Source organism: Cydia strobilella, chromosome 15, assembly GCF_947568885.1.
Source record: "Cydia strobilella chromosome 15, ilCydStro3.1, whole genome shotgun sequence".
NCBI classification, from domain to species: domain Eukaryota; kingdom Metazoa; phylum Arthropoda; class Insecta; order Lepidoptera; family Tortricidae; genus Cydia; species Cydia strobilella.
The window spans coordinates 8,819,325-9,972,757 of NC_086055.1; the positions used below are offsets into that span (position 1 = coordinate 8,819,325).

Sequence of the window (1,153,433 nt, forward strand, 5' to 3'; positions counted from 1 at the left end):
TTAGCCTGTTTACCTTAAACCGTAACCGTAAAAGATATGCGCACTTCACTTTATCACAATAAGTATCGGTATAGCGGATAAGATGGTAACATAAATTATTATAAAAAATACCCTACATTCTAGTATTGTGTGAATACTGTATTTTCTCAAACATGCAATCAAATATTGACGTTATGTCCCTTATAATGGCTGCGAAATATCACGTTTCGGTTGTGGCTAGACGAGAGGTCTACAAAAAAACCTATAATCAATATTTGCGTTTGGTTCATTATGATATTTTGCCTCTACGTCTATAAAAAAAAAACAATAAACGATGTTTGCTATATTTTGCAGTTTTATTTATTTAAAATCGACATGGATATAAGAAATAATACATTATTAACAAATTACAATAATTTTAAATTGCTAATTTAACTACCTACACAAATAAAAATTTAAAATATTTCATCTAAATAAGTATTGGAGGTAAAAATGTCTACTCAAATCGCATTTAATAATTTTAGATGACAAGTTGTTTTTTTTAATTCTGTAATTCTATTTTATTGAAGTTATTGTTGATTTTGTCATTTTATATTTGGTATTTTATATGACTTTAGGAGATCCAAATAATACACCGACGAAGATATAGAAACGTACGTGTTATGTAATATTTTTTGTCTAGTTTACTTTTAGTTTCTCTAGAAATAAAACTGATTTCTTAGTTTTTTTTTTATTGCATGTAAGGAGTCGCCAGCCTCTGAACTATACGGAAACCTCCTACTTCCCGGCCTCTGTAGTAATATACTATTGTTGTTTCTTTAGTACGGAAAACATGAATACATTATAAACAAACTTGGTGTGATTATGCTGATTGTATAGTAAACTATATGTACCTATTGCATAGCGACAAAGATAAAAATAAAATATCACTATGTAAGTTACAGCTTAATCCATTACTTTCACTTTGATGTCATTAGAAAATATTTACATTAAACATTATACGTTACGAGTAGCATTTTGTTAAATTAATATTTAGTTAGAGCTAAAGTGCGACTGTGGGCGCGCCAACGCGATTTAGGTCAAAGTCAAAGTGCAGGGGGAGGCAAAATAAAACGCAATGCTTTATTCTCGCTGTTCTTCTTTCTGACATAATTATTGTAAAATTTTAATTAAATTTAGAATTTTGGAGCAAATTTTAGAATAACGTAGGCACACTTTAAGGTATGTATAAACTGAAGAGAAATTGTCAAAGTGAGCATGCGATGCAAATATTTTCTTGTTCTGGCTGATATTTCCTGGCTGACGTGCGACACATTTTAGTTTTAGTTCGTTGAGTAGTATGATGTCCTTTTCAGACTAACTGAATGTTTACGGAGATGTTAATTGCACCCTCGCGTTACTAAGTCATTGGAAATTGCTTAGACTGTTTAATTTGCGTCTTACGTAAACTTGAATTGGATTACAAATGAGCTCAGTGTGCTTCGAAGCGGCACTAACCAAATATTGGCTTGAGAATGATACCCCAAAACTGGGACGGTTGTTGACTTAAATGTTGAATGTAAAGATGATTCAAAAAAGTTTTTTGTCAAAAAAATCATCGCTTTTATCGCTGACTGTACTTTTTCTTCAATAGGCAATTAATACTGATCGAGACAATTCTAACTAATTCATTCATGTGCATGTGAAGTTTCAGCTCAATCGAATAATGGGATGTGAATTTACCTTGCAAGTTTTGACCCGAACATATGTACATAAAAACATTGCAAGTAAATCGTCACGATAAACAGCTAACTAAATGACAGCGTTAAACCATTTTTTTTAAATACAAATTAGCCCTCTCGGAGGATTATATTCGGAATAAAAATGTTTTATTCAATAATCTGTTAGATTATTATAAGTCTAGCAAGTTGTCTCGGGCGCTTGGTACTCGTAAACAAGTTGAGCGGTGATTTTGCAGTAGAAGGCAGCTGAATTTTGGAACCTAAAACTAGAATTAGGTATTCGTGTATGAAAATTTATTCGTTAAAAAGTAACAATCGCCCATTCATCTACGAGTATCAATCCTCAAATAAATAAACCGGCTATACCGCTTTATAAAGGGGCCCACTGACTATCTGTCCGCCGGACGATATCGGCCTGTCAGTTGTTCATAGCTGGAGAAGTAGTGCATAAATGTTTGCCATCGTATTTTCTCGGAAACGTTCGTATTTGTCATGCTACTACAGTTAAGCCTGACTGAAATAGCATAACTCGTTCGTGCGTCTCCGTGAAAATACGATGGCAAACAACTATGCACTACATTTGACAATTGACAGCAAACATTGATTATTGACATAATATATTTAGTAAAGGGTAATCACTCGACGATCCTAATATAAATCCATAATTATACGTTATGTAGATAAATCTAAAATAAAATAATCTGTATTGTAATTTACTAAATATTATAAAATAATTAAAATGCTAAAGAAACTCTCACGTAGCCGTAAGGTTGATGCAAAAATACAATAACGGAAGTAGGTACTCAGTTTTATCAATACGTACCTAAATAATCGATCGAAATTGAATTATTTGTCCAAAATTGAAATACAATTATTTTCCCGATTATAGCGCGCGTTGACGTAATTAGGTCGATAGCTCTACATGTCAATGAATTTACATGTAAATTCGGAAGTCCAGTTATGTTATGAACATTATCAAGACGAGGCCAACTCAAAATTGTAGTTATAATATTGAATTTTTACATGTTTTAATCAAATTAGATTATATTTTCAAGGGTAGGCTTTAGTCAAAAACCTTACTATTATTCGCGCATGCATATCGCTTGTTTATAATGTATTGGCGAGAGCGAGACGCATGGGCGAATGTTAACAAACTGACATCATTTAGATAATTATTTTTATGTCAAAACTTTAACCTAGAAGCCAATTCAAAGTTACCTACAACTTTGAATTGGCCTCTAGATTAGAGTTGGGTATAGAAAAAAAAGAGGTAAACATGTCTGATTTGATTTATTTTAAACTTTATTGCACATCAAAAAATGTACAAAAGGCGGACTTAATGCCTCACGGCATTCTCTACCAGTCAACCATAAGGCCAAATGTAATATAATTTTAGTATAAAATAGCTCGTAATAATACATGACCGAGCGACGTCACGAGCTAAATTTTTTTACGCTTTTTTAGTATAGATCACATAACAAAAATAACTGCTGCTTGATACACGCACGCAGTAATAAATAAATAAATGTACAGTTATAGTTATTAAGGATTGTTATGTATATAGTTCTAACACTTAGATAAAATTATTTAAATTTAAGATTATTACTATCACAATGATCCTCGAGGGTGGTGGAGTGGATAAAGAATTTTATTTATTTATTTATAACTTTTTATTTTTGTACATGTGCCTATTCAGCACCTATGCTGTGATATACTTGTGTTTAGCTGTTGTTTACCTTTCTTAAACCTTTCAACTCGAAACTTTAAAAATGATTGGGGACTTAGAATCTAGAATTACCTATCTCCAAAGTCTGCACTATATTATTAGCTCATGTACTAAGTCTAAGCCGTTAGGTATTAGATTGGAGGCTCTCAGCCTTGTTAGATAATGTTACCTACAGGTAACTTAAGCCTTTAAATAGCCTTTAAGACCGTTCCACTACATTATTATATTTATTATACATACTTGCGTTATTTATAATGTGAAGTTCACCTAATTGTGAGTTTATTTTCGTTTGCAGGTTTCTGTGTGATCTATGGGTGCTATCAACGAACTTTGCAACGCAACCGATGATTTTTAAATCGTCTGCTTTACTTAAGACGACATCTACTCATCTATTTTATGCAGATTAACTTAGGCCCAAGATACACTTGCAAGTTTTACAGCTATACTACAGAATGAGAGTTGAATATCGTTATCTCTTTCTAACAAATAGCTTTGTCCCTAAAGAAAACTTACAAGTTAAGCAAAGTAATTAAAATTTCCTCCAACATTTTTATTAATATTCGTCTAAGCTAACTTTGCATCGACTTGAACAAAAGTTAGCTTGGTCCTACTCTAGGCAGGTACTAATTTTAGTAAAATTATCTTTTTTTTAGAATGTAAGTACCTAATCGGGTACGCTACTTATGTATATGCCTACGTTCGGTTTTTGGCAAGCTTGCAGCATCTCAACGATTGTCACAGTTCTATGTACCTATTTAAGTAGCGGGTAGTCCATATAAAACTTGATTCCTACCTGATTACCTATGCCCATTCCTCGGTCTTCCTACGCGAACTGGTATAAATGTGTGTGAATACATTTTATGTGTTTCTTATACTTCTTCAATAATGTTTCCTTTTGGTTTTCAAATGCACCGCCGCAATGCCTACAATCTTTTCTGCTGTGCCATAAGGTTGACTGGTACACAATGCCTCATGGCATTTTGTACATAAAGTTTTTCATTATTGTGCAATAAAGTTTAAATAAATAACTGTAGGTATATAAGAAGTGAGTGAAACGCCTCGTGCATGTGCATGGACGCTCATTTGCTCATACAACTCAGAACGCTCCGATGGCTCCGTTCGCGCAAATGAGCGTCACGCTCACGACCCGATAATGGGTGGATCAAATATTTTTTGTTGTGTCCTGTTCCGTTAGTGGACAAAATTAGCAGTTTTTTTGTAGTTGAACCACGTTTCAACTTATAACAAACTGTGTTTAAATTATGAACCATGCATTTCGTGGTAATTTTAAGCCTTTCCTTTAATGGGTCATCTACTAAGCATGTCAATATGAATTTCCTCAAATGATTATTACGTCTAAGACCGTAATCTGTTAAACAAAAGCCATTGTTTCTTTTGGGGAGCCGTCAGCTTCCGTTTTGAGCGCGTGTCAAAGCAACAACGTCGTTTAGAAAGCTGCAATATCGTATTGGTTTTAAGGTTCAAATCTATGTAATAATATAAGGTTGAGGTGGCCTTCATTGAGGTGGTCGACCGTCCTAAATTACCAAAACATGCTAGATGTACATAAACTTGAACCTTATAACCACCAAGATACAGTTTCTTTTTAGGGTTCTGTACCCAAAGGTAAAAACGGGACCCTATTACTAAGACTCCTCTGTCCGTCTGTCTGTCTGTCTGTCTGTCTGTCTGTTTGTCCGTCTGTCTGTCACCAGGCTGTATCTCATCAACCGTGATAGCTAGACAGTTGATATTTTCACAGATGATGTATTTCTGTTGCCGCTATAACAACAAATACTAAAAAGTACGGAACCCTCGGTGGGCGAGTCCGACTCGCACTTGTCCGGTTTTTAAAGGACATTGTTGCTTTGATGCGTGGTTTATACGGGAGCTAACCGCTCACACAAAAGAAACAATGGCTTTTGTTTAGCAGATTAATAGGGTCTTAGGCGTTAAAATCATTTGAAAAAATTCATACTACAACATGCTTAGTCGATGACCCGTTAAAGAAAAGGCTTAAAATTACCACAAAATGCATGGTTCATAATATAAATAACATACAACCAACGTTTTGTTTAATAACTATAGCAACAAGAAACACAAGCACAACACAAGAAAATGTAGATTCACCTTAATAATTAAGATGTCCGAATTGTAAGAAGAGCTCTTTAGAACATTGGGACACCTTAAAAAATGCAATTGTACATCCTTTACATTCTACCACCTAGATAAATATATCCCGTAAGTTTTACCACGGCTTGCCATACTCGTGTACAGTCAAGGGCATAAAAATATATACATTCGCAAAATTTTAAAAATATGTGTACGCTCTTATACCTTAGACAACACACACATTCACATATTTTTGAGCCATTTGTCTGGATCGTCATTTTCGCCTTCGACTGTACGCACCATAGAAGTTAATGTATTGCTTTGCATTTTTATAATTTTTGTTAAATAAATTTATTTATTAGAATATGATTCAGAATATCTGCCAAGTTTAACCAGTTTGACAGCACTGGCTTCCCTCGAATGCGACTGACCCAATAGCCTCTAGAGTCTAGTCTAATGCAAATCATGCAGGCAGGACGGCTTTTCAAGGATTGCTTGCAACAAAGATAGATATAACTCCGTAATAGATGGATACAGTCTAAGGAAAAAACGTGCCTCGAAAATCAAGAAAATTTGATTCTCGTTCAGAGGGCGCTACTAGTTTTGGCCTACAGTCGTATAGATGGCGTTGACGGTTTCGTTTGTTATTTAACAATTTTAACGCATATCAGTGAAAGAACATGGGTCAAAATCATAAAAATAATTAATGCAAATAAAAAAATCATTTATCTATATTTAAATACATTCTATCGTATTTTTATAAATCTTCATTTTTAGTTTCAAAGTGTGTCGACAGATGGCAGTGAATTTACTGGGGTTACAAAATTTACTATGACAGTACCGCTCTAGTATAAGTTACTCTATGCTTGCAATAATGCTTTGTGGTATTTAATCCGCGAATGCCCGTTACAGACATTCTCGAAATTGCATGTGTAGAACTACACTAGCGAATTGTTATGCAAATGTTTTATAAAGTACATGGTTTTCCTAGTCGTATTTGTTTTTTGACGCACCATTCGCGAGCACAATTTCGCTCAGCGTTCGAGAATTAATAATATCGGAAAGTCCTTAAAATGCGTAAAAACCTTCTTACAACAGTTACAACCTCATGTTTATTCTTCTTACATTCCTAATCCTAAATAACCGGCCCAGTCCTAGTCGAACTCGCGCCCCATTCCGCGCTTCGGTGGCGTAGGTACCTATCCTACCTATTCCGATTGTAATAACAGAGGGCCTACCGCGATAATCGAAGTTCGCAAATTGCGGGGATCTTTCTCTTTTACTGCGAATAAACGATGGTGCGAATACTCCAATGAAGGCGTAATTGGCGTAAAAGAGAGGATGCCCGCAATTTGCCCAGCACCGGTATCATGGTCGCGTTTTTGTCACTTGTCATATCATGCGTCACTTTCGCACTTACGTACTTGTTAGAGCGTGACAGGTATGGTGACAAATGATAGACAGCCGTCCATCTTAGCCCCGCAGGTTATGGATTGGATTTGATCTCGAATGGATATGGATATGATCTATCAGTGTCAGAAGTGACGTTTCTGGTTGAGGAAATAACCTGTTATTGCAATCAGAATAAGCCTCCCGGTTCTGTAGCGGCAATAGAAACGGTCCCATTTGTCCCCGCCGGGCACAGAGGGAAATATGCGCTTCATATAAATCATTCCAATTTGTCCCCGCCTCATGAATAGCGGTGGTCACGTGGAGCGGGGACAAATGGGAATACACCATAGAAACACACACTTAACGTAAATTTCAACTACCTATCTACCTGCAACTGTTCTTAAGATAAAGCCCGCTGATATATAGACAGACAAGACCAACCGTCACCCTTCGGGTACGGAATGCTAAAAACCGGACAAATGCGAGTCGGAATCGCCCATCGAGGGTTCTGTACTTTTTAGTATTTGTTGTTATAGCAGCAACAGAAATACATAATCTGGGAAAATTTCAACTGTCTAGATATCATGGTTCATGAAATACAGCCTGGTGACAGACAGACAGACGGACAGTGGAGTCTTAGTAATAGGGTCCCGTTTTTACCCTTTGGGTACGGAACCCTAAAAACGAACTATAGAAGTAAAAGTTGATAAAACAAAAACTTACCGTGTGCCGTGCCGTTAGCCTCATTTTGGGCTGATTCCTGCTTCGACTTGCTATCGCTGACTGGCAATCATGCAATAATATTATGTTATTCCCTCTATATATTTTTGTTTTCCACACCATTTTCACGAGCGTGACAGCAATAAGGCAAAAACCGGCCAAGTGCGAGTCGTTATTCTGTTTTTAGTATTTGTTGTTATAGCGGCAACAGAAATACACCATCTGTGAAAATTTCAACTGTCTAGCTATCACGGTTCATGAGATACAGCCTGGTGACAGACGGACAGACGGACAGCGGAGTCTTAGTAATAGGGTCCCGTTTTTACCCTTTGGGTACGGAACCGTAATAAGCAACTTGTGTTTTTACCAAAGTTCGTTCCTTTCTATATATTTACAATAACATCGTCTCACATAAGTAAGGTTCGACTTTTTAGAAATTTATTTTATCGGAAAGGCAGTTATATAAATTAAAAAGTTTAAATATAATAATATTGTAAAAATTTACCACGACTGACGGTGACGGGACATCGAATTTAAAAAAAAACGCCATCGCCATTATATTCAATGTTGCCAGTGAAACATCTACAGTTTTCGGGGAAAATACAACCCCGTTTGCCTTTGCCTAGACTACTGCAATTTATCAACCCAATAGAATGAGATGGATGGTTAGTTAGAATGAGACAAAAGTTGTCAAACGAGTTGCCGTTGATAAATCGATGCAAAATCGTGATCTACCGTGGCCGACTTGATATGGACGTTTGGCGTAAAACCCTCCCTTGTTTTATTAAATAGGAACGAAACCTATTCATTTTCTGATTTCGTGATTTATTCTTCATGTAAGTATTTATTTATTATGAAAATATTACATCTCATGCAGATGTAATATTTTTTTTTTTGTTTTGTTTTACTATTATTGCGTAAAGTACATAGACATAGTATTATAGCTATAGACATGAAACCGAGCGACCAGGGGTAAGAGAAAGACATATTCATGTATTGACAGGTTAATGTATGGCAGCATAATCCTTTTTCTCTTTCACTCTTATAAATTTCGTTATTTCACCATCGCCTCCTACCTATGCTGCCATAACCCGACCATAAAAAAAACCCGGTCGGTGATAACGACAAAGCATGACACTATTTTCTCTTTCCCCTTATAGGAATCGCAATAAGACTATCTTTCTCTATCAAAGAGTGTCAGGCCCTTGGTAAAGTAAGTAACCAATGTTTTCTACGTTTTTTTTTTAATGGAGTAATATTATAGCACTAACTGACGTTCGTTCTGGACGACGACCTTGGTCCGGCCAATATTTCTTTATCGAAATTAAACTATCGACACTATCGTGAGACATATTTCAAAATATTTTGACATGTTAATTTTTTCTTTCTAGGGACAGTTCTTTCCAATTTAATTTAATTAATACATTTAGTTATTTATAATGAATTAATAAATTCACCATAAATAGATTTTTCACATCACCAATTCGAAAAAGGGGTTTTTCTTCCCTGCTAGGAGGGATCAAAGTGGCACTTTTCTTCCCTGCTAGGAGGGATCAAAGTAACACTTTTCTGTTCTAGGACACTATAAAAAAAAATTGCACATTATTTTTTAGCTTAAATAATATTTTAAACATCATAATTACCTCATAGGTGATGTGAAAAGCAGTATGTGTCACATGGTAGCAAAATTATTTCCATCTTGGGCGTAACACACTTGAATCCCTCACTACGCTCAGGATTCTACTTTAAAATTCCTCGTTACTCTCGGGATTCTATTATAGAATCCTTCGCTTCGTTTAGGATTCAATGTACGCCCTCGCCGTAAATATGTCATTTTGCTCCCTTGTAACACAATCTACTATTTCATGATATCTTGCCAAGTTGCCACTCTGAATGTAACGTCGTTTACCGTAAATTTATCCATATTGAAAGGGTTGAAAATTGAAAGAATGTAATTCTGTGGCAACACTGACGTCGGACTCAAATCGCCCCCCGGCCCATCGCCGGCTCCCGTTTACAAGTACCCGGGGACCGTGTGGATCTAAATTCAAAAAAATTAAGGCCTATCCTGACAAGGACAATTTTTCACCAATCTGATTAAATTGTTTGATCAAATCAGGCCGTGCGGACTCAAACAACGATTTGGCTCGATAAAATGGGGTGCGGACGCAATAATACCAATTTGTGACGCTAGTATTCGCGTTTGGGGGCATTTTTTTAATTTAGAGCGCTTAGATATCACCATAAATTTAATATTAGTGAGCGCCCAAATTGGCATTTGAGTCCGCATGGCCTGATTTGATCGGACAATTTAATCAGATTGGCTATAAATGGTCCTCGTCTGGACAGGCCTTTATACATCATTCAGGTTAACCTTATTTCATGGTGATTTCATGCTAAAAAGGAACGCACTGTGAAACTTACAGACGGCCGCACCGGATCGCGGCTTTAGTGCGGTCCAGTGCACGTTCGATCGTGTGTAAGCAAATCCGCCGTACGTCCGTTAAGGACGCAGTTAGAAGTGAGAGCGAAAAAGAGATATTTTGACCACACCCAGGTCCGCGACCTTGGTGATCAAAAGGTGTGACTATAAATATCCGTCACCGGCCAAATTGCTACAGGCATACATTTTGCCAAAATTGGGGCCGGTCTAGGATTTTTTACTAGATTTTTTACGAAATTTTCTGGGAAATTGTATTTTTTTAATATGGCAAAACATTATCTGTCATTCAGTGTTGACGTGATGCTGTGACGTTCTCAGAATAATGACTGAGGTGACGTTAATGACGTTCCGATTTTGACAGTAAACTCTGTAAACTATTTTGTACCGCGGCGCGTCTGCAGTTGAGTCGATTTGCTCATCGGCTACGTTTATGTTTAATATGCGGAATTTATAACAATAATATCGCATAATCCGCTTTGGACAACGAGCTACCGAACGTGGCAGCAGATCACACGCATTTCGTGACAGTAAAATGCATTTGTTCAATCTCAAGATTATCAAGAAGCAATACTTAGCGCTCGGGATGTTGATTTTCGTAGTATTATTTTTGTTTAATTCTAAACCCGCGTTCCAGTGTCAGTTAACCCCGGAAACAGCGGCCTACTTGCCGACAATTTACGGGATTACGCCAACGTACGCAAGACTGGCGCAGAAGGCTGACTTGACAAGGTATGTGGTCATCTTTAAAGTTCATCTTGCGTGTTGTATTTGCCCTTGATTACCGTTGCCTACCGCGTTTATTTGCCTAACGCGTTTGGCGATGAGGCTCACTATTTATAAATTAAATTAATTGGCTTTGTACTGTCATCAGCTTTAGAAATTTTCTACTTCCTTAATGTAGATGGTTAGGTAGTTAGGTACCCTTTTATGACCAAAGTTTATTGTTTATTCAATAAAACCAAATGTAAACATTTAGGTAACAAATATTTCTGATACCCAAAAATTCCTAAAATATGTGTAAATATTTAGTAATTGCTACAAAAGTATTATGTTTTCACTTTTTCCATATATTTTAAGTTTTTGTGGGTTGGTTAATTAGGGAACTTTTTCAAACTTACTGTCAAATTTGGCCAATTGTAATAATTCAATTGGACAAGTACAATGTGTAGTTATGTTAAAATTTAATGATTGTATCTTAAAATTCATATGAAATTCTTATAACTCAAAATTAAAGCATGATCACAACCATTCTATCAATTGTTTCAACCTTATGCAAATAAGTTCAAGTGATTGGTTAAATTAATAAAGTTGCAAAAACTTTATGGTAAGTGATAGGTGCACCTCCTCAAATGTTCAATTATAGCTTTTAAAATTTCATCTCTAGGCTATTCAGACTAAATAGAGAATCTACATTGTCTAGGCTAGGTGTTTCAAGAAAACACAGTCAAAGCATTTCATTCATAACGGCATTGCCCAAATGCAAAGTAAGTTAAATAGACCTTTCTGATCCGGTTTACTTTGTTTTGAGGATCAAATGTCTAAGTGGGACCCATTGCATTAAGGCAATACAAAAAATAGAATCTACAAGTCTGACAATTGCTCATTTACTATGCCAGAATTCACTAGAATAACGTTGTTAGAATCACTATTTTTCAAGCCATGTTTATCATAGACAAAGTAAGCATATGGCACTGAACAGTTTTTGGTTATTTTAAAAGGGATATATATGATTTTAGTAAACTATTTTGTATGGTTGTATTGGCTTATTTGTGTGTTTTGGTGCGTATTTATTGAGCCATTTTATGAATCATGATATCTATTTAACTAGAATTTGTTATAAATCACACATATGTCATCATCCCAATTAGGAAACAATTTTGGTGCACCATAGTTAATTCAATTGCAAAAGCAATTTCTAGAGAGATTATCAATTAAAGTTCAGCTATAATTCGCATAAATATAATGCCTTAACGTACGCAATAATGGTGCATGGAAATGGCTGTAAAATTTTATGTCTTATTATCCGGCAACTAATGGCCCATAGCATTTCTAATGCAGCGTTAAATTATGGAGTTGGTGGCCAGTTATTGATTATTTATTATTTACCTTATTGATGTATTTTAAACTGTATTGTAATTTTACTTTTTTTTTTATTTTATCTTCAATTCTTAGCTCATGCTAAGAATTGAAGATAAAATATAATAAAAACCAGCCAAGTGCGAGTCGGACTCGCGCACGAAGGGTCCATTACGGAAAAAAACAGCAAAAAAATCACGTTTGTTGTATGGGAGCCCCATTTAAATATTTATATTATTGTTTTTAGTATTTGTTGTTATAGCGGCAACAGAAATACATCATCTGTGAAAATTTCAATTGTCTAGCTATCACGGTTCATGAGATACAGCCTAGTGACAGACGGACAGCGGAGTCTTAGTAATAGGGTCCCGTTTTTACCCTTTTGGGTATGGAACCCTGTTGTTGTTGTTGAAATTTTCACAGATGTATTTCTGTTGCTGCTATAACAACAAATACTAAAAACAGAATAAAATAAATATTTAAGAGGGCTCCCATACAACAAGCGTGATTTTTTTGCCGTTTTTTGCGTAATGGTACGGAAAGCTTCGTGCGCGAGTCCGACTCGCACTTGGCCGGTTTTTTGACTGCCACTTAACTTTCATATATCACTGAAAGTAATTATCCTTATCTATGTATAAATATAACCTGCATGCACCTTTGAATATTACCCAATATACAATTTAGGTTAGTAAAAGATTGGCTAAAGTACCTTCTAAAGATTTGTATTTTCTTTTTTTAACAGGTTATCTCAAACTCTGATGCTAGTGAAGAATTTTCATTGGATCGTCATAGAGGACTCTGATATAAAGACTAAGCTAGTGGAAACCCTGCTCAAGGAATCAAACTTAAAATATACACATCTCAATGCAAAGACTGAAAAACCTAAAGGATCTTCGGTAAGTAGAAAGTATAAATAAAAAAGTATTAAAGAAAATCATACTCAAATGAGGACTACCGTTTTTGTGCTCACCAGCTGGCGCCACTGTAGATGTAGGTCGAGAAAACAGATCTCAAAATTCTTCTATGCTTATTTTTATAAAATCAATACGTTCTAATATACATTAACGTCTAAATGTGCCATTTTTTCGACCTGTTTAATTTTGCATATATTTTTGTTAGCACTTTTTTTAAACCCACTAACATTTTTTGAGCTATATCTATTGTTTACCATGATTAATCAAAGATGGACAAAGATTTACCTAAAATCTGAATAAGGAGTGAAAATTCCCGATAAAAAAGCTTGAAACCCCCAAAACTTCTATGCATTTGATTTGACACACAAAGACCTCCACCTACACTAGCGTCCCTACTCCCTAGCGGCGAAATTAAACGCGGTAGCCCTCATTGGTCCAGTTATGTATGTGACAATCAAAACTCACTAATTACTAAAAAATAATTAAACAAAAATCAACCTTATTTTAGTACTAATACATTTCACTATGTGGCCATGAACTGGTAATTAGTGAGTTTTGGTTGTCACCTGACGATTTGTCAGTTCGTCACAATTACTTTTTCTGCAAATACACGAGTCCATTTATCTCGCAAAATAAAAGCACTAGTTATACATATTTTACGGAAAACCCGTACTTGACCCATGAACTGTGACAACAACCATTGATTATTATTTTTTCATGATGTTATAGGTGATGGGTTATTCAATGTTGGTATAGATAAAGAGATGATAAAACTATCATAATAATGATCAGACCTACTACCCGTTCGCTTCAAGTTGGCCGTCGGCGACCGTTACATGATATCGTCACAGGTACAATTACTAGCCTACTGTCAACAAAAAATAATTTCGTACTTTATTTAATAATTTTTGTGATTGTATAAATTGTTGTCATAAAAGTAGTTTTAAAGCTCTGGTAGCCGAGTGAATAAGGCATCAGAGGGGGTAGGGCGGGGAAGCGGGCCGGGAGGTAACGGCCAACTTGAAACGAACGGGTAGTAACACCCATCAAATAAGTAGGTAAACAAAAAAATCGTAATGAATATATTCCCCTTTTGTATTTTAGAACCATGGTAACCACAGTACGGTAAGTGCATATCGCAGTCATTGTATAGAATTCCTAGTATCCAATGTGCGACCAGGACCAGGACATCGCTATATAGTTACGTGCATAGCGCTGTCTCGCTTACACGCCATAGCAGCGTGCATATTGGCAATAGGCAATGTGTAAAAGCACTTAATCTATTGTTGATCATCATAATTAACTCTTACAACTAATCCAAGACCCAGGCCAGTTTTTGCGCTATCGAATTTGAAACTCTTTTATTTCTATAAGCGTTCAAAACTATTATATGGATCAAAATGATGCGAAATAAATAACTGAATTGAATTGAAAACTCGAATTTAATTTAGACTCGTACAAGAGTGTACAAGAACGCCGGGACTGAGGCCCGATTTACAGATTAATTAGTGCTGAGTGATTCACACTACTCAAAGTGTAAATCAGGCCTTAAGAGGCTAAGGAATGCCTGGTTGTTGTGTAGAATTACCAATTGGAAATTAGGCAAAGTATAAAATAAAGCCCTCTCGTATTAAAAAAAAATGTCAATGTGACGAAGCGCAAGCGAAGGCTAGACCGTCTATCAGGGGCCCATTTCTCGAACGGTATTAGACAATAGTACATTATGATACAAGTGTGCTAAGTTGGTCATTACACACGAGGCGATATTGTGCGCGCGAGCTGTAAGCGAGCGCGCAATAAGAAAGCCGATGTGTGTAATGACCAATGCACACGCGTTTCATACGACGTTTTTCAACACTTGCGAGAAAAAAAAAGAAGCTCATATTAATCAAATTTTAATAGTTAAAACAGTTAGTATTGTGTGTTGCATTTGTCATACTGCCGGCCGCCCCTCGCCCCGGCCGCGGGCGGCGCGGCGGGCGTGCCGGCCGGGCCGCGCACCGCGCAGGCGGTCGGGCGCGCCGGTGCCCGCCAGTCTGACCAATTAAAGAAGGCTCCCTTTCCATGCATATTATTAGCAATCAGTTACCTTCTTAACTCAGTCGGATAATATAATGAAAAAGCACGAGTGGAATAATACACTGAAAGAGCACGCGTGTTTAATATCTAGGATTATGAGCCAAAAATCGGTGAAATAAAGACGTCGTTTTGAGCAAGTGTGTTGAAAATATTATTAGTCCACGAACTGGGGCCCATTTCACGAACGGTAAACAAGGCAAGCAATTCATTGCTTATTAAAGGAACCTACTTATATTATAAGTTTTGTTTTGAATAAACTGGTATGTGAACTATATTTATGCGGCATATTAAAATAAGATTATATTTTCAGGTTATAAATGTAAATATTTGTTTACTGAAGAATAGAAGGCTCAACGCAAGTTCGTTATGCGTACGTAGGCGTTTAAAAAATTTAGTTTGGTTTCTTTGTGTTGCACTTCTTTCAGTTTTGGTAACAAAAGGTGTGCTCTGACCATTAACCTTTTCGACGCCGTGTCAAACACAAAAGCTGTCACTCAGACGCCACGTCACCAAAGTGTCAAAACTGAAATTGAACTTTATTCATATGCGGGTAGGTCTATGTTGCTCTTTGGTCTGTGACGGATTAATCCGTCTTTGGCGTCGAAAAGGTTAAAATAAGATTTGACATGAGAAGTTGAGGTTGCTACATACATAACCTTGTCACCATTTGTACCATCTTGGCCCGAGACCAAAAATGTATTAGGGTCGGATTCGCGTTATGTATGCAGCAACCTTTATACTCAAGTTAAAGCTCTAACTAAGTAGCCTTGAACAGTCCTATTAGTTTTAAGAAGTACTTAAGGGCTTATTCCATCTACCTTTTCAAAGGACACATTCTGCTGAGAGAGACAGAGAGATGTTCTATCCCTGTCTGTCTCAGCAGTAAGATGGCAGAAAGTGTCCGTGTGTGTGTGTTACGTGTTACTTTCAGCTTCAGGTATACATTTCTTGTATCTGCAGTTTCATAACTGTCATATTTGCTAGCGAGAATTGTCTAACTCTTATCTAAAATAAATGGGTGTCAATTTGTGTGTAATGGGGCCCACTGATTACCAGTCTGCCGGCCGATATTGGCCTGTCAGCTTTCAGAACTGTCGAGTTTTTGTTCTAATCGTCCGGCGGGTCCCTTAAGAGCCTCCGGCAAGCTCGGTTCTCCATGCAAACGTAGTTCCGCTCTCATTTTAAAACGACTAGCTAGATTGCTCTGAAACTTTGTACTTACAATAGGATAAGGTATATTTATGTCTGTAATTAGTTTATGTAGCTTTAGATACCATAGTTAAAAAAATACAGCGAATTTAAGTTTTTCATACAAAACTTGTTATTGCTCTATTTCGTTTGTTTTATAAACTGGAGCTATATAAACTAATTTCAGACTTAGATATACCTCATGTCATTGTATGTGCACAGTTCCATTACAATCCAACACGTAGTTTTAAAATGAGAGCGGAACTACGTTTGCATGGGAAGGTGCAATTCGGCCGAGCTTGCCGGGGACTCTTAACTAAGAATTAATATACAAACGTAGGTTAATGATAATGATAAGTATGCGTCGTTGAGATAGCGGAAATAAATTTACCCGCTTACGTAAGTATGAGCGTGTAGGTTTTGAACTTGAAACATCTCAAGGGTACAATTTGTGGGTTCATCAAAAGTTTCTGGACATTTAACCCCCCATGCATTAACACATTCACTGCCAAGAACCCGGCTAGGTGGGCTCATTTTGTATTGGAAATTGGCCGATTGGCACTGAAAGCGAAAAAACTATCACTTTTACCGGCTGAAAAGAAAACTTTTTGTAGCAATGTAATAAACTTAATAAAATTCAACTTTTTGTAGTGAACGACACCAGTACCAAATTAGAGGGTTTGTATTATTGTGTTTTGTGTGGGACTAAGATGGTCGCACTTTTATAGTACCATCGAGGGCATCACTTTCTAACAAGTATGTATGTGCGAGTGATGTTTGACGCAAAAGTGCAACCATCATAATTTGTTAAAAAACATTGTATATTTGATCATTATTTTTCTTCCTCTTTTTGCGACTGTGCATAATCCTTTGTAGCTACCACCAGTTTGGCACTGAGATAAACGCTATCAAGAACGTAACTAACATTCTATGCATCTCGCTCGTACTCGCCCATTAGTGCGAGCGAGATGTATAGAAAGTAAATTAGGTAGACAGCGTAGCGTATGTCAGTTTTGACACCATCAGTGACTCATGGTACGGGTACTTATATGAAACTTTCTTTAATTTAACCATATAACGTTTGAAGATTTTTATTGGGCTAACAATTTGTCAGTACTAAGATGGTAATATAATGTTTTTAATCGCTGACTGGTTCGCTGGCTCAGCCCTGTCGTTACAATTATATAAATCTAATATTAATATTATTATAAGCTTTAGCATTAAGCTGTATCTAACATGACGTGAAAAATTTAATTTTATCAATAAAGTATTAAAGTTGAAATTGAAATCAGGCCATCAGGCTAATTCTGTTTTCACAATTTGATACACTTTTCATCTCATTTTGATACAACCTCAAATCGTGTTATCAGAGGGCCTACCGCGAACCACGTTCGACGTGTTGCCTCTCTGTCGCACTTGTGAATTTTTACGTAAGTGTGACAGGGAGGCAACACGTCGAACGTCGCGCGCTAGCCAAGATGACAACCGTTGATAGAAAACGCCAATCGGAACTTAAATAATGTATGGAAAAAGTCACGTGACTTCGTAGCATCTGTCATCCCGATACATTTTTAGGGTTCCGTACCCAAAGGGTAAAAACGGGACCCTATTACTATTAGGTAAGACTCCTCTGTCCGTCTGCTGTCTGTCTGTCACCAGGCTGTATATCATGAACCGTGACAGTTGAAATTTTCACAGATGATATATTTCTGTTGCCGCTATAACAACAAATACTAAGTACGGAACCTTCGGTGGGCGAGTGGGACTCACGCTTGTCCAGTTTGTCTATTCGTTTGGCGTTTGTCGATGTACGAATGTCATCTTTGGTTAGGCCCCCTGATTGCATTTCTTCTGCACTTATCAGCGTGAACGAGTCGAACCAAGCTAACTCTGCGTGGCATTTGCAATGACAGTGTGACAATGTCATTTTATTGGTTTATAATACTCGTAACACTCCCTGACTTTGCTTTGTTCTAGTTGGTGAAAAGTTAGCTTATTAAACGGACTCTAAAGGGGCCCACTGACTATGCTCTATCAGTCCGCCGGACGATATCGGACTGTCAATTGTTCGGAACTGTCAAATTTTTGTTCTAACTGACAGGCCGATATCGTCCGGCGGACTGATAGTCAGTAAGCCCCTTTACGCTGATTGGTGCTGACGGCCAAGGTCGTATCAAGATAAGAAGTGTCCTCCAGTAGTTATCGTGCTGACTACTTTGGGGTCGTCCATTAATTACATCACCCAAAATTTCGATTTTTAGACCCCCGTTCCCACCCCCTTGTCACAAGATAGGTCTTTAATACGTACCGACACACTTGGCATGACATCCTTCCCCCTCTCTGTTACTGTGACGTAATATGTGGATGAACCCTTTTTCATGATAATCATCGGTTGTATGTCTGTGTTGTATTATCACGTGTTGTTTTGCAGGCAAGTGGCGTGGAGCAGCGTAATAAGGCCTTGGATTGGCTGCGAGCGCACCTGAGGTCTCCAGATGGTACCTCGGGGGTCGTATTCTTCATGGATGACGACAACACATACTCTCTGAAGGTCTTCGATGAGGTACGAGACCGTTACTTAATACAATGATATATTTTAGAGATGCACTGGATATTTGGTTACTATCCGGTATCCTTCCTATCCGGACCTTATTTGATCATGCGACCGGATACCGGATAGTGACCTATTATCCGGCCGGATAACGGATAGTAACTGCTAAATTTCGTAGTAAACAAATTGGATTTGTGAAACGGTCACGGTCATAATCGTACTCTTTCTTTCTTCCTCGCGTTATCCCGGCATTTTGCCACGGCTCCTAGGAGCCTGGGGTCCGCTTGACAACTAATCCTAAGAATTGACGTAGGCACTAGTTTTTACGAAAGCGACTGCCATCTGACTTTCCAACCCAGAGGGGGAACTAGGCCGTGTTAGGATCAGTCCGGTTTCCTCACGATGTTTTCCTTCACCGAAAAGCCACTGGTATAAATATCAAATGATATTTCGTACATAAGTTTCGAAAAACTCATTGGTACGAGCCGGGGTTTGAACCTGCGACCTCCGGATTGAAAGTCGCACGCTCTTACCGCTAGGCCACCAGCGCTTAATCGTACTCGTTTATAATATTAAAACAATTTAAACATTCCACTCACTTGTGCATGCTCACTAATTTCGAACCTAGAAATGAGTCTGCGCGAACGTTCACTACGAAACAGGTCAAAACCTCCACAATGCGCACTGAAAAACCGAAATGTAGGTAGGTATAGTTCCGCCGGCCTAATATTCGGCGGCCTGATACCGAATATTCGGCCAATGGTCAGGCCGAACATCCGGTATCCGATCAAACAACTATCCGTTGCATCTCTAGTATCTTCAGTTTGTGCTCGACTGCTTGAGCTAGTTTTTAGACATTAAATTTGATTTCCTAGCTTGTTTAATAATGACCTCAATATTTATAGTATGAATCTTCTCAAATGATTTCTACGTGCTACGAGCGCAGACATAATGGCACACGCTCAGACACAATGGCCACGTGCTAAGACACAATGGTCGACCGCTCGCAAAAAAGAAACAATGGCTTTTGTTTAACAGATTAGGGCCTTAGGCGTAAAAATCATTCGGGAAGACATACTATACAGAGTGATTCGTTTCGTTGTGCTAAGGTAGAAAATGTAATGCATTTAAAAAAATATGACCTCAATATTTACAGTGTGTCGTTTCGTTGTGCTAAGGTAGAATATCTAATGCATTAGAACCATAATTATGTCAAGTACAGTACAGCAAGTACTTACCAACTAACTTTGAAATAGTTGTATAAGATTGCAGGATATTTTATTGGGTATTTTGTGTTTTATATGAGTGGGTGGTAAATCAAGTGATAGAACGTAATAAATGTTAATCACGTTCAATCAGTGTATCACGTTCTTTCAGATTAGGTAATTTTAACATATGCCAACACATATACCGTATGAACCGTATCCCCCAGATACCTGGATAAGGGAGTATCGATCGTGAGATAATTGGCTAAACTTTTTAGGGTTCCATACTCAAAGGGTAAAAACGGGACCCTATTACTAAGACTCCGCTGTCGGTCTGTCTGCATGTCACCAGGCTGTATCTCATGAACCGTGATAGCTAGTTAGAACAGTTGACATTTTCACACATGAATTTGACATGATGTATTTCTGTTGCCGCTATAACAACAAATACTACAAACAGAATAAAATAAATATTTAAGTGGGTCTCCCATTGGCCTCCCATACAACAAACGTCTTTTTTTGCCGTTTTTGCATAATGGTAAGGAACCCTTCGTGCACGAGTCTGACTCGCACTTGGCCGGTTTTGAGTTTATTTAGGTACACTTCACCTCGGGAGATGCTGTTACATCATTATTCCGGTTCAGTTGAGTTTTTATTATACACTTCACTCCATACCTACTTAGTCCCTCTTACTTCCATACTGTATTGAAACAAATTTGAAACAAATGTATTTTATAAGTCAAGAATTATATCACTAATATCACTATCTTTATTAGTCATTCAGCGGCGATAGCACGGTCGCATTTTTATCGCTTGTCACCATACCTGTCACATTTTAACAAGTATGTGAGTGCGAAAGTGAAGGGCATAGTGACAGGCGATAAAAATGGAACCATGCTGCGCCCGCTGGTTATTTTCGTATATGTTTTCGAATACGACAGATAATAACAAAACCTTTTAGGTTAACTGGAACTGGAAGAGATCCCTTAAAGGGATAAGTTCGCCTTTGTACTAATGTAATGATGACGAATGTTATTTTTCCTGTTATGTTTTAATTTTTGTATTACAGTATTTACAGTAAAGTGTTTTACTGCTACTATTACTTTTACTACAATATTATTTTATGGCCACTTGAACATGTACCTACCTCTCATTCATTATAATGCATTAAGCTCTTGGCGAGTTTATGATTTTTAATTATCAGCATTGGCATGCATGTTGCTTATTTATTTATACAGATACAGCGTGAAAAATATGTGCACACGACCTTATTGTAGAGACATTAAGGTAATATACATATAAATATTTTTAACCCTTCATCCGTATAGATATTTTAGATCTTGACTTTACATAAATATAAAATTAAATTAGAAACTACTCCTTAATTCTTAGTTGACTTAGATTCGTTTTTTATTCTTTTTTACAAAACGGCTATAGTTACCATCTAACTGCCTTACTTACTTAAAATCTATTAAAATCTCTAATTTATCACAAAAATAATTACAAATATTAAATAAGAAGTACTGAAAACTGTTGAAAAAATGTCAATGTGAATGTCAAATTATTAGATTATTTTAAACCGGGTCACTCACGTATTATTAAGTCGAATAGCTCGTCGTCGTTAATAATACGTGAGTGACCCGGTTTAAAATAATCTAATATGTTGGAGTCTCACGGGAGTTTTATAGTTAAAAATGACAAATTACTAAACTAAATTATCAAAAAAAAATTAATTTTAAATAGTTATATTAAATTATTAATGTCGCAAAACAATTTTCCAACAGTAAACTGTACATTCTTGCTTATTTGATTTTTCCCAAGTCACACCCTTACTGCAGTGTACTTGGCTAAGTATATAATTTGAAAACTATTAAGCCCTAGCAACATACTTTCCGGATGGGATCATACTATTAAAATTAGTTAGGACTAGCAGCCGCACTAACTCGGGAACATTTAATTATTTAAATCACCTATTACTGCAACATCGCTTTAATTAACTTACTGATTAGCAACATATATTTCGATGTTTTCTTAATAGCATTTCAATTTTTTATTGCGTCCAGTCAAAGTTAACAAATACGAGTCGGAAACTGTTTTTTTTTCTAAATTAAATTAATTTTTCTTTCTTAAATAAATAATATTATAGGGACATTTTTACACAAATTGGCTAAGTCCCACGGTAAGCTCAAGAAGGCTTGTGTTGTGGGTAGTCAGACAACGATATATATAATACTTATACAAATACTTAAATACATAGAAAACATCCATGACTCAGGAACAAATATCTGTGTTCATCACACAAATAAATGCCCTTACCGGGATTCGAACCCAGGACCATCGGCTTCACAGGCAGGGTCATTACCCACTAGGCCAGGTTAGCCCAGACCGGTCACCCGGTCACCGGTCGGTGCGGTCGTTTCTTATATAAACTCACGCTTGATCTTTCTTAAATTTCCTGTAATTTTATTGGTTTTTTTCCTGTAACAATTAGGAATCTGTATTTTTTTTTAATCTTAGACCGAAATACAAATACAAAAGGTTTATTGGCTTGGCAGTAATATGGTATGTAAATACGAAAAAGGCTAATGTTTAAATATCGCCTATTTCCTTAAATATCTTCAAAATAAGCTAGGTATAAAAAATATTACAAAAAATTGAGGTACAACAAGCTCTTTAATTTCATATTTCACACGATATAGTTTTTAAAACTTTTTCTTTAATTATCTATTTGACCTCCTAAAGTATGTATTTATTATTCATCTATTTATGTTACACATTAAAAGACATACTAGTAAGCGATCCTGATGATATGAGGGTTAGGTTTTTTCCCTTTAAGGTAGGTATGAAATCCTAAAAATCACTGTATCATAGATTACTTACACATAATAGAAACAAGAAACTAGTTAAGGACCTGCAAATCAAGTGTACCTAATTGTAAAATTGGCAATGATTAACGGATTCAAGAAGAAAAAAAACTTCTCTAATATTCATATTTCTTTGTACCTACATTAATTTTAACTGCGGAGATGATAATACTCAATAAAGTACACTAAATACACATGAAATACAAATTTTTGCGCTATTTTTATTTTGATTTAACAAAAACATAAAATAGGTTTATTGTGACGCACAGGTTGTTGCGTTACAGGCTGCAATTTTTTTACTCAATAAATAAAAAAAAACAAATCGTTTTGATATTCTCCGCAAATATATTATAGGTATTTGACCGTCGTAATATTGAAACGAAGGAGAGGTTAAGTGGGTACTGAGGTTTTAGGTATGTAGATAGAGAAAAACGAACGTTGTTGCTTCGACGAAAATGTGTCAAGCAGCTCGACACGGTTTCTTCAAAGAGATCTGCAGTGAAAGCCTGAGTTTAAAGAAAACCTAAACATGCTACATTTACCACCAATATAATATTAGAATGACATGTTAGGGACTGTCGTTTTTTAGGGTTCCGTACCCAAAGGGTAAAAACGGGACCCTATTACTAAGACTCCGCTGTCCGTCTGTCACCAGGCTGTATCTCATGAACCGTGATAGCTAGACAGTTGAAATTTTCACAGATGATGTATTTCCGTTGCCGCTATAACAACAAATACTAAAAACAGAATAATATAAATATTTAAGTGGGGCTCCCAAACGTGATTTTTTTGCTGTTTTTTTCCGTAATGGTACGGAACCCTTCGTGCGCGAGTCCGACTCGCACTTGGCCGGTTTTTTATGGTTCCGTACCCAAAGGGTAAAAACGGCACCATATTACTAAGACTCCTCTGTCCGTCTGTCTGTATGTCAGCCTGGTGGCTGTATCTCATGAACCGTGATAGCTAGACAGTTGAAATTTTCACAGATGATGTATTTCTTTTGCCGCTATAACAACAAATACTAAAAAGTACGAAACCCTCAGTGGGCGAGTCCGACTCTCACTTGTCCGGTTTTTTTGCTAACGTGGCGCTACTCATGCGTGAGGTCATGTCAAGTGTAAAAAGCTTAGTGTTGTGTATAGCGCGAAACCAAAATTCTACTGTACCCACAGAAGGTGAAATCATTACTAAATGTTGTTTAGAGTGGTGTCAGATAAGGCCGTTTTCAGAATAAAACAATTCAAAATTACGATAAGACATTCTTAAAACAATCAAATACTAAGTAACTATTTAAAAAAAAATTATGTTTATAATACTTTCCGGTAATTTAAGGAAACCATAAAAATCTTGGCAATTACCCTTTTAGTCGTTATCAACTTATCAATAATGCAGAAAATCATTAAAATCATGCCTATTGATCGGACGAGAGACTCAACTTAACCTTAATTTTAAACTCAACACACTCATTCGGCATTTGTATTATTTATTTTCTTTATATTGTTTACTTCCAATTATAATTCACCTTTTCTTCGTTCATTGCCATAATGGCACACACAATTCTAGGAAAGTACCTATGTCTAAATGTAGGAGCAGTCTCTTAAGTATAAAAAAACCCGTGCTATTTTTGGAATTAGGCATCGATATTTTAGGAGCGTGCAGTTGGTTCAAACACATTTCAGAAAATAGGTAACTTCGAATCAAATTTAAACTGTTGTGAGACATAGTAACATTAAATAATTTACTGCACTGCACTGTCAGTGCTTGAGAAAGGAGACCTAGGCTCTCCGAAACATGTCGCGCGAGTGACTAAAAACAAGTGAGTCTAAACCGTAAAATTATTTAATGTTAAGGTCACTTTGGTGGACAACACATAAAAAGTTAACGACCAGGGTATAGCCTGTCCGATTTCTAAGATCAAGTTCGCCATACATTTACTATGGCGTACTCGGTATTGGTTTATGAGATACAGCCTGGTGACAGACAGATAGACGGACAGCGGAGTCTTAGTAATAGGGTCCCGTTTTTACCCTTTGGGTACGGAACCCTAAAAAGTATCGCGTCTGTAAGGGTGCAGTCCAAAAATTAGCTTTCGTTTCTCTTAACTTTGCTGTGTAGGTACTGGAAAGACGCGAACAAGTTAAGCATACAATAAAATGTGTATGACCCAGATGTATGCGCATCCGAATCCCGCAGCGTGTCATAAATAAACTCATTGAGAGTAAACAGCTGGTTTTCAGTATGTAGTCTGACATTGTCAGGAGTCCCTCGTCATCACCCCTCGTCCCCAAATGAGAATGGAATACTTGTAGCATATTCTAGTGTGAAAATGAGCTCCTTTAGGATGCTGATTATTTTACCATGAGTACCTACTTATTCCTAATAAATCTACAATTATTTACCCAATAAAGCGTAAGTATGTACTAACCAAACTCAATACTACGTGTAATCAAAGAAAAATATAATTTTTGTAACACAATCTTTCTTTACTCTTCTGGGATTACATTGTGTTAGTGGTTTGTTTATTTATTTGTGACAAACATTCTTATTACTGTTATGAAACTGGAAGCGTACCTAAATAATGAAATTTCGACGTTGTTATTAAAAATACAATAAATAGGTATTACATACGCGTATTTGTCCTCTTTTTTGATGCAAGAATATTATCGTAATCGCTGAATTCGTTCCTGAAGCGCTTCCCGGTGGAAGTGGAATCCGTTTATTATGACTTCGCTTATAGTGATAAATCGCTTACCTACCTACCTAATCCTATTTTCATGAAATTATGTCCGCTTACACTGACACATTCGCTGGTTTTCGTGGCCGTCCCCACGTCTTTCCCTCCGAGGACATTTGATGCGTGATAATTTGTACAGGGTAATAAAACTTGTCTCTCACAAAGGAATTTGAGATTAATTTGGAAAATTAAAAAAAATAAGAAGTAAATCAACTATGTTTTATATGACATCCGCTTAGTATGACGTGTTTGTCACTTCCCTTCGATGTCATTATATGCGGATTCTACTGTACATAATTATGTTAGGCGCATGGCACACTGCATCCGATTCGCACGTCGCTCCTATGTTTGAGCGAGACAACGCTATGCGCGTTTTATAGCGACATCCCGCTCGCACGACAGTGTGCCATGCGCCTAATTCGGGTGACAATGCCACCATACGATACCATCAAGCTGATCTGATGATGGAGACAGGAGGTGATAGTTGATAGTTGTTCAAAGTGCATTCATAACAGAGAGATAATATGACACCATTGTAAATGGAGAGCATAAGGTACTGTACTTTAAAATAAAATAAAATAAAATAAATAAATAAAGTTTTATTTCAGGCAAAAAGTACATTCGTACACCCATATCAAGATACAATTTAAAAGTTTAAACTTTAATCAAGTTATTATCGTTTCAGATGCGAAAGATCAAGAAAGTAGGTGTCTGGCCGGTGGGCATAGTCGGGGGCATGCGTGTGGAGATGCCACTGGTGACGCACGGCAAGGTGTCCGGTTACAACGCCGTGTGGAAGCCGTACCGGCCGTTTCCCATCGATATGGCGGGTTTTGCCATCAACGCGACTCTTTTCCTGGACTTTCCTGAGGCGAAGTTTTCCAGGAAAGTGCAGTCTGGTTTCCAGGTTAGTATATATCTATTTTTATTCCCTTACTAGCTTTTGCCCGCGACTTCGTCTGCGTGGATTTAGTAATTTGGGTAGCTTATTTTTGATCGGGTGTTATTTGATCGATCTGCAAAATACTCCTTTTGATGAACAAAAATATATATTTGGTCAGCCAAAATGTGTATTTGATCAGCAACTTAAGGTTAGCAAGTATTTCAAAATCAGTTTGCAATTAATGTCATAATGAGCTGCTCTAAATTGATTTGGTTGGCAAATTAATTATTTGATCGGCAGTAAGCGATCCACCATTATTCAAATTTTGCGAAGCAGTCAGTGGGTAAGCAGATTATTTCATTTTCGATTACAATTTAACTGATCCGCAAAAATTGGTTAGCTGAAAATTCAGCTGACCAGCATAGGGGGTACCTTTGTTTTAGGGCCTTACGTGAATTAATAAGGGGCTAATCGTAGCTAGTTAAACTTGACATCATAAAAACCGTTAAATCGCCTGATTTCTTGAATCATTAGCAGTTAAATGCGGTTGCGGTATCATACATCAGGTCGTTATTAAAGATTAAACAATATAACGTATAAACCATACTACCACATATAGTGGCCATATGGCATGGACTTTAACTGTGATAACAAATACTTAATAGTAAATAATGTGATAACAAATACTTAATAGTAAATTAATAGTAATAGTAAATAGTTAGTTATCGTTATAGTCGTTCCAAAATTGAAACTCTTACCTTGTACAAGTTGCCTTTAGTCGCGCCTAGGTAAGCGTAAAATATGCACGTGCTAACCGAAAGAAAAAGAGACAAGCTTATGTTTACCAACGAGTATGACAAAGATGAATGGAATGCGAAAATACATCAAAAATAACAGATTTTTTCGTAGGTACAGAAATAAATATACAAATATTTCTTGTGCTCCTTATATATGATTATAACCTATCTATAGTTATATAATACCATGAAAGTCTTTATTTACATACAAGATATATACAGTGGTACTACGTAAACGAAATTTAAAACTAGCTTAAATCTAAAATGGCCCTTGAGGCATTGTACCAAGGATGCTGGCGGCATTTCCTCGCTGTATCGCAATACTGATACGTTGTGCGAGGAAGCCGCCAGCTCTTCGGTCACCAGTTACGTCAACCAGACGCTTCGCGATTTCTGCAAACAGCTTGTGCGCGCTGGGACCCCATGGACCTAGAGTAAACAACGCAAAATTGTTTAAATATTGTGATCTGAATGAATGAATCAACGTTTGAAAGTTGTTATCTACTCCGTAAGGCAGGAAACAACTGTGACACAATATCTTAAATAAATATTTACATTGCATATTAATATAAAATCTGATTCTGTGTTGCATGCAGTTAAGGATCTGGAGTCTGGACCAACCTGGCTAACAATACAATCTGGTAAAAACTACACGTGATCTAAAAATATTTTTTTGTTTATAGTATCTTCAAAGCAGTCGTTACATCTCGAAAGCAAATCTAAAAATATCTGGTGCTTTGGTTGTTAATCCGCATCGATATAATTCTCTAACCGGCCATAAATAAAAACTTGCCAAGACAAATGCAAAATAAAGATTCAATTGCGAATATACAATGGAATGGGAGGCCTTTTTATAGGCCTCGGGGCGTTTAGAGCTAGATACACTTACACTGATAAATCTAATCTGTAAAGTAGGTCGCATTTTAATTTCGCATGTTAGCTAATCATTCAATGGAAAATAGACCAGCCAAGCGACTATAGTGACTATAGTTTCAATGAAATGGCGTAAATTATATAATTTACAGAGCACAATATTGACAGCGATAACAGCATACGGGCGAGATACCTATTCAGTTATCAGTGCTGCGTTTTTAGAATGATATCGATACACATCCTCTGGACCAGGTCTATCTAGATAATATATTCATGCTCATACATGGTTGCTCCGTATTAGTCATTTGTTAAAAAGTTAAATAAATCAAACGTATTATTGTTACTCTGCTAAGCACTATCGCATAGAAAAATCTCTTTTTCACTTCTCATGCTCGTAAAGTTCTCCTTTGTGCTAGATGTAGGCTGCACAAAATGCTACTTTTATGCTCTAGTGCACAAAGTAATTTTTTTTAAAGACTAAGACAATCAAATCACACAATAAAACATAATCGGATAATAATGTTATTCCACTTAATTTGGCCCGTTTTTTTAATAATCCGTGTTTTATATATTACTAAATCATTAAAAATCTTATATTACAGCATAGTTATTATAGAAATAAACTACGAAATGTAGTTATAATGTGGGAGTATGAATAAAGACTTAAAGCACCCTCCACACGAACTGCGGCGCGAAGCCGTGAACGCGAGCGTGGACAGTTCGCTAATCAGCGAAATCGACACCAAACTCGCGTTCGCGGCTTTGCGCCGCGATTCGCGCATGAGTGTGCTTAAGGTAAATATGACGTGTTAAAAAAAATAATAAAAAAAAATTATGTATTTTATTCGTTTGCCATTGTTTTATTTTACTCACAATCGAAGTGAAAAGCAGTGTGTATAACTCAGGCACAAACGCCTATTTTTATCCTCGGCTATATTGGTCCTCGCTGCCGCTCGGACCAATAAATTGCCTCGTATAATCATGAATCGCTTTGTGCCCTTGTTGTACAATCTACTATTGAAGGTTGGTTAATGTATCGGTTTAAAAAAATCAAATAACCTCCGTGTATGTGGCTAGCGTTACGAATAGCTTACGAATTCCATACCTTATCCCTTTAAGGCCGTTAAATACATAAAAAATTCTTCTTTAACCTTGGCGCTTGGAAACTTCTTCTTTAACCTTGCCGCTTGGAAACCATTTAATTTCAACGGCCTAAATCAATACTTTAGTTTGCCTAATTAGTTGTAGAAGGGTTTCTATGACTGCCTACATAATTTGTGCCCTACATGACTTACACTAAAAAGGTTCTCGATTTACCACTTAAAATTTCGATAGGTGGGAATAACTTGTGGCTTACTACTTTTCTTAATTATTTAACAGTGGTCTTTTTTTATTTATTTATTTACATACACACAACCATCAATTAAAGGAAATCCTAATTCGACAGTATGGAAATTGACACAAAAATAGGTACAATACATCAACTTACAGATTACAGTAGCACAATACGTAAAGCGTAGCCCTTGTGAATTCGTTCAGAGAACAGAGAACAAATCTAACTCGATCGCTACTCGATTATGGGTCCGAATTGCGCGCGTAAAGGGGGCTTGTTTTCATTAAAAGCATAAGATTTAAAATAAGATGCGATAATCCTAAAGTAGGGAAAGCCAGAAATCCAATTCTATATAATTTTTGGCTGCTGTTGTTTTGTACTGTCTTGAATAATCTAGATAGACTTACAAGGACAATGTACTATTTTAACGGCTATGATATTATATGATAATGTGTTAAACCACCATAGACACATACATGCATTTACAATAATGAGGAGGGATCAAATTTATAGTAAACGATGTGACACAAATCAATTTAATTCCGAAATGCGAATGTTTATTGCACCCACTATTAGGTACCCCGTTTAATTTAGAAATTTGATTACCTCACAAGTAGCGGTAATGTTTTTCCTCCAAAATTAAATCTGAGTAACTCACTGAACTATGATACATTATTGTACTACAATATTAGATATCAAAGGAACCCTAGCATTTCGGAAGAAAAAGTCAATTACCACTACTTTAGAGGTTAAAAAAATTCTAATCTATAAAAAACGGGGTAATTATAGGTTGATCAACTAACACTAATCTTCGTCTTATTAGTACATTTTGTGATAAATCTGCAAAATCATGTCCCTGCCAATCTGACGATTTGATTCTCTCATATCAGTTCCAATCACAAGTAATATGTACTAACCAATACGTTTCTCTATTTCAGGAAAGCGAAATACTAAAATACGTCGTAACCCAACAGGAGCTAGAGCCTCTAGCCGACAACTGCACCAAGGTATATGTATGGCACACACGCACCCAGAAACCGGCCATACTTAACCCGAAAAAACTCAAAAAAGCTCTGGTCCCTGACGACCATATTGAGGTTTGAAATGTTTCCGATAATCATCATATCGGTTTTACGCTGAGCGTTGAACGCTTGATTTTAGAATCCCAAGGGATTTCGACTAGTTCTTAAAATGAGCTGTGCTCCTTCAATGTGTGAAAACATTTCCTGATAAATAGACGATGTACGTATCAAATTCAGTATAATACTAGCCAAATATTGACTACAGCCCTACCAATTAGCAGTTATTATCACTAAAGTGATCTCATTTCACAATTTTTAAATTAAGGCAGGCAGTCTTATGCACTACTTATTTAAATGTCGGGAGGTATAGTCGTTCGATTCGTAGCTGGCCCTGAACGGCTTATCCTTTGTCTATTGTGAAGTAAAAGTGCACGTGCTACTACCTGCATAAAAATGGTTCGGTCACTTTAACCGGTTATTGAATTACAACTCCTATGGAAATTGCAATAAGATTCAAGAAATACCAAATTATTTTTCCATTTGTTGGAAAAATAATTTGGTATTTCTTGTGTGGTCCCTCTACGGTTACTGAGTGCCGGCGAGTCGAACGCTAAAAAAACAGTCCTAAATGTGTCACCGAAATGCGTAACAAAGGCGCGTTATCGGAGAGCGAACCTACACTGTTTTTTTGAGCGTTGGACTAGCCCACGCTCAGGTGCTAATTGGAATTACTCTTATTTTTTGTCCTACCCTTATCCCAGTTTGTCTGGGGTCGGGTCTTCCCGTACGTCGGTTCCCTAACATAAGTATCCACTTTTCTATACAATTAGTATGGCAACTTGGTTATTTAAGTTGGGGCACCGACCGTACATTTGCGCCAAAGAATTCTATTTCGGGTTGTCTGTGGGTTAATTTTCTGCTTCTGGAACTCTCTTTGCACGTTAGACCACCATGTAGAAGGTGGCCTGCCTTGTCCCTTCGGCTGTTCTGGGAGATTAAGGACCCGTTTTATGGGATGAGTTTCTTCACGCCTCATTACGTGCCCGTACCAACGTAATCGTCCTTCTTTCACCTTGATTGGAATTACACGACCCTTTTTTGCAGGATTATCCGTTCGGGGCCAACTACAAATCGAACGACTTGCCACTTATGAAATAAATATAAGACTATAAAATTTATCAAAATACTTGTAAATCGCGTTTAATTGAAAATCCATCGATAACCATACATGACAAATGAAAATTTGGCAGTAGTTTGAATTGTCACCCACTCCAAGGGTGTTTATTGGCCTATTTTGATTCCGTGTCGACGTTTTAGGAAAAGTTGCTACTGTGACCTTTTTATGTCCAATCTTTCGGCTTACACGTAGTTTGGGTATACGATTATCATTATTCAATAAAGTAAGCCTAGTTAAACTGCACTTATCAGTGGCTAGGTGTTGGAATATGCAATAAATGCAATTATGCATTTTATTATTACTTGTTGGATATTCGTCATTCATCAGTGTGTGTTGTTTCAAAACGTACCTGGTTGTGTAGTAAGCTATTACATGTATCGTAACAACTGGTATCTTTCCACAAAAATTCCATAAGTAGTAGAAGAAACAAAATGTAATGTTCACTGTGCAAACTACACAGTGAAAGCGAAATAAATTGCGATTGAGTTTAACCTTATTGCGACTTTAAGTAGGTAACGAATATTATAGGATCTCTCTAAACTAGTTCTCTTTAAAAAAATCGCACTTAGTAATGAACATAATTTTATTTAGCTGCCTATGTGACTTGGGTATGGACTTTCATATAATGTGTAACAGGTCACTTATATTCTTTTATCAAAAAAGTATATGTCAACTTTCTTCTAGTTCAGTTTTAAACATAAGTCGCGCAAAGATAATTGTATACTAAATTGTAACAAAAACCATTTCAGTAATTTTAACTTAGATGTTTTGAAGTAATCTAACAAATACGTGTACGTAACTTGTACGTAATTAAATTAATTGAAAGCTTAACCTCAAAGATTGGCAAAGGTTTCGTGCATCAGTAAAAATACTCAATAGGTATACGACTACTTTAATGTACTAACTTTTAATTTAACTATCGTTAGACATCCACTTTGTTAAAATAACCGCAAACAGATCAAAGTCACAGTAACCCCATTATTAAATAGGTGTACAATGTTGATATAGAACAAAATATTCCATTTCCTCTCAATGTTTCAGTATTAATATTATATTAAAATATCGCTCGGCTGTACTGTGGATAATATAATATATATTTAGTCTTTTACTTTAGAAAAGCTAGCGGTTATATAAGAATGTAGCCAATTATATGTATATGTATTTTATGAAGCGGCTATATCTAATGCGACGTATTTTACGTTAAAACTGCAATATTTTAATATTCTTACTTTTTAATATGTGTGTGTATTGTGTGGATAACAATTGTGTTAGAATTGTAGCTACGTAAATTTATTTACATAATAAATATGCTAATTTTCTATATTTATTATCCAAATATGTGATTCATCTATGATTTAACACTGTTAACTTTAATATATGTGGTATTTTCTACAAAAAGGGACCTTATTGTCGATGGCGCTTACGCCATTATTAACGATGCTCCGATATAAATACAATGCCGCGCGGCGCTGTGCGGCGTAAGCGCCATCGACAATAAGGTCCCTTTTCATGGAAAATTCCCCATATATTGATTTAATTTACATGTTTTGATGTAATATCAAATTTTACGAAGACGTATAAGTTGAAGAACGCACAATAATATGTGATTATTCTATTACTCATTATAGTACCAACACTCCTGGAGTTCAGACTTAGCTTACCTGCCTCATATATTTATCTTTCAAGCTTAATATTATATTTTATCTGTGTAATAAAGTCAAAGTCAGCTCTTGCTAGTGCAATATCGCCATATCACATCCTCACATCAGTCTGTATAATACATATACCTATAACAAGTATGACCATCATATATCTAGACTTGGGTGTGATGCTAATTTAACTATTTATGTGGACATTAAATTATTTTACTATATTTACTTAGTGAATCTTATTTGTCTATTTTGAACGACATTTACAAACTTAAAATAGACAAGTAGAGATATTATTAGTTTTCCAGCTTTACTATTTACCTATTATATTTCTTAGTCACGCTATATTAATTTTATTTTTATATTTAAAAACAAACCATTTGAATATATTCCTTGTAACTTAGTAAAATATTTGACTTATTACAATATAATCAGGCCTATTAAGATAAATTAAATCTTCGTAAGGTATTTATAATAGATTAAACTTATTATTTATTTAAGTGTAATTACCTACTAGTCTTTAATACATATCTTTAGTACTTTATCGAGATATATCAACAATTATTTTGTTTGGGATCGACATTTTATTATTTCTTTAAATTATTTTTTTCCAAACCAAAATATTGTGTCAAATACTTCAACTATGAATACCTTGCTGATTATATCAGTATTGCGAAATAATAAGAAACAAGTAGCTAATATTTCCAATGGCATGCCGTTTTTTTTAAAAAGGTCGGCAAGGGTAACGGGTCAACTTTTTTCTGTCTGTGGGGAACTAAATTATCAATTTATATCTGCCATTTTCCTGGATTGATGCCCTATTAGCTTTATCATATTGAAATTTCCATAATTGAAGGCTAAAAGCATAATATTATCGTAAGTTTTAATCAAGTGCTCAACTGATCAATATGGTCTAATACTTTTTAAACTTAGTACGTATAGGTAGTTACTGAATTATATTGTACTTATAATTAGGATAGTTTTAAGAACAACTATTGTAAAGTTATTCAAAGAGTTGTTTTGCACACATATATTTTTTTTTAATTTATTGTGCTGCAGCGTTCTGGGACATCTTTTTCTTGTTGTGCAGTATATTTAATTTGATAGGTATATTGACAATAATAAAATGTTCAAATGTGTTGCAATGGAAAATCAACATTGCTTCTGTTATATTATAATTTATATACCACAGTAACGAAATTTTTATTTTATTGTGAACATGGATTTGTCATTTAGTAAAATCTTTGGTACGAAGCAATATAGCTAGGTAATAAAGTGTAGTCAGTGCCATTTGATTTTTTAACCTTTTCGCCGCCATTGACTTGATATACCTAAAGTCAGTACATAATCGTGCCCCACACGCCACGACTTGCCACGGCTATGTTATACGGGGTGTTTACGTGTAGTTTTTGACATGGCGTTGATGACACTTTATTACTTCATTGACGTGGCGGCGAAACGGTTAATAACACTGCAGTAACTTCAGGTATTTTTCTTTCGCTTTCGGTTGTTTTCAGATCCATAATTTTAGTTTCAGAATTCTTTAGTATGAATTTTCTAATGAAACGATGTTAGTATTACTTATACGAGGCAGGCAAAAAGTACCTACGACTTACTAACTTAGTCAGGTCATAAGTTGTGTCACAAAGATTTTTACTGATAAAAAAGATAGATACAGATCCCTTATTATTCATATATATGGGTTGAAAACTTATTTAATGCTGAATTACTTATAATACTATTTAACGTAATTTGTTCTCTCAGTTTTGCATATTTCTATGTAATATGCAGAAAAAGGTAATAAAAAATCATGTAAAAAAATACGCGGCCTGTTCATGGTGATTTTGATCCCTATTTGTTTATTTTTCCTTTTTACATGGTTGTTTCTTACATAAAACAAAAGCGGGATCTTTTACCTTTCTTTAGAGATATAATTCATGTGCATCGGACTGCGAGAATTGCAACTGTTCATGTTTTACCAAACCTACTCGTTGGATGGCAGTGAAAAATAAGCGTGTTGGATTTCACTTCCTGCAAATATATTCCCAGTCCACTATAACTTAGATCTTTTTAAATCGAGTGAATAGACATCTTTTAGGTAAGCATGATCCATCCTAGACCGCATCGGCACTTACCATCAGGTGAGATTGCGGTCAAATGCTTGCCTTTATGTAATAAAAAAAAAAGTACAGAATTGTTGGAGAACTAAATGCTGGTGATAAAATAACGTTCTAATAAAGTTGGTTCATATAATTTATCAATTGTGCCTATTTGACACTGATTTTTACTCCCTTTTGTGAAGTATAATTTTTTACAATCCAGTCGCGTTTCCCAAAGTAAACAAGTAGTAGTGAAGAAAGCCGCGATCTAAATTTTAAACTAATTATATTACGTTTTAATGAAATATAAAACAAGCTTTCAAATCATGTCTTACTTTTTTTTATTAAAGGCTTTATATTACGTTTTATCAGTCAAAACCTTTGTGACAGAACTTATGACCTGATTAAGAAAATAATGTAATTTGAGGAGCACGTAATTCATAAATAGTCTTAATTCTAGATTACTAAGTAGGTTTATAAAAGTATATAGTCGTGACATAATTTAAGTATAAAACTATGCTCGAACTCATTTTACACAGATTTATGAATACTTTTCTTAATTATGTTATGTTATATTTTATTTATTTCCTTATGGTGGAGTTTAGTATTACCTACATATTTTATTATAGCTCGTTATGTGATAGCTCATAGTATTTATAATTTTGTAAATTCCTTACATCATGTATCATGATTAGTCTGGAAATAAATAATTCCAACGTAAGTTTTTTTTTGCCAAACCATGGAAAATGTAAAGACAGTGGAGTTCTTAAGGAACCCTTTGAACGCCACACCTATCATGTGCGGCGCGTCTTCGTAAACCTTGTCAGGATGCACGAAGGTTGATATTGGGCTGTAGCCGCGCACGTCAGGTGACGTCTTTGGTGGTCATAGGGTTGAAAGTCTTTCATTAGACAATCGACCAGGATCTTAGACCAGTCGCTGCCTTTGGCGCCACCTGACAGGTTTATCATTCACTGCAATACGTTGTGTTTTATATAAATATCACATAAGCACAAAAATAGGTACATACTTAACCCTATTAGGTTACTTGTCATTTTAACCTCTAGCGTCCTACGGTCCTAATACTAGTACCTACAAATTACCTCCGATGAAATTCGAATTATTATTATAAGTCGTTAGCTTTCAAGCTGGCCCCTAAGGGATAACTCTTTGTCTAATTATTGTAAGTGAAACCGTACGTGCTACTTACCTGCATAAAAAATGGTGGGCCGCAGCTACAAAACCTCAGAATAATGACTAAAGCATAGAAGTCGGGCAAAAATGCTTCGCAAATATGTATACCCGTACTTTACTTCCTTACGAATTAGATAATGTGCCGAAAAGAGATGCATATATGCTTGTTATTTCTCATTTACGTACGGTGTCATAAGTTTGATAATTTGCTAGGGATGTAACTGTGTCGACTTTTTATATCGATAAATTATGCATAAGTTTATGTGCCGTGTAATAGTTATTTGTTATACAAGGGTGCAAAGTTGTATTTTACCCGCGAGTGTGGAATTGAAACGCGAGCAAGCGAAAGGATTCTATAGTTGAACCACGAGCGAAGCGAGTGGTTCTAAAATAGAATCCTGAGCGTAGCGAGCGTTTCAACACACAAGAAGTAAAATACATTTGCACCCGTGTGTTACACAAAACTTTTCCCCTCACTATAGCGAGGAAAGTGCAACATCCACAGGCGTTAGATCATATTCATCACTGGAATCACTTATTTTTGTACGATATTATAACAGAAACACTGGAAATTCTGATTTTTACGTGAGTCGGTGAGAAGTGCTTTTAAGTAAAAATTTTGTTGACAATGTTGACATTTCTGTTCTGACGTATGAAATGTCAACGATGCGTTTTGAAATTGCATCGACTCAACTTGTGCATTCAGAATTATATTTAACATCATTATAAAAAATCTAACGTTTCTTATGGAATTTTAAACAAATCTAAATTTGGTATTTTTTATTACATTCTCAAACCATTTATTTAATGATAATTAATATCGAACGAACCATTATTATGAGCGTTTTACGTTTTGTTATCTGTCAAGCTACTTAAACATGCTCCATTCAAGGTCAAATTACTTTCCCCACTAGTGGATAAAATGCGTTTTTCTCCGCTTGTTTTAAAGGATAAAAGACGGCTTTCCGAGCTAGTGAGGGGAAAAAGAATAATCACGAAATTGGCCAATTGATAATAGTCTGGCTAATGAAAGTTGAACCTGAAAAAACGCGGCAATTTCAAGAAATCTGTAGCAGGCGGCTCGTTGAAATAAAATGAAATTAAATGCGTGGAATACAAGGATTGCATAACTTTTATACTTTTTATAATTTTCATATTCTAAAATTCATTAAAAAGTATAAAAATTATGCAATCCTTGGAATCAAAGAGCCGCCTGATATGAGGATTAATGCATGTACCTAATATAGCTTTTATCTCATTTGCAGTCTACCACTCAGAACCGTCTAACTCTACCTCTCGTTTTTTTATCATTAGAAAGAAAGCGAGCGATCTTAACGTGTCGTTTTATCGAAAAACACTTAAAATAAGTCACAACAAATATAATATACGATCATTTACATACTTTTGCTTTCATAAGTAAAATATTGCTATATTTATAAAAAAACTTGTCAATAAAAAGACACGTGGAAATGGTTTACCGTTTTTTCTAATGCTAAAAGACTAAGTATAGTTTCTAATCATGTACAGTCAGCTGCAGAGAAAAGGCACCCCCCCTGCATACAAAGTTCTGTAAATTAGTATGGACGTGGGGTACCTTTTCTCTGCAGCTGACTGTACCAAATAGGAAATGAAAAAAAAAACGTTCGTGTAATATATTTTTTTTATTTAATAATAGGGAATATTACGCGAAACTCGGCGTAGGTGGCGCCACTATCACAATCTGAGGGTCTATCGCGAAACAAGAAAATCGAACTTTCGTTATCTAACATCTCTGTCACTCTTGCGTATTCGAGCGATAAAGAGGCAGCTAGATAACGAAATTTCGGATTCGAGTTTTCCGGTAGGTCCCCTGAAAACTTGTCAAAAACCTGTTAAAGGTACAGTATGAATAAGTTACTCTACGGTGCACTAAAAAAGCTAGTGCTGCACTCTGGTGGCAGAACATTGCAGTAATATCCCCTATTCCTCGTCCTTTGGAAAACTGAAATAAAAAGTTGAGTTTTGTGACCAACAATATTAATAAAAGGAACATTCATCAATGATCATTAATGTCTTTTTTATTAGGGTTCCGTACCCAAAGGGTAAAAACGGGACCCTATTACTAATACTTCGCTGTCCGTCTGTCTGTCACCAGGCTGTATCTCATGAACCGTGATAGCTAGACAGTTGAAATTTTCACAGATGATGTATTTCTGTTGCCGCTATAACAACAAATACTAAAAAGTACGGTCTCCTTGATGCGCGCGTCCGACCCGCACTTGACCGGTTTTTAGTATTAAACTATAGTCTGGCAAACACAATCTGTCAGTAAGTAAGAACAAAGAAAACTATAGGTACAGTCGAAGGCAAAAATATCGATCCAGACAAATGGCTTAAAATATGTGAACACGATTTTATTGTCTGAGCGTACACATATTTTTGAGACTTTGGGAATGTATATATATATTTATGCCCTTGACTGTACTCATCAATTAAAATGAGACAGTCCTGGGCCAAACTATAAGAAAGCTGTAAATGTCGATAGGTTATTGATCTGAGGTCGATACATCACTATGCCAAAAATATAACCTTTCATACTTAGCAGAAAAGTTCGAAAATATATGCAAAAATCTATATAGACTTGAATGCAAGTAATAATGTTAGTAATAATTACATAAACAACATATCGATTTCTATGTTTAGGGTCAGGTCCTATAAATTAATTCTTCAAAATTGAACAAAACTCACCGATTAAAGGTTATCGGTTCGTGCGTATTTTCTTTTCTTCCTGTATGCGATTTACAGCCCTCGATCACACAAGACATTATCACAAAGGGAACTTCAAACCATTACAAATAAAAACTCAGCACGATTTCCAACAATTTTTCAGGAATAGCAACAATATAATTAAAATAAACCAAGATGACCGCTTAAACATCCCGAAATATTTCAACTAAAATAATACGACTATGTCAAGTTGTTACAGTTGACACCTACCTATGAAATAACGAACATATATTTTATTTGGCTGGATTATATTATAGAACCACATAGGACCATTTGACATTTCCCTCAGTTCATCTTATGACAATACTGAAAAAAACGAAAGAACTTGCGAATTGTTGTCTCACTCACTCACAGACAAAAAGTAATAACGTGTTGTGAATACGATATCTTTTACCAAGCTTTTATTTTTGCCCGGCTTCTTTGCTTTAGTCATTATTCTGAGTACAAAACTAACGACTATAAATGGAACAGCGTTGCTTTTGTTTTGTTTCATTCGATTTAACCCTTAAACCATTTCACATTCCTTTCTAATCATTCGATTTCGAACCGTATTTTTTTATTGTAGAGATGCGTTTTTGTTTTAAGTATGTTGACGCTATGGACTTAAGGGTTAAAACGAAACAAATTCAGTTATATTTTCTAATAAGTACCATTGATTAAAATTTAACTGCCAATCAACCTTTTTTGTATGATGGGCCGCTAGAGATATTAAAGAGGTGTAAACTCGTTTTACTCTTATTCTTTTATCTTGTCTGTTTTTATATCGACAAGTGAAATGTCATGGCACATCGGACGCGAAATCTTAAGTTTTCTAGAAAATATTCTACGGCGCTCTACTAACTAACTATTTAGGTGCATAGAAGGACGAGGTAAGGTAGGTGTAGTAGAACGTGAGAATTGTGGCAGAAATTTTGAGACATACCAACAACACAGCGTCGAGCAGCATCCATCCCTTCTTCAATCTTGGGGCTTTGGATAATTTCTTAATATTTTATATTGCAACATTTACTGCGTACATTCCCTTATCGTCCACCTTAAAATATAGAGAACTAGCTGTTGCCCACGATTTCTTCCGCATGGATTTATTTCCCGAAATACACTTTTAACCCCTTTTTAACCCTATTAAGGGCTGAATTTTCTAAAGAACAATTTTTTGTACTTTCTTAATATTGTCTATTCCTACTAATTTTAAGTCCCTACTCAAATCGTTTCCAGAAGCCTCATCAGATAAAAATTATTTATTGATTATCTCCAAAATGGAGTTAATTAGAATACCGGTTTCTTTAAGAAAGTTACTTAATTTAAGTTCAGAAATGCACCCTTGAAATTAACGGACTTAAAAAAACACCGTGTTTCCGTTACAAACTTTAATCCCCTTTTTAACCCACTTAGGGGTTGAATTTCTCAAAACCACTTCTTATTTCTTGTATAACGTTTTAAATGTAATCTTGTGTGCAAATTTCAACTTTCTACCTTTTGTAGTTTCGGCTCTACGTTGATGAGTCAGTCAGTAAAGGACACAAGCATTTATATATACTTATAAAAGATAGGATGTTTATGATTAATCCTAACAGGCAGTCTCCGACTGTTGAAATGAGAATATCGCCTAGTAACACAGTGGCACGTTCAGCTAGAATCGAGTAGGTAAATACGATTTACAGTTTCACATGCCATATAACGATAAGTTATTGCACATAACACTAAAATTGCATATAGGTAGGTACATATGCAAATATATAAAGTAGGTATAGCGAATAAACCTTTGTTAGTGAACAAAGTGGCATGGGATGGAAAAGCGCAATCAGATAGGCAAATACCACATAACGGAGCCACGCTGTTACGTCGTCGCCTAAATCTGATTTAATTGCGACGCGCACTCTTATTGAATTCAAATTATTTTTGACAAATGAAGTTATTTCCAGGATGAACACAAAGGGGAGAGTCAATATTTGAAATTTCTGAAAGTGAGTTTAGCAACTGTCGGTCTGTGGAGTATTTATACGGATGCATTTTTTTTGTATTTAGGTCGTAACTCACGTAACACCAAGATCGCAGGATAGGTATGTCCGACGTCGGTAAATAATATAAAAAGCCTTTATATTTGGTTGTAATTAAATTCATATGCCATATGACTTTTCGTCGAATCTCAATTTGATTTGACATTGGTTCGAGATGCGCTGCCAAATCAAGTTAATATTACTCCTATTATAAAGTTTGGATGCAACTCCAGGAGCCCGGTTCAGAATTAACAATTTATTATGATTTTGATACGACCTTGACGATCGCATGCACCAATCAGCATGAGTTATTTTCAAGGTCGTATCAAAACCATAACATATTGTTAAATCCGAATCTGGTTCCTGCCCGTTTGGCGGTGTCGCTTCCTGTTGTAAGGTTGTAACTAATAACCGACTTGATGTACCTACGTCCTTATGCATTTTAAGTTAAATAGTGTGTCGACACGGTGTTCCTTTTAAACTCCGTTAACTTCGGGGTATGGCTAAGTACATTTAAGGAAACTGTTGTTTTAAATACCGATTTCTTTGAGAAAGTTACTTAATTTAAGTTCAGAAATGCACTCTTGAAATTAACGGACTTTAAATAACCGGCCAAGTGCGAGTCGGACTCGCGCACGAAGGGTTCCGTACCATTACGCAAAAAACGTAATCACGTTTGTTGTATGGGAGCCCCCCTTAAATATTCATTTTATTCTATTTTTAGTATTTGTTTTTATAGCGGCAACAGAAATACACCATCTGTGAAAATTTCAACTGTCTAGCTATCACGGTTCATGAGATACAGCCTGGTGACAGACGGACAGCGGAGTCTTAGTAATAGGGTCCCGTTTTTACCCTTTGGGTACGGAAACCTAAAAAACACCGTGTACTTATAGAGGCTATTAATTAAGGAAATTAATAAAATGCTTGAATTCATCATATCGTAATATATATACTTAGTTTAATTCATGTAAAACATTTAGTAACAGCATTAGAAAATAGGAAAATGTATTTAATATCCACGTTTATTTTTATGGTGTTTATAACACGAAGTCCAGCGAGATGCCAAGCTGAAACAAAAAGTAGAGGCAGTTAGATATAAATTTTAAAAAAGGCAATAAGTATTCAGGCATTGCTTTGTCAAATATAATTTTCATATTTGTTATCGGCCGTGTACCTAGATCCGCCTACCGCCATTAAACAAATATTAACTCAACGCACACGAACAAAAGCGAATTCGGATTTTTAGCTATGTTTGTGCCCCTTGAGTCTGAGCTAGTTATTACTTTAAACGTGTAGGTGCTATGGGGAGGCACATAATTGACACATGTTCTCAGAAAAACGTGAAAAATATAATGTATATAATAAATTGGCCTCTTGGCACACACAATCACACTGGCAATTCTGGGTTTAACTCATTAAAATCAACGACGGAATATATACTATAGCTCCGTATACATATACCTATATACTTTCGATGGTGATTGGTCTCTAAAATAAAATTTAGTACAATATTTGACGTCAAGCAGATTGATAGGTGGGGTAATTTTTGAACTCTAGTCAGACTTATGTAGTTCGTCGTGAATTAAAATAGTGTTAGATTGTTTATTATTAGTAACTACGTAAGACGGAAACATACCAATTCTTTCTGCTGTAGGAAGCACGCGTAGAGCAGTAAAGCACGGTCACAGCCAGCGCTGCCGTCGCCCACGGATTGTTCATTCACTGCAACAAATTACACCCTCACAGTCATAACGTCTATCTCTCGTAGATAAAACTCGACTCAAGCATGGTACCGAAGTAAGGTAAACGTCCTGTAACTTAAGAAATTAAAAAAAAACAGTGTAGTTTTAAGAATTGGTATAATTATACCAATCCAGATAAACATAGTAAGTCCTCGTGGGTAGGGGGGGGGGGTGCTGACGGTCTAGGGGGGAGGGTTGAAGGTAGGTACCTTATTTTTGCTCCTATCTCAAATATCTGTACGAATAGCATTATAATTAATTCGGACAAAAGTTTTAACATAAAATTTACTACAAATTTGGTTATGTTTATTTTTACTCTACGATCAATACTTTAGGAGCTGTTGAAGTTAACAAAGAGATAAAAAATAAGATGGTTTAAGAAAACGTAGTTTTTTCGTAATTGTTCATATTAAATCAAATTTTTAGTTTCAAATAACCAAACTTAGCGACATGCTGATGAAACATAAAAAACTGGCCAAGAGAATGTCGGGCCATGCTCAGTGTAAAGTTCCGTAGTTACCCCGTCCGTCAAAATAGACTAGGTACTTGTTTGCAAAAACTCAAAAACGGCTAGACCGATCAGGTTCGCTATATGCTTCCTTGGAAGTGTTTACTAAGCTTTACTTTCACGATTATTATTTTTTCATATTTATTGGACCCACGGTTCAAAATTTAGGGGAACTAGAGGGGATAACACAATTTTTTCTTTCAGATCGATTATTTCCGAGAATATTATGTTGATCAAAAAATGGTTCTTAAAGACCCGTATTCGTTATAAAAGACCTATCCAACGACACCCCAAACTATAGGGTTGAAGCGAAAAAAAAATCATCCCCACTTTTCATGTAGGTACCTCCCAAGGCCAGCCGTCCAAAAAAAATATTTTCTTAGCCTAGCCACCCTAAAATAATATTTTTTCTAGTTTTTACTTTTTATTTTACCACATTGTCAGCATATTTGATTTATAGTTTGTCAAGGGACTGTCTCATTTCAAACATAGACAGAGAGAATCATACTACCTTTGTCTTACACTAGTAATAGCACCCAAAAGAAAAGGATGAGTATAGTTTTCTTTGTTCCTATTTACTTACAAGATTTGCTTGACCAACTATATATTTAGACAGACATGGCGAAACTATAAGGGTTCCTAGTTTACTACGGGACCCTAAAAAGCGTGAAATTCATTTCTCTATCTGATCCGCTAAACCTTTAAAAAAAATGTTATTTATTTAGCTCATAGGGAACAAGTGTTGTGCCACTCACCAGAATTGCAAGCCTTGATTGATGCGTTCACCTCATCCTTCTTGGCCTCTGACAGATAAGGCTTAATCTTCTCAAGAGTGGTGCTCTCTGAGTAAAGGCCCTGGTCATCAATCTGAAAAACAAAACGTTTTTTAATTAGAAAAATACATATTCATTGTGTGTTTTGATTACAGCTACGTAGTGAATAGCTACGTAGTAGGTAGGTAATTTGAGTACAATTTTAGAGTTTGGCATCATAGTCGCAACACCAGAGGAGTTTGTAAGTGCGTTGCTGGCCTTTTACATGGGGAATAGGATTGGACCAGCTTTGTTTTAACTTATAAACAGGCTCTATGGATGTAAAATTGCAGAAATAGGGTAGTTGACTTTTTTTTTTTATGGTATCAGTCGATCGGGTTTGTTTTGAGGATCAAATTTCTGTATGGGACCCATTGTTTTAAAGTCTGGCATCGCCACTACTGAGCAAACGCTCTAACACAAATGGCAACACATCGTGACGTCACTGCTTAGAAGCCGTTTCGATGTATGGAAAACAAGGAAATTGCGATTTTGTCTGTGAAATGTTGCGTTTATGTATATTGTTGCTATACAGTATTTTTTTTAATAAAATGTAAGGAATCGAATGGTACCGTTATTTTTTTCCTTATTGAGTTTTAAAAAAAGGTTTCTGTTTTAAACAGGTCTTGTATTTTTTATAATTCTCATATATTTTTAAGTTTCCTATTTATTGTGATAAATTGCTCATTTTCTATTTAACTAGATTTAGTTATAAAATTGATCATGTGTCAACTACCCTATTGCCCAGAACAACTTACCAGGCCACTCTTCTTGAACATGCACGCGATAACGCACTTGTTGCTCTCGTCGTGGGTCCTCTCCTGATGCCACTTCTTCAGCTGTTCAGAGTCGACGCCGAGCTCTGAGCCGCATGCTACCGCATTGGCTTTCAGCTTCTCTCTTAGCGTTTCCTTCTGTTCTTCTGTTAACGCCTGAGGTAAAAAAACCGGTCAAGTGCGAGTCGAACTCGCGCCCCAAGGGTTCCGTACGTCTCACATTTTTTAACAATATTTTGATCTAATACATAAGTGAAACGTCTTTAAAAACTCGTAGAAGAGGTCAGATTAATTAATTTAGCGAGTTGGCTTAAATAACTGCAACTGTAGGTAATCAGTTGCAGTTATTTAAAACACCGCGTTATAAATATTAATAATTTAAAAGTCAATTCTACCAGCAAACAACTCAAAATGTGAATAAAATGCAACTTTCTTATCAATTTTTGAAAAATCAAGAGAGCCTTTATCCAGCTGGTGTGGAGAAAAATATCTTAACACACGTATATATAATATCTTCGAAAAATTGTTTTATCAAACTCTGAACTTATTTTCCAAAATACATTTTATATAATTATTCTAAGATACTAGTCTTCGTGTCCCATTAGTCCCATACAAATGTTTTAGGTAGGTACCTACCTATTAAGTACCTGCCTGCACTAAGTTTCTTAAATTATAAAGCCGATTGTATTATAAAGTTTATAGCAGGAATAGAGTGACAAAAACTGGTACAGTCGACTTCTAACATATGTTTACACTTTTTCATACCTATACCTACTTGGTAATTGGAATAAGGTTAATAATTTAATTAAACAAAATATTATTATATTTTAATGTCTACCGTATGTACCTATACCGAACTTACCGGCGTGTGAGGCTCTTCGGCACTTATGGAAAATAAAATCTTGGAATAAAAAAACTAATAAATAATAAATATAAAATAAAAATAATTTATTTTCAGACAGTTACAGTCCATAGTTGTTAGTATTAACTTACAGGCTATGTTATGTTACAGAACAGTACCTACACTAAATTACATACAAATAAATTACAAATTATTTTGGCCGATCTATCGAACTGCATGTTTGTGAACATGTTTGTGAATTGCATGTTCACAAACATGCAGTTCGATATATCGTCCCAAAACAACTGAATCTAACCTGTTGGCTATCATTTTCAGGATCCCGTTGGAGCTCCCACGTATACGGTGTACCACTGATGCTATATTTTTTCGCATAATGGCATAAAAATCATCTACGTGCGCGTCCGCAAACAAATCGTTTTTAAATTACTGTTGCTAAGGCATAAAATATTCGGGTCTTTTTAATTTTTTCAAATGGTTCCAGACTCAGTGGTTCCAAATAGTCTCACCCATCGATACTTCATAAGAATCAAGTTTAGACACAAAAAATATTAGTATGTTACTTACCGAACAATGGTTTACAGAAGCAGCCACAATCGCCACAACCAGCACGGAGTAATAGAACGCCATCTTTTATACAAAATAGGTAACAAATGTTCCTTTCCCAAATTTGGCACTCTACTCTGACAGAGATGAGCGAATTGTGACGCGACGCCACCGGTCGTTCTTTATATATTCCCCAGCCTTATTTTTTGTAAACAAACACCTGTACTAGCAAAAAATTTAATGCCAAATCTACGAAGCCATTAGACACTGGAGCATTATTCCAATTGCTCTCCCAGCATGAGCGAGTCGAATTTTCGGTTGAGCGATATAAGTTGTTTCTCTGATTACGTAAAGTTATGACGGACAGTTAGGTCACGTTACATTGGTTTATCTAGGAACTCGATTAAACCACACTCGCTTAAGCAATGGGTACGACAGAGTTATACAAAGTCCGTGGTCCGATTTGTCCAGAAGATTAATTCGCGAATAAAAAACTTGACGTATGGCGTACCTATTTCATTAGATTAAAACATTTTAGTTGGTATTCACAATTGCACACACTTCTAATTCTAAATGGCGCTCTTCCACGACACGGTGGTATATAGACACAGTGAAAGGCAGAAACAGGACATGGATGGTCCTTAACTATAGCCGGTCAAACAACTTTGTCAGTAGAAAATTTCGGGTTCTCAAGGGTCGGCAACGCTTAAGGCCGTTCCATCGGTTTGCCGCTGTTTCTGTCACATTTCGCAAGAAAGAACGGAAAAGATCATGCGCGCCAAGTGTCAATTTTGATCGAATCTTGTCGATTTTTATTTATTTTATAAACGTTACCCTACAATATCGAAATTCGACAGCTATGAAATTACTATTTAAGTTAAGATTGTTTTTTCTTCTTTTTTTGTTTATGGTATCACATAATAAATAACCGAGTAAAGTTGGATTAAAAGTCCGAGTTAGATGTTACTTTGGGAATGAATTGTATCGAGCGAAGTGTCATAATTCGTGTATCGGAAGCTATGATATTAAAGATAATATAGTCAAGAACTACATATATTTTTTCCACGTCTACGAATATCAACTCCTCTTAGAAAAACAGGATCATATAAGGAGATTTTTCGCCTTCTGGCTCAGGGAACCGCCTTAAGTGGCTCCTGTGATGCTGCTTATGTCCATGTGCGAGGATAACCGCTTCCCATCAGGCGGCTCGTTTGCTATCACATTTTAAAAAAGGCGCGAAGTTTTAATTTTCTATGCCCTTACCCTTCGCACCTACATTTTTCAAATTTGTCGCCTTTTTCTACTGATAAGTTAGGGTTGACCAAGTATATGTCCGGAAACCCTATACAGTTAGAAGGCTATGCTAAGACAAAAACCTTCCTTATAGCTTTAATCCACAAGTTTTTAATTATAGGTTTTCCATTTGAAAAAAAATCGGGATGAAATATTAAGTAATTTTTGCAACTATATTTACTTAAATAAAACCGACCAAAAGCATGTTGGGCCATGCTCAGTGTCGGGTGCCGTAGTTACTCGTCCGTCAGTCACAATAGGCAACCTCGAATGGGGCTATTAGCAAGTATCATATCCTGCAAATAACAAGCAACAGGGAGTAGGTACCTCTGCAGCGGTTTGAAGAAACGTCTTTTTACTAAGGGAAGATTTTATGCGGTAACACGAAAACGGCTTAACTGATCATGTTCGTTGTAAATTTCATTGCGTCTTTATTAAGCTCCACTTTCACGAATCTTTCGTATTTTTGGACCAGTGGTTAAAAAAATGAAGGGACGCGTTTTTTTTTGTGTCGAAGCGATTATTTCCAAAGTATTTACTTCATCAAAAAATGGTTGTTGGAGACCTATACCCAACGATACCCCATACATACCGTATTGTTCGAAGTGGGTTAGAGCGAAAAAAAGCATCCCCAAATTTACGTGAATATGAACGATCTACTAAAAAAAATGTGGCAACTGTTATGAAAGGTATCATATTAGTTTCATACATTGAAAAATAACGACCGAACCGAAGTTCGGTGTTACGTTTGGATTTGAACTTCATTCTTTCCTAATTATGTTATTTACCCAGCGGTTTAAATTAGGAGAGCCTACTTTAAATTGATTGCCCCAATTTAACTAACCAATTGTCATGTTATTACAAAATTGGTATGGTAGGATGATTGGATTGGATAACAAACTGGCCAATGGAACTAATTTTAACCATGGGTGTAAAACTCTTCCTTTCGGGTATTCACGGCTCCATTCGCCTCAGCATTGCTACGAGCAATTATTAGGGTTAACACAACTTGACGTCCCTTTGCGTGTATGACCACCGATAAAATAATTACTTGAATTTTGACAACCCTAAATAGCCGAAAGGGACAGCATGATTCGTCCCTGAACCGCTGTCGAACTTTGGTTTTGTAGGAAGTTTCCTTTCTGTACGGTATATAGTACTATTACTTATTCTGTGTTTTAACTAAATAGTAGATCTGTCTGTACCTATCTGGGATTTAAAATCTGGGCGTTATGATAAAGTCATCGAGAAAGGCCTTAAGATTGCTAATTAAATTTACGGCAGCCGTATTGTGATCCAAAAAAGCGCTACGACTTTTTAAAAACTTCATTTTCTGAACCTACTGCACCTACCACCAATTTATGCACTGAGATCAAGAAAATGAAGATATTTTTTTACAAAGCTGTATACCTACACCTTTACTGCGTAAATTACTATGTAGCTCTATAAACGTAATGACATGTTCAGCAGATACCCAAGAAAAATGTATTGTTTAATGCCTAAACGGAGCATAATTGCCGGCCATGACGTATGCCTTCCTGGACAATTACTTTATGTGCAAATCTGCATGACGAGCAAGTTTATAGCAATGAATTTTATTTTTTTGTGTCGTATAAAAATATTATAGAATTAGACTGAGGCTATCAAAATCGTTGCAGACTTATCTCGGTCTAACTACTCGGCTGTATCTTTCTAAAAAACACCAGTGCATGTCTAATTGGCTGGTTACGAAAAACAAACTGCAGTGCAGTTAGCCGTTTACAACTAATAATACAGTAACTTTATACAATTAGCGTTTGCGTCCAGTCCGGTAGTTGTCCCTAAATTATATGATAATGATATATAACTTGCCCCAGTTGCTAAGAGTAGGAAGACATATGGGACCTGGAGAGCCGGCCATCTCGTGGCTATCGGGCCAAATCAGCTTTGTTTGACCGTAGGAACAATCATGCCAAGCGGGTTCGCCTGAGACGGCTGAGACATAAGTTGTGCATACAGGCATACTCACTGCAGTCACTTAGCCTACGAATTGAAGTTCGAAAAAATTATAAATTTTGAAAGGCTTTATCTTGGAAACTATTAGATCTACAGAGACAATTCTCGTCCTGTATTGTAGCAAATTTAGTCTACTTTAAAAACGCTCTGAGAAGATACTATCAAAAACTAGTCCTTTAGGGTTATAATCGCCCAAATCTAAAAAAAAAACGATTGCGATCGCGGTTTTTTTTTTCATTTTTGAGAAAGTTGCATTCGGCGCTTGAGGTCCAAACATGGATTATTCATTGAGCCAACATCATAAACAGGTCTGCACAAAATCAGAACTACCGGATTTGACGCAAAGGACACAAAAGGCGACAAAGTTACTGACCACCAACCGAGATACTGAAATTTAATACCGGTTAATTTGTATGAAATATATACCGGTATCGATCCCTGATTATAATTGTTATTTTATTCATATTGTGTATTGTTGTTAATAATTTGCCGATCATTATGAGATAAATTTATGATATATCTGTTGGCGCTACAACAACAAATACTTAAAAGTACGGAACCCTCGGTGAGCGAGTCCGACTCGCACTTGTCCGGTTTTCCGTAATTACTTATACTATTATTTGACATTGTGAATAATTCGTTTAGTTACTAGCGACCCGCCCCGGCTTCGCACGGGTAGTTCAACTAATTTACACAAAACCTTTACAAATTATACATATAATAAACCTTCCTCTTGAGTCACTATCTATTAAAAAAACGCATCAAAATCCGTTGCGTAGTTTGAAGGATCTAAGCATACATAGATGGACAGACAGCGGAAAGCGACCTTGTTTTATACTATGTAGTGATTGAGATTTGATGATACAATGATTTGATGGTAAATGTTGATGTAGGTACGACGTACGTAGGAAATAGATGCCCCGACCTCACTGTCCAAGCCCTAGATCACGCGGTAGACCTAAGAAGCGCTGGCTGGACGTCGTGAAAGCGGATGTGGAAGAGAACAATCTCACACCAGAGGATGTGGAAGACCAGACAAAGTGGAGAAGTTTGAGTAGGAAAGCAGACCCTGGCACTAGGCCGGGAAAACGCTAGGTTCAAGAAGATTGATATTTGATGATGATCGTTTCATGATTGGTGCCGTTACTATATCATTATATCAATATCTGCATAGTGTGCATGCGTAAGGATAATGAAACACGGAATATTATGTTCAAGTTTTTATTGACACACGTTCTAAGCGAAAAAAAAGTTTTTAGGATCATCCTCGTAAATACACTTTGCAGTCCAGAAGGAGGCCTCGCACAAATCCTTATATTTCTTCGCTGTAAACGAAAAGTCAATATTTAAGGCGAATTCTAAATTTTCAGCGAAATTCGGAGTAGTTCTTTTGAACTACTCCGAACGAGTACGTGCTAAAAGTATTTGTTTGTTAATAAACATTCTGACCTGTATCTATGGAGTGCCCCCAAAAACATACCCCATTCAGATTTAACTACTTGTTACGGTTTTGATCTCACGCTCTCGCTGATTGGTCCATGCGAAATGAAGTGAGTCATGCCGCCAATCACCGAAACGAACGTCAAGGTCGTATCAAAACCATAACAAATTTTTAGATTTGAATCGACATCCTAAGCATAAGAAAAAAGGTATCTCATAGAAAAGGTTACGGAAAAATATAATGTACAGTCAAGTGTAAAAATATGGGTGCATATAACCAAAGATAGATATAACTCCGTAATAGATGGATACAGTCTAAGGAAAAAACGTGCCTCGAAAATCACGAAAATTTGATTCTCGATCAGGTGGCGCTTTAGCTTTGGCCTACTCTCGTATAGAGGGCGTTGACGGTTTCGTTTGTTATTTATAATTTTATCGCATATCAGGAAAGAACATGGGTCAAAATCATATAAAAATAATTAATGCAAATTAAAAAAACATTTATCCATATTTAAATACATTTTAACGTATTTTTATAAATCTTCATTTTTAGTTTCTAAGTATGTCGATAGATGGCAGTGAATTTATAGTGGTTACAAAATTTACTATGACAGTACCGCTCTATCTTATTATATCCTCTTTGATAAAACTTACTCAAAAATATGTCCCATAGTTCTTAATTCAGTGGCATAAGAGCTATGGGACATACTTATTTTTGAGTATGATGTGTGCACCCATATTTCTACACTTGACCATACCTAATATTTAGATGCAATTGATTAAACTACATATAAATATTCATGAATTTCACGGTGGATGCATTGAATGAGTAGAAATAAATGTGTATTCAGTCAGAATAGCTATTAAAATACAATAATAATTTGGTCATAACATTGAATCTATTATAAATGTCGACCTAAGTTCGACCCTGTCCAAGTCCAGACCAAAATAGGGGATATTACTGCAATGTTCTGCCACCAGAGTGCAGCACTAGCCTTTTTAGTAAACTATAGAGTAACTTATACATACTGTACCTTTAACAGATTTTTTACAAGTTTTCAGAGATAATAAAATATGATGTTTAAAGAGGACCTACCGGGAAACGCGAATCCGTAATTTCGCTATCTGCCTCTTTATCGCTCGAAAATTATGCAAGAGTGACAGAGATGTTAGATAACGAAATTTCGATTTTCTTGTTTCGCGATAGACCCTCAGATTGTGGTAGTGGCGCTTACGCAGAGTTTCGCGTAATTTTATAAATAATTATATATATGCTATGCACTAAAAAGGTATATATGTTTTTCAAACTGGAAGGGTACGATGATAGATGTCAATTCAATCCAATTTTGCGACATTTGGCATTTTTAGGGTTCCGTACCTCAAAAGGAAAGAACGGAACCCTTATAGGATCACTCGTGCGTCTGTCTGTCTGTCCGTCTGTCACAGCCTATTTTCTCCGAAACTACTGGACCAATTAAGTTGAAATTTGGTACACATATGTAATTTTGTGACCCAAAGACGGACATGTAACGTAAACAAATTAATTTTAAACATGGTCACACTTTTGGGGGGTAAATGAGAAAATTAAAAAAAAATAGTTTTTCAAACTATATCGTGTTACATATCAAATGAAAGAGCTCATTGTGAGAATCTCAAACATATTGTTTTTATAATTTTTGGATGAATAGTTTAGAAATTATTCAAGAAAATAGGCAAAAAAATGACCATTCCCCCTTTATCTCCGAAACTACTGGGTCTAAAATTTTGAAAAAATACACAAAATAGATCTTTACCTATAGATCACAGGAAAACCTATTAGAAATGTGCAGTCAAGCGTGAGTCGGACTTAATTACATAGTTTTTAATCCAACCCCTACGAGTTTTTTAAAGACATTTCACTCACGTTTCACATAAAAAATACATTGTTTAAATTGTGTTATCTATCTACCCTTGGAACGCGAGTCCGACTCGCACTTGGCCGGTTTTTACACGACTGCCCAAAAAAAGGAGTGTATTGTTTTTTTCAGGGTTCATGTTTGTATGTATGTGAGTTTCTTTATTCCACCATAACTTCTAAATTCCTTAACCGATTTAGATGTATGATATATTATTAGAATCCTTGCGTCATCCCGGGTGACATAGGCTATGTGACGTCATAATAAAATCAACATGGCGGACGTAATACACAATAACGCGCGACATTTGGAAAAAAAATCTTGCAAACTTATCGAGTGGGGTATCAAAATGAAGAGCTTTGAGAGACGATTTAAAATATATATGCAACATATGTGTTTGATTCTTACTTTAGTAGAATAAGGATTTTAAAAATATGTTAAGAAATTAAATCCTTCTATCTTATTTTTTAGTGACGTCTTAAATAAAATAATTTTACCGCTGATCATAAAAATATACGTAGTACACAAAAATATAATATGGCATAGTGTAAATTTTGAAACTAAACACAAACATTTTAAAATCGCGCTATCGAAATATTTGAAATCTAAAATTTGTGTGAACTTCGATTTAAACGATGATATTTTATATAGTAGTGCATTTTCCCATTCAAAAGGTCCCCCGACTGCAATCGAAATAAAATCCACAGGTACAGTCATGTCATAAATGTGCATAAACCTTTGTATTTACTGTAAATCACCGTAAGTGTACATTTATATTCCAATTTAAATTCATAAAGTTATGTAACTAACATCAAAATTATTTTTAGCTTTTCAGTTCGCTTAAAATTCCGCAGTCGTGTTTTTAATTTTTTAATTAATTTATTTTATTAGGTTATAATTTGCAATGAGATGACATCTATCATCGTACACTTCCAGTTTGAAAACATTCATAACAATTTGAGAATTAAGTCATAACAGCTTCGTGGCGTGGTATCAGAAGTCTGGAGAATTGGATATTGCATACCTAGTGAACTTTTTTATAATCGAAACACGAATCGATAACATGAAAATCGAATCACTCACTTTGCGAAGCATTGTTTTGTCTCTAAATAATCATATGATATATTTAATGAATAATTAGGTAGATACTCACATACGTCCTTACACGCTTCCACCGACTTTTTGGCAGGTTCCTTCATCTCTGCTGGATACATTATATCGATCTGTTTTATGGATGCTTCATAGCTTAGTTTGTTATTTTTAACCTGAAATTAAGATAAGAGATACAAATTATTAAACAAAAAATTTTGTCTATTATATTTTTATAAAATGTAGTTGTTTACTTTGGATATGTCTCAGACATGTGACGATATGACGATATTTGGATAATTTTAATTTTTTTTATCGTGCTGGCAAAGAAGTAGGGGTTTTCCCCTATGAATAACGTATGGCACTATTCTAATGTATGGCACTATCCCTTTCGGCTATTTAGGGTTGTCAAATTTCAAGTAATTATCTTATATGTGGTTGTGCACGCAAAGGAACATCAAGTTTTGCCAACCCTAATATTTGCTCGTAGCAACGCTGATGGAGCCGAGTGTGCCGGTAAGGTCCAGTGTCACCCCACTGCTCTGACTCTGACTTATAATGCGTATCTTGTATAATACCTTCCTGTAAATGGAGGTGCAGGTAACGCGCTCCGCGGCGGTGCCGGTGCTCGATCAAGACTGTAGTTTACGAGTACCTATATACCTACATACATATTTCTCATTGAGGTGGTCCACAATTATTGCATATGTTGCTGTGAAACGCTATGTGCATGTAGCAGTTTACGCGCAATTTTCATGCAATAATCAGTCAAATTGAGGTTCGAAATTGCGTTCTAAATAATACGCAATACCGTTCTGCGCTATTTTTGAGGCGAATATTTAAGTGATGTGATGGATTGAGTTGTTGTATTTTTGTGCATATCCCCAATTCGGGTTTAACCTATTCGCGCCGCCATTGGCTTCATATAAAGTCAGTACCTTAATTTCGTGCCCCACACGCCACTGATATTATGTTACCATATACAGGTTGTTTTCGTGCAATTTTTGACATGGCGTTGATGACTTTATTACTTCTTTGACGTGGCGGCGAAAAGGTTAATGGGGTTGGCAACTGTCAAGGGTTTGCATAGATGGCGCTGGCATTATAGGGCATAATATTCCATTAAAAAAAACTAAAATTTGACACAATTCTAGAGATTGAGATAGAGCGCCATCTGCTAAATACTTCGACCGGCCAACCCAAGGCCCTAACGTTGTCTGTTCTCTTTGACGGCGCAGCAACTAGTATCACCTCTCTCCTCGCTCTTGTAAAAATGCCATTTGTCAAAAAAGGACAACCATACTGCTGACAAAATGAACTTCAAATCAAGTCGTAGCCATTTTGCTGGTTACACAGCTGTGTAAGTGTGTATGTGTGCGTTTTTAGGGATGTGAAAAGTCGATTTTAATCATGTTATATGTATACCTATCGATAAGCGCTACACAGCGGAACGGAATAGCGATTAATTGAAGTTTCGATATCTTCGCTAAAAATAAATATAATTGAAATGCTAATGGATAATGAATATAGGATAATATAATAAAATAATTCAATTATTGCGGAACACATATTTGAGTAGGTATTTATGTATTGTAATTAAAAATCTTAACTTTTCCTTCGTTCCCTACTTTGTCGTGACTACAAAAGCGTGACCTGATAACCACGAAAAGAATAAAAGTTTTTTGTTAATTTTAGGTATAGGAAACCTTTCAAGTTAAATTAAGTTGCGAGAAGTATATCGATATGACTTTATCGACATGGCCACAGCAAGGTGGTTACACATTATTAACCTTTCGTATGCGCATGTCAAAAAAGTGCCATATAAATAACAATCGTGACAACTTCATGTTTAAATTGAATATATAATATATGGAGCAGATGTGCTCCTAAGCATAAGAAAGGTTAATCCTACATAAAAACCAAGTGGCGACGGTGACAGCTTGCTTAGACTCCATCTTTAGGAATATTATATCTATGGGCCAACCCCATTATGTGGCCTTACTTACGACATTAGCCATTTGATAAATGCACGCAATATAGCACATGACTCCTTTTTCTTCAATAAACTTTCCTTTTTCTATGTCTCCGACCATATCTGCAACAGAAATCCATATTATTTTACTGAATTTGAAAAATACCAAAATACTTGAATGACAGTGTCATACCGTGTGAAATAAATATTTATAAGCATCGCATTCAACTACGACCGTTTTTACAAATCGTAGCTTTGTTTACTTAGTTTTATTGCACAATAAAGTTAAAATTAACAAGTATCACTGAAAAAAATACCTTCGGAGACATTTTCTTTGGCCATACACTTCTTTTTGAACGCTGCTGCAGATTTTTTCATTTGCGCTTTGGTTAACTGTAATTAGACTTATATTTTAAATAGTTTCTAATAAAACTTATTAATGTGTTTAATCTCTTGTGTGGTCTGCCTCTGCCCCGGCTAGTCAGATCTCTGACGGGATGACCTCGACGCTCGATAAAACTTAACGAGGGTAAAAGTTGTTCAGTATGACCTAAGTATTCACATCGTAAATGATTGCGGGTGACTAAAAAAACAGCCTGTGTTTGAGACCAATTACGCTCAATAGAGTAAAAAATAGAGATACTTGACTGTGAATGTTGTTTACTTTATCTTCTAAAAGTTCAAGTTTATTTACCCCGTGCAACTTATTATAAAAAGCAATTTTAGATACAGGAAAATGTAGTTGAACAAACTTACAGCATCACATCCATTAACTAAAAAAGCAACCACCATAACAAGCATCCAGGTCTGCCGGTCCATGACTAATCTTCGCTGCCACAAAGGCGCAACAAAACGATTGTCGTCTTCTTCAAACCATATAAAGGAAGTCAATTTCCCTTGATTACAATACAAACGTCGGGCTTAATGAAATTGATTGCATTGGGAAGACGTTAATTGCACTAATTGTTGACACTAAAGTGCAATCAGGAGGGTAGAGTCTGTGTTTACATAGCTCTATTGGCATTTGTGCAGCAAAATTAATGTCCTATCTTGAACACTTGTTGCGCTTCAGCAAAATACCATAAAAATTACCACATCTGTTGTCCATTACGTTACGTAAATTTCATGTCAGTAAAAAAATAGTACCCGGTTGTATTTTTGCATATGCTAAATGTAAAATACCGAGTTTTTTTGTTAACAGCTTGGCTTAAATGACTTTGATAATACCAATAATAAAAACCGGCCAAGTGCGAGTCGGACTCGCGCACCGAGCGTTCCGTACTTTTTAGTATTTGTTGTTATAGCGGCAACAGAAATACATCATCTGTGAAATTTTCAACTGTCTAGCTATCACGGTTCATGAGACACAGCCTGGTGACAGACACGGACAGACGGACAGCGGAGTCTTGGTAATAGGGTCCCGTTTTTACCCTTTGCTGAAATTAAATAGAAATATCCAGAATACTCTCAAATGAAAGATGAAAATCTCAAATGAAAAATAACTATGAAAGAAGAAAAGTCTGTAGATTCACTCAACTTTATTAAACATGAAAAAGTTTCTTGAAACAAATTAAGGAAATACGAAATTGGCCGGATCGGTGTCGTAAAGACATTTTGCAGTGTAATAACAAGCTTCGCAGATGTCCTTGTATTTTTTGGCTGAAAAGAAGTAATATTTGTTCAATATCTTGATATTGAGTTACTACAAGTATACTTAGTCGCAATAATTAATGCTACAACTACGTCGAAAGTTCTTAAAAAAGAGTATTTTACTGCATCAAGACATAGGTACTCATGATGCACTACTTTGAAACCTAAAGTAATTGACGAAAAAATTGTTAAAATTTATTTCACTTGACTTTATGGCATTTAAGGAAGGCGGGTTTTAAAATAACTTACCTACTCCTTTGCAATTTTCTATAGCAGCTTTAACGGGGTCTTTCATTTCATTCGGGAACATCATATCGACCTGTTTCACCATGGCATCGACCGTTAATTTGTTGTTTTTTACCTAAAATATGAAGCGATTACATAACTTTAACTCTTTTGGCGCTCAAAATTGGACATTTAATGATGCATCATGAGCCAAACATCATGTATCATTTTACGTCCAAAATCATAGGCCAAAAATAATGTGTTACGTTTGTGTTACCTACTTTTTAAGCTACGGAATTCATATTTATATTTAAAGTAGCCTCCACTCCTGACTTTTTGCAACTAGTTCCTTTTAACTTGAATTCCATTTCCATATATATGTTAACCCTTTTCCAGACATAGTACGATCTATCGACCATATACGCGCCAATAGAATTTCAACTTTAGTCTTCCGATTTAAGTTTCAAAATAAATTGCACTTTCGGGAAATGTGACTTGTCTTCAAATGAATCATCAAAGCTGGATTCATTTGAATACATTTGGATTTTTTGGGAAAACCTTGTATATTGGTGCGGCCTGGAAAATGGTTAAAGGGGCCCACTGACTATCAGTCCGCCGGACGATATCGGCCTGTCAGTTGTTCGGAACTGTCAAATTTTTGTTCTAACTGACAGGCCGATATCGTCCGGCGGACTGATAGTCAGTGGGCCCCTTAAGAGAGCCGTGATTAACCTGCGTCAATAAGGGCCGGTACAGACGGACTGCAACCCGACTGCAACTTGTATGGGAACTTGGGTTTGTATCGGCCCTAATGATCGGACTTATCAATTAGCCCGTAACATACACATATAAAACGTTGACTGCATACAAATCTATTAAGTACTTTACTGTACTTATGAAGTTTGTTTGTGTCAATTTAAAAATTTCGGCCAATTTTATCTACTAGACCTTTTGGGGACATATGATAAGTCATCTTTCTTATATATAACACGCTAAAGGGTAAATAAATTACCAAATCAAACTAAGAGTAATTATTTTTTATTAATTATTTAAATTGGTTGTGTACTTACCACACCACCAACTGAATAAATGCACGCTATATAGCACATTACGTCTTTTTCTTCTAAAAACTTGCCTTGCTCTATCTTTCCAACTTGTTCTGTAAACATTAGATGTGTAACTTAATAAATTATACATACATACCTACTCTGCATGTCTGCAGCTAACGGTACTTAGGTACATACAAAAAACGTATGGAGGAGGCCTTTGCCTATAAACGGGCACCTAGCTAAAAAAATGAATAATATATATATATATTTCATAATTTAATGCAAGAATATATTAATTCTTTCATTGATACTCTAGATTATAATAATAATTATTTCTCAATTGTAATGCAATGCGAAGCTAGAAATAAAGGCTATTTTAATTTAATTTAATTTAAAAAAACGTAAGATACAAAATACTAATTAAATTTTGGTGACATAACAACATGCCTCCGTTACATCGAATTCTATACGTATTAGGTATGCATACCTTCTGTTACATCATTTTTTGGCATACATGTTTTCTTTAGAAGTTTTCCGGAATTTTTCAATTGCGCTCTAGTCATCTGTAAACATGTAATAAATATGGACAAGTAAAATCGATGTGGAGAAGACCGGCATAAAATATATTGCAGGGAAGTTCGTCATAGGGCAAGAACTCGCGTATTTGTATTACGTTATTACGTACGTCGCTCAGACATACTCAGAAAGGAAGAACTCTACCGACCTTCTGTAAATGAAGTATGTGTACAAACGCAAGAGCTTGTAGACGGTTTTACCCATACTTGATCTTATACCAAATTAAGAAAAAATACGCCGAATTTTTTGCCAGGCTTTTCTTGGGACAGGTTTATTTCAAACCAGTTCAGTTCATGAGTCCATAATAATGTGTCTGAAGGGGCCCACTGACTATCAGTCCGCCGGACGATATCGGCCTGTCAGTTGTTCGAAACTGTAAATTTTTTGTTCTAACTGACAGGCCGATATCGTCCAGCGGACTGAAAGTCAGTGGGCCCCTTAAATTAAATAATAATAATGATCTTGATTTTGACTGGCGCCGTCCAACTTGTAGCATTTCTCAAAAATAGATATCATGAAAATTTTATGTTACAGTTTCTGAAAAATACTTACCGCAAATGAACTCCGTATACATAGTGTGGTTATAAAAATGACAACAAAATATCGTGGAAAGCGCATTATTTTCTGTAAAATTCGTCCGAAGTCTGTTTGTGCTAAGATATAAAGAGTTCAACTGTAACGGCGTATGCCATTTTATAAACACTTTTAAATACTTAATTACCTATAAACCATATAGTTTCGAAAGGAGTGTATAGTTATTCAGATATAATTGTCGGGAGTTTAAAGAAAATTACCAGTTATTTTTATAAGCAACACCTTGTATTGACACCCAGCTTTTATGTAAACTAGTACAATCAAAGTGATAAAATTATCACTGATTGTTATTTCATGTATAGTCAGCTTCAGTAAAAAAAATTCCTGCTAGTTATTTGAATACTCTATTGACTAGGTACAATTAGGTTTATAGGTACTAACCAAAACAAATAAACTCAACTTATTTACTTATTTATTGCTAAATCGTTTAAATACAACTAAGTCAGCAATAAACAACTGATCATTTATGGGAAAACGAAATTGGGTGGGTCGTCTTCGTACAAGCACCTTGCAGCATAGAATACTCGCTCACACTCCGTGTTGTAATTGTCCTCTGAAAAACAAAATAAAATAGCACTGTAACTATGCAGATTTTTGAATTTCGAGCGCTCGATTTCGTCACTCGAAAATATGTGTAAAACGGCGAATTGAATTTTTTGAATAACAAGCAATAGAAATTGGAAATCTAGTGGTGTTGATCACTCGTTTTCAATTCTATTAGTAAAATTTAAATGCCTAAGTAGTTGTTGAGATATATTGAAGAGAGCCAACAAAATCGAGCGCTCGAAATTAAAAAATCGGCCCCAGAGATTTCGTGCTTGTCGGCTTAAAGTGCCTGACACTGGTGACCTAATAAAAATAGTGATAACTATTTTAAATCGTTACACGTGTTTCCAATTTTTTTTCGTCGAAGTACTTAGATAGTACCTACCTACCATATTTTTAGTGCATTCTTCGAATTTTGTGCTTATAAAAAAGTAACAAAAAACCGTTTGGTTTTATGTATTGGCAAATAAACAATGGGATATAAGGGATGAAAGGTACACATTTCTGTCCAGATAGTTCTCACTGCGTTCGAGCGCCAATAGTCCGAGACTAAAATGGTGGCTTTCACCCGAGTTAAACACTATTTACATATCATTTCATATATTTTCGTATTTAAACAATTTTACATAAATTTTGATAAAATATATCCAATAGTAGATTCAATAGTAAGACTCTATATACTCATGGGACAGGGACACAGAGGAGTACATCACTTTTCTGCCCTTTAGCAGAAGCGTTTCACTTTCTGCGCACTATATACAGATCTACGGTGATCCACTTTCAGAACAAAAATTTAACACCTGTATATATACGCTTGTTTGATACAAATAAACATTCATTCATTCATTCAGAGCATGAGATATAAAAACGGTTATTTTATTTGATACATGTTAGATGCAGTATAAAAATACTTACGAACGCCAATGCATTTCGCCACAGACTTTTTCGCGGCTGCCCTCATGTCCGCAGGGTAGAGAATATCGATTTGCTTTACCACCAATTCTTTATTTAATTTCTCATTCTTAACCTGTCACAAAATACATGAAAATTGAATCGGTAGGGTAAAGTCTACCTCAAATCATGCCATGCGTGTGTATAATATGAATTTTCTCAAAGAATTTTTACGCCTACGACTCTAATCTGTTAAACAAAAGCCATTGTTTCTTTTATGTGAGCGGTCGGCCATTGTGTCTGAACGCGTGGCAAAATCATTTGAGAAGATTCATACTATACGTATGGCATGATTTGAGGCATGGCACCGCGGCGCGACGGGCTGCGGGGCCTGGAGTGTTCCAGGGTACTTTTACGCAGCTAAAAATTGTCTTTTAGGTAAAGAGTTTAATTATTTAGCCATTTAGGGTTCAAGCTAATTTGGTTAAGTACGCCATGAAATGTCCATTATACAGTAAACCCTAAATGGCTCATCGATTAAAGCGAAGCGATAATGCGGTCCTACTAGGTCAATATATATTTTTTGGTTAGGTATGTTTCAATTGCATCATACATGCTGATAACTATCTTACCGTTAAGCAACGATATCAGATATCATGCCGAATACGGTTATTACTTTGGACGCCACGGTATGCATGAAGATTAAATTAAACTGTAACTGTGCGCGGCTCTGGCCGTCTCTGGCCGTCTTTGGCGGTCAAAGGGTTAGAATATCTAATGGGTAGGTAACAACTTTTAAAAACAAAATACGTAAATGCATTTAAACATGACATTTTCTGTCTCGGCAAAAAGATGAATATTTTAATGTAAGTTTTTGCGAACTAGGTTTATCTAAAAAAACTATATACCTACCTTTTGGTGCCTTCTAGTCAAAATCCAAGAGCTCGGTTCAGATTTAGCAACTTGTTATGGTTTTTAACTGGTTTTGATACGGCCTTGACGATCGGCTTGGTGATTGGCACGCATTTCACGCACGGCTTTCACTTCATTTCGCATGCGCCAATCAGCGTGAGCCATATTCAACGTCGTATCATAATAAGATCAAAATCGTAACAAGTTGTTTAATCTGAATCGGGCTACAGGCTCCGCACGTACGTATATTTGACGGTTAACGGGTAGGTATAACTAGCACACACAGGAAAACTGTGGGTTTTTTCCCAAAACACTGGTTTTGCTTGCTACATAACGTTGTCACGGACTGTGGTTTCTCTAAAATATCCGTAAGATGTAAGTAATAATTACTTATCTTACTAACTCCTATTGAAATTTATCGTTAGACTGGGTATACTCACAACAAAATTAAGTTCTTAAATTATGACGATTCCAGACTTGTGGAAGGCACCTATTTAGATAAAACGAGACCTTGATGTTAATTATTGACGGATCTCTAAATTGGTATTTTTCCGGATACGGTAGTTTTTTTTATACATATAATATATACAGAAGAAACGGCGAAGACTTCTTATTTATATTGATACTTCAATACTTAATGTTGTAGTAAATTTTCACGTTACTTTGCTTAAAGAGGTACCTAAATTAAATAACAGAGATTATAAATTTGGCATGAACATTAAATTAGTATATATCTACCTATATCTGTTTTTAGTTTTTGTGCCAAATATTATATCTTCTATAACTTAACTGCGATTGTAGGTATGGCGGCGGCTATTGTCTTGTGAGTTTTAAAAGTCCACGTAGCTTTCGATACGTCCAACACGAATAATAACATTAGAAGTAAGTAGATGTCAAATACCTACTTATATTTTTACAATAAAATTGTGTACCTTATTCCATTGTATTAAAACGTGGATACAACACAACAACAATATATTGCTACAATTTATTTAACGACAATAAAAAATAAAAACTTTGTCTTATTAGTGTCGGATTAAAGGTACATTCATGAACTAATTACCGCAGTTATGTTTGGAACGTGTTAAGCACTGTTAAAGGCCAACTCCAAAGGTCAATCTACTGATTTAAGGGACTCTCTGGCGCCAATGACATTCGATCTGAATCCTTTAGTTTACTCTCAGATAAAAGATTAAAGAACCGATAGCCGTGTGTCTTAAAATTATATCAAATGTAGGAGTAACGGCTTAAAACTTGTCAAAAATCGATGAAAACCGCGGGGAGCCTCTTTTGATCTGGGAGTTAAATTAACACACACTTTCGGTTGGAATAAAGTCTTCGACGTGTTACAGGCGTACCATGGTGCCCATGTGCAAAACTTTGGAATTAAGTAGGTACTCATCCCTTCTCCATTATTTTAAAGTATCCGCCTCCAAGGCTAAAAATCTCCTTATATGATCATATTTTTCTAAGAGGCGTTGATATTCGTAGAGGTAGAAAAAATATATGTAGTTCTTGATTATATTATCTTTAATAAGCTTCCGATACACAAATTTTGACACCTCACTCGATACAATTAATTCCCAAAATAACCTCTAACTCGGACTTTTAATCAAACTTTACTCGGTTATTTATTATGTGACACTATAAATAAAAAAAAAGAAGAAAAAACAATCTTAACTTAAATACTATTTTGACAACTTTCGAATTTCGATATTGTAAGGCAACGTTTTTAAAATAAATAAAAATCGACAAAATTCGATCAAAATTGACACTTGGCGCGCATTGTCTTTCCCGTTCTTTCTTGCGAAATGTGACAATGATAGCGGAAAACCGATGGAACGGCCTTAACTGATTTCAATATTCAAAGGGGAAGTTCTCAATTAGGTTAAATATTTTTTTTACGTTTTATTAGCTCAACACATCATAATTTCTGAGCTGATCTAGAAAATATTTTTTTATTTCAAAAATTGCATTTTTTGTATTTCTTTTCTATTTTCACATCTTCTATCTCTCTTCGTATATGAAAATGAAAATAATGCACTTACAGTAGACACATGCGTTTATCAGAGCCATTATTCCTTACCACTTGGATAGATTTGTAGATACAAGTGACGTAGCACATTACGTTTTTTTCTTCGTGGAACACACCTTGCTCTATTCTGCCCACTTTTTCTGCAAAAAAATATTTAAAACAAAGATTTAAAAAAAGACTTTCAAAACGATATTGATAGTTGATACCATTTATACATTACCCCGATATCATATCATATCTTTAAAATCGATAATTTGGAATTTATAATTAGGTAGTCCAAACGTAGGATATTTCAGGCCAAAACTTTAAACTTTTTTTATTTTTACATTTATGGATAAAAAGTGTTTATTCCAATTTCTTACCTTCTGTTACTCCGGTTTTCGGCATGCATTGTTTCTTAGTCACCGTTAATGTTTTTTTGAGCTGTTCTCGAGTCATCTGTAAATATGCTTCCTCTCATATATTTTTCTTTAATTACAATACATTCCAACACATGTAATAATTAAATCTAATTCAACCTAGTGTAATTAACCCAAGGCCCATTAACGTGACGTGTATGAAATATAACTTTTAAGTCTTTTACAGCCGAAAATTATAATGCCCATCAAGATTTCAGATATTCTCTTTTTACGGAAAATCGTTATTATTTCGGCTATCATCACTATTTGCTTTACTGATGGATACTACATGAAGTCTAGTTTTATAATGTTTAAGTACCTAGATATTTTTATACAAGTAATCGAATTAACGTATACAAATTACAGGATGATATATGTATTTATTGTCAACTCAATCTTCGATCACAATTGATACAAATTGCATTGAAGTTGAACTGTTTTTTACTAAAGTAAATATATACTTACCTAGACTTTCTTAATGTAGAACTAATATTGATATTACCTATATTAATAACTTACCCCGAACGTCGTATCCGAACATATTACAGCCAACACTAAACTTAACAGAGTAAAGTATTTCATTTTTAATTGCACTGCACTATATCAAACAGCTTGTGTCGTCATCCAAAACTAGAAGCAAAATCGTGACCAGAAAAATCTTTAGGTACGGTTTTATACCCAAAAATTTAATACCGCGGTACGAATCAAATTTGAAAAGACTAGTAATTCTAAAGAGGAAATTACTGGTTCTTTAAACGTTGCATACATGGTAACTGGGTAATAAACGTTAATGCCATAAGTAGTATTTACGAGGACAATGTTTCGTTCAATGTTATAAAAAACACCAGTCGTGTATTGAATACATATAATACTTACTGTTGTTCAATTATATTTTTTGACCAATCTTATTTGTACCGTATTTTAGAGACATTTGGCTTTGGCTCTCTGGCAAATCAATTTGTGGATAAGTACCCAGATTTTTTGAGTGTATTTTACTAAAGGTCACATACAAAGCCTGTTTCAAATGCAATGCTTATATTATGTATCACAACTACATATAATACATATATTATGTATCACAACATAATTTTTAAGCTATTTAAGGAAAAACAAAGTTGGCCGGGTCAGCATCGTACATGCATTTTGCAGTCCAATATGAAGCTTCACATATATCTTGGTATTTCTTTGCTGTAACGAAAAAAAGTTATGTTTGCTACATAGGTACTTAAACTTTTACACATAGCAACTCGTAGGAGGGTGGTACAAACGGCAAACTCTTAACTACAGTTACACATTGGTGGATCTTATGCCTTTTGTAATAAGGTGTACGAACTGTCAGTTAACAGTGCTGGCGATGGTACAGTGTTTAAAATCTACAAAAACTGTTTTTTTTAGATGTCGATTCTAATCTAACAATTTGTTATGGCCAAGTTTGGCAACAAATCAAATTATTTTATTAAATATTTTGATTTGTGTTTTTTAAGTAATGGCGAGGTGGCCTAGGGGTTCATGGCGTTAGCCGCGATAGCTAAAGACGCCGGTTCGAATCCGGCCTTCACCACTGGAGAGCTTCGTCACTTTTTCTTTAATATATGACATCTATTACAGTTTTTAATTTGTTATGGTTTTGAACTGGTTTTGATATGACCTAGACGATCGTCTTGGCGCGCATCTCACACACGACTTTCACTTCATTTCGCATGCACCAATCAGCGTGAGCGATCATCAGTCATGTCAAAATAACGTCAAAACCATAACAAATTGTTAAATCTGAATCTGGCTCCTACTTACTGCACTGCACAGGGCGCGTAGCCAACGTGCCAATCGTTAACGCTCCGTAGCGTATCGTAAACATCTCTCTCTATTACTCTTCCCCACTAGTGCGACAGTGACAGTTGCGTTTCGTTCGCTACGGAGCGTTAACGATTGCACGTTGGCTACGCACCCTGTTATAGTTAAAAAACAATGAGCAGTAGCAACTTAGTCGCTAATAAAATGATATGTCTTCCAGACACAGTTTTGATAGATTTAGTTTAGTGGATCAAATCTAAATTCGAGACTTCGTTCGTGTCTCGTGTTTGTAAGAAGTTTATCACTTAGCGTACAAAAAAGTGGTAGCAGACCAAAAGTTAAGGCTGGTAGTTCCTAACTTCTTGCCTACAACCGGTCCCGAGAAGTTCTGTGCACATTTATTATTAAATTCAAGATACAGGTAAGTTAAATTAGAAATCAGACCTGTGTATTATAATTATCTACATACTACCACAAGAACCACCACCGTATCTATAGTTGGTCAAGCAAATCTTGTCACTCTTGTCAGTAGAAAAAGGCGTCAAATTTAAAACATGTAGGCGCGAAGGGTTATCGTCCCATAGAAAATTTGAAAATCGCGCCTTTTTCTACTGACAAGATTTGCTTGACCATATATATGTATACATATACATGTATAACATCCAGATAACTCCACCCTAGGAATACGGAGGTACTCACAAACGTCCTTGCATTTTTCAGCCATAGCCTTGACAGCGACTCGCATGTCGGCCGGGAACATCATGTCTACCTGTTTGAGCAGGGCTTCATGGCTTAATTTATTATTTTTTACCTGCAGTGAAATATACATGTTGACAATATCTCTTATTTACAATATTAAATTTATAATTTTAGTACCTAAGCTTACCTAAGCTTATTAATGTTTCCAAAGATGATATTATACCACATTGGTACTATCTGAACCCGTGCTGCAGCTGAGAGCCTAAGCAGCTTTAACATTTCGGATAGGTGGAAAGCGGAATGGTCTGCTTCGGTATCTCGGAAAAGTTATATATCTGACCCGACAAAAAAAAAACAAAAAAGGTTTGTTTGCAAGACACCGTAAAAAAAAATACTTGTGGTACTATCTCCACCCCCTTTAAAGGTTTTGCGTTTTTTATGATGAGCGAATTTTAACATTTACAATTTACATGGGTTTTTCAACTCGTAGTTTGTAGTACCGACAAGGCAATTTTTAATTTTAATAAAAACTTCATACTTACCACTTGAGTCGTAGTGTAAATACATGCGATGTAACACATAACATTTCTTTCTTCTATAAATTTTCCCTGCTCTATTGAACCGACCATATCTGAAATCAAAATTAAGTTCCGTACAAAGTCCTCTATCGTTGGCCTTCGTTTGATTTGTACTGAACGCAACAGCCTGTATATTTGTATATTGTATACAGTCAAACAATGACCTTAATAAATGCAATGTAAATTGTAACAGATAATAAAATATAAACCGTGTGAGCCGTGAATTTACAAAAATATATTTAGTTAGCAAAGCACTATATCGCTCCAACCATATATTGTACAAAATAATTGGTTCCTCAAAATTCAACCTTTGAAAAATCGAACAATGTCACTGTTTGAATGGTTCTTAATTTTGTATTGTAATTGAGGTTTAATAGAAAAAAAAGCAAGTGTAATGAAAACAGAGTTATCTACTACCTTCAGTTACATCGTTTTTCGGTATACAGGACTTTTTCATAATTTTTCCTGAATTTTTCAGCTGTTGTCTTGTCATCTGCATTAAAAAGGAAAAAAAAACAAATGTAGGTAGGTAAACACTTGCTTGTGAAATATTAGGCCAAGCAACGAGAAGGTTTAGAGGGAAATGCTTGGAACTTGGAATGGTTACCATTAAGGTGGATGTCATCTGGGAAGAATTTTTTCATAAGTGCTTGAAGCTGATTCTTGACTGTAGTATGTGTGTTCGGTTGGGGATATCTTTAGTGTTGTCGGAGGTTGTGGTTGGGATAGGTCTTTAAGTAGTTTGTTGTTGATAGTCCAGACGTGTTCTTGGTTTTGGGCGGAGATAAAAACTATTCTCGGGACTCAAAATATCTTTATACCAAATTTCAACTAAATCGGTTTAGCGGTTTAGCGGTTAAGCGAGAAGAGGAGTTTAAAAACTGGCCAAGTGCCAGTCGGACTCGCGCACTAAGGGTTCCGCCATTACGCAAAAAAGGCAAAAAAAATCACGTCAGTTGTATGGGAGCCCCACTTTTATATTTGAGTTGATTGAATGAAAGGTAAATGAAGCGCTGGTGGCCTAGCTGTAAGAGCGTGCGACTTTCAATCCGGAGGTCGCGGGTTCAAACCCCGCCTCGTACCAATGTGTTTTTCGGAACTTATGTACGAAATATCATTTGATATTTACCAGTTGCTTTTCCCAATAAGGCCTAGTTTTCCCTCTGGGTTGGAAGGTCAGATGGCAGTCTTTCGTAAAAACTAGCCTACGTCAATTCTTGGGATTAGTTGTCAAGCAGACCCCAGGCTCCCAGGAGCCGTGGCAAAATGCCAGGATAACGCGAGGAAGAAGAGAGAATGAAAGGTAAATGCGGTTTACGATTTATGACGTATTAAAAAAAACTACTTACTAGATCAAACGAATTTTCGGTGGAATGGAAGTTTAGTATTAAATGTAATATAAATCGGTCTGAGTAATTCGTATTAAAATAAGCTGAAATAGTTTAACCTAAAATAATAATGTACCTTGATATAATTATTTTGTGAAATGTGCCACTGTGACATTACCTAATGTTTTTATGCATAAAAATGACTGTTTTTAGCGAATCTAATTTAAATATTTTTTATTCTTCATTAACATACCTAAATAATATTAAACGCTCTGAATTATTACACAATTAATCAAGACCTACAAAAACTAAATAGTAATTTATATTCACATTAGCTTACCGCGTAGGTAACATTGAACAGCAAAAAATATGTCAAGAGCGTTAAAAAACACATCAACTCAAATGCTTGCCTATCCATTTTGAACAAACAATACTTGAAAGAAATATGCTTCGCTGTTGCTATTTATATGAAGATGTTTGAGTTGTCTGTCGTATTGTGATGGAATGATAACAGGGGAGAGTGTTGGATAAAACATTGCTTATTACTGTCTCATTGGACTATACTTATGATGGAATCAAGAACACGCCATAAGTGATATAATAATACAATAGAATATAATAGAATACATTTATTTTCGTCACATCATGGTTGGTTACATGAGAGAGGGTATAAAAGAAACGGACGAAAAAAGGACCCCCCACAAAGCGTAATGCCACGGCAAGCCGCAGCGCTGATTTTCGGTAGGGACCTGACTTATAACTAACTTAAGACTAACATTAATGAGAGCATAAAAAACAGATAAGCATTACATTAAAACGAGCAACACAGACAGAAAAAACAACAATAAAAACCGGCCAAGTGCAAGTCGGACTCGCGTTCCAAGGGTTCCGTACATTACACAATTTAAACAATGTATTTTTTATGTGAAACATGAGAGAAATGTCTTTAAAAACCCGTAGGGGTCGGATCAAAAACTAAGTAATTAAGTCCGACTCACGCTTGACTGCACATTTCTAATAGGTTTTCCTGTGATCTATAGGTAAAGATCTATTTTATGTATTTTTTTCAAAATTTTAGACCCAGTAGTTTCGGAGGTAAAGGGGGGAATGGTAATTTTTTGCCTATTTTCTTATATAACTTCTAAACTGTTTATACTAAAAATATAAAAAAATATATATTTGAGATTCTCACAATGAGCTCTTTCATTTGATATGTAACACGGTATAGTTTGAAAAACTATTTTTTTAAATTTTCTTATTTACCAGTAGTTTCTGGCAGTAGGCTGTGACAGACGGACAGACAGACAGACGCACGAGTGATCCTATAAGGGTTCCGTTTTTTTTTCCTTTTGAGGTACGGAACCCTAAAAACGAGTAAAAGATTGCAATTTAGGTTCCTAGCCTACTGCCGTCACTAAGGCGGCGACGGTCCACAAATCGCATGAAATAATTTCAACAGGTTACATGTCTAAATTTTGCCAAGTGCGTGAAGGAGAAGAAGGAATTAATTCAGAAAATTAAAAAGGTATAGTTGCTGCCGTTAGGTATTCAATTGAGCTTTGAAAAACATCATTCGATATTTTGACTTGAAGCCGTTAATTGTCCTTAGCGTTCGAATAGGTGGAGGCAGGTTGTTCCATCATTTGGTAGTGGCATATCGAAAACTTGCGGCTGATTGGTGTAAATGATAGACAAGCAGTAGGACTTTGGAGGACCTGACCTCTGTGGGCCTGGAGCTTTACGTCCAGGTTAACTTATCATAGTTATCATGAAGGTACGAGGGCACTTGTCTATTTACAATACCCAACATAAGAGTGGCTAGATGTAATTTCTGACGCATTTCCGTAAAATAGCTTGTTTATAGGCATAACTAACTAGGTACCTCACTTGCCACAAGACGTATGACGTATACGTACAAAAAAATATGCCATCTTAGAGGTTTACAATAGTGGCATACTGGCAAAAGTTGTATGAATATTTAGTGAATAAATAAATTAAAAAAAAAAAAGATACCTAGATGATATCAGAGTGGAACAAAAAGTGTAAGTATTACAAACTAAGAAAAAAAGAACAAACGTGTTAATGTAATTTCAACAGTCCCAATACAATCCAATTTTTGTTTTTAAAACCTGGAGGCCTAGCCAAAGCCATGATAACAGACATGGCTCCAATACGGGATCAATTTGTGGGGTAATAGCACAAATAGTGCAGATTTATTCATATTACAAAAAAGGTGTATTAGAATATTAAGTAATATAAAAAACCAAGAAAGCTGCCGACCGTACTTTAAAAAATTTAATATTTTAACTCTACCATCCCTCTATATATTAGAAACATGTAAATTTGTAAGAAAACATCCTGACCTATATTTAAAAGCTAAAGATCGTCATAATACTTGTACCTTAAATTTAAGACACCAAAATAAAATAGCCCTTCCCGCCAGTAACTTACAAATAAGTAATAAGAGCCCCTATAATATGTCAATAAGAATTTTCAATAGTCTCCCAAAGGAAATAGCGGGAGAGCAAAAATATGATAAATTTGTTAACTGCTTGAAAAATTATTTAACGAGTAATTGTTTTTATTCTATACAAGAATATTTTGATTGTAATAAATACCATAAATAGACATATAAGTAATACATAGCTTAGATAGGTATAACTTTTGTGTAATGTTATCTCTGTGTTTAATTTACATATGTATTAGTTTAGAGTAGATAGATAAAATTGCAATACCCTTACAGGGTGTCATGTTGTGATACATTATCGATTAAGAACATCTGTAATTTTACCAATGTGAAAGCAATAAACATTTTGTTCAAACAAACAACTCGTGAAAGCCGAGAAGGACAAGTCCAGTAAGTACCTAGACTTGGCTCACGAGATAACCGCCATGTGGGATGTTGATTCGACGATCATTGTCCCGATAGTCGTTTCAGCGAACGGTCTCATAGCGAAGAGTCTCGACCAACACCTTGAGAGACTCTCGCTAGGTGGTTGGATCAAGGGTCAGATGCAGAAGGCGGTGATCTTGGACACGGCGCGGATAGTCCGCCGGTTCCTCTCTCTGCGGCCCTGACCACCGGCAGCTTGGGCCCTGCCCCGCTGCTGGCGGCACCCTAGGTTAGGTTTTTTATAATTTGTTTATATGTATTTTGTATTGTTTTGTAAGTGTTTTTATATTTTACTTTTATATGCATATTATAAAAAACCTAACATAAGAAAAAGAATAAATAAAGAGAATAAACATATTATTATTATTATATTATTATTAACAATTGTTGTCGATATAGCCTAGACGAAACTTAAATAATGTATGGAAATCGTCACGAGACTTTTCGTAGCATCTGTCATTCCGCTAGGTACATGTTTTCTTTTTGTTCGGCGTTTTGGCATCTTGGCTAGGCCCCCTGCGCAGAATCCATCCACGCTAAATGCCCCGCCAAGTTTTACGTGAAGTATGGGGCATCTCATTCATAGACCTAATCATAAAAATAAAGTACCTAGATATAAGATAACATCAATCAATAATTTTTAAGAAAAAAAAACAGACTAATGGGGGATGCCGTTGAAAGGTTACTTATTGTTGATGGTGCACTCCAGACAATGATATGAAAAAGACAGCCTCTTTTGCCTACCTAAAAGGAGGTAAAACCACCCACGTTTCTAGTAGCATTTCGTTTCTGTAAGGGTCATAGTTATAACCTAACCTAACCCAATGTTCTGATAGCATTTCGTACCGTTTCTGTAAGGGTCACAGTTCTAACTTTCTGATAGCAGTTCGGTTCTGTGAGGATCGCAGTTCAAAAAAAAGTCCAGATCCAAAGGTCCGGGTCCATAACGAAGAGAATAAGTAAACTATGTGTCGTTGAAGAGTTCCATTCTGATCATCATCAGCAGTTCCACTTCATCAAATGTCACTTTTTTTATATAAATGCTGGATTTGTTGATGAAAATTCAAAAATCACTATATGTATGCCTTTCACATTTGAGGAGTTCCCTCAGTTCCTTATGGATCCCTACATCAGACTTCGAGCTTGACAAAAATGTGTCTTGAAAACCTAACTTGCTTACCAATCATAACGAAGAGGACAAATCGCCAAACGTGAACTATGCGTCATTGAAGAGTTCCGTTCTGATCATCATCAGCAGTTCCACTTCATCAAATGTCACTTTTTAAAATGTAAATGCTTGATTTGTTGATGAAAATACTAAAATCACTATATGTATGCCTTTAACATTTGAAGAGTTCCCTCGATTCCTCATGGATCCCATCATCAGAACTGCGTTTTGACAAAAACGGGACCAATCTGTATGTATATACTTACAATCAAAAAAAGAATTTTCAAAATCGGTCCAGAAATGACGGAGTTGTGGAGTAAAAAACATAAAAAAAAAATATATATATTGATAACCTTTTGAAATCTTGAAGTCGGTTAAAAATGTCCAACGTGGTTACTAAATTTAAGTAGGTGTCCTATGAAATTGTCCTAAAACAGTTCTCGGCCTATAAAGGTTTCCTCAATTTGTTTGAAAAATAAAACCAAAGATTATATATTAGGTAATCGTAATTGAGTAGGTATAGGTCCGAGATGAGAAGCAATCGACGAGGAAGTGCGAAGTAACACGTCTTAATTACTTAACCATTGGTTTCATTTACAGTGTGAATAGGGTGACAATAAAAAGATATACAAATTTAAATCTTTGCGGGAATTTAAAAATCACTTAAATTCTCTTAGGTGAATGTAGTCGTAACTATGACCATACGAATGTTTGCCACCATTCACCAGCGTGGTATAAAAAAATTCTAATTGATGGCGTAAGTAGTTCCCAAGGCGCCATTCATTTATTACGTAAGACGATTTAGTAGGGGAGGGGGGTCGAACAAGTCTTATTTTTTCTTACAAGAGGATGGGAGGGGGTTTCCATAGTTCTTACGTATTAAGATCACAAAGATGCGTTTTTATTTAATTTCTTATGAAATTATGACGATTAAAATAATACTTCTACACACTACGCTATCAAACACGGTGCAGAGTTAGCTTAGGCAGTCTTGATTTTTGAAAATGATTTTTTTGAAAAATCAACACTAACACACCAAACGTGAACTCATTTTTTCCTTTAGATTCTTACGTAATATAGGGAGGACAGGGTCGACCTATTCTTATTTTTTCTTACATTGGGGTGGAAGGGGTCAAAATCTGGCAAAAATCGCCTTACATGAATAAATAAATAAATATTATAGGACATTCTTACACAGATTGACTAAGTCCCACAGTAAGCTCAAGAAGGCTTGTGTTGTGGGTACTTAGACAACAATATATACAAATACATAAATACATAGAAAACACCCAAAACTCAGGAACAAATATCTGTGCTCATCACACAAATAAATGCCCTTACCGGGATTCGAACCAAGGACCATCGGCTTCACAGGCAGGGTCACTACCCACTAGGCCAGACCGGTCGTCAATGAATGGCGCCTAAGATAATTAGGCGTTTTCTAAAATGAATATTGAAAACCTGATTCTCACAGATCGTGGTGATTTTGGATTCTTTCAACTCAGAGTCACTAGCATATTCCCAAAAATTTGTATGAAAATTTTACGTTCCACTACGTCATCGTCACGCACATGTAATGGAATGGACATTTTGGGACATCTTTTTTTAATGGTGGTATGGAGAATGCTGTCGATTCTGACCAAGAATGTCCAGATTTGAAAGAATCAGGGTTTCAATATTTATTTTAGAAAACGCCCATTTTACCGATTTGACAGACGGACAAACGGAGTCGCACCATAAGTGTTCCTTTTTGTTTATTATTATTATTCCTTTATTTATTTTCAGTCTTAGGCTAGGCTTTTTACAACATGAGTATAAAAGTAAAATATAAAAACACCTACAAAACATTACAAAAATATATAAACAGATTATAAAAAACCTAACCTAGGGTGCCGCCGGCAGCGGGGCAGGGCCCAAGCTGCCGGTGGTCAGGGCCGCAGAGAGAGAACCGGCGGACTATCCGCGCCGTGTCCAAGATCACCGCCTTCTGCATTTATTATTATTATTTAAGTTGACAATTGTACCTTAACAGCTAGAGCCACAGCGGCACAAATTGGGAGACAGTAATACTTTATACATTGGGTACAAAAGTATTGACATAACAGTATTAATTATACTTATATAATACTATTTACAGGCATCTCTCGCTCTATCACTCATTTTACCTTTATGGTACGGAACCCTCTCGATGCAATGAGGGAACATTAAGTTACTTGTGACTAGTATAGAATGCAGAACGATTTCCGGGTTACTGAAAGATGCAGCTAGCAAGTGGGTATTTTATCACTAGGTATAGTTATGTACCTATATACTCGTATAATCCGAAGTTCAAGCTAAATCATGGTCACCCCTTGATTAAGTGCTTTGTATCTTCCTATCACTGCACAATTATCAAAAGTCATTATAAAGCGCACAAACTCGGTGCAAGTTTCCAGAAAGTCGTCATGTCAGTCTTGTCTAGAGTCCCAAGTAATAAGGAACTATGATGCTAATCTTAATCGTCAAATTTCTCATTTTAATAACATTTTGTGATGCGGTGAGCAAGTTACTTTGACATCTTCAAAAGACACAAACTATTATTTATAGTTATTTTATCTCTGTCTAGCTATATGTTAATTTTGTGTATTCTTCTGTACCTCTCTCAATCTACAATGGGCTACTTGCATGAAAAATATTCTATGATGTTTATTCAATTAAAACGTTCAACAACATGAATGTAATGCTTAAAATGTGAAACACGATTTTTTTGTAACATTTTTATAAACATATTTGAGTTTAAAAACTTAAAATTTGAACATATTATCTTAACATTCGTCAGGTGATAACCAAACTCACTAATTACCACCACAAGTTCATAGCCATAATAAACCGTGTTATCTGAATAAGGTTGATTTTTGTTTAATTATTTGTTTGTAATTAGTGAGTTTTGGTTGTCACCTGACGATATATTGTATACTAAACACTTTTATTATCTTACATTCTTTACGGCATAAATAACGAGAAACTTATTAAATGATTTTGGTTTTTGGCGCAGCCGTGCGGCGCATTTTTTGTATGGATCGACCGTTTTTACTCGTGGTGCGCGGGCCACATTTATTCTCGCAATTTTAAAGTTTCTGGGGTACAATAGATAGCAGGTCTATTAGAAACATTTGAATCTCACGGAAGTAGAATCGAACGATATTTCGAGAAAAATCATGCACGTAGCTAATTGTGGCATATATTTAAGATCATTGCATTTTATCTTACATATCTTACCATTATGTTGACCCACTAAACTAACTTTTTAAACGCTCCTTATCTGGACACTGCGCGGAAAATGCCTATAGAACTAACTTACTTTTTTGCTCAATCCTATAACGTAATTCACATTAAAACTATAAAGCGAGGCAAAAGATAAACAAAACATTACGAGGTCTTCTACTAAATTAAATGTTTTTTCTCCAACAGATGACCATGAAACAGATAAAAGCTACCGGGAAAACCATACGAAAAACTTGTCAACCAAAAAACAACGTGGCAGATGGTGAGTAATTAGGCAACATACTACCTATAGTATACCTAAAATATAAGTGCCTAGGCGATTGCTTAACAAGGTTCGACAAAGAGTCATGAATTTTAAAAACCTGCTGTTAAGCTTTTTAAAGGGTTTTTTTAATGCCCTACGCGGCACTGTTGAAGGCGGTAAACCATTGGTTTGAAAATGTATATATTTTTTTTTTTTTTAGAAAAAATAGATCCTCTGGCCCAAGGGGAGTTCATCGCGGAGAAAGAAGTTATGTGTTACATGGCTTGCGTAATGAAAATGGCTGGCACCGTAAGTTAAGAAAAACTATGTATACCTTCGTTTATTTATGGAAAGAAATTGTAAAATGGACCGTGGTCTCTGAAGCAGTAGCCGCAGAATGTAGATTCAATTGAGTCAAACGCTAAGATGAGAGAGCGTAGCTTAAAGATAATAAACAATTGAATGGAGATAGCAAATTTTACTCAAAATAAACATTCATTTTTTTTAATACAAACAAAACTGCATTATAAGTTTAAAAAAATACGCATCCCTCATCCAGGAAACAAGCCGGCTAAAGTTAAAAAAAACAACACTGTACTTTCATCATAATCACCATCATAAAGATCAAATCACTCTAACAAACATGGTAAATTAAATTAAAGGACAACCATACAATATAAACTTATTTTAATTGAACGGGGAAAAACTATGTAAACTGACTAAGTTGTTGGAAATTTTTAAAATCTGAATTTCTGAAAATCCTTTCTAAAAATAAAGGAATGTTTATTTTGTGTGAAATTTGCTATCTCCATTGTTTAGAGTACTTTCCCTCCAGATGGCATTTAAAAAAATCTGCACTGTATTTTCTATTTCGGCTTTGGGGTAAAGTCTAGTCATGGTTCTGTCACTACACAATGCACGTTACAGATCAAAAATGGAAAATTGAGCTACGATGCCGCGATAAAGCAGGCGGACATGCTCTTACCGGCGGAAATCAAGGAGCCCGCAAAGGCGGCTTTGACTGCATGCAAGAAAGTTCGTAAGTATTCGTATTATTTAGTATCCACCAAAACAGTATTTGATTAAATATATTTGATTATTTGATAAAATTATTTGATTATTACTTTTATTTTAAAAAAAAAAGTAGTAAGTGTCATTTTGTATGGGATTTTGAGTTTCCAAAATGTCCCACTCGGCGCGCTGTTCAAAATCCCATACAAAAATAGACATAACGCAAACGCTCGTCACGCTGTCGAATGTACACGGGGTTCAGATTCCTCGCTCTAAATATAAATAGTATGTGTTTGAGTCTGTTATTGTCCACCACTATTATATACCCAACAATTTATTTATATGAAGTCGCGCCAATTAAGTAATTTAATTAAACCGAAGATCATTATCATTGTCGTTAGAGTTAGACCAAGCTAACATTTCAGCGCAATATATTTCAATATAATGGATGGTTCGCATTATGTACGTCATTTTTGTTTTCCGCATTTTAATCATTTAGATGTAGATAGATGCCTGATTTTCACAATCGGTTAATGGTAAAATAATTCACAAGTATCGAGACTACTTAATACATTTTTCAGTGGTATTTTTCACATACTGATGTACTTTTTACCGATCCCTGCAGAGTTAGCTTGGTCTAACTCTAGTACGATTCAGTGTAACATAGCTTGAGAATACGGAATTCTTAGGTAGGTTAGGTTTCTTTATGATATTAGGCCCAATCTGCGGAAAGCATGAATCTAGGCATTCGAAACCAACTAAGCGCCACTTGCACCATCCCACTAACCCGGGGTTAACCGGTTAAACCGTTAACTCAGTGGTAAATTGTACTGGTAACTATGGTAACTCCAGGTTAATCGGTTAACCCCGGGTTAGTGGGATGGTGCAAGTGGCCCTCAGAAAGAAGTCAAGTGCTTTTGAAACAACGATCTACGTGACTTGCGTTCATAAATACCTACCGCTAAATATTATGCAGTAATCAGTATGCTCTTGAGATACTTACCTATAGGGTATAGGTGTTCGATATATTGTAGCGACGTTTTTTGTTTCTCAGAAATTACAATAATGGTGTAAGTTTCGTGGAATTTTATTAGACATTCAACACAAGCTCACTTGTAAAGGAAAACATCATGAGTACCCTAACCATGAGTTTTCTGCGGCCTTAAACGCTAGCGACTAGCTTCAACTCAAAAGCAATGCATCTCACTTGCACCAATGTCAGTACGAGGGAGATGCATTGTGATTTAGTTTACGAATCGCTAGCGAATATATCAGTGCTAAACTCGTGGTAAGGGATAGAGGAAACCATTGAATGATGTTTATATTTTTAACAAAGCGGAAGTAAGCAGACATCATACTTAAATATACCTTCTATAAGTTCCTTTACATCTAGTTCAATCTATATGGTGTACGGGAATTACGGGATGTATATTATGCTATAGGTACATATTAATTTAACCTCTAGCGTCGTACGGTCCTAACCAATACTAGTACAAATTACTTCCAATGAAATTCGAATTATTTAATAAATGGAACAAAGTTGTTTTTGATTTGATTCGTTCGATTTTAAAACGAAAGAAATTCAATTATATTTTCTAATATCATTGATTCAAATAGAGTAAGACCAAGATAACTCTGCAGCGATTTTTATAGCGACGTGCAAGTGTTATTGGAACGCGTTATAAAAATCGCTGCAGTGTTATCTTGGTCTGACTCTATGACTGTTATTTTTTCTTGTAGACCTGGTTTGTCGCTAGAGGATGACCAACCAATGACCAATGACCAAGTATTAATACTTCTTTTCCAGCGGACGGCTACAAGGATATTTGCGAAGCTGCATTCCACGTAACAAAATGTATTTACAACCACAACCCTGACATATTCTTCTTTCCTTAATAAATTTTCCTACGACCACCACCCCACGCAATCCACGCCACGCCACAAGACCACGCCACGCCCCGCCACGCCAACAAGACTGGCCAAGAGTAGAAAAGACTTTGCAAAGGTGGCCACCGATGCCTGCTAGAGCAGCAGAAGAAGAATAAATTTTCATGGAGTGGTTAAAAGTGATTTTTTTATTTGACCTGTTAATCATATTTTTCGGTATGCTAACATTGATGACTTGTAAAAATAAAGGCAGCAAATTTAAGATAATTATGTAGGCGCGAAGGGTTGTCCTCCCCATAGAATATTTGAATTTCGCGCCTTTTTCTACTGACAGACTGGGTTTGCCAGAGTATATCTACCTACCTATAAGATGTTTTTAATACAGTTGCTCAAGAAGTGCTACATTTCGTGGCTGTTTAGCGTGCGGAAAGTTGGTTTTCGCGAACTAGTGCTTTTTACTTTTCCATTTTTTTTAAATTTATACTTGTTCCAGTTCATGACTACTTATTGATGAGTGTTTATATTAGTTTCCTTTAAACGTCGTAATCAACATTAAAACCTACTGTTAATGTAAGAATACGAAAAATATGCATATTTCATATTTTATTACTTACCTCTTCATCATTATAAGTATTATAACACGTTTATTTTTTAAGTTGAAAAACCGTTCTTAATAAGTTGTCTGAATGGAACGGAACGCCTGTCAAATAAGAGGCGTATTTTCTTACTGCAAGAATGTTTTAAGTTTCCAAAGGCAACATTCGATATTGTTTTTATAAATATACGATACACAAATAATCGTAAATAACGATATTTAGGTAATAATAGTACAATGTTTTAATATTTACAATTGTTTCTGTCTTATAGAACATGCATTTGAAAAAAAAAACTCATTGAAGTGGGTTCAATAATAATAACAAAATCTATTCTAGTCGAATAAAAGCCAGAAAAACACCTCTTCATAATGTCAATGTCAATGATGTCACAGAATTAATAATATAAAAAGTTTCGAATGGAAAAGGAATGGATCCTTAATACTTGTTGCTTTTCTTATTTTTTCGCAACTGTATTAAAAAACGTCGTTCGATACACGTGCGGATATGTCATTCTTCACTCGTCCCGAGTCTTGCCACGAGCTGTAGGCGAGTATCTCGGTACTCGTGAAGTAATGACATACTTTCCGCACTAGCATCGAAATGTACTATTCTCAACTCCTCATGGATTCAAGAACTGCATAAATACCAACTTGTAAGTAGGTAATCAAATCCATCCATACTAATATTATAAATGCGAAAGTGTGTCTGTCTGTCTGTCTGTTACCTCTTCACGCCTAAACCGCTGAACCGATTTAGTTGAAATTTAGTATAGTTTGAGTCCCAGGGAAGGGCATCGGATAGTTTTTATCCCAGAAATCATCCTTTAAGGGGGTGAAAAGGAGGGTGAAGTTTGTATGGGAAATCGATAAAAAGCAGATTGGATAAAAAATAAGCTACCCAAATTACTAACTCCACGCAGACGAAGTCGCGGGCAAAAGCTAGTCAGATATAATCATGATACATGAAATAGTAGGCATGTAGGCAGGTATATTTATAAATTATACCCCCATCATAGGTATTAGTTAATTAAAAAACATCTTTGGTAGAACAGTGTAGTAAGAACCGTGAGATCTTCTGGAAGACAGTACGGTTGCCAGTACGATGGCCCAGTGGAAGATTTTAAAACCGTAACGAGTGCAGCCATCACCTACTTGGACAAATGTAGATTTAGATTATAAGCTAGCTAATAAATGAACAGTGTAAAATATAATTGCCATACGAAAAAAAAAAAAAAACAACGAATGTGATATGGAAAATAGATAGTCATCATTCATAATTTCATCAACTACCATCATTATAAAAATTGTCAGTGCATAGTTAACGATTCGGAACTAAATGTCAAGCTTCGACAGTCAAGCGTGAGAGCAAGGTCACTGTAGTTTCGAAAACTAATTGTACACTCAGCACCAATTATTAATATTCACTATTGTTTAAAGTGGGTAAAATAATTGTCAAATAAATCCCTTTATTTGACAATTACTGGAAGTCATAATGTAATGATTGTCAGATTATGATTACATGATTAGTCATAATTCTGAAACCGTTAACTTTTCAGGATTTTCGTAAGGTTATCCTATAGAATAGGATAGGATAACCTTGAATAAATGAAATGAAATGAAAATCCTTACGTGATTTAATATGTTTAAAGTGGTCGCAAGAGGATCAAACGCGCTTGTCAAGCAGTAATGGAGGTATCACCTACGGTGATCAGCGAGTAAGGGGTACCTAAAGCAATAAACTAGCAAAGATTTGTCGCGCGGCGAGTGATAGAATGTCGGTTATGTGGCTGGGCTATAGAGATTTGACGCTCGGGCAGGTATGAATAGGTCGACCTGTATGTAACTAACTACGTAATGGAATCTAAGGTTCCCGGTTTCCGATGAAGCTGAAAATTTGCATACGTACCTACTGGGTATGAACATAGGTACCTACTGGGTAGGAACCATAAAAAATTACAACAGTATCGGCTATAAGCTATAATAATTATATCTAAAATCAGCATCCGCTGTGCCTAATATCTAATTTTAAATATCCGGTTGAACACATTTAAAACCAGAATTTTATCATATCTAACTACAGTTTTCATCGCCCAGAGTAATGTCAAAGTTATTACAATTTCTACTATGTTGTTGCGTAGTAGGACTATCCTATGTAAGTAATTATAATTAATTTGTTGTACTAGGCACACGAAAGACGCGAATTGTACTGTGACTAATTGGAAAGTTACTGATATTAACAAAAATATAACATTGTCGTAATTTAAATGTTAATATATTTTTCCTTTTTTAATGTGGGACGTACCACATTATTACAATCTATAAATTGTATATACAGCAAATTGGTAACGCATTGGACCGGCAATCCAAGGATGTGGGTTCGAGTCCCACGTTGACCATAGTTGATCATCGTTGATTTTTTCATTGTGATTGATATCTGTATATACAGTTTATAGATTGTCGTAATTCTCTAATCTAAGAACATAACGCAATAAAAGAAAATAGGACGCCGAAAACATTGTTTTGAATAATGAATAATAAACATAGATATTTAAAATTAAAATAATTATACAAATATATTATACTAGCTTTTGCCCGCGACTTCGTCTGCGTGGAGTTAGTAATTTGGGCACTTATAGCTTACTTTTTATCCAATCTGCTTTTTATCGATTCCCCATGCAAATTTCTACCCCCCCCCCCCCCCCTTTGTACCCCCTTAAAGGATGACTTCTGGGATAAAAACTACCCTATGTCCTTTCCCGGGACTCAAACTATATCTATGCCAAATTTAAACTTAATCTGTTCAGCGGTTTAAGCGTGAAGAGGTAACAGACAGACAGACACACTTTCGCATTTATAATATTAGTATGGATTTCCATTTTGGATAAATTATGTTTTTTTTTGCTATGACGGCTGCAGTTTCCAAATTTCAGTGCAAGACCGAGGCCGAAGTGAAGCAGTATTTACTGAAGCTAGGCGTGACATGTAGCAAGGACCACATGATCACACCCGACGAGATGGTCATGCTGCAAAAACACAAGATGCCCGACAGCGAGAATGCGAGGTGCTTGATGGCTTGCGTTTATAGGAAGGCCACTTGGGTACGCATTCGTAAAGACCAACTGAATATTTAAGTCATTTTATTTATAGTTGTACTCTAAACGTTATATTTATTTATTTGTAACTTTTTATATTATTTTTTCTCAGAATCACGAACTCCTACGATGCTGATAGGAGAAAAAAAGTGTCCAAAGTTTTTTAATTCTTTTCCGATACCATTTTTCATAGACTTTGTATGACGGTACGGAATTCGAAGGAACGAAAAATGTATGGGAAATTTTGGAACACTTTTTCTCCTATTAAGATAAAAAGAGCTCGTGACACTGATTAGAAATAACATAAAATTACCCAAATGTAGGTAATTTTGATTTCAAGTGTACAACTCAAAATAAAATGGCCCATTTACACAGAATGGAATATACGGTTAAAGAGAGATCACAATTTCAATGGCGTCTAGACACGCACTCACGTTTCCAATTACACTTCATGGACAGACCAACCAACGAAATGTTCCTTCACGGGGTGTTCTTGCTTAAGTGGCTTTACCAGCACCACCACGTCTTGGTAGCTGAGGAATTTATCTTCAGTCGACAGTAGGTAAAGGCACAGCTGGAGTTATTATTACGTCATAATAACGTCAAGATGAACCACATGAGAGAAGTTAAGAATCTTCACGTGTGTTACAGATGGATGATAAAGGCATGTTTGACGTAGCTGCAGCTTCAGCGATGGCTGAAAAAGATCACGGAGAAGACGCCACTATGACTAAAAATTCCAAGAAATTATTCGATCACTGCAAATCAGGTTAGTACCTTATCTTCAGCAAGTGAACTTTGTGAACCCTTACTTGGTTTCTATTGTGTAATACTAGCGAAAAATAAGTGACAATTAAATGTTCGGAGACAGGTTAAACCTACCATCTTCAGCTCTAAAGCAGGAACCTCACTGCGGCGCACGCTACGCACGCACACCTTAAACACGTCTGCCACGTTGGTCAGCTGCGTCTTTCCACATTCCCCACTGCGGCGCACGCGTCCCTCACTACCATAGATCCGGTATTCCTCCGTAGTGTGGACAGCGTGGGTCACTAGCGTGTGCGTGGAGGGCACTTCGGAACAGAGGGCCCAGCCAAGATGTCAAGCGTTTGCGCCGTAACGAACGAAACGGTAATGTCTCCTTACACTATTCCATATTAGTGCGACAGGGAGACATTAGCGTTTCGTTCGCTGCGGCGCAAACGATTGGCATTTTGGCTAGGCCCCCAGGCCACGCGTACGCGTGTATCAGTGACGTCATTTCGTGCGTAGCATGCTCGTGCACTGCTGTGGAAGTATCTACCTACATTTTGATATTTAATATTAATATTAAATTTTGATATTAAATGTATGAAACCGATACCCGTCACAACACAACACGACAGACAAATGTGAATGCGGCTTTATACTGGGATTTATTTTAGTTCTAGTAAACAAAGCGGACAGCCGTACTACTAAAGTATTTATCATAATCATAATCATTTATTTGCACATAAAAAGGGTTTTACATAGATATTATAAAAGTTACATTGGTCTATGGTTATGTTGATAATTTGTTCCAGTAAACGACGAAACCGTAAAAGATGGAGAGAAAGGATGCGAAAGAGCAGCTTTGTTGTTCAATTGCCTAACTGAAAATTCTTCTAAGGTATTTCATTCGGATACTTAACATTTTTATTTTTTAATATTGATTTAAGCACATTCATTGCTCTTACGATTGCTCTAGGTACCTAAGTTGTTAAAAATTGTAGTTTTTATACTGAATTTGTATGCGTTTTAAAAAAACATAAATTTTATTCTTTTATTTTCAGATGGGATTCAAAATATAAATGTTTAAATTTCCAAAGCTCCACATTGTCACTATCATGCGTCGGTAAGGATCATAAATAATTTTAATAAATGTGATAAATCGAAATATATTTCATTATTTTTATTATCAACCTAAGTATTCCCTTACTAGCCCTAAGTATACCTAATAAGGTATGCGTAACAGCTGAAAATCTGGCGAACCCACTAGTCAGCAGAAATAGACGCAAAATTAAAATATGTGTGGGAAAACGACACTTCACCCCCACATTTTTAAAATTTGCCGCCCCCGTTTTCTTTAAAAAAAACCAGTTGATTTATTCTGACGCCCAAGGAACCCATAAACGGCCCATTATTTCTTCAGAGCTAACTATTAAGTAGTTAGGGTAATGACACAACATGCAACATTGTAACTGGTAACCACACTTACCTAGATGCATCTAATCAACGTCCATTGTAACACGTGACTATGATTTTTCTTCGGTATTCAACGAAGGTGTAAAGTGATGCAATACCTATTGTGGTATTATCGCCATCTGCAATGCACTCCTGTTACCCTCTGTTGGGGTGTCGGGCTCGAATCATATTCTTATACTCTTCCACTGACTCCGGGCCTGGGCCTGCTCCATTCCCAAATACTTAATTCCCAAATACTTAAGTCTTGCTGTACAAAACGGCGCCAAATATTAGGGCGACCATTTTTCCGTTTGCCGGGCGTCTTTCAGAGGAAAGAAAGGAAGATATGTACCTAGGTATCTGAAATACATATACATTCCATTATGTAATATTACAATAGGGTTAGATGTTAGATATCAATGATGAAATCTTAATAACCATTTTTTTACACTTTTAGCGAAATAGTTATTTTTTTTAATATGAGCCTTTTGTACGTTACCTCTTATGTCTGCATCTTTAGGTAGTTAAATAAATGTAAACAATGTGTTTTTACATTATCGGATACTTGAAACATTTATCAGTTAACCAACCAAATACAAAACTGCCTGGATCTGTTCCTCATCGTTCTAGCTTTAACCTGTTTCATTTAATCGTACAATGATTTGATCTACCCTCAAATGGCTAAATGTTTTATATAGTTTTAGGTTCTTTACTAGGGCGAAGTAATAGCAAATAATACAAAATTACAGTCAGTTAACTCTCAGAATGGCATTCGTTTTTCGGGTAAAATCGGACGTAATCGCGTAATAGAAAATTACAGTGTCTCACTGATTTAGTTGCAATCCAACACCCAAAGACTGCAGTCGTCTTTTCAGCCTTAAACTATATTGAGTAGTTAATTCCACCATAACTAGTAGGTAAATATTTAATTTCATATTTTTCAGCAATTAATTTAATGGGGACTCATCTCAAAAGGGTATTTCTGTAAATGGTCAATCACGAGAAATCATATATAAAATATATAAATATTTTTGAAAATAAGCGGAAACTTTTAAGAAAAGTGATAATTGTAAATATTTTAATAAAATTCAAGACCGGGTGACAGAAGTAACAGAAATTTCAAAGACTTACTTCTGTACTATTTGTAGAAAAAGGTTCGTTTTTGGGCACGAATTAATAAACTTACATACCAAATTTTATAACTTTGGAAGAGATTTCTAGGTTAGTCCTAATCCGATTGTGCTATTAGTAAAAAACTTAGGTATGTTAACTACCTACTTTAACTAGATATATGCATGAATTTAGAATAAGCAAAATACTAATGTCGCTGTGAGAAGGTTTTATTTAAAGTACACTATTAGGTATGAGAATATATTTAAAAAAAAAACTAGTGAGTATGGCATTAATTTTTACTGCCCTTATAATTTGACAAACATATGAAATTATGATGAATGAGGTATAATATAATACGTACACTTCATACACTTTTCTATGAAACACTTAACTGTAAAGTATTAGAGTTATTAATCCCGACATCGATGAAAAAGCTGCCAAACCCGTGATATGGTATTTTTAGAAACCCCTACCTAAAAGTTATTCTCATATATGGGGCTTTTATACTTTACCGTGGACGGCAACGGCACATTTTACCGTCACGCTTTTAGTTTACCGTCCAAGATAATAGAATGTCGTGGACATCACCGTCCACGATATTCCATTACCATGCCACGAAAGCCACTTCTTGCAATCTTGATCATTTAGGTCACCAGCTTCATCTTGACGGTAATCCGAGTCGTTACCGTTGATGTCCACGGTAAGTTAAAAGCGCCCATTATGTATATACATTTATTTTTCTTAGATCCAAAAGAGCATAGTAAAACTAACAGAGTGCGACAAATCCTTGAAACATTAGTTATTCAAACTTAACTAATCATGTGAGGTGATCGGGTGACTAGTGGATGAAATACCAAACCTCTTGTCTCCACAAAAGACAACCTTTCCAAAATATATGTATAAAAAATACAAAATACAATACTCACTCGACAATAAAAAACAATGGTAAATGAAAAACTACAAGGTATTTATCAACAACAAAAATAACTACTACTAAGAGACGTCAACTTAAAAATCCGACTAATCACTGGATCTGACTCCAGTATATAAAATATAAAACAAAAATAATATCTTCAAAAAGTCGGAAAAAAAGTTTGGTGAGACATAAAAAATGTGAATTGTAGTGAGATTTCAAACAGTAAATACTTGTGCATTGCTGTGTGCAACTAATAATATTAGTACATACCTATATTATATATGTTAACTGACTGGATATTAAGCTATCGTCTTTTGTCCGTTATTATTTTATTATGTATGCACAATTGTGGTCACAGACATGTAGAAGATTTATAATCTGAATTGAACAATGTGGACAAGTGTATAGGAACACACATTTGTAACCTCAATAGTAAATATAACTAAACCGAAAAACAATAGGAGATAGAAATGTTATATAACATAATAAGTAAAAAAAAAAACAAGTTCTTATAACTAATCAAACAGAAAAATAGTAAAAATAGATGGTGTTTTATTGTTTTTAAATAAATAAATAAATATTATAGGACATTCTTACACAGAACAGTTTTTATTTATATAACCTATTTATTCTTGATTGGTCCAAGAGTTGAGAGATAAAATTACTGAAGATAAGATGTGAAGGCATTTTGTATACAGGTCTGAAAATAGTACATAGTATATTAGTATCATAAAATAGGTATAAAGTTCAAAATAAGTAGATTACTCCGAAGTTTTCGTTTCACTACATAATAATAATTATCATTATCACTTTACACAAACAACCATAGATAGCGTCTACAATAATTTTACTTGTTATTTATTAATTTACAGATGAATAAAGTAGCGATCTAAAATTGGCACTTATTTATATGTTTAAGTTTATAATCATAGTTTTTACAACACTTATCTACTTAACCAAAACCACAAATGAAAGATGTTGATTATCGAAATGTATTAAGTAGAAAATCGAAAATGCTTAGTTTTTACATTACCCCATAGGGAGGCAATTCAAGATGGCTCCTGGTCATAAAAGGCAAATATTGATTGATTGTATAAGCCGTGTAGTAGTCTAAAGCAAATTGGCTGACGCTGTACTTGTCACTTTAGGTGCGTCCACACCGCAGTTAACTGTGCAACAATAAGTAACTAGGTTAGTTACCTATTGCTACCGGATTGCTCTACAAAACTTAATTGCGGTGTGGATGCACCTTCTGGTAGTCAAAAGTTGACATTTGACAATCCAATAACCACTAAACATATCGCGCAGTACAGTGCCATCTATTACCACGGACTTTACATCTCTTCTACTACCAATTATTCTTTGATAAAAGGTAAATAACGAGAAAAATACTAGGTATAATTTAGGAATTACGGCCAAGTCAATTCAGATGCCTAACTATCAGCCTTGTTATTTATATGTACTAACATACAAGTAAAAATCTTGGCATCTTACGATATTAATAGTAAAATATATTTAAATGGAATATGTAAATACATTAATAGTCAAAACTTTCAGAAATATGGGTACCTGTTACGTATTAATTGTTACGGTATGACTACATTTTTTGATTAACTTTAAAGTAGAATCACTACATAATACAAAACAAAGTGGCTTCCTGTTGTCTCTCTGTCCCTATGTATGCTTAGATCTTTAAAACTACGCAACGGATTTTGATGCGGTTTTTAATAGATAGAGTGATTCAAGAGGAAGGTTTAAATGTATAATACATCAGCATTGCACCCGTGCGAAGCCGGGCCGGGTCGCTGTACTGAAGTCGCGGTACGGAAGATAAAAACATAAATTTTGTGTATGTTTTCTCCTTTGACTTTAAAGTTGCAGATTTCTTTTCTTAATGCCTATTTTTGTTCAAAGTAAGTATGAATAGTGGTATTGAAAAAATACAGTACTTGTACTCGTACAAATCAGAAACAGTTACCGGTATGAAATAAAAATATTATTTAGTATTCACATTAGGGCACTGAGAGTCATTATACAAGATGAAGAAAACGCAAATAAATTACAATAACAAACGAATAATTAAAAGAAATACCGGTTAATTCATATGAAAACAATACCGTTATTCGGTTCCTAGTACAAAATAAATATCACTAACATTCAATAATACACTTCTACATGAATATCTAGTTTAAATGTACTTGTCACGTAAACAACCGATATGTCACTTACCTTAGATTACAGATTTTGATGTAAAACTAGAATGGTTAACAAAAGTTCAAAAGAATATTACTATGAATATTTTTCACCAACTTCGCACTTATCTTTATCATGAGATTCATGAGTTTGGAGTAACTGTCCTATTGCTATTGCACCATCAAATAGTAGCGTAACTATATGGGGCAACATTCCACGGGCACCTGGCCCAAGAGGGCCCCAATTTGAACAAGAGGCCGCGAACACACGCCCCCATTACCCCATTCGATGAATATTCCACGGGCCTTAGAGCGTTTTCACATTGTCCGATCCGATATCGTACGTAGGATCCTATATCCCAGTTTTAATTTTTTTTTTTAAACAAATATTATCGGGACAACAGCTGACGAGGGGCTCCGACATGGGTGAATTTATCGGAAGCGCCTTTCCAATATCGGATGTCGGAAGGCGGCTATGACAAAAACAGCTGCAGGAGAGGGCCATTGGCATTAAGTCCGCCATTGGCATTAAGTCCGCCTTTTTGCGTAATTTATCGTTTTTTAGTAATAATGATTTATCAAATGCATAAATAAATATAGAGAAGCACATACATCACACATTTTACTTCCTTCCGACATCCGATATCGGATCGGACAATGTGAAAACGCTCTTAGTTGATATACCTACAGCGGAATCCGTTTATTATGACTCCGCTTATACTGACCAACCGCTTACTATGACGTAATTACTGTGCGAAGTTTGGTTTTCATATAAAGTTCTTTGTGACATAGTCGGAGAAGATGACTTCGCTTATACGACCTATCAATCCTATTCTCATGAAAATATGCCTGGTTATACTGAAACATTCGCTGGTTTTCGTGGCCGTCCCCACGTCTTTCCCTGCGAGGACGTTTGGTGCGTGCATGGCGTGTATAGTCTTTAGATTTCAAGCTGGCCCTTACGGCTAACTCTTTGCCTATTGTAAGTAACACCGCACGTGCTACTTACCTGCATAAAAAACAGTTCGGTCACTTTAACTGGTTATTGAATTACAAATCGTGTAGAAATTGCAATCTTATCTTTCACAACAAATTTGGAAAAATTACCAAAAATAAGAAGTTAATCAACTATGTTTTACATGACATCCGCTTAGTATGACGTGTTTGTCACTTCCCTTCGATGTCATTATATGCGGATTCTACTATAGTTATGCTACTTCAAAACTAAAATCCCTGACGAGAATCCACTCTGATTATTACGATCTTATCACACGATTCAGTCCTATGTATAGACCGGCGCGATTTTAAATGACACGGAATAGTAAACTTTATTAGAATGTGCTAAAAATCTTTTAATACTGTGGCTATGGACGGCTGTGGGGAGTAAGGAGAATGGCCATGTTGTATGCTTATTCACATAATGATAATGGCGCTTCACAATTTTGGATACTAAAGGTATCCCTGCTTTCCAACCAAACATGTTAGATGCCTGTCTTCCCCACATTGGCCTTAGCCACTAGTACAAGACCTAATGTAAATAATTCCACGCAATTTGAGAAAAGAATATCTTTCATAACCTTTTACGGTGTAACGGTACCGGTTCGTGGCTAGTCGATGAACACGAGTTGTCCATCAAGAAGTGCGTCGTCGCGCTGTTGTTATATGGAGTCGTAGCTGTTGGGGTCGGGCGACGTGGCGGGACCGGGCCCGCGCGCCGGCAGCTTGAAGCCGTTCAGGGCGAACGCCCAGCCGTCCTGAAACGAAACATTTCAAGTTTTACCATTTGACCGCCAAACACGTCAGCGGACGCGCGCGGCTACAACCCAATATCAACCTTCCAACACAAGATAGGCATGGCGTACAAAGGATTTATAGTGATAAAGGTTGTTGGAATTTGAAGTGGTAGCATTGTGAGATTTGTGAGTGAAGCCTTGGGCGACTTGACTTAGCTTCGAGACTAAAGCGACCTTTTATAGTAGTAAGACAAGAAAACTAATTTCACCTACTAGACTATTTAAAGCGGACGCAATCAATGAATGACTTTTAAAAATGCTTTTAGCAAAATTTTATTAAATTAATCACAATTTATTGTGACTGTGATATTAAGTACTTAGTATCTTCTTTTATCTTGTCTGAACAGTGGCTTTAGTTTAAGTTAAAATACCGACATACATTAGCTTTAGCTTAGATATAACACTTTCAATGCCATGTGCGCCATTTTGAATACAAAATGAACACATCTAGCATGTGACGCTTAACTTCAAACTCGGGTAAATAAATCCATTCGACCCTCTTAGCAAATATCTACCCTATGACCTTTTTCTTAATACCAAAATCGCACAATCTGACAGATGGTTTACCCAAGTCTGAAGTTAAGCGACCCGCATGTCCTTGGAAGTGAATTTGTTAAGAAATTACTAGGCAACTCTCACCTTAACAAGATTCGGCAATTCAGACCAGAACATCAGATTTGGTATAACTTCAATGCCCGTGGCTCCCATCAAGAACTTCTTGGTACAAACTCCGAGGACCAGGTAGAAAATAACAAATGAGAAGAATATGATCAGTAGTGTGGACCCCACAGACCGGCTGGACTCAATTTGTCGAAGACAAGCATTTCTCGAGAAGAAAGCAAGTTCCTGAAATAAAATTATGATTTGGTCGGTTTGGAGTTATGATTTTTTTTTATGAAAATAGTTACACCCTGTTGATAGATATGTGTAAGGATGGATACTATGAATACACTCTTCAACGAGTAGAGTACCATAAAACCACCCCACTCCAAAAGCTCGCAGCTATGGTCCATAATTAGCTCAAATATCTTCATTTAGGTTGCACTATTATTTAAATGTAGTTTAGTTAGTTAGTTTTGCTGGGCATTTTCCGCAACTCGACATACAAATGTGCCCATTTTGCGTGAAACGAGGTAGCGCTACTCTAACCACCCCTTTAAATGTAGTAGTTTTATGGCTAAATATTTTTTTATAAGTGTAAATTGATTGATTGTAAATTCACACAAAACTAAGTAGAAAATTGGTAGGTAAATACTTAATTACGTCTTTAACTTGTGGGCTATATAAGTAAAAGACGCGCCGCATCCCTGGTGCGCCGGGTGCGGGACAGTCCCAACATCATCTTAAGAATGGTAGCGGATAAGCCTGATTGTCCGCTAATGCTACACTGTGCGGGGCTACATTCCCCAATGGGCTCCATACAGTGGTAACGTGTAGGTTAAGTGTGTAGGTTTAGGTATAGGTATAATTGTTATTAGGCTTAGGTACTAACCCTTTTGAAACTGTTTTTTACTAACAAAATGTATGTGTCACAATTACATGAGAATAAATATTACATTTCTAAATAAATTAATGTGCTGTTATAGCAGCGTCAAAAATATAATTATTATCTGTGAAAATTTCAACAATCAAGCTATCACGAGATTGGCGACAGACAGACAGACGGACAGTGGAGTCTTAGTAATAGGGCCCTGATTTTAACCTTTGGGTACGGAACCCTAAAAATTAACAGTTATAGGGACCATCATTTGATGCAAGAGGTATAGTTATATATAACAAAGCCAAGGCCAAATAATTATTAACTAGTATACTAGCTTCTGCATGCAACTTCATTATCAATCATTGATAAAAACTATATCGGGCCTCAAACTTTTTTTTTAATACCACGACGGTGGCAAACAAGCATACGGCCCGCCTGATGGTAAGCAGTCACCGTAGCCTATGAACGCCTGCAACACCAGAGATATTACATGCGCGTTGTCGACCCTTTTAAAACCTGTACACTCCTTTTTTGAAGAGCCCCTGTAGCCCCTTGGGAAAACCTCCGCAGGGAGCTCATTCCACAGCCGAAGCGTCCGCGGGAGGAAATTCCTCTTAAACCGCACAGTACGCGACCATTTAGGTGCTAGGGTGTGAGGATGGACACCCTGCCGATGGCGATCGGTGCGGTGATAGGAAAAAACTATCTCCATACAAAATTTCAACTAAATTGGTTCAGCAGTTTAAAAGTAAAGAGGTAAGAGACAGACAGAATAACTCTTGCATCGCTCAGTTCAATACACTGGATATTTTTTTTAAAGAAATTATCAATAACAACTTACAATTTGATCTGGCTCAGTTGCATCCTTAAAATAGAATTGATCATCAGTTTCGGTACATATCAAATCCACAATTGAGAACCTGAAAAATATATCAGAGATTATTATATATTTACACGGACAATTATTTACTAGTTTTAACTTAAGAGAATTTGAAAAGGTCAAGCTGACAAGTAACATATTATATCAAGCCTCTAAAATTAGAGGCTTGCTTGCAGGAAAATTCCTGCATCAAATAAAACAGGTTATTGCTATTATTCAGTATCAGTCAATTATTAATAAATCTTTGTTAATAAGTAAATACAGGTGATATATCTTCAAACAAATGGTTTCTTTTCATTAATAAATATGTTATATAAAAATAAATAAAAGAATGCTTCCAATGTGATTGGCTTAATAAAACTGGTTATGTTAATATGTTAGCTAAACCAGATAGTTAATGAACTAGTTTAACAAGTACCACTACATGTGTTTAATGAAAGAATTAATATATTATAAAATTGGATTACAACACAATTATTTGCTCTAATGAACACACTTATTGGTTATAGTGGTAGTACACAAATATTTAGAATTAGAAAGACTAATTTGTGGTTTCCGGGCATGTATTAATTGACATTACCACATGACGGTATATAGAGCTCATACTATTTATTAGTTAAATTAACATTTACTTTCATAGTTCTAGGCTTTCTCATAGATATTTTCAATGAAAGCCTTTTTTACAGTACATCTGGTACTCCATTGCGACACCCTGTGCTGTAATAAGACATTACGTAACGACATTGAAAATTTAAAGGGCCATATGTACTGTAAAATATTGTATGATACAAGTGGTAATAGGTAATTGGCATCTCGTGTCAATATAGAACACTCCCTTCAGTCTTCTTTTAAAATTCGCCATTCATTGTGAATTTCCTATTTTTGCACTTGTATTGTAAACTATTTTATTATACTATTTATTATTTTGTTTCATAATTAACACTTTTAATACAATTATTTTTACGAGTCAAACTTGGCTTGATCACTAGTGCAAAAGTATAGATAATTTAATTTATCAATATAAGAACTCCCTAACTACCATTAAATTATGCCTCCTAGAATCCGAGGTCCGGTCATTACAATACAGAACACAGATCAAAATTTTTTTTGGTAAATTTTATGTTGATCTAAATATTTTGAAATATGTCTCACGATAGTTTAAGTTCGATTAATTCTATGTTAATTTCGCTAGAACGGTGTTTCAATCTTTTTCAGAATGCAATTAAGGAGCTTTGGGCCCCTAAAATTGCAACCCACAGATTGAAAAATCCTGAGTCATAAAACATAAAATTATTAATAACTAACACTTACGATGTTTTATTAAAGTACTTGATGTATCTACCATCATTTGAAAACTCAACACCTTCAGCAGTATCATTTGAACTTCCCAAAAATTCAAAAACGTCTCCATATTTAGCCAGCTTGTTTTTAATAGTTCCATTCCAAGTGCTTGTATGCCTACATAGCTGAAAAACAGAATAACGTTCATACAAAACATAAGCTACGTCTTCTAATGCATTCATGGATAGAATAAAGCTTTTCAGAGAACATAAGTTACTGAAATATCGATCGTTCTATTTTCATATACACTATTATTACTTAACAAATGAAGGAATATATTATGGAGCGTACCGACAAAGTTCTATTGCAAGTGGTTCCATTCATAGACGTCGACTGATCAATTGTCAGTAATACGTCGGAGCATGGATGATAATAATAAGTGGTCACCACTATTTCTATGCCATTATTTTTCTCGTCATAAGTGGTCTTCGATGTGTAGACAGAATTCTTCGCAGACGGGGATAAGTCAATACCCGTGCCATTGGGAAATACGCAACTACACGAATTTCTTTTAACGCACTTATCCTGCCCATGTACTGATAGAATAAAAAGTAAAAAAATCGAAAATAAACAAACACTCTTGGATGATACGTCCATTTTGTTGTTTTATACGATATATTACAATTGAAAAGAAAATCGTCACCGAACAGAAAATTAATATTTGATAATCACTTTATTCACTTTTCACTTGTCACTGTCACTACAGAAAAGCTGTCAAAACAAGTGTCAACGTCCACTTCTATACCGTCCATAGTCCACTCCGTAACACTATTCAAGCTATAATAAAGAAACGTGCATATCATAAAATAAGGGTTTTACTAAAATAAACAAAGGCACTTCCTCTAGTTACAAGTTCGTTGATTAGCTCTCTTTAGTATTTTTTAAGGGCCCTCCACACTCGTGCGCGAATCAAGGCGCGAAGCCGCGAGTGTGGAGTCTAATACGCTAATCAGTGAAATCGACTCCACACTCGCGTCCGCGGCTTCGCGCCGCGTAGTATGGAGCGCGCTTTACAATTATGGTAAAAAAAGAGACACATTGCACATAAACGAAATTTCTGTTTTCGATGATCGTGGAATTCCTAGCCTGACCAGGAATATATGATCACGCGCCATGTTGCGGAATTTCATTGAAATTAAATGTTTCATACTAAACTGAACTGTAACTACATACATGAGAATAAACAGCGCCCTCTTGACAATGATCATATATTTTTGGTCGGGCTTTACATGGCTACATGGAAATGCGCCCTAAAGGCCTCTACAGACCTTGCAACAAATCGCAAGCGATTTCAGATAATGGCTGGCTTAGTAGGTGCAATGAATTCAATCGAACGATCAAATGCCGCAATGTAATGCAAATCGCATTCAATATTTTTTTTTATACCACGTCGGTGGCAATCAAGCATACGGCCCGCCTGATGGTAAGCAATGATGCCTTCTTGGTGACTTGTGTAGAGGCCAAAGAATATAATCACTGTTGTATGTCTGTGTCGTCACGTCAGTCGTGTCACTGTCGCACTCGCACTTTACTTTGTGATATACGTCAGTCTGTAGAATTATTTTGATTTTCGTGGAAATAATTACTGTACACTACCCGATAATCCGTCGTCGGTCATTAGTCATTAAAAACTGCTCAGTGTTCCGAGTAAACAGAGTGCCAGTGCCAAGTGTAACTAAAATGTGCAGTAAAGGGCCTGTTCAATCACTCGTTTTTCTTCCACAAGCAGCAATCACTGTTGTTTATGCATTGATTTGTTATCGTAATAACTAGCTGAATACCTGACACATTCTGCGGCCATGGAAGTAAACCCTTTAAACATTTTCTTCGTGAAGTCGGACAGTAAAGGAGATAGGTTGCTGTTCAGATATCCTTACACGTGTGAGAATAGAGATGAAAGTAAGCAGAAGAAATGTGGCCGCCTTAATCCTTATGCAGTAAATTCGGCGGAGGACCTTCTCCAGAATCCACAGTCTCAGACATCTAACATTTGCAAGGGTAAGATAGCATTTAGTATAGAAGGTTACAGTTACTTTTACTTGACCCCTAACAATAACAACTAACACAATTCTGTTTTTTTTTTCGGTATTTCCTTAACTACACTGTAATAATATAGATAGAACATCATTGAAATAACATGGTTCTGACCTTCTAAATAATAAACACTGCTTATCCATTATTCATAATTCATAACATTGAATTTTTTTCACTCCCATTTGTTATGATCGCATTTGATACCACATCAATTAAATATATAAACATATTTAACCCATAACACTAACATGTTTTTATAGTATATACTATCCCGTATCCCCTATTAACAACATTAATGTTTGGAGTAGTTGCAAACCAATGGAACAACATTCCAATTCCAAGCCTAACCTTATTTTCATAAAGTTTCAATACATTCAGAAAATAATGATATAGATAAAATCATTGCATTCAAAGATACATACACATATTATTATTATTTGTACCATGTAATTTTTAATATGTATATTTGTACAATAAAGAGTTTACTACTACTACTACTACTATATTAGGCATGAGTTAAAATATTGCCCACTTTTTTATGTTCAGGTGGTATTAAAAATCTTAACTGCTTTCAGGGCAATTGAGTGGCTTCACAGATGAAATGCTATCCACCCTGTTTGCAGTGAAAGCTGAGCTGTGCAACAGGAAATTTGAACTTAAAGTTAATGATGTGCGGTTTGTGGGGCACCCGACCCTGCTTCCGTACCGGACTAACAAGGATGATACTGCTGCCATGATACTGATTAATATTGTTTTTGCACTTCAAGCATCGGCTAGCCATTCTATTGGTAAGTAACATCTGTTAAAGTTAAGTATAAACCTCTTCTGTGTTCATGGTCAGGTTTCCTTAGACCAGGGGTCTCCAAACCCCGGAGGCCTTCCCGATCCGGCCTGCGGACAACCAGTTCTTGGGATTATCAGCAACCAGACACCACCAAATGGCGCCTGATCATGGCCCGCATGAAAGTTTCTGAGGTGCAATATGGCCCTCGGGTAAAAAAGTTTGGGCATTGTCTTAGACAATGGGATACTTTCATAAGTCTTGCTAATGTTATATAATTTTATCTTCATCATTTGACATATTTTAGAGAGCTTAGATCTCCATTTATAAGGTGTGGTGTGCATTGCTTTTTCATTGTGTGCAGTGCTTTTATTATGTACCTATGTTCAAACTTTTTTAATTAAAAAAAAAATATTTTTATTTTATAAATATACATATATGTAAGTGTCTGAAATGCAGGTCGACACACGAAAATACCTTTTAAAGCAGGCATGCAGTTTTGAAGTGATTAAAAGTTTTATTTTTAATTGGAGCTACATTTTCTTTACACATTGAGCAAAGTTTATTAATTTACACTATAAGCTGGCCAATATATATTAATGGATGTATGATTCAGATTGCAACATGGTATATTATATGTGACGTATAATTATTATTGGTTTCAGTCAAATGTTACTATGATCTAAGTAAAAGACTGGGTAAAGCACTAAGACATGAGGAAAAAAGGTGTTCATATTTAACAGAAGAAATGAAAATTATGGTAAGGTATTTGTTTATTTATTTTGTACTTACAATTATTTAAGAAGGACACAATTATATGTACATATCAAATACAATAACTAAGATATGTTGTTTTAAATGAGCTATTAAATATGTATTATTAATATTATTGTCTATGTTCTTGTTCTTTAAAAATCTACCTTACCCATAAATAGTATTATCTAATGAAAATCGAAAACAAGGCTGTGTTTACAATAATAGATAACAAACAATGCATATAATTATACATGATGTACCTATACATGATGAAGTCACGATAGTAATAACAAATAACAGATAAGGGGGTCAATATCACTCCAGTAGTGGTAGGCTCGCCACACCTCCCACAATATAGGTATAGCAATGTTGAGTAAATTAACTTTTCTTAATCCAAAGTGTATATTTTTTTTTACATTTGTCTACAACAATAATACTGATGTTTAACCCTTTTCTCAGAACTTAATGGATACTGTAACTTTTGTTATGGAACACTAACACGAGAAGGTCCTCCTCCACTTTCTTCAGTAAAGTTACATGTATTAATTTTGGATTTTCGTACTGCAAAGAAGTCCTTTTTTTTGTGTTTTCTAGTTAGCGGCACACGACGAAGTATCAGCGTTAGATAGCGAAAGTAATTCCGGCGAGAATGACGAAGAGGAGGAGAACTCCCGGCACTCCGTCAGTTCCACCACGTACATAGACATGGGGACGGAGTCGCCGCGGTCGGCGTTCCACCTCATACTGCAGCGGAGTTCGCTGGCCAGAGCCATGAAATCGGTGTTTGAGGAGCTGAGCAGTACTGGTTAGTGTCACTTTATTACCACTTAAGTTAAACAACGAGCTATGGAAAGAAGCATACTGAGAATTAACAAAATGCATAAAATTAGAAACGAAACTATAAGAAGCAAAACAAACGTAAAGGATGCGCTCACACAAGCTCTAAAGCTCAAGTGGCAATGGGCAGGACACATCTCAAGGTGTACAGATAACAGATGGACAACATTAACAACAAAATGGAAAGGACCATTACCAGCGAAGAGGAAAACTGGAAGACCTGTCAAACGGTGGACCGATGACATAGTAGAGGTTGCCGGGAAAGACTGGATGTACAATGCCAAACATAGATATTTATGGAAGAAATGGGAGGAGGCCTTTACCCAAACGGGATCCATACCCCAAGAAAGAAGAAAAAATAACAGAAACAACAACAGCATAAAAACATATTTTAACCAAATTTAAAAATAATGGAAAAGAGTATGGAAACAAAGAGGCTATAATAATAATAATAATAAGTTAAACAAGTAAACATACACTGCTGGCCAAAAGTATCAGGAAGTAGGAGGTATTTGATGATACTAAAGGTTGCTTGCACCATACCGTCCGCGACCTTTAAAACGTATTCTAAATTTTATTGTTTTATAGTTGCTGAGGAATATTTAATTAAATGGTTTAACCCGAAAAAAACAACTCACACCTTATCTTTCTTTTCTGTTACCAGGTCTAGTCCAAGTACGGATAAACAAGTGGGTTCTCCTGTCCTTCTGTTTGCCCCACAAGGCCCACCAAATCCACAACAGAGGGCTCATTATAGAGCCCGAAACCATAGACAAATGTTTGCAGAAACTAAAGCCATACCATGGGATGCTTCTTATGGTGAACCCTAATGACTTACTGGCATCAATACCTCTGGATGGAAGCCCGGCGTTGCTGAGGCTTATAAAGTTGTATAGTCCTTTAAAAAGTCTGCAGACTATTGCCATTGAAGCGGATTTGAGTCTTACACAGGTAACGTTTACTAGAATTTTGGATGAGTTAATTATTATCCACAATTCTTATTTTCACTGAACACACTTTTTGGAACATTAGATTAAGAAAGAATATCCATCCATATACGGAATGACGATGCGAACGTAGTTGTAAAGCGGAAGCTCTGGTTGTGTTGTCGTTCTGTCGATCTTACAATAGTCGAGTGAAAGAGCGATTATCGCACTGGAATGCTTTTCTAGAATGGCTAAGTTTACCTAAGCCTTTGACCACCGAAGATGTTAATTGACGCGCGCGGCTACAACCCAATATCAACCTTCGCGCATTGCGACAAGGTTCTCGATGACGCGCCGCACATAATAGGAGTAGCGTTCAAATGCTTAATCAGCTTGACTACAGCTCATATCTAGGCCTTATTCTCCAAGCCTATTATTATTATTTTCCAGGTTTTCCAGCTGACCGGTCACTTAGTGTACTGGGCTAAAGCAACCGTCATATATCCGCTATGCGAAGGAAACGTGTACGTAGTGGCACCATGCGCCAATGTTCACACACATTCGCCGCTGGTCGAAGAGTTCGCCAAGGAGTTCCCCGGCCTGTGTCTGCTGCAGGTATGTCTCTCTCGTCGTAGAAAATATTACAACATGTTCTCTAACAGTTCTACAAAGAACAATAAGCAATACTAATCACTCTCGTTACACATTTTGGCCACACCTCCCTTATTGCACAGTGTAATGTTTCAGATGCTAAGCGAGTTTTCGCTGCCGGCGCCGCTGTGGTACATATCTCGCGGGGGCGTGGGCGGGGGCGGCGGCGGGGGCGGCGGCGGGCAGCGCCTCGGCCGCGTGGTGGCGTGGCTGCTGCGGCGCCGCCTCCTCCTCCAACTGCATACATATGTGCAGTTCAACTCGCCGCACTGGGGGCCCGACACCACCCCAGGTACGAACTTGTCAACGATCAACATATAGCGGCGGGTGCGAGCCTGCCCCGACACAGTCCTAGCGATGATTGCGTACAGACTGGACTGTCCTTACATCATGCACTGTTGTGACAAGCATGTAATTAAGACTGGGATAGTTTAGGGAAGTGTATGCATTGAATTTCTATTGTTTTATTAATACCAATTTTTTCCATTTTAATTTTTTATGACATGTATAAAAACTGATTATGAACCTTGCAGCTTGAAATAAAGGAATTTTATTTTATATTGTTAGGGTTCCGTACCTAAAGGGTAAAAACGGGACCCTATTACTAAGACTCCGCTGTCCGTCTGTCTGTCACCAGGCTGTATCTCATGAACCGTGATAGCTAGACAGTTGAAATTTTCACAGATGATGTATTTCTGTTGCCGCTATAACAACAAATGATCCCAACAAAGGAACCCTAAAAATGATTTTAGGAGAGCTATCGTTTTAAATTAAAGCCTTTGTCCGAACGCAGCTCGCTGAGCATTGAGCGGATGGCCGAGCCCCGAGCGTGCACGGGATCGCTGATATAATTGTTATTGAATTGTTACCTGTAGTTAGTTTTAACAAAAACAAGTAATCAATTAGCTCTATCACCGCAATTTCCGAATATCGTCCACCCAACGAGCTTCCCAAACGATTCTTTTATCCGAAAGCGGCCACCATTCTGTTAACATTAGTCTTATGATATTATATATATATATGTGTTGTTGTTGATTGACTGGTAGAGAAAGCCTCAAGGCGTCAAGTCCGCCGTTTGTACTCTTTCTTTGTTAATTCCAGATGGCAAAGAGTATTTCTGCGAGAAGCACGATGGCTATAACAGATCCTGCAGCGTTTCCTTCTCATCACTAAATCAGATGCAACTGAACGTCCCCGAGCCAGTCGAGCCAAGAGTCAGCTCCAGTACTTTCCCCGACTCAGATGAAGATTATCCCACAGAGAATAACCTTAATCAAACAGACTTCTCACACACGAAACCAATTGTGATAGAATCTGACCATACCAAATTTGGATTTAACGAAGCGGATTCAGCCAACCACAGCTTCGATGACGGCGTAGATGTTGTAGACGGCCTAATAAAAACAAACGGAGAACACGACAAAGACAAGAAGAAACATGGGAATTCTGTCGACAGTGGGATATCTAACAACATTAACGGTGTTCTTACAGAAAATGGTGTTAATGAACCTAAATTAACATCAAGATTATCGAACCTGTCTTTGAAAGACACAGAAAGCACTTTAAACATAAGTAGCGATGAGGACAGATTCGAAAGCGACCATGATGTGTCACCGAGGATGAAGAACGTTAACGGGTACACGAATGGTGTGGAAAAGAAGAATGGGGTATCGCTGAACCTGAAATTACAAAGTGAAATGAGGTAATTTTGTCAGCTGGGGCCTATTTCACCATCTTGATAATTAACTTTAGACACTGACAAGTTCCTGTACATTTCTGGGTGGGTAAGTAACGACGGTACTACCGTCAATGGTTACCTTATTAGACCACCGCAGTAAACGTGGAATTGTAAATGTCAGGCTACAATTGTTAGCATGGTGAAATAGGGGGCTTTTGGCGCATTCATTTTAATTATACATGTATATGTATCAATAATTTATTTTTTTAATTAATTGAAAAGTTAGTTAAGCCATTAACCATTACTGTCATTAAAAAGAGATGTTCAATGAAAAATTAAGGGGCACATGAGTATGAATGATAATTAACACTTATTTTTAACCCTTTAATCCGTAGTGGCAACATAGTTGCCTTCATATTTGAAACAAAAAAAAAACTACAATAGAATAATTACGGTTCGAAATCGAATAACTAGAAAGGAATGTCAAATGGTTAAAGGGTTAATGTAATGGTTAATCATTCCGTGAGAGCGCTGGTGCCCTAGCGGTAAGAATGCGACTTTCAATCCGGAGGTCGCGGGTTTAACCCCGGCTCGTACCAATGAGTTTTTCGGAACTTATGTACGAAATTTCATTTGATATTTAAAACCGCTTTTCGGTGAAGGAAAACATCGCGAGGGTCGGACAAATCCTAATAAGGCCTAGTTTCCCCTCTGGGTCGGAAGGTCAGATGGCAGTCGCTTTCGTAAAAACTAGTGCCTACGTAAATTCTTGGGATTAGTTGTCAAGCGGACCGCGGGCTCCCATGAGTCGTGGCAAAATGCCGAGATAACGCGAGGAAGATTATGATGGTTAATTTCAATCACTCTTGTTTAGATTAGGTGCTTATTTATTGCGACTTAAATCATTTAAAATAATCGTCCACAAAGCAAAATGTTTATGATGACGGAGTCCTTTTCGCAATCCGTCATCATCTCTCTTCTTTCCTCAAGTCCTCTTTGATTAGGTACATTTGTAACCTGTCTCTTTTAAAAATTGCTTACGTCCTTTCTTGGCCTCATTCATACAGTTTATGTTGCGAAACCAAGTGTCAAACTTGAAATGAAATTATTTTGAAACAGCTTTCAGCCGCCGACAGTGTGGAGCGTCCCCGCGAGCTGCGACGTGGTGGACGCCTGTCGGATACCCGCGGAGCCGCCCAGCACCGAGTCTCTATTGGACACGTTCACCCCTGAGGAACGTGCTGCGCTAGCTGACATACCCGCCTCTAAACACACCGATGATCTGCTGCTACTGGCGCAGTTACACAAGAAAGGTAACCACTAAATACCCACTACTGTCAGATACCCACTAAAGTTTATCAAAATCGTCTTTCCGGATACCTACGGCGCTGCCAAGCACCGAGTCTCTATTAGACACGTTTAGCCCTGAGGAACGTGCTGCCCTAGCTGACGTACCCGCCTCTAAACACACGGATGATCTGTTACTACTGGCGCCCACTACCCACCCACACCCACTAAAATGTAAAATGTAGGTATCACCCATTCGCCTTTCGTTTCGTCCTGGTCGAGTTGTCGGATACCCACGGAGCCGCCCAGCATCGAGTCTATTAGACACTCTGATATCTACTTAATAGGCCGCGGGCCAGGAGCATATATCGTCAGTCATCGCCTCCCGATTGATATTGTGTCAGATGATAGTAGACGCTATTTTAAATTTTTAAAAACCGTCAGCCGGTTGTATCGCGGTGGAAAGACCGTCAGCGCTTAACGCTAAACCGCTTATTTTTCACAAGTTTGTGCGATCAGCTGACGTTCTTTCCACCGCGATACAACCGGCTGACGATTTTTTTAATTCACAATAGCATCTAAACTATTTTTTAATTCACAAAGTATCAAACGGGAGGCGATGACTATTTATTTTTACGGTTTCGGTGGCTGCCATTCTTCAACCCACCAACGGAGCGGCAGCTGACGTCCACGAGGGTTCATCATACATAGCCGTTAACCACTATACGAGTTATCGCCCGGGAGGCGATTGGTCATGGAAATCTGTACCTGGCTAGCGGTCTATAATCAACTAACTTTTTTATAACAATTAACTTTGTTACAGGCTACCTACGGGGCGAACAGCATCTCGAAGAAATAATGTTCATGGAGAACGTAACGCGATCACAGCTGATGCAACTACTAGACAAGTTCAAGGATGTGCTCATCACCTTCGAAACTGAGGATCCTGCCGTCGCTATGCTATATCCATACCAATAATAACACATACAATTTGAGTTCTAAGTATGTACAGTTAGAGACCAAGCAACCATAAAAAATACGGATAAATTATACTCTGGTACACCCACTTTGTCAGTAAAAAAGGCAGCAAATTAAAAAAAATAGGCGCGAAGGGCGAAAAATTTGAACTTCGCGAAATTGCCCTTCTGCCGCCATACTATATTGGTAGGGACCAATAATACTTATTTTTTACCACTGGAGCGCCTGCGAGTAGAAATGCATTGCAATATGAACTTAAGTATGTACAGTCAGAATTCAAGTAACCAAAAGTCATCCAGAAATACCTTTGAAACTGAGGATCCTGCCAATACTGTATCTCAACCAATAATACCCATTTTTACCAGCGTCTCTGGAGTAGAATGCATTTCAATTTGAACTCTAAATATATATAGGCAGAGTGCAAACAAACAACTAGGTTCCTTTGAAACTGAATACTATCGTTCCACACAAGCATATGGAATGCATGGCATTGATAGAATTAGAAGCTAAATCAACTATGTTTTACATATTCTAAAGCTGTCTGTAAAAGCATGTTGTCTAAATCCAAGTGTGTATTTGTTAACACGAATGAAAATATTTTGATGATATTAGATATTAAATCAACTGGATAACCTAACAATTGTAACAGAATGACTGATATTAACATTGTTAAAATGTTTAACGTAATTTAACACTTTAGATATTTAGTTGATCTAAATGTAGATATTGTCATGATATAGGTGTTAATATCATAGGCAAAGGAATAAAAGGCGCTAAAATATTGTAGGTACAAATTTGTGTTATAGTCTAAACGGTACCATAATATCGTTAGGTGAAAAGCAAAACTCACTATTTGCAAAAATAATAATTACACAAAAATCAGCCTTGTTTTATTAATATTGCGGTTCACTATTGCTCTGATTTGTAGTAGTAATAGTGAGTTTTGGTTGTCACCTAACGATAGGCTTTGTGGTAACAAACCAACGTACCGTAGTCAAACCTTAACCTTTTCAAAGCCGTGTCAAACCCAAAAGCTGTCACTCGGACGCCACGTCACCGAAGTGTCAAACCTGAAATTGAAGTTTATGCATATGCACGTAGGTCTATGTTGCTCTTTGGGTCTGTGACGGATTAATCCGTCTTTGGTGTTGGACCTGCGGTTCGGATATATCCGTCGTTGGCGTCGTAAAGGTTAAACGCGTAGCAACCATGTTATGTACAGCGTCAATTTACTGTAATAATATTTTACACCATTGGCCATAGAATTCCTTTTTCTATTACATATATATCATCAAAAAGACGTCCACTGCTGGACAAAGGCGTCTCTTGAATTAAAGCCACACAGTACAGTCCTAATTTCAATCAACACTCTTTTGGGTATACCTCGTTGGTGGCCTTCCGAAGCAACGTTAGTCACTTATCGATTTCATAAACAGTAATATACCCGCCAACTGCCAATAAGTTACATTTAAATATTTTGCATTGTTTTTTTTGATTTAATATTAACTAATCCGGGCATTTAATCCTGTGGTTTAGGGTGATTTTGATCAATAATTATTATCTAAACTATAGTCTAATTCTATCTTCTAATAAACCAAAAAATACTATGAGACTGTCATTCTACCAATGAGTGTACATTTTGTATCCATGGAATTATGTCATTGACGGGATTCCACCAGCGTGCGGCACAAGCATTTTTGTACTGAATATGCTTGTGCCGCACACTGGTGGAATCCTGCCTTAAGATCTGAACTAAGTGTTCAGAAAATACGCATTATGTCAGCTAAATTTGGACCTTATTGCAATGGAAATAAGTTACATTATCCATATTAGATAATAATGGCGTTCTCATATTGCTCGATTGGCTAAAAATAGGTGTTTTTGTAGTCCAAAAGTTAATTAAAAATTGTCTAGCTTTATTTATTAATGTAGTTAGGACTATATCCAATTTGGCATGAAAGCTAAATTGATAATCCGAGTCGCAATGTTCCCACTAAGAAATTCAAGAAATATTTTTTAGAACATTGTACTCTTATTGGCTGTTTTAGTCGTAAGTATGATAAGCGAATATTCAGAAATTATAGATAGATCGCTATGTATTTTTGTTGGCATGAAACTATTAAATTTAGTTGGCAGCTTATTATTGTCAAGTTAGAACTACCTGTTTAGTTCGCTTTAATATGTATAATTGGACTTCCGGTTCGAGCGCCATCTTGATAGTTAGCATCGTGATTAATTACTTTGTTTTTTTGCTCATTAATATTGTTTAAAGTGTAATATCGATAGCTTATTATACAGTAAACTAATGTGGTAGTGTGCAGTACATGGAGAATTAATTTTGAAGCGCGTTTAACCACCATCTTGGAGTCAACGGCCGGTAGTCCACGTGCTTCTTGTAAAGTCTAGCTATCGATTTACAAGAGCTAACAAATCACCGTACACTGTCTTGTACAACCGTACAATTTTTGTCGTTTTTAAACCTCTTAATACCTTGATACTGGCGAAATAGTCCCACTGGGCTGAAGCCATAATTTTAAAACAAGAAGAAGATATGTATAATTGTGTAATTATAATAAAATTTATCATACAGAGCTGCAGAAACTAAGCGGGCGAAGAGCTTATAATGATTTGAACAATGATATTACATATAACTAAAGATATGTTATAGACGTTCCAAAATGGAAGCGCTTACCTTGTTACCTTTAGTTGCGCCTAGGCAAGCGAGATATGTGCACGTGCTAATGAGCTCCCGCACAGCGAAAGAGAAACAGCCAAGTTTAACAACGAGTATGACAAATTATTATCAGTTTATTTTCAGTTTAGAGTATGACAAAGATAAATGGAATTTGAAAATAAATAAAAATAACAGATTTCTTCGTAGGTATAGAAATAAATATGGAAGTATTTATTTTGTGATCCTTATGCATAAGTAATGAGTGTAATCATCTATAGTTATATAATATTATTGGATTTGAACACCAAAGAGAATATAATCACTACGTGTTGAACACAACCTTACGCTCAAGTCGCAAGAAGCGAGTACCTACCTACATAACTTGACGCTCATGCAGTGAAATCAAGTGAAAGCGATAAACTTAAACTATAAGTATTATTACTTGCTTCCAACTATATGGTCATGGTTGTAATTTATAACAAAAAAGGAGCAATAAACGGTTCATATTTCTATATGAACCGTTTTTCGACAGATTAGTAAAGTTTGCATTAAAATCCGTTCAGCCGTTTTCATTAGTTGCGCGGTCAAATAAACAAACAAACAGATAAACAGACAAAAATTCTAAAAACTGTTGGAACGTGTTCTGTTATCGATTCTAAGTATCCCCAGCCAATTTTTTTTCTAATTTCTTCCATGTACAGACTTTCGACCCTCTTCCGCTTTATTATATGTAACGGAATTAATCATTTTGAATGCCTTGTTCCGCTTGTTCGCTTAGTTTCTTATACTGCTGGATTAACATAACAACCGATGTGGATTGTTGTGTGGACCGACCATTGTGGATTGTAAACAAAATGTTGCTGATATCACAAGCGCCTAAAGCCTTTTATTTGGATGTAAGTCTTCTCTGTTTTCGTTCTCTCCTAAATTATTTTATTTGTAATAAACATTTTATAGTAAAGGAATCTCGTTTTATTTTAGGGTATAAAAAAGGTGCCTGTGGGCACTCCGCGAACACAGAAAATCGTAATCTCGGTAGATACCAAATGCTCTCTATCACCTGAATGTGCAAAAGCGATATAAATGATGGTCACCGTATGGTCACCGCCGTCGAGCAACACCGGGAAGGGAGACTGCATTCGTACCAATCGTACTGTTTGAACTGTTTCCCCTCTGCCGAAGTATAGGCACAACTACTATATATGGCGGTGCGTGTTGTGACTCGTCCGTACAGAAGAAGATATCGATGTGTGCAAGATTTGTCTTTGACGTGTGTCATTTTTCTATGTATTTGTGCCCATGGAGACTATATAAAGGAGCCAAATCTCTATGTATGAAAAGTGTCCATCAAAAAACAGTAATTAGGCGGCGCCACCATACACCGAAATACTACCAAAAACAACCTACGTAATTTGGTCGGGTTATTTGTTGCCTTATATCATTATATGGTCCCAGAGCCTAACTAGCGCCACCGGAGAGATTAGGAACTATTATTTAAAGCTGAAAGCGGTCACTTTTGCAACAATTCTGCCATAAGAGATTGGCATCCTTTCTATACCATCCATATTTGTGTCGTCATTACTATGGATGGTATAGAAAGGATGCCAATCTCTTATGGCAAAATTGTTGCAAAAGTGACCGCTTTCAGCTTTAAATAATAGTTCCTAATCTCTCCGGTGGCGCTAGTTAGGCTCTGGGACATGAGTATAACATGAACCATATAAGACAACAAATAACCCGACCAAATTACGTAGGTTGTTTTTGGTAGTATTTTGGTGTATGGTGGCGCCGCCTAATTACTGTTTTTTGATGGACACTTTTCATATATAGAGATTTGGCTCCTTTATATAGTCTCCATGAGCCAAATCTCTATGTATGAAAAGTGTCCATCAAAAAACAGTAATTAGGCGGCGCCACCATACACCGAAATACTACCAAAAACAACCTACGTAATTTGGTCGGGTTATTTGTTGCCTTATATAACTAGCGCCACCGGAGAGATTAGGAACTATTATTTAAAGCTGAAAGCGGTCACTTTTGCAACAATTCTGCCATAAGAGATTGGCATCCTTTCTATACCATCCATATAGTAAACAATAAACGAAACGTCAGCTCACCTCGCCTCACGTCACGTCACTCACGTCAGTCATCGGTTCACATTCGGGTGGAATGTTATTTTCGCATTGTGTTCAAAATTAAATAACAAAATGAAGAATTTCCCTGTGTTCGTGTTTCCCGTTTCTCTAGAGTTTTATCTGAGTGCTCGTCATACACACAAACAGTTATTGACTGTTTACAATCCATACGATTTCTCTGTAAATTTTAAAGGTACTAATTGTCCTACGTGCGTGGTATTTTTGTGCCTCGCGAATATAGTTTTAATTCACCTTTGTTGTTTCAGTGCTATGTACTGCTCCGAATAAGTTCACAGTAATCGATCCTGAAGGGTTGATAGCTCCTCAAAGCTGCATTGATATTGTTGTGCGATACACCCAACCATCTGTATTGCATTGCAACACAACAGAGAAGTTTCGAATTACTATGTACGACAGAAATACCCAGCAGGTAAAGACCTATAGTTTACAGTTATAATATTCGGTACGGGGTACAGACTTAGGAGTGGTTCAATATAGCTCTTGTGAAATGATTTTTTTACAGAAGGTATAAATATTTATATACCACCAACAACACATATTTATAAAATAATAAGCACATGTTTAATTCTCACGCCTGGCATGGCTACTAGCATTCACATGTAACCACCAGATATTTTTTATATCAACTTTTTAAATTATCTTCTTCTTCCCGCTAGACCTGTTCCCATTTACTTTATCAACTTTTTAAATTATAAACAATTTTTTTAGGCACTGGGCAAAAGGGATATCCCGACAAAATTATTAGAAGGTGAACCCATAAACCCTAACCTGGAGAGCTTAGGAGACAGTTTCCACCCCCTATCTTCCAGAGTGGTCCCCCAGAAACAGGCAGAAGAACATATGCATGACAAATGCAACCATTCACATCACAGGTACTTTCAGACATTTTAGAATCAAACTAAGCTAACTTTGCACCAACGTCCAATAGCAGTGTGTGACAGTATCACCAGAAACATTTTTGTTTTGAAAATATGATATTTATTGTGGTATTTATATGTGGAAATATGATATCACATCGGTCAGTGCAGCGTTAGTTTTAACAAAAATCAGAGCATAAAGTTTGTTCAGATGAAATACTTTGTGCATTTAGTATTTTAATGCATATATATTAACACATTCGCGGACAGTAAGTGACGTCATGTGTCATAGGAAACAAAAGACTATGCAATGCTATAGCATTCGTGTCCGCGAATGTGTTAATTGAAATTTTAGTGTTTTTAAAAAGGTCTAGTGTAGACACATATTTATTATCCACGATTACAATAGAATATCTTGTGACTGGAAGGTCCTGGGGGTCAGCAATTATAGCATTATGTATGTTTTAAATATAGAGAAATATTTAGTTAGCTGATTATATTGACCAAAAACAATTGATAACTAAATTTACGTCACTATTGATTATGTCATATGTTTATAAGGTACAAGATAACAACAATGTTCACCTGTAATCAACCAATTGAATGAGGTTGTTAACCTGCATTAATTTGTTTTTCAATGAATGAGAATTTGCTAATTAATTGAAATGAGGGCTTTAGCTATCAATTTGGCTGCAAATCAGAAGATATACAGAAAAAAAATCTACGGTAAACTATTGCGGTGCTATGCGATGTAAGCGCCAGTATTTTCCCATGGAGTGTCACATTTTTGTTCTATCAGTCAGTGCAGAGTTAGTTTAGCTTGAGCTGCTTGACTATGTATGTTTGTGTTGTGATCATATACTTAAGAGAGTTTTCATTACATGTGATTTCACTAAACTTAAATTGGAAATAGTCAACTTTACATAGTTAAATATGCAAATTATTTATTTGTTTTACCGTCTCACCTTCCAGAGAACATCAGCCAGTAAATGTAGTGGCAGTAGCAGTGAGCATATGCTGCATTGCGGCACTTCTACTTCCGACCCAACCGGAAACGGTAGTAGAATCACAGTTCCCGGAGTGGCTCCACATTGGATCCAACCTCAAACTAGTGTTTTCTTTCGTCCTAGGGCTTGTCAGTATGCTAGTTTTACGACCATAAGACCTATATTTTAGACGTCCTAAACTTACGTGCTTTAATACTCATATTTTTTTGACCATTTTGAAATCCTGCATGTACAAACTTAAGTATAACAGGGATTGTTTTATTTGTTATTTGCACATTTTTCAAATTATTATACATGCATTCAAAGCATAGTTAATTTTATAATACTTTGTTGAATTCTGTTCTTCAAAATTGTATTCTAAGACCTATAGGATAAATTACTAGGTTTTTTATGTGGCTTTTTTATAATAAAGGACCCTTCTCTGTCCTTATGCTTCATGTGAAATAAGGTCACATGAAGCATAAGGACAGACCTTTCAATCACTAGAAGCATAAGGACCCTTCTGTGCCACATATGATGAAGTGCTCCAAAAAAATTCAAATTTCACTTTCAGATAAAGTCTTATTTACAATTTGGTCTAATCAACGTAAGTGCATTTTGTAGATTAAAGAAATTATTGTGCACATTGAATATTTCCTTTGAAGTACAGTAATCATTAGGGGCATAAATACCTAAGTAAACTTTATACCCACAAAAATATCTAAAACTGCTAAAATTTGTACTAAAACGTTTTTATAGGCTTAGACTGTGTGGGGTCTGTGTAAAGTTGTCCAGAATTCAGGTATTATTTGATTGTGTTGTATTCTTAATTTGTGCAGCTCGTGACTTGTCATTTGAAGGTAATAAATACCTTTTAGAGTTAAACCAAGATAAGTCAGCAACGATTTTGACAGCACACGCAGTGCAAGTGTTATTGTAAACGTCAAACTTCTATGAAATCATAGAGTAACTTAAACGGGGTTATTTCTATCTTTGATGAAATTATGATGTATAAATAACACTTGCACTGCGTACGCTATCAAAATCGCTGCAGACTTTTCTTGGTCTAACTTAGATATATTTTTCTTGTATTGGTGCAATGCTGATATTATTTTGTTTTAGACTTGACATAACTAATCTACTTTAAATTGGTATAAGGTGCTAAGTCTGTAATGTGTGTGATGTGATATTATATTTTTACTGTAATCTTAATTGATTATTTTTTTAAATTTATGACGATACAATGAAATAAGTAGGTAGAGTCAATATATTTCATTTTAAGAGTATTTTGCATTTATATCTAAAAGCGAAGTACTTGCGTATAAATTTTATAAAAAAAAAGTCTTAGAGTTAGACCAAGATAAGTCTGCAACGATATTGATAGCACACACAGACAGTGCAAGTGTTATTTCAAACGTCAAACTTCTATGAAATTGTGACGTATAAATAACACTTGCACTGCGTGTGCTATCAAAATTGTTGCAGACATCTTGGTCTAACTCTATATGCTTACTACAGTGTTAATAGACCTACCAACAACAAAACTTTTCTTTGATTTAGGTCCAAAACGTTTAGCACTTGTTTTGGGTGTTAATAGAGACAAGAATGGGCATAAAAAGTATAAATACTTATGTTGTTTGTCTCAATTTTTTTTTCAAAAGCTGCTCTTACTAATCTATTTAAAAATCCATCCTGTATAGCAGAATTCCATTTCTTTTTAAATGTAATTGCTATTATAAATAATGTACATACGTAAATTATTTTGTATATTGACAGTGTGTGTGTATACTGTATTTTGGGGTGGGGACCATTGTTGTGGAAGCGTATTGATACCAAATAGTATGGCGGTGACATTGAAATAAAGTATTTTAGGCAAAATATATGTTTTATTGTTCAAACAAAACAAATGTTGTTTTAAATCATACTAAGCAGTAATTAGTAAAGGAATATGTAGGTACAACAGAAAATAGATACGTGTGGACATCGGAAAACGAACTACGAAGCGTATACTCAGTATAAAACATTGCAATGTAATACAGTCTAACTGTCCAAATAAAAAACCCTGTACAAGTACATACCTACTTATAGTGCCACGAATGGCTGATATAGTTGAGATCCCATCGTTGTTTTTGCCAAAGGTAAAGAAAGAAAGAAAAAGGAAGAGTACCCAGTCCCAAACACATCTAAAGTTCTTACAAGCGCAACGTATAAACAGTCGTAAGATTACTTTAAACGTAGGCGAGTCAATCTCCAGATTTGTGCCTGCGTCTAAACACCATCAAATCATACTAAATGTATGAAAAGTTTGACGTAGATGAGGCTTAACCGCAGGCGTATAATTTGAGAACGACCCGGGCGTAGGTTGCGCTGTACCGGGGTGAGCATTATACCTATCGATATCCATTAGGCCAAGCAATAAGAAGGTATAGAGGGAATTGCTAGGAACACAATTTTTTTACTTCGTAGCTGTGTTTAGACTAGTTAGGAGATGAACATATCAAAAGTCCCCGACCGTAACCCTGGTGCTGGGGGGCGAGGGGGGTTTGAAGGTTCAATTTTTCGGTTTTTCGACTAGGTATATCTCGGAAACTATGCCTGTGACCATAGAGTAACTTATACTTTTTCCGACTGTATCCATCTATTACGGAGTTATATATATCTATCTTTGCTGTGACTATGCGTCTGAGCGACATGGCCACTTATACAAAATGAAAAGTGATTTAATTTGTTACAAGTTTTAATAGGTCGAGTTTTTTGATATCTTGTGTAGTTTTTGACATATCCGCTCTGGAAGGTTTATTTAGGGCTCTCATTTTTATCTTGATTATCTACATCAGTGAAGCTGCTAGGCCGGGTTTGGTAACGTTTTCGTATAAATCGGGGGCGCTGAATTGATTTATGGTATCAACATTGACACCTTTCCGAAGTAGAAACATTTAAACTTTAAACAAATAACTTTCTCCTCTTCACGCTTAAACCGCTGAACCAATTTAGTTGAAATTTGGCAAATAGATGTTTTAAGTCCCGAGACAGGATATAATATAGTTTGTATCTCAGTAGTTATTACTTTGAAGGTGTGAGATTTGGTGTGAGGGGAATTCAGCTTCTTCGCCGAAGTTGAATTCCTGAGGTTAATACCCAACTTGCAAAAATGTCTTGGACACTGTCACATATAAGAGCAAAAGCATTATAAAGGTTTTATAAGGGTTTTGGTTAAGAATGGACCCCTTAGAAAGGCAAGCGTACAGACGTTTTGGACTATAATAGGAACTAATAAACTTATAAGGATATCCTATAAAAATACATACAAGACCTACTCGTAAAACACGTATAAGGACATTGGCTTACAAGATGCACTTTGTAAGACTAATTACTCTTAGAAAATAGTTATTTGTTATACAAGGGTGCAAAGTTGTATTTTACCCGCGAGTGTAGAATTGAAACACGAGCAAGCGAAAGGATTCTATAGGTGAACCACGAGCGAAGCGAGTGGTTCTAAAATAGAATCCTGAGCGTAGCGAGTGTTTCAACACACGAGAAGTAAAATACATTTGCGCCCGTGTGTAACACAAAACTTTTCACCTCACTATAGCGAGGAAAGTGCAACATCCACAGGCGTTAGATCATCTTCATCACTGGAATCACTCATTTCTATACAATATTATAACAGAAAACTCTGGAAGTTGTGTATTTTTACGCGAGTCGGTGAGAAAAGGTTTTAAGTAAATAATTTGTTGACATTTCTGATGTATGAAATGTCAACGATGCGTTTTGAAATTGCATCGACTCAACTTGTGCGTTCAGAATCATTATAAAAAAACAAACGTTTCTTAAGGAATTTTAAGGTTTATGACTTAAATTCATTAAATAAAGCTAAATTTGGTATTTTTTTTAGCTTCTCAAACCATTTATTTAATGATAATTAATATCGAACGAACCATTATCATGAGCGTTTTACGTTTTGTTATCTGTCAAGCTACTTAAACACGCTCCATCCAAGGTCAAATTACTTTCCCCACTAGTGGATAAAACGCGTTTTTCCCCGCTTGTATTAAAAGGATAAAAGACAACTTTCCGAGCTTGTGAGGGGAAAATATCTATTCTTTAAAGCGCATCTTACAAGGGCATTGTTCTTTATAGTATCTTAGTTAAATACAGGGTAAGGGTTCTGCTCTTACTAAAGCATGTTATATTGCTGAAAAACAACATAAAAGTAAGTGTATTTGTTCTTGACTAAATTATATTAGTAGCTTTTTGGAAGATATCTGTAAGAACATTTGAACTCACAAAGGTCATAAGCTTGTATATAACCGACCGGTACTCGACATTAATGAAAGAACCAATAGAGGAAATAACAAGAGAAATGGGACAAGCTGGACCTAGCAAAATATTTGGTGGTTCCGTACTAAATAAAAATTGTTCTATATTGATGATGTGAGTGATAGCAATGTCAGCGAGAATCTGAACACGAACTATTTATAAATTTTGAAGATAAAGTTAAATAACATTACTGGCTAAACTTGGTTCTTCTATTTTCTAAGGAACCCTGTTAATAACTGTTCTATCATAAACCCCATGTTCTTAATCAGAGGGAGCGAGACATAAAGTCCCTGGGAGTGGTGGAAGTAGTGAACGGGCGAGAGGTGGTGGTGCGTCAGTCACAGCAGACCACGCTCACTAAGAAGTTCACATTTGACCGCGCATTTGCACCTAATACTAATCAGACGTCTTCAACATCCAACAACCAGTACGAGAGCTTCTTGAACGTATTATCTCTTGCTCGGCAAGACCTGACGACAGACCCGACCATGCTGTACTCGTCCTTCCGCGCCGCCCTGCTGACTTGTCTCCAGCGCGCCGCCGAGGGGAAACAACGCGTTACCGAATGGGACGCTCCACAGGCCATCGAGAGACTAGTGCAGGGATGGTTGAACGAGAGCACGGAAAGCGTCGCATCTCTCAGAAGGCGCGAAATCACCTTTGGCTATCAAGAAAGTAAGCAGAAAGAAGAATCGCAGAAGCAGAGCGATGCAGAACATCGAAGCCTCTAGAACGCTCCAAGCACCAAGCGCTTATGGGACTAAAAGCCAGCAAGCGCTAGTACAGACCCAACAAGCAAGGCCGCAGATACACGGTGGCGCGCGCGCGCCCCCAACCGTCCAGCAAGCTCCGTTCACCGGTGCAGTACCACAGCGGGATAGCGGGTACGTGTGCGCACCCGCGCTAAGCAAGAATAGTGAAAACGCCCAAAGCCAACCCGCACAAATAAGTACCAGGTGCGCAGGCACAGTAGCACAGAGTATTCCAGATGCGTGATAACCCCAAGACCCACTCGACCTGCGCCTATTGCGGACGGGTCCAAAGTACAAAAAATGGCAAGCGACAGCAACCTCATCTCGCAAGTTAATCAGAACAGTAGGTATGTCACAATTTAGAATACCAGTGACAAATCAATACGAGGTACTACCAACAGAAAACAGACGACCCAAAAGAAAACGTACTAGCGTAAACAATTGTACGACACCGACACAGAGGAATACCCACATCCCTAATATAATAATCAGGGATGAGAACGCAATTAAAAATCAAGACACACTAAAGAAAATCCGAGACACAATAGCAAAAAACAGCTCAACGCTCAATGTTATGGGTCGTCAAATAAAAATCAACCCGGAGAGCGGAACGGCCCGTGAGAATATACTCTCTGCACTCGACGCTTGCGGGATAGCCGACAGACAGCCGGCGACCAGGATCGTGCTTAAAAATGAAACCTACGGAGAAGACGTCGACACCATCGCTAACGAAATAGTAGACTGCATCGGCATCAAACCAACAGAAATCAAGCCACTAGGGAGAGCAGGGAAAACACACCTACTCATCTTCGATGGCAAATACAAATCAAGAGACATCCTGGAGAGCTTCAAAACCTCCGATAGGAAATTCTTCAGTGCTCCCTCCATCAAGGTCGAGCCATTCTAAGAAAACCCGAGGCACATTGTTCAGTGCAAAAAATGTTATGCATTCGACCACTCCAAGCAATCGTGTTACGGCAAACAAGAAGAACCGCGGATAACCATCACTACGCCCGAGGGCACAACGACGAAAGTCTGTAAAAATTGCAAATTAGAAGATCACGGTGCGAACAACGTCAAATGCCCAGTATTTAAAAACATAATTGAGAGGCAAATGGAACAAGCAAAAATTAAGCAAACAAAGAGGGAGGAGAGAATCAAACGCTCAGTGGTAAGACAGGGTGTCAGATACGCAGACATCACAAACATGAGGCTATTCCCCACTCTGCCACAAAACGACATACCACAACAACAACCATCCATAGAACAAGTCCCGCTGACAATAGGCGATCTCACACTCGAGGGCCTCTATCAGATGCAGATACAGATGCAACAGACACTGACGAGGCTGATCGACACAATAAATAAGACATTCGCATCTTAACATTCAATAACGAAAAAAAGAAAATACAGAATTTAAAAATATTACACTTGAACTCCCAAGGAATAACAAACAAATTCTCAGAAATAAAAGCATTAGTCGAGAAATACAGACCGGCTATAGTCATACTAAACGAGTGCAAGATCGACTTTGACAAACACAAATACGACATAAAAGGGTACGATAAACTCACCCACACACTAAAACGACACTTAGCCACGGCCATGTACATACAGAGGGGACTAAGATGGACCGAAACGGAAGTCACCCCAGGATGGACCGACGAAAACAAAAAGATCGAAGGTGTCGGCATCAAACTGTTCACCAACCACGCCACCGGACAATATATCAATATAAAAGGAATCTATATTCAAATTCCAAACCAACACCACGCCAAAGAAGAACTAAAGGAGACCCTAGCCGACGAACCATCAATCATCATCGGCGACATGAACCTACGCATGCACACCCTAGGCCACAGGCGAAACGTCGGCCTCGGTAACATTATAAAGAAAGCAATCAATGACGGAATCTGCACCCTGAAACACGCAAACGCACCATCCAGACCCACCAGCCAAGGCAACACCATCCTGGACCTGGCTATCATAACACATCAACAGCTCGAAGCGCAGGCCAAGCAGGTAGAAAGTGTTGGCTCGGACCACCTACCTTGGCTGCTAACTGTAAGGATTGAACACAACATAGAAGAGCACCTATCTCGTAAAACAAAGAAAATCTACGAGGACGAAGAACTGAGAGATGCATACCAAAAGACAATGCGGGAAGGACTTCGCGACCTTAAGACTTCACTACCGAAGCGGATTGCGAGAAGTATGTCGAGACAGTGGAAAAAGCAATTGTCGCAGCCCTCGACACTCACGCAACCCTCAAAAGAGCAACGAGACATGATCAGCTACCGAAGGAAATCAATGATAAAATTGATCTTCGAAACTAACTGAAACAAATTAATTGGCAAGCGAGACACTGCAGCCTCGAACTCCAATTGGAAACACGCACTCGCTATAACCTGTTAAATAATAGTCTGTAAAACGTTAAAAACATTTTACTTTGATAATTGTAGTATTTGTAGTTAGTTTCTGAACGCAACCTATTGAAAGAATCCTCTGAAAGAATCCTGTAGAACCTGCCTGTTTTTCTGTCTCCGCTTTTTTCAATGTACACGAAATAATGTGTTTCATATAAAATAAATAAGTATTCAAGTATTAAAAACCTCTGATTTATTATTTAAAAAAACCTCTCATGGTAGCAGAGGTCCGTGGTTCTTCACGAGTAAAACAAGTAAAAACAAGTACAACAGTAATACGATTTCTCTGTGACAAATGTGGCAGTGTTGAGAGAAGCTAAAATAAAGAAAAACGATGGAGATACCAATTACGGCAGCGGAATTAGCCAACATTCAACGCCTGGAGGACGCCGAATCGTTCCCGATATGGAAATTTCAAGTCGAAATCCTATTTAAAAGCTACGGTTTGTACGAAATTGTGTGCGCATCGACAAACGCCGTCGAAAGTGCCGGTTCGTCCCAACAAAGCCTGAAAGATGCGCAAGCTCAACGCATTATTATGCAAACTATTGATAAAAAACACTTAACCTTAATTATGACATGTGAAAGTGCCTACCACATGTATAAGAAACTATGTTTCCTATTCGAAAAATCTGATGAACAACAAAGGTGCAAATTAATGCAGAATTTCTTTCAATGCCATTATAAAAAGGGCACTTCAATGACAGAACACTTGGGTAATTTAGAAAATCTGTCATTTAAACTACGAGGGCTCGGTGAAAAAATCGAAGAAAAAATGATTATCTCAAAAATCATATCAAGTTTACCTATCGAATATAACAACTTAATAACTGCGTGGGAAAGCACTTCTTTTGCCGATAAAACTCTAGAAAATCTACAAGCCAGAATACTGAGTGAAGAAAAGAGACTGAACAAAAGCGAGCTTGATTCGTCTTCATCCGAAAAAGTGGCTTTCAAGGCATTTAAAAACAAAACTAAGGCGTGTAAAATCTGTAAAAAAACAAATCATCTAGAAAAAGACTGTTTTTACAAAAAGAAATGCAGCATCTGTAAAAAAACAAATCACGAAGAAAAAGACTGTTTCTTTAAGAAAAATAAGACTAAGGAAAAGGTAGCATTTCTAACAACATTTAATAAAACAAGGAACCTTGACGTTGAAGAGTTCGTCGTTGATTCAGGTTGTACTTCACACATGACTAAAAACAAAAATATGTTATCCGAGATTAAAAAAGAAGAATCCAGCATCCAAATTGCTAAAGAAAATGAGAAGATAATATCCACTGGAAAAGGTGTAATTAATTCGGAGAATGTAAACCTGACAGAAGTACTATATGTTCCTGAACTACCAGAAAACCTGATCTCTGTAAATGAAATCACCGAAAAAGATGGACAAGTATTGTTCACTAAAAACAAAGTAATAATTTCTAAAAACAATGAAGAAGTGTTAACCGGTGAGAAAAATAAAAATGGCCTGTACTTCATAAAACTGCAAATAAAAAAAGAAGAGACATCTTTATTAACACATAAAAATGATACAGCATTAAACTGGCATATAAAACTTGGTCATGCGGGCAAAGAAACAATGAAAAAAATGCTAGACAAAGTAGATGGCATAAATATAACTAAAAACGACATAGATCAACTCATCAACTGTGAAGTTTGCCTAGAAGCCAAACAAACCCGTTTACCATTTAATACCCAGAGAAAAAGAGCTGAAAGAAAATTGGAAATTATACATACAGACATATGTGGTCCCATAACACCCAACACCTGGGATGGAAAGAAATATATACTCACTGTGATGGATGACTATAGCCATTTTGCAAAAATATACCTGCTGAAAAGTAAAAATGAAGCGTTTGAATACCTGAAAGAATATATACAAGAAGCGGGAAGAACCCACAGCGAGAAAGTAAAAATGATAAGATGTGATAATGGTGGAGAATACACTTCTAATAACATAAAAGAATGGTGCAAACAAAATGGAATATTACTGGATTACACAATCCCATATACACCTCAACTTAATGGGAAGAGTGAAAGATTAAACCGTACAATTCTGGAAAAAGTAAGAGCATTGCTGTATGAGAATAACGTACCTAAATATCTATGGGGTGAAGCGACAAGAACCGCGACATATATAATAAACAGACTACCTACAGATGGAAAAGAGGTTACACCCTCAGAGCTATGGACTGGTAAAAGACCGGATCTGAAGAATCTGAGCTACTTCGGAAGTCAAGCTCACAGTAAAATACTTGGAAACCTGAGTAAACTAGACAAAAGATCTGAGAAATTCCTTATGGTCGGATACTCCTCTACTGGATACCGTCTTTGGGATGAAGAAAAGCGACGTATCGTAGAGTGAAGAGATGTAATTTTCTCAAATCTAATACAAAGATCTTTCCAACCTAAAAATATAAAACAACAACCTGTGGTAGAACTGGAAGTAATAAACCAGAACAGAAGAGAAGAAGAAAGAAACGAAGAAAACCCAAGACAAGAAACTCTAAACCAAGATAGAAGTGAAGAAGAAAGAAACGAAGAAAACCTAAGACAAGAAGAAAGAAAAGAAACTCTAAACCAAGATAGAAGAGAAGAAGAAAGAAACGAAGAAAACCTAATACAAGAAGAAAGAAAAGAAACTCTAAACCAAGAAAGAAGAGAAGAAATGCCAAACAAAGAAGAAAGAAGCAAAACTCAAAACCTCCAGAAAAGAGAAGAAACCATTGACGAAGAAGAAACACCTGAAACAATTCGAAGGTCTGGAAGAATAAGAAAACAGCCAGCAAAACTAAACGACTATTTCACTTACCTTACCTACAGCGAAGCCACAACCGGTTCTGAAAAAGAAGAATGGATAAAAGCCATCAACTCTGAAAAACAATCATTGAAAGACAACAGAGTATGGGAACTTGTTGATAGAGCTGAAGCTGGAACAAGAAAAATCTTGAGCAATAGATGGGTCCTGAAACAGAAAAGTGATGGAAAGTACAAAGCTCGATTGGTGGTGAGAGGATGTGAACAAAAACCTGGCATTGACTATGGAGAAACTTTCAGTCCTGTGATTAATAACAGTTCTATCAGAACTATGCTAGCTATTGCTGCAAATAAGCAATACCATATCATGAAACTGGATATAAAAACTGCTTTCCTCTACGGAGAGATAACTGAAGATCTGTACATGCAGATACCGGAAGGCTATGAAAAAGAAGAAGGAAAAATATGTAAACTGAAAAGAAGCCTATATGGACTAAAACAATCTCCTCTGAAGTGGAACCAAAAGTTCTCAATGACCCTAAAGAAGAAGGGATTATGCCCACTTAACACAGATCACTGTATTTTCAAAACAGAAAATGGAGATGTTATCCTTGGAATATATGTAGACGACGGATTGCTGATAGGAGAAAATAAAGAAGAGATGCTCTCATTGTTGAAGAAACTTGAAGAAGACTTTGAAATGACTTTTGTAGAAGGTCCTACTTCCTTTCTAGGAATGGAGATAGTTAGAACAGAAAAACAAATAAGAATTGGACAAGAAAAATATGCCAAAAGCATAGTGGAAAAATTTAAGATGGAAAACTCTAAACCATGTCCGACACCATTAGTAAAAGATCTGAAGGAAAAAGACAACGAAGATACAGAGGATGTGAGATTTCCCTACCGTGAAGCTATAGGTTCTTTAATGTACCTAAGTAGCAAGACTCGACCGGATCTGGCATTCTCGGTTAATATTGAAAGTCGTAACATGGAAAAACCTACCAACACTGATGTGAAAAACGTAAAGAGAACCCTAAGATACATACAAGGAAGTAAGAATATAGATATCGGCTATGACACAAACTCAGACCTTACCAAATTAGAAGCCTACAGCGACTCCGACTTTGCTGGAGACCTGCAATCAAGAAGAAGCACTACCGGATACATTATTATGTACTGCGGAGGTCCCTTGCAATGGTGTGCAAGGAAACAACCTATAGTCGCACTCTCAAGCTGCGAAGCTGAATATATAGCTGCTGCAGAATGCAGTAAAGAAGTGCTGTATCTAAAAAGCTTAATAGAAGAAATGTTACAAATAAAAGTGCATGTGAATTTAAAAGTGGACAATCAAAGTGCTATAAAACTGATAGAGAATGGAGTGTTGAACAGACGCCCTAAACATATAGATGTTCGTTATAAATTCATTCATGAAAATGTTGTAAGAGGTAATTTATGTGTAGAGTATGTACCTACTTCATATAACTGTGCTGACATTCTAACCAAGCCATTAGAGCCTGTTAAGTTTAAAAATGTTTGTGAACTAATCTACAATTAAGGGGGAATGTTAAATAATAGTCTGTAAAACGTTAAAAACATTTTATTTTGATAATTGTAGTATTTGTAGTTAGTTTCTGAACGCAACCTATTGAAAGAATCCTCTGAAAGAATCCTGTAGAATCTGCCTGTCATTCTGTCTCCGCTTCTTTCAATGTACACGAAATAATGTGTTTCATATAAAATAAATAAGTATTCAAGTATTAAAAACCTCTGATTTATTATTTAAAAAAACCTCTCAGTCGACACCATCGCTAACGAAATAGTAGACTGCATCGGCATCAAACCAACAGAAATCAAGCCACTAGGGAGAGCAGGGAAAACACACCTACTCATCTTCGATGGCAAATACAAATCAAGAGACATCCTGGAGAGCTTCAAAACCTCCGATAGGAAATTCTTCAGTGCTCCCTCCATCAAGGTCGAGCCATTCTAAGAAAACCCGAGGCACATTGTTCAGTGCAAAAAATGTTATGCATTCGACCACTCCAAGCAATCGTGTTACGGCAAACAAGAAGAACCGCGGATAACCATCACTACGCCCGAGGGCACAACGACGAAAGTCTGTAAAAATTGCAAATTAGAAGATCACGGTGCGAACAACGTCAAATGCCCAGTATTTAAAAACATAATTGAGAGGCAAATGGAACAAGCAAAAATTAAGCAAACAAAGAGGGAGGAGAGAATCAAACGCTCAGTGGTAAGACAGGGTGTCAGATACGCAGACATCACAAACATGAGGCTATTCCCCACTCTGCCACAAAACGACATACCACAACAACAACCATCCATAGAACAAGTCCCGCTGACAATAGGCGATCTCACACTCGAGGGCCTCTATCAGATGCAGATACAGATGCAACAGACACTGACGAGGCTGATCGACACAATAAATAAGACATTCGCATCTTAACATTCAATAAAGAAAAAAAGAAAATACAGAATTTAAAAATATTACACTTGAACTCCCAAGGAATAACAAACAAATTCTCAGAAATAAAAGCATTAGTCGAGAAATACAGACCGGCTATAGTCATACTAAACGAGTGCAAGATCGACTTTGACAAACACAAATACGACATAAAAGGGTACGATAAACTCACCCACACACTAAAACGACACTTAGCCACGGCCATGTACATACAGAGGGGACTAAGATGGACCGAAACGGAAGTCACCCCAGGATGGACCGACGAAAACAAAAAGATCGAAGGTGTCGGCATCAAACTGTTCACCAACCACGCCACCGGACAATATATCAATATAAAAGGAATCTATATTCAAATTCCAAACCAACACCACGCCAAAGAAGAACTAAAGGAGACCCTAGCCGACGAACCATCAATCATCATCGGCGACATGAACCTACGCATGCACACCCTAGGCCACAGGCGAAACGTCGGCCTCGGTAACATTATAAAGAAAGCAATCAATGACGGAATCTGCACCCTGAAACACGCAAACGCACCATCCAGACCCACCAGCCAAGGCAACACCATCCTGGACCTGGCTATCATAACACATCAACAGCTCGAAGCGCAGGCCAAGCAGGTAGAAAGTGTTGGCTCGGACCACCTCCCTTGGCTGCTAACTGTAAGGATTGAACACAACATAGAAGAGCACCTATCTCGTAAAACAAAGAAAATCTACGAGGACGAAGAACTGAGAGATGCATACCAAAAGACAATGCGGGAAGGACTTCGCGACCTTAAGACTTCACTACCGAAGCGGATTGCGAGAAGTATGTCGAGACAGTGGAAAAAGCAATTGTCGCAGCCCTCGACACTCACGCAACCCTCAAAAGAGCAACGAGACATGATCAGCTACCGAAGGAAATCAATGATAAAATTGATCTTCGAAACTAACTGAAACAAATTAATTGGCAAGCGAGACACTGCAGCCTCGAACTCCAATTGGAAACACGCACTCGCTATAACCATGCGAAGAAAGAAGTCGAAAAAGCCCTTAAGGAATACACCGAAAATGGCTGGCTTGACAAACTTCAAGATCCGCGAGACAACAGATCACAAATGTGGCGCATTCAACGGAACATGAAAAAGCCAATCGCCAAACTACCTAACATCACGGGGTGCAGTACGGAGTCAGAAACGATCGACTCACTCACCGACACAGCCATAGTAAAAGAGGCCAAGATAGCAAAAGAAGATGAGGGTACCGAAAAGACGACTCCATTTCAACTGTCGACCCAACGTGTAAGAGCGAAGTCCACCGCGCACTGAGCAAATTCAAAAACAAGAAGGCTCCAGGTCCAGACGGAATCAAGGCAGACGCCCTTGAACTTGGAGGAGAAGTCTTCACTGAGGCATTCGTGCCTCTCGCTAACTTTGTACTGTCCACAGGGTACTTCCATAACCGTTGGAAAACCGGCGTATGCATATTCCTGCACAAGGCTGGCAAAGATCACCGCCAGGCATCATCGTACCGCCCGATTACACTACTCAACATCATGGGAAAGCTATGTAAGCGGCTGATCCTGACAAGACTCACTGCTACGGTCAACCGGCTGCAACCACCATTCCAGCATGGCTTCACGAGGGCCAGGGGAACAGCGACCCAGATACTACGTACCGGCAAAATAATCACCGACGCGCTAGCCGTGGGCGACAGCGTCTCCATGATATTTACGGACCTCTCGAAGGCCTTTTACTCCATCAACCACAAAGGCCTGATCAACAAACTTCAGAACAAAGATGTCCCCAACAACGTCATAAAAATAATTGAAAACTACCTCGAGGGCAGAAACCTGAAAGGTAGATTCAGAACTAAAGAAACCGACGTCAAACCGATACCCCACGGCGTGCCACAAGGCTCTATCCTGGGGCCGGTAATCTTCAATCTTTACGTCCATGACCTATGGGACATACATGACCATATCAGAGGACTCAAACTCTCACAGTACGCGGATGACCTCTGCATACTTAACAGAGCCACGAACCCAGACCATGCGACCATGCGCGCTGAATGGGCAGCTGAAGCCATCATTGACTACTATACGAGATGGGGACTCAAGTGCAATATAGATAAAACCGAGTGCATTATGTTCTCAAAAAAGAAAAAATACCGCCCAACTGTGAAACTGAGACCACAAACGCTGCCTTACCAAAAACATATAAGATATCTCGGCGTCATTTTCGACAAACACATGAAGATGAACGAACACACAGCAAAAATCGTTAAAAAACTAAAACAAGTCAGAGGAGCCCTCGGTCCTATAATAGGATACCACGCGAAGACGGAACTCGAAACAAAACTGGCCATCATACAAACTTGCATCCTACCGCTGCTGGACTACGGAGTTGTGCAACTACTCTCGAGGTATAGTGCAACGAACCTGTCCAAAATCGAACGCCAATACAGAATGGCACTGAAAAGTGCCGCACAATTACCAAGACGAACACCCACAGAAGTGATCTGGGAGATGGCTGACATCGAAGCTTGGCACCTACGTGCCGAGGACCTCAACACCAAGATGCTAGAAAACATCGCATAATATGTTTGTATTAAACTTATTGCGAATAAATAAAACAGCAAACACAGATCTATTAGGACATAAGTTAGCTGACTCACCCCTACACGACTCCATCGGTCATAGGGACATTTATGTATAACACAAAGTAGGCAAATAAATGACATTCTGATTCTGATTCTCTCCGCCGCTCTCACTCGTGCTACAACTCGGCTACCGAGGTGGAGGCGAGGCGCGTCGAGCTTCACAAGAGACAACGCGACGCTCGCCGGCAACGCGTGTTGAAAGCGAGCGGTAGAATTGATGCTGCTTTAACTCAACTACAAACCGAAAGATCTCAACTAGAAAACCGCCTTACCAAACAACTATCCGCCATCGAACAAGAACGCCGGGAAAGCGAGGCTCGTTTAGAGCGCTGGGCCGAAGAAGAAAGATTACGACTGGCTCGACACGTCGAGGCTGAACGACTCGCGCTGTACGCCAGGCTCGACAAGAGGATAGCTGATGTGGAAGAGGAAAAGAAGACTTTGGAGGAACGGGTCAGTGTGAAGTATGTTCTACCAAACATACCTTCTTATTCTTTAGAAGATTAATCCTCTATGGCAATCATTGCCATGGTAGCAATCTTCTTATGGAAAAACATTCATGTCAAATAAAAAACGTAAATATACTTTGTGAACATATTTAATGTACTATGACTTATTAAAAAGAAATCGACACCATCGTCTTGGGTTTATATCACAGAACTTCACAGTCAGGAGTATCGAATCGTGGCGGGCGGAGCAAATAGCCGCCGTGGAAGAAGAAAACAAGATGGCGGACGCTGACTTAGCCGAGTGCAAGGCCGGTGGACAGGAATGTCTCAAATGCATGGACAAGTACGGCAAGGAGCTCGTTGAAGCTTCCGCGCCACCGCGCGTTCTCCGGCAACATCGTGTAGGTGACGGAACATTACAACAAGGAGCTGCTGGAGCTGCTCACGCAAGCCACGGAACAAATCGAGCAAAGACGAATACTGCTATCGCGTCGGGAGAGCAAAATATTACGCAACAACTGTGCGTGCACACCAACGACACGTTTGACAGTGTACTGACTGGCAATAAGCAGCTGCTGGATGCCGTCGTACAGAAAATTGAGGCCTCAGACGCTGCGACCGTATCCTCATTAGCCACTGAGCCACTGTGTCTTCATCCACATCCGGCTCGAAGGACCAAAATTATGTTAATAACTGTTCTCTCATAAACCCTATGTTCAGGCAAATACACATCATCAACTACACAAACAAATAACACAGTAATTACCTCTTGCTAACCGCCTCGAAACATGCTTCAATGGGGCAGAGAGCCCCTGCTCTCGTTGGTGCTTAAATTTAATGTTCCGAGTTCCTCGACACTATTGACACAAACACAGAACCGTCACAGGTTTGTATATATAGTATTTTCACAATAAAACCATTTTTATTACACCGCGACAGCAAAAACGTGCCGCCCGTATTTTGTTTTCTGTTGCGACTAGTTTCCCTTTTTAGCCACGGGCGGAACTCACCGGAGAGTGGCGTGACTGTAGCGCGGTCGGCGCAAGGACAGCGTTTTCCCGCGTCATTTGAATTATGTAGCCGATAGACATGTTTTATTATGCCTGAACAAACCCTATATAAAACGAAAAATGGCCACTTATTGTCATAGTCTAGTTTTTAGTAAGAGTGGAAATCTTTAAACTACCTTAACAAGATTAATATAAGGGATATTTAGTTCTATAGTGGACTTTCTAAGAATGTATAAGCTGATAAATGTCCTGACGTTGAATATTGTGAGACTGAAAGCCTTAATCGCAAAAATGGCGAAACTTTGTATTATTTCACAACTTATTTTATTATTTCCAAACACATCGCAGAAATGTCCCGAGATCACAATGTTACTTATATTAAAATTCATTCGAATAAATGTGCTCCGCACGTGGCTTAACATTACTATAGTCAGACACAAGCAACATGGTACTTATATTATCGTAAATAAAACATAAAACTTAATAACACAAAGTGGATACTTACATTTTTAAAGATTTTTTTACCACAACGAGCATAATAACAACAACTGCATTTCTTGACATTTTCGACGGCTTAATATACTCTTACACTGGTATCACAAAGAGGCAAATAAGAAGCTAGGAGAAGATAGGAGGAATCCCTTTTAGTACGGCACTACCGAGGCTACACAAAAACCTTTTGCCCTTTACACCGTGCCAGTGTAAGATACTTGTAAGACTTTTTGGTATTACAACAGCAATTGAAATTGATCTTCATAAGAACGTAATAAGATAACAGTATGAGCAATCGCTCTTATGAAATGCGCCCAATTCGACACTTACAGACGTTTGCAAATTTTCACTAAGAGTATCGAAAATATGGTCTTGGGATACTTCTAAGATCAAATTTTGCTAGTTGGGTACTGTTTAAATTTAGGTTTGAAGTCATGTTTGGTATCATTTTCAACAAAATCAAACATGTAGAGTTGTAGACCATCCCAAATATTATTTAAATAGGTTCAGCGGTTATTGATTCCCCGTACAAATTTCCACCCCTTTTAACACCCTTAAAAGATGATTTTGAGTATAAAAACTATCCTATGTACTGTCCCGGGACTCAAACCATTTCTATACCAAATTTCAACGAAATCGGTTCAGCGTGCAGCGGTTTAAGCGTAGAGGAGTTTAAAAAAAATATTTTTTTAAATTTAGTTTTTACTTAGGAATGGTGTCAATTTTGATACCATAAATTTATTCAGTACCCCCGATTTATACGAAAACTATACCAAACCCGGCCTAGCAGCTGCACTGATGTAGATAATCAAGATAAAAATTAGAGCCCGAAATAAACCTTCAAGAGCGGATATTTTTAAAACTATACAAGATACCGAAAAACTTGACTGAATAAAACTTGTAAAAAATTAAATCTCTTTTCATTTTGTATAAGTGGCCAAGTCGCTCAGACGCATAGTTTCCGTGATATAATCGAAAAACCGAAAAATGGAACCTTCAAACCCCCCTCTCCCCGCCGGCACCAGGGTTACGGCCGGGGGCTTCTGATATGTTCACCTCCTAACTAGTCCAAACAAAGCTACGAAGTCAAAAATTGTGTTCTAAGCATTTCCCTCTATAACTTTTTTTGGGCATTCATTTCCTGGCCTACATCCACTGGATCTCTTAATTTAATTCCGTAGGTATACTTACCTATTCGGTATACCTACTATACTATATAGGCAAGGAAAATTCGGGTAATTTGAAAAAGAAAATCAATTTTAGAATAACCCGACAATCTTAAGTAATATTACCTAAGATCAGATGGGGTAAGACAAACACTGGGACAAGAGTAACAATTAGCTCCATGCATGAATTTATTTTTATTTTTGGATTCATAATTTATATCGTTGGAACACCGGAAATGATAAAAATACTTTTGTAAATCTTAACATTATTTTATTAAAAAATATTTAAAATGTTGAAAATTTTTGAGCGGTTGAAACGATCATAATTTCTGGCGCGAATTCGACAGAGCGTGATGACGTCACACGTTGGGCGGCCCAACTGACGTTTGCTACTAATGACACTAATCTGTCGAACGCGTGACGTCACGTGGCGTTTCGAGCGTTCGCTCACTAGCTTTTCGCGGGCAAATTTTTGTACTTTTTATTTATAATTTTAAGTAATTAAATGGTAATTTAAAAACGGAAATGCATTTGTAACATGATATAACGGTAACAAACATCCGAATAAAACATATTTCGTTCAAATATAATCTTCATGCATGAGGCTAATTGTAGGAGTTGTAGGGAATCCTCATACCTAGATACCTACCAACTGTTACTCTTGTCCCGAGTAAAATATGTTTTCATCACACTTGCTCGAAAAAGATCTTATTTCACGCAGGTGTACTAAAGGACAAAGGTCTATATTGTTCCTGCGTGAGTTATGGATTCTGAAAAAAAAGCTATAACTCACTCGTGAGTTATAGCTTTTTTTTTTTTATTATGTCACTAATTCATACGAACCAAGTAGGTATAAAGTAAAACTCTTACTTTGAAAATACTGACGTTTAAAAATGTTTTTTTTTTTGTTTATGCTTTAAAATATTTAATTTCATTAATTTAATAGCCGTTTTAAATATTTTTACTCATTTTAAAATTGTGGTTGAATGCTGATGGGTCAGTGCCTCCGATGCCTAAACTGCCAAAAACTTTCAAAATGGCAGACGAATGTTTGAAATGTCACCGTATTTAAGAATGATTTCGTTTAAAATTTAGTTTTTTCTTCGCAAGTGTGATGAAAAACATTGTGTGTAACTCCGGGGGTAAGAATATTATGTTACTCGAGTCTTTAATTCACTCCAGCTTGCGGCTGTCGTGAATATATTAGACTCTCGTACAATATTTAACTTACCCCCCACGTTGCACAATGTACTTTCTTATCCCACATGCACCTTAATACTTTTTAGTTACTACTAATTATGGTTTAACATTCGATCAAAGGCTCGTCGTCAGTAATGAGCTGCTCGCGGTCGTCAACCCCTTTCTGCTGTCGCATCTTGTCGTATGCGACGTACACGGACGTCAGGCATTTGATGTAGACCACTGGAACACAATAAAATAAATTAACAATTTAAATTGTCACTAGTATATCTATGTATTTTTTCCTAATCAGAATAATTTGGTGAATCAACTTTTAGTGTCACTCGTTGCCATGGTGACGATTAGTTTGTCCAGGGGACAAAAGACTTGAAATACTGATTTACATGCGTACAAAAATCGGAAAACGGATTAGTGTTTTTAAAGTTGACAGTCTTAAAAATAAATATCAATTACCTCCAAAAGCCTTCCTAGTCCTAGGACAATGTTATGATGGAAATTTTCATCACCATTGCAAAGCAGGGTTAAATACTTTTTTTTTTATCTAGTTTTTATAGAGGCTTTGGACACTCTAAGGGTTAAATACTTAAAATCAGTTATGCTATACCCAAACGAAAAAAAACATGACACACTTTTTTTGGGCAGTCGTGTAAAAAGCCAACATTCGGACGGCACTCGTCCCACAACACTAGTACAGTCGCCATCAGATATATCGGAGCGGCCAAGGCGCTCAAAAATATGTGAACACGAATTGAGGGCTAACGCGTATGAATTCGCCGCTACGGGCGCTAGTGTAGATGGTGGTCTTTTTTATAGTTCGAAATGTCAAATGTCACTTGTCACTTCAATGACTGAAAGCTGTTCTTTAGTCTTTTGGACCACCATCAACAGAGGCGCCAACTGGTGAGCAAAAAAACGATAGCCCTTATAGAGCGCGTGTTCAGATATTTATGAGCGCCTTGGCCGCTCCGATATATCTGATGGCGACTGTACATAGGGGGCCTACCGCGAACCACGTTCGACGTGTTGCCTCTCTGTCGCACTTGTAAATTCGTACGTAAGTGTGACAGGGAGGCAACACGTCGAACGTGGTTCGCGGTAGGCCCTCAGGAGTACTTATTGCATTTAGATCAGAAGGAAAACCTTTTATAAGCATTAATACTGTGAATATTGTTATTTTAATTATGTATTGAAATATTTTACCTGTTGATTAGCACGTCGGCGATTAAACGGGCATTAATATTACAAATAAAGAGGATATATTTCTATTTTCTCGGTAGGCCCTCGGGGCATGAACGGAACACGTAAGGTCCATGTGGTGAAGACCGACCATCTACGAGCTCTTTCGTCGCGTTAAACTTTTGCGTTGGTACACGACAACATATATTATACTCCACTTACAGAAGGTCGGTAGAGCAGAAGGGTAGAAGTTCTTGCTTTCTGACTATGCCTGAGCGACACAATATAAATACGAGAGTTCTAGCCCTATGACGGTCTTCCCCTGCAGTACATTTTATATTCCGGTCTTCTCCACATTGACCTTAGTATATCTATTGCAGGGATGTTGCGGATGCCGATTTTTTGATATCCGCGGACGCAGATGCAAATGCGGTTTTTAAAAGGCTCACATCCGCGGATGCAGATGTCGAGATTAATAGGCTCATAAAAAACATCAAATAATACACTTTAGTAATTTTTATTAAAAAAAACGAAACTAAGTATTTAAACAAGAATATAGGTGCCCCACAATCGCATTGCTATACCGAAGTCCAAAAAAAAAAACTTGTCGATGTCCGTCATAGGCGAAAGTGCTCGATCGACGAATCGCAAAAACGAAACGAGATTCCTTTTGGCTAATGACGAAATTACCTAGCACTTACGCCGCCGCTAAGACGTTCCTGTACCTATTACACTACACCTACCTGTTCCACATCCGCATCCGCATAAAATCGATGCGGAGCGTAATGCGGATGCGGATGTGGAACAGGTAGGTACAGGAACGTCTTATGCGAAAGTTCCGCGGTTGCGGATACGGATGCGAATATTCGCAACATCCCTGGTATATTGCATGTACTTATGTCCTAATTCTTACATGTCAATATGAAGGTGATCAGACTCGTGACCCAGAAACCGCTGATCACTTCCAGCAAGGCGCTCAGCAGGTACATGATGCTCATCGCAATACCGAACAGGAAGTATGTCATCACGAAGTTCACTCTCTTCTGTAAATAAAAACACGAGTTAGTTTAGTACTTATTCGGTTCGAAGGACCATGTAACGTAGTTAATGTTTTGTTATTGTACTATGTGGTACAGGTAGAGAAAATGTTTACCCGGTTTTTTAGGGTTCCGTACCTCAAAAGGGAAAAACGGAGCCCTTATTGGATCACTTTGTTGTCCGTCCGTCTGTCTGCCTGTCAAGACCCTTTATCTCGGGAACGCGTGGAGGTATCTAATTGAAATTAAAACCATATACTCTATCACTCGCAAGGGAATCAAAATTTATAGACCAGGTACTTCCCGTTGACCTATAGAATTATGAAATTTGGCAAGTAATATTGTCCTTACACTACAAGTATAGAGAAAATTCTGAAACTATAAAAAAAAAACAATTAAATAAGGTACATTTGTACGGAACCCTCGGTGGGCAAGTCCGACTCGCACTTATCTGGGTTTTTAAAACTGCTTTATAACTTCGGGGTATAGTATGGCTATACTGAAATCATAGTAAATTTTTTTTCTTAAAAAGTAATTAAGTAATAGCGTTGTTGTAACACGGACACTATAGTTTGTCAAAGGACTGTCTCATTTTAAACATAGACAGAGAGACTCATACTATCTTTGTCTTACACTAGTACTAGTATCTAAAAGAAAAGGAGGAGTATTTTTTTTTGTTCTTATTTACTGCCAATTTGGTTTGACCAACTATACTTATAAAATCCACTAAACATTTGAAAACTATGACATTTTCCAATGTCGATCGTCCGAGGTACTTGCGTTTAGTAGCAAATGTATAAACTCATACTAAACACAGTACTTAAACACTAATCAATATGTAAATAGGACAGGTCCTAAGGCAAAAGTGCATGTACACGCTCGTAGGGGCCTTATCAGATAAAAATATAAATCATTGATTATCTCCAAAATGGAGTTAATTAGAATATCGGTTTCTTTAAGAAAGTTACTAAATTTTAGGTGAGGAATACACCCTTATTAACAAACTAAAAAAAAACACCGTGTGATAAACATATAAAATTTATAGTTTGCTTAACTTTGTATTTGCATTACTATTTTGTTAAAATATTCGTTTATTATTTTATTATATATCAAGCACTGACCTTCACAATACCAATGATCAGCATAACCGAAATCACGATCCATAGTACGCAAACGACCATAGCGAAGCCCACGACGACAGTTTTTACTGATTTGTCCGAAAGCAACTCCAGGATGTGGCTCAAGTGATGACGAGGCTTGGATGTGATGTTAGAGGTCTGCGATTGAAAGTTCTCGGCGTGTACTGGCAATATGATCACGGCGGTGATAATTATCTTTATCAAAGATATCACCTGGAAAAGAAAAAATATTTCCGTCAATATACGATTTGTATTCTAGACTGACCACGCTAACTTTACACAAACTTATATCCCTAGGAATAATCCATACTTGACATATATAGCACTTGGATAAAAACTAAGCGTGGCCTGACTCTAGATTTAATTGTCGCATGTTTTCTTTGTATTAATTTTATATCTATGTAATTGTCCTTATTAGGTCTGAAAACAGAAATTAAAACAGTAATAAATCAGTAAAATAGTTCTAAAATGATAAAGTGTAGAGGAAGGAATATAATACAATACATGAATAAATACATGTGGAGGAACTCTAACCATTTATTTTATTTTATCTGTTCAGCAATACATAGGTTCCCGGTTACTATTTATAGGCGTAATCATAATACCCATTTAGCATTTTTGTTGAGCTGGGGCGTCGGGAATGTAATAAATAGTTCTGAGTTCTCGAAATTCAATCTTGTATCAACAAGGCTTGCTAACTACAAATGAAACTCAGCGAAATTGTATCTCCATCGCAGACTTTCAGAGAACCGGCACTCGGTACCTACTCTCGTCTCGGCACTCTGTAGGTGTATATACAAATATACACCTCATTTTATCGGCAACTAAAATGAAACCGGTCTACCTATTCCGTTCTGGGTTCTGGATATAATTTCCTATAATGTATTATCCTCTTGCATGCCTCCCACCCTCCTAACACCTAACACTATTAGTACCTAGTAGGGTGCATTGGGGTAAGATTGAACGGGTTTATCACGGGATAAGATGAAAAGTCGCCCGTAATGCTTCGGCATACGGATGATTTTTTGTCTTACCCCTCATGAAAAACCCGTTCAATCTTATCCCAGCGCACCCTACCATTTTTATATGATTTTGACCCATGATTTCAAATTATGTTACATGTGCTAAAATTGTTAAATATCAAACGGGGTCGTCAATTCCATCTAGCCGAGAATATGCCAAAGGTGTAGCTATCCGAGAATAATTTTTTCTTGATTTCCGAGGAACGTTTTTTCCTTAGACTGTATTCATCTTATACGGAGTTACATAGGTCTTTGCTAGTACTAATTACCTATACTAGTCGACACACTTTAAAACTAAAAATGAAGATTTATAAAAATTTAAAAATACGATAAAATGTCTTTAAATATGGATAAATGATTTTTTTATTTGCATTAATTATTTTTATGATTTTGACCCATGTTCTTTCCCTGATATGCGTTAAAATTGTTAAATTCTGAACGCACAAGTTAAGTCGATGCAATTTCAAAACGCATCATTGACATTTCATACGTCAGAAATGTCAACATTGACAACAAAGATTTTACTTTAAAACTTCTCACGTAAAAGTACAGAATTTCAAGAGTTTTTTGTTATAATATCGTAAAAAAATGAGTGATTCCAGTAGATGAAGATGATCTAACGCCTGTGGATGTTGCACTTTCCTCGCTATATTGAGGGGAAAAGTTTTGTGTTACACACGGGTGCAAATGTATTTTACTTCTCGTGTGTTAAAATACAACTTTGCACCCTTGTATAACAAATATTAACTATTTTTTGTAGATAAATATATTGTTAATTTTAATTTAATGTCTATTAAGGATTGCAATAAGTCCATATTTGTGCATCAATGTAGGTTTATATTCAAATTTCGTCAAGTGGACGAAAACTAGCGCAATGACTATACTTATAACAATATGTATTAGTCTGGTCCTGGTCTGTTGGTCACACGACATTCACAACAGTGTTTTTCAAAAAATCAAGAAGCTTAATTTATTACCGCCCAATACATTCAGGGCATTATAAAAACTACCTGTAACCTGACGCTAATACATTCCAAAACATCCACTTGTGACTTGACCCCATTTGGCTGACATCTTTATTGCGGCGCTTAGCAGAAGGGTCGGTTCCAAGTTTTTATTTTAAGACTAGCGACCCGCAATTATACATATAAACCTTCCTCTTGAATCACTTTATCTTTTAAAAAACCGGCCAAGTGCGAGTCGGACTCGCGCACGAATAAGGAAAAAAACAGCAAAAAAATCACGTTTAAATATTTATATTATTTATATTATTATATTTATATTATTCTGTTTTTAGTATTTGTTGTTGTTGTTATAGCGGCAACAGAAATACATCATCTGTGAAAATTTCAACTGTCTATCACGGTTCATGAGATACAGCCTGGTGACAGACAGACGGACAGACGGACGGACAGACGGACAGCGGAGTCTTAGTAATAGGGTCCCGTTTTTACCCTTTGAGTACGGAACCCTAAAAAACGCAGGGACAGACGCACGGACAGAGAGCGGAAAGCGACTTTGTTTTATATACTACCTATATGTAGTGTGAGTATAGTGATGATGTAAATGTAATGTGCTTTCATTTCTCATGTTCTGAAAGTGGCTCATTGTAGTCATTTGTTTATTTACGAAAGGGGTGAAGGCTAAGGTTGAAAGTAATGGGTTTCGACTATGGAGTTTTAAAAACCTAACCTACAACATAACATAATAGTAGTGTAGGCATTTGTTTATTTACAATAATTTAAACCGGCCAATTGCGAGTCGACCGGACTCGCGTTTCAAGGGTTCCGTACACATTACACAGCCGTTTGTCTTTTAATTCTATCTAGTGCAAATGTAGGAAAAACGATTCAAAACTTAAAATTCTCGTTAGTAAAAAATCATCGGACCCGGGTATGTCCTTAAACTACGTCCAAAAGAGAGGTATGGGCACTGTGAATGACATCTCGCTTTGTGTGGTAGGGCACAGGACAGCGGATGTCATTCCTGATCTAGAGCAGAGCCCAACTGGGGAGGTACCTCCACCTTTCAGAAAACCGCAGCCAAATAACACTAGACCCTACTAATAGTGTTGTGTTCCTGCCGGTGAGTAAGGTTGCCAGAGCTCGAGAGAGAGGAGTGTTAGGGTCGGCAACGCGCATGTAACTCCTCTGGAGTTGCAGGCGTACATAGGCTACGGAGACTGCTTAACATCAGGCGGGCCGTATGCTTGTTTGCCACCGACGTAGTATAAAAAAAATCAAATAAAAAATACTGACCATGACCAACATTACGCAAATAAAGGGTTAATACTCACAAACGTAGTTATCCCTAGCAGTAAACACCCCGTCTCCAATTTTAAACAAAAACAACACTTTTCGGCCGTCATTATCACTGCTAGTGCTAACAAAAACAAAACTTGTTAAATAGTCACTATAGTCAGTAAACCCACAAATCCCTACGTAGTGCAATTATAGTTAACTAAAATAAAATTTTCTGTGCTAAAATATTAAGCCTATAGAAAAATGTTTTTGACCACAACCGTCTCTCCCTGTGTTAAAATTATACTGGCTAATTAGTAATAAGAGAGCTTCCCGCTCTGGATGCAAGTTCAAACTAGAGACGAGTAGAAAACAGACTGTCAAGAACCGAGATAAGACAAATTACATATAGGCTGTTTTGACAGTTTTTAACCACATTTGGCGAGGGAAATATATACGTCTATTGAGCCACTTTTACTCTATGGGACCAACCCGAAAATAGTGTCGTTTTCAACCAAAGCGGTACTTATTGTCGGTTGTTAATAAGACGCTATTTCCATAAAGCTTTAATTTGAAATCAACTTTATCGACAACCGACAACGTGGTGCTTTTTAGTTGAAAACGTCACAATTAGAGAAGAAGGATTACGAGTACAAGGAATAAAGTAGTACAAAATATTGTAGTCAATAAGGCAGGTTAAATAGATGGCGCCATACTTATTGCCGTAACTGAATCGGGAAATGTTAGCGCGCGACAACCTTACTTGGGTTTAGTTGGGTTTAGTTGTAGTAGCTTAAGCCAAACGAAAACCAAAAATTGTCAATCGGGGGAAATAATTCGTGTATAAGCGTATTTTGGCATAGTTGTAGCCGTTGTAGGTAATGGGTGCGTCTTATAAATTTATAATATATAATATAAGTACCCAACATTTGATATAATCTAATTTTAATATCATTCACAACATACATATATTAACACGTTAGGGATACTAACAAAAAAAATGTTTATAACATATATGGTAGAATTTGTCCAACATACTTCGTATATATTAATATATCATATATATAGTTTGTATTAGCTAATTAATTTTTATATAACATACATAATAACTAATTATTACAAATAAAGATATTTGAAATAAAAACCATAATAATTACTTACATGACAGAAATACCTTCCAAATTATACATATGATGATGATATGTATTTTACAAACTAAATTAGTAGCAAACAGCGCGCGAAGCGAGCAAGCGTGCCGCGGTGGCGGCCGGCGAAGCGCCAGAACGAAATTGTTTTCCACCCTGTATAGTCAGATAGTCACATAAGAAGTGCTTATTATTTACCGGTTTCTGGTATATGCTATGCGTCAATATTTAAAACAATACTCGAGATTAAAATTTGTAGAGCGACACAGGGACGGATTTGAATATTTGGGTAAAAAATATTACATACCTACCTACTTATTATGTTATATATGTTACGGATGTTAGAAGGTCCATTGACCCACGAAGCTACTATTGCTAAACTGGTAGAACTAATAGTATTCAGTTGTAGTATTACCCGAGCCTTTTGGGTAAAGTCCGAAAATTTAACCAACATTAATAGCTGTATTCGGCGTTTACCCGCGTACACATCTAGGTTGTAGGACTTGTAGGTCTACACTGGCTGGGTAATATTAGGTGTTACATCATCACTTCTGACATTACCCTCCCAGTGTTGGGTAGACCCAGATGTAACTGATGTATACAGGTACACAAAACACATTTAAAACACAAACAATAATTTTCTACTTACACGACAAACAGAAAAATGCATTGAAAAGTACACCGGAACTCTTTAACTGACCTCTTAGCAACTGGGGGCGTTCAAATATTACGTAACGCAATTTTCGAAGATTTTTGACCCCCCCTTCCCCCCCGTGTAACGCGCCGTAACGTTTTCCTGTACCCCCCCCCCCCCTCCCCCTACCTAAAAGTTACGTAACACCAAAGTGACCATTTTTACCTAAAAGTCACAATTATGTTTAGGAAAGTATAATCATAAAATTGAAGAAATGAGCGACCGTGTATTAGGAATGTTATAGCATGAAAGCAAATTAAAGTAAAGGAAGCGAAAGAGGTATCAAGTGGAAATCCGTGGTCTCAGCCTACCCCTCCGGGAAATAGGCGTGATTATAATGATATTTATTAAAAAAACATGTTACGTAACGCCTTTTTCCATCCCCCCTCCCGCCCCTGTAACGCATCGTACGTTTTACAAGACCCCCCCTCCCCCCAAATTGCGTTACGTAATATTTGAACGCCCCGAAATAAAGATATGGTTATACATTGTATACCTACTTACTTACCAGTTAATACGAGTAAGACGTGTATTTAGTACCTACTACGTTACGATATTTTTTTTGCAATGGGGTTGGCCGATCGAAGTGTTTAGCAGATAGCGCCAGCATAGCTTGCCCTGTCAATCCCTAGAATTGTGTCAAATTTTTGTTTTTTTAATGCCCTGGATGCCAGCCCTTTAAGCCAAGTCTCATAGAAAAAGGGGCAAGCTATGATGGCGCCATCTATGCAAACCTTTGACAGTTGCCAACCCCATTGGCATGAGTTTCCAATATTGGTCCAATGCCTCTCTGTCTCAAGTGGCTGCGATCAAGTGAGCTGGCATAACAGCTAAGATTTTTTTTTCAAGTAGATATTATAAGTGTGAATAGGGATGTTGACTCGATGATCTGTGTTTAAAATAAATTCTTTCACACCATGCATGAAATAAAAAAAACATTGGCGAACATTGTTTTGAAATCAGAACTAAAGAGTAGGTAAGTGGTAAGTTCACCGTGATGTCATTTGCTAAATTGTTAGTAAGCATAATTGTTAGTAGGCGTAATTGTTGTAAGTAGGTAGGTATTTCATGTAAATTCCGTAGTGGCAAATCGTTTTGGCTGTTCGAAAAACAAAACTGTTTTGACTAGTAGTCAGATACCCCATTATTATAACTTTTAAGAGCTTTAAAGTCACGTACTACGCACATGGCGCTGCAATTAAGAGGAAAAGGGACGATGCGATGTGATGAAGGGATGATGGGATTAAGTATTCTTACAAATAAATGATATTGATTGATTGATTGAGGACATAAACGTAGTCCTCTTTTCCTCCCTGGATATTGATTATTGACATTATGGAAAATCGCACTATTATTTGATGTATTTTCAACACTGCTATGCCCGCTCGATTTTTTTATTTAAAATAAAGCGAAAAACGAATTCTATACAAATTTCTAAAAGCTTCGTAACCCTTTTAATAATCTAAAAAAATCGAAAACAAGCAATAGACGTGGTAAGCAAATCTTGCCAGTAGAAAAAGGTGGGAAATTCAAATTTTCTATGGGACGATATCCCTTCGCGCCTATTTTTTTAAAATTTGCCGCCTTTTTCTACTGACAAGATCTGCTTAACCAACTATATATTTGGTCAAGCAAGGGTAAAGCAAATTTTGTCAGTAAATAAGAACAAAAAAAAACTACTCATCCGTTTCTTTTGGGTGCTAGTGCTAAATTTGAAATGAGACAGTCCTTTGACAAAATATAATATAGTAGATTAAGGGAGCAAAATGACATATTTAAGGCGAGGGCGTACATTGAATCCTAAACGAAGCGAAGGAGTCTATAATAGAATCCCAAGAGTAGCGAGGGATTCTAAAGTAGAATCCCGAGCGTAGTGAGGGATTCAAGTGTGTTACGCCCAAGATGGAAATAATTTTGCTACCGTGTGACACATGCTTTTCACATCACCTATGAGGTAATTATGATGTTTAAAAATATTATATAAGCTAAAAAAATATGTGCAAGAAATTGTAAAAATAGTGTCCTAGAACAGAAAAACGTTACTTTTATCCTTCCTAGCAGGGAACAAAAACCCCTTTTTCGAATTGGTGATGTGAAAAGTATATTTTGGCACACTATTTCCGCCAGTAGAAAGAAAAAGGCAGTACCTAAATTTAAAAAATGTAGGCACGAAGGGGTTGTCCTCCCATTGCAAATTTGAATTTCGCGCTTTTTTCTACTGACAAACTGGGTTTGCCAGTAGAAAAAAGCTATACTAGCTAGCTAGATGTTAGAGTTACACTTGAGTTAGACCAAGAAATAGTTTGTCAAAGGACTGTCTCATTTCAAACATAGGCAGAGAGACTCATAGTTCATACTATCTTTATGCTTTTTTTTATGCTTACTGCCAATTTGGTTTCACCAACTATAAGTCTGCAGCGATTTTTAAAGCCCACTGTGCAAGTTTTAAACGCCAAACTTCTATTAAATTATGACGTATAACACTTGCCAGTCGTGTTATCAAACACGCTGCAAAGTTATCTTGGTCTAAATCTAATACCCAGAGAGGAAAATGGGGTAATTTTTTGGTCTACGTTTGTGCGTTTGTGTTGTAATGAAAAAGGCGGTTTCGGGGCGGTCGTCCATTTTCGTCTCAATCGTTTAAGGGCTTATTACATTTATCCTGCTGTCGGGCCTTTGCCAAAGAGTAGTATAATTGGCCTTTGCTATCGATCGTGGCCGACGTCGGCAGGTCGGCACCGACGTGGCGCCCGAGCAAGATCGTTTTCCGGTTCACGAAATATAAGAACATCGTTAACAATATTTGACATGTAAAAAATATTTAATGTTTAATATTTTTTGCAGTTGAATATTTTTTTTACATCAAGAAATATTGTAAACGACGTGCAAATATTTCGTGAAACGGAAAACGATCCTATGGCCCGATATCGGGGCCGTCCATAAGCTCGCTCCAGACTACGCGGCTTCTATAGACCTAATTCATGGGGCCGTCCGAAGGCAGAATAAGGCGAACGATCGGTATATGTGTCGTTTTCAAGCAAAAGGTACCACATTGTCGTTTACCATAAGGATGCTCTGACAGATTCGTATAAAGATACAAGCAAATTTCGTCGTTATGCGACTATGTGACAGTGATACCTTTTGCTTGAAAACGGTACATATTATAGTATATATATTATATATATATAGTCTGTCAAGCTGGATATGTCAGTAGCAATGTAAAGCAAACTAAAGTATGGTATCCCTAGGAAACGAACAAAAAGCAACAATGTACATGGAACAACGATGAAATGTAAACGCTAATTCTTGTTATGTACTGTGTTTCTGGCTTCGTTGTGGAAACTAGTTATGCAAATTAGGGGGGTATGACTATTGCTGTAGTGGTCAATAGTTTTTACATTTTTGGTGTGGATCAATAGTTTTAGTAATTTGGCTAAAATTATGTTTAATTTGTATAGCTGTAGTATTATATTTTTTTATATTTGATTTGTATAGCTGTTATATTATATTTAAGTGGTATTTGTTGCGCTCTCTCGGAAAGGTTTTCACGGAAGACCAGCGTCGGGGACCTCAAAGGTTCCTTGACATGAAGCTGAGTGGAGACCATTTCAGGAACGCTTTATAACCAGCAATCTATGTTAGCGTCATTAGTTAAGTCTAAATTAAGCGTTTTTGAATAAAGCATCTTCTATTCTATTCTATTCTATAAACAAAACAGTTCCACAGATAAGATATAAATGACACGCGATTTTCGAATAAATCAAACGTAATGTAGCTAACCCGCGATTTTTCAAATTTGCCGCCTTTTTCTACTGACAAGATTTGCTTGACCAAGTAAAGATACTATGTTACACACGTTAAAGTGCGTTAAAGTAACTCAATTATAGTCTGTCAAGGGACTGTCTCATTTCAAACATAGACAGAGATAATACTATCTTTGTCTTACACTAGTACTAGCACCCAAAAGAAAAGGATGAGTACAGTTTTTTTGTTCTCATTTACTGACAAAATTTGCTTGACCAACTATATATAATTTGCCTTATTTTGCTAATTTTGCTTTGTTGATGACATTGACATTTCTCATCTGGAAAGTGGAAAGTGGAAGTGGAGTAAAGTAAATTTTGGCAAGCGCGAAAGTCTATTCAAAGTAATCAAAGTTATAACTTAAAATAAAAGAATTTTTTTTCCCAAATTAGGTATTCATTTGATTTTTAAGTTTTCACGAACTTAACATATATTTATTTTGTATAGTATATCAGTTTAAGATTTTAACTACTTAAACAGGTACTTACTTAAAACAGTGACATTGTTCATTCAATAATTTTATTTTCTTCACCTAAAGTGAAAGGTGTTTTTCAGTTTCTTTTTGCTTTATTTTTATCTCGAGTAACCAGTTCTGCAACATGGTTATGGGTTCTTAGGTACTTCTTGCATGAATAGTCAATATATTAATTGTTTATGCACCATACATTATTTATTTATTACCAGTACTTGTGTTCTTGGTATCATTGATGCGTAGTTTCTTAGATGTATCTCGCGTGAAAGTGTTGCGTTGAGATAGGTAAAATGGACAAAATATTTTTTACAATAAACGGAGACAAGATAGCTGTATGTAAGTATTAAATATATATATGCATAAAGTTAGCAGAGTTAGCAGTGCTTGCAAGTTTTAACATTTAATCCATTAAACATTATTGTTCCTCAAGTTGTGCTGAAAAACACATAATAATATTTATTTGTTATTTGAAACAAAAAAAAAGTCATATAGTTATTATATATATATATTGTTTAATACACTAGCAGCTGAAAGCTGATGCGTGTATATCACTGCACTTGTGTTTTTTTTACTATTAGGTCTATTAGTGTTCATTTTGTTAGTTGTTTTGTTGTGAGCTTGTGTTTGTTTTGTTTGTATTGTAAAAAAACATTTTTAATCTTATCTGATTTTATATATTTAATATATTTTAACCAAAAATTCATAATTTAATTTCAGCGGGATCAGAAGTGACACCAGACACATCACTGAATGATTACATCCGAAATTACCTGAATCTTCATGGCACAAAGGCCATGTGCCATGAGGGTGGCTGCGGAGCCTGTGTTGTGTCCGTCTCACAAACACACCCTACCACTGGGGAGAAACATGTGTTTGCTGTTAATTCGGTAAGTTCTTATTTAAATATTTGCAAAATAAAATGTTTGTGAGAATTATGTGGTGGTGGCGACTGGAGCGCACCCATCCCGACGCGGCCGTGCGCGGGCCTGAGTCTCATGTTTTTAGTCTTGAATAAATACAGTAAAATAAAATAAAATAGCCATACAAATACAGATAACTTGAAATATTTGATACCCCCTAGTGCCTGGTCCACGTGTTATCCTGCCACGATTGGGACATCACCACAGTGGAGGGGGCAGGGAACCGGAAAGATGGCTACCATTCCATCCAGAAACGACTCGCTGCATTTAACGGCACGCAGTGCGGGTACTGCACGCCCGGATGGGTCATGAATATGTACAGGTAATACTAGATGCTTGCTGGATGGACTGGAGTTGACTTCGTGTTCTGCATAGGCAAAAGCTTTTCGAGCGTTGAACACCGATGTTAACACTTTGACATAAATTTCTTTATCGCAATTGGTCATATATCGTATATACTTATATATTTGATCCTCATAAATAACCAAATAACCTATAGAAAAAAAACTGAACACATATGTCGTTTTGAGGTCCTTGACGTCACATCGCTTCTAGTTACTCAATTAACTGAATAGCGCCACTTGAAAAGAAAGGATGTCTCTTTGCTGAAGCTTACGATTCAGACATGAAAACCTACCCAACTGTCCGGCTCCAATTTGATTTATTTTTATATATGTTATAGAGTAGTCTAAAAGAACACACATATTTTTTTTTAGCTGCCCAAACTCAACCTACTGGGAGAAATTGTCCTCCAAAGTACTGAAAGGTGACCAAACCCAAATTGCTAGTTAATTACTGGTTTGACTGGGTTGGAGAACATGAAAAACATGTGTTTTGTTATTTCGGCCCAAACTCATATTTTGCAAAAAAAAACTTCAAAATTTCATATTTCCTACCCTCTAGGATTTGGTCACTTTTCAGTACTTTGGAGGACAATTTCTCCCAATAGACTACTCTATAACATACATAAAAATAAATCAAATCGGAGCCCGACAGTTGGGTAGGTTTCCTTGAGAGTGCGACTTATGTTTGCAAAATTCTCAAAAAAATCTGTTTTAGCCTCTACCAGAGCTCGCATAACCAACTAACCATGCAACAAGTGGAGAACTCTTTCGGAGGCAACATGTGTCGTTGCACAGGCTACCGGCCTATTCTTGACGCCTTCAAGAGCTTCGCCACTGACGCTGATGACAGGCTAAAGAAGAAAGTACAGGTGGGTTTTGTATTCTGTACTTATTTATTGTTTTAATTAAAAGTACGTATAAAATGTAGACAAAACGCAAAAGTTTTACTTTTAAAATAATATCGGACGTGATGTACCGTTAGCAAAACTACTATCATTGCTGACTGTACAAACAAATCTATAGTCGAACCATGCTAAGTTTTCATGCCAATTAGTGCTACGTCAATTATGGAGCTTATATTAGGGATATGTAAATGTATCTGTTTAATGCGTTCTTACCGCCAAGTTTGTGCAAATTTAGTGGTCAGAGTTTAACAACTCTATGAGGATTGGCATGTGCCAAAAGTACTGTGGCAATCAAAATTATGAAGCTCGTGCAGAGGGCGCCACTTACTGTATCCAAGAGGCATTGAAAATTTATTTTTTATGAATTTTTGGTCCTTAATGCTGTGGCGACCTCTGGAGCAAGAAGTTTATCGTTTTTTAGGGTTCCATACCCAAATGGTAAAAACGGGACCCTATTACTAAGACTCCGCTGTCTAAATTTAAATTTAAATCTATCCTTCTAATTTATCCTATTTAAGTTAGTGGATTTCTTTTAACAGGATATGGAAGACCTAGATAAAATAAAATGCCTTAACAAGTGTGTGAAGAAATGTGACAGTGAAGAAGATTGGTGCTTGATTGAAAGCAAACCCGAAGTATTATTACAAGTGGAGATGAAAGTGAATCGGTGGTACAAGGCCTATAATATTAAGGATGTGTTTAAGGTTTGTGGTTTTGTAGTACAAAAATATACCTGTTCATTAAACAGTTTACATAATAATGCTGTCTTCTTTCATTCTTGAACATATTATTTTAGGCGTACCTAATTAATACCTATCAATGTTGGCGGACTTTCAAAACTGTCCTTATAATTTTAGGTGCTTAGCAGAGAAGGGACTGATAGTTACCGTCTCATAGCCGGAAACACAGGAAAAGGTAAGTAAATAATGTAACATGGAAAACCGTGTTTGATAACAAATACGGTTTTTCATAATACAGCTATATTCGTATTTTCCTATTCACTATTGCGATCTTTGCCCCACAACTGCCACATGCAGCTACCTAAAGAATTTTGCACCTGTTTTCTAAAATTTGTAAATTATTTATTGTTTATTTGCATAGGGGGTTATGCGCGGTATGGTAAATATGTATTTACAATGCATGTGCTCGAAAAGTGCGTTTCCTACGGAGCCATATCATGCGGAAAGTACTACTTTTCCGCACTAGTGCTTTTTGTTTTCAATTTTTTAATAATTAAACTTATTTGCCATTATATGTTTTTTTTATTTACTCGCACAATGCATAGTAAAACATTGTATGATACACGTGCGTAATAGTAGATTGTTAACCAAGGGATGAAAGGCACTCATTTCTGCCGAGGTGTCTTGGCGCTCGAACGCAGTGAGAGCGCCAATAGTCCGAGGCAGAAATGATGCCTTTCACCCGAGTTAAACACTCTACTTTTCATTTCGAATACGAGGAAAGTAAAATGCATGTGTTTTTTCAAAAACATGACGAATAATACATTTTTATAGTATTTATCGAGGGAACTTTCAATTAAAAATTCAGGCAAAAGTATCGTTATTTATGGAATGGAGAGTCAAGTATCACAATGGAAATTGTATAACAAATCCATTTAAACTCAAATTTCAATTGCTTATCGTAAAAAAATTAAAAATATCGTACTTCGAACGTAAAATGCTCTAGTGCAGACACGTATCATTTTCTGCGCACCTTTTAGAACAACAATGACCCTCTTTCAGAGCATGAGAAATGAAAAGATGATTTCCGACTCGTATTCCTTTATACACTCGCTCGCTTTGCTCGCTCGTGAATAAAATTCCACTCGTCGGAGATCATACACTTTCCGCACTTGTTGCATAAATAGCTATTGTATACCTCTTGTGATTTACCTATATATCACGGGTCGTGAAACAACGGTTCGCGTCTCCCTCCAATCCGGCCCCGGAAAGCTCCAATGTGGTCCTCAAATCAAAAACTTTGATTTATGATAGAGCCATCCTTTACTTTAATTTTTAGGGTTCCGTACCCAAAGGGTAAAAACGGGACCCTATTACTAAGACTCCACTGTCCGTCCGTCTGTCACCAGGCTGTCTCATGAACCGTGATAGCTAGACAGTTGAAATTTTCACAGATGATGTATTTCTGTTGCCGCTATAACAACAAATATTAAAAGGTACGGAACCCTCGGTGGGCGAGTCCGACTCGCAGTTGTCCGGTTTTTTAATCAATCAAATTTTAATCGCCTTACAATTTTTTTTCTGTATCTATACAGGCGTATACCCAATAACAGCAGACGCCCGCGTCCTGATAGATATATCCTCTATCACCGCTCTAAAGGAGTCCTACAAAGACATGAACCTAGTACTAGGCGCCGGCATGCCGTTAACGGAAGTCATGGCTACCTGCACACTTCGGTCCAATGAGAGCGACTTCCGGTATCTGAAGTACTTCTATGACCACCTGGATCTTGTAGCCCATGTGCCTGTTAGAAATGTAAGTCTGTATCAATATATCCTCTAAAGGAGTTCTACTCAGACATAGACTTGGTGATAGGCGACAGAAGTCATGCATTTTAGTAGTGCCTAGCCCTGTACATTACGATGTACACTCTGTTTCAAATTTCAATGGAATGTCTAACTTTGGTAAGTAGCATATCCTTTTTCTCATAAAATTTTCAAAAATACAACTAGGTTCAAAGTAAATTGGCTATGATTATGTATGGTGGGCGGAACGAGCGAGGCTAGGCAAAGCTACAGCTGTGTGCAACTGCGCGTGCTAACGAGCTCCCGCACACCGAAAGAGAACGAGACCAGCTTATTAGGCCCGATATACTTGTAAGTTTTACTTACGTGAGTAGGGACACAGCTGTACTACAGAATGAGAGATGAATAATCGTTATTTCATTCTAACAAATAGCCCCTCCTACTCACGTAAGTAAAACAAGTGTATAGGTATCAAGCCTTAGGTATGTTCAACAACGAGTGTAACAAAGATGAATGGTATATGCGAAATTAATTAACAAAAACAGATACATTCGTGGAGGTAATGATAATTAAATAATATGGGAGTATTTTTGTGCTCCTTATGCACGAGTATAACCTATGTATGGGTATAATATTATATATAGGTCATTGAACTCATTGACGAACTTTAATAAATTCCAGATTGGCACTATTGGTGGCAACTTGGCATTAAAGGCGGCGCATAACGCGTTCCCGTCAGATGTGTTCCTGCTTTTCGAAACCGTGGAGGCTAGCGTCACTATAGGTATGTCTTCTTTTAATAACGTTAAACTGAGAGATTAAAAAAATGTATTCAGAACAATATTTTTGATACAAGCTTTTATCGCCGACTGTACTTTTCTTTCCACGGGCAACTAATACTCATTGAAACAATTCTAATTCTAACAAATCCAAACACAATTCAGTCCATCATCAGATCAGCTCGATGGTACCATACTATTGCATCGTCACTCAACTTGCATATACCTATATATGTATGTGAAGTTTCAGCTCAATCGATTAATAGGAAGGGGGTCTAATTTAGCTTGTAAGATTTGATCCGAACATATAATGAATAAAAGATTGTAAAAAACGTATTTTACATATAATATTGTATATGTATATGTTAGGCAAACTGTAAATACAGTTTTGCAGGGACCTGTCTAGTTGTAATCTCTGTACTGTGTATTAATAATAATAAATAAAAATAACTTACCCTAATGAGTAATGAGGATTATAGGGCAGGGGATTTTTACTATACGCACTTAAAAGGGGGCAAAACTGTTTAGTTTTCGAAATCTTTCAGATTTATAAATATTTCAGCAAATGAAGTTGTATATAGAATATATTTTATGCTATTCGTGCACTCTGTAAATAATGTATATAATGTTTGTTTGTATTTCTCTATGTAAGTGAATTGTAATATTCTTTTGAAGAAATAAATTCTTAAACCATAAACCTTATATTTACCTACTATGAGTTTCAGAAACATATTTGCACATTTTTGCAGTTGACAGCAAGTTAGAAAAAACCGTAGTGAAATTGCAAGATTTCCTTAACTTGGATCTGAAAGACAAGTTGATATTGGATGTCAAACTGCCGCCGCTTTCAGAGAACAACCACATTAGAACTTATAAGGTAACTACATACATATTATAATATGATTCTTCTGAAACAAAATTATTTCTTGAAGACAAGATATGATATTTGACGACCGGTCTGGCCTAGTGGGTAGTGACCCTGCCTGTGAAGCGGATGGTCCTGGGTTCGAATCCCGGTAAGGGCATTTATTTGTGTGATGAACACAGATATTTGTTCCTGAGTCTTGGGTGTTTTCTATGTTTTTAATATTTATGTATTTGTATATTATATATATCGTTGTCTAAGTACCCACAACACAAGCCTTCTTGAGCTTACTGTGGGACTTAGTCAATCTGTGTAAGAATGTCCTATAATATTTATTTATTTAAGATAAAATTGGAGTAGTAAAATCAAAGAAACAATCGTCCAAATAATGTGTGTAATTCAGTACTTATAAGGCGTCTCTACAATATTGGTGTCGCAAACGACCCAGGGATCTAAATTTGCCTGCCAGAAACCGACGTAAAAGCTTTGAATTTACAATTGCATTTTGATTGTCATTTATAAAAATTATAAACAAAACACGTAAAATTAAAATAATATCGCGATCGCGATCAAATCAACCTGATGGCGCTAAACGATGTCTACTGTATATATATGCTACTCTACTTCTATCTATGGTGTTATCATCCCCTTACAGATAATGCCTCGCGCCCAAAACGCGCACGCCATAGTAAACGCCGGCTTCCTCTTCAAACTTACCTCCAACGCCATCACCAAATGCAACTTAGTCTTTGGCAACATAGCTCCCAACTTCATAAGGGCTAGTAAAACGGAGAAGGCACTTATCGGTGTCAATTTAGAAGATATCTTGAGGAAGGGAGTGCCGCTGTTGGTTGAGGAGTTGGTACCGGTGGAAGATCCTCCTGAACCGTCCGCGGAATGTAGGAAGAGTATCGCCTTGGGACTTTTCTATAAGGTCGGTATATTTAAGAAGTATAATGCAATAGCACAGGGTACATGGGCAACATAGCTCCCAACTTCATAAGGGCTAGTAAAACGATGAAGGCGGTTATTGGCGTCAATTTAGAAGATGCCTTGAAGAAGGGAGTGCCGATGTTGGTTGGTTGGTTGGGTGGTTGAGTGGTTGGATATTGGTTGGTTGGCTGTTGAAGAATGAGTATCGCCTTGGTTATTTTTTATAAGGTCAGTCGAAGAAAGAAAAGATAAAGAATGTGAACACATTTTCAGCGATTCAAAACAACCTACCTACGTGCTACCTACCTACCTATGAAAATTACCTATTTACTTATGAAAATTATTTAACACATCAAGTGTTAAACAGGAATGGAGAACATAGATTAGTATATGTTGTTACTGTAAATGGAGAACACAAAATGGGGCCCAAATGTTGATATCATCTGTACTGAAAGCTTTCTTTATACCACGAAACACGCAACAATAGCCTTCGACCGACACTGATGACAGTATTGCGTACGAGAGATAAGGGCAGTGATCCGATTATAATCGCTCGTCTAAGAGATATCTACATTAAATAGCTGACGAATTCGAATCTTAGCTATTACTTAAATTATTAAATAAAAATATTGTGTTTTATAATAAGTTATATTTTTGTTCTAGGCCCTCCTCTCAATAGCACCAGAAGCATCAATAAACCCACGATACGCCAGTGGTGGCAAACCTTTACCACGACCGGTATCTCGCGGAACACAGACCTTTGATACGGATAAGTCGCTCTGGCCGCTCAACCAGCCCGTGCCCAAGCTGGAGGCCCTCGCACAGGTCTCACTCACACGTATATTCTGTCTCACTTCACAATAGCACCAGGGTCAGTGAACCCTCGATACGCCAGCGGTAGCAAACCTTTACCACGTCCAGTATCTTGCGAAACCCTGATATTTAGCACGGAAATTTTCATACTTATTTTTTTTTAATAAAAGAAAGTCAATTAGTTTTCGAGAGTTTACCCTCTGGGTTGGAAGGTCAGATGGCAGTCGCTTTCATTAAAACTAGTGCCTACGCCAATTCTTGGGATTATTTGCCAAGCGGGCCCCAGGCTGCCATGAGCAGTGGCAAAATGCCGGGACAACGCGAGGAAGCTGATGAGATTTTTAAATTTTCCTAACAATTTTCCTTTGTATGGTGAGCGTAACGAGACTATTGGACGCTGTAAAGTGTTCGAAACGTCGGGAATGTCGGGATGTATTATAAATTCAGTATACGCGATATAATCCGTTTTCATAGTTTTATTTCATGAGTAACTAATATCGCGGTAAACGAAGACTTACCTATTATGAGACTATTGGAGTTAATTGTTTATGCTTACGTTTTTCAGTGTTCGGGGGAAGCGAAATACACATGTGACGTGAACACATCCCCAAGAGAAGTGCATGTTGCTTTCGTCCTCTCTACTATCTGCGTGGGAGAGATTGATAAAATCAACGCTAGCGAAGCCCTGGTAAGTACATAAATAGGAAATAATATGTTAATATTCCTTGAAGTCGAGCCGTTTAGACCATAATTTATCTTCAAAACGCAATTCTTCCAGAAACTTGCAGGCGTAGTATCATTCTTCACCGCCAAAGACATCCCCGGAAAAAATTCCTTCACGCCTTCCGACGTTCCGTGGCAACAATCAGACGAAGAAATCCTGGCGAGTTCTAAAGTGTCCTACTACGGGCAGCCTATAGGACTCATAGCCGCAGTCAACCATAAGCTGGCCTTGAAAGCTGCGGGCTTAGTGAGGGTTCAGTACAAAAATGAAAAAACCCCAGTGCTTAGCATTGAAGACGCTCTGAAGGCTCAAGATAAGGATAGACGGGTAAGTACTACAAACAATAGACAGTTCTTAAGTCCTACTGCCTATAGAGCTCATAGCCGTAGATGGCTTTCAGAGCTGTGGGTCTTGACATAGACATAGACATAATTTATTGGTAATAAGGTATTACAGGTCACAATTTTTTGTTACTTATTTCTTGTGAGATAGTTCAGTAAAAGAAAGAAGCCCAGTGTTAGTTTCAGTTTTGATTTGAGGGTCTGATAAGGGTTGGAGGATGACACTCTTCAAAAGGAAAAAAAAACGGAAACCTTATAGGATTACTCGTATCAACTGATGAACAGAGATGTCAGAGATACACATGGTAGTTTCATGATTTTCACGAGTTTCGGAGAAAATTGGCTGTAGGACAGTTAGCCAAACCAAAGATAGATATAACTCCGTAATAGATGGATACAGTCTAAGGAAAAAACGTGCCTCGAAAATCAAGAAAATTTGATTCTCGTTCAGAGGGCGCTACTAGTTTTGGCCTACAGTCGTATAGATGGCGTTGACGGTTTCGTTTGTTATTTAACAATTTTAACGCATATCAGTGAAAGAACATGGGTCAAAATCAACAAAATAATTAATGCAAATAAAAAAAATCATTTATCTATATTTAAATACATTTTATCGTATTTTTACAAATCTTCAATTTTAGTTTTAAAGTGTGTCGACAGATGGCAGTGAATTTACTGGGGTTACAAAATTTATTATGACAGTACCGCTCTAGTATAAGTTACTCTATGGCCAAACTATTAGCTAAGCACCCCTGCATGCATATTCGTATATTCGTGCTAAGTTAATAGTTCAGCTAACTGTACATGTACTTTTAGCAAATTGGTTGTAGTTAGTTCTGAAATTACTGGATTGATTAAGTCAATGATTTTCTTCACAGGTCAGAGAAGACATATCAGTCAAACCGACAAACAAAGGAGTGGATACCACCCAAGTGATCAAAGGCAGCTTTTCCGTCCCATCCCAGTACCACTACACTATGGAGACGCAGTGTTGCACCGTTACTAATACCGAAAACGGTCTGGTAGTGCGATCCTCAACACAATGGATGGATTTGGTACAAGTTGCTGTCAGCCAGTCGCTTAACATTCAGGAAAACCAGTTAGTACTCTTAAATATAAACTCCGTTATGCATAACTCAGCAAACCTCTGTTCTTTTCGTGATCAAAGGCAGCTTTTCCGTCCCATGAATCCCATCCCAGTACCATTACACTATTGGCTTATTGCCATAGTACATTTTGTAGTCAGTAAATTTACTGCCATCTTTCGACATAGGATTGAAACTTTTAGAACGCCATATGACTTTGACCCATGTTCTTTTAAAATAAAAAAATGTGTTAAAATTGTTAAATATCAAACGGTGTCGCCATCTTGAAGAGTATAGGCCGAAGGTAAAATCTCGCGCCATCTTTTCGAGCATCAATTTTTCTTGATTTTCCGAGGCTCGTTTAATAATAGTTATTTACGATACAAGTGCGAAAAAGAGGAAATTCGAAACCAGTGGCGATAAATTAAAACACGACCGAAGGGAGAGTTTTAAATCGACACGAGTTGCGAATTACCTATTCGCACGTGTATCGTACAACATTTTACAGTACATATGGCAGTTTAAATTTTTGACATAGTTACGAAATGTGCTAATTTACGCACTAGTGCAGAAAAGTAGCACCATATGTACTGTAAAAAACTTTATTTATCTTATACACTTCATAGATCTTTACTATGGAAACACGGTTCGCTTGTCACAAGCATTTTTTACCGATGTAGGTACCTAAATATTGTGTTTTATACCTAATGTTACACTTTTTATACAGGGTGGAAGTGCAGGTGCCCCGGGTGGGCGGAGCTTACGGCGGCAAAGCGTCTCGCTCGGCGATGTTCGCATGCGCGTGCGCGCTCGTGGCTCGCTCGCTGAACAGGACGGCGACACTCGTCCTCCCGCTCACCGACAACATGCAGATTGTGGGGAAGAGGCAGCCATGTAGGGCTGACTATGAGGTTTGTCTATATACCTATACCATAACAGTTATTAAACCCAATTATGTCAAAGAGTTATTAAGAGGGTGCAGAGTAAAATCAACAAATAACGGGAGTCACCGTTTAATCGCTGGGGTTCATATTTCTTTATGAATCTGAAATAATAAGCAATTAATGGGCCTGTGTGTGTACTTAATGGTTTAATTTGACAGAATCTGAAAATTTACCTATTTCTACTTCCTCTTAATGGTAGTACAATGTAAGTTGCCCTGCGAAACTGTAAATTAAAATTAAATATCATTTATTTTCAGATTTATAAAAATAACAAGACAATATTTACAAGATTCAAATTTTGCTTTCTAAAATCCAATGTACTGCAATGAGCTGCGAAATTGCATGGAGGAATTATGAATGAATATATTGATAAATTCGCCATGCACTTTTGCGGATCATGGTACACAGCAGCCCGATTGAAAACGAACCAAGCTTATTTCAATTGGCAGTTGATAGCTTAACCTTGATTTATCATGTGACGAAGACAAAATTAAGCAATTTATGTTTTGATAAAGATAACTCGTGATAACACGAGGGGATCACTTGTCATGACTTTCCCAAATCTTGCGAATTTTACAGATAGGCATAAACGACGAAGGCGTAATCCAGTACCTTGACATGAAGTACTACTCCGAATGCGGATACTCGTTCAACGACAGTTCGGGCGGCGAGATAGTCGGCGTGCTGACCAACTTGTATGAGACCAGCCGCTGGGGCATCACCGGGCACAGCGTGCTGACCGACAAGCATTCCAACACCTGGTGTCGCGCTCCCGGTTAGTATACTTACCATAGTTTATAGATATAGTCGGCGTGCTGACCAACTTGTATGAGACCAGCCGCTGGGGCATCACCGGACACAGCGTGCTGACCGACAAGCATTCCAACACCTGGTGTCGCGCTCCCGGTTAGTATACTTACCATAGTTTATAGATATAGTCGGCGTGCTGACCAACTTGTATGAGACCAGCCGCTGGGGCATCACCGGGCACAGCGTGCTGACCGACAAGCATTCCAACACCTGGTGTCGCGCTCCCGGTTAGTATACTTACCATAGTTTATAGATATAGTCGGCGTGCTGACCAACTTGTATGAGACCAGCCGCTGGGGCATCACCGGGCACAGCGTGCTGACCGACAAGCATTCCAACACCTGGTGTCGCGCTCCCGGTTAGTATACTTACCATAGTTTATAGATATAGTCGGCGTGCTGACCAACTTGTATGAGACCAGCCGCTGGGGCATCACCGGGCACAGCGTGCTGACCGACAAGCATTCCAACACCTGGTGTCGCGCTCCCGGTTAGTATACTTACCATAGTTTATAGATATAGTCGGCGTGCTGACCAACCGAACACAGTAGCCACAAAAGTAGATGGCGCTTCGCCTCGTCCATAATGGCGGGCCGGGTGGAGACGAAAGTGCTTGTTGCTAATACTTGAATTTTAAAGGTTTAACATTTGACAGTCACTATATGTACATTTTCAACCAGTTCCTTTTCTAATCTTAATTATTGGTAATCCTCCATGGGAGGACACCTGTGCTTAGTCGTGGGACATGCATCATTATCATCTCCCGCAGGGACTTAGGGTATTATAAATATAATTTCATACACATAATACGTTTAGCTTTAGGTCTTCTGTAACCCAGCTTTAATAACGCTTTATATCTTTCAGGGACAACCGAAGGCATAGCAATACTCGAGCACATAATGCACAGAATCGCGCACGCAACAAAAAAGGACCCTAGCGCCATAAAAATACAGCACTTATTGCCCAAACACGAATCCGTCAAAGACTTTCTTCTATCATTCAAAACTGACATTAAATACGATGAACGGAAAGCAGAAATAGAGAAGTATAATGCTGAAAACGCTTGGAAAAAGCGAGCTGTAGAGATATCTATAATGTCATACCCTATTGGGTATTCGTGGAACTTTCCTGTGACTATTTCCGTGTACCATGCGGATGGGACGGTGGTGATATCGCACGGAGGGATAGAGATGGGACAGGGGATCAACACTAAAGTGGCGCAAGTGTGTGCGTACACTTTGAAGGTGCCGCTCGATAAGGTTGGTATAATGGTGCTACGCTTAAATGTTTATGAACCAGTGGACCAATGCATACGACATAGTGGCGCGTAACTTTGTTTGAATTTTAAATCTATTATGCAATTACTGTGTATAATTACAACACATAAAAATAAAACATAAAGATTTATATTCGCTAGAATACTTAGGTAATTCTAATTTAATAGGTGTTATTCTGCTAATGTAGGCAAGTCACAATTCACAATGCTTAATCGTTCAAAATAACACTAGTCTCTGACTAAAACGGTTTTTTTGCCGAAACAGAAACCAAATAGCTGGTTTTGCTCTCAATTCGGTCGAAACCGAAACTTCGTTCGAAACATGATTTTTATACCGAAATCTGCCGAAACCGAATATTTATTTATTTATGCTTTTTTAACAAACAAAGAGAAATGTACACATACATACACATGTACATGTACATGAATGATGAATGTAGGTACGTGTACAATTGTACAATTCGTACTAATAGTACCTCCGTTTCGAAATATGCTATCGCTCTCGCGTTTGATATAGAGACGAATTAAGATATTGTAAGGCCTTAACTATGTGTCTAAAATTGTTAATTCACCCAAATACCTTTATTTTCTGTAGATATCAGTCCGTGGAAGCGACAATTTCACCTCCCCCAACGCCATGGCCAGCAACGGCAGCATAACGAGCGAGTGCGTCGCGTTCGCAACAATTAAAGCTTGCAATGATCTGACGGCTCGAATGGAGCCCGCAAGGGCAGAGCTAGCCGAGCCTACGTGGGAAGAAGTCGTTAAGCGAGCCTACAAGAAAGGTAAGGCATTATTATAGTAGACGCAGACCAAACTGACGACCGGGGTCGTAAAACTTCTCAATCACGCTCGCGTGGTCGAAGGTAGGGTGAGAGAGACGGAACTGGCCGAACCAACGTGGGAGGAGGTAGTCAAGCGAGCCTACGAAAAAGGTAAGGGACTAGTATAGCGGGAGTGAGAGAGACAGTAAACGCTTGCAATGGTCTGATGAAGTACATGTAACATGTTTTGGTAATGTAGGACCATCGACCACCTCAATGTCGGCGAGCGTTCATATTATCAGCAATACCATTCGCTTAGCACCTTTGCAAAGAAACTTCTATATGCAGGGGGGGTCAGTTTTCTTTGCCACGCGCTAAGACACAATGGCCGACCGCTCACAGAAAAGAAACAATGGCTTTTGTTTGACAGATTAGGATCTTAGGAGTAAAAATCATTTGAGAAAATTTATACTATACCTACCTCGATAATTATTTATCGAAATGCATCAGAAGCGTAAAATTACTGTCATTATATAATACAAAATTATATAAAGACACGTAACAAAAACTGTTGCTAACATAAGTAGTTTCTAACAATTGAATATGTTTATTCCTTAGGTATAAGCCTCCAAGCGAGCGCCATGACATCGGACAACGACGCGCTCGTCGGCTACAGCGTATACGGCGCGTGCGCTGTGGAAGTAGAGCTCGACGTGCTGACGGGAAATCACGTCATCGCACGGTCTGACTTGCTGGAGGATACGGGAGTTAGCATGAGCCCCGAGATTGACGTGGGACAGGTAAGGGGCGGAAAATCACGTCATCGCACGGTCTGACTTACTGGAGGATACGGGAGTTAGCATGAGCCCCGAGATTGACGTGTGACAGGTAAGGGGCGGAAAATCACGTCATCGCACGGTCTGACTTGCTGGTGGGTACGGGAGTTACCACGAGCCCGGAGATTGACGTGGGACAGGTATGTGACGGTAAATCACGTCATCGGTCGGAGTGACTTGCTGGAGGATACGGGATTTACGAGTAGTATGAACTCGGAGATTCAATGAACTCATCGCGCGTAGGTATACCTAGACTAAATGGAAGATGAAGTGTAGGTACTTCATCTTCCATTTAGTCTAGGTATAGCATACAGGAGTAGCATAAGTCCGAAGATCGACTTGGGACAGGTCAGCGATTTGAAATCATGTCTAAACGTGCTAACTTTATAAACAAGTCAAAATACATGGGTCTGACGCGGAATAGAAGGTGCTGGAGTTTGCGTATTTTTCTAATAACCAAACAGTTTTACATCACCGCCGTGTTTTAGTTTATTAATATTTTTAAGATATAGAATGAATTATCTAAAAAAATTTTTTCGCTCAAACCCTACGCCGTTAAACAAAGGGCATTGTTTCTTTTGTGCACCGCGGTAGCTACCTCATTTCTTATTAGTGAAAAGGATCACGCCGGTTTTAAAGGCAATTTTAGCGTGCTACACATAGGGCTCAAATTTATGTAACAGCTTTTTGCTACCTCCGAAGATTCCCACTTGTCGACCTATATTACCTAAACGCGTTAACTCCGAATGCTGTTATCTGAATTTTTTGAACTATAAAAGTAGTTTAACAACTAGCCTTTTGTTTAACAGCTAACCCCCCAGCGAAACCCTAGTTTGGGTGAAAAAATAATTTGAGATAATTCGCACTATAATTCCATATTACAGATCGAAGGAGCGTTCATAATGGGCCTCGGGCTGTGGACTCGCGAGCACGTAGTGCACGCAGCATCGGGCCGGCTGCTCACGGCGCGCACGTGGACGTACACGCCGCCCGGCGCGCGCGACGTGCCCGCCGACTGCCGCGTCGGCTTCAGGAGGAACGCCGCCAACAACGCCGGCGTGCTGCGCTCTAAAGGTACGATTCATCATCATCATCATGGTTGCATTTTTCAAAAGGGTCAAAAGGGCGTCTACGTGTTGGCTTCGGCTCCGCGCACGCCTCCCAAAGGCCCGGAACACCATTGTTCCGTGATGGGAAAGACCTGACTACTAAAACTTTGATACGTTGTTACAGCAACGGGTGAGCCAGCGCTGACGCTGGCCGTGGTCGTTACCCACGCGCTGCGCGGCGCTATTGCCGAGGCCAGGAAAGAGTACGGGCACGTTGATACCGAGTGGATCGATGTTGGTAAGTTTCTGAACACCATTTATAATGCACGAGTCATATTCAGAGTAAAAGGTATTTCAACCTTGTATAAGGTGCGTTGGGGTAAGATTGAAAGGGTTTTTCATGAGGGGTAGGATGAAAAGATTGAAAAGTCGCCCGTAATGCTTCGGCATACGGATGATTTTTTGTCTTACCCCTCATGAAAAACCCATTAAATCTGACCCCAACGCAGCTTACGCTCACTTCATTTGTATTCGCTTTGTTCACATATGTGGTTGTGATACAAGTTAGAGTGCGTAACCTTAGTACCTATTAGTTTATTATTAAGTATGTCAAATAGTATATATTACCTAGTTACATGAGTAAGTGGTCAGCCGAGAAAATATTTGATTAGGTACATAAAAAAGGAATAATATGATTTGCGGCAAAATTAGAAGTAATTGTTTTTTTTTTCAGATACGCCGTTTAGTGTGGAGAATATACTCAAAGCAATTTCACCTAAACCAGAAGTTTACAGGCTGAAATAGTTTAATCTTACCTCGATACTCTCAGAGACAAGACTCAAATAGCATCACAAGTATAATTACAATACCTATAGCATTAATTAATTACCTAAACATACTACGGATAGCCTCTACATGTGATATGGTGCTGTATTATAATTATAAGGAAAAAAAACAGTGAAATTAAAACAAGTATTAGTAAGTATTGTGATAATAATAGGCTCAAAATGTTTCCTTCTATTATATACAAAAACATTTATGTATGTATTAAGATTAAATGAATAACACTAAATTAATGCCTTATTATTGTGATTGAGATGCATAAACACACTAGTAAAAATAAAAGACGAATTGCAAAATACTTTTTATTTATAAATATTTACAAACAATTATTTATTTCAATTAGGTTTGTTGAAAAACATAATCCATGAAACATTTAACAATATAGGGTATTTGACTGTATTTAAAATAAATTAAAATCATAATCATAATCGTTTATTGCATAAATAAACCATGCATGAAATAAAGCACCAAAAGATTAATAGAGACACGTAGACAGCAGTTATTTTTATTAGACACAATTTCTATTTTAAAACGCGTATAAAACTATGAAGAGTAGGTAATTTGATTGTGACACATGCTAGTGTTTCATATAAATACCAATCAATCAATCAATCTTTAAGTAGTATGGCTCCATCGATACTGTCGATGATTTCGTCAACGTTAAAGTGGGATCCACGTGGGATCGAATTAATATTTCTTAATTTTCTTCAGCCAGTGTATGGTAAATAAAATTATGGGCCTCCAGGGCTCTAGCCAGACACTGTTAGAGGTAGAAATACCAAATGCTCTTAGAGCACGATGTTGTTCGGTAGTTATTGTTGTTGTTATCTCGTAAAACCGATAGCTGGATTTTACGAGAAGCACGGCCGTTGACTCCAAAATGGTGGTTAAACACGCTTTGAGATTAATTCTCCATTCACTGCACACTACCAAATTATATTACTGTATAATAAAGCTATCGATATTACACTTTAAACAATTTTAATGAGCAAAAAACAAAGGAATTAATCACGAGGCTACTATCAAGATGGCGTTCGAACCGGAAGTCCATATAAATTCCATAGTCGCAAAACCGTTTTGACAGTTCGAAAAAAGAAACTGATTTGATTAGTAGTCAAATACCCTATTCAGGGTCATGAGAAAACCGGTTTGGTCAAGTTTAAAATTGGAAACCGATCAACATCGCAGAACTATTTATCTCGTAAGGCCAAATGTGAATTACAATGTACACTCCGTTTCAATCTAATTGGAACCTTTCATAAACCCAATTCATCCCAAACAAACGAAATTCATCCTTCATTCATCAAAATCTTGTATAGCCTTACGAGATTACAATACAAAATACAACATCCCTAGACTGCGACCATGTTAAGATTGCACTGACTTCGGCGCCCGCACCTTTCCATATATATTTCCTGAATACGCAAGATAACATGGTAATGAGAAAGAATTATGGTAGACGCCCGAGTGTCGTCACAGTTTAGTACATTTCATTTTGGAATTAACACTTACTGTCCCTCGCTTTCAACAATGACATGGGTCGATACGTCCGTGCATTATATGTGATGCATAAGCTTACAGAGCTATCCATTTCTGACGTCACGTAGACTTGACAAGAGTTAATTGGACGGTGCATTACATGTCATGCACGGACAGTAAAAGTGTTAACATGGCGAGCACATATACGGTGAACTACTCAATGGCCCTTTTGCCCCCTAATTTTTTAGGAAAATCACCACTGCGGGCTTAAAATAAGGGTCATAATAGTATAGTTTAGCTGTCGAATCTTCCAACAAAATCCCATATGGTAATATTTATGTATATGTATGTATTTTGACTTTAAGCATCATCACGCATCATACGTTGCACTTATAGTGTGTCACTAGTCGAGGGGCGGGGTCATTCCATCCCGGGGGGGAGTGGTTCCAGGGGATTCCCAGTGGGGAGCGGGTTTCCTAGTGGGTTTCCTAGAGCGTTTCCGTGAGTATTTCCTGGTGGAGGCACTGGCGGGTACTGTTGTTCCTGTAGGGAAAAAACATGACTAATTAAAAATACATTGTCGATGATGGGTCTTGGGCTGTCTATTCTTTTCAACCTTAATTTCAATTCCCAAGTGTTTTGTATTTGAATAACTTTATTTAATTCAAAATTATGAACAAAATGTTGGTATGAATAATTCAAATTATTTCGAAATAGGCAGCTTGGTTTTACTAGTTCAGTAAGTACTTACTTCTACGCTGAAAAGTGAGTAAACAAGTTCTGTTATTATTCTTTTCAATAATTGTTAATATTGGACCGAGGTTTGAGTCTTTGCCATGGTAGCAATTGGATATCACAAGTGGCGATGGCGAAAAAATAATTTGTAATTATTAAGAAACTCCACAGATTTTTTGTGTAGTTTTAATAGCTTACTACGTTCGGCAAGAAAATAGGTTAGTTGTGATAGCAGTACTGTCGTTAGTTGTTCTAACTTTGCTCCACCAAACTGAATATGTGTGCCCGGTTTTAGATTTGACGGCTAGAATAGTCGATCTAAATTAATTGTGTCATTATTAACCCCTTTGAACGCCAAGCTTGTTGTGCCCGTTGCGTCGTTGTGAACTTTGTCGCAATGCACAAAGGTTGATTAAATTAGGCCTGTTGACGTCCGGCCGGTCAAAGGGGTAACAAAAAGGTACTTTGCCTGTACCTGTGGAACGAGGTTTCCGGCGCATTGTTGCTGTACGTACCTGCAGCACGGCCCGCAGGGGGGGCACCTGTGCGGCCAGCGCCGCCGGCTGCGGGGGCAGCGCCAGCAGCACGGCGGCCGAGCCCGGCAGCGTGCGCTCGCAGCACTTCACCCGCCATGTTGCTGTACGTACCTGCAGCACGGCCCGCAGGGGGGGCACCTGTGCGGCCAGCGCCGCCGGCTGCGGGGGCAGCGCCAGCAGCACGGTGGCCGAGCCCGGCAGCGTGCGCTCGCAGCACTTCACCCGCCATGTTGCTGTACGTACCTGCAGCACGGCCCGCAGGGGGGCACCTGTGCGGCCAGCGCCGCCGGCTGCGGGGGCAGCGCCAGCAGCACGGTGGCCGAGCCCGGCAGCGTGCGCTCGCAGCACTTCACCCGCCATGTTGCTGTACGTACCTGCAGCACGGCCCGCAGGGGGGGCACCTGTGCGGCCAGCGCCGCCGGCTGCGGGGGCAGCGCCAGCAGCACGGTGGCCGAGCCCGGCAGCGTGCGCTCGCAGCACTTCACCCGCCATATTGCTGTACGTACCTGCAGCACGGCCCGCAGGGGGGGCACCTGTGCGGCCAGCGCCGCCGGCTGCGGGGGCAGCGCCAGCAGCACGGCGGCCGAGCCCGGCAGCGTGCGCTCGCAGCACTTCACCCGCCATGTTGCTGTACGTACCTGCAGCACGGCCCGCAGGGGGGGCACCTGTGCGGCCAGCGCCGCCGGCTGCGGGGGCAGCGCCAGCAGCACGGCGGCCGAGCCCGGCAGCGTGCGCTCGCAGCACTTCACCCGCCATGTTGCTGTACGTACCTGCAGCACGGCCCGCAGGGGGGGCACCTGTGCGGCCAGCGCCGCCGGCTGCGGGGGCAGCGCCAGCAGCACGGCGGCCGAGCCCGGCAGCGTGCGCTCGCAGCACTTCACCCGCCATGTTGCTGTACGTACCTGCAGCACGGCCCGCAGGGGGGGCACCTGTGCGGCCAGCGCCGCCGGCTGCGGGGGCAGCGCCAGCAGCACGGCGGCCGAGCCCGGCAGCGTGCGCTCGCAGCACTTCACCCGCCATGTTGCTGTACGTACCTGCAGCACGGCCCGCAGGGGGGGCACCTGTGCGGCCAGCGCCGCCGGCTGCGGGGGCAGCGCCAGCAGCACGGCGGCCGAGCCCGGCAGCGTGCGCTCGCAGCACTTCACCCGCCATGTTGCTGTACGTACCTGCAGCACGGCCCGCAGGGGGGGCACCTGTGCGGCCAGCGCCGCCGGCTGCGGGGGCAGCGCCAGCAGCACGGTGGCCGAGCCCGGCAGCGTGCGCTCGCAGCACTTCACCCGCCATGTTGCTGTACGTACCTGCAGCACGGCCCGCAGGGGGGGCACCTGTGCGGCCAGCGCCGCCGGCTGCGGGGGCAGCGCCAGCAGCACGGTGGCCGAGCCCGGCAGCGTGCGCTCGCAGCACTTCACCCGCCATGTTGCTGTACGTACCTGCAGCACGGCCCGCAGGGGGGGCACCTGTGCGGCCAGCGCCGCCGGCTGCGGGGGCAGCGCCAGCAGCACGGCGGCCGAGCCCGGCAGCGTGCGCTCGCAGCACTTCACCCGCCATGTTGCTGTACGTACCTGCAGCACGGCCCGCAGGGGGGGCACCTGTGCGGCCAGCGCCGCCGGCTGCGGGGGCAGCGCCAGCAGCACGGCGGCCGAGCCCGGCAGCGTGCGCTCGCAGCACTTCACCCGCCATGTTGCTGTACGTACCTGCAGCACGGCCCGCAGGGGGGGCACCTGTGCGGCCAGCGCCGCCGGCTGCGGGGGCAGCGCCAGCAGCACGGTGGCCGAGCCCGGCAGCGTGCGCTCGCAGCACTTCACCCGCCATGTTGCTGTACGTACCTGCAGCACGGCCCGCAGGGGGGGCACCTGTGCGGCCAGCGCCGCCGGCTGCGGGGGCAGCGCCAGCAGCACGGTGGCCGAGCCCGGCAGCGTGCGCTCGCAGCACTTCACCCGCCATGTTGCTGTACGTACCTGCAGCACGGCCCGCAGGGGGGGCACCTGTGCGGCCAGCGCCGCCGGCTGCGGGGGCAGCGCCAGCAGCACGGTGGCCGAGCCCGGCAGCGTGCGCTCGCAGCACTTCACCCGCCATGTTGCTGTACGTACCTGCAGCACGGCCCGCAGGGGGGGCACCTGTGCGGCCAGCGCCGCCGGCTGCGGGGGCAGCGCCAGCAGCACGGTGGCCGAGCCCGGCAGCGTGCGCTCGCAGCACTTCACCCGCCATGTTGCTGTACGTACCTGCAGCACGGCCCGCAGGGGGGGCACCTGTGCGGCCAGCGCCGCCGGTTGCGGGGGCAGCGCCAGCAGCACGGCGGCCGAGCCCGGCAGCGTGCGCTCGCAGCACTTCACCCAGCCTTCCCACGCTACTTTATTGTTCCACACCTAAACGAAAAAATTTCTATAAGGGACAACATTCTATGCTATCGACTTGACAAGTTGACTCGACAATGTGCTGGCGTTTAGCAAGTTGAGTGGCTCTAAAGTAATCTGTCCGATGAATATACATAAGCAAAACGAAGGGACTGAAAATATTTTCGGAAGTTTTCGGAAAAAATCGGGCGGGTCTTCTGTTACCTCCTTCTCAATGAGCAGTTGCAGTATGTTGAGTACGAGCGGCTGCAGCGAGGGATGCAGTGTAAGCGCTTGCAGCACTGTTCGCATGAGCAGCACAGGTATGTCTGGCTCTTCGATTAGTTGCTGTAGCACTATTGCTAGCACCTGTAACAAATTGATATTTGTATACGACGTCGGTGGCAAACTAAGCCTTGATTTTATATCCCAGTTAGTACCATGACAGTTCAAATAGTTCAATTACTGCCATTTGTCGAACCGATCTGTCATATTAATACAAAATTGATACAAAAGAAGTAATAAATATGCCAATCTAACAGTTATTTTTAATTGGACAACTCCGCTCCATTTTAGCTTGGACAAAAAAGCTTTCGTATGTCCGGATGTTCTCCTCTACAGGCAGATTCTCGTGAAATTTTGTAAGCACGTTCAAGAATAAAATAGATTTTTTTTGTTGATTCAGTTTTCGAAATGGCGGAGCAAAGGGGGTTCGCGAGGTCTACAGGTCACAGAGCCACTATTACTACAAAAATACAAATACAAAAATCTTTATTTGTTTTAAACACAAATTGCCATGATTTAGGTGATGGAGCCGCCCGGTAAGCAAACTATTTGTACAAATAAAAATTTAAAATCTAAAGATTAATTTCTAAAACCAAAACAACAAAAATTACCATTTTACTTACACTAAATTTTAACAAACTTATGATATTGTAACTTAAATAATTTATAATAATAACTATAAATGCATGAAAAACGTGTGTGTGTGTTTGTGTGTGATACTGTTCTGTCCGTTTGCCTATTTCTTTTTTTTTTTTTTGTATTCTGATATTAGTAGTTTTTCCGTTTCTTCGTATGATTTTGTTTTTAGCCACGCAGTAAGAAGTGTTTTGCAATCACGGTGTGACTTTGAGTGAATGTCTAATTCTTTATTTATTTTATTATATAAATAGGCAGACTTTGCGTTAAATTGCGACCTTGCAAAGTGCGATCTTGTACGTGAAGTCTTAGCTACATAGATAATACGTCTATTATTTTTGTAGTTAGGGTTATATGGTAATAATTTGTGTGTTTTTAGTGTTGTTTGTAGTATGTATAACTTCCTGACCGAAAGTAGGCCACTGGTTTGGAATAACAAGTCGGTAGGGTATCTATTTTTTTTGAAAAACATGACTTTTAACAGTGCACGTTGAGCTCGTTCCAGGTCAATGAGACGACTTTTTGCTGCGCCTCCCCACACAGGTATGCAATACACTATTATAGATTGTACCAGAGATATATAAATTTCATTTAAAACGTTGCGGGAGTTGGTTAAACTTGTGCTCACTTTACATGGAGTAATGTACCTCAGCGTCTTAAATATCCAGATCATTTTCCTAACTCTACTAGTGATTTGGTCAATGTGAGAGTACCAGTTCAAGTGTTGGTCCAAGAGTACACCTAGATATTTTGTTTTAGATACTTTTTCTATAATTGGACAATTACAAACAGGAGAGTTAGATTGCTGACACGAGTGAATTTTAAGGTCCATTTGAAAAGTAGGTTGAGTAGAATTTGTTATACTAAAGCAAATATATTTTGTTTTATTCGTGTTTAGTGTTAACAAATTTATCCTTAGCCAATTCGAGATTTTAGCCATACCACTTTCAGCATTGACCTTCACCTCATCCCAAGATTTTCCAGAAAATATAACTGCTGTGTCGTCAGCATAGGAGAATATGTCAGCTTTAGGAATGGTCATGTCACAGAGGTCGTTTATGTAGACTAAAAATAAAGTTGGGCCTAACACGCTTCCCTGGGGCACGCCGTACAGCACGTTCTCATTTTCACTACAAAATTCGCCCAGCTTAACCCGTTGCTGCCTACCGTACAGGTAATCCATGAAGAGTGCGAGTGGTATACCCCTGACACCTTTTTTTTCCAGCTTTTGCACAAGAATGGGAAGAGACACTGTGTCAAACGCCTTTTTTAAATCTAGAAAGACCGCTAAGCTCTTTTTGTTTTTGTCCAGATGATCTACAACTATCGAGGTAAGAGAATTTACTGCGTCTTCGGTTGATTTACCGCGTCTAAATCCGAACTGCGATGTAGACAGAAGGTTGAATTTGTCTAAATAGTTCAACAATCTGTTATTTAGTAGCTTTTCTAAGATTTTAGAGATCACCGGTAGAACTGAAATAGGGAAATATTACTATATCTGGGATACAAAAACAAAATTAAAAAAGAGCTTAGCTACATGCAGTACCTCACCAGTGCCTGCATGTTGCCGACCCTTTAAAATCTGTACACACTTTTTTATAGTTTGTACTAGTTTTTTGAAGGCAGACGTCTCCAAACTTTTTGATTGGCAGGCTTGGAGATCTGTCCCGGGGGCCATAGTTTGAAGAATCCCGCTGTTAAAAAGAGATGACATTACCTCCTGTGTGAAAACTTGCTTCTCCGCGAAACACAGCGCGGTGGCTTTGATGATGTACTTGAGGTCCACCACGCCGGGGTCGATCAGGTGTAGCGCTATCAGCAACTCCGCGGGTGAGACTGTAACATTATTTTGTTAGTATTATCAGTGGGGTGACACTGGACCTTTAGGGCGCTCTCGGCTCCGTTCGGTTCAGCGTTGCAACGAGCAATTATTAGGGCTGGCAAAACTTGACATTCCTTTGCGTCACAATAATAATAATAGTTTGGTCTTATAGTCTTAGTCTTTGTTGTTCGACGTAGGCAGCGCGCAAACTTGACAACCCTAAATAGCCGAAAGGGATAGTGCCCTCCATTAGAAAGGGACAACTAGATTCGACCCTGACTCGCTGTCACACTTCGGTTTTGTAGGAATTGTCATTTCTGTACGGTAGTACTATTATTTTATTCTGTGGTATTTATCCGTAAAACACTTAATATGTTTTTTATATATTCTCTTCGTTCCGCTTGTAAATGCTGTTTGAATGCTGCGGTGTCGAAATCTCAGAACTCAATATTCTTTTAATATGCATTTACAGACCCAATCGTGACATAGAAATATTCTTTGAGCGTCTGAGCACACTAATGGGTAAGATCGCGCGCCAAGAACAGAGGAAACAAATAATAATAGCTGGGGACTTGAACATAGATATGCTCTCTTACTCCAAAACATCCGAAAGACTAACAAATCTCATGCTCTCCTATAACTTCAAGCAAATAATCAAAAAAGCAACTAGGGAAGCGGGAAATTCCAAAACATGTATTGATCTCATCTTTACAAATGTAATAAACTATGACCTAACGGTAGAGGACCATGGTATATCCGACCACAAAAGTTTGCTGTTCAAAATGGACCATATAACAAAAAACAACGAACCTAAACCTAGATTTATACTAAGCAGAAATTTCAACGAAGCAAATAAAATGAGATTTAAATCCGCATTACAACAAATCGACTGGGCTAAGCTATTAATATCAAGAAATGATGTCAATAAAAACTACGAAACTTTTCATAACAAACTCCAAGAAATTCTCAATCAATGTATTCCAAAAAAAAGAACAAAACTGAAGTCTAAAAAGCCAATAGCATGGCTGACAAAAGGTATAAAGCGATCCTGTACGCATAAAAGGCAATTAAAACTGCTTAATCAATCTATAAAAAGTACCATCCTAGCAAATCACTACCAGAAATATACGAAATTACTAAAAAAATGCGTGAAAACATCCAAAAAATCAGCCTATTCAAAACAAATACAGTCCTCCGATAATAAAATTAAAACTATGTGGAGTATAATAAATTCCACAACGGGGAAAAAATGCAATCGTATACCTAAAAATATGCCACTTATAAATTCTAACAGCAATGCAAATAATCCGAGCCAAATAGCAAACCTTTTCAATGAACACTTCGCGTCAGTGGGTGAGAAACCCTCGCACAGATCAGACGTTAGCCACGCAAGCGCATGCGACGCGCAGCCGCGGTCGCAAGCGTACGGTCGCCCCGTTATTACTCCATGTACTAACTCCCTATTCTTGCAACCGGTCTCTGAACTAGAAACGCTGAAAATAATGCGCGCTCTTAAGAATAAGAAAAGCAGCGGTTTTGATGAAATCCCACCAACTTTGATAAAACATTGCGCAACTGAATTACAAGGCCCGTTAACTCAACTTATCAATCAATCATTTACTGAAGGCAAATTCCCGAACAATCTAAAAATCGCTAAAATAAAACCCATACTCAAACCAGGAGGCAAGGAACAGGACCCCAGTCAATACAGACCAATCGCAATTCTGCCGGCCCTGTCAAAAATATTTGAAAAGGCTATGTCAAATCGCATTTATAGCTTTTTTGAAAAATTTAAAATCCTTGACTCCAGTCAGCACGGCTTCCGAAAGCATCACTCAACTACGCTAGCAGTATATAAGTATATGCAAGAAATATTAAATTTTATAAATAAAAAAAAATATGGCGTCGGTCTATTGCTAGATATGACCAAGGCGTACGATAGAATATCCCATAAAATACTCCTATCAAAACTATATGGAATGGGTATACGTGGAACAGTACACAAATGGTTCGAATCCTACTTAAAAAACCGCAAACAGTACGTGCAAATTGAATACTGCAACCATAAAACGGGGGAGGTAGAGGAAATAAAATCGCAAACACGACTTATCACTTGTTCCATCCCTCAAGGTAGTATTTTGGCCTGTGTCCTATTCATTGCGTACATCAACGATTTACCAAAAGCTCTTAGTAACAATTGCATATTGTTCGCGGACGACATTTCACTACTCTTTGACTGCACAAATGATACTGAATGTAACACACGCCTAAAAGATATTCTAGTAACTGTTTCGAATTGGCTAAATGATCACAACCTCGAAATAAACTATAAAAAAACTAAAACCATCCAGTTCAAGCCATTCCAGAAGAAACCGCTAAACATCTCGCTAAACATCAATAACAATTCAATCGAACAAGTCACCAAATTCACACTCCTAGGTTTAACAATTGACTCGCATATAGACTGGAAAGAACACATAAAAAAAATCAAAGCAAAACTCTCAAGATTCATATATGCCCTTTGCGCAATTAAACGAAATACAGACCTACATTGTGCCCTTTCTGTATACTATGCCTACGCTTATTCGTGGCTGCGTTATGGAGTGATCCTGTGGGGATCCAGCACAGATGCACAGGATCTCTTTATAATGCAAAAACAATGTGTCCGTATTCTTGCAAACATACGAGTGCCGGAAAGCTGCCGCCCTTTCTTCTTGAAATATAAATTGCTGACCCTACCTGGTATATACATTTTGGAAACAGCAAACTTTGTACGAAAACACTTACACCTATACCAAATGCGTAAAGATTTAGTAGCACGTACCACTAGATGCAACAACTTGTTAGCTACCCCGACATGGAACTTAGCAATATATAAGAATAGCCCCCACGTAAGATCAATCCAAATATTCAACAAGCTTCCTCATAACATATCTACTGAGACGAAAGACAAAATTTTTAAAAGAAAACTCATTAATTTACTTACCGAGAAATGCTACTATAGAATCGATGATTTCCTAAATGACGATAACCTTAATTAATTAATTGATCTGACGCACATACTTTTTTAGATAATTATAAGGACATAACTGTATTTCATTCGAATAAACTATGATAAATGTAACTATACGCATGTATTCTATTGTATGTATTCTATTTCGAATCAACTATGACAAATTTAACTAATTATGATACTAGAGACTCAACAAAAATGTGCTATGATTTACTAATAAGTAGACGTAAATCCTAATTAATTTGACTAACTACTATAGATATACGGACATAAATATACTCCATTGAATAAACTATTGTAAATTTAATTATAATACTAGAGACCTAGCTAAATGTTGTATAAGTTGTATTGTTATATAAATTAGTAATAAGGTAAACAGTAAGACAGCTGCAATCATATTGTAACACCCTCACAGGGTAACATGTACGCTTCCTAACAATAAGTATAACACCATGTATTTCTATGCATCAATGTACATGTAAGCAATAAATGACAATAAACAATAAACAAATTTCACTATGAGCTCTGTCAGATTTTGAGAAAGGAAACTAAACGTATTATTTTTAGGATAACATTACACAATACGACATGTAGAGGACAGGTGATTAATCAGGAACCTGTAGTCTACCATTTTTGTATATTTTTCGCTAACTTTTAAACTCTTCATATTCCTAATATTTTCTGTAAACATTAAATCGCAGAATATTATTATTTATTTGTTGTATGAGAATTCAAATGAATTCGCTAGTGAACCGTAATACTTTTACTTACAAACATAATAAGCTGAAAACAACAGTATTCAATATCAAACCGTGTAAAAGTCATAAAATATCTCAAATATTTACTATAGGCACAGTCAGCTAGGATCAAAAATATTGATGTGGCATAAGTGCCGTAAAATATGTAGGTAGGTACGGGTACACGTCTTAACGCATAACAGATGGTAATAGGGGGTATTACTGCAATGTTCTGCCACCAGAGTGCAGCACTAGCCCCTTTAGTAAACCATAGAGTAACTTATACATACTGTGCCATTAACAGTTTATTGACAAGTTTTCATTAAATAGAATTTAGGTAATTGTCGATTCAGCTTTCGATTTCTTTTCAAAATGGCGGAGCCATACATTTATTCAGTTTTAAGTTCAATGAACTGTCGCCGGCAGTATTTCCGGACCGATACGACCTTCAAGAAAGAGCGTACTCCCATCTTAAAGGCCGGCAACACACTCACAAGTCTCACAACCTCTCTTGTGTTGCCATGGGCGGCAGTAATCGCTTACCATCAGGTGTTCCGTCTGCTCGTTTGCCTCAAATATCATAAAAATTATGCTCGCGAGTTCTACAGCTCACAGAGCCACTAGTAAATAGGTATTTTTGACTGACATTACCTTGAGTTATCCAGTAAAATAAGATTAAATTACCTGGTAAAACTTCCTCGTTAGGGTTCTGCAGTCCGAGCAACTTGTTAAACACCTCTTTCACAACCATCGGGTTTAGCTTTATTAACTTTGGCAACGCAGCTATAATCTATGGACAAACATAAGAAACACATTAAAATATGCGAGTTCCTATAATTGGCTTCCTGTATCAACTATAATTTTTATGTTAATGTCACAGCTGTTGGATCTCCAAATAAATAAAATAAAAATAAAATAAATAAAATATGTGCAGTGAGATAATAGATCGGTCAAATATTACAATAAAAACGCAAAGCGTGAAAGTTGTCGGACTTTTTTCACTTTATGGGTTTTTTTTTGCCATAACTTGCTGTGTAATGTTGAAGATGCATTAAATTTGGAACAATTTAAGCCTACCCGCAGCGCCCTATGTCAATCAGTTCTTGAGATATGAGGCTTCAAAAAATGAGTTTATTTTTACTAATGATATTTTGAGTTTTGCTCATATTTTCAGCCAAATATGGGCACACGGTTATGCCATTTGCCATAACATTAATTGTAATAAATAATGTTAAAGCAAATTTAATTACCTTTCATTTTAGTGCAATAAAGGGTCAGTACCTAAGTAAAAAATTAGATTTCTATAATGGGGAAGGCAACAATTGTCAGCTGTCTTTATTTTTCTCACGCCGTGTGTTGTGTTCGTTGCACGTAGCCAACACTAACCTCCTTCTTGGAGAGCCCGTTGAGCACTGGTATGAGGAAGCGCACGTCGGACACGCGCGTGGCGTAGAGAGCACGCACGCGCGACACCAGTTCCTGTGTGGGCGGGCCTACGAATAAAAATACATAGTTAACTTAACAATCAAGTCCGATTCCGGGAAAAACAAGAAGTCTACGATAATATTGTATTGCTGTACAGTTGTACACATTATTGTATTGCTGTACAGTTGTAGACACAAAGCACTCAAAACCGACTATTTTTAGGGTTCCGTGCCCAAAGAGTAAAAACGGGACCCTATTACTAAGACTCCGCTGTCTGTCTGTCTGTCCGTCTGTCACCAGGCTGTATCTCATGAACCGTGATAGTTAGACAGTTGAAATTTCCACAGATGATGTATTTTTGTTGCCGCTATAACAACAAATACTAAAAACAGAATAAATATTTAAGTGGGGCTCCCATACAACAAACGTGATTTTTTTGTGTAATGGTACGGAACCCTTCGTGCGCGAGTCCGACTCGCACTTGGCCGGTTTTTATCACTTTCAATAGCCGAAGGCGATAGGAGGCGAAGGGGGGAGGGGGCTTTTCAGTGCGACTTTCAATCTGGAGGTCGCGGGTTCAAACCCCGGCTCGTACCAATGAATGAAACATCATTTGATATTTACCAGTCGCTTTTCGGTGAAGAAAAACATCATGAGGAAACCGGACTAATCCTATTGGGATTAGTTGTCAAGCGGACCTAAGGCTCCGATGAGTCGTGGCGAAATGCCGGGATAACGCGAGGAATATGATGATATGGGGCTTTTTCATTGAAAAGGGACCTTATTGTCGATGGCGCTTACGCCGCACAGCGTCGCGCGGCATTGTATTTATATCGGAGCATCGTTAATAATGGCGTAAGCGCCATCGACAATAAGGTCTCTTTTTATAGAAAATACCACATATCATATGTAACAACTGTGTCAGCAGCGTGTCAGCGCTGCGCGGGCTACTTAAATTATCATCCAGCAGTGCTAGGAAAGTGTCGCGGCGGGCGGCGGTGGCGCGCTTGTACTTATTACGTTACTATATCTGATAGTAACAAAATAACTTACTTTTTCTCAGTAAATATATTTAAAAAAAAAACATTTATTTCGAACCACAGAAATCCATAACAGGTTAGTCGAACATGCAGGAACTTAAAACTATTTATTTATTTATTTTATTATTATTATTATAATGTCACTTACAGTATACACCAAACATGACACTATGTTAGATACAATTAATTATTACTTAACTTACTAGATATCTACAACTACAATATATACTTAGCTAGGAACGATGCAGGCTCGACCAGTGCTGCATATAGCGACTATCGAGCCTACCCGCTATCACACTCAGGATACTGTTGCTACTGCCAAGAAGGAGCCATATGCAGGAGCCGCGTCAGTAGTGCATCAGCGCCGCGCAGACCGTCATCAGTGCGAGGAAAGCATCGAAGCGGGCGGCGACGGCGGCGCGATTGGCTTTAGCTGGCGCGCTCTAGTTACCTACATTACTAGGTCGTGAACTTACATTTCTCAGTGAAAATATGCAGGAGCCTCGTGAGCAGCGTGTCGGCGCCGCGCGGGCAGTCGTCCAGCAGCGCGAGGAAGGCGCGGCGGCGGCCCGCGGCGGCGGCGGCGCGCGCCGGCGCCTCGGCGGCGCGCAGCACGGCGCGCTTGCCCTCCGCCGGCGCGCCGCCGTACACGCGCCCCACCTCGATCATCAGCTCTGAGGGGAAACCGCACGGCACAGTAAACACCACACCCCTTATCCATAAAACCTTACGGGCCTCGTTTACTTCAATTATGTTTTATCCCTTTCTTACAAATACATAAGTCAAAATGACAGATAAAGACGAAAGATTCGTAGGTAATTCAGGCCAGTATCGCGTTTATGAATAACGCCACAACTTGTGGGCCACAAGTATTCAATGGAGCGGTAAGACGTATCGCGATCACAATTTTGCGCTTTCGTAATCAAGCGGTCTTTAAATTGGATGTTGATCCGCTCGCCGCTCCCGGTGTGCGAGTGAGACATCACTATATGCACGTGCAAAATGCTGTTTCGCTCAACCGCACATCGAAGCGGCCTACTCGTCCGCATCAGTGTGATAACCGCGTAATTTTCTTAAGCTCGACCGCATATTTTACTTGCGTCCATGTTTACGATGCGCTTGCGCTGTATTGCAAGTCTAAACATTAAAACGAGCCCCCTGCTCCAAAAATACAACACAAACTTTCTAAGTGACAACATTAATAAAGTTCATTTTTTTCTCTAAAATGTCCGCATTTGAGATTCTTATTTGCCTGCACCAGTTTTAAGAAAAATACTAGGCACATTTGATTCATCCGGAATGGCAATGGCTGACATCGATTAAAATGAACGTATTCACAAACTTATCCGTTTAAAAATATTACGTAACATCAGCAACTACCTCCTTCCCCGCTTACAATAGCCCGAAGCATTGGCGAACGTCCGTTTTGACTCGGGCATGTCCGGATGTTCTCCTCTATAGGTATAGGTCGCAATTCTCAACCGATTCTCGTGAAATTTTGTGACCAGATTCTATGAATAAATACAATTTTTTCGTCGATCCAGTTTTTACAAAATGAGGAAAATGGCATAATGGACTTAAGCACCAATAGCGTCTATGGCGCTTAAGACCATTGTGAGTTCACTGTGATAATGACACAAATGCACTAAGTAATTTTTACTTTTACTTTTTCTAAGCTTATAGCGAGGTCTACAGCTCACAGAGCCTCTAGTAATAAAGTACTAATTCCGATCCCTAATGTACCGCCATCAGGGGGGTGTCACCTAAACTGCGCAAGTTTAGGTATATTTGGCCGGCGCACCACCCGGGAAGGTGTATGGCAGTGGGCTCGGCTCGCACAATAGTCGTGTCACGTGGCGCTCGCGCAAAATTGAAAATACGCAATGGCTTCGAAACCTAAATCGCGATCTAATCTGTATAAAAGATAATGTTCTGTTTACGGATGTCTGAATAAACGGAAGAACATATTTTTTTAAATTTCGGACTATATTGACCGACATATTTTCAAAGGAATAAGTACTTCTGTGGCATACCTACTTCCGTGAGAATCAGACATACTATCGCCGGCTAAAAATTTTATGTTTACAGAATCAACGTTTGTAATTCCTACATGTTTATCTTTTTGTTTATGTTTATAAATCAGTAGGTATAGGTACAAAAACTTGTGAAGTGACAACCCCGTGCCGACACTCGCCGCTCGGTCATAAAACTGCGGCGCGCAACGGTCACGCGCGATTATAAGTTTCAATTTTGCTTGCAGGCGGCGAGTGTAGGTATAATTTTATACCTAAATTTGGCTTTTGTGAAGGAGTGAATTTTCTGTACGGTAGTACTATTAGTTATTCTGTGCCGCCATCAAAATCAAGGTCACGCATAAAATGGTTCTTTGTCTGTCAACTTAAACAATAGTAGGTAATTTTTGAGCCGTTAACAACACTCACCCTCAATAGGCCAATAAACAGTGTCATAGCCAAGTTAAGGCACATCGTGTCGGTCCAAGTGGATCACGCCCCGTATCCGTCCTGGTCCGACGCGAACTCGCCAGGCGAGTTTGGTTCTTTCATAATATTAACACTCACCCTCATTATCCATAAACAGTGCCATAACCAAGTTAAGGCACATCTTGTACAGGTCGTCGGTCCATGTGGGTCGGACGCCGTGACGGGCCTGGTCGCCTGCGAACTCGCTAGGCGGGTTCGGCATCGCGATGAAACCGAGATATAGACGTGCGTGTTTTTCGACAACTTTTTTAACCGCTTCCGTGCTGCTGGCGTAGATTTTGAGGGTAGCATTGAGTGCTAGGTCACGGATTTCTTCGTTTTGACTCACTGAGGAAGATAGTGACACATTTAGATAATAATTCAATCACACAAAACATATAACTTCAGAACATGCACACACCAGGAAATGGTGTTAAACTTTCTAAGAAGATTTGACCAAAACCAAATAATATCACTAAAACCAAAGAGAATTTAGTATAGAGGCGTATTGTCCAAGTGAATTTTGTAGTCACAGTTAATTTCTTTCGACACAGGGTTAAAACTTATAGAACGCCATTTGACTTTGATCCTTGTTCTTTCACTGATATGTGTTAAAATTGTTAAATATCAAACGGTGTCACCATCTACACGAGAATAGGCCAAAGGTATGGCGCCATCTTTTTGAGCATATTTTTTTCTTGATTTTCGGAGGCACGTCTTTTTCTTAGACATTATGTATCTTATACCTACAGAGTTATATATATATATTTGCTAAAACCTTTTCAAATTAAACGGAAGGCTGTAATGACGGTTTCTATCAATTTATGTGTGTATGATGTTGTAGGGGCTGAACATTATACCCATTCAAAACTACTACTTTTAAATGTAAGATTAATCAGTGGAAACAAATAACGATACTTACTGACATTACAGACGAGTGCAGCCACGTACTTATGCGCCCAGGGCGCTCTGTACAAACACAGCTCCTCCAAGATCTCCATCGCCAGCACGGGCACGTTGTTCTCCGCCACCAGATGCTTCAAGTAGTCCACCGACTCCTCAGTCACCAGCGGGGCTTCCAAGTATATCTTCCTTAGCAACATATCCTTGGCACCTTCAACGACTGGCTCCACGCGCTCACACACCTGCGTTATCAACGCACACAGCAACTGATTGTAATTCTGATCGTGTTTCTCATGCATCTTTGGCTGTAAAGTCACAGGGTGCCGGCTAAAACCTTGCATGAAGGCGTATTCCTCGTACAACCATGACAGAGCTAAGTCGATACGGTTGGTTGGGTCTTCTAGGATGTAATTGAGCACTAGGTCGCGTATTTCTGGTGTGTAGCTTGAAGCGAAGATTGTGATTAACTTTCCGCGTATAGAGGAAGCTCCGCCTATCGCGGCTTCCTTCTCTGCGTTAAGAATCCTGGTGACCGCTTGTAGAATTAACCTCTCCTTTATTTCCTTTGGTATAGGCCGAGTGATCTCTTGCAGTTTAAGTAGCTTCACTTTCTGTTTTAGCTTAGGAACTGTGGGAGTCTGCGGAGGAATCGCCTTTTCTTTTTCCTTATTCTTCCGTTCTTCTTCTTTAAGGAAATCTTGCCTAGTTTCTTCCATGATTTTCTCCGCTTCTCTGTCAGCATTGGTAGACTGTTGCAGTTTGGCTACTGCTTGCTTGAGTGTGATCTTTTCTTCATCGTCTCTTAATAACGGGATTTTAATGGTTTCAGAGACAGGTGGTACGGGCGCTGGGACGGGGACGGGGGCGGGCGGAGGTGCAGATTCGTCCTTAATGAGACTATGTATCATTTTAGCGAGAGATCTCTTCTGAACTTTGCTGCCTGCATTCGGTATGGGCTTGTATAAAGTTACAAAACTGCTAGGCATTTCACTTGGTAGATTATTAACTAGCGTGGCTGTCACAAGTTTGACTACATTGTCTGCATTATCGAGCCCTTCAAATAGCGTATCTTCAGTAACGGTTGGTTGTTTAGATAAACTTGTTTGGCTGTCATCGTCGTAATTGAATTCGCCTCGGCTGTTGCTGTCGCTGCCTTGACTGTTGCTTTGAGGCGAATCAATTCTTATTCTCTTGGTGGGGATGTCCGCGGTTTTAATTTCTCCCAATCGCTTGTTCCTTCTCTCTTTAGGAACCGCTTTATTAATCTCTTGCTGGGTCATTCCGATGTCTATTAAAAGCTGGGTTAACTGAGGTAACATATCATTTGACGAGGGATGTTTTATTAGATTTACCAGCAGCATCTTGAGATGTTTCCTAACAGAGTTGACTTGCGATTGCGACAGGGTCGGAGGTAACGTCGTGTGAAGGTCCCCGAGAGCTTGTACGACTCGTGGCATGTATTTTGGTCGGAACTTGGATATGAGACACAAAGTCGTCATGCAAGCCATTAGGTTGACGCTAGAGATGTGTTGGGAGTTGTGGAACTTTACCAACAGTGTGAAGATATGCCTGAAATATAAAAATATATCAATAATGAAAATGCACCATCTTGTAGTGTCAATACATCAAAAATCAAAATCAGTTGACTAATTTTGCAACGTAAAATTGAACTAGCCTGACCGTTTTCACAGGAACAAAAGCATAATATAGGAATTTTAGGCATGTATATTAAAGTATGTTACCATGTGTGTGATAGCTTGTTAAAAGTACTCACTCTGACTCCTCTTCCAAAGCCCTCCTCTTGATAAAAGTCAGGCTCTCGGGCAGTCTGTCCAGACTGAACTCTCCTTCAGCAGGCTCACCAGCTGTTTGTAACAGAACCACCTCCTCTAGGAACTTGATGGAGTGGGTGCGGATACCCTCGTTGTCACTGTCTATCATGTTTAGGACTAAGAGCTGGAGCAACAATACACAATATTACCTATTTTATTTATAATCATTGTACAGTCACTCTCTGTGATTGTTATGCCATTTAGGGTTTAAGCTAAATTGGACAATCCATAGCATGAGTATGGGACAACCAATTTAGCTAGGACCCTAAATGGCATTTAACAATCGCGGAGAGTGATGGTACAATACAACAAAGTATAAATTGTGTAGACCTCTTAACAGACATAATATGTGATTATTAAGCTTAATCTCCTCATTATTACAGAAAGTGAAAGTCTGTTAGTGGCGGCGCATCAAATATTTAATATTCATACATTAAATATATAAAACCGGTTTAATATATTTAATATGTCAGTGCCTCAGGGAAGTTTTGTTATTAAAATTCGTAGCCAAAGTTAATATTGCATTCTTATCTTAACAAGCTTTAGGAAAAGCTCTTGAAAGTGTGAATAATAGTCAAGTCAGTGGTAATCAAGTTCCATTGAACTCGATGGTGGGTGGTATAAGTATATAACATCCATATCATATTGATCCTAATAATTAAATAAAAATTTGGATTGAAATATAACCATAAACCCTATTTCTCGGTACAACTGCTACCCTTACTGCAAACACTTACAATTATGTTAAAATGCCTCACCTTAAGAGCAGAAAGCTGCTGCCACACATGCTCCTTATCAGTGTATGGCGCATCACTTTCACAGAGCCACAGAAGAGAGTTCCGGTACACAATACTGGCCGCCTGGATGGCTCGCTTCTGTACTGCGATTACTGTGTCTATGATTGATATTCGCAGCTTCCCTACTATGGTGGGGAGGTGTTCAGGTTGGATCTTGCTATAAAAAAAATACTTTGTCTCAAGGTTTTTTGTTTACTGTCTTTTAGGGCCACCCCACACTAGCATCTCCTGAGCGTCAGGGTCCAGTCAACTCTATGGCTACTGCGCAGCGACATCATTTTCCATAGCGCTCATTCAAAAGACACCAGTGTGGGGTAGCTCTTAAGATTCATATCTTAAGAGCCTGTATAGGGCTCTACAAACTATGGCCTGCGGGCAGGTTCCAAGCAAAAAAAAAGACAATTCCATACAATCCAGCCTATAAAAATGAAGCAGAGGCCTGGTAAACATGATGCTCCGTTCAAAAAGTTTGTAAACACCTGAAATAGGCTATAGTGTTATTCTTGATATTTATTGAAACTATAAAAATGGAGTCATGTCATGTCACTGGTATAGATGAGCTAAAAATTAGTTCCAACAAAAACATTTTCATGTAAAATGTTGCCAAAACGACCATATATCTCACACTGTCAAATAGTTATCAGATCTAATGTAGATGGCTCTACATACAGCTTCTAACTCTACACGCCCTAACTTCACAAACTCTACACCTTAGTCAAAATATGTGGCTTGGCCGTTTCGTTACTACAAGAATATTGTATATAGTTTGTACATCCTGGGCTTGTCTAAAGGGGCCCACTGATTACCAGTCCGCTGGTCGATATCAGCCTGTCAGTTAATCGCAAAAGGCCACATGCTGTCAGTTCTCGTTTCGGCCTGACGGCTAACACGAACTGATAATGTATGCCTGGGTCTCGAGGGCTTAATTATTATGAAGAGCTACTGGTGAAGCTGATAAGAATGCTACATTCTCCCTTACCTTACTTCCTCTATGAAAGTTACAACTTGTTTTTTTACTTCATTGTTTTTGTCATTGATGTAGCTTAGAATGTTTTCCATGTACACAGGAATCATTTCAGGTAGCTGGTGTACCAGAACCTCTGAAATCTTCCTTAAGAGGTCCGATTTCTTCTTGCCATCTGACATGCCAGCGTCGTTTATCCATTGTATAAGCTGAAAAAGGAACGGGGAATAATAAAACATGGTATATTAAACAATTTGTGTATTCGCAATAAACAATTCGACACAAAAACAATGGAATACAAGTAAAAGAAAAGTGAGGTCTTGCACCGGTGAAAACGAACCTGGTTTTGTGCGGTTAACTTTGCGTTTTGATTATATTTTGACATTTTGGCTGTTTTTGCGCCTTCTAAGTTTAGTAAAACAATCTCATTGCATAAATGCAAGTATATTTTTGCAATAATTATACAATTTTAAATAAGAGGTGCGCTAGCGGTGTAACAACGTTTCATTTATAACTTTACAAAAAGTGAAGAAACTGTTGGAGTGAGAAGAATTATTGACGTTTCCTATAAGTCAACGTACGTGCAAAAGAAATAAAATATATTAGTTGAGGGACTTCTAATTTAGTCGGGTAATAAGGTCATATTTGACGTATAGTGTTGCAGTGTTGCTACCACAAAATTTTGCATGGGTACGTTTTGGGTACGTTCAAGAAAACAAATTGCCTTATAAACATGGAGACTACTTATAAAGGCAAATCCAAACGGGATCAAAGAGTATATATGGACGGGATGATCAAATCGACCGATTTGATCAGAAAATAAATTGGGGTCAATCTCCAATTTTAGATTGATGGTGATATTTGAACGCTCTAAATTAAACAAAGTTCCCCAAACGCAAGCCTAGCGTAACAAATTGGTATTCTAAGTTGTTTTTGTTTGACATTCATCGTTACTTATTTTGTTTTACTCATTTCCTCAAAGGTTGACTGGAAGAGATCGCATATAGTGATAAGTTCGCCTTTGTTTTATTTAATTCTTTTTGTAACTGTGTTTCTCGTATTTGTTCTTCTATGTAAGAATACCCAGGAAAAAAATAAAAAAGAAGCACAAAACAATTTGTGGTATTTTCTATAAAAAGGGACCTTATTGTCGATGGCGCTTACGCCATTATAAACGATGCTCCGATATAAATACAATGCCGCGCGACGCTGTGCGGCGTAAGCGCCATCAACAATAAGGTCCCTTTTCATAGAAAATGCCCCATTTATTGTATATTGTAATTGTAATTTATTGTTTGTAACATAGATATAGCTGGTCAAACAACTTTGTCAGTGTAAAAAGCGCGAAATTCGAATTTTCTATGGGACGATTACCGTGCGCGCCATTTTTTGAATTTGCCGGTTTTTTCTACTGACGGAAATGCGAAATTATGGTTTACTCTGTTAAGCTTAATACCTATTATCATCAGACCGCGGTGCTTAATACCTAGTATCATCAGACCGTGCGCGATACGCCATAGAGTTAGTCGGCTGAAATACAATCTTCGTAACTCCCATGAGCTACGCCATAAGCGGTGCTTGTTGAGTAGTCATGGTATGCATTTCGTGCACTTTTGGTCGGTTCTGTTCCACCATCTCAAGATATGCGCTCCGGACCACTAGGAGGCAGTAGAACACGATTACTGAAAAAAAAAAGAATATCCTCAACATATTACGTACGAGTATACATTTAATTCATATGAGATGGTCTTATATTATGTAAGTTCGAAGGCGAAAAGCGTATTGGTAAACTTCATTTGTTTTTCAATACCTAGTTAACAAGTAGGTAGTTAAAATGTTTTAAAACTGATGGGCGCCAACGCGAGTCTTTTGTCAGACATGAATTTTGTCACAAAAAGTAATTTCAATCTACTGTTTTGCATGCGTTTCAGAGTTGCACAGTTGAAGCGTGCTGGGCCCATAACCTGCTGAATGGAAAGGCGAAAACTTGCTACGACAGGAAGCATTGAGCATGGCATACGTTATCATAGAACGCAACCATTTTATATTGTCGAATATATCCGAGTAATAATTAAGGGCGTAACTTTTGAAAGGTTAATGATGCCACGGTGATGCTGTCTGAAGCTAAAAGATCGCTCGTCGATCTATGAATATACTGTTTTCTATTTTTTCGACATCCTTGCGTGCATTGGCAGTGGATCGGTCGATTGTACTGGAGTTAAAACTGCAATATATTGTTTTCTTACCACTAGAGAAGAGTAACGGTATCGCAGCGATGACGCCCATAAAGACGACAGTAACGACAATGAGCGCGGCCACCACGGCCAACATGAACAATACTGTGTTCACGTAGTACGTCATCAGATGGGGCTTATTCTGAAAAAATATAATAAACAAATGAGACTTCAATTTCGAATAAGTATGTATACAGTCATGTGTAAAAATATGGGTGCACACATCATACTCAAAAATATGTCCCATAGGTCTTATGCCAGCGAATTAAGAACTATGGGACATATTTTTGAGTAACTTAATTGTATGCACCCATATATATGCATATATTTACTTGACTGTACACTGAACAAGTCGTTGTTGATGTTGTTGCTCCGCAGTTACATATTCGTGCGAGTGGTGGGGTGTATTTTTACAAACCCGACCGAGTCATCGCAATAGAAACAGTTTGCTCAATACCTATAGGTACCTACACTCACCTACACTACCTACGCTTATCACGAATGTGTCACTGTTATATTGATCATATTGAGACCAAATCATAGGTCCGCATGCCTAATCAAAGCGCTCGCTATTAGGTGGGTTCGGTAAATTATATACTAACCCTATGCACGCCTACGATGACCAGTAAGCTGATGACGAAGTAATACAAGTACAAGACCAGGTAGATCCCACACGTGATGTAGATTCCCAAGGCCCCTGCCGCCAGCTGCTCTGGGGGGTGCTGAGGGTTAGGATTGTGCTTCTCCGACTCCACGAACTTGGCGAGCCATGCGATGCCGGTGGCGGTCGTGGCAAATGACATCAAGGAGTTGAACTGAAATATTAAGCATAGGAGCAGTCAGCAGGATCGACTGATAATTGACCCCCCTGGAATAAAAATACACGGTTCTAACGTAGTTATGTATTTATGTCAGTTTACTCTAATTCCGGTTTCTGAATCGAGATTAGTAAGTTAGGGGGAAGAAATTATGTTCTCGAATCCTCGCTCCATGCCATTGATCCAATCTTAAAACGACGACAGGGGCTTTTATCCGATTTTGATAGAGGTAAATCAATAAATGAAATATTTATGTCAAAAAGAGTTAATAATTAGTTAAAAAAGCGATAAATGACAAGCTATATGAGAGATGTATCAAAATATAACTGGGGAGTAAACATCGGCTGGACGCTTGACTCACCATAGACAAATAGCCGATAATCAAAGCACCGACTCTTACACTAAAACAACAACAACATTTTTCCATCACAGGCAGAGTGTAACCCATTTTGATCACACAAACACACAATCGACAAAGTCTCTCGATATAAATTTATAGATAAAAAAAAAGAAAAATATTAGTTTTGTTCGTTTGTGAGTCGTGCTTGCATCGCGGTCCTTATGTTTGGTCGTTGCGGCAACTAGCTAAGCTTATCTCTTATCAGCGATAAAAATGACGGGTGATAGTGACCGACCAATGAACTGACTAATTCAGTATCTCTTTTCTCATATATTTAAACGGCATGAAACCAAACCTAATGCTTGTGAGTTATCTAGTCAAATCGATAATAGATATTAGATAGTTACTGAAGTAGGTCGGTTACAATTAAACAATCCAAACCCAAGTCAAAATATACCTACGCTCAAATTATTCTTCATGTTTTTACTTCATGTTGTTGTACTTGTTGTATGTGTAATTATGTAGCCTTTATCTACGGTTCTATACTTTTAGTTTATGTACTTAATGTAAGGTACCTGCACCAAAGAAGACCCATCGTTATTTTTATTTTTCTTATCTTATGTTTAATATGATATTGCTTGCAGTTTGCAGTTTTGTCTATAGGACTAGCGAACATGGACACCATATTTGAAGATCAAATTTTAACAATTACACATACATACCTACTTATAAAAGTGTGAAATGGTGGAAGTAAAGAACCAAGCCTTCTTTAGTGCAGATAACTACCTCATACCTTCATGTACGAGGAAAGCATATTGGCAAAATATTGTGAAGTAACGGCTTATCCTGAATGCATGAAACTAAAAATAGGTAAGTTGGATTATCACTGCCCAATTTTGATAACTAATCAGTTGCAATTATCTAATGTTGTTTGGCCTAATAGTAGGTACTTGTAAAAGCTTTCAAAGCTAGATTGATCGCAGGGTAAGGTCACCTGTGCATGACGTACAGTCAGCAGCAGAAAGTTGCTAAGCGGGCAAGGTGTTTAAAATTACCTTGACACGCTCTTATTCTCTTTTAACAATAAAATTGCGTCAAGATCATTTTGAACACCTCGCCCGCTTTGCAACTTCTGCTGCTATGTACCTACTTTATTTCTTATAATAAACGTGTGTTAAAAATATAGGAAAGTATCTAGAAAGCAAACTCTTCTTTGGAATCGCTTTTGGTTGGAAGGTTGACACTTCTTATACAGCATCTATTATACAATCGAAGTTACGCTCTCAGCATGTCGTTTTAAAATAAAAGTGTAAGATTGTAATTGTATGGGGGCGGCTTTTTTTGCGGCGGGTTCGTGTGACTCTTAAGTAATGTCAAATCCATACTATCCATACTAATATTATAAATGCGAAAGTGTGTCTGTCTGTCTGTTACCTCTTCTTCACGCTTAAAACGCTGAACCAATTTATAGTTGAAATTTGGTAGGTATTATAGAGATAGTTTGAGTCCCGGGGAAGGACATAGGCTAGTTTTTATCCCAGAAATCGTTCTTTATGGGGGTGAAAAGGAGGGTGGAAGTTTGTATGGGGAATCGATAAAGAGCAGATTGAAAAAAAAAGAAGCTACCCACAACTCCACGCGAACGAAGTCGCAGGCAAAATCTGAAATAAGGAGCTATATTTCATAATTTATCATTTTCCCTAATTGTCTTATTTAGATAAAATCCCCTGTATATGGGGGCTATAGTTCGGAAAGTGGTAATATAGTGGTAATACTTTAGTCCATAAATTCATTTTTTTATAAGGTAAAGTGAGGTAAGACTAACATAGTTTATTTTGCTCGGGGCAAGACTAACAGCACAGTGTAAAAAGCGTACAGTGGACTGACGACTTTGACGTGTACCGAGCTACTAACAATGGCGAATGTATGCAGCTCGGGTGCGCGCGGTACACCCCTCGCCCCTCGCACCCCGCACGATTGCCCTGTCAAGTCGGTTTCGTCGAACGACTGTATTGTTTTATAGACTGTGGTAACAGTATGGGGATGCCATACAAGTGATAGCTTTACCCCGGTGATAGTCTTACCTCACCTTACCGCTCAATAATTTATGTAAGTCCCACTAATACGCAATTTACCCTAAGATTGGCGCGATGAAGGAATCATTAAGCATACAATAGTATCACAATTAGATTGTAGTGAAACTTGTGCGCTTGAAGCAAATTTTTTGGCAGAAACAGAAAGAACGTTTGAAAAAAAAAATGGGAATTCTAAACAAATTGCCTGTGTTTCACAAGTGTTGTTTTTGTATTCCTCTGAGGATCGGAGTAGCTTTTGTTGGCTATTGGTCTATTGTAAGTTTAGTGCTAATTTATTTGTATAGATATAGAGTTGTTTTATAGCGCACTGCAGAATTTCAGCGCAAATACTTATACTTACTAACAGCATTATCCCATAAGTACTTACATGGGTAATATAGTCTACCTACCAACAATATCTAGAAATATATCTGGATATTCTACGACTGCAACAATTACGAAGATTTTCAAAATAAACCGAACTAGGTTTAATTTTAGAAAAATATTTCCAGAATTAAACCTTACACAATTAACACAATCAATATACCTATATTATTGTTAATTTAACATTTAACAAAATTAGAGACGATTACGAGTACCTATATACCTACTCGCAATCGTCTTCTATTGTTTTATTGGTTTACAATTACATGTACTAAGAAAAGAGCGTATTCCCATCTTAAAGGCCGGCAACGCACTTATAACCCCTCTGGTGTTGCGGGTGTCCATGGGCGGCGGTAATCGCTTACCATCAGGTGATCCGTCTGCTCGTTTGCCTCCTATTTCATATAAAAAAAACTATGTAATAAACGCCTACATTTTCACACGAGCAATATTTAGAATTATTTAAAAACAAAAACTATTATATTATCAGGCGGATTACTACCACCACTAAAATGTGCACAAAAATTGACCTGTTTAGGCTAAAAGTTGCCTAATTATACCTACTTATCTATTCTCTCTTCACACGTTCACTGCGGAAAGGAGTCGAAAAATCCCATGCAAAGTATGCTTAATTACAAGTTACACTAATTGCCGCAGCGGAGGTGTTAACCAATTAATTGGCTTTATATTGTTCCAGTTCGTATTTCTGGTGACTATAGGCTACAACATCAACATCATGGCTAGCATGGCTATCGAAATCAGTCCTAACATCATCGTGGCTCGGGCCTACATGATCATTACTCTAAACATCATCATTAACGTGGTTTACGTCGTGTTAAGTGTCATGTTGTTGATTGGTGCGCATAAGGTAAATAAGTAATGTTGTTCCGTTATTATAGGGGTAAGATTTCTAAACCCCTTCTTAGCATATCGACTTCCCGGTTGCATCACATCCCGGTTACCTAAACACTCTAGTTGTAGTTTTTACAAATGCGCCTACCATCTAACCTTTGAATGAAGGCAAAACATTTACGCTAAATAAATAACTATCCATTTACCCAACTTAACACGCATGAAGCGCCGGTCCAATGATAGCAACCTTCCCCTATTAGCCTATTTGTGACGGAAGGGTAACTACGGAACCCTACACTGAGCATGGCCCGACATGCTCTTGGCCAGTTTTATTTAATTTATTATCAACTAGATTCTTATGAAGTGAAGAAAGCCAATAATCTTTACAAGAACCTATAACATACCTATAATGTTGATGTTTTTAGAGGAAGCCAGACTACCTGCGCCACTTTTTCGTGTGGAGCTTGGTGATGATCACGGTGCACGTGATCTGCCTGGCCTTCGGTTTCATTTACCAACGCCATTGGCTGCAGTCCGTCTACCTGCTGTGGATAGGTAAGAAATTAAATTATACAGGGTGGGAAAAAAATATGGGCCCTGGAGGGGCCTTAAAACCTTAAGTTAGCTCATTTTCAGGTTAATTGACCGTCTCCTTTCGAATTGTTACTTTCCTTTACTTTAACTCGACCACGCTGCCATGAAATTAAAACTTTGTTACCGATCACTAATAATATCATACTCGTATCTCGTACCGTAGTATCGTCCATACTGTTAAATAGCAGTTAAATAGCAACCTTACAACAAACTACTGATGGTCATTTAATTGTTACTGTTAGTACCCTGCAGTCATAGCGTGATAGACGCGTTTGGTTCCCTGTGCCCATTCCATGCTGCCCTTACCCTTACCCTTAATGGGTCAGTAGGGAGAAGTCAGAAACTATGACAGATAGCGACATCTGTTCTTATGGCCATACCCATACCCCCTACTAACAAAATGTAACCATTTGTATCTAACGCAGCTATTATTAGCATTTAGTTTATAAATGGATGTGCATTAGCTTCCTACTTAGTTTGCGTTTAGAATTTTTCGAGTGCAGTTCTGTTGGTTGCTGCAACTTGAAAAATATTGTAGAGGTTATAAGTTGCGTCTAAAAAAATATTTTAAACTGTAAGGGTTAATTAGCCCCATTTTTCGAAATATGTAGTACTTGAAGGAGCCATCATAACTCCACACTATGAGTATGCAGTCCTTGCAATACTTAGCCGCTAGTACAATTATTAAGGCATTAGTAGGGGCAGGGGTTCACAGGCATCTGCTTATACTCCAGAACACCACAGAAGCAATACTCGGACTGCAATCAAACTTTCCCAAAACTATTAGAAGCAGTCTCATTAAACATCTCCTTGAATATTTAAGAATATTGGAAGATAAATATAATCTTCTCGACGACTGTGTGTGCGTGGAGGTTCAGCACGAGAATTGTCCGACGAAAACAGGAGTGCTTGGAGAGCTGTGGGTGTTGCCATACTTTGAAGAGTGGATGTGTGAGAAGTGGGATTGTCAGATGCCTTGTTATGTGATCGTTCCCAACAGCGACGGTTTTTAGGTGAGTTTAAAGTGGTAATAGATTGAGCTCTTCTAACGATCCGTCATAGTCTTGCTATTATAAAATGTGTGTTAAGTAAATATAGGTATACAGGGTGATCAATCCAAATTAGTCAGTAGGGAGAAGTCAGTAACTATGAGATATCTTTTCTTAGGAACTATATGGCTTCAGTTTAAAAAAAGTTTGAATAAGTTTGATAAGGTATTATTAAATCTAAAATCGACGCCATGGCTCCTGAACAGATTTCGCTATTTCTCATAGTTTCTGACTTCTCTATACTGACCCATTTGGATCGATCGCCCTGTATATAAGAAACAAATAAGAAGGTATTGTAGAATATTTTGTAGGTAGAGTCACTTACTTTATCTGTCAAGTCAAGCATTATATTCTTTAAAAGTTTTCCGTGTAGTAAACAAATATGATAGGAATCTTACTAAAGAAAACGCCAGTTCTTACGACATCATCATAATTATCCATATTAGGTACTAAGCAGGCGGTTTAATGGCGGCAGGTGTTAATTAGTTTGTAAATTAGCCAACGAGTTTCGAGATTCTTTCTATGTCTATTTAAACAAAATAACACTTCCGAGAAGATTTAAAATAAACCAGTGTTATTGTTTGTTTCAGCAACTAACGTGTACTCGCTTCTGATCGTGCGGAGCTCGTACCTGGCGATGGAGGAGAAGGAACGGGGCCCGCGGCCTCGCGAGCCTGACGACGAGGTCTGCTGGGACACCATGCAGCTGGCAAATGTCGTGTGACGTCATATTTACGCATTTAAAATAGGCCTAGAGCGGCGGGCTGCGCGAGGCCGATTTGGGGCGGAAAACTGTTATGGGCCTAATAGGGCGCTAAATTTTAAAGTGACGTCAAATAAGTTATTGAGATGGCTGCAAGGTATGCTGAAACCTGAGGGCCTAGCCAAGATGACAATTGTTTGCTCTACGACAACTTAACGCTTTTTGTCTCTCTATCGCTCTTACATATTAGTGCGCTGAGGGAGACAGATAGTTTTGTCGTCGTAGCGCAAACGATGGGCATCTTGGCTATGCTCCTTGTTCTCCATTTTGCAGTAAAAACATTATATTCCATTGATATAGAAGTCCAGGATCGTGCTACGAGCTACTCGTACTTAAGCTGCTATGTATAGTTCGGCTAACTTTCAAGAAGTTACAGCCAGCTGTATTTTGTTTCGTGACATGAATATTGCCGCAATTGTACCTCGAATTAGCGGCGTGCAGGCGGCGTGCTATTAGTTAAGTTTACTATTTACTATTGGGCGGTTTTTTAATATCCCATTTGGACGTGATTATTGACGTAGTGTGAAAAAATAAACCTACTCGTGTTTTCAAAGTAAAATAATGTAAAAAGTAGAAAATATATCACAGTATTTCATATAACAGAGTTTAGTATTTATAGGTACATTATCAGTAGAATTTATCATAAGTAAAAAATATAAATCCACTATAGGTACTAATATTATAAATGTGAAAGTGTGTCTTTCTGCCTGTCTTCTTTCTGTCTGTCTGTTACCTCTTCAAGCTTAAACCGCTGAACGGATTTAGTTTAAATTTGGCATAGAGATAGTTTAAGTCCCGGGGAAGGACATATTAGGATGGTTTTTATGTCGGAAGTCAGAGGGGTGGTAATGAGAAAAATTATGAATTGCCTATTAATTGGTGTTAGCAATTAAGCATATTATGCTCAAAATGATTGCCATTAAATTTTATCCAGGCGCTATACTTACTCCATAGAGTAACTTATACTAGAGCGGTACTTTCATAGTAAATTTTGTAACCCCAGTAAATTCACTGCCATCTGTCGACACACTTTAAAACTAAAAATGAAGATTTATAAAAATACGATAGAATGTATTTAAATATAGATAAATGTTTTATTTTATTTGCATTAATTATTTTTATGATTTTGACCCATGTTCTTTCACTGATATGCGTTAAAATTGTTAAATAACAAACGAAACCGTCAACGCCATCTATACGACTGTAGGCCAAAACTAGTAGCGCCCTCTGGACGAGAATCAAATTTTCTTGATTTTCGAGGCACGTTTTTTCCTTAGACTGTATCCATCTATTACGGAGTTATATCTATCTTTGCTTTCTCTAACTGCTGGAACTAATTCCACGCAGACGAAGTCGCGGGCAAAAGCTGGTACTTGTATAATTTTTGTATCTGTGTTAGTTTTGTTTTTTTTCTGCGGTCGCGCATAAAAAAACAAAACTAGTTAATAACTGCTGAGCATGTCGAGCATTAGGGACGTTTAGCTTACAAAATAGACTAGACATAGCCAGGAAGACTGGAGACAACCTGGAAAAACTAATGGTCACGCGGTGGTCCGACCAGGTTAGCAAATCGCTATCCATCAAGGTCCGTGATGCCTTAGAAGTCGCAAGAGATCGAAATGCCTGGAAATCTGCAATCCGGAATCATGTGCTCCACGTAGGAGGTCACGACCCTCAGCACTGAGGAGAACGAAGCAAGGAGGAGGAGCTTACAAAATGCCAAAAAAATTACCTTTCATGGTTTAAGATCGCTATAAGATTAAACGTCTCCGGGAACGTAGATAAGTTTTTAGGATTGTAGGTAGCTACAATATACGTAACCTACTGTCACGTCTGTCACCAGTAAAATGGGCCTCTGGCTCGGGTTAAACGTTAAATGATGATGATGACACATTGGTCAAAGTCGCTCACGAGATAACATTGTTATTTATTTACATAAAAATCCGTTTTGTTGTCGTTTCCAACTAACGATAATTTCGCAAATGGGATAAACAAAACATGTTTACATAAATATAACTGATATTCCCCGCCCGCATTTCCTGATAACTCAGTCATTAGTAATGTAACTTAAAGTAAAATGTATGAATTAACTAATAGAGACCAGTTTGGATCGCGTTCATAAGTTAATCACCATTGTGTTCATACGTTAAAGCTTTAGCAGGGACCAATTTGTTAATAAATACTGTTAATCTTCGTACGAAACGGTGTTTTTTTTTAATACTACGTCGGTGGCAAACAAGCATACGGCCCGCCTGATGTTAAGCAGTCTCCGTAGCCACTGTACGCCTGCAACTCCAGAGGAGTTACATGCGCGTTGCCGACCCCAACACTCCTCTCCCTCTCCCTCGAGCTCTCGTGTTCCTTATCATTGTGATAGATGGCGCCACATTTAGCCCTCTAATTTAGAGCATTTATAAAAATACTTTTAAAGAAAGTTAAGAAAATTGACGGAGATGGCGCGACGACTCTGACGCCTTCCTTAACAACTGGCCGGAAGAAGCCTTTCCCCAGCAGTGGGACACTCAAATAGGCTAAGAAAAAAAAATGAAAATTACTAAGTAAAATGTTATTGAGTCGGTCATATTTACCGCATGCATCCGGATAGGTATGTAGGCTAGCATAGACACAAAGTCGATGCCGGTAGAAGGCGTTGGTGGGGCAGGCCCAGACGGCCGGAGATGGCGGAATGACCTGGACACGTTCCTTAACAACTGGGTTGAGAAAGTACTAAACCGGGAGTCGTGGAAATCAATTTACCCAGTAGTGAGACACAAAAAAAAAGTTAATATGACTTTAACTTTGATAAGTACAAGAAGATGATGGTGCTCTTGTCGGTGTTTTTTTTTGTGGCGAATTGAACAATGTCAGCGCACTGGAAAAATGAGATGTTAAATAAATTCTGTAATTTAATAGAGGTAAGTGGGGTTATACCTAAGTTTGAGAGACATTACCGTTTTCCATAGCAAGTGCAGTTTTCTACGAGAATTTCAGGCACAAGCTCACGCACCAAACGTCAGAGTTAATTTTTAAGTTTATTTGTCAAAAAATTATGGTGATAAATTATACAAATTTTTAAGTATCAAAATTACGTTGAAATTTAGTCGATTTTCAGAAAAATTGTCACTTGTTTTGAAGTAATTTCTGGAGAAAATTGATTTCGTCTATCTTTCATTTACACTACTTCAAAGTCATAATAATAAAAATGTAGCCTGTAAAAGATGGAGTACAGAATATGTGTAATACAAAATTACCATTTTTAGCCGTCCAAACTTTATAAAATTTACAAATAAGAGCGACAAAATCAGTGCTTTACGCGCGTTTACCTAAACGTCCATCAGAAAAAAAATCATTACTAATTTAGTAAGTCTGTTTTCAAAAAAATTATCTGTAAAACGGCAAGATGAGAAGACGTGCTAATAGAAACCAGTACTTGTTACGTATCAAAAGGTGTACAATTTCAGCAACTAAATCTATCAATTTTATATTTTTGAGTGTGTTTCCTATCATTCTTTTTACTCGTCTCTACTTTAGATATAAAGGCTGGTGTCTACGGAAGTGTGCAATCTGCAGCCAGCGTCCGAGCACATTAGATAAGTGCCCATTGACAGTCGCCTCCATCCGCACGTCGCGTTCGGACCGTTCTGTGATCTGTATACTTAGTATACTTACACGATGTATTGTGACTTCCCTGAGTTGGGGCGGTGCTGCTTCTGCATGCCGCTAAGGAGGGGGGTGTTGACGTTTGGATACCTCAATTTCGTGAGTACACTTTTATATTGGTAACCTTTTGGACGCCAAGAGCCACTAAATAGGTCGTGTGCTGTCGTGCCTGCCACGCCAGCGACCACTAAAGTGGTCATGGCGGACGCTGTCAAAGCAATTGTCCTGCTGACAGATAAGGTTTATATTCGTTATTCACTAGTCGAGATATTGGCGTGTAGGCCACGTCTTGACGCTTGAGGAAAAGCGTTCAAAAGGTTAATATTTTTTATAGCAATTTTTGTGTATCATATTATATAGGTATGTAAACTATTCTTAAGTCATTGGTTGGCGTCTGATTAAGCAGATATATATATAGGGGATATTTTTAGGGCCAGGCTCTAAAAGCGAAGTGAGCTCCACTAAGAGTGGATCTCTACTCTTAGTGGAGCTCTACAATTCACCTTGCATTTTAGAGCCTGAACCTAAGAAATACTTCTTTGAAAATTCAACCCTTAAGGGGGTGAAAAGGGGGGTGAAAGTTGTTAACCACTTAGGGGCCGCAGATGTAGTAGGCATTACTTGTATACCTATTTACTGTGCAAGTGGGTGCAACCCCGAAATCGCGATCAAAAGATCCTGTTGTAGAAATACTTTTCTGTAGGCTTCTACAGTAATGTGGTGTTACTAGTAACTAACGTCAAGCAAATAACACTAAAATATTAGTCAGAGGTCAAACCATTTCGTCAAACATAACAAAGTGTCGGATGAACTTGCAAATTACAAGAATTATAGCAATTTTAAGTAAAATTGGTAGGTACAGTGAATAATTCAAGGTCCAACTGGACATTATGATGAACAGTGCCAACATCCCGTCTATTTATCACGTTATCAGCGGAAACTGCATTGAACTTGCTCGTTTACACGCCTGGGCAGATTAGCGAGTCTGTGGTTAAAATTGTGATTTATGTGGACACAGAGACAGTAGATTATGTTTAATTCTAGTTATAAATAACTGACGTGGACCCACACACCACATCTTACTGAAACCGTTTAACCTTTGGTATGCTTTAGCACTGATCAGTGCATCCCTACATTCAACTTAAGCATGGTAACATTAAGTTTAGATACCTATGTTTTGAACAGCCAAAATTTTACAGTAGCATACGAAAGGTCAAGATTTTTTGAGCAAGTATTGACTTCAACAATTTGAGTAATTTCCTCATCTCAATCAAAACATGAAAGGCATACGTTTAGGTATATAAAAAATCACTCTTGGCAGCGGTCCGTAATGAGTGAGCTATCGAGCGGTCGGGTTGAGCTGGAGCGAGGCCAGAAGGGTCGCGAAGATAGGAAGGCGTGGCGCGAGCTTGTGAAGGCCCTTTGCACCTCTGGGGTGCCATAGGACAACAACAACAACAACAACAACATATAAAAAATGTAATAAACATAGAAACGTCTGCTACAAAAATTCATTGCCTCGGGCGAGAGTCGACGTCGCTACGCCCGCAGCTCTACCAACTGAGCTTCGAATAGCATCGGCCACCGAGAATAATGAATATCAATAACATATAAAGACCAATGATGACATTTAGCTGATCGGATGATGGAGAACGAAGGTGGCGAAACCTCGTTGAATTTTGGCTGTTAGATTCGCCTCGATGAGCCAGTAAGCAGCGGCGGCTGGTGATTCTATATTATGGGTGTTCACTATCACAGTAAAAAACTACACATTCAATTAACCGACACAAAATACGGTCATTGAACTCTCTTATAGAATTTCGCTATTACGAATATCTTGACGACCGATAGACGCTAACTGCAGTTCATTTTACAAATGGATTCTAGGTTGTGAATGTTGTTTTAAAATTTTATGGAAATATGTGCTAAATTGTTAACACATCGGTTTCGGTCCAAGCAAACTCACCGCACAGCCGTCGCCCGGCCCGCCCGCGCCCGCTCCAAACAAGACATATGTACTTAGGTAGGTAACACGATAAACTAAAACACCTAGTTACTTTTATCACAGCGACATAACACAACCACGGTGTTTTTGCATATTGATCTTATTTAATGACATATAAGTTTTTGTTTTTGACGAACATTGTTACGAAAGTTCAAGGTTTTCCTTTTATATTGAACTCGAGTCGATTTTGTAAACTTTTTTCACATTCTCCCGTTAAATTCATTCATTTTAAATACCTCACAACAAACAAATTATGTGCACTTACTGCTTAAACTCTTGGTTAATTATTTATAATAAAAAAATGCCAAAATTCCATTCACGCGCGTACTTTAAAATGGACTACTAACTAAGGTCTGTTTACAAACAAGTGACAATATGGCGCACACAATGCGCGCGCATTCGACGAGAGGGCGCAAGGTCAAACGGGCTACGGAGCGCCGCTCCAATTTTACCTCTTTCTTCATAGAAAATCTTCTGTTTCACGTGCGGAACTGTAGCGAAACTTCTCTTTCGCTCTCATTGAATTTCCTATTGATTTTATGTACTAAATCTTTTTCATAGGAGCGCAATCCAAAGCGCTCCGCTTCGCGCGTTACCTATGATTCCTATGAAATTATAGGAGTAGGCCGAGTAGTATAGACCGTCTATAAACTTATAATGAATAAAGGTAATTATTTAATTGGTATTTTACTTTTGTACGATAGATCTTAAAGAGTAATATATTAATTAGGCACTATAATTTCATTATGATTATTTATGGGAGTGCACTGCACAAGCGCTCCTTAGAGGAAGCCGCGCCTGCCAGTAAGCTAAAAAAAGCTTAAAGCTAAGTGTTAAAATAAAAGTACTGTCGGCGTCAAAAACTAGTATCAAAATAGTATTTCATACAATCGTGATATAATGGAAAGCTTTTCAGTCGAGTACCGTGATAAGGCCACGAAGCTTGCTGAGTGGCCTTATTGGGTACGAGATTGAAAAGCTTGATTATATCACTACTGTATACAATACTTTTTCTACGAGGCAACAAAAATAATACTTTAAACTAGTAGAATCATATAGGTATTAAACAAAGCAAAAGTATACATCTAAGATACGCGAGCAGCAGCGATACCTTCATACACGTATGCACCCGGGTCCCGGCGGGTTGGTCGGCAACAGCAGCTTCTCATGAGGCCCTGGTACTTGCTCCTTGCTAAATTAAATTAAATTTTTAAAAAGTTTTTTCTCAATTTCGGCGAGCTGTGATTGGTCAATTTCATTATAGTTGACTAAACCGTTGAGTAGAGCTCATACATTAAAAATACCCAGTTCCATTTTGGTATGTACGAAATCTTAATTCAACTATTACAGTCGACGAGTAGAAAAAAAAATTTTGTAGCAAAAAAACGTACCCTCTTTTTTTTTCAGTTCTTCTCGGTGTTCATGCTCGGCGTGTACAGCTACTACATCAACGCGGCCTCCGGCAACCTCCACCTCATCTACCACGGCTCGCTGTCGATGATCCCCGCCGAGGCATGCCTCTTCATCTACTGTCTCGAAATCCTCTTCAACCTGATTCTGCTGTACGGCACTCACTTGGTATGATTCCGTCTTAACACATTCACTGCCCACACTGGGCTCATTTTGTTGTGGAAATGAGGCCCTTGATGGCACTGAAAGTGTTAAAAAATAAATAAATATGGCAATTTCCAGTATTCAGGACTACATAGAAGTAATTAACTTTGCCCTTTAACCGCCACAGTCTGCAATAGGTGACCATTAGGTTATGGTGTAATATGAACCTGAATGCATTCTAATATGGTTTACTATTACGTGTTATCAAATTAGTCGTGGCGGTAAAGAGATTACCGATCTTAAAAAGCTATATTTTGAGTTACTCTATAGTCAGGCTATAGAAAGGCCTTTAATTTTTTATTGTATTATGAATCTTTATTCAAACATTTAAAAATTTCATTTGTTTTGGTGGGCCCAGTCCACCCAGTTCGATTCCCTTAATAATTCGTACAATACCTACTAATAGATGGCGTAATCGAACTGTTTTGTTTAATAGATAAACAGAATTTATTTACTAAGTTTACTTTTAGACCTTGACACATTGTACTTTCTATCTCGAAATTTTTATTTATACTACTAATAGCGTTTAGATGATGTTCCTTGAACGATTAAGATGTTTACATGTTTACTTACTTACTCGTACCAAGATAATAAGCGTGAAATATTAATTAGCCATTGATCTCAACCAAAGAGGATATAATATTATAGAGCGGTACTGTCATAGTAAATTTTGTAACCACAGTAAATTCACTGCCATCTATCGACACACTTTAAAACTAAAAATGAAGATTTATAAAAATATGACAAAATGTATTTAAATCCATATTTATCCATATAAATGATTTTATTTATTTGCATTAATTATTTTTATTATTTTGACCCATGTTCTTTCACTGATATGCGTTAAAATTGTTAAATAACAAACGAAACCGTCAACGCCCTCTATACGAGAGAAGGCGACATCTGATCGAGAATCAAATTTTCGTGATTTTCGAGGCACGTTTTTTTCTTAGACTGTATCCATCTATTACGGAGTTATATCTATCTTTGTCTCAACGTAAGAAGTGGGTCAAAATTTTTCGTTGTCTTGTTTTTTGTCCCCAAAAAATGTGACGGTGTAGCTTTTTGTGATTTTTTTTGAATTTTTTAGGGTTCCGTACCCAAAGGGTAAAAACGGGACCCTATTACTAAGACTCCGCTGTCCGTCTGTCCGTCTGTCCGTTTGGCCGTCTGTCCGTCACTGTCCGTCTGTCACCAGGCTGTATCTCATGAACCGTGATAGCTAGACAGTTAAAATTTTCACAGATGATGGATTTCTTTTGCCGCTATAACAACAAATACTAAAAAGTACGGAACCCTCGGTGCGCGAGTCCGACTCGCACTTGGCCGGTTTCTTATGTAAATCTTCTTTGTTATCTACAGCTAGAAACACATTATTTTTTGATGGAATACATAAATAGGTACAAGCGTGACAGAGTGGTCAGAAATAAGGCAACGAAAATAATTTTGACTACGCTCCAGTTGCAAGAAGGTCGGGAAAACATTTTGCAGAACTCTATGCATTCCATTGCCCTTTTTCCAAAATCGAAGATTGAATCGACAAAAAAAAACATAATACCTAATACAAATAGGTATCCAGTTAAAATAATGTTACGTATTTTTTCCAGAAAAAGCTTCTGTTCGTGAAGATATTCTACTACTTCGCCATCGTGTCGACGGTGGCGTCGGTGCTGATCCAGCTGCTGGACGCGTCGGAGATGTGGATGCGGCTGGTCATCGAGACCGTCTCGCTCACGTTTGCGGGCTTGTGTGAGTTATAAGATACTTATTCTACTACTTCAGCGTCGATGGTGGCGTCGGTGCTGACGAAACTGCTAGACGCGTCGGAGATCCACATCTCCGATGCGGCTGGCCATCGAGACCGTCTCGCTCACGAATTCACGATCTCGGGCTTGTGTGAGTTATAAGATTCTACTACTTCATCGTTGATGGTGGCGTCGGTGCTGACCCAATTGCTGGACGCGTCAAAGATGTGGATACGGCTGGCCATCGAGACCGTCTCGCTCACGTTCGCGGGCTTGTGTGAGTTATAAGATACTTATTCTACCACTTCACCGTCGATGGTGGCGTCGGTGCTGACGAAACTGCTGGACGCGTCGGAGACGTGGATGTGGCTAGCCATCGAGACCGTCTCGCTCACGTTCGCGGCATGCTTGCGTGAGTTATCAGTTATAAGGTGCCTACTTCGAGACATTGTGACTTTGGCGTCGGTGCTTGATCAGCTGCTGGACGCGTCGGAGATATGGATGCGGCTGGCCATCGAGAACGTCTCGCTCTCGATCTCGGGCTTGTGCGAGTTATAATATAAATAAATAAATTAAATTAAAATAAGATTAATTAGTTAAGGTTAAGGTTATAGGTACAATTATTGATTTTAATACAATTTAATTTCAATGGAGAATAGTTGCTACCCTTTTAATATGTCCAATCCTGAGGTCCAATCAATTATATGAGTATCGAGTTGTGTATGATACAGATAAATATATTGTTATAAGTAATAATATTAATTAGTGCCAGTTGTACCATCCGCAGTTGCCAGACTGATTAACGTCACCCGGCGCGCCGCGGCGGTTTACTATGAAACTTTCCATACAATACAATTTAGCGAACTCTTTAACGATGACAAACAATTTGGTGCAACCGACCCTTAGTACCATAATTTAGTTATATGATGTAAAATATAAACAATTATTTAAGCATAGAATTACATTAATAAATGTACGTCCTGGACACCCACTTTGCGAGTGATATAAAGCATTAAATAGCGGCGTGACACGACATTGTGTGACCACTACAGTTGAGGTCATCTTTGATAAAAATCCGCAAGCGGACAGTGTTCATAAGGTTATATCAATTATTATCTGTGCTGTCAATGTTTTGTGTTTGTTTCATACACAGCCCCAAATATCTTTTGACGCTGGTGAGAATACAACTTCAATTTCTCCAAACTCGCAACAATCTTAGTCAATTTTCACTTAAATCCCCTTCCTCATCAGTAGTAGTAGTAGTAGTAATCACTTTACTGTACACAACACAGATTTACAAAAATAAATTACAGTAATGGAAGTACAAAGGCGAACTTATCCCTATAAGGGATCTTTTCCAGCTTACCGGCTTCGAGTAGAAGAGTGGAAAACTATAACTAGGTCAGATAGACAAACTTACGGGATTTCGCTTTTGTATCGCTTTGTAGCGATAAGACCGCCTGTTGTTACCTGGTTCTATTTCTTCTTTAAAAAATTCTTTGTAGTTTTACATGTATGTAAAATGTAAAAATTTGGTGCAATAAAGAATATTTACTTACTTACTTACTTACTTAATATTTAAAAAAGTAAACTCATAAAATACAGAAATAACATTACAGATTAAAATACATTTAAAATAAATAATTTTTAAGAAAAAAAAACCGACTTCAATGGGGGATGCCGCTGAAAGTTTACTTATTGTTGATGGTGCACTCTTAGATTCCATTCCAGACAATGAAATGAAAAAGACAGCATATTTTGCCTAATTATCCTAATCCATCTTTTGCCTAATTTTGCCTAATTGCCTAATTATTATAATATTGCCTAATAATGTAGAAAAGGAGGTAAAACCACCCACTTTTCTAGTAGCATTTCGTTTTTGTAAGGGTCGCAGTTCTAACCTAACCTAACCTACTTTTCTGATAGCATATCGTTTCTGTAAGGGTCACAGTTCTAACCTAACCTAACCCACTTTTCTAGTAGCATTTCCGGGTCCGGGTCTGGGTCCGGATCCGATTCCGGGTCCGTGTCCGGCTGTCCGGGTCCAAGTTTGGGTCAGAGTTCGGTCCGGGTCCGGATCCGAGTTGGGGTCCATGTCCAGACCCGGGTCCGGGTCCGAGTCCGGGTCCAAGTTTGGGTCTGGGTCCATAAGGAAGAGAACAAATCGCCAAACGTGAACTATGTGTCATTGAAGAGTTCCATTCTGATCATCATCAGCGGTTCCACTTCATCAAATGTCACTTTTTTAAATGTAAATGCTGGATTTGTTGATGAAAATACAAAAATCACAATATGTATGCCTTTCACATTTGAGGAGTTCCCTCGGTTCCTCATGGGTCTCATCATCAGAAAAAATATGTCTTAAAAACTTAAGTTGCTTAACAAACATAAAGAAGAGGACAAATCGCCAAACGTAAACTATGCGTCATTGAAGAGTTCCATTCTGATCATCATCAGCAGTTCCACTTCATCAAATGTCACTTTTTTAAATGTAAGTGCTTGATTTGTTGATGAAAATACTAAAATCACTATATGTAAGCCTTTAACATTTGAGGAGTTCCCTCGATTCCTCATAGATCCCATCATCAGAACTGCGTTTTGACAAAAACGGGACCAATCTGTATGTATATACTTACAATCAAAAAAAGAATTTTCAAAATCGGTCAAGAAATGAGAGTTATGGCAAACATAAAAAAAAACATACAACCGCCCAGGTAGCAAAGTGACGTCAGCGACGTCATAATGATGTAATAATGACGTCATAAAGACGTCGCTGACGTCATTATGACGTATAAATGCTGTTAGGGCGAATTGATAACTCCTCCTTTTGAAATCTTGAAGTCGGTTAAAAATACTAGCATCAGGTCTGATAGAAACACTATATTAATACCTACAACCTTACCTGCCCCCAAAAAAATGATCCCTTATCCTACAGATAGGTTTAACTCCAATATCTCACTTCGAAATAATTGTTCCAGGTCTCCAGTTATACCTCATCATCTTAGTTCGGAGTCTGATCAAAAAGATGATGGTAGACGGAGACCATGTCTTCGAGAATCAGCTTCACCAGATCGTCACTGGAGATCGAAAGTTCAACAACGCCAGCAACGGCATTTATGATGCCAACACCGTCGTTCCGAATAATCCGACTGATGTTTAATGAGGGGTCTCAAAATAAAATGTAAGAACTTGGCTGTGTTTATGTGAGTTTGTGTTGATTATTATAGTGTTAACTGTCAGAATGAATTGGATAACACGGTGAAATGAAAACATTTTTGTGTCTTCTGTATATAAGTAAGTAGGTATTTATATTTTTAAGGTGTCCTAATAATGTTATAAATTATAAACAACTCTTTAGCAACATTCGGAAACCTTTGAAATTCTAACTTTACCAAAAGTAGTAACTTTCGGTATTGAGAGTGTTTGTTTGCTTTGTTGCTTCTAATGAGGGTTATCGTTTTTTTGCTCACCAGTTGGCGCCTCTGTTGATGGTGGTCCAAAAGACTAAAAGAACAACTGTCAGTCATTGAAGTGACAAGTGTCATTTGACATTTCGAACTATGGAAAAGACCACCATCTACACTAGAATTCATACGCGTTAGCCCTTATTCAGCCTTTTTGACGTAAATTAAAGCGCAGCGGCAGCGAGAAATTGTGCCAATTTAGCTAACTAAAATCCCAATATTAGATTTTACGATTTTGTATTTGTCATGTATTTAATAATACAAGCGCTTTCATTTACAATGTGCACTAAAAATGTCCATAACATGCATTAGTTATTTGTTTTAACCGCTCGTGAGTATTGATATAGCAAGCGAAAGATTCCAAAATTGAACCTCTAGCGTAGCGAGTGGTTCGAAAAATAGAATCTTAAGCGTTGCGAGGGTTTCAAAGCACGAGGGTTAAACAAATTTTGCCCCCGAGTGAAACACAAAATTTTTCACCATACCAACCTGAAGAAAATATTAACTGTAAGATATCAAACTGAATCAAGTCCAAGTGAACGTCATTAAATATTTAGGTATCATTCAAAATCATCATTTAAAAGTCAATTCTATGAGCAAACATAAGGAAACAACTCAAAATTTGCACCATTACTTTGCCCCACATGTGGATAAAATGCAACTTTGTCATCAGTTTTTGAACAATCAAGAGAGCCTGTACCAGCTGGGGCCCATTTCTCGAACGGTATTAGTCTAATATTATTAGTGTGCTGCCATGGTAACCCATACGATTTGACAGTTCGTGGGCTAATAATATTAGTCTGATACCGTTCGAGAAATGGGCCCCTGGTGTGGTGAAAATTATTGCATAGGTATTACCTTGACTTGTAAATATTATAAAGCTTCAAATGACCTTTTAAGATGTAAGTTTAAGCCAAAGAGCTAATATTAATTTTTAAGTATTTTTTACGATTACTTCTATCAAAATACTCTAGGTATGGTAAACTATTTATTTTGTATCACAGCATATGTTTTGCTTGATATGTCAATTAATTAAAAATACGAGGCTTGTTACTTACTACAAGGCGACTTTTAATTGTTATTAAATACAATATATTAACTTTTTTTTATGTAGAATTCTCAATAATTATTCTAAAACGGTAGAATGTCACTAATGTGTGTAGTACTTTATTTACTATTTATTGTGATGGAGATGTATTTTCTATTAAAAACAAAATTATAATAACCAAAAGAGACTTACACGACAATAAAATGAGAAAAATTATTTGTTTTATTTTACATGTTTAGTAGGTGCCTTCTTCGAAGTTCTTTCTTTATTTTATACACATTATGTACCTACTTTGTTATATTTTAGAAACGCCTACTGTAATATTGATACCTACAAATAATCAAAGCAATAACAATGCATCAATTTCAAGCTTGGGCTTCTGACAGGTGATTATTTGAAACCAAATTGTCGGTTTAAAATTTAACTAACGATGTACGGTATGGTTGATGAAATATAATTTGCACCGATATCTCGAACATCTTGTATGACGAGTCGGTGCAAATTTTCCTTTCCAGTTTTCGTATTTTCGTATAATTCGTATTTTTGAGGAAATGTACAAACGTCTATTTCAGTCAGTCTCAGTCTCATCAGTACAAAAAAACCGGCCAAGTGCGAGTCGGACTCGCCCACCGAGGGTTCCGTACTTTTTAGTACTTGTTGTTATAGCGGCAACAGAAATACATCATCTGTGAAAATTTCAACTGTCTAGCTATCACTGTTCATGAGATACAGCCTGCTGACAGACAGACGGACAGACAGACGGACAGCGGAGTAATAGGGTCCCGTTTTTACCCTTTGGGTACGGAACCCTAAAAATTACTGAGGCTGGCTGAAGTTTATTATTTTTTATATTTTGGGCTTTCCCTTCCAAATTTTTTTGTCAAATCCTTTATTTTTGTATGTGCGTATATTAATCTTTATACGCTATATAACCGTAAAGTACAATAGAGTTTTCGGTTCACAAGGTCAGCTGTTAACCGGTTAATAGTGTCATTACTTCAAGTGGCCTGCATTGTTAACTGGTGTTGTCCTCTCTCAGGAATATAGACGTGCCAGTGCCAGCTACACAAACGTCAGACCCCAGATCTTAAGAAAATACTGATAAAAAGCTATTTATAATTATTTCTTTACATGTCCATGGCCAGTAATAAAAATAAAAAACAAAAATTGTAATTGTGAAACAATATGTACGTGGAAATTCCAAAGTTTGAAAGATGTTGTTGTTGTGTGCCTCTACGTTGTGGGATTCTCATTTTAGGATATTTAAGCTTGGTAAGTAATTTTATTAAATATGTTTAAGTGCTTGTTACATTTATCCTTTTTACACTACGAAAAGAATCGTATCAGACAATAGGTACTTAAGCTTAGAATAAATTTAAAAGTGGAAATATTACTGCCTTGGGTGAGACTTGAACTCACGGCCTCTGGATCGATACTCCAGCGCTCTGCCAACTGAGCCACCAAGACCTCATCCATAGTCAGCAAATCTTCCCACTATATGGGTCTAGGGGAATTTTTCCACTTTTAAATTTATTCTAAGCTTAATAGCATCGATCGCAGACGTTTCGGCTTGTTAAAAATTAATAGGTACTTAACTCTCAAAATCTGACCAGTTTATGCTTATCTATAATTCTATATAAGTAATTCTAAGCTAAATAAACAAACATGAAGAGTTGGATTCGGTAGGTAATTTACTCCCAACGATTGTACCGGTTATTTCCTGATTTATCTACTAGAAATCCCGCACTTACATACTTAAACACTACATACTTAAACCATAGCGTACTTATATACTTTGCTTAATGCACAACTTTGTAAGCAAATAGAGTTGCATGACGCTCAATTCGGGTTTAGGCCAGGTCTGTCAACGGAAAGCGCTATATTGTGCCTTAAGCAAGCTGTCAGGTACTATGGGGACAGAAACACGCCAATATATGCGTGTTTTTTGGACCTATCCAAGGCGTTTGATCTGGTTGCGTACGACATGCTTTAGGGTAAATTAGAAAAAAACAGGTTTGCCGAAAGAATATATTAATCTTTTAAAGTACTGGTACAGCAACCAGATCAATCGGGTGAGATGGGCAGGAGTAGACTCTGATGAGTATAGGCTTCAGTGTGGTGTGAGGCAGGGGGGGCTTTCCTCACCTGTCCTCTTTAACTTATATGTGAACGAGTTAATCGGGGAGCTCAGCAGCATGCGTATAGGTTGTCATATTGGTCAGGCTTGCTTCAACAATATAAGTTACGCCGATGATATGGTGCTGCTGGGCCCCTCGGTTGACTCGATCAGGAAACTACTTGCGAGGTGCGAGGCATACGCTGACCGGCATGGTCTTAGGTACAATGCAGGAAAAAGTGAGGTCATGGTATTCAAGACACGAAAGTATAACCCGACCACTGTGCCTGGAATTGTGCTGGGAGGCGTACCCCTTAATGTGGTAAACAAATTTAAATATCTGGGTCATGTAATTAATAATGAACTAAGAGATCATTTAGACATAGATAGAGAAAGGAGGGCAATGTCTATAAGAGGCAACATGCTTGCCCGCAGATTCGCACGGTGTAATAAGCAAGTAAAGCTGACGCTATTTAGAGCGTATTGTCAGACGTTTTACACGTGCGGTCTGTGGGCAAGTTTTACACAAAGGGCCTACAACACGTTGCGAGTCCAGTACAATAATGTCCTTAGGATGCTGTTAAGGCTGCCGAGGCACTGTAGTGCGTCAGGCATGTTCGCCGAGGCGCGAACGGACGACTTCTATGCCATTAGACGGAAGAGAGTGGCCTCATTACTCCGACGTGTGCGCGGCAGCACTAACAGCATGCTAAGGGCGCTAGCCGAGCGCCTTGACTGCCCGCTCATTAGGTACTGGACAGAAGTAGTCATTGGTAGGTCTAAGTAGATATAGGTTACTAACATAGTATTAAGGCTAAAATGTTACTAAAAAAAATATGGATCGCTTTTGATCTGAAATAAATAATTTTTATTTTTTTATTTTATTTTATTTGTATACTTAAACTTTGACTATTAATAAGTATCGGTTTTTGTGTGTGACACTTACGGTAATCATTATATTAAATTCGACATATGTACAGGGCCGGATCTAGGGTAGAGCGAGTGGAGAGGCCGCTCTAGGCGCCATGGAGATGGCAAGGGGGGCGCCAAAATGGCAAATGAGAAAAAAAAATTAGTTTTAAAAGACGCGAGTGTGGCGCGGGCTCAATAGTTATTTGTTATACAAGGGTGCAAAGTTGTATTTTACCCGCGAGTGTTTCAACACACGAGAAGTAAAATACATTTGCACCCGTGTGTAACACAAAACTTTTCCCCTCACTATAGCGAGGAAAGTACAACATCCACAGGCGTTAGATCATCTTCATCACTGGAATTACTAATTTTTTTACGATAATACGATATTTTAACAGAAAACTCTGGAAGTTGTGCACTTTTACGTGTCGGAGCCGGTGAGAAAAATTTTGTTGACAATGTTGACATTTCTGACGATGCGTTTTGAAATTGCATCGACTCAACTTGTGCGTTCAGAATTACATTCAACATCATTTAAAAAAACAAATGTTTCTTATGGAATTTAAGGTTTATGACTTAAAATCATTAAATAAAGCCAAATTTGGTATTTTTTTATTAAATTCTTAAACCATTTATTTAATGATAATTAATATCGAACGAACCATTATTATGAGCGTTTTACGTTTTGTTATCTGTCAAAAGCTACACACGCTCCATCCAAGGTCAAATTACTTTCCCCACTAGTGGATAAAATGCGTTTTTCCCCGCTTGTTTTAGAGGATAAAAGACGGCTTTCCGAGCTAGTGAGGGGAAAAATACGCTTGGAGTGGCGTGACAGCGGGATGATGACCCTGATGAAGGACTCGGGCCGGCACTGCATATGTATATATATATAGCTAAGAAAAACAACAAAACGGAGTTTATGACTTACCCGCCGCCTTCCTGACTATACGTGATGTATTTAATGGCTCCTCTACACGATGGCCTAGCGCTGGACCAGCGAGATGGCCATGCGATGGTTGAGAGCACGAGCTATGGAATGGGCCACGTGTAGATGTGTACGCATGCACCATCGCTGGCCCACAACCCTTGATGTGCGGACGAAAAACCGATACCGTGGCCGTCCGATCGCCATCCCGCCGCGCCCATCGTGTAGAGGAGCCATTACGGAACTGTCAATTATAGAGTCTGTGCGGAAAGAGAAGAGTCGTAGAATGTATTGGATTCCATACATTTCACGACTCTTCTCTTTCCGTAGAGACTCTAAATAGGTATAAATTATGTTTGTTGTTCAAATACATCTAAGTATACAAGGCAATTGTCATTTTGTATAATACGAGATTGCCATTTTTAAACATATTTTATGTTTGTATTTCGATGTGTAAATTTCCAATTTATGCTACTTATCGATAGGTATTACTCGTATTTCATGCACAATTGCACATGCGTTTGAATTTAAATTCACCTCTACTGCGTTGTATACTGGACGCACCTTCAAAACTTATTTGGATAAAATATTAAACTTACAACTACGATTGATAAAAAATATAATAGACAAAAAAACTAGAGCAAACTGTAGTAACGATTACACGATCTTATTTAAGAAATTGAACATCCTGCCAGTGCATGATAAAGTTAAGTACTTAATAGCAACTGATCAATTTAAAAATCCCGAATTCAAAACTCCGCGAGTATACACCCGAGCGTCGAGGGGGTTAAAACGTCGTAAATACGTGGAACCAACCGCTAGCAACTACTATGGTAAAAGGACGCGCAAGTATATCACACCGCGAATAATGAACAATTTATCAATAGAAGACGAGTGTGCTAGTAAAAACATCTTTAAATCAAAAATTAAGAAGTTGCTATTGGGTACAACGCATGACTAAATATATAAGATAGGTAAATATTGTATATAAATAAATATCCTTTATTGCACCAAAATCATACATTTTACATACATGTAAAACTACCAATAAATTCTTAAACCTACAACTTACACTTTGTTAATGTAATATAAAAGTATTAACCTTAGTAATATAAGTTAATCATTAAATTTAGATTAAGGTACTAACATTGAAAATGAGTGCACCATTTCGCCGTTAAACGCAAGTTTGGCGAAACTTGTATAAGTTTAAAATGTGTTATACTTTTTTGAAAAAAAAAAAAAAAAAAAAAAAATTAAGACTACTACAGATGACCGATAATTGCTGGCTATTTAAGTAGGAGCACCTAACAAATTAATAAAAAAAGAATGAAAAAAATATTCATTTGCACACACAAAAATAGGTTTAACACTATTGGATATACATGAAGTCGAGGTTGCATGCATTCAGCGGTACTTTTATCGAAAACAATATGAACAGGGGTCCCCAAACTAGTCATAGCCTGTATCTTGGGCGACCAGTTAATGAATTAAAAATCTAGACTAGAAAAAATATGCCTAAAAATAAAGAATTGAATCGATCGACCAAATAACTACCGCAATGCATTGCAAATCTCATGCGATTATCGATGGCATTTGGAGAGGCCATCAAAGTCTGCGTTAACTCAGCATGGGGTAACTTACACCATACAAGTGGTTGTGTTGATTTGTGGAATGCGATCTATGTTTCAGGGTTTCGCTTTATTTGCCGTCAGCCTGGACGTATATTTCAGCGAAGGCTTCGATCTGTCTACGCACACGTTCGGCTTCTACCGAGGCACCTCTTTCATCGCTGAACGATGGCTCTTCTTTGTCATGTACTGTGTGGAGATCGCCTTTATCGTGGTTTTGCTGATTGGGATTCATACGGTAATACTCGCATATCTATTATGTTCCGGTGTTTTTGTTCCAAAGGTGTGCCCAGACCTGGCGAATGTACAGCTATCGCTTTTCGTCATCGTCATTGCAACCAGTTAGAGAGCCTTTTGTAAACAAGCGCATACGAAGCGCGTAAAGTGCGTAAAGCGCGTTCACCAAATCAAACGCACTTAGTCATCCTAGACCCGATAGACATTCGAGAACACATCCGACAGACTAGCTTGGGACGCGACACGCGAGAGACAGGTTAGGGTTAATCGTACCGTAATTGACAGCTGAATACCGCGTTTATATTCTGGAATACTCTAAAGCGTGAATCAAACAAGTAATTTTTCTTCATTGGCAGAGAAACTCACGGCTAATGCTGGTATACTACTACTATGGGATCACTACAACTCTGGCGTCGTTGGTTACATTTATGTTCGTGAACGTCCAGGAGTTCCATACCCACATACCCCTGTACTTGATAGACATCACCATTATCTTCAGTGCTATAGGTAAGAGAACACATACCTACAGGAGTTATAGTCTGAGCTGTAGACCTCACAAACCCCAATGGCTCCAATATTTTAAAAAAGAAAAAAAATGGACAAAAAAAAACATAATTATCAAACATTTTCACAATATTTCACGAGAATCGGTTGAAAAATGCGACCTGAGGTAGAGGAGACCAATCGAACAGTCGGCTAAGTCGAAGACGCTACAAAAACAATGATAGGACTTTTCTCTTTTTGTAATAGCAAAAAGCTTTCAAAATCCTCCTGTTTCTCGTGTAAGCGTGTAAATGTGTAATTCTAACAAATATGTTCATTTTTTCAGTGACTCAGGCATACCTGCTTTTACTAATTCGCAGCGAGCTAGAAAAACCGCGTGAGTCCCTTCGGTTCGTCAACCACCTCGCTGAGGTTTGCGTGCAACAACCGGCAACCAACGGCCTAAATCCTTTATAACTTTAACGCTTTGCTTTATAGACTGCAAGTTTATTTTTAAGCACTTATAAGTAATACAATTATACAAGTATTTGAAAAATATTTTGTTTTATTCTTAATTGATCGTTAAAATATTGAAGAAAGAGAGCAGGAAAATACTGCATTCATGAGTCATCTCTAATATATGTGTCAATCTAAGAGCGCGGTGCGCGTTCGAGGAATCGAGGATAAATCTATCCTCATACTTATACATAGTACGAGTATGCAGTTCGCAAAGTCCATTCTATCGCTACGTCGGTAAATATGGCGATTACTGACAAGTGGCCAGTATCGCACTTAGTTTCTTTACGTGACCTCAGTTTGGAACAATGATCAAGTATTAGAACACGCTGCGTCTTACGTAAAATAACAACTCGCGAACGCGAAGCGAAGCGAAGCGGCGCGGCGCGGCAGGCCCTCGGTGTTCGCGTTCGCAACGAAATCGCCCACGTAGGACACTTCTATAGGTATCAAAGGATTGATTCACCCCGCGCCGCACCGCTTCTCTTCGCGTTCGCGTGTGGTTCGCCTACGCGAAGTTACGCTGCGTAATATTAGGCTTCTTAGGCGGTTTTCTGTGCCGTGGTCAGAGCATACCGTAGCCGTAGGGGTAGGTACTTACAAGCTTTGGTGGAGGTCTCCCATAGAAAATTTGAATTTCGCTCCTTTTTTACTGATAAAGTGGGTTTAATAAGTCAGGGTCAGTGGGGATGGCTACCAGGTCCCGTTTTGCTATGCAAAAATAGTCTTAGGAAACTTCCTCTAACCCAGTCATTCTCAAAGTGTGCTCCGTGGACCCCTGGAGCCCTAGGGGTCCGCGGCAAAGCCTCCGTGGGCGCTCCGCGAGAAAAAGCAAACAAATCAATAATCAGTTCTCCTATATCTCTGGTCCACATTTAATTTGTCAATCAATTTTTTTTCATTTGAGGCTCCGTCAAACATTTTGCTTTCCAAAAGGGTTCCGTCGCCAAAAAAAGTTTGAGAACCGCTGCTCTAACCTTTTAGTTTTAGTTTTATGGCCATTTTAAGGCCGTCATAATTTTCATAAGAAAAGCCGACTGATATACATGGCAAGTCGTCCGCGCCGCGCCGCGTTCAGTACCTTCGTGTATGTGACATTGGACACTAGTGATGGCTTGCATAGAATTTACCGTCAATGGACGGAAATGTTCAGGTAAATCCTGATTTTACATAGTTATTTAATTAGGCGAAACAATTATTTTCATTTTTCACCTTACTGATTTATCTAATGAATTATGGGTTTTACTCGGGTTCTAAATCCCAAAATTTTGACACCTACTAATACATTAGGTAAGTTTGTAATCGAGTTGCAATTTGGTACACATATGTAAGTCAGTGACCAAACGAGCGACATGTAACGTAAACATATATATTATCTCGATTTATATTTTAACTGTATTGTAATTATAAGTTTTTGACATGTAAATTGGTTTTATGAATAAAATGATTATGATTATGATTATGATCATATACATTTTGAACATGTGGGTGTCTTTTAAGGGGGTAGAAAATAAAAAAAGCAAAATAATTTTTGTGATAAAAAGGGTTCTCGTGAGAAACTAAAATCTTTTTTTTAAATAATATTGACGCGGAATTAGGTACGCCCTGCAGTCCCTACACCCCTATCTCCAAAACTACTGGACTTAAAATAAAAAATAAAATACAGAAAATAATTCTTTACAGGAAAACCTAAGAAAAGACGTGAGTCGATTTTACGAAAATAAATTAAAAAGTCGAAAAATATAAGTCGTGTAGGACCTACACTACACTACACTGTAAGTATGTGTGAAGGTTCCGTACCTTTATTTATTCGATATGAAAAACCTGTTGAATACGTTATACCTATATATGTACATTAAATAAAAAGAGAAGTTTTTTTGGGAAAACTTATAAGGGCTCAACCGATCAAGTTGGAGGAGGGGAGGAGGGCATATTTTTCTAGGGTTCCGTACCCAAAGGGTAAAAACGGGACCCTATTACTAAGACTCCGCTGTCCGTCCGTCCGTCCTTCCGTCTGTCACCAGGCTGTATCTCATGAACCGTAAGTAATAGCTAGACTGTTGAAATTTTTACAGATGTTGTATTTCTGTTTCCGCTATAACTACAAATACTAAAAACATAATAAAATAAATATATAAGTGGGGCTCCCATACAACGTGGTTTTTTGCAGTTTCTTGCGTAATGGTACGGAACCCTTAGTACGCGAGTCCGACTCGCACTTGGCCGGTTTTTTGGGCATTCGAAGCGATTATATTCAAGTGTTCGCATAATCAAAACTTTTTTAGAAACTTTTTTTTAGTTGTTTTTAAAGACCTATCAAATAATAATGGTTGATTTGATTTTTATAGATTTTTTTAACTTTTAGTTATAGGTATGTATGGAGGGAGTGCCTCCCCCCTTATTTTTAGTGTTCCGTGCAAAACTTTGTTTTTTTATTTATGTATTTTAACTTATAAACTACGTTTTCGTAGGTAGGTATTTCGTGTGTATAAATACCTAATTCATGTTTGTGTAAAGCACATTTAGACAATTTAGACATATTTTACTATCATCATTGAAAATAATACTATAGGTAGGTACCTACTTAAAACCCGATAAGAGTTATTTCAATTTATGTTGTTTATTAATGTATGTTGCTTTTTATGTGTGTGTGTATCATTTATTTCGTTTAACATTAGGTATTATTGGTTTCTGCTGGTTTCTCAAACTTTACACTGGTAACAAGACGATCAAACAATCTTTTCTACGGTTACTACCAAGCCGCTAAGACATAAAGTATAATAGCCTTCACAAACCCATCATTATTCAGTAGTTGTGCCATTGAATCATTATTTCCATCGTTATGGTAAACAACATGCAGAATTGCTTTTATATAACATAAATAGACTTAGATTTCTTAGCAATAGTCACGAGTCCCTTTCAGTTGGTATCATGGTGTGTGAGAACAATAATTATATTATTGTCAAAATTGAATGGTCCTGATATACGGAAGAAAAGGTTTTACTTGAGAACAAGTTCTATAATTAGCAATATATTTATACTCGTACCTACAATAGATTTTAAATAATAATTCGTTTTTAAAAACGCAGTGCCGTATTAAGGAACTTTAATTGCTATATGCAAGCCCGGTGGTGGGATGGCGATAGAGAAAACGGACGATTAAATCTAATAACTAAATATGTACAGTCGAATTCATAAATATTTACACATTTCTTCACCTTAATCCAATGCAATAAGGTAAAAAAATGTACACATATTTATGAACTCGACTGTACCTACTAACTGCAGCCAATGTCAAAAAATTAACAATGAGATTAGCGCCTTAATTTTTTTGAAATTGGAAAAATTTGGTGTTATTAACAGTAATACATTAAAAATTTGCACGGAGTTGAGTATGACTTACGACGAATCGTAAATCATCGTGTCGTGTCGTGAGTCGTGAAAGTTTTATCCACATTTTATTAATGGCATCGATAACTAACGGCGACCGCACTACACGTGTATTTTATTATTTAATCGTTTGGCATAATACCTACCGGTCAATTCGAACAACGTGATAATTGCTAGATACGAGAACAATACGAGATCTAATCCGTTATAGTTTTGTTCTCAACTAGTTATCTTTTGCAGTTCGATTCGAGAAACTAATTGTCATTTCACGCTACAATTATTGTGACGTTTTGGGATATTCATTAGGATACCATTGGATGTCTAAGTGATATCTTTAGCAAATCTTAAAGAGATAGTTGAAGAGGACATTCGGAATCGCGGAATGTCAAATTTTACATGACTTTCTTAAATATCTCGTTATCGTTTCCGTTTCATATCTAATTGATATCTAGATCATTGTTCGAATTGGCCCGCTATACACATTGAGGGCAATCAGAGCGGTGTTCAGGTCCTGCGCAGGCTCAGTGTACCTACCTATACCTTCTATGTTTAGTTGCAGAATGCGTACTGATGGTCCGACATCCCTTTTGTCTGAGGGCTCGGGAAGAGCAAAAATATCGCATGTATTCGCCATTGTGGAAATCGTTCTGATAGTCTGATTGCCTATAAGTAGGTACCTATTATTAAAACATGCTATTCACGATAGGCATTGTTTTGTAACTTGCGCAATATTTATTATTTATTATTAGTTATTCAGCTTCTTGCACCTGAGAAACAGAAAAATACAGATCAGCTGCGAAATATCTTAGGCACACTTAGGTACATATGTAGCGTGCCTACGCTCAGAGATAATATAATGTATAGCCTATGCTACAATTTTAAAAATTCTTTGACCATAAACGTCCAGCCGTCACCATTGCCTATTAGAATCAGGCAATAGAATTTATAATGAAAAAGAGCAAGTGATTGACTAAAGGTGGAATATACATGCTCAGTGCTCACCAGGCGCGGCTTCCTCTAAGGAGCGCTTGTGCAGTGCACTCCCATAAATAATCATAATGAAATTATAGTGCCTAATTAATATATTACTCTTTAAGATCTATCGTACAAAAGTAAAATACCAATTAAATAATTACCTTTATTCATTATAAGTTTATAGACGGCCTATACTACTCGGCCTACTCCTATAATTTCATAGGAATCATAGGTAACGCGCGAAGCGGAGCGCTTTGGATTGCGCTCCTATGAAAAAGATTTAGTACATAAAATCAATAGGAAATTCAATGAGAGCGAAAGAGAAGTTTCGCTACAGTTCCGCACGTGAAACAGAAGATTTTCTATGAAGAAAGAGGTAAAATTGGAGCGGCGCTCCGTAGCCCGTTTGACCTTGCGCCCTCTCGTCGAATGCGCGCGCATTGTGCGCGCCATGTTGTCACTTGTTTGTAAACAGACCTTAGTTAGTAGTCAATTTTAAAGTACGCGCGTGAATGGAATTTTGGCATTTTTTTATTATAAATAATTAACCAAGAGTTTAAGCAGTAAGTGCACATAATTTGTTTGTTGTGAGGTATTTAAAATGAATGAATTTAACGGGAGAATGTGAAAAAAGTTTACAAAATCGACTCGAGTTCAATATAAAAGGAAAACCTTGAACTTTCGTAACAATGTTCGTCAAAAACAAAGACTTATATGTCATTAAATAAGATCAATATGCAAAAACACCGTGGTTGTGTTATGTCGCTGTGATAAAAGTAACTAGGTGTTTTAGTTTATCGTGTTACCTACCTAAGTATATGTCTTGTTTGGAGCGGGCGCGGGCGGGCCGGGCGACGGCTGTGCGGTGAGTTTGCTTGGACCGAAACCGATGTGTTAACAATTTAGCACATATTTCCATAAAATTTTAAAACAACATTCACAACCTAGAATCCATTTGTAAAATGAGCTGCAGTTAGCGTCTATCGGTAGTCAAGATATTCGTAATAGCGAAATTCTATAAGAGAGTTCAATGACCGTATTTTGTGTCGGTTAATTGAATGTGTAGTTTTTTACTGTGATAGTGAACACCCATAATATAGAATCACCAGCCGCCGCTGGTGCTCACTGTCATGAACTGTATGTTACACTATATAGTTGAGGAGTGTCTTTTCATGAGGGCTTATTTCTCTATGAAATCCGTACAAAAATAAACCCTTTTACCTTACTTTTACCCTACTTAAAGGGTTTATTTTAGTATGGATTTCATAGAGAAATAAGCCCTTTTGAAAAGACACTCCTCAGCTAGACTTGCATACAATTTGCGTATTAGCATGTTTGTATTTCCAAGACGTGTGCAACTGTGCATGAATGTATCTGGTACACTTTCTTTGCACTTGTAGGTATGCATGTTTCTAGAATGCAACTAAACGTACATTGTGCCATCTTTAAGACATATTAAGTTCTATACTGTTTTAGCGCAGTGGACGAGTCAACGCCGCGCGACACGTCCTTGAACGCGTACCTGCGCTACATCCTCGCGCTGCCGGGCACCAAGGCTATGTGTCACGAGGGCGGTTGCGGCGCCTGCATTGTGTCCGTGCGCGCGCGTCGAACCTCCGGTGCTACAGAGACCTTCTCCGTCAATTCCGTATGTACATGTACACAGACCACACACTAAGATACTGAACGTACCTGGGGGCCTAGAAAAGATGACAATCGTTTGCAGAAAACGAAACGAAACGCTATTGTCTCTTCATCACTCTTCTACTGTTCCACGAGGGTGATTTGCCGACATGTATGCAAAACTGACGCGAGGTTTGACTTCCACCACGTTTTGACTTTCACCAACTGTCACTAAACACGCACATCTAATACAAATTTTGGAAAACGAAAAAATAATGTGTCGTATTTTTATATGCGAACTCTGCTGTTTGACGTGAGTGACGTGACATTAGGTATTGTCATACTCGTAGGGTAACTTATAGAGGTATTATATTTTATTTATATTATTGTTAGAAAATGACAGATGAGTTTTTTCCGGGACCACAGTAGTTTAGGAATGAACCGCCTGCTGAAGTGATGATTCTTACGAAATTACATTACCGACACCAACAATTATCCAAACGTAGCATACATTGCAACAAAGCAACAAAATAATGAAGTGGATTTGGCCAGTAAAAGCACAGAAAACCTGTAGGTTGGGTGCTCTTGTAGAATGGTTATGGTAATGTTTCTAGGCAGTTCTTATAATATCTTGAATGGCAATGTGGTGCTAGCTCTTTGGTGTTCCTGCTTGCTGTATCATAGTCTAATATAAGAATCTGTTTCAGTGCTTGGTGCTGGTGTTTTCCTGCCATGGCTGGGACATCACTACGATCGAAGGCGTGGGTAACCGGCTGACCGGCTACAGTGATGTGCAGAAACGCATCGCCGCTTTCAACGGCAGCCAGTGCGGCTACTGTACACCGGGATGGGTCATGCATATGACTAGGTATTCCATTAGTTTCTGATTCAGTCATTTAACAATCATATGCAACAAAAACAATGGAGCTTCTTTAAAGCCTGTGGTGATACTAGTGACTTATGTCATCTTTGTCTTTTACCATGAAGTCTAAGTTTTGCCGCGTGTGCAACTGCAATACTTACCTCAGGAAAATATCTTATTTCAGTGCTTTTGTACGAAAAGTCGCAAGACAAGATTCTAAATTATATTGTTACTTCAATGTCAACGTCTTACCAATATTAAATGAGTAACCAACTGATATCCTTTTCCCTGAGAGGTATAATGTGCCTAGTAGTAGGCTGATGATGATGATGATTTTTGCAGCCTGCAGGACAAGCACCTGACGATGACAGAACTAGAGCGGTCGTTTGGCTCCAACACCTGTCGCTGCACCGGCTTCCGGCCCATCCTGGATGCCATCAAATCCTTCGCCGTTGACGCCAGCGCGGACCTCTGTCAGAAGGTTAGTGCTGATGATGTTCCAGTCTGTAGGAGAAGCACCTGATGGTGGCGGAGCTGGAGGTCGCGTTCGGTTCCAACACCTGCCGCTACAACGGCTTCCGGCCCATTCTCGGTGCTATGAATTCCTTCACCGAAGAAATCTTTTTTTCTAAGTAGTGTGAGTCACTCAAGTCTTAAGTAGGTCTATGATAGTCGCTTTGGCTAATTAAGATGTGCAGTTGAGGAATGTTCTATACAGGTTGTCACTCGATAATACCAAATTATGGTTGACTAATAAATACTTCGTCGTTCGTGCCTCGTATTGCAACTATTGCAAGTAATGCTTTTATCCTTCCATATAGGTGAGCGATATTGAGGACATCAAGATTTGCAGCAAGACGAACTCCATCTGTGAGCGCCGATGTTCCGGCTTCAGCGAAGACAGCGACTGGAGCGTGATAAGCGACCAGCAGTTGGACAAGTTTAAGAAGAAAAAAGACGATAAAATGATCTCTTTCACTTTTGGAAAGCAGAAGTTTTTCAAAATTTATGATGTGGACGAAGTTTTTGATTTGCTGGACAAGTATGGCGTGGACTCGTATATGTTCGTGGATGGTAACACTGGAAAAGGCTAGTATATTTCCGTCGGACATTTATATTTCCGGGGTTATTAAAGCAAACAGATAATTATAAATTCCAGGAATAAAATTGGATATGGTCCTAATGTAAAGTCATGACAAAATTTAAACAGTTTCATATCATTGGTACTTATTGCAATTTCTACTGTGCATTTACTTACTTTTGTTACTTGAGTTGAACCTAAGTAATTACGTTACTACGTACTCGTATACGTATAACAATTGCAGTTAACCTGAATACATAATAATTGCATTGAAATATGGTTGCTTTAGGATTTAAATATAGCAATATTTGTACACCCGTGTTTAACGTTGTTTCTATCTCTTTCCCTAATGAGTAAACTTTTCATGTACTTAAGAATATTTTTCTTCTCAGGAACGGTAGAGACATTCGAATATCCTAGAATCTTAATAGACATTAGTGGAGTAAAAAGTCTGAAAAAGTATGAATTTGATCAAAATTTGATACTTGGTGCTAACATGGCACTGGAAGATTGCATAACATTATTCAAGGAAACCGCTAAGTCCCAAAGTGAATTTTCGTATTTGGCTGAATTTGTGAAACATTTTGAGCTCGTCGCACACATTCCAGTTCGAAAGGTAAGTGTATTTAATAAATAAGGTAAACGTCCTAGTGCTTGACATGCTAATGCCCAATAGATAGATACCCTTCGACATTGTACTAGGACAGCGACGAGCAATCGAACGTCTACTATCTCTACTTATTCTCGACTGTGGTTCTTTGCTATAGTTGTACGTTGTACATCGACAAGCAACCTTGTACTTTAATAATAAGGTTTAAAGTTTTTAACATATGGTAAACTACAAGGATACATCTTATGGGGGAGAAAACAAAAGACAACGGACGTTGCCCGCGATTTATAATGTTCTTGCAGATCGGTTCCTTGGCTGGTAATTTGATGTTGAAGCACGCAAACCCATCCTATCAATCTGACGTGTTCTTGCTTTTGGAGACGGTTGGAGCTGTGGTGGTCATCAGTGAGTAGACAGTGTTTAAGGTTCAAAATGAAACTGTAGTTTTGTAGGATTTTTCCTGAAGGCCAAAATAGACGGTGCGAGAACTCGCTTGCGAGTTTCGTTACAGAATACTGAGGTACCAAAACCATAATGAGAGCGGGATGTCGCTATACTCGGTATATAAATTTACTGCGCTGTCTCGTTCAAACACCGAAGTGCCGTGTGGATCCTGCGTTACTGTGATAAGTAATTGCTTAAATGAGCCTTTAAAACTTGAAATTCATGTTTTCGGTTCGTGAAGAAGTAATCTGTTTAACATATTCATTGTGGCTTATCAATTATCATTGATAAGTAATTAAATCGTTTTCAACAGGGGTTACAGATATACAGATATACAGATCTTTATTGGTAAAATAAAATACATTTTACAAGTCACAAATCTCATGCTGGTTGATTTGTCATTTCATAACATTGAGTGCCTACTTTCTTTTTATACGATTGTTATGTCCACAGAGCAAAGTAACGGGAAGAAGAAAACTCTTTCGCTGTCAGATTTCTTAAAGTACGACATGCGGGGCATGCTCATGGTAGCCATTGAGCTGCCTCCACTGAGTAGCAAACATGTGTTTAGAAGCTATAAGGTAATAAAATGTGCCATTCTCAACCAAAAGGGTACTTATTGTCGGTTGTCAATAAGGCGCTATTTTCATATATATAGCTTCAATTTGAAATCAACCTTATCGACTAGCGACAATGTGGTACCTTGTGGTTGAAAACGTCACAAATAACTAAAAATAAATATAATAACGTAACGTGGTGATCACAAAATTTGACAGTTAGCTGTCCATGGGTCTCTATCGTTTCCCATAAAGTTTTAAGTCATAATGTATTGTTTGTCCGCATTTTCGTTAGTCATAATTTGGTTTTTCTCAGAAACGCGTAGCTTTTCAGGATTGCCATAAAACAAACCGAACCTAACCTATCTATAGGATAACCTTACGAAAATCCTGAAAAGTTAACGGTTTCAGAATTTATGACTAATGATAATCTGACAATCGTTACATTATGACATGTACTATCAGCTGCAGAAAGAGTTGACCGCCCCTGCAAACAAATTCTTATGCAGGGGGTCAGTTATCTCTCTAGCTGACTGTAGGTACACACTTTAGTAACATAATATGTAAGGTAACAATTTATAGGTATAACTACGTATCATCGAAAGACTTCTCATGGTGTGGTGTACTTTTGGTTTGGTACAGTCACCTGCAATAATATGTTACTTTTCGAACGCCGCAAAAATATCTAACACGATCTTATTTGTAGAGCCATAAAAGCGTGTCACATATTTTTGCGGTCTTCGGTGCCTGTACACTGATAAAGAATTCTAATATCTCGCCAATCGCGCCAAGTCGAGCAAAACAAAGAGGCCGTACCATCCTTTTCTCGGTCATCTTTATTCCATCAATCACGCCAAGTACCTATACCTAGACAAAAGCTTTTTGCCTGGAACGCCATATATTTTCAGATAATGCCTCGAAACCAAAACGCCTTGGCCATCGTCAATGCAGCCTTTCTTTTCAAAATAAACCCCAAAACGAAGATTATCGAAGACGCCGACATCTGCTACGGAAACATCTCCCCTACATTCGTACACGCCAAAGGCACTGAGGCGTTCTTGAAGGGTAAAGTGGTGTTCAACAACGTGACATTGACGGCTGCTATCAAAACTTTGAACAAAGAAATCGTGCCTAAATATGATCCGGCACAGCCTTCCAGTGATTTTAGGAAGAAACTGGCTGTTGGTTTGTTTTACAAGGTTAGGATAGTTGTAGAGGTAGAGTCCTCTACGCATTCTCTTTTTATGTATTTTTACTGATAATTCTAAGAGAAACAAAAACATGATTGCGTTTTGCGAAATGCGTTCGGTAACAGGATTTTTACCCTTGCATTAAAAAGTACTTTTGGTCGTTTGCTCCAAAGATAACATTTGAAATTGCATAAAAGTATCGTTTGCTCCTCCTCCTCCTTGAAAAGTGCTTGAAATTGACATTATTTTCGCTATTTCGGTTTTGATCTCAAAGCGGAAGTTATTCAATTGACCTACACATTCATTTAAGGTAAGGTGGGGTAAGACTAACGTAGCTTATTTTGCTCGGGGCAAGACTAAAAGTATGAGGATTCCATACAAGTGATAGTCTTAGAATTTTGAATGATTCACGGTTATTTTCACTAGACTTAACATATCAAAAAAATACAAAAGGTAATCACGGTCCATATCCCGGTTGATATAAGTCAAGTGATAGTCTTACCCCGGTGATAGTCTTACCCCATAGTCTTACCTTACCTTAATTAGAATTTCTAACATTTTTCTCGAAGTGTATGAGTCATAACATTATCATAGGATGGTTCTTTTTTACAACGAGGAACTTATTAATTTTAAAAATAATACGGGACTTAATCGCGTAAAAAATTCGATGATCGAGCGTACACATATTTTTGAAACTTTGGGAATATTTATGCCCTTGACTGTACACTACCTTTTTATGTATAAATTGTGGATTTTGAAAGTTTTTTTTAAATAGTCTAGGTGTTATGTAGTAGTTTATAGTGTGCTAAGGTCTTGCGTATTAATTATTTGTTTTATTTACACAAGGTTCAAATGCGCTTGGCCTGTGCTAAATTTTTTTCCTATACCTTCGCTTGTTTAGGTGATCCTGAATATCTGCCCGCCTAACGCGCTCAACCCCGTCTACCGCTCAGGTGCCGCCCTCGTTCAACGGCCTCTATCTCACGGTAGCCAGGAGTTTCAGACTGACTCCTCGCTGTACCCGCTCAATCAGGTAGGTACATAAGGTTGTATATCAGACCACTACATTGCTGGTTAGTTAGCGTCAGTGCCCGTTAACCTCGTCTCTGGGTTACCCTTGCGCGTCTCTACTACTTAACATTAAGTTATACATTACGCGTCTCTACTACATAACATTAAGCTATACATTAAGTTAGTATTCAAGCCACAGATTATTCAAGCTAATAATTATCAAACTGAAGTTTCACCTTACACCCTATGCATGTTGCTCCTATTAAAAGATTACATAATTCTACAAATACTGAAATATTTTCACTACCTACTGTGAATGTAACTTACAATGCTTAAATTTTAATTTTCAATATGCAGCCCGTGCCTAAGCTCGAGGCCGCCATCCAGGCGGCGGGCGAGGCCAAATACGCCAACGATATACCTCCCATGCCGAGGGAGTTGTTCGGGGCCTTCGTACAATCTACTGTACATTCGGGAGAACTCGCCGGGGTTGATAGTAGTGATGTCTTGGTAAGCCAAATACACCAACGATAGCGGCATGGGGGTATCCCATGCCGCTAGGCCTTCGTACAATCTACTATACACTCGGGAGAAGTCGTCGGGGTTGATAACTAGTGATTCTTGGTAAATTTAACCTAAAAAAAACAGGATTGTTGGTGTGACATCTTCCCGTAACAGCCAGTACATAAATATAGACCGACTATCCGCTGTAACGGCCCCTTTTCAAGCTCGAGTCTGTACATTTGTACCATATTTTTTCTGCATTCGTGGATTGTATAGGTAGTTGTTTTAGTAAATTTGTAACATCAATGTATATAAATATACATTATACCAAGGTTTACAGTTTCCAAAATTTAGCTTAAATAGGGATGGTAACGGAATACCCTGCTCACTATATTTTTAGTTCAATAATAATTCTGTCTAATCATTATTGACATAATTGTTAAATTTTCGGAACAAAACCACATGGCCTTGATGATGTTTTGTACTTTCCCAACACTGCACACCTCAATAAAAGAAAACAATACTAAAGAAAACAGAAACACAAGCAGAGGTAAACAACAGGCGGTCTTATCGCTAAAAAGCGATCTCTTCCACATCCTTTGGTTAGCGGAAATTAATAAATTTACATATATTATGTCAGTAGGTGTTGCAAATATGCAATGAAAGAAACCTTTTTCTAAATACACAGAAAACAGACACATTACCATGCAAATAAAAATAATAAACAAAATAAAAATACATATACATATAACAGTGCCAGCTATAGAGAGAGTAACCGGATAAAAATATCAAGGAAGAGATAAGAAATGGAGTTATGGACATATGCAATTTAATTCCCTTACTTGTCTATAAGGTTTGAAACTTTATTTCAGAATATAGAAGGGGTTATAGCAGTCTACACCGCCAAAGACATCCCCGGCGTAAATTCATTCAGCGTGCCAGGATTCCAACTCCAAACCGAAGAAGAAGAAATAATTGTCAGCAAAAACGTCCTGTATTACGGCCAACCCGTGGCGATCGTCATTGCCACTTCAGAAGCCTTAGCTGTTAAGGTCGCGAAGAAAGTAAAAGTAACTTACAAGAATGTTCCTTCATCAGCTCCCGTGCTTACTATAGATCAAGCGAAGAAAGACAGTAAGAGATATGTTGCAAGTGATATCGCTATTAAACCTAAAGGGAAGGGGAATGATGTGAAGAAGGTCATAAAGGGCGTGTATGAGATTGAGGGACAGTACCACTACTATATGGAGCCGGTGACGTGCGTGGTGGTGCCGGTGGACCAGGGGCTGGAGGTGTATGACTCGACGCAGTGGATGGATCTCACGCAGAGGGCTATTTCGCGCTGCTTGAATATGAATGAGAGCGAGTAAGTAGAAAATTTGGAAACGAAGAAAATTGTCCTGGGCAATTGGGAATCATGTTGTTATAACATAGAAGCCAGTAAGATAATCAGTTTACCATAAACTCGCTTAGTATTGCTTACCCTGGCATGCATGGCATCCATTGCCAGACAATAAAAAGGTTATGGTAAGTAATCTAGCGAAGTGAAATAAAACTGACAATACGAATTTATTCTGCCGTCAAATCGACCAAATCTCATGATGTCATTGTTTCCTCGTGCTGCTAATTTATAGGTACCTTCGCCAACACTGTTAACTGTCCATCGGTGGGCCTTATTACAAAAGGCATAAGGTTCACCGATGGACAGTTAAAGAGTGTTGCTGTCTGTACTTAACGAATTTTTTAACATTATTTACCTCTCTGGCAAGGCTGACTGTGGCAAATGCGAATCTGGGCATCGCCTTTTTTCTCTAATACGTATAATATATATTTGTTACCCGTCCAGTGTCCATCTAAAAGTCCGCCGTATCGGCGGTGGCTTCGGCGGCAAGATCAGCCGCAACGTGCGCACGTCCACAGCGTGTGCGCTGGCCACCAAGCTCCTCAACACGCCGTGCCGGTTCGTGGTGCCACTGCAAACCAATCTGGCCACGGCCGGTGGTCGACTGCCTTGCCAGTGCGAATATGAGGTGAGGACTTAGGACAGCTTTACAGAACATTGTCATTAAGGCCCACTTGCACCATCCCACTAACCCGGGGTTATGCGGTTAAACCGTTAACTCAGTCTCAAATTGTACTGGCAATGAGGATATAATAAGATAGAGCGGTACTGTCATAGTAAATTTTGTAACCACTGTAAATTCACTGCCATCTATCGACATACTTTAAAACTAAAAATGAAGATTTAAAAAAATACGTTAAAATGTATTTTAGATATGGATAAATTATTTTTTTATTTGCATCAATTATTTTTATATGATTTTGACCCATGTTCTTTCACTGGTATGCGTTAAAATTATAAATAACAAACGAAACAGTCAACGCCCTCTATACGAGTGTAGGCCAAAACTAGTGTCGCCATCTGATGGAGAGTCAAATTTTCGTGATTTTCGAGGCACGTTTTTTCCTTAGACTGTATCCATCTATTACGGAGTTATATGAGTTATATCTATCTTTGGTACTGGTAACCTAAATATGGTAACTCCAGGTTTAACCGGTTAACCCCGGGTTTGTGAATGGTGCAAGTGGCCCTAAGTGTTATTATCAACTCGCCGCCGTATCGGATCACGGAGTCGCTAAATGCCAACGGCCATGCCAAGGCCTATAAAAAAACCGTGTTTTCATTCCCAGAAACACTTTTTCAGCTTGTGACAATTAATCCTGAAATGTAAGGTTACGTTTTTGCAAAGAATATTAAAATAATAATGTATCCATTTTAGGTGGGCGTGGATGATAACGGCAAAATCCAGTACTTGAACGCAACAGTCGTCGAGGACAACGGCTGTTCCAATAACGAGAACATCCTGGCTTACGTTTCTACGGGCTTTACTAACTGCTATGTCCCCGACTACTTTGACGTCAAGATGGCCACTGTCACGACGGATACACCATCTAATACTTTTGCGAGGGCTCCAGGTAAAAGCTTCATAGGAATATCTATTGAATGCAACTCAATTTTATAGGATAAATTCTATCGTCATATTCTAATCTAATGCAACAGGGACTTCCGAGGGCATGGCCTGCGTCGAGCACATAATGGAGCACATCGCCTTCGCCGTCCAGAAGGACCCGACCGACGTACGCATCGCCAACATGCGTACCGACGATAACGACCTCCCCACGCTCATCGAGATGTGGAAGAAAGAAACTGACTACGACAAACGCCTTCAGAGCATCCAGGAGTTCAACAAAGCTAATCGCTGGATGAAAAAAGCCATCAAAGTGAATGTAATGAGCTTCCCAGTAGAATATTACGGGAATTATTCGGCCATGGTATCCATCTATCGAGGGGACGGCACGGTGACGGTGACGACGGGAGGAGTTGAGATGGGCCAAGGCGTCAACACCAAAGTTGCCCAGATTGTCGCTTACAAACTAGGAATACCACTAGAAATGGTAACCGTCCTCCCGAATTATTCCTTCACGGCTGCGAATAACGTATTTTCTGGTTCTAGTATTGTCAGCGAGTGCGTTTGTTATTCCGCTATCAAATCATGCGATACTCTGAATAAGAGATTGCTGCCACTTCGTCAAAAAAATGTCAAATCCGTCTTGGGAAGCGTTGATCAAGCAAGCTGGGGATGATCAGATCGATTTAACTGCAACCTACATGATGACTGACAAAGAAAGCGATTTGACTTCATACAGCGCGTTTGCTGTGGCCATTCTAGAAGTTCAGCTGGACGTCCTGACAGCGAGATATGAAATCTTGCGCTGCGATATACTGGAGGATGTTGGTTTGAGCGTAAATCCTGCTATTGATGTTTCACAGGTAAGAGAGATTTATTTTACAGGGAGCTATAGTTTATGTGTTAGTGGTCTTAGTTATTTTTATAAGTTACGTCGTCGCTAATATTCTGCCATTCTAGGTGGAAGGCGCCTACGTACAAGGTCTGGGTTACTTCACCACGGAGAAGCTAGTGCGTGATCCGCAAACCGGGCGCCTGCTCAGCAACCGCTCGCTCACCTACCACGTACCCCTGGCCCTGGACATACCCGCAGACTTGAGGGTTAAGCTGAGATTCAACTCCAAGAATACAACCGGTGTCTTGGGCTCTAAAGGTAAGTATATGACTGCATTGGACTGATTAGTCCAATTTCCACATTGAGCTTGAATTGCGTCCCCCGATGAAGGTACCACTTTTCTCGATTTGGGACCGCATTGCGATGCTGAGATGAAATAAGGAGTGTATGGGGTTTTAAAGATCTGCCTATATATTAAGCATACGTATTGTCACACGCGTTAAAGCGTGAAAAACATCGCACGGCATGGTGCGGGTTTAACATGGTGTGACGTGATTCCAACTCATTACAATTTATTTTAGGTCAGATCGATTACCGTAGGTTTCTCGTATTACAGCGGTAGGAGAGATGGGTATCTGCACGGCGCACGGCATCACGCACGTACTGCGGCAGTGCATTCACGAGTCCAGAGCAGACTCCCGTTACGATACCATGAACTGGATCAACATTGGTAAATGAAAACATGATTTATCATCGTACACTGCTTGAAATTAACGGTCCCTGACAGATAACACGGCTTTTCCAGTTGCATGCTTTTAGTATCTCTGGCTAGCCGTTACCCTTAATATAGGAAGCGAGTGTAAGCAACACTTTTCATTCCAAGACAGTTACCTACTTAAAGTCTCGCAACAGTTCGGCCGTGACGTGACATGGCAACTTATGAAAAAGGTAGCGATATATCATACCCATTTGCGATGCTAAGTCCTCTTTCTCGAGTCAAATGGGGACCCTATACAATTGATTTCATAGGCTTTGTGTAAAATACCTACATTCATTAAAAATATATTTTTCAGATGTTCCATACGACGCGGAATCGATTATGACAGCTCTAGACGTTCAGCTAGAAGAATTTCTTATTACATGAGTACCTAAATAGAATATTCGAAAACTTTATAGACAGTTTAAATATTATTATTATTATGTATTCGGTGCCTATTTATAACAGAACTGTCAGCAATGTTGAATGTATTCAGTATTTTAGCTTTGTAACTAATATTAAATATACACCCATAATGAGTTGTGATTTAATTTGTATTGTCTAATAATTGGTAGTTTTATTAGCATAGCTATAGTATTCTACCTTTTAGTAAAATAGATATTAAATTATAAAAGTAAATGCATTTTCATTTCATTAATACATGTTTATTATCGCATCGTCAAATAATTTTAGTAAATCATCATAATTCCAAAAATTGTAGGCCATGATTAGGCCTTAACAAATAATACCAATTAAATAACTTAAAACAAACAACCGAAATGCAGAAAACATAATTAATAAATACTTAATAAATTACTGCTATAATACAAGTTGAGATTTTATAAACAAAAAAGTCGTTCTTAATCAAAATATACACTAGTTTTTACACATTTATGCCAACGGTTAAATCTAGTGTTTATGCAAAAAGTGCAATAGAAACTATTTTATATAAGAGGACATTTGTGTCGTTCCATGGAAAAGGAACCATATGGGCAGTTGCGGATGTTCGATTACAAATCGTCAGGTGACAACCAAAACTCAAAAATAACTAAAAAATAATTAAACAAAAATCAACCTTATTTCAGTACTAATATGGTTCACTATGGTTATGAACTTGTGATGGTAATAAGTGAGTTTTGGTTGTCACTAGACGAAATGTGACGCTTCGCGATATAAGCACTATTCGCCCTCAGGGCATTATTTCATGAAACAACACATTTATAATGCGTCTAGATTATCGAAAAGGCCAAGCCTTTTTCCAAATTAGCGACGCAACCTTGCCTGACCAGCGTCAGATATATGCGGTACGCAAGTAATTTCGTAAAATCATTCAATTGCACACCTTGTTCTAATAAAATAAGGTACATTATTGAATGCATATCTACATTACTGCAGATATGTTTAGCCCCACTCGCCAGGTTAAGTTATGCCGCTATCACGACGCTACATTTGACAGTAAATTCTTTAACTTGTATAGCACTTCACTCTAGTTTCAATTGTGCTATTTGAAATTTAACCTCCCGCTTATCGCAATTAAGTCTAAAACAGTTGGTCGCACATTATACACAGCAATCAATCTCATCATTACTCACCAATGAATAGCTGCACCTCAGTCGTTATTCTTCAAAAATTAACTTTATAAACTCTTGGTATGTACAGACAGTAATATCTTTCAGTGCATTGTATGAACAGCATTTTTAAGATTTTCATTCATGAGTAAAGAATTAGATACAAAATCAGTCCCTAAGACCCTACAAGTAGCAGTCAGAAATCTACCTCTATATTATTTAGATGCCATTATGTAACTCGTTTAGCCCGTCAGTTTGTTTCACGTTTAGCAATTATCTCACAATTTTGAAAACGATCAAAATTACAAATAAATTTCGAGTTTAAGTAACGAAAATACATAGAATAATAAGTGAGACAATTGCTAAACATACTTTTAAGTTTTGTATATTATGTAACGTTAAATAAATTAGGTATAAATAGTACAAAGCAAAATATACGTTTTAGCTAATTTTCTATATAAATAATCTTCTTTTATACTGTGATTATATGATCCGTCGCAAAATATATAAGCTGGTAATACCAAATTGTGGTAAAAATCTTGTCTACTATAATCAGTTTAAATATAAAATCAATCATGTTCCGTACGGAACATGATTGATCTACAAAAATTCGTATCTCTATAATTTATTTGTATTTTACCGCTGGTATCAAAACAGTTTTATCGTTAAAATATACAGAAACCTAACTATCCAAACCTTAGACAGGTATCTCATCCCAGTCTAGTCTATCTTGTAATTAAATGTGGGATACAAGACTAGAATTTTATTTCGAACTATGTCTGTACAGTTATAAAATTGCGCTAAATAATTGTTGCATAATAGACGTAGTGCATTATTAATTAATAAACTTCGTTTCGACAATAATAATGATCATAGCATAATAAAATAAAATAATACTGTTAGGATTTATTTGCAAGAAAATGAGATAATAATATATAATTGCGCTGTATAACAGACGTAGTGCATTATTAATTAATGAAAATAGTGTCGACAATAATAATTATCATAGCATAATAAAATAAAATAATACTGTACTGATTTATTTGCAAGAAAATAAGAGATAATAATAAAAAAATGTACTGATTTTAAATCGCGATTCAGAATTATGGCTTCTTCTACCGTTTGCCAGTTGAATATTCATTCCAAATACATTATCAAATGAAAAATTCTAAAATCACAGATATACTGAGATACTACAAATATGTATGGTATTGGTATAATAGTTTTATTCTTTACAGAAACGACTTCGAGCCTTACTAGTGTTAGACCAAGATAAGTCTGCAACGATTTTGATAGCACACGCAGTGCAAGTTATCCATACGTCATAGTTTGACGTTTAAAATAACACTTGCACTGCGTGTGCTATCAAAATCGTTGCAGACTTATCTTGGTCAAACTAGATATTCTCAAAGGCTTACGACATCCAAGATTTTAGCAAACTTTCTCTATAAAGGATAAAATTAAAAACTGCTGTAAAATATAAAAGATTCGCACGAGATTCTGAGAGTATTTTAATCAATTTATCACAAAAAAAAAACAAACCTCTGAGACATTGAGATTAATTTAGCCACCAGAGGCGCTTGCATGATGTGTTTTTAAGGTGTCATTTTGTATTTTTATAAGTTCAAACACATCACGTTTAAGAGATTAACTAACAATCAGCCCCACTTAACCTTACGAGGTCAAAGATTCGTTGAAGATCTTACTTTAGAAACAATATCAGTCGCAACATTACCCCCTAACGCGTAACTTGCAATTAAAACCTAAACACCGATCCTTAAAGTACAGTTTGTGATGGCTTGATTATTGAAACTAAAACTATTTAATAAATAATTATAATTAGATCCCATTATTAAATGTATTTAGAAATTATAATACTTTATCTTGTGTATTATTTTAAGTAGATGTAAGTTGACCTAATGTATAATTATTTATCTCAAAAAATCAGCACAACTAAAAAAAATACTATACAATGATTTACACTACAACAAAGAGAATTAAGAAGACAAGAGTGCTCACTCCATACATCGGTATTGTTACCAAAAATACTATTATTTTCGTAGTCTACATCTAGCATCAAGTTGCGGAACTATCAGTACTGCTACTCGACACTAGATGTCACATGGTGTGGCGACTGACGAAAAGTTTATTGCTCAACCATTTATAACTAATATTATAAGTTGAAAATAAATTTCCGGTTAATCCGGTTATAATATTAGCTGAAAATCGTTGAGCATTCGACTTTCCGTTTGCCGCGACATCTATTGTCAAGTAGCAGTACTGAGAGATACGCTACTTGACGCTAGATGTAGACTACGAAAATAATAGTCTTTTTGGTAACAAAACTGATGTATGGAGTGAGCACTCCATGTCTTCTTAATTCTCTTTGATTACAATCAAGTGTGATTTCTTGCAATAACGCCTAGAAACCGCAAGGAAACATTTGGCTAAGTACACTATCACTAAATCGTTTCCTACAGCTTTGGTATACCCTGCACAGTACTACGCTAGGTCAGTAAGCAACCGACCAATGGACTTGGAATATTGATTTAACAGAAACTATTTTGTATAGAGTTACTTTGAAATAAAGCATAGATAGATACATTTTGGTAGAAATTGTGTGGTAAAGTAGCAACACTAGAGGTAGGTAGATGAGAAATATGGTTTAGTTTAGGCATACACGGATGTATGAAAAAAAAAAAGTAGCGTTAGCTTGTTGCAAAATGATTGTAGTACACATAACATTTCGGAAGATGGTTAACAGGTAGTTTTGTGTATATGTATTATTTTAATGAATCGGAATGTAAGTCGTGCCGCTTCGGTAATTTTATTCGGCATAGTTTTTAAAATACAAAGTTATTTCAGTTAAATTATAAAATTAAGCTAAATTAAAGTAACTCTATGCAAAACGCTCGTCAAAAAGCAGAGCTAAATAGCGACCGCAAAAAATTAAAATTAACTTTACGCGTAAAGCTAATAATGTAAACCGGGCCGAGTTCGCTACAAAATATGAGGTATATTTACTATCCTTGGAACACTTCACTTCCGAGTCGTAAAAACGTCTAAAATGCACCGGGTTAGAGGTCAATTCAAACTGACACCAGACACCGAAAATGTTATATAAATATTGTAATTTTGTTCTCATTCGCTCGTGCGTCTCGTTTGCGTTTATGCATGTACAAGACCGAGCGAATGATAACTAACTGACATCATTTCGTCGTCAGATGCACGTTCGAGGTGGCCTATTGGAGTCGAGATCACGCGACGCCGCTGTCCTGGGCGTGGGCCCGTTTTTTATCGCGGTGGTGGTCCGGGGTGGATTTCAAGATGTCGGGCTGGCCGTGCGAGGCGCGCGCGTCGGGCCTGTTCGACGTGGAGGTGTGCGAGCTGAGGGTGAGAGTGGCGTTGCGGTCCGAGCCCAGCGTCATGGTGGTGGTGTGCGAGTTGATGGTGTTGTGGTGCGCGTGGTGGGAGTGCGGGTGGGGGTGCGGGTGCGGGTGCGGATGGGGCAGGGTGGAGGGGGAGGAGTGTGAGACGGGGTGGGGGTGGGGGCGGCGCAGGCGCTCGTGGGGCCGGGTGAGGGAGTTCATGAGCGGCGTGCCGGGCTGCGTGGCCGGCGGCCGGGACAGCGCGTTCTTGTAGTCCGCTATTAGGTGCGTCAGCTCCACCATCTGGAATAAACGTACCACTTTATGTTCTCATTTCCGATCAAATGCATCGACATCTCGTACATGTTACCAAAGTAAAAAGTTGCAATTTAGTAAATCCAAACTACACCGATGGGAACGTCTCCTCAATAGCCAGACGCCTGTAAATCGCATCAATGTAGCCAATTTACGTTTCTGATTTCTTACTATACAAACGGAACCCGATAATCTATGTTCAAATTCAACTTTTCCCCCGAAGTCGAATTAGTACCTTAGGTTTGTTGAGACTGATCAGCATCTTGTGCACGGGACTAGTCGCGTCGTCTGCGTCCGCGTCGATGAGCATCATCAAATCATCCTGCAATAACACATCATATATTTACTACCATCGTCATTAAGGAAAATACTACCTAATACCTTCAATAATGAAAATACACAAGAAAAAAAAGTGTATGCGTGAATTTTTACGCGCGATTGAAGTAAAACTTCTTTGACGATAACGTTTATCGCTATGTTGGCACTTTGAGGTGTGTCCTATTGTGCGTGTGAGCGTTACTTCCGTCAGAAAAAAAAATGAGTTACCCTCTAGTCGCGCCCAAAGAAGTTTTACTTTAAAAACAGTTTATTTAGATAAAGTACGCATTACGGAACATAAGACATTTGTTCTTGAATAATTGAGACATTTGGTCTCCATAGACAGGGATTTAAAGAAACAAAACAAGGGTTTAAGGGAACAATAATGTTAGAAACAGTGATAAGATAAGTAAGTAGTGACCTGTAGGCCGCCGAACAGCCCGATAGAGCTGAGCGCGTAGCGGCCGATGACGGCCATGGACGCCAGCTCCAGTACTGTCACCCCGTCCTCGGATACCGCTAGCCACGCCATTGACAGGTCTGGCTGCTTTATCTGTACACAAGGATAAATATTAAAGGGGTTTATTATTGTACCACCTTACGTAATATAACAAGGTTTAAAAATTACGTACCTTTATAATGATTATTATTACAAATATGTGGTATTTGTCGTCTTATTGTCGATGGCGCTTACGCCATTATTAACGACGCTCCGATATAAATACAATGCCGCGCCACGCTGTGCGGCGTAAGCGCCATAGACGATAAGGTCCCTTTTTATATATCTGACGAAACATTGGCATTGGAAATACAAAACGTTCCTAATTACAAGGCCTTAATAAAAAGCTTAAAGAGCGTTTTAAATAATTTATAGTTTGTGTATTCCAGGTTTTTTTTAAAATTAAAACTTGAGCAAGCCGGTAGTAAGCTTAGGAATAAAATGTATTATTCATAACTCATAACGTACCCTCGCCTGAAAGAGGGTGGCCCCAAAGAACGGCCACTTTCTTGTGCAGTTGAGGTAGATCCGCACGCAGTCCGACGTACTGCGGCCTTTCAGCGCCGTCCATTTGCTACGTAGCTTGTCCTCCACTTCTCTGTAAGAGTACACCGAATATAAAGTAAAGATAATGAATATTTTTACACAATAACTACAGACATTACACCTATACCTTTCGCGTCAAATAATGGTCTCTATGACAGTTGCATCAAGTCTTTTTTCGTTGGATTTAGTTTAAAAAAAAATAAAGAAATATGTTTGTACCGTATTTTTATTACTCATATGTTACATTTCTAAATACATTTATGTGCTAAACTTTCAAAAATTTCTACAAACTTTTACGTGACAGCTACTCCATATAAAAACCGGACAAGTGCGAGTCGGTCTCGCCCACCGCGGGTTCCGTACTTTTTAGTATTTGTTGTTGTAGCGGCAACAGAAATACATCATCTGTGAAAATTTCATCTGTCTAGCTATGACGGTTCATGAGATACAGCCTGGCGACAGACAGACGGACAGCGGAGTCTTAGTAATTGGGTCCCGTTTTTACCCTTGAAAATGAACTGTAATTAGCATCATTCGATGCGAGATATAGCTATCCTTGACACAGTTATGACCCCTCGTAACTATTATTGACAACAAGATATTATTGGTCTAAGAATAGTTAAATTAGTGAGTTGCTTTTATTAATGAGTCTACGAGTATATTATAGCCTGACATCCCAAATTTATCGGAAAAAAGGCGGCAAAATAGAATTATGTAAGCACGAAGGATGGATCTCAGGGTTTTTGTGTAACAATAGTTTTCCGGTGTAAAACATCAGTCTGTTAAAACGCTTTGGTTACAAGTAGTTATAGCACAGAATACATAATAGTACTAGGTACAGAAGGTCCACTCTCTAACAAAACGCGTCTATTACTACAGATATGACCGCAAGTGTGAGTAGGCGTCCGTTCCGTAGCGGTGCGCGGCAACTACTATGACTAGACACCAAAATTGGTGTGGGCCGCAAGTACTTGTAGCGACGCGCCGAAATCGCGGAGTGAGCCACGCCTGGTTATAGTAATACCTGAGCTCGTCGTTACTGAGGGTGGCCCGATATCGGTACGGGTAGAAGCGGTGCGCCAGCGGCTGGTTGTGTGCGCTGGTGGAGGCGCAGTAGTCGCCCATGTCGAGCTGCGCCATCAGCGCGCCCAGCTCCGCCGCCAGCTCGCGAGTTACAAGTAGAGTAGTTATAGTAATACCTGAGCTCGTCGTTACTGAGGGTGGCCCGATATCGGTACGGGTAGAAGCGGTGCGCCAGCGGCTGGTTGTGTGCGCTGGTGGAGGCGCAGTAGTCGCCCATGTCGAGCTGCGCCATCAGCGCGCCCAGCTCCGCCGCCAGCTCGCGAGTTACAAGTAGAGTAGTTATAGTAATACCTGAGCTCGTCGTTACTGAGGGTGGCCCGATATCGGTACGGGTAGAAGCGGTGCGCCAGCGGCTGGTTGTGTGCGCTGGTGGAGGCGCAGTAGTCGCCCATGTCGAGCTGCGCCATCAGCGCGCCCAGCTCCGCCGCCAGCTCGCGAGTTACAAGTAGAGTAGTTATAGTAATACCTGAGCTCGTCGTTACTGAGGGTGGCCCGATATCGGTACGGGTAGAAGCGGTGCGCCAGCGGCTGGTTGTGTGCGCTGGTGGAGGCGCAGTAGTCGCCCATGTCGAGCTGCGCCATCAGCGCGCCCAGCTCCGCCGCCAGCTCGCGAGTTACAAGTAGAGTAGTTATAGTAATACCTGAGCTCGTCGTTACTGAGGGTGGCCCGATATCGGTACGGGTAGAAGCGGTGCGCCAGCGGCTGGTTGTGTGCGCTGGTGGAGGCGCAGTAGTCGCCCATGTCGAGCTGCGCCATCAGCGCGCCCAGCTCCGCCGCCAGCTCGCGAGTTACAAGTAGAGTAGTTATAGTAATACCTGAGCTCGTCGTTACTGAGGGTGGCCCGATATCGGTACGGGTAGAAGCGGTGCGCCAGCGGCTGGTTGTGTGCGCTGGTGGAGGCGCAGTAGTCGCCCATGTCGAGCTGCGCCATCAGCGCGCCCAGCTCCGCCGCCAGCTCGCGAGTTACAAGTAGAGTAGTTATAGTAATACCTGAGCTCGTCGTTACTGAGGGTGGCCCGATATCGGTACGGGTAGAAGCGGTGCGCCAGCGGCTGGTTGTGTGCGCTGGTGGAGGCGCAGTAGTCGCCCATGTCGAGCTGCGCCATCAGCGCGCCCAGCTCCGCCGCCAGCTCGCGAGTTACAAGTAGAGTAGTTATAGTAATACCTGAGCTCGTCGTTACTGAGGGTGGCCCGATATCGGTACGGGTAGAAGCGGTGCGCCAGCGGCTGGTTGTGTGCGCTGGTGGAGGCGCAGTAGTCGCCCATGTCGAGCTGCGCCATCAGCGCGCCCAGCTCCGCCGCCAGCTCGCGAGTTACAAGTAGAGTAGTTATAGTAATACCTGAGCTCGTCGTTACTGAGGGTGGCCCGATATCGGTACGGGTAGAAGCGGTGCGCCAGCGGCTGGTTGTGTGCGCTGGTGGAGGCGCAGTAGTCGCCCATGTCGAGCTGCGCCATCAGCGCGCCCAGCTCCGCCGCCAGCTCGCGAGTTACAAGTAGAGTAGTTATAGTAATACCTGAGCTCGTCGTTACTGAGGGTGGCCCGATATCGGTACGGGTAGAAGCGGTGCGCCAGCGGCTGGTTGTGTGCGCTGGTGGAGGCGCAGTAGTCGCCCATGTCGAGCTGCGCCATCAGCGCGCCCAGCTCCGCCGCCAGCTCGCGAGTTACAAGTAGAGTAGTTATAGTAATACCTGAGCTCGTCGTTACTGAGGGTGGCCCGATATCGGTACGGGTAGAAGCGGTGCGCCAGCGGCTGGTTGTGTGCGCTGGTGGAGGCGCAGTAGTCGCCCATGTCGAGCTGCGCCATCAGCGCGCCCAGCTCCGCCGCCAGCTCGCGAGTTACAAGTAGAGTAGTTATAGTAATACCTGAGCTCGTCGTTACTGAGGGTGGCCCGATATCGGTACGGGTAGAAGCGGTGCGCCAGCGGCTGGTTGTGTGCGCTGGTGGAGGCGCAGTAGTCGCCCATGTCGAGCTGCGCCATCAGCGCGCCCAGCTCCGCCGCCAGCTCGCGAGTTACAAGTAGAGTAGTTATAGTAATACCTGAGCTCGTCGTTACTGAGGGTGGCCCGATATCGGTACGGGTAGAAGCGGTGCGCCAGCGGCTGGTTGTGTGCGCTGGTGGAGGCGCAGTAGTCGCCCATGTCGAGCTGCGCCATCAGCGCGCCCAGCTCCGCCGCCAGCTCGCGAGTTACAAGTAGAGTAGTTATAGTAATACCTGAGCTCGTCGTTACTGAGGGTGGCCCGATATCGGTACGGGTAGAAGCGGTGCGCCAGCGGCTGGTTGTGTGCGCTGGTGGAGGCGCAGTAGTCGCCCATGTCGAGCTGCGCCATCAGCGCGCCCAGCTCCGCCGCCAGCTCGCGAGTTACAAGTAGAGTAGTTATAGTAATACCTGAGCTCGTCGTTACTGAGGGTGGCCCGATATCGGTACGGGTAGAAGCGGTGCGCCAGCGGCTGGTTGTGTGCGCTGGTGGAGGCGCAGTAGTCGCCCATGTCGAGCTGCGCCATCAGCGCGCCCAGCTCCGCCGCCAGCTCGCGAGTTACAAGTAGAGTAGTTATAGTAATACCTGAGCTCGTCGTTACTGAGGGTGGCCCGATATCGGTACGGGTAGAAGCGGTGCGCCAGCGGCTGGTTGTGTGCGCTGGTGGAGGCGCAGTAGTCGCCCATGTCGAGCTGCGCCATCAGCGCGCCCAGCTCCGCCGCCAGCTCGCGAGTTACAAGTAGAGTAGTTATAGTAATACCTGAGCTCGTCGTTACTGAGGGTGGCCCGATATCGGTACGGGTAGAAGCGGTGCGCCAGCGGCTGGTTGTGTGCGCTGGTGGAGGCGCAGTAGTCGCCCATGTCGAGCTGCGCCATCAGCGCGCCCAGCTCCGCCGCCAGCTCGCGAGTTACAAGTAGAGTAGTTATAGTAATACCTGAGCTCGTCGTTACTGAGGGTGGCCCGATATCGGTACGGGTAGAAGCGGTGCGCCAGCGGCTGGTTGTGTGCGCTGGTGGAGGCGCAGTAGTCGCCCATGTCGAGCTGCGCCATCAGCGCGCCCAGCTCCGCCGCCAGCTCGCGAGTTACAAGTAGAGTAGTTATAGTAATACCTGAGCTCGTCGTTACTGAGGGTGGCCCGATATCGGTACGGGTAGAAGCGGTGCGCCAGCGGCTGGTTGTGTGCGCTGGTGGAGGCGCAGTAGTCGCCCATGTCGAGCTGCGCCATCAGCGCGCCCAGCTCCGCCGCCAGCTCGCGAGTTACAAGTAGAGTAGTTATAGTAATACCTGAGCTCGTCGTTACTGAGGGTGGCCCGATATCGGTACGGGTAGAAGCGGTGCGCCAGCGGCTGGTTGTGTGCGCTGGTGGAGGCGCAGTAGTCGCCCATGTCGAGCTGCGCCATCAGCGCGCCCAGCTCCGCCGCCAGCTCGCGAGTTACAAGTAGAGTAGTTATAGTAATACCTGAGCTCGTCGTTACTGAGGGTGGCCCGATATCGGTACGGGTAGAAGCGGTGCGCCAGCGGCTGGTTGTGTGCGCTGGTGGAGGCGCAGTAGTCGCCCATGTCGAGCTGCGCCATCAGCGCGCCCAGCTCCGCCGCCAGCTCGCGAGTTACAAGTAGAGTAGTTATAGTAATACCTGAGCTCGTCGTTACTGAGGGTGGCCCGATATCGGTACGGGTAGAAGCGGTGCGCCAGCGGCTGGTTGTGTGCGCTGGTGGAGGCGCAGTAGTCGCCCATGTCGAGCTGCGCCATCAGCGCGCCCAGCTCCGCCGCCAGCTCGCGAGTTACAAGTAGAGTAGTTATAGTAATACCTGAGCTCGTCGTTACTGAGGGTGGCCCGATATCGGTACGGGTAGAAGCGGTGCGCCAGCGGCTGGTTGTGTGCGCTGGTGGAGGCGCAGTAGTCGCCCATGTCGAGCTGCGCCATCAGCGCGCCCAGCTCCGCCGCCAGCTCGCGAGTTACAAGTAGAGTAGTTATAGTAATACCTGAGCTCGTCGTTACTGAGGGTGGCCCGATATCGGTACGGGTAGAAGCGGTGCGCCAGCGGCTGGTTGTGTGCGCTGGTGGAGGCGCAGTAGTCGCCCATGTCGAGCTGCGCCATCAGCGCGCCCAGCTCCGCCGCCAGCTCGCGAGTTACAAGTAGAGTAGTTATAGTAATACCTGAGCTCGTCGTTACTGAGGGTGGCCCGATATCGGTACGGGTAGAAGCGGTGCGCCAGCGGCTGGTTGTGTGCGCTGGTGGAGGCGCAGTAGTCGCCCATGTCGAGCTGCGCCATCAGCGCGCCCAGCTCCGCCGCCAGCTCGCGAGTTACAAGTAGAGTAGTTATAGTAATACCTGAGCTCGTCGTTACTGAGGGTGGCCCGATATCGGTACGGGTAGAAGCGGTGCGCCAGCGGCTGGTTGTGTGCGCTGGTGGAGGCGCAGTAGTCGCCCATGTCGAGCTGCGCCATCAGCGCGCCCAGCTCCGCCGCCAGCTCGCGAGTTACAAGTAGAGTAGTTATAGTAATACCTGAGCTCGTCGTTACTGAGGGTGGCCCGATATCGGTACGGGTAGAAGCGGTGCGCCAGCGGCTGGTTGTGTGCGCTGGTGGAGGCGCAGTAGTCGCCCATGTCGAGCTGCGCCATCAGCGCGCCCAGCTCCGCCGCCAGCTCGCGAGTTACAAGTAGAGTAGTTATAGTAATACCTGAGCTCGTCGTTACTGAGGGTGGCCCGATATCGGTACGGGTAGAAGCGGTGCGCCAGCGGCTGGTTGTGTGCGCTGGTGGAGGCGCAGTAGTCGCCCATGTCGAGCTGCGCCATCAGCGCGCCCAGCTCCGCCGCCAGCTCGCGAGTTACAAGTAGAGTAGTTATAGTAATACCTGAGCTCGTCGTTACTGAGGGTGGCCCGATATCGGTACGGGTAGAAGCGGTGCGCCAGCGGCTGGTTGTGTGCGCTGGTGGAGGCGCAGTAGTCGCCCATGTCGAGCTGCGCCATCAGCGCGCCCAGCTCCGCCGCCAGCTCGCGAGTTACAAGTAGAGTAGTTATAGTAATACCTGAGCTCGTCGTTACTGAGGGTGGCCCGATATCGGTACGGGTAGAAGCGGTGCGCCAGCGGCTGGTTGTGTGCGCTGGTGGAGGCGCAGTAGTCGCCCATGTCGAGCTGCGCCATCAGCGCGCCCAGCTCCGCCGCCAGCTCGCGAGTTACAAGTAGAGTAGTTATAGTAATACCTGAGCTCGTCGTTACTGAGGGTGGCCCGATATCGGTACGGGTAGAAGCGGTGCGCCAGCGGCTGGTTGTGTGCGCTGGTGGAGGCGCAGTAGTCGCCCATGTCGAGCTGCGCCATCAGCGCGCCCAGCTCCGCCGCCAGCTCGCGAGTTACAAGTAGAGTAGTTATAGTAATACCTGAGCTCGTCGTTACTGAGGGTGGCCCGATATCGGTACGGGTAGAAGCGGTGCGCCAGCGGCTGGTTGTGTGCGCTGGTGGAGGCGCAGTAGTCGCCCATGTCGAGCTGCGCCATCAGCGCGCCCAGCTCCGCCGCCAGCTCGCGAGTTACAAGTAGAGTAGTTATAGTAATACCTGAGCTCGTCGTTACTGAGGGTGGCCCGATATCGGTACGGGTAGAAGCGGTGCGCCAGCGGCTGGTTGTGTGCGCTGGTGGAGGCGCAGTAGTCGCCCATGTCGAGCTGCGCCATCAGCGCGCCCAGCTCCGCCGCCAGCTCGCGAGTTACAAGTAGAGTAGTTATAGTAATACCTGAGCTCGTCGTTACTGAGGGTGGCCCGATATCGGTACGGGTAGAAGCGGTGCGCCAGCGGCTGGTTGTGTGCGCTGGTGGAGGCGCAGTAGTCGCCCATGTCGAGCTGCGCCATCAGCGCGCCCAGCTCCGCCGCCAGCTCGCGAGTTACAAGTAGAGTAGTTATAGTAATACCTGAGCTCGTCGTTACTGAGGGTGGCCCGATATCGGTACGGGTAGAAGCGGTGCGCCAGCGGCTGGTTGTGTGCGCTGGTGGAGGCGCAGTAGTCGCCCATGTCGAGCTGCGCCATCAGCGCGCCCAGCTCCGCCGCCAGCTCGCGAGTTACAAGTAGAGTAGTTATAGTAATACCTGAGCTCGTCGTTACTGAGGGTGGCCCGATATCGGTACGGGTAGAAGCGGTGCGCCAGCGGCTGGTTGTGTGCGCTGGTGGAGGCGCAGTAGTCGCCCATGTCGAGCTGCGCCATCAGCGCGCCCAGCTCCGCCGCCAGCTCGCGAGTTACAAGTAGAGTAGTTATAGTAATACCTGAGCTCGTCGTTACTGAGGGTGGCCCGATATCGGTACGGGTAGAAGCGGTGCGCCAGCGGCTGGTTGTGTGCGCTGGTGGAGGCGCAGTAGTCGCCCATGTCGAGCTGCGCCATCAGCGCGCCCAGCTCCGCCGCCAGCTCGCGAGTTACAAGTAGAGTAGTTATAGTAATACCTGAGCTCGTCGTTACTGAGGGTGGCCCGATATCGGTACGGGTAGAAGCGGTGCGCCAGCGGCTGGTTGTGTGCGCTGGTGGAGGCGCAGTAGTCGCCCATGTCGAGCTGCGCCATCAGCGCGCCCAGCTCCGCCGCCAGCTCGCGAGTTACAAGTAGAGTAGTTATAGTAATACCTGAGCTCGTCGTTACTGAGGGTGGCCCGATATCGGTACGGGTAGAAGCGGTGCGCCAGCGGCTGGTTGTGTGCGCTGGTGGAGGCGCAGTAGTCGCCCATGTCGAGCTGCGCCATCAGCGCGCCCAGCTCCGCCGCCAGCTCGCGAGTTACAAGTAGAGTAGTTATAGTAATACCTGAGCTCGTCGTTACTGAGGGTGGCCCGATATCGGTACGGGTAGAAGCGGTGCGCCAGCGGCTGGTTGTGTGCGCTGGTGGAGGCGCAGTAGTCGCCCATGTCGAGCTGCGCCATCAGCGCGCCCAGCTCCGCCGCCAGCTCGCGAGTTACAAGTAGAGTAGTTATAGTAATACCTGAGCTCGTCGTTACTGAGGGTGGCCCGATATCGGTACGGGTAGAAGCGGTGCGCCAGCGGCTGGTTGTGTGCGCTGGTGGAGGCGCAGTAGTCGCCCATGTCGAGCTGCGCCATCAGCGCGCCCAGCTCCGCCGCCAGCTCGCGAGTTACAAGTAGAGTAGTTATAGTAATACCTGAGCTCGTCGTTACTGAGGGTGGCCCGATATCGGTACGGGTAGAAGCGGTGCGCCAGCGGCTGGTTGTGTGCGCTGGTGGAGGCGCAGTAGTCGCCCATGTCGAGCTGCGCCATCAGCGCGCCCAGCTCCGCCGCCAGCTCGCGAGTTACAAGTAGAGTAGTTATAGTAATACCTGAGCTCGTCGTTACTGAGGGTGGCCCGATATCGGTACGGGTAGAAGCGGTGCGCCAGCGGCTGGTTGTGTGCGCTGGTGGAGGCGCAGTAGTCGCCCATGTCGAGCTGCGCCATCAGCGCGCCCAGCTCCGCCGCCAGCTCGCGAGTTACAAGTAGAGTAGTTATAGTAATACCTGAGCTCGTCGTTACTGAGGGTGGCCCGATATCGGTACGGGTAGAAGCGGTGCGCCAGCGGCTGGTTGTGTGCGCTGGTGGAGGCGCAGTAGTCGCCCATGTCGAGCTGCGCCATCAGCGCGCCCAGCTCCGCCGCCAGCTCGCGAGTTACAAGTAGAGTAGTTATAGTAATACCTGAGCTCGTCGTTACTGAGGGTGGCCCGATATCGGTACGGGTAGAAGCGGTGCGCCAGCGGCTGGTTGTGTGCGCTGGTGGAGGCGCAGTAGTCGCCCATGTCGAGCTGCGCCATCAGCGCGCCCAGCTCCGCCGCCAGCTCGCGAGTTACAAGTAGAGTAGTTATAGTAATACCTGAGCTCGTCGTTACTGAGGGTGGCCCGATATCGGTACGGGTAGAAGCGGTGCGCCAGCGGCTGGTTGTGTGCGCTGGTGGAGGCGCAGTAGTCGCCCATGTCGAGCTGCGCCATCAGCGCGCCCAGCTCCGCCGCCAGCTCGCGAGTTACAAGTAGAGTAGTTATAGTAATACCTGAGCTCGTCGTTACTGAGGGTGGCCCGATATCGGTACGGGTAGAAGCGGTGCGCCAGCGGCTGGTTGTGTGCGCTGGTGGAGGCGCAGTAGTCGCCCATGTCGAGCTGCGCCATCAGCGCGCCCAGCTCCGCCGCCAGCTCGCGAGTTACAAGTAGAGTAGTTATAGTAATACCTGAGCTCGTCGTTACTGAGGGTGGCCCGATATCGGTACGGGTAGAAGCGGTGCGCCAGCGGCTGGTTGTGTGCGCTGGTGGAGGCGCAGTAGTCGCCCATGTCGAGCTGCGCCATCAGCGCGCCCAGCTCCGCCGCCAGCTCGCGAGTTACAAGTAGAGTAGTTATAGTAATACCTGAGCTCGTCGTTACTGAGGGTGGCCCGATATCGGTACGGGTAGAAGCGGTGCGCCAGCGGCTGGTTGTGTGCGCTGGTGGAGGCGCAGTAGTCGCCCATGTCGAGCTGCGCCATCAGCGCGCCCAGCTCCGCCGCCAGCTCGCGAGTTACAAGTAGAGTAGTTATAGTAATACCTGAGCTCGTCGTTACTGAGGGTGGCCCGATATCGGTACGGGTAGAAGCGGTGCGCCAGCGGCTGGTTGTGTGCGCTGGTGGAGGCGCAGTAGTCGCCCATGTCGAGCTGCGCCATCAGCGCGCCCAGCTCCGCCGCCAGCTCGCGAGTTACAAGTAGAGTAGTTATAGTAATACCTGAGCTCGTCGTTACTGAGGGTGGCCCGATATCGGTACGGGTAGAAGCGGTGCGCCAGCGGCTGGTTGTGTGCGCTGGTGGAGGCGCAGTAGTCGCCCATGTCGAGCTGCGCCATCAGCGCGCCCAGCTCCGCCGCCAGCTCGCGAGTTACAAGTAGAGTAGTTATAGTAATACCTGAGCTCGTCGTTACTGAGGGTGGCCCGATATCGGTACGGGTAGAAGCGGTGCGCCAGCGGCTGGTTGTGTGCGCTGGTGGAGGCGCAGTAGTCGCCCATGTCGAGCTGCGCCATCAGCGCGCCCAGCTCCGCCGCCAGCTCGCGAGTTACAAGTAGAGTAGTTATAGTAATACCTGAGCTCGTCGTTACTGAGGGTGGCCCGATATCGGTACGGGTAGAAGCGGTGCGCCAGCGGCTGGTTGTGTGCGCTGGTGGAGGCGCAGTAGTCGCCCATGTCGAGCTGCGCCATCAGCGCGCCCAGCTCCGCCGCCAGCTCGCGAGTTACAAGTAGAGTAGTTATAGTAATACCTGAGCTCGTCGTTACTGAGGGTGGCCCGATATCGGTACGGGTAGAAGCGGTGCGCCAGCGGCTGGTTGTGTGCGCTGGTGGAGGCGCAGTAGTCGCCCATGTCGAGCTGCGCCATCAGCGCGCCCAGCTCCGCCGCCAGCTCGCGAGTTACCGGGAACCGGCCTGCTACCACTGCAACAATAGCATTCATTCATTATACAGGGTGTTCGGCACATGGTTGCACAAACGAAAACAGCGAAGAGGTGGGGCCATATGCTACTCACTTAGCCATATAAATCAGGCCTAGAGTTAGAAAAAGTTTTGCCTGCTTTGGATCAACGGAAAATAAAATTGATTTACTTTAATAGGTAATATAGGGTTTTTGCGTGTGTTCGGACAGACAAAATTAGCAATAAATCTACTCATTAAATATAAAAAAAATTATGCATGTAACATATCGTTGGAAAGGGCATAAACCGGGGATATTTTCCTGGAATTAGAACTTCTTGATCTCCTTCAGTTTTTTATATGTTATTTAAGTTTAAGTGAAGTATAACGCGCTTCCGGCTGACGTAATAAACTCACCTAGTGACTCAATTTTCAAAAACAAACTTAAAAATGTTTTATTACAGATGGCTTATTACAACTTTTGACGAATACTTGCAAAATATTCAATGACCCACTACAAAAATAAACCACGTTCTACAACCTACATATGAAACGAAGCACCAATGTACCTTACATTTTTAATAATGTACCTACCTACTTGTCTGCTTGTAAATTTTTATAATTGTTGTAACATATTTTGTAAATATTATTTTGTAAAGCCTGACCAGAAATATATGATCATGCGCCATGTTGCGGAATTTCATTGCAACTAATTTCTTACACTGGCAATCATTTTAATGATAGGTTGTCACTTTTGTCAGTGTCATTGTGGCGGTTTACTTGAATAATGCTTAAGTGTTGAATATTAAACAATAAATGGCAAAAATGCCCAAAACTATACATAGTCAGGAGCGGAACATTGTTAATAAATAAACTGCTGGAAAAGAACAGTTCGGGAAATTAAACTATTTCGCTACGAAACATTTCCAAATTAAAATCAGGCCTGACAGGTAAACAAATCAAAATGTCATTATAGTCTGGTTATTACGACTAAGTTATTGTAGTGTTATGTTATACAAGCGAAGAATCACAATAACAAAAATGAGTAAGTTTGAAAAATATTTACTATGGGCTTTGGGGACGAATAAATCTTGTTAATTGACCATGTAGCAGAACCTATGTAAGGTTACAGAATATATAGGTACCTACCTAGTAACATGACCATCATCATCATCATCATGGTGGCCTTTTGGTGATCCAATCTTGGATGTAGGCCTCTTCCCTTGAATGGAGTAACATGATAGACGAAATATTTTTTCAGCTACAGAGCTGAGCTGAGCTGATGGTGTGGCTAATAGTAGTCACAGTCACAATAGTAGTACCTAAATAAATGGGTTCTGATTTTGATTACGGTGAATAAAAGTAATCAAAAAGTCCCATTTCGAAAGTCAAACGAGTTGCCAATCCACATTGTTCAGACTATACTGAACTGTTGCCATATAAATGAGAATAATAGCGCCCTCTTGTCAATGATCATATATTCCTGGTCAGGCTTTACTTACCCAATTCCTGACATGTAAAATAATATTGCTTTTACCAATAAACGTTCTGATTCTGATGAATTTTTAAATACACAAAAAAAAATCCTAAACCATGGGGCCCAGGCCAGTTTTATAGGGCTAAGCAAGTAGCATATGATCCCATCTCTTCGTTGTTTTCATATGTCCAACCATGTGCAACACACTGTATAAGTGGAAAAAAAACGCTCGTGTATAAATCTAGCCTAAGAAGCAAGGTAGAAAGAGTAAAATAAAAACGCCCATAGATAGTCACTATGATCTATCCCTTGGCATTTTTATTCAGCATAAAGGTATTGGGGTCATCTATCCGCATAAATAATGTATTTATTTCTGTACAAATTAATTGTCAGTTATTGTTTTGCTCTTTTGCCGGTATGGTATTGCTGGCAGCTAAAGCTGGAAGTTGAAACAAAAAAGCAAATGTAAACGCCATGTACAACATGCCGACTACCTCTTTGGTCTTCAAAAATTATGACAAGAGAGACACGGTCAACCCTTCGGTTCTCCAGTTTTCTTTCACGGGGTTTCCCAATCACCGCCTGGTACGTCAGTAGGATCACTCGAGACCTCTCGAACTTTCACGACCCTTTCTTCTACAGCGCGGTCTCTCATGTGAATATTACTTGATAGCTTACCTTGTTGGTTAACTTGATAGCAGAGTAACAGCCGCTCTTTGTCCGTCTCGGTCCGCACGGAGCTCTTGAAATACAGCCTGTTTCTGTACGTCAATCGGATCACTCGAGAGTTCTCGAACTTTCCTGACCCTTTTTCGCGGAGCGCCGTTTCCCATTTTGATATTACGTCGCATAACTGGAAATGTGAGATTTTGTTTCAGAGGCATATTAAGTATTCACGTCTTAGTCATTCACATATATTCAAAAGCGAACTGATGTTGCTTAAGTGGTAAAACGTTCAAGGTGAAAATAATTTTGTTAAGTAGTTTACCCATACAGCTTCTAACCAAATAAATTGAACTGGATTCAGAAAACTTATAACTTAGTATTTCAAGATGAAGTTAGCAATTTTCGTAAAAAAAATGCCATGGTAGTCGTTTTCCAGATTTTTAACCACGAAAACCATGAAAACGACACCCTTGCCGAGTGTTATGATAACGTCCACATTGGTATCCAAAATCTGAAAATGGCCTTACCTTCTTATCGGGTTTGATGTGATGTTCTAAATCCTTCTCTATGGGGTCGTCGCTAAATAGCGCAAAACCAGAGGTGGTGGCTTCGCGGCAGCCCAGCTCCGTGCTTAACGTTGCCAGGAACTCTTCTACCGTCGTCGACCCGTCGAAACTTATCACCTGGTTACAACATGATGTGTTAAACGGGTATGGTGGTAAAAAGAGATCCGTTGGATGGAAAATGGCTGTAAGTACTTGCAGCTCCAATGATATAATGGAAACCCTTTCATCATAGAAAACAATCAATCACGGAGCAAATGTACCTAATACAAATGGGAGTGTTATTGTCCAGTCTGCTGGCACAGCTAACCATAAGGAAAAAAATACCGAAACTAAGTTAAATAAGGACTCAACATTAAATATCTTAAAAATAATATCTTGTATGACATGTATAGAAAAATGAAATTCCAACAAAATCCTGACCCCAAGCATCCTAAAATATAAACCGTAAGAAGCATTTCGCGTAAAAGAACCTTACTACACGAAGTACACGACTGTCAACAAAGCTCCCGGCTATTTATTGAGCCATTGAGCACCTACCAAGGCCACCCTGACCTTGGTAGGGGCTCAACACAATTTGGTTCCCAGGAACCTACCAAGGTCGTAGTGGTCGGAAGGCTCGTTGCCGACCGTGTAGTTAGTGGTTTAAGTGTCCAGATTGTTTTGTATACCTGGTAGGTGTTGTTGAGCATGTGCACGGGGATGGCGTGAGGCAGGCAGTGGTGGTAGGGGTTCTTGAGCAGGATGGAGAGCACCTCCATGCGTGAGGGTTTGTCTTCGCGGCTGCCGTTGCGGATGGTTCGTTCGAGAGCGCGGGAGCAGTAGGCTGCGTATTTGCCGCATTCCGTTCTGGAAATGTAAGGCTGTTTTATTCTGGGATCTTTTTCTTTATCTGGACATTAACCCAATAATTGAAGTTTTGAGATCGCTTGGACGTGGTGTTACTTTTAAATGCAAATGAACATTGGATTGACATATTTTTTTGACGACGACTTCATGGGTTGTCACATCTGTAGCTGTCGCCCATTGCACGAAACTGTACGTACGTCGGAAAAATCAAGACTCATCTCTAAACTAAGATACACTCACTTGGAGTCAGAATGCCTGCTGAGGTGTAATTTCAGGTACCACAACAGCCTATTGTTCCGCGGCACGAATAAGCTTACAGCCAGCGCTAACAACTGCCACCCTTGTACGAAGCTGTATGTTGGTGGGTTGCTCTTGCAATCCACGGAGAGTAGAGGCGCCTGGAAAGTTCCATAGGTTATGGTGATTTGACAGAGATTACTAAAACAACTAGCAAAATTATTGTGTTTATGTTACAAAATACAATTAAAGAAAAGTTTATATATTATTTTAGAACAAAGTTAATTGACAGATGGCGAAAACACATTAATTTTGCCGTTAGGTCCAAAAATGGATTAATTTAAAATTTGTTAGTAGGTATTTTTTCCAATTTCATCTTAACTATTGCTTTTCTCACTTTGCTTAACTCTAAGTTGCGAATAAGTAAATAATATATTGGCTTCTTTTCCTCGCACATTCATTTTTCACTTGACGCATAGACTATTGTAAAATAACGCTATCTACCGGGCGTTGTATATTTTTGAATTCTAACATTAATAAAAACGCCACCTATCGTCCGTGTGCGAAACTACGCACACTTGACTAGCAACTGTCATATTAATTACACCGCCATCTGTGGCCGACGCTTAGGACTACATACGAGTATATCATCACATTGCTAACACTGCCATCTGTATTTCGTTCCCGGAACTTCGTGTACCTGTATGGAGCTCGGTGAGCCGCCGCTGGGCGCGGTGTCGCTCTTGTTGTCGCCGCCGACGGACGCGGCGCCGGTGTCGCACGTGAACAGCGATTGCGTCGCGCATAGTAGCAGTTGCTGTACAAATGAAATGTTGGTGGTCTATGGGAGGCTACTGGGGTGTTTTAACTACCTTCTTATGGTTTAAGATGCCCGTTACAAAGATTTTAGTTGGGTAGCTTGTTAATTATCAAATCCGGACATTTTATGCCTAAGTGGACGAACAAGGACCTTAATTACCAAAGTCAATACAAATAGTATCCTGCCCTCGTTGTGAATTAACTTACCTATTTCAGATACCTTTTTCTATTTTAAACTATTTGCAAACAAATTTGAAATTACTGGAAATTCCATAACCATTTTGCGTAGACAAGTTTAATATGCAGTTACTTATGTGATCAATGATCATGGACTATAAATAATTTTATTAAATAATTATGTAACATTGCGATTGAAGGATGTCAACTCAACACATGTGTATGAGTGATATGTGACACAAACATACTTCACAAACACATATTGCATGACATAAGTGGAAAAAATAGGAAAGTGAATTTACCAATATTAACACAACAAATGCAATGACAGTGTACAGTTTAGGGATTTAATGAATGAAACAACTCTATGCCATTTTATTAAAACAATCGAATGCTGTTCTTCATTTTTCCAAAAGAGCAGCACCTTAAATAATTTCTGTTAAAAAAATCGTACAAAAGATACTCGTTCTGCATCTTCCTATCTTATCTTAAAAAATACCTAATGTCCAAAAGTACAATTGTTACGTTTACCGAATTTTATTTATACCGAATAAAGCACGTCGACAGGGATTATAATCACATCTTCTATACTTTGATTCACCTTAATGTGAGACATTAATGCTAACACATTTGTTACCAGACTGAAAAAACTTTTTAATACCCCTTTTTCTTCCCCTAACTGCAGCACTTCCCCTATTTTCTAAAAAAATTAGACTTGCAAGTACGTATTACATTTTTATTAATTGATTGTACTTTTATACACTGTCAAAAACAACTTTCACAGTGAAACTTCTGTCTTCGGAATGAAGTACCTCCTACTGTATAACAGTTATGTGATTAAGCATTTCACTGCTGGTTTTTGAGTCCCAATGCTGGTTGGGAATTTCTATAGTATAAAATAATATAGTACAGACTCTTTACACATAGTTGTGTAATTCCCAGATTTAGAGGTACAGATATATTTTTTCATATATTCCTTTTCTGTACATTAGTTAGTGCCAGTGCTATACGCTATTGTGTTTTGTGCTTTTACATATACCCAATACACCAATCCTCTAGCTTTTTCACCCAGTGAATATATACAGATGTAACATATCACCCGCGTGTACATATTTATACGATTCAGTGCAACTGCATAGTATGTGTGTGAATTATACTTAAATAGTAACGGGTTGCTCGAGAAATAGTGCCCAAATACTAATGTTGTCCAATGCCCAAGCACGATTTCCACGAGTAATCACATTACTACAAGCTTTAAATTTTCAGTTGTATCTCCCTTTAACGTTATTGATAGGCGACAAATAGCGTCAAATATTCTACTGGATAGAATATACAAGTTAGAAAGAGCACTGTTTTTCTAAACAACAGTATTGCCATAAACGTGTCAATACAATCTTAATCAACAAAGACTAAGATAAGTTATTGATAATGATAAGTCAAGTTATGAATTCGCTGGTGGTATGCGTCTTTAAGCTTTGAAGGGTAAAGGAATAGTTTGACAAAATACAGAAGTGAAAACGGCGCAGGACTAAGACACATCTATATATAAATAATATCATATATTACTTAAATTTCAACTTGATTCTTATACGTATGTATACCAAAAACACACTATGCAATTACACTAAACAATTTATCTATATACTTACCGTGCACACCGGAAGATAAACTTTGAACTAGATAATAATAAGGTATATAGTTGTCTAAACAGTAAATGTAAGGGTAAGGCTAAAACTTGCAACGTCAACCTTTCATAACAAAGGAAGATCTAGTGCGTAGGGCGATGACAGAGTATGGATGACAACAAACAAACATTCCCTAGGTCTAAGGAGGGGCAACATTCTTGGAAAAAGTATAAAATAAAATGGGGGAAATTTACACCAACATTCCATTTGAAAATTTGCAACAACAGATACATATCGCTTTCACTGCACTGGCAACATTTAAACCATAACTAACTTTTTAATCTATGGTGTTTCTATGTGAGTTGCCAGTACTATAAGATCAAGTTGGAATACAACTTTTGCCCTTACACAATTTTGATCGTCGAAAAAATAATTAGTAATATTATCTAACAACTTTCGCATATAATAAAGAAGCCAATAAAATTATCACTTTCACAATTCCAAATTGATCAACCACGAGACAAAGCTTTATTTTTTTAATAGGCAACACACAAAGCTGACGCTAAATGGCTTGTTAGTGTATATTTACAATTAATTTCTGAACGCAACGAAATACATATTTTTTCAAAGCCTTTTAAATTGTGGCTGCCGGTGTTAAGCGCAGAAAAGTTCACACTACAGAATGAGTGCTAGTGAAAAAATAAAAGACCGGTGTTCAAATGAATGAGAGACGAGGTGACAATATAAGGAAAGCTTTAAAGCGTCGCCATAAGCCGTTGCGAATATAAAGCGAAATAATTTTTAACCAGTACTCATTTAATTACAACCTTAATGCCAAATATTTCAAATTCTGTATAATAAAAGCATTTCCTATTGAGATTAATAAAGTGTGGTTTAAATTAATACTGGTTTGACTTTATATTCAATGGAGGCTTCCATTTCCTGATTATTAAAATTGGGTATTTTCATTATTGCATTTATTGTACTTAATGTTTTTTTTAGTGAAGCCATGCCATATCTTTATAATAACGAAATACAATTTAGTTTGATGAATTTTTCAAACGAATTTGTATTAAACAGCAAATTAAAACGGGTTAGAGTGTTTTTAGATATGCATTATTTTCAAAATATAAATCTTATTTAATATGCGATTATTTTCTTATCTAAAAGCACTCCACATTTTAGGCACGGTCGGACGGTAAGAGTGGTAAATGGAATATTTTATTAACACCAGAAATCATTCTTTGATAATTAGGTGGGACTTTTTTTCGTTGTTCGATTTGTTTTATTATATAACCTTTATAAACAATTATCCATCAGTAGTGTAATGTTGTTATCTTTTATTACTTACAGGACGAGACATTTATACAAGAAATGAAATGATCTTTGTTAATGTTTTTTTTTTACATTAACATAGTCACAAAAATCATTTTAGTTTTTGATTTAATTTGTATCTGTACAATTCTATATTAATATATAGACTAGAATAAGCCCGCGACACTCGAAGCAAATTTTATACCTGCGTTCAAATTGTATACAGACATATGTCTATACATTTGCACTTTACGCTTTGTGATAAGGCGCAAAATGTAAGCATATTTTATCAACGATTTTAGCCCACCAGAAAACTCACGGACCACCCTCCACCGCGACCTTGTAAAACCTTGCAACTTACATTCTTAAGCTTCTGCGCTTTAACGTTAAGCTTGTGGTGACGGCGCGCGCTAGCCGGCGACGGCGACGGCGACGGCGTTACCTGCACGCCGTGCTTGGTGTGCGTGTGCGGCGCCGTCTGCCGCGCCAGCGCCGACACCAGCTCGTCCTGCAGCTCCGCCACCTCCAGGCACTGCTGCAGGGCGTTCTGCGCCAGCACCACGTGGTAGTCGATGCCGCAGTGCTCCACGCATACCGACATGAACAGTTGGACGCACTGAAACGTGGAACTGATGTATTAATCACCGCCAGGAACGGCTCCAGCCCGATATCAAACTTCGTATCCGACAAGCGTGTCCGATCGCGAAAAAGCATGGCGATCAAAGGATTAAAAGGTTCCGATAAGATTAACCTTTGACGCCAATGACGGATATATCCGTACCGTAGGTCCACCGGCAAAGACGGATTAATCCGTCACAGACCACAGACGGAGCGACATAGACCTACACGTGCATATGCATAAAGTTCAATTTCAGTTTTGACACTTCGGTGATGTGGCGTCCGAGTAACAGCTTTTGTTTGACACGGCGTCGAAAATATAAAGAAAAATATCACTCTCCTGTCGACGATAGTTAACGACTTGTATGCATACAAAGAATAATCATATCCGAAAAGGTAATTGGAAAAAAATGTCTTTATAGATTTAGGGTTTATAGTCCTTTAATTTGTGTATGTGTACAGGAGAAACTTGAACTTCATTTGTGTATGGCGCCAATGCTGATAGCGCTACTGTAAACCGGCGACGGGTGTAAACAGGCCAATTTCATCATATTTAGAATCATATTTTTATTTATTAAATGTACCCTTTGACCTGACTGGTGTGGCTGAAAAACGAACTTACCTTAAACAGTTTTAGCGCTTCAGCCTGCAACGCTTCGGACGTTAGCGACGTGAGTGGTGACGTTATATGTTCTTTACTGTACAATAGCGTCGGATGCCTCCATAGCACGCAATCTGAAATAAAAGATAACATTGATTTAGCACAACAATATCTAAGAAATTGGATAAATTTATCATACCTAGGGAGCGGGTGTAATATAATTGTCACTGATAACTTTAATTTTCCAATTTAGGGCAAAACATAGCAGATTCTCCAACACGTGAGAAAACTGAAGTTTAAGTTAGGGGCAACATTTGCTTGTTGGCGTAAAGTTTAAATTGAAATTTTTTGGGTGTTCCTCCAAACAGAATACTCATGTGAACGTTACTATATTAGCACGTATGCTACTAAACGGGTTCCTGCAAAAAACCGGACTCGCAAAAAACGTGATGTTGCAGGGGGAAAGAGCTCTAATAAGAATGACTCACTCGGGTCCCCGTCGGTCTCCATGAGCTTCTGCACCAGCTGCTCGAAGTGCGTGCCCCGGCCCAGGCCGGCGCCCGACACCACCGTCAGCTGGTACAGCCACGAGTCCTTGTCCGCTTTCGTCTCGAACAGGAGGTAGGTTGGGCCCTGGAATGTTGTTTTTAATCAAAATTGCACTGTCAACTATATTTTCTTCGATCAACAAATGGATCGGTTTCATAAGGCCGGCTCATGTTTTCTTTCGAGAACTTCAACGTTAAATACAATGGACAATGAACAAGAGATTTTCTGACGACACAAGCTACACTCAGAAATCATAACGATTCTTTTAACTACAACAACACACACTAGAACAAAACTAGTGAGTTTTAATCTATTGGACAGTTGATATCTGACAATTTCTATGAAAATTTTGAACCAGACATAGCTGGCATCTTTCCCACCCTGTGGCAAGTGCGTTATTGTCGCGTTTAGTCTCTACCGCATCACACACTTCGCAAATAACTAATAGCATCATATAATACCGTAAAATTAAAATCTGCGGCTCATTTGTGTGTATCTTTCTTTTGTTATCAAAACACGCACATAGTAGAGAGAGATCTTTACTTGCATACCAGTATGTTACATAGGTACATAATGGACCCTGGAAGGGTATAGCAAAACATGTTATTCACTATAATATATACTACTTATTTGTATTAATAATTTTCTAAATTACAATTCCAACCAAGTAACAAAAGCTGTAGTGTCTAACAGGTCCAAAGAGTTGTATTCCATTTGTCCAATATCAATTTCAAGTTTTTATACTATTTCCGTAGCTATTTTGAATTAAAGGTCATTCGTAATATAATCAAATATCGGTTTTTCTAGTAAATTTGATGAAGTCACCAAACTTTGATCAAATGCACATTGGACAAGGATACTGGACAGATGGAATACCACACAAACACGAACATACACATACACACAACAGACAGACACTACTCGTAGTAATAAGTTTTCTCACTGACCCCAGTTACCTGGTGCTGCGGGTATATCGCAACCGTCAGATGGTTCCTTGTGTCATCGTTCTTCTCCTCCGAGTCCGAGTCGGACACGTACTCCACGTCCTCCACTCGGGCGTCGCGCATGTTTATCTGGCCCGTTGGGTTCTGTAATTATTTTATAGAAACTTGATAACTGAATAGTTCGCTGGGAGGTAGGAATTATGAAGTATAATGATTGTAGTTTCTGTGAATCATTGAAGTCGTGACGAGTAAACTACCCAACGAATAGCAAGGAAAAGTTGTTTGCTGCACCAAATTTGTAGAAAAGTGCCGCTTGCTTTAAAATAGAGGGCAAAGGAAATTTATCCTAATTGATTTGGCAAAGGAAATTTATCCTAAGTTAATTAAGTCGACAAAATCTAAGTCATGCTACATAATAAGTGGTAAAAAACTTTTTTACTTCATTTCGTCTCTCAAATAGACGAAAGTTTTGCCACGGCTTATTTTATAAATAATTACAACATACCTGGTCCCCAGGCGACTTGAAGTACAAGAACATCTTGCCGATAAGCACACACCAACTCTTCTTAGCGTGGCCATTTTTGACTTTCGTCAGCCAGCCCTGAATAGTTGGCTTGTTGTCTTCTTTACTCAGTAGGAGTTTCGTCGCATTTCGCCTTTGAACGTTCTGAAAATATAGATAGTCACTTATTAATTGTAATCATGGTTATTTTTGCGCAAAATCTTGCAGGCCTCGCCAAGATTGATCTGACCTTGTGACCATAAAATGCTATAAATGTTGTCGATTCGGTCATGTCCGGGCCCAATGCCGTTCCTATTCTCGGTGTTTTTAACACGACCACACGATTCACACAAAGGTAATGGGTAATTAGACTGCACCTACTTGCCTTTACTGTTCTGGTCAGCACAAGCCCACATAGTTTGTTCGGAGTACTAGGCAACAGCAAATCAAGAGTAGGAGAACGTGACGGTTTTAGCAATTGGATGTTATTTTTAGTATAAGAAGTACCGACCTGTAAAACTCTGATCCAATCCTCCATAGTAGCGATGCTGTCGGCCGTGAGGTAGTAGGTGCGACTGCCGGTGTAGATCTCGAAGGTGGCGGCGCCCTCGTTGCGCGAGATCTTGCAGGCCTCGCCGAGACCGATCTGGCCCTGCGGCTTGCGGGCCGTTTCTGATTGCGACTTCCAGTAGGACAGCGTGCCGTTTTTCAGGACAAACCTGTGAATGAAAATAATAGCACATTATTGCAGAGGCCGGGAAATGGCACTTCGTGGATGAGTTTCGATTGAAATCGCATCAGTAGAGCCAGAGGAGCAATCGTACTGTACCAAAATTTAGTAGAAATAGTTGCATCAAAACATCTGTCACCGTCAAAACATTCGCTAATTCTTGTATGGAAACTTTCTTAGTTCTCTACTACGTGACGATGAACAGTTTGTCGATTGTGGCTGATGCGACTGGCCCTTTATCAGCTCGTCGTCATCAGTCGCCGATACAAAATGTTTTCAACTGACCATCGTTTCCGCCACGTCTTGAGCTTCCCGCCCAGTTTCGCAAGATGGCCACTTTTTTCTAAAGCCTCGTGCCTCTGGGCCGGCGGCGGCGCCGAGCGGCACAGCGAGGCCAGCGAGGCCGACGTGTCGCACGACACCGCGTCCGGCGGGATCGCGTAGTCGTCCGACATGCCCGACTCGAACGACGTATCTACAACAAAAAAAATAAACCTATATAATTCACACATAACGTTACCAGAATTCGAAAACGACCAATATAATTCTAAAATCAACCTTCACGAGAGAACAAATATCCGGGTCACGACACCAAATTGTAATAGTCGACCCTTATTTCGCGCCTTTTTCTACTGAAATTGGCTTGCCAGAGTATACATATATTCCGCAGTCTATTAGGAAGCGACTGCATTTTTTTACTGTCAATTTATTTGAACAAATAAATATGTATTAATCTGGATCTGCACTAATTAATTTGTTCATTTTGTAAATTTCACACCAATCACAAACTAAATTTGTTAAAAAGCAGGGCTTTAGTATTAACCATAACAGGGCTTCCTGTTAGCTTATTAAGCTACAGATCTTTAGTCATCAATAATGAACACAATTACCTCTAGTTTTACTCTGTTTACTCGGCGACCCGCTACTCGACCGTTTAGCCGGGCTCAGACTAGAGCTTGTCTTCACACTCTTGGACGGACTGCTCGCACTCAGACTCGTGTCCGATGAACTGCACTGGCCGTTCGCACTGTTAGTTAGCACTAGGCCGTGGTTGGACGTCTGTTGTATCGAGGCTGGGAGAACGTTTGTGAGGTTCACGTTGTTGATTGGTTGGCTTGAGGTTTGAGCTGGTAACGATAAAAATACTAATGTTAACGAACTACGATCACGATTAAAAGCGTTTTGGTGCAACCCGATCCAAAGGTTTTGATCCTGAATGACCATGACCATTCAGTCGAACAGTGACTGAGGTTTTTGCGTGGATTGAAAAAAAAAACGGCCAACTGCGAGTCGGACTCTCGCACGAAGGGTTCCGTACCATTACGCAAAAAACGACAAGAAAATCACGTTTGTTGTATGGGAGCCCCACTTAAATATTTATTTTATTCTGTTTTTAGTATTTGTTGTTATAGCGGCAACAGAAATACATCATCTGTAAAAATTTCAACTGTTTAGGTATCACGGTTCATGAGATATAGCCTAGTTGCAGACGGACAGGCAGACAGACAGACAGCGAAGTCTTAGTAATAGGGTCCCGTTTTTACCCTTTGGGTACGGAACCCTAAAAAATTGACACTTAGGTGGGTGGGTCAAGTTGTTAAACTAAAAATCTAAACGTCAAGCAAGACATAGTTTTCTCCGTGGGCGGTGACAGATGATGAAATGTCTCATTAAAACTATGAAACATCAATTGAGGGTGGTATTTAGACAGGTTATTTACCGAAAATATGATGCGGTGTGTTGTGAACTGTGACTCCCATGGAATCTTCACCGTCAGACGAATCATCTGAGGAGTCGCCTGTGAATGGCATCGATCGGATCTGTGACGCTCGCTGAAATCAAGCATTTATTATTTTAAACTAAATGTATTAATTTAATTTAATTTCGTATTTAAAGTTTTAATTAGATTTTTTTTTATTTTAACTTTTAAGACAGAAAACTTTAGTTAATACCACGACAGTAACAAGAAATCGTCGACCTTATGTACAGTCATGAGAGTTATAAATGGTGCACTGACCCCTTTGACAGTTGCGTAGACAGGGACGGATATGTTCTGGTAACTCGTTGATTCGTGAACTGGTCGTGGACACGGTGGCGGACTCAGTTCTTCTTCAACTGATTGTTGTAAACCATCGTCAGCCACCTAAAACACATGGATAATTGTATAAGTGTCGATCATGTACATTGCGATAAAAGTGAGCTTAAGGGTAAAATTCAATGGGTTCCTCATGTAACATTCAATTCTGAATGATAATTGAATTCACAAGAACAAATGGTACTAAGAATGTTGTTCAGCAGTTACATGTGAACATCTTCAATACTAAATCGCAAAACTATGTTTATAAAAAACTTAATTTTTGCACATTTTACAACCAGCTGCTAATAGGCACGAGTATCACGTTAGGACGGTATACTCGTCGCGCAGCGAACTTCGCTCAAAGGCATCTCCGGATACTTATATTATATTTGAAGAAGTGATTGATATAGCAATGTCGAAATATACCGGAAGATGTAAGTGATATGTGATATACCACTGAGTAAACGTTGAACGTTTCTATTTAGAGTTACCTGGTAAATCTTAGCCTCCCAGCTGGGGAAGCGGTGAAGCGGCGGCGTGGGCGGGCGCGGCTGGTCTGACGCACACGAGTCGCCCGTAGAACTGCCGCCGCGGCTGCCCTGGACAACCACTGACGGCCCCTGCCACGCTGGCGTACGTTCTGAAAAATACCCATAAAATACAAATAAGACAAATGAAGATGAAACGGCGAAAGGTATGTGCGAAACGTCCGCCCAGATATCTAGCAAAACGAGCTACAGATGAGTCAGCTAGCAATTTTAATCAAGAATAATAGATACACAACAAAGATACGCTACTCAGTATTGCCAAGAGATAGAAAATCACGAGCGCATGTAACTAAGCTTTATATTCCGAGTAACTTAGTTTTATGTGCTTTTTATAACCTAGCACTTGAATTGAGCGTTTATATTAAATTACAATAAAGTAATGGTGAAGACACCATATTTACCTCTACTTGGTGTATAGATTTCCGCATAATCATGCGTAGTATCACCATCCGTTGATGTGTTTGGCGTTGTTGGTATCACCACGAGATTCTCTACAGCCGCCTGAAAAATAAAAACATAAAATTTTAAGACTAACGGTAACCTTTTCCCCACTGTGCAGCTATCAGACTAAATCCGTTTAGATAAGCTTTAATATCCTGTTTCACTTGTGATAACATATTTGCACGTAAATAATGGCATTGTACCAATTCATTTACATGCTATTCACATTCTAGTGTTTAGTTAAGACACCAGATTAGCTTGTATTAGTGATAATTGATGTCCGGAACAAAATGGTAGACAATAGACCATCCATATTGGAACATCCGTACTACTAAATATTAAGTGAATGGAATGGTTATCTGATTTGAATAAAATATGAATACAACACCACATGTGGCTTCGAAACTATTATGTCGGCTGTACATTCGCCGAGAGAGTCTCGGCACCGCTCCGATCTAATCGGAGAAGCGCGAGACGAGACAAGGAAGAGCGAAACGATAAGGGAGCAGCATGTACACACTCGTTCCCGGTCTGTCTCAGGGTCTCTCGACGAGTGTGTACAGCTCGCATTACAGCTAGTAATGAATGCAATAACCTTGACACCTTTTGGTCACATTGGGTATACTCGTGGTAGAAGCAGGGGTAACTTTTTTGCTGACGCGATATAGCGTCTGTAGGAGTCCTTTCATCCAAAGTGTAGCTTATAGTGTTTACCACTCGAGGCGTGGCTCTTGCGTGAGGAGTACCAATGGATTGGTTGCCACGATGCCGCATTGTACATACTGTAGTGTATATCATATCCATATCATATCATTTTGTCGTCGTTGTACTAAAGTAACATAGTACTTTCCTACTAGTCAAATCAGTTTCTTTTTTAGAACAGTCAGAACGATTTGCCTATACGGAATTTATATGAAAACTGCACAAGTGACGTCACGGTCAAGTCACCAACTTTTTCAGTGTGGGGTGCCAATGGATTGGTTACGCCGATGCCGCACTGTACTGTGGCTAAGTAAGATCCGTAATAAAACAGTTTAAGATACTCACTGCCAGATCATCGGCAAGTAGGCTGGCCGCCGTCCGTTCGTCTAAAGTACGGTTCATGGTGTTGACCACTGGTGGTGGGGTGGCGCTGGCGTGAGGGGTGCCGATGGATTGGTTGCGACGGTGCCGCACGGGAGTGCTGTAGTGGGGCTCCGATGAGGTTAGTGGTAACTGGAAGAATAGGAAATAATCAGAAAACAATACAGTATAATAATTACACCAAAGATTCATGGATTGTATGAAATGTGTAAACTAAGATAAAAATCGTGTTCTTGTTTGACAGTTGAAGATCGTGCTGTACGGTGTTGCGATTATTTTAGCTTAAAATTAAGAGGAAGTAGTTACACGTTAATTGTATATCAATAATATTTCAGCCTGGATCTCACAAGCAGTTTTCATAAAATTATTTACTATAATTTCACTCTTGTGACTTATGAAACGAATTATTTAATTATAGATTCGAGAAAGAAACTTAGTGAAACTCAAGCTTTCAATATTACAACTGTGTTTTACAACAGGTTGCAGATGTTCTTTTCACCGTGCAATACTAATTGTGCTAGCAAATTAAAAGAAACAACTACCTAACACCTGAGAAAGAAGTAACAATTAGGTATAGGTATTTAGTTTATAAGTGCAAAAAACAATCCTAATCTCACATACACGACAAAATACTCTAGATTTGTTGTAGTTTCAACTAGTTTAAATTGCCACAAACTTTTCAACTCTTCCTGCAATGAAACAGATTTAATTATTGTCCAAGCTTTTCCTTGCTCGTCTATTCGACTAAATTTGCATGCAAGCATTAACCATTGATAACAGATTTCTTACACTTACTTAAACGTATCACAATTAAAAATGATTAGACAGCTAAGTGCATAAAAATAAACGTAGGGCATATACAATAAAATTTACAGTGCATAGATAAGACAAGATACATTGGGAAAAAAGGTAGGAACATAAAAGATATTTCTCAAGTGAACCGAACAACTAAAGTAGCATTTAAATATTGAATGATTATCTAAAAAACATTACTAAATAAGTGCAAATAACAACTATTATTGAATTAGTATGTGAAAGTATAGATACGAGAAAACACCCGAAATTCAAATAACATTTTTTTAAATTAAAACCATTCTGCTACATGGGTTATTCTCTCATAACTATGTTAAACATCAAAACATTGAGGTGCATCCAGATCTGACAAACGCACCACTAGTACGCCATTCGTTCACCCACCGTGCACAGTATGTGTGTACTAGGTAATAACAGTAATCAAGCCTTCTGCAAACAACAGAATTGCAGCACATTCCCCAAATCTGGATGCACCTAAAGAAAATGAGAGCACAACAAAGAGACAGACAGCCAACTACGGACTACCTGTGGCCCCTCGAGGCTCTCTGATCTCCGCCTATTGGCAGCTATTAGGCTGGATGTGGCTCGGGGTGAGCCTTCTTCAGTCCTGACCTCGAGGGACAGACTCGCTCGAGTGGGGAGGAACTGGAGGGTAAGGGAATATTGCTAGAGAATAAAACTAGACTGCAGGGATATTATTTAGTGTTACCATAAAATGACTTGACATTTTTGTAAGTTTTTCTTTATTATCAATAACTAAAAAAAACTAACTAGACAATCTGTTGGTAAGTTGGGTCTGAGACCTTAACATTTCTGAAGTATCTCAAGATCTCTGAGACATGACTCTGAGACTAGAATTCTTTTGGGTGAAAAATATAAGATAATTAAGCTGCAGTCAGTAAGCTTTGTAAAATTAACAGTTTTAAGTCATTTAACTAACTTAGCGGTTTCACTTACGTTTGTCAAAGTCATTATTATATTCAACACCGAAACAGATCACTTTTGGTTAACAAAAAATATCCAATTGTGTTTTCCATATTGGGCATAGCTACAAAATTATTTGCTGTGTTTAATAAATAAATAAAACTTGTCCTCACCGCACGGCTACCCTGCGTAGCAATATGGTTCCTAAGCAGCTCCAGCTGTTGGTTGCAGCGGTGGTTCTGCTCCCGGAGCAGCTGGTTCTGCTGCTCCAGTTCCTTGAGTTTGTTGGTGACCCACTCCTTGATGCGCGCCGCCTTCGCCTCAACCTGCTTCGCGTCTTGGAGCCGCAACTGCTTCTGGAAGAAGGGAGATTTTGTCAATAAGTGTAAAAAATAATAAAAGATGTTTATTCAAAAAGTTCGCAGGTACATAATAATGCTTACAAACAAATTAAAACGAAAAGTGGCTCAGCTAATGTCTGTGCCAGAAGGCACAGCGCCCTTAAGGACTGGGACCGTTACCGGTATAACTAAAAATCAAAATATTATATTTCTATATATTTGATATTATAGAATAGTATTTAGGTAAGCATAATGATTGATCACATTAGGTTAATTTGTATGAAAATATACCGGTATTTGGTTTCTGCTTAAAACAACGGACACTGTTATTCTGCCAATGCCATTGATTAATCTAGCTAACTGAAACATTGTACAGTTGTATTGCATAATTGTTTGCCATTGTACTTTGTCAGAAACGTTCGTGTTTGTGATGCTACTTCTGTCAACCTCAGTACTTATTGTACTGAGACTGACTGAAATAGCATAACACGTTCGTGCGTTCCCGTGAAAATACGATGGCAAACAATTATACACTTCATCTGTACTTAGTATTAAAAATCCAAATAAATAAAATAAAAAATAGAAATAATTAAAGCACGGGATCTTAAGGCTTTTTAAATGAAAACCAGCGTAGTAGTAAAACTACTCCAACAAGAAAATCTATAAGATTTTACGATCAAATCCAAGTTTCTAAAGAAATATAACTACAACCAGAACTTATTTATGTACACTGATATTATAAATAAAAGCTATAAAACAGATACTCTAAGAGAAAACGTAAAAGTTTTCATCGCTCTACCTCCATGTTTAATGAACGCTCAAATACTAATAAAAAAAGCTTTTCTGTATGAACTGTGGACACGACTCGATGTTATACTCCTGCCACCCACGCAATGCACATTGGAATAAATTTATTATACACATTTTCATTCATAAATTTACGGAAAACGAAACAATAAACATCGCTACATAAGCTCCATTTTGACGTCACGTCTGTCAGTGTCAGTGTCTTAGTGACGTTTAGCGTTTAGGTAGCTTTTTATTTATCGCTGCCGCTGCGTTTTGTTCACGTTTCGTTATTGCGTTTTGTACCGGATATGACGATATTTTCGACGAGTTCAAAAAGTTAGTATATATATTATAAAATATTTAAAGTCTGTCAAGCCATTTCCGTCAGTAGAAAAAAGCGGCAAATTTAAAAATTGTAGGCGCAGGGTAATCGTCCCATAAAAAATTTGAATTTCGCGCCTTTTTCTACTGACAAAGTTGCTTGACCGACTACATGAAACAATGTTCAAACGTGCCCTATTTTAATGTACTTTACCTGTTCCTCGATCTGTCCTTCGAGTCGAGTGATGGCTTTGGGCGCTCCGTCAGCGCCCGCCGGCCACTCGCAAAGCCGCTGCTCCATGGCGCGGACCTGAAACAAGTAAAATAGCATTTTTATTGTCATGCTTTATTTCGGCGCAAAGAAAACCAAGGGTTTAAACCTAGTTTCTTTACAGCAAAGTGATGTCGAAACCATAAACTGTGTTGCGCCAGCCCACTTCGTGGTTTGTTATTGCGAGTGGCGTCAGTGCGTCACTTTCGTGTGTTATATCGAGGAAAGAGATGTAAGTACCTACCTAAATAGTGTACTCGATAGCAAACCACGGAGTGACGAAATGAAGACACAAGATTTCAAAAAAAATATAAGATCTTTATTAGGTAGATAGGTAGGAGGTAGGTACACTATGCTGTCTCCGACTGTACAATTATTATCGAAAAACATTCTCAAACTCAAATGAGTTCATTTGAACCGAATGCAATTCGATCGTCTAGAAGAAGGGGTACCTGCCCTGGAGATTGTGCAATGTAATAAGACCTTTTCACTATTCCGCATTGCAACATCACATAGTTGAAACGTTATTTAGACACTGCGACACAATTCATACTTAGATTAACCACAACCTGCTATAGGATAACTGTGGTATACCTAAAACTGCAACGTGAGAAAACGGCACTAAGAAAGTATTTCAAATACTTTGTATGTACTATGTACTTATTGTTAAAGTAGATAATAAATACATTGAGCACTTCAACACGAAACACGAAACCAGGTGCTATTTCTATTCATAGAAAGTTAATTTATTAAGCTTTCAAGCTGTAAAAATCTTTCGTTTAAATATTATACTAAAAAAGTAAAGTACCTAACTATTAAAAGTATTATAGCGCAGCTTATTCGAAAGCGGGTACAGGCTAGCTGCTACAAAATGTCTAATTGGAAAAAGTAGGTGAATTCAGTAAGTTTAATGAAAAAGAGGACTGTGACTACTGAGAGAGTCAAGACATTACAAGTACAGTACTCATTTAGTAATCTTGCATTTAGAATAAAAAAGATGGGAATTGCTTTGGCAAGAAACTGTTACCTACACTAAAATGAACACAAACAAAATCCTCTAGTCATTGGAATTGGGCTTCAAACAAATGAAATAAACCCTTAGGGTTATTACCATTTAGGGTCATTTAGATGCAAATAACCGGCTCATGGTGAAAACAGTGCATGCGGGGGTACGTGGCGGATGGATTAATCAATCGTGAGGGATTAGAGCAAAGCCCCGAATTGAAATACCCGAGCTGTATAAATAGGATTAACACAGTATCGCGTATCATGTTGTACGGGTATGTTACACGTTTAATTGCAACTTTATTTAGGTTGCTAAAGAACTAGAAGGATTTCTAAGGGGTTCTTGATTAGCCGAAGCTCTGAAGCCTTTCTGTCGAAGATAGTGAGACGTAAACGTAGTTTTACTAAGTCGTATGTATTTATTATTGGCTGCACTAGGTGAGAGCTATGCCAACGTTGCAATGATAGATAGATAATCTTCGAACTTAAACCATCGTGAGACATATTTCAAAATATTCCCAAAGAATCCGACACATGTCGCCAAAAGCGACTAAAAATAATGGTGAGTTGTTCAGCGTTGGAGGTAATGGCGACCAAATGAAAGCAGAGAATCTGATATCTTAATTTAATGTTTTACAGAAGGCTGGTTAGAAAAAGTGGGCTTATCTACATACATGTAGAAGCTTATATAGTAAAGTACAGCGCCACACTATGACACTACGGATTGGTTAGGAACTATTACATACATTGACATAGCTAACAGCTTATTGAGCACTTAAACTAGTACACAATAGTTTCGGTAGATGTCACCTTTACATATCATAGGACGATTGAGAGACTTAATCTGTCTAGATTAGGTAAGTAGGTACTTAGGTATGCTAATACCTACTTATCTGCTACTTGTTAAGATAGGTCTTAACATTTTGCCACCCCTTGAAATAGTTAATGTTTTATGAGTAACATTAGGTATTTCAAAGAATAGGCTTTATACATTTTACCTATCAGTAAGGATGGGCAGAGTTCTTTGTTACGAGTTATAGTTAGGTAATTACTTAAATTTTAATTAGATCTGTGCCCATTCTTATAAATGAAACAACAATAGGAAATGATTTTTATTTTAAATAGGGAGTAGGTATTCTAATTATGTACATAGGTACTAGGTAAGTAAGGTAATTTAGGTACTTAATTATACTTATTTGACACTTAGTTATAATTATTTGAACTTTACATTAGGTTGGTACTGTTGGTAGGTATTTACTACTTATATGACTTCACCCGAAGTAGGTAATGGACAAATGTTATTGAACGCGCGTTGGATGTCCCCTCTGGCGGTTCGGATGACGGCCACCCTGGTGACGCCATCCCGGCCCGGCTGCGTCGCGACGATCTTGCCCAGCCTCCACCGGCAGGGCGGCAGACGCTCGTCTCGTACCAGGACGACGGTGTCGACTGCGAGGCTTGGGCCGCGCGCGCTCCTCCACTTCGTGCGTTCCTGCAGCGTTCCGATGTAGTCACGTGACCAGCGCCGCCAGAAGTCCTGCGTGATTTGTTGCAAAAGTTGATAGTGAGTTAATCGGTTCTTTGGTACATGGTTATAATCTTCGTCCGGAAGTGAATTTGGTGCTTTTCCAATTAAAAAGTGAGCTGGCGTAAGGACAGGATAGTCAGGATTTGAACTAGGTAAGGGACATAGTGGCCTAGAATTTACCATAGATTCTACCTGATATAGGATTGATACAAATTGTTCGTAAGTTAACAAAGATAACCCTAACACTCTTTTTAAATGATATTTGGTAAGTTTTATACTAGATTCCCATAGGGACCCCATATGAGGTGTATAGACAGGAATAAAACTCCATTTTATGCCCTCGTCTGCGCAATGAGATACTAGCTCGCTCGAGCTGTCCTGTAGGTATTTTTGTAAATCTTTTAGCTCGTTACTAGCCCCATGAAAGGTTGTTGAATTGTCACTCACCAACTCCTTCGGTTTACCTCTCCTGGCGATGAATCGTCGCAGCGCCGCCAGGAAATTGGCTGACTCGAGCCCTGTAATTAATTCGAGATGAATTGCCTTTGTTGCAAAACAAATAAACACTGCTATATAGCACTTAGAGACCTTGTAACCACGCCCTGTCCTATCTCTAATGTTATAAGGTCCTCCATAATCGATACCCGTGATAGCAAAGGGGGGGGAAGGATTTACCCTTGAGGGGGGTAAGTTTCCCATTATAGGGTTAGTAGTCTTTGGATTTGCTCTAAAACACGGAACGCATTTATTTACAATTTTCGAGGCTAACATCCTACCTTTTGTTGGCCAGATGCGCTCGCGAATAGTTGAAAGTAATAACTGAGGGCCAGCGTGCAGAGTACGTATATGTGCGTTTGCCATCAGTAGTTTGGTAAGCGCGTGCTCGTGACTTAATATTAAAGGATGTTTTTTTTCATATGCATAATGCGAAAGACCGATTCGTCCGCCTACGCGAACGAGTCCGTCCTTCATGAATGGGTGTAAAGATAATATTTTTGATTTGTTAAGAACCGGTTTATTGTTTTGCAATAATTTATATTCGTGTGGGAATGATTCCATTTGTGCATGTCTAATTAATGCGTGATCCGATTTTTTTTAATTCTTCTACGGACAATGGTCCTGATAATTTATTATTTGGATTAATTGTTCGAGTTTTATTTTTTGTATTATATATAAATCGAAGTATGTATGCTAATACATGAATAAGTGTTTTATCGCTTGACCACCTGTGGAAAAGATATTGTATCGTGTCGTTAGATTCTGTGCTAATAGCCAAGGTGAGAGTTATGTTTACGTCGCTCTCGGCCTCGGGTGCATGATTTAGTGACTCAGAATCGTGGGTCGGCCATGTGTCCGGACTTTGGGTCAACCACGCCGGCCCAGACCACCATAACTGGTTGGTTTCCAGCTTGCCTGGTGCTACCCCTCGGGACAAAAGGTCGGCGGGGTTATCCTCCGAGCGGACCCATGACCACTCGTGCTTGTTTGTAAGTGATAATACTTTTGTGACTCTGTTACTAACAAAACAAGTTAATTTAGGGTTACTATTTTTTATCCAACATAATGTTATTTTTGAATCTGACCACAGGTTGATTCCGGAAACGTCACATTTTAATGCTCGTTTTATTTTGTCGACATGTGTCGCGAGCAGTAAACTGGAACAAAGTTCCAAATTTGGAATAGTTTGGGGTTGTATTGGACTTATTTTTGATTTTGAGTAAAGTAGGTGAACTTGTACGTTTCCTACTCTATCGCTTGATCGTATATAGATGGCAGCGCCATAGGCTTTAATACTACTGTCATAGAACCCATGAATTTGTATCGTTACATAATTGGGTATGACTGTACATCTCGAAATTTTCAATTGGTTTAATAAAAACAAGTCTCGATAGAATGTGTTCCATTCTTGGATCAAGTCTTGTGTTAATTCGGTATCCCAATCTAATTGAGCCTTAAATAATTTTTGAATAAATATTTTGGCTACTACAATTACTGGTCCCGTCAAGCCTAGGGGGTCGAAAATGGACGAAATTACCCCTAGTACCTTTCTTTTGGTGATTGGGTGTGAAATTTGGTTTTCTTTAATGGTATACATAAGCTCATCTGAGTCACTAGACCACGCTAAACCCAGGACCTTATGTGTTTTATCTCCAAATTCGGTTGTGTGTGTGTTTTGGTGTGTGTGTGTTTCGCTCACCCGTTTTATGATGACTTCGGAATTGGACTTCCATTTCCGCAGCGTGAAGTTGGCTCCCCGCAGGATCTCGTTCACCTGTGATGCAGTTTCAGCTACCTGATTCTCGTCGTCGCCGCCGGCGATAAAATCGTCCATGTAGAACTGGTTCGCTATGGCCTCTGCAGCTGCTGGAAATGTGTGTTGGTTTTCGTTTGACAATTGTAACAAACATCTGGTTGCAATATGTGGTGCTGACTTTAAGCCGAAACTTAATGTGGTCAGCATATAAATTTGGAGTCGTTGGTGAGTATTTTCCCGCCAAAATATGCATTGTAGGTATTGTTGATTTGGTTTAACATAAATACATCTGTACATTTTTTGTATGTCAGCGTTAATAACATATTGGTATTTTCGGAATCGTAGAAGTATATTTATGAGTTCGTCCTGTATTATTGAGCCTTTGTATTGGATATCATTCAAAGAAATGCCGTTATCAGTTCTGCATGAGCAGTCGAAAACAATTCGAATAGGGGTTGAGGGGGAGTCGCGAAAAACAGCTTGGTGGGGTAGAAAATTACATGGGCCATCATAATTATCTTGTAATTGAATCATATGGCCAGCTTGTTCGAACTCGCGCATGAAATTCACATATTTATCTTTAAATTCGGGGTTCCGCTCGAACTTGGATTCTAATGTTTTGAACCTCCGATATGCTATGTGCCTAGATTGACCTAACTTGGTAGGTGGCTGCTTTAATGGAAGTTCTATTTCGAAATTACCCTCAGAGTTGTGAGTGTGAGTTTTCAGAAATATATCCTCACATTGTTTTTCATCATAGGGTAAATTTGGTGCGGAACCCTCCTCTATTTCCCAAAACTTTTTTAATTGAGTTTCTACTGTAACTTTACATTGAATGGCAGACTCGGTTTTTTTTTGTACGGAACCCGTGACTATCCATCCTAATCGCGAGCGTCTCAGAACCGGTAATCCGGGCCCGAGCTTGTATTTACCGGTAAGAAGTAAATCAAAGAATATCTCCCCACCGATAAGCAAATCTACATCTTGAGCTAAGTTAAACTCGTCATCAGCTAATTTATAACGCGACGGAATGTGCCAACGTTGCACGTTTGGTATTAAAATGTTGGTAGTACAAATTATAGGCGTAATAAAACAGGACAAATTCGTTGTAAAGGTTCCGTCTAAGGAATGCAATGTTACGTCACACGATTCTAAAAGGCTAGACACTTTTTCATTGAAACCTATGACATTTAAGGCAAGTTGTTCCTTGTTTAATTGTAACTTTTTGGCCGCGTTTTCGGTAATGAAATTTTCTTGCGAGCCATTGTCTAAAAATGCCTTCATTTTATGCACATTGTTATGCTTATCCCTAACGAGCACTTGGGCTGTTGTAAGGAAAACTGACCTATTTCGCGCATTGTTTATTTGTTTTTCGATTAAAGTGTTATTCGACAAGGTAGTCTCGATTTGACTAGAACTCGGTTGTTCGTCGATTAACGTTGATATTGGTAATCGCGTTGGTACGGGGTTACTACCTACATGAGTGTTGGTATTTGGTTTGTGTAGTAACGTATGATGCTTGCCCTTACATACTCGACATGTACTGGCCCTGCAGTTTGTTAAGACATGCGTTCCGGACAAACAATTAAAGCATAATCGTAATTTATTCACGGCTCGGATGCGCGCGATAACGTTTAATGCACTAAACTTTGGACACTGATTAATATAATGCGTACTCGAACAATACGGACACTGGTTACATTTAAACTGTTTGGAGGTTACCTTGATAGGTTCGGACGTGGTTACCATGGCCTTCTTGGAAGTGCTGGGTGCGTCCGATGGTACTGCTGGGCTGGTCGCTTCCAGCCGGTCAGCTCGGTTCTTTAGGAAGGTTTTGAAATCCTGCAACGAAGGCAATTTTCTCAAATCAACACTGTTTTCCCACTTTGATTGCAATCGACTGTCTAACTTTTTAACTAACATGTGAATAATTGCGAGATCCCAATTTTCGGTAGGTACATTTAATGAGCGCAAAGATCTCAAATGTTTGGAAATATTATCGCACAGACCTCTTAGACCCGAAGGAGTTGACGGTACCGGTTCCACGTCGAACAAGGCTCGCATGTGGTTGGTGACTAAACGTTTAGGATTATTATAACGTTCACAAAGCATCTGCCACGCGAGCATGTACGCGTCCTCGGAGAAATCGAGCGAACTAATTACCTCAAGTGCGCCGTCTTGTAAACAACTGCGTAGGTACTTATATTTTACGATCGGTGCTAAGCTAGCTTGGTTGACTAGGGCATCAAATGTGTCTCGAAATTGCAGCCACTGTGTTAGGTCTCCGTCGAAGCTAGGGAGGCTAATTTCGGGATATTTTATCGACTCACCGAGGGGTTGCTGCGGCGGGGCTTGCGGACTATGGTCATTTGGTGTTGAATCGGTATCTACCTTCGCCAGCAGCTTGCCCTTAGCGCTAAGTCGGTAAAATGTGTCCTCAAATGACATACGCTCGGCCTCGTGGGCTTCGATGTCCCCTTCGTCGCTGCACAGTGTCTCGATCCGGTCCTGTATCTCAGAGAAATCATTGTATAACTTTGGTAATTGTTCTAGTCTTAAGCTTATGTCTACAATTATTTCGGCCGTCAATGCACTTGAGTCGATTCTTTCTATAAATTTATTAAATACAGTTAATTTTCGCTTACAGACACCTCGTCTATTTTTTAACTGCCTAATTTCTAACTCTTCTAGAGTGTTTTTGGAAGTTTCTAACATGATTAAGAACGATTACAATTTACAATTTGTAGGAAATAAATCGATTACAATTAAATTTGGTAGGGAGATTTGGTAGATAGGTTAGGGAATGCCAGCTCACTTGCCTTCTCGATTGATGCTCGTGCGCGTGGCGTAGCTTGGTGATTGCCCTCGCTTGGGCGCTCCTTCTGCCTCTGGTGTGGTACCACCCACGTGGTCCCTTTGGTACTTGCGGTAGCCGTTCCCTGCTGCGGCTGCGGTGCCACGCACGTGGTCCCGCTTTGGTGGCTCGGTCGGCGCCTGTCGCGTTGGCTCAGGCCGCTCGATCGAGTGGTGTGGTCGCCTCCTAGTCACCTCTTCAGCTTCTTCAGGTCGGCGGAGCCCCACGCGGTTGCTGCCTACGTGGTAACGTTGCTCTCCCGGCCTAAATCAGGATACGCGGCGATTCCTCGACGTACCGGCTCGCAAATTTTACTAAATTTACTAGCGATTCGCTTTAAAGTACTGAGATTAACCGCGATTTAAACTAGGGGTCACCATTATGTTCAGCGTTGGAGGTAATGGCGACCAAATGAAAGCAGAGAATCTGATATCTTAATTTAATGTTTTACAGAAGGCTGGTTAGAAAAAGTGGGCTTATCTACATACATGTAGAAGCTTATATAGTAAAGTACAGCGCCACACTATGACACTACGGATTGGTTAGGAACTATTACATACATTGACATAGCTAACAGCTTATTGAGCACTTAAACTAGTACACAATAGTTTCGGTAGATGTCACCTTTACATATCATAGGACGATTGAGAGACTTAATCTGTCTAGATTAGGTAAGTAGGTACTTAGGTATGCTAATACCTACTTATCTGCTACTTGTTAAGATAGGTCTTAACATGAGTAAAAACCGTACTTATCTAAATATTTTGAGATAGATAATCTGTTTATTTGTACTGTTATTATAATTTATTTATAAATAATTTATATATGATAATTTGTTTATGTGTGCAAAGGTCCCAAAGAGCTAAAGTTCCATAAAACATACCAAATTTCCCATCTATAATCTTATTTAGGAGTACCTAAACTGTTTTAACCGTTTTTACCTACGGTACTGTTCCAAGTTTATACTTGTAATAAAGTAAACATAAAAGCCGTACTTCAGAAACTATTGGTATGCCAAAAAGTTCGAACTGAAACTTTGTTATAAAAACTTAACCCATTAGGATTCGGAGCATAGGAACAGTTACAAAACTTTGAAAAATAGTTCTTCTAACAAACCCCGCATATTAAGCACTTATATACGCAAACTGTGTTTTGGTTTGCTGTTTTGAGGACCTTATGGAAATTATAACGGTTTTATTCGGATGCTGGAGACTACCCGAACTGATCCTTTAAAATAACTTGCTAATAGGTAATTAATAAAGTTGGTACCGTGGGATTTAACAGCTATATAAACTACAGCATGGGTCACAATAGCTAATCCTACAATACAAACATTATTGCATTGATTTGTGTTTAGGTTACATCCACTTCAGGCATTTTTTTCGCATTCAACAGAAATTCTGCAGAAAACAAGAGGCAATAATCCCGCAAACTGGAACCCCATAATCAAAAATTCATAAATCCGCAACACGATTCTGCATGTGACAGCCATATAACACAAGATATCACATAACACCATAAACCCCACGTCTAAGGCGTTAGCTGGCCACGTATCACATTGGTTTCGCAAGCTCTCGTAAGAGGCTTTCTCTAGCAAAGCGTAATATGATTGTAATATCCGTAATCCGTAACAATTGTTCACAAAATTGGTTGCCCTGAATTTCGGATTCGCTTGCACTCTTAATGTGATTAGAACGATTCCACTGCAAACGGCATTCCATCAGTTTAACTCCTCAATTTCGTCTAAATCATCGACAATGCGAAATATGTCAGTAAAGGGCACATTTCGGATATGGACGCCTAAGGATTGTATTGTACCTGTTAATCTTTATTGAATATTTATTAAACGAAAGGATAAAAGTGTACTTTCGCGCAAGATCTCACGGTTTCCATTATTGAGAAAACTTTTGCAAACGCTAAATTACAAGGTACAGGTTTTCCATATTGAGTGTTAAAGTCACATGCTTTACAATGGCTGTTTAACTTTAAACCCTTGAATGTTAGTTAATGTATAGGTACTTACATACACAGGTAGCTTATACGGTACGGTTGTACTGTTGTACATGGAGGCTTCCTACAGGCAAATGTTGTTTTTGTCATTAAACTAATAATAATTTAGTATACTTACAGCGTCTGGTTGGTCTGGTTATTTTTAGCCACTATTACAGCGCCTTAATATAAAGTGTTATGTATTATTTTTATTTTATTATTTTCGGACCAGTGTGCGGATATTGTGAGTGTTGCGTGACATGCCGGAAAATAAACATTAAACTTTAACGGGTAGTTGCAATTTCCGTGTGTACTCCGAACATTTTTAAAAACTAATTTCGGGTAGTTTGATGTTATTTACTTAGATCTCCGTTGACATTTTGCTAGGACGTCACGTTAGTCTTTCCGTGACCAAAGCTGGTGCAGTGAAACGTCGGAATTTAAGGTAAAAAACAATAAAATTAAACCTTGATCTAATACAACAGTGCATGCGCGTTTATTTTGACTTGCAGATACAGCCCGAAGGCACTTGAGAAAAAATATTGGCTGTCACTAGCTCTTTGGCAGCTTTACAGGCAATCTTTACACAAGTTCCTTATGTTCCATTGAGCGTGGTTATAAAACACGTGGACTGATTTAACGACCTAGTAAAGTCAGGGCAATGACCTGTGCAAATAAAAACTTGTTTGTACCTAAACTATGACTATAGCAACGACATAACTAAGAGGATTTTGTAAACCTTACGAGACAATAACATTGTCATAAACATGAAAGCGCTTTAAAAAAGACACCGTAGGGAAAAATTCAAGTTTTTATTGAGCCCAGAATTGCCTCGCCGTGCGGGCCGTGCCACCATTTTGGTCGGGCAATGCTGGTTTCGTGCGATAAGCTGAAATGTTCTTTTTCCAAATCCTAGTTTCTAAAATAAAACAGATAGACCGCGGGCCAGTATATGAAGTAAATTTTAAGCTTATACTTAACCACAAAATTAGTTGTGCCATGACCAAACATAATATGAGCCATTTAAGAACAAAGGAAGGATAACCCAGGAATAGCACACATTAATCACATAAGCCGTAATTTGCCTGACTCATGGTACGACCTACGAGGGGACGCCACTAATATCGAGAGTATTCCAGAACTTTCTAAATCCGGTAATGCTTAGGACAAGGAAAATAAACTACAACTCGTGCTCGCAGAAAGAAAAACGAGTAAACTGAACTCATCAAGAGTTGAGCACATCACAAACATAAAAGGGGCTTATGGGGTGACATATGAAATGAGGTTAGATTGAGTACTACGCGGCGCCTTTCATTTACAGGAAGAGTTTGGTCTATATACAAAATTTGGTCTTATATATCTATATATCCCATGCCGAGATTGACACTTTACAATCCGGTTCGAGGGACCAATATTGTACTATAGTCAGCAACAGCAACTTTTGGCGAGTTATTTTATCCACTGCTATTGGTACTGACTGCAAGCACCTATACCTAATATGACAAATAGCTATATAGTTATTCATATGTAGATACATTTATAGCGCTGTTTTCTTTCACCAAACAAAGCTTGCGTATCATATTTGCCTAACAGAAAATGAACAAGAGCTTTCATTTAACTCCCATTCATAAATTGCATTTGCACTCAACGGTCAAGACAAGTGTAAATAGCGTGTAGGAGGAACATACGAGCTCGTTCATTACTAAGCCTTCTCTAATTAAACCGTCGACAGCGACGAATTGTTCCGTAACAAACTTCCTTGTTTATTTACTACAACATGGCAGTTAATTTCAATTTTACTAATGCTTACCGGAGAAGGAAGCAATAAAGATACGAAAATAGTAAGACGGAATGTTTATTTTTATATATTTTTATCTCAACGCGTGTGAAAGTATTTCCGAATTGAGTTAATATTTTGAGTGAAAACACTAAAACGATGATTCGCTTTGTTAATTTGAGTGTTCAAAATAACTCAAAGTAAGCATCGGCATGACGCGATGTGAGGTCGCAAAGTTTTATTTATTACTCGTTTAATATTGCAGAAAATATAATATATTATATAATAAATATAATAATAAAATATAAAAAAAATTGACATTTCCCAAGGTGGTAAATATGAAATAAATATTTTCGAGCATTTCACAAACTACTTACCTACCCTATTTCTCTGCAGGCATAGAGTTTTATTGTAATAGACTTGCGTTAAGTAGTTACCCACACATATAATTCTTTTCTCCGCGTGTCAAGAGTTGCCGACATTTAGTAATTCAAACAAGTGTTTGTGTTAAGATCCTTAACGTGTGTATGTTCCTGTTTTTTAACCTTGCACGGTCCAGTTTGCAAGCAACTTTTGATATCCAAATCCAGACCATCTAAGTAATTCTTTTGTAACCCGTTGAATGGCCACTTAAACAAGCGAGCCACTACGAGAGCCCTCAACGGTTTGTTTCTCTCGCCTTAACGCAATCAATCTAAATGTTTACAAGCGACGCGTTCCATTTGGCGCTGGAAATAGATCAAAGTGACGAGGCTCAGTCGGAAGCATTCTTTAACAGCACTGTCGATTATGGAGTTAACTAAATGGAACGCGATTAGAAAGATGGTCATTGGCACTGGTTCGGATACAAAATCTCTCTCATGGCACGTTTCATTAATATTTTACTTAAACTTACAGATATTTGTGAATTTTGTGTTTATGTTATTTAATTCAGTGCATGCGCAAAACTACATAAGTAGTAAAAAGAGGTGTCATGTCATGAAGTATACATAATATATGCCGCTAGCAGACAAAGGCACCATGCTACTGTCATAAAGATGCAAAAGTGTTTGTTCTTGTCGTTAATCAAACGGATTGTGTTAAAGGCTACATCGTTCTTAGATTTTTCGAAACAAACATCAAATTATAAATGGATCATGTCAGGAGAATCATGAGTATCAAAAGTAAGTTTGTCGATTGGATAAATTGATGAAATACTTCAATGCTCTAAGTCTAAGTACATTTAATCAATCCTTATTTGTCAATCTTAACCGTCTGGAGCCGGCGATTTGCTCCATTTGGCGCCAAAAACGGATCAAAGTACGCACGCGAGACATCCGGACTGTGGTATTTGGGTTAGGCCGAATTAATTCACTCTTTCGACGTTCTGAATTTTAAAAGTTCGAAGTTAGTTTGTGGGTGCAATTTTTCTGTTTTATTTTTCGACGCGTGTTCGAGGACATAATATATATGTGTCCATGCAGCATACCAAGTATATAAAATTCAAACATTTTTTTCGGGCGTTCTCCAGAGGTCATTCTCCATTGTCGTGTCCTGGTCCTGTCCTACCTACCTTTGTAGAGTGTGTGTTACATAAAGAAAAGCACTTTGTCGAGAATAGGTGTTTTGTGTACGTTTTCCAAATTTTTATACTTTGCGCACGCGCTACCTTATCAGTATCCTGAGATCCTGACACGTGTCATTTCAATTCTTTCCATTACTTTTCGTAATATTAAAATATGTTTGATAGGGGGTATTGAATAGATACTGACATCATTAGTTATAGATTATATGTCTTACTCCAAAACAATATATTTTGATTGGAAGGTTGCCACTTCGACAAAACCCAAACCTTTAACGTCAATAACTTGGAATTAGGTATTCGGAGCGGACCCAAATATCACCCAACCGGATAAACGAGATAAAGCTGATATCCTAGATATCGGTTAGGTATAAGTATCTCAAAATTAGCTTTATTGGGCCAGCAGTTGTGTCCTATACTTAATAGGTACTTGTTACTTTAGTATCATAGTATGTGTCTTCTTGTTAATTCGATAATTTCCACATCTCTTCTCCGCTCCGCTGGATTACAATACAACCAATGCTATTGGTATCAACCAATACATCATCAGGAATCATTCCCGGCTATCGGAGAACCTCAATAAGTTTTACGAAATGCCTTTCACAGTGTTGGTGATGGCACGATTAACATGGGTCAATGTCAAGAAACTTTTTGATTCTGGTTGCTGGTTTAGAATTTTAGCTTGTAGCTTTATGAAATTTTTAATTAAAAATTAGAGAAATGAGTACCATCTTCTAGAAATGGTTTATGGTAATTAATAGACAGAAAACCGAACTTTTTAAATAAAATGTAGGTATATGTGGGTGGGTCTCTACAATTGCAACACAAATCAGCAACCTAACCCGTCACATATTCTAATTGCGTCCCGGCTCGAGTTCTAATTAAGTTTCCGTCTCCGGATAATTAGCTGTATTCTAACCAGTTAAGCGTGAGGAGGCTTTGTCGTGACTATTATTATATTTTACATACAAAATTAATGCTAATTAGTAATATGTAACTGTAAGACGGTTATTTCTAGTATTTTCGCGGCAAAACGCTCTTAAGGAAGTATAGGTACTTACTTAAGTCAAAGATCTTAACACTTCCTTCTAGGTTCTATATTATATACAATGCACGCAAATTCAACTGCGACTCTAGTTAAAAGTGGTACAACAGGTACAAAGCCTCATAATAGAAGAATCCCATAAGAATTAGAGTTATTCCTACACATAAGACTGACACATAGTCCGCCATTATACCCGGCCATGTGGTAGATGGCAAGCGGTGCCGTGGCAAGTATCCTAATCAGTGGGCGGACCAGGTTGTATACTTGCACCTAGGTTATGCTGCAATCACAAGACTAACAGTTACGATGAAGACAGCGCTTTCTTCATAGTGGTCGCTGGTCATGGGAAGGACAGGAATTGACAGGATGGAATGAAAACGGCCAGCGCCGGTGAGACACGTGACCAAAAACCTTCTGTAATGAAGGCAGATTTGGATGAACATGAAACGATTTTTTTCCTTCGTATATGACATTTATTTAAGTTTATAGTTTAAATAGTAGTATGTCTACTTGAAAAAACACAAATTAAAATATTTTCATAGAAAATAATTTAATTTGTTCTTAGAATATGAAACGGATTACGAGGAGACGGATCACGGATGCGAATGTTACTTCAAACTTTTTATGGATTATCTCGTTTTCGAATAATTTCCTGACCCCCAAAATGATTTACCAAACAGTCTTATTGTTGTTTTAGTGTCAAAATAGTCATGTTTAGCTGGCAGGCCGATTTTCTATTTCAATACTTAAGTATGTAAGTACCAAGTAGATAATTAATAGCTGAAGGAGTTTCAGTATTAGAAAGCTATGACGTAACTTTTTACATATTTTTATACATATTTATGAACTCGACTGTACCTACATAAATACCCAATGTAAACCACATGGGTAAGGGTATTAGGTATTTAAGTAGTGTACAGTAACGGGAAGATTGTATTATCTTTTTTGTTTTTATTAAAAATATTTTTATTTTATAAGATTTTTTTACCTAGGTACAGGTCCTAGGTCAGCTGCAGAGAAAAGGTACCCCACGTCCATACTAATTTACAGAACTTTGTATGCAGGGGGGGTGCCTTTTCTGTACATAATTATTTATAATGATTTAGTTTAAAGAATATTTATGTAGTTTTCCCGATATTCGACATTATTTATTACCTAACCTTTTTAGCATCAGGCCATCTTTTAAAGGTTAGATTCGAACTGGCGTCTCAAAAACACAAATAAAAATGTTTGATAAAATAATTTTATTTTTCGCAAAGTTTTTTAAATGGGGGATATTACTGCAATGTTGTGCCCCTAGAGAGCAGGACTAGCCATTTTAGTAAACCATAGAGTAACTTATAGATACTGTACCTTTTTACTATCAGGAAAGAGAAGGCGTAGGCAGAGTGATTTTTGTCTAGATTTGGAATGATTTACCTTTTTTTTTAATACTACGAAGGTGGCAAACAAACACACGTCCTTCACGGCATGGCAAATAGCTACCGTAGTTTATGGACATCTGCAACTCCAGATTCTCCAGAAGTGCTACAATGCGCATTGTCGACGCTTTACGCTTTAGGTACCTGTACTTACCCTCTTTATTTAAAAAAAAAAAAATGCCTGATGCTCATGCCAAAAGATCTCGCCTTAAGGTTCTGACCTACTACTTTGAAAATTGCAGGGTAAGTACAACTTCACTATCACTATTTTAAAATTGAAAATATACCAACTTATTTTTACATGTTCCGTTAAAAAAACAGCGCCAACACTTCCTACATTTTGTCAGTTTATTCCATTTTGGATCACACTGGACTGACACCAAGCAATATTGTAAAATATTTCCCCAGTATTCGTATTAAAGTCAGATTTCAATTTGAAATTGGGTCATAACCTTATGACATAAATTTGCATAAGTAATTTAAAACTTTTTTTACCCTAATTACGCTCTTGATAATAAATAGTTTCCCAAGGATTATAATAGCAATCTTGCACACTATAAATAAGTAGTTCGCAAATAACTTTCCCTATGATTACAATTTTATAAATTATAAACGATTAAACTATAAAATACCTCCATCATCTCCAGCCATAATGAAAAATTCCAAATTCAAAATCCAATTCATAAAGTCACATTTACACTTAACGGTCTCAATCCCGCGAGACTGGACGCAGCGGAATTTGTATTTCGAAAATGGAATCCGAAACGGGCGCGACGACGTGCGCTCTTTGGGCGGCGCGGAGGCGAACTAGCGGGGATATCCTACTCCTACAGGACGTGCTGCTTTACTTTACGATCGATATTTACATAGTGCTTTTAATATGCAGTTGCATGTTTATTTTTAAACGTCTTAGTGGCCACTGGCCAGTGTGAAACTAGAAAGCTGTTTATGGTTTTGTGACAGGTTTGACTAACGTGCCGGTTATTTTTTGTTTTTATGACAATAGTTTGTCTAAGGTATCGGTTGTTTATTTTTTTAGTCTACAGTATAAAATAAACATTGAATGTTTTTAAAATAAATATTTAGTTATTCAAAAATAATGGCATAGTAAGAAATAAGATAAAATAAGTTTAACATTTACGAGATAGGTACTTTATCATGGCGATAAGACCTAATTGTTGAATGGTTGTTAGTAAAAATTAGGGACTGTATTTACTATCTAAAGATGAATCAACGAGCGACTAATCTCTCAACAGGACGGATCTGTCTATTTTTAACGGAAACTTATAAATAAATCGGATGACTGAATCAAGTGAGTCGAGGAAGCACTCCGGTCTTAACTCGACGAACTGACTTGCATACAAATAGAGTACTGTGATATGCGAGCAGGGATGTCACTTAGGTCCCTCCTTTATTTATCTACAATTTTAATGTTGTATAGTTATATTCTGGCAAACTGTAGCTCGGTAGGAAAGTGCAACAGTAACAGTTATTAAAAACGCAAAACCAACAAGCACAGCTCTTGTGAACTATTAGGGTAGGCCAGGTTAGGTCTATTACGAGCAGTTGTTAAGTTTTTTTTTATTGATAAATAACATGGAAAATACAATAGAGTAAGCTATGCTCGAATAATTAGAAGAAGTTATAAGGCTTAGGTAAGTGGCAGTGGACGGGGTGCATTGTTCGTATGTATAACCAATAGCTGCAAGAACAGAAATTAACCTTCAACAAATTGCATCTAAGATTTAGGTTTCTTAAGGTTCTTGAGGGTGGCAGGCCCCTTAAGATCGAAGGCAACCGTTGGATGAAGGCAATGCGATACGATACGAGGTTAGACTTGAGGAGGTAGTGACGGTGATAAGGATGATGATCTCTTAAGATTATTTAAATATTTAAATTTTATTTAGTACAAAAACGCAAGTTACGTAAGCAATAATAACGTAATATTTATTCAGAATGTATATGGACGCCGAGCTCATAGCAGTGTGCTCACGGCTTTACTACGCAGAATAATGGAGTGTATGAGAAGATGAGCGCATTTACATTTCATTGCACTGTAATGAACTATGAGACTGAAATAAAAGCCTGCTACTACTATGTTCGTTCATTTGCATTGACAATTAGACTTTTGCAAGATAAGATATTAACATAAATCGCCAACTTTTAGACAAAACATCAGTTTATAGTGACATTAGTAATCACTTGTGTTTTATATTATGATCAACGGGTTTGGGCCCGGCCCAGTTCACTTAACTGAGAAATAAGTAACGAGTCGCCGATGTCAGGTAATACTAAAATTGTCAAGTTGTTTAAATAAGGCCTTGGTGGCTTTAATTAAAAATATTGCATTTAGCGGCACATATTTGATATTTTTCAGTACCGATACTGAGCCTAGTTAGATGAGTCCGTTGCGCATGCGCTAGTTTAAAACTGATAATGATTATCCGTTTTAAACTACTTTATGACTTATGTAGACATATGAATATTACAAGCAGTTGAATTCGTTTTCACTACTTCTAATTAAACTAACCATAAATAGATTTCATATGAGCGAGCAGTGATTAGTCATTTGAAGATATATTTATCTGGTAGCATTAATTAATGAACCTCTAACCGTATGACTAACAAACATTATGACAAAGGGATGACAACGACAGCAAAATCTTTAGAAAAAATATTTATTAATGACAAGCATAACTAGCAAACAAATGAATGTATCTTAACTAATAAATATGGTTCATATGCAGATTTAGGTTCTAATTTGTTAACCCAAATATAAGAACATAAGCGAAACTAATGTTCACAATTTTGGTAGGTACAGCCCAAAACTAAGTTAGGCCCACAGGCATAGTAAGTTATTATGGGTGACTTTATCCACATGATAAAATAGTGGATGTCACCTTTTAACACCACGTGATTAGAAGAGACACACTGTCTATCACGCTGTCAAGTAAACGAATACGACCATTACATGTCCTTATTTAGGTAGGTAGTGACGATTAGAGATAACGCTCCATTATCATTAATTTTCGAGAATAGAAGTGACAACATTTTGTTTTATAAATCAATTATACACATTAGTTACCGTCTAAGAGACCAATGGACCATTAGGTATACCTAATCATGAAAACCTAACCAAACCAAACTACAAATCTCACACTATTATAACCTGTACCGATGTTTATCTCTCGTTTTATGCTTATGCTTTTCTCGTCTTAGCTATTTTGTCTTACTCATACTCAATCAGCTGAGCCAAGCAGGATACCGGCGACGTTCCGCGATATCTTTTTTTAATCAAATATTCATAATCATTTTATTTTTAATATCAATAACATTTTTACAATTAGCTACGTACGAAGGTAAAATAAATTTGATTAACTAATCGTTACTTTATAAATTTTATACTTTACCATTTAATTTGGTTGTTTGGAAGTGACTCTATACTAGCGTAGCTAGGCTAGCCGTCTTTTGTACCAGCCTGATACCTATACCTCCTGATAGTCACTATCAGGAGTAACGACATCTCTTAGAGAGAAGCCAGTCGCATTATAGCAAAAAAAAAACACGAAGGATATTCTTCGACAAGCATAATTATTAATTAACATTTTAATCAGTTTAATTTTAAATAATACGCATTAACAATTATTAACACACGCACGCATAACAAACCAAGTTACCTACCATTATGTCACATATATTATTACCTGTCTGTGATTCACTAACAAATTTTACTTTACTTTAACATGAAGACCACGTTCATGTAGCATCTGACCATAAATATGGAGCAGAAATGAAAAGAGTTTTATTGTCTATGGCGCCGGTGTCTATTTATTGCGACGCGTCAGTATAAATCAGTTTTCACAAAGTTCACCAACCAGCCGTTAGAGGCGTCACCATCGTAATTTAGATTTTATTGATAAACATCAACACTTCAAGTTTTATTCTATAGTATAAAGTAGCAAACTTAATATTGCTTGAATAAAATACCTTAAGTTATTAATTTATAAGAGCGAGATTGCAATGGACGAGATGTTTTTCACTAATATTGAATAGTTGCCAGTTTCAAATTGCGGAAACGTTGAACTTTAAGCTGACGTACATAAGGATTAAAATGCGATGATGGAGAGGTGGTTGGTATATGATTTTGTGTTGTAGACAGAATCGTGACGCATCTTGGACGAGGTCCAGGGCGCCAGGGTGTGTATTCTTATTGATTTCACAAGTGGGGGCGTGTCAAGTTCTGGGAGAAACCAATATAATGTCACCTCGAGATCCGTAAAAAAATATACGTTGTAAAGAGTCATCTTATACTGGTTTGTATTAGCGAATGGAATGACAACCTTGGAAACATTGCCAAGGCAAAAGCCTTGAAATGTTGAGGTTCTATGCCAAAATTGGAGATTGGATGGTTTCGAGCTTTTTTCAGGAAGTTGATTATTTACATGCAAAATGAGTCTTAGATCTGAATCTTAGGCAGGGTAACAATCTAACAGGCTGGCTGGCGCGTACCTACTCATAATAACGACATGTCGCCAAAAGCGACTAAAATAATAGTGAGTGAAACCGTACTGATATAAATATTTTGAAATATGTCTCACGATAGTTTAATTTCGATCATAATAACGAGATTAAAATAATAACAAGAAAAAGTTTCACGCTCGCAGACCTCGCAGTCATTTGAAAAATTTAATAGAAGTACGTGTGGTTATAAGTTTGAGAAACCCTGAATTATACGTATGCTCAGAGAGATAGATTTAGCATTAGATTCCATTCAAAGGAACTAATTCGAAAGTACTTAGGTATCCGAAAAAAATTGAGAAAAAAAGGTGTTTTCCCCTATTTTCACAAATAAATGTGTTTCTTTCGGTCAAAGAAACACATTTCTTCTACCAGAAACGTCACTTTTGACACTTACAGATCATATTCATAACAAATCCTTCCTTCCTGCAACTTTTTAGTGCTTTTTTTGGTTAATACACTTTTCCTGTTAAGACGCATTTTTGTCGGGTAGAATCTTACGCGGGTTTTACCGTATATGTATATATAGGACTGTAGATAAATGAAAATACTGCCCTACATACCCTATAAAAGGTAGGGTCTATATGTTATTTGCGGCTCGCTGCCTCCACACGCGCGTGAACGCCCGGTCGAGTGCGCGTGCTTGCATAATCGAATAACTTTGTACCGTCGTCGTCAAAACTGACCATTCGTGAACTTTATGACTATGGCTTAAGGTCTAAAAATAGGCAAATAAGATTGGTGCTGCTAGTACGATTAAATGCGCTCGTTGGTTTGAATTAATTGTCATCGAGAATGTTTCTAGTGTTGTACGGACGACAAATTGGCAGACAGACATCCAAATATACACCCTATCACATTTAATCGTGAGTCTACGAACTACGAGTTATCCTAAAACCATTACCTAAGAATAGCTGTATTTTATCAAATCTATATTCTATATCTATATTTTTAATTACAATGACCGTAATCGATTTTTTTCTTTTAATTTGAAAGGAAAGATATTTTACGGATTATATAGGTAAGGAGACCTTTATGATCCGTAAAATATTTTTTTGATTAAGTTTTTCGAAATCAATTTAATTCAAGTATGAACTTTTGAATCCAAAATTTTATAATTTTACGGGTTTCAGTAACCCGGGTACGGGGTTCGGGTTTTACGGGGGTCAGTGGAAATTTGGTCTCAGTACTTGCAAGTGGAGACCTAAGGCTTTCCAAACGTAATGGTTGAAGACACGTGAGTAAAACCGTAAAATTACGAGTGAGTAGTTATTAAGTGTAAATACTAAACACGTCCCACGAAATTCCATTTTTTTAAATACTAAACACGTCCCACGAAATTCCATTTTTTTTAAACTCAACTCTGGCACCAATATTACGTGTATGAAACGTCCATCAAATCAATACCCTCAATTATATTTCTCCGAAAGGCCAGTCTAAGTAGATTTCCTAACCGTCGGCATATTCAATGCACCCAGCGTCTTCGGAATAACAATTTCCAACGTGAAATTGATACTTTATCGAGTATTTTCTTTATTGCTAAGAGTGCTGGTGGCTTTTTAAGAGAAACGAGGTTCTTTGTTTAAACGGCTGTAGGGTGTCGTGTGCACGTTCCACACTTGACATTATTGTTTTATATGTTCACGATAAACAAAGGTTCAGGCAGAGATAGAACAAACGCACCAAGAGTATCTTAGAATTTCACAGTTAGAGATACCTCGTCTCTATAGTTCTTGAAAAGCACTTCTTCTACTCTCATGGTTCAAAAACTTTGATCGTGGTTTGAACACATACACGCTCATAATTTGGCGGGGCTCCACAGTCCAGCCTTCACACAGAAAATCGCTTAGGTGGTTGATCTGTGAGCTCTCATGACAGCCGACCTCCGGTAAGAGATGGCATGAAAGATAAGAAGAACAGATAGATACATAAGATATGAGATAAATATAATATAAGAGATAGACATTTGTGGACAGTATGGTAGATATATGCCTCTTTTAATGTAGTCTCATCCGCTACTATTAATTGATGCTGACAGTACCTGTCGTAAACTTGCTCAACAAAAAAGTCTGAAATATTTAACCTCTATTTATTTAGACAGGCATAGGTACAATTTCATTATTATACACACTGACTCTATTCTAGTCTTAGTCATATTTCAACTAAAATATGTATATGGGAAATACATGTGTACGATCTTGTGAAGCATCCATTCATATGAATAAATGTATGCGAACGTGTTATACTTACCAATGAATTATATGTTATTTGCCAGAGACAATGTAGAGCAGCCAAAACCAAGTGTTACCAGATAAAATATAAATCTGACCCAATTTTCCGAAAAACCCGGAAACATTTTTTTAATATCTTGAATTGATATTAAACAGCTTCAATTATACTTATGGTGAGGGCGAGCTTAACTCTGCCGCACCACGCATAGCAATATTAGCAATCGTATTTAAAGGGGCCCACTGATTACCAGTCCGCCGGACGATATCGGCCTGTCAGTTGTTCGGAATTATCAAATTTTTGTTCTAACTGACAGGCTGATATCGTCCGGCGGACTGATAATCAGTGGGCTCTTTTACATTGTCTTCTTTATTAACAAAGTTTAAGTGATAAATCAATTCGGCCTTATACTTGCGCGAGAATACTACAATAAACTAACCTATTAAACAAATTTTGTATTGATAGATGGACATGGTTTATTTATTTATTTAGCGGCCTGGTTACGAGACCTTTAAGCCAAAGTGCATTCGTACTAGTTTAGGTCAGGGTTGCCATACTGGAAACTTCCCAATTTCGAAACACAAAATTAGTAGGCCGAATGCATTAGGGGAGAGGTTAGGTACAATATCGATTTATGAGTCAAGTAACATTTTGCGCTAGGGGCTGTTGCACCCCTGCGTTGATGCTTGATGCTCCACTGACTCACAGGGGTGAAACCTTGAAAACCAGTGAATTTTGAACCTTATGTCCTTGTAATATAGTGTTGACATAAGTGTGAATATTGGGCCGTCAAATATTTGGCCATTACCGATATGAAGACGCCGCAATTTCATTATGGAGAACAAGTAAAAGTAAAGCGTTTGTCCTTGCGTCAGAGTTACACATGACAAATATGTATGGAGTAAATAATTAAATACTTACCAAATATCGTAAAAACAGTTTTATAATTATACCTAATGTTTGAGAGAAAAATAACACCATGATGCCACGTTTTAATATAAAATACTAACCACAGAAAAAAATCCGGCCAAGAGCGAGTCGGACTCGCGCACCGAGGGTTCCGTACTTTTTAGTATTTGTTGTTATAGCGGCAACAGCAATACATCATCTGTAAAAATTTCAACTGTCTAGCTATGACGGTTCATGAGATACAGCCTGGTGACAGACAGACGGACAGCGGAGTCTTAGTAATAGGGTCCCGTTTTTACCCTTTGGGTACGGAACCCTAAAAAACGAGGTAAAACTTGGATGTAGGTACTTAAGTATAAAAATACTACAACAATTTGCTAATGGAACGAAACTATATTTTGAACTACAGATATCCGAAAAATATTAACCTTCCTTTTTCTCTTCTTTATATTATTTTTACTTTCGTTCGTCCACCGATCGAATCTCTTTATGGAATCAAACAATAATAATTTGCCCTTTATAAACTTTTTAATTAGGCACTTTACAATTCATGTACAATTCACCCATGCATTCTCCAAGAATTAAAAGCAGCCCACAACCACCCTCACATAACAACTACCTTTCATCCCAACAAAACAAAGTAAAAACCTTTCCATACAATTGGTTCTCGCAGCCTTTGATCCGTTGAAAGGTTCAGATAGCAATCTATTTAGATTATGTTATTGCTAACCCTCACAGGTATAGTTTAAAAACATTTGTAATGCTAGGCGAAAGTGAACTTTATGTGAATGGCGTACAACTTTAGATACGTGCGAGATTTTCTCATGTGTACAGCGCATATCTTTAGAATAACCAGTATAAAGTATGAGCTCGATATAGGTAATAACTACACGCTATCGGAGATCCATTTACACTAGTGCATACAGTACTCCAAAGAATGGAAATATCGGGGCTGGATGTATGAGACCTTTGCAAGTCAGGCAGTGGGGCACGGGTGAAGGGTTATCAAAGGTTTGTTTTTTATTCCTGCTGCATTATTGACATTGAATTTATTACAATATAGGTACTACCAACAGCCTGCGTTCTTCAACCATTTTCTCTAAGTGCATAGTTTTCAAATGCTACCTACAAATCATGGCACAACTTGTAATACACTGATTTAAACTCACGATTTTTACACATTATTAATTATAAAACGGACCACGAGGACAACTCCGTCCAGTCCGTCCTCGAAACGTCGGAGGTAAATTTCAAAACTTAATTACCGTAAAATCAGGTAACTATAACTATAGTCCTATAATACAACTATGGTCCAATTTTTTACGTTTATGAAGGAGCCTTTTTGATTTGTACTCGTTACATTTATATTGTTGCTTAGATATACTTACTAATGCCTTTTCTATAGATACTGATTATAATTTGAAAAATATTTAATACATATTTTACTGGAATATGGACCATAGTTGTAAGTTGTGGACTAGTTACCTGATTTTACGGTATTCCCAGGTAGCAAAGTGACGTCAGCGACATCATAATGACGTAATTTATACGTCATAATGACATCATTTATACGTCACAATGACGTAAAGGACGTCATAATGACGTATAAATGCTACCTGGGTACTGTCGTATAAGTTGTAACTTGTATTGTCTATGAACCCAGTCATCAAATTGCTTTCGCACAAATAGCTCAAACATCCATCAGTCCATTGGATTCAGGTAAGCTTTGTCTCTGCAAAAAGCCTAGCCTCTCGGTAACGCTTTTAACGCAATATTGCATTCAAGTGTAGACCACTGCAAATGAAACTAGAAGCATAATATTCATAGTGCGACATAAAATAGTAGAAATTAATTAAAATAGAACTAAAATATTTCCATACTAAAATGTTGCCATGTTTAAGCATTTTAAGTCAAAAATGTGACAGTTACGTAGAAAGTGCCGCCCTCAATAACTTTCTACAATTTCTTGTCGGACTATATAAGGTACCAGAGATGAGCAGTCTAGCCAGCTACTGTTAATGTTATACAATTTTGGTATAGGCTAAACTTCGGGAGCAGTAGAGTGGTGTTGGTCGATATTTGGCCGATTTAATGCATAAATTAAGTATTTTTTAAATATGTGGTGAGACGATAAATAACGTAACTCAATTCCTAACAACTTAAGTGACAGATTGAACGTTCTTATCGCAGCAGTAATGCGGTTAAGAACGTCACTCATTTTATCAAGGAAATTGAGTTATACAGCTGCATAGCAATCCAGAAGTCACTTTTATGGTCAATTTTGCAGTAAACAATGTATAATCGCAGCTGAAATCTTCAGCCATCTTTGGTGACGTCACAACCATAACGCGACTGTTCACCCGGCGCCGGCTAGCCGCCTTTGGTTTGCTTTAAACTAATTTGTCGAAAGAATTGTGGAACTAATCGACTACATGAGTTTTCATATTCTGGTTTCTGGTAATATGGCGTTCGAATGTTGTGGCAAGAGATTTACAAGTGGCAGTAACTTTTGATGACTGGTGCTTAAGTCTATTATTGACAATATTAAGTCAATTTCATTATTGGTTGCACTCTTAGTTATCTAAGATACAAGTAAATGTTTACTTAGTTTAGGTATTGTTATCAAATTTCAATGAGCGACAGAAAATACAAATTCGTTCGGTATTAAAGTTTTTAACTTGACCTGTACCTATTTTGAGTTGAATCTATGAATGTACGAGTATTTAAGTATAAATTGTATATTTACCATTGTATAAAACCAACTAGCATAAGTTTTAAATGAAAAAATAAATATTATCTTATCAGGTGCTTAAGACGAGAGAAATAAATAGGCATTTAATAATTTAATTTCAGGGTGACATTTCTGCGATTAGAGGTAGATTAATGAGTAGTAAGTATCTCGAATACATAACTACAAATAATGATTACAACGCATTTTGTCTAACTTTCAGCAGGCGTGTCTCACTCCGCGATTTCGTCGCGTCGCTACAGGTACCTGCGGCCGCCTCAATTTTGAGGTTTTGCCATAGTACTTATTTGCGGCACACCACACCTCTATGGAACGGACGCCTGCACGCGCTTGCGCCGCCTTGCGCGTAGTAGTCGCGTTTTGTTAGGGAGTGAATCTTCTGTACCTAGTACTTATTACACATTCTGTGGTTTCAGTTCAATCACAAGATAGGTTTTTTTAGTTATTCAGCATCCATTAAAAGACAATGGGCACCGAGACCATTTTTCGCACATTGCACCTACTCGTAACGTTTATAACATTTCCCAAAATCAACCCAGAACATTTACCTCTATACAAACAACACACCTAATAACATTTTATGTCTCTATTAATTAAACTTGTCTTTCCATGATGCCTTAGTTAACATGAGCAAATAGGGTGTCCATTTTAGTCACAACTGTTCAAACATCGCGTGTAATGTAAAAGGGCGGATTGGCGGCCATGATGAGTAATACCTTCTAAATGGCGGTATATATCATTGGCGCTGAAATATGGCGCCATTCTTACACGTCATGTTTAACGAAAAATCGGGTAAGTAAGGGTTGTTTATTAAGAGTTATTCGGGACGAAAATGGTGGTGGGCGGGGCGTAGCGCACGTAAAACGGACGTCGGACGGACGGTAGGAAGGTTCTTGAACTTGAGTGGCGATCACGTACTCGTGGAATACAAGTGGAAAAGCCTATAACAAGATGGACCGATTATTTAGTAAAGTTCGCAGGAAACCAAGCTATAGCCTGGTCTTGAAATTGGTCATTCAGCTAATATAATGACTCGTATAGAAATACAGGTAGAAAGTCACAGAATGAACGATTCAATATGTTCATTCATATTTTTCAGAAAAAAAAACCAGAAAATTATTTCACGTGATAAAGCGTAATCTAGTAGCCAAATTTAGAGCAAAGCAGAGAAAAAGTTTAGGAGAAAAGAGAACTTATTAAATGTATGTATAGTATGTATTTATCTATAGTTATAAGTAGGTATGTATATCGTGGCCTAGCACCCAATAGTACAAGCTTTGCTTAGTTTGGGGCTAGATTGATACCACCACATTAGTAAAAACTTAGTTACATAAACTTCATATGTATACAGTACATAACAGTGCTGCAAAAACATACTATACCTACCAGACGGAAATGCGGTTGAATCCCTCCTACATAACCCATAACACATAATATCCTCATACCGTTAGCATTGTGCTCGGTAAGCACCGTTGTATTTCTATTAGTCATGCTAAAGTACCCTCGGCTAACGCGGCCCAAGGGATTAGAATAAACTAGCTGTCTTAAGCGGGTCCACACACTTTTGCTAACAGTCAGTCCACTGACAATCAAGTCTATACGGCTTTTATATATCTTCCATAAATTCTCCTTTTCGTATTTAGATGATATATTTTGATGTTTTTGATATAAAAAACCTCGGTTTGTGAATCTCAAGAGATATCTCAAGTAAACTTTCTTTTACTTAAGGTCTAGGCAGAAACAGTGGCTCAGCTCGAACAGTGGCTCAGTCGCTAAAATATCGCCTCTCTCGTGTTGAAATTAGGATGAGTGAGCGACTGTACCAGGCTTTTTTGTACCGTGCCATTTATTACAGTGGCACTGACCGTGCCACTGTTTCCTCCTTGACCCTACTCTTAAATTTTTTTCGAAATTAAACACTAATTTATAATAATATGGCAATTACTTAGTTTGGTTTTCGGAAGCGACTGACGTCTTTTCTCGCAACTTCAATGGGAAATCCTTTGCCAGAAGCCTCGTCCGTTGTAGGACAGACCGGCTTGTAGGAGATGTAGGTGAGGTTGGTTTGAACTCAAAGATGGCATAGTAGGACTTCTTGTCCTAAGCCTTATATCCTATCATCTGGGGTGGGCTCACCAGCATGTCTGTCTTTTCCATTGTTTTCTGTTTTGAGCTATACAGTGTTATTTACTTATACATCCCTCGAATCCTTCTGGACCAACGTTAGGAGGAAAGGGGTCAATAATGTTAATATAAATAGAGGAATATGAGGACTATTACGTTTGTATGCAGGAAAGGCGATTGCGCGCGGTTGTCCACTTTCGTCTTAACGTCGTCGTTGTTTATGGGATGTCCAACACTTAGTATCATAAAGAAAAACGGGTCTAGCGGGGGTGGTTAAGCTCCTTATACACTTTAATTATACATAGGTATTGCATTCAGATTGAAGGGCGTGTTAATTCGGGATTATCTGATGTCTTTAAATAAGCGCAATGAAGAGTTTAGTCTGTATTGTGTAAACCCGCTTTAACACTACTCTAGGGACGGAGTAAGAACTAAGACCCGCTAAGTGCATCTAAGTTTAACTATGTACCAAGGAGTACTGTTAAACGTAAACATCCCGTGTAAAAAGTTGCGAAGATTCTAATTAAGAAGTTAAAGTTCGCTCAAGTCTCGGAAACTTAGTTAGATTTTAAAACATTATAGTAAGAAAATAGGTTGCATATGTGTAAGTGAGCATACCTTCTTATAAAAATATTTCAAGTAAATCAATTTTAAGTAAATCTTTCGTGGGACAAGACACAAGTTAAGTTTTCACTGGAGGCCCTATGCAATCCAATATAATTAGGTGTAGGTTAGGTATAATTGTTTTATAAGCTGGAGCTATCTCCAGCTTATAAAACAATTATTTAATTAGTTACTGCAATGCACATCGGTGATCTCGTAGCATTTTGGAGGCAATGCACGTAGAGTCGGATTTAGCTATATCTGCATGCTATTTACAATGACTAAAAATGGCAGTCATCCCTAATGTCAAAATTTATATACAAATATGACGTTCATAATGTCACTGCCTCACTTGGTTCTATTATATTTAGCCAGTGCAAGTGTCTTTAGTTAAGTAAGTTTGCCCTGCCCAGCCACATAAGAGCTCATGAGAGGGAAAAACCTTGATTGTTGAGGTCGCCGTCATCGAAATCGATGTGGAGGACTATATATATTATTTTTTGTAGACTCATAGTTTACCTGAGTAAGTATATGTATATCTGTGTGCAAAAATCGGTATACCCCGCTCCGGTGCAGTGTTGCAGCGATTGCAATAAACTGTCTAGGCAGCGGCCATAAAGTAACGCTGCGAAATTGCTGTCGCTAGCCTTTGCTGCTATATTTGAGTGGTTGAGCACTTGAGCTTCGTTGTTGAGAGTGGTTTGTTTTAGCAATTACCTACATTGTGTTTATTAACCTTTATTTAATTGAGACTGGCAAGGAGACTGAAGGCTTTCGCAATTACATACTTGTTAGAACGTGACAGGCATGGTAACAGGCGATAAAAATGCTACCGTGCTAAGCCCGCAGGTGGGCTCTAAGCTAGTTTGACCACCGAATAAATAACCGACCGACCGAGTAAATTTGAGGGCTCGTCAATAAGGAGTGCAGGTTTGGTCTATTAAGCGCTTATTCCTAAAGACAGCAACCAAAAAAACTGTAGCCACATTATGGCGAGTACCTAAAACTGACTTCATGTAGTTCACGTAGTACAACGCGATATGTAGGTACACCTACTAAAAAACTATTTTTTGTTTTCAACTTTGGCGGTTAACACTTATCACACAGATTACACTGGCGGTTATCTAACTCAAACAACGGAGCGACGCGACGTGCGAATCGCATTCAGTGCGATAACCGCCTTTGACCTGTCGATCCCACAAGTATGGGATGGATTGGAACTTGGAACTGATGGAATTTCATGCCGTAAAATTGCTAGTAATTTTTTGGATGTACCTAAAATGTCATTAAGGATTTACCGTAAGTAGATAATCAAAAAGTGTTATATTACATACGACAAACAGCCAATTAATGCTCTCGCTTTGTGTGGTAGGGCACAGCACAGCGGATGTCCTTCCAGATCTAGAGTAGAGCCAAAGATAGATATAACTCCGTAATAGATGGATACAGTCTAAGGAAAAAACGTGCCTCGAAAATCAAGAAAATTTAATTCTCGTTCAGAGGGCGCTACTAGCTTTGGCTTACTGTCGTATAGATGGCGTTGACGGTTTCGTTTGTTATTTAACAATTTTATCGCATATCAGTGAAAGAACATGGGTCAAAATCATAAAAATAATTAATGCAAATAAATAAATCATTTATCCATATTTAAATACATTTTATCGTATTGTTATAAATATTTATTTTTAGTTTTAAAGTGTTTCGACAGATGGCAGTGAATTTACTGGGGTTACAAAATTTACTATGACAGTACCGCTCTAGTATAAGTTACTCTATGGTAGAGCCCAACTGGGGAAGTACCTCCACCTTACAGAAAACCGCAGCCAAATAACACTCCACCCTACTCGTAGTGTTGTGTTCCTGCCAGTGAGTAAGGTTGCTAGAGCTCAACGAGAGTGCGGAGTGTTAGGGTAGGCAACGCGCATGTAACACCTCTGGAGTTGCAGGCGGACGTAGGCTATGGATACTGCTTATCATCAGGCGGGCCGTATGCTTGTTTGCCACCAACGTAGTATTAAAAAAAAGAAATTTATAGGTTAAAGCCTCCGACGCACTACGTCGAAGAGACCTAGAAATCAGGGATTAAGAAAACGGGAGCCAATTTCACATTTTGCCTGTTTGTGTATTAGGACAATCATTTATTAATGAAAGAAAAAATGCTTTCTAATACTTTTTTCCGTTTCAATGTAAGTATACCGAGTATTCAACTTTTCTCTTACTTCAACTGTTTCATTTACTTTCAGAGAGACGATACAACAATAATCTAAACTTACAATCTTCAATAAGCAAATCCAATCACGCGCCGATAGAGCTGCTATTACAATCGTTTGCACTGTTTGCAGAGAACAGGGTTAGAGGAACCAGAATAAGCAGGACGTCAAATTATTTGGCAGTAATAATATTATAATAAGACAAGCATACTCATATATTTTTGGGTTGGTAATATGTATTAATATATAACACTTAACTGCCCATAGTTTTACGAATGTTCAGTTCACTGTCAACAATGGTATCTACTAGCGATAGAAATTGACAGCATGACTATTGTTGACACTTCAAAACTCAAGTTTTGACTTCGCCTAATGAGTAGAGTCTACGAACATCCAGGTCTTAAGATAACTCCAATGACACATCTTAATTAACGCAGGATATTAGTCAACAAATTGGACTCACCTACGGCACCTATGCTCACATACTGTCCGCGCCAATGCATTCGGAGGTCGAGGAAGTGGGTGTACGCCGCGCCCGTACGTACAAAATGACACTACTCTGTCATGACACCCAACATTCCTAACATTCCTCAGCCGTGCACGGAATTCGCGCGCGGACTAGTAGGTACTTGCACAGCACACGCCATTACATCAGATCAGGGTGACGGACAGACAGACGCCGAATATAGATAAGGTGAGGGAAGTGATCAGTTACTTATTAAAAAAAAAAGGTGTACAGGTTTTTTTAAAGGTTCGGCAACGCGCCTGTACACTCCTATAGTTGCAGGCGTCCATAGGCAACGGTGACCGCTTACCATCAAGCGGGCCGTATGCTTATTTGCCACCGACGTGGCATAAAAGAAGTCGCCACATCCACGCTCGCGCAGGCAATGTGAACAACAGAAATACAGAATAATACTAGTAATAACATTCCCATTACATCGGGGTGACGGACGGACAGACGCCGAATATATATAAGGTGAAGGAAGTGTTCACTTCCTGGCCCGTTACGTGACGTCCTCCAGATATTGCACTCTGATATTGATTCTTTCGAATCCATTGCATGTAGTATATATCCATTTAGGTATTAAATAACATGGGGACCTATTCGATTGTCATTTTTTACGCATCAGCCATTATAAATTATTATAAATAATAATTATGCCAAATTTTCTCATATCGCAAAATTGTACGACTATTCACGTCTAATTCACGTCGTTAAGATTTGTCATTTTGATGAATCGAATAGGGTCACTTAATAGTTTTTTATTAAATCAAGTTTCAATATAAGTAAAAAAAATCTAAATGATTATAATGTATCTTTACGTATTATCATTAATTATATAATTAAACTAGGCAGTTTATAAACAATTCTTGCAAATATGAAAGTAGTATGATTCGATAAAACGGTATTCGATTTCTTATAAAAGCATTTTTCACCCATCGGTCGAAGCCATATATCACACAACTAGAGAATTGATTTAAAAAACGCCATTACAATTTCCATACATCGGTAAAGATGCGTAATGTCCAATGTATTGCCACGGTACGGCAGCTGGGGCCAATGGTGGATCGGGAATCTATGGAAATGCCCAACTTAGGTAACTTTCGAAAGCTCACATGACCCTTATATTTCTTCGTGAAAGTAAAACTTAACATCATAAAGACTAAAGTCGCTTTTTGAGTGGATGTTGGCATTAAATATGTATGTGGGAAAGTTGCCGGTTACTATGTAAATGCGCAATGCGTCATACTATGTGCAGACTCATGAATTATGGAGTTTCTTTAGGGTTGCTAACTTGGCACTTGCCGAATCTTTTAGCAATGATAAAGTTGGTGAATGGCCTTGAGATTTTTGGTGTGATTTAAGGCAATATCTGCCAGGGCTGTCAGTGTCAATTTTAAGCACCGTGCACGAATCTAAAATATTTTATATACCTATTTAGATTTGATACCCACTTTGCCAAAGAAACAACAAAGCAATTTCAATATGTTTAGCATAAATTAAAATGCTTCTAAAGGTTCTATCCAATAAATTAGTCAGGTTTCTCTTGGATTACCAAAACAACATTTGGGTAGCCAAAAAAATTTTGGGGCCCGAGAACAATCTACCTTGTTCAGATTTGCATTTTTGCAAAGTAAAAGCCTAGACGTTATTAAGATCGTGGTTACTGATGTGCGAGAGGAGTTTCCAAAATTGCAAAATTTCCACTTGGATAAATTTCGGAAACTTGTCATATTTTTTATTATAATAAATTATACATTTCCATTTCCAATTAGTTTTTTCTGTTTAATGAAATTTGAAACTTTTCCAGCTTTTCGGAAACTTTTCGCAACTTGCACATCTGTACTGTGGTGTCTTGCTTTATGAAACACACCGTGCATTAAAAAAATACCAAACCACTGGTGCATAAAATATGAAATACTATAAAATAATCACGAAAAGGCACAACCCTACCTCGATAGTGCACAGGAATTATGACAACGTCCTTGCAACTCCTTACTTTATGGGGAAAATTATTCCTGAATTCTTTATGTTCGTTCAACATCAAAAGGGGAATATTATTCCTATATTCTGTGTTCACCGTTTACGCTGCAGTGTGAACACATGTTATCGACGATTTGGAGCTATAAAACGATGTTAAAGGTAACGTTTGGTAGTTTGGTAGGTACTTTGTGTACTTCCTATTAACGGATTGTCACTTTGGGACTGATTGTAACAGTTATTTTTTAAAGGATATGAAAGGGAAGGAAAGTGATGGAAAACTTTTTTAACCGACTTATATTTCAAGATTTTCATATTTGGGTGCGAGTATTGTTTGTGTGTAATTGTGTATATCAACTATGTTGTGCTCTTTAAGTTTAAAAACGAGCTTTTACGGTATATGCTGTTGTTTTATCCACTAATTAGTAGCTTTTTTATTTATTTTAATTTTCTACGCTACTTTAACAAGCAAAAATTACAAAATGGCTTACCTTGTTACATAAAACTTTTCATATAAACCACGTACGTACTTTCCGTTGCAATTTGCTGTAGTTTGAAACACTTTTTAATATTCTTTAGCCTTAAAGTAAACCTCATATTTTCCGAGGAAAACATCCGCAGATTCTGGACGTGAGCAAAAATGTTTTTTTTTAAATCCTTTTATAATTTATGTAAAGTACGAGTAGCGAAGTTAGTATGCGGGTCAGATGCAGTTTGTTGAATTAATTTACAAACTTAACTTGAGCTTTCCGTATTAGCTTCCATATTTATATATTGTAGTATTGTTGCAGTATTGGACTACAGTTACCTGAGTTTATGGTACATCTTTACTTATCTTCTCGCCCATTCTGATCTAACCCCAAGCTCCACCCAACATCCAACACTAGTGAAAATGACGCAAGTTTAGAGCGCTTCAAAACGTCTTTATATCGCAGAAACTGTACCCTTGGCCCTTACTTGACGTTGACATCTTCATTTGAAGACGAGCCTTGTCAGTGCAGATATTCTGCTAGTGATTGGCGAATAGATATTAACTCGTAGAAGTTAGATTAGTACATACGACAGAGTAAAACATGGTTAGCTCACGTTCACAGTGGAGCAAGTTTGCCAAGTTTCCGTCCCAGACTTGTACCTATATGTTTTCCACCGTCAAACTTGTCGTGTTACAACAACAATACTTAAGCTCACTCGTGTTAATACGTGGGGGGGAATCGGACTACTTGCCTGATAAACCTTATATGAATCTTAAATGTAAACTTGTGTTTGCATAGACTAAAACTTTGATCTAGAAAGTTTCTTCACGGCTTTTTCTACTTCACTGGTTCAACTTTTCGAACAACCATTAATTTAACTTGACGTATAAAACCGTCTTTTCATACCCTTGTGGCCTATTTGGGAATATATGACCGAGAAAGTTCTCAAAATAAATTTAATGTACCTATGTACTAAAATTTAATTTCTTAAACTTAAGGGAAATCTCTATCTTTCCTGGGTGCCTAGCCAAGATGCCGTTCGTTCGCTCCGTAGCGAACGATACGCTACTAAATTATTAGTAATAATGTCTCTCAGTCGCACATGTAAGTGATTTCGTTCGTTACGGCGAGTACGACGCAAACGATTGGTATCTTGGCTAAGCCCTCTGAACATCGTCATCGTAATTTATTGTATTATTATACCACCAAGTTACATTAGAACTGATTACCGATATTTTTGTTTACAATTCTATTTTAGTTTTTGACAGCGACCAACTTAATAACAGGTATGGCAGACTGCATAAATGGGGTTGGCAACTGTCAAAGGTTTGCAGAGATGGCGCCACCATAGCTTGCCCCTTTTTCTATGAGATTTGGCTTAAAGGGCTGGCATCCAGGGCATTAATAAAACAAAAAATTGACACAATTCTAGGGATTGACAGGGCAAGCTATGCAGACGCCATCTGCTAATTATTTCGACCGGCCAACCCCATTATTACATTTATTACTACAACTATAACTTTCTATAGGTTCGCAAGTGACAAACAAGCCTTACTTAATTGATCATAAAAACGCGTTGAAGATGTTAGAGAGCGTTACTTCTTTTTTCCCACATACTTTTAAGTCCTCTATCAATGTTTTCATTTCATGAGGTGTAGGCATGTTCGTCTTCCATATGGTCTGTCTAAAAATGTCCCACATGACAATAATATGGCATTACCCACGCATTACCCCAATATCGTTGATCTATCCGATCCGTCGCGCAAAATCCGCGGACTGGTCGCCGTCTGGCGGGGTTAGTGCACTCTATGACTCACTCTCTTGTACTTACTAATGTTTGTAGGTTACTTTTTACAATCACCTTCATATTTTTAAAGGACTATACTATAGTCAGCATCAAAAGTAGCGGAGTATACATATGTCTTGTTATGTAGAACAATTAAACTGTTACAGATACCTTTGAACGCGAACTGTAGAGATGTATTCCTATTTGGAAAAGTATTCCATAATGGCAGATACTTAAATGTAAATATATTTTTTCCTTTTTTATTGTGGGACGTACCACATTATTACAATCTATAAATTGTATATACACAGATGTCAATCATAATAAAAAAATCAACGATGATCAACTAAGGTCAACGTGGGACTCGAACCCACATCCTTGGATTGCCGGTCCAACGCGTTACCAATCCAGGCCGGCCGGCTTAACACAACCATGTTGTGTGGTCGGGAGGTAAGTCATGCGCAAACGCATGTCCTCAGAGGTGGTCAAGGTTGTGAACCTTAATATGCAGATGTCGCTAGTGACGTCACAGTTGCAATGACTAAATTCGCGTTGATTGACGGATGGTCAGCTGGCGAAATTGGTAACGCATTGGACCGGCAATCCAAGGATGTGGGTTCGAGTCTCACGTTGACCAGAGTTTGATGATCATCGTTTATTATTTGTTATTTGTTTATTATATTATTATACATATCAGCACTTGCAGATAAACCTTAGGTGCGTAACGTTGATTTTTTCATTGTGATTGACATCTGTGTCTATACAATTTATAGATGGCAGATACTTTTGGCGCGTTGTTTCATCTGCTACTATTCATGCTGACTGTACTTTTCTGAAAGCTCGCAACTTAATCAAGTTTATAAGCAGTGTAAACTATATAGCGATACTCAAGGGACCGGACGTTTTATGAAGCTCCAGAGTTTTCGTTTTATAAAGAGTAATTAATATTAAAGTAAAGCAGCTATAGGCAAACACATGTTGACGTTATAGGGAGTGAATCGTTTACACTATATTATTAAAACAAGTCGAATTTAGCCCTTGTACTTATGTATGTATGTACATATGTATTTACATTTAGCTTACTTTTACCAAAAATTAAGTGAAGTGATAACTTTATAAAATGTTCTTATATATGTTATGAACTCATATCATAGACTGCCGTCACTTAGACGAATAGTTATTAAGACGCCATGCACTTAATCTCAACCCTGAAAAACATGAAACGTTTAACCTTTTGAACGTTTTATGTCATAAACAAAAACGTCACTGTCACGCCAAGATAACGGGCGCAAGCGAGCGAATGTAAACTTTACTTGAAAGTCTCAAGGTAACGTTGACAGCGTCCGCCATAACACATATAGTGGTCCTTGTCACTGTGGGCACGACTAGTAACGACCACTTTAGGGGTTCTTGGCGTTCAAAGGGTTAAGTGCCATAAAGCATGCAATACTTAAGTTTAACAATAAAATTAACATATTTCAAAGTGACCCCCGATGCCTGATTAGCTAATATGCAATTAACACATTAAATAGGAAGCCTAATAGCTGATGAAGGTTCGATATACCTGCATTAACAACGAGAAGTCGTACTTTTACCTTACTCCAATCTAACTTTATCGAGTAAATTTAAACATAAAAGGAAAACCAAAGAAAACATTTTACTCTGTAGACATAAATACATAAGCAAGTTGTAACCGTTTTCTCATGAAATAAAACTATGAAAACGGATTATATCGCGTATATTGAATTTATAATACATCCCGACGTTTCGAACTCTTTACAGCGTTCGTGGTCAACGGGTGACGTTTTCTCAGTTCAATATCCTTACTATGGAAAATAGCACAAGGTCGTCGAGCATTTCAAGAACTAATTTTTAATGAAACGAGTAAGATGGAGGGAAATTAGCGCGCTTGCGCGTTTGGGACCGACGAAACATTGCAAACGCTCACCGAGCATGGACGAGTCAAGATCTCTAACAAACCAAAATAAGTGTATTCTTAGAACACGCGTAGATGTCATAGATCTAGAGATCACATTACACTGGCGAACGTTAAACCTCTACTCGTCTGTGCTCGCGTATGCAGTGGCAATAGTCAGCCAGCTGAAGCCGCCATGTTCGTTTGAAGTCATGTGCTTAGCGTACGATGCAACTACGCCCTTGTATAACCTAGGAATCGTAGAAAATACTAGAATAAACCCATGAATTATAAATTGATTTTTGCGTTTCATGCAAATAATTAAAGTGGTAGAGACAGTAGCTAGGCATGACTGTCAAGCGTGTAGCTTTTGCCTCTAGGAGTGAATGACTAAATAGGTTGAAATGGATTTTTAGGTATAAGGAACTCGTTCCAACCACGCATGACGTGTATAAATAGGATAGGTACACGCGGTGAAATAATTTCAATAAACAAATCGCATCAGATATTTTGACATATCGTCGAGATATTTTTGTAGAACGAATTGATTTTTTATTTTACCGCAAATATCAATGTTAAGTAATTGAATATATATCAAAACAAAATGAAAAATAGATTTTTATTAGACTGGCGATGAAAGAGAAATATGATAACAACAAAACTTCAGCCAAGTTATGTTAGGTCAGGATTCTAAACTTGAACTCACATATTGTAGATTAGATTTAAAAGCACAGTAAATCTAGTACTTACGGCCGGCTGCTATGAGCTGTTAGGATCAGCTTTCTTCATAGCTTGTCCTCGTTTCTCAGCAAACTCTGCACTCAGTCTGTGAGCCTTCAGCGTCGTTGGCTTCGACATGGTACACTCAATAAATTGACTTAGGACACACTTATTTTATATAATATATTATTTGCTTAAAGCAATTCGTTGTCACGACTTATCGTAATATCACACTCAAAGCAGAAGTTTTCGGTAACACAAATAATTAAAGAGAATCTATTGATCACGTATATTGGCTGGAGAAAGCAGGCGTTTCTAAATGAAAAAGCGTTATATTTTATTTTATGCTATGTTTAAACACTTTCGTTTTGAATATAGACGGATTATTAGGATGTTTCTTGTAGTATTTATGAGTTAAATTGATAGGAGATTTTGTTATGTATATACAGTATTTGGAACGAAGTTGCCGCGTATGGAGCGCTTGGAGTGAGGCGGGACGCATGCGCGAAGGGTGGCCGGGAAGGGCGACTTTCCATTGTTGCCAGGGCTTTGATATAGAAAACCCCATACAATTAATACCACATTAACGATTCAGTTCAATTGAAACCAGTTAGTTTTTATTACGCTAGCATAAAGTTTAAATTACAATGTTATTTGGTTGCGAAAAATTTTTTGGGATAGAGCAAGGGGTGAGCGTTAAAATCACGGCGTTATTATGTCATCGATGTTCACAGAATATTTTATTATGGGAATGTTTTTTCCAATGCAGTTGCGTTTGCATAATTTTGCAGATTCCTGTGTAAATCGGGTTGCGTGCTAGTTTATATTTATCTTTCATAAGAATAGCAAAGTATATAATGTCAGTATATTGTGATAGGTAACTTGTAACTGAACAGGTGTCTTGTATGAGGGAAGCTCGTTGATACATTTCTTATTACGTAGGGGTTGCAAATGGCTCAGTAGGGTTGATAAGCTGCAACTTCACTTCAGACTTCCTAAGTTTCAATATGTATAGGCAATAAGGCAAAAGGTAGTTGACTGTAAGACAGTAACTTATAACTTACAGTAACTTTGTAAATTGTGTTATTTTCTGTCAGGTATCTGTATTTCAAGTAACCTGACATATCTTCCGGAATTCCCTTAAGCTATGAAATGCTTCACTCGCAAACTTTTAAAAAAAGTAACAGAACTATTCTTCTTCCCAACCTTTGACAACCTTGTCAAATAAAAATGTTAGAGATGGAGCCGCCTTTTCAGAATATTTATGCATATGCATTTTTCTTTGAATGAAAACCATTTAATACTAGAATTTTCTACAACATATTCTTATAAGTACTACTTATAGCCATACTCCACCGTCCAAAAAATATGAAATCTTAATCCTTCATGTCGCCTTTCTTCCATCAAAATAGGTAAGTACTACAACTTCCTAACATCAATATCCACTTATGTCATGTTATTGGAAAAGAGAAACGTGGAAAAAACAAAGGGCAGAGTAAGTCATAATCCTGCAATTTGGAGAATCAATAGCCGGAGCCTGCACCGCGCTTGATTGTGTACCGTCGGCAAAACAAATCGGAAATTAATGATAATAAGGAAAATATAACGCCATTATAATTTATATTTACCATCGCACCGGCCGGCGAAGGAATCAGAAACATCCTAATAAGTTTCCTAAATAGTTTCCCCTAGTTTCTTTTAAGTATAAAGATCAGGTAGAATGGTAGAATAGATTTGTTGATCAATGCAATTAAACTTCAGGTGATACAAAAGAAAAAACGGTTTAGGAATATGGATCTAAATATAGGTTCTAAATTAGGTATGATTGTTTCTGAGAATGTACTTTTTTTAATGTTCCTATTGTTTGTATTAAGTTAAAAAAAAATCCGAAAATTAAGAACTTTGATGTACCACCTGAAGGAATATTTACGCTGGGGTCAAAAGGGTCCTTGATACGTAGTGGTGGCCTACGAGACGAGGGGCTATGCAAGCCGAACCTCGCAGGCAGTTTTGATCAGCCGTAGGGCGGTAAACCCAGAAGGACCCAGGGCGACAAATCTTAAAATACGATATTGATTTTAGCCGATGTAACTCGCTTGAGATTAGGCTCCATAACTATCAGGAACAGAAGAGACTTTCTGTTTTTCTGTGTATATGACCCTCGTTTATATCATGTCGAAAAATCTGAAGTAGCTTTACTGTTATTCTGTCAGTATATTTAATCGCACCCTAGACCCCAGGCTCCATCCCTCAGTCATCGTAAAAGGTGCGTTATGACGTGCCGCTTACTTTTGTGAACATAAAATGAAGCTGAACTAATAATTACATACAGTACTCGTTAGTTTTGGTCGAGACTCGAATCCTTAATTTGAGTCTTCTCAGTCTTCTGATTCAAGACTTGATCAGATTTTCAGACTAATAATCAAAACGAAACTTGAATTTTCCAACTTGTTAGAGAGACCCGAGTCTCTGGTAAGAATTTCAGTCCTTTTCAGATTTAATTTAGTTCAGCTAAATGTTACCATCTAATTTAATTGATTGTCTTAATTTTATTTATTTGATTTAATTTATTTTTATTCATTAATTTAATTTGATCTGACTCTAATTTAATTTTGTGTTAATTTAATTTGAATTGATTTATTTTTATTTTTATTTAATATAATTGAATTTACATGTTTTCTGTACTGTAGTAATATAGTGACAATGTTAATTAGAGGAGCGGGATTTCCTACACAAGTATTCCATATGCTTACTAGGAAAGTCCAACCTTGATTCTTATTTTGTAGGTAAACGATAAGAACGAAATAAATCATTTTACATTTTCATTTCATTTTAATTTGGTGGTTGACTTGACATACTAACAACAGTAACCGAAGTAGGTATTGAGTTAGGTATTTTATAACAAAATATTAAGTAATAAAATACCATATTCCGATATTAATTGGATATAAGCCAGCAGCATTTTACCACCGCCGTTAATTAAGTTTTCGAACCGTTAATTAATAAGCCGCCCTAAAATAATTAATTTACTACTTTCCAGCTGTTAATGCCATATTTGACAGTTTTATTATCGCTGACCAGTAATTCCCGGTACTTATTATTATTAAAGTTATTGATTACTTAGTTAGTGATTTATGCTGTGTTTATTCGTTTAGCTATAACTGAATTAACGCAGTTATGTGTGTGTTAATTAAGGCGACATTCGGATGGTGACTTGCTATTGCTATTGCAGCATTCGTAGAGGACTAGCCAAGCTAAGACGACCATCTTACATCAAACGATATGCCAATCCTTCGAAAAGTGTTGTGACTATTTCTATATATTGTTTAAGTTTTGATTGGCTTTTTCTATCACTGATTGTTATCTTAGCACCACGTTACCTACCCTAAATAATTTATTGTCTGTACTTCATTTTTTATTTTTTTTTATATCTTCTTAAAAGTACATCAGTTAAGGTTATACCCATACAAACAGATGATTGATTCTGACTCATTGGTGCGATGTGCGATAAAGGTATACTGCTGCCTGCTACTAAGGAAATGCAGATTTTCTTAGCACGGCTTATCTAATTACTCTAGGACTGGGGCCCGTTTATCAAAACCTTGTAGCTTGTAATACAAGTGGAAGTCCCTTTTTGACAGCTTTTGTTAGAAAGGGACTTCCACTTGTATTACAAGCTACAAACAAGCTTTTGATAAACGGGCCTCTTGTGTTTGACAGACGCTAAAAGCGTCGGCATACTGACTAAAACTTAGTTGTCAGACTGATTGGATGTCTTTTGGATATTTTTTGTAGTTAGTTGGTATATATAAACATTTAGGTTAACCATTAATGATTCTTCTCATCATTCTTATCGTAAGCGTTAGCATTAGCAAATACGTATATAAAATATGATTTGTTTATTCAAAATCTGACCATAGAATCTTGCTTATTGCAAGTATAAATTGATTAAAAACATTTTGGATCAAAACAGATTGACGAAGGTCCCCTCGTGTAAAGATCTCAGGATTAATGGTAGTTTGCTGACGCTACAAATGAATACATACTTCGATAGACCTTGTCCCGTTTGTTTAAGGTTCAAAATTGGTTAACTTGTTGCCTATGATGGTACCTGACTTGCACATTGCAAGGGATATCAAAAACAACACCTTTGTGAATGGCTTTTGTTTTTTTTTTCATAAAACATGAAGCAAAAGGTAAGTTTATCAGGTTTTGATATTTTGTTTTTAAGAGTAAGTAACATGACTTGCTGCTTTCCTATTATTGGCCATAACTGGTGTCTAAGGAGTCTTACAGTGGGTTTACAATAGACAAAGGTTTAAGCGTAAAAAATAAAACTTAATAGTAACATTATAACATACCTTGTCCTCTGCTTCCTCGGCCCGCCCCTCGGCCTCGAGCACCCTCTGCTCGAGCTCCGAGAGCTGAAACAAACAAAAACACCATAAAAAATCACAAGAAATAACAAATAACTATATAGACTTTCCGACTTATCCTTTCAAACGGTACTGTTAGCGCCATCTAACGGCGCTGTAAAGCACAAACCCGCCACACGGTCAACCATCCACACTTTACCATGAACCCTTAGAAAAGCGCGCTGTAGCGCCAATTAGTTCTACTACCACCCCACAGATGGCGCTGTCTCACCGCGCATACTTTATTGAACCACGTGGCGTTATAGTTAGCTATTTATCATGAAGGCTGTAGAAAGGTATTATTGTTATGTAAGAGCCGTGCGGTTTCTGGGGTGGCGTATCGTATCGAGAAAGGGTGGTTCGTGAATGTTACTGATGTAACTTGCGTTTGATAAATATGTACGTTTTGCTTGATATACGGGATTGTTTGGATGTTTATCTACGCACATATCAAACAAAACCAAACCAAACCAAATTGGCAGTAAATAAGAAAAGAAAACTATACTCATCCTTTTCTTTTGGGTGCTAGTACTAGTGTAAGACAAAGATAGTATGATTCTCTCTGTGTTTGAAATGAGAGTCCTTTGACAAACTATAGTTGATATAGCAAATCTTGTCAGTGAATAAGAACAAAAAACTATACCCATCCTTTTCTTTTGGGTGCTAGTACTAGTGTAAGACAGAGATAGTATAATTGTCTCTGTCTATGTTTAAAATTAGACAGTCCTTTTAGTGCTCTAAAATGCGTTCAGAAACCGTAGGAAAGGACCAGCCTTATTAAAACCAATTTTACTATGAGAACTTTCTTGTCTGTGGTAGTAGGTAAAATCTGTATTTTAATGTTATTACAGTATCGATTTTTGTAAGGTTATGTATCAGTCAAATAAACTACTATTATGCAAACGAGAATGTGAGATACAGACGTAGCGACATGTAACGTTACCACGCTTGAAAAATAAACATGGCCATGTTTTTATTACCTTGAGATAAGTTTAATAAATAATAAAATATATTATTTTCATCGTCGTTTTATCAAAGAATATGAAATATCAAACGATAGAGTCTGTACAGAAATGGATATCAAATAACACGAAAGTAATAGGTACGTATTTTCCTTATTTTAAAATTTTAGGAAATTCGGTATTGTGGTACCTATTTAGTTCTTGGGAACGTTTAGAAAATATGTGATAGGTACCAATGAAAATAAAAAAAGACATATCTTGTTAAGGCGGTCAAAATTGTAGAAACTATGTAAGTACCTAATATAAAACAAGAAAAAAAAAACAACGTATAATATTTACTTATGATAGAAGGGATGTTTTCACATTACTACAAAATAAGATTAACAAAATTCCGGAGTTAGCCATCCATAATCATGTCAAAACTGAAACCTCTGCACAATAACAAAATGTCTATAAAACTGACATTTACCCTATACAAAGAGCTCCTTTCCCTAATAGAAGTAACCGACAAGAATTTCGTACGAATATAGGATCTTTTTTACAAACAGGGAACAGTTGTCACTCTGACCTAAATGTGTCATATTATTGCTCTATAAATATATCGTCGCCAGCATAACTTGGGCTCTATATTTAGTGTAATTTTCAACGTTTGGAGGTCAAGTTAGGTGGGGATTGTAAGCTGGCTTGCTATTACGTCGATTTAGGGACGATATGTGACCCGTCACGAGTGGAGTTTGGTTGGAGAGAGTAATCGTTCTCACTGGTGTAAAGCTATCACGTCAATACGAGTATTACAATAATAATAAGTTTTTGGCAAAAAAATCATTTTTGATACAAGCTTTTATCGCTGACTGTACTTTTCTTTCCACAGGCAATTAATACTCATCGAGACAATTCTAAAAACCCCCAACACAATTAGGTTGCGTTGTTTTATCACAGAGTACCTATGGCCAACTTCTGTCTCCATTATCAGATCAGCTCGATTGTACCATCTTATGCATTGTCACTCGACTTACAGTATGCTTTTCAACTTCATCGGAAACCGGGAAGTGGGTCAAATTTAACTTGCAAGATTTGACCCGTACAAACAGTTACATCCAGCTGTACCTACAAGCTTGTCTTTAGTCCAGTCTCTTTCTTTCGGTTGATGTAAAAGTGACCGAGATCGCTGCGTTTTTCTTTCGCATTTCACAAATTGTCTCCATCGAAGTAGGTTTCTAGGCCTGCATATTCTAGCTGGGACGCATGCTAAAAGATAGTCGATGTGTCAGTTTATGTTAAATTTTTTCAAATTATATTACCTAGTGTAATAAATAATATCTTTTGTTGATTTTAGAAATATATTCGTTGCACAATATAATATGTGATACGACTAAAAAGGTATGGACAGAGCTATGTATATATAACCGGTTCGAAGTGATTATTCATGCAATATGGTAAAATAACGCGTAATATCAGAGGTAAATTATATATATCTATATATATATGTATATATATATATACCTACATGTTTAGTAGGTACAACTGTAGTTTACGACCAGGTCAAATGCCGCGATACAATGATAATTCAGAACAATAAATACCTTAAATAAATACTAATTGACTAAGCAATGTCAATAGGTAACCTGTTAAAATAAAAGTACTGTTATCTTTATCTCATACAAAAAAGGTGTGTACAGCGACCTGCTTCAATCAGCAAACTTGCACACAGGCAAAAAGAGCTTAAGTTCTCCAGCATCTCCAAGAAACATAATACTTTTACTATAGGTCATATTCTTCCTAATGACTAAAGGTCATAACAATCCTATATTCCTATAAACAAGGCATTTTGATAAAACTTGGCTAAATTAATGGTTCTATGTTGGACAAGCTATCAATCACGGGGCCTATCTATTCACAAAACCAGCACACGTGTAATCCGCTCATCGCAACCATTACTTGACCCCAAGATACGTAACGATTATAAGTAATACACAGTTCACACTTATACCGTTAGCAAGTAGCAAATCGGTCCGTACTTTGTGAATTGCCGCCCTGATGTTTGGACGTTTCTTGTCCCATATTCCTGTTAATTTCGCGAGTTCAGGCGAATCGTGACCTCAAGGTTCGTAGCAACTGTTATCGTATAACTTAAGTACTTATACTGGTTATCTGTGCTAGGCAAGATTGGAATAGCGAAGCTTGAGTGATTGGACGCGAACGTAACGCAGTTACAGGAACGGTTTATCATCCGTAGAATTAAATTTCAGTCATCGGCGATTTCGTTGTAGGTCGAAATGCCGATTTAGTATAAATAGGGAGGTTTTACGGGTTAAGTAATTTTTTATTTTATTTTTTTTTCAATTTTTTTAGGTAAACAAACAATCACTACAAGGGAATATTTTGTCGAGTTTAGGATGGAACAGCAGATATTTTCTCTGACTGGAAACTTATTGATTACCCTCTATATCTACTAAATCTGCTTTTAACACTTCAGAGTAATTTAATGATAATAACAATGATTAAAACACAATTTAACAGGTAAAGTTAAACCTAGAAATAAAATAAAACACACAAGCTATAAAATATACTTACCTACAAAAAACGAACGCAATTACAAAGAAAATACCCCTTCAGAGATTCATTTCATTTCATTGATTGATCACTTTTTACTTTTTGAAAAAAAATTTTTTTTGAGGATCATAATATGTAATCATGTAATTTGACATAATTTTTATTAATGTAATGCAATTATGAAATATACAAAAATAAAAAAAAGAATCCTCAATACTTACCCTACCAAATCAATATACTGACTGGCACTGGAACCGACAGGCATATAATATGCCTGTAATATTTGAAGACTTGTCTTAATGCTGACCGTCTTAGAGAAACTGAAGACCTACATACAAAATCCCGACCAAACGGGAACTTCCTACTTTAAAGACGATTATAAACTAGGTAGTATTAAATATTGACCATGGCGTCGATTGAAACTCATGGTCGCTAATTATACCATCACCAGTGCGAATTGACAACAAATTTAGTTACTCGTTAAACTGAATTCACACGTCGGTAATGAGCTGGCTAATAAGTAATGATGGATGGTATGACGGATGGCGGTAATTGGTCAGTAGGGTGCGGTAATTGCTTTAGCGGGCTCTAATAAAATATAAGGTATCAGGTGTTTTCCGCTTCTTTTTACATGTTAACCCTTGTGCATATAAATATTTTATAATGTATGTATGTATCTGTAAATATAATATCTTAAGTAAGGAAAACGTAATAACATAGTTTTTACGCTAGCATGTATATTACTTATTGGTGCATGCATGGAATTGTGGTATAGTATTTTATTTCTAGTTTAATGCGTTAATAATTATGCTATACCAGTATTTTGTCATTTAATTCGTGATGTTGAACAAAAAATATCAAGTACAAAATTTTTTGTTATACCAACGTGTCTATTACATGATTAAAGGCAGACATGTGTCTTTATCTGGGTCGTATTAAATTGTAAGTTATTCCAATCAATCATCTCGCAATCGCACTACAAATCAATCTAAACAATCACAGACGTCCGCCCCGCTAGGTGGTCGGGCGACGAATGACGGGCGGCCCGAAATGCGACGTGAGCGCTTAAATATTTACAAACTACCCGCTTTCTTACTGTTTATAGCGCGCCAACCGGCCGCAAGAATACCAGAGAAAATACCCTTTTGTTTTATTTTACACGAGCGCTTGTTTAACTATCGTAGTCACTAGTTTGAAGTAGTTTGGAAATTGTAGCACGGAACAATGGTGGTAAAAGTTATGCAAATTACGTCCGTAACTAAGTTTTCTAAGAACTCGTTAGAAAGAAACCTTAACTTCCATATATTTACCTACATATGTAATTGAGCAAGTGAAGATGGTGCTAGTGAATTTTAAACACAGGTAAGTATCTATTTAATGTGTATTTTAAAATATGTTTTGTTTGTCTATTGATAGAAAGAAGTTATTTCTTAGTGATCTACTCGTAAACTACTCAAAAGAAAATAAGGGCCACTAAGAATGTTGATCATTACAGGAAAACTAATTTCATTATTTAAATATGTGAAACAATTCTCTACTTATTTAATGCTTATAAGCCTTAATAACAACCAAAGCCTTGTTTTACTGTTCTTGACAAAAAATACACTAGAGCCCATGAATTTTTAAAATTAATATTGAAAAGTACTAAAGATTTACTCATTTACACATTCATTACTTACACTGCTTACATATTACAATAAAAATATAGCCCTAAGCACTTCTACTTTTTTAAATTCAAGTTTAAACGGATAAGATCTTCAGGGCTTATCACAAAATTAATTTTAAAAAGTAATTAAAAAAAAAATCCGCATGCACAAGATTTTTTTGGAGGTCAGAAAAGATAGTTAATGATCTAATTAACCTATCTGACATTTAAATTTGCCAAACAAGGCACCAAACACCCTGTTTTCAAGTTGTGCTTTTCACGTAACGTTCAAAACACTTAGTGGCCCTTATTTTCTTTTGAGTAGTATTCTCTCAGTACAAAAATCTATTTTTTTTTTTTTTTAACTAAGCTACAATTCATAACTTATTTGAAATTGCGGAGTAATTACAAATCTCAGTTTCTCAAGGCGGTCGGCGGAACAGCACCGAATCCTTTAATAAAACATGAAAGCTAAAAAAGCTGAAGGCCGCTCAAAGCTTTATACAGATTTAACCGAGAGCTTGGAGGCAGGGTTACCAAGCGCCTATTTCATCACGCTGACAATTGACAGCTCACAATGACAATTTTCTGTACATGTCGATACTCGATAAGGACAGTAGCGAGAATTTACATTTAATCCTGATAAGGGCACTTATTTGTGTGATGAGCACAGATATTTGTTCCTGAGTCATGGGTGTTTTCTATGTAATTTAAGTATTTATATAATTTATATATCGTTGTCTAAGTACCCACAACATAAGCCTTTTTGAGCTTACTGTGGGACTTAAGAGTCCCCGGCAAGCTCGGCCGAATGCACCTTCCCATACAAACGTAGTTCCGCTCTCATTTTAAAACTACGTGTTGGATTGTAATGAAACTTTGCACATACAATGACATGAGGTATATTTAGATTATCTAGGTCTGAAATTAGTTCAATCAATCAATCTTTAAGTAGTATGGCTCCATCGATACTGTCGATGATTTCGCCAACGTCAAAGTGGGATCCACGTATTAATATTTCTTGATTTTCTTTAGCCAACTGTACGGTAAATAAAATTATGGGCCTCTAGGGCTCTAGCCAGACACGGTTAGAGGTAGAAATACCAAATGCTCTTAGAACACGACGTTGTTCGGTAGTTATTGTTGTTGTCTCGTAAAACCGATAGCTGGATTTTACGAGAAGCACATGGACTACCAGCCGTTGACTCCAAAATGGTGGTTAAACACGCTTTGAGATTAATTCTCCATTCACTGCACACTACCAAATTAGATTACTGTATAATAAAGCTATATATTACACTTTAAACAATATTAATGAGCAAAAAACAAAGGAATTAATCACGAGGCTACTATCAAGATGGCGTTCGAACCGGAAGTCCCTGAAATTAGTTTATATAGCTCCAGTTTATAAAACAAATAAACTAGAGCAAAAACAAGTTTTTGTATGAAAAACTTAAATTCGCTGTATTTTTTAAACTATGGTATCTGAAGGTATATAAACGAATTACAGACATAGATATACCTTATCCTTTTGTAAGTACAAAGTTTCAGAGCAATCTAGCAAGTCGTTTTAAAATGAGAGCGGAACTACGTTTGTATGGAGAACCGAGCTTGCCGGGAACCCTTAAATAAATTATAAAATTATATGTATAATTATCAGCATTTTATGACGAAGAAGTTTGTCGAAACTTTAAAAACTTGTCTTTGGTAGCCCTACTCGAATGCGGCTATTGTTCAAATATTAACCAAGTAAGTCGTGGTGAGGAAACAGTTTATAGCTTATTAAAGCTCTCTATAGCTTTGCACGAAAGCTTATCGATGTGTGTAACAATAAATACATCGACTTGATGTAAGGTGCATTGGGTTAACTTCGAGAGCGGGGTACTTTTGAAAATGGCAAATATATAAAACCTGAGGCACTTGATAATTTAGCAATACTTACGGCTACAGTAGAAAGCGCTTCTAGTTTAGTAGATATTTGCCATTATCAAAATTATGCTTCAAAGAAATAGCTTAGAAAAATAAACTATCTATGGCTAATGAGCAAATATTGCTCCTAAACATTTTTGTTAAATATTAACTATTAAACGGCTAAATTTGCGTCGGACCGATTTTTTTCCAAACTACTTAGACAGTAGATCCATTGTCTTTTATATAAACATTTCTGTAATCTATCATTGTCTTCATTATCATCATAAGTACATATATCTATTACCTATCACTAATAAGATAAGATATGATTATGATTATGGTTTTGATTATGTGAACTTAAAATTACCATGTTTAAGCAAATAAATAATTATCTTATCTTATCTTATCGTATCTTATAGGTATCTTACTTACACCTAAAACAGCAATGATGTTCAGGCTGTCACGCGGCCCATTTACCTCTTGTCAAGCCCTGGAGAAGAGCCATTATTAGCCAAGTAAACATAATAACATTAAAGTACCTACGTTGTTCAACAAGGGAGGTAGGTATGGTCATAATTGTTAACGAGAATCAATATAACCTAAACCTTTGTGGTTCATATGACTTATGAACATAATTTAAAAATCAAAAATTCCCTTAAGAGTAACTCCCGCTAGTCCCGCTAAACCTGCGTGAAATAATAAAAATGTTGTTTATTCAGGTATCAACCCATTACATTAAAATAATAATATATTTGTCCATGACAACTATATTAAAAACTGTTCTAAACTAAACTAAAATTAAAGCTATAATTAATACTAATTAAACAGTTGCAGCGGAAGCCTTGCTCATACAGTAGCAGGTTGCGTATACTACGTTAACAATGCTTTTCGTCGATTCGCTCACTCTCCCGACAAACTACCAGTAATACCACGCTCTATGAGCAAGTCTGAGAATATTTATTATAAACTTTACCCAGGTTTTTACTCAAGATAATAAATAATTGTAAGATTATATAGCCAAACTTAGATAAACCCGATGCAGGCAACTGTAATAAATTTGTATGTCTTAAAACTTAATGAGAACTTCCAACTCTTCAACAGAATAATCCTGAAGCGATTTTTGCGAAGTTCCGAGCTCTAAAAGTGCTAGATAAAGTTTTACAAAAGTTTTGGCATCGGATCATTAATTCAGCTTTAATAGAAGCTTATGGCATGAAAAAGTTGTAAATAAATATCATCATCTAGCAAGTCACTGTTTTTTGCTAATACCGCTTACGGGAACCTGTGGTCCACTTAACAACTAAGCCCAAGAATTGGCATAGTCACTAGTTTTTTTTATTACATCTAAGGATTAAGTATATAGTGAAAAGCTAAATTGTTATTTTTTAACCCCGTTTCGCTGCCATAAAGGGATGGCACGGAGATAAAAAGTATTCTATATATAATATAAACATAATATGCTATAATATATATCAGCTAACAAGATTTGAATGAAATCTAAATAAACAAACAAATTAATACACAGTGAATCTAAGCACCTAAAAGCATGTAAAAATCAGTATTGAGGTCCAGAAATGTAGCGATTATTCCCGTCATTTGATACAGACAAAAACGAATTTACTCGAAATACGAGAACGCAAATAAAAAGTATAACAAAAACTACAACTTTTAACAAGGTATTCCACCCAGATTCTCCGTTTATTTACCAACATTCTAATAAATCCTAGCTAAAACTCCCGAGGAAAATAACAACTGAGTTGGTGAGGTATTAAATTTTTCAGGGAAATAGAATTTTCACTTCAACTCGCAGTGAACTCGATTTATTAAGCCAATGAGTGGATTCCCCGCCTCCGGCTGTCTCGAGTTCCTTACAATAATGCTTTATTCTGAAATGGATATTTCCACGTAAGAAAAAAATTAGAGAAATTTAAGTAGAGTCTAAGCTAAGAGCGTTTTTACCCTTGGAGAAAGACAAAAGCTAGAGAGTGGCCTATGGCACCGAGAACTTTTATTTTTGGACTAACGCTTTCTTTTTAACAATAAACATAAAATAAAAAAAACACTTTTTACATTCTGCTTCTTTGTGTTCGTATCCGACACCCGATATCGGATCGGATAATGTGAAAATGCTCTAACTCGGCACCGACTTTATTGTGACAATTTTTCATAGAATATTTTACGTTTATAGTGACATTAACACACTGTATCATCGGAAAGTCTATGCAGAGTTAGCTCGGTTCTACTCTAACCATAGTTTGGTTTGGATCATGGTATTAGAGATTACGAAGTAATGAAGGTAAATTGGATTATTTACATTATTCGCATTTTTTATTGAACTTCACTATACCTATGCAACTACTATTGAATTAAATACATCAAAAACAAGTGGTCGATGATAGTTGACAAATGCACATTCAAATCCAATATCGATAAGAAACAAAGTATGCATGATTGATGCCTGACGGAGCGCGTCAGCTACAGATCAGCCAACTTACTGTACACCAAAACAAGGAAAAATATACTCTATCTCTTTATATTAAGTATGTATGTAAATCCCAAATAAGTTGGTAGAGTTTTCGGCGCGACACAATTGAGGAACTGATTGTCTCTCCAGTGATATGGAAACGTTTAATATGTGTCTAAGCCACGGTTGAACGAAATGAAAGGGATTTTTGGAATAACACTGTTATTGAAACTAACACAAAATATAATGTACATGAACATTCCCTCCCGACTTTATAGAGCCAGAAATTACACTTCATTGACCTAATATTTGATAGCAAATAGTGAAGCCAGTAACGCTTAAAATACCCTCTAGTTAAAAATAGGACCAGGATAATACTAGCCTTTTTTCAGAATGTATTATAATAACAATGTAAGGATTAATCAGGCGTTACTTTGCGGAAATCCATATTAATTAATACCAAAAATATTACTTTGATAATCCGCGAAAAGATAACGTGATGGGGTAGTCCCTATCAATGTATTCCAACTAAATAAAAGAGTCGTAACAAAAAAAATACCGCAAAACTACGCTTAGCACATCACACACAGTTGACAGAATGAAAAGTTTTCGTGAAAAAAAAAAAAACGCATTCAACCGCCAATCAACAGAATGGGTGCAATCCATCACTGTGTCAGGAAAATTCCAATTTCCATGGGAAGTTCCATCTATTTCTGAAACTGGGAGCAATTAAAATAACTTCTGTGATGGTTCATTTATCATCTCGGCTGACATCTGATGGCTTGTTTATTGAATCTAAGATAATGTTATTAGGGGAAGAGGTAAACAAGACTGAATCAAATAGAAAGTGTAATTTTGTGATAAAAGATAATTGTTTCCGGCGTTCATCATTATCTACGAACAATGAAACATGTTCTTACCCTCTTATTTATAAAATATTACAAGCCTCAATTTGTTAATTTATGTTTTACCAATATTTTACAAAAACAAAATTAAAAAAGACAGATTAAGACAAACGAATAATAATTAATTGAGGCTTGTAGTTAGCCTGTTTATGAATAACGGCATTAGACGCCCGCAATAAGTACAAGGACAAGGTTTTATTCTACACTAAATACTGTCATTCATAGCTTTTACTTTGTACATTGCTTGCTTAGTTCAACGTCGAAATAAACAGAAGCTTACGATATCCGTACACGGATTGAAATCACGTTATTACGCAAACACGCTAACGGCGGCTAAGTCTGCCAAACGCACAAAGTTTCCCCGTTAAGTCGTTCACCAGGACGATTGCCATCTCGTTGGGTTTGCCATCTGGATTGTTCTGGATTAACGTTTTAGTACGATGCACACCTGCCAAGTACGTATATTGGGTATTGATTCTTAGTAAAAACAAATTTTGGCTCGTAAACATTGGAATATATAGATGGCGAAAACACTTGAATAATTTTATTTTTTAAATGGGTAAAATATTGCTAAGAAGCACACACTTTTGTATGTCAAGGGGAGATACTTAAAGAGGCAAGAAACTTTCTACAAGTAGGAACATAGCTCATAAAATCGAAGGAAATGAGTTTGGTGATGCTAACGACGTTATTTCCTTGGTCTCTGACACGCTTCTTATGTCCTATTGATCCAAATCCACCTTTTTATTATTATTACTGAGTAATTTAAATCAAACTGGCTAATAATCCCTCTTCATTAGTTGAGAGAGAATGTGGTGTCTGTCCACCTGAGCTCGTGGCCTCCAACTCTTCTATGTATCCACTTGACTGAGAAAGTGCTCGAACTGGCACACTACTGACTATTTTGGAAAAACTGGCTATCATTGTACTATCATGTAAATTACTCTTACAATCAAATCTAACTTTAGAAAGACATAAATGTAGAATAACATTACTACATTTTAAGTAAAATGCAGCCAGAAATTTCAGCTAACCGAGGCTTGAAAGAGCTTAATCTAGAAGTTACCAGCGGCCATACGTTAGCGTAACGATCCCTGAAGCCGAGTTCCCGTAGTTTTAACGGCCGCTTTCATCGACTTTAAACGTCGATTTAAGACTGCAACCGTGAAACGAGCCACGGGGCCGTTTGCTTTTAATAGTTTTTTGTTTCTTTAAATACACTGAACATGTTACACAAGAATAAGAAAATCAAACCTTTAGGTACTTATCTTTCTCATATGCAGTGTCGCATTCAGTACGGATCAACCGAAGGCCGAATCCGCGCGGCCCCATACTTTAATAGCCATCAGTTTTCAGTAAAATCTTCCTCTCCTAGGCTTAATGCCTGCTTAAGGGCTTTTCGAAAAAATCAAGTGACAAAAGATAGGTCAGCACGGTTCAAGAACCAATTTTGGCTGAAGTTGTCAAGTTGGCACAGTGACATCGACAACCGGCATCATGGACGGAACACCAATACAATATACAATTATGCGAGATGCGAGTGCAATAGAGATGTCAACAGGCGGGTCAATGTACGAAAATCTATATGGGACCCATCTCTTCTTTAGTGCGTTTATAGAAAGGGTTAGAAAATAATAATAAACATGCCTATTATGTCATTAAGTCCGCCTTTTGTACTGTAAGGTTAAATAAATAAATAAAATTAGAAACATAGAGAAACCTATACCTACCATGCAATGCAGAGCTTAAAAAAATTGCTTTAGGTAAGTGATAACTTGACTCGGAAGTTAAGGCTCCCCCCGCGGGTTGCTCACCTTGTCGTGGTGGAGGGGCTTAGTAACCGTAGTGTTTGGGCCGTTTTGGAAAATTAGTTTCACGCACAACGTGAGTCTGTGTCTGTTTCAATTAGTGCTAACGTGTTTGTTGAGTGAGTTTCTTAATTGTTTCCGTAATGTTGAGTTTGTTTAGGGTGAAAACGTTAACCAAGTCTCAGTAAGTAACAGGTAAAACGAAAGAACTGTCTAAATTTTGTATCATGAAAAAAAAAATACATATATTTACAACACACGAACAAATGTAAACAAACAACACTTACCGAACCAATACGTGCTTAAAATAGTTGAACCAACCAAAAAAAGTATATTCTCTAATAGGTATCCACTGTATATATTAACAATGTGAGCAATTAGAATGACGTAGGTGCTTCTAAGAAAAAAAAAATTGTAAATGTGCATACTGTCAATGTAATTTAACCTTTTTATTTCAGTAGTCATTTTAGCTGTGGGCATATTGCATTTTTTTAAATATTGAATGTAAAATAAAAACCAAGAAGAAGTTTCCTCGAAGTAAATGTTATTAAAAAAGCTTTGTCGAAGTATAACTAAGCGTAAATAAAACAAAACAATACCTTTCGCATGAAAATCATTTTTAAAAACCAGAGACAAAAGAAATTGCCTATCTACCACAGACGGACAAAAGAGCATCATACCTATCCAAAGAGATATAAAACGCACGACGTAAAAAGTAATTTGAACGTTCTGAAAGAGCGCTGTCATTTGCCGCCAGTGTTTAAAAATGGCGCCAGAGGCTGAACTGTCCAGATCTTTTATTTGAAATAGAGCATAAGTTCTAGTGAACTATTTTGGGTGAAATATGAATCGAGTTTTTTGAACACTGTTTCTGATTAGCGTAAAATAAAGAAATACTGTTAAGAAGTTCTTGTATAGGTAGGTATCTATAAGTATACGGGCCAGATTTTCTTAACAATCACAACACTGAATAATGGCATGGGGAACACCTGGTAGGTCTGCTTCGCAATAGAACTCTTTATTATAGGGTATTGCTTAAGTATGTGCCTGTTTTTTTTTTACTTGATATCTGTATGTAACTAAAAGGCTTCAAGTCTTGCAAGCCATTTTTCAGCCCTAATAAAACCAACTATACTTCAAAAGCGGCAGTTCCAATGGACTATGTTGCAAAACGAATCCAAATATCATTCAGCTGTGATTAGTTCTAAGGCAAAATATTTTTATAAATGGAGAAAATAACTCATAAATAAACCAGTAAACCTCGCGATCTTTTTGAAAATAAATATTTGATAAATAAATAGACTAAGTAAATGAGCAAAAAATATTGATATTATTTATTTTAGAAGAGGAAATATCCTAATTAGACAAGTCTTAAGCCCCCATTACAATGTTTTCCTACTTAGGAAATTTCTCCAGGCAGTTTTAAACCTAAATTTTTCTTTTTATTCGCTAAAAAAATTTGCATTGTCAGGGTTCCCTTAGCGGGCTTTGACCCACTGTGAACCTGATCCAGTCGATCCACTGTCGACCCAGAACTGAATTACAAAATAAATTTAAATTAAAAAAATAAACAATGAGTCGAAATATAAATCAATGTCATGTACAAGTACCTTATTAAATTAGTTAAAAAAAATTCATACAGTCATATATTTCCGATAAACACATTAAACTTGAATAATCGAAAATATTTGCCCACGAAGCAAATTCACTAAAACAGATCTTGTCGTTGTGTTCACTTTATTAAATATTTACGTAGGTTAGTAAAAACTTGTTGCCAAGGGGCATCTTTTACGCGGATTAATTTGCGTTTTCTCAGAATTTGCGATAATTACTGTGCACCACCAACCCACTGTCAACCAGCTTACCCTACACATGTAAACCTCGGCATCCGGACGGCGAAAATGACTGTGTGTTTCTTTTTGATCCCCCCTGCGGTCTTTTTACCGCGACAATTTATTCAGTGGACATCTCCGCTTTTTGCCTGTGCTTAAATAATTGTTCAGGGCTTTGTTTGACTTTTTCACTAAAGGCGAAGTTGCTAATGAGAATTTCGGCGAAGAACAGGTGTTGACTTTTATGAAAGTTTAAGGAACATTCGAAAACGTAAAAGGTAATACAAAATCGTTTCACGTGTTCAAGGTTTAACTGTACTGCTGTAAAAATTTAAAGCCTCATGACAGTGATACTGGATAAGAATACCCTCGGTATTGATTATTATGTGACCACGTGCCTAAGCTACTTCCATCCAGCCCACCATACAAAAAAAATTGGCTGTCAAACCCAATGGTGTTAGGAAATATAATTGAATTTATTTTGTTTTAAAATCGAACGGAATAAAGGTTTAATATTGTACAATTTTAATTTTGAATTTTTATCAATGTTATTTTATATTTTTATTTTTTATATTTTTTTATATTTTTTTCTATTTTTGTTTTTGTAATTTTTGTAATGTGGTAAAATATGGGTTTGTAAGACCTGAAATAAATGTTTTTTTTTAAAGCAAATAATAATAATAAGCCCGCAGGGCAGCTTGTGGCGAGCTGTTGGGGAGTAACGACCCCACGAACCCGAGTGCTCCAGAGAGTCGATCAGGGTCTCCGTCTCCGCCTCCCGCAGGACTCTGTCACGTTACTCCCTCCTCCACGTATATTGGAGGAGTGAGTAACGGAGCTGGGAGTGAGGAGGTAGAAAGGAAAGATAGATATAACAGGGGTAGGTTCTTTATTTAACGGCTATTGTCTAAATATGACACGCTACAGATGGTTTAAATTACAAAAGAATAAAATAAAGTTTATAGTCGCGCTAATAGCACGTGCAAGGCAGGAGCACGCACACGGATAGGCGCGCTGATAGCACGCGCAAGGTGAGGCGCGCTGGTAGCACGCGCACAGTAAGGCGCGCAGATAGCACGCGCAAAGGTAAGGCGCGCAGATAGCACGCGCAAGGTGAGGCGCGCTGGTAGCACGCGCACAGTAAGGCGCGCAGATAGCACGCGCAAGAGTAAGGCACGCAGATAGCACGCGCAAAGGTAAGGCGCGCAGATAGCACGCGCAAAGGTGAGGCGTGCTGGCAGCACGCGCACAGTAAGGCGCGCTGGTAGCACGCGCACGGTAAGGCTCGCTGGGTAAGGCGCGCTGATAGCGCGCGCACGGTAAGGCGCGCTGGGTAAGGCGCGCTGATATGCACGCTCTTCAAAGAGGCGAGGCGCAGTGACAACACGCGCCTGTTGAGGCGAGGCGCGCCGATAGGGGGCGAGGCGCGGTGACAGCACGCGCCTGTTGAGGCGAGGCGCGCCGATAGCGCGCGCCTAGGAGACGAGGCGCTCCGCTAGAGCAACTGCAAAGCACCACCGGACTTGGGTGCGTGCAGAGAGCGCCAGACTTCGCCAGGAACTCAGGTAACCTTTTAATGAGCGCGATCGAGGGTTTCTTGATGGTGCGGGGCCTGGCTTGGCCCCGCACGGACCCTTACAACTGATGTTCCTTTGTTGGGAACTAGAAGCAAACTGAATTCAGATGTCCGCTGGGCCGCTTATATAGCTAGCAATAACATTTTCTAGAATTCTTCTTTACTTCGTTATTAATTTTGAAAATATTTGAAAATATTTGTTCACCAGTAACAATTTTTAGGTAAAATTTAGAACAAACTAATTGAAAACTATACGACCTAAACTTCATGCTAAGGAATTTAGAGTAATTTAATAGTTTGACGGATTATGTCGAAACAAAGAAACAAATATGTCAAGGAAAATTTATAGTGAATTTTAGGTCGATTAGCTTTGAAATTATTATAAAAACATGAAATGATTAGAAAAACAGCAAGGTAAGTTTCAGGAATTATGAAACAGCAAGCGGGGCAGAGGTTTCAGACTTCGCACGCGACAGGAAAGTTCGCGAGAGCTTTAAGCATCTCCGTAACGTTATCCTGTGATTTTCAGGCGCAGATCAAGAAAATAGTAATTTAATTGGAGCCAGGGAATGCAATTTTAAAAGGTTCGATCAATTGGATTCTTACGCTAGAAACCAAAGAAGGGAGGAGTTACAGAGAAGTAATCCAGGCATGCAAGGTAAAACACTACATTACCCCAAAAACCACGGAAAAAAAAACTTTTACGTTAACTTCAACGGGAAAGTTTTTTTTTAAATTTTTATTATTATTGTCTAATATACGTAAAAGTAGTGCAAAGTGAGGTGAAGTGCTAAAGAAAACATAGAATTAATTATTAAAGAAGAATTAGTGCAGGGTATGAGATGAAGTGCTAGAATAAAGTTAAACAAAATGAAGTAGGGAATTTCCTGTCCGTTCATACCTCTCTTTCAAAAATCACGCGATTATCCATCTCAGACATGAGTAAGGGGTTGTGGTTCACGTTCGATGACTCACACTCCTAAGGAAAAACTCTCAATGACCTATGGCTTGTTTTTTTTTTTTGGGAGTAGTCGGCCGCTCCACTGGAAAAAATGATGAAAAATATATACAATCTAGTCGGTTTAGAGCCGACGAGAGTAAGAAAAATAGAGTTAGTATCTACTTAAGTTGTGGTAGGGGTAGACCTACCACGAGTATTGGGCATAAATAGAATGACCAAGTAGCTTAATATATATATATTTTTTTTATATTTTAGATTGGAGAACCGCTCCGGAAGAAGATGCCATGCGAGACATTGAAGTCTAGTCGCAAGCTGAAGCATATTAGATGCCTGGAAATATAAGATAATAAAAAAAAATAAAAAAAATAAACCTAAGATGAAGTGATGAATATTAATTTAAATAGGTATTAATAAAAATTAAGTTTTGAAGTCCTTAATGTGCCATTTATTTCTGGACCCATTAGGATCTTCAAGTATATAGACAAGAGGTGAGAGTTTTTGGATAACTCTGCATTTGATATATTTAGGGGCCAGTTTGGCACTAAAATAGTTGCCGGCATTGCTGAGGACGTAATTTTTCCTCCAAATTATATCGCCAACCTCAAATTCCTTAAAGGATTTTCTAAGGTCGTATCTAGTGCTGTTTTTAGAGTGTGCCTTAAATAGGGCGACTTGAACTTTATCGAAAATTGGGGATAAGAGCGCCAGGTTATTGGCATAAATATCTCTAGGAAGGAACACTATTTCGTCAAGATTTTGACAGTGTGAATAAATAGAACCACAAGGAATAGTTTCGCGTCCGAAAACCAAAAATGAAGGTGTGTAGCCAGTTACTAGGTTAGTCGAGTTATTCATAGCAGACTGGATTGTTGGGAGGTGAGTATCCCATGATCTATGATCATCACCAACCAAGGATGCTAGAGCAGTTATTATGGTTCTATTATATCTTTCTGTCGGGTTAACCTGTGGACAGTAAAGGGGATTAAAGTTAGCGAAGGGTATTTTATATTTATTAATTAAGTTGTGGAACTCACGTGAACGGAATTGAGGTCCGTTGTCCATGATTAACGTTTGTGGGACTCCAAAAACTAGAAACACGAAATTCTCTAGGTAGTAGATTATTTCTGGAGCTCGGGCACGCTTTAAAGGAAAAATTATACTGTATTTAGTAAAATAACAGTTTATGACTAGTATGTATTGATTTCTTTTTCTAGTCATAGGTAAAGGGCCTAGAAGGTCAAGGGATATACATTGGAAGGGTCGTGAACAAATTTTTGGTTTGCCCATAGGACCATAGGGTGAATGATTGGAGTGTTTGTAGGATAGGCATGTTTCACATGTAGATATGAGTCTAGCCACATCTTTAAACATGCCTGTCCAGTAATAGTGTTGTGAAAGTTTCTTGTAAGTCTTGAAGGTTCCCAAGTGAGGTGCCGACGGAAGTCCATGAAATTTTTCAATCAGCGACTTTCTTTCTGCAGGAGGTGGAACTTCTTTCCAAATGAAATCATTCGATAAGGAGTCTTGATTGCACCTCTGACGGAATAACTTGTTGTCTTTGAAGTTGTAGTTTGGATAGCTGTCGGGATTGTTTTGACAATCTGTAACAAGTCTGTTATAAAGTTCTTCGTCGTTGTTTCTATGCTGATTTTCTTGGACTATAGGTGCTGTATAGTGAAGATCCGAGTCTTTGTTATTGAAGCGTGATAGTAAGTCTGGGACGACATTATCCTTACCTCGTTTGTGCTTTAGAATGAAGTTGAAAGTTGAAAGTCTGAGAGTCCATCTGGCAAGTCTTCCTGAAGGATTAGATAAATTTGAGAACCATTTGAGGGCTGCATGATCGGTGTATACCGTGAACTGTCTACCGTTGTCGACGTAGCATCTCCAGTGCTCCAAAGCAGTAATTACAGCTAAAGTCTCGCGTTCAGTGGTTGAGTAGTTTTGCTCGTGCTTGTTCAGGGTCTTGCTCATATATGCGATGACAGCTTCTTTATCTTCATGTTTTTGAGTCAGAATCGCGCCGATTCCGTAATTTGAGGCATCACAATGGACGGCGAAGGGTTCTTCAAAGTTAGGGCAGGCAAGGACGGGAGTTGTAGCCAAGAGTTCTTTGAGTTTCAGGAAGGCTGTGTTAGCTTCAGAAGTCCAAAGGAATTTAGGAGCGTTCTTACCCGTAGCTGCTAGCTTGTTCAGTGGTGCTGCTATAGTGCTGAAGTTAGGTATGAACCTTCTAAACCAACTGCAGGTGCCGTGGAATCTTCTGATTTCTTTCTTCGTGGTTGGTGTAGGATAGTCTAATATAGCACGAACCTTATCAGGATCAGCCCTTAAGCCTTGTTCGTCGACGATGAATCCCAAGTATTTGAGTTCCTTTTTAAAGAATTGACTTTTTTCGAAGTTAATTGTTAGGCCAGCGTAAGTTAGTTTTTCGAGAACTTTTAGTAAAAGGGAGATATGTTCGTCAAAAGTTTTGGATACGATAACGATGTCGTCCAAATAGCAAAATACCTTATGTTCGAATTCTGGGGTAAAGAGTGTGTCCATAAGCCTTTGCTGCGTTGCAGGAGCGTTGGTGAGACCAAAAGGCATGACCACAAATCGGTACATTCCTCTGCCGGGAACGTAGAATGAAGTTTTGTCCTTGTCTGGAGGATGTAATGGAACTTCCCAGAATGCTTTAGCGATGTCGATGCTAGACAGGTATTTAGCTTCCCGCAGGTGATCCAAGATCTCGTTCATGAAAGGAAGGCTGTAGGCGTCACGACGAGTGATGGCGTTCAATTTCCTACTATCTACACAGAAACGCCACTCACCATTCTTTTTAGGGGTTATAATAACCGGTGATGACCAAGGGCTCTCGCAGGGTTCGATTACCTTCCAAGCGAGCATCTTGTCCACTTCGTTGATCAGCGCCTTTTGCTTCTCAGGAGAGAGTCGATAGCAGCGTTGTTTAATTGGAGGGGAATCACCGGTGTCAATCTTGTGGCAAACCAGGTGAGTTCTTCCAAGTTCGCCCTTTTCTTCAAAAGAAATCTGCCGAAAACGAGTAATTATATCTTTAGCGATGTTTTTCTGTTCAGACTTTAAGGCTTCGAAAGTAAAGATTTTTTCTTGTTCTAGTGTAATCGTGTTACACTTTAAGTCATCAAGAAAATTAGGTTTTAGTAAATCAGGAATCAAGTCAAAAGCTTTCCAGAAATCAACTCCAAGAATTATAGAAGGGTGTATTTCCGGGAATACGTGAGCTCTTATTGCGTGTGTTTTATTGTTAAAAGTCATGAGCAAGTCTATATGGCCAATTGAATGTAGTTTATTCTTCTTTTTGGCTGTAGAAACTGTAGTTGGACACGACTTAGATAAAGGATAACCCATTTTCAAAAGGCTGAAATGGGAGTTATTGCCCAGAATGGTTAATGAACTGCCGCTATCTAGTAAGCCAGAGAAGGGAATGTTATCTATAGTGAATGTTAAGAATGGTCTGTCACTATCTTGTTCTTCCTCATAGAGAACTGAAGAAATTTTATAGACAGTGAAAAAGTTACGAAGATAAGACAGCCAATCTTTCCAATCATTTGCATTAAAGTAATGAGCTTTATCTAAGTCGCGCTGAGTTAGTTTTTTGGAGAAGAACTATTTGAAGGATTGCATTTAGGGCAATCAGGGGACTTGTGACCTTTCAGACCACATTTGAAGCAAATAGGATAGTGAGGTTGGTTACAGGTGCTAAGGGAATGTCCATTGCTACGGCATCGGACGCAGAAAAGGTTAGCAGTAAATTTATTATTAATGCTATTTACTTGCTTTGAGAAATTATATCTGCCAGGTCTAACCTCCGAATTGAATGCAGATTTAGAATTATAATTAGAAGAGAATTTGGAAGTTGATGGAGTAGGCATATAGTTGAACTCCGAAGCCAGTTGGTCTACAGCTGGTTTGGGTTCTGTGAAGTTGCGGTCTCTGTCCAAAATATGTTCATAATTTTGGCATGCCGCTAGGAGTTCATCAATAGAATTTATTTTGTTGAGTGCAACAAAAACTGAGTAAGAAGGACGTATGTTTCTCAGGAGGATTGCCAGTTGTTCAGATTCCAGCAATTGCTTATTAAGGCGAGAGAACATGCCGTGCATAATGGAGACGTAGATAACGATCGCTTCACTTTCACCTTGCGTTCTAGCGTGAATAGCAGTCAAAAGTTTGTGATCGTAGTCCGTATTTCCGAAATCTCTAACTAATAAGTTAGAAATATCGTCCCAGGAAAGATCTGGTTTACGGATTTTTTGAAAGCGTATCCAATGAAGGGCTTTATCAGTGAAGATTTCAAACACTAACTCAGCAAGACGTTCCTTTTTAAGGTTGCGAGAGGTGCTGAATTCTTGTACCTTTTGAAGAAAAGATTTTGGGCAAGAGTCACCATTATAAGCAAGTTTCCTCAGCTCAGAGATTACGTTCGAAGGAGAAACAATTTGGAAGGTCTGTTGGCCGAGAGGAGATTTTAATTGTTGGGAGTTAGAAGTAGCTAATGATGTCTCAGAGGTCTCGGGCGCGGGAGCGTGTTGGGAAAACTGAGGGGTAGATTCCGCTGATTCAAATAGTAAGCCTTCATAACTGTTCTCCAAAACCTTGAATCTTTCAGAGAGAGTATTAAGATTATCTGCAAAAGGAGAGTCATGATCTAGATCAATACGATTAAATCTATAATGTAAGTGATTGATAAATGATTCCAACCTTTTAGTTGCATATAGCGAAGGTTTCGCTTGAAGCTGCTCAATTTTTGCTTGTATGAAGGTAAGGCAAGTCTCAATCTGTAATAAATCTTCCTGTGGAGGAATAATGGAATTAAGTACCTCCGATGCGGGTTGCGATTGACCCAAAACCTCTGCTTGCTTTTTCAAGGCAACCAAGTTTTCCCTAGGTTCCTCTAACCTAATGCGAACCTCATATTCTAGCTCTGCTTTGTTTAGATTAGCGTATTTAATGGTGCGTGCCATATTTGACTAAAGAAATAAAATAAAAAAAATTAAACAGAAAGAGGCCGAAAAGTTATTTAAGATTTAAAGACACGGATTCTGTCTATAATTTAGAATTTAGAGGGTTAAGAAAGCCGGTAAATTTAAAAGTTGGGCGCCAAAACTGTCACGTTACTCCCTCCTCCACGTATATTGGAGGAGTGAGTAACGGAGCTGGGAGTGAGGAGGTAGAAAGGAAAGATAGATATAACAGGGGTAGGTTCTTTATTTAACGGCTATTGTCTAAATATGACACGCTACAGATGGTTTAAATTACAAAAGAATAAAATAAAGTTTATAGTCGCGCTAATAGCACGTGCAAGGCAGGAGCACGCACACGGATAGGCGCGCTGATAGCACGCGCAAGGTGAGGCGCGCTGGTAGCACGCGCACAGTAAGGCGCGCAGATAGCACGCGCAAAGGTAAGGCGCGCAGATAGCACGCGCAAGGTGAGGCGCGCTGGTAGCACGCGCACAGTAAGGCGCGCAGATAGCACGCGCAAGAGTAAGGCACGCAGATAGCACGCGCAAAGGTAAGGCGCGCAGATAGCACGCGCAAAGGTGAGGCGTGCTGGCAGCACGCGCACAGTAAGGCGCGCTGGTAGCACGCGCACGGTAAGGCTCGCTGGGTAAGGCGCGCTGATAGCGCGCGCACGGTAAGGCGCGCTGGGTAAGGCGCGCTGATATGCACGCTCTTCAAAGAGGCGAGGCGCAGTGACAACACGCGCCTGTTGAGGCGAGGCGCGCCGATAGGGGGCGAGGCGCGGTGACAGCACGCGCCTGTTGAGGCGAGGCGCGCCGATAGCGCGCGCCTAGGAGACGAGGCGCTCCGCTAGAGCAACTGCAAAGCACCACCGGACTTGGGTGCGTGCAGAGAGCGCCAGACTTCGCCAGGAACTCAGGTAACCTTTTAATGAGCGCGATCGAGGGTTTCTTGATGGTGCGGGGCCTGGCTTGGCCCCGCACGGACCCTTACAACTGATGTTCCTTTGTTGGGAACTAGAAGCAAACTGAATTCAGATGTCCGCTGGGCCGCTTATATAGCTAGCAATAACATTTTCTAGAATTCTTCTTTACTTCGTTATTAATTTTGAAAATATTTGAAAATATTTGTTCACCAGTAACAATTTTTAGGTAAAATTTAGAACAAACTAATTGAAAACTATACGACCTAAACTTCATGCTAAGGAATTTAGAGTAATTTAATAGTTTGACGGATTATGTCGAAACAAAGAAACAAATATGTCAAGGAAAATTTATAGTGAATTTTAGGTCGATTAGCTTTGAAATTATTATAAAAACATGAAATGATTAGAAAAACAGCAAGGTAAGTTTCAGGAATTATGAAACAGCAAGCGGGGCAGAGGTTTCAGACTTCGCACGCGACAGGAAAGTTCGCGAGAGCTTTAAGCATCTCCGTAACGTTATCCTGTGATTTTCAGGCGCAGATCAAGAAAATAGTAATTTAATTGGAGCCAGGGAATGCAATTTTAAAAGGTTCGATCAATTGGATTCTTACGCTAGAAACCAAAGAAGGGAGGAGTTACAGAGAAGTAATCCAGGCATGCAAGGTAAAACACTACAACTCTCGGCTCTGGCTTCCCTTAATTGGCCGTCCAGGAGTCGTTAGAGCTATATGCTAAAGGGGTGGAAGTGTTAAAGGGCATAACGCCGCGAGTAACTACGGAGACGAGCAGCACACCTCTCGACACCCCAGAGCCGCTCACGCCGGTGTTGCGCCTGGCTGTCTCTAAGACGGCGCATCAGGTGCCCATCTAACGAGTGGCAAGTCACCGCCTGCCTCGATAACTTGTGCAAGCAATGTTATGGCAGGTGTCCGGACCAGGGATGTTGCGGATGCCGATTTTTTGACATTCGCGGATGCGGATGCAGATCCGGTTTTTTAAGGCTCACATCCACGGATGCGGATGTCGAGATTAGGCATATAAAAAACGTCAAATATTACACTTTAGTAATTTTTATTTTAAAAAAACGAAACAGTATTTGAACAAGAATATAGGTGCCCCACAATGGCATTACTAAAAAGAAAATAAAGTCCAAATAAAACTAACTTTTCACTTCTTGTCGCTGTCCGTCATAGGCTAAAGTGCTCGATCGACGAATTACAAAAACGAGATTCCTATGGCTAATGACGAAATTACCTAGCACTTACGCCGCCGCTAAGACGTTCCTGTATACCTACCTGTTCCACATCCGCATCCGCATGAAATCGATGCGGAGCTTAATAATGAAAACGAAGATAATGCCCAACTTCCGCGGTTGCGGATGCGGATGCGAATATTCGCAACATCCCTGGTCCGGACTTCTTTGCAATAGCCCAGTCTTATTTTCCACCCAAACTTAAACCATAGACCAATACTCTATCCATATTCTCTATTCTCTGGTTCACGGGTGTCTATTGATATACCCGTGAATGGGTTCCAGCAGGCGTTCTACATGACATCAAATCTCTCCAAACGGCCTCTACGTATTGGATCTATATTTCCACGCACGCTTTATAAATGACCGGGCTCGAAAGACCTGAAAGTTTTAAAACAGAGATACACATAATAATAATATATTAGGACGCTGGAACGCTAGAGGTTAACAGTTAAAAATCACAGTGATAATTCGTTTATGCTACTGCTAAAGGTGCTTTGTAATATGAACAAATTACATAAACGTTAAAAATGGCGACGGCAGATGTAATTTGATAAAGAACTGTCTAATTTTATATGTCAGATGGTTTAGTGTAAACTGCCTAATTCGGTTATCGTAAATAAGTACCATATGTAGCTTGCAGCTGTATATATTCAAAATAATTAAGTCCTTCGCCTTAAGTAATGGCCCACGTCTTTGTTTTACTCATTGCTTTAAGTGTCGCCGTGCATTCATTTCCACGATGCGTTAGCGTCGGATGGCTCTTGTTTTAGACTAATTTATGAAGATGTCGGAAAAAAACACAACATTTATTTAAGCAAAATTGTCAGTATTTATCAGTAGTTGGTGACTTGGTGCTGGGTGTAATTTAGGAAATGGAATTATTGAAAAACTTTATCGATGCCAATGAATGAGTGGCGAGGTGTCCTTAAAACTTGATTCTTGCCGGCTTGGTTATTTGCGACATTTAAGCACTTTATAACCTTATAGGGTCGTGTCTTATTAAAAGGCCAGTAACCTGTAATTGACGTTTGCTTCTTTTCCTAACAGCTATATTTGTTGGAAAGAGAGGCAAACAGCGAAAAGGGCATTTATAGGTCTTTTAAAAGGCGACTCAGGTTTATATAAGTACGACAGGAAATAGTAAAATAGTCCTAATTAGCTAGTGATATTCCTGCATGTTTATGCAATGAGGGCTATCGTTTTTTTGCTCACCAGTTGGCGCCTTTGTTGATGGTGGTCCAAAAGACTAAAGAACAGTTGTCAGTCATTGAAGTGACAAGTGACATTTGACATTTCGAACTATGGAAAAGACCACCATCTACACTAGCGCCCCTAGCGGCGAATTCATACGCGTTAGCCCTCATTAGATAAAATTCTAATATTTCATAAATCAGTCTGCGCCGAGTAATAAACATAAGTAAACGCAGTTTTTTTCTCACACAATTTCAAATTAGGTCATTCAAAACCACAAGGCAGTTAACGCATTTTTCTCTTCCAGTCCACAGGCGTTTTCCCTGTAAGAAAACACGCGCGTTACATATATTTTTCACGCGATTCCGAACATTAATTCCGCGGTAACTTACGCGTTATAAAGTGGGGCGCGCAGGTGGCAACTGAAGTGGCCAGTTTCCAACTTCGCGATTTACGATTGAATAATACGTGGTTTTCGTCAATAACGGTTTAGGGGAAAAAGTCCTTTAAGTAGAAAGTTGGGTTGCAAAATTTTTGCGAATTTTTTAAACTGGTTTTAAAGAAAATGCGTGTTGATCGTCTATAAAATGTTCTTAAAATTTGCTACAACCATTTTACAGTTATTTAGGATGGAAATAACATTTTGTTAAGATATAAACAAGTGTGATTTAAGAAATATTTATAACAGGTTACACATAATTTTATTTCTAATTGATTCTAAAATTATGTAAGTTCATGTTCAATATAGGTATTTGAACGAACATATTTGAGTTTCACGGGAACTTTATACCTAAGTAGTTAAAGTTTGCAAAACATCGACACAAATTCAGTCATAGCATATGTCATGTCATAACGTAGACCAACATAACACAGATCATATTCAACATCGTACATAACTTATAACTAAATTAATGCGTCTTGACTGTCCCAAATAACTATGCATCCTACCATTACCGTCAATGGCGTGCTCCATTTGTCACCCGCCCGCCTCTGCCGTGTCCGCACTTTCTTGCCCTAATCTGGTAGTTTGGTAAAAAACGCCCAAGACCAATTTGTCATCCATCGGTAGTGGCTATTGACATGATTTGACTTGAGTTAATAGAACGCCTGAGATATTGTTGTTGACAACATTATTGATGAAGCAGCTGGTTATGGAACTGTTATAGATCTCCTTATATTAATGTAATTATGTTCTATTAAAATTGTTACTGTAGTTTAATTTGTTAATATTGTCTTAAAATGACTTTCAATTCGATTAGATTAGTGCAGATAAACTATAATATTTATGGGTCAGAAGAATAATTTGTTTATGGGTCAGTACCTACCTATACATTTAATTACTAAGTTGTAAAAAGGACTACTTAAAAGCCTAAAGTACCTATAAGCAAGCTCTCTCTAAAAACTGCGTCAATATTTCACAACATTAAAAGTGTCCCACGAAACATGATAAAGCATTTGGAAATATCTTAAAAATAAAAAAGTCACAAACTCCGAACAAAAGAAGTAAATACATAATGTAAAAAAAAAGCAAAACGAGCGCAGAGTTTGACCTAGTTCGAGCTAATTCGTTGGGGTTTTACGGTGAAAAATTACGCACGTTTAAGCCACACTGTATCTTTTAATATAGTAAAGCGGGGTAATACAATTGCAGTGTTTTATTAAACATTGTGGGGAAAGTGGGAGTTATAATCATGGGATTTAGAAAGTTTCAATTTAAACCACGTTAAAACAATTGTTACATTATATTTTGGATGTGAACATTTAACTGATCACGTGGTTAAGAACTTTTGTAACGATTTATCACATTATTTAAACACTCGCGATTAGTACAGCCAAGTGTAAAAATATGGGGGCACACATCATACTCAGAAATATGTCCCATAGTTCTTATGTCAGCGAATTAAGAACTATGGGACATATTTTTGAGTAAGTTATATGCACCTATATTTCTACACTTGACTGTTACAATCAGTGCCTATTCCTTAGTTCAATTTATTAAAACACGACCACACGAACAATTTATCTAAATGTAGACGCACTTAGCCACCTGCTGTCATCTTCTTATATAACTTTTAGGATTACCAAAACTTCAGGTTACGCAATCTAAAGTTTAGAGAAACTTGAGTAACGCCGCAATGACGTAAATTAGTTTTTACCACAGTTTTATCATTCTCTTTATGAATCCACGTACACTGAAATTATAATATTCGTATTCTCACTGTTAAACCCATTACACTTTAATACTTTGCGCTGAAATTATAAAACAGTGAATGTCATGTCCAAACTTGGAATATATTAGGTACATATTTACTCTCCTTTTTTCTACTTCTCCCCAACTCTCAATTGTAGAACCTAAAGGGTTTGCATGGCAAACCAGTTGAATGTATGTACTTGTACAAGGCTACTTGCTGCCTTGTCCTATTAGAGGTATTTAAGAGGCTTAAATCTAGATAGCGCTGTACTTTACATATTAAATATGCTTAAAACCTCTTGTAAAAATGAATTCGTTTTATTTATGTACTCGTAGTAGTGTTCAGGAAAGTCCAATTTTACGTTTAAATTTTACAAATATTAGTATAAAGTAAGATTCGATAAACACAAATCTAAAAATAAAAAAATAATAAATAGCATTAATAGCATCATCAAATGAAGCAGGCGGCGTTATATGAAAGTTGCAACATGATTAATTTACTTCTGTCAGATTGCAACTTCCCACACAATATTTTTAACCGCCAATAGGTCTTTTATACCTCAAATTACTTGGACTTGGATCTCTAAAATAGACAGCAGTCCCAGACCCAGCCCGTTTAAATTCCCAAACGATTCAATTTCCGCCCGGAACGCGCCTGTCCGTATTGCCAAAGACATGACTTTTAGAAGTTTTACGATATTAAAGAACTTGTTATTATTGTGTATGACTTTTCTTCTACCTACTCTTGGTCGCCTGTCAGGTTCAAACCACGTCATGCGATTATTTAGCTTCTACCTTCAGGCTTAAAGCTAATGTACTCATTATTTACCTACTTGGTCAATTTCGGACTAATAACATCATGCATGAAATACTATTCTTGATAACTTTCACTGATCAACTGAGTTAAAAAGATCGTTATAATGGAACTGAGAGTTAAATTTAAATGCAAATTATACGACAAATCCATTCCTAATCGTATTTTTTTTAAATGACTTGAAAAGTACACCCTATAGGTATAAACAATGAGCCACTTTCAGAGCATGAACATCATAGACGCCATCTATATCCTAATGAATTAGCGTAATTACTAGCCAGCACTTAATCACTATATAATCACGGGTTCACGAGTCGGATCATACAATCGCATGGCAAGCGACGCCCCATTTCCCTAATCGCGTCCAAAATTCATTCATTAGTGAAGTTTTACTGCGTTAGTTAACATTCATTCATTAGTATCCAAAATTGCTCCAATAGTACGGCAGCAATTTTATGAAAATAAAGTTGACATTTTTATATTTCCAAGCGGGCCAAGCGAAGTGGCAAGCGGAGGCTATATAGTCTAAAGGGGCCCACTGACTATCAGTCCGCAGGACGATATCGGCCTGTCAGTTGTTCGGAACTGTCAAATTTTTGTTCTAACTGACAGGCCGATATCGTCCGGCGGACTGATAGTCAGTGGGCCTCTTTATAAACAGATAAAACCGACCGACCTGTCTAGCCTAGTGGGTAGTGACCCTACCTGTGAAGCCGATGGTCCTGGGTTCGCATCCCGGTAAGTGCATTTATTTGTGTGATGAACACAAATATTTGTTCCTGAGTCATGGGTGTTTTTTATCTATATAAGTATTGTATATCGTCACCTAGCGGCCATAGTACAAGCTTTGCTTAGTTTGGGGCTAGGTTGATCTGTGTAAGATGTCCCCTGATATTTATTTATTTTAGATAAGGAAGCTTATAACAGTGACAGTCACTTTAAACACATAGTCAAAGAGAATAACGAATGGATATACATTTCATTTCACTGCATCACGGAAAACATCACGGGGAATATTCGAAAGCTCAAAACGGGGTTTATCTCGAGGACTTCATAATAAAACGCGAAATCGAAACTTACTCCAAAAACCTCATATCTTTATTAGACGGTGGTCTGATTTAAAAACTTAACCAGCAAAACATAAGGTTGCTTTTTCGTTGCAATTATTAGTATAATAGGATTTTGGCATGGTGAATAGGGTGGAAATCTTAATTTAGCGCCTGAAAATGTTAAGTAGTGTTTTTTGTGAAGATTTGCGTGGCAGCTTTGAATGGACTGGAGGTTCTGAAGTTCGTTGAGGATTATATGTAAATCACATTATAAAAGGAATAGAAAACATTAAACTTGTTTAGAAAACAAATAACTAATTAAGCCGAAAAATGGGAGATTAGGAGACTTATACATATGTAATCTCATCGTGTTTGAAATATTACAATGATTTTATTATTGATTATAAATAACCGGCCAAGTGCGAGTCGGACACGCGCACGAAGGGTTTCGTACCATAACGCAAAAAACGGCTAAGAAAATCACGTTTATTGTATGGGAGCCCCACTTAAATATTTATTTTATTCTGTTTTTAGTATTTGTTGTTTATAGGGGGAACAGAAATACATCATCTGTGAAAATTTCAACTGTCTAGCTATCACGGTTCATGAGATATAGCCTGGTAACAGACGGACAGATAGACAAACAGACATCGGAGTCTTAGTAATAGGGTCCCGTTTTTACCCTTTGGGTACGGAACCCTAAAAGATAAACATTTATCATTACAATTTCGGATTCGGAGCTTAAACTGAATTCTTGCCGCTTGCGGTAGTATTACATCTTAAAAATGCTTGTGTCATTTGTGTGAATAGACCCCTATACCTATTTGACTCGTCATAACAGGTGTGATGAAAGTACTATATGGCTTCAGTTAATTTATAAGAAATGCGAAAGCGAATGATGGAAAAGCCTTGTAGAGAGAATTCGCTATTTGCTTATGTGTATGTTGTATCTGTCTGAAGTATTTCGAGGCGATGGATGGTATTGGTTTTTTATAAAACTGTTATTGTAGAGTGTTGTGTACCTTAGCTAATAAGTTGAAAGCTCTAAATTGTACAGTAATTTGGTCTATACTTTCAGACTGTATAAATTTTGTTTGAATAAATAAACTAAAATAAAATAAATAAATAAAATATTGGAAATAGAATAACTATTAGAGCGGTGGCGGCAAAAGCCATGCCTACACACATGCTGTCAGATATTGGATTAAAAATCCCTTTCCAAAAAATCCATTTGCAAAACTGTTCCGTTCTGTATTCAGTGCAGTACTTTGACTGGTTTTATTTCATTTCGGCCGCGGTCGACCAGCATTGTACGTATTCTGGTCACTGTTTCCCGATTTTTTCAAATGTCTGTTAGGGGGCGATTGATTTAGCTAGGTGTATTGGGTTGTTTTTGGCAAACACTAAGTGTATATTCACCGTTTGATGTTTGTGTTTTAGGTTAGATTTTTGATAAACTAGCTGAACTAGTTAAAAAAAGTTTAAGATCTAAAAATGGAATTAGACATATTTTTCTAGTAAAAATTTATTGCCAACTTGGACCTAAGTAAATACCTACTTAGAATAAACACTACACATTAGTTTACATGATTAAAATAACTTGATCTATGTTGCTATGAATACGTTAAACAAAAACAAAGATATTTTTTTTCTCCTAAAATATTTTGACATCTAATATACCTAATTACCTATCGAATACTTAAACATCTTTTTTGTTATTGTTATTTCCTCCTTACCTGTACCAATATCCTTCAACTCCTTATATCTGCATTGGACCATAGCCAATAAAGTACTTATTTAAAAGATCCATTTATCCCCAGCCCACCCCCGTATATTTATGTTAAGATTATTTGAAATCAAGCCAATCATGAACATCAAAGGGGAGGTTGGGGCCTTGAGGAAATCAGCTTCGTTAAAAATTTATTTCAGCTGTTGCTATCTCGGATCTGGTCTTCGTTTAGTGTGGTCCCTGGGGAACATAAGTACTTCGCCAATCATAGCTTATGTTTAAAATATGATATTTAATTTCAAGCAAAAGATTATAGTTATTTATTCTATACTAGCTACTGCCCGCGACTTCATGTGCGTGGGATGATGATGATTGATAAAAACTATCCTATTATAATGTCCTTGTTCGGGATTCAAACTATCTTCGTATCAAATTTCGTCTAAATCTATTAAAAGGCTTAAGCGTAAAGAGGTACTTATCAGATAGACCGTCAGACAAACAGACAAACGATAGAGTTGCTTTGGAATTTATAATATTAGTAGTTATATGAGCTATATTACTCTCTTTTCCCGCGACTTAGTAGGTACTCCCCATACTGCATTTCAGTTCACATTTTAAAGGGAGTAGGTACATATTATAAAGCTTCATAATTATGTCTTCATTTTTGCGGTCTCTCTACTATAATAATACGCCAGACTTGATACGATTAATGCGATTCTCATGCCAAACAGTTCAATAGCGATATCAAAATCATAAAGGGTGTTATAGCAACGCTGCAAAAGCATTATTTTATGCGTTATAACATCATAAATCGTATAATAAACGACCGACTGTAAAAAGCCCGTAAACTAGGCACCGAAGAAAAAGTTCACTTAAGAATCACGTTTTCGGGGGTTTTCAGAAAAAATGGTACCATTTAATTTTTTTTAGAAAAAACATCAACTTTTGGGTTATCAAGACTCAGGATCACGAGTACTATTGAATAAGTTAAAGATAAAAGTCCTCAGTTTTTCATACAAATTTTGAGCGTCAGTTTTGTAACGGTCCATACAAAATGTATGTGAAAATGCGTTACAAAACTGACACTTCTTGGGGACATCTTTTTTTTCTTTTTAAATCTAGTCCTCGTGATTCTGATTAGAAATACTAGAAATAACCCAAAATTTGATGGATTTTCGAAAAAAGTTAATGGTACCTACACTTTTAAGTGAAAATGCCCTTTCATGTTCTTTTGGATTTATGTTTTTGGGTTTAACTTTAGGGTTAATTAAGCTAATTTTATAAAAATCAACATATTTCACCTCTATTTTTCCAACGGGTATTAAATGGACAAATTTAATATATTTTCTCGCATAAAGTTTACCGACTTTTTTGTATGACTATAGTTATTATGTGTATATCCTCATGAGGATAGTGGACGACCTATTTTCTGTACAAACGTAGTAAAAAATTTCCTCTCTCGATGTTGACATCATGGAAAACAATTTTACACAATTCGATGTAACTAGATAGGTATATATTAACGATAGCTATGCCCCTTCGTTTGTTTGTGACTTGTTTCGTTTTTTTTATTATAAGAGGAGCGATAATTAAAAAATAAATATAAAATCAAACGAAAGGGCTTGTTGTTGAAAGGAAATTAATGTTCATCAAATTAAGTAAAAATATTTTACATAATGTCAATATCCATAGAGGTAAATAGGGACTACGTTTGTATGGAGAAGCGATCCTCCACTATCCTCTTAAGGACATTACATCGATTATATATATTATGACGTCAATAACGTCCTTGGCATTATACCAAATATTTATCCAACGTCCTTGTACTTGTAGTGTTTATTATGTTATCATATCGGGGTCAAAGCTTGTAACCCGTGTGTACTCTAGGATAACAGTGTCCGCTCGCACAAAATACCGTGTTGATATAGTGTTACAGTTGTAAGTATTAGATATAGGTAATATTAAGGTGAGGTGAGGCAAGAGAAACGTCCGTATTCGTAAGTTTTTTTAGTTAATTTAATTAATGCATTGGTTTTATTTTTAGTATTACCATTAAATTTAGTTTTTAATATATTTAAGTATCTTATTTTTCCTACACGTGTTTTTCTTGCCCCATAGTTTCTCTTACCCCACCTAACCTTATATAAGTTATAATTAAATTGTATTTTTATAGGCAAAGGCGTTGAATAATACCTACACATGGACCATAATATGTAAAGTAGGTAGATACAAATAGCTAAGTACTTAAGCCTCAATTTTAAAAGTTTCTGGTGACTGAATTTTGCCGATAATAAACTAAAGTAATGTGTGCACTTCGAATATTTTAGAGTTTTCTCTAAACAAACCATACGGTTATCCTCAACAGTGACTTACATTTCATATTCGGCTTTCACAAATTCGATCATGTCTGTTTTTATCTCGTCATGAACTTAAATAGTTCTTCCAAAAATCGGAATGGAAGCACAACTGTTACATTCTCAGAAATCAGTCTGTCTTCAGCTCTCGTTTTTAAAGCGTACAAAAACTATACCGAAAGTTCAGAAATATCGAGGAGAAATCTAATTACAATAGCATCGATGTAACAATACTTTCGTTCAATCTAGACGATGTTCGCGAACCGTGGAATACATCAAAATGCCCGCTACTGCCGGTATAACACAGTAATCGTTGTCGGCATCTGCTCCAGGAACAACGAACAAAATTATAGAAGGATTCAGGTTGGTAAAATTTGTATGAAATTAGTAGGTAAGGTTAGATTGGGTAAGTGAGACATTGGGGAAAGATAAACACTTGTAGGGATTCTCATACTGTTCCTCTTGCTTTGAGCAAAATTAATTATTGTTCTACAGGAGACACAATTAATTTATTCGTACACTGCGCAATTTCTCGTTCCTGTATTTAAAGCCAAAAAAACTAGGCTAATACAAAACCAATAAGTCATTGTTGGCCCTGTACTGTTTTGTCGTCAGTTTATCTGGTGGAACTGCGGTAAAGCTCTGGTTTCCTAAAATAGCGGTGCCGTCATATAGGTATAGCGGCCGTAATACAGCGGTGAAATGACGTCACTAGAACGTCGTCAGTTGTCAATGTAAATAAAATGGCGCGGTTTCCTAGAGGGCGATGATTGAAGCAATATTATTTTTGCGTCCGTAATATTACGGCCGCTATATGACATTCGAGCTACATCATATGCTAAAAGACCTTAGCTACGCAAGCCTCGAGGTTGGACTGAAGATGAATATGTCAAAGACCAAAGTCATGACTAACAGCACACATTGCATATGTCCATGAATACCTTTATTTGGGCCAAGTAGTCTCTTTCCAGGTGCAACAAGAAAAAGAGGTCGACAGACGGACCGAGAACGCCTGGAAGAGCTATTGGTCCATGAAACACCTCATGAAGGGAGACCTACCTCTACCACTCAAACGTAGGCTCATGGACATGTGCATACTTCCAGTCCTCACCTATACGGTGCTCAGACTTGGTCTTTGACGGAAGCTCAGAAGTCCAAACTCGGGGTTTGTCAGAGGTATGGAGCGCAGCATATTAGGTGTGAAACTCGGGGATTGCATCCGGAACACCACGCTGCGCTCTAAAACTCAAATAATAGATGTAGCTCGGAAAGCGGCCAAGTTAAAGTTTGACTGGGCTGGTCATGTCTGCCGCATGGGGAGGCCTTTGCCCAGCAGTGGGACACAATAGGCTCGTAATAATAATAATAATATATGACGGCACCGCTATCCTAGGAAACCAGAGCTTTGTCGCAGGCGCAGCCCGAATGGTCCAGCAGCAGACTTTCTGACTCCGCGTGTTAGAAATCAGTGGGACTAGAATTGGCTCAGCTGTTTTGTGACAAAACATCGTTCGGAGTTTAAAATAAAAACGCAATTAGAATCCGTCCAGACTATTTATTATTTTGTTTTAACTAAAAATTTGTCCTGCTGTGTTTTCTCCACTGCGTGCTCGCTGCAATATTCTCATTTTACACCCGCATGATACGAAGCTGCTTTTAGTTATCGTTTAAACGAAGCATTTTCACAATATTTCAAAATATCGTACCTACAGCCTTTGAATCAGTTGAGAAAATGATAAGATACGATACTTGGAGTATGAGCTTTCAAAAACTTACTTTTTTAATTACTTAACCGTTTTCTTTTATCTTGTTTTTAGAGTTTGATCATTTCTCAGAAAAAAAAACGTAGACTGGTCCAGACTTTGACTTTATCCATGGAAAGGATTAAACATTTAGTTTATTAAAAGTAGTTGGACAAATAGCCAAGTCACAAGTAATTTTTCACTTCACTAACTCGGAAAAACTTGGTTCTTTTTTTAAATACTCGTCTGTGCACAACAAAATCTTTTTTCTACTCGTCGAGTATAATCTGTGTATTACAACTTCACATGCAACACTACAACCTTAGTCTTTTCAACGTTGGATAGCCTATGGTACTTCCGACTCAAGCATAAGAATTTTATCGATACGGTTTAGTCAATTTTAAAAATTTTGAAAATAGAACTTCATACATTTCGATAAAATATTTCTTGTTTAAGGAGACTCGATTCAATGCAAATTAGCCTACTTAAAGACGCTGCTGCGTCGCATCTGCTTTGTGATTGGTTGGCTAACAAAAACATTTTATTTTATGTTGTAGTAGAAACAATTCATAAGTCAGAAACGCGCATGTGACACCCTTCATGTAGCAACATCCATACCCTACGATAACCGCTTAGCGTTGCTTGTTTGTCTCCATAGGGTACGGTGGCCAAAATCGAGAAAAAAAACTGTTTAAACTTGAATTTAGCAAGGAGCAGGTACCAGGGCCTCATGAGTTAGGAGGAGGTGTCGTTGACCAACCCGCCGGGGGCGCCGGGCCCGGCGGCTGGGGCGCGTACGAGTATGAAGGTATCGCGGGTTGCGGCAGCTCGCGTATCTTAGCTGCACCTTAGCTATACTTTTGGTTTGTTTACCTATATGATTCTACTAGTTGAAAGTATTATTTTTTTGTCTCGTAGAAAAAGTATTGTATACAATAGTGATATAATCAAGCTTTTCAATCTCGTACCTTAACTTAAGCAACTCAGCAAACTTCGTTGCTTAAACACGGTACTCGACAGAAAAGCTCTCTATTATATCACGATTGTATAAAATACTATTAACAGCTTTAGTGTGAAATACAATGTCAAATTTAAAATACGGTCGTATTGTAAATTCATTATTGCGCTTTAATCGGCATCAAGATATTTATGAGTACCTATCTAATATTAGAAGTACTAATTTAGTATAGTCATCATAAAAAATACTAAAATAAATCGAAAGACGTCTTAATTACGGTGTGTGACGATATATAAGATTGATAATTTTACAATTGATTGTGCCTAATTTCTTTACCGGAAGGTTTAACATACATACATGCTTTATGTTTTTTTGTCTAGGAACTGAAATAGGTTATGGTTATGTGAAATAGTTCTCAGAGCCGGGGCGTCTAAATGACATCATCTTACATAAGGCAGGTATGCTTGGTTGGTATACAGCTGTTAACAACAGTGTGGTAATACAATAAGCCAGCAATCTGCGGGTTCGACGCCCCGAGTGCACTAATACCGTCTGCTACTAACTCGGTTACTATCACGGGCCTTTTGTCTAGCCAAGAAGATGTCAAATAAATTGTCTGGCAACCAATTTGCCAATAATAAAGGCGCCAAACAAACGTAAAAAAAATTGGAAGAGCGACATTTCGTCATTACGCTATCTAAATTGACCTGGGTGTTTTTCAACCCTTCGCCTAATTTTGACACTGATTATCAGTCCGCCGGACGATATCAGCCTGTCAATTAGAACAAAAATTTGACAGTTCCGAACAACTGACATGCCGATATCGTCCGGCGGACTGGTAATCAGTGGGCCCCTTTAGTCATACTGATCATGATGACATTATGACCAACCCCGAAGTCACGAAAAAAAAAATTGGTTCTGTCATATCAAACATCGACATCAGACCACCGAAAATGTATGAAACAGACAATTTTTTCGCGATTCCACAGTTAAAAGTTGCTCAGTAGGACCTAAATCGAGTTAAAGTTTCAACCCTTAGCAAAATTTGGCTAAGGATTAAAACCTTAGCAAAAGTCGCCGCCCGAGTTGCGTAAAACCTTCATTGACTTTGTACTTTATTTGTTATTAGAACAATGTTTAATAGCACTTGGCGTTATTTAAACAGTTTTAAATAATACACTTTAACGGTACCTTTTGTACGCAGGTACACACTGAATTAATTGTCAACAATCACGGCGTTAAGGATGACTCACGCTACAACGGTTCGGGCCCGGGCCGGGGCGTCCGACACTTCAGTTTTCTATAGAAGGCGTCACGTGATCACCGTCACCTGTCATAGAAAAAGAAGTATCGGGCGCCCCGGTCCGGGCCCGTTCCGGATCGTTCTAGCAATTTACATTAATTTCAATTTTTAAGAATATATATATTGCAACAATTTTAATTTTTTTAATGTCTAAAGGAAGTGCGGTATGCGAGAAAATCCATCAGGCAATAAGATAACCAATAGGAACGGATTCTCGCAACGTTTCGAAACTCGTACAGTTCTAGTCAATACTCACACTTAAATGGTAATGTTGAAATGCTCAAATCAAAAATTTTGCCAATTAAGGAATAGGAAAATAATTTAAAAAAAAACCGGCCAAGTGCGAGTCGGACTCGCGTTCCAAGGGTTCCGTACATTATACAATTTAAACAATGTATTTTTTATGTGAAACGTAAGTGAAAATTGCCTTTAAAATTCCGTAGGGGTCGGATCAAAAAGATAATTAAATCCGACTCACGCTTGACTTCACATTTCTAATAGGTTTTCCTGTAATCTATAGGTAAAGAACTATGTAGTGTATTTTTTTTTTCAAATTTTTTGATCCAGTAGTTTCGGAGATAAAGATGGTCATTTTTTGCCTATTTTCTTGCATAACTTCTAAACTGTTTATCCTAAAATAATAATAAAAAAAATATTTGAGATCCTCATAATGAGCTCTTTCATTTGATATGTAACACAATATAGTTTAAAATACTTTATTTTTTAATTTTCTCATTTACCCCCCAAAAGTGGCCCCCATGTTTAAAATTCATTTGTTTACGTCACATGTCCGTTTGTGGGTCACAAATATACATTTGTATACCAAATTTCAACTTAATTGGTCCAGTAGTTTCGGAGAAAATAGGCTGTGACAGACGGACAGACAGACAGACAGACAGACGCACGAGTGATCCTATAAGGGTTCCGTTTTTTGCTTTTGAGGTACGGAACCCTAAAAAGTCTGACGCACTAGCCACCAATTTCCGATGGGTCTAAATTTCTTATGTAAATCTTCATAAAAGTAGATTTTGTATAATTTGTATATATAGGTAATATGTCTGAGAGCGATAAAAATGAGCCACTTTGCATACTAAGGAACCCGTTTCAATTGGTCTTGTATGTGGTTGCTATAATTGATATGATGCATTTACTAAACAGTCCTTACAATCCATAAAATTGTAATACACAACTAACCCTAAGTTTAGTTTTAATTTAGTTTAAATAGTATTAGGTATTTATTGTACCGTTAATTTCCAAGCCAATTTTTCTTTCTACTTACTTTGAGTGACAGAAGTGATCACGATTGTCCGTAAATTAAGTAGATACACTTTAGTAAATTGCCACATCTCGTAAAATGTAGAAGTACCAAAACTTCAGGTCCATTTGGTAGACAAATACGACGACCTAGATCCCGCACAATTAATTACCTACCCTGACAAAAGTCTAGCTCATCCTACAAAAATGCTCCGAATATAGCTAGTAGCGCTGAGTGTATCTTAGTTAAGTGGCTTGCCGCCACTAAATATTTATATTTTTATTTAAATGGTAAATTTCATTAAGGCCGAAATGATTGGTTACTTTAATGTAGGTATTGTATAGGTACACTGTGTCCTACATACAGCTTAGTATACTAAAGTTAGTAAATCCAACGGATCACGGGCGGTCACTCGTGTTGAGACAATAGCGAAGCTGCGCCGAAAAAATATTAGCTAAAATAGGTACCTATAGAAACATTAGTATTTATAACACACTACTCTGTTAAAATGTCAGAAATCGTAACATCACGAACACAAAACGAGAACTACAAAAATAGTTAACGCGAAAGTTAAATCCCGTATCCCGTACTAAAATTTAAATACAAAAACAAACCTGAAGAGTAGGTTTTTATAGGTTTTACTAACAAAGTCTACGTAAACTAGTATTAAACCCTTTTCGAGTGTCCAAAACGTGAAAACTTGTGGTATTTCTGAGACGTGCACAAACCGCGATCACTTGGTATTCAGCGCGCAAACACCGATAGAAAATTTTCGCTCGCCGTGGAATAGGTCCCGGTCTGAAGACAAATAAACGGACACCGACGAGGTGTTCGGAAGGTACTTTAATTGATTGATTTTTTAAAGTATTGGTTAGTGTTGGACTGAGATTTGTTGAGGAATTCTTTAGTTGCGTGAGTGTATTAAAACAGGATAGATTAACCGGTGAAATAGTATTGGAAGGTGAATCTTCATTTAGTTTTATAACTCCGTTCTGAATTTGTTGAAGAAGAAGAGATTGTTGAAGTCGCTCTTGCGGTTGAAGTGTTTCCAATGTAAGAGTAGGTATTAAAAGATAACTAAGTCACCTGCTTGTTAAGTTTGATAAGATTAGTTAATTATGTAAGACTGTTTGTTTCTCCAAGTATAGGTAGAGGACCTACATAATACCTATCTCTACCTCGATTCATTGTGTTCAGGTTAGAAAAAGCAAAGCAGATTTCGTTCACACGGGTAAGACGTTTCGTTGAATTGCAGGCAATGACATTTACGTCACCATAAATTCGAAAAGTAGGCTGGTATCCACTTTTCCACTTATTCCGCTTTTTCCAGAGTCTCGAAACACATATAAATACAAATTGCCGAAGCACTCACGCTCAAACCTAATAACATGGCGCTATTTTAAGTGTTTCACACTCTGTAATGCGTTTGCACTCCTTCCTCACGTGTAAGGACTTAATAAAATAAGTGCGAGGCTGAAACGTGTTCATTTTCTTTTCGATAGTGCGGTGAAGGAGATTGTGAAGGAAATGTCAGGTGAATGGAATTGGGGCGGAATCTTAGAAAGCGTGAAAAACTTCCTGTTGAACCTATTCATAGATGAGTACAGGACTACATTTACAAGTCCGTTTGATGGAAAATCGAATCGAAAATGACATGAATTGGCTTCGGAGCTTACACGACAATACGCTACGGTAAATTGAATTGTTACGACTTATTTGTCGACAGAGAGGTTTTCCTGGAGGGCACGTGTTGTTTAATGTTGCCAATTATCGAACCCTGAGCCACTTATTAGGCGTCTAAACAAAGCTTATTTGAGAAAGTTCCACTATAAACAGACATAGATTTTTCCCCTCACTAGCTTGGAAAGCCGTCTTTTATACTTTAAAACAAGCGGGGAAAAACGCATTTTATCCACTAGTGGGGAAAGTAATTTGACCTTGGATAGAGCGTGTTTAAGTAGCTTTTGACAGGTAACAAAACGTAAAACGCTCATAATAATGGTTCGTTCCATATTAATTATCATTAAATAAATGGTTTGATAATACCAAATTAGCTTTATTTAATGATTTTAAGTCATAAACCTTAAATTCCATAAGAAACATTAGTTTTTTTAAATGATGTTGAATGTAATTCTGAACGCACAAGTTGACTCGATGCAATTTCAAAACGCATTGTCAGAAATGTCAACATTGTCAACAAAAATTTTCTCGCCGACTCCGACACGCAAAAATACACAACTTCCAGTTTTCTGTTATAATATCGTATTATCGTAAAAAAATTAGTGATTCCAGTGATGAAGATGATCTAACGCCTGTGGATGTTGCACTTTCCTCGCTAGTGGGGGGAAAAGTTTTGTGTTACTCACGGGTGCAAATGTATTTTACTTCTCGTGTGTTGAAACCACTCGCTACGCTCAGGAATAGAATCCTTTCGCTTGCTCGTGTTTCAATTCCACACTCGCGGGTAAAATACAACTTTGCACCCTTGTATAACAAATAACTATTTCTAGCACGAACGTCATGTTCTTAGTGCTTGACAAAATAAAAACATCGACAATCCTATTGTTAACGTTAATCCTATTCCATATTTCTACCATGCACCCATTACATTCAGTGAAATTTTAAAAAGCTTTTTGCAGATTTTTTCAAAAAGGCAAAAAAGTTTTTACACCCGAAAATATGGAAAAAAAATTACAGTTTAAATAGTTCGAGAATCATAGAAAACCTGTTTTTTTTATACCACGTCGGTGGCAATCAAGCATACGGCCCGCCTGATGGCAAGCAGTTACCGTAGCCTATGAACGCCTGCAACACCGGATTACACGCGCGGTATGTTATGGTTTTATTGGCGATTTCGATTTAAAAACAATCTTGGTGTATGTGTGTCATGGAGTTTTTTTAAGTATAAAGTATGTGGGTTAAGTATTAATAAACTGATAGTTTCGTTTTTCTCGTTAATTTATTTCCAAACTGGTCACATTTGTTTATAACATTACTATGACAAAATATTTAAATCAGTACGGTTTCACTCACTATTGTTAATATGTCTCACGATAGTTTAATTTCGATTATTATGACAGTTATAAGATATCGATAATATAAGATGTAGTAATATAAGAGTAAGCGCTGGTGGCCTAATAGCGGGGCAGCGGTAAGGGCGTGCGACTTTCTATCCGGACGTCGAGGGTTCAAAGCCCGGCTCGTACCAGTCGCTTTTCGGTGAAGGAAAACATCGTGAGGAAACCGGACTAATCCCGATAAGGCCTAGTTTACCCTCTGGGTTGGAAGGTCAGATGGCAGTCGCTTTCATAAAAACTAGTACCTACGCCAATTTGGTTAGTTGCCAAGCGGACTCCAGGCTCCCATGAGCCGTAGCAAAATGCCGGGACATCGCGAAGATGAAGATGATGATAATATAAAATGTCGATAAACTAAATCTCGGAAGGAAGTCACTAGCGTTGCCTCATTCGTGCCAGAAAAATCTCTGTCTAACTATTAACGAATGTGTAATAGTGACAGGAATGTTCCCTCTTTTAATATTTATTAATACCTAAAGCTGTTAAAGATAACCAATTATTAACTACTGACAATTTAAATTTTGTAAATTTTCATATATAATTCATAAGAGGGAAATGCTTTGAAACATTTCTGCCTACTTACTTTCGTGATTATTGTTGTGAATATGGTTAATATTTAGCAATGTATTCGAAAGTTATTGAGAAAAAAAAGTAAGTTTGTGTAGTGAAAGAAATATCACTGAGGAGAAAAGCAACAAAGGGGCTTATTTGATTTGTTTTATGATGATAAAGCGATGAGAAGTGTTCTAACGTCTGGCGAAGTCTTACCAAAACTGCTATACTCCATATATCCATGTCGGTAGGTACCTGAAACAACGATCATTAACATTAGTGTCATATGTTCGAAGCAAAAGAACTAGTCCTACTGCATTACGGATGCTAGTAATCTCCTCTCCTTCTTCTTCCTGCCCTTATCCCACTTTATGTGGGGTCGGCACAACATGTTTTTCTCTTCCATTCTCCTCTATCTTTCGTCACCTCAGCACTCACTCCTTTACGGATGCTAGTAATATAGCCCGATTAAGTCAAAATGCTTACAAAAAAACCGTCCAAGTGCGAGTCGGACTCGCGCACCGAGGGTTCCGTACTTCTTAGTATTTGTTGTTATAGCAGCAACAGAAATACATCATCTGTGAAAATTTCAACTGTCTAGCTATCACGGTTCATGAGATACAGCCTGGTGACAGACAGACGGACAGATGGACAGACGGACAGACGGACAGACGGACAGATGGACAGACGGACAGACGGACAGCGGAGTCTTAGTAATAGGGTCCCGTTTTTACCCTTTGGGTACGGAACCCTAAAAAATATTACAGGGGTGGGATAGTGTCACATCACATCCTTATCTTAAACATCATTTCACTGAAAAACAAACAGCATTAGTGACATTTTAATGTGAAATTCGTAATGGTGTGGTTCGTAATGGTGGTATATTTATTGCTCACAAAGAAAAATATACTTACAGAAATACGGTCTATGAAAAATTTCAATTACGACCAACTTATAAGTAATCCAATTTGTATGTAAGTTATCCACAAGTTCCACAACGCATTCTTCGTTAGGTGGCCATTGGCCACTAATGGAAATCAGCAACATGGTTCGTCCCAAACAAACCAATGATGATATCCGCAACAGGCTTCATTTTTAGGGTTCCGTACCCAAAGGGTAAAAACGGGACCCTATTACTAAGACTCCGCTGTCCGTTTGTCCGTCCGTCTGTCCGTCTGTCTGTCTGTCACCAGGCTGTATCTCATGAACCGTGATGTCTAAGACAGTTGAAATTTTCACAGATGATGTATTTCTGTTGCCGCTATAACAACAAATACTAAAAACAGAATAATATAAATATTTAAATGGGGCTCCCATACAACAAACGTGATTTTTTTGCTGTTTTTTTCCGTAACGGTAGGGAACCCTTCGTGCGCGAGTCCGACTCGCACTTGGCCGGTTTTTAAATAATAATTTAAGCTAAATAAAAATTATATAACATCGATAACACACATCATAATGTTACGAGCAAAATGTGGCATTAAAATGTAATACAAAATGTTGCTAAGTAATTAATTCCCATATTAATATTAATATTACTTTAGGTGCATGTAGACTCGTCCCCTCAAGGACCTCTGAAATTTCAAACGATGAATCATTCATAAAGCCATCAGATGGGATCTAAAGGTTTAAAATGTTGCTTTCGAGTGGCCCTTCGTTATACATCAGGGGGGCGAGTTTTGAATTTCGAGCGCTCGATTTCGTGTGGCTCCCTTCAAAATCTCCACTATTAGGCATTTAAATTGTACTAATATAATTGAAAACGAGTGTTCAATACCACTAGATTCTCAATTTCTATCGCTCGTATTTAAAAAATAGCATTTCGCCGTTTTCCACAGATTTTCGAGTGACAAAATCGAGCGCTCGAAATTCAAAAATCGGCCCCCAGGTCCCACCCGGTAAATCTCCTTGAATAATGTAGGGATTTGTTGAGATTGAACTCAAAATTAATAAAGGACTTTTAGGATTACGGAAAAATACTCGGTGTAAGTAAGTCGAAAACTTCTTTTATGTAACCAGTCTCGATGTTACTGCAAAAACCCGGTTTTAGTTAAAAACCATTATTCCTAATGAAAGCTAGTTTTCCCAAGTGCCTAGTCAAAACTAGTTTCTTTAATACCACCTATTTATCACCATGGCACTTTAGAAAAAAGAAAACAGTTTAGTCCAAATGATAGGACAAGTAGGAAAACTAGATTTTTAATATAACATCTACAACATCGGATTAAAACTCTTAATTTCTCATTCTATTGACAGATTAAGGATGGCAAATAAAGAAGTCTTATGTTATCTTATCAAATATCAAATTCGCTTGAACGGACTACACGTACGTCCTGCGGGCAAGGGAAGGCGGAAATTGGCGAATGACGGTTGTCAACGTCCTACCGGGCCAATCAAACTACTAATTACCCCGGCAATACGAACTAGTGCTGGAAAAGACTCGAGTCTTTCGAGTCTTGACCTTTGAGATGACTCGAAGGTGGACCGAGTGGCCGCATTCACCGTCCGACCCGGCGAATCAGCGGAATAATTACATGGACAATTTGAATAAGTATTGGTAAAGACTTGTCTTTCGAGTCCTCACATACGACACGATTCCGAGTGGCGGCTTTCACCGTCCGAGCAGGCCAAGCAACACTTGCAAGCAATTTGAAATACTGATGGCAATGACTCGAGTTTTTGAGGCTTTGAGCGTGAGTGACAGAAATCACCGTCCGAGAGGGCCGGGCAATCAACCGGCAATTTGATTTAGGGTTGTTACCGAACTCTTCTGAAATAGTTATTTGTGCAACAAGAGATGTACAATAACTTTGCTCTCGTGTTGCACACATAATTTTTGACCTCAGTAGTGAGAACATATTAAAGGTTAAAATGTATTTCGAATTACACAGAATAAACAGAAAAAAAAAGTATTATGATAAGGGCCCAGATATCGTTCCTCCCGTTAGGCTAAACGGGACAGAATTAAAAACTGTAAATAGTTTTAAGTATCTAGGGCACGTTTTGACAGACAGACTAAAGGACGATGACGATCTCGAAAGACAGCGGCGGGCCATAGCGATGAGAAGCAACATGTTGGCGCGTCGGTTTGCTCACTGTTCCGACCAAGCTAAAATAACTTTGATACGATACGATACGATACGAGACGAGACGAGACGAGACCGTAGTATGAAGTTCACGGCCATCACTAAATTAAAAAGCTACATTGTTTCACTCCCTGGAGTGAGGAAAGTCGCACTTCCCTCACTCCAGGGAGTGACGAAAGTAGGCTTGTTCGAGCTGCTGAGGTGAAAAATAAATACTTCGTAGCGCGTTGTTGTGAAATCGTGTCACGCGACGCGCAGCGGAAGTCTTCAAATTCCGACAAAAAGGGGATAGAATAGGCAGGTATATCATCTTCCAATAAGAGTTCTTGCCTACTGACGTCCAGTTTTTTGCGGGATACGATTTTCTGCAGTAATATAGTAACGTTCACACGAGCATTCTGTTTGCGGGATACTACTGCAGGCGCGGCTTCCTCTAAGGAGCGCTTGTGCAGTGCACTCCCATAAATAATCATAATGAAATTATAGTGCCTAATTAATATATTACTCTTTAAGATCTATCGTACAAAAGTAAAATACCAATTAAATAATTACCTTTATTCATTATAAGTTTATAGACGGCCTATACTACTCGGCCTACTCCTATAATTTCATAGGAATCATAGGTAACGCGCGAAGCGGAGCGCTTTGGATTGCGCTCCTATGAAAAAGATTTAGTACATAAAATCAATAGGAAATTCAATGAGAGCGAAAGAGAAGTTTCGCTACAGTTCCGCACGTGAAACAGAAGATTTTCTATGAAGAAAGAGGTAAAATTGGAGCGGCGCTCCGTAGCCCGTTTGACCTTGCGCCCTCTCGTCGAATACGCGCGCATTGTGCGCGCCATATTGTCACTTGTTTGTAAACAGACCTTAGTTAGTAGTCAATTTTAAAGTACGCGCGTGAATGGAATTTTGGCATTTTTTTATTATAAATAATTAACCAAGAGTTTAAGCAGTAAGTGCACATAATTTGTTTGTTGTGAGGTATTTAAAATGAATGAATTTAACGGGAGAATGTGAAAAAAGTTTACAAAATCGACTCGAGTTCAATATAAAAGGAAAACCTTGAACTTTCGTAACAATGTTCGTCAAAAACAAAAACTTATATGTCATTAAATAAGATCAATATGCAAAAACACCGTGGTTGTGTTATGTCGCTGTGATAAAAGTAACTAGGTGTTTTAGTTTATCGTGTTACCTACCTAAGTACATATGTCTTGTTTGGAGCGGGCGCGGGCGGGCCGGGCGACGGCTGTGCGGTGAGTTTGCTTGGACCGAAACCGATGTGTTAACAATTTAGCACATATTTCCATAAAATTTTAAAACAACATTCACAACCTAGAATCCATTTGTAAAATGAACTGCAGTTAGCGTCTATCGGTCGTCAAGATATTCGTAATAGCGAAATTCTATAAGAGAGTTCAATGACCGTATTTTGTGTGGGTTAATTGAATGTGTAGTTTTTTACTGTGATAGTGAACACCCATAATATAGAATCACCAGCCGCCGCTGTACTACTGCACTCATACTACAGAAAACTGGATCCTGCGAAAAAAACCGTACCCGCAAAAAACTGGACGTCAGTGGGAAAGCGGCTTAACATCTGTTTCACCAAATTAATAGAACATCTCAACTTTAGACCATTTATTAATTTTGTAAAGTTTATTTAGGTATATCGGAAAATATGTAGCAGGTTTCCATGGCAGTTAATTATAAATTCATAAAGGGCAGGTCGAGAGTTCATATCGGTTGTGCAAGTGCGGAAGAAATGGAACTCGAGGTCCGTAATAATTGTAGGTAAATGCAGATCGTCCTTATAATGGTTTGCTTGCATTCGAAAAACGACTAGAATGTCACTCTAGTCCGGGATATCCTTTGAAATCTTTCACTTACTAAGTGCAGTTTATACATTTTAATACTCATTTAATTATGAACCTTATTGTCTGTGAATAAAATATATCATTGAATATATGTTTAAATTAAGTTACTGCGTCTGTGTGTGGCAGAATGACTGTTGCTTGTTTTGTTTTACTTCTAATACTGCTGATACCTAAATGGGGGTGCGTGGATGTGTTTCAATATTGCTCGGTCGTTAATAAAGTATCTTCTTATTATTATAGGCTTAGAGTTGGACGATTTTGATAGCACACGCAGTGCAAGTGTTATTTTAAACGTCAAACTTCTATGAAATTATAACGTATAAATAACACTTGCACTGCGTAAGCTATCAAAATCGTTGCAGACTTATCTTGGTATAACTCTAATCATAGGCTGAAAATTTTGATTTTAGTATGAAATCTATTTGAGTTGAGTTCTAAATAAATAAAAACACGACATATTATTCATATTCAAGAAATGCGGATCATTATAATAATGAATAACTCTATAAATTAGAGGCATATTGAAATGCTGTCATGCTGTCATAAATATATGAATGCCTACGCCTATACATTGATTTAGATTTTCACATTATACATACTTATACATTTTTTAAACTAAACCAAGACTGTCGACAAATAAACTTGAAATTACATCCAACATTTCGCATTGAAGGCTCTATGAAAACGTGTATTTGCGTGCACTCTCGTTCGCTTAAAAACATCCAATAAACACCATAGAATTTCACTTGACATTTCGCTCGCTCCGCACCTCGCTCAATGACGATGGCGGCCTAATCCGCTGAGCCCGCCATCATCTACAGACAAAATTAATGGACGCCCGTGACTTCAAACTGGCTTTTTTAGGCATTTGTGTAATCGTTTTTGGGGTTCCGTAGTTCGTGAGTGAAATTACCCGTTGATACAAAGTGCGAAGAAAAAAACCAACTGAAAAAATTCTCTAGGAAATCAGAGTAGAAATCGAACATTGTACTTAAGCTAACTCCGGTCTCATCAGTCAGCCGTTCTATCAACTTTACACTGTGAAACATATTCCTGGCAAAATGATATATCTCCTCTCCTCTAACCCAACTCTCTCTCTCTCTCTCTTTAAAGGGGCCCACAGATTATCAGTCCACCGGACGATATTAGCCTGTCAGTTAGAACAAAAAGTTGACAGCTAGGAACATCTGACAGGCTGATATCGTCCGGCGGCCTAATCAATGAACTGTCGCTCACGCTATTTCTGGACCGATACGACCTTCAAACCTTTATTAAGAAACCGTACTCCCATATTAAAGGGCGGCAACGCACTTGTAACTCCTCTGGTATTGCAGGTTTCCATGGGGGACGGTAAGCAATGACACAGGCGATTCATCTGCTCGTTTGTCTCCTATACGTACGCAAAAACGTGAAACCAGTCGAAAACTCCATAACCAGTTACGACCTTTTCGCACTAAGGGTGAAATAAAAAAGGCACTCACCAAACAATCCCCAGCATTTAATAAATTTAAAGCGTATCACTCCCATTTCTCGCGAAACAAACAAAATATTTCATACATTTTATATTAACTCAATCACGTGATCAAAGAACTGAGGTTGGGTGAACCCGGGATTCAAACACAAGTAAAATATTCAGTGCATTAACTTTAAAAAACGGAAAAGTTGAAAAATCTTTTACTCCCTGTTATAATATTTAGGCCAATTTATATTGTAAGAGTTTAACAATTAATATATAAATAAATATTATAGGATAAATTTAAACCAGATCAACCTAGTCCGTCCCACAGTAAGCTCAGTAAGGCCAGTGTAGTGGGTACTAGACGAGGAAATATGTATGTATACATAGAACATACATAACTCAGGGACAAATTTCCTAAACATTACTACGATAAAAAATCGAATGAAACCCTAACTTGAGAATCAACAAATATCAATAGGTACCTATGGAATAAATCGACACTGTATTACGTATTTAAGTATTTTGAAATTGATACACAAAAAGTAGAATTAAATAGTCAGCTGCACGATAAGTACGATAACTGACCCTTCCGCAATTTGCATAGCTCGTATAGTAGATATGCTGACTTAGCTTTTATATGAAGTTCACGAATTTTACTTGTACTGCGTTGGAAGGTTTGCTCCTCCTCCCAAATGCTTCGTTATACTCCACTGCGTTGCTACTTCAAAGATTTTTCCAGTCTTTGTGGATTTCCCCATAAAAAGCTAGTGGAAAAGGCACGCAATGATGGAGTAACGTTTTATTTACAAGATATTATTATAAGTTACTTTATTGTGCTCAGTTTAGAAGAAATATTTCTAGTACCATGCCGGAAATCGGGATAAATGTAGAAGCCAAGTTACAACATTAGCTTTTTATATCGACTTAAACTGAGCTTGAACAAATAAAAAAAAATAAAAAAAACTACAGATTTAATTTTATTATCGTTTTAAATCAGTCAAAGTAAATATCTAGCCGTAATTTAGCCCAAAGACAGGATATTGGTAATTTTAACGGCAAAATAGCTTTATCTTTTTATAAGGTACCCCGTTCCGTATTAAAATAAGTAACTAAAGTAAAGGCATCCATAATTTCTTGCTACAGTCCCAATTTGGCAACATTTACACACACAAGAGAATTAAGTAGACATAGAGTGCTCACTCCATACATCAGTTTTGTTACCAAAAATACTATTATTTTCGAAGTCGACATCTAGTCTAGCGTCGGAATAGTGGAATTATCAATACTGCTACTCGACACTAGATGTCACTTGTGTAGCGACTGACAAAAAGTGTATTGCTCAACTATTTACAACTAATATTATAAGCAGAAGGAGTTGAAAATAATGAAAATAGAGTTAATCCGGTTATAATATTAGCTGAAAATCGTTGCTGATAATTCCGCTCCTTGACGCTAGATGTCGACTACGAAAATAATAGTCATTTTGATAACAAGACTGATGTATGGAGTGAGCACTATGTCTACATAATTCTCATTGACTATATAAAGCAGTGTAACGCCGTTACAACCCAACGATGAAACACACAAGCCAAATTATTGCTCAGCCAGAAAATTAAATGGCAATAAATCAATACTCTTCAAGGAAATTATCCGGGTCAAATTAAACCGGATGACCCGGATATTTTGCCCCCCGTGCTCGTAATTCTCATTAGTATTCATTATTTAAATACCTTCATTAGCCACACGGATCAAAACGAGCCTAAAATTGTTTTGAATACCGAAACAAAAACATTTGTACGAGACAAACACACAAAAAACTTTCAAAAAATAGGCCAGAGACTTGAAGGTTCGCAGTATGATGTATGTGATTTTATTATTTAAATTATATATTTTTGCGCGCTGCCAGGTTTACACCATTTAATGTCGTTTGTTATATTAGTAGAAAAAGAACGCTTTTTGTTGTCATTATCGCATGAGCAAAAATAATAAGCTTGCTGGGAGCATTAAACTGTTAACAACACCGTAGGCGTCTTTTCATCCATTTATCACGGTAAGGTTCACGCTAAGCATTTATATTATTGTTTTCCCTATGCAGAGTTTAATCAAACATAACATAGGCTTATTCTCAGCATCGCACGTGATAAACAGTATAGTTGAATGTATGCGAGCACGTTTAATCCGGCAAATGCTGGTTACGCCCGATAGGGACGGCCCGATACCGTTACCTGATCAAGCGGGATATAACCGGCATTACCGCGGGGCTGACATACTTTGAAAGGTATTTCGTTATTTCCTTTTCAAATGTTACCTAATGTATGAGATATAAACATAGGTACTTCAACTGTTTTTATTTTCAAAATTATGGTATACAGATTATTATATTTTCATTTGCAAATTACTCAGACTCCTCTGTCCGTCTGTCCGTCCGTCTGTCTGTCTGTCACCAGGCTGTGTCTTATAAACTGTGATAGCTAGACAGTTGAGATTTTCACGGATGATGATGATGGTATTTCTGTTGCCGCTATAACAACAAATACTAAAGAGAAAGAAACCCTCGGTGGGCGAGTCCGACTCGCAGTTGTCCGGTTTTTTCGTACTTGTTTGAGCAACAATGAATCTAAGAAGTGACTAGTTTTTTCATTCACTTTGGACTAATACTAAGTGGACAATGTATATAATACAAAAACGATTACACGGTTTGTAAGGGTTCAAGTATTACTTGGGTTGACACTTACTTTGGCCCTTTGCCCAGCAGTGGGACACTCAAATAGGTTAAGAAAAGAAAGAAGAAGATACTTACTTTGAGGGTTAGAAGAATATCCAGTATAATATATACTTAAAACAGAAGCGAAGCGTCCTTAATTCAAGAGTAAATTGGGATTTTCCGTGCTTTCCATGATCTTCACCTAGCCTATATTCTAAAACCGATAGCATAACCAGGGGTCTTCCCTTCGCCGATGCCGGTAATATATGCATGGCACGGCACGGCCCGGTTAAGGCCGCGCTTACGCCGGGTTAGGGGCGCACCTTTACCCGATTCCGTGCAACTCTCATTCTTATTACTTATTCTATGAAATGCTGCAAGCAATTTGTGCTGCTGTCTAATGCAAATTAATGATAAGAAATATTTTTGAAACCACTTTTGTGTAATATTCACTGGTTGGGTTTTCCTAGGTCTAAGCTAGAGCTATTTAACCGGTTTATTTATAACCGATTAATTTTATAATTAACATGAAAAACATATTATTGTTTGGTATATGATACATGATAGTATTATTATTCTAGGAGCCTTTTTACCTGGTAATAATCACTTTTTTTTTTCAGAGAAACCGTATTACAAAATACATGACACACACATTTTTATTTCTGAGAATATGACTGAAAAGTTCAAGGAAATTTAAAAGACAAAAGAACTTTATTTGTTGCAGTTCAAACTTGTTTAATATATTAATTATATACATCTTTGCCTTTATACAATGACAACAAGGCAAATTTTCTACGTTTTGCAAAGGATAAAGATTAAAAGGTGAACTTGTGAACGTTAGTCATTATACGCCCGGATTAAAATGTTCGAGCTGGTTGTAGCTCGGAGTTATTCTTAAGTTGTTATTAAAAATACAACACACAATTTACTATGTTTATAAATTGTTTCTAAAGAATGAATGAAAGAAGTTTCGGGCTGGAATATGTATTTCTTCAGCAGTTTAATATTATTTTATTGGTTCAAAGAACATTAAGTAGGTATTACACTAGATATCTATAATGTCTAAGTAGTATAACTAACTTGGTATGACTTTAGATTCTAAACTCCAATGGGGTCCCCATATTGATACTCTTTCGAATAGACTGAGTTCTGCAGCTTTTGCAGTGAGCAAAATCCGTCAGTTAACTGATGTGAAAACAGCTCGATTAGTATATTTTAGTTACTTCCATAGCGTTATGTCATATGGTATTTTACTGTGGGGTGGTGCTTCAGAGATAAATACCATTTTTGTTCTGCAGAAGAGGGCTATTCGAGCAATATATAAAATGAACCATAGAGACTCACTTACAGATAAATTTAAGGAAATTGACATAATGACAGTGCACTGTCAATATATTTATGAGAATATTATGTATGTACATAAAAACATTGCCAGTTTTAAGAAAAACTGTGACATACATAACATTAATACTAGAAATAAGCATAAGCTTGCAGTACCCTTCACTCGGCTCCATAAAATTAAAAAATCATTCATGGGTAACTGTGTAAGATTTTATAATAAACTTCCAAATATCATCACTGAATTATCTGTTAATAAATTTAAAAAAATATGTAAAACGTAAACTTATCTCTAAAGCCTACATAAATGATGACACAAGACTACATGAATGATGTAAACACCGTGGGATTGTGATTGAAAATAATTAATTATTTATTGTTGTGTTAATAATGATGAAATTGATAATTCAATTAATACCTATATTAGGTAATCCGTATTTTTTGACATTTAGATTTTTATTCTAGAAAGTTTCTAGACTAGTATTTTTTATACAATTTTGGTGTTTGACGATCCTTTTGTGAATTCTTATTATTAAGTTTGACATATCTATAATAATTCAATGTTTTTAAGAATAATAATAACTGCATCAATAAATTGCTCGGATATTTAGATTAGGTAATATTTAAAACTTGACAATTTAAAAGTGCTTGTTGCTAGGCCTATTTGAATAAAGAATATATTGACTCTTGACTCTATACATATAAACTTGTAGAAATCTTGGAGATTTGGTATTTTTGTATGTATTATTTAAGCTAATTTGTAATGTATTACAAACCTGTTGGCAAACCTTAATAAATAAAAATATGCATCTTCCAATTTTATTGCCAACACTATTAGGTACATGCATCGTCTTGGTGGAAGAGGTTGGCTGTAATCTTGTAGTGGACGGCAATAAAATCCCAAAGGTGTCGCGTTTTAAGTACCTCGGCTCTATGCTGACACATGACTCAAAAATCGACCAAGATGTGGACCATCGAATTAATACGGCTTGCCTTAAATGGAGAACGCTGTCCGGCGTTCTGTGTGATAGAAAAGTGCCAATAAAAACTAAGGGCAAAGTATATAAGGCGGCCTTCAGACCTACCATGACATATGGTTCCGAATGCTGGGCAACTTTGAGGAAGCACGAGCAAAAGCTCTACACAGCAGAGATGAAAATGCTCCGGTGGGCAGGAGGCGTGACGCGCTTAGATAAAGTACGGAACGAATATGTAAGAGGTTCCTTCGAAGTTGCACCAATAGCCGAGAAGGTCAAGGAGGGGCGACTAAGATGGTACGGGCACGTCATGAGGCGACACGATAGCCACCCCGTAAAAACAATGCTGAACATTAATAGCACGCAGCGACCAAGAGGCAGAGGCAGACCGCCCGCTACTTGGTGGTACACCGTCGAAAGGGACCTAAAAACTCAGAATATCCCATTGTTGACAACCCAGGACAGACTGGCCTGGCGCAAGCGCACAAGAAGGCCCGACCCCAAATGAAGTTGGGATTAAGGGCAGGAAGAAGAAGAATACATGCATATTGTGTGAAAGCTTTTTTGTTACTTTACGATACAATACAATTCAACACTGCAATAATATAAATCACCTAATCGGCAGTTTGTTCCGGGATAACATCCTGAGACCATAATGCTCCGTTAGCAAATTAGCAATAATTAATGACAAAGAATGTCACGGTCATAAATCAGATGGCACCAAGATTAACCGGGCATATCTTTTACACCTTAACCGGATTTTGCCTGGTGTCGTTCGACGTGAAGCGAATATATTAGCGGGTATTTTCGCCCCGGGCCACTTTTATCCAGATACCCGGGCACATGATTATCTGCGTTTTCTGGTTACTTCGTTTGGCCGTGCTTTGTTTTAATCTTTGTTTGTTACTCATTTTCTTAGAATGTTTCCGGTAACTTTTTTCTATATTTTCTGTATAAATGTTATGTGCAAAGATGTGAGGAAAAGATAACATTAGGGTAACAATAGTAGGAGCTTCGTAAGTCGTAACAGCTTTACAACGAATACTTTAAAACCTAACTAAACCCAAATCTTCTATGTACATTGTACAGTCACCTGCAATATTATGGCTCTACAAATAAGATCGTGTCAGATATTTATGCGGCCTTGAACATATTATTGCAGGGGACTGTACAGTTACAACTAGTTATAAGTTCGACACTTTGAAGTGTATTATGTATACGCTGAACCTTACAGTTACAATAATCCTTCCGTAGATCAAATCCAGCCCTGGCTCAATAATATAGCTTTCCTTATGCCTAAGTAACAAAGAAAAACACGTACTTTGGCATTTCTATTTATATTTTATGCCAGTTTTCATCACACTTGCTCGAAAAAGATTTTATTTTATGCAGGTGTACTGAAGGACAAAGGCCTATATTGTTGTGGAGTAATGGATTGTAAAAAAAGGTATAACTCCCTAGGGAGTTATAGCATTTTATATAAATATTTATAGCTTTATTTATTATGGCACTAATTCATGTGAACCGAGTAGGTTATAAATAAAATACTTATTTAAAGTCAAGGTATATAAGATTTACTACTTTTGTTTGTTTAAAATATTTAATTTGATTAATTTAATAGCAGTTTAAAATATTCTAACACAATTTTCAATCGTGACTGAATGCCGGACAGGTCTGACGTGTCTTCAATGCCTCCTAACCTGTCAAAAAATGACAATATGGCGGACGGTTCTTTGCGATGTCAACGTATTTAAGAATTATTCCATTTAAAATTCAGTTTTTTCTTCGCAAGTGTAATGAAAAACATTGTGTGTAACTCCGGGGGTAAGAATATTGCAAACTGCTCCCCTCGCTGCACAATGTACTATTTACTAACAATCTATGCTCTCATTGGAAAATCTTGATCATGATAGCAAAAAAGGGTACCCATTTTTTCAGTCAATTGGTTACGTTTTCAATACAACCTTCACGACTGTAACGGAATGGACATCCAAAAAATGCGAGAACATGCTGGGATATTTTTAACAGTATTAGGATGGAAAAATCTAGTCGTGATTCAGAAAATCTGAACCAAACGTTAGGAGAAAGGCATTAGATTTTGATCGGGTAACACTTGCAACGTGGATACTTACATAAATATTTCGCGATTAAGTTTTGCTCATTTGATATAGGTGTTTAAATAAATTAATCATACGAGCAAATTTTTGAACGAGTCACATACATTTTTTCTTAGGTTAATCAAGTCGTTCTTCTATTTTAAAATTACAAATACCGTTTCTTTTTGCAATACGTCAATCAATATAGATATTCCTTAAATTTGAAACGCATCAACACAAAGGGTTTTGATTACCGTAAATAGTGACACGATGTCAATAAATAGCGCGGCATCAAGTTAATTGCGCATTTCGCAGATCGTTAACGCTGACGTTTCCGGGTATTCCGGGTGATTTCCATTTGAACCGGCTCTTGGACCGGCCGGGCGGCGGCAGGGCTGTTTGCTGAGCGTGTTTTATTAAAGCGGCGAAACCGGGTTATTGACAATTCACTCGAATTGGCAGAAGTTGACGCGACACGTGTCTAATTCTACTCATGTGTTTAGGTGGCGATGTCATCGTACTGTAAAATTTTGCAAAAATGTCGCCATTTAAAATTTGACAGTTCGGCAGAAAGAAAATTTGTAAGGTATTAAAAAACCGTGCACTCCGAGTTTGACAGCTGATGCTGTTGGCGCTGCACATGTTTTGTGGTAACTAAATTGTTAAAAGTCAAATTGTGACAGCCAGAGTCATCGCATAATGTACGGAGCCGTATTACATCTACATTAGCTATGAAATTCAAATCATGATTTTACAAATCTTTATTAGGACTTTCTTGCACAATCAATTATACCTTGAATATATTATATCAGAAAAGATTAACATAATGTTTTTCGTCCTGATTATGGCAAAAGCCTGATGGTAACCGGACATTGTATTGTAGGCGTTTGCTACTATAACTATAACGAATCATATAGGTATGTCATTTTAACCCCACAGAAATCAGCCTGTATCGTACTTCAAATCAATCCTCTGTTCCTCAAATCAGTGCGGTCTGATTAATACCAAATTGTCGGGTCCTTCTCAAGTTGACCGAGTAATTTCGAGGACCCGACCACAGATAATTAATGTTACAGAGTAACAGCCATTCCATTGAAACGCGCGCCCGCAAAAGCTGAGTACATTTTCTACCTGAACAAGCGAGAGGGTGTCAAAATTGGTAAACGGGGTTCTCCTACGATTTCTCGAAGCTCGTGTGCAGAGTGGAGAAATGTAATTTCTTAGCACAGTTGTATGAAGCTGTTGCTCTGTAATCTCGTCTCGGCCCTCTGTGACTCGTGTCTCGTGTCAGATGTGTCACAATCAATATGGAGTAGCAATTAAGTCTGGGTGATCACAGCGAAGATTGCTATAAATGCGAGCATAATTGAGATATTCATATGGTGATATGTCTCCTGCTTTTAATTATAATATATACGGATCGATCAAATATTTATTTTTGTTATTTGTCCCATCAGGCAGTAGATATTAGAAACACAATTTGGTAAATGTTGTATGACATTCTTTGAATAACTTTTAACTACCACAAAAATGCATAATTCGTTTATGACAAACCGTGGGTTAAAAGAGTGCAATGGTAAGTACCGTGACATGAAAGTGACAAGAGAGAGGTGATAATAAAGTAGTTGTTAATGATACGTACAAATATATGTAGGTACATAATGTATGTATTTGTTGTCAGGCAATATTATATTTCAGGGATTTGTACATAAAGGGAACACCCGCTGGGCTGATAGGATAGATCTTTGAAGAAAACCTTTCATCCATTCGCTACACCCTTCAACTACAATTGAAGCACATGTGATGAAAATTGCACTTACATCTAAAGAGACTATGTCCTCAATAGCAGTCTAATAGGAGGTTTTGTACTGCAATCACAAGCAGATCCCAAATCCCTAGACAGCCAGTCCCTTGAGCAAAAGACAATGGGCCTCTAATTTGGCCAGGCGCTTCCTCGGACCCTCTAGACCTCAATCAATAGCTATTCAGCGATAAGCTGACAGACTATGTTATTATGGATATATGACGGTCTTTGCCATAGGTACACTTTATTTTCTTTTCAGGTACTTAGGAAAATATTATTGGGTGATTGCATGATTTGCTTAATAAACGAAATGATTCATGATTGAACTAAGTAGTACTCACAAAACTACAGTTAGGTACAAGTTCGTACAGACTTGAAACTTGCTTGTAAAATTTTACATTAAAATATTAAGAAAAAGAATCACACGGTACCTGCAAAAGTTACGGTTTATAAACATAAAGTTTGTTCACCCAAAAGGAAAAGTAGTGCAGTGGTTAACATTGTTAAGCTAGTAAACAAATAAACTTAGATATAACACCCAACACGATTAAGGCTCTCAGCAAACAGCGTCGTAACGTAAGAGACGCGTAAGAGAAGAGATTTCTGTCGTAATTACGTAGCGTAGCGTAAGCGTAAAGAACTTGTATGCAAACAAAACGATAACGCCACCGCGACGCTTGGTGCCCTTGGTGGTATAACTTTTAGTTCTTAGTAAGTACACCTAGTAGTGAGCAAATCGTTTAAATTGCCGTCATTTGTTCTCAGCGTCTAGCGCGTTGACTTGAACTATGGCGTCGAGATTCCAGTGTTTAACTCACTTAAGTACTAACTTTTCTTCCTGAAATATCACTTTCTTCCCCTTCCAAATACAAGAAGCCGTACCTGTAGTTGTATGACAATGAAATAAGATGCAAGAGTGAATACGTCTTTTTATTGTTGTTTAACTTTGCAACTTTCATTTTGCGTAGACATCAGTAAACTGTTTAAATGTTATGTTGAATTTACAAGCTTTATTTTATAAGGCGAATTATATCTTTACAATAAATGACACGTCTTCGACGAAAGAGGGGTTCTCGTTTTATACGCAATTTTACACTTCACAAAGAGTTTAATCATCTCCGCACCCTAAAGCCGGTCTCACACAGTCTCGTGCAGTTTACAAGACACTTTATTAAGCCGACCTCTTTGATCGCTGGCTGTAATAAAAAAGTAAAAAGACGAAAATTCGAAAAAGGAATGTCACGTTCCATTGTACGCTGACGCCTCGAGCGTTCATATTTCACCAACTTATTTACACTTAGCTGAAATACTTCACGCAATAGCAATAGATTTAATTTTTAATACAGTTGCTCAAAAAATACTACTACGTAGCTGTTTAGCGTTCGCAGTTAGTTTTAGCGAACAAGTGCTTTTTTCTTTTATAGCTTTTTTAAATTTAATTCTTAACCAAAGACTTTGTATGTTCAAAAACATTAACTTTCAACATTAGTCTTTGTATGAGATTAGTTAATGTGATTAATTTTGGTTAATCAACACAACGTAGTTTATAGTGCTAAATAATATATAATACACAATATCATTAAAGATCAAAGGAAAATTCGTAACTGTAAATGCAATGCTCATGTGACCAATATTTGTTTTATTGTGATTTTTTCACAAATGTATTTAAAAATGACGTTCAATACGTACGTGTGAGTGTTATTATTGATTTGTTAGCTGTAAGTCCAATACGCAGTTCGTCCAAATCGTATTTCGTCCATTCGTCTACTACGCAGTTCATTATTTAGTTGTTACCTCGGGACTCGTAATTATTAACACGCTTTCCACACTTGCATTGAAATGTACTATTTATTTTTCACCTCAGCAGCTCGAACAAGCCTACTTTCGTCACTCCCTAGAGTGAGGAAAGTGCGACTTTCCTCACTCCAGGGAGTGAAACAATGTAGCTTTTTAATCTAGTGAAGGCCATGAACTTCATACTTTTATTACATTTTTTTTATGGAATGGTACGGTACGGTACGGTACGGTACGGTACGGTCCGGTCCGGTTCGGTCCCGTCCCGTCCCGTATCGTATCGTATCGTATCGTACATATTATAATACTTTTTTTTTCTGTTTATTCTGTGTAATTCGAAATACATTTTAACCTTTAATATGTTCTCACTACTGAGGTGAAAAATTATGTGTGCAACACGAGAGCAAAGTTATTTTACATCTCGTGTTTTTGACTCCCTCGCTACGCTCAAGATTCTACCTTAGAATCTTTCGCTTTCTCGGGACTCAAAATAAACACTCGCAAGAAAAACCAACTTTCCTCTCTTGTTGCACAAATAACTAATGTTCTATTTTGCATTCCTTATTTCATGAGTAATACGTGCGGCTGCTAAAATTGTACTGGGGATGCATTTCGATGTTCACGTATACGAATGATAATTTTAATAAATTCTTACATACGTTTTGAAATTAGTAGAAGCATTTTTTTGTCATCAAAATAAACTATGATCTGATAATGCTTGTCACAGCAGCAAAAAAGGTAGTTAATACTGTAAAAGAGTTTTGACTTTACACAACACAACAGTATTAGTATGTTTTGTCATTTAAGGATGCACATCCTCTTAGTACACTCAAGTATAATAGGTATCTATGATTTTCTATGTTTCTACGAGACGGTTGTTTATATTATATTCGATTTGGCTAATATAAGGCTGCTGGTAAAAAGTACCCCAGGTACGTTGGAAGCAATACAAGGTACTTAAGCTAACGAAACCTGAAACCCCAGATGAAGCAGCAATCTGAGGAGAAAGCAAAGTATAGGACGGAAATGGAAGTGTTTCGGATAAAAACAAACATATTCTATTCGATTTATAACATCATGTTAAAGTATGAATTTTATTTCTTATACTTTAACATTGTCTACAGATTCGTTTCTATCTTTTAAATAGACAGTTATTTTTTATATTAATAAAAAGCGTCATAACCAAAACAATATTCATATCAATACGCATATAAAATAAAATGCTGTGAGTGAAGAAAACAAAAAAGCCACACGAACTTTTATCTATTACAAAAACTCACAAACGCTTAAAATGCATAATCCTCCTCCTTTACGTGAAACATAACGTAAACGTCACATAAATTAAATCGCCTATTAGGTTTTTAAGACCACAGATCTTTTACAACGTAACGTAAAACGGAACGTTAAGAGTTCGCGTAACCGTTAAGCGTTGTTTTGGACCGTCTTTGAAAGTTAATCAAAATCGTTCCGTAAGACGCAGAGGGGTCGTTCAGGGTCGTGCATAAAAAGAGTTTAGTATCCCAGTGCTGGGCGCACGTATAAGTAGGACGATTATTTGTAGAAAGATATTCCGTACTTGAGAGCCTTAGTAGATAAAAAACACTAAACCCTTGGTTTTAAGTTAACATGTGTTTATATGCCATGTTGGAGGCAAATAGCGTACACCAGGATATTTATTACTTGGGAGCCTAGTCAAAATGACAATCGTTTGTGGAAAATGAAACGAAACGCTGTTGTACTCTATCACTCTTTCATATTAGAGCGATAGAGACAGATAGCGATTCGTTCCGCTGCGAACGATTGTCATCTTGGCTAGGCCCCCTGGCCGGTATTAAAAATAACGTGTTGTACGCTTTCTGGTGAATGTAAAGTCTGTCAAGCCGTTTCCGTCAGTAGAAAAAAGCGACAAATTTAAAAAATGCAGGCGCGTAGGGTACCCGTAGAAAATTTTAATTTCGCTCCTTTTTCTACTGACAAAGTTGTTTGATCGGCTATAGTTTGGCAGTAGGTATGATGGATGTGTGGTGGTAGTTTTTTTAATAAGAACGCCATAGTACCTATTTAAAGTATGGTATTTGATAGTTAATACATACGTTATTAACATACTTAAATATTTTAATAATGACCATAAACAACTTTACTTCTTTACGGTTAGGTTTTTTTTTCTTTCACGCCAAGCAACCTTTAAATTCCCAGACCCAGTAAACACACCCGTAACTAACCAAAAAGTTGGCACCGCAAAGTGGCCCCACTATTAAGCCAAACAAACTTGCCGGCAGGGGGAGTTACTAAAACCATTTTTTTCCTTTAAGTGCATTATTGCGTGTGAAATAAGCATTAATCGGGGCTAGAACCCAGCCAGATAATGTGGCCCTGATACGTGGGTTTCGCTCGCAGAACGTGTAAACTCTATTTGGACGAGTTTTAAACTGCATTGCAGGTATGTACGTAGATGTTTGGAAGTTTTAATGTAAATGGAATTAGTGTTTTGAGTTTTGGGTTGGGGAATGTAAATGTAGTATTGGTTTGTTAATTAGATGTATAATAAAGTAACTAACAACTTTTATGGGTCATACTGTTATGTGCATTGATTTTGTTTCTTTCATCGTACTTTACTGTTTATCACTTATCATTGTAACTGACGAAAATACACGTAGACGCAAACCGTCAATCACAATCAGTGTTTTTTTTGTCTACGTGCTGATTTGATCTGAAGCTATCTTTAATTTAGCCCTATTTATTCATAGACCTGTACCAATAACTTCTGAGGTTATAAGAATATTAATGTTGCTTATTTTTTATATATAGTTTCCAGACCATATACTAAACCTAAAAATAATATTTTGTGTCATCCTAGGTATTTGCTTAGGTAGATATTTAGGTATTTATTTTTTCAATCAGCATTCTGTAAAAAAAATATTCGAGACGAAATTCTTTGTTTCCCTGTAAAGGCAAAGTGGCTTCCGACGTACACACGCATTTTGTGTCATTTTCATCCACGGGTATAATGGCATTTAATAAATACCTAATATTGATCCTAAAACGCCTAAAAAAATATTAGAGTCGGTAAGTGAAGTGTTGTACTTTACAGAACATTGTTATATGTTATTCAAACAAATCTGTGTCAAATTCATCCACCGCTTTTATTTAAAAAAAAATTTTTTCTAATTAACACCCTGTGTCTGCCACAAAAAAAAATTCATATTATTAAGTTTACGTCTACAATATTATAATACCACATTGAGACATCATTCATAATTTGGGTCATTTTGATCCACGGTTTTTTTACTATCTGGCAAAATAAAACTCAATTGAGCAAGAAGGGCGTGCGCGGGGAAGGGTACCTACGCGGGTGGGGTGCTTATTATACTTGCCGCAATATCAGCTGGCGACTGAGATCTTAATACTATCTCCTTTACCCTTGTTAAGACCAACCAAGAGATGGCATTATGAGCTGTCTCGCCACTTAGTTTTGCGATACAGTGTATTTATTTCATTCGGAGGCATAATTACATTGTCTTATCAATCTTACCGTAGTAGGTATATAAATATAATTAAAAATAAACTGTAGGCTGCACTCCTCATACTGACCAACATTTGTGACGTTCCTAATCAAAAGGTACCACTTTCTCTGACAGGTTATTTGTATAAAGATATAATCAAATTTCGTCTATGGTAAACGACAAAGTGGTACCTACCTTTTGATTGAGAATGTCACAACAGCGACTTAAAAATTACTTTTGTTTCGATTTTTAGTAGACTTTTTAAGTTTATTTTAAGACGCAATTTATTGTGATTTTTGTTATGTTTAAGCGTGGCAAGCAACATTAATTACATTGATGATGATGTTCATTAAATACAATATTTTTTCATACTATACTGAACTGTCACCCTATACATGAGAATGAACAGCGCCCTCTTGACAATGATCATATATTACTGGTCAGACTTTAATATGTGTCATAATTTAGTAAAGTCCCCTTTGTGGATTCTAAGTTTCCGAGTTACAGCAGTTTAGTGAAAGCGTTTTTTTTTAATATAAATTAAGGGTTGAATAAAGAGGAAAGAAAATTTGATTATTTTTGCGCTACGACGCACGGTTTAGGAGATACAGCCCTATTAAGTTTTTTTTATTGTTTTTTTCTTTTTTTCTTTTTTACATTGTGTTTTTTATATATTACTTTGGGGTTTCATAAAGGGGAACGAAAATTTAATTATTTTTGCGCTACGACGCATGGTTTAGGAGATACAGCCCTATAAAGATTTTTTTTTAAAATTTTGCGTTTTTTTAAATATAAATTATGGGTTGCATAAAGGGGAACGAAAATTTTATTGTTTTTGCGGTACCACGCACGGTTTAGGAGATACAGCTCTATAAAGTTTTTATTCCTGGTTTTTTTTTGTTTTTTGTTAAGTATTAATTACGGGTTTCTTAAAGGGGTTTTTAAATTATTTTTGCGCTACGACGCATGGTTTAAGAGATACAGCCCTATAATGTTTTTTTTTTTAATTTTGCGTTTTTTTTTTAAATATAAATTATGGGTTGCATAAAGGGGAACGAAAATTTTATTGTTTTTGCGGTACCACGCACGGTTTAGGAGATACAGCTCTATAAAGTTTTTTTCCTGGTTTTTTTTTGTTTTTTGTTAAGTATTAATTACGGGTTTCTTAAAGGGGGTTTTAAATTATTTTTGCGCTACGACGCATGGTTTAAGAGATACAGCCCTATAATGTTTTTTTTTTTTAATTTTGCGTTTTTTTTTTAATATAAATTATGGGTTGCATAAAGGGGAACGAAAATTTTATTATTTTTGCGCTACGACGCATGGTTTAGGAGATACAGCCCTATAAAGATTTTTTTATTGTTTTTTTTTTCTTTTTTACATTGTGTTTTTTGTATATTACTTTGGGGTTTTATAAAGGGGAACGAAAATTTTATTATTTTTGCGCTACGACACATGGTTTAGGAGATACAGCCCTATAAAGATTTTTTTTTAAATTTTGCGTTTTTTTAAATATAAATTATGGGTTGCATAAAGGGGAACGAAAATTTTATTGTTTTTGCGGTACAACGCACGGTTTAGGAGATACAGCTCTATAAAGTTTTTTTTCCTGGTTTTTTTTTTGTTTTTTTTTTAAGTATTAATTACGGGTTTCTTAAAGGGGTTTTTTAAATTATTTTTGCGCTACGACGCATGGTTTAAGAGATACAGCCCTATAATGTTTTTTTTTTTAATTTTGCGTTTTTTTTTTTAAATATAAATTATGGGTTGCATAAAGGGGAACGAAAATTTTATTATTTTTGCCCTACGACGCATGGTTTAGGAGATACAGCCCTATAAAGATTTTTTTTTTTAAATTTTGCGTTTTTTTCAAATATTAATTATAGGTTGCATATAGGGGAACGAAAATTTTATTGTTTTTGCGGTACCACGCACGGTTTAGGAGATACAGCTCTATAAAGTTTTTTATCCTGGTTTTTTTTGTTTTTTTTTTTTTAAGTATTAATTACGGGTTTCTTAAAGGGGTTTTTTTTAAATTATTTTTGCGCTACGACGCATGGTTTAAGAGATACAGCCCTATAATGATTTTTTTTTTAAATTTTGCGTTTTTTTTTTAATATAAATTATGGGTTGCATAAAGGGGAACGAAAATTTTATTATTTTTGCGCCACCACGCACGGTTTAGGAGATATTATATCTATATATATATAGCTATAATAGCTCTATAAAGTTATTTTTCCTGTTTTTTTTTTAAGTTTTAATTAAGGGTTTCTTAAAGGGGAACGAAAATTTGATTATTTTTGTGCTACGATGCACGGTTTAGGAGATGCAGCCCTATAAAGATTTTTTTTGTTGTTTTTTTTTTTTTCATTGTGTTTTTTGTATATTATATTGGGGTTCCACAAAGGGGAACGAAATTTTGATTATTTTTGCGCTACGACGGTTTAGGAGATACAGCCCTATAAAGTTTTTTTTGTTTTTTTTTTCATTGTGTTTTTTGTATATTACTTTGGGGTTCCGTAAAGGGGAACGAAAATTTTATTATTTTTGCGCTACGACGCACGGTTTAGGAGATACAGCCCTAAAATGATTTTTTTTCCACTTTCTTTTTTGCGTTTTTCAATCTTAATTAGGGGTTTCTTAAAGGGATTTTTTTAATTATTTTTGGGCTACGATGCACGGTGTAGGAGATACAGCCCTATAAAGTTTTTTTGTTATTTTTTTTCTTTTTTTTCATTGTGTTTTTAGTATATTACTTTGGGGCTTCATAAAGGGGAACGAAATTTTTATTATTTTTGCGCCACCACGCACGGTTAAGGAGATATTATATCTATATATATAGCTATAATAGCTCTATAAAGTTTTTTTTCCTGGTTTTTTTAAGTTTTAATTAAGGGTTTCTTAAGGGGAACGAAAATTTGATTATTTTTGTGCTACGATGCACGGTTTAGGAGATGCAGCCCTATAAAGATTTTTTCCTCTTTTTTTTCTTTTTTGCGTTTTTAAATCTTAATTAGGGGCTTCTTAAAGGGGAGCGAAAATTTGATTATTTTTGCGCTACGATGCACGATATAGGAGATACAGCTAATACAGCCCTATAAAGATTTTGTTTCTTTTTTTTTCATTGTATTTTTCATGTATTACTTTTGGGTTACATAAAGGGGAACGAAAATTTTATTATTTTTGCGCTACGACGCATGGTTTAGGAGATACAGTCCTATATTTTTTTTTACAATGCATGTGCTCGAAAAGTGCGTTTCCTACGGAGCCATATCGTGCGGAAAGTACTGCTTTTCCGCACAAGTGCTTTTTGTTTTCAATTTTTTTTTACAGTACATTTGGTGCTACTTTCTCGCACTAGTGCGGAAAAGAGCACTTACCGTGCATATGTCGAAAGTTTAAAGGGCCATATGTACTGTAAAACGTACGATACACGTGCGAATAGGTAATTCGCAACTCGTGTCGATTTAAAACACTCCTTTTAATAATTAAACTTATTTGCCATGACATGTTTTTTTATTTACTCGCACAATGCATAGTAAAACATTGTATGATACACGTGCGTAAAGATGATTTCCGCACTTGTTGCATAAATAGCAATTTTTTTTATCAAAGAATGAAAGAAAGTCACGGTATTAATAACCAAATTTTACTTTATTGGTACCTTTTCCCTATCACTGTCACAAATGTATGTGGCGTTCACGTAAACGCGATATTTTTAAGATTTCCCTGCGCAATGTTGCCAGCTCGCTCGCAAATCAAACATGTACTTACAGTTCTTTTGCATAATGGTGACATTGTACAATATCTATGAGTTTTAAATAGGTAAAAGATAATTCGACGCATTCTTTGCTTGCTTGTTGCTTGTTGTTGTGTTGTTTGCGTAACTTCTTTGAATAAGTTGCGTTAATTTGGCGCACAGGCGAAGTAAACATGCGTTGCGTACGGCAAGGTCACGCCGCGGCCCCACCCTGCACGGCCTCCGTTGCCCATTCAGACCGCCCGCTAGCTTCGTTTGAACGCAAATAATATTTTTGTAATATTTGTTTATGCAGTGGATGCAAGTGACACAAATTCATACATCTTATTTATCCCGCATTTCAAATTAATAAAATGTAAACTCTAATATCTTTAATATTCTTTTGTAACGGTGACAGCCTGTTACAACAAAATCATCAAATATCTTATGAAGCTATGCCTTAATAAGACACAAAATCATTTAATGGACCTATTTAAACGATTAAATTCGACCTAAGTAATTTTTTTTTACTCTAATTTTTTTTTGTGTCATTTAGAATATTATGACATAGTATCAGATTGCAGTGGACGTAATTGACACAAACTATGTTTTCACACTAAAAACACTATCCTAAATGCAACACAGTTACATGTTTTCTCTCGAATATTTTTTTCTCCAAGATAATTCAAAATAAAAAATAATTACCACAAAATAACAAATTACTAGAAAAGCAAATTATATATATGACACAAAACAAAATGTAAGATTTACATCTTAACAAAGTATTCATAAGCGAAAACAGAATTGACTTTAATATTTTTATAACCTAGGGGTCAAAATATAGCCAGCGGTACAGGTCTATTCAAAAGCTGACGGGTTGGACATACGTTGGTTTAAAGAAAACCACGGGGACAACGCCGTCCTCGAAACGTCGGAGGTAAATTTAAAACTTATTTTACGCGATTAAGTCCCGTCGTTGTTGAATAATAATACGTTGGTTTGACATTTTTAACCTAAGATTAATCTAAGCAAAAATCGACGTAATCTAAATTTTTGTATAATCATATTAAATTAATTACCTGGAACTAAAATAAAAATATAAACACCTATTGAAAAGCCTTTAAATTGTGTTGTAGCAAAAACAATTAGACAATAAACTGAAGCTCCCAACAAGCTTGAAGCACGGCCCATTAGCGAGAGCCGAAAGGGCTTTCAAAGGCGTCTTAAGTTTTTACAACAGGCCTTAAGCTGCAAATCTCCTTACTCTAGACGGAATGGCCACGACACTCCTATTCTGGAGGGGCAATATAAATTAACCGATGTCTTCAAGTATACTAAATAAATACTGTAGGGGCGGAAAATAGTTGAAGTTGAATTTAAAAAGTTAAACTATATGAATTAAATTTCAAAGGCGTCTTAAGTGTTTTTGCAAAAGGCCTTAAGCTGCAAATTAATTCATTCATAATGTGGCCATGCAATTATGCAGCTTATGCACAGACAAAGTAAAAACATGGGTAAATATAACTAACACAAAACTATGTTCCATAGAAAGTTGTGTGCCCCATATTACATACTTATACGTACTTGACTGTACCTACCCATTAACCAACATAATATGCATTGTTGAGAATAGAGGACATATATTATGCTAGTCACGTCACGACCTTCGAATCGTAGAACATTAAATCTTAAAACTTTAGTGTAGTCCTAAACTAAGTTGTACCAGAATTAGGATTATATTTAAACAGCTTTCACGACGAAGTCTCTGTCAATTAAAACGTCGCTACAGACATTGTCAGGTATACCTTTTAACAGTTTTGAGTACATAGTAAAGTATTTCCTAAGTGTTAGATTGTCTCAGCAGTCAAGCCTTATTTATTGAAGCAGTAACAAGGTACGTAACTGTACTTCTACTGCGTCTTTTATTGACGTGGGTAAGAAAGAGTGTCCTATCATCTATCTTCTAACAAAAGATAATTTTAAAAATGTATTTTGTATTAACTAAAAAAAAACTCATACCCTGGGCTATATCAGTCGTTTCTATCTACGCAAAAGTTCGCGCTTAAGGCGGCTTTTCTAAGAGGAATTACCTGGAAGGGGTCCTAGATAGAAATAAGTTCGCCTTTGTACTTTCTGATATACAGTCAGCTGCAGAGATAGTTCATTTCGACGTAGGAGGGGTCAGTCATATCTGCAGCTGACTATGCATATCTGCTGTTACCTATCCTTGTTTCGTACTAAGTGTTTATTACTTACTTACCTACAGCTTGACCCATTTATGTAATTATTCCTAATCACCTTTATTACTTAATTTAAAAGTTACCCATCCTTACAATCAATACTAAATTTACCTCATCCATCAATTTCCCTAAACCTCAAATTCATAACTTGCCTAAATCAGCTAATTAATATCTCAAACGCATTGTTTATAAATCCGTCAGGCGACGCCGAATGAATAAATAAGCGCGTTTTGGAAATTCGCTCAAATCTGTTCCTTTAACGAGTTCAGGACTGTTATTCCACATGCCTTATTGCTATAGCCTCAGAACAACCAGTATAAGTCAGAGCCATAAAAAAATGTTTTGAGTTTGGTGGCAGCAGTGTATTGCCATCAATGCCGTGCTATAAGGTAGCAAAAGCTTATCTAATTACTATAAAAACGATCCTAGGCTAGTCATTTCCCAGTAGGTAAAAAAGGTTGTCAAAAGTTGATTAGAGTCGAAGGAAATCAGGATCAAGTACTAATTAAAGCCGAGTTGCGAAATGTATGACGAAAATAATCTTATATCTCAAGCAGGCATCAACATTAGTTAATATTTAGCCAAAAGCAACAATGTAAATGTGCAATATATGTCTCATTTTCGCATTCGTTTCTTCAGTAATTATCAGAGGCCGGAATTCTCGTGGCAGTTTGAATTGTCATTAGAGGCTTCTCATATATCGACTTTTGATATACCTATATCGATAGAATGTAAAATACAATATATTAAAAAATATTTAAAGAAGAGATAAATAACAAGCGGCCTTATCTCTAAAGAGCGATCTCTTCATGATAACTTTTGAGTAGTTGAAAATGCGAAATAGAGATATGCAATAAAACCAATGAAAAGTTAATATTTAATAGTTTTACGTTTAATTACTACAGTTCCGTGTTTTTTTTCTCAACTTCACGTTCAAAGTCTGGTTTAGTGCTGACAAATATTCCATTAGTTTCTTTATAAAAGAAATAAGTAGTCATATTTTTAGGGTTCCGTACCCAAAGGGTAACAACGGGACCCTATTACTAAGACTCCGCTGTCCGTCTGGCCGTCTGTCCGTCTGTCTGTCTGTCAGCAGCCTGTATCTCATGAACCGTGATAGCTAGACAATTGAAATTTTCACAGATGTTGTATTTATGTTGCCGCTATAACAACAAAAACTAAAAACAGTACGGAACCCTCGGTGCGCGAGTCCGACTCGCACTTGGCCGGTTTTTTATTTCCATATTATCTGCTTAAATTACTTCTTTTACAGCCAATTGGCTATTAACACATTAACTATTATAACTTTTTAATATTTTGTGTCTTACATTATATCGATATATTTGTATCGGAAGTCGCTAAATGAGAACTCCCTATGACAATTCAAAAATGCCACAATAATTCCGCTCTCTGGTAATTATGTACAAGGATTAAACGGGTACTCGCTTGCTTGAGGCGTTTACCTTACCGCCGGTAGGAATACTCGCCGAGAAAACAAATAAAGGCACGGGGTGAAAGTTATTATGCCCGGCAATAAATAATAAAACGCGGCAGCTCCTGCGGGGGCCGTGGTAACTTTTAATACGACAGAGGTCAGAGCAACAAAATGCATGCGACGTAAATTTGAATTTGGAGCTGATTTAATTATACACGTCGTTTACTAAATCGTGTGTAAGTGGGAACTGACAGAAAGTTTTCTACAGAAATGTTCACGTTATTTCTAAATAATAAAGCATATTTTATAAAATTTTACGTCTACCGAAATATAAGACAAATTGGGTCCGGCCACTGGCTCGTTACGGCGAAACAGACGAGACAAAAGAAGAGTAATAAAAGTAACGAGTGTTTTCGAAAGTTCAGTTACTTTTGAATAAACCTCTTCAAATAATAGGACGCTTTCCAAATATTCCCAACTACAGACCTTTTTCTTATTAGCCGAATTTTTGACGGCATGGTTAGTGTTTTGTCATACATCCTACATAACTAGTTCATGTAATATCAAATGACATTTATTTACTTACCTGGGTGAATCAACTTTTTTGTCCATCAAGTAGCCATGATTACATCACCAGGTTCACTAAGAGGCCGTAGTCGATTTTGGAGCCAAAATGTCAAATTGATAGATTTAGTCGTTGAAATTATACAATATAAATTATTAAAGTATTGGCTTCTATTAGCACGTCTTCTCATCTTGCCTTTTAATAATGAGGTCACGAGCGTGCGTCACCGGTAATATATGAAGAGAAGGGGCAGTTTTAAAAAATTCATCAAAAAATTATGGTGGTAAATTATACAAATTGATGTATGAAGAATAGTTTCAGCAAATGTTGTAGATTGTTGAAGTATCAAGATTACGTTGAAATTAAGTCGATTTTCAGAGAAATACTTGTTTTGAAGTAATTTCTGGAGAAAATTGAATTTGTTTAACTTTCATTTCCTCGAACTCTTAGTCATATAACAAAAATGTAATCTGATAAAGGTCAAGTACAGAATATGCGTAATACAAATGTACCATTTTTAGCAGCCCAAACTTTACGAAATTTACAAATGAGAGCGACAAAATCAGTGCTGTACGCGCGTTTACCTAAACGTCCATTAGAAAAAAAATCATTACTAATTTACTGAGTCTGTTTTCAAAAAACTGATCCGACAAAAGGCAAGATAAGAAGACGTGCTAATAGAAACCAGTACTTGTTATTTTAATTAGGTAACAAAAGGTGTACAATTTGACCGACTAAATCTATCAATTTTACATTTTTGCGACTAAAATCGACACCGGCCTCTTAAAATAGTAATAATATGGAATTTTATCGCATCAAACACAATGTTTTTGGTAATTTTCAGACCATTTTCTTTAACTCATTATTTCTAACAATTTTTATATCGGTTATCCCTGGGCTCACAGGAAAGCTGTCATTTGTAAAAGAGCCATTATAAGTCTACTTACAGAATAAACCTTTATGATAGAAGAACATCCATAAACAAGCTCATTGACCCATTAGTTAGTCACAGGCGGTTGCCTAGTTTTTTTTAATGAACGGTAACCAAAATAACAATTGATAATGACCACAAAATTATATCTGCCGTAAACGAATACCAGTTATGCAGCATCGTTCGATATTAACAAGTCTGCAATGAGTAAGCATAATGAAAATTGATTAATTTCATCCAGAATAAATCGATTATTTTAATTAAACAGCTTAATTGCTCGTTAAAGCTGAAAATTGATTCCTGTATGAAAGGGAAGCGAATAAATATATTGATAAATATTTAAAATCAATGGAGGTCATTGTAGCTCTAGCATAGTTATTGTCGTATATAGCTTTTAAGATATTTTTATTGTACGTTTTGTGATTCTCTAATTTTGTGTTTTATTATTGTGTAACTTTCTATGTCTTGTAATCATTGTGTGTTTATGTTTTTATTTTTATATTTCGTGCATAGTTATAAGAATCAATGTCCCACAATAAATATTACCTATTCCCTAACTTTGTAAAATAGCGTAAGCTGATTGGCCAATAAATGGATACTGACTCTGCACAACACACCCACGTGACACAGTGGGCGGGGCGCGGTCGCGCTCTCATATAAATATGACTGCCCAACCTAGCCTCGTCAGTCCGTCAACAACTAGTCTACACTTAACAACTTTAACCCTGAAATAAGTGTTCTTACTAACCCTCACACTAACCCGGTAACATGGTGGTGGTATTTCTGAGGTAATTGGCAGCGGTAGCTTCACTTCGGCCAGCGCGTTCCAGTCTTCGGCGTACGAGCTTCAAGAAAAACAGTCTACGCTCAACAATTATGGTCCTTCGATAGCCGAATAAAGAACAAAGAAACAAGTACGCGCTGAGTGTTGAGAATTTCTCCACTCAGATAGAAGAAAGAACAAAGAAACAAGTACGCGCTGAGTGTCGAGATTTTTCTCCACTCAGATAGAAAAAAGAAGCTTGAAAAACGAACGCGCTGAGCCTTGAAGTACGCTTCGGCTCAGACCCTTACCCAATTACCCCTCCATACCCCACCAAACCGGCTTGCCGGTCGGACCGTGCTGTGTTGTAGGTTTTCCTCCACTCACGCGTCCTGGCAACTTTCGTTGCATGTGTCACATGGTGATGCCATCACACTGCTTTCGAACGCTCTAGGCATTGCACTTTGTCATTGCGGGAGATTCAGTGCACCGAGGGATTTACGCTTAGGGGCACTGACGTTGCGCTCTGTGGCGTCAGGGCATAGGTGTTAGGCAGGTAAATTTGTATATAGTTAGGGACCCCCGCGTGTGTGTCAAGAAAGAAGAAGATGTCTACGAAGAGTACGAGAAATCTTCGACCGCGCGCTAAGGGCCCGCCTGCCCCCGCGCCCACAGAGACCCCTACCCCCTCGTCCGGCAAGACCACGTCTACCGAGACACATACATGGAGCAAAGGCTCCACCGGCAACCAAGTGAATAGCGGTGGAGAGATAGACAACAATTCGGTACACTCGAACGCATTCGAAGATACGGTAGTAGAACGCAGTAGGTCGAATACGCTAGTAAATAAAGACCCCGTGGTCGCGCCGCCGCCGCCGCGGGCACCGTCTGTTCGTGGATCAATCAGAGGTCGCGAATCGGTAAATAGGGATCGTGATAGTCAATTATCGGTGCTCATGGCCGAGCTCGAGGTTCATAAAGCCGCTCTAGTTGTCGCTCAGAAGCAGTCCGATACTGTCAAATTAAAGCTGCAGATCGCCGAATTGGAGGCGAATTCTGACAGAGGCAGTACCGTGGCTGACGAGTCTGAACGGCGTACTAGGAATTGGGTAGGACAACAGTGTAGGCCACAGGAGCACGACGTCGCGATCGAGAATAGTAAAATTCCCTTGCCGAAGGAGACAGCGCCGCCGCCGCGCGCCGCCGCCATTGAGCGGGGTACTAGTAGGCCGCAACCGCGTTATTTAGAGGTGCCACACGGCAGTTATGCACCTATCTACCATAAGCCGCCCGAGTTACCCTCATTCGGAGGAGATATAACCGAATGGATTTCATTTAGGGCAGAGTTCGAGGACACGTCTCCCATGTTTAGTGCCGTCAATAACGTAAGTCGTATTAGGCGCGCGCTCAAAGGCGAGGCTCGGACCGCCGTGAAATCAATTATGTACACAGTTCAGGACCCGTACGAAATTATGGAGGCGCTAGAACGGCAATTCGGCGACCCGGAGGAAATTGTGTTAACGGAGTTGCATAATATAAAACGTATGCCGCGCTTGTCAGAAGACAACGCGAACATAGCTTCCTTCGCCGCACATATTGCGAATGCCGTCGCAACCATACGTTCGCTGCGACAAGAGCAGTACCTACACGCGCCTGAACTTGTAAACAAAATCGTGGACAAACTTAATCTGATTGTGCGTTACGAATGGGCAAAATATAGGCAGTCTAATGGTCAAACTCCCGGTCTAGTTGCATTATCGGAGTTTTTGAACGAAATTAGCACTGCAGCCAAACGCGTCAACCGACATAGGCCGTCGAACAGATTGCGGAACACAGTAAACACGGTATCTTTTGAGCACGACCCTAGGCGAGCAAGCAGTTCTCGCAATAGGCGTCGCGCCCCCGCGTTTTCCCGCGATCCTAGCACGGAGTCGGAATCAGATTCCCACGATCATTACGTACGCGAAGCGCCGCGTAGTAATAAACCCGCTATCGCGCAAGTTAAGCCTCGCGATAGTAACAAAAAAAAAACCCGCGTCGACCGGAGCTAAGCCCAAACAACCGACATCGTCCGTCCCTGTCTCGCGCAGCACGTGCGCCGTTTGCCAGAACGGCCACGAGCACAAAGTTAGCGCGTGTCGTAAATTTTTAGCGGCGACGATTTCTGAACGGTGGGACTTAGCGAAGGGCGCTAAATTGTGCTATAGATGTTTAGACGCGGCTCACCGTAAGTTCAAGTGCAAGTACATCGCGTGCGGAGTTAACCAATGCGAAGCCGGACATCATAAGCTATTACACGGACTGAACGCGGCCGCGCCCGCGAACGGTAATAGTACTCCGGCGGCAGCGGTTAATAATATTAGGCTCCCGCAAACGTACCTCAAAGTCATGCCTGTAGAGGTGTCGGGACCGCTAGGTACCGTACAAACCCTCGCGCTGTTAGACGAAGGCGCGGCTATGACTTTGATGCTTCACGAAACGGCCGATAAACTCGCGCCTCGCGTAAAAGGCGAAACTCTAGAGATAGAAGGCATAGGCGGCGTAGTCAGAAATCCAGATTCGTATACGTTACGAGTCGCAATACGGGGTTTTTGTAGCCGACACATGGAAATGATGGAGGTAATCACGATTGGCGATATTGGCATATTATTAAGAGTTTGGAACGTAATAACTATTTGTTGTATGAGTTCTGACGAGGATGCAGTTTCGGACTAGTTCCCAACTGAAATGAAACAACTGGATATGCCTGGATTTGCTGTTTAAAGTACTGTTAAGCTGCTATCAACGCTTACAGCGCCAAGCTTATCGAACACAATGTACCCAGCTGCAAAATTGCATGGGCTCTTTATGAAATGAATTCATTCATATTATTGCGTAACCTAAAAGTTACGCACACAAATTATAAAAAATGTATTTTAAGCTGCTATTTAACAGGTATTTCCATTTCTTTAAAAGGGTTACAAGCTGATAGGAATAAAGCATTAACTAGAGTACCTACAATAAAGTTAATTACATATACAGATTATAAACTGTAATAGATGTCATATATTAAAGAAAAAGTGACGAAGCCCTCCAGTGGTGAAGGCCGCATTCGAACCGGTGTCTTTAAGCTATCGCGGCTAACGCCATGAACCCCTAGGCCACCTCGCCACGGTGGTAGTACCCGTCCCAATTTCTCGACTATATGTCATCTTAGTAAGACTAGGCGTCTTTGACCAACTCTAAGGCCAAGCAGTGCGCGCTTGCACTTCCTAAACGAATTCCTTACGGAATTACGATCTAGCGAGAGTCTGATGCTGCCATCTATGAACAACTTTGGGAACAAATCAAATTATTTTATTAAATATTTTGATTTGTTTCTACGATTGATTGTTTAGGAGGTACAAGCGCGCACTGCTTGCCCTTAGAATTGGTCAAAGACGCCTAGTCTTACTAAGATGACATATAGTCGAGAAATCGGGACGGGTACCGCCGTGGCGAGGTGGCCCAGGGGTTCATGGCGTTGGCCGCGATAGCTAAAGACGCCGGTTCGAATCCGGCCTTCACCACTGGAGGGCTTCGTCACTTTTCTTTAATATATTACATCTATTACAGTTTATAATTTATATATAGTAGTGTGACTACTTAAAAAAACAGAAATTCAAAATATTTAATAAAATAATTTGATTTGTTCCCAAAGTTGTATACGTATACAGATTTTATTTTCTTTATTGAACGTCACATTTCAGTTGCCTCCTACATTTTAGTTGTCTAAACGGTTTGCCCAATATGACCATTGTTTAAAAAATATTGCAGTTAGCAACATCACATCATTCACGTTTACAACATCAGTTCACGGTATCCTTACTGTGATAACGTAAAAGCATTAAAATAATCTGTTTATAAAATACCTTACCAATCTTACCATGAAACTTTAATGTAAACTAAACATGAAATAGCACAGCCGCACCGAAGAAGCAATATTTCCTTAAAATTTCCCCATATTCTAGAAGGTTCTCGAATATTCTAGCATTATTAAGTGTCGGCACTAGACTGATACATCGACGCGTTGGATATCTCTCGTTAAAATGAAAAATGTCGCGCGGAAATGCAGAAATAATATCGCCGCGGCGTGCGATGCGCTCGGTTTTGTTAGGGTTCCCTGGGCAAAATGTTATCATTCTAAATCGAATAACATTGGGCCGTGGGGTCAAGGCGCGCACAGCATCTACAGAGTTGCCCAAGCGCCGAATATTATTATTATAATCAAATGTTAAAAATTACAATTTAACAAAGCTCCACAAAACTGTAATTAGTTTGACTGTGGAGTCAAGTCTCAATCTCTTTTTAAACTAAGTTATATAATTATAGACGAAACGGGTGACCGGAAGGCTGGAGCATAGTTCACCCAACGCAATGGCGTGGCGTGTCCGTTCAGCGCGGCAACGCCGCCAGCCTTCTGGGTACCCTACCGGACGGCACAGATCAGGCTGGGGCAAATTTTCTTTTTGTAGGCTTTTACTTTTTAGGTAGTGTTTGTTTAGTTCATAGTATAATTTATTTTTGATAGTAAAATTTTTTTTATAGGTCTAATTTTAGCTTATTTTTATGCAAAAATGAATTTAGCAGTGAGGCATGCAGTGAGGGAGTGGGACGATAGCCCACTTTATGAGCGCTGGAGGACCTACCACAAACCTGTCACCGGGAGGTCGGGTCGGGGTGAACGGCCCCTAGGTCTAGTCTAGTTAATGTTAAGTTTTAATTTAATTTGTAAATTTTAGTGTAATAAATAGTTAAATTTTATTGTACATATGGAAATTAAGTCAAGAATAAAACAATTACATTTAATTTAATTTCATAAACACACGAGCTGCTGGTCTCGTTGAAGCTTTATTTAAAATATTAGTGACGTGAATTGGTTTTTCACTACCCATGAACCTATTTTAAAAAGCTCACCCGTTGTCGACAAGTCACTATCTAACCAATAACATGTCTTGCGCGGAAATATTAATATAGCTACGGGCGATAAAGAACGTAAAGTCGTTCACAAGTACACTTCTTTGTAGGAAGCGTAGTAGTTAGTACCTATGTGTATGTAAGGTAAACTTGTGAAAACACCTAAGAGTCATGAACCAAAGACGTCAGCAAAGATCAAGTGTTTTGCTTTAGTTGCATTCGCATCAGGTAATTTCTATAACATCAAATATTGCACTGTAATCAAAGCCAATCGTACACCGAACCGAAAACTTGCAGAAAAGTTAAGTTAAAGCTTGTTGTTATAAAAAAATGTACGGAACCAGTTCCTCAGACGTGTTACAACGTAGGTACGTGTGACGTGATAACGTCACGCCGTCTGATGCACCGGCATTCGCAATCATTTTGTTTGACGTGCGCAAACTTGCATAAATCAGTGTGCAACAATAAATAAATATATTCGTATGATTCAAATGGACTCGATGCAACGAATAAATGTATTCGTAAAGGTATCAAGCATCTAGGTAGATGTGAATTAGGTTGTCAATAAAAAAAAGTAAAACCGACTTAAAAAGGATTAAATAAAATATCATCCCATTTTATATGTGCCAAGCCAAATCTTAAAAGCGTCAACACGTCGTCAACCAGAATGCCAACCCTGGTGTAGTTCGATCAGAAAAAAAGAACCAGTATTGTAACTATTTGGCTTGGCACCGACTGATATTTTATTTTATCCTTTTTGAAGTTTTAAAATTAAATAAGTTTTAAATACAACAAAGGGTATTTTATTAAATTACAAATACCTTCTCAACTGTAGTTTTCTGTTCGTTTAGTTGACATTTTTCATCAATCACAAATACTACATCTTATTTTTTTTGTAAAATCTACTTTTTTAAACAATAGAACGCTTTTACTGCGTTGTTGGTTAGTTATTATAAAAAAATTGAAGTACACAGTAAACGTAAAATTAAAGATGCATAGTCTCATATTTAACCTATAGAGAAAGCTTGTATTTCAAATAAAAAATAATAAACTTTGCCAATGAACGTCCTTTCATAAATTAGTAAGCTACTTAATTGACGGATTACCTCATCAATTTTCTTTAAAACATAATAACTAAATAATAAGTAAGTGAATGTCACATTTTGGAGACATACACCTACATTAAGCGTGTATCATATATTAAGTGAATTGTCATATATTAGAGAAAAAGTGACATATAGGAGGTGCAAGCGTATTACTTGCCCTTAAAGTTGGTCAAAGACGCCTAGTCTTAGTAAGATGGCATATAGTCGAGAAATTGGGACGGGTTCCGCCGTGGCGGGGTGGACAAGGGGTTCAAGGCGTTAGCCTGGATTGCTAAAGACGTCGGTTCGAATTCGGCCTTCACCACTGGAGGGCTACGTCACTTTTTCTTTAATATATGATATCTATTTCAGTTTATAATTTTTATATAGTAGTTACAACTATTTAAAAAACACAAATCAAAATATTTATTAAAATAATTTGATTTGTTCCCGAAGTTGTGAATAAGTTACCAGTTTCGCTAGTGACCAATTAGATTACAGAGCTTTTAGCTGATGAGGTTGTTTCTAAATTAGCGTAGAAGCTTTGTTTGAATACTTAGTTTTAGAGCTTGAGCTAATTTTAGTAAGTAAACTAACATTATGTCTCATACGGCGAGTGAGAGCGCTGGTGGCCTAGCGGTAAGAGCATGCTACTTTTAATCCGGATGTCGCGGGTCCCAACCCGGCTCGTACAAATGAATTTTTCAGAACTTATGTACGAAATATATTTACCACTCGCTTTTCGGTGAAGGAAAACATCGTGAGGAAACCGGACTAATCCCAATAAGGCCTAGTTTCTCTGAGTTGGAAGGTGAGATGGCAGTGGCTTTCGTTAAAACTATTAGTGCCTACGCCAAGTGGTGTGGGAGCGCGTGCCACGAGCTCCGACATAATAAAGAAACAATGGCTTTTGTTTAACAGATTATGGTATTAGGCGTAAAGATCATTTTAGAAGATCCATACTATACTACTACTACATAGTTAAAAAAATACAGCGAATTTAAGTTTTTCATACAAAACTTGTTTTTGCTCTATTTTGTTTTTGTTTTATAAACTGGAGCTATATAAACTAATTACAGGACTAGATATACCTCATGTAGTTTTAAAATAAAAACGAAACTCCGTTTGTATGGGAAGGTGAAATTCGGCCGAGCACGCTGGGCTCTTAAAGTAACATATGAGGGAATGTAAATTGTATAGCCGTTCGTATGTAAAAAACTTCGAGTTCGAAAACAATTTAACGAATGACTTTTTTATCTATATAGGTAAATCGTAACATAGTACTTGAACTGTAACACCCAGAGTAATTAATACATGGATAAGATAAATCTCTATGTATACTCATAAAGTTACACCCTGACTATAGCCTGTTATTCAAAACTCAATCTTACCAGAAGGCGAGAAAGTTTAAAATTCTATTACAACAGCGACAAGCGAGTTTGCATTCTGTATCAAATCAACATGCTAGTCTAATTAATTCATCAACGTTACATTAGCAAGCTCGTATCAGTTGTTCATTCTTAATCGAATTTAAATCATTTCTATTAAAGATCTTTTCAGCGCGTTGATGTTCCATTCGATATGAGTTGGTTACCTTTCCTTAACGACACGAGAGGTAACGTTTGGTAAACATAGCAATATCGTATTACGTTCATTTGTTTGTTAGAAATGGATACTTGAATAATTGCAATAGGGTCGTATTTTCAACATGTTATTTTAATGAGATACGATAAATCTTTTAAACGTTGGCTTGTATATGATGATTGATAGAGACATACGTTTTGGTGTTTGTGCTTGTAATTTAATTAGTACATTAATTTTAACGCATGTCAAGTTGTAAGCTGACGAATGGTTATCAGTTGACATAAGCGATCTGTAATGATACGTTCAATTAATAACCAGTGATCGGTAACAAGTGTAACAACGTTTTAATTTCATGGCAGTTTTATTGAGTTAAAGGAATATGTAAAGTAAAATGTAGCTGAAATTGTTAATTAAGGTTAATAATCTTTATATGAACCTTAATTGACCGTCTTCTTTCGAATTGTTAATTTCCTTTATTTAAACTCGACCACGCTTCCATGAAATTAAAACGTTGTTACACTTGTTACCGATCAGGCGATCACTATTAATAACTAACCGTTATACTAAATATAACGGAAATAGGGTGTTTTAAAGCTTGGCTATTTACATATAAGTATTTTATGAGTTTTGCAAACTTGTTGCAAATTACATGACTTTAGAGTTATAAAAGTATCAGTTATGTAATACTTACATATTTAATCATACGCGGAAATCGCGGATAATGGTTTAGTTTTAAAAAATAGTGATATCCTGTATGTAAATAATACAAGAATGATAATATAAATAATGAAGAAATGAAACTAGTTAGGATCTTTTGGTTTTATAAAATGTCTAGATATCATATCGATTTGTATGAAGTTTTAATAAATATCCTTATTGTTTTAGTTGTGAAACTGCCCTTTCCGTGTAAATAAAAAAAAGTTTAAGTAAAAATATAATTTTAGTTTTAGTAACTGATGTCAAATAATATTTCTCTTATCCAAATAGCAATATTTCTTCAGTGATTGTTTTAAGACTGATAGGATAAGTATGTGTCTGCTTAGAACTATCTTCGACATTATAAAGGAATCGGTGTTAGGTTGACGCCATACGCTGCGTACAGCGCATCATAGTAATAAGTAGGAGCGACATTTCTACTTATAAATCGGCCTAGTCATATGACTATGCCCGCTGGCATATGCCCGCTGTAGGCTTTTCATTGCTGCAGGCCTACACACATATCAATTAAGGAGGCGATAACAGATTTCAGAACGTGACGCTACAAGTTCAAGATGTCTAAGGACTAATAGATAAAAAACTTAAGATAATATTACCTTACGAAGCATTTCCTCGAGCGAGTCCATATCGGCGGCGGGCTCGCCGCCCGCGCTGCTGCGCCCGTTATTGTTGTTCGTCATAGTACGCCGTCCCCCACATGAGAACCCCACAGTTCTCCCGAACCTCAGAGAACCAGGGAGACTTAGACTGCACACTTCACTTTCACATTCCTGATTCAAATTTTCATTTCAACACTTTTTGTCCAACTGGCCAGTAACACGACGAATCACTTTTTTAACTGGCCAGTGTTACAATTAGGTTCTTTCTGGTGACGCGTTTGTTATCGTGCGAACAATTGGTTTAATATTTGTTTTATTTGACTAGGTTAGAAAGACTAGAAAAACGCTCTTTGTATTACTTAAGAATCTGAAATATAAAGATAACTACTTAGTAAGACAGCGAGAAATAAAAGCAAAATAAACATATAATTTGATATGGGAATGTGCCCGAATGCCAGAAGTTACAGACTGCTGAAATAAAGCCTGATTGTCTACTAAAAGTATACCAGCGTCTACAATAGGGTAATAAAACTTTGACGTTCCATAAAATACATTATATGAGATTTCGAAGACATTCAAACAATGTAGCAATAAGAATTGTTCCCGAGCGTCGAATCATTGAACGTTGTTATAAATAAAATATCTTCTTTATATAATATCTCTATAATACGTATAGTAAATAGGTCCTATTTGAACGACAGTTAATTTACTTAGTATGAGAAAACTACACTCTATCTTACGCCTTTGCCGAGACAAGATAATATAACAAATAGTCAGCTTTGCTCAATTAAAAAATAATATAACACAAATTTCTAATATTGCACATACGAGTATATACTTACCTACCTATTCTAACATTTAATGGGGTTCCGGATGCGGGAAATCAATAACCGATAACAATCGGGAACTATGCTCATCAAAGTATGAAGGCTTGCGAGACAGGGAGTCAATAAAGGGGGTACTACAGGCTCTCGATCTTACTCGGTTATATAAAATAAATAGTTATTTTTCACCACACCAACGCAAGAAAAATACTAACTATAAAATATCAAACAAAATCAAACCAAATCAAATCCAAATGAACGTCATTACATATCTATCATTCCAAATCATCATTTAAAAGTCCACCAGCCACCAAAAGGAAACAACTTAAAATTTTCATTAGATTACTTTGCCACACCTGTGGATAAAATGCAACTTTCTCATCAGTCCCTGAACAATCAAGAGAGCCTTTAATACTAGCTGGTGTGGTGAAATAGTTATTTGTGCAACAAGAGAGGAAAGTTGGTTTTTCTTGCGAGTGTTTATTTTGAGTCCCGAGAAAGCGAAAGATTCTATAATTGAATCACGAGCGAAGCGAGTGATTCTAAGGTAGAATCTTGAGCGTAGCGAGGGACTCAAAAACACGAGATGTGAAATAACTTTGCTCTCGTGTTGCACACATAATTTTTCACCTCAGTAGTGAGAACATATTAAAGGTTAAAATGTATTTCGAATTACACAGAATAAACAGAAAAAAAAAAGTGTTATAATATGTACGATACGATAAGACACGATACGATACGATACGAGACCGGACCGGACAGGACCGAAAAATCAGTTAGGACCGGACCGGACCGGACCGTACCGTACCGTACCGTACCGTACCATAAAAAAAATGTAATAAAAGTATGAAGTTCATGGCCTTCACTAAATTAAAAAGCTACATTGTTTCACTCCCTGGAGTGAGGAAAGGCGCACTTTCCTCACTCCAGGGAGTGACGAAAGTAGGCTTGTTCGAGCTGCTGAGGTGAAAATTAAATAACTTAACTATGTTTGATATTGGTTGACTCTGCCCTCTCCTAATAAATACATCCCGTTTCAATAACAGACGTAATAAAAAAAAACTACAATAACGCAACTTTTTAGTAATGTTTAGGTATTAGATGCGACATGCTTATGCTCAATTACAGTGCCAAAATTAAGAAAAACACAATTTTTTTTAAGTTAAATCATTCCAATTATAGAGGTCTCTTGATCCCAAGGGACCGGGACCTTTGGTTGCAATTATTGAGGTTTCCCATTTATCCAGGTCTTAATTAATAAAATAAAGTATCGCGTATATAATATAGATTTCTTTAATTTTAATATACGTCAGTGTGAAAAGTGTCTTTTTGCAAGCGCAAACGAAAAATATCTTTTTCAGACGTGACTTTCTTTAGAGATGAGTAACTTCTCCGTCAAGTGAGTCAAGCGACAAACCACACTTGTAGTAGGGTTCGTCTGTACAAACAAAGATAGCAAGCAGGGTTAGCGTGTGTCCGCGCATACATTAAACGGATTGGATGATTTGCATTTCGTCCAATGCAAAAAGTAAAAGCAATCAAGGAAGTTATGACGCCATATTTCGAGGGAGCTATAGGGTTGAGAATACCGTTTTTAAAAGGTCAAAATACTTCTGTAGGACCTAATAGATAAAGAATTTAGTAAATATCATCTGTTAACAATATACATACGTAGGTAATTCGTGTTCTTTCAGTGTCCGTTTTAATCAAGGAAAAATTATAGAATTGCGTTTAATTATTTTTCGGTAAAGTAAAAAATAAATCACAGGTAAGCTCTAATTTCTCATGCATGAACCACGAAGCACAAAGCTACATCGATCTTTTGTATTTCAGTATTAATAATAAAATAAATATAGATAGACTGTAAAAATCGTAACCGATTCGTTTAAACCGTACCTTTGGGGTTTGCCGTAGTCGGGTAAAAACCAAGCTGGGTTAAGCTGAAGAGATTATTATCCGAGTGCCTCGGTCGCCTGTCGCCTGTTTCATCTCCATACAAAGTGGCACAGTTATGCAAACTCGAATCAAAATTAATATTTGAACAGGCCCATTTTAATTAAAACGAAGGCCTACTCTCAAACAAACATCGGAGGAAGATTGAACAAGACTGATGCAGGCTCGATCGTGTAATGTAAACATTTTTTAAGGATTTATCAATATTTGGTAAATTGTGCTTACCTACTGATACGTAAATTTATTCAGGCGATGATTTACAGGTTTTTATTTTTAACCCACGGCCCCTTCTCACTTAGCAGGACGTATGCTTGTTTGGCACCAACGAGTATAGAAGTGACAAAGAATTGGCATGTGAGAGACAACCAGCCAGTTTTGAGTGTTTTTATCCACCTTTGGTCTATAATCCACCTAATACAAAATGAAAGTTAAATTGTATTGGGATAAAAGTTGTGACATTTGACATGATATGGGAATGACAAGATGAAGAACAAAGGTAACAATTATCTTTGATAAAGATATTCCCTTGGGATATATGCATAGATATAGGAATTGTCGTGATGATGATACAATCGTTTATTTATTTATTTGGAAAGCAAACAGAAATAAGTGAGCAGGAGATGAGTTTACAAATACACATTAAGGACATTCACTTATTCCCTTAACAGCTCTCACTAAAACATGTAATGGAAATATACTACCTACTAATATCATCGTTGATATGATATGTCTAATTTCACGAATTCTCAAATGCCTGCATAAAAATAGCAATATGATGGATAATTTGCCGCTACTGTATTGTATTTATAAATATTAACACACAGTATTACGAAATATAGTTTACAACGTATTTTTTCTAGTACATTAGCTTGTTAAATATCAATGTCACAATACCGAAACAAAATGTTATATGTTTTTTACTTCAGTAATTATCAAATTACTGCTCCATGCAATTATGCACAAACTCATTCATATACCTACTAAAGGACATAAGTATTTGGAATAAATAATCTGATCTGCATTATGACAATTTAAAAAATCCATGTAATATATGTAACCGATAATGATGAGTTATTATTATAATAGAATATTATTTATAAACTACTCAACTTAAACTTAAAAATAACTACTATTTTTAACTGCGCAGATTTTATTCGTAAATGTCCAAATGAGATGCTGAGAAAATAAACAAAAATACATGGTAGGTATGTATAAGTACGAGTATCCTAATGTCTCTAATTAGATCAGAAGCTAGCCAGACAATTTATGAAGCTTGCTGACGGCGAGCTAATGAAGTAAGCTATAGCTTAGCCCGGCTAATTGCAAATGTAAATATGCTGTTAGCGTAATACGCGAGCTTAGCTAGTTTGAGTTGTAGTATACACTGTAGATAGAAGCAATAGGACAGTGCGACCATGAAAATTTTGTGTCGTTCGGCGTTCCTGTCTGATGTATGAAATATGTGTGCAAAAATGTAGGTACTACTTCACTGTTATATTTTTTTTTAATTTTTTATTCATGATAAAGTAAAATACATTTTATAAATAACATAAAAACACAGCACAGTTAACACACACACACACACACACACACAGTTTTGCATAGTTAAGACCAAGCTGCTTATGCTCACTGAGTTGCAAGTTTCTTCAATAGATATGCGCAACTCGAAAGCTCTAAAAAGGAGGCAAAAGATCGGACAACGTAAAAAGCATCTAATTAATTGTTATAGTGTCATATTAAACAGCTAAAGCTTACCTAGGTACCCCAGGTTTGAAAAAAGTTGACATGCCAATTTTTTATATTAGGTACCTATTGATTATTGTTACATAATTATAATGTACAAACAGAAACACTCCTCGGTGAACCTTATTACAAAAGGCATAAGGTCCACCGATGTACAGTCAACAGTGTGGGCGATGGTACATAGTTCTTATTATGATCTGATTGTAACCGCATAAAAAAAACTTGATTGCCGCAGTGACGCATAGGCAGCAACTGCGTTTGATGTGCGTTCTTTAAAGATAACCTTGCGATAAGAATACCGTAACATTTTTTTTAATACTACGTCGGTGGCAAACAAGCATACGGCCCGCCTGATGTTAAGCAGCCTCCGTAGCCTATGTACGCTTGCAACTCCAGAGGAGTTATATGCGCGTTGCCGACCTTAATTTCGAATTTAAGAACAAATTCTGAAGCAAGGTATGCAAGGAAGGCAAGGTAAGGTAAGCAAATATTTTGCGGTAGGTAGTAAAGAAAAAATCATAGGCAACCACTGACCTAAAAACCTTGGGACATGTAGTAAATTCAGTAGTTTTCCAATAACCTACTGTGTCTGTTGCCGGCACACCGTGGGCGCCTGTGTAAGGCCTGTCGCATTTGTATGTATAATTATAGAAAAGCTGCGCCATTCCGAGGGCGTGGGCAACTTACACAACCCGCTGACATTGTGACGTGGAATAAATATGATAAGATTTAACTGTGTAATTACGTACCTACCTTTTTGCATTCAAGTTCAAGTGCTACCAGCTACACAATCTTCTAGCCTATGCTATTAATTCTTTTTTTTTTATGATGAATAGGCAGGCGTTTGACCACGATCCCACCTGATGGTAAGTGATGATGTGGTCTACGGTGGAGCACGCTTACCTATGAGATAACTATTAACTCTTGCCTTGAAGAGCCCCAAATTGTACTCATGCAGACAGACTCGGGCAGGGCGTTCCACTCCTTGGCAGTTCGCATAAGAAATGTGGAAGCAAAACGCTTCGTGCGTATTTTTGGAGTTCCTATACCATGAAGCGATGCCGGAGTGCCGTTAAAATTAAATTCACTTAAAAAACATCTTCACTTCGACGACGATAGTATAGTTGTTATAACGGTAGGTTTATTTGCCACAGATGGCGTATACTTGTTACAAATAAAAGGTAACAATATGCATTTTAAGTAGGCATGTTATATTTGCGCAAAACGCAAAAAGTAACGTAACTAAAAAATGTTTCAAAGCCCACCATTCAAGTATCACGGTTTCCCTTCTAGTTTTCAAACTGAGATCCCGGTGATCCCACGTACAGGCGGTAATTGTGTTTGCCCTGACGCCGCACTTCGCAACCACCTGTCTGTTTGACTATTACAAGTGAAGGGGCTTTGATTGTGCCATTATCAGTAACAAAGAGAATTAAGTAGACAGAGTGCTCACTCCATACATCCGTTTTGTTACCAAAAATACTATTATTTTCGTAGTAGACATCTAGTGTCTAGTAGCGGAATTATCGGTACTGCTACTCGACACTAGATGTCACTTGTATTGCGACTGACAAACTACAATTTACAACTAATACTCGTATTATAAGCAGAAGGAGTTGAAAATATAGTTTCGGTCAATCCGGTTATAATATTAGCTGAAAATCGTTGAGCATTAGACTTTCCGCTCGTCGCGACATCTATTGTCGAGTAGCAGTACTGATATCAGACTATCAGATATCCTACTATCAGAACATCCGCGCTTTAGACAATAAAACGCAACGACTTGAACTTCTGCTTCAAAATGACTTGGCGTGTGATGTCCTCGGAATTACAGAACATTGGTTGACCGAGAGTAAATTGAAGTGCATTAATATTGACGGTTTCAAGTTAATATCTAGTTTTTGCCGAGCGGATAACGAGCACGGAGGCTCATGCATATATGTACGCGAAAATATATTAGCTATTGAAAATCATGACTTAACCGCTGTATCCGAGAAACGCTATTGTGAAATTTCCGCAATAGATCTCTTAGATTTAAATTTAACTGTGGTATGTTTATACAGATCTAATTGTAAAGTCAGTAACAATGAATTCCTGTGGTATTTGGAACGCTTGCTTGACAAAATATCCGATCTCGACCGGGATTGCATTATAGTAGGAGACACTAATATTGATGACATGCATAATTCTGGACTGGCACTGAAAAGGTTAACGGACCTTCTTAGCTCCCACGACTTTAAAAACGAAGTGAATTTCCCTACGAGAATCACAAGCGCGACCGCCACAAATCTAGACCACGTATACTGGAATGGAACGCGCGGCGCGCTGCGCACGGCACCGGTGACCACGCTGCTCAGCGACCACCTCGCCGTGCGCGCCGCGATGCGCCGCCCGCCGCCGCCGCCGACGCGGCCGCGCCACGGTCGCATATACTCGCCGCGCAACTACGCTAACTTTACCTCCGCCATACAAAGCGTGGACTGGGGAGCGATCACACAACGGAACGAAACGTCGACCCAAAACTTGATCATGTCCATAATAAACATAATTAAAAATAAATTCGAGCTATGTTTTCCCATTGTTTTGATTAATAATCGTAAAAAAGATTCCTGGGTGACGGATGACATTTATCAATATAAAAAATTACTATTTGACATTACCGAAATTGGAAAATTAGTGCACGACAACAGCACGATCTCAAATCTAATATACGACATGAATAATAAATACTCGAAACTATTATACATTCAAAAATCTTCTTATTACACTAATAAAATACAAGCTAGCGGGAATACTATAAAGTCCATGTGGAACGTAATCAATCGAGAAAAGGGTAAAGCGGTCCGGGAACCGCTCGAGTTCACGGACGTTATCAGGGACTCCGCAGGTAATCCGTTTCCTTGCAAGAAAGATGCGGCCGATACGATGAATTGCAGATTTGTCGCGGCGGCGGAAGCGTGCGGCGCGCGACCCGCGGCGCGCACTGCCGCGCTCGACGCGCTGCGCGCCGCGCGCCCGCCCGCCGCCCGGTGCATCCGACTGAGGCCTTTCACGCCGAGCGACGTGTTTACCATCATCACATCAGGTATTGCAAGGAAAACCACGAGAGATATATTTGATATTTCTGTTGTCATGCTCAGGGCGGTGGCCGCAGACCTAGCACCGATACTGGCAACTGCATACAATAGGTGTATTCGTGAAGGAGTTTTTCCGGAAGCCCTAAAGGAAAGTCGGATAGCGCCACTATTCAAGGGCAAAGGCAAGAGGGAAGACATGGACGCGTACCGACCGGTAGCGATCATCCCCGTCCTAGCTAAAGTCTTCGAATATGGTCTCAGCGCAAGGATAACGGACTTCCTCGAATCCACCGATGCACTCTCCGAGCAACAATATGCGTATCGCAAAGGCCGATCGACGTCAGCGCTAACGCGCGAAGTTGTGCGCCGGATTTTAGGGGCTCGTGAAAACAAAAACCAAGTCGCAGTGATATGCTGTGACTTGTCTAAAGCCTTCGACTTGGCGGATCACGGTGTCCTGGAAGACAAGCTGCGCCACTACGGCTTCGATAACCGAGCCCTGAGTCTAATGATCGATATGTTGTGTAACAGAACGCAAGTCATCGTGGCGGACGGGGGACGCCTGCGTTCAGACCCGGTTCGAACCCACATCGGCGTAGCGCAGGGATCGTCCGTCTCCAACATACTGTTCTCGCTGCTGCTGAACGATCTACCTGAGGCAGTGCACAGCGGCGAGACATTCATGTATGCGGACGACGTAGCAGTGGTGGTTACCGCTCAGAGCTGTGACGCACTTAGCGACCAGCTAAATATTACTGCAGCACTTCTCTCTGATTGGTTCAGTAAAAATGGCCTCACGTTGAACATACGGAAAACGCACTTTGTTCACTTCGACCTCTCGGGAAGGGAAACAAGGTCGATGTCTGTGCGCGCAAACGGACTGAATATCGAACAAGCCGCGAGCTCAACCTTTCTGGGCTTCGAACTGGACAGAGGACTGACCTGGGCGGCACACATTGATAAAGTGTGTAATAAGTTGTCAGCGGCCTGCTTCGCACTGAAACGTCTGGCTCGGTTATTGCCTCGCGATATGCTGAGAGCGTGTTACTTTGCATCGGTGCACGCACACCTGCAGTACGGAGTCGAGCTGTGGGCCCGAGCCGCAGATTGGGAGCGTGTGTTTCGGTTGCAGAAGCGCGCCGTACGGGCTATAGTCCGAATCGCTCAAACCGAATCGGCGAAACCGCACTTCAAAGCCCTAGGCATCCTAACCTTGCCGTCGTTACTAATCTTTCAAGCGGCAATATACGCGCGTTCGCAAGCAGACAGCGCCCCTGCCTCGTCGAATGCGGCCCCGCGCCGCTACCCCGCGCGCTGCGGCCGCGCCCTCTGCAGGCTCGCGCCCGTGCCGCACAAGCTGGCCAAGTCGGACAAGCTCATTCACATATTGGGCCCAAAAGTATACAATCGTCTTCCGGACTCAATAGTAGTTGCTAAAAGCGTAGCAATATTTAAAAACAAATTAAAGAAATGGTTAATCGAGCAAGCGTTCTACGACCATAAAGAGTTCTTTAAATTAGGAACTTAGGTAGATGTAAGAGATTAAATACAACCTACATTATGTAGCGAAAATTCATACTTAAATATAATCTTTATACACTGTATAAAATGTGACATGTAATTTATATTATTAATAAATATTATGATTATGATTATGATTATGATAATTCCGCTACTTGACGCTAAATGTCGACTACGAAAATAATAGTCATTTTGGTAACAACGGAGTGAGCACTCTATGTCTACTTAGTTCTCTTTGTCAGTACCTAGATCTCGTTGTTGTACCTTAGTACTTCTTGTTTGTAATGTCTATTGCTTTGCGAATACTTTATTTGGTTATCTATTGGAATTACTGCTGCAGCGTTGATGGGGGCAACGTCACTGTCAATCGCCTTCCATAGTAAAAGACTGTCATGTCATTAATCATGACATTAATATTAATTTTCAGTTTACATTTCGCATCATTTGTCAACGTGTCACATGGCTAATGTGGCCCACGTTACGGCCATGCACACAGCCATTATAAATGTGTGCATTATTTGGTACTTAATTGTCAACAATATCAAATATGAGACCAGATACGAGTAACGAGTATCTAGCTTTGTGGCGTAATTTAATACCTTGGTTGGGTCTCACTGCACAACTTAAATACCTATTCACAAAACGATTTGTGCTAAGCTGTAAATTAGTTTCTAGTATATTTTGACCTAAGTATGTAATAATAGTACCTATGATGTATTGAGATTATTTCAACAGATTTCTGGACGAATTGAGGTAGAAACGGGAGTTGGGAGGGGTAGACCTTGGCGGACTTTCTCTGATCAGATCGGGGAAATCCTGAAGAAAGGCCAGGTCAAGAGCACCCTAAACCGGCGAGCGTGTATGAGGAATGTTATGAAAGTGAAGGAAGCGAAAGGTACGTCAGGATCGTAGCAAGTGGTTATCCGTGGTCTCTGACTACCCCTCCGGGAAATAGGCGTGATTATATGTATGTATGTTGAGAGTACATTGGGGGAGTGATTGTCCTTAAAAGTTGCAAGTTTTAAACGGTGTTTATTAGCATAATGTTGATGAACGCGTTAAAGGAGTACTGTATAAAAATATCACTGCATTCATATAATACTCGTTGTTTTAAAATTATGTCTGGGTTTTTTTCTATTAAAGGGGTAATTCCGGAAAACATAAATGATGATTCATAATCTCACATAAATTAAGAAAAACAACAAACTGCAGCGGGTCAGACAAACATGGTGTGTATGTGTACAATGTGTAGGTACGAGTATGTACTGATGTTGTCAGTGTAACAATAGGTTTATTTTTCATAAGTAACAAAATTATCCCCTGTAAGAAATAATCCCAACAAACCTTACCTTTTTATTCGTAACAACTTATTAAGTATGTCAACACAACATGCCAACCGAATAAGGTAATTTTTCGATTCAAATGGACCCACGGACCTTGCCCTTATGACGCTCCGTGACACGTCGCTCTAATATATGTGCCAACGACGTGTACTGACAAGTGGAGTGATTTGCCACGACAGCGTAGTAATGATAATGACCCAATTTCTATGAAAAACTTCTAACTTGAAAAAACAGTTTGAATTCTGTTATCGACCGTTTAGTGATTAATGTGATTGTAATCGCACTTAAACTATCGTGAGACATATTTCAAAATATTTATCAGTACGGTTTTTACTCACTATTATTTTTAGTCGCTTTCGGCGACATGTTTCGGATTCTTTGGGAATCCATCCTCAGGCACGAGTGTCCGCGGCGGTTGTACGTCGTGCACTGCCCGCGCCGCCCGCCTCGTCGCTCGGCGGCTCGTAGCGACAATATAGATAGATAAATATTTTGAATGTGATTGTACTCGTAAATGTGCAAAGTTTAACGTGATGGCGCTGCAATCGTCATAAAAACATGTCATCGGAAGATCAGCGCTGGAGTCGCCAGCAGCATGCTGAAATGGGGCCATTTCTGACACTTTATTTTCACTATGTTCTTTTAATGTATGTCTATTGTCTGTGTGTTCACGAATAAAAACTACTCTATTCTAACTATTCTATTCATTAAGATCAGTATGTCAAAACCTAAGAAACAAACCATTGACGGCCGACATTCGTTTGGAATCAAAAAATTTGGAATTATGATTTGTGAGTTTGTAACCTCTTTAAAGTATTCCAACTACATAAGTATCTAATGCCTATTTATTTCCATTAATATCATAAAACATGGAATTAGTTCAGATTAAATACTCGTACTTATGCCGAGACAAGTTTCTAATAACGTCGGTTTGATTTTCTATCGACCGACTTATTGAAAATTCCCCAATCTGGCCGAGCATACTTTGGTAATCGCCTTCAAACATAAAATAATACTCATTATTATTCATGGACTGGAAATGGACAAAATGTTTCATGAAGGTAACTAGGGAAATCTACACATGTAATTATTATTTTCCATCTTAGGTATATAACAAGGTATTAGTAACAGATTATATGTTATGGAAATTATTTAATTTACTTCGATCTTAAGTTGATACGAGTATAACTATTCTAGTAGAAAAATCTAACAGCTTGTATCTTTTTAACGTATATAAACATAAAGATTTCGTACTAATGAAGGTTACAGTACAAGCACACCCTGCGGGACAATGTCATCCCGGTGCCAAGTGTCATTGACACCGATGCAAGAGCACTGCGATCTGATAAAGACTGTGTGCACTTGTAATAAGGTGCATGTTGGGTTTTGGGACACGATTAGTTGACGCAGCGTATCTGTAGCGCTAAAGAATTAACGCTGGGATATGTTTTGTATTAACAAGGGATGTATGTTGAAACATATAATATGCAGATTCGCCAAATACCTATATGCTATGAAGGTGTACCATGCAGATCTATTTTAACATTATTTAAGAACATTGCTATTACTGCGAATAAACTGTATTTTCTTAGATATAACGCCTCCGATGGGCCCATAACCTAGTCGGTACTCAGCAGTGACTCGTTCTCTGATGGATTAGAATTTAGAATCTCGGTAAGGGCACAATTTTGTGTAAGTACTCAGCATGGTGTTGTTCCCAAATCAAATTATTTAATGAAATATTTTGATTTGTGTTTTTTAAGGCGCCTAGCCTTTTAAATATAGCATACACCAAAGAATTTGGGACGGGTACCGCCGTGGCCAGGTGGTCTAGTGGTCAGAACGTTAGCCGCGTAAGTTGAAGACGCGGGTTCGATTCCCGCCTCAGCCACCGTTGGACTTGGTCACTTTGTCTTTAGTGTATGATATCTATTTCAGTCTACTAATTAAATAGTTACAGCGGAAACCTTGCCCATACTGTAGCAGGTTGTGTATACTACATTAACAATGATGTTCGTCGATTCACTCACTCTCCCGACAAACGACCAGTGCCTTTTACGCATTATAGCGTAAAAGGTATCTACTCTGTTCTCGGCGAACATGCTAGACGCACTACACCGCCACTACCGCCACTACCGCCAGTGCCGCCACGGTAGCCTTTAGTAACACTGCACGAAACGCGTTGTTCGTGTACCGTACTCGAAGTAAGGTACACGTTGACATTGAAGAAGGTTTTGCATACACTCGTTCGAATCACTCCGACAGTCGTCGGGCCTAGCTGAGTTTCTTGCTGGAGTCTTCTCGGCTAGGCTAGGTTGTAGCGAACCAGCGATAAAACTCCCATTAGCTCGATTCCCTTTACACCCTCAGATCAGGTTGAGACCGCTCAACCGATCTGCGCTGGAGCGAAAACTCTTTAGGAGTATTCCAGCGTAGCAAAACCGTCTCGTGTGATGCGGAAGGGTCCTGGATTTTCCCCAGGCTACCATCCCCCCACACAGTCCTACCGCTCTAATTGCCCTAGTGCAATAGAGCCCAAGTCAGGTAAAAAAAAAACACTCGTTCGCTTAAAAAGGTAGCTCAAAAAATAAGGAATGCAAGATAGCAGAAGACTCATGACAAAAGTACGGTAAAAAATGCAAATGAATGCATGGACACATCAAACCAAAACGAGCGTGTGACACTGTCACACTATTTTGATCTTTACGGCGTCGTAAAAGAAGTTTCAATTGACATAACATATTCCGCCTACAATCCAACCTAGATCAGCGAATGTCAAAACCCTTAAAAAGGAAACGTGACACTTTAACGAACTATTGTGTGTAACAGATGTTGTTACATATTCCCGAGTCATGCTAAAATAGATCATATTTCTACCGTTCAAGGTGTAAATTCAATTAGCAACAAGCGTGCGTCCTTTCATTGTAGCTGTCTTTAACATATTCACGTGTGTTATAAAATGAGTTCTAACACATTGCGCTATGGTTGATTTTAGAATGGAACAATAAGTCATTGTGGTCAGGAGAAGACAATGAACATTGTGCCGGTAGACTTGAACTTCACTCGACAAGTGACGGTCAAGTAGATTTTGTTTAATTGTTTTCCCAAATGTGTATCACCTACCTATGTACTTGTACTTACTAAACTATAACAGCGGCGGTAGCACGGTCGCATTTTAATATTTTATCGCCTGTCACCATGCCTGTCACGTTCTAACTTCTAACAAGAATGTAAGTGCGAAAGTGACGGGCATAGTGACAGGCGATAAAATTGGAACCATGCTGCCACCGGTCCGCAGGTCGAGTTACCATGTAGCTAAGCACGTATTGTCAAGAGGGAAATTTAACTTTGCATTACGTGTTTTTGTTGTGTTCTTTGAAAATTGTCATACATAGTGTCCCGTTTGTTTTAAGTTCTAACTGGGCTACGTAATTGGTGGCAAATGGCACCTCACATGTGAAAATCCGTTAAGAGAGAGTTGCATAGAGAGCGCAGTTACTAAGTTAAAAAAATATTAATAAACCTTCATGTTCACTTTCTCATTGGACACAATCAATGGACATAAAAACACCCGAAAACCTCTATCTATACTAGAATTCGACTCATAGGTATAACTGATACCACACATGAAAGTCATAGCCCGCGGAATAGACTAAAAGCAATACAATACACCTATCCGTCGTTCACCTGTACTAGTTAAATCCATCTCCGCTAAGCCTGTCTACGTTACGTAACTGAGACGCTGCCGGCAAGCCAAGCGGGATGCGGGTTCGACGATCCGAGTTCGACCCACTAAGGCCACTGACAATACCGCGCCTGGAGTTCATTAAAAACCAGGATAAGGTAACCTCGAAATCTGTGAAAACTATACGTGATCGGGGTGCTCTTATAATGGCTACCGTGGTAAGCAATTGGAATTATCTTGAATAGCTTTGTTTAGCCGTGTATTTTTGCTAGATTTTATTTAGCCTGCTGTTTATTCAAGTCTGTTTTAAACTTCGTCTAGTTCAATTGATGGTATTTATTTTTATTTAATCAATGTTTCTAGTAATGATGGTTTTTAGGTTGTCACGTCACGCCTAATTGCCTAGTTATAAAACTAACACTATGCAGGTGATTAGTGCCCACTTTGAAACATGCGATTAGAAATATTGAATTACAATTAGGTACGTACAGTTTTCACGAATCCCTGAGCAAATTTAAACTAAGAACGAGCTAATGTTTGAGTCAAAATGTTTTACGAATAGAGGTAGTCATCAATTCCCTTTTATTGAATTCGAACACAAAGTGCATCAAACGCCGCGCGCCTACTAATCAGTACAGTCGGACACAATTACCACTTAGCCCGTCCACAGGACGTTACAGCACGCTGGTTGCATTATTCATCTGTCCGTCATGTGAATGACAAAAGTACATTTTTGTCTCGTCTTACGTGCATAACCTGTGTGTTAAAACCTAGTAAAATCCAGCCATATCGAAACAAAAGCAGCAAATTTCTCTATTTCACTGTACCTAGTCTTAACGCATTGTCTTTTAAACTCCTGTCACTGCCAAATGTACATACCTAAAATGGTGTTTTTAACCGATAATAATGTTTGTATTTTTATATATTTAGTATTTTATTTATATTTGGTACAGTATGATCGGCAGAATTTTTTTATGGAGTTTTTAATGTTAGGTCTGAATTAGTGCTGTTATTTACTCATAGCTTATTTGGGTACCAGGAAACTTGTTTTTTAAGCAAGTTCGATCCAATTCACCTTTTCAGTTCGAATGGACATACCTGATTTTCCTTCCATAAGACTCAATTCAAAAGAGCACAATCGAGATTCCACGGCTAGTTCCACTATCTCCTCAATAACTGGAAGTGGAACTTCGCGCGTTCATTACAAACTAATCAATAGAGGACCAACTTCCAACGGACAGTTCTTTCTTTGAAATTTCCTCTATTCCAGAGGTTTTATTAAAATCGCTTGCAGAGTCCCGAGTCGAAGGCTCAAGCGATCCATAATGAGTACGTCTTCAGATTGCGTATAGCCGATACGACCCCGAGGTCACGGTACGTTTGTATGTTCAAGAACTTGACTGGCCCGCGCTTGTGCAAGCAAAGAGAGTGCATGGAAAGAAATGTCAAGACGTTCCGTTCGACGTTTTAATTATTGTAATGGATGCCTTGGATGGATAGTAATTTAAGAAGTTGCAATTCAGGGAATTAATATCAGTCAACCTTTACAATCAAGCATCATTTCAATTTTGATAATGTTTGTTAAGTTCTAATCTACAAAATCCTAATCTTGATTAATTGTTTCATTCAAATCTTTCTGAACCATGCAACTACAGTGCTAGATGGAAATTTATTAACCATTTCATTTATTTTTCGATAAAAAAAAATTGTAAAACTTTAATATTCTTAATATTTGTGGGGCGTGCAAGGAAAGAGATTCAGTAATTTCAGTATAGATATATAATGGTCATGTTTTGTCGATCAGAACACATAATACCTTACGTAAAGCCCTTCAGTTAGGAAAACAATTAGAATACGCAAAAAAACATTTTAATTTCCCATCGAACAATCCGGTCGAATTTCAAACGAAACAAAAGACGTCTGCCACAATGGCCGCCCCTCGGCAATTTTCGTCATAAAAAATGTCTTCGCGAATCTTCGTCAAACGAGAACGTTGAATTTATAAAGACATCGGTTGAAAGGTCTGGGTGGAATTAATTAAATTGAGCGTTTCCATTGTTATCATTGGTTTATTCTTATCGGTATATAAGTCGAACGCAAGCCAGTTACCAGTACGAGTTTAAGTTCGGGCGCTTCTAGATCTCGGATACAATCAGGCGCGGAAGAACGTATAAATAGGAGTTTTAGTATCTTTTATTAATAATATCATTTGTCCGTCAGTTTTGAGTTATTCTATTAGCCAAAAGACAGGTTCTTATTAAAATACCTATCTGTCATCAAATTACGGTAGTTGTGTTGTGACACTTGTGACGGATTTCTAATAAGTCGGGCCAGGGTAGAAAATATACTAGCGTCTTTAAGAATTACGTGTATTGGGCGTATCCCCGTTATTTTTTTCTTCTTTTCATCTTGTTACTTCCTGCTGGGGTGTAGGGCTCGAATCATATTCTTCCACTGACTCCGGTCACGGACAGCTTGGGTAACCTCCGTATCCCCGCTATTTGTTGCGATAATGCTATCAATGAGTATTGTGGATGGCCTGACCAGGCCAGGTCTATCTCATATCTCAACGCATAAGTCTAATAGAACAAGAGATATAATCTTCTTTATGAATAGTGCTGTGCAAAAATGAAAGGAAATGAATACTCGCGCGAAGGACCGCGCAACTGTAATTTGACAAATAGTAATAACAACCCTGAAAACTCATGTACAACTGGTTCGCCTAAAGCATTCGACTTAGTAAGCATCAATACTACAGCCGGGAGGTTTAGGAGGATAAAAAGGTTCTCTGATCCAGTCGTTACCCTTGCTGATAACGTTTCGTTAATTATTATTCGGCTTTACGGCCAGTTGGATAAATGGCACCTCTCAATTTATGTGTAGGCCGATCGCTCGATTAACAACGGGTTAACAATGGATATTTCGCGTGTAATAATAATTTCTATAATTTTTCTCATGTGCAGTGAAAAAACGTAAAAAACTTAGCGTTTGCATAGATTTGTAATAAATACACAATCGTGGAAAATAGTTTGTCCACCAACACATATACTCGTTGGAGTTACATATTTGAATTTTATTGTTAATTTTATACCGTTTCATTTCATTTTCATTTCATTTATTCGTTGCAACCATGGTATTACAGATGTTCTTAAAATAAAGTGAGTACAATCATGGACCCTACTAGGGCGTAGCAACATTTTATATCTACTTATTTCTAAGGTAGTCTTATAAAATAAATCTATAAACAATAATAACAAATAGAATAGATAATTAAAATCAAATATTTATAGTATTACAATAATTAAAATCATACATTGTCTATATTATTATATCACTATTACATTTATCATGCTCCATTTTTATTAAGTACATTATTATTATTATTATTTGTCTAATTATTCATAAATTCTTGTAGGGTGTATGGGCATTCAGTTAGAAGGTAGCTCTTGAGCTTGTTTACAAAATTATAATATTTGGTTTCATTTCTTATAAACTGAGGGACGTGGTTATAAATTCGAATGGACATTGAGTAAGGGCCTTTACTGAACATTTGGAGGTTAGCTGGATTTGCTTGCACAAGTTTATTTCGATAACGTAAGTTATGTAGTCGTGGTTTGGGGTTTTGGATTTTAAATAAGTCTTCGTATTTTCGCACAAATTTACAAGTTTCCAAGATGTATAAGGATGTGAGGGTGAGTATTTTTAATTTCGCGAAATGTGGTCTGCAACTTTCTTCACTTGTTGTCTTGGCTAGAACTCGTATGCATCTTTTTTGTAGTAAAAATAGGTCACTAACGTTTACACTATTTCCCCACAAAATTATGCCATATTGGAGCCATGACTGGGCAAAAGCATGGTACGCAGATACAGCAATTTTTAGATTGGTGCTTAATAATATTTGCTTGAGCGCATACGCAAAACTTGATACTTTGGCCGAGATTTTATCAATGTGGGCTTTCCAGTTAAGGTTTTCATCGATGCTCAAGCCGAGTAGTGGGCAGGTGCTGGTGAGTTCAAGATTTTGTGATTGGTATGAATAATTAATTTGTAACGCTAATCTTTGGTGGGGTCTAAATTGAACTAAGTTCGTTTTTTGCAGATTTATAATTAGGTTATGTTCTTCAAGCCAAGGTAAAACAGTATTAAATATGGTATCTAGGGTATTAATAACTTCAGTGGAATTCGTGCTAGGGAATATGATAGAGATGTCATCTGCATAGAGTAGGGATTTGATATTAATAGTGTCAAGTAATTTAGGTAAGTCATTTATATATAGTATAAATAAGATGCAACCTAATACGCTACCTTGTGGGATAGAGCAACTTGTTTTTATAGTGGATGATCGTACTTTAGATAATGTTTTAGTATTGTCATTGTAGAACTCTATTTCGACTATTTGTTCGTTCTGTAGGAACAGTTCCCAATGCTATATTTAAATGATATGTATGAATTTAGAGTGTATGTGCAGATATTTTTAATTACTGTAAGTACCTATGCAACTACATAAATATGTAGGTAAAGTCACAAATCTAGTACTAGACGATTCATAATAGGTAAAAAAAGTTTTTAAGACTTATTTAGGTAACTACTTATACCCATCTGGTAAAGAGAGCTAGGAAGTTAGAAAATGAAGTAGTAAAATTTACTGACTTCTCTCTAAAAGTAAGTTTCCGTTCTTTTGTAACTCTTATTAACTTACCCAACTAGCATCAAAAGGCGTCATTAAAACTCCTACATTTCCAAAGCTACCTGAGCATTATTTTGCTGCAGTTACATTACAGCTAATGCAAACTCTATAAGGAGCCGGAAAGTTTCATGCGGCTTGCTAAACATTAATTGCGTTATAACTTACTCTGTGACTGTGCTTAACTTGGTATTTATCGTATGCTTGGACGATCTTAAAGCTGCTGGAGCTGAGTTAACTCCTCAGAGCAGTCAGACTAGTCGTTAGAGTAGCGAGTTTAACAAAAACCAATCCTTAAATGGTAAATTTATGAGTATGTTCTTGTAGTTCAAAATCAAAACATGCAAAATCACATATTTTTTAGTTAATTTTCAGTTGTTTCTAGATTCAAATGTTTCTATTGTACCCCAGAAACTTCAAAATTGCGAAAATAAATGTAGCGCGCGCGAATACTATAATTATTACCTACTTATTCTGTGCCGCGAGTAAAAGCACCCCATACAAAACGCGCGCGGCTTGTGACGTCACAGGTTTCACGGCTGCGCCAAAAGGAATGGAAATAATCATAAGAAGAATAAGTTTTTCATAATTTACGCATTATTTAAATTTAAATACTACTTTCTGTGATGACTTTTCTTTTATCTGGGAAACATTGAATGCATCAAAAACAACAGGTCGAAAGACTATAATGATACTGATATTGATGTGGAAATTATGCAGGTGTGTCAATGACACAATGCCAACGAATTGACATTGCATAATAGCTGAGATCCGTAGTAGGTGGGAGATCTGGGGGCGACGACCTAGACTCCCACGATACAAGTTGTCCTTTGCCTGATTATTTATTATCATCGGTCGCTACGTGACCCCACGCTCTTAATGACTGAAGTGGGATAATGTTCTTTGACGGCCTTCTAGCCTATAGTAAGTAGTGGCCCCTGCCTGCGAGGCAGGTCTAGAGTTCGAATCCCAGTACAGGCATTTATTTTTGTGTTTATCTCAAATATTCATCTCAAGTTATGGATGTTTAAAGTATGTATATTATCGCCTAGTACCCATAGTAAAAGCTATGCTTAATTTGGGGCAAGGTCGATTTGTGTAAGATTGTCCCCAAAAAAATATTTATATTTATTTAGTTGGCGCCCTCAACACTCAAAACAAAACTTGAGTTATAGTATATTCCACTACATTCAATCTAGTTAATATTGACAAATAAGTAAATACTATTTACATAAGATACAGTAAATTATTCTTGGAAAGGCTGCGAGCGAGTCGGGTTGAGTCTGGACGTTTCTGGCTGGCCAACCAAAGGGCAACCACGCACTCACGCATAAACAGGGAATTTGCTGGAATACTCCAAAGTGGAACGAGTTTCACGGGACAGTTGGCCCTAATATTGGCGACAAACGAAAAGTTACAGTTTTCGCATTCAAATACATCTGCCATATTCACATTTTCTTATATCACTACATAGTATAAAACAAAGTCGCTTTCCGCTGTCTGTCCGTCTGTCCCTGTACTTATGTACTTATGCTTAGATCTTTAAAACTACGCAACGGATTTTTATGCGGTTTTTTTTAATAGATAGAGTGATTCAAGAGGAAGGTTTATATGTATAATTTGTAAAGGTTTTGTGTTAATTAGTTGAACTACCCGTGCGAAGCCGGGGCGGGTCGCTAGTTATAAATATATCTATTTTTATAAAGCTTCCAGAGACGGGTAGTGCTGATACTTTTGACGCGTAGTCTCATCCGCTACTATTGATGATCTAACTGAGGAACAAATGTCTGCGATGAACACACAAATAAATAGACTTGAATCCAAGATCACCTGCTTCTTGAGTTTATTTTTTTGACATTGTTTCATGTGACCTTTTTTAGCACTTTCGTGTTATTTCTAGTCAGGGTCACGAACCCTTTTCATCCTTATAGGAAAAAAAAGTGTCCCAAAATTTCCATTCATTTTTCAAACCTTCATTTTTGTTACCGCCATACAAAGTATATGGGGAAATGATAACACAATAGGAAAAAACCTTGGGATATTTTTTTATCCCATTAGGCTCGAAAGAGTTCGTGATTCTGAGTAGAAATTATACAAAATATATGAAAAAATACAAAATTAATGAGTGGCATTTTTTTAAGAAACGCTCTCTTAGGCATGGCCGCTATTAACTAGGCTTAAGAGGCCGTTTAACAAATTTGCTTCAGCAATAACAAAACAATTTAAATATACCTACACGTTGAAATAGAATATCTTCACACAATGATAACAATAGCGTATTACAAGACAATAAACTCTTGAATATCAAAGACCCAACAATCGCATTTAAATTCCTAGTACACGTGAGATATTTCCTACATTTCAATTCTAAACACAGGACATAAACATGGCAAATTCAATTCCCGGAATGCTGGCTCGAAATCAAAACAAAGCCTTTATAGAAGTCGCGTTTCCTCTTTGAAATAAGAAAGTAACGTTCCTTGGCTCGTTCCTACCGCTTGTTTACGAATTGGGTACTATTGCGGAAAATTCCCTATTGTCAAGTTAATATACCCCGGGGTTATGATTTCCGGAAATATTTTACACTAGCCGGATAATTGGGTTAAAACAGTAAACACAGAAACTATTCCACTTCCCTACTATGTACTTATTTTTAATTAATAGTTTCGTAACTATTTCACAATAAACAAAGTTTTAAAATACGCGCACCCAAAACTCCGGGTTATGCTTAATTATTTTCATTTCATAGCTTAACGCTTTTGTAAAATGAATGAATGCTTGGGTTCAGCAGTGAGATGTTTATAGGATAGTGATGACAATGGACATTTATAAGTGTAGCCAGAGAATAACAATTACTGGTTATGGTAATTGTTATTCCCTAGCTACCTACTTAGAAATAACCATTGTGATCACTATCCTATACCTAATAAAATTAAACAAATAGGAAAGTCCCGAGAAGATCCGGCGTAAGGAACTCTAGTATCATTATTATTATAAACTGTAATATGTACTACCATATGCAGGTTTTATAGGAAAACATTAATATAGGTTTCTTGAGGCTAACGCTATATAAGTGATCAGAATAACATCTCTGAGAACTGCATTGTCGTCTAAAAGGATGTAGTAACTTTATATGCAATGTTTAGGTCCTTAATGTCTTTTAGTTGTGAGGTTCGGGCTGACAGACAGAGCCAATTTATTGCTTGACGTGTGCTCTAATTTGGCTTTAATAAAACTTGCTTTACATAAATTAAACTTATTTAAACAAAGTTTTACAAAAAGGAAATTATAAGCAAATCATTTGTACTTACGAACATGCTTTGAACAATATTTACCAGTTGACCTATTATGGAGAATCATCATACATTATGCAAATAAAAGAACTATTTTTCCTGTTATTTTCTAAACATAAAAAAGGAAAAAGGAAGGAAAGGAAAAATTAAGGTTAATTAAGTTATTAACTGGACTGAAAAGTAACAGTCAATGGAGCAAAATTTTGCAGAATAGTCACAACTGTTGCCTTAAAACAAGCTTGAAAGTGCCCACAATTGGTCATGCAGTTGCCGACGAAAGGACAGTTTCCCGCCTATCCTTTTAACGCAACGACGTTGCAAAAAAATCACGCCGAAATTTACAAACTCATGCTAAGAGAGCAGTTACCATTTTTATAATCATCTAGAAGTTGGTCAAATGTGCTGGAAAGTCAGACTGTTTATATAGACAGTCAGGCACATATGCTGAGAATTATATTTATGTAGGTACTCCTGCTCTTCATATACCACTTCTTCATAAACAACAGATCTCCGAGGACAAAGTCGGCACAGTAATAACATAAAACCTTGAGAAGAGCTTAAATAAAATACGGTAAATTCCAGGAGTAAAATATCTCACGTCAAAATTTCATTTTAATTCACGTGAAAATTTCAAAGCCTACGGGGACTTAGCGCTGCCAAATTAAAAGCCTCTACATACCAGGCGAACATACATAACACAGTGAGCACATTCCCACAGAAAAAAAAAACACTCAAAAATCACAAGCAAAACACACTCACACGCACTAGAATCCGCACATTAATTAAAATCGCAGTTGAAATTTTCAAAAGGGGGGAAGGAAGAGTCGAATTTTTCGTAGCGCACGACTGGAGAGTGTAGCGCACGTCTACGCGGGTTAAGGCCGCGGCACAGACTGGTTGCTATAGCGCCCGCCTACGGGCTACGCCGTAGCTACGCTCGTAGCCGGATGTGTGAAGTACGTTCGAAATGGATGATTCCGCGCCGCTGGACGCTGTGCAAATATTACGAGGGATTTGATTTAAACTATTTAAAGTGTAGTTAAACAAGTCGCAATGGACATGTCCCATTTTAAAGTAGCAATAAAATACGACTGACAAAAATGGTATTTACCATGATTCGGTGCACTTGAAACATAACTTCACATTGTTTTCAAATACCAATGAAGTAGCCTCTTGTTTGAATACCTAATAAACTGAAATAGATATCATACACTAAAGAAAATGTGACCAAGTCCACCGGTGGCCGAGGCTGGAATCGAATCCGTGTCTTCAGCTTACGCGGCTAACGTCCTGACCACTAGACCACCCGGCCACGTAGTAGTGTGGCTACTTAGGCGGTCATCACACTGCTCCGCATCTCGCAGCGGCGTCCGTTGATGCGTTTTTTAACTTTGTATGTAGAATCTTGATTTTGTATAGAAAAATAGCATAGTACGACACACTGGCTCCGCCTCGACGCGCGGAGGTGCGAGACGCACGACGACTCGCGCGCTCGGACGGAGACGCGGTGCGTGCCGCAGGGTATGTCACACCGAGCTCCGCAGTGCCGTACGGATTTTAGTGCAAGAAGGACGTAGGCGCAATGGATATCGACGTCGATAAGTTTATTTTTGAAATTGAAAGTCGTCCAAAGTTACTTATTCGAAATATTGTTTTTATTAAATTCCAAATGTATTAAGTTTTATAGTATCGGTTTTAATCATAATCTAAATATAAGGAATTCTTATAAAAGTATAATTAAAGATTGAAGTAGTAGATTATTACTTACTTGAGTGTAAGCCAAAGCTTTTCTTCGGCCGTAATAGAACGTCGAAAATTTGTGTCCGCGCCAGTAATAATCACTCCAGTTTTGCTTAGCAAATAATCAAATGACGCGGTTGACATACGGCCATACGGGTGCAATTAATTTTTTTTTCTTCGTGTTGCCTTAAATCTTGGTAATCTCTAGCAAAAGACCCATTTATAGGTCTAGTTTGTAAATAGGGATGTACCCAGTGTCTTCTGCGTTTTATGACTCGATTGTACAAAAACCAAACTGAAAGTATCTCCGCAGCGTTCCGAATAAGTTCCGTTTCCATTTTATCGACAAATAGGAACTGTTTTCACCTTAACGTTAGAATGTGAAATAAACGCAAGACGGAAGTAACGCGCGCGGGACGTCGCGCATCGCAGCTTCAGACGGAGATGCGGAGAAAACTCGGACGTTGGTGCGTTGTCTCCGCATGCGAGTCCGTTGGTGCGTCGTTGTCTCCGCATGCGAGTCCGTTGCTCCGCGTCTCGCAACGAGACGCGGCGGCAGTGTGACAACCACCTTAAAAAACAAATCAAAATATTTTCATAAAATAATTTGATTTGTTGTAGTTGAATACCTAATAGTTTACTTAACGACAAAAAAATTTGGAAAACATGGATATTTGTCATTTTTAGGGTTCCGTACCCAAAGGGTAAAAACGGGACCCTATTAGTGAGACTCCGCTGTCTGTCTGTCCGTCTGTCTGTCACCAGGCTGTATCTCATAAACCATGATAGCTAGACAGTTGAAATTTTCACAGATGATGTATTTTTGTTGCCGCTATAACAACAAATACAAAAAGTACGGAACCCTCGGTGGGCGAGTCCGACTCGCACTTGTCCGGTTTTTTTTTTCTTGGCGATCTTCTTCTTGTAAAGTGTAGAGTTACAATCAAGACTATGTATATATAGCCGGTAGTACAGTCGCCATCAGATATATATCAGAGCGGGCACTCTAACGCCTTGATAATAGAGGCGTGTTCAGATATTTGTGAGCACCTTGGCCGCTCTGATATATATGATGGCGATTGTACCTAGAAACCCACCTCTTTATATTACAAGGAGTTTTCAGACGAAAGGTACCAGCTTTGTTGTTGACTTTACTTTTTTAATTACTTGCATGTGGTGTTTACCAGTAATTAGTTATACATTCAGCATGTTAGTAATGTTTGTATAGATGTAAGCTTCAATGTAATAACTGTTGGTGAATCTTTAAAAAAAAAACAATGCCTACTGTCGATAATTTCGATTTCTAATTGAATATTTTTTTTAACACTGCACTGTATCACCTTCCGACAACAAGCCAATAGTCAGAGCATTAAATTTTATGAAACAAAGTTAAATTGTAAACAATTTGTATTTTCAGCAGAGAGCGGCAAAATGTCAAAGCAATATTTTGGCAAAAATTGAGTGAGTGAAAGAACATTCATATAAGCGAATTTAGCACTTTAGGACTAGTAGCGTCCTACTTGCGTACCTAAATCTAGCGGCACGATAACCCAGACGGTTCGAGCGGCGCGAAATCACTGCCATTTCTATGTTAACTCAGTAAAGGGTTAACACATTCGACGCCGCACAAACGAATTCTTTTTACATAGGAATAGGAAAGTTTGGCATTGATAGTAGAGATGCACCGGATACTAGGTTACTACCTACTAGGCCAGACCGGTCGTCAAATAATAATATTCGAGGACAATCTTACACAAATCGACCTAGCCCCAAACTAAGCAAAGTTTTTACTATGGTACTAGGCGAAGACATAATTACTTATATAGATAAATACATACTTAGATTACATAGATACATAGGTAATGTCCTTAACTCAGGAACAAATATTCGTGATACATAGAAGAGATACAGAATACACAGACAAATGCCTTTACCAGGATTCGAACCCGGGACCTCCTACTTCGTAGGCAGGGTCACTACCTACTAGGCTATGAGGCCGTTGGCATCAATTTGTAAGAGTCAAATGTCGCTCCTGGTTTATCTACCCATATTGACTATAACATGTTACAGTTAACACACATATCAGTAGCGCAATCACTCGACCCGGAGCGCCGTAGACAAATTGTAAGAGTCAAATGTCGCTTTTAGTTTATCTACCCATATTGACTAAGTATAACATGTTACAGTTAACACACATATCAGTAGCGCAATCACTCGGCCCAGAGCGCCGTAGACAAATTGTAAGAGTCAAATGTCGCTTTTAGTTTATCTACCCATATTGACTAAGTATAACATGTTACAGTTAACACACATATCAGTAGCGCAATCACTCGGCCCAGAGCGCCGTAGACAAATTGTAAGAGTCAAATGTCGCTTCTAGTTTATCTAACCATATTGACTATAACATGTTACAGTTAACACACATATCAGCCGGCCTAGGCAAGGTGACAATCGCTATCGCTTCGACAACGAAACGCTTTGTGTCTCTCTATCACTCTTCCATATTAGTGCGACAATGACAGTTGCGTATCGATCGCTACGGAGCGTTAGCTATTGGCGTGTTGGCTACGGGGCCAGTAGCGCAATCACTCGGCCCAGAGCGCCGTAGACAAATTGTAAGAGTCAAATGTCGCTTCTAGTTTATCTACTCATATTGACTATAACATGTTACAGTTAACACACATGTCAGTAGCGCAATTACTCGGCCCAGAGCGCCGTAGACAAATTGCTACTGCATAAATCATACTCGGTAATAAACCTGTGATCTTTGGCCATGTATCGCAAGTTAAGTAGTAGCAAAGATAGATGAAACTCCGTAATAGATGTTTACAGTCTAAGGAAAAAACGTGCCTCGAAAATCAAGAAAATTTGATTCTCGTTCAGAAGGCGCCACTAGTTTTGGTCCACTGTCGTATAGATGGCGTTGACTGTTTCGTTTGTTATTTAACAATTTTAACGCATATCAGTGAAAGAACATGGGTCAAAATCATAAAAATAATTAATGCGTTTAAAAAAAATCATTTATCTATATTTAAATACATTTTATCGTTAGAGTTTTGAATGATTCACGGTTAGTTTCACTAGACTTATATTGACCGGGATATAGACCGTGATTACCTTTTGTATTATTTGTGAGCTCCCGATATTTCGACGCAGTTACATGCATCATGTTCACGGGTGACTGAAGATAGCGGGTGGGTGTCAAAGTTGTGTAGACAGCGCCAACCAGTAAACCAGTGATATCCGAATCAAACACGCGTAGTGACACCGTGAGTGTAGTGTGTTTGGACAGACCAACGAGTGTGAACGCGACCGGACCAACAAGTGTGAATGCGACCGTTGGTAACGTTGAAAGTGAACGCAGCCGACGCGCAAGAATGAGGGTAGACAGAGCGCTGTCTACACAACTTTGACACCCACCCGCTATCTTCAGTCACCCGTGAACATGATGCATGTAACTGCGTCGAAATATCGGGAGCTCACAAATAATACAAAAGGTAATCACGGTCTATATCCCGGTCAATATAAGTCTAGTGACATTTTATCGTATTTTTATAAATCTTAATTTTTAGTTTTAAAGTGTGTCGACAGATGGCAGTGAATTTACTGGGGTTACAAAATTTACTATGACAGTATCGCTCTAGTATAAGTTATTCTATGGTAGTAGGTATAATAAGTATATTATGTAATGAATATATTGTTACGTATGCTCTGCCACAAAATTACCACTTTATAAATTAGTTAATTTATAGCGTGTCCATGTTGTTATGCAGATTTTATAGATTTATTTCGTAACAAATTACTATTTATAACATAACTAAATTTCGTTTGCTAACAAACTTGGAAAAGCATCAACGGCAAAAGTCAGCGTCAGAAAGTACTACCTGTAACAATAAAAAAAACATGGACTATTCACCTTAAAAAGATAAAAAAATAAAGATATTATGTCCGTAATGTTAGTACATTAAATAATTAGTTATGTACTTAATTTTTTTACAACTACTAATAATACGGACGTTAAAGTTCAATCTATGTAGATGTTTGTTATTATTATGTACAGTCGCCATCAGATATATCGGAGCGGCGGAGGTGCTCAAAAATATCTGAACACGCACTTAACGCCTTGACAATAGAGACGTGTTCAGATATTTGTGAGCACCTTGAACGCTCCGATATATTTGATGGCGACTGTACAATAGTTTGTTGTTTCAAAGTTCAAACTTATGTTTAAAGTAGCATATGCTCCCATAAGTAAATAATGCATTCAACAGAAAACAACAATACCTATCAAATTGTCACGCTGGTCACATAAGATTCATGACCTACTTTTTAAGATTGGACCAGAACTCATCATCCAACTAAAATTAATAACTTCAAAAATAGTTTTCTAAAAATTGCAATAACTATAGTGCATTGTATTGTCATAATTTTGTAATACCTAACTAATATGAATATTAATATGATGAACCGTATCGAGAGCCTACTCTTTTTAAATTCGGTTAGTTGTTGATTGACTGTATTGTATTGTACTGACCCACTTTACATACAACGGTATCGGTAAAACACAAGATATACTTACATAATATCACGCCAGTCTCTAGTAAGTCTCAAACTGGACAAGCATCTGACTCATGCGCAATCTATCGCCCACTGCACTATTATCCAATACAAATAGGTACAATGCGTAATCTTAATCTGCGCTAATAACAACCTCAATAACAACGCATCAAAGTCTCATTCACCTTGCAGATACCTTAAAAGCTAACCGCAATGGCGATAGTGACCGTAACACGAGGCGCTTAAGTCTAATATTCTTTGCAGATTAGTATAAGCCAAGTATAGAAGAATGTATGAATAAAAATAATTTTTAACTGTAATGTCAAGGCGTTAGAATTGAATTTTATATGTGGTACGTTCGAGATTTCTATGAATGAATGGACCTGTGCGCCCACGCGCAGGCCTTGAGAAAATCTGTTGTTTTGTTGCAATACGCGTTTTAGTGACGTAAATATAGATTTGGCTTGATAGCTTAGCATTACACAATTGATATTTGTCACTACCATTTGAATTTAGTATGTAGGTAGGTACAGTCAGTAATAGAAGAAGCTAAGCGGGCCAGGTGTTAAAAGGATTTGAATACGCTCATATTTTCAGTGACAAAGTTGTGTCAAAGTTGTGAACGCTGGCGACAAGAGCGAGTATGATAGCTCATAGGTTCAGAGGTTGTACAGCTCAGGTCAAAATAACACTCTTTAGAGCGTAGTACCTCTTTATACCTGCAGCTTATGGGCTATAATTATTCGCAAAGATCGATCAGCGCCCTACGGGTCCAGTTTGACAACAACGCTCGATAGTCGCTATAAGTACGGCTATATGCAGCACTGGTCGAACCTGCGTCGTTCCTAAGCTTCGTATGAAATGTATGCCGTATGCGTATGCTTGTTTGCCACCAACCTAGTATAAAAAAATCCGCAAAACACCAGTGCTACTTGTTTTATTGTCAAAAGATTAATTATAGCTATCTTAAAAACTGCTGACATAACATAAAACAACAGCAGCTAAGTAAAACAGAATAGGTACTTAGTTACAATAATTTCATAAGATAATCAACTCAATCGCTTATTCAATCAACAATAATATTGTTGCATAAATTGTTGAATTGGTGGCCAATGACCAAATTCAAAATCCAAAATAAACAATTATTAAAATTAATTTTTTTTTTTTTTTTTTTCTTTATTTAGAAACAAACAGTCTCTTATATTAATAAGTTGTTACAATATAGGGTAATAGACTCATAGACCTACAGTTTCCTAAAAAATAGTATGAAAACCATGTGACTTATATAAATACTAAATTAAACTAGAAATAGAACTTCTAAGTTGTCAAAAACAATGTTACAAAAAAGAAAAAAAAACTTTCATTTTAACAATAATAAAATAAAAATAAAACTAAAAATAAAAATAAAACAAGAATGGAAGAATAAAACAAAAATGGATAAATTGTAACACAGACAAAAGTGCAATTGTTGTTAAATTTTCTAATTAAAGCCTGTTAAAGCCTATTAATACACTTCAAGGTCAGGCGTTTGAAGGTACAAAACTTGTTATTGAAAATATCTAAATTTTGAAATTTTTCATCATACATCCTGCATGCTCTTCTAATGAAACCGTTTCTCGCGTATGAAGTTCGACTACGAGGAATATAAAAGAGGTTCTTCTTTCTACATGCTCGCTCACAACGACGGGGTACTCTAAAGGAAATAGATTTTAATAACTCAGGGGCGTCGATAATGTTGTTAATGACTTTATACAGAATTATAACATCAGTGCGTTCGCGACGCAAGCTCAAGGGAGAAATATTATGTCTTTTCATAGCGGTAGTGTAATCTATGTATTTATTACCAGTGCGATAATCAATTGCTTTTAGAAACTTTTTTTGCACTTTCTCTATTCTATCGCTATGAATTTTATATAGCGGGTTCCACACTGCGCTAGCAAATTCTAATCGACTACGGACATAACTATTAAATAATATCTTATACGTCGAGGGTCTCCTGAAATCCTTACCTACACGCAATATGAAACCTAACTGCTTAAAAGATTTTTTTAAGATATTGTCAATGTGGGGCACAAAGGTAAGCTTTGAGTCCATGATTACGCCGAGGTCACGGATCTGGTTCACACGGGTTAACTCTTTATCGCAAAGATCATACTTGAAATTAATAGTTGTCCTTTTTCTACTAAAGCTAATAACAAAACATTTTGCTGGGTTTAAGAAAAGATTAAATACGCGGTTGTTAACAAAACAAATGCTAATTACAAAAACAAACTATGTACTACGCAATAACAATAACCAAGCACTCGATTAATTCATTTTATTAATATCGTTACTCCAATAGTGAACATTATCGAATTTACAAAATTACTTAAACAACCAATTCACACGAAAACGGCTCTTACACAACAGTAATACAGTTAGTGTCATAAGTACAAAATAAGTTGGTGTTTTGCGTAGATTTGCAAATTATCCCATGCAGGCATTTATTACAAATACAGTCCTTATATTACGGCAATACGGCTGTTATGCTATGTAGATATAAGCTTGCGTTTTAACGAAGAGTGGTTGGCGGCTCACCAAACCAGAGTATGGTTTTTGCAGTTGTTGGCAATTAGCGCAAAAAAATGTCGCCGGCAAAGGAACATCTGCGGCACTGAAATATGAAATGTTTGCGTGCTGGAGGGTAGGGTAGGTAGTATGGAAATGTAACAAATATGGATTTAGAATGTTGAATCTTTTTGACGCAAAAAAGTTGAAAATTTACGGCTGTAAAGTAGGTGCGAATATCTGCGAGTATGCCGAACATGTTTACACTTTTATACCGATTAGGTTTTTAATTAGATTTAATTATTGTTTGGTCTAGATTCGTAAATCAACATCATAATAAACTTTTCTTCAATATAATTAAATGTCTGTTAAAAATACTACTTTTTCCGTTAATTCCGAATTATTACAATAACATCAAGACCTGAATTATTTACAAGTCGGCGTTTTATATTTGATATCATATCTAGTAAGTAATTCTAATGTCTTAGCATAGATTTAAGGCTGGTAACGTAACACTAACTGCAGCTAGAAACACAATCAGCTCACTTAGCTGAATAGCTTAGATAGCTAATTGTCTAAGCTGGACAGCTTAATATATTGTCATGGAATTTTAATTGAAGCTGTGATAAATAGCTGGGATTTGTACAAGCGAAGAGGGGTAGTAAATGTGTATGATAAAGCAAGAAAATTCTATAAGTGATATTGTAAACTATGGCTACTTTTAGATCAAAATGAACATAAAAACACGTTTTAATAAATATTAAAAAAAATTACTTCATAAAAGTATCACACTTCAGATACAGAACAGATAAATTTAAAATACATCACTACATCTTATAAAACAAAGTAATAATAAATTCAAAAACTACTGAACGGATTTTCATGCGGTTTTCACCTAACAATAGTGATTCTTAAGGAAGGTATAGGTGTATAATTTGTTAAGGTTTACCAGTACGAAGCCGGGGCGGGTCGCTAGTATAATAATATGTACCTAATGTCTCAATCGCAATCTAAAATGAAATGAATCTGCATATGACATGCCCTGCACCGACGAATATTCGACGAATAAATTCAGATAAAAAAAAACAATTTTGAACCTACTTACTTAAAATTCTCGCTTACAGTAGATATACAAATGTATCTTAAATATCATAATATGTTCGAATTTAAACTGTTGTGAGACATACTAAAATGATTTAATATCATAATATGTTTATGGAATTTGATATAAATAAATAATTTGAGATGAAATGAGAGATTTTTAATCTGATATCGACGGATGAAAAAGTTAAAAAGTTAAGAAGGTCTATCCAATCGAAGGTCCAATTCTCATTACATGATAATTATAATATAATCAATACAACTACGCCTCACCTTTTAATTTAAAAATAAAAGTAACATTTCAATTTTGAATATTAAAAAATATTTTTGTTTATATCAATTACTGAGTTATAGTTTACATACTACTATAGTTTACATTGTAGAAATATGAAAATATTTACCCAAATAGCCACGGAAAAAATAAAAATTATAACGAAAAAAAAAACAAAAAGATTTATAGCAGAGCGTGGTTTCGATCCACGGACCTCTGGGTTATGGGCCCAGCACGCTTCCACTGCGCCACTCTGCTCTGTATCGGAGCGAGCGAAATTACCGTCCGCTTCCTGTGAGTGATGACAAGGCGCGCTTGGTATGACGTCACGAGGCGTTGTTGTACTATTGCGATGTATTACGTCATCTAGCGCACGTTATATATTTCATCTAGCTGATAAAGCATTTTTTACGCAGACTATATATTTTGATTTTGCCTATTAAATGCACGTATGTACCTAGTCACTATCAGATATTTACATGGAGCGACCGAGGTGTTTATACTTAAATATGACTTAATGTCAAGAAGTTAGTATACATATTTTATTTCGTCTTTTTTTACATAATTTATCGGGTAAACTGTACATACATACACCGCGTACACGGTTACATACGTATACAGTTACATACGTATAATTACACAGTTATTTCCAGTGAGATTATGTAAAGGGTCGGCAACACGCATGTTACACCGCTAGAGCTGTCAACTTTCATAGGTTATGTGAAAACTACCTACTTTTGGTTGCCAAGTGAAGATAAATTAAAATATCCATGTACAGTCGAGTTCATAAATATGTAAACATTTTCTCACCTTAATCCATTGCAATAAGGTGATAAAATGTATACATATTTATGAACTCGACTGTACCTAATATAGAAGAATATTCAGTACAAGGTAGTATAAAATGTTATCCGTCAGTATGAAGTGGGAATCGGAATCCCCATTTTTATGACCGCTACGAGTATAGTCGTTTAGACCCTTCTCTAATAATGATCAACTACACAATGTAAGGGTTTCTGCCCGGATGAGGTACACTACGTCATTTTAATACGAACTGGTTTATATCATGAAGAGCCAAGTTTAAAATTGGTACATATTATGTTTATGCAATAAGGTATTGATATGTAAGTAATGAAAAGCTAAACATAAAACTTTACGTACGTACTAGATACTTTAAGAACTATAATTATAAAAAATGTAAATGTAAATAACAAAATTTGAAAAAAAAAAAAAATCTAATAATCTACAATTTTTGCGTAGATAATATATAACATAGTTACCAATTTGTTACACAAGCGCAGGCCCTTTATAATAACAACTAACAGCCGAATCAGTTATGTCTGGTATTTGAGTATTTTGCATCGAGGTTTTAAGTAAGTGAGATGTCACGCAATTTATATAAATTAAAGACATTTCTACTAATTGTTTTATCGTACTTTAATAAATAACGTTATCGACCAATATTTTCAAACGTTACAATACAATTGTGACCTATGATACAAAAGCTTACAATGTATTATTTCTGACATAACATCATCCTAACCTTGCTGCATGTATCAAAGTAATGCAAAATGAAAGTGGCCCCAATTTCCGGCAAAAATAACACCTGTCCCGCCGTGCCCAGGCGTGGGCTAATGGTGGGGAGATTTATCTCAGCTTTGCGGGATATATCATTAGAGAGGTGTTGTTGGACCGACATACGTGTATTGACTTATATCATCAGGCTTTTATATGAAAAACCAGTGCTCTCTGTTTTTCGCACCACCCGAAAGAAAGGATTTTGTTTTAAATTTTTAAACAGTAAAGTAGCAGCAGCGCAGGATTTGTGTATGTCAGTAATATTCTATATTGTTATTGGCAAATGGATTTGTCATGTTTTTATTAGGGGTTAAAAATGGCAGTAATTTCAGTTTGTTCTTGCTCATTTGATTGTATATCTTGGAATAAAAAAAAACTGAAAAATATATTTCATTTCGTAACGAATATCAGGCTTGGGTTAATGTTAAGTGCTTAAGTGTGACTTATTTTTTTTTTATTGTGCTGGGGTGTTTGAAAAAGGGCTATGCAAAAAGTTTAAGTACACTTTTCACCATTTAGGAATTGTATGAATAGGCGTGAAGGAGTTTAAATTAGTGATAGCTAAAATCATTAACATCTTGTATACCATAAACAAAATAAAAACGTGGAAATATCCCGTAAGAATGAATACTAATACGAACATTTCGTCTATCACTCCCTCAATTTATCATGTTACGTAGGTTTTAGGTAATCCCCAAACTTCAAACACAAGCAAATGTGAATTTCGTTTCATTACCATCCCCTAATGACCGTTCATTATTATACGACGGATAAGATATCCCGTCTTGCTCTGTATTCCTCACGCTATATGCTAACCAGTATAAGCGTACCCCCCATTACATACACTTGATATATACATCGAGCTCAATCGTGCACTGGTAAGAAATAACACTCCAAAATTAACACAGCATGCGCTGCCGGAAAGCTCCATAATTCAAGCGCATTATCACGACTTTTCGAGCCAGTGACCACCGACGACCACTCTACTCTGACCTTATACATAAATCACTGCTCTAAAAACTACTCCCAAGCATCCTCACACTGCGGAAAATAGAGCTCAGGCAACACTGGACATGTAATATAACCACCGGTATAAGATGTACTACCGCGTATCTCTGTCTCGCCTTCTTTTGTTTGCCGCTAGGGGTAATGTTATGGGTCAGGTTACGTTGGTTTTGTTTTCCTGTAGTAAGTTACTTGGTTTGAGTGACGCGGAGTGGAAGCAATGGGTTATTGGACAGGGTCTATCAGGAACAATCACGGTAATATGGGTAAGGATGTGTACAGCTATGTTGAGATTGAGGATTATGCGTGGATTTATTTTTGCCTTGATCAGTTGTCCTAGAGATCAATAAGCGTGTAAAAATAATGTTATAAAATACTCTCATAGATATTTAACTTCTTTAATCCCTATTTATACATATAATAAATGTAAATGTATTGCGAAGTTTTGGAGCGATGGAGCGCAGGCAACCAATTCGTTTTGCATATCAATTTCATACGTCATTTGTACAACCAACAATAAGGCACATATGGTATTACTCATAAACATCTGCTAAATCTAGCAAACCGTTGATAAACGTTTATCCCTATGCTTCATTTCAACATTTCTGTTTGATAGAAAGAGACAAAAATTTATCATCGGTTTGTAAGAGGTTGCTAAGTTTTATGAATAACGGGTAAGAATATTTACGACCCATCTCCTGTGATCGCTCTATAGTATTCAAAATTACATCACAAAGAGCAATGTGCAGCGAAAACAGTGTTATCACCTAACGGGTTAATTGCATTTGCAAAGGTGAGTTATGGCATCCGGGGGGTTAACTGCGTCTGGACATCGTCGCGCCGAAATGTAATAACGTGTTTACAACTATCTACAGGGTGTAAAAGAGCTTGGGGTTTTAAATACCAGTTTTTGGGGTGTTTTTCCACTAATAAGGCAGGTATGAGCGGAGATGAAAGGAGGTGTGCGAGAATTAACCAATAACATTGTAATCCACATCTCCGCTCCGTTGGATTAAAAAACAATATATGCTATTTGGTTGATTTCCGCACGTCTTCTCTCATCTCCGCTCTTCTCCGCCTCAGTGGAAAGGCAGCCTTAGAGGTGTCTTTTAACTGAACAGCTTTTGGTTTTACATTTTGTATTGATCACTATTTGATTACTAGATACTCTTTTCGTCCGTATAAAAAATATTTTTATAAATAGTATTGCTTCCAATATTATCTTCATTCACCTCGCCAGTAACGCTTCTAATACCGTTAAACTTACAAATAATACATACGAAAACAAACGCAATAACTTAAGCGCAAATCAAAACATGCCAACCGAAATAAATCAATTAAAATTTATAGCCCTGGATTATAACAAAATGTCATCCAATCTATAGATTAAAATCGAATGTCACGCCTAATCCATTGTGCACGAAAACATGTTTTTTATACCACGTCAGTGGCAAACAAGCACACGGCCCGCCTGATGGTAAGCAGTCACCATCGCCTATGGACGCCTGCAACACCAGAGATATTACATGCGCGTTGCCGATCCTTTAAAAACCTGGTGCGGAAGTCTACAATATTATGTGAAAGCATGTTACATAACGGCCGTATTGTAGTCATATTTCACTTCGACTTTCGATTTGTTAGATTTCAAACGTGAAAAGTAGGTTGTATCCGTTGTATACATTTTACATAAGTTGTCTATAACGCCCCTATATTTGTATTAAATTCAGTAAAGGGATTCCAACTGCATTAGTTGAAAACCCTTACCACTACCCGACTTCGCTAAATATACGTATGCCCAAGTACTGTTGTCTTGGAGTAAGGCCAAGTCTTCAGGAGGAAAGAATGGCGTGACGCCAGGGTTATGAAAACACCTTGAACATCTGGGGTGCCTTATGTCAACAGCATAAACTATTTAACCCACAAAGTTCTTTTTGGGTTGGTATTGCCTTCTAATTGCACCTACTGAAGAGCTAGTTCCATCATACTTATTGACCGAGCGTTAGCGAACGCCTCCGTTTCAGCTTGGACAAAAATGCTTTCGTATGTTCGCAAGTCCGCATCTTCTCCTCTGCAGGACGAATTTCTCAACCGATTCACGTGAAACTTTGTGAGCAGGTTCGGTAGTTAGATATATTATTATATCGTTTTTTGGAAAATATTAAACATGAGTTAATAGGTATCTCATAGGTAAGCGTGCTCCACCGTAGACCACATCATCACTTACCATCAGGTGGGATCGTTGTCAAACGCCTGCCTATTCATCATAAAAAATAAATAAATAATGGAAATTGGTATAAAGGAACCCCTATGGCACTTAAGACCACTGTGAGTAGTGATGTGATAACGACTCAAGTAAATATTATAGCGAGGTCTACAGCTCAGAGCCACTAGTCCATATACCGGATATAATCTATATCAGCCAAATATGAGATTTTGTAAAAACACCGTTCAAAAACGCGAGATTAATCCGTCGAAATTTCCATAACTCTCAATTACATTTGGATTTAAAATGGCCGCCATGTGCGTATTGAAAAAAAAAGAATAAAAACCGAATGCACATGTGCGGACTGCAGACGAGCCTTAACAGTTTTTATGGATTTCTAGTTATTTATGGGTAGTTATGAAAAGTCTGGTTAGATTTTATCATCGTTATTCGTCGTTACAAGGGCTTTTACGAAATATTGCATTGTCGAAATGAAAACTTTCCAAATAGATTTTATTATGAATGGTGTATAATGTGTTTTTATAGAAACGTTGTTATGGTTATTTATTTGTTTAGGTACTTTTGAAGATTGCATCGAAGCAGAAGCGTCCAATACCTAATTGAAACAAAACTTACACAACCCTTGCAACTGTACTATTCTGTAAACTTGCTCATTTAAATGCAAGACGGAATAACAGGATTTTATTTTAATTTTAAAAGAAACCTTAACGGTCGGTTAGTTGTCGTTACGAAGATGAAAGCTAATATCAATTGCCATAAGTTTCATCCCTAAACTGAATACAATGCGATCATCTGTAAGTTTTTATTTAGATACGTATGCACTACTTACCCGCATCGTTCCACAGTTTATCAGTCAAGCACGATGTATTTATCCCAAACCTATCATGTATGTCAATCTACATATACAGGTCTCGAGCCTAACGTAGTCAAAGTGCGGTCTTACAGAAATCAGCCCGCTTGTGTCCTGCTCCTATATTTACTCAATGTTTGGTAGACAATCCCCTCGGAACAGTTGCAGTGTTAATATGATGCTGATGTCTCGGAACAATCAAGATGCGATTTTGAATCTTAATGACAATTATTTTAGTTTTAACTTCTCAGTTGTAGAATTTTGTAGAAATGCTCAATTGCGGAGATGAATCCATCATAATATCTACTGCTCCTCTAGTTTACAAAGATTGGGAATTGAAACAAACAATAAAAAACCGGCCAAGTGCGAGTCGGACTAGCGCACGAAGGGTTCCGTACCATTACGGAAAAAAACAGCAAAAAAATCACGTTTGGTGTATGGGAGCCCCATTTAAATATTTATATTATTCTGTTTTTAGTATTTGTTGTTATAGCGGCAACAGAAATAATACATCATCTGTGAAAATTTCAACTGTCTAGCTATCACGGTTCATGAGATACAGCCTGGTGACAGACAAACAGACGGACAGACGGACAGACGGACGGACAGACGGACAGCGGAGTCTTAGTAATAGGGTCCCGTTTTTACCCTTTGGGTACGGAACCCTAAAAATGCTGCGCACTATAAGCTGATATCTAAATCAAATTGGTAGCAAATTTTACATTTCCGAAAATAGTTGTACATAGGATCAGTCAGCATCAGTATTAGCGGATGGAATAACGCACCAAAATTATTTGCCACCCTCGAATACTTTTCCAAATACAGATCTCTACAGTTCGCGTACAAAAATATCTGTCGCAATCTAATTGTTGAACATATACTTAGACATACCTCTTTTTGTTAATCTATTGGAGAGAGAAACTTTCGTCGCGTAGTCTCGCCGTAGTTTTGATGGTGACTGTACCACAGTTTGTCTGTTAGTCCCTCGACACATGTCGCTTGGACACGTCGACAAACAATCGATATGTTAATGCTGTTAGCGCCCCTGGAGTAGGCGGCTTAGCGCGCTGAAGGGGTTACATAGTTTGTCTTCGGTGGCACGTGTTTCTCGCTATTACCGGAGTAAGTGCTTGACTGCAACTTGGGTAAGTCCATGCTAAACATGGAACGTGATGTCACATCTCAAGGTGCAATAAAATAGCAATATGAAGTAGGAAGTAAGTAATAAAGGAGCAGTACGGGCTCTTAAATTGCAGGGAGCGAAAAGTCGCCTCATAAGAATATTCTTTACCTTAAGCCTCACTCGAGTTCGTCTCTATTCGTCTCCAAAAGGTCATTATGCGCTGTAACATGACACCTCCATTAGTTGGCGACGGTTAAAATGCGACACGACATATCGATGTCACTCTTGAGTGCTGTAGGGGATTGATGGAGACATTTTAGGTGTTTTTCATATGAGCTGATTCAGACTACGGCGGCTATCACACTGGATGCGATTCGCACGTCGCTTCAATGTTTGAGCGTGACAACGTTATGCGCGTATTATAGCATCATCTCGCTCGCACATCGGAGAGACGTGCCAATTGCATCCAGTGCATGTGATAACCGCCTACTCCGTAAATTTTGGTCGTCATTATTTATTTTAATTAGATAGATGCTTTACCTACTAAGTGCCTTTTCATTAACACATTCACTTCCAAGAACACGTATGTGTGTTCATTTTGTTTTAGAAATGGGGCGCTTGACACTGAAAGTGAATTGCTCTGGGTCTCACGAGGTTAAGACTTTAAGAGAATAGGTGACCAACTTTGAACCATTGTACACAGATTGTCCATTTTGTCCTTACAAAAACATCTCTATCCTCCTAAGTCCCAGTCATTTTAGTAGTTTTGAATTTGGAACCTTCTTTTTTCCATTATCCTCTTGAGATTCCTCCTTGTTTTTTTTTTGTAAATACAACATATTTTGTAAATACAATATATTTTGAACTAATACTTTGTTACCTCGCTAGCATCAATGTATGAACGAGATACGCTGCGAGTGATATCAAATTGACATAAATAGTTGAAGGTCAGTCAGAAAATTGCGAGTCACTTCTGAATGAGAAAAACTCAGGACTGGTGCCGGTGCGAATAGCGTACCTGAAGCCTATGCCTAGTAGGGCTACCATCCGTCCCGGGTTTCCCCGGATTGGTCCTCGTTTTGTCTGGATTCTGAGCTCCAAAATGCGGGGATTTTACGCTTTTGTCCTGATTGACAAATTTTAGAGCTAGCAACCTAATGCTCTGCAGCCATCTATCTGCAGCCGTAGACTAAAATGACGATGACGATGGGTTGAATGTCAGACACACGTCGGTTATTTTTGTACCATGGGACGAGAAACAGCACAAGGACGAATCAAACCTGTATAAATACACATACTAAGTTATTCTAGATTTCGAGCTCATGTTAAGCTGGGCTGTTCAAGAACCCGATTAGACCAACTTCCTCAACTGATAGGAATACGTGACCAGTTCACGCGTCCTGCCAAGACAATACATTAGCTAATGAGGGAACGACGAGACGGGACAAAGGTTTCTGTTTTTCCTCTTACAACACAATGTGTTGGCTCCTTTGTACTTCATTGGGATAGTGAAAAATTAACCGGAAAGAGTTTCTTGCTAAAAGATAGGAGGCAATATATACGGCGGGTAAGCCGCATTTCGCTTGTAAAAATCTGTAGTTGATAATTGTGCTTACAATAATTATCATTATATCACCCGGAACATCGCACATTCCCTGTTAAGTTTTTATCGATAGTCATCATCACTCGTGATGAAGTTTAAAATTATATCTGAAGATTATGTTTCTATATGCACCTAAATAATAGTCTATTATTATATAAAATTTACTTATCTATATGTAGTAAAAAAAATATTTATTTATAAGTATCTAGTTTTTTGCTCCTGGTTGAATGAATCTAAACATGAATTTCATGATATCCACACCTCAACATGCTCTTTCGAAACTGTCTTACTGAAAGGACATTAAAAATAGCAACTACATATATAAAGCTGTTTAAAGCAGCCTAGTAAATTTCCGTTCTTTTCGACCGCACGGTCAAGGTCCTTTGATTTATGCTAGTACACGTTTTATGCGCTAACTGCAGTTGCGGGAAATTCGGTTTTGTCGTTTTCTATAATAAGTGCTTTGTTCAATGCATTTTGAATATTGCCGTGGGTACAATACAACAGTTACGTAAAAAAGATTTATAAAGGTACCTATATCAAAGACTATGTAACTCCGTATTAGATAGATGGATACAGTCTAAGGAAAAAACGTGCCTCGAAAATCAAGATAATTTGATTCTCGAACAGATGGCGCCACAACGTTTTACTACCTTCGGCGTATTCTCGTTTAGATGGCGTTGACTGTATCGTTTGTTATTTAACAATTTTAACACGTATCTGTGAAAGAAAAAAATCAAAATCATATAAAAATAATAAATACAAATAAACAAATCATTTATCCATATATGTATATATATATAACATTTTTGATATTTTTATTTTAATCGCGTGTCGATAGATGGCAGTGAATTTACTGTGGCTATAAAATTTACTATGACAGTACTACTCTATCCTATATATCCTCTTTGGGTATATTATATATAATATTATTGAAAACGGGGAATTTGTCAATACTTACAATAATTACAGTGTTTTCAATAATGTTTATTATGTAAATCATCATCCCATCAAAAACATAAATGTGCAATGAGATTCAAGTTCAATATTAAGAATATTGCGTCGTAATTGACTTCGTCGGTAAAAGAATTGAGATCTATGTATACTTAGGTGCCAAGTTCTAGTTCACGTGGGCTGTAACTAAAGTTCAGGAATTGACTTGAGCTAGTTTGCTGTCAAGGTCACAAATGTGTCTCTGGACACAGTAAAAAAGATACGAACCCTCAATCCATATTCTCGAGAAACAATTAAAAAGTGTTATAAATTTTGCACAACAAACTAACACACAAAAAACAACAAGAATGATTGGATACATGATGCATGGAACAAAATAATATCGAAAAAGAAATATAAGTATGTTTGCAACAGTGTACTTATTGCAGAAACCAAACACCGCAAAATCACTTCGCATCACACAATTAATATGGAACAAAGCACTAACGAACCCAAAGATATCGCCCTATGCCAATCATATGATACATCCAATGCATAAAATCTTATGACATCCCGCCCCTTTAAAGGATTTAAAACCATATTCCAATATGAGAAAGTTTTAAATCGTATATCAGATTTTCTGTTGTTTAAGACGTTTTTTAGGACGCGTAAGGGTATCCCCATTGGTTTATTATTTAAGTTTCAGTTGCGTCGACGCTCGATACGCGGTTGAAGTGATCACCATATACGAGTACTCAATATACTCAGGCGTGATTATGTTTGCTTTGGGAGTGTGCGTGTTACAGCACCTTGTGTATTTGTTTTTATTAAGGGAAGTGTTGCCTAGTAATGAATTTTGTTAACAATATTTGAGTATCCGTTTTGTTTTACAATAGAAACTGTAAATTTGGGACGATAACAATAAGTTCACAGAAGTTATACTAAGAAAAACAACTACAATAATTATGAGGGGCGGCTGAAAAGTTCGCGGCTTTGGCAAAAAGTAAAAGAGAGTAGTTAAAGTAAATATTAATACCCAGAGCTTGTGATTACTAACTGAAGTGAAACCTTTTATATTTTACCTAAAACTTAGCAAACCTCAGACGTTTATAAATAACGCAATAATTTAGAAGCTTTCCTAAAAAACTTCTCAGGTAATATGCTGAAATTATATTACAAATGTAGATGCGTGTTCTGGTCAATGCATACTTCGCGAAAGTGTTATCGTAGCGATAGAAACATGAAGGTTGTTGTGCCACATAAAACTAGATCAAACTTAACTACCTAACTACATACTAAGTTTCACGAATCCCAAGGAAAGTCAACCTGAGACTGAAAAGTTCAGCAGTACCCATTAAACTGTATCTACTATCACACTAACTAACAAAAACACCCGTTATAATACACCTGTTACGACATATACTGTTATCACTTGTTGCTTGGTTGGACAAAGACCCATCTCAAAGAACGGGTATTAACTGATACAACATTGTTTCACTAAGATCCTGTGGAGTGCATGAATATTATTTAAAGACGTATCTCATCATGCGCGCTTAAGACATATACGACCTTGTTTCCTTTGAAAATTTTAGAGTGGTAATTTGTGGAACCAAGCTGTTTAGAATTTTAAGATGAGCTAAGTGACGTTCATGACGAAGTGGATGCATAATGCATACTCATTATGACGCTCTTGTGTGATGGTTACATGTTAATCTGCTACGGGATTTATGTCGCTACAAAATCTTTAGCATCCTAAAAATTTTGTCAGTATAAAAATATATAGACCGCGAGCCAGGCGCAAATTTCGTGAGTCATCGCCTCCCAGGCGAAAACTCGTTACTCGTATAGCGGTTAACGGCTATGTATGATGAACCCTCGTGAACGTCAGCTGCCGCTCCGTTGGTGGGTTTAGGAATGGCAGCCACCGACACGCGTGACACGGTCTTTCCACCGCGATACAACCGGCTGATGATTTGTTTTATTAACAATAGCATCTAAACTATCATCTGACAAAGTATCAAACGGGAGGCGATGACGCCAATGACTGAAAAGAATTTTCTTTTTTACATGTTCATGTGACCAGCTGACGCTCTTTCCACCGCGATACAATCGGCTGACGATTTTGTTTATTCACAATAGCATTGAAACTATCATCTGACAAAGTATCAAGCGGGAGGCGATGACAAAAAATTTTTACAGACTTTATTTGCTGCCATTCCTCAACCCACCAACGGAGCGGTAGCTGACGTTCACGAGGGTTCATCATACATAGCCGTTAACCACTATACGAGTTTTCGCCCGGGAGGCGATTGGTCATGGAAATCTGTTCCTGGCCCGCGGTCTAATACAGTAGCACAGTCGTTGGCACTAGAATCTGTGATACTGCATTTAAATAAAATACGAATATACATTTTAAGCATTACTTTAAAAGCAATAGAACACCATTGTGCTATTTTAGATATTGACATCCCCTTCAAAATCAATCATTTCAAAATCCTCCAAAGCGGAAAGCTTTCAATAACATATTAAAATGACATTAAGAATCCAAAACTCATCCCCGGGCCCTCCACGTCTAGAAGATAAACTTAAGTGCGTAAATAAACGAAAACCCTTGAACAGAACTAACGACCCGCGAACAGAAGTATTGAAAATTTATTCTAAGTACGAGGGCGCATGATAGTTAGTTATTGGTTGAGCTAACGCCGCCCAAAACCTCAAGAGCCCTAACAAACTTCAAGATTTCATGGTATCGTCATGATCACTGATAAGACGCGTTATGGGTGGGGAGTTCATTTTACGTTGGCGCAATATTTACTAAGGTGCCTCGCGAATAAACGTTTTAAAAGATATGTGGAGTGCAGGTGGTACTTTTGAAGACTGTTACATTTTGTGCTGTACAGGTGATATGTTGTGGGATTAGGGAAGTGTTTTCTAAGATGGCGCGCGGGAGTGAAGAGTGGTGTTATCTTTCTTGATGCTTTGTGCTTAGGGGAAGCGATAAGTTATTGCTTATAAGCGTATATTTTAACGACAGTATGCTGTAGTAAAATAGTTACAGGTTTACATGAGTGGCTGCTGTAAGATAGAAGAGAGGGAGCGGGTTATTTTGACGTAAAATAAATTAAATGTATTAAAAAACGTAGACGCTACCGTCTACGTACAGGCGAATGTATTTATGAAGTTGACTTATTGATTTGATTATCTATAAAGTTGACGAAACTAAAATTCATTAAGCTCGTCACAGACGGAGCGATAATGTAGCTGCCGATATCGGCAGAAACCAACAGATACCGACAGATATCTTCGGGTATCGCTATGCACCGCACACGCAACGATACCAAAATAGCTAGCTCTGTCTAGCACCTACATTGTGAGAGAAATGAATTACGAAATATACCAAAATATATCGTAATATACCGAGCAGATGCCTGCAGATGACTTGCGATAAGATATCGGCAGATACCAAAATATAAATTACAGCTTCGTGTGTGGGCTCTGTTAAATAGTACGTAAAAGACATCGGCAGATGCCGTATCTGTCGGTATCTGCCGATATATTATCGCTCCGTCTGTGATGGGCTTTACATTTGAACGGCCTGATTCTAATTTTTATATTGTGTAGTAATATTGTACCATATTAATTATATCAATATTTTAGATATGACTCGTCAGTTATGATACGACGACTGAAGGTAGGTAACAAAAACAAATGATAAAAAAACGTGCCCCGTCATAAAACACATAAATAGTCTGCCCTGAATGCACCAATAACAGGAATTTGTCACACAGCCGCGTCGAATGCAGAGTTCTGCAAGTAGTTACTTTATTCATTTACAGTTCTTTACCATTCACACTTTAAAAGGTCCAGTCCAGTATGACATGCATGTTGTATTTACTATACAAGGTGTAACAAAAATAGTGAGGATCCGTTTAAGGGCATATTTGGTATCGTGTTCTCATTAGGAAAAAGTAGATGATTTTTTTGAAAAATATATTTTTTTTCTATGGGGCAGGTCGTCCAAGTCGACCACCCCTCAATTATATACAAAGGCCAAACATTTTTCTTCTACTTTTTAGGGTTCCGTACCCAAAGGGTAAAAACGGGACCCTATTACTAAGACTCCGCTGTCCGTCTGTCCGTCTGTCTGTCACCAGTCTGTATCTCATGAACCGTGATGGCTAGATTAGCTAGACAGTTGAAATTTTCACAGATGGTATATTTCTGTTGCCGCTATAACAACAAATACTAAAAAGTACGGAACCCTCGGAGCGCGAGTCCGACTCGCACTTGGCCGGTTTTTTCTAATCACAACACAATACTGAATAGTATGCCCTTAAACGGTTCCCCACTATTTTTTATTTTACACCTTGTATAAGTCAATTCTACGTTGTTCGGAGATAAACTGAGGTGGCAATTAATTTAAATTTTACTTAATAAATTACTCTAAAGGACATATGTACTTTAAGGCTACATTTGAATTTATAATGAACATAAACTGTCTTCTGTATTAAAAAAATACTATAATGTTCGCAACAATCTAGCTAAATGTTTTTCTTAGAATATCGAACAAAGGAATTGAAAAACCATTGCACAGCAATAGCCTAATTTGGAAACAGAGTTTGTGCCAAATAAAATACGCATAGTCATTCATGCATATAATTAAAACACGTCATTAAAAAAAAAGAAATAATTATGATATAAAACAAAACGTGTTCAACAACTACAACATTTACTAAAGAAGTCCTGGAAAATAAATTCTGTGTCACACAATCTTTCACCATCCCCAACTAATCCCTGAATAAATTAAAAGCGAATCATATCTAAAAATGACGCATACATTTCACCATCATATTTGTCGAAACGCGGGTATTTAGGTTTGCCTGCCTTGGTCTTTATAACTTGTATAGCATTATCTATTTTAGACGTAATATTTGTTTCGTCTGAATTTAATAGCTTGTGTTTCATAACTTTATTAGAATCAGCACTTTGTAAATCCTCTATAGCTCTGTCTTCATTTGACCAGTATTTCTTGTCGTAGTAATCTTCGTTAGAGAGATTCTCCCCTGCTGCGATCAAGTCGTCCACTTCGTCATCTCCGCGTTTTTTCACCTGTCGGTATTTCAGTTTATCCTTTACTTTAGTCATATTCTTAGCTTTATTTGTAAGTCCATTTTCTTCATGAATAGTCTTTTCGTATAATTCTGAAACTGTTCCCTTAGTGCTGTTATTAGCTTCGACATTATGGCTATTGACATTGAGTATAACAAGAGCACAGATGATAATATACATCATCTTGTCCGATTGCTTGCACAGCTCACAGCGTACTGATTTCTTATAGACTGATTAATTATAGAACAATTGTCTCAGTCACAATAGATGATGTTGATAAGTAAGCACTTGAAAATGATGCAATGATGGTATAATACAATCTGCAAATATACTCCACCGCAATCAGAATACGATTTGAAAGTACCGTTAACACAACAGTATTTAAAATTAATAATTATAATCATAAGGCAAAATATGATAAATATAGCCATTAAGCCCACACACAAACCGACATTTACTGACTGAGAGAGCGAAAGCGAGCGAAGCGTCTCCCTTTCAGCTCGGGCAAATATGCTTTCAATATGTGCGCCCGTTTGTCCCGCTGCTTGGCAGATTACATCAATCAATAATTTCTCATTTTTGAGCAGCTGACGACCGGTCTGGCCGGGTAGTGACCCTGCCTGTGAAGCCGATGGTCCTGGGTTCGAATCTCGGTAAGGGCATTTATTTGTGTGATGAGCACAGATATTTGTTCCTGAGTCATGGGTGTTTTCTCTGTATTTAAGTATATATATATTATATATATATCGTTGTCCGAGTACCCATAACACAAGCCTTCTTGGGCTTACCGTGGGACTTAGTCGATTTGTGTAAGAACGTCCCTATAATATTTATTTACTATTTATTTATTTTACACTATTATTATAATATCCAATTGGTTTTAGCACTTTTCAAAACGGCGTGACCATAAGGGTCACAAGGCAGCTCGCAGAGGTAATAGCTGTTGGCAATGACAATAAACAGTCACTACACAAATATTTCAGCGCTATTCTTGATAAATATTGTGCCTTTTAGGGTTCCGTGCCAAAAAGGTGGTTCGGTACAAAAAACCTTATAGTGCGATTGTGTCCGTCCGTGTGTCACGTGGCTAAATATGTCTCTATAAAATATGAATAGTAGAAAATTATTAATCTATAGGTGCCTGGAAATTATCTTCAATGTAATTCAATATTTGAATAAACGAATTTGATGCTTTTTCCAAGCTTTAAAACTTCTTCGTACTGAAATAAGTATTTTCATTTATCTGCACACTCTACCATTGATAGTTCATTTCATTTTTTTATTTAATTTACATTTATCCTAACCGCATACGTAGTGCCTACGACCGTGTCAGCAATACAACTTCTCATTTTAAGGAGATAAGCGTCTGGAACGATAAAATCCGGCCACGCATGATATGCTTTAAATGAATGTGCATTTTCCAGAAGCACTTTTTTTTAATAATTTGTTGTTATCAAACTACACACACACACACACTTCCACAGTACCTATTTTTTTTGTCCACGGTCTGACAGTCTTTACCAAATTCTCCTGTTAAAAACATTTTATTATTATTTAATTAGATAAGCCAAATTATACCTTATTAAATTGTCTTTTCACAATAGCTAATATTTTTCTAATTGTACTGATTGAGATAGTTCTGAGGTGTTTTAACTTTGGTGTATTCGACTTTTTGACAAAAAAAACTGCCTTCCATACAAAAACGACTTTCAGTGCTTGGAGTAGAAAGGCTTCCGGACTAACTCAAGTAGAAAAGTTACAAAAAATATTTTTTGGTAAGATGACATCCTAATGTGCACAAAACAACTTGTAAAAATATAAACACAATTGTGGCTTTGTAGCAGGAAGCGAGTGAAGATTATCAAAAAACCCTGGACAAAAATTTTTAGATATGATGGAATAAATTCGGCGACTACAGTACTCCCACACGCCCATACATTGTAATATGATTATATTTTTATTACATAGTACTATATATACAGATTATTAATAAAATAACTTCTTGAATATGTCCATTCGGTAAAAATATATAACAGATCAATCATGCTAGGCCGGATTATATCGTGCACAGTCTTTAAATCAAACTATCGACTATAAAAGTTATCTATTTATAAGTACCTTCATAGGTATCTACTTAAATAAGGAAAACAAATGTTATAAGTGGCCCCTTTTCAATAAGTTTTTAATCGAGTTATGATGTTGATCGTCAATAAAATTATTTTAGCTCCAGCTAACTTCTAAATGAAAGATCATGGAACAAACAGATTTGTACAAGCAAGCTTGAAAACGAGATTGTGCACCCTATTAAAAAAGTAGTAGGTTTCATTTTCGTGTGTAATTAGAAAAGTACGAATGCTGTTTTGTATTTGGAGCTTCTAAATGATTTGGGGCGCTCTTAGATTTTGGATTCAGCCGCCTAGCTGTCGGGAACAGATTCAAGACTGTTGCTAACTCATTTTATATTGAAGAGGAACTTGCTAAGCAAGTTCAATAACACGATCTTCGAGATTTGAATTCAAAGTCCTTTTGTTTAGTAATAATTATCAGAAGGTAAAATAATCGATCCAGAAGTTTTACATTATTTTATCGCAGTCAGGATTTTTGCACATCGATGGTTACCTAAACACCTAAGGTTATATTACCTTATATTTAGCTACCGCGCATTTTTTTAAACAAATTCAATTAATATGTTTTTTATACCGCGTTGGTGACAAACAAGCGTCTAAAGCATCGTCAGGTCCAGAGTTGTCAATCACGTGAAAAATTGTGTGTTAATTAATTAATTATATATAAAACAAAGGATCCTTATTCTGTACTCAACTCAAACCAAGTTTCGGGCTAATAATCAGGGATGTCTTTTATTTTTATCTTAGCTTCATTCACAGATGAGCACATGACGAGCATAAGATCGATTTGCTGACGTCAAGATGCTTAAACTGACAGTAAAGGTCACTGAGAATGTGTCTGCGGTTACGTCTAATTGCCACGACTCTTTTCATACATTTTGTATGGGTTGCGGCAATTAGACAGCAGACATTTTTTTTTAAAGGCCGAAAACGTTCCTGATATCAGTACACACACAGTAGGTATACTTGTTATTAAATACACTGTGGTGTATTTAACAAAAAAGTTTTTGCCAGATGTTATGCATCAGTCGAAATAAACTCGAAACTTCATTCAACCGTAATACCGCAACAGGTAACTCACTAGCTACCAATACAAACGCCTACTATTTTCATTAAACACTGCCAACTAAACGCCCGGCATTGAGAACTGGCCGTATGGGAAGCTAATTAAAAAGGACACAAGCTTCACACTAACTCCACTGCAAAATGCACTTTAAGCGTACTTGAATAGAGTAGTTTTGAAAATGGTCTACTTTATCCGTAAATTATGAAGGCTTTTGTAAAACAGCATAACAACCGGAGCGTCTGCAATAAATAGTGTTCCCTAAACGCATAGTAGTAAAGTTTAGTTTTGAATGGTTTGTTTTGATTTGTGAATTATAAAGGCTATTGTACACAGGAATAAAGCTTGAAGCCTGCCGTAGTGTATTGTTACGGCTCCACTTATTGTTCGAGAGGGTAACTTCTGCTAATATGCACTGCAGCGTGCGTTGGGTTGGGTTAGTTACTTTACGACGATTGTGTGTAAAAATCTTTTTACTGCGTTTACTAGTGGTTGGTTATTTTAAATCATTTATTGCTAATCGTATGTTATACGAATTCGATTGTAAGTTGAATTTGTTATTTAATAAGGAAGTACATATTTGCAAAGTATTCAGACTCTATTGAGGTTATTAGTAACGCTATTTTTAGGGTTCCGTACCCAAAGGGTAAAAACGGGACCCTCTATTACTCAGACTCCGCTGTCTGTCTGTCTGTCCGTCTGTCACCAGGCTGTATCTCATGAACCGTGATAGCTAGACTGTTGAAATTTTCACAGATAATGTATTTCTGTTGTCGCTATAACAACAAATACTAAAAACAGAATAATATAAATATTTAAGTGGGGCTCCATACAACAAACGTGATTTTTTTTGCCGTTTTTTCCGTAATGGTACGGAACCCTTCGTGCGCGAGCCCGACTCGCACTTGGCCAGTTTTTGCGTAATGGTACGGAACCCTTCGTGCGCGAGTCCGACTCGCACTTGTTTATGATATAAGAGATAACCGAGCAGACGAATCGTCTGATGTATCCATGGGCGACAGTAATTGCTTATCACCTGCCGGCGTTTAAGATGGGGGTACGCTCATTTCTTGAAGGTTTGAAGTCGTGGTCCGAAAATACCGCGGGCGACAATTTATTCCACACTTTAACTGTTGTGTGTGTAAAATTTTTAGGCACCTGAGCTATTTAGATACACTGTGGCTATTTTAAACGATAAAAATCATATTTTCAATGTGAATAAGTAACTACTTTATTTATTTATAGGTACTATCTCAATAATCAGATAATAGTAACACTGCAAAACATTTTAAAAAGAAAATCATGACGTAGCCACCATACTTTTGTTATAAATTTTCACAACGTACTACACTCGACAAACGGCAAAAACATGAACAAAAGTCAAACTTAAGACAATGTACAAATTTATAAACCCCTAACAATTCGCTCAATCCCCAAAATGACAAAGAAAAATCAGGTCGTAATTCAACTTTCTAATTTCGCTTGTGGCATAACGGTAAAATGTCACAAATTTAATTATCAAGAAAACGGAGGCCATTTCGTTTCCCTTTGTTAAAAGGAGGTAAGTATTTGACGGAGAATTAGAATTGAAATCAAATTAAACTATTTGAGAGTTGTCAAAGTAAAACTGTTCAGGATAATCAACGGAATTAGAATTTGATAAGTTTCAATTATTTGAAAGCTTTTGTTTAATTCCCATTTATTACAGGCTGCCATTTGTTACTCAGGCACTGTCAGTGCTTGAAAATGGAGACCTAGGCTCTCCGAAACATGTCGCACGAGTGACTAAAAATACGTGTAAAGTGAAACAGCTAAGTTAGCTAAGTTATTACAGGCTGGCCAAAAAAACACGTTAATTAACAATTTTTTGAATGGATTTCTTAATTATAATTTTTTCGCATTAAAACACATAACAATTAATCAGAGTAAAACAAAAATAAATAAATACTTAAAGTAACTTACTTACGCGTCTTTTACAAAATGGCATTAAAAAAATCATTTAACCAAAAAACTAATTATCTCTCATATATATTTACTCGCACTTAAAAAATAAATAATTAAAATTTAATTTTTCCTCAGTCACCCGTTGACCACGAACGCTGTAAAGAGTTCGAAACGTCGGGATGTATTATAAATTCAATATACGCGATATAATCCGTTTTCATAGTTTTATTTCATGAGTAACTATCGCGGTAACCGAAGACAATATTAAAATTTCTTTATTTCGGACAAATGCATCCATAGAGTGTTAGTACTACAAGCAGAACCTTAATCTAGTGTTAGTATTTAATACAATAGGTACCTACTTATGAATTGAACAACACTTTTAATTTGCTCGGTCCAGTAAACTATCGTGAGACATATTTCAAAATATTTCAAAATATTAGTGAGTAAAAACCGTACTGATCTAAATATTTTGATATATTTACTCCTTTGTGAAAATTATCAACAATATGCAGCAGTAAAAAATCTTTATCGACATATATTTGGGCCACTGTAAATATAATACTAAATGATGCTCAATATTTTTTTAATTAACTGGGCACCTTCTTACCTCACTTGATGAAAATTTTAATATGACTGTAGTATATAGGTATGTGCAGGGCGCATAAGAGAAAGGCACACGTCCGTTCAGTAAGCGATTTATTATGAGACTGTCGGTAGGTCCATAACTCATTACATATATACATATCAATGACAACGCTCTATATCCTTATCAATCTTGGCTTAATAGCGCACATGAAAGCTCCAATTAATCTATTACTTATGCGATTAAACCTATCGCGGGTTCTCATCTGTCACATATATACTAGAGAAAATACGACATACGACCGTGACACAATTTGCAGTGGATCTCACTCGGAGCAATAATAGCGAGCGATCATATCATAAAAATATCCACACCATTAACTGATACAATTTGAATAAAACTCCAGTTATCGGTTGAAAAACAAGAAAATATCACAATACCACAAATAAGAGGTCAATGTTCTAAACGAGCGACAGCTATTCCCTAACCCTTCCAAAGAAAGGCAAAACAAGGTGATAAATCTGGCAAGTTTCCGAGCGGCGACACCGCATATTCATATCGGGCCAGATTCCCCTAAGTTGACCGTTGATTTAGGAGTTATGACTGATGTTTACGAATGCTATGAAAATATGCCTTTCAAACGTGTATGTACATATATTCCGTATAACTCTTTATAGGGCAAAGGTCTCAAAAATACTAGACAAGTGCGAGTCGGACTAGCCCACCGAGGGTTCCGTACTTTTTAGTACCAATTTGTTATTATAGCGGCAACAGAAATACATCATCTGTGAAAATTTTAACTGTCTAGCTGTCACGGTTCATGAGATACAGCCTGGTGACAGACAGACGGACAGACGGGCAGCGGAGTCTTAGTAATAGGTAGGGGTTAAAGGATTAAAATGGTATTTTAGTGCTTGAAATATAAAATACAAACATTCATTTTTACTGATATATTTTTTTTCCTTACTGCTGCCTGTATACATTAACTAAGTTAAACCGTATTTTTTACTTTCCAGATAAACCTTAATTACCAAACGTTGAATGTAAACAGCCTTCATAAGAAAGGATATCGCCATTAGTTACTGTCGGCCTCTACCCGCGAGATATTGATATTTGGCCCTTATGATAAATGGCTGCACGGCCCGGACGCGAGTATCGCAAAATAGCGTATACTTTGTCGATACTCGCTCAACGCGACCTAGTATTTGTCACGAAGTATTTTCGGAAAGAAATAGGGCGATTTGTCTTTTGAAGTAGGTTTTCGAAATGCCTGTGAATGGAGGATTATTGGTAAATGTTTTTGCCAAATTTAAAACACTATACAAATACAAGAAGAACATTTCTAGTAAACGAAATTGTTCAATATCAAACAACTGAAATGATTTGTATGATAAGCTAAGCTACACAAATTTATCTTACGAATTACCATGAACTTGCCAACGATACTTAAGTCAAGTTAAGCTTGCAAATTCGTAATCCCATCCAGACAGTACAATCATAAAACAGACGTTACAACAGCTCTCTCAAAAAGCCTTAACCCTTTACGGAGTAATGTCAAGAAATATCCCTTAAATGTTCACAAAGTGCCACTTAACGCCTCTTCTATACTGTAATTGGATACTCGCATTACCCTTTGACAGGTTGAGTAGACGTCAATTATGTGACGCTTTGTGTAATGGTATCGTGAGTTTGCCTCTCCGAGGCTCATCTAAATGGGGGCAGGGAAGGGTTATGAGTTATGACACTTCATTTTTTGTAGTGCTGAATTAGGTCTGATGCCTCACGGCGCCAACGCCGCCGATCCCAAGATCGTTGAGGCTTTTACGGAGTGTATGCGGAATGTTTTTTTGAAAATATATCAGTAAGCATTAATGCTTCATATTTCATATTTGCTTTTTCTGCATTTGGAAATTACTTCAATGATAAGGTATTGTAGAATTGATAAAATTACAACTGTTAATATTATAATTGCAAATATGGGTAACTGCATGGCCGTAATGTACAGAATATTGTTTAATTATCATCTAAATAGTCGCTATCGCGATGTGGTAATGGTGTGTTGTTTTAGCTGTTTAGTTTGCAAATCTTATTACCAATATCAAACATTCATAGACAATTTGATATTTACACTCGTACCTGTTTTTGTAAAGATGCGTTTTTGTTTCACACTTGCTGCTAGATAATTATAGCAGCCGAATAATGAAGTACGAATACGCTTAAAGCTGAACAATAACGTAACGCGAAACTCTCCTGCAAGTCTGCGAACAACGAGCAATGTCGACTGAAATTGTAGTAGCAGAAGAAAAATACTTTTACGTATCCCAGAATCGTGTCTATTTAATCTTTTTCGCCTGCTGAGTTGACATATTACCGGCAAAATGTATGTTGGAATATTTCCAACATCGGGACATTAATGGTAGTTCAAAAGCACATGCAAGCGTCATGTCCGTATGACGCTTGCATGTGCTTTTCCAATATATCAGATTTGGGCGTATGGGGAATAGTTTTGCAATTCCGTTAGTTCCGGGAATCGTTTGTCTGTTTTTAGCTGTTTCGACCTGTTTCCGGCATAATTCAATCTCGGGAATTCAAACACTTAAAATCCGTCATAGAAATATGAATCAAAACTCTACGCACGGAATCGCAAAAAAAAGTTAGGACCGGTAACTAAAATTATACTGAAACGCCGTTTTGTTTGATTTCTTACTATTTATGTAAAACCTTCTAGTTGACATAACCCCTGATAAATTTTAGGTAAAAACCCGTAAATTATTTTAAAAAGTGCGTTCACTGGCGTGGTTAATAGATACGCTCTAATCAAGTTCCCCTCGGACAAAGCCGCGGAAAGTAGCTAGTTGGCAAAGTATTGAATGTTCATAATGAGTTCTCAGTCGTTAGCTCCCCTCTTTCCCCTTTAATGCAACTCGAAGGACACCTACTTAATCAGAACACAGATTCAGAGGGGACACAGGGGTAAATAGGATGTTCTTCGGAAAGGGGTTATGGAGATATTGTTTATTATGTTGTATCCTGCAGGAAATAAAATTTACATGTGTTTGTTATTGTATAAAATTATTAGTAAAATTACAAATAGGTCATAATTAAACTTATTTAAATATCCCGCGCAGGATTACATATATCTAAAAAGTATTTTCAAAAGTTCCTAAAGTAGGTTGTATAAATGATGATGTTTTTCATCAGCTGTATTTTCACTTATTGTAAAAAATCCCCAAATTGCCGAAATTGGTCTCGTGTTTGTCTTATAATTAAATAATAATAATTGTATCTATCGCTTAATGGGTCCTTTGGGATGCATGTGCACTGTGCATAGAAATTCTAAAGATGAGTTTAAAAGCATAAAACAAAACTAATATACCATCTTACAAATATCGCCCTGTGTATGACCATTTTATTCTGTAACCACAAAAGGGGGATATTATGATACCAAATGCTCTCGCTTACTACCTTTTGTCGATGGTGTAAGATTCAAGTTGGGGGATACCTCATTACCAAGTTTGTTGCCAAGTAAACCGACTTCCGACGCTTGTTATAACTCTCACATGTTTACTTTTTCCCTTTTCATATTCATTCCGATAGTTCTGCGGGTTGCGGGAGTTACCGAACTGCAAAGGAAATGCTACAATGCAATTGTAAAAGTGAGTAATTTAATTGGATAAGTCTAATGTAATCCTATTTCTACATGAATAATGACATATTTATAATTGTATGTAAAGTGTGCTGAACAGAAAATGTTAAATGACGTGTAACGCTTTTTATCAATAAACGATTGATTGATTGATTGATTGAGTGGTTTTGCAATTTTTTCGATAATCAGAGGCTGTCTGGATAACTTTGCCTAAGGGGTTAGTTATGCGGTCTGTGTCACATTTTAGGCATATGTGTTTAAAAAACACAGAAAACCAATGACAATGTGCCTAGATAGATAATAAATGTTTAAAAGCCTCATAAGTACCTAAATGATTAATCGTATGACTCCTATCGTAATACTAACCTAATGTATGTTTAATTTACATAAAGTTATGTTTGTTCGTTAAAATAGGTATAGGTTAATGTATATCTAAGATTTTAACAGCAAGAATTTAATAAAAAAAAGTACTTTGGGAAGTTTGATCAAGTTCCTGAAATTGCTCAGGAACTTGACCAAACTTCCCAAAGTAAAACGTGTTTACATTTAAGCGAGAGATCCCAATTATTCCCAAAACTATACTACCACAGACGCTGCATTAGCACACTCAACATGTCAGTAAAAAGGGCAGATTGTACGAAATACCGGAAGCTCCGCGTCACTGCACCTGAGCGATGCGGATGACGGACGTTCATCATAAATCACGGAGCTGAGAATACACCCCCGTCATAATCAGAGAGGTAAACATGTGTGTATTAGGTTTGCGTTGTGGATTCATTTCATGAGTTGGTTCTACAAAATTTTTATGTCTATTAAGTTAAGTTTTATACAACCTTACTTAGTTTTAAAAATAAGTGTTATCTGAAATTAATTTTGTAGTAATGATACTAATTGCTATACCCTGTCAGGGTCCATGTGAAACTTTAATCATCTGTAACAACATATGTACCATGGTTTGCAATAAACATATGATTATGATTATGATTTTTATGTGTTCGTGCAATTTTCCTAAATATACCGAGGTTAATTACTATACCGGGTATAAATATTTTTCAACAATACAAGGTATACATAACGTTTCAGATTACAAAAACGAATTCTTCAATAGAAATTTATCAATCGTATTATATTTTGGAGCACATATATCATGAACAACGGGCGAAGCAAATCAAATAGTTTAATTGTATCATGTTTCGATAACATTTGATTACTCCTCTTTTTGTTAAGTTCTCTGAATCACGTTTGTTTGACTATCTTAAAAAGTATTTCAAGAAAATAACGCCAACTTTTTTCGTAAATACATATTAAGTACATTTATAAACATAATATTTTAATGAGAGAAAGTCTATTATGCCTAAAAGAACAAACCTTCTAAACTATTCCGCATGAATTATCAAATCATAAAGTCGATACTTGTGACACAATTTTGGTGTTTATATTTTCACGTAAAGACCTCGATTCAGTTGTGTAAACCTGGTCTTATCCAACGCAAAATTCGACAGTCTGTCATTGTCATTATTGATGAGATATTAATATTTTAATAATAGTTCAAAACTCGTTCTAAACATAATGACACTGCAATTTCAGATTGCAAATGCTTTAAACTTTAAATGGAAAACGCGGACCAACGCAAACAAGTTACTTTGTGTTCATTTGAATTCGCTTTGCGCGCAATTTCACATTAAAAGTTGAAATAACTATCAAAAGCAATGTTCACGATACCATTATTAGCTCGGAGATTATTTGGCTTTGTTTGACATTACCTACGTATGTAATAGTTATAGATGTTCTAGTGTCGTTCGAAATGTACGACCGTGTCGTCAGATAAATAGTTGCATAATATCATTTAGAATTTAGTTTTTAGTACGCGCATGCCATATGTAGCCACTAGCCATAACTAAATCACTGCAACGATAACATTTTTGTCTCGAATACGGACGTCCAAGGCAGTCTGAAACATATCGCTTAACCATTCATTGATATTCCTAATTTACGTAATTTCAACCATTTTACAGATACAATTTAATATAAAAAAATACTTTGAATTTTTTTGAACTAAAAAAGTATTAGTTTATTATTAAGTCTAAACGCTTACATAAAATCGTCCATAGCTATTATCATATATTCGTTCATCTACTTACCTATACCTACTTTTTGAACAAAGATGTTCTGTAAATACATAGATAAATACGAGTATCTGTAACTACAGCAAAATAAGCTAAAAAAAGAACAAACGACAACCAGACAACCTGTGCAGCTTTGTTCTAAATGAGAACTATCACGGCAACGCAAATGTCGCCAACAGAAGGCGCCGGTCTCTCAGGGCCAACTACAACTTTTATCAAGAGTTGTTTTCATTTTCAACCGCGCATTCCACATTTCAATGGGGAACTGCAGCTGCGAACATTTACTCCTAATAAAAGTATGAACTATTAACTACCGATACGCGATACAATGTTATTCCGATACTATTATCAGTTTCACTCCATTTAGGACGTAAAGTAGAAGTAAATAGACCTTAACTGCTAGTGGTTTAATGCTAAAGAGGAAAGCGAGTACAGAATGAATTCTATTTATGATTCCGTGAATACCAATATATGGTAAAAAGTTTTAAATAGAGAACAATAACTATTTAAATAGTTAATAAAATATTTTTTCAAAAGGACTAAGAAATATTTGTTTTCTGCTTAACAAGTACGTCACAAACAAAGAGAAAACATAAGAGTTTTTTATTTAATATAAATAACGGATTTTACCTTATAGAATAAATAATGAAAACATATTTTCCGGTTGTTGAACCGCAACCAAAAACCAATGAATAAATATAATACAACAAATATTTTACATACTAAAACTAAACTGGCATCGCTGAAGTGCAATGTGATATTGTATCGCGGTTGGCTTTTGCCAGTGTACTCGTATACCAAACTGCAATTATACGGCTACATAGCTGAATAAAGGCCAGGAAAGGTCTAGAGTTTGGACTAAACGCTGCTCCGTAAACAAACTTGCTACGTTCGCAGCTCGTAGCCATTCCGATATGGGCGTACATTCTAATTGGTAACGTGTGCGCGGTGAGTCGTACTCTCGAACGAACCATTGTAACACGAACTCGATTTCTGTATAAATTTAAGCGTTTTTTTATAATAGGTTCAGTCGAGCGTTCAAATCGCCTACGCACGGAAAGCTGTTGGAACAACACACATAGTCACGTTAAAGTTGTCTTGTTACCTGCGGTATTGCTACGGAGCAGAAAATGCGAAAGGCACTATTGCAAAACTGAGTATGTAAGTATGTGAAAACATTTTTTTAAATAAAGATATTTTGAAACGGACAATATTTTAAGCGGAAGAAAAATATCTACATACTCAATGATACGAGTATTTTCGAAAAATTATAAAATAAAATGACAAATACTTATACTCGTACTAATAAAAATAAGTTTAATGGCTAATGCGATGGTTAATATTATTATTTAGTATCTATTCAAGGTATTTGTTCTTGCGACTTTCCAACTGACGTGAGGCGAGTGCAGAAATGTCGGATACTCGCCAAACTTTTATATGGTAAGTACATGTACGAGTAGGTATCCTGTTGCAATGTATCCTTAATAAATATTACTCTGAAATAATTTAAAACAAACGACTAGATATAAGATTAATGCTGCTTTTACAATGAGGATTAAAAACAGTATTCCAGGAATCCAGACCCGCCAGCGTCCAGCACCTCTTTTATATCTATCCTCGTAAGCGTTGTTCTGAAACTTTCTCTCGTTTCATATTATATTATATTATCCGTTTACAAGATCCGTGCAAAGAGAGCACTGAAATTGTACAACTTTTGTTCATTTCGTGCGAATACTTTTCGTACTTCTTTGATGTCATAAACACTAGTATTTTGTTCAGAGGATATCGAATTAAGCACGACCAAATAAAACGAACGTATGTAATTCATTACTTTTTTTATGGAAAATTTCAGACTGCAGCAAATTTTTTAGTAATGACGCCACTAACAGTCACATCAGCTATATATTTGAATGGATTTTACTATATTTTAGCAAATAAATATATCACCGGTGGCCGAGGCGGGAATCGAACCCGCGTCTTTAGCTTACGCGGCTAATGTTTGATTTGATTTGGTGGATAAATAGGTACTTTTTACAATGTGCACTTCAGAAGTTTAAAAGCTACGAATTTAAAATTAAAATACATCTTCTATGTTTTAATGAAATAAACAACAGCACCGCTCCAAAATATACAGTTTCTCTATTATACCTAATGTCGCATTTCGCCTCACATTCGTATATCCTGAATTATTCAAATTTCTTTGCGCAAAACGAAATTGCATGTAACACGCTAATTGAAAGTTGGGGAAAATTTTCAATTTCATTGTTCTTACTGCTTTATAGTGGATTTTACAATGCACTTATAACCCTTTTGTGGTGATTTGTAAATGTTTTTACTCCAGTTAAACGGTTATTGCTTAATAGAATACATAATTAGTAATCACTATAACTAGGGAACTAAATGAAATATTTTGATTTCTATTTTTACGTTGTCATTGTCACACTACGAGTAGGTACATAAATACAAACTGAAGTAGATGTCTTTTGTTCGAGGCCGGAATCGAACCGGCGTCTTCAGCATACGCGCTTCAGCGCACGCAGCTTTTTAGGGCGACTAAAAGAGCCGCAATTGTACGTCCATTACTTTCATGCCAGCTTTAGTGTGGCGATCTGTATATCATACATACCTATGTGATAACAAATCTCCGTGGCCACACAGGCTGTACAATAATCGAGGCATGATGAACAATGGTGGCCGCGAGCGTTGCCATGGCAACGCCGGTTACGGAAATGTGGCGTAAACCTTCCATTCTACCCGCCGTACCCGAATGTACCTACATGTAACGTACTCGTATGTGTGTTACGGGTTTCGTTAAGTGTTCTGTACAGTAGGGCTGCTTAGCATTACGCACATTGAATCGAAAAATATTGAAAGAGTGCCTACAGAGGCAGAAAGTTTCTTAGACCGAAAAATGCAGTGTAATTTAAGGAAGGTACTAACAAGGTGGAAAAATAAGGCAAGATCGCAGGGTTTGAGGTTACATTACGACCAGTGGTTATTCAATAATACATTGTGCAACAAGGGGGGTAAGCGAGATTTTGTAAACGAGGTCTATAATAATAATATTCTTACCCCCGGAGTTACACACAATGCTTTTTATCACACTTGCGAAGAAAAAACTAAATTTTAAGCGAAATAATTATTAAATACGGTGACATTTAAAACATTCGTCCGCCATATTGTCATTTCTTGACAGGTTAGGCGTCTAAGGCACAGACCTCCGGCATTCAGCCACGATTGAAAATTGTGTAAAAACATTTTAAAAAACAGCTATTAAATGAATTAAATTAAATATTTTTAAACATAAACAAAAATATATAATTATAAACGACAGTATTTTAGAAGTAAAAGTCCCTTTACTTACCTACAACCTATTTGGTTCGTATGAATTAGTGACATTATTAAAAAAAGAAAGCTATATTTCCCTAGGGAGTTACAGTTTTTTTTTTCACAATTCATAACTCCCGCGGGAACAATATAGACCTTTACCCTTCAGTACACCTGCATGAAATAAGATCTTTTTCGAGCAAGTGTGATGAAAAGTTATTTGAACTTGCTGTATTAAAACAATTGACCAATCTTATTAATCATTCAAAAAAGGAACAAAAACATAAAACATAAACGAAAAAAATAAACGAGTTTTAACAAAGACCAAAAAAAAACTGAAACGAAAAAATCTTGTAACACACAGTCTAGGAATTAAGATTCTTCAAACTGTTTCAAGACTCTTGTCTTTGAAGCAGTTTCTTACATAAATCATAATGTTTTTTCTTTTCATAGTTGAGTTTGTTATCGTTTTCTTTGCTCGTTCTTTTAAAATTCGTGAAATCTTTAAAACTACGCCGTATTTACTTTCATTTCAAAAAAATGTGTTCTGTTTTCTTTTTCATAGCCCGAAGCTTCGTTTAATTTCTATCTCGTCTGAAGTTTATTAACTGTAGCTCTGCTCTGGCAGTTTTATTCTATTTAAAAAAAACTACGTAATTACCTACGAGTACGTTATAAATGTTTTGTTTAACCACCACGTTAGCATTCATACCTGTAGACTTACGCCCAATTTTTTTAGTGTAAACTAATGTACCTGCAACAAACAAAATGCACATATGAAAACTAAACACAATGAGAATAGGGCCTCACAATAACATAGACCAAAATAATAGCCAACGTTTATTTACAGCAAGAAACCACGGAAATATTTTTCTATAAATTACAACCGGAAAGCTTTCCTTTGATTTTCCACCCATAAAACCAACAGGAAAAAGGGGCGGAAACGCTCCCATAAATCCATAAATAAAACAATTTATAAATCGGTTGATTTTTCCCTGCGCTCCCCGATATTTTTAATTAAATGTACTATTGTTGCACCTCTCATAATGACAAGTGTTCGTCTTTCCGACGATACCCAGCCTCCCCTAATTGCTTTTCCCCGGTCTCCCCCACGGCCTAATTGAATGCTTTGACGGACCGTTGTCCTGAGTTAAGAAATTCTAAGATGTATGCCACGTCATCATAATTGTTTTTTTTTGTGGTGGGGACAAACAATGCCATTACAATGAAAAGGCGGAAATCAAAGCGAGCGACTGTTAGATGTCGGAGCTAGGCGTGACTTTCATCATTCAAATTTGAAGATTTTGCTAAACTGTTGCTAGAAACATCTTGGAATAAGACAGAATTAAGAATATTTCCATATCCACATTTAACTGTTTAAGAACTGTAATGTTCCATAAGTTTTGAGGACATTAATGATACTAACAATATACATTTATCTTGTGAAACTAGACCGACTAAAGATTATGTCATTTACTCTAATATGCCGATGTCTTAGAATCTAAGGAATACGCCAGTGAAAAGTTCAACATTCGCCATTGCGCAAACCACAGTCCGCACAGTCGCCAGTCGAGTGAATTGAGGCTTGATTTCATGAAACAACTACAAGTCGCAGCTGGGTTTATTTACTTTCGTTTATAGTCCAACTGACGAGGACTGTTTTGAAGAATAGTTAAAGAATTTTTTTCTAGTTGTATTGGTATTGATATTTATTGAAATTAAATTTTACAGCATTACAGCTAAGGGGCGCCAATGCGCTGTAAAATTAAGTAATTAAAGCTATAGGTAATAAAGGTTTACGATAAATATGCCAATAATTAATAAGCTAACTATGTTGATTCACAAAAACGTAAAATATCTTTAGTTTATGATTTAGAAAAGATAAAAAAATTGTTGTCCGAGAGCGGACGACTGGAGAGTACTGGCACGTACTGGTGTGCTATCGTGTGAAAGGTTCTATGGCTACGACCACGTAAGTAGTTGTCGGGAACGAAAAAGGTAGTCATCTTCGCCACCAAGTCCAGGCAGTCAGACTGTCCTCTTAATATTTGAGATGCAGTAAAGACATTAGGTTGACATTACGCCGTATCTCAAGTGGTGTTTCCTTTGTATTGTAAGCTTTGGTACGTGTATAAGACTAGTGGCTTTGTGAGCTGTAGACCTCTGTAGAGCTTATAAAATGGAAAAGTTAAAAATACGTAGTTCATTGAGTCATTAGAACAGCGAACTCACAATGGTCATAAGCGCCATAGACCCTATTGGTGCGTAAGTCCTTTATGCCAATTTCCGCATTTAGAAAAAATCCAAAAAATGGATCGCCAACAAAAGTATATTTAATATTGTCTTCGGTTACCGCGATAGTTACTCATGAAATAAAACTATGAAAACGGATTATATCGCGTATATTGAATTTATAATACATCCCGACGTTTCGAACTCTTTACAGCGTTCGTGGTCAACGGGTGACTGAGGAAAACTACAAAATGCAAAAATACCCACATAAAAAATAAATTCAATACGCGATATAATCCGTTTTCCTAATTATATTTCAAAAATGTATTTAATCATAAAATCTGGTCAAAATATTTCACGAGAATTGGTTGAGAATTGCAACCTGTAGAGGAGAGCATACGAAAGCTTTTTCCCCAAGTTAAAACGGAGACCTTCACTAACACTTCGGTCAATTACATATACCTGCAACTGAACTGTGTTGGTTAAAGGCAAATTAAGTTATTTTTATGTAATATGTATTACTACTGTATTGTATTGAGAAAATCTGATTAACAGATAAGATTGATAGCAATTCATTTCTGCCCGTGCAGCGATTCATTCCCATTTATGAATAGAACAGTTATGTCATGGAGATAATAATGGGAAAATAAAAGCAATAATCTGGGAGCTAATACATTTTCCTCCAATAGAAGAAATGGGAAGCACCACATGGATATGAGTTACTCTATAGTAACTCATATCCATGTGGTGCTTCCCACGGACGTCTCTATAGACGTCCAGTAGCGGCAAATAAATAATCTATGTATCATATTTTTTCAGACACATTTGCATATTTTTAGGGTTCCGTACCTCAAAAGGAAAAAACGGAACCCTTATAGGATCACTCGTGCGTCTGTCTGTCTGTCTGTCTGTCTGTCCGTCTGTCTGTCTGTCTGTCCGTCTGTCTGTCTGTCCGTCTGTCACATCCTATTTTCTCCGAAACTACTGGACTAATTAAGTTAAAATTTGGTACACATATGTAAGTTTGTGACTCAAAGATGGACATGTAACGTAAACATATTAATTTTAAACACGGGGCCACTTTTGGGGGGTAAATGAGAAAATTAAAAATAAAGTTTGTCAAACTATATCGTGTTATATATCAAATGAAAGTGCTCTTTGTGAGAATCTCAAATATATATTTTTTATAATTAAGTAAATAGTTTAGAAGTTATTCAAGAAAATAGGCAAAAAATGACCAATCCCCCCCCCCCCTTCATCTCCGAAACTACTGGGTCAAAAATTTTGAAAAAAATACACAAAATAGATCTTCCGATTGCGTTTTTTAAAGACATTTCACATAAAAGATACATTGTTTAAATTGTGTAATGTACGGAACCCTTGGAACGTGAGTCCGACTCGCACTTGGTCGGTTTTTTTTAATAATTTCTCAAAAACGGCTCTAGCGATTTCGATGAAATTAACAATATAGGGGCTGATGAAAACGAAGATTCGATTAAACTAGGGTTCATTTTTAAAATAATTCGTTTGCCTGAGCTTTCGCGGCAGCCCGGTGGGTATTAAATTAAAATCTAAAGTAATGATACGATTTAATACGGCTAACGAGGGCAAAAAATCGGACCATGGTTTTATTGTTGGTAGGATTCGAATTTGTGTTCTCAAATAAAATAAATCAATATTTAAGTATAATATATATTAATTGGTGACTAATATGTTGCCACGTGCAGTGGGACGTACCTAAGTATATATAAATATACATAGTCGTAATGATTATACAATCATTATTTACATAATATAAAGTCTAATTTCACGAACTTTCGAATGAATTCTAGCAGAAAATAGCAGGATGGATAGATTTTGATAGATTGCCGCTACTATATTACTGTAGTTTAACCCGAGAAACATTTAACAGTCGGTGAAGTGGACATGAAATTGACACATATTCATGATGAAAATGAGGTTCATAGTGCTAAAGAACGAATCTTAATCAAAGCACAAATACCTCAGGAGAGATAATATTCACTGGTTATTGCTTTATTAACTAGTGTATGAGAGCAAAAATTACTCTGAACATCTGGACGTCACCAACCTTTTATAACAACTTGAGATTGCCGTCCTAGATGAACGAACTTTGTACAACATAAAGAGATGATAACTTTACCTCGTAGAGAAAAACAAACAATACATTTTCTAATATTTTTATTGTCATTAATAAATTGTTTCTCTTCAATGATTAGATTCATATTGTTGTAATAATCACTAGTAGATATTCTTCATCAATGAAGAGAAACAATTTATTAATGTCAGGAAATTTCCTTTATTTATTTTTCTTCTAAAATTAGGTTATTTATTAGGAAATTTATTATTAACTGGTCTCTACTATGTAGGTACTGTATACATTATCTTTTTTTGGGTTCAGGTACTTCATTTTTGCTAAACTTCGTTTGTTAAAGCTTTTATGTCACAATATTGTTATTAAGTATTTATGTAACTTTTTTTGAGACGTTATTAAGATTGTTATAAAACAAATCTACCAAATACCGTAATGTTTCTTACACAACGGTTTCAGAGTTAAAGTAGAAACATTTCTTAAATATAAAATTACATTTGATAAGAAGATAACATGTTCTTCGAAATTCCGCGAAGAGGAATTTCATTACTTAGTCATTCCTAGATGATTATTTTAAGTTATTGTAAGGTTTACTATTATAGCCAATCTTTTATTATTGTTTTTTCATGCTTCAGCTTAGTACTCGGAGCTGTAGCAAAGCTCATAAACTGGCAACATGGCCGCCGACTTCCGGTATCGCAGCGCGCGCCGCTTCCGGCGTCTGCTTCCGCTCTGATATGGTCGCTTTTAATTATTTGCACTTATGCCACAAACTAATACTGCAACGCACATGTTCGGTGCTCTCTGGGGGTTATATTCTGGGGAACTAAATAGGCTTCTATCTTATACGTAAATTATGCTTTACACTGCATTAAGAGGTCCTCAACTGATGTCGTCATGTTTAAAGATATTGTTAAAAATATTTGGAGACCTGATTACTTAAGCAGAAGTATATTTTTATGAAAACGTGAATAAAAACTGCTAAAAAACTAACGTGAACTCCAAATACTCCAGCTACCCAATCTTATAGCCTTACGTACGCTAGATTTTGGCTATCGTTCCTAACCTAAAATAACTTAGCAGGCTGATACCCGTTAGTCAGGGTTGGTATTAACTACAACGCACAGAACTTGAATATCAATGGAGTATCGAACTTACTTATTGGCCCCCGACACAAGAGAATCCTTCCATAACTACACAAAATTAGTTTTTCAATAAATCTCCACAATTCCAAAAACATTTATACATTTAAGGACATATGTCTGAGGAATAAGATTCAAAATAGTAAGTTATTTTTGGCAATGCTGGTGGGCTCATCTGGCTGAGCCGCGCTACAGCGGTTGATGAGGTCGTATCGTATGTGCGTTTGAAATGTAAATGCCGACTACGCGATGGCACAACGTTAGAGCGCGGCAGTATATTCATTTTAATTGCCTTACTTATTCTCTTAGCGTACAGCGTACTGCAAACATTAAAACATACAAGAGGATTTTAAATACAGTATAAGGATCATACGCCATTCGACTGAGAATAGCAATCAGGCTCGTAATCGAAGATTTTAAATACTTATTGCTACGTCTGATGCAATTTCTACTAGAATATCGGAATCGGTGTCATCCGTCTAGACAGGATAAAAATAACGTTTACACCCTGACAATGATAATTAGGACGCGAAAGATCCACCAGCGTAAATCTTAGCTTAGAAATATTTAATAATGATCCTTCCGGCCGATTTCGACCATGGCGACCACTTCGACTCCTAGTAACTAGGAGCTAACTGTTACAGTTAGCACGGCGCTCGTGCGCCCGAATATGGCTGACGTAGCCGATCTTCGAGGCGAACTACCGTGCACATTGAGAGCACGTGAGAACACCAGCCACATAATGGTAATGAATGGAAGCAGGCTGGCGTGCTTTCGTTCAGGATCAACACACCGTACAGCTACCCTTGTTAAAGAAGTGTATTGTAAGGATACTTCAAACGGATGACCTTCTCCGGTATAAAATGCAATCACAATAAGACAATTTTATCTATTTGCGTTAAGAATATTAAGGCTCATATACAAGGTGCTTAGCAAACATATTTACTCGTATGTAGCGCGTTTATAAATCCATTATAAACTAGAATGGGGCGCAGTTGTATGCTGTCTATAATACAATAATACTTACTAGTACGTGCCTAGATTTCCATAATATCGCTCTGTTGCTAAGCCGTGTACTGTGCTAGCGGTGTAATTGCCACGTATTTTGAACAGAGGCATCATGTGCGTTTGCTGGATAATAGCTCCGCGACAGCGCCCGGGTAATTTTGACCATATAACGTAATTACTATTTTGCTGATGCTAGAGCTGATTCGAGACAATCGAGACAAACATTCAATCTAAAGCATGGACTTGATGGTGACGCGGTTAATTTCTTTTAGTCCAATCAATAAAATTTGGTATAAATCTAACAGTGAAACTTATGTGATTGAACGACAACGTACCTTATTTTATGGAGGTAATAATTACACATTTATAGACAGATACGCACATATATACAATAACAATCTCTTACTAAAAATATTTTGGCATTAAATATAATCATATTGAAATAGTAAGAAATCTGTTTGTTTGTCAACATATCACTGACCTACCTGATTTTCTATTTTCGTACTGCCATAAATATACCTACGCCTAACAATTCTTATTTACTGGACGTACTTTCAGGCAGGTAGGCAGTAATAGCTTTATAAGTCCCACGCAGGCTAAACTATTTTCCCGAACTTACAAATAGGCAGCATTTTCTAAATGTATTTAACATAATAAGTAAGACTAAACTAACCATATTTTATAAGTCATATTTGTACCTACAAGGAAAAATGATCTCAGTTGGTCCTAAATAAAATGAAATTGAAATTGAATTAAACGTAGGTCGCTTAAGTATATTAAAAGACAAAGCTATAAAATAAAAAATTTTTATATATGGCTCTATATATGACTTGTTTCTGGTAAAATTCTGCCAGTGTTTAAGAACTGATGTTAAATATTTAATTTACAGGATTTGTGACTTATGCCTAACTATTGATTATGCTACATTATAGGGGTGCTTATTATTGTGTCCAAAAGTCGTTAAATTATTTGGAAAATGGGAACTTCTTCTTTTTCCAGGGGATTTAAAAACATCAGTAGACCCAAAAGCTTCCGTTAACAACCATAATCCTTAACATTTTCCTTCCGAAAATTACATTAGCGCGTAGCTTCAAACGTTACAAGAAGCTAAAACGGAACACATACATATTCAGTAGGTGTCTAATGAAAAAGGCCGAGTTTAATTCAAATTCACGCAAGACCTCGTGTGACGAGACTGACGAGGTACCGGAGGGCGATTCAAATTTAACACTTTGTTATAGTTTTGATCTTGTTATGACACGACCTTGGTACCAGGGCATCTCACGCGCACCAATAAGTGCGAGGGAAATGCCTAATGACACGACTTACGTGCATTCGCGAGAAACAATCAGCGTGAGTCGTATCGAAACACGATCAAGATCAAGATCAATTTTTAACTATTTTTATATTTTATTACTAGGTACTCGTATTTTTATTTGTCTATTTTATATGTACCTAGTATATCAAGTTTTAACCTGTTTGCGATAGTTAACTATAATCTAATAAATATCTTCTTACTAATGTGCAATAAAGTTTAAACAAATACCTTTTATTATCAGAATCGGTCACCGTGTGACGAGTGCTGAGGTACGGGTAACGACGTTTTCTTAATGACACGCTTGGTTAACGAACTGGGGGATTACGGAGTCGATCCGAGGATGCTATTGAAGGTGGATTGATTGGAAAGATCGGTTAAATTCGGCGGCGTAGAGGTATTTTAGTATCTGTCAATTTAAGGCAGTCTTTAGAGTTTGAAACTCTTATACGTTACATATATGTCGTGATTTAAGTATCGAGGCTGGATTAAAAAAATATGTGTTGTCTAAATTCCGACAACAATTGCCGGAAGGCAAATTTACAGATTTTGGAGGCCTTCCCATTGAGACCGTTAGATTATAGAGATCTCTATATATTTATCTAATGTAGGTTTTGCTATAGTCATTATAGTCAGGCTTAACACGTACTTACCATTGTCGGACTTAGACCTCTGTCCAAAAACCCTCCCTCCATAGGTCTAAAATTCTCATTTTTCACTTCTTATCTAATGAGGCTCTTATGATTGAAAGAGAGAATTGACGTTTTTAATTATTACTCTCGCTCTTCCCTAATAACATATTGCCAGTCAATTCCGCAAAGCATGTATCTATTAGTAATCCTAATTTGCCTTCTACTCAAATGTGTGGCAACAAAATAAATCATAACTTTAAAAAAAGTATATATTCTTAGTCCGCCTGAAGTTTACCGTCTAACGTTGTAAAGAGAATCCAAAAGCAGCGCAGAACAACCTACGACTTGAAAAGTTGGCCCACTTAGAAGCAGCTCGGGATTCACACAAAGATTCTACATAGCCGACTTGCTATTTCTTTTCAGAGGTATTACGTAAGTAACCTACTTAGAAATGGGTGCAGCATCTTTTTATTACACTCGTTGTCACGGTTACTTTCTCCTGCTGGGTCAACCTGTAGATCATGTTTTAAAGAATCTAAACTTCCCAAAGTGGATTATTTTCTGTTATGCAATTATGAGTAATATATATATATATAGTTGGAGCAACATTTCTAATTAATTTATTATTTGTATGAAAGTTTAAGGCAAAACACAATATGCTAAGCAGTACATTGATACACATCACTAAACTTATTTTAAGTTAAAAATCAATTTCTTTAAAACAATGATCCACGATATACGCCTTACCAGTTCCGGAAACCTTTTGACTACTCCATTCGATGTAAAATTCCTATTTCGAAAGCATACGGTATGTGTAATCAAAAATCAGTTTCCACTTCGCATTGCAGGCACACCACCGCGATAACTTTCCAGTTTTATCGAGCGGACTCATATCAATACCCTTTCAACCAACTTTGAATGAAAAGCTGCGCCTTTGAAATCTGACCGAGCATTCTGATTGGATGCACGAGTGCGAGCGTGGCGAGTTCCATTACCAAGTATACTCAAGAGCCATGAAAACGGGTTGATTTGACCCATTTATTTGGCCCGTTTTTGGCGTTTTTCATGATTTTACATCCACGTCTACGACCATTACTCATGTAAGTAACATCAACCAAAATTTAACTGTAGGGCTATAGTACAAACAAACAAGCAAGTAACAAGCACACAAGCAAGCAAGTTGCAAGTAGTGCAAACAGCATGGGTACGGTGACACATGTCATCTTCATACAATTTTTAACAAGTGTTACCGTACCCATGCCACAATAAAGTTCTGTTAATACAGCAGCTGGTTGTACTTAAGTACAAAACAGTGTTTTTCTACTCGTCGTGTCGTGTAATGGTTGAATTAAGATTTCGTATACCAAACTGTAATTGGGTACTTTTCAAGCCCAAGCTGCGCGGTCTCTCGCGGTCACTCGCTGCGGTCAAGATTCGTCCTCTGCGGTCAAGAGGACGAAACAAAACAATAGCTCAAATTAATTATTTATTTTAGGTTGTATAATAGAAATAATTGCTTCATAAGTCAGAAACGCGCATGTGACACCCTTAATATAGCAACATCCATAGACTACGAAAACCGCTTAGCGTTGCTTGTTAGTCTACACAGGCTACGGTGGCCAAAATCGAGAAAAAAACTGTCTAAAAATTGAATTTAGCAAGGAGCAAGCAGTGTTGGCCGTAATTGTTAATTTTAATTAACCATTGATCAATTTTATTAACCATTAGTTCCGCCATTAACCAATTGCATTAAAGTTAATTCGGATTAAAGTTAATTCGGATTAAATTTTTGAGACGTTAATGGCCATTGAAGTTAATTCGGATTAACTTTAATTCGGATTAACTTCAATGGCCATTAAAGTTTCAAAAAATTAATTAGAATTACTCTCAATTTGCATTAACGTCTAATAAAATTACATTCGTGATATTTTAAAATGAGACAGCAAAATGACCCTGACTGAACCCTGGCAGTAGTAGCAGTACCTACCTACTACCTAGTAGAATTCTGGTTTGGTGCAACACAGACATACGCGGTTTTGGTCATTTAAATCGTCTTGATGAGCACTTCGGAGAGCCGTACCCATGATAGAGCTGATGCTGAACCCTGGCAGTACCTAATGGATCTAAGGTTTGGTGCAACATAGGCACACGCTGTTTTAGTCATCCGACTCGTCTTGATGAGCACTTCGGAGAGCCATACCCATGATAGAGCTGATGCTGAACCCTGGCAGTACCTAATGGATCTAAGGTTTGGTGCAACATAGGCACACGCTGTTTTAGTCATCCGACTCGTCTTGATGAGCACTTAGGAGAGCAGTACCCATGATAGAGCTGATGCTGAACCCTGGCAGTACCTAGTGGATCTAAGGTTTGGTGCAACATAGGCACACGCTGTTTTAGTCACCCGACTCGTCTTGATGAGCACTTAGGAGAGCAGTACCCATAATGGAGCTGATGCTGAACCCTGGCAGTACCTAGCGGAACTAAGGTTTGGTGCAACATAGGCACACGCTGTTTTAGTCATCCGACTCGTCTTGATGAGCACTTAGGAGAGCAGTACCCATGATAGAGCTGATGCTGAACCCTGGCACTACCTAGTGGATCTAAGGTTTGGTGCAACATAGGCATACGCTGTTTTAGTCACCCGACTCGTCTTGATGAGCACTTAGGAGAGCGGTACCCATGATAGAGCTGATGCTGAACCCTGGCAGTACCTAGTGGATCTAAGGTTTGGTGCAACATAGGCACACGCTGTTTTAGTCACCCGACTCGTCTTGATGAGCACTTAGGAGAGCAGTACCCATAATGGAGCTGATGCTGAACCCTGGCAGTACCTAGTGGATCTAAGGTTTGGTGCAACATAGGCACACGCTGTTTTAGTCACCCGACTCGTCTTGATGAGCACTTAGGAGAGCAGTACCCATGATAGAGCTGATGCTGAACCCTGGCAGTACCTAGTGGATCTAAGGTTTGGTGCAACATAGGCACACGCTGTTTTAGTCACCCGACTCGTCTTGATGAGCACTTAGGAGAGCGGTACCCATGATAGAGCTGATGCTGAACCCTGGCAGTACCTAGTGGATCTAAGGTTTGGTGCAACATAGGCACACGCTGTTTTAGTCACCCGACTCGTCTTGATGAGCACTTAGGAGAGCAGTACCCATGATAGAGCTGATGCTGAACCCTGGCACTACCTAGTGGATCTAAGGTTTGGTGCAACATAGGCACACGCTGTTTTAGTCACCCGACTCGTCTTGATGAGCACTTAGGAGAGCGGTACCCATGATAGAGCTGATGCTGAACCCTGGTAGTACCTAGTGGATCTAAGGTTTGGTGCAACATAGGCACACGCTGTTTTAGTCACCCGACTCGTCTTGATGAGCACTTAGGAGAGCGGTACCCATGATAGAGCTGATGCTGAACCCTGGCAGTACCTAGTGGATCTAAGGTTTGGTGCAACATAGGCACGCGCTGTTTAGGTCGTCCGACTCGTCTTGATGAGCACTTAGGAGAGCAGTACCCATGATAGAGCTGATGCTGAACCCTGGCAGTACCTAGTGGATCTAAAGTTTGGTGCAACATAGGCACACGCTGTTTTAGTCACCCGACTCGTCTTGATGAGCACTTAGGAGAGCAGTACCCATAATGGAGCTGATGCTGAACCCTGGCAGTACCTAGCGGAACTAAGGTTTGGTGCAACATAGGCACACGCTGTTTTAGTCATCCGACTCGTCTTGATGAGCACTTAGGAGAGCAGTACCCATGATAGAGCTGATGCTGAACCCTGGCACTACCTAGTGGATCTAAGGTTTGGTGCAACATAGGCACACGCTGTTTTAGTCACCCGACTCGTCTTGATGAGCACTTAGGAGAGCGGTACCCATGATAGAGCTGATGCTGAACCCTGGCAGTACCTAGTGGATCTAAGGTTTGGTGCAACATAGGCACACGCTGTTTTAGTCACCCGACTCGTCTTGATGAGCACTTAGGAGAGCAGTACCCATGATAGAGCTGATGCTGAACCCTGGCACTACCTAGTGGATCTAAGGTTTGGTGCAACATAGGCACACGCTGTTTTAGTCACCCGACTCGTCTTGATTAGCACATAGGAGAGCGGTACCCATGATAGAGCTGATGCTGAACCCTGGCAGTACCTAGTGGATCTAAGGTTTGGTGCAACATAGGCACACGCTGTTTTAGTCACCCGACTCGTCTTGATGAGCACTTAGGAGAGCAGTACCCATATGGAGCTGATGCTGAACCCTGGCAGTACCTAGTGGATCTAAGGTTTGGTGCAACATAGGCACACGCTGTTTTAGTCACCCGACTCGTCTTGATTAGCACATAGGAGAGCGGTACCCATGATAGAGCTGATGCTGAACCCTGGCAGTACCTAGTGGATCTAAGGTTTGGTGCAACATAGGCACACGCTGTTTTAGTCACCCGACTCGTCTTGATGAGCACTTAGGAGAGCAGTACCCATGATAGAGCTAATGCTGAACCCTGGCAGTACCTAGTGGATCTAAGGTTTGGTGCAACATAGGCACACGCTGTTTTAGTCACCCGACTCGTCTTGATGAGCACTTAGGAGAGCAGTACCCATGATGGAGCTGATGCTGAACCCTGGCAGTACCTAGCGGAACTAAGGTTTGGTGCAACATAGGCACACGCTGTTTTAGTCATCCGACTCGTCTTGATGAGCAATTAGGAGAGCAGTACCCATGATAGAGCTGATGCTGAACCCTGGCACTACCTAGTGGATCTAAGGTTTGGTGCAACATAGGCACACGCTGTTTTAGTCACCCGACTCGTCTTGATAAGCACTTAGGAGAGCAGTACCCATAATGGAGCTGATGCTGAACCCTGGCAGTACCTAGCGGAACTAAGGTTTGGTGCAACATAGACACACGCTGTTTTAGTCATCCGACTCGTCTTGATGAGTACTTAGAGAGCAGTACCCATGATAGAGCTGATGCTGAACCCTGGCACTACCTAGTGGATCTAAGGTTTGGTGCGACATAGGCACACGCTGTTTTAGTCACCCGACTCGTCTTGATGAGCACTTAGGAGAGCAGTACCCATGATAGAGCTGATGCTGAACCCTGGCAGTACCTAGTTGATCTAAGGTTTGGTGCAACATAGGCACACGCTGTTTTAGTCACCCGACTCGTCTTGATGAGCACTTAGGAGAGCAGTACCCATAATGGAGCTGATGCTGAACCCTGGCAGTACCTAGCGGAACTAAGGTTTGGTGCAACATAGGCACACGCTGTTTTAGTCATCCGACTCGTCTTGATGAGCACTTAGGAGAGCGGTACCCATGATAGAGCTGATGCTGAACCCTTGCAATACCCAGTGGATCTAAGGTTTGGTGCAATATAGGCACGCGCTGTTTTGGGCATCCGACTCGTCTTGATGAGCACTTAGGAGAGCAGTACCCATGGTAGAGCTGATGCTGAACCCTGGCAGTACCTAGTGGATCTAAGGTTTGGTGCAACATTGGCACGCACTGTTTAGGTCGTCCGACACGTCTTGATGAGCACTTAGGAGAGCAGTACCCATGATAGAGCTGATGCTGAACCCTGGCAGTACCTAGTGGGTCTAAGGTTTGGTGCAACATAGGCACCCGCTGTTTTAGTCACCAGACTCGTCTTGATGAGCACTTAGGAGAGCGGTACCCACGATAGAGCTGATGCTGAACCCTGGCAGTACCTAGTGGATCTAAGGTTTGGTGCAACATAGGCACGCGCTGTTTTGGTCATCTGACTCGTCTTGATGAGCACTTAGGAGAGCAGTACCCATGATAGAGCTGATGCTGAACCCTGGCAGTACATAGTGGAACTAAGGTTTGGTACAACATAGGCACACGCTGTTATAGTCATCTCACTCGTTCTAATGAGATGATAAATAAATATGTTATTTTAATTTAGCCCTGTAAGGATTCCGATTCAGTTCATAAATACAAACATATTCTTTCATATCTTACATAATATTGCATGACCATGACATTGGTAATCATGATCAGTTAACACTTTCAGTGCCAAGAACCCGATAGTCGGGTTCATTTTGTTATTGAAATGGGGCGCTTGGCGCTGAAAGTGTTGAATAATACAAAAATTTACAAAACATTGATTAGGCAGCACTTTTGTTACTATTCCCACCAACTTAATAAAAAAAGATGAACCAAAACAGCGCGTGAATAGATTGGACCATACCTGAGTCCTAGTAAGTACCTCTAGGTACTTACTAGGACCTACTGCTTACTGCCATAAGTATATGTCATCTATCTTATGAGTATCTCAAGATAATATTCAAATATTGCGCTCCCAAGTGCTCATTAGAACGAGTGAGATGACCATAACAGCGTGTGCCTATGTTGTACCAAACCTTAGTTCCACTATGTACTGCCAGGGTTCAGCATCAGCTCTATCATGGGTACTGCTCTCCTAAGTGCTCATTAGAACGAGTGAGATGACCATAACAGCGTGTGCCTATGTTGTACCAAACCTTAGTTCCACTATGTACTGCCAGGGTTCAGCATCAGCTCTATAATGGGTACTGCTCTCCTAAGTGCTCATCTAGACGAGTCGGGTGACTAAAACAGCGGGTGCCTATGTTGCACCAAACCTTAGATCCACTAGGTACTGCCAGGGTTCAGCATCAGCTCTATCATGGGTACTGCTCTCCTAAGTGCTCATCAAGACGAGTCGGACGACCTAAACAGCGCGTGCCTATGTTGCACCAAACCTTAGATCCACTAGGTACTGCCAGGGTTCAGCATCAGCTCTATCATGGGTACTGCTCTCCTAAGTGCTCATCAAGACGAGTCGGACGACCTAAACAGCGCGTGCCTATGTTGCACCAAACCTTAGATCCACTAGGTACTGCCAGGGTTCAGCATCAGCTCTATCATTGGTACCGCTCTACTAAGTGCTCATCAAGACGAGTCGGGTGACTAAAACAGCGTGTGCCTATGTTGCACCAAACCTTAGATCCACTAGGTACTGCCAGGGTGCAGCATCAGCTCTATCATGGGTACTGCTCTCCTAAGTGCTCATCAAGACGAGTCGGACGACCTAAACAGCGCGTGCCTATGTTGCACCAAACCTTAGATCCACTAGGTACTGCCAGGGTTCAGCATCAGCTCTATCATGGGTACCGCTCTACTAAGTGCTCATCAAGACGAGTCGGGTGACTAAAACAGCGGGTGCCTATGTTGCACCAAACCTTAGATCCACTAGGTACTGCCAGGGTTCAGCATCAGCTCTATCATGGGTACTGCTCTCCTAAGTGCTCATCAAGACGAGTCGGACGACCTAAACAGCGCGTGCCTATGTTGCACCAAACCTTAGATCCACTAGGTACTGCCAGGGTTCAGCATCAGCTCTATCATGGGTACCGCTCTACTAAGTGCTCATCAAGACGAGTCGGGTGACTAAAACAGCGTGTGCCTATGTTGCACCAAACCTTAGATCCACTAGGTACTGCCAGGGTTCAGCATCAGCTCTATCATGGGTACTGCTCTCCTAAGTGCTCATCAAGACGAGTCGGATGACTAAAACAGCGTGTGCCTATGTTGCACCAAACCTTAGACCCACTAGGTACTGCCAGGGTTCAGCATCAGCTCTATCATGGGTACTGCTCTCCTAAGTGCTCATCAAGACGAGTCGGACGACCTAAACAGCGCGTGCCTATGTTGCACCAAACCTTAGATCCACTAGGTACTGCCAGGGTTCAGCATCAGCTCTATCATGGGTACCGCTCTCCTAAGTGCTCATCAAGACGAGTCGGGTGACTAAAACAGCGTGTGCCTATGTTGCACCAAACCTTAGATCCACTAGGTACTGCCAGGGTTCAGCATCAGCTCTATCATGGGTACTGCTCTCCTAAGTGCTCATCAAGACGAGTCGGATGACTAAAACAGCGTGTGCCTATGTTGCACCAAACCTTAGATCCACTAGGTAGTGCCAGGGTTCAGCATCAGCTCTATCATGGGTACTGCTCTCCTAAGTGCTCATCAAGACGAGTCGGGTGACTAAAACAGCGTGTGCCTATGTTGCACCAAACCTTAGATCCACTAGGTACTGCCAGGGTTCAGCATCAGCTCTATCATGGGTACCGCTCTCCTAAGTGCTCATCAAGACGAGTCGGGTGACTAAAACAGCGTGTGCCTATGTTGCACCAAACCTTAGATCCACTAGGTACTGCCAGGGTTCAGCATCAGCTCTATCATGGGTACTGCTCTCCTAAGTGCTCATCAAGACGAGTCGGGTGACTAAAACAGCGTGTGCCTATGTTGCACCAAACCTTAGATCCACTAGGTACTGCCAGGGTTCAGCATCAGCTCCATTATGGGTACTGCTCTCCTAAGTGCTCATCAAGACGAGTCGGGTGACTAAAACAGCGTGTGCCTATGTTGCACCAAACCTTAGATCCACTAGGTACTGCCAGGGTTCAGCATCAGCTCTATCATGGGTACCGCTCTCCTAAGTGCTCATCAAGACGAGTCGGGTGACTAAAACAGCGTGTGCCTATGTTGCACCAAACCTTAGATCCACTAGGTAGTGCCAGGGTTCAGCATCAGCTCTATCATGGGTACTGCTCTCCTAAGTGCTCATCAAGACGAGTCGGATGACTAAAACAGCGTGTGCCTATGTTGCACCAAACCTTAGTTCCGCTAGGTACTGCCAGGGTTCAGCATCAGCTCCATTATGGGTACTGCTCTCCTAAGTGCTATTCAAGACGAGTCGGGTGACTAAAACAGCGTGTGCCTATGTTGCACCAAACCTTAGATCCACTAGGTACTGCCAGGGTTCAGCATCAGCTCTATCATGGGTACTGCTCTCCTAAGTGCTCATCAAGACGAGTCGGATGACTAAAACAGCGTGTGCCTATGTTGCACCAAACCTTAGATCCATTAGGTACTGCCAGGGTTCAGCATCAGCTCTATCATGGGTATGGCTCTCCGAAGTGCTCATCAAGACGAGTCGGATGACTAAAACAGCGTGTGCCTATGTTGCACCAAACCTTAGATCCATTAGGTACTGCCAGGGTTCAGCATCAGCTCTATCATGGGTACGGCTCTCCGAAGTGCTCATCAAGACGATTTAAATGACCAAAACCGCGTATGTCTGTGTTGCACCAAACCAGAATTCTACTAGGTAGTAGGTAGGTACTGCTACTACTGCCAGGGTTCAGTCAGGGTCATTTTGCTGTCTCATTTTAAAATATCACGAATGTAATTTTATTAGACGTTAATGCAAATTGAGAGTAATTCTAATTAATTTTTTGAAACTTTAATGGCCATTGAAGTTAATCCGAATTAAAGTTAATCCGAATTAACTTCAATGGCCATTAACGTCTCAAAAATTTAATCCGAATTAACTTTAATCCGAATTAAATGGCTAATGGTTAATGGCCATTAACCTTTTTAATTGTTAATTTTTAATGGTTAATGGCATTAGCGTTCGGCCAACACTGGGAGCAAGTACCAGGGCCTCATGAGTTACGAGTTTACGAGAAGGTGTCGTTGACCAACCCCCGGGTCCCAGCGGCAGGGGCGCGTACGAGTATGAAGGTATCGCGGATGCTCGCGTATCTTAGCGTAGTATTCCACTAAAAAGCTCTCTATTATATCACAATTGTATAAAATACTATTATATTTATAACCGAGGAATCGCGAGGCATTGACAAGATCCGTAACAAGCTGTCGTATTTAGCGTTTTTTTAAGGAGGCCGATTCGATCTTTCAATTTGATGTCAATTTCTTATAATCCTGAACTTGGAATTTGACTTGCATTGCTCCTGCAAGTAGGTTAAACACAGCAATACAGTATTTTAACATCGTTGCGGTCGGTAATGACGAAAGAGCAAGAATAACTTGGGATAGAAATTTGCGCAAATTGTTCCAAAAAAACACTAGGTTACTTTTCAGAAAAGCTGTGTCAACAATTGTAACACGAGTAGCTATGATGATTGCAACCTAGAGAAGAAGCAAACCGCATTCACATGTCGCCCAAGTTCGTTTGAGCGATCAACTCGCCCGAACGATTGAGACACCACCCTTGTTTCAATGCGTGATTCATAGTAGATTGTTAACCAAGGGACGAAAGGCACTCATTTCTGCCGAGGTATTTTGGCGCTCGAATGCAGTGAGAGCGCCAATAGTCCGAGGCAGAAATGATGCCTTTCACCCGAGTTAAACACTCTACTTTTCATTTCGAATACGAGGAAAGTAAAATGCATGTATTTTTTTTAAAACATGACTAAGTATACATTTTTATAGTATTTCTTGAGGGTACTTTCAATTAACAATTCAGACAAAAGTATCGTTATTTATGGAATGGAGAGTCAAATATCAAAATGAAAAATTTATTACAAATCCATTTAAACTCAAATTTCAATTGCGTATCGTAAAAAAATTAAAAAAGTCGTACTTCGAACGTAAAATGCTCTAGTGCAGACACGTATCATTTTCTGCGCACCTTTTAGAACAACAATGACCCTCTTTCAGAGCATGAGAAATGAAAAAGTATTTAAACATTTATTTAAAACGAGCTTTCTAATGTATATTTGTACATTTCGAGTCATTACGCCCATCAGATACCATGTACGTAGTTTGATGTGAAAAATTACACATTCACATTACTTGTTTCGTTTCGTTTGACATCATCAGCCGATGACATTCGTTATTATTATGTAATAATAACATCCAATCCAATTTTATAATGTCATTCAAAAAATCGAAAATCTCAAAAAAAAAAAGGAATTTGGATATACCTATTATTTTATTCGAAATAATTTTATTCAAATGGGTCAGTATGGAAGTCTGAAACTTTGAGATGAGAGATAGCGAAATCTGTTCTTAGGAATCATGGCGTCGATTTTAGATTTAATAATAATGACATTCACTTTTTTTTTTTACTCATACATAACCGGGAATCGAACCTGGTCAATATTCTTTATGTAATCGCGTGTAGTATTTGTTTTTGAATGTCATCATCATCTTCCTCGCATTGTTCCGGCATTTTGCCTCGGCTAATGGGAGCCTGGGGTCCGCTTGGCAACCAATCCCAAGAATTGACGTGGGCATTAAGTTTTTACGAAAGCACTGCCATCTGACCTTCCAACCCAGAGGGGAAATTCGGCCGTATTGGGATTACCTGCGACCTCCAGATTGCAAGTCGCACGTCGAAGCCATGGTTCCTAAGAACAGATGTCGCTATCTCTCATAGTTTCTGACTTCTCCCTACTGACCCATTTGAATTGATCACCCTGTATAATACAATGGATTCACAATAGAATGAGGAGACGTAATAGACTGCTAAATGAATTTCTAGCATTGTCAGTTTCACAAATAATCTATTCAAATTGAAATAATGCTGTCAGCGCTCGTCAATATTGGGCAGGTTTAATCAAACAAGTTATTAATAATGAAATTTTGTATTGCAAACAGGTATTCATAACATTTTCTATTTGTGTTTGGAATTTCGCATTAAATACCACATATTTGATAATAATACTACCAACCAACAATACCTACTAACATTATTAATAAAACCAGCATAGCACAGATCACAGATCTTCCTGACTGGCTAGGTGTATCCACAGACAATGTATCCATGATGTATGGTGTCCGAAACCAAAAATTCCTAAAGCGCGAGTGAAAGGTCAAGCTGTGAGTATATTCCCTTTATATTAATATTACCATTCTCTCAATCCCTACACATTGTCACACACATTAACTTCATCATAAATGAATGAAGATCGAGACAAAATATCGAGATAGGTACAGCTAACATTAATGATCAGATCAATCATCAAACGGGTGAAAACTACGCGTCAAAAGTATCTAACAATCTTTAATAGCATCGCAAAAAGAGATCTCTAGATGTAAAAGATTTACAGTGTGGTAGACATTTTTGGACGCAAATTCTGGAAATACATTTCTATTTGTAAGAAGATCCGAGGGAGGCAGATACTTGTAGCTGCTGTTGATGCTGACTGTACCCCGCTAGTGTTAAGGGGCCCACTGACTATCAGTCCGCCGGACGATATCGGCCTGTCAAATAAAAGTTGGATAGTTCCAAACAACTGACAGGCCGATATCGTCCGGCGGACTGATAGTCAGTAGGCCCCTTTAAAGGAAGAGTTTTAATCTAGATTACTCGTCCATCGCACTGGCTGCAATACGAAAAGTTTTCCAAGTTGGACATCTAGATTGCATGTCGGAGTGAACATTCTATATTCAATAATAATTAGTTATTGCTCAAAGAACTTCTAATCTATAAGTTAAACTTTCATAGTAAATACAACGATAGATAAAAGTACTACTTTACGTGGAACGTTGGAGCTTATCTTTCGATACAGTTTTAGATCGGTTGATGTTGACTTCTAAATAAATCACAAAAGGAGTAATCTTCTACTTCTAACTCTTTTCAACATAAAACTATATCTTAGTTTGCTTTATCCGGCATTTTTAAGTACATTAATATTCCACTTGTAAACGTGGATGACGTTTTATCTAGAGCCGGTTCTAGACGATAGGCTTTTTCTACAAAATGGCCGAAACACATTGCTTCCGGGACTGAAACAACGGAGCCAGTTTGGCTTAATCCGTGCCAACATCGTTTTGCTGATTTGAATATTATGCGGAAATGCCTTCCTTTTAGAAGCTTTTAGTTTCTTCTTATAAAGGGTTTAACAGTATTGTTTAATATAACGCTAAGAAAAGTAGACGAAAATTATCATAAAACGCTAATAGGTAGTCAACATCAAAAGTAGCGTATGAGACAACGCGCCAAAAGTATCTGACATCCTGGAATAATTTTCAAAATTGGGATGTATCTCTACAGTTCCCGTTCAAAAGTATATGTCATAGTCTAATTGTTCTACGTATACATATCCATTTTTCCCACAAAACCTCTGCTCAGTACGAAATTAGTTTATATGAGTTTTATAAACGCCTATTGAAACAAAAAATATGTGGAAATGAACACGTAACTATTCCTTCGCATCGGTCATCCTGACATATGAGTGTGACCTATAAACGAAAGCTGGTAGGTGCCAAATGCAGAAATAAAGGGCTTACAAATAACTCCCAAACCGTGATAATTTCCTTTTGTGCTCCTCCTAGTTCCTGAAAACTTCAGATTGAAATTCTTTTTCGTTAAAAGGAATTCATCTCCACCATCACCCATGTCCCCTACGTGGGTATTCCTACGAAATCCTTAACACGTAGTTGAATTAAAATACCTCGTGACCCTTTTTCATTAGTAAGAGATCTTCGCCACACGCTGAATATTTATGCCGTCAGTTGGGGGTTAAGTCTTGGGTGACAGCGTTTCACTAGAGCTGAATCGTTTTGAGGTTTCAAAGTAACCAATAAATTACAAGAAATAAACCCCCGTATTCATAAAACTTTACGGGCCTGATTTAGTTAAATTATGTTTTATCCCTTTTTTACAAATACATAAGTCAAGATTACAGATAAAGACAAACGATTCATAGCTAATTCAGGCCAGTAATGCGTTTATGAATAATGCCAAAAGTGTTTAAAGTAAGTGCCGAACCGAAGCTCGTGTTGTGTTGTTAAGCTGCTGTTGCTGCTGGTACTTAGTTTATTTTCACTGAATCTATCCCGTATTCTTAGTTCATGACGCCGTTTCTACATAAATATTACTTCTTTTTACAACTATTTAACATTAGTTTGGAAAACACAGTAATTAACAAAATACCTATTGTTTTAGCTAGTAATCTATAAAAGTGATCCGCATCTAAAAGCATAATCCGTTTCTAAGTTTATATCCATGTTATAAGAACCTAAACTATTTATCATCTTAAAACATTTATAATTCTCTAAATTGATGCTAGTTGACATTCAAAATATTTACATTAAGGTATATTGAATGATTACATATATAGGTACAATACGGATTGCGGGGTTGCTAGTTTAATTTTTTTAATTAATCACTTTCTATGTATAACTTCTCCAACCGACTTTTATTATTTATAGCAGAATAAATCGCCTGTGACTTGCACCCAACACCTTAAACAGGAGACGTCGGGTCTGCTACTTGATTTTTCTGATACATTTTCATGAGAGCGGAGCTTATGGCCGGGGAGCCCTAACGGATTAGCTCCTGATTCTACGAGCAACTAGTGTTCGTGTTATTTGCCCTTTATTGTGAACAAGTCGCCATATTGGAAGGGCTAGGAGTCACGGAATGTATTTGCGGAGGAACATAAACAATGAATGTTTCTCTGGATTTTGTTAGTATATATTATTAGTGTGTATTGTCTGGTTGATAGTTGCCTGCAGTTACAGTGGAACTAATATTTTTTGTACAAATACGACCTAATACAAAAAATAGAGGTAACCCTTTAAAGGATTTTTGAGCGCCATTAATAAATGAAACTAAAAATAATGACATATTTGAAAAAGCAAGGCTCCATTATATTAGTGTAGAAGACAACCAAACTTTTAAGTTTATTTTTTCGGACATCTATTTATTTATGGATTTAATTATGAATGCCAGTGATTATCAACCGACATCCCATAGTCAAGATTAAACGATAACACCACAAAGATTAAACCCATGTATATAGAGGCAAGGGATTTACTTCATAATATATTAACTAAGAGAACAGAGTCGACGCGATTTGCGAAAACAATAGTTGTTATTCTTGTCACTAACCGAGCACAGGTGAGGTCGAAGTTAAACGCAAAACAGAGATAGTAATATTGTTTACTTTGTTAAGTAAAATCCATTTTTGTGTTCTATTTTAGAGCAGTAGTAACATTACACGCAAAACTAGATGATTCATTTAAAAATGCATAAATTAAAAAAAAGTGATTACTTGACCTTCCCTGATAAAGAAAAAAAAACTGATTACACAATGCGGGCAGCCACTACACAGACCCGCTACGGACCCTTCCCCAATACACTATGACAGGAGTCGCAAACTGTTGAAGTAGAGCCAACCAGTAGAAATTATGGGAGTTATTTTTTGGGTGTCTTGTAGGCCAGGATTACACTCGTAAGTTTTACTTACGTAAGTAGGGACAAAGCTATTTGCTAGAATGAGATAACGATATTCATATCTCATTCTTACAAGTGTAATCCTGGCCTTAGAGCCGCAATTGCAGGTCGCAAGTCGCAGTCGTTCAGGATCAGAGGCATGCAGAGCATGTCATGGATAAAGCTAATGGCTTAATAAAGTTTGACAAGTCTCTGGTTATTGCCAAGTAGATGCGATACATACCTAGAATTTGAGATTAAGAGGCCATTGAGATTTAAATATCCAAATTTTAATAGGGAAGATGGCTTTTTTCTACCACCAGCTTGGGATCCTGTAGTCCATCTGATAAGGGAACAAGCGACACATAGACTGTGAGACCGTTGTGTTGGATGATGTTGGACATTCTGTGTATAATATGTTTCGAAAAGATGTGTCCCGTCGAGTTTCTTGCCGGTCCCATATTGGGATACTCTCCTACAATTTAGGAGAGAATTAAATCTTCTCGCGTCAGAGGTGTAGGGTTAGAGCAGCCGGCGTAGCATTGTCGCGTATATCTTTACTATCAGAGGCACCTTACATAAGTCTGCTTGATCTCCAATAATGTATAATTCTAACAAATGTTGAGATCATTTTACATTGGTTAGTTTCGATTAAACCATGCTTGGGAAAACATCGAGAATAGAAAACACGGCCTGATCCCATCAAATCCGCCTGGGGCCAACGAGTCTTGTAGTTATTATATTTGAATATCACGCGGAATAGACAAAATACACTAAGCAATAGCAAAGCCATAGATTCCCGGCTTGCCTATTTGAAGATTAGATTAGCTTTATCCTTCAGGCCTTGAAGGAAAATCAAGTCGAATTTGATATGGCTTACTTAAGGATTTGTCTAGCGCTGTGCCGCTGCCCCTATGTTTTTTTACTATCTCTGCAAAGCCGGAGTAGGTAATTTTATATAAATCATGTGTCCTTGTAGTTCTTAGATAAACTTGTTATTTGTAAAGGTAGATATAAAATCAGTAGGTACTTATTAGATTTTTGTAATTTAATGATACATCTTGTTATTTGTTTTATCTATTTAAATAACATCAATTTGTAGACTTAGATAAGCATAAAATTCGTATCAAAGCAGCGATTTAATTGTAGTACCAAATTAAGAATGGAAATAGAAAGATATATTTTAGAAGTAAGTATTATTAACGTATTTAAGTAGCCTTAAAAGAATACGAGTATGTTATAACAATATCATCCAAGGCCTGCGTTTCTGTCTTACTAAACTAACCTCGCCTTTTCTTAATTAAAGTAACGAAAGGAAAAAAAAACAATTAAGAAATAACGAGTACCCGTCTAGACCTCAGATTGAAGTAGGTAACGCTTTAGCGGATAGACTAATTGGACCCAAGAATTTTTCAGATCATACAGATCGTCTGATTGTGACCTACATGACCTACGTCCTGTGCCTACGTCCCTTCAATATTTTCAAGAATACACGCGTACCCATTTTACGTGAATCTTTCTCCGAAACCACAGACGACATGCAATGAGCATGACTTTTTCATCATCTCGTTCTAAGCTTTTCAGGGCTGTTGTTTTCGTAAAAACTACTGCCTCTTAAGTTCAAAGTAGGTAAAAAGCGAATACGAGCATTTAGGCTCGTAACACTACACAAGGTATGCTTAAAATAATGATAAGGCATAAAAAAATATTTAATACCTTCAAAACCCAACAATTTTGTGCCGTGATTTTATACGAAGTTACGATGTATTTCGATAGTCCTCCACTCGGCTCAGCGCAGATAGCGTCCACCATAAAGTTCAGAGCTCGTACAACTCGAGTAAACTATTTTCTTGTCACCTGCATTTGCGACACGACGACCAAGTCTCGTACACTCTCATATATGATAATCCTAACAACGAGACTCGACACTAATCTCATATTGCCGCGACTAAGCTTTGCTTTAGTTTCCTTGTTTTTGCGCGAGTCAGGGGAAACTGTAATTTGAGGTTAGGTCGGCTTTGGTAAATGACAGTTAACTCGCTCCAGTAAAAGCTACCAGGAGAAAGTGAAATCAAGCGTCAATTTAAGTAAAACTACTTATAAATAATATTACATTGAACTATTTTAAAAAAACATTCCAAACGGAACGCGGTGATTTCATTTAATTAAAACTTTAGTTTACTTAATCTGATTTTGAACACGACTTAACTGTAATTATGCTTGAAGGCAGTATAAATTCATGCAGCCAGCCACAATAGAGATCCACAAGCAACCTCGGCCTGTATTTCACAATATCCTGTATAGGCGTCACTTTAGGATCCCGGCCCCAATAATTACTGAGGGCTAAGCGTTAAGACCCGAATTCTGTGTTAAGCGTCCCTTAGGGATACACAACGTACATTACCACCTCCTTACTTTGACCTCTCTTACTACTCCGAAATACTCCTTCAAGAGAATCTAATGTAGGGCATAAGCGGGGGAAGAAAGGTCAAATAACTCTGGATGTGCTCGTAAAGGTCCTTACAAAATCTTGGGACAACTAAGGTCTTACTCAAATAATGTAACGGGACGTTAAGATGAACTGATGTCATTGTTGCTTAGTTTCCCTAATCTGAATCCTAATGCATAAGATTAAGGTTAATATTGCAACGTCTCGGAGTTACGGAGGTTAGTAAATCAAATTGAAAGCGTGTTGAATTCGTTGAGTTACCCCGGGGACGTGGATTGTTTGTGTTTAGCAATTGTAACAATCACAGAACCTAACTTTGACTGAGCAATTATTTAAATAACTGAGCAGTTTGTCTCGAAGATCGAGTTTATTGGATAAGCTGGAATCGCTTTTAAAGTGGTACGAGAACGAAGTTACTAATTTAAATATATGTACAGTGTTTCAATGTACTCGCCATAGGTGTTACATGCGATTACATAAAGATGAGAAAATAATAGGTAACTGGATAGAATATTAACAATGTGTAATTTATTCTAGACTTCATACACCTCCGAGTTCCTAATTAAATCACAAGCCCAAGTCGAACAAGAAAACTTATAGAATTTAACTCACATTTACAAAAAATCTGCTAAAATATTTTACAAAAAATTTAAGAAATGAATTTTTCGCATGACGAAACCCCGCAAATCTTGTTAAGAATTTCTTAGAAAAAATAACTAACCAATATTTAGACTTATATGTGGACTAGACGATTGAAGAGTTGGTGAAAGTTTGAAAATCTAAGGAGTAGCTGTAGAATGGGAAAATCAAAGGGTGCACGAGTCTGGAGTGCTCAAAGTTTCGACCACTCTTTAAAGTGCTACGTATTATGAATCTGTGAGATGCGCAGTCGGAGCGAACTTTACTGAACGCTGCTTAAACGCTCGGCGTTTCAGTTCGGCATACAGGAAAACTTGGTTTGTTTGTTGTCGGAGCTAGTTGTCGACTATCAAAACAGAATTATCATTTAGATAGCACAGTTTGTTATTCATCTGTCTATCATTTGATTAATTTGTATGTACGTGTATACTTTATTGCTTGCTTGCTGTCCTCGTTACTATCGGGATATATTCGACTTATTTTCTATATCATCAAATTAATTACTTTACTAAAGATTGGCTTAAATAGCGAGATTTTATAGTCATATTTTAATAGCCGACTACAATATAGGTTTTGCCTGCCAATATTCCTCTCTTGTCTAACTATTACCTACATCAAGAATCTTGATTCAAGATGGAATCCACAAAATTCGCCATTTCGTATTGACGAACCCAATATTTAGTTGCGCCATAATCCCGCCTTCACCATCCACTATAAGATGAGCCAGTTAGCAGCTTTTCAAGTGTATTCTGTACGGACTTTAAGGGTCACGGTTAAACTGGTCAACATTGGTTGACTATGCAGTTTGTAGATCGTCCCCAACATTTACTGGTAAAATATCCGGACAACGGACCAGTAGGTTAATTTACGAATACAGCTATTCGGAATTTGGGAGACGTAATAACTGGGAGAGGAGGTTAGCTGATTTGTTTTTGTTTCGTGATTTGCTTTTGTTTTTCGGCCTGATATAAGTTTGGTCCGAACGGTGGATATTGGTTACATTTTCAAATTTGTCGTAATTTTTCCGTCGGTAATTTTGCTGTTAACGCAAAAAAAGTGACATCGTGGTTTCGACCTAAAATGGATTATGTTACTTTTCAATTTCAATACTACTATGAATGTAACATATTCCAGTTCGGTCAATTTAAAACAAAATACCTATATTATTAATATATTTTCATGTCAATCTTAAGAACGAATTGAGACGTTTTACTTTTTTTTTTGTAAATACTCCTGTTTATTTATTGATAACAAGAAATCACTATCAGAATAGGCCTCTTACGCGCTGGCCACGATATTGCGCGACTGGCTTCGGCTAAGGCGACAACCATAGGTTGGAGCAAGACAGCGGTTGGACCTTTCGTTCCCACCTATGGTTTTCGCCTTAGCCGAAGACAGTCGCGCAATGTCGTGGCCAGCGCGTTAGTCCTTGTTATTGTCGGAACATGATTATTAAGAAAAATTGTGCGGTTTCATAACTCGTTTCAGTAGGAAACCTCTCAAGGATTATAAGCATCTCTGAAGAGGTAATCTTAAGATTTGAAGTCGCTCTTAAAACTAGGTGAGTATAACTCTCGAGCCACATTAATGACAACAGCACCTTGTACGTCCTGCATAATTTTGAAAAATAAAATTTCCTCTAATAAATTCTACATATTGTTATAATTATTAACATTGGTCACCATTCCCCACTTTGTGAAAGGTGTATATTTAAAGTTTTTAAACGGCTTCATAATAAACTGTTAAATCCAATATTCATACTTGAGTTTTTGTACTTTTCTAAAAATAAATTTGGTTTATAATTACTTATATCACACGAAGCATGACAAATTTATCACGAATGACATCACAAACATTAATAAACGTCACAAATTAATGTTTCCACTCGTAACCTGAAAACTAGAATCCGTTGGGACCAACTACCGCACCTAAACCAACTGACACTTATAATGCATCAAGGATACACCTCGCTCAAATGTGTCAATCGAAAAGCAATCCTTACAGGTGTGAACATAGAGTTATTTATAAGATTTAAAGTGTGAATAAGATAAGAGTTTGTCAGAGTTAATGTTTTATTTACTTAAACAGCACTCGGGGTACTCGTAAAAAACAATGTTTAATAACAACTGTTTAACAATGGGCTTAATTAAGTGATCCTCGACATGCGATTGCTCGACTGCGTTAGTGCCGCGCGCTCAATTCTAGCCACAAGGAGCATTAATTCTCTAAGAACAAATTAAATCATTTTCTATAAAAATATTTTCAGCATAATTAATTATTTGATATCAATATATAGATACTGTTGTATATGTATGCAACTACCCATGCATGTGTGTGTGGCTGCGCCCACAATCCATCTTACTTACGTCAATAAAGTAGGGTGCTATAAACCAACGCTCGTGTCACTCGTGTCCTCTGCCCCATACGTATCAGTGGCGACGAGACCACCTGACCACTGATCAATAGTATATATTATAGTAAATAGTAGGATTTACTTATCTTTTCTGTTTTGCCCTAAGGTTGACTGGTAGAGAATGCCTCAGAACGGTTTACTAATGTATTGCCAAAAATCGTTTCCCAAAGTATTACTTCCCAAACTATTTTACGCAAATTATCATTTGGCAAAATTTCATTTCGCAAATTTTCATAATCCAGCCTAACCTAACCCAACCTAGTACGTCATTTTCTTTTCGCAAGTATGGGGTTGGGAAATGAAATGGTTGCGAAGTAAAAAACTTGCTAAAATTTCATTTGGGAAATGAAACTGATGCCATAAGTTTGTTGGGAAGTGAAATTTGGCGAAAAATATTTTGGCTAAACGGCGGTATCCCCCTCAGAACATTAAGTTCGCCCTTTGTACATAATTTTTTCTTTTGTGTAATAAAGTTTAAATAAATAAATCACTAGTGACGCGTCTGTCTGTTTGTGTGTATGTATGTTCGCTATAAACTCAAAAACTGCTGAACGGATTTTCATGCGTTTCACCTATCAATAGTAATTCTTGAGGAAGGTTTAGGTGTATAATTTGTTAAGGTTTTGTGTAACCCGAGCGAAGCCGGAGCGGGTCTCGCTAGTAAATAAATAAATAGTTCTTCGACTGTACAGACCATTTCTTAATATTTTGCTCGCCCTAATTATCATAACGGCAAATGAGCTACACAAAAGGAACCCTCCTCTCCTGGAACGATTATATTATTATATTATTATTATTATTACTATCGTATTCTATCTTCAAAACTAGCGTGACTGTAAACCGTAACTGCAGTGCCTATACCTATGTGCAACTTTAAAAGTAGGTTGGCACATGCGAGTCTGCGAAACCCAATTGCAAACTGCAAACTAAAGACAAGAAATGTCACTACATTCAGAAGTGGTCTTGTTATAGTCTTATACAAGCGTTTTGTTACGGTTTTACTCAGACCCGAGTCCCAGGTTAGTGATAAACATACATTCGCGGAAATAACACTAAAGTGGCCTCCGGGACGCGTGGATTTAAAGAGTCCAGTGCATGTCTTAACGCTAGTGTTGAATGCACGTAAGGTGCCGTGGTCTTAGCCAGTACAATTTGAACTCGTAGCGCTTTTATAATACGGTTCAAAAAAATATTAACAGCAATCTTGAGGCCCTTCTCTAGTAACTTCATTGATTCGAAACCTGATTAAACAACTATCGCTTGATAGATAAAAAGCACGAATATAGGTCTAAAACGCAACATTAACACTATTAGTTTTTACGCAACCGCTAAAAATATAAAAATTGTTTCTAAAAATGCGCTTATTTATTTTTGATCGAACTTTCGATCCCGGCGGGCACGCACGGCCATCCGCTTAGTGCTAAGCTGCTAAGTGAGCTGCGTTCGGAGAAGGACCTGTGCACTCATTGCACCTTAACGCTAGTGTTGGATGCACTTAAATGTGTTGCAGTTTTATTTGCTAGGAAAGAAGAAGGAAAGGATGATAACTGCTTATCGCGTTGGAAATTATGTTGTAAGAAATTAATTTAGCAGCTATGCTAGAACTTCGTTTTTCATTTAGTAAACACGACTAGTACACCTACTAATGTAATGAAGTGTGTTCTACTTTATATTTGAAACTTGGTAGCTGAAAACTGCAATAAATATGTTCATTTATTTTTTTACTTAAACTTGCACAAATAAAGAAAAAGTACAAACGGCGGACTTAATGCCAAATTCTCTATCAGTCAAACAGTGACATATAAGTTAGTGCAGGAAAGATTCAATTTCAATAGGTAGGTAGGATAGGTAGGTATTTTAAATGTGAAGTCAACGTAATATTAGGTAAATATTTTAATATACATAATCTTACATACGTAATGGAAGCATCACACATTTAGATGTAGGTACATTGCAGTTGTAGTGGTCAGAAGAGGTAATCACACATACAATCACACAAACCCTGAATTTGTATGTTTTATTAAATGCAGACTTATCCAGTATCTCAGCCAACAAGGCACTCCCAGTCTCCCAGACCTCAATCTTCCATCTCTGTCAGATCGGGAGCCTTGCACTTGTCGTCTACCTCTATTAATAAAGATTTCCTAACCAAGTCCCGTAATGCTGTGAGCCTGCGACTCTTAAGCCTTAGCGGGCAAAGATTGTGAAACAGAAACGCTTCTCTTTTGTAAGTATTTTTAGACAAGTTTACCGTTAAGACCTTTTTTGTTTAACTATAAAAATTAAAAAGATGACCTAATAATACCTATGCTGAAACTGACTTTATATCACATTTTATCAAACAGTTAATTCGAATCCATAACTGGGAGCCGATTTTTGAATTTCGATATGACGCTCGATTTCGTCACTCGAAAATCTGTGGAAAACGTCGAAATGCTATTTTTGAAATTCAAGCGATAGAAATTAGGAATCTAGTGGTACCTATTGACCACTCGTTTTCAATTCTATTGGTAGAATTTAGCTCGCTAGTAGTGGAAATAGTATTGAATGAAATACTTACACGAAATCGAGCGGTCGAAATTTCAAAAACCGGCCCCATGGGCGAAATCAGCTCGATAGAAAAGTATTGCGATAACGAAGTTAAACGTTAGATTATAATCTGTTTAAAACCATTTTGCACAAACATTTTTTAACTATTAAATCTATACCTAATTGTTTTACTTGATTTTTAGATTTAGAGCCTATGAGTTTTGACGGTAAGAAATCTCATAGAAACAAAAGTTGTCTCTTCTATAGCATAAATATAAGAATACTGGATTCTAAGTTTTGGCTGTAAGTGATATCGACATAAACCGCCGGTACTAGCTTTAGATTATATCAAAATTGTAAGCCTTTTTTGCCAAATAAAAACCTAAATTTTTGTATGTAGCTCATCTGTTGCACCATCTATACAGTCTGTGCTAATGACCTGCTACTCTTAGTCGGAGGGAGCTAGAGTTCGAACGTTCGTCTTGAGGTGTGAACCCGAGCGTGCAGTGGGGCGTCGTTTTAGGTCAATAAGGAACAACGGGAGCATATCGAGCGAACTCCGCTGAGGCGAAATGTCTTTGGAATAACCCCTTTACTAAATAAAGAGCCTTATAGGAATTCGCTATCGGTGCGCTCACGTGAAATGGTTACTTGCATGAAATTACGTTGACGTTACGTTGATGTAGACTTCATGTTGCCGGCACATAACTATACTTACTTATAACTAAATACGATGACACCAAAATCCTACGAGATTTTCGATATGAATTTTTGATTTATCAGAATAAGGGCAATAATTATTTAAACGTAAGTACCTAGTTAATTGTATTAAGTATTAAGTCGCCCGCTTGCGCCTTTTGGAAACATTGGGACTATGTACATGTGGGATCCAGAGGCTTAGTTTATAAGTTATTACAAGTTAGTATTGGTTTAACTAACATAGGCTTAAGGGAATGTACACTAACACTATGGACCTGGTCTCAAATAAAATATTGTATTGTATTAGTATTATCTATAGACGTAGATACTATAGCATCTGTCTACATGTTCAAAATAAATTCAGCGCAAATTACGCAATCATCAGCAAGGTACTATATTTGATCATTCAAGAACAATAAAACCAGCAAAGCCAAACGTATTTGCCAAAAAAATTCCACTATTCAAGCACATTTTTCCCTGTACCTCAGTGCCACAAGATGGCAGATAACTAAAATGAAATATAAGTCCCAAATCCGAGTTTTCGTGTAGCGGTCTATTGTTATTCCAACGCCCACGGGCAAAAGGCCCTAAGTTCATTTGGACTTTAAATACAGTTGAGGCCTTTTCCGCGGGCGACGGTATATTTTTAGGCGAATTGGGGGAATAGTTTGACCAGATTATGCGTCGGAACGACTTCAAGCTCTCAACATGGAGGGGTATGATATTTTATTTAAGATCCCTTAAGCCTGTTTTGACTTAGGATCACGTAGGTGCAACGTAAGGTTTTGGGGAAAATATGTAACCGCGACTTTTCTTGACTTTTATTTATTCCACCAAAGATGAAGCATTTGTTTTTTCACATCTATTACGACAAAAAAGTTTGTAGTAAATAAAAACTGTCGTAAGTAAATTATAGTTAATGTCATCTATCTACTTATCACGTCTTTATTTTTTAAACCTGACATGAAAGCAATGTCTTATTTTATAGTGAATGAATTATATTTTTACTTTAATAACTAATCGAGGCCGTAAGTCAGAGCAATAGGTAGAATATACATAATAAATACATAACGTTTGCTTCTCTAGTATAAAAGTGCCTTAGGGCGAATTGACAGAAAATATTCATATATTCTGACGGTTAATACGTCAACAAGGTGTTTTATACTGGTGATTTACTTAAACTTTTTTACACAAAATGGATGTTTTGCAAAAACAAAGCCGAATCCAGCAAACATTATATGACATATTTAACTTTAAATATAGTCAGGGTGTTCGGGCATTGTAATCTTTTTAATATGAGGGTATGCCGTTTCGGAGCAAATTCGGAGGTAGATTCAACACCTCTGACTGTCAATCACTGCGGCTCGGGCGCGGCCTGCAACGCATGTTCCTCTGTGTGTTAATATTTCCAAAATTCGGTATTTCGGTGGTATTTGCGAACAATCAGTTTACAAGGCGTGTGTGACGACCTCTCAAGGCCCTGGAAGTGCTAGCTAGCTGAAGAAGGACCAGGATCCCCGAAAATCCTCGGCGTGTGCTCAAGGTTAGTGGCTATCCCATATTGGTTAATTGCAATGCCTGTCCAAAAGTTTTTAATACGCTAGGGAAACTAGAGCCACCTGAGTTATCGAAGGCTTCATAAATACGTGAACACAGGGCAAACCTTTTAGAACCGAACTGCTACCAGAAATCCTGCTAATTCTTTCAAATCTGGGCATTCTTGGGCTCATTCTACTTAGAATTGAGAGCATTCTCCATCCTGCCATTAAAAAAAGATGTCTCAAAATTTCCGTTCCATTACGTCACGTTTTAGTGAAATTGTATAATATGAATATCCAAACATTAGAATTTCTTGATGATTGAACAAAAATGTAATTAAAAAAATTCTACAAAATAAGTAATCTGCGAATGAATTTTTCTATGAAATGATAATATGCTATTTTGTTTATCAGAAATATAATTCTATAAAACATATGTCTTGGTAAAAAGTTTACAAGAACTAAATAATACAAGGATAAATAATATATATGACTAGAAATTCTATGAAATGAAAATCGAAACTTTATATTTTCTTTGCAACAAAAATCTACGACTAAAAGTTCTACAAAGTAAGTATTCTGCGAAGTGATTATTCAATAAACTAATAATATTTGAATCATTTTATATGAAGCGAAATTCTATAAAAATGTAGTATATGAAACAACGTACAACCCCTGTCAATAATATTTAAATTTACCAAAATTTTATTTGTTGTAAGTACCTAAGTAACAAAATACTAAGGAAAACAAATAAATACAGTGAAGTTGAGAATCTTTTTTGAACGTCGGTTAGGAACAGAGCCTCAAAGAACGCTTACGTTTCAGTTCGCCGTAACGTAACGAGAGAAAGTTCGCCGCGCTGTATAAGTTATGATATTGCCGCGGCTGCCCCCGACTTTTTCAACAATTTATAGTACATACACACGCACTAGTGTGACTGGGGACGCTATGTCACTAGACGATGTCCAATTTGTGGTCTGCCAGGGTGTTTAATAAATAGTGCTCCGAAAATTGAAGTAGCTTAAGCTGTGTCGTAAATAGTTTTCTAATTATATTAAGTAATTTTTCCTTTTGCAATTTAAGTTCTAGTGTCACTAAACCGATCTGCATCTACTATTTACCAATATGGAATTTTTAATCTCTTCTTCCGGTAGTGTCAGTGTCGATTCCTGGGATTTGCAGACAAAGTCATGATTATTTTTTTTACATTAATGATTAATTTATAATTAAACTATTATAAAGTATTTTCCACATTTAGTTAGTATTAGTACAAATACCCAAAACAACTTGATTCGAACATTACAATATGACCGAAATAATGAGATATTTAAATCTAATTTGTTTGCAATGTAGGTATTTAGGTAATGGGGGCGAGCTATCTGAATTACCAATCATAGTCAAAGGGGATCCAACTCATCGTAGGCCTCACAACGCATGAATAGAAATATCTTCATTACTCACAGGTCTAGACGAGAAGTAATCTAAGTCATAAATCCGCAAAAATAAACAACTAGCATTGTGCGCCGGCAAATGAAACCAAGGACGGCAAGAATGAAGTGTTTGGATTTTACGACGGAAAAATTGTTAGCTTTGGAGAACGGAAAACATTCGAAAGTGCACTTACGGCGGTTTACCGCCTTGTGGCAAATATTTGTTTTAGCTTAACTTTGACATACGAGGGCCATCATTCTACATTTTGCAACATGGTCGCCAGGATATCAAAATATTAGACATTACTTTAATTATAAATTACTAGTACTTAGACAATGGTTACATATTTGCAAACAATACTAATAGGGGTTCTAATCCTGGTAGACATTTTCATTTTAAGCATAAAGGGAATGTCTAAGAATTAAAGCAGAAGCCTTATTCAGTTTTAAATTACATATATTCACGTCAATTCGTGCAAGGACCTCCTAGAATATTCATTTATTTATTCACAATAACATGTTCACGAAATAATTAAAGTTCATCAAAGGTTACATCACAGTAAATAAATGTAGATTGAATTCTGACTCGCAGTTACATGCAAATATGGCCGAAAAGGGTCCATTAGCAGTAACCTCGTTACTGAGAGTGCGTACTCGCAGATTGTACAGCATACTTAGGTACATTATAGTCGATGCCAAAAAAGATCAACAGAACCAACTCTTGATGTCTTTGATACTAGAGCATGGTGAACAAAATTAGACATATTTCGACTAGTGTTTCTTCAAAAAAAGTGTGTAAATTTAAGCGTCGCCACTTACTACATAATATGTCGGCGAAAAATCCCGATACGTCAAGTATTATAGATATAATACATGTATTATTTTACGTGTTCTCTGATTTTTAGCTAACTATATGTCAATTTATTTCTGTATTTTCTGTTCCTTTGCTGATTATATTTGTTACCTGTCGTGATTTTTTTACCTGATGATCTCATCGGAGGATCAGCGCTGGAAGTCGCCAGCATCATGCTGTGATGAGACCAGTTTCTCCTTCCTATGTTTTTTTGTTTTGTAAAATTTTCTCTTCACTGTTTAACCAGACATAAGTTTCAATAATAAGCTAACTTCTCTTTCTTACTTAAATCCTCTTATTCATAAAACTTTACAAGCTTCCAAGGTATTTTTAATAATTATAATTATACTAGCTGTTTGCCCGCGACTTCGTACGCGTGGATTTGTATGTTGGTGGTTATATATTTTAAATGAGCATAGAACATTATGCAGCAAAAGAAATCGGTAGGGACGGTTAATCATTTGTTAATAATTATACAGCGCATGAAATTTGTCTTTCACAAAGTACGAAGTTTCAAGCCCCCAACTGAAAAAAAAAATTCTCGATATAATCCCTCTCAACACTTAGATTTTCAAGTCCACTATTTAAAAAAAAAGTTCGCTCCCGATGCAAACTTTATTAATACAAACTTTTCAAACACGGTGCAATCAGTTTTCGTCTATTTTAATATAATGCCCTTAAATTACTTTAATACTTAATATAAGTGGCGGGGTGGCCTAGGGGTTCATGGCGTTAGCCGCGATAGCTAAAGACGCCGGTTCGAATCCGGCCTTCACCACTGGAGGGCTTCGTCACTTTTTCTTTAATATATGACATCTATTACAGTTTTTAATTTATATATAGTAGTGTGCCTACTTTAAAAAAAACAAATCAAAATATTTAATAAAATAATTTGATTTATTCTCAAACTTGTACCTAGCTTAAGATAAAATTAGGACCCCTACAAATTTTCTACCCCTTTTTAACCACTTTACGGGATGAATTTTTAAAAACGCTGAAATACTTTTCTTGCATTCTAATAATATGCCTTTATACAAAGATTCAAGTCCCGCACTCAAAGAAATGTTTGATCTCCATACAAACTTTCAGCCCCCTTTTCATCACCTTGGGGGATGAGTTTTCAACAACGCTAAAATCAGTTTTCTACTCTTTTAATGATATACCTCTTTACGAAGTTTCTAATTCCTAGCTTAAAATAAAATTTGAACCCTATACAAACTTTCAACCCCCTTTTCACCACCTTACGGGATGAATTTTCAAAAACGCTGAAATAAGTTTTCTTGTATTTTAATAATATGCCTTTATACGAAGTTTCAAGTCCCGCACTCAAAAAAAATTATGATCTCCATACAAACTTTCAACCCCTTTTTCACCACCTTAGGGGATGAATTTTGAAAATCCCCTTCTTAGTGGATACTAACGTCATAAAAGCTACCTATTGTGAAAAATTCAGCTCTTTAGGTCCAATGGCTCCTTTGGGCTGGGCGTTGATTTAAGTGAGTCAGTCAGGACTTTTACGTTTATATATATAGAAGATAAAACAGTAACTACTCAAGCTTATAATAGGTATGTATATCTTCCACTATTAGGCTTCGTCGTTATAGTTATTGCATTTAATAATGCTGAAATCATTACTAAAACTTGCCTAAAACATCCGATTCCGATAACACCACAAAATCCGTAAAATTTACCTTTAAGACAAATGTCACCAAATTGATATCCGTGTTCCAAAGAAACTCGGTTCCCGTTTTTTTTTTTAATTAACCGCCGAAGGAAAGAGGCTCAAAAATCACTAGCAATCAGTGGTGGGCGAGGGGGTGAAATCGAACCCCTATTAGCATAATGAAGTCGAACGCTATAAAACTCGATCGTTCCGTCTGGGATGTAGACGGGCAGGAAGAGCTAGGGGGCTAGGGGGCATAGTCAAGATGACAATCATTGATAGAAAACGACAATTGAAACTAAAAAAAATATGAAAATAGTGTGGGAAATAGTCACGTGATTTTTCGTAGCATCTGTTATCGCGATTCATTTATTTTTTCGAGTAGTTCCAATAAGTTATTCGGCTCTTGCGTTACTTTGGAATTTACATTTACCTATTACCTATATGCCTAATACGCAGCTAGCTTGTTGGTAAAGAATAACATTAGAATATAGAAATATATTATGTGCAAAATAGGTAAAATATAATTTCATGTGCATTAATTACATTGTCAGGAAATCAGTTTCATTTCAACAAGATTAGATGGGATGCCATTTACAAAAACTAGTGCTAACGTCAAACGTAAAACCCAAGGTGTTCTCGGTGCTCTCTGCATGTATTCGGGAAAAGTTGAGAAAAAAGGAGTCGGTTCCTTTTATTTTACATCCTCGTAAACGGCAAAGTTTGAGCGCAGACGATGATTTGGCGTCAATCACAAGTTTGATATGGGTCGTAATGGGATTTTTTAAAGCAATTTGCCGAAAAATCAGGGTAACCAATTTACAAATTGAATAGCGCCTATTTATTTACACAGCACGTTAAACTTTTGAATTAATTTGGTTTTAAGAGGGACAAATACTAGGATGACAAATTAAGGCAAAATTAGGTTTAATGACTGAATGAATTCGATTAAAAAAGATACGCCTAATGAGGATTAATACTGAAAACCATGGACAACCATTCTACTTTCTTGGTTTACACTCTTACTTGAAATATAATTTACACAAGTTTATTAATAGTAACTTTGATTTCTTTGTTTACTGATAGAAAGCACGTGTAAACATAACTTTATAAGAGTGAAAATAGTCTGACGTAAAAACAGGTTCAGGCTCCATGCAGGCCGGCTGGGAGGCCGTAAAATGCACTCCAATCGTTACTTACAGACACAAGCGTTCGGGACACTTATGTGTTGATGGATGGGGGACTTTCTGGATGTGATACAATAGGGGATATTATTAATGATGACTGGGAATACTGGGATTCTTATGGCGAAGTAGGCTGTAATCATGTTGAATACGTATAGCTGCTCGAGTGTGCAAGCGGGACATCGGCGGGAGTGTGCGTTTAAAAGAAAATTTAAAATCGAGATGTTGGAAACATACTTACCTAAAAATGTATAAGTTCAGTGTACAAACCTAACATGTGCGTATTAAAATATATTAACAACATACTTACTAAAATGTAAAATTATTCTAACAAATAAATGCATGCTTTCTTTTTCTTCTTTTTACTAACTAGAATAAGTCACAAATGTAAACATTTAATTAAGTAAGAGTTGAGCGCGGCGCGCCAACAAACTGGTTACTCCAGTTTGGCGCATTTATAGTATATATGTAACTGTGTAATTGTTTTATATGAATAAACGAATTAATAATAATAATAATGTGCAATTGTGCATATATCTGTTGACACAGGAGCGGCAGATAATAACAGTATTAACAGTGAGATTGTGCGTGGTAGGTTTGAAGGTTACACGCCAGAATTCGTAGGGGGAAGTCCCGTAACCAAGAGACGCATACGGCATATAGTGCCGGACACACGTATGCTCGTATACACGTATATCAAATGTTTTTTAACTATCCGGTGCTAGGGGTTCAAAATGTAGTCCGTCCGGTACTAGGTGCCTCTTTTTTTTTTACTAAAGTTTACTTTTCGTTTTTGAATTCCCCTACTGTCGTGTGGTCTTACGCATCATGTTGTTTAAATATAATACTAGTGGATCTGTCAGCTGTAGACCTAGCGACTATAACTTAAAACTGAATACATGTATGGCTCAGCCATTTTGAAAAAAAAAAAAAAAAACAATAACTGAATCGAAAAATAAATCTATTTAGTCATCGTACCTGCTCACAAAATTTCCCCAGAATCTGTTGAGAATTGCGACTTGTAGGAGAACATCTGGACATACGAATGGATTTTTACCAAAGCTGAAACGAAGACCTTCACTAACGGCGTTAATGATATTTAATAAGAAACCTAAAATGTTTGGTAATACATACTTACATTTCTGCAGAATTGGTAATCGAATAAATATACATATTAGTTCTCTCGTGCTTATACCTGCAATGCAACAATACGTTTAACATTTTAGCAAAAGTTTTGAGTATGATCCAAATACAAATTTTGAGAGCGTCGCGTACGAAGCAATACGTTTCAAATATATTTATGTACATGATAAATAGGTATAAGAAACTTGGAACTTTTCATAGGGCGGAAATAGAAAATCTTTGTATAAAATAAAACTGTCATATAAAAGCAATAACTACAAAGAAAGTAAAATTATAATAATGGAATTAGGTACTGTGTAATAGTGAATTTAAGGCGCCGCTAGCACACTCCATAAAGTAGATTAAATTTAAATTGACAATTCGGTTTTACGAGACCGCGGGGCGGAGAGTGGCGGGGAAGAAGAGAAACATTTAGAGAGAGAGATTTTTACAATTATTTGGAGAAATAATTGTAAAAATATACTCGTGATTTTGCGGTTGTAGAGTTTAAAAACACGTATAATTCTACGTTAAGCAATTGCTAGGTGTCAAATAATTAATCATCAGCCCGTCAAGCAAAAAAAACCGGCCAAGAGCGAGTCGGACTCGCGCACCGCGGGTTCCGTACTTTTTAGTATTTGTTGTTATAGCGGCAACAGAAATACATCATCTGTGAAAATTTCAACTGTCTAGCTATCACGGTTCATGAGATACAGCCTGGTGACAGACGGACAGACGGACAGCGGAGTCTTAGTAATAGGGTCCCGTTTTTACCCTTTGGGTACGGAACCCTAAAAACCGTTTCAATGAAATTATGGGAACAACATGAAAAGCTACAGAATTCCGCCCTTACGCAGTAATGTATGTACCGTACCGTACTGTGTGGTGACATTTATTATTCACAATTGGGATAAAGGCCTCTGGGCGCGCGTGCATCGTGTATGGCACCGACCACGCAGTAAGCGTGTTTTTCTATATGGGTGCCCATTTCCCAATGGTTTTATACCTAATCCAGTAATGGCCAATCATTTACTTTTTTGTCTTTGAGAAATATCTCTAATATGATCATTACTTGTATCTGGTTCTTCTAGTCAGTTACAGTAGAATTTAAAAGCATCATAAGAAAGGGATGTAATGCAAATATTCAAGTATTAAATTAAATTTAAAATTACGTGAATACGTGAGTGAAACTGCTAAGTTAGCTAAGTTAGTATGTATGTCTCATGATAGTTTAAATTTGAATTTAAAATTTATTACACCAACGCGCTTAACTATTGATTTTATGAAAATAAATTGCAAAAGTAATGGTTCTAGTATTTAGCACCCAAGCGCTTAGTTTCGAGCGAGAAATTGAAGCTGGGTGTTTAAAGACAGGCCCCAAGCGCCCTGCGGCACTCCTAGTTTCAGTTCAGTTGTCTTGTCCACTAACTATGTTTATTGAGTTTATTTTACAACTGTTCAGGAATGTATAAATTATGCGAACTAGAATTTAAGAGTGAGTCCACAAAAATATTTAAGATTCAACTATCAAATTCACATCATTAATATCAGCTTTTTTTTTTTTTTATACCACGTCGGTGGCAATCAAGCATACGGCCCGCCTGATGGTAAGCAGTTACCGTAGCCTATGAACGCCTGCAACACCAGAGATATTGCACGCGCGTTGCCGACCCTTTAAAAACCTGTACACTCCTTTTTTGAAGAACCCCATACTGTAGCCCCTCGGGAAAACCTCGGCAGGGAGCTCATTCCACAGCCGAAGCGTACGCGGGAGGAAATTCCTCTTAAACCGCACAGTACGCGACCATTTAGGTGCTAGGGTGTGAGGATGAACACCCTGCCGATGGCGAGCGGTGCGGTGATAGAAAGCGGCCGTTGGCATCATGTCAAACAATTCTTCAGAGCACAGCCCATTGTACAAGCGGTAGAACACACACAAGGAGGCGAAGTCTCTCCTTAGACTTAAAGGTTCGATACCGCTTGTGAGTTTGGGATCGTCGACGATTCGTACAGCGCGCCTTTGGACTGAGTCGAAGGGTCCAAGCTGGCATCCAGGTGCTCCTGCCCAAAGGTGACAGCAGTACTCCATATGGGGTCTGACTTGCGATTTATATAGCAGCAGTCTTTGCCCCGGAGTAAAGTATCGCCGCTTCCAGCTTCCATTAGGTATCACCATTTAATTATTGAAAAGTTACCTTAGCATACCAGTATGTCCTCCCATACGCGTGCCGAACTGTACCTATACATACGTACAATTAAAGTAACTAAATATAGTGGGTACATATATCGATATATGTATGAGAATCTGACCCAAATTTAGATTGAAGTCCGGAACCTTTTACCCCAAAACGATATATTGAGGACACTCAAAGGACATCATTCAAAACCAACACAAAGCGACACACGAGTATGAAAAGCGTTTTAACTTTTTCCTCTACTTCAATATCTTAACATGTGAAATAGTATTATTGTTAGAAGAAATCGAAGGGAAGCGACAAGCTGGGGCCGACAGCTTATGTAAATAGGTCAAATCTTTTCGTCAGTTATTTTTTTTCTTCATTTTCATTTATTTAGAAAACCGTAAAAAAAATTAACCCCAAAAAATACAAAAGATGTACCGCAAAACAATACAACAAAAAATACCTGGAGGTTCATAATTATAAATTATGTTAACTGAAATAAGTAAAATTATAACTAATACATATATATATATATATATATATATCTATATCAGATAGAAAAAACTGCTGTCAATTTTTTTGTTTTCAAATATACGTACGTAATATTTTTAATGTGCATATTGTTAATAATTCTAATAAATGCCTGCAAATGTGTATCTACCTACCAAAGCAAAACAAGAATATTTAGAAATACGTTTTGTTTCAGTTAAACAATTGAAGTTTTAAGAAAAATATTCCTAAAAAGTTGGCGTCAACATATTTTTGGGCCGCCCTGTAAATGTACCTTTGAGACAGAAAGAAAATGTGAAAGACACGGATATTCTATATCTAAATATGAACTTTTATCCCTCTATAGAAATATTCGCTTTTTCAAGACTTAGCTACAAAACGCTAAAACGAACGAACGTTCATAAATCCCTAGAGCAACGCCAATTCGTAATATCTAATGTGACTGCTTTTAAGCCTAAAATGGAACGAAATAAAGTCTAAAGTTCCACACTAGTAGCTTAAGTCGATTTCTGCATATGACAGGTCCACGCAAATGGTAGAAAAACTGTGCATATTTCATGGATTTCTGTTTGTTTTAAGTCTCGAGGGGGGACGATGGTGGTTGTCGATAAAGCCATTAACTCCTTTGCGGTTGCTCTTTGGGTGGCAACGGCAATAGTGATATACAAAAAGTAAAAAGAGTAAAACCTATACTTGAACAAAATAAAATAAAATTTAACGATAACTATGTAGTTTTAATTATAATACACTTTTTGTTTGTTAAGTGCAATGAAAACGGATACATAGGCTCTGTTACCTATACCACGTTTAAATAGTTATTTACGATACAAGTGCGGAAAAGAGGAAATTCGAAACGAGTGGCGATAAATCCGTGCGGTCGTGTTTTAAATCGACACGAGTTGCGAATTACCTATTCGCACGTGTATCGTACAACGTTTTACAGTACATACGGCCCTTTAAACTTTCGACATATGCACAAAAAGTGCACTTTACGCACTAGTGCGAGAAAGTAGTACCATATGTACTGTAAAATCTTTTTTTACGACAAAACCAAAGCTTGAAAAAAAGTAATTATTAAATCTAGTAATTTTTCCAATCATTAAATGCACTAGGAATTTCGCCATTTGGCATTTGGCTTTGACAGGTTGGCTAAAAAAGGTCAGGGAGGTTTTGGGATTATACTGAGCAACTTATACTATGGGACCAACCACGAAATCGCGAAAAAAAAAATTTACCCTCGCATAAAAAAAAGACCAGCCAAAATGTATGAAGCAGACAATTTTTTTTCTCGCGATTTCGGGCTTGGTTCCATAAGTAAAAGTTGCTCAGTATAATCCCAAAGTCGCCCTGGCAACGGGAATGCACTTATTTTTTAGCCACCGTGTACGGGTATATTACTCGTAGTAGACAGAAATAATTGGTACTTACTTACATTTTAAACTTTACATGCATAATAAGAAATTCAGATGAAACCCCTCTATGACTTCAAAAGTAACTACAATAAGTAGGTACCAAGAGCGGGTCAAATGAACCAAATCAATTTAACGAGGAGCCTACTTTCATAAATTCCAAACTCAACAATCGTGCCCCTACCTAGCAACATATTGTGGAGTTCTCAAGTTATTACGGAGTTTAATTCGAAGGGCGGCTATAGCTCCTCGGAGACCTTTAAATTTGTTGCTTAAGGGTTTATTTATTTATTAGTTTCGACAAGTTTCGAGTCGCTCTTGAGGTTAGACTGGGATTGCTGTCAAGTACACTTGATACTTTGGTGTCATGAATTTTGAAATGGCTGTCGTCTTCTTAACTTAGTTACTCGTGGTTCATATTTATGAAGGTCTATTTTAGGACATGTCCTTGCAGATGAAAATAAGTCCTTATTACGAGTTTAACAGTTCCGTATTTAAGTTATGACTGGCAACGTACAGGCTAAACCGTTCAAGATAGGAGGACCTCAAAATTTTAAACATAAACTTCTAATGTTTTAGATTTTCACTAAGAGATGATTTTTTGAAATACAATAAGGAATTTTACGCGGACAAAGTCGCGGGTGGAGACTTAAGTTTTTAAGTAACTTAAGAAAGTTCCATATCACAAAGTTCCATATCACCTACAATTCAGTTAAGAGCATTAAGAAAAGCGTCATAACTGAAAGTTGTTCACACGTTCGCTCAAAGGGACCAAATGAGGTAATCTGCAATGCAGCAACAGTGTATGCTGTATTAGAACTGCAAACACTCATTCGATTTTTTTATTTGAGTTTCTACGGTAATTCATGGCAGAAAAATGTGAAAATTTTAAACCAGCCGGATGGGGAAAAATGTACGAGGGGCGTTCAATAAATTCTCGGTATGTGAATGAAAACAAACAAATACGATAAGTTTAATATTTTTATTTTTCAATATACTCCCCCCCCTATGTTGATACACTTAAAAGATCGATCTATTATTTTTTTTAATCCCTCATAAAAATAATTTTTATCTTTGGTGTCAAAATGCTCCTCCACTGCCGCCTTCAACGCTTCATCGTCAGAAAATCGATTTCCACGCAGATCCTTTTTAAGATTGGGGAACAAAAAGAAGTCACTGGGGTCTAAGTCCGGACTATACGGTGGGTGAGTAATAGTTTCAAACCCAGATTCAAGAATAGCCGCCTTGGCAATATGAGCAGTATGCACAGGGGCGTTGTCATGCAGAAGCAGAACACCTTTGGTTAATTTTCCTCGCCTCTTGTCTTTGATTGCACCCCTTAATTGACGTAGAATATTAGCGTAGTACTGTCCTGTGGTATTTACACTCTTTTGTTTGTAATCGATCAGTAATATTCCTTCACAATCCCAAAATATTGTGGCCATGACCTTGCCAGCTGAAGGGATGACCTTGAACTTCTTGGGATGAGCTGTACCCTTAACGTGCCACTGCATGGACTCCTGTTTACTTTCTGGGTCATAATAATGAACCCAGGTTTCATCTCCAGTAACTATCTTTTGCTGCAGCACATCAGGATTTTCACCGCACAGGTCAATAAAATCGGAACAACAAGCTACTCGCATATCTTTTTGAACCGGTGTCAGCATTCGCGGAACCCATCTCGCACTTACTTTTGACATATTAAGATGGTAATGGATAATATCATGTATGGTACCAACAGAAAGACCGGTTATTTGAGCTATTGATTTTACCTTCACTCGGCCGTCTTCCAATATAAGTTTTTCCACTTTGATAATATTTTCTTGTGAAGTAGCTACTACAGGCCGGCCTGGTCTAGGATCATCTTCAATACTCTCTCTCCCACGTTTAAATTCACTTGACCACTTTTGAATGGTAGATAAAGAAGGAGCAGACTCACGGTAAACACAATCCATTTCTTCTTTTATAGTTTTTTGATTTTTACCCTGATTGGTCAAGAATTTTATTACGGCTCGATGCTCTAATTTAATTAACATTGTTAAATCGCTCATGGTGCTCACGTTTGTTCGGCAATTGCAGAAAAACAAGAACATATCGGTTTGAATTTTACTTTTTTTTTTAAAGTCTATGAATGACTCTTAGTGGCCAGTAACAAAAGAAATACTCAAAAAGGTTGTAAGATATCAATATCGAGAATTTATTGAACGCCCCTCGTATGTACCTACTACACTGTACAATTATGAATTGGTATTTTTTTATTTGTTCGAAAATTCGGTTGACAGCCACACACACACACACACACACACACACACACGCGGTAAAAATATGCGTGTTTGTTCGAAAAGTGAATATTTTCCTGCTGTTTTGTTTCCTATTGTAAAATCTAGAATCAAAGGCTAACATGAAATTAAATAAAAAGACAGAATTCTGGTGCAAATTTAAAATAAATACAAAGGTTTCTAAAGTGCTCGCTGGTCAGTAGCAAAAACTTTTGCAACTTTGCTTTCAGTCAGAGACAGTTATTCAGAATGGTAGTCTCCAATCCGCATACAATGGCGCGATATTTACTTAAATGTTTGTTAACGATGGCGCCCTATTTCTCTGTTTTACATATTATTATGTAATGTCAACTCAATTGACTATGCAACTATGACAAATTTTGCCATATATTGCCACCTTCTGCGCTCACTAGATGGCATTTTAAAGCGAAGATCAAAGGATTTTTTTACATAATAAGGATTTATATATAACTATGTATTATACTATATATCGTCGTCTAGCACCCACAACATCATTGAGCTTCCTTGAGCTTACTGTAAAAATGTAGGTCGATTTGTGTGTCCTATAATATTTATTTATTTATTTTATTACAATATCTAAACAACATCGTACTCCTTATAAGTACGATGTTGTTTAGATATTGACAGTCTTTACGATCAACTTATCAATGCTTTAAATCCTTTCTACCACTAGAAGCAAACAGGACCGCCATAAAAGCTAAGTTCTAGTAAAAGGACGCAAACTGCAATTTATTGCATTTTTCAGCGCCATTCATGCCTCAGATTTGACTTTGAAAAGTTCTAAAATTGAATTGGGATCCAGCTCTTCTTTTGAGGATTTCGAAGAAATGCTCGCGATGGATTTCTTTTGAAGAGTTTGAGTCGTTAAGGGCTGTTGGTTGTTTTGTACACGAAGTATACCAACCACTGAACCAGCCCTGGCACTGACTCTAATTAATACCATATGGAGAACTTACGAGTTAATTAATAGGTCAATTTATATTTTATACTGGACAGGTTCAAAGCCGACACAAAAGTTTCGAATATAAACAGGTCATTTCTAGATGGAATAGCTGTGACTTAGCGGGTTTGGTTATTTTTAATGCACTAGACTTATATTGACCGGGATATAGACCGTGATTACCTTTTGTATTATTTATGAGTTCCCGTCCCGTCGTGAGTGGTCTAGTGTCTAGTGTATAAGTCTAGTGAAACTAACCGTGAATCATTAAAAACTCTATTTTTAATGCAATCTCGTGGCAAATCAGAAGGCGTGCAATGTCACTATATTTTTTGTCATGTCATATCGTCGCAATTTTATTTAAATGATCAGTTGTTGTTCAAGATATTTCCACCAGGTATAACTACATGACGAAATACATTTCGAAAAACACTTTTTACGAAAATTAGTACGATATTTTTTACTTGACTTGCGGTCAAAAATAAAGAAGTACCTTGTATATCCGACACAGTAATAATTATTGTGTACAGTATATTCTTTTTTGTAGCATTTTACTGTTTATTAAAACATAAACATTACGGCACATTATACACACCACACTAGTAGAGACAGTAAAACAAATTGAACAGCATTTTGTAAAACTCTCTTGACCCGTATACTGCCAATCGTATTTTGAAGCTAAAATCTGCATCGCGCAACATTGGAGCAATAGTGAACTCAAACAATTCAACTGGACCTACATTCCATGCTACATATCCAACATACACCCATAATAGGCCCAGGCATCGTCTGAATCACTAGGATGTCGCAGTAAAATACACTCATCTCAGCATAAAATGGCGTAACTTTCTATGAAATCCGTACACACTTGTAATCTTTTGGGTCTGAGTCGATGAACAGTCATGCCACGGTACGTAAATCCGTAAAATATACCTCGGCACGGCTCGTAATGGACGATAAAACAAATTGTGAGCTAAATACATCATGGGGATAGAGGTTTAAAGTTTAAGCGGATGAGGTAATGCATCAGGCAATATGATTTAGATAAGTCAATGTTTTATTAAATATATTTATAACGGGTCACTCACGTATTTTAAGTCGAAAAACGCTCGATATGTTTCACTCCGTACCTGGTAGTGTCATCAGGAGCTTGAGTTCCGTTGCGTTGCGTTTAGCTCCTGATGACACTCCTCGGTACGGAGTGAAACATGTCGAGCGTTTTTCGACTTAAAATACGTGAGTGACCCGTTATAAATATATTTGAAGGAAAGAAGAAAGAAAGAAAATACATTTATTTAACGCCACAACAGATTACATATATGAAAAAAAGGAAACATACAGACAAAAAACATTAGACGCTAAAATAGGACCCCACTCACCATAATGCCGTGGTAATCCGAGGCGCTGGTTTTCAGTGGGGACCTGACTTAAAACTATGAGTTGGTGGCGACACATACGCCAACGACACTAACAAAAAACACAGACAAAAAAAGTAAGTAACTACCACAAACAAAAAAATAAATAAAAAACTATACATACTAAACAACAAAAGAGATTTAATATGTCTGTGTTTCACGGAAGTTTTGTTATTAAAGTCAATGTTTTATTTTATTTTGTATGCTACGCTGGGGCAGAAAGGTTCTTGAATGAGAACCGCTAACGGGAAGATTCAGCAGGAAAAGGCCCATAACAATTGTGGAGATCCCTGGGAGAGGCATATGCCCAGCTACGGACGTGTTTCGGTTGAAATGGAGATAATGATGAATGTTTTCTTTTATGATATCTACTAGCCCTTGTCCGTAATTCTGATTGCTAGAAGTGGACACCTAACAACGTCATACAAATCTCCACCCTGCAGTTTCACCTCAAGGATTTATTTTCGAGACAAAATCCACGATAGGAACCCTATTTGACGGGTCTAGGGCGATTGGTGAGAGGTATGTGTATTTATTTACTTGTTTAACTTTCACATGATTATTATTAGTGTGATTAAAAGTTCCATACTTAAGTAAGTAAAATAATAAAAACAAAAAAAACTAGTATGCTTGTCAACCGAAAAAAAAATACCATTACGAAATAATGCAGTATTTAATTATGTGTTAATTCCAAGTTATTCAACAGACAAAAGTATTAATTTAGCATTTTGAAATTCGCACTTGGTAAGTAAACTTCATTCATACATTCGTTTGTTTTACTAATAACTTAAAATAAGCTCTACAAATCAAATTCAATGGTACTGAACATCAAATAAACTTGATTAACAGAAACCGCATAGCAATTTAAATGCACTATTCATGTAAATGTAATTCGCTTTATCAAAATAAATCGTTACTCGTTACAAATAAATCAAGCAGTGTGATAAATCAATAAAAGCACCCTAGTAAAGATTTGTATGCACCTATGGTGTGACGCATGGAAGGGACAATTCCCTCCGACATGCACTTGGATACCTTTATAAAGAATGATGACTCGATCCGCACAGGTGCCCCCATCTGACGGCGGCAATCATTCTGACGGATAGTGAGGATTGGGGAAAAACTGCCGATACGATGGGCATGGACGGAACGGCATTTAAAAGGTTAAAAGCTTTTCTGGGTTGAGAGGTTTGCTACGGATTTTAAGTCGGAAATTTGAGTGCTCTGATCTGTAAAGCATTCATTTGAAATCGGCTTAACATTCGTTTTTATTTTCTATATCTCATACACATTTTACGAGTATTTAGGTAACGAGTACAATTATTTATTCTCAACAATTCTCAGTTATTGGTACCTACTCAAAGACGATGAAGAAAAGCTTACTGCTTAACTTATTGCCTTTTTAAATTTAAAAGGTAACATACCTTCTAAAAAAATGGCGATGGCATATATCACTCTAGGTTTATATTGACCGAGATATAGACCGTGATTACCTTTTGTATTGTTTTTCAAAACTGTTATCACTCTAGGTACCTACACCTGTGATTAAGAGGAAAGGGGACGGCCGCTTCTCCATACAAACGTAGTCCCCATTTTCCTCTCTGGATATTGACATTATGGAAAACATTTTTACATAATTTGATACTTACCTATAGCTATACCCTACGTTTGACTTTTTTCGATTTTTTGATTATTGTAAAAGCGAAAAACAGATTTCATACAAATTTTTAAATGCTACTAACTTACAATAATTAAATAGCTGTGGTTGATATTCAACAAATTGTGTCATAATATTTTCAATAATGTTAGAATTCAGGGAGGAAAATGAGGACTGTTTGTATGAAAAGGCGATTTCCTCCACTTTGGTCTTAAGTATGCTTAATGTTCCGGAATGAATACCAACGCAGCGGGTTGAAGATAAAATAGTAATGTAGAAAGCAACAATGTAGAAAGCTACTTATATCGATGTAGAATTTAAAGATTTATATGAAAGTCTCCCTAACCCGATTTCTCTAATCACCATCCACGTCGAGCTCATAACCGACCATACTAACAGCAACGCTCTTAATTTACCATAAGTGGAGCTCTGGACCTTATGTCTTTCCAACAAAGTTTACGAAGTTAACAGTGTATATGATTTCATGTTGCGGCATACTGATGGCTGTACATTTGTACCAAGTGTAGAGGCATCAATACACCGCAAACCGCTACGTGTCATCAATAATGCCGAACGCATTACTTTATTGGGTGTGCAACCGATGCATCACGCGCGGTGTCTGGGGAGCCGTGTTTCAACCTATTCTACCGCTTGTTCCCTCGGCGTTTAGCGGGTTAGATTCAAGTGATGAGCGTTCTGGTTCTTGACGTTTGCTACGTAGTGTGTGATTTAAGTTAAGCATACAAATTACATATTCTGAACGTTTTCGCGTTGATATTCTTAATCTTATATTTCATATGTGTATTAGATAAAATCATATTAATTGTAAGAGGTTTTAGCTGCGTTCCTGATTACATGACTTCCTTGCAGTTCAGTAGGGGCGGACAGAGCCTTCAGCGCATCTGCGCTCTACTATACCCATTCCGTTGCAATTCTACAAAAATATATTTGGGACACAATATAGGCTATGAAAAAAAAATCGTTTAAATACCCTTCTTTGACGGCCTTCTCTGATGGACGCTGAGTCATCAAAAGATCAGGCCAAAATAATGTTGTTATTAACTATCTGTATGTAATAAAAATAATTAGGTAGCTTAAATAATACATTAGAATATCTGCGCTGGTGCTGCTGTGGTGGTGGCCTCTATTTATTTTATAAAGTAGTAAGTAGTCGCGGTCTTTTGGATATCCAGTTATCCACACGAGATGACTAAACTGTTCGGTCAGCGAAACCTTTACACAACTAAGACACCTCTTCCTCTTGTTATTTACACCCCCACAAATGCACCGTCTCGAACCTGCGTCCCCGGGGAAGCGGTGCAGTCGGTGATTTGTCTCCGGCTCAACGATTAAGAAATCCCGCGGTAATGCGCAGTGACACGCCTACCCGGGGACCGGGGTAATCTTTCAATGTCGCGCCTGTTTACATAACGAACCTTTTTGAAACTTTACAGTGTGTTTCACAAGAATGTCGCTTATGTCACTACTTTAATAACTATAAATCTTCATACACAGAACTACGAACATTAAATCCAAAACGGTGACATCAACCCTACACTAGGGTTTCTGTAACTAACAAGGCCACCAGCGCTTGTGATGTTAATGCTTTAAATTTCAAATGAGGTAATTTGTACTTTATGTAGACCGTACGAAATATCATTTGATATTTGCCAGTCGCTTTTCGGTGAAGGAAAACATCAGGAGGAAACCGGACTAATCCCAATAAGGCATAGTTTACCCTCTGGGTTGGAAGGTCAGATGGCAGTCGCTTTCGTAAAAACTAGTGCCTACGCCAATTCTTGGGATTAGTTGCCGAGCGGACCCCAGACTTCCATGAGCCGTGGCAAAATGCCGGGACAACGCGAGGAAAACGATGATGATATTTTTAAATCATTATTAAATGGAACAGCATTGCTTTTGTTTTGTTTCGTTCGATTGTAAAGTGAAATAAATTTAATTTGACTGTCAATTTGTCTTGTATAGTGGGCCGCTAGAGGATAAGGCAGGCTTATGTAGGCTTATTTCTTCTGTAGGTATCATGCTTTGTTTATATTGACTGAATAAGTATCATAAATGTATAGAAGATGTTCCCCTTACGAGACAAGATCGCGTAAAAATACAATCTTCACCTCAATCACGTTGATGTTTACTTATGGAAATTTTCACGAAAATAACCGTCAATCCACTACACAGATCACTTATCGATTAGACGACGTATGTAAATTGCAAATTGACTCGACGTAACCTAACCTAAACAAGATGATAATCTTTAAAAGAAAACGCCAATCGAAACTTAACCAATGCATGGAACAAATATAATTAAGTCACGTGAATTTTCGTAGCATCTGTCATTCCGATACATTTTTTCTTTTCATTTGGCGTTTGTCATCTTGGTTAGGGCCCCTGTACTCATATATATACAACAAATACATTATCAACAAAAATCAAGTTACATTAGTTTACGGTTTAATTTATTTAGTTTTTGTCACTACGCGCGGCATTTATCGGAAAGTCGAGGTCTATATTTTAGAGCACTAAAGTGGCCCACTGACTATCAGTCCGCCGGACGATATCGGCCTGTCAGTTGTTCGGAACTGTCAAATTTTTGTTCTAACCGACAGGCCGATATCGTCCGGCGGACTGATAGTCAGTGGGCCCCTTAAGATTAATATGCGATGATGATCCGCGGCGTAATGTTAATATCACGCATGACAGTAAAACTGTCTAAAATTCTACAATTGAACAACAACATAAACAAACATGGGTGAACATGAGCTGTTTCAGCACCGAATGGCGTTGAGGGCAATCGAATGATATCACTCGCGTTGCCGTATTAACAAATATATTAGCATCCGTGCAACGTGACCGCTATTCGCAAATACTTCATAATGGGTACCTATTAGTCAGTGGGAAGTAATCCGTGATCCACGATCAACATTTTGATCAAGTTCGTTTGGAAGTTGGATTCGATTTTGATCGAAGTTGCTGAATCTCCAAACAGAGTTCGGAAAGTAATTTATAACGTTGGCAACGGATTAAAGGGAAATTTACGTTTACAACGAGTTTGAGAAAAGAACAGCTGTTGGCGCAAAATGACGGAAACTAGGTCATTTTAATGTCTTTTACTACCTATTTGAGAGATTTGTTTACTTACTTATTGAATAATTTATCTCAGTTTTTGAAAACTGTGGGCCTAAAAAACTAAGTTGTCCTTTATGAAAATAATTTGCACATATGAACTATATTGGCCAGTGATCTCTCTAACAGCTTGTATGATACATCATCATCATCATCATCATCATCATGGTGTATAAATACAAATTATTCTAAAACTTTTTACGAAAGCGATTGCCGTTTTGAGCTTATATCTTAGCTCTTGTATTCGTAGAGTAGGCAAATAAATAATTTTGAGAAATGGTAGCTACCTTTATCTTGTGATTAATCCTTCTAAATGTGTCAAAAATCGTGGGTCCAAACCTCGGTTGTGCTGTATAGAGCAGAAAAAATCGTTCTCAAAAATATTGCAAAAAGATGCCTAAAAACTCGGCCCGGATTCTTATTATAGTTATTATACACAGAAAAGAGGTATATCCGGTTTCACTATATTATTTTCACTGAAGAGCTACTGACTGATAGGTATGAATTGACATTTCATATATTAAATTACGAGAAAGTCATTGTCGGAGTTCAAATTGACGACCTCCGATTTGGAAGCTGCATGCACCGCTCAGCTACTGCATGCACCGCTCAGCTAGCGCATTTACCGCTCAGCTACTGCATAGGAGGCCAATTCAAACTTACATTTTGACTTCAAAATGATATTTCAATGATGTCCTTTTGTCATTATTCACCCGTGCCTCTTGCTCACGCCAATACATGTACGGACAAGTACGAGCGAAAACACGGGTGACTGATCATTTATCATCATTATGATATCAAAATGAACGTTCGAATTTATCTCCGGTTCTCGCTTTGTATTTTCAACTATAAAACCAAGATAGGTATTTATTAAAAAACAATTCAAATAGCACGGTGCACGGCAACGGTGCACGATAATTAGCAGATTGCTTTGAATCGCACGTGGTCACTAATGTCACTATTTATCTAACCACCCCGACTTACTGTCCACGCCACTTAGCCCTAAGTGGCCTGCAACCACAGTAATTAGCTCCCCAAACCGCCTAGCGGCCGCGTATTATCAAACTGTTCTTTATCAGCGCCAATAAATCCGAGTCCGTCGCAAATTGCATCAGCCAACAATATAAACGGTGTTACGTAGTTACGCACCCCACTACGGCCGTGTTGAGGGTGGGGTCACAGTTGCAGTGGTGAGATTTTAGAAACGCTTTTGAATAATATTGTTTTATGGAAATATAAGTATTTAGGTATCTTTGAATTTACACATTTGAATTTGCGACAAAATTATTGTTCTTACTTTATCTACTTTACTGAGTACTAAACCATTATTTTCGCTATTCATATGACTATCTCCTATTGCTTTGTTGATTAGTTCAGTCAATTTAACTACCCAGATGAAATTTCCATGGTTGAGTTGACCCAAATTCGCTCTACGTAACTATTTACCTGTTTATTTATATTTATCAGCGCCGGAGGTCCGAAGACTTTGATTAACTGTTGACGTCTAAAGCCATGTACAATTTTCCTTGAGTCTCAGATTACTTAGCGGCAGTTTATTATCGCTTGAAAGACAAAATTAACTAAAATAAATCTTGACCTGAACTTTCAGGTCCCGCCTGAAATTTCTGCTGACGACGTCTTCCAGTTACCATCAATGTGACTGCATTTAAGTAGCTCTCATATTCATATAAAAGTACTTGTGTAAATTTAACATACGTCAACGTTGTCATTGAATTGATGAGTCGAGTAGGCCGCTTGCACGCTATCCGCCACCACAGCGTCCCCACCTGGCGCTCCCCCAAGCTAAAGACACCGTGTTTACGCAGTTATTTCTCTTCGTTAGACGGCGATTTGTCATGAATACTTGAGCGATATTGTTTTTAGATTGAGTGCACCATCTCCGCCCCCACGCAAAACAGCTTACACCCTACATTTAACAAGCACACATGCGACCTTTTAGAATAAACGATGTGTATGAATCTGAGGGTACGTTATCTAGAATTGATGGGTGCTGTTTGTGAGCGATGTTTGAAACAATACGCGAGTAATTTTGGTGATTTAGTAACAGCTGAGACTTAATTTCTTACTGGCTTAATTCTATAAGTGAAAAATGAATGAACATAAATCCTATTACTTTCTAATATTTTTTTATATTGGCCGTGTGTGCGACTATGGTGTTATGGAATTCATTAGTTGAAAACAACAACGATTTATCAAATGAATTTACGGAACTGCGCTTCAAAACTGGTATCGCAGATGTGGGTGTGATGTGAAGGCCGCCACAATCTCCAGTGGGATTGCATGGGGCACGTCTGCCGGATGCATCCAGAAAGACGGGCCAAAATAGCGACCGAAGGGGACCACAGATCACCTGACGCAGAGGCAGGCCAAAAAGGAGATGGCGAGACGACCTGGACTATAATACGTGCCGCGACCAGTGACGAGTGACGGAAGGCTATAAAATAAGAATTTTTGCCAAGTCGAACGCAATTATCGGTTTTAGTTCGTTCAACACGCATATCGCAAATAGCCAATACTACAGTCTTGTCGTACATCGCTCAAAACATCGGTATAAAACACGTTAGACCTACTACAATGTTAGCTACTTCCAAACAATGAACGTACACTGTAAAGTTCTAAAATAGAAAACAATAAATCCATCCTATCGAGACGCCATGTAAGCACCATAAAAAACCTTATAGCCCAATTCGATTTCCTCTGTCCACTTCCGTGAAAAATACCCTCTTTGACAATATTTGACAAGCATGTGCTCTATCAAATTGATAGAACTACCCTCGAGAGGGCGCTAACTGCTGTATAAGCACGAGAGGGATGTCATTGCTCATTTTAGATTGTACAGTAGTGAAAATAGACAAATAAATCGTTTCATCTTTGTGTTTGTTGCCTAGTGGGTAAGGCAGTACCTATGGCAAGACGCAAGTGCGGAGATGTATGATGCGCGAATATTACCTGTTCTATTCTTCAAATGTATGACTAAGTTACTAACTCAACTATGCGTCGTAATATACATTTATTTTCGATATTACATTAACATATTCGAAATCATTATTTTAAACATCCTTAAATCGTAGAAACCGAGTTAATTTCAGAATATATCATCTAAAAAAAATAACCAATATCAGTTGAAATACATAAACCATTTGTTTCCGATCTATTAAACAAACCATTGACGTATCTGTGTCTCGGCGATACGAGGATTAAATGACTGTCACACCGTTGTCACAGTACATCCATTATGACAATAGACTAAACAATCAATGGCTAACAGCCTGTTAGAAGTATGGGTATTGCTTTTCTTTTATTTAATAACCGGTTTCCAAAAAAAAAAACTGAAACTCCAAATTACTTTAAAAAATTATAGGTGGTTATTACATGTAGGTAGGCAAGCTTACTTATTAAGATTCGTATATTGTTCTCCCTTTGCCGATAACTAATTATGGTACAACATTACCTACCTACATAACTATGATTTGATTATTAATGGACTACTTAGGACTAACTAACGTATTTATTAACATAACGATTTTGCCAGACTAAAACCCGCAACGCAAAGTACAAAAACTCCCGACAAAATTAAAACAGCGTCATCCGCTGAGTTAATTAAAAAAGAAAACTACGTTCCGTCTAAGTTAAAAATGACAATGGTATTCAATTAAAAATCGTGGCCTAGACAAATTTTACTGGTTACCGGTACAAGGGGCCTATTTCTTGTGAGTTTATTAGTTATTACTGTCATTAGTTACTACTGTAAAAATAAAAATTACAAGTATTCATATTTTCGGTTTCTCTAATAATTTTACTACACTAGTCACTAATAGTAGCGGACTAATAATGTTACTGGTGTTATTTGGCTTAATGCACCACCCCCATTTGGCTAATGAAAAGAAAAAATATTTCCCGCGTATGCTATTGGGTTCCAGTGCCCATCCAATTAAATGTAACGAGAATCTTTGACTTGGACGACAAAACTTGATTTCTCTCTGTAAGTCGTTCTAAACCAGCCGCGAAGGCTAAAACAAGCGAAACCTTTCTTTCAATTCAACGGCCCCTTGAACTAGGTATTTCGTAGTTATTCCTCGGAACTCTCGAAAGGAAAACTCTTCGGTGGCGAATAATTATAATTTCATCGTCCAAACTCAGAATCTGACTACATTTTCGCAAATTTGTTTCTAATAAATTTAGCTAACAGTTTTTACAAGCCTTGAGATTAACAGCTTTACGCGTGTAATTTACAAGTGTAATTATTAGCGTACTCTTTTGAGAAATAAGACTGTATTTACTCTTGTTATTATTAGCTAATATTTAATAAATATTAGTTAAAGACTTAGTGACGACCGTTGTGGTCTAGTGGGTAGTGACCCATGACCAGTCCAGTCCAGTCATACGGAGTGAAACATGTCGAGCGTTTTTCGACTTAAAATACGTAAGTGACCCGTTATTAATATATATAATATGTCTGTCTCATGGTAGTGACCCTGCCTATGAAGCCGATGGTCCCGAGTTCAAATCCTGGTACGGGCATTTATTGTGTGATGAACGCATGGATATTTGTTCCCGAGTTTTGGGTGTTTTCTATGTATTTAAGTATTTATATACTTATTATATATCATATTTATTTATTTAGTAACTAATAATTTACAAGAGTAGGTTCGAGAAACGCAAACTTGTAAAAAATATTAGCTCATGGACTAATATTAAAGTCTAATAACGTACGAAAAATAGGCCCCAGGTAAAAAACCGGTGACGGTCACCGGTTCAAATCTTTACCCCTGCAGCGAAGGAATTTCATATACGTTCCATGAGGCCGGAGCTCCTCAGAAATAATTTATATATAGCCATGCAGAAAAGCATGAAATTCCTTTTAAGAGCCAACAGGAGTGGTCATTTCTCCATACAAACGTACTCGACTGTTTCCTCCGTGGTTTTTGAAGCTAGAGCAATGATTTTTTCAACACAGATTAATATTGTCAATATCTGTGTCGGTGTGTTTTGCTTTTTTTGATATTTTTGTTTTTTAAGGCGCTAGAGCCCTTCACACATGGCCAAAAATGGCCTCACTGACTATGCCGCAATGAGAGGCGTGGTATTCAAAACTGGTATCAATTAGCCAAAAAATCAAAACAGTCCGACACAGACAATTTCATAATCATTTAGATTTCCAAATTTGGTTACGATTGGTTAAGTTTTGGAGGAGGAAACAGTCGAGTACAAAACCTCGATTTTTGAGATTTTTACGCAGGATTTTTCGCCTAAGCTGCAGTTGTTCTTATCGCACTAATTTTAGGGGCGGGGTCAAGTTTCTAAATACGTACACAGACAGAAAAGTGATGGGCAATAGTCGACATTAAATGTCGATAATCTAGTGATGTGATAAGATCGATAAACCTTTTCAAAGTCGCGATTTGCCTCTTAGTAGGCGAAGTAAGTAAAGTGAGTATGCACTTTGGCCTCAGGGGATATCGTTTAACACTATTTATTATTCCTTGGTTCATACAAAGCTGAGCTGACGCACTAGCTACGAGATTAAGTCCTGGTAACCCGCGAAAAAGGGAGGGGAAAAGTCGGCTTCTGCGGTCCAGTTTGCCTCTATTTCTACATATCTGTTGCTATGAGATCAAATTTGGTATAATTATTGTGTAAATTAGGGACGAATAATTTATTTTAGAAATAATAGTTTCACATTTTCATACACAAATCTGAATATATGAACGAAACATTAAAATCATATATAATTTTTGGTCACTGATTTGCTCTTTAGAAGCAAATTGTGGTGATTTGCACTAAAAATTAATTACACAATTTAGTCCATTTATTCGTTATTTAGAAAAGTATCAGTTCTAAGTACGTATTCATACATTTGATTGTAAAAAGAATTAGTAATACTTTGGTTAAAATATTGTTTTATATTTTACAATTTTCACTATTATTCTAAAATTTATTTTAAATAAAGTATTACTTTTATTAAATCGTTTATGACGTGATCTTATTATGTATATGAAAAGGGCTCCACGAGGCGAAATACTTTTTACGCCAATTATTTTCTTTTTTTTTTATTTACAACAAAGACGAAAGTTCGAGAAAAATGTGGTTACTTAATAATTGCCTAACTTGTTGAAAAAATAACTTTACATACTATAAACTTATAACCGTAGTATATTCCATGATATGTTTTAAATGCACCATATTTTTTTCTAATTTTTAAAAGAATATTTAATACCTTTAAAATAATATCTGTCTGTCTGTCTGACTGTCTGTCAATCTATCTGTCAGTCTGTCACCAGGCTGTATCTCATGAACCGTGATAGCTAGACAGTTGCAATTTTTACAGATGATGTATTTCTGTTGCCGCTATAACAAGAAATACTAAAAACAGAATAAAATAAATATTTAAGTGGGGCTCCCCAAACAACAAACGTGATTTTTTGCTGTTTTTTGCGTAATGGTACGTTTGCGTTTTTTGTTAATAGCTTTTGAACTTTTTTTATGTGGGAATGCTTCGAATACATTTTTCTAGACATCATTCCGAATCTAATGAGGTATCATACGTATTTTTAGGAGTTAGTATCTCTATTAGTGGCAGCCGTACAAGCCCAATTTCAAAGAAAAACCGCAAATGGATGTACAAGTTAGCCGTTTGGCACACGCATACTGAGGTCAAAACAAAATTTTTGACCCGCAGTTCCTAAAAAAATCCCTTAGGAAGGGTGTGCTACAACATTTTTTTTTTGTATGGAAAAAACATTTTTTTTTTCAAAAACCTATCGTGTGTGGTATCATACGAAAGGGCTTTTTGAGGCGATTCTAAAAGTATACCAAATCATTACATTTTAGCCATTTTTTTTGTAAATTAAAACAAATAGAATTTTCAAAACATACCAAGTTTGGGGTCAAGTTAAAGGGTTAAAGAGGTATTTCCCGTTGGATATATGGATATTACGTATCCTTGTATGATTAATATGTACCGTATCTGCAGTACAGTTCCATAAGTCTCGTAAAATAGGTATTGAAGTAGAACGGCCGGTCCGGGCCGTAGCAACTACGCTCGCATTCCATTGCTAATTGTTCTGTTTATAAGTTATTGATATACCCGACAAAAAAAAACAAAAAAAAGTGTTTTTTGTTTAATTTAGTTTAATTTGTATACTTTTAGTTTAAGTCATATATGTTAATACCTACAGTATTAAGTTATTTGTTATAGGTTAAGTGTGCGCTCACCGATAAAATGTATTTTGCGTGAAAAAACAATTAATTCTCGTGTAAGTGAATATTATGTATTCTTATGAGAAAATAAAGATCTTTAAACCTAACTGTGTCACTTTGTATTTAAATAAAAACTTAATAAAATTATTTTTAAAATTCCTTTTTTTGGGTTAGATATGAGGAAATCACGTATCATTTTTGGTATATTGTACAAAAAAAAATCAGCCATATCGTATCTGGAGGAGCCCAAACTTGGTATGTTTTGAAAATTCTTTTTGTTTCAATTTAAGAATAATGGCTAAAATGTAATGATGTGATATATTTTCAGAATCGCTTCAAAAAGCCCTTTCGTATGATAGATAAGAGAAGAATACGATAGGTTTAAAAAAGTTTTTTTATAAAAAAAAAAAGATTTTTTATACAAAAAAAAGTTTCAGCACTCCCCTCCCAAGGGATTTTTTTTTAGGAACTGCGGGTCGATAATTTTGTTTTGACCTCTAGTATACGTGTACCAAACGGCTAACCTGTACATCGATTTGCGGTTTTTTAATGCGAACAGCTTACACTATATTTTTAACCACCTTGAACGTTTTGTAGACTAGACTATTGTCCCAAATTGGGGTTTCTTATTCATTCCGACCAGGATTAGGAGCTCTTCAAACATACCTATTTTAATCAAAATCTGACTCATACTTAAATAAAAAACGGACCATTAATAAAACTGTATAATTACATCAACGTAAGAAATATCTCATGTCACATGTTTCTTTGTTATGATAATTTTATCTAACCTGAGGCTTTCTTTTTTTCTAATCAACGAAGCCGGAGAGCGACAAATTTGTTTTTCATCACACTTGCTCGAAAAGATCTTATTTCATGCAGGTGTACTGAAGGGAAAACAAAAGGCCTATATTGTTCCCGCGGGAGTTATAGCTTTCTTTTTTTAATTAGATATGTCACTAATTCATACGAAGTACGAACCAAGTAAGTTATAAGTAAAATACTTTGTTTAAAGTATAAGGGTGTGTAAGGGAGTTTTACTTCTAAAATACTGACAATTATAATTTAGTATTTTCGTTTATAATATTTAATTGGATTAATTTAATAGCCGTTTAAAATATTTTTACACAAAATTTTCAATCGTGGCTGAATGCCGAAGGTCTGTGCCTTAGATGCCTAACCTGTCAAGAAATGACAATATGGCGGACGAATATTTGAAATGTCACCGTATTTTATAATTATTTCCCTGAAAATTTAGTTTTTCATCACAAGTGTAACGAAAACCATTGTGTGTAACTCCGGGGGTAAGAATACTGTAAACTCCTCCTTTACAAAATCTCACTTACCCCCCTCGTTGCACAATGTAGGTACTAATAGCACAGCGTGTCGAAAGTTGATACTTTCCGCACGGAAACGAGAAAAGAAATGATTGTATAATGATACTCTCCTGTAAAAGTCAAAATGTTATTTGTATTGCAGGTTGTAGAAGGATATTGAATTCAGCTACCTAAAATCAAGAAGTTAAATCACAATAACAGGAAATAAGTAAACGCTCAGTGGTGGTAGCGAGCTAAGCTAACAGAAAAAGTTTGTAAGAACTAGCTATAGCCTATGATATGCCTATATAGCGGGCCGCGACCGCGACGCGACTTGCAGGCATAAGGTCCGTGAGCGCAAATGACGTGCGCGTCTGTGTGCGTGCACCACACACACGGGGATATGGCGGCGCCGCCCCCGTCAGCGCGACGGAGATAATCAGTTTGAAATCTCAAAATTGAGAATTCGCTCAGCTCCTGTTGGCTCTTAACCACGGTCACAGTACACAGATTTAAACGAAAACAGCTCAGCTTGCTTGTGATACTAGTCAAATAAAACTAATAGAAGCAATAAAAAGTAAATGCGAGGAATTTGTAGTAAGTATTTGTACAGTGTACAAGTTAATAATCACTGCAGTTTCATGTATAAGAACATTTTTTTTTCTAAAATAAGCGATCATACTAGTGTGTGTTAGAACAAGCTACAAAACTACATACCGATGCTCATATTAATATGAAATACCTATTACACGCACGCACTCGTGTCACATGTATTTATCGCTTCAACATTAACCTTTTTTTTCTAGTCGACATTACCTACGCTACTGAAAGCTGAAAGCTCACAACCTTCAAGATACGAATACTGTTTTTCTACTGGCTACTGTGGGGTGCACTGCGGAAGCTGGTGTCCCAGCAGTGAAAATTGTGCATGCCGCGACACGGAGAATGCAATAAGGAGCGGTTTATCATCCCGCGGCAAAAGATGCACTTACGGGAATCGAACCTGCCCACTTGTTTACTAGACTGTGGGTGGGAGTCATCAGAGCAATACAATGGACGGGATGCATGGGCCTTCTTTTACATATCGGACAATATCGGTTAAAGTTAAAAGCAGCTGTAATCCCATAAATAAAAAACAGCCAATCTTCCTAAAACAGTGAAATCGGGTAGGTACAACAGTCGTGTTTTGGTTTGAAATATTAAACTGTGTAGTGAAAATGAGGCTCAATTGTTTTGGAAGCAAATTGAGACTTCTTCTACCTTTTGTTAAAAAATTTAAAGAAATGCTATGGTATAAAATTATGAATTTCATATATTACTTATGTATTTCAAACATCTTTTACTTGCCTGGATACAATTTTTACCCATATATTAACATACTAAATGATGTACAGTCGCCATCAGATATATCGGAGCGGCCGAGGTGCTCAAAAATATCTGAACACGCACCTAGCGCCTTGACAATAGAGGCGTGTTCAGATATTTGTGAGCACCTCGGCCGCTCCGATATATCTGATGGCGACTGTACCTACGTATAATTCTTTACACATGCATCACATACAAACGTACCGCACGATACACACCGCACGTGGCTCCGCCTGCGATCGAAAGTTCACGATTTACGCGCACCCCTGTGAGCGATGGCTCTATTAGACGCATCCTGCGCGATTTATCGCATACACCTAAGTACACTGGTTATTAGTATTTATAATGGGGCTCAGATATGGATGGGTTGATTTTTGAAAGCCGTTTTCTGGTAAGGAGGCAGTGGGTGCATTTTAAGTGCAGGTTTCGGCAAATTTACCAACTTATACGGTTCGGCCAGGACTTTGCGCGACTGCATGGCGACGGCGGCGGTGATAACCATAAGTTGGAGCGGAACACAGCGATCGGACCTTTCGTTCCCACCTGTGGTTGTCGCCGCCGCCGTCGCGAATCGCGCAAAGTCGTGGCCAAGCCGATAAACTATTTATTCAAAAGAGTATAAGTACTATATACAAGTAGTAAAAATCAGATAGCTTACAAATACATGTATCACATTAAAAAATGATAGCGAGTAAAATCTGTACCCAAATGTCGATTGACACAAATTACGCGTTTCAAAAAAGTACTTCATCCAATGAAATCCAGTCCGAAATGGCCGCCATGTCCGTAACTCCGTAGCTGTCAAAAGATTGTGTCAAGTGTAGCCCATTTGAACCGTCTTTCGTTTCGCTCGTTTTAAGACAGTTTAACTACCAAGTATTAGACCAACAAAGACAATGCTAAATCTCTCCAGCACATCTAACTTATACAGTGAACCTCTATAGCGACTAAAAGCAGTTCTCATGTAATGCACTCAGTTTTATCGCGCGTTTGTCGCGGTCGACAGCTTATACGGCTTCTTTATGGATGTCGCGATCTTTACAATACTCTTACTAAGATTAAATACGTCTAATGAAGACGATTTAGTCACCCGTGCTTTTTGCATGTCGTAACAATGAATGGATTGCTCAACTTATACACGGTGGCTAAAACTTAAGTGCATTCCCGTTGCTAGGGAGGTTTTGGGATTATACTGAGTAACTTTTACTATGGGACCAAACCGGAAATCACGAAATCATAAAAATTTTTAGCCAGCCTGTATATCTCTATATACAATAATTTCCATAAGTTGACCCATATTTATTGCTCTAAAATATAGATGCTACGTACATCGCTGTATTACCACTGTTGCGCTGTGTTACAGGTAAACAACCGTTCGTGAACGTGTAAAAGGTCAAACTATAACAAAAGCAGTTCAGAAAATAATTAAGTGAAACTGTAATCTAATCAGAAAATTAAGTGAAACAAACGAGGCCTGGCTACCCGCCACTGTTATCGGCTGAAGGGTATTAATTACCCTGGACAGGGGAAATAACGTGTATAAGTCAAGAATGTTATAATTGGAGGACCTACTTATAGGAAGGAATCGCTCTAGGGCGAAATTCCGCTAAAACTTAGCTCCTAACTAACTACTATTATTAATTCCATGCGTCTCGCTCTGTAGGGTAGGACGGGGACAATTGAAACACGTTATGATTGAAACTAGTCAAATTTCTTGAAAATTACTATACCTATGCATGTGAAGCAATACTCAGGCTATGCGGTCAGTCATTCTTAAATTCTGGAACAATAGCGCTCGAGCGCGCGAGAAACGCAGTAGTCTTGAGGAGCCGTTCAAAAATTTCGTGGTATAAAGTGAAGGGCCTGTGCTCGCATACTTTTTCATTTAATTTTTATTACTTATGTATTTTGACTACTTGAATTCGTTTGGTGCTTTGGATGGGAATTATGGAATATTTAATCTGTTATTAACTCGTAGAGCGCCCTACTGTCACACGTGTGATAGTTGTTAGTATAGGAGTTCCATACTACTGTAATACTGGGGCGCTCCACGGGTTAAACAGCGATGGAGTGTTGTTTTGTTTGTAAAGATCATTAGTGCTTGAAGTAAAACATGTGATTGTGAAAAAGGGAGTGACAGTGATATTATTATGTATTTCTACAAAAAATCCTTATCATCATATCTGGTTGTTGCATTAAAACACGTTTGATTAAGCTATATGTATAAGGTAATCACAACAAAGAAGTCTAGATGCAACAATCAAGATCTTCAGGCGCAGATAAATTGTGAAATGTCTGTATTTTTTTTTCAAACTTTAGTTGATGTCATTGAATACCGTGATAGTTATTTAAAAAAGATTGGAAATAACAAATTATCTATCATTTTGCCGAATATATTGAGGTGTTTAAAGTGTCCCCTCATAGTGATTCAATTAACACAGCTATGGTGTCAAGTGAACCACTCTTCCACATTATCTTTAATTCCCTATCATTACATAACCATGGGCGATAGGCTTTTAAAACACATTTTATTTAAAAACAAAATAAATAACCTTTAATAATACAGGCACATACTCTTGTTACTGTAAAAATAAAATAATTACAGGCGGTTAAACATAAAGTGTTTCAAACGTCCCCGTCCTACCCTTCTTCTATTTGATTTCTTTTTAGGAAATAAACTTTATTAATAATATAATTATATGAAGCCCTTATAAAAACACTAATTCATATAATCAAATCTAAATTGGTTACACATTCCATGACGTTACAATTACTCGTAAAAGTTACGCTCTAGCAACACGCGAAATGTTACTTTTTTACACCGAACTGGAATCGAATACAATACATCTTTATTTGAGTTTGTGATATCAGAGATGGGTCTAACGCAAAATTGTAGTTTAGAATGAGAAAATGTTCATACATGAAAATTTTGCCGTGATTATGTAACATAAAACATCCACAGTATGAGATTTGATTAGTTATATTGCAGCATCGTGGAAACTCGCCAGATGCATCTTGAAAGCTCCAAATTGAATTCGTGCATTACTTGATACGTAAATTATGCATAACCGTGCATATTTCAGAAGTATGGTGAAGTTAAGCAGTAATTAGTATTCTACCTGGAGGCGTGTATGCGCTGCGGTATGCGACGTGCGACACATATTGTCATTAAGTTTTGGAAGCATAGTTTTAGTATTTGAAATGTTGAAGACTGAAATTGTTCTTGTTATCCGATATTATGCCAATATTTTACTACACAGCGGAAAATACCTATCACGCGCTACGTGATTGAAATAGTCGCAAGTCGTAGCATAAATTCGTAGTAAATGAGATAAAAATGCTTACACAGAGCGCGACGAACTAATTGATAACATATATGTTTCTGAATATGTACACTACCGCTCATAACTATTTAGGCACTCGTAATTTTTTCCATACATTTGTATACAAAATCGACTTTCAGAATTATACCGCTAAGTCGCAGTCGGGTAACAGTTTTTTGTGGAGTTAACTTTTTTAATTTAACAGACATATCGAGCTTCAAAAGGATGTGCAGAATATTCGTGTGCATTGCCTAATTTACCAAATGGCAAGCGTAAAAAAAAACAAAAATCGTTTTCCAGTACCTACAAAATCGTTTTATTTTGTATGAACATAAGGGTTTTTTAAATCGTTGCAAAAAGTAAACTTGAAATTTTAAAGGATGTCTTTGGCAACAATTTGAGGCTCAATATATTTACCTAAATAAAAATTCAATCCAACATGTAAAAAAAGTCATTTGCCTGCGATCGAACAGTAAGATTTTGAAAATAATTTTTGTATACAATTGAAAATTGCGGGTGCCATAATACTTTTTAGCGGTAGTGTATCATGTAGTCTACTAAATATACCTCAGATTGATAGGTAGGTACTCGAAAGTCTGTCTCCCCTGTACTCGTTTCTTATTGTTTTGGAACTGCCCTTAATTATAAATTAATCTCAAATTCTCAAACAACGACATTAAAGACATTTCAAGACAAGTTCAATCGTGTAGCTACACGATACGTCAACTGATCCGTACCTCATGACAAGGGTTTTCTAAACATCACAACCGAATGCCTCTAAAGAACTTGTACCTATTTCTCTATAAGATCACATCAAAGCCAAGTTACATAAACCACATTTGCCTGGTAAATGCAAGTAGTTGGCCATTATATCTGCTCATGTGTATCGCGATTAAAACTCGTCTTACATGATTCCTTTATGAACGACACGATGACATGTCGCGCTGTGTCGCTAATGAGCATGAAACTGAAACGTGTTTTTACGTAGCTAGATGCACGTTGAGACGAGGTAAGTTGACGGGCCTTCATTTCGGGTTTATATAACTATTTAACTATAGTATCTATGAAATAAAACTATGAAAACGGATTATATCGCGTATATTGAATTTATAATACATCCCGACGTTTCGAACTCTTTACAGCGTTCGTGGTCAACGGGTGACTCACCGAGTAACTATCGCGGTAACCGAAGACAATATTATATAGTATCTATATTATAAATCAAGTCAATAAGTGTAAAAGTTATTAAATTTAGTAAAATTAGTATTCAAGGATTTAGTGGTCTGATTTTCAAATGTATGTAGATAAAATCTCTTATTGTAATTAACACAAAACAAACGGTAAATACAGAGGAGATATAGTACCCGTAGGTACAAAGGTGTATGTATATGTGTGAATTGTGTATGCGTGAATAATATATACATAATATTGTAGGTCACTCGATTCGACTCGAAAAGTCTCAATATTCTAAAATTAATTTTCAGCATTTTCGCCTTAAGCATACTTAATCATCTCAACTCTCTAATGTACTCAATCAAAACACAAAGTTGCACGCGCCGTCATACGCGCAAATGAAACAGACCACTTTATATGGTAGTTTACTAAAAGCGACCTTTTTTAATGCTCTTGAGTGTAGAACTAACCAACAGATTAGATACTATCATCTTAGGGCGTAGTAAAGTGCATTTCAATTCTGAGCTCAGATTAAATAGTTGGTAGACGATGCTATCACGGAGCGATTTATCTTTGGTCTATTCATGGGCGACTTTTTAACGGAAAATAATCGCTTAGGCGCAGGCGCACTTCAGAATGTTTGTTAGTTGACGCAAAGTGATATGAATCCAATCCGTCTTGAACGCAAGACGTACCATATAAATTAACACACAACTCTTAGGTGTCTTTTCAAAATGTTAACTTTTATTGCTGTTTAATAAATACTAGCCCGAAAGCCTTTGAGCCTGAAAGTCTTAAAATAAATTTCTGATGACCGACAGATAGCTTAAGCGCAGTTCCGTTGATGGGAAATTGCACATATTTGATAAATCGAACATTCAAAAACCGTGCTTACCATATTTTCATTGTTTCGTCCATTAATAAAATAATAACGTTGCGACTAAAAATCGCAGCATGCATGGCGTTTAGTACCTGGCTAAGGCGAAGGCTAATACGGCTATTAGTCGTCCGTCCGTGGCAATGCAGCTGGGATTGCATGCCAGCCTGGATAAATTTCTGGTTATAAAATACGGCAAAATGCTCCTGGTGGGAGCAAGCAATACATTCGTTTAAGTAAACATGTATAAAGTAGCTTTACGCTATAATTTTGCTAGTTTTATTTATTTAGTCTGAAAATTCTGGTGGAAATGAGGCTTCTATTTATTTCGTTCTTATAAAAACATACACTAGTTAAAAAAAAACACTTCAAAAAATACACTAAATATTATATAAATAAAAGACTTTCCGTTAAATCCTTTTAATGAGTAAGAAAAGTCTTTATTCTTCAATTTAGTCTTATTATAATGCACTTATGCATGTTAAAGACTACCACCATTGCAGTAACGTACACCACAGACCCGAGAAGATACAGGTGCAAGAAACTCGGCGGAACTAATTTTTTCAAATAATTACACATACCGACAATCTTATTAATACGTAATGCGTAGTTTTTGCAAAAACATTAAAAGTCACTTTACCTCTAAAATATGGGTGTACCTTAAGGTAATATTTAAGAATAAGAATAAGAATAAAAATAAGAAAACATTTATTGCCACACAACAAAAGAGAAATTACAGGAATATATTTACAAATAACATAAAAAATACCTTACCTACTTAACTACTTCTAGTTAACATGTTACAATTAAAACCAATTTTACGATCTAACTAATAAAGATAAAAGATAAGCAAACTGTGGGTATTTAGCGTCGCGTGAAACGATCCGTCATAGCCGGGCCCGTGAAAATTACATTGTTCATGATAAACGACACGAATTTGCGTTACTGACACTGACGAAAGTTAACGTGAACGTTAATGTCATTTTTGGAGGTAAGATGTTTGCAATTAGCGTTAAAATCGCGTGTGTACTAGAATTGACTTTCTTAAGTTGTCAATTATGACTTTCGGGTACGGAATTAGGCTATGCTTAGAAAATTGATATTTCGGCGGGCTATATGCATACTGGAAGGGATCCCTTCGCGTTGGGATAAGTTCGCCTTTGTACATTGTATATATTTAGTTTTTATTGTGTTTGTAATCTGTCCTATGTACAATAAAGTGTTTACATACATACATATTTAGTTAACTTTACCTTAAATAAATATTATCATCATCCTTTTTTATTCCGTTTCATAGATCTTTCTACTTATCTGACCTCTTTGTTACACAAAAAAAAAACATTTTCATTGCACCCTCCTGATTGCTCCAAACTTTTTTTTAAATGTGTTTTTGCATATTAATGCAAAATTTCATTTCCCGTTCTATGACGCTATTGTCCGGTTAATTGTATCAACGAAGCGAAAAAGCTTTTCTAAAGCAAAAATGATAATAAAAGTTAAAAGTAAATGAAAAAGACGCTTTTAAAAAAAGTCGTTTGCGTCGATTAGGGGTTTAGGCCGGAGATACATCGTGTAACATTTGAGTTTAGGTAGGTACACCTATTGATCAAGTCTGTTTGGTAAATTTTCTAAACAGATGAGCAGCAGTAAGATCAATTTACTATCAATTTTGACGACCGTTCTGGCCTAGTGGGTACTGACCCTGCCTATGAAGCCGATGGTCCCGGGTTCAAATTTGTTTGTGTGATGAGCACGGATAGTTGTTCCTGAGTCTTGGGTGTTTTCTGTATTTAAGTATTTATACTTATTATATATATCATTGTCCGAGTACCCACAACACAAGCCTTCTTGAGCTTACCGTGGCCCACGGTAACGTGGGGCTTAGTCAATTCGTGTAATAAAGTCCTATAATATTTATTTATTTTCATGTACTCATTTGTTATTGAGATTTATTGTATTTTAATTTTATGGCGTGATTGACAGCATTTTACTCCAAGGCCTATCTACCACCCCGTTACAGTCTATCCACAGTCTAGTTCTTTCACATATAGAGACATATCTCTTATTTTGAAGCTATTAGAGAATAGTAGATACTTTTGAAGCGTAGTTTGATCGTTACTTTTGATGCTGACTGTACTAAATTACAGTACAGTATTACAAATTTCTATAACTGCGAAAGCGAGATTACTTAACATTTAGGTAACAACGCATTACGAATTTCATACTGCACTGCACCTGGCTTGATGACAATAAGTACATGATACGCCTATGCCACACGGTGCGTAAAAAGAACAGTCGCATGCCGTCGACCCATTTTAAAACGCGGCATTACGCGCGCCTTCCTCGGCAGTCATTTGTTTCTGTTAAAACTTCCCCGTGGCGTGAGGCTGAATGTCAAAAAGTCAGCGAAGTGGGTTACGGCCCGGGTTAAATTGCCCGCGGTGTTGCTTTGTTTGGATGTTACGGTAATATGACAAGCGAAGCTGTGTTGTTATCAGAGTGAAGCTATATGGAGAGTTATGTTGTGGAAGCAGTTTTATTTAACGGTGAGCTTTTGAAGATAATGCAATTTTTTGTTTATTTACAAACTTCAGAATGTATTCTCGAGTCGTTGTTTATTTTATATATCGTAAATATTTTTATTGATTGCTCTTCCTCCGGCTCCAATGAGGTGTTTTATAAAACACCTGCCAAAAATATTTTGCGAAAAATATTTTTAAACTGCATTAAATCCCCTGGCCCCTATGTACTGCCTTGGGCAACACCCAACCCTCGGTAAACTCAATTCCTCCAAAACCGGCAAAAAGTGTAAATTACAATAAAATAATGACATCAAGCTCAAGGTTGACTGGGCACAGCCCAATTCCAAAGGTTCCTTCATCAAGCATAAGCCCGCTGATTGAATTAGCATGGAACTTTTCGCCTGACAAATTTATGTGGCCGCTGCTTCGTGAAAAAACTTCCGAATTATATTTTTATCGGCGTAAGCTTTTTGCTTTATGGTTTTAATATCTGCCGTATTGGGTGATTGTTTATGCCCTGGTTGTATGGGCGTTATGAATTTGTTTTGTTTTTGGGAAATTATTTTACGGAAGGTGTTATTTCGATACATTTTTGCAGTCAGCACAATAAGCGCATTTAGAAGACTCCCTCTTAGCTAATTCTAGGAACATGTGAAATATCTATGTCATATGCCTAGATGACGGGAAAACTTTTTCTATATTCTTTAAAGCGAATTTGGGCGAAATTTCATAGAACTTGCCATAGTGTATCAATATAAGGTGTAAAATTACACAGTAGAATAGAGCTCAAAAACTGAACAGCTTATAAATGTTATAGTACCGATAATAATGTTACAAGTTTAGTATGACTCTTGTTTCGAAGTACAACCCAACTAACATTAGGCGCTAAATATAAAATTAAAAGAGTTTGTTTACTCCAGAGGTTCTATTGACGTTCTAAAAATAGGAGTAACTCCGTAATACCCCCGGATTGGGCACACCTTTTTATCACCTTAGGTTGCAAAACGGCGCTACAGTAGAGTTATAGGATGAAATAAGAGGTAGAAGAACGCTAAAGTAGTGCTGTAATAGCGTTGATTAGGTATTACTTAGGAGTTTAAGGGTGCCTTTGTGCCTTTGGGTGTTTGGATGTTTTTGCACTAATGAACATTCTTTTCCTTTGCTCTATCTGCTTTGGCTGCAGATGTTTCCATTTTTGTATTTGTAAGCTTACACTGACAGCTTGAAGTAAAAACTAATGGCGGATAAATAAAAGCAAATAATCATTTTAGTTCACTGATACCGGCGTTATAAAATATATTTTCCCGCCGGTCTATGTCTTTAGGTGAAAAAGTAAGAGCTAAGTGTCGCCTAATTGTTTGTTGGGAAGTACTTTTCCAAATAAATTTAAGTAAAACGAAACTTGTGCAATTCAAATCTTATAAAGCCATAAAACAAGATATAAAAGTTAGTCACGACAACACCGATATTGAAGAAGTTGATAGTACGCGATTTCTAGGAATAACTCTAGATACATATTGTAATTGGAAAGACCAGGTCGCCGTAGTATGTAAAAAAATTGACAAATTCTGTTTCGTATTGTGGCGACTTAAACAAACAGTTTCCATGAAAACAGCTCTTATGGCTTACCATGGATACATTGCATCTGTACTAAGATACGGAATCATTATGTGGGGGAATTCCGTACATGCTGACCAAACCTTTGTAGCACAAAAGAAATGTGTAAGGGCTATATGCAGTGCCCGCTACAGGGAATCCTGTCAACCCTTGTTCCCTAAGCTAAATATACTTACACTGCCCTGCCTTTACATATACGAGGTTTCACTATTTGTTAAGCAAAATCCAGACCTCTTTCCCACACCGGGGAACGTTTCCAACAGGTCCATAAGACAATACCAAATGCCAATACCGCCACACAGTCTAGCAGTCAGAAAAATAGTGCATACATTATGTGCATTAGAATCTTTAACAAAATTCCTGTGGCATTAAAAAATTTATCAACTCCGGAGTTCAAACGTAAACTCTATGAACTGTTATGTAAGTGTTGTTTTTATAGTATTGATGACTTTCTTAATCATAAATTTTAATCCTAATGTTAATTTCTAATGTTAATTCTTAAGCTTATATATGTATGACATCCTTTCTAATTTTGTAATTACTTTGACTTTTATATTCGAAATGGCGTAACTTTATAACTGGACATTGTATAAATTTATAGGTATAAATTGAACTATGTTGTAAGATAATTATTATAATTAAGTAGTATTATTAATTTTCTGTGATTTGGCGAAATTCTACTACTGTTAGTAGCGAATCAAGCCAATATACAGTGCATGTACACCTGTATAGGTAGAATCTTGGTGAAACAAACTCAAAATATTGTACCCAACACCTACATATGTAACCCAATATTCATATGCAAATAAATCATTCATTCATTCAATTATTAAATAATCGTCTGCAGTTAACCCTTTACCAGGCTAAGGAATATATATATATTTTTTCCACATACGTCACTTCTAACATGTGTTCTATTTTCAATGAGTAAGACTGACATTCGATTATTATTTTTGAACTGTCAGCCTGGTAAAGGGTTAAAAGCGCAAGAAAAAAATCAATAGGGTTGTCACCATTTCTCCAAAGAAACCTTATCTACTCACCTATAAAACGGCCTATTTTCGTGCAAGCAATTAAAGAAAGTTATGAATCTCCAACGCGGGATTTTCTAGCGACGGGAGATATAAAAACGCGCTGCGAGGAACCATTAAACAAGATCGGTATCATAATTGAATTAAAAATTCCGACACGAGCGTCCTTAAACTAGGGTTGCCGATAGAAATAGGAGACGATTTTGCATTACGATAAGAGACAGTATCACTAGATAAAAATAAAGTTATTTAGTAGATAAAATTGTCAAAACAAAACATGACCAGTTTAAAAATTAGTTCACCCATGTACCTATACCTATGTACATAATGATGGTCGCATTCATCATCGCTGTGTATAATACAACCATTCACATTCTTAAAAATTTGTAAAAGCCAAAGTTATGCATGTCCTCTGCCATATTTAGTATTTCAAGCCCATACAAAGTGGCTACTAGATTTCATTACATCAAAAACTATCAAAAGAATAGGTGCTATATTCTTTATATACCTACTTAATGTAAGCTCGTATTTGTTATTTTTACTGATATACATAAGTTCTGAAAATTTTCAGATATTAAATTGTATTAACTACAAATTAAACTATTAAGGCGCGTTTTTAATTTTTTTCAATCGTTGTAAATTAAATTCCCTTAAAAGTGATCTGATATTACATCCTGCAAGCTCTATTTAAAATTAATAAAATTTAAAGGCTGAATGATTTTTCAAAGTCAATACTATGATAAAACGAGAAACATGTTTTTGAATGCATGCTATGACAACCCTATCTGGCAGAGACGTGCCACTGCCATCGTCAACGGAGTTAAACTTCAAAACTGGGGAAAACTGTCTGCTATACGGAATTCCACGGATATCGGAACGCGGTGCTATGCGTCGTGTATTTTATCTGCACGACGCCAAAACGTCTTATAGGTGACCTTTCAATTTGACTTCAAACAGCAAATAATTGTTCTGTACTCCGTCTAATCCTCCGTCTCCGTAACTGTCGTAAGGACAAATATAACGTATTTTCTTTCATTCGTTTTCAAGTTGTTTAATACTTATTTATCTCGAAACGGGCATTACAGGCTAAGTTAAATTAAACGCTTTTTTTAAAACGAGGAAGACCAAATAGGACCTGTGTATTCTACGTACGCCCAGATGTTCTACAATTTGGTTACTGCTGCTAGATGTAGGTACTCCATATCTGAACAATTATTTTTCATCTTAATTAACTGTAATAAGGGGTAGTTGCGACTTCGCCGCATCAGTTACGCATAGCGATAATTCAAAAGACGTTATTAATAACTACTTACCGACCAAAATACATTAATCTTTAAATACAGGTTGTTACTTAGAATTAAATGTTTAATTTTATTAAAAAAAAATTTTTAGCTCCTTGATTGTATAAAGGTAATAATGGTTGCGTAAAGAAAGCTACGTTAAACGCAAGAATATAATACTTGACATCAATCAGGCCGCACTAAGATATATTTAAAATAGTTACGTTTTGGTAATTAATTTACATTTAAGCAACGATTTACCAAAGTCCAATTCAATTTGAACCTAAAATCGGAGTGTCAAGTAACAACCAAATACCTAGTCTTGTTATATGTATGTACCAAATTCACGCTAAACAAGTGACAAGTAGGAGACTTTTCTAAGGAGAAACAGAATCTATAATAAATTCGTACTAGTACTAGGTATCAGAAGCACTCATACGGTGTTTCCAATAACTGATGCATAAATCACTAAGCTCATGTAAACCCAGCATTACGCAGATTAATATTCAGCTAGAGGCTGTCAAGTTGTCATACTCGTACAGCAGTGGGAGATAGGGAAACTTGAAGGCCGATATGATATCAGTCGCCCGAGGTATTTGTGCGTATTGTTTTGTAGGAGGGTTGGCAGACAGTGGATTTGAGATTATGAGCTAGCTCAGCTCAGTCAGCATTTCACTCGTCAGAGTGAGTTTTATGAGAAGTGGACAAATGGTAACCACGTCACCAGCTGTCAGCTGTACATGTTTCTAACGAGCGAATTTGCGATTATAAATTTATGACTTGACATAGGGCATTTTATTTGACTTGTCAAAGGGAATATGATTATATGATCGATACTCCACGCCACGACCTGTCATTGCCTATAGTTTTATCCCGGTGACTATAATAAAGAACGCGAAAATTTGGTAACAGTAATACTGGATTTTAGTCCCCACGCAATTATACACAACCTTCGAAATATATTTTTTTTTACATTTGCTTTTATAAGGGCTATAAATGCTGTAATAACGTGTAGCGAGAACTCATCATAATAAACAGCACTTCAAAAACACCATTATAAACGACGTTAGTTGTCAGGGCTCCCAAATTCATAAACAAGTCATAAATGCATTACACCTCTATTTATGTTTTCATCACGAGTCAAAAAACAGTAGGTATATTTAATGAATGTCAATAAAACAATTATGTACCTTTTTAACTTCCTCCTTTTTTGCTTCTTAACTTTTTACACAATTATGCAACAATTTGAGTTTGAAAATTGTGTTAAAAGTAGAATAGCAGTCCCTACTCCGACAAGCATCCAAAATTCCAGTCCCGGGTCATCTTACCTGACGTTGGAATGTAAATACCATTATCAAATGAAATTTCAGTTTCAATTAGAACAGAACGACGTGTAACGTTTGACGTCGTGCATAGTGTCCGACCCCCCTTAGGTACCTGCTGAATTTGCCACCCCTCGTGTATAATCGCCTTAAAAGATGTACATTCGCTGGATTAGTGTGCATGTTTTTGAGTAAATTTGAGATCGTATATTCGTAAAGTTTATGATTTTTGTCCGGGAAGCAGGAACAATATGGCATTTAAAATAAACATGAAAATCAAGTACATTCTTACTGTACAGAAAATACTAGGCATAGAAAATAAAAATAAATACCTTTAAATTAATGTCTTCGTAAGCACATGTGCAACTTTAAATGAAATACAAAATTCTGATGAAAAAAGAGGGGTGTTATGTTTAACTTGTGTATCTGTGTATACATACGTCTGAGACATGGTACCTCCCCGACGGATGAACCGATTTGAATGCGAGTCAATCAACCATACGCTAATGTTGGCTGATCGTTTTTGTTACCCGGGCTTGTTGAGTTTGAACATAACAACATAATGCAATGTAACATTCTACGCGCACGGCGTCAAAATTAGACAAAGCACGTAAATAGTAACCCACAGTTTACAAACATTGGATGGATAGTGTCCATGCAGGCACAGAACCGTTAAACATTAAAGCATTCTTAAATAAAGGGGAGTTATAATTATTGTACATCAACATGCTGGTATGGTATTTATGAACTTCTAGCAGAAAAGGCTTTATTGTTAAAGTAGGTACGGCTTGTAGCTAAGCCCTAGTTCAGCAAGTTTACCCCTTAAATGCATAATGATGTATATATGCATCGTATATTTGATGGTCCGTGGCTCAATATGCAGCTATCCAAAATCACATTTATTACTTTTATACAGCATGACACATCTATTTCAATTTATTAAAAAGTTATACAAAAAATCATGCATTTAAGGGTTACGCGTGAAGTTGCTGCTGTTTTGTTTTTGCAACCGTACTTTAAAGTTTATCTACAAATAGCGTTCGCAAAATTTTATCGTATAGGAAGTTTCATAGTTGACTGCAGTGACGTTGATCAGTCCGCTAAATGTAGTTGGTGCTTTTTTATAAATTTAACAACAATATCTCTAGATAAGCTAGGTAGTTCAGTTGTCAATTGCTATTAATCCTATAGGTTAACTCATTATATAAAAAAATAACGGATTTAAAATGTTTTGATTGAAATGGCACCCACTTAAGGCTTATCATTAATTACTATGATGATTATCAATATATATACTAAAACAATACCAAATTCAGAGTGGCTGGAGTCCATTTTCTTTTACGAGCTATTCTCGGCAAGTGGGTAAAACTATATTCCCTAGAACGATCAGGCTAGTCCACAGGTACAGAAACTGTTGTAAAAACTTTCTGGAGAATGCTCACCAACGGATTTTATGACAAATTTGATGGCTATCACTCTCAGCATTTTTATATTTAAGAAAGACATAAGCTGCTACAGTGATTGAATGGATTCTTATAATAAGGACATGTCGTGGAGTCTGTTAAATACTGGCGCGACTCGCACTCTAATCAGTTGAACGCAGCTTGATGTCTTGACGTTTATATGCACTGTTTAAATTTATGATACGGAATCAAAGCGTGTGTAACTGTCTTAGCTGCTACGTTTACGTTATAAACACTGCGTTTCTAGGATAAATTAAAACCTACTATGTATAAAATAGTAATCGATTAGAACGATACTTTAACCAACTAATACTAATAGAACAGTGTAGATGTTAATAAAATTATAAGCTAAGCTGCACCAATAGGTCGTTTTTGTTAAGGTTCCGTACCCAAAGGGTATAAAAGAGGCCCTATTACTAAGACTCCGCTGTCCGTCCGTCCGTCCGTCTGTTACCAGGCAGTATCTCATGAACCGTGATAACTAGACCGTTGAAATTTTCACAGATGATGTATTTCTGTTGCCGCTATAACAACAAATACTAAAAACAGAATAAAATAAATATTTAAGTGAGGCTCCCATACTACAAACGTGATTTTTTTCCGCTTTTTGCGTAATGGTACGGAACCCTTCGTGCGCGAGTCCGACTCGCACTTGGCCTGTTTTATTATAACAGTTTTTTAAATAACAAATTATCTTACTGACCGAGTACCTACTATACGCCCTTACTTTACCTACATTACCACAGATCACCCACCACTGGTTTAGCTATAAACCCCTTAGTTTAGCACCAATTGAATCCCCCGCGGCGTTTCCCGCTTAAACTATCTCAAAATGGCGGATCTTACAAGATGGCGGTGGATGTAATGAGCCACGCGATTTGCAAGGTAAGGCACATTGCATCCCAAGTGGTTTTGGCTGATTTTGAAGATATTTTCCCATAAGGAAGGGTTGAAACTGTGAATAAATTTGTTCATTACCTGACGGGCAAAATGGCCAAAGGACAGTAAGGATATAGGATCTCGATTGATTGTCATAAAATCCATTTCAAAACGGGTTTTACCGGCGTTTATTGAAAGTTGCGACTCCTATAACTATAAATGTACTCTACAAAAAATGTCTGCTCAGCGGCAGCTGCAAATACTTAAGTTCTTACTCCAAATATTTTAAAAGCACAACCTCCTTTAATTCTCATAATATACATGCTTGCTATAATAAATAAATAAATAAATATCGGGGGACATCTTACACAGATCAACCAAGCCCCAAACTAAGTAAAGCTTGTACTACTTATAGCCGCTAGGCAACGATATTTGAACCCAAGACCATCGGCTTCACAGGCAGGGTCACTACCCACTAGGCAAAAATAAATGCACGCAGAGGTGAAAATACCAACCGGCATATCCGATATTTCGTCGAAATACTTAAAGGAATTTAGTATTCAACCCCAGCGCAACTTTAAAATTCATCAACCGAAATGACGTCCCAAACATCCAAATGTCGTTTACCAGCGAACAGTTCTACATACCTCCATAACCCTCGCAAGCCCTGCCGTGTACTGAATTACACAACATACTTGATTTTCTCACTACCATACGACCTTTTAAATAAGTTTGGTGTTCACTAGTTTTATCACTTGTGTGTGACTTCGCATAATGAGCTGTGCAATCAAGGCAATTTAAACTTTATAGCATGAGAGATAAGGTTTTAGGAAGCTTCTGGCAAGTTCAATGGAGTGCTTGATCATTTCGTATGCGCTGCAGGATATGTAAGATTGTTTATTAGTACATGTCATGATGTCGAGCGTCTGTATGTGTTTTATTCGTTGGCGTGCATATTATTGTGTATCGTACAGTTTGTTGAACACTTCACCCTCTTAGCTAATTCTTTCGCTGACTGTACCTGGAATCCCATTCATGATTCTGGTGAAAACTAATTTTCCCGAGGTCCTAATGTAAATTGTTGTGTACTAGAATGTAGTTGGGAAACCCACTACTACTGAGAAATAAATGTAATTCGTAGGTCAACTTTAGTGTTTTATTTAAAAGCTTCAGTAATTAATTGATCCAGGCACTTTTTGGAACGTTAACCCACAAAAATAAATAGAAACGTTCAATGGAAGTATTTGGTTCGATAGTTTTACACGCACCTATGTGCACATGTGCAGGTACATTAAGAGTAGGTTTAAAGGCAAAAATAGGTATTCCACATGTAAACACAGTAAGATAAGAGTTATTTTAACATTTTGTCAGTTTCATGCGTATATACATGTATAAATAATATACTTATATTGACCGGGATATAGACCGTGATTACCTTTTGTATTATTTGTGAGCTCCCCGTCACGGTCTATATCCCGGTCAATATAAGTCTAGTGAAACTAACCGTGAATCATTCAAACTCTAAATAATATATGTATATATACGCCTGTAACTGTATACTCATATATTTACAGGCGTATTGTTGCACACGTTATAATTAGAATATGATACAATATAATAATAAGTTACATAGCAAGCCTGTATTTAACGACAGCCACTTTAATTAGAATTTGATACAAATTTCATCTGAAAAAACAAATCGTGTGGTATTTGCTTTAAAAAATAGTTTAGGGTTTTATCCGTTCGTCATAATAATAAAAAGCTTAATCGATTCCATAAAAATAATAAGTTACAAATTAAGACAACTTAAGAAATCATTATTATGAGATAAATAATAGGAATTTGGAATGTCGTGCAGTAGTTGAGTTTAAACAATAGATTTTCATTCAATAATAATTGAATTATATTCCTTTTCTAAATATTCTGATTCTTCTTGATAATTTTTCTCTTACAAAAAATAGCTAAGTAAAGTTACTTAGCAATTTTTGAGGAGGAAGGAATATAAGTATATTATATGGACCCCCTTCGGGTAAAAGCCTTCTCCAAAGAATTCCATTTGTCTCTGTTTTTTGCCACATTTATCAAATTTTGCACCGCAATTGAGGCTATTTCATCCTGCCACCTGTTATTTGGCCGACCTTTGTCCCTAGAGCCATGAGGTCATATTTTGTTGCAGTTAATGTCCGCTCGTCATAGTTTACTTAAATTCCGAATTAGCAACAGAACCGAACCTGCCAGTTAATTAATAGCAAATTGCTGGGTTTCAGTAACTGTGGGTGGAAACCTTAACCCTCGATATCGTAATTACAGCAGTAGCTAACGATGTGGGCGGGCAGCTACAAACATAAACAATGTATCTATGAAACGACCACGTTCAACTACATAGTTACGTAATGTTACGTCATTTTCATAGTTTGAGTAGGCGCTAGGTGTTACATTAATTGGTATCTATTTTTGGAACGAAGTTCCTTATCGGACGGTTGGCGGATGGGCGAAAAAAAGTGTAAGATTTGACCGTTACGGCCCATACGATTGAGAAATATGTAATGAGACTAATGAGCATGAAAATGAGGATGAGGATGACGGACATGGATAGCGGACACGGACACGGATACGAAGAACACATATCATAGCATAACATAACATAACAGTGAGCATGAGCATGAACATGAACATTTCTTAACTTAGTTCCAACAGAGTGTTCTACGACACTCAAAATTTTTTTATTATCGTTGGTAACAAATAAGGAAGTAAACCACTAGCTCTAAAGTGGTTACCCTGGCATTATAATAAGATTACAACTCCAGAGGTACCTATAGGCTATACATACCTTCGCGGTGCCGCTCCTTTAAAGCCTGTAGATTACTCTTAAAAAACTTAAAAATGGCAGTCCCTCAAGATAACCTTGACAGCGAGTATTTGACAGCAGGAGCGTTCGAGAGAGGAAATTCATCTAAAGCCTCACTGTGCGCAAACATTTGTTCATGTAAGCACTAGAATTAAGTATATTGATAGGACCAAAAGCCACCAACTAAAGAAGCTTTGTTTAAAATGTTGTATTGATTCCAGTTACTAACAAAGTAGTCAATCGGTTTTGTACAGTAAGCTGCAGAGAAAAGGGGAAGTTTTCTCTTCAGCTCACTGTACATGTACGAGATTTAGGAAGAAATACGGCTCTAATAGTCAGAACTGTTAGTAGGCCTTTATCGAAACATCCTAATAGTCCATCCCTACCTCAGCCTCAATTAAGGCGCCGACGGTCATCGAAAAAGCATTAGCGGCACAGTAATTAAGGCGCAGCACGTACAATTTGCATGCGGTCTGGCATGTAGGTAATGTGCCGAAGACGGCGTGGGCCTGTGAAACAGTTAAATTCGAGTCCAATAGTCAAGGATAAAATGTCTATACTTGATTGCTTTAGATAATACTTTTTTATATATTTTGTATTTCATTATGTATTTCTGCATTAATCCACTAGTGGAAACTGTTTTGGCTTGTGTTTTATTAATATTAATTCATACTGTGTAAGATTGTAAGCTGTTTGTTTCCAATAAAATAAATAAATAAAAATAAAATAAAATAATACGTAACAAGAATAGAGTGCGACAACGATAGGATATTGGCAATAAAAATTGATTATAGTAGTATAAGTTTTAGTATTTTTAATGTGTATATGCCCTGCGACAGTCATGATAACTTAATGGATTTCACGAGCTGCTTGGCCAATGTAAGTGCAGCCATCGAGGAGAGTGATGTCGCGGCTGCTTATATCATAGGCGATTTCAACGCTCATCCCAGTGCTGCCTTTGGACGGGAGTTAAGCGACTTTTGTTCTGAGCAGCAATGGGAATGTGCGGACATAAATATCCTAGGTGTCAACTCCGATACCTATACGTATTTAAGCGAAGCGAATGGCTCTCGTCGGTGGTTGGACCATTGCGTAACCACTACGGCCGCATGGAGGACGATACAATCTGTTTGGGTAGGTAATGATGTTTCCTGGTCAGATCATTTTCCGTTATTCATTCGCCTAAACTTAAAAATTATATGTAACACTACGGCGGCTACACATAATGTAAATGGTCTAAAAAGTATATTGTGGGGTCAAAGGGACATAGAACAAATAAATAAATATGGTAAATATTGTTATGAACATTTAAAACGCATTGACTATTGTAAAAATGGACAGAATTTAGATAGTACAGTAATGATTTCCGAATTATATAACAATATTATCGATATTATGCACACCGCTGCTACCGTAAGCTACTGTTCGCGTGCAGGTGCACGAAAAAAGGGCAGACAGATCGCCGGGTGGAACTACCACGTCAAACATAGCCATCTTATCGCTAGAATGTATTTTAATCACTGGGTAGACTGCGGGAAACCGCGCTCGGGTGACGTTTATAATAGCATGACAGAAAGTAGGAAAGTTTTCAAATATAAATTAAAATGGTGTCAGGATAATGAAGAGTCAATTAAAATGAATATTTTAGCTTTAAATAGAAAATGTAACAATTTTTCGAAATTTTGGAAAAATACTAAAGCTTTAGATTATAAGTCAAAACTGCCTTTAAGTATAAATAACATCAATGACCCTAAAGAAATAGCCAACCAGTTTGCGCGTCACTTTAAAGTAGACCCGCCATCCGACGTCGACAATGCGCCCGCTCCCCCCGCTCTGTCCGGGGGACCTCCCCTGCTCCAACCGAGATGAGTCAGTTTACTCCAAAGGATGTCGCGGATGTTGTTAAACGTATGAAGAGAGGCAAGTCTCCGGGACACGACGGGTTGAGCGTGGAGCATTTACTATATGCTAGCGATGAGATGCCGAGAGTACTGGCTATCTTATTTAATCTGTGTATCCAGTTTAGCTACCTACCTGAAGCATTAATGAAAACTATAGTGGTCCCTATAGTCAAAAATAAAAGCGGTGATCTGTCTGACCTGAAAAATTATAGGCCAATATCCCTGGGCACAATAATTGGTAAAGTGCTTGAGAGGTTGTTGCAGCCCGAACTGACGAAAAACATAAGGTTGAATGACGCGCAGTTTGGTTTTCGTGCCGGCCTATCGACCGAGTCCGCGATACTTAGTCTCAAAACGGTAGTTAACTACTACATCAGTAAACATACATCTGTGTATGCATGTTTTCTAGACCTGAGCCGTGCCTTCGACCTAGTAAATTACGAACTACTGTGGACTAAGCTCTTGGGATCAAACGTGCCGGTAGACACGGTCAATGTTCTTAGGTATTGGTACGAAAACCAAACAAACAACGTGAAATGGGGCGATACCCTCTCTAACGATTATAGGCTAGAGTGTGGTGTACGTCAAGGGGGCATAACTTCTCCGGACCTATTTTGCCTCTACGTTAATGGTCTGATTGAGGAGCTGAGAGGTACCAGGACGGGTTGCCATGTTGCTAACATATGCGTTAACAACCTGAGCTATGCCGATGATATGGTGCTTCTCAGCCCCTCAAGCCAGGGTATTCAAAAATTGCTTACTATCTGCGAAACATTCTCAAAACAGCATTATCTAAAATATAATATTTTAAAAACAGAACTGCTCGTTTTCAGATACGGCAAGGGTCCGGAGGTAGTTCCGCCAGTTTATTTGAATGGTTCACCGGTTCGGGTCGTAGCATCTTTCAAGTACTTAGGCCATTTTCTAACGGAGAACCTTCGCGACGACATGGACATGGAGCGAGAGCGCCGCGCGCTCGCGGTCCGCTGTAACATGCTGTCGCGAAGATTCTCCAAGTGCACCACTGACGTAAAAATTACTTTGTTTAGGGCATTCTGTCAGTGCTTTTATACATGCTCACTTTGGTGTAACTACACCAAACGCTCATATAACGCGCTTCGGGTTCAGTATAACGATGCGTTCAGAATACTCATGAAACAACCTCGTTACTGCAGTGCTAAGACCATGTTTGCTAATGCGGGAGTACCTGATTTTTATGCAATCATGAGGTCCCGCATAGCTTCGGTCTGGGCAAACGTATGGCAAAACTCGCAGCAAAATGATATTCTGGCGCTGTTTACTGTAAACCCGAGCAATAACATCCTAAAACACTGGACGGCCGTGCACCTGAACCAAAATGGTAAATAATAATTATGTACTTATTTAAGGTATAATTTAACAAAGGATCTATTTATAGCTTCCGCATCATTGTATTGTATTGTATTTTTAAGTTTTATGTTACCTTATTTTATTTTACTGTATGAGTTTAAAACTTGAAATAAACAATATTATTATTATTATATTATAATTTTATATAATATGCATATTATATAATAATTTTATATCATAGATTACTATGATCTGACTAGAGGCGTATTTACATATTTGGCGCCCCGGGCCATTGGGCCTCTGCCGCCCCCCATGACCCAAGTAAATATTATGTTATTACTGTAATCACAGATTACATTTTACGTACAATGCAAAAAAGAGCTTGCAGATTTAATTAATGATTTGATTGCAAAGAATATTCGAATTTAAGCTGCTATAACATTACATCACATATTTTTATAGGTAGGGGAGACCGAGGTGAGTTGAATAGATTCCAAAAAATCGACGATGTCACACCAGCGGCGGCTGGTGATTCTATATTATGGGTGTTCACTATCACAGTAAAAAACTACACATTGAATTAACCGACACAAAATACGGTCATTGAACTCTCTTATAGAATTTCGCTATTACGAATATCTTGACGACCGATAGACGCTAACTGCAGTTCATTTTACAAATGGATTCTAGGTTGTGAATGTTGTTTTCAAATTTTATGGAAATATGTGCTAAATTGTTAACACATCGGTTTCGGTCCAAGCAAACTCACCGTCGCCCGGCCCGCCCGCGCCCGCTCCAAACAAGACATATACTTAGGTACATACATGTACTTAGGTAGGTAACACGATAAACTAAAACACCTAGTTACTTTTATCACAGCGACATAACACAACCACGGTGTTTTTTCATATTGATCTTATTTAATGACATATAAGTTTTTGTTTTTGACGAACATTGTTACGAAAGTTCAAGGTTTTCCTTTTATATTGAACTCGAGTCGATTTTGTAAACTTTTTTCACATTCTCCCGTTAAATTCATTCATTTTAAACACCTCACAACAAACAAATTATGTGCACTTACTGCTTAAACTCTTGGTTAATTATTTATAATAAAAAAATGCCAAAATTCCATTCACGCGCGTACTTTAAAATTGACTACTAACTAAGGTCTGTTTACAAACAAGTGACAATATGGCGCACACAATGCGCGCGCATTCGACGAGAGGGCGCAAGGTCAAACGGGCTACGGAGCGCCGCTCCAATTTTACCTCTTTCTTCATAGAAAATCTTCTGTTTCACGTGCGGAACTGTAGCGAAACTTCTCTTTCGCTCTCATTGAATTTCCTATTGATTTTATGTACTAAATCTTTTTCATAGGAGCGCAATCCAAAGCGCTCCGCTTCGCGCGTTACCTATGATTCCTATGAAATTATAGGAGTAGGCCGAGTAGTATAGGCCGTCTATAAACTTATAATGAATAAAGGTAATTATTTAATTGGTATTGACTTTTGTACGATAGATCTTAAAGAGTAATATATTAATTAGGCACTATAATTTTATGGGAGTGCACTGCACAAGCGCTCCTTAGAGGAAGCCGCGCCTGTGTCACACCTCGGTCTCCCCTAATTAAGTGACATGTGGTTGGATAAGTGATTAAAAAACGTGAGGTTTTAACCTTAGAACCTTGTCTAGAATAATTAAATATTAGAAAAAAGGTTTAGGTACCCCACTACCCCATTTTTTCTAGCTAACCAATTCAATTTAATTTTCATTTCATCACTTCATTCCGTAAATCTGTAAAATAAAAACAAATCGCTAACATAAGAAAGTTCAGCGCCAAAGCAATAATAACCTCACCATTGGAGAATATTACAGACAATATCAATATCGGAGTGAGTCAGCGATAAAACTAAGCGGTCGCATCGTGGTTACGACCGTTTCAACGACTGCGATTTCATGACACACGTCCTCGTTGTTAGGGACGTTTTCCACTACAAGCCGGATTCCTACTTTAAACTTGACGCGATTGATATTCATATTGATTGTCACTGTGACAAGGTACGAAATGCGTCGGAAGTTATTCTTTAACTGTACTTGGTTTGGCTACTGGTTTTTGAGACGGCACCAAAAAGATAAACCATAAAAAAACCCAATGGATATCACTGACTAACGAACTTGAATATGACGAAATAACACAGCAGTGGTGAATACATACATGAAAATAAAGCATAACGAAAATGAAAATATGCCAATCGGCAATCGAAAATTGACAAATAAATAGGTATAATTATATTGACAAAGAAAAACGAACGAAACAAATCATTGGATTTGCCATCATGCGCTACCGCTAGTCTTCTGGGTACCTTAAAGTCCCGTACCGTAAAGGTAAAGGTGAGGTGATAATATTCTTATTTGATAATATTCTTACAATTACGTATATAGGTAGGTAGTTACTAATCTGTAGCTTAGTTTCTTTTCACGAAAGATATACTTCAATAAAAAAACTCGCAACTTTCAATATGCGTCGTATCAGATGCACCAGAAAGTCGTATACGATTCCACGATATGAAAACGGCGGACATAATCTGTTCGATTGCAGCCTCCACTACGGTCGTTTGCGATGGGCAATTCACTCGGATTTCATCGTTCTGGTATTGGTATATCTATCTAACTAGTAATGGCGATTGGATGGAGTGACTGTTGAAGGGTCAGTTGAATTTGTTAATGGACGTCTAATGTCTATTGCCATGGTTATCTTTTGAAACAGCACGTACCGCGCTTACGTACCACTGGCTACCAGTTTCTGTGTCTTCCTTGATATTATGAACTCTGACAAGATTGGGTTGTTAAATTCAAGGCTATGCGAAAAAAACATATAATCGTCATCAAATATATCGAAGCCATGCAAATATTTGAACATGCGTATATTATAAAGGCGTTGCTGTCCATGATCAGATATTTTGAGCACTGCGTATAGATAGTTTTGGAATATATGGTAATAGACTGAAACACCTGAAAGTTAGAATTTTTTTAATACCTCGACTGGGATATCATATCGGTAAACATTTTCACTGTCATACCTGAAAAGAAGCAAAATAGGAAATTATTTAGTCTTCTATGGCGTTATATTATAACAACACACCTCTCTGCGCAATGTACTAACAACAGTTACAGTTAAATTAAATAACCATCGGCAATAAGGTTTACGATAAATATTTCAATTTACAATGTGGACGATGGTATGTCAAGATGGATGGTAAGTTTACCTTTAAAAAAAAGAATAACCGACTTCAATAAGTGTAAAATAAAATATTATCCCTTGTATATGCAACTGAGGCTTCGGTGGCTCGGCCATCTGGAGCGAATGGGAGACGATCGGGCGGTGAAAAGAGCGTTTGAGGGAAAACCGACAGCACGCCGCCCGGTCGGGCGACCTAGGTACCGATGGGCGGATGTGGTGGACGCTGATCTGCGCGAGCTCCAGGTCCAAGACTGGCGAGAAACGGCACAGGACCGGGATCAGTGGCGAACTGTCGTGTTGGAGGCCAAGACACACTTTGGGTCGCTGCGCCAGAGGAGTAAGTAAGTAAGTAGTATATGCATCTGATATGTTTGAAGTTTGAAATCGGTGCCTGAGGTTCTGAGGTAACATACATACTATACAAATAAGGTCGAATAAATAAAATAATCCCTCTTTGAAGTCGGTTAAAACGGAAGTTTGTAAACGGCAACGACCTAAAATATATCTTAAAGATAAAGAAACGGAACTGAAAAAACTTGGCAGTGACTTTATCGCACTTTATATAGCATTAAATTTAAGTTAACAGTTTTAACTCGCATATAAACACGGGCGCTTGGTCCGTTCACAGTGGCACAGTCTAAATATTACAACCAGTGTGTTAAATCGTCAGGTGACAACCAAAACTCATTAAATGCAAAAAAAAAATAATTTTATTAGGAGCACGGTTCACTACCTGTGGCTCTTAACTTGTGATTGTTATAGTGGTTAGTGGGTTTTGGTTGTCACCTGACGAAATAAATTACCGACCAACTACGACCAACTAAAGGCTGATAATCAGCGGACTGGTAATCGCCCACTGATTACCTTACTACCTTACTACCTTAAAAACAAATCGAATTCTCTTATTAAATATTTCGAGATGTTTTTCAAGTTTTCATATTGGTGTTCTGACTTTTCGCCGAAGTTTTATTTTCCGAATTTCACTTGCCAACCAACTTTTCGCAGATGATTTACTTTGGCAACCAACATTCGGCGAAATTTTCATTATGATAACGTTGTTGATAGAAACATTAAATTTATTGAATGACCAAAAAAAACCTTTAAAGAATCTAGTTTATGTGTTAGATATCCGCAATGCAGGCATCGTCATGTGCAAATGCAAATTAGCAATATGCTTGTTCCCGGACAATAAGCTAGTGTCCAACTCTTACAACAATGCATATGTGCAACATACTGGTGTCATTACAACCACTGTGGTAACCTGGCCCTGTGGTTGGCGCGCGGCCACGAGGCAGCAGTCGCATCTGCACCCTCGCTAATTTACTGCGCGATGCTGAGGGCCAATAACGCCTGCTGGGGCGGGTTAGACAATAGTGTTCAAACATATATGTTATGACGCACCAAGGCCAAGGTACAGAGAGCAACAAAAGTACATACCCGCTTATTGAATGAATTTCATTCATAAAATCGGTATGTATACCAAGGTCACAATATACGTTTCACAAAAAGCAGCGTAGATCGTGTTAAGTTGAGAAACACATCTGCACCCCTACCTTTTTCAATCCCTATTATATTTCAATATGACTCAGAACTTCGACTAAAGAAACTTGCTCACTCACTATTGTACTGCACTTAAGTATTTGTATTGAAAAACTTGACAACTTAATACTCCTTTATTCAGAAACCAAATTTATAAGGGCCTGTAGGAAAACCTAAATAGCGCGAAGTAGCCGACAGCACAGCGACATCTAGTGTGACATTGTCTTATCTTATCTTATCTTATAGTTTCGGGGGCCCTTTCGGATACACTTCGACCCATAGGGATCTTTTGTGCAGTTACCCCCTAGAAAAGATCCGTCCGCTACTCAAGAGCCTTCCCCACCATCTCCATATGCCGGATGATGGACCTTATGGGTAGCTTTTTGAATTCCTTTGGTACCAGGTAGCCTGTTCCAAAGTCCTTCATTCTTTGTCTGGCGAGGGCGTGACATTCACACATAAGGTGTTCTATTGTCTCTTCCTCTTCGCCACACATACGACAATCGGTGTTGTCAGCGTGCCCCATCTTGGCCAGGATTCCCTTGACCCCGTAATGGCCAGTAAACACCCCCGTTATTATTTGGAGTTGCCGTTTGCTAAGTTTCCAAAGCTTTTTGCTCCAACCAGAGTCTACCCCTTGTATAAAGAGCTTTGAGTGCTTTAGACCCGTCAGACTGTCCCATTCTTCCTGGTGTTTGGTCTTAGTAAGGTCTTTGATAGCCGTTGTGATGGTTCCCTGTGAGAGCCCCACGAATGGTTCCGGACCTATAAGGTTGTTTGCAGATCCGGCTCTGGCAAGTTCATCTGCATTTTCATTGCCCATGAATCCCTCGTGCCCTGGGATCCACACACAGTGTGACATTGGCTACTATAAATCTAAACATGACTACATTTAACAAAACTAGGAGACGGAACCCTCAAAACAACGCAATGAAAAGCAGATCAGCCATCTATCAAAACCGGCGCGAACAAAAACTGGGCCCGTGAATAATATCGCTCGGAATTAAATCCGGCGCCATAACGCACATGCGGTGCGACTTCTTATAACTGAGATAGTTGTTTTACAGACTTAGCCCTTTACAGAAACGTCTGTTTTACCTATTAGGTACTAGTACAGATGTGTCATAAGTCGCGGAAATTTAATATTTTTGAAAATTTTTGCAGGAAACAAAAGAAACTTTCATTTAGATTTTTAAAATTTCGATTACTGTACAAAACTATGAGAAGTTTTTGAATGTAACCAAAGTGGAAATTTCGCAATTTAGCTATTATCAATAATAGCTTTGGCTAAATATTGAGATCAACTGCGGGTGACTTGGTACATTTAGGACTAGCATTGAAATGTTTACCTATCAAATGAGATCTAGGTCTGTCCACGTGCAGTGAATGTATATGACGACACGAGACCCCTACATTATCAGATTTGTCCAAATTAGCAAAACACACAACAGCTACTAATACAAACATGTACCTACACTTACATCACACCACTCACACATGTAAACGAAGAGTCAATCGCAACACGTAGCGCCAAATCAGTCTGTCAAGAACTACTTATTTAAATGCTATGAAACAATCGCAACAAGAGACGACAGTGTAGAAATTCAAAAATGCTGGAATAGAGCTAAACCGTCGACCAAACCGGGTAACCTTGGAAATCATTTTAAGGACATACTCGTTGTATTCAATATGCATTACGCGAAAATATCCAACACCGCATCTTAATATATACTCAAAACAATGAACCCCACTTAAATATGACAAATAAGGAAGAGTTTTGGTCGAAAAGTGTCAAGAAAACCAGCAGTGTAGCGGCCACCCCTGACACCGCGGAGTGACATATTCCATCGCAGCCATAAAAAAGCTTTTAGCTACAGTTTGCATGCTAGTTAAGGTATATGTCTATGAGCTCTTAGCAGCCTGAAAGTAAAGATATTATATTTCATTTTCACAGGAATATTCAGTATTCAAGTTTCCAGGTCCCCCGAGCGCACTGCAGCGGCCTCGGTGGAACGTGTACAAATTGTACCACTGCAGGTTGCGCACGTGGCGTACAGAGTATACACAGCAAGAGAGGCTTTTGAATACATTTTCCATGCAGAAAACAAGTATATAACATGGAGAGCGTATAATTAAGAAATGTGTACAAAGGCAAACGAGGCGTATTCTGATTGTAATAACAGGTTAGAATTAGATCTAGATTTGTCATGGATATCAGATCAGTTCAATTTTAAAATTAAATGGCTTCAGCCCATATAAATTAATCGCCCTAATAGTTGCCGACTACTGATAATATTTTTATCATTTAATACAGACCTGCCTCTGTCCTCGCGTACTCTGTGTAATATTGATAGAGTTAATGCGTCAGGCCGGACACGGCCCATATAAATCAATCGCCCTAATAGTTGCCGACTACTGCTAATATTTTTATCATTTTAATACGGACTGCCTCTGTCCTCGCGTACTCTAAGTGTAATATTGATAGAGTAATGCGTCAGGACGGACACGGCCCATATAAATCAATCGCCCTAATAGTTGCCGACTACTGCTAATATTTTTATCTGTATCCATATTAGGCGGTTCTAATTCCCTGATGGACCGATACGACAAGATTTATTGTGTGAAGGATCAATAAATACATGTGTTTAAAGGTAATTATATGTCCGATGGCCAAGGGGAAGGGGAGGGGCATATTCTCCTTGGCGACGCCCTTGAACCTATTTTAAACTTAGATTCAATTCAATTCATACGGGTAAGTGTGGCTGGCTAGCAAGTAGCAAATGTATGAATGAACTCGCAATAAACACGAATCAATGTGTAAACAGGCCCCAATGTGAAGCCCAGCTGCAGTTGCCCCTATACCTTATCTGTATTGACGTTACCCTGGCTCACTTACGGTGAACATAATTAAACTTAGGGGTCCGAATGTATATTAAAATAAGTCGCTCAATGAAATACGTGCCTTAAAGTGTTACCTCCTTCAAATATAATTAAATAACGCCTAGCTCAATACAGTATCTTATTACATTTCTGCGACTCGAATTAATCAAAATTACATTCCAAACTGCTATTGCGCATTAAGATTACAATTACAATATTGGCCCTACAGCCAAAGCGGTTAATCGCAAAGACTTCTAATCCTTTAAATATATTAAAACCAGTTTAAATATTACCTATGGTCGGTATTGTTACAAAGCTTTAGATCAAGTTATAATAGACTAGCTTATAGTAGAGGAAAATACTTGATGAATATACCTAGGAGCCAATTGTATGCAAATCCAGAGTCGCCCGCTGTTGACAATCGTTAAAACTTTATAAATGGTCCTGAAAGACGTTCGAGGAAATTCCCTCCGCTTAATTACGAGTTTCCACTTTCTAATCGATTATTTCTACAACGGTTTTCAAGTCTAATTTGTGACGGGGCGCGTGAAATTTGCAGCTTTTTGATCGCTTAATCCATACTAATATTATAAATGCGAAAGTTTGTCAGTCTGTCTGTCTCCACGCTTAAACCGCTGAACCGAATTAGTTGAAATTCTGTATAGAAATAGTTTGAGTCCCGGAGAAGGACATAGGATAGTTTTTATCCCGAAAATCATTCCTTACGAGGGTGAAAAGCGGGATGGAATTGAGACAATTAATGAATTGCCTGATAATTTGTGTACATATGCTCAAATTGACTATTTCCAGGCGCTATACTTACTTTAGCTGCTGTTACTAAGTCCACGCAGAGGAAGTCGCGGCAAAAGCTAATATAGAAAGAGCAGTTAGCAGTACCGACAATAACTCGAGAACTATGCAGCAGTTTGGATATAATTTTCCAAACAAAGTGGCCTGTTTTCTTAGCTTTGAGTAATATTATATTTCAGTTACTTTTCTCAAACATCGAGCCGATAATTGGCAGGAAGCGACGCAGGATCGGGAAAAGTGGCGTACTCTCGTTTCGGAGACCAAGACCCTGTTTGGGTCGCTAATCTACATTAGTTAGTTAGTTAGTTTCTTAAACATTGTTATTTGATGAACAAGGGAAATTGAAGTTTACATCATGTACCGAATACCGATTGGGTATAGAATCAAAGTTTAAACCACGAGCGTAGTGAGTACTAATGCTACACATATAAAATAATCATCATATTTTTTTTTAAATACAATTCCTAATAGGCAAAATAAATAAATATTTAAGCTCCAAATAGGACTGCCAAGCAAATGACATGTCACATTGCGCTTCCTTCCTCAGTCGGTAAAAAAATTGCGCTTCCATTTCACACTCAATTAAATAGTTATTAGTTTAGGTTCTACTTATAAAGCAACCGTCCTCGTGTAATCTGACTACGAAATGACTACGGAGATCAAAGCGTCGCGACGGCCATAATGTTAGGTAGGCAATTTCTAATTAACCTGTTTAATAACCAAGCTATATTTAATAATTGAAGTAATTTACGAGTTGTGCGGCTCCTTTGATGATAATTGGTCATGCATGAGTGTCAAGATGTTGGAAATTAGAAAATATAGTACATACATGCCATGTGACGTACCAAAGTAGGCCCGCAGTATAAAATATTATATATTTAATAAATATTATTATTTATTGTATTATAAATATCTGGAGACTTGGTTAATTATAAGTTAATTGTCTAACTGCTGATGCGCATAAAGGCAATCGTGACACCATAAATACGATTGATACGGGGTATTTACTATCTAAGTATATTTGTTTGAATGAGTTCCCGACAATGACGACTTGTTTCATTAAAACAAAAATACATGGTACAGTCGACGTAAATATGTTTACATTTTTCGCCGTATTACAAGGGAGTAAGGAGCAATAGTGTAAACATATTTTTGACCTCGACTCTATAATACATACCCCGTATTCAATAATATGTATGTATAGTGTAAAATGGCCTTGGCTGCATGAAATCGAATTTGACACCCATCAAAAAGTTACGTTTTACTGATTACTACTTACTGAACTAAGATCTGTTTTATTATTCCGTAGACTAAAATGACATTTCATGTGTAAGACATGACATTTCTTAGTACCACATATATATAAATATATAATCTTACATGATATTTCTGTAGTTTTCCATATGAATAGGTAATTTATTGCCTAGCATAATACAAAATAATTATGCATTTTTTTACACCATCATTAGTCATAAATGCCATAACTATCATAAGAATTGATAATTCACATGAAAAGAAAAGATAACGGATAAGTACCTAAAATATCCCCAAGCATTGTTAGCAGAAATTACGTCACTATGTTCCCATTTGTTATTTACGATTCCGAGATAAGAAGGTACCTATGTAACAATAGGGCTTAGGCTGTTTCCTGTTAGTAATATGACGTAATGATTGCAAGGAATTCATTCTACGAGAGTCACACAGAGATAAAGGTTCCAATTTGTCTTTTCTATACCCGTAAGTCGACATTGGGGAAACAAATAGCGACTATTTTGATCCTAGCCACAACTATGTCATGGTCGGTTAGGCCACTGTAAATCGCAAGCTGACATTGGGTTCCATTATTCTAACTATCCTCTGTTAATTTTCTTATTGGCCATGTGCGAAGTTGATAGTGGCGGAAATACAAACGCCGCCAACGCACGACGTAATAAAATTATGAACCGTCGTGGGGTGACATCTTGGCAAATAATAAATAGTAAAAGTAGTGCTGTAAGCATTAGGATGTATTTATAAGTCGATAAGCTGATTGATATGATATTGACAACACAACTTTTGTTTTCCAGCGTATTGTGAAAAAGAAAGAAAACTTTCATTTTGACCTATAAAACAGGTTGAAACGTTACTTGCAAAGGGGGATTAATGAGCTTCTTTATAATAACAAATCACGGTATGACACTTTAGTGATCTATAGCCCACTTGATTGATTTGATGGGCTTATAGCCCATGGTATATAATCGCTCAGGTTCCAAGATATTCCAGTTGTTAAAATGTTTCAAAGTGCAGATCATTTCAAAGTTTGTAACTATAGAAGCGACTGGCGTAACGCGAGTTTATTATAGCAATAGAAGTCTTCCGATTGATATGAAATTTTACATCTTATCGTTTGCCCAATATCGCACCCGGATCGGTGGGCCAAATTGCCTACCGAATGAAGACCACAGGTTAGCCGGGGCAGAGGCAGACCAAAAATGAGATGGCAAGACAATCTCGGCGCATTTTGCAGCGACTTTCGGGAGCATGCACCAAACCGTGATGAGAGGCGGAAGAAAAGGAAGGCTTTTGCCCAGCAGTGGGACACAAAATAGGCTATTTAAAAAAACACACACCTTTTCGCTCAGCATGTGGTGCACCCTGGTGGCCTGGTGCCGGCTGCGGTGTAGCTCCAGCTGCAATTCCAGACATCGCTCCTGCCAGTTCACGGATCCCAGCTCGGTGTCCAGCTCCAAATCGAGCGGGTCCACACGGGACTGACCCGCGGGTCTAGAACAAACAAACGGGTTTTTAGAGGACATCAACTGTTTGGTAAATACCTTGGAGGATATAACCAAATGGAGACGCCTTGTCTGTAATTTTCCGTACAAAACAATCTGCCAATTTTTGCGGGGGAGGGGAACGTCAAATGTATACGTAACGTAAAAATTGCCATGTCAGATAAACGTCAGTCCGTATATACAATGCGTATGACCATTGGTCATAGAGTTTCGACAGAGGGGAACGCCTGCTAATGGCAACTCCGTTTGGGTATATCCTCTATATAAGGTAAATACCGCTGTGTCATGGCTTTAAATTGAAATTATACAGTAGCGACAACGACATTCTACCTAGGATGTCGCTGAATGTTATAAGTTGCAAAATACACAGATATGAATTCTTATTTTATTTGAATATTTCATGAATGTGACAGTGAACTGAGTGTGACAGTGAAGTGACACTGAAGTGGAACAGTGAACTGAGTTATTATCAATTTATCAATTTGCGTAAAACAATCCGCAAAAAATAAGTATCCTACTTAAAATAAGTAAATATTAGCAAAACCTTTTTTATCACTTGATAATTTAGCTATAACTGGGACTAAGACGTTCGTATAATATTAGGTACTTACATTTTACATCACATACAATATGAACAATACGTCGAAAAAATACAATGAAATCTAACGGGACTTTATCAAATTGATTCATAGCTTTCCACAACGAGCATATGAAAGTTTTGTCGTTTTTGCAAAATTTATTTATTTTTATATTGTGTGACATTTCTTTGCCGTTATTTTCATTTGATTTCAACGGTGACGTGCGTGTCAACCACATGTCAAAGCTGAACCGGAAGTAGATGACTTATACCTTCGAGACGTCAATACGAGCCAAAAACTATTTATACATTCATTCTTTTACGCGTCAGTTTTCGTTCTATGAATAGAAACAAACAAACAGGCGCTAATATTTAACCAATATTTTTGCTACAGTGCCGTTTATCAAATTACAAAGAAAATAAAAATTTAAAATGTTATGTGTCGATTTTCATTGGGTGTTATGAGGTTTCTGAGCTGCTCAATTTCATAGAAATATACATTTGAGACACGATTTAACACTTATAAAGTTGGTGCCCTAACATTAGTACTGTTATGTTGACATGTAACTGAATACTACCAATAAAATGAATTTCAATATCCACTTTTCTATACAGCTAGTATGGCGACGTAGGTACTTATTTTGGGGCACTTACTCTACGTGTAATGACAAAGATATGTAATATTATGTACGTACCTACTTTAGTAAACACTGCACTTTAATAATTTCTTCATGACTACGACTGTTTTTATAAGTTCAAATCTCCACTCCGGCCTTCACCACTGGAGGGCTTCGTTACTTTTTCTTTATTTTATTTTTATTTTTCTTTATTGGGGAAAAAAACAGACATAAGAAGATAATATAAAACGAAGAGAATGGTTTTTACATTAATAGGTGCAACCTACATCCTGAGACAATTCCCACTAAGATTTATAAATCAAGAGTGTATAAGTGGCATTGTCATCGGATTGAGATACTTTCCTACTTTTAGATTGGTATACTAGATAGGTACTAAACTAATAATATGTGACATCTATTAATTTTTTTTAAGTTCAAATCTATTTTTGTTATTTTTGGTTGAAATGATGTTGATTTTATTTACTGTATTGCATGGAAAAATCTATAAAATGCTTAATAAACATTATGGAACAGTCGCACTTCCCTCAAATGCTCTCAAAAGGATTCGAATCCAGGCCTATTGCCAACTAGGCCAAGGTAAACTGCGTTAATCATATTTGCGCATATTAAAGATAAACACTCATATTTGAATTGTTTTCGCAAATAATATTAATTAAAAAAAGCACGATGCATACCAGACGTAGATATTTAACGCGCCGAATAAAATCTGCAGCGAACCGAAAACCAGATCAACAATTCAAATACAAATGTGTACAATTTGCATCGGGGCAACGTGCGCAATGGAAACGAATTAATACGCAAATTATGCGGACCAATATATATGCTTTACAGACGCATGTAGATATAACCGGTCAAACAAGTTTGTCAGTAGAAAAAGGCGCGAAATTCAAATTTTGGGACGTTAACCCTTCGCGCTTACATTTTTTAAATTTGCCGCTCTTTTCTACTAACGGAAATTGCTTGATAGAGTATACATATTTAGCGATTATGATAAGGCTCTTCTAGAGGCATAATAAAAATACTGAAAGATTTGATGTAAGATGCCTCGATAGCTGAGTTGGACACCTAGTGTTGGTGTGACAGGATGCTGCGATTCAGATACTTTTTGAGACACAAATCCTTGTGTGCTTCAAATTAATTCAAAACGAATTAAAACTTCTAAGCTGCAAGTTACCGATGAGTGATAAAGTTTTGTCCTAATGCAATTATCAACGAACTGCTTAGTTAGACGTTAGTCTTCTGATGAGCTGCATAATATTTAAAAGTGACGTGCTGTAGGCTCGGCTCTCGCGGGCGATATACTGTCGCGGCGCTCCTGTGCTAACTACGCTACTGAGTAGTTCCTACATGGTTATTAATCTTAAAATTAAGATTTTTTAAATATAGGTATTCTGGTCAAATAGCAAATGAGACAGGAATATTTTGCTTATAGTGTTATGAACTCCAAAATATATTAAGGTCATTTAGACTAAATTCAATATCAAAACGGCGCCATCCTATTTTTTGCGCCATGTAGGTGCTTAATGTGCATGACTGGTAACTTTAGACTTAAGAGAGATGAAAACAGTGACATTTTTTAAAGGGATCGCCATTCTGGACAAAAGCTAGCGAAATAAAATATAATATCGTAATAAAAAAACACTAAAAAATACTCTAAATAATATAAACCCAGGGTTTTCGTGGGGTTTTCATTAAAAGGATAATTTAAAAACCAGTTTTAACAAATATCTCCATTTCCCTGGCGTTAGATTACGTCATAAAACTAGACAAGTCCCGACTCAAATAAATCCCGGCGACCACTAAATCTTGCATACGAAAATGAATATAAACCGTCGCATCTGCGGCCGCCCTAAAACTGGAAAGTCGTAAAACATGCAACGATAATCTCTGTTCCAAAATTGATGCAATAAATCCATGCAGTTCATTAATTTAAATTCACAATTTTCCCTACTAGTCATAGTTAAGTAGGTATAAATTGAAACACTAAGTTAAGCTCACCGAAATAAAACTTTAACGGCATGATAATAAGGACTAGGGTAAATGCCACTGAACGAACCATAAGCCTAGGCTTTTATTGGATTACGTCAAATGAGGCTTTATTAATTTCGAACAGCGAAACTAATGCAAAATATAAATCACAGTAGGTACGTCAGGTATTGCTCGTATAACGAAGGAAAATAACGCGTGAAAATTTTAAATAAGTACTTACTTGGAAAAGTTTGACTACACATAGCCTTTTACATAAAAGTTATAATTTGTATTAATTTTATTTGTTCCAATTGTTCCATGGAATATTAGTGAGTGAAAATAAGTAAAACATATTTCAGTAACCCTCCGTAACACCGCACAAGCTTATATGCTGAAAAGTAAAAAAAAAACCGGACAAGTGCAAGTCGGACTCGCCCACCGAGTGTTCCGTACTTTTTAGTATTTGTTGTTATAGCGGCAACAGAAATATATCATCTATGAAAATTTCAACTGTCTAGCTATCACGGTTGATGAGATACAGCCTGGTGACAGACAGACGGACAAAGGAGTCTTAGTAATAGGGTCCCGTTTTTACCCTTTGGGTACAGAACCCTAAAAACGAATCATTATGTTTGAAAATGTTCTTGAGAGCAGTAAATATGACGTAGTACTTCGATTCGGGCGAAGGCAAATTAAAGAATACTGTATATAGGTATATATGTTAAGCCCGAAATAATGATGTCAAAAAATGACTAGATGCAATACACTACAACAGAGCATATTTAATTTTATTCCCGTAACATACATAAATTTACTTAGAATGAAATAAAACATACCTAACCAAGCATTCTTAAAATAGATGGAATAATACACACGAAAGCACAGCAGCATTGTACCTACTAAAGCAGAATAATGGCGAGCATTACTTTAAGTATTTAATTAACATAAGTAGAAACTCTAGAAACGCAATAGGTTGAGTCAGTATGTTCTAGCCGGGGCATTGAACGTGCGTCCGTCCTCGGCGCGACGGCCGTAGTCACCATCAATAGTAGCGGATAAAACAACACACCAAAAGTATCGGATCGCTCTCAAACTAGACGCTACAGTCGCGTTCAAAAGTATTCGGCATAATCTAATAGTACAACATATAGAGACATATATACCTATTTTTGTGTAAAGTTATACTTAGTAGATACTTTTGACGCGTAGTCTGATCCGCTACTTTTGATGCTAACTGTACCGACACTTTACGTCGTGGCCACTCCTTCTTGTTTACATTTGACCACAAAAGTATTGCGTGTACATTCAAAAATATCTGGACACGAACTTCATTCGGCACAAAGTACTTATAATGATATTTCTTCGCAAATAATCTTTATCAAAAAAGAACAGAGTTAACAAAAAAGTTTATAATGTTCTTACTAGACGAGTTACTACAAAAATAAGCAAATCACAATAGGCGTGGCTATAATGTTTAACGAGTTAACTCTATTTCTCCCGAATCCTATCATCAAATCATAACGTAGTTAATGACGATGAGACCAACATTCAAGTACATACGTCCCATTCAAATGAAAAGAGTTTTTCAAATTAGCTAGTCGTGTTAATGAAATAGGTATATACCTATATAGGAGATACCAACGGATTAAAACCCTCTTAATTTTTTAAACCGGATAAAAAGGCATGTACCTAATACTAAGTTTCATTTCATATGAAGGGTACACGGAAGGAACATGTCTAGTCACTTTAGTAACATTTTGAGTAATCGCTGTTTTAAAATTTGGAACCATGTCAGAATGTATGGTAATTCCGTGACCAGGTATTTTTTAACTAAAAAAAAGTTGTGTTACATATATTATACAGTGGTAGCAAACTAATAGTTTATTAGGAGCTCTACATTTTGAGATGAAAATATCATTTTCCGAAAAAAGTGACTAGACCTGTTCTTTCCGTGTACTCTTCATATAATTATGTATGTACCTACTATTCATTACATCATGTACCTAATCCATTACGGATTAAACGGTATCTTTCAATTTTGCATTCGCCCACACAGGTCAAGAGTAGTAATTATCTTACACTACTAATCCTACTGTGAAGTGATCAATTATAGTCGGGGTCAATAGTATAGCCAAAATATAAATAAATTACTTTTTTTTGACACATGACTGCCGGGGCGGAAAGGTTCTTGAACGACAGCCGAGTACCGAAAGAGCGTGGGAAGGCCTCCTACGATATGGACCGACGATCTGGCCGAGATCGCAAGAAACTCAGTGCTTGAACGGTCCACTGGCGATATTTTGGGACAGAAATGTCCAGGATTGAAAATCTTTCCGCTGATATAGGTACTTATATCAGTCGAAATGATATACATCGGGCTATCTCGCACCTTAGGTATTCAGGAGCCACAAAAATGCCTATGTATACAAAATCTTATTATTATGACACTATGGTCATGTTCATATTATTATTCATATAAAGTCGCATCGATATGAGCCTTCGATTGTATAGCAAGCTGAAACATAAACATAAGTTCTCATTCATAAAGTGGCCATGTAATTTTGCGGCTGGGTGTACTTTCAACCAAATATTTTTAGGAGTTTGATATTTTTGCTTCGAGGGCTATTTGATCAAACTAACCTTTACAGTTTCGCCTTTTGTGCTTTACCAGGATTAGAACTTGGGACGGCGGTCTGGAACCTGGGCTTATCAAGCTAGCGAGTTTGATATGCAGATAAATATAATAGTGGTCGTCAAGCAATCAATAATTTAAATAAACTACCAGCTATCGTATGTTTACCTATATGCATAAAATTAATGTATTAATAATGTTCATGCCAAACAAATCAAAATGCCACCTAAAGGTTAATAAGTTGTGCATAACATTATGCAAAACTTCACCTCTGTGAACTGCGAACGATTGCACCAAAATCAATTGACTTCTAAGACGAACTTAATTAACGACTGCAACTGCATCCACTTAGTTTAAGAAATTGAAAAGATACAAGCAAAAAGCAACTTTACAAATGTCGATCACGGTTTAAAATCAAATAGCAAATTGTCAAGTAAAAGGGCAAAGTTGAATGCCGTCACTTTACGAAGCTCATTTGATAAATAAAACTAACCTGTTAGCGCAATTTGCACCATCCTACTAACCCGGGGTCAAATTGTACTGGTAACCATGGTAACTCCAGGTTTAACCGGTTAACCCCGGGTTAGTTATTGGTGCAAGTGGCGCTTAGTAAAACTGGTTTTGGTTGACAAATATTTTAAGTAGTATGTTATCGAACTAAGTATAAAGTATTTAAAGAATGGAAGAGGTTTGGTTTGGACGCTTCTTGACTACATACGCGATTGGGCCATTGACTAGGCAGAAAACAACTGTTTAATTCATTCTAAACCTGCTACTGCATTGCGTTTAATTACATTATAATTAGAACTCGTAATAGTACAAATTTTATTGTTTTTTAAGAATTGAAGTTACTTGTTTCTAGCTCCTCTTCCTTTGAAATATTAATAAAATATTAACTGCTCTCAGTTTACTTTAGCGAACTCTGAATACGAATAGGTATCTATATGTCACCTTATGTAAGTACTGATATATCATATACTTTATTAGACAAGTAATATTTTTAAACGGGGGTTCGAAAACTGCTTTAAGGATATCAAAACCCCGTCGTACGGTTATAATAGAAAAATTAATTTTATTAGCTAAGATTCATTATAGGAAAAAATGGGAACACCTTTTCAGGCCTAAGAAATGTTCTAAGTAATTAATTGCTTTACTGAATACCTGCACATTGCACAACTCACCTAGGCGGCGGCGGCGGCGGATCTCTCGACCTCCGCGGCATCAACCTCGGGCTGTTCGGCGTGCTGGCCGAGTGCCCTGCGCCGCTGTGGTCGCTGAACCGCGCCAGCGGGTCGAACAGCTGCGACAGCCGCCGCGACCGTTCCTCAGACATTCTACCACACAACACTATATCACATCACGAGTATCACGACACTACACCACCACTGTCAAAACACTAATGACTATTTCGAACGGAACGGACGCGGAAGCGCCATCTGACGCTTACGCAGGATTTGGCGCGCAATCGCGGCCATCTTGATTTTCACAGCTTAATGTGCCTTTGCGCCGTATTTAGAACGCTGAAAAAGAAAGAAGATTAGTTGACGTGTGGCTAGGTGAGGAATTAGTCAAAGGTGAGGCAATTAGCCTTTGAAAGCGCCAAACATGTCGACACGGGTATTATGAATTGCGGTTAATATATTTGTCGGCGGACTAGACTGGCTTCTACATAGTGGTTAAGAGTCCCCGGCAAGCTCGGACGAATTTCACCTTCCCGTACAAACGAAGTTTCGTTCTCATTTCAAAACTACGTGTTGGATTGGAATGAAACTTTGGACATACAATGACATGAGGTTTGTAATTAGTTTTTATAGCTCTAGTAAGTATATAAAACAAACGAAATAGAGCAAAAACAAGTTTTGTATGAAAAACTAAGATTCGCTCTATTTTTTTTACTATTGTATCTGAACCTACATAAACTAATTACAGACCTAGATATACCTTATCCTATTGTAAATACAAAGTTTCAGAGCAATCTAGCTAGTCGTATTAAAATGAGAGCGTAACTACGTTTGTATGGAGAACCGAGCATGCCGGGGACTCTTAAATGTTGTAAATTGGACAGTAAAATTGTAATTAAACGCGTTTTATTGACCTATGATACAGATTGGTACTTAATATTTCATGTCATAAACAAAACTAAGGTTTTTAAAAGTAGTGATATGTACATATACAGAGTTCAGTCTGACTAATTTGAATACTTTGCTCTTACGTACCTAACCCAAATATATTCAGTCTAATGATTAATGATCAGGGGGCCTACCGCAAAAACCGAAATTCGCAAATTGCGGGGATCTTTCTATTTTACTCTCATTAAGACTTAATTATAGTGACAGAGGAAAATGCCCGCAATTGACGAACTTCGATTTTCGCGGTTATAGCCCAGTTCGTATATTATACCTATTTCGTTTCACGCTAACAAAAATGAGTACGCTAGTTTCTAAAACCAATACGACAACATTTATACAAGATCTCAACAATCCATTACGAAATAGAAGAACATATAACAGGTTAAAATACCATATAATATTCAACAATGTCCTTTTTTTTTGAGAATACATTGTGATTAAAGAAGTTTTTTTTAGATTTGTAAACGAATGCAAAGCTTTTTCATTCATTTGTATCAATCTACATTCACATTAGTTTTCCACAAACCATGCTCGTTATATCGTCCTATAAAACTATTTTCGTTGTCGCTATTCAGATGTATTGCCGGACGAAATTTGTCTCAGCCTCAGATTACCGGATGTTGCGAAGAAACGCTATAATAGATACCAAAACCACAGACTAAATTGTAAGCGGAGTTTGGTTATTATGTTCTCTCGTGAAAATAATAATATTATTTTTAAAGTAACTGGAAATAATCCTGGAGAAGATTGTACCTACTTGATCACTCGATATTATTCTACAGTTACTAATAAAGCATATTGTCATGAAAAGGTATCAGCAAAATTTCATTAGAAACCAGAGGCTGTCTGTTGGTCTATTAAAAGCGAAATAGTGACTAAAAATATTCACTTTTCGGTTCAAGAGTGCAAAGTTTTGTTTCTCTCGAAGGCTAATAGAGAGTTGTATTTTGAATATCCGACTATCTAACAAAACACAACAAAAGATATAAAACTGATGTTACATTAGCGATAATGTCCCAGTGCACTGGTTGGCAACAGCATCTATGAATTTTCCTTGTAAAAATAAGTTAATTACATAAATACCTACACTACAGAGCCCTGACTTAGCAGTCTATTAGTTTTCTGTTCTGCGGCAGACACAATGTTTTATTAACTAATTTAAATGTTGGCTTGGCTTTAGGAAACAGCTGAGTGCAATATATAGTCATACTTGTTATGAACAAAATGCTGCACTTCATGATAAAAGCAAGCCGCTCTGCACAGTGATAGTAGGAACCAAACTGAGCGATTTGACCCGCAGCAGCGGCAGTTTCACCCCTTAGGAACAGAGATGGCGCCACTTCTTTAAAAAATATTTCAAAAAATTCTACAAGCTAAACCAATGAACCGATTTAAATGTTTAATATCTCAAATGAAAGCGCATTATATACATTACTTTTAAAAAAATACTCAGAAAATATATACTCAATACTTTTGATAAAAACGGGAATTTTAAGTTTGTTTTTTACTCGAGTGATAGTTTTTACTTGATTTCTCAAAAAAATTGTATGGAATATGAATAGTTTAATGCATGTATATATTACTGAATAAATAACAAGTATTATAAAAAAAACCGACACCAATATCTCTCATACTTCTCGAAATATGAAAGTTTCAATGTGAGTGTAAATTTCTTCAAGATATATTCCAAATAATTCTACAAGCTAAACTATTCGACCGATTTTAATGTTTAATATCTCAAATAAAAGCTCATTATATGTACTACTTATAAAAAATATTCAAAAAACATATACTGAATACTTTTGGCATAAAACGGCATCTTAATTTTTTTTTCTTACTCGATTGATAGTTTTTACTTGATTTCATAAAAAAAAATTATGGAACATGAATAGTTTAATAAATATATATATATAGTACTGAGTATATAAAAGTAATACAAAAAAACCCGACACCGATACCTTTCATTCTTCGCGAAATATTTAAGTTCAATTATGCACGTTCTTACAAATAAATTATTTAAAAGAAACCTTCAACCGCAGTAAGTGCACTGATTTTAATATGAAATGTGTCATATGAAAAGAAATCACCCAACTTATTTTAATAAATAAAAAAAATAAATAAATAAAAACTGAATAAAGTTTTTTCCTGGTGCTGAATTATAAAAAAAAATAACAAATCTAAAATTAGGAATTATTTTTATTTAAAGTGACTACATTTGTAAACAAAAAACTTAAATGTCCTCTTCGGGTTCACCGGTAGATGTAGAACTGAAAAAAAAAGTCGTTTTGAGAAGTACTCGTACCATTTCAATACTACAAAATCACCGATCATACATGAACTGGTTGCTGTAGATTACTGTTGGATAATTTTTGTGCCTGTAGATTTACTGTTGAATTACTTTTGTGCCTAGTTGATTACCATTAAACCTATAATTTTGTGCCAGACCTATAATCCAGCCAGAAATATAAATAAATATGAAATATGAACCCGAAGAGGACATTTAAGTTTTTTGTTTACAAATGTAGTCACTTTAAATAAAAATAATTCCTAATTTTAGATTTGTTATATATTTTTTGTAATTCACCACCAGGAAAAATTTTTATTCAGTTTTTATTTTAAAAAAATATTTATTAAAATAAATTGGGTGATCTCTTTTCATATGACACATTTCATATTAAAATCAGTGGTCAGCATGCAAAATAACTCTGGATTGAAAATTACATTAACTTACTTTTGATTTGTACAGCCACCTTTGCATGATTTACACTGGGCTGTGCATGGTAAGCTGACGCGACGACACTCACAACGCATAGTTTCGCAGCCAGATTTGCAGCCACAATGGTCCAAGAGGCTTAATTGCGACCAAATCGCTGTAACTGCCGACCATTCCGGAGTCCAACTCTCTTTTTCCTCAGTCCATCCCCAAGAAGATGGACATGGTATGGAAACTTCTGGTTTCATAGCGTTTCCCCATATATGGCCCGCTTGGTAAGCCGCTCGAAGTGCATGTTTATAGAGAGCAGCTGATGTAGGTGGCAGGCTTGTCACAAGCTTGTTTTTTGAAGCAAACAAATATTTGTGAACTTCATTTACGTTTATGTGTTCCGTTTGGCCAAACAATAACACAAATATAGGGTAACTTTATACTAAAATTAAAATATGTAGTTACACACCTGACAACTGACAAAATCAAAAACTTAAAAGTTGACATACTCCTATTTTCCCGTCTTTTTATAGTGGCCAGAGAAAGGCAGCTTGATCTGAACGAATTCTTTCAGTACGAAAACCAAATTTGTCCACCTTCGTTGTCAGTCAATGGAGGGCGTCGTTCAGGGAACAAATCTGATTTGGCCGAGAAATTAGAACCTGCCAACCCTGCCACCTACATCAGCTGTTCTCTATAAACATGCACTTCGAGCAGCTTACCAAGAGGGCCATATATGGGGAAACGCTCTGAAACTAGAAGTTTCCATACCATGTACATCTTTTCGGGGATGGACTGAGGAAAAAGAGAGTTGGACTCCGGAATGGTCGGCAGTTACAGCGATTTGGTCTCAATTAAGCCTCTTGGACCATTGAGGCTGCAAATCTGGCTGCGAAACTATGCATTGTGGGTGTCGTCGCGTCAGCTGGCCATGCACAGCCCAGTGTAAATCATGCAAATGTGGCTGTATAAATCAAAAGTAAGTTAATCTAATTTTCAATCCAGGGTTATTTTGCATGCTGACCACTAATTATAGGTCTGGCACAAAATTATAGGTTTAATGGTTATCAACTAGGCACAAAAATAATTCAACAGTAATCTACAGCAACCAGTTCATGTATGATCAGTGATTTTGTAGTATTGGAATGGTACGAGTACTTCAAAACGACTTTTCTTTTTCAGTCTTACATCTACCGGTGAACCATATAATTTGACATCACCTAATAATAATTAGTTGCCCGTTTATTTTTGTATTTAATACACTGACAATTATCTGATTCAATTCGGCTTATATGTATAAAAACTACTAAATTGACCTACTTTTATATTATACACATAGATTTAAGATTAGATCCTAAGTATGCATGTAATATTACTATGCCCCCACGGGGTCCATGTGGAACTACCAAGAATTTGAAATACCTATAAAACCATGGTTGCAATAAATAAATATGAAATATGAACCCGAAGAGGACATTTAAGTTTTTTGTTTACAAATGTAGTCACTTTAAATAAAAATAATTCCTAATTTTATATTTGTTATATATTTTTTGTAATTCACCACCAGGAAAAAACTTTATTCAGTTTTTATTTAAAAAAATTATTTATTAAAATGAATTGGGTGATCTCTTTTCATATGACACATTTCATATTAAAATCAGTGCACTTACTGCGGTTGAAGATTTCTTTTAAAGGATTTATTTGTAAGAACGTGCATAATTGAACTTAAATATTTCGTGAAGAATGAAAGGTATCGGTGTCGGGTTTTTTTGTAATACTTTTATATACTCAGTACTATATATATATATTTATTAAACTATTCATGTTCCATAATATTTTTTTTAAGAAATCAAGTAAAAACTATCAATCGAGTAAGAAAAAAAACTTAAGATGCCGTTTTTTGCCAAAAAGGTTCAGTATATGTTTTATGAGTATTTTTTATAAGTAATGTATATAATGAGCTTTCATTTGAGATATTAAACATTGAAATCAGTCAAATAGTTAAGCTTGTAGAATTTTTTGAAATATATTTTGAAGAAATTTACACTCACATTCAAACTTTTATATTTCGTGAAGTATGAGAGGTATCGGTGTCGGGTTTTTTTTTATAATACTTGTTATTTATTCAGTAATATATACATGCATTAAGCTATTCATGTTTCATACATTTTTTTTGAGAAACCAAGTAAAAACTATCAATCGAGTAAAAAAAAAAACTTAAGATGCCGTTTTTTGTCGAAAGTAATCAGTATATATTTTTAGAGTATTTTTTTAAAAGCAACGTATATAATGAGCTTTCATTTGAGATATTAAACATTTAAATCGGTTCATTGGTTTAGCTTGTAGATTTTTTTTAAATATTTTTTAAAGAAGTGGCGCCATCTCTGTTCTTAAGGGGTGAAACCTGCGCTGCTGCGGGTCAAATCACTCAGTTTGGTCCCTACTAGCACTGTGCAAAGCGGCTTGCTTTTATCATGAAGTGCAGCATCCGGGCAAAAAATGGCCATAACAAGTATGACTAATATTTTTCTCTCGCACTATTTATTATAAATATGAGGCAATTTGTTGAAACACGTCAACATCACACAAGCCCAAATCGTTTTTGTGACATGTAATATTGTTGAAGATCTAAATCTTTTGTTATTTTATTCTGACTTACTCTTGTAAAAGTTAAGAGTTATTTTAGTGGTCAGACAGGAGGAAGATGTTACTTAATTCGACAGCATATTTTTCGTTTTGATTCCTCAGAAAACGTCATCATGCTTACTCCCTAATCGGCTGCATCTTAGGTAAAGTCTTAGGTGTATTTTTGCATAGATGCCCATTAACTGAATGAAGAGTTATATACTTATATATATAATTCTATAATTATTGTATCACAAGAAAGGAATTATTTCAAGCTAACCTGGTCATTTACATTATTAATACTATTAAAACCGGATATTTACCATGTATAAATAAACAATTATAATACCGCGTTTTTAATAGTATTTATAAAGAAAACAATGGTACCCAAAGTCAACATCAGTCACTCACGTCAAAATACTAATTTTGCATATGAAACTAAATATGTAAGTTATTTGGTTCCAACCTTAAACACAACATGTAAACGATTTCACTCACACATACAGCTATGTAGGTAGCACAAACACTATTGCCGTTATTCATAAACGCACTACAAGCCTCAATTGGCTAATAATCGTTTGCCTTATTAAGTCATTTTGACTATGTAATTATTAGAAAGGGACATAACATTGATTAACTAATTGAGTCTAGTAAAGTTTTATGAATTAGTTACAATATATTCACTATTTACAGTCCGTTTTTATATGGCGAGCGGCAGCGGCGAGCGGCGAGCGGCGCAACTAAACGGCAGCCGGCTTCAACCCATGAATAGACTTGGGTCTTTGATATTCAAAATTAGTTAGTCTCACCTGTATACCGGTTCTCAAACATTCGTAAATACTTATTTATTGTGCAACTGATTGAATATTGCTAATTTCGTACAGCGAAACTTAATTCGATCCGTAAAGGAGTGTTGTTAATATGTTATAAGTAGGTACATCATCTTCCTCGCGTTGTCCCGGCATTTTGCCACGGCTCCATGGGAGCCTGGGGTCCGCTTGGCAACTAATCCCAAGAATTGGCGTAGGCAATAGTTTTTACGAAAGCGACTGCCATCTGACCGTCCAACCCAGGGGGGAAACTAGGCCTTGTCGGGATTAGTCCGGTTTCCTCACGATGTTTTCCTTCACCGAAAAGCGACTGGTAAATATCAAATGATATTTCGTACATATAAGTTCCGAAAAACTCATTGGTACGAGCCGGGGTTTGAACCCGCGACCTCCGGATTGCAAGTCGCACGCTCTTACCGCTAGGCCACCAGCGCTCTTATATATGTTATAAGTAGGTACATGGTAACAAAATTAGGTACCTAAGTAGTAAAACAAAATGAAGAAAATTTTAGTTTAGTTAAAATATAAGTACTCTGTGTTGCACTGGAACCATCATAACCAGTCATTAAAATAAATTTGAATTAATTTTGCATCAAGTAGGTATAAGCAATAAAGGATGATTGATTTTACCCCGAATTATAATTTGAATGGCCGTCAGAATAGCATCCTTGTGGAAATTATTATTATTAATATCTTTATTATTCAAAACCACTAATACTACATAATGAAGTTAAATATTGAGGCTACAAAATCGCGCAGTGAGGGCAAAGTTAAATGATGTAATAACTCTTCAAACACTACATATAATAAATTCATCAAATTAACTTATTCAAAACTTAATTCAATTGAACTTTGCATATTAAATATTTATTTAGCAATCCCGGCGAAACTTGGCGCGCAGTCGAGCTAAGTTTGAGAAGCATTGTTCGGTCGTCTTTTAAATAATAATGGTTCTTTCATACATAATATTTACAAAAGTAACACGTGGGGCAGGGTGTATTGTATAATAGTGTCGTTTCTTTTCAATAATGTATTTCGTGCCTGCATGAAAGGAAAGTAATAACCGGTTCAGTGTGACCAATAAAAATATTGGAAATAATAAAGGTCAGCCAAAGCATTGCAACACTGGAGCAAATGCAACTAATACTTTAATGTATTCATGGCGCACTTTCGCCAGTCATATAAGAGATAAGTAAGTACTTAGTTCACTCATGGTATAAGTGGCTCTAGCTTTACTTACTCCTGGAGTAATTGCATTTTCCCCATAGTTGCTATTGGCCTGTCTGACCTGTCTTGCGTAAGCAAGCCTAAAATCAGAAGGGACACTTATGACTCAATCACAAGCTTTTTTAATATAATAAGCATACATATATAATAAGCATACTGTATACATTTTTTCTACTTCTACATTGCCCACCGTGCTAAACATTGACTAGCTAAAAAAAACAGTAATATAGACAGACATCGGATTTTAGGGGGGCATAATTTAATGACAGGTAGAGAGATGCTATATCGATACCTGAACTCAAATTTCGATCCCATGTTCACCGTCACCAACAGTTCAAGACAGTCATACCATGGCGTCGAGGGTCGGTATTGTGCCCATGAGTCCGACGTAACCGTTCCTGGCGGGATGGGTAATTTACATTCCTCTACGTAAATATTTTTTTGTGTGTTAAGTGGCGTTTAATTATTTCATTAGTGATTTTGCAAATCCTGTACCCACTTAAACTAAATCGACATCAATTAGACAATTACTTACTTTAGTCATCAAATAAAACCGTCAACACGTCAATGGCATGCCCAAACATAGACCATAATCAAACGGGCCGCCACTGGATGTTCCAATTTACAGCCCCCGCTAATGAGGTGCCAGTGTCACTGAACTGAAGCTATCATTGATAACGAACGGGGGAATGGGAAATCCAGTCTTAATTTAGAATAGGAATTCGCTGTTTCTCACTATCAGCAAATATTTGAGTGGATCAACTTTTTTTGTGTTAATCTGTCCCGTCAGCCAGGCGACAAGAGTAGCATAGTTTGTTACAAGAAATGTTATGCTACGTTCTACTAATATTCAGTAGATGACCCATTATGGAATTTGTTATTTTAAATACTACCTATATATAGGTATAGTCGAAGTTGAACCAATTGAGCTTGTTTACTTAAAGAGTCTCAAGAATATAATACCATTGAGTGGTAAACTACAAATTAGGATAACTACCTCATAGTAAAAGCAGATTATAACCGCCTTGAAATGTTAGTTGTGTATTAACGACTCTGTTTTTTTAACAATAGACTACAAAATACACTAACTAAATAATGCCTAACATAACATTTTTTTGCATTTTACAACCGTCGACACTCAAAATGAATGCACTCTGTAGAAAAACGGCTACGGGATACCATAAAATTTCATTATATTATCGGCTCCATAGTCTTATCTTAAGAATAAAAATGCTTTGAAGGAAAAATAACACTTGAAACGTTTTGCATTTGGAGATAACAGATGTGCCGCCAGGGTCGCACTCGCATTGTTACAATTGATTGGACTTCTTACCTATTTTTGTTAATAACTGGTTGGCGGCTACGAGAACAAAAGAAGATAATAGTATTGTAATAAAACAATGCCATTGTTAGTACAGGTAAGTGCATCGGGTCAGTTCAAAAAATTATATCTATAACAAGGGTTTGAGAGCGGCTCAGACGACCGTAACCATGGCGATGAGTGACAAGAATAACTCGATTTTAACCCATTTTTGTGAAAATGGCGTTAAAGTAACAGTAATAACAACAGTTTGTACATATCACTATGACGAGTCTAATATGGGTTCAATCTTAATAACGTTGTTTTAATTTAATTACATCACCGAGAAGTCTTAAAAACACATATAGGTACATATCGAATTCAACGATTAAGACGTGAGGGGAGTGCCTAGATTTTACGTAAACCTAGGGGCTGCGAGCTGTCTTGGCAGGAGGTAGGTTTAATAGACACTTAATAATAAAAACTGGTAATCTCCGTGCAATATTGCATTCCTTATTGTCGTAGTTGGCGTCTCAGATATAAATATTTATTAAGGAGCCACCGCTCAGATAGCTTATTAGATATATAAAACGGTGCTAAGCGAAGGACAAAGCGCTTTACAAAATATTACACAACAAGCGCACGAGGCGAGGAGAGGAGAGACGTTAGAGGCTAAAATTTGTAAAGTAATGTGGTTTTCTGGACAAGGCCTAGATCCAGATTAGTGCCAACTTTTTCGAAATCATTTTGATGTCATGCCTTAGCACAGTTTGAGACCGCGTCACGTAGCCCGTAATAGCACCAATTATAACGATGATAAAGAACGCTACTGTGTACGGAGATTAACGGTCCATTATTTATTTGTCTCTGTCTTAGCTTAGTTTGGCATCGTGCGCCAATCGAACCCTGTGTGGGATTACCTAGGATTTCCTTGTGCGATGTGACTGATCAAAGGTATTTGCTCAGATGTATGTATTAGACTAGACAGTAGACTGTAGAGCTCTGTTATAGTCGGTAAATTGTGTTTGAAAAATCCTTTTAAGTATAATAATACGATAGACGTGAAGTTTGTGAGGATGTTTGAATGTTTAAATTTCTCTGCACCTTTAACAAAAAAGAGTCGACTTCATAAAACAGTAAGCAAATATACCCTCATTTTATGGTCTCCATCAACAGTTCCACTTCATCGAATAAAACAAATTATAATCGATTCCCAACAATTTTACCACTTTACCAGATTTTTACATATAATCGCAGCGCACGCTCGAAAAACCCATCGTAGTAAAAACGCTACCTACAAACAACCCTTCTAGATTCTTATCACGAGGCGAAAATATAGTGATCTGTTTACCGTGGCCCAATTGAAGTGAAAAATTACTCCGCCAAGAAGGGAATTAAAAGGGCAGTGACCAGAAAATTGGCGACCGGCCCCGGCTCAAGAGTTATGTGCTTTGATTAATGTTATCAGGCCCGTTATCTCGAAGGACCCTTCAAATTGGGGCAACCCTTTTTCTGGGTACAGTTATCTATGACTTTATATTTTGTTTTTGGGAGATCGGCGGCATAGATGTCAACGGCGGCGATGGAAGCGAACAAAGACTGTGTGTGAGGAAAGCTATTTTAAAAATTTATTAGGTACTTGAATAGAACATAATGAAGTTATCCATGCGTCGTTGAAACGTTGAAAGGCTAGGTGCTATTGACCAACTCTTAAGGACGAGCAGTAGGGGAGACCAAGGAGGGTTGTACCTAACAGAGGGGGAGTTGTGACAATGAAGATTTCTCGAAAACTATGATTGTTAGCGAGCTGGAACCAGCGCTCTTAAACCCCTTTAGAAGCGCATTTTGACGTGGTACCTGTTGAATTCTAAAACGTTACTTCTTGTTTCAAATGATTAACAACTGTACAAAAGACAAAATAACCAACCCAATAGCCAAAATGTTGAACTTGATCCGATGACCACAAAGACCTATCAAGGAAAAAATTGCGGCCCCATAAGACAATCGTAAAGTTAGTTTTAAGCAAAGAAAATTAGATAGATAGCGACGAAAGCAAAGCAGAAATTATCAGTTTTTGCTTGTGTTGCCTGGAAAGGAAGAGAATCGAGTTCAATTTCATGAACTTCATCTCTCCAAGGCTAGTCTCACGAAACTTGCATCGAAGGCATGCTAGAATTGATCTTTAATAAAAAAAAATTAGATTTAGATTTTATTTTTAACATAGCTGGTCCTGAAAATTGCCACAATTTCGTATTAAAATACTAATAGAGTACCTACTTTAATAACACATATTATTTTGGTTGCTACAAAGCATACAAATCTGCTATAAAAATTATTGTTAGTAGTACTTTTTTGGATTAATAAATATTTATTTGTAAAAAATTGGTAATTTTTTTTTTTATGACTAATAAGACAAATGCATCAAAATCAAACAAACGCGACCAAAAATTTGTAGCCACCTTCCCGACATCTCGTTACTAAGCACTTGTTCGTAGTTTTTGCCCTTAACATCCAAACCTCTTCCCTGTACTTTGCACTTTGCCAAATTATAACTTTCCTCTTTTGCAATAAAGGTGTTGCTAACCGCATTTACCGGGAAAAAATATCCAACGACCATAGTTTTCCTTAATACATCTAATTTTAAGCAAAAAGAACTTTCATGATAACATAATAAAGGTGGTTCAGGACGCACAGTCAGTGAAGTAACTCATTAGTGTCTGTCTGGTGTTGGTCGTTACCAGCATTGTGAAAAATGGCGGATTTCTACTTTTTGCCGACAGATGAGGAGTGATAGTGTTATGATCTGTCTGTACGACAGTGTTACTTCCTCCGTAAACTATCAGGATCAGGGGACACAGCCACATTTAGACATTCAGAGACAGACAGGTAGTGAAGTAAGTAAGGATAAGTATTTCGCTCAACTTACTCGTTTGTTATTCAATGTGGCAATGCGGCCACTCGGCCAGCCACTCTGGGCGCACTTCTATCGGCAACGACTTGGATGACGTTATTCATAAGCATATATATTCAGTTTATTTAAAATATATATTAATTATTTTTAGTTTATTTATTTGTTATTTTACAGGTATGTACAATCATGACGCTGGTTTGGCGAGGCCAGCTCCGGCATTACCCCAAAGAGTAATAAATATCAGGAAGCCATATTAACACTTCATCATTATGTTACATTATTGTTTTCTTATTTAGGGAATACCTAGTTGTAGGTACCAAATTATTTATCTAATGTTTATTTTTAGCTACATACGAGTAACTACCAAACGTTAGTAAGTTGTACCTAAGATTAAAAGGCTTATACTACTCAAAGTTGTTTTAAGGCTGTGCTCTTTGTATATGGAAAAAATAAGTTCTAGAAGACTGTATAAATTTGACTCTGTAAGTCACTTAACGTATTTCTGAATACAGAGGGACACACTTAATTGGATCACATTTGATACGATTTTCCGCGTAATATGCCAGTTTACACGTTTTAATTTTCCCGCTTACGGCGCGTTTTTTGTGTGGTCACTTTACTTCACTTAAAACCTAACCTGCTTAACAGATCACCTGTCAAAGAGATCGTGGCAGGTTCTTAAACCTTCACAAATAGGCGTCATAAATGCAATCCCGGCTTATTTCCACGGGTAAACGGCGATAAAGCTATCGCGCCGGGATCGCCTGCTCATTTACTCACGGCCCAGGATCGATCACCCTAATTTTAAGACGCTTAAGGCTTTTGCACACGGAACACACAGTTTTGCAAAACGCTGATCGTTAAATTGGAGGCTAAGCGCAAGAAACGAGAGAGATGTACATGAAGTCAATTTTCTAAGTCAGTGCAAACTTACGTGAACCCCATGCGTATAGCGATTTTTAGGGTTCCTTACCCAAAGGGTAAAAACGGGACCCTATTACTAAGACTCCTCTGTCCGTCTGTCTGTCTGTCCATCTGTCACCAGGCTGTGTCTCATGAACCGTAATAGCTAGCTAGTTTTCTTAAGCTGATTTATTTATGTATTATTCGATCTCAATATACGATTTTAATAATTAAAACCAATGACATAACGTCGGGGATAGTGTAATACCATTCCATTCGTTCGGACGAAACGTTTTGCCTCCTCCTTTTTGGTACGGACGGCTAAGGAATGGAATGCGCTCCCGCCATCTGTATTCCCTGATCAATATGACCTCGGTCTCTTTAAAACAAGAGTGAATAGGCTGTTACTGAACCGGTGAGCTCCATCTTAGGCCCTGTCTTCACTTTCCATCAGGTGTGACTAAGGCCAATCGCCGATCAGTTTATAATAAAAAAAAAAAAAACCGCGTAACTAACAAATGCAGTAACGTCCAATTTCTTAGTTACATTGTTTGAATATAGAACTCTATCGACTTTGTTAGTTACGCCATATCGGTATTGCATTATCCCCGACGAAAAACGTTTCTATTCAAACACCTTTCTACATGCATACAGTATGTAGCAGCCTTAAGCCAATCGCTCGTTTGGGAGCGCCCGCCCTAGATGGCGGTTCGCTTACTGTCGATAACCTGATTGAAGCTTATCAATAATGGCAAGGAATGGGTTTTTAAGCAATGATTAAGAAACCCATTTGCTCTTCCGGATGTAGGTACGTTACAACTATTATAAGCATGATTTTGTTATGTCGGCCCATACCTCGACAGGTGAATATGCAGATCATATTGAACACTATGGGACCAACACAGAAAACGTGATAAAAAATCTGTTATTCCATAGAAAACATTATCATATGTATAAGTCACCGAAATGAAACACCTGTTTTATTTCGCGCTTTCGGGGTTGTACCCATAGTAAAATTGTTATGTATGACCTACCTATTTTTGTTCACGCTACCTGGTCGTTATTCTTCTCTTGCTTGAATTCTCATTATGTATTTATGTATTTTGTGTAGGTTTATGTAGTGTATTATTGTTGCTTAAATAATATATGTAGTTTATGTAGTTTATTTTTCATTGTTTGTTATTTATACTTAGGTATTTGATTTGTAAACTTTACACCTTTGTTATTTTGCACTGCCCATTAACTTATTTCTAGCCACTGAATCGCTATCTGAAGGTTGTCTGGAAGAGATCGCTTTTTAGCGATAAGTCCGCCTGTTGTTACCTACTCACTTATGTCCTGTCATTGTTTGCAACATGTATTTTTCTTTGTAGTGCACAATAAAGTCTTTTATTATTATTATTCTCTCTATTTATTATTTTTCTTACGTTAGGTTTTTTATAATATGCATATAAAAGTAAAATATAAAAACACTTACAAAACAATACAAAATACATATAAACAAATTATAAAAAACCTAACCTAGGGTGCCGCCAGCAGCGGGGCAGGGCCCAAGCTGCCGGTGGTCAGGGCCGCAGAGAGAGGAACCGGCGGACTATCCGCGCCGTGTCCAAGATCACCGCCTTCTGCATCTGACCCTTGATCCAACCACCTAGCGAGAGTCTCTCAAGGTGTTGGTCGAGACTCTTCGCTATGAGACCGTTCGCTGAAACGACTATCGGGACAATGATCGTTGAATCAACATCCCACATGGCGGTTATCTCGTGAGCCAAGTCTAGGTACTTACTGGACTTGTCCTTCTCGGCTTTCACGAGATTCTCATCATGGGGGATGGTGATGTCGACGAGCACGGCCCGGCGCTGCGATCGATCTATTATCACAATGTCAGGCTTATTGGCTACAATAGTCCTGTCAGTGATAATAGATCGATCCCAATAGAGCGTGGCACGACCATTCTCGAGAACTGGCACAGGTAAATACTTGTAGTACGGTACTTCGCAGTCCACAAGGCCGTATAGAAGAGCAAGCTGCTGGTGAATAATCCTGGCTACGAGATTATGTCTGTGCAAGTACTCGCCGTTAGCAAGATGAGAACAACCGGAAATGATATGCCTGAGTGACTCTCCGGGACGGCGGCATGCCCGACAAATGTCGACCGTACCGTCCTTCAGGATATATTTCCGATAGTTGTTCGTCATCATAACTTCGTCCGCAATTGCACAGGCAAAACCCTCGGTTTCTCCGAAGAGGTCCCCGAATCGTAACCAGTTCACCGACGCGAGCAGGTCTACATCGGGTCCCATGAGGGCCTTGTAGAACCGCCCGTGTAGCACCTTACTCTCCCATACCGCCTTGCGGCCCGCAGCACTTTGTACCACAGGTTTGTGCCAGTTCTCGTTTGCCAAGGAGAGCGGCGTGAAGTGCCTGTCCACTGCCACCACATCACGATGCATCCCACACTCGTTGTTAAGGAAATAATTCCTGAGATTGCACACCTCGCGGTTGTGGAGATCTTTGGCGTTAAGGAAGCCTCGACCTCCACACTTCCGTGAGATGTACAATCTCATAACTGACGAGCGTGGGTGTAGCATACGGTGTGTGGTGAGTAGTAGACGGACCCTCCGATCCAGGGCGTCCAGCTCGGTCTGAGTCCACCTTAGTATGCCAAAGGAGTATATGAGTATGGGCATTACCCAGGCGTTGAAGGCGCGCACTTTATTGCCTCCTGACAAAAGACTGTTAAGGACTTTTGTGAGCCGACTGAAAAAGCGCTCCTTCACCGACCGTCTAATACCCTCGCCCTCAATACCCAACGACTGTGACATACCAAGGTATTTATAGGTTTCTGATTCAGAGATAGATCTGAAAGACATTGTCTCAGAAAGTTGTAAATTTGTTGAATTTACAACCTCCCCCAGCTGTACATGCATAACCGCACACTTATCGACACCAAACTCCATTCTGATGGCGGTACTGAAAACTTCTGTGGTTTTTAATAGCACCATCAAGTCTTGGTTATTTGGCGCAAATAGCTTGAGGTCATCCATGTACAGAAGGTGAGAAATGACTTCACCCTCTCTCCGAAGCTGGCAACCTAACCCTGAATCCTTCAGCAGGGTGCTGAGGGGATTCAGAGCTAGGCAGAACCACAGGGGACTCAGACTGTCACCCTGAAATATTCCTCGCTCGATCCTTATAAAGTCCTGCGGGCCAGGGCGGTCATCTCCACCTCCTGGTTGACGAAGGACTGTGATCCACTGCCTCATACGCGCACTTAGGAAGGATATTAAAGCTGCATCAAGTTTATACAGCTCCAATATCCTTCTCAGCCATGAGTGAGGCACCGAATCATAGGCCTTCTTATAGTCAATCCAGGCGGCCGAGAGGGCCCCCCTGTTCCGCCGAACTTGCTGGCATATGGTCATGTCTATGAGGAGGAGCTCTTTAGTACCACGGGACCCAACCCTACATCCATTTTGAGCGGAGGCCAAAATGTTGTTAGCGACAATGTGCGCGTTAATTTTTGCTCTCAAAATGGATGTAAGGAGCTTGTAAAGTGTAGGCAAGCACGTGATGGGTCTGTAGTTCTTTGCTTCCGTGGTACTACCGGACTTGTAGAGCAGGAAGGTTACACCAGTTGTTAGGGAAGGTGGGAGGGAACCGAGCTCTAGGGCTTGTTGGAACTGCGTTGCCAACCGTGCGTGCGAGCATCGAAACCATTTTAGCCAGAAGTTGTGCAATCCGTCCGGTCCAGGACTTTTCCAGTTCTGGGTCGTACGAATGGCACAACTTACGTCATCGGGGCTGATGGTGATAGCCCCCATAGGTTCGATGTTCTCGCACTCACGTTCGACAACGTCTATCCAACCGCCCTCCGTGTGTTCCACAGGCACTGACCAGATGCTACGCCAGAAATCAGTCATGGCAGTAGCATCCGGTAGCCGCACGTCGGACACACGAGAGTCGGCTTCCTCCCACCTTCGGTACACCTTCCTTTGGTCACTTTGAAAAAGACGATTCTGCTGGAATCGATCCACACGCTTTCTGTAGCGGCGAATACGGTTTGCCCATGCATAGACTTTCTGCTTTAGAAAGTCGATGCGCTCTGTGACATTGGCCATGTAGTCGCGGGGCCTGACATCCGTCCCCGCGAACGCCTGGTTCACAAAGCGCATTACTCGGGGGCGGTTGTTGCCCCCCCTAAAGCAGATCAGCTTTGCAATGAGAGTCCTAAACGAGCTGATACGTCGCTCAATCCGCGCTTGCCATGCAGGGACACCTCCGGCGGTCCTAGGTGCACGTTCAGCGTCCGGAAACTTGACTCGAGCAACACGGCACGCCGCGATGGCTCCGCAGTACATGATCGAGTGCGTATCATCTAAATCTTTACTAGTCCGTAAATGTGGCTCTAGTAAAGCGTTTAGGGCTCCCACTAGCGCTAGATTGCGTCTATTTATAGGCAGACGTGGTAATCGTGGCCTAGAGTTGGTTGTGGCGCGATACTGCGTAATCGTCTCTTCCAAAGTCCTCCTCAGTTGCTCATTGGCAGATGTACTCACGCTCTGACTCGCAAAATCCCCCTCGTCGGTACTAAAATCAACCCGCGGCGCCCCCGGTGCCAGGTCGGGTGCGGGCACCGGATCCGGCGACGTGGCGGGCAGATCTCGCACCGAGGCGGAGGCTGCGCGAGCAGAGAGAGCCTCCAGGCGAAGCCGATCAAGTGTCGCATCATCCAAACGCTTTAGCCGCTGAATGACGCGCACCTGATCCGATAATCGTTGCTCCGACACGGTGATGGTGGGTTCAAGAACCTGAAACAGTGGCAGTATTCTTGAACGATACGCGGATAGCTGTGTTCCCCCCTCTGTAGCCCCATAATAGGCGCGCATGACATTCTCATTAATGGATTGAGACCATCTCATGCGACGCACTATACCACCGGCAGCGGGAGCCGTGGGCGGGGCAGGATGTCCCGCAGGCCCCAAGCGTGCCGGCAGCGGTGGCCGCCCTCGTCGCGCAGGTGGTCGTGGCGGCGGCGGCGGCGGCGGCCCGCTCTCGTCACTGGACCCGTCTGTGTCAGGCGCCGTTGCAAACTCGTCGCCTGACGACGATGTGGACGAGGAACTGGACGAGGCGGGCGGGGGTGGTGGTCGTGCGCTTGATGTTACCGCTTTAGTTCGACTCCTTGTTATCATTTCTAATAATTTTGTAGTTTTGCCGGTGAAGTATGACAAATGTCAACACGGTTGTAATGCGACTGCGACCCATGGTCGCGGTGTCTACAATGAAAAATATCAATTGTCCGCATGGTTTAGTAATAACTCGGTTCACACATGAGTATTTATCACTATTTTAGGGCAAAAACCACATTTAAAATATATTTTATCAAAAGAAATGTAAAAGGACGTCTGTCAGTGTCAGCGGGTTTTTTTTTTTTTTTTTTTTTTTTATTATTATTATTATGTACATATTCAGATATAAAATATAAGAAATATACCTCACCAGCTTAACGTATTCTGAAAATATAAAGTCAACAAAGTCTGACCCTTACTGTAAAGTAAATGACAAAGGGTCAAGCTGATATTTTACTTTAATAAAAGCGCGTTTTATTTCAAAGGGCCTGTATGACTGCCAAATTAAAAACATACAATGTGATTTTATGCGACATGCCTGCATTCTATGCCTGTTGTTAAAAAAAAAACATGGGTTCGCTTATGTGTGTGTGTGTTCAGAACTACAATTTATTTGTCGAAGTTCATATGTATTATATACGGGGCTGATTATGGATTTCTAAGTTTCTAGTTTAACCCCTAGAACACCATGATTTATTTTTTTATAGTAAAATCGAACGAAACAATACAACAGCCACTATGTTTAATTTAATAAATAATTCATACTAGGTGTAGGTACTACTGGTACTAGTTAAGTTTAGAACCGTGGGACGTGTAAATGCGAGTCAAATACATCAGTGAATGAGTGAGCTAGTTTAGAACCGCCGAAGGGCAAGTTTAGAGTCTGGTGGTGCATCGGACGTGGACACAGAGACACATAAAGCACGACCCGAGGCTGTCGTAATTAAAACACGCCGTTTGAGACTAGGAGTATTGTCTGCATAAAATAGTGGTAGAGAATGGAATAGTGTTGTCGATTATAAAATGTCAAAGCCCGGCAATATTATGGCCAAGTCAAACTAGTAATTAATTACGTAATCCCAATATGCCTGGTTTAACTTCCTGTCAGATAAAAGTCGCTGTCACAGACTTATAGGGGTTAGGTTGAAAAAGTAGATAGCGTTCCTTCGGAAGGAAGTGAGAAAGCCTTAAAATTAAAAGGAACAAAATTATTCGTGTTTGGGTGTAGACTTCACTACTACTATTAACACTACTATCATTACTATTTAAAGTCTTGAAATATGTAAAATAGCCGCCATAGACGTCAGTCAAATTACCAACATCAAGCGCCAAGACACCGTATAAATATCACCTGCGCAATCAAAACTAATATGTACACATTTTTAGCCCCTATAGCAAGGGTATAAGGTGCAAGATTGTAAACATATATTTGACACCGACTGTCCCCCTATCCCAACGCTCCGTTTTCAATATCCCCGTTATTCCTGTAAATAAAATGGAAAACTTAATATTCATTTATGTCAAAGTTTACCCCCAGGTCAGATAAGATTACGGCAGAATTAGGTCGTGAGGCATAAGGCTTGTTTACACTAGTAGGCAAATTTATTGTTATATAAAGTATGAAAAATCACGTAAGAAAGGATTAAATAAAGAAGAAATGGAAAAGTTGCGCCTCGAAGATGATTCAAACTTGTGGTTCTGGGAAACCGGCCACAGCTCTACGAACACAAGCTTGCAGAAGTAAAGCTACCTTAATGAAGGAAAATTGGAAAGCAGGGTCAAGATACTCCAGTTAGATGACCAAGGTTATAAATAAAGTGACTGGATACTGGCATATATTCCCTGAATACAGTATGAAAGGACCCTTAGAGAACCTTCGCCTGCAGGATATCGGGCATCGAGCCAAATCGATTGCTAAGCGCGGACCAGCCGGCTATTGACACTAAAATCTAGATTAAACTGTAAATTTCCATCTAGTTTCATATCTGCTGCAGAAGTGAAGTTTTCTATTATGCCACACAGGGCCGTATTTGCCCAGATATTCGTGTTGCATCCCTTAAACATCCAAACGACGCAGCCGTACAATGGCAATGCAGTCTTAATTTTCGATTTTTTTTGTTTTTTAAGCACAGAACTTCTATTTTTTATACATTAAGATCCTTTATATTACCTGTGCTATACAAATAAATGTTATTCTATTCTATTCAATTCCTCCTTCTGCGCTTAATCGTTTTATCCACCCGATATAATACCTAATTTAAACCTTACTTTACCTAACGACTTCGCTCATTATTGGTGCCTGTGAAGTGGGACATCATCGCGAATCGCGAGATTCGCGAGAGGACTTCTACTCGGTAGGTAGGAATCCTAAACCGCCGGAATGACCTGTTTAATTTTTAATATATTATAACACTCTATGTTCGTATGTAAGGTTATCTATAGACCTTAGATGCCTGATAATAAATCATATTTAATTTTATTAAAAAACTAATATTTCAAATTTCATATATTTATTCAGTATAACAATAAACATTGTGTTTGAATTTCTCTTATAATTAACTTAACCTATGAAATAAAACTATGAAAACGGATTATATCGCGTATATTGAATTTATAATACATCCCGACGTTTCGAACTCTTTACAGCGTTCGTGGTCAACGGGTGACTGAGGAAAAATTACAAAGTGCAAAAATACCCACATACTAAAATAATGAACAATCATAGACTAAACTTTAAGGCTGGTTGTACATGCAAAATCGGTTCATAAGGCTAGTTATACACTACAATTATTTTCAAGTAAAGATATATATATATATATATATATATACGCGATAAAAACTACGCCGGCTCCAACCCTACACCACGGACCCGAGAAGATTTAATTCCCTCCTAAATTGTAGGAGGGTATCCCAATATGGGACCGGCAACAAACTCGGCGGGACACATCTTTTCAAAACATCAGAATGTCCAGCATCATCCAACACTAAGGTCTCACAGTCTATGTCTCGCTTGCTCCTTTATCAGATGGACTACAGGATCCCAAGCTAGTGGTAGAGAAAAGCCATCTTCCCTATTAAAGTTTGGATATTTCTTAATCTCAATGGCCTGGCGCAGCATTCTGGGTATGTAACGCTTCTCCTTGGCAAGAACCAGAGGCTTATCAAACTTGATTGAGTGATTGGCTTTATCCATGACATGCTCACAGACAGCAGACCTAGGTCGACGGTGCTTGACATCAGCTATGTGTTCCTTCACCCGAGTGGAAATGCTCCGTTTCGTCTGCCCGACATATGATAGGCCACACTCACAGTCCAGCCTGTACACTCCTGCAGTCTGTAGAGGGGTATTGCATTTTACAGGCCTCAGGAATTGTGACATCTTCTTCATTGGCTTGAAATATGTTTTTATAGAAGCACGCTTCAAGATGTGGCTGATCCTTTCATCAACAAATCAAGCACTTACATTTAAAAAAGTGACATTTGATGAAGTGGAACTGCTGATGATGATCAGAACGGAACTCTTCAATGACGCATAGTTCACGTTTGGCGATTTGTCCTCTTCGTTATGTTTGTTAAGCAAGTTAGGTTTTCAAGAAACATTTTTGTCAAGCTCGAGTTCTGATGATGGGATCCATGAGGAATCGAGGGAACTCCTCAAATATGAAAGGCATACATATAGTGATTTTTGTATTTTTATAAACAAATCCAGCAATTCCATTTTAAAAAGTGACATTTGATGAAGTGGAACTGCTGATGATGATCAGAACGGAACTCTTCAATGACGCATAGTTCACGTTTGGCGATTTGTCCTCTTCGTTATGTTTGTTAAGCAAGTTAGGTTTTCAAGAAACATTTTTATCAAGCACGAGTTCTGATGATGGGATCCATGAGGAATCGAGGGAACTCCTCAAATGTGAAAGGCATACATATAGCGATTTTTGTATTTTTATCAACAAATCCAGCATTTCCATTTTAAAAAGTGACATTTGATGAAGTGGAACTGCTGATGATGATCAGAATGGAACTCTTTAATGACGCATAGTTTACGTTTGGCGATTTGTCCACTTCTTTATGTTTGTTAAGCAACTTAAGTTTTTAAGACATATTTTTGTCAAGCTCGAGTTCTGATGATGAGACCCACGAGGAACCGAGGGAACTCCTCAAATGTGAAAGGCATACATATAGTGATTTTTGTATTTTCATCAACAAATCTAGCATTTACATTTAAAAAAGTGACATTTGATGAAGTGGAACTGTTGATGATGATCAGAATGGAACTATTCAATGACACATAGTTCACGTTTGGCGATTTGTTCTCTTCCTTATGGACCCAAACCCAAACTTGGACCCGGACTCGGACCCGGACCCGGGTCTGAACATGGACCCCAACTCGGACCCGGACCCGGACCGAACTCTGACCCAAACCTGGACCCGGACAGCCGGACACGGACCCGGACTCGGATCCGGACCCAGACCCGGACCCGGAAATGCTACTAGAAAAGTGGGTTTGGTGGGTGGGTGTGTTTTGAACTGCGATTCTCACAGAACAGAACTGCTATCAGAAAAGTAGGTTAGGTTAGGTTAGATCTGTGACCCTTACAGAAACGATATGCTACCAGAAAAGTAGGTTAGGTTAGGTTAGAACTGCGACCCTTACAAAAACGAAATGCTACTAGAAAAGTGGGTCGGTTTACCTCCTTTTCTACATAATTAGGCAAAAGATGCTGTCTTTTTCATTTCATTGTCTGGAATCTAAGAATGCTTTCAGCGGCATCCCCCATTGAAGTCGGTTTTTTTTTCTTAAAAATTATTCTACAAATATATTGGTTTCCTTAAAAATGTTACTTAGTTGGCAATGCAGCCAACAGGAAGAACTAAGAAGTGATTGGTGTTGCAGGGATGCCTTTACTCGGTAAACTTTGGTAATATCATTCCCGTTGTTTATGGAACGGAGCAATTAAACGTAAAATAAACAATCGACGTACGAACGTCTGAGCGCCGCACTAAATGAAAGTTAAATACAGCGTGTAATTGTTCTGTCAGTAATTGTACAGATACACGTGGAAGCGTGTAATGTCTCTATACACACACACAGCGATGCGGCGAAAACATAATGTATAAGTACATATATAGATAGATAGATGCGTATATACAATATATGTCACCTACTATTGAAAATCGTTCAAAAATCATTGTAAGTAGAGTAGATTTAACTATATACGTTAATACTTGTTGCAAAATTTCGAGACCGATCAGACCAAGTGAGAAACCAAAAATGACAAACCACTCAAAAGTATCCTCTACTAAATTAAAAAATTCAAAATTGTATATTTATTTCAAGAAATTACCATTCCAAGAGAAGCAGTAAAATGATCCCCTAGACCCAATAGGCTCAGCCTGTAACGAACGTGGGAATCTTTGAAAAGTATCGAATCGAAATAATCTGTTTTGTATTGTCAAGGTATTTTCAACGTGTTACTGACATCTATATCGTTTCTAGAACTAGTAAATGACGTATCTCATTGTTCGAATTGGCCTGTTAGTCGCTTTAACTAGTTTTAAAGCTGATTGTGCATTGTGCTAGTGCTATTTCAATGACAAAAGAGTCAAAGCAATAAGTGGCAAAATATATTTTGAGCTCGTTTAGCTTTAGAATAAACAACAACGAAAACGGGTCGTATTGTATAGAAATTTCCATTTTACTTTTTCAATTTCTAACTGAATGTACGAGTCAAATATCTTTTATTCAAATGATTTTATACTAGAGACCTAGTAACACGAGATTAACAATATACAATTTGATATTTCATAAAGGCACCTCCACACGTGCCGGCGCCGGCGCTAATCCCGTCTGAGTGGGGCTTAACGGATTTATATTACGCAATGTTGGGCGCACTCGTTTATATTGAATTTTAATTGATCATTACGGTCTTAATACTACCAATCTCACGCTAGTTAAAAGGAAGAATTCGCAACATAGTTACTGTAATTGAAATTTCGTCGGGTTAAATGGAGTTATTGACGTCTTGGTACTTAAACTACTACCTTTTCGACTTAATATATTGAAACGGCTTACTCACGTTTGTACGAGCTTCAATTTAATCTTGCAATGTATGTATGTATGTCAAATCTTGCAAGCTCAAATAGATTCACTTTCCATTATTCGATTAAACTGAAACTTCACACACATATGTAAGATGGGTGACAACGACAATGCAATATTATGTTACCATCGAGCTGATCTGATGATGAACACAGGAGGCGGCCATAGGAACTCTGCGATTAAACGACGCAACCTAATTGTGTTTGGGTTTGTTGGAATTGTCTCCACGAGTATTAGTTGCCTGTTAAAAGAAAAATACAGTCAACGATAAAAGCTTGTATCAAAAATAAATTTTTTGACGGTCACTTGGGATAGGAACAAATAGCATTACACCAAACTTTGCCCAGCTGATACCTATTATTTCTTTAAATATAAGCTGCTGTTGCTACCATGCTGCCCATAGTGACACGTCCATCCAAAGTCAAAGTCTTTCGCTAGATTTATTGAATTCACTTCTTGCGAGATTTGTAATATTTGTTCAAAATATCAAGTACTTCGTCGCCAACAGTAAATCGCTGTATGAACACGAACGTCGAATTGAGTAGTCAGCATAAAACAGCCCCAGGGATAATGGGTCGTGAAAATATTCACCGGACGAAGGTAACGAAGTGTAGTGGAATCGGTCGGCCGCCGCGTTAAACATTCAACTTTTTACTCTTGCCAGCAGGATTTATAAGTATTTTAAATGTGCTTGAGTTTGAAATACCTTTGGCAACGTATTTTATGGCTTGCCCATAGATGACTATTATTCTGCCGGTCTATGAATGGGTGATTTTGACTCTTCAGTGATGAAAATATGAAAGTTTTGAACATCGGTCTTTTAGATTACGCTACCGATTTAAAGTTCTAAACTAAAGTAACTGCTTACCATCAGGCGGGCCGTATGCTTGATTGCCACTGACGTGGTATAAAATAAAATATATATTGACTTACTAGCTTCTAACTTCGTCTGCGTGGGATACTGATTACTAAAAACTATCCTATGTCCTTCCTCGGGTCTTAAACTATCTCCATACCAAATTTCATCTAAAGCGGTTCAGCGGTTTAAGCGTGAAGAGCTGAAGAGGTAGCAGACCGACACACTCGCACTTTTAATATTAAGTACCTATGGATAAAGTCCAGTAGTGGACGTCCCCTGGCTGATATGATGATAAAAACCAGGTTCCAGCGTTATCGTAAAATAATTAGTCTGCAATTTATTAAACTAATTTTCTTATTTGACATGCAATCCTGTCTGAGCGGGCATTAAGTCTAGCGAAGTAAGTTGCAATGCTCTCTATTAAGTACCAAAGACTTTGTGACGCTACGGGCTCTGAAGGGCTTAGTATAGGGCCCTTAAAAGCATAATAGCCTTAACAGCCATTAGAATACTCATTCAATTGTATACCATAATCTAGCGAAATAGATTCCAAATTTAAACTGTTTCTCCAATGGATGTTAAGGCTGTTACCAGTGGTGGGGAAGTATTTGTTTGTGTATGTACAAAATGCATTAAGTAGCGAACGTCTTTATAAAGATACGACTATTTTAAACGAGAAACGTGTATTAGTTATCAGTACCGCAGTAGTTCCACTATAATAGGTACTTAGTGTTGTAGATCATTAATTGGCTATTTAAACTGTTAGTACTGTTACTACTACCGGTTACGAAGTAATACTTGTAATTAGTAAGACGGATCTACGAGTACATACAAAATTTATGAAAACCTTTTTTTTGTCTTTATATGCAATACAATACCAATTTACTATTATTATTGGAGTGTTGTGGGCCTTTAAGTGCCACGCCGACCCAGCAGTGATCTTTTGTGACGGACCTTTAAAGTTCACTACTAATACCCGTTGAATCCAGGAAATTCCAGATTCTTTGGACCGTAATGCTCTGTACCTCATTAGGGTTGAAATACGTGTCGCCATAAGTAGGTACTTCTTATTGACATTAGTGGTCCACAGGAACAGAGAATGTGCATATCAGTCTCCTGGCAGAACCTGCATGTCGCATCTTGTTTCTTTCCAATTTGAAACATGTGTTTGTTCAACTTAGTGTCCAGTTAATATTCTAGTCACCGCGCAGGTTTTGTGTCTTTTGAGCCCTAGAAGCTCCTTAGCAGTTTTGCTGTTGAACCCTTTGATTAGAGCTTTCGAGTGTTCTTGTCCTTTGGAGAACTTCCACCAATCGATTGCTCTCGTTTTTACTATGTTGCTGAGTAGAGAGTACGCATCCCGTTTTGTGATTCCACAGAACGGTTCTGGGCCGACCAGGGGTGTGTCTGCGCCCTTTATAGCAAGCTCGCCCGCTTCTTCGTTTCCGTTAACTTCGGAGTGCCCTGGTATCCATACAATACCTAGACAAGATAATAAAAGTAAGAAAGACAAGATAAATCGTCATTTTTAGCTTGATTGTTAACTACTAGAACATTGTTCAATCAATGGCTACTTTGACATCTGCATACATGACTACTTAGGCACCTGAACTCGAAAGAAAAAAAATGGTACAAAAGTATTTGTCCATTGCTTATTGTTGTCTGGCCTAAAACCATGTTCATTGCTTCCTTACGCTAACTTGTAACATACTTAACACCTATACCTGAAAATCTCAAGGGCAGTAATAAAGTACAGAAATTAGCAAGTCTATAAGGGCTACGGGTTTAATTTATAGCCTCGAGCGCGAAGAGGAATTCTAAGATATTGTGGACGGCGACATGCGACGCGCACCAGCCATTTATATTCACGGGACACCATTCACCTTTATTAAGGTATTATGGGGATTTCTGTAATTGCTGTTATTTGGAAATAAATAGCAGTTATTTATAGGCAAAAATTAAAAAAAAAGAACAAAGGGTTAATTGAAACATATTAAGCGATTAATTTCAGGGATACCTATGACTATCGGCTGTTTATAACTTAATGGACAGTTACAAACTGAGCAGTGTGTTTTATTCATATAATTCTTCGTCATAAATGTCAAAAGTCAAAACTAGGCAACACAAGTTAAATTTTATGTATATTTCTTGTCTTCCGTTGACAGTCTTGACACAGAATAGGGCCTTACACTTTCAAATTTAATCTAGGTATATAAACTGTGCGATTTTCTGTTTTTTTTTAAATACCACGTCGGTGGCAAACAATCATACGACCAGTCTGATGGTAAGCAGTCACCGTAGCTTATGGACGCCTGCAACTCCAGAGGTGTTTTCATGCGCGTTGCCGACCTTTTTAAAACCTGTACACTCCTTTTTTGAAGAACCCTGTACTGCAACATATTTTTGGATTTTTCTCCATATTTTTGGCAACTTCAACATATTCCCGATTCTACCGACCGAATAGTATTTTATTCTATATTTTTATGTAAAATCGTAACCGCATGGAGCATCATACAGACTGGAGATTCATCAAAACGCATCAAATTCCAGTCACCAAATTGCATGAAAATTTCACGCTGTCAATCATAGCTCCGCCGCAAAAGTGTGGAACTTTATTACCGAATGCAATTTCCATCGACATAAATCTCATCGGTACGTGGGACGTGGCTATTCCCTGTGCAGTGTGCAAGGACCAAATTTACACATTTAGGTATAAGGTGAGCCACATTTTAGGAATCACTGCATGTTTTTTTTTTGTACAGATACATAAATTAATACATGTACATAGATGTCTCATCATCTTCCTCGCGTTATCCCGGCATTTTTGCCACGGCTCCTGGGAGCCTGGGGTCCGCTTGGCAACTAATCCCGAGAACCCCAAGATAGCCTATCACAAAAACCTATTAAGATAGCAGTAGATTTCCAAACAAACATTCAAATCCGTTCCACTAACCACTCCAAGTAATCCACACCGTTAGAAAACAATTGTCTGAACGATTTATCGTCGACAAAACAATGAAGAAAAACAAAAACAGAGATCAGGATGGGTGTGCCGTAACGGCGCTTCAATTATTTCAAGAACGTCTTAAGACTATTAAAAATATAGAGGAAACAGGCCGTTTTGAGTCGAAAATTACTATTGCCGGTAGTACAGTATAAATCTTTTCACGGGCCACTTAACGAATATACTTACTGAAAAACTTGTAAATGGGTAGGATATTTGTGCCAAAATGATTGAAAGAAAATGTTCAAGACTTTTTTTAGTTACTTAGACCTCGCAAATATAAATATATCTCAATTGTATTATAAATTTTAAACTTAGCACATTAGATAGTTTATTAAATGGACATGAAGTTGTCGTCCAAAGACTAGTAAATAAATAATACAGCCTTATGATATTTATCATATTTATAACAAAGACAAAACAATCCATTAGTTAAAAACTCCCAAAGTCTCTAATAAGTAAATGTTTACCAGATACTGCTTACAATTCTTTGGTACAAGAAATATGTATCTCATTAAGAAAACTGAATCTCTGAATCTTATTATAATAGGATGCAAGCAAAACTTCACAAAATACCTAGACGGCATACATAGACGAGTACCTGAATGATGAATCTTTGCCCAAATAAAATAATAATAATTTAAATTATATAAAAATACCTAAAATGATAATCTACATTACATTTGAATTAAATACATCTACTTATAATATTATATATTGAATGAATGGTAAATTAAATTAAATATATTTAATGCAAACTTATTAATGCTACTGTGGGAATGTATTTAACAACAAATTGTGTAATAAAGATAAAATAAATCAATACTTATATGTACCTATTGAAATAGTACCCAAATAAGTACATAATTGATTATAATAAAATAAAATAAAAATTATAATAAAATAATAAGTAATTATAAAATAAGTATAAAATAATATATATGCGTTATTGATATAAATGCGTTAATTTTAATTTATGTACCTAGTTATAGTTTAGTTTTAAGAAATACTTGCTGTGCCCTAACAGGGTTCATGTGTGAACGTACCCTAAAGTAACATCTGTTTTGTACCACATGATAATAAGCAATAAATGAATTATGAATTATGAATTACCCGCAAGCCTTTTATATGAAAATACAATCAACAATCAAGAGGTAAATATACTAAGGTTTCAAATTATTTGGGACAAAAAAAACCGTATACACGAAAGCTCAACCCGCCACGAACACTTTTGACACAAACACTTGTGCCTGTCAGTGTACCGCGTATAAAATGGCCTATCGATAGGGTTAACCCCCCTAATGCCGGCATAAATAATCGTGTCCAGATCTTATCGGGCGAAAATACGACGTCGGACTGAAAATACTGAAATAGTTCCCCTTACACACCCTGCAAGGGGAATGTTAATTAGAAGGCTACATGGAAATAGAAAAAGTCTGAAGGCTTCATGGATAACTTGTTTTTATTCTCTAAAAAGGGCATGAAAATTGGTAAATTTAGTTAAAAACATGTTATTTTTTCTACTTTTGAACCATGAGTCCAAAACCTATATGAAATGAATCCTGTTTATTAACCAAAACTACATAAAATACACAAACAAGGAATGAAGACAAAATATTATATGTATAGATATTCTTGTATTTATAATGGGATATTTAAATCAAGCTATTAAGGAGAACCTCTATCTAACGAAAATTTTATTTATGAAATATTAAACAAAGAATAGATACTGTAGTTTCACGCATGATGGATACTTTAATACTACGTTTACGACTTTTGTTTATGCATTATATGCGGCGTACGTTATGAACCGATGGCAATATTAATATCCAGCCACCGTGGTTTCAGAACGCTCCACTTTACGTCTCGCATAAAATTTCGCCAGTGGGCGATAAAATGGAAATTTAATTGAAAGTGCAGTGAAGGAAATTACACTTTTTCTGGCCCCTTTAGAGCCCGCTCAGTGCACTGTTGACACAAGACCAAGTCGAGGGAATAGCAAATTAAGAAGCGCTCTGAAGATACTTTAAAATACTTCATTTATGAATGCTGTAGAATAGAGGAACTTTTGTAGCGCTTCTTTTTCGGTTCTTTAATTAAATATTATTACTGTCGCATCTGAAAGGACTGAAGGTGTACTGTGGAAGCGCTTTTAATGTAGTCCATAAATAATGTATAAGTGTTATTTACATTTTTGCGAATCCAAATGGCATTTCATTGGAACATAAATAGGTATGGTGGGTAAATAGATCTAGCCGTGGTCCAGTACAGCAGTGGATAAGGCTGCATATTGTTAATCCTTAATTTTTTTCTGTGTCTTAACGTAAACAACATACATTTCATTAAACAGCAGCTTTGTAAATTGTAACAATTCTTCACCCAGCCATTTCTTTCTACTTCCATCAAAGTTTAAGAACAACATTGTAGAACAACTTTATAGTATTATGGTCGTCTCTTTACAAACAAAAAATTTAATTAATTCAAAAATCCAAATAATTCCAAATGGTGTTGTTAAATAAGTATAAAAAATCACGTAATCACTATAAATTCCGAGTGTTTCCTGAATAATAAGAACGTTATTACTCCATAAACGGTCATATTTTGTGGGCTTTTTATTACGAATACAGAGATGGCGTATACTGAGGGAGAGAAATTGTACACTTAGGTGTTTTGGTCTAAGCCATATTCCAATTTGTTTTCTTGATGAGGTAAGCTACGCCGTAGCTTCATTTGAATTTAAAGCAATTTCGAGGAATTGTTTGCCTTAAAATGCCAATAATAAAATTGTACTAACTACTTAATGGTTGGGCACGGTTGCTTAATGTTATGTTAAGACAGGAAAATTTTAAGTTATATCTACCTACCGTCTACTATACTACCATACAATATAATACAAATACTCTTTATTGCACACCTCATTACAGAAAACAATGCAAAGAATACAAAAAAGAAGAGCTTAATCAACAGGCGGTCTTATCGCTAAAAAGCGATCTGTTCCAGACAACCTTTAGGTAGCGGAAATTAATAAATTTATGTCATGTAGGTGTTTCAGATGCAATAAAAGAAATCTAGCACAGAAAAAAACACAAAACAAAACAATATACCATACATATATAAATAAAATACATATATATATATATATATATATACATATAAAAAAACGTAAAAATGCCAGCTATAAGGAGAAGGAAGCAGATAAAAGTATACTATTCGTACTACATCTACTATACGTACAAGAGACTTATCAGACTGAAATGGCTTATGTATGCATGACTATGGCGCGGATTAGTGACCTATCCCACCCAGTCATTTGATAGTTTACAGATGTCAAATATTAAGAGAATTGAGACACACGAAAGTTCACATTTTTGCTTCACACACGCTCTACACGCGCTTTAAGGTATAATTTTGGAGACTTTAAATCTTAGACAGCAGAACTCCTTTAAAGTAATAATTGCTGGGGCACCCAATACCGGTCTGGCGTAGAACGTCCGGTTTAAAACACTTGAGGACAAAACGATTAAGAAAGCTAAGACGAACTTTGTTTTATTACTATACGGACAATTTACTGCAAAGCGAATCTAGTTACTTAATTGAAGGAGGAGCTACAATGCTGCTGAGATCCAGCTAACTGCAATAGCAAATCGTTTATATCTAGACACAGTCTCAGCGACAATCGCTAAGTTTAGCTAAAACATTTCCATACCTATGGAATGCCGTAGATTTTATTTCCCAGTTTGGGTGAGTCAGTTGTGAGGGGTTGATAGTTAGTTCTTGCAGTTTGTTATAGTTTGTACACCCTATCTTCTAGTCTGTTGAACGTGCTTTAGTAGTAACGGGACGACCTTTGTTTAAACTAGCGTACCTAATGGCTGACACAGTGCACAGCACAAGAAGTTCGTTCCTTTTTCCATATAACGGAGTTATTTATTATTATTGCTTTTTATGTATTTCTTGTATGACAAATGGCAATAAATGTTTTGTTCATTTTGATTAATTATGGATATTATAATCTAAGGCTATATCTATTAATATTTTATATACTCACAGCAGAAACCCATTCAGTAGCATCCATTGTTTCTAGCTAATTCTTTGGACGAAGAATACGAATAAGCGGCAACCGAGAGGTTCGTACGCCTAATCGCCAGTCGGGAGCAGCCTCGCACAAAAGAACTGGAAGTACCGAATTTCGGAGGCGGTACACATACTCCATAACCCTGGACAAGATATTTTATTTGACGACGTCGCCCAAATTACAGACGAATTCGTTTCGTTTCTAATGTGAAGGTACGAGTAATGCAGATAGTTAGGCAGTTAGAATTTCTGACTTTACCAACTTTATTCAGACAAGTTCTACTACCTAGCAGTCCAAGTTCATTACAGACGTAAAAAAATATTGGTCTCGTCCGCCTACTTGTTTACAAACTTTTTAGAGTGAAGAATTTAAGCTGTTTGTTTGAATTCAAGATTCTGGGATATGATATGACGGCCTAGTAACTAACTATGAAAACCACGAGACGACAGAGTAAAGAGGCGAAGGAAACTTTTAAGACAACATGAAAACTACTTACAAAACATATCTCCTTGTAATCATTTAAAATATATTTGCCACATCCAACATCTATAAAACCTCCTAGTAAACAAAAGGGGCATTCAAGCGATCCGCGGAGCGAATTGAAATATCAACGCACAATGCTGAGATTTGCAGGCAACGGGTTGAAAGCCGTAAATATATTAGCACGAGTGCCGCTAAGTGCCTGCCAGACAAAGGGACTAATAATGCTATGGGAATATAAATGTGGCTGATGGAACATAAAACATAATCGATATTTTCTTGGAATTTTATAAATAAAATAGTACAAAAAATTTTTTTTTAGTAGGTAGAAATTTCAAGGTATGGAAAATTTTACAAGAATTAAAAGTTTCGATTATGAAATATTCGTTCACAATACAAAAAATTAAAAGGTTTCCGATATTATTACTATTATAAAATTTCACAATTGGACAGCGGAATAAGCGATTAAGCGACAACCAGTTAGCCTTCTATAGGTATTAAAGGATTGATTCACCCGTGCCGCGCCCCGCCGCTTCGCTTCGCGTTTGCGTGTTGTTCGCCTACGTAAGACGCTGCGTAAATCTACGATGCGGCGATAATTAATTTCGTAGTAACATACTCATATAATTGTCATATTTGTCGCTTGATTCTTTAATGCAATTTATTTGAGGTGAAATGAATAACGGAATAAGATTAAATTCAGGCATTTTAATATATTTGTTTTAATGTAAATAAGTCAACTAGGTATATAGTTTTGAGCCACAACAAAAAATTTGGTTCAGTATTAAAATAAACATTATTTAAATATTTATAAACAGAAATTTTTTTTCGAGAATGAGATGTAGAACATCATTATAGCTTAAAACTACAAAAAAACTTTGTTCAGTCTATTTTTCTTAATATCAAAAAGTCAACGATTGCCACTTAGTTCTCAATCAAGCCAAAGATAGTGCGATTTGAAATAATGTAATAAGTGTAATAAGTAGTAATAACGAATTAAACGACGCGCGTGGAGGTTAAATCGATATTGCATTTATAAATCATTGAAACCGTTTAATTCCTTTTTGCGATTTAAAATATATGTTTATTATAATTTGTTAAAGTAACTGGCGCTCAAGTCTTTTTTACGTAACGAGAGTGCATATGCTATATGCCCTATCATATTTTGTTGTGTCGCTTGATTGTACCATTTGTACCCCTTATAATAAGCCTATAAACATGAATTTTGAACACAGAAATAGTCGAGTAAATAGGTTTTCATACCCAGATTCGACCTGCATTTATAACTTTTTTTTTTTCGATTTTGTCACTTAGCTCGTTATTCCATAACGTAGTCCAATTGTGTAAACATTCCGTTGCCACCTCTGTTGCGATAAGGAGAACAATACATAAAATATTTGAACCTCTGATTGGAATCAGTACATTGAAGATAACTTAGATTACTTCTAGCTCAATGTATATATAATAAATAAAAAATAACTGTATCGTATCGTAAATAGACTCGGCGTTACAATCCGGTAACAATAATCAAATAATAAAAGACAATAAAGAATATTTGTATTGTATTGTATTGTATTGTAAACGCCAAAATAGGCGTTTTAAATTTCCAGACGCGCAATCAAACCTACATTACGACCTAGAACGGCTTAAAGGTTTTCACTTTGTACTGGCATTTACAATATTACTTCAATACGTATTAACTACGCAAAAATTGACAAAAGCCTAACCGACCATATCTTCGACGGCGCTTAATTCGTTTTACTTTTATTAATAAAAAATATATTTTAATATATTCGAATTGAGCTATAAGCGGTCCGGTGGCATGTCCCTGGGTCGTTAACAAAAGTACAATTGCGGTAATTTGTGGGGCAATATCAAGATATCTACTCATTACTATCTAAATCTCGTATCTCGCTTCAATTACGTGTTGAAAAATAGACTTTATACTTTACGGATTAAGGTTGTTTTTGTAATTGAAGGACGCGAGGTTATAAAAGTGATCGAGCGATATGGAAGTAGTTTATCGGTTATTTGCGTCCTAATGCTGCCGCTGTCAAATAATTGAATAAATTCCGGTAATGGTGTGTCCCCGCCCTAGAATTTTCTTTTAGATATGGAATATCGTTTTTTTATCAGATGATTCTTGGGATATGATATGAGTTAAAGAAATATAGGTTACTTATATGATATTAACCTATATCATAGTTAAGTGCGTGGGTTATATTTGTATTACCTATTAGGATCAAATGGGATCAAATGAGGCGTTCCATGCCTATAGGGTCCTTATGCTCCATGTGCATAAGGACCCTTCTCTAACGGAAAGCCACAAATATGTATTGTGTATTTTTTTTACAAATAAGGGAATAATTTTGACTAGCATGACGGAAACAAATATAACTACACCGCAGAGATTTAACTTCCGTCTAGCTGGGAACCTATAGGGAGCAGACGTAATCGGGCCAATTCGAAGAAGGAATATTCGAATAAGCCTTGTTTGAATTGGGCCGAACGTCAGCAAAACTGTGAGCTTAGCACGTCTGCATACAATATATTTACAACATACAAACAACACGTGCACTCAATATTAACTTCCCTTTTTCCAAGTCGGGTAAAAACTACAATAATATAAGGTGCGTTGGAGTAAGATTAAACGGGTTCTTCATGAGGTGTAAGACAAAAAATCGTCCGTATGCCGAAGCATCACGGGCGACTTTTCATCTTACCCCGCATGAAAAACCCTTTAAATCTTACCCCAACGCACCTTACCACACCATACCTCAATTGAATGCCTTATCTCGTTTAAACGTAAAATTTACTATCATAAATACATATTACATTATTATTATAATTACAATTAAATTATCTAAGTACTAAATGTATAAGAAATCCAGTTGTCAAGCAGAACGAACTGCAGTACGACACAATAAATAACCACCCGGAAGTAAAATATAGACAACAATTATTTTCATTCAAGACATCGCGCTGAAATGGTAAAGACACGCAACTTTAGCGCTACTATGGAAACTCGAATACGTTAGTATTTACAATCTGTACGGCTACCACTTTTGTACCGAGTTTGACACTGACTTACTTTCTTTGTATTTCGCTCGTACTCGCATGTTAGTGGGAGCGAGATGTAGATATAGAAAGACTAACGCAGACATTAGCGAATATGTCAGTTTAAGACAGTCGTGATAAGGCAACTTAACCAACATTAGGACATCTAAAAACATTCCACCCTTATAATAAATGAGGAAATAATTATTTATTTTAGTCACTGTGCCACTCACAGTCGGCTGAATCCCATTTCTTTACACCATAACCGGAATTAAATAATCACAACGGCTTGGTTTCAGAGTAATTCCAACTCACATAGAAATACAGTATATACATGGGATACATCATACGAGACCCTTAAAATAATTGTTGTAACGGGTCAGCAACACGCATGCGACGATATACTTTACCACGAAAGATATAGTGTACAATAAATATGTGGTTCTATTACAATCAACTAAATTAATATTTAGACAACAAATTCTCTTATTAAATCTTATTGCAGGCACGTGTAGTTAATTCACAAATCGTTTTACAATCGAGTTGTGGTAGTAACGCACCAAGTTTTTAAGAACTTTCCTGGCGAACAAAACAATTTGAATGTCAATGTGGATAAAGTTTTTTTTAGAACTTACAAAACCGTTGTTTTAAAAGGAGCTGACGAGCCGCTTGATGGGATATGAAAGCAGTCACCTATGGATATTAGCAACCGCGGAAAGTTACTTATGCGTTGCCTAAATATACTGACTTTTAGAAAAAAACATACCATTTCGCCACGGAAATACGTTTTTATAAATCCGAACACACTAGCAAATTACACACATCGGACCAACCGTACAGCAACGAACCTCTGTACAGCTTCTGTTGGCAAGTCTAACAGAACATACTTGTTATATAACGTATTAACTCCTTTTTACACTCTGTTATTTTACTTTTTCTGTTTCCATGTAAACGGATAACAATTAGAATCTATCCTTCACATTCACCTTACAGGTGCTTACATTGTGTGTGCTTTAAATATAGTAAATTGTGACCATCAAGACGGGCTTTCCTTCCTCGCCTTACTGAACCAGCCATTCCACCTCACCGCTGAACAGCTTCCACCAGTTTGGCACTGGCATAAACGCTAACGTCTACGTAATTTACTTTCTATACATCTCGCTCGCACTAATATGCCAGTACGAGCTGCATATAAAGTAAGTTTCGTTCACGCTAGCGTTTATGCCAGTGCCAAACTGGTGGAAGCCGTAATGGTCAGTTTACAGCAGCCCTCCCTTTGATCTGACAGGCTATCAGATTAACACAAAGGCTATGAAAACAACGTTCACGATGACAGTCTCTATCGTCATACGTGGATTTAAAACAAATGCGTTCAAAGCTTCAGCATTAAGCGAATTTGTTTTTTTGAGGTTTTTTTAGCGACGGAGCCTTTACGGCGTCAAAGGCTGCACGATTCATTTTCACCACATTATTTACAACGCCGTAGAGAACTGTCAAAGTGCGGCATTCTGCACGTTCACAATGGCCAACTCTGAGTTGCAAGTGCAGTCGGAGATTTATGCAAGTTCCCAAGTTTGCTGTAGGGTCACCAAATAATTCTTACGCCTTTGAAATATTTTATCTCTGTCTTGAAAAAAGGCAAGTTTTGTAACGTCCAGTATTAATTATTAATATGCAATGCGCTCAAATTATCAAGCTAGCTGAACAACTAACTGCTACTTAACCGTTTTGGACAAATAATCGTAAAACTTATGTGGCAAATATAAAGGAAGAAAGTTATTTGATTTACGTTGGCATACCACATTACGGACTATCAAAGGCCAACTAAGAGTTAGACAAATTAAAAAATGTTTAGAAACGTCAAATACCTTGTTCTGATGAGAATTTCGTACTGAATTTTGAGTTGTCGTCTAGGCAAAACGTGAAACGTGTCACTTGGCAAAATTTTAACCAAACAATACATTTTAGTGTCCGTGTGAACGAAATAAATGGTAACCCTACCAACAAAATGTAAGCGGGGCGAATAGATTTCAGTTCCAGCGGTTTTAAATAGGTATTCAACGACTTGACCAATTTAAAGTATATTTACGGCAGTTGTGAACTACTAAATCCTGAGGTTCGCAATTAATAAAATTAATTTATCCAGTTGTGAAAGTCCGTAAAAGGAAAACTACCGAAAGCAAAAATTATGGAAATCGAAAAAAAACTTACACTGTATACATGCTTACCTATTGTTTGTTATGCGTGACTGGAGATCTGTATTTTTTAATAAAGTTAATTTTAAGATTAAAAAGACGCAAATAGTTTATTAAGATCAAGCACACTGTGCACTGCACAAATTACAGAACGCACTATGAGTTCCGCAATGTTTGCAATAGTGAAAAGGCTAATACTAGGAATAATGTTGCAAAATGAAAATTTTACAACTTGCATTGCAACGCTATTTTTCTGTTTTAGCCTTATGGACTGACTTCTTTGTGTACCTACATTAAGCAGCACTTAATGCAGGTACACAAAAAAGTTAACATTCTACTACACACCAAATAAGGTTAAAAATCGGGTACCCAGTTGCTATACTAAAATCTGATGTGTCTGTAGGTACACGTAAGAAAATTAAGAATTAATTAAAAAAAACATACTTTAGTTATTCATTTTAGTTTATATGTTTAATATAAATTAATACTCGACTTTTCAATGAAGGTCGATACTTACCGAATTATTTTATGTATAATTATAGTACGACTTCGCCACGACTTTTTACAAGCCTGCACGACGTCCCCAGGCCCCCCAACCCTTCCAGAGAAACTCAGGATTTTTGTCATGGAAATGACGAAATTATTTGCGTTATAAAATAAACTGATTAAGGACAAACAAAGGCGCGCGTCTTTGAGAAAAGTTTAATTGTGTTAGGGAGTCTCCCGGTCGGTGCACTAGATATACGCGAGCAACTGGTTTGAATCCATGAATAAGCTTTAAGAAAATTTGTACAATTTTTACGTCTATATAAATTCTTATAAGGTCATAATATAACGTTGTTCATAAATATCTGTCAATTCTATAAGCCGTTGATCATCGTTTGTCCCTTGCCGTCATTTTAACATTTGTTTTTGTTCGAAAGAGACAGAATAAGAAAGGGTTGGTTAGTTTTATGAATAAGGAGATTAATTAACATCTGCCCTTTGCCTGTAAACAAGCTCACGCTTCAAGTACGCGTAAATTAAACCTTTATACACGAAATTCAACTTTCACCTTCGTGTCTTCCGACCAAAATCAGCAGGGATTTTGAAATACTATTCGAACGTTCGTAATGTCGTCTTTGAAGTCATTTAAACGGAACCGTGATGATGATTGAAGAATTTAACCTCTGGGTTGTCTGCGGGAGATAAGACAAACTTTGACGGATGCTCAGTCGGAGCTCAGACACTTGATCCTGTACTTCAACGAACAATATTTGTATCATCATCAATATATAACTTTACACGTGTTGAACTATCATGGAATTTTTCTATATTTCATCTACTTCATTTCCAGAGTTAATTCAATTTGTGAGCCATAGATTCCCAGCCGAGATAATTCTCACTAAGCTGTTCATTTAGTTTTGGATGGAGTCGTTTAGCGAAGCCATAAAACTGTCTGAGGCTGGAGCTATAGCTAGAGCGAAGACTGCATGATTCAATCACACTTACCTACAGTCTACACTAACGTCCGTTAGATTTAAGTAAGTTAAGAAACCAACTTCGCGAACCTTCGGTAATTATGATCAGAAGGCATATTCTAATTATAATAAAAGGAAAAAATTATAATCTTGATTTGTTATGGATATATAGATCGGCAGTAAATTCACATTTCTTTAACCAGAAACGTAAATTTTGACACTAACAGATCATAATTATCTATAACTAATTTAGATCAAATTCATAACCGTATTGTGATTGTAATAACGTTACAATCACAATACGCCTCTAAGATTTTTGTGGCTTTCATAGTACTTGTAGATGAAGGCTGAGTTACGAATTGCTACGTCGTAGCCAAATGTAGCATAATTATCTCGTTAAGTGTGTTGCGAAAATGCTTCGTAGAGGCATGACGATAGGGCCACCCTACACTATTGATGAGGGCAGGGCACAACCGGTCATTGTGAAGATCATTGGGGATGCTTTTGATCAGATTATTTATGATAATTATGATAATAATTATGATATGTAAATAAAGAGTATTTTTATTATGATAAATACAATAAATATTTATTTTAGCATGGATATTATTTCGCTTTCACCACCCAACGTTATGAAGATGCCATTGCTTGAAGAAATTATTGCTCAAGAAAATATTTATCAGTCGTAGATAACTAAGCCACCGGCTGCAGGCATAACCCAAAACAAAGCAAGCCTATAAATGTACATTTTAATTAGGTACAGCTTAAAACAACATTATCAGTGAATTACCGACACACTTCTTCTTCCTCACATTATCCGGGCATTTTTTCCACGGCTCATGGCGGCCTGGGGTCCGCTTTGACAACTAATCCCAAGAATTGACGTAGGCACTAGTTTTTACGAAAGCGACTGCCATCTGACCTTCCAACCCAGAGGGGAAACTAATAGGCCTTATTGGGATTAGTCCGGTTTCCTCACGATGTTTTCCTTTACCGAAAAGCAACTGGTAAATATCGAATGATATTTCGTACATAAGTTCTGAAAAACTCATTGGCACGAGCCGGGGTTTAACTCGCGACCTCCGGATTGAAAGTCGCACGCTCTTACCGCTAGGCCACCAGCGCTTAATACTATCAAATTCTTTGGTTGGGTCTACGTTAAATGATCCGAGCACGAGTGGAGCACGAGCCAAACAAAAATTCGGTGTCGGTCCACACTATACGAATTTGTGCTCCGCTCGGGCTCGGCTCGTAGATACACCTTTTGATATATATTGAGAAAAGAGATGCAACTAGCGAAACTCAATAACAAACCACAAGACGGCATGTCGTCATCGACGTCATCGTTTTATTTTACGACATAGGTAATTTGCGTAATACTGCTTAAACATATCGCATCTCAGGAATCATGTGCAGATCTATAAAATCGTGATACCGATTTGATTCCAAACACTGTAAAGTATTCATTTTAATAATATGCGTAGCTCAAGAGTAGCGTTGCTAGGTTTTAATTTGATAAAACAAGGCTAGAAGTTTATTGTGCGTTTTCAGAACAAGTAACCGCGCTACTATAAGCAGTACAGGTGTAATAAACCTCGGCCCCATCACGCGTAACGGCCCCGTAATTAGCTCGCAGATACGTGCCTTCTGCCAACATTGTTAGTCGATCGAAGATGCTATCTCCCACATACCGGTGATCAGAACAATTAACGTACCTATTTATTTGGGTATTTTTGGAATTTTAATAACAAAACTTCCGTGAGACACAGACATATTAAATATATTAATAACGGGTCACTCACGTATTTTAAGTCAAACACAAACAACAACAACATTAAACCTGTCGAGCGTTTTTCGACTTAAAATACGTGAGTGACCCGTTATTAATATATTTAATATTTTTAGGATTATAACAAGTTTACATTGTCCCCTTTTAATGAATCCCAAAAAGAGGAGTTTGTCATTTTTTAATCACATTTTTTATTCTTTTATCGATTTTAGATGAACAGAATAAGGGCGGATTGCAAGTTGCAGCCGTACAATCAATGAACTGATTTACGTTAAATATGGGGGCTGTTATCCCATGTAAAACTGTCGCAAAATGTTAACGAGCTACGCTGACGCTGACAGACGGTTTGGTCCAACTGGTCCTATTCAGCGTTAATCACGACACGTTGTCGTTTTACCTCTACGAAGCATTTCCGCTACATACCGGGAAACCCATGTTATCAGCTATGACATAGCACTACGACCGTAGCTCGGCGGTGAATGTGTTGACAAAGCTTTATTAACATTTATATTAACAAAAAATCCTTAATAAAACTCGTAAATGCATCCAAAAGCTAACTTCATACTAACAACGTACGTCGCATACGTAAGACAAAGTACAACTATTTTCATTTCATTTTCATGAAATTTCATTTCATGCAACAATCTGCATAATTTATATCCCCGCTTGGAAGAAACGTTTACGTTGATATGAGTTTAGCTTTATTGTCTGTTAGCCGACTGACGCATAAATGAGGGTAATTTTTTTCAGGGTATGATAAACGTTGGCAAACAAGCATACGGCTCGCCTTATGGTAAGCGGTCTCCAAAGTCTATGGCCGCCTGTTATGGTGATGGATGTCTAGTGCAAATGTGTATATCTGCTTTTCTGGCAAGTACAGCTTTGTATTTAAAGAAAATTTATTGATTAAAAGATACGCACGAGTTACGGAACTAGCATAATAAATGGCATATGCGCAGTTATGCCAATTATAATGCTGGCATAAAAATGTCTAGAAAGAGAAGTTGAATAAAAAAAAATAAAGATTCAGTAGTTTAATTTCAGGTTTTAACCATCTTCATTTAAGGTTTTTGTCCAGGATACAAAAGAAAATTTAGCTTATGCAATATTTATACTACTATAGGTAGAATTAGAGTAAGACGTTACTTAATTTCTAAAAACATTTATGTTTATTCTATAACAGGCTGCAGCTTAGAAACGGAAAACAGACTAATTATATTCTATTCACAAATAAAATTAATTAGTTACCCGGAAAAAAGATAACAGGAAAGAATTTAAAACAGTCATATTTCCCCCGAATTTGTTCAGATAAGATAAGAGATCTTAAAACGCTTTAATTAAGGACCTAACAGATGGCGCGCTGGATACATGAGAATCGTAAAATAAAATAAAACCCGGAAAAAAATTATCGTAAAATCCGGAAGACAAATTGCATTTTTATTTTTTCTGGGACATTTAATGTATTTTAATAAAACTGAATTACTTAGGTTAGGGCGGCCGTAAAATTGGACTCCGAATTAACGGGAACAGTCGTTCCGGATTTACGGGCATACGGTTGGAGTAATCCGAGTAATTCTATTCGTCCTTTATACTTGTCCGCTTTGAATGTCATTTCATTTCCGGCACGGTGACGTATAATCACGTGAATTTAAAATTTGATATGGGTCAACTTTAAACATTTCAGACATACCTGAGTTAAGTCAAACTGTTTTAAATAAAGATATTACCATATAATTATTAAATTAAAAGTAAAACTAAAACTAACTTAGAATAACAACTTATAAATAATAAAAATTTAAAAACAAAACTACTCTTAATTAAAAAAACATCTAAATAAGGCCCCCGCGGCATTGTGCCAAAGATGCTGGCAGCATTCCCTCGCTGAATGGCAATACTTATGCGCTGCGAGAGAAAGCCGCCAGCTCTCTGGTCACCGGTTGCGTCGACGAGCTTTTTGCTTAGTTCTTTAAAAATAATTTTTGCGCTTGGACCCCACGGCCCCAGTGTCTCGACACCTGAGTTAAGTAGAATCGCAACACAAAAAAGTCGGCAGATAGCAAAGACTGCAAAGTTTGAGCAAACGTCATTAGGGGTATTTCTCCCTAATCAAGCACTTTTGAACGTAAATCATTTAAGGAGCGATTTAAACTTTGTTTAATTTAGTATGATTAGAAATAAATGTGGCTTTCCATTACAGAATGGGCATAAGGACCCTTGCTTCATGTGCAATAAGGACCATTCTATTAAAATGTATGTTGGAATTTCAGACAAAATGGTCGTTATCACATGAAGCATAAGGGCCCTTCAGTACTGGAAAGCCACAAATAGAGTTGGACCAAGCAATGTGTATGGCATTTCCAATGGCAAAGTGTCTAAATGTCATTTTCAAATTTTCTGTTAAATTTCGTTTAAAATTACACTGTTATGTTAAGTCGGTGCAAAGGTATCTAAGACTGACTCCAACACTAAAACAGTACGTAACAATACGTTTTTTTGTAGATAAATGGGTAAGTACATTCCTTTAAAACAACTTCTTATTCTAATAGATAATAATACTGTCTCCTTTTTGTCCAACAACGATTTGTCCACTCTTCATGTCTTAGAATTCAATCAACCATCCTGTCTGCAATAGTCTGCATAGTTTAAAGAACACCGCAAAAAACCTATTTAATACGCCAAGTTTAAAGCAAGAACAACAGCCAAAGTTGGCCAAACTAAACGTATGGGGAAAGTTGAAGGACTCTCGGAGAATGATAAACACTTGCGGTGGCGGAGGAAAATAGGGCCTCCTATAAATCAGAAAAACTCTCTCCACACCAAGTCGCGGCGCAGTACCAAGATAACGAACAGAGCACGGAAATGTAACGTTTCATTTCAACGGAAAAAAAAAACACTTTTTTATTATTCCAATATTCCGGTTCCACTTTTAAATATTTAATCCCATATTGTAGTATACGCTTCCTTAATGGGTCTTGTTGGATCGATATGTGGATATATTTCAATCCCGGGAAATCAGGTTTTGTCTAGATAAGCGTCCACCAACATTGATCGCATCGCAAGAGATAAATATCTGTGTTGCAAGTATTATTTAGCCGTACTTGGTAATTTAATTTAAACATTAACATTTAACAGTACGGCTATCACCGTAAATACCGCCAGTAAACGTGTTAAAAATAATAATATGGCTCGCGGCGGCCGAATCAGTCTTGAAAAAAAAAAACAGAATTCAATGAGAGCTTGAGCCCCCGTGTATATTTACTATATTTAATTTGCATTTCTCTTGCTGCATGGTCGCGCGTAGCGATAATTTGATCTAGGGATGTTGCGGATGCCGATTTTTTGACATCCGCGGATGCGGATACGGATGCGGATTTTTAAAGGCTCACATCCGCGGATGCGGATGCGGATGTCGAGATTAGGCACATAGAAAACGTCAAATATTAGACTTTAGTAATTTTAATTTAAAAAAGAAGCGAAACTTTTAGTATTTGAACAAGAATATAGGTTTAAACTTTCACGATTTTTACTCATTATTATTTATCTCCACGGGACTTAATCGCGTAAAATAGTTTTAAAATGTACCTCCGACGTTTCGAGGACGGCGTTGTCCCCGTGGTCTCGGAGAAGACTGGCTAAAGTTGACATCAACATCTTCTAGGCGCGCGAGTTTTTCGAACTACCCGCACTTGGTCTTGTTTATTAACTTGAACGTTTTGCGCACTAGGGATGCTACCGGGTCGACACACAACACTCACAATATTCGATTTTTCAACTTTCGATATTTGGTTTCGCTTACACTTACTAATGACTGGGTTCCATGTGGATGAGATCTTAAAACCTTCGTCTCGATTGAAATTTCTATGTTTCTTGATTTCAATGGCTTCACGGATTTTTCTACTATAAAACCCACGATCTGTAGAAAGTATTCTAGGGTTGTGAAGCTCAATCCAGTGGTTTGGCCCTGACTCTAGTAAATGCTCAGCAACGGCAGACTTGTTCACCTGACGGTTCTTGACAGCTGCGATATGTTCCTTAACTCGTTCCGCAATGGTACATTTTAAAACTATTTTACGCGATTAAGTCCCGTGGAGATAAATAATAAAGAATATAGGTGCCCCACAATCTCATTACTATACTAAAGTCCAAATAAAACAAACTTTTTACTTCTTGTCGCTGTCTGTCATAGGCTAAAGTGCGCAATCGACGAATCATAAAAACGAAACGAGATTCCTATTGCAAATGACGAAATTACCTAGCACTTACGCCGCCGCTAAGACGTTCCTGTACTTACCTGTTTCACATCCGCATCCGCATTAAACTCCGCATCGATTTTATGCGGATGCGGATGCGGATGTTGAAAATAATGCGGAAGTTTCGCGGTTGCGGATGCGGATGCGAATATTCGCAACATCCCTGATTTGACCCTAAGAGGTTCAAACTACCAAGACAAAAGTAAGTGTCCTCAAAACTACAAAACCCTTGCCCTACATGTATCACATCACTACACCAAATATTCTCATCTACTGTTTACTGTGAATGAATGTATGAAGTTCCCGGCTAAACGTAACAGGAAAAGTAATACCTAATTGTTGCCATTCCATCGTGAGAAGAGAGCGGTAATAAACTGATTTAACGTCGGCTTGTTACAACGGCGCTGTGCCTTATCACGCCTGCTGGACGCTAAGGGCTGTCAACTACAAACTCAAAATATATGAGGTGATGTGATGAGGCATTATGAGGCACATTATGATGCCTAAATGTATCCGCATGTTCTCATACCGATACAATCGTCGACACAGGAAAACCTTATTGCAATGACATAAGGTCTACACCAACAGTCACTTAAGTGTGTTGCTGTTAGTCCCTAAATCGAGGCATCACTTAACCCAATTAAAATTCGGGGCAACTATTCGCAGCGCAGGCGCACTGGCAAATTGCAGGCGTAAATCTCACATCCAAGTCCGTCTGCATTACTCACGAGTGGACCGAGTGCCACGGAGCGAAGATTTCGACGGAGGGGACGAGGCAGCAGTGGCGGCAAGATGGGCAAGTTTGTTGGGAATGTTAGGCAAGCCGGAGCTTATTTGGCTTGCTTTTTCTTTCACTTGCAGGACACCCTACCACTGCGAGGCAGTTGAAAAAATCGTAAAAATTATAAGACAATCTCTAATTGGTTTTCCCCGTACTCTTTACTATCTTTAACCCCTCATTAGGGAATTTTAACGGACAGAGCGGAAAAGATAAAGGAGTTGTCATTGCCAAAGCAATGCCAGAAAATAATCCATCTTGAAAAGGTTGAACCATAGCATTCACGAGGATTTCTTTTGGTTCTGAGACACCACCACTCGTGGAAGTTCATCTACAGACAATCTATGTACGATCGATTAGTAGAAAGATCACTTTATCAGTTATGATCAGTTTATCGGTTTTTAATTCATTTTTCTAGTTTAGTTTTCGGAAGATGGACAATTTTAGAGATAAGTGATAACTTGTTCAGTTTAATTTTATCGGATTTTATTCGTGAGCATGAGCAATAACAATGTGTCATTCCTTGCCTAACAATTCACCTCCATCCGATCTCTACCCGCTGGCAAGAAGACGATAACCGCAAGGCGCACACAAACGGCCATACTTAAAATAATTTAAGTCTTCCGCGAAACTTAAGCCATAAAGCGGCAGACAGAACCGGGACATTTTTCATGGCGTAAACAATTATACGTCCGGTCTTCTAATTGCCTGAGGAAATGGCTTTGAAAAGAGCAGGGGAAATTGTTTTGTCTAGGATCATATTAAATATATTAACACGGACGGTACGAAGTGAAACATGTCGAGCGTTTTCGACTTAAAACACGTGAGTGACCCGTTATTAATATATTTAATATGTCTGTGTCTCACGGAAGTTTTGTTATTAAAATTGTCTAGGATCACTTAATTAATTAAATTATTTATTTATTGAAGTTGGATAAAACCAATTTTAGATTTAAAAATTTGGTGATCCGCATGTTTGTTTAAGTATAGTATAGCAGTAGTACTAAGTATATGTTGTTTACTTTGGTGCAATAAATAAAAGGAACTCACGCGGAATTACTGTAACCTATGTTTAAGAAAATAAATGATTCAGATTCTGACATTTTTCATAGAAAAATGTATGATTGTAAACTGAAATAGATGACACATATGTACTTAAGAAAAAAGGAAAAAGCCCTTAAGTGGCCGAGCCGAAAAAAGCTAAGTGATAAAATAATTTTAATTGTTCTTTAGTTGTAACGACTAACGTATGATTGATTTATTCTTAAAGTTACAACTTGGTTAGAACTTAGTAAACCCAAAATAAAATTGTAATTACATATTAGTTTTATCTACTTAAGGAATTTTTTTTTTTGCCTTAAGGTGTAGTAGGTTCAGGAAAAGGAGATTTTAAAAAGTCGTAGCGCTTTTTTGGATCTCAATACGGCTTAATTTAATTAGCAATCTTGAGAGCTTTCTCGATTGGAATCTCGAGTTTTTGACTATAGCTCGATAGAAAAAAAATCACGAACATAGGTCCAAAATGCACTTTAAAAATTTGTAACAAATTATTCACAAAAGTAATAAATATGAAAATTGCTTCTAAAAATCGGCAATATCATGTTTGAACGTATCGATTACTTTTTTTATTTGAACTTACAAAAAATTAAAATAAAAAAACACGACATCCGCGCCCCCATCTCGCTCATCTTGGCTTTAACACAACTAGTCACCAAGCTGTCTATAACATAGTGCTGAGAGCCCCATTTCTTGAACGATATTAGTCTAATATTATTAGTGTGTTGTCATGGCAACATACGATTTGACAATTCGTGGACTAATAAAATTAGTCTATAACCGTTCCATTTTTTTTTATTGACATCACTGCATTATTTTAATATAGTACTTTAATTCGTATCGTGTTATTATTAGTATAGTTATTTACATTGATTAATTACTATTTACTGTGATTGCAAAGCTAATGACTTGAAATGTATTTAAATTATTTTGAAAGTATACGTGGTAAATTTAGATATTAAGCAATAGATAATATGTTTTATAAGGTAATTTTAAGTATTTACATATTAACGTAAACTTGCTATATCCTATTCAGGGACCATGTTGTAACAATTTAGTTAAAGATAACATCTGTAATAACATATGGAATGCAATAAATAAATGAAATGAAATAAATGGGCCACAGTACGCCAAGTCTAAGATATCACGCATGACGAACATCTCACACGATTTAACACATGTTGTATGTTAATCTAAAAGCTTACATTCGCTGTCAATTCCGTGCCAATTAAACTCGTGTTGACATGTTAAGATGCTCACTTCAAAAGCTAGTTGCCTTTTGGAGTATGTAATGTGTCAATGTAAGATATAATATGTTAGATACTCACATATGCGACAGGCAGCGGTAGATCTGTAACAAAATTATTATAATATATATTTTTATTTACAATATTATTTATCAGATTTTATGTTTCAAATGGTTATTAATCGCGGACAGGGATATAAGTATTTTTAAGTTACAAAATGCTTAATGTTGTAAGAACGTTGTAAGCAGAATTCTCGTAGGTACATTTCTTTGGTACAGTACGATATGACGTTGATGGAAAATGTAGGTAAGTACGACATAAATAATACACTTAGAAAAAATTAAAATATTTTTATGAAAATTAACAAAGCTTTGAGTTTTATATTCTTAAATTTTCGGTGTATTTATATCGCCACATTTTCAAGTAGCTGCCAAAAATACGCCACGCCGATTTCACGCCGGTCACGCCGCCGCCGCCGATCAAAAAAACATCGGACGCCGCCGCCGTTGATTTTCCGATCGGCGCACACCTCTATTGTCTACCATAAGATTTTTCTTAAATTACTAACTACTAAACCTGTCTCTGATTTTCTTAACCGTTTGTGTCGAGGTTTTTGTATAACATTGAAAACACCAAAAGCTTAGTCCTTCGACATCACCATGCCCAAAACAAGTAACCCTGTGACCCTCTTCGCTAACTAAAACAATATTTTAATTATTCTCGACTATTATTGGCGAAGTTAGTCCAAAATTATAATGATTAAGTTGGAGAACAGGAGCTTTCGGCAAAGGAGTTCATAATGAGGGGTACACTAATGACAAAGTTAAGAGTGACCTCGGAAACGATTACAAGTATCTAGGGCTACATTACTGTAAATTACTGAACCTCTTGACAGTATTTGGACCTAATGATATTTAGAGGAAATGGGCGGATACAAGGAGTAAATCTAGTCAACATTCTCAACTCCTCGTGAAAACATTTGATTTCGGTAGATTTTCTTTCGGCACAGATCCGTTTTTATCGTTAACGCATCTCCTAAAATATGATACTAGTGTCCACTACAGTTTTTAGGGTTCCGTACCCAAAGGGTAAAAACGGGACCCTATTACTAAGACTCCGCTGTCCGTCTGTCCGTCTGTCCGTCTGTCACCAGGCTGTATCTCATCAGCCGTGATAGCTAGACAGTTAAAATTTTCACAGATGATGTATTTCTGTTACCGCTATAACAAAAAATACAAAAAAGTACGGAACCCTCGGTGCGCGAGTCCGACTCGCACTTGGCCGGTTTTTTTTTACATATAATATGTTATGTAGTTTTTTTTATTTTTATGGATCTCGCGCGGATTTCTCGGAACAAGGTATAAAATGGCGACAGCGAAGATCTGGAAAAGGGGTGAAAATAACCAGCCGACTATAAAATTATTTAAGTTGTTTATTTAACAAACTGAAGCTTATTAAATAAGCCCTAAATTTTAGGGCACCTAGCATAAGACCTGTAAAAACCGATGGCTGATCTAGGCACTTGAAATATTATGACGTTAACAAAATGATATTCCGTTTTCTTTTATGCGGAAGATAACGGAATCAAGAAATATCAAGTAGAAAAACAATGCTCATATTTATGTAACAATATATTATATCGTTTGTATACATTAGGTACTTCTTTAAAGCGTTTCCAATGCCTGCTCCACTTTTACGACACAAGTAAAAGTTGGGGACACAATTTAAATTGTATATTATTTTATTAGGCTTCTTGTTTCCGAACTTCGAGCGAAGGGATGCTGAGAAAATAAAAACTTTTCAAGGGATCACATTGCATTTAAGGGAATTGCGTGCAAATCGGAAAAGTGGCGCTGATATCGTCATATGGAATACATAAATCGTGTAAAGAGGATCCAGGGGGCAGGGATCGGTTATGTGACCTACTTTATTCTACATTTTAACTATATATGTATGGCTAAAACAGTAAACTATGTATCGCGTAGGTACTTGTGAGCCTTAAGCCTCAATGAGGTAAGTAAGCTAAGTATTAATCGTTGGTCTTAATCTGTCATGTTTAATTCGGTATGTGTAAAAAAGGTATAAAAGATAAATGAACTAAATGAGGCTATAGTAAAAACTTATGAATAAAGGGTTTAGACGTTTGTAAAACAACTAGCTAGTATTTCTTGGGTCCGTAAATTTTGGCCAAGTTGGTTTGCTGCCAAAATTGATATCAAAACTTCTTCAACAATTTCGCTGCGTAATGTTTCTTATGTATAGATATCGTAAGTAAAGAACAAGTTACTGGTACTAGGCATATCTTAAAAGTTATTATACTTACTACTTTAAAGTATGCATGTTGAAACAAGTTTTACAAACTTTCTGTATCACTGTTAAACTGTTTTATGTATTTAGTTACAATTACAACCGATAAATCACACGCACCTACAACTTCTAAAGGCCTCAAAAGCAACACGCAAACCTTCATTAGAACAATTCCGCTATTTACAATAATTGTGTCAACGTTCATCTTATCCCTTAAACTAGTCCTGAGCCCGTAGGCGTTCAGGCTTGTAGTTGATTCTACTTTACTACTACTTTCAAAGGCAGAACGTCGGATGTACAATGGAAAAGCAAAGATTAGTTGGACTTTTTTACACGTATAACGCCAAACGTTGATTTGCCTTCACTTGGCTGGAACGGAGTGTCAACACGAACGAGAGCGCTCGCAACCCTTTCCGAAGTCGCCAGACTGTCCTAAATTGGAAGAAATGGTGAAACATTGCTTTAGAAATACACGACAGCAAATATTTACAGTAACAGATTAGGAAACGCGGGAAATATGTACAAGAGAAATTTTAGCCTTGAAAATGGGTAATAAATTGAAGTATAAAAAACATGCTATGCTGATGCCATTCAGATCAGTTGTATACAGATAAAAACATGTAGGTATAACTTTTTACGTAAGTAGATTTTTTTTTCATCTTATACATAATGTTATGTTACTCTCAGTATTTTTCTAGTTATCCACCTTTTTCCCTCGCTGCCAGAGAACAAAAACTAAATTTTGTCCATGTTGTCAATTTCAAGCTTTAAAACAGCATTTATATAACATCAGCTTCAACATCATAGTAAAACAATGATAAATAACGTTGGATGGCGCTACCCAAGAAGAAAAACAAGCCAAATCATAATGAACCCAATGACATAACCCTAACCCAATGTAACTCATAATGCTCGGAATCGGTTTTAAAAATAGCGGTAAACACCGGTTTATTTCGGTGTTACTCCGAATTTTCAAAAGAAATTGTAACCTAAATAAACCGGTTTATTCTACGAGCGACGATACAGCCGGCCGGCCTGGCTGTGTGCCGCGTAAGGGCCGGTACAGACGGACTGCAACCCAGCTGCAATTTATATGGGAGCTGCAGGCCGACTGCACGCCAACTACAACGTCGGCGTGCAGTTCCCATACAAGTTGCAGTCGGGTTGCAGTCCGTCTGTATCGACCCTAAATTAAGACACAGATATAGAGTCAGACCAATACAAGTCTGCAACGAATTTTGATAGCACACGCAGTGTAATACGTCATAATTTCATAGTTTGTCGTTTAAAATAACACTTGCACTGGGTGTGCTATCGAAATCGTTGCAGGCTTGTCTTGGTCTGACTCTAGGAAGAAACCGGTTTTTATTGATCAAAACCGGTTAATCTGAAGATAAGTTTATGGAAATGTGCTAATAAGAGCCGGTTTAAAAATAACGGTTTCATGAACGAAATCGATTTTAAAAGGTTTTGCGCCAAGTACATGATAACGGTTTAGAAGGTTAGGCAGCACGACTGTCATATAAACGTATATCTTAACGGTTTGGTAATTTAACTGGTTTCCGAGCCTAGGTGACTTAATATAATTTCTCTGTTAGCTAGCAAAAACCTGTAGATAATGCGGTCTGATAACTCAGACCCCTTTTCAGCCCCTTTTGGGTAAAAATTTTAAATTACTAAAGCACTCTCAAGACGATCCGGTGATGACAGGCCCGGATATGACGTCAAATCGGCCAAGAGCACTCCAAGTGTATTGCAAACGCTTACCGAAATCGAGTTAACTAGTTTAATATCTAAAAATTTTGCTAATAAAAAGAAAGAAGTAAGAAGGGTCATTTGTGGGATTCTGCGCTTAAGACTTTTTTGTCGTCAACAAGTTTTAATACAAATCTTAAATAGTAACCAAAAAATGCCAAATTATAAAAAAAAGCGAGAACAAAAAACTCTGAAACCTAAAGATAACAGCTCCCTCCAATGACTGGCGTGATGGCGTCGCAGACTATTCGACATTCGTCACAACCGTGCGTAATTGAGGATTCCCTGGACTACTCGAGCCATCAACTCGTATGCACATCATTTGGAATCACACCCTTGCCCTAAACGTCGAAGGTCCTTAAACGCCCTACGGGTTCCTAATGGTCGGGCACTACATTTAGTAACCTTTTCAAGGAAAGTTAATGGTGCTCCGTTAGGGACATAAGGTTAGCACGGATTGGAAAATGATAATTAAGATGTATATTCATAGGGAATACATGGGGTTCTTCAAGAAGCAGGTATTTAGGGTTCTCAAAGGTGGGCAACGCATAAGTGGCTCCTCTGGTGTTGTTTATGTCCATGGGCGGCGATGACTGCTGCTTCCCATCAGGCTTCAAAAAATATCGGTCATATTGTACCTTATTTGTAATTATTGGTCATTTGGCAAATGTGGGTAGCATCATACTCGCTTTCAATAAACCAGTCTAAGCTCGGTGCCCGTGTTTGATTCACGACTCCCAAACAGCGTACCTTAACAATCTTGACATTGTAGGATACAAACCTACGCTCCCATAGGGAATCTGATTTCGAAACCAGACATCTGCGATTTCTGTGGGGGATGGAAAGGTGATTTAAATATCTTGATCACTGATTTGCTTTACATTCTTTTCAAAAAAACCCGGAAGCGCCCTCTCGATTTCCGATGTATTGGTCATTTTGCAAAGGTGGCTAGCATGAGTAGCATCATACTCGCATACAATAAAGCAGTCTCAGCTCAGTGTCCGTGTTAGATTCACGATTCCCAAACAGCGTACCTTGGCAATAAGTATATTGAACAATCAATGGCCGCGGAATGAGGGATTTCCGGTCAAGTGGTTATCGTTTTACGATTTGGTTGTTGATTTGATTGCTGCAAAACTAACGGTATCGGTACAAGGACAAGTCAAAGGAACATAGCGAGGGCCATTTCCAATCCGACGGATATAAGCATTTCAGTGTAATCGGATTGGCGCCAACAGTATAAAGTGGAACGGAGACGAAGACCAACCGTGTACAAGTACCATTGTAGATCATCACCGACACTACGACTACTCTGACAAGAATATGACGTCCGGCTGCACCAAATAGTTTATCAACTTGATCGTATATCAGTTTGTTGATTGTATATGGTCGAACTGGCCTTTGGAACAAGAATTGTTTAGTATGGCAAACGACGGAGCAATGTGTATCCTTCAAGAAGGGCTCAAAGAAAACTGTGTCGACCTTCTTCCCAGTAATTAATTCAGCACTAAACGGCGTTGTTAGTGGTTTTAATAGCATTTTAAATGTCGTCGCTAACGCATCCGACTGAGTAATATTACTCTCGCCCACTCCGGGAAATTAAGGAAGAATTATATTATGGAGATGTTTTATGGAACTATAAATACTTAGAAAACTATTTGAAAAATACTAAAATGCCGAACGTGGTTATTGTTCACGTAGCGTGTACGTTAAGATACAAGCACATACTCTTAATTATAACTATTATGTTGTTTGAACAGTTTGAAAAAGTTGGCAAAAAGTGTGTATAATTGTCTGAAATGCTCTGCAACACAAAAAAAACACAAACAACAACAAAGCATGAGAGTAAATTTTGCTTTGAAGTTACTAAATTTGACTATTATCAAAACGTACGATAATAATACGAAAGCCTAGAGTTTTAATTAGTACCTACTTCCATAATCCATATACCATTACTTGTAGATTTTCAACTTTACACATACCATACAACCGTACCGTACATCTTAACCGGCATATAAAAAACAAAACGGATCTAAGTATCAATTCTATACAGAAAGATTTTGATAAAAAATTCAAACCATTAAGCGCCACTTGCACCATCCTACTAACCCGGGGTTAACCGGTTACACCGTTAGCTCAGTGTCAAATTGTACTGGTAACCATTGTAACGTCAGGTTTAACCGGTTAACCCCGAGTTAGTGAATGGTGCAAGTGGCCCTAAAAGGTCTTTTCAGTCTTTAACTATAGGTAGTTTAATACGGTTTCGAAACACCATAAAACAGTATGTAATCATGCTTATATGAATGTTCAAGTATTAGAACATGTAACCGACCTGCGGGATCCCGCCGCGTCGATCACAGTGCACGTACTACAACAATATCTTAGTGCCCCTCAACCCTTTTGGCAAATCGTGGAATTTTATATCCCCATTTCTCTCCCGTCCGGAGGGTATCCGATAATATTATTTATTTAATACGATCAGGACTACAAACATGAGCCGAGCATATTGCTGTTTTGAGTTATCTTGAACGAAAATCGTTGAGAAACAAAAGAGAAGAAAAGAAAATGTTTTAGCAGATTGAGACTAAGTGTGGCTATAAGAATGAACGTTTCTTTGTGAATTTGTATACACAGCCAATGAAAGAAAGAGACATTTCTAAGATTGCTCGTCTAATCCTAAGTAATATGAATGTGGAATTTATGCTATTTAGGTACAGTGCGCCTTGAAGGCGGCGAACGGAGCGAATAAGGTACGAAAAGTATTTTTCTTACACCGAATTGTTAAGGTCGTAAAGAATTGTTCGCAGCACTCTCTGAAATGGGATTTCGCGATCTTTTATTTGAATGTTAATTGCAAAATGTAGCAATTTGTTCTTACAATTCTTTTGTAGAAATTTATTTTAGACTCGTGAGAGAAAAGAAGATTATCGTGTAGATCTCACTAAATTACGATGTTCAGAATGAGTCTATTAGCAAGGGCCCGATTATGAACACCCACCCATTACGAACAAAAGACAACGCTTACGCGAAGCCTTCAGCCTTCTAATGCCAGAGACTAATATAATAAACAATGTAACTAAAGACCTCTAAAAATCGTTTCGTTCTTTGCGATTTGTTGTTTTCATTCCCATCGCTTGGAGCCTTAGAAAAACGGAATAAGTAGTGTCCTCCGTGACCTCTCCCGAAAATGGAATTAACCCCTGGAGCGCTATAGTTTCACAGTAGTATGGAACTCTATACTAATTACGAACACACGTGTGTCCATAAGGCGCTCCACGTGTTAAGTACCGCGGCGGTATAATTGCTTGACCGTTTGGATGATGGAACCTTCAAAATGTCGGTAAGTATATTAATGTATGGGTGCTTGTCAATTTCAGTAAATAATTACATTTCTTGTTTAAGTAGTTCTCTTCCCTAAAGTTAACTAAATACGTTATAACGTGGTTGTTTGGGTCTAGCAACGTTTTCTTGTAGCGTTTAAATGCGATTTGGTCATCGGCAGATGAGTCCTTCTTTTTAACCTGTCTTCACTAATACCCAGTAGCTCGGACTCGTAATGTCCCTCACTTATATTTTTTGTCATACGGGCAGCGAGAATGTTACTCATTCTCTCTGAATAGGATCATTCGGGCCCTTTCATACAGTCGCAAACATCCAATCTTGTCCGTTTTCATCGCTAACGACTTGTATTCATCATCAACGTTAGATTTCTTCTCGAGTCGGTTACATATTGCTTTCGTACTGTTTTCTTTCCTTATAGAATATTCATATAGAATAAAACAATGTATTATGATATTACAATAACCGAATCAAACCACGTTATTTTTAAATTACGTTATTTAAAAGAATCGGAAATTAATATACAAACGTAATCGTCAAAGTTTGTAACATCACGGTTATTAAACGTTTTAAGGCCGATTGCAATTGCTTTCTATGAATCGTTAATCAGGGGCCTATTTCAAAACGATGACAATTGACACCTGACACTGACAATTTCACGTCCATTTTTGGATTGACAAGCAACGACGGCATCTAGCGTCAATAATTATTTGTAGGGCCGAAGAGAGAAGTCATCGTGGTGAAACAGGGGCCTGGTCTTCGATAGTTCATGGATTCATGGACCCGTCCTTAGTCAAAATAAACAAACACGTTATCCAATCACAGTTTTTTTAAGCTGAATATTTTAGCGTATTTATAGTTAGTATAACATTACCGACGTATTGTTGTGATAAAATAAAATCAGATATTCTATTTGTTCTATTCTCAGCTCGCGTGTCTATGGCCGCAGCCGCACCACGTACCCGCGAGAGTTTTATTACGTTGCACCGTCCCGCACGATCGTTACTCCAATCAAAGAACACTTCGATTTTGACAATAATAATCCCATTTCGGAATACTTACATGTGATATTGACAATTGAGATAGGTCACCTATAAAATATTAAATACAAATACCTTATATATAGGTACAATGTCACATGAATCGCCACGTACTAAAATGTCACACAATCAAACATTTTAGACAGCGTAAGTATACTATAAACATTAAAGCTTGTACAGACTTGAGTTGCACATTGCGCTGTTGACTGTTGGTAAAGCTAGCTAGCTAGTCGCACTAACTAGAGACATGGTATAGTATTTTTTTTTACAGTTCCTCTATGTATTTATAATAATGTAGTTTTCCTTCTTTTGGCTCATACTAAATTGAAGCCGACAGACATTTGAGGTGAGGGTATTACGAGTAGCCCCTCTGTCTCTTGGCTTCAATTGTTGGTCCGCGGCCACATCAGTGCATAACTGATGATGAATAGGATTTGTATAAGCAATTATTTTGATAGAACCAGACCCATTAACCTGTGCTATGATATGTTTTTGCATAGGCTAGTACATCCTTGAATTCAGCTTTAAGCAGTTAACATTTCATAGAAGCGTACGAAAGGTTAAACATTTACCTAACTAGTTACATATCATAATATTTAAAATTGATTTAACTTCTTTTACTAACAGTGGTACTACGTAAACGAAATTAATAACTAGCTTAAATCTAAAATAGGGCCTTGAGGCTTTTACTAACTAGATTCACCTAATTTTAAATTACCTAAAGAAATTTTACCTAAACGTTGAAACAACTTTTAAGTTAATTATTATAAAAGCAAGTTCCTAAGTCCATATAACTGATATAACATAGGGGCGAAACAACTAATGCAAGATATACGTACCGAAAGATGATATACCTATATAAAGGCCGCCTATTGTTTACCTAGAGGTCTTCATGTATAATTTGTGTTTCCCATGTACATTTATTCTGAGGTTGTGCAATAAACAGGATTTGTATTGTACTGTATATACGTAGTGAACGACATACCTATATTCGATACCTACATCCAATGAACGAAATACCTAACGACGGTTTAAAAACACCTGGAAACGAAAATCGACCATATTGATTAGGGTAGACGGTTATTATGTTGTAGTCCCACGCGGTCACGTGCCAACGCCCAGCTGTGGGACTAGACAGCGTAATTGGCTATTGAAAAATGAAACTCTACTTCTTTAAATCAACTTGAAAAATTGTTTGATCAAGAAAGATAATATAATAGCATACGATATGGCAAAAGTTCTCTATACACAAAAGAAACGTCGTGATTATATTTTAGGATTTTGCCGATAAATAGTTAAGATCATCGTTGTTTTTATCGTTACTTTAAAAATTCTGTTATTTACAAGTAACTTAACCCCAAAACTAGCGAGTTTGCCTGTATCGACATTAGAGTGACTGCTATAGTTATTGGCCACTCTATAGTAATTGGCCACTCTTAGCAATAAGACTTCTATTGCCTTTTTTCTTTATGTCTTACTATGGAGTGGCCAATTATTATAGGCAGCAGTCACCCTATATTATTAAAAAATATACTTAAAATTTAACAAAGGTAGCTCAAAACAATTAGCATTTCCAATGTTTTAACAGAACTTAAGTAGTCTAATCTTATATCAGTAATGAATCTAGATTTTTTTTTAAACGGGAATGACTAAGTCAATGCCTGGTCTAATTCCGACAGTACGTCAATATTTTATGTAAATGACTAAAAGACAGTAGTAATAGCGCGTTCCGAACATGAGTACGTTAAGAGACCATTTAACACAATAACAAAACTCACCATTACCGCATGACATAACCAAGTGCACAAGTGCATTAAGGGCAGTTTATCTAGGCCAGGAGCTCGTTGACCCAAATGCAAAATGCGGCAAGTGCAATGTTATTTTTCCTCACGCCGAGACAATGCGACCATTTCCGAAATTCTCCTAGCCGGGACAATTTTGCGGTCGGTTTGATGCTACAGCTGTGGATACAAAAGAGTGTAAGTCTATATAACTATAAAAGAGAAAAGCCTTTCGAAAGTAGACACAAAATTGGCGCTGTGTCAAGATAATAAGTTTAAGTTAAGTATACTGAGTACAATAAGTTTTAAAATGATTGTTATACGATGTGATTAAATAGTTTGCCAACTAATATTTACAAACTAAGTTTCGTCACGTTTGATTTGTTACTAATCATCCAAAATCTCATTAGAAGTAACACGATATTACAGACTTTTGTTACAGTATAAAATATAGGGAAACCTGCATAAATCTGCGAAAAAACCAAATTAAAGGTATACCCAGTGCAATGTATCGTGTAATTCGTGTATGTGGTTTTCAGCCAAAAGGTTGATTGCTGGCAAGGATAATTATAATTGAGCATCTTCCAAGCGACTATTGAGTATTTTTTTCTTCGAAACTGCACGTTTTGGAGCTCATAGTAGTATTTTATCGTATGCAACAACCGCAACTTTCTGAGTCAAGTGATTTCTTTATCTACTTCCATAAAATTTTCCACTATCTTTACGAAGCATAAACAAAAAATAACCTTGCGCGAACAAAACTATTAGAACAATATCTAAGTCAACAGAGAAACTAAGTTTTTGTTTAAGTTTCCGAGAAATTAAGGCGAGGCGCTGAAAGATACCTACTTCAAACTTAGGCATGGCATAATAGTTTGTCTTGCTAGTTGGGAGTGGGACCCTGATGGCGACCGAGGTGTTTGCTATGTAATTGTTACATCACTAAAGCTCATTTTCTGACATTAGATTCTACAAAACATTTTTGTGAACCAATTTTTTAACATGCAGATACGTCTGCGAGCGATACTCCAAATTTTATATTAAAGGAAAAATTGCATTTTTGTGAAGCAAAAAAACATATTATAATCGAAAAATGATTCTTGCTGTGTAATGAGCTTGAAATAGTCGTAATAGAAATGCCTTTTCATATTAATTGTCAGGAAAATGGACATATGACATAGATTAAAGATTATTCTACTACCTACAGGTTATTCATACTTTAATTTATACCTTTGTTAGCGCAGTTAGGCTCCAAACTTCGTCATGGTTAGTCAGATTAAGCTAACTGCATGGCATTTGCTATGATAAATTGTGGCATGTCATCATGAATGTATTTTTTTAATAAAAATATGAGGTTAATAGTCACGCTTCCTCACTTTGTTCCGTTTATGTCGGTGCATAGTTAGCGAGACGAATTCTAGTAGCCAATGTTACCATAAAATAGTAGAATACAAACACGACTACTAGTAATAAAAACATTATAGGGTAGTTGACAATTTTTTATTAATGGTATCAGTCGATCAGGTTTGTTTTGAGGATCAAATGTCTGTATGGGGCCCAATGCCTTAAAGAAATACAAAAGCCACAAATGATGGTCAAAGTCCGGCACCCGCACTTTACTGACGAAACGCTCCTAACTAAATAGTAATACATCATGACGTCAAGATTACATGATCACACTATTGCTTACAAGCCGTTTCGATGTATGGAAAACAAGCAAATTGCGATTTTGTCGATGACATGTTGCATTTATGTATATTGTTGCTATACAATATTATTAAAAAAAATGTAAGGAATCGAATGGTACCATAATGTTTTTCCTTTAAAAAAAAACTTAATTTTTTAAACTGTGGTCTTGTATTTCAATTTATTGTGATAAATTGCTCATTTTCCATGAACTAGATTTAGTTACAAAATTCTACATGTGTCAACAACCCTATTCCGAAATGCCACTTTCCTCACGTCACCCAAAGCAAATTCTCAAAAAAGTAAAAGCCCGTAAAATACGACTGAACATCACGTTATCAGCCGCCACGTCCGTCCGCCTTATCAGCCGTCAGACGCAGCGTATCTTTGACCTGTCATGTCTGCCAGCCCTTGGTTTGAAAACATACGGGAGCGAAGTGTGGGCCAGAGTTGGGCGTTCAGATGAAAAGCACGCGTTTATGCATGTGTAAATAATGTAGTAGTAAACAAAATATACAATTGCTAGACGTGTAATTAAAAGCAATGTTTGTCAAAATAAAAACTATTTAATACCTTTTTTGGTCGACATTATATTAGAACCTAAACACGTTTGCTGCAAATACAGTTTTTTTATACAGTTGCTCAAAAAGTTCTACTTTACGTAGTTGTTTAGCGTTCGCAAAGTTGGTTTTTGCGAACTATTGCCATGTACTTTTCCAACTTTTCTAAATTTAATTCCGATTCCGACCGTAATCCATACGTCCACCGCGACCACAGCAAAGAGTATGGATGTTCAAAAACTATATATTTTTTATTTCGCCATTAAGCATTTATTACGCCCAAAGAATATAAAGTAAATATTTATTTTTTTATTATATAAATAAAACATTATATAATACTATAGTTTGTCAAAGGACTGTCTCATTTCAAACAGACAGAGAGAATCATACTATCTTTGTCTTACATTAGTACTAGCGCCCAAAAGAAAGGGATGAGTATAATTTTCCTGGTTGACAAATTGGTTTGACCAACTATATATTTCACTAACAACATTTTTTATTATTTGGCTGAATGGAACTATCATTGCTACGTTGACTGTTGTACACAGGAAAAGTGAAAAAATTAAAAGTAAAACCGGCCGCAATTTTCACTCAAAATTTAGTTGTATCAAAATAATTAATCTTAACCCTCTTAAATTGCAACCGTGGGCCTTTTTTGTATGAAAGAAGTTATTGTGATTAAGTTTTGCAATGTATTTATCATCGCTGAATGTAATTTAATATATCTGAATTAACAATATCACCCCAGTTCAAGGGAAAACTCGAAAATGTAAAAATAATATACATATAACCAATATTTGTTCTATTGTGATTTCTTCGCAAATGTATTAAAAAACGTCGTTTATGGTACGTGCAAAAGTGTTGTTATGTACTTGTCCCGTGTCTTTTATTCGCCTACGGCTCATAAAAAACATCTCGGGACTCGTGCACAATAACACACTTTTCGCACTCGCCATGAAATGTAATATTTCAACATATTTGCTGGTAACGTGACACTTATTTAACCGCTTTTAGACTCATAATCTGAAATATTACGCACGAACGCACGCGTACTTTTTCATTATATTATCGCATTTGTGCAGTAATGTATGATAATCCGATCGAGTTAAGATAGTAACTAATTGTTAATGATATGTATGGAGACGGACAGACCTTTTTAATTGATCGTGTAGCTTTTACAACAAGCACTGGAGGGCGCTGGCGCCCCGCCGACCGCCTACCGGGGCCCCGGCCGCCGGCGCCAGGGACGAGGGGGCGGCGGCAGGCAGTATGACAGATGCAGGACTTAACTATTTAACTATTTACCTATTTTTCCTCGCAAGTGTGTTAAAAAACTTCTTATGAAACACGTGTGCATTGGTCATGACACACATCGGCTAGGCCAATATCGCCTCGTATTTACTATGAAAATTATAAAACTGTGTAATGGTTGGGTAGTTTTAATTTGTGGTAAGTAATAAGATTACAGTATTATTGACGGGTCAGCCCGGGATACCGGGACGTGTGGCGTCAGGTCAGGGACGCAATCGCGCGTGTGACGCAAGAAACCATCACGTTGGCAACACTGCACATAAGGGAACGAATGGAAATATATAGGACTAATCATGTAGGTTATTTCAATAGCTTGGTAATGATTTCTTGTTAAATCGATGTGACTCCACTGTAACAATTGGCGTACAAGACGCTGTTCAACTCACACGCCAACGATACCAAAATATGTATCGCTCTCTGTCTAGCACCAACATTGTGAGAGAGACGAAATATACCGAGCGATATATCGCCTTGCGATAAGATATCGTAAGATACCAAAATATATATTACAGCTTCGTATGTGGACTCTGTCAAATAGTACGTAAAAGATATCGGCAGATGCCGTATCTTACGGTATCTGCCGATATATTATCGCTCCGTCTGTGATGGGCTTAGGATATCGTAAGATAACAAAATATATATTATAGTCGATAGACGTATCGAGAACGCCTGGAAGAGCTTCTGGTCCATGAAAGCGCTAATGAAGGGTGACCTTCCCTTGTGTCTTAAGCGCAAACTCCTTGACATGTGCATCCTGCCCATCCTAACTTACGGTGCACAAACTTGGTCATTAACTGAGGCCCTAAAATCGAAACTCAAGGTTTGCCAGCGAGCTATGGAGCGTAGTATATTAGGTGTTCGTAGAACTGATCGAATCAGAAACACGGAACTACGCTCCAGAACTAGAGTTGCAGATGTAGGCGTCAAGACCGCTAAGCTTAAGTGGGACTGGGCGGGACATGTCTGTCGCATGCACCCGGAAAGATGGGCCAAAATGGTTACAGAGTGGGACCCACGGAGCACCATAGACGGTGCAGGCCGGGGTTCAGGCAGACCAAAAAGGAGATGGCGGGACGACTTGGACGCATTCTGCCCCAAATGGTGGGAAGATGGCGATGACAGGGTCGAGTGGAGAAAACGAGGGGAGGCCTTTGCCCAGCAGTGGGACACCAAAATAGGCTAATAAAAAAAAAAAAAAAAGTTTAGTGTGTGGACTCTGTCAAATAGTACGTAAAAGATATCGTAAGATGCCTTGCTATAAGTTATCTTACGATATATTATCGCTTCATATGTGACGGGCTTTACTCTGTAGGTGTGTAGTGCTGTGTTCCTGATGTAGGGTTTCCAGTGCTCCCAAGGATGAATCCTTGTAAGCTTGTATGGGTTCGGCAACGCGCGTGTACCTCTACTTAGAGTTGCAAGCGCCCATAGGCTGCGGTGGGTGCTTAACATCAGGCGGTCTACACGTTTGATTTCCATCGTCGGGGTATGAAAAAACGACCGAACCGAGTAGTTTAATTACTTTCATGTGTTTTTCCTCGAATCAATTGTCAGTATTAGAATCAATTGGTTATATTGAAAACAATATTATTTCAAACAGCTGTAATAAGTACAAGTCTATACGTAATAGAATGATTATTATGTAAATTATGTTGAACGATTGACTCCGTCGATGAAGAGTCAATTTATAAAATTATGCCAATTGCTACTATTACTAGCATGCCTGTTTAAAACAGTTTTACAGTACAGATGGTGCTACTTTCTCGCACTGGTGCGTAAAAGAGCACTTTTCGTGCATCTGTCGAAAGTTTAAAGGGCCATATGTACTGTAAAACGATGTACGATACACGTGCGAATAGGTAATTCGCAACTCGTGTCGATTTAAAACACTCCCTGCGGTCGTGTTTTAATTTATCGCCACTCGTTTCGAATTTCCTCTTTTCCGCACTTGTATCGTAAATAACTATTATATTCGTTCGTATTTTGATAAATGAAGGCGTTAAATATATTTATGTAACATAACTTTGTAATTATTTCCTCTAGAACACCACAAACCTCACCCCTATAATAAAACGTATTTATTATTTGACCGAATAAGTACCTCGCGGCAGTTTCTTTGTTGTGACATTCACAAGCCCGTTTTTGGCCATCTCAAGCCGAGCCGGTGCTCAAGCACATTTTTAACTAAGTAATTAACGTTGTTTTCCTCACGGAACCCAAAGTCTGTAATCATTTAACAGGCGCAACCCTTTTAATTCGCGCTCTGCCTAATAGAATCCAATTTTAAAAATTCACGTCACCCCCCAATTTTGTCCGCACGTATTTTTAACGGATTTAAAAAACCCCTCTAATATATTACTAAGGGTAAATAATGGTTGGTAAATCGGAACGAAGTTGCAGAATAACATAAAGTCGGAAAGAAAAACCAAGTCGTTTCGGGGCATTTTAGACATTTAAGGAATGGGTCGTAAAAAAATCTGAAAAGGTAACATTTTGCTAAATCAATTTTATTATGAAAATTAGACACTAGGGTCGGGTCAGAACAATCAATTGCATTTGATGATGAATGTTTAAAACAAAAAATGGAAAAGAATTTTGTATGGGAGTGCAACAAACGAGTTTACGCGGGGTTGTTGGCAAAATGTAGTCCATCATCAATCATAGGTTTACGTATAAACTTAAAAAAAAAATTATTTATAGGTCTCTAGACAGTACCTCAGATCATGAAAAAATCCCGTAACAAAAACCTAACTGAAACCTATCAAAGTGCTCGTGAATTTCTTAAAAACCAACAACTTTCTCCATCTCGTCATAAAAAGCTGTGACCTATCCCGGACAAAGCGCGGAGATAAGGACAAGTATCAGGGAAGGACAGACGATGATAAAATATCATCGAGACGGCCAAACAGGCGAACTAACACTCGTAAACTTGCTCTACATGGAATGTGGTTGAGCGACGCAGACGAGCGACTTTGGCACCTAGAAATTCCAAATAGTCTAGAACTGTGGCGCGCCTTGCTCCGCTTAATGCCAAAGAGACGACTCTGTAAATTTAAATCATTCATGATGACGAATTTGTAATATCCTTTGCTTAGCCTAGAATCGATCGACCACGAAAACGTATATCAAATAGTTAGTAAAGTATGAAACGCTGTTCAACAATAGTTATTTGTTATACAAGGGTGCAAAGTTGTATTTTACACGAGAAGTAAAATACATTTGCACCCGTGTGTAACACAAAACTTTTCACCTCACTATAGCGAGGAAAGTGCAACATCCACAGGCGAGGCGTTAGATCATCTTCATCACTGGCATCACAAATTTTTTTACGATATTATAACAGAAAACTCTGGAAGTTGTGTATTTTTACGCGAGAAGTTTTTAAGTAAAAAAATTGTTGACAATGTTGACATTTCTGACGTATGAAATGTCAACGATGCGTTTTGAAATTGCATCGACTCAACTTGTGCGTTCAGAATTATATTTAACATCATTATAAAAAAACAAACGTTTCTTATGGAATTTTAAGGTGACTTAAAATCATTAAATAAAGCTAAATTTGGTATTTTTTATTAGATTCTCAAACCATTTATTTAATGATAATTAATATCGAACGAACCATTATCATGAGCGTTTTACGTTTTGTTATCTGTCAAGCTACTTAAACACGCTCCATCCAAGGTCAAATTACTTTCCCCACTAGTGGATAAAACGCGTCTTTCCCCGCTTGTTTTGAAGGATAAAAGACAACTTTCAGAGCTAGTGAGGGGAAAAATATATAGGTACGGTGGAATATATAATGCTGAAACTCACAAACAACTTAACGTTATATTATGATTGTATTTTATTATGTAGTTTGATATCTACAAATCATTAAAAATAAGTGTTGCTTGAAAATCCTCATTCATTTAAAAGATTTACTATATCATGCACGACCAGATTTTTTCGTGTCCATATTTTATTTAACAACTTGTAGTGCGATTTAAACATGATATGTGGTCGAATCAATAAAGTTTAGTACTTAGATCAAAATACACGGAGCGAGCATAAAACGGGTTGCTTTTCATTGTAAATTTCCATTATCGTAATACAATAATGGGTGGCTAATAATTAATGCTATTAATTAACTCAATAAATCTAATCAACATAAAAACTTATTTTTATAAATTCTTTAGTCTCTGTTTTATTAGGGTTCCGTACCCAAAGGGTAAAAACGGGACCCTATTACTAAGACTCCGCTGTCCGTCTGTCCGTCCGTCTGTCCGTCTGTCCGTCTGTCTGTCTGTCACCAGGCTGTATCTCATGAACCGTGATAGCTAGACAGTTGAAATTTTCACAGATGATGTATTTCTGTTGCCGCTATAACAACAAATAATAAAAACAGAATAATATAAACATTTAAATGGGGCTCCCATACAAACACGTGATTTTTTGCTGTTTTTTCCGTAATGGTACGGAACCCTTCGTGCGCGAGTCCGACTCGCACTTGGCTGGTTTTTTTAAATAGACTAAACTGACGAATAACAAAAGTAGCAAATGAACAAATAGATTCGTACCCTAGGCGTACCTGTTCAGATTTTATTCTGATTTGTGGTTGAAGAAATATAACTTTTGCCGCTGACAGATCATATCCTTAACAAATGCAGATCAAATTCTTAACCTGTTATTACAATCAGAATACGCCTCAATAGTCACGACCACCACCGTACGTTGAGGTAGGCATGTGAAAGATGTCATTCAGCGTCTCATTCTCAAGACCATCGCTTCAGTCGCGCGTCTACGCCGCTTTTTTACAGCCTTTATCATTACGCATTCTGACTCCCGCCCATCAGGGCCCGGGACCCCTATAAATAAGCTACAGGGCCTCCAGATTGCCGGGTTATAAATGAAAGGGTGCAGGAAATTAGGGGTTTTTACTGCGTTGCCGAAGGCGTGTCGCTGTCGCCGTAAACAATTTTTAATACCGTGAAAACGGTCGTATTGAGTGTTCGCGAGATGATGGAACGGTTTACCTGGGTTTACTGGTTTAACATGCAAGATATCAGGCTCCGCGATGATTCGTGTCGCTGCTGGTGGAAATATGTCATTTTCGGAAGAAATAATAAGCTCGTTTAGTCTGAATTATCCTTTTCTTGTATAAGTTAGAATTTTTTACTTTCCATGATGCGGCATTACGTTGCATTACATTTGCAATGCAACAGTGAATCAAGCTGCTAAAAGCATAATTAATTGTGAATTATCTCCTAATATTAAGAATAATCCAATATATTGGCTTTAAAATGCAAGAATAGCTATTTAAGTAAACGTAATAATGTGGGATGCCCTGAGGATTCGCCTAGTTTAATTACCTTATAACCTATACAAATAACAAAATTACGCATGGATTATTACGCATTAATGACTTAATAAGAAGGCTTACGTATATGAGGACCATTACTGATACTTACAATATCAAATTATTGATACTTACAATACCTAACACAAATTACATTTTGGATGCGATGTGCACGAAATAGATAAAACTTTTAATAGTTGCCGGACCCGGCACTCCCGTTTACCAAATTCAGACCACCCGTCGGCTTCACAAACGTAACTGCCATTTTATAGACAGGGTTGTCACCTGCATTTTTTGCCCTCACCTGTAACGGGGGTCCGAGTGATTAAACTCTCCCAATTATGAAATCTCGTCACAACCCTAACACGAGTTTAAATTGCATGCCGGATGGATGCGTCGCCGAATGGTCTTCACGAACTACTAGTAAGCCCCGTCATATGTAGTATTTCATCTCCTGCAATAATAGATCTTATTACTGTTCAAATAATGATGATATTTCGACAAGCAGGAAATAGTTGTTTAGTAATACGTCTGTATTTGGTGCCTATGGCGTATTGATTAGGGGCACGTGGGTTTTATGTACTGTCCGTCGTAAAGTTTTGACTGGACATTTGCATGACGTAAAGTAGTGCGCGGTTATGTGATAAGAAATAATATATTGACTGGATTATGTTATATAGACCCTATGATTGGGATCGTAAAATCTGTATCCTAAAGAGGAGGTCGCAAGTTGATGGGCTGAATTTTGTATACCCATGTCAAAATCCATGTCAACGTATGTAAGGTTTAATAAATTTGTACAACATAGATATACAGAATTAGTAGTATATGAAAACATAATTGATAGCGGAATAAATCATGAAACATCTTGTGTAGCTTGTTCCTAGCTAGGGTAAGGATTTCCACATAAGTATGTACTAACCTTTAATTTCATCAGTTCAGTAGTTCAGAAAACGTAGCCGATAGCTAGTTACTTTTGCATTAACGTAGCAGAAGAAATGTTTCCAAGATGGTAGCAAGCTACTTGAGCAAGTATTTACTAGCTCTAGTCTAGGTACGCTTCGCCTATGCCATGTAATGAATTAGTTGGCGCATCGAGACGCATCTCTACAACTTGCACTGCATGTAATTTCAGATGTGCGAACTTTACTAAGTAATAATATCACAAAGCATTTGTTGGAGCGTATAACGTTTTTAGGGTTCCGTACCTCAAAAGGAAAAAACGGAACCCTTATAGGATCACTCGTGCGTCTGTCTGTCTGTCCGTCTGTCTGTCTGTCCGTCTGTCACAGCCTATTTTCTCCGAAACTACTGGACCAATTAAGTTGAAATTTGGTATACATATGTACGTTTGTGACCCAAAGACGGACATGTAACGCAAACAAATAAATTTTAAACATGGGGGCCACTTTTGGGGGGTAAATGACAAAATTAAAAAATTAAGTTTTTCAGACTATATCGTGTTATATATCAAATGAAAGAACTCATTGTGAGAATCTCAATTTTTTTTTTTATAATTTTAGAATAAATAATTTAGAAGTTATTCAAGAAAATAGGCAAAAAAATGACCATTCCCCCCTTTATCTCCGAAACTACTGGGCCAAAAATTTTGAAAAAAATATACAAAATAGATCTTTACCTATAGATCACCGGAAAACCTATTAGAAATGTGCAGTCAAGCGTGAGTCGGACTTAATTACTTAGTTTTTGATCCGACCCCTACGGGTTTTTAAAGACATTTCGCATAAAAAATACATTGTTTAAATTGTGTAATGTACTCGTACTATGTCGCACTTGGCCGGTTTTTTCACGCGTATAACTTTTTTTATAAACACACGAAGCTTCACACAGAATTAATTAATATCTCTGAATGATAGCTCCAAAATTTTAAGAAATCTTGTGGAGAAAGAAGGCTTTGCATTTTATAGCTACCCAGCGAAGAAAACGTACTTAGTACTAAGAAAGATAGCTGATAACTAACTAGTAGGCATTTTTAGTCTAAGAATCACACTACTCCATTGTTGTGCACACGTGAACAAGCCTAGCAATAAAGCATTTATTTCGTGGAGTTTTTATTTATTTACTTCGTTGTATGTTTGAGAAAAGCACTATACATACCTCGGCGTGAAAAGGGGTCGGCCTCATAGTCTATATGCATTCGGCCGGCAACCCCTTCCCAGCCTATGTAGTAATATACTAATCCGACGCACTAAATTATCTGGCTAAGTTTTCCCAGCTGAATAAATTTCTTGTTTGTATAAAGAAAATAAAATGATAATATATTTATTAGTTTTTAGGGTTCCGTACCCAAAGGGTAAAAACGGGAACCTATTACTAAGACTCCGCTGTCCGTCTGGCCGTCTGTCCGTCTGTATGTCACCAGGCTGTATCTTATGAACCGTGATAGTTAGGACAGTTGAAATTTTCAGAGATGATGTATTTCTGTTGCCGCTATAACAACAAATACTAAAAAGTACGGAACCTTCGGTGGGCGAGTCCGACTCGCACTTGTCCGGTTTTTTTATTAGAACCATCAACTATCTCTTTCTTCTTGGTAATTATTATTCCCATCAAGTGGGGTCTGTCTTCCTTGTCTAACACAAAAAACCTAGTATGTTTCAATAATTGTTAATATTCTGTAATGGTTCCTCGAAACGATAAGTAGATATCACTCAGAAGGAATTCGAAGTAAAACTAGAAAATTACTAGTGAGTGTATTCTAGTAGAAATATTTCTGCAAAACACCTATAAATACATAAATTGAGGATATCCAATAAGGAATCTTCAATAGAACAACGGATATTTCAAACTATCTGTTCAGCTAAACACGCGCCACAATCAATATCATCCAATCGCAGTCAATCTCATATAGCTTTAGCCGTCAAAACACGGAGCACAAAGCAAATTCAATAAGAGCGCGAATGCACGGAGCTGTCCCGCAACGTTGCAACTAGTGTTGTGTCGTGATTCGTGATATTATTCTCCCCTCTGGCCTGCCTCATTTTTTATCGGACAACAAGGAGATTTTTTTCCGGTAGATAACATATCGTATAGGTGCTTTTTAATCGAGAATGAATGTTTTTTCGTCAGTAAGCGCGACCGATTCGTCGTAATCCGCAACGGCCCACACCAAAGAAAGTTGCCAAGCGCGTAGCGCAAGCTCATTACTGAATATTCTAAATAATAAGGAATATTTTTGAAACTTAAGTAATTATATCCCAGCTCAAGGGAATAAACACAAGGGAATGTTATCCATTGCATTGTCCCAAGGTTTTCATAGTTTTCTAAATGATTTCTACAGTCCGTCACAGACGAAGCGATAATATACCAAAAGATAATTATCTTATAGCAAGGCATTTTTAACCGACTTCAATTTCATAGAAGGAGGAGGTTCTGTATTCGGTTGTGGCTATGTTTTTTTTTATTTTTTTTTATGTATGTTCACCGATTATTCCGAGACCCGTGGTCCGATTTGAGTAATTCTTTTTTTGTTCGAAAGGAGCTACTTCCAAGTTGGTCCCATATTAATCTGGTTCTGATCTGATGATGGGATCCCTGAGGAATTGAGGGAACTCCTCAATTTTTAAAGGCACATGTATGGTGATTTGGGTGTTTTCATAAGCAACTTTAGCATTTTCTCTCGAAAACGACCAATTTGATGAATTGCACCTGATGATGATGATTGTTTTGAAGATAGTGATGATGATTTTTTTATTGTAGGATGTTCAGCGAATACTCCGAGACCCGTGGTCCGACTTGAACAATTATTTTTTTGTTTGAAAGGAACTACCTCCAAGGTGGTCCCACATTAATCTGGTGCTGTTCTGATGATGGGATCCATGAGGAATTGAGGGAACTCCTCAATTTTTAAAGGCACATGTATGGTGATTTGGTCGTTTTCTTAAGCAAATTGAGCATTTTTTCTCGAAAACCACCAATTTGATGAAGTGGAGCTGATGATGATGATTGTTTTGATGATAATGATTTCAGCGATTACTCCGGCACCCATGATCCGATTTGAGTTATTCTTTTTCTGTTCTTTGAAGGGTTGGTGGTTTAGGGTCGAGGGGTTCAGTGATCAGGGGTTGATGTGCTGTGAGGTTGAGTGATCACCGGGTTTGAGGGATTGGGTCAGTGGCGGGGCGGAGAATGGATTTAGTGACAGGAATGATTTCCCAGACGGACTCGAGGAAAATTCTGATTATTTAATAAAGTTTACGAATTTACAGTTAAACATTATTATGTTTTTCATTCATGCGTCACGCTCTTAACAATGTTTTAAAACTAAAAATGGAAAAATAAAAACATTTAAAAAAAAAAAGATAAACCGACTTCAAAAAGGATGAAATAAAATATTATCCTTTTTAGGGTTCCGTGTTTAAGTATATGCGTTACCAACTGATATTTTTGAAGTCGGTGCCAAGCCAAAAATAATCAGCTTTATGTCTATAAATCCCATTACAACTGTACAAATATTATAAACGTGAAAGCAATTATGTCTGCCTCTTTGTTACCTTTTCATGGCTGAACAACTGAACCGCTTTAGCTGAAATTTTGCATGAAGGTTCCTTGAATTGTTTTATATTTTGAAATGTAGTCCTCTGGATAAGCGACAGTCCCAATCCCACACTTGCGTGCTATGACTGTTCAAGAATTAGTAAGAAATGCTCTTTAAAAAAATACGACGACAAAACGTATTAGATTTACACTAACGTGCCGACAAGCATGGTACGAACTGCGCCAAGAAGGTTCAACCGTGTGTTCTGTTCTGAGGTGTACAGAAAGTTCGTTTATTGTCGTCGTGTACGCTGCGTCTTACATAGGCGAACACTCGCGAACGCGATCGCCCACGTAGGACACTTCTATATCTATGTGTCTTTATCGAATTGCACCAAAATCATTATGAATATATGGTTTAAAATTTGGCTTGGCACCGACTTCAAAAATATCAGTTGGTAACGCATATACTTAAACACGGAACCCTAAAAAGGATAATATTTTATTTCATCCTTTTTGAAGTCGGTTTATCTTTTTTTATAAAAGTTTTTATACGATTTATTTTACGTATTTTTTGACAGAGTTTTCACACGAAGCTATAATATATATTTTGGTATATATTACGATATCTTAAAATAACTTGCTATATATAGCTCGGTATATTACAAAACAATATATATTTTGTATAGTATATTTTTTCGTTATCGTGCTTTTTTATTTTTATTTAATTACAATTATAAGCTTACAGTAATACCAAAGCGCCTATAATGCTAACAACAGTATTTACCAATACATAATGAAACAGTAGATTTATATCATATATTATGTAACAGTAAATCTGATGTACATTTAAGTTTAAATGAATTCATTACATAATGAGCGTATTTTACAAATCAAAGTGTGCCAGCTATCGGCGAACACGTCGGCATCCTGGCTTAAAACGAGTTGGTTGAGCAGCGCTGGCGCACAAGCGCCGGGCGCGTTGCCGGCGCGGCGCGTGCGAGGCCCCGCCGTCGGCGCCACGAACAGCGGCCGGCGGCGGCGTCCCGCCCGTATTGCTCGGGCACAAAGAGACGGATACCTTCCAACGCCACAGGGTTGTCTATTTTCCCTCTTATCAAAAGGCTGTAGTGAACGGCAAGATGCAGCTTTCGTCTAAAACTGAGGGTCTCGAGTCCGACCATACCTGCTACAAAAAGTGACGGATATAGGAAAGGATAATATCCGTACTGCCTCTTGTAGAGATGTCGAGCAAATTTTTTCTGAACTCGTTCAAGTAAGAGCTTATAATTCAGTTCAACAGGGTCCCATATTATAGAACTGAATTCGAGCTTACTACGTACGTAGGCATTGTACAGAAGTATTGGTACGGTCGTGCTAGGAAACTGCGGTGACGTACGCATTACAAATCCCAGCATTCTATTTGCACTCTTTACCACTGAATTTATATGACTATTGAAATCTAACTTAGTGTCTATCTCAAGGCCTAGGTCACGAATGGTTTGGACGCGGTCAATATCCCCTCCACCAAGCTGGTAATTGTAAGTTAGTGCGGATTTGCTTCTACTAAAAGAGATTGTCTTGCACTTCTTATCATTAAAAAGCAAGTGGTTTGTTTGGCTCCACTCCATAACCGCGTCAATGTCGCGCTGCAAAGTCTCGCTTAGCTATATTATAAGACTTATTTCGGTATCTTACGGTATATTAATATATATTATCGCTCCGTCTGTGACGGCTTAAATAGCTAGCTGAAATAACACTTAAATAATTTAAGACTGCTGAAAGTTACTTAGGTATGTGGTCTCTTAAATAACTTTCTGAACCTGAAAATAATAATTTAAAAAATACTAAATTTAAATATTAATGTAAACAAATAAAATAGGTAGTTTTTTGGCTTAAGAAGAAGGTTCCCAGAAATTTATCAAATATGTACAAATTGCCCATTGACAAAGTCGCGGCATCACATCCCTAACTGCAACCATTGCAACATGTTGCAACATGTCTATTACATCAGGTGCAAAGTTTCCCTGAAAGCGAAATTGCTGTCGCGCTAAACATGCTAAGCAAGATTGCGCGGGCTAAGTGAAAACCCGAGATTGGATGAGGTTTAATAATATTCAAACAGGAACTTTATGGGGTGGGTGAGAAACGTGTAGCCAATTGAAAACTACATGCAGTTGGGGAGTCTTCAGAGGTAGGTAGTGTACTTCACGTGTTGCGGTGGAAATCTGGAAATCTATAAATACATAGAGCGGCAGGAGGAGAGTTTATACAACAATGTTGGTATTAGTAATTTTAAAGCAAAATTTATCTGACGATTTGATAACTGTGCGATGGTTCCAAAGTTCATTTCTTCTCTCTGACTTGAGTTGTGCTAGTAGATTGCATTGTTGATTATAAACAACGCTTTAATTGCAAATAAAATTGTACTTAACGCTGACTCTGGCATCAATATTTACTTTCACGAACACATACTGCTCATCTTCATAATATATGTATTTTGCAAAAAGAGAAAAACTCCAAATGAGCGCTGAAAGACAAAAACGGAGCATCAATATTCTTCAATTTCCACACCAGGACATTTGAGAGACGGCTGGTACGAGTATTTCTATTTATCATTCGCCCGGCCGCGGGACCATCCATTACATCTTGCACTTGAGAGCCAATCGAAAATTCAATTTCCGATATGATACGATTCACTAAGAGATTGCTAAAACAGGAGCGGTTCAAACATGGCGAGGCGATGTAACATGCTATTTATTAGAACGCGTTGAAGAAAGGCTTTACTTGTAAAGTGATACTGTTATAGTAATGTAATGTTCAAATGTTAATGCTTTACATAATGAATTAATACATATTTTTTTTATTTTGATACGATACACTAAAATATTGCTAAAACGGTTCAAAGAAGCCGAGCGCGGTGTTTTGTGCGATTTATTAGAACGCGTTGAAGGAAAGCTCTAGGGCCGATACAGACGGACTGCAACCCAACTGCAATTTGTATAAACCCTTAGTTGTAAACTAGACACGATTATATTTTACATAATTAACAAACACCTATTTATTTTTTTGTTTTAGAAAAGGTCTGAAATAATGAAAATCTTATAAACGTTTACCTTGTTCGTCATCTTTGGGTCGAGTCATTCTGGTGATGATGAAGTGTGCGTGTGTATCGTTTCCTCCGGCTACAATAGTCACTTTTTGTCACATATGGGCCGCATAAGATTCCGCATACCATATTTAGTTATAATAATGGTCACAAAAATGTAAAATATCAATATTCTAGGAGTGCATAATGTCACTGACAGTGAAAAATGTTTTTTTTTATAGACAATGATGTTGTTTTAATAGTTTTTACAGAGTATTTTTTGATAAGTTCTTACTTGTAGGTACAGTTTATTTCTTCTTCTTCTTCTTTTAAAATTATGGCTTCAGCCCAGTGGGACTATTTCGCCAGTATCAAGGTATTGAGAGGTTTACAAACGACAAAAATTGTACGGTTGTACAAGACAGTGTACGGTGATTTGTTAGCTCTTGTAAATCGATAGCTAGACTTTACAAGAAGCACGTGGACTACCGGCCGTTGACTCCAAGATGGTGGTTAAACGCGCTTCAAAATTAATTCTCCATTCACTGCACACTACCACATTAGTTTACTGTATAATAAGCTATCGATATTACACTTTAAATAATATTAATAAGCAAAAAACAAAGTAATTAATCACGATGCTATCAAGATGGCGCTCGAACCGGAAGTCTACAGTTTATTTAATTAAATTAAAATATTCAATGTAAATGTTAGTTTGACAGTTACTATTTTCTACCGTATTCAGACGCGGAATTTTATGAAAATATAACTTATAAATAACTTTGATGAAAATAATAACTGAAATTGACTATACAAGTATCGGGTGTATGTGGGGAATATTGAGCGAAACTCTGCGTAGGGGGCGCCACTACCACAATCTGAGGGTCTACCGCGAAACGAGAGTCAAAATTTTGTTATTCAACCCCTCTGTCACACTTGCATATTCGAGCCATAAAAAGGCAGATAGCCGAGTTTAGATTTTCATGAGATTTTCGCGTTTCCCGGCAGGCCCTTTTTGTAAACAAACCGCCTTGATGCATCGATGTCATATTTTATTGTCTGTGAAAACTTGTCAAAAAGTATTTATAAGTTACTCTATGGTTTACGATGGGTGCTTGTGCTGCACTCTGGCGGCAGAACATTGCAGTAATACCCCCCCCCCCCCCCTCATTAGAGTTAGACCAAGAAAAGTCTGCAGAGATTTTAACCGCACACGCAGTGCAGGTGTTATTTTATTTAACCTTCAAACTTCTATGAAATTATGACGTATAAATAACACTGGCACTGCGTGTGCTGTCAAAATCTCTGCAGACTTTTCTTGGTCTAACTCTATTTGTATAGTTTACGTCGGTGCTTACTTTTTCATCAAGGGACACAGTTAAGCATTGCATTTGCTTACAGCACACGAGAGCTGAAAACGCTATGAAAACAAAAAAATCGTAATACATAATATAAAACAAATTACCAGACGCCCTGCCTATATAACATGCTAAGTATAACAAGTTAATAACTCAGCGGCGACGCAAACTTGGCTGCCGAGCTTCAGAGGAACATTTCATTTTGTCAGGTACGACACACAAGGGAACAATGTTTAATAATTAGCTTTATAATTTAGCAAATTCTTGCACCGACAGGCGGACTTACGGCTAAGCCAGCACTGGCTAAATTAGGAAGCTTTATGGGCCAGCCTGTTGAGTTATTACTTGGAATGAGGGACCGTCTAATTTGGTAAATGAGCAAGTCTTGTTTTGCGAAGGTGGGTTCAGTCGGTTAAGAACCCAATTGTGCACGCGGATTAGTGGGTTATATTTTCCTGAGGCTATACATATTGTAATCAAGCAACGGTAGCAAGGCGGCGAGGCGTACGGCAACGGCTTCTATCCGGAGCAGAGGGATTACAAACTTAAAAAAATCGGTTAGTTTAGTTATTTTTTGCACCACTAAATGCTTGAGATGCACGGATAAGTGATGTCATAGAGAATCATAATATTGACATTAATTTGTAAGTTCTAATCGGTCTCCATACAATGTCGATTAGGATTTATTCCACTTACCTACTATGATAATATGATAATATTTATTGCGGTTGAGTTTTAATAATAATATTATTATTAAAACAACCGCAATAAATATTTTTTTCGACTAAAACTAGACTAGACCTCGTTTTAAAAAATTCAAGTAAAGGCGGTATCGTATTAGAAAATAAAGGCAGTTGTACACACGCGACAGGAACCAGGGCCTGTAAGGCTGTGTCCACAACAGCCCCATCTGTGTAGCTGTTCTCATAATGGAATTGGCTGTTTATTCGGTAGCGTGCTGCTCGCGCCGTCGTAGGGTTAGGTTGCGTGGAAGGGTTACAACAGAAGCCGGTATTTATTTAGGATATTTTACAAAATAAAACAGGAAAAAGTAATTGAAGTGAAGTTCGAGAAAATTTGATATTCAAATAATATTTATGCTATGGGAAAATTGTATAGACCTTTGGTGGTTTGTTTTAGAACTAGTGTATAGTGTATCCATTTGAAAATGGGTTATGTAGACTGGATTTCTTTTGTAACAATCCTAAACAGGTAATAGATTTCAGAATAACTTAGTCGTGGGATTGAAAATAAGGCTCAACTCAAAAGTCTCACTTTGAAGTCTGGAGTCTTATTATCCCTTACCTAAGTATCCTGTTGTGTCCTTATTGTCCCTTTGCGTTTTTTTTTCGAGTAGCCGCTCATAACATAGTTATGATTCACGTTATGAACAATTGTTCTAGGGGAATTAGTGTTTCCGTTCTTGACCGGACACGCCGTACTACTTTATGGCAAGGAGTTCAAATCTAGCTACTAATGGCCAGTGGTCACTCATCAGTCTTCAATATCTGTACTCGTGGAAGGCCGTTCCAGAATCCCTAGAGCATTCCCGGCCTCCGCCCTCCAATACGTCACCTCGATTTATGTGTCGCCTTGCTTCCATCGATAGCTCTTTCTTCGATAATTTACGGGTCTCACTAAAGCGAACGAGTACTTATTGCACTTAGCTTCAGCTTACTTACCTATTTTACTCTATCCTCTTTCGTAACAGATATGTTAGTCGGCGCTAACTAGCGCCTTACATAACGAGTTACGAAACAGGGATTGTATGCTAGTTTCTGGTAAAAATAGTGAAACCTGATAGATTTGTATTGAATTAAATATCTGTAAATGCAATTGCAAACTATTGTGAACATGGATAAGCACTCCGAACGTCATACTGGTGTATCACCTTAGTATCTTAAACAAGTGGAGAGCAGTTAAATTATTTAGCATAATAGGTAGAGAATTTAACCAAGGATATTTTTAATAGATTCTAATAACAAAACTTCCGTGAGACACATGTGAAATACGTGAGTGACCCGTTATTAATATATTTAATAGATTCGCCTACAAAAACTTGTTTCTAGAATAAAACTTAATATTTTAAATTTTACGTCACTCATTGAGAGCCCATCTACATACATTTTGGTATTAAACATCGAGCCGAATTTTTGCGTTTCTTTTACATTTTACAAATGAAGGTCTGGCCAACGATCGCTGTTATTTCAAAACTCAGAAGAGACACATTGTCGAAATAACAGATGGTTTCCTTCTATAACAAAGCAAACCGAGCAAAGACCAAGCAACAGCCATTAGGTACTACAATCCGATGTACGAGTTCTCAAACCAAAATATCGCATTGCTTTATGCTCAATACCGAGTGCTCAATACTAATAGTCAATGGCCACCGAACCGTGAATAGAATCCAGTGAATGCTGCTAGATTTATTCAATACCTAGTTGTACTTGATAGATCTAGGGGAGTAGATTCTAAAGGATTTGTAAGCCAAAACAATTTAATATTGTTGGTTAATATAGAAAGAGTTTAGTATGAAATTGAACTTGTATTTAACTTATTTAGCTTTTTGGTTATGATTGTTTTTATTATGATATAGGAGGCATGCGAGCAGACGGATTACCTGATGGTAAGCGATTACCGCCGCCCATGGACACCCGTAACAACAGAGGGGTTGTAAGTGTGTTGTCGGCCTTTAAGATGGGAGTAGGGGAGACCGAGGTGAGTTGTGACAGATGAGAGTTGTGACATCGTCGATTTTTTGGAATCTATTAATTAATAACGAATCTATTAACTAACAAACGTTAAGAGGTTCCAAAAAATCAACAATTTCACAGCTCTCCTCTGTCACAACTCACCTCTGTCTCCCCTACCTACGCTCTTTTCTTGAAGGTTTGAAGGTCGTATCGGTCCGGAAATACCGCAAGCGACAAATTTTGCTCAGTAAAAGTTAGGATTTAATTTTGGAATGTATAAAATCCTGATGGGCCTTTTATAAATTCAAGTCCTTTTTGGGACATTGTGATATAAGACATGATATTTGTTTAGTTACAGCAAATTTGACAGGTAAACGAGATGGCGCTGTACAGCTCCAAACATTTTGCGTATATTTTGCGGTAACTGATTGTCAAAAGTTGACGTTTGACAATTCAGTGACCGCAAAACATATAGCGCAGTACAACGTTGGAGGTAAACACATTCGAAATATGTTACATAATAATAGTTCCTACCCGAAATTTAGTTCCAGACAAAGCTAATAGATATTATAAAAATATCAAGAATATATCAAAAATCTAAATCTGATAATTCGGTGTATCCGAAAGTGTTATGAAACAAAAGTTAGCCCAATGGACCCAACTAATAGACTCAATAGATCTCCAGTAAAGACAGCCTTGGGACACTAGCAAATTGCCTCTCTTGATCATTTCATGGGCCAAGAGGCTGTATACTATCACGGGGAAAACACAGGAAGCATGGATACGCCTAGAGGAATAAAAAGGTTCGAATATATTAGGTTATTGTAGAATAATGCAACAATTTTTCAATGAAATATATATGCATATTCGAACCTTTTCATTTATTTCAGTAGTGAAAGGGCAGTCGAATAAAATTTTTGGGATGCGTCACTTTATTCGATCGTGCTTACTTTGTTTTAAATTGGATAACTATGGACATGGTTTAAACGGTTTTTCTATCAAGTTTGTATAAAGAACATTCAATAGGTACTGTCCCTTTGTCACACATTGTCACACCCAACGATATGCAGAAATTCCCTTCCTTTTTACTTGAATGACGAAGATAGAATGACGACGCAAAAATATATGTTATGCTATGTATATTTGTATAAGTTCGACCGCTATGTGTGTGTGTCTGTCTGTATCTCTGTCTGTGACGCCGTAGTTCTCAAACGAGTGAACTGATTTATAAGCGGTTATTTTAATTTGAAAGCAGAAATTTTATGTGAAACATCTTTTATCAAAATTGATTTCGTTCATTTTGTGTCGGGATTTTTCGGGATCTTTAATTTACATCCAATTATTTTAATATATTATCTATTTGGCATGCTCTTCAGTCCAAAGATCTAACCATCACAGATGTCGTTCAGTACATTTGTGAAAATGAGTAAGTATTCATCTGAAAATTCTAAAATTACGGATTCAAAGCCTCCCTTAATAAGCAGTATAAAAATTTCAAAACATAACCAAACCCTTGAAGCACGTCACAACTTTTCCATTTACAAAATGCACCCATAACGATCATTTGGACCCCAAAACATTCATTACGCGAGTAGAAATGGCAGCGTCATATTTATACACTTTGGTCTCTCAGAACCCCTAGCCTTGCATTTTGATTGATCCGCGGACTGGAGAGCGGAGTACTAGAGCTGTCCAATGTAATGTGACATCGAGATCCGTAATAATTAGAGTAATCTGAGAGCGCTCTTATACTGGTACATCACTCTTATCCTCACCTGCGCTTGTATAGCGATCGGAATACCACCCGTGGTCATTAAAGATCTCTAAGGGGTCCTAAATATTCCTTATTCCATCCTTCACTTTGGCTGAGGAAAATGTTGCTTTTCATTATCTGAAATATCCGTAGATTACAGCGGTCATTTTGCATCTGAGATTTTTCGGAACGGTATTGATATTGCTATAATAGCCCGCTTAAGATCTTCAAAGGTAGCCATTTATATTCTCGAAAATAATTTCGTAACTGCAATGGGTACCTACAGTAGGTACTATACTTATGAGGACAATGTGGTGGATATTTGTGCGCAAAATACTGAACACTACGGCCGCTACTAATGATACTTTTAAGCGTATTTTATTTTAGCTTTAATTTATTACTTCACAGGATCCATTTTTTTCTTCTTACATATCTGGAGTCCGTGTAAGCTAACTTTAAACCGACTTTAACAAAACGAAGTGAGATAGTATTATTATAAACGTAACCTTTTCATCTAGGGGCACGGTAGTGCCCCCGCCAAAACGAGCAAAGCGAAGCGCAAGGGCACTACCTAAGACCTACTGTAAACACATGTATGCAATAAATGATATGAATATGAATATTTCATGCTAATACGTTCGCAGTCGCAGACTTCACAAAGGTTATCACAGACTCGCATCTCCATACGTCGGCCTTATACCCCCTAGTCCTAGTACATATATAGGCCTCACCTGTTTCATATTCATGGATGTCGTAGACGCCAAAACGCACGCATGTTTAGCGAATGGAAATTAAGTGTCTTACTCGTTTATACTGTACAGAAGGACAGACACGACAACATTTTTTTTGAAAATAGGGTTGTTGACACATGTCGAATTTTATAACTAAATCTAGTTAATTAGATAGAAAATAAGCTATTTATCACAATAAATGGGAACCTCAAAAATATATGGGAATAAAAAAAATACAAGACCAGTTTCAAAATTTATTTATTTTTTAGCTTCCAATTAGGAAAAAAATAATGGTACCATTCGTTTCCTTACATTTTATTATAAATAATATTGTATGGCAACAATCCATACTAATACATAGTCCATACTTTAATATTATAAATGCGAAAGTGTCTGTCTGTCTGTCTGTTACCTCTTCACGCTTAAACCGCTGAACCGATTTAGTTGAAATTTGGTATAGAGTCTCGGGGAAGGGAAATTTTAGGCAATGGGTCCCATACAGACATTTGATCCTCAAAACAAACCTGATCGACTGATACCATTAATAAAAAATTGTCAAATACCCTATTGTGTATAGATTGAACATGCTATGATGGGCCTTGCACACTGCGACTTGTTACAGCGACACAATAGCGCGTAGGGCACTGGCACTGTTCAAGTTACTGTATTGAGACTTAATGGCGACAGAATCGCTGCAAGAAGTCGAAGTGTGTCAAGGACTTACTTATCATGTGATGAGTCATAATATATACAAGAGGCAAAGCTTTTTGCCATGTCATATCGGAAAGAGAACTAGCAAGAGTAGTGATTTTTATAACAAAAAGGGGAGTGTAATTTCATATGACATTTAAACAGTTATAACGTAAACAGCCTATTCTCAACTCTCGAACAGATCGGAGCATTGACCTCTCTAGGCAGTTACATTCAATTTCCTATAACCTTGTGTAATGGCACATAAATCAATGACATTCATTAAACGCAACCTTGGTAGCGTGAGTGATGGTCATTGACCCATTACTACACTATTAGATGCGTAATGAAACCAATATACGGCCTAAGTGTCCGATCCTACTATGCCTAACCATATATAATAGTTTGGATTGATATAGGACCTAGTATTAGACATTAAGAGCCCATTGCACCGATTTAAATGTGACGTCGACATCCTATTTTAAGAGGACCTTAAACGGAATACTTTTATACTCCTAAAATAAAACACACAAATGTACTGAAAAATAAACGTAAAATTTTTCGCCAATACGAACTTCCATTACCACAGAAAATCTCTAATCAATAGCATCGATGAAAATAAAACTTTAAAGGCAATCGGACAATTCCCACTGATATTTCTGTAAAAGGAGCGCCAAGTTCGATGCAATGTAAAAGCATTAGCCCGCGTGGAATCTGGGAAAATCTCGGCGCTCCATCTTTGATATTTACTTTGTAGACAAAGATAAAAAGCGTCCATTCGGAGGATTTATAAAATGGATGTTTAAACCCTCTGAGGACAATGCTGAGATCGAAGCGGAGTGCCCGGGTCTTTACCAGCGATGTGTTACTTTTAGCGAAACTACTTAAATAGTAACGACTGCTCAAGTGCTCACTGTTACCGGTTTATATTATGGGTATTTTATCTCTGAAAAACCTTTTAAGATTTAGAATACAATATTGTATGTTATGTAGGTACCGAAAAGAACAAAGATATTTTTATAAACTGCTCATTCAAAACGCGATGCATACAAAACACTAGTTAATTATAAAGCACCCAACAAATATAATCGGACCAAGCTAACTCTGTACAGCATTTGCAATGACACAGTGTGGCCATGTCATCATTATAAGTAATACGACGTGTATAATGACACTCCCGCACTTTGTTCTATTTAAATCGGTGCAAAGTTAGCTTAGACAGACTCTACCTTGTCGGTTATAAAATCTGACATATAAAATTATAGATATAATTAAAAATGGCCCTTATTGATGGCTGACTATTGAAATGACAGCAAATACTTACGCCGAAATGGCATTCCACTTTACAGCATCCCACTCGACTGCGCCAATACACGGGACATATGGAAACGCGTCCGCATCTCCACTTCTAAGCCATTTAAATTATCCCCCACAATAGCGTCGGTGGGAGCTAGATGCCAACACTCACGATAAATCGTCCAAATATCTATATCTTCACACTTTATAAATGCGGCCTTTCAGAGGTATGGGAATATCGAGGTTGGAAATGTTCCTCTTGACTACGAGTAGATCGTGATATGATTTGAATAAGGAAATATCGAGTAAGAGGCCGGTGTCGATTTTAGTCGCAAAAATGTAAAATTGATAGATTTCGTCGGTGAAATTGTACACCTTTTGTTACCTAATTGAAATAACAAGTACTGGTTTCTATTAGCACGTCTTCTTATCTTACCTTTTATCACATCAATTTTTTTGAAAACAGACTCACTAAATTAGTAATGTTTGCTTTTCTGATGGACGTTTAGGTAAACGCGCGTAAAACACTGATTTTGTCGCTCTTATTTGTAAATTTCGTAAAGTGTGGACGGCTAAACATGGTAATTTTGTATTACCATATCCTGTACTTGACGTTTATCAGACTACATTTTTATTATTATGACTTTGAAGTAGTGTAAATGAAAGTTAGACGAAATCAATTTTCTCCAGAAATTACTTCAAAACAAGTGACAATTTCTCTGAAAATCGACTTAATTTCAACGTAATTTTGATAATTAAACAATCTACAGCATTTGCTGAAACTATTCTTATACATGAATTTGTATAATTTACCACCATAATTTTTTGATGAATTTTTAAAAACTGCCCCTTCTTTTCATATATTACCGGTGACGCATGCTCGCGACCTCATTATTAAAAGGCAAGATGAGAAGACGTGCTAATAGAAACCAATACTTGTTATTTAGATATTACGTAACAAAACGTGTATAATTTCAGCAACTAAATCTATCAATTTTAAATTTTTGCTCCAAAATCGACTACGGCCTCTTAACAAGTAATTAACTAATTATTCATATGTAGAGGTATACTTTTGCAAAGGTGCATAATTTTAAAATACAATGTGCAACATGTTTATATAAAAGTATATGTGTTTTGACCTCAAGGATCAAACACATTTAGTGTTCGCATGTCTTTTATGAGCCCTAAAATTATGTTCATTGGTGATACAAATGTCCATAATTAGGGTTCCGTACCCAAAGGGTAAAATCGGGACCCTATAACTTAGACTCCGCTGTTCGTCTGTCTGTCTGTCCGACTGTCTGTCACGAGGATGTATCTCATGAACCGTGATAGCTAGACTGTTGAAATTTTCACAGATGATGAAGATGATGTATTTTTGTTGCCGCTATAACAACAAATACTAAAAAGTACGGAACCCTCGGTGGGCGAGTCCGACTCGCACTTGGCCGGTTTTTATTTTTATACACCCGAAAACTCGCTCTCGGATTTGATTTCGGGTGAAGTTGCTAGTCACAACCACAAGTTAGGCTCCAGTATTAACTTACAGTTAAGGAAAGTGATTTTTGATTTTATGTAATGTAACTTATATTACGAATTAATGAATTTAATTTAATTGAAATTGAATATCCACGCTCATGTAGCTCGTTGCCAAAAGTGAAAGACATTACGAAGGACGTTAAAAGAAAACACGTAATGCTGGGTACTGACGACCCTCAATACAGCGATAGCCAAAGAGTCAATGAATGAAAACGTTCCAAAAGCATCAAAGAGGGCACTTCTACGATGATAAAAGCAAATGCTGTATTTAGGCGAGTGTACCCGAACGTTTTTCACAATTACACAGCGGCCTGGAAACCCGGCGACGTGTTGTTTCAATTTCACGCTCAAATAATACAAGAGGCTACCTTGTTAAGGGCTGTTTAGTTTGAGGGCCCAACTAAATGGTATTCGGTAGAAACAATCTGGAGGGACACCTGGGGCCGGAGAGCGGCGACAAACTGAAAAGAATTTAGTTGTTTGGTCCAGCGTATCGAATAATAGGATTTGGTGAACTAAAACATAACAACAGAGACATGAAATAAGCGGAGAGTAAGAGAATAGAATATCTAAGAGCTTTTGTTCTAGCTGTTTCAAAGAAAAATTATTTTAAGCAGGTTATATTGTCATTAGCCGGATGAAAAACGATCACAATCATATTTTTGCTTTTGAATTGGTCAAATAGCACTCAGGCAGGTTTAAACAATAAGAGACGAGAGAAGGGAGAAAAATAATTTCCACACATACATATTTGATAAATTTTGTTCCCTCTAGTCAGTTCAAGTTAACCCCTGGCGGTATAATATGATGACGATGCCTATATAAGTCATGCCTCACTCTAATTTAATATATGTTACTGATGTGAGTCAGGATTGCGTCTGTTCGCAAACTTAGCCGTCACAAATCCATATCAAGCTCTAGACACGATAATTCATATTTAACTACAACTATTAGGATGTCTAGGATCGTCTTCAGTTCGCAATATGAAGCGAGGGAACGTAATAAATGAATGACGAATAAATGGAATATGGAGTTACATATTCAGGTAAATATAGTTTGGAGATAAAAATTCAAAATATAAATAACGCTGAAAGTTTAATTACCAGGTGTGTGGCCTAATTACATAAAAGGGGAATAATCCCCTTAAAATCCAGGTAAATACCTGGTCTACCGGTATAGAGGCTACGCTCGACTACCGTACGCAAGTGATAGAGAGGCAGATAACAAAATTTCGATTTTTATTTACGCGGTAGAGAGCCTTGGTTGCTCAAAATAGTCAAAATATTTAAACGGGCACTCTAACACCTTCACAAGATTTTTCTCATTGTCAGTTGAACCACGTGAATGAGGTGTGTGTAGGTTTTATCCGTTTTGTTTCTTATGGTGACTATAGTAAAAATGTTAACCGAAATGTCAGGATGTTATAAAAGATCACGATTATATCTTGACTTGTTATATCTTGACTTGTTTTATTTGAACTTGTGGTAGCCCTATCTCTAACTACAGCTGAAAGAATTAATCTCGAGAAATCCCAGCAGACCGGATTCAATTTGAATTGAGAGAAAAATCAAGTACAACAGCATAATAGCGGGCAATTTAGTCGGAAACCGCGTGGAAAATTAAAACAAACTAGATTTACTTTTAATGTTCCGACATGCCAGTTGGGTTGGGCTTTGCATGGAGGCAATTACGATTGCTGTAGAACTATGGATTTCCTACGAGACCGGGTGGGAACGTTAAAAGGGTGTCCTTAGCCATTGGACAAACCCTGAAATCCCACGTAAGGTCTCAGGAATGCTCTAGCGTATTTTTTTTTAATTAAAACAAAAGATTAAACAAAAAAAATTCAAACAAAAGTTATTTCCAATAATCGATAACAAAAAGAAACATACTGTATTAATTATTGGCAGTGCTTTTGACAATGTCAAAATGATGACATTTGCCAAAAGTCAGAATCATGAAGACTATATAAAGGAGCCAAATCTCTATGTATGAAAAGTGTCCATCAAAAAACAGTAATTAGGCGGCGCCACCATACACCGAAATACTACCAAAAACAACCTACGTAATTTGGTCGGGTTATTTGTTGCCTTATATGGTTCATGTTATACTCATGTCCCAGAGCCTAACTAGCGCCACCGGAGAGATTAGGAACTATTATTTAAAGCTGAAAGCGGTCACTTTTGCAACAATTCTGCCATAAAAGATTGGCATCCTTTCTATACCATCCATAGTCAGAATCTTCTAAGTTTCATAAATTAAAGAGATAATCAAAAAGGTCGAAGAATGTTTCATAGTATTTATTACCTCAGGAGCTACTAACACATACAGGCTGCTCCAAAGTAAAAAATCGTAATTTGTTAATTCCATCGTAACCGCTACACCGGTTATGATACTTTGTATAATGGTTCTAAATAACCTAATACATATGTACGATTTTGTCCAATGGCTAGGGACACCCTGTATATGTAACACATTTTTGCAAAAGACACAAGTTGGTTGGTTAGTTCTGGACTAAAGAAGCTCTTTACGCAATAACCGACATTGTACACACAACGTTTTATTTTTGCTTGAAAAAAAACAATGCGTTACAGGGGTACGAATATATGCGAAAGAAAGGGCCGTCTCGCTGGTCCAGCGTTGGGCCATCGTGTAAAGGAGCCATGAGATATCAGTATCTATGCACAGTAAACTATAGTTGGTCAAACCAATTTGTCAGTCAGTAACAACCAGGAAAATCATACTCATCCCTTTCTTTTGGTGCTAGTACTAGTGTAAGACAGAACAGAAGATAGTATGATTATCTCTGTCTATGTTTGAAATGAGACAGTCCTTTGACAAACTATAGCTCCTGTTATCCAATATGCCGATATGCGCACCTCATACTTGACTGCATTTCGGCGCGGACATTGTGCAATATCCACTTTATATACGGTAATGGCGATCGTAAATTACAATTATGACCTTCGTGAATGTCGGAAGCCATTCAGGCTTGTTTATGAACGCGGTCTTAGCTCTAAGCTAGCGGTCTATGCACGGTCTATTTCGGTATTAGATCGTATTTCAGCATTACTAAAATTTAAACTACCTAAGTATTCTTATATGTAATCAGTACCCGTACCATGAGTCACTGACAATGTCAAAACTGACGATGTAATTTACTTTCTATACATCTCGCTCGCACTAATATGCGAGAACGAGCGAGATGCATAGAAAGTAAGTTACTTTCGACAGCGTTTATGTCAGTGTCAAACTGGTGGGAGCCACACAGAATGGGGTTGGTTGGTTGAAGTATTTAACGGAAGGCGCCAGCATAGGTTTCACTTGTCAATCCTACGAAGTGTCCAATTATTGTTTTTTGTTTTTGAATTCTATAGCCTGTAGCCGTACCATGAGTCACTGACAGTGTCAAGACCGACATATACGCTAACATCTACGTAATTTACTTTCTATACATCTCTCTCGCACTAATATACGACTACAAGTGAGATGTATAGAAAGTAAGTTACGTTCTCCATAGCGTTTATATCAGTGTCAAAAACTGGTGGTAGCTACACTGGATGCCAATCCCTTAAGCAAAATACCATAGAACAATACTAGAAATGAGAGAATCTAGAAATACTAGAAATGGCGCCACCTTTGACAATTGCCAACCCCATTAGGAATGTTTGAATGTTTTTATTTTATTTTAAATCTAAAAATGTAATAAGCTTGCATCGATAACGTAAATAAACAAGAGTAGCTCATAAAAATCTGATACTTCTCGCCACAACGCCGAACGTCAGTTTACTCTTTCTAATTCTGGATGCGATAGGTATTAGCAAAGATAGATATAACTCCTTATTATATCCTCTTTGGTATTAGGGAAAGTTTAATGTGTCCAATAGTGTTACCAAGAGGCCAATTCAAACTTACATTCTGAAATCAAAATTATGTTATTTTATTTTGTTATCATTCGCGAACATGTACATGTACGAACAACGAACAAGTACTAGCGAAATGCACGCGCGCATCATAACAAAATGACATCATTTAGATATCAAAATGAGCGGTCAGTTGAATTTGCCTCTAGTTTTTTTACTGATGAACAATAAGTAAGCAGATACTGTGGATACATTTTAAAAGTTACGATTTAATCAAGTATTTTTTATTATTATTATTACCGCGGAGTTCCTTCCTCAACCTACCTAATATCATTATCAACTTCAGATGTTTAAAGTCCGCAATGGCTCGGACTGCAGGTTTCAATCGTGGCTTATTTAATTAATTAAAAGATGCCCCACGGGGCAGCCTAGCAGCAGCGGAAATTTATTTATAAGCTGTTGGAATCTTAGTGCGCTTATGAGACTAGTATGGGATAATTTTATTAGTAATGTAGCTAGTAAAAAAAAAATTCCGCTAAGGTGGGCGAAACTTGGAAGTAAGGACCGGTAAATCATAATTATTATGACTTATACTATACATACCTATAGTAAATAAAAGTTTAATTGTAAATACATTATTAACATATCTTCCTAGTTTATTACGTGCTCGCATCAAACAAAACAATTTAAGAATATTCCCTGTAACAATTTTATTAGTTTTACCATTTTATTAGCTCAAAGCAACGTTTCACCACGCGACCCAATACACAAAGTTCAAAATATTAGCACCTGCTCCAGTTTTCAAAACTATTTCAGAATGCGCTCTTATTTAACGCTGTTAGTTTCCTAAGATCGTTTGAGCGGGTAATGGGCCCCGGGCGTGCAACTTTGCACCTCGGGATTCCGCGGCTCCCGGCCCAAATCTCATGAAATCCATATTCGGTAATTAAAAAGTTCTTTACTTAAAATATATGACATGATTTATTTTCGTTACTTCAGCGACCTCTTCAATTCTATCCTTCGATATGTAAAGTGCTATCTGAAATAGGACTTTGAACTTTTTCCCCCTCCATATTGGGCGTTTTACATAATTATTAAAAAAAAAAACAACGGGTTGCACTCCGGGAGTGCCGGCAGAAGTGAAAACTTGAATATTGTATTTTACCACATAAATGATAGTACGTTTATACTAATAATTAAAGCAATTCGTGCAAAATTATTCCCTAACCATTCCAAAATATCAATCACTTCGACAATATTCATTTATTGCGCTATAGTACACAAACATAACAATTTATATTACATTAAAAATTTAACACTTCAGAACTATTACAATTATTTAACATTAAAAAGTTTATCAAGTTCCATCCATAATTTCGATGGGGTCACGTGTCCGTGTTACGAATTTTCAATCGGTCGGTCACGTGACCTGTCGCGAAATCTGTCGCGAGTTTAACATCTTTTCCCCGTCACAAAAAGTGCACAGCGCCGCTAAAGAAGTTTGCAAATTACGCTTCCAATGTGTTTGGGTTAGCGTTGCTCATAACTATTCCAAATTTCAAATCGATAGCTTTAGTAGTTCTCGAGATATTTAGCAATGTGACAGACAGACAGACAGACGAACGGACAGAGTCGCACCATAAGAGTTCCTTTTGTACCTTCTTGGTACAGAACCCTAAAAAGTACCTCAATGGTACGTCCTCCATACATAGGGTGCCATAAGGAATATGAAATCAAATGTCATTTAAATATGTAACTATGTCTTAAATTACTTAAATATTATGATCAAAAAAAAAACTGTTTAGAAGAATAACATCAATTCCGAATAAAATTGTTTCTAAAATAAAAAATTCAGAGATTGCCTCCAGTCCAGTTCAAAATAAATTTATCGTTTGCCTAATTAGCCATTAGGAGGTCCCTTATTCCTGAGATTGCATTTAATTTACAATTATGTAGGTACGAGGGGATTTACAGTCTTATTAAATAAAATGGTTCAAAGACTTGTAAATTAGAGTGGATTTCCTTATATAGCAGTATTTCATTATGTTTTACAGGCTATAAATTTAATAATTACAATTCGCTGGAACGACAACATCAAAGGTTACTTTTTAAATGATGAAATTTTAGGGAAAACGGCACGATCTTAATTATGTAAATCAATTTCACCGGCAACGAAACTTCGAACAGGGCCATCGAACTCTGAAGAGCTTTCCATAATTTAGGCACCACACCGTATCGATGGCGGCGAAGTGAATATAAAATGTTCAATCATAATCCCTGAGATCTCTCCACCCTCTCGAAGCCTACTTCATCCCTAGTATTTGAATTTTTAATAAAGACTTATGTGCGTCGTTTCACCGAAATATCCGTCAAATGTACACTTAACAGGCCTCTTCCAGCGAGAAACATTGGAATATGCAAATGAAAGATAGATTGTCTTTTCGGCGTCAAGACATACCCAACTCGGAAACTCCTTTAACTCTTGTATTTTAGGGTTGACTTTGTTACAGCGATTACAAACTGTAAATTCAGTCTGTTACAATATTATCTTTTAATACGAGTAGGTATGTTTACAATAAATACCTATTTCTTATTAGTTGTGCTAAATATAAGCATTAGCATTTTAATTTATTGCTTTAGATGCCAAAAAGTCAAAATAAAGACATAATAGGTATATTCCATCCTAAAAATTGATCGAGTTGTGCAAAAGTATTGTAAAATTTACATCTAGTGTTTTGCTAAGATAAGATAAGATAAGATAATATTTATTGAATAACTGTGTACAGAGATGTTGACAATAATACATTTAAAAAGCAACAGTTTATCCATCACGGACGTACAATATACTTACTTACTTACTTTGCTTTGATACATGTCTTTAATAACCCTCTGCAATTTTATCCGGGCCCTATTGTTTGACAAACGAGCCGCTTGATCGGGCCCGGTGTCCGAGGCCCGGCTACGATAATATCTCGTCACACGACAAATTTGTGACGCCGGCTCAACCCGCGATAAACCCTCTCCACGCGGATGTATGCTGTCCAAAATATAAAAGCACCTTATTTCGGGAAAGGGTTACAAATTTGCCTTGGTTTAGCTATGTTTCCCTACGGTACTCGATGCCCTTTACGCAAAATTTCACCGAATATTTCTAAAAATGTCTCCTTTATTCATGACTATCAAAGTAGTTATCCATTCTCTCACCGTTCTACGATGTTTCTCCTCATACATGTATACGATACGAAGTTTAAATATGAAAGGAGACAAGAAAATCGCGGTGCTTTTTCAGGACAGCCATAAATATTGTTAGATAAATATGTATCATTGGCCGCTGTCGCGGGCCCGTATAAGGAGAAGTCGAATGCGAGGGTGCACATTCGAATAGTTTCCAACTCGAAATAAAGGATGTCAACTGCTCTCATATTCCTTAAGATATTTGATGTTATCCTTGACTTTCATGTTACGTGTCGAGTCGTAATCATAACCCCGTTTATGCACGGGGTTCAAACAATATTATATTGCATAGAAAACCGTATGTATCGCTAGTTTCATAACGCCACAGTGTATTTACATAACCTTTTGTTTCACTGTAATCTGTCTGGAAATTGCTTTTCCTGATCGTTCCCCATTACGAGCGAGTAGGTATATAATTTTGACCGATATTGTACGCGAGTGTTACGGTGTACGTTCGTTTAATTTGAGTTCATATTGTGTGGAGTCACGTTTTTAATTAAACCTACATATTAAAGCAGGCAATGTGCGATATTTTATGCAAGTCACAGTTCCGCATGTGAGCGTGGAACGTTACATTTTATTTAACGGCCAGTCGAAATGGCGCCTGCTCCGCTTAAAAATATTTCAAAGTTAAGCTTATTGAGCTTCTCGTAAACTGAGCTTATTCACTTTGACTACTCGACTTTACGAGCCCAGTTAAAACGTAATACGATAGCATACCGTAGAATTAGATTCACACGCACGCCGCTAAAAATAAATGAAAACAAAAAAAAACGTGAAAAAATTTTAAATAAGGTAGCCCGTGTGGGTAAAATTTATGGGCGGAAAATAAATCTGTAAGCGGATACAAGTTTATCCATCCTTTCAAAATAAGGGAAGAGGTCCGTCGCGGACGGAGGTCGGATGACGAATGCCCTCAGCCCCGCGCGGGGACGGGGTATATAACGCGAAAAATTATTGTCGTCTTCAACTTTCCTCGTATGTTTCACATATTTCTGTAAAATATATGTCTCCTTAAACTCAAACGCTCGGCACTTTTTCTTACTTACAATTTAGAATATTCCTAACTCGTACTTGTACGCTTTATGAAATATTTCCCAAGAAAGGCAGCAAATGAAGCGTGGCTTGAACTAGCTACATCAAGTGTAGTAATTTCCGCGATAGTATCTCGGCGGGCGGTCACGTACGTTCTCCAGTTTAATTAGCCCCCGATTAAACTTCTGCCGGACTGCTGAATCCATTTTCTCGCGGCTTCTTTGCCGACGCTTCTTATTAATTGTTATTTACACGTTACAATGCATTTAAAGAATGTTATGAAAGTGAAGGAAGCGAAAGAGGTTATGTCAGGATCGTAGCAAGTAGAAATCCGTGGTCTCTGCTTACCCCTCCGGGAAATAGGCGTGATTATATGTATGTATGTACGTACAATGCATTTACGGTGCTGTCGTATACTTGAGATAGGTTCAGACCAACCGTCTGAATTGCAGCCTGTTTGTTGTCCAATGGTAGGCCGACTTGCAAATAATATTTATGTTGCTTCAAATAATATTTCTATATAGGTAGATCCAACATACAACCTGATTTATATTTAAGAGACACTTAAAAGACAGTAAGTCACAAAATTTTGAAATCTTCATCTCGCAACCTTTACCGCTAACTGTACAATCCCCATTTTTCCTGAAAAAGGCAATCTACAATCCATTTGAAAATGTTACCTTGGGGCTCAATATCACAAAATTAGTACGTTACATAATCAAATCCCCCATTTTTTCCTATTACACTAAATTTACATAATGATGGTTATTTGAATCGGCCTTCGTGTTCAATTCCCCGAATGCTGTCATCGAAATTCCATTTGTAATTAATCACACTATCACTAGTTTCCGAACATGAATATTTAAAATAGTCGCAATCTTTCTAGAGTATGTATTTCATTACCTACATTTTAGAAGCCCTTATCCATTTTCGTTCAATATAAATAAAATATTAACATAAACTAAACTTTCTAATCTGTTCATATAAACATGACATGTATGTTTAATTGTTATTTCTTTCGAAAATGAACATAATCCAAAAAAACCCTCACTCATTTGTACACAAATGTAATAAATATATCACATACCCTACCTATATCAAACTCGAACATATATCGCATAATTATAAACTGCAAATACTCTTCGTGATTAATACGTTTGGTGTAAGTATTATATCCCTCAGAGATCGTCGTAAGCCAAAGCTTGCAGCTCAGATTGACCTAATTGCAATATGATTTATTATACTAAATTAATAGGATTAAACTGCAACTTTGTATGAAGTTATCATAAATTAAAAGACATAAATTGGACGTAGGTAGCCACTACACAAGAAATTGAATCAAATGATACACTCGCGTCTAGTTATTTATGAAAACGCCGTAGTAAATCAGCAAGGTTGTTAGAGATGACAACCGAATCACCTCGTGGTTATTATTGCCAGTCCTAAATCTAAAGATAACGCCGACTTGGGAGGGCCATCTTCCCATCCTATGTTTAAAATAAAAATTTAACCGCAAAATTTTCTTTTTTATGTTCGGTGGCATCGTGAACGCATATTTATTTGTTCTTAAAATTGTAACAGCACATTCTCGATCTCGTATTTCAGACTTTACAAGAAGTTCAGGAGTTTTATTAAAAGTTTCCAGGTTACCTTTCATTAAAGTAGCTTGCATTTTTCAGCTTACTCAGAGAATTTATTATTTGCCCCCGGGCTTTGTAATTTATTTCAATATTTAAAACTAAACAATTTTTAGTCAAACAGTAGTGTGTATTATTGTAAAAGTTTTAAGATAAATTAACATACAATTAGTGAGACGGAAAACCGCGCATAATATTTTCATCATTATATGCGGGTTTTTTAGCTATATTCCTTAAAGCTAAGCGCTACCAAAGATAAGTGGTTTTTTTCCTAGAAGAAGATAACTGTTAACTACTAAATGACTCATGTTGCTTAACCGTATTCGTGTTTTATAGTTGACATTACGATGAGCGAATCTACGAAGCAATAATTTAACGTAGGTAAGTTGCTAGACTGATGTAGTTTTAAACATTTACAAAATACGTGGCTCGGCTCGTGTAGCACCTTTTTAAATTCAGAGAAGCGGCACTGCGAGTATTTAAGCCTTTGTTTACGACGTTTAACGAAAAGTTGCACTGGTCTTGGTCGCAGATGATTGATGTGATGTCCCAGCAAACAATTATAATTATGATTTCATATGTGTTCAAACATGTGTTACTCTGCGAGTAAGAATGACAATTCGGCTAGTCCAAAGCTCTTTAAACTAGTTAGGTAAGTTTGTAAACACCAGCACAAACCTGTGAACTTCTCTTTTAAATACCAACTGCACCCCTGCAAACATACCTGTCCCGGCATGAAATATCAACCACGAGGCCGGGCTGGGTGCCGGGCAGTTTACCGAGAAAAATTTTTGAAATTTCCAGCGAAGAATGTCCGAATACAATCCCAGATGTAAATTAAATCTGGCCCGTGGTCAGAATCCGGCAGAGCTATGGGGAATTCGTGTTAGCGGACTTATTGCCGAATTTATTTGGAAGACTGAAATATTTCAGGGCTTCTGAGAACTGTCATTCGAATAAACTAATACCATTTTAACGCAGCAGTGGTGAATTTCCTAAATAAACAACTGCCTATGGCATCGAAATATGATTGGTGCTTTTCAGTGTCAAATCATTGGGTAATTTATCATATCATTACAAAAAATGAAGCGAGTGTAAGGACTTTTAAAATGCAAGCAAAGCTAATTAAACACGGTTAACAACACGGTTATTAACATAGTGCAAATAGAATAGGAAGTTTTGTAAATTAGACTTATTATTGGTAATATATGAGTTTGTTAAGGTTTAAACTAAAACTACCTGTGGTTTTTTTTAAATGTTAAAGATAAAAATTAAAAATTCCCCGCTTCGGGCAAGATTCGAACCCGCGACATTCAGAACACCGGTCAGATCGCTCAATGTCGCTTGCACACGTCTCGCTTCGTACAAAATTAAAACTAGTCTATGCTGAAAGAGAAGAACCGTGAAATGTATTGGTTCCCTTATAGGTATTCCACGACTCTTCTCTTTACGCACAGAGTCTACTTGTTTACATACTGTCTCTCTAACATACTCAAGGTATTTACGAGGGTTGCTACTTATGTATCCGGAAAAGCAAAAAAATAACAAAAATCTATAGTTATATATGCTTTTATTGTTTTTATTATTATATTATTTATATACATTGACGTTGGTTCATTCTGTCCGGTGTGTGATCTTCTTATGTTCATTGCCGCCGTGTATGGCAATCCAACAACAAAATATAATTATACCTATGTAATACCTACTTACGATTCATAAGTGCTTGTTGCTAGGCCTACATGAATAAAGTATATTTGCACTTTGAACGTACATACTTATATAGCCGCATCCTTATCAAACCGCACCAAAATCATGGCATCAATCAATGCTTCAAAATTTGGCGTGGCACCGACTTCAAACATTCTTTTTGAAGTCGGTTTTATTTTATTTGTAAAAAGTTTTTTTGTTAAAATCTGTACTGAGTGTACTGGTTAACTTTAGAGACAACGCAAATGTGTTGAGGTAAAACAAATACACTTCAAAAATTGCAAAATAAACTCCCGCAACTGCATCCGTTGCGGTTGAAGACAGCTTGAGCGGTACACGACGCTGAGGTGGCGACACTGCACTGTCTCGTCTTGGACGGATCGCTCCCGAGGGCTACATGCAGCAGCCTTTTACAACGAGGCATTCTCGTAAGCTTGTCCCTACTATCCCTACTAGTATAAGTTGAACCGACGAACCACCGTGCCACACCGGAACTTACGCTTCATATAGGTACTGGTTTGGTGCAAGTGACTGAGGAGTGAATAACAGGCTAGTGCAGTTTATTCTAGATGTTCCATATTGTAAGATATGGTGGCTAAGACATATGCAACCGCATTTGCTATAGGCAACATTGAGAATGTTATTAAATAAAAACCCTAACTGCGTTTTAATGCATATTTTTTTATTGGAAGCAGAGCTAGTGACTAGTAGTGACTAACTTATCGTCTGACATTCATAGTATATAGGTAATCTAGTTTACCATGACAAACGCAAGAGTAATCTTACTCTTCTAGGCTTCAGTTTCAGTCCGTGCCAAGTGTTAACAATGCAATGATTAGTTAAGATATAGTAGGTACTAGACTAGCTATAGTAGCACCTATCTACTGTACTTCGCAAAGTATTTCTGAATTTCTACAAATTAGTATTTAGATAAAAAAAACAGCAACAGGTGATTTTTTTTAATAAGTGAAAAATTTAAAATGTTTTAATAAATATAAATGCAAGTAAAAGAATGAAGTTTCGTTTTACAATTCGTAAACGTTTCGGTTGTACTCGTACCTAGAGCCAATGTTAGCCTTTTCGAAAACATGATTTATGTAACCAAAACGTAAGTAGATCCGTAATAGAGAGGCTTAATATTCCGTACACACAAATTCTCAGAACCAATAAATCACATATTACGCCAATTACGTAACGGTCAGCATTTCCGTAATCCGAAAGGTGGGTCCCAAGTTAGAAAAAGGGCCCAGAGCCCGACTTTCGCGGCCTCTGCCAAGGTTCAATTGATTTATGCGTACCGATAAGCATCGGAAAGTTTCTCAAACACCGCAGCATCCGACGAAAAACTATAGTTTCTGTTTGCGGGGGCGGAGTGCCATTGTAATAAGTTCTGGAGGAAGGATTTGTTGCTGTAAGTTAGCGCACGGCTGCCCTGATTCCCAAGATATCGATCCCGGTCGCTCGCTGGAGATGAAAAACCGCCCGCGACGCCTGGCCCACTTCGTCTAAAAACTACCAATGACACAAGCGGTTTTTCTGTACGTTTTATTACAATATGTGAGATATTGAATCGGAGCGCTCGTTAGTCGGACTGTTCGCGGTAACGCAAGCGCACCATCACCGGTAATCGGAAGCGATCATCGCAAAAATGAGTATAATTTAGTGCGCTTCACGTTCCAGTCGCACCAAATTGAAGCCATTACGCAATGACACACCGCGGTGCGCCGTGACTGTTGACCATTTTATTTCATAGTGTCCGGGAATGGGACGATAAGAGTAAATGTCTCACTGATCAGTATTTTTGATATATACATGCCGCGCCGCGCCGCTTGCCTTTCAGTGTCTGAGGTGTGATTTAATGTTCTCTCTGGGCAAACGCGGTTGGTAAATAACCAAGGAGTATGATTTTCAAAGTTTTTTTCTAAGATTGGGTCAAGTAAAAGTTACTTACGGGCAACGTAAATCATGTTTTCTGTTTGCTGGTGTACTAAGCCACTACCCGTTCTCGTACCCTTCTTTTTTCTGGTTTGATCTTCTTTGCCGGTGGAGGTTTGGTTGGGGAGTCATCACGAAGATAAGCAGGTAACACACATTTCATTGAACTGCCGACCACGATGCGCTCTGCAACGCGGTACTGTTTGTCAGTGAACGGTCTCAAAAGGGCATACTGGATCCCCATAGATTTTCCTTTCATCATGTCGTCTTTCAGAAAAATGTTATTATACAATTTAGTTTTTATGTACTCCAATATTTTCTGAATTTCAGAATTGCTTAACTTGAATAGTGCTGCGATTGCAATTTTGTCTAAATCCTCGGAGTCTTTAAGTTCAATTTGGAGTTTGACGTTCTGGTTTTTGGAAGGGTAGATGATGTCTTTGATTTGGAAGCGGTTAGGCCCGGCACCAAGCATGAAGGCGCACCTGAAGTAAGGCTGTCTACTAAGGACGTTATTAAGCCAGGTGGAGTTTCTCTCTAACGCATGGAGAAGGAAGTCAATAAACTCACAGATTTCCTTCTGGCGCCTAGAAGGGACTATGGCAGCTAAGGCGATCTCAGGCAGGTTGTCACCTAAGTTGACGCTTGGTGACTCCCTTGGACGCTTGACTGGGATCTTGGTTTTTAAACTTTTAAGAGAGGGCATGATACTCGGAGTTTTTCTATTACTGCAGGTTATACGCCGACAATCAATTTGGAATTTACTTTAAATCTTCGAAATCAACATCCAAATGACAGAAGTCTTATAGGTAATATTTTTAAATTCTGTAATGTCAACTTTACAATTTGAGATCTTTATAGGATTTATCACGGATTTATACTCTTTACTACTTCTGAAGTTTTGCTCAAGTCCTTTTGGTCAAGATTTGGTCAAGATACTCAAGATAGAATATTTTTCTTTTCCTAGCTTTAAAATCTTTAAAAAAAACTACTAAAGTGTATTTTATAAATCTATATGGCTATTTGGTTCTTAAATAATAACAGGCATGAATAGCAGTGTCAATAACAGTCCTATCGTTCGGAAATTAACTTTTTGTTACAGTCCAAAAAACATATAAAATATATGTAACTAATGCTTGTAGGGTAGGTCAAAATAAAGCATGGACAATAAAAAATTCCCCTTCATAGAAATATTTTTATTTATTTATTTATTACGAGCATTGGCAACTTAGCCATCAGCTCAAACATAAAACACAAAAGTAATTATACAGCTTATACCTAAAATCTAACTAATCCCTTCATAGAAATGTTTAACTACATACAAGGAGGGTATTTAGTACTTGAAACCAATTAACCTCAAAAATCGTCTTAACAAGCCCCACTTCATAAAATCGTCACAATTGAATGCAAAATAAAGGCCTAAAATTATGTCATACTCATATAGCTTAAAACGTTCCCAAGAATGTGTACTATTAAGTACCTATGTGGATTTAAAAAAAGCCGTACTTAACTTACCAAGAACCAAAACCTGAATAGAAGTAGGTAAGACGAGGTTCAATTGCACTGATTTTCCAACAACACACAATAGTTATTTGTTATACAAGGGTGCAAAGTTGTATTTTACCCGCGAGTGTTTCAACACATGAGAATTAAAATACATTTTCACCCGTGTGTAACACAAAACTTTTCACCTTATTATAGCGAGGAAAGTGCAACATGCAAAAAAACAGCTCATAAAAAATAAGTCTTTATTTGTACACTGGCAAAAAAAGAGTAGAAATTAAAAAGTGGCAACACTGTAGTGCCGTCCCGTTTTTCTTAGATTGATTTGAAAGGGTACACTACAGTGTTGCCACTTTTTAATTTCTACTCTTTTTTGCCAGACTGTACACATTATAATCATCATTATAAAATTCCAAATTAAGCTTTGTTTAATGATTTCAAGTCATAAACCTTAAAATTCCATAAGAAACATTTGGTTTTTTGTTAATAATGATGTTGAATATAATTCTGAACGCACAATTTCAAAACGCATCGTCAGAAATGTCAACATTGACAACTTCAAACATTTTACTTTAAACTTTTCTCACCGACTCCGACTCACGTAAAAATACACAACTTCCAGAGTTTTCTGTTATAATATCGTAAAAAAATGAGTGATTCCAGTGATGAAGATGATCTAACGCCTGTGGACGTTGCACATTCCTCGCTATAGTGAGGTGAAAAGTTTTGTGTTACACACGGGTGCAAATGTATTTTACTTCTCGTGTGTTGAGATACTCGCGGGTAAAATAAAACTTTGCACCCTTGTATAACAAATAACTATTTTATTAATGAATGATCATTAATATCGAACGAACCATTATTATGAGCGTTTTACGTTTTGTTATCCGTCAAAAGCTACTTAAACACGGTCCAAGGTCAAATTACTTTCCCCATTAGTGGATAAAATGCTTTTTTAACCCCTTTTTTTTAAGGATAAAAGACTGCTTTCCGAGCTAGTGGGGAATTATTATTTTTAAGCACGTGTGAATTTCTCGCCGTCATTAGAATATCTATTGTCAGACGAAGATCCACGTTTCTACCACGGCCATGATAGAAAAATAGGGTTAGTGTGTCAGATACCGTCCAGTGTCAGTTTTCGTCCACTTGACGGAGTTGCCACTAAGAAATGCGTATAATTTATTATGGTCATTTTATTTAAATATATCTACTAAATTTGTGAATAAAATGGTACCTATTCTGTACAATTGATTCTGGACCGATTTATATTAAAGATTGTTAAATTTGGTATGACAATAGCTTGAGTCCCAAGGAAGGACAGGTTAGGTTTATCACGAAAATCCATACTATATATACTATATAATATTATAAAAGCGAAAGTGTGTCTGTCTGTCTCTTACCTCTTTACGCTTAAAGCGCTGAACGGATTTAGTTTAAATTCGGCATTGAGATAGTTTGAGTCCCGGGGAAGGACATACGATAGTTTTTATGTCGAAAGTTATCTCTAAAGAGGGTGAAGAGGGGGGTGGAAATGAGAAAATTAATGAATTCTAAATAATAAAGCATAATATGCTCAACATTATTGCCATTAGATTTTATCCAGGCGCTATACTTTAACTGCTGGAACTAACTCCACGCAGACGAAGTCGCGGGCAAAAGCTAATAATCGTTATACGGGGTAGTAGTCGCGGGCAGAAGCTATAAAACCAACTAAAAACTATTTATGTATAATATAAGAACTAAAAATTAAATATATATTATCGATATTTAACTCAACTCAATAATGCAGTGGTCGGAAACTATAGCTCATACGTGAACGAAAACTAAAATACTTAACACATCTTTTGCAATTTTTTTTTATAAAATAAACTGTATGTGTTTATTTTGCATAAAAAGTGGTACATAATAGAAAGAATTAAAAGATATTTACAGGTTCACACAATTTACCAACATCTGGCATGCAAAATATGGCGGTAACAAATATTATTCCAAAATTTAAAAACTACCATGCAAATCATATATTTTAGGTCAATTCATTTCTTAGCTATATAAGGTCTACACAATAAGGTCAAGTTATATTAACCTAAAACAGACAATATGAGCAATTCAAACAAAATAACACATTTAAGTAAAAGTATTACTTAAATAATTTTTTTTCGCATTACAAAGTTGGCATCTCATATAAGTGGACGAAATCTGACACACCTACCCTATATGGGTTCAAAACTTATTTTTTTTTTTTTGAAATTAGCCTCATTGTACGGTAGCTTGTTACTAGCACTGTAAACCACTAGGTAGTAAGACTGTGCGATAATAGGTGTAAATTTCTCCTACCTAGTTGATTGAGCAAATGAATCAATAGGCGTAGATAAGTACTTATTTGACAAATGACAAAAGCCGTAATTAATTATTCGAAAGCGTTCTATGATTCGCGTAGAATAAATTTTTAATAAAATCAAAACATAACGCCGCGCGGGCCGCGCCGCAACTTCAGATTTTGTTCTTAATACAAAATTTCCGTGTTTCGTTTGTGTCACTGCTAAACTTTAGATTTTTAAATAACGGGTGTTTTCTACCCCTTGCAGCCTTGCAGCCTTGCAGGTATGTATTGCATGCCGCATAAGCACGACACCTTCAAGTCATTCTAACACAAAGAGGATATAATAATATTATAGAGCGGTACTGTCATAGTAAATTTTGTAACCACACCCACAGTAAATTCACTGCCATCTATCGACACACTTTAAAACTAAAAATGAAGATTTATAAAAATACGATAAAATGTATTTAAATATGGATCAATGTTTTTTTTTTATTTGCATTAATTATTTTTATTATTTTGACCCATGTTCTTTCACTGATATGCGTTAAAATTGTTAAATAACAAACGAAACCGTCAATGCCCTCTATACGAGAGTAGGCTAAAGGTAGTGGCGCCATCTGATCGAGAATCAAATTTACGTGATTTTTCGAGGCACGTTTTTTCCTTGGACTGTATCCATCTCTAACCGGAACGTAATCATGATTCGCAAAAAATACAGGTGGGTAAATACACCTATATTGGCTTCAAAGTATAGAAATGTCAATCAACTAGGGACTTAATTACCTTTGGCATAAAAATCACATTAATGAGTGACCACAGGCCCCAAACAACATTGACATATATCTAGATATACCTGTATCAAAGCCAAAGACAAAAAAATATCGCAAACATTAACCACGACAAATTTTGTCTTACAAAGGAAAATAGCGAATGGCACACCGCGTATCGAGGTCAAACAACGCTACACAGACCCTCAATAATATTTATAGCCTGTAACAGGCGTGATTCAGTTAGATTAGGTTCAGTTTGGATAAAACAAATCATTTTACTTACGCAAACCGCTCGCATGTTATCCCGTTAAGATTCGCTTCAACGGCAATGCTGTCACGACCTGTCGAATTCACTCACACAAACACACTTCGCTACGTAGTAAACGTCATAACCTACGTTTACTATGGTAATTACACCATTTAACAACGGTTCTCGACTTTAACAACAGTATATCACACGCGTAACAACTATATCTTTAACATATCACGAGCACAAGTCCCTATGAGTCCTAGAACTATACAAAAAAGCCGTATTTCTAGGCAAACACAGTCTAATCACCACTCCTTTTCTCTCACGAATTTCTATGATAGCGCACACCGAACAGCTGCCGTGTGTGGTCGACCAAAACAAAGACTGGTAGTGACATCTGTCGACGTGTCTTTATAGACATAACGGCTGCAAGAACTATGAAGGCCTAGCGCGGCACCGCGTTTGGTATACATGTCATAGGTGGCGCTGAGGGTTATTGTCATGGTAAATTTTGTAGTCACAATAAATTTACTGTCACCAATGCCACCTATCGACACATGATCAAAACTAAGAACAAACTGTATAAAAATATCAAAAAATGAATATAAATATGTATATGGATGTTTTTTTTTAGAACTTCATATGAATTTGACCCATGTTCTTTCACTTATATGTGTTAAAATTGTTAAATATCAAACGCCAACGCCATCTAACCGAATATAGGCCAAAACTGTGGCGCCATATATTCGAGTATAACTTTTTCTTGATGTTCCGATGCACATTTTTTCCTTAGACTTTACAAAGATAGATAAACTCGTAACTGTAATAGACGGATAAGGCTAAGGAAAAAACGTGCCTCGAAAATTACGAAAATTTGTTCTCGATCAGATGGCGCCACTACCTTTCGGCCTACTCTCGTATAGATGGCGTTGACGGTTTCGTTTGTTATTTAACAATTTTGACGCATAATTATCAGTTAAAGAACATGGGTCAAAATAATATAAAAATAATCAATGCAAATATTGCAAATAAAAAAAAAACATTTATCCATATATAATTTTTTTTTTTAATATTTTTAGTTTTAATCGTGTGTCGATAGATGGCAGTTCATAATGTGGTTACAAAATGTTCTATGACAGTACCGCTCTATCCTTTTATATCCTCATTGGACTTTATCTTATACGAAGTTACATATATCTTTGGTCTTACCAAATATATATGCAAAGATGTGTGTATGTAACTCCGTAACTCCGTACAGACACTATTTTTTTGGTCTTAATTTGTGTAAAATTGTCTTATACTGTTCGGAAAGAGAAGAGTCGCGGAATGTATTGATTGGGCCCCATATATTCCACGCCTCTCTTTCCGCACAGATTCTAATATCTATTCATTTTATTTATGGAACAAAAATTATTCACTTAAATATTATTGAACGTATGTAAAAAAAAATATGATTCTAGAATTTTATTTGATACTTGTCAAAAATATAACTATTAATAGTTAACTTTAACTAATGATAGTTACAAAAAAAATTGTAGTACAAAAAACAAAAAGAAACTCCGCCATGACAGTATTGAAATACTGCCGTGACCAGGATTCGAACCTGGGTTACTACGGCCACAACGTAGGGTCCTAACCACTAGACGATCACGGCTATCGGAGCGAGTGCAGGAGAATGCGAAATTACCTATTACTTTCGGACTTCATTCCGTTCCGTTCAACGTAAAAACGTCCGTTGCGTGTGTTCGACGTCTTTTTAACATAAATATTTTTATAGGAGTTCGCTCGCTACTAACTTAACCTTTAGAGAGGATATTACTTAGTACTTTTTGTTAGAAACCTTGGTGGTTAACCAAGGTGACAATCGCTTGCGCTACCGCTACGACAACGAAACGCTTTGTGTCTCTGTATCACTATGGTATCACTCTTCCATTATTAGTGCGACTTGGTGCGACAGTGACAGTTGCGTTTCGTTCGCTACGGAGCGTAAACGATTGGCATGTTGGCTACGCAGCCTTAACGCATTTAAAGATCACTTCGATTTTGCTGCTAATACCATTGAGCCTGGAGACAGGTGGGAAAAATATCTCATGCAGCGTACTACCAATAGATGGATACAGTCTAAGGAAAAAACGTGCCTCGAAAATCTCGAAAATTTGATTCTCGATCAGATGGCGCCACTACCTTTAGCCTACTCTCGTATAGAGGGCGTTGACGGTTTCGTTTGTTATTTAACAATTTTAACGCATATCAGTGAAAGATCATGGGTCAAAATCATAAAAATAATTAATGCAAATAATAAAAATCATTTATCCATATATAAATACATTTTATCGTATTTTTATAAATCTTCACTTTTAGTTTTAAAGTGTGTCGATAGATGGCAGTGAATTTACTGTGGTTACAAAATTTACTATGACAGTACCGCTCTATCCTATTATATCCTCTTTGGTACTACGTAGGCGAACAACACGCGAACGCGAAGCGGCGCGGCGCGGGGTGAATCAATCCTTTGTTTACCTATTATAGAAGAAGTGTCCTACGACTCCTACGTGGGCGATTTCGTTGCGAACGCGAACGCCGAGGGCCCGCCGGGCCGCGCGGCGCTACTTCGCTTCGCGTTCGCAAGTTGTTCACTTGCGTAAGACCAAAGAGGATATAATAGGATAGAGCGGTACTGTCATAGTAAATTTTGAAGCCTCAGTAAATTCACTGCCATCTATCGACACACGATTAAAACTAAAAATATCAAAAAATGTATTTATATATGGATAAATGTTTTTTTTTATTTGCAATATTTGCATTAATTATTTTGACCCATGTTCTTTCACTGATAAGCGTTAAAATTGTTAAATAACAAACGAAACCGTCAACGCCATTTATACGAGAGTAGGCCAAAGGTAGTGGCGCCATCTGATCGAGAATCAAATTTTCTTGATTTTCGAGGCACGTTTTTTTCTTAGACTGTATCCATCTATTACGGAGCTATATCTATCTTTAGTAAGACGCAGCGTCAGTTGTTACAACTAGTGACAACTTAGTGGTAACTAGTGGGCAATCAAATGGGCATAACCCCACTTGACCAAAGGCGAGGGGACGTTTTAGTCAATGTTACCGCTTTTAACTTGTACAATCATAACTTGTAAGCTGTAGAAAATGCGCCGTTGGTAACCAGTTAACAACCCGTTCGCTCGGCTTGACCTTCCGTGGAGATGCTTGTGGACCAAGGGCGTCCCAGCCAATGAACTTTGGGAAGTTGATATCACCAGAGGACTAGGGGAGGGGAATAGTGACATACATTGTATGTTATATTTGAACTGTTCCCCCCTTCCTACTGTAAGGATTATTATTTATTAATAGATTATATTTTGATCATTCTTACTTTTATTTATTTTATTTATCATTTATTGCAGACAACATTGGTCCATATACATAATAAGCGTAACACAATAAGATTTATGACTAGCTTTTGCCCGCGACTTCGTCTGCGTGGACTTAGTAACAACAGCTAAAGTAAGTATAGCGCCTGGAAAAATTCTCATAGCAAATTCAATTTGAGCATATTATGCACACAAATTAGCAGGCACTTCATTAATTATCTCAATTCCACCCCGCTTTTTACTTTCTTAAGGGATGATTTTCGGGATAAAAACTATCCTATGTCCTTCTCAGGGACTCAACCTATCTCTATGCCAAATTTCATCTAAATCGATTCAGCGGTTTAAGCGTGAAGAGGGAACACACAGACAGAAAGACAGACAGACAGACTTTCGCATTTATAATATTAGTATGGATAGTATGGATATGGATTAGTATGGATAGTATGGATGGAAGGATTAGCTTATAAAAGAGTATCAATTGACTGTTACTTATCACTGGTTCCTGCCATTTTGAATTGTTATAAAAAGGCGGGTATGTAAGTGACAAGTGAAGACCTCTCGGAATATTTATTGTAAATTGGTTGTTATTACGTTTGTAACAAACGAATAAAGTTAAAAGATTGGTACAAGTATAGTTTTCATCATCAACCCGGTAATAACCTATTACTACGCCCTTGCTAATGATACTAGTATACTACGTATTTTCTCATTCACAAAACCGATGTTAAGCTGGCCATACACTCAATTTCCGAGTCGGAAAGGCTCTCGACTCTCGTTATCTTTATTCTTTGAAAACCGTCTGTCAACCTGTCCTCTACATACGAATTTTGAGTTGTTAACCGGCAGAATCACAGAATGGATAATGGATATGATAAATATTTAAAAGTTTTAATTTAGATTTTCTATGTTTTACAGCTAGCATTTGGCTCTTGTTGGTGTGGTGAAAATTTTTCTGTTTCATTAGGGCAGGAAAGTTTGTTCGACTCCCGTGCCGTGAAACCCTCGCAACGCACAAGATTCCACTTTTACGATCGCTAAGATCGTGGTCATGTGCGACGATACTAAACAGATTTAACAACTCCATGTTAAAATAATGAGAGTTGTAAGGATTGTGACCACATAATTATTAATGTCATTACCGGGTCCAACTCGATTAAATTTCATTATTTTACCTTATCGAGGGTTTAGTGTTATAAGGATTGTGACGTCAGAAAAGATTGTAATCTACATACAGTAAAAAAAAAATCTGTACGATTTCGTACCTTGTCACAGTGACAATCAATTTGAAAGTCGCTAGGGAGTAGGGACCTCATACTATTGTCACTGTGACAAGGTACGAAATGGTAATGAAAGTAAATAGGGGATATTACTGCAATGTTCTGCCACCAGTGCAGCAGCAGTAGCCCGTTTAGTAAACCATAGAGTATATAACTTATACATACTGTGCCTTTAACAGTTTTTTGACAAGTTTTCAGAGATAATAAAATAAACTATGACATTGATGCATTGTTTGCAGCTCAGAATAATAACTAAAGGATAGAAGCCGGGCAAAAATAAGAAAACGAGAGGTATAGTTAGACGGTTCTGAGTGGTAGACTGCAAATGAGATAAAAGCTATATTAGGTACATGCATAAATCCTCGTATCAGGGGGCCCCTGATTACAAGGATTGCATATTTTTTATACTTTAAGTATAAAAGTTATGCAATCATTGTATTCAACGAGCCGCCTGCTACAGATTTCTTGAAATTGTCGCGTTTTTTCAGGTTCAACTTTCATTAGCCAGACTATTATCAATTTGCCAATTTCGTGATTATTTTTTACATTATTTTTTTTTCGTGATAATTTATCGATATAAAAAGTCGACACAGTTACTTACATCCCTAGCAAATTATCAAACTTATGACACCGGACGTAAATGAGAAATAACAAGCATATATGCATCTCTTTTCGGCACATTATCTAATTCGTAAGGAAGTAAAGGAAGGGTATACATATTTGCGAAGCATTTTTGTCCGGCTTCTATGCTTTAGTTATTATTCTGAGGTTTGCAGAGATCCTACCGGTACACGAGAATCCGAAATTTCGCTATCTGCCTCTTTATCGCTCGAATATGCAAGAATGACACGGATGTTAGATAACGAAATTTCGATTCTCTTGTTATGTGGTAGACCCTCAGATTGTGGTAGTGGCACCCCCTGCGCAGAGTTTCGCGTAATATTCCCTATTCCTTGATCGTACCTACTAAAAAGCATTTTGTATTTTGAAAATAGGTCCCAAAAACTATTTCAAATAAAATACAAAATGGGTATTTTACATTTTGTGTTTGCATGTTATATAAAAGTATTTCAAATAAATCACATCTCTGGCTAGTTCACTATGTCGACCATTAACCATGTGATAAAATAAAACATAAGGAATCGTTCTATCGTTTATTGATTTAAAATACAAAACTTATAGTGACATAAAGCTCTAAATCCTTTTATTGTTACAGTGCCTGCGAACTGACAATCCGATAGGAAATAAACATTAGCTTCTCGCTCGCACTCAACATACGCCTTCTCTTTCCATAGTGTCACAGTACAAATAAATAGTATAGGTAGTATATTACATACTCAAGCAAACATCTAGGGCCATCTCGAGTAAATGAATAATTTAGAGCTATTCAAGTGTCGATGTTTCTCTCCTTCCCAGTACCAGACACGTGTTGCGGCAGATTCCCACTTCAGAGGTAGAAATAAATATAACATTATTACAAGGAACAAATAATCTTATTAACATAAATCTTACTTATACTAAACAGACAAGATTTGCTATTATGTCAAATAGACGAACACATTATTCAAAAAAAAATAGTTATTTCATAATTGGAAACCTGCCTTTAAATTTGTTGTATATTATTCTTCTATTATCAAAATTAACATACTGTCATACCTATTTCACATACTCATTTCTATCAACCTTAAATATCTCATGAAGCAGAAAAGTATTACGGTAAATATTACACTATCAGAATGTTTCTTTACATAAACAGTAAGATTAGAAATCTACAATGTAATAGAAAACCAACTACAAAATAGACAGAGCATCGAGAAGTGGTAAAATAATGTCAGAAAATACTTTAATGCTTCATGCCTGTAAACAAAACTGCACCATACAAACTTCACGTTAACTTAGTCTTTCGAGAGGGAGTTATATAAAAATTCACAGCAACGCACGCAGTACGAAATAGGTACCTGCATTCTATTGCATGTCTCAGTTTAGCGGCTTTATTTCAAATATTCAGTCAATGATTTCAATTATTCAACTAAATAAAATTGAACTTAAAATTTCCTAAATCACGTTTTATTTCATAATAAAGTCGCTAAAGTCGAGGCCCGCGGCGGCGCGCCTTCGACCTTGGACTGCTCCCTGCTCGGAGGGAGCGGAACTTTAACTAAGTATCACGTATGTACAAATTATGCGAATATGCGATTACGGATTCATCAAAAATAAACCTTGTGTTACATATGAATACGGCGCGAAGGCGACGCGGCCGCGGGCCCTTATTCGTAAAAAGTTCCGGCACAATAAGGCAGTGATTCAGTGTACGCTATACAAAATATCTCCGTTACAAAGTTTCAACCAGTCTGTTGCAATGAGGTTAGTCTATTGTAGATTCAAATCCAAAAAGGTTGAACAAGTCATAATTCAATTTATTAACTCCTATCTGAAATACTAAACATTTTTATATATGATTCAACATTCTTCGTAACCTACAAGTACAGATGTAGTGCATACCTAATTGTTTTCCTCGTATTTTCACGGAAACGCACGAACGTGTTATGCTATTTCAGTCAGGCTAAGTACAACAAGTACTGAGGTTGACACAAGTAGCATGACAAACACGATCGTTTCCGAGAAAATACGATGGCAACCAATTATGCACCACATCTGTAGGTACATTTTGTGTTTTATAGAATTACCTATCGCTACTCCTGTTTACACGTCGTTTGAATATTCCAATGGGTCAAAAATAAATCGGCTTCGACACATTAGTGTGCACGTGTTACATCATCAATACTTCAAGCACAATTTTAGATAGGAAAAAACATTTATACAACAACTCTGAAATGCGAGGGCATCGGTTGCGTCCGCCGTCCGGGACCGTTCGGCGGCTAGTTCAGTGCGTTCACAAATTAATTTATACATTTCAGAATATCTATTTCAGCATCGTTTACAAAAAAGTCTTGGCCCTTTTTATTTCAGTCATCAGTTGCCGACACTTTAAAAATATAAAGCTTGCGATAATTAAAATCGAATGAAAGCCTAACTAGCATAGATCGTAACTAAACTATAGATTAACCAGTTTAAGTCGCAGTCTGTAATCCATTAGTCGGTTTCCTAAATTTTATATACAATATTTATTTTCTACCATATTGCGTCCTTGATATGCATTGCGTAACAATAAAAAAACCTAGCTTTCATGCCGTCGATGCATCACGATCGGGCGACGGGGGGCGAGCCCCCGGACGTTCTCTAAGTACTGTCGAGAGAAGCGGTTACAAATAATACATGTTACAAAGTAACAAGTCACAATTATATTTCTTTACAGTCAGACTTATCGCATTAAATAAAAATATAGAGTTATAAATATGAATTCGGTCCCTCGGCCTCGGGTCGACCGCGCCGCTCACGTCACAGGGCACAGAGCACACTTGAGTGTTCGCACGGTTCACACGTCACTCGCGACTCGGCACGGGCACGGGCACGGGCTCGGCACTGCCGACAGCGGTCCAGCGCACGTCACGGTATCGTCCGGGGTGCTGCAGTGCGGGTGGCGGGCGGCGGGTGGCGGGTGGCTAGTGTATGGCGACGGGGCTGCGGCACGGCACGTGCAGGTCGTCGGGCGCGCGCTCCACGTCCATGCGCTCGGCCGGCAGCACGCCGGGGCCGCCCCACACCAGGGCGCCGCCCACGCCCACTCCCACTCCCACTGCGATCACAACATTCACGTTATGCCTAGTGGACATTTACAAACACACCAGATTAGTTAATCGACCCTATATACCTACGAGGAGTTGACACATTTAAGGTAAATGTGGAGAAGACCGTCCATCGGCTGAGACCGTTACGAGCTCTTTCATCGCTCCTAACTCTTGCGTTTGTACACATGCGTTCACTAGTGGAAGATCCGTAGAGCAGGAGTGAAGCTCTATCTTTCTAGCTGTGTCTTAGCGAAGTAGGTACACAAATACGAGAGTTCTTGACGGTCTCCCCGTACGTACGATAACGAAAACCCCAGTGACATGCACTTGCACATACAGAAAAAAAGTGTCAACTATTTTTTAGATGGTCCATGTAGCTTTTTCATATATTTATTTTGCTTACTAATTGACTTGGATCACTTGGATGATAAAGATTTGTGTTTAAAATAAATACGGCACTGTATTATCAATATTATATGTAATATTTTCCAATGTCATTTTTTTGTAATGACTGTTTGTGCCAAAATAAAGAGAAAAAAAAATTGAAAACAAAATGTAACCCTATCAGATTTGCGTTGTACTCGTATACCTACAGAACGGTTTTACGTCATTACACTAAGGCCCTCAGCACATGTGGCGTAAGCGTATCGTTATACGCGCGTAGAACGAGAGCGCTACGAGCACGTACAAGTTCAAACAAGTCCGCACACGAAGCGTAGTCGTAGCGTATGAGATATCTCTGAGAGCGTATTAGGTTGTAAGCGTATCGTAAGCGTGAAGAACTTGTATGCAAACAGAACGATTCGCTTACGCGACGCTTTGTGTCCAGAACTCTACGCGGCTCGTACTCGTAACGTTTTTACGATACGCTTACGCCTGCGCCTCGTGTGCTGAGGGCCCAACTGTTGTATAAACAACTGCAACATCAAAATTAATGTTAATTTTTACTACCATTGATAATATTATTTTGGGACCTATCACAAGACCGTTTGTAATATTATAATATTATTTCCAATTCCATATATTAGAATGAGTTCTACTAATATTAAAAATAACAAATTATTATGTAACAGGCCCCAGATAAAATTAAGCCAATCATAAAATGAAAGTGCTCCCACAAAGGTTAGCAAAGTTTTTTATATAGTCATGTTTTGCTAAATACACATATATTTTACTTTCCTCGTATTCCACATGAAAAGTAGAGTGTACCCTATTCTTGGCAATGTATCTTACAAGATACCTACATAATTTTACATCCTCTTTTTGTATTTTTCTCTAAGAGCATTTTTTTGCTCTATCAGGCGCAAATGAGGCTTGAACTTACGATTTTTTTTGATTTGCCAAGAAAAGGGTTAACTCGAGTGAAAGGCACATATTTTAATATGAAATGCGTGCCTTTCTACCATTTAAACTTTGATTGTATTTGTATTATTAGGTAACTGTGGGACAATGAGGCATTTTCCCTTAGCAACAACTCTTTTCAGATCGCGGCGTCCATTTTAAGATTGGTTAATTAAACTCTACGATGTTGTCCACGTAACAGATAACTTTCAATACTTAAATTATTTTTAAACAATCGGGGCGTATATATGCAGTGCAGGGGATTCTACAACAAAAATGTTTATTTTCTAAATTGTAATTAAGTACGTGTCTATAAAATACACATAGTAATCTACAAGGGAAAAAATATAGTAATATAAATTGACAATAATGTTCAATATATAAAAAAGCTCCTTGTTTTAATCTTATCGACGTAATAACACATAACCTAATGAAACAAATGAAACAGCATTGTGAATTTAACTGTGGCATAAACCGCATAAAACTTAAAATATAGGTATAGAGGAATATCAAGTACAAGTCGCAACATACTGTCCGCGCGCCAATTCCGTGCATTCGGAGGTCGAGGAAGTGGGGGGGTGGGTGTGCGCCGCGCCCATACGTACAAAATGACACCACTCGGTCATGACGCCCAACATTCCTAACATTCCTCAGCCGTGCACGGAATTCGCGCGCGGACAGTACATATAACTTTTCGTAGATATCTAAGTTATAATAAAATTAAAAGGTATTTTACAACTTGAAATTTTAAAATGCAACAAAACAATGTTAGCAAGAATAAAATCTGCTAACTGTAAAGCAGAGTTGATTCTTAAGCTGCAGGTCACAGAGCCACCAGATGCAGACGTTGAGAAAGAGCCAGGTTTCTTAGTCGAACAATTGACCACAATACCATTTGTAAAGTAATAATAATCACCTTTGGGTTGTGGGAAACTTTTATTTTAATTATTGTTTCTTTTATAGGTACATATTTTTGAGTAAGTTTCATGGACCCCGGCGTTTTCAACTAATTGTATTACATTTTAAACAGCAAGCAGGTCTTGGATATATTATTTAATGTTCATTCAATTAACAACTCCATCGCCCCAACTAAATAAGATCAATACGGGTAACTGTGACATAGGGCCAAGTGTGGCTGGCCTTCACTTTGGGACCTATTAACACATTAGTCTTATTTGCGAGTTCATAGATTTGCCATTAAACGCAAGTAGCTAGTAGTTAATGTATTAACTCGCAATAAACACTAATCAATGTATAAACCGGCCCCAATGTGAAGCCCAGCCACACTTACCCCTACCCGTATATACCTACCTCGTTTTTTTTAGCATTAGAAAAGACTACACGATCATGACGTGTCTTTTATTAAATTGATTGTGATCGCACTTAAACTATCGTGAGACATATTTCAAAATATTTATCAATACGGTTTTTACTCACTAACAACCGGCGCGGGCAGTGCACTACGAACAACCGCCGCGGACACTCGTGCCTGAGGATGGATTCCCAAAGAATCCGAAACATGTCGCCAAAAGCGACTAAAAATAATAGTGAGTAAAAACCGTATTGATAAATATTTTGAAATTGATTGTGTTTAATTTTACGCATTTATGTATTTTGAATGGGGCCGTCAGCTGTAAATTGTATCAAGATCAAATCTTCCTTTCTTGGCTTGCGGTTTAAAATGTTTTAAGGTAAACAAAAATTATATTGCAATAAGTTGCTAATGCTGGTGGCTCTCGTGACGGCAGCGGCAGAAGCGGTAGCGTTACGGCCAGGCCACAATTCGCGCGACGGTGACAGCGGCGAGCGGTATCCATAGGTGGGAACGAAAGGTCGGATCGCCGTTTCTCGCTTCCACCTGTGGGCGGCGCTCGCCGCTGCCTTGGCCTCGCCGGCAGTGAAGCCATGCCTCGGTGCAGCCATGCTCGGTATGGGGACGGGGACGCGCAGGGTGTAGACTGTAGGAACAGTATCAGACCTGGCGGAGGCCCAGTGGGCGGCTAGCGTTGCGCGGCGGCGCCGGCCCGCTCTAGTCATCGCGGGTCCGACCCATCTGCCGCCGAACATTCACATTATTCACAAGCGAAATCATCGTCCACGAGCGGGGAACTAGGCGCTTCATCCGATCGGCAATCTTTGTGATATATCTCCGTTAGGATGAAATTTCTAGCGCCACCTCGCTGTATGGGCTGTACTCCAAAAGGGAACTTTGGTCGAGGAAACGATTCTTCTAAGTCGATCGATTAAGTTCCAGGCGTTTTGTCTCACGAAAGCTGTTTAAATATACGTGTGTGCGTGAGATCGGTTGCACACTCGAAGTTACTCACACATGTATGATAGACCCGCCGCTTTGGTTAGATAAAACGTTTGTACTGATACATTAAGATTTCAGAAGGGGATCGTTAACAAAGCCAACACCTGGGAAATATTTCAAACATCGGAAAGAGAACATATTCCATCTGTTGGTTTAATATGAAATTTGCGAAAGTAATTTGCTTTTGCGACTAAATTATCATAAACCGTGTAAACCCAGATGGAACATTAAAGTTAGTTCATATGATATGATGAAAGCATTTGATGTGTTAGCGGAACTCGACACAAGCATGAGATGATCGATGTTAGACTCAAAATGTACAATAAGATATTATAAGAACGGCTCTTTCTTCTCCGTGAGATAATACATCACACAATAAGATTGCTGGGGCATAAAACGATACCATTTGCATTTTTCAATTATTTTTTTGAAGGTAAGTATATTTACACAAATTAGTGAGAGGAGCGTGTATCTAAAGCGGAGTCAATAGAAATTGCAAAAAATGTAAACAAACCAATTTAACTTCTTTCTAAAAGTAATCTCGAACTTTTTAACCTTTTATCCGCTTAGAATTCTTCATCGAGCGTGCCTGTGTCGCTGCCGATACGAAGTTACATCACGCCTTGTCTTATTTATCAGACTGCGGCGAAATGAGCTGGATATTGTATGTCTTATATATCAGTCAGTCTACGCCGGTTCAAAGGTTAAGGACCATGACCTTATCAACAGTTAATATACATACTTAAATCTTTTATTCGTATACATTTTTTGTTGAACCAAAAAATATTTTTAAAATTATTTATTTATTTTATTATGTCGCCAAAAGCGACTAAAAATAATAGTGAGTAAAACCGTAGTAATCTAAATATTTCAAAAATTATTTATTAATATTTCAGAGACCACCTATCAAAATGTTAGGTTACATATCAAACTAGCGACCCGGCGGCTTCGCTCGGGTTACACAAAACCTTAACAAATTATACACCTAACCTTCCTCAAGAATCCTTTTAGAGTTTTTGAGTTTATCGCGAACATACATACACACAGACAGACGCGGCGGGGGACTTTGTTTTATGAGGTGTAGTGATGCTAACAAAACCTGTCATAATATTTGTTTACATTATTTGCTATTTGTATAGAACTCCACTTTACTTCAGAGCAGGGTGCCTGTATTAGAGGCCGGCTCTGTGTAGTTTGCGCGAAAGCAAAAAGTATCGTCCAGTAGCGGCTTTCACTCAGGCCACGGCGGGCAGCTGTAGAGAGTAGAGACTGACCGTGCTGGTGGTGCTGCGCCTGCTGCGTGTTGGTGGCCTCGTCCGCGGTGCGCTTGAAGAAGTTGTGTTGCAGCGCGTAGTACGGCGTCACTCGCTGCTTGGGGTCGTACTCTAGCATACGGAGAATTAGGTCCTGGAAATATTTTATTAAATATTACATTGTGACAATAATTTCGTTCAACTAACGGCAGACTATAAAATCAATCATTTTCTAACAATTCACTGCGAATGTAAACCACGTGGATCAAGCCTCTTATTGTTCACCCTTTGATTATGAATAATTATAATATGACATATTCACATCTTTCAATGTTAATTTCATACAAAGTGGCAACAGAGTGCGCTATAACGCTGGCAACTCGTGGACAGCAGTCAGAGCTATAAAAAAACAAACCGCGTTTTGTCCGTCTCGATTATGCGAACTCGAAGTAAAACCAAAACGTTTCATTCGAATAGAGACCGCTCTTGAAAACGAACCAAAGATCTGGGGCCCCCCAGGGGGGCGATAGAAACGTCAATCGAAGCTTAAATTACGTATGGAAATAGTCAGGTGACTTTTCGTAGCATCCGTCGCCGATATATTTTTTTCTTTTCGTTTAGCGTTTGTCGACGTGCGATTGTCATCCCGCGGAGATACTCTACATCACCTAAGGCAGTATCCGTCAAAGGTTTCGAAGAGTCAGAAATAATAAGACAGATAGACAGACTTAAATAAGCACTTAGCATTTATTGACTATGCTAAAGCTTTTGATTCTCTATCCCACGAAAGCAAGCACTAGAGACCCAAAACATCCCGAAAACTTATATAAACATCCTGATGGACACATATAGCAAAAGTGTAAGCAGTGATAAAAATATGTAGAGGTGTGAAACAGGGAGACCCGCTGTCGCCTACAATCTTCATCCTCAATCATCACGAAAATTTGATTCTCGATCAGATGGCGCCACTACCGTTGGCCTACTCTCGTATAGAGGGCGTTGACCGTTTCGATTGTTATTTAACAATTTTAACGCATATCAGTGAAAGAACATGGGTCAAAATCATAAAAATAATTAATGCAAATAAAAAAAATCATTTATCCATATTTAAATACATTTTATCGTATTTTTATAAATCTTTATTTTTAGTTTTAGTGTGTCGATAGATGGCAGTGAATTTACTGTGGTTACAAAATTTACTATGACAATACCGCTTTATAATAATATATCCTCCTTGATAATGTCAAACTTGGATATACAACTTCAATACAAAGGACAAAATACAGAAGGCCCAGCGTGCAATGGAGAGGAGTATCCTGAACATTAGGCTGAAGGACAGACAACGATCCCAAGACATACGCAAAAAAAACCAACGTCATTGATGCTCTTCAGCATATGAAAAGCCTGAAGTGGAAGTGGGTTGGTCACGTGGCAAGAATGACAGATGAAAAGTGGACACAACTTGCTACTACGTGGCCAGGACCAAGGGCTAAGAGAGGCCAAGGACGCCCTAAAGATGTTGGCTTAACGATACGTGTTATAAATGTGCCGGAGAAGACTGGATACAGTGGAAACTGTTGGAGGAGGCCTTTACCCGACAGGGGCCTTAATTACCTTTGATATAATAGGTATGCTATTTCCTTTTATTATGTATTAGATAAGGCTATTATTAATTATAATAGGTAAGAAGTGTAGGTGTTACCTTAAACTTAAGATAGTCTGAGACGGAGTGTCCGGGCTCGCCGCGCCGCCTCGCCGCGGGCCCGCCGCCCTCGACGCCGAGGATGTCGTGCAGCCGCCGCGTGCCCGCCGCGCGGTACTTCCTGAAACCACTGCACACCTTATTCTACTCATCCTGCTAGTGCCACCTACCGGTTTACGAAAAATCGTGTAAGTTCATATTGAGGTATTGGTACCGCAATAGTTCAATTACTGACGGACTGATCAACGCCGATCGGCACAGAACTATGAAACTTAGCGAACGTTTTAGCGGTGACGGACGGTCTGGTGCGACCGACTCTAAATGATAGTACTCGTAGCTTTGACGATTAACATTTGATGCAGATTAGTGCCCCAAACGGGCTACAATGATACAATAGATCACAACTTTAATTTACACTATTGGTTGATCTGTGTGAGATTGTGTTGCCAATGTAAAAGTGTCCAATAGTAAGGTGGTTTATTGTGACTTCTAACAATAATTATCTGAAGTTTCATAAACGGCAATGTATTTACTTTCTTCAATTTATTATAGTCCTAAAGATTATATCATATTTATATATATTATATGCATTGTATTATGTTTTATCTGCAAATAAACGATTGATTGATTCTAGATATATTATTTGTCACAGAAGTCGGGATTAAAACATACCTCCCATCTTTCCCGTTGACTTTCTTCAAAACATAACCGCCACCTTCTGACGCTGGTAGTTTGTCGAAGAATTTTCTGGTTTTATGAGCCTGAAAAAATATTATGAATAATGTTATGTTAAATAATGGCCGTATAATTATAGGCGCCATGTCATAAATTATGCCCAGCAAGATCTCCGGTGATAAATAGAATATTGACTGAATGTAATCGAACTTAAACTATCGTGAGACATATTTCAAAATATTTAGATCAGTACGGTCCGGAGTGCACGACGTACAACCGCCGCGGACACTCGTGCCTGAGGAAGGATTCCCAAAGAATCCGAAACATGTCGCCAAAATCGACTAAAAATAATAGTGAGTAATAAAAACCGTACTGATCTAAATATTTTGACTGAATGTATTGCTCTAACTTACCTGATCTAATAAGTGATCCGGCGGCATGCCTAGCACCTCAACGATCTTGTTCATCTGGTCAATCTCGTTGGCTCCGCTGAACAATGGTTCGCCCGTATGCATCTCCACCAGTATGCAACCCAGCGACCACATGTCTATCGCAAGGTCGTAAGGTATGCCCAGTAGGACCTCCGGTGATCGGTAGAACCTTGACTGGATGTATTGGTATATCTGGAATGTTACGAATTTATATTAAAGTAAAGAATACGATTTTTCACGTGTATATGTTACGGGCAACTTGATTAACCGGGCAGTATAAATAGAGACCGGTCATTATGAATAATGCCCAAGAGCGTCGGGAAAAATGGATAAATGTATTACTTTGGAACGTCCATATTAATGATACCCGACGGCCCGTGGTCCATTCAATAAATCAAGGTTTGAGATAGCTTGAATTTTTAACTTGGACCGGTCAGTATGAATACTTCCCTACTTCTAGCCGGGCAATGTGATAAATACGGTCGCGCTTTGGTGGAAGCAGTTTATTTATGTGGGGAGTTGCAATTCTAACCTAAGGGTCATTCCAGGGTCAAACGACACCACAGATGATAAATTCAAGAATTCATTTCTGTTTGCAATTCTAAAATAACCTAAATCCACTTTTCTGTAAGTAGTTCCTTTCTGTGCGGGGTTGCAGTTCTTACCTAAACTAAACCTACACTACAGCTCATCTGTTTTATTACATTGCCTAAGGTAGGGTCATTATTCATACTGACCGGTCAAAGTGATTCACTTGCAGTTTTAATTACATACACTTGATGAGGGCATTATGCATACAGACCGGTCATTATTCATAGTGACCGGACTTATCAAGTTGCCCGTAACATATACAGTTACACACTTCTGGTCAAATGTTTATAAATTAATTTTTAGGCTACTTATAAAAACGTAAGGCTGCGATCACTACTCATTTCATTAATATCTTCGTCATGAGAAAACTCTTTCGATTCCAAATCTTTAATAATTTCTACACATTTCGTCCATATTGCATTGAAATGAGCAATTTTGATAGGCATCGACACATATCAAGTCGATACAATAACCAAAAGCTTTATTATATATCATAACATATTGCGCATGTCTATGCTAATGTTGGATAATTTTATTATTTCTTGAAAAACTGTATAGATCCAGTTCTCAGTTCGCATTTACAAGTCACGCGTCGAATCAAAACAACACATTAATAGCCCTACTAAATGCATTAATATATTGCGTCACACGTTAGTGAATAACCTCTTTCGCAGTGCAAGAAACATTAACGTAGTCGAGACGCAGTATGCGATAACCTCAGAGTACAAGTACCGAATCACACGGCCCGTGTGTGATTTATCTTTGCAATTAGAATTAACTAGGAACAGTCTATAAATCGGGACTAGTTATTAGAAATGTGGTCGATGAGCGATATTGCATATTAAGCTTTACTTTAAGGCCATAAGGCCCATAAGACTTAAAAGTCAGTGTAGGCTGCATGACATATGCGAGCGTGAATAGAAGTGTTCAATGGAGGTTAAAGTCGATTTCGGCTTTAATTTTCGGGAACTGAAATAGATTGCATTCCAGATTTTCATTTTGTACTCTGGGTTCAGGTTGAAATGCTACTCTTTCTATAAATCACAATTAAGTTATCACTAATCTGTTAATGTACTCACCCTTTGGCCTAGTTGACACGAACTTCCGAAGTCTACTATCTTAATGGCTGACCTTTTAGGGTTGCATAATAGTATATTTTCGGGCTTAAGATCACAGTGAATTATGTTTAGTTCTGAAAATAAAAACAAGCTTTAATTAGAAACTTACTTAAATGTATTTTGTAACTTAAAGTCGAAGTAAAGGACTTAAAGTTAATAGTCACAATAAGTGGCCTCTATAGCCTTGTTAGATAAAGGTTTTTATAAGCATTTATCTGTATGAACACAATCAATGGAGATTTGAGACAAGGATTGACTTCTCTTCAAGCTGGAGTCCAACCTTTTTGCATATCTTGCCAACAACGACAAAATTTCTACCACACAAATTGACCTTTCAGTCGCAGGTTGCCAACTTGCCGGTTTTTGATATTTTCATCAGCCTAAGCGGTGTATGTCACAATGTGAAACAGGGGTATGAATCATAGCTCCGTTTACTAGGTAATATATTATTCTTCCTATGTACGTTAGGGCAAATAAGAAAATGCTATAAATACGAAAACCAATATTTTGTGCTACACTTGAATCTCTGGCAACACCTGCCAAGACGCTTTAAAGTGCCTTGTCGAGTAGAAATTCGTGATTGTTTGATTTATCCCATTTCCGAGTTTTTACCGCATTGCATCATAAATTAAATTATTGAGCTGACTCACCAGGTTGACTAAGGAAGAGTAGCGCTGTGCACAGCTGTTGCGCGAATTTCCGCGTGAGGTTGAGCGAGACGCCGCGAAAGTTGGTATTCCGCAGCAGGTCGTAGAGGTTGTACGAGAGTAGCTCGAATACTAGGCACAGGTGGTTCCGCCACATGAAGTGACGTTTCAGTTTTACTGGAAATTATAATAACATAGGTGTTAGTTTACCTAAAGGAAAGCGCTGGTGGCGTAGCTGTATGAGCGTGCGACTTGCAATCCGGAGGTTGCGGGTTCAAGCACCGGCTCGTACCAATGAGTTTTTCGAAACTTCTTATGTACGAAATACCAGTCGCTTTCGGTGAAGGAAAACATCGTGAGGAGACCGGACTAATCCCCATAAGGCCTAGTTTCCCCTCTGGCTTGGAAGGTCAGATGGCAGTCGCTTTCATAAGCACTAGTCCCCACGTCAATTCCTGGGATTAGTTGCCAAGCTGACCCCAGGCTCGTTTGAGCCGTGGCAAAATGCCGCGACAACGCGTAGAAGATGATGATGAGGTGTTAGTTTACCTGCGTCATCAATTGTGGTAAATAGTATGCAGTAGTAGTATGTAGTATGTAGTGTGTGTGTGTGTGTGTGTAGTAGTGTGGTGTGTGTAGTAGTGTGTGGTAGTGTAGTGTGGTGTGATGTATGTATGTATGTATATACTTTATTAGTAGTTAGCGATGAAACTAAACATGACATTAAAATTAACTGTGATCAACTCTAGTCTACGTGGTATTCGAAGTCACAACTCTGCATTTAACTTGCTACAAACTGCCCGTTCGTCTTTCACAGCGAATTTTGAAAAGTTGATTAACCCTGAGTACATCCGTTAGCGCATGGCCAATATGATTATTAAATGTGTATTGATATTAAACAATAAACGTGAGCTTTTGAGACAACAAAATGTTTTATGAACTGGCGTGCACTACTTGGCAGCACAGAGAATTATGTCCAGGTACGTGTTTAAGCGCTTATGTTCCTGACAACCTTCTCTATAACTTGACATTTCTAAGTATATATAATAATATAATTGTATCACACAAGGACTGCATTTCAAATAACGAAAAACGTCAAAAAATATATTTATTTATAGAATAGTATCATCGTAGTTAGAGCCGGTTTCAATAATAAGTTTACATCTCCGTTTTTACATCTGAATTTCCGTAGTATTTAAAAATCCTTCATTAACACAAACATATTGTGCCGTTGTGTAGCAACTTTGTTTCTTACAGTTCACAAAGCTAGATTAGAAAAGAAGTTATTATTAGTATTATTTCATGTGCGACTTAAATTCTTGATGGCCTGTTACAGTGCTACAAAATAAATCACAGTCCCGCCATTTAATCACTTTGCAGGGCGGGCGTATTTTATTGCCTTATCATGTGTGAATGCACCTCTAAAGAGCAAGAACCATTTACAATCAGCTTACAATAAACGTCTGTAGCGAGTAGCGAAGCTAAGCTTTAACGTTATTAACTAAAACAATGTTCTTGAGACATTGAGTACCTACTACTTCTTAGATTTTAGCTCATATACAAAAAGCTTCGTTGTTTTTATTGAGGGGGTGGGAAGTTAGAACACAGTAGATGAAAGTGAGCTTGTCAAATTCTTATACCTACTAAAACTTGAATTGATTAACAAATTTCAGCTGTTGAATCGTGGCAGCTGAAGAATTGGCGCACCCAAACACAAGTCAGAGGGAAAACTAGTAGTAGTAGAGTATAGTAAGTTTTATGTCATATCATATCAATACAAAAAGGGGAAATATTTTAATAACTCACCTATATAATACTTATTTTCAGCATCTGCTCTGTTCATCATTTCTAGTAACTTGACTTCTATTTGTGCCTGATTTAGGAAGGGTTTCTTATTCTTAATTATTTTAATCGCTACTTGACACTGCTCCTCGTGATCATACGCTTTCACAACCTGAAACAGAAAAATAAATGTTTGATGTAGATAAATGTATCATTATCACAGCTGTTGCAAACTTTTCTTTCACAAACTCCTTTGGATTGAATCCGAGTTTACATACACAAATCCTAGCAGATTAGTCTCCTATTCTTATGACCACAGTGTACCTTAGATAAGTTCAGGTGGGCCAGAAGTTTGGATTTTATGGCTGCTGACGCAGTCGCGTTCTTTCTGCGAGCCATATATGTATGTAATGTCATCTTGCATGGCGATGTATGTGTGTAAGTGTAAGGCCTGAGTGGACACTCGAGTTGAGCGTGCAGCGTGGCGGGCGTGCGGCGTACATGTTAAACAAATGCAAACGTATAAGAGCGGCCTTAGTGCACGCTGCTCAAATCACTTGTGAGCCCGACGCCACGCTGGACGCCCCGCCGAACGCTCCGCTTCGAGCGTCCACTCAGGCCTTACACTAATCAGAACTTGAATGCGCTTTTTTTGAGAAAGATTACATTAAGTTGAATAGGACTCACCTGTCCAAAAGATCCCTTCCCTATGGGTGAGGAGATCTCATACCGGTCGAGGAACTTCTCGCCCTGTTTTATGATGTAGTCGTGGTTGTCATCGTCGTACCCGTCGTTGTACAACTTCCGCTCCTTCTTGTGCGAGCCGTCCTCGCCCAGGTACTGTTGCGCTCTCCGCTTCTTTTTCGCGTAGTATACCTGATGGCAACGAGAAATAATGGGTATGAATATAATGTACTAAATAGTGTTGAGTAGGTAGTAGAAGATTGTTTGTAAGTGTCCAGTCAAATTGTCCTAGTTTAGCGAGATAGGATAAATAGTCTCGTTTATAATGTATCGACTGTGCATAAAATAGGCTACTATGGAACTTGATTCCAATCATAGAGAAATATAAGTAAGGAAATAGTGGTAACTCCATACATCAGTTTTCTTACCAAAACGCGAGTTATTTCGTACTCGACATCTAGCGTCAAGTATCGGAAATTATCAGTTCTGCTAGTTGACAATAGATGTCGCAACGACCGAAACGTCTAATGCTCAACAATTTTCAGCTAATATTATAGCCGAATTAGCCGGAACTCTATTTTCACTCCTTCTGTTTGTAATATTAGTTGTAAACTGTTTTAGCAGTACATTTTTCATCAGTAGCGACGACACTTGTGACATCTATTGTCAACTAGCAGTACCTACTGATAATTTCCGCTACTTGTCGCTAGATGTCGACTACGAAATAACTTGCGTTTTGGTAAGAAAACTGATGTATGGAATTACCACTCTTTCCTTACTTATATTTATCTATGATTCCAATCGACTTGCCTATTGACACAAATTTACCTTTTACCTTTTTGGAGTTGTTGCAGAAAAAGCAAACCAAGGAATAAGTATGCGGTTTGCCCAAAGGAAAGGTCAAATTTAGTAATTGTCTGGAGAATTCGTACAAGACAATCTACCTATGCCTATTACGAATGGAAGCAAGGTTTTCAGTTCTTGTAACATGTCATCACTCGGAAGGCGTATAGAACCTACTGTGTAATTAGTAGAGCTAATTATGTACCGGCCTCGAGTAAACTTCTAGATATCATCTACGGAACGATCACAAACGAAGAAGCCATTGTTGGCTCACAATCCGAGTAGGTTCGGAAATGTCCGAGCTTTTAAGAAAGATAAGTGACAAAAGGAAAATGTCGAAAAAGAACCCGTCGGCTGCACCGCAAACCTATTTACTGAAACACCTACTTTTACATGAAACACCTCTTTTACGGAATTACCTTATTTTGACATTTTATGGTCATATCCAGCAATAGGGATTTTCGACTGTATTTAATAGTTATTTGTTTTACAAGGGGGCAAAGTTGTTGTTAACCTCTCGTGCTAATATTGATACCCGAGAAAGCGAGATTCCAAAATAGGAATCTTGAGCGTTGCGAGGGTTTCAAGGCACGAGGGTTAAACAAATTTTGCCACCGAGAGAAACACAAACACAAGGAAAATACAAACTGAAAAATATCAAACAAAATCAAAGCAAATTGTTATTAAATATTTATCATTCAAAAGTCAATTCTACCAGCCAACATAAGGAAACAACTCAAAATTTGCATTTGATTACTTTGCCCCACACGTGGATAAAATGCAACTTTCTCATCAGTTTTTGAACAATCAAGAGAAAACAATCCGTTTTTGAACAAACAATCAAGCAGCTGTTGTGCTGAAAAAATAAATTATTTCACGTCAGGCAAGAAATAAAGAGTAGGAAACTTGACCGTGGCGTTACTTGTTCTGTGTTTCATATAGGGTCCTTAGAGGCTAATCGGTCGGAAAAGAAACTGATTGGAACGTCAAGAGCCACACTTGATGCATCATTATTAGATGACTCTTTAAGTTAAGTAGGTAATTAAGTTCCATTTCCTATTTACATGAACTTAATTTAGTTTCATCAAACGTATATCATTGAACTGCTATGATTATATAATACACTTTACAGTACATATGGTTAGAGTTTTGAATGATTCACGGTTAGTTTCACTAGACTTATATTGACCGGGATATAGACCGTGATTACCTTTTGTATTATTTGTGAGCTCCCGATATTTCGACGCAGTTACATGCATCATGTTCACGGGTGACTGAAGATAGCGGGTGGGTGTCAAAGTTGTGTAGACAGCGCTCTGTCTACCCTCATTCTTGCGCGTCGGCTGCGTTCACTTTCAACGTTACCAACGGTCGCATTCACACTTGTTGGTCCGGTTGCGTTCACACTCGTTGGTCTGTCCAAACACACTACACTCACGGTGTCACTACGCGTGTTTGATTCGGATATCACTGGTTTTTTACACAAACAATATCGGGAGCTCACAAATAATACAAAAGGTAATCACGGTCTATATCCCGGTCAATATAAGTCTAGTACATATGGTGCTACTTTCTCGCACTAGTGCGTAATAGAGAACTTTTCGTGCATATGTCGAAAGTTTAAAGGCCATATGTACTGTAAAACGTTGTACGATACACGTGCGAATAGGTAATTCGCAACTCGTGTCGATTTAAAACACTCCTACGGTCGTGTTTTAATTTATCGCCACTTGTTTCGAATTTCCTCTTTTCCGCACTTGTATCGTAAATAACTATTATACACTGATTTAAACTTTCACGATTCCTACACATTATTCATTCATTCATTCATTCATTTATTCCTTTATAAAACATAGTTTTACATGTCAAATACAATTAAATTGTAAAACGGGACTTAATCGCGTATTTAAGTTTTAAGATTTACCGCCGACGTCTCGAGGACTGCGTTGTCCCCGTGGTCTCGGAGAAGACTGGCCAAAGTTTACATCAACATCTTCTAGCCGCGAGAGTATTTCGAACTACCCGCACTTGGTCTTGTTTATCAGCTTGAAAGTTTTGCGCACTAGGGAATGTTACTCAACGATTATATAATGTTACATAAAATAAAATGAAAATGAATTTCAGAATAGTTTTAAAGAATACCTAATAATTACGAGTATACCTATTAAGCACGTTAATATTTGGAATAGACATTTATGCTAGAAACGTTTGTCCTGTCACTCTACAATATAATAGATTACAAAAAAGTCATAATAATATGGAAATGACGGAGTAGCCGAGAGCGGGAATTCGGCTGACGGACGTTGACCCAAATACGCGTTTGACATTGATCGAAGACGCGTCGCGATATGCTTATATAATGATCCTACGCTCGCACCGCACGAATTTAGGTCTATGAAGTTCATTGCTACAGATTGTTTAAAATATAAACAAATTTATACGGTGTTACTGATTTGACCCTTATAGGTTTAATAATTTAAACAATTAGGTAAGTTAAAATGACAAAACCATTGCATATGACATATTTTTTTACCGTTTTAATTTAATAGTACATTATTGCCGAGGCCGCGGGAAAGGGCAATCTGTGGATTAGTTTCGATATTAAGAAGACTAATCCAAGAATTCCTATTCGGCTATTCCTGCAGAGGCATATATAGTGCTTTTCTCCAAACATGCGAGGAAATAAGGTAAAATAATCATTATTTAAGCATCACTCAAACCGAACCTTCACATCAAAAACTATTTCCCTCTTTAATTATTTTATAAAAGTTAAAGGCACTTATTCTGCCATTCAGTACCATTCAATATTCGTTCATTCAATATTATTGTGAAATATAAACTGTATTTGCACGCATGAGATCCTTAAAAAATTATAAAAGACTATATAGTCTTTGATTTTATTACGCAGAATTCGCACGATCATACACGACAGTCTTGTAAGAACGAGACATGTAAGGTCGATTATCTTAGTATCTCAATCTATCCTATAGATTGAAATGATAGCTGACCGAGTGACCGGGTCGTGTAGACACGGCCTGCGGCTATAATAATTGGCTGTTAGCATTTATCTTAGTGGATACATATTAAAAAAAAAGTAAATAACAATACAGTAATATCTTCCCGACCGCTAAAATAGGACAATAATGGTTTGAATTTGACCATAAAGAAGAACTTCCCGTACTATTTTTGCTACAATAAGGTGAACGTTTCCGAGCATATTGGAGAAAAAGCTTTTGCTTATAACCACACTTTATAGTTTGTTACGTCACATGAACATTGACGTGCCTTCGCGTAATATGACCTATACTATCTGGCATTCACAATTGGCCAGTACGCAACATGGCAATAATTCATTGGCAATTGCATATCATTCACGGTGTGGCGGTGCGGAAGTGTCGCATATCGACGCGGCCAAACGATAACCCAAATTTCTGACTGCGACCTACATATTCCCTACAGTAAATTTTACAGGCGGGCGGCCGGCAACGGCGAGGCTTCGCTACATAGCTGCACACCTCACCGCTCCGGCTGACGCGTCTGTTGCCGGTGTTAACCCACTCGCGCAGACATGCCACGCGACGCGACAGACATTTTATTCATGTAACGATGTGAAAAGTATAGGGACTTCGTTGGCATCTTTGACGTTCGGTAGCGGCGTGTTAAGTTTCAAGAGAAACACTTTCGAAAGAGATACAATTTCAGCGTTACCGAAGTGTGGGGTGGGATGTTTGGCGAGATGTAAGCGGGGTGCGGAGGGATCATTTATCATATTTGGGAATCGTGGCCAGATTAGGAGACAAATCATCGCGGTCGCGATTGGTGAGTCAGGCCAGTGACCGCGGCACGTGGCCGCGAGATGAGCGCGTCGGGCCGGGGAGAGACGGCGCGCGGCGGCTGTCATTGATTTTCCCCGTTTTCCCCCTACCCCGAGCCTGTTCCCCTTCCCTTCGCGTCTCACCCACTTCCAGCGCCCGATAACGAGGTTAACGGGCGACGTGAGCGTCTCCTAAACTTTAATTATACCCGTACACCCGTCGTGCATGTTTAACCCGGCCTCTATTCAGCGTTTTGTTTGCTGCACACCTGATAGCGGGGCGTGATCCACTATTTCCGTACAGTTAACTATCTAATGAACGAAGCCGGAGCTCGGAGATGGGAACTCGGAGCGCAACTCGCGGCGCCAACTTGTGTTGCGATCGCTCCGGCCGAGCTCAAATCGAATGCACTAACAACGTCTCATCTCAACGCATAAGCGTACAACTCCAAGTGACATATTGTGCACTCAGGGTCTCTATTGTTTCCCATATAGTTTTAAGTCATAATGTATTGTTTGTCCACATTTTCGTTAGTCATAATTTGGTTTTTCTCCGAAACGCGTAACTTTTCAGGATTGCCATATAACAAACCTAACCTAACCTATCTATAGGATTACCTGAGGAAAACCCTGAAAAGTTAACGGCTTCAGAATTATGACTAATGATTATATGACAATCATTACATTATGACTTTCAATAATTATTTCACACAAAGGGACCCCGTGCACTCATTGTGCTCACAATGCGAAGCTCATGCAGTTTTTATGACGCGAGCTTTACAAAAGATGCTGAAAGTCACGTAAATTCAAGTTTATATAAATAAACTACTACGTTTGCAAGAATGTGCTGCTGAGAGATATCAGATATAATTTTAAAGATTTAAGTGCCTGAATAAAATATGGTACATTTGACAAACGACCCGTGTCACTAGGAGTTATTCTTTGTAAACAAATAGGTAGAGACTGAAATAAAACATGTGAACGGCACGCTCTGTGAACTAGTTTCAGATAGAAACGCGTGGGCGTTGGGGCCTGTTCCCAGATAATTGCAAATCGCCTCTTATACAAGACGGAGCCAACAAATAGATAACTTCCTACGCTTTATCCGCTGCCTACACATAACTTTATAACAAACACTCGTTGGATTTAGCATTTTTAACAAGTTTATGATCGTAAAGGGCACCTTCCTAACTGAAGAATTAACTTCATTGGCTTAATCCGGATTGGTTCTTCATCTATATTTATTACTTTATAATGAGGTTTACCCGGAAGGGTAAAGAACAAGAAAAGCTAAACAAACAAAAATGAAATAAGTATTGTCACACTAATTAATGTATCGATCAATATAAAGCCAATATATCTTCCATATCGTATACAAATTACGTCACTAAATTTTAAAAGCTATAGCAACAATTAGTTAGATAGATCTTGTAAAATTTTCATTAAAAATATGCCATCTAAGTAGGTCTTTAGAAACTTTTCTTGCAACTTGTATGCTTTAATAGGGGCAGGTAAAGTAAGAATCGTTACCTGTTTTCTCAGTTCGATTGCTTGCAAATGAAATGAGGTTTATATTTATTTTTATTATGAATGAAGTATGCCTACTGATGCGTCATCGTCGACGAGTCCTCCGCGTGGGCGGAATAGCTTCCATCAAGGATTTACGGCGTTGGAAGCGATATTAAGCTCGTTATTTCATTGAGAATGTTTAGGACCGCGACTCTAAAATTTTAGATCGAACATACGCGGCCGAACAGAAGGCATCCTAACATTGTAGGACGCCTAATAGATTGGCTGAGGACAAAATAATCGTTACGTTAAGGGTGTATTGTTCTCTACTTTTATTATTAGGTAAGACTGTCCAAGTCAGCTACAAAACAAAACTGTAAGCAGGGGTAAGGTATTATAACCTCGCCCTTAATGTGTGAAATCTATTTCTATACCTATTCCAGATACTAAATAAAATAACAGATAACAAATAAATAATGTGGCCAATCCATGCAAACTAATATCATCCTATAACGTCAGACTCGCAAAGTACCTACGAAAATTAAGTGACCGATATTTAAGTAGGTAGCTAATGTAACTATTGACCCACCAAAAATATTTCATGTAAAGGGTTGCCAAGACTAGGCGTATAAAGCTTTTACATTAAAAGTTATCAGATCCCGTAGTAGGTACCAAGACTTTTACTCTTTAAGTTCTAACTTTATAAGCTCTAACTGTGTAAAGCCAACATCTTGGTCAAACAGTACGGCTTGGCCGTTTCGTTGCTGTCAAATGGACAATACCGTAAACCGTAATGACACTTTCAGAATTTGAAAGACCTGTTTTACTACTTTGTTTGTAGGTACAAGTCCACCGAGGGAGTGTTTATGTGACTACAACGAAACGGCCAAGCTGTACTGTTTGACCAAGATGTTGGCTTTATATGCAGTTAGAGCTTATAAAGTTAGGACTTAGGTACAGAGTAAAAGTCTTGGTACCTACTACGGGATACTATACTACTAACTTTTTATTATTATCTGGAGGCACGGCAGTGCCGCCGCCAAGTCGAGCAAAACAAAGACGCATCCTTTTCTCGAAGCCACTCAGGCCATTTTCAACGTACTGTAATTTTGTGATAGCTAAAGCTAGAGCCCTAAATTTTCAGTGACGTATAGAGCATAACACGATTTAGATATATTCTCAATAACATGTAATTTGAACATGATGTTTAAGAGTTATTGCATGTCAAAGTTCCGTAGTTTTGTCACTGACACACTCACGATCATCATAATTCTAAGGTACTTCTATGAGACCCACAAGCTCCAAATTTGAAACGTAATTAGTTTTTAGCCTATTAAGCCAATAAAAACTTAAAAATACTGCAATATCAGTCACGTTTTAAAGATTTAATAACTGCACAAGTAAGTTTGTAAACCTATATAAATAATATGCGATAACAAAGTTAAGTTTGCAGTTCGTACAATTAGTAGGTTAAGTATAGACGTACACTACGTTGTACGATGACTGTGAGTATGAATGAAGATGTGTATAACTATTATGATATGTGTATACATAGTATGAGTTTGGTATGGGCATGCCAAGTCATTATATGTATTAAAAAAAAATAAGGTATCTAATATTGTTACGGTTTTAACACCCCCTGGCACTGACTAAAATAACCGACTTGGTTTCACATTACATCTGAAAACTTTTTTGTAGTAGAAGAACTGCGTTGCGAGACTTGCATCTTTTTACATGTAATGTTTTTGATGGGTTTTATTTTATATGCTAAAGGAAAGCTGTATTTGGGTATAATATTACATTTTTAGGGTTCCGTACCCAAAGGGTACAAAACACGGGACCCTATTATATACTAAGACTGCGCTGTCCGTCTGTCTGTCATCAGGCTGTATCTCATGAACCGTGATAGTTAGACAGTTGAAATTTTCACAGATAATGCATTTCTGTTACCGCTATAACAACAAATACTAAAAAGTACGGAACCCTCGGTAGGCGAGTTCGACTCGCACTAGTTTTTTACTAACAATATAAAATGAAATAGGAAGTCCAGTACAAAAGTTTCATGCCAAATATATAAAAAAAAACACATTTACGCCCCTAAAGGACTGATGTCAAAACGAATCATATGAGCTCAATCTCGAGAGGTTTACTAGAAGCCACCAAAAGGTTCCATCATCAGATTAGCTCGATGGTACCAAATTTGTATTGTTCTCCATATCAGTACTAGAAGTAGGTTAAAATCGACCTACTATTACATACATGTGAAATTATAATAAAAGTGTTGAAAAATTCGTACCTGTTAGGTTCTTAAGTTTTAAATAAACTGTCTAACCAACGATCGTTTTACGGAATCAAGCATCTTTTGATAGATCCGTAATAAAGTTTGTAAAAATAAACTGTCTTTGTGGTTCGTTGGTTAAATTAAAACAAGAGGCGTAACCCAGCAGTCCCAGCACACAATCCGGGTACCTGTGACACAGTAAATTGCTATCTCAATCACGGCTAATACACAGAAGACAACGACATTAGCAAGGCACGCTATTGGTTGAATGACCTTTAGACGGCTATTTATATTCTCAATTCGTCTGATTGGATGTTGTTTGTATTCGTTTTTTAACCTCTATGAAACACTGATTTTGGATTTGAAAAGAATTTCAAATATTCATGAGAATATTGTGCGCTAGAGTTAGTCTTATGTGGTAAGTTTATTTAGATTGGGTTTGTCTAGCCAGTCATAAACGAGGTTGCTTACACGTAACTGCAATCTTTCTAGCACATCTAGCAGTCTGTCTCATTACCTCCTGGGATTGGCCTTTAGTTTATGCCGCGGCAATAATTATTTTTGTGCGACGTGAAACCATTATAGGCGGCATTGGCTGGGCCGAATTTAAATAATGTATGTTTCGTTTATACATGTTTATTTTCCATGGATCTTTGCTTAGATTTACGACCAGGACCATGCCTTGCAAATAAAACAAAATTCACAATAAAAATCAAATCCGATAAGCTGCTCTTTATTTACTTTTTTTTAAATTTTCTATGAAAATTCATTGTGATATTAACTGTTACGTCAATCTAGATGGGCATTAAATTTTAAACTTGCCACTTTTAACAGAACGGATTAATTAGCAGTCTATTTTTGCATTGTTATAAAAAAATAATTAAAAAAACGGCAAACGCAATCCTTCCTCTGAAACGATATTGTTGGTCTAACTAAGCGGACTGCAAGGGTTGATTAGAATGCAGAAAGAAAAACAGAACCCAATAAAACAAACATGAACAGATGCAGTCAAAAAAGAAAGTTGGGACGAGGCAAAGGTTGAAAAAAAAGTTTAAGTTAATTAGTATTGTATCTTGTAGGAGTGCAGTTATGTCAATGACATCTAATAAAGGTTTTTGCCCGACAGAGGGTCATTCCACACAACCCCTGCACATAGCTGGGTTTACAAGCATGACGTCACGATGACATCATCTGATAGCGTTCGACATTCCGCACAGCTCGTATATTATGGTTTTAATCAAGAAATGGACAATCTCCTTATCGTATGTTTCTCAAGTGATCGCTGTTTTGGTCAATTTTAATACACGTGTTGGTTTCGGTATTGTATCGAGTGCAAACAAAACACGTATGCAGCGTTGGCAAATACGTGAGTCTACCGCTATTGTCATTAATTATCCACGGTCTAGCCGACGATACCGCGGTAAGGCGGCGAGGCGGTGACGCGTTATCGTAGCCGCTGCACCGCGACGCATCGCGATATCAATTAAACCTCTCGTAACTGCGCAAGTTTACATCATTAAAGGCGTAAAAAGACATTTATTGCGAGAAAATTTGTGCAATCAATTAGGAGTTTTAACGGGCGGCGGGGGTCGTGTGATGGTGTGAGAGACATGGGGGTGCGTGCGATGCAGCGGAGTGGTGTCGGGGGGTGGCAGCGCGCGCATCTGTGTGCATTCGGCATATTTACCCCGATAGTGGGCGGGCGGGTTCACTGACCCGACCCAATGCAAGGCTCGTACGTAGGCCGACGCACACGCCGGCGCGTTTCATTACTGCCACCGCACCGCACAACGATGCAAAAAGCTAACACTGCGTCAAGTGGGCACGCACGGGTTTTTAATCATCTGACGGATTCCGCATGCACTCTATCTATTTAAATTGCATTAGCCGAACGTTTAATAGCCCCGCGGTCTTACTCATCTGCTAACATGATATTAACGCATAAGTTTCGTAATAAAATTGTAATATTTACTCAATTGGATTTTCCACGTAACTAATAAGGTCGGAATTGTTTTCCCTTAACACACTGATCATAACAAAAGATCATGTGCTAAAATCTGAAAGATTGTTTGTGCATGAGTGCCCTTGTATACCTATAAGTTACTCAAACTTTAAGTGGCAACAAACATAGAAATAATGTGATCTAGTGGAAAGTTTGGGAGCCAAATTGTCTACACTTTCTTATGCATAAATTCCAATTATAGTGAATGACTCATCATAGGAGGATAGGTAGTAAATGTAGTACATAATTCGGTATGTTGATCTTTAGCGTTCTACAAAAATATTCTTGACGCATTTTTATTATGCCTCTAAAGCATAACTACAGATGTGCAAATTGCGGAAACTTTCCAAAAAGTGGGAAAAGTTCTCGGAAATTCTTGAAATTTTCACAGAAATAAAAGAAATCAACGAGTAAATCAGAGCTCAACGAGGGTGCGGAGTGTTAGGGTCGACAACGTGCAGTAACTCCTCTGGAGTTGCTGGCGTACATAGGCTACGGAGACTGCCATCAGGCGGACCGTATGCTTGTTTGCTACCGACATAGTATTAAAAAAACCATTTTATGTTTCGGAAACTTTCAATTCCCATACAAAAATGTGAGAAATTTCTGAATTTTTCCCAAAATTTCCTTCGCCACATCAGTAAGCATAACGTTACTTTAGAAGAGAATAGCAGGCTCGGCAGGTTAAAGCAACCGGTCCATACATAACAGCCTGACGAGCCATATCGATCTCGTGTTTATTTCCGCCTCCAGCGCGCTAGATAACTCATTGAACATTTATAAACACACTAAAATGACCGTACGTAAGCAACAATCCAACATAAATAACGCGTAACGTAGCAATTGAATCCGAAATAAACAGGTTCGCGTACCAAACGTCATAATTACAGGATAGCATTCATAAAACCCGCGGTTAGCGTAGACAAACACACACACGGCTGTGCCATAAAGCAGGGTATATACTTATGCAAAACCACCCTTGCAGCAAATCGTCGGATGCAATGCAATGCCATAACCTACCGCACGTTCCCCTCGCCGGGGCAGGTTCGGGCAGACGCATTTGACGGCTATTTCCATAATAGCTAAGATACTCTTGTTATTATTCATTAACACTGCACCAATGCAGCGAGCTTGTTGATGTTTATACAATTATCCAAACACATCAAACAGAGGGGACTGAATGAGCTCTTATCATGAAACCGATTGATTAATTTAATAAAAAAATATCTAGGTATAAGCGGGTATTATAAGCGGGATTTGAATAAGTACTACCCCGATGAATGTCATCAATTTGATACTTACTCATAATTACTACAATACAATACAATATTCTTTACAGTACATATGGTGCTACTTTACCGCACTAGTGCGATAATTAGCACATTACTTCACTATTTTAAATTTTTTAAGGGCCATAATAATATGTACTGTAAAACGTTGTAATTCCTACTTTTCGCACTTGTATCGACATGTACTATTACTGCATACCTCACACAGTTACCTACGGCATAAAGATTTTAGTTATTCTTACTAACAACAAATTATTATTTTTTATCTTAGACATCAGAGTTTCATTATTAACATTCTATGACATGTTAATATGTTTTATTTGTAATACAGACTAATACTAGTTAATGCAGTATGTCTGCTTGTTATCTTCCCAGGCTTAAACCGCTAAACCAATTAAGATAAAATACTCTGGAAATGCTTCGAGTTCTGGAGAACTGGTATTTGGCAACTAAGATGTCATTACACCTGTCAATTGTTGAACTAACATGTTATACCTAATGCAAACAGTTTTTTTGTCAAAATAAGTTATTATCAACATAAACATGTAAGTCATATTTAGATAATAAATTTTTGGTATATCAATATCCACCACCACTTTGTATATCGATAGCTTTCAAAAATGATTTATTGACTGGTTAGGGACACTAGGATACATTTTGTCAAATAATCATCCTAAAGTCGTCGTCAATAGAACTTGCAAATAATATAAACAAACCGGTCAAAGCGAACAACATGATAATTACTAGATACGAGAACAATACGAGATCTAATACCTATAGATACGTTATAGTTTAGTTCTCAACTAGTTATCTTTTGCAGTTCGATTCGAGAAACCAATTGTCATTTCACGCTACAATTAATGTGACGTTTTGGGATATCCATTAGATATCCATTGGATGTCTAAGTAATATTTTAAGCAAATCTTAAAGAGATCGTTCAAGAGAACATTCGGAATCGCGGAAATGTCAAATTTGACATGACTTTCTTAAATATCTCGTTATAGATAGATAGATAGATAGATAAACACTTTATTCATTTTCACAACATACATGGTAATTACAAAGATTATCGTTTCTGTTTTATATCTAGTGGATATCTAGATCAGGGACCGGTTATCGGTATAACTAAAAATCTAAATATCTCATAGCGTTCACAATTTTTCTTTGATATTATAGAATAGTATTTAGGTAAGGATAATGATTAATCACATTAGCTAAATTAAGTGCAAAAATATATATAATCAACCGTGATACCGAAATTGAGTACCGGTTAATTTGTATGAAAAATATACAGGTAGGTCCCCGATCTAGATCATTGTTCGAATAAACTCTTGCAAAAAGCAACCTGTGTGCAGCTCACCAGCAAAACAAAAGGTACTTACTGATCATATGTTAATCTTGTAAGTGTAGGTATATAAAAACCTTAAAAATGTGTTTGAATGAAACATTTTCGTTAATGCTAATTAGCTAATTACATTCAGACCGGGTGCCACTAATTAATCAAGTCAATTATCCAGCTTAAAACCGTTGCGGGAGCGTCGTGTATGCCCCAATCAAGACACAATACCTTGCTTGAAATTAGTGTTTTTTATTTATTATAACTAAACGAAACCGTATGAAAAACAACTACTATATGATGAGTCAAACTATTAGAAGTCGCTATAAAAACTGAAAAGTAAGATTGTTTACTATTATTAAAGCCTTAGCGGACAAGACTGTCGAGTCCAAGGCGTCGTAAAAATAATTATTGACCTAATATTAATCCTGACCTGTCTCAATGAGTGTTGTTATCAGAAGGGTCAGCGTACTCTTGTTAGGTGTGTAGTTAGGATCAGTGGGTTCTTTTTACTTTATCGCGTTTTTAACGGTTTGTTTGAAAGCGTGGGCGGCGAGAGGATTACGACGAGAGAACATTAGACACTTTTCAAGTGAACCACTTTGTACAGGTGTTAAAGGTCGGTGCCAAACTTCCTCTGAATTGTTAGGAAACTGAAGGACATAAACTGCACACAGCATTCAGTTATCTTGACATCTAGTTGATGATACCTTGATGATACAAGGAAAGTTACAGACATATAAAATTTGTTCATGGTGATTCATCTGAAGCGTAAAAGTTGATCCTTGTTACTTTTAGATATGAATGATTATTTAATTTTTTTATCGCTTGCATCGATTTAAGATATAATACAAGGCAATTTAGGAAATAACATAAATATGAATGTAATTATTGTTCCTTAATTCGAAACTTTTTTGAGAAAACTACGATAATAATTTTACCTAATTTTATTAATGAATCCAAATTTACCGAAGTCGAGAATGGAAGCGGTATTATAATAGCAGACGATAAATTAGTAGTTTTATTTTCAGCGCAATCCGGCGGGTAGAGAAGAAATACTAAAAATAACTTGTTGTAAAGGTAAAGTTAATCGACAATCGAGTGATAAATTGATAATCGATTCGCGGGTGGTGTTTACGATCAGTGTCACCGCGTCAACCCGTTTACCTGTCGAGGAAACGGTCAGCGCCATAAAGTAAGATTACAGCGCGCGGGACTCGCCTCATCAGTGCACTCGTCAGCCAGAAGCCTCCGCCAAGGTTCCCAGAGGTACGTTATTAGGAGAGCCCCATTAAAAATCATACCTACGCGTTTAAAAAGCCCGCCTTCGGCTCGCGCCGGCACTTTAAAGTTTGACCTCGCAATTACTAAAATTGGTTTGATTTACCATTTTAATTGTAACAAAAAGCTTATTTTTTCAGCATTGTGGACTGTCGCCTCGACATTGCAATCTCGACCGAGTGACTTTCGACCAGAAGGTATATTAAGGATCGGCGGCGTCACGTTCGGCGTCGATCGGGGATCGGAATTTTGAGCTGTGGCGTCATGTCCATAAGGCGTAGTTTCTGTCGGAGGTGTTCGGTAGGCGCGAGAGGAGAGCACTCGAGGTCGGATGCTGAGAGCGGGGTGGTGGAGGCGGAGCGGGAGGAGGGTGGGACAAAATCGATATCGTCGGGCGGCGCGCGACGTCTTGCGTCCCTTCTCCCCACCCCTCTAATGAATGAGAGCGAACATAGTCATCTCTGCGGACGGTGGCTCCGGCGATATGGCATGCCGCCGCCGACGTCGCCCAGACTGTGCTGGGCTGCCGATGCCGCTCCGATGTACCGCACACCACGATAACGGACCGAACGCGCAGCGCAATCCACAATAACAAAAAGAGATTGCGGATGCATTCCTTTCGATGAGAATAATTTATTTCTTTTTCGGCGCAACAACCTGGTGTGAAGTTCACCTAAGAGTTGACATGTTCTTCATGCTGTCTATCCTCACGTTTCTCCGTGACTAATATTTTGCAATAGACACGTCATTAGTGGGCCCAGTAGTCATACAAATAACATAACATTGTTGACCCGCCGCGAATCCGCGATAGAATAGTTAAGACCTAAGAGCATCGCGCAAAGGTATCGAGACTATCTTACGAGATGAGAAATGCAAATATTAATATATTCTTTTCAAACATTGAAGCTAAAGAAATATGCTCTATCGTCAATTTCACACAAAAAATCTTATTTAATCCATATATTATATTACCATTATAACCGCGATGTGTTACTGTTCCTTCTCACGACTACTACTAGCTAGTTCTGAATCGATTTTGATTGAACTTCCCTGTGAAAGTTAATTTTTGGGAAACCTACCCCCGAGGTATGGAGAGCAAAAGACACAGACTGAATCCCACGCGAGCGCAATATACTCGAATAATAGGTACCTACAATATAAATCCATTCCTGCTAATTATATGCCTGCTCTTTTAGTTTTATAAAAGTAAAAGAACTTGTCATAAATAAACAAACATACCGAGTACCTACTTTATTCGAACAAATGAGACAGAATACCTACATACAAGAGTAATCTCAATCGCAAATAGAAATTGAATACTTAGGAATAGAAAACGTAGGCGGTTTTATTTATATCTGAACACGTGCCGTTAAGAAAAACAGTGTTGCCTGAAAACATCCTTACATGCTGAGGCATACTCAATAACTTTGTAACTGATTTTGGCGTATTTAAAATACGCACTATGTACTTAGGTACCTACTGTACGTACTTACGTACTAAGGATACAGTTTAGCAATTTTGACAAGTAGTAGTAGTAGTAGTAGTAAATCACTTTATTGTACAAAACAAAAATTGATAACATGAAATTCATATAAATTTAGGTACAAAGGCAAGTTTTTATGTTCTATTCATAACCTTTACTGAATGTCGGTAATTGTCACTTCTCTGTCGTTATTTGTATGGATGGACTAACTTCTTTTCTCTTCTGCTACCTTAATTGATTAAGTATCAAAAAACATAATATACATAATTAATGTTTCTTTGATTTGAAACATAAAGTTATATCGATTATCTATGATCGTTGTACTTCATCCAACATAGTATTCAAGTTATGAACCAGTACCTCAGGCTAAAACCTTGGCATCAAAATAGTAGTTTATGTGACTGCTAGATAATGAAAGGCATTAAAACACGAGTGTGTTTTTCTTAAAAAGATCACACGAGTGTTCTAATGCCTAAAATTTTAACTTATCGATATTAGTTTTATTTATTCATGGACATTTTATTATTTAATATTCAAATTGTTACCAACTTATTATTAGTTTTTTTAACAGGAAAAATTACCCACTGTTTTCATTTCTGTCGTAATATTTTCTATATTGTACTTTATTTTATGTTAAAATTATTAAATTGTCAATTATTTGCATGTCGTGTCCTCGACTGAATACTGATACATGTAAACCTTTTCTGTTGTCATCTTATACACGTATTCTGGCAAATAAAGAAATTCTATTCTATTCTATTCTATGGACAGACACTATAACATTTAAAACTTTCGCGTTTTGAACACATATTAAATCGGGTCTATCGCGAATTTATTTTGTTACCTTTATTTACCGACGTTTCGACACAGGTTTCACTGGTCGTGGTCCGCATCCGTAAATTTTTTTTTTTTAATAATGCATAGACAAACGAATGAAGTCCCTTTTCTCATGTCACTCGAGATCAAATGTCGTGCGGTTTATATAAAAAAACATACTGAATTGACGTTTCGTATTGTATGTTGTCTTTAAATAAACGGATTTTATTATTGACAAATATTTATTATCTATGGATACCAGAATAGATACCCACTTGAGTTTTGACAGCTATTCCAAATTTGAACTCATACAAGAAAGTTCTCATAGTAAAATTAGTTCTAATAATGCTGTTCGTTTCCTACGGTTTCTGAACGCATTTTAATAGAGCACTAACGATATTTGCGTAGATAAAGTATATAAACGCCTAGAGTAGAAAGTAGTTGGTAGTTCGGGGCGTTCGGGCATTACTGTCGGTGCAATTTTTTAGCGCTATCGGCTGGATCTGAGATCGCCGCTAGGAAGTGCGCGACAGCCTACGATGGCGCGATACCGCCGAGCGAGGAAGAAATTGAATGCAAGCTTCATATGGACTCATTTCTGTGCAGTTTACAACACAGATGTTACTTGTTTTGATAACAGAAAGAGGAGTGCTTCTATATTTCATTGCATGTAAAGTGTAATCCCACCAAAAACATTTTCACGTAAAATGTTGCCAAGACGAAACCATAAGGCTCGCACTGTCAAAAAGTTATCAGATCTCACGTAGAGACAAGCTTCTAAGCTGTATAAAACGCAGGTTCGCCCACACATGGAATACTGTTCTCATCTATGGGCAGGGGCACCCCAATACCAGCTTCTCCCTCTGGACCGCATCCAGCGAAGAGCGACTCGAATTGTCGACTGCCAGCGTATTTCGGAACGGCTTGACTCCTTGGCGCTGCGTAGAGATGTGGCCTCGCTCTGCATTTTCTATCGCGTGTATAACGGGGAGTGCTCCGAGGAATTGTTCGGATTAATCCCTGCAGCTTCTTTTCGCCATCGCCCTACGCGACAACATTACCATCCTCACCACTTAGATAGTTGGCAGTCCTCAACTGTGCGTTTCTCTAGAAACTTCCTGCCTCGCACAGCTAAACTGTGGATTGAACTGTCGCCTGCGGTATTTCCGGACCGATATGACCTTCAAACCTTCAAGAAAAGAGCGTATTCCCATCTTAAAGGCCGGCAACGCACTTACAACCCCTCTGGTGTTGCGGGTGTCCATGGGCGGCGGTAATCGCTTACCTTCAGGTGATCCGTCTGCTCGTTTGCCTCCTATTTCATAAAAAAATAAAAAAGCCCCAATTTCACAAACTCTACACCTAAGTCAAAATATGTGGCTTGGCCGTTTCGTTACATGAACTTTTGTAAGAACCTATAACAAAAAAAAAATTATTAGTGAATAAATTTTTCACCTTACGCCAATGTGACGGTAGCAAACGGCCAAGCCACATATTTTGACTAAGGTGTAGAGGTTTGTGCAATTAGGGCTTGTTGAGTTAGAAGCCTGGCTCTACGTGAGATCTGATAACTTTTGATAACTTTTTAGTGCGAGCCTAATGGTTATGTCTTGGCAACATTTTACATGAAAATGTTTTTGGTGGGATTTTATTTATTTTTGTAAGTTGCTTATGACAATCTTCCATCCCCTAATTTAAAGGGTGGGTGATTTACTAAACATCCTGAGATACGTATTCTATTATTTATAACAAGGAGTCCTTATAAAAAATTTCAAACCCCTAGTTTAAGGGGTTGGGGTGTAAGATTTCAGTTTTAGAATTTTTTGGTTGTTTTTGTACTAATACTAGCTTACATACCAAATTTCAGCTTTCTAGGACTTCAGGCACTACCCTAAGAGTTTTGATGATGAGAGTGAGTCAGTGACGTAATCGGTGTTTTTTTAGATATCAATAAAATCTTAAGTATAAGAGCTATGTAATTGAAACTTTCCATGTTTAATAAGTCCACTATTGACTTCATATCCGGAGAATTTTGTTTATCTGGTATAATCCAAACCCAAGTTATGAGGGTTCAAAAAAATGACGAAGCAAAGAAAGGGTAGGTAGTGCCCTTGCGCTTTGCTTTGTCGTCTTGGCGGGGGGGCACTACCGTAATGATGCTTTTATAAATGACATATATTTTATATTCTTATTGCAGAACGCTTGAAAAGCTGAATTTATTTTTACTATTTTTTTAATTGGATTATAACGTCGGGATGTACTATAAATTAAATATACGCGATATAATCCGATTTCATAGCTTTATTTCATGAGTAAACTATCAAGGTAACCCAAGATAATATTCTCCCTCTTAACTCTTCTTCCTTCTCCACTACACGTGAGAGGAGGCATGTGGGATGTACTCGTATACTTACTTTAGATAATTATGAACCTAACTTTTCAACCGTGTTAACTCTTAAATCTAGATAGCTACACTAAGACCATGTAAGTTAACAGTAGTGAAGCGCACCTAATGATAGTGTAAGTGGGTCAAGCGGCCCGGCCCGAATGTCTGCCGGCGCACCTACAGCGCGGGCAGACGGACGTAGGTAAACAAGCAGCGACAATTCGCTCGCATTTCTAGGTTACATATGCAGCGGACGCCACGTGTGTTTGACCCAATTCCACTTATCGGCTATTACATCAGTCTTCGCCCCGCGTTAAGTAGACGGCGAGCCAGGCGCGTTTCGGTGGCTGCCATTCCTCAACCCACCAACGAAGCGGCAGCTGAAGTTCACGAGGGTTCATCATACATAGCCGTTAAGGCCGTTCCGTCGGTTTGCCGCTGTCTCTGTCACATTTCGCAAGAAAGAACGGGAAAGATTATGCGCGCCAAGTGTCAATTTTGATCTAATTTTGTCGATTTTTATTTATTTTAAAAACGTTACCCTACAATATCGAAATTCGAAAGCTATGAAATTATTATTTAAGTTAAGATTGTTTTTTCTTCTTTTTTTATTTATAGTATCACATAATAAATAACCGAGTAAACTTGGATTAAAAGTCCGAGTTAGACGTTACTTTGGGAATTAATTGTATCGAGCGAAATGTCATAATTCGTGTATCGGAAGCTATGTTATTAAAGATAATATAGTCAAGAACTACATATATTTTTGCCACGTCTACGAATATCAACGCCTCTTAGAAAAACAGGATCATATAAGGAGATTTTTCGCCTTCTGGCTCAGGGAACCGCCTTAACCACTATACGAGTTTTCGCTCGGGAGGCGATTGGTCATGAAAATCTGTTCCTGGCCCGCGGTCTAAAGAGTTAATAACTTCAAATCGATAGCTTATGTAGTTCTCGAGATATTTAGCAATGTGACAGACAGTTTTTGTACATTTTTGGTACGGAGCTCTAAAAACCACGGCAAACTTTTTAAAAATACATGTAATCCGGCAAACTGTATAAATATACATGTAATATACTGTAAAGAAAATAAAATAATTATAAAAACAATAAATACAACTTTGCTGAGTTACCATCTCGTACATACTTTCGCATAGTGATAAAGACATACTCGTAAAACTTACAAAATAGTGTCGTTAATAACAATACGAATTTTGCAACAAAAGATGTGAATAATTACTTATTACAATAGGTGACGTCAATTCACATAAACGTTTAGTGACGATATCAATACTTCACGTGCAGAATTTATTACAAACACCTCATAAAATAATAGACGTAACATATGCCCGTTATCATGTAAATAAGAAAATAAATTCATACATTGAAATGCTTTACGAACGCTACAATAGAATGCACCGACGGGTTGTATAACAGCAAGAGCTACGGGGTTAAATAAAAATTTGTCTTTCGGGCCAACCGTCAAGCCATGGTATTGAAATTAGTTGGAAGCGTTGATCTGAATGTACTCGTAAGCACAGTAAACCTTGGAGTGTAAGCGTTGCTAACTAGACGTACCAGTGTGAGCGCTCGGCACCGGAGCGTGGCGGCCAGAGTCCTCAGGAGGGCGCGAGTGGACCTCTCCCCTTCGCGCACCATCGTCCCGACTTCACGCACGGCTGGTGGGTCAGTGCACTAATGCTTTACGAGCTTAACAGACTAGACATGCCACACAGTCACCTTGACAGTTTTAAATGCAAGGCTAGAAAGCCGTACAGAATTCAGAGGCCACCAAACGTTTCCCGGTAAACATATAAAACCAGTGAGGCCACTCCAATGATTTCAACACAGGCAAAGATAGGAAGCGGGTAAGAAACCACGCAAATTTAAAACACTTAAACACGCGGGATGCACTACGGACACACGTGCAAGGTCCGATAGCCGAGGTTGAAAGTGCGCAGAATTGAGATAGCTACCGCGGTATTCACGCCTTGTACTAAGATTAATCCGAATATGTTTTAGTACAGATGTAGCAACCGCAATAATCGGCCGCGAGGACGCGACTGACTCGTTATCGTAACAACACCTATTCTCCAGTTAAAGTAGACTCTACATTTGCGAAATATATCAGGCCGGCGTTTTGGTCAGTTGACGTGCGTCCTAAATCCGCGCTGAAAATTCGGTCGCATAGATATATGACGCTGAACTACGTAAATAATATCACGGAGAGAGTCGATATACGCAACTAGAAATGAGAAATATAATTATGAATATAGGTGGGCCAAGTTTTTCTGAAGTACAATTACGTACAAAAATAAAACAAACAAAACAGATCAATTTAAAAATACGCGTACAAATGCGTCACTATTTCGTATTCAACGACTTTGAAATGAAAGAGAACATTAATTGGAAGTTTGTTTTATTTTAGTTTAAGCGTATGCAATTTAATTCCTTGACATTATTAGCATGGAATTGTATATACTGTGAGCGGATTTATAATTAGCCCGGGCTTCATGGCAGGAGTCCAGGTCGATCACTCGGGTACCGGGGCCCGCACTATATCGGTGAACGGTCGTTGACAGGGACATTTTACCGGAATTGCAACCGAGCCGCATTCTCGAGCCAGTGTCGCTCGATCAGGCGTAAAAATAGAGATCGGACAGGATAAAGTGGCTAAACGTAATCTAGCTAAAAGGCCGTGAGACCGAATATTATATTCTCACAAAAATATCTAGGGCCCATTTCTCGAACGGTATTAGACTAATATTATTAGTTATCACGAACTGTCAAATCGTATGGATCACCATGGCAACACACTTATATTACATAAAAGGCCAAACAATACGACGATAAAATAAAAGGCCAAATACAACCTTTATAATACATTACATTTGTATACTGTACGCTCAGATTAGAAAGTTAACCACTTACTTCATGTCAAAAATAAGAAAAGTATTTGGTTAAAAGTAAACTTTTAATAGCTATCAACAGAGTTGTAAAAACATAACAGCCATATAAGGCTGCGCATGCAGTAAAGGGTTAAGTAGGTAAGTTTAGGTTTAAGATAAAGTTAAGTTACATATCAACAGCTAACACAAACACAAAGGAACCTCGTCTGCACTGTGTGGTTTGGCAGAAGAAAATATGTATTTAGTTGTACGTAAGATTTTTGAATAAACGTTTTATTATTTATTATTAGACTAATTAAATACCGTTCGAGAAATGGGCCCCTGAAATGCATTCGGATACCTAATTTTATGAAGTTAACGACATAATTCGCTACCTATTTACCTAAAAATATATATGGACAACAATTAAATGCCGTTGTAATTCTTTAATTGACATGGCAAACAGCGGCGGCTGGTGATTCTATATTATGGGTGTTCACTATCACAGTAAAAAACTACACATTCAATTAACCGACACAAAATACGGTCATTGAACTCTCTTATAGAATTTCGCTATTACGAATATCTTGACGACCGATAGACGCTAACTGCAGTTCATTTTACAAATGGATTCTAGGTTGTGAATGTTGTTTTAAAATTTTATGGAAATATGTGCTAAATTGTTAACACATCGGTTTCGGTCCAAGCAAACTCACCGCACAGCCATCGCCCGGCCCGCCCGCGCCCGCTCCAAACAAGACATATGTACTTAGGTAGGTAACACGATAAACTAAAACACCTAGTTACTTTTATCACAGCGACATAACACAACCACGGTGTTTTTGCATATTGATCTTATTTAATGACATATAAGTTTTTGTTTTTGACGAACATTGTTACGAAAGTTCAAGGTTTTCCTTTTATATTGAACTCGAGTCGATTTTGTAAACTTTTTTCACATTCTCCCGTTAAATTCATTCATTTTAAATACCTCACAACAAACAAATTATGTGCACTTACTGCTTAAACTCTTGGTTAATTATTTATAATAAAAAAATGCCAAAATTCCATTCACGCGCGTACTTTAAAATTGACTACTAACTAAGGTCTGTTTACAAACAAGTGACAATATGGCGCGCACAATGCGCGCGCATTCGACGAGAGGGCGCAAGGTCAAACGGGCTACGGAGCGCCGCTCCAATTTTACCTCTTTCTTCATAGAAAATCTTCTGTTTCACGTGCGGAACTGTAGCGAAACTTCTCTTTCGCTCTCATTGAATTTCCTATTGATTTTATGTACTAAATCTTTTTCATAGGAGCGCAATCCAAAGCGCTCCGCTTCGCGCGTTACCTATGATTCCTATGAAATTATAGGAGTAGGCCGAGTAGTATAGGCCGTCTATAAACTTATAATGAATAAAGGTAATTATTTAATTGGTATTTTACTTTTGTACGATAGATCTTAAAGAGTAATATATTAATTAGGCACTATAATTTCATTATGATTATTTATGGGAGTGCACTGCACAAGCGCTCCTTAGAGGAAGCCGCGCCTGATGGCAAATTTGTAGCATAATCTTAGAATAAACTTTAGTTGTTATACAAAATCTTAAAAGTTTTAATGTCTTTCAACACATTTTTGACTTACAAATGTTATCAGATAGCGTGAAAATGAATTGAAAGAGTATAAATAGGTAGAAGGTAAAATACTGAGGAGGCTGAAAGCGTATATTGAAGGGCCAAGTCGTATAAAGCAACCACGGGCTAAATGTCTCACGAACTTTCAAAGCTTTTCACGGCAAAACACATTGCCATTAGGCTGTCACTTGACGATCTCTCAGTAGTGACTTAGCAGTCGTATCTTCTGCAGAAGGGTTAAGAGTCAGAGACGTTGACAAGCCATTAGGTGAATATGCTGGAACGCCAAGAATTTCATTAATATTGGAATAAGTAAGTAAACAATAAGGACAATAACAAACTTACTTTCATTCGATTCCCATACATAAAGTTCCATTAAATATTATAGATTATTTAGATAAATAAGCACTTGGACTGGAGTATCACAATGAAATACCTAGTTTTTTATTTTAATTATTAAAGTAATAAGGATACCTGTTGTCTAAACATTGGTGCTCTATATAGTAGCGCCGGAACAGCGGGTACCTATCTTAAATATCAATCGAAGAAAAAAGTTACGTGGTCCTAACTACAATAGCTTCTGGGTATTATCAATTTCTGAATAGTTATATGTTGTAGATTAACCCCTCGTGTTAATATTGACATTGACACCCGTGCAAACGAATGATACCAAAACTGAACCACGAGGGCCCTCAAGCACACGCCGCGGTGTTGTAACGTAATCGTAAGCGTATCGTAATGCGCGCGTATAACGAGAGCGCTATGAGCACGAACAAGTTCAAACAAGTCCGCACACGAAGCGTAATCGTAGCGTAGCGTATGAGATTTCTGTCGTAGCTAGGATGACCAGATCTGATTTCTGGTTTTACGGGAAACTGCATTGAAAATACGGGATTCGAGGTTAATAACCTATACAATTGCTAAATTTCTTAATGAAAGAATTTAAATTGCTAATTACATAGTGATATTAATTCTGTAAATAAATACATGTTTAATCAATCGTTTTGTGTTGGAAACGCGATCTAATGCACGGCGGAATTATGTAGTAAAAAATAAATAAAACTAAAGATTATAAAAAAAACAATATACCTTCTAAACTATTCACGGTCTGGCAACGAAAATATGTAAAGCCTGACCAGTAATATATGATCATTGTCAAGAGGGCGCTGTTATTCTCATGTATAGGGTGACAGTTCAATATAGTATGAAAAAAATTGTGTCAGTGAAATTCCGCAACATGGCGCGTGATCATATATTCCTGGTCAGGCTTTATGTTGAGCATATCATTTACAATACTTGTGTATTAACAAAAATAAAATAGGCCGCTTAGTTTTATGACAATAAATTATTTTTCAATTTTCTACCCCTGTACCCGGGTCAACTTTGACATCAGATAGCATAAAAACTAGATAGATTGATTGATAGATTGGCAAGCCGGAGTTCTTGTGAGCTGCTTAAAACGATTAGAACTATGCATTTAAAAAAAAACTGAATGAGACAAAATCAGGGTATAAACACACAGTGCCAGGTCATTCGGTCGAATAGGCATTCGCGCGGTGTTCACTGCTGTGTGCCAGAAAATAAATATTGCTCGAATAGGTATTGTTATCATTAAATGCCATTGAATCTTGAAATTACGGGACAATGAAAAATTCGTGCCTGAAATACGGGACAACACGTAAAATACGGGACATCTGGGTCGACAGACAGCTCATTCCAACGCAGAAGTGTTTGCGGGAGAATTTTCTCTTCAACTCTACAGTCTCTACAGAGCGTGCGCGACTAAATACTTAGGTTCCGTCGTGAGTATGAAAACCGATAGCAAGTTAACTAGACCACCACCAGACAAAGACCACCCTTGGTGACAATTTTTCCGATAGTTTTGGGTAGTCTTGTTCAATTTTCGCATAACAGTTCTCTCTAAACAACCGCACAGGTTGTTCTTAATACATACAATATACTATAAAAAATAAAGTTACGGATCCGCGCCCGCGTATGGTTTTCGTTCAAAACTCAGACCCGTAACTTTGAACGATGAATTAGTGAGCTTGCTCCTTGTTGCGAAAGTTTTATTCAATAGGCTACGAGCTGCGTTGAGTGGAATAATAAATCAATTGGGATTTTGACAAATTGAATATGTTTGTATGTGTTAGACAGACGAATTATAAACTTTGTCTTCTACAGCTGAACCGTCATTCATCAATTTCATCATACTGGGTGGGGTACATATAGTACATATCCAAAACAATTTAAATGTAACTTTGATTACAAACATTTAAATAAAATGTCTTTATGTCAGTACACTCGGGACATCTATCATGTAGCATGGCTTGACGCGAATGGCGCGACTCCGTAAGTAATTAGCAAGACTTTTGACAATATTTGGTCGACCTGCAGATAGCATATTTTTTTTAATGAAGCAGAACTATTATAATAAACCAACAAAACTGCAAGACCCATAACTAACAAAACTAACAAAAACTTATTTCGAGATTTAATAGACGCTATTATTATAATGTTTAGAACACTATGTATTACCAAAATATTAAATCGCTTAGTATATTCTATTAAAAAAAACATTTCGGTGTATAAAGACAAGCAAGAAATCGTTTTATAAACATTTAACATTCCTGACCGGGCGGTAAAAATGTAAACAAAAAATCACGCACGATTATTTAGCGGTTTCGTTTTAGTATGGTAAGAATTCTGCCAACTCATACAATGTCGATCAAATGAGACTCGCGCACCAAACGGTTTCATACAATCATACATTTTTATAGTTTCGGTTTCAGATTCTTCATTTTAATGTCATAATACACACATCAAAATAAAAGAAAAATACAAAAAAACTTAATAAATAAATAAATAAAAATAAAAAAGCCTTTTATTTCTCGCAGATATAAGAAAAAGTACACTCATAGAATTAAATTTATAGTCAAAGGTGCTTCGTAAAAAGTTACAGTACATTTCTATATCTCCCTATTCTGTCATGCAAATTTTTGATAAATTTCTTAGTAGGCATTAATTAATTATTAATTAAGTTTAATACATTTAATTAAATTGAATATTTTAATGCCTTATAATTAATAGAATAATAGAGTCAACAAAATGCAGATTGATAGTTTAACCCCTCTCAGCTGAGGGTAAAGGCCTAAAAAAAAACTTAAATCATACTTAATAAAGAATAAATTAATTACACAAATACACTTATTTAAAATCTTTTACTGGCTAATCTTCTGTAATTTCAGTGACAATACAATCATACGTTAATATCAGCTTCAGCTGATGTGATGCAGTTGGAAGCTACATATGAGTGAAAATTGTGAAGGTAGAAAGCTGAAAGTGCGCAAGTTGAACGAGCACTTAGATTTTTTTATTTTATTTAGAATTAATTCGGCTGGGTGACATCGCGTGAACCACTGCCGTGTAAAGAAACGCACCAGCTAGCCGGTGTTCGGGTTGAGGCGCGTAATTAACGTCCAAACATTTCGTGGGCTCGAGATATTTCGCCAAGTCCATATGGCAGACAGTCACACCGATTACTTACCTTTTTTTTTTGATGCAGGGGTAAATGCATTTACGCATCTCACCCCCGGGCTGGGGAAGCCCATTGGGGGGTGGTATGTGGGACTCGCTCCTCCCGTAACTTCCTCTGCTAGCCAGAGGAAGAGGAGGAGAATACCCACTAACATCCCCTGCGGCGTTTCCGTCTATGCCGTTGAGGGGGGTGCAAAGGGGTCGCGAGCCCCCCCGCCGCCGCTACGGGTCGGACGCCCGAGAGATCGCTCCGCAGCTTTTAATCATAAAATATATAAAATGTCGCTTACAAATATCGAAAGTGATGTGCAAAAAGTGCTTCAACATGTGTCTAAACTAGTGGATAAAGTAAACCAGTTGGAAATCGTTATTAGCGAGCAAAATGTGAAAATTTCTCAGCTTAGTCACGAGCTAACAACAAAAATGGACGGTAATCAATCTACCCCCAAGTCTCAGCCTAAAAAGCCAACGATCACTCCGGCACTAGCGCACCCGCGTCCCCTGCGGCAAGCGCGCGTCAACGCAACTGCAGCGCTAACTCGTGCGGCACAGAGTCGAAAGTCGACTACTCCGGCGACGGCGCTTACGCCCCCGACACCGGTTGCAGATGCAACCGACGCAAACTCACCTGCAAACACTAAGAACGAGATACCTACTGTACCTGGGTTAAATAACATAAATGTATCCCTAATGAATCCTGAAATTCAGCACAAAACAAACCCTGAACCGGCCGTAAAATTCTCACAAGCATCGCCCATCATTTCTGATTTATTAGAAAATATTGACGGCACGCAAACATGGCAAGAAGTACGGCCACGAAAGAAAAACCGAAAAGTCGACCGCAGATCCGTTATCAAAGGAACCGGATCGGTTGATTCTGAATTGCAATCAATGGAGCGAGTAAGACGCATTCATGCATGTTTTTTTAAGGCCCAGACTACACCCGACGTCTTACTGAGATATATGAACAAGAAAAATAAATGCGACGACTACAAAGTGGAACAGCTTACACTAAAGCATAATTACTACGCCTCGTTTTCAATAACCCTACCTAACGACAAGTACGACTATTTTATGGACCCGAGTAGCTGGCCGGCAGGAGTCGAAGTCAGTGAGTGGTTTCGTGGCGGCGCCCGGCGCGGCAGACCTGCGCCCGGCAGTGCCACCATCAGCCCGAGGGCCTAAACACAAGGATACCGCCTTAGCACCCGTAACGCAGCGGAGCAGTAACGACACGACTATAACAATAATGCATCAAAACATCAACCGACTTGAGAACAAAACCTATAAACTTGAATGCGAGTTACAACTATATAATGAAATTGACATATTATGCCTGACAGAGCACTGGCTCCAGGCTGATCAAATATCTTCTGTGAACATCTTAGACTACAGCCTGCGAGCCCACTTCTGCAGACCTAACCGTAAAGGAGGAGGTGCTTGCATCTACGTTAAGTCAAACATGATTACTATGGAGCGACAAGAGGTCAACAACCTATCAGTTGAAATGAACTTTGAAGTGTGTGCGATAGAATGCATCGGCCTGGACCTGGTAGTGGTGTGTATCTACAGACCTCCGAGCGGTGATGTACCCTTGTTTCTATCTAAATTAAATCAACTACTTAGCATGCATATATTTAAAACATCTAAAGTTGTACTAATTGGAGATATAAACATTGACTCTCTTACAAAATGCAATAATACAAAAAACCTTACATACCTCCTAAAACAGTTTGGATTTAGACAAATTAATGAAAAACCAACAAGAATAACTGACACTAGTCAAACCTGTATTGATCATATGTATTCAAATTTAAATAAATCACAAATAATAAATGTTTCATGTGTAAATATGCATTTATCAGACCACCTATGCCTTGTTATGTCTGTTAAAATTGGTAAAAATATTGTAACAAATAAATGTGTAGAAAAGAGACAATTTTGTAATAAAAATTTCGGTAATTTTAAATTAAGTCTTAATTTTCATGACTGGGATGCACTTTTGTGTAAAAGTTCTTGCCCTAGTAAACTTCTTGAATTAGTATTAAATGTAATTAAACACTACTTCAATGTACATTTTCCTCATAGAAAATGCGTTGTAAAAAACCATAAAAATGTATGGGTTAGTGATGATATATATAGATTACGTCAGAAAATTCATTCCTATAAGCTAAAACTTTCACACAACTCGAATAACGAACAGTTTTCTAACTTATTGCAACTTGAAGCGACTTACTCGAGTGCACTAAAAAGTACACGAAGTAATTATCTAAACGAAAAAATATCTAAGAGTACTAATAATATGAGCCGAAATATATGGAGAATAATTTCTTCTGAAACTTGTAAGAATAATAAGCGAGGAAACGGCGCGCTAGACGTGCTGGTGAGCCGGTCGGAGGGCGCGAGTGACGCCGCGCGCGCCGCCGCGGCCGCCGAGCGGCTCAACCAGCACTATGTGTCGGCGACTCACGGTCACGGCGGAGTCAAACCATGCATTAGTGATGCACTTGCATATTTTGAGCATTACCTGCCCCCGGCACCGTTAAAATTTAACTTTGAATTATTCACCCTACAAGAAATGATAAAGTCTGTTAAGGAAATTAAACTTAAAGAATCAAAGGATGTGAATGATATGTCAACCCACATATTGGGATACCTACCTCCAATTTTAGTGTCCCTATTATTAAAGTTATTTAATGATTGCGTTCTTACGGGAAAATTTCCAGATGCACTTAAAATTATAAAAGTGCAACCGGTATATAAAGGAAAAGGCGAAATGCATCTTCCAAAATCTTATCGTCCAATATCGTTGATTCCTATAGTGTCAAAAATCTTTGAGCGCCTACTTAGTGCCAGAATTCTAAAACACCTAGTCTCCAATAATGTTATAAATGAGCATCAATATGCGTATCGAACGGGCCGCTCGACTGTGAGTGCGGCGCGCGACGTCGTGGCGCGCGTGCTGGAGCACCTGGAGGGCGGGCGGCAGGTCGCGGCTATATTCTGCGATCTCTCGCGCGCCTTCGAGATGGTCAACCACGCACTGCTTCTGGCGAAGATGTCTCGATACGGTATCGAAGGCGAATTTCACAAATTAATTGAATCATTTTTAAGCAATCGTAAGCAGTGTACCTACGTTTTAAATGCAAAGTCTAAGCTGGAAACCATGGCTGATGCTGCTGTCCCCCAAGGTTCGACAATGGGAAATTACCTGTTTCTTTTGCTCGTCAATGATATCACATCGGCATGTATCGGCCCAGAGTATGTTATGTTCGCGGACGATACATGCATCATAGTTAATGCAGAAAATTTCTTAGACTTAAAATTCAAACTGGGAGAAGTTATGAAACTAATATCTCGTTGGTTCACAGTCAATGGTATGTGTCTAAACGTAGATAAAACGAATATAATTCACTTTCAGCTGCGCAAAACTAACAACACAAAGCTCGACATAAGTTTGAACGATGTACTAGTGCCGCAAGTCGATAGCGTAAAATACTTAGGATTTGTAATTGATGAGGGGCTAACGTGGGCGTCACATATAGATGAAACTTGTAACAAGCTGTCTTCAGCGTCCTATGCATTATCTAGGCTGGCTCCCAGTCTGTCTATAGATAATATAAAGAAAGCATACTATGGATATTTTCATTCCATTCTAACCTACGGTATCGATTTGTGGTGTACCGCAGCCGATCGCGACAAGATCTTTAAAATTCAAAAACGTGCCATCCGGGTTATTGCTAGAAAACCTGCTGATTACCCGGCACAAGAATTATTTAAAAAACTCAAAATCTTAACTTTGCATAGCATTTACATCCTTGAGGCTTGCAAGTACGTCAGACTGAATCTAAGCTCATACATGAGCAGCGCGCAGCGTGTTGGCTGCGCCGCGCGCCGCCGCCCGCACCTGCTGCTCGCGCCGCGCGCGCGCCTGGCCAAGACGCGCAAGTCGCTCGCCGTATTTGGCGTTAAAATCTATAATGCTCTTCCGGCAGATATAAAAAATTCACCAAGTGATGCAATCTTTCTTAGAAAACTTAAACAATATCTCCTAAGCATGGCCTTTTATAGCACTGATGATTTTTTCAAATCGTAAAGTAGATATCATCACTAATCCAAACGAATTACAAGTAATTAATTATAGATATAAATATATAATAATTAAATGAATGTAAATATATAATAATGAAATTAATGTAAATTTATAATATTAATATAAATATGTAACAATAATTAGTTAGTACCTACCCAAAATGTGTTATGTAAATTATTGACTTGTAAAATGACTGCCTTTTACCAATAAAACATCTGAATCTGAATCTGAATCTGAGCATGTCGACCACGGCACCCCCCCGACACCGATTACTTACCTACCATTTATGTATGTTAAAGGTCAAACGTTTAATTCACTTGTTATTTACAAACGTTATTGTTAGATTGTTACTAATATAATCTTTATAGTTTTTGCTCAATAAGCAGCTAACTTACACTACATTGAAGTAAAGTTACTTAGTTTAGGTATTTTTCTTCTGCCTGGACGTTATCCCATTTACATGGGGTCGGCCTTCCCTGTCCTTTTTTTCCACTCTGCACGATTTAGTGCCATCTTTGGGTCTAAGTTTAAAGATTTCAGGTCTCTTTGGACCGTCGTCCACCAGGTGGTGACTTGGTGAGGGGTCTTCCGTGTCCGCACGAGGTCCCAGGTATATCCAGAGCTACTTTGACTACGTGGTCGTCTGGACGTATTTGAATATGAGCGAATCATCTCAAACGTCATTCAACCAGTTTATCTGCAGGTGGTATTTTGCAGCTGCCTCAGGCCGTCTAGCATGAGTTGCGTTTTCGCGCGCGAGTCCATGTCTTGGAGTCATACTTGAAGTCGCGCAAGATGTATGGAGTCGCGCGCGAGAACGCAACCCAAGCTAGGAGGTCTGATGTATGTATTGCGTATTTTATCGAGGAGTATGACACCAACTGACCAGCGCAGCATGCGCATCTCCGTGGTATGGACTTATGGAGTTTACAATACAATACAAATACTCTTTATTGCACACCTCATTACAGAAAATAATACAAAGAATATACAAAAGAAGAAGTTGAACAACAGGCGGTCTTAACGCTAAAAAGCGATCTCTACCACAACCTTTAGGTAGCGGAAATTAATAAATTTATGTCATGTCAGTAGGTGTTTCAGCTGCAATTAAAGAAATCTAGCACAGAAAAAACAAAACATTATACCATACGTATAAACATAAAATAAAATATATGTTTATTTACGTGGCTCTTGTTTGTGCCCCAGCATTCTGATCCATATAGTATAGCGGGTCTTATATGTTTTGTATGTTTTTCATTTTGCTTTGATGGACATTTTCTTGTCGCACATCACGCCAGTCAGCTCCTTCCATTTAAGCTCACCAGTATTGCTTCTGTGTGTCACATCTGCGTCTATTTTTCCGTCACAGCTGATCACTGAACCCAGGTATTTGAATTTGTCTACCGACGGTAATGGTGTTTGATCTATGTGTACGCTCGTCTCTTTCTTTTTTCGTATCTAAGTTTAGGTATTGATATAAAATATGTTACAAATAGTTACAATTTTTGCTAATAAGATCTTATATTTTATGTTTACTCTTCTAAACCATGTTTATACATTTCTAGTATTTAAGTACTATTTAAGCGTATTATAATTGATTGAATTTTTGGATATTTTTTAATGAAATAAATTTTATCTTATTTTATTTTATCTTACCCGTTATAACAGACTATATGATTCGCACGAGAAAATCATTAGCATCGAGTGACATCGAGAAGCGTCTCCCGCGTCCTTCTTATGTAAGTTAACCCAAGCGAATGAATGACGTAGAATAGGGCAGAGTGGCGTTCTTGTTTCAGAGGCCAAGATCCTTTTTTGGGTCACTGAGCCGGTAATGTATGTAAGGTTTTGTCGGACAACGGTTCCTATAGGATACGACAATACATTGATACGTGTATATCCAAGGTCCAGATATCTGCACTTAGACACAAAAATAATATAAACTAAGGAAAAGTATTATTTTGTGTTCGCGTCGGTGTGAGGCGTGGCACTCTCGTGTGGGAAACATACCGACTGTCAACATACCTGTTATCAATTCTATGTTCAACGGCGAATCAATATTTGTTTAACCCTATTTTTTTTTATGGCTCAGCCCCTTGATGAATTCGTTTTCATCACACTTGCTCGAAAGAGATCTTATTTAATGCAGATGTACTGAAGGAAAAAGGCCTATATTGTTCCCGCGGGAGTTATGGGTTGTGAAAAAAAGCTATAACTCACTAGGGAGTTATAGACTATTTTTTAAATTATGATACTAATTCAGACGAATTAACTAGGTATAAATGAGTTTTACTTTTGAAATACTAACGTTTATAATTTAGTATTTTTGTTTGTTTAAAAATATTTAATTTGATTAATTTTATAGTGATCCCTTAGAACCGATATCCGAAACACCACGCTGCGCTCTAAAACGCAAATAATAGATATAGCTCGAAAAGCGGCCAAGTTAAAGTGGACTGGGCTGGTCATGTCTGCCGCATGCCTTGTGGGCCAAGATAACCACGGAGTTTCTCTCTAACTCGTCGGCGATGGCGGGATAACTTGGACTCCCTTATGAGAGACTGGCCAGATGTAGCTCAAAACAGGGAGGAGTGGAAAAAGAGGGGGAGGCCTTTGCCCAGCAGTGGGACACAATAGGCTCGCAATAATAATAATAATAAACCCGCGGGGCCAGCTTGTGGCGAGCTGACGGTGAGTGGCGACACCGCGGACCCATATTCCAGAGGGCACTTTCATCTGGCCCTTGCCTCTGTGCTTGCCTTCACAGGCCGGCCAGAGTGGAGTCGGGACCTATGCCGCTCTTGCGACTCTCTTTAGGTTGGAAGTGTAAAATGTCATAACGCCGGCGACCTGCTGAACGGATTACCGTTCGAGCCTTTAATTCTCTCCAGCCTGCGGCTGTCCTGAATTAAACCCCTCGTTTACAAAATTTCCCTTACCCCTTTTGTTGCACAATGTACTATTCTTGGCCTATTATTTTACAGTACGCCTTTCTACACAATACAGCCGGGTAAGAGATTAATATAGCCGGAAAGATTATTATTATCTATTCTCCGTTTTTTGGGCTAATTAAATTACTTATAATAAAAATAACATCTGTAAAATGAATAAAAAAAATTGTGTGTTAATTTATTCAAAAGCTAATATGTAAAAAAATCCGTGATGAGGAAACACTAATAAAATAACGTACCAAGATACAAAACGTACTTTCAAAATATGAATAAAATTAGTTTTTCACTATCAAATCCCGCGTATTAATTAGGAAGGTAATATTTTAAAGATGAATATAATTATACCAAAGAGCACTAGATTATCGTTAAATTTTCCGCTATAAATGGTTATACCGCAGTGTTCTTTTTTTCGTTAGTGCTTGGGCGGAAGGCTGGCGGGCCGCCCGCGGGCGATCGTCACGTGACAACGCCAACCGTCGAGTTTAATGGAATTCTCCGTTGCACCCGATGATTGCCTTGTTCGTCTCAAGGGAGACGTCTCGATAATTTGCTTTTTTTTAAATGTCTACTAAGTTAAAAAAAAATACGCAAGCTAAAATTTTACATCTTTTGCAATCCCGAAAGACGTAACCCTGTAATTTAGGAGTTCAGGAATTACTACGCGCCCGCCGCGCTTAATTCGATAGAAGACCACTTTGCCAAGTTTCGCAAAATATCAGCACCGAAACGGAAAATAATGGCAGGTCGACGACCCTGAAGGGCCCATCTATCGGCGGTCTGATAATATGGACGGTATCAGTGAATAAATCAATTGCTTGCAAACTGGGTTCACTATTCGAGCAATTCCTATTATCCGACGAATTGGCTTTAGACAAGGCGGTGGCGAATTCCTAGGCGACGGATGCCGGTATTCAGCCTCAGTATATTCAGATAAATGGAAATGCAATGCAAATAGACTGTCATAAATGTCAAAATCCAAATACGGCGATAGTTGCGACTGGAGCCCGTTGTTACAAATCAGTCAACGCTTTAATCAGTATGTCAGAACTATTTACACTTGGTTTATCTTGGATCCAAAACTTGGAAGTTTTGATCACCTCTACCTATTGATATTGTAAATGTAAAGCCAAAAGGAATGCAATAGACATTCTTTTTATTACATTTAATGTTGAACTATATCTATGTCATATTTAGATTAATGTAGTCGTACGAGTATATTATTGCACATACAATGTAGAAAGTGCAAGGAACTTTTTAACTGCGCGAACTAACGCACCTAGACGAATTCTATGTCGGTTTGTCCAGACCGCTGTCACATTAGTCAAATATTATGAGTAATATAAAGTCGTACGCGCACCGTGACGCGCCCGGCAACCGCATACAAATAGACGTTTAGACATGGGCGTGCCGCGAACCTACCGCATGCTCTGATAAAGGCGTCTGAATGTCGACGGCCCGACCGGTCACCTTGAGCGGCCGGGACCGAGCGAAATTTGGCTAAAGCGAAACGATCTTATCTCGCGGGGTTAACAAACGACAATAGGGGTCACGCAGGTAACCGATTAAGTGCAATGGGTGCCAATGGAGGTCTAGTGGCTGCCGGGCCCGTCATGTCAAGAGCGATGCGGAAACCAATAACTGATGCTAGTTAGCGATGCGGAAATCTAATTTACGAGTGTTGAGCGGTATAAGCTTAACGGTAATTAAGTTTTTGGAAATTTATCCTAAAAACTTAATTACCGGTATATATATATCTTCGTATTCGTAGCTCAGAATAACTCATTATAATAGACAAAAATCACCAAAATATGTAATACTAGCTGTTGCCCGCGACTTCGTACGCGTGGATTTGTTTGTATTTTAGTATCGTTGGGCTTCATTATGTAAAACGGAACTCAATTGCAATATATTTCGACTCTACTTATTAACCGAATCGATTCCGCTCGTGTCAAATCGTTACAGTCGCGTCCAATGGGGTATTTAACTACTAGTCAAATCAGTTTCTTTTTTCGAACTGTCAAAACGATTTTGCTACACTGGAATTAATATAAAACACTAGCATGTGACGTCGCAATCAAATACCTACTCTTTATAGTTTTATACTGGTTTTAAAATAGAAATAGTGTCTAAAAATTAACTGCTGTTTACGTTTCACTATTAATCTTCTGGTGCTGTACCTATATTATGCATGGTGTAAAATAATTTATTTTAAATACAGTCAAATACCCTATTGTGAAGGTATGTTTACTTAAAAATATAAATCATCACCAATAGAATCGATTATATGGCCTTTGCAGATTTAATCGAGAATCGTAAAAAACCGTTTCTAATTTGCATTGTCACAACCCTATAATCACTTTTTGACATGTGCCATTCTACTCGTACCCTTCCCGTTTGAAAAAGACTAGTACCTACTTAAATGTTTTTTTAGCAAACACGTTACAAAAAAAACTGAAAAAATTATGTTCGCAAAGAGCTTTTTTAATAACAGGTTAATTCGCACAGCTGCTTTGACGACACGAATGCCACAAGTGCTAAATATGCGAAGAAACACGTGTACCCACATAGGTACTTTGGATACGTCACATCCGAAGCAATCAGTGCCTTGACGTAGCTGTTACTACGCGACTATCGCCGGATATGGTCGACGTCAAAGATATTTTTACACTTTTGCATTTTATTACATTTTGATAGGGTACCTAAATATTTATATTTGTGACGCCGACTGTACATCATGCGGATCACACTATCACACGTCAAATCGAGCGTCATAGCAGTATCATTGACTTCTTTCTAGCAAGGAAGGGTACTTAGGGTACCCAACTGTCCGGCTCCGATTTGATTTATTTTTATATATATTTATAGAGTTGTCTAAAATAACAGACACGTATTTTTTTTAGCTGCCCAAACAAGTTCAAATAACCTTATGGGAGAAATTGGCCTCCAAAGTACTGAAAAGTGACAAAACCCTCTAACTTCTGTAAAGAGTTTTGTTCAAGCAAATCTTTAGTTAATGGCTGGTTTGATTATATGTTGGAGAACATGAAAAAATAATGGACATGTGTTTTGTTATTTTGGCTCAAACTCATATATTACAAAAAAAAACACACACACTTCAATTCTTCATACTTCTCATCGTTTCACTTACTTCGCTTTTATTCACTACCGTGTTCACGTCGCCCGCCCGGCGCTGCCCACACGTTGCTGCGCTTGCAGCTCCGCGTTAACCACGATACCGCCTAACAGGCTATTCAAATTTACACTTTTAGGATCTTTGATGTTTTAAAATATGCTAGGACTTGATGTCCAAACCGGTTAACAACCATGACAATATTCTTCACTACCGTAAAGTTTTCAATTTTCATGATAAAAAACCTAATAAAATAACCAAAGTTAGTTCGAGTGAAACGATGAGAAGTGTGAAGCTTTGAAGTGTATTTTTTTTTAAATATGAGTTTGAGCCAAAATAACAAAACACGTGTCCATTATTTTTTCATGTTCTTCAACATATAATCAAATCAGCAAGTAACTAGCAATTTGCTTAAGCAAAACTCTTTACAGAAGTTAGAGGGTTTTGTCACTTTTCAGTGCTTTGGAGGCCAATTTCTCCCAGTAGGTTGAGTTTGGGCAGCTAAAAAAAAATATGTGTATGTTATTTTAGACTACTCTATAACATACATAAAAATAAATCAAATCGGAGCCGGACAGTTGGGTACCCTTCCTTGTAAGACGTGATAGATGGAAGCGTTTTTTGTTTAGTTTCAGCGTGGTAACGCCTCGCTTGCGCACGATTGAATTTGTTAAGGGGCACACGTACTTTCGCAGAATTTTGTATAAACAATTATATCGCCCCGAAAAAAAAATCGTCGAAAGTTTAAAAGAACCGTATTAACCATATACGATGCACTATTTTAGCAATACAACGAAGTCAAAGCAATGAGCGGAAATAACACACCAATCAATCCCGCGGTACATCTTTTATACAATTTATAACCTTCAGTGCTGATTGTTCGTCTTGTCATGTCACCTACCAGATCCCATTCGCGAATCGTTACGAGATCGATCTTGCAATCATTGGCCGTTGGTTGGTGCAAGGCAGGTGCCAAAGAGGTTGCTCCAGTTTCGCAGTTGGATTGATGTCGCCGAGCCGAAATAGCACTAGCAAACGCTCAGAATATGCCCGCAAGGTCGCATGCTCGACCTGTGCCCCCTTTATAACCCGTCACTAATTCAACGACTTCCAAAATTTAGTTGACCGAGTCTCGTCGATGTATAGAAAGGCTTATAAGTGATGTTCCCGGGAATATTTTCCATAGGCATATTCCAGGGAATATTCCCCTGTTTTACAAATAATAATTTTATTTGGATAAGTTTGATAACACATGCATCACGTTACTGTCTTTAGAGAAACATATATATAGTTATAAGCAGTGATCGGGGTTTTGGATGTCACACCGCGGTATATCAAATTGGCCTTTAAGCCCGCGATACCTTTTAAACAGCCCGGTAAAAATGCCTTTAAAATGTATAGGTAATATATTTGTAACATATTCGTCATTAAATAAGCATAGGCGTTATCATTTGACTTACCCGAAAGTTTAAAGCATTGCTGATACAAATGCCTTCAATTTCGATACTCACCGCGGGACCAGTTTAAGGGTGATGCATGTAGTCACAACCAGAAGGTTCCAGTATATAATTTTCCGGTACCGGAGTGACAATCTTAGATTTTCTGTTTATGTATGAACCAACAGTACGGATATTAATAGCAAGTTGAATACGATGACGACAAAGAAAAACAATTATATTTTAAGCCAATGTTCCGGCAAACTTTCCAGACAATAATTATTAAGCTAGTTCAAAAATCTTATAATGTTTCCTTAGTTAGGAATATTATCGGGAATATTCTCTACTGGGGAGTATTTCCAGGCACCTCACTAGACACGTTAGACGCGATTGTAACAATGTGGAATAATAATAATTCCATTAATTGCATTCTGCATAACCGTTGCAATATACCGTTTTTCTTGCTCCTAATATACAACCAGTTGCAGTTATTGGCAGTTACCAAAATAAGTAGGCAGAACAATATCAGGCACTTGAAATTCATTCCACGTAGCGTCAATAGCGTCATGCAATTTGATATTTGAATTTTGCAAGCTATGTGAGCCAAAAATATTTATCATACTTTAAAAGGACTGATTTTCTGGCTACAATTTGTAATAGCAATGTTTATTTCAAATGTCAAAAATGAGGAATCCAAAGTTTGTGATCAGCAACGCAGGCTTCGTCAAGTGGACACAAATACAAATCAGCTACAGGATTGTCACCCTACCAACAAATGATGTAATCCGCAATAGGCTTTGTCAATCTTAACGACTAAATTAAACTAGGTTAAAGTGTCACCCCGGACTGTAGCGTAATAACCGGCCCAAACGTCCCCATGACTGGCAGCGTTGCCCCTTTGAATTGCTAAGTAGATCTGTTGGACCAGGTACGATCCGGAGCGAATTTCGCAAGCCCTATCCCTAACTCGCCGACCCAATCCCCAGACAAATTCCCTAGTCTCCGCACCCTAAGATCCTGCAGTCTCCACCTCAACTGGTATGTCATACATTGGTTTCACGCCAGCGCCAGCATATTTGCCCATAAGGGGCTCCCTGGCGCCCTTCCTGAATCCCCCAGTTTCCTAATGGTTTTTTGTAGCTTATCATATTAACAGCAACGGCTTTAAGCAATATAGTATCACCTATTTATTTCAAAGTTCATTGTCTTCGAGATATTTGGCATCAAAAATGAACAATTTTAGGCCAAAAAACTGGTTTTGTGGCCACAACTTTTGTGTTAGTTAGTTTAAAATTAAACTCTGCCCATTTATTAGAGACGAACTTCACAGAAATCGAGTTACAAAAAGTGTTCTTTAGACAATGTTTAAAAAAAAAACATAAAAAATAAGTATTCATTTTTTTCAAAATCCGGCAGACCAGAATGGAGATAAAAGATTGAAGAACCGATAGCCGTTTGTGTTTTAATTCTATCTGTAGTGCAAATGTAGGAGTAACTGTTCAAAACTCGTCAAAAATCGATAAAACCGCGGGGAGCCCCTTAAAGACCGGAACTCGGCCGAGTCGAATTCATGTAGGTTGTTTGGAAACTTAACTAACGAGCATGATTCGAGGACCGACATACGATTGTTAAAGTTTGCATTTATCGTTTGTTTAATTGAGTGGACTCATCAAGACGCCCAACTTTATTTCAAGATATAAACCAGTCCGGAAAAGATAAATCACGGAACCGTTTCTGAAACACGTTCCAGTTACAGATGTTATGCATGCGCCTGGCGACAATATTTCTTACTCTTAAAGAGGGCAGTGGGGAACCATAACTGTCATGTGACGCGAATTGTATGAAATAATTATTATTAACGAGCATTCGTCAACGCGCTTTTCTCTTTTTTATTGGCTAGTTAAATACAATTACTAGCATTCTATACACACTAAGAACAAAAGTAATTTCGTAATAAATAAAACAATGGAATGATTACCGTACCTATATACTGGAGAAAGCAGTGACTTTGGAAAATATTTAAATATGCAAACAGCATCTAGCACACGAGAGGGGAATTTAAATTGGGTTTACAAACAAGCCGACAGTACTTCCGTCGATCTAGATTGACAAAAAAGCGGGCCACGTAACAACGAGTACAGGAATTTGGCAATAGAAATGATAATTTGACGACAGTAAGTGTAAATAAAAGAATGGCTTACATTTTTCAGATACATCAGCATGACGATGATGAGTCACGGGGTATTTCTGTGTAGCTGTGCCGGGCAACACACGACGGCAAGTGTAAACAGTCCTGTCGCCGAGCACGCCGGCTCGGAGTCGCCTAACAAACTGATAATTCTTTAATTAGATCCCACTAGAGTCGCAGTCGCAGTCGAGTAGATTCTGTGTTTTCGAGCTAAATTACGTATTCGAAAACGTCACTGCATTAACATTACAATGGGATAGCTTTAGAATATAGATCCATAACATGTATTTTGGTACGCATATACGGAATTGAGACTATTTATTTTCATAATGCTGAATCAGTGAAAATGTACGTCATCCATATTGTTACTCACTTAATAGGTTAATAATGTGTTTTTTGATAACGAGCAATATAAGAGGTCATGCATAATTCAGAATGTTCGGTCGTGCGACGCGCGTACAAAGCCAGATTTGGTTAGTCGATTGATTTGCAAAGATTTCATAATGGTTTGATTGGGTCGTTTCGGAATCGGTGTCCACAGGTGCGCAGACGCCGGGAATTGGTGCGCGGTACTGTGCCACGAAATACTCACTTCTTTTTCGCTGCCGGTAAACATTACAATAACACAAGAATATATCATACGTGTGCGGCATTTATTCATTTATATGTAAATTCAGGAAGTATTATAAAATAAAAGGAAAGTGTTTATCTTTTTCTTCTTTAAAGGGCAAGTGACCCGGACGAAGATTTGCACAAGCCAAGTTTAGTATTGTTTCATTTACAAATGCTCCGAGTATACATACCTCAGGTCTAATCCAATTCGAGAAAATTAACAAAAGCACCATGAAATAAATATTATAAGTTATAACTACCTAAAATTACATGCAAGCCAAACTAATCAGCCGCTACATGTCAATTTAGGTTTTCCCATTAACTTAAAACACCGGGTTTACATCACATTATTAGCCAGTGCAGTGGGGTTATTCCATAGCAGCGAGTCCATCAAATAGATCGGGTTGCGATACCGTCTCAAATAGGCGTACCGCCGTGCCTGAGTTTCACTTTATCATATTGAACTTTACTTTAAATAAAGAAATGTATTACATGCAGTCTTTTATACGCGAGGCTCATGTACTAAAATATTTATTAGTGGCTCAGATGTAGCAAATTAGTTTTAATTATAAAATATTATGTACAGTTAATTTAAGTAGGTTTATAAATACCTGTCTTTCTATAAGCATTGAGACGATAAGTGATATACGGTGAAAAACCAATATTTACAGACGAACAGACGGTAAACATAACTCTTTGCTTTGAGATTGATTTAAGTAGCCCACTTTATTACTCGCTATAGAATGATCTGAAACGATGAATAAGGCGGCGCGGGGAAGACAATGCCGAGACGGTTTTTATGTAGATTTTGTGGTATATTGTAGCGGAGTCCATCCCAATATTGGGCCATCAATCTCTGGCGAAAGATAATGGTGGCGCGGTGCCGATGCGATGTAATAGTTGCCTGACCGGCGATTGAAATATCCAGTCAGACGGGCCGTCGCCAGAGGGGCCCGACCAATAAACCTTGTTGCGTGCCCTAATCCAACGCGTTGACACACGCAATCCGTGTTTCCCGTACATGAGAAGACTCAATAACATGTTGCTTTGGTATCCATCAGCAACAATCAACTTGTCTTACCTGGAACAAATAAGATAAGATAAGATGTTTATTTGTAAAGTCATGTACATGGGATGTTATTAAAGTTATACAGGAAGCCTCCATGACACCCTGTCAGGGCACACAAATTGTCTTATATGTAGCTTATTGCTAAATTACATTTACAATATTTATCAGGACACTGATATTTTTAAAGCAAAACGTAAAACCGAGGTGGAATGAGCGGGATCGATACGAGATTGGGATCGAGCATCGCAAGTCATCGAGGTCGTTAACACCGGAGTGTTTGGACGCACAACATTATTATATGACTAATGATGACGTCAAAATTTCGTTGCACTTAGGAATGCCTCGACAAGAAAACTTAAGTGAATATTACGCCATGTTTGCAGCTGTTTCGTCAGAAGGGCACGCGCTGGCGTGAAATTGACTATCTATAAAGCCCCATTGCGATTCTATTGACTGGGAAAAATATTGTCCTTAAGCCCAGTGGGATAATAAAGTACAAAATTGGTTGTTTTGCGTTACTATTGCGTTACACACAGCTGTCCGTTCCGGATTGGCCCACGACACCACTACGAACGAACTTTCAGAACCAATAACGCCCGTCAAACCGGGTGTGACGAGAAGTTTTCTTCAGAGATTTGTGTTGGTACGCCGTAGCGTCATAAGTTAGGAGTAATAACACATTTCCTGGTCACATTAAGGAACGTCCGTAACGTCCAATAACGGCGCGATAAACAGTATGCCAAAGTGTATGAGCCCCGTCGATTATCCCGACGACCCTTCTCTGCATGTGGCTTCAAGGGCCGTGCGTGCACCCTATCTTGAATTGCCTAATTTATCACGAGAGATTTATACATGATATGCGGCTAGTCGGCGGCATCCAATGTTTACACGGGTTATATTAGACGTGTAAGTGTACGGGCGCATTTCGCCCGTGGTCAGCGGGGGACAATGAGAAAGTTATTGCTGCTGCAGAGTTGTCGTGCGGACACGCTTTATTCTCGCGGCGGCTGCACTGCACTGGAGTTACTAATTATACTAATGACAATGACTACTATGTATTGCGAATCAACCTACATAATAAACGTAACATACAGCTGTTGGCTCGTGTGAATAAAAAAATAACTGGAATGCCCAAATTTTGCATCTTTATTAATTCATTATCATACATTTTCAAATTTACATTTTTAAACTTTAGTGGCATTAATATTTATTTTGTTGAATTTTGTTTTTATTGTATTTAGTTTAATGTAATTTCACTTCTTTACAGTTTTAATTAATTAATTTATATAATATTGTCTTCGGTTACCGCGATAGTTACTCATGAAATAAAACTATGAAAACGGATTATATCGCGTATATTGAATTTATAATACATCCCGACGTTTCGAACTCTTTACAGCGTTCGTGGTCAACGGGTGACACTAAACGGGTGATTATAAATTCAATATACGCGATATAATCCGTTTTCATAGTTTTATTTCATGAATTAATTTATACTTAATTATTATTAAGTTTATTGACATTCGTTTTATAATGTATAATTATAACCTTATATTTAAACTTTATTTTTATTAACAACAATGACCTCAGTCGGTCCCTGAATAAAATGAAATTGAAAATTATATGTGTGGTGTGTGTGTGTGTGTGATTCGAGTAGGTAGGTATTTGTATACACAACTTTGGGAACAAGTCAAATTATTTTATTAAATATTTTGATTTGTGTTTTCAATGACGCCTAGTCTTAGTAAGATGGCATATAGTCGAGAAATTAGGACCGGTTCCGCCGCCGCGGATCGCGGTTGGGATTGCTAAAGACGCTGGTTCGAATCCGGCCTTCACCATTGGAGGACTGCGTCACGTTTTCTTTCATATATGACATCTATTTCAGTTTATAGGTATTTCTATATCATTTGAGACGGGATTGTAAAGAGAACGAAAAGCGCCCGAAGGACCTTTTGATCTGTAAAGAAGTTTACGTTAGTTAGTAGACGTGAAGAATAATATTTTTTTGTAAAAGTACAAACACACACGTACACGTACGTGTTTGTAGTAGTAAGTAAGTAAGTATAGTTTTTGAAATAAACGCATAAACATAGTTTGGCGTAACCACTGTTTCATACATTTGGTGGTTGGGCAGCGCTGCCATACTGCTACGGGAGCGGCTCGGCGGCACGGCCGCGCCGCTCAGCCGCCTGCGTCGGACGGTGTGTCATACAAATCCGTATAAAGCAGTGCGGCGACTGCCGGGCAGCGACTGCCGAGCAGCTACTGCCGGGTCGCGGCAGCCTCTTGCCGACGCTTACCTTTAAGCTGCTTTAGTCTCTAAAATCGCAATACAGATATTGGTTTTAAGTACCTTATATTGTTAAAATATATTTGGCATCTGCCATATACATATATCTATATATACATATTTATAATACGCCTAACCGACAAAACTGTTTGATGGTGGCCATTATGAAATGGTCGCGGTCTCGATAGAGCGGGCTAACGTTCGCTCGGCACGCGCCCGGCGCGGCGAACCGTCGCGCGACCGCGCCGTTGCCAACAACGATTAATTAATAGAACACTATAAATAACGTGTCAATAACGCCCTTACATAGCTAAGTAGGCTTAATAGCGTAGCTTAGTCGGTTCGTTTGAGTATGCGGCAGATGCTTGCTTGCGTGAGTGACGTACCTATGAAAACAGCTGGCATGTATATTTGTCTTCGGCATCACGCTGCACCCTTTGAAAATTCAACAGACGTTAAAATAAGAAAAACATTCAGCTCTCACTCCGAACAGCATTACGGAGTTTATTTTCTTGGTGAAATTAATATTATTTATTCAGAAGCATTAAGAAGCTACCCCCGACCTGAGGGCAGTGCGGCTCTCTCAGTTTCCGCCCGGCGTCGGTTTGTACGCAAACACGTTTTAAATTATCGTCCGCGGCAAAGATTGTGGGAGCAAAAAACATTATCACGCCGAGATAATGTTTACCATCTCAACCTCGTATCGCGGCGAGTTGTAGAGCTGCAAAAGCAACCATGACCAGTGTGAAATAAAATTCAAATTTGAAAAGATCGGAAAAGGGGGGACGTGACCGTGAGGTCGACAAAGTATTCGATAGGTGCCGCGGGCAAAGCGGGTGCGCACTTCGCACGGATACAATATGATCACTAAGTGGGGAAACTTGGGCGATTCAACTACTGGAACCGCATTATAAGTTGTTTCATTCATTGTAATTGGAGGAGGAAGCCTTGCTACATAAACTGGTGGAAATAATGTTTCTATTTAGTTTGGGGACGCTTCATTCCTATCAGTTGGAGTTGTTTGCTAACTTTATAAAACACCGTTCACTATCGATAGGTGTATCTGATCATATGTACCTATATAATTATTTTTTACTGGTTATTTGATAGAGAAGTTAGTTGAGTTTGTAAATATTTAACAAAGCTGTTCTAAATTATAGGCCTACAGTGTGACACAGGCTATTAGTCAATAAACATGCCACGGCTATAAGAGCGGTCATGATCTACGACATATTGGTTCCGGTGCCCCGTAATCATCGTACAAGGTAAACTTCATAAGCTTCCACCCTCTTCAATACAAAAAAGCGTATTTTACTTATTCTGTAGTTAGTTAGCAATTAATTTTATGGCTCCAGCTTATTACTTTAATGCCGCCGCGATATTGGTATTTTTAGACGAAGTACATTGCGGTGTTAACTGATGATTAGTCTAGCGATGCAGTTATCTCTATTAATAAACTGACCAGTCTTTGCATGAAAAAACTTTGCGTGAAACACATGAGCCGTAACGCAAGTTACTTTGAAAAAATATTATAATTTGTCTAATTTCAAAACAAGCTCGTGTAGGTTCACGGCTCTAAGAGGCGTCGTTCAAGCTTAACCAATTAATCGACGATGCCAAAGTATGAATTCAATATACGGTGGTAATAAATTGTTAAATAACAATGACTGTCGTTTTATGACATTTGCTTATCGTGTGTTATGATTAACGAGCTCTTCAGTTGTAGCAGTGTACATATTATTAGCAAGTGTTTGTTGCTATTTATTGCCTTATATATGGAGATATGTATAAGCAAGTGTCTTGAGAGTGGTATGCGCAAATGTTTATCTCTACTTGTGTGGCCATAAGGTAAGGTAAGCATGCGAATACTCGAACTCGCCCCCAGGCGTAGAATAGAGGCATATTTTTTAATACTTGTGAATACTATGCAAGGCATTACGCTATTATTGGCAGCCACCCACGCGGGCAGACGACTCCGCTGCGATTCTGGGCCGGTTAGGCAACGAACAGCTGATGAAACGCTTGGAACGGACTCCCAACAATATGTTAACTTGTTCATAAAGGTTTACGGGGTTTACCGCACCTCTGATTGTGACCGCAATTTTTATTCAATGATTTCTTTACCTTATCAAAACGAAAGAAATTTAAGACTTGAGGCGTTTCCTGGGAGGTTTCAATAATAATGTGAACACGTTAGGTATAGGTACTGTACTTGGCATTATTAAACGTGATCGTACTTGAAGCGTGTGATGCGTCTGGCCTCATATTGAATGCAAGCGGGAAATTCAGTGCAAAAGTATACTTGTCTTGAGTGAAGACGGCGCTCGAACGGCAGCGAGGGAACTACAATTAGCACTAGTTGTAAATGTCACGCTACTGCGATCGTCCGGGCATCCGTTCTAACGTTAACGTTGTACTCCTCGAGGCACGATCTCCTTAACGTCGCTTTAAAGACGTCGTCTAAGAATCCTTTTAATTTTTTACGGTGTCAGGGAAACGGGTCACGCAAATAGCATATTAGAGATGCAACTCAACACGGAACTTTTAATAAAATTTCTAAGATTTTTATAAGTTGTGCAGTCGATCGCACCAATCATAACTAACTATTTATACGTCCGCTACGTACCTAATAAAAGTAAGAAATATTATTGCACAAGAACACGTGATTACATAAAGCTCGAATCCAAAATTTGACGTTACGGGTTCGGACGTCTTTGAAATGGGGCAGGATCTTTGGGGCAGGATGCGTTAAATTAAGCTTTGCAGCAGACAAACACTTCCGCGACATTGAACCCAGGATTCATATAAGAAAAAAAAAAGAAATCAAAATTACATCAAGCGTCAAATCAGAATCAAAGGGCGGAAAGAATGCAAAAAGACCGACAAGGGCGACAAGATATTTTGCACATTTACGAGCCTACAAAAGAATTTTATTCGTATGGAGCGTCAGATATATTGACCGTTCCGTATTTATGGTGATTTCCTCATAAACGAGACACCTGTGGGATAATTTATATTGAGATTCGCATCACATACCGTAAGCGCCGGCTGAAATATAAGGCTGCTTTTTAGCGCTGGCGATGGCGCTGGCGTCTGTCTATAGTGAAGTGGCTTACTCAGAGGAATAGAGTTCTAATTTTAGGCTTTTTATAGTGTGCCTATAAATCATCTGTGACTGATTTTCAGTGGGATCGTCTGACACTCTCTTGTGACGCGTAAGGCCCTCAGCACATGGCGTCGTAAGGTCGTAACGCGTAACGTAAATTAGGCATAGTGTAGGATGCAGCCTACACAACAAAAACATCTAATTTTATACGTAATTAGATAAAATCTATTTGTTCTTATATATTATTTCAATAGTAAACTAATTCGTTTTCCGATTTTTACTTCAATTTAAGCAGTATTTTATTTGGATCAATTTATAAAAATTAACAAGTAGAATAGATAAACGTTTAACTAAGTTTAGTTTAGTTAAACTACGTTCAAAATTAATTGTTTACTAGTGTTTAATCCAAGATAAATGAAATTTTACTCCGGCACTGATCTCGTCGCGCCCGGTCACTACGTTTAACACCCAGACATATTCAAAAACCGCGGCGCTCAGGCACTATTGCTTTAAGAGTCTTATTCTGTTCCTATATACCTATTAGTATATATAATTGGGCAAAAGTACCTACACAAAAAATCAAAAACCTCGGTATGGTCATAAGTACAGATGGATTCCCTTGATCGTGCTCCTAAACAAATGTTTGTTGTTGAAATAGAATAAGTACATTACTATCGATCATTAATATTCTATTCCATATACCTATTATGTAATTTATCCTGTTTAAAATGTATCTAAACAAATATAATAAAAATATAAGCCCAAAATTGTACAACGTACGTTACGTAGGTATATATCAGCATTAGGGACACACCCTTTGTGACTAAAGTTGATGAACCCGTCCTCTATTCCATTACTCTACTTGTCCATGTAAAATATACGCAGATAACAAAAAACCCGAAGACAGCGACCGCGAGCCGTTACAAGCGTATCGTCTTTGAGGGGCTCACTCCTTCTGCAAAGTAATTTCATAAACTGCGAACAATGTCGGCCTGGGGCGGCGCGGGTCACTCGGGGACTTTATTGACGACATGTTTACGGTCGTCCTTAGATACCCTGGCTATTTTTGTTATCAAAAACAAACAGTTCGCAAGGTGGTTTTGTTTGCGAGCCGCGGTTTGTAATAAGTTTCAATGTTGAGGGGTCAGTGAGAAAATTGTTTGCTAAGAACAAGCCAATTTACTAGGGTAGCCAGAATTTATATGTATTTAAAAAAAAACCAGACAAGTGCGAGTCGGACTGGTTCTGGACCGTACTTTTTGTATCTGTTGTTATAGCGGCAACAGAAATACATCATCTGTGAAAATTTCAACTGTCTAGCTATCACGGTTCATGATATACAGCCTGGTGACAGACAGACGGACAGAGGAGTCTTAGTAATAGGGTCCCGTTTTTACCCTTTGGGTACGGAACCCTAAAAACGATATTAACTGATTTGCAAGACCGAAGTGATCCCATAAGTGCCCCGTGAACGAAGTTTTATACGGAGCACTAAAAACTGATATACCTTAATCTTATATTAAATGGCAACTTATTAAATAAAACTATGAAAACTGATTATATCGCGTATATTGAATTTATAATACATCCCGACGTTTCGAACTCTTTACAGCGTTCGTGGTCAACGGGTGACTGAGGAAAAATTACAAAGTGCAAAAATACCCACATAACATAATGAACAATCATAGACTACAAACTTTAAGGCTGGTTGTACATGCAAAATCGGTTCATAAGGCTAGTTATACACTATAATTATTTTTCAAGTAAAGATATATATATATACGCGATAAAACTTATTGTTAAATTAAAGACTCATGGGTTTGATTAGTTATATGGACCGAGAATATATATATTTATTTATTTAATATTTATTTAGTACTATATATTTATGTATGCTAGTACATATTTATTTTATTGCATAATGCTATTGATGTATTTTAGTTATTCGTAGACGTTAATATTGTAGTTTTCCTTTTTAAATATTATTGTACGTTCTGTAAGTTTGTCTATCTATCTAATTCGAATTTTCCACTCATTTACTCTAAGGTTAGCTGGAAGAAATCCCTTATAGGGGTAAGCTCGCCTTTGTACCTAAATTTATATGAATTTCATGTTAACAATTTTTGTTTTGTACAATAAAGTGATTTACTACTACTACTACTAATAGCGTAACGCGACCGTCATAGTCACTGCAGCATCTACATCATATATCACTTACACATTCCTTAGCAAGATTAATTGAATCCCATAAAAACATTACATGTAAAAAGATGCAAGTCTCGCAACGCAATTCTTCTACTACAAAAAAGTTTTGAGATGTAATGTGAAGCCCAGTCAGTAGTTTAGTCAGTAATCGTAATCAGTAATGACTTGGCTATCACACGGCTGCCTAATGACATAACGATCATCGTCAACAATTAAAAATAATTATAATTGAACAAAACTCTAGCGCTAATCACATGCAGTTTGAGCATTACACGTATTTACGAGTATGGTACGAGTAAAGCAGTGTGTGCGATTGCCAAGTCATTATATGTATAAAAAAATTAAGATATCTAATATTGATACGGTTTTGACATCCCCTGGCACCATAGAGTAACTTATACTAGAGCGGTACTGTCATAGTAAATTTTGTAACCCCAGTAAATTCACTGCCATCTGTCGACACACTTTAAAACTAAAAATGAAGATTTATAAAAATACGATAAAATGTATTTAAATATAGATACATGATTTTTTTTATTTGCATTACTTATTTTTATGATTTTGACCCATGTTCTTTCACTGATATGCGTTAAAATTGTTAAATAACAAACGAAACCGTCAACGCCATCTATACGACTGTAGGCCAAAACTAGTAGCGCCCTCTGAACGAGAACCAAATTTTCTTGATTTTCGAGGCACGTTTTTTCCTTAGACTGTATCCATCTATTACGGAGTTATATCTATCTTTGCCTGGCACTGACTAAAATACCGACTTGGTTTCACAAGAATTGCGTTGCGAGACTTGCATCTTTTTACATGTCATGTTTGTGATGGGATCATCTCTTTTTGTAGTCAGTCCTTCCTTTCGGGTACTACTTCTTATATGTCAGCTACCACTATTCTCAAAGCTCATGGCTCATACTCACACCCATCCCACACACTATAGGTACTCGTACTCATACCTGTACAATACTCACGGCCATACCAAACTATATCTTGTACTCGTACAATACTCATATAATACCCTCACCCATCCCACACCATACCCGCACTCATACCTATACCATTCATATCCTTACCATACTCATACTACTCATATACTCATACTATACACATATTATAACTATACACATCTTCATACTTACATCGTAGACCTTTCCCTACTATTTGTAGGAACTGCAAAAGTAACTTTGTAATAGCATATATTTATATGAGATTACAAACTAACTTATGTAGTTCTCAAATCTTTAAAACGTGACTGATATTGCAATATTTTCAGGTTTTTTATGGCTTGATAAGCTAAAAACTACTTTTTTTTTAAGCTTGTGGGTCTGCTAGAAGTACCTTAGAATTATGATGATCGGTGAGTGAATCAGTGTGTCAGTGACAAAAGTAAGGAACTTTGACGTGCAATAATTCTTAAATAAACTACAAGTTGAAATTGAATGTTCTTGGGAATATATTTAAGCCATATAGCCATATAGCCAGCACAAAATTACAGGACGTTGAAAATGGCCTGATTGGCTTCGAGAAAAGGATGGTACGGGCGTGTCTCTTTCCCAGAAAATAACGTAAATTGAATATTAATAATCCAATGGTAAAGAAAATCAAGAAGACCGTTTTCAATAAGCACGCGGAATGCACGGGGCGACTGGCGGCTGAGCTGGCGTCGGCTAACGCATGCGTTTATTGCTCGCTTTATTGGAAAACGCGCTTCCGCGTTCCTTGCTGCGCCGCGTCAAACACGTTGCAAGCCGTAATAAACGCCAAATTAATGCGCCCTAATTATATCATATCATTTCAATATTTTGACGATTTTAGGTCAGGAATGTAGGTAGGTATTGGGGAGGGTTGCTGACAGCGAGTGTGCTCGCACATTTACTGCAAAAAATGGCTATGTCAGTGACCTCGACGAGCGCACCAGCGACGCTTTTAGCGGTGGAACGCAGTGGAAAATGGCTAGGAGATGATTGTTGACCTACTGTACTTGGCTGTGTGCACGATTTTGAGAAACCGAAATACTACCTACCCTAAAAATATACACAAAATTTTCTTTTCTTACAAATTTGACGTTATAATTAGTAACATAACATTACGGTTAAAGTTGTCCCACTCGGAATGGATGTTAGTGTAAAATGCCTCGAACGCCGCTACGAAACGGCGTAGCGCGCCCGTAGCGGCGGCGGTAAATTACCTTCACTTGTCCCTAGCGGTGTCCACTTGTTTTTAAAAGAAGGGTAAATTATACGATCAGAAAACAAAAATTGCTGAGAAATCGCTAGTACCGCTTTTTTTAAATCGACACTAGAGTAAGAGCAAGAAAAGTCTGCAACGATTTAGATAGCACACGCAGTGCAAGTATTATTTTTAAACGTTAAACTTCTATGAAATTAAGACGTTAAACCGGTTAAACCTGGAGTTACCATGGTTACCAGCACAATTTGACTGGGTTAACCCCGGGTTAGTGGCATGGTGCAAGTGGCCCTTACTGTTTAAAGAGGAAGCCAGGTTAAAAAAAAGTTAACAACTGAGAAGAGATTCGCGAATGTGATAGTCAGGGTGCACTGAGCGAGACCGGCCCCTATGAGTAATGGCGGTCGAACGCTGAGAAAGCCCGCGGCATACCAATTTGTCCCCGGGACGCTAATAATGCGACTCTCGCATTTTTCACCCGCCCACCTAGCGACAGATCCTTCTTCATCGTCACCCGATAACGTGGATTCGTAACTAACTTGAGAAATGCCTTTTGCATACCAAAGTACTAGAACGATGGGAAAATAGGTGGTTTTTTTCAATAGTCGTAAAATTCGGTAGCAACACAAGAAAATAGCTCCTTATAATTCAATAAGCGGGGTTGAGACGACGGCTGGCACGCGGCCCCTTAGATTCCTATTCCATTAGGTGTCGCCGAGGAGCGCAATTTGCAAATGACTGCCAATACAAACTTATTGAAATTCTTTCGCGGGTTCGTCGAGCGCACTCACACCACCCCGGGAAGCGTCTAACGGTATTAGATAGATAGATAGAGCATCCGTGAATATTAACACCGTTGCAAAAAAAAATTCATCACTTTAAAAAATATGATTAAAACATGTCAGGTCTACCGTGTAAAATTAACACTTCGGCTTCGGCGCTTTGATAAAACGCCAAAGGCAAATTTTCAGTATGCGAACCCCAAATCAGTTAAGGATGAAAAATCATCGATAATAATATGGACGGCCCGAACAAGTGCTGGGCGGTTTATGAAAGAGAACAACGTACTTTGAAAAATTTGCTAAATAACCGGCATATTCCTCAAGACATGACCAAACTATAAAGTTGGAGAATAAAAAAGGGGCCACCATCCAATCGTGTGGAGTATTTTGCATAAATTACGGTGCGCTGCAGCAAACGGGTTGGATTTCTGAAAAATAAACTGGCGTAAAATAAGCAACCGTGGCCAAATGCAAATAACACCATTATATGGTAATGTGATGTGCGTAATCCTACCGGCGCGCGCGGACTCCGCTGCGGGCTAACCGAATACGCATTCCAGAAACCAGCTGATTAATTTTCATTAACTAACATCACGTCATAAACACTAAATATAGCAATAAAATTATTATTCACAAATGTTTGGTAGACCTTCATAGGGTAACATTGATTGGAACCTTTTTTCCGGCATAGTATATCGTTACAGGATAAGGCATGTCAAACATTTAAAACAGAGTTATTAGGTTGCGATTAATTGTATTTAGTGTGAAACGATAGTCTATTCCAAGTCTAGACGAAGGTGACCTCAAGTTGACCGGCCCGATGGGCACGGTCATATTTCGGCGGCAGCTTTGATATAGTGCTCGACGGTCAAACAGGTACTCCGCAACAGCCCTACGAAAACCATTTCAGACCAATTTATTTGCAATCGTAGCACCCCGGCGCTGTGGAAGGGTTACATTAGACGATGAAAATAAACGACTACGCTACGGGCTTATAAATGCAACATTTAAGTAACTCGCCGTTATGAGTTATGACCCTGTCGTATAAACCTGAAACGTTATAAGCAACGACCTATTTCCCCGTAAGGCAAGTCCGCCCGTGCAGAGTACAAAGGTGAATCAAAAAGTTCTTAGAAATAGGGTCAAAAACAAACGAATATATATATATATATATATTGCTATATAATTTCCTTGTTGTTCTATGCATTTAATCTCTTTTATTAAAAAAAAAATTTTTTTCTTTAAAAAAAAGTATTTTCTTGGGTTTCGAAAAGCTCCTCTGGGCACGCATGACCGCGTTGTCGTCGTCAAATTTAGTTCCGCCAAAGTACTCCTTAAATTTTGGAAATAAGTGGAAATCACTCGGAGCTAAGTCTGGCGAGTAGGGCGGATGATCAAAGATCTCAAAACCAGCCTGGCGGATAGCAGTGAGAGCCATCTGTGACCGATAAGCCTGAGCATTGTCGTGATGGAAAAGCACCATTCGCGGAACCCATCTTGCTGACACTTGTTTTAAACCCAAAACATGTTATTATCGAATATACACTACCAAATGAAATCTGTAGGGTTTCTGCTAGGTATTTTATTGTGATTCGCCTGTCTTCTAAAATAATTTTTTCAATTTTTTCAACGGTTTGTTCGTTAACTGTGGTAGAAGGCCGACCGGAGCGGGGGTCATCTTCACAGCTTGATCTACCTCTTCTGAACTCTGCGACCCAGTAAGCGACAGTGGAATAAGGAAAGCATCAGAGCCTATGATCTGCTGAATATCCAAAAAAAATCCTTGCTAGCTAGACATTTTATTTATACACAAGTAGGTACTTTATCACGACACTTAACTCATTTTAAGCGTTCCGTACCCAAAGGGTAAAAACGGGACCCTATTACTAAGACTCCGCTGTCCGTCCGTCTGTCTGTCACCAGGCTGTATCTCGTGAACCGTGATAGCTATTAGACAGTTGAAATTTTCACAGATGATGTATTTCTGTTGCCGCTATAACAACAAATACTAAAAAGTACGGAACCCTCGGTCCGCGAGTTCGATTCGCACTTGGCCGGTTTTTTTTTTTCATAATTTAACGTTTTAGTCAGCTTCTTTCACAAAAGACTTATTTACAATATAATGGCGGGAACAATAGTAAAAAAAACAACTGCCAAAAATTTTGTAAAAAAAAACAAACCTCAAGTAAAGAGGTTTTACAAATACGTAGTTCTAAGGACTTTGATTTTCCTCGTATTTTTTCGGCGGCGAAAGAATGTATCGCAAACGTGTTGGAGTGGTGGCATTAGCCGTAGCATTTCTTAGGTATGGCAGCGCGGCGGGGAGCAATTACCCCCGAATATAACCCTCATAAAACGAGCGATTATACCGTTATACGTTCAACGTGTCTCGAACATTGGAAGTACTCTCAAAAACCGTCCGTGGAAAATAACGTGCACTCGCCGAGGATGCCGAGTCGTAAAACTGTTATAATAGGCGCAGTGCGGAAACATAGCTTTATGAGGTCCCTGAAACACGTAACATGTGCGTTCAATCGATTATCGTATGGTTATTCTGGTGCCTACTTGAGAATGGTTACGAAGCAAAAATGTATCGATAAATCATAAAATGAGGAATGTGCGCATTGATCAAATGCGGCGCAGAAACGGTAAACCGTCGTCATCTACCGGCTATGTAGATAAAAAAAAGATTACATTTCACGTTCTAAAATTCCATCGTGAATCGTATTCATCATCGTATTTCAACGTCATTCATTTGTATTTATAATATTACTAGGTTAATCCGTATTGGCATCACCTTGATGGCCGAAAGCATATTCAACAGTGGTCGCTTTAAGTCCGTCACAGACGGAGCGATAATATATCGGCAGATACCGTAAGATATCTTAGAGTATAGCTAAGCACCACACACGCCACCGCCGCTCACCTACATTGTGAGAGAGGCGAAATATACCAAAATATATCGTATTATACCGAGCTATAAATCTTGAGGTATCTTAAGATGCCTTGAGATAAGATATCGTAAGATACCAAAATATATATAACAGCATCGTGTGTGGACTCTGTCTAATATATAGTACGTAAAAGATATTGTAAGATGCCGTATCTTACGTTATCTGCCGATATATTATCGCTCCGTCTGTGACGCGCTTTAATCTCGCCTACTTACATTTTTTATAAATGACTTAACTTTCATGGCCTCTTTAAGACCCTTGACTGCGATTACGGAGCGACGCGAAAAAGTCACGCCCGCCGTTGTCGATTATCTGAACTTTTGTTCAGCTTCGGCATTAGCGCAAGATCAACAGCTTTGATAGCGCCCATCAAAGGAAATTCCTGTTTGCAAAACTCTCGAATGAGCTCACAAAAGATACAGGTTTCTGGCGAGCACTTATGGTGTGATGGATATGGCGCAAGTTGGTTTTAGCAAGTAAATATTGCACAAGCATCTTGGTGCCTAGTAAAAAAAAACTATTATTCTATAAAGGTCCAGACCAGTCGAACCCAACGTTGCGTGGATTTGGTTAAATGTTCGGAAATTGCATCGTGCAATCGGTGCGCGTCGGGAAAAATATTAATTTGCTTTGAGAAGATTCAATTGTCTGGCAAAGGGAGACGCGTGAAACATAAGAAGCTAATTTCCTCCGGGACGAAGTTGGATGGGAAAGGCCCTCCTGGGAGCACACACATTAGCGTTCTGTTTTTGTTTGCGTGCCTAATGGCATTGACCGCTGTTAATCAACCCGTTCTGAGATATCACAATGGCTATGTAAACCTAGAATACTTACATGCAAAGATAGATATAACTCCGTAATAGATGGATACAGTCTAAGGAAAAAACGTGCCTTGAAAATCACGAAAATTTGATTCTCGATCAGATGGCGCCACTAGTTTTGGCCTATTCTCGTATCTCTATACGAGAGCGTAGGGCGTAAGGCGCTGACAGTTTCGTTTGCTATTTATAATTTTAAGGCATATCAGTGAAAGAACATGGGTCAAAATCATACAAATAATTAATGCAAATAAAAAAATCATTTATCCATATTTAAATACATTTTAACGTATTTTTATAAATCTTCATTTTTAGTTTTAAAGTATGTCGATAGATGGCAGTGAATTTACAGTGGTTACAAAATTTACTATGACATTCCCGCTCTATCTTATTATATCCTCTTTGCTTACATGTCACAAAAGTTAATATGGAGAAACGTGTTTCAATTTCAATAACACATAGTTCAGCAAACTCAGCTGACACGGCGAAAGTTCCAGGCTAAACTTCCACTTTTCTTATTAAATTTCTAGATTTTTGTTAAACCTTTAAGCAAAAGTTCTGTTGAGTGCAGTGCACGCGGAATTTCATAACTCCTTCCCCATCCATCTACGAAGTAAGACGCATCCCAGACGTAAAAGGGTGTTTTATTTTATAAATGTACGTACATTGGCATTGCCAATTCAACTTACTAAGGGATTCTCATATTGACAGTTAACCAACTCTACGTAACAGTTCGTAGTATTCGTAGATCAAACACTAAGCTCAAGTGTGACGAGAAATTCAGTGGTTCGAAGACCGGTAAGGATCGAGACGTGTATCGCTAGAGGTCACAATCACTTCCTCTGATCCTAAATGAGTAGAAGTGAAAAACGGCTCAGACTAAGAAGGGAGTCAGTCGCGTGTGCATAATGTAGGGCCGAGAGCCGGCGGCCTCCCCCACGGCGCCGGCGTCAACGACCGCGAGTCAAGGACGTGCGCGACCGCTTAGGGTCTGGCCACACGACGCTATGACGCAGATGTGTTGTGTTGCGGTAGACTACAGCAACACAACAGCGAGGCGTGAAAACAGGTTCAAACTATCGAAGTTTATAAGTACTTTGAAGTTACTTTGTACACGCGTTTCGGCATTTCTAAACTTTAGTTCTAATGTAGTTATCATGTTTGTGGAGTATCGAGGTTCATAGGCATAATAATTACCATTATAAATAATAACGTTAAGATTTTTTTTATGCTGGCGTAAGGTTATTTAATTCAGTTGTTAAAAATGTTTTCTTTGTTGGTCTTTAGGAAGCTTTTGATGATGAAACTCTAATTTAAAAGCATTCGTCTTGATGTTTAGGCACGCAGGGATTTTGGTCAAACTTTACTACAAAGTACATAGTCGGATATTCTCAAACTGATACGCCACTCACGTGCGTGAGACTAACAATAGTTACTTGACACACTTCAGTCGAAGGGCTCGTTCAATTGAAGGGCCACAGGGGATGATTTCAAAGCGGAAACGATAAAACCAAGTTTCGACTGCAAAAGAACAACAGATTACTGTGTGTGTGTATTGGAGTTGCGGAATGACTTATTGATTCACTGACACCCTTCCGTCCATTTTGTTCCAGTTTAGTCCGTTACCGAGTCAAATATGGGTGCCTCGGGCTTACGGGCATTTCTCTGATAATTTATTGTGAACTGAAAAAGTGCGTTATATCTCGCAATGGTTTATGAGGAAAGGGGACGACGTCACGTGGCCGTTTTTCCATACAAACGCAGTCTCAATTTTCCTGTTTGGATATTAACATTATAAAAAAACAGCTATGTCCATTCGTTTTTTTTTTTGTTAAGTATTATAAGAGTTTTTCGCTCCAGCGGAGAAGCAGTCATTGAATATCGTTATACTTTTATATAGAATTTTATATACAAAAAATTAACTAAAAAATAGGTAGGAACGCCAAACTATGGCTAGGCTTATCTCTTTAGGTTAAATGCAGCAGGTGTTAATTATTAATTAATTGTTTCCTACGATGCGGTTTTGTAATTACTCTTAATATCGCAAAAAGCTAACCATAAACACCATTCACTATAACTGACACAAATTCTCAAGTCCTTGTACAGTCACCACACGGAATTTTTAACGCCATTTAGGGTTCTTGCCAAATTAGAAATTCTATAGCGTAAGTATTGAACAACCAATTGGACTAGGACCCTAGATGACGCAACAATCGCGGAGCGTGATGGTACATTTCCTCCTACATTAAAAAAAAATTAAGTGTCGTGAAATACTCGGTTTGAACGAAGTTAAGAAAGGGTGGTGATGTGTTCATGTACAATAAGGCTGTTCCATCGGTTTGCCGCTGTCACTGTCACATTTCGCAAGAAAGAACGGCAAAGATCATGCGCGCCAAGTGTCAATTTTGATCGAATTTTGTGGATATTTATTTATTTTAAAAACGGTTACCTTACAATATCGAAATTCGAAAGCTATGAAATTACTACCTAGTTAAGATTGTTTTTTCTTGAACAACTTTGGGAACAAATCAAATTATTTTATTAAATATTTTGATTTGTGTTTTTTAAGTAGTCACACTACTATATCTAAATTAAAAAATATCCGGCCTTCACCACTGGAGGGCTTCGTCACTTTTTCTTTAATACATGACATCTATTACAGTTTTTGTTTTTTCTCCTTTTTTTGTTTATATAGTCTTACAGTATCACATAATAAATAACCGAGTAAAGTTTGATTACAAGTCCAAGTTAGAGGTTATTTTGGGAATTAATTGTATCGAGCGAAGTGTCATAATTCGTGTATCGGAAGCTATGTTATTAAAGATAATATAGTCAAGAACTACATATAATTTTTTCCACGTCTACGAATATCAACGCCTCTTAGAAAAACATGATCATATAAGGAGATTTTTCGCCTTCTGGCTCAGGGAACCGTTCATGTTAATTTATGTTCAGTTCTGTTCTGTTATGTTATGGTTTGTTCATGTTCATGTTCATCGTGTCCATGTCTGTGTCCGTGTCCGTCATACTCATTCTCCTTCTTTCTTAATCGTATGGCGTAATGACTAGAAATAACACAAAAGTAGCAAAAAATGTCTCATAAAAAAAATGGCAAAAAAAAAGACACGCTCAATTTACTCTTTAAACATAGATCTAGTAATATCTTAATTATTTTAGTGTGCAGTGTATTTTGGTTGAATAAACTGTTTGTGTTTTATTTAAGAGTTTTCTTCAAAACTCCAACGGACGCCGCCCTATAACAGTTCCAATAAAATCAATAAGCAACAACAATGCTAATAAATGCGCGGAATGATTTCCATAGCGCATATAAATTAGGTAAACTGGATAGACGAAACTATAGACGGAAAACTAACACCCGGGCAGTGTCAATGACTGGATATCCTGTTTGTCTATTTATACATCGATGAGCGCACGGCGTAAGACGTTTTCATACTAACCTGTCATAGTTAACTTATAACAGATGTTTCATTCAGCTATTTGATTCATAAAGTATTCGTTTATTATCTATTAGGGTGGAGCGCTCTTGTATGGGAAAAACATCATTTTGGTAGATTCAATTCTAATAGTGCGGAAAAGTTGTCATATGGTGAGAGTATACTGTGTGATTTTTTATATATTTTTGTGACGTCATCTTATGCCTCCGTATCATCTTCAATATATTAAAACAGTGGAATATCGTGACTTATGTTTAACCATCAAAAACTCATATAAAGCTTCATTATTTGCCTAAATAGTAAATTATACAGTAATTGTATGCACATAAGTAAACAAATATTAGATAAAAATATAAGTACCAATTATAAACTAAATATTTTAATGGGCCTTGAATATCTATTAGAGGGGAGGGGAGAATATTTAAGTGGGGCTTCCATACAACAAACGTGATTTTTTGCCGTTTTTTGCGTGGTACGGAACACTTCATGCGCGAGTCCGACTCGCACTTGGCCGGTTTTTACTATCTTTTATTTAACTTGTGAAATGTTTGTAATATGTTTTTTCGGGTCAAATCTTGCAAGCTAAATTAGACCCTTTTCTTATAATCCGATTGAGCTGAAACTTCACATTCCTACATAATATGTATATTATGTAAGTTGGGTGACAATGCTATATTATGGTACCATCGAGCTGATCTCATGATGGGCACAGGAGGTGGCCAAAGGAGCTCTGTGATAAAACAACGCAACCTGTGTTTGGGTTTGTTAGAATTCAAATATGAAAAAAACTTATTCTACCCTAAATTTGACAACACTGAAGCAGATAATAAACCGGCAAACTACTTCAATCCTTTAATCAACCAAATCGATTGTCAACAAAAATGTCTCGAGGCCGCATAAGTTAAACTAAATGCAAAGTACATATTAGTCCGTACGAAATTAATTTGTAAATTTCGCGCAATTATAAATTTCTCTGCTGCTAAGCAAACAAAATTTTATTACCGCTAACACATAACAAATTTTTATTAAAGTATTTTCAGCGCTATTTACACTGAGTCTGTATACGAAGGCTGGTCCGAAATTTGCTAGATGCTCCGGCTCTACTCATGCTATTTGAATAATATGTATACCATTGTGAGGGATCTTTAGTATTTATTGAAGTGTTGTAAACTCATTTTATGAAAAGGTTTTTTTTACTTCGACGTGTCGTTGTGTATCATTCTATAAACAATATTTGTTAAAATAATTAATATGATTTTATAGGTGTCGACAAAAAGTCATTTCATTAAAAGTAGAAATTTTAGATATCTATTTTAAAAAATTGTTTTAATATATAAAATCATTTACCAATTATACGTGAGAAATAGCAAAAGGAACTTTTAAATTCGATTTTCATAGACTTAAATACGAAATTCGTTAAGGCTTAGAACGCACTTAGATTAATTTCTTGCGGTTTCAGAACCACAAAAAAGTGTAAGGCAAGCACTTATAAGACTGAAACCGCAAGAAGTTAATCGCAGTACGTTCTAAGCCTTAGTTGTGTGAGAAACTGCTGTTTTTTCCTGAATAATTTCTAACTCCATACAAAGTAGCGTTCAGTAAAAAAAATATAATAAAAACTATTCCCGTAAGTTAAAATATTTTTCATGGCCATAATTAGCATAGAAATGTGTTTTACAATTGTAAAAATATTATTAGAATAGAATAGAATAGAATAGTTTTTATTCGTAAACACACAGACAATAGACATACATTAAAAGAACATAGTGAAAATAAAGTGTCACGAAATACGACACGACGACAACGTGTGACGAGTGTATTCAAATCGCATTAGAAGAGTCGGAGCAGCTAACAACTTTCGAACCAGCCCGCGTACGTCAAGTCACGATTTTATAGTTTTCAATGACTGCAAAACTTTAAGGGTCCTACTCTGCAACTTTCGGGTGCTATTTACATTTACACTTTTCCGGAATAAAACACGGTTAGGCAAATTTGTACATAATTAAAAAAAGGGGAATGTTTCGCAAGTGTTTCGTTCATTATAGAGGGAGGAAGTACTAATTGCGGCAACAAGGGAAAGTAATAAGGTTTTTTACAAGTCACGCGAGCTCACACTCGGTGTGACAAGTGAAGGCAATTTGGGTCGGAGGCGAGTGTTTGTCCAGCGAGAGAACTGGGGCTCTAAGGGCCCACGCGCACTTAGCCTTTTGTTGGAGAAAATCATTGTTACAATTGGATTTTCGTGGCATTCGTTAGCACCGTAAAGGTTAGATAGAGATACACTACACCAGTAATGACTGTATTCCTTGTTTGAATGTATAGACATATGTTAAAAAATATATAAATAATATTCCATATAAAAGACTAGCCCTCGAGGCTCCAAACTCGTTTATCAGTATCACACTTCGTTATTTTACCCTAAAGGTGCCCACTAATTATCAGTCCGCCGAACGATATCAGCCTGTCAGAACAAAAATTTGACAGTTCCGAACAACTGACAGGCCGATATCGTCCGGCGGACTGGTAATCAGTGGGCCCCTTAATAATATAATAAATGTTGGAACACTAAATTATTCTTTAATTTTGGTGAGCATCTCATTGTGCCTACTCATGACTACTTTGAAACCTTACATAGCATGCAATGCTTCAAGCTCGTTATCGAGTCACCAATTTACTCTAACATTAGAATAACTATTTGAACACCCGATTATTTTTTAATTTTGCTGACCACCATTGTGCCTAACCCACGGTCACTTTGCAACCTTACATAGCAATGTAGAGCCAGTGATGATTGTGGTTTAAAAATAATTGCAACGAGCATTACTATAATACAAGGTTCGCTATGAACACGTAAACAGCGATATAATTATGCAACAATCACCATACATAACACACCATAACAATTCATCGGGCATCCTATTAGCCTGTACCAACCCGAGCTAGGGTGTTATCGCTTGCCTAGCGCAATGTTCAAGCGCTCTAAATATTCATGTGTATTTTTTTCTTAGTGCTTTATCCTGTTTTTTTTTATTTGCAAGGGTCGAATGACTAGGTGAGATTAACAACCAGGTTTCCTACCTACCTGGAACCCTAAAAAACAGTTACAAAAGAAAACAGTAAAAATAACCCTTTTTAGGGGTTCCGTATTTTAAAAATGTTGAGCTTGCCATTTCTAATCGTCATGTTAATGCTAGGTTTACACCCATACTACGAGTATAACTCACACAAACAAGAAAATTTGTATCAATATCAAATGGGTTTTTTAATCATATTATTCAATTTCTAGTATTAAACATATTATAGTACAATTTCTAGTATTTGTTAGGCGCAGACGGAAGCATACATTTAACCTAAATATCAGAGATTTAAGTGCAGAAAACCAATATAATTTCATTTAAAATTCGCACAAGCAGATCCACCTTAACAGGCCCAAAGAATTGGACCCGTCAAAACGAATGATTATGAGTCCAATGTCGAAGGCTAGCCACCGAAGAGTTCCATTATCCATCTACTGGCTCCGTCATCAGATCAGCTCGATGTTATTCAATTATTGTATTGTCATCTAAATGATATTAATGCGCAAAGGTTCAGATTGATACAGATTAGAAATAGATTAAAACAGACGTGCAAGATTTTATTAAATGTTAATAAGTTATAATACCTAACTATTAGCAGGATCTAATCTACAGATTAGGCTACAGTTAAATTGGTTTAGCTGCGTTTATAAAACTTTTAGAATACAAAGCTTCTCCTTCCAATCGTAAACAAATACGACACATTGCACTTACACGCCGTAAACCCAGTAAGCCCGAAGTCGATGCACCTGGCGCCATCATCATCATGCATCCATAAAAGTGGGCCGATATTCCGAGTTGTCGGGTTGCGTTAGCTAAATACTCCTGTCCTGTTAGATACATATATGTACCCCTGTACATAGTATATAGTATTTTATAAAATCTGTAAATAGTATTTTATAAAATCGATAGTAAAACTAGTGTTTAGGAAACTTTCGTTTAAAGTATCCATAGCCGTCGAAAATGTTTTGCCATGTTTTGATAAATGAGTGAACAGACGGTCTGTATGCTTGTTTGTCACCAACGTGATAAAAAGAAAAGATCTTAGCTGTCGGCGTCAGCGTCAGCCCGTCGCCTCGAATCAGTTCAGGTACGTCGGAGTACGCGATAATGGTCTGTATAAACTTGGAAGAGGATTCACAATACATCACATCACTTTCAGTCAGTAAACTACGAGCGATAGTGCAGTTCCTTGTTGCTTTTAAGAGTTAACGCAGCAAAGGTCAATTAAATGTTAAGTTAATAGATCGCAGTACAGGGCGATATTCGACATCTTACATCAGGGACTGAAAAACCGCAAAAGACCGGTAACCTAAAATAAAGGTATCAATTGAAAAGGTATCCAACAGTAACAGTACCCAAATAAATAACATATAATAGGTACCTTTTAAACACGGTACCGCTAATAGGCCGCGAGCCAGGCGAAAATTTCGTCAGCCATCGCCTCCCGGGCGAAAACTGATATAGCGGTTAACGGCTATGTATGATGAACCCACGTGAACGTCAGCTGCCGCTCCGTGGTTGGCAGCCACCGAAACGCGTAACATGGTCTTTCCACCGCGAGGATACAACAGGGTGACGATTTGTTTTATTAATAATATCATCTAAACTATCATCTGACAAAGTATCAAACGGGAGGCGATGACGCCGATGACAGAAAAGATTATTTTTTACATGTTCATGTGACCAGCTGACGGTCTTTCCACAGCGATACAATCGGCTGACTATTTTGTTTATTCACAATCGCATCTAAACTATCATCTGACAAAGTATCAAGCGGGAGGCGATGACAATTTTTTTTTATCAACCAATCAATCAATAAACTATACGAGTTTTCGCCCGGGAGGCGATTGGTCATGGAAATCTGTTCCTGCACGCGGTCTATAGGTATAAGGTTGACCGTTTCAAGTAGAGGTACCTGGTACGTGACCGAAAAATGAGCCGCTTTTTCTAATTTTGACATCAGATTCATAATAAAGGTCCTCTCGGATCCTCTGATATTGCTTTCCATCTTGAACAGAGCAAAACCGCAGGAATTCAAATTGGCGGGGTTTTCTTTTTACTCAATACTCAATATTTTATTGCAAATTCACAAAGTAATTGTACAGGTGGTAAACTTATAAGCTAGGTCTTTGTGAACCCTGTTGGGCACTGCAATATACTATAACTATAATTTACAATTCCAAGGAGAGGAGAATTTTTGATTAATTATTTTAACATAACCTTAATTAATTTTAAGTTTTGTTGTACTTACTAACACTATATGGATCAAAATGATTCGAATTAAATAATTGAATTTAATTTAATTTAACATACAATAATTATAAGCAAATGTAAAAATAAAAATTTAAAATGTCAAAAATACACTCTTCGTGTCGAAAGTTTTAATTCCAATGTCATTTGTCATTTATTATTTAAAACATTAAGTATTTATTTATTTTGACTTCAGATTCGTAACAAAGATCCTGTCGGATCTACACATAGCGATTTTCATCTTGATCAGAGCCAAAATGCAGGAATTCAAGATGGCTGCCGTTTTTTCTAATTTTGAACTCAAGATTCGTAATAAAGGTCGGATATAACATTTAAAACTTTCGCGTTTTGAACACATCGGGTCTATCTCGAATTTATTTTGTTACCTTTATTTACCGACGTTTCCACACAGGTTTCACTGGTCGTGGTTAACAAAATAAATTCGCAATAGACCCGATTTTAAATGTGATTTAATAAAGGTCGGATGTTCAGATTTCAGATATCGATTTTCATCTTGACCAAAGCAGAAATGGAGAAATCAAAGATGGCGGGCGTTCATTCCATTAAAATCGAGTGACCGGTTTGAATTGGGGTATCAGATCGCGCGGCAAGGTACTTTTATATAAAGGTACCGTTTGGACAGGAGCTTGTTTGGATACCTAAAGTATAGAAGCAGACATTTGGATTTTGGCATATAAATCAATAACTAGGCAATATATTATTCTGTCAATAAATAATATTTTAAATAATCCAAAGTAAACAAAATCGCATGAAGGGGTGACCGTGTATATTTGATATAACTGCAATGTCAAGAGCTGTCCAACAGTCAAGTGTGATTGTGTCACAGTTACACTGTATCACCTCTCACCATAAATTGTTTTTCTTGCAGCAATTGCGGGTGTATTTTTGATTAAATTATTAGGTCCGACGAAGACCCGAGACATAAATAAAACATAAACGTTATTGTGCCGCTAGGGCAATTGCAAACGATTTGTGTATTTAGATACGGCATGTGCACCAGACTGATTGTTCAATTCGATTCTTCGGGCGCCTGACTATAATGCTTGCATGTCAGATATAACATTGACTTTATGTACTTGGCGTATATGTTTGATATTCAAGTAAATGCATACGTCAAGCTACCATTTGTCTTTGTGCTGTAGACGGCCTTTACCGATTCAAAACGAAATAGCAACAGACATTTTTCATAGAAACGGACATGGACAGGGACCAACGTTTATCAATTTGGAAAACAACATTTTTCTCAAATATGCAATGAAATATTGATATTATGTTCTTCATGTTAGGCTTGGAAGTATCCCGTCTCGGGCGCGGCTAGACGAGAGGTCTTTAATGAAATTTCATACAAAGTTGCAGGCCTAAGCCGGGCAGTGGCTCTTTTTAGGGTTCCGTACCAAAAGTATAATAGGGACCCTATTACTAAGAGTTTTCTGTCCGTCTGTCTGTCTGTCACCAGGCTGATAGCTAGAATTGAAATTTTTACAGATGATGTATTTCAGCTGCCGCTATAACAACAAACACTAAAACTTCCGGAACCCTCGGTGGGCGAGTCCGACTCGCACTTGTCCGGTAGTTTTGTGTATTAGGTCGGCAGCCCCTTACTTCCCGGCCTCTGTAGTAATGTACTATTAATGGGCTGTTAGTTGAATCAACTCCGAGGCAGATATGGATCAAAATTACAGAGCATGTTATTGTAGATGGGCGACGATAGCACTGTTTTGTTTGAAACACGTGAGTGATTCCGCGTTATTGAGGTTAAACGTGTTGACGCGCGAGGGTTGCAGTGCTTCAAGAAATACCTAACTGCGCTGTCTGCACTTTGCAAACTGAAATCAGTAATCAGATTCAGATTCAGATTTTTATTGGTAAAAAAGAATACAATTTTTTTACACGTCATATTTCTGCATGATTTAAGATTAAACTTAATGTATGCCCAATAAAGGTAAATCCTATCTCACTGTTATAGTCAACGTACTAAAACATTTGCCGATGTCTTAAAATGTTAAACACGTTTGCAAATTCCTCAACTAGGTTACTTAAACCACAAGTGAAAATAATTATGAAAATAGTGATAAATAAAGCGCATTTATGCACTCTACGTTTACTTAGCACATTTGTGGAAAAAACATTAAAGATTCAGTACAGCAGTTAGCTTGGCTCAAGACCGCTTCGTCAACAATCCTAGTATTGTAATATGGTCCACCATTCTTATTCGTAAACTAATATTATATACCTACCCAATTTGGTGAATGAATTGTATTATATACTTACCCGATTTGACATGTAAAATACTATGTTTTATGAATAAAAGCTTGAATCTTGAATTCCTATATCGTAACTTTTCTATTTTGCCCACATCCTTATGTGGTCCACCCACAGTGCTAACGCGTCCACATTCCTTTATGGTCTACAGTGCTGGCAATGGTGGAGGTCAAAATGACAGGTCAAAAAAACCCCCCGTCACCCGTTGACCACGAACGCTGTAAAGGGTTCGAAACGTCGGGATGTATTATAAATTCAATATACGCGATATAATCCGTTTTCATAGTTTTATTTCAGGTCAAAAAACTTATTAGTTGGAAAAAGGCAATACAAAAGTAAATGAAAAGTGCAGAAGTTGTCTTATTTATAGAAGGCAGGATAATGGGTGGTACAATAATGCTAACGAGCTGTCACTGGTCAAAATAGGAATGTACACGATCTGGGACTGTAGTCAAAATAGTAATGTGGACGATTTAAAAAGGTGACGAAATAGGATTGCGGACGAAGCGATCCTGAGCCATTAGTTTTACTTAAGTTAGTTTAACTAGGTGTTAAATTATTAGTATGTAGCTGATTGGTATTTATATTTTTAATTAATTTAATAAAATAATGACGTGACGTTCGTTTGGTAGAAGAGGGAAAATTTGTAAAATAGTTTCCCACTTCACACTTGAACCTAATTACGAGCGTTTCGGTGTTGTTTAATTTTCCCATAGAGCATTTTCGAGTTTCGTGTACGGTACGGCACGGTCACGCCATACCGCGGCGCCGGCCACGGGAATTCCCAGTATCCGCCGTCATAAATATAATACGTAGACACGTGCAATTCAGTGGAGTTTATTTATGACTACCTGCACCGACGAAGCCTATATTTACTCTTATCAACGGACCGTTTATATATTTATAAGAGAGATCCTTTTATGTTGCTACAGGAAAATAATTCGTTGTCAGTGTTTAGAACTTTTCGTTTGAGCATAAAGAATCACCATTCTTAATTAACCGGCTGTAAGATTTAGATTTAGATTCATTTATTTCATAATACAGATTACATTATAAATAGCAGGCATGTCAATTTACAAGAATTCATATTATGATCGTCAAAACAAGGATGTCATAAGAATATAATCAATAAAATAATTATTTAAAAATTAAATAATTACAGAATAATAAGATTTCAAAATAATGTCAAGATAGTATCTCCTGTGGTGGATCGTCAAAATACATCATACATCATTCATAAATTCACTAACAGAATACAACGGTTTATCCAACAAAAAATCTCTTAATTGGCGTTCGGATCGTAAGGATCTAGAGATCTGATCTAACAATAATTACCTACGTAGGTATACCAAACCATAGGAAAAAGTACGATCGTCTTAGGAAATGGCGTTACTATCATAACAGACAAAAGTTTTAGGAGCAAAATTATAAAAAAAACTAGTGACGGAAGTAATTTTACCAATTAATAGATGCATGTGAATTCTTATTGCAAACCATTTTCGCTTTTGCATACGTATACGTACGTATATGAGGTTTTTTTTTTTAATTATTCGTGTGTAAAATGATAATCTTATATAATCCCTACAAGCACGTATTTTACAAAGGATTCTGTTATATGATGATCCAGAAAATGAGTTAAATGATTATAAGACACTGTCTAGGTCATGTTTGAATTCATGTTTCGTTAAATAGTTAATATCTCTAGTTAAGACCGTTGTCCACGATCACCGATTACTTTAACTAATAAATGAAAAGTCACTATTACCTACTTAAGTAAAAATTTCTGCCTAGACGACTTGTTTTCCCAGCTCGATACAATAAGCCGAATCAACAAACTAACAAGAGTAAATAAGGCCCGGGTGAATCGCCGAATGTGGGTAATTCGTCAGAGCGGAGCGCGCGTCTAACGATTGATAATGATCGAGCGCGGGGACACGATCCCGGCTGGCCGCACCCGGCCCTTTGCTAATTAACTGGCGACCGACAAGATTTGGTGGCAAGACGCGGGGTGAGTGACGAGCGACATGCGAGAGAGATGATGGAGAACTGCTGCACTTTACATTTACGGCAATATACAATTTGCAGACTAAGAGTATGCTTGATTGCCACCGACGTGGTATAAAAAAAATAATCATAAATTAGTGAACAAATTGTATATTGCCTTACACATACACACCTTAGTGTTTTTTTATGTTTTTGGTTAAAGGATTCGCTATGTGACCAATTCAGGAACCTCATCAGGACCTCATCATCATCGTCACCCACAATCTCCGCACAAAGTGCACAAGTCTCCCCGCTCATGGATTAACTAGAATAGAAGGAATGACTATTCCTATTTGAGCTATAAGTTTACTGTCAACACAACACGTTTTCAGGGACTCTTTCACTCACCACACCACCGTCGTATATAAAGGTTGAACACGCCGAAATTCGGGTACGTTATATTCCAAATGAAATAGTATTTTATGCAACCGTTGTTTAAGAAAGGTCAAAAAAGGCGAGTGGCGTGAGTAACAATTTGAGGCGAAACCGAAAATTGTTAATAAAGACGCCACGAGTATTTTTGTTAAACAATGTTGCATACAATACTTTTTCTACGACCAAGCACTTACTTTGAAATAAAATTGGAAATTTAACAAATATTTTTTATGTCAAGTTAAACAATTAATGTTGCATACAATACTTTTTCTACGACCAAGCACTTACTTTGAAATAAAATTGGAAATTTAACAAATATTTTTTATGTCATCTTGTGGACTTCTACCTACGCGGTATCTACCTATTTTAAATGTTGGGGGATTATAAAAAAAAAAAAGAACATGTCTATGGTTCACTTATTTGTCAGAGATGACATTAAAAACAAGGTTGGCAACAATGTATTTCATACAATATTTTTAAGTGGTCATTACACGAAGTATCAAAAAGTGCCAAAAAGATACTGCGTGTATGCACAAATGCGTTTTTGGGGAATAGACTAAAGACTTGTCTTGACAACTATAAGGTAGGGTTTTAAAGATGTGTGCACGATCCTTTATATGACAAATAAAAGTACGGGAGAAGAAAAAGAAATTAAGGGTCTACTGGAGCGAAATATATATTGAACATAGTTGCAAAAATTATAGTTTATCATAATAATATACCCGTCTTTCACTCCAGCCTCAGGATTTGACATAATACCTGACTTTGTGATAACCAGGACACTAGGCACATTGCACGATATGATTTCAGTATGTTTAAGTCCCTGGCAAGCTCGGTTCTCCATACAAACGTATAATATAACATTTAAAACTTTCGTGTTTTGAACACATATTAAACGTATAATAGTAAACGTACGCTCTCATTTTAAAACGACTAGCTTGATTGCTCTGAAACCTCGTACTTACAATAGGATAAGGTATATCTAGGTCTGTAATTAGTTTTTGAAGCTACCTATTTGCAGATTAGTTGATAATATAACTTCAACAGGTTTCTTATTCAAATATTGGTTGATAAAGACCAATCTTTTGGCACCCTCCTTAATTTAGGACCATCCACGAAAAATAACGTTTAGGCAGTGTCAGCATTTCTAATATCATGTAAATACCCCTTCTCACTGTTATAGCGCAGTGACAACACGCTCAATGCCACCAAAATAGTAACTGTGATCTGTGACTTCTTAATAAATAGGTTTAAGTTAGTTTCACAAATGTTTCTTGTATATGTTTATTTGGTCAATGTCCCTCCTGCGAGTTAAATAACGGCTACGCTTGCTACAATCACAAGTAGCTTGCTAAGCCTATTGGTTTAATAATGAGGACTTAGAATTACTGTTATTCTGAAATCTTCTGGAGTGTATTAACAATTCGTACAAGTATTTTTTTTAATTTTGTGAATTGCTTGGAGTTTTATTTTGTATAAGTAGGTAAAATTTGTATGTAAAATGTAGCGTAACAAAACGATTGAGTGCGTTTTGTGTAAGACGACGGATCGTTACGCTACATTTTGCATACAAAATTTTATTTGGCGGCTCTGTTCAGAGCAGGCAAGCCCTTTGCAAGCTCTTAATCTAACTTGATTTCAATCTTCGTGCATACAATATTTGTAGTAGTAGTAGTAAATCACTTTATTGTACAAAACAAAAATTGTTAACATGAAATGTTGAATCTTTTTTAGCTACATAACACAAGAAAGGTTTCTATTTTCATATAAGCACGCCATATGTTCCAAGGCTCCATTTTTCGTCATTTAAATCTGGTATTTTTCTGCTCTCTGGTTTTCTTTCTATTCATTACCGTCTTTACAACATTTTAAAAACAGAAACTCATCGATTGCTAATATATTAAGATTTTAACACGTTTCTTTAGCCTAATCTAAATTTACAAGGCAGTTCGTGCAAATTGATTTCGCTATGTCATTGTTTAAACTCGCTATCAAGAAAACGAATTATATAATGAACTACTATTATAGTATCACTGGTTCCTCATGTTATAGCGATTAGAATTTAAATACACAAAAAAAACTATACCATCCATGATAAAAAAAATAAGCAAAAATGTGTGCCCCATTTTTTGCGTGTTCAACGTTTAGGATGTCAGGACGGATCAGCCTCTCTCGATAAAGTTTCCGGTCTTTATTTCTAGTGAATCTACGTTATAATTAACGGAGGTCTAAGCGATGCAAATTACATTAAAATAATGTCAAACTTTGATAAGCGCAAAAATACTGTCAGCAGGGAAGATACAGAATTGACCAATTTGACCATCTGTAACAACAACAACCATTTGCAAGGGATATAATTGCGGTATATTTTTGATAAGCTTCAAAAACCCTTATTTTTAACCGCTTCAGCTTCTAAATTAGAGCCACATCGAAGATTTTCGGCGAGGGAAGGACTGTATTGTGGCAAGAAAATCTACTTTGTGTCAGACATTTGTTCCGCCTACACAATGTTAGTAAGCCTCGTTATGGCAAGAAATCAATCTGTTACTACGGATTCATAAACCACTAATGAATATTATTTACCGATTCGATAGGTACATGTTTGTGACATGAATTTGGAATCTATATATATAAATGCGTGTGTCCTGACTGACTGATTCATTAACGCAGAGCATAAACTACAAAAGCTAGAAAGTTGAAATTTGCACATGGTGGCATTTATAAAGTGTACAAAAGAAGCGATTATAAAAAATTCAACCCCTAAGGGGGTTAAAAGGGGGATGAAAGTTTGTATGGGGATTAATTTTTATTTTAAGATAGGAACTCAAAACTTCGTGAAATGTATTATTATTAAAATAAAAGAAGTCATTTCAGTTTTTGGAATCTCATCCTCTAAGGAATTAAAAAGGGGATGAAAGTTTGTATGGGCATGAAGTTTTATATTAAGTTAGGAACTTGAAACTTCGTAATAAGACATTTTCAATTCATCCCCTAATAGGGTTAAAAATGGGTTGAAAGTTTGTACCGGGAACGATTTTAATAGTGTCTTAAAATTAGTAAGAAGAGAAAATATTAGAAAGTACGAAAAATAATTTGTGCTTTTGAAAATTCAGCCCCTAATAGGGTTAGAAAGGGGTTGAAAGTGTGTTTCGGGAAATAAATCCACGCGGACGAAGTCGTGGGCAACAGCTAGTAACGTATAATCTAAAATTCAAGTTATCTTAACAACTGAGTGTCACATTTTAGCAAAACTTCGATAGGCTTGTAATTTTTAAGAACTAACCAGCATCCATTCTGAATTCGGGGTTTCCTTTATGTTCTAAGTTTATTTTATTTTTTATGACACATGACGATGTTCTGAGCAAAATATATATAAAAAAAACGATAGCTTGCTCCTTTTTTGAAGTCGGTCTAAAAAGATCTCACCGCGAACTTACAAACAGAATCAATAAGAATAGCGTCTAAATTGCAAAGTTAATTAAACCATAACGAAACTGGCCTTGGTCGGCGTCGGCGGCGTCACGGCGGCGGCGTGGGCCCGGTGGACGATTCACACGATCGCACGAACGAACGGGAGAACCTGTTTCACGTCAGACAGGTGTCCCTCGCCTATGGGAGGTCTTTTACTTTTTGTTTAACCAATTGCCACCAATACACCGATGGATGGGGATTTTTTTTGATGAAGTTTCTGACATGTCAATTTACTTCAACCATGGGTAAATATAAAAGTAAATGAGAGTATGTACATATAAATAATTGAATTTAAACTGTTGTGAGACATACTAACATTAAATAATTTCCGTGAAACCGTGAAATTATTTAATATAAATAATTTATAATTAAAACAATGTAGTATTAGGCATCACCAATTTCTGTAATTTCAACTTACCGAGAATACAGTGTACTCATCCAACATAAGACCATTTAATTTTACCTATAATTTCAGATTAGCCTTAGAACATTTTAAAAGATTTGCAGGTCATATAAAAAGCTTGAATTTTTTGGAAACACCCGAGGAAAAAAAATATATGCCAAAACACGCCAACGGCTCTGTCCACCGGGTTACAAGAGCGCCGCGCCGTCGATATTTCATCTCGCGAGCAGTTGAAACAGCGACGGCAAGCTAATTATGGTGTATTGACATTAAAACGGTGCCTGTTCAGCTCTCGTTTGCATGATTTTTCCGTATGTCGTTGTTAATGAGCATTTCGACCTTTAGGGACTGTTTTTTTTAGTTTACTCACTTTTTATGGAGTCGCTTTTAAAAGGCGAGCATCTGGACGTAAATTATTTAAAAGCTATAAAGGAGGCAACATGTGAGCACCGTCAAGGTAAAACATTAGGCAAGTTAAGTTAAGCCCGACGACATTCGAACAGCCCTCGTTATTTTACAGATATGAAATTAATTACATTTGCTGGCGGCCCTAAGCGTAGGAATTGCTAGGTGGCACGTAATTTCCCCGGGGCGTCTCCATGGATCGCGATTCGGCCCCTCAAGTAATGAGCAAAAAGCGAAATCAATAGACTCTATCAGAATTCAATGATATGGCATATTCATTTGAGAGTTTCTGGGCAGAGTCTAGAGAGAGAGTCTAGAACGAAGAGAGCTTCATTCAGTATTAAAAATGCAGTGTCATCTTATGCGAAGCGAGACGAAATTGTCAATCAAAACTTTAAAACGACAAAAGCCTTATGAGTTATGACATTCAATGTGTTACGTAAAATAAACCTTAATACTTAATTATTATTTTTAGTTTATCTTTAAATCCACTTCCCTCAGTGTACTTAACTTATCCTATCAATTTTATCTTTTCGCAACCAACCTTTTCATCATCATCATTGCTTGCCCTTATTCTATTCGTTAACTTGGATTCGGTGCAGTTTTTTCTTCCATACCTCTCTGGGTCTCCTGCCATCTCATTATAAAAAAATAAAATAAAAATAATAACCCTCACATAGTCCATCCACCCTCAATTTTCCTTTCCTGTTATTTTCCTCCACATTCACTCGCAATGTGTAGGCGTTTAAAGAACTAAATCCCACCGGCTAGCCTATTTTGAGAAAATCAAAGACCATCCTACAGCTCACGAAGAAAGAGTAAACCTCGCCACTAAAACTTTGAAATTTGTGCATTTTATAAATAAGTAGACAGCCATAGCTAGCAAAAAATAACATTCGTGTAGTTTTGAGTTCTTTTATATGACATGTAATAACATCAGGTTAGGAGAGAGCTATGGGAGAACGATTTTTAGCTCGAAAACCTGGCGCAAGTTCGTAACTTATACGGCACCATCAGCGACGTGGGAAATTTAGCTTTTGATGTTGGCACATATGAATAAGTGTTTATGATGAATAACGTTGTTACGACGACATATAGAGGCCCCGAGAACATTGTCTGAGAAAATTATCACATTATCTCGCGTTTACGGGTGAGTGCATGGTAATGACGCAAAAACGCTAAGAAAGCTAGGTAACAGCTCATTTTTTTCACATCCCTAGTTATCCCCGGCTAAGCTTATACTTCATATTCGTTTCTTTTCTTTACTTACTTAGTAACTACATCCGGTGTGTTATCGTGGATGGGTAAAGGGCAATTATTTATTTATTATTTTATTATTTATTAATTTGCACTAAAAGACAATTCTCTAAAAACTGTTTTCTTAAATATATTTAAATAGAATGCCTAAAACGGTTAGAAAAACCGGCCAAGTGCGAGTCGGACTCGCGCACGAAGGGTTCCATACCATGAAGCCAAAAACAGCAAACGAAATCAGGTTTGTTGTGTGGGAGCCCCCCTTAAATATTTATTTTATTCTGTTTTTAGTATTTGTTGTTATAGCGGCAACAGAAATACATCATCTGTGAAATTTCAACTGTCTAGCTATCACGGTTCATGAGATACAGCCTGGTGACAGACGGACAGACAGACAGACAGTCAGACAGCAAAGTCTTAGTAATAGGGTCCCGTTTTTACCCTTTGGGTACGGAATCCTAAAAGACTTTTCCAAAAAATACCACCGTCAAAATATCGTAATAACGTCGTAGTCTAGCAGAGATAATCATGGTCGATAGTATCGATAGTGGTCGATAACAATCAGCTGGCCCTACGTATTGTAGGTATGTAAGTCTCGATGCAACGGACGCCATCGCCGACATGAAACGTCGATAAAACTCAACACTCCGTGCAAGTGACAGTTCAATTTTGGTTTTGAAAAGCTAATTAAGAATGGTCATTCGTTGTTACGCTATTTATTTTAAAATCCATACTAATATTATAAATGCGAAAGTGTGTGTGTGTAAGTAAGTATTTATTTGCAAAGAATAAGTACTTACAATAGTGTCTTAGGTGGTAAGTGACAATTGGTTGCTTATTCTGTTACCTCTTCACGCTTAAACCGCTGAACCGATTTGGTTGAAATTTGGTATAGAGATAGTTTGAGTCCCGGGGAAAGACATAGGGTAGTTTTTGACCCAGAAGTCATACTTTAAGGGGTAAAGGGGGGGGGGGTGGAAGTTTTTATGGGGAATCGATAAAAAACAGATTGGATACAAATTTAGCTACCCAAATTATTAACTCCACGCAGACGAAGTCGCGGGCAAAAGCTAGTAAGTAATAATGGAAGACTAAATGCTGAAGGAATCATTTATTAGTTAACCAGATGACTATTATTTTTTGGCCGTATTTCGGGGCAATATTATTGTCGTGAAATAAATCACTGGTAATTTGAATCATCAAAAACAAAAATCGGAACCCTGACTTTTCAGGACAAGTAATAATATAATACGTAATAGTATTCAGAAATATCTATAGGTATGTTTACATTTTGAACACAATTTCTCAATTGGTTTTATTTACGTTAATAATTATATTGTAAAACATTACCTACATTAACACAATTCAGAGTTGTTGAATACATTTCATTCACGTTCAGAAAACGTGAAGCATGTCCAGAGGTCAACGAACGTGCAATTCCGATAACAAATTCGTTTTCGGCGCGTGATAATACAATAAACATCGAAAAAGGGCGCAAGTTTTATATAAACGCTATACAAATGCGACCTTTAAGATAAGCAATGCAAGGTGTAAGCCATTGGAGACACCTACGAAATGGCGGGAAACGTTACGCACTGCCATTGGCCGAAGTAATCAGTAAATGGGCGTTTTCTAAAATAAATATTGAAAACCTGATTCTCACAGATCCTGGTGTTTTTGGGTTCTTTCAACTCAGAATATTAACCCTTAAATGCATAATGATGTATATATGCATCGTATATTTGATGGTCCGTGGCTCAATATGCAGCTATCCAAAATCACATTTATTACTTTTATACAGCATGACACATCTATTTCAATTTATTAAAAAGTTATACAAAAAATCATGCATTTAAGGGTTAAAAAAAATTGTTCCAAAAATTTGTATGAAAATTGTACATTCCACTACGTCACGCAGATACACAAATGAAGTTTTTTTTACACTAAAATCGTAATGGAGTGGACATTTTGGTAGATTTTTAGGGTTCCGTACTCAAAGGGTAAAAACGGGACCCTATTACTAAAGACTCCACTGTCCATCTGTCTGTCTGTCTGTTCGTCTGTCTGTCACTCAGGCTGTATCTCATGAACCGTGATAGCTAGACAGTTGAAATTTTCACAGACGATGTATTTCTGTTGCCGCTATAACAACAAATACTAAAAACAGAATAAAGAATAAGTCTGATCCGTTAAAATGATTTATAATCAAATAGCGCACTTACCCACTTAAACTGTTTTCATGAAATGGGTGCTCGGTAGTCGATGATATTATCAATCCAGTTCAGTTCAGGTGTACTGAAACCTAAACACAACGCCATATTGTCGGGGCAATTAAAATATGTCAATGACTAACAAATTGTATATATAACCAGTCGATTCGTTCCGAGTTATCAAGGTTGCACATAAAAGCTTATTTAGGTTTACATTGTTGATGTCTCAATAACCCTCGAAACAATTATACGAATCATGTCGCAAGGTACAATCAGCATCAGAAGTTGTTTAAGTATGCATACATACTATTGCGCTCTTAATATTAAGTCGTGCATTGCAAGAATAAATAAATAAAATGCCGTTGAAATATTAAACATTCCTATGTTACATTATGCAAGGCAATCTCTATAATGTCTCTACAAAACTGCTAGTATACGATTTAAGCTATTTAAGCACGAGTTAAATGTTAACAGTACATTGATGTACATATCTACATGACAGCCCTAAAACCTATACAAACTCAATTAAAACAAGCTAACTTCTAGCAGCTGTTGCTTAACTGCCCTCTTTAGATCGAACGAGTTGCGCAGACGAAAGCGTAGGCTTAACTTATACAAGACGATTTGACGGATCATTTTCTCGAGATTTCAACGAAACATTCAGATAAAAGATATTTATTAGTGACGTTCACAACACAAGTACGAACATGTACAGACAACAACAGCAAGAAAAGAAGAGATCATCAAGTGTGCATCACGAAATGGACCCAACTCAGCATAATACTAGCTATAAAGCCAGCGCTGGTCTTCCGTAGGGCCCATTCGGTGATGCCACGACAGATAACACACCAAGATCGGATCCCTTTATTTTACCGAATTTTTTTGACCAAATTTCATTTCCCAACCAAACTTTACCAACTGCACGTTTGTCTGCTCAATCTTTCCCATATAATTATTTCGCAACCATTTCATTTCCCAACCCCATAGTTGAAAAATGAAAATGACGTACTAGGTTGGGTTAGGTTAGGTTGGATTATGTAAATGATTAGTTGGGTTTTAAATTTTTGGGAAAGATAGTTTCGGTTATGAAAATTTGGCAAAAAAAATCGGTAATGCATCAGTAACCCCACAAAGAATACATATTAAAAAATTACAAAAATACACACAAGGATTAATTACAAACATATTAACCAATACAAAAAAAAACATTGTAAGCACAAACAAAAATAAAAACAAGTATACAATAAAAAAAGAAAAACATTTAAGAAACAAACAAAGCTATAGACAAATAATAATTATGAATGCGACCATACCATGTGTCAAAAACCAGCTTGCAGCTGCTAGCGCCAGCGGCTACTGGCGAAACTAAAACTGCCTGCAACTGCAAGCACGGTATAACCTCAACTAAATGGTATTTTCGTAACATAAGACGTAATCCTAACATTAACTTAAAATTATAAATTAAAAGAAGTAATATGGCAAAGCAAAAGGGACAAAATACGTACGGTAAGTCGATATAAATACGAGAGACAATTTATATGCAACTAGTGTCATGACTCAAAGTTTCCTGTGATTGTTGATGTAAATACATAAACTTCTTGAGTTTGCATCATTCGGGTATAGGTAAAGAAATTATACGTGATTATCACACTGATGCGGATCTGCACATCGCTCTGGTGAATGAGCGAGACCTATGCACGTATAGCGATGTCCCACTCGAACATTGGAGCGGATCTGGAATCTGGATGGAACTGAATGTAAAGACCGCCATAGACAATTCCGTACAAAGTGACCTGTTTTCATTGCTCTTCTGTCTGCGTTTGTTTGGAGCATGCAGGTGCCAGTGTGCCGATCCAGACAGGGAGCGGCCGCCGATAAAGCAATGACTCATGTACGGCTATGATTACGGTTAGATTGCATTTGACGTCACGCAAGTCGGGTAGATATTTGATATTTTTGCGCGTCATGCACTAAATATTGTAATTTTAGGGTATATACGCAAACAATTCAGCATAAATTAAATATTTTTCAAAATAGTACTTGTCAGCTAACGCATCAATCGATCGATGCGTCAGTAATTGGTAGAAAAATAGTTCTTTAAATTCATCTTCATTTATTATCTATTCATTATTCTCCCTATTAGTTATTATATTTTTTTATGAAGCAGAAACGTCTGCGAGCGTTACTCCAAAATTTTAAATTAAAGGAAAAATTGAAAAAATTACACCTCCGGCAGGACTCGAACCTGCGACTATTGGAACACCGGTCCAATCGCTTCTGCCAACTGAGCCACGGAGGCCTACCATGTGTGCGAATTTTTCCATCCCTTCCCTCAACGCCTTAAGGGTGGCGTATACCTATGCTACAGCAATGTTTTACAACATAGTTGCATAGGTATAACGCAGTAGATGCAACAAAATTTGGCCCAATATCAGAATTTTATTGTGGATATCGCAAATTCACAACTTTATAATATCAGGTACTTAGACAGAATGCACGAAAGTCACGATTTTTAGACTGATCAAACAAAATTGCAACACAACACGTCACAGTTATTCGCAAACCTAATAAGTACCTACATCGGACGCTATCCGATATCGCAGGTCGATAGCGTATTCGCAGAAATACCCTTATAGGAATGTCGCTATCGACGACCGGCGATAAAGTGCACCACAGCAACAGGTCGACGCCGATTGTTTGTTGCACTTCATAGATCACACGCCCATTAGAGGGCATAAGGTATTTTATAATTCTCAGACGCTTCGGGCATGTGGCGCGACATGGGGTGCATACCATATTAGAAAGACTTGTAGATCAGAGAAAGGTTGCTCCCCGCGTTGGACGGACCAGATAAAAGCCTTAACTTCCCTTAACACATGTGCCAGAGAAGCAGCGATAAGTGGCGTGGAATTGTTTGTCCTTCAACGTCACCATGAGTGTACGGCCAAGATGGAAGAAGAATAAGGCAACGAGCGCACATTATCTATATTTGCGCCCCCATAACAAAGTACTTGACCGCGAGCGCTTATTTTAATTGCTTCCTCATCTGTGACCTATGCAAGTATTGTATCCACGAAAAATGAGATCAAGGGATAGTAGCTGATAAAACGCAGCCAGACATTTGCAGCACCTTTTAAGTAAGTCTATGGGTGGTTGAGGCGGCGGTACAAATAATATTTTCCGGTTAGTCAAAGCTAATTTGGTCTTACTTTAAAATTATGATCTGTTAAAAATAAATGACTACCGTAAAAACAGGCAAGCCGAGGGAATTCAGTTCTAACAACTTCGCCATTGTCCTATCCCTTGTAATGCAGAGTCTGTTTTGCTGAAATCTATGTTGCAGTTACAGGATTATTGACCCCAATGGAAAGGGGACCAAATGGTTTGTTTTGGAGTGGAACAGATTTGAGGCCGGACGTGAATACTGTGGCGACATAACCTTCCCTTTGTAACTTTCAAGTAGGCATCTTAACAGTAATGTACTGACTTTGAATACAGTAGCACCAAAAACTTACCTGAAAAACAAAGAAAAACAAAGATTAGTTCACACCTAAAATGTCGGATGCAAGTAAAATAAAAGCAAGCGGAAATTGCACTTCTAGTCTTATCGAAGATTTTTCCTGTTTCGCTGCGAAGTAGCTAATAATAAATGGTGAATAAAATATTAACACGTATTTCCCAGTAGTTGAGGTTCATTTTAAATTTCCGCCCCGGATTAACTAACGGTAGGTTTACTTGCAATATGTAGAATAATGGCAGTGCAATGAAAACGTCGTCGGCGGCGGACTGTGATGATAAATAAGGGTCGCATTATGAGTCCCCGGCAAGCTCGGCCGAATTTCACCTTCCCATACAAACGGAGTTTCGTTCTCATTTTAAAACTACGTGGTGGATTGTAGCTCCAGTTTATAAAACAAACGAAATAGAGCAAAAACAAATTTTGTAAGAAAAACTTAAATTCGCTGTTTTTTAGGCTTCCAGAATCAGAATCAGAATGCTTTATTTGTAAAACATAGGTATACATTCCGTACCTCAAAAGGAAAAAAACGGGACTTATAGGATCACTCGTGCCTCTGTCTGTCCGTCTGTCACAGCCTATTTTCTCCGAAACTACTGGACCAATTAAGTTGAAATTTGGTATACATATGTAAGTTTGTAACCCAAAGACGGACATGTAACGTAAACTTAATGAATTTTAAACATTGGGGCCACTTTTGGGAGTAAATGAGAAAATTAAAAAATAAACTTTTTCAAACTATATCATGTTATATATCAAATGAAAGAGCTCATTGTGAGAATCTCAAATATATATTTTTTTACAATCTTAGGATATATAATCTAGAAGCTATTTAAGAAAATAAGTAACTACTGGGTCTAAAATTTTGAAAAAAAATAAACACAATAGATCTTTACCTATAGATTACAGGAAAACCTATTAGAAATTGCAGTCAAGCGTGAGTCGGACTTAATTACTTAGTTTTTGATCCGACCCCTACGGGTTTTTTAAAAACATTTCACTCACGTTTCACATAAAAAATACATTGTTTAAATTGTGTAATATACGGAACCCTTGGAACGCGAGTCCGAGTTTTTTTTACTGTGGTATCTGAAGTTACATAAACTAATTACAGAGCTACAAAGTTTCAGAGCAATCATACACTACTTATACGAAGTTACTTTATATAACTATTTGTTAAGGTTCCGTAAGCAAAGGGTAAAAACGGGACCCTGTTACTATGACTCCGCTGTCCGTCTGTCCGTCACCAGGCTGTGTCTCATGAACAGTGATAGCTAGACAGTTGAAATTTTCACAGATGATGTATTTCTGTTGCCGCTATAACAACAAATGAAAAGATAAAATTTACTACATTACACATGTAAAAATAAATGTTTTTATAAGTACTCTCGATTTAAACATGTTAATAGCTGGTGACTAATTTAAATTCATTCAGAAGTCGTCATCTGTTAAACAATAATTACCTATGAGACATAAATTAGCCCAGAAATTGACTATTAAATTTATACTTCTGCTGCCAACTATACTAATCTATTTAGTTTGATATGAAGATCTTTGGTTAATGTTTGAACATGTATCTACGGTAAGCCGTTTTTAGCTTGTCAATTATTATTATTAACAGGATATATGTCAACAAAATAATTAAATAGACATCGAGAGTAGGTTTATTTCATTAAATGAATTAGGTAGGTACTAAGGTACCTACCTAATTCATTTAATGAAATTTCCTTAATTTTTTTTTATATATAAGCCTGCAAAATATTGGTAAAAGCCGATAGAAAAAAAAATAGGGAAATCGGAAAGACGTCCACAACAATAAAAACTGTTCGAATACAATATAATTAATGTTACTAATGGGTCTAACGCGATTAAATTTCATTATTAAGGACTAATGTCGGGTAGTTTAGTGTTGTTTACCAATATCTCCATTGACATTTTGCGTCAGTCTTCCGTGACCACAGCTAGTGCAACCTGGATGAAACGTCGGAAAAAGGGTAAAATAATGAAATTAAATCGCGTTAGAACCGTTAGTAACATTAATTATGTGTGTACAAAACGCGGGAGTTTAAAGTGTTATATTATATTGTTTGAATAGGTACATACGAGTAGGTATTTTCTTCATGAGTACGTACGTAAATGATATTTTCAAAATGATATTATTATAACCGGCAGATTTTCGAATCCGAGTAAAAGAGATTAATAATACATCAGTAGAGGTCAACCCAAAGGTCGTGGTTGGGCCAGACACAGTTTTGCGACCCGTGAAAGGTCACTTTCGGCTCTTTTTATACTGTAATGGCGTTATTCATAAACGCGTTACTGGCCTGAATTAGTAATGAATCGTTTGTCTTTATCTATCATTTTGACTTACGTATTTGTAAGAAAGGGATAAAACATAATTTTACTAAATCAGGCCTGTAAAGTTTTATGAATAAAGGGGGTAAATAATTACACAAACGCGCCGAAGTTATATAAAAAAAAATTAAAGTATTCTATTTATCTCATTTATTCTACATAAACACTAAACAGACTCCAAAAGAAACAACACCTGCAAATGCCTTTCGTTTTTAGAAATTTCTTTATATTTTCTAAAGATTTAAATATATATTTTTGTGTGTGTGTGTAACGTTTTTGAGATTTAACAAAACATAAACTGAATGTTTTTCACATCATTTTGCACATTGTCTAAAGACTAAGCTCACAAACAAGTAGCTGGAACCGCTAACAAAACGTATAGGTACTTACTAAGTTAACCCGTTGGCGAGCTCCGAGCGCGAATTTACATATCTTTGCTATTGACTAGTCTAGACTTTGTAACTGGTGTCCGAACTGAGACGAGACTTACACCGTTACATTGTTGTTGCGAGTTGGTGACACGAATATTTACACTTCAATGGTTACAAATTAAGTGCACGGATTTGTATGGGATTCCCGTGCTACAACCAACACACATTTACCGGTTTTTATCCTTTACCATTCCACTATCCCGGGGTTAACCGGTTAAACCTGGAGTTACCATGGTTACCAGTACAATTTGACACTTGATTAACGTTTTAACCGCTTAACTCCGGGTTAGTGGGATGGTGCAAGTGGGCCCAATTAAACTTAAGTTTATGAAAATGATAACTAAATATGTAACAGTTAACATAAAATCTATAATAGGTTCTGTAGTGTTCACACATTTTTTTTTATTTACAGAGCTATTATCTCCAAAAGTATTCACTGAATCAAAAAGCGCTCTCAGCAACCTCCATGTTATTTTAAAAGGCCTATCGAAGAATGTGCCACACATTGATTTTTCAATTTACCCAAACCGTAATACCTCCTACTGTATAAACTATGGTGGTAATTAAGGCGTACTCATGAAATTTAAATACAATAATTTCCATCGTATGGGGTAAAGCTAAAGGGGCGCACTGATTACCAGTCCGCCGGACGATATCGGCCTGTCAGTTGTTCGGAACTGTCAAAATTTTATTCTAACTGACAGGCCGACAGGCAGGATAATCAGTGGGCCCCTTAAGGGTTGAAAGCTATACTGTATAAAATATTTTTTGTGAAATTATCAAAAAAAACCTTTTTAGCATTTCCGCACCCAAGCCAGCGGTTAGTTGAACAAATAAAGGGGGGACACTACCGTTCGTTTTAATAATGCGGTAAACAAGTTCAGGCCCACTGATAATTCCACGTTACGATAATACTCGTTAACACTTGTAAATAATAATGTCGATTCCACGAAATCGAAATGCCTACAATATAGAAATTCCCAAGAATGATAATGAGCCCGGTCTGTATTAATGAGGTAAAAGTGTAATGCCAATGGAATTAGTTTATATATTAGTGAAACCTAAAGTTAGGTACTAATAAATAACTCACCAGACTAGAGATCATGTTTATATTCTAGACTAAGCTCTCACGTGTTATATTTAAGTGTTATAAGTAATATTTTATTATTAATAATTTTAAAATTTCAGAGAAATATTGACAATTGAGGATGTTACTTTAAATTACGTTCGCCTAAACGTGACAAAGCAAATGAGTTTTAAAGGTGCTAAATCGATATTTATTAGAATACTAACAAGCAAAGTATGTAAAGTTGTAAACACTAACAACTGTTGTTTTGTTATCAAAAGGATACAACCGCTCGCGTCGGTGGCCAATGACAACACCCACGTATTCCAGGCGCTTGACGCGTCTGATCTATTTTTATACCTCCTCCGACCATGTCTATTATCGGCAGAATTCCTTTAAACAACAGTTACATCTGTAAACAGAACTTAAAGGGCCTTGAAGGGATGGGATAAATTAAATCTTGAAAACATAAGTAGCTCAAGAATGAAAAAGTTTAAATGTAAGACAAAGATAAACGTGACAGAAAAAAGTAAAAAGGAGGTCGTAAGTAATTATTACTACAGTTTAAACTAGATATTGACAATTGAGAATTAAGAATATCTTTGTGAAATTAAAGAACTTTAATGTCGATATAATAACTTTCCTTCGCTTCTGAACAAAAGAGCTTTGTTGTCGTGCAGAGCTGGCAATACTAGAATCTAGTCGGAGGAGGCAGATCAGCAACGCGTCTACAGAACAGACACAGACTCCAATGACCGTTTACAATCAGTGCCCTACTTTATAAAGCTGCAAGTTACAATTTTACAAGTACAAACAGTATAGCTGATACTGATGGTGAAAAAAAAAGTGTCAATGATATCAATCAATCGCAATACTGGTTTAAATTACACCTGTTAACTTATACATTAATAAAATAGCAAAATATAAGAGCTGGTATTGAACTCATCACTAGATATAGTAAAATTTAACATCAAAAAATCATTTTTACCACCAAAAATAATAAGTGATCACCAAAATTAGAACTCAGTTTTAATGTAAAATGATTACCAATTTTTTTAACATTTTGCTCTCCTATTAAAGGAAATGACACCAAACTAATAATTGTTAACCTAAAAATAGTAAATGACCACCAAAATTTAAAACTCCATTTTAATGTAAAATTATAACCAAAATTTTAACATCTTGCTATCCTATTAAAGCAAATAACTTCAAACTAATCACTGTTAACCCAAAAATAGTTATTAACCACCAAAATTTAACCACATTAGAATTAAGAATGTCTAGCAAACATTTAACATCTCGTTATCCTGTTAAAATAATAAATCCACTTCGTCCCCTTTCTCTAGTACCATTTCGTTTCTGTAAGGGTCGAAGTTCAAACCTAACAATGTGCACTCTATAATATATATGTCGGCGGCAGATCGTAAAACCGGGCATATCGAGATATTCCTAGGCAGATCATGAAACGCCGGCATTTCGTGATTTGCCTAGCGATCACCAGCCATACCGTACAAACCTCACGGGGTGATAATCCTAGGCAGATCATGAAACGCCGGCATTTCATGATCTGCCTAGCGACCACTAGCCATATCGTGCTAACTTCAAGTTGAGATATTCCTAGGCATATCATGAAACGCCGTCATTTCATGATTTGACTAAGATTAACCCAGGCATATCACGATATGCCTTATAAAAGAGGCGGCAGATCGATATGAGCAACGTATTCGTCGAAATTCCTAGCTTCATACCGGGCGCATCGTAAAATAATTGCATTTTTTACCACTGGTGGCGCTGCATTCTATGTTGCGCTGCGTCCGCCAGTGTTGCCAGATCGTACCCATTAGTGCAGAGCAAATTTAAAAAATGTAGGCGCGAAGGGATATCGTCCCATAGAAAATTTGAATTTCGCGCCTTTATACTATACTCTGTCTTTATACTATACTGTACTATAGTCTGTCAAGCTATTTCCATTACTAGAAAAAAGCGGCAAATTTTAAAAATGTAAGCGTTACGGGTTATCGTCCCATAGAAAATTTGAATTACGCACCTTTTTCTATTAACAAAGTTGCTTGACAGATTGTAAATTCTTACATTTTGGTTTAATCGTAAGGGCCCTCCACACTCATGCGCGAATCACGACGCGAAGCCGCGAACGTAAGTGTGGTGTCGATTTCGCAGATTGTTCACGCCTTCGCGCCTAGTTCCCCGTTTTTTGTCGGTTTATTAGCCCGCGTCAACGGAGACGCGAAGCGCGAACTGGCAAGACTCCATATTACACACTATTTTGACTCATATGTGGCAAGATAAATAATAATTATATTACATAAAGCGGCTATATTTTACGATTTTACAACAAAACAAAATGGAAAAATATAGGTGGTCAAACCAATTTGTCAGTCAGTAACAACCAGGAAAATTATACTCGTCCCTTTCTTTTAGGTGCTAGTACTGGTGCAAGACAAAGATAGTATGATTCTCTCTGTCTATGTTTGAAATGAGACAGTCCTTTGACAAACTATAGCTAAATCACGTATGATGTCATAGATAACTAGCAGTTAAGCTCGATCAGCTGATGCTCTTCCGCCATATTGGCGGGAACCAAACTGCGAAATCGCCGTGAAGTTTGCGAGTGTGAAGTCATACGTCAACGTCGCGACATGTTCTCTCCGCAGTCGTGCCGCGATTCACGCACATAGTCTGGAGGGGCCTGTAGGTACATAACTTTTGTGAAAATTATGTATCGGTAAAGTCCCCTCCAGACTATGTGCGTAAATTGCGGCGCGACTTCGCGGAGATGACGTATGACTCCACACTGGCACAACTTCACGGCGATTTCGCAGTTTGAGTGGTCAAAGTGGTGTTGCCGTATTTAGATGTGAAATTGAATGCTTTTAAGTATAATTACGCTCTTCTAGCGCCCAAAATTAGGTAGCGAGTTAGTTAATGTGAAGTCTGTCTTACAAGTTCGCACTTCCTTTGACGCGGGCCGAAAAACCGACAAAAAACGGGGAACAAGGCACGAAATCGTGAACAATCTGCAAAATCGACGCCACACTCGCGTTCGCGGCTTCGCGCCGTGATTCGCGCACGAGTGTGGAGGACCCTTAAGAGACGTTTTCCAAAATCGTATTAAAATGGCCGGCGTTTCGCGATCTGCCTAGCAATATCTAACCGTGAGGTTTGCACGATATGGCTGACAATCGCTAGGCAGATCACGAAATGCCGGCGTTTCAAGATCTGCCTAGGAATATCACCCCGTGAGGTTTGTACGATATGGCTGGTGATCGCTAGGCAAATCACGAAATGCCGGCGTTTCATGATCTGCCTAGGAATATCACCCCTTCACGGCGATTTCACAGTTTGGTTTGCGGCAAAATGGCGGAAAAGCATCAGCTGATCGAGTTTAACTGTTAGTTTATCTACGGCATCATATGTGATTTAGCTGTTTTTCCATTTTGTTTTGTTGTAAAACCGTAAAACATAGTCGCTTAATACAATATAATTCTAATTTATAATTGATATTTATCTTTCCACTTGCAACCCTTGAATATTGCACGATATGGCTAGTTGTCGCTAGTCAGATCACGAAATGCCGGCGTTTCATGTTATTTTACGATGCGCCCGGTATGAAGCTAGGAATATCAAAGAATGCAATTGGTATGATCGATCTGCCGCCTCTTTTATTAGGCAGATCGTGATATGCCTGGGTTATTCTTAGTCAGATCGTGAAAGAGCGGCGTTTCATGATATGCCTAGGAATATCTCGATATGCCCAATTATACGATCTGCCGCCGACATATATATACAGTATGTATGTATTATATATCTATAATATATGGGCGGACCACCCGGCACGGGCGATCTATGACGGACGGACGGTGCAACAAGATACTTGGTATATACAGCCATACAGGGCAACCATCTTGCACGTTACGGCAGGTCTGTTGCAGACGAATTCAGAATATTGAAGCAGCTTTAGGATATAATGCTTTGTTTTGAAAGCATCAAAATAACGTCAGAAATAATTGATATTTTATGTAAAGCGGAACATGCTGCAGAAATTCTTAAAAGAGAAACTATATCACTCAACATTCTTGCTTTTGGTCAGGTAGGTAACTGTCTTGCCGTGCACTGATTAAGTCTCATAATGAACTTCGCTTGCGATGCCGTTTTAATTACTTCCAGCGAGCGCTAAGAACAGCAACAGCTTCTGCTTATCAAAAGGAGCAAAATATGCATTGCTTCTGTTAAATAGAGATTGGCATTTTTGTAAAATAGTAGAACTTATCAAAACATCAAGGAAAATACGTAGTATAAACTGGATAACAGATCATTATTGACCACTTAGGTCAGCGGCAAACATTCTCAACAGGCCAACGCCCCAACGTGCGACCACGTAATCGCGAACGAATACCGCTTTAAAAATAAAGCGCCGCAAGTCTCAAAATCACGTGGCAATATGTGAGATAGTTGGAGCGAGCATCCTATACGGTCCACGTCAATGCATTTCCCGGAATGCACCGGTCTCCTTTTGCAATATTTTTATTGTTATTGTGAGCCAATTTGGTGTATGTTTTTCCTCGAAGCGCCGTATAAATCAAACATTTAGAGTGGATGTCGCACGAAGTGAGCCCAAGCGGGGTCTGCTACACAATGGGTTTGGGTCGGTCTTGAATAGTGATAGTGTTCTTTATAGGAGCTTGGATTTTGGCGGTAATCCTCACATTGTTAGCGGCAGGAGAGGCTGGTGATTTGTCGCCGGTTCGGATGACGGGTATTGTCTGCTACCTGGCCCCGACGACCGTGAGGTTATTACACTTGTTTTTGTGCTCGACTCGACCAACTGACTACTTTTTCGCTCTATGACTATGACTGCGCGATTTCATTTGCGTTATGTTTAATTCATTTCCAATATTTACGAGTATGTTCGTATTATGGTTTTCCTCATGGCGCCACGTTGTGTATTAAGTTGTTGCTTCATCGCATCAGACACTCACGTTGAAAGAGTAATTCGTATAATAACAGATATGTGAGATAACATTTTTTTTTCTTTTTTTAGTCTGTCTTAAAAATATTTACCTACTATGCGTGTTGATCTTGCTAGTTCCAAGAACCGGGTGAATTATAACAAGAGTAAATTACTATATTAATTCTAAATAAATTACAAAAAAAACCTGTAGAGGGTTTCTCGGACCATGCTCTGGATATCTGGAATCATATTACGGCCACTTCTTATCAAACTTACTTTTGATTTCAGAGTTAGGTAGGTATTTTAGTCCCACAGTTTCAAGGCACAGCCCTTACCATGTCAGGGAGTATTGGGATCCTCGGTATCGACATCTCCAGTGACGTCCAATTCCGTAGCCACCTGAAAAGAAAGGCTGCGCTGGCATCCAAAAAACTCGTTGTGCTCAATAAACCGAGGCGATACTGTACTAAGGGGCAAAGAGTGCTGCTATATAAATCACAAGTCAGACCCCATAATAATGTTGAGTAATGTTGTCACCTTTGGGCAGGACTGGCACCTGGATGCTAGCTTGGACCCTTGAACTCAGTCCAAAGGCGCGATGTACGCATCGTAGATGATCCCAAACTCACAAGCGGTTTTGAACCTTTAAGTATCTCCTTATACTTTGCCTCTTTGTGTGTGTTCTACCGCTTGTACAATGGGCTGTGATCTGAAGAATTGTTTGCCATGATGCCGTCGGCAGGGTGTTCATCCCCACACCCTATAACCTAAATGGTCGCGTACAGTGCGCTTTAAGAGGGATTTCCTCCCGCAGACGCTCCAGCTGTGGAATGAGCTCCCTTCCGAGATTTTCCCGAGGGTCTACAGTATGGGGTTCTTCATAAAATGAGTGTACAGGTTTTTAAAAGGTCGCCAACGCGCATGTAACACCTCTGGTGTTGTAAGCGTCCATAGGCTACGGTGACTGCTTACCATCGGGCGGGCAGTGTGCTTGTTTGCCACCGATGTGGTATTAAAAAATATAACTGACTTGTCTCAGGTGTAGGAGTCGTCATCCACCTCATTTTATACCACTAAATGAGGAAGTTTTTTGTATTTTATACATGAGTAAATCAGTTCGCGGAAATGGTGGGTACGTAGTTACGAAGAAGAGACCTTGATGTCCAATTTAAAAAAAAAAAACAACGAGAACTTTTTTTTCTCGGCCAGTTAAACATTAAAAATACATGTACGAGTATAAAGCCTTTCAGCCGTCATCGACACTACATTTTACAACCAATTAAGGAGTGAACCGAAAAAAAAACTGTAAACTTCAAATGAAAAAAACTGATGCAATTGATAAGGATTTTTGGAATTTAGGATTACTAGAATATGAAGCCACTTTTAATTTAAATAATTATCATTTTTTAATTATTAAATTTTCTGCAGGAGTGATAAGAAGCTTTTTCCTAGCGCATTCAGTGGCAGCTTTTTACGGAGCTGTTTTTCATATTTGCCTGCACCATCCCAACACCTGCTGGAGTTGTTAAAGTTTTTTGGCTGTTTTATCCTTCTTTTTAATACAACTTGATTTGAGCCCATGAATAGTCGAGAGAACGGCACTGCAGGACGTTTGGTGGTCTTACTTTGCTCATCGTCTATTACAAAATGCGACTTTTTGTACATTGGAAGGAAATTTGATCATATTGTAAAATTAAATGGATCTAATGATATTAATTATTTTCCCTATAGATCTAGTGTCATTTAAATGGATCTACTACCTGTCAACATAAAATTTCGATCTAAGAAAAAAACTTTTCTCACTAGATCCATTTTGGATCTATCGACTAGAGAATGATTGTATGATTTGCGACTTGGCACAGAAATTAATAACGCAAATTTTCGGTTACTTTAGCTATCCTAACTTTTGTACGAATCTATATACTATGTTTCTTTATAGTTCGTTTCACTTAATATGTACCCCATTTTTCACGATAAATATGACGGGCATTCGGGGGCGGGCGCAAATTCTATTACCTAACAATCTTTCTGATGGTCCTAGGGTCACTTGTTCCTAGAGGTCTGCCGCTTCGAGACCTCTGTTCAAGAGACAACGTACAAAATGATTTATTTATATTATGAAATGCACGAAACTTCGAGGTAATTTTAAGTGTATCGAAAAAAGCAAGCATGGAGGATGTTGAAATTTTTCTTGCCATTTGAAAAAGTTTTAATTTCAGTGATCTCTTTATATTCAATGGTGTAACGTCGCATGGCGTAAAACCAGAATTATTTATATTGGAATATATAATTTAATAATAGGACTTTTAACTGCGGTTAGAAAGCTGTCGTCGTTTTGCTTGGAAATAAAATTACAGCCGTTTGAAATTTACAGTTTTTTTTTTCGGTACACCTCTTAATTTGTTGGTTTTAAATATCTTGTAACTTTACTGGTGTACATACAAACGTTTTAACAATAACGTTAAAGGCGTCAACCCTAGTCACGGATGACGACGTCGCACTCGTCATAAAAGCATAGCTGCTAATGAGCAAAGTTTCTGGGGCTCGCTCGTGCAGCGATACACTAGGGTTGCCACAAATGGAAATGTGATATGTGCCTTAACCCTGTACCTGGAACATTTCAAGAGACTGAGCTGAAAGGTAAGGAAGTTATTATAATCGTAAAGCTGGATTAAAAAGTAAAAACAAAATCATTAAATTGAAATATTTTTATATCAGCTACAACCCTACAAAGTTATTTACATTTTAAATTGACACTTGCTAGGACTGAAACATACAGATTTTTGCACTAATGTTTAAATGTATCTCGAAACCGGTTAGGAGTATTAACGTGATCATTAAAAAGGTAAAAAATAAAGTAGGTACGTTGCCTAAACAATTCCCCGTTTGCATAAAAATCCCACATTCTGTTCCACCCGATATACTGTGAGATAGCACGAGCCACGACCAATTAAGTACGATGGCACAACATAGTGAAATATATAGGCAACTTAATACGATCCTTTGTCGTTTATTAGTTTTAAATAAGTATCAAGGTGGAGTCTTCACCTGGGTATCCAAAAATTCGATTCTCACTAGCTTATCATTTCGAGACAATCGGGGACTTTTTGAAGACGCTTGTCTACTTATCTGGGACAAATGTTTCGTCAAGTTATGACACTATGTGTTGTAAATTTGAAGGATGTGCATTATGTGCAACGCAACCCAATGATTTGTTGCTTTCTCTAAAATGTGTTAAAGGTGCAAAATATATTGGGAACTCGTTTTAAGAAATTGTGGGCACAGAAAATTTTTGGTGTAAGAGTGAGCCTTTATTGAAAGAAATTAAAGTTTTACCAGTCATTGAAATATAAATTTTAAATCTTGATTTACTAGGTATGTCAACAAGCTTCAAATAAAATACAGGGAATCTCTTTGTTCTTTATCATAATCCTGAAAAACCCTTAGCCTTCATAGCCTTAAAAACGGTATTGAAATTATAAAGTGACAACCCTAAAGTTCACAGTGCGTGCGCTTTTCGTGTTGTGCAACTTGCCACTCGGACTGTACGTCGAACATAAATGTTGCCAACAATGCCACCTAGTCTGGTTGCTTGCGATTTGCGAACGCAGCTTTCGTGCGATTAGAAATTTTAAGTTATCAATCATCAATTCATCACAAATATTTCTGTTGTTGACATAATATATGTATAATGATGTATAATTCCAAGAACAGAATAAACTTTCTCGTGAATTAGGGTCAATCCGATTCCCAGGTATATAAATTGTCCAACTACTGTTCGACTTAAATGAATTCCAACGAATCTTTCATAAAACAAATGCGCTTCAGTGTTATTCCATCGTTATCCCATGCAGCGCGGGTACGAGTAGGTGGATCGGGTCAAGGCAGAATAAAAAGAGATCTCAAGACCACGTTTAACTGGTTTTCCAATAAATCTGACTCGCCAGCACAGCACCACAGAACGGCAAACCAAACGGTAAGGTTCGGCGGTGACACGGATCCGGCGCGTATTTTGCATGCTAACCAAGCAACAGTTCCGGCCTCGCCGGCGTGTCACTGCGTTGCGCAACCGGCGGCGCGCGCGCACTCGTCCGGCCGCGGCGCCTGGCAACACTCTAGGGTGACATTCTATTCTAGTTGCTCATTGAGTACAGACGAGTCAATGGCTCAGGAACACTAGTATAAGTACACTCTCCGATTACGCATTATTGTTACAAATCTCGAAGACAAATGAGGGTTAACGCGTTTAATTTCGCCGCTAGGGGCGCTAGTGTAGATAGAGGTCTTTCAAAATGTCAAATGCATAATAGAAGTTTTGGGGGTTTCATGCTTTGTTATCGGGAATTTTCACTCCCTATTCATAATTGTGGTAAATATTTGTCCATCTTTGATTAATCATGGTAAATAATTTGAGATCTGTTTTTCTGGACTTACATCTACAGTGGCGCCAACTGGTGAGCACAAAAACGGTAGCCCTAATTAATCTGGTTCAGCCTGGAAATCTGCACGGCTGCGCCTGCGCAACCAATGAGAACAGGCAGCCTGCACTTCCGTGTATGCTATTAACGGCTATATCCAGGCACGGTTATCAACTTTATCTCTCTCCTATCTAGTTTTATAGCTCTTCAAATAAAGACTTAAAACACAAGGGACGAAGGCTGCTTTAACATTAAAAATTGCGCGAGATACGATTTTGTGAAAGCAAGTTGTTATGTAATGAAGGCTCGCGGGTAAATGGTTCGCGGAACTAAATTATCAGCGAACACGAAAGCGGTCGGATGTAGAAATAAGTAACCTCGCTCTATGTAGGTACGGACATCATTAAAAATAAGTTCAAAGACATTGGACTAAATCGGTATTTGAACGTATTTTCATAAAATCTCGACAAAATTGGATATCCAGCCAGATCACACATTTCAACTTTTACACACACCCGTTTTATTTTTTTAAACATCTTATTTGCAATTCGATTATCTGTACAATGACCCGAAAAATATAAAATTGAATGATTTAGCTAGATTAAAAACTTAATTAACAGGAAAAAAATCAGTCCGGAATAACCAATGAGAACATTAAACGGAGCAAATGTTTGACAAATCTATAAACAATATGTGTAAAAATATGCTCCTGTAGACAAAAACACATCCGCCACCCAATTAGTGATAAGGTTTCTATGAAACTTCTGTAAGCGATAACGACCGGATGTTTTGCAGCGTGGCAATGGCATTGTTCGATCTGACCGGGCGTTCACAAGTGGCACACCATGCTGATTAGCTTCATTCAACTTTTACTTATTTTTCTGACTCCATTCTAGTAAAAAAATGGCGACTTTTTTTGGAACATGCGTAGGTACGTAATGTCATTTTAGATGTCGCTAAGTTTTCGGTCAATGAAAACGTCGTGAGGGAAGCTGATTAATCCCAACAAGATTTAGTTTCCCCATCGGGTTGAAAGGTCAGTTGGAAATCGCTTTCGCAAAACGTCTCGTCTTACGTCAAGAGGGCGGTGTCGATTTTAGTCGCAAAAATGTAAAATTGATAGATTTAGTCCGTGAAATTTTACACCTTTTGTTACCTAATTGAAATAACAAGTACTGGTTGCTATTAGCACGTCTTCTTATCTTACCTTTTATCAGATCAGTTTTTTGAAAACATACTCACTAAATTAGTAATGTTTGCTTTTCTGATGGACGTTTAGGTAAACGCGCGTAAAGCACTGATTTTGTCGCTCTTATTTGTAAATTTCGTAAAGTTTGGACTGCTAAACATGGTAATTTTGTATTACACATATCCTGTACTTGACGTTTATCAGACTACATTTTTATTATTATGACTTTGAAGTAGTGTAAATGAAAGTTGGACGAAATGGATTTTCTCCAGAAATTACTTCAAAACAAGTGACAATTTCTCTGAAAATCGAATTGATTTCAACGTAATTTTGATACTTAAACAATCTACAACATTTGCTGAAACTATTCTTATACATCAATTTGTATAATTTACCACCATGATTTTTTGATGAATTTTTAAAAACTGCCCCTTCTCTTCATGCATTACCGGTGACGCACGCTCGCGACCTCATTATTAAAGGCAAGATGAGAAGACGTGCTAAAAGAAATCAATACTTGTTATTTAGATATTACGTAACATAACGTGTATAATTTCAACGACTAAATCTATCAATTTTAAATTTTTGCTCCAAAATCGACTACGGCCTCTTAATGGGATGAGTTGAAAAAGCCCTACGACGAGAACAAAAGAACAAAGCACAGAAAATGTTCCACCGAGTATCTTTAGTATATAACAATAATATTTGTACACGCAAAAAGTTATTATTAATTTCAACGAGGAAGTTGGTGAAAAGTCACATTAATTGTCTGTTTGCCAAACGGATCGGGCGTTAAACAAAAAACCCTTTAGGTGCAAATGCCAAACGTTAATTAATTGAGCTGAGCATGTACCGGTCCATAATGGCATTAATGATACCGGATGTCTGTCTAGTTGGGTACACTTTGTTGATTGTTTATTCAGCTCCGATATAGGTACATAATTATAACCTCATTAAATCAAATTTCATGCATTAACGGCCTCTTGGCCTAGTAGGTAGTGAGCCTACCTACGAAACAGGAGATCTCGGATTCGAATCCCGTTAAGGGCATTTATTTGTGTATTCGTCACGTCACTTAACTACCCATAGAACAAGTAAAATTGCCCCAAAATATCAGATTATTTAATTATTTATTTCTACAAGAACGGCTAACTTCATAACATAACTTTATACGAGAGGACAATTTTAGTGACCCTCAAGTACGAGTATGTCTTTGTTTCTTGTTTCGGAGAAGTTATGAAAAAGTTCTTGAATATGTTAATATTTTTTCATTCTATTCAGTAAATTACCAAGAATGACGTCAATTATACGTCATTTCGATGCACTTCGCAACGCGATAGAAAATACGTGCTTGCAAGCCATTTAGGGCATTTAGTTCGCGGATTTATTGTATCAAATTCGTATTAGATGGTATGCAGTGGCATGTTCTGCAATAAACAGGTCGCTTAACGACATGTGTACTTTAAAGACTACCTACTTCCCTAACGCACATAAATTTTATACTTGAACAATTTTGTTGTAAGGTATACTTAAAATGAAGTAACTAAATATTCTTTATTGCACCAAAAACATAACAACACAACAATCAATTTTACAACAAACAATTTAAAAAAAAAATTTTTATTATCGCGCACAAATATACACCAGGACCTGAAGGATGAATGAATGAATGAATGACCTGAATGCTTCGTCTGGTGGTTAAATGAGCTGTGGTGTACACACATACACATACGAATCATACGATATCGGGCACTCCATTGACCGCTAATTGATACGAAGGTGCTCTCAGGCTATCAGCGGATGTTGGCATATGATATCGATAGGCTGTTGACCTGGCTAAGTGACTGATGTGACGACTTTTTCTAAAGACCTATGAGTTTAACAATATCGAAAATCTGCACGTTTCAAGAATCCCGTTTGGCACAGGCGTTTTTTTCTCAATGCAAAGCTCTCAAAAATGTTATTTGTTTACCCTGATAAATACGATCTGCCGGATCTGCGTCTCTTTAAGAGGCCGTAGTCGATTTTGGAGCAAAAATGTAAAATTGATAGATTTAGTCGTTGAAATTATACACGTTTTGTTACGTAATATCTAAATAATAAGTATTGGTTTCTATTAGCACGTCTTCTCATCTTGCCTTTTAATAATGAGGTCGCGAGCGTGCGTCACCGGTAATATATGAAAAGAAGGGGCAGTTTTTAAAAATTCATCAAAAATTTATGGTGGTAAATTATACAAATTCATGTATAAGAATAGTTTCAGCAAATGTTGTAGATTGTTTAAGTATCAAAATTACGTTGAAATTAAGTCGATTTTCAGAGAAATTGTCACTTGTTTTGAAGTAATTTCTGGAGAAAATTGATTTCGTCTAACTTTCATTTACACTACTTCAAAGTCATAATAATAAAAATGTAGTCTGATAAACGTCAAGTACAGGATATGTGTAATACAAAATTACCATGTTTAGCCGTCCAAACTTTACGAAATTTACAAATAAGAGCGACAAAATCAGTGTTTTACGCGCGTTTACCTAAACGTCCATCAGAAAAGCAAACATTACTAATTTTGTGAGTCTGTTTTCAAAAAATTGATCTGATAAAAGGTAAGATAAGAAGACGTGCTAATATAAACCAGTACTTTTTATTTCAATTAGGTACCAAAAGGTGTACAATTTCACCGACGAAATCTATCAATTTTACATTTTTGCGACTAAAATCGACACCGGCCTCTTAAGGCTTAAAGTGAGTCTATTCCGAAGCAGCATTTACCTTGTCGTCCCTTTAGAAAGCTGGGATTAATTGAATGTCAGTTCGTTAAAAAAAGACATGAATATCGCATGATTCTATGGATTGAAGTTAAAACCCATATTAAGCAACATGGATTTTAACTAATAAATGCTGCGATTAACTTATTAGTCGACGTAGGCACGAAAACGAGAGTGGGCGGTTATCGAAGCCGCGTGCGTCTACGCGTCACACCGGCACCGCCATTGACGTCACAAAAGCCAATTATATAACTAGATCAGGGATTACATTCTTTGAACAATTCAATTTATTGCGCTGCACCTACTCTGAACATTGTTTTTTCCAGCTAAAGCTAAAGCTAAGGGTAAAGGCCTATATTGTTCCCGCGGGAGTTATTAAGGATTATTATTAGGGAGCTTACTTTTTAGGGTTCCGTACCCAACTCACGAACCGTGATAGCTAGATAGTTGCAATTTTCACAGATGATGTATTTCTGTTTATATTATTATTATTTATTGGAAACAATGTAAGTTTACAGTTTAAAACCAATTCACTTACATGCTAGGAGTACAGATATGAGTAGGAACATGGAAACTAATTAAAACTAACCTCAACATTAATACTTATAAAAACATGCGCATAAAAATGTCAAAACAAATTCTAATTTCAAATTTACTTACACGCTAGGAAACAAAAAAAAATCGGGTATAATATTAAACAATGTCAATAAAATATACAACATATAAAATAAAATGTCATGACAGTCAATTAAAATTATAAAAATTCAAAAATTGCCTAGCAGTTCTGCACAAATGTGCTAAACGATCGGCGAACATGTCAGCATCTACATACTGAGTGAGCATTAAATGGAGCAATGATAAAGCACGCGTGGTAGGTGCGTGCCTCGCGTAACACGTGCGAGCGGCCGGCCGCAGCAACACACACGGCCGGCGACGCGGTGCGACCGCCCCGTCTACATCCCGCGGTACCCTCCTAGGCACTAACAACCCTATCCTCTCTAACACCTCTGGGCTATCAACTTGGTGATGAACGATTGAGAGATAGTGCACCAGGAGCAACAAGTTCCGCCTTAATTCGAGCGTGTCTAGCCCAACCATCCCCGAGACAAAGATGGAAGGGTAGAGGTTGCCGCTATAGCAACAAATACTAAAAACAGAATAAAATAAATATTTAAATGGGGCTCCCATACAACACACGTGATTTTTTTGCCGCTTTTTGCGTAATGGTACGGAACCCTTCGTGCGCGAGCCCGACTCGCACTTGGCCGGTTTTTAATTATGACACCAATTCATACAAACCAAGTAGGTTATAAGTAAAATACTTTGTTTAAAGTCAAGGTTTAAGGGAGTTTTACTTTTAAAATACTGACGTTGATTATAATTTAATATTTTTGTTTATGTTTAAAAATATTTAATTTGATTAATTTAATAGTTTAAAATATTTTTACACCATTTTCAATCGTGGCTCAATGCCGAAGCCTGCGGCTGTCGTAAATTACAGACCTCGTTTACAAAACCTCACTTACCCCCCTCGTTGCACAATGTACTATGTATTTTATATGCGCAACTGATATAACTAGCGGTGTAAATATCAAACAAACGAAATCCTCACTGAGGAACTCCTGAAGAGTGTGGAAGTGCAAGATTTGCATGTTATAGAACTAGAATACCAGTTTCGGAGGCGGGCAAATGCGGAAGTTAACTGGAATGCAAGCTCAGTCGCTCGATCGCTGCCCCAATATTACAGGGTCCTATGTTACATTTTCAAGATAGTCTTTTCAAAAGGACTTATTTCTTAATTCTCTATGGACACCATACAAAAATAAGCCCTTTTGAAAAGAGGAAGTCGATGCCCAGGCAAACCAATGTAAAGTGCGCTTTCTAATTACGTAAGGTCAGCCGCAGCCAAATTTGTCTGTGGGGAATTCCATACAAGCGTATTATATCAACCGTTGAGTAACTGGGAATATGAACTATATCGGAATATATTATTTACGATTTTTTAATATGTGGAACAAATAAATACATGCTTTTTAGCATTTTTCCAACGACTTTTGACACACAAACAGACTTTCGATACTTTTGACACAGAGCTTAAGTAATAATTCCAAATAGAGTTTCCGAACAGAATAGCCCCACTACTTACATAATATACAATATTCGATATCGATATTGGAAATAAATTTTGACTCGAATGTTATTGGATAGCAGTACAAATGAAGAGTTAATTGCAGTTTCTAGTTCCGGTCTGCATTAGTACGTTCACTACGTTCAGTTATTATTAAGTTTATCCGTTTCGGGGAATCGATACGGCAGTTTTATTTGTTGTGGTTCGACTAGAGTGACTAGACGGAAACCCCTGCAAATGTGTGGCATAGTAAATTAGTGGGCGTTTGTCTCTGACGTTATTCTGTCCGCCCAACGCGTGGCCATACGCTTTTTGCCATGCATGCTTTTAAGAAGGTACCTATAGATAACTGCAGGAAATGGTGGGTCAATATAATTTTCCGCTAAACAGGCATTTACCAGAAAAAACGCGATAAAGCGCGCTGTGAATTTATCTTTTCTCCTTCCTCGAAACAAAAATGTAGTTACGTTGTAATTCATTCAAAAGCCTCAATTCAAATAAGAAAAAAAATGTTGTTTTGAACAAACGTCAATTTACAAGTGCGGATTTCCCAATTAAGAGATCGAAACCCGTGTTGTGATGTACTGCGCTGCGCGGAGTCCAATGTTTCGCGGCTGCATGAGATCAGAGTGAGTCACCGCTGGCCGTTGCCACATCAGCTGACTCATTGAACGGTCCCCGGCGAATGAGAACGCGAAATCTATTGTTTCTCAATTTGTCCTTAAATCTCAGATGCCGGTGCATCTAACTACTGAGATAAAACACGTGAGAATCTACAGACTAGCAGCACACAATAGTGGCGAAACGGAAAGTCGAGAAACAAACAGCTGTTGTTATACCGGCAAATGTTGTGAGAAATTTTAACTGTCTTCATATTTTTAATTTGGCATTAACGAGACAGAAGTTCGAGATTAGTCTAACTTTTTTGTAAGGGATAGCCCATTTCGGTCCATCTTTTTCATTAGATGAACACTTGAACAGTCTGCGTATAAGCTTAGAATTTCTGACTAGTGAAGCCACGGGCCACGAACTAATCGCGAGAATGCGAAACTATTGTATTTAAGTTATAAAGTCAAATTTTTTCTATAGCCAAATTCAATACATTTGATTCTATTTAATTGTTTATTTCAAATCATTAGATCCATATAGTGTTAAATCATACATTTTACATACATGTAAAACTACAAATAAATTCTTAAAGAATAACAACAACATATATACCTACAACTTACACTTTGTTAATGTAATATAAAAGTATTAACCTTAGTAATATAAGTTAATCATTAAATTTAGATTAAGGTACTAACATTGAAAATGAGTGCACCATTTCGCCGTTAAACGCAAGTTTGGCGAAACTTGTATAAGTTTAAAATGTGTTATACTTTTTTGAAAATAAATATAAAAAAAAAAAATAGTAAGTACAACAAATCTTAAAATTAACTAAGGACTTAATATGTCTGAACTGAATTGTACGGAAATTTCGTAATAAAATTTTGTTAAGAGTCAAATATTATACCTACGGAAAATTGCGATATGCTCGTAGCCGGGTTTAAGAGGCCGGTGACGATTTTAGTCGCAAAAATGTAAAATTTATAGATTTAGTTGGTGAAATTGTACACCTTTTATTGCCTAATTGAAATAACAAGTACTGGTTTCAATTAGCACGTCTTCTTATCTTACCTTTTATCAGATCATTTTTTTGAAAACAGACTCACTAAATTAGTAATGTTTTTTTTTCTGATGGACGATTAGGTAAACGCGCGTAAAGAACTGATTTTGTCGCTCTTATTTGTAAATTTCGTATTAAAAGGCAAGATGAGAAGACGTGCTAATAGAAACCAATACTTGTTATTTAGATATTACGTAACAAAACGTGTATAATTTCAACGACTAAATCTATAAATTTTACATTTTTGCTCCAAAATCGACTACGGCCTCTAAGTAGTTATTGAAACTGGGCGGTTTTTCTCCAACAGGATAAAAATTCATATTGCGCTGCTGCGGTGTTTTTACGTCTGGGTAAAACCAGTATGATGCATATATGATTATATATTATTTGACGAATGTTAGGGTAAATCTGTTTTGGTTTGACACAAAAGGATATTACTCGTACGAGATTAAAGTGTTTGCGTGTATGATCAAGTGGTATGTGAAGGTGGGTAATGATAATGGTAGGAAATTGTTTTCGTAATTTACCTGTAAATTAGACGATTGGTCGAACATTTTGCATAGTTAGGTTAGGTTAGCTACTCGAACTCAATGTTAAAGTAAAAATAATGTTTGATGCAATAAGCTAAGAAAAACCGAAATTAGGTAAGCATACCTCAATAGAGTTACAGTAACCCCTGCAAGCATCAGCTGTTTGGACAAATACCAAGGTGCGGTCGAATGTGCAGTGAGTCAGCGAGTAGCCATCAGCTGATTCATTCGGCGGCCTTGCATGCACCGCCTGCGATTGAATAACCATCGTCCTTAGCCGTAATTGCGAATACCTAGGAAGGATTACTTTCGTATAAAAACAAAGAGGCAGTCAATTGTGAAGCAATTACACGCGTCTTTGAAGAGACGGCTATGATTGATTTCCGTAAACTGTATTGAGATTTTTTTTTGTTTCAGGCCTTTAAAAGTACCTATATTTTACTGCATTATAGGATATAATTTAAGTACGTATAATAGGCTAGATGACAAATTTCATTATTGGTACTAATCAATCAGGTGTGTTTTTAGGATCAAATGTCTATATGGGACCCATTGTATTAAAGCAATACAAAAGTCAGAAACGATAGTCAAAGTCCGACAGTCGTACCTCGCTCGCGAAACGCTTCTAACAAAACGATAAGTGAACGTGACGTCAAGGTCACTGAGAGCCCCATCTTGAAGTATGGACAAAACAAGAAAATTGCTTTTTTGTCGGTGAAATATTGCGTTTATGTATATAGTTGCCGTACAATTCTTTTTTGGATAAAATGTAAGAGATCAAATGGTACCCTTACTTTTTACCTTTTTGGAAGTTAAAAAAAAACTTAATTTTGAAACTTTCAGGTGTATTTTGTATTATTTACATATATTATTTTAATAACCACATTATCACACATTGCACACTTGATGATCTCTTCTTTTCTTGCTGTTGTTGTCTGTACATGTTCGTACTTGTGTTGTGATCGTCACGGATAATGTCTTTTATCTTTTTTTATCTTCTTTATTTATTTTGAGCCTTAGGTTAGGGTTTTATAACATGCATATAAAAGTAAAATACAAAAACACTTACAAAAAATATATAAACACATTATAAAAAACCTAACCTAGGGTGCCGCCGGCAGCGGGGTAGGGCCCAAGCTGCCGGTGGTCAGGGCCGCAGAAAGAGGAACCGGCGGACTATCCGCGCCGTGTCCAAGATCACCGCCTTCTGCATCTGACCCTTGATCCAACCACCTAGCGAGAGTCTCTCAAGGTGTTGGTCGAGACTCTTCGCTATGAGACCGTTCGCTGAAACGACTATCGGGACAATGATCGTCGAATCAACATCCCACATGGAGGTTATCTCGTGAGCCAAGTCTAGGTACTTACTGGACTTGTCCTTCTCGGCTTTCACTTTATTTTTCTGTATTTTGTATTATTTACATATATTATTTTAATAACCACATTATCACACATTGCACACTTGATGATCTCTTCTTTTCTTGCTGTTGTTGTCTGTACATGTTCGTACTTGTGTTGTGATCGTCACGAATAAATGTCTTTTATCTTTTTTTATCTTTATTATTGTGATAAATTGCTCATTTACTATCTATTTTACTAGATTTTGTTATATAATTCAACATGTGTAATCATCCCTATTCCTAGTGTCCGACCGAAGTTTCGGTTTCCGCAAGTCTCGGCTTAAAAATCATGTTTCAGCCGAAGATTCAGTTCCGGCAAGAAACTGCCGAAACTTATCGGTAGTGTTTTCGGTAGTGTCCGATTGAAGTTGCGGTTTCGGCCGAAGGTACGGTCTTGGGCGAAACTAGAGCAAAATCGAAACTTCAGTTTCGGCAAAAATCCCGTTTCAGTCGGGCACTAATAATTAAAATTAAGTACCTATGTATAAAACTAACGTAAGTAATAATTCCAAAATAAAGAATCGAATCACTACTTTTTGATGACGATTTGACATGATGCTCATTTATTTAGGATGAACTACGTGATCAAATTGTAAAGGTCCTCTTAAAGCAATCAGCAATGAACTTCAGGAAACAGGATTTAAATGAATAAAATGTTGTTTTTCTTTTCTACTGGCTGCCGCGAAAACTGTCGCCGATCGGGTTTCGGAAACAAGGTGACACAGGTGACCTAAAGGTGACCCCGGCTCAAACACCTACACGGTTCGACGAACTCGAGTATATTTTTGTTAATATTTCTACTTATTTCTCACACTAAAATGCACGGTGAATAAAAGTTTACATACGCAATTGTGCAAACAAGCTGTCTCGATATATTGTCCGTTTACCGCCGACGCCAACCTTGGAAACGATAAGACGTTGAAATTATTATTATATAGAACAGCAGTCAGTCTACTGCTAGATAATACGTAGCACCTGGTACGGAATCAGTTTAACACAGCCTATTTACGCGCCGCACCAAAAAAAAAACCTTAAAACACATCAATGATGCGGCCAACACAGAATAAGGTTCTGGTTAAAAAGAAATATAGAATAAAAGTAAAAGGATGAAGCGTATTTACCCCCACCGCGGCGAGCAATAGAGGCGCCCGCCAACTAATTGCGAAAACGAGATTAACGCTCACTGTAGAGGCACTAAACGAGGATGGCTCTGTTTACCACCCCAGTTTCATTCCTTTTACAACGCCACTAATAGGCTTATTTTATTACGGAGAAAGCCGAGATATTAGCAACTAAGTAATTCTTCATAAAATTAACACTATTAGGACTGTCTACCGAGGTCTGTCTACTCGCTGATAGTCTTAAATATTTGGTTAATGGATTAATAAGAGTTACCCTTAGACGCTTTACTAGCTTCTTAAGCGTCGGAGCGGTGAATTTCGCGATATGTTCGTGACCCTATCGATTTTTTGCAAGAAATATGCGACGGTTGGACGGTTCATGGCCGTCTGACAAAAAATAAACGCTGCATTCCCACGATAGAGATTTATGCAGCCGGCAATCTTAAAACTAGCAAAAAAATATTATAAATTTTAAAAGGATTATAAGCTATCAATATGATGAATTTACAGAAATCGATTAAGTATAACATTATAATTAATAAATAACAAAATCCTTAAGGCCAACTGTTGGTGTGGGAAGAAAAACGAAGCGTCAACAATAGTGTACATAGCCAGTGCTCGACGGGGCGGGCACAGGCTGCTGGTTAATTGCCGGTAACCATACAAACGAGATTATCTACCAACCCGCGCGGCCGCTGGTCAGCTCTGTCCAGCCCAATCGCTCCTGACGCAATCCAATTACTAAGCCATTGTAGTTTTAAGAAACTCTGCCCTCCTTGGATTGTGTGGCTTTGAGTATTTCGATTTGAGATCACTCGGCGGTTGAAAATTTAGCTCGACATTAGAACATAATGGCAGATTTCGGTTTAAACTGTAACCTAAATATGTGCCATTTTCAACAAAACGGGTACTTATTGTCGCTTGTCAGTAAGGGGATATTTCCATATAGATTCAATTAGAAATCTACCTTATCGACAAGCGACAATGTGGTACCTTTTGGTTGAAAACGTCACATATAATAGCTAAGCAGTAAATCATTAATTTCACAAATATTTTATGGCATTTTTGTATTGTATTGTATTTATTTAATTCAAGCAAATATGACTCATAAAAGCTTTGGCATATACAAAATTAAAATTAATGAAATGAATTATTAAGCGGTAGTGGCCGAGTGGATATGACGTCCGACTTTCAAACCGGAGGTGGCGGGTTCAAATCCTGCCTCACACCAATGAGTTTTTCAGAACTTATGTACGTCATTTGATATTTACCACTAGCTTTTCGGTGAAGGAAAACATCGTGAGGAAACCTGCATGCATCTGCGAAGAAATTTAAGGGTGTATGCGAAGTCCCCAATCCACATTGGACTAGCGTGGGTACTATAGCCCAAATCCTTTCGCGCATGAGAGGAGGCCTGTACCCAGCAGTGGGAAGTATATAGGCTGAATTATTGTTATTATAAATTAATTCACCACCCGTTGACCACGAACGCTGTAAAGAGTTCGAAACGTCGGGATGTATTATAAATTCAATATACGCGATATAATCCGTTTTCATAGTTTTATTTCATAAATTAATGATTAATTCATTTATACCTGCCTTATCGACAACGTTCAAGAAAATTAACAGTCAAACTAAATAAGGGGGTATTATTTTTCTGAAAACAGCAATCCAGAAAATTAGCCCTCACTCAGCGGTACAATAATATCCAACAAACTTAGAAATTAATTTGGGCCACGACAAATTATTTCTCCGAAATTGAATGAAGACATTATTTAAGGGTGAAATAAAAGCTGCCGGGTCGTTTTGAAATGTTAATTTCTGGAAGTAGAACGTCATAATTATTCCTTTATTCGTAACTTGGTGGGGAAACATCCGATTTATTGCTCCGCAGTGTAAAAAGCCCTCGAAAAATGCGTTACTGTAAGAAATAAGATATATATATTTTGTAAGCGCAAAACCTCTAATAATACAAAATAAAAATAAAATAAAATAAAATACGACATTGTTTCATCTGGGGCCACGGCAGTGCCCCGCCAAGTCGAGCAAATCAAAGAAGCACGGCCGTACCATCCTTTTCTCGAAGCCATTCAGGCCATTTTCAACGTCCTGTAATTTTGTGCTGGCTAAAGCTAGAACCCTGAATTTTCAGTGACATATAGGGAATAATATGGCTTAGATATATTCCCAAGAACATTCAATTTGAACTTGTAGTTTAAGAATTATTGCACGTCAAAATTCCTTTGTTTTGTCACTGACACACTCACTTAAGATCATCATAATTCTAAGGTACTTCTAGCAGACCCACAAGCTTCAAACTTAAAATATAAGTAGCTTTAAGCTTATCAAGCCATAAAAAACCTAAAAATATTGCAATATCAGTCACGTTTAATAGTTCACGATGATCCTTATATCATTATGCAGCCGTGCGATGGCTAAGTCATTATATGTATTAAAAATTAAAGATATCTAATATTGATACGGTTTTAACACCCCTGACACTGACAACACTGACTAAAATAACCGACTTGGTATCACATTACATCTCAAAACTTTTTCGTAGTAGAAGAATTGCGGTGCGAGACTTGCATCTTTTTACATGTAATGTTTTTGGTGGGATAAAATATGTCTGTAACTGTAACTAACTAACCCCCTTATTCATAAAATTTTACGGGCCTGATTCAGTTAAATTATGTGTTATCCCTTTCTTACAAATAAATAAGTCAAAATGACAGACAAAGAAACGAGGCCTGATTTAGTTAAATTATGTGTTATCCCTTTCTTACAAATACATAAGTCAAAATGACAGATAAAGAAACGATTCATAGCTAATTCAGGCTTGTAACGCGTTTATGAATAACGCCATAAACTGTTAACTTCCACATAAAGGAGGAAAAAATCCACAAACCAAACTGCAGTCATGATAAATCTGGAAATATTAAGGTCGGCGGGTGCAGTGAGTCAAACACACGGACGAATCGAACGTTATCAATTATGTATTCGCCTCGCCTAGTAACAGGTGACACACGGCTCGTAATGTTAAATTATTTCATTGAGCTACACCAACATAAATGACCGTTATAATAAGAGCCCATAATCTCACTCTAACAGTAGGTCAATATGTCATTGATAACATTAACATTTTCATATTATCAAATAAAAATATATATATTACCAACTCACTCGTGGTAAAATCTACAAATACTTTACAATGACAACTACTAAGTTTTGAATGTGAATTAACATAGAATGATGCTACTGCAAGTAACAATAAAGATAAAAGAAATATTATACAAAATAAATAAACAAAGATCGCGGTAAATCAGTTACTTATCACCCTGAAACACATACCTATACACATACATATCAGACGACGGGTTATGAGCATGACACACATTTGAAACACCATTAACTGATAGCATAGCTTCATATCTCAGTTTGAAACCTTCTCGCTCTATACCTACAATTCTAATTAAATATACCGAAACCAGGTTACTGGTTCTTCCCAGGCAAATTATGAGTTTCAAGTTTCAATACTATTACTTTCATTATGGTTAAGTTTAAGTATGACAAGGTTATAGCAGAAGAGCACCTGAGTAACAACGTAATCGAAAACGTGAATGTTTCCAAGTAAATCCCCCTATAGAACCAGTGATAGCAGAGCCATGGTGGTTTATGGCGTAGTGCGGCTAAGGAAGTTTAACAGAGGTTCAGGTAGTTTGGTCGAGCACGAAGGCCGCGCGATGTCAAGTAAGTTTTAACACGCAATTAGTAAGGCGGCGGACACCTTGGCACCGATAGCCTACCTCGTGCAGGGACGGCCTCTGGTTTCCGCTGGGTTTCAATGTTCAGCCCCATAGCAACGGGCGGTTAAATGCGGCCACGATATTCGAGGGAGGCCGCGAATAGTTTTATTGTTGGGTGCTTAGCTCGCTTTTTCGGTATTAGGGGCTTTGGCAACAAATGTCGATCATTGTTTTTGTGCACGCAATCTGTCGGTTACGAACCGTATAACAATATAATGAAACCTTTTCGTTGCTGTTCTAATTCTTTTCAATAAAAAAATTGTTTTAACCGTCATAACCATTTATATTCGGTGTTCACAATTTAAATATGTGCAGATTGCGTGACGTCGGGACTGTAAAGTACCGATTAAACATTTTAAGCGGGAAAAATTGTACATGCCTTAAACAGGACTTCATTACCCGCTGAAAATATGAAATAGTTGCAATACGACATTCCTTCCATGGAATTTCTGTAAATTGCTTGACGGCATTATTCTTTACAAATACGGAGAACGTAGGGTAATGTAATGTGAATTGAAGCATTTGAAGCATAAATAAGATTATGCGAAGCTTTTTTTATGTTAGAATGGGTTTGAAGTATTTCTCTTGTGAGGTTAATAGTACATTACTACAGAGGCCGGAAAGTAAGGGGATGCCGGCCGAATGCATATAGGATAGTTATGAGGCCGACAACCCCTTTTCACGCCGATGTATGTACCTATATAGTGCTGTATGAAACTGAAAGTAAACTAGACACAAAATATAACTAACTCCTACACCTATCTTTATCATACGTACCTATTTTTTTTTTACACATGTAGTTTTTCAATTACACGTATATATTACGTTTATTTGATTTTTTCGCCTTGCATCCATCCGTCTGAGTGACGTTTTAGCCTCATAACTAAGAGTTTTTTTATGCTGATATTATGCTTCACATACATCGTTGCAAGCATGGAGTATAATTCCAACAGTGTTGACGATTTTATTGTCACATTCAGTTATTTAAAATATGCAACAAAAAGTCTGTGATAAACTGTGAGCATTTTTCTTACTTTTTTCAAATGTATGAAATTGTCTTAAGCATCCATATAATTCGCCTTTGATTTTAGCGGCATCAAGTTATTTTAGGTAAATTCATTTCATATTTTCGCCGGAACTCATATTAAATAAGACAATCAACAACGCTCAATAAAATCCAATAAAAAAGAATCAAAAAATTTCAACTTTGCCTCTAAAACGATTAAATAAATATAGTTTACCGCTAATATTTAAATGAAATATTTAACATGTCTATTTGTGTAGTTTAATTTGCAATTCACATTTATTGGAATTTGTTAATAATGTGTTATTTATTATGTTTATGTCAATTTTATATAAATAAAACTGCAAAATATAGCAAACATCGTTTACTGTTTTTAGGGTTCCGTAGTTAACTAGGAGCCCTTATAGTTTCGCCATGTCCGTCTGTCTGTCTGTCTGTCCGTCCGAGGCTTTGCTCCAAACCGGCCAAGTGCGAGTCGAACTCGAGCACGAAGGGTTCCGTACCATTACGCAAAAAACGGCAAAAATCACGTTTGTTGTATGGGAGCCCCACTTAAATATTTATTTTATTGTTTTTAGTATTTTTTTTATACCACGTCGGTGGCAATCAATCATACGGCCCGCCTGATGGCCGTATGCTTGATGCTGATGTTAGTATTTGTTGTTATAGCGGCAACAGAAATACATCATCTGTGAAAATTTCAACTAGCTATCACGGTCGACGAGATACAGCCTGGTGACAGACGGACAGACGGACAGACGTAACCTATAGTGGTAACATAAAATGATTATGTTACCACTATAGGTTAAACATTGATTATTGTATTGAAATGTATTAATAAATACTAATCTTCATCACTATCTGTGTCAATCGTTAGAGTTTAAGCCTTCATTAATAATATACAGCCAATTAATAATAAAGGCTCGGCCAAACACAAGTCACGATGCAGCGCCGCGTCCGCGCCGCGTTCGCGCCGCGTGATGCCTGTTCAAACAGGTCGCGCGCGGATCGCGCCGGCCTCGAGCTCTCAACACGCCCTCATCGCGAGCGCGCGCGCGAACGCGGCGCGGACGCGGCGCGATGCGGGCGTGACTTGCGCCCGATACAGCAGCATGCGCGCGTTTCTCATTCACGTCCGACTGATGTGACCCAGCGTGGACGCGCGCGACAGAAGCGGGGCGCGATGCCGGCGGGACGCAGTCTGGTTGACGTCGCTAACCTGTTAGCATGGGCGGCGGTCGCGCCGCGCGACCGCGGCGCTGCGTCCTGCCTTGTGTTTGGTCGAGCCTTAAGTATAGTCCATTTTAGCAATTTGTCACGTTCGAAATTCAAATTCGTACACAGCGGCACGGCGGTCGATATGGGACAGGGAGTTCTCCCGGTTGTGTCTGTTCACATACACACGGTATTTTTACCCTGTTGATCCAAGTAAATGTTTTTGAAAAAAATATATGTTATAGAATATTAGCTTATACATAAAATACCCAATTTTTTTATAAATCTATATAATTTTTTTGTATTTCGGAAATATAAAAAAAAAAAATATTAAAAAATTAAGTGTCAATTTTACCAAGTACTTATGAGGATATTTGGAACTCATTTTTTTTACATAATACATCTACATTACTTACATAATGTGTATAAGTTACAAAAAAATCGGTTCAGTAGTTTAGATTTAAAAAAAAACAATTCATTTTTTTCTCAAAAACCTGCAGCATTTTAGGGTTAATATTTGGTGAAATTGCATCATACATCTGAGCTAATAAATTGGCAAAACGGCAATCAATTTGGCTTCTGGGGCCGATGCCCCATACAAATACGGCTATACCTTACTCAATATGTTAATTATAAATTGTGACAAAAGTATAATACACAAGATCGTGCAAAGTACAGGAAAAATGGCGATAAACTAAGCAGTAGCTAAGAATAACAAAACCTTTACTCAATTGATATGTTAATTATTAATTGTGACAAAAGTATAATACTCAAGATCGTGCAAAGTACAGGAAAAATGGCGATAAGCTAAGCAATAGCTAAGAATACGAAAACCTTTACTCAATATGTTAATTATAAATTGTGACAAAAGTATAATACTCAAGATCGTGCAAAGTACAGGAAAAATGGCGATAAGCTAAGCAGTAGCTAAGAATACGAAAACCTTTACTCAATTTAATTATAAATTGACACAAAAGTATAATACTCAAGATCGTGCAAAGTACAGGAAAAATGGCGATAAGCTAAGCAGTAGCTAAGAATACGAAAAACAAAGTAAAACTTTAAATTTCTAAGAAGAATCAGAAATTATTAACACTTACTACATACACTTCAACAATCATGCTAAGATGTAAATAGTTCTAACAGACATCGAAGCACCAAATTTTGTACACAATTAGTGTTTAGTCTAACATTATATACATGTAATAAATGCAAGTCTCGCAACTACATATGTGACGTTTTCTTGACCAAAAGGTACCACATTGTCGCTTGTCGATAAGGTTGATTTCGAATTGAAGCTATATGGAAATAGCGCCTTATTGACAACCGACAATAAGTACCCTTTTGGTTGAAAATTGAACATATAATAATGCAAAAAGTTTTGAGATGTAATGTAAAACCAAGTCGGTTCACTGTCTTATCTTTATAAAACCATAAAACTCAACTTTCATCAATTGTTACCTAATAATGATTAGATAGTTAACTAATTACCTAGGTTATTACCTAAATACCTATTACCGCATCAAAATTAGTTTTTTTTTTAATAAATAAAATCACTTGGCAATTACATACGGCACCCCAAATGCACCTATGCATTAGGCCTATGTTAGGTGCATTTTGTTTATTTTAGTAAAGCCGATTTTGAGATGCTACAAGAAAGCTATTAAACCTACTCAAACCTTTGTAGTGTATGTCCGAATAGGCCATGACATATAAGCGCCTCGCAACTAAAAAGAGCAGAAAAGTCTGAATAGTCATCTATCCAGGCATTTTCTATTGTCCTTCCTCTTACCATGGTAATGTTAATTGCCTATATGGATCTAGAACACGAAGACTCAAGCAGAAAGCCGGCCAGCCGGCGCCGCTGAACGATATAATCCGGGTGGCAACAGCCATATGACGTCGCGGTCTCACCTTGACTCAGTTTAGTTGGCCCGCTTGCATTACTGTTCTACACTCGTGATTAGACTACTTGTTGTGCTGACATATGACTATGGGTGTTAAGTTGTTTAATCATTAGCTGCAGCTAGCCATGTGAAGTTTGGCAGGAAAAAATCACGACATTATATCCGTTGTTAATCTGGTTCCCCGCGTTAAGCATTTTTTTGTGTAACTAGGGTCTGGTACCGTAGCCTAGCCCTAACCTATGGTTTTTAAAATTACCTACTAACGATTTAAAGATTCGATGACATTTCATGAATATGGGTAGACAACGCGGAAAACTAACGTGCTATTGCACGAGGTGAGGGAGGAACAGCCCAACCCAAGCCATGACTAAATTATTTTGAATTTTGTTAGACAATGAAACTTCTGCATTAGACTAGACTACTACACACAATGAAATAAAACTAACATGAGTAACTATCGCGGTAACCGAAGACAATATTACTACACACAATGTTCTCCAGCAAAGGTAGTTTTTACAACACTCGAGAATTCCAGATGCGTGTGTCATGAATCAATCTCGAGCAGCGCGTTGTCGGTTTTCACATGAAATGAAGCGTTGCCATGAATGGGCGATATCGTTAATTGGCGGATAACTCGAACAGCTGGTGCTCCGCCAGTCGTGTCGTATAAACACGATCAAATTCAACCGAACAAGAATTCCAGGGAGATGTTTCTTGTGTATCTTTGCGGCGGCAAATTAGATGCTAGTAAAATCTAACCAGACTAGATTCCATTCACATGGGATCTTCTTAAATTATCGGAATATCGTAAATAACTTAATTCAAAGAATAGGTAATTTAGGTTTTAATGTCATATATCCTGTTTAAAGGCCTTTTTTTATTGCCTGGTTTCCTAGAAATATCAGCCACACCGAATATTTTCTCGCAAGTTAAACTTCTAGAGTCGAATATTAATTGGATTGAGGACTTTCATCCCGACAATCCCGAGTGTGAGTATGCGTGTGTGGAAGTCAAAACATCGTCATATGCAATTCGTATTGTAATTAGCCCTGGTTTGTTTTTATACAGTTGGTTCGATTCTGTTATCCTTGGCCCCGCAGCGGCATCGGTCGCTTGCGAAATTCGGCCACAAGCCGTACTCGATAGGAATTGTCCCTTGCATTTAATGCAGTTACGGAGATTGCTTCATATCTCATTTGAATGCACTATGAAAATGGTTTATGATAGCATAAGTACCTACCGTGACATATATAATACCTTGAATTGTTCATGCAAGTTAGCAGGGTACCTGGGATGAATATATGTACATGTAATTGATTTATTATTATGTTGCAGTCGGTTTTTAACCGGAAAACAAATTCCATCAATTGTTCAAAGGCGGAAGTCTGATTATTTTATCTATCTCTTTATTTACTTATAATCTTCTAAAAATAGTCGTGATCAATATAGTAAATAAAGTTGAATTTTGGAGCAATGCTATAACGAGATACGAGGTTAATAAACTGACTAATCGATATGTCCGATTTCTCTGTGCAGTTACGTCACGGCGCATAAAATGTGCTACGTGTTACAGAGACTGAGATTTATTGAAAGTAACTCAACGGTAATTTACAATGACGACTTCAACAAATTAATGCTTTCCCGTTTTGTCACAACGGAAATTGTATTGTTTCCCGTGAGCTTTATTCGGGAAATAAGACGATTGACGAATTTTCTCACGACTCCTTTCTTTAAACGGTCTTAAACACGTTGTAAAGCGAGCGTGATGTAAAGTACGTACTTAATCCAATCGAAACAATTGTGAGTATATCAATTTGACATAAGTGCTTTATATATATAATATACACATAACATATTTTCTTTAAATCTTCAATCTGTTTGACTGAGGATTTAATGATAACTTTTATATTTAATAACTTTTACCGTCATCACATTCACAATTTCGCACTTACTGTTCAAAAGTTTTTTTTTTATTTTATGAAATAGGAGGCAAACGAGCAGACGGATCACCTGATGGAAAGCGATTACCGCCGCCCATGGACACCCGCAACACCAGAGGGGTTGTAAGTGCGTTGCCGGCCTTTAAGATGGGAATACGCTCTTTTCTTGAAGGTTTGAAGGTCATATCGGTCCGGAAATACCGCAGGCGACAGTTCATTCCACAGTTTAGCTGTGCGAGGCAAGAAGTTTCTAGAGAAACGCACAGTTGAGGACTGCCAACCATCTAAGTGGTGAGGATGGTAATGTTGTCGCGTAGGGCGATGGCGAAAAGAAGCTGCAGGGATTAATCCGAACAATTCCTCGGAGCACTCCCCGTTATCCACGCGATAGAAAATGCAGAGCGAGGCCACATCTCTACGCAGCGCCAAGGAGTCAAGCCGTTCAAGTTGTCTTCCTTTTTTAAACAACTTTGCAAATTGAATTTAAAGCAAAAGAACGAAAGTGTCAAACAACAATAAAAAGTAACCATAATTCATTAAAAGTGAGTAAAGCCATTGGGATAGCAAATCGAGTGTTATTATGTGACGAAAGGCCACAGATTTGCGGTGCGCTCCAGCAAATCAATTGTCAGTCAGCGGAATGTCCAAATGACGCAATTGGGTCATTTGAAACCAGAACTTGGCCTGAGAAACCGCAGTATGGTGTTGGCAAACAGCTACCTAGGTAATACCGACACTTGGATAGTGTAATATTATTAATATACCTACTCTAAGGTTAGCTGGAAGAGATCCTTTATAGGCATAAGTTCGCCTACGTACCTAAATTTATGTAAATTTCATGTAAACCTATTTTTGTACAATAAAGTAATTATTACTACTACCACTACTAAAATGTATTGATTACTCGTCATCGTATATGATTGATTATCCTACAATTAATATTATAAATGTGAAAGTTCATACGTGTGTTACTCGATCGCACACATCGGCTAAACGGCTTTGGATTTGGCACACAGATAGTTTAGAACCTGTATGTAAATATGTTAATATAATAAAAAAATTATTTACATTTATATGTGAAAAAGTGCCACTAAAGCTTGAACACGCCAAAACGTGGGCACACATTTTTTCTTACAATTTTTGTCACGGTTGTTTTTTTTTGTTTACCTAAATTAAAATCGCTATAGCATGAGGAACATATGATACCCCAATAGTTCAATTCTATACTTCGTAGTTGTCAATTCTATAATTCGTTTTCATGATAACGAGCATTAAACAATGACGAAGCGAAATCATTTTGACCAAAAAGCCTTGGAAAATTCGATTTAGGCTAAAAAAACTTGGGAAAATATGAATATATCAAGAATCGATTAGTTTTTGTGTTTTTCAAATGTTGCGAAAACGTTAATGAATAGAAAGACAATCAGAAAGCAGAAAAACACGACATTAAAATGAGAAAAAAAAAGAAACTAGGAACATAAAGCGTTCTTACATAAAAACCGAAACCTATCTTTTCTTATGTTGCAAAAAAGGAAGAAATATCTCAAATGTATGCACAAAAAGTGAAGTCAAGTTAGATTAAGAGCTAGCAAGAGCTTATCTGCCTCCAAAATTGTGAGCTAAATGAAATGTGTATGCAAAATGTAGGGTATAAAAACGATTTGATCATTTTTAATGTATTTGAGAGTGTTAAGTGTTAGACGATAGATTCTATATAAATACAAACTTCAAACAATAACACAGAATAAAACCTTTGACTTGTATGAGTCGCTAATACATTCCAGAAGATTGTAAGATAAAAAAAATGCTAAGTATCCCCATTATTTATTGGTTCAGCAAGCTATTTGTGATTATATCAAGCGTCGCCGTTAATTAATTCGCATAAGGGACATTAACCATAGAAATATATGCAAGTAACATTTGTGAAAATGACCTAAACCTATTTTAAAGAAGTCACAGCCCACAGTTACTATTTTGGTAGCATACATCGTGTTGTCATTACACTATAACAGTGAGGAAAGAGTATTATCACGATAGACATGCTGAAAAATGCCAAAGGGGTACTTTTGGCGGATGGTTCTAAATTAAGGCGGATGGCAATGAACTGGGTCCATATCAAGGAATATTTGATAAAGACACCTGCTAAAGTTATATTATCAACTAATCCGCAAATAACTTAAACATACGGTAATCATGTCGTGCAAAATGTCCGTGTCCTGGTCATCACAAAGTCTGTGACATGTCAAATCCTGAGCCTGAAATGTAATTCTAGTATATTAGCATGATAAACTATAATATTTTCAACTATATTCAATATATATTTCGCTTCTGACCTTTTTTTCTATATATTTGTAATTTTATGTGCCCACGTTTTGGCGTGTTCAAGCTTTAACAACCATAGCGGACAAAGTCGGGGGCAGATTTCATACTTTAAAATAAGTCAGTGGAATTTTCCACTTAAAACAAATAATGATGTAAATACGCATATTTTTATACAAAAAAAAGTTCATACACAAAGAAACAGTGAAATCATAATGGCGTTTGTTGTTGACGACAGATTTCCTAAACGACGCAAAAAAACCGCTAAAACATCATGAATAATGCACGTCATCAATTGTTGTTGTGTGCAAAAATAGCAGTCTGAAGCTAAGTGCAATCAAGATAGCATTTCGGCATATTAAAATATCAAAGTATGTACCTAAATATAAAAAAATATATGGATATAGGCATTTTATATCGATAGAACGTACAAAATACGAAATCGAGAGCAACGTAGTTAAGAACTAAGCTGTGTCATACCTATTATTTAAAAAAAAGAGCGAGAAAGTCCTAAAAGTGATAAAGGTCGTAAATTAAGTTAGCATTGTATGTATATATATATAGGCCATTATACGTTATTAGGGCAGTTAGGTGCTTCAACTGTTTTCCTGCGAAGCGTGCGCCGCCCACGTCGCCGCGTCATCGGCACGGCACGGCACAGGTCTCCTGGCGTTATGCCATGTAAACACACGACCAAATAGGGCAACGACCACATCACAAACTCAAATAGATATCTATTAATACTACTTAGTTTAAAAATAAAGTGAATGCGGGGAACACGTGTGAGGATCCTGAGATTAATTGCCGATGAGTTTAGGAATGAGCGGGGATATTCTTTTAAAGTTTTGGTGTTTAACATTGATTTATCTTATGTTGACGCAACAGTCGATTCCTTTCTGAGAAACGGTCTTATATATCTTTAGCGGCGAGATAACAAATTAACAATTTCCTTTTGAAACATAAATCATCTTGTTAGTGTAGATTGTTGAAATGTCAATTGAAAAGACTGATTTTTATATGATTTCTAATAAACCCTCTTGATAAAACTCTTTGTTACGGAACACAAACAAAAATAAACACTTGTTTCTTCACAATGAAGAGCGCGCTTGAGACCGATATTTGGGTAGGTAGCTAATTAAAGAAACAGCTGGCTAACTTTAATAAAAACGGAACTTTTTGAAATGCTTGTAAGCAACGCTTAGGTATATGTCAATAACGGATATTTAAATTAATATACATGCAATTTCCATCGCGTTATATCAATTGGTCCGAGGAAAGTAAACTGCCTGTGAATTGATCAAACATTTCATCTCGACTGTAAGCTCCTTCCTAATATATCTTGACCGCGAGATTCGTAACAACTGTGAGTTATCGGTCAGGCGTATGCTGGTTCACTGGTAAAGAAATGTTCAGCAAGTTGTGATTTAATAGGCCCGTGACGCAGTTCGCAACGCAGCGCAGTACAACGCACCGTAGTGTAGTGAAAACCTACCGCCCACGTGACTGTAAAGGTCACAGCATAGACGCAGTAAGCAATACATTGTGAAAGACGGTCAAATGCGTAGTTGTTACGTTCTCCATTCTATCGGGCTTTTATTTAGCTAGACTTACATGCAGATCGTCAATATTTTTGCCTTTTATGTACATTGTTTGTCTGTATTGGTTGCATAAATCGATAACCAGTCTTGAAGCTTCTATAAATAACTCTAGCTTTAGAAACGAATGGATAACCTTAACATGAAAATAAAATACATAATATGTTTGAACAGAAAACATCCAATCCAAAGCGCTTCTTGTCTCAGCCGTTTATTATTTTTATTTATTGTTTAGGCTTAGTAGGTGTGTTCGGGTAATTTTGGAAATTGGGCAATCCCGAAACGAGTCATTTAAAAATCACTCATATTCCGTTATAATAAAGCTCGTCACGGACGGAGCGATAATATATCTGCCGATATTGGCAGATACCGACAGATACTGACAGACATTATGGTATGACCTCAAAATATGTATAGGTATAAATAAGTTAATTATGTAACAAAACTAAATGACGTTAATAATAATAATTAAGTAATAATGCTGTAATAATGATATAATAATAATAATTGATTTCATCCATTTATATTTCCGAAATGTACATATGTAAATCTTGACATGTAATTTATATTACCAATAAAGTATGAGTATGAGTATGAGTATGGATTGTTTAATTTGTTTGTACAACTATTTTGAATTAATAAAAAAAAAATATCTGCGAGTGTCGCTAAGCACCACACACGCAACGATACCAAAATATATATCGCTCTCTGTCTTGCACCTACATTGTGAGAGAGACAAAATATACCGATCGATAATACGTCGAAAGGCATCTTAAGGCCGTTCCATCGGTTTGCCGCTGTCACTGTCACATTTGGCAAGAAAGAACGGGAAAGATCATGCGCGCCAAGTGTCAATCTTGATAGGATTTTATCGATTTTTATTTATTTTAAAAACGTTACCTTACAATATCGAAATTCGAAAGCTATGAAATATTAATAACCGAGTAAAATTTGATTAAAAGTCCGAGTTAGAGGTTACTTTGGGAATTATTTGTATCGAGCGAAGTGTCATAATTCGTGTATCGGAAATCGGAAGCTATGTTATTAAAGATAATATAGTCAAGAACTACATATATTTTTTCCACGTCTACGAATATCAACTCCTCTTAGAAAAACATGATCATATAAGGAGATTTTTCACATTCTGGCTCAGGGAACCGCCTTAAGGCACCTGCAGATGCCTTGCGATAAGATATCGGCAGATACCAAAATATATATTACAGCTTAGTGTGTGGGCTCTGTCAAATAGTCGGTATCTGCCGATATTTTATCGCTCCGTCTGTGATGAACTTAACAGTCCGTTTTCTGAATAGCCACTTTTTTTGTATTTTTTTTTACCTATCGGAATGGCCCTTATACACCTAAAATATAAAGTATTACAAGGAGACGCAATACCCAACCCAATTGAACTTTCATATGTAAAGTGCATCAAACACTTAGCGAATTTCATAGCTAGTAACAGTAGTAACCCGGTCACTGTTTTCATTGAGGAGTTTTTTACGAGCCAATAAATTTGCTCCCACGGGCCACGCCGCCGCCTCCTAGCAACGCGCCCACGGCCGTCCAAAAAGGTCGCGAGTGTGTGGAGGCGAAATAGGTGTTTGCTTAACAACGTTTAATATGAAATAAAACTATGAAAACAGATTATATCGCGTATATTGAATTTATAATACATCCCGACGTTACGTTTAATATGTTACTGGTACCAGACCAGCTGGTAAAGGCTCTCTTGATTGTTCAAATACTGATAAGAAAGTTGCATTTTATCCACATGTGAGGCAAAGTAATCAAATCCAATTTTTTTTTTGTTTTCTTATATTTGCTGGTAAATTGACTTTTAAATGTTGATTTTTGATGAATGATAAATATTTAATAATATTCACTTTGAATCGATTTCTCCATACAATTACGAACCCACTGTACACTGTTTTCAGGAATGTCAAACGTCATTTCATACTTTACTAAATTATAGGTGTAGTACGTTCCATTGCTCGCTGGCAAACCTTAAGATTCGACTTTAGAGGTTAGAATGGGAAGGATGTACAATTGTATAAGTATGTCAGGAGTTCAAGAGTTTGCTCTTAAGACATACCTAAGGGAAGGTCACCCGTCACCCTTTATTAGTGCTATCATGGACCAGATTCCAGAAGCTCTTCCAGGCGTTCTTCTCGATAAGGACGTTATCGTAATACGATGTTAACTTTTTAAAATGCTTACCTATTTTTTTTATTTAATGTTTACAATCATTACAATTTGGCTTACAATCCAATTGTCACCAAGACCGAAAGAAACTTACTTTAGGACTATATAATTTGATTATCAATTATAATTTTATCCTTCATAACGTCGTGGCGTAAAATAGGTATGGAAATAGTTTCCGTTTGCACGTAAACTAGAATCCCATCAAAAACATTACATGTAAAAAGATGCAAGTCTCGCAACCCAGTTCTTCTACTACAAAAAAGTTTTGAGATGTAATGTGATAACAAGTCGGTTATTTTAGTCAGTGCCAGGGGGTGTTCAAACCGTAACAATATTAGATACTTACCTTTATTTTTTTAATACATACAACATACAATGACTTGGCAATCGCACACAATGCTTTACTTTGTTCAAACTGTATGTCATTATTAGGGCTAGCGCTATGTTCAATTATAGTCTAAGATACGTGATGACGTCATATATGGTCGACCTTCACCGATACGTCTGACGGATGAAACTTATATTTTATGAAAGAAAATATGTTCCTGAACATAAATAAATAGGGTTGCCTAAAGAAATATGGTCAAGGCTATTTAGGTCTTTTAAAATGAATACGAGTTTCCAAAAATTAATTGTTGATAAAGTGAATATTTTCGGAAATAATCGCCTCGAAAGAAACAAAATGTATGTAAGGATTTTTTGTTGCGTTAAACCCAATGATGTGGGATGTCGTTGGATAGGTTTTTTTTAAATAAATAGAGGTTTTAGAAAAACATTTTTTGATAAAGTGAATATTTTCTTTTAAACTAATTACTTTCAAATTTGGAGCTCGTGGGTCTGCTAGAAGTGCCTTAGAATTATGATGATCGTGAGTGAGTGTGTCAGTGACAAAACTAAGGAACTTTGACATGCAATAATTCTTAAACTACAAGTTCAAATAGAAAGTTCTTGGGAATATATGTAAGCCATATCACGCCCTATATGTCACTGAAAATTCAGGGCTCTAGCTTTAGCCAGCATAAAATTACAGGACGTCGAAAATGGCATGAATGGCTTCGAGAAAAGGATTGTACGGCCGTGCCTCTTTGTTTTGCTCGACTTGGCGGGGGCACTGCCGTGCCCCCAGATCACGAGCGCCGGCGCTAACAATGCCATTCTTAACACATAGCTCCATGTAAAGTAAACCTTATAAATCTGACCTCTTATTGTGGTTAATTGTTACGAAAGTAACGGTTAAGTTATGCTAAATGCGATCTGACAGACGAGTATAAAACAAGGGTGCCATTTCAATCCCTGGATGGGGAGGGATGTGAACCTGACGGAATTAAAAGTCCAGTGCCTCTTATCAAATATTTGCCTCCAGCGGATTCTTAATTAGGTACTTTGGATACGTGGGCAGACGGAACTCGGATATCTTGGAAAAGCGCATTGTAGTTGGCATGGTGGATGGAGGACGGGGTAGTGGACTGACCCGCTGGGTAGACATTGTCAAGAAAGCCTGCCAGGGATCTACAGTATCTACACAGGCGCCTATTTTAATAATAAAACTTCCGTGAGACACAGACATATTAAATATATTAATAACGGGTCAATGCCGTAAACTAGGGTAGTTTCTCGCCCGCCACCGGCGCCCGCGCCGAGTCATCGGGCGCGGAGGGCTGCGGCCCGCAGTCTGCGCCGGTCCGTCACCGTTAACGCAAGCTCCTGATGACACTCCTCGGTAGAGTAAAACATGTCGAGCGTTTTTCGACTTAAAATACGTGAGGGATCCTTTATTAATATATTTAACAGGTGCCTATTATTAGGACGGCGAAAAATCGTGCAGAATGAAGAGCCTTGGTGCACAAAATAATGACTTAATGTGGTCTTGACCCTTAGTTATCAGGAAGAAGAGTGAAATGCTCAGATACACCAGCTTATTTGTTACAGATATCAAAGTAATATTATACTGGTTCGCCTTACAACTCACATGCCCGTGCAATCAATGAGAATGCGCAGCTAGTTTATGAATAAAGGGTAGCAACAGCCGCGCCAGTAAATTAATAACCGCAGGTGACACTGGTTAATTCCGGATTAATCGAACAATCGGAAATTGTTCGACGCTATGATCAATTGCAAATTACTCCGCGTACCCGATTGTTCGAGTAATAAATGTGCACTCTCATTTCTCCCGTTTGAAAAGGAGTATGTGCATAGCAGATAACCTTCGCTTGAGCTTTAGCAATACCTTGTGGGGCGCGGCTTGGAGTTTGATGTTAAGACACCTATTAGAAAAAATAGGTGGCGAAGACCTGATTCCTGCGCGTATCTTACCCCCATCCGAAGCTTTCTAATGCGACAAAACTCATACACGTTCATATATTAGGTACCTCAAGACTTATCGCCTCCGTACCAAACCGTTCATTATTTCGTTTCTAGCTTTAGTGCTGAACACACGAGCGTTTCATGCCCGCGGATCTATACGATACAAAAAACGCCACTTCGATTATACAGCAACATCGCCTTATTGCATTTTGCCGCCGGAGAGAAACGCCAGTATGTCAAGGCTATTAAACTCTTTGACATCTATTGATTATATAAAATATTGGTACCTATGACTTACCTCGTTTATGTGTTTATATGTTTTGATGAGATCCACGCTTAGCTTCCGTAATGGTGCTGTTGAGGGGTCCCGAAAGTGGTGTGGTATTCGTGCTTGCATAGCCTGTACAATGAAAATAATTAATTAGTTTATTGTCATAAATATAATAACTAATGGCAATAAAAACAGTTAAAGCAAAAATAAGAGAAGCAGCTAATTGGGATCGAGGCAGTTTGCTCAAACATCTATCTATATATATAAACGTAAAAGTCCTGACTGACTGACTCCCTTAAATCAACGCCCAGCCCAAACCGTTGGACCTAGAGAGCTGAATTTTTCTCAATAGGTAGCTTTTATGACGTTAGTATCCACTAAGAAGGGGTTTTTCAAAGTTCATCCCCAAAGGTGGTGAAAAAGGGGTTAAAAGTTTGTATGGAGATCATAATTTTTTTTTAGTGCGGGACTTGAAACTTCGTATAAAGGCATATTATTAAAATACAAGAAAAGTGATTTCAGCGTTTTTAAAAATTCATCCCCTAAATGGGTTGAAAGTTTGAATCTATTACAAATACTTTGAAACTTCCTAGAAAAGCATAATAGCCGATTACAAAAAAAAAAGTAATATTGACGTTTTTGGAAATTCAATCCCTAAGGGGGTTAAAAAGGGGATGAAAGTTTGTCTTGGGGTTCAAATTTTATAATATAAATGTTTATTAATTCTAATAAAAAAAACAAGAAAACTCATTTCAGCGTTTTAAAAAATTCATCCCCCCAGGTGGTGAAAAAGGGGTTGAAAGTTTGTATGGAGATCAAATATTTTTGTGAGTGTTGGCCTTGAATCTTCGTATAAAGGTATATTATAAGAAGAGATAAAAGCACAGAGAGTATGGGAAGAAGAGGCTGGATGCAGACAGTCGAAGATGAAGATGAGGAGAACCAGGTATCTTTTAAAACTAGGTAAGAGCAGTCTAAGACTATTGACAGGTATCATTACAGGTCATAACACTCTCAACAGACACCTTAAGATAATGGAAATTAGCAGAGACGCCTCTTGTCCACATTGTGGTAAGGAGGAGACCAGCTTTCACTTACTAGCAGAGTGTATTATGTATGCGGCATCGCGATATAATATGTTCGGTAGAGACACGCTGAAAGAGAATGAACTAAAGGATGTCGAACTTAAAGATGTCCTTCTGTTCTGCAGGAAAACAAGAAGATTTGAGGAGAATAGTGTGGGAATGCCGCCGGGACAGTAACCTGCAGCTCCAACTTCAGAGAACTGGGCTGAATGAACGCGACACGTGATCGACAGCCCGCCTGCCTCCGGCCGGGCGTCCCTACACTACATCTACATATTATAAGAAAACAAGAAAAGTAATTTCAGCGTTTTTAAAAATTCATTCCTTAAAAGGGTTAAAAAGGGGTTGAAAGTTTGTATAGGGTCCAAATTATATTTTAAGCTAAGAGTTTGAAACTTCGTATAAAGGTATTTGATTAAAAGAGAAGAAAGCTAATTTCAGCGTTTTTGAAAATCCATCCCTTAAGGTGGTGAAAATGGGGTAAAAAGTTTGTATGGAGGTCAAACATTTTTTTAAGTGCGCGACTTGAATTTTTGTATAAAGGCATATTATTAGAATACAAAAAAAAAGTAATTTAAGCGTTTTTAAATATTCATCCCCTAAAAGGGTTAAAAAGGGGTTGAAAGTGAATCTATTACAAATGCTTTGAAACTTCTTAGAAAGGCATTGTATAAGATTCCAAAAAAGTTATTTCAACGTTCTTAAAAATTCAATCCCTAAAGGGGGTAGTAAAGGGGATGTAAGTTTATATGTGGTACAAATTTTCTTTTAAGCTAGGAACTTGAAACGTGGTAAAAAGGGCATTATATTAAAATAGACGAAAACTGATTACTTACACCAACGTTTTTGAAAGGTTTTACTTATTAATAGTTTCGGGAGCGAATATTTTTTTTTAAATAGTGGACTTGTAAATCTTCTAAGAGGGTCGAAAGTGAATATATCGCGAACAATTTTTTTCAGTTAGGGTCTTGAAACTTCGTAGTTTGTGAAAGACAAATTTCATGCGTTGTATAATTATTAACAAATGATTAACCGTCCCTACTGATATCTTTTGCTGCATAATGTTCTATATTATGCTCATGTAGAATATATAACCACCAACATACAAATCCACGCGTACGAAGTCGCGGGCAACAGCTAGTTTTAACATAAGATAGAAACTTGTCTAATATGTAATAAGAAATGGGTCGTGCATAAAATTAAAACGTGCTAATGCTAAGAGCATGCCATGCGAATTGCGAATGATAGTAAATTAATAACATAATACATCAATAATTCGATACAAACATTGCTACAAGCAAGGAAGGCATACAAAGTGAACTAGAACCGTACTAGTTTTTTGTAATTACTTCTGGATACCAGTAACTGGCACCAGTGAGTTTCTACGTGTTATAGTATAGTTATATGCCAGCGAGACGACCCTCAACGACTGGCAGTAACGTATCGGAGGCGGTTACGATTACAATATTTGAACTTCTTTGTATGAGATTGCGTAAGTATGCATAGACCACGCGATTCCCGATCTTGCACCCCATGTGACATCTTACATACATAAATATTAAAATATTGTAAACGCTACGCTACTGCGCCGCACCACTGCTGTTGGTTTGTGCATTTGCAGTTTAAATCATCTTTTTGCGTAACAAAATACAATATGGCAACCAATTACAATATACTACGATGAAAGCTGTCACGCAATATTCTCGTAACCTGATCACGGCTTTGATAGTAGCTACTATGTTACACTCTTACAATAAGGCGGAGATAATCTAACAAAGTTTGTATTCAAGCAAGTTACTCGGACACAACAAGAAAGAAACCTAATCATTTTACGCGAGAAACTCTAGTCGGGGTACATTTATTAATTAAGTGTACTATGGCCACACAGAACGTGTATTCCCATTACTCACCCGAGCGCAGACGAATCTAAGGCTAATAGCAATAGCACAATCGGATTAAGACTAACCTCAAACTCTCTAGAGCAGCCCTGAAATTTGTTGTGTATGTTAATTAAACGGTATCTTTTTCATGTCCACACTATTTGACATTTGGGGACCTCTAGGAACCGCCACTATCTTGGAAAATGTGTACCATCTTGGAGAAATTTGCATTTTACTCGGAATCTAAGTTCTCTATGACAATATCATGTAAGGCAACATTAAAGCCGATTAAATTCTACACAAAAAAGTCTTCGACACTACGGAAAAAAATACATGTTCTTAGAGAAAATACTTACTGAACCCAGATTTAGCGCTTATACCCGTTCAGGGGACATTCTTTTAATAGGAAAGTTTGACGAATATGTCAAACTAGCTGTTGCCCGCGACTTCGTACGCGTGGATTTGTATGTTGGTGGTTATTATTATTATTCTACATACATGCATACATTAGGACATTTATGCTATTTTAAGTTCTTTGTTCATCCCATGTATGTTTACTGTGTTATCTCCTCAATAAATAATAATAAATAAATACATGAGCATAATGTAGAACATTATGCAACATGTCTATTTTATTGAAATCCGCTTAATAGTTTAGGCGCTAGAAGAAAAAAATATGACTTAATATTGTGAAAACAGGTTGTGAAGGGCAAGAAAAATCTACCGATACGTCATTTAAAAATATCCGTCCAGTATCCTAAGCTACAGGGTGTACTGAATCATCAGTACTTAAACCCATAACCCTACTTTCTGGTTAAGTCACAGTCGACTAAAATGTTGATATTGGGGTAGATCGTGTACAAATGTATGTAAAAGTGGAATTCATATTCCTCCAACTTTCCTATTAAGAGAATGTGTGTGTAAGGGTATAAGCGCTAAATCTGGATTCAGCAAATATTTTCTATAAGAACATGTATTTTTTCCGCAATAGTGTCGAAGACTTTTTTGTGTAGAATTTAATCGGCTTCAATGTTACCTCACATCATATTGTCATAGAGAACTTAGATTCCGAGTAAAATGCAAATTCCTCCAAGATGGTACACATTTTCTAAGATGGTGGCGGTTCCTTGAGGTCCCCAAATGTCGAATAGTGTGGACATGAAAAAGAACCTTTAATTAACACACATACCAAATTTCAGGAGTGTCCTAGAGATTTCGAGGTTAGTCCTAATCCGATTGTGCTATAAGATAAACTAGCGTAACTATGATCCGTTACAACTACGCGTAATCAAAGCGCATTTATACTGGTATACCGAGATCTTAGACTAGCCTGGCAACTGCAATCGATTTTAATGTCACCTCAGAGCCTTCCATCGATCGAATATTCAATACTAAACAGTTTCAGTGAAAGCGAAGTTCTTCGTTAATTAGCGTGGTTACGGGGTAATTTATTTAGTTGAGGTAATGTCTGGCGTATTATTAATGTTCCTTTTAATAAGACAAAAGGACGCGCGCGGGTTAGAGTGACGAGGCGCTTCGTGTGAAAGCATGGGCGATCAGTCCGCGAGATCTGATTCGGTTGGTACTGGAAAGTACATTTTAATCCACTAAATAAATTATGTCGAAACAAAGAAATTTAAAAATACTTAAACGGTATTAATAGAAATTACAAAATAACTTCCTAAGTTTTAACTAATTAATGTCGTAATGTACCAATAGGGAGTGTGTATTGAACTGCCTGTTTACTGATGCGAAGTGTAAATGTCAAGTTTAAGCTTCCAGTGTAACACACAAGATGGCAGAACCTACAATGCACAAGAAAACATACGTGAACAGTGGAGGGCAGCATTTGCTTTGGCATGAAGTGTCAATGTACAGTTTATGTTTCCGATTCAGGCCACAAGATGGCGGACCCTCCAACGCGCACGGCCCCTATAAAATAGTCTACGGACCACACCCTTTTCCGTTTGCTTTTGACTCTTCATAAAATACAGCAATGACACCATTTCGCAAAAGAGAGTTACTCTGCATAAGTGCTTAGTCCTTACAAGACAATGAGCATTAAGTACGAAGTATCATGGAAGAAACAAAGTAACCTCATGTGTCCTTATACGAGTAGATACTTAAAAGGAGACAGTGTTATTTTTGTAACATTGTAACAAATACAATATTAGATATTTTAGTTTTTTCTAAGATACCGTTTTACATTGACGTTGCATGGGTGCTACAGAATGCTACATTTTTCGTTTCGACATACCGAGTTTAGGTTTTTCAAAATGAAACTTTCCAGTAGCTAGCCTCCGATTCACTTAGATCTGTCCTAGCGCAGCAAACTGCCTCGTGTATCATTTACCTGGGCGGGGATACGGTAGCGGCAGAAAGCCCTGGGGCGCGCGGTGGCGCTCACCTGAATGTCCGAAGGCGCGCTCATGGAGGCGAGCTGCTCCTCTGCCACCAGCCGGCCGTACAGCGGCCCGTGCCGCCTCTCGCCCGCCTCGGGCATGCCGCCGCCGACAACGCCTACTGCAACAATAACAGATGGTACATCAGTGTGGGTTACCTTTTTGTTGTGGGCGATATGATGAATTTACACGATCTTAGTTGTAAAGTTGGTAAATGGCGAAATAGCTAATAAATATTAAATATTCCCTTCCATAGGCTTCCATGCCTACTGTCTAACCAACAAACTGTATCTAGCCTATGATAAGTGCGTACATATAACTTTTACAAAAAACAAATGTAAAATACTAACAAATTACAACATAGGAGGAGAACCTGTCCAGGGAGTTAATCATGTTAAGGATCTAGGGGTTACGTTAGATGAAAAACTTACTCTCGATCAACACGTTCATAAAATTACAACCAAAGCATATCAAATGTTAGGTTTCGTTCTTAGGGCAGCCAAACCACTAAAAAAATCCTCATCCTACTTGTTGTTATATAACTCCTTAGTCCGCCCCTACCTTGAATATGCCTCGCAAGTTTGGAACCCCCATTACAAAATTTACAAAAACGCGATTGAAGCCGTTCAAAAACGATTCCTGAGAGCTCTTCATTATAGAATGACCCATGCTCCATTGTCATACGACAAGCTCCTCGAACGTTACAAACTCAAAACTCTGACTAGCAGACGTAACGCCCAGGACGCTGTTGCCTTGTTCAACATATGTAGGGGTCATTATAACTGTCCAGAACTGCTAGATTGTATTGGTTTCCGTGCTCCTACCTATAGAACACGAACGAAAGCCCTGTTCGCGTTGCCTGCTGCATCGAACAACGCTGGAGTCCGTGCTCCGCTTCGCAGAATATGTCAAATGTACAATAACGACCTGGTCTCGGTTGACATTTTTAACGAAAATCGTGCAAATTTCAAACGTAAAGTAAACTTACTGTTATGAAGCATTATGTACCTACTTCCTTAAACTTTGGTTCATCATATTAACGAAATAATTTTGGCCCAATACAAACTTAGCCTTACATTCATCATAATAAATGTGTAGTTCTCAAATGTTATGTGATTGAATCTTGTCAGCACTGTAATTACTACTATAATCGTCAGTGTATCATTATTAGTTTAGTACCTATCTACTATACCTACCACACATGTTATAAGTACCTCAATCCGATGACAATGCCACTTATACACTCTTGATTTATAAATCTTAGTGGGAATTGTCTCAGGATGTAGGTTGCACCTATTAATGTAAAAACCATTCTCTTCGTTTTATATTATCTTCCTATGTCTGTTTTTTTCCCCAATAAAGAAAAATAAAAAATAAATAGAAAACAGACAATTAAGTGGATAACTTATTCTTGTTGATCGGGCATGACGATGCTGACAACATCTACTGTCATAAAAGAAGGTGGGTTAGTGTTAGTTTCATTCATCAATGATCATACCTTCATAAAACATTATGGCCACACACTTACACCCTACTATTTCACCTACTGAGGAAACTTGAACATCTGCAGAATGTATCAAGCGCGAAATGACATCATATAGCGCTCGTCTTTTAATACATCACAGCGTTAGAAAGTGACGTATGCAGCGTATGCAGTATGCGGTTTTAGTCATTTCATGCGCGATAAGCGCCACCATAATCAATCAATCAATCAATATTTTATTTAATCCTATGATAGTTAAACCTATACTAAATTACAGTAGCAATCAAATGTATTTTGATAAATAAAATTCATTCAATATGTTGATGAAAAGAGTATATGTTTATTTATTACGTTACAATTATTATTTTTTTACCCCTACTTACGTTTCCAATTAGATAACTAAAACTAAACATCTTTAGTTTTAGATTCATAATAAAATCTGAAAATACACTCTTCATGTAAGTCAAACGTGACATTTATATAAAATTATTTTGCTGAACTTGCAAGAGGGTATACGTATAAGAGATTTCATTAATATTTAATTGCATATCCTCTGCCATTCCTCACAGGAGTACATCGAGCCGGCATAGAGTCCTAGTGGACTGTAGAGCCCTAGTGGAGTGGATTTTTGTACACGTTCATAGTATGTTCGCCCATTTTGCCTGAAGTGCTTGAAAGAAAGCTTCTTTGTTGAAATAATTTCTGCACCTCACTCGACGATCCAACTCTTCCCATAAATGCTCAATAGTATTAAGATCAGCACTTTGACTAGGCCACTCAAAAACCTTGATTTTTTTACGCTTTAAGAAAGCCTTTACAATCTTTACATGATTGGATTTGTTTTTGGGGTCGTTATCATGCTGAAAAACCCAGCGAGGTGGCATATTTTCTTTAGCATAGGGTATCATGTGTGTGTTAAGTATATTTAGATACACATAACGAACCATTATCCCGTCAATACGTAGGAGAGGCCCGACACCATAGCGAGAAAAAGATCCCCAAACCATTACGTTGCCGCCACCATGCTTGACTGTGGGTACCTGGTATCGCACATTGTGTCTTTTATTGTGAGGTCGACGCACATACTTGATACTATCCGATGACATTAAATTGAACTTGCTCTCGTCACTCCATAAAATTTTTGACCAATCGGCACTTGTCCACGACTTTTGACGAATCGCGAATGCTAATCGGGATGCCTTGTTCTTTGCTGAAATATGTGGTTTTTAGGGTTCCGTACCCAAAGGGTAAAAACGGTCCCCTATTACTAAGACTCCGCTGTCCGTCCGTCTGTCTGTCACCAGGCTGTATCTCATGAACCGTGATAGTTAGACAGTTGAAATTTTCACAGATGATGTATTTCTGTTGCCGCTATAACAACAAATACTAAAAACAGAATAATATAAATATTTAAATAGAGCTCCCATACAACAAACGTGATTTTTTTGCTGTTTTTTTCCGTAATGGTACGGAACCCTTCGTGCGCGAGTCCGACTCGCACTTGGCCGGTTTTTCTGATTGGCGCCGACCATGTAATCCTTGCTCTATTAAGCGTCGTTTAACAGTGGAAACATTAATATTTATGGTATAGTTTTCTTTTAGTTCATATTTAATTATTACTGCACTTTTCCGTGGGTCTTCTACGGACAGCGTTTTTATTACACGATCAGTCGTAGAAGTCGTTTTTCGAGGACGACCGCTTCTAGGCTTATTGAAGACGCTGTTTCGAGCCTTGAACTGCTTTTTCCAGATACTAATCAGTTGCCGTGATACACTAAAAATTCGTGACACCTCGGCTTGCGACTAACCCTTCTTAAATGCAGTCGCAACGGCTTCCTTGAAATCATTAGAATATTCTATATGTTTTGGCATGTTAAGGGAAGTACAGCTGTAATTACTGAGAAAATATTAAAATTCTGTAGCCCCTGTTATCAATAGAATTTTTAAAGAGATAGTGTGAAAATAATTTTGAGCCACTAAGATTGATATTTTTTGTGGCCAGGTTTATATTTTTTATTCAATGTGACTTTTTACGTGTTTCAAGGAAGTTTTAAGCCATTAAGTACCGTAGTAAGAATTAAGTTGAGAAAACTATAATGTCGTATATAATAGGGTATTCCACAATTTTTTATTAATGGTATCAGTCGATCAGGTTTGTTTTGAGGATCAAATGTCTGTATGGGACCCATTGCCTTAAAGCAAGACAAAAGTCACAAATGATGGTCAAAGTCTGGCAACCGCACTTTACTGACGAAACGCTTCTAACAAATTGGCATTACATCGTGACGTCAGCATGTAACGTCGCTATTGCTTAGAAGCCGTGGAAAACAACGAAATTGCGATTTTGTCGGTGAAATATTGCGTTTATGTTGCTATACAATATATTTTTAATAAAATGTAAGATTGTAAGGAATCGAATGGTACCATTATTTTTTTCCTATTTGAAAGTTTTTTTTTTAACTGAAGTCTTGTATTTTTTTATATAAAATAAATAAAACAATAAAGCCTTTAATTTCTCAAACACGGTAAAAAAAATACACATTTAATAAAATGAACAATAATGGTATTTTATACAATCGTGATATAATAGAGAGCTTTTCAGTCGAGTACCGTGTTTAAGCAACGAAGCTTGCTGAGTTGCTTAAGTAAGGTACGAGATTGAAAAGCTTGATTATATCACTATTGTATACAATACTTTTTCTACGAGACAAAAAAAAATACTTTCAACTAGGTAGAATCATATAGGTACCTAAACAAACCAAAAGTATACAGCTAAGATACGCGAGCTGCCGCAGCCCGCGATACCTTCATACTCGTACGCGCCCCAGCCGCCGGGCCCGGCGCCCCCGGCGGGTTGGTCAACGACACCTCCTCGTAACTCATGAGGCCCTGGTACCTGCTCCTTGCTAAATTCAATTTTAAGACAGTTTTTTTCTCGATTTTGGCCACCGTAGCCTATGGAGACTAACAAGCAACGCTTAGCTGTTTTCGTAGGGTATGGTTGTTGCTATATGAAGGGTGTCACATGCGCGTTTCTGACTTATGAAGCAATTGTTTCTACTGCAACATAAAATGTTTTTGTTGGCCAACCAATCACAAAGCAGATGCGACGCAAAAGCGTGTTTAAGTAGTCTAATTTTCATTGAATCGAGTCTCCTTAAACAAGAAATATTTTATCGAAATGTATGAAGTTCTATTTTCAAATTTTTTATGATTGACTAAACCGTATCGATAAAATTCTTATGCTTGAGTCGGAAGTGCCATAGACTATCCAACGTTGAAAAGAGTAAGGTTGTAGGTTGTAGTGTTGCATATGAAGTTGTAATACACAGATTATACTCGACGAGTAGAAAAAAGAATGTATAAGAACCCCTTATTATTCCAGAGCTCTCTGTCTGAAGCTGTCGCTATCCAGTTTGGGCCAGTTTGTGGAAACAACCCTATTTCAAAGTTTTTGTCGTTGTCAAAATATTCTTGGTCGCTACTGTAGCTATAATAAATTATAAACTAAGTTTCTGGATCCCATATGTACGTCATCCCAGTGTTTACATGTTATAATTTCATTTTTTTGGTTGGTAATAATCCTTAATTGGAACAGTTAACTTAATTTGACCGTGTAAACCGTCGTTTAAGTAGATAATGTAATAACTTATCCAAAAATAATCCTTAAAACTGTAATGACATAAGACATGTCAAAAAAACCGTCGACTGAAAATAAGGGCAATCATGCTGTATAAAAACTTTCATTATAAATGGTAATTTGTGTTTCCCTTGTCATATAAATATACAATGTGAGAATTTTCACATGTTAATCGTGTCACGAAAATAACTAAAACGATTAAATGTCACTTTTAATATGTATTTAACAGCGTCGGCACCGGGCTTGTTATGATAAAGGTGCGCAAAAGCGCTTGTCGCTCAGGCCGTTATAATAAGGCATAATAGCCCAAATTGCCATGTGAATGAGGACTCATTCACCTTGCGTTATTACAATCGCTCACAATCAAGCTGAACTCTCGAACCTGTATTAAGCTGGCGACTGATTCATAATATCTATATCATTCGAAGCCTTCGTGTTAAGTTACATTTAATTACGCGCTGAACGTTCGTTATGAGCACCATACCATGATCAAGAATAATCCATTTCCCACATCAAACGCTCGCTTGTGACTCGTATATAATGTATTCGTCAAAGGTATTCGCGAAAAAACCGGCAACCTAGTAGAGTACGAGGTGCTCGCCGCGAGCGGCTCGGCCCGCTGCACTAACTGTTGTGTTGCGATACAGTATGCCGAAATGTTACAAGACAGCAGCGTTATTTTAAGGCCACTATTTCACTGGTTGTCTGAGCATTGGACTCGACTGCGATCGCTGACGATAAGCCTGTTCGCCCACCCGCAACCGCTTCCCAAATCGCCTCTCGTGTGAATCACCATGAGTCGTTCATCTACGTCATCGTTACACGTATATGGTGATATCAGATCGATGACACAATTGTTTAACTTTCAATTCAAACTCAATCGAGAAGTGCGAAAAGTTTATATGTTATTTACAGCGGTTGAAAAGCATAATAGAACAACGGTAAGCTAACTAATAAAAGCCCAAGGGCGTTGTGACTTAATGTGGTCTGTAATTAACTCGTGTTAAGAAAACACAGAGAAAAAGAAAGCACAGCTAAACTGTGGAATGAACTGTCGCCTGCGGTATTTCCGGACCGATATGACCTTCAAACCTTCAAGAAAAGAGCGTACTCCCATCTTAAAGGCCGGCAACGCACTTACAACCCCTCTGGTGTTGCGGGTGTCTATGGGCGGCGGTAATCGCTTACCATCGGGTGATCCGTCTGCTCGTTTGCCTCCTATTTCATAAAAAAAAACACAATTTAAGATTATATTAGTTTGTACGTCACTTTAAAAGCTACACCGTTTAATGCTCAAGCCCAGGCGGCTGCAGCTGTTTTGTTAATTAGTGATCGGTAACGTTTTAATTTCATGGCAGCGTTGTTGTTAAAGGAATCTGTAAAGTAAAATTCAGCTGAAATTATTAATTAAGGTTAATAACCTTTATATGAACCTTAATTGACACTCTCCTTTAAAATTGTTACTTTACTTTAACTCGCCCATGCTGCCATGAGATTAAAACGTTGTTACCGATCACTAGTTATTTAGTTTTTTTTTATAGACTAATTTATATATATATATAGATTATGCAAACTGCAGAACAAATTTTACGGTAAACAAATTGTGATTTCTAAATACATTTTGGTGTATTTAAAAATCTTTTGCAAAAGTGGAGTTGCAACGCTTAAAACTTAAAAACCTTTAAATTAATAATACGAGAACAGTATTCGTTCAAGAACAAAAAACAGCATGCTTTGGAAATTAATTATTTGGACTAAAAAAACACTGAATAAAAAAAACACTAAAAAAAGCGGCCATTTCATTATAATCAATCGACAGATCCAATAAATTTAACTTTTAGTTTGTAATCCGAGGTGTGAGAGTGAACTTTCCCGCGTTAAATTCAAAGGTCGCAGACAAGTTAATTCAGACTTATTTATGTACCGTCTGGCCCGGGGTGACATTTCATAATAAAACACCTCCGTTCGGGGCTCGTTGTTTCGCCGCGACTTCTGTTAAGCTGAAAGTTTGTTCAACGTCTCGTAAGTTCGTATTACTTCACGTTGTTTTACGTTATTTAATTTACTTAATTTTAAATTGCAGAGCCCTTAAAATGTTACTAAAGTGACTAGATATGTTATTTCCGTGTACACTTCATCTATTACCGAAAACCATAATTTACGGAGCATTGTTCTTCTTACGGAACTTACGGTGTAGCCACTAGCCATCTGGCCAAAACCAAAGCTGATTTTAGTATCATCTCATTCTCAATTTACGTATTTAAGATATTCCATACCATTATTGTTTTCCTCGTGGGACGCACAAATATCACACACACGTGTATGCAATACTCTGAGGTGATATTGTGTTCCAAGTACCGGGTGACCGCATGAAACTCGACTGCGTAGGCAGTCGTTGTATTGTTATCATGACAGACATCAACCTATATTGAATCGATAAAGGTAAGTTATTCGGGTAGGTACTATACAATCTTAACACATCTGCTGACAGACTGGTGAAATTCATTTTTTTTCTGTCAAGAGGAATAATTTTTTATCCGAATGTGTTTTTGTTTTTTGAGTTACTAAACTATCTACGACATACCTTAATTTGGTGACAAGTATTTTGGGTGATTATGATTATGCACAATGATATGATTATGATTGTCACATTTTTCTTATTTTATCCAGGGACCACGAGGAGTGAATATAAGGCTCAAATCGTCGGGATGACCATGTCTGTTTAAATTGTTTTATTTCATTAATAACTACAGTAACCAAACACAATATGCAGTTAATAAAAAAAAATCGATAAAAAATCCTCAATAGTAAATTTGGAGAAAGAAAAACGGTTTCGTTCCAACCTAACGGTCTTTTTTTCTTTTTTATTAGTTATGTTTTTGCTGTTTAAATATTTTTTTATAAGTGCAAATTGTGAAAAGCGTTAATAAAGATCGTGTCAAAAATGTTTCGTCAAAATACTCCCCGCACAAGACACACTTAAACATGTTTAAATGATCAACATCCGCTTAGCTCGGCGCGCTCCGAGATGAATGTACATCGCTGATTGAAAATCAGACCACATCCGCCTATTAGCATTAAAAACGATTTCTTACAATAGATAGACTAGTGCACTTCCGTTCCAACGCTTCGAGTACAATTCACTACGGCGAACACTTACAGAATAGTTCAATGATTCATGCAAAGTAGGCGGACGAGGTGACCAAATTTAAGTGCAAATCAAAATTCAGCGGAGAAAGGTAGTGTCAAGAGAAAGCCCGAGATTGTACTTGACAGTGGGATATTAAGCAAATCTAGTTTGGATTTATGAAGCGCGCAATAAGTAGGGCCTCGTGATAAGGTAGGATTCCCCCTCCGAGTTGTCAGAGGGGCTGCGAGAGGCGAGGAAGGGCTTGTGGGCACTCAGGCCGACGAACGCAGAGACGCGTCGCTACGTCACCAGTGCGAAGCCGTTGAGAACCGGCCGCGGTGCGGCCGACAACCTGTGGTAGCTATGCAAGGAATGCGACTGCCTAGCCGCCGGTCGGACGCTCGTGGGCGGTGCATGATCGCGTTCGCACAACACTAACGCAATTTCAGTACATTTTTGCTAAACTTCTTTGACTGGTTAAATTCTCACGCAATCGGGTTAGTTGCCGTTTGCCGTCAGTAACAAACTTGTTCTAAATTACGAGTGATAACAAAGTCGTGAGATCCGATCCGTCATGCCGCAATTCACATAGAAATAAACCAAGTGTTATTATCAGTATGTAAATAATGATATAAAATCACGTCACCTACATAGTAACCGTTGCGACTGCGAAATAGCAATGACCTAAAAAGACATTTCCAAAGTCGAAACGATTTGTAAACATGATATATCTGTATATTAACATTGGCTGCACGGAAGGTTTTCATCAACCCGTTTTTCACAATTGAATCGATTATTCGAGGGTCTCCAGGTGAACTTTAAGACGGTAGCATTAAGCACAAGGTCGTATTGGAGCCGTGACATGAAGTTGAAATGTAAGTACTATAAGATATGTACTGTACTGGGTAGTCGCCCGTTCGGAGTAACTGCGCAATTCTGTGACCGACACTTCGAAGAATCCATTAAGGCGATCTCCTTGAAGCGAAGCAGCTAGCAATGATGTTGAAAGTGTTGAAACCCAAAGCTGCAAAAGTGCATGCATACCCACTTTATGAATGGAATTGTATATGGACTTTGGCAACTCGCTGTAAATTTGCAAAAAGGAGGCTATTATGTATAATAATATTTTGTATGAAATAAATTATATGTTTTGTTTAGTAGTAAATCACTTACTTTCACAGAATTCACTTCCAAGTTTAACAGACATCACTTAACTAACCAACGAACAAAGCATAACACTACACATATGATTGATTTATCACTACACATAACACTGACCGATTACAAAATAAACTGAGACCACACACGTGTAATGTTTGATCAAAACAAAGCACTTCCTTCAACAAAACTGATTACATTTTGGTAGTTTAAGTAGGAGGAGTATCGCGGCGGTTTCTAAACGGTGCAGCGGCATCGCCGTCCTTGCGCGTCCATCGCTTGTTTTTGTTGCACAACAATGTTTATACACGTGGAGCTCGATGCGCACTAAAGCCGCTTTGATAAGGACGCTGTGCCGGCGCGCGGCGCGACCAGGCCACAACTAACGCGCGACTCCACCGCTGGCTAGTAATAACCGAGCGGAAGGCCACGTGATTCAGATGACAAACACATCACTAAACTCTGGACTGACCGATCGAGCTGGTGATTTTATCGGTGCGATACGTACTACGACGGCTATGGATCTCTTTTATTATCACTGTAATGCGCTTGATAAATATAACATTTTATTAAAAAATATCTGTTAACTGCATCGTTAATATTATGAATGAGATATGCTTGTTTCGAAACAGACTCATTTTATCATAATATCAATGAGTATGTAAAGCGCTCACTCAGATGTTTATTCATGAAAAACATATCAGTTGTTAATGTATCAAAAGTAAACCTTCAATAAGCAAGCGCTCTTACTAAAAATTCTATGAAAAGTTTGCGAGAAAAGCGAGGGGCTAGGCACTTCGAACAGTCATATGCATAAAACTACACGAATTCCTTTTTTCCCCGACTGCTGCCAGCCACGCAATTTCTCCGATTGTATGCAAATCCTCAATGCAAACAAAGAATGAAAAAGCACCGACGCAGACATTCCTTTCCACCTGTCCCAGTGTGCTCTCCCGTCCCGTCTGAGCTCGGGGCGAACTAGAGCCGAACCGTAAACAATCCCACCAGGATATTAGTCCTGAATAGATCTCATCTCTTTACATAATCGACCGCCACCGTCTTGTCGAGCACGCTTTTATTAGGTGTCTTCACTTGTGAATAATTCAGTGAGTTTTCTATTAAGCACTTTAGGCAGGAGACTAATGCATCCACTACATTTTCATAGCCAGGGCACTCGGACGGGCATAAACAGCCGATGAAGCCATCGCAGCCACATTAGCTTCGCCTTGGCCCGATCGGCGGCGCCCGAAGGCTTTAGGAAAATGTGTCGAACGCATCGGAATTTAGAACAGAACTAATGTATAAAGCGGACTGCATAATATAACGCGGCGCCACGTGTAAATGGTGTGTGCCGGCGAGAATATTCTCGTTCTCGAGGATTCCTTCTCCTGTAAATTCTCAACGATTCTCGAGAAATTTCTCTTGGACGGAAAATTCTGAGAAAGTACATATAATCAGAATAATATTAAATTTGATATTTTTTTTTATTAATTGCTGTAAGTGATTAATAAATAATAACTATGCGTAAGGTGTTCGAACCAATTAGACGATTTTAAAGGCCAACTTCTCTTTGTTCTCGAGAAGTTTCCGAGAAACGGAATGGATATTTAATAAAAACCGGCAAAGTGCGAGTCGATTTTTTGCCTATTTTCTTGAATAACTTCTAAATTATTTATCCTAAAATTATTTAAAAAAAAAAATGAGATTCTTACAATGAGCTCTTTCATTTGATATATAACACGATATAGTTTGAAAATTTTAATTTTGTAATTTTCTCACTTACCCCCCAAAAGTGGCCCTCATGTTTAAAATTCATTTGTTTGCGTTACATGTCCGTCTTTTGGTCACAAACTTACATATGTATACCAAATTTCAACTTAATTGGTCCAGTAGTTTCGGAGAAAATAGGCTGTGACAGACAGACAGACAGACGCACGAGTGATCCTATAAGGGTTCCGTTTTTTCCTTTTGAGGTACGGAACCCTAAAAACACTCGTTATTATCGTTATTTGAAATGATTAATCAATCTGGTGTTTCTGATGAGCCCATAAGTGTGGATAGCGTTACAGGGAATAGTTACATTTAATGAGGTAAGCTTTAATATGTTTCTCTATGTTTAGTTTATTATGCTGCAAATAATATTATGTAAACTGTTTTTAATATGAATATTACACGTAATTTGTTGATTATATTTCCAACATAAATAATTTAAGATCCTATATTTTTGACTGTCGTAAGCTCGTAGGTCTCTAGTTGATTTATTGTTTCCATTATTATGGTCAAATTTCTAAAATTTCCGGTTTCTTTATAATAATACAATGTAAACTATTTTCACTAACTCACTAACTTGGTCTGTTCTTTGTGTCTGTTGATCTTCTGATTTTTTTTATAATTATAGTTTAATTATTGCTCAGTGTGCTTCTTATTTAAAAAATAATAATAAATACATTAATTACTATATAACGAAATTGCACTTGTTTTTTTGTTGTTGTTTGTTGTAGAAATATGTAGTTTCTACGCTTATTTTTAAGTTTTTATTGATGCCTGTTCCTTTTTGTTTACATTAGTATTTGATTTGTTTTCTTTTGTATTATGTATGTTATATGTAATAATTTAACAAAATGTATATTTATTAACTATTTAACATTTAAACTGTACTGGATGAACCCGAAAAAGTTCTCCGGAGAACATTTTCAAGAAAATTTTCTGAAAAATCTCGAGAACGAAGAGAATTTTGGCTTTAAAGTACTTTGAAGAATTAAAATGTATTGCGAATACATACAAATTACTAATATTAACACATTAAAAAAACAGATAATCTAAAATTGCGTGTATTTAAAGTACTTTCTCCGAAATTTCCTTTCAAGAGAAATTTCTCGAGAAGCTTCTCATGAACGGCCCATCACTCCGTGTAAGCTTATCGTTGTCTTCCTATTATAGCGTGTATTTATGTATATACTTATGTTAGAATTGTAGTAATTTAGTAGTAAGACGTCCTGGTTGCTATGTGTATGTATAAATTAAATACCAATAAAATCGGACATTAGCGCAAAAAGAGAATTTCCGAATCTCTAGTTTCGTATGTCTCTTATTTAAAATGAGCAACACTAATGAGCTGTTCATTAATACCTATAAATTCTAGAAAACTTGTTAATATTTACAAACTTTCTGAAAAAAAAACTTTAATATAATTTACTAATTCCTAACGAGCAACGGTAACAATAATCTACTATGTGGTATGTGTAAATGACTGTCTTCCATTTCCAGATTTTAAAAACAAAACCCGGCACACTATTTCCGAAAACAAGATGGTTATCAAGATGATTGGGAAGATATCAATAGGGACGAATATTAAGCGTGCATATGTAAATAATTGCCAGTTTCTCGTTAAAATGCCCCGTAAAATAGGATATTCTATGTGATGTCAATATGAAGTCGATTCAAAGGAATAAACTTAGTAGTAGGTAATTCATTTAACCTAGATAGTTTGGAAATTAATGTTTAACAATATAATCCGACTTTTACCGACAACTGTCAAATATATAGGGTGTAGAAATCTGAGTCCTATGCCGTTAATTAAGTGGCTATGTAAGTAGAGAACAATGTAGGTAGGGTGGAAGCTTGTGAAACAGCCCTCAATTCGTATAATTATTACACGCTAAGGGAGTAATTAGTCAGGATTTTGGGGTCGTAAATGAAAAATAACATAACTTTTATTTGGCAACTTTATCACAGTAAGTAATAACCACTGGTCTACTGACGCTCCACCTTAACCTTTACGCCTTTAATATTCTTTAATTAATAATTGTGATAGTTGCTCATTTAACTAACAACAGTTATCAATCATAACGTTGTAATTTAGCAATGTTTCGGTTTTTTTAAAACGCGGAAATAGGTATGCTGCCGTAAACCGTCAGCTGGTCACATGAACATATAAAAAAGAAAATTCTTTTCAGTCATCGGCGTCATCGCCTCCCGTTTGATACTTTGTCAGATGATAGTTTAGATGCTATTGTTAATAAAACAAATCGCCAGCCGGTTGTATCGCGGTGGAAAGACCGTGTTACGCGTTTCGGTGGCTGCCATTCCTCAACCCACCAACGGAGCGGCAGCTGACGTTCACGAGGGTTCATCATACATAGCCGTTAACCGCTATACGAGTTTTCGCTCGGGAGGCGATGACTGACGAAATTTGCGCCTATTATGGATATATATTATGGATTTTATTAGTGAGCTTTCAAAAGTGTCATTTCTGTAACAAAAATCGAGCTCCTAGTACGTATATAAAAAAAACGAATTCGAAATGATAATATTTGTTTATTTATTTTGTTATAGCCAATATTCAATTATCAACGCAAATTTGATTTCAAGGCAAATCACATTGATACAACTAACAAATTTAGTTCAAAACGGATAAGTTCGTAAAAACATTTAAACTCGTATTATCTATTTGGTGAGTAGACAAGTTCATGCACCTCCGTAGCGCGAAGGTCGCGTTAACGTAAAAATAGCAGTCACACAAAGGCTTTATCAGAATTGCCAAACATTGGAATAACTTGAAGTGAACAACATTGGATTTAAGAAAAATAGTACGCGGGATCTATTTATAAATTTGTATCACATTCAGAAATATGTATTAGGGATTGTGAATCTAAGTAACAGGATAACATGCCATGCGGAAATAAATCTTAGGTAAATATAATAAAGACGAGTTTAAATTTAACATCAAATAGATAGTAACAGCCAAAGTGGACAATATATTCCAACACACCTTTGTTACCATAGAAATAAGGATATGTTCCGATATATCTGGCCACTTTGGCCGTCACTATATATTTGATGCTGACTGTACGTATGAGGCTTTAGTTAGCGTCGGGTCAGAATCGGGTTGGCTTGAGGCTCGCGAGGCCGTTTAGCAGGCCGCAGGTTTAACGGCCTGTCTGGCCGTTCACCCGAGGCCCCACGGGGGCGCGCTGGCCGAATTGTGCGCGAAAACGCCGCGCCCGCGCCGCTACGAGCTAGCGCCATTCATTGTTGGCCGCGCATAACAAAACAAATGGTTCAGCCGATGCGCACATGTGCAGTCATGTTATGTGATGTGTGATCTAATCAGCTGTATCACTGAACGAGTGGTCATAATTACGTCTTACTGTATTGATTAAAAAATACATAGGTATATGATTTAACGTGAATCCTTGCACTTAGACAAGCATAGGTATTAGGCATTGAATGTAAAGTAATTATTATTATTAAGTCTAGGTAATTGAAAAGTTACAATAATAATAAATAAAACATTTCTACTCAATTTAAAGTATTTAAGTGTGTCGGACCATGGAAACGTTTGAGTGGGTTATTTAGAAAACGAATTATCGTTTTTTGCATTAAATACAGCAAGGTCGTAAACCTTAGATTACACCAGACTGACCAGACCAGACAGGAAAGGGACAGACAACCAAATAACTAAAAGCGGTGTGAACCAGGGAAAAATCAGTTGAAAGAACATATATATTTAGATTAGGTACACTTTCTACAGAACAGAAAATTTTACAACGAATTGACGATGTTATTAACAAAATCACAAACAATATGGAAAACCCACAGACCACGTATTTATCTAAAGACTTAGCTTAGAGTAATTATTACATGAAAGCGATGCTGCCAAAAATCGTGCGGTGATTGGTCCGTTCAAAGACACGTGGGCGTCAGACAAAAATATCTGCCGGGCGCTAGTGATGTGACGCGTTGAATAATTACATTGTCAATCACGGTCAATAATATAATAATATGCAAGCATATTTTGAATGCTATGTTGATGTGTTTTTTGCACATCAAAAAAGGTACCTACAAATGGTACATTCTCAATTTCTGGTTCTGGTTTATACAACTTTTCACCTCAGCGGTAAAAAAACATATGTATAGGGAAGGAAACACATTAACGCATTCACCTATACACTCATCCGCCTAAACACCCATTCACTCAAAAACTGTGCATTTTAATCGCAAAATCGTATTTTTCTCACTGTTTTAAGCACCATTGTTTGTAGCTGCTGAGATAAAAAACATTTTGTCATAACTAACGTTTTTCTCACACCATGTATGATTTTAATAAAATTTGTAAATGTTTCTCGTAATTAAAAAGTCACTCATTTACTCTAAGGTTAGCTGGAAGAAATCCCTTATAGGGATAAGCTCGCCTTTGTACCTAAATTTATATGAATTTCATGTTATCAATTTTTGTTTTGTACAATAAAGTGATTTACTACTACTACTACTACTACTAAAAAGTTAGAGAAGGTCTCTTAAGATAAGATCATTCTCGTATATGAGCGCGGTATCCTACAAAACTCACCCAATAAAAAACAGCCTGTATAATTCTATTTAGAGTTAACATGATTTATAGCGAATATTTATTTGTTATTATGTAAATGAAATGTTATTTAACACAATCTTTTAATTAAATGAGGTTTAAATTATTGTCTGAATGGAACTATCATTTCCATGTTGGCTGACAAACAGAAAAAATCAAAAATTATAAAGTTAAACCGGCGCCCGATATTCTCACTCAAGTCTCAAAATTGAATAAAAAAAATGCATCTTAAAAATTGCAACCGTGTGTTTTTCACATTTTGTAAAAAATTGGTCTTGTGGTTAATTTTTGCACTGTTTTTATCAACGCTAAAAGTAAAATGTAGTCCTGAATTGACAAATTAACGTTTAAGTTTAAGGGAAAATTGGTACCTAACCGTAAGTGTAATTCTCATATTATTTGTTTTATTGTAAATTGTTCGCAAAAGTAATTTGAATTTTAATTGATTTACCTTATCAATAGTAAACAATCACATTCTATGGACATCACTAGTTTGAGCTTAGGAATGTCACGTAATGAAAGACAAGAAAGGAGCTATACGGATGCAGCGCGATAGAGACTTTCTTAAGAAAAATACGTGGTCTGTGGGAAGCTTTTGAGTAAAACGGCGTCACAAAAAAACCTAGAGACTGAAGCATATTAATCTTGTAGCCTGTAGGGATTTATGCTAGGTACTTAAGGAATCGAAAACTCCACGTGTTGGGGTAGAGTCCCATCGATATTTCATGTTGTTGTCAAAAAATTACAAACTTAACATTCCTGACGATACGTCTATTATGCAGCTTTCCATACAAAGAGAGCATGTGATTGCGCAGGCGACGTCGACCGTTGTGCCAAGATGCGCAAAAACGCCGCGGTCAACGACGCTGGGGCCCATCGGGGATAAATTAACACTCGACTAGAGCCTTCGCGAATCCTAACCGAATGCTATTTAACTATAAAGTCGTGCCGCCTGATATGGCCGGGTATTCCTAAACACATTAGCGACGTGTTATGTCACGCGGATCCTCATTTTGAAGGAAAGTACATATGTACAGTGAGGTTCGAAAATGCAGAATTAATTACTGAAACCATAACGAATTATAAGTTATTATTTATTATTCGAAAAGACTATAAATTCCAGAATATATTATAAAAACAAAATACTCTGTTTAACATATCAAACTACATATATATTTATACAGAACCCTTGGTGCGCGAGTCCGTCTCGCACCAGAGGCTAACTGTTTGATGTTGCAACTTTAAATATATGTGTTCCATGAAAGTAAACGATCATATTCAACTTTTTTCGACTATGTTAATAGTGATGCGCAAAAAAGAAAACGAAATTTGGCTCCTCAGGTCATTGTACAGAATAATAAGAGTAAGTCAAGCTCCGCACATAACACAGCTATAATGTTTCCCGTTACTATTGGTACTTTCCACAGTCATTCAATTATTAAAATATAACAGTAATTTTGGACTCGCAAAAACCTTGGCGGGGTCGACGGTCGACGGCACCGGCACGAGGGGCACGTTAGGGAAAACTCGTCACACCTTCGCAACGATGCTTCATAGTAGGTTTGATATAGACGTGTACAGGTAATTAATTAGCTAATTACGAAATCGCTGTTATGATAATAAAGAGGGGTCAAATTTGAAACAACAACAAAATTATACTTGAATTCAAACGTGTACACATTGGTGAAAATGGCTATTTGAATAGATCAAAGACTTCTTCTTGGTCCATCTTTATAAAACATTCAAAACAGACCAAAATAGTAGGAGATACGTTATATATGGTCGACCTTCACTAATACGTCTGAAGGATGAAACTTATATTTTATGAAAGAAAATATGTTCCTGAACATACATAAACAGGGTTGCGTAAATTTTTTTTCTTCAAATTTCACCGACTTGTCTGACGAACGAAATTCTAAGTTGCACGCAACAGCTTACTAACTTTACAGAGACAAACGCTAACTAAAGTTAACGACTAGTTTCTAAAATACCTAAGAACAAAATGAATACAAAAAATCTGGCAAATCTGAAAGTCCAGAGCATTGTTAAAACCCTACAATAGGATTTCTAATTTAACGAAACGTATCCCGTTGATGATGCATCGTGAAATATTTGTAAAAGGGCAAGGAGGGAAACGGGATACATCGTAAAATATTTGTAATTTAAGTATCTACCTATAAAAAAAAACGGAAAATGTATGATCATGTAGTGAGTTTATTTGCTTGACAAATGAAGCCCAACTCAAACTGTATCACAGAAATTTCTACAAGCTACAGGACTCTGAAGTAGAAGATGCACCGGATATTCGGTTAGTAACTTTGCTTGATTTCGGAGTAAACAAATTACATTTAAGAAACAGTCACGGTCATAATTGTACTTGTTTATTATTTTAAAACAATTGAAACATTCCATTCGCTTGCACGCGCACTCATTTCGAACCTAGAAATGAGTCCGCGCGAACGTTCACTACGAAACAGGTCAAAATCTGCACAATGCGCAGTGAAAAACCGAAATGTAGGTATAGACGGTATTGTTCCACCGGCCGAATATTCGGCCTATGGTCAGGCCGAACATCCGGTATCCGGCCAAACAACTATCCGTTGCATCTCTGGCCTTTACCGGAAAGTCTGAGGAGAAATCGTCGCTACCATTCAGGGCCGTTACATTTGCATTCGCAACCGAACAAGGTCACAAACGACCTTTGCGTTAGTACGCATAGTTGGCTGTTATGCACCTGAGCGCAGTATTCGCATCGGGGCTTGAATGCCCACACACCGTCCACGTGGTCGAATCATTGTTTCAAGTTTCACTGGAATAACATTAATGCATCGCCGTATTGAAAGTCTATTGTTGTCAATTGGGAAATGTTGCATTTGATTTAAGTATGTGTGTGTTAATCGTCCTTCATGACACAGTACCAGAGGGTGTACTCAGCAACTACTTGATGTGGAATAACACACTAAGAAAGACAAAACGAGTTTTTCAATATCACGTTATTTTTTTGTTTAACGCTGGTAACTACGAGTAGAGTACCCACATTCGATTTCTACTCTTCTATAAACGTGATTGTAATTTGACGAGCAGAATTTAAGGTGAACACATTTTCCATTTAAAAGTTTTTACAGCTTTATGGCATAGGAAATGTTTTTTTCTGTTATTGTTTCAAATAGTTAATCATATTCATTTGCGCCAAGTAACTTAGTAATATACCTTAGTAATATAACTTAAAGTTTAGGAGTAGTAGTGTTCCCTTCCCCTACTTTATGTTGAAATTATGTACTTAATTATCTACCGTAAAAAACACTTTTCCTAATGTATAGGGATAGTGACAGTTTTTAAGAACCGTTTTATTTTATAGATAGACACGTAATTATTGCAAAAAAAAATTTTTTTATTAATTAATTTTTAGGGTTCCGTACCTCAAAAGGAAAAAACGGAACCCTTATAGGGTCACTCGTGCGTCTGTCTGTCTGTCCGTCTGTCACAGCCTATTTTCTCCGAAACTACTGGACCAATTAAGTTGAAATTTGGTACACATATGTAAGGTTATGAACCAAAGACGGACATGTAACGTAAACAAATAAATTTTATACATAGGGGCCACTTTTGCGGGGTAAATGAGCAAATAAAAAAAAATAGTTTTTCAAACTATATCGTGTTACATATCAAATGAAAGAGCTCATTGTGAGGATCTCACACAATTTTTTTTAGATAATTTTAGGATAAACAGCTTAGAAGTTATTCAAGAAAATAGGCAAAACATGACCATTCCCCCCCCCCCCCCTTTATCTCCGAAACTACTGGGTCTAATATTTAAAAAAAAAAACACAAAATAGATCTTTACCTATAGATTACAGGAAAACCTATTAGAAATGTGCAGTCAAGCGTGAGTCGGACTTAATTACTTAGTTTTTGATCCGACCCCTACGGGTTTTTTAAAGACATTTCACTCACGTTTCACAAAAAAATACATTGTTTAAATTGTGTAATGTACGGAACCCTTGGAACGCGAGTCCGACTCGCACTTGGCCGGTTTTTAATAAAAAATCGACTTTAATTAGTTTAGTGTTCAAATTTCGTGCAAAAACGCTCTAAGCTGTCACGTGATTTTGATGTCGTAACGATGTGATAAACTGCTCTCAGTGCCACCTCTGGCACTGACCTGGTGGTCCTCACCATCAGGTTTGACAACTTGTCTGTGAGTGTTTCTCACAACGTGACGTCACGCGCTCCGATTTGCGTTTGCAGTCACGTGATGCTGGGCATTATTTTAAATACTTTTAAATTATTTTTAATTAATTTATTACGCATATTTACACTTACAAAATATGATTTTCAGCATTCTAATATTCCCTGCTATGGTAAAAACATAACATTTTATATATTCGCGATTAATGTCAACATCCCTATTATGATAACTAAGTACTATCGTCTGAAGCCCCAAGAGCCACACATCTACTCTATTACTCAAGGTTCAAATATCAAAGTGTAACAAGGTAGGTATGTATTAAATACTGCATGTATATTGGTGTTTTTGGACGATAGGGGCCAATAAAACCAACCAACCAACCAACAGAAATAATAAATGTAAGCCCCGATTCTAAAGACTGTTCCTACAAAATAAGGAATAGATAAGATTCCCTAACACCTGGCATTGTAATTACATTTTCAGCTAAATTAAGTAAGCCACGGCTTAGACACACTTAGCTGAAACCGGGTGAAATACGCGTAAAGCCACCAAGTTTCTAATTATTCTCGGCAATTTTCATCGCGCCGAAAATTTCGGCCGTACCTACGATAAATCGTTGTTCCGCATTCCGATGTGAAACTCATTCACCGGTCGCGGTGACGTTTAATGTCTGGTGTCTAGCTAGACTCTGCGTCGGAGAAAGGTGACCATTCACCGCACGGTCCAGACACGCGGTACCGTTAACGATAACATCGGCGAGCCCGCACATACGTTTCAGTTACGTTAATTTTTTAACCAAACGTGAAATGAAGTATATATTGCGCACAGCCAGACATGGAATCCGTGAGCTGCCAATCAGGTAACACTGTTACAATTGAAAGTTGAAATCGCGGTGTTTTAAAAAGCCATTTTGAACATGATTTATAGGGGAGAACGCTTTGTTTTCTTTGTTTATATTTTCGTCGTTTAATTAGCGACCGTGATATTGGTTGCAGATTACCGATCTACTTATAAAGCTATCGCACAAAGCGGATACAGAAGATATTCGAAGTACTTTCCAAAGATCACGTTATCATCTACATAACGTTGCACAGCGTTTGGCTTTAATGACAGCGCACCGTGAGGCCAGCATCCGCGTAGCAACAGCTTTCAGAGAGAGAATGAAAGTTGATCGCAGGCAAAAATGCGAGGCGGCCGCGGCCGCCATACCGACGGTTCCGGCCAGAACGCGCGCAAATTATTTGGCACTCCCACCCCAAGCATCGTCATACAATTTTCATTGCCTCTTTAGATCCGCAGTTTTTTCATAAATAGGGAGGCGGTACATTTTAACGCTTCCTGACTTGCGTAATAATTTTGTCCCTAGTAACAATTCTTTCCTTCCGCTAATTTATTCAAGTAAATTTTGTTTCCTCAACCATTCTACGGAATTAGCATGTTTTATTTCGCATTCATGAATTTCAAAGAGGTTGTTAGCAATATTGTCAGAGACCTGTTATCCTTATCCTTGTAAGAAAGATTTCGCATTTAGGCCAGCGGCTCGGGGGGAAATCCCTGATGATTATTTGCTTTAAAAAACCCACATCTGAACAGCATTCGTTTCATTAAATAATTTCACGGTTTAGACCAGGGTTTCTTAAACTTTTTGCAGTCACGGACCATTTTCACAATTTAAATATTTCCACGGACCCCGGTCAAAAAATATTTTAGGAAAATAATAAAAACCCTCTATATTTTTTTTTAAATTAAGTTTCATTACACTTAGATTTCGTCAAGTTTACTACAAAATTTTCTAATAAGTACGTCGTTTCTAGTAAGGAGTATTTAAAGTAGGTAACTGACTTACTGCGGACCCCCGATAAACATGCTACGGACCCCTAAGGGGTCCGTGGACCCCACTTTAAGAATCCCTGGTTTAGACACTTGTTTTAGTCACTCGCGCCCCGCCCCCAACCCCAAGCAATAGTTTCGTTATTTTATTATCTTTCCGCTAATAGGTATAGATCGTATTTGCAATACTCTGAAGTACTAAGTAAACCACAGATTACTCAATGATCAAATTGATCAATAACTGTTCATAGGTCATAGCAGTGACAGCTCACCTCCGCTAAATACCTACTTAGCTAATTACGTGAAGGTAAATATAAACCGAGACTGGCCCGCATTTCCCAGAAACTGGATTTTAAGAGCACTATCTTTTGTGTTTATTTAGATCCGGCGAATGCAACGATTTCTAAGTTGAGTGCCAAAAACGTGGGAGTCGAGCGACGCAGAGCTAGGTAACACCCGGAGGAAAATTATAGCAAAGGAAGAACGAAGGACCCCTACCTTACGTAGTTTAATTACTGCAACAGTGCAAGGATGATTCATTCATCTTTTTTCCCTTTGACACTGGACGACTAAATTATTAAGTACCCAAAAAAGCATGGAATTATACAAGAAAGTTAAATGCCAGCTTTGTACGTACACATTAATTTTAAAAACTTGTTAATAAAAAACAGTGATTGAAATGAAGTTATTTGACCAATCAATAAGCTCCATTGTATCCCAATTGATCATAGTAACCATGCTGTTGCGGAGAGAGACATAAAAGTCGTGTTATCTAATAAAGTATGGAACACTGCGAGGGCTACACAGAATTAGGTTAAAGGTAGGGGTCGACGGCGCTCGCGTTAAACAATTTTTGGGGTCGGGTCGGGAGTATATGGACCGATCATAATTCGCCCCAAAATAAACTACAAATTATGTTATAAAGTAATTTTGAACCAGTGCTATTATACTGGATGTTTGGGAATTTAAATATTAACATTGTATCTAATTGTAACTTGTAACAACTCTTTATTTGTTGTAGGTCTGGGAAAAATAAAGGTAAGAGGTACCTGCGTTATTACAATATAGTGTTTGTCTAAGGAGGTCAAAATTAAGCTACTAACATGGTGGCCAAATAACAGGTACACACTTCAGTTTTGTAATTTTATTCTATGAAATATAAAAAATATTAAGTATTCCTTGTTAAATATAGTATTTAGGGCCGGTAGTTAAACATGGAAAATAATTTCAGACAAATGTCCACCTCTAGCAGCATGGCAGATGTGAACCCTTTTCATCACATTTTCACACATTTCCTGCCTTATCTCAGTGACTGTGTCTCGAATATTTTGTTTTAATTGCTGAAGGTTCATTGGCCTGTTAGCATAGACACGTCCCTTTAGATAGCCCCACAGAAAAAAGTCAGGAGCTGTTAAATCAGGCGATCTTAGGGGCCATACAATGTCACCGTTTCTCGAAATTGGCCGCAATTTTCTTAAGAGTTTCCGCAATACATGATTGGGTTGAGTAAAGCGTTTTTATAATTAAAACACGTTGTTCCGTCGTAAAACGCTCCATAACATATTTGCCGTATCTACAAAAAGTAATTTTCATGCAACGACTGTCATATTTACCGCCAAAATAAAAGTGCGGCAAAAAAAGTTGTATACCTCCAAGTTGGCCACCCTGTAGTATCCACTACTAGCACCATCTAAACAGAAAATCCGTGTTTTATCCTGAAACACTTTTTTTTATTTTAGATTAGGTATAGGTTTAAACATACATTTAAAAAAACATAAAAGACAATATTCATGGCCTGAAATCACCGAGTTATAAATAATTGGAAATGGGCATGAACTTCAAATAACTTGGAACGCCAATCAGATAAATACATTATTTAATTTTAGGTGGTAAAGCATGGCATTATTTTACTTCCAACAAGATCTAATCTAATAGACCGCGGGCCCGGAGCATATATTTTCAGTCATCGCCTCCCGGCTGATACTTTGTCAGATGATTGTTCAGATGCTATCATACCTTTAAAAAAAAATCAGCCGGTTGAATCACGGTGGAAAGACCGTGGAAAAAATATTTTTTTACGTGTTTCGGTGGCTGCCATTCCTCAACCCACCAACGGAGCGGCAGCTGACGCCCACGAGGGTTCATCATACATAGCCGTTAACCACTATACAAGTTATCGCCCGGGAGGCGATTGGTCATAAAAATCTGTTCCTGGCTCGCGGTCTATAAAGATAACTGAGGAGTGTCTTTTTAAAAGGGCTTATTTTTGTGTGGTGTTCATAGAGAAATAAGCCCTTTTGAAAATACTCTCCTCAACTATAGTCAGTAAACAAGGTTTATCAAGCGTATTAAGGGTTCGTCCCATCTAAACAATTACAGAAGCAGGTCAAAGGGATGTAGGCGTTACATCATGACGGGTCGCAGGGGGTGAGCATTGAACACGCTTACAGCGTATAGAAAGCATGTCTCTATTGGAGGTGGTAGAACGGAAAATCGTATTATGCCCAATGAATCAAGGGGTAGATATAACTCGGGGCAGGTTGTCCTTTGATTGTTGCTAAGGGGTGGAAATGGGAGGAGTGGATCTGTATTGTAACTTAAACTCTACGTATTAGAGGCAAATTTGGCAGAGACTGAAGGAGACATGCATTATCTGTTTACTCAGGAACTTCAGAAAATAGGTGACCTCAAATGAAATTAATGAAAACCGGCCAAGTGCGAGTCGGACTCGTGCACGAAGGGTTATCGTACCATTACGCAAAAAACGGCAAAAAGATCACGTTTGTTGTATGGGAGTCCTCAATAATCCGCCATTGCAATAAAAACGAATGAATACATAATTATCACGTGAGCTTGTGGGGGGGGTTTGCGTTAAAATAAATAATAATATTAAACCGGCCTGTATTGAGAAAAGTTGTCGATATTTCTTCTAAATACCTAAAACTGGTTTGGATGTGTTCCTCGTGGACGTGAATTCAAAATCCGGCGAAAAGTTATGGTTCGGTCTTTATAAAAAAAATAGTAAGTTGTCCGAGTTGCAACTTTTTTATATGTTTTTAAGAACTATTATCTTAATGTTCCTTCAATTACCATCTCCAATAACTTAAAAGTTTTTTTTATATAAAATGTTTCATGTGTCTAAAGTCATCACCGTCTACCGGAAAAATCTGGACCTTTTTGTTTGCAGTGAAAATTATCGCATACCTATCGTACGAGTGCGATTTTTCTGTCAGTTATATATTTTCCATGTTGTTGTTTAACACATGAAAAATATGCAATAATTCCTTCACGGATAAAGTACATTTAAAAATATTTAAAATTTTGTCACGAATATTCGTCATCACCGTCGTGATAATGTCAATGGGAGCTTATCTCCGTGTATGAACAACAAAATACCGCTAAAGGTCCTTGCCCTATTTTTTACTTTAGTATAAAATACAAAAAATTATTTCACTATAAATCCACATGATTGAATCGTGAGAAACATTACGAACAAATTTGTAACACGTAGTTTGTCACAACAGAGCATCATCACCGTCATGCTTTGGTTTAAAGAAGTTACGAATGATATATTAGAAATAATTACTGTAATGAATGGAAAACTAGATGAAGTTTATTATGTGGTATAGACATAAACTACTATTATTCGTATTTTAGAAATAAAAACATGAAACTCTCAAATCGTCAACACCATACCCGTCATCACCGGGAAAAAATTACGACCGGTGATGATTTTATGTGTATGGTGATGACGGTTCTCAGAAAATTTACTAGTTATTTTGCTATAATTCATTTTAAAATTAAGCTGTATGTTTGAAAAACGTTCTCTATCTTCTAACACTATATAATGCCTACCTTATAAACGTAGAAAAAGATATAACTATTTCTTTTAAATAACATTTTGACTAAGTAGGCAAAATTAAGGCCACTTAGAACATACAATTTTTTTTTAATAATCTAATACATGTAAATCGTGAAACTTAAGAGTCTGCAATTGCATGTTAGTCGTGTTATTATCATTCGGTCCAGGTTTTAAAGCACATAAAAGGTATTTAAACAAGCAACATCTATTAAGCTTTAAGTGACCATAGGCTACGGTACTGGCTTACTATCGTAATGGCCTTATGTTTTTTGATCATATTACATTAATTGATGTATATAATTACAGCAATTACTAATTATACCAGGGTAGTCACCGGACCCAATACCCAACATTTTGTAACTTATGACATGCATTAAAAGTAGGGATCTTGCAACTTATAAAACATGGTTTATATATAAATGTTTAGCTAGTAAACAAAATATATATGGTTTTTATAAACATTATAGCTATTTTTAAAGTTTTAAATTTATAAAACAAAAAAAATACAAACTTATGTAATGAAGCAAATTATCAATAAAAAAGTAATATATCATAAAAATTAAGCTCATTGGTAAGCCAGCAATTTTCTAATATGATATAAATGTCAAGTTATGCAGTAGATAAAATAAGATGCGGCTTTAAACTGATAATAAGAGTACAATATTGATAATATGATTTAACATTGAAAAAACAAAAAAAAAATTTAATATATAAATTGCCTATTTAGGAATATAAATTATTTAAAATTATACAATACAAATACTTGTTATATATTTATCTATATGAATAACATATGCTTATTTATAATTTTCTGAAAATAATTTATGTAGCTAGTCTTCTGTTCACACATGTTATTACAATGTTTATTAAAGTTCTCAATCCTTACAATTAAAAAAAGTCTGTTTTTTAATACGTTTTTAATATATATATAAATTAGTTGTCAAATCGTCATCACCGTACATACAGTATCATTACCGTCCATAAAAGAGTCATTACCATACCATAGTTGTCATCACCATCTTGCGTTTTTATTTTCCGAAAGTGATAACTTCAAATTCAAGCCACAAATGATTGTATAAATACCATAAATATCTTCAATATACAGTCCCCTATTACTTTAGACAGCTAGAATCGTGTTAAATTAAACATTTCAAAAAATTAAATTTTTGTACGGTGAAATTTTTAGTGATGAAATCCACCATCACATCTCGAGTCCCATGGGATGGATCAGTTCGTGTGAGAAGTTCCTTTGAAATAAATTAAACATACTATTATTGTTTTTTCAATAACCGTAGTCATAACTGTAATAGTTGTAATAGTTGCAAATGGAAAGGCCCACTGGGCAAACGTAACTCAGGAAAACAAAGAAAAAGATGGGTCGATGACATCATAGCAATTGCAGGAAATACTTGGGAGAACAATGCTACAGACAAAGAGAAATGGAAAAAGATGGAGGAGGCTTTTACCCTCAAGGGATCACACATCATAAAAACATAACAAAAAAAAGTCAATTTTATAATAGATGTGCGAGAAACAAAGCTTAAATAATAATAATAACTGTAATAGTTTACAAAATATTAATGTTTTTTTTTTTATAAAACATGATTCTAACTCAATAAATTATAGCTTTACCGCAATTAATATATTACAAAATATACGGGACTTTTATTAACTTTCCCAAAACATAAGTTTTATTGGTGTATGATATATAACCAAGTAATGATGAATTTTGTTCAGCATGGGCGATAAAAATATGGTGATGGTTGAATTTTCAAAAATCCTTTAAAAATAAAGGATATTGAAAGCACATTTACAATGGGGTCTATCGCGATTTTATTTTGTTTCCTTTGTATACCGACGTTTCGACACAGGTTCCACTGGTTGTGGTTGCAGCTAACCACTATTATTTTATGTAACAGTCTATAATAAAACTTATTGGAATGCATTGAGGTTAATATTAAACGGTTACTGTCTGTGTCTGTGGACGTCTTTTGCAGTCAAATGGTTAATGAATTCATAAATATCAGTTGCTGGACAGTACTGGTAACTTTAAATTAGACCAACTTAATGCAAAGTTTAATGCAAACAAATTGGAATCACATCACTCATGCAATATATTTTTCTGTAATGCTATTTAGCATTTACATCATGTTTTGCAACAAGTGACACAAATAACTATCACTTAATAGGTATTCACTTAATACATACAACAATAACAGGTGAGTCAAGTATCACCGTAACGCTAGCAAGCAAAAATTGGTCTATGTTTGAAACATACATGAATATGTCAATCTGGCTGTGTAATAGGTACATAAACATATTTGATTGTCTAAGTTTCTCATAACTTAAATGAATAGAGTTATTTAATTGACCAGGTTCTTACTAATTGGAATAACTTGTTTCAGTTAAAACATGTTCTTGGATTAATTAATAAATAAATAATTTTAAAAAAATGCAACTCAATCATCATTTAGTAATAGTTTTTATGTATTAATAATTTTACCTCAGTATTTTTATAATATTCTATTGTTTAAAAAATTTGTTAGGTCACATTTGAAATTTGCTTCAGTTCGTTGGAATCCTCAATATTTTGGTACACAATGATCATATAAAAAGAATTAAAAATAAATTTATTAAATGGATGCAATAAAAGTTTAAATCGTTTGTTGGTGATACTATTACAAGTCTTAAGCTGCGTAGAGAACATGAAGATCAGATATTTCTGTTTAAGTTATTGAATCATTTGATTGAGTCGCAATATCTTATCAATAATATCTCATATAGATGCACTAGTTCCCGAACTAGAACAAATGCTCTATTAGCAATTTCAGTCTGTTGTACTAAATATGTAAAAAACTTGTATCTTGTTAGAGCTTGCTCAGCATATAACTAAATATTCAAACCTCGATTTATTCAGTACAAAAGCTTGGTAAATTTGTTTCTTTGTTAAAGAATGACATCTAGTTTTCTTAACCTTTCGAGACCCGGACGCATATTCTAGTAAATATGGCTACCCAGGGAGCCGACGGGTCTCGAAAGGTTAACATGATAATGCGTCTACTCCGGTCTTTTTTTTTCTGGCGTAAAATATGCTAGAAAAAAGTATGCTTATATATTAATAATTATATAAAGGAAACAATGCACATAAATTGTGGAATATCTGCATTAATTTATTATTTTTCAAATTTTGTTGCAAATGCATGATGCTGCTTTGATGTACTCTTTTTTTTAAATCTCTGTTTTCTCCATTAGTGGAAACTGTTTTGGCTCATGTATTAGTCATATTTTATTTATATCCTGTATTATTGTAAGCTGTTTGTTTCCCAATGAAATATATATATAAATTTTTAAGGACTTCATCAATGAGGTTAAGGATATTGAATATCTTTTAATAAATTACCATATAAATTTTATTTATGCAAAGCGACAAAAAAGGACTTGTCAAGTGTGTTTCATGCATTGGCCAAGTAAACTGTAATGGAAATACTTACATTTCTTGGCGTTCTCGTCCATCAGCATGTTAAAATGGTGGTGGCGGTTCCACGCAGCCATTTTGCCTTCGTGCGGAGCCCCGAGAAGCACTAGGGCCGCCCCGGCGGGCCCAACTCCGGCTAGGGGCTCCAGTGTCCTTACACTACAACTTTGTCACACACTCATAACCCGAACGACATAACTATCACAGCTCACAGCTTAAAGCACCGCGGTCGTCATCGGCGACGTCGCGCGCCGCACATGCCTCACTTCCGCACTAGATGCACTCGCGTAAACAGATCCACAAGACAACTACAGCGGTGATTCACCTCCGGCGCTGCGCGGCCACTGCGGCCGCCCGCAATCCGTCCCGACTAACACCCAAACACGCGTCACGTGGGCTCGTGCCGAGCGCCCGCTGTCGCTGCACCGACCACGGCTTTATCCTCGCGCTGCACAAATACTGCACAGCGAGAAATCACCGTCTAATAATCCGATACCACAATGAATGAATGCTAGCACGCGACGCGAGGGAGCAAGACGGACTACGCGATTTCCCTTCAACGGTCCGATCCTTGGTCTGCAACCGTGACGGGCTCGGGCTCACAACAAAATAATAACAATGTGCATGAGATACTCGATATATTATGTGCACGTGGGTTGCGCCATAGAATCGACCAATTTCTTAACTAAACTATAACTTTTCATCGATTTTTCCATAAATTGTAATAGAATCTCGCTTTATAGAAATCGCAGCGAGCTTGCAGACGATTCTAAATTTCGGTGAAACACAAATTACACCCTCGCACTCACAAGTATCAGAAATTACTAATCAAGTTATAATTTCACTACTACAATCAAAGCACTATCTTCTGAACAATCTGTATACAAAACACATGCCGTAACACATTCAGAAAATAACAGCTTAAAACAATAAACGCGTTGTTCAAGCGCGACAAATAGGACAAAACATGGCAGACTCGACCGAAAAGCACACGAACTTTGTCTGTGGTCGTTTTGTTTTTAATGCTAGAGCCCTCTGTTGCGTTTCTATTTACGCTTCTACATCTTTTAAAGAGAATCGGTTAAAATAACCATTTAAAAACATGGAAACGCAACATAATAAAACACATTAACACTGCTTATTGCATCATGTCTTAACTTAAATAAAAAAAGTAATTATACAACTATCATAATATTTGTCTAGAAAAAACTTGCGTGTAACGCGTCGTACAAAGCGTGACCATAGACAAAATTAAAAGAAAAAATATTTTTCAGAAATGTGGCCAACGCATATTTTTTCCACTAAAGTAGTAGTTTATAGTAAGGATGTCACGAATGTCGCATTCTTCACATTTGCGAATGCGAATCCGAATGATCAGGGTGCAAATGAACGAATGCAAATGCGTTATTTTCATTCCAAATTAGAAAAGAAACAGTTACTGTACAAAGGTTTACCTATAGTTGGTCAAACCAAACTGTCAGTAAATAAGAACAAAACAAACTATACTCATCTTTTTCTTTTGGGTGCTACTACTAGTGTAAAGTGGCACCGATTTCGCAGATTGTTCACGCCTTCGCACCTTGTTCCCCATTTTTTGTCGGTTTTTGGCCGGGCGTTAAAGGAAAGCGCGAACTTGCAAGACTCCACATTACACAATGAGGGCTAACGCGTATGAATTCGCCGCTAGGGGCGCTAGTGTAGATGGTGGTCTTTTCCCATAGACCTAGCATTACATAGACCAGCTATACGCGTGCGCCCGTAAGGGATAGACATAGATGACGTCATAAACGTGGGGATACCATATTGGTAAAAATTACCCCAATATTTGATATCACGTTGGGGCGATTACCCTGGAGGCAAAGTTAGCTTGTTTGACGGTATTAAAAAATTGTTAAATAAAATGTCAATGGGCCGTCCTTTTTAGGCGTATAAACAATGAAATACCTCCTATAATTCGCGCAGGTGGTACAAAACTAAACATGTTTAGTAAATAAAACGTAAAATAAAATGTATTAAGGGTTTTAATTTAAAGAAATCACAAATCGCAATCACACCAATTAATGTACACCACATTTAATCTTCACAACATTTGTTTATTTATTTTTGGAATTAGAAGTACGAAAAAACTTCGAGGTCAAAATTACCCATAAAATTATGATATTTTCATCTGGTATCCCTAACATGATTGTTATGCAGCTAAATTAAGAAGAAGTTTAAAAATGGCTGACCTCAGACTCCTACCTACCTACGTAATTTGGGCGGATAATTTTACAAATAATGTTTTGTTAATTTGCGTAAATAATTGTGATATTTTTATTGAAATCATTTGATTCTACATTGCTTTGAGTGTAACGTAATTTTACGATGTTATTCTCACATATTGCGTTAAGAGGAAGGTGTAAAATACCGTACTTACGTGTGAAAGATTATGATCTCATATTTTTGCTCAGAGCGGCTATTACGGCCGATTACAGAACAATTCACCAGTATTTTATCAAAGTTCAAGCATTCAAAACGCTAACCATCACTATATTTCACAAGAGAAAGCACCATGTCAAACAAACAACGATAATTAAACAAGCAACGAACAAACATGACATGTCACGTACTTATTTGTTTGCCACAACCTCGGTTGTGGCAGCGGTGGAAAAGTGAAACTATGACAAGGACAAACAATAACAGCGCTTTCTCTGCTACTCCTACTGAAAGATACATAAGACTATCCCGTTCGGTCATTTTCCCCCACTCCTCATGACCGATCCAGTTATACTAGATTCATGTCTTTTCCATAGTTCGAAATGTCAAATGTCACTTGTCACTTCAATGACTGACAGCTGTTCTTTAGTCTTTTGGACCACCATCAAACAATAACCTGTATTTGTAGTAGTTAGTTCTAATAATATATGTTTGTTTTGTCCTCGTAGATCTACATTCGATTCTCATCTGAGTGAACTGCGTCGTGAATATTCACCGGCCAATTGCCTTCATAAAGCACGCGTCTTCCTTAACCTTGACGTTGGCGAAATCATCGACAATATCGATGGAGCCATAATACCCAAAGATTGATTGATTGACCACCATCAACAGAGGCGCCAACTGGTGAGCAAAAAAACGATAGCCCTCATTTACACACTATTTTGGCTCATCAGTGCTAAGATAAATGTTAATTATATTATGATTATATTGTATTTAGCGGCTGTATTTTACGGTTTTACAACAAACCTAAATAAATTAAAAGTAAATGTATTATAATTTTATTATTGTTTTGTTCTTCTAATTGTAAATAATAATTTTTGAATATGACGATATACAATTACTACAAATAAATATATTCTATTCTATTATATTCAAAACAAAATGGAGAAGCAGCTAAATCACGTATGATGTCGTAGATAACTAACAGTTAAACTAGATCAGCTGATGCTTTTCCGCCATCTTGCCGCAAACTAAACTGCGAAATCGCCGTGACGTTGTGCGAGTGTGGAATCATAATTGCTATATATTGTATACTAGCTTTTGCCCGCGACTTCGTCTGCGTGGACTTAGTAACAGCAGCTAAAGTAGTACCAGGAATAATTCTCATAGCAAATTCAATTTGAGCATATTATGCACACAAATTAGCAGGCACTTCATTAATTATCTCAATTCCACCCCGCTTTTTACTTTCTTAAGGGATGATTTTCGGGATAAAAACTATCCTATGTCCTTCTTAGGGACTCAACCTATCTATGCCAAATTTCATCTAAATGGATTCAGCGGTTTAAGCGTGAAGAGGGAATACACAGACAGAAAGACAGACAGACAGACTTTCGCATTTATAATATTAGTATGGATTGGTCAAAATGCATTACTTGAAGTCAGTTTTGCACTCACTACCCATGCGCAGGTCGACGAGATGCGCACATTCAATTTCGCAAAACATTCGGTTTATTTGATACGAATACAAATGATGATGATGATGATGAATCGATGCAAATTTTTAAAATGATGAGAATATTTGTATGTGTACACGAATGCGAATATTCGTAACATCCCTAGTTTACAGCTTGGACCGGCAGAAATTTGAAAAAGGTAAGCGATATTCATAACTAGCTTTTGCCCGCGACTTCGTCTGCGTGGACTTAGTAACCGCAGCTAGAGTAAGAATAGCGCCTGGAAAAATTTTCATAGCAATCTAAATTTGAGCATAATATGCACACAAATTAGCAGGCACTTCGTTAATTATCTCAATTCCACCCCGCTTTTTACTTTCTTAAGCAATGATTTTCGGAATAAAAACTATCCTATGTCCTTCTCAGGGACTCAACCTATCTCTATGCCAAATTTCATCTAAATCGGTTCAGCGGTTTAAGCGTGAAGAGGGAACACACAGACAGAAAGACAGACAAACAGACAGACAGACTTTCGCATTTATAATATTAGTATGGAAGTATGGATTAGGCGAGGGATCTTATTTCACACATAGATAGAGATAATCATACTGTCTTTGTCTTACGCTAGTACTGGCACCCAAAAAAGGGATGAGTATATTTCTTCTTATTTACTGACAAATAGGGTTCGGGCGTCGGTAGCAAAAGGCGGAAAATTTAAACAAGCGTTAAGCGTTGTACTTTCACAAGAAATTTTAATTTCACGCCTTTTTCTACTGACAAAATGGGTTTGCCTGAGTATAGTCCTCATTTGACATACTCTTAAGGGCCCTTCACACTCGTGCGCGAATCGCGGCGCAAAGCCGCGAACGCCAGTGTGGAGTCTAGTTCGCTAATCAGCGTAATCGACTGCACACTCGCGTTCGCGGCTTCTCGCTGCGTAGTCTGGAGACTCTGGAGCGGGTTTAAGCTCAAGAAACTGTTTTTTTTTACGATTTGTAAAATTTTCCAAAAAAACAGTTTTCATTCACGTACTTAGCGCCTATCGAATTTGTAATAGCAAAAATGAATTTTAGTTTCAAAATCAACAATGATGCATAGTAATAATTTTGGTACAAAAAGTAATGATATCCCATCAAAAACATGAATGTGAAATGAGAGCCAAGTTCAACATTAAGAGCCCGGCAAGCTCGGTCAAATTGCACCTTCCTATACAAACGTAGTTCCGCTCTCATATTAAAACTACACGTTTGATTGTAATGAAACTTTGCACATACAATGACATGGTGTAAATCTAGGTCTGAAATTAGTTTATATGTATAGCTCTACTCTCTACTTTATAAAACAGACGAAATAGAGCAAAAACAAGCTTTGTATGAAAAACTTAAATTGGCTGTATTTTTTAACTATGATATCTGAAGCTACATAAACTAATTACAAACATAGATATACCTTATCCTATTGTAAGTACAAAGTTTCAGAGTAATCTAGCTAGTCGTTTTAAAATGAGAGCGGAACTACGTTTGTATGGAGAACCGAGCTGTCCGGAGACCCTTATTAAGATTAAGAATATGCGTCGTTGTTAATGCGACAAAATTAAAAACCGGCCAAGTGCGAGTCGGACTCACACACGAAGGGTTCCGTACCATTAACTATAAAAACGGTCACCCATCCAAGTACTGACCCCGCCCGACGTTGCTTAACTTCGGTCAAAAATCACGTTTGTTGTATGGCTGTATGGGAGCCCCACTTAAATCTCTATTTTATTCTGTATTTAGTATTTGTTGTTATAGCGGCAACCGAAATACATCATCTGTGAAAATTTCAGCTGTCTAGCTATCACAGATCACGAGATACAGCCTGGTGACAGACGGACAGACGGACAGCGGAGTCTTAGTAATAGGGTCCCGTTTTTACCCTTTGGGTACGGAACCCTAAAAGCACGTTTTGACATTCCTGACAACATACCAAAAACAACCTACGTAATTAGGTCGGGTTATTTGTTACTCATCATAAGAGGCCTTATAGACCTGTACCGCTGGCTATATTTTGACCCCTAGGTTATAAAAATATTAAAGTCAATTCTGTTTTCGCTTATGAATACTTTGTTAAGATGTAAATCTTACATTTTGTTTTGTGTCATATATATAATTTGCTTTTCTAGTAATTTGTTATTTTGTGGTAATTATTTTTTATTTTGAATTATCTTGGAGAAAAAAATATTCGAGAGAAAACATGTAACTGTGTTGCATTTAGGATAGTGTTTTTAGTGTGAAAACATAGTTTGTGTCAATTACGTCCACTGCAATCTGATACTATGTCATAATATTCTAAAAGACACAAAAAAAAATTAGAGTTAAAAAAAATTACTTAGGTCGAATTTAATCGTTTAAATAGGTCCATTAAATAATTTTGTGTCTTATTAAGGCATAGCTTCATAAGATATTTGATGATTTTGTTGTAACAGGCTGTCACCGTTACAAAAGAATATTAAAGATATTAGAGTTTACATCTTATTAATTTGAAATGCGGGATAAATAAGATGTATGAATTTGTGTCACTTTCATCCACTGCATAAACAAATATTACAAAAATATTATTTGCGTTCAAACGAAGCTAGCGGGCGGTCTGAATGGGCAACGGAGGCCGTGCAGGGTGGGGCCGCGGCGTGACCTTGCCGTACGCAACGCATGTTTACTTCGCCTGTGCGCCAAATTAACGCAACTTATTCAAAGAAGTTACGCAAACAACACAACAACAAGCAACAAGCAAGCAAAGAATGCGTCGAATTATCTTTTACCTATTTAAAACTCATAGATATTGTACAATGTCACCATTATGCAAAAGAACTGTAAGTACATGTTTGATTTGCGAGCGAGCTGGCAACATTGCGCAGGGAAATCTTAAAAATATCGCGTTTACGTGAACGCCACATACATTTGTGACAGTGATAGGGAAAAGGTACCACTAAAGTAAAATTTGGTTATTAATACCGCGACTTTCTTTCATTCTTTGATAAAAAAAATTGCTATTTATGCAACAAGTGCGGAAATCATCTTTACGCACGTGTATCATACAATGTTTTACTATGCATTGTGCGAGTAAATAAAAAAACATGTCATGGCAAATAAGTTTAATTATTAAAAGGAGTGTTTTAAATCGACACGAGTTGCGAATTACCTATTCGCACGTGTATCGTACGTTTTACAGTACATATGGCCCTTTAAACTTTCGACATATGCACGGTAAGTGCTCTTTTCCGCACTAGTGCGAGAAAGTAGCACCATATGTACTGTAAAAAAAAATTGAAAACAAAAAGCACTAGTGCGGAAAAGCAGTACTTTCCGCACGATATGGCTCCGTAGGAAACGCACTTTTCGAGCACATGCATTGTAAAAAAATATATAGGACGGTATCTCCTAAACCATGCGTCGTAGCGCAAAAATAATAAAATTTTCGTTCCCCTTTATGTAACCCAAAAGTAATACATGAAAAATACAATGAAAAAAAAAAGAAACAAAATCTTTATAGGGCTGTATTAGCTGTATCTCCTATATCGTGCATCGTAGCGCAAAAATAATCAAATTTTCGCTCCCCTTTAAGAAGCCCCTAATTAAGATTTAAAAACGCAAAAAAGAAAAAAAAAGAGGAAAAAATCTTTATAGGGCTGCATCTCCTAAACCGTGCATCGTAGCACAAAAATAATCAAATTTTCGTTCCCCTTAAGAAATCCTTAATTAAAACTTTTAAAAAAACCAGGAAAAAAACTATAGAGCTATTATAGCTATATATATAGATATAATATCTCCTAAACCGTGCGTGGTGGCGCAAAAATAATAAAAATTTCGTTCCCCTTTATGAAGCCCCAAAGTAATATACTAAAAACACAATGAAAAAAAAGAAAAAAAATAACAAAAAAACTTTATAGGGCTGTATCTCCTACACCGTGCATCGTAGCGCAAAAATAATTAAAAAAAAACCCTTTAAGAAACCCCTAATTAAGATTGAAAAACGCAAAAAAGAAAAAGTGGAAAAAAAAATCATTTTAGGGCTGTATCTCCTAAACCGTGCGTCGTAGCGCAAAAATAATAAAATTTTCGTTCCCCTTTACGGAACCCCAAAGTAATATACAAAAAAACCCAATGAAAAAAAAACAAAAAAAAATCTTTATAGGGCTGCATATCCTAAATCGTGCATCGTAGCGCAAAAATAATCAATTTTTCGTTCCCCTTTAAGGATCCCTTAATTAATACTTTAAAAAAAAACAAAAAAAAAACAGGAAAAAATCTTTATAGAGCTATATCTCCTAAACCGTGCGTGGTAGTGCAAAAAGAACAAAATTTTCGTTCCCCTTTACGGAACCCCAAAATAATATACAAAAAACACAATGAAAAAAAAAAACAACAAAAAAAATCTTTATAAGGCTGCATCTCCTAAACCGTGCATCGTAGCACAAAAATAATCAAATTTTCGTTCCCCTTTAAGAAACCCTTAATTAAAACTTTAAAAAAAACCAGGAAAAAAAACTTTATAGAGCTATTATAGCTATATATTAGAGATCCACGCCGCAGCCAAAAAACCCGGCGGCGGCGCGCTGGGTTTTGAACCCGGCGCGGCGCGGCGTCACCGGCGTGAGGACATTTTTTAGGAGGAATAATTAAAAAAAAACATAACTATGCTAGGAATAAACATTTATTTCTTATCTCCATCAATCACTGACTAAAAATTGTTTACAGTACAGCTACAGTGGTTGTAATTATCGTGAATAAAAAATATTTTGTTCACCTTTGCCGGATTTAAGCGCGATCGCTTAGCAGTCAAAACCATCCCAGCTACAGAAAACACCCTTTCACTGGGTGTACTTGTAGCTGGAATGCTTAAAAGTGACCGCGCCAACCCTGCAAGCTAAGGAAACATTTTTTTTTTGTTCCCAATACAATATCGCCTACCCTGTTCGTTCTGCATATCAATGATATGTTATTTACTAACAATATTCATTGCTATGCGGATGACAGCACTGGTGATAGCTGTTATACAGTCGTGCAAACGCCCCCCCCCTGAGCAGGTGTCGGAGTGCAGGATGCGACTTGTGTCTGAGATCGAGACGTCCCTTGAATAGGTCTCCGAATGGGGTAGACGTAACCTCGTCCAGTTCAACCCTAGTAAGACACAAGTCTGCGCGTTTTCCGCCAAAAAAAACCCCATTTGTCACGGCGCCAAAGTTTCAGGGCATTCCCCTTACCACCGTTAAAAGTATCGCGATACTTGGTGTCGACATTACGAACGAAGTCCAGTTTCGTAGTCATCTGGAACAAAAAGCCAAACTGGCCTCCAAAAAACAGAGCCAAACAGTACTTCACACCGGGTCACCGACTTTTGTTATATAAAGTGCAGGTTCGACCTCATATGGAGTACTGTTCTCATCTCATCACTGGTCTGGCGCTCCACAATACCAGCTCCTTTCCCTTGACTCCATCCAACGGCGGGCAGTTCGTATTGTCGGCGATCCCGAACTTACTGTACAATGGGGAATGTTCCGAAGAACTTTTTGATCTGGTGTCATCGTCTCGTTTCTATCACCGCACGCACCTCCCGCCAAAGGAGCAAAACTCATCCTCACTTCTTAGACACATGGCACACCAAGAATAAGCGGGCATCTCGCTCGTTTCTTCCCAGAACGTGCAAAATGTGGAATGAGTTGCCTCCTGAGGTATTTCCTTTGCGCTTCGACATGGGATTCTTCAAGAAGCGGGTATTTAGGGTTCTCAAGGGTCGGCAATGCTTAAGGGCTCCTGTGTTGTTGCTTATGTCCATGGGCGACGATGACTGCTTCCCATCAGCCGGCTCGTCTGCTCGTTTGCTGACTATCACATAAAAAAACTAGTCAAGCCAAGCACTGCAATGAAGTGAGTGAGCCAGCGTTCGTTCTTTCACTTCACTCACGCGGCGTGATGGATAGATGATGCGGTGGGGATGGGGGTCAGTGGAGCGGGCGGGAGTGATGCATGCAGCGACCAGTCGCTAGCGCACGGAATGGCGACAGCGCATTGTTTGTTTTGGTCGGTTTGTTCATCATATTTATTCGAATTTCGAGGTCGGCGCGAAATTTTGAACGAATATAATATCTCCTAAACCGTACGTGGTGGCGCAAAAATAATAAAATTTTCGTTCCCCTTTATGCAACCCATAATTTATATTTAAAAAAAAAAACGCAAAATTTAAAAAAAAAAAAACATTATAGGGCTGTATCTCTTAAACCATGCGTCGTAGCGCAAAAATAATTTAAAAAAACCCCTTTAAGAAACCCGTAATTAATACTTAAAAAAAAAACCAAAAATAACCAGGAAAAAAAACTTTATAGAGCTGTATCTCCTAAACCGTGTGTGGTACCGCAAAAACAATAAAATTTTCGTTCCCCTTTATGCAACCCATAATTTATATTTAAAAAAAACGCAAAATTTTAAAAAAAAATCTTTATAGGGCTGTATCTCCTAAACCATGCGTCGTAGCGCAAAAATAATAAAATTTTCTTTCCCCTTTATGCAACCCATAATTTATATTTAAAAAAAAACGCAAAATTAAAAAAAAATACATTATAGGGCTGTATGTCTTAAACCATGCGTCGTAGCGCAAAAATAATTTAAAAAACCCCTTTAAGAAACCCGTAATTAATACTTTAAAAAAAAACAAAAAAAAACCAGGAAAAAAAACTTTATAGAGCTGTATCTCCTAAACCGTGCGTGGTACCGCAAAAATAATAAAATTTTCGTTTCCCTTTATGAAACCCGAAAGTAAGATACAAAAAACACAATGTAAAAAAGAAAAAAAGAAAAAAAAACAATAAAAAAATCTTTATAGGGCTGTATCTCTTAAACCATGCGTCGTAGCGCAAAAATAATTTAAAAAACCTCTTTAAGAAACCCGTAATTAATACTTTAAAAAAAAACAAAAAAAAAACAGGAAAAAAAACTTTATAGAGCTGTATCTCCTAAACCGTGCGTGGTACCGCAAAAATAATAAAATTTTCGTTCCCCTTTTTGAAACCCCAAAGTAATATACAAAAAACACAATGTAAAAAAGAAAAAAAGAAAAAAAAAACAATAAAAAAATCTTTATAGGGCTGTATCTCTTAAACCATGCGTCGTAGCGCAAAAATAATTTAAAAAACCCCTTTCAGAAACCCGTAATTAATACTTAAAAAAAAACAAAAAAAAACCAGGAAAAAAAACTTTATAGAGCTGTATCTCCTAAACCGTGCGTGGTACCGCAAAAACAATAAAATTTTCGTTCTCCTTTATGCAACCCATAATTTATACTTAAAAAAAAACGCAAAATTAAAAAAAAAAAATCTTTATAGGGCTGTATCTCCTAAACCATGCGTTGTAGCGCAAAAATAATAAAATTTTCGTTCCCCTTTATGAAGCCCCTAAATAATATATAAAAACACAAGAAAAAGAAAGAAAAAAATAATAACAAAAAAACTTTATAGGGCTGTATCTCCTAAACCGTGCATCGTAGCGCAAAAATAATCAATATCCGTTCCCCTTTAAGAAGCCCCTAATTAAGATTTAAAAACGCAAAAAAGAAAGAGAAAAAAATCATTTTAGGGCTGTATCTCCTAAACCGTGCGTCGTAGCGCAAAAATAATAAAATTTTCGTTCCCTTTTATGAAACCCCAAAGTAATAACAAAAAACGCAATGACAAAAAAAAGAAAAAAAAACAACAAAAAAACTTTAGGGATGTATCTCCTAAACCGTGCATGGTAGCGAAAAATAATCAAATTTTCGTTCCTCTTAAGAAGCCCTTAATTAAGATTTAGAAACGTAAAAAAGAAAAAGAAAAAAATCTATATAGGGCTGTATCTCCTAAACCGTGCGTCGTAGCGCAAAAATAATCAACTTTTCGGTCCCCTTTATGTAACCATTAATTTATACAAAAAAAAACGCAAAAAAAAAGAGTTTTTTTTTATAGGGCTTGATCTCCTAAACCATGCGTCGTAGCGCAAAAATAATTAAATTTTCGTTCCCCTTTATGAAACCCCAAAGTAATATACAAAAAACACAATGTAAAAAAGAAAAAAACAATAAAAAAAACTTTATAGGGCTGTATCTCCTAAACCGTGCGTCGTAGCGCAAAAATAATCAAATTTTCTTTCCTCTTTATTCAACCCTTAATTAATATTTAAAAAAAAAAAAAAACGCTTTCACTAAACTGCTGTAACTCGGAAACTTAGAATCCACAAAGGGGACTTTACTAAATTATGACACATATTAAAGCCTGACCAGTAATATATGATCATTGTCAAGAGGGCGCTGTTCATTCTCATGTATAGGGTGACAGTTCAGTATAGTATGAAAAAATATTGTATTTAATGAACATCATCATCAATGTAATTAATGTTGCTTGCCACGCTTAAACATAACAAAAATCACAATAAATTGCGTCTTAAAATAAACTTAAAAAGTCTAGTACTAAAAATCGAAACAAAAGTAATTTTTAAGTCGCTGTTGTGACATTCTCAATCAAAAGGTAGGTACCACTTTGTCGTTTACCATAAAGACGAAATTTGATTATATCTTTATACAAATAACCTGTCAGAGAAAGTGGTACCTTTTGATTAGGAACGTCACAAATGTTGGTCAGTATGAGGAGTGCAGCCTACAGTTTATTTTTAATTATATTTATATACCTACTACGGTAAGATTGATAAGACAATGTAATTATGCCTACGAATGAAATAAATACACTGTATCGCAAAACTAAGTGGCGAGACAGCTCATAATGCCATCTCTTGGTTGGTCTTAACAAGGGTAAAGGAGATAGTATTAAGATCTCAGTCGCCAGCTGATATTGCGGCAAGTATAATAAGCACCCCACCCGCGTAGGTACCCTTCCCCGCGCACGCCCTTCTTGCTCAATTGAGTTTTATTTTGCCAGATAGTAAAAAAACCGTGGATCAAAATGACCCAAATTATGAATGATGTCTCAATGTGGTATTATAATATTGTAGACGTAAACTTAATAACATGAATTTTTTTTTGTGGCAGATACAGGGTGTTAATTAGAAAAAAAATTTTTTTTAATAAAAGCGGTGGATGAATTTGACACAGATTTGTTTGAATAACATATAACAATGTTCTGTAAAGTACAACACTTCACTTACCGACTCTAATATTTTTTTCAGCGTTTTAGGATCAATATTAGGTATTTATTAAATGCCATTATACCCGTGGATGAAAATGACACAAAATGCGTGTGTACGTCGGAAGATACTTTGCCTTTACAGGGAAACAAAGAATTTCGTCTCGAATATTTTTTTTACAGAATGCTGATTGAAAAAAGAAATACCTAAATTTCTACCTAAGCAAATACCTAGGATGACACAAAATATTATTTTTAGGTTTAGTATATGGTCTGGAAACTATATATAAAAAATAAGCAACATTAATATTCTTATAACCTCAGAAGTTATTGGTACAGGTCTATTATTCCTACAAACGAGCGTATTTTGCAAAATGCTTCCTTTTTCATTCAACATTACGACGTAACTATTAGTATTTATTCAAAAACTGTTAACGTTCTTAAATAATCATTTCCTAAACTAGCGGCTGCAATAGTTAAAGTTTTCATTTTCTCTTTTAAAACCTAAAATAAATGAGTTTTCCTGGGAGTATTTTTCAAAATTTGCAGTGAGAAGTGTCGTTTCGGTTGCCAATTTTGCAGTAAACAAGAATCATTTGGTACATGAATGATTACAATTCAATTCACCATATCTTGTACGAGGGGCTGAAATGATTGAAAATCAAAGATTCATTTCATAGAGTAACTTATACTAGAGCGGTACTGTCATAGTCAATTTTGTAACCCCAGTAAATTCACTGCCATCTGTCGACACACTTTAAAACTAAAAATGAAGATTTATAAAAATACGATAAAATGTATTTAAATATGGATAAATGATTTTTTTTATTTGCATTAATTATTTTTATGGTTTTGACCCATGTTCTTTCACTGATATGCGTTAAAATTGTTAAATAACAAACAAAACCGTCAACGCCATCTATATGACAGTAGGCCAAAGCTAGTAGCGCCCTCTGAACGAGAATCAAATTTTCTTGATTTTCGAGGCACGTTTTTTCCTTAGACTGTATCCATCTATTACGGAGTTATATCTATCTTTGATTCATTTAAAAAAATTGATAAAATACCTTCCGAGTTTTCTTCATTTTTACGGTGAAAACAGGGTCGCATTATATTTTTTTATCGCAAATTGTACTTATATTTTGCCCTTAAAATAATATTATAGCAAACTCTAACTTTATGTGAACCCATAAAAAAAATCATAACTATAGGACCTATTTTCCCGTAAATTTAAATATTTTTAAAAGACGTATAAAGCACGCTTAGGGGACGGACCTGTGCTCGATCGTCAGGCGTTTGTTGCGTTCGTAACCAGCGAGCTAGTTCCGAGAAGTGGTGTATACTGCGATTAGAAAATCTTGATCCTTCGGTGATCAATGTGATCATAGGTACATTTTATAGCACAAATATTAATTTTTTTCGCCTAGGTGATCGGGTCTGTTCAGGGTGCCTAGCCAAGATGCCAACCGTTTAGGTACCTATAGTTTACATTAAAACCAAATCTTTAGCTGGCCTCTGAATAGGTAGTAGAAACGGGTTCCGTATGTCTTTTCCTTTCCAGATGACCAAGGTGCCTAGCCAAGATGCCTACCGTTTAGGTACCTATAGTTTACATTAAAACCAGATCTGTAGCTGGCCTCTGAATGGGTAGTAGAAACGCGTTCCTTGTGTATTTCGCTTTCTAGATGACCAGGGTGCCTAGCCAAGATGCCAACCGTTTAGGTACCTATAGTTTACATTAAAACCAGATCTGTTACTGGCCTCTGAATGGGTAGTAGAAACGCGTTCCTTGTGTATTTCGCTTTCTAGATGACCAGGGTGCCTAGCCAAGATGCCAACCGTTTAGGTACCTATAGTTTACATTAAAACCAAATTTGTAGCTGGCCTCTGAATGGGTAGTAGAAACGGGTTTCGTATGTCTTTCCCTTTTCAGATGACCAAGGTGCCTGGCCAAGATGCCAACCGTTTAAGTACCTAGAATATAATTTACATTAAAACCAAATCTCTAGCTGGCCTCTAAAATGGGTCGTAGAAACGCGTTCCTTGTGTCTTTCGCTTTCTAGATGACCAGGGTGCCTAGCCAAGATGCCAACCGTTTAGGTACCTATAGTTTACATTAAAACCAAATCTGTAGCTGGCCTCTGGATGGGTAGTAGAAACGGGTTCCGTATGTCTTTCCCTTTCCAGATGACCAAGGTGCCTAGCCAAGATGCCAACCGTTTAGGTATCTATAATATAATTTACATTAAAACCAAATCTGTAGCTGGCCTCTAAAATGGGTAGTAGAAACGCGTTCCTTATGTCTTTCGCTTTCCAGATGACCAGGGTGCCTAGCAAAAATGCCAACCGTTTAGGTACCTATAGTCTACATTAAAACCAAATCTGTAGCTGGCCTCTGAATGGGTAGTAGAAACGCGTTCCGTATGTCTTTCCCTTTCCAGATGGCCAGGGTGTCCAGCCAAGATGCCAACCGTTTACGCTCCGTAGCGTACGAATATGTAAGAGTGATAGAGAGAAATTACCCTATCATTCGCTACGGAACGAACGACTGGCATCTTGGCTAGGCACCCAGGTTTAGGTACCTATAGTTTATATTAAAACCAAATCTATAGCTAGCCACTGTAATGGGTAATAGAAACGCGTTCCGTATGTGTTTCGCTTTGCAGATGACCAGGGTGCCTAGCCAAGATGCCAACCGTTTACGCTCCGTAGCGAACGAAACGCAACCGCCTCTGTCGCACTAATATGGAAGAGTGATAGAGAGAGATTACCCTATCGTTCGCTGCGGAACGAACGACTGGCATCTTGGCTAGGCACCCAGGTTTACGTACCTATTATAGTTTACATTAAAACCCAATCTATAGCTGGCCACTGTAATGGGTAATAGAAACGCGTTCCGTATGTGTTTCGTTTTGCAGATGACCAGGGTGCCTAGCCAAGATGCCAACCGTTTATGCTCCGTAGCGAACGAATCGCAACCGTCTCTTTCGCACTAATATGGAAGAGTGATAGAGAGAGATTACCCTATCGTTCGCTACGGAAAGAACGACTGGCATCTTGGCTAGGTACTCTAATTATCTGGAAAGCAAAACACATACGGAACGCGTTTCTATTACCCATTTCAGTGGCCAGCTACAGATTTGGTTTTAAGTGGTTTTAACGTAAACTGTAGGTACTAAACCCGAGTGCCTAGCCAAGATTCCAGTCGTTCGTTCCGAAGCGAACAATAGCGTAATCTCTCTCTATCACTCTTCAATATTAGTGCGACAGAGACAGTTACGTATCGTTTGCTACGGAGCGTAAACAGTTGGCATCTTGGCTAGGCACCCTTGTCATTTGGAAAGCGAAAGACATACGGATCGCGTTTCTATTACGCATTTCAGAGGCCAGCTGCAGATTTGGTTTTAATGTAAACTATAAGTACCTAAACGGTTGGCATCTTGGCTAGGCACCCTGGTCATCTCTGGGTACAAGTATGTATATTTTCTTAATATAATAAACTGAAATTACTACTACCATGCATATAAAATAAAATAAAAGAGTGGCTATAACAATAAAAATAATGTTACTTGCTATTGAAATCGACAACGATCAAGATTATTCTTCTCTGCGTTCAAAACGCGTTATAGTTGCCGGCGCTCGCGTACCGCGCGTCAACGCCATCTATTGAGTGTTATTTCGTGAAATCGATGAACGCTCCAGGGAATAAGGGCTCTGGTGGGCAAAAAAAAAGTAATTGTTGTGTTTTATGCAGCGACGGTCTGCGAAATCGACGGTCCACTGGCGTTCGCGGCTGCGCGCCGCGATTCGCGCACGAGTGTGGAGAGAACTTATAGTTTATAGTATAGTGTATATATATATATATATATAGTATGTTTTCGATTCAGAGGGTCTACCGCGAATCACGTTTGACGCGTTCCTTCTCTGTCGCACTTGTAAGCCACAAGATGCACTCTATTATGGATGGTATAGAAAGGATGCCAATCTCTTATGGCAGAATTGCAAAAGTGACCGCTTTCAGCTTTAAATAATAGTTCCTAATCTCTCCGGTGGCGCTAGTTAGGCTCTGGGACATGAGTATAACATGAACCATATAAGGCAACAAATAACCCGACCAAATTACGTAGGTTGTTTTTGGTAGTATTTCGGTGTATGGTGGCGCCGCCTAATTACTGTTTTTTGATCGACACTTTTCATACATAGAGATTTGGCTCCTTTATATAGTCTCCATGCACGCTATGCTTTGAGTGTTGGTAGTATTTTTCCTTGACATTAGTAGTTTTTTTAATCTGTGATTGTCTGATCTGAAGTCTGACGAGTGACGACGACTTTGCTGTTGTGAGCAGCGCTGTGGCGTGTTAATTTTTGTCTTCCTTACATTGTTTCCACATTTTATGATATTGATACGTATAATTATTACGTCAGGATATATCTAAGTGCATATTTATTGATTTTCGTACAATGCCGAAGCGTGGTGGTGGAAAACCTAGAAATTTGAGAGGTGGTCTTGACCATTATGGTATGTTTTTTCCTGTAATTTTCCAAGGTTACATACAATAGTGAATACATTTTACGAAATCCAGTGTGATCTGTGTGATAGTGTTACATAGGTTAGCTTTATACACAAGTTAAATAAAAATATTTTTTCAGAACACGATGATCGCACGCACAGTAATCTCACGCGCCGCGTCAGTTTCAAGCCAGGAGCATTTAAAGGCAAAGGAAAATTCCGAGGTTTTAATGACCCAAAACTATTACTCGATGACGACATTGACATGGGCGCCAATTCCGGGGGTCCCGGACACATGAACAACCGTAAGGGCGGGTTTAGGGGCCGTGGAGGCCGACTGACGCCAACACCACGCCGTCCCGGTGGCCCTAGAAGATTCATACCAGGTCCGATTCCCTGGTACCAAATCGTCATTCCATATGGAGGCAAGCATCCTAAAGAGGTTATTTTAAAAGCTTTGCTAGGCTTCATATCACCAGAAGTGTTCATACCCCACTATTACAAAATCAATGGCAATGCTGCTGTTTTTTATGTGGATGACGTGAAAGTTGCAGAGAAACTATTTTATACAGACAGGAAGATTGTTATGTCTGATGGTTTTAAGCTGGTTGTCATGGTCCGGAATACTGCTCCAAATGTACAAATTGATGCAGAGATGAAGGAAAAGATGAAGCTTGTAATGGCAAAGAGATATAATGCTGCTACAAAAGCATTAGACTTAACTAAGTTCCATGCTGATCCAGGTAATTATTAAAATAGTTCCAAATTATAAGTAATGTCACCATTTCAGTAAAATCAAGTGTTGGGTGTTATCTAGGGACAACAAGTAGCTTGTATGTTGAGATAAATTAACTAAGGGGTCTCTAACTTTATATTATGTATGTATGTACACACACTTTATTGTACATAAGACAAATTACAAACAATAAAAGAACAAAAATATATACAATGTACAAAGGTCGACTTATCCCTATAAGGGATCTCTTCCAGTCAACCTATTATAGTATTTTTGTTTCAATATATGTATTGCCGCAGGGGCAAATTAACCCTTATGCATAATAAATAAAACAAAAAACATGCAATGAAATGTTAACTTGTATATTCTTGTCATGGAATATGCCCTGTTTATCAAATTTACGTATATTAATATATTTCAACAGACCTAGCAGACATATTTTGTGCACTGTTCCGTCCACAAATAATGCTGGCAGCCATAGACATCATGGCTGAGAACATTCCGGACCTAGAAGCTCTAAATCTTAATGACAACAAAATGCATGGCATTGAACACTTGAAAATCCTAGCGAACAAATTGAAGAGTCTGAAGATTTTGTATTTGGGAGACAACAAGGTATGCAGTTATGTTTTATATTTTGATATTATTTCTCACATGCTGAACTACAAAATTGTTACTTAATCAAATTATCAGATATCAATAGGGAATGCAAAACGGTTATAACTGCAACCGAAATAAACGGTAATAACCGATTATTCTGACAAAAATTCATAACTGATTATTGGGAAGTTGAATAACCAGTTACGGTTATTTTCGGTTATTTATTTATGACTTAAATTCTATGAATTGATCTTCTAATGGCTACAAAATCCTGCCTTTTGGCTGTGACTATAACTTTTGACATTCGTGTACTTTGATAACAAAATATACCTAATTTACTTGCCTCATTTATGAAATATTTTGATTGAATATTGTACTGTCATAATTTCACTTTTACTATATTTTGTGTGTTTAATTAAAAAACGAAGACTTATACTCACATTCCATAAGACTATCCCTATTTTCGTATTTTTTTTACTTAGTTGTAAATTTATAATTTTTTTGTCGAAAATAGTTTAACCGATTATAATCTATTATCATCAGTTATTTTTCGGGCATAATCGAAACTGGTTATGAACTTTGGTAGTTTATTGCGTTCCTTAGATACAGGGACCGGCCCGCTATCCCTTATCCGGGTTTTATAAGGGTATTGCATAAGGCTTAACTCACCATACCCTTTGCCAGATGAAACCCTTTCATTTTGCTTTTAAAAACCCTTATATAAAGCTAACACATTTGAGTAATCGGTAGCCCAAATACCCTTACAAAACCCTTATCATCTGCTCACCAACACCTTGCATATTGCTTATAAGGGTTAGCCTTATAAAGGGCTTCCCTTTTAGCATATAAGCGTGCTAATTTAAGTCGTCTACCTTGTTCATAAAGCACACATTACTTCGAATCCGAGCGATCGTCGGCGGCGACGGCGGCGTTCTTTGACTAGGCACGTATTTTCTTTCCTTTTCATACACTAGCGTAGATATATACTAATCCTGTTTGTTTCACGCAAAGGGAAACCTTTATAAAAAGTGCTTAAAGATAAGGGTAACCCTTATTAAGGGCTAGCCTTATTTTTGGTTAGCTTTTCGGTAAGGGTTAGTCAAAGGTAGGGGTATAAATGGGCTTGCAGTTCAAAAGGGAAAGTCTTTCAATGTGTTAGCCGTGTTTAAGTGACGCCCATTGAAAGCGTTTTATCGGTCCGGTCCCTGCTTAGATATCAAACATATGGGATATATATTTATCAGATTACCAAAGCCTACATTGCGGATATGAGTAGTTTATGCTGTTTACTTTTATTTAATTAAATATAATTAACAAAAACATATCAGACATGATGGTGACCAAAGATGGACATGAGAATACATCTGTGTTACACCATAATTATATATTTGTTTCTGGAATGTTAAGAGTTGTCTTAATGAGTAGTTGAATATTTTTAGTTATAATCTTACCTCAATATGTTATTTTAGATACCTTACATTGGATCACTGGATTGCCTGAAGTCACTGCCGCTAGTGGAGCTGTACCTCAAAGGAAACCCACTGGTCACCAGGTGTAGTGACCATGACATATATGTCAGGTAATATTTATCCGAACACATGCAGGTCTTGAAGGGAATGCTTGTTACGGAGCTTGAATGCTTGGCAAAGACATCCTAATAGGGATATTGGGTTGCATGTAGGGTTGCTACAGATGGGCAATTTGTAGAAGTTTCCAAAGAGTTGGAAAAGTTTTCGGAAATTTTAATTCTGATACAAAAATATGAGAAAAAGATTCCAAATTTGTTCCGTGTGGATATTTCGTAAATTTTGAAACTCCGACAACATCGTAGCTAAATGGTTACCATCAATTAAGGACAGCCAAAGGCCATACAGTCCTGCCCGCAAAAAGAAAGTGGGAGAGCCGAAGGCTTGTTCATGGCCCTTATGTCAATGGGTTAGGAGAATGAGGACAAACCTATAAAAAAAATTGTGGGACTACAAAGACTCAAAAAGTGTCCAGGAGGCCTTCTCTGAATGTCCAGTTTTCAGTCCGGCACAGAGGACAGACCCAGATGGGTACCAAACTAGGACAAATCCAGGGAAAGATTAGCTCTTGTTACTGATGTAGTGAAATCTTATTTTATGGAAAACTGTGTTCCATATAAAATATATGTTGTGTACACACAGACTATAGAGCTAAATTGTAGGTCTAGTAGACCCACAATTTAGCTGTCTACCACTTATCTCAGGCGATTGGTAAAGAAGTTGCGCCATGGTTATCTAATAGAAGCTAGCCAAATTTTAAACTAGTTAATATAATACATTTTTACTTAAGTTTGTATAGTTCAAATCAGTTTCATGCAGCCAAACCTTCAACAAGTCCATAGCTGACCATAATAACTTCTTACCGACTGCCTCAGTTAAATGGTAGACCTACAATTTGATGGTTGAGTTCTAATGAAAGACGTTTGTGTTTTATTTGTATTCAATTACAATCTGCTCGCAAACTTAGTCTGTGTTATATATTTGATACTTATATAAATATTTAAAACCTATTCCATTTAATTGTTATATTCTGGACTTGACATAACAAAGACAAGGACATCAGCATTGCTTAATAATCAATGGTTTTTTGGAATTAGTCTTGTTTAAAAGACATCTCAATCACATCTCAGAATTGTCTTAATGTACAGTCAAGTGTAAAAACTTGGGTGCATACAACTTACTCTAAAATATGACTCATAGTTCTTAATTCGCTGACATACGAGCTATGGGACATATTTTTGAGTATGATGAGTGCACCCATATTTTACAATGGGGTTGGCCGGTCGAAGTAATTAGCAGATGGCGCCAGCATAGCTTGCCCTGTCAGTCCCTAGAATTGTTTCAAATTTTTGTTTTTTTATTGCCCTGGATGCCAGCCCTTTAAGCCAAATCTCATAGAAAAAGGGGCAAGCTATGATGGCGCCATCTATGCAAACCTTTGACAGTTGCCAACCCCATTGACTGTACATGGAATATTTAGGAATCCTGTTAAAGTATAGTTGCATAAGCACTCAATAGATTAGAGTGTATGCTGACTTGCTGAGCTAGGAACAGTAAAGAATGAACATATGAATGCAATGTTCCTAATTTTCTGTATAGGTCTAAAATATAAACAATTTAAATGTTACTTTTATTTGTGTTTGTCACCAGTTTTCGGAAATAGTTCTGGTTTTGGTTTAGTAGTTGTTTTGCAGAATGTTGTGATTGTGACCATAAACTTGCAGAAATAAAGTCCAACAAGATCTTTTTTACACAATTATTTAAAATGTTGGTTACCTATGTTGCATAATGCACGATTCAATGCACAACTTGCACATTGGGGTACCAGAACTAAGTTGCTTTGGATTTACATTGGATTGATTGAAATACATCAATGGTTTTGGCTGTTGTATGATGACTATTCCGAGTGTTTTTAGACCACATGTTCTTATTTAAATTAACGATATCCAAAAGGATTACTTAGATAACATTTAGAATTATTTTTCTAACTACTTGCTTGCCCATTAAATGTTTTTGTTAAATGTAAATGTTCTAAATGTTTTATATTAAACAGTTTCTAATTATTTTGTGTAGTTCCAGAAATTGCTTGCCAGAAACAGGTGTTTCACAAGGTTTCTTTGCAATATTGGTTATGTTTAGATTGTGATTGCAAGTCACACTTTGATAGTACTGTTTAGGAATGTCTTTGCAAAGAAAACTATGTGTGACCCAGGTTTTGCAAATACACTTCTGGTCAAAGATTCATAAAAAATATAAAAAAGGACGCCAAGGACATTCTTAAAGGTCTTTAAACGCCGGCATTATGCTAGTAACTTATGAAACCATGGCTGGGTTGAAACATTCAACTATGTGCACTTTTCTATGTGAATGAAAAGTAACTTAATTGCAAAACGAATGGACTGTCACTATAGATAGTGCGTATGATTTTGTTATTAGGTTGCTTGTCATAATGTGAGGTCCCCTTTATATCACCCCTACCTCTGTTACTGTTTTTGGATAAACTCAGATCACGCAAGCTGGCATGAATTGATTCTATGAGTAAAATAAAATAATGTATATTACATGAACAAGCGATGTGCCCGGACTAGGATTGTCAGGTCCTAAACTTCACAAGACAGACTTTTTTCCAGCTGGTTTATTTAAAAAAGCGGACAGGCCAAAAATTTAAAAAAATGATCGGACTAAACCATAAAAAGGACCAGATAATCTCATTCCATTCTTGCCAGCTTTTGTGATATACCTTTGATTTGTGTCATTGTCATTCATGCCGACTAATACTTACGTGTGAATGAGAGTTTCAGAGGCTTTCATTGACATGAGTTGCCATCTTATTTGTCTCCAGCGATGTGCGGAAGAAGTTCCCCAAGCTCGTCAGATTGGTAAGTTGTAATTGTAACAATGTTTTTCATTATAAAATGGAAGACCCTTGGCTCATGTAGTTCTATTGTCAGTAAGTGTTCCTCGAACCTTGTTAAAACTATGCCAGTGTTGATGATTAATGTCACAAGTACCGTCAAGTGGGATAACTGGGGACTGAGAGGTAAGATTAGATTTTTGTATTATGAACTAATCTAGCTGGTTGTAAAATTGACCCTAAGACGAGAAGGAGAGAATCCTGGTTCAAAGATTATAAAAAGTAAACTGCCGCCAGCCACATTCATACATGTTATAATTGAGGAATATTTCCTTTGTCTAATGTTAACCCTCCTGTCCCGAGTTACCCTACTTGACGGTATTCAATGTATATCTATTGCTTTGACATAACTAGTTACAACGTCACTCCTTAGAACCAATTTTTAGGATTTTAAACTAAAATTAATTTAATTTAATTTAATTTGTTTATTCGAATTTAAACTGTTGTGAGACATACTAACATTAAATCATTTTACGGTTTAGACTCACTCGCGCGACTAAAACAAGTGAGTCTAAACCGTAAAATGATTTAATTTGTTTATTATTATTATACATATCATATAATAATAAGCTCTTTCTAATATGTTATACTAAGCATGTTAGTAGTATGTGTAACAATGTTGTTTTCTTATAAACTGTGATACCAACTGTTGTCTCCTATTCTGGCTCATGGGGCAAATAACAGCAAGAAACAATTGATCCGCCTGAAAACATACGATCTATAAATGTGTATTTTTAAAGACTTGTAGTAGATAGGTGTATGGCGGCCGCTTCAGGATCATGAGGCAACCGTACGTACGCAACTACGACTAACAAATAACAACCAATTGAATAACTAATGTTAAAGTAAGGACGCTAAGAACGAATCCTTTATTACATTGACCTGCGCGTTCGTATCGTACGCGTGTAATGATATTGCTATTTCACCCATGATGCCGCTGGGACAGCAATATTATTACCTATGCGGAACACTAACAGGCGAATCAACTAACATAACTTATGTATAACGGCTATGCTACGGATATGCTCTATGTATAAGGTCACTTGGGCCAAAAAGAAGGCCCATAATTTTTTTCTTATATTTAATATGAATTTGCAGTTTAGTCTATGATACGAGCGAATATGGACGCAAGATTTGAAGCTATTCACACTTATAAAAGTATGATTTTTGAAAGCTTAAGAACCAAGAAGCAATTTTGTAAGCTTAAGGCCTTCTTTGGCGCAAGTACCTTATATCCTTATATTAAACCTGACCCATCGCTTATCAATTTAACATCCTGTTATATTGGCTCAAGGCTTTACCTGGTCAAATATACTTTCCATCCAAACATAAGACTAACGTACATACGAACTCCAGGACGGCGTGGACCTCCCTCCAGTGATCGGTTTCGACGTCGCCGAAGACTCTGCGTTACCACCTCGAAAACAATCCTTCCTCGTTGACGAGGGGGGGAAAGATCTCGTCCGCGATTTCCTGACACAGTACTTCGCCATATACGACTCTGACTCGCGGCAGCCGCTGTTAGATGCGTACCACGAGCACGCTCATATGTCGATGGCTGCGAGCTACTTGACCTATGATGGGAGGAGTAATTCCGCGGGGACCAAGTTAGTATTTTTTTCTTCCGAGATTTGATCGTAGTTTTATTAACAAGGCAAGGGCAAAGGGCATATATTTTCCGATTTAGATTTCATTAAAAATTAGTGTTTAATTTTGCGTATTATCTGACACATGCATGTCTTATTAAGCGTACTTTGCAATTTATGATACGATACAGTATCTGTATGAACAAATGTTGCCGGTTTAATAAACACTAATGAAGTTAAAACTCGAGGCAAGCAAAGCCCCGTAAATAAAATACCAGGTCTTCAATTTTAGACTTAAGACGCTTCTTGCTTTAATTTACCCACATCTTTGTATGCCACATTTTAATTATACATATACGTTTTTATTTCAGACTAACCAGCTACATAACAAACAGCCGCAACATAATCCGCATCCAAGACAGAGACTCGCGGCGCCGCTACCTGCGAACAGGCAAGCTGCAGGTGGTGTCGTTCCTCTCTGATCTACCTAAGACCCAGCACGACCTGCTGGGCTTCGCTGTGGACTTACCTGTCTTTACTGTAAGTGCTTACTTTACTATGTTGCCTTAGTAACCCTTAACAGGAACTGCATATCAAACATACGAGTAACAAGCACAGGCAAGCTGCAGGTGGTGTCTTCTCCTCTCTGAACTACCGAAGACCACTCACGACCTACTGGGCCCCGTCTTCACTGTAAGTGCTTACTCTACTATGTTGCCTTAGTAACCCTTAACAAGAACTACAAATCAAACATCAAGCTCGGGCAAGCTGGAGGTGGTGTCGTTCCTCTATGAAATACCTAAGACCTGGTGGTGCTACCTAAGACACGACCTGGTGGGCTTCGCTGTGGACTTACCCGTCTTCACTGTAAGTGCTTACTCTACTATATTGCCTTAGTAACTCTAACAGGGTCTACTAACACACATCCAATCCAAGACTCACTCAAAGTTCAAAGTGTTTTTATTTGTGAGTATATGTCAAACTGAAGACAGTGGCGGTAAATAAATATTTGTAGCACTATACCCTGCCTGATGGCAATCACTATGTTTAGTGTTGTGTTGTGATTTAGGTCACGGCTGAAAGAAATTAGTTTTCTTACTACTACAGACAGTTTGCTATCTTTGAAGCCTCGAGTCTTACTGATTCATAACATAACTCACAATAGTCACAATGCTACCAGGGGAATATTGCATAATAAATTATAACTTGTTATATCAACGGAACTCTTTCCAATTTCTATTACATACTATACAAAGAGCTCCGGATACCCTAGTATGTGTCACTTGTTTGGGGATATGGCAAATGGCAGCCAGATTTCGATTTCCAGTGCATCCGTAACTAGTTTTTCACTCAGCCTTTACAATAAATGTATTTAAATCGTGGCATTGAGGTAGTAAATTATTTAGTAGGACTTCTCACGATGGTAGAAAAATCCTCAGTTTAGGATAGTGAGACACTCAATTTACTGTTCTTTATTCATTCCCGAAAAAGTAGTTTAAACTACTCGGGTGCGAGCATCATAGTCGTTATATTTTATTCCCTCTTTTTAATAATCCTTATGTTCTTTTTTTTTACTTCCAGCCGACCATGATCGTCCTAGTAATGAACGGCGTGTTCAAGGAGACCAGCGTAGCGGGCACCCCCACCCGCTCCTTCCATCGTACCTTCGTCATCGTGCCCAACGCCAACGGCGGGTTCTGCGTCATGAATGACATGCTGTTCATCACCAACACCACCAAAGATCAGGTTTGTGTGCCATTATTGTGTGAACACGTAAAATTAATATATAGTTAGTAATTCCGATTTGCAATGGGTCACCACCTGGTCTCCTAGACCCAGAAGTCGCACAGGTTTAAAATGATATGTATCAGTATCTTTGAATTAGCTCCATGCATGAATTTATTTTTATTTTTGGATTCATAATTTATATCGTTGGAACACCGGAAATGATAAAAATACTTTTGTAAACCTTAACATTATTTTATTAAAAAATATTTAAAATGTTGAAAATTTTTGAGCGGTTGAAACGCTCATAATTTTGGGCGCGAATTCGACAGAGCGTGATGACGTCACACGTTGGGCGGCCCAACTGACGTTTGCTACTAATGACACTAATCTGTCGAACGCGTGACGTCACGTGGCGTTTCGAGCGTTTCGCTCACTAGCTTTTCGCCGGCAAATTTTTGTACTTTTTATTTATAAATTTAAGTAATTAAATGGTAATTTAAAAACGGAAATGCATTTATAACATGATATAACGGTAGCAAACATCCGAATAAAACATATTTCGTTCAAATATAAACTTCATGCACGAGGCTAATTGGATGTTTATTTCCAGGAGGAGCAAGCTTTCTCATCCGGCGCGCCCATAGCGCCGGCTCCAGCCGCGGCGCCGGCGCAGGCGCAGGCGCAGGCGGCCCTCGCACCGCCCGCCGCGCCGGCCGACGACCAGGCCGCGCTGCTCAACATGCTGAGCCAGCAGACCGGCATGAACCACCACTGGACCATGAAGTAACCCGTCTACAATTATTCATTACACACTGAACTCATGCTGCACGCTCTCTCGCTGTTGATACACGGAGCCGCAAAACTGCATGATAACTTTATGAATGGATTTCATTCATAATGTGTCCATGCATTCCTGCAGCTCGCTGTATATTATCCTGAAACTTCAGTAGTATTTTAAGCGGAATGGGCGTAAGCCTTTCTCAGACGTGGCAAATTTGTCCAGTCCTCAGCAAATTTATCGAGTCCGATTTGTCCTTTGTCTATTTTATGTCTATTGTACATGCTATATAGCTTCAATATCTTGCTCGCGTTTGACGATACAGCATTTCAATTCAATAAATATAGGCATAAGATTGTCAGAAATTATGCAAAATGTTATTCTCTGCCTTACAAAGGGGGCATTTCACGTCAAGCGGGCAGCAAAAAAATTGTCAGGTTCTGGATTTTGTTCATAGTTGGATTAATTGGACCTATATGTGAACTAAAAAATGTGGCATCATTACTTTTTTAATATATTGCTTCGTTAATAATTTATACGCATTTGAAAAAACCACAAAATTTGAGGAACGGATTTTTTAAAAATTATTATTGCAATTCTTTCAATGGATTTAATAATAACTAAATAGTGATTATTTGAGAATATTAGTTGATTTCTTTGAAAATTTATAAAAAAAGTTTTTTTTATCTTTTTTTCATATAACAAACCGGAAGTTAGTATTAAATATCTTTTTTTTTCCAACTTCGCATTTTTTTTTTTTTTTTATTTTTACACAATAATGTAGCTTATGGTGTACTAATGTCCTATAAACAATTTTATAATGGCATCTCGATTGGTTTTGAAGATTCATGAAGTAATTCGAAATTACTGCGCGACGCTCCGTACTGAGCGGTAGTTCTATGTGGCGGTCTTTAATGGCCAATTACGGGTTTTTTTACTTTTGCGTAACGGAATTAAAGCAATAAACAATATTTCATCGGTTAAGATGTATAAAAGCAAATCATGGATTATTCAATCGTGCCTTGTAGCGCTATCACTGATCAACCATATCTTGGAACTGAAAACAAAACGTTTATGTTTTAACAAAACGCTAGAGGTAACTTAATAACTATAGCTAGGTTTAGGCGGGGTATGTCACATGCTTAAGAGGTCACTTTCGAGTTAGGTCACGTTCTGAGGACGTCACTTTCTGTAAGTCACATTCTGAGTTTGTCACATTCTGAGCTCGTCACATTCTGAGTACGTTACTAGAAAGTAGAAGAAGAGAACGGCACTTTCTGAGGACGTCACTTTCTGTGAACGCCACTTTCTGAAGCCCTCGCTTTCTGAGTATGTCACTTTTATAGCTTATAGCATAGTAAGATTAAAGCGTATACCTGCATGAACAATGGATACCAGCAATCATAACAGCTGTACGGCATACGGCCGTTTTTATGTATGACATACAACAACAACACAATACAACAACAACAATACAATAGCGTACAATCTATTAGAGTGTAGATTAGGCTAAGTCTGTAAGTAGTTTTGTAATTTCTTTTTTTGAAATAAACAGTTTAAATTTTAATTTTTTTTATACAGGTTATTTTTTTAGTGCCCATTGAAGGGAAATACGAATCTATATACAATAACGGGAAACTGTCTTAAGCTACCGTTCGGATCCAGACTGCACCAGCATTACTGCAGCAGTATTGCAGCGCGACATAAGGGCAGACTGCATTGCTGCCGCACACATAGGAACGTCACCTTAAGACGGTTTCCCGTTATCGTCTATATAATAGATTAGTTCCCTTCAATGGCCACTAAAAAAACAACCTGTATGTCATACATAAAAGCGGCCGTATGCCGTACAGCTAATATGATTGCTGGTATCCATTGTTCATGCAGGTATACGCTTAAATATTACTTTGCTATAAAAGTGACGTACTCAGAAAGTGACGAACTCAGAAAGCGAGGGCCTCAGAAAGTGGTGTTCTCAGAAAGTGACGTACTCAGAATGTGACGAACTCAGAATGTGACGAACTCAGAATGTGACGTACAGAAAGTGACGTCCTCAGAACGTGACCTAACTCAAAAGTGACATCTTAAGCATGTGACATACCCCGCCTAAACCTAGCTATAGTTATTAAGTTACCTCTAGCGTTTTGTTAAAACATAAACGTTTTGTTTTCAGTTCCAAGATATGGTTGATCAGTGCTACAAGGCACGATTGAATAATCCATGATTTGCTTTTATACATCTTAACCGATGAAATATTGTTTATTGCTTTAATTCCGTTACGCAAAAGTAAAAAAACCCGGAATTGGCCATTAAAGACTGCCACATAGAACTACCGCTCAGTACGGAGCGTCGCGCAGTACTTTCGAATTACTTCATGAATCTTCAAAACCAATCGAGATGCCATTATAATTTTTTTTATAGGACATAAGTACACCATAAGCTACATTATTGTGTAAAAATAAAAAATATAAAAAAATGCGAAGTTGAAAAAAAAAATATATGTAATACTAACTTCCGGTTTGTTATATGAAAAAAAGATAAAAAAAACTTTTTTTATAAATTTTCAAGGAAATCAACTAATATTCTCAAATAATCACTATTTAGTTATTATTAAATCCATTGAAAGAACTGCAATAATAATTTTTAAAAAATCCGTTCCTCAAATTTTGTAGTTTTTTCAAATGCGTATAAATTTTTAACGAAGCGATATATTAAAAAAGTAATGATGCCAAATTTTTTTGTTCACATATAGGTCCAATTAATCCAACTATGAACAAAATCCAGAACCTGACAATTTTTTTGCTGCCCGCTTGACGTGAAATGCCCCATAGGCTAAATTTTTCACAGTGTTTCATAGCCTTGACGCGACAAATATCACCAAACACTTGGACTTGTGCATTCATGCATTCGTCCATCGTAAAATATACTCAAGGAGATTTGCTTACAATAATGTTTTTTTCAGTTGCCTACAAGAAACCGGCTGGGACTACCAAAGAGCCCTGCTGATCTTCAACCAGCTGCACGCCGAAGGCAAGATACCGCCTGAAGCCTTCGTCAAGTGAACCTCCGGAACCCACGTCGAGGCTGTGCCTACTGTACATATAGTTTAAGGAGATTCATATTTTTGTTAGTCGATTAGGTATTGTTAATTAAAATATCGAATTTGAGCGTTGTTGTGACTAGTTATGTTTGAGTTTAAAGGTCTTTGAAGGACTAAAACTGGGCATACATAAGTGGATATAATCTGAACATTTAGTACAATGATGTGTCGCAGTTGTAGCCCTTCGAATAGCATTTTAGGCCTGTGCACACCGGCTGCGTGTGCGTAGACATGCGCGTTGTAATATACAGATGCTTATGAGAGACGGCACACCGCTTGCGTAACGTGTGCGTGCACGGCTCAAACATTTTAGCTCATGTGCACGTCTACGCAAAGGCAGTCAGTGTGCTCTGGCCTTTTAACTATAAATTTGCTGAGAAACTGGGTCTGTCATTGTCTTCATTATAGGATGGCATTTTACTTGGTTTTTATTAAGTTTTCTTTGACATAAATATGCCAAATAATTTGCGAAATCACGACCCAAATAAAGTGCGATCCGTACGCAGCGTACTACGGAGGCGAACAACACGCGAACGCGAAGCGAAGCGATGCGGCGCGGGGTGAATCAATCCTTTGATACCTATAGAAGTGTCCTACGTCGGCGATCTCGTTGCGAACGCCGCTTCGCTTCGTGTTCGCGAGTGTTTCGCCTACGTAAGACGCAGCGTTAGATTTATGAAAATTAATGTTTTGTGATTTCGGGGGTAGGCGGCACTTTGTATGTTTAAGTTAAAACTTTTATGGCATAACTTCTAATCAGTTCTATGGAACAATCAATGTTATTTTGCAGTTACATAATTTTAATTAGAATTACCTCTTTATAGTTGCATAATTATAAAAGATGACGACAATTCTGACTACGTTTGTCGCGGTTTTAGAATTTAATTAAAAGATGATAGTTTCCAATTAAAAGATGCAAGAAACGCGACAATCGATGTCGTAAAAAGGAAAAAAAAGATGGCCCATTGCAAACTGACTAATAAGACATTTGTTCATAATTTAATTTTTTTGATTCGGATGTTGTTTAGTGTGAATCATACATTGTTGTATGAAATAATAAGTTCTTAATTTTTTTATAATGGTTAAAGAAATATCCTAATATCATTGTAAAAGGACAACATTTATATGCCTTAGTAAGACTGATTGAAATCATTGTTACAAGACGCAATTAATATGCAAGAAAATATAATAATCTTTAGTTCGTTCGTCAAATTAGGATTTTTGTTATATTAGGTAGCTAATCAACTTTGAGATCTTATGTTACAAATGTTGCCATGATCCTGATCGAAATTCGTATTGTTATATTTATTGTTTATTTTAGTAAAAATGTCCTATTTTGGAAAAGTAAGAAGTTCGAAATTGATTCTAATGTTTACTAATTTTTTTTGCCGTACATGCATTACTAAATGTAAGAATTTAATAATCAAACTGCCAAATGTTTTAGAACACATGTTTGTCATTCCTTGAAGTTAATTCTGTGTACCTAAAATAATACGCTATAACAAAAACAACTTACCTGAGCCATAGTTGTAGAATAAACTAACATTTAGTGCCTTTACAGGTATTTATTATTGTATAACTTTCTTTAAAAACATCGTGTTTATCAAAATATGTATGAAGCATGATCGAAATTTAATTTTTAGTTATCTTTAGTAAATATCCCAAAAGATTACAAAAAAAACGATAACATTGTACATAAATAGGGTTATCACATTGGGATTTAAGGAGCCACAGGACTAACATTTGGCGCGTGTCTGACAGCTGTCTTGGTGTCCAACAATGCTTGGTCGATGGAACCCCGGATCGGGGGTCCGTACGGGGTTGGAGACCCTGCCCATGCCAAAGCGACGGAACCCCTTCGCGTGGGCTAGTCGCTCGTTCAATGCTTGGGAATATCACCATGAATTTGAAGTGACACCATTGTTGCATTGCTGTATTTTTATAGACATTTGCTGACTATGAAATTTCTGGGTCTATGGTACCTTTGGTTGTGAGACAGAGAGGGGACACGTGGGTAACCTAGAGACCGTGTGAGATTTTGTAGAATAGTAATCGCCTTTTCTGCTTGCTGTGGCTTCCTTTGGGCGGGGCTTAGGAGCGATGCTGAATTTATCTCAATTGTATATAATGATGATGGATAAAATTAAACTTTATAAGCACTTTTATCTTTTCTTTATGAATCCTTTACGAGGGACCTGAACTGTTCATAGTCAAGATTAGTTATTAGTATTTGGAGATGGGCGTTTTCTAAAATAAATATTGAAAACCTGATTCTTTCAAATCTGGACATTCCTGGGCTCATTCTTCTCAGAATCGACACATTCTCCACCATTCGCCATTAAAAAAAGATGTCCCAAAATGTCCATTCCATTACGTCACGTTTCAGTGTTAACATTTTTTTCACTTGTATGTGCGTGACGTACGTTTCTAGTGGAACGTAGAATTTTCATACAAATTTTTGGGACATTTTTTTATCATCAAAATTGAATATGCTAGTGATTCTGAGTTTAAAGAACCCAGAAATCACCACGCTCTGTGAGAATCAGGTTTTCAATATTTATTTTAGAAAACGCCCTTTTAGTATTTACCTACATCTGTCCCAACAATATACATAAACGCAATATTTCACCGACAAAATTGCAATTTTATTCTTTTCCATACATCGAAACGGCTTCTAAGCAATAGCGACATTACATGGTGACGTCATGATGTATTACCATTTAGTTAGGAGCGTTTTGTCAGTAAAGTGCCGGTGTCAGACTGACCATCACTTGTGACTTTTATGGGTCCCGTACAGAAATTTGATCCTCAAAACAAACCTTATAGTTTATTTTTAAGTTTAGTTTTTAATTTTAGTTTTTAATTTAGTTTGTAATTTTGATTTTTTTATACTTAGTGTTTAATATAATGAAATAGAAATATATGGATCTAAAAGTTAAAAAAAAAAACCTGATCGACTGATATTAGGTATCATCACTACATAGTTTAAAACAAAGTCGCTTCCCGCTGTCTGGATGGATGTCTGTCCCTACGTATGCTTTTAGATCTTTAAAACTACGCAACGGATTTTGATGCGGTTTTTAATAGATAGAGTGATTCAAGAGGAAGGTTTATATGTATAATACATCAGCATTGCACCCGTGCGAGGCCGGGGCGGGTCGCTAGTTAATAAAAATTTGTCAAATACCCTATTGATAGTTGACAGGCACAGTACAGTCGCCATCAGATATATCGGAGCGGCCAAGGTGCTCAAAAATATCTGAACAAGCACTCTAACGCCTTGACAATGACAATAGAGGCGTGCTCAGATATTTGTGCGCGCCTTGGCCGCTCCGATATATCTGATGGTGACTGTACACCAAACTGGAGACTATAGAGTCATTCTAAACTGATTTCGCGGTCACCTCAGGTCAGGTTGCTTTGTGTCATTCATTATAAAGGTAATAGTTTCAGTAAGCTTGGTCCGAATCGACTAGAATTTCTTATTCACCACCCTCAATACCAAGACTTTTTCCTTAAAGACGTCACATGTTTTAATTTAATTTCAATAGGTATTCTAACCAACTACCTATGTGGGTATATCAAGGTTCTGATTATACTCATGTTTGTGATCTGTCACGTTTTGAGATGTTTACCATCGTAGATAACAGCTCTTTGGTCAACAGTTCTAAATCTTGTCTGGAGCAACGCAGTTTCTTTTTAGGTCGACTGAACGACTGCTCTCCGACTGATTAGAGCAATTCAGACTCTGTTATGTGAAATTTAAGGTCCTAATTAGAATGCGCAACTACAATGCAAGCTAAAAGGTTGAAATTAAGATTGATATATGTGACATTGTCGCTTGTTGATAAGGTTGATTTCTAGTTGAAGCTATATGGAAATAGCGCCTTACTGACAAGCGACAATAAGTACCCTTTTGGTTGAAAACGGCACATATTGTTGCACTTGAATGAAGGGACTAAAGTTGTTACTCTTTTGCTCTCATCATATATGATAAAAAAACTTAAATAAGTTACAAATATTCTCAATACTTACGGTAGTAATACGGTACGGGTACGGTAATAGGTATATTTATTTCAGTTTTCATCAATAGGAAACCGGTGAACTATGAGTTACATATTTATTTGGTTTTCTTTTTCTTAATTCTTGTAGATTATGGCGCCTCGTTATGTCTCAAAACAAATTCAAAGTGTTTAGACAGAATCTGAGAAAAAATTAGTAATCGCAGCTGTTAATAATATAGAACTAAAGGTTTTTACTACTGTCAACCACTATACAGTTCCCAGGCAAACCCTACGACTATGTATTTTAGAGGAACAGGAACATAAATCCAAATAGGGAAGGAAACTATACTTCTTACTTCTCACACTCAGGAAGAAAAGAGCTGGCATCTCGTATCGGGCGGCTATAAAGTGATGTTGGTTATCCTTTGACACCAACTTACTTACGTAGAAAATGTATTTTTTTTGTCCAGAGTATTTTTTTTTTCTGTTCTTATTTTGTTGTGATACATAAACAAGTATAGATTCTATAAAATCATTTTACTTATTGCTCTAAATTCCTTTAGAAATAAAAATTACCTCCGTGTTCAGTTCATACCGTTAATATGGCCATCACCTGGCCATATTAACATACACTGTCGGAAATATGGCCATTTTTCCAAGTTTTAAAAAACTAATCACTAGATCTATTCCATTCGTTCAAGGGTTTTTTTTCATGCCTATAATAAGTTACCTAAATAAATACGATATTAAATAAATGTGACGTTTTCAACCAAAAGGTACCACATTGTCGGTTGTCGATAAGGTTGATTTCAAATTGAAGCTATATGGAAAGAGCGCCTTATTGACAACCGACAATAAGTACCCTTTTAATTGAGAATGGCACAAATACTGACTGGTAACTCTAACTGTTATACCGTCCGTTATATCTGGCGTCAAACCTTAACGTGGCCATATTCGACCCAGGTACCTTATTAGGCCATGCAGTCCACTCACCACAGAAATAATTAGGTACATGCCAAGCACATTTTTTTGGCTCTATCTGAGGAAAAACTAAAAAATCCTATTAAGAAAAACAATATTGCCGATAAACTCTCGAGGATAATGGTTTTTGAGAAAATCTTCCGCGTAATTTGTTACTTTATACTATCTGATAACAGTTCGCAGTAACTAGTGACATCATAGAACTCATTTACGTGTACATAGGTATGGAAATTTTCATTCACATGTGTACCTGTAGGTACTTGTTACTTATTAGATTACATATTTGTTTGAAACGTTTTGCAAGAATGTTCTTCTTCACGTGCCATCTCCGTCCAGGAGGTCGGCGACCATATGTCTATATGTCTCTCTATGTTCAGTCATGCGAATTAGTCTATCTATGCTCTTCACTCAACAATGTTCTGCAAGAATGTTGTTTTTCCATAAATCTTGAAGTTTCCCCTGTTTACAACTAATAGGTGTAATGTGTAATTAGGTGCCTAAGTTATTGTAGGGCGTTTGGTTCTCTCTTAGATAAGGCTCGTATAGGCTGCTTTTGGCATTTCAGTTTTGGTACAAGCTTTATCGCTGACTGAAGGTACTTTTTTTTCCACAGGCAACTAATAATACTCATCGAGACAATTCTAGCAACCCCAAACACAATTAGTTTGAGTTGTTTTATCAAAGAGTGCCATGGTCACCTGTCTCCACCATCAGATCAGCTCCATGGTCTTCAAGCAAAGATCGGATCACTGATTGGCCGAGTTAGCGCGAGTGAGGCATTCCGTTCAATCCGCTCGCGAGTGAACGATTGCAGTAGGTATATAAACGCAAGCACCATTCGCTCTAGCACTTTTATCTAGGGCAAAGAGTAATAGGGCCGGGAAATTGTCCGGCCGACTCTAATTTCCATGTCGAAAAAAAAAGAGCTCTAGCACTTTCGATCTTAAGCATAAGAGCCCTGCGCGGCTCAGCTTAAAAGCTCAGTATCAAAAAAAAATGCTCTAGCACCTGCATACTGTAACAAGTGTACCTATATAACCACGCCAGCATCTCAATATAATGTAGTCAAGAACATGCGTATTATTCGGATATCCTGCAACTCCCAGCAATAGGATCCCCTACAACCAAAAAGGCATTGTAATGTACATTGGTAGGCACGAGGCTAGATTCGGCTATTATCATGGCGTTGGGTATGTACTGCGACATGCAACATGGTGCCTGTGGTTATAAGAAGGGCAGACCGCCTTGTCGGACTATATCTAACAAGATTGTTTCGTTTTAGCTTTAGACTCTGACCACGCCATGCTAATTTTGCACAAACAGAAAGCTCTAGGTTATTTTTCCGACAATATATTACCGAGGATTCTCAGTATTCTGCGAAATGTTGTCTTACACGACAACCACGTTAAGTTTCACGGCTGTTAATTTCTTTGCGTTAACGGAATGTGGAGAAACAATGAAGTTGCAAGCTAAGATATATTTGAAGTTGTTAATGTGTTCAAAGATATTATCGGACTAAGCTATAAAATGTAAAATATGTATGATGAACATGTACTGCAACAGTAATGATTATATACCGCGATGCTATCTTTGCACAATATGACTTTCACAATGTGGAATTTTCCAGTTTGAATAATTGCCTACTTAAATTAATGGTGTGCGTAATACATAATCTTCATAACGTTTACTAATATATATATCCCATTCAATATGCTATATATATTTTGGGCAATTTTATAGCAAATCGTTACAGGGAAATTAGCTAATAATAGTGTAGGTATTACCTACTATAAAAAACACTGAATCCTAAATAAATTATCCATGAATAATGGACATTATGTATTTTTTAATATACTGGAATAGAAACAATAAATAAAGCCTTACAGAAAAAAATAAACTACAATTAACTAAACTAAAACTACTATAAAACTAAAAATCTAAATCTAAAACGGGCCCCCGTGGCATGGTGCCGAGGATGCTGGCAGCATTTCCTCGCTGGATCGCTATGCTCAAGCGTTGGGCGAGGAAGCTGCCAGCTCTCTTATCTCCGGTCCCATCCACCAGCCGTTTCGCCAATACGTAATTTCGTAATATACTTAGATATGTAATTCTAAACATGGTAACACACCTTAAATGGTTCCTGATACACATTTTGTTCATATCCAATCCCATCGTATGATTTATTGCCTAGTATCTAGTATCTCTTTAATATCTTACGAGTCTGCCCAACATATGAAAATGACCTAACCTATTTTAGGTACACACGTTAACCCCGTGTCAAATTGTACTGGTATTAATTAACCATGGTAACTTCAGGTTTAACGGGTTAACCCCGGGTTAGTGGAATGGTGTAAGTGGCCCTGGGATGGTGTAAGTGGCCCTAAGTACCTATCTGCCCTTTTAGTCTTGAATCGACATTCCATAAATTAATAAAATTAAATTACCCAATAGGTCAATAAGTATATCAAAATACGTTCAAGGTTTGAACATCCATCATCAAAGGAGCCCTTCACCTTCAATCTGCCAGAATTAAAGGGCAGCTAATGGTTTTTAGCCCGCCTGTTCGCTGTCGTATAGACCGCTATTAACTTTGTTTCTTAAAGTTACTTTCAGCCATTTGATGTAGGACTTTGGTTCTAAAGATATAAAGTAGAATTTGCGGTGCATTTGTTTGGCAAAATCTTAGACACATCCAACTATTGAGTGTGTCAGGGACGGATATGTACTTATTAGTGAAGACTTCCCAATTACTAACATCCGGGTCATTTTGCTGCAGTATTTTAGCGTTTTTTTATCATCTATACATTCACATCATTTATACATCATGCTGTGTATAGTTGAAACTTTTTAAACTGACCGTTTAGCACTAAAATCATGTTTTCCTTTATCCATCTTCAGAGGTAAAGAACCTTGCTCCGGTCACCGAGAATTGTAAGCGCCGTAGGCGGGCAAATTATACAATTAAAATTATGATATTACGTAATAAGCAATTTGAGGTTATAGTTGGTCAAACCAAATTATCAGTAAATAAGAACAAAAAAAAACCTATAAGGTAAAGGGGGCGAAGTACGCCTGCCGTGTAAGTGCGCCTACGTATATAATCTATATAGATAATTATATAGGGGTAGGCGCACTTACACGGCAGGCGCACTTCGCCCCCTTCACCTTACTCATCCTTTTCTTTTGGGTTCTAGTACTAGTGTATGATATGATATGATATGATATGATATGATATGATATGATATTTATTGGTAAATATTTACATTTACAAGTCATTTCTACAATTAAGCATACAATAATACAATTAATAACATTACAAAACATAATTATTACAATTAATAACAAAAACATTTATTATATTCCTATATAATTTAGTAGGTACGCGATTGAGCCAATGACCCGTGGCTATCGAAGAACTCGTCAATGGTATAGCAAGCCATTTCAAAAATTACGGCTTTCAGTTTGCGGACAAATATTTCAGTTTGCGGACAAATAAATAAGACAAAGATAGTATGATTCTCTCTGTCTATGTTTGAAATGAGACAGCCCTTTGACAAACTATACTTTACCTCAAGTTAATAAACAAGACCAAGTGCGGGTAGTTCGGAAAACTCGCGCGCCTAGAAGATGTTGATGTCAGCTTTAGCCAGCTACTTCGAGACGACGGGGACAACGCCGTCCTCGAAACGTCGGAGGTAAATTTAAAACTTATTTTACGCGATTAAGTCCCGTCGTTGTGAATAATAATATAGTAGGTAGGTTGTACTTAACTATAAATAAAGATTTTTTATAAATTGTATTTTGTTTAGCGACACAGCACAGTGACGTCACAAACATCATTCGGACATTGGCACGCTTGATACTTATTACTCCGAAACATATCGCATGAGTGATAAAAAAAATCACGTGACTAAAGGGGCCCACTGACTATCAGTCCGCCGGACGATATCGGCCTGTCAGTTGTTCGGAACTGTCAAATTTTTGTTCTAACTGACAGGCCGATATCGTCCGGCGGACTGATAGTCAGTGGGCCTCTTTAAATCCATTTTCTTAAGTTAATAAAAAGATAGACCGTATATACCTATAGGTATATTATGTATATGATCTCTGTCTTCCGGTGACCAAGCGTGTTTGATATTCATGTAATACCACAGTGTAATACGTTATTTATCCATATAAGCTAATCCGATGCGTTTTTCTAATGAATTTCATATTGGCATTTTTCACGCGCGACGATCATCGACCATGGCCTCCATTCTGTGACAAATAATTCAATTTTTTTGCTTAATATTCAATACATTCTATTTTTCGAAAAAAAGCGCTGGTGGCCTAGCGGTAAGAGCGTGCGACTTGCAATCCGAAGGTCGCAGGAACCCTGGCTCGTACCAATGAGTTTTTCAGAACTTATGTACGAAATATCATTTGATATTTTACCAGTCGCTTTTCGGTGAAGGAAAACATCGTGAGGAAACCGGACCAATAAGGCCTAGTTTCCCCTCTGGGTTGGAAGGTCAGATGGCAGTCGCTTTCGTAAAAACTAGTGCCTACGCCAATTCTTGGGATTAGTTGCCAAGCGGACCCCAGGCTCCCATGAGCCGTGGCAAAATGCCGGGACAACGCGAGGAAGATGATGATGACATTCTATTTTTCGATCCAGTTCGCGGCTTTATCTGAGTGGTTCAGGCATACAAATGTTAAACCAGAGGATTCTAGATTGATTTTGGCACTTGTGCACTGAAAAGTTGGAAATAAGTATTTAATCAGTGTGTAATGTGTTCATCTCGTTCGTTACTCATATCGTTGCACTTGTGGGTTGTTTGAAACTATGTAGTACACCTAACTGGCCGGGTGGTTGTGTGTGAAAGTGGAGGACCCGCTGCGAAATCGCCTTTTCATACAAACGTTGTCCTCATTTTCCTCCCTGGATTTTAACATTATTGAACATATTTTGACACAATTTAATTTTAATTATTATAAGAGGCATTTACAAACTTGTATGTAATCTGTTTTTCGCACCTAATTTTTACAATAAGTAGTCAAAAAATCGAAAAAAGTCAAACGTTGCTACGGTCAAGCTAGCTATGGTTAATATGCATCAAATTATGTATAAATGTTTTCCATAAAGTCAATATCCAGAGAGGAAAACGGGGACTGCGTTTGTATCGAGAAGTCGGCCGTCCCCTTTCCTCTTAACAGCCGTGAAACCTAACGTGATTGTCGATAAGTTAAATAACATTTTGCAGAATACTGAGAATCCTAGGTAATATTGCCAGGAAAATAACCTAGAGTCAGACCAAGTTTTCTGCCAGCAAGTGACGCGTCAAGAGTGCGCTCTTACTGCCAAGTTTGTGCAAAATTAGCGTGGTCAGAGTCTAAAGCTAAAACTAAACAATCTTATGTTAGATACAGTCGCGGTCTGACCTTATAACCACAGACACCATGTTGCTTGTCGCAGTACATCATGGCGTTAGGCATGATAATAACCGAATATAGCCGTTTTAGCGGTACGAGAATAGAGCCCTTGCGTGATTGTGTGCTCGGTGACGCTAAGACACATTTTTAATTACTACGGAGAAATTAAAGAAACTGCACTATTTAGTGTAGTGTTCTTTCGTGATTAGTGTCATTAGTTTAGTGTGGGGTTTTATCTAGAGCTTAATTGCTGTAATCTGCTTTTATTTCTTGTTTCAGTTCAACATCAAACGGCCCGGCAGCTGTAAGAAATATTTTGCAATACCTTTAAATATTTTTCGTCTTGGCTAGGGTTTAGTACCTCTGCATCTTGGCATCCGTTGTATAAGGACCTCGACACGAAAGACGAAGAGGAAGTTTGATGACCCTGTCATAATGTCAGGGAAAATGTCAAATACTTCTATCGGCGGTCTAGCCACGATGCTTGATTTTAGCATCTGTCATTCCGATACATTTTTTTCTTTTCGTTTGGCGTTTGTCGATGTACGTTTGTCATCTTGGCTAGGCCTCCAGTAAATAGTGGCGGTTGGCGATCGAATTAATGTGTAAAATTGTTATTTAGAAGTTTCAAACACCGTTTTACTTATAAGAGCGTTCTTACGAGAAAAGTCGAAATAATGTGAAATTGATGATATTCCTCGATGAAATTCAGGACTTTAATTAGAAACAAAGAGTACTTGTTCCAGTAAGAGCGTCTTCTTATCATTAGGAATAGTAGGAATACAGTTTTAAATATTAGAAAAAGGACTAATTACATTGATAATGATTTTTCTTCTGATGGTCGTTTACAAAAAACCGCGTGAAGCACTGAATTGTGAGCTCATATTTGGAAATTTTGAGAAGTTTACTATGCTAAAGTTGAATATTTTGTATTACTAATACCCTGTACTTTAAGAATATAGATTGATATTTTCCTACATGCTTTTGAGGAAGAGAAAACATAGTTGATTGATGCCGGTGACCACCTCCCGGCTCCATCACCAGACCCTGATTATCACCTAGTGTCAAAGATCTGGTTGAGATTGATACGAATCAAAAAAGCATAATAATGTTACTACATGGTTGATTGGTACCCGTGACCACCTTCATCATCAGCATCATCAGGCTTCATCATCATCGATACAAATTAATTGAACAAATGGGTTTTATTGTATAGTTAAAATAGTTTTACTACACAACCTATAGAGGTACCTATAGGTTGTGTACATACCTAATGCAATGGCGAATCAGAATCAAAATCAGATCATTTATTTGCTTTCACGTATTACATGCAAATATTAACAGTTATACAATATACTCTAAAGTACTTACATGCTAAGATTGCTTATTCTAAGGTACACATTCTAACAGGTAGGTAAGGTATTCTTATTCGAAACATGTAAACAAGTGTATAATTTTTTTTTTTAATAATTAATTATTATTATACTAGCGACAGCTTCGCTTCGCACAGGTGCAATGCTGATGTAATACATATATAAACCTCCCTCTTGAATCACTCTATATATTTAAAAAAGTGCATCAAAATCCGTTGCGTAGTTTTAAAGATCTAAGCATACATAGGGACAGACAGACAGCAGGAAGCGACTTTATTTTATACTATGGAGTGAAGTACATACGAGTAAGTACATTTGCACTGGATTTGGACTAAAATTTGATTACAGATAGTGTTGTTATGGTGTTTTCAATATGCTTCACGAAGGATCAAGATTGTTTATTCCATCATTGTAGTGCGAGCGAGAGGGAAAATGTAGTAGAAAGGATCGGCATACTATGCTCGCACGCCGAAACGTGATAGCGCTCTTGCAAAGACACTGCCTAATGCTTGTATAAATATTTTTCTCGAAAATTACACCTAGATAGTAAATTTAATAGGGAAGAAATAAATGTTTCAATGCTTACTCGTGGTGGAACAATACCTTATCTTTACTATCAACAGCTTCCTAAGTCCATATTATACGTTAAACAAATGGAATGTGGGGAATCTTCGCGTTAAACAAATTTGCCTTATTTCTTAATGCGGAAACCCGTGAGTTACAGGAACCATTTTTTTATTTCCTAGAATTATTTATTGGCTTTTAATATCTGCGTTGTGTTACTTGTGTCGAATTCACTTGTTCAGCAGGCTTTTGCGAATTGGGTGGAGAAAGAATGTTACTATGTGGGTATGTGCAAAATATATTATCAGAGAATAAAACTCGATCAAAACACGCAACTTGTCTAATTTAACATACAATTTTCCGAGCCAAATGTCTATAACATAACTTTCTCAAAATACAATCGTAATACCTACATACAACATATTTTTAGTCGCAGTTCTTAATCTTAATAGCTTAAACAGAATTAAATTGGACATGTTGGTCTCTTAATAAAGGTGCAAATATTAAATGTTTGTTGATGCCATGTTACTTACAGGTAATTGGTGTAATTACATGAAAACATTAAAATCCTAAATTACTTACCATATACAATTAGCCTCATGCATGAAGTTTATATTTGAACGAAATATGTTTTATTCGGATGTTTGTTACCGTTATATCATGTTACAAATGCATTTCCGTTTTTAAATTACCATTTAATTACTTAAAATTATAAATAAAAAGTACAAAAATTTGCCCGCGAAAAGCTAGCGAGCGAAACGCTCGAAACGCCACGTGACGTCACGCGTTCGACAGATTAGTGTCATTAGTAGCAAACGTCAGTTGGGTCGCCCAACGTGTGACGTCATCACGCTCTGTCGAATTCGCGCCAAAAATTATGAGCGTTTCAACCGCTCAAAAATGTTCAACATTTTAAATATTTTTTAATAAAATAATGTTAAGGTTTACAAAAGTATTTTTATCATTTCCGGTGTTCCAACGATATAAATTATGAATCCAAAAATAAAAATAAATTCATGCATGGAGCTAATTATGTAAAATTCGTTTTAGCGTAGGTACAATAACTAAATATTGCAACTAACTAAGTATTGGCAGAATTTTATTATAAATTACTTTTATCGTCCATAACCTCAATAATCCTTGCATGAATGTTTTAAAAACCGTAGCAAAATAATGTATAGCAAGCTTGTCTAAGTTCGTATGTTTATATTTACATCGAACTAGTAACATTCAAGTAAAGGTTTGTAGAGTGAGCGGTAAAGGCGTGTCCCCAGGTTAGCAATGTGCAAAGTAATAAATTTAATATGTTATCCATACGTCCATACTTAATATCACAAATGCGAGTGTGTCTGTCTGTCTGTTACCTCTTCACGCTTAAACCGGTGAACCGATTTGGTTGAAATTTGGTATAGAGATAGTTTGAGTCTCGGGGAAGGACATAGGGTAGTTTCTATCCCAGAAGTCATCCTTTAAGAGGGTGAAAGGGGGGGGGGGGGATTGGATAAAAAAATAAGCTACCCAAATTACTAACTCCACGCAGACGAAGTCGCGGGCAAAAGCTAGTATAGTATAAAGCGCAGTGCACATTATCTAAAAACAAGCTTTTCGTTAGTAGGTATGTACGTACCTATGTTAGTAATGTTTGTGTATGTTTACGTGATAAACTAACATTGAATTCATGTCCGTTTTGACAGTGACATCAATATTAGTTAATATATATAAAATATACCTACCTATTAAATCCGATAAGTATAACTTTAAGCTGGTCTGTGGTCTGTGTGTTACTTTCTGGTGGCTACGGTGGCTATGAAATTAATAATGGGGTTCTAATTGTCACCCTTTGGGCAATGAATATTAAAAATGTATAAAGCCATGGGGATGGACATGTAAATGTAACTATATTTTAGAAATAGTACTTAGGTACTTCTTGTAGTATTTAGTAGTATAACGTGTGGTGTGTACCTATACCAGAAACGATTGTAGTATACATATACGAAACCGGGGTATTGAATTTAAAATTGAAATGGTCCTTTCATTGTAAGCAGTCTCGATTTGACTCTTTTAAGCATAATATTTCTAACAGTTCTAACGCTTTCACTAAGTGCGAATCACAATAGAACTGTTATTGATGCGTCCGGTATCCGACCTGTGTCAAAAGGTCAGGTCAACATCTAACTGAAATCGTGGCAGTCAAAATAACTAAATTCTATGATTTAAAATTCAGCTGCTAGACATAAATGGTATATACTAAAAATTAAACTTGAGGGCATAATAATATTCAACTTTCATAAAACGCAGTCTTACACTAATCTGCCAGCTTATCTCTGATGTTGAGAATGACTTTAATCCTAATAGACTAATATTATATTATAAATGTATAACTTTGTATGTTTGGATATTTTAATCTGGGGGCGTGCTGGCGGAGGTAGTGCTTCCGCCAAGACGAGCCAAGCTGTGTCGTGTTTTGAACCCTCATAATTTGGGTTTGAATTATCCCAGGTAACCGAAATTCTAGGGATCTGGGGGTCTACCGCGAAAACCGAAATTTGCAAATTGCGGGGATCTTTCTCTTTTACTATATACATATCTTATACAATGAAGGCGTAGTTAGAGTTATAGCCATGATGTCAATAGTGGACTTATTAATCATATAAAGTTTCAATTGCAAAGCTCTTATACTTTAGATTTTATAGATACCAAAAAAACCCCAATTTCGTCACACTCACTCACTCACTCAACAACAAAATTCTAAAGTAATTCCTGAAGTCCTTGGAGAAAACTGAAATTTGGTATGTAAGCTAGTATTAATACACAAACAACAACAAAAAATCTAAAACCTGGAACTCCCCTAACCCCTTAAAGTAGGGGATGAAAGTGTAAAATACATATGTATTTTATCATTTATAACAATCTGACCTCTAGCATTAAGATTTGCGGAAGTCTCATACAAACTTTCAGGATTTTTTGTAACTCACCTTAGGCCATGGAAGATTGTCATAAGCAAAACTTACAGAAAGAAGTGAAATCTCACCAAAAACATTTTAAAAGTTGCCAAGACGAAACCGTAAGGCTCGCACTGTCAAGAAGTTATCAGATCTCATGTAGAGCCAAGCTTCTAACTATAAGCAATAACTTCACAAACTACACCATTCAAAATATGTGGCTTGGCCGTTTTCCTCAATAATGCTAAATTTTGATTAACTCTTATCCTGGATAATTTACGACATATTTTGCTAGACGTAAGTCTCATTTTAGAATTTGAGTTCTTCTAGGTATTTTCTATAGGTACTCTGTCTGTTCTGTCAACATCACGTTCACTGCGGGATGTCGAAAGACCCCATGCAAAGTATAGTTAATTACGAGTAACATTAATTGCCGCAGTGAAGGTCCTAAACACATTAAGAATCTTATTACTGTATTGTATTAAAGACTATTGAACCGATCCAAGCGAATCCTTTATCGGCGTTATTATTAAAAGGTGTACCAAGTACCAACACACCGAATTTCCGTCCAGTGTGCCCACGGCACTACCCTCTTACTGCACTATCTCGATTCACTTATCTGCGAGTGTAGTCGCTCGAAGCAACCCGCGGTAGTCACTCGCCTCGGTCGGTAGTGAATGAAAGTGCCCTTTGGATTGCTGCAGGTAAGATTGTGATGTGATAACGGTGTTTGAATCGGTGTTCTATGTTTCCGCTCGTTTGTTTTTAACGGACTCCTTTTGTTTGAGTCGTACGGTCTAGTTTGTTTTGGTCGCGCTTTCCCGGTTTCAGATTTTCTGTTGGTTTGTTACTTTTTGCAATTTATATTTTACTTCAATGGCTGTAAATCATGTTGCTGCTTTGGAAAGGAAGACAACTATACCTACCCTATATAATTTAATTTAAGTTTTAGTGGGTTAGTCTTAGTTAGGACCAAAAACAATCATATGGATTTAAAGGCTATCAATTAATTTAAACATGCGTGATAACACTAAAGGTAAACTGATAGGTATGTAGGTAAAAAATTAAAATCACATGCTTAAGATTGTGTATGGTATATATATGTATCCAGTTTAACTTATTTCTAATAGTGAATCCCAAAAGCCGTAATGTTCAAAACATTGTTAAATAAGAATTGCAAGTTTTCTGCGTAGATAATAAGTAAGTAAGTATGTTCGGTAAACACTACTTCTATTTTGATGCAAATCGTCCTCACTATTCGTACATTTCAACGGCTTCTACCACAAGAATGCATTCAGTATTCCTTGTAGATACCGCTTATTGTTGCAGATGTGAGCTGCATTTGAATTTGACATTTACATGGAGGAAACGTTGTTTACGCGCGAATATGATTCGGCGATATGCGAACTACCGTTTTATTTCCATTTTCACGTCAGTAATAAAACTTGAGCACCAGAAAGTCCTGGAATGCCACGTGCCACGTGTCATCTTGATATGCTAATTTAACACTTAAGTACCTAACTACATTAAATATTTGAAGGATCTCACACAGATCAACTAATTCCAAATTAAGCTAGTCTAACACAATGGGTGGGTAGGGTACCATACACGTGACGATATTTTTTTTTATCTGAACTAGCGACCCGCCCCGCCCCGGCTTCGCACAGGTGCAATGCTGATACATATAAACCTTCCTCTTGAATCACTATCTATTAAAAAAACCGCATCAAAATCCGTTGCGTAGTTTTAAAGATCTAAGTATACATAGGGACAGACAGACAGCAGGAAGCGACTTTGTTATATACTATGTAGTGGTTAATAATAAAACCTTTAAGTTACACTAGTAGAAATTGAAATATGTTTAACAAATGATTGTCAATCTCACACTAGGTAGAGGTACATTACAAGTAATTGCGGTATAATAATTTCGTGCCAAAATGTTTAAAGTTATTAGAAAGCCGCGTCGGCCTTCGAATGTAAATAAAGACTGATTTGTCGCATAAAGTGCATCCTTGTTGTGATCTGTAACTCAAAACATCGACGTCAATTAGCGCCGAGAATCGTCAGCGAGAATACGTTCCCATAATAAATCCATTGTTATAAGAAATACATTATAAAAACCTGAGCCAAATGTAAACATATATGTATATACTATTACTATACTGGTTTACACTGGCAGATTACCGTTAGGTTTTTAATTAAAATATTTATGATTTAGGTTTAGAAGGTTAAGCAAGCAGAAGATTTCAAAATAATATATTTAAAAGAAGATAAGTTTTTTAGGGTACTCGATCAGGCAAGCCGATGAGAATCGACTGCATAGAATCGATTCAATCGAGTTCCACTCCAGATATCTACTCACGCCACTTATATGCATTTCCCAGTGTCCAGCCGCCCTTACAAGCCTGGGTTCAACGACCGCGTTCCGCACCGACCGTTTAATTGCCACCGCCATCTCATTTTCTCAAGATGACGAGTTAAATCAACTGTTCACCTGAGAAACGGTAACTTTTGCCAGTTATGTCTTTATACACTTACATACATACACTACCGCTCATAACTATTTAGGCACTCGTAATTTTTTCCATACTATTGTATACAAAATCGACTTTCAGAATTATACCGCTAAGTCGCAGTCGGGTAACAGTTTTTTGTGCAGTTTACTTTTTTAATTTAACAGATATATCGAGCTTTAAAATGATGTGCAGAATATTCGTGTCCATTGCCTATTTACCAATTGGCAAGCGTAAAATAATCCATAAATCGTTTTCCAGTACCAAATCGTTTTAATCGCACTTAAACTATCGTGAGACATATTTCAAAATATTTATCAGTACGGTTTTTACTCACTATTATTTTTAGTCGCTTTTGGCGACATGTTTCGGATTCAAATCGTTTTATTTTGTATGAACTAGTACATAAGGGTTTTTTAAATCTTTGCATAAACTCGAAATTTTAAAGGATGTCTTTGGCAACAATTTGAGGCTCAATAGATGAGAGATGATGCAATATATTTACCTAAATAAAAATTCAATCCAACATGTAAGAGAGTCATTTGCCTGCGATCGAACAGTATGATTTTGAAAATAATTTTTGTGTACAATTGTATAGTGAAAATTGCGGGTGCCTGAATTGTACAATTGTAAATTGTGGGTACTTTTGAGCGGTAATGTACTTAATACTGTGTATTTAATTGCTTTCAAGTTTTACGCAAAACGTATTTTTTTTTAAATTACTGACGATTCGTTTTCTGATGCGAAATGCATCATGCGATGTATTTTTCTTTCAAAACAATCGAGTTCTGCGAACGGTAGCATACTTTTATATATGTATGTACTGTAGTTATTTTCGAATTGTAAGTTGATTTGGCTTTCACTCATCATCATCTTCCTCGCGTTGTCCCGGCTTTTGCCACGGCTCATGAGTCTGGGATCCGCTTGGCAACTAATCCCGAAAATTGGCGTAGGCACTAGTTTTTACGAAAGCGACTACCATTTCACCTTCCAACCCAGAGGGTAAACTAGACCTTATTGTGATTAGTTCGGTTCACCGAAAAGCGCGCGGCTAGTTAATATCAAATGATATTTCGTACATAAGTTCCGAAAAACTCATTGGTTCGAGCCGGGGTTCGAACCCGCGACTTCCGGATTGAAAGTCGCACGTTCTTACCGCTAGGCCACCAGCGGTTTTTTAGGTCACCAGCGCTTATTATTTGGCTTTTACTCTAAACTAAAAACTAAAGCAGATCATTCAAATCTGCTTTAAACCATTTTTCATATGTTTTCCCGTCTGCTTAGGCTAAACAATTTGGGTAGCTTATAATATATGCCATATATATCTGTCCTGTTTGTACCTCTATATCTATCCTTTTCAAATCATTTCTATTTTCTTCTTTACATTTTAATTAAGACAAAATGAGATAAAATGGAATGCAAATTCCAGTTTTACTAATGCATAACCTAAACATGCCATATCATTATGACTTTTTTTTCATGAATTAAACTTTATGATGTAGGTACTTGTTGAACTCCCTAAACTGTTTCATTAATTAGGCTTAAACTGTTAACTAGGTAGATAACAATGTGTCGACATTGTTGACACGATAGTAAAGTCATGGCGGGACATTAGTTCTGATTACCCGAGTGGAAATTTTAAATTTGCGTTTAACAGGAATGATCTAAGTTCATTGTATATAAGTATATATGCAATTGAAAATTTGATGGAAATCGATTTCGAGAGAAAGCGGACAAACAAACAGAAATTAGCATTTAGTGTAGAATATGTTATGTAGGAATTACTGTTACATTTGTACGCATTTACTATGCTAGTTGCTTTAAATATACCTACTTGTGAACACGGTGAGTTTTTCGGATAAATTTGGAATTTTTAAAATTAAAAAATACTTTTAACATGATATTTTAGAAGCGCTGGTGGCCTAGCGGTAAGAGCATGCGACTTTCAATCCGGAGGTCGCAGGTTCAAACCCCGGCTCGTACCAATGAGTTTTTCGGAACTTATGTACGAAATATCATTTGATATTTACCAGTCGCTTTTCGGTGAAGGAAAACATCGTGAGGAAACCGTACTGATCCTAACAAGGCATAGTTCCCCCTCTGGGTTGGAAGGTCGGATGGCAGTCGCTTTCGTTCGTAAAAACTAGTGCCTACGTCTATTCTTAGGATTAGTTGTCAAGCGGACCCCAGGCTCCCAGGAGCCGTGGCAAAATGCCGGGATAATGCGAGGAAGAAGAAGAAGACTTTTAATTTGATATTTTGTAATCAACGCCTCATTTTACAACATTTACATGGTTTTTCGTTTTATCGTCTGTCACCGTGCGTGTGCGTCACTCGCTATCAAAGTCAACATAATTAATTAATTCGCTGGTTTACAGTGAATTTCAGTACAGACGTTATAAAAGAGGTATAAGAGAGAATTAGAGTAAATTGACATACATAAAAAAGTGAATCAAGGATTTTTTGTAAGGCAAGTTTAATAGCTAAAACAAAATGACATGTTTCACGTATTAAATATGCAATATACCTTCTATTTTCCAATAGTATTTGACACATCCTTTGTAAGTTATGAGTTTGTAAATCTTTGTAGTTTATAGATGTTGTATTTTGTTATAGATGTTGTAGTTTAGTTCTTTAGATTAGAATAAAACTATTTAAATTCACTAGCCGCGATTTTGACGATAATCTCTATTTGGATAGGTAGGTGATTTTCTATCTCACAAAGAAAGTCAATGATCGGATTCAATTCTAAACCGATGATGAACGATTATTTAATTAAGTTTAATAAGGGGAAGATAACCGACACGTACGGAAGCGACGGTCGGACTCGACTCGACTCGCTTATTCCATCGTTTGCGTGTTTCGGCGCGGAAGCTATGGAAAGCCTTCCTTGTTGGAAACGATATAGTTTTTTATATGGGCACCACAAATTGCAGTTCACTGCTGGTTATTATTTGTCGATAATAAATAGAAATAATTCGTGATTAAAGTTTGCGTCGTAGCTCTACTTAGGACGAAAGGGGACGGCCGCTTATCTATACAAACTTAGTAACCGTTTTCCTCTCTGGATATTGACATTACGGAAAACATTTAAAAATAATATGATAATATATTAAATAACCATAGGTATGCCCCTACGTTTGATTTTTTCGATTATTTGATTATTGTAAAAATTAGGTGCGCAGAATAGATTTCATAATTTTTTTAATGCTCCTAATAATTAAATTATAATTAAAAATTCGAAAACAAAAATCTAACGTAGGGGCATGCATAGGTGTGGTTTATATACAAAAAATTGTGTTAACATATTTTCAATAATCCAGGGAGGCAAATGAGGACTACGTTTGCATGAAAACCTCCACTCCACCACTTTCGTTTTAAGTACCGTAAATGTATGTACTGCCGGTATGTATCGCTTTTGTAGTCGAAAAATTAGGAGGGAGCACAAAAGTAATGTTTAAATTTGGAGTAAATTAATTTGACTTATCGATGCAGATGGGAAACTATTATTTCAAATCGCATCAGGAAACTAACATATACGTAGCTTATTTATACAAATCTGTTATTCTGTCGCTATTTGTGTTCTTTAGGTAATATAAGAACTAATTAGAGGAAGTTTTACATAGTTATCTTTTTGTGGCCTTTAATTTTTTGGCACATACGTTATTCCGCCCAATCGCCCATATTTTCGATCCTGTCAGTATTTGTCCAACATGAAGTAATCCCAGTCTAGATATACTCGAGAGCTTGGAAGTCGTTACGTCCAATTGAGTGATCTCGGCAAGTGGACAATTGCGCAGACGCGACGCTGTAATGGTGGCCGGTGACGCCAGCCTGATACCCTGAGGATGAAGCGAGGAAATCTTAATTAATATCTCATTCACTGATGAATGTCGCTAGAAATCCAATCCTGTTAAGGACTAGGTATAGTCAAGATCTGAAGGAAATGGCTTACAACCTGTGGTTGAGGTTGATCGGTTAAAAAAGCATGTTTAAGTTTTGAACATTAAAAAACCGGGCAAGTGCGAGTTGGAATCGCGCACGAAGGGTTCCGTACCATTACGCAGAAAACGGCAAAAAATCACGTTTGTTGTATGGGAGCCCCACTTAAATATTTATTTTATTCTGTTTTTAGTATTTGTTGTTATACGGCAATAGAAGTACATCGTCTGTGAATATTTCAACTGTCTAGCTAACAGCGGAGTCTTGGTAATAGGGTCCCGTTTTTACTCTTTGGGTACGGAACCCTAAAAAGTGCTTCTTATGGATGTTGCAGCGGGCCATACCTAGCAAGTAGGTAGGCAGATAGATGCAGTAAGTGGACGATTGTGCTAAAATCTGCACAGTGGCCGGTGACGCCCCTCCAGTGAGATACCCTGATTAAATCACTCGAAACTTATGGTTGTTGAGGAGTTCGGACCCATAATTAGAGTGTTTCGTGAAAAATAAAAAAAAATTTAGACTGGATTTTAGAGATATTTCATTTATGCAGCGATGCTGCGATGCCGTCTCAAATAATTACGAATTCGTAATGTGTCCCAGCCACACAAGTTACAAGGTTCGATTCTCGACTGTTTCTTCCTCCAATTGGTATAACAGTTATATAATTATAACTTTTATTCGTTATTTGACGCTATTACAAGGGAAAGGCATTCAAATTGTTTTCGTTCATCTAGCACATATCTAATGTAACTCAAATCCACAAAATCATTTCAAGATATTTTGGAGTATCAATCAATCTTCTTGCCGGTTCAAAATGAATTTGATCTTTATTTTTATTCCCAGATAAAATCACGCATGTTCTTAGAAAAATGCATTCTACCTTGAGCTTAAAATATAAACAAATTACCAATATGTTTACCGTGGAATGCACGACTCACGGTATTCGCGGAATACAGAACACGAATAGGTACGGATGGCATGGCATATAATATAGGCTATCGAATGTATTTGTGCTATAGAATGTGTATCAAACTGGATGCCTGCAATGTTGCAATGTATGAAATCGCATAGCACCAATTTTCTTCCGGTTGCCTATGGCACGTTTATTTTGGAACGTTTCGTACAAAAAGTAGTTTTACTTTACAATTTCAAAGACAGTCTCAGCCAATGCATTCTAAATGAGCACTACAATGTTAGTACTTAAAAAAGATAACGGTATTACTATCATCATTTAACTACTGTGAAGTACCCATTTACTTTCTCGATGGTTTCGATGTAGTCTTGTCAACTTATTTACCTTTTTTTTGTTTAAATTAGATGTTAAGTAATTGTATTTGTTTTCTCACACACCGCAACAAATTGATAAGGATAAGCAAAGAAAGATGCTAATCTTTTATAGTTCCCGTTAGGACCCGTAATCCAATGGTTGCTGTTACTAATCGAGGAATAATTTTGGTATTCTCGTATCTTACTAACAACATAGTTGTAAATACGACACTATTGCTATTGGACTTAGGTCTTGATTAAAAAAAAAAGTGTCTGGCCCACCTATTCAAGCATGAAGAAGAGCAGTGAGATTTTTTCCAAGAAATGTGAAAGAACTAGGTCTTTTAGAATTCGCATCAGCTTTTTTTTGCAATCAAAACAAAACTAGCTGCACTGCTCGGAAACATACCTATACCTTAATCAATTTTCTCTGGCAGGAATATTTAGCTTTTGTCATATATATAAGTAAAAACTAAAAAAACTAATTCTTATTCACAATAAGTGATTTTAATAAGTAATTTTGGGCAAACGCGTGACTAATTTACCTTTTCATTTTATTCATGATCGGTTTGATTAGCTTCTCTTTTTACTCAATAGGTAATAGTTGACCTTATATTTTTATATGCATTATAAATTTGAATAAACAAAGAATTATGTTATACATCGCTGCCGGAAACATGTCCCGGATATGCAGTGATATCAAAATTGCATGCGGATAAAATGCTGTAATATAAAAACGTGACATTGATTATTTTTGCAACAAAAAAGTTCCTAGCTACTTTATCTGTCAATGTCGCAAATACAACTTACTAACCTTTTTTGTAACAAATAAATTCGTCAGCTCTGTACGCAACAAAAAGTTCTAGCCGGTTAAATTAGAAATATTGCAATTACTAATAGTATTTATTTATTTATGTTGTCTGTGATGCAAGTTTTACTATGATTACATACATAATAAACTTAATATACGAGATACTTTTAGTCAAAGCTTAGAAAGCTTCTTCAAAAGTTCCGAAATTTGGAGTAGCTTTATGTTAGTCTAAGCATTCATTAGCAAGTTAATCGAGAATTTCGGCAGCAAAATATAAATTGAAATCACACGCTAGTAAACATCAACCCTTATATAACTACCTTAATAGCAAAATTACAAGCTAAATTTAAGGCTTGCTTTTTGCGCGACAATTCCAGACTCGTTCAGTAAACGTTTATATCTTATGGCGTATTCATTTTCTTTAAATTTGATATTGAGTTTTATATTAATCCCAGTACGTTTTGTTTGCATTTTTTACTATAAATAGGTGCGATAGAGACACACAAAGATTAGTTTAAAATAAATATATTTTTAAAATAGGAATACGCCTCCTGGCATTTTATAGCCGCTCCTAACGGTCTTGTCCTAAACTCGTACTAGTTATACAAACACATATGACACACGTATATGTCGTATGTGTACAATGAAGTAATATCCTAACAGCCTATGCGCAAACCGTATAGAGGTCAGTACTACTATTAGTTAACAAAAAGATAAAGGTCTTAACTTTGCAAGAGTTTGATACTAAGCAGTGTCACTTTTTGCGTTTGCATTGAAATGTATGGCAGCAGGACACGCGACAGGTGACGTCATAGGTCATAAATATCTAGAGCAAATTACGGAGATTGCATGTGTGCGATATGGTTATTTAAATTGAAATGCGAGGTGCATGGCGTAATATTAGCACCTAGGACGGATTTGACTGTAGTTCGATGCATTTCCTGCTTATTTATTTTTATTTTATTGCGGCATTTTCATGCTTATTTGTTTACTACTAAGTAGGTACTAAATTAATTAGAATGAGACTAGCGAACACTCAAGAGCTCATCAACGGGCCCACTAGCGCCACACTAGTAAATACTTAATTGCATGTGATTATTTAAATTTAGCGATAGATATTAAAAACAGGGGGCCAGTATGTACTGTATTTTGTATAAGTACCTTTTGAATAAATATTATAATAGTTCTTACGTTGCTGGATTCGTCAATCTGTGCGTCCAAAGTTAAAGCGGACTTTTTTATTTGAAGTTCATAGTACTTAAATATAAAATACAGTATATAGTTTTTAAATATCTATCGTTAAATTTAAATAATCACAATTATTTAGCAGTGGAGCTAGTAAGCACGTGGGCTCTTAATTAACATACAGCACATTTACGGGAACGTGACAGTAAACAAATTGCATTTGGTTATTAAAGTGAAACTTTTGTTCTATCTCGCCTCAAAGTTTTTGGTCCGTCTTAGCATGTCGCATTACATCATTACAGCATTAGTAAAATTCTACTTTAATTCTAGTACTTAGAGTTCATAGTTTTCGAAATAAGCTTCATAATCGGACTAAGGTAGACCAGTGTACAATACTTAATTCACGAAGGCTGATATTTGCTTGCAATTTCATACAAAATTTTAAGGACAGTAGACCTTATTAAGTTATTAACCTTAAATATGGTAAGACGTCACTCTCTATCTGTTAAATTCTACGGTGAATGGCAAATAGTCCTATCATAGTAGGAAGTTTACAGTTACATACGACTTTTTGTTTTCGTCGTCACGGATGTCACGATTCCGTCAAACAATTCCCAACGGTTGGCTAGACTCGCAAGCGTGCAAACATCTCGAAAACCCCAGTATAACAAGACCGTGAGATCCGTAACAACCTATGCGTAAAGCTTACTTATACCTGTTTTTTTAGCCATTGACTCGCGTATAATTTAAGAGGGGCTCCCATACAACAAACGTAATTTTTTTACCGTTTTTTGCGTAATGGTACGGAACCCTTCGTGCGCGAGTTCGACTCGCACTTGGCCGGTTTTTTTTAAATTGATGTAAGTCGCTCGTTCACCAATTTTCTTTTGTCACGAAATACACATACCAAGCCACGACATCACTTTAGTTCTGTTTACATTGTTACCTACAGATAATATAAACTATCCTACTATCCATCCAATGCGTGGAGCATAAATCGCAATTAGATCGGCGTCGCCGACACGAGATCGCAGCGAATCTCACTTTCTACGAACGATACCATCTTCCTATTGTGGTTTTTGTATGGGAAACTGGTCCGTTCGCGCTTCTGAACATTAGTGAAGGAAAAACAATGCATTAGTGTTGCAACTGTTACGCAAACAAAGTACTTTTAAAATTAGTTTTAAAGGTGTTGGAATTTATAAACTTTCCTTTTATATAGTTACCTACAGACGGAACCTCAGATTCGGCTAAACTATAATTTATGTATGTCACTTTAAATGATATGAAAACACGAAACAAAAGCTTTAGGTACTTACAGCATCATTAATACCTTTATACTTAACACATATGAAGCTATAAAAATTTACTTAAAATAAGAGTAAAGTTTAATAGAAAAACCTACCTGGTATATTTTAAAGTGAAACTTTTATTCTATCGCCTCAATTTTGGTCCGTCTTTAGCATGTCGCATTACAGAATTACAGCATTAGTAAAATTCTACTTTGTTTCTAGTACTTGTTCAGTCTTTGAAATAAGCTTCATTATCGGACTAAGGTTACAATAAGTACTTCACGAAGGCTGATATTTAATTGTAATTTCATACAAAATTTTAAGGACAGTATCTAGACCTTATTAACCTTAAATACGGTGAGTTTTATACGTCAAACTCTCTATCTGTCAAATTCTACGGTGAATGGCAAATAGTCATATTATATTAGGAAGTTTACAGTAACATAGGTACGACTTTTTGTTTTCGAACGTCACAGACGTTACGATTCCGTCAAACAATTTTATACTCGCAAGCGTGTAGACATCTCGAAAACTCCAGTGTAACGTGACCGTGAGATCCTCAACAATCTATGCGTAATCGAAGAGCTTACTTATACCGGTTTCTTTAGTCCTTGGCTCGCGTATGATAAGTTAGCGATAATTTTATTAATTACAGCGCCATTCCGTGTTGAGTAGCTGAATTACATTGGCGTTGGGCGAGCTTTTGTAAAATAATTTTAAAGAGATATTTATTAAGTTAATATTAAAAACTCGATTTTACCTAATACCCTAAACCGAATAATTTTCCAAAAATTTTCAGTTAAATGCCTACAATCCGAAAAAAGTTTCACATGCATCGTAGTTTCATAAAACCATACAATTACTTTTTTATATTACTACATATTACAAATATTTACATAATGTTTTATATATTTATAAACTCACTGTAGGTAGGTAAGTACTGTATTCATAAACGAATTAGCTCTTAATCCGTCATTTTGACTTATGTATTTGTAAGAAAGGCACAAAATTTAAATTAACTAATTGAGGCTTGTCGCGTTTATGAATTAGGAGAAAAGTGTTTCCTACCCCACATAAATAGCACATACTTACTTAATAAAAAAGGAACTGACACACCAACACAAAACATTTGTAGTCTTTAATGTCTTTAATAATTTCTAAGACAAAAAAGTTACATCATGTCAGTACTTATTTGTAACTTTGACATAAGAGTTATTTTTGTCTGGCCTCTTTTATTTTTTCAATATACCTTTATGAAAAGAGTTCAGTAGGCCGCTTTTGTTCTTAACAACGCTGACGATGATTTATTGGAAGATGACAAGCAAGTTGTTACGTCTGTAATCTGTCATCAATTGAGTCATCATTTTGACAGCTAAGCTAAGGTATGTCTGCACCAGTGAGCTTTTATCTTCATCTTGTTGGGTTTTCAATTCTCTTGTCATAATGGATTGACAACCCATAGAATGTCATAAAATAGTTGAGATTAGTAAAACAAATGGTAGGTATCTTTGTGACACTACACAATTATATGTGCCATTTTCAACCAAAAGGGTACTTATTGTCGCTTGTCAGTAAGGCGCTATTTCCATATAGCTTCAATTAGAAATCAACCTTATCAACAAGCGACAATGTGGTACCTTTTGCTTGAAAACGTTACATATATAATTAGCTTCACATACGCTATGACATATGATTTCATTCATCGAAGAGCAACTATATAGTTAATAAGTATAAAAGATATTTATTTCATCAAGTTTCCCTTAAACTGATTGCTATGAGCTAAGGTTCGGAACGCGACCGCTTTAACTTTTAGGTCAAGTAAACATTTGGTATCAACCTAAATATCAAAATTAACACAATGCAACCGTCAGTTAGAACGTCATTGTTTCACGTTCGCGCATATTTCACTCGTATAATTCAGTCGCATATTCCTCTGGTATTCTAATGAGCGGGGTTTCGCAATCTAAGACGCTATCACCATTGCTCCGCGAGCGATTGCCTCAAGAACCAACACAAGTGTGAAACCGAGATCAGATGTACTCTAATGCTATAGTAAACCGTGTTTCCTCTGGATTACTTGCGAGTGCTCGGCTTGTGAAGGGATTGTTGTTTGACGTCAATGGTTTAACTAAGATAAGGGCTTCGTCAATTGGAAAAGGTTGTACACACATAAAGTATTCAAGTGAATTTAGGCCCTGTGTAGTTGGATGAGAAATGCTGTTAGTACTGCAACTAGAGAACAGAGAAGTGCTACAACCTGGTTTGAATAAAGCCTTATTATAGTGGAAATTAAGTAATTAATCTGTTTCAGTTCGACAGTTACAGGATTGAATGGGAAAGGCATCTCTCAATTTCAATGTCACGGAAATGCCTGATTTCCTGCATAATAATCTTTTACAAAGAAAAAAGACACCCGTCTTCACAAAACATCTAACAAATATCATAGAGTAACTTATACTAGAGCGGTACTGTCATAGTAAATTTTGTAACCCCAGTAAATTCACTGCCATCTGTCGACACACTTTAAAACTAAAAATGAAGATTTATAAAAATACGATAAAATGTATTTAAATATGGATAAATGATTTTTTTTATTTGCATTAATTATTTCTTTCACTGATATGCGTTAAAATTGTTAAATAACAAACGAAACCGTCAACGCCATCTATACGACTGTAGGCCAAAGCTAGTAGCGCCCTCTGAACGAGAATCAAATTTTCTTGATTTTCGAGGCACGTTTTTTCCTTAGACTGTATCCATCTATTACGAAGTTTTTGCAAATATCATTTAATGATTTTCATTCGCAGTTTCACGTCACTTGCTTAGTGCTTGCGAGATGCTTTGCGAGGACACATGCACGAATTGTTAAAAAGTCCCTAAAGCGGTGTGTATAATATTCGAAGAGAGAGAGAAGATTCTACCGGATCCCATCATCAGATCCTGACGTAAATGTTAATATTTTTCCCTTTTTTATTGGACCGGCAATCCAAGATGTGGGTCATATGGGTCATTATTTCGTATTAGTTTATTTTTTTTATTTTTTATTATTTCGTACAATCCAGCGAGGAAATGCTGCCAGCGTTTTCGGTATTATGCCGCAGGGGCCTTTTAGATTTAATATACTTACTTAGTTTTGTTTTAGATTTATTTAGTCTTATTTTATTTTAGTTCAGTTTTAATTATAGTTTTAATCGTGATGTACCTTTACTTTTTCGACCTTAAAGCGATCCGTTATTCTCCGAGGCAATTTAGCAATAAAGTCCAAAATCTGCCATATAAACTGCGAGCACAATTTTCTTTAGTCTTGAATAAATACGGTAAAATAACCTAAAATATTGGATATTTTTGTATGTGTATACTTTACTCACAATCGAAGTGAAAAGCAGTGTATAACAGGCATAAATGTCCATTTTTATCCTCGACTATATTGGTCCTCGTTAATTGAAATTGAAATTCTTTATTTCGAACTTGACGTCCATAGGGTTAGGTCATACAATAACTTAATCTAGAGTTAGTATTACAATTGTTGGACAAAACAAACAGAACAAAACATTACATAACAGAACATTACATTTATAACTTTCGCGGCGGAGCAGCAACAGGTGCATGTAGCTGCATGTACCGCTTGACTGCCTAATAAATTGCCTCGGATAAAAATGGATCGCTTTATGCCCTTGTTGTATACAATCAACTATTTCATTGTGATTGACATCTGTATATACAATTTATAGATTCTGACGTCTTCGCAATAGGGATAACTGTGAAGTAAAATATTTTAACGGTCTAGCCGTTGAAAGGGTTGAAAGTTTGCATCGAGAACTTAAAATGTCGTAAAAAGAAACAATAATAAAAAGCAAGGAAAGTGATATCAGCGTTATTCAAAATTTACTCCCTAAGTGCCACTTGCACCATTAAGGCCGTTCCATCGGTTTGCCGCTGTCTCTGTCACATTTCGCAAGAAAGAACGGGAAAGATCATGCGCGCCAAGTGTCAATTTTAATCAAATTTTGTCGATTTTTATTTATTTTAAAAACGTTACCCTACAATATCGAAATTCGAAAGCTATGAAATTATTATTTAAGTTAAGATTGTTATTTCTTCTTTTTTTGTTTATAGTATCACATAATAAATAACCGAGTAAAGTTGGATTAAAAGTCCGAGTTAGAGGTTACTTTGGGAATTAATTGTATCGAGCGAAGTGTCATAATTCGTGTATCGGAAGCTATGATATTAAAGATAATATTAGTCAAGAACTACATATATTTTTTCCACGTCTACGAATATCAACGCCTCTTAGAAAAACAGGATCATATAAGGAGATTTTTCGCCTTCTGGCTCAGGGAACCGCCTTAACTAACCCGGGGTTAACCGGTTAAACCTGGAGTTACCATGGTTGATTGATATGCCTACTTTTGAAAGTATTTAATTGCAACGGTTGGGCCTTATAACTTTTCTGTGGTCTTAAATAATTTAGACCGGTGTAATCCGACGAATCTTATGTCCCAATCTATCCCAGAAGGAATTGTAACGGGCGTTATAATTTTTTTACAAAATTTTAAACATAATAAAGGAACATTAGCATTTCTATGGCGAAGTAACAATGGAGAAGGAAATTGCCTGCTCTTATTCCAGCAGCATCCATAAAGCACCGCTCGCACCGACGCGATGCAAGGCAAACATAACGAGTACAGTTAGAGACAAAGAGGAAATCGACCCGGTTTTCATACGGATCCATCACTTACTAACATAGAGTGGGATGCTCAAGCCAGTATAACCGATCTTTCCATTTGTGTACAGTAGCTACAGAACTTGAGATCATTTTTACTCTGGTTTTGCACGCGTGCAATGGCAACACGACCAGGCCCCGTTAGCTACGTGAGAACGTGATCTATGATTACTTTCTGTAATGACTGGATAAGTAGGGAGGATAGGGCATCGGCGTTTACCAGGTTAAGGTACATACTTGTTCTCATTTTACCCGCAGTGTGCTACTTTTATGTGTTACATAGTATATGTATGGAATATAATTTATATGTCAAAATATTTATAACCATCCCTCAAAATTCCGTTACTTCTATTTAATACACAGCGTAAGTGCACTTCTTTATTTGAGCGATAAGGTTACTGATGCTTTAAGTATTAGGTAACGAGAATTTCATGATTTTAGGTACCGTTTTTGAAAAATATAAGGCTATACCATAGAACATGATTTTTTATCTATAGGTTTTTGTACTTAGTTTAATAATGCTTGTTTATTTTTTCGTTCTCTATAAGGTCTGTTTTTGAGGTTTTTTGATGTACACTGTACAAACTTGGCGTATTCATACATTGACACCGCAATCATCTTCAGTAAACTGGTTTGAAAACAACAGTCCTGAAGGATTGACGGTTCTTCCGGTTGATGGTACAATTCTCACGAAGCACAGTGTTCAATAGTTGAGACACGGGTAATTCTTCAAGTACTATTATCATGCGGATGTCTAGTGAGTATCGTGGGAACCTCGACGAAAGTGACCTTCATAGTAGAGTAAACTACGTTGTGTAGGCGCATGTTTTGATCTGATATCTGATAGGTTAATAGGTTTATTGAAAAATGGATTCAATATTCAGAGATCTTATGGCTCCTCTACACAATGGCCCAATGCTGGACCAGCGAGATGGCCATGCGATGGTTGAGAGCACGCACTATGGAATGGGCATCGTGTTGATGCGTACGCACCATCGCTGGCCCACTACCTTTGATGTGCGGACGAAAAACCGACCCCGTGGCCATCCCATTGCCATCCCGCCGCGCCATAAACAATCCGACACCACTACCCTCTCTACACGCTGGCCCTTCTTAGTGGGCCAGTGTGATGGCCCATCGTGTAGAGGAGCCATTCAGTCTACCCTATCCGTAGTCATTTGTGTTATAAGCAGACAACTTGAGGAACCCGGGAAATTTATATTTTAATAATTTGTAATTAATTTGCTAGAATCATGGTTAACACAGATGTTACATCGGAATATTAGTCCAGCACAATTCTGCCGATTTACAGCGTGCAAATTTTACTATAAGTATGAGTCGGCAGCAAGCAGTCTCTCAAATTTCTTTTAGGCAGCGTGTCGATTGCTTTTTATTTAAAGTAGTTATATAATGCCTATGGGCTCGGCATTCCCTGCCCAAAAGATGACAAGAAAAGTGCGGTGGTTGGTAGTGCGGTCGCCTTTTATATCCCCTGCGCCTCAAGAAATAATCTACAATAAAATCAATAAATCAAATAAGGTCAGCCAGGACAGTTGCAACTATGGGGTGAAAGCCACTACTCTAAAAATACAAGAAGTCTAGCTGGAGCCACTTGTATTCATGACACACTTTCGCCAGTCATAAAAGAGAGTTCACCAATGGTATAAGTATAGAGAGCTCTAGACTGCTTGTATTTTTAGAGTGATTTCATTTACCTAATAATAGATTCAATTGTCCCGGATGACTTTATTATCTTTTTGTCATAGTTGTTGCACTCATTTGTCATTTACGTCAGGGGGACGACTCGAAATTTAAATAGTTATTACGCTAGCGGCATTAAAAACATGATGTCATAATCCTTGAAACGTAGGCGAGGCCCATCTATCCCTCTGTAATTTCACATGCTAACGGTGATTGACCCAGTATTGCAGCATAATTGATGGCCTCTGCATCGCGATGAGCGTTGCTAACAACTAACGAGCGAGCGGACAAGATCGGCTTCCTTTGCTGAGTGTAGTGGTGTAATTAAATAATCAATTATGACCACATCGTCTAATTCCGGGTAGCCACGGCTCCGATCTGTGAAGCATGTTTTCTTATATAGAAATTTACATTATAGGTGTTGATTATAATTTTCTTATACCTTTAAACAAGCAATTCTTGTATATACATATGTATATATATTTATTTATATATTTCGGGGATCTCGGAAACGGCGCTAATCATTTCGATGAAATTTGCTATAAGGGGGTTTTCGGGGACACAAAATCGATCTAGTAGGTGTTATCTGTGGAAAAACGCGCATCTAAGTTTTTATATTTTCCGAGCAAAGCTCGGTCTCCTAGATATTCTAAACCTATGTACCAACGTTAAATTAAACTTTAAATTTAAGTTTTTAAATTGTCGGATGCAATTTATAGTTGACTATATCATACTCTACTTTCCCGTCTAAATTAAAATCATAAGCAAACAGTAGCGCAATGCCCTAAATTAGCTTGCCTTGCCTATTGCCTTGATATTGAATCATAAACAAATATGGCGTGTACGATTGATGCAAGACTAAATTTAAAATTTAAGTAAGGAATGTACATATTTGTATACAGGTGTGCTAAGTTAATAGTTTTGCGAACTGTAAATAAATTAATATATACTTAAAAATGACTCCAGTCCGTCGCACCTTTTCTTTATCATATAATATAACAATTTTGTACCTCGTACAAGCAAGTTAACATGTGATTAAACTATTTCGGCTTGTAAAAAAGTAACGTACAATATACGTTATTAAAAATATTTTTGCAACACAAACGTTTCAATGCCTTCTAAATTACACCAGCGGTGTTGTAACCGGCGTTTTATTAAATTAGCTCCTTATCAGCCGATGTTGCGTATCAGGACGAGTGGAGCCGTAGTGTTTAATGAGCGAGATAAGAACAATGCCAACGTACGGAGGCTTTACGATCAAGTGTTGTTGCCATCACTTGGCAGGCGTATTGTCTCGGGATAACCAATGTAAGTGGAACCTCGAGATTCCCAGCATTTTACTCATAATTCTTATTTCGCTCATATAGTTTCAAGTATCTTCCTCTTCTACCTAACAGGAATTTATTTCTCATTTTTCATAACTCGCCTGTTTGGCCTGCTGCCTTAAGTGTGCATGAATTTTTTTATTTAAGTATATACATTTTAAGTCGATATCATTTCTATCTAATCATCTAATGTCTAATGACAAAACTAAACGTATGTGCAAATAAAATATCGCCGCTTCTAATAAATAGGTATACATGTTGAAAACATACAAAATAAATGTCACGAGGAATTAAGTGCATAGTTATTTATTTATCGTATGGCATTACAGTTACTGGATTTAAATTAAATGCTAATCTAAAGATTGAGGTTTGCACTCTTCAAATACTCGATGGCCCTTTCACTGAGGTTCGCGAGGTCTTCAATCCGTCCCTTGAATTTGGTGAGAGGGCATTCCAGAACAATGTGTTCGACCATCTGCTCGGGGTCACCACACATGCACTGAGGGGAGTCACACCACACCAGTGCATAGTTAATAATGGGCGAGAAAGTACCAGCTAAATGCTTTTTAGAAATAAACTTTGTGGGGTTTGTGGCCGCTTCAACGGCGGCAAAATTGTGGCGGCAAAATCCCAACCAGTAACCAGGTGAACAGTACGAGTATTTAGAGCACAGACCATAATTAAAGGATCGGCAAATATAATACTAACCTACCCTAAAAACTATTAATTACACAAAAAGAAAAATTAATTGCACAACAAAACAGCATTCTGCTGTACAAGTCAGAATGTGGTGGACGTATTTTTTTGAAAAGATGATTATAAATATTTCTAATTAAACTGGTTCAGGTAGCACTAAACTGGTTCAGCGGACGATGCGTTTAATAACCGTTGGGATCAGCCTTAAAGTTTCGCAACGCAAACGAATTGCGGCGGTTTCGTCACGGTTCGTGTCATCTTTGGGCTGACGAATTACACTTACTGGCCTAAAAGACGTAGGACATGAGTTGCAAACTGTGGTTTTCCTTGGGACGTTACGCAAACCTAAACTTATATGCAATTTCTTGATGGCTGGAAAAGCTTACTTCTCGTTTATGATCATATTAATAATCCTTCTGCGCTTAGACCCTATACCACGGCGTATAATTAGCCATGATTGTCCCTACATCTTAAAAGGAATTTTAAAACATTACATTTAAGTCTACCTTCTATTTATTTCAAGTAGGCTTTAAAGAGTTTAAAGCGCCCGCTTCTTGACACTCCTTTTCTCCGCGCTTCTCCATTGATTGACATCTGCCTCTCGTGGGTGGTTTGCCACGATAGCGGATGTTAAATAGCTGGTTTCCACTAGGAAGTTTGTCGCCCGCGAGATAGACTTTCTGTTTTTTTTCTAACTGTATTAATTAAAGAGGGATGGGTCGTCGTATCTCGCGGGCGAGATATTTTCGCGACGCTCCTGTGCTAAGTCCACTGTGACTGTATTCGATCCTGGCGACGTGCTCTGCCGTTCTTAACATCCAGCGTACGATTTCTTCCACGAAGTCTTTGACCAATACTTTGGTATATTGTGCAAATACTAAAGAAACCTATCTACTATAAACCATCTATATCTTTTTACAAACACACGCCAAAATGTTTCAATTTTTTGATTTACAAACTCGTAAAAATTACAGACTGACAAATGCAAGTAGACCGTAACCGATGCATATCTGTGAGTAGGAAGCTACATTTTCTTAAGGCCTTCCAGAAGGCTACAGGATATATTACAATGAAGTAACACATAAGTAATATTGGTTTCACGCCTCGTGTATGTTGGTAGGTATCTTATCTTTGTTTATAACAGGATGTTAATTAGTAGTTAAAATATAAAATTGTTACTTGTGTACAGAGGCGTATTTACATATTTGGCGCCCCGGGCCATTGGGCCTCTGCCGCCCCCCAATGCACCATGAAATAAACACAAAAGCATATTTTTTTCTCAGTGCCTTTCTGCAGAGCTTAGAATCAAACCTATAGCCAATTGTGAGCGATGCCGACGGCCGAGCTCTGCATAAGGCCGGAGACCCGGAGCGTCCGATAGCGGTGTACTGCCCTGTGTGGCCGAACTGCACTGCTAAGGGAGCCTGAAAGGCTACGAATATGATACAAGTTTTCTGCGGACCCAAGAGACTTAAAGGGCGTGCTTCAGTGGAGCTGAGCTGGGACAAAAACCTACGGCCAAGACGAACTCTGCATAGTGCTAAAGTCCCGGATCGTCCAATTGCAGCGCTCTTCCGCGCAAAGCCAAAGGTCGAGGTGGGAAAAATCTGTGTTTGGGATTGGAACAATGACCACGTTAAAGTGACACCAAAGGCCGAGCTCCGCATAAAGAGCGTCCATGCAAGGTCGAAGACCGAGCTGGAGGAGAGGAGACTATTGGAGTTGGCTTGGAACTTGGAACCAATGTGATCTCGGCTCTCCTGCTACTCGACCTTTGGCGTTCGCTCAAATTAAAACGAAGGCGCGACTTGCTGGAAATTCAGGAATACTTCGGGTCTTCTGGAAAGCGCGACTTAAGCTTTTCAGGGCTCGCAATCTGACCTTTTAGTCCGCCATAATTTTTATGAAGGTCTTCGTTTTAAGGCCAGGTCGCAATTCTTAACAGATTCTCGTGAAATTTTGTGACGAGATTCTATGATTAAATATTTTTTTTTGTCGATCCAGTTTTAGGAAATTTTTCAAAATGCGGTTATTGGCATAAAGGACTTAAAAGCGCCTATCTATATGGCGCTTAAGGCCATTGTGGGTTCACTCTGATAACGACTCAACGAACTAAGTATTTTTTACTTTTACATTTTCTAAGCTTAACGCGAGGTCTACAGCTAACAGAGCCACTAGTAATAACAATGTAAATTGGGTCGTACCTATAATAGCGGTTCTGCAGCATCTCGGCATTACGTGGTGCGCTCCCTTCGGCATCCTAGGGTCTTTAGCTCAATACCCTGCTTGCGGTCCGTCTGTTTGTTTTTTTAACTATACACCTTATGTTTCCCTTCGGGCTCTGCTGTCCAGTATCTCGGTCTCCTTGCCTTGCTGTTCACCATTGAAACAACTAACCATGTCGTGTCGTGTCCGAACTCTAATTTTATTCAATAACACTATAGGTATTATAAGTTCTATCTTTCAATATGATTTTTGCGTATGTTGATTAGTGTTTTGCTGAGAAATTAACCACTAAATGAATGATGCGAAATTTAGAACCCACTAAAAAAACGCGCTTAGTTTTTTGTGCTAGGCTCCGACTGACCCGTTTGCCAACTCCCTGGTCTCTCCTCCTCTCTCCTCTGAATTCTATACTCAATAGTTATAGTGTTAATAGTGTACGGTTTTCGGTTGACGTCGGCGTCAGCATCTGGACGCCGTGCGCCACAGAGGTACGGACGTCGTACAAAAACGCGCCTGGCGCGCTCGATGCCTTTATTTACCGTAGGAAGTATAGCGACTGCTGACGCAATGGCCGGCGTCTAGACGTCGTTCACGGCGTTAATGCCGACGTCAAGTTAGGCCCTGGTCTGCAAAAAACGCCGTAGGTCGCCAGACGCCGCCGTGCGCCGCGTCTGGCGTGTGAGAGAGACCACTATAGTGCATTTCCATAGTAAGCATTCGTACGTCACGTACAGCGTCACGCCGGACGCGACCTACGGCGTTTGTTGCAGACCAGGGCCAAAAAGCATTAACGGGAGCCCGTGGCCTTAGGGCGATGTGAAAAGCGACGTCACAGGGCGACATCATGAGAACTCGTCGACAATCAGACGTGGGTAAAGAATTAAGGTAGAAGGCAAAGGGGCGCAAACGCGCTGTAAAATATTTGATGTGACTACTGGCAATAGACAACGAATAGTTACTTACTTTTAATTAAATTATGTCTAGTACCAGTAACACCACAAAAAAAAATTTTTTGGGGCGCCACTGAGGCACTCGAAACTGAAAGCCAGCGGCGGCCTGCGCCGCCCCCCGCAGCCTGCCGCCCCGGGCCATGGCCCCCTTGGCCCTAGGGTAAATACGCCCCTGCTTGTGTATCTTATCTTTGTGTTATCTTTTTCTATTAGGTATGTAGGTGTCTTCGTCACCTAACAATCCACAGTTAGCAATGAAAGTATCCATTCTTCCTAAAATCCTAAATGTAATAAAAATAGTTTTTCATTTAAAACTGTTTAAATAAAATATTGACATGATTGAAATGATGTTCAACAAAATCTATGAATCTTAGGAGACATCTGTCTCCTCAACGTGGTAAGGGCTAGAGTTTCAAATAGTCTAAAATTTACTAGATATAGATTAACTAGATCGTTTTGGTTATGTCCATTCGCTAGTCAGAACGTGCGATTACGGCAAAAATCTTACTTAATCACTGACTCTAGTTTCTTATCCAACAATAAAATCATAATTACATTGTTTTAACTTTCCTCCATAACAGATTACAAGAGAAATGGCGTCAATACATCAGTTAAGAATACATTAGTCCGATTAGAAACCGTGACGGCCGCTGTTTTGACCGGGGTACACACACTGGTGTTACTTTTCTTTACTTGTCATGGAAATTTCTATTTCGCCGGAACATAAACGTTTGCTTTTTTTTACCAGGTATTAATGTAATTTCAGTGCATGTGCTATTGAATAGTAATCACTATTGAAATAAAACTATAAAATCGGATTATATCGCTATCGGATAGCCTTATGAACCGATTTTGCATGTATAACCAGCCTTAAAGTTTATATTATTTTTGTATGTGGGTGGTTTTTCACATTGTAGTTTTCCTCAGTCACCCGTTGACCACGAACGCTGTAAAGGGTTCGAAACGTCGGGATGTATACTAAATTCAATATACGCGATATAATCCAATTTCATAGTTTTATTTCATGAGAACTATCGCGGTAACCGAAGACAATATTTGTAATCACTATTATTTAACTTGCCCTGTTAGTATGTTAGTAATGGGTCAAATCATGGAAGCTAAATTTAACCCACTTCCCGATTTTTTATATATTTTTTTATTCCACGTCGGTGGCAATCAAGCATACGGCCCGCCTGATGGTAAACAGTTACCGTAGCCTATAGACGCCTGCAACACCGGAGATATTTCACGCGCGTTGCCGACCCGATTTCCGATTGAGCTGAAATATTTAACATATGTAAATCGGATGACAATGCAATATTATGATGACATGGAGCTGATCTCATGATGGAGACAGGAGGTGGCCATGGGAAAACTGTGATAAAACAACGTAAACTAATTGTGTTTGGGGTTGTTAGAATTGTCTCGATGAGTATTTGTTTCCTATGGAAAGAAAAGTACAGTCAGCGATAAAAGCTTGTACCAAAAATGATTTTTTTTTGCCATAAACATCACTATACTGGTGTTATGTTATCTCTGTATTGTGTTACAACTTGTTATTTTTGTGAAGCGTAGCCGAAAGTAATTCTGCGTACGAATGAACGGGTAGTTTTGTACTCAGATCTTTTCTGTAGATAAAGATAAAAGTTGAAGTTTTGCTTACTAAGAATAGTCACTAAACTAAAATAGGCTCTTTTATGACGAAACTGACAGCCGACCTCCAGTAGAAATTTTCAATCTTAGGTATACAGTGGCTAAGGGTACAGTTATAGTGGTTTCAATGTACAAGAGATAAGTACTATAAATCACATAATTCATACTTTGCCATCGAAATCGCAGTAATTCAATTGATTTTTGTATATATTATGTGTGTGTGTATTGTTGCCTGATTTAATTTTTTTTAAATAAACAAATAAATAAAGATGATGCCAGGCGGACTGTAGGTAAGTAGAGATATATTATAATAATATGATTTATTACGACACTGGCAAACTAATGCTTTAGTCGTGGTTCCGTTTACCACAAGATTACAGTGTAATTGTAATTACAGTAGTTGAGTTTGTTTTGAGTACAAACTTTAAGGACCAAGGCCATGGATTTTATGTCGATTTATATACAGGTTTTTTATTATTTAGATTAATTATCATTCATTCTGTTAGTTCCAAGGGCACTTTCCTTAGGTATTCTATTTTACATCAAACAAATAAGTGCGTAACAAATTACAAAAAAAACCGGCCAAGTGCGAGTCGGACTCGCGCAACGAGGGTTCCGTACTTTTTAGTATTTGTTGTTATAGCGGCAACAGAAATACATCCTCTGTGAAAATTTCAACTGTCTAGCTATCACGGTTCATGAGATACAGCCTGGTGACAGACAGACAGACGGACAGACGGACAGCGGAGTCTTAGTAATAGGGTCCCGTTGATGATGTATTTCTGTTGCCGCTATAACAATCAATACTAAAAACAGAATAAAACAAATAATTAAGTGGGGCTCCCATACAACAAACGTGTGCGCGAGTCCAAATCGCACTTGGCCGGTTTTTTATTTATTACAACGAATAGTGGTTACTCTAGAGCAGTGTTTTTTTCCGGTGGTATGGAAACACTCGACCAAATTTCTTTTTGCCAAGAACAACTGTTTGGAAGTAAATATTTGTACTTTCTGAGAATTCCTTTGTCTGATTTACTACATTGGAAACAGAAAAGACATAATTGGCCTCGACATAAATGTCACTTCAAACAATCTTAGAATACTGGCAGAAATAATACCACTGTGGTCATTGCCCTAAATCTTGTCGGCATTTTAACTTACAAATCTGTAATGTTGTGTAACAAAACGTTTTTATGCAGTTTGCTCTTATTTTTAGGGGTGACCTTCAGATTATTTAAATTTTATTCCGGTATCGTGATTTAATGTTCTAGAATCACATGAAAATGTAAGTGCGCATTCCATTTGTTTTCCTTCTCGGACGTACACCTACCTGATGAATTACACATTACACATAATACTAAATATGTATTAAAGTAGTACACTAAACAAGTAACAATAGGTTTTACTTAGCAACTCTTCTTCAGTTTTTAAAATGGTAGTGCTTCTAGAGTTTGGCTTGGCATTTGCAGTGACAATGTGTGGCAATCTGGCATGTCTTCATTAACGTTAAAATAATACTGCTTCTGAAGTTTGGCTTGGCATTTGCAGTGACAATGTGTGGCAATCTGGCAATGTCTTCATCAAATTTCTATGAAAATATGACGTTTACAAAGTCTGTGCAAAGATCGTTTAGATCCTAAAACATAGAATGAGACTACAGAAATGACAAAAATAGAAACAGATTATGACAGATTTTTTACATGTAGGTAGTATTTATAAATAATGAATGGTTTAAGTTTATGGGATCAGTACTAAGTTAGTTGTGTAAATACGTGTGATGACATGGTGATTTCGGAGAAATAAATATAGTTCATACTTGCATAAATGCCAATTTACAGGTACAGTGACGTTATTCTCTGAAAATCAAGTTTCCAACCGTTTGACCTAGATGCGCTGATAAGCATTGATAACTCTGACGGTTTCAGGGCAAAAGGCTTATGTTTATTTATGTTGATTAGTATAGTAGCCTGGTACTATATGGTGGTAGGTATGTAGGTAATATTATAACTTATGATAGACCTTTTGCCGCTAATCAACTTATTGGTATATTAGTTTTTAATTTAAACTCCATTGGGCATCCAACAATAGGTAAAGGCAAGATGATCATTGTCCTGTGTTCCGTGATGTCTATGAAAACGGACTTAAGTAGGATAGTTAAACACATCGAACAATAGGGACGATGACAATTTTTTAGAACTGTTTTCATTTTATAGATAGACACGTAATGAATGCAAAAAAAATATATTCATTAATTTTTAATAAAAAATCGATTAATTAGTTTAGTGTTTAAATTTCGCGCAAAAACTTTTTTCACGCATGTCACACATCCGTAGTTTTTTTTAAATTCATAGACAAACTAGAGTGGGGGTCGATTGCCATGCCATATCGTTCGATACCAACTAACAAGCGAGATTTGTCAAATTTGTATGCAATTGACATTTCATTTCGAATATAACGTCATCTCGACTGATATTAGAATAGAGGTCAAATAAAATTTCTTTGTTTATCAGAGATGTTCGAAATTTGAATAAACTGTAATAAAACAGTTTATCTTAATGTTGGCCATTATTTACAGATTTTGAAGGCATCATAGAGGGTTTATGATATGAGTGTAGATAAATAATTTAAAACAATACATTCATTGCCAGGAAGATATTTATTTTGTCTTAAATTGAAATACCATTAAAAAATTAAATTGCATTTGAAGTGATTCTCAATCGCATTTATGTGATTTCTGGGGAATGACAAACTTTCACGGGTTTCAGTTTTAGAAAAATTATTTATTACAAGTTTTATTAAACAATAATTCTAATGATATATTTATTTGTCACTGTATATTTTCAGAACTAAAACACGTATTTATTGGTATATCGAGTGTCGAATACAACTGCCTGACAAATTAAATAATACCTATTTTCATCAGATCACTACTTCGTTAAATTAACAAACTTATTTTTAATTGTCCTATTGAAAGGGTAAAATCGTAATTTACAACTTTGAACTTTGAGCTAAGAATTTAGTTTCAGTAAATATTGAACATTACGTAATTAAGATTCAATTTGTTTTAACAATAAAACATTTTATTAAGAAAGGCGATGTCGCCGCACAAATCGAAGGCCGTAACTGAAAAAGAAAAGTATGTACCTAGGTTTCTTGAACGCGAAACGATTTCCTAGATACTAGACTGCAATTAATCTTTCGAAACTAAATTTAAGTCTAGATTAACACGCAATGGTTAGATATCCGGATTTTATAGCCTTACATCACTTTCGGTGCAATTGTGTGAAATATTTGTGTGGTTTTATGAAACCACGATGCAAGTAAAACTTTTTTCCCCTCACTAGCTCGGAATGTTGTCTTTTATCCTTTAAAACAGGCAGGGAAAAACGCATTTTATCCACTAGTGGGGAAAGTAATTTGACCTTAGATGGAGCATGTTTAAGTAGCTTGACAGATAACAAAACGTAAAACGCTCATAATAATGATTCGTTTGATATTAATTATCATTAAAAAATGGTTTGAGAATCTAATAAAAAATACCAAATTTAGCTTTATTTAATGATTTTATGTCATAAACCTTAAAGTTCCATAAGAAACGTTAGTTTTTTAATAATGATGTTAAATATAATTCTGAACGCACAAGTTGAGTCGATGCAATTTCAAAACGCATCATTGACATTTCATACGTCAGAAATGTCAACATTGTCAACAAAATTTTTACTTAAAAGCTTCTCACTTAAAAATACAGAATTTCCAGTTTTTTGTTATAATATCGTAAAAAAATTAGTGATTTCAGTGATGAAGATGATCTAACACTTTCCTCGCTATAGTGAGGTGAAAAGTTTTGTGTTACACACGGATGCAAATGTATTTTACTTCTCGTGTGTTGAAACACTTGCTACGCTCAGGATTCTTCTTAGAACCACTCGCTTCGCTCGTGGTTCAACTATAGAATCCTTTCGCTTGCTCGTGTTTCAATTTCACACTCGCGGGTAAAATACAACTTTGCACCCTTGTATAACAAATAACTATTTCGGATTAAAGCATTTAACTTTAACTGAAAATTTTCGGACAATTATTCGATTTAGGCTATTAAAATTGCGTTTTTAATCTTAACTTAATAAATACCCTCTTTATTTACCTTACAAAAGCTGGCCCAACGCCAATGTAATTCGGCTACTCAACGCGGAATGGCGCTGTAATTAATTATTAATATGGCTTACTTATCATACACGAGTCAAAGACTAAAGAAATCGGTATAAGTAAGCTCTCCGATTACGCATAGGTTGTTAAGGATCTCACGGTTACGTTACATTGGGGTTTTTGGATCGATTTTGAGTCGATAGAATAAACTAAGCGCATTTCGCCATCAAACGTAACAGTTTGGCGAGAATATAAATGTTTAGTAAGTTGTAAATTTGAATATAAAAAAATTTAGTTTCACTTTAATAAGTATTAAGAGAAAATATTAACTAATTAAATCTTTTGGCGAAAATCTATGGTCAGGAATAACTATTGAATTAAGAAAAAAACCTCGAAATTGACGGTTGGAAAGTTGGAATAAACCTTAGCTTATAAAATTATTTTTATTAGTAATTTCCTTTTAAACTATATAAATATGGAAGTCCTCTCTACATATTAATTCGTCAAAGAACCTTCAATAGATTATATAATAGTAGTTGACCGATTTGTAGCGGAAGCGATGTTATAAATAACATTGCCAGTAGTCGCGCCCGTTTGTCCTGGAATTGTCTAAATTAAGCGTTTTAGCCGAGAAGGGCACTCGCGCGCAAGGCTGCGTATGACGTCAGTGGCGGTGGTGTGCTCCTCTTGCGACATTTTAAACAGATAATCAGTAATCCTTTTTTTATGTACTCTTATAAAGCTTAACCTTTCGTCGGTCGTGCCGTATAAATGTATTAATAAATGCAAAAAAGTGACTGAAAAATGTAATGTGTAAAAAAAATATGGGATCCTAAACACACAGACGAATGGTGAAATTATAGCAAATAACGAAAACAGGACGTTATCCATCAGCAAAGAGGATATAATAAGATAGAGCGGTGCTGTCATAGTAAATTTTGTAACCACTGTAAATTCACTGCCATCTATCGACATACTTTAAAACTAAAAATAAAAATTTATAGAAATACGTTAAAATATGGACAAATGATTTTTTTATTTGCATTAATTATTTTTATTATTTTGACCCATGTTCTTTCACTGATACGTCAACGCCCTCTATACGAGAGTAGGCCAAAGGTAGTAGCGACATCTGATCGAGAAACAAATTTTCGTGATTTTCGGGGCACGTTTTTTCCTTAGACTGTATCCATCTATTACGGAGTTATATCTATCTTTGCTTTAAGTAAAATAAGCTAACTTAAGGTTTTAAGGTACTTTCCCTCCAGGGCCCATTAATTTTTTCCACACTGTGTATGTATTATATAATACCCTACGTATATTATTAACCGAAATATCTACTTATAAATGATTTAAGCAAGTCAAGCAATGAAAATTGTAAAATAAAGCGCATGCAGCGCAGCGGCAGCAAAGCAGCATTGCATTGCTGCATGCAATGTCAAAATCAATATTGGTGTGTAATGTAAATATCTTTAAGCATAAACAAAACAATTAAATTATAAACGTTAGTAATATTGTCTTCGGTTACCGCGTTAGTTACTCATGAAATAAACCTAACTAGGTCTGCCTCTGGTTCTTGGTAAGGAGAAGCGTTACATACCCAGAATGCTGCGCAAGGCCATTAAGATTAAGCAATATCCAAACTTTAATAGGGAAGATGGCTTTTCTCTACCACAGATTGGCGCTTGGGATCCTGTAGTCCATTTCATAAAGGAGCAAGCGAGACAGACTGTGAGACCTTAGTGTTGGATGATGTTGGACATTCTGAGTATAATATGTTTTGAAAAGATGTGTCCCGACGAGTTTCTTTCCGGTCCCATATGGGGATTGGGATACCCTCCTACAATTTAGGAGGGAATTAAATCTTTTCGGGTCAGAGGTGTAGGGTTAGAGCCGGCGTAGCTTTATCACGTATAGACTTTACTTGAAAATACTTGTAACTAGCGACCCGCCCCGGCTTCGCACGGGTTACACGAAACCTTTACACATTATACACTAAAACCTTCCTCAAGAATGACTATTGATAGGTGAAAACCGCATCAAAATCCGTTGCGTAGTTTTAAAGATCTGAGCATACATAGGGACAGACAGACAGCGGAAAGCGACTTTGTTTTATACTATACTAACTAGCCTTATGAACAGATTTTGCGTGTATAACCAGCCTTAAAGTTCATAGTTTATTATGGTTCCTTATTTTTGTATGTGGTTAGTTTTGCACATTGTAGTTTTTCCTCAGTCACCCGTTGACCACGAACGCTGTAAAGGGTTCGAAACGTCGGGATGTATCATAAATTCAATATAATAATTCAATATATATATGCGATATAATCCGATTTCATATTTTTTATTTCATATAAACGTTAGTATTTTGAAAGTAAAACTCATTTTATACCTTGACTTTTAACAAGTGTTTTACTTAAAACTTTTTTGATACATATGTATGAGTTAGTGACATAATAAAAATCCCGCGGGAGTAAAATAGACCTTAGCTCCCGCTGCCTTGCGTGAAATAGCACGCTTGCTGCGCAAGTGTGATGAAAAGTTCTGTACAGACTTTACAGTACATATGGTGTTACTTTATCGCACTAGTGCGATAATTAAAACACTACGCAACGAAAATTTAAAGGGCAATAATATATATGTAGTGTATAACGTTGAACGATACATGTGCGAATAGGTAATTCGTCGTGTTTTAATTTATCGCCAATCGTTTTGAATTTCCTATTTTTCGCATATGTATCGTAATGTACTATTATGTAAGCACTACAAGCAGTGACCACTAATATAATTAATGACTACTGCGTTTGGTATGAGATACGAACACTAATTTACATAGGTATAAGGTATAAAGCCCCCTCTAACGTATTAGATAAGATTAGTATTAGCGATTTGGTTAGTACCATCAAAGGTAATAAACTCATCTTATTCCTAACGATCTAATAAAGATGTTACATAGACGTGTATACTAAAAAAAGTAGTAAAGTATGATTAGTAAAAATGTAAAGCACGTACACACGTGCATCGGTTATGAGATACGTGAGTGACATGCGAATATCGTGCTGTGAGCTCCTGGCGCTTTTAGTAGTTCTCAAACTTTTAGGCGAATAGAGCCAATCCTGAACAATGCCGCCTTTCCCTAATTGTGTTTCTCACTGCCTCGGATGAGTAAAGCCACGTTTTTATTACTTAGTTGCACGCTTGACGTAATTAGATAAATATTTGATATAGGTTAATATTTCTATTAGTACCTAGCCTAGAACAAAAGAGGGCATGTTTAACAACCTTATCGATGCACTTGCTTTTGTGTACTTAGTATATCTTCTTGTCATTCTATAATTAATATAACATTATATTAGTAAATAGCGCTCGTGTAGAGCACTGACAAGAGTTGGATGATAATTATATGACGGCGGCCCTGCCACAGCGGTTGTACTTATTATAAAAAAAAATTAATAAAAAACTCGTATTTATAACGACTTCTCAAATATACATAAAAAATGTGCATGTCAAAATTAGATTATGAAGCAAAAAAATAAATAAAAATATTAGTCATGTTAAAAGTTAAAAGATGTTGAGAACCATTAAGATAAGATAAGATAAGATAATAGATAAGATAGATAAGAATTAATTAATATTATTCGGTAAAAATACTTGCAGATCCGTGTTACAATTTATTTATTAGTTTCGCACAATCTACGCCTGATGAATTAATCACCTTTTAACCATTAATCAAGCCAACAATATTTATGAGAGTACTCATTTTAAGTTAGTATGTGTTCCGTGACAGCAAAAACAGTCATTGATTATTCTTAAAGAATCTGAAACACAAATTAATGATGTCTTTTGGTTTTTACTACTACAATAAAAGGAAATTACAAGGCTGCATTCCATCGATCTGCTCATAAGGAATTCCGAGAGCGAATCATAAAAACTCGAAATTAAACTTTGTAAGTGAGTGATACAAATGTTTATAGGAGTCCAGATATATTGATAAAAACTTAGAAATAGTACTTTATGTGACTGCTATATAATGAAGAAATCATAATAGAAGTGTGTTTCGCTCATCTTCTTCTTCTTCCTGCCCTTATCCCACGTTATGTGGGGTCGGCACAACATGTTTTTCTCTTCCATTCTCCTCTATCTTTCGTCACCTCAGCACTCACTCCTTTCTTTCTCATATCCTCTGTGTTTCGCTCATATCATAATAAAATTGAAATCGAATAATAACATTTTCACAGATATGAAATTTGTACTAACAAAATATTTTATCTTTATGTTGGCTGTAATTTGCGGTTATTGAACGCGCCATAGAGGGTTTACGATATGTAGGTAATGTAGGTATGTGTGTAGATTTTAGGGCTTATATTTCACCGTAGATACCTACTTCTGAAAATGCTAAGAAAATCGAAATTAGTCTCATGATATTTGACAGCAGTAGGCCGAGCACATGATTGGCGCGACAGTATCTTGCCGCGAGATAGATTACCCGTCTTTTACTAACTGTATGTATGAATTAAAGGGGGACGAGGACTAAAGGACTTCCAAACGAGTCACTGAAAGGTAGGTTTCCCTCACGCACTGCGTCAAATGTTTTTCTACCATAGCTTATAAAATTACACTTTGAGTACCTAAACCATCTTTTTACTAAGATTGCTTATTCTTAGTAGTACAAAACAAGTACCTACTTTATTCCCAGCAATCGTTTAAAACGGGAACCGCGAAGCAAAAACCACAATTACAGGCGGGTATTAGTCTACTTTAATGACGTTTTTATTCCAAATAGCGGCAGTAATTGTAGCTCGTTTGGCGATTAACGTGGCTGTATACAATTATGGGATACAATAGCAATGAAAAGTGAATCGAATTATAGTAACGGATATGGTGTAGGTTATTTCTGGGGTAATTACAGGTTTTTATATTAAGTATGTGTTTTAGAGGTTATTAGAGTATGTGTCTCTTGTGCCAAAATAGTTTGCTTTTTTATTTTCGGCATATACAATTATTAAAACTTTTTCGGTCCGTTTAGTGATTAAACATAATATGTAGTTCCATGGGATAAATATATAGTTACATGGGAAGTGAAAGAATGTGGGGAAAGAGACAGGCAAAATGGCAGGCTATTCTAAAGACATCAATTTTAAGTGTATTATTAAATCATAGTTACACAAAGGTGCTTAGGTATATTTGTGGATATATACTTATATTATGTAGTTCTGAAGATATTAATATCACTAAGATGTCACTGAGTCGTAAAGTGCTGTTTAACGGGTAACTGAAGATAAATCATTTGGTGGAGTTATGAGATGAAGCTGTTTACAAGATATACGAGTAGGCTTATGTTTAACTGCCAAGGTGATCTGTATCACAAAGGCCACATTATTTTAAACGTCGGCATGCACTACCGCTCATCATTAGGAATGTTCTCTAAAAACATTTGGGCATTTTCCGCCATTTCCATGCAAACTCATGTCTTTAAAATAAAATTTTCAAATTATAATAAGACTAGCTTTTGCCCGCGACTCCGTCTGCGTAGAATTAGTATTTTGGGTAGCTTCTTTTTTATCCAATCTGCTTTTTATTGATTCCCTGTACCGACTTCCTTCTACAATTCTAACTTCTAACGCCTTGATAAAATGTACATCATTGTCAGGCGATGCATAAATTATCTCACTTTGTGGGTGATTTCCGGGAAAAAAACTATCCTATGTCCTTCCCCGGGACTCAAACTATCTCCATGTCAAATTCCAACTGAATCGATTCAGCGGTTTAAGCGTGAAGAAGTAACACACAGACAGACAGACTTTCGCATTTATAATATTATATAAGTACTAGCTTTTGCCCGCGACTTCGTCTGCGTGGACTTAGTAACCGCAGCTAGAGTAAGAATAGCGCCTGGAAAAAATTTCATAGCAATCTAAATTTGAGCATATTATGCACACAAGTTAGCAGGCACTTCGTTAATTATCTCAATTCCACCCCGCTTTTTACTTTCTTAAGGGATAATTTTCGGGATAAAAACTATCCTATGTCCTTCTCAGGGACTCAACCTATCTCTATGCCAAATTTCATCTAAATCGATTCAGCGGTTTAAGCGTGAAGAGGGAACACACAGACAGACAGACAAACAGACAGACTTTCGCATTTATAATATTAGTATGGATTATATAAGTATGGATATCACCATTAATTTTAATCCTGTTTGTTTCAGATCGTATGGCGATGTTAAAGTCCCCGTAAATTTCCAAACGAGTCACTGAAAGGTAGGTTTCCCTCACGCACTGCGTCAAATGTTTTTCTACCATATTTTATGATACAGTTGTGCACTAATGTGCAAAAGGTGGATCTTTCAGTTCCGTTTAATATCGCAGGCTTACAATGAACTAAGTATTGAATAAAGTCACTTAAGTCTACTCGTGTCATGTGTGCAATATTAATTTTGGATAATAAAATAATAAATACTATAATATATATTATTTAAGAGAGTTTCGAAGAAAATTTGCCAGTTTTTTTTTCAATTACTATGTCAGAAATATGTTCAAATCATGCTATTATAGCATTAAATTCCCTGAGTCTCCTAATCTAATCCGTCAGTTATAAATAATTACTCAGTGTGTTTTTCACACGCGCCTCATAAGGAAAAGCAGACCAAATTAGCTCAGGTTTGCCTACGAATATTTGAGATAATAGAGAAGAAAATTTGTAGTTGTTTGAAAATTTTGTAGGTATAGTATAGGTATTCATCAGATGAAATAAAATATATAAGTACCTATACCCTTTAGTCAGAGGACCATAAAAATGTTCCCTGATCCATTATATTTTGAATCTTTTTAGTTTTGATGTGTGTGCGGCTAGATAGAGGTTAATAATCTTCATGAAAACTTTGTATAACACCTGTTTTGTAAATACCGTTATTTATATAAATAAATATTTTTGATTTGATTTGATTTGATGATTCAGTTGTGTAAGATAATGGATGTAAGATAAGGGTCGGCAACGCGCGTGTAATATCTCCGGTGTTGCAGGCGTCCATAGGCTACGGTAACTGCTTACCATCAGGCGGGCCGTATGCTTGATTGCCACCGACGTGGTATAAAAAAAAACAAAATGTAAGAACGTAACTTCTGCGCTTTTATTATACGAAATACCGTTCTTAATTATACTCACACGAATTATCTCAAAGATTCATCATCGAAATAGTACCTTTTTAAATAATGAAAAATATATGCCTACAGACTAATGACGGATGTTAACTTATAATTACATGTTTTTAGCACGCACTCATTATTATTATTATTCCTCACAATCAAAATTACAACAGCGCAGCGCTAATGATTCTAAATATTTTAATTAATCATTTTGTTTTCCTCGTTACTGGTTAATTATAAAGTGTAATAAAACGATTTCATGACGTACGTATTCAGAACAAATAGTTTCATAGTAAATCGTCATGAACAAGTTTCATGCTTGACACAACACGAAATTGTTATCATTTTTTACGTTTAATAGTACTTCATCATTATCGGAAATAATCATTAAGAAAGAAGAACGAAAAGGGTTTTTTCCTTCTAACTTTTGAACCACCGGTACAAAAAATATGAAATTTTTTTTTACAAAAATAGTGCTTAATAACTACATTGAAATAAAATTAAAACAAACTTGATCAGTAAAGCCGTTTATGAGTTAACGCTAAAAGTCTTCCCTTCTTATTTTATTTAAAAGCCTGGCAACCCTTATTTGTGCCCGGATTTTCGCAGGTAACCCTTCACCAGTGTATTTGCAATAAAATTACCATCATTTTGATATATAATTTAAGCGTCAGACAGATGAGATGAGTGCAATTATCGAACACCGTCGTTTAATAAAAAAAAAAAATTAAAATTTTAACTGTTTATTTTTCATAAGGAACAAGAATTACAATATTCTTAGCTCTAATCTTATATTTTTAAGATTATAAGGTCATATTTAAACACGGCAACCACATAATACTGACCAGAAAAAGATAGGCAACCTAATTGATTCGTGTTGTACAAGTTGTATACATACTTTCGATTGGAACTTATTTCGTTCGTCAGACAAGTCGGTGAAATTGGAAGATTTTTTTTTTAAATGGCCTTGACCATATTTATATAGGCAACCCTGTTTATTTATATTTAGGAACATATTTTCTTTTATAAAATATAAGTTTCATCCGTTAGACGTCTCGGTGAAGGGCGACCATATATAACGTATCTCCTACTAGATGAGCGATTCATAAAATAAATTGTGCTTTATAAATAAATCGACGTTCTGTGAGTTATCGTTGCAAATAAAACAAGTATTTAATTTATTCTAATACGCCATATACGGGTAATTACTGTGTAAAAAAAAAGAAACTGAAGGCTCGCGCTATTGATCGAGGCGCTACTCGACTGTGAGATTATTACGGTCCACATACGAGTATTAAATAATAGCGTCGCAGTTTTGACACCGGGCGGGTACAACACACTACGGAAATCGTTTGAGTACCTATCTATGCGCGCACGTCTGTATCTGTACAGTGCCTATATATGCATGGATGTGCTGTAGGTCTAGTGAAAGGGTATACTTAAGTTCCATAACTATAACACTTATTTATACCTTTCTTTACCTGAGCTGCGTGAGACTTGTACACCTCTTTTTTAGTACGTCCAAGAAAAAGGCACATTACACGGGCATTTTGAAAATTCTGTCTGATTGAACTGAGATTCATTCTGTCAATAGACTGTCAGTCTGCCAGTAGACCGTGTCCATTATGTCTGATAATACAATAGTAGAGTCTGTGAGGAAAGAGAAGAGTCGTGAAATGTATGGGATCCTATAGAATATAATAAATAAGAATAAATTTATTGAGAATAATTAAAATACAGTGGCATGCACAAAAGGGTAAGGGTAAGGGTAAGCCCCAAACTACGCTGAGCCTCTATCTCGGGACTCAAAATTAAATACATTCTACGACTCTTCTCTTTCCGCACAGACTAATAGTACTAGAATAAAAAGTAAAAACTTATTCTGTGATGCGATGTATTTTGATTTCGTTGGGGTTTTTGGGAACCAAACAACAAAAACAAAAACCCAAGTTTTGGGAACAAATCAAATTATCCGGTTCGAATCCGGCCTTCATCACTGGAGGGCTTCGTCACTTTTTCTTTAATATATGACATCTATTACAGTTTACGTTAGTTAATATATTCCAAAAAATAAGGTTTATCTTTTTCTCAATATATTAACGTGATGATACGTAGGTACAGCTTTGCAACAACAGGGAAGAAATATTAACAAGCTAATTTTAAGACATTTCTGTTTCGTGAGCTTTGAAAAGCTGGAACCTAACCAAACGAAATCTACCCAATAATATAAATGCGAAAGTAACGCTTTTCACGCTTAAACAGCTGAACTGATTTCAACGATATTTGGTATGGAAATATCATGAGGTCCGAGGACATATTATATGTATATGGACACAGGATATTTTTTGTCAATCATCATGATCATCCCAGACAAAGTCGCGGGCAGAAACTGGTTTATTATAATTGTAATAAATATCGGTTCGATGACGTACGCGACCAAGGACGACCGACTGTTACCGCAGTTATGCAACCGTTAAGTTATACGATCCGGTGCATAGTTTGTGGTTTGTATTTAAATGATCGACGTCATGTCGGACATCGTTGCAGGCGCGTTGCACTGTGCACGTTACTGCGAGTTGCGCGTGAGTGGATTTAGCAAAGTTAGACTTTATTACTATGAATATAAGGGCGATAACATGCGTTATTGAATTAAATTAGAGTGGTAAACGTGTGAGAGAAAAAATGAAATGTTATATAGAGAGAAAAAGTTGAACACACACCTCTTTTCAAATTTATAGAATTTATTTAATTCATAATTATATTCAATAACCGGAGGCGTATTCTTATTGTAATAACAAGTTAGGTGTATGAACTTGATCTGGATTTGTGATGAATATGATCAGTCAGTGCCCAAAATGACGTCTCTGATAGATAGATAGGTAGACCGTTTATTTGATTGCTGCAAATACACACAATTTAGAAATATAGGGGGGTGCTCAGAATAATGACTTAAGCATAGAAGTCGGGCAAAAATGCTTCGCAAATATGTATACCCGTACTTTACTTCCTTACGAATTAGATAATGTGCCGAAAAGAGATGCATATATGCTTGTTATTTCTCATTTACGTACGGTGTCATAAGTTTGATAATTTGCTAGGGATGTAACTGTGTCGACTTTTTATATCGATAAATTATGCATAAGTTTATGTGCCGTGTAAAATAATAATCACGAAATTGGCAAATTGATAATAGTCTGGCTAATGAAAGTTGAACCTAAAAAAACGCGGCAATTTCAAGAAATCTGTAGCAGGCGGCTCGTTGAAATGAAATGAAATGAAATGCGTGGAATACAAGGATTGCATAACTTTTACACTTTTTATAATTTTTATATTCTAAAAATCATTAAAAAGTATAAAAATTATGCAATCCTTGGAATCTAAGAGCCGCCTGATATGAGGATTAATGCATGTACCTAATATAGCTTTTATCTCATTTGCAGTCTACCACTCAGAACCGTCTAACTATACCCCTCTTTTTTTATCATTAGAAAGAAGGCGAGCGATCTTAACGTGTCGTTTTATCGAAAAACACTTTGAAAATAAGTCACAACAAATATAATATACGATCATTTACATACTTTTGCTTTCATAAGTAAAATATTGTTATATTTATAAAAAAACTTGTCAATAAAAAGACACGTGGAAATGGTTTACCGTTTTTTCTAATGCTAAAAGACTAAGTATAGTTTCTAGTCATGTACAGTCAGCTGCAGAGAAAAGGCACCCCCCTGCATACAAAGTTCTGTAAATTAGTATGGACGTGGGGTACCTTTTCTCTGCAGCTGACTATACCAAATAGGAAATAATAATAAAAAACGTTCGTATAATATTTTTTTATTATTTAATAATAGGGAATATTACGCGAAACTCGGCGTAGGTGGCGCCACTATCACAATCTGAGGGTCTATCGCGAAACAAGAAAATCGAACTTTCGTTATCTAACATCTCTGTCACTCTTGCGTATTCGAGCGATAAAGAGGCAGCTAGATAACGAAATTTCGGATTCGAGTTTTCCGGTAGGTCCCCTGAAAACTTGTCAAAAACCTGTTAAAGGTACAGTATGAATAAGTTACTCTACGGTGCACTAAAAAAGCAAGTGCTGCACTCTGGTGGCAGAACATTGCAGTAATATCCCCTATTCCTCGTCCTTTGGAAATCTGAAATAAAAAGTTAAGTTTTGTGACCAACAATATTAATAAAAGGAACATTCATCAATGATCATTAATGTCTTTTTTATTAGGGTTCCGTACCCAAAGAGTAAAAACGGGACCCTATTACTAATACTTCGCTGTCCGCCTGTCGGTCACCAGGCTGTATCTCATGAACCGTGATAGCTAGACAGTTTAAATTTTCACAGATGATGTATTTCTGTTGCCGCTATAACAACAAATACTAAAAAGTACGGTCCCCTTGGTGCGCGCGTCCGACCCGCACTTGATCGGTTTTTAGTATTAAATTATAGTCTGGCAAACACAATCTGTCAGTAAGCAAGAACAAAGAAAACTATAGGTACAGTCGAGGGCAAAAATATCGATCCAGACAAATGGCTTAAAAATATGTGAACACGATTTTATTGTCTGAGCGTACACATATTTTTGAGACTTTGGGAATGTATATATATTTATGCTTTTGACTGTACTCATCAATTAAAATGAGACAGTCCTGGGCCAAACTATAAGAAAGCTGTAAATGTCGATAGGTTATTGATCTGAGGTCGATACATCACTATGCCAAAAATATAACCTTTCATACTTAGCAGAAAAGTTCGAAAATATATGCAAAAATCTATATAGACTTGAATGCAAGTAATAATTATATCGATTTCTATGTTTAGGGTCAGGTCCTATAAATAAATTTCTTCAAAATTGAACAAAACTCACCGATTAAAGGTTATCGGTTCGTGCGTATTTTCTTTTCTTCCTGTATGCGATTTACAGGCCCTCGATCACACAAGACATTATCACAAAGGGAACTTCAAACCATTACAAATAAAAACTCAGCACGTTTTCCAACAATCTTTCAGGAATAGCAAAAATATAATTAAAATAAACCAAGATGACCGCTGAAACATCCCGAAATATTTCAACTAAAATAATACGACTATGTCAAGTTGTTACAGTTGACATCTACCTGTGAAATAACGAACATATATTTTATTTGGCTGGATTATATTATAGAACCACATAGGACCATTTGACATTTCCCTCATATGTATATCAATACTGAAAAAAACGAAAGAACTTGCGGATTGTTGTCTCACTCAATCATAGACAAAAAGTAATAACGTGTTGTGAATACGATATCTTTTACCAAGCTTTTATTTTTGCCCGGCTTCTTTGCTTTAGTCATTATTCTGAGTTTTATCCATAACAAATCCAGATCAAATTTATAACCTGTTATTACAATTAGAATACCTGCGCCTCATTTTCTTATTAAATACTTCTATTTAAATATTATAAAATATTATAAAAGTTAAAAAACGTAGGATTGAGGTAAACGGAGAAGACATTGCATATGTCCATGAATACCTTTGTTTGGGCCAAATAGTCTCTTTCCAGGCGCGACAAGAAAAAGAGGTCGACAGACGGACCGAGAACGCCTGGAAGAGCTAGTGGTCCATGAAACACCTCATGAAGGGAGACCTACCTCTATCACTCAAACGTAGGCTCATGGACGCATGTGCATACTTCCAGTCCTTACCTACGGTGCTCAGACTTGGTCTTTGACGGAAGCTCAGAAGTCCAAACTCGGGGTTTGTCAGAGGTATGGAGCGCAGCATATTAGGTGTGAAACTAATGGATCGCATCCGGAACACCACGCTGCGCTCTAAAACTCAAATAATAGATGTAGCTCGGAAAGCGGCCAAGTTAAAGTGGGACTGGGCTGGTCATGTCTTCCGCATGCCGAATGACATGTGGGCCAAAATAACCACAGAGTGGGTGCCCCATGAGTCAAACCGGGGATCCGGTAGACCTCGTCGGCGATGGCGGGATAACTTTTGGACTCCTTTTTGAGTGACTGGCCAGATATAGCTCAAAACCGGGAGGAGTGGAAGAAGAGGGGGGAGGCCTTTGCCCAGCAGTGGGACACAGTGGGCTCGTAATAATAATAATAATAAGCCCGCAGGGCAGCTTGTGGCGAGCTGTTGGGGAGTGACGACCCCACGGACCCGAGTGCTCCAGAGAGTCGGTCAGGGTCTCCGTCTCCGGCGTGTCTTCGTCGGTCGGAGTGGACCCCAAGGGGACCCGCAGGACTCTCAGCTCTGGCTTGCCTTCATTGGCCGTCCAGAGGGGAGTCGTAAGAGCTATATGCTCCAGGGGTGGAAGTAAAAGATGCATAAGACGCGAGTTGGCACAGTGGCTGGTAACAGCCACTGGGTAGAAACCGCCGCACACCTGCACCTCGACACCCCTGAGCCGCTCACACCGGTGTTGCTCCTGGTCGTCTTTACGACGGCAGTTTCAGGGGCCCATCTAGTCAGCGGCGAGTCACCGCCTGCCTCGATAACGTGTACAGACATTGTTATGGCAGGTGTCCGGACCTCTCAGGAATAGCCCAATCTTTTGACCAGCCAAACTTCAATCTATAAACCGGTATACTGTTCACTTTTTCTACGATAGTCCCAATGCTTGCTGCGACCGGTTCATGGGTGTCTATTGTTGCACATGTGAACGGGTTCCAGCAGGCATTCTACATGACATTAAAGCTCTCCAAGGGCCTCTACGTGTTGGATCTATATCCCCACGCAAGCCTATCAAAAGACCGGGATTTATAGGCCCGTGAAATCCAGAAGGAGATACAAATAATAATAATAATAAAACCCCAATCGCCTCAACCTTATGCAGCGTAATCAATCGGGTTGCTGCTTCTATGTGTAAAGGCTTATTATTTTATTATAAAAAAAGTGCAAAACTAACGGCCCGATTCGAACAATGCTTATAAGAAGTCACAGCGGTACGATACCCATCTGTCAGTGTCAAAAGTGACGTTTTTTGGCTGAATAAATGTTACTTTTGACACTAACAGATCGGTATCGTACCGCTGTGACTTCGTATTTCGTATAAGCGTTTCGAGTTCGAATCGAGTCGTCTGGCAAATAAAATGGTGGCCTGTTCTCTCTGATAAATATGGCAATATACTATGGTACCGGTCCTCCAGTATTTTTACTCGCATATCAGTAAATTCAAACAATCTTTCTACAAATTTTACTAGGATTAAATTATTTGTTCATAATATTCTAAAAAATTGCAAAAATCCGATATTTGTTTATTAGGCATTTTACTGAAACTAAATACCTATCTTTTTTCAGTTACAAAAATGCCGCGCCTAGAGCAGCACCCGCCAGAGGACTTCCGCCGCGTTTTGCGGGAAAAAGCATTGAACCACAGCCTGTTCTACTTGAAGCTGGGTGCAGGTGCGCAGCCGCGTCGCGAGTCGCCGGCGCAGCGCCCCAGTGCCGCAGCGCGCGCGCCGCCGACCGCGCGTGTACCACGGCATGCGCAGCCTCGCGTCTCCGAATTGCTGCGCCGATTCGAACCCGCCCCGATGCAGTATCTCCGCCCACCAAGAGCGCAGTCCCCTCCCGAAGACATCACTAGCTCCGACGACGACGATCGAGCCGCGGTCCGCCGAAGGAGTCGCGATCTCAGCGACGACTCCGCGGTGGAGCTGGAACCGCGGCCGCGGCGCCACTCGCACCCTCGCGACGTCACCCCTCCTCCGGAGACTATGTCCCCGCGGCGGGAAAGGACGCTGATCGAAGCTAATGTTGTGGAATTGGGGAGGAGGGGCAGCGAAGGGTGCGAGAGCAGGGCAAGATGTGTGAGGACCCCGAGCGTGGTCGTGAGCGACTACTCCGATGGTGTGGCTGTCGGAGCGACTGAAGAAGAAGTGAACTGGCTACGCGCGCGTTCGCTGTCTGCTGATTCCGCCTGCTCCTCCTGCTCAACCCTGTCCAGTCGCGATGACGACGAGTTCGAAGCGCCGACGTTGACCAAAAAGGTAAGTGCTCTTTTGTTTGTTTTGTTTGTGTTGGCGTTATTATTATTTTGAATGTCCTTAATTGCGACAGTTTGCTGCACACATAATAACTGCGCGGTTATTTAGGTATCATTATTGTGACGAGTTTGTCGGCCTTGTAATTTTTCACGCTGCTTTACTTATGGTAATAATTCGTTTCTGAAAGAAGTGAAATGAATACATTACGCGAAGTAACCACGTGAAACTTGTTACACGTGCAACAAGCGTTATATATTCAAGCAGAAGAGTTAGGTTTTAAAATTTTGACATTTTGTCCAGATATTAAAAATACCAATACTAGGTAGGCGGAAATAAAATGTAGAGCCTGTTTAAGTCAGTTTTGATTTTGATGTCTAAAATAGGTTACCTATACCGGAATCTATGTACGTATGCTATTATTCGAACGCGTACCGATTTCCTCCATATGTATGAGTAACACAGATAATTAGGTTCTCGGCCATAGCAAAAGTTTAAGGGCTTTAAAGCCTAATTCTTGGTTGGACTTGTAATTAACATAAACAGCGTTTCCTTTTACTTAATTTCGTCAGATATAACGCATAATCTATTAGCTCATTATGACTTATGTAAATCTCCTCTGTTTATTTATCGTAGGTATACCATAAACAAAATTTAACCAGCTTGTGAATTGGTCGTGCAAGAATTACTTCGGAGATGAAAACGAAGGTATATTAGTATGGGTATAAAGTTAGATCGGTAAGTTTAGTCAAAAGTCTACTTACATTGTTTATTGCCGAATGATTAAGATAACTAAATATCATGGTACTTCAGCCGTAGAAGTGCATGGCGACTTTATCAAAGAATTCATTCAAGATTTCTCCATGCTATTTCACAGCTTGCTGTACATCAAAATTATTCAATCTAATCACACATTTTCATCATTTATAATGAAAATATTTTATAAGTTTTGAATGTAGAATGAATGTATTTTAATTTGTGAAAATATTTTCAGCCCCGGGCACTAGAGGCCTTGGTAATTTTTTCCTTTGTATTTTCCATTTATTTTGTTTGTAAAACAATTGATATTTATTATTCATTTCATATAGTAAGTAAAACGATAAATACTACCATAGCATACTTCCAGATCTGGTGAATGGTGAATTTAAGAAAGTGTATTCATTAAATATGTATGTTTCAGATATGCGCGGTATTAATATTAGCACCCGTGTAGTTTTTTATTTTAATTAAACGTCTACAGTCGTTTATGTAAATGGTTTATCTGGTTTACAGTCGTTTATGTAATTTAAAAGCAAATTATTCTGCGTAACAACAAATAATAAAGAAATTAGTTAGACCATTTAGCATCAGTGAATACTAGTCAAACGATTAGCTCCTGTCAGTCCTGTCACTAATACTAATCAAACAATTTGGTACCTAGCGTTCGAAAATGACCAAAGTCGATACTTTTAATGTAAATATTTATTTATATGAATATATAAATAATAATATAATAATTTGCATAATTACATTAGCAATATATTTGTTTGTGTGCATGTAAATTCTATGTCTTGTTAAAACAGCTTGAAACTTTATTAAGGTGACTGTTGCCGTGCCACAGTGTGGTTAAAACTGCTTAAAACCCTTCTGTATTCATGTAAAAGCATTACTGGGTATGTGATTGCTCTTCAATAGACACTACGCCTTGTTGCTTTCTAGGTTTGCGTTGAGTATCATCATAATACATACAAGTTTTGTCAACCACCAACTATTGAATATGGCAAGTGGTCAAACTCTGTAATGAAATTAAATAAACCACGTTGAGTTTGGGTTCGTGATGAGAACTTATTTATGAATAGAACAGGTTCAGTAAGTATTCAAAAATATCATTTGGAAGGAATTCCCCAATGCAGTTAATTGCTTACGCTATCGAGGAAGTCCAGTCAATTTTTCTTAGTCTATTTTACCATTCTCATCGGAAAAGCCCTGAGTTAGCTTATTCTTGTAGTTAATCGGATTTCTAAAAAAAATTACCGCCATCTGCCTGACTTAATAGTTATTGAGGCATCCAACGAGACCATAGAGGCATTTTTGGGAAATGTGACAGCTTTTGCAGTTCTGTTCTAAAAATAAACGAAACACAAATATGTGTATATGCTCCTCTTTCGCTTAAATTAAAGCCTACATGTAAATTCTTGCATATGGGTGCGTATACTTATTTGCGTTCGATCACAATAAAATCAGTTGATCACTTTAGTGACGTCAATGACTGGTCCTGCTAGTCTCAGATCTATAATGATACACAATATTCATGATTCTATATCAGTATTCATATATAATCGAAAATATAAGTCTTATTGTCTTTTTTTCTGCCATTCCATTATTGTTGTTAGCTGTTACAGTAAAGAGTACGTATAAATATAGTTTATAGTGTAGTATAGTATAGGGACGCAATAGTTTAACATCAAATGTAAATACAAGGAATATTTAAGTAGTAGAGAGGTGGTAAATTAGTCAGTCCGCATGTGGTTTTGACATTTTTCAAAGTGGAGTGGTGACTTGTTCGGTGTGAGTTAGCTTGAAAAGGTCTTTGGAGTAAGGTTTAAAATCATTACAATATCATAAATCATAAATTATACTCTCGAAAGACACACGAACCTAGCCGCCACTATACAATCGGTTTTTTTTATTATTATTTTTTATGTGATATTCAGCAAACAAGCAGACGAGCCGCCAGATGGGAAGCAGTCATCGTTGCCCATGGACGTAAGCAACATCACAGGAGCCACTTAAGCATTGCCGACCCTTGAGAACCCTAAATACCCGCTTCTTGAAGAATCCCATGTCGTAGCACAAAGGAAATACCTCAGGAGGCAACTCATTCCACATTCTGCACGTTCTGGGAAGAAACGAGCGGGATGCCCGCTTATTCATGGTGTGCCATGTGTCTAAGAAGTGAGGATGAGCTTTGCTCCTTTGGCGGGAGGTGCGGTGATAGAAACGAGACGATGGCACCAGATCAAAAAGTTCTTCGGAACATTCTCCATTGTACAGACGGTAGAACATGCAAAGAGAGCCAACGTCTCTCCGAAGACTAAGAGGTTCTAAGCCGTCAGTAAGTTCGGAATTGCCGACAATACGAACTGCCCGACGTTGGATGGAGTCAAGGGGAAGGAGCTGGTATTGTGGAGCGCCAGACCAGAGATGAGAACAGTACTCCATATGGGGTCGAACCTGCGCTTTATATAACAAAAGTCGGTGACCCGGTGTGAAGTACTGTTTGGCTCTGTTAAGCACCCCAAGCTTTTTGGAGGCCAGTTTGGCTTTTTGTTCCAGATGACTACGAAACTGGACTTCGTTCGTAATGTCGACACCAAGTATCCCGATACTTTTAGCGGTGGTAAGGGGAATGCCCTGAAACTTTGGCGCCGTGACAAATGGGTTTTTTTTGGCGGAGAACGCGCAGACTTGTGTCTTACTGTTGTTGCGCTCTCATCTGCGAGTAGAAGCTTTATATACAAAACTCGCTCTATTTTCTTTGTATAACCATTTTTAGCAACGAAAAGTACCAGACATAGATATTATGCTATGGAAATTAAATAAAACTATGAAAACAGATTATGTCGCGTTTTCATAGTTTTATTTCATGAGTAACTATCGCGGTAACCGAAGACAATATATGGAAATATTCGTACCAAGTTTCATGTAACTTAAGCATGTCGTTTTAAAATGAGACTGTTACTGCGATTGTATAATGGCAGCGGTTTTTTGGTTGTCAACTTAGCGGACTTAAATTAGTTCTTTATTGGCTACACTTATAACTCACCTAATAAATTGACGAAATGTTTTACATCCGTACTTGGCCTAAACATAACATAAAAATAGTTATTTGTGCAACAAGAAAGGAAAGTTGGTTTTTCTTGCGAGTGTTTATTTTGAGTCCCGAGAAAGCGCAAGATTCTAAGTTAGAATCATGAGCGTAGCAAGGGACTCAAAAACACGAGATGTAAAATAACTTTGCTCTTGTGTTGCATACATAATTTTTCACCTCAGTAGTGAGAACATATTAAAGGTTAAAATGTATTTTGAATTACACAATAATACAGGGAAAAAAAAACAATTGTAATAAAAGTATGAAGTGGCAGTTCATGGCCTTCACTAAATTAAAAAGCTACTTTGTTTCACTCCCTGGAGTGACGAAAGTCGCACTTTCCTCACTCCAGGTTGTGACGAAAGAAGGCTTGTTCGAGCTGCTGAGTCGAAAAGAGAATTTAAGGTTCTGCGTCTATTACGAGTAACATCATCAATATCATAATTTTATATTGCCACTGTCAAATGCGTAGGTTTTTATAAAGGATAACTGATTATTTATCATTGGCTTTATGTGGGCTTTATCATATCCATGCCAGGAGATACAGGATGCGATGTGGAGTAATATTCCACTTAGTGTTGAATTGTATTATCTTTATTCTATCAGCGCGATATACGTTGTTTTATATTTTGTGTCGTTTTGTTAAGTTATAAAGCTATCTATCCTACATACTAGTATTTTATGAAACGCTTTCCATCGAAATGTCACTACTAACCTTATTATTTGTCTGTTTGTCGGTATATAATTGTACCGACGGATGTCCACTTCCGTCATCAACGTTATTGTCGACTGGAGTTATACTGAATGGGCCATTCAAATAAAACATATATTATATATACTACCTATTGATTTTGACAGCTTTTTAACATTGTGTTGTTCGTTTTGACACACTTGTTTGCTACCTGTACCCGCGGCTTCACCCATGAGAGAATAATCTCTTTGTAATTGTTATTTCCTTCCTCTGTGGATTCCCAAAAATAAAGTATCATTATGTTCATCCCAAGAGCTTTTTCAAAATCTGTTCAGCAATAAGTGTAGCCTAGTACTTTTGCATCACTCACATGCATTTATAATTAATAATGAAATATGTAGTATGAATATATTTGACTCAAATTATGTAAACAAGGTATAAGGTATAGGTATAAACATTGCCTAAGACTCATAAGGCTTAGATGTTGAGATAGGTAATGAAGTTTTCCGTTTAATTTATCAACTAATTTATCACCGGAGCCCGAAGATAATTTTGGCATTAAGGTCGATTTAAAATGAAAAAATAGGCCGGAGTAAAAATAATTGATTCGCAGTCATTAGTCAAAAGGGGTTCATATCATAAGAACATTGATATTATTAAAATACATAGTATCTCAAGCGGTTTACCTACTTTTCGCCAAAAATTGTATAGCAGAATTTCACTTGGCAACCAACTTTTCGCCAAAGTTTCATTTGGCCGAATTTCATTTTGCAACTTTACATAATCCAACCTAACCCTAACCCAACCTAGTACGTCATTTTCATTTCCCAACTATGGGGTTGGGAAATGAAATGGTTGCGAAGTAAGGTTATGCCAACGATTGGTTTGTCAAATGAAACTTTGGCGAAAAGTTGGTTGCCAAGTGAAATTCGGCGAAATACATTTCGCCAAAAAGGGAGTACACCATCTCAAGCGTAGGTTTCACAAATTAAATTGATTTTGATATAGTATTCGAAAAGTAGTTTAGTACTTATTTGGTCCTTTTTTTAAGGAGTAGTTAAGAAAAACATACCAATTTATTTTCAGGAAAGTAAACGTAAGGCTAGTAGGTACGCTCAGTTGATGAGTTTAATTTCGAATATACATTCCGTACAAACTTGTAAATGTATAGGTATTATTATTTATAAGTCTAAACCTATTTATACTGCCGTTTGCATAATACCGTCACCTGCCCGTTTATTTAGTTAGGGTTCCGTACCCAAAGGGTAAAAACAGGACAGTATTACTAAGACTCCGCTGTCCGTCTGTCTGCCTGTCTGTCTGTCTGTCACCAGGCTGTATTTCTTGAACCGTAATAGCTAGACAGTTGACATTTTCACAGACGATGTATTTCTGCTGCCGCTATAACAACAACAACTAAAAACAGAATAAAATAAATATTTAATGGGGCTCCCATACAACAAACGTGATTTTTATGCCGTTTTTTGCGTAATGGTATGGAACCGTTCGTGCGCGAGTCCGACTCGCACTTGGCCGGTTTTTTATGTCAACCAGCAATACGACAATAGTTATATTGTAATGTAAATTTGCTCATATCTGACACAATATGTGACACAGCCGAGCGGCCATCTCACGGACGCCATTGACGTCACGTCACTCATTTCAATTTGGGGTCAACTGTGATCTTGGCTCAAATATTTGATGTTTCAAATTACTTTGCTGTTTGCGTGTGGATTAGACTACATGTACCATCCAATAATGTACCAACTTCGGACCTTTTCAAAGAACTTTTTTTAACATGTAACATTTTCATAGAAAATACGCGCCAGCTTCCGTGAAACGACCTATACCAATATAGGTATTATATTCAGGGTAATTAGACGTTTAAGGCGACAAGCCATTGCCACTACACTCTCACTCAGTCTGCAGAGTTATCTTAGTACATTTTATTTTCTTTACATAAAGCATTTTTTTTAATTTAGCAACACTTATCAAAATGCTACGTTAAGAGTCCCCGGCAAGCTCGGTTCTCCATACAAACGTAGTTATAGGGAGCTCGCCACAGTGCGTGTTTGTTAGCTAGTAACTTATACTAATAAACTCACCTCGGTCTCCCCTTCTTATAATTATATCTAGCACTGACGGTATGTTCATGGTATGGTACCATTTGGACATTTAAATAAACATGGTCAAAAGCAACACATTGTGAGATATGTGTTTATAGCTTTTGAAGTCGTTAATTCCATATGATGTTATTGACTTAGGCGCGCGGTTTAGTACTCTACTACTAGGTTTAGTACTATACTAATATTTAGAAATAAAATACTACGTGATCAATAATTATTATCATATAATGTTTATTTTAATTTAAACAAATAAAAAATAATGAAAAAATAACATATTTTTTAAACCAACCTTTAAAAAACCTTTTGTACAAATCAGATGAACTGGAAAACCTGAAGGAACTTGAATGAGGTGATTTTATATACAAAATATATTGCAAAATATTATTTGAAATCGATTAAATAATAACAGTGTGAGGTAGCAGCTAAGAGATTGATAAGAGGCACTATGTTTCAAATATCATCATTCGGGAACATGACAAAAAGGCAGTAATTATTAAAATTTATATTCTAATTTTCCCATATTCATATTAGGCAGTATATTGTTGAAATGAGAAAATATGATTAATTTATGCCGATAATGTAAAAGTAAGTATAATATATCATGGATAACAAAAACTAAGGAAGAAAACAACAAAATAAAAACCTAAGGTTATTTAGGCTACAAAACGTCTATAACTACGCACGCGTCAAACCGCATATCATCCAATTACTGCAAAAAGCATTGTCGCGAATAATTATCGTAAAGGAAACAATGCTATGGTTCTCGTTTCTCGTAGTAAACTGATAGTTTTTTTACATCGCGGCCCGCCTACCATTGACGTCAATGGACCGGTCGCGCGCGTGTGTGTGCGTGCCAGGGCCATCGCAGGGCTAAGGACTTGCATATAAAGGTTTTAATACGTCTATTTAATATTATACGAATTATTTTGAAGGGTGCAGTACACACATGTAATAGATAATCAGCTAACGCTATTACTGCGCTCAGTTCACTTTAGTTACTACAGTCTTAACTTTTAATAGTCCTAGCGGTACACGCCGAAATTCAGTGCACGACTGCCAGTGGTGTTAAAAATATGAAAATCGGTAAATTGATGTTAAGGAATTTGACCCGTAGCACCAAAAAAAAAATCTGAACAATTTTTTCCCATACAAAAAAAGATGACGTCATAACTCCTCTTCTTTTTTTTAATTATTTTTGGTGCTACGGGTCAAATTGATCCAAATGGCCTAAAGATCAATCGTACCCGTAACGATTTTCATGCCTATAACACCATTTGCAGCGCTTTTTGGCGTACCGCTAGCACTATTACGTTATTTTGCAGTTATTTGCTTTGACTGTTTCCAAAATATTATTAAGTTAATTGTAACGTTTTTTGTTAATTTCAATGAAATCAAATAACATAGAAGTTTGCGGTTAGAATTTGCTAATTGCTACGTAGGCATACATGATTAGTTTATGTAACGGTTGCTAAAAAGTGTGAATTTAACTAATAATATTTTGATTAAGTTAAACATATTCTATTTTGGATGAAGAGATTTATCAGGAAAATGTCTATAGAATTTAATCACAATAGCGGATAAACAATACCCATTGTTTAAATTAGCAAACAAGATGACGTAATGGTAATTTTCACTGTCATCTATAGAAATTATATCGACATTCCTTCTTCAAGTGACGCATGCAACATCTAAACGACTTCAGTCACGCACGTGCATATAATTTTTTAATTGATGGCAAAAACTAGGATTGCACTTTTAAAAACCGCCATTATCTGCATTTTAATGAATATTTATAACTCAAATGCTCTTGTTCGCGAATTCGTCCCTGTAGAAACCTTATTATTGCACTTACATCTAAAAAATCCAACACCCAAATCAAAGCATAATTTAAAATTTACTTACCTCAAATTAAAAATTAGATCTTAATTATAAAAAAAATAGTTTAGAAGTTATTTAAGAAAATAGCCAAAAAATTACCATTCCCCCCTTTATCTCCGAAACTACTGGGTCTTAATTATTTATCTAGTGGCCGACAGCGCCATAATTCTTAACAATGAACTTGGCTCCTATTTTCATATTTATATATTTATTCTGATTAAATAATAATATTACTAGGATTGCATAGCGACAACCCTACACTGCCCGTATAAGTGTCAAATCGCTTGTACGAAACACAGGCGCGCTGCCGGTTCCTACTTAGGTAGTTAAAATTTAGCGTGTGTGCTGTAAGCGTTGCACGCTGTGCATGCGAGCGTTCAATGTGCGTCTCGAATCATTATTTTATAGCGGCCCCTAGGGTTGTCACTACTTCCTGGGTGAACATTTCGATTTAAAATAGGAACATATAATCATTAAAGTAAAGTTTAGACATCATTTCTATATCTCTAATCTCCTTATAATTAAATGTTAAGGGATCTACATATAAAAATAGTGCCGTGAGCATAATTATATTAAAAATTTGATGATATTTTGTAATTGTGATTTTGACAACCCTGGTTTTTGTGGTTTTATACGAAACCACGAAGCTTTAATATTAGCGAAGTTCTTATCTAATCAGTTTTCAAAGTTATGGTAATATAATCTTTTTTATATGTAATCTGAGTCATGTTTATGTTTTAATCCGAACGACACGATTAGGATGACATAGTTATTATTACTCACATACTTATAGCGTAATAGTTAATTTTTTTCTATTACATATGTGCCGTTCGCAAGTATAAAGGTAGGTATTTCTTGTCGGTGGCTAATAACGCGAGACTGCCATACAGAATATAATTCAAAACATCAATCAGGACTTTATATTATTGACAATTGACAGTACCTTTTGTCTTGAATTGAAACGTCACTTTATTTAAAAACTAGTTTAATACGAAACTTATTATAGGATCATCATACATAAATTAAAAAAATCCCATTTCAATAGTTAAAGTTATGTAGCCATGTGTGGGTATGAACCCATAGCACTCCCGATACACTTTTGACCTATGTATTGGGATTGTAACTACTTAATAAATTTAATACTCTTGTTTAACATGCAACTAACAACAACAGAAAAAAAATATCTAAGTATGTATGGCCCTTTATCTTTTCCAACTAACACTCCTTTGCAGTAACCCCTAGTTGCGACGTCCTCAGTTTGAACCGAAGACAAAGAAGAGAGAAGACTCCGTTTTTGTTTTCGGTTTAAAAAGGTCGCTCAGGACTCGTTAAAGTAAACTTTGTTCCGTGAAATTAAAGAGTAAAATTGCTTGTTCCAGATAATTAACGCTGATTGAGGGCACGGTTGACTCCTGAGCGACCTTCGGGACCTGGGACCCTGGGGACTCACTCAACTTCTCGGCCAAGCTGTTCTGCTGAGGTTGGAGACTGCAGACCGAGACCTTATTGGCTATCTGACTTCATACTTTGTAAAATTTTAAGCTTTTGTTAAATATTTTGTTACTTATATAAATCCGATAGGATCTCAAGCGCGTTGCTGTATTTCCTAGCACCCAATCAGAACAAATTCGTTTGTAATATATGTCGCTGCCCTACCGTGACAATATTCCGTGATGTGGTTTATATTGTATTGTTATACTGTATAAAATTTAAAGGTAGATATGCAACAAGTATTAAGATGAACTTGTTTGTTAAACTGTGATCTCAACCTCGGCAGAATAATATTTCGGCAGCTATGAATAGTCAATCAATTTACGTTTAGATTAAGTTTATCTCATAGAAATATTTGTCTAATTATAATTTGTTTTTTATGAGTAATTGGCATATAAAGAGGCGGGTCCAACAAATTCAAAGGATATTATATAGAATATAAATTAATTATGGCAAATAAAGTTGGATTTTTTAAAAGTTTTTCGTTTGCAAAAAATAATGATAGTCACTTAGGTATAACAGTCATTATTTATGATATTGAATTGTATATTTTTAATGATAAGCATATATAGATATAGACGAATGGAGATTATTGAAGCAAAATTTTTATCTCAATTTGGAATGTAAATTTCTTATGTCAATTTACTTACCTACATATAATTTTATGATATATTAATCATTATTATTTTATATTGCATGTCACGTATTTTTTTTAATATTCATATTTTTCATGCATCATATTTATAGCTCACAGTGAAAATAAAATAACCCTTTTCTAATTAATTTATAATCAGAAATTATTACGTTGTTAATTATATTATGCTTATGTGAAGTTTTTGAATATTTACCAATGAAGTTAAATAATAATTTAGTATTTTTTTACCGTTAAAGTATTATACGTTAGAGTAGTCCTTTTTACGTAGAATAGATATTGTCCAAACCCGATGAGAATAATAACATATCATTATAGAACATATTTTTTTAATTTAAAAAGTCTATTTATTTTAATTAACGGTACAATCAACAATACAACCGTAATAGTTCATGTCTCTTATCTTGTATGGTTCATATAAAGTGCAGTGGGGTAACTTCGAAAGCGAGGTAATTTTGAAAAATACTATTATTTCTAAAACCACAACTCCACTCCACACCATACTTTAGCACCATAACACTACTGCAGCGATGCTTATCAAGGTATCTTGCGTCAGTGTTGCTACAGTAGGTAGAAAGGGCTCCTAGTTTAGTTGATATTAGCCATTCTAAAAATTACCCTGCTTTTGAAGTTATCCCAATGCACCTTACAGTAATGAGGTAGGTTCACGTTTCTCCTGTGGACTGTCGTGTGTGTCTAATTAAACCTGTTGTCTGGAAGACTAAACACTTTTTTTTCAAAATCTATGTATGATCCATATAGACAAGAAATGGGAACAAATTATAAGCTGTCATGTCATAGTAGGGTGGTCAACATTTGTATGGAATAAGAAAAATGTAATCTTTTCTCCACAAGGCTCCCTTTGTTATATTATGAAGTAGTAAAAGATTTGCCAAACTTTGACTCATTTGCTCAATATTTACTAATCGCTTAAAATTGCTTTAAAATTTGATATCTCAAACAATAAATAAATAAACACATTAATCCAAAAATCACAAAATGGCCGGTTTATGTTTTATCTAGTAATGAAATAGGGAAAAATTTAATAAAACCCTTAAAACGCCTCCAGGTATTTTTTTTCCTTAGTCTAGTTCATTTCATACATTTTAGTATGGCAGAATTGCTTCATTTTGAGCGTCCTCTATTCTATTCTTGATTGTTCTCAAAATTGGTTTAGGTACACAATTTTTATACATTTTTAACTAAAAAGAACCTTAAACAACCAAACATTAAAAAATATATATATTTGAACCACCCTACTGTCATGGCTAGGTTTAGGTATATTATGACTACCAAAAACGACTCTTGCCTTACTTAGTAGTACTATGAGTAGTGAAAATATGATATTTAAATATGAATAATAATTAAGTTTTGAGTAGTTGATATTTTCGTAATATGAAATTATGAACTGACGTAATATATGGTTAATTGGGACAAATGTGTCGCTTAACTTCAAACTCAGATCCCCCTCTGATCCCCGCTTTCTCTTTCTCTCTCTCTCTCTGATCTGAGATGGTCCTCTTAGGAAATATCTACCCTATTACCTTTTCTTAATACTAAAATCGCAAAATCTGACAGTTGGATTTATCTGAGTTTGAAGTTAAGCGTCTCAAATGCGTCTATAGGTAGTGCCTAATGCAATGAGTGAATAAACGTTAGTGGCACCCCCCTCCTAAGCGAGTAAGGTGTACCACGTAGAACTATTTGTTCCAGCTGAACTAATAAGTATTACAACAATAATAATAATGAGTTAATCAATTTCTTTATTTACTGATTGTCTTTATTTAATGAGCTTTGTCAGCTATCTAATTGAATATTGTCACTAAATAAGTTGACTTAACCATCAAATGTCTAATTTAACAGCTAAGATTTCAATTAATGTAAATTATTGCAGTTCATAAATGCTCCTGTACCAGACAAATAACAGCTGTTGACAGCATAACTGGCAACAGACACTATAATGAGTTTATAAATGAAAATATGATAATCCCGTACTCATTTAAATAATTTAAAAAACATTCCACTATCGTAAAGTAATAAATTGATATAGAGTTATAATTATGTATTATTAAGTTTAATTAATGACGTCAATAGTAAGATAGTTAACGATATTAGGACCATTTTTTTAATAATCACGAATAAATTTTAATGACTGTTCGTTATGTTTATTTGTTTCCCACCCAAATTGCACCGTTATTATGTTTTCCGTTGTGTCCATAAGAATTAGTTGAGAAATGCGATTTTTAGAGGAGAACAGTCGAACAGCCGGACATACAAAATCATACAATATTTTTAACAAAGTAAAATAATAAAAAGTACATTTAAAATATACAAAAAACACAAGTAAAACACCTAACCTAGGTCGCCTTCAGCAGCAGGCTAGGACCAGGACCCAATCTGCCGGTGCTCAGGGCTGTAGATAGAGAGAGGAACCAACGGCCTATCCGCTCAGTGGATACCTTGTTAATTATTTTGCATGCGTAGTCTTTCTCAATCAATACAGTCCGACTTTAGTTACTAACTCCTGGTGGCAAAGTTGTCTATTGCGCACGTTGCGCTTAGTGACGTATTTACATGCGGTTTAAAAGCGGATAGCTTCACCATGTATGTTCAAAAATCATGTTTGCTGTCAATTCCTGTCAATTCCTGTTGCTAAGGGAATTATCTATTATCTGAAAGTTTAGTAATAGTTATCGTATTTTAGTAAAACGTGGTAAAAAAAGAAGCATTATTTTATAGGCAGATCTTTTTATCTTCCCAATAATATAGCGACAAAAACTTACTTTTCTACATATCTTTGAAAAAAATTCTATACATTACCCGTTATATAGCTGCCGTGTCAGACGTATCTCTGCTATCTTTAGATAGCAGAGATACGCCTAACCAGTGCAAAATGAAACTAGACACTATGCTTTACATAATACTTAAACAAAATTTCAAAAAATGTCTTTAGTTACTGAGATATTTCATGTTTTAAGATAGACGTTTTCGAATTTTTGGACATTGAGTTATGCGTATCTCTTATAACTCAAGTTAGAATAATTATGCGTAACTCTTCGCAGTTTTTTTACGGCAAACTGGATATCTACTATCTCGAGTTATCATAGTTTCGCGTAACCACACGCAGGTAGTACGGCGATAGGCGGCTCGCGGTGAGGCGGGGGGCGGGGCGCGGAGGGAGCGGCTGGTCGCTCCTTGCCACGTGTATTTGTTTATTTGTGTAGTTTCAAGCAAAAGCACACATACACATTACATGGTTACATTGTCGCTTATCATAAGGACATTCTGACAGGTTTTTCGTATAAAGATACAACCAATTTTCGTCTTTATGGTAAGCGACAATGTGGTACCTTTTGATTGAAAACGTCACATTTACATTTCATTACGTACGTAATATTGACCCGGTTAAGTTAGCGTTCCGGTGTTTTTTTATGTTGTTTGTTCAAAATATGATAAATTAGTCTTTAAAATGAGTTCTTTACGAAGTAAAGCCTTGTTACGAATGTGTAGTGAGAGAAATGTGAAGGCGTGTCGGATGACCAAAACAACGTTTGCCTACGTTGCACCAAACCTGAGTTCCACTATTAGGTACAGCTCTCCCAAGTGCTCATTAAGGCATGTCGGATGACCAAAACAGCGTTTGCCTATGTTACACCAAACCTGAGTTCCAATAGGTACAGCCGGGGTTCAGCATCAGCTCTATCTTGGGTACTGCTCTCCCAAGTGCTCATCAAGGCATGTCGGATGACCAAAACAGCGTTTGCCTACGTTGCACCAAACCTGAGTTCCACTAGGTACAGCCAGGGTTCAGCATCAGCTCTATCTTGGGTACTGCTCTCCCAAATGCTCATTAAGACGTGTTGGATGACCAAAACAGCGTGTGCCTATGTTACACCAAACCTGAGTTCCACTAGGTACAGCCCGGGTTTAGCATCATCTTTATCTTGGGTACTGCTCCCCCAAGTGCTCATTAAGACGTATTAGATGACCAAAACAGCGTGTGCCTATGTTGCACCAAACGTGAGTTCCACTAGGTACAGCCAGAGTTCAGCATCAGCTCAGCTCTATGTATACTAAAACCTTCTCCAGAATGTAACAATAACTTTTCTGAAACCCGCATCAAAATCGGTTTAGCCAAACGCGAGATAATCGCGGACAAACATACGGGTCAAACTGAGAACCTTTTTTTTAAGGCGGTTAAACATTTTGGAGTAACTGACCTTCTGCCGTTAATTCCGACTTTTACACTTACTGGGATTAAATATTAAATAAAGTACATACAAACAAACACACACATACATACATACATACATACATACATACATACATACATACATACATACATACATACATACATACATACATACATACATACATACATACATACACACATACATAAATACATGCATACGCTATTAAACATAAGGCTCTTTCCACCAACGGATTGATCTACTTTATAACCAATGATGTAAGGACTGATGGAAATCGGGCTCCTTGTATGTAATGTGAGTTAGCATATTATAAAATGGATTATCTTGTGTAGTCTGGTTACGCGTTTTACTAGGAGCACTAATACAACGAACTCTTACAACTAAAGATAAAAGAACTACGCGTGACCACCTCAATATTCCCCATGCCCTGGTTACACGTTTTACTAGAAGTTGATACAATGTAGTCTTCTAACTTTAGATAAACGAAAACCTCAATAAGCCCGCGAGCCGTGGCCACGCGAAATAGTATGAGCGCTCATACAACGAAATCGTCTAACTTTAAGTTAACATAGTTACGCGCAACCACCAAATGTATGAAACAGTGGTTACGCCAAACTATGTTTATGCGTTTATTTCAAAAACTATGTATTTTTACAAAAAAAAAGTTAAGAAATATTATTCTTCACGTCTATTGAAACACAAAACACATATTAAAACTGACTTAACTCAATAAACTCACGAAATATATGAGTTTATTAGTTTTCACGTTCACCGAAAACTTTAAAGTCGATTTACTCAAAACTGTGTTTTTTGAGATAGCAGAGATACGTCTGACACGGCAGGTACCTGTTAGGTACCTATTCGGAAAGAAGTGTCAAAACTGTCGTATTTATAAAGTGTCCTACTTTTTGGCATTGACATTTGAGTTTAGCACTTTAGGACAAAGAAAACCTCACAAGGTGTAATTGTTTTTCCACTTCGTTTATTTTTGTATAGAAATTTCAAAATTAATTAAATTTAGTTTACATTGTGTTCAATTATTGTGTAATAGTGAGACACAATGTAGACGCAAGACGTAAGACGAAGTAAATACGAGTAGACGTCCTCTGTCTTCTAGCACTCAAAGTAGGCTGAATAAGGAAGATGATACACTCCTCAGGTAGGCACTTTGGAAAAAAATGTTAAAATGTTAGTTAAGCTTAATTTAGACCACTGAACTATTACTACTAACGCATAGAAACGGCACAGAGAACCATGAGTTGCTTTCGTTTTGGCATCAAACCATAGAAGCGGAGCGTGAATCTCGCGCGAAACCTAAACGCGTAAGCGCCATGAATTTTACGGCGCTTACGACTTTTTGGTCGCGTGGTACAGGTTGTGATTGGGACAATTTCATTGTTTGGTATGTCGTCTCTATAGTGATAATAAATAACAATGATTTAGACGGATCAAGAAGTTGCATGCGAATTTCGTTACATTGCGGTGTTCGGTCGTTCGACTGAATTCATTGTACTCTGAGGGATAGCATATTATATTGAATATTGCATGCAAGTTCTTGAACAGTTTAAATTTTATCATTGTTATCAATTTATAGCAAAATGTTCGCCTGGAAAATTTTTACGTTTACCGGAGAATATTCAAAACGTTGCTACTGAATTTTCTCAGGCACTTAATAATTGGTAATAGTCATTGAGTTTAACGCGTGAAGTAAATCTAATATAGAAATATAGTTAAAATCTATTATATAGACAAATATAATTATTTTGTTTATACTTATTTAAAGAAATATTAGGCATATTAACCAGTTTTAAAATCGTTTTCCTAAAACCCCCTTGAGTTTCTCTGAAAAAAAAAACGCGTAAGAACCTATAAAACTGAAAACATTTAGAGCAGACCCCTACTTATTGTGTTCATAAAACCTGTAGATACCTTTATGTATTTCTTTAACTAATTAAAATCCATTGCAAGATTTAGCAATTAAAACTTCTATAAACTTACTCAAATACCCTTTTTCCCAAGAACTAGTCTCATCGCCATATTAGCTAACAAACCTTATACCGACAGCCAATTTTTAATTCATAAAACAGCAATGAATGTTATCTTAACTCCACATCATTCATTTACACTTCGTTTCACGTTCATACATTTATTAGTGTAGGGTAGAGCTTTACTTATTACTTCGGACAAGATTAAACCCGCAACCTTTCGGATAAATAAAAATAATAATAATAAAAATAATATTATATCTAATAAAAATTAGCTTAAAACAAATTACTATTTAGCCTAAGCGTTTGAGGTAACCAGTGTTCATAAAATAATAAAAAAAAGTTTGAATGCTTCTTGGATGATTTCCATTTTTAACATTGTTATTGATTTGATTTTTAATAAGATATATTAACTATATGCAACGCGGTCTCAACAATACATATGTGCAAACGAGATGCATTGAGACTTGAGAGGGAAATCTTAACATTTCAATAACATTGTTAGAGAAAGATAGTCTTATTGCGATTCCTATAAGGGGAAATAGAAAATAGTGCCATGCTTTGTCCTTATCACCGACCGGGTGAGGTAGGAGGCGATGGCGAAATACCGAAATTTATAAGAGTGAAAGAGAAAAAATCCTATGCTGCCCAAATTTTATATGAATATTCTTTCTCTTACCCCCGGTCGCTCGGTGGCGCGTCTATAACTACTTGTATATACTATGTCTATGCTCCTGGCCTAAGAAATACAGATGAAAACTGTCACAATCACTTATTAGTCTCCCTGCTGCGACAAAAACGTGTTTGTAATAACGTTTATTTGTCAATAAAATTACTATTAGTCAGACCAAGCTTTTTAACTTTGCAAGTTTGCGTGGCATTTTCTAAGATAAAGTGTGATTAAAATATGTCATTTATACTGACACTCCCATACTTTGTTCTGTCAAGTTCGGTACAGAGTTGGCTCAGACGGGCTCTATGAAATGAATTGACATATTATAGCCATATAAAGAATTTAAAAAAAAATGCTCGTTCAACTCGCTGGCCAAGCTCTAGACTGCCAGTGTTGGGCAGTGCGATGATCGATATGGATGCGACCAATGGGAAGCGTATCGATATGAAATAGCATCGACCAAGATATATGAGGTGTCGGCGGGTGATTTATTGACATGCGTGTGCGCTGCGGCGCTGTGGAGGAGGACTATTTAATACTTCGCGATCTAGTTTCGTTCTAGATGTCCTAACCTAAACCACCCCTATCATTGTCCTACGTGTTATCAGATGAACGTCTTTTCAAATTTCTTTAAATCTATAAAATAACTGTAACAATCTAATATTTTTTTCTATTTTTCGACATTCGAAGAAGATTAGTTTATGTTCTCAAAATCAATTTCCTTATAGTATATTAGGTTAGGTATAGCTATTTAGCCAAACATTGCAAAAAAAACTGTAGTGTATTTGAAATATATTAATATTTACAAAAAACTTATCACTAATAATATATAAACATTTAGGTTTACTTCAATGCAGCTGTACTTTTTTTTGTATAAATCGTAAATTCTTAGTTTAAATAAAGAAAAAAATACATTAAAATAATGAATATGAAGTGGTGTCACGGGTGAAATTTTATTGTACTTCCGAAAGTTTTGGTCCAAAGAGTAAGAGATACCTAATATCATTAATATGTTACCAAAAAAAAAAAACAAGAAACAAACTTATTCTTGTATACTTAGATTTTATCTATTAATTAGTTTAGATATTTGCTGAAAAAATATTGTGTGCACTAGGTACATAATAACGGTTCTTAAAAGTCACGAGCTGAAGTCACAAAACAAGACGTACTTAGTCGAGTTTTGTAATTACAGGCCCGTGGATTTCACGACCTATTAGTTATGTACCGTTGCATACAATGTTTTTTCTAAGAAAGCAACAAATACCTAAAACAATTAATACTATACCCGAGTTTTAGCAGATGTACGAAAGTGGCTACGTGGGCAAGGTACCTATCTATATACCTAACCTACATTCATATATATATGTATGTTATATAACTGTGAACATATACTAGGTACTGATATTCGTCAAACATATACTAGGTTCTGACTGTTTGTATTTACATTTAAATGCCTATCCAAATAGATGCGTATATGTGAACTATATAAATACTTTTACGTAACCAATGAATCTCTTGAAAAACAACTCTACATGTTTTCGTTTTTAACGAGTAACAAAAAAAACCTAAGCAAACTCCTCAGTTACACAATAAACAATAATGACATTAACATGTACCATGTGCTGATGAATTAATTATTATCTATCTATCTATTATACATATCTAAAACCAGTTGTAATGTCAAATCTAGTTATGTCACGTGACCTTTGACCCGCTCATTTTCGAAAACAATAGACGATAATTAAATTAAGTTGTTGATGATAATTAATATTAAAAAAAAAATACAATATATTTTTAAGCATACGGCCTGATGTTAAGTAGTCTCCGTAGACTATGTACGCCTGCAACCCTAGAGGAGCTATATGAGCTACTCCGCACCCTTGTTGAGATCGCTGACTACCTTACTCACCGGCAGGAACACAACACTATGAGTAGGGTCTAGTGTTATTTGGCTGCAGTGTTCTGTAAGGTGGAGGTACTTCCCCAGTTGGGCTCTGCTCTAGATCTGGAATGACATCCGCGGTGCTATGCTCTACCACACAAAGCGAGATGACATTCACAGTGCCCATACCTCTCTTTTGGACGTAGTTTAAAGACATACCCGGGTCCAAAATATGTTTACATATAAATGTTATGTACCTATAAGCAACCCATTCTTATAAACACAAGAAACGCGTAATTAATCTTTTTATTGACGTAATTTTATTGACACTTGCGCTATGATTGTTTTATTAGTGTAAAAACGTTTGTAATTGATCAAAACTTGAACCGGTTTGCAGTAGGTGGCAGTATATTGGACTAGTTCTCGTATGATGCCGAATTGTTGGCCTTTATTTAAAAAAAATGAAATTGCGACCCATTTCGTAAAGGAGTTTATTAAAATTCAGCAAAAACATAGAGAAACATGACCCAATATCATAAACATTTGGGTGACCATTGAAAACCATAATTTTATACATTATTTTTATTACTTAAACAAATCCTTTTTAACATTTATAAATGTTATAATACTTAGTACTTAAAAGAAAAACAATGAAAACATACAAATTTGCATATTTAATTAAGTCATATGGATACGAATATAGGAATCTACCCAATGCCACTAGCGCATATATCATTTGTCAAAATCACCTAGTGGTCACATAAATATAAATCAACAATAATTTAATAACATACGTGAGTTGTATTACGACTACTCTCTCACGAAATGTCTGCTTCTTCAAATCCTTCGACAGTCCCGATAGTAAATCAGATACGTAATTCTTTTCGCGAACGAAGCGCGTTGCCTCAAGTAAACCAGTTTTAAGGTGCTAACACTCAATTTAAAAATTAACCCCATATGGAAACACACGACAAACTAGCTATTTCATAAACATACTGCTTAGGATGCGGTTTCGAGTCACTGCACTTCTATCTGACATTTACTGATCGGGTGGCGTATGCTCGTATTTCGTCTCCTCGGATGGCCATAATAATGTTGATGAACATTAAAAATAATATAATTAGATTAGACCTTAGGCCCACTTGCACAATGCCACTAACCCGGGATTAAGCGGTAAAACCGTTCACCCAGTGTCAAATTGTACTGGTAACCATGGTAACTAAAGGTTTAATCGGTTAACCCCGGGTTATTGAATGTTGCAAGTGGCCCTAAAGCGTCACGATTTGTTACAGTCAAGCAGTGGCGTTTGTTTCAATAAAAAGTCCGCGTTAATCGACGCTATATTTCTCGCAGTGACAGTAACAACTAACAACGCCCCGCAAAGATAACGCTGCAAATCCGAAATGTCGCTTGCTTCTACGAACGATATTGCTCATGTTATGTTTAAGGGTTCGGCCATAGAACAGGTTAGGCGGGTGAGGTGTCGCTGTCCTAGGAAGCGATGAAAATTGTGAAAGGATTGCTAAGGCCCGATTACATGGTGCCGTGAGGCGTGAGGCTGGCCCCGATGACGAATATCGTATATTGCTATATTTAATGCACGTGTGCCATCAATTTTAGCCTCCGGAAGATAAATAGCCAATCCTTGATAAAAGTAAAGCATTAGATAATATTTTCAATCGGAAATGTAGTCCTGCAATACGAAATTACAAAATCATCCATCGTTTTAATACATTCTGAACTGAACCTACAAATAATATTTTCATCATACCCGCTCGGAAACGCTTTCTTTATTTCTGGAAAGTAGTGAACAAAGTTGCATTTTTTCCTCTAAAATACAAAGTAATTGATGGCATTGTAATAACAGATGTCTCAAACTCGCCTTGCAATGCCTTGCATTTAACAATTTGTTAATTAACATGCATTTAAATGTAGGCCATGCCATTCAGTCCTTTGTCTGTGTAAGTAGAGCTTAAACGTGCAGATGTGCCAGTTTACTTACTCGTAGTATAATATTAACATTATTAACTCTATTGTAAAATAACGAATACCTTGCATTCACACATAGAGTCTGTGCAGAAAGAGAAGTCGTGAAATGTAAGGGAGCCCATACATTCTAAGACTTCCGCACAGACTCAATATTAAAGCTCTAGTGCTTTGGATTTCGACAAAAATTTATTACAATGTGGTGGACGAAGACGTAAAATCGACCGTGCTAGGTAAATATATTTCATAAAAAAACATCATCCTTTATTCATCCAGATATTATATATTATATATATTCATATAAGAATAACGTTTTGCAGTTATTATTGGATTATCTGAAAATATATGAAAACTCGAACTTTGACCTTGTACTTTGCATACGTCCTTGATGGTGACATTGTAAATCTACTAACATAAATAACACAAATTTAAATTGGGATCTATATCAGAACAACAAGTATTATCGTAGCACGTACATCTTAAACCCATTTAATAATATCAAAGATAGATATAACTCCGTAATAGATGGACACAGTCTAAGGGAAAAACGTGCCTCGAAAATCACGAAAATTTGATTCTCGATCAGAGGGCGCCACTAGTTTTGGCCTACTCTCGTATAGAGGGCGTTGACGGTTTCGTTTGTTATTTATAATTTTAACGCATATTATTATCAGTGAAAGAACATGGGTCAAACTCAAAATCAATCATAAAAATAATTAATGCAAATAAAAAAATCATTTATCCATATTTAAAATACATTTTAACGTATTTTTATAAATCTTCATTTTTAGTTTTAAAGTATGTCGATAGATGGCAGTGAATTTACAGCGGTTACAAAATTTACTATGACAGTACCGCTCTATCTTATTATATCCTCTTTGATAATATGTACTCAGTATGTGTAAAAATATGGGTGTTTTTAACCTTCTTAAAATGTATGCATAATATTGATGATTTTTACGCATATATATTTTCTAATATATTTTTTTTTATTTTTTTTTGGGATAACCATTAGACAATAAATCATGAAAGAATAATCTGTAGCTTACATAACATGGAGGTTAGATGTTTGTCCAATTATAGGTACCCACAGCTTATACCAGTATTTTAGGACATACAATATAGGTACAGGGTACAGTAGGACATTTAGACTTAAGTTACTTATTAATAAATAAAATTTAACAAATATTAAAAAAAAAGGAAATTATGAATATTGTGATAAATGAATTAATTTGCACTTTGCGACAGAAAAGTGACGAAACAATATATTATTTCATTAACATTAACATATTTTAAGAAGAGACTCAATATTATGAGGAAAACATGCAGGGAGATGAAAATACAATATAAATGTAAATGTTTCAGCCTAACCTAACATACACATTACCATACAATATATTGCGGTTTAGGTTGCGGTATAAGTGTTCTTTTGAATATTTTTGTTTTTCTCATATCAATGTTTTGACATAAAAAATTATTCATAATGTAAACAAATAAAACTCTCTTCGCCAGACTCGCAAAGTAATTTATTCTGCAGTAGGTGTGTTTTTAAGAATGAAGCGCGGTTACAATATTAATTGGAGGTACCTTCCTATTGTTAGTAGTATATGTAGAAATTAATCTACATAATGAAATGCAGAAGTCATGCAACAAAGAGAAAACTAACACGAGATCTATTTAAAAATAAAAAATCTGGTTACCCCTCTCAACCCCCTAAACTTCCCCCTAAAATAAGAAATAAGCGATTTTGACTTATTTACAATATTAGTGGTGGTAATTGCTACAACTGTTTCAAATTTTAGGTATCTACGTCAAATGGTCTCTGAGAAAAACGCACTTAACTGATTTGCAAGACCGAAGTGATCCCATAAGTGTTCAGTTTGTCAAAACAAAGTTTTGCACGGAACACTAAAAAAATACATCAATGATGGACTAATAAATAATGGAGCTTTTCTGTTCGTAACGGGTGAAAAAAATGCTTTCAAGTGTCAGTCAATAGCGTTGAATGAAGCAAAATGCATTACGAGTATATTGCATTAAACACATCATAAATATGAATTAAAAATAGGAGGGCGATAAAACTTTTACAGAAATCAGTGAAAATTGAATAGTGGTTGACTGGTAGAGAATGCCTTATGGCATTAAGTCCGCCATTTGTACTTGTAATTATATGTGCAATAAAGTTTTAAATAATTAAAATTCTAAAATTAGTAATTCAATATTCAATTTAACATACATAAAGTAACCATAAGGCTTGCAAAACTCAGTAATTTTGCACGAATTGCATTTCAGTACCATTCTCAATTGCTTGTTGAATTTCGATGTAAACTGTTTATTTTTCTTACCAATAAGTGAAATCCTTAAATGGTAGGCATTTAAGGAGTCTTCTTTGATGTATATTTATGTTTTATTCCATGAAGTGAAGCTTGTCGATCCCAAGTCTGCCTCAATATTGAATCAGGACTTATCTCAAATCGTGAATTAATACCGGCGACCGGCCAAGTCACTTCACGTAACTTGTACTTAACCAGTAGTTGAGCGACTCTTGGGCTGTCTGCACGCACCCAAACCCAACGAACAATAAAAAAAAATTTAGTGATGTGACCCCGATCGTAATGAAAAATCGTTTCAGGGTAAAAGTGGTGTGAATGTGATAGTGCTGTGAAAAACAAATGAACGTTCGCGGTATGAAACTGTTTTGTTGTGACAGCTTGATAAGCATTTTATCTTTTTTAATTAATAAATACGCAATACCTAAAGCAAATATGAGTACAAAAAATATAAATAGGCTTTTTTTAAATGCCACCGTGTTTGGAGAATGATTTAACTTGATGGAAGTTATCTGAGAAGTGATCTGTGTCTGTCCGTCACGCTACTTGCTTCTATATAAGCTTATCGATGTTATAATTATCGAATCATAATCAGGACCCACCAGCTTGGTCGCTAATAAAGTTTACCAGAAGTATGAAGATTTCGATGAAATTTTTTTTTTATCCTACATATTATATTAAATATATAGTTTCATTATTCATTCCATAATATGACTGGTCCAAATATTTCGCAAATAGTTTGCGAAATAGGTATTGATATACTTGTTACATATATTACAAATTTTGGCTTTGTCTATTAACACCGTTTGCAAAACTTATTTGTAAGTAACTTATATAAAACTTTGACACATACAAAACTTACTAGATTAAATATAGGACAAATTATTTTTATATCCGCTCTATAAGGAATCACGGAAAAATTATACAGAGGAGGATAGATTTAGGAAATAAGAAAATATAAAAGCTCGAGCGTACTAGTAATATGAAAGCTTAAAAAATATGTACACAATTTCGTTACAATAATAACTTACTTAAAACCAAAAATACTATGAAAATAATTCTTATAAGAAAAAAATAATTCAGTAGAAAAGCTAATCTTACAGATATATAGGTATAGCGTATTTCCTCTCACTGTCACTGAAATTATCTTGAATTTTCGCACGTATTAATATAATACTATGCTTTAATATATATGTGACGTTTTCCACCAAAAGGTACCACATTGTCGCTTGTCGATAAGGTTGATTTCAAATTGAAGCTATATGGAAATAGTGGCTTATTGACGACCGACAATAAGTACCCTTTTGGTTGAGAATGGCACATATATATTTATATTTAGAAAAAAAAATACTGGACAGCAATAAGTACTTTAGGTTAGGCTAATAGGTTTTCTGAAAGAAAATCTTTAACTCTTCTTATCTATATAGAGTAGGTACTTCATAGTAGTGACGTCAAATATAAACATGCAAAGCATAAATTTTGTTAATGTAAGTTTTAGTTTACATAAAAAATCATGAGGCGTACGGGTCTGGTGACCGCATGTTACAATATTTATTTATATTTTAGCATCTCGATCATAACCATTAGTCTTTTGTAGATTTTCGCAGTAGGCATCTGAAACGTTATCAATAAAACCTATTGATAGAACTTGCTTTATAGTAAAACTTAGTTATAATTTCTTTTCTTTGTAACTTTTTTAAAATAATATGTAAACCAAATTTTTTGTACCACTTATACTTGGGAAATCGAAGGAAGTTTCTCTGAAAGGAACCATAAGTATAAATAAACTATAATAATAAAAGCCTTTTATAAGTTCGTACTTAGAAGGAAATTTCTGAAAGAAACCATAAGTACAAATAAACTATAATAATAAAAGCCTTTTAAGCACGAATTTTCCACTCGTGACATGCACTTAAAAAAAATAGCCGAACTCGTTGAGGTATTCAGAAAATAACTGAACTTAAGTAATAAAGAAATGAATTTTGATCAATATCTTACAGTTACAACGGATTTCGTTGTAATAAACCGACCTGTTGGCTGGTGTAACACATAGTTCGCTAGTCCCAATTTTTGGATAAGTAGTAACAAAATACTTTGTTACTGTTATGCAATCATTCCTTTCAGTGCATGAGCTTCAGCTTTTTTCGAGGAACTATACATTACCTAGCGTGTAGGGTTTCTTAAGAAGCGCTTAGGTTAAACAGGTAGGCAACGTAAATGTGATACCCCTCCCCTACAGGTAAAGCGGGTTAGAGGTTTATTATTCAATTATATATTGTATATATGATTTGCCTGCAATGAAGTCTTTATAAGAAACGTATCTATTTTGTACAAATCATCATCATTAGCTTAAGAGTTATTCTCTTGTCGGTGGAGTATCTTCCAGCTTTCCCTATCCCGCGCCAGCTCTTTGACTTTTTGATACGACACGACCCCTACTTTTTCTTTCACTTGATCTAAAAAGCTGCGTCTGGGTTTTCCTCTACCCCGCTTCCTTCCTATCCGCCCCTCCAGGATAGTTTTAAAGAAGTAGTCGTGTCGTATTAAGTGTCCAATCATTTTCCCGCGTCTATTTGCAATAGTGTTCAGAATAGCTCTTCTTTCACTCACTCTTCTTAGCACCTCCTCATTCGTTATCCTGTCTCTCCAACTAATGCCTTCCATTCGCCTCCAGCACCACATTTCAAATGCTTCCATTCTCTTTCTATCTCTTAGGGTCATTGTCCACGTTTCACTTCCATAAAGGGCTATACTCCAGATGTACACCTTAATCAGTAGCTTCTTGCTTCTGCATGATAAACGGGATTTCAATAATTGTTTCTTCTGGTTAAAAGCTTTTTTTGCCATAGCAATCCTTGAAACGATGTCTGGTGTGCACCTGGAGTCCCTGGTAATTAAGCTACCTAAATATTTGAAACTATCAACCTGCTGAATTGGGATGTTGTTGAGAACTATTGGAGGATGATTAGTTTTGCGTTTTGAAGTCTTAGTTTTCTTTATGTACAAATAGATGTCTCATAAAATGTTATTGTAACATAAAGGTGCTAATTCTACTACGGTAGTAGGAAAATCTTATTTGTGCTTACTATTATACATTCCCTTGTAAGCTAAAAATGACTTTGTCCCTTTTTTACAATAACAAATGTAATAAAGGTATAACAGCAAGCCAACTTAAATCTATTTTGACGAACCTAGGATTAAAAATATAATGGCTACATGATTATCCCGTGTCTAACGCGCAAAAATTTTGAATGATTATAATTATTCACATGGTCTCGTCAAAAATAATTACCTAGGCTTTTATAAAAACCTATAAATATTCCATTAGGAAGTGAACTTAAAATAATAATAAAAAACGCATTATATTGTGGTTTGTTCTTAGTAGGTATTACTGAAACATTCAAGGTCAGAAAATTGTTTATATTTCACACATTTTGTTGTTAGCGTGAAATACAGCTTGTTAATCTGTGTATAAGAAAATTTACACTTTTCACGGGCGTGTATGTGACTTTTCAGTGTTTTATTGCTTAAAAAGAGCAGAAAACTTGTCCAATTAAAATATGAGATAGTAAAGTACCGTAAGCTGTCATTAGGATAAAAACTTATTTTATTAAGAGTCCCCAGCAAGCCTAGTTCTCCATATAAAAGACTTGCTAGATTGCTCTGAAACTTTGTTCTTGCAATAGGATAAGGTATATCTAATCCTGTTATTAGTTTAAGTAGCTTAAGATAATGATACCCAAAGTTAAAAAAAATACAGCGAATTTTAGTTTTTCATACAAAACTTGTTTTTGCTCTATTTCGTTTGTTTTATAAACTGGAGTTATATAAACTACATTTTTACAGGACTTGATATACCTCATGTCATTATATGTGCAAAGTTTCATTACCATACAACACGTAGAAATTCGTGAAATTCGGCCAAGCTTGCTGGGGACTCTTAAATTAATAATTTTAACAAACGACATTATGTGGTTAATCCACTTAGGTGTAATCTTTGGGTGTTATTCAATGAAATGGGTGGCTAATGTGATCCTAGTTTACGGTACCATATTATCAAGTACTATTTTGGTAGTATTTTTTCAGTAGTATGTTAAAGATCTCAAGACCGACGCTGATACTACTTACGAAAATCTAAATTAAATTATAAAACCAAAACAGTGAATGAACTTGCCATACGATAAATACCTATCAATAATTACCTTTCTACAGAATACTGTAACTAATAACTTATATAAAAAAGTATTACGCTATAAAAATAGTTTAAAATTCAATCTTTCGAGTGGATAACATAACGCAATCTAGTAGTTATTAACGCTGAATTATATCTTGAATTGAACCAGGTATACCACTCACCAGTAAAACTGTAAGCAATGCCGCTATGAAAATCATAACAAAACTATAATATATGCTAATGTTACCTTATAACGGCCAATAATCGCACTTAGCGTATAGACATAAATGTCTCTTTATATGCTGAAACATATTTGATTATCGTCTGCTAGATTTGAATGTTTTTTGCTATGGGCCAAAGTGCGTGATATTTTAAATTCAATTCGTAACAAGCAAAAAATATTACAATTACGATTTGGTGTCGGTCCGGCATGGTAGGTGCGCGATTTGACATTATAGACGTATGACTTACTGCACACGTTTTTTTTTTTAATACTATTATAACTATTCTCTATCGCGCATTTTTTTCAGAACAAATTTATGTTAGTAACTAAGGCATTTATTTCAGTTTCATATTTTTGATTTAGCTTGATTAGGTACAATCTCGTTATTTATTTACACAACTTTGTTTTCAGAACTAAAAAAGATCACGTGGAAAATATAGGTAAGGTTATTTTTGGTTGACAATATGTTAGTTAATCGGTGATATATTTATTGTCCTTAAAAGTACCCAGTTTTCCATGCGTACCTACCTAGACATACGATATCTTTATGATAAAAAATGCGAAACAGAATTGCTTACATATCTTAGAATTCTTAGCTATACATTTATAAAATATCATAGATGTGAAACAACATTTATAACATTCTAGATAGTTGTTTCATAATTACTGTAGTATTTACAGTGCCTTTTATTTATTACAAAATACTGTATATATGACTGGCCTTAACTTTATGAGACCTACTATTAAAATAAACTAATACGTACTAAATAATATTCGCTTAGTAGAAGTTATTGGCCTGTTTGGGCCTGACTCAAACCAAGTGGCTACACAATAAGTCTAAAAGTTACAGTCTAAAAGAGAACCTCCTCTTTTAAAAATCATGGTTAAAATAAAATCAAGAAAATGTTATTTTTAACCAAGAGGAAGTTGCAAGGATGTGACATTAAGTAGTATTAAAATTAAATACGCGAAACACGTCGCGGAACAGAATTTTTTGTCATGTTATCATAATGATGCCATTAAACTATATGTTGTCAACAAAATATGACTTGAGAGCTTGGGAACATAAAATAATTTCAGACTTGAATACTTATGTTAAGACGATAGTCGCTGATGTGTCCTTGAGCGTCACAGCTTCTCTGTACCTGCACCCCGCTCACATGTTGCATGTTGTACATAAAATGTAGATTAATATATATTTTTTTCATTTGGGAGTATACGTACATAGTAACTTATGTGAAATAAATATTTTAGCTAATGTTACAATTTAAATACAATAACAAAACTTATAAACTATTATTAAAATTAACCTATAAACCTAAAAACAAATTAAAACTAACAAAAATAAATTAAACTACGAACTAAACAAACTAAACTAAAACTACCTAAAAAGTGTCGGACTATTGACAATAATTAACTTTTATGTGTAGTGGGTGGTTTGAAAATGTGATGTCTACCTCGAACTTTAAATGCACTTTTCGTGGGGTAGCCACACAAATCTCTGTTTTGACATTTTGCTGGGACGTCAGTTAGCCGCGACCACGACCAGTGAAACCTGTGTCGAAACGACGGTAAATAAAGGTAAAAAAAAAAAAAATTCGCGATAGACCCGTTTCTAAATGTGATTTAATATGTGTTTAAACCGCGAAAGTTTTAAATGTTATACCTAAAAAGTCCTACAAATAAAAAATTGGCCCCAGGTCTGTCCGTTATTTTTTTCATAATTTTTTGTTGAACCGTTAAGCAGATATATACTCTAGAAGACCCTGGAAGATCTTCAAAGCATGATTGAAAGCCTATACCATGTTTCTTTGAAGATAGGTCTTAAGATGAATATGTCCAAGACTAAGGTTATGACGAACATCCCCGGATTCCAATCATTAAGGTTGGGAACGAAATACTAGAGGTGGTCGAGCAATACTTGTATCTTGGACATATTCTATCATTTGACAAATATCGATATTCGAATATTGATCCTGAGCTCGTTTGCCTGGATACCGCGGGTCAACCAGAGGTCCCACATTAAGATCCCCACAGTCGAGCGCAGGCCTGCCATTCTGCCTTTTGTCAGGGGGGTCACGGACAGGATCAGCCACATCTTGAAGCGTGCTTCTATAAAAACATATTTCAAGCCAATGAAGAAGATGTCACAATTCCTGAGGCCTGTAAAATGCAATACCCCTCTACAGACTGCAGGAGTGTACAGGCTGGACTGTGAGTGTGGCCTATCATATGTCGGGCAGACGAAACGGAGCATTTCCACTCGGGTGAAGGAACACATAGCTGATGTCAAGCACCGTCGACCTAGGTCTGCTGTCTGTGAGCATGTCATGGATAAAGCCAATCACTCAATCAAGTTTGATAAGCCTCTGGTTCTTGCCAAGGAGAAGCGTTACATACCCAGAATGCTGCGCGAGGCCATTGAGATTAAGAAATATCCAAACTTTAATAGGGAAGATGGCTTTTCTCTACCACCAGCTTGGGATCCTGTAGTCCACCTGATAAAGGAGCAAGCGAGACATAGACTGTGAGACCGTAGTGTTGGATGATGCTGGACATTCTGATGTTTTGAAAAGATGTGTCCCGCCGAGTTTGTTGCCGGTCCCATATTGGGATACCCTCCTACAATTTAGGAGGGAATTAAATCTTCTCGGGTCCGTGGTGTAGGGTTGGAGCCGGCATAGTTTATTTTTATCGCGTATATATATATATCTTTACTTGAAAAATAATTATAGTGTATAACTAGCCTTATGAACCGATTTTGCATGTACAACCAGCCTTAAAGTTTGTAGTCTATGATTGTTCATTATTTTAGTATGTGGGTATTTTTGCATTTTGTAATTTTTCCTCAGTCACCCGTTGACCACGGACGCTGTAAAGAGTTCGAAACGTCGGGATGTATTATAAATTCAATATACGCGATATAATCCGTTTTCATAGTTTTATTTCATGAGTAACTATCGCGGTAACCGAAGACAATTTTATTTCAAGAACCTTAGTGGATTTATTTAACGTTAGTGGTGTTTTCGGGTTTTCAAATCAATATTCGATATATTATAAAATAGTTGTGTTGAGATAGGTCGACATCATACACCGAATCAGACCGAAAATGAACCAAAAACATTTTTTTGGTTCCAATAAATCAAGTGGTACGTTTCACAATAAAGAAGGAAAAAATTCAATATGTTTGTTAAAAACGTATTATATTAACATGAAGTCCAATAAATATTTCATATTAAATCAAAATTGATTAAATGACCAATCGTAATGATGCCATAATGACATTATCAATAAAGCTTTCAAGAAGAATGCCAATAGATTTTTTGCCGAGCGACCTTAAGATGTATTAAGCAATCACAGCTGAGATTAATATTAAAATTAGTATAATCCATTTGAAGTTACTATATTGCGTTGATAAAAACATACAGGAAAAGTAGATATAGACAGGTGACACATGTACTTAGATTAGTAAAATATGATAAGATTTTGATTGCAAGTTCAGTAAGTACATCACTCTCGCCTTATTTTGCTGTGCGAGTATGACGCTCTGGCTATGCTATTGAAATCAAATCGTTGTCATAATTATACAATCTGAATATTATGTTCTCAGTCTAATCAGAAACGCAAACATGAATGAGGCAAAGTGAAAAAACTACTAGAGAGGTATTTTATAACGTCAAATATTAGTTTTTTGTAGAATGAAAATTATACCCAAGTTCTACTGCTCCGTTTTTTTAAAGGTTCCGTACCTCAAAAGGAAAAAACCGGAACCATTATTTATAGGATCACTCGTGCGTCTGTCTGTCCGTCTGTCACAGCCTATTTTCTCCGAAACTACTGGACCAATTAAGTTGACATTTGGTAAAAGAAATTTTATTAACCAAAAAAAAGGCATACCCTCAGATCCACAGCGCAGGCTTCGTCACATTACAGAAAGCTCATCCACCTCAGGGTTCGTCAAAACAGAATTTAGTGTAGAAGTTATTCTAGAAAATAGGCAAAAAATGACCCTCCCCCACTTTATCTCCGAAATTACTGGGTCTAAAATACACAAAACAGGAAAACATATTAGAAATGTTCAGTCAAGCGTGAGTCGGACTATTTATTAAGTATTATTTAATTATCTGGTCAAAATTAATGATTATCCAATTGTTTTCGAAAAACCGCTTATTACCGAGTGAAATGAGTGTTAGTTTAGGGTAGGTGCTCATCCTAATAATAACTAAGATTAAATAGGCAACAACGGTTAATTTTATATTTAGTGTTCAGTTTTAACTGGCCCGACTCAAAATTTGAAACAAGCGTCCCTTAACTTATATTATTTAACCAATCCATATAGGTGCCATTCTCAACCAAAAGGATTGAATTTGAAATCAACCTTTACGACGACCAACAATGTGGTTCCATTTAGTTGAAAACGTCACATAGACTTGAAACCATAAAAATATTAAAAATCGGGGTTTAAAGACTGTAAAATTGAGCGCCATAGCATGAGTGTCACCGACAATATGTCTCGTCTGACCAAGTCGGCGCTTTTGAGACTGCGACAAAGCAGATCTCATTATATCGAACAAGAGCGTTGCATTGAGAAGGCGTGTATGCGTTTATCCATTCATTGTGTTACCGTTCAGCTTGTTTATGTAGTTCGAGAGCCGACGCATATTTTAAGTTTACAGTTTGCTCTTCAAATACATAATTAGAATGGTATTTTAGGAACATTTTTATGAATCTATTTTATGCTTGTTATTTTATGAAGGGAAGCGCAATGTGAGCAAAAAAACTAAACAAAAAATCGAATACCATATTTAAATTAACTACAAATGTAGAGACAATACTGCCAGTCTTTTAAACACCCTACCGGCCGGCACATACTTTAAACCCATTTTTATTTGTACGTATTTAATCTCCTGGGTTTCTTCATGTAGTATTTTAAATACAGGCACCAGAACAACTTCTCAGTATTAAACATTGTCGGATCCTAAACTCTACGAAGATAAAATGCTCGTTGTATTGCAGCGGGATTTAGCCCTCTGGTCTACTTCTTTAAGACAATTGAGCCCATTGGGATTAAACTTAGAGAACTACATTTCTTGTTACATATTGACCGAGCGAGCAAATCAAATTACATTTCTAGGCAAAAAATTATTTTGTATATCTGGCTGATCTCCTTTCCAGGTCGCATTACACAGCCGATTCTCTTGAAATTTTATGAGTAGGTTCGATAATTACATATATGGAACTTTTGGCGACTGAACTTCTCTGTTGTTTTTTCAAAATGGCGGACTCATGGGGTTAGCGAGATCTACAGCACACAAAGGCATTCGTATTACTTTGTAACTATATCTGCATTCCCTGTACTTTAAAATCTTATTAGTTAGCAGATAAAGGTGCCAGATTATTTAATGTGACAAGATACTGAGGTAACTAGCAACTAGCTAGACTTCTAGTAATCTCCTTGTCCTCGTCTCATGACAGTTAAACTAGCCATAAACCTGATTACAATTCAATAAAGTGTGCTTATTTCGACTAAAATATGGCGTGTTACAAAAAAAAGTAGACACTCAGTCGATGGGATCCGTCAAGACAGACGGAGCGGCGTAAAAAGCGATTGCGCATACGAAGTTACGAACTTGTGTGTGAAAGGGTTGCCAGTGTTTTACCGCAGGAATAGTGGGCATAATCGTAGATCACACTTGACTTTACTATTTCACCTGAGGCCAAAGCTCTGTGCGATGAGAATAGTGCCAGTGTTATTATTTGCAAATATCCGTTCGGCAATGCAATACTCATCTTGTAGCACAGACACCAGATTTATAGCAATTATACATCACCGGAGGCCATGGTATAGGTACTAGTCTGCTAGTGCTGTATCAATTCTGGATATCGCTGACGAAAAGCCGGTGTATAGGTAAAAAGCAAGTTTTTTTCATTTATTCCACAAACAGCGATTTTGGTCTTTATGCACTTTGCGTTGAGCCTGTTTTTGCTGCTCCTATTGAATGGCTCCTATTGAAAGTTAACACAGGTATAGTCGTTCGTTTTGTAGCTGGCCCCGAACGGCTAATCCTTTGTCTATTGTTAAGTAAAACCTCACGTGGTCAGTCAAAAACAAGGGTCAGTCATTGGCATCATTATAATTTCCTTGATAAAATGAGTGACGGAATGAACGTCATAATTGCTGCAGTAACGCGGCAGCGAATGTCACTCATTTAACTCATTTTATCAAGGAAATAGACAGACAGACGCCAGTAATGCAACTACACTTGACACGAACGTCACCTTTAATGACTTAAAACAACGTCAGAAAAAGACCATTAACATTTAAACTGTCAATATTTACCCAAATATTTCGTACTTACACAAATTCATTACTTATCTCGAGCGTGAGCAGAAAACATTTAAAACGCCGCAATTGGTTTTTGTAACGACCCGTTTACATTCCAAGTGTTCATTTGCCGGGATCATTTTAATTGGGTGTCTTTAATTTGGTATTCGATTTTTAAACGCGTTTTTGGGCATTTAAACGGACCAGAATTGGCCCTTAGTGTCACTATAATTTCTTCGAATATAACTGAAAAGTGTACTAAGAACTTTTTACGTTGCGCAAATAGGGTTAACCGTTGTAACCGGATTTTTAAAATTTGATATGAACTATTATAGTGATTCCGCTCGGTAGATAAATCCCGTAAAACTTAGCAACCTCTTATATTTTTTTATAAACAGAACTGTCAAAATGACGTATTGAGATTTGACAAACGTTTATGACTTAACTAATGCCATAAATATAATATAACGAATAAGCCATTAAATATAATAATAATAATAAAATAATAATAAATCGCATTTAATATATTATGCGAGTCATATCTAATAAATGTGGTGTAATGTTTTAGTGGCACGGAACTCGATGCTCGAGTACGACTCGCGCTTGACTGGTTTTAAAAATCTGAATAGGCGTGCCTTAAGTTACTGTTGCGTACTATTTTCTTTTTATTTTCATTAAATTACTTTAAAAGATAAAAAATATTTTACACAACCATTAAAGAATTCCTGATTACGAATTCGAACGGTTTTAAAAATACAATTAAACTTGTATCTTTAAAAAAAATGGTCACTACTTTCGTAATATATGAGTATTTAACACCCCGCCACTTTTATCACCAAAGTTTAACTCAAAACACTTAAAGTAGTACAAAAAAAATTGTGAATCATCGAGTGTATTACTTTACATGAATAGTTGCCAATATCCGAAACTTCTTGATAACCAGTCCCCCTGTTTTGTGCCATCTGTCAGTTGAGTAACAAATATAGTCAACGCCAAGGAACTAATTAAGACTGTCAATTTCTTTATAGAGTCTAGTGCTACCATTGTCTTTGATATTGCTATAAATACACTGAAAGAACTGTTTGCATGACAGTAACAAAATATTTTTCCCCTCACTAGCTCGGAAAGCCGTCTATTATCCTTTAAAACAAGCGGGGAAAAACGCATTTTATCCACTAGTGGGGAAAGTAATTTGACCTTGGATGGAGCGTGTTTAAGTAGCTTTACAGATAACAAAACGTAAAACGGTCATAATAATGGTTCGTTCGATATTAATTATCATTAAATAAATGGTTTGAGAATCTAATAAAAAATACCAAATTTAGCTTTATTTAATAATTTTAAGTCATAAACCTTAAAATTCCATAAGAAACGTTAGATTTTTTATAATGATGTTAAATATAATTCTGAACGCACAAGTTGAGTCGATGCAATTTCAAAACGCATCGTTGACATTTCATACGTCAGAACAGAAATGTCAACATTGTCAACAAAATTTTTACTGTTCTTCTCACCGACTCACATAAAAATCAGAATTTCTAGTGTTTTCTGTTATAATATCGTAAAAAAATTAGTGATTCCAGTGATGAAGATGATCTAACGCCTGTGGATGTTGCACTTTCCTCGCTATAGTGAGGGGAAAAGTTTTGTGTTACACACGGGTGCAAATGTATTTTACTTCTCGTGTGTTGAAACACTCGCTACGCTCAGGATTCTATTTTAGAACCACTCGCTTCGCTCGTGGTTCAACTATAGAATCCTTTCGCTTGCTCATGTTTCAATTCCACACTCGCGGGTAAAATACAACTTTGCACCCTTGTATAACAAATAACTATTGTTACTATGGACGCAAAAATTGGAACTTGCGAACTATGTGTTATGGTGGTCCCACACTGGCTGTTATAAAATGTTACATAACATAGTGTAACAGGGACAATATAATAAAACACTCTCAATATTATCATCTTGTCCATATCATACGATGTTTTATAACGTAATATATCAGCCAGTATGGTTTGTAACAACAAAATTGGTTTTAGGATATTGATCACAATTTGTTACTTTAGTTCAGTTTTTTTTTCACTCAGGATCAAATATTTGTGACAAACACAAACAAATGCCAAATGCCCAGGAACCCGGGACTACTTCGTAGGCAGGGTCACTACCGACTAGAGTAGGAGGTCGTCTGTAAGTAAGTACCTATCGTTTCAAATTTATCTGAAGCGTTGATAAAGGTCACGTATGTCACGATTGAAATTGACAGTAAATAGTTCTTGCAATATATTTGTCTTAGAACGTAACGGAAAATCCGCCATAAGTTTTCCTCATTATTATTCACAACGACGGGACTTGAAAATTCTCGGGAAATTTTCCTCTTGGAAATATAGTCATTTGGCGGCGTGGCGTATACAAAGAGTGCCATGGGATGCCAATGCCGTCCTGTCGCAGCCATGTGAAGGTAGATCTCTACTTATATGCAAAACGAGGTAAATCTGTGACAGCCTGTTTGGATTTGGATAAGGCAATTTAACGCTGGGAAATTTACTTGTTTAAAGCACAAGTATTCAAGTTACATTATTAAAAAAAACCGTTTAATCTGTAACTATATTTTTTTGCAAATGTGTTGTCTACACTAGGTTGCTTTTGTGGTTGATAAACCGCGCCTGGTGAACTGGTTTTTGCTTTAAAAAATAGGGTCGTTTATACGGAGATCACTCTTAAAATTTCTGAAACTTTTACAGCAGTTTACAATGTTTACATATAACATTGCTATCTCCTGGACTACCTAGAAATCCACTACCTACATTACAACTAGTTTAGTCGGCGTGACAAGAAGCAGTATTCGCATTTTAAAAATTCAACTTTACATTTAAAGTAAGGTTTGTTTAAACTTCGAACATGCCTCAAGCTATATTGTGCGATTTGGTTTGAAGTAGGAACAAATACAAAATAACAGGTATATATAGATATAGATATATATACCTGTTACCGATCTCTACAAATTTAATATTTAATTTATAACAACAATGTAAATCAGATATTTTAAAATTAGAAGAATTAAGTCGCCGAGCAACCAATCAAGCGCCATCATAGCAACTAAGGATAAACCTAGACATCCTTTTTCCTATTCTGTTACACTCCGCTTAAAATGCCTGACATTTGTAATAGCAATTACCGGAGAGGAAAAAAAGATTTCCCCCCAAGGTTTCTAAGTAACCGACTTAATACTAAACGTCAAGCAACTGAAGCATTCCTTCTTTTAGCGGATTTCTTGGGCTCCCACAGAGTTAGACGGTTTAATAAAGTCAAAATGAGCAGCATAAAAGTAAACTAACCCATAATTAAAGTAAGATAAGCATCGATCAAGATACAGTGGATACAGAGATAAATTCTTCGGTATATATTAAGGTGTAAATGTAAAATTGGCAAAGGAACGCAGCGGTGATACGGTTGATTGCATTCCCCGCGCTGACAACTTTGTATGATGTGGTTAATGTCACATACATTAACTGAGTTAGGAAGTGGATACATATGCATGGATGAGAAGTCAATTTTACGGCACAGATCAAATTTGTCACAAGGTTTTGACAGTTGGAATATTCTGATTATAATAACAGGTTATAAATTTGATCTGGATTTGGTATGCAGTCAGTGGCAAAGGTAATGACATTTTTACAACCTGAAACTTCACTTTGGACACTCACGAATCGTATTCATAACAAATGCAAATAAAATTCTTAACCTGTTATTACAATCAGAATACGCTCCCTGGTCTATGCTACGGAATGATTGGGTTTTACGATGGTTAGTACCTACGCATAATTTGTGTTCTATGAGCGACATATTGTCACTTATGTGGGTAAAGATTCCACTTGTACTCTTACCTATCAAGTTATTAATTTAGTCGGTGTCTTATTTCCCAAATGATCGACTTTGTTTTCATTTCCAAACATAAAACTTTTACCTAATATTAAAAGAAAAAACTTTAATCTAAGAACCAAGTTTATATGTATGCTATATGATCATTAAACGGTGATACCATAAGCTTTTTTATGAAAATATTTGAGTATTTTTTTTATCGATCAAAGATCTAATGAAAAAACTCGTTTTGACACATTTTTTATAACAACAATGTATACAGATGTCGTAAAAGTAATTTTGTCGTTATCAAAAGTTTACATTTTCATCTTGATAACATGATAACCCTAAAATATGTTACACAGAACAATTTACAGCCCAAACACCATGAGTTGCAAGTTTTAAAAAGTTTGTTTATTTGATAGGTACAGTGTAGATTAATTACAACTAATGTCTTTCCTATTTTCAAACAGCCCTACGCACTGTTACTTAAATAGGGTTCCCTAGTTATATTTCTGACAAACCTACTATTACCCCGACTTTTTATCTGTAACTATAAAAATATAATTTAATGCACATGCCCAAATACATTATAAAAACAAATTGCCCAATCAATGTGGCCATTTATAAACTATTAAATACTCGACTTAAATCAATCCAAGTATTTCAAATAAAGCAATCACTCGCCGTCCAATATGGCAACAATACGAGTAAAATGAAAAATTAGCCAAACATGTACACTGGTAAATACCTCGGAAAAGGGACAAGACAAATTGTAAGAATTAATAGAGTTAAATGAATAGTAAGTGGTCAAAGGCGGGTCTAACTAGCAGCCAATATGTTTATTAATTTACGCGTTTAGTTGAAGGCGAACACAGTTTGGTAACCTAGTGTAATTTAGGTACGGCTGAGTACGAAATATTGGCTAGTAAGAAGACAAATGGTATCATTATCAATAAACCGAGATTTTAACATAGATAATGTGTAATAGAATGTCTACGATTGGCTATTTTACTACATTTACTTATACTTGTACTATTCTACCTATTTATTGTAATTACTGAAATAGCTATTAGGTCAAAAACTACAGATCTGATTTAAACACTGTATGACAGTACTATATGTATATACAAACATGCTTAAAATAAGAGTTCATAGATCTACAATTCCGTATAACAATAACAAATGCGTAGCAGGCCTAATTAAGTTTCTTTAAACGAAGTTTTTTTTTCATTAGGTAGTAGTTATTTCTCTTTCTCTTTAGTTTAATCACAGGTTTATACCGGTTCGGTAAATACGTACCAACATAATCTTTTGTATATTAATATAATCGCTATTTTATCCTTCACAACAAATTATAATGACAGTTGTATAATAACGCAACCAGTTTTTATTACATGTTAACATTATAGAAGTATTTTATATCTGACCAGCTTATAAACTTTGGTGAAAATTGCGTACCTACAGTGTGCTACAAGTCAAGTGCCCGCGCACCGACCGCCATATTAAATCATAACCGCGAGCCTGAGCTTGCGATGATTATCTACAGTATGAAGCCATAAATCCATACTGATAGTTATCTCTGTCAATCTTGAATTAAAGCACACTATGAGAAATGTTTCTTAGATGACCATTTATACTCTGGCAAGCCAACTTTGTCAGTAGAAAAAGACGCGAAATTCGTTTTTATACGAGATTTATACGAGAGGTTGATACTTTACGCCTAAAATTTTCAAATTTGTCGCCTCTTGCTACTATTTATCTTATTATTTATATATACATATTGTGCAAAAAAATCATGTTTATAAAAAAAAATCTCTACGAGATATTGCTGGCGGTGCTGCTAGTTCACAAAAAAATAGAATATGCTTTTATTGCGCCACAATCTAGTTAAAATGTAACCCAGTACAAGTGATAAGTGTACGCATGAAAGACTGCCTGGTTTTAACAGTTCTGCTTATCTGGGCGCATCTGATCTTTAAACACATCGCTCACGGTTGGCGAACGAGATCCGAATGCCACTGATAACGTCGTATCTGACATTTTACACCACGGCTCCAGTTCAATTATTTGCTCGCATAGTTTGTTTTTCTGTCCGTGTACTTGTGGCACCCACGTCTGAATATAAATCAGAATAAAAAAATCGGCTAAAAGCATGTCGGGTCATGCCGAGTGTAGGGTTACGTTGCCGTTATGTTATTTACAGATCACCTTAACCGCTACTAGAAAAACAAAACTCCGGAACGTAGCAGACATGAGGCAGATAGAGCCCGTCTAATGTAACTTTGCACCGACTTGAAGGGAACAAAGTGAGGCCGTGTCAATATAAACGCCATATTTTTAAAAATTGACATTGACACACATTGTCATTGCAAATGCCATACGGAGTTAGCTTGGTCCATCGAGCATTGAGTCGACTGCTATAAATAAAGTATTGATTAAAACTATGAATTTTCAGTAGGTAATAAATACCTGTTTTGGAACCATGGAGCCCTTTTTTAATTCAAATTGTCAATGGTGATAACTTTTTCAGAAATTGATCAATAATTTCGTATTTTTGCAAATAGAAAGTAATTACTTCGAATATTTTGTAAATTTTAGGCAATGGGGTAACACATTTTTAAATGTCGATATCGGTACAAAAGCGTTTCTGGTCTTTTAAAGATGCAAATTACTTTTATTTTTGGGTACCGTTGTTAATGTACACGAGAACTTACTTAACAGTAACAAAATGTTTAAACAAGGTGCGAAACAAATTAAACGACTTACTAAATATGGAGGCTTTTACGTGGGTGTATTTTAGTTAAACAATCAAAATCGCTTCAACTACACACGATTGATTAATATTCTTGTTTAATTACGCGTTTTAAAGCTTATTGAATTGCTTTCCAATGTTTGAAGCGACATTAATTAAGTAAATAAGTAAATAAATAATAAATTGAGAAAAGATGATGCCACATGGTTTATTTTGTATTGTAATAATTACAATTATGATTATGAACAATAATTATTATTGTTCATAATCGGCTTGGCGCATTGCTCAGAAGTTGATGTATATACTCTATCCCTACTATAGCTAAGGAGAGACTGCCTCCTTGTGTGTGTTCTACCGCTTGTTCAATGGGCTGTGCTCTGAAGAATTGGTGCGGTTTAAGAGGAATTTCCTCCCGCGGACGCTCCAGCTGTGGAATGAACCCCCTTCCGAGGTTTTCCCGAGAGTCTACAGTATGGGGTTCTTCAAAAAAAGGAGTGTACAGATTTTTAACAGGTCGGCAACGCGCATGTAACACCTTTGGAGTTGCAGGCGTCCATAGGCTACGGTGACAACTTACCATAAGGCGGGCCGTATGCTTGTTTGCCACCGATGTGGTATATTAAAAAAACTAGACCTTAGGTTTGATAAGACTTGTGTTTAATCCGGTGGTATACAGCGAGATTTTTCAAACATTCTTCGCCTCTCCTCCCTTGTGTGTATCCCTTGACATTTGTGGTGGACCGTTAGCGACCCCAGTTAAAAGCATATTTAAATACAAAAAAATATAAAGAAAAAATTATGATCTAAAATTGTACGGTACCTGATTTGACATTTTCCCCAGTGCTACACTACAATATTTTATCTTTCAAAATATGATAAATGCCGACCACATTCGTTAATAATTGGCTTGCATTTGTGGCCCGGACACCCGACGCCGGTAACGCCCTGGGGCCGCGTATCACCTGTTTCATTATGGTAATATTTTCATCAATATTCGGACATAATCTTTGATGTGATAAGTGAGACAGTCCTTCACAACATTGATAACTAAAATAAGGAAGTAAAATTGTGTGGCGCTAGATTATCTTAATTTAATTAACATGAATTGCAAATGAGCAAAGAATGACTAATTTATATACAATAATAGAAATAATGTTATCGCGTAGAAAATGTTTTTACATTTGAATACTGCTACGCTACCATATTTCAAAGTGTTTTTGCTATGAGTATCATAAGAAAATATATGGGTCTTATCTTAATTTTTAATTAGTCTCTTTTATTATTAATTTTATTATAATGTATCTTTAACAATTACTTTAATTGGTTACATTGAGAGTGTTACTTATATGTGTTGTAAACTTAAGGTTTTGTTTTTATGTAATACGCTTTGGACTAGTCTGTAAGTCGTATGTACCTATGTAGGTATTATTGATTGTAATTTAAAAAAAATTAAAAAGTTATTTTATCAAATTTATGTATTAATTTCTTGGACATTTATATATTATACAATATCACATATATATTATATTATCTATAAAATTAAACTAAATTAAAACTAAAAACTAAAACTAAAATACATCTAGAAAATGTGGCCCCTTTGGCATGGTGCCGAGGATGCTGGCAGCATTTCCCCGCTGTATTGCGATGCTAATACGTTGCGCGAGAAAGCTGCCAGCTCTTCGGTCGCCAGTGAAAACTGCGGAGTTATGGTAGGTCAAAAAGTCCAGAGCCTTTGAGGTTTAAAGAAAATTTATAGCTAGAATATCAAGATATTTTACTCGGAAATGTTGGTTTAATTAATTAAACGTCATGAATATACATGCCTAATTTTTATTATAATTCATAAAATGGCATAACCTAATCGAAAACATAAAAAAAGAAAACTATTTAACCCTGTTTGTTTAAGAAATAGACTAATAATTTTTAAATTGATGCTCTAAAAGAAGGGCCCGCCTCGGAAAGTATGCAATAATTACTGATACGCGCATAACTTCTCATTCAAGTAGACTTTCAGAAATAAGACTTAAAATTTTGTGTTATTTATCTGGCACTGGGACGTTTTACAGCTGACCATTTATTATGTTTATGGCCATTTTGCGGAAATAAGTATGTGTCAATTTTGTTAAAATGATACAACTTTACCAGTTGTAAATAAGGAGCTTTTGGCTTAATAATGCAGTTGGAAATATTCGTTGTCGATATCCAAACAAAGTTGCCTTTACTTTGAAGGCGTCGATAAAATAAATAGTAGTATTATTGTCGTAATCCAGTTGTTAATGCGTTTTAAATGTCAATATCGTTGTTTAACTTTACGATTGAATTGAACTTTAACTTCTTTAAGGTTTCGTCTTGCACAAGCAATTTAAAAGTTTAATTTTATGTGATAATTACTTTCAGATTTAGAGGTTTTTATGAGTATTTAAACTGCGGAGTTATGGTAGGTCAAAAAGTCAGAGCCTTTGAGGTTTAAAGAAAATTTATAGCTAGAATATCAAGATATTTTACTCGGAAATGTTGGTTTTTGTAGTAGGTATCAATAGGGTACTAGTAGTGTTAGCGGAGTTCGGAACGCGCCCCTAACTGACAGGACGGTTGTCATGAGCGCGAGCTGTCAAGATGGCTTGGCGCCGGATCCACGGAAGCGTCGGTCAAGCATTGTTGTGTATCGAGTTAAAATAAATCGTTTACTCAAGACCTAGTGCGTTTTGCTGTTAATAGTAGGTATATATGAGAACGTTACAAAATAACATTATATAAAATTGAACTTGTGCAACGTTATTAACAAAAATGTCACCTGACCCTTGTCCTAACTTTGGCGCCTCAATTGGAAAAGCGCCATAAAGATAAAGAGTAGTTTATTTTCCAAGGAGGCATATTACAATATGATAATGCCTCCATTTTACCTAAAGTATTCATCTTGCAGAAATCCTTTCCTTGCGCTAATAACTATAGCTACCAAGTTTTAAGCTTATAGGATTCGAGTTCAATCAATAAACACTTCTTCAGATTATACCAATATTCTTACGACCAAGGCGATGGGTCGTGGGTGGGCTTAACCTTATGAACTACATTGTTCTCTTATTTAGGTACATTTGAGCAGTAATTTAGCAACGCCGTACGTTATTTAAATATGTACTTACTAAAATAGGTAACCACTTTATTATTAGTCTGTTAAAAGTTATATTTGAAAATATTATTTTGCGATACCTCCTATAAATAATAGGTTGACGAACCTATGTGACATTCCTATCGATTATCGTAGTTAAAATCCGCTTGCCTTTTTTGTTGCAAGTTAATTAACAAAAAAAGTCAAGTAGTTAAATATTTATTTACGGTACAGAGATAAGTAGACAGCTCTAGCTAGATCCTCTTAATAATAATATCGTGTGATTGACCAGACTTCGTGACAAGTGACAGTGCGTCTACTTATTTCCTCATGAGATTTACTAATATACTTACTATCCTCTTTCTTACATTTATAAATAAAAACAGATGTGTAGTTCCTCAAGCAATAGGTAATATACCTTAGTTCTGTACAGGGGCAATATTTGACGTGTTTAATGACAGTTCGAGACATGGCGATCACGATCATAATTTTTATGGTCACAGTAGAGAAAGTGACGATGAAATCGCGAATTGTAGGATTTCGCTACTTACTCCTAAAGCATTTAAGCTGTTTTGAGGTATTATATAACTCCGTTATTTTTCTGTTGAGTAATGAATAATGTTGTTAACGACTTTCCTATCTAGACTTTTTCCATCCATCCATCCATTCCTACCTATCCATTTAGTATCTAATTATTACGTATACGACGAGTCAAATTAATTTGATGCTCTGAGAATTTCTTCTGAAAAAACATTTAGCAATAACCGCATTATAAAACCAGTGTGTAATAGACCGCGAGCCAGGCGAAAATTTCGTCAATCATCGCCTTCCTCGCGAAAACTCGTATAGTGGTTAACGGCTATTTAAGATGCACCCTAGTGGAAGTCAGCTGCCGCTCCGTTGGTGGGTTGAGGAATGGCAGCCACCGAAACACGTAAAAAAAAAAATGTTTTTAGTCATCGCCTTCCTCTTGATACTTTGTCAGATGGTAGTTTAGGTGCTATTGATAGTAAAACCAATCGTCAGCCGGTTGTATTGCGGTGGAAACATCGTCAGCTGGTCACATGAACTTGTAAAAAAAAAAAATGTTTTTAGTCATCGCCTTCCTCTTGATACTTTGTCAGATGGTAGTTTAGGTGCTATTGATAGTAAAACCAATCGTCAGCCGGTTGTATCGCGGTGGAAACACCGTCAGCTGGTCACATGAACTTGTAAAAAAAAAAAATGTTTTCAGTCATCGCCTTCCTCTTGATACTTTGTCAGATGGTAGTTTAGGTGCTATTGATAGTAAAACCAATCGTCAGCCGGTTGTATCGCGGTGGAAACACCGTCAGCTGGTCACATGAACTTGTAAAAAAAAAAAATGTTTTCAGTCATCGCCTTCCTCTTGATACTTTGTCAGATGGTAGTTTTGGTGCTATTGTTAGTAAAAACAATCGTCAGCCGGTTGTATCGCGGTGGAAACATCGTCAGCTGGTCACATGAACTTGTAAAAAAAAAAACTGTTTTCAGTCATCGCCTTCCTCTTGATACTTTGTCAGATGGTAGTTTTGGTGCTATTGTTAGTAAAAACAATCGTCAGCCGGTTGTATCGCGGTGGAAACACCGTCAGCTGGTCACATGAACTTGTATAAAGTGATAGCATATCAGTAGTGTGTTTGTGCCGGTTCTAGACCAAAACTTTTCTGCTAGGGGACAACACTAATCTAATGAAAAATACTGCAAAAATGGAAAGTATATCCACCTGGTGCATTAAAACATTCAATGTATTAGAGGAAAATATTTACAGATAGAACTTTATTGAATGATTTTGATATTGATATTTTATGTATTACTGAACTAATAATGAATTAATGCCTCAACTTAATAACCACCAGGTGGGAAGTTCGTTCACCAGACCTAGTTAATTCGGTCGTTAATTATATTAAATAATAAATAATAAATCATTTTTATTTCGAGTAACTTTACAGACTCATATAGCTTGTGTTAGTAAGTACTTATAGCTATGTTAATGCTTACATCTATCACTATATATACAGAATAATTATTATCACAAAAATTAATATTACAATAAATAATAAAAAATAAACAATATTGAAATGAACTGACTTATGTTTCTAGAAGTACATACCCAAGTAGCTTATACATAATAAGTACTTCTAGAAACATGCATGTCCTCACAGTGCCTCATATATGGGCAGTCAAACCTCTCGGCTATCAACCGCAGGATGGGGTTGGGGCTGGCCCGCACCCGGCGCACCAGGGATGTGCATCGTTTGCGCATAGTCGTATAAAAGCAATCTATGCGTGCTTCAGCAAACATCCCTGACGCGCTGCAGAAGCGAGGCAGCCCCACCAGGACCCGGAACGCGTTGTTATATTGGACCCGGAGAGCCCCATAGGCCCGCTGCGTGTAGTATGTCCATAAGCTGCACGTATAGAGGGAAGTGCAATATGCTCTAAAGAAAGTAATTTCACCTCCCTAGTACATCGCGCAAACTTACGCGCAATCATGTTTGCCCTCACCGACAGGGCCCTCCGTTCACGCTCGATATCCATGTTGTCTTTTAGGTCTGAGGTGACAACATGGCCTAAATATTTAAAAGCCCTCACCCTTTCCAGTGGAGTACCACTCAGGTTGATGGGAGGTACCTTGGGTATCCGATACCCAGTAGGTTCAAACACCATGTATTGCGTTTTACCCACATTATATTTTAGCCCATGATGGATGGCGTAGGTCTCGCAAATACATAAAAGTTTTCGCAAACCACAAGCCGACGCGCTCAACAAAACCATATCGTCTGCATAACTCAAATTATTCAGACAAACTGTGTCGATATGGCAGCCGACATGAGTTTTGCCGAGCGCCTCGAGAAGCTCATTTACGTAAAGGTTAAAAAGTGTGGGCGAGGTCAAACCCCCCCTGTCTCACCCCACACTCCAACCGATACGGGTCCGATAAGGTACTTGACCATCTAACGCTATTGACCTGATTTCCATACCAGTACCTCAGGATTTGTATGGTCTCATTAGGTAATTTAATGGCTTCTAGTTTTTTCCATAGGATATTGTAGGAAACCAGGTCAAAAGCCTTAGACAGGTCTAAGAAGCACGCATAAACTGGCGTCTTTCTGTTTAAATAGTAATTGACAGTGTGCTTAAGGCACAGTATTGCACTTTCCGTTGATAACCCTGGTCGAAAACCAAACTGGTTGGGGTTAAGGCTCACGTACTTATTTAATTGTACATTAAGCACACTATCAAATACCTTAGCAATAATAGTCGCAAGGGATATAGGCCTGTAGTTATTGGTGTCGGACAAATCTCCAGTTTTATTTTTGGGTACAGGAATAACTACAGTTTTCATCATATCCTCGGGCAGATAACAGTGCCTTACACACAGCGTATAAAACAAAGCTAACACTCTCGAGATATGGGGACCCGCATTTTGAAGGTGTTCGATGCTGAGGCCATCGTGTCCTGGGGATTTGCCTCGGGTGATAGATTTAATAGCCTCTGCTACATCCTTAGCAGAGTATCCCGGTCCAGGTTTCACGTTGACCTCAGCACCGTTCATCTCATCCTGCGACCGCACAAGAGGTGATTTGACAACGAAATGATCTTTAAAAGTGTTAGCTATGTCTTTGGTGTCAGTTTTGCCATTAACACTCACAGGGCACGAAGGTCGAAACTTCATGTTGTTTGTGGCGTTCCAAAATGACCGGAAGTCCTTTTTTAGTGCTGTGAAGCTAGAATATTCATTTTTATTTGGGTTTGATGGTCCTGGCACCATTTTAAGCGAGATTTGAATATTCTTCGCGTTTCACACATCTCATTAAATAACCTGCCCACTTCCGGTCTACCACAGTGTCCACTCGTGAAATTTCTCTCTTGCGGCCCTGTGCGCATCGCTGACATTAAACTGATATTAAATAGTCATTTAAAATTTAAGGAACGTAAGGACATTGTATCCATGCCTGTTGAACGATGCAGTAGAATTGGAGCAATTTTGAAATATTTGAAAGCATAATGGAATCTGTCCTACTTAAAATATCACCTTCTAGTAAGAAATTACTTATATAAATGCTATTATAAAATTAATGAATATTTCACATCTGTAATTGAATAAATAATTTTATGTAATAGTAATATTGTAAAACCGTAGGTAGAAATGAAATCATGTATGATCTGTATCCCGATGATGTTATTATTGTATAACTTATTAGTTATAGTACGTAGCTAGTAAGAAAAATTTGCATGCTTCTTTAAGTGAAATGTACGCATCCAAAATTACCGTCCACCTATGTTCATCACTACATTTGTACAAATAAACACATCTTTATCTTTAACTGTAAACCTAGTTGAAACGTCGAAATAAAAGGGAAAATAATGAAATTTAATCGCGTTAGACCCGGTAATGACATTAATTATGTGTACAAAACGTGAGAGTTTAAAGTGTTACATCTTTACAGATATACAGATCTTTATTGGTAAAATAAAGTACATTTTACAAGTCACAAATTCTTAAGAATAAAATAAAGATAAAATTATTATACACAATAATAGGTTAATATAAATGTTTAGAGGAAGTTACGATATGGAATCAATGATCATTTCGCATAGACATCATGAATTCGTCGATCGAGTAGTAAGCCTTTTCTACAAGTAACGATTTTAGCTTTTTGTTAAATATTGTGTCACTTTTCGATTCTTTTATATCGGTCGGTACTGAGTTATAAAGCTTTGGTCCCATAATATTTAGTGACTTTCGTGACTTCGCGAGCCTGCATTTAGGGGCGAGAAGAATAGGCAACCTGCGGGCTGGGCCACTGCGGGTAGATCCACTGGATTTATACAAGTGCATATTTGTTCTGACATACGTACATGCGGTCAGTATATATATACACGGTAGCGTTAATATCTTGTGTTTTTTAAACAGAGATTGTGCAGGATAGTCAACGGGTTTGCCATCAATAATACGAAGGGCGCGTTTCTGCATTCTAAGCAGTCTATCTCGATCAGCAGCTGTACCCCAAAGATCGACACCTTGAGAAAGTATTGCGCGGAAATATCCATAGTAGGCGGTCTTTAAGTTCTCAATAGATAAACTGGGTGCTATTCGGGACAGCGCAAAACAGGCTGAGGCAAGTCTGTCGCAGGTGGATTGTATGTGCGGGGCCCACGTTAGTCCTGAGTCGATTTGGTATCCTAGGTATTTCACAGTGTCTACTTGTGGGATTTAGGTGTCATTTACTACAATATTCAGTTTATTTGTATTTGTATTTTATAGTCGAAAATGAACAATATTTGTCTTGTCAAGATTAATTAACATGCCATTTGCAGAGAACCATTTTTCGATTAAACTTGTCACGTGACAGAGTTTGTACTTTAAATTGTTGAAATTATCCGCTTGTACAATAATACAGGTATCATCCGCTTTATCTTAAAATTGCTCCCATTCTACTGCACTTAGTTCTATAGTCCGTTCAACAGACATGGATACAATGTCCTTACGTTCCTTAAATTTAAACTGACTATTTAATATAATTAACGACCGAATTAACTAAGTCTGGTGAACGAACCCCACCTGGTGGTTATTAACTATTAAGTTGAGGCATTAATTCATTATAGACCGCGAGCCACGAACAGTTTCCGTGATCAATCACCTTCCTCGCGAAAACTCGTATAGTGGTTAACGCCTATTTAAGATGCACCCTACTGATGATAGTTTAGCTTCTGTTGTGATTAAAAATAATCGTCAGCCGGTTGTATCGCGGTGGAAACACCGTCAGCTGGTCACATGAACTTGTAAAAAAAAAATTGTTTTTAGTCATCGCCTCCCGTTCGATACTTTGTCAGATGATAGTTTAGGTGCTGTTGTGAATAAAAACAATCGTCAGCCGGTTGTATCGCGGTAGAAACACCGTCAGCTGGTCACATGAACTTGTCAAAAAAAAAAAAAATTTCAGTCATCGCCTCCCGTTTGATACTTTGTCAGATTATAGCTTAGGTGCTGTTGTGAATCAAAATTGGCTCGGTCAGCCACCTATTTTCTACCAAGCCACTGTTCCCTCTTTGGGTCCAGATATTTGATCCAAGTGAGTGTTCAGAAACTTTTTATGGAAAATTGTATATAAATTTGCTATATGATGTTACGAGTTATTTACGAAAAACTAAAATACCTACCTTTAGGAACAACCGTGATCTGATTCAGTTGAAATTTAAATTACTTCTTTATGTCCGATGACAGTGTAATAATATGCTAATGCAAAAATAGACGTGATCAGCCGGGCTAGCACATGATTGGCGCGAGAGTATCTCGCCGCGACATAGACTACTCGTCCCTCTTTAATTCATACAGTTAGTAAAAGACGGGTAGTCTATTTCGCGGCGAGATACTGTCGCGTCAATCATGTGCTCGGCCTACTGATTAGATATGAGCGCCGCCGGTCAAAATTAGTCGGCGGCGGCGACGAATCGGCGGGATGGCCTTAAAAGGCTTGATGTAGGTAGGTATGCAAAAAGAATTCAAATCAAAATTAAGGCAGAAAAATATGATTTTGCCTTGAAAACGTTATAAAATCAGCACATTATTCATTTCAAGGACAATTTATCGAATAATGGTTATTGGGACCGTGCACGAAGACAGCGCCACACAGCGGTTGCAACTATAGGCTTTTAGGCTATTTTATCAAAGTATTAAGCGAGCAGTAAGTATATCGTAATAATTTCAGTGAAAACTACTGAACGGATTTTTATGCGGTTTTCACCTATGAATAGAGTGATTCTTGAGGAAGGTTAAGTCGTATAATTTGTTAAGGTTTTGTGTAAATTGGTTGTAATATGACGATATTTGGTAATCAAGTCAGAAAAAAATCACGCTGGCTAACACATTTAATCGAAAACGCTGCCCAACCCGTTTGAGATATAACAAAACAATGTATGGTGGAAAGATCTCTCTTTCATTGCTCTACAAAAAAGTCCGCGATGGTGTATGTCTATCTTTTAAGGATAACTTACTATACCCATTCTTATCTTTACTACAAAAAGATTTCATAGTATGTGGTATTTGCAAAGCTATTTACACGGATACAGTATTAATAATAATTACCAAATTAAATACGTCAGTTATATTAAGCATTTCATACAGATTACAAAGGTCCCTTACACCATACAATTTAAATTAATATCTCAGGAGTAATCGTAAATTAAACTTCCATTTCGACCCATATAACTTGTATGAAATGTTAAAGACGCTAATCCGTTAGTTCAGTTAGTTGTCAATCTTTACCACCTTATGCGCTGACAAAATATCTATTTTCTGATTCGGAAAGTAGTAGTATCTACAAGGTCACGAGGGAGTCCAAGGGACGCATTTATGCGTTAGAGCGAGAGCGAGCAAGTGATATTGATATCTCATTCCACCGCATAGCTGCGTCCCTTGGACTGGCCTACGCTGGGCCATCGTATAAGAATGTACAAATATATTGAAAAATTTATAAGAGCCATTTATAACGGTATTACGTTCTTTAAAATCGACAATCAGGATACCATGGCCATCCCAAAAGATTGTGCACATCAGCTTTTTGGTGGACTGGTGCACCTTCGCTTTAATAGGGGGCTTTTCGTTTTTAAAACGCCACTCAATCGACTCGCGTTTGCTCTCGGGATCATAATAAAGCACCATTGTTTCGTCTCCAGTTACCAGCCGTTTAATTATGCTTTTAGGGTTTTCGCCACAGAGCTCCAAAAATTTAGAGGCACATTTCACGCGTTCTTCTTTCTGAACAGCTGATAGAAGTTTAGGTACCCACCTTGCACTGACCTTACTCATGTGAAGATGATCGTGAATTATGCGGTGGACGGTGCTCTTAGAAAGCCCTAGTCTTGCTGCTATTTCTCTGATCTTTAGGCGGCGATCACTTAAAACTTCCTCTTGGACGCTGTTGATATTTTCAGAAGTGAGGACCTCCACTGGTCTTCCATCATGTCCCAGATCTTCGACAGCTTCCCGACCAAATCGAAACTCGTTTACCCAGTTTTTTACGGTGCTATAAGAAGGAGAAGACTCGCCGAATACGCCATCTAAACGATCTTTGATTTGAGCGGGAGATAATCCTTCTTTAAACAGGAATTTTATGACACTTCGGTACTCAATTTTGGACATTGCTATCCAATAGTGCATAACATGTCATGACATGTCGCGCAGAAATGGGTCAGTCCAGGTCATTATGGGACAACCTGGTACACCTGCTCTTATTAGGTACTATCTTTGTATACCAAATTGAAAAGCAATAAAAATACTTCCTTTACTATTATGGTTTTGTTATATTCATTCAACTCTTTTAAATCTTTTTTACATAATATTAGGACTACTTGGGCGGTTTACAAGTAATTTTTTTTGTTTGATATCTTGCAATCAATAAAAGTTTTTTGTTACAAACAAAAAATGGTACTTGTAAACTGGCCAAGTAGACCTAATATTATGTGGGACGAAAGTACACGTATGTATGCATATGTAGTTGTGCACGCACACATATATACTTAGTTTCAGAATAAAATCAAAGATGGCGCTTTCAAATCAGTTTCCATAAAATGCTTCAAGTGCTCTCTTTACCTATTATACTTACTTTACTCGTTGGTATAAATTATCTATTGGCATTTTTATCTGTCACCTCTCCAGTTATATAATTCTTAAACCTCCTTTATAGTTATGTTAGCCTGGTACATGTATGTATCAAACAAGTATACACAGAGAGAGAGGGAGATAAGACACCGTGCTGGTCGAGCGAAAGTTAACTTTAGTGAGTTAATAATAGAGTATAAAATTAAATTATCTATGGTAGCGATTTATTCTTGATTTATTAAGAAGAGCATCAATTACCCTACTTTCGGGAAATTACCCTATTCAACTTACTGGTCACACTCTTGTATTTGTATGTTCATAGTTATGTTCGCCTGGTATATGTATGTATATTATGTATGGTATAAATTAAATTATTATGTATGGTAGCGTTAAACGTTTAACGCTGTCAGTTGGAAGTGCCATAAGAAGTTTCACTTCAAAAAATATTTGAGATTCTCACAATGAGTTCTTTCATTTGATATATAACACGATATAGTTTGAAAAACTTTATTTTTTAATTTTCTCATTTACCAAGTGCTTAAGATCCATTCCTTCGACAAGGATTCCCATTTCCAGCAACAAGGATCTATGGAATCGATGCCCGGTCAAACAAGAAATCGCGAAACGGAAGTGGAAGTGGATAGGGCACACCCTCCGAAGACCAGATGACAACACGGCCAGGATTGCTTACAAGTGGAAGCCGCACGGGAGCAAGCGACAGGGCCGGCCGGCGCACACGTGGCCAGGGCTCGGAACCGGTATTTTTTTTAAACCCCGAAATAGCCCAATATTTTGAATTGTTTTATGCTCATTACGTAGGACTGAATCATGTATTTAGGAAACAATTTTGCATTATTAAAATGTCCCATTAAAAATGAAATTATAAACAAAAGAACGAAAAAGAACGTAATAATACCGGTATTTTTGTATGGAGCAAATACCGGTTTCCGACCCCTGCACGTGGCAGCGCACAATCGACGCTGAGCTGCGGGCAGCAGGACTGAGTTGGAGGGACGCGAAGCGCGAGGCGCAGGATAGGAGCGGATGGCGACGTCTCACGAAGGCCCTTTGTACCGATGGGGTACCATAGGACAACAACAACAAACAACAACAACAACAACATTTACCCATGACTTAAAACAACTTCATTTTTGAATTAATAGATAGACGATTTATTTTTAAAATGTGCTTCATAAATGGTCTCCAATACGAGTACCTATAATAATTCAGTTGCCAAATAAATACTTGTTACCTTTCTGAAAACAAACAAAAGCTGTAACAGCATTAAAACACTACTCATATTTATATGTATAACTTAGCTCCGTTTTAGTTGCTAATCTATTTATTTTAGTACTCATTTAAATTTATTTAAACAACCAGAATTAGATTAATTAGTTGACCGGTAAAATACGTACCCACCGTGGTCCTTTGATTCATTTCTTTCTCCGAAAATATTGGAAGGAATGGATAGAAATGAATTGGAGGGGAATGAAGTTTCAACGTTTTTTTACTTTTAATTTCTTTATCGTCTTTGTGGCTAGAGGGTATCAAGCAAAAGGAATGAAAATATGTATACCCAAATGCTTATAAATAGTTAACGATCTTTTTCATGAGATTAATAAATTACTATGTATAAGGATAACAATGAGTAAATTAGCATTTTACAAATTCATGTGACCAGCTGACGGTGTTTCCACCGCGATACAGCCAGCTAACGATTATTTTTATTCACAACAGCACCTAAACTATCATCTGACAAAGTATCAAACGGGAGGCAATGACTGAAAACAATTTTTTTTTAAAGAAAGAAAGAAAGAAACAAAGAAAATACATTTATTTTAACATCAACCAACAAGTTCACAAGTTTACAAGTTCACTGACCACCTAAACACCTAAACTACCACCTGACAAAGTATCAACCGGGAGTCCTCAACCCACCAACGGAGCGGCAGCTGACTTCCACTAGGGTGCATCTTAAATACTTTGAATGTTTTGATGCACCAGGTGGATATATTTTCCATTTTTGCAGTATTTTTTATTAGATTTAGTGTCGTCCCCTAGCGGAAAAGTTTTGGTCTAGAACCGGCACTAACACACTACTGATATGCTATCACTAAATATATGAAAGTAAATTAACTAAAATTTTATTGAAACTCATGCCTGCTCTGCACCTAAAACAGTTTTTTGTGCAGCAGCAACACAGCAGCATCTGACAAAGTATCAAACAACGGGACGGGAGGCCATGACTGAAAACAATTTTTTTTATATGTTCATGTGACCAGCTGACGGTGTTTCCACCGCGATACAACCAGCTGACGATTGTTTTTACTAACAATAGCACCTAAACTACCATCTGACAAAGTATCAAGAGGAAGGCGGTGACTGAAAACAGTTTTTTTTTTTACAAGTTCATGTGATCAGCTGACGATGTTTCCACCGCGATACAACCGGCTGACGATTGTTTTTACTAACAATAGCACCAAAACTACCATCTGACAAAGTATCAAGAGGAAGGCGATGACTGAAAACAGTTTTTTTTTTTACAAGTTCATGTGACCAGCTGACGATGTTTCCACCGCGATACAACCGGCTGACGATTGTTTTTACTAACAATAGCACCAAAACTACCATCTGACAAAGTATCAAGAGGAAGGCGATGACTGAAAACATATTTTTTTTTTACAAGTTCATGTGACCAGCTGACGGTGTTTCCACCGCGATACAACCGGCTGACGATTGGTTTTACTATCAATAGCACCTAAACTACCATCTGACAAAGTATCAAGAGGAAGGCGATGACTAAAAACATTTTTTTTTTTTACAAGTTCATGTGACCAGCTGACGGTGTTTCCACCGCGATACAGCCGGCTGACGATTATTTTTATTCACAACAGATCCTAAACTATCATCTGACAAAGTATCAAACGGGAGGCGATGACTGAAACTTTTTTTTTAAATTTTCATGTGACCAGCTGACGGTGTTTCCACCGCGATACAACCGGCTGGCGATTGTTTTTACTAACAATAGCACCAAAACTACCATCTGACAAAGTATCAAGAGGAAGGCGATGACTGAAAACATTTTTTTTTTTACAAGTTCATGTGACCAGCTGACGGTGTTTCCACCGCGATACAACCGGCTGACGATTGGTTTTACTATCAATAGCACCTAAACTACCATCTGACAAAGTATCAAGAGGAAGGCGATGACTGAAAACATTTTTTTTTTTTACAAGTTCATGTGACCAGCTGACGGTGTTTCCACCGCGATACAACCGGCTGACGATTGGTTTTACTATCAATAGCACCTAAACTACCATCTGACAAAGTATCAAGAGGAAGGCGATGACTAAAAACATTTTTTTTTTTTACAAGTTCATGTGACCAGCTGACGATGTTTCCACCGCGATACAACCGGCTGACGATTGGTTTTACTATCAATAGCACCTAAACTACCATCTGACAAAGTATCAAGAGGAAGGCGATGACTAAAAACATTTTTTTTTTACGTGTTTCGGTGGCTGCCATTCCTCAACCCACCAACGGAGCGGCAGCTGACTTCCACTAGGGTACATCTTAAATAGCCGTTAACCACTATACGAGTTTTCGCGAGGAAGGCGATGATTGACGAAATTTTCGCCTGGCTCGCGGACCATAATTAAGCCTTTAAGAATCCCTTACGGTAAACATAAAAGGGATTAATGGAACCGATACAATCTTCCCCACATTTGTCGGTAGCTTTGCTTAATTAATTTGCACGTATCCCTTACGGAGCGTGTCAAATCGAAAAAGTACCTTTAAATCCTTATTAAATGAGTGAGTGCTTGAAATTTCAACCTTAACGCATACTTAACGAAGGTGATTTTTGATAAATAAGATTTAGTGTTTCAGGAGCTTGTGAAAGTAAGCAGTTGTTATAAGAAATCCAGTCGCAATACTTTAATTTATTCTTTTTTGTTTCTTTATGGCAAGTTCGATTAAAAAATACGTTGATGGCATTTACCAATTCAAAAGGTAGCTACACGAATGGACAGCGGACGAGTTTTTCCTAATCCTTTTAAATAATGAATACTTAGAAATGGTAGATATATATTTTTAAATCAAATTTCTACAAAGAATAGTACCTACTGTATGTAATTGAATGAATTGTATAGTAATTTAAATTGTATTTTTTCTTTTTTACTCGTAATGCATGTTCATTATAAGATGTAATGTTTTAAAAAGATGTGCCCCGCCGAGTTTGTTGCCGGTCCCATATTGGGATACCCACCTCCAATTGAGGGGGGATTTAAGTCTTCTCGGGGCAGAGGTGTAGGGTTAGAGCCGGCGTAGCTTTATTTGACGTTCATAAGCGCATTGTAATATGCCTACTTGAATAATAAACTGTCTTTATCTTAAGGGTCCCCGGCAAGCTCGGTTCTCCATACAAACGTAGTTACGCTCTCATTTTAAAACGAGTAGCTAGTTTGCTCTGAAACTTTGTACTTACAATAGGATTAGGTATATATATGTCTGTAATTAGTTTATGCTGTGTTTATGCTATTCCATTGCAGCGGGGAGTCAGACAAGGAGATGTAATCTCCCCAAAGCTGTTCACCGCTGCATTGGAGGATGCCTTTAAGGTTCTGGACTGGAAAGGACGAGGCATCAATGTAAATGGCGAGTACATCACTCACCTTCGGTTTGCCGATGATATCGTAGTCATGGCTGAGACCATGGAGGACCTCAGTGCGATGCTCGCTGATCTCAGCAGAGTATCTGAACGAGTTGGTCTGAAAATGAACATGGACAAGACGAAGATCATGTCTAACGTCCATGTTGTGCCAACTCCCGTATTAATCGGAGGCTCTGCGCTCGAAGTTGTTGACGATTATGTATACCTAGGACAAACAGTCCAGTTAGGTAGGTCCAACTTCGAGAAAGAGGTCACTCGTCGAATCCGACTCGGTTGGGCAGCGTTCGGGAAGCTTCACAGTATCTTTTCGTCCAAATTGCCGCAGTGTCTTAAGTCAAAAGTCTTTGACCAGTGTGTGTTGCCAGTGATGACATACGGATCTGAGACGTGGGCGCTAACGATGGGCCTCATAAGAAGGCTCAAGGTCACGCAAAGGGCAATGGAGAGAGCTATGCTCGGGGTTTCTCTGCGTGATAGAGTCAGAAACGATGATATCCGCAGTAGAACTAGGGTCACCGATATAGCTCGCAGAATTGCAAACCTTAAGTGGCAGTGGGCGGGGCACATTGCTCGCAGAACTGATGGCCGGTGGGGCCGGAAGGTTCTGGAGTGGCGTCCGCGTACCGGAAGACGAACTGCCGGTAGGCCTCCAACGAGATGGAGCGACGACCTGGTGAAAGTCGCGGGAATTCGGTGGTTGCGAGCGGCACAGGATCGGTCGGAGTGGCGAGCCTTGGGGGAGGCCTATGTCCAGCAGTGGACGTCTATCGGCTGACATGATGAATTAGTTTATGTAGCTTCAGATACCATAGCTAAAAAAATACAGCGTATTTAAGTTTTTCGTACAAAACTTGTTTTTGCTCTATTTCGGTTGTTTTATAAACTGGAGCTATATAAACTAATTTTAACCTAGATATGTCATTGTATGTGCAAAGTTTCATTACAATCCAATACGATGCTTGCCGGGGACTTAATGATGATTTTGGGCTGAAATACAAAACCAATAATAGAAAATAAATAATTTTTAATCTGTTTACTGCTAATTTTACAACACTGTTTACTCTTTTTAGTCCTGATAGTTGCCCTTTCAGCACATTTTGCGTCGGTTTCTGATACTGATATTGTATCCTATCGTGAAGCTCTCGCTCTATAGGTAGCTCGTAATTGGTATTCTTAGGTCGTAATCTGCAAAAAAGCCCCGCCAAAGAAATGGATATTCGTTGAAAGCCCGTCCATCGCTCGCGGCCGCGGGCAATCATTTCCGGAGATTTATGCATTCCATACGACATACTTGTATATCGGGTATCTCGTAACGAAACGAAACATTTTGTATATTTCGGTATCTTAAGGAAAACTTTCGGCAGGAGTTCATACTCATTGCAAATTGAGATCATATATTTGTCGTTATGCTGAATTCACTATTATTTTTAGATATAAGTACTTGGAGTATATATGTCACAACAATACAATAACAAAATAAATAAAAAAACGGAAATAGGTATATGTAAAAATAGAGGTATATTGGTAATATTGTCTTCGGTTACCGCGATAGTTAGGTACTCAGGAAATAAAACTTTGAAATCGGATTATATTGCGTATTGCGTATATTGTATTTATAATACAGCCCGATGTTTAAAATAAAAATATATGTGAATATATACAAATAAAAATAATATATTATTTTTTAGGAATTAGTTTTAGTTTTGTAAGGTAGTTTTAATTTTAGGTTATTTTTTTATAAGTCCAATATGTTAATAACCTATATTTGTAATATATGTGTGTATTATAAATTCAATATACGCGATATAATCCGGTTTCATAGTTTTATTTCATAGGTCATTCATCATTTAGATTTTTATCGAGTTTTTAACTTTGTACCTACCTATAGTACTCGTATATACTTACTACGCGTTTTCCTTCTGTCAGTTTTGTTCTCGGGCAAAAAGCACATTAAGAAATAAATTTAAGCTAATGTTGCTATTAAATATTGGTTCCCTTATGTTTTTATATTCGTAAACAGAGCCGAGACATATAATTTCCTTGCGTTACAATCTATACATTCACCATATAGTTAAGTCATCTTGTGATATCAACAACATATGGTAGGTTCTTATATTTAACATATAAAATTAATATGCACATCTGTATAGCATATATTAGGGAGGCAACTACGTCAATTGCTACAGTAATCACTAAATCCTATAATTTCCTATAATTTAGGGGTTATTAAATAAAATCTATTAGTCGGGTGCTCGGGTGCCTTAATTATTTGTTTAACTAGTTAATAAAGTGGTTAATCGAGTCAGATGCAATTATGTAAAAGATACTTATCCAATATTTTGCATATTCCGTGTAAAGTTACGGCTCTGTAGTAATAACAAGTACCTACTGTGAATTCGCTATTTAATATATGTATACAATGGAATACCGAATTCTGGTTCTGTTTTTAAAATTGTTTGGCCATTATATTTTAGCAAGTTTGAGAACAAATCAAATTATTTACTGGAGGGCTTCGTCACTTTTTCTTCTATTACAGTTTTTTTTCATTATATTTTATGTTTACTAAAATGTATTTAAATTTCGACAAAACTTGCCGATGCCTTAAACTCCTTAAAGGTAAATACCATAATTATATGAATAAACGAAACGGTATTCCGACACGACAACAGTAGTAACTATATTATTATTATGAAGCAACAAAAAATAATAATGAGGTTGCTTATGATTAATTACTTATGTCCTCCATTTTGGCATAACCCGTGCATTTTTGAAGAATATTGATGAAGTAATTTAAAAAGTTACGTGTCCAATCCATCTGAACGTATCGAGATTGTAATTTGCGGCCGGATAGTGTCAATCGTTGCGATTATTTCTCGATATCATAACTTAATTTTAAAATTAAGCGTGAGACTTGTGATTGGATTTTAATGGTTCCTGTGGCTTGATTGCGGTTGCAGTATTTAATTATGTGAGGGAAAAGAGGGTAAAGATTAAGAAGTCTGAATATTAATTCTAATCCAGCGGCTTTCACAGATGGTTATTTATGATCGTGGTTATCATATAGATACATTAACTAACGTACCTACCTAATAATATGCTTTTTTATTAATTATTAGGTATTTAAGAAAATAAAGTTCCGATTTTTTTTTAATTATTCTTTGTCCTTTTAATTTCAACTTGAGCTTCGGTGAGCTGAGGGTGACACTTTGATGAGACATTTACTGGCGCATTTATTTCGTAGCGGGTCAATAAAGCTCGGAAAAAACGGCGTCTTTTCTGGAGACATCACAAAAGTTAACGGTTTAGGTACATTTATCTAAGATTTCTCTGTCGTACAATTTTTAAGAAGTAAAAGGTTTTAATCCGCAATGTCCGTTTATTTTATGAATTTTATGATGTTTACAGGAAATATGCATAACCTATTTCATTTTGCTTTAATAAAGCAATTTTGTACCATTTATCAAATCATAGCTTAACGGAGGATGTGTATTTAACCAGCACTAGTTAGAATGTAGACATTATAGATTATATAACTGCGCACTGTCGCAGTCCTTGAGATTTCGTGTTAAAGTGATTTTTTGACAGTCATGCGTTTGTCGTACGTACTATATGTAAGTACACAGTTCAGTTATCAACTTCAAACGTATATTTTAGTACGAATCCGTCATTAAAAACTTCGGAGTGGAAACTTAGATGAAGTTAGAAAACTAGTATAAATGGGGGATTATATAAGTATAATCGTCATGCTGGGAGGTCCCGATGGCGGGCTTGATAATGATTGACACGTTGTCCATCATGATGGACTTATGTGTTTATGTGAAATGCCTTTTGTAGGGCTGCTTCTCTTTTATTTAATTTCAGTAATAAGTAATTTTGTTTTTTGTGGCGGAGGTACCAGCATAGGTCAGCATAGTCATTGTAACTATGTCAGTATGTACTTTACTGATACACTTGGTAGTTACTACTTGGTTCGGCGAACCTTCCGACATGCCTATAAAAATATTGTGACTATTTTAAATAAGTACATACATTACTGATTTTTATTTAAACACATCACCACAATAGTAAATATTCTTTGGTGCTACTTAATACTCTTGTGGCTAACCGGAGATGTTACCTATGTCTATGTAGTAATCATTTTACATCCGTTATTAAATTTCAGACCTGCGCAATGCTGTAATATAATTATTATTCCTTGTTGTTTTTCTTATATTATTTTCACTTTACAGAAAAATAACTTTGATTGCCGCTGCTACAATATTACATAGGTATTTGTACTAAGTACTAAATTACCTAATGCTTGATGATAACTTTTGTTTCATACGAAATAGAAACCAGCCATATTTATTATTTATCTACACTGAGGTAGCTTTGTAAATTTCTATGAATGTGCATCTAATAGTGCATGGGCTTTACGTCATGCTGCTAATTAATTAAATAAATGGTCTTTTTCACCTCTTACTATTCATGTATCTACCCAACTACCCATAATATTAAACGAGACATTTTTCAAATTGTACTTGGAAAATGGTTCGCGAAAATGGCTTTAATAATGTAGATGTCCTTAATATGGGATTTGAATATGAACATTTGACTTAGCTGGGATTCAGTCCCTGAGTATAGTAGGTATCACGTATAAACAGAATATCTAAAAATATATCGAAAGGTATTTTGGTCGGCTAAATAACAGTGAGCCTCACTCCTATAGAACGCTTCATTAGTGCGTACTCCTAAAATGGTTTAAGTAAGACTTATTAGCAAGTCTTATTTCCCACGCAGCTTTATAAACAAGAGATACACCTTAACCATAACTCTGCCGGGACATGTGCCGATGCAGTCTGTACAACTGGTACAATGTACCGGGTTTGCACCGCTGTCATTAAATCATACCGGTACATGTTTATAGCCTGAGCTCGTATAATGGGATGGCGATAATTTAATAGGTAACATTGCAATAATATTTGCTGGAACGGTTTCACTATTTTGTAGTCTCGTCGGTATTTTCCTTTTTTAGTTGGTGCTCATCGCTCTTAATAAATGTCACGACTGCCAGATATTTACCGTTATGATGGTTATGTTTCATTTTTGATGAAGGTACATACTCTGTACATATTACAAAAATGTTTTTATATTGAAACAAAACATACACAACTTTTGCAACAAATCAAATTATGTTATTAAATATTTTGATTTGTGTTTTTTAAGTAGTCACACTACTATATATCCGGCATTTTACCACTGGAGGACTTCGTCACTTTTTCTTTAATATATGACATCTATTTCAATTTACAAAAAGGAATAATTATTAAAAGTAAGATACAATTAGCAAGAAGTACAAAGGCGAACTTATCTCTTTGAGGGGTCGCTTTTAGTTAACCTTTCCGTAGATGAGAGGAGAGAGTGAAAAGAGGGTGACAAATGCAGGAAAATGTACAACAAGGTACCAGAAAGACAAAGGATATAAATACATACATAATAGGATAAACATGTAAAAGATAATGTAATCTGTTATCAGTAGGTATCTGATATTGTGGTTAAATGTCTACCTATGTCCTATAGATAAGGAATAGGGCGTAGCAGGGTGCATGAACTATAGAGGACAGCACAGGAGCCGTCAGATTTTTGTTACACAAAAAGGAATGGGGAAAATATGTACACAAAAAATTGGAAAGAACTAGAAAAATTTAAAGCAACAATACAATAGAAATATAGGCAAATTAATCAGTCAGATAACCATAGCTTTTTAACCTCTCCTTGAGCGACAAAATCAAATCGTGAAATTATTCTTATCTCACGTTTCACGCATACCTAAATGCGAAGTGCACAGTGGCATCCTGTATCCTGTAGTAAACAGTCACAGGCGTGCTTTTGAAAACTTGCAATTTAAATATTACTTTTCTGATATAGGTACCTTATTATTAAAGTAAAAAAACACACTCAATATGGCAGTCAGAAATTATTGTCTTTTTATAAACAAAACCTAAAGCGGAAACCGGCTTTGGCAGTAGCCGCCAATTTTACTGGAAAAGCCAGCAATAAACAACACTAGCCAATGAGTGCGTACACACTATGTATTAATTACAACAGCATTTTCCACTTCGTGGTCAAAAAGACAAAAGTGACACAGTTTTCTTACAACAATCTGACGTTTCATAATTAAGCTGCCACAAGCTGCTCTCAGCATTTCCTGCTATACGCATTACACAAAATGGATACTGGATACTGGACTGTGGAAAATACCAACATAGCAACGGTCATTGATTACGTATAGTTGTAAAGAATCTAGGCGTCCAGGTATACTGGACACACATCACACCCGCTATTATCAAGTTTGTGAATATTAGTGCTATTAGATGTTTTTGCATGTGAAATTCTATGTGCTTTTAGGGTTGATTAATGGTTGGAAGGTGATTTTTTTGTGTGATTCTACTAAGTTGTTGTCGTTAAGCTCTTGGTCTTGTACTTAGGCACTTAATCATTCAAGTAGAAGAGATACACGGACACTGTATAAGGACATAAATACCATAAGGTAATTACTAATTTGTCCAAACTATTTACATAGTTGGGAGTGTTGTAAGAAAAGTTAACAATTATTTAGTTTTTTTGGGTTCAATCTTAAAACGACATAAATAGTTACATACCTATGTATGTAAAACACCTCAATTACCTCAAATAGATTTATAAAGAAAGTTGAAAATTAAAACTCTAAATCAACGTTCATGATAAACACATTCTTGAGTTTTGTGGGGCTATAAATATCATAACATTTAGAAATAACAATAATTTTATTAAAATATCAATATTATGATTTGAATAAAGCTGTACTTAGGTACAGCAAAAAAGGCCTCCTATTCGCTCCGTACATGACTGTGACGCCGCCATGACGAGTATGGGAAACATTAGTTGGCAGGCAGTTTACAGCTGTCTAATATTTAAATACCACATATATACCTAGGTACATATATATAGTATGAAGATGGCATCTCATGAAAGTTCGCTTTTTTCCCACGCTGTTGTATTTCCTCCACTACCACGTATTTCGCACTTAGTTAATAATAAAGTGCCGTGAAAAATTGTCCGTAACTATAACGTTTTTGTTTTTTAGCTTTTTTTATAGTAGTAAAGATACGGAACCCTCCATTGCTTCGCGCACATTTGGCCTGTTTTGTATACCATAATAATTAACAATGTAATTTTATGAAAGAGACACAAGAGCTTGTAATTGATTATTCGAAGGCGTGGCGAAGGTCAGGAAAGTTGATTAGAAGCAGCTATTAGCGACTGATTATTTGAACTAATTTATTGGGCGTTAATGCGTACATAATTAATTACGTTGACGTTTAATAGTTTCACGAAGGCGGTATCCCAACTTTTTCGTTATAACCTTTACTTTATTTTAATTTATTTAGTAATATTAATTAATCACGTAAGAGAACATCCTTTAAAAAAATTATATCATTCCATGAAAGGTTAGGTAGGTTACATTTTGTTTCAACTGACAAACAACATGGGGTTCTTAAACCTTGAAAAGTTAGGTTCTCTCACCACCTAACTGTTCAAGGTTTTTATAAAAACAAACTACAAACTTTTTACCTCCTAAACTTCTCAATTCTCAAGTAATGTTAACTGCATTAACCATTAAGCCAAAATCTGCTTCATTGACATAAAAATCTGCTTCATTAACAACAAGCATTCCAGAAATATTCTAGTGAACAAAAAAATTATACAGGGATATCACGAGGCAGTGTAACTATAAAAACCTCCTATCTTTACGATATTTTCGTTCCAAAAAAGTCCGTTTGCTATATGAGACTAGGGTTCATTAAGCTCATTGCTAGGAAATATAATTAATGTAGGTGTTTTTTGTTAATCAAGTAATGAACCGATCAAACGTCTGAGCTATGGCCACCCGGGGAGATGTCTATGTCTCTATGGTTATTAAGTAGTGGGCTAGTGGGGACACCACGAGATTAGTAGTCTGCACAGAAACAAATGGGTAATAATGGTTAAACCTAACCAGACCCCGTTATCAATGTTGCAATTGATTTAAAATAAGGGTTGCCAAAATAATTACCTTAAATTCGTCTTTAGTAGGTACATAACTTTGCCTTAGTTAGCATATAATAACTAACCATTGTAACTCGTATCGTGAGCGTTTAGTAAATCAACAACCAATTTAGATTGTCCGAGTATAATTTTCATAATAAAAAAAACCGGTCAAGTGCGAGTTCGTTTAACTCGCGCACAGAGGGTTCCGTACAAACATTCACTTTTCTCATGTAATTATAATCACGAAAGACTTTTGACCAGAAGTATACTAAGCGTAATTGTGTACAGCGCTGTCTATCGGCAAATTGGCTAACTAATTTGCACGACCAGGGTAAATTATTTATCATGTAAACCGATTTCTACAATGTTTTATTTGAAATAAGGTGTTTTTAGTGTAATATGATAGATATTTCAAGTATAATAAACACCGCAAAGGGGCTTTAAATTGCAAATTATAGTAGAAAAGGTTTTTTGATAATTAAAAAAAAAAGGTTTTCAAGATAGAGGTGTGATTATATTTTCCTGTAATATTTATGATAATGTTGTTATTACCTAAAAATTTCATAATTTTTCTTTGGTAAACTTCGGAGATAAGGGAGGAATGGTATTTTTTTTTCACATTTTCCTTCTTAAGTTCTCGAGATATTTAGCAATGTGACAGACAGACAGACAGAGTCGCACTCGCACCATATGATATGATAGGTATGATTTATGATATGACATATGTTACCATATAATACAAGGGTTCCTTTTGTACCTTTTTGGTACGGAACCCTAAAAATGAAATGCGAAATTGGGGACGGGTGGCGAAGTTTGTTTTTACTTAAGTGTAACGTTTTGTACGCAGCTCTATTTATTGTGAAATCAACTGATATCTATTTCTTGGTAAAATAAATATTATTTATTTTACTCGTGCGAAGTTGAGTTCCCGAAGACGGTTAAGTTCCCCATGGTAGATAGTTTTGCTAACCCTAATTTTCAGTGATAACGGGGTTTGGTAATAATATTTAACTGTGTCATACACTAGTCTAGTACGTTACAATGCACTTGCGCAAAGCTTTAATAACTTAATATTTTGTAACTCAAAAAAGGATTGGAAATTCGACCCCTAAAGTTAAAATTGGGGTTAAAAGTGTTTAACGCCCTTTACGCGGGCGGAGGATAATTATAATAAATAAATAAGTATTATTAAATTTTTCCTATGGTCTCAGTATTGTGCTCACGTGTGGTCACATTATATAATTAGTATGTTTGCGCGTGCGCATGCGACTCGTATTATGCTTATCTGGAATTGTTGTTATTTTCATTAGGTTTTATTTATTGGTTTGATACCATGTGACTTGATTTTAAATTCAGTTGTTTGCATGCAAAATTAGTTTCCCCTTTGTCGTGACTAGAATTCTGTAAAAAAAAACTGTGATGGTCTGACCAAATAAATGATATTTGTGCACTATAAAAATGTCAAATGGACTGATAAAGTCAGCAAATGTACAGTCAGCAAAGTTATTTAATGCGCGTACCCGCAAACTAATAAATAGTGTACGCGCAAATAATAACTTTGCTGACTGTACATTTTTCGCCTTATTATTATTACAATAGACAAGGTGCAGTACTTAGTAAAAATATGTTTTTGGCTTTGATTGCACGGTTCAATATATTTTATCATTATTATTTATGTACATTTGCATTTATCACTTGAAGCCTACCTAAGAATAAAACACAGATTTAACTCAGAGCTGTCTATAATTCATCGGTTTTACGATTTGATCGCACGCAACAGCCTTTAATTTAGTTTTAATTTTTAATTTCAACCCTGTAGTACAATATTTAAGACACAAATTTGTGTAGATTGACTGGTTTCATGTAAAACATGTAATAAATAAAAGGGGTAATAAAACATGCACTTTATATGCAGTACGTGATAGCCATTTAGCCTTTTAGCAGATGGTATTTTTAAACGCTCAGTTGGAATGCGAGGACTAATTGATGCGACGTCATGGACACCCTATCCCATCGCTTATTTATTATGACTAGCTTGCCTCGATTTTGTCCTCCTTTTAATACCAGCGTTTCAACCTTTTCCTTCTGAATACATTCTGGACAAAGTGATAGAATTTGATACTACGAATTTTCGGTTACTTTGTAGAGTATAATTTGTACCACATTTGTACAAAAACAAAATATTACCTCTTCCACAAACTTGTGTTTGTGTCCATTAAATTTATTCTTAGTATTTAGTATTTATTTATTTGCATAATCATGTACATTACATTACATAGATGGTATTTGCAAAGTAAGAGGCACTGATACCCTGGTAGGGCATAGCAAAAAATATCTTACACACTAACATAAAATTTACATATCTTTAAGATACAATAATAATTTATCAAAAACATTCATATAAAATTCAATGCATTTAAATAATGTCACATAATTTCCAAATAAAAGTCATATACTTATACACCTTATATAAATAAAAGTCATATCTTAAAAATACTCTGAATTAAAAATGGTAAATTCAAAATATAAAACCCAGTATGAAACCCAGGCCGTACTTAGATTCAGTTTTTATCCCTCCCTGGTCATTAACTAGATGGGATTATAGGTGGGATTAGTTCGTTTTTGTACTTTTTTTTAAATGTTTAACTATTTATTACTGTTTTTTTAATTATTTATTTACTATACTTCGTTTTGTATGTTTCTTAAATGCCAAAGCCTGTTCCTACTTGTATTAAACAATAACCACCATTATAATACAAAAAGAAAGTCTATTAAGACATAACTTAAAAGCACATTCACTTCTAATTGTTTAGAAGCCACACAATGAAAACTCAGTAGCCTGGTTATATCAGCTTTTCGTTACCAAATAAGTCTCTATTAGCATAGCTACCGTTGAAAAACCTTTATCAACCATTATTATATTTATTAGGCCTTATGTCGTTGATATTAAGGGTGTTTATTTGGTGTATTTGTTTTTGGTTTCGGTGTCGCAACGCTCATTATCAGCTGATACTAAACGCTCCATTACTGGTGACAAATCGGTGGGTTTGATATATGGCCGCTCGGCTGCTCCGTATATAGTAAGCTTTATGTGGCTTGCGTAAGAAAGTTTAAGTTCTGTTTATATTTGTTTATGCAGTGGCCAATACCAATACACAAACACGTACTATATAAAGTAATATAAACGCAATTGTTTACAGAAAACATTACAACAAACTTGAACTTCAGTACCATTTTGCTACAAATGGCGCTCAGGATAAGATGGAACCACCTTTTGTTATGACGATATTTGGTTCTTGTTTTATTCGCTTGACTGACTTTCCGATTGTTTAAAACCCGATTGTATAAATCTTAATCATGAATAATAAGTTCGATTACTTCATTACACAGTCTGTAAACTACTCTACATACTCGTAATAAAACGTATTATTACCGTATCGTTTGTAAAAAAAAAACTGTTAACACATTTTTTTTTATATGATTTTGAATTAGGTTACAACATGAAAATTATTTTCGGGTTTGATTAAGGAAGTGAGAAAATGTCAATTAGTTATCGCCAAGAGAGAATCTAAAAAAAAGGTGGAACTGTTTCCAAATGGGAAAATTGTCAGTCACCACGTAACCCATGTCATGCATGAGATCTAGTATGTCCGCTGAATCTCACAATTACAGAAATCTCGAGAACATTGATCAGTGGTCTCGTTAGTCTGAGGCCCCGGAAAACCTGGACGAAAGATTTAGTGAAACTAGAAGCCCATTATAGCGGAAGCCGCTCGACCCCAATTTCAATTGCTTTCTTGGGGTTCGATATCAAGATATTACGTATCATTTTGTGGTATATTGTACAAAAAAAATCAGTAAGGTATATCGTAGCTGGAGGATACAACCTTGATATTTTGTGTCAATAACTAAACAAGTTATACCAACTGATGAAAAGGCGCAGTTAAAGGGTTAAAGAGGTATTTCCCGTTGGATATATGGATATATTAAATCACATTTAGAAACGGGTCTATCGCGAATTTATTTTGTTACCTTTATTTACCGACGTTTCGACACAGGTTTCACTGGTCATGGTCGCGGCTAACTGACGTCCCAGCAAAATGTCAAAACAGAGATTTGTGTGACTACCCCACGAAAAGTGCATTTAAAGTTCGAGGTAGACATCACATTTTCAAACCACCCACTACACATAAAAGTTAATTATTGTCAATAGTCCGACACACAACACTCACAACATCCGCGCACACATCCGAAGATAGATCCCTTGGCTTTAACTTCTGGATCACTGGTCCCCAAGTTGCCGATAAGTTAAAACTATCTTCCCTATTAAAATTTCTGGGGTGCTTCTTGATTTCAATCGCTTCTCGCACAACTCGAGGATAATAATGGCGTTCAGTGGAGACAACTTTTGGTTTATGAAGCTCAATCCAGTGATTTGCGCCGCATGTAAGTAGATGTTCGGCGATCGCGGACTTGTTTACTTGGCGATTTCGGTAAATAAAGGTAACAAAATAAATTCGCGATAGACCCGTTTCTAAATGTGATTTAATATGTGTTTAAACCGCGAAAGTTTTAAAGGATATATGGATATTACGTATCATTTTATGATTAATATGTACCGTATCTGCAGTATAGTTCCATAAGTCTCGTGAAATAAGTATTGAAGTAGAACTGTGTCACTTTGTAAAATTAAAAAAAAATGTTAATGATATTATTTTCAAAATTGCTTTCTTGGGGTTAGACATGAGGATATCACGTATCATTTGTGGTATATTGTACAAAAAAAAATTAGCCATATCGTATCTGGAGGAGCCCAAACTTGGTATGTTTCGAAAATTCTTTTTGTTTTAATTAAAAAAAAAAATGCCCGAAATGTAATGATGTGATATATTTTTAGAATCGCCCCAAAAAGCCCTTTCGTATGATACTACACACGATAGGTTTTGGAAAAAAATTTTTTTTTTATACAATTAAATAAATGTTTTACCATTACCCCCCCCCCCCCCCAGGGAATTTTTTTTAGGAACTGCGGGTCAAAAATTTTGTTTTGACCTCTAGTATGCGAGTGCCAAACGGCTAACCTGTACATTGATTTGCGGTATTTTTATACGAACGGGTTACACTATGAGGAAAATTAATCGTTCTTAGTAGTGTATTAATAATGTTCTACGCTTTAGGCTTATATTTAAATGTTTTTATTAGGGTTCCGTACCCAAAGGGTAAAAACGAGACCCTATTACTAAGACACCGCTGTCCGTGCGTCCGTCTGTCTGTCTGTCCGTCTGTCACCAGGCTGTATCTCATGAACCGTGATAGCTAGACAGTTAATTTTTTTACAGATGATGTATTTCTATTGCCGCTATAAAAACAAATACTAAAAACAGAATAAAATAAATATTTAAGTGAGGCTCCCATACAACAAACGTGATTTTTTTGCCGTTTTCTGTGTAATGTTACAGAATATACAGAACCCTTCGTGCGCGAGTCCGACTCGCACTTAGCCGGTTTTTATGAATGTTTACAATTATCATCTTTAAAAATAAAATAAAAATGAATATGGACGCGATTTCCTCCCCCGCCGCCGCCGTACCGTTCAATCACGTACAAAACAAAATGCAATGTTGTTTAAAGTATTACTATTTATTCTGGTAAGTATTTAGAAATTCGACCGTTCAGCCTAGCACAACGATATTCAACAAGGAAGCGAGTCAAGCGTGCACAGGCACGCTGCTCGTAGATTATTATCGGATTATACAACGCTCGTACCAGACACGTAGTTGCAAGAAAAGCGAGATTATCCTAACCATTTACACATACCTATACGATTACAAAGAAACAAAGTAGTTTCTCTCTTTTCCGACGACATTTGGAGCCTCAATAGCCGTTTTTAAAACCTCTAGATAATTTGGCTGTACCTACATATTTTATTTAGATGATGGTCGCGTTAATCGATCGATGTTACCGGTCGATGGTCGGTGTAACGGGAATGCACTTATTTTTTAGCCACCGTGTATATTTACCTATATACATACATATATACATTTTTTGATATTTTTATACATTATCATTTTGAGTTTTCAATCCTGTGTCGATAGATGGCAGTAAATTTACTGTGACTACAAAATTTTACTATTACAATAACCCTCGATACACTTTATATTCTCTTTGCCTCATGTTATTGCACCTTAGTAAAATTTTGGAAAAAGAAACAATCTAGAACGGATCTCCGAAATGGTAGTTTTTATATATGTAAATGAAACCGAACACATTTTTTTTAAATATTTCCTTGGCGTAGGTAGGTATTGCGTCACAAAACTGACCAAGGCAACTAAACAAGTATTGAATATCTTATTTATTTAATTGAAACCTGCTAATGTATATGCATAAAATAGTGATTTATGCTTACGAATTAAGTTGATTTAACTCTTAGATAACAGTAATAATGGAATTATCCGGCGGGCTATTTGGTATTGTTCTTATTTTCATTCAATTCTAAATTTTCTGACGAGTATTTTAAAGTCTCTTTTGTGTATCTTAAGCAATAGATAACGTATTCCATGTAATTTTATGGTTGTCAAGTTGTCACTTCTAGTGATCATATTTATGCTCAAGGTAGTGACGCAGATGTCTAAAGCTACATTTTCGTACGTGGATAGCATAACTAATGACCTGTATTGGTTCGGAGCCAGATGTAAACAAACAAACTTACAAGGAAATAAATACTTGCTATGAATTGGTTTGCGGGTCCGGTTTGATACATGAGTGGATCATTAATCTTTTTAAAATAAGGAGATAACCGCGTTCTGTAGATACTCGTACCATGAGTCACTGACAGTTTTTTATATAGTTATGTATCTGTCAGTAGCAGCTTCCACGTTTTTAGGTTAATATTTGAGCGTATTAGATTTTTCCTAACTGACAAACATCGTTTTCATTTACATAATTTTGGTAACTATTAGAATACATTATACTAAAATAGATACCACCTTCAGAGCGTTTCATCATTACCTAGAGGTCCTAGAGCAATTATTAGTGAGATTGATATAGTAAATTAAATACTGGCTGTAATATTTGGTATATAAAAACACTTAAATAAAATGTTCCAAAAACTTTATCATAATTATACAACTACCGCAAAGCTTGGAATAAAAACGCCGTGTCCAGTCATTTCAACAAAATATCGCCGCTCATACGAAATTTAATCGCCAGCAATTTACATCTCACGTGCTTAAAATAAACTTGCAAATTCGCGACGTATAAGGAAATCTTGTTATTGAGTGTCAAATTGGAACTTGGTTAATGTAGAGACATTCATTTGTACATGAAAGAATTAGAAACAAAAGTTGTGTAACCTAAAAAATTACCTTAAATCTTTAATCGAATTTAAACTGTTGTGAGACATACTAATATTAAATCATTTTACGGTTTAGACTCACTTGTTTTAGTCACTCGCGCGACATGTTTCGGAGAGCCTAGGTCTCCTTTCTCAAGCACTAATAGTGCGAGCAGCGTTCACGACGACCGTGTGTTGCGTACGTTGCGAAACATGTCGCGCGAGTGACTAAAACAAGTGAGTCTAAACCGTAAAATGATTTAATATTAAATCTTTAAATTAGGTACACCTTACCTTACCTTACCTTGCCATGAGGCCCCAATTTTGACTGTGTTAATTTGACAGCGATAACAAAATTATATGTAGCAAGTTTTGTGTAAACATTAGTTTGAATCAAATTAATAAAATTGTTGACCCGGTATTGTTAAGTTACAGTAAAATGCTTATCAAGTATGCTATTAACACATACTCGTACAGTTTAACATATTCAGTGCCAGCGCGAGCTACGCGCTACGGGCGTAGTCGATAACACGGGATAAACCGTCTGTAGAGAAAAGCGCCAACGAACAGAGAACCCGCCTAGCGGGTGGTTGCTGCCAGTGAATGTGTTAAGAATAAACAAACCTTATATGTATGATACTTCAGTATAATAGTGATACAATGTATATTCAATATTGAATTTTGTTTAATAAAAACCACTGATGCGTGTCATATGCATTGTTTGGATTTAACTCATCAGAACACTGGGATTTATATACCTAATCGTTTAGGAGCCATCAATGCGTGCTTCAAAGATGACATCGTCACATTGCCGAAGCGTTACGCCTCCGCTCTCACGCGCATCCTCGTCAGACCTAGTTGCGCCTGAGTTGACGCGCCGCGCGATGTCACCTGACTTGTCTCTAGATCTGCGACGCCCGTTGTCGCCTGACGTGCTGGAACGCTATCGTCCTTTGTCTCCTGATGTATTAAGATACAGATCGCAGAGTCCTGACTTCGCTCGTCGCTCGCGATCCCCCGGCAGGCCTAGAAGCCTCATGGAATCTCTGCTAGTAGCTAAGATGGAGGCTCTAAGTACAGGGAAGCTAGTGAGAACGGATTCTATGGATAGCTGCAGCAGCTTCGGGTCTATGTCTTCGCTACCGAGTGATGTTTGTCGCTGTGATGACTGTCTGCTTGGCATTGTGGATTTCTACATGCCGAACCCTACTGATGCAAACAAGGCGTTAAAACGGGTACGTACCTATATGTTAATTTTTAGGGTTCCGTACCCAAAGGGTAAAAACGGGACCCTATTACTAAGAATCCGCTGTCCGTCTGTCACCAGGCTGTATCTTATGAACCGTGATAGCTAGACAGTTGAAATTTTCACAGATGATGTATTTCTATTGCTGCTATAACAACAAATACTAAAAACAGAATAATATAAATATTTAAATGGGGCTCCCATACAACAAACGTTTGCTGTTTTTTTCCGTAATGGTACGCGGAACCCTTCGTGCGCGAGTCCGACTCGCACTTGGCCGGTTTTTTTTTAGGTTAGTAAACAGCGTGTTATTATTTTTCCTTTCTCCTTTCCTTGCTTTTCGATTTGGTAACAATATGACCATAAAGTTCATTTTAATAATCGAGATCATTGATTTCGTTCATTCAAGCAAGGTTCATATTTATATTGTGTACCTAAAATATTTGGATAAGGAAATAGTGTACCTTGCACCCGGTCAAAACAAATCACACGGAAGTACGTAGATAGAGATATCTATTTTTGGCGTGTAAATTAAGTTTTCCCAAGTCTTGTAACATGGCTGCCGTTATAATGTAACGATGTTTTTACCGACGTACCTAATTCATATTTAGACATGTATAAATGACATTGCCACTCTTCAAAAAGGCCTACCGAGTTATACCTATATCACGAGCTGTCATTAAAGTCATAGTAGGTATATCGCTCCTGATGTTTGTCTGCCCACGAGTCTGTGTTTATCTCATTATAACCCACCAAGCATTAACCAAAGCACTCGGGTTTCTTCGGCCTATCGATCGAGGCGAGGTGACAATGGATCGATAACATCTGTCAATACATATAATGGATGAACAGATCCGATGTAATTGGGACACATTTCGGTTAATAGCGACAATATTTATCCTACTAATATTATAAGTGAAATATTGTGTTTGGATATTTTAATGTTTGGATTTGCGAATGACTGAATGTATGTTCCTCCTTCACGCACAAAAACTTTCAACACCTTCGCCACAACAAAATTAAACAGATTCACGGGCGTATTCGAATTTTAGTTAATCGATCTGTTTCCGATATGATACTGATCTGTCAGTGTCAAAAGTGACGTTTTTGGTTGAAGAAATGTCACTTTTGACACTAACCGATCAGTATCATATCGGAAACAGATTGAATAACTAAAATTCGAATACGCACGTCAATCTCTCTGATGAAATCTGGCACACCAGCGCACCGCACTTGCCAGATTATAACCTGGCAAGTGACATATATACTTAAATGAATTTTCGTCCCAAAATTCATTCCCTAATGGGTGAAATAAGGTTCAAAGTGAGGGAGTACTAAGCGGGAGCGACAGGCTCGGTAGGTTTAGGAATTCAACGACTTCTAGATGGACAAAGTCGGGAGGAAGCTACTTAATTTAAAATAAAAACATATTACAAGGTTATGTAATGCCTCGCAACGATGTCACCGTCTTCAGTAGGTACCAAGATGGCAGTGACAATTAACTAAAATCGTTCAGTTAATTATCAAAGCTTTTTAAGTTCTTTTTGATCTCTTAAGACTGCTAGCGCCATCTGTACAGTTTCCATTAAACAATTAACCGCGCTATGCGAGTACGCAGGTCAACTACAGCACTTGTTGTATCACTTCGTACAAGTTCTTACTCTTTGCAATAGATGGCGTGAATTTCAGTTTACCACGACGAATAATTATTTAACTTTTAAATAATGCTGATCAGTCAATGCTATCAAATAAAACACAATTTTCATTTTCTTTAAATTAGAAATAGAAACACTGATCAAATATCATAGGTACTGTTTCCGTGGTAAACATTACACATGTTACTTAACTAACAACAAAGATGTATGTAACTGCGTATATCTGTACTCCTAGCATGTAAGTGAATTGGTTTTAAACTGTAAACTTACATTGTTTCCAATAAATAAATAATAATAAGATAAGTAAAGTCTAAGAATAAAACGTGCCTCGGAAAATCAAGCAAAATTTATGCTCGAATAGATGGCGCCATACATTTGGCCTATGCTCGTGTAGATGGCGACACCGTTTGATATTTAACAATTTTTAACATATCAGTGAAAGAACATGGCTCAAATCTCAATGTCATATCGCGTTCTAAAAATAATAAAGAAAATACTAAAAATCATTTATATATATATATTTTTAAGGTTCCGTACCCAAAGGGTAAAAACGGGACCCTATTACTAAGACTCCACTGTCCGTCCGTCTGTCTGTCTGTCTGTCTGTCTGTCTGTCTGTCTGTCTGTTTGTCTGTCTGTCCGTCTGTCCGTCTGTCACCAGGCTGTATCTCATGAACCGTGATAGCTAGACAGTTGAAGTTTTCACAGATGATGTATTTCTGTTGCCGCTATAACAACAAATACTAAAAGCAGAATAAAATAAATATTTATTGCCGTTTTTTGCGTATTAGTACGGAACCCTTCGTGCGCGAGTCCAACTCGCACGTTTTTTGATATTTTTTATGACAAAATTTACTATGACAATAACCCTTTAATACACGCTCCTCTTTGCTAACATTAACTTAGAGGTGGGGTCGAATTAAAAAAGATGGCTTCTAAATTATGTTTCTAGGTTTCTAGGGTTTATATAGTTGCCCACATATATACCTGTAAGTAAATACTCAAATAGCAACCTCTTTCGACAAAAGATTGAAATAGGTAACTAATTTCCAAGACCGTTCGAAGCAAACCGAAGTGATTCCATTTAGCTCCGTGAGCAAAGTTTGGACGGAGCTCTAAAAATACTAAATTGTTCGAGAATTAGGTCCATAGATATTTAATAGATACATAGCATAGGTGGTTTCAATAATTAGTAAGTCAACAAGGTATAGTAAAAAATATAGACATTCACCTTTAATTGATTCGTATCCAGCTGTGAACAGAATGCTTAGTAATTCACCTACGTCATGAATATGACCAAGAACGTGTTGAATTGGAATAGAGGTCCTGAGTCCCTCAGAACTTGCATAATACATACGTTATACGTTCACGTGTAGTGGGTACATAGTACCTACCTTGTGTAAATAATTATAACCCACAATGCCAAATTGTAGTAAGAATTTCGAGTAGGGTATTTATTTGTTTGTAATTGGTATCGCCATCATCTATAAAAACCGGTCAAGTGCGAGTTCGTTAAACTCGCGCATCGAGGGTTCCGTACAAACTTTCAACTATCTCATGTTCGAAGTACAAACACGAAACATTTTTGACTAGAAATATACTAAATATACCTAATTGTGTACATCGCAATCTATCGGCAAAATTCGGCTAACTAATATGCGCGACTTAATGTATGTAATTAATGTTAGGGATTATTCTTTGTCATGTAAATCGATTTCAACAATATTTATTTTATTTGTATGTGTCCAATACAATTAATAATAATAAAAAATATTTATTTTTATTTTTATTTTTATTATCAATTATTTCCATTCCGCTAGTATAAGCGTACAGTAAAATTTAATGACTGGAGTACCTAAGTACAGCCAAGGGTAAAAATATGGGTGCACACATGATACTCAAAAATATGTCCCCTAGCTGTTATGTCATATGGGACATATTTTTTAGTACGTTATATGCACCCATTTATTTACACTTGACTGTACATCAAAGAACCTAAAGTTTTCTCAATTTTGTTAAAAGTTTCCAATGCCGCTAGAATTTCGTGAGAAGGGATTCGGCAATTTAATTTTAAGTTACCTATACCTATATTTGAATAAAAATGCCTATAGTATTTTTAAACTCGATGAGTAGGGTTAGGGTAACAGATGTCATCTCCATATAATGTATAACTTAAAAACGCCAAATCTCACAAAATTGGATTGAAATGACAACTGTCAGCGTACCTATCGAGTTTGAAAAATATATAGGTTTATAGGATTTGTTGTTTTGACCAGTTTCTTCTGGTAAAAATTGCCAAATCATATTTTTTTTAATTCGCTGTGCAGAAGCAAGAATGTTTTTTTATATCTATGGCGTCGATAACTGTTGTATTATTAATTTTATTCGGCAGATCCATGTCACAATACAATTTATTCCAGTAAACGCATTCCGTGCACGAACCTCCGGCTCCGTCCGGTAGCGCTGCGTCAAACACCATATCTGGTATTCGGACGTCATTACATTACTGACATTACCGCATATGTATACATGTGATTTAGGAATATGGCACACCTTTGAAAACAAATCAACGTTAGTACCTAGAGTCAGACTTTCAGTTCAGTTCAGTTTTTTAAATAAACGGCTTCAGTCCAGTGGGATAATTTAACCAGTGACAAGGTAACGGTAAGGTTAGGTTAGGTTAGATAAAGGTAGGTTATAGCGGTGTCAGACTATTTGGCGCAACCGCCCATCAAAGAGTAAGAGTCCATAATTGTTAGATAATAATATAGCAACGATGTGAGAAAAGAGCGTAACTTGTAAAATTTGAAATACTTGAAGGTAATATTTCGAAATTTTCGGAAACTTCTAATTTTTGTATAAACTTGCACATCTATACCTACTTCAACGAGTAAGGTGCGTTGGGGTAAGATTGCACGGGTTTTTATGCGGGGTATGATGAAAAAATACAAATACAATACAATACAATAAAAGTCGCCCGTAATGCTTCGGCATAGAACTTATTGATGTAAATTGTAGCAAAGAAATATTGACGGAAAAAGATATCTAAAGTATGTATATTGGGTAATAACACTGGTTGTATTATATTTTACCTACATTTTTGAAACTCGAATAGGAGCACGAGCCTCGCAAATTGGAAGTTCTTCATAAGAACAAACAAAACACACCCAAGTAACAATAACAACTTGACTGAAGTAACAATATTATTCGCGTAACGAGGTTTTTTGGCAAAGTTCATCGACCGTGGCAAATTGAAATGTGCTCTCAACACGATGAAGAACAGAATACCACGCACGATACCTGTTTAGTGCCTATAAATGGCTACCCATAACATTTTTTATCTCTTTTATATTGCACTTGGATTCGATCAAGAAGTACTTTTGGAGCGACTTGAACCTTTTACAGCAACGTAGGCTTGCTTAAACTCTTTTGTGCAAATTTATTTAGGCACTTTAGATACCCTCTGTTGTAAAGGCATAAAGTTTACATTGAATTAATTAAAGTGTATGTGAAAGATGTAGATTGCATCTCTGATGACGTCACCGGACGCGTTTCGAATGTCAACTCGCTCTCGTGCGTCATTAATACGTCATTCCTTTCTCTAAAGACTTTCACGCGCTATTTTTTGGATGGTTGGTTTCGTATAAAATCATTTTATTTTAAACGGGTCACTCGCGTATTATTATTAATCGGTCATCGGTCGGTTTCGTATTAATGGCATATATTATGGAGACATTGGAAAGCGTCACTTCTTTTGTGTAGTTACCATCGCCCACACTGTTAACTGTACATCAGTGGACCTTATTATGCCTTTGTAATAAGGTTCACCGATGTACAGTTAGAATAAATGTTGATGTTTGTACGTTGCGTCGAATGTGTAATTGCAGAAATAATCGAAAACGATAATATTGTAGGTACGGGGAGTAATGATAGGTAACTTACAAAATATAAGCGTATTTACTTTTCAAATGCTTAAATGTATTAAATCCTAAAATCTTATACTTATCTTTTTATCTTATCTTTCGAAATATTAAGTCACACGAATCTAGCCGCAAATATGGAATATGACGCGAAACTCTGCGTAGAGGGCGCCACTACCACAATCTGAGGGTCTATCGCGAAACAAGAAAATCGAAATTTCTTTATTTAACATCTCTGTCACTCTTGCATATTCGAGCGATAAAGAGGCAGCGAAATTTCCCGGTAGGTCCTCTGTAATCTGCCTTGATGCATCAATGTCATATTTTATTATCTCTGAAAACTTGTCAAAAACCTGTTAAAGGTACAGTATGTATAAGTCACTCTATGGTTTACTAAAGTAGCTAGTGCTGGACTCTGGTGGCAGAACATTGCAGTAATATCCCCTATTGAAGATACGCTATCAAAATCTATCAATCAGTTTAAAACCTCTTCTGAAATAACAAGAGCTTTGGCATGATTGTTATTACAGCAAATCGTTTTTAAATGAGAGCGTAACTTTGATTGTATCGGAGCGGCTTTTTGGCGACTGGTTGGTGCGACTCTTTAATCAGAATTAAAATCGTAATTTGTCAGTAATCGCATCTTATTTTTACTTTAATGACAACAATTAATTATCATTATTAAAAATGACCAGAAATCTGGTCAGAAACCAATTTAAATTGATTTAAGTGGCCCAAGCATAAAAAAATATAAAGGTTACCCTTGATAATGACTGGAATCGGTGCTCATCATTAACGAAATGGCGAAAATATGCCAATAAAATTACACTCGGAAAGGAAAGCCAATGCCATACGTTAAATTCGAAAACGGGTTCCTTGAAATGTACGGAACTCTTGTTAATGTTTTTCAATTTGATCAAGTTTGGTTCAAATTTGAGTACGAAAATATTATTATTAATGACGACGATTTTAGGGTTCAGTATTTACATACAGAGAATAAAGACATTTCCCGAAATTGTTTTTTTTCGAAAAGCTAAGAACTTTTGGGTTATTTCTAATCAGAATAACAAGGGCTATAGATTTTAAAGAAGAAAAAAGTGGCCGAAATATTTTGTTACTTATCATACGACATATCACATTTTCACATACATTTTGTACACACCGTCACTAAACTGACGCTTTAATTTTGTTTGTACAACTGGAGACACTTTTTTTCTTCTCAATTAATAGTCCTCGTGATTCTAACAAACAATAAACCAAGACTTGTTAATTTTTCGGAAAAAAGTAAATGGTACCTACCGCCGGAAATCTGGCCCTCTAGTGAGCTTATCAATTTAAAGATTGCAAGACTAAAAATGAACTTATATAATTACTTAAAAAACTTTTATACTTATTTGTAGTTACCGAATATAGCGTCAGTAATAAGAGTTCTACAAAGTTCTCGGGAAAATATTTTAGAAACAAATAATAATTGCCTGTTTTTTAAGTGTTGTTTTATGATTGCTTGATTTTAACTGACCATTGTCCACCTAATGTTTTATACATTTAAAAACTTCTAAATTGAATATTCATCGCTAATGAATGCACAGCTACGCAGTAAAATACTGCATTCACTGCAATTCAATGTTAATACATGCAGTCATTAAGTCCACAATTAAAATAATCTAAAATAAATAAGCAATGAGCTACATACTTAAATATTTTAAAACAAATAAAATAATAAAATAAAGCCTGTACACACCACAATAGTACTAATAAGAACGTGATTTTAACATATCTGAGTGATCCACATCCACATCATATGTGATATTCTCAGGAAGAAGGTACCACTACTAAAGGCACTGTGGACTATCGATGAAAACAGCATTATTAACTGCTTATAAGTATTCTTTATGATTACCTATAATAATGAAAACGTGCTAACGTGATTTTTACATCAAGGTAGAATTTCACACTGGGGTTAATAAAAACTGTCAGGCCAAAACTGCCAGTCCCAAACATATTTTAACCTATTCTGTAGAGTGCAGAAGCTTAACTTATTATTTGTTTCTCCTTGGCTTGGATTTCATGGGCTTATAAATCCCGGTACTTTGATAGGCTTGGAGAGCTTTAATGTCATATGGAACGCCTGCTGGAACCCGTTCACAGGTACAACAATATAGACACCCATGAACCGGTCGCAGCAGGCATTGGGACTATTATAGAAAAAGTGAACAGTATAACGGTCTATAGATTAAAGTTTGGGTGGACAATGAGACCGGGTTATTGCAAAGGCGTCCGGGCACCTGCCATAACAATGTTTTCACGAGTTATCAAGGCAGGCGCTGACTTGCCGCCCACTAAGTCAGCCCCTGAAACTGCCGTCGTGAAGACGACCAGGAGCAACACCGGTGTGACCGGCTCAGGGTTGTCGAGAGGTGTACGCCGCTTTCTACCCAGTGACTGTAAACAGCTACTGTGCAAACTCGCGTCTTATGCATCTTTCACTTCCACCCCTGGAGCATATAGCTCTAACGACTTCCCTCTGGACGGGCAATGAAGCAAGCCAGAGCCGAGAGTCCTGCGGTTCCCCTTGGGGTCCACTCCGACTGACGAAGACACGCCGAAGACGGAGACCCTGACTGACTCTCGGGAGCACTCGAGTTCGTGGGGTCGTTACTCTCCAGCAGCTCGCCACAAGCTGCCCTGCGGGCTAACTTACTTATTTATTATTAAGTAATATGCATTATCTAACGGTTAATAATTTTAATAATTTAGAAATTTCTATTTTTGACTATTCCAAAAAAGGGATAGGAAAAATGAATTCAATCCGGGTAAAGTTTTTTTTAATGTTTAACTTTTTGTTATGTTTAATCATGACAATTATGCGCCGTCTGTGCGTCACTGTATTTAGAGCGCCATGGCTAAATGATCGAAGTGTGATTTTTATAACAATCTACATGTTTTTTTTCATGTTTTTTTGCGTTGTCGGATGTACCTATGCTGCCCAAGGCCAACCACACACATAGGTAACCATTGTGAAAATATCTTGTGAAAATACACTAATCGTACATTTTTTGCCGTTAAGTCGCGCAACAATGCCTATGCTAAATGTTTATCTAAGCATGTCTGACCGTGTAATTTAAAGTCAATGTCTGGGTGACCGACGTCGATATCCGATGATAAAATTGGTACTCAAGATTCATTACGAACTGTTTAAAATTCATAATATTGTCTTCGGTTACCGCGATAGTTACTCATGAAATAAACTATGAAAACGGATCGGAGGAACTGTGAGACCTTAGTGTTGGATAATGTTGGACATTCTGAGTATAATATGTTTTGAAAAAAGATGTGTCCCGCCGAGCTTGTTGCCGGTCCCATATTGGGATACCCTCCTACAATTTAGGAGGGAATTAAATCTTATCGGGTCCGTGGTGTAGTATATATCTTTACTTGAAAATAATTGTAGTGTTTAACTAGCCTTATGAACCGATTTTGCATGTACAACCAGCCTTAAAGTTTATAGTCTATGATTGTTCATTATTTTTAGTATGTGGGTATTTTTGCACTTTGTAATTTTTCCTCAGTCACCCGTTGACCACGAACGCTGTAAAGGGTTCGAAACGTCGAGATGTATTATAAATTCAATATACGCGATATAATCCGTTTTCATAGTTTTATTTCATGTTTAAAATTCACTTCATCCTTTTTTTTAAAGGGCTTGGAAACTCTGAAAAGCTTTCCCCTGACCTAAATACGAGCTTTATATTATTGGAGCTATTTTCGAGAAATGATTTAATATTACATAGGTACATAACATAGAATAGAACTTAAAAACAATTTAAACATCAATCCAACTCCAACCAACTCAATAAAGAAAACAGACTCACGACATTTATGAATAGGCTCAGCCGATGTCCACAACATATGTATCTATAGTGACGCGATGGGAATTTCGGGACGAAGAATTCTTCACCCCATCCCATCCCTTCCCATCGCGTCACAGTAGATACATCTGTTAGGTATTCATGAAGCATCATTGATGACGATAGTTGCTGGAATGCTGGATGTCTATTTGTGGTCGATGTTCTCCAGCTTACATTATATATAAGGGCCAGGAAAATAGGCTGGTGTTGGTTGCAAAATAATTAATAGATTTAAAATCGAAACAGTAAGTGCGTACAATCAATTTAAATAACTTTGGATTTACGGGTAACATTGAGCGGGCCTAGAAGTCACATTTTAACTGTCACAGTTGAAAGCTGCGAAAAGTAAAGACATACAAATAACTAAAAATTTCACTTAAGGCCGTTCCATTGGTTTGACGCTGTCTCTGTCACATTTCGCAAGAAAGAACGGGAAAGATCATGTGCGCCAAGTGTCAATTTTGATAGAATTTTGTCGATTTTTATTTATTTTAAAAACGTTACCCTACAATATCGAAATTCGAAAGCTATAAAATTACTATTTAAGTTAAGATTGTTTTTTCTTCTTTTTTTGTTTATAAACAAAATGTAAATAACCGAGTAAAGTTGGATTAAAAGTCCGAGTTAGAGGTTACTTTGGGAATTAATTGTATCGAGCGAAGTTGCATAATTCGTGTATCGGAAGCTATGATATTAAAGATAATATAGTCAAGAACTACATATATTTTTTTCACGTCTACGAATATCAACTCCTCTTAGAAAAACAGGATCATATAAGTTGATTTTTCGCCTTCTGGCTCAGGGAACCGCCTTAAATAAAAATAGGGCTAACCTGAATACAATAAATATTAGAACGTTTTAATTTGCTGTTATACTTAAAATAACTTATGTGTTGATTTTCCAGTTCTTGGCTGTAATTGATTATTGAATTAATAGATACTTACAAAGTATCTATTAATTCTCATTACATGTATGCACCATCATATGCAAGATCGGATAGGCAACAATTTAAAATATCCTTGAACCAAATCATAATTACAAAATGACTAGAGATCCTGTGTGATTACTAACAAAGTGTCGGTTAAAATAGGCTTATTAAGTGCTTAAATGGAGTTTGAGTTCGTTTGGGCGTGTCCACATTGTAACTACTACTTATATCATGTATCCTCTTAGGCAAAGTATAGGGGTACGTACAGACGAAGACTAGTAAAAGTATCCAATAGGCCTTACGCGTTCTTATTGCATGTAATTCTGTTTTCATTAAAGAAAAATCGACTGGAATCCTTTCATGGACAGATTGTAAAAATCTTAAAAGATTACATCAACTCTTTCTTTACATGTCTAATTTTCTATCTTATTTAGGGTAGTTATGTTTAATCTTAAGCGATAATTCGCCACTCGCCACCATGATATCCGATTTCAATACTAAATACTATTATGTGTTTTTTTTTGTTTTTATCATTGTATTTGTATTATTGAACTACAACAACAATTAAACGGAAATTGACATGTTTAATAACCAGAGCATTTGACAATGCAAACATAACTTCGGTAAGTATATCAGTATGCACGCTGATGATTACTGACTACTGTACTGATACTGATTCAGTTACGATGCGTTCTTTGTTTTACACAATGCTTACCTACTAAGTGTATTTTGTTTATATTGTTAACAATGTCGTCTGGTAATGGTGTTTATTTTGTACTAGCTTTTGTTCGCGACTTCGTCTGCGTGTAATTAGTAATTTAGGTACCTTAATTCTAAAACAAATCTGCTTTTTAATCCATCCTTTTTCACCCCCAAATTGGTCCATACTATACATTTCCACCCCATTTTTTACACCCTTAAGGGATGATTTCGGGGATAAAAGTTATTCTATATCCTTTCCCACAGCTCAAACTATCCCCATACCAAGTTTCATCTAAATCGGTTCAGCGGTTATTGATTCCCCATACAAATTTCCACCCCCCTTTTCACCCCCTTGAGGGGTGAGTTCTGGGATAAAAAGTATCCTATGTCCTTCCCCGGGACTCAAACTTTCTGTATACCAAATTTCAACTAAATCGGTTCAGCGGTTTAAGCGTGAAGAGGGAACACACAGACAGACAGACAGACAGACAGACAGACTTTCGCATTTATAATATTAGTATGGATTGAGATAAGATGGTCCGTAGGACAATTGTATTTAAACAGGCAGTGTGTCCAAGCAGCAGATACAGTCAGCGGTAGAATTAGGCGGTACCAATTTGCATAGCCATTATTGTTAACCTGCTAAAAACTTTAAACCTTACAAAGAACTTTAATTTTTAGTCTTGTAATTCGTCATTTCAAAGGCACGTCGGATCAAAGAATGTGATTCATTTGGGACATTAATAAAATTATGGTTAACGAAACCGTAAAACTGCAGCGGCGGTGAGTAACTCCAGTAAAAGTTAATAAAAACACAGATGGTTAAAAAACGGTCAAGTGGGAGCGCTGCTGCTGCGTGGGTTCCTTGGACTATAGAGAAAATATAAGTAAGCTTAGTGCTCACTCCATACATGACTATCCATGCTTATTAATAATAAGTTGTATGAGAGGTATGGTAAAACTTGTTATAAATAAGTTTGAAACTTGCTTAAAACTTAATACTGTACTGATTAAATCTTATTATCAGGCATCGTAAACTGCAAGCGAAATCCATTTAATTGACGTATGACAACCAGTTAGACGTATGAAAACCCTAGTACTTTAATGGATTTCGCTCGCAGTTTACGATGCCTGCTTATTATACATATAAGTCATATAAGTTTAAATAAGTTTTCGCAAAAATCGCTAGAAACTTATTATGTCATGGATTTTAATGCGCGTATGTGGAGTAAGCACTTTTAAGTTTACTTATTTATCTATGCCTGTAATTATTTTTTGTATGTGGGTATTTTTTGCACTTTGTAGTTTTTCCTCAGTCACCCGTTGACCACGAACGTTGTGAAGGGTTCGAAACGTCGGGATGGTTTATAAATTCAATATACGCGATATAATCCGGTATCATAGTTTTAGTGTTTTTTACAAAAAAAATATGTTTGACGATTTTTTTGTGAAATTTTTAGTATTAAATTTGATCATATTATTATGGAATAATATTAACATCAATAAACTGCTCTGATAATTAGCTTAAGATAATATAAATGTACATATTATTCACCATTCATAAGTGCTTGTTGCTAGGCCTCATCAGTGGTACACCGTATACGTGGGAGCTCCAACGAGATCCTGAAAATGATAGCCAACAGGTTAGATTCAGTTGTTTTGGGACGATATATCGAATTGCATGTTCACAAACATGCAGTTCGATAGATCGGCCACAACAATTTGTAATTTATTAGTATGTAATTTCATGTGTGTAATTTAGTGTAGGTACTGTTCTGTAACACAACATAGCCTGTAAGTTAATACTAACAACTATGGACTGTAACTGTCTGAAAATAAATTATTTTTATTTTATTTTTATTCTATAAATAAAGTATATTTTGAACTTTGAACTTTATTGTGACGCAACTTGCAATTTATTTATTGTTAAGTAGCACGGGTATACATATTGTTAAATAGTGTAATTATGTCTGTAATTTTTTTTATGGGTGATCCTTGCCTGTCAATAAATGTTTTATACATATTTTAATTTTAAGTTTTGTTTAGCGAGTTGTTTGTGTAGATTTTGATTTTTACATCACGATACATTAAGAAAAACCTTAACTATTTCAGGCCACATCACATACTTTAAAACAACAATATGCAACCTATGTAAAAAGCGCTTTTAGCACTAGTGACGTTCATTTCTACGGAGGTTCCTTGTAAATATCCGGCACAAAATTTAGATCCATAATTTGATTCTGGCTTTAGGTACTTAATATTTGAATTACATCAAAACAAACCATCCATCCTACGCGACCATCATAACCTACTTAAGGGAAAAGCAAAAATTTGGAAACTTATAATGAACGCTCTGAACTTACAGATCCCTAAAATGTACAAATATGTTTGTAACCTAGAAAGGGTACACATATGTCTGTTGTTAAACAGGCTGGAAACAATCTAGTTTAATGGTGGTATGCGTGTTGGAGTTACGGTTAACTAAACACAAAATAAAGTTAATTTGGAAGATTTTTATACTTAAGTATGTATATCTTAGTTTTTAGGTAACATATGATCGAGTTTACAAACATCTTTCTCTACAAGCCGTCGTTCCAAAAATATATTTACACGACCTTATTGTCAGAGACTCAGAGAGGCGTCAGAGGCGTGTAAATATATTTACACGACCTTATTGTCAGAGAGGCGTCAGAGGCGTGTAAATATATTTACACGACCTTATTGTCAGAGAGGCGTCAGAGGCGTGTAAATATATTTTTGGAAGGTTGGCTTGAAAAGATGATTCTGAACTCGACTGTACTTAATCATGCAAAAGACAGACAAATGATAAGATCATTAGAGCATACAGATAGCTTGTAACCCTATTTTTTATCCCTTCTATCATTCCCTAAGTCAGGGGTGTTCGTAGGGAAAAGGGAGGTGAAACCAGTTAGCGGGTAAAACCAGATAGCTGACTTAGACAGATGGAGGACGCTCAGTAGGTTGATTTTTAAAATACAGTGTGGAAATAATGAATGGGCCCTGGAGGGAAAGTCCCTTTAAACCTTAAGTTAGCTCATTTTGCTCAAAGAAAACATTCTTATATTTTTAAAAAGAAACAAAACTGCATTCAAAGATATTTTTAAATTTGCTTGTTTCACCCGGGAATCACCCTATTTTATTTATTCTACTATTCGATACAGTTAATGTTAATGATGACATTTCTCCAAGAAACATTAGGCCTTATACTCGTCTGTCGTACAAAATATCCATAAAATCGAATATTTAGTATTGAAGAATATTTTTAGACAAGCAAAATTGAAAAAAAAAAAAAATCTTTGAATGCAGTTTTGTTTATTTTCATAAATATAAGAATGTTTCCTTTAAGCAAAATGAGCTGACGTAAGGTTTTGAGGTACTTTTCCTCCAGGACCCATTCATTCTTTCCACACTGTATATCGATCTAATTTCCTTAACTATCTGGTGTATTTTCCCCTATTAATTGAACGGAAGTAAATCAGAATGTCGGTTTAACAACGCCGAAAAAATTACGGGCAGCTAGCGGCGCGATTCAAGAAATGAATTAGAGATTCACTAGATGTGAAATAGTAAAGATATGTGATATTTCACGGCAAAAGGTACCTTATGGTGGTTGGCGCTTACGTGTGCGTTAATAATAGCGTAAGCTCCAACCGCCATAAGGCACCTTTACCCGTGGGACGTCACATATCTTTACTATTTCATATCTAGTGAATCTCTTATTCATTTCCCTAATTGCGCCGTAGGTTATATATATTTGAACTGTGGCAGAACTAAAATGCAAGTACTAATGAACCGATGCTATTGTTCACTCTGGAATTACGAGTACTCCATGTTTTGTACTTCTAAAGATAATTTGTACATAATAGAGTTAATAGACATTATTATTATAATGTGTGCTTTATGGCGCAAATATTCTTAAACCTATTCGGTTAACATAAAACTATGAAAACGGATTATATTGCGTATATTGAATTTCCCGACGTTAATATGGTGGTGGTGCGATATAATCCGTTTTCATAGTTTTATTTCATGAGTAACTATCGCGGTAACCGAAGACAATATTATACCTATTCGGTTGTTATGTGAGGAGTGACAATATATAAGGATCAATGATTTAATTTTTAATCAATATATGTGTATATATATGTTAAAAAATAGGGTACTTTTGACGCATTTAATGAAATATTTTGTATAACTTAAATTGCTAAATACGGAGATGTTTTTCTAATTTAGCATGACGTACGTCCCTATTTATTTATAAACACGAAACTTGGATGTAAACAGCTCTACAAATTATAAATTAATCTTCTTTTATTTATAAATAGTCTTTGTTTAATGTTTCACACTCGTATTCATTTACTCCTACATATATTGCGACAAAGTGTTAGAGCAGTGTTAAGTTTATTGCACTTCAGATATTATTCTAGAAGGTCGATCGGTTACATGTTACGTAATACTTTAAAAATAAGCAATAAAGTTTAGAAGACATATTTAAATTATTCTGTAGGAATTATTATCATGTACAGACATGTAGAGCTGGTTGAACTGTATGTATCATTTTTAGGGTTTCGTACCCAAAGGGTAAAAACGGGACCCTATTACTATGACTCCACTGTCCGTCTGTCTGTCCGTCTGTCATCAGGCTATATCTCATGAACCGTGATAGCTAGACAGTTTAATGTATTTATGTTGCCGCTATAACAACAAATACTAAAAACAGAATAAAATAAATATTTAAGTGGGGCTCCCATAAAAAAAAACGTGATTTTTAGCCGTTTTCTGCATAATCAAAATAAACAACAAGTAAAAATCGGTCAAGCGTGAGTCGGTCCTAAGGGGAAAAAAGACATTGTAAAGATTTGTGTGGTGTGGTGTTACGGCACCCTTGGATGGGGCTCGTGTACAATTCGTACTTTGCCATTTTATTTAATCGATATTGTTTTTTGCCATTCAAACTTTAAATATGTAGATAGTAGGTAGTTATACCTGAAGGTTGTCTGGAAGAGATCGCTTTTTAGCGATAAGACCGCCTGTTGTTTAACCTCTTCTTTTCTGTTTCTTTGTATTGTTTTCTTAATGAGGTGTGCAATAAAGAGTATTTGTATTGTATTGTATTTTAGTTATTGTATATGTCAAATCCGCGGTTACCTGTAATTATTTGAACATGTTTTCCTATATAGTCAGTCTGTTTTTCTAAGAGTAAGTACGCCATAGTAAATGTATGGCCATACTTAGTGCTGTCAATTCAATAGTGTTATTGTATGTTCTGGATATTTATGTTGTATTAACTTTATGTACAACTTGTAAGGATATATGTAAGAGTCCATTACCCATTAGTAGAACCTTGTCATACACAGAGTGGAAAACTACTTTGTTTACTGTCTCATTTCGCATATATAAAGTACTTAATTAGCTACTGAACTGACCGGGATAAAGTAAAACTAGGTCTCATTATCACAACGACTACTGACGTAAACTGCGCATGTCGTCATTGTCTCGCAGATGAATACTGGTTACATTTTGTTTATTTTTGGTCAATTGCAGCAAGTATTCCTAGTTAATTGATTGCGATTGCAATTAATTACCTTTGGCGCCTGTCTTTTGAACTGTACAGATATCAGCGCGAGTCTTCAAAACTAAAGTTGTAGTAAAGTAATCACTCTGGCGCAGTCTCTACACCGCGCTCGTCGCCGCCGCCTGCGCCGCTCGCCGTCCCGCTACGCGCAAAAACAGTGACGATCCTGTGTCTAAAATGTCGTGCCCAATTCAAAAATCAGTGAAGTGCTAGCATAATGCCTGAGTGTACGGAACAGTTCACATTCACCATACCCATCATTCGCTACACCATGGATGACCAGGAGACGAGCGAGGAGCGGCAGCCGCTGACGAAGAAGATATCGTTGCTCACCCCCGTGAAGATCGAAACCCCGGATAACGGGAGGAGATCCTCGGAGCCGTCGAGGTACTACATTCCGCCACAGTGCAACAACAGACTGTCGCCGCGCAGTGCTAGAAAGCGTGACGCTAGACGGAACTCTACTAAAACGGACCTGAACGATGACTGCCCTAAAGACTCCTTTGGGCTTAAGCCGTGTAACTGCGAGGATTGCCGGGCTTCCAGTCCCTTGCCTCCAGGATATGGCCCGGAGACGCTGTCTCCTGGCTACGACCAGATGAAGCGGTCTCTCCTGGAAGTGCCCTGGTCTGAAGACTACGCCGAAGCTTCCAGTGACGATCTTAGCTCTGAGTGGGATTCTGATGTGCCCGAACCGCCGCCGCCACAGAAGGTAAACGTTGTAACAAATATATTATCAATGAAGGAAAAGACGTTACAAATATATTTAATAATAAATAGCTCGACTGTATTAGTCCAAATATAACATGAAGGACGCGTGTTGTAATAAGTAAAAGAAAGGAAAAAAACTAAGCTAAAATCATTCAATATCTGCTTCATCTGTTACTGTTCAATAAAACCACTATTTATATTTAGTAGAAGTTGAAAATGAATTAAACGAAGTTATGTGACAATTATTAAATATATCGAAAACCTGCAAATGGCGTGCGTCAAATGGATAATTAACGTCAGCAATTCAAATGCTAATTTCGGCTGCGTAAGAGAATAGGTACAAAATGTCCGTACCCGCCGAAACTAATACTAAGGAAATAAATACGTCAGCGGTGTTAGCATGGTTACATTATTATCACCTGTCACTTTGCCTGTCACTTTCGCACTTACCTACTTGTTAGAACGTGACAGGCATGGTGACAGACGATAAAAATGCTACCGTGCTAAGCCCGCAAGGAGAAGCGTATTTAATTCATTCTAGAATATATGCTTTTAGGTATGAACTATTCAATTTTGAGGTGTAAAGTTGTCATATTTATTATTTAATATCTCTTTGAGTTTACTTGATGTTCAAATGTAGAGTTAGTTTTGTCAAAGAGGATATAATAGGATAGAGCGGTACTGTCATAGTAAATTTTGTAGCCACAGTAAATTCACTGTCACACACAATTAAAACTAAAAATAAAAATATCAAATAATGTATTTATATATGGATAAATGTTTTTTTTTATTTGCATTAATTATTTTTATATGATTTTGACCCATGTTCTTGCACTGATATGGGTTAAAATTGATTTATAAGAAACGAAACCGTCAACGCCATCTATTCTAGAGTAGGCCAAAGGTAGTGGCACCATCTGATCGAGAATAATTTTTTCTTGATTTTCGAGGCACATTTTTTCCTTTGACTGTATCTATCTATTACGGAGATTTTCCAATTGTTTTTTTTTTCTTATTTGCGTCTATGATTTAATATTCATAAATCTTAATTGTTAAGATCTCGTAACAGATTCAAGGTGAAAGTGAAAACCAATGACAAAAATGAAGGTCAGACAAGAAACGGTTTTTAATATTTCGCCAACGAGATTTACTTTCTGTCCGCACTTGAAATAGATACCTATATACGACGACTATTTTTAATTAAGAAACGAGTTTGAAATTCAATCTATCAGGAGTCTGGGTCATCAAAGTTAAACTGACTAGAGAGGTAACCAATAGGTACGTTACCTATGTAATATAACTTGGTCAATAAATATGCCGTGTATATATTTGGTATTGTAGGTAGTATCTCATCTACCTAATTGTACTAGGTTTAACTTTAGTTGCATCCTAATATCGGCTCAAGCTATACAAGAATACAGTTTTTTTTTCTTTTGATAAAAGATTAAGCCAAGGAGCAGTATACATGAATGTTTAGCGGCCTGTTGAAAGTACGTTTATGATTCTTCTTGATTAATTATAAAGTAGGGCTGCGATACGATATTATAACTCAATCGGTTTACTAGTTGTGACAGACGGACAGACAGCTCGTTGGATTTAGATAAGGGTTTTTATAGGATTAGTAATGAAGCTCCAATTTTGAGTCTTATTAGTATGGAGAGTTAAGGGTCAAAGAGGATTAAGGTATCTAATTTGGAGTTTTTGGAGCGTGGATTTTGTGAGAAATGTATCTTGACCTACGCAAAGTTTGATAAATATTTTGCCTCCATTCGATTTTGTCTTTTGGCTTAATTAGCTTATGAGTTTAAGCTTGTTTTCGTAGTAATATTAGTTACTTTTAAGTGATATGCTAATTACATCTCCCAACAAATGACCAACAAAAGTTTCAGATTCTGCTTTACTGTGTTATTTACGTCTGTTTCGGAGGTTCATAATTTTCATTTATCATAAGAACATTAGATTCGTAGCAATGGCATTTAAGTATTGTTTAATCTAAATTTTATTTAAGGTTCTTATCAGGCTCAAGGTTCAGTGTGTTTAGTTAAAATTCCGATTGATTCTAACAGTTGAGCAATCCAACCCTGAGTTTCGAGGTAAAGCCGTATCAATTTGCATTGTCAGTTTAGATTCACACAGTGAATTATTATGGTTTTCGCTTACAGCTGACAGGTTTTACGCATTGAAAAATTTGATCGATTTCCTTCCGCTAAATCTATGGCCGTGGAATAAGCTCCTTATATTTTTGATCCCATCAGATCCGGAGCTATGAGTACGTAAGGCCCATGCAACAAAATACCTATAAGGCAGTTAGTATTTATTATGCGTTTTTGTCAAATATCCTTGACGTAAAATTTTTAACTTACGCGTTTTGAGCACATATGAAAATTTACACACAAATATACACATTAAGATTTATCTTATTCTATATTTATACCGGACATATTAAGACTTTTCGTCGGGTAAATCCACAGAACTGGATGACAATAAAAATGACAGGTCTGTGGGTAAATCTTTGTTTTGACATTTAGCTTGGACTTAAGTTATCCGCTACCATGACCAGTGAAACCTGCGTCGAAACGTCGGAAATAAAGGAAATAAAATAAATTCGCGATAGACAGTCCGGTTTAATGTTTTAATGTGACGTACTATACAAATATTCTTGCGAAAAACAGAAACAACTAATTTCGATTTAACAAACAAGATTTTTCCTTTATTCAGTGTTTTTTTTTTTGAGATAATCAAAATCAAATTATAAATGATTTAAATTCCTGTTTTTCTTGTTCTCAACTCTTTGATAGGTATCTGAATTGTATGTATATAAGCTTGTGTACATCTTGTATATTGTAAGAGATTTTAGATGTAAGTATATATTTTACATGCTGCAATTCAGCTAAATGTGTGATGCTTTTTTAATTTATAATGTCTAAGACCTATTGTTAACCATATTTAACGCAAATAAAGAGTTTACTTACTCACTTACTTACAGCAATAAGTAATGATCCGACTGATTTCTAATAATCAAGTCAAAATAAAATAAAATGACTCGGACCAAAAGGTAGAATCGTAATTTATTTTCACATTATGATGATAATTATATTGGCATAATGATATATGTTTGGTTGATATGATCAGTATTATTCAGTATTATACGCGTAGACTTGTTATAAGTTTATATGTATTTAAGTCGTTATCCTTGAATGTTCTGACGTTACATTGGATAGGTAGCAAATCGGTATCATCATAATTAGATAATTTGTAAAACTAGACAAGTTACGGTCACGTGGAAATGCAGTTATTGTGTTTGCTAACAAGATGGGTGTTCTTTTTGCCTTTTTCATTGATTGATTATTATGTGATATTTATTTTCGAAGGTTTTGCTTGTGATTTTAAGCATATTTATGCCTTTATTTACTAAAGCTTTTTACCGGTTTAGTCAATTCGTTTGTAATATGTACCTACAAGAGAGAGAATTCTTTATAATCAACATTAATCAATTTTAAAAACCTCATGTAGTGAGAGTATGTCACTTTCCCCCTTTTTTGTATAAATGAAGGGTTCCACACCTTTATGCTAATGAGCTTTGGAAAGTCGCTGTTGTTATTTTTATTGGAGTTCCATTTAATGAAAGTATCGCTTAACTTGGTTTTACTACGTTTACCAAAATCAAGAATTGAAAAACATTATACATAATAACTTTTTCACCAAAGGTAATCCTTATGAATAATATTGCTGTTATGTCTATTTTAAGTATAGTGTGTATGCTAATAATGCATAAGATTACTACACGATCCGTATCTAAACTTTGTTTCTTCTATGTGAGGAATAACAATATAATCCTACGCACTGTCAATGGACACGTTCTCTGACGTCATTCGTTTGTTTAAATTAACGAGTTCATCTACAAGTTATTAGTAAAGGTCATTCGACGAGTTTTAATTGAGCAACTTATGTGTTTGGTCGCGCCATTCATACTAAATACAACATTTAGATCATTACGATCAGCACTTACTGATAATTTGTAACCCACACTCTACCGAACTCGTTTATTTTCTTGAAATGGCCAGACCGACTAGTAACGGCAGTGATAACAACTCGTACTAACAATACACCCACGCACATCACAAAAACAAAGTTGTTACTATAGATACTCTAATTATGTGCTCGATATCTTTACTGCAACATCCGGACAATGTAATGCAAGCTGGTTTAAGTAACCAGATACTTTAAAAAAGTTAAGATAGATATATAAAAAGTAGTAAAATGAAGATTTATTTTCATTCTACACGGACCATCGTTTAATATTTAGTCTCACCTTATAACGAAAGTAATGAACGAGACAGCAAAAGATTGTCAAACTTTAACAAAACACGGTGCATATTAGGTTTATACACTTACATTATATTCGTAAACACAATAAACATAAAATAGCAAACGCATCGTCATCTACTAATCCTAATGATTTTAAAATCCTAATGACTGTTTATTAAATCCAACTTTTCAAAATATTAGTGGGGTAAAATACTGGATGCTGATGAAAACGTAAAGGCACGGCTAGTGAAGTTTATTCTCATCCTCTAAGGTAGCCTTTCACATCGCTGTTATTTCTAATAAATACTTACCTATGTGACCGATGATAATGCAGACATTTGTAATACTTTTATGTTTGTATACATTAAACGCTTAAATACACTACTCAGTTTTCGCAACCCAAGGATTCTTTTAACAAGAAAGTCCTCCAGCAACATGAAAAGAAAAAAGTCACCGATGTTCCCATAGATCAGTCTCCGTCAGTAATATAAATTACACTTAACACGATATAGTTTCATTGAATCGCTTTTTGTGTGTGTCGTTCCGGCCCTTTATCGATATCGATTTATCGGTTTACTTGATCGATAATCGCTTTCACTACGATGGCTGTTATGTCGGTGAAGTAAGGTTGACTGCACACTCTTTGCTATATTGTAAAAGAAATTATTTAGAAACAGAAAGTAAATCATACTCTAACATAACTTTCTCACACACCTGATTGTTAATTACTCTAATTAACCTGTCTAAACATAAAAATACAATTTGTATGTTTATTCCTACGATTTGAATGCATTAAAAAATAAATTCATTTATTTTTAGGCAACAAGGTCTCATATACTTATCTTACGACTAATATAATACAGAGCACCAAAAAAGGCGTGTTCGTACAATGGCGTATTACTTGGGAAGTCGTAATTGTACTTCTGTTTACAAAAAAGAGTCAAAGGCGAGGGTTTTTTGCGAATCAATCAGTAGCTTAAGCTGCGCACAGGCATTACGTGCACCGTTACCGGGTCCCCTGTTGTGCCAATAACCTCTATTTGCTTTCACGCACTCACGCATTGTGTCATTGTGCTGTGCGCACCGTCTTTAAATAGAAATTAAACACGGGTAGACAATACCACATTACATATTAAATATATTAAAATAGGATAGGTGTAAGAGAATATTTTGAGGATAATATGTTTTGTTTTAGTTAAATGATTGTAGTTTTAATGTTTAATGACATTTAGTAAAAGACATGTAAGAAATATATTCCTAAAAATTCTTTGTCAACTTATTTTTGGGCCACTGTAAATATGTTGATGGAGTTTTTTTTTGTAGGTAAAATACTACTACATATATAAATTATAAACTGAAATAGAGGTCATGCAAGAAAGAAATAATACAAAATCCTCATACATAAAGATTGTATATATATATACATATATAATTTTGTTCACATTGTAACTTAGTGTGCATACTTCTTAATGCAATTTGTATCTAAGGTTATAAATTGTATTGTACGTTAAATTGCACCGATGTTGATTCGTAAGTTCTGAAGGTGTACTAGCAATGTTAAAATCATCCTTTTTAAGGTGTACTATCAGTCATTTTACACTTGCAGCCTATGGATCAACTTTTCTCAAAAAACTAACAGCGCCCTACGCGTCCAATATAATAAAATAACGCTCTTAGGATGCTGTTGGGGCTGCCGCCCAATAATTATTTAATTTAATTTAATAGAAGTCCCATTCACCAAGCTACTATTAAAAATAAAAAGGTTTCTAGCTGCTACTTGGTTTTGTAAGATTACATTTGGTAATAGTATTTTAATAGGCGACTGGTGACGTCTTACTAATTACAAAAACTGTTAGTCAAATTAATGGCAGGCAGTTAATTAGTTTCAGGAAATGGTGACAGTAAGTCGGTAATTTAGAATATTGTCCTAATCTTACTATCGAATACAATGATAGGTATGTAGAGTAATTGAGAAATTACTCTTATAATTTGTAGTAAATATGCAAACTTAAATTAATGCTCTCCGTTTCATAAATTCTTATCTTTATGCTTGAACATCAATTTACTTGCAGAGAATACGTTTTAGGCTCGCCATTTGTAAAATTATAATTTTGGTATGTTATAAATAAAGATTAAATAAATATATTTTCAACCTTGATTTAAGTAACATCTTCTTTTATTACGCATCTTATTAGCTCATTTAACAAGCAAATAATATTGACTCTGGTTTTTATATATTTTGACGTACTTAACTGACATTAGGCACAGTCAAGTTTATTATAAGTAGGCGTAGAAGTGACCATAAAAACATAATTAGCATCTTCGTCAAGTGGCTTAAACAATACATGACAAGCCTGCTTTACTAAGTCGACACTTTGGTTTATATGTACATTAGCGTTTAGACGACACATGCGTGGGTTGATGTAAGCTTTTGTAACATAAATCATAAGTGTAAACCTTTTTTAAAACAGCCTTAAGCCCTTTTTATTTTAAATTTCTGACTAATGCAGAAGAACTTATGTTAGTATGTTTTATGTGTATTTGGCATGATTATTCTTATCTCTTAATACTTTGTATTATCTGCTTGTTAAAAGGATAATTTATACACAGCACACATAGAATAGTTCGCTCTTATTGCGACCTAAATACAACGTTCCGTAACCTTACAAAACTAAGCTAAACGTGCCTTGCCAAAGTCTAGAGACAATCCAGCTAATCGTGAGTAAAAACGTTACATAATTACACAACGGGCTAACGGCGTCTACAGAGGTCTCCGATAACGATAATGATAACCCTTGTCTGGGCAGTATTGTCTGACCGCTTAGACCCTGATCGTTTATTCCCATTGAAGAATCTATTAGTTCTTGGGTAAACCAGTTTAACGTGACCTCGAGATTAGTAACAACTATGGGCAAGTCAAGGACGCGCTTATATTGGTCCTCCAAAACCTTTGACTTGCTTGTGCGTTGCATACAATTGCAATGACATCCCTGACCGCGTAGACCCCGCTGTCTCACTGCCTCCGGGTTCTAAGAGACAAACAATAAGACCTTTGTAGAACCTTGTCGCAGTGAATATGGCGATAACTAATCTATATGGATGCTGGAAATAAATTAATGCTCGGTTGATTAATTGCAACATGTTATTGATATAATAATATTATTGTGCCGATTTCAAATGGTAGGTACACACTCTTGACGTAAATCGATGAGGTAGACTTGACAAATAAATTATGCCAAAAACCTTTTCAAAATATGTCTTTTTTGTAAGATTCATTACCAGACCAACAAAGCTACGTACCTAATCAATGTAACTAATCATTTATAATCGTCGTATTTTGTTCTATTTCATATCACTTTCATGGCTAATCTAGTTAAAAGCGGTTGCGGTTTAAGTATTTTATGGGTACAGTCGTTGTAGGTATTTTTTCGTTTTTCATGTCTGTTTTACATCACCTCTCCATAACAGAAGATGACGTACGGACGTCACATACTCATTATATATCACATAGGATATCAATAAGTGACGCAACCGGTGACCAGTGAGCTGGCGGCTTTCTCTCGCAGCGCATAAGTATTGCCATTCAGCGAGGGAATGCTGCCAGCATCTTTGGCACAATGCCGCGGGGGCCTTATTTAGATGTTTTTTAATTAAGAGTAGTTTTGTTTTTTAATTTTTTATTATTATTTATAAGTTGTTATTCTTAGTTACTTTTAGTTTTACTTTTAATTGAATAATAATAATTAACATATATAGGTACATTTAAATAAACGGGATACGGAATAAGTACAAAACATTACATAAACCGCTTTGACAGATTGACATTGAACATTTTAAATACTTCGCAAGTAGGTACATAGAGAATATGTCTGGCAAACATAGTACCCCATCTAACACGGTATGCGTGCTTAGTTCGATCAGCGAAGTCATTCTTCAGGCAAAAGTTTCTTCGACTGGCAAATTAACAGTAGGCGGACCAATATTTCAACATATTGGCTGCGACTTCCGAGTAAGGGAGGCAGTCGTCCACCTGCTCAATAAAGAGGCGAAATTTGGAAGATTGTGGGTTGTTTCTTATTATTTTAGTCCCTTTAGATTTGAATGGTTTTACGTGCGTCATTATTACAACATTACGATGTTTTAAAACCTGCTTTAGTGTTTTAATACGCATTATTTCAAGAGCTTTAAGCGCGCATTAAAAAATGAATTTTAAAAAGGCTCTTTTAAGTTTATTGTTTTTAATTTTTAAACCTACAGTAGAAAGTGTAGAAACGGTTGCTAATTTGTATTCAAAAGGACTGTTTTTATTTTAAGTAGACCACGATTCTCACAAATATCACGACCCACTCGTAAAAGTTCCGGTAAACACACGAACTGATACCGGATTCTTTGGTCATTTAAAACTAGAGGTAATGTGGTAATTAAATATCTAGTAAACAAACAGTTGATTGAATAGTCCCATTTGTTTTGTGCATCACACACTAAACTCCGAAGAAGTAGGTACCTAATTAAAGCCTGCATCTAAACATACACACCGTTTATGTCATGTAGTATTTAGTGCTAACGAGGTCTACATGCAAGAAATCGCGCACAAAAGCTAATAAAATATATTATTATTCGTAATTTCCAATTGTAAAGTTCTAGTGTCACCGCTGACTATTAAAGTCTGTGCCTCTAAACTGATCTGATAGTTCTTTTGGTTCGTAGAGGAAATTTACCAGCGAGGATAAAAAAAACATTGATCAGTGGAATTTGGACTCTGCGATTAACTATCTGAAGCTGATTGCGTCTGTAAAAAACAAGGCACTTATAGTATAATATAATACGTATGTATATGAAACGTGGTAGTGGTCGCACGCTATTAAGACGAAAGTGGAGGACCCGTGCGAAATCGCCTGTTCATAAAAACGTAGTCATTTTCCTCTGGATATTAACATTATTGAAAATATTTTGACTCAATTTGCTGTATATCAACCACAGCTATGCCCCTACGTTTAAATTTTTTCGAATTTTAGATGACGACATACCTGTCTATCTTCATAAAAACCTAATTTCATTTAATAAAAAGCCACATAAACTTCACTCCCAGTTTAGTACATCTTAAATTACGATTTTGTCTAAACTGGATCTGAGAAGTTATCACTGAAATAGATTTACTGATACCAAACTGGATTGTATCGAATTAAAACGATGACGAGTCCCGCCTCGCCTGTCTATTCAAAAAACTTCTATTTTTAACTAAGTGCTTTATTCCATTATAATTAGACCTTCAAAATCATGCCAAACATGCGTCTTCTGAGATAAAATTTAAGCTGGTGCGCCCGTGCGAAGTGGTTGGTTAGGATTGTAAATAAAGATACTGATTCAAATTGAGATAAAAAAATGCTCAAGGCGTTATTTAAACGGTCTGAGAACGCTTACTCAGATGGATGAGACTGTTGCGGTGTCATTAACTTGGATTGGTATGTATGGGGTTTGTAATTTAAACAATCATGTCGTAGGTATGTGAATATTGACCAATTTGACCATCAACTACACACTAAACTCCGAAAAAGTAGGTACCTTAAAGGTAGGTAGGTTCAAGCCTGCATCTAAACATTACCAAAATTACTTATTTATTTATTTATTTATTTATATTAAGGAGAACCAACAGCTATACACTTACAATAAACAACAAGATTAAAACAGGAAGCCAATTACAGGAACTCACAGGTAGTTACAAAGTATTCAATTTTAAACTAATGCTAGCACTTACGCACACACACATGCGTACAAAAAGGAGAAGAAAAAAAAGCATACCTAATTGAAAATTAATGGCAATAGAAGCCTTACAATAATCCTAAGTTTTGAACACTTAGTTCATTAGCCCCTCTAGGGGCTTCTAGTTATAGTTAAAGTTATTCTAATAACAACAGAGGTCTCAGAGTTCAAGATGAAAACAAACAAAAGTACAATTACTCAGATTCAAATGAAGTTACAGAATACATATATAGTGACAAGGCGCTAATACACTAAGTTGATAAATTTAATGCATTTCTTCGCGTAGTGAAAACGAAACAAAAAATTTACATTTACATACATTAATAGAAATGTCGCTACAATAAAACACCGCTTAACCAAACTATGCCTCACATTATGAACTTTAGAATTGAATATATCGATGTCAAGTTCTTTCGATAGCTGTAGATGCTGTAGATGTAGACTTCTATTTATCCAGACAATATCCACCCATGCTTATTCTGTTATTAATGTATTCGAACATAATTAACCGCAACATTTTATAGTCTGATTAGCAAATGTTTTAAAACATATTGTCAACATTTAAAACAAACCGTTGAAAGTAATATTGTCAAATAATTTTCCACCGCCATATTAACTTGAAAAATTAGTTCAATTTGTATGGTTAGTGCAATATTTCCTTAGCAGTGTAAACAATTTATTTAGCGATTCGTTTCTAGCCTTAGCACGGCTTGAATCATCGGAGCAAAACAACATTAAACAATGGAGTCCTTGAAAAAATTGTATTTTGCATTTTATTGTCTTGTATATGTTTAGTTTGTATACAAAGATGCGGGTCTATGATACGTTGACTGAAGCTTTAGAAGAAACAAAAGAACAGCATCTTTTGTTTCTTCTTTCTGACAAGTGTCTAGAAACGATCGGGTTTTTTGTGTAACGATAAATTTTCGTACAACTTTTCTTTTCAGTATAGCGCAGTGACCACAGTATACTTATGCTTGATTGCCACCGACGTGGTATAAAAAAAAAATATCTCTTTGCCATTGATTATTCGTTTGAAATAAAATTGAGACTAAATCCGTCCAGTTCTTTTCATCCATCTTAACGATAAGATTTGTAACTTTTTAAATGCCAGTAAAGATTGTCTGCGTCCATATTCCGACCCGAATTTCAAATTGTATCATCTAATATCGTTCTACATCTAAAGCTAACACACTAAGTATAATACGCTATTTTGAAGTAGCATAACCTACTTATCTGTTCTTAATGTATGCAAATACAGCATCGTGCGTTATCTAAGTACCTAAGATAATCCGAGAATCAAACACAGGTACGATTGGCCGCGTGTAATCTTTAAACTTTATAAACGGAGGTATGTATAAACTGACTGGATATGTCGGTTTGATGACCCCTTCTTTGATTAGATGACACGTGCATACTGTACTGTATTTATTTAGATAGGAAATTGTTTTGAATAGTTAATAAAAACGTTAAAAATATTGATTTTTACATATAAACGTACAAATTATGCACCACGTAAATTACAGTTTTCAATGACATAAACATTTATCTCTGGCTCATATTGCTAAAAAGTCAAAATGAAAGATGTAATGTACAGATATGTTACTACCTTAAGAATATACAAATAAGATCTTCAGAAATTATTCTGTTTTTATTACTAAATAATTTACTAAGTTACAAGTAAAGTGCAAAAAACGCTACGCGTTTTTATAAATATGGCAACCATGAGCAGGGTAAACCCGTATATTGCAATATTTGAAACATAACATATATCTATTTTCCTGTCAATTTTATTAGGTATTTTATTGAGACATTTGCGTCATTAGGTAATCGGGAAATTTGTTATCAACCTTGTTATAGGAAAATGAAATTCAAAGAGGAAAACTGCAATCTATACGATATAAACAACATGTCACATGATAGCATTAAAATCTAGAAAATACTTATAGTTCCGATTTTCCAGTTTTTATGATTTTGATAGCACATGATATTGCAAAATTTCTAACACGATGCATTTAAGTTTGTCTATTTCCACCAAAACTTGACCATAGTCATGTTTTCCTATAGCCATATTTGTAGGCCATAGCCTAGCTTTGCAAATGATTTCTAGAGTTCGAATGGCTTGGCATCTATAAAGCTTGATTTCCGGCGGCTTGCATCAAACATAGCTCTTAGAAAAAGTATCACCTCGATTGGTGTATTTTAATATTACACCCAAGAGCAATGCAGAGCAATGCAGGGCGCAAATCGGGTCAGTCTGTATGAAGTTGAAATGTAAACTTCCAATCTTCAAAACTTATACATGCCGAAACTAATTAAGTTTAAGTGCCTCAAATAACATTAAAGAAGACGGATTGCCATCAAATAAATCTAGAAAACGTCAAAACATCATCCGCGGCTCGGAAACGCGGAGGTATGCGATGCGGGTGAAATCAATACTGACCTTGATGCAGTCGGTTAATGCGGCGCCAAATAAATGTCAATGTAACATTACGGGTGAATGAGAGGGTATAGTCAGCATAAAAATTACGGATCAGGTCCCTATAAATATGTAGAACATGACTGTGACAGATACTTTAGGATGCATTAACCTTTCATTATGTATTAAGGGGCCCACTGATTACCAGTCCGCCGGACGACATCGGCCTGTCAGTTCATCGGAACTGTCTAAATTTTTGTTCTAACTGACAGGCTAATATCGCCCGGCGGACTGATAATCAGTGGGCCCCTTTAGGTGGTCTAAAATCGTGGATTCAAATCTCGGTTGTGCTGTATAGAGCAGAAAAAATGGTTCTCGCAAGAATGCAAAATGATGACTAAAGGTTTGGTCAGGAGTTCAGGACCTGTATCATACACTGACGAGAGGTTAACTGACACGTACACGCGGTCTCGTGACTATCTTAATTGTGATTAACAAACATATTATACACAAATAGAACACAGCAGAAATGCTACAAGGCAATAATGGAGTTGACTATAAGTATCAATATATTATATACAGATAAATAGCTACCTAACTGGACTGTTTGTCCTAGGTATACATAATCGTCAACAACTTCGAGCGCAGAGCCTCCGATTAATACGGGAGTTGGCACAACATGGACGTTAGACATGATCTTCGTCTTGTCCATGTTCATTTTCAGACCAACTCGTTCAGATACTCTGCTGAGATCAGCGAGCATCGCACCAGTTAGGTAGGTCCAACTTCGAGAAAGAGGTCACTCGTCGAATCCGACTCGGTTGGGCAGCGTTCGGGAAGCTCCACAGTATCTTTTCGTCCAAATTGCCGCAGTGTCTTAAGTCAAAAGTCTTTGACCAGTGTGTGTTGCCAGTGATGACATACGGATCTGAGACGTGGGCGCTAACGATGGGCCTCATAAGAAGGCTCAAGGTCACGCAAACGACAATGGAGAGAGCTATGTTCGGGGTTTCTCTGCGTGATAGAGTCAGAAATGATGATATCCGCAGTAGAACTAGGGTCACCGACATATCTCGCAGAATTGCAAACCTTAAGTGGCAGTGGGCGGGGCATATTGCTCGCAGAACTGATGGCCGGTGGGGCCGGAAGGTTCTGGAGTGGCGTCCGCGTACCGGAAGACGAACTGCTGGTAGGCCTCCAACGAGATGGAGCGACGACCTGGTTAAGGTCGCGGGAATTCGGTGGATGCGAGCGGCACAGGATCGGTCGGAGTGGCGAGCCTTGGGGGAGGCCTTTGTCCAGCAGTGGACGTCTATCGGCTGACATGATGATGATGATGATGAAATAGCTTATTTTGAAAATAAGATATCCGTTAGGGCAATTCAATATACAACTTACACTTCGACTAAAACATAGAGAAAATAAGTCATCGAATACACATACATAAAATATTTACACTTTTTAAAAAGCTTGTAAACTGATTTACAAAATCAAGGAGCGCAGAATTTTACGAGTGAAACGCATAAATGTACTGCAGCTCACTATACAATACATATCAACTGACGGGCCATGCTGCAATTTACGTAAAATGCGTCAGTACATCACCGAAGTAAATGAGCGCCTTGGGTCGGTGACAGTTGTTGAAAAGGTTGCCATTAACAATTGCTTAAAGCAATTTGTATGGGAATCGATTTGACCCGTGGTTTGGACGGAGTGCCAATGAAAGCAGTCGGCGGGTCAGATATTTTGCTTTGATTAACTTTAATTTGAATCATTATGTAATATTTGTTATTTCCTTTATTTATTTTTTCTTCTTAGGCTAGGCTTTTTACAATATGAATATAAAATTAAAATGTAAAAACACTTACAAAACAATACAAAAAATATATAAACACATTATAAAAAACCTAACCTAGGATACCGCCGGCAGCGGGGCAAGGCCCAAGCTCCGGTGGTCAGGGCCGCAGATAGAGGAACCGGCGGACTATCCGCGCCGTGTCCAAGATCACCGCCTTCTGCATCTGACCCTTGATCCAACCACCTAGTCTCTCAAGATGTTGGTTGAGACTCTTCGCTATGTGACCGTTCGCTGAAACAACTATCGGGACACTGATCGTCGAATCAACATCCCACATGGCGGTTATCTCGTGAGCCAAGTCTAGTATTTATTTTATTTTATTATAAAAACAACAAAATTATATTGCAGACTCTGCAAAACTTATTCCTATTCTTTTATTTAAATATGTATATAATGTTGTAGTTGTAGGACTGTGTTTTTAATTCAGTAAATATACATGACGCGGTTATTTTGATATGACTGTAAATTATGATACCGGAGATAATTATGAAAGTCCATGTAGTGAGCGAATTTCCCGTTCGGCCGTAGTTGTTTTGCATAAATCTTTTAAATTAATACTAAAATCTACCAAATTGCTATGACTTATAAATGTTTGAGAAGAAACCCAAGAAACTCACAAATAGGTACTTAAAACGCTCAAAGCTTGTGTCACGCTCCAAATGAAATCAGCTACCTTCTGTAATCACATAATTTTTGACTTAAATTTCAAGTATTTAGCTACAAGTATCGCTTTCCACTCCAGAGCAACAATTTGATCGTGAAATAACTGCCGGATATTTTTAACCTTTCGTATAATTGCGGCTACTTAAATACTGTCTTGTTTTCTGTTTTAAAAATTGTGATCCTTAACTCGAGAGTTGTGATTTGTCGATGTTTGTTTAAGAATGACAAATAATATGGATAAATTGCTTAACGCAACTTTGTGGTTAATTTACTAAGACTGATGACTTGATGATGCAAATTTAATGTTGTGATGAATGAGGATGAGGATTTTTGAGAAGTGTTGGTGGAAATTGTTCCTGGTTCTATGGACAAGCAGTTTTGTTTCAACCAGTCCATCTCTATAAATAGGCTTAAAAAAACTAGGTTTTTACTACACGCTACCTAACTCTTGTTTTTGTTCATATACATGCACGATTACACTAGACAAGGACACATACAAATACTTCTGTGTCCTTGTCTAGTTACACCAATATCTAGCGACTAAGAGGGTGTAGCTGTTAACTCTTCTACTCGTAAACATGTATTAAGTTTTTGTGATATCTAAAAGGCTTATGATGATTTATATCTTAATACCTCCACCCACATGCGAGCTTAATTCATGAGCTTGATTAATATATGCAAGAGTGCTCCATCGTTAATTCGTTACTGATTGTTAAACACGTACTACGTCAAAACATTTTGTATGGCCTGTTTTGTGTCTGTCCTGCATAATGTAAACGTCATTATTATTAACTTTCTTTAATATTTATTCAGAAACTTAGAAATGACCCGGGTACCCGGGTATGTCCTTAAACTGCGTCCGGACCCGGATATGTCCTTAAACTACGTCCAAAAGAGAGGTATGGGCACTGTGAATGACATCTCGCTTTGTGTGGTAGGGCACAGGACAGCGGATGTCATTCCAGATCTAGAGCAGAGCCCAACTGGGGAAGTACCTCCACCTTACAGAAAACCGCAGCCAAATAACACTAGACCCTACTCAGAGTGTTGTGTTCCTGCCGGTAAGTAAGGTTGCCAGAGCTCAACGAGGGAGAGGAGTGTTAGGGTCGGCAACGCGCGTGTAATATCTCCGGTGTTGCAGGCGTCCATAGGCTACGGTAACTGCTTACCATCAGGCGGGCCGTATGCTTGATTGCCACCGACGTGGTATAATAATAAAAAAAAGATGCCAATATGATATCAATATTCGTGATCCGGCAGATCCGTGCGGTGAATATACGACACAATACAGTCAACAAATTTAATTTCCGACCCATTTCGTACCTTGTCACAGTGACAATTAATATGAAAGTAGCTTGAGACCTCATACTGTTGTCACTGTGACAAAGTACAAAATGGGTGAGAGATTAAATTGTTTGACTGTACATTTATGTCCTAAACAGTAAAACTTCCTTGATAAACTCTTCATCGACAGCTGAATGATTCACAATAGGTATATAAAAATGTATTTGTATTATGTGTATGTGTAAGTTTATCAATATAGTTTATTATTCATCTATATCTAATTGTGTCTTGGTTACAATTTCAATTACTCTAAAAAACGCTGCACCTAATTAATTTTTCTAGCACCTTTATGTATTATAAGGACTAACAAAGACGATACCCGACCCGGTTTAACTTGATTTTCAGTAAAATTCGTTTTTCCGAATTACCTAAATATGTAGTTAGTAAATAATACTAATTAATTAAATAGGATACCAGTGTCAATGTCATATAAGTCATATTTGAATAACTAGTGGTGGTTTTAATTAACACAAATAAATTGAAACTTGTATTAGAATTTGGCACATATATGTGAATCATTATGTGCGTGACTTTTAAGAATATAATTAACACTGGGTGAATAAGATAAAACGTTTATTACAAACTAACTAATAACTGTTCTGGTCCGCCTGTGTGGAAATCTGTTCTGTGTTATTTCTTCTCCTGTCTTTCAGGGGATTATTAAAAAAGTCAAATTTTAGCTTTGAAAAAGTAACAGACCGACAGACATAGAGCTACTTATTTGAGTTCCGTACCCAAAGGGTAAAAACGGGACCCTATTACTAAGCCTCCTCTATCCGTCTATCTGTCTTTCCGTCTGTCTGTCTGTCACCAGGCTGTATCTCATGAACCGTGATAGCTAGACAGTTGAAATGTTCACATGTGATATATTTCTGTTGCCGCTATAACAACAAATACTAAAAACAGAATAGAATAAATATTTAAGTGGGGCTCCCATACAACAAACTTGATTTTTTTGCCGTTTTTTGCATAATGGTCGGAACCCTTCGTGCGCGAGTCCGACTCGCACTTGGCCGGTTTTTATGAATAACGCTGTAAAAACATGACCTCGTATGAAATTCTAAATAAGTAATGTTTTATTCACTAACTACTAGTTATTGGCAATCAGCCGCTAAATTCGCAGTATAATAAGTGGTAAGTACCGGCGGACCACCGCAGCGCGGGCCATATCTTACTCGTAGGTGGGCTACGTGCTTCTTGCTATAATAAGTATAATAACATCATAGACTTCCTTTCGTAGACTCTGCATTATGGCATAAATAATACTTAAGTCTTAAGGTCATCGTCGACACGTGTGTAGAAGTCGAAAAAAAATCCGTAGGCACAAGTTTTTTTGATTTGAATCCTATCAAAGACTTGTTAATTTACTAATTTGCCGGCTCAGAATTAGACTCGACCCTATCTTTCCTTTTAGTTAGTTTTTAGTTTAAAATATATATTTTGTAAATTCACTCCGGGTATTTTTCTTCTCTCTCTTAACGTAGCCTATCCTACTTTATGCGACGCTAAACGTCACAATGGAGGCCTGAGAACGAATCTACCTGCCATTTTAATTTTGCTAATGATGAATCATGAACCTAACGCTCTGCCTGTTTCGAGTGTCTGTTTCAAGAAGAAAATACTATCTTGGCACTAAAATTATGCTTAACAAAACTATAAAGAAAAACAATAAGGGTTGATGTAAGCGAATAATTAAAGTATGAAAATTACACTTACAAAATAGACATAATACAAAATCTCACTCAAATGAGAGTTTTTCCTCTAATAGAATTGAGTATAAATCTAGAATCAAAACATCACACATTTTAAGCGGTTTTTAAAGGGCCCACTGACCATCAGTCCGCCGGACGATATCGGCCTGTCAGTTGTTCGGAACTGCCAAATTTTTGTTCTAACTGACAGGCCGATATCGTCCGGCGGACATATAGTCATTGGACCCCTTAAGGTTTTAACTAGTAAAGTAGCTGCTGCACTTGCGATCTCACCACTTCATTCTAGTATCTAAAACTCGAATTATCTACGACTCGCACAAGTCGTAAACGTGGACGCACGCGAAAATCGAAGTTCGTCAATTGCGGGCATTTTTCTCTGTCAATCTAATTACGTTTTAATGAGAGTAAAAGAGAAAGATTTTTTGCAAAGCAGCAATTTGCAAATTTCGGTATTCGCGGTAGGCCCCCTAAAACGGTCGCGTTGTCATACTACTTAAATTAGTATAGGAATGCTAATTATTTACAAGGTCTTTTATGTGCTCACTACTTTGACAAATGATCTGCATTTTATTTATTTCGTATACTAGTAATTTGCTTTGGAGGATCGCCGTCGGGCATGAATCTAGTATAACTGGATCGGTCATGAGGGGTGGGGGGAAATGACCGAACGGGATAGTCTTATGCATCTTTCAGTAGAAGTAGCAGAGAAAGCGCTGTTATTGTTTGTCCTTGTCATAGTCTCACATTTTTTTTAAATTCCCCATCGTAAATTTAGTATGGTTTATGGTGGGCTACAAATCTACTCTATATTGTTGCATTGCGTGTGTTCTGTCCCCCACGGGCGCACGCGTATAGATCATCTATGTAATAGGTCTATGCCGTCGGTCCTTTTATATAGCAACACTTTAAAATCAATGGGGCCCGATCGATAAGTACCGAGGTTACATTGTCGGTACCTATTCAGAACTGTTTCTTAACAACTTGTGAAATTGCCCATTCTGTAATAAAATGATCAAAATTTTTTATCGATCAAAATGATTCGAAATAAATAATTGAATTGAATAGTAACATCTAAATATCAAAATGCATGTAGAGTCGGACCATGCTAAGTCTTCATGTCAAGTGCTACGTCGAGTATATTTATAGGAATATGATATATTTCTATAAGCGCCGAATTCATACATTGTAGTTTGTGTGCAAATTTAGCGTGATAGTCTACTAAGGGGTTGAAGTTAGGTCCTTGATTGCTCAGATGGCTGTGAGCGACGCCCTGGAAAGGTACTATTTTTTAATATGAAAGACTAGCTTCAGCCCGCGACTTCGTCCGCGTTGAATTATGACCCCGGGACTTAAACTGTGTGTATAAAATTGTATCTAGTTCAGTGGCGACAGACATACAGAATTTGCCTTTTGTCCTTTATCTGTCTATACGTTAATGCATTTTTAATAGTAAGTATTTAAGAGGAAAGCGGACGGCCGCTTCTCCATGCAAATGTAGTCCCCATTTTCCTCTTTGGATATTGACATAATGGAAAAAATTTATATGTAACTTGATGTATATTAACCATAGCTATGCCTCTACATTTTCAATAATATTAATATCCAGAGAGGAAAATGAGTACTACGTTTGTATTAAAAGGCGATTTCGCGCGGGTCCTCCACTCGTCTTAAAAGATTGTTGATGAACTCACTACCGTGTAAAAAAAGCAATGTCACGAGTTGTCATAAGATGGCCATGAATAGCACCAGGCATCTTAATATTCAACCGTTGGGCTTCATCGTTAACTGATTTTATATTTGGAATACCATACCTACACTTATCTCAAGCAATAATTATTAGACAACTGAGATCGAAATAATAAGTACATATGTGCTTTATCCTATATTGAATAAAAAAAAATAAGTACATACATTCTACACTAACTCCGCTGTCTAACTTTCCCATTTTGAGTCTTGGACAGCATTATAGAAAAATAATTCTGAAAACATTTATCCAGTCACCAATTGAAAGTTAAAAATAAATGTAAAAACATTGGAATTAGTAAATTAATAATTAGTTTCCCATCGCTATTAACAAGTTTCACAACAATTTTAGCGGGAATTCTTTGACGTCATAGACAATGGCGAAAATAATTACGAACTCATTATTGGTTATGGACATTATGGTTAGTGACGTCACTATTAGCCGGTAATCTTAGAGAAAGATAATTGACGTGCTTAGGAGATAATATAGGCTTAATACGATGATCGTTTATGGGCAAGTATGGATGGTATTTATTGATCACAAATATATTCTCTATAATTACAAAATTATATTATCAATTTTCCATTTCCAATGTAAATATCCGTGATTAATTGTACGACTCTAAATGAATTTATTTTTGCTAAAATAAATGTGACATTGAAGTTTAAATTTATAGAAAAACATTTACTTTTGTAAATAAAAATATCGCAGGCGTTAACAGATAAAATTATATGTAAGAATGTACTATTGCCATTAAATGAGATTTTGAAATGACTAAAAGCGGTAGATTTAATCAGGTTAGATACCAATTATATCACAGGATATTATCGATTACGTTTTAATCGATCCACATCGCAGTTATGATCAAATTTCATTAACTGGATATTAGGAATGACGTTGCAACGCTAAATCCTACTAATATTATTTAATACGAGAGTTTGTATGTTAAGGTATTGGGTGGTTTAAAAATGGCTAAACGGATTTATATGATTTGGCTTACAGATTCTTTAAATCTTCGCTATTATGTATTAACAATAGCTAATATTCAATAACTATCTTGTAACCTTAGAAGTTGCCGATTATCCTATGGAATAAAGTCGATGATATCCTAATATATTCTACAACTATCAACGATAGTTGTGTATCACAAATATTGATCATAATTCAATAATTGACAATATTTCAATTTACTATGAAGTTGCTCAATTTGTTTAATATTTTATAGGTCTGAAATTGTGTGGGTTAAATTACTATAGGTACCTACTGTCAGGTGCTAGCTACCTATTCACTCTGATGAAAGACGTATTTACAATCACGGGCCGAGATATTGGCTATCTTGCCCAAGTGTACCTATGTCGTAAAAAAGAATACTAAAAACAAAGTTCTTAACTGATCGTCAGTGAACTTTATATCATTGTAATAAGTTTTACGAAATACGTTGGATAAAAGGACGTTGTTTATGGTTACCATGTACATACTTTTCTACATTTTTTTATGTTGTAACGATCTAAATCATAATTTAAGTATTATTTACCTGTTTCAGGTAAGGTGCCTTTTGATTATATCGCCAGACTGTAAGTAAACATATAATTTTAAGTTAGATTAAATCGTTGTAATACATTGAAATTTTTATTTTAAATACATGCAATTATATCTAAATATTAAAATTCGTGTGCAGTTAAAAATAAATTTAACATACTACGAGTAATTATCCCATTTCACCCTATTTAATTTTGGGACTAAAAAGAGTCCTAAGTCATTAATCTAGAGTATATTTAAGTTGGTTATGTGCCGAATTGCTATTTTAGCAGGATTAAGTAATATAAATATTCAAACATCTAAATATATAAGAATACACACTTTTACGTATATTAGTATGAAACGAGATACAATGTCTAGAATAAACGCTAGGGTATGTTACAATAGTGTTATGTTAACTGACGTCATTGCTGACCCAGTTTACTATTGTGGGTACCTCTAATATACAAGTAAATGACGCAAACATTAAGTACACCAAGTAAGGTAAAATTATTATGTAATTTGAAAATGTATCCTTCAAATCGTATAGAATACGATTCCGTGAATTTTCTTACTTAAATAATTGTTATTATTTTGTTTGATTGCTAATTAAGTAGAGCTAGAGTAATTGGAAGTATATTATTTTGTAGTGCTTTGTCATACATTTGTATCTCCTTCTGGATTTCACGGGCCTATAAATCCCGGTCTTTTGATAGGCTTGCGTGGGGATATAGATTCAACACGTAGAGGCCCCTTGGAGAGCTTTAATGTCATGTAGAATGCCTGCTGGAACCCGTTCACAGGTGCAACAATAGACACCCATGAACCGGTCGCAGCAGGCATTGGGACTATTGTAGAAAAAGTGAACAGTATACCGGTTTATGGATAGAAGTTTGGCTGGTCAAAAGATTGGGCTATTGCTGAGAGGTCCGGACACCTGCCATAACAATGTCTGTACAAGTAATGTCTGACTAGATGGGCCCCTGAAACTGCCGTCGTGAAGACGACCAGGAGCAACACCGGTGTGAGAGGTGTGCGCCGCTTTCTACCCAGTGGCTGTTATCAGCCACTGTGCCAACTCGCGTCTTATGCATCTTTCACTTCCACCCCTGGAGCATATAGCTCTAGCGACTCCTCTCTGGACAGCCAATGAAGGCAAGCCAGAGCTGAGAGTCCTGCGGGTCCCCCTGGGGTCCATTCCAACCGACGAAGACACGCCGGAGACGGAGACCCTGACCGACTCTCGGGAGCACTCGGGTCCGTGGGGTCGTTACTCCCCAACAGCTCGCCACAAGCTGCCCTGCGGGCACATTTGTATCATTATTGTTGATGTTATTTCATAATAAATCTATGATAAAAATCTCTAACAAACTACTCAAGTGCGATATTGATCGTCCGTCTTCCTTGTAAGACTAATAGGTACTGGAAAAAACCCGAAACGCTGAAACGTAATAATGAATGTCACGCGGTTTACGCGGTTCAATATTTCTTAATTATTATATTGATATAAAATGTACACGTTATAAAGTGATCGTACCTAGCAATTTCCAGGATGACAGTTTTAAAGATAATTGATCGCGCGACATTATCAGACCGCGGTTCGATAAGTTGTGGACTTGTGTGAGCTTAACCTCAAATTAAAAGAGAAGTGGCAGGTAATATATCATTATTATTTTCCGCAATACATTATAAATCAATTTTATGAAATTGTAAATATGTAATTTATCTTAAGATAAAACAGAAAGCGAAGTAATTGGTTTTATACAGTTAAAATTATTTTAAGAAGAAAGCCAATACTCAGCTACGCCATGTTAAGATTTGATATTGCAGTGATTCATCTTTTATGTTGAGTTAGTAAGTAATTGCACACTTGCTTATTTTAATTATGATTCAAAATGTCATTAGTGTCAACATCAACTATATTCAAAACGTTAGCGACTCTAAACCCTGCAGCTAATTAAAATAGTTCAAACAAGTTTCACCCCTATACCCATAACAGAAAGTTCACCTTAATAGGCATGTCAACCTGTCACCTAATGTATAACATTAACAGCGTTTAATGGTCAATAAAAACTTGTAGACAGTTGTCAGACTGCGGTTAGGACTGGATCTATATTACCATCGTTGACCTATCGTTCGGCTCAGATAAACCATTTAAACGTGAGCTTAACATCATATTTGTCGATAGATATCCGTTCTATATATCCGTTACTACGAGCAGTTGGTATTAGTAATGACTCATGTGTAAAACTTCTTCAAAAATCAATTTCTATATATCGGTGCTTGAGTAATTGTAAAATTAATTTCAGCCTTTCGTAGTGACTTAGCACACGCATATAAGAGCTACATTCTAGGTATAATAATTATTCAAGTATAAGGCTTCCTTGAAAAAGTTTAGACCAGTCGCCGTATACGTAATTCTCCAGGAGGATCATCATCACTAGTCCATTTTACCAATTTTCAAGATGCATTGGATGGAAAAATATATTCGACAGAAACTCTAAAATTTATGACGGAATGTTGTGAGTGACAATTCTCAAATACCCAATGAAGAAATCCAGCACACAGTCTTATAATCTTGAGAGAAATCCTTAAAGACTGTCTTGAATTCAGGCCTCACATGTAAACATATATGTGTCAGTTTTCTTCAAGTTAAAGTGTGCTGCGCTCGGTAAGCGTATGGAATATAGAACGGCGTCGCCCATAGATGGGAGCCGTGTTTTTGCAAGATTTGTTGAAACGACTGTTGAACATCCATTTATACTGATTTTTCTTTATAATTCTATTTGCTGTTGCTTATTTTAATAGTTTTTCTTTGTATAATAGTAAGTAACTGGAAAATGTTAATAGCGTGAGTTTGAATCATTCTGCACAATACTAAATAAATACTATGTAGATTTCCTTTGAAAAAAAAATTACCTAAATTAATTGAAGTACTTAGGTACAAAACCTCCATTCGGAAGTATATCTCATACAAACAAATGGCACTAATGGTACAATTTCCAAAAGCTAACAAATGTTATGAGGTATTTTCACATAGGTATATAATTATTTTAACTGGCACCGATTGTGTGTACGCGTCCTGAAAAAAAAATGAACAATAACTATTTTAATGCATTCAAAATCTGTCTGTCTACAATTTTACACCTTTAAATTATACACTTGACAGCACTTAGCTCTTAATGTCAATTATTGTGGCGTTATCAAATGTCAAAATTAACATATTTCCTTCCAAATTGAGTAATTTTACACGAAAGGTTACAAAAAGTAGATCAAGTTATTACAAAAAAAAAGTTATTAAAAACTTGATATACTTATAATAATAACACCTCTTAACAGTTTTACGAGTAGGTAAGTACCCAGTTTCACAGATTATAGGTATAAATGATTATTATTTTGCTACTAAGGTTACACTGTTAGGTTAGGCGTCGAGTGATTTAAAACCTGGGACAAGGCCACCCGTATTGTTGCGAGGACTTGACCCAACAAGCACTAATAAGACCACAAAACACAACAAGTGTAGCTTCTATTAAACAAAGAGCAACCGGCCGCCCGTATCTCTAGCGAGGACCGATTGACACACCCACGACTGAAAAAAAACCACTGTTATGTCATGAAGTAAATCAGTGGCGATACTTCTGTTATTACACAAGTTACGTGAACGTAGTCAACCGTTACACAATAGTGTAATGTAAACAAATAAAGGTCAAGGCTGCATTAAGAGACTATTTACAAGAAATATGCGTTGAGTAGTGTAGAGTAGTAGTAGAGTAGTGCTTAGGTAAAAAACTTCTTCGTACCGATTAATGTAGGTACCTACGAGTACAATATATCCTGCTAGGCCCTAACACATTTATTTCAGTTTATAATTTATATAATAGTCCGTAAACATAATTGTTCACTTTGCATTCGTATCTGCAAGTTACTGCACATTTTAAATTACTTTTCATTTCTGCACAAAATATTGCTCTTAATCAAGAAAACCGTATTTTAATTTGTATTTAAGAGTGCAATCGATATCGTTATGTATTGTAGGCATGTAATTTATAAAACATAGCGATTTTTCTTAATGGCAGTACTGCGCAGTACTAGTACCTACTTAGTAATAGGTACTATAGATACTTCCTCCTCGCGACGGTTCGATGCGCACGAGTCACTGTTATATACATTAACTTTTTATTTCCATCAATTTCCGTAGTTGATTGACGTCATAGGACCAATTTCAGAGGGCGATTGGAAATGTTTTTATTGCGCATATTGAAATTGCATAGAATAAATGCGGGATGGATGAAATGGCGACAGGTCTCTGGAACAACTTGCGATCCACGAATGCCTCTTAAACATAAGGGGAAAATTTACAGAACGATCGTGAGACCTGTTGTAATGTATGGATCAGAATGCTGGGCGACGGAAGTGACGGATGAAAGAAGAGTGCACGCAGCGGAAATGAGAATGTTGAGATGTATGTGTGGAGTGACAAGAAAGGATCGGATTAAGAATGAGTATATTAGGGGAAGTTTGAAAGTAGCACCGGTAACAGAGAAGATGAGAAGTAGTAGGTTAGCGTGGTATGGGCATGTGATGAGGAGAGATGAGTGCCATATAGGCAAAATAATGTTAGTAATGAATGTCGATAGACGGAGAGCGAATGGTAGACCCAAAAAAGAGGATATGAGAAAGATAGGAGTGAGTGCTGAGGTGACGAAAGATAAAGGAGAATGGAACAGAAGAACATGTTGTGCCGACCCCACATAACGTGGGATAAGGGCAGTAAGAAGAAGATTGAAATAGCATAAAACTATGACTCATGAGTCGCAAATCTTTTGGGAAGAAGAGGCAAACGTAGTAGAAATCACCAGTTTTAAGCATCTCAAAGAGTCGCAATTGTTGTTTTAATTACTCTTATAACTCTTAAGTGTCAATGTTTAGGGAGGCTCTAAGAGCCGCAAACGGCTCTCGAGCTACACTTTGCCGATCTATGAATGTAAAAACTGACAAACAAAAATACACAATAAACATAAATCATAAGTACATTAAACTTTAGTCACTCGGGTAAAAGGGACCATTGAAGTAAAATGTACAAATAAATCATTTATCTATCTATCTATCTAAAATTTGTATAAAAACAAACCATAGAAAATACTTAATGTACAAACAGCAACACTCCTAACTGTACATCGGTAAACCTTATTATTACAAAAGGCATAACGTCCACCGATGTACAGTTAACAGTGTGGGCGATGGTACCATCAATCAGCCGTAAAAGTGCATGGCGAATTTATCAATTAATTAATTCATAATTTCTCCATGCAATTTCGCAGCTTCGCAGAGTTAAACCAAGAAAAGTCTAACCTAGTAAAGTCCTACCTAACCTAGTAAAGTAGTAAAGTCTAGTCTAGCCTAGTCTAGTAGTAGTAGTGTTTGGTCTAAGTGGTGAGTGAAACCGCTAAGTTAGTTAAGTCAAGAAAAATCTGCAGAAATTTTGACAGCACACACAGTGACAGTGTTATTTATACGTCATCGTTTCATAGAAGTTTGACGTTTAAAATAACACCTGCACTGCGTGTGCTGTCAAAATCTCTGCAGGCTTTTCTTGGTTTGACTCTTCAAACTTACGTCTATTTTCTCTTCGATAAAATACGCACTCCTACAACTTTTGGCTGCCTTTATTTATTGTATCAAAGAATCGATGAAATTTCTAGGAGGATGACAAATGAAAGGGATAATATCGCGTATAATTAATTAAAAATACATTCTGACGTTTATTTTATGCATATCGCGGTTAGCGAACACAATATTTCCTATATATTTTAAATATAACTTTAAGTATAAACACATCAGATGCCTAGCCTAACTGGCTAAAGCAGCAGACCAAGACATGCAAGAAGATCTCATTTAGTAAAACGAATCATTCAAACATAGAACTAACCTAGATACAAGCGTTTCTAAATGTGCAAAAAAACTTGACATAACCTCTTATGTGACCGGTGCATTTAAATAAATACCTACTTGGCAAATGCAGCATTTCCATATTTACCTACTAGTTTGTAAATGTAATTTTAACCAAATGGTTCGATTTGACTAATCTGGTTACCAGAATGTGATAACACACGCGTAATTTATTTAAGCAGTTACCCATAAAAAGCCCATGTAGAAAAATACCTCCATAATAATATTCAGATTCAGATTATTTATTCATAAGCATACAATAAAGTGTGTAATACTGAACTTGAAGCCTTGTCGTGTCAATGAAGTAAAACCATAAAACCAATATGTATACACGGTTATTTGCTCTTGACATTAAAATGGTACAGATAATATTTACGTCGAAGTCAAAATATCCGTATTCAAAATGTCGTGAACAAAAACTCAAGCGCAGGCGAGTTGATTGCTCGTGAAATCCTTAAGAGCATTCTCCAATTTTATGTGTAGTTCTTAAGGATCTGATCACATTATACTGTTTGGTCCAAAACCTCTAGTCTTCCGTGCTCGTGTAACCAAAGATAATAACGGCCTGCACCGACGCAAAAAAGCATCATTATCTTCTCACAAATAAATCGACAGTTCAAGACCTGTCACCGGCGATATCGATATCTGTCACCTGTTTTATTGCATCAAGCAATTAAATAATCATGAATACTGATGACACAGAATGGACCAGTCAATTAAGGTTTTATTTATTTTAACACATGCAATTAATAGTTTTTTTTTAATCAATAAGGAATGCTGTCAGTCCATTTTTAGGGTTCCATAGGCAAAAACAAGTCTTTATAGTTTCGCAGTTTGCTACTCAAGCCCGTAGAAAATTGTAGGTATATTTATTAATCACTTGAACAAATATTAACACTATTTACTAATTTTTATTTGAGATGTATGGTATATTCCGGCTTATTATGTAAAAAAGCAGAGAGCGGAAATAAACAGTAAAAAATGCAATTCAGCAGATTTCAGTTGTTATTCAATCATATATGATTCGGTCAAATTGTGTTTTTTGAAAAACAAATTATAGCCAGCTTGAAATGAATGTAGTTAATACCTTTGCGTATGGTATGGTGCTTTACGCACACTAGTGTCCCACCCCCTCCCCCTGACGCAATCCAAAGAAATAATCCTTATTAAATTCTCAACAAAACAGGTTACATCCATTTTTTGATATGATGCACCATATTCATGTTATAGCTAGATGAACTGAACGTCTGATTTCTGTCAGTACTATCATATCACCTACTATGTTATATTGAACTTCACCAAGTTAATACATGAATATGGTAAGTCTTACCAAAAAGTTGCATATTACCTTTTTTGTTTAAAATTTATTAAGGATTATTTCTTATCTTGACACTTTTCATTTATTGCAGATCATAACAATCCATAGATTTTGTTAGTTTTTCTTAAGCTAAGTACCTAATAACTAGTGTTAGTATAATCCCACATTTAATAACAAATAATTTACAAATAATTTGCCTAACTCAAAAATTAAAAATTCTCAAAAATTATAAAAAAACCGTCAACCGGGACATATTTCATAAACATATTACATATTTCACTAAAAGCCTAAAAGGGTGGGGCGGGGTTACGTCGGGGTAGGGGGGGACGCTAGTGTGCGTAAAACACCATACCCAAAGATATCATACTACGTTTATTTATTGATGGCTATAATTAGTTTGTCTTCCCCATACATTAGAACATAACGACCGAAATCCTGCAAAAAGTAGTAACGACTACTACGGACCTCTACACTGTTGGGTCCGTCATAATCTTGACTGTTTTTACGATCACTAAGTCGCGGCAATTTGTACCTCAGTTGGCTATCTTGATACTATCTCTATTAACAAAAATAGTTTGTCTGTACGTCGCTAGTCCCATACAAGGAGCCGGCTTACACTGAATACGGTGGTGTATTAATATTGATAAGTGTTAATGTACGATTTATTGGTATTATGCCTGTTATGGATAGGGGCCTAATAATTCTTCTGAGTACATTCAAATGTATAATGTCGTCACATAAATACGTCACAGACACACATATGTTGATTTAATGCTACATGTACTTCTTTTCTAATTTGATATGATAGGGAATATAGGGTCATTGCGCTAGTTTTCGTCCATGCTCTATTTTTCGTCCACTTGACGGATTAGCAAATAATATATTTATTTCATTTTTAATTTGCTACTTGCGAAATATCATTTTAATGTAGATATATTGTTTAGACATTGAGGATTGCAATAAGTCTACATTTGTGCAGCAAATTTGAATATAAACCTACATGGTTTATTTCAAATTTCGTCAAGTGGACGAAAACTAGAGCTGGAAGAAAACTAGCGCAATGACCCTAGTTATAGGAATACCTCATTCAGTCTAAACCACGTCATATTGCTGACTAATGTACTTGGATTTCAAAGGGTCAATACAGGAATGCCGGCAATGAGGATGTATCACCGCAGGTCTTCTAAGAAAAGTGTGTTTCATATCGGTACTGTTAATTGTAATTGGAATATGTTTTCTATTTAGTGAAATTTATGCCGAATTATCTGTAAGTAATTTATAATTGGAATAGGTTACGAGCACTGTCGCACTGTTTTGACGTCCCTGTTTTATCATGTTTTATAATGTTAACAGTCTTAAACTACTACGCACGGTACGCAACTCTGGAATCCCCGTTACCTATTTTCCCGTATTCCTGTTAACATCATCTATGCTTTTAATTTAATATTCTGTTTTTAATAGGTAGTATTAGTACCTCACAATAATATGTAAACGAATCGATACAAGTGCGAAAAGAAGGAAATTCGCAACAAGTGGCGATAAAACACGATGGAAGGGAATGTGTTATATCGACACGAGTTGCGAATTACCTATTCGCACGTGTTTCGTACAACGTTTTACAGTAAGTATGTACTTATAGCCCTTTTAATTTTCGAGATAGGCACGTAGTGTACCATTTTAGGTAAGACATAATTTTGCATTGTGTCTCTTGACACGTTAAATATATGCACTTGACACGTTTTCCTGTCACGGGTGGTTTCGTAACGGTGACAGTGATCTTTCCGTCCCGAAATGTGTCAAGACCGGCGCCTCGCGCAGGCGAAGTTTCGCTTCTGCGCACCGCGACCGCAACCTCCGGGCTAGCTTGGGGTTTACCATTAGCCAAAAAATTACTTTCCTTAGGCATGCTAAATTTCCTATATATTTATGGCAGATATATTTAGTAGACGATTGAAAAAAAAAACAGTGATGTAAGTTAAAAAATACGTAGAAAATAAAAGGTAATATGGCTTGGTTTATTACCTTAAATGACTATAAAAAATAATTTTCTTTTTACAAAATTTTCAGAATTGACGTACACAGTTGACAGACAAACAAAAGAAATCGGAAGGTTGCGCGTGCGTCACTTGCGCTCTTGACACAGCAGTTGTAGCATGGTAAATGTAATTTGCGTAATTTGACTATTTCGTTGTAGTCTTGACCGTAATATTTATAGAACTGAACAGTTCAACTATTGAGAGTTTCTCACAATACAACATATATTAAAAAAAGAGGCGAAGAAATTCAAGTACACATATAAGCCATTGCCAAAAGCTAATAATCTACTAACCATTTTTTTCTGTTTATTGAAGTTATAGTATTTTTCCCATAGCATGGGTACGATGATAGCTGTAATCTCAATACAATTTTGCATTTTAAGGTTATACATTTTATGGAGATGACAAACCGTCGCAGTACCCAAGTTAAGTGAAAAATTATATAATCAAAGAGCATTGGTTTCACAATATATACCCTATAATACTATAATGAAGACTTATATCATTTACTAGTGTTTTATGGTAGATATATTGTGAAACCAATGCTCTTTGATTAAAAGATTTGGATAAATAAATTAGTATTTTCCACCGATTAAATTACTAATATTGAAAAATAGGCAAAACTAAAAAGTCCCTGAAACAACTTGCCAACTTTATAATTGTGATGGTCACATGCCCGAAGCCTTGATACGAGCACATGTTTGTTTGTATTTATAATATTATCTGCAAGTGCGGAAGGTCTCATTTAGCTCAAAGACGCTAAGTACGTCACGCGCGATCTTGACACGCACCTACTGGACCGACCTTCCGACAATGCCTGGCCAAGTGTGAGTCGGACTTGAGTATTGAGAAATCCGATTGTATATCCCATCGATAAATATGTATTAATAAGTTTCATATTTTGATTTAATGCTACATGACACATTTACTAAATCCTTATTTCGACGTAACGACGTAAAAACGACTGATCTTGCTTGTGGATGACCCATGTGTGAAGTATCAACAAAATGTCAACACAGAGATTTGTGTAGACAACTACCCGAGGAATGTTTATGAAAACAGACAGTAGACAGTCAGAATAGACAGACTTTCATATTCATTGTCACTGTGACAAGGTAGGTACAAAATGGTATTGAAATTAAATTGTTTGACTACCACGTATGTAATTGGAGCGTCTACCAAAAACAGAAATTGTCAATGAAGGTGGCTAAGTCTGTAAGTACATAATTGTCTCGTACAAATAATTGCTTTAATATTTTTTGATCAAATTTATTGCTTAAGTACTTACTCAAAAAAGAAGCTACTTACTTAGAAAAATGTCTTCAATGTTTATGTACAATATTTATTTAGATAGATAAATAAAAATAATGTTTATGTACTTTATATAAACATTGAAGACACTTTTCTTATTAGACTTATATTGATCGAGATATAGACCGTGATTACCTTTTGTATTGTTTATGAGCTCCCGATATACCGTGAACAAGATGCATGTAACTGCGTCGAAATATCGGGAGCTCATAAACAATACGAAAGGTAATCACGGTCTAACTATATCCCGGTCAATATAAGTCTAGTGAAACTGACCGTGAATCATTCAAAACTTTTCTTATTGTTAGGGTTCCGTACCCAAAAGGGTAAAAACGGGACCCTTCTACTAAGACTCCGCTATCTGTCTGTCTGTCCGTCTGTCACCAGACTGTATCTCATGAACCGTGATAGCTACACAGTTGAAATTTTCACAGATGATGTATTTCTGTTGCCGCTATAACAGCAAAGATTAAAAACAGAACTTATCACATTACTTATCTTGTTTCAGAAATTTTGTTTATTAATAACACAAATACACCAATATAATCTATGTTCCTTAGATTTCTGATATCAAAGTGTTTTCGTTGTTAGCAATCGCTACAATCTAGATTAAAAACTAGTTAAGCCGTAATGCCTGGAACCGGTTGCTGGTGGCAGTTATAATTAACTTTGACACGGATAGGTTTAGCTGTGTACCTCTATTACTTCCTTTCACACGGCAATAACTTCAATATTATGTTATAACTAAAGAGGAAATTGGTAAGTAGACCGCTTCCCTTTACAAACTTAGTCCCTATTTTCATCTACGGTTATTAAAATTATTGCATTTTTTTTCTCAAAAATATTTAATTTCGTACAAATGAAGTAGGCTCCCTTAATACTCCCCATATTAAGGGAGCCGGCCCCTTCCATCTCAGGTAAACTTCCGTGTTTCAGGACTTTCAGGTCACATTGCTGAATTAATCTTACAATTTAGGAATGAAGTTTGAAGAAAGTAGCTAACTTTCTTAGCTTAGCTTAAGTAATAGATAAACAACATTGCTTCAAGCGCACCGCACCGGTTTTTGTTAAATCAGATGTTTACGATCGTGATGCACTCATAATCCAAAAGAATGGGGATTAGTTATGGTTTGAATCAAGAGAAACAGAATGCATCGGTATATTTTTCACGGCGGTTTTTCGACCAGTTACACCAAAATCGACATAATGGTGAACGTGTCAAATCTGTTAGATTATTTTAGGCACCTGATAAAATTGTTAGATGTTCTTCGAACTGTACACACATGGTAACAGACAATTACGATGTAATCAAGCCTCTATGTCGGCAGGCCGTACTCTTGTTTTCAGCCTTAAAAACGTGCAGGAGATAAACATCCTTAGCGTCATTATGTAATTGTCCAGGAGAGGCGATGCATCGGTTCCCACACACTTAATGGCTTAACTGCAGATAATGGATGTTATTATTGTCTTTGTTTTTATGCAACTCTGGTGGATAATAGTATTTATATTTAGACTTAATTACTGGCTTAGGTATTTTTATAATTACGCCATACTATCGTACCATATCATTCACGAAGCAGAACAAGAAATCTTCATTTGGGAAAGTTTGATTGGCAGAGCTTTCGAAGAAGCACTGTTTTGACGTTCTATTAGGTTAGGTACGATGACTGTTTTCTATCAGACGAGCCTAAATCGGGCTACGGTCATAATGTTAAAAACACCATACTTACCTACAAGCAGTAAAGTGGTTGGGTAGAAATCTTTCCGTGAGCAAGGATAGCACTGCTTAATCGTATGTAATTTTTCTATGCTCAACAATTTGTCTATCTATGTTCAACAGTGGATGAACATTGGCTATTAATTTATTGATGATTATCTTTTCTTGGCCCTGACTTGAGGTTCTTGGACTTCTGCCATTTGCAATCATGAGTAGCGGAAGTCATCTATAGATTACTGCCGCCATTTGACTTAGTAATATCTCGTTTACTTTTAGCTGAAGATCACAATGATTACTGATTAGATCGACAGGTGATCAGTTTTCATTTTAGGTCACCTATATTACTTATAACGAAGTAAGTTAATGGCGCAGGATCCACAAACATAAACAAGCAAAAAAACATTGTTTGATTGACAAGCGTCTGAAAATATCAGCCTTCATTCAGCTGTCATTGATGACAAAATCGACGTGACATAGCGACTAATGCATGGAGATCCATAGACTAATGGTTATAATTATGGACGGTATAGAAAGGACGATAATCTCTTATGGCAGAACTGTTTTAGTTATATCATAGAGTAACTTATACTAGAGCGGTACTGTCATAGTAAATTTTGTAACCCCAGTAAATTCACTGCCATCTGTCTACACACTTTAAAACTAAAAATAAAGATTTATAAAAATACGATAGAATGTATTTAAATATAGATAAATGATTTTTTTTATTTGCATTAATTATTTTTATGATTTTGACCCATGGTTCTTTCACATATATGCGTTAAAATTGTTAAATAACAAACGAAACCGTCAACGCCATCTATACGACTGTAGGCCAAAACTAGTAGCGCCCTCTGAACGAGAATCAAATTTTCTTGATTTTCGAGGCACGTTTTTTCCGTAGACTGTATCCATCTATTACGGAGTTATATCTATCTTTGGTTATATATAAGACACAATGACTAAAACATGATGCTGGGATGTTGGGCGGACACAACTAATTTGTAATATCTTGACTATGTCACAATCATCCTGTAATTTTGAAAGTTGTAAATAAAGCTGGATCTTATTCGTACGAATAAGTTGCTTAAATGGCAAACTTTTCTATACTTCTGGCGTCGAATGATCTCCGTATAACTTCAAGTCTATTTTGGTTGCGCTTAATTAAAAAAAAAAAACAAACAAAGAAATATGTTTTTACCGTATTTTTATTGCTTAAATGTAACATTTCTAAGAATGAATGTGCTAAAACGCCGTATAAAAATGAACTTTCATAGGAATGATCACCGACGCAAGAGGTATATACAAGTTTGACGCATCTCACCTTTAGTGATTGATAAATACGTAAGTACCTACAAGTAAACAGCAATAATTCCTCTCTCGCACTATCAAAAACCTTGGTTATGCGATAAAAAGGAATTAACACGCGACGATCTACATACCTTGAATCGCATGTCTATATATAGCCCGACGTGAGACAGGTAGGCAAAACGTGTTACGTATTGGTTGGGTCATTAGCCTGCAAATGGGGTAGGTGTGACGTAAACAGACATGCACTTATAGATCTGTTGTTATTACACTTAAGTAAGTTAAATTATGTGGAACATCACACAAAATCAAAATAATTAGAAGTGTTGGCCGGAAGCAAAATATTAATTAAATAAAAAAGTGTTTTTTTCCGTAAACAAAGTACGTAAGTATGTATATGGAAAAAAATACTATATAATGTAGGTAGCTGAAACTCAAACAACAAAAAAAACCAGACAAGTGCGAGTCGGACTCGCCCACCGAGGGTTCCGTACTTTTTAGTATTTGTTGTTATAGCGGCAACAGAAATACATCATCTGTGAAAATTGCAACTGTCTAACTATCACGGTTAATGAGATACAGCCTGGTGACAGACAGACGGACAGTGGAGTCTTAGTAATAGGGTCCCGTTTTTACCCTTTGGGCACGGAACCCTAAAAAGGTGTCTTTATTTTAAAACAAAAAATTAAGGGTTGTTAAATAGATAATCATAATCATTTATTTCGTAAATGCACACAGAACATTAGATAGATACATTACACTCTTTATTGGCACACTTCAGGAAATAGTAGGGTTTACACTCTGATCATTAAAAATACGGGAAACACATCGATCATCGATTACACATCGGGGATCCTTTCAACCATATTATAGTTTAGTACTTACAATATGCGCAATAAACGGTAATCGGATAAATAAATATTCAGTGAGTACCTAATATACAATCCAATCTTCGTCATGACCAAAAAACTGACGCACATAATCAAACGCTAGTTCTGGAAACCTATATAGTCACCAATTAAACTACAGTGGGAACTGGGTCGTAAACATGTCCCGGAAAAACATTATTAGGTATTCATTTGTAACTTTTTTATGTAAGCAAACGTAATATTAAATGAAAACGACGCGATAATTAAATGTGGTTTTTCCTAAAGCCAATGGTATATTTATTTTACTTTTCGCGAACATGAGGCAATCGCATATAAAAGTTACGAATTACGAGTATTTAAATACCTAACTGTGGCGTTCGTTAATAATTACGAAAATCGCTTTCTTAATTTTCTAATTGTCGACACATGAGGTAACCGTAAGCCCCTTGTTCTGGTACTAAGCAAGTAATGGTTATAATGAAATAACGAGCGAGTACACATGTTTGTTCATTAAAACACAAACAAAAACTTGAAGAAATTGTAAGAAAAACATTAATTACGATATTACAAAAATCCATCAAAAGCGAGCGATCACGCGCGAAATTCGCCCAAATTGCACGTGTCCACTCCCAGACGCACCTGCTGGGCTACTAAGAGAATCCCATACAAAGGCGAATGCTATAGCATGCTATGCGAATGCTATAACATCCGCGTCACGAAAAGGGGGGCACAATTGCAGACGTCACAGCATAATTTTTAACTGCGATAAAACTATGTAATGTCATATTAGTATGCATTCTGTGGCTCTGGTGACTGGTAGAGGAAATGTTGGTGAATAGTATTATACTGTGACAAATCGGATTGGTGAGCATATCAACCCAGAAATTTAAACCGAAAAACGGATTCAATAGCATCCGCGTCATCAGGAGTAGTACGAAAACGGATGCTATGCAATCCGCGTCCGCGAACGTATTAAACAATAACCGGAGGACATTTTAACAGCAGCAGTCATCAACCTAGTAAGTTACTAGGTTGATGACTGCTGCTGGTAAATGTCCTCCGGTTATAGTAACGCCCAGAATGTTAAAACTAACGCCATTTTTGTTTCTCTGATCTAAAAATCAGAATGTTAAAACTTACGCCATTTTTGTTTCTCTGATCTAAAAATCCAGGTATGATATCTTCAGGTATGATATCTTAGTTTTTTGCCGTCCTGAAGAACTACATCAAACATGATTCTAAGACCAGACATATTTTATCGCACGTGTATTAGACGTCGTCCTATTGTCATATTTTTTAATTCTAATAAATTATACTGATAAATGGTAGCGCGCGCAGGGAACTACAAAGTGCCAATTAATATAGCTAAATAAATTTTCGCGTCACGTAAACCACAGCAAAATTATGACATAGTATCGTTATTTACTTAGAACATGGACCGCCCTCTAACCGGTATCCACCAATACGTTGACGTCCCGCCATTGACGTCACACGCGCTTGCGGTTCGCTACTGACTCAGTTTGATGCTTTATATTACCAACACTATGGTTGCAGCATTCAGTCCGTGTTTACTTAGTGCGTGATATACGTACTGTTTTGTAAATTGTGTAATTTGTGCAAAATGTACGTCGCCGATATTTGTGTCAATATTGAGGATTTCATGGATGTGGTGTATTGTGCTTACGTGAAGACCCACAGTCCGAGTAAGGTTTGTGATAGATTTTTTTTCTTTATTTGTGTATTTGTAAATTTATTTTTTCAAAACAATATCTGTATTAAGTAAAGGTGTTTTATTTTTATAAAAAATACTATTTGAAGACCAAATACCGAGAATGTTATCTTAGACGTAGTCATTAGTTGTTTATACTGATTTAAACTAACACGATTTCCACTCATAATTTAAAACTAATACGGGACTTAATCGTGTACAAACTTACGTTTATTTATGGCCTGACGTTTCGAACGTGACGTTACGTTCGTGGTCACAGGCAGAAGGGCGAGGAATTGTATCAACATCTTCTTGCCGCGCGGGTTTTGCGAACTACCCGCACTTGATCTTGATTATTAACTTGTACGCTAGGGTTGTCACTTTGCCTACACACAACACTCACGACATCCAATGGTATGTGACGGGATGTTTTTTCCCCCTTACATTTGCTAATTACTGGATTCCACGAAGACGAAATCCCCTGTCCCTCATTTTGATTGAAATTTCGATGTTTTCTGTTTTCAATTGCTTCACGTACCTTCCTGCTGTAGTAAAGACGTTCCGTTGAGAGGACTTTGGGATTATGGAGCTCAATCCAGTGGTTTGGTCCCGACTGTAGCAAATAACTGTAAGTGTGTAAGTGCGGGTAGTTCGCAAAACCCGCGCGGCAAGAAGATGTTGATACAATTCCTCGCCAGTCTGCCTGTGACCACGAACGTAACGTCACGTTCGAAACGTCAGGCCATAAATAAACGTAAGTTTGTACGCGATTAAGTCCCGTATTAGTTTTAAATTATTAGTTGCTTATATTAAAAGATCTAATAACAAAAAGCTTATGATTACTTGTTATATGGTCTTGAAGGTTTTTTGTTATTTGTTAGAATTTATAAAATAAGTCCACTGTATTTAATTGTTCTAACTGATTACTCTTCAATAAATCAATAACTTTGTTATTGATAAAATTATACAAACTCTGATTGGACCTGTACTTAACTATTAGAGTAATTATGTTTGCTGAGTAGGTACATGTATTCAGCATTTAATTAACATAAAGTAGAGTAGGACGGGGGCGTTTGAAACACTTTATGTATATTTAACCGCCTGTAACTATTTTATTTTTACAGTTAGAACTTAGAAGGGTATGTGCCTGTATTATTAAAGGTTATTTATTTCGTTTTTAAATAAAATGCGTTTGAGAAGCGGATCGCCCATGGTTACCTACGTAATGATACGGAGTTACAGAGAATGTGGAAGAGTGGTTCAATTGACCCCATAGGTTGATTAAATGAAATACTATGTGGGGACGTTTGCAACACCTTAAGAGAGTTAAGAGTCCCCCGCAAGCTCGGCCGAACTTCACCTTCCCATACAAACGGAGTTTCGTTCTCATTCTAAAACTACGTGTTGCATTGTAATAAAACTATGCACATACAATGACACGAGGTATATCTAGGTCTGAAATTTGTTTATATAGCTCCAGTTTATAAAACAACCGAAATGAGCAAAAACAAGTTTTGTATGAAAAACTTAAATACGCTGTATTTTTTAACTGTGGTATCTGAAGCTACATAAACTAATTACAGACATAGATATACCTTATCCTATTGTAAGTACAAAGTTTCAAAGCAAACTATTTAGGTACTCGTTTTAAAATGAGAGCGTAGTTACGTTTGTATGGAGAACCGAGCCGAAGTCGGGGACCCTTAATATATACCTTAATAAATTACTATTGATTAATCTTATCATCCCGAGATATTCCTATTAACAAAATAGTACGATTATAGCAACTTCATTGTTACGTAATATATCGTAGTAAAACTTATGTAAGTTTTGAAATCCATAAATTAATTGACTTGAAGAATATTCTTGTCCAATAAAAGACCTTATTGTGGTTTGTTTACATTTATTTAAATACCTAAAGATACGGACAGACAGGTATCGGTAAAAATTTACGCATATCGTTAATTTTCAAAACTGATCTACTCAAGCTGTTTCGGTCATAGCAGCATTTAAAAAAACCAGACAAGTGCGAGTCGGACTCGCCCACCGAGGGTTCCGTACTTTTTAGTATTTGTTGTTATAGCGGCAACAGAAATACATCATCTTTGAGAATTTCAACTATCACGGTTCATGAGATACAGCCTGGTGACAGACAGACGGACTGTCTGGACAGAGGATTCTTAGTAATAGGGTTGCGTTTTTACCCTTTGGGTACGGAACTCTAAAAAGGAGTAGGTATCTATGTAGGCTAATTTCTTCACTGGTGTAAAAGCGAGAGCAATATCTTAAGTAAGTAACCTAGGTTGGTTGACTGCTGTTGTTATTAGCCACTACATAACAATTGGCCACTCCTCCTAACATATCAGAAAGAAACAAGCCAATAGCCTTATTGTTAAGAGTGGCCAATAACTTTATAGTTATTATAACATTTAAAACTTTCGCGGTTTAAACACATATTAAATCACATTTAGAAACGGGTCTATCGCGAATTTATTTTGTTACCTTTATTTACCGCCGTTTCGACACAGGTTTCACACTACATAGTAATAGCAGTCAACAGTTTCGGGTACTGACCACGACCCAAAGATTTAGCATGGTAACAAGGTAAACTGACGATATGGTTCCCATCGGATGAAGGAAGCGCAAAGCCTGGCACCTATTTTTTGGCTGATATAAAATAAAAAATAAAAAAATAAATATTAAGATAGTGTTGTCTCACTTTATACTTATTAGCATTAGAATAGCTCGTATTAAAACAGTGTCAGTAACGAAGTAAACCTTCATCTCTTGATGAGTTAACAACTGTCAAAATATGTTCTGGACTGGTTCTGTTATTATTCAAGTGTGGGCAGTTGGGCACAGACGTTGACGCATGCAATATAAATAACTTTACTTAGGTACTGACTCCTGCCTGAAAGTTATCGTCACACACCGAAGTATGTTGACCTTTATTGGTATGCAGCAGCGTTCATGTTGTATTCGAGAACCTTGATGATTTTCAAGCGATGTTACTGTGTACATTCTGTAGAAATATATGGTAGTTGTAAGCAAATAATATGATAATAACCGTTCCAACGGAGTGCAGCTCCATATTTTTTTCCTGTTCCTGATAAATAGTTATGAACTTCCATGGAAAGTTTGCGGCGTAAAATATATTGTTGCTACATTATTTTTTATTTGAGCAGTTCAGTAGCAGTGCCTTGAAAGCTTTGCAGTACTTGAATTATAATATTAATTCCGAAATTCTATTAGCCGTTTTAATTCCATTTTACTTTCCAAAATTTCACTTCATTTCTCTTAATTTTAGAATATTTCAATTGAACAGTTTTCAATATATTTAAATATGCACGAGCAGCAAACAAAAGCTTTACACTCATACATAGTAACAACATACTATATCTATTTTCAAAACATTTGGAAACATCATAATCTACATGTATTTAATTAGTTTTTAGGGTAGGGGTAGGGTCCATAGGGTAAAAACGGGACCCTATTACTAAGACTCCGCTGTCCGTCTGTCCGTCTGTCAGCAGTCTGTATCTCATGAACCGTGATAGCTAGACAGTTGAAATTTTCACAGATGATGTATTTCTGTTGCCGCTATAACAACAAATACTAAAAAGTACGGAACCCTCGGTGCGCGAGTCCGACTTGCACTTGGCCGGTTTTTTAACATACGTGCGTACTTAACCAGTTTTTTCTCTTTTCAGCAATCAGAAAGATGGCGTAAGCTCCGGAACATTGTGCAGTGGACGCCGTTCTTCCAAACCTACAAAAAGCAGCGATACCCCTGGGTGCAGCTAGCGGGACACCAGGGAAACTTCAAGGCGGGGCCTGACCAGGGAACTATACTGAAGAAGCTATGTCCGCAAGAGGAGAGATGTTTTCAAGTAAGTTCTTTGATTGGGACTGTGTACCTACGAGTTAAACTTACGCACACACAATTCGGGGAAAGTGCATCAAAATCAGTCAGTCTCCTTAATATAATATGTATTTAACTTATCTATCTAGCTTTTGATGGTGTTGCTTAACTTTTTCTTATCACTTAATACTGTTAAAAATAACCGTATAATCTATCTCGCGAGATACTGTCACGGGCCGCGACCCGCGGCCCACTCGTGCTAGGAGTGCACAGAGTTGATAGCGTATTTGAAAACACATAATTTATTATTATTAGTATTAGACTGCAGACGTCTAGAGGTCTTTACCTCGCTAATATCAAGTATTTGCTACATACTAAAACCTATTGTGCGCCAGGACGTTCTACAGTGCCTACGTCCCGTGAAAGGACAATACAGCCTTAAGTATAAGATAGGAAGATTTGGAGTTCACTCAGTAAAACCGCATGAGTAATGGCCCAATTCGAACAATGCTTATAAGATGTCACAGCGATATGATATCGATCTGTCAGTTTCAAAAGGTATATTTCTTCAGCTAAAAAGTCACTTCTGACACTGAAAGATCGGTATCGTAACGCTGTGACCTCTTATAAGCATTATTCCAATGGGGCCGTAAGTCATACATGAATGAGATTTCTAATTACTCATTAACTGATGCCATTCTTTTGTTCCAAAAGTTGCTGTTAATTTTCCGCATACATAACCATATGTGTTACAACTACTAAGAATTATGACAAATGGTTTTCCAGTGTCACTGCCTCATTTTTCCTAATTTCTCTAGTCTTTGTGAGTCATAGCAATTTGCGATCGGAGATCGTTGTATAGACGTGTTTCATTGCACGTAGTCTATCATTAATGTGTTTATGTGATTTGGAATTCGCATAAGTGGATTCGAATCATCCTTATTTAGACTTGGAGCATAATTACGCGTTGCCGCGTTTTTTACGATGATTATAATAGTTTCCATTCGAATCTTTTTGTCGTTTCTTTATACAGTCTCATTACTATTCTATCGTTATAAGTATTTCTTTAAACAGTAACAGGTGTTATCGTCAAACAGTAGATATATAAACTAGGTACAGCTTATTATAAGTTTATTGTTTTCACCACACCATTTACTTACATACTTAGTCTTCTTCGGAGCACCCCAAGTTTGTTTTAGGATATTATAGTTCTATCCCTGCTGTCTGTTTACTTTTAATAAGTGTCCTTTAAATATTGATTTTTGTAAATTAAATTATGAGAAGTTTTTTTTTTAATCCTTATACGCACTTACTTGTTTCATCGACGCCATGGTTTTACCCAGCTATGCAGACTATAAGTATTGTTGACGAAAGATGATTTGCATAGTACCAAAAAACAATAAGTGTCAAACATTTTACTAATAATAACAGCTATGCATAGGTATTACATATTTCGAAACAGACCTTCAGAACTTATCACCTTTTTAATACCTAACTTGCTAATGTAGGCAACAAATTAAAGATTTCTAAATTTGTTAAATCTACTCGTAGCTATTTTTGAATAAATCTAACTGAGACTGGCCCAAAATAGGAAGTATATGGCTTTAAATCTACGAGAATCAATTATGTTAAAATGGATTTAAGTTTCAACTGACCATTCCAGTTACTTAGTCGATTGACGTCAGCCAGTGATAAATTGTTAGGCATGCGTCATATATTACTTTATTTTTAATTACCAAACTATTTCGATAAAAAAGCAGTTCAACGACTGATTACTTTTTTGCTATTGTAAGCAGTTTAGATAGGGTAGTAAATTAGTGTCATTTACTATGACTAGCGTACTTAATATATTAATTTTTTTTGATGCATAGTGGCAGAAATGCATGATTAAATGTATTAATAATAAGATAATCAGGTAATCTAAATAAGTTATCACTTGGTTCGTTTGTTGTTATGGTTTGGAAAATATGTCGAAGCTATATTCGCTAATCATAAGCCTTTTCTCTCATTATCTTTATACTAATAGCATTAAATAAAACAGACTCCTAAAGACTTTCATGATATACGGAAATACAGGGTATTTCAGGTGATGCGATGAGGAATAATTTAATGACATAAATTTTTTAAAGGAATATTTGCTCAAGTTATTCTCAAGTTAGTCTCAGTTAGTAATTTTCATTAGGTGAATGGTCAAATTGATCAACTTCCCTTTCCACTCTACCTGTATTAAAAGTACGTAACGGTAAACAAGTTCTTAAAACAACAATTTTCTCATACCTCTAATCTTCAATAAAAACTAAACTTGTTTCTTCTTATTATTCTTGCATTGAACTAGCGATTCATTAAAATTTCCTGACATCCATCTCACTGTATCGAGCCCAGACGATCATGCTCACAGTTAAACTCCAACAAGGAACTATTGAGTATACTTCCAATATAGGTATGTGAATGTGATTTGAAGCGGAAGTTCCTAATTTGTGTTTTGTTCATTTCAGTTGCTGATGAAAGACATTCTTCGGCCGTTCGTCCCGGAGTACAAGGGCCAAGTCACGTGCGACGATGGAGAACGTATCCTTTTCGATAAAAAAATACCAATTATAGAATTTAAAAGGAATAATAAAATTGTTTATTGCAAATTAGATTCTAATTTCCAAAGTAATCAAATTATTAAATTTAATTATAAACTAATTCATAAAACATGATCAAAGACAAATGTAAAAATAACGGATAAAGACAAACGATTATTAAGGGCGTGTTAAACTTTAAAAGCGTTTATGAATAACGCCAGAACTTATTTTATATTTTTAACAATTTTCTTCTTCAACTCTTTTTAACCGGTTAATTAATGACTGGGATAGTATATCAGAATAACTATATATATCACCTGAAACAACCGCCACAATTTTGAACTCTACTCCCATACTAAATCTGGGTAAATAGACGGACTAACATTCATTCTATATTTAACAATGAACAATATGGCGAAAAGTGATTTAACTTTAAAAGGTCAGCAATTATGTAATCTAACGTGGATACTTTTCCATCCGATACCACGAGTCTGCTGCACGAGTAAATTAGGCGCAGTTATAATTAACTGCCTTTGTTTTATAAATTAGATTAAAAGTTAGGGATATTGAACTATAATTTCGAAATAACTTGCGCTTGTTTTGTATTTTTAACTAACGGCAATGGGAAAGATAAGTTAGCTCGTAAAAACTTCTGTATGGCCCTTAATGCACTTAGAATTGGTGAGGCCAGCTATTTCCTCAAACTCTAGATTTCGATTTCAAATTTAGATTTCGTCTAGAATATAAAGTTGCAATGATGTTTAACTAATTGAGCAATAATTATGTTTGCTCGTTAGGTTGATTTTTAAAGGCCCTATTGCCGCCTGGTTCGATGGACACAGAAAATACTTTACCGCTTTAGACTGACAATGACAGCACCATTCCTTACGATATAGTTACATAGCGCCACTTGCACTATACCACAAACCCTGCAGGGTTAACCGGTGAAACCGTTAACCCAGTGTTAAATTGTACTGGTAACCTTGGTAACTCCAGGTTTAACCGTTAACCCATTGTTAAATTGTACTAACCGGTTAATTAATGGTGCAAGGGTTAGTCAATGGTGCAAGTGGCCCTTAGTATTACAAATTTTACTTCCATGCACAATTTTTTTATTTAATGGTGTGTGATCATTAAGAGGAAAGCCTTATTAGCCAGTAAGTATCCAAAAATTTTCTTAACCACCAACTACCAGTATATCTCCAACTCCAAGATCTGCTGAGCCACTTCGACTGCCCCTGCGTCATGGACTGCAAGATCGGAGTCAGGACATATTTGGAGGAAGAACTGGCTAAGGCCAAGGAGAAGACGAAGCTAAGAAAAGTAAGTATATTTTACCTCTAAAAAGCGTAGTTTTATTTTAAGAATTCCGTACCTGAATGGACTGGTGTCGAATTCCATATTTATGATTTAGAAAACCAGTTACAAATCAACAATCAAGTTTATTTTATTACATGCCCAATGAACTAAACATTCAATTTTCAAATGCAGTAAACAATCCAATGAATAAAACATGATACTTGTGTTATACAATCCAAAATCTAATATAAGTACATTCAGTTTTGGGATCATCAGTGCCAAGTTTAGTGTACCTACCTATTTTTATTTTACCGTGGGAAGACTGTGGGATACCGCAATGTCGTTGGATATTATAGTAGGTAATATACAGTGATGGGCACGGACGGTGCCACACCGCGGGTTTCCGAGTAAAAATCTTAATCAAAAACTTAAAAAGTATTATTTAAAATAACACTCAATAGAATTACTTTTTCGAACAAGATCGCTGCATTTGAGTCATGTCCATTCATGTCCATATTACGGATTTTTGTTTGGAATCCCGCGGTGTGGCACCGTCCGTGCCGATCACTGGTAATATGAAATGGACATGATATGATCGAACCGGGGTCCCTTTGTTTGACATAATTATTGAAAGTCATAATGTAATGATTGTCATATTATCATTAGTCATAGTTCTGAAACCGTTAACTTTTCAGGATTTTCCTCAGGTTATCCTATAGATAGGTTAGGTTTGTTTTATGGCAATCCTGAAAAAGTACGCGTTTCTGAGAAAAACCAAATTATGACTAACGAAAATGTGGACAAACAATACATTATGACTTAAAACTATATGGGAAACAATAGAGACCCGATGGAACCATATCGACGGAGAAACTTGTTTTTAATTTTCAATTGTCAACCATTTCTCTTTATTGACCTTACGACAATTAAGGCTAGATTATGACCAATGACGTCATTGTTCGTTGTTGATTTGTATAAATAGCATCACTATCACAACTGTTTATAAATAACAACGCCCATTATAGCCAAGAACGAGATACCTGAGGATAAAATGGCGTAAACATCATAAATTAACAATCATTCTTTTGTTTCATTATAGTCTATCAATTCATTGACGTAAAACATTAAACTACTTGAAATTAAGCTAGTCGTTATCGCTAAGTTCGTAGTTTTGTAATCGCCCAGCTATTAACTTTGATTATTGTTTTATTTGAAACACGAGTTAAGATGTATTTGTCCTTTTTAATTAAAATCATTCATATTCATGCGGCATGCTACTTTAACTTTAACTGCTACGTTCTTGTTTTTTTATGTTTCTAACGAAATTTAACTGCATCATTTCCATATTGATTTTGTCTCCACTCCGTGCTTTTAACTATTGTTTTACCTAAACGTGATCTTTCTATTTCAGGACATGTATGAGAAAATGATCCAAATAGATCCCAAAGCGCCTTCTGAAGAGGAGCACAGGAGTAAAGGCGTCACGAAGCCCCGCTACATGATCTGGAGGGAAACCATCAGTTCCACTTCAACCCTCGGCTTTAGGATCGACGGCGTTAAGAAAGCTGACGGAACCAGCTCTAAAGACTTCAAGACCACCAAGTCCAGAGATCAGATCATGGAGGCGTTTAAGGAGTTTACTAGCAATTTTCCTAATGCACCGGTAAGACGTTTTTAAGAGCCTTTTATTAGGCTTGTGAATATGTTGTGTAAAAATACAGTCAGAATCAATAGTAGCGTATGAAACAATGCGCCAAAAGTGTCTGCCACTAATACTTTTCTCCTAGGATACTTTTCTCTTTTTTTCTTTTCTTTTCTTTTTTTTTGTCTTAGGATGTAGGCTATTATGTACCATTTTATAATTTTGCCTGTAAATGTTATTGGCCTGCAACTGTGTTTTCCCCAATAAAGAAAATAAATATATGTTCTTGTTAAGTTATTAGATACTTTTGACGCGTAATCTGATCGCTTATATACCTATAGATCTTATTGATAGTCTGGTCTTTTGATGCTAACTGTACTATAATGACAAGCCAATCATAATGAAACAAATTAGACTGCTCATTATGGGTATGAATGACAGAGAACGGGCTGATCGGGCCTGGAGCTGGTAACTTCCTGTAAATTGAATTTATAATCAAATGTATGCAGGTTTCGTCACGATATTTTCCTCTGAAACTGGACTACGCGTTATTTAAACTATTCTCGAAATTAATAATTGTCTGACTTTGTTCCTAGATCCTAGATTAGCAGGTACTAAATATTACTTACCTAAAAATATTTTGTTTCCAAAAATTCTATAATTTTAAGCGAGTATTTTTAGTATGTATATTTATTTAATTTATTTAATTTTCCAGGCCAGATACTTGGAAAGGTTAAAGAGCATCCGCGCGACTCTGATCGAGTCCCACTTCTTTAGAACACACGAGCTGATAGGCAGCTCCCTACTCTTTGTTCACGACAAGCGGCGCGCATCCATCTGGATGATCGACTTCGCTAAAACAGTCCCTGTGCCCGACAACGTCAACATAGACCATAACTCCTCTTGGAAAGTTGGAAACCATGAAGATGGTTACCTCATCGGAATTGATAACCTCATATCAATATTTGAAACTATGATAAACGAGAATGACACAAACACAGATCAGAGTATAGAAAAAACTGTCAGAAAGGACAGTTTAGCAACTTGATGTTATTTAATTAAGTCTGTCTTTTAGATGTGACTTGTGCTGAGCAAGTGAGCACATTTTTGCAGTTTTGCATCGCGAGTGACATTCGCTTACTGAAGTTGTTTTACGTGAATTGTAATCAAAAGTGGACGTAACTGTTGTTTGTAAATATTACTTAAGTATTATGACCCTTCCGGTATTCTATTCCGGTTGCTAAGACGTTTCAAATACTCATGCTTTAGTTTAGGGACCCGCAATTTATTTTTATTGACAAAGTTTTTGTTTAGTCTGAACTGAATGTGGATTTTTTAATGTGTTATTGTATCAGGATTCACGTAATAATTAGTTATTTATTTTGTTGTAAGTACCTACACTATATTAGTGTAATGACTAAATATTATATTTAGATTTATAAATAGTTTGCGTAAGACTAAGTTATCTGGAGATACAAATTAAAACACAATCACATATTTCCTTGTTTGATCTTCGCCTTTCTTCCTAATCATATAAAAAAACCGGCCAAGTGCGAGTCGGAATCGCGCAACGAGGTTTCCGTACTTTTTAGTATTTGTTGTTATAGAGGCAACAGAAATACATCATCTGTGAAAATTTCAACTGTCTTGCTATCACGGTTCATGAGATACTACTTAAAGCCTGGGGACAGACAGACAGACGGACGGACGGACAGACGGACAGATGGACAGCGGAGTCTTAGTAATAGGGTCCCGTTTTTACCCTTTGGGTACGGAACCCTAAAAATGAGTAATTAAACCACAAGGCGGTGTAGAATTTGTTTTGACAGCTAAAGCGGATATCGTACGTTTTGTGGTAATTGGTTTGATAAACCGCTTAAAGTAGTTATAATTTCTTTGAAATGTTTATCGCCATCTAGTTTAACTGTTAAAACAACTACTATAATACCAAAGAGTATATAATAGGATAGAGCGGTACTGTCATAGTAAATTTTGTAACCACAGTCAATTCAGTGCCATCTATCGACACACTTTAAAACGAAAAATGAAGATATAAAAAATATGATAAAAATAAATACGATATTTAAATATGGATTAATGATTTTTTTTATTTGCATTAATTCTTTTTATATGATTTTGACCCATGTTCTTTCACTGATATGCGTTAAAATTGTTAAATAACAAACGAAACCCTCAACGCCCTCTGTAAGAGAGTAGGCCAAAAGTAGTGGCGCCATCTGATCGAGAATCAAATTTTCGTTATTTTCGAGGCACGTTTTTTCCTTAGACTGTATCCATCTATTACGTTGCGAATAATTTGCTTGTAGAGTCTGAGCGGGCAAGGTGCTCACAAATATCTGAACACGCCACTATTGTCAGAGTGCGTGTTCAGATATTTGTGTGCACCTTGCCCGCTCTGATATATATGATGGCGACTGTACAGTCGAGCTCAAAGATATATGTTTACACTTTTCGCCTTATAACAAAGGCGTAAGGTGAAAAACTGTAAACATTACCTATATATTTGACGTCGACTTGTAACCATGGAGATATTTTTTCCATTTTCATAGGTTAGGTTTAGATTCACCAAAATATAAATCATATGATGAAGGAATGATAAACAAACAATTTTTTACTAATTGGACGGCTTATATTTTATGAATTAGTGTCGATCTTACTAACAAATGAATTAAATATTAAATTGTACTACAAAGGCACTGCGTTACGTGTTGTCTTTATTATTATCTATCACAACGTCCGTAAGACTACCGCGTCTAGAGTCTGCTTCTTCTATACTGGTACCACTTTCTTTACGAACACGAGAGAATAATCTAGGCACGGGTCCACTGGACCTCCCCGGGCCTCCAGGGGCCGGAGAATACCTCCTTGTTCTAGGCTGGAGGGTCTCGTCGACGCTCTCAGAGTAGGTAGGAGGGGGCTGAGTAATCATCGTCATACGGTGTTCTCTAGCATTTGCAGCTGTTTGAAGCTCTGCACCAGCTACAACCGTAGCTAATGTTGGTGTGAAATGCGGAGCTGTTCCTCTGCCAGATACTCTTCTTCTTCTAGGACCTGCCGACTCTGTAGCTTCAGGCGGTGGTTCGGGTCTGCGTTGAGGTAGATCCGGAATAGGTGGAAGTGTGAATTCTGGTCTTATTGAACCTCTTCTCCTAGTCGAAGCGGGCGGTGGAGCGCCTCCAGTCAGCAAGTCTAAAATACCTGTAGGTTCCACGCTATTGGTAGAACCACCAGGACCAGGAGTCTCTAACATTGCTAAAGCGCGTAGCAGGTCGGCTACGCTCGTTTGTTCTAATACTTCTACTTGTTCCGTCTCGGGAAGACTAGATAAGTTAACGTCGGGATCGAACATGCTACCGCGGCCCCGCTTAGTTTTTTTCTTGTAATTCTCCAATTCACTATCAAAATTATCGTCTTCGTTATCACCCGAGAATAGACTTGCACGTCCTTTTCCTGTTCGCCTTTGATACTCTTTAATACTAGCTTCTAAATCGCTTGTTGGTTCACTAGAAGTACTAGCTTTGTTTTTACCAAATGTGGGAAACAAGCTTAGTCGACCGCGACTTGTTTTATTTTTATAATCTGAAACTTCTTCAGAATTCTCTGGTATAACGTCTTCCTCATCGTGTTTCTTAGATTTTCCAAAGGTTGGGAAAAGACTAAGACGTCCTTTCTTTGTCCTATTTTGATATTTTTGAACTTCTTGTTCATCTATTGTATCATCATCATCGTCATTATTTTTAGGCTCACTGAAATCGAACGTAGGGAATATACTTCGCCTACCCCGCCTTGTGCTCTCTTTATATTTATTAGCCATGTCTTCTTCGGGATCACTGAAATCAAACGTTGGGAATATACTGTGTCTGCCTCTTTTTGTTTTCTCTCTGTAAGCTTGACCAGCATCTTCATCCGCATCTTCATTAAAATCGAATGTAGGAAATATACTGTGCCTTTTTTTCTGTTGATACCTCTTAATTGCAGCTTCATCCTCGTCGGTTTCTTCGGAAAAGTCAAATGTAGGGAAAATACTGCGCCGCCCTTTTTTCGTTTTCTCTCTATAAGCTTGAGCTTGGTCATCATCCTCATTTATATTAAATGATGGGAAAATACTTCCACGTCTCGGCTTACTAGTAACGTTTTCATTAACTCCCTGGGCTATGCTGACTCTACCCTTCATGGAATTTTTAATATAGTCAGAAGGATCTTCAGTGGAACTCGATTTTCTGAAAATTTTTGATAATATACTCTTAGGTTGTATTTCCTGAATAGGATTGACTGTGATGCCACCTTCAGGGAGAGATAGTTTGCCTGTCCTAATATTAGCTTCTTTTCTAAATTTATCTGCTGTATCTCCATTTGTCCAGGATAAATCATGATCTACCGTAGAAATAGAGTCCTTCTTATAATTGGGAACGGCGACGCTGCAAGCTCTCGTCCTTTTTGGTGAATTTCTAATTATATCTTGGCCAATACTGAATACTGGCGGTTTTTCACTTGCCAAAATTTCCTCATCGTTAAACATGTGAACGCCTCTTTCTTGCTCCTGTGGTTCGAATCCACCCAGAACATTAACAACTCTTGCTAATAACTCAGCTGGTTTGACAATAGCAGTTGCACTAAATGTTTTATCTTTATCTATTCCAAGCAAATCTGTATCTGATTGAATTCGTAAAATATCTCTAGTTGATAAGTAGATGTTCTCGGAGTTTGCTCTTTTCCTTTTGGTGATCGGACCTCTTGGTTCCACGTCGTAGGTTAGATTAGGACAGCTGGCACTTCTTATTAGACGAGGCGCTGTATCTACGTACACTGGCTGTAATAAAAAAAGACAAGTATTAAAAATGAATGAAGTTGAGAAAATTTGTTTTCCCCTCACTAGCTCGGAAAGCAGTCTCTTATCCTTTAAAACAAGCGGGGAAAAACGCATTTTATCCACTAGTGGGGAAAGTAATTTGACCTTGGATGGAGCGTGTTTAAGTAGCTTTTGACAGATAACAAAACGTAAAACGCTAATAATAATGGTTCGTTCGATATTAATTATCATTAAATAAATGGTTTGAGAATTTAATAAAAAAATACCAAATTTAGCTTTATTTAATGATTTTAAGGCATAAACCTTAAATTTCATAAGAAACATTTGTTTTTTTAAATGATGTTGAATTTAATTCTGAACGCACAAGTTGATTCGATGCAATTTCAAAACGCATCGTCAGAAATGTCAACATTGTCAACAAAAATTTTCTCACCGACTCCGACACGTAAAAATACACAACTTCCAGACAGAGTTTTCTATCGTATATCGTATATGATCTAACACCTGTGAAAGTTGCACTTTCCTCGCTAGTGAGGGGAAAAGTTTTGTGTTACACACGGGTGCAAATGTATTTTACTTCTCGTGTGTTGAAACACTCGCTACGCTCAGAATTCTATTTTAGAACCACTCGCTTCACTCGTGGTTCAACTATAGAATCCTTTCGCTTGCTCGTGTTTCAATTCCACACTCGCGGGTAAAATACAACTTTGCACCCTTGTATAACAAATAACTATTTTAGGGTACTAAAGAAGTATTGAAGCGTATTTTAATAATGCGTACGGCTAAGGTAAACCAGTGATATTTAATTACAGTATTATTTTTACGACGTTTTCAAAACTAACCAACCTTTAGTTTTATTAGGTTGGCTTCGTTTATGATCTTCCTTATCACGGCCATATCCTTAGTAAAGCCTTGAAGGATCTTATTTTGTGTTGATTTGAACTGATTGGCGAATTTTTGCTCCAAGCGATGGACGGATTCTGATCTCATGCCGCTGGTGATGAATCCCAGCAACATCACGATGTATCCGAGGCCGAAGGTAATCCAGCATATTAGGAATATTTGGTAAGTGATGAAGTAGCCGTTTGCAAAGCCATTGTTGACGGTACCTAAAAATATAATACATTTCATTGTAAATAAAGAGAAGCCATTTGCTGTCAAGCCCGCTATGAAATTAAAAGTGTTTAATCGTTGAGCTGGCAATGTAAATCTTCTGTAAAACCTTTCTCCTATGCCTACTACAAAAGCTCGTAATTGAGCTGAGAGCTTTATACTTCAAAATGTCTAAGATTAACTTTAATTGAAGACGCCAATCTTAGACAAAATATTATGAATAGATTAAAAAATGAGACAAAACAAAAAAAAACGCAAAATTATTCCAAATATGTTAAATTATATTTTGAATATTCTTAGTTAAACAAATAAACAAAATAAATTAACAAAAAAATTAAACACAAAAATCAAAATAAGTAAGAAATAACTTGATTTTTAGTGGTAAGTATCAACATGATACTTAATTATTAATTATGCATCAAACTTTTGGACCATAAGTTGTTCTTCTGTACTACAGTTGAAGAAAAGTTTTGAATGATTCACGGTTAGTTTCACTAGACTTATATTGAACGGGATATAGACCGTGATTACCTTTTGTATTGTTTTTGTAACTGTAAACTAAAAAAACTTCATAATAGTTGGAATAGTTACCTGCAACTAAATCACCAAATCCAATAGTAGTGAGCGTAACGAAGGCATAGTAGATAGACGCAACGTAGTCCCACCCCTCAAATACCACGAAGATACAGGCGGGTAAGAATATGAAGAACAAGAAACCTGGGACCAGATACAGGAAAATCTGACCCAGCATGCCGAGGTTATGAAAGAAGTAGCCCAAGTTGTTGGCTCGTTTTTCGTTCCGTCTTTTGTATTTTCGATACACTGAGATAAGCTGAAATTGGAAGAAAACATAAATTAGGAACAAATGTTTAATAACAAATGACGACCATAATAGGTTTGCTTATATTTTGTCAAAGGCCTTACTATTTTGGCGTGATTGCTACTATTAAAACTGCTACCTACTTACAACTGCATATGGAATTCTGTCGTTATTTTAGTGTTAAGATATAGTAACAAGGTGGTATAAAAACAAGTAAATATGTTAAGTTTACAAAAAGTTTTATTAAAGGGTAGGTAGGTATGCAAAAAATTGTCATAGAGTTAAAGATAAATTTGATTTTTATGCCTATCCTGACACATTCCTATTACTACTTGTTGAATTGAAAAAGGAAAAACATATTTATACAGCGAAATCTAAAAATCAAACACAAACCGTACTAAATGGCATCCGCAACAAACTTCGTCCAATATACATTAATATTAAGTGCATTAGATTTACGTTTTGGTTTAATAAAGGTATTTTCAACACACTTGCTCAAAACGACGTTTTTATTCCACCGATTTTTGGCTCATAATCCTAGATATTAAACACGCGTGCTCTTTCAGTGTATTATTCCACTCGTGCTTTTTCATTATATTATCCGGCTGAGTTAAGAAGCTAACTGATTGCTAATAATATGCATGGAAATTGAGCCTTCTTTAATTGGTCGGACTGGCGGGCACGGGCGCGCCCGACCGCCTGCGCAGTGCGCGGCCCGGTCGGCCCGCCCGCCGCGCCGCCCGCGGCCGGAGCGAGCGAGGGCCGGCCGGCAGTACGAGTATGACAGATGAAACACACAATACTATCTGTTTTAACTATTATAATTTGATTAATATGAAAGTTTCTTTTTTTTCTCGCAAGTGTGTTGAAAAACGTCGTATGAAACGCGTGTGCATTGGTCATTACACACACCGATCGCCTCGTGTTTAATGACCAACTTAGCACACTTGTGTCATAATGTACTATTCTTAGTTTTCCTATCTCCTCAAATAAACTATGGAAATGTCATACATTGGGTCTGTGTCACATTTATCTTAAACGGTTAGGTTATATACTGAAATAGATGTCATATATTAAAGAGAAAGCGGCGAAGCCCTCCCGTGGTGAAGGCCGGGTCACTTTTTCTTTAATATTTATGACATATATTTCAGTATTTAATTTATATATGTGACTATGTAAAAAACACAAATCAAAATATTTAATAAAATAATTTGATTTGTTTCCAAAGTTGTGAATACAGTAGGTATTTTTCATAAATTGATAGCAAGTTAAAATAAATAGAATACAATCTCACCTGCAATCCGAAGTATTCGCCAAGGTTGGCAAGCAAGATACCGTTGATAGGGATACCGAACAGGCCGTAGAAGATCATAAGAATGCGGCCGAGATGAGTAGTTGGTGCCAGGTTACCATAACCTGGAAGTCATTTTTAAACAAAGTTAGGTTTTTTTTTTACAATATTCCGATGGTAAAAAAGATTACAGATCATCTGATGGTTAGTGGTTACTGTAGCTTATGGGTGCTTGTAACTCACGTGACTCTTTAAAAATCTGTAGGTACACTAATACTACTTATTTGGAGGAATCTCGGACTGCAGTCCATCAAGCTCGTGGGTATAGTTGTAGTATTGGACTTTAGCACAGAATAAGTAATAGTACTACCGTATAGAAAGGACACTTCCTACAAACCCGAAGTTTGACAGCGATTCAGGGACGAATCATGGTGTTCCTTTCTAATGTATGGCACTATCCCTTCGGCTTTCGGCTATTTAGAGTTGTCAAAAATCAAGTCATTATTTTATCTGTGGTCGTTCACGCAAAGGGACGTCAAGATGTGCCAACCCTAATAATTGCTCGGAGCAATACTGAGCCGAACGGAGCAGCGTTTGCCCGAAAGGATGAGTGTCTACCCACTGACTATACATTATATACATGTATACATATGTAGTTAAGTGGTTTGTGTTGTTTATACGGGTTAGAAAGAATTGAAAAAAGAAAGAAAAGGTTGAAAAAAGGAAAGGCGGGGAAGAAAGAATTGGCAATTACTCCACCGACAAGAGCAAAGCTCTTAAGTTATGATGATGATGATGATGATGATGATACGGGTTAGACTAATACACAGTTATCAATAGCGCACCCTGGGTTCCGAAACAGTAGTAAAGGATGACTCACGTTAGAACGGCCCGGGTCCGGGCCGAGGCATTCGTTTCATATAGAAAGCATCACGTGATCACAGGTAAAAACTACCTTCATAGAAAACGAAGTGTAGGTTGCCCCGGCCTGGACCCGGGCCGTTCTAGCGTGATTCATCCTTTAAGAGTCCCCGGCAAGCTCGGCCAAATTGCACCTTCCTATACAAACGTAGGTCCGCTCTCATTTTAAAACTACATGTTGGATTGTAATAAAACTTTGTACATACAATGACATGAAGTATATCTAGGTCTGAAATTAGTTTATATAGCTCCAGTTTATAAACGAAATAGAGCAAAAACAAGATTTGTATGAAAAACTTAAATTCGCTGTATTTTTTTAACTATGGTATCTGAAGCTACATAAACTAACTACAGACATAGATATACCTTATCCTATTGTAAGTACGTACAAAGTTTCAGAGCAGTCTAGCTAGGCGTTTTAAAATGAGAGCAGAACTACGTTTTTATGGAGAACCGAGCTTGCCAGAGACCCTTAATCCGTTGCTGAATGAAAGAGAGAAATATCAATGTCCTTACCGATTGTACTGACGACAGTGTAAGAGAAGAAGAAAGAGTGATAGAAGTCCCACTTGATGGGCGGTTCCGCATCTTCCGTCGTGTAGTTGAAGACGCTCTTGCCGCAATAGTCGGAGAGTTTGCGGAGGATGACATCCTGCTTCTCAGGGTCGTTTGGAATGTAGTTTTCGTAGAGAAGATCTGAAAAATTTAAGAAACTTTGAAATAGATATCAGTGTTACGTTTCTACTTACAGTACACTTGGTTGGTGGTTACAAAGTTTTTTTTAATGATTTTCAATTGTCTAATTACATCTGAGGAAACTAGTTAGAATTAGAATTCGACCAAGAGGCTAGTTCAAACTCACATGACATCACAATGAAAATGAAAAATATTTAACAATTTAAGATAAGTAGGTACAATAAACTTTAGTAGATAGGTAATCTATATACCTATACAGACTAAATGATATCTATTTATATCTATTCAGCCTCCAAGCTAAGTTATAGTGCTACATCCAGTATAGCACTACTATGGGATAATGTATGTATGTATTGTCACTGCCAAGTGAAAATTTAAATGAAATGTAAAATTCTTGACATACCATACGTGATATTAGTAACCATCTAAGTTAAAGTCTATCATTAGACGTATCAATGCCGTCACTCCTAAACAATCAGGAAATGTTGGTCACTGTAGAAATTTGCATGCGCACATGTCAAGCTCATCAAGACAAACGATCGTTACGTTTACTTACTGACCATTCAAACTAATTTCTTCTCATTTAGAATATCGCTTGTTAAAATATTAATATTGCTGAATACTCAATATAGTCAATACCTACAAACTTTTATTAGTTACAATATAATATTGTGTATGTTTGGATGGTGATGAATGATGACGAGAGCTGTATCTGTGATTTTTTATGGTAATACGTTTTGGTTTTACTATTTCAGTCTAAATTAAATATTGTTTTATTACAAGTTACATACATGACCTATATTTTTTAAGGAAATCGTCTAAACATAGTACGGTTGTACAAAATCAAAGTATTTTAATTAAGTAGGCAGGTACTCGTCTGTACAATTATCAAACGACTAGCTAACAAAAAGGTTTAAAACGCGATAAAAAGTAAATATAGGGCAGTAATTACTTCTTGCACTTCTTACCAACGACAATTTTACGCGCGGTTCCACACAAATTAGTCGAATTCTTCGCGGTGATCTGAATACAATCGATTCTTTGACTGGTTTAATTCCTATAAAAAACCTGGCAGAATCACACTGTTTACAAGCAAAAAGAGCGTTTTTGTGTGGCCTTGAAATGGAAAGTAGCTAATGACTTCGGATTATGAAGCCATTGAGAACGTACCTACATCGACAAAGTACAATAGTTATTTGTGCAACAAGAGAGGAAAGTTGGTTTTTCTTGCGAGTGTTTATTTTGAGTCCCGAGAAAGCAAAAGATTCTATAATTGAATCACGAGCGAAGCGAGTTATTCTAAGTTAGAATCTTGAGCGTAGCGAGGGACTCAATAACACGAGATGTAAAATAACTTTGCTCTCGTGTTGCACATATAATTTTTCACCAGTAGTGAGAACATATTAAAGGTTAAAATGTATTTCGAATTACACAGAATAATACAGAGAAACAAAAAAAAAGAATTTGTAATAGAAGTATGAAATGGCAGTTCATGGCCTTCACTAAATTAATAAGCTACTTTGTTCACTCCCTGGCCCTGGAGTGAGGAAAGTCGCACTTTCCTCACTCCAGTTAGTGAGAAAGTAGGCTTGTTCGAGCTGCTGAGGTGAAAACTAAATAGATTACCTCGATAAGAGGACTAATAAGAAATTTGAAGTTGATTGAAGCAAATGCTTGTGAACCATGCGTCACTAAATAGAGGCGATGAAGTACTTTATGTAAACAAGAAACAAGTGTTTGATGATTAGATTTTTTTCAGCATAAACAATGATACTTATAGGTATATGTAGTTCAATTGTTTTATCACAAGTGGGAATAATTTTCCTTCGCATTCTTAAACGCATCGTTTTCATCTAAAGGCGATGCTTGAAAACTACGCTCAATTTTATTACATACACTATTTACCTAAAGCAAAGTTCCCAATACTTTGAAAACATCTACAACGGAAACGAAGAACATATATTTCGAAGACATTTCAATAAAACATATGTTTACTAGACACGCATCATTACCCTATATATTTTTCAGAATTTGTGAATTATATGCCGTCAAAGGGTCATTTGCGGTCACGGAAGTAACTATTCAGATTTAATTCTAAATGTCCCATTGATCCGTTTTATAGCGGTTTGAAGGAGTGTCTTCATTGTCCCGTGATTACCATTACTTGAACATAAAACCTATTTACGATATTGTGTTGATTTCATTGTGGTTTCGAGGTTGCAGTCACTGTCAAGAGCAGCATGAAGGACATTTAGCGAAAATTAAGCACGTAAAAGGGACACCCGCTTCTTTCAATGATCCTATTTGTTTGTTGTTTCAGAGAATTTAACGATCATTCTTTTGTTTGGGACTAAGCATGGTGCTGATTTGTATTTGCCACCTGACGAAGCCTACATTACATATAAACTAGATTATTTTTAAGGTTTCGTTTTGGTCATTCAATAAATTATTTGACCAGTTTAATGATATAATTCAATAGTAAAGAGTCAAAACATTTCAGAAGAAGGTCACCTCTGTGGACTATACATTAAAAGTTAACGACCCAGGTCTGGTACATATATATCACGTTTTTCTTATTTGAGTCACAAGTAGTGAAACAATTAACCTCGCCCGTAGCACTAGACTTATATTGACCGGGATATAGACCGTGATTACCTTTTGTATTATTTGTGACCTCCCGATATTTCGACGCAGCTACATGCATCATGTTCACGGGTCACCCGTCACCCGTGAACATGATGCATGTAACTGCGTCGAAATATCGGGAGCTCACAAATAATACAAAAGGTAATCACGGTCTATATCCCGGTCAATATAAGTCTAGTGAAACTAACCGTGAATCATTCAAAACTCTCGCTCGTAGCAATATTATCCGGTGCAGCGTAAAGCTTAGCTTAAGGGTAGCTTCTGATTCTTTTTAGCTTGGCGATGTCTACAGGAAAGATGCAAACGAGTAAAGCACACAATAAAATGTGTATGATCCTTAAATTGCTTTAGAAAAAATGAGAGTAGGTAACAAACTGGAAAGAAGTGTGGCGTCAGTTATTGCTTTAATGCAGTTGGTCCTATACTTTGTCATAGACTTTTGATCATCACAAAAAAAAATACCTTCACATAATTTTGTTTTCCACTTGTGAATATTGCATATTAATGCATAGGTAAGTTCTCTGCATTATTTGGACGTACTACCAATGCAACTGTATTTTTTTTTTCACTAGTCGGCCTTTTCTTATTTACCTTTAATGCTCTTGTAATTATTAAGATCAGTATAAATAGTGGCATAGCTATAATTACTTGGTTTTCATAATCTTGGTATTTGCAGAAGGTATATGTATATTGCTTGATTGTTTCTTAAATTACCGTGTTGACGTTCGTGACATAAATACTGCTAGATCGTATTTGTTTTCTTTACCAGAACCCCAGTATTCGATAGCGTGACGAGCGTTCGCGTTTGCGTTATGTCTATTTTTGTACGGGATTTTGAACAGCGCGCCAAGCGGGACGTTTTGGAAACTCAAAATTCCATACAAAATAACACTTAGCGCAAACGCGTACTCACGTCACGCTATCGAATGATATTTACACTAGGGGTACTGGCAATACGATAAGCGTATGATGGTGGATAATATCTACCATTCTCGTATGGTACTAAAAGGTGAGCTTTTTTACGTACTTTCTAATTATTGACACATTTTTGCCACCAGACTAGCATTTATATCCTTCACTGAAACTATTACTTTTTTTTATTTTTCATGCTCTGAAAGCGGCTAATGTTTTATTTATCTATGAAGAGGGTTGAAAGTGATACATTTCGGCCTCTACTACTAAGTTTTTAATTTTGTTTACGATTAACAATAAAAATGGTTTTTAAATGGATATGTTACCTTAATTTACCTTCTGATATTTAACTCCCGATTCCGTAAATAATCCTTTTACCTAAATTGCTCAGTAAAAATACCCTATAGAATAAGAAATAGGTACTATAAGTCTATAGTTTTTGTCATGTTTTGTAAAATACATTATGTCTTTTACTTTCCTTGTATTTGTAATGAAAAGTAGTGTTTAACTCGGATGAAGGGCACCCATTGACTCGCCTGACTCGAACTATATACCTACACATACATGTATTCTACTCGAAATATGTAGTCAGTAATGGGTGCTTTTCATCCCCTGGTTTTCAATCTACTATTATCTTTTTTAGTGCCTAATGTATGGTTGTCAATCCGTTACCGTCTTGATAATTATACTTTTATCAGTAGAAGATTTTTCTTGTAAATTTTACCAGGAACTGAGATCAGACACGTTAATAGGTACCCATTGGGGACATATCAACGACTAATTCTGAAAGCACGACGCGGCCTCAGCCGTATTTGCTTTGAGTGTTGACGCTCGCGCGACAAATTGTGCTTACGTTGTCAATTAAACTCCTTTTGAATCGTTTAGCTTCGCAGTTGCTGAATATTTTATTTCTATTACATGTGGGCATATATTTTTATTTTTAGAATCGTCGTTAACCAGAATTATCACATTACGATTAGTAGGTAAGCTACAGAGGAATCTGACCTCCCCTGCAAACCTATTAGTTTGTATGTTTTTAAAAAAATGTATTACCTACCTACATTTTAAACGACTTAAAAGTATTAAACTATTTTTATACCTAGTTATTATGATTTGGTTGACAACTGAGGCAATCGGTAAGGTTTAATTTGTCAGCCTAGCCGTGGCCCGTGATTCTGATTACTGAAGATACCGGCTCCAAATCAAGTGCCTAAGGCTTACCTTTTCTTTGAAATGTATTTACACATCTAAAATATTTTGGTGTAAACGAGTACTAATATAAAGGAAGGGTTTTGAAGACTTGCGCTTAAAGTCGAGGTCAGGCTATCAGTTCGCAAGTTTTAGATTCGCACCGTTCGCTATCTTCAAAGAGGAAAGCCTAATTTGAATTCTGGTCAGTTTCAAAGCTAGCCTAGGACGTTTGGCTGTACTGGCCTCCGTTTTCCTTATGTCTTCCTCAGGTGACATCGGAATTTAAATGCAGATCTATCAAGAAATTTCCGTGTAATCTTCGTTTGCACATCGGCTTCCTGCCAATTCCAAGTTTGAAGTTTGCATGGGAAATGTACATCATTTTTTTTTTAGTTTTATCATTCTCTTATTTTAGATGTTACAGGGGCCCCCCACACATTTTACCATTTTGGAAGTGTCTCTCGCGCAAACTATTCAGTTTAGAAAAAAAATTATATTAGAAACCTCAATATCATTTTTGAAGACCTATCCATAGATACCCCACACGTGTAACACGTGTGGGTTTAATAAAAAATATATTTTTTTTGAGTTTCAGTTCTAAGTTAATAATGTAATGGGTAATGTTATTATTCGATGATTATTATTATTATTATCTTATTTTATTTCTTTACACAAATTACGGTAGATATATTATAATGAAATGTTTTAATAGGTATTAGATAGTAAGTTAAACATTGTTGTTTGCCCTAACAGGGTGTCATGAATTTACTAACTTTATTTGTAACACCTTATTTTATGTATCATGACTGTGCAATAAATGAAATATGAAAATATGAAATAAGTATGGGAAACCCCCAAAATTTATTGTTTTTTTTTCTATTTTTGTATGGAATTCTTAATGCAGTTCACAGAATACATCTACTTACCAAGTTTCAACAGTATAATTCTTATAGTTTCGGATAAAAGTGGCTGTGACATACGGACGGATAGACAGACACACAGACATGACGAATCCATAAGGGTTCCGTTTTTTGCCATTTGGCTACGGAACCCTAAAAACTACCTATATTGTGAGACATTTGGGCGTAACTCCCAACTTCGTACGCCCTTATGCTATTTTTATGTCCGTCACGCCTATTTGCTGAAGATTTTCGTGTGGTAAATGTACATTAGAACCAAAACTAGTGGCTATTCTCTGACAGTCGTATAAATATACGACTGTTAGAGAATTCAATGTAAGAGATACTCCAAGCCAATACGTACGGATAATTTCGAGTTTTAAAGTTGTTGATATCTGTGTTTATGTGGGATGACCTTGTACTTTCCTTTTCAAGCTTTCTATTAAGTACTGGCATCAGTTCTTCGTCTTCAATTAGGTGGCCTATAAATTATATTTTTAAATAATGTAATCATAAGACATTAGTTAAGGTTAGGTTAGGTTAAGGTTTACACAGAACAACATTACTTATACCGTCTAAGCTTTAGCCCAGGGTGCGTAGCGAACGTGCAATCGTTAACGCTCCGTAGCGACCGAAACGCAACTGTCACTATCGTACTAGTATAGAAGTGTGATTGAGAGACTACGATACGATGGGCACGTTGGCTACGCGCCGGTTCTCAGGTTTCACTCTTTGTCACTTTAGAGTCTTATGTATACTGAGTTATATCTTGGTCAGACACTGGTAGGTACTCCCGTACTAGTAACGTAAAGTATATCAATATAAACAGTTCCCTGACACCACCAAATTATACTTCCCTATCTCTGTATGAGTGTGTGTATAATTTATTTAAATTTTCCCTGTGCCATACAGACCGACCTACTATAACTTAGGTACTATAATGAGCTCGTTTGTGAGGATACATTCATACTTAAAATGGGGAAAAACGTTATAAAGTATTATTTAAATGTTAATGTTTTCTTTTATGTATATCACGTACTTTTGAGGCATCATTTTCCTTCAACAATAAGTCACAATCAGATCTTGAGCTATGGTAACTTATGGACTACAAATGTTTATGAAAATAATACAATACAATACAATACAATACAATACTCTTTATGGCACACCTCACATAGTTTACAATAAATGGACAGAAGCATAAACAAACACCATTGGATAGAGGTAACAACAGGCGGTCTTATCGTTTAAGAGCGATCTCTTCCAGACAACCTTTGGGTATCGGAGACAATCGAATAGAATATACGGTAGGTGGCAAAGAAAAAAAAATTAAAAGTCGACTTGAATATAACCAAAAAACACAAAACTAATATAGATATACTTAAATACGTATTTTAACCACAAACATACATAGATATACATACCTAAAAAAAAAAAAAGTATGTATTAAATAAAAAAACAACAGTGTCAATATCAATAATAAAAAAAAACTAAGGAAGGGGAATATATTATTCTTTAAGGTTTGATTTGAAGGAGGTAATAAATTAAGAACGTCCTTACTCAACAGGGAGAGAGTTCCATAGTCGAATGGCCCGAAAATTAAACAAGCAATAAAATTATAAAATTTGGAAGAGGAAGATGGCACCAATCGAAGTAAATTTTGAGAGGATCTATAAGAGAATTAACATAAGGGAAACGCTCTTTGAGATAGCGGGGAGATGCAGGATTAAAAAGTATAGAATAAAGATAAGAAAATATGTGAGAGTTACGACAATGACGGATAGGGAGCCGATTGAGTTGGAATCGGAAACTGGAAACATGGTCATATTTACGTAAACCGAATATGAAGCGAATGCGGATATTTTAAATGCACTCAAGTTTATTAAGTTGTTTCTGAGTAAGGTAGGGGTATAGGAGATATATTATCAGCATAATCAAAAATGGGGAGAAGTAACGTCTGAGCAAGCGCAATTTTAGTAGGTAGGTATAGGCAGAAAATTACTAAGTCGCCTGAGAGACTATAGCGGCAAACATCTTTCTGCTCACTTCACTCACTTGAGGTACCTAGCATAGAGAGCGATCCATGACGAAGCTAAGATTTATCACTTGGTTGAAATAAGGAATTTGGATACCATCAAATACTATCAGCCAAACACAGCTGCCCAAAAAGATTTCGGTATTCCTATGAGATGTTATTGTATGTATTTTAAATATGTATGTGGTCTGTGGCCCTAGAGTAGGTAAAATTCATTTTATAGTGTGCATGTGAATTTGAAAAAGCATCCTGGACTCTTGAAACAAAGGGAAGTACCGGGTGTTCGATGAGCTAAACATGTATTTTGAATTTTCCACACGTTCATAATTTAAACCATTACCTGCGCTAAATTCAGGTCTGTGTCACTGCTATTAATCATGACTACGTGATGTGTATTGGTCATGTTACCTTTGCCTACGGGGGCAATATCCTGTCATAAAATAATAGACTTGTGTCCTAAAGATACATTTTATTGTTTATCAACAATCAATATAAATCGGAACAAATGAAAAAAACAAGAACTAACGAGATTTCGCGTTTTTAACTGTTTTTAGGGTTTCGTACCTCAAAAGGTAAAAACGGAACCCTTATAGGATCACTCGTGCGTTAAAATTTGGTACACATTAAATTTATGACCCAAAGACGGACATGTAACGTAAACAAATGAATTTTAAACATGGGGGCCACTTTTGGGAGATGAATGAGAAAATAAAAAAAATATGTTTTTCAAACTATATTGTGTTACATTAAATAAAAGAGCTCATTGTGAGAATCTCAAATATTTTTTTTTATAATTTTAGGATAAACAAGTTAGAAGTTATTCAAGAAAATCGGCAAAAAATGACCATCCCCCCCCCCTTAATCTCAGAAACTATTGGGTTGAAAAAAATAAACAAAATAGTTCTTTACCTATAGATGACAGGAAAACCTATAACAAATGTTCAGTCAAGCGTGAGTCGGACTTAATTACTTAGTTTTGATTCGACCCCTACGGATTTTTTAAAGACATTTCACTCACTCCATCTAGGAGAAGGATATTCCAAAATTAAAACCCGGAATGGAGTTACCGTAAGGCGCGAGTAGGGTCCAACCTGAAATAAGCGGCATAGTCCTGCAGCCGACCTGCTTCCATACGTATTGGCTCGCCTTTCCTGTGGGTTAAGACAGTGAAGCCGAGAGGGTAATGCAGGTGCTGGGCATCCCTGCGTTTCCTTAATTCCGTCCCAGACGGTGTAATGTCCGTGGAGAGGTCATTGCCTCTCCGGTGTTACACCATAAATCGTCTGCAATAGACGCAAAGGCCAATGATTTTTGAAGACAACAAAACATTGAAGAAGTTTCCTCCTTTCGCTAATCCGACAATGTGACATGTGACTGACTACCTACATGACTTTAGATCATTAACGTCTAATTACAGTCATAAACATAAGTTTTCGCACGAACTGACGTATGATAATTCCCACATTAAAATATATGTGACACATTTAAGAGAATGTAATGCAATTTTCAGTGATGACTGCGAATTTAAAACATGAGTTATGTTTGATGTGAAAATTTAAATACTGACTGCATTTTAACTGCCGGAGTTACAATAGTCATGTATGTGCCGCCGTCTAAATACCTATAGTACCTAATACATTGTTTTCTTGCATTTCTCATAGGTACCGAGTGAGAATTTCAAATGTAGAAAGACAAATTATTAAAATAGTTGAGGAGCTTGTTCTTAGGAATCACGGCGTTTAAAAAAAACCGCATTCAAAGATTTTTAAATGCTTAGTTAAGATTGCTTTTTGGAAGTTAGGTCCCTAAGTTGGTAGGGAAAGTAAATAAGTAACTGTTTTCTGGCAATAAATATTTTGTATTTTGTTGTATTTTGTAACTACCAACTCGTTAACAAAATTAATTTATTTAAAAAAAACTAAAACTAAATAGGGTCGTGGGTGGTCAAGGCCCGTCTAAATTTGCACCCGAGATCCGGTACTGCCCTGGCTGACCGAAGGTCCGGATCCGGAGCAGGTAGGTCCCACTCGGCAGCGCTTAAGAGGAGCAGGAGGCGACGGCGGGCGAACGGCTATGGCTCCAACCCTGCCGTCGAGGTGGTAGGTGGCGTCTTGGTTGTCGGCCGCCGGTCTTCTTTTTTATTTTAATTTAACGACGCACCCAGTACGTGGGTGCGGGAATATACTTATAGCGAAAACGTCGCAATTGAAAATTATAATTAATAGGTAACCACGGAAAAATACTGTAGGGCGTAGGCCATAGTTCAAGTTACAAAACCATGTGTTTATGATCAAAAGAAATTGTAATATGATAGTATGCCTGTTTACACAGAGCCAATTATTCCTTACAAGATTCTTTACTAACTTGAAGGAAATTTATTAATTATATTTGTAAACAGGATAAGCAAAATACAGTTATAAGTAAAGTAAGTATTAGATTTGTTGTAGATTTGTAATTTCGAACTCCATATCCTTTACGCAGTTTTCGCTGAGATGCAAGAACAAGAAGAACCATGTCCCATTTAAAAGGCGCTGAACAAGATCAGGTCTCAGGTTGGCCGTTGTAAACAAAACATGGTCAATGTCTATGAGCACCGCAAACCAAGGCGCACCTGTTGGCATGCCCCGCGTGTCCGCGTACTCGTGCTCGGAATCTGATCTGAGGGATGCGATGGTGGGCCGTCAGCAACATTGCTTTCTGGGCATCCCCTGTTTAAGGGAACCTCAAAAGGAAAGAAGAAGAATGTCTTGGTCATGTCCCTCGATAGTTTACAGACACTCATTTTGTATTGACGTCTTGTTTGTTGGGTTACGTACGTTATGTGATTCAGTAGACGTGAGCAGTATCGACCCTAAAGTGTAGGTAAGTATCTAATGACGGCAAATAATGGAGGCTGCCGTTTCGAATGTTTGACTATAGATAAACAAGTGAAAAAATTCCAAGATATTATAAATATAACGATTTTTTGTAGTTTAATGTATATAGGTACATTCACTAGGCGGATTTGGTAACGCACATAGTACCTATGACGTGGTAAGAGCACAACCACCCGAGCTCAGACAGAAGATTATTTAGTTCAAGGGCCATTCGATGAGAGACATAAAACATTAAACATGAAGATGTGATGAAACATTGGACTGGTCAGACAGTGGATTTTCTACACACAATATGGTCTAAATAATAGTGACATAATTACCTATTATCCCGTCGCCCTGACAATAATAATTACATACATACATTTGACTACTTAACGAGACTTGGTATGGCCACTTGCGTCAAAACCTTTGAATCGCCAGAGTTTTCCTTCTCACTCACTCGATTATCAAATGACTGTTGCAAAACAAAGATAATCCCCGCTGCACAAGGAACAATGATCAATTCAATAAGTAATTATCTGTTCGTTTAGCGATTACAATGTAATATTGTAGCGCGGACTGATTTTGAAAGAAGCTCACTTATAGTGCTTACTATAATCTATTTACTCCTAAATTAGATATATAAAATATAAGTACCTAGGCGAAAATAGGTTGTATTTGTAAGTTGAGCTTTTGGACAGTAGAAATGAAGAAAATCTAGCATACTGGTTACCTAGATAATACTTACCTAAACGTAGGCCAAGTTTAATAACATATTTCAGTTTTCCTATGACGTAGCTTTAGAGACACATGTGTAAAATATATCCCACCAAAAACATTTCATGTAAAATGTTGCCAAGACGAAACCATAAGGCTCGCACTGTCAAAAAGTAAAGTTATCAGATTTTTGTAGAGCCAAGCTTCTAACTCTACAGGCCCTAACTTCACAAACTCTACACCTTTGTTAAAATATGTGACTTGGCCGTTTTGTTACATAGAAAATAATTTATACTGAATACATTTTTCACCTTACGCCCATGTGACAGTAGCAAAACGGCCAAGCCACATATTTTACTAAGGTGTAGAGTTTGTGTACTTTAACTTAAATAGTAATTTCATAGCTTTCGTATTTCGATATTGTAAGGTAACATTTTTAAAATAAATAAAAATCGACAAAATTCGATCAAAATTGACACTTGGCGCGCATGATCTTTCCCGTTCTTTCTTGTGAAAAGTGACAGTGACAGCGGCAAACCGATGGAACGGCCTCAACTTGTGGACGGTCATGGAAATTGCTTATTACTAACACAAAAATGCATTGATAATTAGTTAATTCAAATACTATAAAATCAGGATTATAAGGTTTCCAGGGGAACGTAACCATAGCAACGAGTGATAAGAAAAACTTGATTCACCCATTATGATGCTGCATCATCATGCTGAAAAAAATCATCAAAATTTATTTCACACAAAAGCTAAAACATCAATAGATATTCCAGTCATCCCTAAACCATTCGACTTTTTTATACGTATCACGTCGGTGAAAAAACAAACGTACGAGCGATACGTAGTATGCGGACTATGCATTTATTTATCTATGTCTATTTATCTATGGGCCAATAGTTGCCTGAAAATAAAGAATTTAATTTCATTTCATTATGCGGTAGATCTAATGACAAAACTAATTGTTTGTGAACAAATGCTTGAGGCAAATCCCGCGTATCTTTTGGTCAAACTGGATCACAAACGCTTTCTTATGGAGAATAATCGGGCAAGCACTCATACATAAAGAGATCCAGACGCGAAAGTGCCATTAGATTGGGCATATCCTCAGAAAACCTGACACCCACTTTGGATAGGGTATCCAAAGTGGCCCTGACCTTGAGACGAGACGCCCTAAATTTACTTGGCGCCGTTCCGTGGGGCAAGAGTCGGGTGTATTGCAAATTGCACAGGACCGGAGTAAGAGGAAAATTATGATTCGAACAGAGGGTAACACCCTAACAGAGGATAACAGGGTGAAAAAAAGAAGAAAGTAGTAGTAGATAGGTATCCAGATTGCAGTCTGCACACTTTTCTGCACCCTTTAAAAAAACTTGAATTGTTTGTTGCAGTTCTATGTCAAGTTTTGTTATTTAAACTAATAATAATGTAAGAATAATAACAAGACGAGAACAGATGGAGTTACGAGACGCACAAAACGCGGCAGTAGAATTTTATTAACACTGAAAATAATGTTTGTTTACGTGTCATTTATGATTTAGAAGTCTTATTATCACTGGAATTGTTTGTCTGTTTTGTATAGTTTGTGTGTAATTTTAATTTTCGACGAATATTGTTGTTCGCTTAATTATAGTGGTGATAGTGTTATATTTCCGTGTCTGGACCGCGATTAGTAAATTTTCCATGTGCATATTTGCTGATTTTGTGATAACTTTTAAATACGAAATCCTTTACTGTAAGTACGAGTATATAATGCTTTGATGTACTATACGTAGAATAGCAAAATGTTACAATTAGGTATCTGGGTTTTTGACTCAACACTGTTTTTGAGACTCTTATATTTAAATCGAAACTAGTCCGTTTTAATTTGTAAGTCTTTTGCAGAGACTTATTGAGTCAGCTAACTCTCAGATTATTTACAAAAAAATCAAAGTGCAATTGCATTGTAAGATTAACTTGTAAGATACATCTATCATATGATAACGCCTATTTTCTTTAAGTACCTACTGTTGTTATTTAGCCAATACCTAAAAATTGTTGACGGAGTCTTTATTCGGAGGATCAAAAGTCTTTTAGTTGCGCTGAAAAATAACTTAATAAAAAACTCGACTTTATTAAGCACTGAGCCTCGTAAAAAAATCGAATTTTTCTAATTTAGACTCCAAAGACTCGTGTTTCTGCCATCTCTAACTGGGACTAATGAGAAATCAATCAAGATCAGATTTTAAAAACTAGAACGTCGCTTCGAATCGCGTTCGCTGCATAAAGCCGCAACTAAGACGATGCTATTCTACTAGTTAATTGTACGTAGTCAATTGATTGTTGCCAATTGGCGCGTTTTTTACCCGGTCGTGGAAATAAACACACAATGGGTGACACAGCCACACGCACTGATGGACGTGGGTAGTGTAATGATACTTCAGGAAATGGGAAAAGTTGATGCACTTTTCATTGCTCAGGTTATAAGTTGTTCATTGTGCATAATTGATTCTGGCATATTTGTTGCGATGGTATAATGTCCCTGTGCTATTTTAAACAAATACTGCACTAAATAAAAAATAAGGTACTTAAATATAAAATACAGTACGTAGCGGCCCCCTTTTTTAAATATCTATCGTTAAATTTAAATAATCACAATTATTTAGCAGTGGCGCTATAAAATAATTATATATAATTATTTATAGTAAGAACGTTGGCTGGGCTCTTAAGTAATAAAAATATTTTGTTGTTACAAATCGACCTGTAGGCCGGTGTAACATATATTCCCTATCCCTGTAGGCCGGTGTAACATATGTATATTCCCAATCCCAATTTTTGTGTAAGGAGTACCAAATATTTTCTTACTATTATGCAAACATTTCTTTCAGTGTAGCAAGTGGTTGTAGTACTATCATATTCCCACATCACCCCGACATAATTACGGTAAAATAGATCCGGGTATTGTTTTTTCAACAATTCAAAATTTAAGTTATAGGTACCCTAATTTACATTAATTTTGTCTTTAAATTTATTTTTTTTGTGCAAAATGGGTTGACGAGATGTTGCATCTAGTTACTATTTTACGATAGTTTAAGCTCAAATTAAGTAGTATTTTTGTAATCGACGCGCTTCAGATGAATATAAAGTACAAGTAATTCAAAATATTGACTTTAGTGTTATGTATTTTATACTCATAATTGATGTTATTATTATTAACCATGTCAAGTATTTATCTTTATGCATTATTTATTAAAGTATTATTAATTAATGCGCTTTTTATTAATTTCATCAGATTCTACGGGAAACAAATGCAATGTGTCTTAACTATATTATTTGCTGTAGTAATAGTATTAAATTTTGCTCTCAAGTCTAATGTTAGTGAGGCAATCAAATCATGAACATTTTACTATTTAGTTGTAAAATACGTTTACCAAAATTTATTAACCAAAAAAACAAAAAGGCATACCATCAGATCCACAGCGCAGGCTTCGTCACATTACAATAAGCTCATCCACCTCAGGTTTCGTCAAAACAGAACGTTCGTTTACACGTAAGTTATCTGCAACACGCATCGTCAACATTGATTGAAAACAAAGAAAAAATTATGAGTACAATAATAATAACACAAAAGAGCAAACCTAAACCCTAATCCGGTAAGTACCCGGCCCAAACGTCCCCATAATACCAGCGGCGTTCCCCCGCTGAACCGCCAAAAAATTGACAAAAGTCATAAACGATTGTCGATTGTTTTTAATATCCTGTTTTGATTTATGTGACTTAAAGAGGCATGCATCTCTTTTTAATTTTAGGTAATATGTGAGTTTGCTTGTTTTGTTGACTTTGTTAAATGTAGCTGTATTTGTTATAATATAAACACCACAGGGTTTTGTTTTTGTAATGACCATACATTTTGGGGGTTTATAATGCCTGTATTTTTATTTGAAACCCTACTTAAGTCGCTTAACTTCAAACTCGGGTAAATCCATCTGTCAGATTTTGCGATTTTTGTATTAAGAAAAGGTAATAGGGTAGATATTTGCTGAGGGGGTCGAATGGATTTACCCGAGTTTGAAGTTAAGCGACACACTTGGTCTTAATTAGTCTTGGTCATCATTTAGTCTTGCTTTTAACCTAGAACTTAGTATAATAAATTTGCAATTTAACATTAAATGGCTAAAAACACATATAAAATTCCTTTACTGGTTAACTCCTTTTAGAGCTAGCTCTTAACGAGATCGATAGGTAGGCATTTCATTGCGAAACGGAGTTGCATCAGTGCAGAAGTGGACAGATATCATGAAGTGTTGCATTTAATTCACTTATCGCTGATTAACTACTGGTCACATGTTTTATATAGATATAACCTATATCTATAAGCTTGTTTATAGGGCAAAAATATTTATTTAAAATTATTTTGAAGAATACATGATATACACGATTACATTAAGTACCTACTTACTAAGTTATACTTTACATTATATTAAACAAAAACATATTATACATCATAATCATAAATATCATACTAAGTCTAACTATATTCAATCAATACGAGTATGTACATAATAAATTACCCTAAAATTAACTATAAACTAAACTAAAAAAAGACAACTAAAAACTTAGTCAAACCACTCGTCCCGCGCCCTTCCAGACGCAAAGGTGCCCATCGCGCCCGCCGCGTTGCCACGCTGGATCGCGATAGACAGCCTCTGCATTAGGAATGACCCGGAACGAGGGTCATGACCTCTCTCTCTCAAACGCTGCTGCTGCTGCTGCTGCTTATAGGGTAGGTGTTTCAGATTTAGTCCACTTATGGGAGATGCCAACTTTGTAATGAGAAAAAAAAAATCAAGTACTCTTACGTACAAGTACTGTTATATTTGTTTGTATTGCTTATATTATTGTCTATTTAGGTTTATATTACTTGACCTTAAATAATATTTCCGGTTTATTTTATAAATAAATATAATTTGCAAAAGTAGTGTTATTTTAGTTTCCGTCCACTTATGAGCTAGTTTTCGTCCACGTATGCTAGTTTCCGACCACTGCATTATTGAGTTAAAATCGATTATATATTTTATTTTTATTTTTATGGAATATATAAATCGTTTTTAGTTGGTATTATAGCTTCTGCCCGCGACTTCGACCGCGTATAATGATTACCTATTTTCGTGATAAACCTAACCTATTTCCTTTCTTGGGAGCTTGCTATGCTTGAGTCCCAAGAAAGGACTGTTGAAATGTGCCCAAAGGATTGTTGAATTTGGTATGAAAATATATTTATTAAATAAATCCTTAATAGAAATCGGTCCAGAATCAATTGTACAAAATACCATTTTATTCACACACCGTTGACAAAGGAGTGGACGTAAACTGAATGCCTGCTTTTATAGGCGATACAGATCATATTGAGAGTAAAAACAAATGTATTTAGTAGATACATATATTTAAATAAAATCACCATACTAAGTATTCACCTAGCTATTTCGGTTTCCGTCCGCCCGTGGCGAAAACTAAATACTTCATAAAATTGGTATGTTCTCCACTAAATTTTTGTATGATTTCTTTAAAAATCTGCTTAAAACTGTTAATTTTTGGTTTTATTATACTTCTAAGTATACATACTTGCTAAAAATATTACTTAAAATAGGAAGAACAGTTAAAAAAACCACCATGAACATTACCATGAACATTTCCCGCCTAAACTTTTTTTTCTTGGTTTTATGACCTCTGTAAGGCACGGATGCGATGCTGCGACTAATAGGTATGTTTTATTTTTAACTAGCGACCCGCCCCGGCTTCGCACGAATGCAATGCTGATGTATTATACATATAAACCTCCCTCTTGAATCACTCTATCCATTAAAAAATACCGCATTAAATTCCGGTTCGTAGTTTTAAAGATCTAAGCATACTGTCTGACTGTCCCTATGTACCTAGGGACAGTCAGACAGCAGGAAGCGACTTTGTTTTATACTATGTAGTGATATAGTGATTCGCTACTTGCGAAACATCATTTTTGTTTAGATAGTAGATAGATCTATTGTTTAGACATAAAAGATTGCAATAAGTCGTACTAGACATTAAAAATTGTGCGGTAAGGTAGGTTTATATTCAAATTATAAGCAATTCTTTGTGGCAAATCCGTCAAGTGGACGGAAACTGGCACTGGGCGGTATCTGGCATTACTACCCTATTAAAAAAAATACAAGAGATGGAACGCCGAACGAAAAACTTGCCAGTTATATCTGAATATTATCATTGTGTGGTAACACATAATATACGATTTGTTATTCAAAACTCAATTTTCATCTCTGAAAACTGAAGGTACTCATTATACCTTACTTGCTCTGTAGCATGTAAGATTTTATTCATATTTAGTACAGTTTAGGTACATGCAATGAACCTAAAATTAATGAATATAACGAGTATAACACTGCTTCCAATAAATTCAATTAAATGCTAACTTCTATGTTAGGTACGTAATGGAAAATTTAAAAATTTGCCTGAAAAAGAAACTTGGATTCGATTTTTCTCGCATCTTACTAAGCAAATACGTATTCTTGAAGCCAGGAGCCATTTGTTAAGTAGATACATTAGCGTTAATTTTATTGTCTTTTGTTTAAAGTTGTTATGCTCTGTCTACGCGTAGTCAAGATGTCATGTAGAGTACTTAGGTACTAATTTTCTAGCATCGATATGTAGAAGTAACTAGTTTAAGGCCACCAAGCGAATATGAATACTTATCAATACTTATTAGCCCACTTACTTTGGATTTCTAGTCTTTCCAGTTTATCTTCTGCCCTCTGCTGTAGCTCCAAGGGACTTTCTATGTGGTAGAAGATGCTGGCACCAACTAAGAGATATACGAGATGAAGTGCCAGCATGCACCCAAGTTGCTTCTTAGACATCATCTTGGTGAGATTTCTTATGAACTTGTTTAATAAATTAAAGTACGATCACAACCAAATAAACTTAAATATAAATAATCACAGACAATCCATAAAATCCATTGCAAAGCGCAATTTCTAATTAAATAAAACAAAACAAAAACCGTCTTTAAGCCGTACTCGTTCGCACATTATAAAATCCTCAAACATATAAACACTGGCACACGAGTTCGTAATTCGATTTTCATTTTGAAAATGGAACAGTTTTCCGAACGGGCGTTCGATCCGAGCGTTACGAATGATCGAATGATTTTCCCGACGCGTGCGCCCGCGACTCGGCACTTCCTTTTTTATACCCGCTCTAGATGTTTGACAGACGCCTCGCATTAGCTGGCCGTAAAGGATAATAAGTAAGGTTATTGCCTGCTATACTGTTGCTATATGTACCTCGATTGACGTGACGCAGTGATGATGCCAGTTGGGGGAAAGATTTTCCTTTACTGCCTGGATTATGTGGATTTTAAATTTGATAAAACTCGTCTCAAAGTTACATCATGATACTGATACCGAATTCTTTCACATCTCGGTCGGTAAAGCCATTCAATGTCTAATGATATCTAAATCCCGGGCTCATCTTAACAATATACGTCATTTCTATGGGATTCTCGCAAATTATAAAAAACTGTTTACTTATACATCTACCTATACCTACCTGGTATAATCATTTCGTTTAACGACGGCTTATTTGAACAATAATACAAAACATAAAAAGTTCATTTTTGTAAGTTAACATCGGACGATAAAAAAAATCGGTTGTCTTGAGGCACTTTCTCGCCAAGCATCTGGACGAATACCTACCAGTCAATGGGAATTTGGAATTTAACGGTGTAGGTAACAACAGGCGGTCTTATCGCTAAACAGCGATCTCTTCCAGACAACCTTCAGATAGCGAAACGGCGAACATAGTTAAGTGTACGGGTGGTGCAAAATAAATGAAATTAGCAAAATTTGGGAAAACAATTTAGACAAATATAATAAAATACATAAACTCCTACTATCCAATAAATCATGCACTACATAAATTAATACATACATTTTATATATAACTAATACCTATATATATACGAGTATGTCGAGGTAGCCATAACAACAGTGAGTTTCATAGAGAGCACGGGAGGATTAAGACTTAGATAAATAATGTTCCTTTAAACGATTTTTAAATATAGAGAGGGATTTACGAGTAGCACGTCTAATATTGATGGGCAGAGCATTCCACAACCGAACTGCACGAAAACTGAAAGAATTGTTGTAGACCTTTGAAGAAGGAGGGGGGAAAAGTAGAAGATTTTGAGAGCACCTGACAGAATTAAGATATTTAAAACGGACTTTGAGATAGCAGGGAGTGTTTGGGAGAAACAGTACCTACGGAATAAAGAAGATGAAGAATATGAGAGTCGCGGTGGAAACGGATAGGCAACCACTTGAGCTGCGTACGATAGCTCGAGACGTGGTCAAATTTACGTAATCCGAAAATAAACCTAATGCTAACATTTTGAAGCCACTCGAGTTTATTCAGTTGCTCTTCTGTTAGATCTAAATAACTAATATAGGCATAGTCCAAAATGGGCAACAGGAGAGACTGGGCAAGCGCAATTTTAGTGGCAAAAGGCAAAAAGTTATGAACTCGTCGTAGGGAACCCACAGCTGCAGCTGCAAAGACCTCTCTGCTCACCTCACTGACCTGCGGTATCCATGAGAGCGTACGATCAAAGACTGAATTCTTCATCTATATGTGGCTTTCCATAGGAGAAGGGTCTTTATGCTTCATGTGCATAAGGACCCTTCTATGATGGCAAGCCACATATAACCTGCAGGCGCGACGTAGGAAACGATTTTGACAATAACAACTGCTTTATTTTAACTGGATACGCACGAAATCCAGGAGAGATAGGTAGAGCGGAAATTCTTGCATTCAATCAACTTTTTGTCTCTGTTTACACATATTCCATAATTTAATTCAAATTGCTTTCAATATGCAAGAATATCAAGTTAGGTTTAGTCTGAGCAATTTTTTATTTCCTCAATATTATTTTATTTTTATTTTATTTATTTGGCTCACAAAACAAGTTACAGACATTTATATAAATTACATTAATGACTTACAGTTCAGGTCTGGACCATAACTCTAAACATGTGTGCACAAAAAGAAAAGAACATTCAGTTAAAATATAACGCTAGAGGGAGGAGATGTCCAGGAAAACTATATAAATAGTAGTAGGCAATTATTGTATGGAATGTGCAAGAAAGTTGTAATGTAAATGGGCCATTGGCCGGTCACTCTACTCGTACTCTTGAAATGAAAAAATGAAATGCTGGGACTTGCCTATTCCATTACATTTTTGTTTCTGGGAGAGTAAAGTCATTCAACATGTAATTTATTGGTTTCTTAGTTAAATAATTTTAACTATCTCCGAGTCGTAAGCTCAAGAGTAATGAAAACAAGTCACCTTCTACGGAACTTTTGCTAATCTTTCTATGCCATACTTCGTTCTTGTTAGCATTAGAAAGAACTTCGCAAAAGTAAGCTTGAGGTTTCATAGGGCACTTTTTGCGGTAAAATTTTGAAGTAAATTAGAAGTATTGTCCATTCCATTATTATTAACAATTAAAGAGACTGATAAATATAGCACGCTTACATAGAACTATTTTTATATGAAATACAAAGTGATCGTTCTCATTGCTGTTAAGTGTAGCTTTAGTAACTGCAGCTAGAGTAAGAATAGCGCCTGGATAAAGTCTAATAGCAATCATTCAATTTAAGCATATGTTTAATTGTTTACACAAATTATCAGGCATTTCATTAATTATCTCAATTCCACCCCGCTTTTAACCCTCTTAAGGGATGACTTTCGGTATGAAAACAATCCTATGTCCTTCTCCGGGACTCAAACGATCTCTATGCCAAATGTCAAATCGGTTCAGTGGTTTAAGCGTGAAGAGGTAACACACAGATAGACATACAGACAGACAGACTTTCGCATTTATAATATTAGTATTGATTGTCCCCGCTTCGTCAAAGGTTTAAGGGATATAGCACTTAGCAAGAAAACAACGCAAGTGCGTATACAAGGAGGCAGTCATAAAATTACCTTAGTTTTAAGTACATTAATTTGACGTCACAATGAATCTTTGTCAGTATGGTGTTTTGGGATTTCTAAATCCTACAATGACGGCAACGGGGCGTACATTGAATACATGAGTATTCAATACGTGCGCAGTTATAATGCGTATGGCCGCCAAAGAATATTTTGTATTTCCATACTGCTCTATCAGCCATTTAGAGGCCTACATCTGAAATAAATGAACAGTTAATTACGTCTTACACCCTTCAGTGGGAATCTACTTTTATTGTATTTTTTTTATTTTAAGTAGGTAATACAAATTCAAATTGATACACAAATATATTGAATCTTGTGAAATAATTCTTAATGACATTCCTATTTACTTGGGAGTGGGATTAATAAATATAAATTGTCCACTTCCTCACTGCTAAGTGTTTGCATAAAAACAAATATTCATCCGCACCTGGAATATGTTAAGGATAAATCATAGTAAATAATAGTAACATATTTCCTTAAGCAGTAGCCAAAACTTCAAGGCCAAAACATACAGAATGACTAAGTATGACTTGACTCAAGTGGAATCAAGTCTAGGGCAGGTTAAAGGTTTCAACGACCACCTTTGTAGATGATAACCCTGCCTACGAGTAGTACTGGTCCTTAGGCGTACTATGGACAGCTTTATCCACACGATAAAATCATCATTTTCCTCGCATTATTCCGGCATTTTGCCACGGCTCATGGGAGCCTGGGGTCCGCTTGACAACTAATCCTAAGAGTTGGCGTAGGCACTAGTTTTTACGAAAGCGACTGCCATCTGACCCTCCAACCCAGAGGGGGAACTAGGCCTTGCTAGGATTAGTCCGGTTTCCGCATGTTTTCCTTCACCGAAAAGCGACTGGTATAGTACATTTCGATGCTAGTGCGGAAAGTATGTCATTACTTCACGAGTACCGAGATATCTAGCCACGAGCCGTAGGCGAGTGGCAAGACTCGGGACGAGTGAAGAATGACATTTCCGGACGTGTATCGAACGACGTTTTTTAATACAGTTGCGAAAAAATTATAAAAACAACAAGTAAGAAACAAAAACTTTGGAAACTTAAAACGCCACTTAGTAGGTAGTAAAAGTAAGAAAAAACGCCTCTTATTTGACAGGCGTTTCGGCAGCTATTCCGTTCCATTCAGACAACTTATTAAGAACGGTTTTTCAATATTCAATATTAAAAAATAAACGTGTTATATAGTGATGAGGTAAGTAATTAAATTATAAAATATGTATATTTTTCGTATTCTTACATTAACAGTAGGTTTTAATGTTGATTATGATGTTTAAAGGAAACTAATATTAACACTCATCAATAAGTAGTCATGAATTGGAACAAGTATAAATTTAAAAAAATTGGAAAAGTAAAAAGCACTAGTTCGCGAAAACCAACTTTCCGCACGCTAAACAGCTACGTAAAGTAGTAGTAGTAGTGAGTAACTGTATTAAAAAATATCAAATGATATTTCGTACATAAATTCCGAAAAACTCATTGGTACGAGCCGGGGTTTGAACCCGCGACCTCCGGATTGAAAGTCGCACGTTCTTACCGCTAGGCCACCAGCGCTTCCACACGATAAAATAAGGGTCAATTATTAACATTTAGCAAAAATTTACGTTGTATTCTGTAAAGTTTTTTTTTATTTGTTATTTTTGAACTTTAATTTGTCCGTGATTTCCACGGGTCGGGCGTGGAAAACTCGAGTCACAATTTGTACGAAAGTGTTGATACGATAGATGGTAAAAGCGCAACTATGCTATTCGTTCGGGGCAGGGCTCGGAACCGGTATTTTTTAAAAACCCCGAAATAGCCCAATATTTTGATTTTTTTTTATGCTCATTACGTAGGACTGAATCATGTATTTAGGAAACAATTTTGCATTATTAGAACGTCCCATTAAAAATGAAATTATAAACAAAAGAACGAAAAAGAACGTAATAATACCTGTATTTTTGTATGGAGCAAATACCGGTTTTCGACCCCTGGTTCGGGGTTCAAATTTTAATAACGATTCGCTACAAGACACTGAAAATTTTTATAAGTACCTAATAGTAACTTCAAATATGTATAGCGATAGTTTGTCGTACTCGTAGTGTCGTGAAGATACGAAAAGAATGTAAATAAACAAATATAAAGGCATTATCTCTGTAAACTCAGTTTACTTTTAGCAGATTGAATCATACGTGATACCCTTATCATTCAAATTATACAATGGTACATACATACAATATATCATATTTTGATATTTTTAGTTGTTTTACTATTACTTTTATTTGAGTAAATAATTCAAATAGAATAGCTTTAACGGATAACTCTTACACCGTCCCTTTTCAGGTTTACCTTAACTGATTTTTTTTCTCATTTTCAGTAATGAACATTCTTTAATCGGGATTCTTTAATATATATTTGATGGAAAAGGCTCGACAGTGCAAAGCACGGTGTAGGACGGCCTCCACGAAAATCGAAATTGAACGTCATCGCTCTTGTCTGTTCGTGTGACAAAGAGGCATATTTTGAATTAAATACGTTTTTTTTTTAATTTATTATTTTACAGGACCTTTATACTGTTGTACATATCGGCCCTATAATTAAGTACGTTGTTCGGGGTAGCTCGTTAGGCGGCCTTTCCGATGAGGCGGAGATGAGAGGAGAGGAGATTCTCACCAAGAGCATGGGTTGTACCTACCTAATCTAGCGTAGCCGAGAAGATAACCAATGCTCTGGTTGATTCCCGCTCTTCTCCTCTCATCTCCGCCTCAGTAGAAAGGCAGCCTTAGGCTCGTCAGGGAGAGCTGCTTTTATAATTATAAAAAAACCGGCCAAGTGCGAGTCGGACTCGCGCACGTACCAATATCTACCTATTGTTTTTGTATTTGTTGTTATAGCGGCCACAGAAATACATCATCTGTAAATATTTCAACTGTCCAGCTGTGTGTATCGCGGTTCATGAGACAGACAGACGGACACTTAGTAATAGCGTCCCGTTTTTATCCTTTGGGTACGGAACCCTAAAAATAAACGCCGTAACATATCTGTCAATGAAGTAAGAAACTTTCAATATCGTAGTAGGTAGGTATTCGATTTTCAGGAAAGGACCCATTATTAATTTACGACTTGCGGTGTCTTCAAAGGCCTTATGTTAAAGGTGGATATGACAGTTCAAAGACAAGATAGGTGAGTCCAAGACAATGACCATCACTCCTCACAAATATTTGCCTGTCAAGGTGTAATCTGGCCCTAATCCATGGATCACTGTAATTCGAGCGAGCTCATCACACAGGCGTCATTTTGATACAATTTGAAGGTTATTGGCGTATAAACCGAGAAAAAACCTTATCCTAAGCAATTAAGGTTTACGAGTTAGGCATAATATAGATATAGGTAGGCATTAAGGCTGCAGTTTCGTACAGCTGTCTGCAAAATAATAATTAGCAGTTTATGAAAAAGAGAAAATTACAGACAACATAATTTTGTATGGTTTTTAATATGGTTGTGTTTTCCGTCAGAAGAATAAAGGATGACTCACGTTAGATCGGGCCGTGTCCGGGCCGGACCTTCCGGCGCTTCGTTTTCTATGGAAATCATCACGTGATCACCTGTCATGTCATAGAAAAGTAAGCACCGGAAGCTCCGGCCCGGACACGGCCCGGTCTAACATGAGTCATCCTTAAAGTAAATTATAAAAGAAGAGGTAACCCTTTATTTGTGGGACAATATACGATAACAAATTTATAACAATTAACAATAGGTATCTCAAGTATCCTGGAGGGGCGGATAGGAAGGAAGCGGGGTAGAGGAAAACCCAGACGCGGCTTTTTGGATCAAGTGAAAGAGAAGGTAGGGGTCGTGTCGTATCAAAAAGTCAAGGAGCTGGCGCGGGATAGGGAAAGCTGGAAGATACTCCACCGACAAGAGAATAACTCTTAAGTTAATGATGATGATCTCAATAAACTACCAAATGTTAAATTATAATTTATGTGTAGAAGTTCAACCCCTTCAAACAACCTAATAACAAAAGCAAATAAGTAATAAGTTGCAGCCATAAAAATACGAATGAAAACTGAAAATAACCTGTCTCCATTGTTAGCTTTAAAGGTATAATTAATACTTTTTTAATACTGCACGAGCCTAAAAATTACCAGATTATCTTGAACTGTGGATTGTAAGACTCAGGTAATTTGGTACGGGTCAAAAAATGCTGGCTGCATCATGTGACGGTGTTCTAGATGTCGTGGGGTTTCAGTTAGCGCTTTGGTGTCGGTTTGTGACGAATATAATTATAAAGTTTGATGGACCAGGAGATGCTTAAAAATGTATTTATCATTTATTGATTACTGTCTATAATGAAAACTAAAGTTTCCTGTATTTTGCTTGGGAAATAAATAACCACGGTATAGCACGGCGAGAATTAACTTTCATGGGACAATAATTATGTTCGTGTCATTGACTATATATTAATTCGTAAAGACGGGCCTTACGGGCACCAAGAATGGTGAATGGTGTCAGTGACACCGCTGTGCACGAATGCGAGCCAGGCTTGTAGTCCAACGCAACTAACCAATTCCACCGAATACACACCACACCACAGGCACACCAAATGAGAATGTTCGGTCGCAATTATATGTTTATATGAACGCCTATCGCCTATCTTTACTTTTGAAATCTTTGGTTCATATTTGATAGCTTTCAACTGTTAGTTCAAGGATGTCAGTTGTCCCGTTTATGCCAGTCTATCGCAAACATTCGTGTTGCAACCTCTTTCTTCATTTATCATATAGCAATCAAAACAATAGGTATCATACATAAACCTAAACTACGGGAATGCCGCTGTGAAGATATACTTAGTTTTTTTGCAAAATGATTTTTTATGAAAGTATCGTGCAGGCAAAGCTCCCGGGCTAGAACAGTCACTCATTCGTGTCGCTCCGAGCCCTGGCCCGATCACGACTTTGCGACACATCATAACATGACAATTAATGAACACCGCCAAATGGTCCCGAGGAAATCACGAAAGAATGGCGTGAACATGCTAGCCTTGCTGCTATTGGAAAGGAGATGGATTTATCAACAATATCATCATGTATTTAAGAGCTGGACTCATGTCGGTGGGGCAATGTCCATTAATTTGATTTGTGCAATCTCCTTTACTTCCTGATACGACACGGCGTTTACTTTTTTACTTGGTCAATGATTGTTCTTCTTGGCTTCTTTCTTTTCCTCCTTGCTTCAACTTTCACCTCTATACAGTTGTCTCTTTATTTATACATAAAAAAAACCTTATTCTTACATTCAAATAATTAAATTTCCGACCCATTTTGTATTTTGTCACAGTTGACACTACTACTAGAGAGAAGAGAGAGAGAAGGACAGTAGAGTAGCAGTAGTGAGAGTAGTGTTCTAGAGACCATGGAGACTATACATATAACTAGAGACTTTCATATTGATTGTCACTGTGACAAGGTACGAAATTGGTCGGAAATTAAATTATTTGACTGTACAGTTCGAACACCAGTATCCGTAGCACGAGTCACTGACAGTATCAACACTGACATCTCGCTCGCACTGGCTCGCTGGAGCAGTGGGATTTGGGGGCAAGTGGGAAGTGTTTCGCTTCATTAAAACTTGCTTTAGGAAAAAGGATTTAACGAATAGAAATTGGTCATAACTAAATTAATATTTTCCGTTAAAAGCAAAACTCGTATACCTATTTCAATGGCAGATTCCTAAGTTTCAATCCTTCTCTTTAAACTATGTTAGTTTCACATAACTGAAGACAACCTAACGAAACCTAACACGGTAACAATCAGGGGTTGGTGCTGCAGGGCATGCCAAGGCCTTAAAGTAAATGTAAGCAAAATCTGTTATATAAGAAAAGTAACTAGGGTAAACCCTTCAGTGAATGAACATCCCCGTGAATGAACAAAATCACGTTTTTTTGCCTAAAATAAGAAACAGAATAAAATAAATATTTAAGGGGGGCTCCCATACAACAAACGTGATTTTTTTCCAGTTTTTTGCGTAATGGTACGGAACCCTTAGTGCGCGAGTCCGACTAGCACTTGGCCGGGTTTTTTCTTATTAACAACTCTATTTCCTAGGCAATGGCAACCCGTGATAAATTTATTTTCTACCAGTTTGAATGTGACTGGCGTTTGAAATTTACGTGTTTCTGGATCTGAAGTTTTGTATGGAAAAATTAGATCCTAGATAAGAACAGTGTACGTTTGGAGCAACATATGAAGTGCTTATTTAATGTTTATCTGAACAAAGTTTAGTTATTTGGTTAGATTAAGAGTTAAACCTTCTATAAATGTACACTTTGTCGGCGTATTATGCGATTAAGTCTTTATTTTTTTTTATAGTCCCATTACTGGCTTGTCAAATGTTCTGGAACCAGTTAATGAACGGTGTGTCCATTTAATGGTAATTATGTTCATTCACTGGGTTTTGCGGCGTTCATTTACTAGTTTTTATTTTCATTCGTTTTTGGGTCGTTTTTGATAAATTCTGCTTTAACTCAAAACCTATGAAAGTAATTAAAGATCGCAGAAATTCTTTCTTATTTATTAAATGAGGATTGACTAAATTGCAGTTAATTATTTCAATTATTAACGAATGCTGAGAAATGATTTTTCAAACTTGGATAATTGCTTAAGTGTTCATTCACAGGAGGTCTTACCCTACTTAACATAAAAAGACCGAATGAATTGGCTCTGGGAATCTGAGCATGGAAATAAATTTTTCACCACACCAGCTGGTAAAGGCTCTCTTGATTGTTCAAAAACCGGCAAAGTGCAAGTCGGACTCGCGCACAAAGGGTTCCGTCCCATTACACAAAAAACGGCAAAAAATCACGTTTGTTGTACTGGAGCCCCACTATATTTATTTCATTCTGTTTTGAGTATTTGTTGCCCCAACATCACCATCATCTGTGAAAATTTCAACTGTCTAGCTATAGCTATCACGGTTCATGAGATACAGCCTGGTGACAGAGAGACGGACAGACAGACGGACAGAGGAGTGCGCAACCATTTAGGGACACCCCTGGTATGTTGTCGGAATGTTAAAATGTGTTTTTTTATTTTGATTGCATTCCGTATGTTTTGTCTCTCATCACGGGCGCACGCGTAGGTATAGCACATTTATATAGTTTGTCAAAGGACTGTCTCATTTCAAATATAGACGGAGAGAATCTTTGTCTTACACTAGTACTAGCACCCAAAAGAAAAGACAATTTGGTTTGACCAACTATAGAAAATATACTAGATCTTTTGACGCCATTTTTCATAGCGCTAATAACTAGACGACGACGCTTTTTACACGACTGCCCGAAAAAAGGAGTGTATTGTTTTCAGCGTTCATGTTTTTAAAAGACACAGTCTGCCGACTGCGAGCGGTGCGGTGCCGGTGGTAGAAAGCGGCCGTAGTCATTGTACTCATTGTATGCTGGGACAAAACTTTTTGTATTTTTTTACACTTAAATTTCGTATTGTTTTTTTTTATATAAATATTGTTTTTTTTGTCATTAAATTTTTTTTAATTATTGTAAACGGCGGAGGCATATATTTATTCAGCTATAAGCTATGCTCGCGAGCATGGAGACTGTATAAAGGAGCCAAATCTCTATGTATGAAAAGTGTCCATCAAAAAACAGTAATTAGGCGGCGCCACCATACACCGAAATACTACCAAAAACGACCTACGTAATTTGGTCGGGTTATTTGTTGCCTTATATGGTTCATGTTATACTCATGTCCCAGAGCCTAACTAGCGCCACCGGAGAGATTAGAAACTATTATTTAAAGCTTAACGCGGTCACTTTTACAACCAATTCTGCCATAAGAGATTTCGATCCTTTCTATACCATCCATACTCGCGAGGTCTACAGCTTATAGAGCCACTAGTTTTAACTTTTTAGATTAAAATATTTTTCGTTAAGCGCTTCACACACCTTACTTAATTTGGTAACTGACGACAGGGACGCATGAATACGTAGAAGCGATATGTATATATAAATTGGTCAAACCAATTTGTCAGTAAATAAGAACAAAAAAAGCAATACTCATCCTTTTCTTTTGGGTGCTGCTGCTAGTACTAGTGTAAGACAAAGATAGTATGATTCTCTCTGTCTATGTTTGAAATGAGACAGTCCTTTGACAAACTATATCTCTACCGTGTCTAACGTATAGCTGCGTCCCTGTCTTCAGTATTACTGAATGAAGTAAGAACTTTATACTTATCACACGTTATTTTAACTTATTCAGTAACTAAACGCGTTTGACAACTTCAGTTCTGTGACGTTTTGGACACATTGAATCCAAAGCGAATAGTGCTACAAGAAATATTAAACTCTAATTTATGTTACTGCAATTCCAATCTTAACTACAAGTGATAAAGATTCTTTTAGTTTGATACATCCCATAAAATTCCTCAGAAACTTAGTATTACTCTGTAAATCTAAATAGTTGTGCTCGGCGATTGTTCCCACGTCTCCAAGCGTAAATTTCATTTTAGTTCCTAAATTACCACATTTAGAACCTTTCACCTTCACCATGGATTACCAAAGCAGGCAGCTGGCTGAAGACTGCTTCTTACGGGAGCCCGTAGATGCACGAATAAGGTAACCTATATTTCACAATGTTGGTTCAATAATTTAATTCAATTGTTCATAAATATATTATAGTAAATAAAGTTTTATACTATCATCCTAGTTTTTTTATAGTTTTGTGCTAATTGTCGGAAAATTTGTATTAGGATTTTGTTACAAATTTGGCATATGAATAAGTGTGTAATGTTATCTGTATGTTCCATTCCTTTTATTTTAGAAAAGTCAAAGAGGAGCCTAAGGAAGATCCACACCCGCATCTTAAAGTGACTATGCAGACGGTCCGCTTGAACCCGGACTCACAGAAGTTAATTCTTGATACATTAAGGTATATACATGGTCCGGATTTCAAGCTTGGCAGTGCTAGCCTTTACAAGGTAAGAAAAGGCAATATACTAGGTTTTTAACCCCTTGACTATCACAGTTGGCCGTAGCAAACAAAAATGATAAAGTTTAATACATTCTTATAAAGTTAACAAGGCGTTGTATGAAGATAACATACTTTGCCCTATAACCACAGACATATTCTCAGAGAATGACCCTATTCTACAATGTGGAAGACCTGATAAAACTGAATGACGAAACTATTAAGTGGATTTATTCTCTGCAGTTAGATTTATGATTTCTGTTATCTGTATATTACAGTGCCATATGATTAATTAAATCAATAAATACTTATAATAAAACTAAACTATTGCTAGAAGTGAGCACTAAATTTAAGATTATTGTATCCTAGTTCTATAAGAAATAAATTCTGTGAACTATGTTGTACCTATTGTAAGACCTGTACACCACTTTGAGAGAAAAAAGTTTATATTTTTATATGATCACTATGTTGGCTCAAAAAATTGCATTTACTAGTCAAGTTTCTTTTTTTAATGTTTACTTGTTACTGATTCCAGGATAAAGGTACAAACCTCAGCAACAGGTATTGGATGGAGCGAGGCAACCTGGTGGTGCAGGGAGGCTGCGACTACTCGCTGAACAATAAACCTGACATTGAAACCTCTGAGGCTCGGCTTAGAGCATTCGCTTTGGCTAAGTTGGAAAAGTATGTTTTGCTTGGCTTTTAATTTTAATTAGATGTAGATGTAGTGTAGGGATGCCCAGCTGGAAGCAGGCGGGCTGTCGATCACGTGTCGTGTTCATTCAGCCCAGTTCCCTGAAGTTGGAGCTGCAGGTTACTGTCCCGGCGACATAACCTCACTGTTCTCCTCAAATCTTCTTGTTTTCCTGCAGAACAGAAGGACATCTTTTAGTTCGACATCCTTTAGTTCATTCTCTTTCAGTGTGTCTCTACCGAATGTATTATATTGCGTTGCCGCATACATAATGCACTCTGCTAGTAAGTGAAAGCTAGTCTCCTCCTTGTGACAATGTGGGCAGGAGGCGTCTCTACTAATATCCATTATCTTAAGATGTCTGTTGAGGGTGTTATGACCTGTAATAATACCTGTCAGCCCACGGATTTAAATTTCTGGGCTTCTTAGTTACGGTCAATTCACGAAAGCTGGCATGAATGGAATGAATGAGTGAATGGAAATATCTGTGTGTATCAGGTTAACCAATAAAATTGTGACACTGGCTGTATACCGACATATGTGTCAGTCACACAATGACAGATATAATTCGTTTCGTTCATTCCATTCGTGCCAGCTTTCGTGAATCGACCTGTAGTTACTACCCATGGTAATTTTGTGTAATTTTGTTTTCGAATAATCCGTTCGATACGATACGCCATTTACACTCACGATTTTATCGTAAGTTTTTGTTTCAGGTATCATTTTCACAAAGCGCACTGTTCAGAAGCATTGGAAACGGCGGCGGAAAGCGTGGAGAAGGCTCTAGAAACACTCTTTTACGAGTATTTCAAAGTAGACCTTCAAAACAAACCTGAAAATGTCCCTACACCAGGAGAACTACTCGAAATGAGAAATGACGAGAAAGCTGTCTTAGAATCAATATACGAATCCAGCTTTAGACTTAAAGAAAATAATGTGTGGAATCTCAAATTAAGTTTAGATTATTTGACGAAAATGTACGAAAGTAAAGAAGTCGAAGCGCCGAAAACGAAAAAGAACATTAACTACAACAGTAATTTTAAAACGAAGAAAAAGGAAGTTTGTAAACTGTTCTTAAAAGGCCCGTGCCGATTTGGTGCTAAATGTAAGTTCTCTCACGAAGTCAATGTAGAACCAGCAAAAGAAGTAGAGAAAGAAGAAAATTCCAAAATTAGCTATGAGTTAGAGATCAGGTTTCCAGAAGACACTTTATATCCCTATGAACCTCCTTTACTTTTCTTTAAAACGGAGGTCAAAACTAGCACAATACCTGATTTGACTTGCTTACGGATAACGGCAAGACTAATAGACGAAGCAAAAGTATTGGCACAGGATGGTATACCCAGTATATACTCATTAGTAGAATTGTTAAATAATGAAGAAGATATATTAAATTTTATACAATTTGATACTAGAACTTTTCCAGAACCATCTGACGCCCTTTTCCCTCAATTAATAGAAAGTTCTAATGTAGATAAGAAAAAACCGTCTCATTACAAGAAAGGTGACGTTAAAGACAAAAGGGCTAATGTTGATTTTGAAGAGGTGTTAAAAGAGAACACGGATATAGCGAAACGGTGGCTGGAGAAAAGAGATAACAATAGGTATAACAAAATGATGTCCGGGAGGAGAAAATTGCCTGCTTGGCAGAAAAAGAATGAGATATTGAATGCAATGAAGAAATCACAGGTAAGTGTTTCTATCCTATCCTATCTACTAACGCAACCTCGACGCCTCGCTATCGCTACCGCTCAGAGTAGTAATTAAAGCACAGTCAGAGCGACAACATGATTCAGACAGTGAAAAATTAACTAAAAATAATTAAAAAAATTAATTAATTTAAATTATCTATGTGTAGGTACGATATATGATAATATGATATTTTCAGTCTCTTTTCGGTGAAGGAAAACATCTAATCTCAATAAGGCGTAATTTTCTTTCTGAATTGGAAGGTCATAATATGGCAGTCGCGTGATCATGTGCTGTGGCAAAAAGCCGGGACAACGCTAGGAAGATGTTGATCAAATGCGTCAATAAGAAAAAGGATTTTTTTTAACAGGTAGTAGTAATAAGCGGTGAAACCGGTTGCGGCAAGAGCACACAAGTCCCTCAATACATCCTGGACGATTGGCTGGACAACTTCAACAAGGGTGGTCGGGAGCATGTTGAAATAGTGTGTACGCAGCCTAGAAGGATATCCGCCATTGGAGTCGCGGACAGGGTAGCGGAAGAGAGGGTGGAAAAAACTGGACAAGTTGTGGGGTACCAGGTATGTGAACTATTATAGACAAATGTTATGCATAGATTGATTGTATAAATTCAACAAGGGTTGGGTTAGGGATTGGAGTTGCGGACAGGGTCGCGGAAGAGAGGGTTGAAAAGACTGGACAAGTTGTGAGGTACCAGGTATGTCAACTATTATAGACTAGTATCATGAATACTAGTCTATAATAGTTGACACAGTTATAACAATTTGTGAGATAACCTCAACAAAGGTCGGGATCATGTGGAGCTAGTGTGTACGCAGCCTAGGAGGATATCCGCCATTGGAGTCGCGGACAGGGTCGCAAAAGACAGGGTGGAGAAGACTGGACAAGTTGTGGGGTACCAGGTGAAGTGTGGGGTCCCGGAGGGTAGCGGATGACGTATAAGTAATACTCGCAACGGTCGGATACTAATGGTTTATTGTAATAAAATGTGGGGTTTATATAGGAAAGCATTTCCTGTGTCTTCTACACTAGGTTTAAGTCCAAGGTTGCGGGAAATGTAACATTATTTTAATGCTTGCAATATCGGATTACATGGTATCATATTACATTTGGAAAATGAACAATTAATTTATTAAATCTATTCGCGGTGGGTGGTCTCAGCTGTTGTGAGTCACTATATGCTACACAGGTATGTCGACTGTTATAGACTAGTATCATGAATACCTCACAATTTGGGAGATAACTTCAACAATGGCTGGGAGCATATAGAGATAGCGTGCACGCAGCCTAAAATTATATCCATTGGAGTAGCGGACAGGGTCGCAGAAGAGAGGGTAGACAATAACATAAAGCGTTTGGTATATAATCATAAATATATTGTATTAGGCCTATTAGATTCGGGTTTATTAATAATAAAATGTAGGTTCTTGATCTTATCAAATATTATAATTCTTTACAGATACGCCTCGAAAGCAAAGTATCATCAAAAACCCGTCTAACCTTCTGCACAACCGGCATATTGCTACGACGACTCGAATATGACCCTCAACTCAAATCCGTCACGCACATATTGGTAGACGAAGTTCACGAACGATCCGAAGAAAGTGACTTCCTTTTACTAATTCTGAGGGACCTTGTCAAAGTGAGGAAGGATTTGACGGTCATACTCATGAGCGCGACTCTGAATGCTGACCTGTTTTCGCATTACTTTGAAAAGGTTCCGGTGCTGGAGATACCAGGTTCTTGTGCATTTAATACTTATAAGTAATTCTTATAACGGTTGTATTAATTCTTGTCTATCTGTGGTGCTGTTAGATACTAACATCGACATTCTTAACTGACTACTTGTAGGCCTTAATGTAGTTGCAATAATGATCACGAATGATTAGTTAATATTGTAAAGATGGTACAACCAGTAATTTATGGAATTTTTTCCAGGTCGAACGTTTCCCGTGGAGCAAATATTCTTGGAGGAGATTATGGAGTTATCTAATTACGTCTTAGAAGAAAATGGACCTTATGGGCGGAAGGTCAAAAAAGGTAATTATTTATCTTTTTGGGATTTTATTTACACTTAGCTGTAACATAACTATAATAATTATACTATAACTACACCAAATTCGCATAAATTTTGAATAGTTCGCGTAGCAAAGTCCGACCCCTTGCTTACTTTGAAGTAACAATAAAACTTAACTTTTCAATACAAAACAATTACAATTTATTATTGTATTAAGAAAATTGTGTTATAAGGTGCGCTCACATTTGGCGAACGCACCGCGAATGGATCGCTTCGCGAAAGGCTAGCTTACTGCATTTCAATTTCGCTAGATATGCACGCACCGTATCCCATTTCATTTTATTATAGGTGACAAAGACAAGAGAATCGATCTCGAAACAGAGCTAGAAGCGTGTGACGTCCGCGCGTCCATGGAGCCCCCGAAGACGTCCATTCGCGACGAAAACCTCACCGTGGCCCAGGTCGTCGCCCGGTACCCGAAGTGCAGCAAAACCACATGCAAGAACATGTATCTGATGGATACTGAGAAAGTAAGTATATTATCTCTTTTTATTATATATTAGGAGACAAAGACAAGATAATCGACTTTGAAACAGCTAGAAGCGTGTGACGTCCGCGCGCGCAGACAGGCAGACACACTTTCACATTTATAATATTAGTATGGATGGGCGAGGATACCCGTCTACTGTCAAGCGGACTGTTAGTTTGTGAAAAACGTTAACAATTTGCGACTATTCAAGTTTCAGTTTGTGTGGATGACGCCTTACTGACGGCAAAAGATGCAGCGTTAGAAAGAAATACACTAGGTAAAACTTAATTACCTAATAAATATTTCAGGCTATATACGTCCCACTGCTGGGCACAGGCCTCCTCTCATGCACGAGAGGGATTGGGCCTTTGGATTGGGCTATAGTCTCCATGCTAATTCGGGTTAGGCAAAAATTAAATTAAGGTTATTATAAATTGTCCTCAGATGAACCTAGAGCTAATAGAGCACACGTTGAAGTACATAGTCGACGGGAATCACAATTGGCCGCGAGAGGGTGCCATCTTGATTTTCCTGCCCGGCATTGCGGAAATCATGAGTTTACACGACCAACTGGCTGAGAGCCATACATTTAGTCCCAAGTAAGTTTTTCATAATTTATAATGGACACAGTTCTTATATTTTGGTATTATACATGAATATTGACATTGTCTATACAAAATAGTGTTTCTCCAATGTCGCCAGATGGCGTCACTAGGTAACGCAGCAGATCTCCGTTCCATTCATTTTATTTGGCGCTTTTAGACCTCTGGTCAAAATAACTCAATAGATGGCATTAAATACGGAAAACATTGCATGTCCATGTTGTTTTTTGTCCATGTTGGGATTTTGAACGTCATTTTCATTGAATTTTTTTAAATACTTTTTCAGTAAAGCTTTCCAACATTTGAAAAATACATGTTTCAAATTTCAAGGTCATAATCAACGGTATAGGCTATGTTTCGTTTGTCAGTTTCTAAGCAAAGGAACTTGCGGGCAGTATGTATATAGAAGTATACATACTGCCCGTGACTTCGTCTGCATGGAATGATGGTTTTTGTGATAAAAACTATCTCTATACAAAAATTTCATTTGAACCGGTTCAGCAGTTTAATCGTGAAGAGGTAAGACAGATAGATCTTTCTCATTTATAATATTAGAAGAGGTTTAGATTCAGGTTAGAGTTTTAAAATCATCTTTTCAGAACCGGTAAATATATCCTAATACCGCTCCACTCTACGCTGTCGAGCGAAGAGCAATCCTTGGTATTCAGCAAAACTCGGCAGGGGGTGAGGAAGATAGTGCTGTCTACGAACATCGCTGAGACTTCGGTCACCATTGACGATTGTGTGTTCGTCGTGGATTGCGGCAGGATGAAGGAGAAACGGTAAGAGTAAAATTAAAAAATACCGGTAATTATATTCGATACCTTTACGTGTATCCTGGAGGCCTTTGATCTCAATCATTTTGACATCTCTCGCCCATTTACCGTGATCGCGCTTGCATTTATATTTTGTGCGAGCGATATGCGCTGCGAGTTAACAAATCAATAACAGATTTTTAAAGTTCAAAAGCCGCTCTTAATACTGGTAAATGTATGTCTTCTATTTTTAAATAGACTAAATACTAGTTGATTAATACCTGCAAAAATACATAAATGTGGTAATAATATTATGTGTTATGAAAAAGTAACATTTTTCCACCGCGTAAGTTTCAAAGATACTTAAATGTAGTAATAATAATATGTGGTTTGAAAAAGTAAGATCTTCCACCGCTCCATTCCATTCCATCTACAAGTTTCACGAGGAATAAACTGCTACATACAATTTTTAACATCAGTGTATACTTACATCTCGTTACTGGCTAACTTTATCCTGAAGCTGGTATATACTCGTCCAGTCCAGTTAAATTAAATTGATATTCCTACCATTATACACTTTTATGATTTAGGTACAATAGCTACTAGCTACAAAGCATTCTAAACGGGTCTATGCTTCCCATCAAGTTTATGACTTTAATTATGTCAAACAAAGGGACCCCTTCTAAACTCTTCAATCCTTTTTCTCAGATTTGACTCAAACCGCAACATGGAATCCTTAGAGCTAGTCTGGGTTTCCCGCGCCAACGCGAAACAGCGTAAAGGTCGCGCGGGCCGTGTCATGCCCGGCGTGTGCGTGCACCTTTATACTTCACACAGATACCAATATCATTTGCTGGAGCAACCCGTTCCGGAGATACATAGAGTGCCGTTAGAGCAACTGCTGCTTAAGATTAAGATATTGCCGCTGTTCCAGAATATGAGCGTGCATGAGGTTTTAGGTGGGTTTGATTATATTGAGCTTTTTGTGGTGTTTAGATACTGTGTTTTGAATAAGTTTAACTTCATTTTAGGAGCTGTGTTCAATCACAATATAGTCTTCAACTTCTCAAATAATTTTTACGATTAATGGCTTTTGTGCGAGCGGTCGCCTATTGTGTACCATTGAGTCTGAGCGCGTGCTACGGCGCGTGCTATTGTCAGAGACAATGGTACACAATGGGCGATCGCACGCACAAAAGGAACAATGGCTTTTGTTTAACAGATTACCGTCTTAGACGAAAAAGTCATTTGAGAAGATACAGACTATACAAACAATATCATTACCATGCCCCGAAAAATTGTAAGACGCGTTAGGGCCTGGTTCATAAATTTTAGCTATTTGCGTATGTACTACGTTGCGTGTGTGCCATAACCGCATAATATATGGACATAAATCGTTATCTACAACAAATTATCTAAATATTATGTTGAAGCAGTCTAGTTGTATGTATGTGTCGTTAAAAAACTATGTTGACAAAATGGAGTTATTTTACAGGTTATTTGCCCTTTTTGACCATTATTTAAATTTAGATTTGTAATTCACAGGCAAAACGATAGAACCGCCAGCGAAACCTAGCATTGACAGCGCCCTCTGCCGCCTACAAGACGTCGGAGCCCTCGACAAATCCTACGGCCTTACACCGCTAGGAGCACATTTAGCAGCATTACCTGTTGATGTTAGAATAGGAAAGCTGATGCTGTTTGGTGCTATCTTCTGTTGCGTCGACTCGGCTCTTACGATGGCCGCTTGTCTTAGCCATAAAAGTCCATTCGTCTCGCCCTTTGGGAAAAAGGTTGGTTTATTAAATAAGCTGAGCGTAGTAAGAGCGCCCTCTGTCGCCTTCTAAACGTAGGTGCTCGTAAAAGTCCTACGGCCTCACACCACACCTCTAGGAGCTCATTTAGCAGCATTACCTGTTTATGTTAGAATAGGAAAACTGATGCTGTTTGGTGCTATCTTCTGTTGCGTCGACTCCGCGCTCACGATGCCCGTTGGTTTAGCCATAAGAGTCCGTTTGTCGTGCCTTTTGGGAAAAAGGTTGGTCAATAACTGTAAAATTAGCAGTGGTTGTGTAGTAACAGCGTCATAAAAAGGCTCCGTAATGTTTGTGCCTTTAACTTCACAACTCAAAAAAAAAAACCATGTTATACCATGCAGATTTTGCATACAAATATGCTACAGTACAAAGTTAAAAAGCACAGCACCGGACGTCGCTCCGAAGTGCGGAGCAGTGTGATAACCGCCTTAATGTTATTGCTAAAATATCAACCTTGACTGTACATAATTGTACGTACCTACATCTGACGATAGATAGATCAGATGATAATTAGATACATAAAGTATTATTTTCTTGTTCAAACAGGGTGAAGCAGATGCCAAAAGAAAAGAATTTGCGTGCTCAAACAGCGACCAATTGACGACTTTAAGAGCTTATAGGGTATGTAATCTATACTACGTCATATACTGTAGGTATTACGTCAAACAGTTTTTGTTTCTTATCTGTGCCTTGTCTGGCAAAAGTTACAATCCATTTTGCCGAATTTTTATTATTATTATTCAGAGCCCACTGTGTCCCACTGCTGGGCAAAGGCCTCCCCCCTCTTTTTCCACTCGTCTCTATTTAGTGCTATATCTGGCCAGCCTCTCAAAAGTCCAAGTTATTTTAATTAATAACGATTATTTGTACTTCCATAGTATCGATGGCAATGGTTTATTGACTACTAGCAACAATACAAAAACTCTATTGCACACCACAAATAAATAGCTAGCTACGTCATACCTGTACCCTCACCATGAGTTTTACGCTAGCGACTGCGTCAAATCAAACGCGGTGTACCTCGCTTGCTCCAATGTCAATACGAGGGAGATACCTTGTGAGATTTGTGAGTTACTTTATGCAGTCGCTAGCGAATGTGTCAGTGTTAAACTCGTGATAAGAATACTGTTATTTATTTTTAGAAATGGCAACTCGCGTTGCAACGCAGCACACATGCCGCTCTAGTGTTTGCCAGCGAACATTACCTATCTCACAAGACGTTGCTCATGTTGGGAGACATCAAACATCAGTTACTAGGGTTGCTGGCCGCTATAGGTTTCGTGCCAGACATGCCAGACTTGAGGAAGAAAATGAGGAAAGACTCAGTTGCTGCTCTCACTGGACAACAGGTGACATTTACAGTTCTTCTTTTGATTGGTCTTTATAAAATACGAGCTACCGCCCGCGACTTTGTCTGGGTGGAATGATGATGATGATTAGTAAAAACTATTATATGTCCTACCACGGGCCTCAAACTATCTTCGTGCCAAATTTCATCTAAATTGGTTCAGCGGTTTAAGCGTGAAAAGGTAACAGACAGAGTTACTTTCGCATATAAATAATATAAGTAGGGATAACGATGGCCTTGCCCCAGATCAGTATGTCATAAGACTTATTACTGTGGAAGTAACTAAAGTAAACAAGACGATTGTTTTTATTTCTAGTTAAACTCGAATGGTGATAATGACAAGCTGTTGGCAGCCATTTTGTGTGCAGCGTTGTACCCGAACGTCGTTAAGGTATTTTATACTTTTTTTTGTCTCTAAGGTCTGAACCAGAAAAACTATTGTACAATAGTATTAGCAAATCCGTTTTGACAGCTCGAAAAAAGAAACTGATTTGACTAGTAGTCAACTAGCATGTGACGTCACAATCAAATTACTTACTCTTTATAGTTTTATACGGGTTTTAAAATATAAATTGTGTGTAAAAATAACTGCTGTCTACGTTTCTCTATTAATCTTCAGGTGGTTTATTTCTTGCATGGTGTAAAATGATTTATTGTAAATACAGTCAAATACCCTATGAGAGTATAATTATTGATAACAATGAAATCAAATTTTATAATAACCTCTAGCGTCCTACCTTACCAACTAGGGAACAAATCAAATTATTTTATGAAATATTTTGATTTGTGTTTTTTAAGTAGTCATACTACTATAGGTATACATATAAATTATAAACTGAAATAGATATCATACACTAAAGAAAAAGTGACCAAGTCCACTGGTGGCCGAGGCGGGAATCAAACCCGCCGCCACCACTGACTTGGTCTCTTTTTCTTTAGTGTATGATATCTATTTCAGTCCTACTTTACAATAAAAATTGGCAGTCTGAATCAATGGTATTAGAAAGGCAATAAGATTTAATTTGTTTCATTTTAAAATCGAACGAAACAAAAACAAAAGCAATTATTATTAATGATTGGAATTTCATTGGAGGGAGACGTGGGACGCTAAAGGAACCCTAAACTAGTTAAAAGTTTTGCGAATGTTGCTCTTTCTATTGAATTAAACGTAAAAAAAACAACATCTACAAAAAAAACATTATTTTTACATTCGAATTACAGGTGCTAACACCAGAAAAGTCCTTCCACATGCAAGCCGGCGGCGCTATCCCTCGCCAGCCGAATGCCGATGAATTAAAATTCAAAACGAAAACTGATGGTTATGTCGCGCTTCACCCTTCCTCTATCAACTCGAACGTTGGCTATTTCAACAGCCCGTATCTAGTGTATCAGGAGAAGGTGAAAACGTCGCGAGTTTTCATTCGAGAGTGTTCCATGGTACCGCAGTTGCCGCTCGTTCTGTTTTCTGGTGAGTGAATTTGCGTTTTATGTTTAGGAATGTAAGGTTGAAATTCTTTTTTTTTTATTTGATAGAAGACGGAAATACAAGCGTGTCAGAGTGGTCAGAAACGAGATAACGAAAAGAATTTTGACCCAATAGGGAATATTACGCGAAACTCTGCGAAGGGTGCGCCACTACCACAATCTGAGGGTCTATCGCGAAACAAGAAAATTGAAATTTCGTTATTTAACATCTGTCACTTGCATATTCGAGCGATAAAGAGGCAGATAGCGAAATTTCTGATTCGCGTTGCCCGGTAGGTCCTCTGTAAACAAACCGCCTTGTGGCATCAATGTCATATTTTATTATCTCTGAAAACTTGTCAAAAACCTGTTATAGGTACAGTATGTATAAGTTACTCTATGGTTTACTTAAAAGGCTAGTACTGCACTCTGGTAGCAAAACATTGCAGTAATATCCTCTATTACACATTATTTGCTCAAACATGAACAGTTGAATGTTGTATGCTGTCTTAAAATTAAAACGAAATATTTTTTTTAGGGTGCAATCTGTCAGTGGAACTGCACAACGGTACATTTATTGTATCCCTTGAAGATGGATGGATCATGTTCCAGGTGGAGAAACATGAGGTAACATTAACATTTACAATATTTAACGCATTTGATCTTGGATATACCTATAACCGCTAAAACTCTTTTTCATTTGTGTGAGAACGCATCCATAGTGAATGCAACCTAATATGCGGTCTCTATCTCACCGGACTGTCTCGCTCTTGTTCGCGTCTGTCTAGCGTAGGTTAAGATAAATGGCCGACTGATTTGTAAGGATTAAATAATAAAGTGCTTGTTAATAAATCGAGTATCTTTCAAACATCACAATTTGCATACTTATTTCCAACTTTTTCTTCAATGGAGAAAAACTGGATAATGTATGTGGTATACACTGCAATTTACCTACATATTTTGTCATGCATAAAAACACAGCAAATCTTACTATGGTACAGTCAAGTGTAAAAATATGGGTGCATTAGCTTACTCAAAAATATGTCCCATAGTTCCTAATTCGCTAACATAAGAGCTAAGTGACATATTTTTGAGTATGATGCGTGCACCCATATTTTTGCACTTGACTGTACAAAACAGAAAATGGTTGAAAACTGTTAGTCGAGAATTATTTTTAAAACGCCATCTAGTTGCCCTGTGTGCAACATCAGTGTTTCGTATGACGTACTACTTACTGATGGCAACTGCCGATGGTTCTGGTTAAAGCTAGTGTCGATAGATGGTGCTGTTATATAATTTTATCATTGTTGTATTTTATTATTTTTCTCACCGATTTGAACTATATTTTCAGGTGGCGGAAATGCTGAAAACGATACGAGTGGAACTTATAAACTTACTCGAAGAAAAAATTAACGATCCTTGTCTGAATTTGTTGAATTACGAAAAAGGAAACAAAATTATACAAACAATTGTCCAAGTCGTCACTAAAGATTAAAATGAAACGAAACTGCCATCAATATTGTGATTAAAATTCTCTTAGATGCTTAAAGTGTTCAAATTGTTACCAATTATTGTTTTGGAAGTTGTATTTTTATACTGTACCTACTTTCGACTATTGTATTATATACGTACCTACGATTATTTATTAAACGTATAACGTCGTGAATCTAAATTATCGCAGAAATTGGACTACATGAATTTCTTGTAAGTTCAACTAAACTAAATACAAATATCTCTAAACTGAACTCTATACATTGTCTCTATATAAATCTGAGTTTCTTCGAAATAACTAAAATCGTTGAATGCTCTAGAGTCTAGACGAGTCTAGTGTACTGTACACTCACATTGACTCCCTGCTGGTACTATTGTATATGTATAGGTACCGACTTATGTAAAATTTTGTTAATAAAATGAAATACATATTAATTACTTGTAACATATATTATCCCTATGGTCTGTTATTTCTCTTTGTTGGTAATGTACGCTTCTTAATGCAATATATTAGGTACCGACTAGAATTGTTTTTATAAGTAGGCAAATTTTATATACTTTATGAAATAAACTATTTTGTTTATTTAACGGTTTTTACTCGTGAGAAATAAACCATTATTTAATTTCGCCCGGAAATATTAAATACACAGTCTAACCTTTTTTTGCACAATATCATCATAAGTATCATGACAATATCAAAGGATTCTAAAGCATGATGTAGGTACGTTATATAAGCTTTTTTTCTCGCCTACATAAATAAGTAAAAAGGGTCATCTCATAAATCTGACTGTTATTACTTGGTCAGCACATTAAAAGATACAAGTGTCCATAACCTAGAGACATCGCTTACCATTGGCCCATATACTTTGGTCTCACAATCATCGAATAAAGAAAGCTCCATATATAATTCACATTTCAGTGTCCCAAAATTCATAACAAATAGATACACACATAATTTTTCCTCGCTTCAATTTTTTACCTGTGCCCATGACAAACCAAACAAACGTGCTACAAATCAAATCGCGCCGAGATTGTTCTGTGGCCGGTGAAATATCGCGCGCATACATCATATCGCGAACGGCCAAGGGACGGAGGTCCTAACGACTGTAAGGATGTGGCCCAGCGTCTACTGAGCGTTTCATTGCCAGTATTCAAAACACAAACGATTTCACTTGAAGTAGCCGTGCCATAAATAAAGAAGGTAATTGTATGATTCCAAACATATTACCTACTCTGTATATCCGGCCTGATGTGGATATATTTTAGCGAATATGCTGGTAATGGGCATGGCTTGTATTATTTTGCGCTTACTCTTTCAGTAGCGAGGACCGAGCGAGGAACGTCGTCGGTGTGACATGCTTACCGACTTCCCGTCTTTTGATATTTTCTACAAATTCTACTAAAACAATTTCGAATTAATAACCCTCATAAAAATAAGCACCTAACACATAAAAGAAAAATAATAAAGAAACGCATCAATCATTAGAATTTTATATTTTTCTTTTTTGACGAATAAAAAATTCAAAACCGCTCCGCGTCTCCCAGGCCACAGTCCACAGCAATATTTCACCTCGCGGTAAAAAATTGGAAAAGGCTCCATTCGCGGGCGATTCCAATAGTGTGCACTACACGGTAGTCACGGTACACGCCGCAGTCGTAAAACGCACGCGGGTGGACGTGATGACTTGTCCCAAACAGTTTGTTCCAAATTATTTGAGGGATTCCCATTTGATTTCAATCCCTTTGTCCCCTTCTGCAAGAGTATGCCGCCTCGTTACCTCTGATCTTATTAATCTAAGTTATGTTGTAGACTGCGATTTGTTTTTTTTATTATTATTTCAATATACATATTTTGACATTAGATATTAGGTATAAGCGCCACCTGGAATTCACTAGCGGAACTAAACCTTATAGCTTTAAAAAAGTGTTGACGATCGGTATCGAACTGGAAAGAACGAAAAATAAGTAGGTTCAATGTTATAATAGCTGAATGTTATTTTTTTTTACATGAAAAACAACAGTTTTACATAAAAAAAGTATGTTTTTGAAATATGGTATTATGCGCGCCATCTGTAATTCAATAGCAGAACTTAATCGACGATTTTAATCTGGTTTCTGTTCGGCGACAGAGATGGCGGTGTTTATATCCAATACGATTTGAATTCGATCAGAACTAATTAGAAGTTTGAAGAAGGAAAAAATACCATTGGATTATTTTAAATCCTAATGATTTTTATTCGCCAGTTACTCAGTAGAGGAACCAGTTGCATTTCCGCGAATAAGAAAGTTATTGGTAGGTAGTAGATTCTCCGGTTAATTACATTGTCAAATGTAAACCTCGAAATCATTTCAAATTAATACGATTATGAAGTTGTAAAACATCGAATCAAGTTCTTCCACAGTTTACTCAGTCCGAATTACCTATCTTTTTTTTATTAGCTTAATAACAATAACATACTGCAACACACAACAATATCAAACTGCACGCCATTAACTTAGTAAACTGGCTAGAGTAGCCAGTCGCATCGCCCCAAACTTTAAAAAGCCGAACTTATTTTATTGAATGGCTCGGGGGTTATTGGTACGCCCGGCACGTTGGCATCGTAATTGGCACATTTGCCGAACGGGCCGCTGGCTAACGCTCGGGCTCGTTCGGATTAGCGGGAAAGCATACAAAAATGGTTTTAGATTTGCTTATAGGGAATAAGTACAGGGTCGTTATGTATTTTTCATAATTTTTTGCAAGTAAGTAGGTATTTATTTGATATAAGGTGTCCGAATGTTGCTTAAGAACTCTTTCTATTTACAATACGGATAACATATATAGTCTGTCAAGGGACTGTCTCATTTCCAACATATACAGAGATAATCATACTATCTTTGTCTTACACTAGCACTAGCACCCAAAAGAAAAGGATGAGTATAGTTTTTTTGTTCTTATTTACTGACAAGATTTGCTTGACCAACTATAATAATCAAAGGTCCCACATATCCTGTAAAATAAAAGTATTTAACAACAGTTTTTAAACACTGGCATCATTTTACTGTTAGCAAAAGAGTCTCTACAATTATAAGGTTAATGATAAAAATAATTATTATATAATTTATACTTCATCATCATCTCTCATCTTCTTCATTTTTATTTATATTTCATCTATGCCTGGTAACGAAATAAAATTTTTGTATTTTTTTTTGTATTTTGCACTAAGGAGTAGTACCTACGCACATCCCTAAGACAACACAACAGTAAACAAATCCACCCAAACCGTCCTAAATACCATATTCAAATGCCAAAACCCGTATCACAAAAACCCATCCGTTATTATCGCCAATTCGGCGAATAAATCAGGGTCTGCCGAATCCGGCGATAAATTTCGGCGAACCCTGGTCATCGCCGACCCTAGCGTTAACCCGTTTGGACCTTTCCGCTAAATAAATCCCTTATCTGCATACGGCAAACCTTTCCAGGGTCCGGCTTAATAAATTCAGGTTGGGTCGAGAGAACTTTCTTGGGGAATGTGTATAGAGATGATACAATAGAATTTTGAAGAGTTTCGTAAGTTAGGTGTAGTGGTCACAGATATTTTCAAAAAGGTCACTTCTGTGGATTACTATAAAACATAACGACACTGGTACATATACAACATCGCGTTTTTGTGTTGAGTCTCAAGCACTGCCCCGCCTGTAAGGTGCAGCATAGATTCCTTTAACTTTGCGATGTCTACAGGACTACAGGAAAGACCGAACGAGTTAAGCATTTTATAAAAAGTGTATTTTTATTTTATATTATTTTTACTTAACTAGTAACAAATTGAGAATTAACAGTAGGTATATATAACATACCTAGGTATTACATTATGTCTCCTACGTTTGTAACTTAACAACATCTGACCCACAGATAAGACTTTGAGGCAGTTTTTATTTCATGTAGGTAAATTAACAATTTCTCAACAAATAATTCATTCCCTGGGATTAAATTTGAATACTTTAGCCTCTTGAAAGTTGGCACGAAGTTGATTGCAAACTTATTCCGGAATGCCTTATTAGTTAGGTAACTACCAACCATATGAATGTCTTTGAATCAAGAATCAAATGTTTTGAGTGTTTTGTTTTGCTTTGAAAGTGCGCGTCGCGCTCATAAATTAAGTATATTAAAATTAACCCTTTATAATTAAATCGTAAAAAATTACAATGAATTATAATTAAATAGCTAGTGTATAAAATAAAACTGGATCTTTATTCACACGTTCACAGCTCTTACGAGGCTACTCAATAATACGTTGCCATTTTTCGTTCGTTTGTATATCAATGCTGAACGAGAACATTTTAGTAGTATCTAATCGCACAAAACAAGTACATAAATAACACAGAGAGAATACTGTAAATTTGTACAAAGGCGAACTTATCCCCATCATCCATTTTGTAGTTTTGTTTAAAAAATAATAGTAGTTTTAATTTTTAATACAATTTGTTACAAGTCACAGTAGGGTTGTCAACAACGCCCAAAACTTACACTTGACTTACTATATGACACGCCAGCCCACCAGGTAGTACCAAACTACTAACAATGGCGATGTATGCAGCTCGGGTGCGCACGACTCACCCCTCGCCCCTCGCACCCTGCTCTATTGCCCTATCTAGACGGCTGCTTTATAGACTGTTGGCGGTATTATCCACTCGGTATCCAGTCCTGAGGCCTGCTCATTTGGAAGGCGGCCGAGCGTCCCGAATCAATAGTAATTCTGCGGGTAATCCTTGGCCCTCTGAAAAATACATAACTCAGCTGCGCCCCACTTTGTTCTGTTTGGGTTCCATTAGCTTATACAATTATAGAATTTAGTGATTAGCATAGTAGGTATATTTGGTTGGATTTTTATGGTTAGGTACGTACTGCTTAAGGGGTCTACGAACGTTTGGATCTCTTCTTCAACTGAACTGTCAAAATAGTTGCCGTCCACAAAATTACCACTTCTGTAGCGTGTACTGTGTAGTGTTACTCAAGTGTTAGGCACTTTTACACAAGCGAGCAGTACAGCTACCACCAGTTTGGCACTGACATAAATGCTAGCGTGAACTGAACGTAACTTACTTTCTGTGCATCTCGCTCGTATACTGGCATATTAGTACGAGCGAGATGTATAGAAAGTAAATTACGTAGACTTTAGCGTATTCAGTGTTGACACTGTCAGTGACTCGTGGTACAGGTACGATTGACAATCGCGATTGAAAGTTGACGACGGCGAATTTGATTATAACCATTGTCAAACGGAGTTACGTGATTGACCACTGATTAATCTTGAGAAACGATTCTTCTCTTTATTGAGCAGGATTAAAGAATAAAAATATTAACGCATCAATTAAAATTTAAAAACCCTGAGCAACAGAACAACTACATTTTCGAGCATAATAACAATACCTACATAATAATAATAATACGTGCATGAATATTTGAAATGCAACTAAATCCCTCCCAATCCATGCAAAAACTCACAAATAAAAGGGTGAACTCCTCCGATCACTCGTCTCCCTCATATCAGCAGGCTTAAATATTGTGTGTCCCTTTCTCAGCTGACCGCTTGACCATTGGCTGGCCGAGCCACATTTTTTGTACATTCGTATTCGGTACGAGGTGAGATGTGTGTTGTGTAGTGTGAGTGTGAGAGTAGTTGTAATAGGTATGCGCAGCGTAGTTAGACGGGTGTGAAAGGATTTTAGCAAAGATAGATATAACTGTTACTCTATGATTTTAGTAAAATGTAACTCTATCTTACAAATGAGTAGCTTAACTTCAAATTCGGGTAAATCCAACTGTCGAGAGACACAAATGGACTTCATTATATTATAATGATGACCGGAACCTGTAGTACCACATTTGTAACATTACTTATTGTTAGCTAATGCTAATTGATGTTCAAATTCTGACTGAAAAGATAACAGCTTCGCATTTTAAGGTACAATTTTCAAAATTCCTCTATTTCTAATAAACAAATGACAACTAAGTGAAACTATTAAGAAGCAAAGTGCTACCTTTTATTGTTAACGGATGTGCGGCAAACGCATCGCCTTCAACGCTGCGGTTATCGCATAAAACAACCGCGCACTTTAGTGATCAATTCCAAAAACTTTTAGTGTTACGTACCAATAAATAAATAAATAAATATAAATAAATAAATATTATAGCACATTCTTACACAGATTGACTAAGTCCCACGGTAAGCCTAAGGAGGCTTGTGTTATGGGTACTCAGGCAACGATATATATAATATATAAATACTTAAATACATAGAAAACACCCATGACTCAGGAACAAATATCTGTGCTCATCACACAAATAAATGCCCTTACCGGGATTCGAACCCAGGACCATCGGCTTCAAAGGCAGGGTCACTACCCACTAGGCCAAACCGGTCGTCAATAATAATAAAAACCAATAATATTAAAATACCTATAAGTACTAGAAGGTATATTCGTTAACTAAACCAGAAATTGGTCCTTTAAAATTTGTTAAAGGCAATATATATATACATATCAATCGTATCATCATGAACGATCAGATCATTAAGTTACTATTCCAACCTCCTTAAGTACAATCAGTATCGAAAGTAGCGGATCAGACTACGCCTCAAAAGTATCTATCATTTTCTAAAAAGATACCTAATTATGTACCTATGTCTCTATATGTAAAACATATAGGTAGACTATTACAGATAGGTGCTTTTGTACGCGAACTATCTGATATATCCTATATCCTATCCTATCTCTATTTGGAAAGGGTGGCAAATATTTTTGGCGGCTGACTGTACCCACATTGACATAACTGTACCGAGACCTACTAATAAACCAAACTCCAACTTCCAATGTCAAAACACATGTAGGTACCTACATAAATAACTTATCAATACATCTATAGGTACCAACAGTAAGGAAGGTCGACCCAGGATCTGTCTCCCGACCTAAAACTTTAGGGTGTTGGAAAGGGTGGGTATTTAAACTGATATAACAGATTTTGTCAATAGTGGGCCTAACTACAGTTAAATATAATTATAATCGTAGATGGCTGTTGGAATTTGTAAGTGTCTGAAAGTAAGATGCTTGTTACGTAATGAAAGGTTGTGAATATTCTGGCGGCTACGCTCGGAGCACTTCGTCGTAGCGTAGCCGATAGCATAGTTTTCTTGGTAGGTGTGTAGCGCCGGGGCCGCGGGGGGGGGGGGGGTTCTACTATAGAAGCGTAACGAGTAACGACAATTATGACTGATTGACTAGGTAGTCTAGCCAAAAATTACGTTATAACGTAAATTACACATAACAAGTAACAAATTCAATATTATCAAATAGACAAACTAATGACGAATTTAATAAACATAATGATTATTAGTTTTTGTCATCTCTTGCGTATTTACGTGCATTTTAATGAAGCAGCGAAGTGCCTCAGCGAACTGAAAGGGTTAAAGAATTTACAAAAGTCTTAGGTGGTTATTATTTCTATAAAATATTCCTTTACTCTCATTTTTCTAACTTCCTACTCTTGTTATAAATGTAAAATAAACCTAATTAGTTTACTTTTCCCACTAATGGGATCTTTATCATGGGTTGTTCCTTATTTAGCCGGGACGGGCAGAGCCGGAGGATCAGCCTGTTAAATGTACGGAGGACAATGTCTATTAGCACAAAGAAACGTGTGGAGACGCTGGTTACATAACTGTTTTGCTATCGTAAATTCTACTGTAAGCAAGGCAAACGCCATATTACCATGCCAATCAAAATAAAATGTAGATTCTATTTTATGGAAATAGATTTAGTGGCGCGTGGTTACCATGAAAGGCAAAATTATTTATAATGTTTTAATCAATTGAGCGTCAAGTGATTCAAGGGAATCTCGATTCGAATTCGATATATATATAATTATCATTATCATCATCATCATCGTCATGTCAGCCGATAGACGTCCACTGCTGGACATAGGCCTCCCCCAAGGCTCGCCACTCCGACCGATCATAATATATATATAATTATATGTGATTATAATAGATATTGGATATATAAAAAGTTAAAATTAGTAACTGGTTTAGTTCATTTAGTTCAAAATGTTTATCCATAAAATCTATTTTAAAACGTATATTTATATCGTTGTTACTTACACATTATTTTTGATCGAAGCGTAGCGAAGGTCTACGGTTTGATTTGACTCGGGCGTTTTGCTTTCGTATGTCCGGATGTTCTCCTCTACAGGTCGCAATTCTCAACCGATTCTCGTGAAATTTTGTGACCAAATTCTATGATTAAATAAAAAAAAATTACCGATCCGGTTTTTGGAAATTGTTCAAAATGGCCGAGTCGTGATAGTTCGCGCCTAAACAAATAGTCGTATCGATATCATAATAGTATTTTCTTTTTGAGACATGTTTACAGTTTAAATGGCGAAAAATGCAAATAATTTGTATCACTGGCTTTGGCGGTATTTAGATATTTAGTTTTTACACGAGAATGAGTAGCCGAATTTCGTCAGCTTATCTAAGAACTATCATGGCGGGTTTTGCAAACATTCGCTTTTTTTGTTTGCAACGGGTGGTCCATGGTTCGATCCCCAGTTATTGTATGCTGCTACATAACTTTTTGTATTTTTTTACACTTAAATTTCGTATTGTTTTTAATTATTTTTGTTTTGAAAAAATGAAAAAAAAAAAAAAAACTTATTTTTGATTGATCAAGCGCGGGCTAAGCGTATTCGTTTAATTTTTACAAGCTTTTATTTAACTAGCCCTAAAAATTATGTATTTTTGTTATTTTAATTTTCTAAAGTGTTCTAAACGGCGGAACCATACATTTATTCAGCTTTTAGTGGTTCTCCTTATGTGAATTTCATACAATATTAAATTCAGTTTTTCTCATAATATGTACGTAGATTTTTTCACGATAAACTTTGAGGTTTAGGTAGTATAGATTCGTTTGTCTGAGCGGGTTTATGGAGCCAATTATTCAATAATATTATTGAATAATTCGTTAAAAAATTGAGAAAATTTTGCTCAAGGCCTGTTTGTGTGAGTGACGCTTTACACTATCCATGTCAAACAAGATGGTGAAGTTAAGTTTAATAATAACTAACAAAGATGTCACCATAACACAGGTGACCTAACTAAGTAGTGCCTAATTTGCTCGATAGGTGGTGACATCATCATCATCATATATTTAAGAGTTATACTACTCTTGTCGGTGGAGCGATTTCCATAAGTGTCGGTCCTCTGCCTTCTCCTTGACAGCCTGATACGAGACGACGTTGAGTGACATCGTGAGGTAGAAATAGAAACGGGCCCGAAGGGTAAAAACGGGACCCTCTATTATTAAGACTCCTCTGCCCGTCTGTCTGTCACCAGGCTGTATCTCATGAACCGTGATAGCTAGACAGTAGGAATTTTCATAGATGATGTATTTCTGTTGCCGATATAACAACAAATACTAAAAAGTACGGAACCCTCAGTGGGCGAGCGCTTGATTGCGTGTGGCTCCCTTCATTATATCTCCACTACTAAGCATTTCAATACTTTTACAAATTCAAAAATCAGCCAGGTATACGGGCTGGTTTGGGTCTGTGAAGGCAGCTACCAGATCCCGTGCTGCTACGCGAAAATGGTCTTAGAAGACCTTCCCTCAATTTCAAATTAATGAAAATAATTTTACAGATTTTGGAAAAAAACATAGGTACCTACATACCTATAAGGTGCGAAAGTTCATATTTGACTAACTTTTTTGACGTTAAACGTAAGGTGAACGGACCTCCATGTTTGCTCGCCAGGTCTACAGCTCACAGAGCCACTAGTGTATATTGTTTCATATATGTAGTTTAGAGTATATCTTTTGTGTTTAATATAAGTATAACAAAGTGACAAATGAGGAGTGTCTTTTCATAAGGGCTTATTTTTGTATCCATAGAAAAATAAGCCCTTTTGAAAATACTCTCCAGTCCAGTACCTACTTGACAAGACTTTCCAGCAAAGCAACTAATATCCACTCCACATATTCCGCTGCTCGTTTCATTTCCTGGGGTCCGGGGCGATGCTGGGTGTTTGGTCACTGCCTGAAATATATAAATGGCGCATTTAACTGTAACATGCTTACGCCCAGGGTTGCCTTTGGGGAAATGTGTTAAACTATAAAGTTGGTACAAATGTGAAAGTCGTTGTAATATCGGTAAAAAAAAATCATCCACCCAAAGAGTCCATCTAAACTAACTTTGCACCGATTTGAACATAACAAATTGAGGGAGTGTTAATAAACGTAATATTTTTATATAAATTTGACAATAATGATGGCATTGCTACCCTTTGTCATGCAGTTGACTTGATGCTTCGTTTTTAAGAGAAAATAAAAAATGTGTTATGTAAATTTAAAAACAGGTCAAGTGCAAGTCGGACTCGCGCACGAAGGGATCCGTACCATTACGCAATAAACGTGCAGTTTTTCTTAACAATAGACAAAGGATAAGCCGTTCGGGGCCAGCTACGAATCGAACGACTATATCCCAATTGATAAAATCCCCAAACAGGTTTTCAATACCACCTCATGACACAACGAATATTTAAATGGACAAGATCAAATGTGTATCAAGGGATGCTGAATCGCTGACCCTTTCTGACATGACCCGTCTGACCAGATAATTATGCACTTGTGGCTCTCAGCTATTGATCTCTTTACAATACTGATTGACTAAAAATATCAAAATAGAGCAAGGGATGCTGCCCCTACCTGTTTTGATATATTAACCCGTACACTTTACTTATTCATACCTTTTGTTAGCGGACAAGACGAAATTTGGATCAAGGGATGACCCCATCTGAATGACACGTTTGACCAGTTGGCTCGTGCTGTGAGATTGAATCTGTAACAGGGGATGCAGCATCCCCTGTCTGGGTCAGAGGTCAATGAACATTATTAAGGCGCAAGGTATGGAGATTTTATTGATATCAAAATATTAGAATTGCAATTGTTAGTAGGTACACACCACTATACATATTGTACTACCTACTATACATATTGATATTGTGTATCTATCAACAATGAAATTTGAACATATCAGTAGGTAGGTCGGTCAATTTAAATTAAATGTCTGTTTATAAGTAACTTAGGTATTAATTTCCATTTAACTTTAGACAGGTATCGCAAATAAGTACCTATAAATGCTTCGAAGTTACAATTATATCTATAACCTATGTATAGCATATCAAAGTTAATCCATTTCTGTCGACACGACGAGGTGTACAACACTGCGATTTAAGAGGAATTTCTTTTCGCGAACACTTTAGCCGTAAAATATATTTTCCTGTCGTAGTTTGGCGCCATGGAGTTTAAAAAAACCGGCCAAGTGCGAGTCGGACTCACGCACGAAGGGTTCCGTACCATTACGGAAAAAAACAGCAAAAAAAACACGTTTATTGTATGGGAGCCCCATTTAAATATTTATATTATTCTGTTTTTAGTATTTGTTGTTATAGCGGCAACAGAAATACATCATCTGTGAAAATTTCAACTGTCTAGCTATGACCATGAGATACAGCCTGGTGACAGACGGACAGACGGACAGCGGAGTCTTAGTAATAGGGTCCCGTTTTTACCCTTTGGGTACGGAACCCTATAAAGGATCGTCGATATACCCCTGGTATCGCAAGCGTCCATAAGCTACAGAAAGCGCAACTATTAACCGTTGCTTGTCTGCAATATAGCAAATGTTTAAATGAAACCTTTCAGCAGAGGCAGCCCTGAACCCCATCTCTGCGATAAGTAACGGGCTACCTCGCCGGCTTGATGCGCGCATTTGTAACGTCGATGTAAACACAGATACCCAACAACACCTATTTCCACTAGGATATGAACCCGCACATGTAAATGTCTATACTTGAATCACTTACGCACACTCATTTGTTACAGGGTTACAGTATAGTGATGTTTTTCGTTTAATATTGTTACTCTAATTCGATTAAGGTGGGGTAGATCAAGGCAGATATGTTTTTGCATCTCGCTTCTGATGAACGCGATTTCGTCTGTGTCGACATATTCCACTTAACGCATTTTAGAGATCGCTTTTTAGCGATAAGACCGCCTGTTGTTACCTGGTTCTATTTTTTCTTTAAATATTTCTTTGTAGTTTTACATGTATGTAAAATGTATAATTTTGGTGCAATAAAGAATATTTACTTACTTACTTAACGGATTATTACTGTGACGAAAAAGTGATATCATTTCTTTCTCGGGACTCAAACTATCTTCATACCGAATTCCATCTAAATGAGTTCAGTTTTTTAACTGTGAAGAAGTAACAGATAGACAGACAGAGTTATTTTTGCATTTATAAAGCGAGGTTTAGACTAGCAAGAACTTGCATGCAATTTACGTTACATTGCGGTATCTGATCAAACTTTTGAAGTCAGTTTACCTTAGTAGTCGGCAATGTAACGTATATTGCATGCAAGTTCTTGCTAGTCTAAACCTCATTTAATATCAGTAGGGATGTTGCAATGTAGCAATATTACTTAAACTAGTGTAGTTGATAAAAAAATGAAATAAGGACATATTCATATGCTTTTGAAAAAGATTTAATAAACGTTAGGTAATTACAATCCTATTTAAACTTACAGAAATTAGGTTTCGCACGTAACGGATACGATTTTCGAAGTTATCAGGCTCCGATTTCGACAGAGAAGCGGTTTTCAATAATAATACAAAGGGCTCTGAGCCTAATATCTATATTTCAGAGGAAAAACGTTATACGTCCATACAAACGTTATACGAAGATCCCCTATTGTGGTTCTGAAGTTGTAGGGTCTAAAATATCCCTAGACCCTTTGCCAGATTCTCGGCTATTCGGTTACTCGTTCGTTTTAATTCGTCATGTATTGGAAGTTTGGACCTTTCGTTAAACTTGATTTATATTCGCCTTCAGATATATTGGAGCAGCCAACGAGCTCACAAATATCTTAACACGCCTCTATTTTCAAGGCATAGAGAGTATAACTGCATGGCACAGAGTTTAGCAGTAAAGTGGTATAAAATTAATACCACTTTTGTACTATAAATCTCATAGATCCTGACAATGATTGGAAAATAATAAAAATATTCTACACATCATATGAACTTTTTAGAGTTTTCCACGTCTTTTCGAAACCAAATAATTACCTACATACTTTCCAGTTGTCGCCAGTGCCTTTTCAAATATTTATTGACTTTTTCATAATTCAGCGGAGGGGCCGCCGGCGTTTTTTATTTGCCACCTTGCTCCAACATTTATGATGCCATGAGCTATTGCGAGAAACGAGGAAGCGGAAGAAGTGGCTTCGTAGTGTGGTTAAGAGGTGGCGCAGTGGCGTTGGCGTAGGTGGCCGAGAGCCTTGGAGGCCAATTCGAACTCATATTTTGGAAAATTATGTCATTACACAACGTTACGTTACACAATTGTTACAAGTACGGGCGAAATACATTAGCGTATTCTGCTTGTACTTATTCATATATGTTGCGAGCAAGACGCACGGGCCAATGAAAAAAATGCCTAAACACAAGCTATTGGTAGCTGCCTAAGTAAATATTTTCAATAATACCCCTAAATAACTTTGATGTCAAGAGAGAGTGTATTTAAAGGAATATACCTCTCGAAACCCTCAACAAAGGCAGAAAATCTGTGACTACGGCTAAACTAGTCGATTGCATATGAAACAATAAAAAAAAACTTTAACAAACGGGCGTGTGTTACTCCGAATATTACGTTTTACGTAGGTATAGGTATAATGTATTTAGTGGCACCAGTGACCGTCAGGAACCTATAACCGACACTTATTTTTTATTCAAGAAAATAAGGGTGAGAAGCCAATTTCTTGATATTATGGCAACATTGTGCACTTGTGCAGTAGCTCACACAATAAAACTGTCGGTCATAGGTTCCTGTCGGTCACTGGTGCCACTAGAAGTACGTTACTTATACCTACAAGAATATGCGCTACTAAACATAGGTCAGGTCTACCTTGTCACAGCTATCATTAGCTCTGACATGAAATTAAATGTGGCTTTCCATCCGAGAAAAACCTTCTCTGATGGAAAGCCACAAATAGTCTTCAGAATTATCAACGCCACTTGCCGTGTCTGCAATTCCTCGTTCACATCGTAGGATATAATTTTTTCACACCCCCACAGATATAAATTTATCTCGTTGGACATTGCTGCCGTGCGGTTGCGGGAGGGATAATGGGTCGGAAAATGGGAGATGATGGGTTTGGACTATGTTAGGTCGCAGGTTTGGCTCGAATATGAAACAAAATATACGATTATCTTAGATAACCTAGCAGGTTCGCTTAGCCGAAAAACGAGTTAAAAAAATCGATGTTTTATAGAAACATCTGATAAGCCAAATAAGTGCATGAAACAAAAATTTTTTTCGGGGTGTCTCAAGTAAAATTTTTTAAATGGCGAGCGACCTACCCTCAAAGTATTGCTTTAAATTAAAATAAACATGATAAATAAATAAAAACAAGTCATATAGTTTTTATAGGTATTCATAATACTTTAGATAGTAATATAAGACCCTTTTTGAACAACAGACTCACAAGTATTTAAAACTCTGATAGATTGTAGGTACTTGAAAAATGTGTGTGAATTTTTATATTTCGAGTAAAAGTAATTCTGGTCAAGACGTGGGTTACATACTGAATCTGTCATTTTACTTTTCCACTTAGTCATGTACGCATGAAATTCGCATATGTACTTTCAACACAATGTTATAAGGTGTACATTATGTATAATGTACCGAAAAGCATTATCAAAACTCGCGTGTTGTGTCCAAAGGGGGAATCATTCTTGGGGGCGGTATCAGTGACGTAAGGAGCACAGTCCACTGCGTATAAATAAAGTAAAAATAAAAGATACCTAAAAAAAACTAGATCTTATTAGTACACTTGTAAGATAATATAAATTAATAAGAATAATAGGTAAGTAAGGTATATGGAATAATTTTGAAAATCAATATCTACTAAACCAGAAAAACTTCATACTTAGGGAACACTTATTCTACTGCAACGCTTACCATGACATCTTGCGAACTAGGTAATTGCTACAGCAGAAAATGCTTCCAGTTTAGTAGATAATTGATATTTTCAAAATTACCCTATTTTCGAAGTTACCCATTGGGGTTGGGGGGTTTGTACGGCGCGAAATAGACATAAGGTGTATTATTGACGCCTTATATGTCTATTTCGCGCCTTACAAACTATTGTATTCTAGAAGCTGTTTGATTAACTGGGGCACAATTCATGTCGCTCCTGGACATCCCGTGTACAGTGATCAATGATCAAAAAGCTTACCACATATCCAACATATCACGAAATTTATTAACTCCACAATAACTTCTATGACTATTCAATATGACGTTTGCCCAGTGCCCGCCCAAATACTTGCTGTCAAATTTTAATATTTGTCAAAGATTTCATATTGGTATGATACGACCTTGATGCGACTCGCAGTGCTTCTCGCACGCATCATATTAATATTATAAAAACCGTAACGGACGGGCTAGTTTTAATTTAATCGTTGTTAGGATAAATAATTATAAATAAATAAATATCATTTATTTCGAGTAACTGAAACGATACTTGAAACTTTAATAATGTATGGAAATAGTCACGTGACTTTTCGGAGATACATTTTTATTTGGCGTTTTGCGTCTTGGCTAGGCCCCCTGATTTTAAAATCTAGATACCACTCCAACTTGGAACTATATATCTGTAGATTTAAATATAAACATCAACGCAATTTAAAATTGTGAATTCATAGTCAAATTTTATTCTAGGAAGTTTCTAGACTAGTATTTTTTTATACAATTTTGGTGTTTGACGATCCTTTTGTGAATTCTTATTATTAAGTTTGACATATCTATAATAATTCAATGTTTTTAAGAATAATAATAACTGCATCAATAAATTGCTCTGATATTTAGATAAAGGTAATATTTAAAACTTGACAATTTAAAAGGCCTATTTGAATAAAAATAAATCTTGACTTTGACTTTGACTTAAATTTTGATTTATAAGCAAATTACATTTATTTATTTATTTTTATTTATTTATTTATCAAACAAGTTTAAACAGTATGACAGTAAAAATACCAAACCACTGCCTAACTTACACAGAAAATTAAAAGAAAAAGAAACAATATACAATTAATCACAAATTACAATATTAACATCTAAAAATAAATAATTAGCACATTTTAAACTATAGAAGGACGTGCATCCATCTTCTCACAAAACCTCAAACATTCATCACGCACAACCACCTGTCTGCCTGCAAACAAATCACACTGAGAGGCTGATGCAAGGAGCGCATTCAGAAGTAGCATAACATAATAATATGCTTAAAAGCAAACAACACGATGTAGGCGTATGTAAGTAGGTAGGTAGTACTTACTTAAAATTTGAACGTGTATTTTAGTTCTACCTTTACACTTTGTATCTTTCCAGTGTACAACGCGCCTTATCAAGGTAAAGGGTGGTTTGAATCAAGAAATATCATAATAGGGTGGCACTAAGCGCGAGCTTTGCTGGCTCGCACAGCCTCTATTTTTATTTGTAAGAAACCGCGAGGTGGGCTCGCTTTTTGGAAAGGAGTAAGTGAAAATTTAGATTTTTTGTATTTTTTTTGTGTGGCAATGACAGCAATGTCGGAAGTCGGGATAGAGAAAATGATAATTATGTTTACTTAAGTAAATTTCTTCGATTATATAAGTTAACCTTTTGAACGCCAATGACGGATATGTCGGCACCGCAGGTCCAACGCCAAAGACCGATTAATCCGTCAAAGCAGTGGTCTTTGACGGATTAATCGGCAACATAGACAACATTTCAGTTTTGACACTTCGGTGACGTGGCGTCCGACTGACAGCTTTTGTGTTTGACACTTGATACGGCATCGAGAAGATAAAATTTTATTTTAAAAGCGGGTTTTGGGCGAGCACAGCTGGTCACAATGCGGCACATATAATAGCGCCACCTCTCTCTCTTTTCTTCTTCCATCCCTGTTCCCATTATTTGGGGTATATAACTATATCAGTAAACTAAAGACGTATTATAGTTATATTTCTAGTAAGATAGTAATGAATCGCTTTCGTATAACTATGTTACGACATATAATTATATTCCTAGGGTTATAACTATATAACGGCTTTATCTATCTTACTGCGACATATATACGACGTGCGAATCGGATGCAGTGTGCGATGCGACCAACTTATCACAAACCTCTTACCGCTGCTGCAAATAAATTTAATTATATTGAACCAGTTGGTAATCAATTTAATTTATTCGATACGATATCATTGCAGGCCATCAAACGAATGTTAACAATTCTAAAAACTCAGTTACTATCTTTTCCCTTTCGAGCGAGCGGGGCGGTGCGCTCGAGTGTGGATTTTGAATAATATATTATTTTCTTATGTAAAATGCCCGATTACGCCCATCGTCGAGATTTTTGCGGCTCCTTTATGGAGCTTCATATGTTTTGTTCTATTCCACAGTACGGCTAAGTTGCAAAAAAGACGGGTAGAATTAAACTTTGGTTTTGTTAACTTGTGACATCGCTTTCTTGTTTACGAACAGACAAAGAGTAAAGAGTCATGTATGAAATGTCTACTTTTATGAAAATATGTAAGGCCCACTTGCATCATTCCACTAACCCGGGTTAACCGGTTAAACCTGGAGTTACCAATGTTACCATGGTTACCTGCAGTACAGTTTGATACTGGGTTAACGGTTTAACCGTTTAACCCCGGGTTAGGGGGATGGTGCAAGTGGGCCTAAGTAAAGTGGCCACTTTACATCTGTTATTTTGTCAAGTTGAATAGGCCGACCTCCGATCCATTTGTTATTTTATCTATACACAGTCACACATATCATAAACCATCTCTATAAAGCGTTCAAAAAACGCAAATTACGGCCAGCATAGATATAAACTATTTGACAAATGTGAAAATGTTATTATTGCGTAATAATAACGTCGATATATAGCTTGTGGCCAACTGTTGGGGAGTAGCGACCTCACGTACCCGAGTGTTCCTGGGGAGTTCTGTCATCCGAAGGAGGGTGGGTGCTACGGGATTCTCTGCCTCTGGCTGGCCTTGGCCGGCCGGCCAGAGTGGAGTCGTTAGAGCTATAAGCTCCAGGGGTGGAAGTGAAATATGCATAAGACGCGAGTTGGCACAGTGGCTGTTAACAGCCACTGGGTAGAAAGCGACGCACACCTCTCGACACCCCTGAGCCGCTCACACCGGTGTTGCCCTTGAGCCATGCTAGATATGGCTTTTTGTGGAGGCCCATTCTTGTGAGGGCGAGTCACCGTCTGCCGGAAATAAAATTGCATACCCTTTTATTAGGCAGGCGTCTGGTTTTTTATCCCATACCTCAGTACTTAGTCCATCGCTTTCACCCAATAACCTAGTTCATTTTAGATTTCATCAACTCTCAATAGTCCTTACACCCTGGCGGGTGCTGCCTCTGCGTGCATCCCATGACACGGCAAGAGCAGCATCCGCTCGGTGTACCCCTTACATTTCATTTAAGTGTCAAGAGGGCCTCGTCAAAGGTCCGGAACACCATTGTTCTGTTATGGGAAAGACGTCGATATCGATTTAATAATGACATCTAAATTCTGAACATCTACGTGGCCTATATCTTGAGCTGTCATTAAAACCAATGGGCCATCTTATGTGACGTTTTAAATGTCTCCTATGTCTGTCTACGAATGTTATTTAGGTCGGGAACTGGCAATAAAGCATATTAACATACCTAAGTGTTTTCAAGTTTATGTGTGGGGTAATAGTTCCGAAAACGGTTTTTTATATTTTCTGAAAAAGTATTTGTTTAATGAAGACTATCAGGTAGATTTAATTGTCAATTGAACTGCGGCTTCATCATTATGTTGCGTCGTCTGATAAAAATAGCGTTTGTAAACGTAATAAGTAAGTAATTAAATTCAAACCTTTGTGAGCGGGACGAAGACGGCTCATATTTTCAGTATTTTTAACATTTCGTAAGTATTTACCTACTTGTTTCTTGCTAGCAGCATCAAAACCAAGAAATCATAACGTACGACGCACACAATTTATGCGTGCCGACATGAAAAATAAGTACCCAAATTAACCCTACCCACGCCCGGGTCACCATCGAGGTGGCGTAAAAAGAGGTATATTATTTTATTATCTACATCCAACCGGGAGACGGCAATATCACCGTATATAGATTCGATTTTCTACGTGAATTCGTTTGACGGCCTTCATAATGCTACATATAAAACTGGGGACTTACGGTCCCCAAAACCAATTTCGGGTTATGACCCGACGACTCTCTGATAATATTCTCGGGTTATTAGGTACGGATAGGAGTTTTTACTATGGCTATTTTTTGTGCTGACGGCGGATTATTGGGAGGAGTAAAGTTTACGGGATGTGTCCCGCAGAGGTGTTCGTCTTTTGTTTTAGTGCGTCGTTCGCTTCAGGGTTGTTATTGCTACCATGTCAGCTTTTGCCCGCGGCTTTGCCCTAGTAGAACCCGTTAGTGACACTCATACACAAATTTATAATGAGTATGGTCCCAGAATATCATTTCTGACGTGACCATAATATAAGTTCCTTACTATCCCTAGCGACTTTCATATTGATTGTTACTGTACTTGACTGTATACAAATTAATACAACAATCCTTTATAAAATAATACTATACCATATTTTTATAGTTTATCAACTTTCTGTGTACCTGTCATCTAGTCCTATTGTGCCTGTTTTGTGAGAAAAATGTACTTGCATCAGGGATCTAATACCTTCTAAGCTAATGGTAGAGATCCCCACTTGTAGACTTTTACATCGCGTCTGCTTCTAGGGGTGCAAAGCAAGGCTAATCTTGCATGTGAGACTGAGATGTGCTGCTAGTGATGTCAAAATAAGATCAATTTCTAATGTCCGAATTCTCGTCCCTAGAGTCCCGAGTGTTTGGGCTCCCTGTCGCTTGGGAACGCCGAACTTGCCTGTTTGGGGCATTCGTAATTCTTATTCATTGCAACGTTCAGGTCAGCCAGTAATGTGTGGTCTGCGATTGTGTACTCATAGACAAGGATCTATAGATCAAGTTATACTTGGGAGGGACTTAAAGTTGAGACTAAATGTTTTGTGAATTTGAACTGCTCTGGACGCCAAATTTTATATCTCGAACACGCAAATAATGTCATGCCAATTTTACGACTAGGTCCCTTGGTTGTGAGTTTTTTCATATAAGTATTATCTATACAATTTTACGTAGGCAGGTATGTAAACTATGCATGTAACATAAAACAAGTTTACTTAATTAATAACAAAATTAGAATAAAATGTAACCTAAAATTAATAAAGTTAAAGATTTTTTTCCTGAGATATTAAAATATAAAATGTTTGCTCTTTTGATACTTTTCTTACTAAATAGGTTACAACTAGGTTACTCCTGCAAAACCTAATATTCCTAATAAATTAATCAGATTGGACATAAGTTTTTTATGTAAAGTTGTATAAGTAGCGATGCATTTTATTATATGCACCTACTTTAGCGGTGTATAAGCAGCCAATCATGTAGAGCAGAAAAGTGACAAAATAGTGAAAAATACCTAGTCCTATGAAATTAATATTTGAAATGCGCTATCCAGTACCTTAGGTACTAGAAATTGTTAATGTTCACCATTTATGAAAATAAGTACGTACTTTTTATAAATATAAGTACCTACTGTTTAAACCTATTTTCATTCTAGTCACACACGTTACGATCATTCGCCCATGATCCCGTCTTTATGGTCACGTAACATTTCGAGCACAGATCGAGAAGCGACTGCAAACGATAACCAATGTAGCTGTAAAGCTTTTCCAGTATCGATAGTACGTGAGCTGAACCAAATTATTGCGTGCGATACCAAATGCTGCGTGATTTTGTTTTGGCAAGTTATTGGACAGTGGTGAGTTTAGCACTTAACATTATACAAAAAAATTACGGAGTTACGGAGTAACAAACATTTAAAAAAACAACAACACAACAACAAACACAACAAACAACAACACAACTGAATTGAGCCTCCTCCGTTTGGCATATGGAAGTTGGTTAAAAACAACATAAATGGCAAGTATCAGTGACAGTACTTATAGTACTTTTCAAGATGTAAGGGTAACTGCTAATAACTCGTAATAAGTATTTACTTTAAAATAAAGTCTTGAGGGAAATTGTAAATTAAAAAATATAGAAGAAGATATTAAATCACATTTACAACCGGGTCTATCGCGAATTTATTTTGTTACCTTTATTTACCGACGTTTCTACACGGGTTTCACTGGTCACTGGTGATTAAATACGTATTCAAAACGCGAAAGTTTTCAATGTTATATAAAAGGAGATGTCATCAGAATAAAATTACATTTATATGGATAGAGAGAAAAGATGTGTAAACAAAGGCAGTCAAATGCTATATATTATATATATGAAGGCGTCACGTGATTGTCCTATCATATGTAAAAGGCCACCATTCGTCAAAATTTTATATCACAGATCAAAATGAGATGAGACACAAAAACCAGGCGGAATCACGGCATACACCGAACAAACTACTTTATTAAAGCCCACTCTATATTCATAACGCGTCAACGGCACTATCGCACAAATAATATCTCCCTCGAAGATGCATTGGGAAAGAAATGTATCAGAAAATGTATAAAAAACCAGTACTGTCGATCTAGCACAACTGTTACTGGAAGAGAACACGATTTGGCAACTCGGTTAATGCTCTTTTTATTTCGTTCTATATAAATACCCTTCTTAGTTATCATAATATAACGGTTTATGAGCAAGGTTATGACCAGCACAGCTTTGTGCTTGAATAGTTTAAGAAATTATCTCGGAAATGTTTGTACTACTTCGGGCAAGAATACCACTTCCTCTAATACTAATCAAATTATTGGTGACATCTTTGACTTGGCTCTGATACATTTAGTATATCAACTTGTAAACTATTTTTATTCCTTTTTGTAAATCTACATCTCGAGTATTAGTACAGTAGGCGCGTGCGGACGACCGTGTGATTCTTATAGGGAGATATGGGATTTTTCAAACGTATAAACCGTTCGTCTGGCTGGTCCGAGAGGGGACTTTGTATAACAAGCCCGAATTATAATACCATTCGAGTATACCTTATATCAAACGTGTACCAAAACAAGGGTGAAACGAGATACAAAACAAATGCTATTGCAAAAACGATAAAAACATGTCTACCTATTTAGGTTTCGATGTCCTTATTACCGTAGTGACCCAATATGACAAATGGATAAAAAAAATAACAAAAAGCGTCGTAAAACGGCATCATACAAAACAACATGATGTGATAGACCTACTTTTTGTTTTTACTACATATTGACATCGCAAATAAAACCATCGGAGTAACATTCAGCGGAGAAAGGTCGTATAACATAATAACACCGGCAACTAGTCAGGCGTATATCGGCTAGGTACTGAGTAGAAATTCGTTGATAAAAATATTATAGTGTATTGTCATATTTTGCAGTCAAACTTTTTAGATTACCTGCCTTTTCAACCTAACGAAAAATAAAGTCCAAAGAAAATTATAAAAATAGAAAATGATTGGTTGAAGTGTTTTTAATTGCCAGTTTAAGATACAAATTTAAAGAAAAACACATGTACTCGTAGCTACAATTATTGAAACATCACGTTCTTCCCTTCGTGTTTTTAAGTAATTCAATTTAGTACGTCACTCGCAAGTAACTTAATAAATTAAAAACAAATGAACCGTTACGAATCCAAACTGCATCATCGTAACGCCGTATGTTGTGCATCATCTAATATTAAAATTACATAAATACACCCCCGGCCCCACGTTGGGTGCCAACGGACGATTTTTTACATTCAATGATTACTGTCCCTCGTTTATGTTTTATATAAATTGGTCTGTCCCTCCCTTATAAATGGTGTTCCGGGAGCAACACAGTGTGGGAGGTATTGTCCGTGATAGATGACTCGCTCTGATGTGATTGGCAAGATCTTGAATAGTGCGCCAGTTTTTATGGACTGTTTGGTCTTCATTTATTTTAACGAAACGATTTAGAGAGCTATTAAGTTTACAGAAACTTAATAGAAAAAGAACTTAATAGTTACAGAAAAGTAAAATTCAATTTAGCTATGTCTTGTACCTGACAATGCAGGCCCAAGTTTGAATATATGTATTTGTATCTCGTCCTAGAGGAGCTGAAAATCATCACGCGGCTCTCTACAATATGTCAAGAACGCGCACTCAGCTTTTTTGGACATATCATGCGGTCTAAGAAGCATGACCTAGAAAGGCAGATTCTCTTGGGTCAAATGGATGGCAAGCGCGGGCGAGGAAAAGCACCCACGAGATGGTCTGATGGTGTGAAGAGGGTGGTTGGCGGCAACATGCAGTGCGTGACTCATGTGGCTTATGACCGCACACTATGGAGACGGAGCATACATGGTCGCGATCCTCAGCAATGAGGGACCGAGAAAGAAGAGATCTCGTACAGGTCAGTAAGTATACTACTTAAATCGATATAAAATATACATTTTTTTAAGCACGTCGGCTTCGGGACAAAATCTTACAGCCCGGCTAATTGATTATTGGTAACCGTAGCCTAAGAATGCTTGTAACTCAAGGAGTAAACTGAATTGTATGTGTGTGGGGGAGGGGTTTGGCTTAGATCAATGTAGACTGTTTTATATTCTACGAGGCAAATATCGTTTTTACTACATATAACCAAAATGGTTCTTAATACAAAGTAACATTTCGTTAGCTATATTAGTGTAACTATCTCACTGCTCAGTCGTGCCGAAATCTCTTCACAGGGGTCGATTACGCTGATCTCCAGGAGGGGGATTATTGGAGAAAGCACGGCTTCTCTAGATGGGATCGCCATTGTCGACCGAGATCACATATGGCGCGAAAATATTAAATATTCACAAGAGATAGAATGGATTCGCTGGATCTATATTAGATTTTCACGGTCTTTATGTGGTGGACTTATAAAACCTTTATGTCGAACTGGATGTCGGCTTTATGACCATATATACATTTTATCTGAACAACATAAGTATTTAGAACTGTCGATAAAATTACTATGCCTAACTTAAATCTATTGTGAAAATATATAAGGTATACAATAGACGATTTATAAAAATATATATATTACAATTAAAATGTGAGACACAATAAAAACTTACCTTATGTAAGATACTTACCTTAGGTACTTATTAATTGTTTTACTTAAAAAATGCAACCAGAAAAAATGGACATCTTAGCCCATAAAACGTTGCATAACAGTCCAGTGCTAATCTGGGTTTATTACAGACCACACACTCGTCCCACATCGCATCCGCCGGGTGAGTACTACAATGCCGTTTTTTTATTCAAATAAGTACTTAAAAAATTCCACCCCAGAAGCCAAATGGCCCAGAATTTGTTTAAATTGTCACGTACAGAAGCGCGGCTACACAATCCCCGGACGGCGGTTCCCAACATTGGTTAATGAATTTGTCATATATTTTATGGCTTTTGTGGTTACAGTAAGTAAATGTTTATATTAACACCATTTGAAAAACATGAAGGTTTATCAAAACGACAAACATTTAATTTCTATATCCAAAATTTTGATAATAAAAATAAAACAATAAAATCTAACCATTTCGAAAGTCTCAGCGCTAACCAGCAACCTTTATTGTTTTTTTTATCACTGCATTAATGCCTGCCTGAAAGCAAGCATCTCTTTAGTAACTCTAAACACAAAATATTATAATCAAAATGAAATTCAATATTGGTGCGTAGAAAATATTTTTGCAAAACCACCAGTAAAATAGCCTCCAGTTTTAGAACCACGGGCACTTAGAGATACGGTGAAGGGTTAAAAATGCATCGTCGTTGCATAAAAAAACTCCATACAGATATCGGATTTTAAATTTTAAAATGTGCATTGTATTGAGCGCCGGGGTTCGAAAATCGATTGGAGCGTTCAAAGGGGTAATAATAAAAAACTCATTGATTTTGGACGCGACAGCTTGCGCTGGCGTCGGTTAATTTTATGGAGGTCGATGGTGCTAGATTACTGACAGTGGAAATTGGACATGTGGCGGGTCGAAAGCTTAATATGATTCTAATATTTTACCTTTATGTTTCTTGGACTTGATCACTTTTTCTTTAGTCTATGTAATAATAGTGTGACTACTTAGAAAACACAAATCAAAAATATTTCATAAAATAATTTGATTGGTTCCCTAGATACATTTATGTGTTAGGCATACAGAGCTTTTTTTAAATGGGGATATCCGAAACTATTGAAGATAGAGGAAAACTGTTAGGAACCATTAGGCCTTTTTGTGGAAACAATTTTGGCATGTAGTCATAATTTTGATTAAATAAGTGAGTTGTAAATTTAAAAAAAACTCTTAAACTGTATAAGTACCAAATATAATAATATTAAAAGCAATGGAAGTTATACTATATGCACAGAATTTTTTTAAGCAACTTATGATACTTGTGTGTACTTAGGGATAAGCGCACCCAAACCTAGTCCCAAACACACCAAAGTTTGTACTACTAATACTTAGAAGAAATATACTTTGTATAGGTACTTAATCATTATAATTAACATCGTAATATATTAGACTATATTAGTCAGAATACGATCTCAATACTCAATAAAAATAGATTTATAACTCAAGAAATAAATCAGCATAAAATTAATTATCGAGTCATAAAATTGTACCGCAATCACTAGTTTAATCAATTAAAAGATAAGGTCTGATGTTTATAATTTTTTTTCTACAAATACAAAACACGATATACGTGTATAATTAAAAATTACCGAAGTCTTTGTCCGTTAACACGTAGGGCCACCCACTGTGCACTAATTTAGGCCCGTGGTTTTGTGTGAGTCTCCTGCCGTGATGCTTTCGGATGCAGCCGAAGGGGTAAACAATCTTTAAAAAAGTTTCTCAAATTGAAAGGGTTAAATCAGTTTTACTTATTGATAAATATTATCGAAGTTTTCTGTTCGGTATTTATCGCAATTACTTACTTGTTAAAATTAAAATATTACTGTTTTCTTGTTTTGTTAAATATGTTTAAATTATTTATTTGATGATAGGATTTTTAGGATTTTATTCTAATTATTATTTCAATGTTTTCCAAGTTTGACGCGTATTTAAGTCGTTTTTAATAATTTTATGCTTTACAGTAGTGATTAAAGTTTAAGCAACTAATATCTGGGAAAACATATTAAAACTCAAAAATGCGCGTTTTTTCAGAGAGCTCTAGCTCTAGCTAGGTCTTAAGCTAGATTGATTTTTCGCCCCCGAAATCCCCATATAGCAAATTTCATCGACATTGTTAGAGCCGTTTCCGAGATCCCTGAAATATATAAATATATACAAGAATTGCTCGTTTAAAAGTATAAGATTAAAAGAAGATTTGTCATAATTATGTTGAAGTTTTTTTTTTCACAATTTTTTTATTTGAAGCCCATTAACGCACGCACCCGTTTTTTCACCATAACATTATGGCACATACGCAATGTAAATTTTCCTAGTCACCGTCCTGGCGACAATCCTATATTCCACCCCTTTACCACCCCATACTAAGCCCAACAACTTTGTTTAACACGCCGCATACACTGCTCCTTTCCTAAAACCGTTTCAGAAACATTAGCTTATTGAGCCAGCAATCGATAGCTGAAGAAGCGATGCTGACTTATTTTTTTAGCCTCAAATATTCGCTGTATCGTTCCTCCATTGTGTCCAACATTGAGAAACCATTAATCAGTCTGTACGGGAATCATCAATATAACATTATACTGGATACGTCCAAGAATTCGACTCGAATACTCGACGTAGCGATTATGTATCCGTTATTCGATTACGTCGCATTGTGAGGCAGTTCATCATTGGATGAAAAATGTTGCCTCATTGTGGTCTAACGATGTGATGCTATGGGTAAGTATTAGGCATGTTGTTGTGCTAAAAGGATACTAGGCTACGACCAGGCTAAGTTTTCACCGACTTGGCACTCTTGGAAGTGATAATCACAAGTGGTTTTTTCATAAAGATGCAGGTACCTACGTAAGTATGTTAACAGAGTCACATACATGTTAATTGTTTATATTATCAAAATAATGTCCTAACCTTACTGGTAATTCAAAACATTATTCAGAACTTTATCAAAAAGAATAATTCAACATTTTTCTCTTTTACTTGTACTGAATATTTTTCTACATGTGTTTTATGTAACATATTCTTCATATACGTTGTTGATAAGCGAATAAAATTAATACGCGTCTGTAACTACGTACTGCCTTATATCTTGTTTTATAAATTGAAGAATATTTAATATTTAAGATACAGTTTTACAGTAGGTAATTTAACAAGGGTGGCCAAAAAATATATGCGTTCCCGTTGCCAGGGAGATTTTGAGATTATACTGAGCAACTTTTACTATGGGACCAACCCCGAAATGGCGAAAAAAATTTTGGCTGTTTCATACATTTTGGCTGGTTCATTTTCTATGGGAGGGTAAAAAAAATTTTCCGGATTTCGTGGTTGTTCCCATAGTAAAAGTTGCTCAGTATAATCCCAAAACCTTCCTGGCAACGGGAATAAACTTATTTTTTAGCCAACCTGTATATAACGACAAAGAGAGTAGACATAATAAAGACTTTTGACGGTTATTATGCGCTGCCGAACATTCTGGGCGGTCATTTCAAGCTAACATCCAAGTTCCAGTTAACGACCAACCATTCCGGGACCTAATTGAATTTAGTTTCCAACCACTTAAGTATTAGATACCTTTAATATCTCTAACTATATACCTACTTGCGAGCAGGCAGGCATAGCCTGGGCCAGTCTGGCCGCCGACAGAAAACAATGGTGTAACATCTCCTCCATGTTACACCATAGTTTTTTCGTCCTACGTCCAAAAATGGACAAACCCACATAAAAATAATAATTAGTAAAATTTTGTTGTGATTTCTTTTCTTTGTAACTTTTTTCAAAATAATAAGTTAACTAAATTTTTTGTGACACATACTTGGGAAATAAAAGGCTTTTATTATTATTATTATTATATACTTAGATGTTTTGACCATTGTAATGGACTTATATATATTGCATTATGAATATCTACGAGTCTCATTTAATTTAAAGTACTTAGTCGAAACTTTTTTATACACGAATTTCGATCTGTGGACTCCGGGTCTTCAAAACTGCCATTTTGCTCGTAATTTTATCGTCCTTTTTTCACCCTGACTGAATAAAGGATGACTCACGTTAGACCGGGCCGTAACCGGGCCGGAGCTTCCGGAGCTTACTTTTCTATGACATGACAGGTGATCACGTGATGCTTTCCATAGAAAACGAAGCGCCGGAAACTCCGGCCCGGTCACGGCCCGGTCTAACGTGAGTCATCCTTTAGTCGCTCAAATACAGCACTAAGTGCCTTATATCATATTGTTAGTTCCCGCATAGCACGAATTTTTAACCACTCACTTGATTGTACCGTAAAGTATAAAATTGCGTATGGCGCTATTAACTATCGCTCTTCTATATTCGTGCGATAGAGAGGCAGATAACGAAATTTCGATTATCGTTTTTCGCGGTAGGCCCACCGCTCCAACTATCATGAAACCCAAATGTACCTAAAGCCTAAAAAAGTGAATAAAATACTACTGGTGACTACAGGGCCCTACAACACTCGCAGCGGATGCGGCACGCGGCAGCAAAAACGCCGTCCGGCAGCACATTAGTCATCCACGCTGAAAGCCGTCTACAGGGAAATTACGCGGACGCGTAACCGGGGTTGATGGAATATTTCAATATTTAACGTGTGCCCGGTGCGGTTACGGTACGATAGGTACCATTTTTGGAATAAAGGTAAAAATGATAAATTCGTCGAATCGGGCGTGTGAGTCGAAGTAGGATTCAACTAAGAGACGAATATTTCCATATAAATCAGAAACAAGTCCAATATTAGTAACCATACCAAGAAGAAAGTATCTAAAATAATATCACATCGAAGTAAATAATTGGAGAAAAGTAATTTATATACTTATACTTGAACAACAAGGGGTATATTGGGCATACACAAATACTTATTCTTATTATAAATAACTTGTCATAACGTCTGGAGAAAAAAATATGTCTTTATTTGTTTGCCTTATAGATATATGATGTTACGATCTATTTAAGAAGATTGATTTAAAATCAGACTAGTCATTGTATAAACCACCTACGCAGGTACTTCGCATTAAGTAAAAGTTATTTTCAAGCTATTGTGATAACTTCAAAAGTTTACATTTAAAAGAAATCAATTAGCATGACATCGGAGCTTGTCGCATATACCTACCTACGCACTGAAGTGTCTTATGCGTTGTTTTTTCGCCATATTTTTTTTTACGTAACAGTCCGTCGAGGCTTATATTTATTTGAAACTTGTAGTCAAATAAATCAGTATTAAATATTTCATAAACCTTACCTGATTTCAGAGGTATCAATTACTCACAGAGACCACCCGGTCTTAGGTAGAATACATCTTACAAAAATTAAAGGGTACTCACGCATGCGTACATTTATCGTCCGGTGGACCGTTAAAAAAGCCGCGCGGGATATGTTGTAGATCACTTTTGAATTTAAATTTAGAATGTTTTCCAATTTTCGCACCTACAGGGGCCGATTGCATAACAACTTGTAACTAATAATATTAGCGGAAGTCTCTTTCTAGACAAAGGAATTTGAAAGAGACTTCCGCTAATACAATTAGTAGTAGCAGAAGTAAGCGGGTGAGGTATTTAGAATTATCTGCACACGCTCTTATTCTCTTGACAGTAAAGTTGTGTTCAAATTATTTTGAACACCTGGCTTGGCTACTTTTGCTGCTGGCTGTAAAAAGAAATTTCGTAATAATATTGAACTGAAAAATAATAAACCGAAATAAATATCATATACTTAGGAAAAAATTACCAAAAACTCCAGTATTTTGATAGAAAGTAATTTAATTTGTTCTTAGAGTGTGAAAAATAATAATTCTTATAAACATCTTAAACCATACCTTCTAACTAACCTCAATTAAATATTAAATTTAATAAACCGTTTAGTGGCATATTAGGTGTCAAATTGGTGGATCGAGTCCGGAACACCACGCTGCGCTCCAAAACCCAAATCGTCGATGTAGCTTGGAAGGCGGCCAAGCTAAAATGGGTCTGGGCTAGTCACGTCTGCCGAATGCCGAATGAGTTGTGGGGCAAAATCGCCACAGAGTGGGAGCCCGAAAACTCAAATCGGGGACTTGGCAGACCCCGCCGGCGATGGCGGGATGAACTAGACTCCTTTTTGAAGGAGTGGCCAGACACAGCACTGGACAGAGATCTATGGAGAAATTGTGGGGAGGCCTCTGCCCCGCACGTAAGGCTCCAAATAATAATAATAATAATAGTGACAAACTCCTAATAAACCTAGTTTGAGGAATTAAATGAAATATTCTTACCAGTTTTAAAATAAAGTAGAAGTGCGTACATTAACTTTATCCGAAAACTTCAGTCCAAAGTCACTAACCTCAAGAGCTTAAAATTTAACCCCCTTAGCGACCCTTGCAAATACATAAAGCAAACACAGTTGCATCTTAACCCTGCTATCATCATCGTGAGAACTCACCTGGCTAGAACCGTAACGTAACGGAACCCTTTCATATCCGGGAAGGGTTAGAAAAGACAAAGCAGGTGGCAGATGGTGAAGATGGGTTTCGCGTGAAATAGTTTTTTTTTAATTTTATCTCACGTGGTCTAATGAGGTGTGAAAATTAATAGCGCTTTTCGATTTTTGATTCAGCTTATTAATGTGTTCGTGAGTCGTACCGAATTGGGGTTGCAATGTTGTTAATAAGACATGGATTGATATGTTATTTCCTATGTTTTATATATAATACGTTAAAATACAAAATGTTGAAAAAAAGGCATTTTGCTGTCAGTATTTTGATTGTAGCAAAGTAATAATGTTTGTGTCAGGCATAAATAGTAACCATAAGTGTAATAGAAGGCCTCCAATCAACCAAAAAAAGTGACTTAATCGTAATCGCAAAGTTAATGTGCAGAAATCCAATCGCATACTGGGTTCTGCCAATATTCAAAAATAATCTAGCATTAAAATTTGATTAGCTCCTAGTCTACCTAGTATAGGGCTCAAGGCTCCAGAAATCTCACATAAAAACCGTTGTACCGAATAAAAGCAATCAGTCAATTAAACCCTCTTAAAAAGAAATCCCTCGACATACACACAATCCCATACAAATCACCTTTTCAACTCCGACGCACGGATCCCACTTCAAATAATTAGAACACAACGGAGGCTGATCCTGATTTTTAAATTTTGCTAAGGTTTTGATCTTGACACTTTGATATTTCAATAATGTCATTTTGCTGTCATTCGCGAGTGCTTTTCGATCGTACTTGTTCGTACATGTATCGGCGCGAGAAAGACGCGTGGGCGAATGATTGATATGATAACAAAATGACATCAGTTTGATATCGATCGAAATGTAGGCTTATTTAATTGGTCTCCTAGACAATCGCTCACGCTGAAAGGTCCCTGAGCGCTCTCGTCATATAGCGTCATGTCATCGCACTAGGTGCGCACATTCAAGCCGTCTCCAGGTTGTATCATAACAAGATCAAAACTATAACAAATTGTAAATAAGAATCAGCTTCACGGTCAACTCCAAAGGGGCGGATATAAACTAACCGCCCTTTCTTTGCGCAAAGATGCCGGCAAAAAAACGCAGGCAATGTTACGGCAATTTTGCTTTCAAGGAAATTAGATATCCTTTCACAATGCAGACCTTTTAACCCTTTGTGGATGTGTGGGAAAAATGGCGAGTATTCGGTGTCTGGATAACGGTGCGATGCCACCTGTTATTTGAATTTAGTAAAGGTGAAGAGGCGTCCGTTTTCGGAACAAAATACCTACACCGTGCAAGTCCGGTAAGTACTACTTGATAACATGATACAAGTTAGTAATGGTAATAAGTAGGTAGGTAACAACTATCTATGTTAGTATTGTACAACTACAATAATGATCCATAATATTAAGAATGCACTTAAAATAAATAAAGGTACAGGCTAAATTATATACAGTTTTTCATTAGTTTTTTATTTTGTAACTTAGTACAAATACAATAAAATTGATATTAAAATACACTGCGCTAACAGTCACGTTGTACTGAGGGATGTTAACATACAATACCTACATATTATGTATTTTATTTATACTTTGTATAAAATTTTAGAGTTTGTATATTAGTGCAGATAATTTAAGTATGTACTTGCATATAAATTAAGTAGTGTGACTACTTAAAAAACACAAATAAAAATATTGTCATAAAAATAATTTGATTTGTTCCCTAGTTGTATGTACTTGCATTTAATTTTCGGTACCATTTATTGCATCTGGTTTTATTTTATTTATCGTATCTATTAAAACAATCACGTTATACTGACAAAAAAAACCGGCCAAGTGCGAGTTGGACTCGCGCACGAAGGGTTCCATTCCATTACGAAAAAAAAAACAGCAAAAAATCACGTTTGTTGTATGGGAGCCCCATTTAAATATTTATATTATTCTGTTTTTAGTATTTGTTGTTATAGCGGAAACAGAAATACATCATCTGTGAAAATTTCAACTGTCTAGCTATCACGGTTCATGAGATACAGCCTGGTGACAGACAGACAGACGGACAGACGGACGGACAGACGGACAGACGGACAGCGGAGTCTTAGTAATAGGGTCCCGTTTTTACCCTTTGGGCACGGAACTCTAAAAACGGACACTCTAAAGTCCCTAAACCGTATAGACCTTGATATTTAAAACTTTTCTTCGCATAATTATTTTATATTTTAATCAACAAACAATTTTAGAGCACCAATAAGAAATTATTTTTGAAAATTCAGCCCCTAATGATTGAAAATAGGGTACCGTTATTATCATTTGTACGTGGACGAAGTTGCGGACTGAGGCTATTAGATATTAATATATATCTTAGTATATATAGATGCTATAATACCTACATTTACGTGGTACTGTAATGCGATAGCCGGCGCGAGTTGTTTGCGAAACCACAAATGCTATTTACCGTGCCGAATCCAGCGGCCACTGGCGGTGTCACGTTAACTGTGTAGAATAGTACCCTTACAGATAGTCCACTTTGCGAAATAACCGCTGTTGTAGTTTCACGACAACCAAATTAATGCTATTTAACGTGATGAATTCTTTGGACAATGCCGTATCACGTTAACCGGGCGGAATTGTGTCACTAAATTGGTGAACTTTGAAAAATTCACGACTACTTACTGCTATTTAAGTACGGTGCCGAAAGCAACAAGCACAGTGACGATGAAGTTAGAGAGGTAAACGTTTGATTTTTGACGATGTGTAGAAATAGTATAACTATTAACGTTGCACTTTAAGATTTAGGTGAATTGAAACAATATTCAAACTATTTACTAAAATTTATTACATTGAAACCGATTTTTTTCGAATTAAATCTATTAACTAATATTTTGTCTTAATATTTTATTTGAGGTATTTTGTTTATTACAAGGTACCTACTATTTAGGTATAGTTGACTATATATGAGCACATTCCTCGTTTTGTCACGGGCAGGATGTGCAGTAAGAATTGAACTATTTCCTCGATTTGTGTTCTGTAGCAGCGCTACTTCTCAGACGGTGGCCAAATAAACCTAAATGCTTGTTTGCTTTACGAAAACCTATATCTGCTGGTGACGGCCAAAGTGGTTATGGTTTAATAAGGGCTTGTAAGATTTAAATAATTTTTATTTAAATCTTATCTTATTTACATGCTTATTGTAGAATAGACATTTTATGCGAACCAACGAGATCGGATTTGCGAGCGTAAACTTTCTACATACCTATATGGAGAAAAAAATACGGTTCGATAATTATTTAGTTGTTGATTTAAGAAGCCCTTACAGAATTTAATTTTGGCTTCCGGGTTTGGTCTAGGTAGTTTATGTATGTCTACCTATAGCAATTTACAAATACGAATGTATTTTTTTAATTACTCTGTTTTTTATTAATATATGGTAACAGGAATTCCACTTTTTGATTAACGTCCTGAAAATAAGATTCCTGTTTGATGTCATGTCGCATCATTCGGGTAAACATCAAACAGATCGAAAAACTGGAAAAAAACGAATAAATACGAATAGGAAGCCATATTTTCCACCGATCTCCACCCCAGTTTCCGCGCGTCCGAAAAAATAGTAGATAATCTAACTTTTTCTAACGCCCCCTAGCCTTTTACTTTGACCACTCTATAAAGGTCTCCCGTGTCCCTCTAAAGTGAGGAAAGTTAGGAGATAGCGAAAAAGTGAGGTGACATCTAAAGGGTCAATATTAGCTGGTGGTAGTTTTATGGGGGCGTGCGTTAGGGAGAAAAACAGCAAATCATTACTGACAGTTGACCGTTGTATGGGGTATGTCCCCTAAAATATGTATGAGGCTAGCAAAGGCCTGTTATGGTGTCCGAATGCTGATAAGCCAAGGAGGGCCGCGAGATTGGTTCCAATAGAGGGGTGACATTATTAGGATCAGTTGCGACTTTTTCGATTGAACTGTGAATAAATCTTGACAAATCTTTTGAATTATGTTTTTGATGGCGTTCTGAAAATTATAACTTTGGTTTTGGTTACAATATTTTGGCACATTACTATTAATTAAACCAATTTATCTATCGATTTCTAAGTTTGTCGACAGCAGATCGCTCTAAAGTCGAAAGAATGAACACTATAATTCGTAGTTCTTTAGGTATCGTCTTAATAGTAATTACGTAATAGGTATCATTCATTAGGTATCGGTATGTTTATTCTTAATTCCTCGGTAATTAGATAGTTAACCTTTAGTTGACAGAAATTAATATTTTGTTAATGCGAAACTATAACTACGTATATGTATTTTGTTATTTTTCGACTATAGTATAGTTATTGTAACAACTAACAAATCGTGGGAACACAACTCTTCACTAAATCAAAACAAATATCGATCTCCACAAACGTCATTGTTGCCACAACAAAGTATCTAATCCCCTTTAAATCCGAGAAATAGGATTTTGTAGAAAAAAACTCGTTGACTCTATGAAAAGTACAATGGATCGGCGCGAAAAAAAAATGTGGCTCAAAAGTAGAGGTGTAAGCCGTAGACTAACAATCAATTGTATTTTTTTGTTCAATGCAATATTGCAAGCTAGAGTTTGTGCAAGCGTATTTTTATACTTTTTTGTACTTAGGTTTTATAAATTGTTACTGATTCAAAGATGGTATATTGTTTTTAAATATTTTGAGCGGCAAAAATGTGATTTTGTTTTGTTAGCACCTAGGTAGTTATTATATATTATTGTGACTAAAAGTCAATTACTTTATTTAATTATTCTATATTTTCTGCTTTGATTGTCACAGAGCTTAACCAATTCTTGGTCAAAATTAAATTATAACATATTTTATTAGGCATCTTCAAACTATGTTAACCTAACGTAATATCGGTTAAATTCTCTCACAATAATTATCACGCACCATAAATTTCCTCTCAAAAATGTCAAATAAACGCTTGAAGTCTCGCAAATAGAATCCCTATCAATTACTGAAATAAAAAGTGCAACAAATGACCTTTCATCTATACAAATATAATTAGTTTTGTGCCGAACATCCCATAAACTTTACCCTATTTTTTCCCAGTTTTACCCCAAAACACGGCATTTTAACCCCGTTTTTCTGCG

At 37.3% G+C, this 1,153,433-nt stretch overlaps 26 protein-coding genes, 3 non-coding genes and 1 pseudogene across 56 annotated transcripts; 12 read left to right on the forward strand and 18 right to left on the reverse strand.

Annotated features, from left to right (window-relative positions):
• The first annotated feature begins 10,468 nt into the window (after window positions 1-10,468).
• On the forward strand, window positions 10,469-30,970 carry LOC134747996 (galactosylgalactosylxylosylprotein 3-beta-glucuronosyltransferase I-like). The gene is made up of 5 exons (XM_063682693.1): window positions 10,469-10,822; window positions 12,912-13,065; window positions 18,782-18,913; window positions 26,390-26,611; window positions 30,529-30,970. The coding sequence occupies exons 1-5, from the start codon at window positions 10,626-10,628 to the stop codon at window positions 30,691-30,693; spliced, it is 870 nt and encodes a 289-aa protein (XP_063538763.1). The 5' UTR covers window positions 10,469-10,625; the 3' UTR covers window positions 30,694-30,970.
• Window positions 30,971-42,426: 11,456 nt separating this feature from the next.
• LOC134747721 (uncharacterized) lies at window positions 42,427-46,919 on the reverse strand. Its single transcript, XM_063682345.1, has 5 exons — window positions 46,762-46,919; window positions 45,318-45,491; window positions 44,503-44,614; window positions 43,134-43,219; window positions 42,427-42,564 (listed from the first exon to the last, which is right to left on the reverse strand). The coding sequence occupies exons 1-5, from the start codon at window positions 46,822-46,824 to the stop codon at window positions 42,535-42,537; spliced, it is 465 nt and encodes a 154-aa protein (XP_063538415.1). The 5' UTR covers window positions 46,825-46,919; the 3' UTR covers window positions 42,427-42,534.
• A 4,314-nt stretch (window positions 46,920-51,233) lies between these two features.
• On the reverse strand, window positions 51,234-57,319 carry LOC134748006 (general odorant-binding protein 72-like). The gene is made up of 5 exons (XM_063682703.1): window positions 57,181-57,319; window positions 56,742-56,817; window positions 56,459-56,547; window positions 54,517-54,628; window positions 51,234-51,353 (listed from the first exon to the last, which is right to left on the reverse strand). The coding sequence occupies exons 1-5, from the start codon at window positions 57,241-57,243 to the stop codon at window positions 51,265-51,267; spliced, it is 429 nt and encodes a 142-aa protein (XP_063538773.1). The 5' UTR covers window positions 57,244-57,319; the 3' UTR covers window positions 51,234-51,264.
• Window positions 57,320-57,945: 626 nt separating this feature from the next.
• LOC134748005 (general odorant-binding protein 19a-like) lies at window positions 57,946-60,586 on the reverse strand. The gene is made up of 5 exons (XM_063682702.1): window positions 60,477-60,586; window positions 59,836-59,911; window positions 59,370-59,458; window positions 58,324-58,435; window positions 57,946-58,083 (listed from the first exon to the last, which is right to left on the reverse strand). The coding sequence occupies exons 1-5, from the start codon at window positions 60,540-60,542 to the stop codon at window positions 57,995-57,997; spliced, it is 432 nt and encodes a 143-aa protein (XP_063538772.1). The 5' UTR covers window positions 60,543-60,586; the 3' UTR covers window positions 57,946-57,994.
• A 384-nt stretch (window positions 60,587-60,970) lies between these two features.
• On the reverse strand, window positions 60,971-65,432 carry LOC134748009 (general odorant-binding protein lush-like). Its single transcript, XM_063682707.1, has 4 exons — window positions 65,265-65,432; window positions 64,954-65,042; window positions 61,980-62,091; window positions 60,971-61,071 (listed from the first exon to the last, which is right to left on the reverse strand). The coding sequence occupies exons 1-4, from the start codon at window positions 65,338-65,340 to the stop codon at window positions 60,983-60,985; spliced, it is 366 nt and encodes a 121-aa protein (XP_063538777.1). The 5' UTR covers window positions 65,341-65,432; the 3' UTR covers window positions 60,971-60,982.
• Window positions 65,433-66,318: 886 nt separating this feature from the next.
• Window positions 66,319-70,199, reverse strand: LOC134748003 (general odorant-binding protein lush-like). The gene is made up of 5 exons (XM_063682699.1): window positions 70,037-70,199; window positions 68,786-68,861; window positions 68,333-68,421; window positions 67,791-67,902; window positions 66,319-66,488 (listed from the first exon to the last, which is right to left on the reverse strand). Exons 1-5 carry the CDS (start codon window positions 70,112-70,114, stop codon window positions 66,400-66,402), a joined length of 444 nt encoding a protein of 147 aa, XP_063538769.1. The 5' UTR covers window positions 70,115-70,199; the 3' UTR covers window positions 66,319-66,399.
• Window positions 70,200-76,132: 5,933 nt separating this feature from the next.
• LOC134748007 (general odorant-binding protein 72-like) lies at window positions 76,133-80,210 on the forward strand. Of its 2 annotated transcripts, none has more exons than XM_063682704.1 (5): window positions 76,133-76,293; window positions 77,208-77,283; window positions 77,486-77,574; window positions 78,193-78,304; window positions 80,084-80,210. In XM_063682704.1, the coding sequence occupies exons 1-5, from the start codon at window positions 76,240-76,242 to the stop codon at window positions 80,170-80,172; spliced, it is 420 nt and encodes a 139-aa protein (XP_063538774.1). In that variant the 5' UTR covers window positions 76,133-76,239; the 3' UTR covers window positions 80,173-80,210. The 2 variants fall into 2 exon arrangements, with proteins under 2 accessions (XP_063538774.1, XP_063538775.1); XM_063682705.1 differs by having other exon boundaries at window positions 76,170-76,301.
• Window positions 80,211-82,819: 2,609 nt separating this feature from the next.
• Window positions 82,820-85,747, forward strand: LOC134747722 (general odorant-binding protein 19d-like). Its single transcript, XM_063682346.1, has 5 exons — window positions 82,820-82,910; window positions 83,689-83,856; window positions 84,502-84,619; window positions 85,413-85,498; window positions 85,662-85,747. Exons 1-5 carry the CDS (start codon window positions 82,857-82,859, stop codon window positions 85,677-85,679), a joined length of 444 nt encoding a protein of 147 aa, XP_063538416.1. The 5' UTR covers window positions 82,820-82,856; the 3' UTR covers window positions 85,680-85,747.
• A 5,506-nt stretch (window positions 85,748-91,253) lies between these two features.
• Window positions 91,254-96,447, reverse strand: LOC134747997 (uncharacterized). The gene is made up of 5 exons (XM_063682694.1): window positions 96,059-96,447; window positions 95,738-95,892; window positions 94,388-94,466; window positions 92,706-92,912; window positions 91,254-92,027 (listed from the first exon to the last, which is right to left on the reverse strand). Exons 1-5 carry the CDS (start codon window positions 96,362-96,364, stop codon window positions 91,932-91,934), a joined length of 843 nt encoding a protein of 280 aa, XP_063538764.1. The 5' UTR covers window positions 96,365-96,447; the 3' UTR covers window positions 91,254-91,931.
• Window positions 96,448-97,367: 920 nt separating this feature from the next.
• On the forward strand, window positions 97,368-107,365 carry LOC134747988 (GATOR complex protein NPRL3). Its single transcript, XM_063682680.1, has 10 exons — window positions 97,368-97,765; window positions 98,377-98,589; window positions 99,248-99,342; window positions 99,933-100,143; window positions 100,840-101,126; window positions 101,552-101,716; window positions 101,849-102,044; window positions 102,854-103,454; window positions 104,550-104,743; window positions 105,541-107,365. Exons 1-10 carry the CDS (start codon window positions 97,567-97,569, stop codon window positions 105,693-105,695), a joined length of 2,316 nt encoding a protein of 771 aa, XP_063538750.1. The 5' UTR covers window positions 97,368-97,566; the 3' UTR covers window positions 105,696-107,365.
• Window positions 107,366-110,510: 3,145 nt separating this feature from the next.
• On the forward strand, window positions 110,511-114,246 carry LOC134747982 (motile sperm domain-containing protein 1-like). Its single transcript, XM_063682664.1, has 4 exons — window positions 110,511-110,697; window positions 110,771-110,934; window positions 111,234-111,397; window positions 112,355-114,246. The coding sequence occupies exons 1-4, from the start codon at window positions 110,577-110,579 to the stop codon at window positions 112,542-112,544; spliced, it is 639 nt and encodes a 212-aa protein (XP_063538734.1). The 5' UTR covers window positions 110,511-110,576; the 3' UTR covers window positions 112,545-114,246.
• Window positions 114,247-132,125: 17,879 nt separating this feature from the next.
• Window positions 132,126-138,875, reverse strand: LOC134747723 (uncharacterized). Its single transcript, XM_063682347.1, has 4 exons — window positions 138,741-138,875; window positions 135,405-135,635; window positions 134,160-134,289; window positions 132,126-132,292 (listed from the first exon to the last, which is right to left on the reverse strand). Exons 1-4 carry the CDS (start codon window positions 138,810-138,812, stop codon window positions 132,174-132,176), a joined length of 552 nt encoding a protein of 183 aa, XP_063538417.1. The 5' UTR covers window positions 138,813-138,875; the 3' UTR covers window positions 132,126-132,173.
• A 5,994-nt stretch (window positions 138,876-144,869) lies between these two features.
• Window positions 144,870-161,674, forward strand: LOC134748011 (uncharacterized). Its single transcript, XM_063682708.1, has 22 exons — window positions 144,870-145,135; window positions 145,517-145,686; window positions 145,881-146,041; window positions 146,779-146,932; window positions 147,508-147,672; window positions 147,826-147,883; window positions 149,244-149,464; window positions 150,136-150,238; window positions 150,983-151,110; window positions 151,754-152,032; window positions 152,695-152,856; window positions 153,410-153,532; window positions 153,623-153,895; window positions 154,788-155,008; window positions 155,722-155,905; window positions 156,518-156,713; window positions 157,612-158,006; window positions 158,619-158,808; window positions 159,406-159,587; window positions 160,508-160,697; window positions 160,857-160,970; window positions 161,406-161,674. The coding sequence occupies exons 1-22, from the start codon at window positions 145,090-145,092 to the stop codon at window positions 161,474-161,476; spliced, it is 3,786 nt and encodes a 1,261-aa protein (XP_063538778.1). The 5' UTR covers window positions 144,870-145,089; the 3' UTR covers window positions 161,477-161,674.
• A 195-nt stretch (window positions 161,675-161,869) lies between these two features.
• On the reverse strand, window positions 161,870-183,042 carry LOC134747986 (symplekin). The gene is made up of 13 exons (XM_063682678.1): window positions 182,873-183,042; window positions 182,548-182,741; window positions 181,530-181,725; window positions 180,714-180,895; window positions 178,959-180,508; window positions 178,136-178,384; window positions 176,033-176,230; window positions 174,478-174,584; window positions 173,776-173,881; window positions 169,237-169,355; window positions 166,824-166,967; window positions 166,488-166,631; window positions 161,870-163,537 (listed from the first exon to the last, which is right to left on the reverse strand). Exons 1-13 carry the CDS (start codon window positions 182,915-182,917, stop codon window positions 163,415-163,417), a joined length of 3,357 nt encoding a protein of 1,118 aa, XP_063538748.1. The 5' UTR covers window positions 182,918-183,042; the 3' UTR covers window positions 161,870-163,414.
• A 998-nt stretch (window positions 183,043-184,040) lies between these two features.
• LOC134748001 (uncharacterized) lies at window positions 184,041-186,203 on the reverse strand. The gene is made up of 4 exons (XM_063682697.1): window positions 185,946-186,203; window positions 185,369-185,581; window positions 184,779-184,908; window positions 184,041-184,214 (listed from the first exon to the last, which is right to left on the reverse strand). Exons 1-4 carry the CDS (start codon window positions 186,030-186,032, stop codon window positions 184,093-184,095), a joined length of 552 nt encoding a protein of 183 aa, XP_063538767.1. The 5' UTR covers window positions 186,033-186,203; the 3' UTR covers window positions 184,041-184,092.
• Window positions 186,204-195,193: 8,990 nt separating this feature from the next.
• LOC134747999 (uncharacterized) lies at window positions 195,194-205,393 on the forward strand. Its single transcript, XM_063682696.1, has 4 exons — window positions 195,194-195,400; window positions 198,714-198,884; window positions 200,528-200,669; window positions 203,644-205,393. The coding sequence occupies exons 1-4, from the start codon at window positions 195,314-195,316 to the stop codon at window positions 203,823-203,825; spliced, it is 582 nt and encodes a 193-aa protein (XP_063538766.1). The 5' UTR covers window positions 195,194-195,313; the 3' UTR covers window positions 203,826-205,393.
• Window positions 205,394-206,115: 722 nt separating this feature from the next.
• Window positions 206,116-211,958, forward strand: LOC134748002 (uncharacterized). Its single transcript, XM_063682698.1, has 4 exons — window positions 206,116-206,449; window positions 210,823-210,999; window positions 211,355-211,505; window positions 211,828-211,958. Exons 1-4 carry the CDS (start codon window positions 206,363-206,365, stop codon window positions 211,956-211,958), a joined length of 546 nt encoding a protein of 181 aa, XP_063538768.1. The 5' UTR covers window positions 206,116-206,362.
• Window positions 211,959-213,083: 1,125 nt separating this feature from the next.
• Window positions 213,084-229,327, forward strand: LOC134747985 (uncharacterized; annotated as a pseudogene).
• A 3,005-nt stretch (window positions 229,328-232,332) lies between these two features.
• On the reverse strand, window positions 232,333-658,092 carry LOC134748027 (uncharacterized protein CG43867). The gene is made up of 32 exons (XM_063682745.1): window positions 657,750-658,092; window positions 602,782-602,804; window positions 553,768-554,106; window positions 546,607-546,760; window positions 349,935-349,973; window positions 307,662-307,724; window positions 265,089-265,184; window positions 263,597-263,779; window positions 263,025-263,144; window positions 261,651-261,818; window positions 260,564-260,663; window positions 260,106-260,254; window positions 259,555-259,680; window positions 259,258-259,369; window positions 258,428-258,664; window positions 257,823-258,012; window positions 257,319-257,526; window positions 256,811-256,972; window positions 256,309-256,449; window positions 255,301-255,445; window positions 254,834-254,946; window positions 253,955-254,209; window positions 250,359-250,475; window positions 249,662-249,819; window positions 249,244-249,421; window positions 248,537-248,692; window positions 248,022-248,196; window positions 245,719-245,890; window positions 235,342-235,471; window positions 234,796-234,927; window positions 234,292-234,378; window positions 232,333-234,044 (listed from the first exon to the last, which is right to left on the reverse strand). The coding sequence occupies exons 3-32, from the start codon at window positions 553,917-553,919 to the stop codon at window positions 233,631-233,633; spliced, it is 4,632 nt and encodes a 1,543-aa protein (XP_063538815.1). The 5' UTR covers window positions 553,920-554,106; window positions 602,782-602,804; window positions 657,750-658,092; the 3' UTR covers window positions 232,333-233,630.
• Window positions 266,759-273,404, reverse strand: LOC134748016 (uncharacterized). 17 transcript variants are annotated; one of them, XM_063682726.1, is made up of 4 exons: window positions 272,263-273,404; window positions 271,655-271,774; window positions 268,126-268,196; window positions 266,759-267,687 (listed from the first exon to the last, which is right to left on the reverse strand). In XM_063682726.1, the coding sequence occupies exons 1-4, from the start codon at window positions 272,299-272,301 to the stop codon at window positions 267,408-267,410; spliced, it is 510 nt and encodes a 169-aa protein (XP_063538796.1). In that variant the 5' UTR covers window positions 272,302-273,404; the 3' UTR covers window positions 266,759-267,407. The 17 variants fall into 17 exon arrangements, 15 of the variants coding, with proteins under 15 accessions (XP_063538796.1, XP_063538798.1, XP_063538797.1 ...); XM_063682728.1 differs by lacking the exon at window positions 272,263-273,404 and adding an exon at window positions 271,942-272,251 and having other exon boundaries at window positions 269,876-271,774; XM_063682727.1 differs by lacking the exons at window positions 271,655-271,774; window positions 272,263-273,404 and adding an exon at window positions 271,942-272,256.
• On the reverse strand, window positions 419,613-570,417 carry LOC134748026 (uncharacterized). Its single transcript, XM_063682744.1, has 2 exons — window positions 568,710-570,417; window positions 419,613-419,625 (listed from the first exon to the last, which is right to left on the reverse strand). Exon 1 carries the CDS (start codon window positions 570,260-570,262, stop codon window positions 568,781-568,783), a length of 1,482 nt encoding a protein of 493 aa, XP_063538814.1. The 5' UTR covers window positions 570,263-570,417; the 3' UTR covers window positions 419,613-419,625; window positions 568,710-568,780.
• Trnam-cau (transfer RNA methionine (anticodon CAU)) lies at window positions 421,477-421,548 on the reverse strand. The gene has a single exon. It is a non-coding gene; the product is annotated as a tRNA-Met (tRNA).
• LOC134747726 (uncharacterized) lies at window positions 652,875-653,632 on the reverse strand. The gene has a single exon (XM_063682350.1). The coding sequence runs from the start codon at window positions 653,574-653,576 to the stop codon at window positions 652,923-652,925; it is 654 nt and encodes a 217-aa protein (XP_063538420.1). The 5' UTR covers window positions 653,577-653,632; the 3' UTR covers window positions 652,875-652,922.
• A 1,206-nt stretch (window positions 658,093-659,298) lies between the features above and the next one.
• Trnah-gug (transfer RNA histidin (anticodon GUG)) lies at window positions 659,299-659,370 on the reverse strand. The gene has a single exon. It is a non-coding gene; the product is annotated as a tRNA-His (tRNA).
• Window positions 659,371-663,513: 4,143 nt separating this feature from the next.
• On the reverse strand, window positions 663,514-838,395 carry LOC134748024 (serine/threonine-protein kinase minibrain). 7 transcript variants are annotated; one of them, XR_010128378.1, is made up of 13 exons: window positions 837,421-838,394; window positions 808,222-808,391; window positions 802,931-803,032; window positions 678,604-678,792; window positions 677,941-678,088; window positions 676,138-676,311; window positions 675,449-675,561; window positions 673,761-673,970; window positions 673,345-673,433; window positions 672,673-672,802; window positions 670,992-671,124; window positions 669,382-669,456; window positions 665,961-666,070 (listed from the first exon to the last, which is right to left on the reverse strand). XR_010128378.1 is itself a non-coding variant. In XM_063682735.1 (12 exons), the coding sequence occupies exons 1-12, from the start codon at window positions 837,479-837,481 to the stop codon at window positions 665,937-665,939; spliced, it is 1,644 nt and encodes a 547-aa protein (XP_063538805.1). In that variant the 5' UTR covers window positions 837,482-838,395; the 3' UTR covers window positions 663,514-665,936. The 7 variants fall into 7 exon arrangements, 6 of the variants coding, with proteins under 6 accessions (XP_063538805.1, XP_063538804.1, XP_063538807.1 ...); XM_063682735.1 differs by lacking the exon at window positions 669,382-669,456 and having other exon boundaries at window positions 663,514-666,070; window positions 672,673-672,793; window positions 837,421-838,395; XM_063682734.1 differs by lacking the exon at window positions 669,382-669,456 and having other exon boundaries at window positions 663,514-666,070.
• On the reverse strand, window positions 758,987-759,061 carry Trnat-ggu (transfer RNA threonine (anticodon GGU)). The gene has a single exon. It is a non-coding gene; the product is annotated as a tRNA-Thr (tRNA).
• A 16,357-nt stretch (window positions 838,396-854,752) lies between the features above and the next one.
• On the forward strand, window positions 854,753-870,044 carry LOC134748020 (nuclear RNA export factor 1). Its single transcript, XM_063682729.1, has 10 exons — window positions 854,753-854,934; window positions 855,066-855,668; window positions 856,086-856,276; window positions 857,731-857,840; window positions 860,630-860,666; window positions 862,058-862,308; window positions 862,659-862,827; window positions 863,869-864,033; window positions 864,626-864,798; window positions 867,756-870,044. Exons 1-10 carry the CDS (start codon window positions 854,877-854,879, stop codon window positions 867,853-867,855), a joined length of 1,857 nt encoding a protein of 618 aa, XP_063538799.1. The 5' UTR covers window positions 854,753-854,876; the 3' UTR covers window positions 867,856-870,044.
• Window positions 870,045-883,773: 13,729 nt separating this feature from the next.
• LOC134748025 (inositol-trisphosphate 3-kinase A-like) lies at window positions 883,774-1,066,689 on the forward strand. 4 transcript variants are annotated; one of them, XM_063682740.1, is made up of 8 exons: window positions 883,774-883,873; window positions 917,807-917,858; window positions 926,053-926,744; window positions 1,059,533-1,059,712; window positions 1,062,180-1,062,252; window positions 1,063,447-1,063,574; window positions 1,064,962-1,065,213; window positions 1,065,908-1,066,689. In XM_063682740.1, the coding sequence occupies exons 3-8, from the start codon at window positions 926,061-926,063 to the stop codon at window positions 1,066,238-1,066,240; spliced, it is 1,650 nt and encodes a 549-aa protein (XP_063538810.1). In that variant the 5' UTR covers window positions 883,774-883,873; window positions 917,807-917,858; window positions 926,053-926,060; the 3' UTR covers window positions 1,066,241-1,066,689. The 4 variants fall into 4 exon arrangements, with proteins under 4 accessions (XP_063538810.1, XP_063538811.1, XP_063538813.1 ...); XM_063682741.1 differs by lacking the exon at window positions 917,807-917,858 and having other exon boundaries at window positions 883,853-883,873; XM_063682743.1 differs by lacking the exons at window positions 883,774-883,873; window positions 917,807-917,858; window positions 926,053-926,744 and adding an exon at window positions 1,000,305-1,000,852.
• Window positions 1,066,690-1,067,802: 1,113 nt separating this feature from the next.
• On the reverse strand, window positions 1,067,803-1,093,383 carry LOC134748021 (uncharacterized). Its single transcript, XM_063682730.1, has 6 exons — window positions 1,092,871-1,093,383; window positions 1,074,685-1,074,864; window positions 1,073,251-1,073,372; window positions 1,071,728-1,071,968; window positions 1,070,870-1,071,132; window positions 1,067,803-1,070,023 (listed from the first exon to the last, which is right to left on the reverse strand). The coding sequence occupies exons 1-6, from the start codon at window positions 1,093,013-1,093,015 to the stop codon at window positions 1,067,915-1,067,917; spliced, it is 3,060 nt and encodes a 1,019-aa protein (XP_063538800.1). The 5' UTR covers window positions 1,093,016-1,093,383; the 3' UTR covers window positions 1,067,803-1,067,914.
• Window positions 1,093,384-1,104,593: 11,210 nt separating this feature from the next.
• On the forward strand, window positions 1,104,594-1,118,138 carry LOC134748022 (putative ATP-dependent RNA helicase DHX57). 2 transcript variants are annotated; one of them, XM_063682732.1, is made up of 19 exons: window positions 1,104,594-1,104,777; window positions 1,104,983-1,105,139; window positions 1,105,665-1,105,813; window positions 1,106,540-1,107,512; window positions 1,107,883-1,107,976; window positions 1,108,319-1,108,434; window positions 1,108,992-1,109,271; window positions 1,109,471-1,109,572; window positions 1,109,898-1,110,079; window positions 1,110,523-1,110,677; window positions 1,111,280-1,111,462; window positions 1,112,144-1,112,394; window positions 1,112,981-1,113,228; window positions 1,113,799-1,113,873; window positions 1,114,395-1,114,601; window positions 1,114,917-1,114,991; window positions 1,115,822-1,116,068; window positions 1,116,603-1,116,691; window positions 1,117,416-1,118,138. In XM_063682732.1, exons 1-19 carry the CDS (start codon window positions 1,104,710-1,104,712, stop codon window positions 1,117,557-1,117,559), a joined length of 3,795 nt encoding a protein of 1,264 aa, XP_063538802.1. In that variant the 5' UTR covers window positions 1,104,594-1,104,709; the 3' UTR covers window positions 1,117,560-1,118,138. The 2 variants fall into 2 exon arrangements, with proteins under 2 accessions (XP_063538802.1, XP_063538801.1); XM_063682731.1 differs by lacking the exon at window positions 1,108,319-1,108,434 and having other exon boundaries at window positions 1,107,883-1,108,092.
• Window positions 1,118,139-1,153,433: the final 35,295 nt, after the last annotated feature.

Coding starts and splice junctions, on each gene's coding strand:
- LOC134748003 (XM_063682699.1), bottom strand. CDS start 70,114: ATGGATAGGCAAGCATTTGAGTTGATGTGTTTTTTAACGCTCTTGACA. Junction 68,862..70,036: donor TGTTCAATGTTACCTACGCG/GTAAGCTAATGT, acceptor TTTTTAATGCAG/ATGACAAGACAACAGCTGAA. Junction 68,422..68,785: donor GAAAAACGATGTAACTGAAG/GTAGTAGATAAC, acceptor TTTTGATTTCAG/ATATGGTCGGTTCAATAGAG.
- LOC134747982 (XM_063682664.1), top strand. CDS start 110,577: ATGAAGAATTTCCCTGTGTTCGTGTTTCCCGTTTCTCTAGAGTTTTAT. Junction 110,698..110,770: donor TTTCTCTGTAAATTTTAAAG/GTACTAATTGTC, acceptor TTGTTGTTTCAG/TGCTATGTACTGCTCCGAAT. Junction 110,935..111,233: donor ACGACAGAAATACCCAGCAG/GTAAAGACCTAT, acceptor CAATTTTTTTAG/GCACTGGGCAAAAGGGATAT.
- LOC134747721 (XM_063682345.1), bottom strand. CDS start 46,824: ATGGCGTTCTATTACTCCGTGCTGGTTGTGGCGATTGTGGCTGCTTCT. Junction 43,220..44,502: donor AATCAAGGCTTGCAATTCTG/GTGAGTGGCACA, acceptor AATTTGTTGCAG/TGAATGAACAATCCGTGGGC. Junction 42,565..43,133: donor TCCTACAGCAGAAAGAATTG/GTATGTTTCCGT, acceptor TTTTTGTTTCAG/CTTGGCATCTCGCTGGACTT.
- LOC134747723 (XM_063682347.1), bottom strand. CDS start 138,812: ATGACGGCCGAAAAGTGTTGTTTTTGTTTAAAATTGGAGACGGGGTGT. Junction 135,636..138,740: donor TGCTAGGGATAACTACGTTT/GTGAGTATTAAC, acceptor TTTCTTTTCCAG/GTGATATCTTTGATAAAGAT. Junction 134,290..135,404: donor TGATCATTGGTATTGTGAAG/GTCAGTGCTTGA, acceptor TTTTATTTACAG/AAGAGAGTGAACTTCGTGAT.
- LOC134748022 (XM_063682731.1), top strand. CDS start 1,104,710: ATGGATTACCAAAGCAGGCAGCTGGCTGAAGACTGCTTCTTACGGGAG. Junction 1,109,272..1,109,470: donor TCCGGTGCTGGAGATACCAG/GTTCTTGTGCAT, acceptor AATTTTTTCCAG/GTCGAACGTTTCCCGTGGAG. Junction 1,114,602..1,114,916: donor CTGCTCTCACTGGACAACAG/GTGACATTTACA, acceptor TTTTATTTCTAG/TTAAACTCGAATGGTGATAA.
- LOC134747986 (XM_063682678.1), bottom strand. CDS start 182,917: ATGTCAAAATATAATCAAAACGCAAAGTTAACCGCACAAAACCAG. Junction 176,231..178,135: donor ACTGTTTATGGATAATGAGG/GTGAGTGTTAAT, acceptor GTTTCCCCTCAG/AGCTGATGATCGAGGTGGGG. Junction 163,538..166,487: donor CCCTGCGGGCCGTGCTGCAG/GTACGTACAGCA, acceptor TTTTCCCTACAG/GAACAACAGTACCCGCCAGT.
- LOC134748006 (XM_063682703.1), bottom strand. CDS start 57,243: ATGGACCGGCAGACCTGGATGCTTGTTATGGTGGTTGCTTTTTTAGTT. Junction 56,818..57,180: donor TAGTTAATGGATGTGATGCT/GTAAGTTTGTTC, acceptor GTCTAATTACAG/TTAACCAAAGCGCAAATGAA. Junction 51,354..54,516: donor GGAAGCGTGTAAGGACGTAT/GTGAGTATCTAC, acceptor TTTCGTTTACAG/CGAAGAAATATAAGGATTTG.
- LOC134748020 (XM_063682729.1), top strand. CDS start 854,877: ATGCCGAAGCGTGGTGGTGGAAAACCTAGAAATTTGAGAGGTGGTCTT. Junction 862,828..863,868: donor TGGACTTACCTGTCTTTACT/GTAAGTGCTTAC, acceptor TTTTACTTCCAG/CCGACCATGATCGTCCTAGT. Junction 864,034..864,625: donor CCAACACCACCAAAGATCAG/GTTTGTGTGCCA, acceptor GTTTATTTCCAG/GAGGAGCAAGCTTTCTCATC.
- LOC134748024 (XM_063682734.1), bottom strand. CDS start 837,481: ATGGCTGCGTGGAACCGCCACCACCATTTTAACATGCTGATGGACGAG. Junction 678,793..802,930: donor CATATAAACACATAAACGAG/GTAAGTCATAGG, acceptor CGTTGCCATCAG/GTATACTACGCGAAAAAGAA. Junction 666,071..670,991: donor GGCGCAGCACCACCAGCACG/GTCAGTCTCTAC, acceptor TTGTGATCGCAG/TGGGAGTGGGAGTGGGCGTG.
- LOC134747722 (XM_063682346.1), top strand. CDS start 82,857: ATGTCAAAGTTATTACAATTTCTACTATGTTGTTGCGTAGTAGGACTA. Junction 82,911..83,688: donor GCGTAGTAGGACTATCCTAT/GTAAGTAATTAT, acceptor TCCAAATTTCAG/TGCAAGACCGAGGCCGAAGT. Junction 84,620..85,412: donor ATTCGATCACTGCAAATCAG/GTTAGTACCTTA, acceptor AATTTGTTCCAG/TAAACGACGAAACCGTAAAA.
- LOC134748016 (XM_063682713.1), bottom strand. CDS start 272,301: ATGACCATAGTCCGCAAGCCCCGCCGCAGCAACCCCTCG. Junction 271,775..272,262: donor CCCGCCGCAGCAACCCCTCG/GTGAGTCGATAA, acceptor CCTTCGTTGCAG/GATTTCAAAACCTTCCTAAA.
- LOC134748009 (XM_063682707.1), bottom strand. CDS start 65,340: ATGACTCGAGAACAGCTCAAAAAAACATTAACGGTGACTAAGAAACAA. Junction 65,043..65,264: donor GAAAACCGGAGTAACAGAAG/GTAAGAAATTGG, acceptor ATTTTTTTGCAG/AAAAAGTGGGCAGAATAGAG. Junction 61,072..61,979: donor GGCGAAATGCATTGGCGTTC/GTAAGTATTTTT, acceptor TTTGTTTTTCAG/AGGACAATTACAACACGGAG.
- LOC134748011 (XM_063682708.1), top strand. CDS start 145,090: ATGGACAAAATATTTTTTACAATAAACGGAGACAAGATAGCTGTAT. Junction 152,033..152,694: donor CCTTGGGACTTTTCTATAAG/GTCGGTATATTT, acceptor TTTTTGTTCTAG/GCCCTCCTCTCAATAGCACC. Junction 158,007..158,618: donor TGAAGGTGCCGCTCGATAAG/GTTGGTATAATG, acceptor TATTTTCTGTAG/ATATCAGTCCGTGGAAGCGA.
- LOC134747997 (XM_063682694.1), bottom strand. CDS start 96,364: ATGGACGTATCATCCAAGAGTGTTTGTTTATTTTCGATTTTTTTACTT. Junction 95,893..96,058: donor CTTGCAATAGAACTTTGTCG/GTACGCTCCATA, acceptor TCTGTTTTTCAG/CTATGTAGGCATACAAGCAC. Junction 92,028..92,705: donor AATTGCCGAATCTTGTTAAG/GTGAGAGTTGCC, acceptor GTTTCGTTTCAG/GACGGCTGGGCGTTCGCCCT.
- LOC134748027 (XM_063682745.1), bottom strand. CDS start 553,919: ATGTCTGAGGAACGGTCGCGGCGGCTGTCGCAGCTGTTCGACCCGCTG. Junction 258,013..258,427: donor TAAACAGAGTAAAACTAGAG/GTAATTGTGTTC, acceptor TTTTTGTTGTAG/ATACGTCGTTCGAGTCGGGC. Junction 257,527..257,822: donor AAGACGTGGCGGAAACGATG/GTCAGTTGAAAA, acceptor TTTCATTCACAG/GTTTGTCCTGAAAAACGGCA.
- LOC134747996 (XM_063682693.1), top strand. CDS start 10,626: ATGCATTTGTTCAATCTCAAGATTATCAAGAAGCAATACTTAGCGCTC. Junction 10,823..12,911: donor CAGAAGGCTGACTTGACAAG/GTATGTGGTCAT, acceptor TTTTTTTAACAG/GTTATCTCAAACTCTGATGC. Junction 13,066..18,781: donor AAAAACCTAAAGGATCTTCG/GTAAGTAGAAAG, acceptor GTTGTTTTGCAG/GCAAGTGGCGTGGAGCAGCG.
- LOC134747999 (XM_063682696.1), top strand. CDS start 195,314: ATGTATTGTGACTTCCCTGAGTTGGGGCGGTGCTGCTTCTGCATGCCG. Junction 195,401..198,713: donor CGTTTGGATACCTCAATTTC/GTGAGTACACTT, acceptor TTTTTTTTTCAG/TTCTTCTCGGTGTTCATGCT. Junction 200,670..203,643: donor GCTCACGTTTGCGGGCTTGT/GTGAGTTATAAG, acceptor TAATTGTTCCAG/GTCTCCAGTTATACCTCATC.
- LOC134748021 (XM_063682730.1), bottom strand. CDS start 1,093,015: ATGATGTCTAAGAAGCAACTTGGGTGCATGCTGGCACTTCATCTCGTA. Junction 1,073,373..1,074,684: donor CACTGTCGTCAGTACAATCG/GTAAGGACATTG, acceptor AATGACTTCCAG/GTTATGGTAACCTGGCACCA. Junction 1,070,024..1,070,869: donor CCAACCTAATAAAACTAAAG/GTTGGTTAGTTT, acceptor TTTTTATTACAG/CCAGTGTACGTAGATACAGC.
- LOC134747988 (XM_063682680.1), top strand. CDS start 97,567: ATGGAAGTAAACCCTTTAAACATTTTCTTCGTGAAGTCGGACAGTAAA. Junction 101,717..101,848: donor CCGGCCTGTGTCTGCTGCAG/GTATGTCTCTCT, acceptor GTAATGTTTCAG/ATGCTAAGCGAGTTTTCGCT. Junction 102,045..102,853: donor GGGGCCCGACACCACCCCAG/GTACGAACTTGT, acceptor TGTTAATTCCAG/ATGGCAAAGAGTATTTCTGC.
- LOC134748007 (XM_063682704.1), top strand. CDS start 76,240: ATGATGCTAATCTTAATCGTCAAATTTCTCATTTTAATAACATTTTGT. Junction 77,284..77,485: donor AAAAAACAACGTGGCAGATG/GTGAGTAATTAG, acceptor TTTTTTTTTTAG/AAAAAATAGATCCTCTGGCC. Junction 77,575..78,192: donor TAATGAAAATGGCTGGCACC/GTAAGTTAAGAA, acceptor TGCACGTTACAG/ATCAAAAATGGAAAATTGAG.
- LOC134748005 (XM_063682702.1), bottom strand. CDS start 60,542: ATGCGCTTTCCACGATATTTTGTTGTCATTTTTATAACCACACTATGT. Junction 59,912..60,476: donor GTATACGGAGTTCATTTGCG/GTAAGTATTTTT, acceptor ACATGTTTACAG/ATGACTAGAGCGCAATTGAA. Junction 58,084..58,323: donor AGAAAATTGCAAAGGAGTAG/GTAAGTTATTTT, acceptor ACTTCTTTTCAG/CCAAAAAATACAAGGACATC.
- LOC134748002 (XM_063682698.1), top strand. CDS start 206,363: ATGTACGTGGAAATTCCAAAGTTTGAAAGATGTTGTTGTTGTGTGCCT. Junction 206,450..210,822: donor TTTTAGGATATTTAAGCTTG/GTAAGTAATTTT, acceptor TCTATGTTTCAG/GGTTTCGCTTTATTTGCCGT. Junction 211,506..211,827: donor CATTATCTTCAGTGCTATAG/GTAAGAGAACAC, acceptor TCATTTTTTCAG/TGACTCAGGCATACCTGCTT.
- LOC134748025 (XM_063682740.1), top strand. CDS start 926,061: ATGCCGCGCCTAGAGCAGCACCCGCCAGAGGACTTCCGCCGCGTTTTG. Junction 926,745..1,059,532: donor CGCCGACGTTGACCAAAAAG/GTAAGTGCTCTT, acceptor TTCTCTTTTCAG/CAATCAGAAAGATGGCGTAA. Junction 1,062,253..1,063,446: donor CACGTGCGACGATGGAGAAC/GTATCCTTTTCG, acceptor ACCAACTACCAG/TATATCTCCAACTCCAAGAT.
- LOC134748026 (XM_063682744.1), bottom strand. CDS start 570,262: ATGGATGACCTCAAGCTATTTGCGCCAAATAACCAAGACTTGATGGTG.
- LOC134747726 (XM_063682350.1), bottom strand. CDS start 653,576: ATGCCCTCTCTTAAAAGTTTAAAAACCAAGATCCCAGTCAAGCGTCCA.
- LOC134748001 (XM_063682697.1), bottom strand. CDS start 186,032: ATGGGTTACACTCTGCCTGTGATGGAAAAATGTTGTTGTTGTTTTAGT. Junction 184,909..185,368: donor TCATCGTAGGCGTGCATAGG/GTTAGTATATAA, acceptor ATATTTTTTCAG/AATAAGCCCCATCTGATGAC. Junction 184,215..184,778: donor ACCGTTACTCTTCTCTAGTG/GTAAGAAAACAA, acceptor TTTTTTTTTCAG/TAATCGTGTTCTACTGCCTC.